Here is a 1,153,433-nt window from a genome sequence, read left to right on the forward strand (position 1 = left end):
AGGGAAGAAGAGATTGTGCTTTGTAAGGGCACAGACATTGTGGAATATGGAGGGAAATGGAAGGCACTTTTTCCACTACATACCACTATACAGCATTTTATAGGGCCAGTCAAAACCTGTGCCCTGAAAGATTCATCTGCATTCTCTAAGGCTAGTCACCCAGTAACTTGCACTATCTTAGAGGGAACTGCAAAAAAGACTGTAACTTCTTCTGGTATGTATCACTGGGAAGAGTGAGACAGTGTGTGAAGAGATCTAATTTATAAGTGATGAGACTCTATTATGGAATGCATCCTTTCACTTACATTTTCTCCTTTAATCTTCATTATAACTGTACATAGTTATACAGTCAGCAAAAACAAGACCTGGAGCTGACTGTGGTTCAGATAATTAGCTCCTTAATGCAAAATTCAGATGTAAATTGAAGAAACTAGGGAAAACCACTATACCATCCAAGTAGAACCAAAATGAAATTTCTTATGATTATACAGTGGAGGTGACAAATAGATTTAAGGGATTAGATTTGGTAGATTGCCTGAAGAATTATGGACTGAGGTTTGTAACATGGTACAGGTGGTGATGACCAAAATGATCCGCCCAAAAAACAAATGCAAGAAGGCAAAGTGGTTGTCTGAGGAGGCCTTACAAATAGCTGAGAAAAGAAGAGAAGTGAAAGGCAAGGGAGAAAGGGAAAGAAGAAAAGAAAGTGAAGTCTCTCAGTCACGTCTGACTTTTTGCGACCTCATGACTGTGGGCCACCAGGCTCTTCTGTCCATGGAATTTTTCAGGCAAGAATACTGGAGTGGGTTGCTATTTCCTTCTCCAGGTGATCTTAACCCAGGGTTCGAACTTGGGTCTCCCGCATTGTGAGCAGATGCTTTACCATCTGAGCTACCACGGAAACCCCAACTAAAGATATACCCCAGAGAAAGATATACCCAACTAAATGCAGAGTTCCAGAGTATAACAAGGAGAGATAAGAAAGCTTTCTACAGTGAACAGTACAAAGAAATAGAGGAAAACAATAGAGGGGGAAAGGCTAGAGATCTCTTCAAGAAAATTCAAGATATCAAGGGAATATTTCATGCAAAGATGGGCACAATAAAGGACAGAGATGACAAGGACCTAACAGAAGCAGAAAAGATTAAGAAGTGTCAAGAATATACAGAAGAACTATATAAAAAAGGTCTTAATGACCCAGATAATCATGATGGTGTGGTCATTCACCTAGAGCCAGACATCCTGGAGTGCAAAGTCAAGCAGGCCTTAGAAAGCATTACTATGAATAAGACTAGTGGAGGTGATGTAATTCCAGCTGAGCTATTTCAAATCCTAAAAGATGATGCTGTTAAATTGCTGCACTCAATATGTCAGCAAATTTGGAAAATTCAGCAGTGGTCACAGAACTGGAAAAGGTCAGTTTTCATTCTAATACCAAAGAAGAGCAATGCCAAAGAATTCAAACTACTGCACAATTGCACTCGTTTCATATGCTAGCAAGATAATGGCTCAAAATCCTTTAAGATAGGCTTCAACAGTACATTAAACGAGTACAAGCTGGATTTAGAAAAGACAAAGGAATCAGAGGTCAAACTGCCAACATCCATTGGATCACAGGAAAAGCAAGGGAATTCCAGAAAAACATCTACTTCTTCTTCATTGACTACACAAAAGCCTTTGACTTTGTGGATCACAACAAACTAGAAAATTCTTAAAGAGGCAGGAATAACAGACCACCTTGCTGCTGCTGCTGCTAAGTTGCTTCAGTCATGTCTGACTCTGTGAGACCCCATAGACGGCAGCCCACCAGGCTCCTCTGTCCATGGGATTTTCCAGGCAACAGTACTGGAGTGGGTTGCCATTGCCTTCTCCAACAGACCACCTTACCTGTGTCCTAAGAAACGTCTATGCAGGTCAAGAAGCAACAGTTAGAACCAGACATAATGGATCGGTTCCCAATTGGGTTCCAAAGGAGTACATCAAGGCTGTATTGTCTGCCCTGCTCATTTAATTTACATGCAGAACACATCATGCAAAATGCCAGACTGGATGAATAACAACCTGGAATCAACATTGTTGGGAGAAATAGTAACAGCCTCAGATATGCAGATGATACCACTCGAAGGGCAGAAAGCAAAGAGGAACTAAAGAGCCTCTTGATGAGGGTGAAAGAGGAAAATGAAAACACTGGCTTAAAACAACATTAAAAAAACTAAGATCATGAAATCGGGTCCCATCTAACAGGAAAAAGTGGCAAATAGATCAGGAAAAAGTGAAAATAGTGACAGATTTTATTTTCTTTGACTCAAAAATCTCTGTGGATGGAGACTGCAGCCATAAAATTAGAAGATGCTTGCACTTTGGAAGGAAAGTTGTGACAAACCTAGACAGCATAGTAAAAAGCAGAGACATCACTTTGCTGACAAAGGTCCATATAGTCAAAGCTGTGTTTTTTCCAGTAGTCATATATGGATATGAGAATTGGACCATAAAGAAGGCTGAGCACAGAAGAATTGATGCTTTTGCAATGTGGTGCCAGAGAAGACTCTTGAGAGTCCCTCAGACAGCACAGTGATCAAGCCAGTCAATCCTAAAGGAAATCAATGTTGACTATTCATTGGAAGGACTGATGCTGAAGCTCCAATACTTTGACCATCTGATGTGAACAGCTGACTCACTAGAAAAGACCATGATGCTGGGAAAGACAGAGGGCAGGTCAAGAAGGAGGCGACACAGGATGAGATGGTTGGATGGCCTCACCATCTCAATGGACATGAGTTTGAACAAACTCCAGGAGATAGTGAATGACAGGGGAAGCTTGACATGCTGTAGTCTATGGGATCTCAGAGTCAGACACGACTTAGCAACAAAACAACAATGACATAACTACATAGGTTGCAGATATGTATCCTCATTTCATGGATGACCAAAATTAGGCTGAGGAATTAACAAAGTTGTCCAATATAATAAAGAATAAAAATTTAAACCTTGCTGTATCTTATTCTCTAGCACCCAAGAAATAAAATGTCTTCATTAGGCACTTGCAAACTACCTATAGGCTAATTGGTAATAAGTACATATTTCTTTCTATAATAAAGCAGATCTTGTACGTATTTCTAGTCAGTAGATTTTAGACTTATGTTGTAATTGATCAAATTATTACCAAAAGCTAATTGCAAAAATGTATTCCCTCAATTTTTGTGCTACATATTTGCTTCTACATCTAGATTTATATAAGATGAAAAGGAAGTTAAGCTAAAAATTTGCAAAGCAGAAAACACCACTGATAAATGTTGTTTTCATTAATCCAGTTATGGGGCATGATTCAATAAATCACAAATAATAAAAGTACCTTAGATGCATCAGGAGACAAAGCATTTTAACCTAAATTAACATATTTTAAAATTACTTATTTATATGCCTGAAGAATATTCTAATAGGAATTAACCAAAGTAATTCACATTTTTCTACCAACTCTGGTTTATTAAAAATAAATATACAACCAAGAAAAGAAAACAACAGGAGTTTCTAATAACCTCTTGCTAAAAAGATTCTTTCTACAATAAAAGGTTCAATAAATGTCCTTACAGGACTTAAAATATCTTTAAAAGTTTATTTTTGTCCTAACATATATTAAAACTGTAACAATCAAAACTTTATGGCACAGATGTAATAAACAGGTGAATCACTGAGATAGAATATAAAATCCCCAATATTTTCAAGAATGAATATAGATTTAGAATTTAAATTATTTCACATAAAAGGCAAAAGAATCAATTTTAGATAAACTACATTAGATGATTGTATATTCATTAAAGAAAACAGGTTATTTATACTATACACCAAAATTGGAGTACCTGAGATGTTAAAATATGTAAAAACTAAAAAATAAAACTATGAAAGTTTCAGAGATAACATTAGTGATTATTTATATAATCCGCAGGTGTAACTTGGAGAAGGAAATGGCAACCCACTCCAGTATTCTTTCCTGGAGAATCCCAGGGACAGAGGAGCCTCCTGGGCTGCCGTCTGTGGGGTCACACAGAGTCGGACATGACTGAAGCGACTTAGCAGCAGCAGCAGCAGCAGGTATAACTTTTGAGAGTATTTTGAAAAACATCTTTTCTTTTTCAGAAAAGATGAACTTGGGGAGACCTTAGGGGCTGGTCTGGATTCAGTTCAAGGAAAGAGTGTATGGATACAGCCCTAGCATCATTGCTCTTGATTCCTCGTGGAGATGTGTCTGCAGTGCAGTGGGCCATTCTTCTGACCCTGAATGTGAAATCCACCAGGTCAGAAGGACAGAATTCCCCCTCATGACCTATGATGTGAATGATTAGGAACAAGAGCATAGCAGAACTCAGGGTTCACCATATTACCTATTGCCTTGAGCCACAGATTCACACACCCACATTTATTTATTACTGTCTCATGGCCTCCCACAAAGAATATATTGATATATGGAAATATTGAAATATACAGAAAAATTTTAATGTCCACTTACCAAAAAGTTCATAATGATAAAATTTGGAAGTATTTTAAAAGTCTCTATGTGTAGTGTGTTTTGGGGATACAGTCTTTCTAATCAATAGAGCATGCAATTTAAGAGTTCAAAATCGAAGTGAATTTTACTGTTGTACTCCTTCAAACAAACATGAATGTTTGTTTCATAGATCTTCCTTTTAAAAAATATTCAATATAATGCTCTAAATATTTTCTTGTTGAGTTCAGTTGGTTGCTCGGTTGTGTCCAACTCTTTACGACCCCATGGACTGCAGCATACCAGACTTTCCTGTCCATCACCAACTCCTAGAGCCTACTCAAACTCATGTCCGTTGTGTCACTGATGCCATCCAACCACCTCATCCTCTGTCATCCCCTTCTCCTCCCACCTTCATTCTTTCCCAACATCAGGGTCTTTTCTAATGACTCGGTTCTTCACATCAGGTGGCCAAAGTATTGGAGTTTCAGCATCAGTTCTTCCAATGAATACTCAGGGCTGATTTCCTTTAGGATGGACAGGTTGGACCTCCTTGCAGTCCAAGGGACTCTCAAGAGTCTTCAACACCACAGTTCACAAGCATCAATTCTGCAGCATTCAGTCTTCTTTATAGTCCAACTCTCACATCCATACATGACTACTGGAAAAATTATAGCTTTAACTAGATGGACCTTTGTTTGTAAAGTAATGTCTCTGGTTTTTAATATGCTGTCTAGGTTGGTCATAGCTTTTCTTCCAAGGAGCAAGCATCTTTTAATTTCATGGCTGCAGTCACCATCTGCAGTGATTTAAATGCTGCCAATTTTGCTTGTTTTTAAACGTTTAACCCTCTTGCAAAGACACCTTATCAGCATTCCTTTTAAAGACTCTGAAATTAGTTAATGTGTTAGTTCCACTTTTCCCATCTATGCTGAGCATCATCAGGATATCACATCTTTCCTGCATGTTCTCAAGAGGCTTCTCTTCCCCCAAAATCAAAAGGCAGGTCTTGGAACAAATCAGTTTTAAGAGAAAGGTGGTAATTTGGGTGAGCTAAGAACTAGGAAATTAAAAGACGCTTACTCCTTGGAAGAAAAGTTATGACCAACCTAGACAGCATATTGAAAAGCAGAGACATTACTTTACCAACAAAGGTCCGTCTAGTCAAGGCTATGGTTTTTCCAGTGGTCATGTATGGATGTGAGAGTTGGACTGTGAAGAAAGCTGAGCGCCGAAGAATTGATGCTTTTGAACTGTGGTGTTGGAGAAGATTCTTGAGAGTCCCTTGGACTGCAAGGAGATCCAACCAGTCCATTCTGAAAGAGATCAGCCCTGGGATTTCCTTGGAAGGACTGATGCTAAAGCTGAAACTCCAGTACTTTGGCCACCTCATGCGAAGAGTTGACTCATTGGAAAAGACTCTGATGCTGGGAGGGATTGGGGGCAGGAGGAGAAGGGGACGACAGAGGATGAGAAGGCTGGATGGCATCACTGACTCGACTGAAGTGAGTCTGAGTGAACTCCGGGAGTTGGTGATGGACAGGGAGGCCTGGTGTGCTGCGATTCATGGGGTCGCAAAGAGTCGGACACGACTGAGTGACTGACCTGAACTGAAGAACTAGGATGCAGTGGTTCCCAACCACCAGCTAGTGTACCTTCTACTGTCCTGTGATGCTGTTCTTGTAAATGACAGAACCTGATTTAAAATTCAAAGTGTTTTTTTCTTTGTTATTTGTTATTCATAATCACACCTCTCCTTGAATCTCTACAAGTTTTTAAAATATATTACTATTCACTCATGTCTCATGAATCCCCAGTCTTGGAGCCATTCTCAGTTCAACCTTCCTCTCCTCTCACCTTCCACTGTAATATTTCAGCAGATCGTTTCAACTCTTCTTTTGAAGTATAACTAGAAGTATAAAAGTAAACTTGTTTTGAAGTATAACTAGTATACTTTCGAGGTATACTTTTCATCACCTCCACCAGTAGTATAAGTTGCCATCTTCTTTTGTCTGGACTAAAATAGCTTCCTGACTGGTCTTCCAGCTTATATAGCTCCACTGCTGACCATTCTGCACATAAAATGCAGAGTACTCTTTTTAACATGCTTTTCTCTTCTCAGAAATCTTCAGAGGTTTCCCCCAAAAATCTAACATGCTCATTCTTTTTTTTTTTTTTTTAACATGCTCATTCTTACATTGTTTGCAAAGTACCTACAATAAACTCAGTAATCTGGCTCATCACCAAGTTCAGATCACTCTCATTTCTTTGTTATACTTTGCTGTTTCTCAAAACCACAAAATATTCTCCTTGCAGGTCACTCCCCCTGCAAAGGTCACTTCTCAGGATGGAGGTTCTCACAGTGTAGGTTCTAACACAAACACTGTGCTTTTGAACTGTGGTGCTTGAGATGACTCTTGAGAGCCCCTTGGACAGCAAGGAGATCAAACCAGTTGATTCTAAAGGAAATCAACCCTGAATATTCATTGGAAGGACTGATGTTGAAGCTCCAATTCTTTGGCCACCTGAGGCAAAGAGCCAACTCAATGGAAAAGACCCTGATGCTAGGAAAAATTGAGGACAAGAGGAAAAGGAGGTGACAGAGGATGAGATGGTTGGATGGCATCATTGACTCAATGGACATGAGTTTGAGCAAACTCTAGGAGATAGTGATGGAAAGGGAAGCCTGGGATGCTGCAGTCCATGAGGTAGCAAAGAGTTGGACATGATTTAGCAACTGAACAATAACACAAACATAGATTTATAAGATTGGTAAAGAAAACTTCAAGTCTTAGGTTCCAATAGACCTTGGTTTGAATCTCTGTTACTAGTCTTAGCTCCATTAAGAGCTTGTCTTTGAGACACAGTTCTCTTACTCATAAAATAGGAAAAATAAAAATAACTACTTGAGTAATTATGATGAATTCAAATTATACATTCTAAAAGTTCTTAGCACAACAATTAGGATATTAGCATTCAAATAAGTATAATTTTCATATCCTAATTTTGAATGTCATATTCCAGGAAGAAAGCATATCAGCTTTCCACTATAAAAAAATATATAACATCAGATTATGAATGTTGCCTTTAAGAATGGAAGTAAACCTTTTCTAAAAATTTTTTGCCTTGATCTCACTATTGTCACACTCCTTAAAAAAACCAAAGATAAGACTTCTTTTTCTTGTGGTACATTTCTTTTTCTTTGAACATTCATAAAATAGTTACCTAAATCATAAGATAATGACTTCTGTGAAAAAATAATTATGGTTAGATAATAGTATGCTATGGAGAAGGCAATGGCACCCCACTCAAGTACTCTTGCCTGGAAAATCCCATGGATGGAGGAGCCTGGTAGGCTGTAGTCCATGGGGTCGCTAAGAGTCGGACATGACTGAGCGACTTCCCTTTCACTTTTCATTTTCCTGCATTAGAGAAGGAAATGGCAACCCACTCCAGTGTTCTTGCTGGGAGAATCCCAGGGATGGGGGAGCCTGGTGGGCTGCCGTCTATGGGGTCTCACAGAGTTGGACACGACTGAAGCGACTTAGCAGCAGCAGCAGTAGTAAGCTAATATAAATGATTCTTGCTGAGCTTTTCTTAAAGGCACATTTTTAAAAATTATAAAAATATTTATTTTGACTATTAAGAAAGCCTTACCATTTTTCTCATCCTACCGCCAAAAAATCTGTAGGTAGACAAGGTGATATAAACTTTAAAAGGTGACTTCTGAGCTTTTTTTTTAACTTAAACATTCTCAGTGCTCTTGTTTAGTAAAACATTAATTGTGCAGTTGAAATCTCTGGATGGTGTTATTATACTTATTGGCATGTCCAAAAGAGAGTTTTGTTTCATCACCAGACTCCTATTTGCAAAAAAATAAAACCATCATTCAGAGTTCCTGCAGCCAAAGATATAGTAGTCAAATTTGGTCTCTATGTTTCATTTCTATATTTAGTCACCAGTGAATTAAATACTTATTAAACACCTACTCTGTGTGTCAAGTACTACTTTATATTATTAGGATACATCAGTGAAAAAAATCTTGCCCTCAAAGAGCTGACATTCTATAATACTAGATGGAGACGGACAATAAACAATCCACATAATAAAGTATATAGTACTTTGGAATTTTTAAAGTGCAATGAAAATTAAAGTGAAGAGGATCAAAGTTGTGCAATAATGGAGGGAGGAATGTGTGTGTGTGTGTGTGTGTGTGTGTGTGTGTGTGTGTATGTATACCAACAAAGGTCCGTCTAGTCAAAGCTATGGTTTTTCCAGTAGTCATGTATGGATGTGAGAGTTGGACTATGAAGAAAGTTGAGCACTGAAGAATTGATGTTTTTGAACTATGGTGTTGGAGAAGACTCTTGAGAGTCCCTTGGACTGCAAGGAGATCCAACCAATCCATCCTAAAGAAAATCAGTCCTGGGTGTTCATTAAAGGACTGATGCTGAAGCTGAAACTCCAGTACTTTGGCCACCTACTGCAAAGAACTGACTTATTGGAAAAGACCCTGATGCTGGGAAAGACTGAAGGTGGGAGGAGAAGGGGACGACAGAGGATGAGATGGTTGGATGGCATCAACAACTCGATGGACATGGGTTTGAGTAAGCTCCGGGAGTTGGTGATGGATAGGGAAGCCTGGTATGCTGCAGTCCATGGAGTCACAAAGAGTCGGACATGACTGAGCGACTGAAATGAACTGATATATGTATATATACCTTTTACATATATACATATATACTTATATGTGTGTGTGTGTGTGTGTATCTTTCATCAGTATATTTTTCACCAGAAAACAATTATTCCTTAAAAATCACCAGTATAGGTAGCACTTGCTTTCCCTTAAATATCTTTGCCTACTTCTTTGTTGAAGGGGACAGGCTGTCTCCGTGTCTTAGCTATTGTGAATAATGCTGCAATAAAGATGAGAATGCATAACCTGTCTTCAATAACCTATTTTCATTTTCTTTGAGTATACACCCAAAAGTGGGATTGCTGGATTGCATGGTGGTTCTATTTTTAATGTTTTGAAGAAATTTCTGTACTGTCTTTCCTAATGACTGAGCCAGTTTACAATCCTTGGTACACAACAGTGTACCAAGATTCCCTTTTCTACAAATTCTTGTCAACATTTGTTCTCTCTTATCTTCTTGATGATAGCCATTCCTACAGGTTTGAAGTATTATCTCATTGGGGTTTTCATCTGCAATCCTGTGGTGATTAATGTGGGTGAGCATTTTTCTCATGCAACTGTTGGCCATGTGGATGTCTTCTTTGGAAAATTTCTATTCATTTACTCTACCTATTTTTCAATCAGGTTTTTAGTTGTGATGGTGGTTGCTACAGGTTGCATGAGTTCTTTAAAAATTTTGAATATCGATCCCTTATTTGATATACTGTTTACAAATATTTTCTCCCACTCCATAGGCTGCTTTTTTGTCAATTTGTTGATCTCTCCCTGTTATTTCCTCAACCCACGTCTAATTTATTAGCAAATCCTATGAACCCTACTTCAAAGATATATTTTAAGTCAGTTCACTTTTTCTTTTCATTATGCTTCCAGGTCACTATCACCTATGGTTGGGCTATTGTAACTTTTTCTGAACTGATCTGTCTGCTCTACTCTTTTTCCCATATAATTCATTCTCAACAAGGCAGCTGCTGCTGCTGCTGCTAAGTCACTTTAGTCGTGTCAGACTCTATGCAACCCCATAGACGGCAGCCCACCAGTCACCCCCATTCCTGGGATTCTCCAGGCAAGAATACTGGAGTGGGTTAACAAGGCAGAATGATATATTAAAATTTAGATTATATTCAGTTCAGTTCAGTTCAGTTCAGTCACTCAGTCATGTCCTACTCTTTGTGACCCCATGAATCGCAGCACGCCAGGCCTCCCTGTCCATCACCAACTCCCGGAGTTCACTCAGACTCATGTCCATCGAGTCAGTGATGCCATCCAGCCATCTCAACCTCTGTTGTCCCCTTCTCCTCCTGCCCCCAATCCCTCCCAGCATCAGAGTCTTTTCCAATGAGTCAACTCTTCGCATGAGGTGGCCTAAGTACTGGAGTTTCAGCTTTAGCATCATTCCTTCCAAAGAACACCCAGGACTGATCTCCTTTAGAATGGACTGGTTGGATCTCCTTGCAGTCCAAGGGACTCTCAAGAGTCTTCTCCAACACCACAGTTTATATTAGGATGTTAATATTAAATTGTTGTTGACAACTCAATATGTGAGAACACTGGAGTAAGTATTTTGCTTTTTCCCTCAAAACATCATCATTAGATCCCATTTTAATTTTACATATGCAGAAACTAAACTATGTAAAGGTCAAATAGTGGTACAAAGTAAACTATCAGGTTTCAAACCTAGAGTCTAATTCTATGGCTTATACAATTAGCACTATATATTGTATTCTTCTCCTTAAAATTCTCCTATAGTTTCCATTTCACTTTAACAAAGTCCAGTCCTACAAGGATATAATAAAATGAGTATATCTTGCACAGTGTCAGGCATACAAGTATTTAATAAATGTAATTGTGCTTTCGCAACTTAACAATTGCTGTTATTCTTAGGGATTAGTGGAACAGATTTTCATTAAATGTTTTGTGAACTGGAATCTGAGCAAGTCATTCATTGAGCACACACAAATAAAGGTTGTGTGTAAAAGAGAATGGCATCTATGTTTCAAGTTTCCTATGTTTTCTGGCTACATATCTATATCAATCAATCTATCTTCAATGGCATATATCATAAATGTATAAACATATAAACGTCTGTAATGGAAAGGGAGACATTAAGAATTATTTCTGGTGCCAAGTGGAAATACATTTTTCAAAAGGTGGCATAGAGCTTTCTCTAATAAAAATTCTGTGCTTTTTGAGAACTAAAGAGGAAAAGAGGTGACAGTCAAGGTAGGAGTAGAAAAAGAAGGACTTTAAAACACATACAAGTGTCTCATAATACAAAACTTTTCCCAGAGTTCAAAAAGAATTTAAATTATCTCCTCTGACCTCAAAAAAAGAGAAATATTCAAAAATTTCTAGGAAGCAAGGAGCAAAATGAATTTTATATTACTTTTATTTTTAATCTCTAGATACAAGTTGCTATTTAGTATGTTATTTGCCGTTTTATTATTCTACCTAATAAAAACTTTATACATACACACACAGTCTTAAGGTTTTAAATAGATTTACTTGATTTTGACTGCCTCCCCCTACCTCCCTAAACTGACAGGTACTTAAATTCTTTAAAAATGAGTGATTTCTGGAGAAACCCATAAATATTAAGACTCCTAGATTTGTTACCTGTTTCAATAGTCCAGTAATACCAATAATGGTTGGAATATCTTTAAACCTATTGAGTCTAACTCCATAAGGGTGAAATCAACCTAACTGCAGCCTGGAGCAAATGAACCGCACCATAGAGCTCTCCAAGGTCCTGCCGGTGATGCATCTCTCAGACACCCACTAATCCCAGACAATGAAAACTGACATTCATCTGGCTGCTTGAAGACATATTGAATCCTACTACTGGATTTAACAGTTACAACTACCTCACCCAATGGCTTTGAATTCATTCATCTGGTTCATAATATCTCTTCAATAATCTTATCAGTTTACTTCTTAATTTTATCTAACCTATCATATAAACCATTTGTGAAAGATTACTAATTGTTATGAGAGTCTATGAATAAGACTAGATATCTATACTGATTAAGTGTTTACTACAGTATATATAATAAGATATCCATTCAGATAATTGCATTTTAATGAAGACGACACAAAGTAAAAAGTATAATAGAGCAATATGCAAAATACATGGAGACACAAGCATCTATACATTTCTGGAAGATTCACATAAGAATGTTAACATGGTGAAAAGTTGTGTGTTAAGGTACAGAGAATTACAATTCAACATTAGCATATTTGTACGTTTATATTTTTAACATTTTCTGATGAAATCATCTTTAAAAACACGAATCATGCAAATGTGTGAAATCTACATTAGATCAAATACAGCAAAAGGCAAAGAGATACCTTGATAAATATGTACTTCATTGTCACTTTCTGCCCACATGTCTTTCTTGATCATAGTTTTCTTATTGTCAAATTGTGGAGGTTAGACTAGATGATGCATCAGTTGTGTTTTGATTTAGATGATTTAAAATATGATCTATAAATATGTCTCTTAGTAATATTGCTAATCATACAATCTGCCACTTGACAGATTATAAAGACAGATGGAGTTCTTAAAGTTCTAGTGTATTTCAAAATTTAACTTCTAAAACACACACCAAAATAATGTATGTAGTGAAATGTTTAAATGGATATAATGTAAGAATTTCACAAGAAATTTTATATGCAACACAAAAAAGTTTAGAAAACTTCTTTGATGGCTAATGATGTTGAGCCTATTTTTATTTACCAATTGGTCATCTGTATTTCTTTCCTGGAAAAATATCTATTCAAGTATTCTAAACATTTTTTAACTAAGTTATTTTTTATATTACATTTTTATATTAAGCTGTTTATATAATTTAGATATTAACCCCTTATCAATCATTGGCTTATAAATATTTTCTCCCATTCAGTAAATTATCTTTTCATTTTGTGGATGGTTTCCTTTGCTGTGAAAAACCTTTCAGGTTATTTAGGTCTCATTTGTTTATTTTTACTTTTGCCTCTAGAGACAGATCTAAAAAAATGTTTCTACAATTTATTTCAAAGTATGTTCTACCCATGTTCTCTTCAAGGAGTTCTATGGTTTCAAGTCTTACATTTAGGTCTTTAATCCATTTTTAGTTCATTTTTCTATATGGTGTGAAGAAATGTTCTAATTTCATTCTTTTACATATATCTGTCCAGTTTTCACATCACCACTTATTGAAGATATTTTTTTCCATTGTATATTTTTGCCTGCTTGGTCTTAGATTAATTAACCATAAGTCCTTGCGTTAATTCCTGGGCTATCTATTCTGTTCCATTAGCCTATACATCTGCTTTTGTGTCAATAAAATGTTGTTCTGGTTACTGTAGTTCTGTAGTATAGCTTGAGGTTAAGGACCATGATATCTCCAGTTTTGTTACTTTTTCCTAGGATTGCTTTGGCAATTCAGGGTCTTTTGTGGTTCTATATAAATTTTAGGATTATCTGTTATAGTTCTGTGGAAAATGTCTGTGGAAAATCAGTATTTTGATAAGGGATTGCATTAAATAGGTAGACTGTTTTATGTAGTATGGACATTTTAATAATGTCCATACTATTTTTTCCAATCCACAAACATGGGATATCTTTCAATTTCTTTGTATCATCTTAATTTTCTTATCAATGTTTTATAGTTTTTAGATTACAGATCTTTCACCTCATTCATTAAGTTTATTACGAGGTGTTTCATTTCATTTGATGTTATTTTAAATGAGACTGTTTACTTTCTCTAATAGTCCATTATTAGTGTATAGAAAAGCAACATATTTTTGTATATCTTATATTCTGAAAATATCAACATATTTTGTATAATCTTGCATCCTGCAACTTAACTGAATTCACTTATTAATTCTAATAGTTTTTTTGGTGAAGACTAGAATTTTCTATATATAGTACCATGCCATCTGAAAATAGTGACAGCACCATGATGAAAAAAATGACAATGAGCTATCACCTTACACCTATCAGAATGGCTATCATCAAAAAGACCACACATAACAAATGTTAGAAAGGATGTGGAGAAAAGGGAAACCTCTGTACACTGTTGGTGGGGATGTAAATTTGGATAACCAAATACATGGAAAATAGTATGGAGGTTCCTCAAAAACTAAAATTAGAACTACCATATGATACAGCAATTCCACTCTAGGGAAAACATCCTTTAAATTTTTAAATGCTAATTTGAAAAGATACACATGCCCAACGTTCATAGAGCATTATTTACAATAGCCGAGAAATGGAAACAACCTAAATGTCGGCCAACAGATGAATGGATAAAGATGTGGTATATATATATAATAGAATATTACTTAGCCATGAAAAAGAATTAACGTCTACAATTTGTGACAATGTGAATAGACCTTGAGGGTATCATGCATAGTGAAAAAATAAGACAGAGAAAGATAAATACTCTATGTTATCATTTATATGTGGAATCTTAAAAAATGAATATAACAACAAATAGATTCACATATACAAGAACAAACTAGTGGTTACCAGTGGGGAAGGAAGGCAGGGAGAGTCCTATAAACATAGGGATTTAAGAAATATAACCTATTATGTATAAAATAAATAAGCAACAAGGATATATAACAGAGGGAATATAGCCAGTATTGTATAATAACTTTAAATAGAGTATAATTATATGGGAAATTTTAAATCACTATATTGCACACCTGAAACTACTACAATGTTGTAAATCAACTATACTTCAATAAAAAGAGTTTAGAAAATAATGAATCAGTGATTTAGTGATCAGCAATTGGATTAAAATTGCAATTTTCTAATTCTATTGAGTCAAATATGTTTATTATATATTTACCTTTTTGAAAATACTGAAGCATATCATCCAAGTTTTGACAGATATATCACTTCTCTGATTTTTTAAATTGTAACTAAGAGGTTATAGCAATCAACACTGTCTCCATGAGAGGTTCTTTAAATTTTTTGCCCAAAATTTGCCAGTATTCTTGAAGGTAGCTGGTATGTTAGTTTAGTAGAGTTGCTGGGTGGCTGAAGCAACAGGAATGTATTTCTCACTGTTCCAGGGGCTAGAAGTCCAAGATCAAAGTGTCAGTAAATTTACTTTCCCCTGAGGCCTCAATAGGATGGGAAAGACTAGAGATCTCTTCAAGAAAATTAGAGATACCAAGGGGACATTTCATGCAAAGATGGGCTCGATAAAGGACAGAAATGGTATGGACCTAACAGAAGCAGAAGATACTAAGAAGAGGTGGCAAGAATACACAGAAGAACTGTACAAAAAAATATCTTCACGACCCAGATAATCACGATGGTGTGATTACTGACCTAGGGCCAGACATCCTGGAATGTGAAGTCAAGTGGGCCTTAGAAAGCATCACTACAAACAAAGCTAGTGGAGGTGATGGAATTCCAGTTGAACTATTTCAAATCCTGAAAGTTGATTCTGTGAAAGTGCTTCACTCAATATGCCAGCAAATTTGGAAAACTCAGCAGTGGCCACAGGACTGGAATAGGTCAGTTTTCATTCCAATCCCAAAGAAAGGCTATGCCAAAGAATGCTCATATTACCGCACAATTGCACTCATCTCACACGCTAGTAAAGTAATGCTCAAAATTCTCCAAGCCAGGCTTCAGCAATACATGAACCGTGAACTTCCAGATGTTCAAGCTGGTTTTAGAAAAGGCAGAAGAACCAGAGGTCAAATTGCCAACATCCGCTGGATCATGGAAAAAGCAAGAGAGTTCCAGAAAATATCTATTTCTGCTTTATTGACTATGTCAAAGCCTTTGACTGTGTGGATCACAATAAACTGTGGAAAATTCTGAAAGAGATGGGAATACCAGACCACCTGACCTGCCTCTTGAGAAATCTGTATGCAGGTCAGGAAGCAACAGTTAGAACTGGACATGGAACAACAGACTGGTTCCAAATAGGAAAAGGAGTACGTCAAGGCTGTATATTGTCACCCTGCTTATTTAACTTCTATGCAGAGTACATCATGAGAAACGCTGGGCTGGAAGAAACACAAGCTGGAATCAAGATTGCCGGAGAAATATCAATAAGCTCAGATATGCAGATGACACCACCCTTATGGCAGAAAGTGAAGAGGAACTCAAAAGCCTCTTGATGAAAGTGAAAGAGGAGAGTGAAAAAGTTGGCTTAAAGCTCAACATTCAGAAAATGAAGATCATGGCATCTGGTCCCATCACTTCATGGGAAATAGATGGAGAAACAGTGGAAACAGTGTCGGATTTTATTTTGGGGGGCTCCAAAATCACTGTAGATGGTGACTGCAGCTATGAAATTGAAAGACGCTTACTCCTTGGAAGGAAAGTTATGACCAACCTAGATAGCATTTTCAAAAGCAGAGACATTACTTTGCCAACAAAGGTCCGTCTAGTCAAGGCTATGGTTTTTCCTGTGGTCATGTATGGATGTGAGAGTTGGACTGTGAAGAAGGCTGAGCGCCGAAGAATTGATGCTTTTGAACTGTGGTGTTGGAGAAGACTCTTGAGAGTCCCCTGGACTGCAAGGAGATCCAACCAGTCCATTCTGAAGGAGATCAGCCCTGGGATTTCCTTGGAAGGAATGATGCTAAAGCTGAAACTCCAGTACTTTGGCCACCTCATGCAAAGAGTTGACTCATTCGAAAAGACTGATGCTGGGAGGGATTGGGGGCAGGAGGGGAAGGGGACGACAGAGGATGAGATGGCTGGATGGCATCACTGACTCGATGGACGTGAGTCTGAGTGAACTCCGGGAGTTGGTGATGGACAGGGAGGCCTGGCATGCTGTGATTCACGGGGTTGCGAAGAGTCGGATATGACTGAGCAACTGAAGTGAACTAACTGAGGCCTCTCTCTTACCTCATTCAAGTGTGCTCTTCCCCCCTGCACGTGGTCTTCCCCTTGTGTGTGTGTATCTCTGGTCCCTAGCTATACACCCAAGTTCCTCTTCTTATAAGGCCACCAGTCAGGTTGGATTAGGCCCTACTGCAAACGCTCCATTTTGGCTTCACCAGCTCTTTTAAGGTCCTGTATCAAATACAGTCATATTCTGAGATACTGGAGGTTAGGATTTCAGCCCTTAATAACTGGAGAAAAAAGCAGGGAATCTCAGCATTCAGTTGATCCCTGAGTTTTCAGAACGTCTCTATTCTCAGCTCCATTTACTATTCTCAAGAGCAGATGTTCTCTTCACAATTTCCCGAAACTAAATCTTCAGTTTTCTGCGGGTGTGCATTCACTGCTCAGGAGGAAGAGGATCTAGATATTTCTTCTTAATTTCATCTTAGGCCACCTTTTGTTCAATACTTCTCTTTTTAGTCCTAGTTTTATTGCCATTTCCAAAGCTACAAGTGCTATCAACATTTGTGTGTTTGGGTTGTTAGCTAGTATTTAACTGATTGCTTCTTGGCTTTTGTCCCTGGCTTAGAGATCAAGTTTCAGTTAAGACCTGTTTGTACACCTGCTTATTAGCTTGTGAAATTTGTGACTCTAATAACTCCTCTCATTTAGTCTTAGAATATTTGCTCACTTTGTAAAAAATGCTTCCCCTGTCTGACATTTGAGTGTGATCTAAAAGGAATAAATGTTTGTGTTCTGTCATCTTAAGTCTGAAATTCTAAAATATGTGAGAATATTCAAAAATAGATATTTCTCACAAAATTCAGATTTATGATAAAATATATGTTTTTAATATTACAGTTGCATTTACTTCAATGCAGATTGTAATGTTTGCCTCACAGTTAAGTCAGGTTAGCTCTTCTACTCTTTGGTGTAGTTATTTTTCTTGCTTAATTTTTGCAGTTATTAAAATTCAGTCTTAAATGGGGAAGTCAGAAAGAGGGCATGCATATTCAACTGTCAAGGATTAGTTGCTATATAGTACCACTTTATTTTATATTATACCTTTCCCTCAATATCACAAATAAAGTTAACACTACAAAAGAATTGCTGTAAGAAGTAAGATTAAACCATCCTAAATAGTATTCAGTAAATGTTCATGTGGGTATTAATGAATGGGATAACAACTTCTTAACCTTTAAAATATTTCTTTGTGATAGAAGAGTCAAAATTTTTTTCAAAAAAAAAGTAGTGAACTGAAGGAACAATCAGTATATATTGTCCACAGTTTTATTATTCGGTCCAGTCTGGGGATGTATATGTGTGACTGGTGATCTAACTCTATGGTTTTCTTGGATTTCTCCTAAAGTGTTTCCTAAGATCATTTTCCTATACAAATATTTGAAAGTGATTCTAGCCCAGAAATAACACACAGCTTAAAAATACATATTTAGGAAGAGAACAAGATGGCAGAGGAGTAAGTGGACATGGAGTATGTCTCTCTATGGATACATCAGGAATACTCCTTCAGACACGGAAGTGCATGCAGAACACCAGCTGAGTGGACAGGAGTACCTGACCAGCAGAAAAGAATATATAGACCCACGCAAAACTCAAGATCAAGCCCTGAGCCTTTGGACCGGGAGCACTGACTCCAAGACCCTAGACTATCAGAGAACTAACCTTAGGGGGTACCAAATAGTGAGAATTCACACAAAGGAAACCACTGGAATACAAGAGCCAGCATCACCCAACCACCAATAGCACCCTGTGCAGGACACCTCATCTAAACAGCAAACAAACAAAAAATACAAACCCAATCATCAGCAGATAAGATTACCACCTCACCTCAGCCTTGCCCATCAGAGGTGAAACAAACAAACAAAGAAAAACTCAGCACAGATCTCACCCTATAAGAAGCTTATACAAGTCACTGGACCAATCTTAGAGAGCAGAAACCAAAAGGAAGAAAGAATTCAACCATGAAGCCTGGGAAAAGCAGACGTCAAATACGATGTTAAAAAAAATAATAATGAAAAGACAGAGAACTACTACACAAATGAAGGAACAAACTAGAAACACAGAAGTCCAAATGAATGAAGAGGAAACAGGCAAACTATTTGAAAAAGAATTCATAATTATGATAGTAAAGATGATCAAAAACCTTGAAAGCAAAACGGAGAAACTGCAAGAATCAATTAACAACGACCTCGAAGAATTAAAGAATAAACATGCAGAGACAAACAACACAATTACTGAAATTAAAATACTCTAGAAGGAATCAATAGCAGACTATCTGAAGCAGAACGAATCAGTGAGCTGGAAGATAAAATGGTGGAAATAACTTCTGAAGAGCAGAATAAAGTGAAAACAATGAAAAGAACTGAGGGTAGTCTCAGAGACCTTTGGGACAATATAAAACTCACCAACATTCTAATTATAGGGGTCCCAGAATAAAAGAAAAAGAAAGCATATGAGAAAATTTTTGAAGAGATTACAGCTGAAAATTTCCCCAACATGGAAAAGGAAATAGTCAATCAAGTCCAAGAGGCACAAAGAGTCCCATACAGGATAAACCCCAGGAAAAACATGCCAAGACAAATACTAATCAAACTAACAAAGACTAGACACAAATAAAGAATATTAAAAGCAGCAAGGGAGAAGCAACTAAACATAAAAGGGAAACCCCATACATTTGACAGCTAATCTTTCAGCAGAAACTCTGCAGGCCAGAAGGAATGGCAGGATATATTTAAAGTACTGAAAGGGAAAAATCTATACCCAAGATTACTGTACCCAGCAAGAAATTACTGGCAATTTCTTCAAAATTGATGGAGAAATAAAAAGCTTTTCAGACAAGCAAAAGTTAGGAGAATTCAGTACAACCAAACCAGTGTTACAACCAACGTTAAAGAAGCTTCTACAGTCAAGAAATGCGAGAAGAAAAAAAAATTTACAAAATCAACCCCAAACAATTAAGAAAATGGCAATAGGAACACATATCAATAATTACTTTAATTGTAAATGGATTAAATGCCCCAACCAAAAGACACAAACTGGCTGAATAGATACAAAAGCAAGACCTATATATATGCTGTCTGCCAGAAACCCACTTCAGACCTCAAGACACATATAGACTGACAGTGTGAGGATGCAAAAATATATTCCATGCAAATGAGAAGCAAAAGAAAGCTGGAGTAGCAATCCTCATATCAGAAAAAATAGACCTTAAAAATAAAGAAGATTACAAGAGATAAAAAAGACCACTACACAGTCAATACAAGAGGAAGATATGACAATTGTAAATATTCACCCAACATAGGAGCACGTCAACACATAAGACAACACTAACAAACAGAAAAGGAGAAATTGACAGTAACACAATAATAGTAGAAGACTTTTATACCCCCACTCACACCAATGGACAGATCATCAAAACAAAAAATTAATAAGGAAATACAAATCTTAAATGATACATTAGATGAGATGGATCTCATTGATATCTTCAGGACATTCCATCCAAATGAAGAAGAATACACCTTCTCAAGAGCACATGGAATATTCTCCAGGATAGACCACAACTTGGGTCACAAATCAAGCCTCAGTAAATTTAAGAAAATTGAAACTGTATCAAGCATCTTCTCTGACTACAACACTATAAGACTAGATAGCAATTACAAGGAAAAAAACTGTAAGAAACACAAACATGTGGAGATTAAACAACACGTTTCTAAATAACCAACGAGTTACTGAATAAATCACAAGGGAAATAAAAAAATTTCTAGAAACAAATGACAATGAAAACATGATAACTCAAACCCTATGGGATGCAGCAAAAGCAGTTCTAAGAGGGAAATTTATAGCAATACAATCCTACCTCAGGAAACAAGAAAAATATTGAATAGATAGCTTAATTTTACACCTAAAGTAACTGGAAAAAGAAGAACAACAACAACAAAAAAACCCAAATTAGTAGGAGGAAAGAAATCATAATGGTTAGGGAAAAAACAAATGAAAAAGAAATGAAAGACACAATCAGATCAGATCAGTCACTCAGTCGTGTCCGACTCTTTGCGACCCCATGAATCACAGCATGCCAGGCCTCCCTGTCCATCACCAACTCCCAGAGTTCACTCAGACTCACGTCCATCCAGTCAGTGATGCCATCCAGCCATCTCATCCTCTGTCGTCCCCTTCTCCTTCTGCCCCCAATCCCTCCCAGCATCAGAGTCTTTTCCAATGAGTCAACTCTTCGCATGAGGTGGCCAAAGTACTGGAGTTTCAGCTTTAGCATCATTCCCTCCAAAGAAATCCCAGGGCTGATCTCCTTCAGAATGGACTGGTTGGATCTCCTTGCAGTCCAAGGGACTCTCAAGAGTCTTCTCCAACACCACGGTTCAAAAGCATCAATTCTTTGGCACTTAGCCTTCTTCACAGTCCAACTCTCACATGCATACGTGACCACTGGAAAAACCATAGCTTTGAATAGACGAACCTTTGTTGGCAAAGTAATGTCTCTGCTTTTGAATATGCTATCTAGCTTGGTCATAACTTTCCTTCCAAGGAGTAAGTGTCTTTTAATTTCATGGCTGCAGTCACCATCTGCAGTGATTTTGGAGCCCAGAAAAATAAAGTCTGACACTGTTTCCACTGTTTCCCCATCTATTTCCCATGAAGTGATAGGACTGGATGCCATGATTTTCGTTTTCTGAATGTTGAGCTTAAAGCCAACTTTTTCACTCTCCACTTTCACTTTCATCAAGAGGCTTTTTAGTTCCTCTTCACTTTCTGCCATAAGGGTGGTGTCATCTGCATATCTGAGGCTATTGATATTTCTCCTGGCAATCTTGATTCCAGCTTGTGTTTCTTCCAGCCCAGCGTTTCTCATGATGTACTCTGCATGTAAGTACAATAAACAGGGTGACAATATACAGCCTTGACAAACCCCTTTTCCTATTTGGAACCAGTCTGTTGTTCTATGTCCAGTTCTAACTGTTGCTTCCTGACCTGCATACAGATTTCTCAAGAGGCAGATCAGGTGGTCTGGTATTCCCATCTCTTTCAGAATTTTCCACAGTTTATTGTGATCCACACAGTCAAAGGCTTTGGCATAGTCAATAAAGTAGAAATAGATGTTTTTCTGGAACTCGCTTGCTTTTTCCATGATCCAGCGGATGTTGGCAATTTGATCTCTGGTTCCTCTGCCTTTTCTAAAACCAGCTTGAACATCAGGAAGTTCATGGTTCATGTATTGCTGAAGCCTGGCTTGGAGAATTTTGAGCATTACTTTACTACCATGTGAGATGAGTGCAATTGTGTGGTAGTTTGAGCATTCTTTGGCATTGCCTTTCTTTGGGATTGGAATGAAAACTGACCTTTTCCAGTCCTTTGGCCACTGCTGAGTTTTCCAAATTTGCTGGCATATGAGTGCAGCACTTTCACAGCATCATCTTTCAGGATTTGGAAAGAAACAATAGTAAAAGTTAATAAAACTAAAAGATGGTTCTTTGAGAAGATAAACAAAATTGACAAACCTTTAGCCAGACTCATCAAGAAAAGAAGAGAGAAGAATCTAATCAACAAAATTAGAAATGAAAAAGAAGAGGTTACAACAGACAATGCAGAAATACAAAGGATTATAAGAGACTATTATGAAAAACTATATGACAATAAAATAGATAGCCTGGAAGAAACAGACAGATTGTTAGAAAAGCTCAATCTTCCAAGACTGAACCAGGAAGAATAGAAATTATGAATAACCCAATTACAAGCACTGAAATTGAAGCTGTGATAAAAAAATCTCCCAGAAAACAATAGCCCAGGGCCAGGTGGCTTCACAGGAGAATTCTATCAAACATTTAGAGAAGAGCTAATGGCTATCCTTCTAAAACTCTTTCAAAAAACTGCAGAGGAAGGAACACTTCCAAACTCATTTTATGAGGCCACCTACACCCTGATACCAAAACCAGAAAAAGACAACACACACACACACACACACACACACACAAGAAAAAAACTACAGGCCAATATCACTGATGAACATAGATGCAAAAATCCTCAACAAAATTTTAGCAAACAGAATTCAGCAACACATCAAAAAGCTCATACATCATGATCAAGCTGGGTTTATTCCAGGGATGCAGGATTCTTCAATATATGCAAATCAATGAATGTGATACACCATATTGACAAATTGAAAGATAAAAACCATATTATCATCTCAATAGATACAGAAAAAGCCTTTGACAAAATTCAGCACCCATTTATGATTAAAACTCTTCAAAAAATGGGCATAGAAGGAAACTACCTCAACATAGTAAAGACCATATATGATAATCTTACAGCAAATATTATTCTTAATGGTGAAAAACTGAAAGCATTCCCCCTAACATCAGGAACAAGACAAGGGTGTCCACTTTCACCACTATTATTCAACATAGTTCTGGAAGTCCTAGCTACAGCAATCAGAGAAGAAAAAGAAATAAAAGGAATCCAGATCAGAAGAGAAGTAAAGCTCTCATTGTTTGCAGGTGACATGATAATGTACATAGAAAACACTAAAGATAGTATCAGGAAATTACTAGAAGTAATCAGTGAATTTAACAAAGTTGCAGGATACAAAATCAATACACAGAAATCACTTGCATTTCTATATACTAACAATGAAAAATCAGAAAAAGAAATTAAGGAATCAACCCCATTCACCATTGCAACAAAATGAATTCAATATCTAGGAATAAACTTACCTAAGGAGAAAAAAGAACTGTACACAGAAAATTATAAGACACTGATAAAAGAAATCAAACAGAACATAAACAGATGGAGAGATATTCCATGTTCCTGGGTAGGAAGAATCAATATTGTGAAAATGACTATACTACCAAAGGCAACCTACAGATTCAAAATGACCCCTATTAAATTACCAATGGCATTTTTCACAGAACTAGAACAAAAAATTTCACAATCCATATGGAAACACAAAAGACCCAAATAGCCAAAGCAATTTTGAGAAAGAATGGAGCTGGAGAAATCAACCTTCCTGACTTCAGATTATACTACAAAGCTACAGTCATCAAGCCAGTATGGTACTGGCACAAAAACAGAAATATAGACCAACAGGACAAGATAGAAAGCCAAGAAATAAACCCATGCACCTATGGGTACCTTATTTTTGACAAAGGAGGCAAGAATATACAATGGGGTAAAGACAGCCTCTTCAATAAATGGTGCCGGGAAAACTGACAGCTACATGTAAAAGAATGAAATTAGAACACTTCCTAACACCACACGCAAAGATAAACTCAAAATGTATTAAAGACCTAAATGTAAGACCAGAAACTATAAAACTCTTAGAGGAAAACATAGCTGAAACTCCAGTACTTTGGCCACCTCATGCGAAGAGTTGACTCATTGGAAGAGACTCTGATGCTGGGAGGGATTGGGGGCAGGAGGAGAAGGGGACGACAGAGGATGAGACGGCTGGATGGCATCACTGACTCGATGGATGTGAGTCTGAGTGAACTCTGGGAGTTGGTGATGGACAGGGAGGCCTGGCGTGCTGTGATTCATGGGGTCGCAAAGAGTCGGACACGACTGAGCGACTGAACTGAACTGAACTGAAACAAGTGGGACCTGACTAAATTTAAGTTTTTGCACAGACAAGGAAACTACAAGCAAGATGAGAAGACAACACTCAGAATGGGAGAAAATAATAGCAAATGAAACAACTGACAAAGGATTGATTTTCAAAATATACAAGCAGCTCATACAACTCAATGTCAGAAAAACATACAACCCAACCAAAAAGTGGGAAAAAGTGAGTGAGTCTGAAGTGAGTCAGAAAGAAAACATACAGATGGCTAACAAACACAGGAAAAGATGCTCAACATTGCTCATCTTTAGAGAAATGCAAATCAAACCCACAATGAGATATCACCTCACACCAGTCAGAATGGCCATCATCAAAAAGTCTACAAACAATAAATGCTGGAGAGGGTGTGGAGAAAAGGGAACGCTCTTCCACTGTTGGTGGGAATGTAAATTGATACGCCACTACGTAAGACGGTATGGAGATTCCTTAAAAAACTAGGAATAAAACCACCATATGACCCATCAATCCCACTTCAGGCATATACCCTTAGGAAACCAGGGTTGAAAAAGACACATGTATCCCATTGTTCATTGAAGCACTATTTACAACAGCTAGAACATGGAAGCAACCTAGATGTCCATTGACAGATGAATGGATAAAGAAGTTGTGGTACATATACACAATGGAATATTACTCAGCCATAGAAAGGAACACATTTGAGTCAGTTCTGATGAGGTGGATGAACCTAGAACCTATTATACAGGGTGAAGTGAGTCAGAAAGAGAAAGATAAATATCATATTCTAACGCACATATACAGAATCTAGAAAAATGGTACTGAAGAATTTATTTACGGGGCAGCAATGGAGAAACAGACATAGAGAATAGACTTATGGACATGGGGAGAGGGAAGGAGAGGGTGAGATGTATGGAAACAGTAAAATAGACATACATAGAATACATAGAATAATATGTAAAATAGACAGCCAACGGGAATTTGCTGTATTGGTTCAGGAAAAACAAACTGGGATTCTGTATCAACCTAGAGGGATGGGATGGGGAGGAAGATGGGAGGGAGGTTCAAAAGGGAGGGGATATATGTATACCTATGGTTGATTCATGTTGAGGTTTGACAGAAAAACAACAAAATTCTGTAAAGCAATTATCCTTCAATAAAAAAAAAATTAATACATATTTAAATCAATGAACTGTATAGGTTGTGCCATTGAGTTTCAGGGCACAGCTTAGTCTTAGCTAAAAGCTGTCTTCGATGTAAGATGCATAATTCAATTTTGAAATTTTACCTGCTTTGTCTGAAAATCAACAACACTGAAAGCATGAGAGTTATGTGTTTCAATAGAATAAATCAAACTCTTTCAAAATTGCCATGGCAACTTACTTCTAAAAAAATGATTCATCTTGGACAAGAAAATTAAAATAATCTTAACATTGTTCAATAATTAATATAACATGCTGCATGGCAATATATGTAAATTATAATTTAAACAATTATAGATCTATTTGCATATAGCCCACATAATATATATACACAGGAGACACTGATTCTATCCCTGGTTTGGGAAGATCCCTTGGAGAAGGAAATGGCAACCCACTCCAGTATTCTTGCCTGGGAAATCCATGGACAGAGGAGCCCAACAGTAATATATTTTATATATATATATATATATATATATATATATATATATATATATATATCTATATCTGGGGGCAAACACAAAGACAGAAAGAGAAAGAACAAAACAGAAAGATTAAAGATATTAGTAAAAAGTCTTTCTTGCTATGTGTCAGGAGCCAGGAAAATGGGGTGGGAGAGAAGAAGAGGTAAGACAGGTACTCTTTTAACTTACTAGCACAGCAAGTATTTTGGAAAAGCCCTTCTGTAAAATGTGCTTGGAAACATGCTGCTGTTATTGACACAGAGGGATTAATGTGATGAAAGCCAAGAAATTATTGTGATCTTGTCTGGAAAATTATATTGACTACTGCTTATTATTTTCAGGAGAAAAACAATCATGTTTTTTATATGAACTCTGAAAATACATTTTGTTGATTCTAATTAAAGAATCATGATGTGAAGCTCTGACAAAAAAATAAGCTACTTATATTTTCTAATATCATAATCAAGATGAGAGAATTTTGCTACATCTTCTCTCTCTCTCTTTTTATTTTTTTTTTGAAACTATGGCTCCAGGGTTTTTAAATAAGAATTTCCACAAGAAGATGAGTGTGTTTATAACATATTGGAACAATTTTGTTCACTTTCCTTTTTCATCCAAATTAATTCAAGGAAATGGGTATCAGAATAAAAACTCATGCTCACATTCTGAGGATTATTTACTGAACACCAGGAAAACTCTAAAGACAAGGGCAACTTTGGCTCCAGCAGTGACTTCTGAAAAGCATCCCAGAAAATGTTTAGACATAAATAAATGTTGTGTTATTAAAGTTTCCCAAGATGGCTCAGTACAACATATATTATACAACTATATATTTGCACACCAACATTCCTGTGGCTACATGAACCACAGAACATTGTGGGGTAGAGAATCTTGGCATGTGGTGAGACAGACATTTCTATCAGAAGAGTAATTTTCTGTGCAAGACATCTAAATTTCCATAAAATTAAGGCTTTTGACGAGCTCTTCAAAACCTCTTCTAGTTCCAAAATAATATGCCCTTGTTTCTTTTATTTAGCTCAATATAAAAAAATCACATTTACAGTCAGTATACATAATTTGAAAATAGGTAACAGGCATGAGCCATTTGTGAGTGGGAAAATCTTCAAATGTTATTTATTTCATGTGTTCTCTAATATTTTACCTCCAAGCTTGGAACAAAAGACACCATCAGGATATGTCCCATCAGTTCAGTTCAGTTCAGTCACTCAGTTGTGTCCAACTCTTTGTGACCCCATGGACTACAGCACACCAGGCCTCCCTGTCCATCACCAATTCCTGGAGTTTACTCAAACTCATGTCCATTGAGTCGGTGATGCCAACAAACCACCTCATCTTCTGTCGTCCCCTTCTCCTCCTGCCTTCAATCTTTCCCAGCATCAGGATCTTTTCAAATGAGTCAGCTCTTCATATCAGGTGGCCAAAGTATTGGAGTTTCAGCTACAGCGTCAGTCCTTCCAGTGAACATTCAGGACTGATTTCCCTTAGGATGAACTGGTTGGATCTCCTTGCAGTCCAAGGGACTCTCAAAAGTCTTCTCCAACACCAGAATTCAAAAGCATCAATTCTTCAGTATGTCCCACAGTTGTCATTATTTATTTTCCAAACTACCCATTGAGAGTATCCCCCATGAAAGATGTATACACACTAAATTTTAAAAAGAAGGTAATCAAGTTATGACAAACATAGACAGTATATTAAAAAGCAGAGACATTACTTTGTCAACAAAGGTCCATATAGTTAAAGGTATAGTTTCTCTAGTAGTCATGTATGGATGTGAGAGTCGGACCATAAAGAAGGCTAAGCACTGAGGCATTGATGCTTTCTAACTGTGTTGTTGGAGAAGATTCTTGAGAGTCCCTTGGACTGAAGGAGATCAATCCTAAAGGATATCAGTCCTGAATATTCATTGGAAGGACTGATGCTGAGACTGAAGTTCCAATACTTTGCCACCTGATGAGAAGAGATGACTCATTGGAAAAGACCCTGATGCTGGGAAAGACTGAAGGCAGAAGAAGGGGACAGAGGATAAGATGGTTGGATGGCATCACTGACTCAATGGACATGAATTTGAGCAAGATCCGGGAGATGGTGAAGGACAGGGAAGACTGGCACGCTGCAGTCCATGGGGTCAGAAAGAGCTGGACACAACAGAGCAACTGAATAACAACAGCAATCACCTTACTCTCATTATCTGTTAGCCAACATTCTTTATTGAATGTACTCATACCTTGCTGTGTATTTAGAAAATTTGGAAAATGAGCCACTAAATTCATATCACATTTTTGGTAGTCTTGAATTTTATACTGTCGAGGTGGACAGATGGGAAAGAAAAGAATACTTCAGTAGGAGAAATTAAGCAGTTAGTTGACTATTTCACAGTTGCATACTTTGAAGAAATATAACAACATATAAATGACTATCAGATAGTGAATATTAAACAATTACTTCATTTTTAAAGATGATGTGAATATTGAAATATTCAGAAGTCATGCATGCTTGCTAAGTTACTTTTGTCTTGTCTGACTGTTTGTGACCCTATGGACTATAACCTGCCAGGCTCTTCTGTCCACAGGATTCTTTAGGAAAGAATACTGGAGTGGGATGCCATGCCCTCCTCCAGGGGATGTTTCCAACCCAGGGGTCAAACCTCTGGTCTCTTATATCTCTTGCATTGGCAGGCAGGCTGTTTACCACTAGCGCCACCTGGAAAACCCCATATTAGTGGTACTGCTTATGATTATCATAAACTTTTTTAAGACTGATTTTTTTCTTTGGTTCTATCATGCTTAAAAAATGGTTAATATGGTATACAGTATATGAAAATTGAGAAATTTAGCTTAAAAATCCAAATGATTTTTTAATAATGAGCCTTGTGTATCTGAGGCCATTAAAAAGGCAATGATGGTTAATTATACCCAGGAAAAGAGAAGTTACTTTAAGAAGAGAAACAGGCTAAGAAATGACAAAATTATTTCTGCAAAGTTGCAAAATGAGTGCAAAATTTTAGCAAAAGCATGTGATTTTTTTTGTTTGTTTCTGTTCCTGAGGGGTACAATAAACAAAAATAATAATAATCATGAAGAGAAAGGTATTGATGCTTCCATAGTTCCTGCTTTCCTGGGCTCTAGATGCTACAGGAAAGAACAATGGTCCTCAAAAGCTACTAGATTCTCTTTGTTACACTCCCCAACTAACTGGGGTAGAGTAACTGGGCCTCCCCAGCCACAATAAGATTGGGAGTGGGAAGTGCTTTGAGTTCTTTAGAGAAATATGTTTTATAAATACTACTACTATTAAAGCGAAATGCGAACTCAGTTGTGTCCGATTCTTTGCAACCCCATGGGGTGTAGCCCACCAGGCTTCCTCGATCCATGGAATTTTCTAGGCAAGAATATTGGTGTGGGTTGCCATTTCCTTCTCTAGGGATCTTCCAGACCCAGGGATCAAACCCAGGTCTCCTGCATTTCAGGCAGATGCTTTACCGCCTGAGCCACCTCAGCCCTGTTTTAAGCTGCTGCCTTTCTGGAGGCAGTGGGTGGGCTGCTATGCACTGTCCGCCTCCCTGCCTTCCCCCACCCAGAGGCGCTTAACCTCCACCTTCCTTTCCACCCTGTGCTGTGTCCCTGTCCCATTGTTGCCAGTTTCCTTGCTTTCTCAAGGATTTTACCCTCCTTGCTTTTCGCAGAAGGTCAATCCCCAGAGAGGGAGGCAATCAGGCAGGAAATCTCCCAAGAACAAATCAAGGTAGCAATTTTAGTAAAAATAGCTGGATTTAGCCCATGATAAAACTTTTTTTTTTTTTTTACAGAGTTCGCCTGGCACACACATTCATTACCATACGTCTCTCCCACGCATTGCAGGAGCCCCAAGGTGTCAGCTGGCAGGAGTTTAAATTTTCCACAGGCATTCTTACAATTCCTTTAACTGCTTCTTAACCACCTGCCCAGGGCTATGAGATGAGCGTTTATCAATTGCATCCTGTCTTAATATATTCATGCACAATTTGGCACATATGTAACTTCTACATATTCAAGGAAGCCCATTTTATAGAAATGTTTTCAGATTCTTTTTTTCCTGTTTTTTAAAGGAAGTGTTTGAAATTACACTTATGATGTCCAAAATGAATGTTCTCTCACATTTCAGAAGTGTAGCTTGCACCTAGGAAGGTTCAGAATCATAATGGAACCATATATGGTTATTAAAAAAATAATGTGCTGGTAAGGGTTGGTTCCCACAAGAAACTGAAATGAGAAATTCCCAATTGAAGATTCAAGATTGATGTTGAACTCTGCCATATTTATCACACTGTGGTTTGCAGAACTGGATATTTTCTAAATTTCAGACACTTTGAAATCATTTCAAATAGCACCCAGAAATACACGAAATTAGTCTCTCATGTAAATTAAGCAACATGGTACAAAATAGTTCTTCAGTTCAGTTCAGTCGCTCACTCGTGTCTGACTCTTTGTGACCCCATGAATCGCAGCACGCCAGGCCTCCCTGTCCATCACCAACTCCCGGAGTTCACTCAGACTCATGTCCATAGAGTCGGTGATGCCATCCAGCCATCTCATCCTCTGGCGTCCCCTTCTCCTCCTGCCCCCAATCCCTCCCAGCATCAGAGTCTTCTCCAATGAGTCCTTAGAAGAGTATTTTCATAACGAACACATGAGTGCAGAGGAGTTTTAAAGGTCACCTGCCCCAGCTCTGTAGGTTCAGAGATGGTGGTACTTATAATCAGAAAAGTGATGTCTCTTCTAAATGTCACGTAATTTATGAAAAAGTGAGAACCAAGATCAGGGTTTTCTGAGTCAATGAATTTTCTGGTTACCACGCCATCCACTGCTATATTCTACTAGTTTTATCACTTTTGAGACACAAGAGAAAAATTTTAAAAAAAAAAAATGAAAATTTTTATATTACATTAAAAACTAATTTTATTACTTGATTAAAAGATTTGAGAACTCTGTAGGTCTCCTTTTGTTTTAGACTAGTATATTTTTGAGACAAAATATATAAGATGATGGGACTAATTTTGAAAATACAAAAAAGAAAAATACAGAAAAAATATAAATAAAAATCATCTCACAGAGAGAACTATAATTTTGAGGTAATTTTTTCTAATATGAACTCTCACTCTCCATCACAGGTGTTTGTGGATATATTTATACATCCATACGTGTACAGATATGTAAATAACATTGAGTTGATGATGGAAAATAATAAACAACACATAAAAAGAAATTAATTTGTATTTATAAAGAAGTCCCAAACTTCCAAACTCACATCCACATTGTATTTTGATTGCTGCAGTTCAGTTCAGTGCAGTTGTCACTCAGTCGTGTCCGACTCTTTGTGGCCCCATGGTCTGCAGCACACTAGGCTTCCCTGTCCATCACCAACTCCCAGAGTTTACTCAAACTCATGTCCATTGAGTCAGTGATGCCATCCAGCCATCTCATCCTCTGTCATCCCCTTCTCCTCCCACCTTTAATCTTTCCCAGCATCAGGGTCTTTTCAAATGAGTCAGTTCTTCAGATTCAACTTCACCATCACTTCTTCCAGTGAATATTCAGGACTGATTTCCTTTATGATGGACTGATTCCTGTGGTTATTTCTGCCTTAAAAAGCTTTTAAATCAGGATTGAATCCAACACAGAATGATTATTTTTTCCTTATTTAGTTCAGTTCAGTTCAGTTCAGTCACTCAGTCGTGTCCGACTCTTTGCGACCACATGAATCGCAGCACGCCAGGCCTCCCTGTCCATCACCACTCCCAGAGTTCACTCAGACTCACGTCCATCGAGTCAGTGATGCCATCCAGCCATCTCATCCTCTGTCATCCCCTTCTCCTCCTGCTCCCAATCCCTCCCAGCATCAGAGTCTTTTCCAATGAGTCAATTCTTTGCATGAGGTGGCCAAAGTACTGGAGTTTCAGCTTTAGCATCATTCCCTCCAAAGAAATCCCAGGGCTGACCTCCTTCAGAATGGACTGGTTGGATCTCCTTGCAGTCCAAGGGACTCTCAAGAGTCTTCTCCAACACCACAGTTCAAAAGCATCAATTCTTCAGTGCTCAGCCTTCTTCACAGTCCAACTCTCACGTCCATACATGACTACTGGAAAAACTATAGCCTTGACTAGATGGACCTTTGTTGGCAAAGTAATGTCTCTGCTTTTCAATATGCTGTCTAGGTTGGTCATAACTTTCCTTCCAAGGAGTAAGCGTCTTTTAATTTCATGGCTGCAGTCACCATCTGCAGTGATTTGGGAGCCCAAAAAAACAAAGTCTGACACTGTTTCCCCATCTATTTGCCATGAAGTGATGGGACCGGATGCCATGATCTTTGTTTTCTGAATGTTGAGCTTTAAGCCAACTTTTTCACCCTCCTCTTTCACCTTCATCAAGAGGCTTTTTAGTTCCTCTTCACTTTCTGCCATAAGGGTGATGTCATCTGCATATCTGAGGTTATTGATATTTCTCCCGGCAATCTTGATTCCAGCTTGTGCTTCTTCCAGCCCAGCATTTCTCATGATGTACTCTGCATAGAAGTTAAATAAGCAGGGTGACAATATACAGCCTTGACGTACTCCTTTTCCTATTTGGAATCAGTCTGTTGTTCCATGTCCAGTTCTAACTGTTGCTTCCTGACCTGCATACAGATTTCTCAAGAGGCAGGTCAGGTGGTCTGGTATTCACATCTCTTTCAGAATTTTCCACAGTTTATTGTGATCCACACAGTCAAAGGCTTTGGCATAGTCAATAAAGCAGAAATAGATGTTTTTCTGGAACTCTCTTGCTTTTTCGATGATCCAGGGGATGTTGGCAATTTGGTCTCTGTTTCCTCTGCCTTTTCTAAAACCAGCTTGAACAACTGGAAGTTCACGGTTCATGTATTATGTAAATAACTATAATGGAACACCTTTGGCCAATAGGATAATGGAATGAGCATCTTTGTTATAAACAAAAGAATTGGTCATGGAATCTATAGAAATAGGCAGATAACTGCATGGATAAGTCAGGAAAAAAGAGAACTTCAGGAAGTTTTAAAACAGATTTAACTTCTGATTATGCAAACTGAAGAAAATAGTTTCACATTTGCAACAAAAATATCATTGTATCCATAAAATGCCAAGCACGGTGTTAGATGTTGGGGACAAAAGGATGTATAAAACATGATTCCAGTGTTCAATTTACATCCTAATAGGATGTACCAGAGAAGGCAATGGCAAGCCACTACAGTACTCTTGCCTGGAAAATCCCATGGACAGAGGAGCCTGGTAGGCTGCAGTCCAAGGAGTTGCTAAGAGTCAGACACGACTGAGTGACTTCACTTTCACTTTTCACTTTCATTCACTGGAGAAGGAAATGGCAACCCACTCCGGTGTTCCTGCTTGGAGAATCCCAGGGACAGGGGAACCTGGTGGGCTGCCGTCTCTGGGGTCACACAGAGTCGGACACGACTGAAGTGACTTAGCAGCAGCAGGATGTACCAGTACATATACCAGTGACTACTATAAAGTTCTCCAATCTAATAATGGTATTGTGGATATGTGCAAAATGGTACAGAATGACAAAGGCATGATCAATTAACAACTGACTCATGCTTGGGAAAGATCTAGAAGGTCTCTCAAAAAGAAGTAGTTAAAATTAGCATTCCAGGATTAAGAGGATGCTCCACAATGAAACTGTTATGAATAGATAATAGGCTGTGTGGCTCAGACAGTAAATAATCTGCCTGCAATGCGGGTGACCTGGGTTCAATCCCTGGGTTAGGAAGATCCCCTGGAGGAGTATTCTTGCCTGGAGAACCCATGGACAGAGGAGCCTGATGGACTACAGTCCAGGGGGTCACAAAGAGTCTGACATGACTGAGCAACTAAGCACATCACAGCTATAAGAATAACAGAGAATTTATTCATTCATTGATTCAACAAAAATGTATAGAATATACTTTTGATGTATGAAATGTATAAACCATATGTCAGGGACTATTTCAGACATTAGTAACAGAGCTGGGTGAACCAGACAATTGAAACCCTTATCTTCTAAAGTGAAAGAGACTGGATTTCAAGGTAAATTGTGGGTCTAGAGATACAACTTTGACGGTGAAACATCAGCATATAGATTTTCATTTGAAAACCAGCAGTGCCAAATAAGATCATCTAGGAAACAAGAGAATGCAAACAGGAAACAGAAAGTGTGAGCCTTGATATTGCGTAACATACAAAGTCTAGAGGAAAAGGCAGAGCTACTGAAAAGAGACTGAGAAGAAATGGACAGTTAGTTCAGAAAATCTCCAGGAAAAACATGACAGGGAGGAATCCCACAAGGCAGGTGAAGACAGATGACTGGGTCAAATATATCAAGTGAGATAAAGACTCAATCACTGGATTGAGGAGTGATGAGTTCTTTGGTGACCTAAAGATTTATTTGGGTGGCTTGTATATATGATTTGAACTAAGATTATCTTCCAGGGGGATGTTAACCAATTAACAAGGCAGAAATTGCACAACATCAAATGATGTTGAAATTTTGAGTAAGACGAGAACTTGGTGTTTAATATTGGATTTGACTTTTTAAATGGCAATCATTGAAAACATTTGACAAGAGGGTTTTCACTGGAGTATTGGGAAGAAAGCTTGATTAGTTGGCAGAGATAGCTTGATTAGAGAGAATGGGAGGTGAGCATTTCATAAGGGGTATGGAAAAGAATTTCATGGAATTTTCCTATAAAAGGAAAGCAGAATATAAAGGACTAAAACAGATGTGATACAGTGCCTCCAGTTACCTCTGCTTCAACCACTGCTTCTGTTCCCTTTTTCCCCCTTTTCCTCCTGTTTTGCTAAATTTCCCACCCTTGAACCTTGTCTAACTGTAAAACCACAGGCTTACCAAGCAGCTATTGATAAAAATGGTTCTGACAGTTACTGGGATGTCATTGTGCCAAGAATACCAAGCAGAAGGAATGGAAAAGTGGAACAGTTTTCAACCAAACCAACAGCAAATTTCACAAGAGTAAGAGGTGAAAACTGCTATGTGAGTGAAACCACAAGTCTCCGTTTCTGCTCCTCCCCCTATAAAATCCTGCTTTGACTCAACAAGTTACCTGGTCTTCAGATAGTCCTTGATATGCATCAGGTGAATAAAACCTTTAACTGATACTTGAGTTACCTAAACTATTTTTTTTTCCCTTGACAAGAGCAATGGGGCAGTAACTAGAGAGGGATTTGCCCTCCAGAGAGGCATATAAAGATGAAAGACATTTTTATTTGTTTCCAATGAAAACAATTCTATAAAGAAAGAAAGATCCCTGATGTATATGTAAAGGGAGTGGATGGTTGCAGGAGAAATGTTTCTATATCCAGAAACAGATGAGATCCAATAAAAAAGTGAAAAGCAGAAAGGGGTAAGGAGAGCTTACCCTTTACTTGAGGAGAAATATGGAGGGTAACAATGCAGATCCTAAGAGGATTTGGTAATGGAAAGATTGAAAAATTCTCTTCTGATGGTTTCTATTTGCTCAAAGAAATCATTTGCTCAGAGAAGTCATCCTATAAGAATGAGGAAAGAGGAGGAAGTGTTGGCATTTTAAGGAGAGATGAGAAGGTAAGAAATGGTATATTCTGTATTCAGTTCAGTTTAGTTCAGTCACTCAGTCGTGTCCAACTCTTTGCGACCTCATGAATCGCAGCACGCCAGGCCTTCCTGTCCATCACCATCTCCCAGAGTTCACTCAGACTCACATCCATCGAGTCAGTGATGCCATCCAGCCATCTCATCCTCTGTCGTCCCCTTCTCCTCCTGCCCCCAATCCCTTCCAGCATACGAGTCTTTTCCAATGAGTCAACTCTTTGCATGAGGTGGCCAAAGTTCTGGAGTTTCAGCTTTAGCATCATTCCCTCCAAAGAAATCCCAGGGCTGATCTCCTTCAGAATGGACTGGTTGGATCTCCTTGCAGTCCAAGGGACTCTCAAGAGTCTTCTCCAACACCACAGTTCAAAAGCATCAGTTCTTCTGCGCTCAGCCTTCTTCACAGTACAACTCACATCTATACATGACCACAGGAAAAACCATAGCCTTGACTAGACGGACCTTTGTTGGCGAAGTAAAGTCTCTGCTTTTGAATATGCTATCTAGGTTGGTCATAACTTTCCTTCCAAGGAGTAAGCGTCTTTTAATTTCATGGCTGCAGTCACCATCTGCAGTGATTTGGGAGCCCAAAAAAAACAAAGTCTGACACTGTTTCCACTGTTTCCCCATCTATTTCCCATGAAGTGATGGGACCGGATGCCATGATCTTCGTTTTCTGAATGTTGAGCTTTAAGCCAACTTTTTCACTCTCCACGTTCACCTTCGTCAAGAGGCTTTTGAGTTCCTCTTCACTTTCTGCCATAAGGGTGGTGTCATCTGCATATCTGAGGTTATTGATATTTCTCCCGGCAATCTTGATTCCAGCTTGTGCTTCTTCCAGCCCAGCATTTCTCATGATGTACTCTGCATAGAAGTTAAATAAGCAGGGTGACAATATACAGCCTTGACAAACCCCTTTTCCTATTTGGAACCAGTCTGTTGTTCCATGTCCAGTTCTAACTGTTGCTTCCTGACCTGCATACAGATTTCTCAAGAGGCAGGTCAGGTGGTCTGGTATTCCCATCTCTTTCAGAATTTTCCACAGTTTATTGTGATCCATACAGTCAAAGGCTTTGGCATAGTCAATAAAGCAGAAATAGATGTTTTTCTGGAACTCTATTTCTTTTCCATGATCCAGCAGATGTTGGCAATTTGATCTCTGGTTCTTCTGCCTTTTCTAAAACCAGCTTGAACATCAGGAAGTTCACGGTTCACATATTGCTGAAGCCTGGCTTGGAGAATTTTGAGCATTACTTTACTAGCGTGTGAGATGAATGCAATTGTGCGGTAGTTTGAGCATTCTTTGGCATTGCCTTTCTTTGGGATTGGAATGAAAACTGACCTTTTCCAGTCCTGTGGCCACTGCTGAGTTTTCCAAATTTGCTGCCAGATTGAGTGCAGCACTTTCACAGCATCATCTTTCAGGATTTGAAATAGCTCAACTGAAATTCCATCACCTCCACTAGCTTTGTTCATAGTGATGCTTTCTAAGGCCCACTTGACTTCACATTCCAGGATGTCTGGCTCTAGGTCAGTGATCACACCATCATGATTATCTGGGTCGTGAAGCTCTTTTTTGTACAGTTCTTCTGTGTATTCTTGCCACCTCTTCTTAATATCTTCTGCTTCTGTTAGGTCCATACCATTTCTGTCCTTTATCGAGCCCATCTTTGCATGAAATGTCCCCTTGGTATCTCTAATTTTCTTGAAGAGATCTCTAGTCTTTCCCATTCTATTGTTTCCCTCTATCTCTTTGCATTAAGTGCTGAGGAAGGCTTTCTTATCTCTTCTTGCTATTCTTTGGAACTCTGCATTCAGATGCTTATGTCTTTCCTTTTCTCCTTTGCTTTTTGCTTCTCTTCTTTTCACAGCTATTTGTAAGGCCTCCCCAGACAGCCATTTTAGTTTTTTGCATTTCTTTTCCATGGGGATAGTCTTGATCCCTGTCTCCTGTACAATGTCACGAACCTCAGTCCATAGTTCATCAGGCACTCTATCTATCAGATCTAGTCCCTTAAATCTATTTCTCACTTCCACTGTATAGTCATAAAGGATTTGATTTAGGTCATACCTGAATGGTCTAATGGTTTTCCCTACTTTCTTCAATTTAAGTCTGAATTTGGCAATAAGGAGTTCATGATCTGAGCCACAGTCAGCTCCTGGTCTTGTTTTTGTTGACTGTATAGAGCTTCTTCATCTTTGGCTGCAAAGAATATAATCAATCTGATTTCAGTGTTGACCATCTGGTGATGTCCATGTGTAGAGTCTTCTCTTATGTTGTTGGAAGAGGGTGTTTGTTGTGACCAGTGCATTTTCTTGGCAAAACTCTATATTACAGATATTTAATATACTAGTTTATAATTCTGTAGTTTGGGCTTATAAATTGCTGGGAAATGTGATGGGACTGAAGGCCAGTGCGAAGAGACCATTTGGGATGACGTACTGGGGAAACATTTTAGATTCAGACAGCAAATGGCATTAAAAAAGGTCTGAATGTTATTTTCTAACCAGTGAAGATGCAGGATTTTCAAACAAGTGATGACAAGATTGATTCTGTTGTGAATGTGCTGCTGGCTTTATGATAATTTTTGACAATAATTTCTTCTTGAAATATATTTATTCAATTTTCTATGTAAAATATTGGTGATTATCACTATAAGAGTAAGAAAGAAAGAAATCATATAAATGTACACCTAAGAACAGCTTTCTAGAATTTGGCTCCATAATAATATATGAGTTAAATAAACTACTTTTAACTTATTAATTGCATATTATTTTCTCATATAGTCCTTGAATACTATTTGACAATATGAATATTTAGAAACATACTAAGTCCCATATTTAGAATGAAGTGTGTTTCAAAACATCATTTCTTTCTGATCACAAAAATAATACATGCTAATTGTTGATAATTTGGAAACTATAAAGATTTACAATGAAGAGATAAAAATTATCTATAACCCTAATCCACAGATATGGTTTATTTAATAATTATTGTATATTTCATTATACACAATTATATTTATTTAATTGGTTATCTAGGTAATTTACAGATGAAATTGTATTTTTAAAGGAATTCACTAATGACCACTGGAAGAGTGGGAATAGGGGCTGTACAACAGCTACTCAAGAGCATATACTTTTGAAAACTATAGCAAATAAAAAAATGTAAAATTATGACACCAGCATCCAAAGCTTTAAAAGATTTTATAATTATCTTGAATGAAGCTCATCTGTCTTTCCCCTCTTAAAGTCTCTTGCATGACCTGGACCCAAATCAGGAATAAACCTTGATTCTTTTTTGAATCATAGAAAACATGTATTGTATTACTTTGGGAAACCTCACATCAAATAAAACCAGGTCAGGTTAACCATATGGCAGTGTTTCTTAAGTTTTCTGCAAGTCCTTTTGTTAGGGCAGGTTATTACTGTCACAGGGCAAGGCTTACTAAGTCAGAAAATGTGCATGAACCAGGCCAGGGTTTTGATATTTTGAAGAATTTTTAAAATTAAATTAATTAAAGCATTATATACAAACTAGAACAGTGTTAGTTAGTTGCTCAGTCATGTCCAACTCTTTGCAACTCTATGGATTGTAGCCTACCAGACTCCTCTGTCCATGGAGTTCTCCAGGCAAGAATACTGGAGTGGGTTGCCATTTCCTCCTCCAGGGGATCTTCCCAACCCAGAACTCAAACTCAGGTCTCCTGCATTACAGGCAGATTCTTTACCATTTGAGTCACCAGAAAAGCCAAAATAGAGCAAAAGCATCTTAAAATAATATCTGAAACTACCTCCTCTCTTCAAAAAGTAATTACTGAATCCACGGGATTTGGGCGGGGGCGGGGGGGGAATAGAGGTAGGAAAAAGTAGATTCCCATCAAAATCATTTACCCTTAAGGTAACCATGTTTTGTTGTTGTTTATTCACTAAGTCATGGCCAACTCTTTTGCGACCTCATGGACTGTAGCTCACCAGGCTTCTCTGTCCATGGGATTTTCCAGGCAAGAACAAATTTAAAATCCTAAGCCAAAAAAAAAAAGAGAGAGAGAGAGAGACTCTAAAACTTTGTGTATTTTTTTTTTTTTTTTTTGCACTTTGTGAAATGTGGTATTACAGCAATTTATTTTGTTTGTGGGGTTTTTGTCCCTCACTTGTCAAAATCACAGACTCATAAAATATAGTAAGATAAACGTTTGAAAAAAAATAAGTTCAGAAGAGAACCATATAAAGCCAAAATAAAGATCTCAAGTTAATTTTACTTGTTGGATGGCATCATCGACTCAATGGACATGAGTCTGAGTAAACTCCAGGAGTTGGTGATGGACAGGGAAGCCTGGCATGCTGCAGTCCATGGGGTTGCAAAGAGTCGGACATGACTAAGCAACTGAACTGAACAATATCACCTCACTGAGGAGATTAGCAGCTGAAATGAAAAAAATAACCAACAATAGAAAATTTGTGAAAAGAAATGTTCCCTTTCTTTTCTAGATAACATCCTCCTAGTAACAGATGCTGGGTATGTGCTTTGGGTCTTGCCACAAGGATGGCCTAATTAGGATAAAGTAGGTCTAGTGAAGATATTAAAAACACAGTGATCTGTCAGCCACAGAACAAAAATGTGACTTGTCAAAAGATGTGGGGATGTACAAAAATCAAACTACTGGGAGAATTTTTACTTTAGTAAACTCTGAAAGAATACTGGAATTTTGAACTGAATTTTAGCAGGAAACCAGCAGAGTGATTTTCAGGAGCAGGAACCAGTCACTGGCAACAGGATAAGATTTCCTTCATTAAACACACCAAAGAAATAAGCTCAACTTACACTTCTGAAGTGGTTTGCATGATGTGCTAGGCTCTTGCAAGCAAGAACTGCTTGCTCTATACACTTTGTTGAGAGTTTTTTGGGTTTTTTTGTTGTTGTTTTAAATCATGATGGATGTTAAATTCTGTCAAATAGCTTTCCTCCATCTATTGAGATGACCATATGATCTTTATCTTTTATTTTGTTAATGTTATATATCATTTATATTGATCTGTACATGATGAACCATCCTTGAATCTCTAGAGTAAATTGTGGTGTATGATTCTTTTCATGTATTACTAAATTCAAACTCTGTTTGCTAATATTTTGTTGAGGACTTTTGAATCTATATTTATCAGGAATATTGACCTGTAATTTTCTATTCTTACAGTGTCTCTGCCTAACTTAGGTATCAGGGTAATGATGAGCTTCTAAAATGAACTATGAAGTGTCTCCACATCTTTTTAAGAGTTTGAGAAGAACTGGTATTAGTTCTTAAAAGTTCGATAGAATTGACCAGTGAAGTCATCTGTTCCTAATATTTTCTTTGTTCCAAGCTTTTGATTACTGATTCAGTCTCTTCTCTTTATTAGAATTGATCTGTTCAGATTGTCTATTTATTTATGATTCAGTCTTGATATGGTTGTATATTTCTAGAGATTTATCCATTTCTTCTATATTTTGCAATTTGTTGCCATATAGTCTCTTATGATTTTGTATTTCTGTGGTATGAATTGTAATATATTTTCTTTCATTTATACATTTGAGTCTTTTTTTTCTCTTGGTAAGTCTAGCTAATTGTCTATTTTGTTAATTTTTTAAAAAAAATCAACTCAGTTTCATTCCTTTTATATTGTCATTTTAATATCTATTTCATTTATTTCCATTTTGATCTTTATTCTTTCTTTTACTAACTTTGGGCTTAGTTTGTTCTTTTTCTAGTTCCTTAAGCTGTAAAGTTACGCAGTTGTTGTTGTTGTTTTTTCTTTTTTTAAAGCACTTGTTGAATTCTATTAAAGATATTATTCATTAATGTCTATGTCAATAGCATATTTTATGTTGTCCATACAAAAATATGAAGCTTTCAATATTAAAATATGGATGACCATACAAGGTTAATAAAAATATAGTCACTGAATGCTTTTCAATGGATTTTTCACAAAACTATTTGTGTTTCATATATATTCTATCACTTGAATACCCTGTGCCTTGACTCTAAATATTTGGCCATCTAGCATGCTTTTTTAATTGATTTTAATTTTTAGAGTAGTTTTAGGTTCACAGGAAAATTAAGTGGAAGGTACAAAGATAGCCATTAGCCTCCTATCCTCACATACACATATCCTTCCCCATTATGAATATTTCCCACTGGAATGGCACATTGTTACAATTTAGGAACCTACATTGACAAACCATGATTACCCACAGGCCATAGTTTGCAATACATTTCACTCTTAGTATTGTACATTATATGAATTTGGTCAAATGTATAATAACACGAATCCACCATTTTACTATCATACACAGTAGTCTCACTGCCCTAAAAATCCTCTGTGCTTTGTGCATTTATGCCTCCTTCTCCCCTTCCCCATGGCAACCACTGATATTTTCACTATTTCCATAGTTTTGCCTTTTCCAGAATGCCAATAGTTAGGACCATACAGTATTTAGCCTTTTCAGATTGATTGCTTTTATTTACTAATATTCATTTATGATTTCTCCATGTCTTTTCACGGCTTGATAGCTCATCTCTTTTCAGGTTTGACCAATATTCCATTATCTGCAGGTACTACCGTTTACTTATCCATTCAGCTACTGTCAAACAACTTGGCTGACTAGTTTTGACAATTATGAATAAAGCTTCTATGAATATCTGCGCATAGTTGTTTGTGTAGAACTAAGTTTTCAGTGAATTTGCTCTTTTGGGTAAATACCAAGGAGTGCAGTTGTTGGATGGCTTGGTATTTTAGTTTTGTAGGAAATGGCCAAACTGTCTCCTAATTTGATGTTCAGTCACTCAGTCATGTCCAGCTCTTTGAAACCCCATGGTCTGCAGCATGCCAGGCTTCTCTATCCTTCGCCATCTCCCAGAGCTTGCTCAAACTCATGTCCATTGAGTCAGTGACACCTTCCAACCATCTTGCCCTCTGTTGTCCCCTTATCCTCCTGCCTTCAATCTTTCCCAGCACCAGGGGCTTTTGCTAATACCACTATATCATTCTGTGTTCCCACAACAGTAAATGAGGGTTGCTGTTGCTTCACATCCTTGTCAGCATTTGCTGTTGTTCTTAATTATGTCCAGTTGAATGGATATGTAGCAGTGCCTCATTACTTTAATTTGCATTTCCCTGATGACATATGATGGGGAACATGTTTTCACATGCTTATTTGCCATCTATATATCTTTTCTGGTGAATGTTCATTCAGATTTTTAACCTATTTTTAAATTGAGTTATTTGTTTACATATGGTTACATGTTAAGTGTTTTGAGCATTTGAATAAAAGTTATCTATCAGATGTGTCTTTTCTGAAGATTTCCTGAATATCTTCTTATCCTCTTAACAGTGTCTTTTGCCGAGCATAAAATTTTTAATTTTAATGAAGTCCAGATTATGGATCAGGCTTTTTGTGTTGAATCTTAGTCATCACCATATCCAAAATCATCTAACTTTTCTTTTATATTATCCTCAAGAAGTTTTGTTTTCTTTTATATTATCCTCAAGGAGTTTTGAGTTTTACACTTCGATCTATATTTCATTTCGATTAACTTTTGTTAAGGATGTAAGGTACGTGTCTGGTTCTCTGTATGTGTGCATGTGTTCATGTATGTTCATGTGTGTGTAGATATTCAATTGGTCCAGCACCATTTCTTGCAAAGACTGGTTTTTCTGCCTGCTAAATTGATCTGTCCATTTGTGAGAGAGGGGTAGTGATTATCCAACTTAAAATTCTGTCCATTTTGGCTTTATACAGTTTGGTTCTCTATTGTTCTCTATTGTTAGATAAATACATGTTAACAATTACGTCTTCTTGAAGAATTGGCACTTTTATTATTACATTGCGTGCCTCTTTAACCCTGACAACTTTCCTTTCTTTGAAATTAATAAAGCAATTTCTGCTTTCTATTCATTAATGTTAGCACCGTACAGTTTTCTCCATTCTTTAACTTTTAATCTACGTTGCTTTACATTTAAAGTGGGTTTCTTGGTCTTTAATTTTTAATGGGGTATGACTGATTTACAATGTTGTGTTAGTTTCAGGTATACAGCAAAGTGTATCAGTTTTACAAATACATATACCACTGTTTTTATATAATTTTCCCACACAGGCCTTTAGAGAGTATTGAGCAGAGTTCCCTGTGCTATACAGTTGGTCCTTGTTAGGTATCTATTTTATATAGAGTAGTGTGTATGTATCAATCCCAATCTTCCAATTTATCACTTCCTCCCCCATGCCCCCTTGTAACAGTAAGCTTATTTTCTACATCTGTAACTCTATTTCGGTTTGGTAGATTTATAGCCTTTTTTCAGATTCTACATATAAGCAATATCATATATTTGTCTTTGTACGACTTACTTTATTCAGTATGAGAATCTCTAGGTCCATCCGTGTCGCTGCAAATGGCATTATTTTCTTCTTTTTACAGCTGAGTAATATTCCTTTGTATATATGTACCACATCTTCTTTATCCATTTCACACTGGTAATGGCCATCAACAAAAGTCTATAAACAGTAAATGCAAGAGAGGGTATGGAAAAAGGAAACCCATCTACATTATTGGTGGGAAGGTACATTGATACAGCCACTAGGAGAACAGTATAGAGATTCCTTTCAAAACTGAAAATAGAGCTACCATAAATCCCACAATCCCTTAATATCTACCATATTTGTTATTATTATTTGTTGACATTGTTCCTTTCTCCCAGTTTGTCCTCCACTTTTTCTTCCTTTTGTGTTTTTAATTGAACATTTTATATAATTCCATTTCTCTCTTTTCTTTGCATACTAATTACACTTAAAATTTTTTTTTTGTAGTTGCCCTGGAGTTTGCTAATATACATTCATAAGTAATTCAAATCAACTTTCACATAACACTATCCTACTCACAGTTTGCATGAGTATTTTACAATAACAAAATAATCCTATTTTCTGTCTCTTGTACTATTTTTTGTCATTTATTTCTTATATTTAAGCACATATATATAATATACATATGAATAATCAAAAGCATTGTGACTATTATTATTTTAAACAAATAGTCTATTAAGTCAATTAAGAATAAGAAAAATAAACTATTTTATCTTTTCTTATTCCTTCTTTGATGCTCTTTTTTAACTTCATTGCCCCCCTATATAATCATATCTAGTTTCATAGCTTTGAGTACTAGTTATATGTCAATAACTATTACATTTATATATCCAGCCAGGACTGTTCCCCAGTTCTCCATATTGAGATAACTTAGTAGCTTATACAATATCTTTGCACAGATGTCTAACAGGTATTTCAAGCTTAACCAAATTCTTGCTTTTTCACCCCACATCATGTACTTTTTGAAACTGCCCATTCTTTAGTCAAATGGAACTCTGTTTTTATCTTCAGAGGTATCTGCCCAAAAGTTAGAGTGATTTTCCCAACACTAGATTCAGAAATTTATAGCCCTCAGCTCCAGGTACTTCTTCCTCTCCTCCCCTGAATTTGCACCACTTATTACACTAGTTGCATAATTCATAATTTATTTTTGCTTATTATATGCCTTCCCCAGGTAGATTATAAGTTTTCATTTTTTTGCTCTATTCCTAGGGCCTAGAGGATTCACTGGAACACAGTTTGTTGAGTGAATGATTGATAACCAGAGTAGCTTCCAAGAGGAAGCCTAAATTACAGGCTTCAGTACATCTCCTTTACTAAGCCAGGCAACCTAACAACTGGGGAGCAGAGCTGTGCCTGTTAACCAGTCCTCCCCAGGATAGAAGTCTGTCCTTTCTGCATCTTAGCTCTCAGACAAATGAGCTGGAGACGCAGCAACGCTGGATGAATTCAGCTTGGAGAACAATAAGAACTTAGCCCAGCAACCTCATCTTAACTTTAAACACAGTTTACTCTATTGGTAACACTACTAAAATATCGGTAACCTACAGTTTATACTACCTTTATACCTTCAGTTTGGCTTTACCTGCAATAAAAATTTATTGAATTGTTGACTTCCAATGTAGAGAACAATATCTGCCATTGTTGAGATATAAAAATTCAATGACTTACCAAATAATAATAGCCTAATTATACTAGCAAAGATAGGGTTTTTTACTTTATACTAGATATTATTCTAAGCATTTTTTTTTATATTTTTATTTGATCCTCATAAAAACTCTAACTGGTATGAACTCTAATTATTTTACTCATGGAGCAACTGAGAAACACAGAGGTAATATTTGCTCAAGATCAGTTAGTTAGTGAGATTACATGACTGGAATTAAAATCCAAGCAGTCTGACTAGAAAGTCCAGACTCAAACAGTTCACTATTCCATAGAAGAAAAGAGTGACCAAGTTGTGATTTAAATCCAGTTCTTTCAACCAAGTTTTACTTCCTTCTCATCTCAGGTGCTTGAAATCTCTCTTATAGTAGAGAAAGATAAAGTTGTCTAATTTATATAATTATGTTAAAAGAAAAATAGGGGTGCCTGAGATATATGAAGGAGTCAGGAAAAGCTAAAAGGTTTAAAGAGAGAAACCTGGTCATAAAAAGAGAAAGAGAAATAAGGGAAGAAAATGAAAGAGAAAATAAGCATTTGATTTATTTCTTTGACCTCAACCTCATCACAAAAATTGCATCACAGTTTCCCAAGAAGTTTGCTTCTTGGAGAAAGTATCAAAGTAATATGATGAATGATAAAACACCATCCAAATGAGATCTATTATTTTATATGAATAAATAAAATGTTTATTTGTTCTGCTATAATATTTTGACTTAATTCTTTAATTTGAAGAATGCCTCCAAAGTTAAAATAAATGAGGATATTTTCAGAATGTATCATTAGGTGCTTTGATTTTTCTGAGAAATAGAATATTTTCAACAAAAACTTTGACACGCATTAAAAGTTAATGCCAATTCTAAACGGAATAAAGATAAATCATCTCAATTTAATCAAGGAAAGGGACATTGGTGAAAGAGTAACAATATGGAATTTTTAAATAAGTGAAATAATACATAAATGTGGAAAATTAACTTTCTTCTCCAACAGCCATGTGGCTTATATTTTAGTCACAGTGCATTAAGATTAAAGGCCCCCATGATTAGTGTTCATTTTGCTCATGTGTGTTATTTGCTCAGGCATGCCCGACTTTTTGTGACCCGTGGACTGTAGCCTGCCGGGCTCCTCTGTCCATGGAATTCTCCAGGCAAGAATACTGGAGTGGGTTGCATTCCCTTCCCCCAATAGTTCAGTTGCTAAAAAATCTGCCTGCAATGCAGGAGACCCGATTCGATTCCTGGGTCAGGAAGATCCTCTGGAGAAGGGATAGACTACCCGCTCCAGTATTCTTAGCCTTTCCTTGTGGATCAGCTGGTAAAGAATCTGCCTGCAATGCAGGAGATCTGGGTTCAATCCTTGGAAGATCCCCTGGAGAAGGGAAAGGCTGCCCATTCCAGTATTCTGGCCTGGAGAATTCCATGGACTGTATAGTCCATGGGGTCACAAAGAGTCAGACATGACTGAGCAAGTCTCACTTTTCAGGGGATATTTCCAACCCATGGATCAAAACTGGGTCTCCTATATTGCCTGCAGATTCTTTACTGTCTGAACTACCAGAGAAGCCCATTAAATTAACTTGTCTTCTGTCACTGGTCTATGCAATTTTCAAGAACAGCAAGCATACTCTATTCACCTTTATGCACTTTTAGTTAAAAGAGAAATACATTAGGAGAGATAAATCAGACCTCAGAAAAGGAAACTATTGTTATGTCTATAGCCATCAGAGGTAACCAGAGAAGAGATGCAAAATGCCAGAAATACGACTACACATTTGTTCTGGAAAGATCTTCAGTGAATTTAATTAGATAGACTACCATTTATGTAAAAGCTTGACTGTTACCTAAAGACAACAGTATCAAAACTTCATTAGTTGATAATTTTTCTGCTTCTAAAATGCCCAAAGCTACTAAAAATAATAAAATAAATAAAAACAAGAAAATCACGTAATGGGTTTTCATTCCATCATGACGCCTTTCTGCCCTTTAGAAAATTAAAGTTGATGGTGAATAACAATGTATAAGCAAAAAATTTTAAATGTAACACAGAATCACACACACACATATGTACCCAACACTCCCACTGAGCTTTGTATCTGGACAAACCTGAATCAACTGATCTTGGTACTCGTGAGATTATAATATAAGATGAAAATAAAATACACTTTTCAGCTATATTCATGAATTCCTGATGACAGAACTACCCATGTAATCAAGATGCCTGATGGAGTGCTAAATAAATGAAGGCATTAATTAATACGTGACTTATTTCTTGTAGATTCTTAAGTGCTTTTGCTCTATTTTGATTCAGGTGTAACCACACTGAATCTTCCTCTTCGGTGTACCCTAGCTAAGGAAAGAGTGCCTACACTTGAAAATTTTGAAAAAGACTTTCAAGGTTACTAGGAGCATGGCACCCCACTCTAGCACTCATGCCTGGAAAATCCCATGGACGGAGGAGCCTGGTAGGCTGCATGGGTCACTAAGGGTCGGACACGACTGAGCGATTTCACTTTCACTTTTCACTTCCCTGCTTTGGAGAAGGAAATGGCAACCCACTCCAGTGTTCTTGCCTGGAGAATCTCAGGGACAGGGGAGCCTGGTGGGCTGCCATCTATGGGGTCGCACAGAGTCAGACACGACTGAAGCGACTTAGCAGCAGTAGCAGTAGCAGCAGTGTGTGGTAGGTCACAGTTCTTTGGATTTGTAGGAGGTCTCAGTTCAGTTCAGTTCAGTTTAGTCACTCAGTCGTGTCTGACTCTTTGTGACCCCAGGGACTGCAGCACCCCAGGCCTCCCTGTCCATCACCAACTCCCAGAGTTGACCCAAACTCATTTCCATTGAGTCGGTAATGCCATCCAACCATCTCATCCTCTGTCAACCTCTTCTCCGCCTGCCCTCAATCTTTCCCAGCATCAGGGTTTTTTTCAAATGAGCTCTTCGTATCAGGTGGCCAAAGTATTGGAGTTTCAGCTTCAACATCAGTCTTTCGACTGACACCCAGGACTGATCTCCTTTAGGATGGACTGGTTGGATCTCCTTGCAGTCCAAGGGACTCTCAAGAGTCTTCTCCAACACCACAGTTCAAAGCATCAACTCTTCAGCGCTCAGCTTTCTTCACAGTCCAACTCTCACATCCATAACATGACTACTGGAAAAACCATAGCCTTGACTAAATGGACCTTTGTTGGCAAAGTAATGTCTCTGCTTTTTAATAGGCTGTCTAGGTTGGTCATAACTTTTCCAAGGAGTAAGCATGTTTTAATTTCATGGCTGCAGTGATTTTAGAGCCCCCCAAAATAAAGTCAGGCACTATTTCCACTGTTTCCCCATCTATTTGCCATGAAGTGATGGGACTGGATGCCATGATCTTAGTTTTCTGAATGTTGAGCTTTAAGCCAACTTTTTCACTCTCCTCTTTCACTTTCATCAAGAGGCTCTTTAGTTCTTCTTCACTTTCTGCCATAAGGGTGGTGTCAACTGCATATCTGAGGTTATTGGTATTTCTCCCAGCAATCTTGCTTCCAGCTTGTGCTGCATCCAGCCCAGCATTTCTCATGATGTACTCTGCATAGAAGTTAAATAAGCAGGGGGACAATATACAGCCTTGATGTACTCCTTTCCTATTTGGAACCAGTCTGTTGTTCCATGTCCAGTTCTAACTGTTGCTTCCTGACCTGCATACAGATTTCTCAAGAGGCAGGTCAGGTGGTCTTCATCTCTTGAAGAATTTTCCATAGTCAAAGGCTTTGTGATCCACATAGTCAAAGGCTTTGGCATAGTCAATAGCTGTTTTTCTGGAACTCTCTTGCTTTTTTGATGATCCAGCGGATTTTGGCAATTTGATCTCTGGTTCCTCTGCCTTTTCTAAAACCAGCTTGAACATCTGCAAGCTCATGGTTCACGGACTGCTGAAGCCTGGTTTGGAGAATTTGAGCATTCGTTTGCTAGCATGTGAGATGAGTGCAACTGTGCAGCTGGAGGTCTGCTGCAGGTAATGTAGACTGCACTGCATATACGAGGCACCATCTTAGTGATTTTTAAGTTGCTCATCCTCCATAGTCAATGGTTATAAGACAGAAGTCTTTAGAGAAGTTTGCCAATTTCTCTCATTTTTTGTACCAACTAAAATTACTTTGCAAAATGTCTTTGTTCCACACAAATTGTACTTCATATGTCTAAATTTCCTTCCTAAGTACTATTCTGTCAACACAGTCTGTCTTTCTAAATTTTTATCACAGATTGGTATTGGGCTAGTACAGGACATACTGGGGATAAACCAGAATGTCAGCATGCATCCCTATAAAATGTTTCCCATAGAGCCTCACATAATCCTGTGACTCTAACAGTATCTTAACCGTGGAAAACAAAGAATAAATGAATGCTATTTTTGTAACATATAATTATGCTATTTTAAATGAGCCATGTTTCTACATCTATCTGAGTGTGAATCAGATATAATTAATTTTAAAGAGTCAAATATACATGAAATAACCTTTGTTTACACAAATTGAGTTCAAAAATTAGTTAACTAACAGAAGCCTCACTTTATCTCATATGCCTGATTATTTATTAGATATCTTAATTTTTCTTTAAGGATACATTCTCTAAACTTGGTAGGACAAATTTTTGGTACTAAATAAAAATATTTTCTCCTTTTAACTTCTTTCTTCTTTCCCCATGTATCTGTCTGTGATCTTTAGCCTTCACACATCCTATTTAAAAAGTTTTGGGTTATACTGGAGGAAAGAGAAAGAAAAATATCAGGTATGTGGTAAATTAGTGTTTACTTTGCTTTATTTTAATTATAATTTCTATGAAACTCAGAAACACTCTCTCAGAGTATGATACCTGCATCAAAGAAAAAACTATGGAAAGGTTAATAAATAGCACAGACACGAAGAATGATAAGGATATGTGGAACACATCCTAAACATGTTAGGAACATGCTGCTAAGTCGCTTCAGTCGTGTCCAACTCTGTGCAACCCCATAGATGGCAGCCCACCAGGCTCCGCCGTCCCTGGGATTCTCCAGGCAAGAACACTGGAGTGGGTTGCCATTTCCTTCTCCAACGCATGAAAGTGAAAAGTGAAAGTGAAGTCTCTCAGTCGTGTCCAACCCTCAGCGACCCCATGGACTGCAGCCTTCCAGGATCCTCCGTCCATGGGATTTTCCAGGCAAGAGCACTGGAGTGGGGTGCCATTGCCTTCTCCTGTTAGGAACATGGAACATCCTAAATACCTATTGAAAACGTTGAAGTACTTTCTTATTGAATAAAATTCACTGTACATAGATCTGTCACAGAGACATTTATTTTAAGCTAAAAAGTTCTTTGTTTGTAAAAGTAGTACATGCTGGGCTCAATTGCAATTTTCTTTAAATATCTGCAGTTGTTTTGTATATACTGTCAGAATACAAGATTAATTATTTCTAAAAGGAATGAAACTTATGGAAAAGGAATGAAATTAACTTAGCACTCCCTTTTATTTAACAGAGCCATGGCACAGAAAAAAAGAATAAGCAAGACAGATGGATGGCCAGGGCCAAAAATGGGAGGAGAAAGGATGGGACCAGATCCTAGTGAGGTACAAATCTGTTCAGAGGGTTGATGGAAATAGAGACTGGTGGAGAGCTAAGTGGCAGAGGAGTTCTTAACAGATTCAGAAAGAGAGTTGGAAGTTGGAAAAGAGTAGAAGCAAATGTGATCACATGGAAAAATGAACAGGTTCTTAAATCTGGTAAATGGAATCATCTTTTGGACATTAAACTATTCCTATAAGGATAGGTGTGTGCCTTGCACATTTCCCTGCAGGCTATTTTGAATGTGCCTTGAATTCATATTTCACAGTTGCAGAACAGATTGCCACAAACTTAGAGGCAGAAAACAAAACCCATTTATTCACTCACAAATCTGTGGGTCAGAAGTCTGGGTGGGCTCAATGGGTTGCATGCTTAGAGCCTCACAATGCTGAAATCAAAGTTTTGGCCAAACTGGGCTCTTTTGTGGAAGCTGTGGGGAAGCATCCACTTCCAGGCTCATTTAGATTCTTGGAAAAATCCAGCTCCTGTGGGTGTAGATCTGAAGTTCCTTTATCCTTGCTGGCTGTCAGCTAGGGGCCATTCTTGATTTCTGGATACTACCTGCATTCCTTCTCACTTGGACTCCTCTAGCTGTCAATCAGCAATGGCCCATGAAGTCCTTTTCAAGCCTGAAATCTCTCTGACTTCTTCTGTCGCCAGCCACAGAAAAAAAAATTTTTTTAAAGAGGCTCACCTTATTAGGCCTGGCCTCCCTAGATTACCTCCTTGTCTTAAGAAAATAAGATCAGCTGATTAGTAACGTTAATTACATCTGTAAATCTCTTTTGCCGTGTCCCATCATATCACAGTGGAGAAGGCAATGGCACCCCACTCCAATACTCTTGCCTGGGAAATCCCATGGATGGAGGAGCCTGGTAGGCTGCAGTCCATGGGGTTGCTAAGAGTCAGACACAACTGAGCGACTTCACTTTCACTTTTCACTTTCATTCACTGGAGAAGGAAATGGCAACCCACTCCAGTGTTCTTGCCTGGAGAATCCCAGGGATGGGGGAGCCTGGTGGGCTGCCATCTATGGGATCGCACAGGGTCGGACACAACTGATGTGACTTAGCAGCTTAGCAGCAGCAGCATCATATTACAGATGAGGGAATTATATGATGGCAAGTGCTATCAAGGTCATTCTCAGATATCTGATTGTCACATTTCTGGAATTTGGATGACTGGGTACTGTCAGACATTTATGCTTAATGCCACAAAAGCACACGTTTTAAAAGTCCACTCAAAACTGATAATTCACATCATCAAGTAAAGCTAAATCAAAGACTCTTCCTCAAAAGTTTTTAAATGTAAAGTTATAGTTACTATGAACTAGAAGTTAACAAAAAAAAATAAATTTCCATACTATAATCTTTGGAAAATGGTCATTAGGGGGAAATAAGGGCAGAAGATTCCAGAGTTTGCTACTCTTTCCCCATATCTGTTCTCAAAAAGAATACATAGAGGAGGTGAGGATAAGTGCACATATATTTAAAAACGTCATTAATAATTCTCCAGTTTGTTAATGGAAGGGTAAGTAGAAAGCTAGGAGAAACTATGCAGACAATTCCTTTATTGAAGAAGCAGTCTTGGATCAACTTAGTAACTTAGAGTAAAAAAATTGCCATGGCTTACCACTGGCTTTTTCCAGAGTGAGAAGCAAAGTAGAGGGAGGAAAACTATTAATCTTAATTGCCTAGAAATAATAATCCCCAATGATTTTTTAAAAAGATTTAGCAAAAAGAAAGGAGGGGAGTATCTGATGAATAGATCACATCCTCTGAAGTGAGTAGAGAACTACGAGCATAGCCCCACCAAGGGAAATCCTCCACTACAGAAGAACACTGTCACGGCCAAACCCATGAGCTTACCTATCATTTCACTCACCTAACTCGGAAGAGCTGCTGGGTTGGGGCAGGTAGAACAGGGACATTCAACATCTGAAGCTGATTATCTGTCTGGAGAAAGTTCCAAGCATTCCACACTGAATTGGAAAGAACTACAGAGGTCTTGGGGATACCCATACAAACACAACAAATAGGTCTACTGAAACGAGCACAAGGTTTTAAAAGAATTTCAGAAGGAAAAGCAAAGACCAAGCTCACTAACCAAAACTGCTCAGCACCCTAGCCAAGGTATCCAATTTCTCTTTGTACCCTCAGCAATGGAATTGCATGCAGACCACAGTCCAAACTGAAGCTCCAAAAAAAAAAAAAAAATCTAAAATAATGAGAAGGGAGCCAAGCAAGGAGAGGAGAGTTAATTTTTTTAGAAAGAAATCCAAGGTCTTGGAGCAGTTTTCATGTTAATCACCAGTAAGATAAAGGGTACAACAGTGCAAGTATGCAAAATAAGGTTTTCTAAATACAGCATACCTGCCCTGCTCCCAACTCAGGTCTGAATATATTTATACACAGAGTTGGCATCCCCCCACCATACCCCCTTGCTTGTCATGCGATTCTGGGACATGAGCAAATGCAACTGATTGCAGTCTTGAAGCTACTGTCAGAGGCAAGGAACAGAGATCATTCCATATGATTTCCTTGTATTATCTGTGCAGAATGTCCAGCAAGTACTTTATCTTATATCCTTCTTACTACATGCTTGTTTTCCAACTGTTACCTAAAGGCAAGTTCATGTGCATGACACATAGTGAGATCAAACAGTATCAAAATATCGGAATTTGGAACAAAAAAAGGTTTATTAAGGGCCATGCAAGGAGATGGGTGGCTCATGCCTAAAAAAACTCCAAACTCCCTGAAAGCTTTCAGCAAAGCCCTTTTATAGAAAAGGTAACAGAGGGGCATGGTTAGTTGTTGCAAACTTCTTGGTGTCAGATCCTTTATTCTTGAGGTCAGATCATGGTCAGATCACCATCTTCCTGTAAATCTCTATCAAATGAATGTTATTCTCTATCCTGATAAGAAAGGGCCAGGTCCCAAAGCACAACTAATACCCTCTGAGGTCCATATCCTGGCTGAGATGAGGCAGATCACAGCTGGTGGTGCCCTCAGGGCCAGGATCCCAGATCCTGTCCAGGTGTCATCACTGAGGGAGCAAGGTGCCCAACCTAATTGGTCCTTAGACTCCTCAGGCCACCCATATGGAAGAGGGCAGTTCCCGCAGACTGTGACCCAGGCAGACTGCCACTGCTATTAGGCTGCAGAGACTGAGATGGGGAGAGGTTCACCAGGGCCTCAAGGTCTGGGCCAAGCCAGTGGTGGCCTTGATGAGGGCTCTGGAGCCCTGCAGGATGCAGCACCCAGCCTATTACTTAGGCCCCCCAGTTCACCTGGCCTCAGACCAGCAAGTGAGTTTGGGGGCCCCAGAGAGAAGGCCCGGTTCCATCCACCTCTTACCTCTCTGTCTGCCTGATGACCACCCACTACCACTCCACTGACCATTGACTGAATGGGCCCCCCTAAGGATCACTCACTGACAGTTGGTCCCTTGGTGGAGGGGCCCACTGCTGTGCTGAGTTGGACCACTAATAGTCTTGTGTAACTGCTACCTGGTGATGAGGCGAGGGATAATGGCGTACAGCAATGGCCACATGCTAAGGACTGCTTAGGGTCACACTCTATTACAAAATTACGATTACAATCTGTTGAATTAATAATTTTGTCTAAACCTTTAAGTCTACAAATATTCATTCTAAAGCACCCACCATTAACTTAGATTAAAATCAGCAGGAGGGAAAGATAATGAGAGAGACCAGAGATGGGGACACAAGATTTTTAAGATTTTAGTTTAAAACAATATATAGAACTCTATAACATGTTTTTCTGAATGGCACATGAAATACTTTCAAATGTTTATTCTATATCAGGCTTTCAAGAAAATCCCAAACTCATAGAAGAGTATTTCTTTAGTTACACACGCTTTGAAGAAATTTCTTTTCCTCTCTGACTTAATAGAAGAGAGACTCAAGTTATATTTCCATTTCTTGATTGTTTTCATGGGCATTTACTTTAAAAATGTTCTTTAAACTGCACATTGGACTGTAATACAATCAATTGTCTGTATGAGCTACTTTGCACAATTCACAAATTCAAAGGAATATAAAAAAAAATAAACACAAAAATGTCACATTTAGTCACTCCAGATTAAAAACACATTTATGGAACAACCTGGGGAGAAGAAAGACTTTTAAATCAGTCTCTTTCAGACACTATAAGAAATAAATGAAGGAGTGACATTCACCCTAAAGCCAAAGAAGGTATGGTACAAATGCAAGAAAAGGTGAATACGACCAATCAGCAATGTATAAGATCCAATTAGAAACTGTGTATATAAAATATAAAAATTGAAATAAAACACTTCTAAATTCAATAATAGACCGAGCTCAACTGAAGAGAGAATCAGGAGGAAGTTCTGAGGAAGTCAGAATCTTACACAAAAAGACAGAAAGAACTTGAAACAGTATGTAAGAAACTGGAAAAGAATTGGGATACAATATTGGGGCTTTTGGAAAAGCAGAAAAGTGGGCATATGTTGAATAAGTCTTTAAAGACAAAATGGTCATAGTCTAAAGTTTAGTTAGGACATAAAATAACAAACAGTCTTTAGATTTTAATAATGGACTAAAAATAATATGAAATTCAGAAAACTCTAATGTCAAAAAAAATGTTTTACTTCTGGTAATGATTTTAAACATGTTATATATAATTCTAAGGTAGCAGAAAGAGCCAATATAGTAAAACAAAATAAATTTGATGACCTGATGTGAATCTAAAGTACTGAAATGTAGTCTGTACATGGCTGTCTATGATTAGCTTCAGGTCTAAACATGGTTTTAAAGAAAAATTATGCTTCCAAGTTTATCTCTGTGACTTCGTACCTACCAAAAAATTACCAAGGATGACTCACAGCTGTATTGAATAAATGGATTCAAGATGAAAATACACTCATTTCAATGAAAATGATGATGATAGATGACTTGCTTTCTTCCCAGTTCCTAGGGAATGATTGACTTTGTCAACAAAAATTAAATATAATAAATAAATCACTGTAAAATCTAAAAGATCATGCTATTTATTCCCTACATGGGTAAACAATGCAAACTATAAACATGACACAGTTAACATTAAGACATTAACATCAGTAGGTTTCCCTGATACAAAAACATACAAGTCATCAGGAAAAAAAAAAAAGATTACGACACTTACCATTGTACAGGAAACATATTGGACATAAGGTGCCAACAAATTGCCATCGTTTTTTGTATTTACATAGATCTGAATATTCTGGTGACTTTGCAATTTTTGTTTGCAAAAGAAACTATTACGAATGATGCTAAGAGAAAATTAACATCTCAGGAGTAACCAAACTGGTAATCATCTTAAACCATTTTCCTTCTAATTTTCCTAGCTTCCATTACTGGAAATTTTTTACAGAAAACTCAACAAACATCTCACATTTGGAAATACATTTTATATTTTAAAAAGGGAATACTTTGGCAAGCTAGATAATCTTGAAGCAAACACCAGTATTTTAAAATGTGTTCTCAGGAAACCTAAAAGGTTTATTTTTGGCAAAACGAGTCAACATGCTGTCAGTCATCTCCTCCAAGATGCAATTACAGGCAGAACTAAATAATTTTGAGCTTCCGGCAACAAATATATTCAAAAAGGTTTCCATAGACCTACAAGAAAATTCACCTCATCTAAAAGAACCAGAAAAAAAACTTACTTAAGCTATTTTTCTAGCAGCTAGATCATGATGGAAAAACTTATCAGCTGGTTTTTATTATTGAAAATTACCTTCAAGAAGCAAATCATTACAATTAGTCTCCCTTTTATAAATTGCCAAGAAATTCTTTGTCACCAATTTAAAATTTTCTAAGGAGTGAGAGCAAATTGAAAAGCCACTTGCAATTTGTTGCAGCTTTTACTGTGACTATTTTACTCTCGCTCTGTGAACTTAATTGCACATCATCTACCTTACTTCCAGATGTTTTAAAAATGTGTCTATCCGCTGAATATCTCACGAAAGAAGTTATGAGATGAGTAATATTATTTCCATACTGCATTTGTGGAAACTAAAACAAGAATATAAAAATTGATTCATCAAATGCAAGTCAAAACTACAATGAGATATCACCTCACACTGGTCAGAATGGCCATCATCAAAAAGCCTACAAACAATAAATGCTGGAGAGGGTGTAGAGAAAAGGGAATCCTCTTGCACTGTTGGTGGGAATGTAAATTGATAGAGCCACTACGGAAGATGGTATGGATATTCCTTAGAAACCTAAGGGAAAAAATCACCATAGGACCCAGCAATCCCACTCCAGGCATTTACCCTGAAGAAACCAAAACTGAAAAAGACACACGTACCCCAGTGTTCAATGCAGCAGTATTTACAATAGCTAGAACATGGAAGCAACCTAGATGTCCATTGACAGATAAATGGATAAAGAAGTGTGGTACATACACAAATGGAATATTACTCAGCCACAAAAAGAAACACATTTGAGTCAGTTCTAATGAGATGGATGAACCTAGAGCCTATTATACAGAGTGAAGCAAGTCAGAAAGAGAAAGATAAATATCATATACTAATGTGTATATCATGAGAAATGCTGGACTGGAAGAAACACAAGCTGGAATCAAGATTGCTGGGAGAAATATCAATAACCTCAGATATGCAGATGACACCACCCTTATGGCAGAAAGTGAAGAGGAACTCAAAAGCCTCTTGATGAAAGTGAAAGTGGAGAGTGAAAAAGTTGGCTTAAAGCTCAACATTCAGAAAACAAAGATCATGGCATCCGGTCCCATCACTTCATGGCAAATAGATGGGGAAACAGTGGAAACAGTGTCAGACTTTATTTTCTGGGGCTCCAAAATCACTGCAAATGGTGACTGCAGCCATGAAATTAAAAAACGCTTACTCCTTGGAAGGAAAGTTATGACCAACCTAGATAGCATATTCAAAAGCAGAGACATTACTTTGCCGACAAAGGTTCGTCTAGTCAAGGCTATGGTTTTTCCTGTAGTCATGTATGGATGTGAGAGTTGGACTGTGGAGAAGGGTGAGCACCGAAGAATTGATGCTTTTGAACTGTGGTGTTGGAGAAGACTCTTGAGAGTCCCTTGGACTGCAAGGAGATCCAATCAGTCCATTCTAAAAGAGATCAGCCCTGGGATTTCTGTGGAAGGAATGATGCTAAAGCTGAAATTCCAGTACTTTGGCCACCTCATGCAAAGAGTTGACTCATTGGAAAAGACTCTGATGCTGGGAGGGATTGGGGGCAGGAGGAGAAGGGGACGACAGAGGATGAGATGGCTGGATGGCATCACTGACTCGATGGACGTGAGTCTGAGTGAACTCCGGGAGTTGGTGATGGACAGGGAGGCCTGGCGTGCTGTGATTCATGGGGTCGCAAAGAGTCAGACACGACTGAGCGACTGAACTGAACTGAACTGAACTGAATGTATATATGTGAAATCTAGAGAGATGGTACGGATGAATTTGTTTGCAAGGCAGCAATGGAGAAACAGACATAGAGAACAGACTTATGGACATGGAGAGAGGAGAGAGAGGGTGAGATTTATGGAGAGAGTAACATGGAAACTTACATTACCAAATGTAAAATAAATAGCCAATTGGAATTTTCTGTATGTCTCTGGAAACTCAAATATGAGCTCTGTATCAACCTAGAGCAGTGGGATGGGGAGGGAGATTCAAGAGGGAGGGGACGTATGTATACCTATGACTGATTCATGTTGATGTTTGACAGAAAACAACAAAATTCTGTAAAGAAATTATCCTTAAATTAAAAAAAAATTTTAATTGACACATCAAATATTTAAAGATTTTGTGTTGTAAGTGGTAATCCAACCATTGTTTTCTGCTAATTCTCAAAACACAAATGTCATTGTCAAACTATAAGTAAAATGCACTAGGGAGAAATTGTTTCAATAAATGTATGAAATATTGTAATTTATGAGTATAGTCTTTGTACCAAGAGATATTGCTAAGATCTCTTTTCTAAATCCCGGTACATCATATGATTAAGAAGGAATAGTAGACTGTTTAAATATGAAAGTTTAAAGATTAACTTTAATTAACTGAATACTATTTTGCATTGTTTCTTGCCAAATAGAAGAAAAATTGAGGATATGTGAATCAGATGCCTTATGGATACGAATCTTGATATTCTAAAGTTATTCTTTCTCTCAATAGAGTGATTTTACTGTCCAAGTAAGTGAAAGTGTCTTTTTCCATAGGTTCCCTAGTCATTCTAAGCCTATCTCATTAACTTACTGCCCAGGAAATTACCTTAACAACACTAAAAAAAGGAAGAAAACTGCTATTTAAAGTCAAGTTCTCATCTATTTCCAACACAGAAAATATTCTACAGTGGGCATGATGGGAAATCAAAGAAAAGCTTGTATGTTTTATTCACTGTTAAATGGTCCATCTAAATATCTAAACAGATCTATTTCATCAGGGTATTATATATTATACAATATTACCTCTTTCTCCTAAACATAATGTTTATATAAACTGAGAAACAATGTCCCACTTGTGGATATTATTGAAGAATGTTTAAGCTTAACTTCATTTATGTTTATTATTTCACAGCTCTTCATGCTTTAAATTGAGTCAGTTGATTAATCTGAAAATATTTATATTGAGCTCCTGCTCTATTTCAGTTCCTGCAGTGATTTAAAGTTGATTCTTCATGAAGCTCACCTACAAAGAATGAACTTTCTATAAAGTATTCATACTGCTACTGCTGCTGCTAAGTCACTTCAGTCGTGTCCGACTCTGTGCAGTCCCATAGACGGCAGCCCACCAGGCTCCACCGTCCCTGGGATTCTCCAGGCAAGAACACTGGAGTGGGTTGCCATTTCCTTCTCCAATGCATGAAAGTGAAAAGTGAAAGTGAAGTCACTTAGTCGTGTCCAACTCTAGCGACCCCGTGGACTGCAGCCTACTAGGCTCCTCTGTCCATGGGATTTTCTAGGCAAAAGTACTGGAGTGGGGTGCCATTGCCTTCTCTGAAAGTATTCATAACTCAACTATAATTCAAATTTTATGTTCTGCCTAAAAGTATTAACATACAATGGCAAAAACCCTTTAGTAATAAAAATAGCCACAACAGACTCAAATTTTGTGTATCTTTTTTCTTTGTTATTTAGAAATTTTTAATTTGGAGTGCTTTTAATCTAGTACATATTAAAATATAAACTAAAAGAACAGAGAAGACATTGAATATAAATGCAATCCCAGTATCACCTAAAGGCTATTTCACAGAAAAGGAAACTCGAAGGGCCAAAACACAAATGAAAAGTTTTACCTTATTAATAATTTTTAAAATGCAAATTTTAGTCAAAATAAAATGACATTTTACACCTACCAATTTTTTAAAAAATAGGAAGTTCTGATACTGCCACATGCTAACTGGTGGGAGAATGAATTAATACAGTACTTGGAAAACAATTTAGCTTCATCTCATGGAGTTATATATTTGAAAATTCAGGACTTGGAAGCCATTTCTAGATGAATATCTTAGAAAACTCTTAAGCATGTGTCTTAAGGGACCTGTAGAAAATATTGATGGCATCAACGGACATCAAATTGAAAAAAATCAAAATGACCATATACTATATTTATGTATAGATAGATATGTTTTGGGAACACTATATAATAGTGAAAATGAGTGATCTGCTAGATACATCAAATGAATGAATATAAGAAACATATCATTGGATGTAAAAAGGATACAGATTACTTATAGTATTATACCATTTATATAAATTTCAAAAGCACACAAGCTCAGCAAGAAAAGTACACAATACATAGAAAAACTAAAATGAAAAGAAAAACACAGAAGTTGCATATGATCAAATTTGTTTTAGAGAGAGACAATGTCAATATCTGGAATGTCTAAATTACTAATATTGCATTTGCAACTTTGGGGCTGAAAACCAATTTATTATTCTTTGATTTGTCCTAACTGCTTTTTATACTGTTTCCTCACAATAACTCTATATAGTAGATACAACTGTTATTTCATAACACACATGAAAAAACTGAGGCACAAAGATATGAAATAACTTTATCAAAGTCACTCTGCTCAAAATGTAAAATTGGAATTTGAAGATAATCAAGAAACTGAAGATAGCCTTATAGCCATTATACTGTACTAATTCCTTGCATTAAAAAATAATGTGTGGCCAAGATGGTAGAGAAGAAAGACCTGAGCTCACCTCCTCTCATGGGCACACAAAAATTATAACTATTTACAGAGCAGCTATCTATGCAAATGACATTAAGTCTAGAAGAAAATATTTTCCCAACACTAAAGATATAAAGAAGGAATTGCAATGAGAGAGGAAGGAGAGACAGACACAATATACTCAAGATTCATAACCCCCAGGTAGGTGACCCATAAAGGGGAGAATAATCACAATTGTGAAGGTTCTCCCCAAGGAACAAGGGGTTCAAGTCCCACATCAGGATCCCCAGCCCAAGAGTCCTACATTGGGAAGACATGTCCCCAGAACATCTGGCTTTGAAGGCCAGCAGCGTTTGTGTATGGGAAAGCCAGAGGGTTATAGAAACAGAGACTCTATTCTTACAAGACATGCGTAAAATGTCACAAGTTCTGAGATCCAGTACTGAAGCAGTCATTTCAAAGGAGCCTGAGTCAGACCAACTTACTGATCTTAGAGAGCCTCCCAGAAAGGCAGGGGGCAACCTGGGGATAAAGATGCTGGTGACAGCCATTAGTGGGAGCTCATTCCACCACTAGGACTGTGGTGCTAGCAAACACTGTTTTGGAATCTTCCATCTTGCCTAATAGTGTCAGACTTACTTGCTTCCAGCAGGTTGGCACAAGCACTAGGCCCCTGAGGCCCCACAGCCAGCTGCCCTTGATCCTGACTCCACCCACCAGTGGCTCAGTACTAGCCCTTGGATCACTGAGGCCAAGACTGACGAGCAGCAACACTGGGACATGGACCTGCCCACCAGCAGGCTGGCAGGCACCACATGAGGCAGGGACTGGCAGTCAATTAGGCCAGGGGCCAGCCCTACCTACTAGTGTGCCCACAGTAGTCAACCCCGCCACAAAAGAGGGCCCACACAGCCCACAGAGGGATCACCCTACAGCATACAGCTCTGGTCACCAGAGGGAAATGTGCAGCTGGGCTCCATAGGAAGTCTCCAACATAAGGTCGCTTCTCTAAGACTGGAAAACATGACTGACCTATCTAATACATGAAGATCTTTTTTTGTATAGTTCTGTGTATTCTTGCCACCTCTTCTTAATATCGTCTGCTTCTGTTAGGTCCATACCATTTCTGTCCTTAATTATACCCATCTTTGCATGAAATGTCCCCTTGGTATTTCTTGAAGAGATCTCTAGTCTTTCCCATTCTATTGTTTTCCTCTTTCTTTGCACTGATCACTGAGGAAGGATTTCTTATCTCTTCTTGCTATTCTTTGGAACTCTGCATTCAAATGGGTATATCTTCCGTTTCTCCTTTGCCTTCCCTTCTCTTCTTTTCTCAGCTATTTGTATCTTCATAACCCAGATAACCACAATGGTGTGATCACTCAACTAGAGCCAGACATCCTGGAATGTGAAGTCAAGAGGGCCTTAGAAAGCATTACTAGGAACAAAACTAGTGGAGGTGATGGAATTCCAGTGGAGCTCTTTCAAATCCTATTAAGATGATCCTGTGAAAGTGCTGCACTCAATATGCCAGCAAATTTGGAAAACTCAGCAGTGGCCAAAGGACTGGAAAAAGTCAGTTTTCATCCCAGTCCCACAGAAAGGCAATGCCAAAGAATGCTCAAACCACCACACAATTGTACTCATCTCACATGCTAGCAAAGTAATGCTCAAAATTCTCCAAGCCAGGCTTCAACAGTAAGTGAACCATGAACTTCCAGATGTTCAAGCTGGATTTTAAAAAGGCAGAGGAACCAGAGATCAAATTGCCAACATGTGTTGAATCACTGAAAAAGTATCTACTTCTGCATTATTGACTATACTAAAGCCTTTGACTGTGTGGATCACAACAAACTATGAAAAATTGTTCAAGAGATGGGAATACCAGACCACCTAACCTGCATCCTGAGAAATATGTTTGCAGATCATGAAGCAACAGTTAGAACTAAACATGGAACAACAGACTGATTCCAATTAGGGAAAGAAGTCAAGGCTGTATATTATCACCCTGCTTATTTAACTTATATGCAGAGCACATCATGTAAAATGCCACTCTGAATATAGCACAAGCTGGAATCAAGATTGCTGGGAGAAATATCAACAACCTCAGATATACAGATGACACCACCCTCACGCCAGAAAGTGAAGAAAAACTAAAGAGCCTCTTGATGAAAGGGAAAGAGGAGAGTGAGAGAGTTGGCTTAAAGCTCAACATTCAGAAAACTAAGATCATGGCATCCAGTCCCATCACTTCATGGCAAATAGGTGGGGAAATAATGGAAATAGTGACAGACTTTATTTCGGGGGGCTCCAAAATCACTGCAGATGGTGACTGCAGTCATGAAATTGAAAGACGCTTGCTCCTTGGAAGAAAAGCTATGACCAAACTAGACAGCCTATTAAAAAGCAGAGACATTACTTTGCCAGCAAAAGTCTGTCTAGTCAAAGCTATGGGTTTTCCAGTAGTCGTGTATGGATGTGAGAGTTGGACTATAAGAAAAGCTGAGGGCCAAAGAATTACTGCTTTTGAACTGTGGTGTTGGAGAAGACTCTTGAGAGTCCCTTGGACTGCAAGGAGATCCAACCAATCAATCCTAAAGGAAATCAGTCCTGAGTATTATTCATTGGAAGAACTGATGCTGAAGCTGAAACTCCAATACTCTGGCCACCTGATGTGAAGAACTGACTCATTTGAAAAGACCCTGATGCTGGGAAAGATTGAAGATGGGAGGAGAAGGGGATGACAGAAGATGAGATGGTTGGATGGTATCACCAACTCGATGGACGTGAGTTTTAGCAAGCTCCGGGAGTTGGTGATAGACAGGGAAGCCTGGAGTGCTGCAGTCCATGGGGTTGCAAAGAGTTGGACAGGACTGAGGGACTTTTTCACACTGTTCATGGGGTTCTCAAGGCAAGAATACTGAAGTGGTTTGGCATTCCCTTCTCCAGTTAACCATATTCTGTCAGACCTCTCCATGACCCATCCGTCTTGGGTGGCCCCACACGGCATGGCTTAGTTTCACTGAGTTAACGAGGCTGTGGTCCTTGTGATCAGATTGGCTAGTTTTCTGTGATTATGGTTTCAGTGTGTCTGCCCTCTGATGCCCTCTCACAACACCTATTGTCTTACTTGGGTTTCTCTTACCTTGCACATGGGGTATCTCTTCATGGCTGCCCCAGCAGAGCGCAGCCACTGCTCCTTACCTTGGACGAGGTCACCCCTCCTGACCTCGGATGTGGGGTAGCTCCTCTTGGCCACTGCCCTCCTTGGAAGGAAAGTTATGACCAACCTAGATAGCATATTACAAAGCAGAGACATTACTTTGCCAACAAAGGTCCATCTAGTCAAGGCTATGGTTTTTCCAGTGGTCATGTGGATATGAGAGTTGGACTGTGAAGAAAGCTGAGCGCCGAAGCATTGATGCTTTTTTGATCTCTGGTGTTGGAGAAGACTCTTGAGAGTCCCTTGGACAGCAGGAGATCCAACCAGTCCATCCTGAAGGAGATGAGTCCTGGGTGTTCATTGGAAGGACTGATGCTGAAGCTGAAACTCCAGTACTTTGGCCACCTCATGAGAAGAGTTGACTCATTGGAAAAGACCCTGATGCTGGAAGGGATTGGGGGCAGGAGCAGAAGGGGACAACAGAGGATGAGATGGCTGGATGGCGTCACTGACTCAATGGACATGAGTTTGGGTAAACTCCGGGAGTTGGTGATGGACAGGGAGGCCTGGCATGCTGTGATTCATGGGGTCGCAAAGAGTGGGACATGACTGAGTGACTGAACTGAACTGAACTGAACTGAGGGACTGAACTGAGCTATCTAATACATACAAATAAACACAGAGAATTAGGCAAAATGAGTAGAGAGAGGAATATTTTGCAAGTGAAAGAAGAGGACAAAAAAAAAAAAAAGTAAATTGGAGATAAGCTATCTACCTGATAAAGAGTTCAAGGTAATGATCATTAAGACACAGAATGATGCTAAAGCTGAAACTCCAGTACTTTGGCCACCTCATGCGAAGAGTTGACTCATTGGAAAAGACTTTGATGCTGGGAGGGATTGAGGGCAGAAGGAGAAGGGGACGACAGAGGATGAGATGGCTTGGATGGCATCACTGACTCAATGGACGTGAGTTTGAGTGAACTCCAGGAGTTGGTGATGGACAGGGAGGCCTGGCGTGCTGCGATTCATGGGGTCGCAAAGAGTAGGACATGACTGAGTGACTGAAATGAACTGAACTGAACAAAATTAGAAGATGTACTACAAAATTAGATCTTTTTTTCTATGACAAAGATCAAGGAGGTTTCATTAGCAAGTCACTGATGAATTAAGGAGAAATGAACTCTCTCAGTTGAAGCAAGTCTGACATTTAATGAATCAGAGCTCACACTTAAACAAAACTTAAATTGCAGACAGTGATGGGTAATTCTCCTTTCAATTAAGCTCACTGAATGGGTGAGCTGAATGGGGTGTGTCTGTTCAAAACAAATAGCTATAGAGAGAAGATAAAAATAGAGTTGGCTGATAAAGAGCTGATAAAGAAATGGGTCACTCCTCAAAGAATTGTATATAAAAGTTTCAGTGAAGATAATGCTTTCACATTTCAAGGACTTACAGCAGGTAAATAAATCAAACACACACATAAAATGGTAAAAATACTTCAAATAAACTCAAGTACAAGTTAACAACTCAACTAAACACTCCCTCAGGAACTCTGAAATTCTACTATTGAAGTGTTATCACTTATGTCTATAAGGTAAACAATGGTATATTATTAATTATAAAGGTTTTTCATCTTTATCACCGCCGAAATAAATGATTTTAGATCTTCTAATAGGTTAAGAACTGTTTAAAGGTATGGGAAGTAACAAAAATCAATATACTAGATAAAACATAACTATACTCTTACTCTGTGCTGGTAAATATCAAGGCACAGACATCTTATTTTTATCTTCATAAATATTCTCTGAGGTAGTCAGTATCTGCATTCTAATTTTGTAGTTGAAGAAAATATATATCAGTACAGTTAAATAACATCTACAGAGTTACACATCTTGCAAGACACACACTAGATTTCAAATAAAATCTGACACTAGCTTCTATTTCAGTATTACCTGAGCAATTACACCCCACAACCATGACTACTATCTTATATTTTATTTTTAAAACAAAGTTAATTTTGTTGTTTTTTCTTGATTATAAGGCAATATTTTATCAGTATAAAAGTATAAACAAACAGGAAATATTTTATAACGCCATAACACAAAGATAGCATTTCATATGTATTCACATTATTTTTCCTAAGGATACAAACACACATAAATAAATATTTAAAGAGAGAAAGATATGGCCTTGTGTACATGAAATAATATATTGTTTGCACTTCTTATAATTATAGTAGTTCATTTATTTTATTGCCATAAAATATTCTAATGTACAGACGTGTGTGTGTATGTGCGTGCTCAGTCACTCAGTCACGTCCAACTCTTTGCAAGCTCGTGGACTGTAGTCCGCCAGGCTCCTCTGTCTGTGGAATTTTCCAGGCAAAAATACTGCAGTGGGCTGCCATTTCCTCCTCTAGAGGATCTTCCAGACCCAGGGATCAAACCCATATCTGCTGCATCTCCTGCATTGATAGGTGGATTCTTTACACTGAGCTACCTGGGAAGCCCCTAATATTATAGACATACCACAACCTATGTATCATTTCTACCTTAGATGGATATTTGAGTCGTTTTCAGTTCGAGGTTACTGCAAATAACTACTATAAGCATTGCTTTATATGCACTTTATGCACATATCATATTGGTTCTCTAATGGGGAAAAATGAAACCCAACATATGGCACTGAACAAAATTCTAACAAATAGTTTCAAGCTACCACTGGTGTAAAAGTCAGATCACAAATTTAACTGCCGGCTCTCTGAGCTAATACTAGCTGATTTGAGCACATAGACATTTATACTAAGATGTGTATACATAATTATGTATATTCACATATATTAAATATATCACTTTATATTATACATAATTGCTAGATTATAGAATTTGTACATGATCAACTTTAGAAAATAATGCCAAACAGTTTTCCAAATTAATAGGACCAATTTACACCCTCACCCTCTCTATGAGAGTTCCCATTATGTATCAAACTGTAATTTTAGTCATCCAAGAGAGCATGCCATAGTGTTAATTTGATCTTATTTTCCATTTTACCTGATTACCATTGAGCTTGCCCTCTTTTACGAACATTTATGGCTATTTTTAATATTCCTATGCCTCTTAAAGTCAGTTACGATTTTCTGCTTAGTTGTCTATGTTTTCTGAATGATTTCAGATATATCCATGTTTTATGTGTTGAAAGTTTCTTCACCAAGATTACAACTTGCCTTTTCACTGTCTTAATGGAGTCGTTTGATGAACAATCTTAATGTACTCAAATGTATTCATGGTAATCTCCTGTTTTAGAGTTTTTGTTTTGTTTGAGATATATTTATTTCACTCATCTGAGATCATGAAAATATTTTCCTTTATTGTTTTCCAGATTTCTTTTGTTGCTTTGCTTTTTGTATTTTGATTTATGTTTTACATAAAAAACAATTTTCTGTATAACATGAAGTAGAAGCCAAATTTCATTTTTATTTTTATGGATATAAAGTATCCCAGCATGATTTATTGAAAAATATTTTCTGTTCCCAGCTCTGGAGTAGCACTCTTTTTATAAATTAAGACTCCACATATGCTTGGGTCTTTTTCTGGGATCTCCACTTTATTCCACTGCTTTACTTGTCTATCTTTACATGAATATCATGCTGTCTTATTTAGAGTAGCATTATAAAAATTCTGGATAGAACAAACCCATTCACTTTGTTCCTCTCTAAGAACATTATGAAAGTGAAAGTGAAGTTGTGTCCATGCGACCCCATGGACTATAATCTACCAGGCACCTCCATCCATGGAATTTCCCAGACAAGAGTACTGGAATGGGTTGCCATTTCCTTCTCCGGGGGATCTTTCCGACCCAGTGATTGAACCCAGGTCTCCCACACTGCAGGCAGACACTTTACCATCTGAGCCACCTCTAGCTATTCACAAAAAAAAATGTTAACACACCTAATGAAACATAATTGTGTTACAATAAACGTCTCATATTTAAACTGTTAATTTAATGTTTTTAACATGTATGCACCTTGGAAGGAAAGTTATGACCAACCTAGATAGCATATTCAAAAGCAGAGACATTACTTTGCCAACAAAGGTTCGTCTAGTCAAGGCTATGGTTTTTACTGTAGTCATGTATGGATGTGAGAGTTGGACTGTGAAGAAGGCTGAGCGTCGAAGAATTGATGCTTTTGAACTGTGGTGTTGGAGAAGACTCTTGAGAGTCCCTTGGACTGCAAGGAGATCCAACCAGTCCATTCTGAAGGAGATCAGCCCTGGGATTTCCTTGGAAGGAATGATGCTAAAGCTGAAACTCCAGTACTTTGGCCACCTCATGCGAAGAGTTGACTCATTGGAAAAGACTCTGATGCTGGGAGGGATTGGCGATTCATGGGGTCACAAAGAGTCGGACACGACTGAGCGACTGAACTGAACTGAACCCATAAAACATAATCATGAATTAAGATAATTAATATATCCATCCCACAACATAGTTTTCTTGTTTTCCTCCCATGCTATTGTTGCATGGAGTATTCTCTAGAGAATCATTCTTAATCTCTTTACCTAAAGCAATAGCTTTTAACATTCTAGAATCTGTTTTCCACCTATTATTTTCTTCTATCCTCTTTTTGTAGTTAATGATACATCAAACTATGATTCCTAAAGTTTTCAGTTAACAATAAAAGCATTTTCCAATATCAATACACATATATTTTAATATCATTTCAAGATACACATGTATCCACCATGTGCCTGAGCTACATTTAATTTAATCATCATTTGCTTTAAGTTCTTCAGGAGATAGTAAAGGACAGAGGAGCCTGGTGGGCTGTAATCCACAGGGTCGCAAAGAGTTGGACATGACTTAGCAACTGAACAATAAGAAAATAATATGAGAATAAATATTAAATGAATATACCATTTAATCATTACCCTTTAACTTATATTGAAATATTCACCCATATAAAGTTATCATGTCTTTGTATAAAAACTTTGACATCACCCTGATTATTTCCTTAGTATATGGATAAATAAAAATGAATTTTATAGAAGAAAAGAAGGATTGCTTTAGAAAGAGACAGAAAATGAACTCATGGTTTCTGGGGGAAAGGGATAGTCAAGGGCTTTGGGGAGATCATGTACACACTGCTAAATTTAAAATGGATAATCAACAAAAACCTATTGTATAGCGCATGGAATGCAGGTCAATGTTATGTGCCAGCCTAGATGGGAGGGGCTTTGGGGGGAGAATGGATACATGTATAAGGCTGAGTCCCTTCACTGTTCACCTGAAACTATCACAACATTATTAATTGGCTATACCCCAATACAAAATGTATTTGGTGTTTAAAAAAAAATTAAAAAACAAAGAATTGTTTTACAGACTTTCCATACATATCCTCATGCTGATTTCCAAAATAAATGTATCAGTTTTCCCTCTTACATAATATTTATAAATGCTTCTATATTATCATGAAAGTGAAAGTGAAGTCGCTCAGTCGTGTCTGACTCTGCGGCCCCACGGACTGTAGCCTACCAGGCTCCTCCATCCATGGATTTTCCAGGCAAGAATACTGGAGTGGGTTGCCATTTCCTTCTCCAGGGGATCTTCCCAACCCAGGGATCTAACCCGGGTCTCCCGCATTGTAGGCAGACGCTTTACCATCTGAGCCACCAGGGAAGTCTCCTATATTATCATACCTTTCATTAAATGGCAATTTCTGAAGTCATGCTAATTTGATAAACAGCAAATATATTATTACTAAGTATTTCTTTGAGTTTTTTTGATATGTAATCAATTTGTGAACCTATTCTCAGAAATTTTTGTTTTTAACCCTTTTCTTTTTTTTCTATTAAAGTTCTTTTTTTTGCTTTGCAAATGAGGGTCATGAAAGAAAGAACAAAATAAAAGATGACACTCTGAGAAAATATTTGTAATTACAAATGCATAAAGAATTTGCTAAGATTGTTTATGCTTCTCTTTGAATACCTAATAAAAGCACAAAGGAAATTTTCTAAAGTTCTTATTTTCCAAGTTTTATTTTTCTGTAGTATTGAATCATTTTCATAAGGAGAAAAACTTAAGGAAGCCAGTCATTCAACATAAAAAATCCCCTATAGCTATGATATCCATCCCCACTTTTATTATTTCTTTCTTTCTTTGGCATAAAAAAAACTTCTTTATTTGGTACTCATATTTTACTACCTCCAAATATCTATATTACCCTATTTTATTATTCTATTTCTTACAATTCAAGGATCTCTTTCTGCCTTTCCTGATGACAGTGCTAAGAAACGCAAGCACATCTAAAGATTTCACCCGCGAAGCTCTCCTTAAGGTTATACTGTCTATAAATAGTATCTTTTGGAAAAATCACTATTCACTATTGTGTACTCATTGGCCACCCACTGCAGCTCCACCTGGAATATGCTAAATTGAGAGTTGCCCCTTTGAGCAACAGATCTCAAAAATAGCCAAAGCGTCTGCCTGTAAGACTTTGATTTATGGCTCTTATTTGAAATCACTGATGGTCTTTTCAGTACCCAGTCTTAAAGATATCACCTTTTCTTTATATAACACATATTCAGTGATCACTCTTCCTGTACCAGGTGCTTCTCTAGGCATTGGTATAGGGCAGTGGAAAAAAAAAAAAAACAGAAAAGGATCCTGATGTCATGGAATGTACATTCTAGTAAATATCTCTCTGAACTATTCTAAAAGCAGACAACGAAAAACTGAGATGTCTAAGGGACATCTAACTACATATAGTCTCAGGGGCCCATTTTTTTTTTTTTAATAACCTCGTGTATCCCTTTTCACATGGAATAATATACAATACATTAAAATGTTAATACATATCTTTGTATTAAAGAAGAATATGGGAATAGATTGTTTTAAGTCTTTCATTTGACAATTATGCATGCATAGAGTTTTACTGATGAGCCACAATGAAGTCATATACATGAGGGAAAATATATGATACAAAATTAAACTGCTATTAAAATATCAGCCTATTTCTATTGAGCATTTACCATGTACCTGGCAATTTCCTAACCCATTTACTTAAATTGATGTGTGAAATAAGCTCTGAAAAAATGAAAGTGAAAGTGTTAGTCACTCAGTCATGTCTGACTCTTTGTGACCCCATGGACTGTAGCCTGCCAGGCTCCTTTGTCCATGGAATTCTCCAAGCAAGAATACTGGAGTTGGTTGCCATTCCCTTCTCCAGAGGATCTTCCCAACCCAGGGACTGAACCCAGATCTCCTGCATTGCAAGCAGATTCTCTACCATCTAAGCTCTAGAAGAAGCATATCACAGAGGTCTAAATAACTTGCACAAAAAACAGTGATTAAAGAGTGGAAACAGGTTGAGGTGAAGAGCAGAGGGAAGACTAACAGCATTTTTAACCACTATGCTATGATGATTTCACGTATTTACTAGGGTTTTAAAGTAAGATTTTAGTTCAATTTAAGTCAGATAAAAAATTACCATTTGTATCTAGTCTAATGTTAATTAATAGAACTCCAGGTCTATTAAGAGATGAAGCTGCATAAAAGGAGTGAGAATAATGTGCATGTGCTGCAAACAGGTTTTTTTTTTTTTTTGGTCTTTTATATATTGATATTTGCTTTTTCAGATTTGCCTAAACATGCTGACAAACAGTGCTCTCTGAATGTTTTACTTTGAGATAGCATTCTTCATTGAAAGGATTCATTTGTCTGTAACAATTTCAACCTGCTGCATCTCAGTCTCCCTAACCTGGTGTCCTTTTCCTTCAGAAAAATTGTCTTTCTGAACATCACAGTTCTTTTCATAATAAAAATGAGTCCCAGAACTTTCAAACTGAACATTAGAAGTGAATTGCTATCTAGAAATAGAAAATTACACTTCCCAAAACCAGTTTCTTTCTGGAAACTCACCATCTCCTGGTGAATACTCACTCATTTCTACTGGCACTGTCTCACAGACTTCTAATTCCTCTTCTTTAATTTAAACACGTTAATCCAAGTTTGGAAATAAATATATTCAAACTGAAACTTTGTTGGAGTAAGGGTCATTCAAAGAATCTGCTGAAAGCTAAAGGATAGCCAAGGCTAAAGAGACACTTTGCACATGTGCGTGGGTGCTCAATCACTCAGTTGACTCTATGACCCCAAGGACTTTAGACTGCCAGGCTCCTCTCTCCAAGGAATTTCTCAGGCAGGGACACTGAAGTGGGTTCTCATTTCCTACTCCAGGACATCATCCCAACCCAGGGATCGAACCCGCATCTCCCGTGTCTCCTACATTGGCAGGTGGATTATTTACCACTGAGCCACCTGGGAAGTCCAAAGACACGCAGAAGGTGGCATAAATCTAGAACATCTGTTTTGGAGTGTGTATTTTGCTCATTTCCAGTCTCTTGTTTATCATGGCTTCCTCCTTCTAAGCAGCTGCTTCCACAGGGCTGCTGCTGCTAAGTCGCTTCAGTTGTGTCCAACTCTCTGCGACCCCATAGACGGCAGCCCACCAGGCTTCCCCGTCCCTGGGATTCTCCAGGCAAGAACACTGGAGTGGGTTCCCATTTCCTTCTCCAATGCATGAAAGTGAAAAGTCAAAGTGAAGTCGCTCAGTCGTGTCCAACTCTTGGCGACCCCATGGACTGCAGCCTACCAGGCTCCTCCGTCCATGGATCTTCCAGGCAAGAGTACTGGAGTGGGGTGCCATTGCCTTCTCCATCCACAGGGCAGAGATTTCATTTAACCTGTACCAGCTCAAGTCTCAGACATCAGAGTAACAGGTCTCTCTGCTTACAGTTCTCCATTGGTTTCTCTTATATTCCTAGGGTAACTGATACCAAGTTGACCTCCTTTTTTTAGTGTGTTCAACTCTTTAGGGTCTTCATAGGATAAGTACTAATGGTTAAATTGGCAACCCAAGACTTACATACTCACAACTGGAGGGGAGAATGGGAGAAGCTTAGAAGAAAATATCTTTTCTTTAACCATTCTTCATAATTTTGGGGGTGCCTTTCTAGTCAGAAAGATTAGCAGAGACCATCAATATTTCAATCCTTTGTTGGTGTCTGATGATATCACGATCTGGACAAAATAAAGCTTAAGTGTGATATGGTAGAAAACTATTTAACTCTATTTAAACCATGACTGAAAAGAGAATTATTCAGTCGCCATAACCAAGGATGGATGAATAATAAAAAAAAGTATTGAGACAAACACTTTCGGAGGAATGGAGTTTGGAGGAAATGTCTTAGCTTGAACAGATCTGATAGTCCTACTATGTGGAACAGAAACTAGAGAAGTGTCCACAACTGCTGAGACTAAGAATGCAATGAATACTAAACACTTAATATAATTTTAATTCCCTCTGAAGCTAATGACAACCTATTATGTGGACCCAGAGAAAAACAAAGCAGAAACCTACCAAGAACTCTCAGAAATTCGGGAATGAAAAATGTGAAAATTCTAACAAAACTAAGTACAAAATCTCTTACATACAGGGTGAGAGGCAATTATTAAAATTATAATACATGGGCTGAAAGCAAACTAAGATGAAATTCTTATTGCTATTTAGATACGATTACGAATGTTGTAATTGGTGAGAATAAGCAATATCCACATTTTCATAAGCACTTGAAGGATTATTGTACAAATCCGACAGTGACAGCAAACTGGCCTCAGGTTGGGCTTCCTGAGCTCTGACAGTAAAGAATCTGCCTGCAGTGCAGGACACTCGGGTTCAGTTCCTGGGTTGGGAAGATCCCCTGAAGAAAAGAATGTCAACCCACTCCAGTATTCTTGCTTGGAGAATTCCATGGACAGAAGACCCTGCCGGGCTGCAGTCCATAGGAACACAAAAAGTTAGACTCAACTGAGCGACTGAGAAACTAACACAGCAAGTAACAACTAAGTTTGAAGCAGCAGAGGCTGAGAGATTCTAAACAAAGAAAGAGGGTAAATGGTGTTGTTCATGGAGCCCTCAGGGCAAGATCAAAGCCCCACTTTAGTTCATTTTTACCAATAACCTGTGAATGTAACATTATGAAATGTGAATTGTGACTAGGAAACTGGAACCTGTGGAAGATACTAAGAAATATAAGGTAATGAATCTGGGGAGAAAAAAAAAATGTGACATAGATTTAATTTGGAGGCGTGAAAATAGAATTAGGGTTTCAAAAGAAATTTTTCCTCTTCAACCTATGCTGAAGTGGGAGGAAAGATCATATTCCTGAACCAGTAATAACAACTGTAGCTGTTCTTTGCTACATATCCATTAGATTCTAACTAGATTGTATGAGACAGGAAGGAAAATACCTTATTTCCCAGCTGTGGTTCTCATTTGTGTGCTGCTGCTGCTAAGTCGCTTCAGTCGTGTCCGACTCTGTGTGACCCCATAGACAGAAGCCCACCAGGCTCCCCCATCCCTGGGATTCTCCAGGCAAGAACACTGGAGTGGGTTGCCATTTCCTTCTCCAATACATGAAAGTGAAAAGTGAAAGGGAAGTCGCTCAGTAGTGTCCAACTCTTAGCGACCCCATGGACTACAGCCTACCAGGCTCCTCCATCCATGGGATTTTCCAGGCAAGAGTACTGGAGTAGGGTGCCATTGCCTTCTCCGTCTTGTTTGTGTACTTCCTCCCAATTCCTTGGCCCTACTTCTAAGTGGCCAACTGCTCCACGAATCTTCAAACTTTCCAGTTCGGTTTACTCATTTTTTATCCAAAATGCTCCACCTCAAACATGACCTTTCTTGCTGATCAACTTCCTTAAGCTGATGACACAGCATCACTCAGATCAGATCAGATCAGTCGTTCAGTCGTGTCTGACTCTTTGAGACCCCATGAATCATAGCACGCCAGGCCTCCCTGTCCAACACCAACTCCTGGAGTTCACTGAGACTCACGTCCATCGAGTCAGTGATGCCATCCAGCTGTCTCATCCTCTGTCGTCCCCTTCTCCTCCTGCCCCCAATCCCTCCCAGCATCAGAGTCTTTTCCAATGAGTCATCTCTTCGCATGAGGTGGCCAAAGTACTGGAGTTTCAGCTTTAGCATCATTCCTTCCAAAGAAATCCCAGGGCTGATCTCCTTTAGAATGGACTGGTTGGATCTCCTTGCAGTCCAAGGGACTCTCAAGAGTCTTCTCCAACACCACAGTTCAAAAGCATCAATTCTTTGCTGCTCAGCCTTCTTCACAGTCCAGCTCTCACATCCATACACGACCACAGGAAAAACCATAGCCTTGACTAGACGAACCTTTGTTGGCAAAGTAATGTCTCTGTTTTTCAATATGCTATCTAGCTTGGTCATAACTTTCCTTCCAAGGAGTAAGCATCTTTTAATTTCATGGCTGCAGTCACCATCTGCAGTGATTTTGGAGCCCCCCAAAATAAAGTCTGACACTGTTTCCACTGTTTCTCCATCTATTTCCCATGAAGTTATGGGACCGGATGCCATGATCTTCGTTTTCTGAGTGTTGAGCTTTAAGCCAACTTTTTCACTCTCCACTTTCACTTTCATCAAGAGGCTTTTTAGTTCCTCTTCACTTTCTGCCATAAGGGTGGTGTCATCTGCATATCTGAGGTGATTGATATTTCTCCCGGCAATCTTGATTTCAGCTTGTGTTTCCTCCAGTCCAGCGTTTCTCATGATGTAGTCTGCATATAAGTTAAATAAGCAGGGTAACAATATACAGCCTTGACGAACTCCTTTTCCTATTTGGAACCAGTCTGTTGTTCCATGTCCAGTTCTAACTGTTTCAACAGGGATTAATCTCTATTATACACAAATAGCTCATGAAGCTCAATAACAAAAAACCAAACAACTCAATCAAAAAATGGGAGACCTAAATAGACCTTTATCCAAAGAAGACATACAGATGGCCAAGAAGCACATGAAAATATGCTCAGCATCACTAATTATTAGAGAAATGCTAATGAAAACAATGAGGTATCACTTCACACTGGTCAGAATGGCCAACATCAAAAAAATCTACAAACAATAAATGCTTGAAAGGGTGTGGAGAAAAGGGAACCCTTCTACATTGTTGGTGGAAATGTAAACTGGTATATTTACTATGGAGAGAACAGCATGGAGGTTCCTTAAAAAATTAAAAGAGAACTACCATATGAGCCAGCAACCTCACTTGTGATCATATATCCTGAGAAAACCATAATTCAAAAATATACATACATCCCAGTATTCACTGCAGCACTATTTATAATAGCAGAACATGGAAACAACCTAAATGTCCATCAACAGAGAAACTGATAAAGAAGATGTGGTACATATATACGATGAAATATTACTCAGTCATAAAAACAAAATAATGACACTTACAGCAACAAGGATGAACCTAGAGATTGTCATACTGAATGTAGTTGAGTTAGAAAAGGGCAAATATTGTATGATATCATTTATCTGTGTAATCTAAAAAATAAATGGTACAAATGAACTTATTCACACAACAGAAATAAAGTTACAGGCATGGAAAATCTTATGGTTGTCAAGGGGGAAAGGGAGGGATAAATTGGGAGGTTAGGACTGGCATATACATGTTACTATATATAAAATAGATAACTAGTAAGGACCTACTGTATATAGTACAGGGAACTCTATTCAATTCTATGTAAAGACATACATGGAAAAAGAGTCTAAAAAAGAGTGGATCTATGTGTATGTACAACTGATTCACTGTGCTGTACATCTGAAAGTAACACAACACTGTAAGTCAACTATATTCCAATTAAAAAAAAAAACAAAAAAAAAATGCTGGTGGTGGTTTAGTCGTTAAGTCGTGTCCAACTCTTGTGGCCCCATGGACTGTAGCCCACCAGGCTTCTCTGTCCATGGGATTCTCCAGGCAAGAATACTGGAGTGGGTTGCCATTTCCTTCCCCATGGGATCTTCCCAACCCAGGAATCAAACCTAGGTCTCTTGCATTGCAGGCAGATTCTTTACCGACTGAGCTACAAGGGAAGTCCCAAAAGAAAACACTGAAGTTTCTAATTAGACTGTAACAGGGGTATTCAGAAATAGAGTGTGTATATGTACACACACACACACACACATATGCACATATACAGAGAGTATACACACACACACACACACACACACAATCAATCAGTATTTGTTAATTCAGCAAATACAAACACAGTTCTTTAAATAGCTGTGGAATCTAAAGTCTTTCCCTTCTGTACAGTATGGCTTGATTTCTCTCTTTGAGTAAAAGTGTTTATATGTATGTGTTCATGTGAAATAAATACATTAAACAGATAAAACCATTTTGTTCCAACCAATGTAATGCCAGTGTCAATTAGTTATATTTCATATTTCTAAGTCTGCTTTGTTCTAAAAATGGGAAAAACAATGCAATAGAATGGAATCTTAAAACATGTGTTATAATAACATATGTTAAAGATTTTCAATCCAGGAAAAAAATAAGTCAGAAAAAGACAAATGCTATATGATATCATGTATATGTGAAATCTAAAAATTTAAAAAATATATAAAACAAGACAAAAACAGACTCACAGATATAAAGAACAAACTAGAGGTTACCAGTAGGAAGAATATAACCTTCAAAAATTGTAAATCACTATGCTGTACACCTGAAACTTACATAATACCTATACCTCAATTATATATATATATATTGCATTTATAGTAGTTGTAAAATATTTGCTATATTCCTTGTGCTATGTAATATATACTTGTAATTCATTGATTTTTTTACATAGTGGTTTGCACCTCTTAATTCCCTGTTTCTGTTTTCCTCCACCACCCCTTCTGCTCTTCCCATACTCAGGGTAGAATGAAAAAAAAAAAAAAAACTCCTCCAATTCATTTGACAGATGTGCAAACTGTGGCCAAATTTTTAAGAAAACTTCCCCAAGGCCATAGAGATAAATTTTGACATTCAACATCTCTGAACAGCACTATCTGCTATGAAAAAAGCAGTGGCAATCCTTACAAGACACTCTATTATTAAACGGTCTCCTTTGTCATTCAAACTGGAAATGTTACGAGAATTCAAAGAAGGTGAGATTTGTATGGAGAAATTGGGACTTGGGCAAGTTCTTGAAGAGTAGGAATAATTTGAATGGATTGTTCAAATTATTGAACAATCCATTCAATAATTTGTGTGCAAGGTCAACTGATCAAAGGTAGGTTGGAAAAGCATCACTTTACTTTATTGGAGCATAAACCCTTTATTGGAGAAGTAAGACTGAAGAGATGCATTAGATGTGCCTCTCAGAAGACAGATTTTGAAAACCTAGCAATGCATCCCTAAAAATAATAATTAAAAAAGATTGCTCATTCGTCCAGTAGGTATAAATCAGATTTGCTGTGTGGTTTCACATTTTTATAATAGACCACAGTAGAGTCTTTTTTTCTCCTTTCAATTGTTTCATCTTTAGCCTACGATTCTTTCCAGTTTTTTTTCTTTCCTTCTTGGTGAACTATTAAAAATATGTAATTTCCATTTTCTAGGAAGAATCATCTAAGCTTTAAACAGATATGCAGATGACACTACCCTTAGAGCAGAAAGTGAAGAGGAACTAAAAAGCCTCTTGATGAAAGTGAAAGTGGAGAGTGAAAAAGTTGGCTTAAAGCTCAACATTCAGAAAATGAAGATCATGGCATCTGGTCCCATCACTTCATGGGAAGTAGATGGGGAAACAGTGGAAACAGTGTCAGACTTTATTTTGGGAGGCTCCAAAATCACTGCAGATGGTGACTGCAGCCATGAAATTAAAAGACGCTTACTCCTTGGAAGGAAAGTTATGACCAACCTAGATAGCATATTGAAAAGCAGAGACATTACTTTGCCGACAAAGGTTCGTCTAGTCAAGTCTATGGTTTTTCCTGTGGTCATGTATGGATGTGAGAGTTGGACTGTGAAGAAGGCTGAGCAGCAAAGAATTGATGCTTTTGAACTGTGGTGTTGGAGAAGACTCTTGAGAGTCCCTTGGACTGCAAGGAGATCCAACCAGTCCATTCTGAAGGAGATCAGCCCTGGGATTTCCTTGGAAGGAATGATGCTAAACTGAAACTCCAGTACTTTGGCCACCTCATGCGAAGAGTTGACTCATTGGAAAAGACTCTGATGCTGGGAGGGATTGGGGGCAGGAGGAGAAGGGGACGACAGAGGATGAGATGGCTGGATGGCATCACTGACTCGATGGATGTGAGTCTGAGTGAACTCCGGGAGTTGGTGATGGACAGGGAGGCCTGGCGTGCTGCGATTCATGGGGTCGCAAAGAGTCGGACACGACTGAGCGACTGATTTGATCGGATTCTGGTGAAAAATTTGAAATGTTCCTTTTAATCCCAATCAATTAGAAATTAGTCAAATGGAAGGTAAATCAGGAAAAAATAAAAGTTTTACTACACTAGACACTTTCACGGTAAGAGTTATACATGGTAATTTTTCAAATAATTTTCTCTGGAGCTCCAGCAGTGCAGGGGATTCACCTCAAACAGAGCAGTTACACTTTTATTTGTTTTATATTTGAAGTCTTAAAATAAGTGTTTATTTGGAAAAATGGTTTCAGTTAGCAGTCCTTTATCATTCTGCCCTAGGTTCAACACTGTCTTGCATTTTCTAACATTTAGGACCAACTTGCAAAACACACCAGATTTCATCTATAAGAAATATTTGTTAAAAGAATGAAACAAACCTGAAAAAAAGTGACAGATTAGATCCATGCTGAAGACATGTAGTGATTAACAGACAGCAGGTAAGTTCATTTATCAAAGTTCTGTTAGATTACAATTGTTACTTTAGCTATGAAATGTTGTTCTGTATGCATGTAAAATTTTCAGCATTAACACTGAAAAATTTAAAATTGTGTTACTTTTCCAAAATAATAGAGGGATATATGAATCAAATAAAGAGAAAAGCACCCCATGTCAAAAAAAAAAAAAAAAGAGATGAGAAAAAGAAAAAAGTCAAACAGTAGAAAAAATAAAAGGAGAGAAGTAAGAAGATAGAGGAAAATCCAGTATCATTTAATCTTAACAAATTTATACAGTTCAGTAAAAAAACAAAAATTGTCAGACTGAATTTTTTCCTGAGATATGAGGTTTATAAGTGTGTGTGTGAGCCACTCAGTCATGTCTGACTTTTTGTGACCCCATGTTCTGTAGCCTGCCACGCTCCTTTGTCCAAAGGAGCTTTCCAGACAAGAATACTGAGGTTTATAAGAATCATATTAAAAATAATTTCAAAACTGCTACAAAATATTAAACTGCAAATTTTAAAGTACAACAGCATGATCAGAGACTTTATTATACTTCTCTCAGCAGTTATAGACAAAGTACACAGAAAAACCAGGAAGAGTACATAATATGTGAACTATATGATTAGCAAACATGATCTAATAGACACATGAAATCTTGTGCCAAACAATTTGAAAATATTTTTTTCAGGCATGCAGGCAAATGAATAAATATTGGTCACAGTCTAGAGCTTAATAGAAGTCTCAACATTTTTAAAACACCAGTATCATATGAGTTGCATTAAGAATGAAGTTGGGTTAGATATGAGAATGGAAAATGTAAAAAATGAAAATATGCACTTGAGAAATTTTAAAAACATTCTAGCCGATAGGCCAAACTTTCTAAATAATTAATAATAAAATATGATATCTCAAAACTTTTGATATGCATCTAAAGTTGTCCAGAGAAGAAAGCTTAAAGACTTCGTAATATAGATTGTATTAGAAAAGATTAAAACCTGAAAATAAACTGTTAGATATCAAAAGCGGAATAATCACAGAAACAGCAGATTAAAAGAAAATAACAACTGATATTTAACACCATACGCTAATAGAAAAAGAAACATGTATTTTAAGAAAAATGTATAGTAAACAAACTGACAAAAGACAAAAATCTGAATAAAACCTTAATCATTAGCTGAAATCAGTATGCCTCTGACACAGAAAATAACACACACATTTTCTCAGAAGACACCTCCCACCACAACCCCAAAACAAAATATGCATAGGTAGTACTGTTCATGGTAATACAAAATGGCAAAAAATTTACCAAGTTCAAAAAGGGCCAGGATAAGAAACATATTTAAGTATGGGTTGGGACTTCCCTGGCTGTCCAGTGATCAGGACCCTGCACTTCCACTGCAGGGGTCCTAGGTTCAATTCCTGGTCAGGGTTCTAAGATTCTGTAAGACACGTGACCAAAAAAAGAAGAGTGAATACATATGAATACATAATGAATATGTCTCCTGCTGGATGGTAGGGTGGATGGTTGGACGGATGCATAAATAAATACATGAAAGAAGCCATGAATTTTTTTACTTTTTAGTGTATTATTTTATTTGGCTTAAATCTGTCTTGAATAAGCATAGTTTCCACTAGCACATCCATCTCTTGTATTGAACCAGTTTATTAGATGTTTATGATGTATTTGAGTAGAACACTCATATTTTCATTGGCAAAACTTACTAAAAGAGATTCTATGAAAGAATAAAAAGAATGTAATTACATAAAACATTCTAGTGAGTGTAAATTTGAGAATTACCTTTTCACATGGATTTAATAAATTTAATAGGAATTTAACAATTCAATAATTGTTAAATTGAAACAATTCAATCATTTCAGAGAAGATGTTGATTACATTTACACAGCTCAATTCAGTTCAGTAACTCTTTGTGACCCCAGGGACTGCAGCATGCCAGGCCTCCCTGTCCATCACCAACTCCCAGAGTTTACCCAAACTCATGCCCATTGAGTCAATGATGCCATCCAACCATCTCATCCTCTGTCGTCCCCATCTCCTCCCACCTTCAATCTTTCCCAGCATGAGGGTCTTTTCAAATGAGTCAGCTCTTCGCATCAGGTGGCCAAAGTATTGGAATTTCAGCTTCAACATCAGTCCTTTCAATGAACTCACTTAGGATGGACTGCTTGGATCTCCTTGCAGTCCAAGGCATTCTCAAAAGTCTTCTCCAACACCACAGTTCAAAAGCATCAATTCTTTGGTGCTCAGCTTTCTTTATAATCCAACTCTCATGTCCATATATGACTACTGGAAAAACCACAGCCTTGACTAGACAGATCTTTGTTGGCAAAGTAATGTCTCTGCTTTTTAATATGCTGTCTAGGTTGGTCATGACTTTACTTCCAAGGAGTAAGCGTCTTTTAATTTCATGGCTGCAATCACCATCTACAGTGATTTTGGAGCCCCCAAAAATAAAGTCAGCCACTGTTTCCAATGTTTCCCCATCTATTTCCCATGAAGTGATGGGACCAGATGCCATGATTTTCGTTTTCTGAATGTTGAGCTTTAAGCCAACTTTTTCACTCTCCTTTTTCACCTTCATCAAGAGGCTCTTTAATTCTTATTCACTTTATGCCATAAGGGTGGTGTCATCTGCATATCTGAGGTTATTGATATTTCTCCCAGCAATCTTGATTCCAGCTTGTGCGTTTCTCATGATGTACTCTGCATATAAGTTAAATAAGCAGGGGGACAATATACAGCCTTGACGTACTCCTTTTCTTATTTGGAACCAGTCTGTTGTTCCATGTCCAGTTCTAACTGTTGCTTCCTGACCTGCATACAGATTTCTCAAGAGGCAGGTCAGGTGGTCTGATATTCCCATCTCCTTCAGAATTTTCCACAGTTTATTGTGATCCACACAGTCAAAGGCTTTGGCATAGTCAATAAAGCAGAAATAGATGTTTTTCTGGAACTCTCTTGGTTTTTTGATGATCAAGCAGATGTTGGCAATTTGATCTCTGGTTCCTCTGCCTCTTCTAACTCCAGCTTGAACATCTGGAAGTTCACAGTTCACATATTGCTGAAGCATGGTTTGGAGGATTTGGGGCATTACTGAGCTAGCGTGTGAGATGAGTGCAATTGTGCAGTAGTTTGAGCATTCTTTGGCATTGCCTTTCTTTGGGATTGGAATGAAAACTGACCTTTTCCAGTCCTGTGGCCACTGCTGAGTTTTCCAAATTTGCTGCCAGATTGAGTGCAGCACTTTTACAGTATCATCTTTTAGGATTAGAAATAGCTCAACTGGAATTCCATCATCTCCACTAGCTCTGTTCATAGTGATGCTTCCTAAGGCCCACTTGACTTCACATTCCAGGATGTCTGGCTCTAGGTGAGTGATCACACCATCGTGATTATCTGGGTTGTGAAGATCCTTTTTGTACAGTTCTTCTTGCCACCTCTTCTTAATATTTTCTGCTTCTGTTAGGTCCATACCACTTTTGTCCCTTATTGAGCCCATCTTTGCATGAAATGTTCCCTTGGTATCTCTAATTTTCTTGAAGATATCTCTAGTCTTTCCCATTCTATTATTTTCCTCTATTTAGACAGAGATAACCAAATGAGACACTTATCATTCCCAAATATTCTGAATGTAAGGATCTGTATGTGTCTGTGTTCATGTATGCTCACTCAATCATGTCCAACTCTCTGTGACTCTATGGACTGTAGCCCCTCAGGTTTGTCTGTCCATGGAGTTTCCAAGGCAAGAATACTGCAGCAGGTTGCCACTTCTTATTTCAGAGGATCTTCCTGACCCTGGGATCAAACCTGTATCTCTTGCGTCTCCTGCACTGGCAAGCAGATTCTTTACCACTGCACCTCTGAAGCAATTGTAAGGATATGCATTAATAATGTAATATGATTTTTGTCAGTGACATAAATGACAGTATTTATATTCAGTTTCTAATTCATTCATTCAACAGAAACTTATTGATAGACTACTATGTGTGAGACAAAATGAAAAGTGACTGGACATGCAAGCAGTGAGCAAACTAGATAGAGTTTCTACTCTTCTGTAGCTTATAGTCCAGAATATTGATGATAGTGAAGATGCCAGGAAGAACAGGCACCTTTTATTAAGCAATTACTGAGGGTCTGAATCATGCTAATGGTTGTGAATGCTTTAATTTATGTTGAGCCTTACAATTACTTTGTTAAGTAAGTACAAGGATCCCTATTTCAGGCTTCCCAGATGACTCAGTGGGTAAAGAATCCACCTGCAATGCAGGAGACACAGGAGATATGAGTTCAATCCCTAAGTTGGGAAAATCCACTGGAGTAGGAAGTGGCAACCCACTCCAGTATCTTGCCTGGAAAATTCTATGGACACAGCAGTCTGGCGGGCTATAGACCATGGAGTTGCAAAGAGTCAGACACAACTAAGCATGAAAATGATCAAATATCCCCCATTTCACAGATAAGAAATGGAGATCCAGACAGTTTTGTTGAGGCATTCACCGGCACCAGCTAGCAAGGAATAGAGCTGGAATTCAACCCAAATTCCACCTGCTTCCATCCTTAACATTCATAACACAGCTCTACAAAGCTTCCCAGTGTTAGTACAATATTCAAAAATTAGCAAAAGTATTTTGTGTGAATGACTGTTTTTAAAATTTTATATATATATATATAAAAACTTTATATATCTGTGTTTGAGCTTTTCATAGAAAAATCTGAACATGAAAGTAAATTAAACAATGTACCCATCAAATACCAACAGGGATTACTACAAAATAATTTGCAGAAGTACATTTTGTGCCCCCCCAAAAAAAAATAATTTTAGAAAGAAAATAACCAACCAGGGGTCTTTTAAGAGCATGGAATTATTTTTCTTAAAAACTTGTTTTATTTGATTGAATAAATTTTATCTTGAGTAATGCTGCCATTTGGGGGATTTAGACATCTATTACTAAAAGAGCATTGCTGTAGATTTTCATACAATTATTTTTCAACAATCAAAATATTTCTCTTTTACTGCTCTAGCTTTATTCAGTACACTAAATTTTAGTACTCAAATGCCAGACCTCAGAGCCGTGTATGTTCATATTTGGTACACAGAACTGAATGTAAGTGTAATAGATAAAGTCTGTCCTGAGACTAAGTTTTTCTCTTCGAAGCCCTAAAAATCAATTGATGACTCATTCCCTATCCCCTTAATTTTTATTACTCACTGAGAACAAAATGTGTCCATAAAACAAAATTAATTTTTATAAAACCATAAGCTATTCTTTATTTAGTAACCAAAATAGTTTACTAAGTACTCACTCTAGGCACTTTAGCAAAAGCTAGGGATATCAAGATAAGTAAAGTCACACTCTGTCTCTATCAAAAAAAAAAAAAGTAATGTGATGGTAAGCTGCTAATAAAAGTACAGTCTAATAAGGACTGTCCACACAATTCTGGTGTGAAATCAGGATGGTATGTAAAAACAAGACCATGTGACAAGCAGTCAAGTGGAGAAAGCATCCCCAAAGTGTTGTTTGCCTTGGATTTGATCCACAATCGCATAGTTGCTCAGTTGACCAAGAAAGGAAGATTATTTAACACAGAAGGAAGAGCGAAGGCCCAGAGATGTCAGTGAGTAAATGAACAAATCTAGGAGACTGCTGGTCATTCCATGGCCCTAGTAACCAATGACTTGAGAAGGGACTGACACCAAATGCTGGGATTAGAAGGGTCACGTCACTTCTGTTTCTAAGTTTTTCCAGAGTAACCACTAAAATAAGAGAAACAAGACCCTGCTTAGTTGCTTCCACTTCCGAACTCTGGAAGACATATGGGAAGGATAAAGTGAAGGGAGAAAGGGAAAAATGAGTTCTTTTATTTCATAAAAAATAACATTTTTGTATCCAGATATAAGTGGGTCGATGGCATCACTACAACAGTGTCTAGGCTTTGCCTAATGCCTTTTATTGTCAGTTTGGAGAACTTAATGCAGGACACGTAATCTTGTTTGCTGTCAGGAATGTGTGTGTTGGGAGTGGGGGAGGACTGGAAGCAGTTTCTAGCATTTGCAACCATATTTGATCTGTTTTCATCCAGTGCCTAATGAGACATAAACCAAGGTATATTTGAATGCTTCTGGCCCTTTACCTTGAAGATATTATTTATTTAAGAGGCCTTTGGTCTCATTTCTATTAAGAAACCAAGACTCCAGAGCTCAAGTGAAATTTCAGTTCCATTATCTTCAAGTAGTCAGTACCTCTGAGTACACTTAAAATATCTGAAGAAGAAAAAACTTTCTACTCTGCATGCAGTAAGCATGCCTCCTGTGTAGAGGTGGCTGAGCTATAAATACAAGAAATACATTTCAGAAGGAGATTATTCAGTGATTGGGAGGTACCCATCACTTGTGCTGCTAGAAGAACCATGTTGATGATTACCCTGAAAACTTCTATTTCACACCATGTATCACAACACAATGTTTTTATATGTCTTAATTTATTTAGTTCTCATAAGCATCTACAGATGAGGAAACAAGTTTAAAGAGGTTATTTTGCCCAAGGCCAACAGCAACAAGAGGTTACATGGGGAGTTAAATTTAGATGTTGTTTCCAAGCTCAGGGCTCTTTTCACCAACTTTAAATCCCTTTCCAGATCACAGAAGAGATATTAAAATTCCTCCAACCCCTAATATATACAGTACTCATAGAAAGTACTGGGGGTCCATGATGGCTGAGAGAGCCTTTGATTAGGAGGAAACACTGGAACAGAAGCTGTGCAAATGAATTAGCAGAGGCCAATGGAGATGAACCCAAGTGGTGCTAGTGGTAAAGAACTCATCTGCCAATGCAGGAGATGTAAGAGACACGGGTTTGATCCCTGGCTATGGTCCATTGTTGCTGTTCAGTTGCTCAGTCATGTCAATTCTTTGCAACACCTTAGACTGCAGCATGCCAGTCTTCCCTGTCCTTCACCATCTCTCAACGCTAGCTTAAACTCATATCCATCGAGAAGGTGATACCATCCAACCATTTCATCCTCTGTTGTCCCCTTGTCCTCCTGCCTCCAATCTTTCCAGCAACAGGGTACTTTGCAATGAGTCTGCTCATTGGTGGCCAAAGGTATTGGAGCTTCAGGTTCAGCATCAGTCCTTTCAATGAATATTCAGAACTGATTTCCTTTAGGATTGACTGATTTGATCTCCTTGCTGTCCCAGGGGTTTTCAAGAGTCTTCAACACCACAGTTCGAAAGCATCAATTCTTTGGTGCTCAGCCTTCTTTATGGTCCAGCTCTCACATCTATACATGACTATTGGAAAAACCAGAGCTTTGACTAGACAGACCTTTGTTGGCAAAGTAATGTCTCTGCTCTCTGATATACTGTATTAGTGAAGTCACTCAGTTGTGTATGACTCTTTGCAACCCCATGGACTGTATCCTACCAGGCTCCTCTGTCCATGGGATTTTCCAGGCAAGAGTACTGGAGTGGGTTGCCATTTCCTTCTCCAGAGGATCTTCCTGACCCAGGGATCGAACACAGGTCTCCCGCATTATAGGCAGACGCTTTACCATCTGAGCCACCAGGGAAGCCCGATACACTGTATAGGTCTGTCACAGCTTTTCCTCCAAGGAGCAAGCATCTTTTAATTTCATGGTCTGGTCCACGGAGTTGCAAAAAGTGGGACACAACTGAAGCAACTTAGTGTGTGTGTGCACACACACACACACACAATAGAGCTGAGCACACCAAGAGAACACCTGGGCTTGAGAGAACCTAAAGACATATTACACAAGAGGGAATCTAGTAGCAAATGTCATGGGACCCAGGGATGAAAAATAACAGCAAGAGATGTGTCATGATATTGAGGGATATTTAACATGAATCATTGAGATATATTAAAATAAATGTGTGCTTCATAAAGAATATCTTGTGTGCTGATTTTCCTTGCTTCAGTAGTTTCCATCTGCTACAATGTGGAGCAGAAGCTTGCAAGTACAGAATTGGGATGAGCTAACTGAACGATCCAATGGGACATTTCCTCCAAGGTCCAACTGAGAGAACTCAGACATCCCTGTGAACTAAATGCTGTCACTCCAGGCCCAAGAATTTCTGTTCTGAGCTATATACAAATGCAAAAGCACAAATGGCAGCATTCTTTGCTAAACGAGACGCTCTTGTATTCTATCATGTTAGGACTGTGAATACGAAAGAGCTTTCATTTAAATATTAAAATGAAATGCTTTTTATCGCAGATTTTCCTTCAAGACCACATGTATTAACATTTTCTTTCATTTCTTCTTGACAAGGCTTATAACAAATCCTCAAGAGTGAAGAAGCTTACCCCATAAGGGCTCTCAGATTTGCCCTTTGAAAGGTTTTAGGCAAATTTCCTATTTTCCTGAAAACTTTCCAAATGCTATCTGCTTTTCCTCCTTCTGCACTCAGAAATCTCTCACTGAACAATTTGTTGAATTATTTGTTCAATTATTATATGTACATGTGAAATATATTATTATTTGAGTGTGCACCTAACAAGGTCTCCTTCCTGTTGCAATTTTATCAATACATTTTCAGAATCTCTTTGCACAATGCAGAGCTCTCAGGATACTTTTATAAACTGTTTATTGTATTCTGAGTGTTTAAGGATCCCCTGTTTCATTATTTCATGAAAATAAAATCTAAAATATTATATTAGCATATTGGGTTTTGCTAGAAATTTTTTTAAGCTGTTAGCTTGGATAGCTTGGAATATAGAGAAAAGAAATGGAAATTGGTTGAATGCCCACTTTGCACACATACTTTTCCTCAGTTCAGTTCAGTTCAGTTGCTCAGTCGTGTCCGACTCTTTGCGACCTCATGAACCTCAGCATTCCAGGCCTTCCTCCTGTCTATCACCAACCCCTGGAGTCCACCCAAACCCATGTCCATCGAGTTGGTAATGCCATCCAACCATCTCATCCTCTGTCGTCCCCTTCTCCTCCTGCCCTCAATCTTTCCCAGCATCAGGGTCTTTTCCAATGAGTCAGCTCTTCGCATCAGGTGGCCAAAGTCACTTTCCTCATCTTATATTGTTTAATTCTCATATCAATCTAGTGAGGTGGTTCTCTTAATAATGAGAACTTACAATAAGCTCAGTGAAATGAGGTATTTCCCCAATCAACTAACACATGCCAAAGATGAAATTCAAATCTACATGTATCTAACCCCAAGATTCTTAATATGCCCATGCCGCCTTTGGTCAGTCTTGTTTGACTCTTTGCAACCCCATGGAATGTAGCCTACCAGGCTCCTCTGTCCAAGAGGTTTTTCCAGGCAAGAATACTCAAATGGGTTGCCATTTCCTTCTCTAATACATCCACGACACCATGCTAATTTTCAAAATTCAGGTATAATCCTTATCTTCTATGTATGACACGGTGATCTTTGTTTTTGTGTTTTTTTTTCCTCACAACATAATTTTTAAACCAGTTTATTGAGGTATGATTCACATGTAAAAAACTATACATATACAAGGTACACAATTTAATGACTTTGGGGATAATTATACACCTATGAAACCATTCGGAGAAGGCATTGGCAACCCACTCCAGTACTCTTGCCTGGAGAATCCCAGGGACAGAGGAGCCTAGTGGGCTGCCATCTATGGGGTCGCACAGAGTCGGACACGACTGAAGTGACGTAGCAGCAGCGGCAGCAGGAAACCATTGCTAGACACGGTGACCTTTGGATTGTGTTGCATAGGTTTGAGAAAGTAGAGTGAAGATTAAAATTATTATAATAATCTTAAATGTCCCCTCTTGGGCTTCCCTGGTTGCTCAGATGGTAAAGAATCTGCCTGCAATGCGGGAGACCTGGGTTTGATCCCTGGTTTGGGAAGATCCCCTGGAGAAGGGAATGGGAACCCACTCTAGTATTCTATCCTGGAGAACTCTATGGACGGAGGAGCCTGAAAGGTTACAATCCATGGGGTCCCAAAGAATCAGACATGACTGAGCAACTTTCACTTCACTTCATTTGGGAAACTGGCTGGATGGCCACACTGTTAGTATAATTAAGGAATGTTAATTGGTACCCTGAATTGGTCAATAGACAATTTTTGTTCAATTAGTTAGCTAGGGATTGATTTTGACAAGTGCGGCTAATGAGCACTTACTGAACACCTACCATAATTTCATTCACACAACATATATCTAGGTACATTCACAACATTATGTTATTCAGCCCTCAAATCACTTTACATGCAAGCAAATAAACTGGTAAATATAACAGGTATTAGAGCTCACATTCTTCTTAATAACATTAGATGAATATCTCCCAATGATAGATGCTAGCAAGGAAAAAGCTATTTGTACAATATAATAATCAACTGAATAAATCTCAATAAAATGTAATATTTCATTAACACTATCTTTATGGTGCATAGCATTTAAGAATCAAATCTTGCCTCAAATTACTGTTCCATCAAGAACTGGCCTCAATTACTGCTCCATATCTATAAAATTTCAGAATAGTTAACTTATTTGAGTCTCAGTTTCATCATCTCTAAAATAATAGTAATAATCCCAACTCCACAGAGGGTAGCTGTTAAATAAAATAATGTGTGTAAATGCTAGAACAGCCTCTGTATGGGAAGAGACAAGTGTGACTGCTTTGTAAGTAGGAGATCAGGAAACTAGAGTCAGTTACCTTTGCTTAGTGAGCTCATTTGCTGAGAAAAAAACCCGAATTACTGAAGAATTACTGGATTGCTGAAGACCTACAAAAGCCTGAAGAGAAAAAAACGGAGGGTTTTTTTTTTTCTCTCTTTCTTTCATGAAAATAACAAATATTAACCTAAGAAACAAAATATAACTTTGGAAAACCCTTTAAAAAACAAAGTAGGGAACAGCTAAGACAAGAATATTGTCTGCCAAAATTCATCCAAATTCAGGAAGAGGACACCAAAAATCTAAAACACATCTCCACATCTCAAACAGGGCGCTTTATGTCTCTGAATACAATGATGCCATCCAGAGGGACCAATGATAAAACGCTCAGAATGATGAGAGTTGGGTGAATGGCTTGCCAGAAGAGTAATAATTTGGGAATTTGGTTCTAGAGCACAGAGCATCAGATGAGAAGCTGAAAAAGAAGTGATGCCAAGAGTACCCCATTTATGTCTCCAAACATGATTCCCAATATGAAAGGGAAAATCACCTTCCATCTGCTAGCAAAACTGAACTGGGCAGACATACAAAGTAATCCTGAAAAATCCAGGTGAGGCATGCTAGAAACACACTGAACTATCTACAGTATCTGCTCCCTCTGGAAGAAAGACTCAGTAACATGTTGCCTCCAGAACACAAGACACAATATATTTATTTGGAAAATATTTTGAGAAAACATTCCAGTTTGGAAGATATTGACCATCTCTGCCCATTACCAGCACAAAGGATAGACCAGAAAATGATAGCCTCCATTCACACAGAAAGACAGTTATTAAAGATTACAAAAATAGATATATTCAGAGTTGATGTAAAGCAAACAGGAGGGAAGGAACATAGCAAATAAAAGGCAACTGAGGTGGTAGAGATCAAGAAAGAATTAAAGGTAGCAATCATTATAGAAATGGACAATAGACACATTAAATGTAACTAGACAGAGAAAGGGAAAGAAAGGATTTTAGTGATTATGATCAGCACTTCAAAGGAATTTGCTATAAAACAGAACCCCTAAAAATGGAGTAGCAGCCAGAGATAAAGAGAAAGTAAACAAACAGATAATGCAGGAAACAGGAGAGAATATGAAGAACCCAAATGTATTTCATAGGCTTCCCAGGTAGCTCAGTGGGCAGGGGACACAGGAGATGTAGGTTTGATCCCTGGATTAGGAGGATCCCCTGGAGGAGGGAATGTCAACCCCAGTATTCTTGCCTGGAGAATCCCATGGACAGAGGAGCCTGGAGGGCTATACTCCATAGAGTAGCAAAGAGGCAGACACTACTGAAGCAACTGAGCATGAGCATGCACAAAATGTGCCTCAACAGACCAGTCAAATAAGTATGGTACACCATAGAGTGGAACACATAAGTTTTTTCAACATCTAACTCCAGTGAAATAAACAGTGTATAGAAGAACCTACTTAATTCCCATTTGTGTAAAACAACTGGAACCCACATTGTGTTTCCTGAGAGAAACTGAGTGTCTAGGGGAACAGGGTGTACAGAGGGGCTTACTTTCTACTCTATGTACATTTGTACTCCTAGAAAAACACTTGTATTAAAAAAGACTTGCATATGTATGCCTTTTTATAAATGAAAATAATTCAAAAATTTTAAATGCTAAGAATAAATTCTTGATTCAACTTTTCCAAAAACCAAATTTCCAAAAAGCAAATAAGACAGGATGAAGAGGGAATAAATTAGGAAACAGAGAAAAGACTGCATTAAAATGAAAATATATACTAGGATCCCTTAGACACTCACTTGACTTTAAGTACTATCGATGGTGATGACTCTCCAAGTTATGCCTCTAACCCATACTCTCTAAAAAATTTTCCTGAACTCTAGCTTTTTTAAATAGTCAACTACCCACAGGACATTTTCACTTGTATTTCTAAGTGGTAGCTTCAGTTGAACATGTCACAATGTTCCCCTTCCCTAACCTTTGCCATTCCAATAAAGTGTATCAGATTTAATCATTTGCACAGGCGGTATCCTAGGATTTATCATTAAAATATTCCCCTCGTTCCCTCTTCTCACCACACTCCTATGTTGACTATTTGTCTAAAACATATACCAATTCTGTTCAATACTATATGGACAACTACCACTCTGTTCTAGATATTCTATATTCCCATCTAATTGATGTCCTTACCTCCACCCTCACTATTATTCACAGTCCAAGAATCACCACCATCATCGACTTCTGCCTCAATCTTATTACACTTTGATCTATTGTACTTTGCAGATATTATGGTTTTTCCAAACTGAAAGACTGTGACAATACTGCATTGAGCAAATTTGTTGGTGTCTCTGAGCCAACAATATTTGCTAACTTTATATCTCTGTGTCACAATTTGGTAATTTTCACAATATTTAGAATATTTTCATTCTTATTGTTGTGTTGTGATCATCTTTGATCAGTGATCTTTGATATTACTATTAAAATTGTTCAGGCATGCCATGAATGGCACCCATATACAATGAGTGAATTTGATAGATATGTGTGTTGTTTCCCCATCTTTGTCCCTCTCCTTGGGCCTAATTGTTCCCTGAGATACAACAGTATTAAAATTAGGCTGAGTAGTAATCCTGCTATGGTCTCTAAGGACTCAAGTGAAAGGAAGAATTGCATGTCTCTCACTTTACATCAAAAGCTAGAGATGATAAGAGTGTAGTGAGGACAGCATGTTTAAAGCTGAGATAGACTGAAATCTAGGCCTTTGCCCCAAACAGCTCACACTGTGAATGCAACAGGAAAAATCTTAAAGGAAATTACTTTGTTACTCCAGTGGAACACACAAATGATAAGAACAAGAAATTGCCATAATACTGATAAGGCAGAAGTCTTTATGACCTGGATAGAAGATCAAACCAGCCACAGCATTCCCTTAAACTTAAGCCTAATCCAGAGCAAAGCTCTAATTCTCTTCAACTATATAAAGGATAAGAGAGGTGAGGAAGCTGCAGAAGAAAAGTCTGAAACTAGTAGAAGTTGGGTTATGAGGCTAACGGAAAGAAACCATCTCGATTACATCAAAGTCCAAAGTGAAGCAGCAAGTGCTGATACAGAAGCTGCAGCAAGTTACTCAGAAGATCTAGCTGAGAAAATTAATGAAATAACAGTAAATAGCAGACTTTCAACGAAAACAAAACAGTCTTCTATTGGAGAAGATGCCACCTGGGATTTTCATAACTAGAGAGAAGTCAATGCCTGGCTTCAACGCTTCAAAGAACAGGATGATTCTCTTGTCAGGGGCTAATTTCTGCCATGTTCTACTCCCTTAATCTGATTCATCCACTTGGAGCCTTGAATTTGTTTCTTGATGGTGCTAAGTTTGTTTTTGCCTTAGCTCAATTCATTGTTCTGGAATACTCTGCCCCCATGCCATGGCTCCGAGAGACTTTCCCTGTCCACCAAATTAATGAAACACAATCCCATTCATCATTGCCAGGCTGCCCTGTTTTATGTTCTTTATTGGCTTTATATAACTATCTGTTATTTTCTTCTTTTTTATTATCTATCCCCAGGTATAAGAATGAACACTGCCTAGAAAGAGTAGACTCTATGCTGAATAAATGAAGGAAATCCATTTGTGTTTTTAAAATGCCAATGTGTCTAAACAGTTCTTGTATAGGGACCAAAAAAAAATGGCTTCAGAGATAAACAAAAAATCTAAGGTTTGTGATTGACCTTGGGAAATTAGATGGCTAACCTGGCAAGGAGACAAAACAGCACTTTTTTTTTTTTTTTTTTAATTCAAATGCTTTGAAACTAATGTAACTTTGACAATGAAAACTGCATTATTTTTTTTCCTGTTTAAAAAACATACAAAGGTTTCATAAGTGGTAAGTCCTATTCTACAAAAAAAAAACTAGACAGAGATTACTGGATATGAGATAAAAGAATTGAGACCTATTTACTAAAAATTCTTCAAGAGAAATTTCTTCAAGAGTTGAAAACACCAGACCACCTTACCTGCCTCCTGAGAAATCTGTATGCAGGTCACGAAGCAGCAGTTAGAACTGGACATGGAACAGACTGGTTCCAAATTAGGAAAGGAGTATGTCAAGGCTGTATATTGCCACCATGCTTATTTAACTTCTAAGCAGAGTACATCATGAGAAATGCCAGGAATGGATAAAGCAAAAGCTGGAATCAAGATTGCTGGGAGAAATATCAATAATCTCAGATATGCAGATGACACACCCTTATGGCAGAAAGCAAAGAACTAAAGAGCCTCTTGATGAAGGTGAAAGAGAAGAGTGAAAAAGTTGGCTTAAAACTCAACATTCAGAAAACTAAGATCATGGCATCCAGTCTCATCACTTCACGGCAAATAGATGGTGCAAAATCACTGCAGATGGTGACTGCAGCCATGAAATTAAAAGATGCTTGCTCCTTAGAAGAAAAGCTATGACCAACCTAGACAGCATATTAAAAACCAGAGACATTACTTTGCCAATAAATGTCAGTCTAGTCAAAGCTATGGTTTTTCCAGTAGTCATGTATGGATGTGAGAGTTGGACTATAAAGAAAACTGAGCACCAAAGAATTGATGCTTTTGAACCATGGTGTTGGAGAAGACTCTTGAGAGTCCCTTAGACTACAAGGAGATCAAACCTGACAAAAGGAAATCAGTCCTGGGTGTTCATTGGAAGGACTGATGCTGAAGCTGAAACTCCAATACTTTGGCCACCTGATGCAAAGAACTGACTCCTTGGAAAAGACCCTGATGCTGGGAAAGACAGTGGATGAGATGGATAGATGGCATCATCAACTTGATAGACCTGAGTTTGAGCAAGCTCCAGGAGTTGGTGATGGACAGGGAAACCTGGCATGCTGCAGTCCATGGGGTCACAAAGAGTCAGACGTGCTCTTATAAGTAGCTGTTTGGCTTCCCTGGTGTCTCAGATGGTAAAGAATCCACCTGCAATGTGGGAGACCTGGGTTCAATCCCTGGCTTGGTAAGATTGCCTGGAGGAGGGCTTGGCAGCCCACTCCAATATTCTTGCCTGGAGAATTCCCATGGACAGAGGAGCCTGGCGGGCTACAGTTCATGCAGTCACAAAGACTCAGACACGACTGAGCGACTAAGCATAGCACGCATATGTAGCTGGATGATTTTCACAATTGTTACATTTATTTTTATATTGATCAAGGTGGGCAACTTGTGCTTTAGAAATATAAAACCCAAGTCCCTCTCGGAGAGGAAGTCTACAGGCTCTTGGAACTATAGTGATCAAATTAAAATATCCAAAAGGTCACCATGGGAGAAGGGATGGACTTTTATCTATCTCACTACAAATGATAGAACAGGGCTACTGTTAACTCAAAAGGTACCTTTCCAAGAATTTTTAAATGGCACTTGCTCCTTAATTTATTTTGTTTCCACTGGCCAGAAAAAAAAATTGTAATAGACAAATCCACAACGTTTACAGTCAGAACAATGTCCCATTAATCAGGGCCCTTGTACAGTGCACAACCTATACATATATACCCAGTGTCTTGGTAATTGAGGAATTTTTGGCAGGAGCTTCCAGGAGACATTCCAGTTGCAAATTAGGAAGACACTCTGACACCATTTTTACTGTTTCAGTAAGTTCTAAGTTCCCCATCACTGGAGGAATTAAAGTTTTGGCATATTTAAACTCACATATTCGGAGAAGGCAATGGCACCCGCTCCAGCACTCTTGCCTGGAAAATCCCATGGACGGAGGAGCCTGGTGGGCTGCAGTCCATGGGTTCACGAAGAGTCGGACACAACTGAGCAACTTCACTTTCACTTTTCACTTTCATGCATTGGAGAAGGAAATGGCAACCCACTCCAGTGTTCTTGCCTGGAGAATCCCAGGGACAGGGGAGCCTGGTGGGCTGCTGTCTATGGGGTCGCACAGAGTCGGACACGACTGAAGTGACTTAGCAGCAGCAAACTCACATATTATGTGGAAGTTATAGAAGAGATTTTAAATACCAAGTGGTAGTTGAACTAGATAAACTTTAAGATATTTCCTAATTTTAGAATTTAATATTTTGTTTCAAAAGATTTAGTGAAACCTTAACAAAATATATGAAATATATCTGTGGGTACTAAGGTGTTTCAGTCATGTCCAACTCTTTGCAACCTTATGGACTGTAGCCCACCAGGCTCCTCTGTCCATGGGATTCTCCAGGCAAGAATACTGGAGTGGATTTTCCTGACCCTGGGATCAAACCCTTGTCTCTTTTGTCTCCTACACTGGCAGGCAGGTTCTTTACCTCTAGTGCCACCTGGGAAGCCAGGATGTGACAGTTAGATGGCATCATCCACTCAATGGACATGAGTTTGAGCAAACTCTGGGAAAGAGTGAAGCACAGGCAAACCTGGTGTGCTTCAGTCCATGGGGTCACAAGAGTCGGATACAACTTAGCAACTAAACAACAAACAGTATCCTATATATAGAATAGTGTCACCCATAGTTTTAAGGGAGAAAAAAATCTGGTGCAATTTATTTCTCTAAGAATTATTTTGCTACCCTTGTGTTGTTGTCCACGTGGTCCCATTGGTTTCTGAAAACAATGAAGAAGGCCAGGTGTTAAGTGAATTCCATGTTGAAATGGAAAGCAGAGGTTCAGAAATGTGGTTTCACACAAGAAAGGTTTCACAAGTAAAAGTTAAAAGGAGAGTCAAACTCAGATCATTTATTTCCTGTCCTTTCTCCTTGTATCATTCCTCCTCTTGAAGGTTTTAAATTTCCTTCTGGCTTTCTAATCTGCTAAAGAAAACATGGACATATACTAACCCATGAAACTTACTGCCTGATAAAGGAGACGTTTGTCAGGGCATTAGGTGAGATAAACATTTTTACTATTATTTGTTGACTGGTTTGTTGTCTCTTTTTCCTACTTGATTGCAAGATTGATTAAGAGAAAGATTCTGCCTCTTCTGCTAGCTAATTTCTACCACTAAGGCACTGAAATATTAGTTGCTTGAATGATTTATGCTATAACCACAATTATACAGTTCTTTATACAGTAGATTTTAGACAAATATACAAAATAAAAGATTCAATAACAGTTTTATACTTACATCCACCTTAAATATATAATTTTAAAGACAAAGGTTTATAAAATACCACAAATAGGACAGCCTATATATTAAAATTAAATTTATGTAGACCAGATACTCAGGTGATTGACTGCATAATCTCCCCATTTAAAAGGCTGGGGCTTCCCTGGTATCTCAGATGGTTAAGAATCCTCCTGCAATGCAGAAGACCTGGGTTCAGTCCCTGGGTCAGCAAGATCCCTTGGAGGAGGGCATGGCAACCCACTCCAGTATTCTTGCCTGGAAAATTCCATGGACAGAGGAACCCGGCAGGCTGCAGTCCATGGGATCACAAAGAGTCGAACACAACTGAGTAACCAACACTTCACTTCAACTTAGTATACAAAAATGGATTTTTGCATCATCAAAATTGCACTTTAGCTCCAGATTCCTGGTCCATTACAATTTCCAATGGGAATGGTCTCTTCTTTCCTCTACCCCCATATTATTTCCTATTATTTTTACTAACATTACAGGAGAAGGATTATCACTCATTATTGAATTCAAGGAAAGAAATATTTTTGATCAGTTGGAGGTACTTAGTAATACACAGATGGGAAAAAACAATATGGAAATAGTTCCAAAAGGATAGCATTTAGTGGCCAAGTGGGAGAATCAAGAGAGTGCTACCAAAAAATACTTTGTCAATGGGACCTGGCACGATGCTGAAGTAAATAAACCGAGGGCTCTGATTCTTCCTCACATGACGTCAGGTCTTCTTTCATTTGTGCTTTGAAGAGGAATTCTTTAATTTTATTTTCTTTTTTATTAAGACAATTTGTCTAAAAAAGTTTTGGGTTCACTGCAAAGCTGAGCAGGAAGTATAGAGATGCCCCATATATTCCCTGCCACCACACATGTATAGCCTCCCCCACTATCAATATTCCCCTCCAAAGTGGTTATTTTTGATTGGTCAACCTACACTGACACATCATAATCACCCCAACCCCTGGTTTACAGTCCATTCTTGGTGCGGTGTTACACAGTCTATGAATTTAGCACAATGTATGATGACATGGATCCATCATTATGGTGTCATGCAGACTATTCTCACTGCCCTCAAAACCCTCTGTGCCCTAGTTACCTCTTCCCTTGCCCAACTCCTGGCAACCATTAATCTTTTACTAATGTCTTAACAGTTTTGCCTTTCCCAGAATGTCATATAGTTGGAAACATACAATAGTCTCTTCAGGTTGACTTCTTTCATTTAATGATATAAATTTGTTTCCTTTATTTCATTTCATGGCTTAAAAGCACCCTTCTTTTTAGCACTGAATGATATTCCATTGTCTGGATATACCACATTTTATCCATTCACACCCTGAAAGACATATTGGTTTCTTCCAAGTTTTTGGCAATTTATAATAAAACTATAATCTTTTGTGTGCAGGTTTTGGTGTGACCATAGTTTTCAAATTCTTCATGTAAATACCATGAAGTATGATTGCTGGATCACGTGATAAGAGTATATTTAGTTTTTAAAATCATTTTCCCAAGTGGCTGCACCATTTTTCATTCTCATGAGCAATGAATGAGGGTTCCGGATGCTTCACATTCTTGTCAGCATTTGGTGCTGACAGTGTTCCAGGTCTGCGGCCCTGTAGTATATATGCAGTGGCATCTCATTATGTGTTAATTTGCATTTTTTCCCCTGATGACATATGACTTGGAGCATCTCTTTATTTTCCATTTGCATATTTTATTTGGTGAGGTTTCTACTAAGGTCTTTGGCTTCTTTTTCAATCAGGTTGCTTGTTTTCTGAATTTTGAGTTTTAAGAGTTCTTTGTATGTTTGGGTAACAGTCCAATATCAGACTTTTCTTTATCTTTCGTAAAGATTTTCTACAAATCTGTAGCTTATCTTCTAATTCTCTTGGCATTGTCTTTCACAGAGCAGAAGTTTTACATTTTAATGAAGTCCAACAGATCAATCATTTCTTTCATGGACCACCCTTTTGAGGTTTCACTTAAAAAGGCATCACCATACTCGAGGTCATCTGGGTTTTATAAGTTTTTTCAGGAAATAACTGAAAGGAATTTCCCTGTCTTAGAATTAAGGTGGTGACTTTGCTCTCTTGTGAAAAATTATTGATGTTGAAATAAAAGTCTTATATGTCAGTAGTATCATTTTTCTTGATAGGAAAAAGCACTCATTCTCTTTTTGAAAATGGAGTAAGTTTTCATTTCTGTTACACTCATTTCTTTAAAATTTTGTGATATGTCCCTTTCACTCTGTATTTGTCTTTGTGATGTATATTTACAACTTAAATTTCTTTTTCTAACGGATGCCATTAAGCAAAAAGGAGGCTGTTGAAGACAACTGACATTTAAAATGATAAAAATAAAACTTACAAATTTTACATGGCATTGGGAGAGGGAAAGCATGGCAAAGAGGCAGAATATCAATTGTAATAATGTGTGAAGTTCAGCAAAACAGAGCGATGTTAGACACAGATTATTTGCAATCAGCTGGTGTTAGGAAATATGGTGTTCATTTTACTTGGGATGCATAATCATCAATATTCTGACCATAGTTTAAGATTGAATATATGTCATTTTCTGTTGTCACAACACAGCAAGTTCAACTAATTGTGGCAGGGTGATGGGGTAGGGGAGTGGAGTGGCTCAATGACACAGCAACAGTTTAAGGGAGAGGTCTACGGGAACTTGAGGTAGTAAAGTAATATTGTGAATGAGAGTATTACTGGAGAAGGTTTGTAGAGAACAGTAAAATAGACAAAGACAAAGGTGAAGGATTGAGGAAGAGCAAGATTGAGAAGTCTCACTTCTGCAGCTTGTGAGAGGACAGCTGTTTGGTGGTGGTATTTGCAGTCCTTTGATGTAAATAAGAAGCTCCTCCCTCTCTGTCTCATCCAGGGTGTCTTAATCTCCTCAGAGGGCAGCCATTCAGCAGTTGTTGTGTAGTTGCCAAGTCTTGCCTGACTCTTTCCAACCCCGTGAACTGTAGTCTGCCAGGTTCCTCTGTCCATGGGATTTCCCAGGCAAGAACACTGGAGTGGGTTGTCATTTCCTATGTCAGAGGATCTCCCTGCCCCAGGGATCAAATCTGCATGTGCTCCTCTCAACTCATTTTTTCCTTCCCTTACCTTTCCATTGTTATTCACAATCTCCTTTAATACCAAAAGCTGTGACAGGATTTCTACTTTTGACATTTTTTTACATAAATGCACCAAGGGACATTATTAATAAGAGAATATTGGTCTTTAGAAGAACCTCCTGACACATAACTCTTCAATTATTACTATACAAAGTACTATATCACTTAACACACATTGCTACAAAGCAAAAATGTTATAGGAAGAAACACGGAAAAATGGAGGGGAAATTGTTCATAGGAGAATCTTAGCCTTTGTAAGAGTCACACTGAACACTTGTGCAATGTTTACAATGGGTCAGATGTTTTCCCAAACTCTACATATATTAACTCACTCAGTTTTCACATAGTAGATACTATTACTCTGCCCCTTTTACAAATGAAAAAAGTCTATGTTTGTTTGGTTTTTTTTTTTTTCCTAGAAACCATGAAACTCAGAGAATGAAAGGCCTTATTTTTCAGGGTAAAATGAGCACAGATTTCTTTGCAAAGCCACCACTAGACCTCAAGGTAGAGTTTTGATGTAAGAGTGGCAGAAATGAATGAAAATCCAATAAAGTTCAACTTATTTCTTACATGTAAATTATCTACTCATAAAAGCAATTTTAGTTTAGTTTATATTTTTTCTCATGTTGACCCTTAACCTAAGAGCACTTCTCCTTCTTGTAAGTTTTCTATATTTAAAATAAAATAATAATAGACTTTGCCCCATTCTCTAATATTTCAGACTGAACTGGATTTTGTTCAATAGGAATCAAAATGATGACTTTTGCTACCACCTGTTGGGGTCTCATGATATAAGATGGTGCTTTGTGTCTTATGGATTTGAAACATTCCTACTTTCCTATTTTACATGTTCCTATTGAAGGCATGCATTTTTAAGGAAATACTTCATTTAGAAGGTTAGGTGTGATGGAGATATAATTAAATGATAACATCAGAAGAAGAGAACACTGACCCAAGACAATGTTCCGCTCTCCCGCTGGAGCATAAAAGGAGGGGCAAAGCCGAAGCACTGGTTCTCCAAGCAGGAAACATTTGTTCAGTGACAATGTCTTATTACAGTTAATTTACTCTTAGTATACAAATGACGAATGCGAGAGTAATTGCAGCCCCTGCGGATTAGGAAACATTGTTTTCCTGGTTCCTTTCTTCTAGACCAGAACAAATCGCAGTTGGCAGCTGCCTGCTGCAGTGCTTAATATTTCCTTTTGTCTGAAGTTTATATCTCTTGCTTTTTCTCCCATTATTAATTTTTTGCAATGATTTTTCTCATTCTCTTTCTCACACCCTTTCTTTCTCAGCTTCCTCTCTCCCCTTCAGCTTGTTATGTTATTCTTGTACTTATTTTTATGTATCTCAGATAGATTAAGAAATGACTTCCAAATCTGACTGTATATCAGAATCAATGAAATAATTGATTAAAAATAAGTATTTCTGGGCCTTTCCCCCAGGGACTGTGACTCCAGAAAGCTTCACTGGGCTATGAAAAGCAGCAGTTTAAAAGGGATTCCCAGATGATTATTATTTGCAGTCCTATCTGAAGATCCTTAATGGATATTCTTTAAATTACTTGGGTTTATTTCAAAGCAAGAGAACCTCAAACATGCAAAATCAACATGACATCCCCTTCAGAACAAATGCTCCCACATAGCAGCAGGAGTGCACCTGCCCCCTGAACCTCCAAATAGCATGTGAGTTCAGACTCAGATTTCACATGGAGTGTTTTGCTGATTCCCCACTGTTTTGATAAAGGTGAGATTAATCAGGCAGTGGGCCTTCTGCCCAGAGAGGCTGTTTGGGGGAAAGTGGACTATGATTGCAGAGCCTCCACTTCGAAATGAGTCGGCAAAAGGGAACACTTTCTGGATGAGGAAGCAGCCAGCACCTTTCTCTGAGATCCATGACTCTCAGTCTTAGCCTTATCCATAGTTAAGAGAGACAATATACCTGGCAGCTCTCTCTCCCATGAATTTTCCAAAAGATGTGCAGCCATCTGATAAGCACAGAGAGGCTCTGTTTGCTATTTTTAGGCTAGTTCTTCGGTGAGAACATCAGAAACTCAAATCTAAAAAGAGTACATGAACCCTACAGACAGGCTATGCAGCACCTACAATGGTGAATTATTGAATGGCTGAGAGCATTGTAACCACAATACCGACCCTTAACAATGCCTTTGGGAAATTAGATCGTTATGATTCATCATAAAAATATATTATTTATGGAAAAATTTAAGAATGTTTTGGAAAGCATCTTTACAATACAGCTTTCAGTACAGTGATAACAACATTGCTAGATGATTTTTATAGACAAAATGAAGAGTAAATGCATATTTCTATGACTCAAGTAGGATCCACTTAAATTTTACAGGGATAGTCCAAGTTCACTGTAGCTGCTGCTGCTAAGTCGCTTCAGTCGTGTCTGATTCTGTGCGACCCCAGAAACAACAGCCCACCAGGCTCCCCCATTCCTGGGATTCTCCAGGCAAGAACACTGGAGTGGGTTGCCATTTCCTTCTCCAATGCATAAAAGTGAAAAGTGAAAGTGAAGTCGCTCAGTCGTGTCCAACTTTTTGCAACTGCATGGACTGCAGCCTACCGGGCTCCTCTGTCCATGGAATTTTCCAGGCAAGAGTACTGCAGTGGGGTGCCATCACCTTCTCCACAGCAAAGGAAAACATAAACAAAACAAAAAGACAACCCTCAAAGTGGGAGAAAATATGTGCAAATGAAGCAATTGGTAAGGGATTATAAAATATGTAACACAAACAGCTCATGTAGCTCAATAACAAAGAAAGAAACAACCCAACCAAAAAATGTATGAATGACCTAAATAGACATTTCTCCAAAGAAGACACAGAGATGGCCAGCAAACACATGAAAACATGCTCAATGTCATTAACTATTGGAGAAATGAAAATCAAAACTATGAGGTATCACCTCACACTAGTCAGAATACTGTTGTTGTTCAGTCATTCAGTTGTGTCCAGCTTTTTGCAACCCCATGGACTGCGGCACGCCAGGCTTCCCTGTTCTTTACTATCTCCCAGAGTTTGCTTAAACTCATGTCTGTTGAGTCATTGATTCCATCCAATCACCTTATCCTCTATCACCTCCTTCTCCTGCCCTCAATCTTTCCCAGAATCAGGATCTTTTCCAATGAGTCTGCTCTTCGCATCTGGTGGCCAAACTGCTAGAGATTCAGCTTCACTTCTTCCAATGAATATTCAGGGTTGATTTCCTTTATCATTGACTGGTTTTAACTCCTCGCTGTTCAATGAACTCTCTTCTCTAACACCACATTTCGAAAGCATCGATTCTCTGGCACTCAGTCTTCTTTATAGTCCAACACTCACATCCATACATGACTACTGGAAAAACCATAGGTTTGACTATATGGATCTTTGTCCACAAAGTGATGGCTCTGCTTTTTAACACACTGTCTAGGATTGTCATAGCTTTTCTTCCAAGGGGCAAGCATCTTTTAATTTCATGGCTGCAGTTGCCATCTGCAGTGATTTTGGAGCCCAAGAAAATAAAGTCTGTCACTGTTTCTATTTTTTCCCATCTATTTGCCATAAAGTGGTGGGACTGGATGCCATAATCTTAGATTTCTGAATGTTGAGTTTTAAGCCAGCTTTTTCACTCTCCTCTTTCTCCTTCATCAAGAGGCTCTTTAGTTTCTCTTGTTTTCTGCCATTAGCGTGGTGCCATCTGCATATATGAAGTTGCTGATAATTCTCCCAGCAATCTTGATTCCAGCTTGAGCTTCATCCAGCCCTGCATTTTGCATGAGGTACTCTGCATATAAGTTAAATAAGCAGGGTAACAATACAGCCTTGACATACTCCTTTCCCAATTTAGAACCAGTCTGTTGTTATATGTCCAGTTCTAACTATTGCTTCTTGACCTGCATAAAGGTTTCTTAGGAGACAGATAAGGTGGTCTGAAATTTCCATCTCTTTAAGAATTTTACACAGTTTGTTGTGATCCACATGGTCAAAGACTTTAGTGTAGTCAATGAAGCAGAAGTAGATGTTTCTCTAGAATTCTCTTGCTTTTTCTATTATCCAACAGATGTTAGCAGTTTGAGCTCTGGTTACTCTGCCTTTTTTAAACCCAGCTTGTACATCTGAAAATTCTCGGTATACCCACTATAGAAGCCAAGCTTGAAGGATATTGAGCGTTACCTTGCTAGCATGTAAAATGAGCACAATAGTGCAGTAGTTTGAACAGTTTTTGCAACTGTGCTTTTTGAGTTGGAATGAAATCTCACCTTTTCCAATCCTATGGCCGTTGCCAAGTTTTCCAAATTTACTGGCATACTGAATACAGCACTTTCACAGCATCATCTTTCAGGATTTGAAATAGCTCAACTGGAATTCCATCACCTCCACTAGCTTGTTTGTAGTGATTCTTCCTAAGGCTTACTTGACCTCACATTCCAGGATGTCTGGCACTAGATGAGTGATCACACCACTGTGGTTATCCAGGTCATGAAGACCTTTTTCATACAGCTCTTCTGTATATTCTTGCCATCCCTTCTTAATCTCTTTTCCTTCTGTTAGGTCCATACCATTTCTGTTCTTTATTGTACCCATCTTGGCATGAAATGTTCTCTTGCTATTTCCAATTTTCTTGAAGACATCTCTAGTCTTTCCCATTCTATTGTTTCCCTCTATTTCTTTGCATTGTTCACTTAAGGCTTTCTTATTTCCCCTTGCTATTCTTTAAAACTCTGTATTCAGATGGGTATATCTTTCCTTTTCTCCTTTGCCTTTCCCTTCTCTTCTTTGCACAGCTATTTCTAATGCCAGTCAGAATGGCCATCATCAAAGAATCTACAAACAATAAACTGGAGAGGGAGGTGGAGGTGGAGAAAAGGGAACCCTCCTACACTGTTGGTGGAAATGTAAATTGGTATAGCCGCTATGGAGAACAGTACAGAGGCTCTTTAAAACACTAAAAAAGAACTACCATATGACACGGCAATATCACTTCTGGGCATATATCCTGAGAAAGCAAAAGTGAAAATTGCTTAGTTGTGTCTGACTCTTTACGACCCCATGGACTATCCATGGGATTCTCTAGGCCAGAACACTGGAGTGGGTAGCCTTTCCCTTCTCCAGGAGATCTTCCCAATCCAGGGATTGAACCCAGGTCTCCCGTATTGCAGGTGGATTCTTTACCAACTGAACCACAAGGGAAGCCCATCCTGAGAAAACTGTAATCCAAAAACATACATGCCCCACAATGTTCACTGCAGCACTATTTACAATAGCTAGGACATGGAAGCAATCTAAGTGCCCACTGATAGATAAACAGATAAAGAAGATGTTGTACATATATACAATACCATATTACTCAGCCATAAAAAAGAGCAAAATAATACCATTTGCAGCAACATGGATGAACCTAGAGATTGTCATACTGAGTGAGGTCAGACAGAGAAAGACACATATTATATAATATTGCTTGTATGTGCAATCTAAAAAAAAGGTACAAATAAACTTATACACAAAACAGAAGTAGAGTCACAGATAGAGAAAACAAATTTATGGTTAACAGGGGATGCAAGGGGGAGGGATAAATTGGGAGATTGGGATTTACATATACACAGTATTATATATAAAACAGATAACTAATATGAACCTGTTGCGCAGTACAAGGAACTCTTCAAACTGCATAAGGCCTACATAGGAAAAGAATCTAAATTTTAAAAAACAGTGGGTATGTATATGTATAACTGAATCACTTTGCTGTACATCTGAAACTAATACAACATTGTAAATCAACTATACTTTAATAAAAAATTTTTCTAAGTTAGTATGTCACTCATACCAAAAAAAGAAAAAAACTCCACGTTTTAGGACTAGTACCTTTCAGATTCTACAGGCATTTCAATAGAAGTATACACCGACCATTCTTCCTTTTTTCTTTCTCTTGCCTACCCTCCTCACATCACAAAAGTACCCTCCTGAGAGTTTCTGAACTTTCTCTTAGAAAGTCACAGGGTCTGGAGATTTCAACTAGCAAGCTGAATATCTAACAATGGTCATGACTATTAACAGTTAGTTCCTCTGTGGTAACCACATAGAGTAAAAGTTTACTGGTGCCTGAGATCTCTAAGGTTGTCTGATTTCCTAGTCATTTCTCATATTGTCTCCTGTCTGTTTTGCAGAATTTCATTTCATCTTTCACAATCACATTTCAAAACACGCACTGCAATGTCTGTTGCATTGTAATCATTTGTGAGTGGTTCCAGTACAGGGTGGTCATTCTGCTGCCTTAAGTAACTTATTAAATGTTTTCAAAGAAGGATATAAAACTGACAGAAATAATCAGCTGAGAATCTGGGTTCTGAGCAATGGAAAAATATAAGGTACAAATTCATATCTAACACATCTAAAACAACTTGTTCTCAATAAATTGTTGATGGTTATTTGAGTTTATTACATGCTTCTATTTTTATGTTCACACACCAATGGAGATTTGGCATCATTTAATTTTTTAAAAAGATACCTCTCACAGATGAGGGAAGTAGGATATATACGTTGATATGTTGTTTTCGATCAGTGAATACAAGCATATTTTTATTGCTTCTCTTTTACACTCAAACCTTTATTTATTTCTACGATACAATGAAAGATATTTTTATGGGAAAGTAAATTTTTTTCTGGACCATTTTCTTTCTTTAGACTTTCAAAGTTCAACATTCACATTCAGAAAGTAAGAAATGAATGCAGAAATAATTAAAGAGGTAGTAAGGAGAGGGTGTAGGAATAAGCTGTTTACAACATAAATCATCCCAAATATTCAAAAAGTATATCTAAGCAATTGTTCTTCTTTTTTCTTCTTATGATTCCACCCCCAAATTGTGACAGTGTTGAGGAGGATGGAATTCTCAGCTAAAGAAAGGTGTATATATAGGCCTATTTTTTAAGACTTTATTTTTTCGAGCAGTTTAAATTCACAGCAAAATTAAATGACAGATACAGAGGTCTCCCGTATACCCCCTAACTCCATACAAGAACGAAAGTGAAAGTGTTAAGTCACTCAGTCATGTCTGACACTTTGCGACCCCATGGACTGTAGCCCACCAGGCTTCTCTGTCCATTCTCCAGGCAAGAATACTCGAGTGGGTATGTTCTGATTAATATTAAAATGAGGGCTTTATATCATTATGAGTGAGTGAGTGAAAGTCGCTCAGTCTTGTCCAACTCTTTGAAACCCCATCAATACAATCCTTGGGATTCTCCAGGCCAGAATACTGGAGTGGGTAGCCTTTCCCTTCTCAAGGGAATATATCATTATACATTTGCCCAAATCTGTAGAATGTACAACACTAAGAAATGAACCCCCATACCATGGGTTGGGAAGATTGCCTAAAGAAGGGAATTCTTTAGGGGATATACTTTAGGGGATATAATACTGGGAACCCACTCCAGTATTCTTGCCTGCAGAATTCCATGGACAAAGGCGCCTGTTGGACTACAGTCCATGGAGTTACAAAGAGTCAGACACAACTTTGAGACTAACTTCATACATGCATAGTCTCCTGATTATTAGCACCATGCTGCATTGCTACCAAATATGAAGCTATATTGACATACCATAATCACCCAAGGCCCATGGTTTACATTATGGCTCACTGCTTAGTGTTGTACATTCTACAGATTTGGACAAATGTAAAATGATATATTAAAAAGCAGAGACATTGCTTTGCCAACAAAGGTCCATCTAGTCAAGGCTATGGTTTTTCCAGTGGTCATGTATGGATGTGAGAGTTGGACTGTGAAGAAAGCTGAGCACTGAAGAATTGATGCTTTTGAACTGTGGTGTTGGAGAAAACTCTTGAGAGTCCCTTGGACTGCAAGGAGATCCAACCAGTCCATCCTAAAGGAGATCAGTCCTGGGTGTTCATTGGAAGGACTGATGCTGAAGCTGAAACTCCAATACTTTGGCCACCTCATGCAAAGAGCTGACTCATTAGAAAAGACCCTGATGCTGGGAGGGATTGGGGGCAGGAGGAGAAGGGGATGACAGAGGATGAGATGGCTGGATGGCATCACTGACTCGATGGACATGATTTTGGGTAAACTCCAAGAGTTGGTGATGGACAGGGAAGTCTGCTGTGCTGCAATTCACGGGTTTGCAAAGAGTCGGACACGACTGAGTGACTGAACTGAACTGAACAATGATATATAGCCATCATTTTAATAGCCGTAAAATTTTCTGGGTTTTTCCTTGTTCCTCCCTTCTCCCTACCCTCACCCCTGGAAACCAACAGATCAGTTTAATGTCTCCATAGTTTTGTCTTTTCCAGAATGTCATATAGTTGGTATTACAGAATATGTTATCTTTTTGCTTAGTAATATGATGTGAAAATCCCTCTATATATTCTCATGGCTTGACAGTTTATTTCTTTTTAGCCCTAATTAGTAGTTCCTTATCTGGATGTACTATAATTTATGTACCTGTTTACCTACTGAAGGACTAATGATTGATTTAATTTTAGTAATTATGAATAAAGCTGCTATTAACATCCATATGCATGTGCATTTGTGGAGATAAGTTTTTACCTCCTTCAGGTAAATACCTAGAAATGACATTCTTAAATTGTATGGTAAGAGTATGTTCAATTTTGTTAAAAACCACCAAACTGTCTTCCAAAGTATCTGCACCAATCTGCATTTCCCTCAGCAATGAATGGGGGTTCCTGTTGCTCTATTTCCTTGCTGGTGTTTGCTTTTGTTAGGATTCCACATTCTGGCTATTTAACAGGTATACATGCAGACCTATCTTTAAGAGAATTCTTCTCTTTACTATGCCCCAAATTAACTAATGGGTCTTTTTCTAAGTCAATGAAAATTAAATTCTCAGAACTCTAAGAGCAAGAGTTAAAAATATCTTTCAGTAAAATTGCTTTTATTTCTAGTCAGTAAAAAATTCAGTAATTCAAAAAGTACCCTTCCAAGTTTCTCTGTTCTTTATCCATGAGCTTATTCTTTTCCTTAATGTCTTTTACTGTCTTCTTTTTTAATTCTTTCAATTGCATGGCCTTTTGTTCTTAGGGAGCACTAATAAAGAAGAATCTATAGTTAAGGTCTATGAGCAGAGCTGTGGCTCTTCTTTTTTGAGCTCTACATTTTTCATATAAAAGACAACTTACAATGATGGCATAGAACTATAATTTTCTATTCCCATTTAGGTTAGTAACAGATACCTAATATATATTACAGTGAAGAGACACAGTCAAAACACCACCACGTACTTATTTCATTGCTTATGATAAATCACATTACCTTTTTTTGTAGAATTGGAATGCCCTATAACTTGTTCCACATTCTCTTAGTGACAGTCTTATCAGGTCCCCATGTTCCTATATGAAAGAGGCATTATCTCATGGCAGATTGCCTGGTATGCAGAGAGCTGCTGCTGTGGGACTGTATAAGCATCTCCTAACCTTCGGCATGCCCTGCTAGAACTCTAGTCAAGTTCCAATGGCAGTGAGAAGAAAACAAAGAGGGCTGAAATGAATATCCTTCCTGGGCAATGAAAGAGATAAAAAGAGTGACCAGATGCTTATACCAAATACTTTTTAGGAGTATAATTTTACTTAAACAGGAAAACAGAGTAAATAGGATCTATAGACTCAACCAGAACAATCAGGATATTTAAATGTTACTTTTGTTTACCTAAAGAATATATAGTGGTATCATACAGCTTAAAGTTCTTTCCAAGATCATTTAAATTAACCAAAAGCAATAAAACTAGAAATAATGAAGACTGTTCCATTCTTCAATAATAAATTTTTATTTGAAAAGAAACTCCAATGAAATAGCTGTGAGAATGTTTAAGACACATTTTCTACCTCCTCCACCTTCCCCTCTCTCCTTTTCTTTATCTTTTCTTTGCTACCGCATCTATGTATCTTCTCCCAACAAGCACTCCTAAGTTCCTTGAAGAAAAATTAAAATTAAAAAGGAATGTCCAACGTAGTCATGGCAGCTCAGAAAAGGTTCAGACACACACTAGAAAAGCTTACAGCATTGACCAGAGAAAATCCAGTTAAGAAATCATTCTTCATAATCTCTTCCCCAGACACAACTAACATTTACTGGTAAAATTATATTTTTATAAAAGTGGAAAATATATTGTATCAGTTGTTGAAGGTAGTTGTTTTCATTATTTCTGTAGTGGTGTTAATCTGCCCTTATCTGATAAATTGGCCAACAATTCCATGTATAAAATCAAGTTTGAGTGAGCCCCAAATGCATTTCTAAAGATTGATGTTCCCAACTTTCAGCTTCCTGATGCCACAGTGAGTAAAAATATAAATAGCCAACAGATAAAATGTGGCTGAGTAGAAGAGAGTCCATGGAAAGTCTCCCCTACTCATTTTATTTTTCATCCTTTAAAGAGCTTGCTTTCTGTGCCTTGACTAGGGAAATGAACCAAAGGAAAAGGTAATCACTTGCTTTCATCAGTTTTTTTTGATGCTACCCCTTATTCCTTAACTTTAGCAGCTCAAAGTAGCAACATATTTATCATGATAAAAGCAGCATCAGAAAACAAATAACATAAGAAACCAACAGGCAATAAGAAGACAGATAGATACACAAGTAGACAGATACAGATACAAATATATAGATATACGTGAAGACAGAAACTTTCCAAGACAAGATTTCTTCTGAGGGCTTCTGAACCAGATGTATTCTTTTTTTTTTTTTTTTTTTTTCAGTCTGCATTTTTTCTTTTTCTTTGTTTTTTAAATTTATTTATTTTAATTGGAGGCTAATTACAATATTGTATTGGTTTTGCCATACATCAACATGAATCCACCACAGGTGTACAGGTATTCCCCATCCTGAACCCCCCTCCTACCTCCCTCCCCGTACCATCCCTCTGGTTCATCCCAGTGCACCAGCCCCAAGCATCCTGTACCTTGCATCGAACCTGAACTAGCAATTCATTTCTTATATGATGTTATACATGTTTCAATGCCATTCTCCCAAATCATCCCACCCTCTCCCTCTCCCTCTCCCACAGAGTCCAAAAGACTGTTCTATACATCTGTGTCTCTTTTGCTGTCTCACATACAGGGTTATCATTACCATCTTTCTAAATTCCATATATATGCGTTAGTATGCTGTATTGGTGTTTTTCTTTCTGGCTTACTTCACTCTGTATAATAGGCTCCAGTTTCATCCACCTCATTAGAACTGATTCAAATGTATTCTTTTTAATGGCTGAGTAATACTCCATTGTGTATATGTACCAAAGCTTTCTTATCCATTCATCTGCTGATGGACATCTAGGTTGCTTCCATGTCCTGGCTATTATAAACAGTGCTGCGATGAACATTGGGGTACATGTGTCTCTTTCCCTTCTGGTTTCCTCAGTGTGTATGCCCAGCAGTGGGATTGCTGGATCATAAGGCAGTTCTATTTCCAGTTTTTGAAGGAATCTCCACACTGTTCTCCATAGTGGCTATACTAGTTTGCATTCCCACCAACAGTGTAAGAGGGTTCCCTTTTCTCCACACCCTCTCCAGCATATATTGCTTGTAGCCTTTTGGATCGTAGCCATTCTGACTGGCATGAAATGGTACCTCATTGTGGTTTTGATTTGCATTTCTCTGATAATGAGTGATATTGAGTATCTTTTCATGTGTTTGTTAGCCACCTATATGTCTTCTTTGGAGAAATGTCTATTTAGTTCTTTGGCCCATTTTTTGATTGGGTCGTTTATTTTTCTGGAATTGAGCTGTAGGAGTTGCTTGTATATTTTTGAGATTAATTCTTTGTCAGTTGCTTCATTTGCTATTATTTTCTCCCATTGTGAAGGCTGTCTTTTCACCTTGCTTATAGTTTCCTTTGCAGTGCAGAAGCTTTTAATTTTAATTAGGTCCCATTTGTTTATTTTTGCTTTTATTTCCAATATTCTGGGAGGTGGGTCATAGAGGATCCTGCTGTGATTTATGTCAGAGAGTGTTTTGCCTATGTTCTCCTCTAGGAGTTTTATAGTTTCTGGTCTTACATTTAGATCTTTAATCCATTTTGAGTTTGTTTTTGTGTATGGTGTTAGAAAGTGTTCTAGTTTCATTCTTTTACAAGTGGTTGGCCAGTTTTCCCAGCACCACTTGTTAAAGAGATTGTCTTTTCTCCATTGTATATTCTTGCCTCCTTTGTCAAAGATAAGGTGTCCATAGGTGCATGGATTTATCTCTGGGCTTTCTATTTTGTTCCATTGATCTATATTTCGGTTCTTATAAGAGTTCACATAAACATAATGTTAACAGTAATGAACAACAAATATTGAAAATCTGAAACATGTTAACATCATACAAGTTCATAACTACCATTTTTTGGCTCTTTGTCATTTCCTTACCTGGGAACCATGAAAGGGGGATGTGGAATGCCACTCAGGGAAGCTTCTTCTTGCTCTTCCCTAAAATCTTGCTCTACCAACTTCAACCCTTACGTTCCTTAATTAGGAAACATGTCCTTTGCCTCATTTCTACCTCAATATAAATTACTTGGTTTCCCTGGCTTGCATCCCAGAGTGGAAGAAAACTATTCATCTTTTGTCATCAATGTAGAATTTTTAATCATGGTAGAAAAGGGACAGATTTAACTGAACCTTTTGAGGTAAAAAGATCAAACAATCCTACATTTTTGAGAGGTAAGAGAGAAGGAGGAAACCAATAGTGAAGCAAATGTGTTGATTCAATATCTAAATGGTTGTCTTGGAAGTTTATAATACATGCATTTTACTTTTCTGGTAAAGAATCTGCCTGCAATGAAGGAGACCTGGGTTTGATCTCTGAGTTGGGAAGATCCCCTGGAGAAGGGAATGGCTAATCACTCCAGAATTCTAGCCTGGAGAATTCCATGGACTGTACAGTCCATGGGGTCACAAAGAGTCAGACACGACTGAGCAACTTTGACTTTCTTTACTTTTTAAAAATGACTTCAGTCACAATTGCATGCATGCTCAATCACATCCAACTCTTTGCGACCCCATGATCTATAGTCCACCAGACTCCTCCGTCTATGGGAAGAGCCAGACAAGAACAATGGAGTGGGTTGCCATTTTCCCCTCCAGGGGATCTTCCACACCCAGGGATCAAACATAAGTCTCCTGCATCTCTTGCACTGACAGGCAGATTCTTTGTCACTGTGTCACCTAGGAGGAGCCACTACAGAATTCTTCAAGTGGTCTAGTCTGAAGAAGCCATCATTGGATAGGAGCAAAATTAAAGAAATATTGAGCAGTATTTCAGTTCCTCTCTAGGCTTTCTCCCACTTATTTTTATTTCAGCGTGTAGTACTCAGATATAACTAAAAAACTTTATCATAGAATCTCTGATAGAATTAATTGGCTCAGTTGGCCTTTATTTTCTTGGCTATGTATAATTTTATAACTGAAATAAACAAAAATCATAATGATTAACACATAATCATCACAATCTCATCATTTTCTCACTTTTCCATTTTATGAACTACAAAGTATTTGAATGTGTTTAAGCTGCATTGGAGAAGGAAATGGCAACCCACTCCAGTGTTCTTGCCTGGAGAATCCCAGGGACGGGGGGAGCCTGGTGGGCTGCCGTCTATGGGGTCGCACAGAGTCGGACACGACTGAAGCGACTTAGCAGCAGCAGCAGCAAGCTCATTTAAACAGAAAAATACCACCTTGAATTAGGTGTTTGTGGGGGTGAAACAGAGTGGCCCTGACCAAATGCCTGGAGTTTTTCCTTTCTCACTATGTGACTCATTACAGTTGTGACCAAAGTCATTTTAATAGCTAGAAGCCAACCTCAACAAGGACCTGGGGTGCAGATATTTCTATCTGGTGCTCTTTCTACTCTTATTGCTACACTTGTTCATGGGATTATATATCAGTTCAGTTCAGTCGTTCAGTCATGTCCAACTGTTTGCAACCCCATGGACTGCAGCACACCAGGCCTCCCTGTCCATCACCAACTCCCGGTGATGGGAGGTTGAGTAATTACATGTCCATTGAGTCAGCGATGCCATCCAACCATCTCATCCTCTGTTGTCCTATTCTCCTCCCAACCTTCAATCTTTCCCAGAACCAGGGTCTTTTCAAATGAGTCAGAACTTCATATCAGGTGGCCAAAGTATTGGAGTTTCAGCTTTAGCATCATTTCTTCCAAAGAAATCCCAGGGCTGATTTCCTTTAGGATTGACTGGTTGGTTCTCCTTGCAGTCCAAGGGACTCTCAAGAGTCTTCTCCAACACAACAGTTCAAAAGCATCAATTTTAGGGAGCTCAGCTTTCTTTATAGCCCAACTCTCGCATCCATACATGACTACTGGAAAACCCATAGCTTTGACTAGTCGGACCATTGTTGGCAAAGTAGTATCTCTGCTTTTTAATATGTTATCTAGGTTGGTCATAACTTTCCTTCCAAGGAGTAAGCGTCTTTTAATTTCATGGCTGCAGTCACCATCTGCAGTGATTTTAGAGCCCCCCAAACCAAAGTCTGACACTGTTTCCCCATCTATTTCCCATGAAGTGATGAGACCAGATGCCATGATCTTAGTTTTCTGAATGTTGAGCTTTAAGCCAACTTTTTCACTCTCCTCTTTCACTTGCATCAAGAGGCTCTTCAGTTTTTCTTCATATCTTCCATAATGGTGGTGTCATCTGCATATCTGAGGTTATCAATATTTCTCCTGGTAATCTTGATTCCAGCTTGTGCTTCATTTAGCCCAGCATTTTTCGTGATATACTCTGCATATAAATTAAATACGCAAGTTGACAATATACAGCCTTGACGTACTCCTTTTCCTATTTGGAACCATATTGTTCCATGTCCAGTTCTAACTGTTGCTTCCTGACCTGCATACAGATTTCTCAGGAGGCGGGTTAGGTGGTCTGATATTCCCATCTCTTTCAGAATTTTCACAGTTTGTTGTGATCCACATTGTCAAAGGCTCTGGCATAGTCAATAGAGCAGAAGTAGATGTTTTTCTGGAACTCTCTTGCTGTTTTTGATGATCCAGCAGATGTTGGCAATTTGATTTCTGGTTCCTCTTTCTTTTCTGAATCCAGCTTGAACATCCGGAAGTTCACGGTTCACGTATTGCTGAAGCCTGGCTTGGAGAATTTTGAGCATTACTTTGCTGGCGTGTAAGATAAGTGCAAGTGTGCGGTAGTTTGAGCATTCTTTGGCACTGGAATGAAAACACCTTTTCCAGTCCTGTGGCCACTGCTCAGTTTTCCAAATTTGCTGGCATACTGAGTGAAGCACTTTCATAGCATCACCTTTTAGGATTTGAAATAGCTCAACTGGAATTCCATCACCTCCACTAGCTTTGTTCGTAGTGATAGCTCCTAAGGCCCCCTTGACTTAGCATTCCAGGATGTCTGGCTCTAGGTGAGTGATCACACCACCATGATTATTTGAGTCATGAAGATCTTTTTTGTATAGTTCTTCTGTGTGTTCTTTCCACCTCTTCTTAGTATCTTCTGTTTCTGTTAGGTCCATACCATCTCTGTCCTTTATCGAGCCCATCTTTGCATGAAATGTCCCCTTGGTATCTCTAATTTTCTTGAAGAGACCTCAGTCTTTCCCATCCTGTTGTTCCCTCTATTTCTTTGCACTCACCACTGAGGAAGGCTTTCTTGTCTCTCCTTGCTTTCTTTGGATTTCTGCATTCAGATGGGTCTATCTTTCCTTTTCTCCTTTGCTTTTTGCTTCTCTTCTTTTCACAGTTATTTGTAAGGCCTCCTCAGATAGCCATTTTAGTTTTTTGCATTTCTTTTTCTTGGGGTGGTCTTGATCCCTGTCTCCTGTACAATGTTATGAACCTCCATCTATAGTTCATCAGCCACCCTGTCTATCAGATATAATCCCTTGAATCTATTTGTTACTTCCACTGTATAATTGTAAGGGATTTGATTCAGGTCATACCTGAATGGTCTAGTGGTTTTCCCCACTTTCTTCAATGTAAGTCTGAATTTGGCAATAAGGAGTTCACGATCTGAGCCACAGTCAGCTCCCGGTCTTGCTTTTGCTGACTGCATAGAGCTTCTTCATTTTTGGCTGCAAAGAATATAATCAATCTGATTTCGGTAAGTTCTGGCAGCTCTTTGGTGGAGTTAATGGCTACCTCCTCCAAGAGGGCTTATGCAAGTCTGCTGCACCCAGCGCCCCTGCCCCTGTGGCAGTCCACTGCTGACCCATACCTCCACAGGAGACACTCAAACATAGTTCTATCTCAGTCTCTGTGGGGTCTCTGGGTCCTGGGGTGCACAAAGTTTGTTTGAGCCCTCTGAGCCTGGGATTTTATTCTAAATGTGATTCGCCCCTCCTACTGTCTTGCTTTTTTTTTTTCATACCATCCATGGGGTTCTCAAAGCAAGAATACTGAGCACAGAAGAACTGATGCTTTTAAACTGTGGTGTTGGAGAAGACTCTTGAGATTCCTTTGGATTGCAAGGAGATCCAACCAGTCCATCCCAAGGGACATCAGTCCTGGGTGTTCATTGGAAGGACTGATGTTGAAGTTGAAACTCCAATACTTTGGCCATCTGATGCAAAGAGCTGACTCATTTGAAAAGACCCTGATGCTGGGAAAGATTGACGGCAAGAGGAGAAGGGGACGACAGAGGATGAGACGGCTGGATGGCATACCGACTCAATGGACATGGGTTTGGGTAACTCCGGGAGTTGGTGATGGACAGAGAGCCCTGGCATGCTGCGGTTCATGGGGTCACAAAGAGTCAGACGTGACAGAGTGACTCAACTGAACCGTCTTGCTGGGGCTTCTCCTTTGCCCTTGGACATGGGGTATCTCCTCTGGGATTATATATAATGAAACTGAATTCTTGCTCAGCAAATAGATTCCATTATGTGATCTGGGTCAAATAAATTTACCTAATTTCTTCATTTACAAATGAGCACAATACTATTATTTTCTTAAAAGAGTTTTTGTAGGAATTATGTAAGATGGTTTAACTCACTCACTGGCACATCACAAGCTTTTAATAAAATTTATCAGCATCACCATTACCATTATTCTCTTGGCTGATGAATAGAGTGATGTTTCTTAGTTATCTGATTGCACTATTTTCTTGTGATCTAATTCCTGTAAGGGAATTCTAAACATAGATCAATTTGTATTGCCCTTTTGCTAATGTCACTTATATATTGTTTATCCTTTACTTGTATAACACAAGCTTAAGTCAGTGATAACCATGTCCCAATTATATTTAATGCTCCTACTTTGAAAATATAATAAGAACAAAAACATATATACTAAGACAGTTATTGCAAGATTTTGTTTATAAGAGAAGCAGTAGTTGAAGAATGATTTAAATAATTATCAATAAAAATTAAAGAAACTAATTACAGCTCATTCTCATAATAGAACACAATATAATTTTTAAGAATGATGATGTTCTATGTACTTTGACATGAGGAAAAACATAAAATATTTATTAAAATGTTTGAGAGAAAAATATATACACTATAATAATATTGATATTATAAACAATTAGATGTATCACATATAACTGTGCATATATATACACTTTATCATATATATTACTGTATTATATAAAGATAATCTCTAGAGTTTAAGAATATAAAGTACTTCCCTGATAGAGCAGTCGTGTCTGACTCTTTGTGACCCCATAGACTGTAGCCTACCAGGCTCCTCTGTCCATGGGATTTTCCAGGCAATAGTACTGGAGTGGATTGCCATTTCAGATCTTCCTGACCCAGGGCTTGAAGCTGGGTCTCCTGCATTGTAGACAGATGCTTTACTGTCTGAGCCACCAGGGAAGTCCTATTATATAATCTCTAGAGTTTAAGAATATAAAGTACTTCCCTGATAGCTCAAATATTTTAATATTTGTACCATATTATTTGTGTTCAACCATGTTTTAGAAGTTGTAGAACTTAAGGACATTATTCTCACCTTCACATATGGCAGGAAAAATAATTCTTATTACTGTAAACCATCCCCTATGGGCCTTTATTTGCTATTTCAATTCTTTCTCTAAGAGGCTGACTAATGAAATCCTCAAGGGAAAAATGAATTTAACAGAAGAAATGGCATAAAAAGCAAGAGAAAAAAATATATGTAAAGGCTATAAACAAGACTTTACAGCGGCAAATAAAAAATTATAGTTACAACCATAAAGATTCTTGAGCTGCAGAGGTAATTTTTAAAAAATCCACAAGGAAGAATAAAGCTAGTGAATCCATACTGTTTCTCTCATGCTCCTGTGGAAAACAACTACTAAACAAGCATCAAATAAAACTTAGATTTTTTTAGCCCCCTATTATCTCTCTCTACTTTCAAAGTTTAAATTAACTCCATTGTGCAGATTCATGGATTAACTCAATCCAAGAAATCACATACATAATCATTTTGATATCTGTTAACATTTACTATTACTTATACAGTAACTTTTAAAATACAAAGTTTTATTAGGAATGATATTTACATGACGGTCCACAGTCATTGAAACTGTGATTGAAAAATTAAAAGTTCAAGAAAAATAATATATTTATTCAACCTAAGACAGCCACTATAAACATTTTGCCTTATTTCCATGTAAAAATTTCTATATTTCCTAGATCTGGATTTTTTTCAGTTTTATATTGTTGTAATATTACAAATGTATAATTTCCTCTTATTATTATGGCTTATGTACCCTGCATATTAAAGGAGACTTATTAACATAATTTAATGACTCTAATATATTCTCTTATGTTTATATATCATGCTTTATTTTACCAGTATTTTTGTTAAGAAGCTCAGATGTTCTACATTTTTTATTGTAAAAATCTTTGTGCATAAAGTCTTTAAAAAATTAAAAGCACTTTATTAGCATGTGCATAGTAAGTTGCTTCAGTCGTGTCTGACTCTTTTCAACACTATGGACTGTAGTCTGCCAGGCTCCTCTGTCCATGGGGAGTCTCTAGGCAAGACTATTGGAGTGGCTTGCTATGCCCTCCTCCAGGGGATCTTAATGACCCTGGATCGAACCCATGTCTCATGTCTCCTGCATTGGCAGGTAGGTCCTTTACCACTAGTACAAGAAGACTTTTTTAGCATAATGTTCCAGAAATCACCAAGTGAAGTAGGAGCAAGTCACTTAGGCATGTCCAACTCTTTGCAACCCTATGAACTATACAGTTCATGGAATTCTCCAGGCCAGAATACTGGAGTGGGTTGCCTTTTCCTTCTCCAGGGGATCTTCCTGACTCAAGAACTGAACCAGGGTTTCCTGCATTGCAGGTAGATTCTTTACCAGCTGAGCTAAAAGATATTAATCAGATCAGATCAGATCAGATGAGTCGCTCAGTCGTGTCTGACTCTTTGCGACCCCATGAATCGCAACACGCCAGGCCTCCCTGTCCATCACCAACTCCTGGAGTTCACTGAGACTCACGTCCATCGAGTCAGTGATGCCATCCAGCCATCTCATCCTCTGTCCTCCCCTTTGCCTCTTGCCCCCAATCCCTCCCAGCACAGAGTCTTTTCCAATGAGTCAACTCTTCGCATGACGTGGCCAAAGTACTAGAGTGTCAGCTTTAGCATCATTCCTTCCAAAGAAATCCCAGGGCTGATCTCCTTCAGAATGGACTGGTTGGATCTCCTTGCCTCTAAACTGCTTTCCAAAATGATTTTGCCTATTTAATCAACAATGGATGAGCTTGCCTCTTTCTGTATACTGACTTTCAAGGGTCTCAAAAACTTTTAAAATTTCTCTCAAAAAATAAATATTCTCATTATTTTTATTGTTGGATATCTTATGCATCTTGCTTTATACACAAATGCATTTTGTCAGTATCATACAGTGATGGACTATCCTGAGAATACATTCAGTTGTTAGAGTATAATTCATAAAACTGATAAAAAGCAAGGAAGCCTTATCGTTGTATGTCTTTGCCTACCACTACCATTTCACAGTTTTAAAAAATAATTAATAAATGAAAGCAGAGACATAGGCAGAGAAAAAAGAGATAAGCCAGAAATTTGAGAAGAATATATTACACTGATAAATTGCTGTAATTAATGTTTGAAATGCATGGATATAATTAGATTTAAATTATATAGTACAAGAAAAGATTTTAGTGTATTGAATAAAAGCCCCATGTAAGCATGTTTTATAACTTAGGATGAAATGTAAGCGAAATGAAAACCAGAAAAATTTAATAGTAGCTGTATAAAGAAGAAATAAAATGTTTGAAAAGATTAAAATAGTTTTATTTTCATACACAGCCAAACAACAGCATAAACCACGTGGGAGCTTCAGTTTCAACAATCTTATGCTGTAGATTTTTAGCAAAACCATCACAATGGTAAAGTATTTTATATCATTAACATAGAGACATACAGTCACTGTAATAAATAATGGGATAAGAATCTCAAGTAAGAAATAAATAAGATGCAGTTAGGGGGCTTCAGTGGTGACTCAGTGGTAAAGAATCCATCTGCCAGTGCAGAATACTTGGGTTTGATGCCTAGTCTGGGAAGATACCATGCTGAGGGGCAACTAAGCAATGCACCACAACCGTTAAGCCTGTGCTCTGAAGCCTGGGAACCACAGCTACTGAGCCCATGTGCAGAAACTACTGAAGCCCGTGCACCCTAGAGCCCGTGCTGAGAAATGAGAGGCCACAACAGTGAGAGGCCTATGCACCCCAGCAAGAGTAGTCCCCACTCGCCCCAACTAGAAAAAAGCCCACGCAACAACAAAGACCCAGCACGTCCAAACACAAATACACAAAATCATTTTTAAAAGAAGATACAGTTAGAGTTACTACAGTAAGCAAGACTTCACAGAATGCAGCACTGGGGTGCTAACAAGTAAAACCGGGATTTACCTGGGCAATAATAAAAATCTCATCTCTACAAAAGAACTGAACCAATTGAGAAATGAGAAAAAACAAACCAGCTAAGAATAATGTGAAGATGTGGCTTAAATCTTTAGGGATGTGAACTCCAAACACTGACTTTCAGAATTAGGGAAGCCGCACCCAAGACAGAAGTAGTACAGTGCACTACACGAGGCAGAAATTGTCTCTGAGACCCTCACAGCATGAAAGAGCAAAGTAGAACTCTTGTTTTATGGACAAGGCTGCTCCCAGGGAACAAAGAAACATTTATGCCAGTTCCATACTCCAAATGTCACCAATTATTCTTTCATCCCTGGGACGGTTAAATGTGGAGAGGAGAGGCACACAGGGGTTTCATCCTAGTGGAACTTTCTCTATCTGGAAGGAAAGCTGTGGGGAAGGAGTGTGCTTCCCACAGAGTATTCCCAAATTCTCTGTCCCACTTGTGCTTTAGATTTAACCATTAATATGGTCAGCCAGTGAAATCCAAATCCATCAGTGCAGTCCTGGCCCTGTGCATTCATCACACCTGAATCCCTAGAGACACTCATCATACCTGAATCCCTAGAGATATCTGTCTCCTATTTTGGGAAATACTCTTTCAGACATTGCTGTCTTCCTAAAATATTTAGAAAGTCTCTCCTTCAGAGCTACACTTAAACCTAAAGAGGAGGTTTTTCATTCCTTCCCCACAATGACCACCTTTCCTATGGAATTACTTCAGTCGTGAAACCTGCCCCGAAGGAAGCTTTGCATCTTTGTTTTTATTTCAACTAGAGAACACACTCTTACTAGATTCCTTTACAGGAGCTGCTTAGGAGGCAGCCGAAATGTGTGACCCAAAGAGAATCCTGTGAAAACACTAGAAACCCTCAAAGTGCAGAACATTCTATAAGACATTATCATTATTATTTCCTGTCCTCTTAAAAATGTCAAAGTCAACAAAGAGAGAAAGCCTAGGTGTTTTTTTAAGAATAATGGAGATGAACTAGATATGTACATGGTAAGTACATGGTAACTGTGATCTAGTTTAGACGCATTGCTGAGGGGATACAAACTATAAAATATATCATGGGGACAGTTGACAAAATTTAAATATGTACTGTGGATTAGATAACATATTTTAACAATGTTCAAGTTCTCAATTTTATAGATATTTAGGGATAATGACCTACCTCTTGAGAAACCTATATATCAGGAAGCAAGTTAGAACTGACCATGAAACAACAGACTGGTTCCAAATAGGGAAAGGAATACGTCAAGGCTGTATATTGTCACCTTGCTTATTTAACTTATATGCAGAGTACATCATGAAAAACGCTGGGCTGGAAGAAGCACAAGCTGGAATCAAGATTGCCAGGAGAAATATCAATAACCTCAGATATGCAGATGACACCACCCTTATGGCAGAAAGTGCTGCTGCTGCTGCTGCTAAGTTGCTTCAGTCGTGTCCGACTCTGTGCGACCCCATAGATGGAAGCCCACCAGGCTTCCCCGTCCCTGGGATTCTCCAGGCAAGAACACTGGAGTGGGTTGCCATTTCCTTCTCCAGTGCATGAAAGTGAAAAGTGAAAGGGAAGTCGCTCAGTTGTGTCCGACTCTTAGCGACCTCATGGACTACAGCCTACCAGGCTCCTGCGTCCATGGGATTTTCCAGGCAAGAGTACTGGAGGGTGGTGCCATTGCCTTCTCCGATGGCAGAAAGTGAAGAGGAACTAAAAGCCTCGGTGAAAGTGAAAGAAGAGAGAGAAAAAGTTGGCTTAAAGCTCAACATTCAGAAAACGAAGATCATGGCATCTGGTCCCATCACATGGGAAATAGATGGGGAAACAGTGGAAACAGTGTCAGACTTTATTTTTCTGGGCTCCAAAATCACTGCAGATGGTGACTGCAGCCATGAAATTAAAAGACGCTTACTCCTTGGAAGGAAAGTTATGACCAACCTAGACAGCATATTGAAAAGCAGAGACGTTACTTTGCCAACAAAGGTCCGTCTGGTCAAGGCTATGATTTTTCCAGTGGTCATGTATGGATGTGAAAGTTGGACTGTGAAGAAAGCTGAGCACTGAAGAATTGATGCTTTTGAACTGTGGTGTTGGAGAAGACTCTTGAGAGTCCCTTGGACTGCAAGGAGATCCAACCAGTCCATCCTAAAGGAGACCAGTCCTGGGTGTTCATTGGAAGGACTGATGCTGAGGCTGAAATTCCAGTACTTTGGCCACCTCATGCGAAGAGTTGACTCATTGGAAAAGACCCTGATTCTGAGAGGGATTGGGGGCAGGAGGAGAAGGGGACGACAGAGGATGAGATGGCTGGATGGCATCACTGACTCGATGCACATGAGTTTGGGTAAACTCCGGGAGTTGGTGATGGACAGGGAGGCCTGGCATGCTGTGATACATGGGGTCTCAAAGAGTTGGATACAACTGAGCGACTGAACTGAACTGAACTGAGGGGTAAAGATATCACGCTTCTCATTGGCTCTCAAACGATTCAGAAAAAATATGCCTATATAGGAATGTGGCTACAAATAATTATGCATAAATAGATGCGTGTGTATGTGCACACATGTGTGAAGAGACAATATGATACAGCAAATGAGGCAAAATTTAACACTTGCTAAATCTAGTTTAAAAGTATCATGAAATATTCTGTACTTTTGAATAATAGCAAAGAAAAATTTATAAACAAAAATATAATATTTTGCACAGAAATGAACAAGGTAAATATGCCAAAATACAAATTGTATTTTGCATTAATACTAGGAGTGTTGGTAACTTACTTGCTTCCTTTTCTGATTTTACCCATCAGTTCAGTTCAGTCGCTCAGTCGTGTCCAACTCTTTGCAACCCCATGAACTGCAGTATGCCAGGCCTCCCTGTCCATCACCAACTCCTGGAGTCCACCCAAACCCATGTCCATTGAGTCAGTGATGCCATCCAACCATCTCATTCTCTGTCGTCCCCTCCTCCTCCCGCCTTCAATCTTTCCCAGCATCAGGGTCTTTTCCAATGAGTCAGCTCTTCGCATCAGGTGGCCAAAGTATTGGAGTTTCAGCTTCAAAATCAGTCCTTCCAATGGACACCCAGGACTGATCTCCTTTAAGATGGACTGGTTGGATCTCCTTGCAGTCCAAGGGACTCTCAAGAGTCTCCAACATCACAGTTCAAAAGCATCAATTCTGCGATTTTACCCATATCTCTTATTAAAAACACACTGTATATACAAAAACACATTGTATATGAAAAACTAATGGATATTGGAGCATATATCTCTCTTCTAAGCTCTGTTTCAACCTCTAACTTGACTCTTACAGTAAAATACGGCATTGCCAGATATATTTAAATATTTTCTTTTATTATTTATTTGATTGCAACTTTTTGTCCTTTATTGATTTAGGTCTTTTTACTGCAATATTTCAGATACTCAGCCTTTGGCAGAAACTTTTTTGCTAACTTACATGAAACATGAATTACGACTTTCTTTTTTCAAGGGAACAAAATCCTTAATTTATTTTAGAGACTGACAACAAAGGACAAAAGATGTCCACAGCAACAATGATTTCAGAGACATACAGTACCTGCACTGAGGCTATCTATTCCTCCCTATCAATTCAGCCCTGGCTATACACTACATAAAACTACATATACTATATAAAACTACTATACAGTACAGAAAACAAGCCTGATCCTTGTACTGTTAGACGTGCAAGGTAAAAATACAATTCTCTTCCTTAGCCCCACCTAGAAAAGTCAGAGTCTATGTGCCTAACTCCTATCAGAGATACTTAAACTCCATGCTTATCTGTTTTGATCTTCTCAGGAACATACCTGATCCCCAGATACAGCAACCTGACTATATTACACATTTTATATAAGGGGATTGAGCACTCAGATTTTGCTACCTAGGTTTGAGACGGGAGGAAGTGATGTGGATTGGGGGAAACCAATACCCAGCAGGATACAGAAAGAGAACTCTATTTAGAAACTGGCAAATATTGACAAAGTTTTTACAGACATTTAGGAAAATGTCCACAAAATAGAAGAAACATCTTTTCTTTTCTAGCCATTTTTGATGATGCAATTATTTTAATGGCATTTTGGTGGCAATAGACTGAAGTCCTGCTCACCTGGGGCAAGAATTGCTTTTAAAAAATCAAGAATTATTTTCAATTCAAAAGGTAATTGCCTTTTTTGATCAAAGAAACAAAATGACTAGTCCTAATTTCAGAATTAATTCCCTTAGGCAATGGGGAGTGACTGTTAATGGGTGTGGGCTTTCTTTGAGGGATGGTGAAAATGTTCTGAAATTAAAATTAAAGTGGTGATGTACTCAACACTGTGGATACACTAAAGTCACTAGAAAGATATCAATGTTATGGTACATGAATCATATCTCAAAGAAAAAATAACTAAAGGGATATCTTTGGAATACCAAACATGAAAAGGTGGATCTAAGGACCTGAAAATTTTACAGGCAGTTTTCATGACTCATACTCCTGTAGTCCGAACCAGCTGTAGTCATCATGTTCTTATTTGATAGCATCTCACTAAGAATATAACCAAGGCCATTCTGAATTAAATTTGGGTTATTACAATGTCAATAAAATGGTTTAAATGTATTTATGATTTTTCACATTTAAGGTTAATCCTTTGTCCTCTAAAATGCTCTTGTTTGACTTGAATATCCTATCGATTTGCTGCTCTCAGAATTTATTAGCATACTATATAAAGGCTTTAATTTCTAAACATTGTTGTTTATTCTAGAAAATCTTCATGCACTATATCACATGAAATTTTAATAACTGAGACACACGTTGTATAATAAATGATGTTGCCTTGAATTGTTCTGTTTGCTTACATAAAAATATCTCAATTGACAATCCTCATTCATTGTTAATTAGCTATTTGCCAAAGGGTATTGGCAGAGTTACCATAATCTTAGTAAATAAAATAGTGGAATATAAGGAAATCTAAGAGACTCTGAAGTGTCTGCCTCATTCCCAGAACAATTACTTCAGTATTTACATATAAAATCAGTGTATTTGGGGATGCTAGGTCGTCCCCTTAAAAACCAAAGGGAAATCTGCCAACATGCGAAATGCACATGCATCATCAATTAGCAGGAGGGAGGCCCATATGAATAACAACACAATCCAGGCCAGCAGCTTTCTGTAAACACTCAAGCTTTCTAGAGAAAGTGTTTGAGAAAAAGTCTCTCTTTTTTTTTTCCATAGAATATTTTTAAATGAGTAAGAGATATGTGAGGACTTCAAAATGTAATCCTTAGCAATCTCCCTCTTGTCTTTATTAAATGCAAAATTACCTGCAAATTTAAGTTTGACAACACATAAATATTGATTGTTTTAATTTTGAGGTCACTGATAGCATTCCAAAACTTCTCTTGCTTCATAGTGCTTGAAACATGAATTCCAAGTTTTGCATTGGTACCTGCTTGTCTTTTTGGAGCTCTAATGGATAAGTCTTATTGCCAGTGTGAAGCATTAGGAAAAGGAGAACAAACCTTGGAATTCTAATTCTTATTGGAGGGCTGGACCTGACCTTAATAATTTAAGACACTGGTTGAATTGTAGTTTTGACTGCTAATTAAAACATGACTTTTTCTCCATTTTATTAAATAATTTTGAAAGCACTTTTAGTTGCTTCAAAATATGCTTTATAGATATTGTCATTTACTTCATTATTTCCACTTCAATGGAGAATGAGGTCGTTTTCAATTTGGGACATTATTTTGAAAATTGTCAAGAATCTATTATATAAACCTATATAATCTATTATGTAAGCATATCTGACTGATTGATGCTTTGTTTAAAATACTAGAAGAAATGAACTTACCCAAAATGTATGAATATTTAAAAGTCTCAATAAAATGATCAACTTTTTTTCCAAAAAGTTTACATCCATCAACTTAAAATCCCACAAGTAATATGGACGACTACCCCTTTTAACCCATTGTCAACAATCCTAGGCCATGGGAGAAGGCACCAAGGTGTTTAAATTTTAGGTTGCATGTTATATTGAACATATTATGTGTTAATTTTTTCGTATGAAGTGTCTATTTGTACCTTTTGCCAAGTTTTATACAAAATTCTTGGTGATTTTTTTTCAGTTTTAAAGGCTCTTTGTTTTTAAGGGGGTTGAGTCCTTACCAAAGTCATTGCAAATATTCTCCCAAAAATACTGTCTTTGGGTTCAGTTGTTTAAGTAATGCAAATGCTTTATGTATATCATTTATTTGGTGCATTATAATTTATTGCATTGTTCATCTTTATTTTAAATTTGTTTTTATTGTATTATTTTATTAACCATTTATGCATTCTTATTTTCACATTCATATATATTTTATTTCAGTCATGTATATTCATTTTGTGTATGTTATTTATTTTTGTATTATGTCTTATGTATATATATTTACAAGCATGTAATGTACTGTAATTTATTTAGATAATAAACTATATGCAATATTTTTGATATATCATTAACTGAGAAAATCTTTTTAATGTAAGATCATCACTGCCATCTCCATCTAGATTATTTCTTAAAAATTAGGGCTTAAATAATACTCTGATTTTATTTTGTTAAATACAGTGAAGAACAGTAGTTATCCAAAGTTTTTCCCTAAAATAATAAATTATTTATCTCAATTACATTTTCTTTTTCAGTTTTTGGATGAAATGTGAACATATACTCAGTTCATGCATTATTATCTTTATTACTGGAACATTCATTTTGTTGCAATGTGTAATAAGGTCAACTTTACCTCATTAAAGGTGACATTGTACAGGAGACAGGGAGCAAGACCATCCCCAAGGAAAAGAAATGTAAAAAAAGCAAAATGGCTGTCTGAGGAAGCCTTACAAATAGCTGTGAAAAGAAGAGACACTAAAGGCAAAGGATAAAAGCAAGATATACCTATCTGAATGAAATGTTTCAAAGAATAGTATGGAGAGATAAGAAAGCCTTCATCACAGTGCAAAGAAATAGAGGAAAACAATAGAATGGGAAAGACTAGGATCCCTAAGAAAATTAGAGATACCAAGGGAACATTTCATGCAAAGAGGGGCACAATTAAGGACAGAAATGGTATGGACCTAACAGAGCAGAAGATATTAAGAAGAGGTGGCAAGAATACATAGAACTGTACAAAAAAGATTTTCACAACACAGATAATCATGATGGTGTGATCACTCACCTAGAGCCAGACATCCTGGAATGTGAATTTGGCCTTAGGAAACCTCACTATGAACAAAGCTACTGGAGGTGATGGAATTCCAGTGGAGCTCTTTCAAATCCTAAAAGCTGATGCTGTGAAAGTGCTGCACTCAATATGCCAGCAAATTTGGAAAACTCAGGAGTGGCCACAGGACTGGAAAAGGTCAATTTTCATTCCAATCCCCAAGAAAGGCAATGCCAAAGAATGCTCAAACTACTGCACAATTGCTCTCATCTCACACGCTAGCAAAGTAATGCTCAAAATTCTCCAAGCCACTGTGAACTTCCAGATGCTCAACCTGGATTTAGAAAAGGCAGAGGAATCAGAGATCAAATTGCCAACATCTACTGGATCGTTGAAAAAGCAAGAGAGTTCCAGAAAAACATCTATTTCTGCTTTATTGACTATGCCAAAGCCTTTGACTGTGTGGATCACAAAAAACTGTGGAAAATTCTGAAAGAGATGGGAATACCAGACCACCTGACCTGCCTCTTGAGAAATCTGTAGGCAGGTCAGGAAGCAACAGTTAAAACTGGACATAGGACAACCGACTGGTTCCAAATAAGAAAAGAAGTACATCAAGGCTGTATACATCAACCCTGCTTCTTTAACTTATGTGCAGAGTACATCATGAGAAGTGTTTGGCTGGATGAAGCACAAGCTGGAATCAAGATTGCCGGGAGAAATATCAATAACCTCAGATATGCAGATGACACCATGCTTATGGCAGAAAGTGAAGAAGAACAAAAGAGCCTCTTGATGAAAGTAAAAGAGAGTGAAAAAGTTGGCTTAAAGCTCAACATTCAGAAAACAAAGATTATGGCATCCAGTCCCATCTCTTCATGGAAAATAGATGGGGAAACAGTGGGAATAGTGACTGACTTTTTTTGGGGGGGCTCCAAAATCACTGCAGATGGTGACTGCAGCCATGAAATTAAAAGACACTCCTTGGGAGAAAAGTTATGACCAAACTAGACAGCATATTAAAAAGCAGAGACTTTGCCAACAAAGGTCCGTCTAGTCAAGGCTATGGTTTTTCCAGTGGTCATGTATGGATGTGAAAGTTGGACTGTAAAGAAAGCTGAGCACCAAAGCATTGATGCTTTTGAACTGTGGTGTTGGAGAAGACTCTTCAGAGTCCCTTGGACTGCAAGGAGATCCAACCAGTCCATTCTAAAGGAGATCAGTCCTGAATATTCATTGGAAGGACTGATGCTGAAGCTGAAACTCCAATATTTTGTCCACCTGATGTGAAGAGCTGACTCATTTGATAAGACCCTGATGCTGGGAAACACCGAAGGCAGGAGGAGAAGGGGAAGACAGAGGATGAGATGGTTGGATGGCATCACTGACTCAATGGACATATGTTTGAGTAAACTCCAGGAGTTGGCGATGGATAGGGAGGCCTGTCGTGCTGCAGTCCATGGGGTCACAAAGAGCCAGATACAACTGAGCGACTGAACTGAAACTGAACTACCTCATTAAACATTTTTTCAAAAATTACGTTTTTTTGTTTTCACCATTCTGTTCTCTCAGGTGAATTGTAGAATAGTAGAATATCCTGTGAAGTTTGGCCGAACAAAACAAGCAACAATCCAAATATCTGTGGAATTTTTTAAACAATGAGAATTTATGACTTGTTGTAATAACTTATCATAACTTAATGATATCTCCAGTATTTAGTTACTATGCTTTTTGTATTACAGTAAGGTATATTTATTATTCTTGTCTTCTTTTGTAATTCTGAAAATGCTTCAATAGTCTTCATCATATATATCAAATACGTATCTTTGCAAGGCCTTTTGAAATATATTTGATGATTACTGATACTAGAAATGTAGTATATTTTAATGTTTTAGTTTTCTAAAATTATAATACTGATAAAAGAAAGTTATAATATTTATATGAAAGAAATCAAAATAATCTACAAAGATGGTACTGATAAATTTATTTTCAAGGCAGCAATGAAGAAATAGACATAGAGAACAGACTTATGGACACGGGGAGAGGGGAGGAGAGGATGAGATATATGGAGAGAGTTACATGGAAACTTACATTTCCATATGTAAAATAGATAGTCAATGGGAATTTGCTGTATGTCTCAGGGAACTCAAAAGGGGCTCTGTATCAACCTAGAGGGGTGGGATGGAGATGGAGACGGGAGGGAGACTCAAGAGGAAGGGGATATATATGTATACCTATGGCTGATTCATGTTGATGTTTGACAGAAAACAACAAAATTATTTAAATTATACTTCAATTAAAATTAATTAATTAAAAAAAAAGAAAAATAAAGCAACACTGAAGTCCTTTCCAATTTTATTTAAAATGGATTCTCTTTTGTTACGTGGCTAATCATACCAAGTTCAAGAGACAAAAAATTTCTTTTTATAATTTTAGAGGCTGTATTTTTATGCCTACAAACATTATCGTGTTGATGAAATGCATGAATTCTGAATTAACCTTTATTTAAAATGAATACTCTATCAGATGCTCATTTGAAAACTGCTCTAATTGCTTTTATCAATGGCATCCAAATTTCCATTAGCAATTAAATTTATTATTATATAAACATACTATGTACTCACCAACTGAAAGTATAAAAGCACTTAATCATGAGGGAATTGGAAAAGTATAACAAAAAATACCACTCTATGATTTTCTTCACTTTCTTCTACTATTATTTCTTATAAATAGAAATTTACACATTTTCACACTTTGATTTTGTTAAAAGAATATTCTACCAAATTCCAAAGAATTTCAATTCAGCATTAGCTTATAGAGGCTTTCTTTGACTTTACATTCTCAACAAAATAATGTGTCTGTTTTCTTCTCCTAGAGTAGATTTCTAAGCTTATTAACAGTTTCTTTGAAACTGTTTAAAAAATTCAATAGGACAGATTTTGTAGTCCATAAACACTAGCTTTGTGTTTCTCAATCTCTCTAACCCATCTACTTCTTCTTCTTTTCTTTTTTTACAAGTATTAGATGCTGGTCTAAAGTAACCTTGGAGGTATGTATATGGAGATTATTACATTATATCAAAATATTTTTTTCATACACTAACAACTAAATACCAGAAAGAGAAATTAAGAAAATAATCTCATTTACCATCACATCAAAAAGAATATAATACCTAGGAATAAATCTACCTAAGGAAGCAAAAGACCTGTACTCTAGAGACACTGATTAAAGAAACTGAAGATGATACAAACAGATGGAAAGAAATACAGTTTTTTTTTGATTCGGAAGAATCAATATTGTTAAAATGACCATAATATTCAAGGCAATCTATAGATGTCATGCAGTTTCTACCAAATTACCAATGGCATTTTCTACAGGATTAGAACAAATTATTTTAAAATTAGTATGGAAACACAAAAGACCTTGAATGGCCAAAATAATCTGAGGAAAGAAAAAGAGAGCTGGAGAAATTACTCCGTGACTTCAGACTGTGACACAAAGCTACAGTAATCAAGACAGTATGGTGCTCGCACAAAAACAGCCACACAGATCTATGGAACAGGATAGAAAGCCCAGGAATAAATCCACACACTTATGGTCAATTAATCTACAATGAAGGAAGCAAGATTATACAATGAAGAAAAGACAGTCTTTTAAGTAAGTGCTACTGGAAAACTGGACAGTTCAGTTCAGTTCAGTCGCTCAGTCATGTCCGACTCTTTGAGACCCCATGGACTGCAGCACGTCAGGCCTCCCTGTCCATCACCAACTCCCAGAGTGTACACAAACTCATGTCCATTGAGTCAGTGATGCCATCCAACCATTTCATCCTCTGTCGTCCCCTTTTCCTCCCGCCTTCAATCTTTCCCAGCAGCAGGGTCTTTTCAAATGAGTCAGCTCTTTGCATTAGGTGGTCAAAGTACTGGAGTTTCAGCTTCAACATCAGTCCTTCTAATGAATATTCAGGACTGATCTCCTTTTGGATGGACTGGTTGGATCTCCTTGCAGTCCAAGGGACCCTCAAGAGTCTTCTCCAACACCACAATTCAAAAGTATCAGTTCTTCGGCACTCAGCTTTCTTTACAGTCAAACTCTCACATCCATACATGACCACTGGAAAAACCATAGCCTTGACTAGACGGACCTTTGTTGGCAAAATAATGTCTCTGCTTTTTAATAGGCTGTCTAGGTTATAACTTTCCTTCCAAGGATCAAGCGTCTTTTAATTTCATGGCTGCAGTCACTATCTGCAGCTATTTTGGAGCCCAGAAAAACAAAGTCTGTCACTGTTTTCAGTTTCCCCATCTATTTGTTATGAAGTGATGAGACCAGATACCATGATCTTAGTTTTCTGAATGTTGAGTTTTAAGCCAACTTTTTCACTCTCCTCTTTCACTTTCATTAAGAGGCTCTTTAGTTTTCCTTCACTTTCTGCCATAAGAGTGGTATCATCTGCATATCTGAAGTTATTGATATTTCTCCTGGCAATCTTGATTCCAGCTTGTGCTTCATCCAGCCCAGCATTTCTCATGATGTACTCTGAGCATAAGTTAAAGAAGCAGGGTGACAATATACAGCCTTCACAAACTCCTTTCCTGATTTGGAACCAGTCTGTTGTTTCTCGTCTAGTTCTCACTGTTGCTTCTTGACTTGCATACAGATTTATGAAGAGGCAGGTCAGTTAGTCTGGTATTCCCATCTCTTTAAGAATTTTCCACAGTTTGTTGTGATTCACACAATCAAAGGCTTTGGCATAGTCAATAATGCAGATATAGATGTTTTTCTGGAACTCTCTTGGTTTTTTGATGATCCAGCAGATGCTGGCAATCTGATCTCTGGTTTCTCTGCCTTTTCTAAATCCAGTTTGAACATCTGGAAGTTCATGGTTCATGTACTGTTGAAGCCTGGCTTGGAGAATTTTGAACATTACCCTACTAGCATGTGAGGTGAGTCCAATTGTGCGGTAGTTCGACCATTTTTTGTCATTGCCTTTCTTTGGGATTGGAATTAAAACTGACCTTTTCCAGTCCTGTGGCCACTGTTGAGTTTTCCAAATTTGCTGGCATAGTGACATGTAAAAATATGAAATTAAAACATTTCCTAACACAATATACAAAAATAAACTCAAAATGGATTAAAGGCCTAAATGTAAGACCAAATACTTTAGGAAAACTTAGAGCACCCTTTTTTTTACAAATCACAGCAATATATTTTGGAATCTGTCTCCTAGAGTAACAGAAATAAAAGCAAAATAAACATATGTGGTGTAATTAAATGGAAACCTTTTGCACAACAATGGAAACCATAAATAAAATGGAAAAAACAACCTATGGACTGGAGAAAATATTTGAAAACAATGTGACCAACAAAGAATTAACTTCCACAATATGCAAACAGCTTCTATAGCTCAATATCAAAGTGAAAACAAACAAAAATCCAACCCAATAAAAACATGGGCAGAAGACCTAAATAGAAATTTCTTCAAAGAAAACCTACAGATGTCCAACAAACACATGAAAATATGCTTAATATCACTCATTACTAGAGAAATGCCAATCAAAAGTACAATGATGTACAAAAGTACAATCACCTCACACTGGTCAGAACAGCCATTATCAAAATGTCTATAAATAAGAAATGCTATAGAGGGTGTAGAAAAGGGAACCATCCCCATCCTAGACTTTTGGTGGGAATGTAAATTGGTGCAGCCATTATAAAGAACAATAAGGAAGTTCCTCAAAAACCTAGAAACAGATTTGCCATATGAATCAGCAATCCCACTCCTGGAAATACAACTGGACAAAAATATAATTCAAAAAGTTATATTCACCCCTATGATCACAGCAGTACTATCCACAATAGCCAAGCCATGGAAATAACCTAAATGTCCATTGACAGATGAATAGTAAAGGAGATGTGGTATGTATTAATAAATATGATGGAATATTAGTCACAAAAAAGAATGAAATAATGCTATTTGCAGCAACATGGATGGGCTTAGAGATTATCATACTAAGTGAAGTAAGTCAGAAAGAGAAAGATAAATATTAGATAATATCAGCTGTATGTGGAACATAAAAAAAATGATACAAATAAACTAATTTACAAAGCAAAAATAGACTCACAGACATAGAAAATGACCTTATGGTTACCAAAGAAGAAAGGGGCACAGGGGATAAATTAGGAGTTTGAAATTAACAGATACACATTACTATATTAAAATAGACAAACAGCAAGGACCTACTGTATAGCACAAGAAACTATATTCCGTATTATGTACTAACCTATACTGGAAAAGAATCTGAAAAAAAAATATATATATATACATACATATATATATAAAATAACTGAATCAGATCACTGTATACCTGACACTAACACAGCATTCTAAATTAACTATATTTCAAGTAAAAAAAGAGATTTCCAAGTAAGAAATCCAAAGTATCTGAATAAATACACACATATATATGTATGTATATATGTGTATACATATATATATATATATATGTATATGCTGCTGCTGCTGCTGAGTCGCTTCAGTCATGTCCAACTCTGTGCGACCCCACAGACGGCAGCCCACCAGGCTCCCCTGTCCCTGGGATTCTCCAGGCAAGAACACTGGAGTGGGTTGCCATTTCCTTCTCCAATGCATGAAAGTGAAAAGTGAAAGGGAAGTCGCTCAGTCGTGTCCGACTCTTAGCGACCCCATGGACTGCAACCCACCAGGCTCCTCCATCCATGGGATTCTCCAGGCAAGAGTACTGGAGTGGGGTGCCACTGCCTTCTCCGATATATATATATATATACACATATGTACATATATAAATCTACAGGATGAAGAAAGTAGAGTTACCAGAAAAATACAAGAAGGCCAGTTAAATTTAAATTTCAGATAAACAATGTTTTAATATGAATATGTCCCATTCAATACTTGGAACATACTTAAAAAATTACAAGTTGTTTTTCTAACATTCAAATTTGGCAGGCTATCATACACACACACACACACACACACACACACAATCTGGCAGTTCTATCAGGGAAAGCTGTATTTTACTATAGATTTATAAGTAATTTGTATTATGTTTCTCTAAAACTGTCTCTTCTGTATAAAAATTCATGGCTAAAGTCCAAATTTGTATCTGTCCATAAAGGAATGTTTCCCAGGTGGTGCTAGTGGTAAAGAACCCGCCTGCCAATGCAGGCAACACAAGAGACATTGGTTCAATCCCTGGGATGGGAAGATCTGCTGGAGGAGGGTATGACAACCCACTCCAGTATGCTTGCCTGGAGAATCCCACAGACAGAGGAGCCTGGTGGGCTACAGTCCATAAGGCTGCAAAGAGTCGGACAGGACTGAAGCAAAGCAAGCATAAAGGAATAAAGTAAGCATTCTAATTAATAGTAATTTTATTTATACTTTTGCTTTGAACACTAATTATTTAAAGATTTTTATTAAGATCTCAATCTAAAAGTCAGCTCATGTAAGTTAGATTTGTAAAATAAAACATAAAACTAGTAAATCTTAATTACAGTTGTAAAATATAAATACCATTTTATTTATTAACAGAAAAAGAGAAATAGAACTAAGTGAAAAGAAAGTTACTTTGAATTGAGACATCTACACAAGGAAAAATTTGGAAAGTATTCCTTTCTACTACAAACATTCTTTTATTTAACTGTAACATGTACAAGAAAGACATATAACTTCTATAATCATGTGCCTCTTTTCAGGAAGAGTTAACTATTCCCAAAGTCTCTATTATTCAAGCAATCCCCTTTTTTAGCCAGAGACTATAAAATGCCATGTGTGATTTGCTATTTTTCTTCTTTATTCTAATAAACAATACTTTAAAGTAATAATTTGAGTATTGGAATTATCTTACAGCATTGTAAGATAGATACGATGTATCTATCATAGTTATTGATAATTTTGACATAAAAACATTCATCTAGCACACACAGAGAAAAAAATAACCCCATTTACACATTTAAATAAAAGCATTAATATTTCTGAAAAACACTAGCCTGTTATAAAAAGTGCCAAATGATTTTTCCATATTTTATTTGTAACTTATTTTTCCTAACATTCTTTTCCTTTCTCTCTCTCTTTTTGCCATATACACTGGACCCTTTGTTGATATTAATTTCAAGTAAATTATAAAATTCTGCCACCTTCATAAGAATTTTGAAGACAATGAGGATAGTGATGATGATGATAACATTCAATTAGTCACTAATTTAATCCTCACAACCCTAGGAAATTTGTGTTTCATATCTCCATTTTTACCAATAAAGAAATGGAGTAACTTCAAATAGTTTACTGAAATCTCAAACACAGTCAGAGGCAGAGCATGATATTAGGCTCAGGAAGCTGGACTCTAGAGATTTCTGTCTTTTGAAAAGTTTTGAAAGTAAAAGGATGCACTGAAAGTAATAAAAACTGTTCGATGTTATACATATTTTTCATAGAAAAATAGTTTTATGATGTTGATAGACATACAATGATGCATTTGATAAAATTTTCTAAAATGAAAGTAACATAAAATGTTATATTCATATAAATAGTAAATACTATAACAAAGTACTATTTATATTAATCAAAAATTTATTTTTAAAACATATAATCAAAATAATCTTGGCATTTTGTCACAGTGCTTCTGAGTCAATTCCTTGGCTCTCTCTCTCTTAACACTGTAACATATGGATTTTTTTCCTAAGAATTTATTTTTAATATTGTTTTCCCATTTTAAATTTTTCATCAAATTGGTCTAATCTTTCTCAATGATTCATTTTATGGTTCAGTCAGTTCAGTTCAGTCGCTCAGTCGTGTCCGACTCTTTGCGACCCCATGAATCGCAGCACGCCAGGCCTCCCTGTCCATCACTAATTCCCGGAGTTCACTCAGACTCATGTCCATCGAGTCAATGATGCCATCCAGCCATCTCATCCTCTGTCGTCCCCTTCTCCTCCTGCCCCCAATCCCTCCCAGCATCAGAGTCTTTTCCAATGAGTCAACTCTTCGCATGAGGCCAAAGTACTGGAGTTTCAGCTTTAGCATCATTCCTTCCAATGAACACCCAGGACTGATCTCCTTTTTGATGGACTGGTTGAATTTCCTTGCAGTCCAAGGGACTCTCAAGAATCTTATCCAACACCACAGTTCAAAAGCATCAATTCTTCGGTGCTCAGCTTTCTTTATAGTCCAACTCTCACATCCATACATGACTACTGGAAAAACCATAGCCTTGACTAGACGGACCTTTGTTGGCAAAGTAATGTCTCTGCTTTTTTTTTTTCTCTCTTTTTTTTTTTTTCTGCTTTTTAATATGCTATCTAGGTTGGTTACAACTTTCCTTCCAAGGAGTAAGCATCTTTTAATTTCATGGCTGCAGTCACCATCTGCAGTGATTTTGGAACCCAGAAAAATAAAGTCTGACACTGTTTCCACTGTTTCCCCATCTATCTGCCATGAAGTGATGGGACTGGATGCCATGATCTTAGTTTTCTGAATGTTGAGCTTGAAGCCAACTTTTTCACTCTCCACTTTCACTTTCATCAAGAGGCTCTTTAGTTCTTCTCCACTTTTTGCCATAAGGGTGGTGTCATCTGCATATCTGAGGTTATTGATATTTCTCCTGGTAATCTTGATTCCAGCTTGTGCTTCCTCCAGCCCAGTGTTTCTCATGAACTTCTCCCACTGGAGAAGGGAATGGCAAACCACTTCCATATTCTTGCTTTGAGAACCCCATGAACAGCATGAAAAGGCAAAATGACAGGACACTGAAAGATGAACTCCCCAGGTCAGTAGGTGCCCAATATGCTACTGGAGATCAGTGGAGAAATAACTCCAGAAAGCATGAAGGGATGGAGCCAAAGCGAAAACAACACCCATTTGTGAATGGTACTGGTGATAGAAGCAAGATTCGATGTTGTAAAGAGCAATATTGCATAGGAACCTGGAATGTTAGGTCCATGAATCAAGGCAAATTGGAAGTGGTCTAACAGGAGATGACAAGAGTGAATATCAACATTCTAGGAATCAGAGAACTAAAATGGACTGGAATGGGTAAATTTAATTCAGATGACCATTATATCTACTACTGTGGGCAGGAATCCATTAGAAGAAATGGAGTAGCCATCTCAGTCAACAAAAGAGTCTGAAATGCAGTACTTGGATGCAATCTCAAAAACAACAGAATGATCTCTGTTCGTTTCCAAGGCAAACCATTCAATATCACGGTAACTCAGGTCTATGCCCCAACCAACAACACTGAAGAAGCTGAAGTTGAACAGTTCTATGAAGACCTACAAGACCTTCTAGAACTAACACCCAAAAAAGATTTCCTTTTCATTATAGGGGACTGCAATACAAAAGTAGGAAGTCAAGAAACACCTGGAGTAACAGGCAAATTTGGCCTTGGAGTACAGAATGAAGCAGGGCAAATGCTAATAGAGTTCTGCCAAGAGAACACACTGGTTATAGCAAACACCTTATTCCAACAACACAAGAGAAGACTCTACACATGGACATCATCAGATGGTTGACACCAAAATCAGATTGATTATATTCTTTGCAGCCAAAGAGGGAGAAACTCTATACAGTCAGCAAAAACAAGACCGGGAGCTGACTGTGGCTTGGATAATGAACTCCTTATTGCCAAATTCAGACTGAAATTGAAAAAAGTAGAGAAAACCTCTAGACCATGCAGGTATGACCTAAATCAAATCCCTTATGACTATACAGTGGAAGTGAGAAATAGATTTAAGGGACTAGATCTGATAGACAGAGTGCCTGATGAACTATGAATGGAGGTTCATGACATTGTACAGGAAACAGGAATCAAGACCATCCCCAACAAAAAGAAATGCAAAAAAGCAAAATGGCTGTCTGAGGAGGCCTTACAAATAGCTGTGAAAAGACGGGAAGTGAAAAGCAAAGGAGAAAAGGAAAGATATACCCAATTTATGGTTAATGAGTTTGAAATTGTCTGTTGACATCTTCAATTGACTATATACAGCATAAGAGTTTTTATTGTAAATTCATTCACAATAGGCCCTGAGATAACTGGCAAATGCAGAGCAAATCTTGCAAAAAGAATATTCTCAACTCAATTTTTAGTTAAAATGCATAAAAATTTTAGCTCAAATATTGTCACACATACCTTCATTCAGAGAATTTTTTTAAAATATGTTTACAAGTCTAAAATCATTAAATTATTTTTATTTATGACTAATTTGAATATTTAGCAAAATTTAGTTGCCACAAAAGACTTTTTCAGAATAGAGATGAATCCAATTAAAACTATGAGCTTTATTCATACATTTTCCCCAAAGTCAAGATATATCACAGAGAATAATTATGTAATTTTACTATTAAATGTTATACATTGCTCCCTGTTCTTAATTGATTCCATTCCTCCTTGTTTTTGTAAGGATATATTTCAATATATTCCTGTTAGTTTTTTCTCAATAACTTCAATTGACTAAAACTTCAAAATTTGAAAAATTTTGGCACTCTACTCATTAAAGTTTCCCAAAATTTCAAAACAAACACAATCAAAATTTAGAAGTTTCATTTTCAAAACTTAGCAATAGCATCTACATGTGCATTCTAATTCGCTTCAGCTGTGTCCGACTCTTTGCAACGCTATGGACTATAGCCCACCAGGCTCCTCTGTCCAGGCAAGGATACTGAAGTGGCTTGTCATGCTCTCCTCCAGGGGCTCTTCCCAACCCAGGGACTGAACCAGTATCTCTTGTGTCATCTGCATTGGCAGGCGGGTTCTTCTCCACTAGCGTCATCTGGAAGGCCCAGCATCTACATAATTGCCACATATTTCACCTTTTATTAAATTAAGTTTTAAAATATTACTTGGACTCTATGAATTGAATTAAAAACTGATTTATTTTAGGGATTTATTTCCTCTTTGGAATCAGATGACTGAAATAATACTGACATCATTTAATGCTGCCAAATATTTCCTCTAATAGAACTGATATGCTAATGATTTTCAAACACACACAAGAAAACCTAAAATTAAAAATTAGTGACATTTATAAAAACAACTCTTTGATCAAAATGAAAAATAATACTGTGATACAAAATGTACTTCCTGCAGCTCCATGTGTAAAATTATTCTCTTGGAAATCTTAAAAATAATTATTAATTTTTGAAGTAGATGCAAAGGCTTATTCAGCAGATTTGTTTCTTGTGTTCACTGACATCACCACAACCCTCAAAGAACAGTAAATGTTGACAAATTATTTGTCAATTTAGCATTAATCAACTTTCTTGAGAAGTGCAAATATAGTACTCCTTTTTTATTTTTCCAGCATTTTCAATTTTTGAGCTCATTACTGCTTTAAATAGTATCTTTCAAAAAGATAAAAAACAAATAATGTAGGCTTCCATTACAAAACTACTATATTTCAAACTGTCTATAAACTCTATGGCTGAACTACTCATCCTCTATATCCTGTACATATTTCACATACAAGTAGCCTATAATTTTCCACTGATTCTGCTAACTGGTTGCCTGGAGGCCTCGTGCATCTTGAGGTCACAGCACAACTGGCTTTAGCACAAAGTAGCTGGCATAAGCTACAGAGTATTTTTTTCCATTATCAAATAAAACCAGAAAAATAGACTGCTCCCTAGATTTTCCTATCAATACACATTTCAGTTTATCAGCAATTACCTACCAGCCAATAACTCAGAGAGATATGTTTGATTAATTCTGTAAAGGTTTGGGGCAGGAAAGGGTTACTGCTGTTCTTTAAGATTTCATGACCTGTTAAAGCTAAAAATTTGAGGGGGCCCGGAGCTCGGACGAGGGGAGAGACGGAGCAGCGGCTCCCGGCCGGGCCAGCTCCGCGACGCCGAAAAAAAAAAAAAAAAAAGCTAAAAATTTTATTTACTATACATGTATATCAAACACTACTAGATGGAACTATGACAGAAGCTACAAGTATAAAGTCAAAGAATAATAACTTCATTGTGGTTTATTTTAATGCAACTGCTAGTAATAACTTACTACTTTTAAAGTGATAAATGAAAAACTAAATAGAATACTGGGGAGATGGGGCCAGCATTGGAAATAACTAAAACTATTACATGCCAAACGAGATGTATGACCTTCCCAGCTTATAATCAGTATGCTACAACATTTGGTAAAACAAAATAAATAATAATAATAATAATGCTTCTCTCACCCTTTGAAGCCAAGAAATATTTAATTCTAAATTATTTGAGTATTCAGAAATATGTCTAGAAACTTACATTGGCCCCTAGGGTGGAGTTTAAACATCCTTCATGAAGAGCTCAACACTTCTTTCCCAGTAATGGGTCAAGAAATCCCATCTCTGTGAGCACAGGCACTATACTTCACGGTGTCTAACTAATGACAATTTATTGGCCATTGTGCTAAGCTAGAAGCCATCATGTCAGGTAACAAGTTGAAAGACACATGGTGTGGTTCTTAGAACTACTTTTCTCTCCACACATTAGGACTGAAGAGTTAAGTGGTCTGGGACATACGGGTTAAATGGTAAGCTATCAGGGGGACTCTAGTATTTTTCTCATTTAAGACATTAATCTTTCTCACTTAAGATGTTTTCTCTCAAGACTAGGACCCTAACAACAACCTAAAAAGAGCTCACTCCTCGCCACAAATACCAACTCTCTCTCACATGATCCTTTCCTTCAGCACTTCCTGTTAGAGTGTGTGCCTATCCTCTTCTCATTGTAGAATAGTAAGATCTAAGTCTGAGTTCTGATGTGGAAGTACTTAAACTGACCTTTGAGGCTGCTTTACTTTCAGATCATTCAGGATGACTTGGTTTTGGTAATTTCCATGGGGTCCCAACAATGCAGGAGACCCAGGTTCAATCCCTGAGTGGGGAAGATTCCCTGGAGAAGGGAATGGCAACCTATTCCAGTATTCTTGCCTGGAGAATCCCATGGATAGAGTCTGGTGGGCTACAGTCCATAGGGTTGCAAAGAGTCAGACACGACTGAGCAACTAACACACACACACACACACACACACACACACACACAGAGGAGGTTCAGCCAAGCTCCCTGTGTCCTCTATAGAGAACTGGAGTAAAAATCCCATTTTGTCCTTAAGTATGACTTTGTCTTCTCTTCTTTCCTGACTAGTGTTGATTGATCAACAGCAGAAAGCAAATAGTTAGTTTCATGTCTCTTGGACAAATATTTTTGCTAGCCATCAACATCCTCAATAACTAGAGAAAATATAATTCTAACACTGATCAGATGAATAGACTTCACATATTAATAAAGGTCAATAGTCTAAATTCTTCAATAGGGTGTTCAAGCTCTTCATTGTCTGAGTCTGTCCTGTACTCTTCAACAAAGAGGTCATTAACCTCATATGACTATTAAGTTCTTGAAATATGACTTGTTCAATTTGAAATGTGCTGTAAATGCTACATACATATGGATTTTTAAACTCTGTATTGTTATAAGGGCAAACGATCCCATTATTTATATGAATTACCAAGTTGAAATGGCAATATTTTAGATTTCTCTGTGTGATCTCAATTGTGTTCAGCTCTTTGCAACCCCATGGACTGTAGCCTGCCAGGCTCCTGTATCCATAGAATTTTCCAGGCAAGAATACTGGATTGTGCTGCTATTTTCTTCTCCAGGGGACCTTCTCAACCCAGGGGTTGAACTCATGTCTCCTGCTTTGGCAGGCAGATTCTCTACCACTGTACCACCTGGGAATATTTTAGATATATTGGCTTAAATAAAATATGTTATAAAATTAATTGTGCTTATCCATATTTTTAATCTAGCTATTAGAAAACTTACTTACATATGTGGTTGACATTTCTAATGGACAGTGCTAGTCTAGATCTTGCCTTTTGACCTGAAGTCTTATTCTTTTTATTGCCCTAACTATAGATTTTTGCTTTAGCACTTTGGAAATAGAGCACTATGAATGCATCACATTTCCTAGATAATCATGCTTTACAAATGCACTTTCTCTCCAACTTCTACCCACAATACCCTATAAAACAAGTCTAATTATGACATTCAATAGATTGATAGCTAAAAAGCCTAAATTGTATGTCACTCTTTTGCTAAGTTATTTTTGTTCCCCAAGATAATCAATTGCGCTAATCCTGTTCCTTATGCCTATATTTATGACACTACACTGCAATTATATTATTTACACATGTGTCTATTTACTTGCCCACAATCTCCTTGAGGTCAAAAACAACAACAGATGTTTAACACAGTACAGTTTTCAATGAAAGTTTCATGAACTGAGCCAAACATTATCTCCATATCCTATTGTTAATTTGAATCAATGATCATTAGCACATACTATATCAAGATTACATCAAAATAAAGTGATATTGACAAGTCATTGCTACTGAAGTAACTGAAATAATGGTTTAAAAGTAATTTAGACACTGAAACTCAATGTGGTCATCAGTAATTACACACTTATCATGAATTGTACACTAGTTTCTTATCTGCTGAGGATATATCTCAAGACCTCCAGTGGATTTCTGAAACAGTGGAGAGTACCGAACCCTATGTAGACTATGTTTTTTCCTATACATACATACCTACGATAATTTTTAACTTATAAATTATACACTGTAAGAGACTGACAACAATAAATAATAACAAGATATTAATAAAAAATTATAACTAAATACTGTAACAATAGTAATAAAAAGTACTATTACTTTTTGAATATGGTCTCTCTCACGCACAAAATATTTTGTTGTGAGGCAAGCAGCAGGACCTGAATTGCATGTGTAAGAAGAAATAAGCTTTATGTAGATGAACAGTGAGATGGAGGATATTTTAGGCTGGAACCACAGTGTGAACTGCTAGGATCACAACTCTCGTGCTCTGGGGCCATTATTTAGTAAAATAAGGGTGACTTGAACTTTACTATCATAACACTTGTTCTAATAACCAGATGGTGGCTTCTAAGTAGCTAATGGACAGAGATATGGACAAATGGATGATTCATGTCCCAAGCAGGTTGGAGCCAGACAATGAAAGAATCCATCACTCTGCTCAGAACTGTGGGAAATTTAAAACTTGTGAATGGTTTGTTTCTGGAATTTTCCATTTAGTATTTTCAGACTGCAGTTATCAGAGGTAACTGAGGCCTTGGAAGCAAAACCACAAACAAGGGAAACTATGATAGTTGGTTTCACATTAAAAAAAAATGCTTTTCTGAAAGGTAATAATTGCTAATAATTATTGAGAACTTAATACGGCTCTGTGTGAAGTACTCTATATATGCTATCACATTCAGTTTTCTTAGGATATTTTGCTCATGTCATTTTAGAAATGAGAAAAACCAGAGGTTAAATGACTTGTCCATCAGTTCAGTTCAGTTCAGTCGCTCAGTTGTGTCCGACTCTTTGCAACCCCATGAACTGCAGCACGCCAGGCCTCCCTGTCCATCACCAACTCCCGGAGTTCACTCAGACTCACGTCCATCGAGTCAGTGATGCCATCCAGCCATCTCATCCTCTGTCGTCCCCTTCTCCTCCTGCCCCCAATCCCTCCCAGCATCAGAGTCTTTTCCAGTGAGTCAACTCTTCGCATGAGGTGGCCAAAGTACTGGAATTTCAGCTTTAGCATCATTCCTTCCAAAGAAATCCCAGGGCTGATCTCCTTCAGAATGGACTGGTTGGATCTCCTTGCAGTCCAAGGGACTCTCAAGAGTCTTCTCCAACACCACAGTTCAAAAGCATCAGTTCTTCAGCGCTCAGCCTTTTTCACAGTCCATACATGACCACAGGAAAAACCATAGACTTGTCCATAGTTACTCATAAAATAGGGTAAATTTGAGATGGAACACTTTAGAGTTCTTGAATCTCATAAACTCAGAGGTAGACTATAATATGTGTGGCCCAATAGGTTTGAAAATCACTTAAAATAGAGTATTTCACAACATTCAGATAGACAGGTCTATTTTTCTTCAGCCAAGCTAGTTTCTTTGTCCTCAGATTGGCTAAGAGATTTACAGGCATCATCATTGGACTAGTTCTTTGTAATAAGAATGAAAGACACAAAGAACAATCCCAAAATACATTCACTATCAGAATATCAGGTCAGAATATAAACAGGCATATTGGTAGAAAGAAGGTGGAAAATTTACCTTTAAAAAGAGCAGACAAATTTTACAAGATAGCTCTCTGCTTGCCTTGAACTGAAAAATCTAAAATCACCATTTAGAACTTTCATCTTTTCCATTCCACCATGCTATTTTTGGTCTGAATCTATTATTGTGCCTGAATTATTGAATACTTTCCTCACTGAGCTTTCTTTTCTTCCTTTTCTAAAGCAATCTGCAAAACATTGTCAGATTAATATTATAAAAAAAACCTACTTTATATAAAGCAGCTGTTTAGCTCAGAAGTCTTTAGAGGCTTAGAACTATCTATAGAATAAGGTTCAGAATGAAATCCAAGATCCAACTGCCCTCCTAGTTTCCAAAAACATCCATGGACTCTTTCCAATATTCCACTATACTCCTACCTTCTTCCATACATACATATATATATATATATACACACACACACACACACACACACACACACGTATTTATATATTCTGCTTCAAGGGAACTAATGCAAACAGCTCTGTCACCCACATTCTTATCACTCTGCTCTCATTCATACTAACTTCCAGCCTAAAATGTTCTCCACCCTCACCCTCTATCTATACAAAGCATATCTCTTCTTGCACATGCAATTCAAGTTCTGCTGCTTGCCTCACCAAGTCAGATACAACATAGTTCTTACCTGCTCTGTATCTAAACACTGGGCTGCCTTATAGCTATTATTATTGACACTGTGGTTCAGTTGCTCAGTTGTATTTGATTCTTTGTGACCCCACGCATTACAGCATTCCAGGCTCCCCTGTCCTTCACCATCTCCCAGACCCTATGTTATATTCCATATTCAATTACTGACATTGCCTATGTTGTATTCTAGATTAATACCTTTTCTCTTCTCATAGAGAACAGTTGCTTCAGACAAAGGCCATACCATTTATATATCATATGATACCTAATATAGATCTGGAAGTATAGTCAGAGCTTAGTATACCTGCATTATATTAACAAAATGCATTATTAATGGATCATTTCTCAAATTATCAGTTGTAGAATGTATTCATTCCCTTATCCTTATCTGTCAGAGGGAAGACAGAATGAAAACCACATTCACAGAAAACTAATCAAACTGATCACACGGACCACACCCTTGTCTAGCTCAATGAAACTATGAGCCAGACTGTGTAGGGCCACCCAGAACAGACAGCTCATGGGAAGAGTTCTGGCAAAACATGGTCCACTGGAGAAGGGAATGGCAAACTACCTCAGTATTCTCGCCTTGAGAACCCCATGAACAGTATGAAAAGGCAAAAAGATATGACACTGAAAAATGAACTCCCCAGGAAGTAAGCACCCAATATGCTACTGGAGAAGAGTGGAGAAATAACTCCAGAAAGAATGAAGAGACGTAGATGAAGCAAAAACAACGCCCAGTTGAGGGTGTGACTGGTGATGGAAGTAAAATCCGAAGCTTAAAGAACGATATTTCATAGGAACCTGGAATGTTAGGTCCATGAATCAAGGTAAATTTGAAGTGGTCAAACAGGAGACGGCAAGAGCGAACATTGGCCTTTTCACAATCAGTGAACTAAAATGGACTGGCATGGGTGAATTTAATTCAAATGTCCATTAGATCAACTACTGCGGGCAAGAATCCTTAGAAAAAATAGAGTAGCCCTCATAGTCAACAAAAGAGTCCAAAATGCAGAACTTGGGTGCAATATCAAAAACGACAAAATGATCTCTGTTCGTTTCCAAGGTAAACCATTCAATATCACAGTGATCCAAGTCTGTGCCCCAATCACTAATGCTGAAGAAGCTGAAGTTGAACGGTTCTATGAATACCTACAAGACCTTCTAGAACTAACACCCATAAAAGATGTCCTTTTCATTATAGGGGACTGGATTGAAAAAGTAGGACGTCAAGAGCTACCTGGAGTAACAGGCAAATTTGGCCTTGGAGTACAAAACAAAGCAGGGCAAAGGCCAATAGAGGTTTGCCAAGAGAATGCACTGGTCATAGCAAACACCCTCTTCCAACAACACAAGAGAAGACTCTACACATGGACATCACCAGAGGGTCAATACCAAAATCAGATTGATTATTGTCTTTGTAGCCAAACATGGAGAAGCCCTATACAGTCAGTAAAACAAGACCAGGAGCTGACTGGCTCAGATCATGAATTCCTTATTGCCAAATTCAGACTTAAATTGAAGAAAGTAGGGAAAACTCCGACACCATTCACATGTGACCTAAATCAAATCCTTTATAATTATACACCAGAAGTGAAAAATAGATTCAAGGGATTAGATCTGATAGACAGAATGTCTGAAGAACTATGGATGGAGGTTCATGACATTGTACAGGAAGCAGGGATCAAGACAATCCCCAAGAAAAAGAAATGCAAAAAGAAAAATGGTTGTCTGAGGACACCTGACAAATAGCTGAGAAAAGGAGAGACACTAAAGGCAGAGGAGAAAAGGAAAAATCTACCTATTTGAACGAAATGTTCTAAAGAATAGCAAGGAGAGATAAGAAAGCTTGCCTCAGTGATCAGTGCAAAGAAATAGAAGAAAACAATATAATGGAAAAGACTAGAGATCTCTTTAAGAAAATTAGAGATACCAAGGGAACATTTCATGCAAAGATGGGCACAATAAAGGACAGAAATGGTATGGACCTAACAGAAGCAGAAAATATTAAGAAGAGGTGGCAAGAATACACAGAAGAACTATACAAAAAAGATCTTCATGACCCAGATAACCACAATGGTGTGATCACTCACCTAGAGCCAGACATTGTTGAATGCGAAGTCAAGGGGGCCTTAGGAACCATCACTACAAACAAAGCTAGTGGAGGTGACGGAATTCCAGTTGAGCTATTTCAAATCCTAAAAGATGATACTGTGAAAATGCTGTACTCAATATGCCAGCAAATATGGAAAACTCAGAAGTGATTACAGGACTGGAAAAGGTCAGTTTTGATTCCAGTCCCAAAGAAAGGCAATGCCAAAGAATGTTCAAACTACCGCACCACTGCACTCATCTCACACACTAGCAAAGTAATGCTAAAAATTGTCCAAGCCAGTCTCAACAGTACATGAATCGAGAACTTCCAGATGTTCAAGCTGGATTAAGAAAAGGCAGAGGGACCAGAGATCAAATTGCCAACATCCATTGGATCATCAAAAAAGCAAGAGAGTTCCAGAAAAACATCTACTTCTGCTTTACTGACTATTGACAAAGACTTTGCCTGCATGGATCATAACAAAACGTGGATAATTCTTTTTTTTTTAAGAGACAAAAATTTAATGTACAATTGATAATTCTTAAAGAGAAGGGAGTGTCAGACCACCTGACCTGCCTCCTGAGAAATCTGTATGCAGGTCAAGAACCAACAGTTAGAACTGGACATGGAACAATGGACTGGTTCCAAATTGGGAAAGGAGTATGTCAAGGCTGTATATTGTCACTCTTCTTATTTAACTTCTATGCAGAGCACATCATGAGAAATGCAGGGCTGGAAGAAGCACAAGCTGGAATCAAGACTGCCAAGAGAAATATCAATAACCTCAGATATGCAGATGATACCACCCTCATGGCAGAAAGTGAAGAAGACCTAAAGAGCTTCCTGATTACAGTTAAAGAGGAGAGTGAAAAAACTGGCTTAAAATTCAGCATTCAAAAAACTAAGTGCATGGCATCTGGTCCCATCACTTCATGGCACATAGATGGGGAAACAATGGAGACAGTGAGAGACTTTATTTTCTTTGGCTCCAAAATCACTGCAGATGGTAACTGCAGACATGAAATTAAAAGACACTTGCTCCTTGGAAGAAAAACTGTGATCAACCTGGACAGCATATTAAAAAGCAGAGACATTACTTTGCCAACAAACATCTGTCTAGTCAAGGCTATGTTTTTCCAATAGTCATGTGTGGATGTGAGAGTTGGACTATAAAGAAAGTTGAGTGCCAAAGAATTGATGCTTTTGAACTGTGGTGTTGGAGAAGACTCTTGAGAGTCCCTTGGACTGCAAGGAGATCCAACCAGTCCATCTTCAAGGAAATCAGTCCTGAATATTCATTGGAAGTACTGATGCTGAAGCTGAAACTCCAATGCTTTGGCCACCTGATGTGAAGAACTGACTCACTGCAAAAGAACCTGATGCTGGGAAAGACTGAAGGCAGGAGGAGAAGGGGCAACCGAGGATGAGATGGTTGGATGGCATCACCAACTCAATGAACATGAGTTTGAGCAAGCTCCGGGAGTTGGTAATGGACAGAGAAGCATGGTGTGCTGCAGTCCATGGGGTTGCAGAGTCGGACACAACTGAGTGACTGAACTGAGAATGTATTCATATATTGCAAAATTGTGACATTTGGTCTTCACAATAGAGTGAATATCAGCACAGTAACAAACTGAGTGTCCAGCAATAGCATATATATGAGAGATCTTTGTGAAAAATTAAATACCAAACCAGAAAAAAAAAAAAAAATTAACTTGAGAAATCAATCATGAACTACTTCTGATATTTTTTTCTGGGGTTTAGTCTATTAACAGGGGTTACTTTTTTGATCAGTTTAATTTACATATTCAAATTTAACACATAAAGTGTTTGAGTTGTTTTTGATACTACAGATTAGATTAGATAGAGGTTTCTCAATATTAAAATGTAGAAGAAACATTAAATACTACTTCTACTTACCTTCATATTGTTCAAATAAGGTATGAGAAACCTGCACAGAACTTTGTTCTAAACAGCTGAAGATGTAGAAAAAGCATTCCCAAAGAATCAGCTGCAATGACTCATCTCTGTCATTTAGACACTCATTAGGGATGGTGCCACTCAGAAGATAGTCTCAGCAATTTATAAAATATTACATAAATGCATTTTGATGTATTCATTCACTTCTGTTCAAAGAATCTAATAGTTGTTGATCCTATGAGAATCTATGGGAGATTTTAAACATAAAATGAATTAAAAATACTAATGGCATTAATAATGATTATTTTACAAATGAGGATAAAAAATAAAGATATGTGTGAAGCAGGCCATACCAAAAGAAAGTGAAGAGTTATTTAAGGTAATCATATTATTTTTTATTTTTTTCTAATTTTATTTTATTTTTAAACTTTACATAATTGTATTAGTTTTGCCAAATATCAAAATGAATCCGCCACAGGTATACATGTGTTCCCCATCCTGAACCCTCCTCCCTCCTCCCTCCCCATATTATTTTTTAAAAGGTGAAAACAAAATGATGAAGTGGGTTGTGCTTTTAAAAATGTTTAAAATATATAATGTTATGTATTAGAAAAATTAGGTCAACTATCATTCATTCAAGATATCATTGTTGAGGCTAAATTTCATTGTTAAAAATTTAAAATATCCCTGAAGGTTATACTGGTAGACAGAGTGCCTGAAGAACTATGAACAGAGGTTCATAACATTGCACAGGAGATGGTGACCAAAACCATCCTCAAGAAAAAGAAACGCAAGAAGGGAAAGTGGTTGTCTGAGGAGGCCTTACAAACAGCTGAGAAAAGAAGAGAGACAAAAGGCAAAGGAGAAAAGGAAAGATATACCCATATGAATGCAGAGTTCCAGAGAACAGCAAGGAGAGAAAAGAAAGTCTTAAGTGACCAATGCAAAGAGATGGAGGAAAACAATAGAAAGGGAAAGACTAGACATCTCATCAAGAAAACTGGAGATACCAAGGGAATATCTCATGCAAAGACAGCCACAATAAAGGACAAAGACACCAAGAAGCTAACAGAAGCAGAAGAGATTAAGAAGTGTCAAGAATACACAAAAGAACTGTACAAAAAAACTCTTAATGACCCAGATAACCATGATGGTGTGGTCACTCACCTACAGCCAAACATTCTGGAGTATGAAGTCAAGCAGGCCTTAGGAAGCATTGCTACAAACAAAGTTAGTGGAAGTGATGGAATTCCAGCTGAGCTATTTCAAATCCTAAAAGACGATGGTGTGATTGTTCTGCACTCAATATGCCATTTCCATTTCCACATTTGGAAAACTCAGCAGAGGCCACAAGACTGAAAAAGGTAAGTTTTTATTCCAATGCCAAAGAAAGGCAATGCCAAAGACTGTTCAAATTACCATACAATTACACTCATTTTACATGCTAGCATGATTATGCTAAAATCCTTCAAAAAACTAGGCTTCAGCAGTCCATGAACTGAGAACTTCCAGATGTACAAGCTGAAGTTAGAAAAGGCAGAGGAACCAGGGATCAAATTGCCAACATATAGGATCACAGAAAAAACAAGGGAATTCCTTAAAAACACCTACTTCTGCTTCATTGACTATGCTAAAGCCTTTGACTGTGTTGATCACAACAAACTGTGGAATACTCTTAAACAGATGGGAATACCAGACCACCTTAAGTGCTTCCTGAGAAACCTGTATGCAGGACAAGAAGCAACAGTTAGAATTGGACATGGAACAGACTGGTTCAAAATTGGGAAAGGAGTACGTCCAGACTGTATATTGTCACCCTGTTTATTTAACTTATATGCAGAGTACATCACATGCAATGCTGGGCTAAATGACTCATGAAGGGAATCAAGATTGCCAGGAGAAATATCAACAATCTCAGATATGCATATGATACCACTTTAATGGAAGAAAGTGAAGAGGAACTAAAGAGTCTCTTGATGAAGGTGAAAGAGGAGTGGAAAAGCTGGCTTAAAGCTTAACATTCAAAAACCAAGATTATGGTATCTGGTCCCATCACTTCATAGCAAATAGATGGGGAAAAATTGGAAACAGTGTCAGATTTCATTTTCTTGGGCTCCAAAATCACCGTGGACAGTGATTTCGGCCATGAAATTAAAAGACACGTGCACCTTAGAAGAAAAGCTATGACACACCTGGACAGTGTATGGAAAAGCAGAGTCATCACTTTGTGCACAAAAGTTCAATATAGTCCATGCTATGGTTTTACCACCAGTCATGTATGAATGTGAGAACTGGACCTTAAAAATGGTAAAGTGTCAAAGAACTGATGCTTTTGAACTGTCCTGACAGTTTCTTGGACAGAAAGATCAAACCAGTCAATCTTAAAGGAAATCAACCCTGAATATTCACTGGCAGGACAGATGCTGAGGCTGAAGCTCCAATACTCTGGCCACCTGATGCAAAAAAGTGACTCACTGGAAAAGACCCTAATGCTGGGAGAGAGTGAGATAAAGAGGAGAATGGGGTGACAGAGGATGACATGGCTGGATGACATCACTGACTCAATGGACATGAGTTTGAACAAAGTCTGGGAGATAGTGAAAGACAGGGAAGCCTGGCATGCTGCAGTTCCTGGGTCACAAAGAGTTGGACATGATTTATCGTCTGAAAAACAAAGTCAAAATAGTTTTCTGATTCATTTTACCAAATAATATAAATGAAATGTGAAATAATTTTCAAACTTTTATTTCCTAAAAATTAAAGACAGAGCACAGATTATTGGAGAAAATCAGTTCTTAATATTTTCCAAGTCTTTCTTTTCAATCAGAAGCCAATTCATAATGAACAACCCGATGAAATGAATGTAGTTAAGATAAGGAACAAATTTGAGGTTTTAAAACTAGAAGGAATCACATTAAATTTTGATCCAGAAAGTAATTACTTAGATTACTGCAATGCCAGACAAATTCAGGGAGGACTCCAAAATTCCTTTAACCACGTTTTTGTTCTCTTGGTACTAACTATGTGTGCTAAGATAAGCATAAACAAGATCTCCAGATTATTCTGTAAGATGCTCTATGTATATACACTGGCAGAGCTGAAGAAGCATTTAAGTCAGAGTAACTAATTAATGTTGTAATTACTGTGTGCTTATGGATTACTTGTTCTTCTGGAGAGTTTAACTATATTTGATCTCAAATCTGTACATAATACTGTACAGGCACATCTTTGAGATATCACAGGTTTGGTTCCAGACCACCACAATAAAGCAAATATTGTGATCAAGCAACTCACAAAATTTTTGTGAGTTTTTCATTTTTCAGTGTACACAAAATTTATGTTTAGACTATACTACAGTTTATTAATTTTGAATTTATTTTTCATTTTTCAGTGTATACAAAATTTATGTTTAGACTATAGTTTATTAATTTTGAATTTTTTTCGAGTTTATTAAACTTTTTATTTTGTTTTAGAGCATAGCTGATTAACAATGTTGTGATAGTTTCAGGTGGGCTTCCCTGATAGCTCTGCTGGTAAAGAATCCGCCTGCAATGCAAGAGACCTGAGTTCGATCCTTGGGTTGGGAAGATCCCCTGGAGAAGGGAATGGCTACCCAATACAGTATTCTGGCCTGGAGAACTTCATGGACTGTATAGTCTACAGGGTCACAAAGATGGAGAAGCTCTATACAGCCAACAAAAACAAGACCAGGAGCCGACTGTGGCTCATATCATGAACTCCTTATTGCCAAATTCAGACTTAAATTGAAGAAAGTAGGGAAAACCACTAGACCATTCAGGTATGACCTAAATCAAATCCCTTATGATTATACAGTGGAAGTGAGAAATAGATTTAAAGGACTAGATCTGATAGATAGAGTGCCTGATGAACTATTGGAGGTTTGTGACATTGTACAGGAGACAGGGATCAAGAACATCCACATGGAAAAGAAATGCAAAAAAGCAAAATGGCTGTCTGGGGAGGCCTTACAAATAGCTGTGAAAAGAAGAGAAGCAAAAAGCAAAGGAAAAAAGGAAAGATATAAGCATCTGAATGCAGAGTTCCAAAGAATAGCAAGAAGAGATAAGAAAGCTTTCCTCAGTGATCAATGCAAAGAAATAGAAGAAAAAAACAGAATGGGAAAGACTAGAGATCTCTTTAAGAAAATTAGAGATGCCAAGGGAACATTTCATGCAAAGATGGGCTCGATAAAGGACAGGAATGGTATGGACCTAACAGAAGCAGAAGATATTAAGAAGAGGTGGCAAGAATACACAGAAGAACTATACAAAAAAGATCATCACAACCTAGATAATTACGATGGTGTGATCACTGACCTAGAGCCAGACATCCTGGAATGTGAAGTCAAGTGGGCCTTAGAAAGCATCACTATGAACAAAGCTAGTGGAGGTAATGGAATTCCAGTGGAGCTCTTTCAAATCCTGCAAGATGATACTGTGAAAGTGCTGCACTCAATATGCCAGCAAATTTGGAAAACTCAGCAGTGGCCACAGGACTGGAAAAGGTCAGTTTTCATTTCAATCCCAAAGAAAGGCAATGCCAAAGAATGCTCAAACTACTGCACAATTGCACTCATCTCACACACTAGTAAAGTAATGCTCAAAATTCTCCAAGCCAGGCTTCAACAATACGTGAACCGTGAACTTCCAGATGTTCAAGCTGGATTTAGAAAAGGCAGAGGAACCAGAGATCAAATTGCCAACATCTACAGGATCATGGAAAAAGCAAGAGAGTTCCAGAAAAACATCTATTTCTGCTTTATTGACTATGCCAAAGCCTTTGACTGTGTGGATCACAATAAACTGTGGAAAATTCTGAAAGAGATGGGAATACCAGACCACCTGACCTGCCTCTTGAGAAACCTATATCCAGGTCAGGAAGCAACAGTTAGAACTGGACATGGAACAACAGACTGGTTCCAAATAGGAAAAGGAGTCCGTCAAGGCTGTATATTGTCACCTTGCTTATTTAACTTATATGCAGAGTACATCATGAGAAATGCTGGGCAGGAAGAAGCACAAGCTGGAATCAAGATTGACGGGAGAAATATCAATAACCTCAGATATGCAGATGACATCACCCTTATGGCAGAAAGTGAAGAGGAACTCAAAAGCCTCTTGATGAAAGTGAAAGTGGAAAGTGAAAAATTTGGCTTAAAGCTCAACATTCAGAAGACGAAGATCATGGCATCTGGTCCCATCACTTCATGGGAAATAGATGGGGAAACAGTGGAAACAGTGTCAGACTTTATTTTTTTGGGCTCCAAAATCACTGCAGATGGTGACTGCAGCCATGAAATTAAAAGACGCTTACTCCTTGGAAGAAAAGTTATGACCAACCTAGATAGCATATTTAAAAGCAGAGACATTACTTTACCAACAAAGGTCCATCTAGTCAAAGCTATAGTTTTTCCAGTGGTCATGTATGGATATGAGAGTTGGACTGTGAAGAAAGCTGAGCGCCGAAGAATTGATGCTTTTGAACTGTGATGCTGTAGAAGACTCTTGAGAGTCCCTTGGACTGCAAGGAGATCCAACCAGTCCATTCTGAGGGAGATCAGTCCTGGGATTTCTTTGGAAGGAATGATGCTAAAGCTGAAACTGCAGTATTTTGGCCACCTCATGCAAAGAGTTGACCCATTGGAAAAGACTCTGATGCTGGAAGGGATTGGGGGCAGGAGGAGAAGGGGACAACAGAGGATAAGATGGCTGGATAGCATCACTGACTTGATGGACATGGGTTTGGGTGAACTCCGGGAGTTGGTGATGGACAGGGAGGCCTGGCGTGCTGTGATTCATGGGGTCGCAAAGATTCGGACATGACTGAGCGACTGAACTGACTGACTGAATGACTGACTGACTGATAGTTTCAGGTGGACAGCAAAGGGACTCACCCATATATATATACATGTATCCATTCTCACTCAAACTCGCCTCCCATCCAGGCTTCCACATAACATTGAGCAGAGTTCCTTGGGCTATACAGTAGGTCTTGTTGCTTATCCATTTTTAAATGTAGCAGTGGACTTTGCATTAGCATTATGTCTATTAAAAAGGGACATGGAAATACCTTAATTAAAAAATACTCTAGTGTTACAAACGCCAACCATCTTCTGATCCTTCAGTGAGTAGTAGTATAACAAAGACGAATGATAATCATAACAAGATATAATGAAAAAGTATGCAATATTGCTAGAATTACCAAAACATAACATGGAGATGAACAAATTCTATTGGGAGAATAGCACCAACAGACTTGCTCATTGCAGGGTTGCCAAAAACACACAAATTGTAAAAGACAGTATTTATTTTAAAAGAAAAACAAAAAAGAGTACAGGTGAAGCATGATAAAATGAGATATGCCTATATTAGATTATTTTTACCATCATGACTGAGTGCAGGTTAATAATTTCTCTTGAGAAAAGAATAATTTATTTTGACATTTGGCCTCTCAATGATACATACTGTTAAAGAATGCAAATTAGTGATAAAGAGATAATATGGTTTGTAGTGCTTTTAGTGAGATGTGATTTTTCTGAACCATATTGAAAGCTTTACAATTTCAAATTATAAATCATAAAAAATATATTATAAAAAGAAGGCAATGAAAGGATTTTATTATTATATAATTAAGAAAATGGAAGTTTTGAAAAGCAAGGAAGTAAAACTACATAAATTTGCAAAATTAAAATTTCTATATTCGAAAAATGAGACAAAGATTTTTATAGTTTTAAGTTGATTCAAAACTGTATTTCAGAAAATGAGGAAGAAAGTCTCTTTTTTTTAATTTGCAAAGGAGATAAAATAGAAAAATGGCTTAAATACTCTATCTGAATTTATATAGAGAAACAAATATATAGACATTGGCAAGATTGGGAGGAAATTCTGGTTAATTTCCCTGCACTCTGTAACAACAGAGATGGGTGGGATACAGTAGGAGGTGGGAGGGAGACTCAAGAGGGAGGGGACATATGTATACCTATAGCTGAGTCATGTTGATGTATGGCAGAAACCAACACAGTATTATAAAGCAATTATCCTTCAACTAAAAACAAATTTTAAAAAAAGAACATGATATGTCCCTGTTCTATAAAATATATGGATCCAAGTTCAACTTTCCTTTCCCAACACCCTCATTATGCCCACCTCTACCCACTTTTCTCCTATTAACAACCAAACACAGATTATGTAAATGAAAGGCATCTACTTCAAACCTGTCAGTTTTGTATATGAGCTTCTGAGCAATTTCGAAAACATATGTGCCACAGCCATATAGACAGGTTTGTATGGCCTCTGAAATTTATGGCTACACATCTGTATACCCAAGTTATCCTCACTTAGGAGTCCTGTATGAGTTTCCCAGGATCTTTCTTCCTATTATTGTCTTCCTGCATCTGTCTTTCCCCAAATGTCTATACGAGTGGACTTTTCTGTTCTCTTAAATGTCTTCCTCTCCCTGTACAAATTCTGTGCTTTCTCTTTGATGCTTTCTTTTTTTTTTTAATTTATTTTAAATTTTATTTTATTTTTAAACTTTACAAAATTGTATTAGTTTTGCCAAATATCGAAATGAATCCACCACAGGTATACATGTGTTCCCCATCCTGAACCCTCCTCCCTCCCCATACCATCCCTCTGGGTCGTCCCAGTGCACCAGCCCCAAGCATCCAGTATTGTGCATCGAACCTGGACTGGCAACTCGTTTCATACATGATATTATACATGTTTCAATGCCATCCTCCCAAATCTTCCCACCCTCTCCAACAGAGTCCATAAGACTGTGATGCTTTGTTTCTATTTCCTGACACTGACACAGTCCAGTTCAGTTCAGTCGCTCAGTCGTGTCCGACTCTTTGAGACCCCATGAATCGCAGCACACCAGGCCTCCCTGTCCATCACTAACCCCCAGAGTTCACTCAAACTCACGTCCATCGAGTCTGTGATGCCATCCAGCCATCTCATCCTCTGTCGTCCCCTTCTCCTCCTGCCCCCAATCCCTCCCAGCATCAGAGTCTTTTCCAATGAGTCGACTCTTCGCATGAGGTGGCCAAAGTACTGCAGTTTCAGCGTTAGCATCATTCCTTCCAAAGAACACCCAGGACTGATCTCCTTTAGAATGGACTGGGTGGATCTCCTTACAGTCCAAGGGACTCTCAAGAGTCTTATCCAACACCACGGTTCAAAAGCATCAATTCTCCGGCACTCAGCTTTCTTTACAGTCCAACTCTCACCATAGCCTTGACTAGACGGACTAGCAACTGCAATTTCTTCCCATACCTTTTGCCCAATCGTACAGAAAATATTCGCATCAAATGCAAGACTCTCTTTTGGCATAAGCCACAGACTTTGGATTCTTGGGGTTTTGGTGCTCTCTTACCTCTAGAGTTCCAGAAGAGCAGCTCATTTAGATTCAATTTTCGAGTGAATTTAATAAACATTTCTTAAGTGATTATTATGTGTCAGGCTTCCAGCTGGTTCTGGGTAAACAGAGATCCCTAAGTCAAACACCATTTGCTACAGTAGCTTACTGTACACACACTGTACAGTAATGCCTAAGAGGTGCAACAGAAAAACCAGCAGGGCACTCTGGCAACAAAGATTTCTTGCCTTTGTAAGAACCCTGAGTGAATTTTACAGCCCTTTGCAAGACAACATTAAAGACAGCACCTGCCAACGCTTTGATATATACTTGTTAGAAAAAATAAAACCCGTGCCAACTTTTCTGTTCTGTTCGTCCTTCATTGCATCTCCCTTGGAGCACAGACTTTCACTCTGATTACAGTCTATGTTGGTATCATGTTGTCACATTTGGACATTCTGTCACTGGCCTCCCTTTCTCTCTCTCTCTCTCTGCCAAGAGGAGCAGCTATGAATTAGATTAAGAGATAAAATCACAGTTTCTCTTCTTAAAGCAAAAGGAAGAGAAAAAAAAGAAAGCAGATTAGAAATAAAGATAACTATTCCATTACCAATTAAAATATGAATCAAAGAAAATTTATTTTAGACTCAGAATTACAGCCATTTGCCCATCTACACACACTCAAGGTCAAATGCTGGCATTACTAACAAAGGAAAATAGAATCTCTTCAGCATTTGCCCTCTCTCCTGGCTATTATTAATCTGGCAACAATAAGATGTTGAAGAAAAGAATGCTCTGCACCTCCATATTAGATCATCCTGACTCTCATTTACAATGCTGCACAAACCTTGATTTTTATCCTTTACATTCAAGACCAATATTCTCTTGTTGAGACACCTAAGAACCCTTCTATTTAGCAAAGATGTCCCACAAACTCACCTAAAAGTGAATTTTAAATAGATGCCACTTGTTCCCTGGGGAGGAGTCCAGTATCACTTGTTCAGGACAGCAGTGAAAACCACCAGCTTCAGTGAACTTCACAGATGTGTTACCTGAAAAAAGAAGTAGGAGCTAAGATGATACATAAGGAGGTGTGTGCAAAACTGCTTTTCCCGGGCAGGTTTTAGGCAACTGACGGGCATTGTGTTAAATCTGCCATATGGATAATAACATCACCTGGAAAAAAAAATACTGCAGATGTTGTTAATATATGAAAAAAAATTATAGGTAAAAAAGACATAAGAAAAATCCTTCCATAAGCAAATATCTTTCATCCTAAAAATAGAAGTTAAAAGTCTTCCTAGGATTCTCCCCACAGCCGTTTATAAAGGATTTGCATACTCACCCCACTCCAACCTAGTATCTTCTTTGTAGTTGGACTTTATCTGCACTGTGATGGGTGCAGTGACTGTTAATGTCAGGCACAAGGATACATTTAAATGCCACACCAGCTCCAATAAAAATCAGTTCAATTCAGTCGCTCAGCAGTGTCTGACTCTTTGTAACCCCATGGACTGCAGCACATCAGGCCTCCCTGTCATTCACCATCTCCCGGAATTTACTCAAACTCATGTCCACTGAGTCAGTGATGCCATCCAACCATCTAATGCTCTGTCATCCCCTTCTCCTCCTGCCTTCAATCATTCCCAGCATCAGGGTCTTTTCAAATGAGTCAGTTCCTCACATCAGACGGCCAAAGTATTGGAGTTTCAGCTTCAGCATCACTCCTTTCAACGAATATTCAAGACTGATTTCCTTGAGGATGGACTGGTTGGATCCTCTTGCAGTCCAAGGGACTCTCAAGAGTCTTCTCCAACACCACAGTTCAAAAGCATCAATTCTTTGGCACTCAGCTTTCTTTTTAGTCCAGCTCTCACATCCATAACATGACTACTGGAAAAACCATAGCTTTGACTAGATGGACCTTTGTTGGCAAAGTAATGTCTCTGCTTCTTAATATGCTGTATAGGTTGGTCATGGAGAAGGCAATGGCACCCCACTCCAGTACTCTTGCCTGGAAAATCCCATGGGCGGAGGAGCCTGGTGGGCTGCAGTCCATGGGGTCGCTAAGAGTCAGACACGACTGAGCAACTTCACTTCCACTTTTCACTTTCGTGCATTGGAGAAGGCAATGGCACCCCACTCCAGTATTCTTGCCTGGAGAATCCCAGGGACGGGGGAGCCTGGTGGGCTGCCGTCTATGGGGTCGCACAGAGTCGGACACGACTGAAGCGACTTAGTAGTAGTAGTAGGTTGGTCATAACTTTTCTTCCAAGGAACAAGCATCTAACCCTAACCCTAATTTTAGAAGCATCTTCTAATTTCAATTTCATGGCTGCAGTCACAATCTGCAATGATTCTTGAGCCCCAAAAAATAAAGTCTGTCACTGTTTCCACTGTTTCCCCATCTATTTGCCATGAAGTGATGGGACCAGATGTCATGATCTTAGTTTTCTGAATGTTGAGCTTTAAGCCAACTTTTTCACTCTCCTCTTTCACTTTCATCAAGAAGCTCTTCAGTTCTTCACTTTCTGCCAAAACAATGGTGTCATCTGCATATCTCAGCTTATTGATATTTCTCCCGGCAATCTTGATTCCAGATTGTGCTTCATCCAGCCCAGCGATTCTCGTGATGTACTCCTCACATAAGTTAAATAAGCAGGGTGACAATATACAGCCTTGGTATACTCCTTTCCCTATTTGGAAGCAGTCTGTTGTTCCATGTCCAGTTCCAACTGTTGCTTCCTGACCTGCATACCTCTGAGATTTCTCAAGAGGCAGGTCAAGTGGTCTGGTATTCCCATCTCTTCAAGAATTTTCCAGTTTGTTGTGATTCACACAGCCAAAGGCTTTGGCATAGTCAATAAAGCAGATGTTTTTATGGAACTCTCTTGCTTTTTTGATGATCCAACAGATGTTGGCAATTTTATCTCTGGTTCTTCTGCCATTTCTAAATCCAACTTGAACATAGGAAGTTCATGGTTCACATACTGCTGAAACCTGGCTTGGAGAATTGTGAGCATTACATTGCTAGCATGTGAGATGAGTGAACATTCTTCAGCATTGCCTTTCTTTGCTATTGGAATGAAAACTGCCCTTTTCCAGTCCTGTGGTTACTGCTACATTTTCCAAATTTGCTGGCATGTTGAGTGCAGCACTTTCACAGCATCAATTTTGAGGATTTGAAATAGCTCAACTGGAATTCCATCACCCCCACTAGCTTTTGTTCGTAGTGATGCTTCCTAAGGCCCACTTGACTTCACATTCCAGAATGTCTGCTCTAGGTTGGTGATCACATCACTGAGGTTATCTGGGTCATGAAGATCTTTTCCGTATAGTTATTCTGTGTATTCTTGCCTCCTCTTCTTAATACCTTCTGCTTCTGTTAGGTCCATACCATTTCTGTCCCTCACTGAGCCCATCTTTGCATGAAATGTTCCCTTGGTATCTCTAATTTTCTTGAAGAGATCTATAGTCTTTCCCATTCTGTTGTTTCCCTCTATTTCTTTGCATTGATCACTGAGAAAGGCTTTCTTATCTCTCCTTGCTATTCTTTGGAACTCTGCATTCAAATGGGAATATCTTTTCTTATCTCCTTTTCCTTTGGCTTCTCTTCTATTCACAGCCATTTGTAAGGCCTCCTCAGACAACCATTTTGCCTTTTAGCTTTTCTTTTTCTTGGCGATGGTCTTGATCCCTGCCTCCTGTACAATGTCACAAACCTCCATCCATAGTTCTTCAGGCACTCTGTCTATCAGATCTAATCCCTTGAATCTATTTGTTATTTCCATTGTATAATCATAAGGGATTTGACTTAGTAATACTTGAATGGTCTAGTGGTTTTCCCCACTTTCTTCAATTTAAGTCTGAATTTTGCAATAAGGATAGACTCCTCAAAATCACTGCTAAGGACTAGTGTGCTATAAGGACTGCTACTTGGTCTCAAATTTCACTTAAATTTATAATGAGCTGAGTTGAGAAGGAATCTAATATATACTAGAGCTCAAAGCTGAAAATGACTTTGAGTTCTTGGATATTTTAAAAATGAGAGCACATGCATGTGTGTGTGTGCAGGTGTATATGTTTGTGTGTGTGTGTGTCTGTAGCAGTAAATACTAATAGGTGCACAAAAGCAGTTGTGTTTATGGCACTTCTTTTCTTGAGTTCATTCAGTATATGTGGCAAATGATGTGACCTCCGAAGAAATTATTTACAATGGACTGAAAATACCCAAGGGCAGGAAAGTGGGAAAAGATGCTGTTTAAGTGAAGCACTGCTATTGTCTCATAGTTTTCTGACCTTTTCTTCATTTAGTGATGCCAACACCTGGGGCAAGGCGATCAGCAACATGAGAAATATTCTCTCTTCTCACTCAGTGGAAATATACCTGGAAAAATTATACTAATTCACTTCCCTATTTCTAACAGTGACGAAGAAAACTAGAGGGTATAATACGATGATTTACATTTACCTATAAGCACTTGTTTAAAGATCCCATTTACATTTTGTTTATTCGTCTCTTTGCTCCATTGCATGTGTAACGATATTTAATGATATTTTACAAAAGGGACTCAAATACTCCAACTTTGCCCCAATACTTCCTTGCCACTGTTGTGGTACAGGAGTAAAAGTGCTCATGTTTGGAGAGACACAAACGTCACAATTCTCGAGACCAAAGGCTTAGTTCCAGTAGATATTGTATTATTTTGTGTCATCCGTCTATAAACCAATGATAGCTGATTAAAGACTTGCTCACCAATTGGATAAATCTAGGAAGTGTCGTTCCAAAACTCCAGTGGCTTAAGTTCATCATCACCCGAAAGAGCTGCCATCGCTGAGGTGTTCCGCCCATAATGACGCCACCAGCGCCCATATTTAGTCATCAAACGGGACTTCAGGTGATTGAGTCACCTCTATTTCAGTAACAAAATCTCATTCCATCCAGGCGAACGGTCTCTGTGAAGACCAGAGGAAATGTATTCCCTGACAGAAAGTGAAAAAGGCACCAAGAACAAGGACCAGGAGCGCAGCAGCAGTGGCTGCTAGGCTTTGGTTCTCCGACGATATTCTTGGACGCACTGAGCAGAGGATCATGGGAGTTTGTGGATTAAATCCGGGGCAGAACAAACACCAGCCTGTTCTTAAAGCTCCACCCCACCTGCTCGAGGGGCTTGAGGGTCCCCACCTGCTCGCTAATCTCACAGAGCACCTCACCAAAACTTACAGCAAGCCGGTAGCTAGGTGTGTGAGCAGAGAAATGGGGGCAGGGGCCAGGTGACAGGAAATCCCGCATCTCGTAAACAGTGCGGTTCGGCTGACAAAGGAAAGTGGGCACCTTCAGACTGACAGGAAACCACACTTTTTGGGTGTTAAGGGTGCCAGTAGCAGACAAAGAAAGGTGCAAAGGCAGGAGTCTCCTGAGTCCTAAAGTAACCTTTTGCGCCTTGTGCTCTCATTACAATAAAATTCGCCTTATAAGAAGTACTCAGCATGCGCTGTTGCCTTGACACTTCTGCTCTCTGTTCAATAAGGACAAAAACCTCTCCTTCCCTGGAGAAAATGGAGCTGGGATGAAAATCTGAGAAGATGACCCCCAAAGTCCTCCTTCAGTGAATATTCTGCCCCTTCATTTGTAGGCTCCTCATAACTGTCTTGCCAAAGAAACCCAGGGCGGCAGCTCACCCGTCTGCAGCTCTCCCTGAGAATGTTGCTGTTGTTCAGTTGCTAAGTCAGACTCTGAGGGCATATCCTTCCTTAAATAAACTCTCACATAACTTTCCTAAGCTGTTTCATCTCCTAAATCTTTTGAGATGAAGAAAGAACCTTAAATTCACTGGCAAAGGCAGTGTGTGCAATGCCACTGTGCTGTGGCATTGACCCTAACAGATCACCATCCCCTTTCTCACTGGCTCACTTGGCCCTTCTATCTAAAGAGCACAGCAAATGCCACACACAACAGTTGTTTCAAGTAGTCACTTCTCTACCACCAGAGATTTAAAGGATTGAGTAAGAATCTGACTGTACTTTGCTTTGGGTAAAAGCTCATTACAAGGATATGGGTTTTCAGGGCCTCCCAGTTCTTTGGTAGTCTTTTTTGATATACATTCTTCTAGGGCTTATCTTTCATTTCCTACTGTTCCCACCTACTCATCAGCTTAAGGTTAGGTTTATCTGAAAGGGAGTTTGGCTTATACATCTATAATTATGCCTGTGCCATTTCTTTGTAAAGATAGGAACAATGTGTTAGCCTTATCAGTGAAAACTCAGCCCTCTTTACCATCAGATTTTCAGCTTCCATTAGGATCATAAGTAAGCAAAGGAAGAAAAAAAAAACTCTCTTTCTAAAGGTCAGCCTCCTTAATTAAATGAAAATAGGCAGCAGCATTAGAAAATGAAATGACTGTAGCCTGTGCTCTTTCTGAGGAGACCCTACAGAGTATCCAGCTGATCCTTCCATAAGCTGGGCGAGCTGAATTATTCCCAGATGATTAAGAGGCTGCAACATTACAATGCTGGTTCCTTTTCTGCAAACAAATGGAACTGATGGTGTGAGACCGTGGCTATAATGGAGCTTTCGAGAATGTAATGGTGCTCCCTGTCTGGCCTACTTCATTTTCACCTCTTTGAATTACCATCACCATGGCTGCCTTTCCCTTGCACTTTCTGCTTTGGCTACCACTGTGCTTCACCTGGAGAAGGCAATGGCACCCCACTTCGGTGCTCTTGCCTGGAGAATCCCATGGACAGAGGAGCCTGGCGGGTTGTAGTCCATGGGGACGCTAAGAGTCGGACACGACTGAGCGACTTCACTTTCACTTTTCACTTTCATGCACTGGAGAGGGAAATGGCAACCCACTCCAGTGTTCTTGCCTGGAGAATCCCAGGAACGGGGGAGCCTGGTGGGCTGCCATCTATGGGGTCGCACAGAGTCAGACACGACTGAAGCGACTTAGCAGCAGTAGCAGCATTGCTTCACCTGAGGCCAATGTGGTGGAGAAATCAATAAAAGAGGCTCTGAGCTGGGTACTTTTCACATTCAGGTATTCACATAAAACCTGGGAGGAAAGTACCACCACCTCCTTTTATAGAGGAGCAAATTGCAATTCAGAAAGGTTAATTATTTTTCCCAAGGTCACACAGCTAATGAAGTATCAGGCTAGATTGGACTGTCTGTCTTTAGTGCCCATTCTTTTTCCATAACAGCTAACGTTTTTGTCACTCTGGTTCTGTTCCCACTGTCTCCATTCAGGAATGTCCAGGATGGCATCTGAAGATGCCAGCACATCTTCCTGACATTACAGCAGGATTATTCTGTCTAGACTCTCGGCCTACCTCTATCCTAACCCACCCTTGATTTTGTCATGTTGTTTTCCAGTATATCTCTAGACCAATTCTAGTTGGTCAGGAGCTTTGTGAAGCCCTCCCAGGAGTAAATGAAGCTAAAGGTTTTCAAAAGGAGTAAGAAACTGTAAGAACTGAGGATGACAGTTTGTTCTAACTCCCCTCCTTCAAAGGCTACATCATTCCTGTCTTTCCCCAACAACTGCATCCTGCATAGTAACACCATGGCATTGCTCTCCATTTCAAAAATTAAAGAATCCTGCCTATTTCTGGATCTGTGGCTCTACTGATAGATTATACTTATAATCAATCAAATAAATATATTGATGGTAGTAGTTTCTTTTTGACTGTAGTAATTCCTGATATGTATATAGGATCTCTTAAGTTCTTAAAAACTAGCACATAATCATAAAAGAGGTAGAAAAACTTTTCCAACTCTGGAAGTCTTTAAGTAAAAGTAGTTTCAGTTAATTATTGAAACTCATGGGTTTGAAGCATTTTTCAGAGGGTGGATGTGTGTTGAAGCACAGCTGCTACTCTGTACAACTCCACAGGGCACTAGGTAGGTTGAACTCCAGGGGGAGCCATTCAGATACTAGTGCAATGTGGTACTATCTTCCAAAAAGGAGGCAATGAAGTGACAAAGTTTAAAGCACTGGTGTGTATCTCTGGCTGCAATTAGAATTGCCAAGGGAGCTTTTAGGACCAATGCCTGAGCCTCATTTGAGGCAATTAAGTAAAACTCTCTGGAGATGGATCTAGGCATCAGTAATACTTTAAAACCACTGGTTTAGAGCATGGGATCTAGAGCTTTGGAACCTGAGTTTGAATCCCAGTTATTAAACTCTCCAAGCTTCATGTACTTCACCTGTAATGTGAGATTATGAATTATTCTTACTTTAAAGGACTGTTAATATAATCTCTACCATTTTACCTCTCTTCTAGTGAATATTTTTTAATAATTAAGCAATTTTATCATTATTAAGAAATATTGCTGCTGTGCTAATTCATTACTCTTTTTTAAAATAAGAGTATAATATATAAATATATACTCTCAATTTGGATTATTCTTTTTCAGAAAGTCAAAAGGGATATAAAATATGATGTCAAAAGATAATTCATTCAGTCACACCTGCAGAAATCCTACTAAACTCTGAACAAGGAGAGTCTACTAAAGATAACACCTAGCTAATGTCTGGAATGGAAACCTACCATTAGAGCTTTGCCCTTGGATAACTTAACTTTCCATTTGAACTTTCTGCTTTAGCTCATACATCCACATTATTTCAACTCTCTCTCAAACTCCATGCCTGAATGTATAGTGACCAGTTAGTTACCTCTAGTGACCTCATATACTTCAAAGTTAACTTTCTCCTAAGCAAACCCATTCAAAATGTAAAGCAAACCAATGGCAAATTCATTCAATTATATTTCATGAAAGTCTCTCAAGTATTAATCCTCTTCTCTATCTTCTTTCCAAGGCTGAGGACATTTCTTTCTTGGGTCTGCTACTAGCTACTAATTAATCCTCTGTGTACTATTAGAAATTCAGTTCAATTCAGTTCAGTCGCTCAGTCATGTCCAACTCATTGTGACCCCATGGACTGCAGCACACCAGGCCTCCCTGTCCATCACCAACTCCCAGAGTTTACTCAAACTCATGTCCATGGAGTCGGTGATGCCATCCAGCCATCTCATCCTCTGTCGTCCCCTTCTCCTCCCTCCTTCAATCTATCCCAGCATCAGGGTCTTTTCAAATGAGTCAGTTCTACTTCTTAATAAACAAATATTCACAAATCACTCTCCCATTTTAAAATTCCCTTTACTGTTCTATTGTCCACAGAATTGAGTCCAGTGTCTTTGGTTCAGAATATAAAACCCTTCAAAATCTGGCTTTTAGTAAATTTTTCAAAATCTACCCTGATTGCTTTTCTCTTATAAAAACCCTGATTTTTCCATTTGAATTTCACATCTTCGAACATGCCAATATGTCATTGCAATGCTGTTCACTTATTTTACTGTCCCCATCTACTTTGCCTAGTAAACTCCTAATTATCAAGGCTGAGATTGGGTTTCATCTCTGTAATGTCCTTTTATGACTCCTCCAAGCAGTATTTGTTATCCACCCCTTCCGTACTTTCTACTACTGCACTTACTATGCTTAAATATAATTGATTATGTATGTCTTTTCCCTCTGATCCAACATCTTCCACCCAATAATCTGAAGGCTTCTTAAGAAAAGAATCTATGACTAACTTACTATTGTATTCCCAGAAACTAACATATTAACTTTTACCTAACGAGTCAATTAGTAATTGATTAAAGTTTTCTCTCAAATCAGAATCACTAGACTGTGCTGAAAACTTATAAAGTTCTAATGGTAAAAAGAACTGATACTATATATGAATAAATGAACTATTAAGTGCATAGATGTTTCATTCAATGTGGATTGAAAAATGGAGTTGCAAACTTAGTAAAACTCTCTATTGAAATAAAAATATATTCCCCTTTCATGTACAGCCTCAACATGAGCTGGAAGAATCAAGAGGTGTCTGGAATTGATATTGAGTTTTATTGTTGAGGTAAAGAGATGAAGAACTGTATCACTTAGACACTGATATTGACATAAACATAAACATTAAAGGAAGTAAATGTGATTTAAAGCTATTTGTGACCAACTATAGTGCATAATGCTTGCATATGAGTATTGAATTTGAACAGATTGTATTGCAGGGGAAAAGCTAAAGATCTATTGTGAAATTTGTTCTCCAAAATGTACTTTACTTTGGACAATGAAGGTTGAAGAAAGCCTTTTAAGATGATCAGAAATCTTTCTTGAAAAGTTTTCTTCCTTGGGATTCCAGATTAATAATGTTTTAGAAAGCTGAGTTAATTAATAGAAAATGGTTCTCATCGAGATGATAAAAAATTAGCCATTCATGGCATTCTGGGAAGAATGGCAGAATAAGAAGTACCAGGAATCTGTCTCCCCATATAGACAGCAACCCTGGCCAAATCTGTCTGGTGTGACTATTTTGAAATTCTAGAGTCTATTGAAGGCATGCAAGACCCAGGAGAAGGCATGGACGGTAAACTGTGGTTTACTGCAGTCTATTTCAGCTCTTGGTACAGTAGTAGCTACTCATCTCCCACTCAGGCAGCCACGCACGTGTTCCTAGAGCAGCTTGCACACAGCTTGTGGGAACCAGGCTGGGAAAAACAAACCTTGTCCTCCAGTCACTGGGGATCTGTGTTCTGACTGTTGATTGCTGTTTCTGGTCATACAGATGTATAGACAAAGTGATGGTGGCTACTTTAGTTTCACTTCCTCCCATTTCTGGCAGCTCCTCCCCCTCTAGAGGAAGTGATTCTCCAGGGGATTTAAAGGCCCACTGCCCTCCCCCCATTTCATTCTCTTTTTCTCTTTCTGGGAGTCAGCTATTAAAGACTTTCTCAAATTAAGAGAGACTTTAAGATATTCCCAGATAAAAGAGAAGTTGGGGACTCTGCTACCACTAGATCCAACCCACAAGTAAGGCTCAAGCGAACACCTGCAGAGTGAAATGATGGGACACTAGATAGTAACTCAAAACTATAGGGCAAAATTAAGATTGCAATAAGAGAAAATAAGGGCAAGTATAAAAGCTTGCATTATTGTAACAACTGTGAAATTGTAACAACACTTTTTGTTTTCTGCATGTTTTAAGAGACTAACACATTAAAATTAAAGTATCAATAGATATGAAAGATAGAGTTCACATAAAATATCTTTTCTGACCAGAATGGAAGACAGAAATCAATAAGAGGTAAATCTGGAAATTTCACAATTTTTGGAAATTCAGCAACACATTAAAGAGGCAGTGGGTCAAAGGAAAACTTATAAGTGAAATTAGAAAATATTTAGAGATGAATGAAAATGAAAATACAATTTGCCAAAACTTAAAGGACATAGCAAAAGCAGTGCTTAATGGGGAAGTTTATAGCTAAAAGTGTTTACACTTAAAAAAAACAAGAAAGGTCTCAAGTCAAAAACCTAATTTTACAACTTAGGGAACCAGATACAAAAGAATAAACTAAACCCCACTGCAGAACAAAGGAAGTAATGAAAGTTAGAGCAGAGATAGTGAAGGAGTAGAAATCAATGAAGTAAAGAACAGAAAATAATAGAGGAAATTATTGAAACTTAAAGTTGGTTCTTTGAAAAGACCAACAAAATTGACAAATACTTAACTCGGAGAAGGCAATGGCACCCCACTCCAGTACTCTTGCCTGGAAAATCCCATGGATGGAAGAGCCTGGTAGGCTGCAGTCCATGGGGTCACTAAGAGTCGGACACGACTGAGCGACTTCACTTTCACTTTTCATTTTCATGCATTGGAGAAGGAAATGGCAACCCACTCCAGTGTTCTCGCCTGGAGAATCCCAGAGACAGGGGAGCCTGGTGGGCTGCCATCTATGGGGTCACACAGAGTCAGACACGACTGAAGCAACTTAGCAGCAGCAGCAGCATCTGAACTAAGTAAAAAGAGAACAATTACTAAAATGAGGACTGAAGATGAGGACATTACTACTGATTCTACAGAAGTAAAATGATATTAAGAGATTACATTGAATAACCATACACCAACACATTGGATAACCATTAAGATTTAACCAATTAACATTGGATAAGTATTCCTGACACACAACATTAATACAAGAGCTAAGTTGTATTACTGTGGTAATCTAGTAATAAAAAAAAAATCTAAGCCATTCCAAACTGCTTATGGAGCAAAAAATCAAAGTGAAGCTGGTAGAACTTGCCGGCATTACAACAGATGTATGTCCACTCACTTTTCTTACACTGAAGCAAGTATGTTTTCTCTGAGAAGAGAAAGTGAAAGAAAAAAATTAAGGAACACAAACAAGAAACTTAAAAGACACAGAGTAATAAGATAAATAATGAGAAAAGGCAGGAAGGAAAGGATTCAGAGAGACAAGAAAAAAGTCACAGTCATGGCGACCTGCAGTCAAACACTGAGAAGCTTCTACATTTGTTTCCTCCTCTCAGCTGCAAGGCTTCAGCTCAGACCAGATCTCCAATTACTTTTCCAGGTCACTTACCATTTCAAGGGACATTGCAGGCTGATGTGTCTTCAGGAAACTGAGGGATTATGAGAAGAAAAAGAAGGGCTTTATCACTGACCCTGAAATAGACACACATCAATCGTGGTCATCAAAAGAGACTCTGTGATTAAATTACCTAACAAACTTACATTTCTCAACTATGGCCATGGGTTAGAATCACCTGAAAGTGAAAGTCGCTTAGTCATGCCGGACTCTGCAACAGCGTGGATATACAATCTATGGACTTCTCTGGGCCAAAATACTGGAGTGGGTATCGATTCCATTCTTCAAGGGATCCTCCCAAACCAGGAATTGAAGCAGGGTCTCCAGCATTGCAGGTGGATTTTTTACCAGCTGAGCTGCAAGGGAAGCCCTAGAATCACCTGGTCAGCTTAAATATATATATCTCCTGACCCATCCTTAGAAATTCAGATTTAATTGGTCTGAAGTATGCCTTGATATTTTGTTTGTTGCTTGCCTTACCTCTTAAATAATTACAATGTAGTCTATGGCTTAGAACTACTTATACAAAGGAAAATTTAAAGAAAAATTTTCCAATATGTTGCCAGCATATTTATTGGTAAAATAACTAATTTTGACTGTTGTGAACAATTAAGCTTTTGTTGGTTTTCAGTCACTAAGTCATGTCTGACTCTTCGTGACCCCATGGACGGCAGCATGCCAGGCTTCCTTGTCCTTCACCATCTCCTGGAGTTTGCTCAAACTCGTGTCCATTGAATGGTGATGCCATCCTGCCATCTCATCCTCTGTCATCCCCTTCTCTTCCTGTCTTCAGTCTTCCCCAGCATCAGGGTCTTTTATCCCCCACCCCCAAATCCAGAAGCATTTTCTGAATTCTTTGACCTTGTAAGAAATTAATAAACAAAAATTTCAATTAAATAGAGTTGAGAAACCAGGAGGGGAAGCTCACACTCTGTGTGATGATAGCAGAGTCCAACAGGAAGAATAAAGTCTCCTCTTTTTTCCCAGCAAGGACTCAACCAATGAAAAGCCATGGACTCTGTTTACTAAAGCCCTTCTCTCTAAAAAAGTATTCTCCTTCCTTTGCCCTAAGGGAACTGCTATGGTTGCAGATCTCAAATTGCAGTTCTCTGCTGATCCTCAATAAGCCCATCTTTGCTGGAGAAATATCTGGCAGTCTGTTTCAGGCCAACAGACTCATTCAACTGACAGCATGGAAACAATTTACTAAATTGTTTTTAGCACATGTTCAATGCACTGTGTAACAACTTTTTTTCTTATTTCATTTAATTTTAGCCACAACCCTACAAATCCCCCTGAATCTAAACTCATTGGATCATTGATCCAAAGTCCAAAATCTTACCTCTTTCATTGCACTTCTCAAGGCATTTTAGCACCTTGTCTTCCACAACTGGTACTATGCAATTTGTGTGGAATGAAAAGCAGTGACAATCTCATCCTTTTATCCTGCATTCATGGAAGAAAACTTACCTATCTCAGAAACAGAATGAGCTGATGACCTGTCCACTGCTTTTATTCAACTCATGTTTTCCATAGTGGAAACTTTCAGCAATATTAATCACTCTGCTTTTCAGGTCATATAGTGTGGTTATACATACCTTCCTAAATCCTTATGTCTTATTTTAATAGGCTGTTAACATTCTTAGTTGTCATCATAGCAAAGTTTTAAGATTTCTCTCTTTTTTTTTTTTCCATAACCAAAGCACCTCACAAACTGCCTGAGTGAATGACGGGATTTCCCAAAGACAAGTTCAGACATCACTGATAGTATTCCCAAAATAGATTGTTGGCATGAAGTAGTGGAAAGAATCCTGAAGCTGCATTCAGAAGATACGAGCTAAAACTAACTTGGAATCCTTCCAACCTGCATGACCTTATGCGGTCATTTAACCCTTACGAGTCTTAGGTGTCTTTACCATGGAGATGGTAGTTCCTGCCCCATCCAGACCACAAAGTGATCTAATAAGCCAATAGGAGGTGGCTCAGATGGTGAAGAATCTGCCTGCATTGTGGGAGACTGGGATTCAATCCCTGGGTTGGATTGCCTGGAGATCCCCTGGGGATCCCCTGGAGAAGGGAGTGGCTACCCACTTCAATATTCTTGCCTGGAGAATTCCATGAAGAGGAGCCTGGGGGGCTAGAGTCCCTGGGGTCACAAAGAGTCAGACACAACTGAGTGACTAACACTGTCACTTCATCATTAGAAGGATTTTTTTTTTTTTTTTTTACTTTTGAAAAGTACAACACAAATGGATATATTTACTCCCCTTGCCTCTGTCTATTGCCTCAACCTCACTCTCTGAGGTACCTGGATTCTTGAAGCACCAGCACAGCAGACACAACTCTGGGGGAGTAGAAGACCCCAGGTGGCTGAGAGAGGCACTCAGTACAGACAGGCTGAGGCCAGACATGAGCTGGGATGAAGGAATTGGTGAAGACAATGATAGAGTGTGGAAGAGGAATCAGAGAAAGGTGATACAGACTTCCATTATGCTTGCTAGCATTTATTTTGCAAAATATTGTCTATTTTTTTTGTAAGGATACATGTTTGATGACATTTTTAAGTTTTCTTTATGGAGAAATCAAGGGTTTCTAAGAAGAAATAGAAACAAGGCTAATTAAAAAGGCTACTATAGAAAGCTTCTTTGAAAAGTCTAAATTATTAATATACTGGGAGAGAAAATCAACACTTGATCCCCAGCTGCTGAAAACATACACCCAATGATGACCAACAATACAGTACCAGAAGCAAAAGGAAAGAAGACAGTCCTGGGAAGCCCAAAATGCTTAATGACATTTGTGTGTCTCACTATAAAGGAGAAAGCACAAGATAAAATGAATGTGTTTCTAACATGCAGTCATAAAATAGCAGGGCCATAGGGAACCCTCTTATGTGTAACTTTATTCTGCATATTAAATTAATCATGAAATAATGGGCATTTCTCAATAACTATAACTATGGGTCAAGAGCTGCCTGTTGTTATCTCAAATAATTTTCAGTACATTTCACAAAGCAATCACTATACCATCCATTGCCCACCATCATCTGCTCATTGGAAAACAGAGACTCAAAGTGTAGCAGTGAAGTGTACTGGGTCTATTAGGTTATTTGTTTGCTTCTTTTTTTATTATCCTTTATTCCCCTTGGAATCAAAGATTTGCACTGGCTTAATAATTAACCATGGAAACATGCACTTTTTCTTCTAATGAGCTATATTCTTAGCAAATAGTAAAAGCAAAGCTAGAAAAAAAATTATTCCATCTCCTTGATTTCAAGTAAATTAAAATTGGGGGAATTCTATGGCCCAAACTACATACTTCTTAAAGCTAGAAAAATCATAAAAACAAAACTTCCAGTAGAAAGAAGCAAGTTTCTACATTAATGATAGAGTTAAAATTATTAGTGAGGGAATATTGCTTATTAGAAGAAATGGAACAGCAGTATATTTATTCAATTAATAAGTTAATATGTAGGTCACAGAACTCTTTTTGAATCCGTGTTTATTTAGAAAAAGTATTATGCCTTCAACAAAAGTACTTTTATTTTGCAATAAATACTATGAGGATAAAAATGTAAATGAGAAGTTTATGTAATTTCTAATAGTAAAATAGCACTGAACTGTATCACTGATAGTATGGACAACCTTAATTTAAAAGTCACTTAATGGTAATGTTAACAAACCTGGCATATTTTTTTTGAGTCATACTGATACTATTCCAGACACAAGTATAACTGATGTCCGTTTGATAAAATGCAGAGTAAACTCTGGGAAGGAGCATCTGATGTCCATGGTAAAATTAAGGTCAAGGACTTGGCAAAATATGTTATAGACGGTAACAGATGTTCCCAGATTAAACCACATTTCTATTAAACACTATGCAGATGCTCAGTGGATAAAATCTAGAATCCCAGAATTGTAGAACTAGAAGGGATTTTTAGAGACTAGTCATTCCCATCATCTTAAAGCTGAGGAAACTTACACACAGAGAGCAGTAAGTGATTAGACCAAGGCCCCACCACTGGGTATCGGTGTCTGGACCCATGCCCAAGTCCTTTCTACTATTCCAGCTTGTTTCTCATTTTGACAAATGGAGGGACATTTTAATAATTTCACTAAAAATATATTTCAGATCAGATCAGATCAGTCGCTCAGTCGTGTCTGACTCTCTGCGACCCCATGAATCGCAGCACGCCAGGCCTCCCTGTCCATCACCAACTCCTGGAGTTCACTCAGACTCACGTCCATCGAGTCAGTGATGCCATCCAGCCATCTCATCCTCTGTCGTCCCCTTCTCCTCCTGCCCCCAATCCCTCCCAGCATCAGAGTCTTTTCCAATGAGTCAACTCTTCGCATAAGGTGGCCACAGTACTGGAGTTTCAGCTTTAGCATCATTTCTTCCAAAGAAATCCCAGGGCTGATCTCCTTCAGAATGGACTGGTTGGATCTCCTTGCAGTCCAAGGGACTCTCAAGAGTCTTCTCCAACACCACAGTTCAAAAGCATCAGTTCTTCTGTGCTCAGCCTTCTTCACAGTCCAACTCTCACATCCATACATGACCACTGGCAAAACCATAGCCTTGACTAGATGGACCTTTCTTGGCAAAGTAACGTCTCTGCTTTTGAATATGCTATCTAGGTTGGTCATAACTTTCCTTCCAAGGAGTAAGCGTCTTTTAATTTCATGGCTGCAGTCACCATCTGCAGTGATTTTGGAGCCCAGAAAAATAAAGTCTGACACTGTTTCCACTGTTTCTCCATCTATTTCCCTTTATTTTCTGTAAAATTAAGTATAGGAATAATAACAAAACAGACCATTGCATTTTTTGGACCTTCCTGCCCCTGTATACTGCCCAGTTTTTTACACACACACACACACACACACACACACACACACACACATTTTGGCTGTGCCACATGGCATGTGGGATAGTTCCCTGACCAGGGATCAAATCCATGGCCCCTGCACTGGAACCCAAGAGTTTTAAAAACCAAACCACCAGGGAAGTCCCTTATACTTAATATTAAAATACACATTTCAGAGAATGCTACCATCCTCCAGGCATTAAAAAAGATATCAAGTTAGTATTAAATCTGTAACACTTTTTTTAAAATTTCAATAGTACCATTAAAAATCAGCAAATATTAATACTATGCTAGTGTGTATGTTGGAGAAGGCAATGGCACCCTACTCCAGTACTCTTGCCTGGAAAATCCCATGGATGGAGGAGCCTGGTAGGCTGCAGACCATGGGGTCGCAAAGAGTCAGACATGACTGAGCGACTTCACTTTCACTCTTCCCTTTCATGCATTGGAGAAGGAAATGGCAACCCACTCCAGTGTTCTTGCCTGGAGAATCCCAGGGAAGGGGGAGCCTGGTGGGCCACCGTCTATGGGGTCGCACAGAGTTGGACATGACTGAAGCGACTTAGCAGCAGTGTGTATGTGGTACCTCTTTAAAATCATATGAGGAACATTTAATACTATCCAGAGTTTGGGTGCTAATACTAAACTTCTTGAATCATGAAAGATTTGGCAACAAATGGGCAAATATTTAGACTATCAAAATAAAAAATCACTACAGTGAGTTTAGCATGAAACTTTCTTTCATGGTTAAATTAAGCTGACAGTGGAGCAACAATATACATAGAGGGAAATATATATAAATATATATATAGTATAAGATGCATATAAATTATCACCTGTGATTTATGAGACTGTGTCATGGACTAGAAATTAGAAAATCTAGGTTCTAACATTATCTCTTCTGTCATGTAGGGAGCTATTCTAACCCCAACTTTTCACTAATCAACTGGGATAGACTTTGCAGGTGACAGACACTGATAAAATGAGATGAGTACAGTGGACTTTCATTCCAATAATAAAGATGCAGAGCCAAAAATCTCTCCTCTTAGCCAATGACAGAAATGGCCATCAGAGCCAACGACATGAAAGTTAATATGAATTCCTCACTTGTACCCATCCCCAGTCTCTCATCATTCAACTTTATCAAGACTTCATCTCACTGCTTTCTCTTTTCATCAGTGGTTCTCAGATAGATGGGTATCAGTTGAAAAGTGTGTTTGGTAATGTAGTCATAGTACTTTTTACAAAGTGGGGCTACCATCTTGTTAACTCATCTGGGATTAAGCATGTTGTTATTTTCAGTCTCTAAGTCATGCCTGTCTCTTTGCAACCCCAGGGACTGTAGCCCTCTAGGCTCCTCTGTCCATGGGATTTCCCAGGCAAGAAAAAAACTGGATGGGGTTGATCCTTCTCCAGGAAATCTTCCCAACCCAGGGACAGAACCACATCTCCTGCTTGATAGGCAGATTCTTTACCACTGAGCCATCTGGGAAGCCCATGAACACATCAGTAAAAAACTTCAAAAAGTTTTTTTTTAATTGTCTGTGTGTGTGTGTGTGTGCACGCACTCGTGAATGCTTGCTACGTCGCTTCAGTCATGTCTGACTCTTTGTGAGCCTATGGTTTGTAGCCCACCAGGCTCCTCTGGGATTCTTCAGGCAAGAATACTAGACGGAGTTGCCATGCCCCCCTTCAAGGGATCTTATTTTTATTTCTTTCTTGCAAACAACATATGGTTAAATTATTTTTTTTACCAATTTTACAGCATCTTTTATTTTTTTAATTGAAATAAAGTTGATTTATACAGCTTTTTTATATAGTTAAAAATAATTGCAATTTTTTTGTTTGTTTACTTTGATCATGAGTATATTCTAATTTAATTTAGCAACTTTCTTCAATAAGCATCCTGGCAGTATATCAAAAAGACCATCTCATGTGCTGTTTCATTTTATAGATTCTTAAAAGTGGGTGAGAATGTGTCTAGATCCCTCATTTTACATATGAGGATTCTGAAGCTTAGAAGTCTGAATCTGACTAGGAGCAAGAGGGAAGAAACACTGACTTTGGACTTAGAAGAAGCACAGAAGAGGAGAGAAGTGAACCACCTTCTTGGCCCCTTTTCCCCTTCCCTACAAGGAAAAGCAATAGTAAACTGATCCGCAGCGGGGGGAAATGTATGTATATCAGAAATCCCTGGGGAAATTTGTTTTGGTGAAAATACAAAGGATTGTACCCTGTCCCACTTCAAGGAGCCTGGGCTTCTGTGGTATTTATTAGCTATCCAGGTCATTAAGATTTGCAGCAAACTTGAGAAATACTACTTCAGTATATGCTCTTAATTTTTCTCTGCCAGATAAATGCATTTGCCCCTTAATTAGTCTCTTTGACTCCAGCTTCTCTCTACAACAATCATTCTTCAGCCAGTCAACAAACCTGAAAAAGTCCAAGCTTAAAAATAAAGGCTGCTTATCACAGATAACAGTAAATCCAAATTTATTATGCATTTACGGCCCTTCAGGATTTGGCTTTTGTAAATGAGGCTCCAGCCACATGTTTCATCACTCCACATTACATGCATATTTCTCTAATGTACAACGCTTTCTCAGAATTCACTCTTTCTTCATAATCATTCACATAGTCATTCAAAAATTACTTACTGAGCTTTTACCATCAGTACAGCATTGAATCTAAAGATAGGGATAAGCTGGTTAAGAAATGGAAATCAAAACTAATACAATTATGTAAAGTTTAAAAATAAAATAAAATTTAAAAAAAAAGAAATGGAAATCATACCAGTTCACAAGATGTAAAAATATAAAATGAACACTTTTAATTTCATTAGAATTGGGATCAATGATGCCAAGAGTAACTATAGCCTGTCAGGAAAGCATAAAATGGGGGCCTGACGTGGCCAGGAAATTTCCTGGGGTATCTTCCTCATGGAAATGATTTTCTACCTAAGGCTTGAAGTTTGAAGAGAAATCCCCAGATAAATAACAAGAAGTTCAGAGGAGTGTGGGAACAGAATATGTATGCCTTGTGATGGGAGAAGAATAAAATTTTCAAGGAACTAAAAGAAGGTTATATAGATTAAAACAAAAAGAGAGAAGTGGGTAGCCAGACATGAAGTTGGTGACGGGAACAGAAACTCATTAGAAAGGACTCATCAGAAAAGACACAGATCCTGGGAAAGATTGAGGGCAGGAGGAGAAGGGAGCAACAGAGGATGAGATGGTTGGGTGGCATCGCTGACTCAACGGACATGCGTTTGAGCAAACTTCACGAGACAGTGAAGGACAGGGAAGCCTGGCATGCTACAGTACATGGGGTTGCAAAGAGTCAGACACCACTTAGTGACTAAACAACAGAAACTAAACAGAACAGAAACAACAGACTAAACGAAACAAGTCGATGTAAGCATTTATTTAGCATGCCTTTTCTTTATCCTAACTCTCAGAAAACTGAGAATTATTGCATACTTTTAAGCAGAGATTTGTCCCAGATTTGCATTTTGAAAACATTATGCAGACCATAATATAGAGAATGATTAAAGGGCAGAAAGCATGGCTTATCCACTACTTTCCAGTAGGCCTTACCACAGTCCAGAAGAAAATAAATGAGGCTTGGAATAGACTCTAATCACCAGAGCTGCAGCAAGAAAAAAGGTGAGAAAAGACAAACTGATGGCTTGCTTTACATTGTACTCAAATAACCATCTTTCTTTCCCTACCTCATCTTTTGGTTTCATCTGCAAAGCCTAGATTAAACTGGGTTTTCCTGCTCCAATTATCTTAGTACTGGGCATTTAGCTTTGCTATATTTTAAATATTGGGTTATCCATCTCTCTCCTACACTAAAATGCAAGTCATTAAGGGTAGAGGCTATGTTTTATCTTTATCTCCACTGCCTGACTAATTCTAGGTTTTGATAAATATTTGAAAGAACTGACTATGCATTGACCAGCCATGTGATTGGGCAAGTATTGCTCAATAACTTAACTCCTATAGACCTCAATCTCATCACTTAACAAATAATCCCATCTCCTCACCCATTGTGAGCCTTCAGAGCCAAATTCCGGCAAGCAAATATCTTTTTCCTGGCACGGAGGATATGCTGAAACTGAATCAGGCAGATCCCAGCAGGAAGGATGTAACTGAGAAGGATTTCATGAAGGGACTTTTTATAGATGTTGGGACAGGCTTCAGGGACCAAAAAGAATATATGAGGTACCCAGGAACTCTAATATCAAGAAGGCTCTTTGATGCCTACACATACAATAATAAGGCAAAGAGTTAAGTGTTAATGAAGCCTCATAGAGATGGAGCTGTGGATGTGTGTCTGCCCAATAGGAGGTGTGGCCAGAAGAAGAGCAGCCCCTGCCAGGACTCTGGCCAGTCAGGGAGTGGGCTGGTATGGCAGAAGGAATGTGGTACATCAGTCTACCTCCTCTACCAGTCTTCAATATGTTTCCAATGCCTCTCATTGACTAAGCCCATATGAAAGCCAGAGGGCAAGAAAATCCAGATGATTCTGTTCTTAAGATTGATCTCCCAGGTGACTGACCAGGATACAGAAAGGGAGAGAATAGATCCAAAGAGGCAAATGGAAACCATGAGCACAAGAAGAAAAGGTCTGTACAAGTAGCCTTTAAGAAAACCATGGGAGATTGAATATATTAAGCCAGAGATGTGAATTCAATAAAGCCTTCTAAATAATGAAGTGGGCTAGATATGAGCAAAAATAAGAACACTGAGTACTCAAGCAGAAGAAATAATGGCAAGAACCATGGAAATAATGGCAAGAAAGGATGAAGTAAATGGGCAAAAGGAAGGACAATATAGGAAAACAAGTCTGGAATTTTTTTGGTATCTTTCATATTTACATCCACATCTATATTTGAAGGATCATAATAAAAACCTTTCCAATCAAGAAAGCAAGTGACCTCAACATTCACACATCAATGTATGCAATGTCACTGTAACTGAAATAAAATTTTTTCTCTTGTTTAGAACTCAGAACCTTCTGTCTCACATGCTCTTTTCAGTTCAGTTCAGTACAGTCACTCGGTCATGTCCGACACTGTGACCCCATGGACTGCAGTATGCCAGGCTTCCCTGTCCATCACCAACTCCCAGAGCTTACTAAAATTCATGTCCTTCGAGTCGGTGATGCCATCCAACTATCTCATCCTCTGCCTTCCCCTTCTCCTCCCACTTTCAATCTTGCCTAGCATCAGGGTCTTTTCAAATGAGCCAGTTCTTCGCATCAGGTGGCCAAAGTATTGGAGTTTCAACTTCAACATCAGTCCTTCCAATGAACACTCAGGACTGGTCTCCTTTAGGATGGATTGGTTGGATCTCCTTGCACTCCAAGGGACTCTCAAGTGCCTTCTCCAACACCACAGTTCAAAAGCATCAACTCTTTGGCACTCAGGTTTCATTATAGTCCAACTCTCACATCCATACGTGACTACTGGAAAAACCATAGCTTTGACTAGACGGACATTTGTTGGCAAAGTAATGTCTCTGTCTAGGTTGGTCACAGCTTTTCTTCCAAGGAGCAAACGTCTTTTAATTTCATGGCTGCAGTTACCATCTGCAGTGATTTTGGAGCCCAAGAAAATGAAGTCTGCCACTGTTTCCATTATTTCCCCATTTGCCATAAAGTGTTGGGACTGGATGCCATGATCTTAGTTTTCTGAATATTGAGCTTTAAGCCAACGTTTTCACTCTCTTCTTTCACTTTCATCAAGAAGCTCTTTAGTTCTTCTTCACTTTCTGCCATAAGTGTGGTGTCATCTGCATATCTGAGGTTATTGACATTTCTCCCAGCAAACTTGATTTCATCTTGTGCTTCCTCCAGCCCAGCGTTTCTCATGATGTACTCTGCACGTAACTTAAATAAGCAGGGTGACAATATACAGCCTTGACGTACTCCTTCCCCAATATGGAACCAGTCTGTTTTTCCATGTACAGTTCTAATGCTCTTTTTAATTTGATTTTAAATATTGAATGACCTAGGAGTGTGAAACCAAGTGAAATCAGTATATCTGATTATAATGGAAAGATTCTTTGTATTAACATACATAATTACTATCAATCTACAGAGAAACTACTATGTGCTAGGTAGGGATCCCATGCTTCAGATCTCATCCTTCAGAACTGCTTATGGAAGATATTATAATCCCCAGCTTTGTTGAAAAGAGCCTGAGGCTTAAAGAGAAAGGTAACAATACCCTACCTGCATGACATAGATAGAAAGTGAGAAGACTGAAGTTCACACTTTAGCCTCTGAATCTATAGCTATCATTCTGTCCTCCATATGCTGTGCAGCTACCCAGAGTTCAAGTAAAAGTGGTTGTAAGTTGCATGTTTAGGTCCATAAATACTAATGGGAATTTACTTCTGTTTCTATTTAATAGAAAAACAAACATATTAGAAGAGATGAAAATGTGGAGCTAATTGATTCAGGGAAGTGAAATAGCTTGGTTAAGCAAGAGTATATGATACCCAATACTAGATGCTTATTACAAGAGGGAAATGAGCCTCACCTAGAGTCCTAGGGAGAGTGAGCAGGCTGGGCTTGAAAAAAAAATGTGGTTTCAGCAAGATCGAAAGATTGGTGATTGCAAAAGGAGATAATTAGCCAGGAGGAATTGTTTGTGGTAAAGTGTACTTTGCAACTCTGCCTTCCTGGCTGACTTACATTTCTCTATATCATCTATCTACTTGGTTTATTAACTCTCAAATTTCTCCTTTAATTCCCGAAGGAAATTTGATGACTTTCTATATTCTATGCACACAACTGGGTACTGGAGCATATAAACACAAAGTGATACACTCTTTTCCTCTCCTAAAGTTTCACATCCAGTGGAAGACCCAGAGCTGTAAATCAGCAATGTAATCTCTATTTATTTATTAATTTTGGCCATGCCATGCTGCATGAAGAATCTTAGTTCCCTGACCAGGGATTGAACCCCTGACCCCTGCATTGGAACTGCAGAGTCTTAACCACTGGGCCACCACGCAAGTCCCCAACAATGTAATCTTATGTGACAGGTGCTAAAATATTTGCTGAGGATGAATTGAAGACACAGAGGAAAACACACCTTTATTGTTAAGAGATCAGAAGGGTTCCTTTTCAAAACTTGGTCTTGAAGAACAAAAATGTAATGGATAGATAAAAAATAGTAAGAATATTTTGAAGTAGAGAGAATTACATCTATGAAATCCTTGAGGACAGAGGCAAATAGTTTAATATGACCAGAGCGAAAGGTGCTTATGAGACAGTGCTGGAAGATAAGCTGAAAGAAACAAGCAGATACCAAATCAGGAAGGAACTTGTATAGCAAGCTGGGGAAGTTGAGAGTAACCACAAAGCTCTTGGAAGCCACAGTAAGACTTAAATCAGAAGAGTGATAAAATCAGATCCAGACTTAGTAAAGATCACATTGTACAAAGGAGAAAAAACAGTCTCTTCAATAAGTGGTGCTGGGAAAACTGGACAGCCACATGTAGAAGAATGAAGTTAGAACATTCTCAAATACCATACACAAAAATAAACTCAAAATGGATTAAAGACCTAAATGTAAGACCAGATTCTATACAACTCCCAGGGGAAAACATGGGCAGGACACTTTTTGACATATATCATAGCAATATCTTTTTGGATCTGTCTCCTAGAGTAATGGAAACAAAAACAAAAATAAACAAATGGGACCTAATTAAACTTAAAAGCTTTGCACAGCAAAGGAAACCACAACCAAAATTTAAAAATAACCTATAGACTAGAGAAAATATTTGCAAATAATGTGACCAACAAGGGCTTAACTTCCAAAATATACAATCAACTTAAATAGCTTGGTATCAAAAAAATCAAAAAATGAGCAGAAGACCTAAACAGACATTTCTCCAAAAAAGACATGCAGATGGCCAACAGGTACATGAAAAGATGCTCAGTATCGCTGATCGTTAGAGAAATGCAAATCAAAACTACAATGATATAGCACGTCACACCAGTCAGAATGGCCATCATTAAAAAGTCTACAAATAACAATGCTGGATGATGTGTGGAGAAAAGGGAACCCTCCTATGCTGTTTGTGGAAATGTAAATTGATACAACCACTGTAAGAGAGCCATGTGGAAGTTCCTTAAAAAACTAAATATAGAGTTGCTGTATGATTCAGCAATTCCACTCCTGGGCATATATCTGGAAAAGAGGAACACTCCAATTAGAAAAGATACATGCACCCCAATGTTCATTGCAGTGCAATTTACAATAGTCAAGACATGGAAGCAACCTAACCGTCCATTTCAAACAAGCAAAGATCATACTGGATACAACATAGAAGAATAAGAACTCCAGATAGGAGGCACAGTAACCAGTTGGAAAGCTTGGTTCCCAACCTGGGTCACTGTGCAAATGATTGTGATCGTGACTGACATAGGGACACAGGAGGACTGGATTTAATGGAAAAAATAGGAAGTTTTCAACTTATTTTCTCATAAGTTCTCATCATTCCTCCTTTAAAGATGTTAAGAAGGATAAGGGATAAAGAGTGGATATGAGATGCTTGTGTTTATTTCTAGCCCTGAACTAAATATAGGCTTCCTAGAAACTGAATTGGTAAAGGCAATGGCAACCCACTCCAGTACTCTTGCCTGGAAAATCCCATGGATGGAGGAGCCTAGTAGGCTGCAGTCCATGGGGTCGCTAAGAGTTGACAAGACTGAGCGACTTCACTTTCACTTTTCACTTTCATGCATTGGAGAAGGCAATGGCAACCCACTCCAGTGTTTTTGCCTGGAGAATCCCAGGGACGGGGGAGCCTGGTGGGCTGCCGTCTATGGGGTCGAACAGAGTCGGACACCACTGAAGCGACTCAGCAGCAGCAGCAGCAGCAATGGTGATCTTTGAGGGGGAAATACTAATGCTCTGTCAGGAGTAAAGGAACTCAGCAAGGACATGGCTCTCATTTTAGTACACTTACCTTTTGCCAGTAGCATCTGTTATGCTAAGACTTACATCAGTAGGCCGGCATGCAGGAGGGAAAAGCAGCTCATCCACCACCTGGGAATGGATTTCTTACCTGCCTCACTGCAGATAAGGGATGGTATTGATCTGACTGGAGTAGTTCAATTAGCAGAGCAAACAGATTGCTAGGCTGGAGAAAAGAGAAACAACTTTTGACCTAGAGATATACCTAGGTAACCAGAACTTCAATTTCTCTGTCTCCTAAATGAGCCTGGTCAAGTGGTGTGCTACCCAAATGAGTGAATCTCAAATCCAGATGATACAGTTTGGGACCCATAGCTCCAAATAATAAAGATTGTAGGGAGCTTTGATAAACAGGTACATTTCACTGGGGCTGCCTCCTAAAATGGGTTATGAAAAACATTGTGAGATTCAAGCAAAAGGCACAGTATCTCAGTAAATGAATGTTAGTAATTTAAGAAAACGATAATATTGCTATAATAAATATTGCCCAGTGACAAAAATAGTGGGTTATTTTACAGTATTGCTCAAAGAGAAAGGAAGCACTAATTAAAAAGCTACTTTTTACTCTTCTACAGCAAGCAGGATTCTCTGGTTGCAAACATAAGAAACTAACTCTATTATTTAAGGAGAGAATTAAGATTGTGGAAAGTTATGGGGGTGGCTCATAGAAGTAAAGGGTAAGATAATAAGGAAGACAGTAGAGACATGAAGCATTTAACTCCAGGGACCTGGGTATCAGGAACCAGCAGATGCCTCTCCTGTGGAGCAGGTGAGAAAAATGAGTCCCTTATCGAGTCGAGTGACAGCTTTTATAAATGATGTTCAGAGAGGGATGAGCCTGCATGAAAGAGAGTGATGTTTGAATAGAGGAAAGCACGTATTTTAAAACTCCTGAAGCAGAGTCCATCAATATGCATACACTTTGGTTCTTTAGCTTGTGTTGCTCCCTTGATGAATTACACTCATTTAAAACTGGAAATAGCCCAATAAATACCCTATATAAAGCACATACCTTAAAGGAAGACAGCATGAGGAATAATAACAATAATATTTTAAACCTGGCTGTGTTAGCTTGACATCCATCAAAGTAATACCCCCAAATAGGTTAAGTTGTACAATGATAAACTTACTAAGGCTGACAAGCCACAGAGGTCATTGGATAAAAAAAACAGAAGGGAAAGGAAACTCACCTTCTGAGTAGGAAAATTAAATTTGATTTGGGCAGAGTTTATAACAAAACTTAAAATTAGTTACTTTCAGTTCAGTTCAGTCGTTCAGTCGTGTCTGACTCTGCGACCCCATGGACTGCAGCACGCCAGGCCTTCCCGTCCATCACCAACTCCCAGAGTTTATTCAAACTCATGTCCATTGAGTCGGTGATGCCATCCAGCCATCTCATCCTCTGTCGTTCCCTTCTCCTGCTGCTTTCAATCTTTCCCAGCATCTGCTGCTGCTGCTAAGTCGCTTCAGTCGTGTCCGACTCTGTGCGACCCCATAGACGGCAGCCCACTAGGCTCCCCTGTCCCTGGGATTCTCCAGGCAAGAACACTGAAGTGGGTTGCCATTTCCTTCTCCAGTGCATGAAAGTGAAAAGTGAAAGTGAAGTCGCTCAGTCGTGTCCGACTCTGTGCGACCCCATGGACTGCAGCCTACCAGGCTCCTCTGTCCATGGGATTTTCCAGGCAAGAGTACTGGAGTGGGGTGCCATTCCCAGCATCAGGGTCTTTTCAAATAGTTCTTCACATCGGGTGGCCAAAGTATTGGAGTTTCAGCTTCAGCCCTTCCAATGAATATACAGGAGTGATTTCCTTTAGGATGGACTGGTTGGATCTCCTTGCAGTCCAAGGGACTCTCAAGAGCCTTCTCCAACACCACAGTTCAAAAGCATCAATGCTTCGGCGCTCAGCTTTCTTTATAGTCCAACTCTCACATCCATACATGACCACTGGAAAAACCATAGCTTTGATTAGATGGATCTTTGCTGGCAAAGTAATGTCTCTGCTTTTTAATATGCTGTCTAGGTTAGTCATAACTTTACTTCCAAGGATCAAGTGTCTTTTAATTTCATGGCTACAGTCACCATCTGCAGTGATTTCTTTCAATGTGTGTCAAATTTTCTTAAAATAAATACTCTAATTTATAGGACAATGTGTAGAATTCCTAGCCCCAGCCAATGGATAATTATAATTCACTGCTATTTAGTTCAACCAAATTTTCAATATTCAGATGATACTTTAGTGTTATTGTCACAGAATCAAATTCATGTCTTGATGATATAACGATAGAGTTCATAGGAAATGACTGAATGAGATGATGTATGTTGTTTTCATAATATTACAGTAGAATAGGGAGAGTAGTTTTCATTTTGGGATCTGGTGCTCAAACATACTCTTATTTTCCACGTAGCTTTAGGCAAGCATTTTTATCTTTTTAATCCTGAATCTCACCATACAAAAAGAGACTAGTAACTAATTACCAGCTCTGCCTATCTAAGAAAATGGTGACATACATCAGGCAAAATGATTGGTGGTAAAATCACTTTGCAAGTTCTATAACCTCATATATATATACACACACAGGTTAATTAAATTTATGTTGACATATTATTTAATAATAAGCTTAAGGGGAAAAATGCAAGGCTTTGGCTTTTTTGACTAGAGGCCATAAAAGCAATATTAATAGAATTCATGTTCATCACAACAGTTTGGAACAGTATTTTGCAAACCAACACTTTTTTTAAAGGGTTCACTTCAATGCGCTAAGCTTTATATTGTCAAACTTAAAAGAAATAATTTTGTTTATATCTTCATAAACTATTTCTTCTCTAAGACCACATGAAACAATACTAAAAAAAGCGGCAGTTGCTACAGCACCTTTGATACAACCTAGTGTGGGCATAATTAATATTACATACAAATATAATCTCAAAATACTGCCTCATGAGCTCACTGATTAATTGTTCTGAAAATGATAGGGTATGTTTCCTTTAAGCAAAACCATCAGGAAATTTTTTAATTGTCCTTTAATAGAAATCATACAGTATTTTTAGTCTAGAGAAAACAGAGTCTGTGGGAACCACCTTATTCCACCCATGTCTTGGCAATGGAAACTAGTATCCCAGATCAAGACTATTTACTGATCCCCATGGCAACGAAGTGCTTTATCTTACATCAATCCTCATATCATAAGGACACAACAGTTCTTTAACATGGTATCTTAACCTTAAAATAGCAATCTTGATGTGAAATATAAGTGCTTTAAATAGAAAAAATGTGTATAAAATGTTGCTGCAATACTAGAAATTCTCAAGTAGCCTCTTCATCAGATTTTAATTTTTTGAATAAATCCTCTATCATTTCTGAGTAGAGACACTGAACCTTTCAAAGAAACGATTGAGTTAAAGTTTTGCCTTGAAATTTGTTACTTGGCAGCATATTAAATGGAGTGTAACATTGTGGGGTGGAGAAGGCAATGGCACCCCACTCCAGTACTCTTGCCTGGAAAATCCCATGGACGGAGGAGCCTGGTAGGCTGCAGTCCATGGGGTCGCAAAGAGTCAGACACGAATGAGAGACTTCACTTTCACTTTTCACTTTCATGCATTGGAGAAGGAAATGGCAACCCACTCCAGTGTTCTTGCCTGGAGAATCCCAGGGACGGGGAAGCCTGGTGGGCTGCTGTCTATGGGGTCGCAGAGTCAGACATGACTGAAACGACTTAGCAGCAGCAGTAGCAGCAACATTGTGGGGGCTTTGAATGGTGTCCTTCATACCACATGTAGCAACAGTCTATGGAGAAGTTGCCTACGTGCAAGAGTTGCCTTGGTTTAGGGATCATTACTCTCTTATTTCCCAGGTTTGCAACAAGAAATTAAATCCCTAAAAACTTCATCTACAGTGAGGCTTGATCATTTTCCAGGTTGCTTGATGTATTAAAAGCATACTGGCTAAGATTCCAAATAACACAACCAGAAGATTGAATTATACACATAAATCATTTTAGGGTCTTCAGTAGAAAAATGCTATATGAATACCAACTAGTGGTATTATTATTTTATCTTATGGTCAGACCTGGCACTTTTTAAACCTACAGGGTCCCACACACATTTTAACAAAATGAGTGTTCCGTTAGAACATACTTCTGTACAACTACATTATAATTTTTGTTTGAGAGAGTGTAGGTGGTGGTACAGATATTCTACTTCCCTTTGACAGCTTCCCCTCTGGTTTTTCAAATACATTCACACTCAGGAGGTAAAACTGAAATACTTTTTATATTTCAGAACCATTCTATTTTAAGATTGCAAATGATTTTTAAATCAAGGTCGAATGAGCTGCAACTGGATGTGTCATTCATTGATATTTTTTAGTAGAGATTTAACATTTCTATGCATTTTAACACCCTCTTTTGGTAATGAAAGCATTGGGAACCAACTCTCTCAGTTCTCTCTTGAAAGCCTGCTGTTCTTTCTCATTTTTCAAGTGTTTCACGAACAAAAAAGTAACTTGGCATTGTCATTGAGAGAGTGTTTCAATACTCTGGACCCACTGATTGTGCTCTGAGCCATTTGGCTCTGCCCTTTGCATTATAAAGGCAACCAGATGAAAAAGAGTGTTGTACATTTAGGCAAGGTCAAAACAGTTCCAACAAGTGGAAAATCTGCCCAGGCTCCAGCTTGCCTCCCCAGGTTCTAAAATAAGTACCTTTTTTTCCTACTGAAATTGTCTAGTGAAAGTGCTGGTTGGGAAGGATTGGGTGAAGAAAGTAAATGACTTTTAATCTCACTGAAGTAAAGAATTTTATCTTATCCATATTCATATTCCATGTGGTAACTGGCCCAATCAGTGCCTTACATAATTATAAGAACCAAAAAAGGAACAGGGTAAAATTTCTGAATCATCAAATAGGTTTTTTCTGTAATACAAACAGGAAGAGGGTTTTTTTAATTATATTGATAAGAAAACCCTAAAAGAAAGCACAAAGCATAAATTTGGGGAATATGGTTTTCATAGGTATGTATTTGTATTTGTCTGTCTCTGTGTCTATGATATGTGGATATGATACATGGAATATGACTATAAAATAATGAGGCTTAAAAACCACATATTTTGGACAATATCTTTATGTTGCGGTGAACTTTAATTTAAATAAGGCATGCTAAAGTGCTTTGCAAACTCCTAAAGTGGCAATCAAATAGAAAATGTTGCAATTTTAGATTGCTCAAAAACAAATAATTAATTGAGCAGTTCATATGGTCTATTGCAATAAAATTGTGACTTTGGTACAAACCAGGAAGAATGAAATGACTTGGCTCAAAGCTATATAACTACAGAAAAGGGAGAACAACTAATATAAAAAATTAATGGCAAAGCTTATTAAAGACTATTTAATGATGAAGCATTCTTACCTGTCCAATACATAATTTGACTTTGGAATATATTGCTTCTTTTATCTGAAAGAGCCATTTTTATCATTATAATTCCAAATCATGACAGCTCAGAAACTGTCGTTAATAAGAAGAATAAACTGAAGAACTTTATTCCTCCTCCACAGATAGGATTGAACGCAGCCGTATGGATGCAATAGCTGAAAAAGAAGGAAAACAAGATACAGTCTCAATAACTTCATACCTGGAGTCTTGATTGCTTGTGTACTTATTCTCAGCTGCCATCACTCAGTCTCACAGCTGGACAACACCTCTCATTCAAAATAAACCTTCAGTTCTTGATGGCTCCATATCAGGTTGCTGCCATTGCCAGCTGTTTCTTGATCAGAGCACGTTGCTTTAAGATTTCCCTCTTTAAGTCCTTAGAGCAACTGCACAAGCACAGGAATACTTTGAAGCATTTTATGCCACTTACCAGTGATATTTGACCCTGTAACAAATTAAAAACAAATCACATTGACTAATGCCATCACTGAAGAGCTATGGTTTCCATCTTGGGCTTCTATGGTGGCTCAGGGATAAAGAATCCGCCTGCAATGCAGGAGATGCGGGTTCAATCCCTGGGTCATGAAGATCCCCTGGGGTAGGAAATGGCAACCCACTCCAGTATTCTTGCCTGGGAAATCCCATGGACAGAGGAGCCTGGTGGGCTAAAGTACATGGGGTCACAAAGAGTAGTATACAACTGAGTGACCAACACACACACCACCACCACCGGAGTAGGAAGCAACAATGTTTCCCTTTACCTGTATCTGTGGATAAGACATTTGTTTTTTGGGCCAAAGATTTTCTCCCTCCACTGTGGTTAAAATTTTACATGCAAGATGAAAAGACAAAGAAAAGTAGAGTGATTTACTGAACTTGTTGCATTTAGAAAGTGGTCCCATTAAAGTAACTTGTAGATAGTTCTGACATACCTTAACATAAGTGCTGGTTTGGAAAAATATACATCTTCATGTAACCTCTGTGCATTTTTCTAAACACTTGTCTGTGACTTTTTCCTGAGTTAATGAATAGCTTAGATGACACATATAATAATCGATGGACTTAGATGGCTCTGATGAGGCTCCGGGCATGGATAGATCCTAAGAAATGTTTTGTAACCTGAAGTTTTTGCAAAGTCTCTTCACTTTTTCTTTGGGACCAATGGCCAGGTGTGTTTGAAGAAATGCTTTCCTACTTTTCAGCCCCATGATAACCACTCACTCACCCCAAGTTAGTGTCAGCCTCATTGGATTTAATCTGGTCCCAGCCAGCTTGACAGGATGGCTTCTCATTCATCAGTGCCTTTAAAGTACCCTCCTTGCAAAAAAAGAAAAAAGTATATATATATATATAATATTCATTATATATAAATATTAATATATAATTTAACATATATATTATATATATTGTGTGCATGCCAAGTCTCTTCAGTTGTGTCCAACTCTGTGACCCTATGGACTATAGCCCTCTGTCCATGGGTTTCTCCAGACAAGAATATTGGAGTGGGTTGCCATGCCCTCCTCCAGGGGATCTTCCTGAACAAGGGATCAAACCAGTGTCTCATGTCTCCAGCATTGACAGGCAAGTTTTTTACAATAAGTGCCACCTTGGAATGTGTGTGTGTGTGTGTGTGTGTGTGTGTGTGTATGTGTATGTGTGTGTGTATATATATATATGTATATGTATATGTATGTATTCCCTGGGGCCCAACTACGCTATTGAGAGAGAATGGTAATAAGGCATTCTCTGCTCAGTTGTCCAACAACTCTAGTCAAAATACCTTGAAATTGCTTACCCTAATTTTAGTTCATCTCTTCAAGCTCTGCCTGCTATAACTCAAAAAAACCTATGTCCCAAAAAACCCACATCTTTATTGTACTTTCTTTTAGCGTTAATATTGCTGCCTGTTCCACAGAGATAAGCCCATAGACATAATCGTGCTTAATGAGGCTGTCTATATAGGAATTTAGAACAGACTTTAAATGATACACTATTACAATTAGTAAAGCTTTTTAACCACTGATTTTTAATAGTATCTGGTGAAAAATAATTTTAATAATAGCAAAATCTGAGAGAACTAAGAGAAGTATACTTAATATTTCTTTACAAAATTATTTATTTCTTTAGGAAGTCATTTATTTAGGAACAGAACACTATGTTAGGTATTATAGATTACAAAGTACATAATGGGCTCAGATTCTGAAGTCAGGAAGATTCTAATCCACTCTGAAAAGGAGAATTTACAGTCCCAATAGACAGCAAGAAATAATTGAATACTGTTTTGTTTTCCTTATTTTTTAAATAAAATACAGAACTGAATTGTGTAATAATCATAATGTTCTACCACAAGCATGGGTTTCCCTAGTAGCTCAGACAGTAAAGCATCTGCCTGCAATGTAGGAGACCTGGGTTCAACCCCTGGATCAGGAAGGCCCCCTGGAGATGGAAATGGCAACTCACTCCAGTATTCTTGCCTGGAGAATCCTCATGCACAGAAGAGCCTGGTGGACTACAATCCATGAGGTCGCAAAGAGTCAGACACAACTGAGTGACCAACACACACACCACCACCACCACCACCACCAGCATGGAAGGGACGTCCTCGTGTGTCACACGAAGGCAGAGGGTATCATTGGGCACCTATGATGGGCTAGACGCCTTGGCACCCAGAAGGAACTTGAGATGGCTTCAGGCTTTTTATTCTTTTGTTTGGGGGCTCATAAGTAGAATTTTTGCACTGTGCATTCACGAAGGCTTTCTTACCTCTTCTTGCTATTCTCTGGAGTTCTGCATTCAGTTGGGTATATCTAACCCTTTCTCCTTTGCCTTTTGCTTCTCTTCTTTTCTCAGCTTATTTGTAAGCCCTCCTCAGGCAGCCAGTTTGCCTTCTTGCATTTCTTTTTCTTAAGGATGGTTTTGGTCACCACCTCCTGTACAATGTTATGAACCTCCATCAATAGTTCTTCAGGCACTCTGTATACCAGATCTAGTCCCTTGAATCTATTTGTCACCTCCACTGTATATTCATAAAGGATTTGATTTAGATCATAACTGTGGCCTAGTGGTTTTCCCTACTTTCTTCAACTTGAGCCTGAATTTTGCAATACAAAGCTGATGATCTGAGCCACAATCAGCTCTATGTCTTGATTTTGTGACTGTATAGAGCTTCTGCATCTTTGGCTGCAAAGAATATAATCAACCTGATTACAGTACTGACCATCTGGTGATATCAATGTGTAGAGTTGTCTCTTGTGTTATTGGAAGAGGGTATTTGCTATGATCAGTGCATTTTCTTGGCAAACTCTGTTAGCCTTTGCCCTGCTTTATTTTGTATTCCAGGGCCATACTTGCCAGTTACTCTAGGTATTTCTTGACTTCCTACTAAAGTGAATGATGCAAAGAAATAGAGAAAAATGATAGAATTAGAGAAACTAGAGATCTCTTTAAGAAAATTGGAGTTACTAAGAGAATATTTCATGCAAAGATAGGCACAATAAAGAATAAAAATGGCAAGGACCTAACAGAAGTAAATGAGATTAAGAAAAGGTGGCAAGAACACACAGAACTGTACAAAAAGTCTCTTAATGACCCAGATAACCACGACGGTATGGGCACTTACCTAGAGCCAGACATCTTGCAGTGTGAAGTCAAGTGGGCCGAGGGAAGCACTACTACAAACAAAGCTTAGAGGAGGAGATGGAATTCCAACTGAGCTATTTCAAATCCTAAAATATGCTGTTAAAGGGCTGGATTCAATATGCCAGCACATTTGGAAAACTCAGCAGTGGCCACAGGACTGAAAAAGGTCAGTTTTCATTCCAATCCCTAAGAAAGGCAATGCCAAAGAATGTTCAAATTAAAGTACAATTGCACTTATTTCACATGCTAGTAAAATTGTGCTCAAAATCCTTCAAGCTAAGCTTCAGCAATATGTGAACTGAGAATTTCCAGATGTATAAGCTGGATTTAGAAAAGGCAGAGGAATCAGAGATCAAATTGCCAACATCCGTTAGATCATAGAAAAAGCAAGGGAATTCCAAAAAACCATCTGCTTGTGCTTCATTGACTACTTTAAAGCCTCTGACTGTGTTGATCACAACTGTGGAATATTCTTAAAAAGATGGGAAAACCAGACCACCTTACAAGCCTCCTGAGAAACCTGTATGCAGGACAAGAAGCAACAGTTAGAACTGGACATGGAACAACAGACTGGTTCAAAATTGGAAAAGGAGTACGTCAAAACTGTATATTGTCACCCTGTTTATTTAACTTATATGCAGAGTACATCATACAAAATGATGAGCTGGATGATTCACAAGCTGGAATCAAGATTGCTGGGAGAAATATCAACAATCTCAGATATGCAGATGATACCACTTTAATGGCAGAAAGTGAGGAACTAAAAAACCTCTTGCTGAAAATGAAAGAAGAGAGTGAAAAAGCTGGCTTAAAACTGAACATTTAAAAAACTAAGATCATGGCATTTGATCCTATAACTTCATGGAAAATAGATGAGGAAAAAGTGGAAACTGATAGATTTCATTTTCTTGGGCTCCAAAATCAATGGGGACAGGGACTGCAGCCACGAAATTAAGAGATGCTTACTCCTCGGGAGAATAGCTATAACAAACCTAGACAGTGTATTAAAAAGAAGAGATCACTTTGCCAAAAAAGGTCTATATAGTCAAAGCTGTGGTTTTTCCAGTAGTCATGATGGGAGTGAGAGTTGGACCATAAAGAAGGCTAAGTGCCAAAGAATTGATGCTTTCGAACTGTGGTGCTGGAGAAGACTCTAGACAGACCTTGACAGCAAGGAGATTAAACCAGTCAATCCTAAAGGAAATCAACCCTGAATATCTGTTGGAAAAGCTGTTGCTGAAGCTCTAATATTTTGGCTACCTATCGGGAAGTGCCAACTCATTGGAAAAGACCCTGATGCTGGGAAATAATGAGGCAAGAGGAGGAGGTGGCAGAGGACGAGATGGTTGGATGACATCACTGACTCAATGGACATGAGTTTGAACAAACTCTGGAAGATTGTGAAGGGACAGGAAAGGTTGGCATGCTGCAGTTCACAGGGTCACAAAGAGTTGGACACAGCTTAGCAACTGACCTACAACAACAAGTAGAACCTTGAACAATAACCTGGCAGATAATAACAAAATGTTTCTTATAAATCATGGGACATGAGTTTGGAAAGAAGTGAAAGCAAGAGGGCCTGTCATTTTCAAATGGCACAGAATAAGAAAATCAGACCCTGCAAAGAGAGCAAAAATGAAACGGATTTACCCAAGATCATCTTCTTGGATACTGCCAGCTCAGTTAGAGTCAAGTTTCCAATAACAGCTTCAAATCACCAAATCATGTAATCTGAAATACAAGGATGTATAACACAAATAATCAAATATTTTAACAATAAATACAGCAAGTAAATTTAATATGCCTGTTGTATAGGGCCAGAATTATTATATTATAGAATTATTTAAGAGACCTCTTGCTGCTGCTGCTAAGTCGCTTCAGTTGTGTCCGACTCTGTGCGACCCCATAGACGGCAGCCCACCAGGCTCCACCGTCCCTGGGATTCTCCAGGCAAGAACACTGGAGTGGGTAAGAGACCTCTTAGATGCAATCTATTATGTTAAGTACAATGATTCTGCTTTCCAATGCTCTGGGCAGAATTTAAAAAGCCAGAAATCATATTAGCATAGCAGATCAATTTTCAAACCAGCTGAAGCCCCAGCACTTCATTCTGATTTACAGTATTGGGTTAGCTTCAGGTGTACTGCAAAGTGATTCAGTTATGCATGTTCTAAGTTGCTTCAGTCACGTCTGACTCTTTGTGACCCCGTAGACTCTAGCCCTCTAGTCTCCTCTGACCATGAGAGTCTCCAGGCAAGAATAACAGAGTGGGTGGCGATGCCCTCCTCCAGGGTATCTTCCTGACCCAGGGATCGAACCCACGCCTCTTACCTCTACCTGCATTGGCAGGTGAGTTCTTTACCACTCGTGCCACCTGGGAAGCCTATCCATACGCAATACTCTTTCTTTTTCAAATTCTTTTCTCATATTGCTTATCACAGACAGTTGAATATAGTTCCCTGTGCTATACAATGGGTCCTTGTTGGCTAGCTGTTTTAAATATAGTGTGTATATGTTAGCTCCAGTCTCAGCAATTTCAACAATGCCATAACTCCTCCATTTAACCCATTCAAAATCAAAATGATGATAAGCTTGCCACTTGAGGGGTTTTGGGTCCCACTATCCCCTACAATCACCCCAAGAATCAGCCAAAGTGGACCCCGCACAACTAGCCAAACATATTCTATACCATGTTGCATCTCAGCTATTACTCCAACACTTTGTCTGCCTGAACCCCCCGCCTTCTCACCATTATTCACTCAGGGTCTCAGGACACATGTACCTGGTATGTGATTTATGCTTGTCTCCGTCCTAACCCTGCTTCAGAGTGAGGAGTATAGGGTTTCCCTTGTGGCTCAGTAGTAAAAAATCCACGTGTTCGATCCTTGGTCTGGGAAAATGCCACATGCCGTGGAGCAACTAAGCCCATGCACCACATTGAGCCTGTTCTCTAGAGCCTGGGATCCACAATCATTGAGCCCATGCATTACAACTACTGAAGCCCACACACCCTTGAGCCCGTGTTCCACAAGAAGAGAAGCCACTGCGATGGGAAGCTCTCGTACCTCAACTAGAGGGTAGCCCCCGCTTGCCACAACTAAAGAAAAGCCCGTTCAGGAAAAAAGACCCAGCACAGCCACAAAGACCCAGCACAGCCAAAAACAAATAAATACAATTTTTAAAAAGAGTGAGGAGTATAATTCAAAGCCAGGCAATTATTCCATGAAATCTTTTTTTATTCTTTGAATTGAGAATAACTTATTCATCTGTCCGTTTAGTCCCTTATTCAGTTATACATTGTATTGAACACCTATTGTATGATGTTTTAATGATGCAAGTAAAAATGAAATCTATTGTCTGACTATATAAAACTTAAAGCCTAACTGAAAAGCTAACCAACAAAATAATAATTACCCTACAGTTATTGAGTGGAATGTCAGGGTTGTACGAAGTAGGCCTAATATGCCTCAAAAACCTAAACAATAGAGGAAGAATCTTCTCCCCAGAGAAGAGAACAGTTGATCTGAGCTTTGAAATTCAAGGAGTTAGCTAAATAAAGAAGAGAATGAATGATAGTGTAGGCAAAAGACATGCAGGAAAATAGCAGGTGAAGAAAACCAAGTTTTTGCAACTGGCCAGGACGCACATATACACCAAGTCATTTATAATGAAATGAGAGAAACTTTGATGGTGACTGACCAGAGAAGTAATTAAGATGTGAACAAGTAACTCTCAGAACATTTTCAAAAACTAAGAAATTTATATTTTATCCTGAAAGGCCTGGGTAAGTATTGAAAAATGCTGAACGGGGAATGGCAAGTTAAGAATTTGGCTTTAAATAGTGCCATCATCCACCCAAAACTTAAGCTAGAAATCTGAGGCAAACATGCTACAACACTTCCATTTATAATGAGAAGGAGCCAATTCATCAGAGAGATGTAATAATTATAAAGATAAATTGGCAAACATTTAGCTAGCTTGACCAAGAAGAAAAGAGACTCAAGACATTAAGAGGGGACATTATTACTGATCTTACAGGTATAAAAATGATTGAAAGGACTATTATAAACTATTGTATGCCAATGAATTGATAACTTAGACGAAATGACTAATTCCTCAAAAGACTCATTAAGAAACTAAACTAATTTTTAAAAATAGATAATCTGAGTAAAGTTATAGCAAGTGTAGAGATCAGATTAGTTTTCAAAAAAACCTACCTGTAAAGAAAACAAATGTCCAGGTGGCTTCATTTTCAGTTTGAAAATGAAAGTAAGAAGACAATTCGTTTCACAATAGCAGCAGAAGAATAAAATATTTAGAAATAAATTTATCCAAAAAGTGTAAAACATACTCTGAAAACTAAAAAATATTCTTAAAAATTTAACAAAGATCTAAATAAATGAAAATCACCCATGTTTATGGATCAGAAGATTGAATACTGTTAAGATGGCAGTACTCTCAAAGCTGACCTACAGATTTAACACAATTCCTATTAGAAATTCAGTTGACTATATTATAAAAACAGACAGTCTGATTCTGAAATTCATATTGAATTGAAAGAAACCCATAATAGGGCTTCCCTGGTGGCTCAGATGGTAAAGAAACCCATAATAGTCAAAATAATTATGAAAAAAAGAAGAAAAAAGTAGGAGAACTCATTCCTAATTTCAAAACTTACTACAAAATAATGTAATGAAAACAGTGTCTTATTGGAACAAAGACAGACATACATATAGATCAATAGGAAAAAGTTGAGACTCCAGAAATAAATTAAATACAAATCTAAATAAGTACATCTAAAGTCAACTGACAACCAACAGGATTACTAAGACTATTCAATGAGAAAAAAAATAGTATGCTCAACAAATGGTGCTGGGACAAATGGGTATCAATTTACAAAAGAATGAAGTCCATTTCATACAGAAAAGTTAATTCAAAATGGATTAATTACCTAAACATAAGAGCTAAAGCTATAAAACTCTTAGATGAAAGCATAGGCAGAAAACTTCATGCCTTCAGATTTGGCAAAAGTATGAGCAACAAAAGAAAAAATAAATTGGTCTTCATCAATATTTCAACACCCCCTAGAGTGCCCCTTTTACTTACTTTTACAAGAAAGTAAAACAAACAAACAAAACACCACAAAATGCAAGAAAATATTTGCAAATCCTGTAGCTGATAAATTTGTACCTGGAATATATAATAGACATTTACAACTGAATGATAAAAAGACCACCCAATAAAGAAGTGGGCAAAAAATCTGAATAGGTGTGTCTTCAAGGAAGATGTGCAAATAACCAGCAAGTACAGGAAAAAACTGTTAAACATCATTAGTCATCAGTGAATGCAAATCAAAACCACAGTGAGATACCATTCTGCAAACACTAGCATAGCTTGAATGAGAAAGTTAGAGAACAAAAAATATAACAATTGTATGGAGATATTGAACGCTCATACACAGCTAGTGAGACTATAAAATGCCACAACTGCTTTAGAAAATAATCTGGCAGTTCCTCAAATGATGAAACATAGAATTACCATGCATGTGTGCGTGCTAAGTTGCTTCAGTTGTGTCCAACTTTTTGCTACCCTATGAACCATAGCCTGCCAGGGTCCTCTGTCCATGGGATTTGCCAGGCGAGAATACTGTGGTGGGTTGCCATGCACTCCTCCAGGGGATCTTCCTGATCCAGGGATTGAACCTGCATTCCTTACATCTCCTGCATTGGCAGGTGGGTTCTTTACCACTAGCACCACCTTGGAAGAGAATTACCATATAACCCAACAATTCCATTCCCAAGTATACATCCAAGAGAAATTACAACATGTTGATATAAAAAGTTTTACACAAATATTTATAGCAGGATCATTCATAATAGCCAACAGGTGTAAAACAGTGAGATGTTCATTAATAGATGAATGGATAAACAATATAGGGTATATCTACACAATGAAATATTACTCAGTCAAAAAGAGAAATAAAGTACTAATTCATGCTACAAATGGATGAACTTTGAAAACATGCTAAATGAAGGAAGCCAGACACAAAAGACAATGCATTAAAGTCCCGAATAGAGAGATCCATTGAGACAGAAAGTTGATTACTGGTTCCTTAGAGCTGAGGAGAATGGAAGGACAGGAATGAGATGAAAATGTTTTAAAATTGATTGCGGTGATAGTTGCACATATCTGCAAATGTATTATAGTAAACACCATTGGATTGTACAGTGGCTCAGCAAATAGTCTGGCATGTGAATTATATCTCAATAATATAAGAGAAGTTTGGACATTATGCTGAGAAAAAATTTAATCACTGTGTCAGTGGTGATGCTGGGAACAAGTCAAGAAAATCTATTTAGAAGAAATGATGTTTGAAGTGGTTCTTCAAGGATAAGTAAGAACTGTGTTCAATTGCTTTAACTTATTCCTCATCTTGAAAGATAGACTGAGTTTGCTAATAATTTGCCTTGAAACTTTTTAAAACTTGCTATATGCCTTAATAAGACTTTCATAAAAGATTTCTTTTATGTCCTTAGACAAAAGAAGAAAATATTTTAACCACCAAAAATTGAATATCTCTGCTCTTTTTAAACATTACAATCCTTATCTCTCTCTTTAATACTACTAATTTGTGTCAGACATCCAGTCTAAATGATCTGTGTTAACATTGTGGCCCGCTGCTTTAGGGAACTGAAAACATTAGATAATTTGTCCAGATAAACCAAAATGATGTTGATATTTTTTGACACTCTGTTTTTCTGTCTCCTTTGAGTTGGCAGACACTATCCAGATGGTCAGTGGGATATTTGAGATTCTCTTTTTTTTTTTTTGGCTATGCAGGGTCTTCATTGTGCCATGTGGGATCTAGTTCCCTGACCAAGGGTTGAACCCTAACCCCCTGCATTGGGAGCATGGAGTCTTAACCATTGGACTAAGAGTGAAGTCCCTATTTGAGATTCTTATACCTTAAACAGCAGGGAGGGCTGCCAGGCTAATAATACTAGTTGAGAGTTAATTATCATCTGTCCATTTTTCACTCATGTATTAATCCATGTAATTATTCAGCAAACTTGTCAAGTTACTGTAGAAGAGACACTGCATTGAATGTTGGAAATACAAGAACAAATAATACGGTGCCCCTGTCTTCCAGGAGCTTACAGTCTAATGGCCAAGGGTGGAGAGGTCAGAAGAGACTAGAGTATGCCATATGTGCCTTGTAATATCTGGTGGTGAGGTCTGGAAAGACTTGAGAAAGGAAGAGACACTGAGCTGAATCTTAAAAGCCTGAGGATACCTTCATCAGGCAGAAAAGGTAAAGTATATGCATGAATGTGCCTACTTTTGGGGGAAGGTACAGAACTTTCCATTGAAAGGAACAGCCTGTGCAAACTATCCCATAGTGAGAGAGCATGCCCAGATGCACTTCTCTATGGAGTTAAACAAATTTTTTGATGTCAATACATTAAATCCTGATTTCCTCATTTGCAAGTGTCATGAAGACCAGTTTAACCTCTTTCCCTGAAAGTATAATAGGACTCGAACCTCCTTAACAAGAGAATTTTTCCTTATACACATACCCCAAGGCATCTTCCAGAGTTGAGGAAAATCTCCCCGGCCAAGAGTATTGATTACCCAAGCTAAGCAGGAAGTTGGCCCACTTCCACAGCAAGCTTCATCAAGAACATGCCAACTCAGTTTGGCCAACCCAAAACGGGCAAACGCATTTTGGAATACACAAGCTTCTCATACCTTGGATGTTGCTAAAAATTCCGAGAGGTCTTAAGTTAAGCCTATCAAAGGGTCTGTGAGTTCTTTGAACAGAGCAGTCTCCCAGGCCCTGGTATACATAGTCATTGTGGGTCCTAATGTAGTAACTGCTCTGCATATTAACTAAACAATGCCAAACACATTAACTCATAGGATAATTCTAGGGTGAGAAGGTCAAGAGTTTTCTTGACTAACTAACAGAGGAAGAATCAGAACTTTGTGATATGACCAATGTTACATAGCTAGTAAGTAACAGAGCTAGGACCAAAGCATTGTCTTTCATTTGAATCCTGAGTTGATCATCTAGAACCCATCTTGTATTCATTACGGTTTTATTTTTCTCCACTGATAAGAGGCGGACAGCTTGTGATTGCTACAGCGACTCAGGATTGCTGGCAAGAACTGACATTCTTTTGTCTGTCTGGTTCACTTTCCTTGCTTTCCAGGCCTTTGTCCCTCTGCTTGTCCCCTCCTGGTCACCAAATGGCAGCTGCAATTTCAGCCTTGAATTTGCTCTCTCAGAAGGAACGAGGTGGAAGTAGCAAAAGGACAAGATGGGTAAAAGCTGATCCTGTCCCTTTTTATTTTTTAATTGGAGGGCACAATATAATGTTGGTTTCTACTACACATCAACATGAGTCAGCCATAGGCATACGTATGTCCCCTTCCTTCTTGAAACTCCGTCCCACCACTCACCCAATCCCACTCCTCTAGATTGTCACAGAGCCCCCATTTGAGCTTCCTGTGTTTTATAGCAAATTCCCACAGGTTATCTATTTTAAATATGGTGATGTATATATTTCTACATTACACTCTCAATTCATGCCACTCTCTCCCTCCTGTGTGCACAAGTCTGTTCTCTGTGTCTGTGTCCCTACTTCTGCCCTGCAAATAGTGAATTAAAAAAAAAAAAACCCTTTTCTGAAGTCTCACCAAGGGACTCCTGTTTACCCCTGTTTGGCCAAAACAGTGTTACATGGTCATCCCTAGCAGCAATGGATGAGAAAAGAAGAGCTTTGCTTTTGAATTTCTACAGTAGGAAAAGGCAAGGGAAGGGAGGGTGATGAATAACTCCTGGGAAAAGTCATCTTTTACCATGCCTATCATTGGTCAGCTTGTTAAATATCAATCTTAATTTTCATTAGGTATTATTATATAGACTATATATTATTATATAAATACTAGGTAATTTATTATGAAGATCTATATAATTTATTATATAAACATATAAAGAAAAATGTTATAACTATATTAAATTTATATATGTAATATTTATATGCATATATTTATTTATATATACGTAATTGCTGGTAGGGAGGGCGAGAGAGGTTGGAATTTCAGAATATTTTGAACAAAAAACAACTTTGCCTCTCATTGTTCTGACCTTAGTGTTATTACACAGAGATTACTAAAACTTAGGAGTGCTCTAACTTGCCATAAATATATCAGTTAGGTATCCTTCTCTATTTTTCTTCTATAGAAATATTAAAACCTACATGAGATAGAGAAGATAATAATGAACTCCAGTCACAGGTTGATAGGTGTACCTATAGGCTATCTGCAAATATGATCATTTTGTTAGTCATGTTTTGTCTGCCTCTCCCTTTTTCCTCTGGAATATTTTAAGCAAACTCATTTCAATATACTAAAATGAATTATGCCTGTGTGTCTCAAATTTATTTTTTCTAACGAGAGACTCTAAGGAGTTTTAACGTGATTTTGAAAAAGTTAACCGATGGGAAAATGTTATTTGAAAGGTCTCTTTCTCTCTCTTTCCATATTTTGACCTCTTATTACATAAGTAACAACAAATTGAGAAAATAGAGAGGCAGATAAGCTTAAACACCTGAAAAGCTAGATTTCAAAAGAACTGGGCATCCTAAGGGAGTATGCATCACCTCTCTACCACACAGAGCAGGATTTGTTCCCCTTGCCCCCGACCCCCACCACTTAAAATGTAAGTCACAGCTATGTATCATTTAGAGTACCACTGAAGTTAACAAATGTAGTAATTAGTATTCTATTCAGGTTTATATTCTTTAACATTAAAGAAAAAAATGTTTCCTGAATCTCGAACCGATGGTCGCTTCTTTAGAACTGCCTCAATTATCCTAGTGAGAAGCAATTCCAGTAAGAACTTGGCCTTTCCTCCTCTTATTAGAGATTTTGATTACTTTGACCTGCTGCTGCTACCTTATCCTTAAAGACAGGGGTCCTCATCCTCTAGGATCTAATGCCTGATGATCTGAGCTGGAGCTGATGTAATAATAATAATAAATAAAGTGCACGATAAATGTAATGCACATGAATCATACTGAAATCATTCCTCCCCACCATCCCCACCCACCCCCCAACCCCAGTCCATGAAAAAATTGTCTTCCATGAAACTGGTCCCTGGTGCCAGAAAGGCTGGGGACTGTTTCTTTAAGACAAACTATCCAGAGTATTAACAACTATCCCTGGTTAAAGAAATACCTTATGTATTTATTCATCCCTGAACAATGTAATCCATTGTTCAGACATCCATTCATTTCCTAATGCTTTTTGGGTCTCATACCTGTATCTTATCACTGAAATCTTTAAGGATGAAAATCCTGGTAAGGAACTGTAATCACATCTCTCTTTTCACAAAGCTCAGGAAACCCACATCCTGAAAACACTATGTGGGAATCAGGTTAAAAATTGGTTGTTCTCTAACCATCTAGAGAGTAAAAATGCCAATCTGAACGTGTGTTTGTGAAAAGGCATAGTGGCAGGATGGCAGGGTGGGAAATGCGCCTGGCTGGAAGGATCTCTATATGTGTATTTTTATCATCCATGTGTTGGATGAAGCGGAGAGCTGCCAGATAGCTTCTTTTCGACAGCTTGGAGTTACTGTTGGGAACAGATCCATGTATGGAAGCGAAAGCCGAAAGGCACAGATAAGCAGAGATCCAGCTATGCAAACCATGTTTAGAGACACTTAAACGACAAGCATCCCAGGTTCGTTCTTTCTGGTAAATTTGGAGAAGCCATCACCCCGGGTCTTTTTTCACATCCAGCCCATGCAGACTGATCGGCCAGCTCAACCAGAGGTAGGTGCAGGGCTTTTGTGATGAAACGTTTCTAAAGGGTCATTTGTGAATATTCCCTCCCAAGCTCTTGAGGTCCCTTAAAGGAACCTGCCAAATAATATTTTGAAAAAAAGAAAGATTTGGTTTGGGGCTGGTGACTAAGAGGTATTTAACAGCTCTGCCTTCACAAGACAGGGCAGCTTGGTTACAGAGGGAAAGTGGCCACAAAGAACTGCTCCCAAATAGAATTCTTTTCTCTGGGGTCACTTACTGTTTAGATTTCTGTGGATACGAATCTCCCTCAATATTGCCAGCACCTTGGAAACGGGCCCCAGCTTCCCGTGGGTTCCGATACTGTGTATTTTATGGGAGGGAGGTAAGCTTTGCCCTCTTCTTTGCTTGCTCGTCGGAATCCAGCGTAAACTCACATGTGTGGCTAGTTCTTCCTTAGACCTAGGAAGAGCTGCTTGTAAACAACATTATTATTTTTGGCAGCTGAAGTCATTTTTGCAGTGTTTCTCAGTAGATGGGAGGTTGATTACATCCCGTTCAGAGATTCTTGGTTTGTTTTCACAAACATGGGGTCTTGCGCAAGTTGAAATTGCTGCAACCAGCTGTAAGCACTAGACTTCTCAGTACCTTCAACGTTTCTCTCTTTGTTGATAATGACTGAAAACTAAGGAGCTTGAGGGGAAAGCTATGTGATGATAATTTTGCCATCAGTGATGTTCAGGGGATGGTATATTGTGGCAGAATCACAAAAGCTAGATGTCTTGGGGTCCCAAGTAAAAGCAAGAATATGAAGACAAGAACAGTGTCAGAATCACTATGACTTTAGTTTCCAGGATGCTGGTTAACCGAGCCAAAGCTTATCAGATGCATGTTGAAATGCTACTCCAGCTAATTACCAAATGGTAATCATTAGATCATTAAGCATTTCTTTTAAAATTGTCAGCAAAATCTATGAACTTCTGCAAAACACAAAAGTGGGGGGGCGGATTTGCAGCTCATAACTATAAAACGTCTGTGTGTTTTCAAGACTGAATTAAAAGCATTTTTACACAAGATAATGGAATTTAAATTCAAAATTTCCCTCATTGAGAATATTGTGTCTATGTTTCATGGAAGATTTGAACCAACTCTTCATTTAAGTATGTTTTTAATCTTAAGATAGAACATGAGAAGGAAAAAAAAAAGAAAGAAAAATTGAGTGTGATTCTTCCTTCTCTGATGACATATATGATACGGAAAATGATTAATAAACAAATGTTAAGAAAATAATAAAAACAGCTTGTAATACTGACCAAGGAGATGGTCTTTGGATAAATTACATATCTGGGAAAAGGATATAGGCAAAGCGACTTAAATTGTGTGGTGGGTTTCTTCAAGTTGTGGATGTTCTCTAAGACCAAAAAATGCGCCAGGGAAAGAAAAAACAAGGTTTTATTTCAATAAGAATACATTATCATTACTAAAATAATTATCATTCTAAATTTTCATCAAATTTAGATGTCTAGTCTATTTAAACTGACAGCATGTTATATTAACAACACATTCAGACTAACCTTTCTACATCTCTAAAATAAGCTATTTTACTTTATCTAAAAATACTAATATTCTATATCTGCAGGCGAGAGAGAGAAGGAGAGAGAATAAACTATGCCTTCTCTTTTTAAACTAACAGAGCTAACTAAACTGTCATAACTTCAGCTAAAGTGGAACAGGCCTTCAAAAGGATGGAGTTAAAATAATTAAACACTACATACCAGCCGGCTTTCTGAAAGAAATAGCACAGCAAGAGTTTTGGCAATTTTCAATATATAAAAGGTTAATCTAAATGATGTCACTAGTGTTTGTAATCGGATGCAATGCATATATGACATCCACTGTTTCTCATTTGCTTATTGCCAAGTGCATTTCAAGTGTGTACCCCTCGTGAGAAATGTCTGTTCCTGTTTTTTCTTTAGTAAACAAATTTATGAAGTAATAAAGAATTACTTACTGCTATTTTATATATATAGTATGTCATCTATGAAAAAAAATTTTGACCATAAACTACTTGCCCTTTTGACTTATGACTTCTTAAGTATTTGGTGATGACTGTACATGTTAGAAAATCTTGAGCTCATATTTTGAGAAGAGAATTGGAAGTATTGACGGTCTTACGTGAAAAAAATATGACTTGAATTCTCTATGCTATAGTTAGCTGAGGTAGAAGCAAATTCACAGAGACCAAGAATGATAGAAAAGTTGAATTTTGTCCTGAAAGCATAGAGCACAGATTTGAGGTGTCTGTCTGTGAAGGGCCAGACCAGATAGCTCCTGAGCCTGGCTGCTACCAAAAGAGCAGGAGAAACAGATGTTTTTAGGGGCTTTGATGTGAACAATATCCCTTAAAATGTTTGGGGAGAATTTGTATGAAAGTAAGAGTAGAGATTTGCTTTTCCAGAGGCATGGAAAATGGTGACCCAGAGGAAAACCCATTAAGTTTCAAGGAAATGAAAATGATTACTCTAAGGAAAAGAGAATCTATTGGGAACTTAAATAAAATAAAAATTTCTCTAATGATTAAAACTGGACATTCCATGGCAGATAATTATTAAAGTATCTTTAAGATATAAAAAGCATCAATTCAAAAGTATCAGTTTTTTTGCACTCAGCCTTCTTTATGGTCCAACTATCACATTCATACATGACTACTGGAAAAACCATAGCTTTGACTATATGGACCTTTGTCAGCAAAGTGATGTCTTTGCTGTTTAATATACTGTCTTGGTTTTTCATAGCGTTTTCTTCCAAGGAGCAAGAACCTTTTAATTTCATGGCTGCTTTTGAACTGTGGTATTGGAGAAGACTCTTGAGAGTCCCTTGGACAGTAAGGAGATCAAACCAGTCAATCTTAAAGGAAATCAACCCTGAATATTCATTGGAAGGACTGATGCTGAAGTTCCAATGTTTTGGCCACCTGATGTGAAGAGCCGACTCACAGGAAAAGACCCTGATGCTGGGAAAGATTGAGCGCAGGAGGAGAAGGGGACGACCAAGGATGAGATGGTTGGAAGGCAACACTGACTCAATGGACATGAGCTTGAGCAAACTCCAGGAGACAGTGAAGGACAGAGGAGCCTGGTGTGCTGCAGTTCACGGGGTCGCAAAGAGTTGGACACTACTTAGCAACTGAACTACAACAAAGAAATGAAAGGGGACAAGTTACCATGGCACTTAGTCTGCTGAGGAGAAAATGGCCTTTTCCATTCCATCGACACCTTGCCATGAAATGGGCCGTGGTCCTCGACTCCTGAAAATCACTGGGCGGGGAGTGGAGGAGGAGATGTCCACTGTACCCTTGATGGACTAAATATTCTTATGGGAGTTCAGGCAAAGGCAGCTTCTTCTTTTAATCCACCCCAGGAAATTCTAATGTGCAACCAGCACTGAGAACCAGTTTCTTTTTGCAATAAAAAAACTGGTCATCAGTCCAGTTTATTTGGTTGAGGGGAGTTAATAGAACAGCTGAAGATAAAAAACATGCTGTTTCCCAGAAAGGTGATTTCTTGGAATTTTGATTGTAGTAATATTTTCTGACAGAAAGTACCTATTGAAAGGTTCCAACATATTTAAAAATCTTTCACTAGATATAGATCTAGTTCGTATCACTCATACCCCCTGGCCTGAATGCTGGCCACAATTATTGAAAAGTAAAAATATATGTGTGTATATGTGACGTTATGGATCTTAACTACAGCTGCCAAGTGAAATTTCATATTGTTTTAGCTAATTATCAAACAGCCATCTGAAAGTGCATATTAATTTTGGATAGCAACAGTTTTCTATGGATTAGGAAAATCATTGCCTTTTTTGCCTTTCTAAGTGTCAAGAACTTTGGAGAGAGGGTGAATGATTTTATGCAGAGGATATATTAATTATCATGTATTAATAAATATGAATAAGAAATTAAGACTAGCCACAATACTAAGAGGCTATGTAGGGCCACACAAGACTCCTTGCACTTGTCAGTAAGAAGTGAAGACTGGGCTCCCTGAGCCCTGCAAAAATGATTCTGGGTTGAATGTAGATAGAGGATAAATAACACTTTTAGATTTCAGCTCAGGTTATAGCAGACTATTTGAGAAAGGGAGTGGAAGCAGTGATTAGAATGATGACTGCTGAGGATAACTTCAGTCTGACAGCCTAGGTTTTAGGTCTGCCTTCAATGTATTAATGGCTAAGTGACTTTGGACAGGTAACATCATCTTTGTAAGCCTCTATTTCCCTCTCTGCAAATTGTGGATAGCAATAACCATATCAAAGGAGTTAAGTAGCAAAGAGCAAAAAAAGAGTTTAGCTTAATTGCCTGTAAATGGTGGTACCATCTTTGTAATCAATATTAAAATCAGATGTATTTTTCTTACAAGACTAATTTCCCTGTCATTAGAAATACTAGACAGAAGAATGATCACATTTTAGAGTATATGAATTCTTGAATTCCTTTCAATTCAGTTTCTAAAGTTAACCCACCACTCATACTGTTCATTTGGGAGATACTGATTCAGTTCAGTTCAGTTCAGTCACTCAGTAGTGTCAGTTAATCACAAACATTGACTTTCCCTCTTACTCCAAATAATATCATGGTGAGTCTGGAAACTATCATTTAAGATGTCAAAAATAAATATAGATGTATATTCACTCACAAATATGAAAGACATACAAAAACTATATCAAAAATAAAGTCATAAAAAAAATGAAGTCATCGTAATAGATGAGAAGGATACCAGTTAACAAGACGTTTCCTTCCTTAATTGTTTTCTAAACAAATTCTGTTTTACATAGAGATAGATGAATCCGTTGAATATTTACCCTATTCAGAGCAATGCATTATATTCCAATTAATAATATGTTATTATAATAAAGTCTCTTCAACAGTTTGCCCTTTCAGAGATAAGATGCAATCATATGTAAAATGACATATATACTATTATGCTGTTATTATGCAATTATCAATTACAAGCTATTGTTGAATTTCATTTAAAGAAATAGAATTTTAACAAACTATTTCTAAATCTTAACTTTATTGATGCTGTACCCATATAGAAAATATTATGAAATAAAAGTTCTTCTTTTTTTTGGTTAAAAGCCTGAGTTCAAGATTCAGACAAATCAATAAAATTCCAACTATGCTTCTTATTGTCATTCTGGGCAAGACCTAATAACTGTCTTGAGGTGTGTTGAACTCTACTGTTTTCCAAAACACTTTCAAGGAAGTCATATATATTAATTTATAAATTCTAAAAATTACCCTACAAGATTGGCAGTCATTTTGCTAAAGAAGAGTGAAGTGAAGTCACATGCCCAAGGTCACACAGCAAGTAAACAGAAAAGGAAGAATTTGAAGCCTATTTTTAGCCTCTGTATTTTGCAGTCCCACAACTGTTTCTTGGCCTTTAAAAGATAGAAACAAATATATTAATGCTTAAAAAAATTAATGTACAAAAAATATACAATATAGAATCTGACAAGAAGTGAGAGCAAGCCACATTATTCTTCTTAGATTCAGTTCAATCACTCAGTCGTGTCCTACTCTACGACCCTATGGACTACTGGACACCAGGCTTCTCAGTCCATCACCAACTCCCAGAGCTTACTCAAACTCATGTCCATCAAGCCAGTGATGCCATCCAACCATCACATCCTCTGTCATCCCCTTCTCCTCCTGCCTTCAATCTTTCCCAGCATCAGGGTCTTTTCCACATCAGGTGGCCACAGTATTGGAGCTTCAGGTTCAACATCAGTCCTTCCAATGGATATTCAGGACTGATTTCCTTTAGATTGACTGGTTTGATTTCCTTGCAGTCCAAGGGACTCTCAAGAGTCTTCTCCAACACCGCAATTCAAAAGTATCAATTCTTCAGCGCTCAGCTTTCTTTTTAGTCCAACTCTCACATCCATATATGGCTACTGGAAAAACCATGGCTTTGACTAGATGGATCTTTCTTGGCAAAGTAATGTCTCTGCTTTTTAATATGCTGTCTAGGTTGGTCATAGCTTTTCTTCCAAGGAGCAAGAGTCTTTTAATTTCATGGCTGCAGTCACCATCTGCAGTGATTTTGGAGCTGAAGAAAACAAAGTCTGTCACTGTTTCCATTGTTTCCCCATCTATTTGCCATGAAGTGATGGGGCTGGATGCCATGATCTTAGTTTTTTGCATGTTGAATTTTAAGCCAACATTTTCATTCTCCTCTTTCACTTTAATAAAGAGGCTCTTTAGTTCTTCACTTTCTGCCAAAAGCATGGTGTCATCTGCATATCTGAGGTTATTGATATTTCTCCCAGCAATCTTGATTCCAGCTTGTGCTTCATCCAGCCTGGCATTTCACATGATATACTCTACATATAAGTTAAGTAAGCAGGGTGATAATATACAGCCTTGACGTACTCCTTTCCTGATTTGGAACCAGGCTGCTGTTGCGTGTCCAGTTCTAACTGTTGCTTCTTGACCTGCATACAGATTTCTCAGGAAGCAGGTCAGGTGGTCTGATATTCCCATCTCTTTTAGAATTTTTCACAGTTTGTTGTGATCCACACAGTCAAAGGCTTTGGTGTAGGCAATAAAGGCTTTGGTGTAGATGATAAATGATAAAATTCATTTCTGGAACTTTCTTTTTCAAGAGCAACAACATTTTGAACGGATGTTGGCAATTTGATCTCTGCTTCCTCTGCCTTTTCTAAATCCACCCTGAACATCTGGATATTCACGGTTCATGTTCTGTTGAAGCCTGGCTTAGAGAATTTTGAGCATTATTTTGCTAGCATGTGAGATGAGTGCAATTCTGCAGTAGTTTGGCATTGCCTTTCTTTGGCATTGCCTTTCTTTGGGATTGGAATGAAAACTGACCTTTTCCAGTCCTGTGGCCACCTCTGTGTTTTCCAAATTTGCTGGCATATAGAGTATAGCACTTTCACAGCATCATCTTTTAGGATTTGAAATCGTTCAACTGGAATTCCATCACCTCCACTAGCTTTGTTCATAGTGATGCTTCCTAAGGCCCACTTGACTTTGCATTCCAGGATATGTGGCTTATTGTCCACTTTATCTGATTAATGAGGAATCTAATCATTTGAAACAATGTTTCTGAGTACCAACTATATAAGAAATAGTTTGATTGTCCTTTATAAACTAATATTTATAAATTGTTGGCTAGACACTTTTGAGAAACAGAGGTTAAATGATTATTTTGTGACTCTATTCCATTCTCTTTACATAATCTTCTCTTTCATAATACCCACTTTTTCAATAAATGTGTCAAAACTAGTATATCCTTCCCCTCCCCCCAGTCTTCACTGTTATACAGCAGAAATGATTTGTATAAAAATGATAAAGTGAGATAAAAATTATTTAAATGAAAGTTAGTATTGTATTCCAGGTCCCATCTCACAGACATATCAAATCACATTTAAATTTCAATTCAAAATTTTAAATGAAGAACAAGAGATCTACTCAGCATTCAACTTACATTTTAGATAATGCTTATGAGCATCAGACCTTCAAGAATTCAATATATAATTTTCACCAATATTATATAGTGGTATATTCATTTATGAAAATTAAAATGTATTTTAACTGTGGTAATAAAACTTGTACAGAAGTTAGTAGCTTATTTTTTTGCAAAGAAAATGGAATGAAAGATTACCTTTAATCCCCTCTACTTTTTATCAGGCATGTGAAAAGGATTAGAGTTCAAACCCACCTTCTCTCACTCTATGCTATTACACATTCAAGAACATTTATTATACTGTTTCCCCAGAGCTAATTTTGCTGCTAATAATTTGAATACTGTTTTGCCTTAAAAAGATAAATATCTATTGTGATTCATGTAGGGGTTAGGGAAAACAAATAAAAAGATGAGTGATTTAAACAACAACAACAAAAAATGAGGTTACTGTAGTTCCCATAAATCTTTAACTTACAATAACTTACAATTCTTAAATTATCACCAATCAACAATGCTACCAACAAACAGCCATAATAATTAGTTAACTTAAAGTACAGAATTTCTTGAGCAATATAAAACGTTGAAAAACTAAAACAAAAGCACAGCATGCTAAAAATCAGAGACCCAAAATTTCACTATAAAGAAACAAATTTGAAGTAACACTTAGATACTTAGTTTTTGTTCAATATGTGTTTACCAAAGCCACAGTTTAGGATCTTTAGGGTAACACAGGCTAAATAAATAACTAGTAGAGAAAATATATGTCCCAAAGCTCTTTTTCTCCCTCAATAATCCATTTGGGTTAAACTAAAACAAAATGTGCCCAATTTACTGGATCATTTTATGTTTTTCAAAGGGATATCTAATAAATATTCACTGAAGAGTTAGAGAACCAGCTCTTCAAAAGTTCACTGAGCTTGTGATCTTCCAAACTACATCTTCCAAAATGTGATCAGAGAAGGAATTATTCTTCAGCATCTTTGGTGCAATAAGAGGTCTTGTTATCTAAAACCAGTGCCTATGAAATATTGTATTAAATGAATCACCATCTCAGATGTTGAAGACAGGCTAACATGCCACTAGCTCTGAGAAATCTTGCAGGTAGATAATCTGGGTATGACCTTGTTGTTAAGCTAAATGATGGTTTAGAATCCAGATAAGGTGTACCCTGACCTCGCAGCCTCCATGGCAGACATCAGTCATGTCATTGTCACTGACTGAGCCTAGGTTGGTCTCAAAGTCATTCTCACTCAGATTATTGCAGGCAGCCATGGCTAATTGGCCAGAGTTAATACATAGGATGAAAAGTAGCTGTCATCCAATCATGGAACCATCTCCTGGAAATAGTTAACCCTGAAAGAATTGATTAAACCCAGGCCTCTAGTTTTAACACAAAGGACAAGCTATTAAACAGCCTCTGTGTGAAATAGTAGAAGAATGCCTAGCTTGTGTGTGTGCGTGCTCAGTGTCTTGAGTCATGTCTGACTCTTTGTGACCCCATGGTAGCCCATCAGACTCCAGGGGGTTCTCCAGGCAAGAATACTGGAGTGGGTTGCCATGCCCTCCTCCAAGGGGTCTTCCTGACCCAAGGACCAAACCCTCATCTCCTGCGTCTCCTGCATTGTATGCAGATTCTTTATCGCTGAGCCACCGGGAAGCCCTGTATACTTAGCTTATGGAATTGCCAGTTCAAGTTCCAACTTTCACAACTTCATCCATATATATGCATAGTTATTCTAAAAGTATAAGAAAGTCTTTTGAATATTGCTTTTGTTGTTTTCAGAGATGATAAAGATACAAATCACCTAAGGGGCTTCCCAAGTGGCACTAGTGGTAAAGAACCCCGCTGTCAGTGAGGGAGCTGTAAGAGACACGTGTTCGATCCCTGAGTCAGGAAGATCCCCTAGAGAAGGGCATGGCAACCCACTCCAGTACTTTTGCCTGGAGAATCCCATGGACAGAGGAGCCTGGCAGGCTATGGTCCGGTCCAAAGGGTCACACAGAGTCAGATACAACTGAAGAGGCCTAGCACACAACATTTTACATCAGTGAAATTGTGTGACTCTGTCGTTATACTAAACCGGTTGGGCTCCTGGAGCTACATTAAAAACCAGGAGACACAATGCTGAAGAACTTGGCCTTGTGGGGCAAAGAATCACAGAAACGGGCTGTCACAAGGCACTTTCAGAAGAACTATAGGAAAGGGTTAATAACACAGGCCAGAAAGGTTCTAGCCAAGACTGTGACCAGAAATGCGACACTTCTTAATTTCATATCTCCAATGCCATTTTCTGACACAAAATAAATAATTCATTTTGAATGAATTAACTTAGTCTGATGACTAATTGAGTGGATAAATGGATGTTTTTATTATTATTCTTGGGGTGGGGGGGCTGTGTTGAGTCTTTGTTGATGCATGGGCTGTCTTTAGTTGCGGCGAGCAGGGGCTACTCTTCGTTGCAGTGTTCAGGCTTCTCATTGCAGTGGCTACTCTTTTGCAGAGCATGGGCTCTAGGGCAAGTGGTCTCAGGAGCTGAGACAAGTGGGCTCAGTAGTTGCAGTTCCTGGACTCTAAAGCAGAGGCTCAATAGTTGCGGTGCATGCGTTTAGTTGCTCCCCAGCATCTGGGATCTTCCCGGGTCAGGGGTAGAACCCATATCTCCTGCATTGACAGGTGGATTCGTTAGCACTGAGCCACCAGTGAAGCTCCTAAATATTCTTTATTTACTCTAAGTAACGTATTTATTATTGAAAGATACGTAAAAGCGTACACATATTATAACAAGTCACACGTGTGCTAAAGGGATACAAAAAAAAAGAATTTTAAAATGATTACTTCATTCTTCTTATAAGAACCAATGAGATAAAGCATGTAATATATTTGGTTCCTAGCACATAATAATTGCTCAATAAATGGTAGCCATTATTGTTATTCATTTAGTAAGCATTTATTGAGCATTTTTCTTTTCAAATACTGTGTTTTGTATATAAAATGATGACTAAGACATAGTCCTTTTTCTCAAATAATGTATTAATAAAGATCCAGGATATAAAGATGAAGAAAAGAAAATTTCCAGACAGGCATGGATGCTCAGGTTCCCACAGGTGAGGGACAGACTCCTTTCTCCAGAAAAATGCAGTGGCGCTCTCTCCACCAGGAGAGGCCTTGGCAGGATGCTGGAGGGCTCGGTCTGCCCCGTCTGGTCTCTGGGGCCAGGGCTGGGTTTCCCTCATGTATGGCAAGAGCCCTACTCGTGCTGTGCTTTTTCTCCTTGGCACACAGTTCACAGCTCTTTGGCCAGTGGCAGCTGTGGAAATTTACACTCCTTGTGTGCTGGAGGCTGTCAATGGGACAGATGTTCGATTAAACCACACCGTCTCCTGCTTTGCCCCTGTGGGTGATGCTCTCACGGTGACCTGGAATTCCCAGCCTTGATATGGAGGCCCTAAACAGTTTGCTTTCTACTACCATGTGGGACCCTTCAAACCCACGAGTGGGCGTTTTAAGGACTGCGTGGTCTGGGATGGGAACCCAGAGCGGTATGATGTCTCCATCCTCCTCTGGAAGCTGTGGTTTGATGACAATGGGACACACACCTGTCAGGTGAAGAACCCACCTGATGTTGATGGGCTGATCAGGGAGATCCAGCTCAGCATCATGCAGACTGAAAAGAAGAAAAGCTCAACCAGGGGGAAAAAAAAAGCTTCTGTTTCTTTAGAATACACAGACTAGCATTCTTACATGGAAGCTGAAGATTTCCCAGAACAAGAACCCTAAGATAAGCTGGAGTCAATGGAAGCTTTTCTTTGGCTTTTTCAGTTGTGATCCATCTTCCAACCAGCGCTGCAGTATATAACTATCTAGATGAGCAACGTTCCTCTGGAGCCAGCATAACACTCTTCTTGAGCAGATACCACCAGACTCACAGACAGCTCTGCTACTAAGTTTTTATTTAATTTTAGAGTGCAAATATTTTTCAAATGCTCACTAGCTTTTGTATACTAAGAAGCTATATTTTTGCCCTTAAACACTCCTTGTGGATTATGACTTATATCTTGGCCTCAAATGAGATCAAATCATCTGTCATGTTTCCTTTGATATATTAATTTCTTTAGTGCAACTTCCTAGCTACTAATGTTGATGTGTTTACTCTTCTCACACTCTCAATTAAAAGATGAACTAATTCTCTCAACAGTTTTGATTAATTAACAGAAACTCTTGCATTCAAACTGTTAAATAACAGTTTGATTTTTATGGCTCTCCTTAAGTATGAGACATATTTTATTGAATTTCTTTCAATACTATAGATGGCAGGTCTTTGTTTTTGTTTGTTTTTGGTCAGTTGATCCAAGGTTTACGGTAGCACAAGCCAAAACCAGAGTAACTAGGGAAAGTGACATAAATGCTAATAGACAAATGTCACCTCCAGATGAAATGCTGCTGCTGCTAAGTCGCTTCAGTCGTGTCCGACTCTGTGCAACCCCATAGACAGAAGCCCACCAGGCTCCCCCGTCCCTGGGATTCTCCAGGCAAGAACACTGGAGTGGGTTAGGTTCGGAGTGCTATTATAACTGCAGTGTTAGAGACAAAACTCAAACAATAGCAACACAAACAAAAACCACAGCAGGATAAGGAGACAGAGAAGGAGACAAGAAAGCATTTTTCGATAGGGTGATCAAAGGAAATGAAATGTGAGCAGAAAACTAAAAGCTATGAGGAAACAATTCAGGTGAATGGAGAGAAGATTTCCAGACAGAGGGGAAAAACAGCAAGTGAAAAGGCAATGAGGTAGAGCATACTTCATCTGCTCAAGGCATGATAAGGGGTCCATTGAGACTCGATAAAAAGAAGAGTGACAGAAAATGACATCAGAGATATAGCTGGCAGCTAATTCATTAGGTCTTTGAAGCCCATAGATTTGGAAAACTCAACTAAGAGACTTTAATTCCAAGAGGACTAGGAACCCATTGGAGTATTATGAACTGAGACATGAAATGAGCTAATTTACATTTTAACACTTCATTCTAGCTACGGTTGGGAGGATAAACTGTAGAAAGGTAATAAATACATAAACAAACCAAGCAATCAAGCAGGTAGTAATAATAGACATCTTTATAGGTCGACTGTCTATATAATCGGTCATCAGAATCGGAACATTTTTGAATATAAAAGGCGGAAGGTGAGTTATCACACTGGATCAACAGCAGTGAACTGGGAACGTCACAGACAAACTGGGACATATGCTCGCCCTAATTAAAGGGCTGTTTTTGAGAATAAATTAGTACTGAGTAGGTGTTCAAAGAAAAGCAGCCAAAATTAGTAGCTCCCAAACTCTTTCACCAAATACTAGTGAACTGAGTATTAATGGGCTATAAACTAAAAATAATTCTTTGAGAGAATAAACCAGGGACTACTACGTTAAACTCAGGTAAACTGGTTCTTAATGAAAGGAGTTCTGGAGTTTTTAAGACACTAAATACCTGAGCACTACTGATCGTATGCAGTATTTACCCATGTATCCATCATTTGTCTATAGATTTTCTTTTTTCAAGGAATTAGTACCTTGTGACCCCAGTCTTCCTTGAAAGTCAGTATGGTTATGAGTAATGGTCCAGGACAAAGCTACAGTTCAGAGAGAGTGGGATGGATGATGGATGCATATGGTTCAGAGATTTGACCCAGGCGTTTTAGTTAGATCGGACTTCCCTGGTGGCTCAGACGGTAAAGTGTCTGTCTGCTATGTAGGAGACCCGGGTTCGATCCCTGGGACGGGAAGATCCCCTGGAGAAGGAAATGGCAACCCACTCCAGTATTCTTGCCTGGGAAATCCCATGGATGGAGGAGTCTGGTAAACTACAGTCCATGGGGTTGCAAAGAGTCAGACACTACTGAGCAACTTCACTTTCTTTTTAGTTAGATTAGTGGGTAGATAACTCAGTGGAATGAGGCACTCCAAACTGTAATTTAAAAGCAATGTCAGGCTGCTTAAGTAGCTACCAAAATATACAGGTTGTTCTTATCCTCTGTAGATGCAAAACAAGCCTGTTTTCATTGTCCATGAATATCTATTTGCTGTGTACTTGTGGTTCTATGGACTTAATTTTTTTAATTTTAATTAATTTTTTTATTGTTTGGGGCTGTGCTGGATCTTTGTTTCTGCACATGGGCTTTCTCTAAGCTGCGTGTAGAGGGCTACTCTTCTTTGTGATTTGTGGGCTTCTCATGGCTGTGGCTTCTCTTGTTGAGGAGTACAGGCTCTAGGGAGGGGCCTGGCTCTAATGCATAGGCTCACTAGTTCTGATACACAGACTTAGTTGCTCCACAGCATGGGGAATCTTATCAGACCAGGGATCGAACCCATGTCTCCTGCATTGGCAGGCATATTCTTTACTACTAAGCCACCAGGGAATTCCCTCTATGGACTTAATTTTATGCCTGGGAGTTTTTTTAAAGTAAAGGCTTCTTGGTGCCCTTTCTTTCTCAATAAGCACCTGGGGTCAGAGTGAGAGTCAGTTAGCCAGAAAAACAGATTTTGAATTGCCACTGACACACACACACCAGAGACATGAATGGAAAACCAAATATGTAAAGTATGGAGGCAAGAGATGAGTTCAGAAATGAAAGAAGTACCTAACCTTGTCAGATACCCAAGCAGACAGTTTTCCTAGCTTCCAGGATGGAGGCTATTGTTTGCAACTGCCTTTCATACTCTCTGATGGGAGTTGTGTGGGTGAGTCAGCAATCAGAGTGCTTGGGAGCTGTTATCAGCTTCTAGATATTGGCTCACGAATGATCCATAAATTCTTAAAAGGTGCTCAAAGGGTACCTCTCTAAATCTCTTTTCCTATTTAATTTTTTATTTGGAGGGGAAGGGTGGGGGAAGGGCTACCCCCTATGTTCCTGTAACAACTACTAACAATGGCAAGTAACACATAAAACAACTTCTTTCTGTTTTCAGTTTGTCTTTCTTTTTAGCTGCATGATATGTGAGATCTTAGCTCCCCAACCAGGGATCGAACCCGCTCTGCCTGCACTGGAAACTCGAAGTCTTAACTGCTGGGCTTCCAGGGATTTCCACAGAAAGCAATTTCTGGGTGCCAGGCACTTTCCTCAGCGCTTTTACACACATTAACTCATTAAATCCGGACAATAACCTTACAAGCTAGATCCTACTATCATCCTCACTTTCAGGTGAGGAAAATGATACAGAAAGACTAAGTAAATCTGCCTACAGTCACACAACCAAAAAATAGTAGAGCTGAACAAATCTGGTTCCAGAGTCCATGCTATTATTTACTTCACTTTGGGCAAATTCTTCATAGAAATTAATGGAGAAAGTTACCTTTTAAATCTAGTTCTAATCCTTATGAGCAAATAGAACATTGTTCCTATTCCACTGACACCGTTAAAGTCTCTAAAGACCCGCAGTTATTACATTTCTCTCAAAGTTTATAGCTCTAATTTCTTAGATGCTTTTATGACATGTGTGTGAAACATGCCTGAAAACTCACCTTTGAAGGTGCACTAGCTTTCTATTTTGTTATTCATTTAGTTAATGTGTTGACAGGGATGAGAGCCACAACTCAGTCAAGGAGTACTTGCAGATGATTTGAGAGCTCCAGGTTCAGGACATGAAAACCCACCCTTATTAAATCGCATTTATTAAGATCTCTGTGAATCCAAAATGCCATCCAGCCTGTTTACAGTCTTCAACTTTGACATCTATTGCAAATGTTGTGAGAATGGTTTTTATGTCTTCATCTGATACTCTGACAAAGTATTTGGCCACATAAGGACAGTGCCACATAGCACATCACTCACTTTCTATCCAGCCTGAATTAGCAATCTTTGAGCATGGTTATTTAGTAAGGGGGCTTCCATGGTGGCTCAGTGGTAAAGAATCTGCCTGCCAATCAGGAGACGTACGTTTGATCCCTGGGGTGGGAAGATACCCTGGAAAGGGAAATGGCAACCCACTCCGGTATTCTTGCTTGGGAAATCCCATGGACAGAGGAGTCTGGCTGGCAGACTACCACAAAGAGCTGTACATGACTTAGTGACTAAACACCACCAATTTAGTAGAAAGTGAAAGCTTAGTCACTCAGTCGTGTCTGACTCTTCTCGACCCCATGGACTGTAGACTACCAGGCTCCTCCGTCCACGGGATTTTCCAGGCAAGAGGACTGGAGTGGGTTGCCATTTCCTTCTCCAGAGGATCTTCCCAACCCAGGGATCAAACACAGGTTTCCCATATTGTAGGCAGACACTTTACTGTCTGAGCCATCAGGAAGGGACTCCACCTAATTGCATTATCAGGCAGCCCATATGCCTCCATTTGGCCCAAAGTGCTTTTGTGTAGCTATGTAAACCATTCTGATGAAGGTCAGAAATCATGTACCAATAGCATTTTTCTCTTCAATTATTTTAAGGTCCCTCAGTGTCATAACAGAGAAGGCAATGGCACCCACTCCAGTACTCTTGCCTGGAAAATCCCATGGACGGAGGAGCCCGGTGGGCTGCAGTCCATGGAGTCGCTAAGAGTCGGACACAACTGAGCAACTTCACTTTCACTTTTCACTTTCATGCATTGGAGAAGGAAATGGCAACCCACTCCAGTGTTCTTGCCTGGAGAATCCCAGGGAAGGCGGGGCCTGGTGGGCTGCCATCTATGGGGTCGCACAGAGTCAGACACGACTGAAGCGACTTAGCAGCAGCAGCAGCAGCAGTGTCATAAGGTTAGTGTGACTTGACTTTGAACATTGAGACTCTTTGTCTCTTTGCACTTCCATGGCTCTTCCTCCAACCTCCAGTGTTCCTATAGAGTACTGATTGGCTCAATGTTCTCTAATAAAAAGGTTTCATACACTGGAGTGTAATATACTTATGCAAAGTATCTGAACAAATTTGAGCAACCAGGTACTTTCTTACCATCACTTTTATCTTTGACTCTAGTTTCCCATTACTAATATTTGCTGTCCACCCCCCTGTACATACATTCAATTGTCTATTCAACACATTTCCACAGACCCTCTGACTCAAACTTTGTTGCTCAGTCACTCAGTCGTGTCTGACTCTTTGCGATCCCATGGGCTATTGCCTGCCGGGCTCCTCTGTCCATGGGGATTCTTTAGGCAAGAATACTGGAGTGGGTTTCCATGCCCTCCTCCAAGGGATCTTCCCAACCCAGGGATAGAACCCAGGTCTCTCGCATTGCTGGCAGATTCTTTACTATCTAAGCCACCAGGGAAGACCATGAATACTGGAGTGGGTAGCCTATCCCTTCTCCAGGGGATCTTCCCAACCCAGGAATTGAACCAGGGTCTCCTGCATTGCAGGAGGATTTTTACCAGCTGAGCTACCAGGGAAGACCTAGACACCCCCTCCTAGCCACTCCCAACTATCTTCCACTTGGTTGCCAATGTGATCTTGCAAAACACAATCTTGATCTGGCATACACATGTAAAATCTTTTAATGAATCCATATAACTTCCAGGATGAAATCTAAATTCGTTCATTTAGTACCAAAGGGCTTTGAAATTATAGCCCTGCCTAAGTTCCTAAGCTTGGCCCTCTTCATCTGCTAATAAACATTCTTGTCCTAGCTTTCTTTACCAGACTACTTATCAGTTGATTCACTGAAATAGTCAAGTGATTCAGATCTACTTTTTCTCACATGTTCGTTACCTTCGTTCTTCAGTGTGTTTTATTTTTCCCCCTCTTTTCACTTAATAAACCCTGCACTTGCTTTAAGACTCAATACAAGAACCATTCTCTCTGTGATGCTTCCCTCCCCATTACCTAACTCTGATCTGTATTTTTCCTTTGCTGCACTCTGCCTCTCTCTCTGTGATAATACTTAGTATTGTCAATATGTACTTTCTCACCTCCTTGTTAGACTCTGTACAACTTGGTGACACATACTTATCTTGCTCTTTATATGTGAAGGACTTCATACATAAAATATCTGACATACTTTAGGTGTAATCTATAAATGTTTATAGAATCATGAAATGAGTAGGTCAACATCATTCTCAGTGGATGAAGAACTAGAAGAAAATGTTCTCTAAAGAGTTACATTTTCCTCTTGTCTTCCACATGCCCCTAGCAGGTAGTCTATTCCTCATTTAACTCAAAACTGTTGTGCTAATTTAAAAAATCTTACTTGTCCTTTATGTTCTAAGGTCTACCTGACTAACTTATAAACATATTTTTGTAACATTATTCATTCACATGATGTGTGGACTTGTGTGGTTGATGAAGTCCAAAATGTAGAGTCTGTTTATTGTTGTTGCTGCTGCTAAGTCGCGTCAGTCGTGTCCAACTCTGTGCGACCCCATAGATGGCAGCCCACCAGGCTCCCCCGTCCCTGGGATTCTCCAGGCAAGAACACTGGAGTGGGTTGCCATTTCCTTCTCCAATGCATGAAAGTGAAAAGTGAAAGGGAAGTTGCTCAGTCGTGTCCAACTCTTCATGACCCCATGGACTGCAGCCCACCAGGCTCCTCTGTCCATGGGATTTTCCAGGCAAGAGTACTGGAGTGGGGTGCCATTGCCTTCTCCACTGCTTATTATTACATGACCCAAATTCACCCATCTCAAAAGGTATCAGCCTCAACATGAAAGGATTTACACAGAAGAGAGGGTGATTAAAATCTCTCTCTTTTAGATGACTATTCTTTTAAATTATCTTATCTTCCACTATTCACAGATATTCTGAGAATAGCTTTTCAAAAATCAAGCACTGGTTTATCTGGTTATAAAGGGCAAAAGTAACACATGGTGTTAAGGAGAACCTTCCATTAGCATTTGTAGCAATGTTATCTAGATCTTGACCAAACTGTTTGAAGTACTTGTCATGAGCAGTATTTTCTGTCATCACCAGTTCTGAAATTCTTTTGGATAACATTTTGAAAAATGGATTTTTATCAAACAAAACTGGACAAAACTTGGGTAATACCTCGAGTTGGATCTGGAAACTTGCCTCAGTTTACCAGTGTGCAAATGGGATATACCATGTACTCCTAGTTATATCATCTGCTTATTTAAAGCAATGTGGTGTCCCATTTAGGTAATGTCTAAAAATATAGATAGAACCTAAAATTTGACTTTAGGCTCTGTATTTTTCCATTTATTAGAGTTAGTGTTGTTTCCTACCAATGAGGGGGGAAAATGATAATGAGTAAGTGGTGAGTGCCTCATAATTGCTAGAAGAGTTTTTCCCAGAGCTCTTCATATGTACTCCTGAATGGATCTGCTTTATTTTGGAGTAAAAACTGAAGATAAAACGATACTGTTTGAGAACCAAATAATTTCTGACATCTAACAACTAAAGAATAACTGATAGTCCTTTATGACAAAGATTAACCCTATCAGCAAAGGAGGTATGTTTTTAAACAGGTATTAGTTTGTTGGTTTTTTGGCCCTGTGGCACTTGAAGTCTTAGTTCCCTGACCAGGGATCAAACCCACACCCTTTGCAGTGGAAATGCAGAATTCTAATGACTAGACCATCAAGGAAGTCCCAAATAAGCCCCAGTTTCAATACTTGAAGATTTAAAAAAAAAAATTATTACACTCAAAATTCTATGCCCTGGATCCAAGTTCCAACTCTGTCACAAAGTTTATAATTATTAAGTAACTGATTTCCAAACTCTGTTTCCTCTATGAGATAAGGTAGCTGGACTTTGTAACCCCTAGAATCCCTTCTTGCTGTTACAGTTCATGATCAAAAATTACATGAGACAATGGAGTCGTAATAGACTTATAACAAAGTTCTCATTGTACATGGTGATTTTTTATCTGCTGATACATCTGTGATTTGTTCTGACACCCACTCTTTGTTCTTGATGTTGCTTATCATTTTTACATAACCCGTCCTAGTCATTGTCATCTGATGAAATAATAAGGAAACATAATTGGAAAAGAAATGAAAACACGCTTTAAGAGTGTGTCCTGAACTTGGACCTTTCTCTTTTCTCCTACACATTTAGTACAGGATATGGTCTATATACCATTTACTTTCAGACACAAAGAGAATAATAAGTACTATTATGACTCATTTGTTGAGCCACTACGTTCTAGACAGACAAGTCAGAATTTGAACATATATCTTCCTGACACTAAAATTTATGGTTTTTCTACTATGTCTTATGACTCGGATAATCACTGTTCAAAATGGCATTTTTTAATTTCATCAGCAATAAAGAAATTGTGCCTATGAGCCATCATAAAACTGTGTATAGCTTTTCAACTTAATCTTTAGTTTATCTATCGTGGTGCTTATATTAAACAGACAAATCTGGTATCAAATTTTATCTCCCAGCAATATGACTTGTTGCTCAAGGATTAACTTCAGTTCTTCATTTGTAGTGAGCTTCCCACATGGCACTAGAGGTAAAGAACCTGGCCGCCAATGCAGAAGATGGGAGAGACATAATTCAGTCCCTGGGTTGGGAAGATCCCCTGGAGGAGGAATGGCAACCCATTCCTTCTTGCCTGGGAAATCCCATGGACAGAACCTGGCAGGCTATAGTTTGTGGGGTCGCAAATAGACATGACTGAATACATAGACTTCACTTGTAAAGGAAAGATAGTCATATAGTCGTCAACATTTTGGTGGGGGAGGGATGGCCAAATGAAATCATGGGTGAGAAAACCTAAAAGCATGATGACAAATAGTTCTCCTTTACTGTTTCCCCATGTATTTCCTTCTACATTAAAATCATCAGACAGAAAAGCAGAAGTTCTTGCCTCTGCTCCCAGCTCTGCCAATGGCTGACACAAATTACACTTAAGGATGAATGACATGAGCTTTCTTGAATATCAGCCAAAGGAGAGATGAAATAACCTCTAGGTCCCATTTGGTTTATGTAATTTATTTAATCTCAAATGCTTGTGTTTCCTCTTTGTAACCTGGGGTTTATCTTTAGTGTAACAAAAATTATTTCCAAACGAGCTATTGGATTAAGGGCAAAAAATATCCAGGTACATAGAAGAAATTACAAGGAAAATAGGTGGATCACCAATAGGCAGAGGGACAGCTAGACCTATTAGGTCTGTTTGTTATTAGAACTTGGGCCAAAAGATTCAAATATTTGATTGTAATGATTGCAGAGGCCTGCAGAAGGGAGAAGGCAAACACATATTTGGGTAGATCAGGTCTGACCTCGTGTTTCTTAAAGTTGCAAAAAGGGAAAAGTATCAATTTAAAAAAAAAAGAGAGAAAAAAAGAATGAAGAAGTAGAAAAATCCATGACAGATGCAGAATATAGCTCTTGATGCTTGTACATTGACATAAATAATGTGAGAAAGATCACTGGACGATGATGGTGGGAGAACTGAAGTCTAGGCTAGGTTCTCCAACTTCCCAGTTCTGTGATCTCGGTAAATTTATTTTCATTTTCTAGATCTAAGTTTCTCTGACCATAAAATAAGAGCTTGAGTTGGTTGATGACTAAATATCCCTCACAATGATTGAACTTTATGCACAAGAGAAACAGGTATTATGTAATATTATCCTTTTTTTTTATGAAGAGAATACTTTTTTGTGTGTTAGCCTTTGGGCCTTACAAATGCAGAGTATAAATTCTATATTTTATCATAGGGCTTTTTATTTTCATATTCTAATATTTCAAAAATATAAATTTGGTAGGAAGTATAGTGAATGGCAGGATTTTCAAGTTCAGATTTGAGAAAATATTGCTTATCAATTCCTCGTTGTTCTTGGCTTGTAAATAGTCCTATTCTGTCTCTAGTGTAGAAAGTTTCTCTCTATATATATTATTATATATATTATAGAGATATAATATAATTAGCTTCTGTGTTCATATGTCGCAACTAGTTATCAGTCATATAAAGTTATATGTGCTTTATACAGTAATTTTTGTTTCTTTTCACTGATATTACTAATACTTTGTGTTCAATATCTTTGTTAAACTTACAAGTCTTTCATCTCAAGTTTTATTCATGGACATTCCTGGTTATATGAATAGATAGTTGTGAATTCATGACTTTTTCCCAATCCCCACAAATCATCTCAAAACATTACCATGTTATATGCAATTTCACACTTTCAGCATACACACAGAATTTTTCATTTATTGGTTTCATTAAGTACCTAAAAGATACTCATCTTTGTTTCCTCAACATTTAATGGAATGCTAGGTATATAGGAAATTTTAATCAGTCTTTAATAAATTAATAGATTTATGTTTATAAAAAGAAGCACAGTTTATGTATTCCATGTATAAGTGGAAGATTTAGAAAAACAAACAATTAGAAGATATGAAAGGAGTAAATGAAGATCTGAAAACTATACAACAAAAATTATTCTGTGTTTATTACCTTCTGAGATACTAAAGTTTCTGTTTAGAGTCAAAACCAATAACCAAAGTTTAAAACAATATCAAGAAACTAATCTCTTCGTGCCTTCTAATGAGCCATATATTTCAAAGTCAAGCACATTGGTTCTATCCTCATAAATCAAAAAAGATTTCAAGTGATTTATAATATTTAAATGATGCATACTTTCCTTGGATATGAGTAAAATATCCACACACTTTCACTAGTTTCTTGGTGAAAGAAAAACTTATATATATTTACTGTCATCAAAGCTCTGATGAATGTACCTTGAGAGGCAAGGAATAAACAGATTTTTGTGTTTGTTTTCAACCCAAGTATAATGGCACAAGTGTAAAATATTAGAAATGTATCATCATGTCACCTTTCCCCACCCCTGGAAGTCATCATTCTACTTTCTTTTTTTTTTTAATATCTATTTTTCTCCTTCTATCAGACCTCTGGTAACTCTCAGATACTATGAACTCAGGTTCTGCTGTTTTGTTTTTAGTTTTATTGAGAAATAGTTGGCAAACATGACTATATAAATTCAAGGCTTACAGCCGGATGGTTTGATTTATACACATGGAGAAATGATTAGCACACGTTCAGCTAACTTCCATCATTTCGTATAAATACAACAAAAAGAAATGAAAGGAGATACACGGAGAATTTTTAGATTCTTAGGATCTATTGTCTTAGTAACTTTCCTATATATCACACATCAGTGTTAGCTATAGTCAACATGTTGTACAATACTGCCCAGGTGCCTATTTACCTTATAGCTGGATGTATGTACCTTTTGACCACCTTCTCCAATTCTCCCTTCTTCCTCCCTCTGCCTCTGGTAACCACCAGTCAGACCTCTTTTTGTACAAGTCTGGTGTTCTTGTTTTGTTTGGTTTTAGTTTTTTTTAGATTCCACATGTAAGTGAGATAATACAGTATTGTTCTCCCCATGTCTGGATTATTTCACTTAGTATAATGTCCTCCAGTTTCATCCATGTTGTTGCAAATACATCTGGAGATGAATGATGGTGATGGTTGGACAATAATATGAATATGCTTAATACCACTGAACTAACTACACTTCTAAAAACAGTTAAGATAGTTTTAGTTGATCTATGTTTTGCCACAATAAGTTAATTTTAAAAATTTTTAGAGAAACAGTCATCAAGTGAAGGTGAGTGAGTTTTTTCACTTCACACTGGGCTATAAAATCTGAGAACTGCATTTTCACAAGGTGAGAACTTGGTGATTTAAGAAAAGTGTTTTGTTGGCTAAAATTTGGAGATTGTTCTTAGGGGAGAAACCTGCCAACCGACATTCTAATGCTTTCCTACTCAGAGATTAACCCCACGGAAGGTTGTCAAGAAGCCATGTAATTGCTCTTGTTGGAGCAGAAGCCTAAGAGTTCTAAGGACTGCGTTTGTCTTAAGGAAGAAAACTGAGTCTGCCTGTTCTTCCACCCTCAGGCTTTGTTCTGTCTTGTCTCCTTCAACCAAAGTGCTCTAACCCCACAGTGAAACTAGTCTCCCCCTGACTTCCCCTTCCAACAATATACACAGTCCTCTTCCCACCAGAGTAGAAAAAGCTGCTCTGGTGTCTTAAAGGAGTAACACAATGTCAGAAAAATGAGACAAGATTTTTAGATTCTTGAAAAGACTCAGAACCATGACCTTGGGAAGACAATCATCCCTCCTCTACTCTGCCCTGTACCCCACCTTATGAGGACTCCATTCCCATTCGGCACCTGCTCTGTATGTCATGCTGACCTCAACACAAATGCTTTTTATTTCTTTTTTTTGGGGCCATGCCTTGTGGCATGTGGTATCTTACTTCCCTGATCAGTGATGGAACCCATGGTCCTTGCATTTGAAGCAAGGAATCTTAATCATTGGACCACTGGGGAAATCCCAGAACAAATATTTTTGTGTATGTATTTCCTTTTGCTTTGCAAGGCTCATGTAGTCCCATTTAAGCACAGCAAAATTTGAGGTACATTTTACTTTTGTTTACAGATGGTAACACTAAGCAGACAGACTTGATTTCTTACTCAGTGTCTGCTCTAAATTGCCAGCAATGTGTCCCCACAGGCTGGTCTCTTTAGTTCCCTAAGCCTCAGTATTCTATCTGTGAAACAGGGCTCCTGATCACCTCCTAGATTGATGCAGCAGCTACAGATGTTTGTAAAGCACTAGATGCTGTGCCTGACACAGAGTAAGCACCCAATCAATGACAATTATCCTCATTAGAGCCTTATTGTTACTATAATTATGATTATCTCATGGGATTCTAACACAGATCATTTCCAAACCCGAGATTCTTTCCTCTATCACAGCGCCCTAGGCTCGCACAATCCTGCAATCTACCCCAGTGCAAATGGAAGACTCAGTCACAGGGCACCATGTACCCTTTCTCTGCTTTCACTGAAATATTACATGTGGAGAGACGCTGTGGAAAGATGCTGTGAAAATATGAAGAATTCTAAGACACGAGTCACAAAGAATCGGACCCGACTGAGCGACTAAGCAGAGCACAGCACAAGACATGAGCACAGTCCTAAAAAAGCTCAGTCAAGTAAAGAAATCCAATGTTATGTAATACTAACATGACACACGGAACGAACTCCTGTGAACTTAAGTAACCTTTGTGCTTGGTGCTTAGTGCTAAGTCGCTCAGTTGGGTCCGACTCTTTGCCACCCCATGGACTATAAAGACAATTTGGGGTGGGAGGAAGACAAAATATTAATGAGGAAATGAATGGCTTTAGTGCAAAAATCTTTGCTGTGCTTCTCCTTGTCCCCACCCTCTTCACACTCCCCTCCTCCACCTACCCCAGCCTTTGGTCACTTTACTTAAAAAAAAAAAAAAAAAAACACAGTTGGTTTTGTTTAAAAATACACTGTCAGATGAGACTTCCCTTTTGACAGTTAAAAGGAAACATGCTCATTATTTCCACGTGCTGAACAGGCTCCCGAGGAAAAAAAAAAAACCTTGAGAGTGAGCAGTTTGGGAACCCTGTTTCAAGAGGATTTGTCTGCATATTTGTGAAATGAGATGGCAAGCGTCGATCCTAAGAGCATTTTGATGACCTAAATCTCCTAAATTCTGTCTCATGGCAATTCTCTGTCATTTGCAGTCTTTCGCCAGCTTTCTCAGTGTGCCTGGGGGAGATGAGAGAGGAGAAATATGGATAAAAAGGCTTCACTTTTTTTCAGTCTATTTCTGTCCACAGAAGGTGTCCCCCTTGTGGTAACAGCAAAGGCTAATCTAGCATTTCATCTAATCTTGTGATATTTCACACATGTACAAAGACCTTTCGGTACTCTGTCTATCCATCCTTTTAATAGCTCTTGCTTCTAAAAGAGCAAACGTTTACTTACGTTCATTCCTACCTGAAAGTTAATACTAAACTCAAAGCCAGATATGAAGTCAGCTGGCTCTAAACTCCTTAACCTCATTTATTGTTATTGTTTTTTTGAACTTCCCCTTCCTTAGGACTGGTTGTATTGTTTTTCCATGAAGTCCTATCAGAGATTAAGATGGTGTTATCTATCCATTAAAAGTTAACTTACTGGAGCATGAAAAAGTGCTTAAGCACCGTGTCTGTTTCAATGCGATAGCTGACCATTAAGCTTTCTCAATTACTAAACCTAACCCTTGCCTTTTTAGCAGCAACGGGAAAACTGGTCTGAGTCAGCAGGCACTGCAAAGAGCTACTCTTACTCCTATTACTCTCTCCTTGGATTCAGAGTAAACACTCAAGTGGTAAGAACTGAGAGTTTTGCTTCTAAGGAAGTATCTCAGTTGAACCACTGGTTCTGTCTTGAGTAGTGATTAAGAATTGACTGTTTTTTCTTCAGCCTACTGTATCAATATATCCAGTTATCTTCTCCCAAATGCAGGAATAGGGAAGGTTTATATGCTGCTTTATTCAAGCAAAATGAAAGGTTATTAAGAGCTCTGAGACATTAGTTTTATAAAGGAAATTCAAACTAGAGTCTGTTGTAATTGGAGAATTTAAAAAGGTAGAGAAATGTGAAAAATTCCTCTCAATCAGCCATCTTCTATAACTAATCTTTGAGATATTTAGGCAAAATGTACATTATGGATCTAAAGTGTTGGAAATTGTCAGATATTAAGGAGGGAATCTGAGTAGTGCAAATCAGTATTTAGTTGTATGGATGCCTACATCTTGTGTATTTTGTCTCTAATACTACCTCCTCAAGAAACCCTAATAGCACATGATTTTTCACCATTGACAATTTTGTGTATTTCCTACATGCAATACATGTTACTTATGTAATAGCTGAAAAAAGAAACTGAATATTTCAACAGTACTTTTTAAAATGTATACCACCTTCTTCCCCAAAATAACTTATGCAACTTCCATTAAGGTTTTATATACAATAGACTAGGGTAATAACCATAGAAAACTTCATTCATATGGCATCCTTGGGCATAATTCCCATTTTATGCATATTCTTTAAAACTTTTATTCATCCATATGTTATCTTCTATGCTTTCCCAAAAAAATGTGTGTGTTTTTTTAAAAAATCAAACAGAATTTTTTGTTAGAGACAGAGATATATCTCATCATCTAATGGTAGAATTAGATTTCATGGGACATGATCTGGTTAAAAATCCAGATCCAAGGACATGCTAAAATAAATTCTACCGTATTTGATACTCATACTGAAGCAGAAGATGTCAGTACTTTCTTTTGCCATCTTTATTATTTCTCTCGTATCAGGATTGTATTTTTCTGGAAGGCATTATTTGAATAAATTTGTTGACCATTTGTTTGAGAATCCATAGCATAAACAATTGTATTGTTTAGTATCACCAGCTTGTCAAGGTGGGGAAGGTGGAGCAGACATTTATACGGCTCCCAAGCAACGGTTGATTGGTTCATCACCATTGACATTTGTGAAGGGAAATGAATTGATAAGACATAACTGTGCCTCTGCTAATTATTGGGCTATTCATTTTTTTCCTTGGCAATGGTCACAGTCTAATGAAACTAGACTGTGTTTATCATTCCCTGTTATCTTAGGACAAACTGCCAATGAGTTAATATTGAATCTTGGTATCTTTATGAAGTTCATATGAGGCAAATTCCCACTTTTCAAAGCACTAAATTGACCATCTGGGGAATACCATGTTACTTTGGCCACCACATTTTAAAGAGTTAAAATATAAGTAATCAGAAAGGCAAAACATTTGATCAGAACTGTAATGATGAACAGGTGAAAGAGCCATGGATGTTTAAATTTATTTGAGAAGGTATAAGAGCTTCCTGCCAGTACAGAAAGGTCCATCATACAGAAGTTGAAGGTTTTATTTAGAGTATGATACCACCATCCAGAGGAGACCAGAAGAGTCCTGAAAAGCACAAAGAAGATTCCAGTAATTTAACAGGTACAGCAAAGCATTAGCCTTCCTTGAGAAGAAGTGAGTTTCTTTAGGGTGATTACAAGTGTTCAACAAGTATTAGATAACTAATCCTGAGATGTGTTACTGAAGAAAATAATTTATTACCAAAGAATTTGGACTGTAAAATCTCTAAGGGCACTTCCAAGTCAAATAATTTAGAATGATTTGATTAGAGGGAAGATAACAAGTTAACAAAGAAATGCAAAATTCAGAAGATATGTTCATCTTCATACATAAGAAGTGAAAAAATATACTTATTGAATAAATAAAGGAAAAGTATACTGAAGAGCCTTGAAGTATGAAATTGGCACTCTCAGATGAGGTTGAAGACCAAGAAAAATTGGTAGGTCAACCAAGAAAAAAATGACCCCAAATCAAACTATGACTATTTTATCATTTGCAGTTAAGGGAAGCACAAAAGAGGTTCTAAATGATTATTGTTGAATTCATTCATTCACGTAACCATTTGTTGCACCTCAGATAAGCCAGGCAACCTGCTAGTGTACCTACTTTGTTTGCTATGCTAGGTGCTTGGAACACCAGAGTGAACATTCTCTGTCCTTGATAAGCTTACTATGCATTGCAGAACTAGATAGTAAACACAAATTTTATAATTTTCACTCATTACAGTAATGATGAGTATATTTCTAGAAGTATAGGGTGTGTAGCAGGGGACCCTAACTTCCTGAAAATTTTCTTCAGGAAATGATGTTGAGCTGAGTGAAAATAGCTACCAAATTTTAAGGCACTTAGAGAATGAATATAACAATTTGATACCAACACAGTGGGGGCTTCCCAGGTGGCACTAGTGGTAAAGAACCCACTCGTTTTTTGCACTATGAGAAACCCACTAGCTTCTTATGCAGGAGACATAAGAGACATAGGTCAGGAAAATGCCCTGAAGGAGGCATGGCAATCCATTCCAGTATTCTTGCCTGGAGAATCCCAGAGACAGAGGAGCCTGGTTGTAAAGAATCGAACGCAATTGAGGTGACCTAGCATGCATGCACTCACCAACACAGTGAAAATGCAGAAATACAGACAATAAAAATATGTAATACCATGTGAAGACATATTAAGTATGTAAATAATATCTGCAAAAGTCATTTGCTATTTATACTATGTCATCATCATGTATAATCTGTTTTCCAATAAAGAAATTAAGAATCTACCTGCAGTACAGAAAGCAAAGAGGAACTAGAGAGCCTCTTGGTGAAAGTGAAAGAGGAGACTGAAAAAGCTGGCTTAAAGCTCACATTCAAAAAAACTAAGATCATGGCATCTGGTCCCATCACTTCATAGCAAACAGAAGGGGAAAAAGGGGAAACAGTGGCAGATATTATCTTCTTGGGCCCCAAAATCACTGCCAAAGGTGATTGCAGCTATGAAATTAAAAGACTAAAGATGCTTGCTCCTTGAAAGGAAAGCTATGACAAGCCTAGAAAGCATATTAAAAAGCAGAGATGACACTTTACTGATAAAGGTCTGTATAGTCAAAACTGATTTTTCCAGTAGCCATTTATGGATGTGAGAGTTGGGCCATAAAGGCTGAGTGCGGAAGAACTTATGCTTTTGAATTGTGGTGCCTGAGAAGACTCTTCAGAGTCCCTTGGACAGCAAGGAGATCAAACCAGTCTATCTAAAGGAAATCAATCCTGAATATTCATTGGAAGGACTGATGCTGAAGCTGAAGCTCCAATACTGTGGCCACCTGATGCAAAGAATTGACTCATTTGAAAATACTCTGATGCTGGGAAAGTTTGAAGGCAGGAGGAGAAGGGGATGACAGGGGATGAGATAATTGGATGGCATCATCTACTCAATGGACATGAGTTTGAGCAAGTTGGTGATGGACAGGGAAGCCTGGTGTGCTGCAGTCCATGGAGTCACAAAGAGTCAGACATGACTGAGTGACTGAACTGAACTGAATTGAACCTGCAGTGTAGGAGACCCGGGTTTGATTCCTGTGTTGGGAAGATCTCTTGGAGAAAGGAATGGCAACTCACTCCGGCATTCTTGCCTGGAAAATCCCATGAACAGAGGAGCCTGGTGGGCTATAGTCCATGGGCTCACAGAGTTGGATACCACTGAGTGACTAACACTTTACCATAAGGATATATGTCCAGTGTGCAAAAATTACATTTTGGAAAATTTGGGTTGATTATTAGTGAAACATTCTTAAATATCCTTTCCATCTCTAAAGCTAGATATCTATGAGACAATCAAAAATGCAACCTGTTAGGATAAGCATGGAAAATGTTTAACTGTGAATCATTAACATTAAAATTACAAGTAATCAATAGTTATTGTTGCTGTTTAGTTAATAAGTCATTTATGAACCATGGACTGTAGCCCCAGGCTCCTCTGTCCATGGAATTTTCCAGACAAGAGTACTGGAGTGAGTTGCCATTTCCTTCTCCAGGGGATCTTCCCTCCCCAGGTATTGAACCTATGTCTCCTGCATTGGCAGGAAGATTCCTTACTGCTGAGCCACCAGGAAGCCTCAATCAATACAGTTCTGAGAGATTTGTAGATTCTATGTCATTCTCTGGAGTATTGATCTCTTAATGGGCTTTCAATAAATAATTATTGAGCAACTGATTCTTTCCTAATACTTGAATTAATTTATTTAGAAGAAACAGATTTTCTCCTTGGGGAAAGATTGTGCTTTGTTAGTTTATTTAATTATTAATCCCCCCAAAGCTGTTGTTTTACAATGTGGCTGACTGATGTTTCTTGGTTAGTATTGGCTCGTCAAGCATGAACTGGTTAATTTTGCTCCTGTGATACATCATCTGCTCCTTCCTTCTACACACTACTTCCTCTTAGCCTATAAAAGTGATTCACTTCACACTCTCTACCAGTCTCCTCTATATCTCAGATGTTTGCATTTGTGTCACATCCACCAAATTGTGCCATTTGTAGAAGAGCAATTTATTTACCATTTATTCATTCAGCAAATACTAAATGCCTGATAAACTCAGATCATATGTGAGATGTTCTACCAAATACGGTGGGAAGTTGCCCTATATAAAATGCCTTCTCTCTATCGCTAAAAATTTCAGCACCGATGGATTACTTTGTATTAGTATTTCCAAGGAATCTCTGAAGTGCTAATTATTCTACAATAGAAAGAGAAACAGTTTTAGCCATCAATAACCCAGTTAAAAGTATTAAATCTTAAAAGTTTGTTTACTGTGCATTTAATTTTAGTTTTATATTAGAGTATAGTTGATCTAGGGCTACCAAGGTGGTACAAGGTAAAGAATCTGCCTGCCAATGCAGAGACACAAGAGACTTGTCTTGCGTTCTGTCTTGGGTTCTGCCTCTGGGTTGGAAAGATACCCTGGAGTACGAAATAGCAACCCACTCCAGTATTCCTGCCTGGAGAGTTCCATGGACCGAGGAGCCAGAGGGCTATGGTTCATAGGGTCACAAAGAGTCAGACATGACTGAGCAACTGAACGCACACACACACACAGTTGATTTACAATAGTTTATATTTTCAGATGTACAGGAAAGTGATTCAGTTATACATATACATATATCTATTATTTAAAAATTTTTCTCCCATTTGTGTTTTCATTTGATGGGAGAAATCAGAGCAAAATAACAACGATCTCTGAGATAAAGACCAAGGTGAAGGTGAACATATCACCCACTTCATTGTTTGCTTGAAAGAAAGAAAGTGAAGTCACTCAGTCGGGTCCAACTCTTTGCGACCCCATGGGCTGTAGCCTACCAGGCTTCTCTGTCCATGGGATTTTCCAGGCAAGAATACTCGAGTGGGTTCCTGACCATTTGAACAAACAGGACTAACAGGGAAGGATCATAAAAGCAGCATTATTTTTCCTTGCTCTGTTCTTTTAAACCTAGATACAAACCTGGACAGCAAGTGGTAAAAGGCAATTGTTAACTGGAAGTCCTACAGTCAAGTCAAGACATTAACGTGGTCCCAGTTCAGAAAACAGGATATCTGGTCTCATATAAGGATCAGTTTAAGTTGATACAATGTTGAGTCCTTTCCCTGGGCTCTGTTGAGAATGACTGCAGGCTGATGACTTGTAGGGTGAGGGCTGGGAAGGAGGGTAGGAAGATGGTTGTTCTCTCCTTGCCTGCTGGCTTCCTTACTCCTCCTCCTTCTACTTTTGCTAACCTAATGAAAGTTAGAGTTCTTTAATAGGATGACTTCTCATAATCGGGCAGGTGTCTGACTTTCTTGAGGATTGTCTTGGATTCTTAAGAGATTCCACCAGGAGATAGATTAAATTATGATTCCCAACATGCAAGCAGTTGATTGTATTTTCTTGGGCTTGCTCTTCCATCTTCCTCTGTGTCCTTCCCCAGGTGGGAAGGACATACCATACATACATACATACATACATACATACATACATACATACATACATACATACCAGGTGGGGTTACCCTAATGAATAGAAGTTAACATGACCCAACCCAGCTCTCTTGTGTTAGTGGCCCAAATCCAGTCCATGAGAAGCACTTAACACATCCTTTGAACCCTGCTGTGGTTGTTCACTTAAGTTCCAAAAGTAGACCTCAGCCCTCTCTCCCCCCACCCTGCTAACTCAGGTGATAGTAACTTTGACTCTTATCTTTGACTTTTTGAATGTATGTCACTCATTCTGGGAGCTTCCCAGGTGGCGCTGGAGGTAAGAGACTTGGGTTCCATCCCTGGGTGGGGAAGATCCCCTGGAGGAGTCCACTCCAGTATTCTTGCTTGGAGAGTCCCATGGACAGAGGAGCCTGGCTGGCTATGGTCCACAGGGTCACAAAGAGTCAGATATGACTGAAGTGACTTAGCACACACACATGTACACATTATGGACTCCAAATTCCAGAAAGACACATTTCAACCTCCCCAGTCCTTCTCACTAGATTTGGATGATGAGGACAGGAGATGCTGGGAGTTTCTGTTTTTGTAGAATCATCAGGAAAGGCTTCTATGATATGGCTATGCAAAGATAATTTATTGTAAGAATCCTGGGAAGCTCATAGCATCCCTGGAAAAGGAGGTTTGGAAGCATGGGTAGGAACAAGGGAAGAGTGGATAGCCAGACTCAACTCATGCCAGTTCATCACAATCTTCCTGGGTGCCAAGCTGGCATCACCCCTCTTCCTTCCAAAGGGCACTCTTATCACTGCTATGCCTGGAAATTGGAGGTTGCTGCTGCTCTCACCACTCCAGAATGGATGTTCCATTGTTTTTCTCCATTGAGAGGCAGAGCCAGGTGCCTTTGGCTGATGGCAGGTTATGTGCCCATATTCTTGGTGCCTAGTGGCTGGAAGCAAGTATCTAGACTCTTCAACATCTACGGTGTAAAGCCAGCTGTGCCTTAACATTCATTGGCCAAATAATAATTACTGAACATCTATGATTTACCAGGCTCAATTATGCATTAGACTCTGGGGTTGAGCAAGGCAGTAAGATATTGTCCCTCCTCTCATTGAGCTTCCCTTCTAGAGGAAGGCATGGAGTGATGTTAATAAGTGATTCAGGGAGCCCTTTATTCAGGAGAGCTTCCCTGTTGGGGAACCAGAACACTTCCTCATGCCTCCATGTTCAGATCCACACTACAGGAAGACAAAATTCCTTTACTCCATATGTCTCTTCATCTGGCTGTTGATTCAGATTCTTTAATATATTTTTATAATAAATAGGTAATCTAGCGAGAAAAATTTAATGCAGGGGAAAATAAATCCTGATAGAAGACTGGAGAGGGCAGAAGATGTTACCCAAACATGTAAGGTAGAGAATTTCCAAAAAGCGAAATAAGAGTATCAAATACTGAAAGCAAAAATCACCCAAGAAATATCTACCCCAGGGATCTAATTTAGTAAGGTGTCTAAGAAGTCATTTAAACAAAATTCCAAAGGAAAATCTTTGACACTAATTTGACTAGTAGCAGTCCAATTGGAACAATAATCATATTTTCTCCAAAAGTGACAGTTTGTGAGGACTAATTTTATTTGGATGAATAACAACAATGCATTTTTGAAAAATGTAGTCATATAATGTTAGTTACATTTATGTCTGCTTTATACAATGAAATATTCTTAACAGAACAGTGACTGGAATGAGCAGTCAAAATAGAAGCTTTTATTAGTTAGCATTAAATTTAGCTGCAAATGACAGAAACCAAAAAATAAATGTTTCTTACAAAAGAGAGTGGTCTGTCTCTCTCTAATGGACATATTCTGGAAATAAACAATTCAGGGCTGATAGAGTGGCTTTGTGATCACTAGGACTCCTTCTAGCTTGATGCTTTACCCACCCTTATTTGCTGTCATAAGGATCATCACGGCTGCTCCAATTCCAGTCCTCTGTCTGCATTCAAACCAGCAAAAAGGAGAAAGGGGAAGAGAAAGAAACAAAGAGAGCATGTTAGCTGACTTTTAAGAGGTTTTCTGGAAGTTGTCACATGACAATTCTGTTTCCATCTCATCAGACAGAACTTAATCATGTGGCCACACTTTACTGCAAAGTAGACTTTATTCTAAGCATTTAAAGTTGAGGGATCTGTTACTAACAGAATATTAGACTAGATGATTAGCAATCTCTGTCACTTTTCTTTTTCTTTTGTTTTGTTTGGCTTTTATTTAATGGAGCTATTCTTTTGCAGAGATTAGTTTTCTGTTTTCTCTCTTCTCTGAATACTGAAGCTTCCCACAGAATTTCTCATGTTCCTTATAAATTTTAGACTATCATATACCCTCCCATTCTAACCCACCTTTGATTTATGAGATTAGAAGATTCTGGGAGTTAGAGATGTAACTTCTCGTACTTTTCATCACTCAAAGTCTTCATCGATTATTTATCATATATATTTCTCAATATATACTGTGTGATGGTGTATTTTAAATTTAAATTTTAAAATATGAAGATATTTAAGTCAATAGAATGACCTAATAGTTGCTAAGAATGCATAAATATTTGACTAATTATTATATATTTTCATTTATTGTCATCAGCACTTTAGCTCATCTAGAGTGTAACAATGGCGCCTCTAACACAAATAAGGAGAAGCATTGTCTCTATGGTTTTCAGAAAACAGAAAGTATCAATAAGAGGCATGATGTTGTCTATTGTCATAGTAAAGGAACCAAGTCTCTGGAGACAAGCTATCTGGATTCAAACCCCAGCTCTGCCACTTTCTATGTGACCACAGCAAGTTACTTAACTTCTCTGTTCCTCAGTTTTTTTGATTGTCTGAAACAGAGACAATAACAAGGATGAATTGTCATGGTAGTACTCAGAAGTGGATGGTGAAACTGAGGAAGCTTCAGTCCAGAGACCCTCACATTCAGGTTCCCCTCCCAGTCCCTGGGAGAGGTCTTGGCAATATGTTCATATGATTATTTGCTTTGGCAAGATTTACAAAAGTAAGATCTTTTTTTTTTTTTTTTTTAAGGAGACTCCCAAACTGTGTAAGATTCAGTCCTTACAAAATTTGAAGTCTCTCCTGGCAGTTTTGCATCGAATTGAGAACCATAAACGACCCTAAAGCTGGGAGAATCCTTGGATTACGCAGCCTTCAGGCACTGGTGCTCCAAGCCAACTGAATCAAAGACGAGTGGGACCTTGTTTTAAAAAGTACAGGAACTCAGAAACTACACCTTCAGAAAGAGAACCTTTAGAGATAGGTCTTACAAATCTTCATTTTAATCAAGCTTTTCAAGTGATTCTAATGTGCCTTAAAGTTTGAAACACTATTGTAATACCTCTTCCAACTTTGAAGTTCTTAAACTATACCACCTTGGCTCTGGAATCGCCACCCAAAAGGCTATGGAAGAACCAGAAACCTAGCTCCCTCAGTCAGAATTTGCCCAAGGCAAGGAATGCTCTGAATTTTTTTTTTTTTTGTTTTGTTGTTGTTTGGCCAAGTTAGGTGGCATGTGGGATCTTAGTTCCTGGACCAGAGATCGAACCCATGCCCCCTACATTGGGAGCGTGGAATCTTAACCACTGGACTGTCAGGGAAGTCCAGGAATGTTCTGAATTATAAGAGAAACAGAAAGGAATAGGGCTGGAAGAGTTCCAAGCCTGGATTTCAGATAAAGAAACAACTTGTCGGAAAGGGTTAAGACTTCTGAGCCATTTGTTTTCTATCAGTATATCTTCAAGAATAAATCAATTATTCCATTTCCTCCCCTACCCATGAGTCCAGTGATAAAGATTATGATAGTTCTCTTCAGTATGAGATTCTATTAGCTCAAATTAAGCTGTGTTGTTTTTTTATGGATAGACAAGAGGAATCTGAGAATGATTGGCTGCTACTCTTCCAGACAAACTGCTAGATGTTCTACAACTGTTATCTCTTGAATTGTTATAACAATCCAACAAGAAAGGTGCTATTCCTATTTTATGAATGAGAAAACTAAAGTACAAGCAGGTTAAATAATCTTGGGTAAAATGACACAGCCAACATGTGGCAGGGATTTAAGTCCAGGTATGGCTGAATTCATTGCCTGTTTTGACACTCCACTCCTTCAACAGTGTGGTGCTTACACAGAAACATGACACTCATTTGCATGTGAGGTGACATTCAGAGCTTAAACCTTGAAAAGATATGATACAACATGCCACAGAACCAATTATTTGCCCTCTTTTCTATATCCCTTCCCTTGTGGCTCAAATGGTAAAGAATCTGCCTGCAATGCCAGAGACCTGGGTTCAATCCCTGGGTCTGGAAGATCCCCTGGAGAAGGACATGGCAACCCACTCCAGTATTTTTGTCTGGAGAATCCCATGGACTGAGGAACCTGGCGGGCTACGGTCCATGGGGTCGCAAAGAGTCGGATACAACCAAGCAACTAACACTTTCTTTCACTATATCCCTTATCCCTCCCTGTGTTAACCCATGAGCTTTAAAATACGAAGTGCCTGTGCACATATGCAAATGCAAACACAAGAATATTTGCTTCCTCTTAGAAAAATGACTCAATCAGTGAATGATGTCCTGCCTTTTTTTTTTTTTTTTTTTTTTTACTATAGTTGTATCTAAGGGCAAAAATATGCACTCGTCTTTTCTCTTCCCACATTAAAGGATATTGCAGTAGTTAAAAGGTTATGGTTGTGATCTTTTGCACTTTTAGGCATTTGTGTTTAAATATCATTGGTGCAGTTATAGACAGATCTGTTTAAAATATTAAGATTAGATGGTGGATAGGTGGTCTCAGGTTCCACACAACATCTGCGTCTTCATCTCTGAGCATGCTCTGAGCTCCTTCCTTGTGTGTTAGTCACTCAGTCGTGTCTGACTCTTGTGACCCAATGGACTGTAGCCTGCCAGGCTTCTCTGTCCATGGCATTCTCCAGGCAAGAATACTGGAGTGGATTGCCATTCCCTTCTCCAGGGGATCTTCCTGACCCAGGGATCAAACCTGAGTCTCCTGCATTGCAGGCAGATTCATAACCATCTGAGCCACCAGGGAAGTCCTGAGCTCGTTCTTTCCTGATGAGTTATGACGTGGACAGAGAGGTGTTTTTAGAGTAGTTGGTGCACCAGCACAACTTGAATGTTTATGTGCCTGAAACCCTTTCGCCCTAACAAGCCTTGTTGGTTAGGATTCAACTAATACACTCAACCTCTTTCATCTAAGCAAAGTTAGGGCAGCCTAAGCTTTGGAGGCAAAAGGCGGTCGCTTGGGAAGGAAAGCAACTTTTGGCTTCCTCTTTCAAGATTTCATGAGGTTTTTTGCTTTAAAGAACAATGTTTGTGGCTTCAGGCACCAGAGAAAATCAGAATTACAATCTGGAAAAAAAAAAAAAAAAGACAAGAAAAGGATTCTGCTTTTGCATTCTGGCCTTTCCTTGTCCTGTGTTGCCCCCATTCCTCAGTAAAATCAAGTCTCTGTGGAAACCTTATCACGGGCTCTCAGTCCATTTTCATAGCTGTATCAACAGATCCTGGCGTCAGGAAGAAATTGCCCAGTGCGTTAATTACCGGTACATGGGTGGGGGCGGAGCTTAGCAGCTGCACAGCTACGAAATGGATCATTCTAAGGAGATAAACAATGAAGGGAGGTGTAATAGGCTCGTATTTCTCTCCCAGTATTAATGATTTTAAAAATGTTTTTCCCCAAACCAGAAGTATTAGGATGTCAAAGCACCTTGCCATCAAAACTGAAATGGAAACGCTCATTTATTGTTAGTATTTTAGCAGTGATCTTCCCCAGATGCAAATAAAACTAGTGTTATAAGAGATAACATGAAAACCCTACTTATTACCCTGAGATATTTTATTTCTCTAACCTAGATGAGAAATGTCTGTGTGTTCTTTTCTGTATCTGTCCTATATGTAGGAAGTAGTCATCACTGTTATCTCTAGATCAGGCTACATTGAGGGGAAAAAGTGGTTATTATTCATATGTAAAAGAGTAAATTTCACACATTACCAAAGGGTGAGGAAATCTGCCACTTTAAGCTCCCAGTTCTCCCAGGGGCAACCACTGCTATCATTGCTTCTATGTCTGTCTAAATAAATTCTTCATGTATACATGTGTTCTGTATTTTAAAATTCATTTTGCGTATTTGCTGGTCTGCTAATGAATCCAAGCAAGACCCTATGGGGTGCCTAGGTACAAATCCTTTCTGTGTCTCTAGTTTCTTGTTTGTAGGAGAAAGGCTTCATTCAGAAAAAATTTTTAAAAATGGCCAAGTGGAAGATTTTTATGGGTTTAAAGAACATTTATGAATTCCCTAAGCCCAAGAAAACTTGTGATCAGAAGATAAATAGCATATCAAGAATTTGAGGTGCAGGTTCTAGTGGTACAACGAATTCATTGGGACCATGTGATATAAAATAATTAGACCAAAAAAGTAATTTTAAATATATGAGTTAAAATTACATACAAAATACCAATTATGGCATCTCTTGAAGATTTATCATTAAAAGATGCTCATTTAGATTGAATTTCTACTGAAAAGGAGATGAAGAATTCAGTCAAATGTATTTTAAATGTTTATTCAACAACAATCTGCACATTTGCACTTTCTGAATTAGGGGCCTGAATTAATGAAGATTGAAAGTTTTCCTGATGTTTAAAATTAGTTGGTCGATAATAAAATGCAATATCCCTAATATAAATTTCCTTTAAGAAAGTCCATCAAAGAACAGATCTGTGGTTGCCAAGGGGGCGGGCTGGTGGGGGAGAAATGAACTGGGAGTTTGGGGTTACCAGGTGTAAGTTATTATATATAGAATGGATAAAAAACAAGGTCTTACTGTATAGCACAGGGAACTATATTCAATATCTTATGGTAGACCATAATGGAAAAGAATATTAAAAAATATATATATATATATATATAATGAAATCACTTTGCAGTACAGCAGAAATTAATACAACATTGTAAATCAACTATACTTCAATTACAAAATACCTTAAAAGTCCATCAAAGTATAAAATCATATTGAGATTCTATTATCTCTGAGATCCTTTGAAACCCATCCAACCCAGGTCTCCTGCATTGCAGGTGGATTCTGTACCATCTGAGCCACCAGGGAAGCCTGAAACCCATCAGAGACTCATTTTTTCTCATGAGAGAGAGAAATGCACACTAAATGTACAGGTGAATTAGTCAAGGAAAAGAATAAACTACCTTAGTTTTTCACTACCCAAACAAAACCATAGACTTTTAAATGAATGATAGCTATACATTTGATTAACTCATGTTGCTTTAAATAGTATTTCTTTTTTTTTTTTTTTAATGTTTGGATTTGCAGCTACAAAGATGCCTGGCTATTACAATTTGTTGGGAAGGCTTAGCCTCTGTAAAGGTCATATTGAGTTTAGTCAGCCTCAGTATTATGTAAACAGAACATGAAAGATACTTGGTTCAGCCAGCACTCTGTTGATGATGTCTCAAATAATGATTGTCCTTACCGTGACAGGTAGAAGTGCCTTAAACAGGTGGCCTGTTTTGTTTTTCAGCAAAATGGTACATGTGTGTGCATGCATATGTGGGTGAAAAACAGTGTGTGTGTGTGTAAACTAATAAAACGGGGAAGGGGAAAGTGCTTCTGTAATCCCCAACCAAGACACAGCTAATTGTGAGAAGGCAGAATTAAGAACATACCATTCAAACAAAATTAATAAACAGGAAAAAAGGGTGTAAAACAACTCTCCAGAAATTGTATCACTGACTTCTCACAATTTGATGCCAAAATACGTGGCCAAAGGAGGTAGATTGGAATAATAACAATGCCATGTATTTATATACCACCTTCTTCTGAGATGTTCTCAATTTATTGATCATCTGGCTTTTACCTGAGCTGTCACCCAAAGAGCTTCTGAAAAGTTCTGGGTCACAACTATTCTAGAAAGTCATTACACCATGGCAAGTCATTCTAACTCAGGGATAGACACTTACTAAGTTTTTTTAGGGGGGACCCTTGAAATTTTATTAACCAATGTCCTTGTATACAGTTCCCACTTTGACCATATCTCCCCCTCCATACACACACACACACACACACACACACACACACACACATATACACAGTACATAGGCGCGCACACACACACACATCTTTACTGAAATTCAGTAGTTCAACTCAAGGGCAAATTACTCATGTGGCTTAAGTGTACAGAGCAGAGAAAAAATGCAACTAAGTTCATCTTCAGTCAGAGGAAGGAAAACTTTTCAAGCCAACTGACCCCTTTTCTTTCTTCAGCAAACGGTTAAGAGTCCTTTGCATTCGGATGGTGCCTAAAAAATTGAGGGATCATTTCTAAAGTACTGTTTAAGTGGCAAGAAGTTATCCTCTTTTTAATAATGTGGGACAAGAAATATTGAGGGGACTAGGGGAAAAGAGAAGGTGGATCATTTTACTAATAAATAATCTGAAGCAAAGTGGATTGGACTGATTTACTTGCATGCATTCTTTCAGAGGGTTCTAAGAATAGGGAACTACTGATACATAACCTCAGCTTTCAGTCTAGGACTATATCATAGGGTCTTCTGTCTTTTAAGATAATAAAAACCTTACATTTTCTTCAGATTCCATTGCAGTTCAGCCTACAAAAAATAAACTAAAAAACTAAAAGTAAATAAACAATTGAAGAAAGATCATGTTTCCCAAGAAATTCACATATTTATTTAATGAGCTCCTGTTCACATTTTCAGATAATTACATTATGTTTTTTAACATTGAATGTTACAAAAAGTGCATGACATCGTTATTGCCAATATTATGTTGGCTATAGATAAAAATGCACCTGCAGATTAATTATAACAATATTTTCCAGACCAAAATATCAGAGAAATTAGTCTGGTAATTTTTCTTCATTGATTTACTGTTTCACTTACCCCTTCAAAAATTTAACATGTACTTAATATCAGTAGTAAGCTTCTCTTGTGGCTCAGCTGGTAAAGAATCTGCCTGCAATGTGGGAGACCCAGGTTCAATCCCTGGGTTGGGAAGATCCCCTGGGAAGGGAAAGGTTACCCACTCCAGTATTCTAGCCTGGAGAATTCCCTGGACTGTATAGTCCATGGGGTTGCAAAGAGTCAGACACAACTGAGCAAATTTAACTTTCATTTTTCAGCTTCCCTGGTGGCTCAGACAGTAAAGCATCTGCCTACAATGTGGGAGACCTGGGTTCAATCCCTGGGTCAGGAAGATCTCCTGGAGAAGGAAATGACAACCCACTCCAGTATTCTTGCCTGGAAAATCCCATGGACGGAGGAACCTGGTAGGCTACAGTCCATGGGGTCACAAAGAGTCAGACACGACTGAGTGACTTCACTTTCTTTCTTAATAGCAGTAGGCGTTAGGTTTGTGCTCCAAAGAAAGGAAATGAACAAGACAGACTGTGGAAAGATGATTATATTAGAAAACCTGAAATGGGTGATCACTATTCTTGAGTACACAGAAATCAAGGCAACGTTACATCTCCTTTATTCCAGTTACCTTCCCTGAGAAAAAAGAAATCTGTATTTCCGATGAGATACTCTATTCTTATTAACACTATCATACCATCAGGACAGAAGTTCTCAGTGGACAGAAGTTCATACATTGTCATCCAAGTGTGTGTCCCACCTCACTTTTTGGAGATTCATTCATAAGCTTAGAAAAATTAAAGTTCTTTGCCTATAGGAGTAAGCATTAAACCTCATTAAAGGGATGATTGGATTATCTAATCTAAGGATGGTTAAGAATTTTCCTTCATTTCACATCTGAACTCCCTAATTGGCTATCTTAGCTCCTTAGGAGACCTTCAGTTCAGTTCAGTCACTCAGTTGTGTCTGACTCTCTGTGACCCCATGGACTGCAGCATGCCAGACTTCCCTGTCCATCACCAACTCTCAGAGCTTCCTCAGATTCATGTCCATCGATTCAATGATGATGTCCATCTAATCCTCTGTCATCCCCTTCTCCTCCTGCCTTCAATCTTTCCCAGAATCAGGGTCTTTTCAAATGAGTCAGTTCTTCGCATCAGATGGCCAAAATATTGAAGCTTCAGCATCAGTCCTTTCAATGAATATTCAGAACTGATTTACTTTAGAAATGACTGGTTTGATCTCCTTGCTGTCCAAGGGACTCTCAAGAGTCTTCTCCAACACTACAGTTCAAAAGCATCAATTCTTCAGCACTCAGCTTTCTTTATGGTCCAGCTCTTACATCCATATATGACTACTGGAAAAACCATAGCTTTGACTAGATGGACTTTAGTTGGCAAAATAATGTCTCTGCTTTTTAATATGCTGTCCAGGTTGGTCATAACTTTTCTTCCAAGGAGCAAGCGTCTTTCAATTTCATGGCTGCAGTCACCATCTGCAGTGATTTTGGAGCCCAAGAAAATAAAGTCTGTCATGGTTTCATTTCTTTCCCCATCTATTTGCCATGAAGTGATGGGACCAGATGCCGTGATCTTAGTTTTCTGAATGCTGAATTTTAAGCCAGATTTTTCACTCTCCTTTTCATCTTCATCAAGAGGCTCTTTAGTTCCTCTTCACTTTCTGCCATAACGGTGGTGTCATCTGCATATCTGAAGTTATTGATATTTTTCCTGGCAATCTTGATTCCAGCTTGTACTTTATCCATCCCAGCATTTCGCATGATGTACTCTGCATATAAGTTAAATAAGCAGGGTGAAAATATATAGACTTTTGTGTAGATAAAACTCTCTCTATGAGTTAAGGTCTTATGTTCAAGCCTCAGATTTCATGGCAGGGATCTAAAACCCAAAGGCCCACCTAAATTGCCACAACCAATTTTGACACCTCAATTAAAATGTCAAGGTTGGATTAGGATGGCCTAAGAAGAAGGAAATGGCAACCCACTCCAGTGTTCTTGCCTGGAGAATCCCATGGACGGAGAAGCCTACAGTCCATGGGGTCGCACAGAGTCAGACACGACTGAAGCAACTTAGCAGCAGCAGCAGCAGCATGCAACCCTTTATTTCTCATCACTTTTCCACATTCATTAAGCATTCTAAACAAGCCAAACTTCATTGCACATCGCACATCATTGCACATCACAACAGTTTTGCCTGTCACTGTGTCCTCTCATGAGTCTTCTTAGAAAACCTCTGGTGGTCCTTTAAGACTCAGTGGAGCCATCAACTCCTGAAAGCCCTATTTGATATTCTTCTCTTCATTTCCTTCCTCTCTGCAGAGCAGACACCCTCTTCTCTTTACATGGCATACACTCAGATCATACCTCCATTCTGCATTTGCTTGCTTGCCCATCTGTCTTTCCCCACCCTCCCCCCACACCTCCTTCATGTCAAGCTAGAAGCTTCTGTAAGGCAAAGATTTTTTAAATACTTTTATTTATTAATTTATGGCTGTCCTGGGTCTTCATTGCTGCATGGGCTTTTCTCTAGTTGCAGACAGCGGGAGCTATTCTTCGTTGTAAGGCAGTCTTCTCACTGTGGTGGCTTCTCTTGTTGCAGGGCACCGACTCTAGGGGGTATGGGCTTCAGTAACTGAGGTTCCCAGGCTCTAGAGCAGAGGCTCACTAGTGTGGCACAGGGGCTTAGGGGCTTAGGTGCTCCATGGCATGTGGGATCTTCCAAGATCAAGGATCATCAAACTCGTGTCTCCTGCATAGGCAGGCAGATTCTTTACCACTGAGCCATCAGAGAAGCCCCAAGGCAAAGATTTTTATTTATTCACTTCTGCCTCTTCACAGACCTAGTTAGGAGGACTATAGTAAAAATTCATAGGTTATATGATTGGATTACAAAACAAACGAAACCAGCATTCCCATTAGAGCTGAGAACTCACTTTCCCTTACAGCTAGCTACCCTTGCATACTGAGAACTGGAGGCCTGGGTCTCCACTAAATCTGCAGTGTTTCGGGCAATTTCCAGTCCTCAGGAACCTCACCGTTTTTCCAGTTTGCCTGGAGGGGGTTCCCTACCATCAGAGAAAAACATCAGCGGTGGTGTAAAGCATTCTTAATATGTGACAGCCACTCTTTCTGAGTCTGATTTCAGAACCTCAGAATCATTCCTTATGCTGTCATTTTTTCTTTATGTCATTAGCTTCCCACCAGGCACCTCAGGGCTGACCCATGTGAATTCTTCCTGAACCATAATGTACTCCCTACATCATTTATGCCTCACCTCCTTCTAATGACTGCTTTTCTTCACTCATCTGACAACTCCTGCCTTAAAACATACATTTCTCAGCCTGACCCGCACTTTACTTCCCTGTGTAGACTATGATCCAAAGCCCCACCCATGCTCTTTCATTGGCACTGACAATCCACAGTAATGGACAGCCCAGAATACCAGTATCACCTACCCCTCCTTTCCGCTGATTCAGTGACTAGTACATTCTTTTATCAGCTGTGCTTAGAAAATATCATTTTTTATTCAATAATTATAGCTAGTAGAGTTTTGCTATATGACCACACATTAATATCTAATTCTAGAAGAACCAGAATAGGAGATATTATGCTTTAACCCTAAAAGATGCTCAGTGTAATTAGTTTTTCCTTAATCATCCAGAAGGCTTTGGGGACCACATGTTAATTTAAGGACATCATTATGAACGTCAATTATTTTCCCATAAATATGAAAAATATTCAGTGAATACAATGTTTCCAGAAAATAACTACTGTGCAATTATCTTGTTGTTTTTTATGGGTTTTGGGGTTGAATACAGCAAACAAATTTGTTTTGAGTTGATAAATATGGGGCTTGTTCATTAGCAAATTTCTTTGTAAATTGTCAGGAGGGATGAGCTTTGAGCAGTTACAAGGTCGCTCCTGGTCTGTGACATCTAAAGCCTGCTGTGGCACAGGGTAGGGGCAGTCTAAAAAGTGGGAAAGACCAAAGCAAAGGCAGAATAACTCAAGGTGAAGTCTTAGATGCAGAATCCAGAAATGACAAAGCCCCTGTTTTTCTAAATGTTTGTATCTCTTGGCTCCCAGGACATCACAGTCCCCTTGTTGTCCTCCTAAGTCAGTGACTGTTCTAGTTTCCCTCTCTAGGTCCTCCTCTTTTATTCAATCTTTTAATATAGGAGTGTTCTGGCCTCAGTCCTCAGCCCCCTTCTCCTCTTCATTCTGCTCTCACTTTATTTCACCAGTGTCATGGATTTAATGAACATGCATATGCCAATAATGCCCACATTTTCAATCTTAGGCCACAATACTGAGTTCCAGACTTATAAACTCAACTGAGAGATTCTCATCCCTACTTGAATATCTATTAGGTGTGGCAAACTTAATACATTCCAAACAAAACTTTTCATGTCTAGCCCCTGGATTCCCTACCTTAGTAAACAGCATCTATGTTTACCCACTTGCTCAATAGAAAAATTTACTCACCCCTGTTTACTTCCTTTTTCATGTAACCCACTTTTGATCCATCAGCTAATCCTGTTGTCTCCACCATCTAAATAGTTCCATAATTGGACCACTGTCCTCCTATTCTTAACATCCTAAAGAAAACCACCAGCACCCCTCTCCCCACTGTCTCCTTGCTTCCATCAGGGCCCCAGGCTGATTCTCCCCCTGTGTTCTTGGAGGGAACCTCTTAAAACAAGATACTCTTCTACCCAAGACCTTCCAGTTGCCTCTGGCACTCTTAGAATAAATTGTAACAACTTGTCATGGTCTTCATTTCCTTTCCTCTATCTCTAGAATTTGTTCTTTTGGCTCCAGCCACTCTGGCTTCTGCTGTTTTCTCAGATGCAAATAAGCCAAGTTTCTTCTGACCTCAGGGAATCAACATTTTCTGAGACCTCTGCCAGGACTGCTTTTTTTTTTTTTTTTTTCCCTCTCTCCTTAGAAATAGCCTTCTCTGTCAGCTTATTCAGGTCTCTGGGCAAATGCTACCTCCTGAGAGGGTCCTTTCCTGACTACCTTACCTAAACTCCTTCTTTGTCATTCTTTAGCCCATAACTCAGAGAAGGCAGTGGCACCCCACTCCAGTACTCTTGCCTGGAAAATCCCATGGATGGAGGAGCCTGGTAGGCTGCAGTCCATGGGGTCGCTAAGAGTCAGACATGACTGAGCGTCTTCACTTTCACTTTTCACTTTCATGCACTGGAGAAGGAAATGGCAACCCACTCCAGTGTTCTTGCCTGGAGAATCCCAGGGACGGGGGAGCCTGGTGGGCTGCCGTCTATGGAGTCGCACAGAGTCCGACACGACTGAAGCGACTTAGCAGTAGCAGCAGCTCATAACTTGCTTAACTGTTTTCTCAGCCTTATTACTACCTAATGATACGTTATATCTTTGTTTATTTTCACTCTTCCCTAGCTAAAGGCAAGTTTCATAAGGGTAAGACTTATTTTTCTGTCCCCAAATAAATGAATTGGATCCTGTAGTTATTGAGAATTCAGTCTTTTGGCAAATGCCATCAGGCAAGAGTTTGGACAACAGGGCCAGGTAGTCCTGGGACACTGAACAGAATTCGGCTCGAGGTCTCAGGTCCAGAGTCTCCGTGTGTGTGAGTGCATGCCCAGTCGCTTCATTGTGTCCAGCTCTTTCTGATCCTATGGATGGTAACCTGCCAGGCTCCTCTGCTCATGGGATTCTCCAGGGAAGAATATTGGAGTAGGTTGCCATACACTCCTCCAGGTAATCTTCCCAACTCAGGGATGAAAGCTGCTTCTCCTGCATTGCAGGCAGATTCTTCACCACTGAGTCAGTGGGGAAAGAGTCTATAGGGTCCCTGAGGAAGACCAGTGAAGATAGAGTGTTATAAATTGAGTGATAAGAGTAGGGAAAGTCATGATTTCTGATGCAGAACTTTACACTGTCATAAAAAACTCAAAATGTTCTGAAACTAACCTCAAAATGCTTTAATTAACTTGTAAATACTGTTTTAATTTCTCATTACTTATTTATTTCCATGCTTTGAAATAGAACAAGAGCTCTTAGAGGAAAAACCAATCTGAGAATATGTTAAAGTTGTTAACTATATTTTGAATAGAAAATTGCTTAGACCAGAGAATTTCTCCCAAGCCCCTTAAAAATTCTGAAGCATCAGAGAATGCTATGTTTGGGAGGAAAACAGACATTTTAGGAGAACCTACAGTTTGTGGAATCATCTCAAGGAAGCCCTGAGGTTTATTTTGGTTTCCTCGTGGTCAGTCGTTCTAAGACAACAGTTCTCAAGGAGTGATCTTGGGACCCCTGATCATCTCAGAGACTAGTTCAGGAATCCATTAGGTCAGTGCTATTTTCATAATAATATGAAGATGGTGTTAATATTTGCCTTTTCATTCTCATTTTCTCACAAGTGGACATAGCCGTTTTCTAGAGGCTACAGGGTATGTGATATTGCAGCAGACTAAATGGAAAAGCAAAGATGAAAATCCAGCTGTCTTCTCTGAAGTCAAGCTTTAAAAATATTTGCATATATTGGAAACAAGATCATTCTTCTTGCTGAATATTTTTCTTTCAGAAAATGTATTTAGTTTGTATAAATGTTCATGTTCATATGTAATGGGTATATTTTATTGAATGAGTAAATGTTTAATAAATTATTTTTATGAATGAATAAATGTTTAATAAATTCTTACTTTTAATTTCTAATAAAATAAATATCTATAGATAAAACCCCATAAGCAAAAGCTCTTTTGGATCCTCACTGATTTTTATTTATTTATTTTTTAAAGATTTATTTCATTAATACATGTATTTACTTTGGCTGTGGTGGGGCTTCATTACTGTGCATGGCCTTTCTCTAGTTGTGGTGAGTGGGGGCTACTATTCATTGCAGTGCACAGGCTTCTCACTGTTGCAGCTTCTCTTGTTTCGGAGCATGGGTACAGGCTCAGTAGTTGTGATGCTGGGGTTTAGTTTCTCCACAGCCTGTGGGATCTTCCCTGAGCAGAAATTGAGCCCATGTCCCCTGCATTGGCGGGTGATTCTTAACCACTGGACCACCAGGAAAGCCCCTCACTAATTTTTAAGAGTCTAATGTGGACCACAAAGTTAGTGTTGCTCTAAGATATTAAACTATCAACAAATAGATCCCTAAGTAAATATTTTATAAATTAAATTTAAGATGATGAGTGTATAGGAAAATAAATAGCCCTGATCACTATAGTTAAATATGTTTCTCAGGTCTCTGAAAATCATTTATATAAGCTTCACTGGTGGCTCAATAGGTAAAGAATCAGTCTGCAATGCAGGAGACCTGGGTTCAATCCTTGGGTTATAAAGACTCCCTAGAAAGGAAATGGCTACCCACTCCAGTATTTTGCCTGGAAAATCCCATGGACAGAGGAGTCTAGCAGGCTATAGTCCACGCTGTCATAAGAATTGGACACGACTTTTTGTTTAAACCACCACATGTATGTATGTATGTATGTATGTATTTGACATGCATTATGTCTTTCTCTCTTTCCAAAAATGTGTTTAGTGTACATGTAGACAATTGTTTCAGCTTATTTGCACATTCAGATAACTAAAGCTTTACAAACATGAATCCAAATGGTAAGCCATGGAAAACTTTAAGGTATAGCATTGTGGCCATTAGCTCAGATTCTCAAACCTAACAACCTAAATTTCTTCAACATTTCTCACCAACTCCAGGGGCGTGGTAGGGTGGAATGCTCCATATCTATTTTCTAAAAGGAACAATTTTACGAAGATCACAGAGATTAAAGATTACCTGGGTGATGCATGTTAGAATGTCTTTGTTTTTATTCCACAATGTGTAAGTTAAATTTCTGCATGTGAAATGGACATGTTCTTAACATGTGCCAGTCAGAATGTCACCACGCACAGCACTTGGTTTTCGTTTCACCTTAATTGCTTTGCTTCCATGCCCACATATACAATCCTCCTGGTTTAGATACAGGTCAAGTCTGGTTATAGTCCATCTCAGGCTACTCCTTTACCAAGAAAGAAGAGTGCACAGTATTATAGACCTGATGCTCTATTGTTTTCATTTGTTAGATGATGCATCACAGCTGGGTAAACATCTTCTAAATGTTTCAAGATGTATATTAAAATTTGGTGTTACGTTTCAGTTAAGAACAAGTCTTGCCCTATCTTACTAAAGTTATCCAATATTTGTAATTAAAAAAAAAACCTGTTTCAACTCAATGCAATTGCAGATCATTTCAGATTTCCTGTTAACTTGATTGCCTTGGGGTATATGAATACGGTATTTCCAGACAGATGCCTGAGTTCAGTAACTACTTATTTTAATGAAGGGTGTACTTCCTCTATGTGACTGATGGAGAAAAATTATTTTTAGGCAGAAATAGCAATTCAGTGTGCTTAGCTCACAATTCATTACCATCTCAGTACATAGGATGATGGGGGAAGTAGTCTGTCCCTGTCTAACAGGGGCTGATATTGTGCTGGTGCAATAATAGTTTAGATGTTGATGGATAAGGTCATCTATTCCAGAGATGTGGTGGCAGCAAATTAAATAAGATATTCTCAGTGTGCTTAAGATTTGTCAGATAAGACCTTCCAGGCAGAGAAGAAGTGAATGAGAGTCTTATGGGAATGTAGTGGTCAAGAAGGCAAAAAATAGACTTGATCAGATATTCCTGGGTTCAAGTCCCAGGTTAGGATTTTATTAGCTGTGTAAACATAGGATTTTCTCTCTCATTTATAAAATAAGGTTATCAATACTTACATCAGAGGATGGTTCTAAAAATTATACAATATAGTATGTACAGAGGCTCCATGTACCACAGAACATTAGCACTGGAAAAGGTTTCTGTTTGAGCAACTGAACCTTCAATGTAAAGCTGCCTTCAGTCCGGTTCAGTAGAAAATCAGCAATTTCACAGGTGATAAGAAGCATTAAATCTAGACATAAAATTTTAAAAGTTGGCCTGTAGAAATCATAGTATATAAAAACCACTTATCTGTTTATAATCTGCACCATGAGATTTAAGTGTAAGAAGAAACAGTGGTACCTGCTAGGCTTAAACAGAAATATTTATTTACAAATTGAAAATTGATTTATCGGTTTTTTTATTAAATAAGTGTCTACCATTGATTGAAAATGCTTTTTTATTCATAAAATAAATAAAATTAATATTTTATTTATTTTCATGGTTAATTGTGAAACAGATTCATGTATTAATGAAAGTAAGTAGAGAGAGTTACTCAAATGCTACCATCCAGACATTAATAAATATAAGTAACATTTGAAAGGATAGGTTTCAGAATTTTTCTATGCATTTATAAACATATCTGTATCCATTCACATAAAATTATTCATTTTACAAATAAAACATCCAGGTATTTGTAATACGCTTTTAACACAACATATGTGCATGTCAATAAAGATCAATATTCCATACTGATCTATATATGAATCTTTTTATGTCAACACAGAGCTGTAATTCCATCTTTAATGGCTGCCATGATGATTGTCATGTGTTACCCAGTCAATTATTAGACACTTAGATTGTTTGCAATAAGTTTTTGCTACTATAAACAACGCTGTGTCAAATTTCTGTGCATTTATATTTGTACAGACTTTTCAATTATTGTCTGGGGATAAGTTACTTGAAGTAGATTTACTTTGACTAAAGGGCTGCACAATAAAAATAAAAAGGTTGCCAGATTGCCCTCTAGAAAAGCTATTTAGATTTAAACATAAAGGGAAATTTTTAAAGTTTCCATGAAGTATGGAGCTTTAATTAAATTAATGTTATTTAACATTTTTACTTACATCCTGTTTTCTAAAGGAACTACATAGACTTGTATATTATTTCAAATAAAAGAAAATAGGGAAAGAATGTACACAGGGGGAATTTATTGCAAGTATTAAAACACTGCTCAAATTGAACTTCAGGGTAACCAAAGAGATGATGAGAGGGTAGGGGAGGAATAACAACTTTTCCTCTATACTCTAGGCTCTTGGCTGAGATGCCTGTGATAAGAGGCTGATTGAAAGGTGAAAAGCAAACAGAAGTTTAATAACATGTATATCCCCTGTATACATGGGAGGTACCCGAGAAAACCAAGCAACCTCCTGACATGGTTCAAGCCACCACCTTTAAATGCCTTCTCCAGTGAAAGACAAAAGGAAAATGTGATATCCAGAAGCGGCTTTAAAATAATCAAACCTGGGTCTTCCCTGGTGGCTCCTGCTCAGCCAATGCAGGAGACATGGGTTCGATCCCTGATCTGGGAGGATCCTACATGCAGCAGAGTCACTAAGCCTGTGACCCACCACTACTGAGCCTGTGCTCTAGAGCCAGGGGTGTGCCTCAACTATTGAAACCTGCATGTCCTAGAGCCTGTGCGCCAGAGAAGCCACTGCAATGAGAAACCCCAGCACAGCAATTAGAGAGTAGCCCCTGCTCACCACAACTGGAAGAAAACAGTGACGACCCAGCGCAGCCAGAAAGAGATAAATGAATAAAATCCTAAACATATAAAAAAAGAAGAAGACGAAGAATCAAACCTGTAAGGTGGAAGGGAAATCTGTATGCACAAAGCTATTTGTCACTAACCAGTGAGGCTGAAGACAGATACATGGGAACTGGTTCTACGTCTCCCTGCCCTTTTATGCATATCAGAGATTTACTACAATAAAACATGAAGAATGTGTTTAAATATAGTTATGGCATAAAAAATATTTATGTACACTGGGAATACACAAAATACAGTAGCTCTACTTCAAATAAGAAGAAATTAAAAATAGAAATTATAATAGTCCAAAAACCCTTTCTGTTTCAGAAGGAGCAAAGAACCGTATGGAAAGACATGAAAAGTCTTCATAATCAAAATAATTGAGTGCTTGTTGATTTTAAAAATAACTGTTTAGATGACTAGGAAAGAGCCTATTTCTCCAAAATGCAATAATAGTAAATAGTAAAAGAGTACATAAATACCATTTATTTTTTAAAAACTAAGTACCACTGAAGTTAGTATTATCTCAACGTTATCTTTCCAGGGAAAATGAATGACTATAGTTTGAACAAAATTTAGAGAATTCCCAGTCATGAAGGGAAAAATCAATAATTACATACCACCTCTCTCAGGCACTCTGTGGATCAAATAATGTGAAGTAAACTTTGAAACCAGGAGTAAATAGTGAGACTTTATATCATGGAATCTCAATGTTTTAATTGAAGGAGGAGGCAGAGGTCAGTTCTACACTCTCATTTTATAGATAAACAACATGGATCGAAGAGGCTGAAACAATTTGCTTAATGTTATTCCCATACTCACGGAGAAGGCAATGGCACCCCACTCCAGTACTCTTGCCTGGAAAATCCCATGGATGGGGAGCCTGGAAGGCTGCAGTCCATGGGGTCGCTGAGGGTCGGACACGACTGAGCAACTTCAGTTTCCCTTTTCACTTTCATGCATTGGAGAAGGAAATGGCAACCCACTCCAATGTTCTAGCCTGGAGAATCTCAGGGATGGGGGATCCTGGTGGGCTGCCGTCTATGGGGTCTCACAGAGTCAGACACGACTGAAGTGACTTAGCAGCAGCAGCATACCCATACTCAAGAGTAATTAAATTTATTTTTGCACAATCATAAGGTCATATATGAAAAGTCTCAAATCCAATTTTGTTATAAAAATAATTTTGTGAAGATTATGAATGTGAGAGCCACAAAAACTCAATATCATTTAGTGTAATAGATAAAGATGGTGAACACACATGCTAGTGAATCAAAGTGTTGCAAAAATGGGGAAAATGGTAATTAATCAGGATTTAATTAAAGTGGACAGCATTCTGAAAGGAATAACAAGGACAGAAGTTATTTATGTGAGTGTCATATGCAAAGAGATATGTCTCTTTTTTTTAATTAAGGCAGAAATTGCCTCTGAAAAGAGCAAAAAGGTAGTAAATCATCATTCTGCAGGAGAAAATAGGAGACAAAGACAGCAGCCACCGATGTTTTTAATTAAGAGGAGAAAGATATTTTAGAAAAGTGAAGGAAACAGTTTAGCCATTTGTTTCCCGCCAGCCATACATAACAGCACTTAGCAACATCACCTCTTGTTTAGGAGGGCAGTGCTACCGTGGGATCTACAGGGTGATGCTCTATAGAGCAAACCCTGTTACATCGAGTTGTTCCTTTAGAAGTGAGGTTGAGTCCATCAATCCCCATCACATTCTCAGCTTTGGACCGAAGGAGACATTTTCAAGGTGGGCAGCTTGGGGTTAACAGTAAGTAGAGTCTTTGGACAGATGAAAATTGAAGATGAACAATTGAGAAAGCTAAATAATTGAAACTGACCCTTCTGAGGGTCAGATAAGCACCCTAAGGGACAGAATAAACACCATGTTCTAACCAGCTCAGCCTCCAGCCAGCCTTGGGGATCCACTCCATTCCTTTCAGAAGATTTAATTAGCTTCCCCCCTGGTATGCACCAGGTGGTATTTCACTCTCAACTTAATTCACCTTTTAGGACTTGTACCCTGCTTCTTTCTTTCCCTGCATATTCTGTTTTTTGACAACCAACTCCAATAAAGTCTATGATTAATCTCAATACCTAGGCACTATTATATTTAATGCTATCTTGGGCCATTTAGAAATAATTTAATTATGTCAAGTAATCATAAATAGGTTTCTTAAGGTACATAATATCTGTGAATTAACTTTCTTGCTTTGCCAGGCAAAAGAGGCCACAACAAGATACTGCCCTCAAAATCGTATGTCCCACCCTGCCTGGCAGGGGTAGTAAGGAGTCATAGCATTCAAGGAGCAGGGTGTGATCAACATGTGGACAGTCTTCTAATTGGTTAGTGGTGAGGTCACTGGAAGTCAGCATCATCACCTTCTGGTTCCAACTGGTCTGGGGTATATGTGCTTGTGAGCAGCATACAGTTAACTTCTTCCACCTGGTGAGAGTTTTAGTATCTGCAAAACAGCTCAAAGGACAATAGTTTGGCCACCTGATGTGAAGAGCCAACTCCTTGGAAAAGGCCCTGATGCTGGAGAAGGGGAGACAGAGGATGAGATTGTTGAATAGCATCACTGAATCAATAGACATGAGTTTGAGCAAACTCCAGAAGATGGTGAAGGACAGAGAAGTGTGGTATGCTGCAGTCCATGGGGTCACAAAGAGTTGGACACGATTTGGCAACTGAATAGCAGCAACAGCTGACCACTCAACTGGATACAATAGCTGCAGAAAAGACCCTTGAATCATTTTCCAAGGAAAGCCTCCAGCAGGGCTCTGGAGAAGCTCTTCCTAAAGAGTGTATATCAGTCCAGAAAATTTTCAGTCCATTTTAGTTATTGAAAAAGCCTCTTGTAATTGACTCATTCCCTTTACTTTTAAATTTCAATCTGATGATCATAATTGATTTAAATTTCTCTCCCAACTCCTGCCCTTGCGTGCCATGGCAGCCTGCTTTTGTAAGTCCTAGAGAGTTACAAACTTGAAAAGGTTATCATTCCTTCAGACCCATCTTTCCCCTTTTATAAAAATATATTGCAGCAACTTTTTAAACATTCTGAAATAAAATTAATTGATACTTTCCTGGTGATCCAGTGGTTGGGACATAGTACTTCCAATGCAGGGGGCATGGGTTTGATCCTTGGTCAGGGAAGTTCTGCATGCTGCGAAGTGTGGCCAAAAATAATTTAATTAATTGAAAAAAATAAGGAAGTATGAAGCACTTCCCAATTCATAACAAATGATAATATAACCTATTTCCTGGATATTTTTTTTTCAAATTCTACCTACTAACTCTGATATCTGTCAATGTGTCTGCTTATCCACCCAGTTGTGTCCGACTCTTTGCAACCCCATGGATTGTAGCCCATCAGGTTCCTCTGTCCCTGGGGTTCTCCAGGCAAGAATACTGGAATGGGTTGCCATGCCCTCCTCAATATCTGTCAATATTTTATAATAAATCAATGTTTTTTATCTCTTTTCCCCACTAAAGCCCCACTTCAGAGACCACCCCATCCCATTTCTCCCAAGTGGTCTTTCCTCCACTCCAGGAGTACACGATTCAGAAGTAAACTGATACTGGGAAACTTGATACCAGTCTCACTTTTTTACAATTTTTAAAGCAATTTTCTTGGGAGCCTTCTCTCTTGACCTCAAAAAGGAGAAACCAGTTGAATACTATCCTTCTACAACCCATCACAGAATGGCTAGCTTACTGCACATAATCAATAATTTGTTTATATAATACAATGCAGAAATGTTCACAGCAAATAAACAGGTGAAAAGATAGGAGTGTTTTAAAGTCATAAAATACATTGTCTCCACTCCAGAATTGAGCCAGTGCTTTTTTATTCACTTTGGCTATCAACAGTTCTTCTTATCCATAAGTTCATTAAAGTAATTTAGAAAGCATGTCTGGAAGATATGTGGGCATATGAAGAAGGGGACTCTATCGAATAATCTAAAAAGCAAACTAGTAGAGAATTTGAGTATTGATAATCATACAGGTGACCCCTGAGAAGGCACAACAGTGATAAATAAAATCATGTCTAAAACACATGACTTAAGAAGTTAAGTCTCTCCCTTAATACCAAACTTGGGAAGATATGTGTGAGCCAGGAGAATAGGAAAGTGAAGAGAGTTTAGTACTTACAAAGCTAATTGTTTCATAAGAAACTAAAAGAAGTCCTCAGAATGAACAGGGAAGTTATCTTGATCTTAAGAATGAGATCAAATACCAAACTCTATAGTATCGGACTGCCCTTCCTATGCTGTAGCCCCTGCTCACATCTCTCTCTCCCTCACTTTTTATGCTTCACCCCCACCTCAACCATTCCCACCAACCTACTAACAGTACTAGACTGCTCCTTCTCAACACAGGACCTCTGCACCTGAAGTTTCTTCTGCTCAAGACTACGCTGAATTCACCCTCCTCTGCCCTTAGCCAGTTCCTAGCCATTTTTAGACCTTAACTGACTCTCCTAAGAAAAGGTCAGCTCTCTTTGTTAGAAAGTTGTGTAATTTTGCTACTTCCTTTTTTTCCCAAGATAAAAGCCCCATTTGTTCACATGTTCACTGATGACCCCTTTATGTCTAATTACGCTCTGCTTAATAGTAACTTTAAAATACTCAAATAAGTGAGTGAATGAATAATTATAACTGTATGAAAATGAATGTTGCTCCATCGTGTCTGACTCTTTGAGACCCCATGGACTGTACAGTCTATGGAATTCTCCAGGCCTGAATACTGGAGTGGGTAGCCTTCCCCTTCTCCAGGGGATCTTCCCAACCCAGGGATCGAACACAGGTCTCCTGCATTGCAGGTGGATTCTTTACCAGCTGAGCCACAAGGGAAGCCCAAGAATACTAGAGTGGGTAGCCTATCCCTTTTCCAGTGGGTATTCCTGACCCAGGATTTGAACTGGGGTCTCTTGCATTGCAGGCGGATTCTTTACCAACTGAGCTATCGGGGGAACCCTATCAGGTAAATCCTGGAGTAGGAAATGGCAACCCATTCTAGTATTCTTGCCTGGGAAATCCCATGGGTAGAGGAGCCTGGTAGTCTATAGTCCATGGGGTCACAAAGAGTCAGATGTGACTGAGCCACTGAACAAAGCAGGTAGATACCAAAATTCAAGCCCATGTCTGTAAAATCAAGCTGATATCTGCTCTGATCATAAGACACTGTCTCTCACAGAAAAAGAAGGTTCCAAACTTGTCAGAAAATTCATTATGGATTTTTCTGACATTAGTATTTATATATAAATAACTTTTTTTATTTATTCAAATAAATTTACTTAAGTAAATTTATTAAAATAATTTAAATGTATTTAATTATAATTCATACTTAATTAAATGTTTTAAAATTTTACACAAATAACATTTCACCTTAATACAAGGAATGAAGATAAAAAAGCCTATGCTTTCCATTTAAAAGATAAGTCTTAAATATCAAGTGGTATTAGTGATAAATTGACACTAGATTTCCCGTAATGACAAATGTACAATTTTCTAGTTTGTGTTAGAGTGGCCTGCAATGCAGGAGACCTGGGATCAATCCCCGGATTGGGAAGATCCCTTGGAGGAGTGCATGACCACCCAGTCCAGTGTTCTTGCCTGGAGAATCCACATGGACAGAGGAGCCTTGCAGGCTACAGTCCGTGGGGTCACATAGCAAAGAGTCAGACACAAATAAGCAACTAAGCACAGCACAAGGCTGTGTCACAGAGATGTAAGAAACACACACAGAAAACCAAAACAGCTTTATCTTTCTTTTTTTTAATCCAACAAATATGACTGCTTTTAGCAAACAATATTCTTCTGAATATATACAAAATCAAAAGACAAAAAGGTTTGATTAAATGTAATGATTCCATTTGGATTCTCTTCACTGATTCTGTATATTTCTAAAGTAATATTAAAAGAACCTATAGTTAAGGGAAGCAATAGGCTCTTTATAAAGTCCATACTTCATCAAAATTGGCTCCATTTGGCTTTCACACACAGCAAATTTAAATGTCTGGAGATTTACTCATGGAGAGGCGGTAGAAGCGAGTAGGAGACAGAATCTTTTCACCTGTTCCCTGGTTACAATTAAGCTCTAGCTGTCATACAAACACAACCAGTTATTCTCTGCTTTCTACAACCTGTTTAAAAGACAGCTGCGCATCCAGGGGACTAGGCAGTGGGAAGAGTCAATTTAAGGCACAAAGAATAAGAGGGTGCATCGTCTGCAGAGGATGTAAACACGATACTAAAACCAACTAGGGGTCCTCTGCTCTTTATCACCCCTGAGCAGCTTCTCAGGGGTGAAGTGCTTCCCTTGCCTGCTGGAGAAGGTGACCCTGCCTCCTGCCATGTTAGCAGACCACTTTAAGGAGAATTTCTAGAATACTAACAGCATTATAGAAGTCAGATGTGTTCCAATTGAAACCATCCATGATGATTCCTCCGAAAATGAAAATTCCATTTTTATTTATTTTTTTTAATACTTGGCTGAGTGGGGGAATGGGACTCTGCCAAAAATTGAGCCAAGGCGAAAAGTAACTATTTTTTGCCTCTCTTCTCCAGTCACTGTCTCACTTGGCTTTCTGTGGGCTGTGACTATCTCTTCATGGATCTCTTTATCCTTGACCACACCCAGTCTTACAGGTCATCCACTTAAGATGCACATTTTTTTTTTTTTTAATGCACCTTCTTAAAGCACTTGTCTGGTTTCAGGACTCACATGCTCAAAAATCTCCAGGGTCTAGTTCTAGCTCTGAGACTAAGTTCCAAAAGGTCATGGGAAGTATGTAATTCAGTTTTTAGTGACCACAGGACTTAGTTCATGCTGCTGAATGGAATAGTTGCTTACTATCTGCTGCCTGAATAATTTAAAAATTCAGTTATCTTCTGCTAAGTTTTCTTTAAATGTCTGCCCTATAATAAGGCATGTCCCACGAATTTGCATCATTTATTTAACACATACTTACTGATCCTTTCATATGAGTTAGGTAGGCATTTGCAGTGTTGAATAATTTTTCCATCTAAAATCTGTCTTTTCTTGAGCATTATGTACATTCAGAGATACCTTTTTTTTTGACAAAAGAAATCAGAAAACCAAAAAATATCTTCTAAGAGCAATAAAATATGAAATTCAGGTATTCTTTTTAGGCTTCAAATCTATTGTTGTCGTCTCAAAGGAGAGCAATGAATAGGCCATAAACTGCTTTAGCCTGTGAGCTTTTAAGTAGACTTGAACCCAAGTATAGAAGACCTGGCAAATAAAAGACTATTTGTGCTAAATAAAAGTAGAAAAGAATGACAGGTTGGCTATTATTTCCATATTTGCAAATGGTGATTTTTCCAATAATAACATATTTGGCCACAGTTCATATTCGTGGATATGAGTGACTGTGTGCTTGTGTAAGAGTGTGTGTGTATGTGTGCATATGGAATCTGTATTGTGTAATGTCAGATAAGAATGTGGGAAGAAGGACAAAGCAGGCATGATAGACTCATGGAAAGCAGCACCAGAACCATCAATTTACTTGTAAGGGATTCCCCTCCCTCCTCTCCAGAGGTGTTAATTTTGCGGCAAGCGGTTTACCCATGAGAACTCACTTGTGTAATGTTTGCCATCCAGATGTATTCATTACATGCTATTCTTTAAATGAAACCAAAGGGGAACTTAGAATTCCTGCTGCAATTCTGCCTTGAAAGGAATATAACCATTTTATGTGCAGCTTCTGGCAGCAGTCTTGTCTTTATGGGTCTATATCACATACACAAGCTCATGACTGCAGAGGTGCAAGCCGTGTGGCTAGGCCTCTGCACCTAGCCCTGATGAAATCCAGGAGCTCTGAGGTGGGAATTCCTAAAGGAACCGCAACTCAAGGCAGGAGCAAATGATCACACAAAGCACAGTGCTCTATCATTTCATTGGTCTGGGACTCTCAAAAAAGGACTCAAGCTGTCAGTGAGCAGTCTTAACTGATCTCTGAAAAACTGACCACCTAAACTCGTACTTTCTCCCCAAAGTCTCTTATCTTGTTTTCCCTGCTTCATTTCTCTCATGGGAGTATCTCCATCTGACACTGTGTGTTAATTTATTTTGCTTTCTGCCTCTTTCTCTAGTGGAATGTAAATCCTAGGAGGGTGTGAACTTTTACTAATGTTTTCACTATTGTGTCTTGAGCATCTGGGACAGTGCCTGGCCCAGAGTAGGTCCTCATAAATATTTTTTGAATGAATCATAAAGAGATAAATGAAAAAATGAATTAATATGACTTTTCAACTGTGTTTCGTTTCTGCTCTCCCCAGTTATTTTGGCTTTTTATTTGAGTTGCTTAATGACTGGTTTTGAACCTCTCAGGAAATTATTTGGTTCCTTGATTTTCAAAAATTAATAAGTGAAACTATATGCATATAAGCATATAAGACATATAAACATATAAGCATATAAGCATATAAACATATAAGCATATAAGACATACCTAAAGAACCCCTCTTAACAGGAAATAAGAGATTCTCTGACATGCTTACAAACTGGGTCAAACAAGAGCTTAAAAGTAATTGCTGAGATAACTGACAAGGGGTCAGCTTACAGGCTCAAGCCTGAGGCTTGGTCAGATTGCATCTCTGTGTGGTCTGGCCTCCTGCTCTGTCTGTCATCACAGAGCAGGTGGCCAGGCAGGACTGTGAGTGTGGATATGGTGACTACTGTCAGTTGCTAACTAGGGCCTGCACTGTAGCTAGGAGATGATTGCTATTAAGTTGCAGTTTGCACTGGACAGGGGCCAAAGTGTTTATTTTCCCCTATGACCCAAACCCCTATTTTGTCTACATAGGTCACCCCCGCCCCCCGAAAGGTCAGGGGACAGTTATGTGCTTCATTGATTTATCTACTATGAACCCAGAGCTACTCTAGATGCTGGGGTCTGACAGGTAGAGGCCCTGCAGTCTTAGACTTTGCTTTATTGATCATCTCTTCCAACCTGCTCATCTATCTTTGTAAGGTCATTTACAGTACCCACTTGAGTCTCTTAGAGACTCAAAAAAGGCCCTTAAACATTTTTAATTTATCTTAAATTTCCAAGAAGAGTCGGAATTTTTGTGTCCTGTTAAATACCAATGTTCAATGTAGCAGCAGGATAGAAACAGAATTATGGCAGATGTAAAGAGAATTTTTTCACTTGTTTTTATCACTAATTAGCTATTTGACCCTAAGCTAGTGGTTAGCTCAAGCTGAACCTAGAATCAACCAAGAAACTTAAAAAAAAATGCCAGTGTCCGTACTCCAGACCAGTAGGAACAAAATCTCTAAAAAGTGGATCGGGGCTTCAGTATTATTTTGAAACAACTGATACTTATGTGCAGCCAGGATTGGGCAAATCTCTTTGTACTTTCTCAGCTTGTAAAAATGAGGGTAATCATAGTTGCCTCATTAGCGCTTAAGAATTTCTTATCTAAAATTTAGGTTGTAGATGTCAAATAAATTTACTATCTATACAACTAACTGGTCTACACTCTCATTTTGGTCTACACTCTCAGAAATTCTTAAACAAATCCAAAGATGGCAAAGACTTCTGTGAGACAGAATAATATTTTAAAACGAAGGGGAAACAATATAGTTTCTGAACTTTCCTTCTTTGTAATTGCTAAGGACCCTTTAGGTCATACTGTGTAAGATTCTGAGTTTTTAAAGAGATAAGAGCATATAATGTCATTATTTCCAGACACTCCAGTGGTAGCAGAATCAGCAGCATTAAGGCCATGGCTTAAGTCACCCACAAATTCAGTCCATTTCTCCCTTAGGTATCTTTGTTATAAACATTTTCAAGGGCTACTGTCTGGGCACTGTGGTCTCTACTCAAATATTGTCAGTTCTCAGAAGAGTCTAATCAGTGGTCAGCAATTGAAGATGCAGTGAGGGAGCTATAGATCATAGGCAATGCCAAAGAAAGGAGATTTATTGAAAGATCTAAAGTACAATCTTTCAGGGACATTGCTTCAGAACTGGATTCTGAGGAATAAACTGCCAGGTACAGAGGACTCTGGGGATTTCATCTTGAGTCCCTATTGATGGAGTCCTTGAATCAATGTTGATGAAAGTTTGTGCAAACTTAGTGAAAAAGTTTATGTTCTCTAGATAAGGTCCTCTGTTAAGAAAATTAATGTGACAAAAAAGCAAAATCTTCCTCATACTGGAATTTGCTGAAAATGGCTCTGTTGGAAATTAAACCCTGAGATTACATTAGAGAGGGGATCATAGGAAAAGAGGAACATATAGGAAAAGAAATATTGTAATCCAGGGAGGATGCAGTAACCACACTCTGTATTTATAAAATTGGAAAGCACACAGCAGCTTCTTTCATTATAGAGAGGGAAACTACTCTCAACTATAGGGACATCCGCTTTCCTGGATTATTCTTTGTGTAGAATTCCATACAATGAAAACCACAGCATGAAAATGAAAATGAAAGTGTTAGTCACTCAGTTGTGTCCAGCTTTTTGTGACCCCATGGACTGTAGCCTGCCAGCCTCCTCTGTCCACGGAATTCTCCAGGCACAAATGCTGGAATGGGTAGCCATTCCCTTCTCCAGGGAATTTTCCCAACCCAGGGATGGAAGCCAGGTCTTCTGCATTGCAGGCAGATTCCTGACCATCTGAGCCATCAAGGAAGCCCAAATAACAAAAACCACAGCATAATCATTATCAGTAATGGGATGGCCTAATTATGTTGAACCTAATTATATAGAAACTTTTATTTTTGGCTTCATGGATATAATTTTTAAGGAAATTTACCAATAATAATAATACCACTAATTGAGTAATTTCTGTGATAAGGCAAGTACATATATGTCAAGCACATTATATACATTTATCCTTTCCATAACTCCCTGAAGGAGATTTATGATCCAGGTTTTCCAGAGAAAGACACCGTGGTTAAAAAAACTTCCCAAGGTCACACAGGCAGAGGTGAGATTCAAACCCAGAGAGTCTTTTCTTAACCAGTCTATTTCTTAACCAGTCTCTGTTCTTCTCTGACCCACTAGTTGATCTAGATAATGATTCTGCTATTGAGTTACTGACTGGTAAACTCACCATTGGTAAAGTTTGGAAAGTACAAACTAGATAATGTCCTCATCATACTGAGGCAGAAATAAAAAATGAAACTGTCAGGATTTTGCACAAGGTCAACTGTTGACTGTAAGTTATTCAAATGCGGAAGTGCAAGTCTCTGCTATGCAGAGACTGACAAATTCAGAGGAAGTGGTTGACTTTACAGTGACAGAGCACTGAGGAAGAAAGGGTTATAACTGAGTCTACTGGGAAGGCTGCTCCCACCCACCAGCATGGGCCACTGACTAGAACAGGTTCAACTGTTCAAAACAAAATAGAGAAGTAAAAGTTTAATTGCAGGAACAAGACCCCAGGGAGGGGGAACATAGCACTTAGAAGTCAACAAGAATCCCCACAGTCACCCTTGAAGCAAAAACCGTGGGTCCCATTGGCAGCAAAGAAAACCTGGTCCAGTGTTTCACCTGAGTTTCCTGTGCAGGAGAATGGCTAAAGCTAGGGATGCTAAAATGCTTTTTTCTTATGAGGAAATCAGTATCAAACTAAACCAATGAAGGAGCAGATAGGTGAATGGTGAACATGGGCAGAGTAGGAAAAGACATGGGGGATGCCTAGAGCTATATTCAGCTCAGTTCAGTTCAGTTGCTCAGTCGTGTCCGACTCTTTGCGACCCCATGAATCGCAGCACGCCAGGCCTCCCTGTCCATCACCAACTCCTGGAGATCACTCAAACTCACGTCTATCGAGTCAGTGATGCCATCCAGCCATCTCATCTTCTGTCGTCCCCTTCTCCTCCTGCCCCCAATCCCTCCCAGAATCAGAGTCTTTTCCAATGAGTCAGCTCTTCGCATGAGGTGGCCAAAGTACTGGAGTTTCAGCTTTAGCATCACTCCTTCCAAAGAACACCCAGGACTGATCTCCTTTAGGATGGACTGTTTGGATCTCCTCGAAGTCCAAGGGACTCTCAAGAGTCTTATCCAACACCACAGTTCAAAAGCATCAATTCTTTGGCACTCAGCTTTCTTTACAGTCCAACTTTCACATCCATACATGACTGCTGGAAAAACCATAGCCTGGACTAGACAGACCTTTGTTGGCAAAGTAATGTCTTTGCTTTTGAATATACTATCTAGGTTGGTCATAACTTTCCTTCCAAGGAGTAAGTGTCTTTTAATTTCATGGCTGCAATCACCATCTTAAGTGATTTTGGAGCCCAGAAAAATAAAGTCTGACACTGTTTCCACTGTTTCCCCATCTATTTCCCATGAAGTGATGGGACCAGATGCCATGATCTTTGTTTTCTGAATGTTGAGCTTTAAGCCAACTTTTTCACTCTCCTCTTTCATTTTCATCAAGAGGCTTTTGAGTTCCTCTTCACTTTCTGCCATAAGGGTGGTATCATCTGCATATCTGAGGTTATTGATATTTCTCCGGGTAATCTTGATTCCAGCTTGTGCTTCATCCAGCCCAGCGTTTCTTATGATGTACTCTGAATAGAAGTTAAATCAGTAGGGTGACAATATACAGCCTTGACGTACTTCTTTTCCTATTTGGAACCAGTCTGTTGTTCCATGTCCAGTTCTAACTGTTGCTTCCTGACCTGCATACAGGTTTCTCTAGAGGCAGGTCAGGTGGTCTGGTATTCCCATCTCTTTCAGAATTTTCCAGTTTATTGTGATCCACACAGTCAAAGGCTTTGGCATAGTCAATAAAGCTGAAATAGATGTTTTTCTGGAACTCTCTTGCTTTTTCGATGATCCAGGGGATGTTGGCAATTTGATCTCTGGTTCCTCTGCCTTTTCTAAAACCAGCTTGAACATCTGGAAGTTCACGGTTCACGTATTGCTGAAGCCTGGCTGGAGAATTTTGAGCATTACTTTACTAGCGTGTGAGATGAGTGCAATTGTGCGGTAGTTTGAGCATTCTTTGGCATTGCCTTTCTCTGGGATTGGAATGAAAACTGACTTTTTTCCATCCTGCGCTGTATTAATACACTGAAAAAGCTCCAAGTGCTGAAAAAAACAAAACCAAAAACAAGGATGGTAACTTGACCTAAGTCATTCAAAGTGAAACGAATTACAATGAAGTATTTGTTTTCCTCATGATGAAAAATTGTCGATTGCTTTACTACAATATTAAAATTTGGGATACCTCTGATCACATGTCTAATTTTCCTATAGGCTGGACAAAAGAGTAGAATATTGCCTAACTCACAACAATTTCATTTGGTTTCAAACGAGCTTGCAAAAAGATCCCCTGACGGTTTGTAGGCAAATAGTTCTTGAAAATCTGAACCACCTTTAGAATATACCAAATCTTAATAATATCCCTATGGAGTCTGCAAGATGGTTATGCCAACTGGGATAGATAACAGTGGAGGCCCACAACTATTTCTTAAGTCCAGAGGAAAGACTGGCAATCAATACACAAGAATACAATTAGGAAATAGCATTGCCATTGGAATGTAAATCACTGTCTTCCTACATACAACATTTTTTCTTTCCAAAGTCACAGCCTGAGCAGCTTATTTTTTTACCTAGAGCTTTGTGTCAGTGATGTAGCCTTTGATAATTCTTGTAATAAAAATCCAGTCATGTATGACATTTAGGAGGGAACGAAAGGTTTGATTTGCCTTGGGCCCCAGGAACCCTTATAAAAATGCCTTTAGTGAGAAATGAAAGGAAAAAAAATTAAGGGGTCATAAATTGAGCCAAATCAAAAATGGTGCCAAGTCACTAGGCTACCTTTTAATGGTTCTAGGAAATAGAGAAGACCAATGAATGTAGTTCTCCCGTCAAATATTAAAATTAACCAAAATAGTCTAAATTGGGGGAAAAAAACAGGAATAAAAAGAACATGATGTTGTCTTAATGCCTTCTCAACAGCTGACAAGATAGATTTGGGGCACTACTGGAATACAGACATTTAAGAACAGGGCTTTTATCACCCCATGTGTCACAAGCATGCTTACACTGTGAAGAAAATCTGAATTTTCACTAAGTGATCCATAATACCAATAACAGGCCGCACCCTTTCTACAAAATCCATTCCAATAAGATGTACTCCACTCACATTTTCATTTAGCTCTTGCATTCAGTCAGCTTTGTCCTATTTCCTACGGGTGGAGTCTAGTTATATGCCTTTCCCAATGTCATTTGCAAAGCAGCCACTTTTCTCTTCAAGCCCCTTTCCTTGAGTGTGAGCCAAATGTCTGCCTCTCACACTCTTGAAGGCAGGACCCTAAGTAATTTTTGTCTGAGGACATATGCTAACAGGGAGGTGGCAACCTTCTGTGTCTCCCCACATGTCATTCTATTCATATCCATTAGTCAGTGCAGTCTAATAAACCGCTTGTGTGAAGAGTGGCTTCTGAGAAAGTTTAACTCATCGCAGAGGGGAGGAACATGTTCTTGGGGAAGAATGATTCCTAGGAATATACAAGTCAAGAAGCTTGGAGTTTCCTCTAACAAGCTCAGTGTCCACAACCACCAGGAAGAGGCCGCATGCCTCTGTTAATAAGAGTGGTCCTCATTCAGGCAGCATCACCATCACTTGTGAGTTTGTTAGAAGTGCAGCTACCAGGCCTGTTTCAGATTTACAGCATAAGAAACTGCAGTCTCCAGCTGATTCATATGCAGGTTCACGCTTGAGGAGCATTGGCCTAGAACATGATTCTCAACCTTGGTTACACATGGGGCACCAACTAGGGAAACTTAAAACTTAAAAATAATTCTTGATGCCTGAGCAACCCCTCACCCACTACCCCCGTGGAAGAGATTCCAAGATATTCTCTCTGGGGTGTGGCCTAAGCATTGGGATTTTTAAAAGCTCCCCAGGAGATTCTGAGGTGCTCTCAGAATTGGCAAAAAGGCAAAGGAGAGCTACTTTTCCTACCCCTCACACTCTGCCTCACAGTCAAACAGCGGGTTTCCTGGAGTCAGAGTTTCTCTTTTCCTGTGACCTGGCAGCCCAGAGCCCAGCAGTAAGTACAGGGTTGGGGGTTGGGGGGAGTCTACTATGGAACGCAACTCTGAGTCTGATCCTCCCGTCTCCCTCCCACCCTCACCCCCTGACACAGCTGCCACTGATCTTCCACACTTAAGCAAACCACACCAGTGAGTGGCGAACATCAACTCGTGCTTGAAAAATACCAACTTGGAGCCCGGTTTGAGAAGCTACATCAGAGTCTCGAGATGCGACGCTACAATCTGCAGTTTTCACTAGCTTCCCAGGTGTGTCTGATATTCAGCCAGGTTTGTGAACTCCACCGCGGGTCTAGCCTTTCATCCTGCCAAATCATTAAGGGTTCTTAAGGATGAATGAGCTGTCAAGAGGGCGAGGGCCTGGCGCAATACTCCTTTATTAATTATGGCGAAGTGATGTATTGGCAATGATAATGCTTCTCTTGGAAAGGGCAATGAATGGTTCGTCGATTGCTGCATTAGATGTTTCCCAGCTTAACCTTATTGCTCAGCTTTTACTCCTCTCTGTAGTTTTAAAAGCTTCAGGGCTTTCTCATTAAACAGCCTCTTGGTCTTTATTCTCAGGTGAGCTGCAATCTTAGAGGGGAACACCAACAAAGGAGAATCTTTCGGAGTTCTTGGCTGGGGAATTACCACCCCTTACCCGCCCTTTCCTTATCTGCTTGTGTCAGCAGCTCCTAGCTAGCGTATTTCTGGACAGTTCCGATAAGTAGGAAAAACACGGAGTGAGGATTTCAGAGAAAAATCATTGATACATCCCCGGATCCCTTTGCTAAAAGAAAGCTTTCTTTAGCAGAGGGATAGAAAGTGGAGGAAGAAAGATATATCTGGATGAACAATTTCAGAGGTGAGAAACGGGTAGGCAAGCCGGGGTTGGGGTTCTGTCTGTGGGTGAGGAAGGCGGCAAAGAAAAGTTGCAGCGCGGGTCTGCGCGTGTAACCCACGGGTTGGGCGCCGGGGAAAGCGCTAGCGCGCGCGGCCCGAACGCACTGCAGGGCCGAGAACTGAGAGCTGGGAGGACGTCGACAGACCTCCGCGGCAGAGGCTGGGAAGCTGGAATTGTTCCCCTCCGTCCCGGAGCTCCAGAAACGGACCAGCTCTGCTCGTCCGCGGTGGCCGAGGGCGCCGGCGTGGGGCGCGCTGGGGGCCTGGGCGCCGGCGGCGGCTGGGGGGAGCGCGCGTGAGAGCGAGTGCGAGGCTGCGGGCGGCGGGCGGGCGAGTGTGCGCGGGAGGGAGGGAGGGAGAGAGGGAGGAGAGCGCGCGCGCCGCCCGGGCCCCGGCCCTCCCAGCCTCCCGGCCTCCGCGCTGCCTCCCGCCCGCGCGCACCGGCTGCCCGCCGCCGCCGCTCCTGCTCGCGCCGGCGCTGCATCGGAGCCCACCCGCCGTCCGCTTTGTGCTTCCCCCCGAAGATGGGAGCGACCTCTCCCAGCTCGGGAGCTATTTAAAAAGGAGGGAGTGCGCCGTCTTTCCTACTAGCGTGGAGGAACCGGAGAAGGATCCAGTCACACTCCCCCAAATCAGGTAGGATCTTCTGATGGGCAGCTGAAGGGATTTGGTCAGATACCGCCAACTATTTTCCATTTGTTCAGAAGGCTCCACTTCCCTCCGCTTTGGGAAAGGACCGGCTCCTAAATTGTGTGTGTGTGTGTGTATCCCTACCCATATCTGGGGTGTACGCGCTGCTCGGAGAGTGAAATTGCTCGGGCTGGTGCGCCTGGTCGTTGAGTGTACCCGCCTGCCGGAGGAAGAAAGGGCTGCTAAGGAGGGGTGCTGCACCCTGCACCGCCTTGGGCTTGAGGATTCAGGGCGCTGAGAGCGAAGTCCACCCGGAATGCCGCGCTGCTGGGGATCCAGGCGTCCCCACCCACTGGGCTCAGCTCCATGGTCATCCGTCCCCCTGGTAATCCCTGGGGTCTTCCCCAAGCCCACACTCGCGAGTTTCCTCTTTTCCGGCCAGCCCTGGGTGCTCCTTCAGTAAGGACTGCGGAAAGGAGGGAGGTGTGGCCGGGGCGGGGGGGACAGGCGAGGGAAGGATGCAGCGGGGGGTGGGGGGGAGTGGGCTGCAGGGTCCCAGCCTTTGGGCACTCTGCTAGAGGGTGCGTTGGGGATGCTGCGGGCACAGGCAGCTTGCCCCCGAGATTCGTGGGGAACTTTGCCGCTGCATTATCCGCCTTTGCCTCTGGAGCTTTGCTGGCTCTTGGGGAAATGGTCTGTGTTCTGAGATGTGAGGATATCCTTCTTGGCTCCTCCTTAATGAAAAAGAGGGAGGTCTTATGGGTGGACAGTCGGCTACGGAAACCAAATCTGCACAGGCGATGCTTTTAAAAATACAGTATGTGTGCATCCTTGGCGTATAAAATCCCCCTTCCCTCGTGGCTTCTGGATGAATGGCTTGGGCTGGCAATTCGTATTTCCCTCTCCAGACAAAGTGGCAATGGTTGGGTTGTGAGCAGAGTGATCGAATGTAACAAAGAATTTTGTGAAGAAAGCGTTGTGCATGGTGTCCGCAGTCTGTGCAAAGAAAGTCCGCCTCTGCACTAGGTATTTATTTAACCCCCCTCTTGCCTGGCTCCCTCGCAGGCGCGCTCTCTCTCTACTGCTAGTCAGCCACTAGTGGTTGTGAATATAACAATACAAACTTTGTCCTGCTGGAGGTGTAAAGACTAAAAACAGAGAGAGAGAGAGAGAAAAGGATATCAGTAGGTGTAGTGGAAGGAGCTTTTTTAAAAATGACGGTCGTTAAGACAGTACAGACATCCGTGTCATGGAGGAGCTGGTGGAGTAGGTGGAGAGCCTGATCAGATCTGGTTAAAGGCATAGCTTGAGTTTCTCCAGTTAGAGCAATTGAACATCCACACTGTAGTATCTGTGTGAAGATATATCCTGAGGGAAATGGGGAGCAATCAGGAGGGGATTCTGAAAGCATACCTCCCATCCACAGCCCCCTAACATACACACTCACTCCTCACTCGCAGGTTTCTCTTTCTCAGAGCTGCTCCTGCAGCAAGTCAGGCAAAGAGGGAGGAAAATATATTTAGATATTTCATTCATTTCAGAAAAGAAAACAAAGCTGTAATAGGAATGATTGCTTTTAGGTTCCTCTCTGTTACTTGGATTTACCTCTATGGGTTTGCTAAACTTGCTCAATTTTGAGGTTAGCATGAGAAAAAAAAAGGAGGAAGGAAGAGAACTAGCTCGCTCCATCTTTGGGGCCTCCTGAATGAGAAGGCGGGGACAGATGCACTTATTTCATCAGAAGCAAAATGTATTTTCTTAAATGGTTTTCATTTTAGGGACTCTGCCTGCTTGAAGGATTCCATTTGGATGTGAGGGCTAGTTCATTATTTCTCCCACCTACTAAAGAAGGAACCTTCATTTTTCTCCCCTAAACTGGCTCTTTGATTAAGTATGGCATGACTAATTCCTAGGGAAAAAGTAAAACAAACAACCAACAAAAACCTGCACAGAGGTAAACTGTTATTCACTATTGAGCTGTGCAGGGACAGCAAAGGATGTGAGTGTCCATGACGATCAGACTGCCTTTACTCTGCCTTGAAACCTTAGCAGGGCTGAAAGAGGAGTGTAATGAATTAGAATATGAAGGCTGTGCTTTACATCTGTGTATCTACCTACTGTCAGTTTACTTATCATTACTATTTAATGGTTTCTATTGTATCTTTTCAGATTAAGTACTGGATAACCCATATGTTGGTCATGAAAGGGAAGAAAAATGCATGGCCCAGCAGTGTGTTAACTCCAAATAAAATGACAAAAAGAAAGTGAAATTACAAAAGGAAGGTGAAGTATAGTCAGTAACACCTACAGGACTATTTGTAGGAATTGTATTAATTGCTCTCTCTAATAACTCACTATGTTTTGAAAATTAAATATTTCAAGAGAGCTTCAGCATTTTGTTAGAAACCTATATTTAACATGTTTTTTTACCAGACAAAAATAGTTTTATTTATCTTGCAAAGTAAACGCATATCTCCTTCCCTGTAAGTACTTAATCTGTTTCTTTGACAAAATAAATGGTGAAAAAAGCTCTGTAGATCCTACCAAGTTGCATTTCCCTTTTAAAGAAAGTATAAAGCATGCATTTAGCTTATGGATGGGTTATTCTCAAAGTAAGTGCATTTGGGGACTGTACCATCTGGTTTTCATGTTGTAGTTCAGTAACAGAGGCCCTTTCTCTGTGATGCCTTCAGGTAGATGGAGAAAAGCAAGTAGGTGAGAAGCAAGCAATCTGTCCCATCATCATGGAAATACACAAGATCTAAATTGAAACAGAAATTAAATGTGGAAAAAGAAGCACATAAAGAGGATGGTAGAGCACATAACTTGCACATTTGATATTTTTGCAGTGTGTATCTATGTTGCTTGTCTCTAAAAATTGTTGCTTGACATTGGGCTGACAAAACTTGAGGAATCCACGTGCCGAGATCTCTCTTCTTGAGCCTTCCACCATCCTTTTTTTTTTTTTTTTTTCCCTCTAAGGGATAAATGTCTCTTGTCAAAATGTCTTTCAATATTGTACATACCTCATGGTCAGACCCCTCCTCATAACCTGTACCAAGTAGTCTCCCATCTGATCAGATTCTCCTGCTCCCTCTTGTGGCTAATGTTCTGACTTTCTCTGGATTTCAGAATCCATTCCCTCAGCTGCCTATCAATTTGGTTCTAATTTTCAGTGGTAACTGGGGCTAACAAAGCTGGTAGATTGCTCAACTAGCTGTTTCCAATTTTCTCTCTGAACAAAGCGAGATCTACCCCCAGAGGTGAGAGAGACGTCCTTGAGATTTAGTGGATGCAAATGTCACTTGTTCTCTGACTCTTGAAGATGGACTAGGTTCTGGGAAAGTGAGCTTGCAGAGTCTTGCTCTGAGATTTTGAGCTGGACTCAGGGCTAATTCGGTGGGGCCTCATTAAGTGCAGTGGGATTATTTTCAGTTTCCTTTTTTTCTCTTCTGAAAGATAGCTCTCCCTGTGTGAAAGTGTCTGCATCTCCTCTCCCTGTCTCCCTCTGTCCTCAGCCTCCCGTGCGTGTGGGCATACAAACACATACTCTTCACAAAAGATATTTTATACAAAATGTATTTTGAAAACTTCCAACTAATAAATGACTTAGATTCTCAGCAGGGTTTGAATATCAAGCTGCTCTTTTTCCAAACTGGAGACTCCTAGGGTAAACTACTTTTACTGATATATTTTCATCACCAGCAGTTGAGAATACAAATGAGATCAGGCGTCTTTTACTAGTGTGTTGATTCAATTTGGAAGACAGTTGCTCCCAGCTCTTGTGTTTCAAGTGTTTTCTGTAGGCTCTCTTTGTTGACAACTCTGTATTGAACCCTTAAGTGTTTTATGTCTACATTTGTGATTTCTCCTTTGATGGGTACAGTCAGGAAACTATAGTAAGTACAAAGTTTCATGAGAATCCTGTTTTCTCTTCATCTGAAACTTTGTAGCCAGTTTTCAGGAGGAAGAGGAGACCATGGGGGAGGGGGAAAGCGCTGAAGTGATGAAAAGCAGCTGAAGTGATGAAAGTGTGTTTGTGAGCAGGGGCAAGTACACTCTAGGCAGCTGCCTAGAAAGTGATTTGAGAAGCACAGAACATGCCTGGATTCAAAGCATTTATCTGTCTACCAATGTAGGATCAGGAATTCTCACTATTACAGGCATTCATTTAAATAAAGTAATTCTATCTGCTGCTGCTGCTGCTAAGTCGTTTCAGTCGTGTCCGACTCTGTGCGACCCCATAGACGGCAGCCAACCAGGCTCCAGCGTCCCTGGAATTCTCCAGGCAAGCACACTGGAATGGGTTGCCATTTCCTTCTCCAATGCAGGAAAGTGAAAAGTGAAAGGGAAGTCACTCAGTTGTGTCCGACTCTTCGCTACCCGGTGGACTGCAGCCCACTAGGCTCCTCTGTCCATGGGATTTTCCAGGCAAGAGTGCTGGAGTGGGATAAATCCCTAATAGAATGCAGTGGGATAACCTAGAAAAGAGTTCCCATTCATTCTCACAAACCATTCGCATCTGTTCATTTATTAACTTGGATTGGTTTGTCGGATCATCTGGCAGAGAAGTCCCGAGGATCTAGAACACAGCAAGGTGCAGAGGAAGTGAAAGAAGTTTGAAACTGGGTTGCTGTCCAGCTAGTGCCCCTAGAGGGTCCTTCTGGTGGGGAAGTGCCAGGGAATTGGAACCAGGCTACTGAAGTTGGGACCTAGAAAGTAGCCATACAGAGGCAAAGATAAACTGGCACCCTGAAATTTTACTTCCAGGGCAGCAAAGGTAACAAGAGTTTCTTGAAAATTTAGCTTAAGTCTTCTGAGAAATGAGTGAGATATGTCCCCTAATGTGAAATGATATCCTTAAAATCTTGAATGGTTTCTGCTGTGTCATTTGGAGTATTCATACCATTCACCTAGAAAACTAGTGTGATACTCATTCAAACAAACATTTTTGCATATGTAATAGACATAGAAACATAAAATGTAAATATTAGAATCCATCTTAGTTTTTTAGGAAAGACAGAAAAATTCATCACTTTATAGATGTTATTGTGTGTGAAGTTAGAAAAATAATTTCATGGTTGAACCTAAGGTGAGATGAAGTCTAACAGACATGAGAGTGATTCAGCAATTTATTTTAACCCAACTATGACATTTATTGAGCACTCAGTGTATGCACTGAACTGGGCTTTTCAGAGAATGCAGATGCTAAAGAGGAGTTATTTGACATTTGTTGAACACCCAGTATGTTCCAGACATCAGTCTAGGCACTTTACCTATTTTCTTACGTAATACCCTTGCAAGGAATCATCCTGATTCTGACTTAAAGATGAAGATTATGGCTCAGTTAAAAAAAACTTGTCCAAGAGTGAGTAGGTGATGGTACCAGTTTTTGAGGCTTTTCCAAAGCCTTGCTCCTTGTTCTTGTTGATATACAGTCTAGAACACCTAAATACTGGGCCAAATGAGATAGGTGGCTGTGGCTGTCGAATAAGCCCAGGGCTCTAGCGTTGAGAGGAAGAAGAGAACACTGGAAAAGGTTTCTTGGAGGAGGAGGCATTTTAGTTCATTCTCAAAGAATGAAAAGGACTTTGAAATAAGCAGAGTCTCGCTATTTTTAAAACATGTAAACCAGCCCCAGCTACTTTATGACAAGGACCACCCCAGAGCAAGGTTAAGGCCATTTCCAGACTTCAGACAAGCTGCATGTCCCAGTCAGGACCATGCCATGGGGCCTGTGGCTCTGGAACAAGTGATAGCAGAAGCCGTTGCACACACGTATTTTACATGGGAAACGAAAATGGGTGATGAATTTCCAGCACGCCTTGAAGGAGAGAAGCTGCATCAGTGTGAGAGGTGAGGCAAAGAATATAGCCCCTGCCCACTTTTCTAGATGGTTGTGGTTCAGCTATATTTGATGGTTATGGTTTCTGTGCCATCACAGGTGGTTTTTCTTTCCTTCTTGAGCACCAAATGGCTCTAGTGCTTTCTCCCTGAAGCTTTTTCAGCTCCTCACTTCTGCCTCCCCTTAAGGTACAGGAACCAGGGCCCCCTTTGGCTCTGCTCTGTTCAATGCACAGCATCCAGTTTTAGCAGGTTTAGAGAATCAGGCTGCTTACTCTGCACACCAGCCACCACTTCCTCTGTGCTTCATGGTACAGCCCCCAGAGTGAGTGGCATCAGACAACGGCGAAAGGATAAAGCTTGGGGAGGGACTAAGGGGCTCAGTCATCTGTGTTCCTCAGAAACTGCAGGTCACTATTCTTCCAAATCTGCAAGGAGATCCAACCAGTCCATCCTAAAGGAGATCAGTCCTGGGTGTTCATTGGAAGGACTGATGTTGAAGCTGAAACTCCAATATTTTGGCCACCTGATGTGAAGAGCTGACTCATTGGAAAAGACCTTGATGCTGGGAAAGACTGAAAGCAGGACGAGGAGGGGACGACAGAGGATGAGATGGTTGGATGGCATCACCGACTCAATGGACATGGGTTTGGGTGGACTCCGGGAGTTGGTGATGGACAGGGAGGCCTGGTGTGTTGCGTTTAATGGGGTCGCAAAGAGTTGGACACAACTGAGCAACTGAACTGAACTCTTCCAGATTCTACCTTTCAAATGTTGGTTGATGTGAGCCACCTGGAGCTAAAATCTGAGAGTTGATATTGGAGTCAGTTGGTAACTCTTCTCTACTGTCTCTCTTCTCCTGGCTGTGCAGCTGCCCCTGCCCACTTTTCTAGAACTCCTTCTCATCACTTCTCATGCTGCTTAGAACCCTAGGTAGCTCTGGAAGACCACATCAGAGGTCATCTAGTTTATATATCGGAGAAGGCAGTGGCACCCCACTCCAATACTCTTGCCTGGAAAATCCCATGGGCGGAGGAGCCTGGTGGGCTGCAGTCCATGGGGTCGCTAAGAGTCGGACACGACTGAGCGACTTCACTTTGAATTTTCACTTTGATGCATTGGAGAAGGAAATGGCAACCCACTCCATTGTTCTTGCCTGGGGAATCCCAGGGATGGGGGAGCCTGGTGGGCTGCCGTCTGTGGGGTCACACAGAGTCGGACACGACTTAAGTGACTTAGCTTAGCTTAGTTTATATATATATATATATAGAGAGAGAGAGAGAGAGAGAGAGAGAGAGAGAGAGAGAAATAAGCAAATGGAGGCCATATGAAATTAAATGAATTCATAGAATGAAATGAGATGTAGTTGGATCCAGATGTGTGACTCTGAAATTATTTCACCAAAGTTACATCTCTCTTGTTCTTTGATAATATGTTAATAGCAGGCCCTAGGCATGTGCCTGTGTTTTCTGATCTCAGGGGTCCCTGGATGTCTAGCAGTGATTTCCTCAGATGGAAAGAGAATGATGACTTTGCTTCTAGATCAAGGATATTGATGAATGCAATGAAGGATGCTATGGCACTCAGACCACAGTTCTCTGAGGTCAGCAGGCATATCGTGCATGCGTGCTTAGTTACGTCTGACTCTTTGCAACCCACTATGGACTGTAACCCGCTAGGCTCCTCTGTGCATGGGATTCTCCAGGCAAGAATCCAGGAGTGGGTCGCCACGTCGTCCTCCAGGCAATAGGCATGTCATATTAGCTTTAATGTTTGTTTGAATTCAACAAATGGCATATTTAACATTGTGCAAGGTCCTTAACTTCTCTGTGCCTCATTTTATTAGTCTGGTGAAAGTGAAAGTGAAGTTGCTTAATCGTGTCCAACTATTTGCAATCCCATGGACTGTAGGCTCCTCCGTCCATGGGATTTTCCAGGCAAGAGTACTGGAGTGGGTTGCCATTTCCTTCTCCGGTGGTCTTCCTGACCCCAGGGATCTTCATCTGTTAAATGGGAATAATAATAGTAGAGAGCCTTATGGGGTTTTTGTGAGGAATAATACATTAATACTTACAAAACGTCTGGAACTGCCTATAGCACCTGAGTGCTCAATGAGGATTGGTCCTTACTGCTTGAGGGATGACTGTCCCTACCTGTGTGCCTTCACAGGGACATTCTGATTGTGGAAGGTTGTCTTGGAGAGCCGGAAGATAAGGACACACACAATGGCTGCACCAAAGGTCACAGAACTGTTTTGTTTTGTTTTTTAATTAATTTATTTTAATTGGATGCTGATTTCTTTACAATATTGTGGTGGCCTTTGCCATACATGGAGATGAATTAGCCATGGGTGTACATGTGGAACCCCATCCTGAACCCTCACAGAACTGTTTTGTGAAGGGCCACAGAGTAAATAATTGTGGCTTTGTGGACCACAGGGCCTGTCATAGCTGCTCAACACTGCTGTCAAAATGTGAAAGCAGCCATGACAGACGTGCTGTGCTCCATAAAACGGTTTTTTACTTACACTGAAATTTGAGCATTGTGTAATTTTCCCATATGAAACAGTGCTTTTTAAAAATGTTTCAATCATTTCAAAATATATTTAAAAAAATAGGCATCATCAAGACAGATGGCAGGCTAAATTTGACCAGTTGGCCATGGCTTCCTAACCCTCGAGACACAGATCTTAAGAGAAACACACCAGTCACCTAGGGGCTGCAGGATTCCAAGCAATTGGGGTTGGTGTCATGGGAAGAGAGCTGGCCTAGAAACTCAGAGACCTTGTTTTAGAGCTTAGCTTTGTCACTTCTGAAATGCGTGGCTTTGGAGAAAAAGTCTTTTAAGTTCTCATAGCCTGAGTTTTCTTGCAGGGAAAAGGGAGGAAGGGGCAACATTAGAAGACTTTTAGGGGCTTTCCTAGCAGTAAAAGCAGTTTTCTGAAGGGGAATTGAATATTCAAAATGGGTCATGGAGGACAGGTAGATAAAGCATGAGAAAGGAAAACAGGGTGTGTATTTGGGTAATTTTCAGTTCGTAGCTCAGCTATCTACCAGGAACAATAAATGTGGCAAGTTAGACAGGTGATGTATAATGGATGATGACCTTGAATGCCAAAGTGAGGAATTAGGATATCATAGCTTTGGGCTATCTGCAAAATTCCTTGATTTTACAGATCAAGCTGAGAAAAGGAAAACGACTTGTCCAAGGCCACATGACTGGTCAGTGAGAGCCAAGACTAGCACTCGTTTCTTTTGGCCCCAAGACCAATGACCCTTCTGTCTATAGTACTGTCCCCAGCAGTGTGGTAGAATGCAGTTAATTTTCACTGTGTGGCTGTGATCTCAGAGGGGGAGATTCTCATATAAAATTTCAGAAGCTGTTTTTAGAATTTTCTAAACATGATCTCATACCCCAGCGTATCTAAGAAGGTAGGTCTGTGAGTAATCCCATTACTGAGAAGGGTAATTACAGAAGTGTCAGCCTAAGGCCTTGCACTCCAGCAACCTTTAGCCTGGCTTCTTGCTGAGTGTCTTTTAAAAAATTTTGGCTCAGATGTTATTTCATCAGCAAAGCCTTCCCTAATATCCTAGTAGGTCAGGCCTTCCATTACTTACTCTCCTGCCGCTGCTGCTGCTGCTGCTGAGTCGCTTCAGTCCTGTCCGACTTTGTGCGACCCCATAGATGGCAGCCCGCCAGGCTCAGCCATCCCTGGGATTCTCCAGGCAAGAACACCGGAGTGGGTTGCCATTTCCTTCTCCAATGCATGAAAATGAAAGGTGAAAGTGAAGTTGCTCAGTCGTGTCTGACTCTTAGGGACCCCATGGTTTGCAGCCTACCAGGCTCCTCCGTCCATGGGATTTTCCAAGCAAGAGTACTGGAGTGGGGTGCCATTGCCTTCTCTGACTTACTCTCCTAGGACTGTGTTTTTCCTTTATGCTATGCTATGCTAAGTCACTTCAGTCGTGTCCGACTCTCTATGACCCCATAGACAGCAGCCCACGAGGCTCCCGGTCCCTGGGATTCTCCAGGCAAGAACACTGGAGTGGGTTCCCATTTCCTTCTCCAATACATGAAAGTGAAAAGTGAAAGTGAAGTCACTCAGTTGTGTCCAACTCTCAGGGACCCCATGGACTGCAGCCTACCAGGCTCCTCCGTCCATGGGATTTTCCAGGCAAGAGTACTGGAGTGGGGTGCCATTGCCTTTTCCTTTATAGGATTTATCAATTAATAAATGCTTCTTTCTGTAACAATTTAAATAAGTGTTTCTGTTTGTAACAGTTTAAATTAACATCTCTCATCTGTCTTCCTAGCTAGATAATAAATTCTGGGAGGAGAGAGATTGTCTGTTTAGTTCATGGTTCTAGCCCGGATACTTTGCCAGATGCATAATAGACATTCAGTGTTTGTTGAATGAATGAATACATGTTCTCTCATTAACCACTGATACTGGTGAAAACAATCCTTGCTTACGCAAAGACTTAATAGGCAGGAGTGACTATCTTACTTGTTAATAAAATGGTTACATGATGAGTCTTTCCTTCTCCACTGAATTTTTTCTCTTTTTCAAAAGCTCCTATCTAATCCTCAACCTATCACAAAAAGACAATAATAGTCATAGCATAGTTACTAAAATTAAAACCATAAGTCAATATATAAATAGTTCTTCAAACACAGGTGTATGGGATTGGTTTAAAACAGTGGTCCCCATCCTTTTTGGCACCAGGGACTGATTATATGGAGGACAGTTTTTCCATGGACCAAGGTAGGGGGTAGAGGGGAATGGTTTCAAGATGATTAAAGCACATTGCATTTATGTGCACTTTATTTCTGTTATTATTACACCAGCTCCATCTCAGAACATCAGGCTTTAGATGGCAGAGGTTGAGGAGCCCTGGTTTGAAGGACATGTTCATTAGATTCCTTACTTAGTAAACTGCATGTTTCCTAAACTGTGCTCAGGGATTTGTATAAAAAGTTCACATTTTACCTCCTGAAAAGCTATTTGCTTTATTTCTCTAAATAAAAATTTGGTTCCTTTCTAAGCTGCTTCCATTAAAAAAGAATGGATTTGTTATATTTACACTCAGAGCTATGTCACTGCATCTATTGTCAGGAACTTTAGAAAATTAGAACATAGAATGTTGATGAAGAGTCACTATTGTCTGAGCATCAATCAACTTGAATTTTAAAAGCAAATGTTTATTTTTGGCTGTGCTGAGTCCTTGTTGGGGCTTTTGTCTAGTTACGGTGAGCAGGGGACTACTCTACATGTGGCACATGGGCTTATCGTTGCGGTCGCTTCTCTTGTTGCTGATCATGGGCTCTAAGGCATGCAGGCTTCAGAAGTTGCAGCACATGGGCTCAGCAGTTGTGGCTCCCGGGCTCCAGAGCACATGTTTACTAGTTGTGGTGCAGTGGCTTAGTTGCGCTGTGGCATGTGGGATCCTCTCGGCTTAGGGATTGAACCCCTATCTCCTGCATTGGTAGGCAGATTCTTTACTACTGAACTACCAGGAAAGCCCCCAACCTGGGTTTTGAAAAAATTATTTCTTTTTACTTTCTATTTCTGTTCTCCTCAAGGGCATCTTATTCTTTAAAGGATTGTGCTTTGTGACATTGCACGAAAATTTGAAAGACCTACAAACTTTCAATTGATAAATTCCCATCCCCGAAAAACAATCTACTTGAAGATGAAGCTTAATGACTCAGGGAAAAAAGCTGATGAAATTCACCAGCTTGCTCACATAACCAGAAATTTTTTTGTTAAAAAGATTTTCTTTTTACGGTGTTGTACATGTTCCTACTGCATGGCGTGAAACTGAATTCTGTATTAAACATCCCCAGTCCCAAGAGACAGACTACAAAGCCAGAAGAGTGACTTCAAAGATTTACTCTTGAGTTGAAGGGAACATGGTGAGGCTCCTTACACACCTCTCATTTAAAGAGCACAACTTTCCTCACCACCTAGGAGGTCCAGTTTGGGTTTTATGTTTCTGCGTATTGTTGACGTCTGTTCAGAGCTTGTGAATGGAACCTGATTGAAAGGTCTCTGAAGACTCCCAGAGAAGCAAAAGATATTAAGAAGAGGTGGCAAGAACACACAGAGGAACTGTACAAAAAAGATCTACACAGCCCAGATAATCACCATGGTGTGATCACTCACCTAGAGCCAGACATCCTGGAATGTGAAGTCAAGGGGGCCTTAGGAAGCATCACTACGAACAAAGCTAGTGGAGGTGATGGAATTCCAGTTGAGCTATTTCAAATCCTGAAAGATGATGCTGTGAAAGTGCTGCACTCAATATGCCAGCAAATTTGGAAAACTTGGCAGTGGCCACAGGACTGGAAAAAATCAGTTTTCATCCCAATCCCAAAGAAAGGCAATGCCAAAGAATGCTCAAACTACTGCACAATTGCACTCATCTCACACACTAGTAAAGTAATGCTCAAAATGCTCCAAGCCAGGCTTCCATAATACATGAATCGTGAACTTCCAGATGTTCAAGCTGGTTTTAGAAACCAGAGGAAACAGAGATCACAAATTGCCAACATCTGCTGGAGCATCGAAAAAGCAAGAAAGTTCCAGAAAAGCATCTACTTTTGCTTTATTGACTATGCCAAAGCATTTGACTGTGTAGATCACAACCAACTGTGGAAAATTCTGAAAGAGATGGGAATACCAGACCACCTGACCTGCCTCTAGAGAAATATGTATGCAGGTCAGGAAGCAACAGTTAGAACTGGACATGGAACAACAGACTGGTTCCAAATAGGAAGAAGAGTATGTTAAGGCTGTATATTGTCACCATGCTTATTTAACTTTTATGCAGAGTACATCATGAGAAACGCTGGGCTGGATGAAGCACAAGCTGGAGTTGAGATTGCTGGGAGAAATATCAATAACCTCAGATATGCATATGGCACCACCCTTATGGCAGAAAGTGAAGAAGAACTAAAGAACCTCTTGATGAATGTGAAAGTGGAGAGTGAAAAAGTTGGCTTAAAGCTCAACATTCAGAAAACAAAGATCATGGCATCCGGTCCCATCACTTCATGGCAAATAGATGGAGAAACAGTGGAAACAGTGGCAGACTATTTTTTGGGCTCCCAAAATCACTGCAGATGGTGACTGCAGCCATGAAATTAAAAGATACTTGCTCCATGAAAGAAAAGTTATGCAACCTAGACAGTATATTAGAAAGCAGAGACATTACTTTGCCAAAAAAGGTCTATCCAGTTAAGGCTATGGTTTTTCCAGTATTCATGTTTGGATGTGAGAGTTGGACTATAAAGGAAGCTGAGCGCCGAAGAATTGATGCTCTTGAACTGTGGTGTTGGAGAAGACTCTTGAGAGTCCCTTGGACTGCAAGGAGATCCAACCTGAAGTCCATCCTAAAGGATATCAGTCTTGAATATTCATTGGAAGGACTGATACTGAAGCTGAAACTCCAATCCTTTGGCCACCTGCTGTGAAGAACTGACTTATTTGAAAAGACCCTGATGCTGGGAAAGATTGAAGGCAGGAGAAGAAGGGGACGACAGAGGATGAGATGGTTGGGTGGCATCACCGACTCAATGGACACGAGTTTGAGTGGTCTCGGAGTTGGTAATGGATAGGGAGGCCTGCCGTGCTGCAGTCTGTGGAGTTGCAAAGAGTTGGATATGACTGAGCAACTGAACTGAACTGAAGATTTCCATGGATTTGCTCCTTTGCCCTGTGTCTATGTAGGTTCCTAGCTATCCTTAGCTGTTTCTCTTTGAGGAAAGCAGAGCAAGCCCTTGCCAAAATTATGAAGTATGTATGTTACTCTCAATGATTTAATCTCCTCTTTGGAGGACCCTTTTAATCTCCAATTAGGGTCCATTTTTCTCTGCCCTCTTCTCTCTTCCCTCCCCTACACACTCACCATTTTTATTTTTTGGCCATGCTACATAGTATGTGGGATCCTAGTTCCCCAACCAGGGATTGAACCTGTGCCCCCTGCATTGGAAACATGGAATCTTATCCACTGGACTTCCAGGGAAGTCCTGAGGGAAATCCTGGGACTTCGTTATTTTAGTGCTGTCTGGAGTCCCAGTTTGTGATGAGAGCCCATCTGATATACTATTTCACATCAGCATCATACCGATATTAGAACAAATGTTATCTTCTAATATGTAAGCACCACCTTACATCAAGGACTTTGTTTAAGTCCTTTTCCTCTCTAGTCTGTGTTTGCTAAACATGCTGATGCCCTTCAAGCTAGTTCTGCCTTCCTACCCAGTTCTGCCTTTTATGCATTGCTACCCATCCTACCAGTGCCAAGACCACCTACATCAGAATCACCTACGATGCTTCTTAAAATTCAAATTTGGGGTTACCTCTTTAGAGCTACAGGGCTTTCCTCGTGGCTCAGCAGGTAAAGAATTTGCCTGGAATATAGGAGACCCGGGTTTAATCCCTGGGTCAGGAAGAATCCCTTGAGAAGGGAATGACTGCCCACCCCAGTATTCTTGCCTGGAGAATTCCACGGATAGAGGAGCCTGGCGGACTACAGTCCATGGTGTCACAAAGAGTTGAATGCGACTGAGCAATTAACACTTACACTGTTTTCTTTAGATCTACTGTATACCCAATGATAGGGCCCAGTTATCTTCACTTTAATGAATTTTCCAGAAGATCCTTAGGTGAAGTGAAGTTGAAGAAGTATTGTTCTATGCCTTTAGTCACATCATTGCTTCCTTCTGAAATGCCCTCACTCTCTCTGGCTTCTGTTGCTTTTTCCAGTCCCTTCCTTTTATGGAATTTTCCATCTTCTTTCTCCTATTCATGGTCATTTGAGTAAATATCACCTGAAGACTGTAAATTTATCAGGAACAGGGACCAGGAATCAATCCTCTTTGTAATCCCCACAGTGTTTGGTCTGGTGCTTTGCACTAGAAGTCGTTCAATACATGCTTGAGAACAAATAAATGGTCTACTCTCTAGAACTAGGAATACCAGGAGGGTTATACTTCACTCAAATGTCTGAAGGCACAATGTCAACAAGCTAGTGTGGGAAATATTTTTAGGTAGGAGATCTATTTTGGTGACCCAGAAATAAATGCACACATATGACCTCATTTTTTTTCAGTGTAAGGTCAAACATCAGGAAAGGTTGCTCTTTTCAGGGTGGATGGTACCTGATATAGTTGCTATTGTCCAACATGAGACCCCTGAAAGCTTCATGGAAGAGATGATCTGAGGCCCCCTTCTGGGAGTTCACTACATTTGAAATCTTTTGGTTGCAAGACTGTAGATGGAGCAGTTGGAGGTTTCTAGAAGCCCACTTGTATGACCCCAAGACCCCAGGTATGTTAACCTGGAAATGAGGTGGTCCACTTCGAGGGCATCCAGGTGTGGTCACGGTCTTACTGTCTGAATGCCTGAAAAGTCTCTCCTCTTCCATGATTCCCTAGTCATGGAAGAGTTCTGTCTTCTGGAAAGCAAGACTCACTTCTTGTCTCTCGTAATGACTTACTAGAATGTGGGCTTCTTTGGGGAATATCATCTTATATGTCTTTAAAACACAGTACCTGGCACATATGAGTGGCTAAGAGAAGCTTGGAAAACTTGTGAATGAATGGGTTGTTTTCCCATTTCTTTGGATTACTTACCAGTTAAAAAATTAAAATATAAACATGTTTTGACCCCAAGACTATACATTTGTGGGCAGTGTTGAGATTATTTTAAAAAAATGATTTATTGTCATTAGAGCTAAGTATTAACTTACTTGTTGGGCTAAAATTTGGTATCATTCTCTGCAGCTTTTTGGATTGCCTTCTTTTATTTTAGTTTTTGGTTGTTCACTGCTAGAATTTCATTCACCATTTTTTTTTTCTCCTGACTGAATGGAAAAACCTTGAGATTTTTACATGCCTTTGGAGGGATTTCTGACCTCAGATTTTAGCTGATGATCCCCTAAATGGATCATCTTTCCTTGTCACGTGATGAATGGGAGTGCTTACAAAAGCCTTCCTTGGGGGTGGGGCAGCAGGAGATGGGCAAGGGAAAGGTGAAAATCTCTGGATGAGGTGATGTAAACTACAGACATTTATTCAGGTGGAAAGGAGGGGAGAAGGTTATTTTGCATGAAGTACCTCAGTAAGGAGCTCTTTGCTAGGAAAGAACAGTATTGTTAATCTCTGTAGTGAAAACAAATAAACGAAAAGGTGTTGCCGTTCTTCATTCTTCTCCTACCGCATATTGATTGTGGCTTTTCAGTCTGATACAGGCCTTTGGTCACTTTAGGGGTATCCATCTTACCTAGGGAACATTTCTAAATGCATATGTCTAGGTCCAGCACCTGGATTCTGATTCCACATCAGAGATTTGATGAATCAGCACAAGGCCAACTGAGAAGTATTTTATTCATTTAATAAAAGCAGGTGCTGTGCATCTTCCATGTAGCAGGGTGTGCTCGAGGAACTGGGTGAACAAAAGAGACAGAAATCCCTACCCTTACAGAGTTGACATCTATGAGAGAGAGAGAGAATAAGAAGAACTGTTAAATAAAGTATATAATATATAAAAAGTAGTAAGTTCTAAGATTTACAGAGATAGAGAACAGACTTGTGGTTCCCAAGTGGGGAGGAATTGGGAGAGAGATTGAAAATTTGAAATTAGAAGATACAAACTGTTACATATAGGATAGATAAACAGCAAGGTCCTATTGTATAGCATGTGGAACTACATTTAATATTCTGGGATAAACCATAATGGAAAATAATATAAAAAAGAATGCATGTATGTGTATAACCAAATCACTTTGCTGTGTAGCAGAAATAAACACAGCATTGGAAATCAACTATAATTCAATAAAAAGTAATAAGTTCTATATAGAAAAACAAAATAAGGGAAAAAGGGTCTCATGACTTTTCAGTAACATTTTTATTATCCTAAATTCTGAAATCATCTTTCCGTTTTGGCCACGTTGCCTGACCATTACTCCAGCTGCTACCTTTGATGAATGAAGAGGGTGTTTTCTGACATGGGACAGGGCCCCTGTAGTCTTTTAAGTCTGGGCAGGGGGCTTGAGCCCCTTACGTGGTGTCTAACTGCTTGTCTCCCAGAGGACCTGGCCTCATTTTTCAGGAAGAAAAGTAGAAACTCTCTCTTTGGGGAAAAAATAAAGTAATAGCAGAGAGTTGCTGTGGGCACCGAAGGAGCTCCTTGGTGAAGTGTGGCATGGCCTGATGGCCTGAGGGTGGGGGCCAGCACGGTAATGGCACCCTCAGTGGATGATCAGATAAAAAGGGCATCCTCTGGCATCATCTTTGTCTAGAAGCATTTGGAAGTGCTTGCATTTGTAGTGGATGAGAATTCGTGGTTGCTTTACCGTTGCCTTAGAAGCAGATTCATTGCTTAGTTTTGAGGCTTTCAGTCAGCAAGAATTCCAGAGGTGGGGATTCCAGGTCTTGATGGAGAGTCAAGGAGTTCCTTGGAAAAACCCCAGCTGCCGATCAGCAGAATGAGACTAGGCCACCTCAAGCACAGAACTGGTGAGAATGCCAGAGGTGTTTCCTCTCTGAGTTGGTTCTCCTTGCAGTCAGAACCACTAAAGCTCCCACTGCTGTGCTACCTAACTACTCCTTGAACCTCTGCTATGGCAGTTTGATGAAGATCTGTCTGGCGAGTACATGCATCCATTTCTGTGACCTCTCCCTTTGCCATAGAGGGGTGGGCTCACTCAGTTTGATACTTGTTCACCGTCCTTTGTCCGTGACGTTCAGGTTTGTCATCTATAGGTGTTGGGGCTCTTTGGTTTGTTTTAAAATAAATAGTGAGCAGAAGATAATGTGAGTATTCTTGCTATTATGCTGAAGGCTCATTTGGATGATGTAATGAACATTCCTAAGTAAGAACTGGCCCTGGATGTAAGGGCTTTCTGAAACCACTGTGAAGATCAGACTACCTCTTGTTCAGAGTTCAGTAGATCAGGGTGAAAGATTAGAAGGTCAGGCAGCAGACTAATACATCAACAGCTACTATTTGCTGCTTAATTTTCATAGAAATAAATATTTGAGGAGACAGTGGCGAGAGTCAGATCTGTTTGCATCTGAGGCATCAGAATTGAGACAAAACATGGAGGGAAAAAATGAAGCAGGACTCATTTTTTGATGACACCTAACCCACATCCTCAGGGCTTCACTGGTGGCTCAGTGGTAAAGAAACTCCATATCCTCACAAGCATTTAGATTTGGTGTTAATTTAATAAAGAAAGAAACTGAAGTCCAGAGAGTTCTTTCCAGTTGCTTCATGACCAATAAGCTATAGCAGTGTTTTTTGGTCCACTGACCTCACAAATTAGACTACTGTGAAACCATCTTTTGAATATAATTGTGACATTTTTGAGTTAACCTCAGAAGTCCCCTTCCTTTTTATGTAATACCGATGATGGTTTTTTTTTTTTTTTTACTGCTCTGTCCACCCTGAGACATTGATACCCTTTTGGCTGGGAGCATGTTGGTTGGGGCAGGGCTTCTACTTGGAAGACTGAAGAGATTGCCCTGAGAGTATTTGCAGAAGAGGTTGTCAGGTAATTGCTAAAAGGCAGGAGAGTGGGAGCCAGTTGTCTCCAGGAACATTCCAGCCCACAGGTTACCTCCCAGCTGCGGATATGTGTCCATGTCAGTCTGCCATCCATAAGATAAAACTAGGCTTGTTGGAAACCTTTCATGGGACTTTTGCTACCTATCCCCACATAGAAACCAAGAGGTTTTCCACTGAGCTAGTCCAAGCCCAAATCCAATCGTTCTCAAAAGGTCACTATATGCACTCTCAGGTGTGGTAGAATGGAGCAGGGGATTACATCAGTTTCAGACAGACCGGGCTTTGAATCTTAGTTACTGTCTGACTTTCAGCAAGTATGTAACCTGTCTGAACCTCAGTCTTTCCACCTACAAACAGGCTTACGGTATATTGTTAGGGGTGCTATTCACACAGACTCTAATGGAAATGGCAACATTTGGAGTTGTATAACAGGGCAGTGCTGGTTCCTGGAAGTATTAGATATAATAATTAGATATAGATAGATGTAAAAAATTTACCATGGTGTCTGGGACAGTGTTCAATAATGGAGCCTGGGATTACCATCTCAGGCAGTCAGCTGTGATTTGTGATTTGCTGTGGTGTCATTTTGAAATGTGCTTCAAAGAAGGAAAATAGTTCAGGGCACAGAAAGCACAATATGCAAAGACCTGGAGGTAAGAAAGTGCCGTCCTGTTCAGGAAATTGAGAGAATTCCCATATTTTAGAACTCAAAGGCCAGATCCTGAAAGGTCTAAATAGCCTATTGAGGGGGTTTGCATTTGTCTTCAGGGCAGTAGGCCATGAAGAGTTTTAAGGGGAGTGAGAGAGTGTGATCTGCATTTTGGGAGGTTTGTTTTGGCTGAGATGTGAGGAATGGAATGATGAGCCTTGGCAGCAATTTCAAGGGAGTGGTTCATTCTATCCACCCTGGAGACAGGAGCAACTTTGTGTCTGTTTGGGTAGGCTCTGTGTGTTCTGTACTATTCCTTCTGAGCAAATTCTTAACCTTTCTGATCCTTCCAGGTTACCAAAATGTTTTAAGTTGCAAATCTTCCAAAAGGATCACTGCAAATGTTTATTTCTCTTTTTTAAACTTTAGATCTTTACTATATCATTTTATATACCTGCAAGGCATTGGGATCATTGCCTTGATCAGACTTTTTTTTTAAATAATAGGCAAGTGCAGGCTTCCTTTTTTCTCCTCTTGTCTTTATAGTCTGTTCTTCAGTGAACCAGCAAAGAGATTATTTTAAAAGATAAATCAGCTCATCTCACACTTCTGATTGGAATCTCCCTGTGATTCCCAAATCCCTCACAGTCAATGCCAATGTCTTACAGTGGCCTCAGTGGCCCTCATGATCTGTCCCTACTGAATTCCCAGCTCCTGAGCCCTGCTTCTTTCCATCACTTCTCTGTCACCACACAGATTTCTTCCTGGTCCCTAGACTATGCAAAGCACAATTCTCATCAAGGTCTTTGTACCTAACTTGAAATTCTCTTCCTGCAAGTATCCACAAAGCTTGGGCCTCTTCTTCCTTCAGGACTTTGCTCAAATGGCGCCTTATCAGAGAGGCCTTCCTTAAACTGTCCATTATAAAATCCTGCATTCCATGTGTGTGCGCATACTGACACATACAACCTGGCACAGACACCATAACATACAGACTTCCCGTCCTCTTGAAATTGCTCCCTACCCGCCACCGTTACACTGCTTGTTACCACCTGACATTTGTATTTGTTTGTTTCCTCCCGTTAGAATATAAGGTCTGCAAAGACAGAGACTTTAAAACAAATTCACTGATGAATTCTCAGGACCTAGAAGAGAGCCCATCATGTCCTAAAATTTGTCTGGGCAGCTCTCATAAATCTGTGGAATAAATTGCTGCAAGGGAGTTAGAACTAGATCTGCCACTGTTCTTACAGGGATGGTTCAGAGTTACCTTGTTTTAAGAAGAGATCCTACAACCCACTCAAGCCGAGTCATGACTGGACAAGTAGATACACTGACCATGAACTGCATATTTTGAAAATATGTTTCTTCTATTTTTCCACCTTTTACTTAGAATGGGGTCTGACCACCACAGCCCTCTGCTGCGTCTTCTTTAGTGTGAGGAAAATGTCAAAGCTATCTCCCTGTAGCGATGAGCTTTAAAAAAAAAAGTGGGGAGGGTGATTTAGGTGATGCCAGAATGTGCTGGGCCAGGTAGGGCTTCTCCTAGGCCCTGGTGCAGTTTTCAATATAAGCCATCAGCAGTAAGCCTAGGGCAGAGAGTGTAGGCAAATGTGGGGGTGACTTAGCCTGAGGCCACGAAGGGCTCTAACCCAGCTCTCCCTTTATGTCAGGCCACAGGACTAAAACCTGACTCAGGACCCTTCTTATCCCTGTGTCATTGGATGTTATAACTGGCTTTCCAGACCAGAGTCACCCTGACTTGCAGCAGATCCTTCTTTGCTTCATTGTCCCCCACCCCATTCACCAAAACCCTGGAATCTGAGGTGATACAAGGTCACGGAGAGGCACAAACCTTGGTTACCTGAGCACAGTGGTAGGTGGAGCCACCATGAACCTGGATTCCCACCAGTGATGCTGTTGCCATATCCCCAGTTTCCTACAGCCCTTTAATCCCATAGGCACTTTTGGTCACTGTCATTTTGCCACCTGGGCTAATTTAGTTGGAATTATTGCCCCTGTATTTTTAGGTCACTTGAGTCCTCTATAGAACTGATGTGTATTTTAGAATGACCATGAAAATTCTGACATTGACACAGAGAAGGAACATTTTATGGCTGGTAACACTGATTTCACAGCCTGTCAGGCAAGACCTGGGCAAGACACATGCACAGACCTGGGCCTGCTTATCTCCCTTTCCTGCCATGGGCAGCCTGCAGATTCTAGAATGAGATCTGTACACAGCTATGAAGAGCAGCGCTTGAAGAACCAGATGCCCAGCTGCTAATGCATCAGAAGACCTGGTGTTGCTGAAAATTAGGAGGAAATGTGCTGTCATCAAAACATGCTCTTAAAAACTATACTTATCGTGTGGAAACATTGCCTTACAACAGACCTTTTTTCCCTTCAAGTGCAAATACCATTGAGCTTTGATTGCAGGCAAGCTGGAAGATTTCTCTGTGGTTCTAAGATCCATAGATTTGTTGTTGTTCAGTTGCTAAGTTATGTCTGACTCTTTGCAACCCTATGGACTGTAGCATGCTAGGCTTCCCTGTCCACTATTTCTCAGTGTTTGCTCAGATTCATGTCCATTGAGTTGATGATGCCATCCAACCATCTCATCCTCTATTGCACTCTTCTCCTTTTGTCTTCAGTCTTTCCCAGCATCAGGGTCTTTTCCAATAAGTCAGCTCTTCACATCAGGTGACCAAAGAATTGGTGCTTCAGCATCAGTCCTTCCAGTGAATATTCAGGGTTGATTTCATTTAGAATTGACTGGTTTGATTTTGCAGTCCAAGTGACCGTCATGAGCCATAGGACACAATTGCATTAAATACAGTGTAAACTGTGCCCCAGAATTTAAGATCGTTACCAGGTCATGCATTTGTAGGATTTTTAGAGTCTAAACTTCATAGCATCACTCTTAAGGTGATTTTGGCAATGAAACAGTTTTTGGAAGGTTGACTGTGTTAACCACAGTTTAAAAGAAAATCTGCCTTAGCAACAAGGAGAAAATTATTTAATGCGTCAAAACTCTGTGCTTTTCCTCATTGGCTGTCAGCGTGCATGCATGTGTGTTCAACAAGCCAAGGATATAATTGAACGTTTCCTTCCAGTAAGTCAGCTGTGTACATTGCTCATTGCTCAGTAAATGGGACTACATGTAGAAAATCCACAAGTGGAGAGATTGGGCTGTAAACATTACCAAGGATTGCTTTATCACAGATGGATTCTTAGAGCCATGATTCACCGTAGATGTTGTGATAGTCAAATATAAACAAGTCATTGGTAAATGTAATAAACAATTGGGTCACTTGAGTGCTTTGGGTCTGGATCTAATGATGTGATTTTTTTCCCCCACCCCCCTTTCTTATTCTCCCCAGTAGGTTGGGACAGTTGGAACTCTGCCATTGCCCAGCATGCTGCAGTTCAGTCTGTCACCCACCTTGTCGGTGGGATTTCACTTGATAGCCATGGTGGCTCTCTTGTTTTCCCATGTGGACCATATACGTGCTGAGACAGAAATGGAAGGAGAAGGCAACGAGACTGGCGAGTGTACTGGCTCCTATTACTGTAAGAAGGGGGTGATTTTACCCATTTGGGAGCCCCAGGACCCTTCCTTTGGAGACAAAATTGCTAGAGCGACTGTGTATTTTGTGGCCATGGTCTACATGTTTCTTGGAGTCTCAATCATTGCTGACCGGTTCATGTCCTCTATAGAAGTCATCACGTCTCAAGAGAAAGAAATCACCATAAAGAAACCCAATGGAGAGACCACCAAGACAACTGTGAGGATATGGAATGAGACAGTGTCCAACCTGACCTTGATGGCCCTGGGGTCTTCAGCTCCAGAGATTCTCCTTTCAGTAATCGAGGTGTGTGGCCATAACTTCACCGCAGGAGACCTTGGTCCTAGCACCATCGTGGGGAGTGCTGCATTCAACATGTTCATCATCATTGCCCTTTGTGTGTATGTCGTCCCGGATGGGGAGACAAGGAAGATCAAGCATCTGCGTGTGTTCTTTGTGACAGCAGCATGGAGCATCTTTGCCTATACCTGGCTTTACATCATTTTGTCTGTCAGCTCCCCTGGGGTCGTGGAGGTCTGGGAAGGTTTGCTTACTTTCTTCTTCTTCCCCATCTGCGTTGTGTTTGCTTGGGTGGCAGACAGGAGGCTTCTGTTTTACAAGTATGTCTACAAGAGGTATCGGGCTGGCAAGCAGAGGGGAATGATTATTGAACACGAAGGAGACAGGCCATCTTCCAAGACAGAAATTGAAATGGATGGGAAAGTGGTCAATTCCCATGTTGACAGTTTCTTAGATGGAGCCCTGGTTCTGGAGGTTGATGAGAGGGACCAAGATGATGAAGAAGCCAGGCGAGAAATGGCTAGGATTCTGAAGGAACTCAAGCAGAAGCATCCAGAGAAGGAAATAGAGCAATTAATAGAATTAGCCAATTACCAAGTCTTAAGTCAGCAGCAAAAAAGTCGAGCGTTTTACCGTATTCAAGCTACCCGCCTGATGACCGGAGCGGGCAACATTTTAAAGAGGCATGCAGCAGACCAAGCCAGGAAAGCTGTCAGCATGCATGAGGTCAACACGGAAGTGGCTGAAAATGACCCTGTCAGTAAGATCTTCTTTGAACAAGGGACATATCAGTGTCTGGAGAACTGTGGCACAGTAGCCCTGACCATTATCCGCAGAGGTGGTGATTTGACCAACACTGTGTTTGTTGACTTCAGAACAGAGGATGGCACAGCCAATGCTGGGTCTGATTACGAATTTACCGAAGGAACTGTGGTCTTTAAGCCTGGTGAGACCCAGAAGGAAATCAGAGTTGGCATCATTGATGATGACATCTTTGAGGAGGATGAGAATTTCCTTGTGCATCTCAGCAACGTCAAAGTATCTTTGGAAGCCTCGGAAGACGGCATCCTGGAAGCCAGTCATGTCTCTACCCTTGCTTGCCTGGGATCCCCCTCCACTGCCACCGTGACTATTTTTGATGATGACCATGCTGGCATCTTTACTTTTGAGGAACCGGTGACTCATGTGAGTGAGAGCATTGGCATCATGGAGGTGAAAGTTCTGAGAACATCTGGAGCACGTGGAAATGTTATCGTTCCCTATAAGACCATTGAGGGGACCGCCAGAGGTGGAGGGGAGGACTTTGAGGACACATGTGGAGAGCTCGAGTTCCAGAATGACGAAATTGTGTAAGTTCTTTTTTTTTATACCTATGTGTGTGGTTGAGTGCGTCTGTGGTTGTGTGAACATGTGTGTTTTTTAAAAACTAAATGGTGAAGAAAGAATGGATTGGTAACTATACAGAACCACTTTCAAAATACCAAAATATCCTAGCTTCTAGCTTATGTGCCACTGATCAATATACTATATCTGTCAAGATCCTAATGTGTTTTCCTTTTTACTTTTATGCATTTACAGTTTTTAAGTACGTTTATGGATCATGATGAAATGAGTCTTCTGACAGAATTTATGCACTTAATGATCGGTTGAAAAACTTGTATTCTGTCTTGATCATATAACAGACACACAGAAAGGGAATATCGCAAAAGTCAATTTGGGAAAGCCCAAAAATAATTTCCTGGCTACCAGGGTTCGCTGAAATGATTTTTGCTGCTTTTCTCTGACACTGTTTTTGTGATGGTCTAATGTTTCTGCTGAAATGCTAATGCTTAATTATAACTTAATGACCAATCCTGCCTTTTCAGTTTGATGCCAATGGAGAAAAGTCATAAAGTTCTTTTTTAGTTCTAGTCTGATTTTACTTTACATGGTTAAACAAACCCTTTTACCCTGCTGGCATAGGGATGGTGAGAGAAATAAAATTCTAAGTGTCTGAAATGACAAGGAGCAGGTCAGAGAAAAGAAGTGGGAAACAATTAAGTTTTCCTATTGACACTTTACAGTGACATTTGCCAACACTGTAACACAGAATATCTGATTGTGTGATGATTCCTCCATTGGCAGAGGATGTTTAGAGAGCTTTTCCTCCTTCCTTGCCTAAGGCCAGGGGCACTGCAATCACCAAAAGCAAACCAGAAAATATGACCCAGTCAGTAATATCCAAACTGCAAGGATGGAAGAAAAGGAACTGTTTGTAATATCTGCAGTGAAACATTCATTTTAAATCATTCATTTGAAAATATTCAAATGAATGATTATGTTGACAGGATCATTGACAACTTAGGAATTTCAGGATAAACAATATAAAATATAGTTTGTTATCAAAATGGTTAACTCTTGTTAATAGCATGTGACATGGCAGGTGCGTTCTCTTCAAGGTGAAATTTCTTCTACTATAAGTGTAGAGAAAATAAATACAAGGATGGGGGAGGGGGGTACAGAGGAAACAGATTTTCCTAAAAGAGCCTTCCAATGTCTTTCACATCTTTGACACTGTATTTATAGAGATGGGCAATCCGTGTGCTGTCACAGTGAAATCTAAGAGAGACTGTAATAACCTTCCTTGGATGTGTGTGTGGGGAGAACTTTTGCTCAGTATCTGTTTTACATTGGTTCTTATGCTGTTAACATCCCACTTAGTGAGACATGTTTTGTTGGGACAGATACTTTACTGAAAGATGGTAATAGGAAATGAATATCCTGCACACCCAAGGACGGATTTTCCCAAAGGCCTCTGTTGATTATGGTCCTGCCCGCATTAGTACATAAACTTTATTTCTTTGCTGGGAATTCTTGCTCATTACATTTCATAATCATTTCAATTATTGAACCCTCTTGTATTAGATATACTTTTACATGGATTACAAGTGCTATTGCATATTATTAAAGGAATACTGCATGTTATTCAATGAATTCACAAGGGTAGCTCTTGAACATGACCAAATTGGGATTTTGTTTTGTTTACTCATTTTACCTAGGATGTTTTCTCAGAAAATGCAGTATTGCTTTCTCTCGAGAATAATGGCTCTGTACTTGTTTGAAAGGCAGCTTTCCCTGTCTAATCTGGTGTCCAGGACTTCTACCAAAGCATAAATAAATTTCTTTTGGGCAGAGTGTAGTAGAAGAAGGAAAAAAAGAGACTGGTTTGATGGTAAAATTTAGTCTGTCAAGCTCTATTTCAAACATTCACCCTATGCCATTATATTGGTTTAATTCTTGCTATGGAAGGAATATTGCCAAATTTCAGCTTTAGAAATTTAGATATCTTGTGAAAACTGGTAAGAATCAGTGGAATTATCAGCATTTCTGTGTATGTGTTCTTGCTGCTGCTAAGTCACTTCAGTCGTGTCCAACTCTGTGTGACCCATAGACGACAGCCCACCAGGCTCCCCCGTCCCTGGGATTCTTCAGGCAAGAACACTGGAGTGGGTTGCCATTTCCTCCTCCAATGCATGAAAGTGAAAAGTGAAAGGGAAATCGCTCAGTCGTGTCCGATTCTTCGCGACCCCATGGACTGCAGCTACCAGGCTCCTCCGTCCATGGGATTTTTCAGGCAAGAGTACTGGAGTGGGGTGCCATCACCTTCTCTAGTATGTGTTCTTAGGAATATTCTAGATGAATAGCCATTCCTGCTGCTGCTAAGTCACTTCAGTCATGTCCGACTGTGCGACCCCATAGACGGCAGCCCACCAGGCTCCCCCATCCCTGGGATTCTCCAGGCAATAACACTGGAGTGGGTTGTTGTCATATCCTTCTCCAATGCATGAAAATGAAAAGTGAAAGTGAAGTCGCTCAGTCGCGTCCGACCCTCAGTGACCCCATGGACTGCAGCCTTCCAGGCTCCTTCATCCATGGGATTCTCCAGGCAAGAGTACTGGAGTGGGGTGCCATTGCCTTCTCCTAGTGCTGTAAAATTCTTCCTATCTTTTATGTGGTAAGTTGAAATATGAACTTTTAGTAATGACAAAACATGTTATTTATAAGTTTAATGAAAGTACATCCTTGCATTTTTTCTTCTTTTTAAAATTTTAAGGAATTTTCATCTTAGTGTTATAGAGTTTTACTACCGACAAGGTTTGAAGATAATTAATAGGTCTATTGCTTGAATAAATTTGTTGTGGTGACTGGTACTTAGCCTTAATCTAGGCACCAAAGATTCAAACAAAATGCGTCTGGGAAAACATAATATTATCAAAGATCCCTTATTCTATTTTTTTTTTTTTTAATGGATTGTTTTTCCACTGGTAGTTGTTTCCAATGTCAGGTCCATACAGTCAGATCCAAGTTAAAAGGAGTTTGTCATCATGTAGTCTAGGTGAAGTGTGTAGACACAACTTAGTTTTTATCTTTTAAAATGAATTTATATTTCATCCAATTACAAAGGTAATCTTGAGAGATGACGTTCTCAAAAACCTAAAATACATGGATGGGACTATGGATACCCCTCAGCTTTAAAATTACTGCAGATGGTGACTGCAGCCATGAAATTAAAAGACACTTGCTTCTTGGAAGAAAAGTTATGACCAATATAGTAAAGTCACTCAGTCGTGTTCGACTCTTTGAGACCCCATGGACTGTAGCCTATCACGCTCCTCCGTCCATGGATTTTTCCAGGCAAGAATACTGGAGTGGGTTGCCACAACCTAGACAGCATATTAAAAAGCAAAGACTTTACTTTGTCAACACCGGTCTGTCCAGTGATGGAATTTCAGTTGAGCTATTTCACATCCTAAAAGATGATGCTGTGAAAGTGATGCACTCAATATGCCAGCAAATTTGGAAAACTCAGCAGTGGCCACAGAACTGGAAAAGGTCAGTTTTCATTACAATCCCAAAAAAAGGCAGTGACAAAGAATGCTCAAACTACCACACAATTGTACTCATCTCACACACTAGCAAACTAATGCTCAAAATTCTCCAAGCCAATCTTCAACAGTATGTGAACAACTTCCAGATGTTTAAGCTGGATTTAGAAAAGCTAGAGTAACCAGAGATCAAATTGCCAACATCCGTTGGATCATCAAAAAAGCAAGAGAGTTCCAGAAAAACATATACTTCTGCTTTATTGACTATGCCAAAGCCTTTGACTGTGTGGATCACAACCAGCTGTGGAAAATTCTTAAAGAGATGGGAATACCAGACCACCTGACCTGCCTCCTGAGGAATCTGAATTCAGGCCAAGAAGCAACAGTTAGAACTCAACATGGGACAGCAGACTGGTTCCAAATAGGAAAAGGAGTACGTCAAAGCTGTATATTGTCACCGTGCTTATTTAACTTATATGCAGAGTACATCATGAGAAATGCTGGGCTGGATGAAGTACAAGCTGGAATCAAGATTGTCAAAAATATCAATAACCTCACATATGCAGATGATACTACCCTTATGGCAGAAAGTGAAGAAGAACTAAAGAGCCTCTTGATGAAAGTGAAAGAGGAGAGTGAAAAAGTTGGCTTAAAGCTCAACCTTCAGAAAACTAACATCATGGCATCTGGTCCCATCATTTCATGGCAAATAGATGGGGAAAAGTGGAAACAGTGGCTGACTTTATTTTTGGGGGCTCCAAAATCACTGTAGATGGTGACTGCAGCCATGAAATTCAAAGATGCTTGTTCCTTGGAAGAAAAGTTATGAATGACCGAGACAGCATATTAAAAAGCAGAGACATTACTTTGCCAACAAAGTCCCATCTAGTAAAAGCTATGGTTTTTCCAGTAGTCATGTATGGATGTGAGAGTTGGACTATAAAGAAAGCTGAGTGCCAAAGAATTGATACTTTTGAACTGTGGTATTGGAGAAGACTCTTGAGAGTCCCTTGGACTGCAAGGTGATCCAACCAGTCCATCCTAAAGGAGATCAGTCCTGCATATTCATTGGAAGGACTGATGCTACAGCTGAAACTCCAATACTTGGACCACCTGATGCGAAGAACTGACTCATTTGAAAAGACCCTGATTCTGGGAAAGAGTGAAGGTGGGAGGAAAAGGGGAGGACAGAGGATGAGATGGCTGGATGGCATCACTGACTCAATGGACATGAGTTTGAGCAGACTCAGTAGTTGGTGATGGACAGGGCGTGCTGCAGTCCAGGGGGTCAGAGACCACTGAACAACTGAACTGAACAGCTTTATTAGATAGTTTTTCAAATCTTTTTTTTTTTTTTTTTGGTTTGTTTAATGATATGCATAAGCCAGAATTTATGATGCTTTCCACAGTAGCTTAAAACAATTCCTGGAAAAGCCTGGATTTACAGTATATCTAATTAAGAAGTCATTAACCAAGGTAGAAGTAGAGTTCAATCTGATCAGGGAGGGAGATCAAAATGCAGTCAGATTTTTATTTTCAAGAATAAGATAGATGCCTAATCTTTGACCTCAGTTTTAGTGTAGGAAAAGTCATTTAAATTTATAAAATAAGCATGTCTGTCCTCATTCATATTTTTATATAAATGAGTTGAATTATTTCAACTTGACCCTTTTAAAGATCAAAATCCGTATTTTAGGAAAATAGCATTAAGTGGTAAGTGCTGCTTGTGGTCTCAAATAAAATTTATTCTCAGCAAAACATTTGAAAATTACAATGCAAACACTCATTAGACAGATATAATTAACAATTAGCACATGCTTTTGTATAAACACAATCAATGACAAATACTAAACCCATGCTAGCTAATCTTGAATTTCAACAGGGAATTCTGTCTAATGTTAACAGCTAATAAAAAATAAATGAAGAATATGCTAATTTGATTTGTGGTTAGGAAGGTGACATCCAAAAATTTGAAGTGCTACTAATGTTTGTTCTTTAATGATGCTTGTTTCTTGGTAATAATTATAGAAAATGTTGTTTGGTGTTTCAAGGTCTAACATTAGCTTGACTGTTCTGGAAAATGTTAAGGTTAATTAACTAGTGCAGATACAAATCAAATTTAATTACTTAGTTATAGCTCAACAATAATATCATTTTTGGAAGATTACTCAAAACATCATGAGCATTTACTGCTATATATTTAAAATGCAAAGTTGGAAAATGAAGTATGTAGGTCGCTTAGCAAATCATTTTACTGGGAGTTTCTAGCCATAATTTGTTAAGCAATGGATCTGTCCAAAATTAGTTTAGCTTTAAAGACTATTAATGTTTACAAGTTTGATTGCAACTTCATTAGCAATATAATATTTATTGTATTGCTAATACAATAGCAATAGCTATTAGCAAATAGCAAATACAATATGTAAGACATGTCAACAAATATAGCTCTTGGATGCAAAATATTTACATCACTTTCTTTTTTGAAAAATATCTAGAAAAGAAATTCCATATAGGCTGTATGGAATCGTTATTATATTCCAGGGAAAATAAGTACTTTGTTTTTGCTATTTATATTACCAGTATTCTTTTCTTGCTCTATAGAATACCAAGGAATAAAGACTTAGCTATATGATAAAACAATTCAGAGAGTAGAAAGAGAAGGCAGTCAGCTATAAAAAATGAAAAAAAATGTTAGGAAAATTTGAAATGATCAGAAAAAGAACAATAATTGTATTTGGGGGGAAATCAGAAATGGTGAACAATACTAGAGAAAATAGTGTTAGACAAAAAAGCCTATTAGCTCATACTACCTTGAATCCAACATATTCTAGATTTACTTTGTGGCAAAAGTATTTATCTGTGACATTTAGCCAATTAAAATGATGGAGGCATGATACCTTACATTGATAAAAAAATTTTCCCAAGTAATATAAAAAATTTAGAAGGAATAATTTTAGGGTTTTAATGGACTTCCACTTTGGATTATCTTTTCAGACTGGACTATTTATCTCTTTTAGAAGCAAACCACATGTAATATCATTTGAAAATCTAAATTGTAACTACAAGAAATATTTTTATAAATGCATATGTTTTCATGAATGCATAACTACTATAAAAAATAAGACAGGTTAAGAGCCAAAAAAAAAAAAATTACAAGTTCTAATTCACCGCTTCTGGGAACCTAAATTGATTATGTGCAGAAGGGTTGTTTACCATGTCAACTAGATTGCTGCCTTTGCTACTGTAATCTCATTTTCCCACTGCAGATTAGAGTTTGGGGTTATAATAGAATTATGTAAAGAAATTTTATCTTAGCAAATGAGATGTCATAGTTTAGACACACTGAAGTGTTTATAGGACTGCCTTCTGAGTCATCATTCAAGGCCATCACATAGGGGGCTGATTGATTTTCTGGTTCAGGGTTAGAGAAGAATTTATCAATCAGTCTGTACATACTAAGTTACTAATTTGCACTCAGTTCTGGACTAATTATTTTGAAGGAAATAGAAGAAGTATCTCCGAATACTCTAAAATGGGGGATAATGAGATAGCATATTTTAATCAGTATAAATGTCATTCCAAAGATAAGCTATAAGTTGTAGGAGAAGCCTTAATTTGGGGTAAAATATTTGCATTTGCAGAAGGCATAATTGGAGAGAAAAGTGATGTTCATTTTAGGATGGAATCGTAACTTGGTAAACCTGAGTATGGACATTTTCAATATATTGGATGGTTCTTAATGAAAGACTCAGTGAACATTAATTTTCTTTAATGGAATTTTATTTTTTAAAATTATGGTTGATTTACAGTGTTGTTAGTTTCAGGTGTGCAGCAAAGCGAGTCACATTTTTGTTTATATTCTTTTCCATTATTGTTTATCATAGGATGTTGAATATAGTTCCATATCCTATAGAGTAGGACCTATGCATTCTGTATATTACCATTTTGCATCCGCTAACCACAAACTCCCCCTCCGTCTCTCTCCCTGCCCCACTTTGGCAACCACAGGTCTGTTCTGTGTCTGCGAATCTGTTTCTCTTTTGTAGATAAGCTCATTTGTGTCATATTTTATATTCCACATATAAGTGATATCATTTGGCATTTGTCTTTCTCTGTGGGACTTCTCTTAAGCATGATAATCTTTAGGTCCATCCATGCTAAATAATGCCCCAAATGGCCTTAGTTCATTTAATGGGATTTTAAATCATTATGAAGGCATTTAAATTAATCTGAGTATACATCCCTTTAAGCCAGTCACAAACTGACCAGTGTTGCATGATTCTACTTATATGAGATATCTGAAATAGTATATATCACTCATAGATGCAAGAGCAGGATGGTGGTTGTTGGAGGAAATGGAAGGGAAAATGGACAGTTGTTAATCAACAGGTATAAAGTTTCAGTTAATGCAAAATGAGTTAGTTCTAGAAGTCTGCCATACAACATCATACCTGTAGTTAACAATATTGTGCCATGTACTTAAAAATCTTTAGAGTTGGATCTTATCAAGTGCTTTTTACTACAATAGCATAAAAATTTTAAATTGTTGAAAAAAGAAAAGTGTATGATCTACTTAAAAATCAGCTTATGTGCTTGCCCCTCTATATCTCAATGCCTCTTATTGTTTATAAGCAAACTTTACAAGATTTTCTAAAAAAATATTGCCAGTATTGTCTTTTGCACTTAGTGGGATTCGTCCTTGGTCTCTAGAAACAGTTTTAATTTCCTTTAGTGCTGTAGCCACTGGAATAGTCCTTAGCCCATTTTTCCTTCCTTCTGACTCCATTTTCTCAGAGTTAACCAGTGTGCAACTGTCATCTCGGTAGAACCCAAGTAGATTTCACATCATATTGTGAAGTAGGGAGAGATTTTCTTTGCTTTTCTTTCCTGAGGACCCTGGTAACCCATGAAAAGAGATTTAAGCATGCTGAATTCTTTGGAATGGAGCCACCTTCAGGGTATAACACCTATGATAGGATTTTATTTGTTGTTTCACTGCTCTTTGTTAGCCAAGGTATAGAAAATTGCCTGTGGATTTCAGTATCTTGAGAACCATAGAGGTTTTCCTGTAAAGGATCTCCACCATGTTCTGTCATGGTTACTGAAATCCACTCACTGGAGATTCATTCTTTGGGATGGGAAAGCTGTTAGGTCCCTGTGTGTGTGTGTGCTAAGTCGCTTCAGTCATGTCCAACTTTCTGTGACCATATGGACTGTAGCTCACCAGGCTCCTCTGTCCATGGAATTCTCTAGGCAAGAATACTGGAGTGGGTTGCCATGCCCTCCTCCAGGGGATCTTCCCGACCCAGGGATTGAACCCAAGTCTCTTATGTCTCCTGCATTGGCAGGTGCCTTCTTTACCACTAGCACTGCCTGTTAGGCTGCTATCATGTTCTAAATGCCATGCAACTCTTAAGGGTTATCCTTAGAACAGCAGATGTGGCTCTGTGCCCAGTGGTGGGAAAGGAAGAAAGGACATCCAAATGTAAAGTGGGTCTGTGGCACTAGAGGTGATCTTTATAATTGCCTTGGGTGAGCCAGCTGAGGGGAACCTTGTGGAAGGTGTTGATGGAGCAGACCAGCAGCAAGTGGGGTTCTGCTGTGGCTACCCACACTGCCTTGCAGCTTCTGTCCTGGGAGTGGGGAAGTCCAGAAGGTCCTGGAGGGGAAAACAAGTGGTCAACAATATGGCCAGAATTAAAGGAAATCTCCTCCTTTGCTTCCTTTCCTGGCTCAACAGACTGCCTACGTAATACCAGATCTGCTTGCCAAAGGTTGAGCCAGCCAGAGCTCTTTCTTTTCACAGGCCTATACAGCTGTCTCTCTGTAGAGCTAGGCGAAATCAACAATGCCTTTTATTTCCTGCCTTTCTCCCCAGGACTTGTGTTCTCCATGACATTTTCTTTCCCTCTTACAATGTCTCCACAGGGTTACACAGGGGAATAGTCATTGTGTGCTTTGTGATCATTGAAGACACAGAAGCAAAGGGCAAGAACAGCCAAAGCAGAAATCGGAGAGATTTCATTATGCCCAGGAATTCAGCTATTAATGACGCAACCTGGAATATTTTATTTCTAGATACAATTTTTAAAGCTTAGGTGTGAGAGATCCTGAATACTTGGGACCCTTGAAGCCCTGTGGTGACCCTTGAAACAAAGCCCTCTGTACTTTTCCATGTTAGACTTCCCGAGATAAAAGATGGACATAGGAGGAGCTCTCGACTTGGGTTCTGTGCCCAGGTTGGAGCTCTCCCTACTGGCTTTGTACCTTTCAGCGAAGATACTTAAGCTCTGAGTCAGTTTCTTTCCCTGTGAAATGAAGATGACAATGGTAAATGTTTTGATGGTGTGGTGATGGTGGTAGTAATGCCAGTGATACTGAGGTGATAGTGATGGTGTTGGAGGCGGTAGCTTTGGACAGGGTAGTGGTGGTGCTGATAATGCTGATGGTGGTGGTGATGATAATAATAATGATGGTGGTATTGGAGGTTGTGATTTTGAATATGGTCATGGTATAAGTAGTGGTAATGGTGGTGGTAGTGGTGTAGGTGGTGATGGTGGTCATAGTGATGGTGTGGGAGGTAGTAGTTTTGACTGTGATGGAGAGAGGGAGGTGACGGTGGTGGAGAGATGGTTTTAAGATGTATAGCGAGCTGGGTTTCATGCTATTTTCCTTACAATATTCATTTGATTAAATCCTCACAACAATTATATTGCTGTGCTTAGTTGCCCAGTTGTGTCCGACACTTTGTGACCCTATGGACGGTAGCCCCTCAGGCTCCTCTGTCCGTGGGGATTCTCCAGGCAAGAATACTGGAGTGGGTCACCATGCCCTCCTCCAGGGGATCTTCCCAACCCAGGGATCGAACCCACGTCTCCCGTATTGCAGGCAGATTCTTTACCGTCTGAGCCACCATAAAGCTATTGGTTGAGTGCTATTGTACTCACTTTATAGTTGGAGAAATTGAGGCTTGGAGAGTAACTGCTTTTCTTTGGGTCAAACAGCTAATGAGAGGGGACCTGGAATTTAGCAGTAGGGCTGCCTGACTGTAGAGGTTAGTCTCCTCCGGGCTGGTCTTTCCCATCACGTGGCTGTCATAGGCGACGCAGAGACAAACACGAAGGCCACAGTGCTGTGATCCTGACTGCGTGTGGTTGTGCAGCTCTGAAGATGGGAAACTAGAAGAAAAGATGTATCCTCTCTGGATTCTTGAACATGCATTCACCATGATGCCCCCCACACTCCATCAGTCTAGAAGAGCCATGATTAACTGAGTTTGAGAAGCAGGAAAAACTCTAAATGCTATAATCCTTCCATCTCTGCGACATGCCCAATTACCGTCTATTCTCTCTCACAGTATTTATTTCCTCTTGTTCCTGAATAGTAAAGGAACTCTATTAGTAGCTTTCTGTCATTGCCCGCACTGGCTCTGTGTCTTAACTTCCTTATATGGCTGAACAGTGAATGTAGCTTTTCTTAAAATAGCAGTTTCTTGGTCTGTCTGTCTTTTTTGTGTATTACAAGACAGTGTAAATTAATGATGACAGAGGGTACCAGAGGATGCTTGTTACTTTGTGTCAGCACTACTACCAAGTTTGAAAAGTTGCATTCTTTGCCCCTGGAGGTCATTAACAGTAGGAATTTTTGCTAGGAGGTTTTCCTAGAAGAAGGGACCCACATGACAGTTCAACTGATACAAACCTACCCACAGCAAATGGAATTAAAAGTTCAATTCAAAGTCCCTTTTGCTTTTGAGCTACATTCTCTAGGACGCAAGAACAACAACAAAACACTTTGAACTAAAATCAGGTAACTGTCCAAAGACAACTTGCATATACTTTATATCAGCTCAGCATTCAGGTGTTTCTGTACGACATTTGCTTTCAAGCATAGTTTTATTTTTTAGACTTTTGCGTTTGGAATAAATTCATTGTCAATATGTTTATAAATATAATTAATTTTGACATTTAACAGTAGCCCCCAACTGTTCATTTTCAACAGAGAACTTTTATCTTTCACACACATTTATTACTTACCGAGATAAAGGTGGGAAAGCAAAATTAAGTCCTATTAACACGTAGTTTAATTTTGTGGTGAAGTTGCTAAGTCCTGGCCAACTCTTAGTGACCTCATGGATGGTAGCCTGCCAGGCACCTCTCTCTGGGATTTCCTAAGCAAGCATACTAGAGTAGGTTGCCATTTCCTCTCCAGGGGATCTTCCTGACCAAGGGATCCAATCTGGGTCTTCTGCATTGCAGGAGGATTCTTTACCAACTGAGCCACCAGGGAAGCCTAGTTTAATTTTTAGGGCATACTGAACTGAACTGAAAACAAAGGGGGAAAAAAGTAATTCCCAAAGGACAGTTCTCATTCTAGCATACTAGACATTACAATCTTAACTTGACACCACGCTTCAAGTGAGCTATTTAGTTTAATTTTTAGGAAGAGAGAAAAAGAAGAGAATAGAAAGGAAACGGAGGGAGAGGATAAGCGAGAAAGAGAAGTTAAGGCGGGGAGAGTAAGAAAAGAACGGGAGTAGACAGAGAAAGAAAAAAGAGGGGAGGAGAAAGGCAGGCAGAGAGACAAGAGATGGAAGCTGAGAATATACAGCCCTGATGAGAATTTGGCTATTACTAAAATGAAGTGAAGCCTGGAATTCATTCAGAGTCTTGCTCAAGCACACAAAAGATAGTCTTTGAGTGAGAAAGTAGACCTGGGATTCACTTAAACTGCTGCTTTATTAAAAACAGCCACTTTGTCCTCGGAATGAAATGGACATACGATTGCCTGAGTGTGTTTGAGGAGCCAGAGGAAGGAGGTGGGATCCAATAGTGATGGTGTCTGCTTTCAACAACTGTTCTATGAATATCTGTCCTGTGTCAAGTCCCTTATAAGATGCTGGGACAAGAGTGGTGACTAAGACGTGGCCCCTGGAATGCAGAGTCTCTTGCTGGCCTTGAGGAGGTAGCTGTGCACATATGCAGTCCTGCACTGATGTGGCTGGGGCACCATACAGCTTCTGTGTGCCTTCCTAGTTGCTGTTCCGTCAGTGCCTCCCGATGGGGATTTTGACACTGGTGTGAGGCTGAGGGGGAGTGATGCTCAGCTCTCAGCGAGGCTGCTAGCTGTAGCAGCTGCACTGTGTGCCTGCTCTTCTCCAGAAGAAAGCCACTCTGCTCCCTCTCTCTCCCTGTCTAGCTCCCCCACATGGCTTCCATCACCATTTGACTGCCCTCTCTAATAAAGACCAGAAGTGTAAAGATTGGGAAGAATTCAGGTCTGATTCATTATTCATAGCCTTGGTGAACTCAGGGATGTGAAGTAGAGAAAGGTGGTGTGTGTGTGTGTGTATGCGTGCATGCTCAGTCTCGTCCAACTCTTTGTGACCCCTGGACTATAGCCTGCTAGGCTCCTCTGCCTGGAATTTTCCAGGCAAGAATACTGGAGTGGGTTGCCATTTCCTTCTCCAGGGGATCTTCCTGACCCAGGGATGGAACCTGTGTCTCTTGCTGCCCCTGCATTGGCATGTGGATTCTTTACCACTATGCCTGGCATAGTCATTTACAAAAAAGAAGCACATTAAAGATAACAAATAATATAAAAACCAAATAAGTGAAAGTGAAAATTACTTGGGTGTGTCTGACTCTTTGTGGCCCCATAGACTATACAGTCCATGGAATTCTCCAGGTCAGAGTACTGGAGTGGGTAGCCTTTCCCTTCTCCAGGGGATCTTCCCAACCCAGGGATCAAACCAGGGTCTCTGGCATTGCAGGTGGATTCTTTACCAACTGAGCTATCAAGAAAGCCCCCAAACCAAATAAGTGAAGCTTAAATCCTTTCTTCTGGAATTTTAATAAATTGTAAAGTTACAAAATATATATATCCACTGGCTTGATCTGCTAAAATCATCATATCAATTTGTTACAATGTTTTATTTAAATTGACATTCCTGTCAATGTGTATTAGGGTAGCCTGTGTCATTTATTGTCCAAATCAGAGCACTTTTTCTAGTAAGAGAGAACACCATTAATAATTATACAGGTGTAATAATTAGGAAGTGTGGGATGATAATCCTAAATTTAAGCACATTCTGTGTGTGTTGTTTCAGAAAAGAAGAGATTCTGTTTCTACTAAAGACACTTGTAATAAGAGAGCAATGGTCATCAGAAACAAAAGACTTTGAAGTTTCTGTTTGCTTCAATTACCCACATTCTATGCATTTTTTTCAATGAAGCTATTAAAAAAATCATCTTAATACAACTTGGCTGGTAAACACATCTGATGGAATGAGGACATTATAAGGAATTAATTAGATTAGAGGCAATGGAAGAGGGAATCCATTATACTCAAACCACAACTCCAGTGGTTTGTTAGTCAAACTACATTGGCAGGTTTCCCTTTTATTTTTTATTTTTGCATGGATTAAACAATTGATTTTTCTTCTCCATCTTCAGGGAAATTGTAGAGGCAGATCTGTGGTATTGTAAGTATAACGTTGTCAGCAGCACTTGCAAAGTTACCAATTATGTCTTTATTTAAGGAAAAAGAATCTCAGAAGTCCCTTCCAGGTTTACAGTGTAGTTCTTCAGCAGCATTGCATCCTCCTGGGATCCGGTGGCCTTGTCTTACCTTTCTGTTCTTAGACTTGATTGTGGAAGCCTAGAGAAACGCTTGGTGAGCTTCTAAGCTGCCATGTTTCCCTGGGCTATCCCTGCTGATCGTGTGTTCCAGGGTCACTCCTCAGGGCCTTGTCCCTACATGTTTTTCCATTCCTTCCTGCCACAACCATCTGAGCCAGATAGTCCATGCTCTTTGGTATCCACATGACACAAACCCATCTGTCTTTCTTCCCCAGTGTTACCATCTGCAAAGGGCTTTCTCATATTGATTCCTACTGTCTTATTATAAATATACATCACTTTCTTCTTTTTTTAAACCTATAATCTTTTCAGAATGGCTATGTAGGAGTAGGAAGAACGATAATTGACCTCTAGGCATAAGCCAATTAATTCCAATCAAGTTAGCTCTCTGTTTCCTATATTACATATTTGGATTCATCATAAAGTATGAAAATGAGGCTTATTTATTGATTTATAAAAAAAGGGAAAAATACTGCAAAATTATATAAACAGTGAATAAACTTCTAAGAGACTAAAACCAGTCCTCATTTAAGTGTACAAGTGGATGGAACAGAAAAATATTTGAAGAATTCAATATTTAAGTTACGTAATGGGTAATTACAGCTCAGTCAAAGCAAGAACAGTGGAGAATTTTACACGAGGAAAAATCAATCAGGAAAATATAGAATCAGATATATTAAACTTGGAAATATCCTTTCATAAAAAATAAATCTGAGAGTTTTAATTGACCACACTGTGTACTCAGGAGAAGATACAGGTAACAACATGCAATGGCCCTAGTGTGCACACGTGAGTCACACCAACGCATGGGAACACATCTGGTTGCTCCATCTCATGTACAACCCTATTTATAGATGCAGACGTGTACAGATATTTAATTCCCCACAGTCTACCTGTCTCTGTGACTAGAACCTCAATAGTTCCCAGAATTTTGGTCTTCATAAAGGATATTTTTTTCCAACAAAATTAACACCTAAAATAAAAGAGAGCAAAGAATGCAACTTCAGTCATTAGTAGCTCTGTAATCACTGTGATTTGTGTTTCATTTTATAAAATACTTGAAGGGCATACACAGTATTTTCACATTAGGGAAATCAAGGTTTTAGTTCTCTGTTTCTAAATTGTTCTTGCAATTAGAGTACCATTTAAACATTGAGTTTTTTTCTCTTGCATACTACTTAAACATTTCTTTTTTCAATTGGTATAAAATATGAGCCAAGAAGGGCATTTTCTGAGCAGCTGTTTGTTAGTGTATCTATAACTCAGGCAGTACTTAGTGAAACATGTCACCAGGTGCCTACGAGAGGTCGGCTTATCATTCATGAGACCATGTGCAGCTGCTTGGATTTGCATCTGTTACACTTTTACCTATTTATCCAGGAATTAATAAATATCTTCCTTATAAACAAAATAGGACTAAAACTCCTTGACACACATTAACCTTTGTATACCTTGAATTCCTACTTAAAGGATGTTTATTTAGATTTATCATGCTGTGCATTTTATGTAATAAAGCCTCCAAAAACTGTAAGACATGAGTGTTTTCATGTTACACGAAACTCACATGGCATTTAGAGAATAGGAACAAATATAAGGTGTAAAGTAAATTGATGCTAATAACACCTGAATTCTTCTAGAATTTTTTTTAATAAGAACAGGGATCTGATTGTAAAAATTCTTAAAATAGATAATTTTAAAGATCAAAAATGATAGCCAAAAAATTAGACTCTTAATTTTTCAGAGTGTACTTAAATGGAGTCAGTAACCACAAAAATGTCCATCAGTAGTTTTCATCTATAGCAAAATTGTGTTTATGTCTTCCTAGTTGATAATGCCATGATAATATGAAATAAAAACATAGTTTTATTATTGTGACTGACTGACATCTTTGTAAGGTCTTCCCTCATAGCTCAGTTGGTAAAGAATCTGCTTGTAGTGCAGGAGACCTGGGTTCGATCCCTGGGTGGGGAAGATCCCATGGAGAAGGAAATGGCAACCCACTCCAGTATTCTTGCCTGGAAAATCCCATGGACAGAAGAGTCTGGTGGATTTCGGTCCATGGGGTCGCAGAGTCAGGCACGACTGAGCAACTAACATGAACATCTTTGTAATTTTAATAACTTTGGTTTTGTGGACATTATATTTGCCAATGCATTTAGCAGAAATTTTTGAAATCAGTAAGATTAATTGTGCTGTCTTCAATCTATGCAGGTGGAAGTGCCTAAGAAACATATTTTTAGCAAGGAAACAGCCTGAATATCCTTTCTCTTAAAGTTGTGCTCCCTTCCTGTGCGTCAAGAAATGGCATCAATTAAGAGTGTTTGCCCCAGCAGAGGTCCCTATATTATATAGTTGGTTTCCATTTAGCCATCTATTCCATACATGGCAGTGTATTTAAGTCACTCCCAATCTCCCAATTCATCCTACCCTCCTTCCCCTAAATGGGGAGGAGATCCAAAAAGGTGGGAATATATGTATACATATGGCTAATTCACTTTGCCATATAGTAAAAGCTAGCACAACCTTGTGGAGTAGCTATACTCCAATAAAAATAAAAATAAATGTTGGTCAGATAGTTAAAAAAAAAAGGAGTGCATTCCCTTCCATGTTAAATTTATGGCCGTGAGTGGTATAAGTAGATAATTTTTCTCAGACTTTAGTCCAGTGCCTGATATACTGTAAATGGATCTAACTAGATGATCACAAAATGAATGTAAATAAATGTACTACCCCTCCCTGTTAAACAGCCTTTGCGTTGGCAGGAGAAGTAACACATTCATGAAAACTAGTTATATATAGGGTAAGTTAAGTACACTTCATATATTATCAGAATCACAAGCCATCTCACCCACAGGATTATTCAGCTTCGGAGACAAGAGTCACAGTTGCAGGAGATTGCTTCCTCCATGATGTTAATGTATTCTGACACATCCCTAAGCCACCTGTATAGCATGAGTAGTAGAGCGTGGTCCTGATGCACACGAGTCTGGAGTCAGATGATTCGGTTCAGATGCTCGCTTAGATGTTTATTTGAAAGGTCATGTTAGTCTGGTTGTTTAGTGTCTCTGCCCCAGTTTTCTCACCTATTAAGCAGGATAAATAGCTCAACATCAATGCTTTTTATGAGAAGTAAATTACATTACATATGTAAAAGGATGAGAACCATGTCTATCACACGGTTAAAACTCAATCCATGTTGACTCTTATTAAAATACTGACTTTAAAACAGTGTACATGTCTGTTAAAAAATCATGTACCCAACATAAATATTGTGAAAAGATAAGGAGAAAATTGTAAATGATCTCACAAACCAGAGATGATTAACCTTTTACCTTTTTGTATATATAATCTTTGTTTTGCTCTCTTTGCTTTGTAGGTATGTGTTTAAAATAGTCCTTTTATAAATAGAATTCTTTAAAATCTTAATAGTTGAACAGTATTAAGTTGGTTAGTGTTAGTTGCTCAGTCGTGTCCAATTCTGTGACCCCATGGACAGTAAGTGGCCTGCCAGGCTCCTCTGTCCATGGAGTTCTCCAGGCAGGACTACTGAAGTGGGTTGCCATTCCTTTCTCCAGGGGATCTTTGTGACCCAGAGATAGAACCTAGGTCTCCTGCACTGCAGGCAGATTTTTACCATCTGAACCCCTTAGTGAGGGCCCTGTTATTTGACTTTGACTCGATATTTTGTTTTCTTTTTACAAATGTTTACATATAAACAATGAATACCACAGTGAACATTTTGGAAAAAAAATCTTGATGGACACTTAATTCTTTAAGTTAAATCATTAAATTGGAAGAAATAGACCAAAATATAGAGTCATGTTAAGGCTTTTAGTAACTTTTACCAAGTTATTTTAAGAGAGTCTGTACTAATTTATATTCCTAATATCTATGCAAAATTTTCTGATGAGTTTGATAATTTATTAGAAAATCTTATCTGTGCTTATATATACAAATGCTTTCTTTAAAAATTTTTGCTAATGTTAATTGTCTACTATGTGTATGATATCATGCCAGCTATTTTCATACATGAAATTTGTTGCCTTTGAAGTGTTCCTGGATTCCAATATACCATTATTCTTCAAAGTCCTCCTTGTTTTTCTCTTTTGAAATTATCTTCAGAGCAATAGATAACATCTTTAAAAAATTTCATATAGCATTATCTTTCTGAATATTCACATTATTTAGAAGTCTTCATGCCAGATAACTTTAGTCTGTTCCAAAATCAAATCCAATCCAAAAAAATAATTATGTTTCAAAATACTTTATTAAGTTTGCAGCTATACTGCAATATTACAATATGGGGTCAGAAAAATCTCAGTTTGGATCTCATTTGCTGCCTTTATGGGTATAGCTAATTTACTTCTATGTTCTTAAGACTCAGTTTCTTTTTCTAAAATTGGTGAAAATACTTCTTAATCATAGTGCTATGATGAGTATCATGAAATATGTAAAAATGGTTTGCTAATACAGTGGTACTGAAATATTGTTATCTAATACTAAAGGTAATTTTCAATGATTTGAAAGAGTAAGGAAATGTATAAAAATGCCATGCTAAAATTATGATGATGACTATATTTATATTGCAGGAAAATTTCACAATTCTTTTTTTTTTCATCACTGTACAAATAGACATCTGCTAAGTTTTATTCTTTCCTGTAATGCTCATCAATGTTCAGTTATTGATAGGGTATATAAGCCGCTTTTATTAGTCACCATGCAGAAAGCTTTTAGTGCAAACCAAGTAAGATTACTTTCAGTGTTATTTCCCTGGTATGCTATGTGGATTTCAACCTTATTTGGCCAGTAACAAGTCAAATTGAGAGACTTTCCTGGAATTTCTGAAAATCAGGAATTTCTCATTGCATCATTTCAGTGCCCTCAGAGGGGTACTATGATAATCTCACAAATCATATTTATTGCCTAAAGCTTTAGTGACGAGAGGAGGCATGTGAAACCACATAATGTTTTGAAAAGTTGAATCATAAAGTTTGTATTTCATGGGTTTCCTCTAGTATTTGCTTCTGAAGGTTGGCTCTTTTCTTTTTCTTTTCTTTTTGTCAAAAAGTGCTCCTTTTGATTCATCTCACTCTTAGTCCATGATTGCTCTGATTCACTGGGGTATTTTTACATAGCTCATAGCACCCTAGGTTTGGTGGTGAAGGGATGGGAATAGGGACTTAACAGCTAATTAATAAATTAATGGCTTTATTGTTTGGTTGTTAGGCAAAGTAGGAACAAGAGGTCCATATGCATATGACCACAATTACAGAAAACTAACCAAACTGATCACACGGACCATGGTCTTGTCCAGCTCAGTGAAACTATGAGCCATGTCCTGTAGGGCCATCTGGGACGGACGGGTCATGGAGGAGAGTTCTGACAAAATGTGGTCCACTGGAGAAGGAATGGCAAACCACTTCAGTATTCTTGCCTTGAGAACCCCATGAACAGTATGAAAAGGCAATAAAGTATGACACTGAAAGATGAACTTCCCAGATTGGTAGGTGCCCAATATCCTACTGGAGATCAGTGGAAAAACAACTCAAGAAAGAATGAAGAGACAGCCAAAGCAAAAACAACACCCAGTTGTGGATGTGATGGGTGATGGAAGTAAAGTCTGATGCTGTAAAGAGCAATATTGCATAGGAACCTGGAGTGTTAGGTCCATGAATCAAGGTGGCAAGAGTGAACATTGACATTTTAGGACTCAGTGAACTAAAATGGACTGGAATGGGTGAATTTAATTCAGATGACCATTGGATCAACTACGCTGGGCAGGAATCCCTTAGTAGAAATGGAGTAGCCATCATAGTCAACAAAAGAGTCCAAAATGCAGTACTTGGGTGCAATATCAAAAACAACAGAATGATCTCTGTTTGTTTGCAAGGCAGACCATTCAATATCACAGTAATCCAAGTCTATGCCCTGACCAATAATGCTGAAGAAGCTGAATGGTTCTGTGAAGACCTACAAGACCTTTTAGAACTAACACCCCAAAAAGATGTCCTTTTCATTATAGGAGACTGGAGTGCAAAAGTAGGAAGTCAAGAGCTACCTGGAGTAACAGGCAAATTTGGCCTTGGAGCACAAAATGAGGCAGGGCAAGACTAGCAGAGTTTTGCCAAGAGAACGCACTGGTCATAGCAAACACCCTTTTCCAACAACACAAGAGAAGACTCTACACATGGACATCACCAGATGGTCAACACCGAAATCAGATTGATTATATTCTTTGTAGCCAAAAATGGAGAAGCTCTATACAGTCAGCAAAAACAAGACTAGGAGCTGAGTATGGCTCAGATCATGAACTCCTTATTGCCAAATTCAGACTTAAATTGAAGAAAGTAGGGAAAACCACTAGACTATTCAGGTATGACCTAAATCAGATCCCTTATGATTATACAGTAGAAGTGACAAATAGATTCAAGGGATCAGATCTGATAGACAGAGTGCCTAAAGAACTATGGATGGAAGTTTGTGACATTGTGCAGAAGGCAGGGATCAAGACCATCCCCAAGAAAAAGAATTGCAAAAATGCAAAATGGTTGTCTGATGAGGCCTTACAAATAACTGAGAAAATAAGAGAAGCGAAAAGCAAAGAAGAAAAGGAAAGATATATCCATTTGAATGCAGAGTTCCAAAGAATAGCAAGGAGAGATAAGAAAGCCTTCCTCAGGGATCAATGCAAAGAAATAGAGGGAAACAACAGAATGGGAAAGACTAGGGATTTCTTCAAGAAATTAGAGATACAAACGGAGCATTTCATGCAAAGATGGGCTCAGTAAGGGACAGAAATGGTATGGATCTAACAGAAGCAGAAGATAATAAGAGGTGGCAGGAATACACAGAAGAACTATACAAAAAAGATCTTCATGACCCAGATAACCTCAGTGATGTGATCACTCACCTAGAGCCAGACATCCTGGAATGTGAAGTCAAGGGGGCCTTAGGAAGCATCACTACGAACAAAGCTAGTGGAGGTGATGGAACTCCAGTTGCGCTATTTCAAATCCTGAAAGATGATGCTGTGAAAGTGCTGTACTCAATATGCCAGCAAATTTGGAAAACTCAGCAGTTGCCACAGGACTGGAAAAGATCAGTTTTCATTCCAATCCCAAAGAAAGGTGATGCCAACGAATGTTCAGTCTATTGCACAATTGCACTTATCTCACACACTAGCAATGTAATGCTCAAAATTCTGCAAGCCAGGCTTCAACAGTTTGAAAACCATGAACTTCCACATGTTCACCCTGGATCTAGAAAAGCCAGAGGAACTAGAGATCAAATTGGCAACATCTGTTGGACCATCGAAAAAGCAAGAGAGTTCCAGAAAAACATCTATTTCTGCTTTATTGACTATACCAAAGCCTTTGACTGTGTGGATCACAACCAACTGTGGAAAATTCTTAAAGAGAAGGAAATACCAGACCACCTGATCTGCCTCCTGAGAAATCTGTACGCAGGTCAAGAAGCAACAGTTAGAACTACACATGGAACAGCAGACTGGTTCCAAACTGGGAAAGGAGTACATCAAGGCTGTATGTTTTCATCCTGCTTACTTAACTTATATGCAGAGTACATCATGAGAAATGCTGGGTTGGATGAAGCATAAGCTGGAATCAAGATTGCCGGGAGAAATATCAGTTATCTGAGATATGCAGATGACACCACCCTTATGGCAGAAAGTGAAGAAGCATTAAAGAGCCTCTTGATGAAAGTGGAAGAGGAGAATGAAAAAGTTGGCATAAAACTCAACATTCACAAAACTAAGATCTTGGCATCTGGTCCCATCACTTCATGGCAAATAGATTAAGAAACAATGGATATAATGAGAGACTTTATTTTGGGGGGCTCCAAAATCACTGTAAATGGTGGCTGCAGCCATGAAATTAAAAGATGCTTGCTCCTTAGAAGAAAAGTTATGCCCAACCTAGACAGCATATTAAAAAGCAGAGACATTACTTTGCCAACAAGTCCCATCTAGTCAAAGCTATGGTTTTTCAGTAGTCATGTATGGATTTGAGTGTTGGACTATAAAGTATGCTGAGTGCAAAGAATTGATGCTTTTGAACTGTGGTGTTGGAGAAGACTCTTGAGAGTCCCTTGGACTGCAAGGAGATCTAACCTGTCAATCCTAATGGAAATCAGTCCTGAGTATTCACTGGAAGAACTGATGCTGAAACTCCAATAGTTTGGCCACCTGATGTGAAGGGCTGACTCATTTGAAAAGACCCTGATGCTGGGAAAGATTGAGGGCAGTAGGAGAAGGGGACAACGGAGGATGAGATGGTTGGATGGCATCACCAATGTGATGGACAGGAGTTTGAGTAGGCTCCGGGAGTTGGTGATTTTCAGGGAAGCCTGACGTGTTGAAGTCCATGGGTTGCAAAGAGTCGGACAAGACTGAGTGAACTGAACTGAACTGTCGCATATGACTCCATTCTCACCAGCACTCCTGCCCTTTAGATTGATAACGCTGAGCTTTGGACAGTACGATCCGGGATGCATAATTTCCACTGTTTTCTGAGCAAGATGATTCTGTTATAGTTACTTCCAAAAACCTGGGTATTTTATTTCTTTTATCTCCGCTCTCTAGTTTCATCATTTGCCACCACTTCAACCTCTTGTATTCAGCAAGCCAGATGATGCTTGGAGGTTATCCTGTAAGAATTCACAAATTCTAAATGAATGATCATATATCCATGCTTGAGAAACTGAATCTCTGATGTAGCATTGTGTGCGTGTGTGTGTTTTTGAAGATTTGTGAATTTAAAACTCTTTGGAGGGGGGTTCAAATTCATTTCTGGCCAGCAGCTTGCTTTGGACAATTTTGAAGCAGGAGTTCTTGACAGAGAGCCTAAGACTCCATTATCTTTTGGCTTGAAAGCAGGTCAGAAAGTGATTTGTCTATTGTTTCCAAGTGTCTTTCTGATGCCTGCATCTGCAGAATTATTTTCCCAATGGAAAAATATTAAAATATACCCCTGTTAAGTATGAGTGAGCTTGTTTAGGTGGTATTTCATTCAACTAATAGGTCATTTTAAATGAGGCCCAGAAGCTAAACCACTGTAGCTATTTCAGGAGGGCTTGTTCTCTTAAGAAAGTACCTTGCATTCTTGGCTCATGGTCTCAAAAATAGGAAGAATTTTGCAGGCCTTTCTTGAATTGATATTTTTCAATCGTATCAAAAGTTATATTTAAGTATAATCCCTTACTCTGATTTATAGCATGTTATGTAATTATAACATATTTTCATTCCTGTGATTGCAGTTAAGTGACCAAGGAAAATTACTTTTTTTTAAAGGCTTCTTAAGGCTATAGATTATTTCCTATATTACTGTCCTGTAACTCAATACTGAATTTAAAATTTGCTCCAATGCTGTGTCTTTGAGCATAGTAGAATTGGTCAAGCCCAAGGGACAAATAATTTATATTGCTGAACCCTGATTAAACTCATGAATTTTAAAGTCCCTCCAAAATATGGGCCTTTGGTGCTGTCTTTCCACTCCTGTGAGCATGAAGGCATGGTTCAGTGTGCAGTGGTTTGTTAATTATCAGCTCTGTGTCTGCTGCTTCTGTTCCCAGCTGGACCACCTACTTCCCACTCCCTTCTTTCCCAGTGCTCAGTGCTCTCCCTTTCAGGCCAAATTCAAGCAGTTGAATTACGTTTTATTTTGTCCTTTGCGTGGAAGGAGAGTTCACAATCCCCAGATTTCACGTGCTTTCAGGAGGGCCTTATAGAAAATAAAACAAGAGGCAGTCTTCCCACTTTGTATTTCCAAATCGGCCTTGCTTTGTGTGGCTCTGTAGCGGTGTGCCACAGCAGTGAAGATATTCATGGTCCGAAAGGAAATACGGATAAATTAAGGCGGGAGAGGGTATCCAAATGCTTGCCTATCTCACAAAAACAGTGTAGCATGAACACTTGATGGGTAAGTGTAGACTGGACATGATCGGGTTCAGCCCCAAACTTTCAGTCAAAATATACTAACGGACGTTTGATGCCTCCAGCTCTGTCAGGAACTGGATGGTGGGGAGACAAGAGATAAGGAAGTTGAGAGGGACAAAGAAAATATGTCCCTTTCCATGGCCAAACTCACAGTCTAGCACTGATATGATAGAGAATGATTAGACTGTTATGGAGAGAACATACCTGTGACTTGGTTACTGACGGCATATAGTTGTTGGTGCCTGACACAGTTAATTGCTTGTCTGTCTGCTTGTGTTGGTTGCTCAGCCATGTCCGACGCTTTGCAATCCCATGGACTGTAGCCCGCCAGGCTCCTCTGTCCATGGAATTCTCTGGCAAGAATACTGGAGTGGGTAGCCATTCTCTTCTCTAGGGGATCTTCCTGATCCAGGGATCAAACCCATGTCTCCCTTGCATTGCAAGTAGGCTCTTCACCACCTGAGCCACCACGAAAGCCCCTCTCTGCTTGTACTTGTGAGTGCTGCTGCTGCTGCTGCGTCACTTCAGTCATGTCCGACTCTGCGTGACCCCATAGACGGCAGCCCATCAGGCTCCCCGGTCCCTGGGATTCTCCAGGCAAGAACACCGGAGTGGGTTGCCATTTCCTTCTCCAATGCATGAAAGTGAAAAGTGAAAGTAAAGTCGCTCAGTCGTGCCCGACTCTTAGCGACCTCATGGACTGCAGCCGACCAGGCTCCTCCGTCCATAGGATTTTCCAAGCAAGAGTACTGGAGTGGGGTGCCATAGGCCAGTAGTTACAGATGCCAGTGAAGACCCACAGCTCAGAAAAGTCAGCTCCAAAGAGACCGAACACCAAACTGGCTCTCTGTGAAGGTAGTGGCCAGAAAAAACAAAGAGCAACTCCCTCTGACCATTCTCTTTGCCTAAGGGGACTCTCCAAGAAGATTGGCAAAGTCAGTTATTCATAAGATATTTATTGAATGCAGTGTTGTGGTCACAAAGTTGGGAACATAGGATAAATCATAGTGAAAAGGTCTTGTTGACAGGGGCTGACAACTTAATGCAGGCAGTCATTGAGGGCTATGTGCTAAGATCAGACTGATGATATTTCTGGGCCAGAGGACCCAGGAGGGTGTGAGCAGGAGCTTCACTGAGGTGAAGGATTAAACACTTGGAAATGGAAATAGAGAAATGGACACAGGCCAAAGGCAGGGAGAAAAAACTATTCATAAAGAAGAAACCGTTGACATTTAGGAGCGAAGGAACCCTAGGTAGCATCCAGTTAAACATTTCCTTTCACAGATAAGGAAACAGTCCAAGAGCAATCTCATGAATGACTTACTGAGCTCGGGCAGTTCAGAGGAGCAGAACTGGGTGTGGAACCCACTGAGCCCATCCTCAGGCAACGGTTGGCATTACCATCAGGATGTAAGAAAACTTTGGGATCAGAGGGGAGATCACAGCCCAGGAAGGGATTGCATTGTTCCTGTTCTGTCTTTGTAGTTGGCATGTGACACCCGTATGGGGAATACTTAGCATATAGTAACTTACCTAAGTTTAAGCCCCACCCGGTGACCGTGGTACATGAGGTCCTTCTGTGGATGTCTCTGAGCATCAGAGGAGTGACCCACAAGATGCTTTGGCTTGGATGGATATGCAGGACAGCCTTCACTTCTGGGCCTTTAGCACTGCTCTCGTGGCTGCCCTGGGCAGTGGAGTCCCTTAGCTTTCCCACAGCTCCACCATGCGGGTTGCACATCCAGCATCCTCCCATGCCCTCCACTCTCAGCCCTCATCACAGCTCACACGTTGCCATCCTTTCCCACCCCACCTGTCTGGTAGTGAAATGCTGTAGACTTCGATAGCCCAACAACACAATTAGAATTTCTCAAACTCTCTATCTGGCATTGATATATTGAATGTTACATAAAAAATTTGCTGTGGAACATTCTGGCATCTTGCCAAAATAACGATGCATTCATGAAGAATTGGAAAGTCCAGGAATGCCCAAAGCTCCAAGAGCAGGACATCATCTATTTTTTTCACCTTGTGTATCAAAGGGATGATGCTCTAAATATTCTCAGAGATCATATTTAGCATACTCTTTTGCTTATTTGTATAAAATGTTTGAAGAAATGAGCTTCTGTGTGTGCGTATATCTGTATATGTGCCTATTTAGGGATGACTGATAACAAATTACTCCAATATTGGTTGCATTTCCCCATGAGAGGAAAACATGAGAAGCTCTGTGCTATAGAAAGAGGATGATAAACGTGTAGCATATGGTGATGCATGACGTACTACATGAAATGATTTTATCAGGGTTGTGATAGTCGCTGAGGATTCAGCTAACAGATTTTTCAGACTCACGCTAATCATTTTCAAGGAGCAAAGTGAATTTTTAGCAATTTAAATTAGATTTCAGGTCAAAGCTTATTAGTGCAATCAAGATAATTTACAGCTAGTGTGTGACATGGGTTGACCAGAGTAGGAAAAATAAGAAAAAGAATGGACAAGGACAAAATAAAACACCTGTTAGCACAAGTATAAACACTGCAGTTTGTTAAATTGTTGAAGATTAAGAGTTGAATTATTTCATCCTTCCCATTCTAACATTTCTGAAAATGAAACATGGCCAAACTAACCAGAAACCATCATGCAAAATGTAAAAATGGTGAAATACCTTCTGTTTGTTGGAAATTGGAAGATGAATTGGGGTATGTCTCCCAAGAATTCTCATTTGTAGGATGTGCTGGAAAACGGGCCAAGTATCCCCATCCATTTTATTTTGAAGACAACCTCTTGAAAACTCTCATTTACAAGATATGGAAACATCTATGTGCTTTTCTAAGCAATCTATATTTAAGACATTCCTTGGCTTTAATCCACAATGTTTCCCATATTTATCTTTTTCTTGCAGTAATTGCTTTAGCAAATGTAGGTATGCAGCCCATCCTAATGCTCAGCCACTAATTCTGCCCTGACATCTTCACTTAGCAACAAAAATGGGATGACTTTATGCTGTGAAATGTAGCTCTTCTGTCCAATAATTGGTATTTGCTTATTTAAGAAATAAGGGTATTTCTGATGGAAATTGGGAGGCATACTTTTCCTAGCATTTTCCCTCTCTAATTCTTTATTGAAATGAGTTACATTCAGTGAGATTGGGGTGGGAGAGTAGCATGGGCTTGGTCACTGGTTCAGTAAATTACAGAGTTTTCAAGGGATTATAAATCCACTTCTGGATACAAGTGTTTGACAAACAGAGATAATTGCTGTTACCCCTAAGCTTTCATCGGCTTTGAAAAAATAAAGGAAAATATCAGTCTTTGTCAAATGCTTGGATGTAGCTTGTCTATAAAACAAAAAGTCACCATGGCACTCCACTTTTCAGCATTCATTTGAACAGCAGTGAGGTCATTTTTGGACAATCTGTTTAGCTGTACAACAACTAGCTTTCTGGTTAATTACACATTTCAATCTAGGAAGCAATGTACCCATGCCAGCTTGAACTGCTGAAATGCTTTAATTCTGCTTTCTGATCATGAAAATGCAAATTTGCCCTAAGTCAGACCAGTGGTCCTATCTTTTAATGTTCTATCTTTTAATGAATCTAGGGCATTGATGACCAGGGAAGAAATGATGATTCATTAATTTAGTTACATCTTTCTTTCTTGGATTTGTTTCCTCAACACACACAAACTCCTGGGATATTGAACTTTACAGATTTGATAGCTGTTGCATAAAATTGCATATTTTAATGTGGCCTTTTCAGATCATTGTATCTGTTGCAAAAAAAAAAAAATGTATTCCTGAAGACATCAGCAAAATCAATACGTTACAGATGGAGTGCAGAAGTAATCTTGGTATTTGCAAAGGACTAATAATAAAAGTGCAAGGTTTGGTGAACGTAGGCATATACACATAAGAAGAAAAAGCAGAGAACAAAGATTTTTGTCAGATATGTATAGACAGAAACATTTTTTTCCACTCATGATTGACAGGTGAGAAGGCTGTAGAGAAATATGTGAAAATTCATGGATTTACTTTATCTTATTTGTCTCTGGTTATGCTCTATTAGATATCAGTGGATCTATAAATCCATAATCATTTTAAATTTATGAAAAGTTACATTTAAAAAAAAATGAAATGGTGACACATAATAGTCAAAAGCAACAAACACTTTCTACTCATTTCCTTTCACGCACATATGGTCCTGTCAGTTTTTTTGGGGGGAGTTTATTTTTACTTCATCGATGTATTTTCATGCTCTTGCCTTCAGAGACAATGCTATTATTACTCATTATTAATTACACATTTGTTTTGGATGCCAGAGTGCTTTCTATGAATAGGATCTGTACTTTCTGAATCTCGCACACTAAATGTTCTCCTACTAGTCTGAAGCTAATGTTGAATTGCGAACTAATTGTATGAACAGAGGAATGGCAGGAAATTATAACCAAAAGGTTTTCCAGATTGCTGAAAAGATTGGCTAGAAAACCTTGAAGTCAGATAGTCATTGCTTTGACTGTTCAGACCAATAAAGGGGTTCTACTGAATTTCCTCCTGTAGGGAAAGTAAGGACAAAACCCCAAGCACTCCTTTGGTGGACAATGATGTCTTTCTCAGTATGGAAAACTGCAGATAATGGACACAGGTATTGGCTTCTGTGGCTTGGGAAGAAAGAGTCAGTGCAGGGTGCTGAGGCTCTTTGGAAGGGCAGCCATTGATAAGGCTCCCTGGGTTGTTTACACTGCTAACCTGCTAAGCCCGGAGCAAATGCATTTCCTCCTTGAGTAATTAAGAGTCTACTTTCTTCTTCTTAATGCTAGAGTTTAATAGGAGAATTTTTTGCTTTGCAAAATGTTTACTTTTGAATAAAGGGAATTAGCATGCTATACTGAATAATGCTAAATTGCTCAGAGTTTTTCAAGCTTGCCTCATTTTTAGTATTTCCTCTTCAGTGAGGATTAACTGTAAATACCAATTTAAATCTAACTTTAAGTTCCAAAATGATTTCACGTGGTGTACTTTATGAGTCAAGTGGATAGAGCCTGTATCTTATACACTGGAGAGTCATTTATGAAAGGCACAAATGCCCAATTAGAGGAGAAATTCACGGCCTTAAACTTTGTTAACTGCGACTCAGATCTGAAGCAATAAGTCACAAATGAAAATCAAATGATGCAATTGTGTCAGTAGCAAATGGCAAAGGCTTTAATCTGAGAGAGGTAATTTACTTAAGCACAAAGTTAAGGAACAGGAAATGATGGCAGAGTCAAGGTGACTAGCTGGACAATGACTCCAGAACAGTAATTGCAAGATTTCCCCCCGGCCCTGCTTTTCCGTTGTAGAAAAGGTAGGATGGAGGTTCTGCAGTGTGATGTGGTTAAGGCACATCTTTTTCTTTAGCACTGGAAAGATGATGGGCATAGCTAAGGGGAAAATGAATACTAATCTGGATTGTGATGAAAGTCAAAGTGAAATTTGAGGTTCTGTTTAGCACCTATGTTTTAATTAATAAAAATGTAGAATGTATACTTAATTCGAATTAGAAATTCATAAATGAGACCATCCGTATAAATATATTTTAGTACTTGACTGCATATAGGTTTTCAATGAGCACTGACTAGTACTTAAAGAAGACTCATAAACTTAACAAAGAGAGATTGAAAAATTTCATTTTAATGAATTAAACAGCCTCACAACCACACACACAAAGTGTTATATCAATATATAGAAATAGGTAAGAACTTGAGCATCAGAGTTTAGGATTAGCAGAGGCAAATTATTATATATAGGATTGATAACCAACAAGGTCACATTGTATAGCACAGGGAAATAGATTCAATATTCTGTGAAGAACCATAATAGGAAAGAATATGAAAGAGAATATATATATATGACATATATGTATGTGTAACTGAGTCACTTTGCTGTACAGAAGAAATTAACACAACATTGTAAATCAACTATGCTTCAATAAAATTAAAAAAGTAAATGGACTTGGACATCACAGGCAGGCAGAATGGAAAGAAAGAATATGCCTGAGAGACTTTGTGAGCTAAAAATCTATAAAACTTGGCAACTGATTGCAAGTCAGTAATAAAGGTAAAGAATGGCCAGAAAGAAAAGTGGGGGTTGAACGATTTCAGGGTTAAGATCTTGGATTCAAAGCAGTTCCTAAAGGTTGTTTGTGCCTTCAGTAGACTAGACCAACAGAAGGGCCATTGGAATGGAGGGCAAGACAGTTCAAAGTCAGGCAATCAGAAGGTTGTTGACTCTACAATTTGAAATGCTCATTTAAAGCCAGAAAATACCCAAATTAAACATCTTAATAACATTCTGTGATTATGTTCCAATTTGAAAGAATCTTAACCTGAAATGTGATTCTTAATTTCAACTACACATATTGAATACAATTAAAAAAAGGATTTTATGGCTAAATTTCTTTAAGACATATAGACTAGGGATAAATATAATTATTAGTAATCAGCTGTGTAGTTTAGAGTAGGGTGGTTTTAAGCTGTGGTTTTGTTTTTTGGAGTGATGAGGAATGTGTTGCTACAAAAGTGTGGTTCTTTGGTGGATGGAATGTGGACTCTCCTTGCAGGCTGTAGAGCCATATGTGGAATTGAGCCTTTAGGATCAAGCAGGGGGTTCACCATGTAGGGAAAGAAGCTCCTTAGCATGTGGGTATGTGTGTAGAACTCTAATAACACAAACTTATGTTAAAGGCCACCTTTGAAAGATACCATTTATCATCTTTGAAGTTGTAAAGTAAATGAGGAAACAGTGCTTTTTTGGTAGAGCGGAGAAAGCTGAAAGTTCTGTAGCGATAGATGCAGCAAGACGGCTTCCTCGTGTGCCGATTTAGTGACGTTGGTAACGTTATCTAACTTTGTTGGGTTTCAGTGTCTCATCTTCCAAAAAAAAAAGAAAAAAGATCTACCTTGCCTGTAATTGTGAAGATTAAAGGTACTCTATGTAAAGATTAAAGCATATAAAAGGCATTGGAAGACAGCCTCTATTAGGGTTTTCTAGCGCATCCCTAGGAGGTGGAGACTGAATCAGACTTGAGATTTGGGTCTCTCTCCTTGTCTAGCAGCCTGTGGGTGATGCCTTATTGCCTGCAGTCACTGCAAAGTGGCAGAAGCTGCCTGAACACAGAAACCCAACCAGCGCCTGATGTGACAACAAACTCAGAGTAGCCTGGGGAAGGATGAAGTTAAATGAGCACTCTCAAACCAATGAAATAGTTCTTTATTGAAACAGATGTTCCAGCACAGACCAAAATCAATGCTGTCTTTGCATTTACCCAAGAAACTCAGATCTGATACTGTATCCCCACTTATTTCCTATTGCTACAGAATTATCACTTATCCATAGCATTCAGAAAGAAGGCAGACAATACATGGAAGTCGAATCTGAGGAGACAGCAAGTCAGGATGACTTAAAAGCTATGATGGGTCAAGATCTAGCTTTTGCAGGGTCACTGGTTTAGAGGTTAAAGGAGGCTCTCCTGGCAGCCAGTGGATGAGTTAGACCTTTGATGTCATAGTATTTGGGAAGATAACTTATTTTGCCTCCTAAACTCAGAATTGTCTTCTTCTGTCCATGGAAAGAACAGCTAGCTGTCTCTAGATATGAGCTGGCATAGTAACAAAGCTAATGGTAAATAATAGCACCTTATGAATGCATGACTATTTACAAAGTCCTTCTAACTCTACTCATTCTGCACAGACCTTCCCCAGGAGAAGCTGCTTAGATGTTGTGGAAAGAACATTAGAAAGCTTGCAATCCAGTGTATCACTTATTTCTGGGTGATAATTTCTTCATCTGGAAAAAAGCGATAATTGTGCCCGTCTCGCAGATCACTGTGAGCTGCAGTGTGATGGTGGCTGTGTTTTGTAAAGTGTAAAGCACCATGTAAGTGTAAAATATGGATGTCTCCCTCGCAGAGGGGACCACGATGCCCAGCTCTGTCCCTGCTGTCCCCTTTCCCGTGTCATTCAAAGGTGGCTCTTCTCACTGAGTTGAATGTTCCCTGCCTGTTTCCTGCCTTTCTTTCTTACAGAGAATTGGCTCTCTGAACCATGCCCTCTCTGCCAGTTGGCAAAGTCCTTAGAAGGCAGATGCTCTGTTTCTGACATCACCTTCAGAAGCTCTCCCAGTTTTCTGAGAAGAACCCTCCCTTGCCGTCTTCTTGTGAGGGAACTGGCATGTCTCTCTCTTGCAGACCGCCTGCCCTGGCCCTCCCACTTCATTCTCCCCCTGGAGGAGACAGTTCAGCCCCCCGCTGTTTGTCGGCAGGACCCCCGTCTCATTTCCTCCCTCCCTGCCTGCCTCTCCTTCTCCCTCTTCCTCCCCATCTGACCCACGAAAGTTTTCCCGAATGACTCTTAACTCAGAGGCAAGAGCAAACAAAAGATTGGAAAAGAAGAATCCAGTGAATGTATGGTTTGCTTTTTCAGGGAATTCGCTCTCTTGCCAGGGGCATTTTGACTGGCTTCTAGCTTCCTTGGTGAATTCTCAGATAACCCAGGCTGCTAGCATTTCTTTTCTTCAGCTTGATAAATCTGTCCCCTCAATTATCCCCACCCTCATCGTTCAGTTCTAGATTCTGCCTTCAGTCTCTGACTGTGTTCTCTTTCAATTTAAGATAACTATTTGTTAAATGGGGTTGAATGTAGTAACTAATGAGAAAAGTTGTTAATTGGCTATGGAATTTACAAGAATGATGACTTTCATTTTGTCACTTTTAGCAAATTAAAACAGCATCCCAGTTCTTCATTGGTGTTTTTTTTTTCTTTCAGATGTCCTTGGTAAAAGAGAGAGGGGCTATTTATTTAATATTAGTGTTTCCCACAGCATAGCATTTTTGGAAACATAATAATTTAAGGCCCCCAGGGAGCATTTAAATGGTTTTTCATTCTGGTGAGAATCAGACAAAAAATTGGAGTCTTTCTGGATCTAGACCTCTAGGGATTGGACTGTTTCAGACCTGAGTAAAATTCCTTCAGCTGACTTCCCCTCCAAGGGTTCTGCGGAAATCATGCCATAGGGGCAGGGTCCCAGTGACCACCAGCTGCCTGGCGTGTGCTGCTTACGTTGTTCCCTGGTAGCCTTGACCCCAGCATGGTGGGGTGAGGACACGAGGCGGGCAGAGCCTCACGCAAGTCCTGTCAGCGAGTCCCATCGTTGGCTTCCCCACGGCGTCTTGTTGGCCACCGCTTGCCTTCTGGGGTTGGGAACTCAAGCTGGTAGGGGACCTTCAACCCTTCTGCAGTTCTGACCTCACCCAGTGAAAGTGACACTTCAGCTGCCGTGCCTTTTTTAAAAATCTTTTGGCCACACCACATGGCATGGGGGTCTTAGTTCCCCGACTAGGGATCAAACCCATGCTGCCTGTGTTGGCAGCACGGAGTCTTAACCACTGGACCACCAGGGAAGTCTTTTTCCCTCTTTTATAAGAAATGGATTTGATAGCAAATAGAAGTGGACTTTCTAAATAGTAGCTGATCGCAATGGAGGAATCTCAGAGATGTTCTGTCCTTGGGGCTTTCATACCTCCACATGCCTCATTTCATTTTTTTTTTTTCTCATTTCATTTTTAACAGTCAGTTTTTAAAATCTTTTGCCAAAAATATATAGTATTTTTGTATATAGTATATTTAGCCATGTGTATGTATGTGTATATATATATGTGTGTGTTATATTTATAAATATATGTATTTGCACTTCTCATGAGCTTTAGTTGTTCTGCTTCAACACCACAGTAAAACAGGACCTCAAGCTCCAGGCCTGTGCCGTGTGTCACCACAGCTGAAACAGGACTCACTGGAACACATTTCCACTTCACCTCAGACCTGTACCCTGGATAAATATATGTTACAAATTTTTTAAAAAAGTAACCAGAGTAAATAGCTTAAGTGATTCAAAGCAGTAATTTGAAAAGTTAGTCAGTTTTAAAGGGTAACAGGTCAAGAACCTGAGACTGGTCTTCTTCTAGCCCATTTTCTCTTCTCTTCTCACCAAATAGTGAACAAATAGGATTTAATATAGGATATATATATATATATATATATATACCATATATTATATATGTATCCTATATTATATATATAATATATGTGTATATATATAATATAGGATATATGGATATATATAATATAAACAGGATTATATATGTCATAAAATTTCAGTAAAGAAGCAATGCTTCTTTCTTTCGAGGCATTTGGATATAACAGTAATTCATGTTGGCCTATTGCTTGATAAGCTGTGGTGACAGTCTTTGTAAACATCAAAATCCATTGCTTCTTCCTAGGCCTAGGAAGGTGAGTCATCATCAGTCAATTGTGAGAGCGTAGTAGCAGCTGAAGAGCTGTATCATCATAGCCTAGATTACAACAGCAGAACATAGAAAACAGCTAAATATTATATTTATCAATATGGAGATGGTTATGAACATTGCAAGGACGTATACTGGGCAGCCATTAAAAATACTACTCTAAATGAATAATTACTGACAAAAAGATAGTCATATATTGAATGAAAGAGGAAGATTTGACAGTGGTGAATATACTGTGATTGCATGTTTATAAAAACAGGAAAGAACTTGTACATAGGAAAAGTGTTTGGAAATTGGATTAACAGTCATTAATCTTTGGTATTATAATGGATATCTTCTTCTTTCTGTTCATTTATATCATTTTTACAATGAGCTTGTATTACTATTATAATTTTCTAAGTTATTTACAATTTAACAATGTATAGTAGGAAAACCAATATGCCACCAGTCACCGGGAGCATGACAGTTACATGACACATATAGTGGGCAGAAGATCTAATAGGGATGCATTTCTTAGCAACATAGCTCAGACAGACTTCCGGGATACCTGAGATAGACTTCTCAGAAAGTTCAGATAGACTGATAGACTTCTCTGGAAAGCTAGAGAGTTATAGCCCAGATCCGTCCGAAGAGTTGAAAAAGCAGATCAAGACTAGAAGGAGAGATGCTTTGCGCTTTACTTGAGCCTGGAATCTGGTTTGCATCGAAAATAAGCTGGTAAAGAAAAAAAATGCCTCCGTATTTTAAGAGCTCACAGGCTATAGGAGTTGCCAGATTATTTTCTTTCAATGACTGCAGGGAAAAAATGCCATTTTGCCAAGCTGGCACCCGTGGAAGATGAACAGAGGGTCTTCCCATTCTGTTATTTCCCTGGCAGTGGAAGCATCCGTTGGCTCAGCTGTTTAACGTGTAAGTTCAGTGTCCCACGGGCCATTCTCCATAAGGCAGCAGCTACCCAACCATGATAAATTCAGTGTCAGGTCTGGATTCAGAGCACACTGTGTCCCACTTTAAGAAAGTGCTCTGGGTCATGTAGCCAGCCATAGAGATCTATGCAAATACTGGTGATTCCCAGGGGAGAAGGAGAATATTTTCCTTTGACCTCTGATCTCCATTTCTATGGATTCACAGGGTGGTCATCCTGGTGAGAATCCTTTCCATTTCAGAAAGCTGTGTTTTACTTTTCTCAGGGTGAGGCCTGAACACTGACATGTTTACGAAGCTGTGTAAGTGATTCTTATGAGCACCCAGTGTGGAGAGGGCCCATCTGGAATAGCCAGTCTCTGCAAATATATCCAGATATATAATCATGACAACGTGGAAACTTTTATGTGCACAGGGAATGCTCATGCCTACAATCTATGGGTGATACTCCTTGCACTGATTTTTCCACCAGTGAGAACCGATTTGTAACTAGTTCTGTTTCCTTGTCTTCACTGAAAGCAATGGAAAGCTTGGTTGAGGTGACCTTTGACTAAAGCAAAGCAATTAATCATTGTTAACTGATCCTGAACTTTATTGTCCATAATACTCACTTGTGTCAACTGAGAGAACTGGCCTAATAGTCATACATTAGACCATCAAATGGACACATAAGTTTATAACCTGCTTGTGCTTCTAATACTGAACATGGCAGTATAGCTCTGAAAGAGACAAAGGGAAAAGATCAGACACATTATTAGATACCTCCTCTGTACCAGGAATTGCTTTAAGCATGTCATACTTATTTTTGTTTAATCCATGAAACAACAGTTCCATTTTCTTCTGTTGAAAAGAATTCACAGATCTGGTCCCTACATAGAAATCACAGATTCAAACTCTGATCTTCCTGCTTAGAACCTGTCAAAACTTGTTCAGACTGAGAAAGTACACCTTTCCAATGCCATCCTGAGAGTTAAGTCTCTCTACTGTAGCTGGAGAACTGACCTAGAAAGTCAGGTCGTTGTCACTGGATCAGTGGTCATCAACAAGGCCACCTACAGTTTCTCTGACTTGCTTCTTTAATTTTCTTATGTTCTACCTAGTTTCTAGGGATGATGGAAGCTCAAAGAATACTGCTTAACAGAGATGAAAGCTTTTTACACCAATAACTTTTTTCTCTTTTTAATGAAACATTAAATAGTTCTAGAAAATATTAATGAGTTGATTAGATATTTCTCATCATACTTTTTCACTGTCACCTCTTTTTTCTAGGATGTGTAGGTAATTGCATTGTGTGTTGCGCTTTGATGTGGTCTGTTTTGGAATACATTGCTTTCAAATTTCTATCATGGTTTTCTCATGATTTTAATTAAGTTGTATTAGATACTAGAATAAAATGATGATGTTATTACTGGCAACAAAATTGAAATAAACTATCCATAAATTCATGTAACCTTCGAGATTCGTGACTGAGTGAACAACTGAGATCTGGAGGAAAGGTGATGCCTTTTAAATTGCTGCCTAGTTAACACACACTTTCTGTTGGTGAACTGAGGGTTTAAAGCAGAAGAATGGGTTTAGTGCAATCAAATGCATGAAAGTGAAAAGTGAAAGTCACTCAGTTATGTCTGACTCTTTGTGACCTCATGGACTGTAGCCTGTCTGACTCTTTCCAATCCCTTGGACTGTAGTCCACCAGGCTTCTCTGTCCATGGAATTCTCCAGGCCAGAATACTGGAGTAGGTTGCCATTCCCTTTCCAGGGGATCTTCCCAACCCAGGGATCAAACCCAGGTCTCCCACATTGCAGGCAGATTCTTTACCATCTGAGCCACCAGGGAAGCCCAACAGTACTGGAGTGGGTAGCCTATCCCTTCTCCAGGGGATCTTCTGGACCCAGGAATTGAACCGGGGTCTCCTGCATTGCAGGCGGATGGATTCTTTACCAGCTAAGCTACCAGGGAAGCCTAATCAAATGCATATTTGCTTCCAATTCCATATCCCTCACATTTTTCTTTAGACACGAATAGCTTTAAAAACATTTTATCAAATGTTTTTGTTTTCATAACAGATGCATTCCTTTAAGGATGTTCTTAGCAAATTGTCCAAGGTTTCAGGAAGTAATATCTTTCTTCCGTTTAAACCCTTACCCATTTCCATGATGTTAAAAGGAAATGCATGACTAGGTGTTTTGTTTTGTTTTTTCCCCTTCAGTGGAAAATAATAGTAAATATGGTGAGTTTAAATTTTTAAGAATCAGTTTCAAGTACAGAGATTTAAGGGTGTTTTCAAAGGCAGTGTGCGTTCATTCTTCAAAGATGCTGTTGGTGAAAATGAATGGTCCTCTCTTCTCCTTTATAGCAGACATTTTGTGTTTTTGAGGCTCCTATGTAGCTGCAATTCAGTTCTGTAAAGCTTTGGATAAGGGCCAACCTTAATGTCACGTCTCTAATCTTTTCTTTCCTATATTTTAATTCTAAGTTTCCATCACTCTGATAATAAGCAGATATTTCTGAAAATATCCTTCAGCCCCCCTTTTGCTTCTCTTCCCTCTACTCTCTTTCTTCTCTTAGAGCAGTAAATAGGTCAGAAATTTTAGGGAGCCTGAAGTCACCCAAGTATGTGGCATTTCCCATTAGAGATTGGAGAGATTTATGGAATAGGACAGGACAGCCAGTGGGTTTGATTTGAGAAATTGGGAAGAATGTGGTCTTCCCAGCTTGGAATGTCAGTTATAAAAATCCAGGTTAGCACAAACCATTGTCCTAAGACAGGCCTGGACACAGTTCTGGAGAGGTATGTTCATAAGCATTTTGAGGTCTGAATAGCAAGGCTAGATCAGATTTAAGATCTGAGTTACCTAATACTAGAAAGAATTTCGTCAGTCAGGAGACGCAAGCAGGAGTTTTTATTTTATCAAGAATTGAACAGTTGGTTTTGGTTTCTTCAGGGTTTTCTTCTTAGTCACTTCAAAGGATTTTTTGTTTGTCTTTATTGGTTGTTATTGTTTTGGCCTTCCTCAGCGATAAGTAAATTAAAGTAAACTTTTGTCTTAAAAAGTGTTGTCTAATTAGTCCCTGTTTTCTGGACATCAGTTCAAAAAAGCTATAAAGCTATATCCAGTGAGAGAGTTACTTCGCTTAAGCAGACATAGTATCTGGGACTTTGAGGTTTCACACCTTGCTGGGAAATTTTGTGGAAAATATGAAAGACCCTACCTCTTTAGCTCCAGAATCTTTTATTTCAGTATCCCATTTCCTCTCTGGGACTGGGGCAGAGTTCTTGGCAAAAAGGATACTAACAGTTGACTTTCTGGGAACTTTTGCGTAAATGACAGTTTGTATGGCTTTCAACTTCCCTAAGCTAGCATAATGGGTAGATTAATATGTTCCTTCTTGGCAGGAATGGAAAGTAATTTTTTAAAAGGAGGAGGAAAAAACATGCTGTGCTAAATCAGTGATTGCTATGGCAACAGGTACTCCATACATGTTAGAGAAAAGAAAAATGCAACACAGTTCTCTGCAAAGGAAGAGAATAGAAATCGGTTCACAGACTTTTTTTTTTCCCCTCACAAATCAATAGATATGTATTTAGACATTCATGAGTTACTCTGTATACTCTTATCAAAGAATGTAATAGAAACTTGATGAAATTAAATCTGTCATTTGCTTTGTTATAATTATTTCTTTTGCAGAAAATCACAAAAACGTGAAGAGCAAACACTGTATTTTAAATATAATAGTTGAAATTTCATTTCCCTGATAAATCCACATTAGCAAAGACAAACGTCTTATTAGTTTACTGGGCGTAAACACCTAAACTAGAACAAGCTACTGTCCTTAAGATAGCCATCCTTACCCACCACATTCGCACCCCCTCCTTAGAATGTGGGGATTTGCATGGCATTAAAGCTATATCTGTTTAGCGCAGGGTTTCTCAATTGAGCACTGTTGATCTTTTGGTCCAGATAATTCTTTGTACATCCTGGGATATTTAGTAGCTTTCCTGGGCCCTTCTTACTAGATGCCAATATCATTTCCCAAATTTTACTACTAAAATTTTCTCTAGACATTGCTGTATGTCACATAGAGGGCAAATGACCACTGGTTTAGAACGCTAGTTTAAAGTAGCCTAGTTGCGTCTGTGGCCATATCACCCTGAACACGCCTGATCTCATCTAAGGTAATCTAATTGTGTTCTCAGAGCTTGTGATAGCTGAGTAACCCCACTGCCATGCCAGAGGTGATACATGTAAGGATGAATGCTGAACTTTTAAATTTTTTGGTTGATTGGGTGATTTAGCCCACTTGGGTTACAGATCCCCTTATATAAAATCACTTATAAAATCACTGATTCTTCCAACTGTGGTATCTAATTAATGTTACAAGGTGAATTCTGACAAATCAAAGAACACAAGGATTATAGTCCAGATGATTATCACTTTATGGTTCACAGTTATCCCCTTTTTGTGTTTGCTGGGAGCATCTTCATATGGCTTTATGTAGAATTAGAGTCTACATAAATTAGAGTGTGTGTGTATACTTATAATAGTTGTTGTGTAGGCACTAAGTTGTGTCCAATTCTTTTGTGACCCTATGGACTATAGCCTGCCAGGCTTCTCTGACTATGGGATTTCCCAGGCAAGAATACTGGAGTGGGTTGCCATTTCCTTCTCCAGGGAATCTCCCCGACCCTGGGATCGAAGCTGCATCTCCTGCATTGGCAGGCAGATTCTCTACCACTGAGCCACCTGGGTAGCTTATGTATATATCCACACACACATATATATGTATATTTTCAGAATTAAGGCTTCACAATGGAGACAAAAAAAGAATGTAATAATATTTTACAGCAAATGAAAGTGCAAATTATTTTTATATACTGAAAAACTATTTAGATAGAAGAGGAGAGAAAAACACTTGGAGCATAGAAATCCTTCCTTTGATCCTGTAAATGTCATCTCATAACCTTTGTTTGTGAGAGTTTTTTATATTATAATGCCAGATAAAGTTACCACAAGCAAAGATTGGTAGGTTTCTTAGTGTACGTCCTTTGATAAATGACCCCAAAGCACAATAGAACACAATTGGATGGTTGTCGAGTTTTTTGTTTTTGTTTTTTCCCTTAACCAAATAATACGGAGGTGTGACATGAGAAATCAGTTCTAATTATCGTATTTTTAGAATTTTCAGAAAAACTAGAGGTGATGCTAGCATTTGTGTTTTGGGTGCTGTGACTTTGTTCTTGAAATTTTATAATTCTATAAAAGTTATAAAATGTAAAAGACAGTTTATATTTTTTAAAAATCTGAGTGAGTTTATATATATATGGGATAAAGATAAAAGACCAGTAAATTCAGTCAGTACTGGCACTGATCTGACAATGTTTTTTTTTTTTTTTTTCTACCCTTGATTTATCTACTGACTCCTGCCACCAAAAATGTATGTGTTTTCTAGTACATGATAGTCATTAGGGTTCTCACAGGCACAGACAGTAAGTATCTAATTCCATGTAGGGTAAAAAAATAAGTGAACCCAGAGATGACTAATGTAGTCTGCCCCAATATTCATAAACATTAATGCCAGAAGTCATCCTTTGATCTGTTAATCACAAACCATGCTATTTCCCTGTCCTTTTTTTCATTCTCTTATCTTCCCCTCTGGTGGCTCAGAGGGTAAAGCGTCTGCCCACAATGCGGGAGACCTGCATTCGATTCCTGGGTCGAGAAGATCCCCTGGAGAAGGAAATGGCAACCCACTCCAGTATTCTTGCCTGGAGAATCCCATGGACAGAGGAGCCTAGTGGGCTACAGTCCATGGGGTCGCAAAGTTCATGGGGACATGACTGAGCGACTTCACTTTCACTTTTACTTTATCTTCCTCTCTAATAATTTCATCATCAGCATTTCATTGCCAACAAACAAGAGGACATGTGAAGAACAATGCAGGCAGGCTAGATGGGGGTAGACAAAGTCTTCAGTTCAGTTCAGTTGCTCAATCGTGTCTGATTCTTTGCAACCCCATGAATCACAGCACGCCAGGCCTCCCTGTCTATCACCAACTCCTGGAGTTCACCCAAACTCATGTCCATCAAGTCAGTGATGCCATCCAGCCATCTCATCCCCTTCTCCTCCTGCTCCCAATCCCTCCCAGCATCAGGGTCTTTTCCAATAAGTCAACTCTTTGCATGAGGTGGCCAAAATGTTGGAGTTTCAGCTTCAGCATCAGTCCTTCCAATGAACACCCAGGACTGATCTCCTTTAGGATGGATTGGTTGGATCTCCTTGCAGTCCAAGGGACTCTCAAGAGTCTTCTCCAACATAACAGTTCAAAAGCATCAACTCTTCTGCACTCAGCTTTCTTCACAGACCAACTCTCGCATCCATACATGACCACTGGAAAAACCATAGCCTTGACTAGACGGTTGTTGGCATAGTAATATCTCTGCTTTTCAATACACTATCTAGGTTGCTCATAACTTTCCTTCCAAGGAGTAAGTGCCTTTTAATTTTATGGCTGCATTCACCATCTGCAGTGATTTTGGAGCCCAGAGAAATAAAGTCTGACACTGTTTCCCCATCTGTTTGTCATGAAGTGATTGGACCAGATGCCGTGATCTTAGTTTTCTGAATGTTGAATTTTAAGCCAACTTTTTCACTCTCCTCTTTCACTTTCATCAAGAGGCTTTTTAGTTCCTCTTCACTTTCTGCCATAAGGGTGGTGTCATCTGCATATCTGAGGTTACTGATATTTCTCCTGGTAATCTTGATTCCAGCTTGTGCTTCTTCCAGCCCAGTGTTTCTCATAATGTACTCTTCATAGAAGTTAAATAAGCAGGGTGACAATATACAGCCTTGACGTACTCCTTTTCCTATTTGGAACCAGTCTGTTGTTCCTTGTCCAGTTCTAACTGTTGCTTCCTGACCTGCATATAGGTTTCTCAAGAGACAGGTCAGGTGGTCTGGTATTCCCATCTCTTGAAGAATTTTCCACAGTTTATTGTGATCCACACAGTCAAAGGCTTTGGCATAGTCAATCAAGCAGAAATAGATGTTTTTCTGGAACTCTCTTGCTTTTTCCATGATCCAGCGGATGTTGACAATTTGATCTCTGGTTCCTCTGCCTTTTCTACAACCAGCTTGAACATCTGGAGGTTCACGGTTCACGTATTGCTGAAGCCTGACTTGGAGAATTTTGAGCATTACTTTACTAGCGTGTGAGATGAGTGCAATTGTGCGGTAGTTTGAGCATTCTTTGGCATTGCCTTTCTTTGGGATTAGAAGTCTTGAAAAGTTTTAAAAATGTTTTTTCAAAAGCACCAAGAAAATCTGGTAACTCTTCAGCAATAAGCACTCATGTACAACAATCTATGCCAGATTTTTATATCAAGATATCCATGATACAGGGCTTCACAGTTGGTGAAGTGGTGAAGAATCCACCTGCAGTGAAGGAGACACAGGACATGTAGGTTCGATCCCTGGGTTGGGAAGATCCCCTAGAATAGGAAATGGCAGCCCACTCCAGTATTCTTGCCTAGAAAATTCCATGGTCCCAAGGAGCCTAAGGTGCTATAGTCCATGGGATCACAAAGAGCTGGACATGACTGGTCACACACACACACACACACACACCCATGATATAACATAGTGTTACTTCAGTGCATAGCGTGATTTATATTTTGCCCACTTTTATCAGTATACGAGCCTAAACCCTTATGTGTCCTAAATTTACTGAGACCATTCTTTTCCTTCCTTGGAAATCTGTAGTAATAGAGGAGGTTTCTAGCTGTTTTGTTCTCTGTTTAGTTATGCCAAGTTGCAAAGATAGATAAGATGATCTCTTTAGATTTCCTCTTATCTGAAATTCTATGATAAAAGATCTTTAAGTACATGAAAAGAAAGTGAAAGTGGCTCAGTTGTGTCCAACTGTTTGTGACCCCATAGACTGTACAGTCCATGGAATTTTCCAGGCCAGAATACTGGAGTGGGTAGCCTTTCCCTTCTCCAGGGGATCCTCCCAAACCAGGGATCAAACCCAGGTCTCTCATATTGCAGGCAGATTCTTTACCAGCTGTATTTTTTTTTAAGACAGGGCAGCAATATTTTGCTGTCTCCACTTGAGGACTGAATGAGAAGAAATAATGTTAAACTCGATCTTGGATATGTTAGGTTAGCTCTGTGTAAAAACATCCCAGTGGGAAAGGACATATAGACAATAGAGTAATATTGGTAGTGAATAGAGGCTGGTGACATGAGGCTGAGGGCCTCAAAAAGTGGATTCCTGGCTCTCTATCTAGCTGACAAGTGAAGACACTTGGTTTCAGTGCCTCCTAAATTTCTATGCTGCTGCTGCTAAGTCACTTTAGTCGTGTCTGACTCTGTGCGACCCCATAGATGGCAGCCCACCAGGCTCCCCCGTCCCTGGGATTCTCCAGGCAAGAACACTGGAGTGGTTTGCATTTCCTTCTCCAATGCATGAAAGTGAAAAGTGAAAGTGAAGTCGCTCAGTCGTGTCTGACTCTTAGCAACCCCGTGGACTGCAGCCCACTAGGCTCCTCTGCCCATGGGATTTTCCAGGCAAGAATCCTGGAGTGGGGTCTCATTGCCTTCTCCACTAAATTTCTATAAGATTCAGTAATTCTAGGTCCTGGGACTAAGAGTTCTACAGTGTGGAGACTGGATGATTACTAAGGGCTCTTCTAGTCCCAGAAGACTTTGAAGTAAAGGTTTTGAGAAAGAAAGAGCATAGAAGACCTATTGCAGCTCATAAATCTTGGGGGATTTACAAGAGAAGCTTTTATGGTTAGTGTCAAATTTCTCGTGGCTCTATGACTACCCCACACTGACCAGGGAGTGAGAAATTAGGCTGTGAGCTTCTGGTTTACTATTAGCCAGGACAAGTGGATTTTAAAATTGGAGAACAGAGCTTCCAGAAGATATTTCTAGTTCTGTACCCTGTTTTACCAAAAGGATGCATCTTTAAATTTATTCAAATCCCTTAATGTCATACCAGCATCTCCTTCCTATTCTGAATAATAAGCTACTTTTTCTGAAAGCAGCCTCTCCCCTAAGATGGAGTTATTTAAGTACGATATATATGGATTATATTTTTAAATATATATTGTAATACATCTATATATTTTTTCAGAGGAGAATAGAACATTTGGCAGGAAGGATTAGTAGAGGAGCACTTATGAGAGTCACAGTTTTCAAGTTGGAAAAAATTGAAAAGAAATAAAAACAGCTTCCATAAAATGGTCTATCTTGTCAGTGATTTGTCCAGAACCAGCTCCACCGCATTCTAGAGCTGCCTCAAGATAAATCCACAGAGAGCCATTCAGTAGCTTCCATATTTACTGTTTGCCCCTTCAGACTGTCCTGCCTGAGAATGGAAATGCTAGGGTAAGATAAAACTCCCACCAACTGATTAGAGATCTTGGATGAATTTTACTTCATTCTCTTATGAAGCTCATTTGAAGTGATCACACCAAAGTGTTCAGATTAAGATAGATGGAGACAAGTGATATTTAAATGTTGCCAAAGAAGGTGGTATGCATCAGATTGTTAAAAGAATTGGTGGATGCCTAGGTGGATTTATGCTTATGTACAATGGCTTATTTCAACATCATGGTCTATCTGTAGGATCATGATTGATTGAGTATCAAGATCACCTGGAGGCTTATTCCAACACAAATTGCTGAGTCTAATCCCCAGAATTTATGATTTAGGAAATCTGAAATGGTGCCGAAGAATTGGCATTCTAGCAAGTTTCCAGGTAACTGAGATTACTGGCTCAAAGACTACACTTGGAGAACCACTGAGATCGTAATTATACTCCTATAACCATTTAGAATAATTAGCAGAAAGTATGTGAGAAATTGCAATCAGTTTTGGGGCTGAGGTGAATCAGCCCCATTTAAGGTAACACCTTGTTCACAACTGAAAACTTTAAAAAAAAAGTGTTGAATAATTATATTATTCTAAACCAAGAGAGTGGCAAACTGAATAGAGTCTTTCCTTTAAAGAATGCCGGTGAGGAGGATAGGAAAAGATAGCTGAGTTTGTCACTTAAGTAGCATGTGAAAATATTCTACTTTCTACTAATGCTTTAACTTTACTATATAGTAATTAGGTTGTGTAATCCAGATACTCTAGTAAGATATTTCTTTCATTCTATTGCTCAACAGTAAATTATGGTATATTCATATCATGGAATATTATTTGCTGTGAAAAAGCAAGGTTTTGAGGAAGTTTCAATGATGGGAGAAAATGTTCATGACATATTGTTAAATGATAGAATACTAGATTGTGTGTATGTATCTATACATTGGAAGAAATTCAGAGAAGGAATGAAGCCTTGCCTAAAGGGCTTGGAGTAATAGAGCAAATAATATTTATTAAGCTGGACTTTTTATATAGAGAGACTCAAAGAGGTTAACTGGCTTGCAAAGATCACATATCTAGTAGGAGACTGAATGGATTGAATCCAGGATTTTCTGATTCTAAAATTTATTTTCTATTGATTATATATCACATTACTATAAAAATAAAATATTATTTAGGGTGTTCAGGTTCTGTTTGTCTTTATTTTATTTAAGATTATAAATTACTGGTATTTTTAAATCATTAATAATCTCAGTCTTCAGAGATAATCACTTTTTGTGTATATTCTCCAGTAATTTTCTGTGCCTACATTTGTTAAACATAATGGATCATGATATGTGTGTGTGTATATATTCATATTCATATATACAGTTTTTAAGCTAATTTTATTCATTTTATTTCATATTATAGGCATGTCATTATTATTTTAAAACATTTTTATTTTAATGACAATATTCCAACATATTCCAGTATATATTTAATGGCAATATTCCAATGTATAGATGAAACATAAACTTACCCATTGGTTCCAATTTGCTGCACTTATATGTAATGCTGTAATGAAAATCTTGGAGCATAAATCTTTATATGTATTTTTAAGTGCTTGTTGAGGATATAATGGCTCAGTCACAAAAGAATCCATCTGCAATGCAGGAGACTTGGGTTTGATTCCTGGGTCAGGAAGATCTCCTGGAGAAGGAAATGGCAACCCACTCCAGTATTTTTGCCTGGAAAATTCCTTGAACAGAGGAGCCTGATGGGCAGTCCATGGAGTTGCAAAGAGTTGGACATGACTTACCAACTAAACCACAAGACATAAAGGGGAAAAAATCCTCTCTACACTAGCCAATTATTGATCTCCACAAATTGTCATTGTGGTCTCTATTGAATAAGCCTATCAAAAGGATCACATATGAAATAAGAATATTTTAGATAAATCTTCTGGCCATCACTGAAAGCATTATTTACACACATACATGCATATATATCACATGCACATGTATTTAGCAAAGTATCTACTGTAATATATATATATATTTATATATGTTTCCTTTGAGTTTTCATTTGATTTGACTCTAGCTTCTAAATAAGAAATTTAAAAGTGGAAAATCTTCAACAAAAATTGTCAGAAAGCAGTAGGGTTAACAAAAAGCATTTGGCAAGGTTATATAAACTACCAATACTATAAAGTGTTGCTTAGATGTATAGGATGCTTTGTTTTGCCTACTCTCATCAGTGAGTGCAAGTTTTAAATAGACCCTTCTTGTAGTCTAGAAACTTGAGGTTATTATTTAAAGGGGCATTTTTCAGTATTTTCTCCTTATTACCCATCATTTTCTATAGTATTGGGGAATGAGAGTTAAGACACTAGTAAGACAAACATCATCTATGACATGTGCAGCCATAAAGCATTATGTAGCAAATGTATATTTACTGGGGATGTATGCATATATCAGTATGATCCATGAAACATCTCCAAATGACTTCTGTAGTTTTTAGCAATTCAAGTTGAAGTACCTTTATGAATTTAATTACACTCTCAAATGTAGTGGTCTAATCAGTGTCCATAATAGCAATCCCTAAACAAGTCATGATGATTTCCAAGTGGCTCTACTCATCAGCAACATAAACGTTTCCTTATCTCGCCTAAAAGGGAACATTTCTCGCAGTAGTTTTCTTTGAAAAAGATGTCATGTAGTTTTTCAGTCACAATGTAAAGATGTCCATTTGAGATGCTTCCCAGGACTGGGCTTTTATCTGTATGCATACATTAGTGTGGCTGAATTGATTAATTGGTGGGAGAGACTCCCCTAGTTAGTGGGTCCATTAGTCTCAACTAATTCTTAAGTCCCCTAAGCTAGTCACCTGCTGGTACAGCTGGGTTCCGCATAGTCAGCCCAGGCAGTTGTGCTAGGAAAATATAGTTCTACATTCTGTGTTGCCCCTTTATGCAGATAGTCGAGAAAGTTGGACAGAACCAAAGAGTCAACCTCCCTTAGGTGAATTGGCTATGTTAGATATCTGGTTTCAACTAGCTTTGTAAAAATGTGGGGAAGAAAAAGATTTAATTTTGAATAGCAGCCAGTACATAAAAATCTTGTTTCTTCCTACTTTTACTCCTATGCACTATATCAACCCTATTTTTTTTTTTTGAGAGGATATGTCAAAAGAGGAAAAAAAAGAGTCAAAGTAAAGAATAGCAGGTATCCACTAATTAATTATGCAATCATTGGATACCTCTAAATTGCCAAGCACTATATCCCACACTTATCTGTCAGTAAGCTTATAGCTTATTGTACGAGAGATAAATTGTGCATTAGACAATACAAAAGAAAATATAGTATTCATCAGATATTCAAATGAATAAGTGAATGAATCAATTAAGAAGGACATAAAATAATTACCATAGAATCCCTCTAATTCTCTGCCTGGGTAATCATGATATAAATTAAGGCAGGAAATATATGTAAACTCTAAATAAAATACACAAAACATACAAATGTACTATTTATTTTTATTTCAACTAAATGTGCTTTCACTGATATTTTAACAGAATTAGTAAAGTTTTACTTTAGGTAAAAATCCACTGGTTGTATTTCTGTTTTCTTGCTTAATTTTCAGTTTCAGTTAATAGTTACAAGGCAGTCTAATTGCAGAGTTCATCCAGATTTTCTCCCAGTCTTTTATAATTGTCCTGCCCATGTCAAATTAGGCAATTAAATACAACAGTGTCTTAGTTGAATACTTGTGGAGCATTCTATTTGATTTTCATAGGAAAAACTCTCTTTAACAGCCGTGTTTCATGAGTTTATATAATATTTAATCAGATTAGCCACTTTTGTTACTGTAATTGCCTAAACAGGTTTGGGAATAAACAAACTGACCCTTGGTGACTGCACTTCTACTGTCCAAGTATACCTGAGAGTAATTGACTAGGGGCAAGTATTTCATTTGCATGGAGAGCAGTAAGTTTGTCAAGTTCATCCTAAGTTCATCATTAGGTAGAGAGTGGTTTAGGAGAGCTTCTGTGTCAAGTCTTGTTGACTACCTATGATGTGCTAACCTCTGTGAAAGCTCAATTGGGGTTAGCTTATCTTGATGAATTCAGTCTAGTGAAGAAGGCAGATGTATAAATAAATAATTACAACATAGTGTTACATAGTGGAGAAGGCAATGGCACCCCACTCCAGTACTCTTGCCTGGAAAATCCCATGGATGGAGGAGCCTGAAGTCCATGAGGTCTCGAAGAATCGGACACGACTGAGCGACTTCACTTTCACTTTTCAGTTTCATGCATTGGAGAAGGAAATGGCAACCCACTCCAGTGTTCTTGCCTGGAGAATCCCAGAGACAGAGGAGCCTGGTAGGAGGCCGTCTATAGGGTCGCACAGAGTCGGACACAACTGAAGCGACTTAGCAGCAGCAGCAGCAGTGTTACATAGAGGAATGTGTGAATATCTGAGGTGGGAAAGGAAGGTTAGATTAACTGTATGGAGACAGGAAGAATGGGGCACAGCAGAGCACATTTGACCTGAATATTGTAAAATGCATTGAAATTTGCTAAACTGAAGAGAGAGAAATCTATTCTAGAAATATGGGTTGAGGATTCACAGATTCATGGAGGAACGGGAAGCAGCCATGCCATGTGTCCACTGGAGTCTCTAAGATACTAGGCCACCTGTTATAATCACTTGAAGAAAAGTTTAAGAGTTTAATGGAAGGCCAGAGAAATGGAAAGGAGAGTTCCAACTAGGTGTGTGTGTTGTCGGCGGAGGATGTGATGGACTGGGAAGGCTCCCTTGAAGAGGTGATCTTTGAGCATTCATCACATAGTTAGCCATTTCAGGCAGAGCTGGTGTTACTGTCGAGCGCAGCCAACTCTGGATTCTCAGGTCTTGAGCAACTGCAGAGATTGCTTTACAGGGAGCTACAGCCTAGACAGCTTGGCTTGGCTGCTTGGTGGAAAACTTTATGTGATCACGTCCTCTTATAGGAGGCATAGAGGATAAGGGACCCACAGATTCTGGGTTTCTGTATCCTGGGAAAAGTTTCAAACTTAGTCACTGAAAGGTGTGGAAACTCGGTGAGTCAAAGATGAGGGAGGAAGAGAATCTGGATGTCATAGAAAAGGAGTCATTTTTACTGCCCTACTTTGGGTCAGATATGCAGGGTGATTTGTTCAAAAGTAGCACATTCCCTAAAGAAGTAGGACACCTGGTAACCCTTATTTTAGTAGAAAGGCCAAATCTGGCCGAAGCAGAGTAATCAGTAATTTCTGCTTTCCTGAATTTGTGAAAAACCCATTCAGGGTTCAGTGTGGACCCTCATTATTAAGGAAATCTCATTAAGCAGCATGATTGAAATCTCAAAAACTGTAGCAATAAAATAACTAAGGCACCCATCACTTGCCAAGAGTTACTTTCTTTTGCTTTATTAGGACAACAAAGCATGCTTCGAGTGCAGCTGGCAGAACCCGTTTGTGCAGAAGAATTAGTGATGATTTCAGTCAAACTTCGACCAACAAATCAAAGAACCATCTAAACATCTGTCTTATAGCACTTAGTTTAAAAAAAAAAACAAAATAGTGGATGACACAGATAAGAGTTTTTTTTTTTTCCCTTGTGAGATTTCTGTGTGAAGACAATAGAATATCATGAAGAAATTAAATAATGCCTGCACTCAGGGCATTTCATGGCAATGCCTATGATTGATTTATTCTTTAATTTTTTTCTTTTTAAAAAATTAATATTTTTATTTTATTATTTTTATTGAAGTCTAGTGGTAAACAAAAAGGCCCTACTATATAGCACAGGGAAATATATTTAAGATCCTGTAATAAACCACAATGGAAATTGCTGCTGCAGTGCTGTGCTCAGTCATGTCCGACTCTTTGTAACCCTGTATACTGTAGTCCACCTGGCTCCTCTGTCCATGGAATTTTCCAGGCAAGAATACTGGAGTGGGCTGCCATTTCCTCCTCCAGGGGATCTTCCCGACCCAAGGATCTAAAACCACATCTCTTGTGTCTCCTGCATTGGCAGGCGGATTCTTTACTGTTGTACCACCTGTGAAACCATAATGGAAAAGAATACTAAAAGAAGAGGGTATCTCTATGTGAATAACCAAGCCACTTTGCTATACAGCAGAGATTGGCACAACATTGTAAATCGACTATACTTCAATGATTTATCCTTTTTTAAAGTTGCTTTGTCTCTAGACTGTGGAAGCAAGAAGCTGGGATCCTGGACAAATAATTGAGTCTAATCCTACTGTCTCCCAGCATGCCTTAGGGAGCCTTGACCTCTTCAAGCCTCAGCTTTGTTATGGAAAATGAGTGCAAGGATCTCTGTCTGGCTTATCTCTTAGGCTGTTGGGATGCAATAATAAGTTTAGAGTATTAATATGCAATTTTGCATGACACTATGGATATTATTATGTAATTATATTTTCATGAGGTGCTGCTGTATGGTGTCAAGTCACATAAACTAAATTGGTAATGCTTTATTTTTTGTAAATGCTTTATTAAGTGCCCACCTCCAACAGCATTAGATCCACGAGAACTCTATCTTAATAGCTCCCTATTGGCAAAATGTTTGAGTGAGCTGTTCCACATTTTTGGTGGTTATGTATTTTACCTTAAATGTAGCCTGAGAACTCTAATCGACTTTTAAAAATAGAAATCAAGTCATCTCTACAAGCCAAAATTTCTCGCTAGTCACAGGAGTTAACTAGATATAGAACAGTTGTCTCTGTTCTGGGACTCAAACCTGAACCAGAAACTCTGGAGTGAGGGTCCAGCCACCCATGTTTTTACAATTCTGCTCCCCACCCCCCCACAAAAGAGGAACCACTGACATGGGAGTAAATAACAATGAGGAATTTAAGTTTTTACATTTCTTCATTTACTCATTCCAGGAAGTATTAAAATAGCTTCTATTCTGAAGCAGATGCCATTCTAGAAACTAGTGGAGGCAGAAGAGTGAAAAAGATGGGCAGAGACCCTGTCCTCATGGAGGGTGCATTCTAATCCACGGGGAGAATGATTAAGTGGAAAGTCTTGGGCAAACTCCAGGAGATGGTTAGGGACAGGGAAGCCTGGCGTACTTCAGTCCATGGGGTCACAAGGATCAGACACGATTTGGCAGCTGAACAACAGTAGTGCAAAGTGGTGATGGGAGCCGTGGATAAGGGGGCAGAGCCTGGGAGACTGCTGTTGTAGAAAACATGGTCAGGAAAGGCCTTTCCAAGGATGTGACATTTGAGTTCCCCTCAGTGAAGTGCGAGGCAAGGTCATTTATTCAATTAATTATTTAGCAGCATCAGGTCTTAGCTGCGGCATGAGGGATCTTTGTTTCGTCATGAGTACCATAGCTCCTGGGCTCAGTAGTTGCAGAGTTCAGGCTTAGTTGCTCTGTGTTGTGTGGGATCTTAGTTCCCCAGCCAGGAATGGAACCCACATCCTCTGCATTGCAAGGTAGATTCTTAACCACACAACCACCAGGGAAATCCCGAGGTGAGGCCATTGTAAAGAGGGCAGTGAGTAAGCTGAGCCAGAAGCAGATTTGAACAGGAGAAGGAGGATGGAAAAGACACCTGGCTGAGTTCTCACCTACCCTCTGACTTCCACTTTTGTCCACATAATTTGATTCATTCCTCTGTCTCTGCAATGAGACTCTCTCTCCTTCCGCAGGTTGGGTAGAAGCCACTTGCAGATAGATGAACACTCTGATTTGGTTCCAATTTAAAAGTCCCAAGGAGGAGTCTCCCTGATGGTCTTCTGCTCAAAACCTTCTCCTGGCTTCCTACTTCCTTCAGAGGAAAAGCCCCCTGAAGCCCCATCTCTTGTTGCCTCTAAGGCCCGTTCTCCCCTTGACTTACCTTGCCTCAGTCGCCCAGGCTTCCTTTAGTTTTTCAAGTTCTTCTCCTTCAAGGTCTCCACTCAAACAGAGCCTTTACATATATGTTCCCTTCTGCCTGGAGCGCTGCTCTTCTAAATATCCTCTTGGCTTGCTTCCTTTTCTCCTTCAGGCCATTACTCAAATGTCAATTTCCCCAAGAGGTCTTCCCTGACTTTATAGAAAATTCCAGCTCCTTTGTCTTTCTCTGTGCTTATCAACATCAACTAATACTGTATTATATATTTGATAATTTTATTTTCTATTGTCATTTCATTAGAATTTAAGCCTAGGAAGACAAGGACATGTGTCTGTTCTGTTCACTCCTTTATCACCAGCTCCTGGAACAATGCCTGGCACAGAGGAAGTGCTTAATAAATGTTTGATGAATGAATAGCTGATGCCAAGTTATGCAGGATAATTTTCTATAGAGCCTGTGAATTGAAAGTGAGCTTAGGGTGGGAATTATAAGGCAATGAGCAGGATTACAACTGGGTGGGGGTAAAAAAGGTTGCACTTGGCTGTGAAACTTTCAGGTCTTGATGCTTCAGACTTGGTCTTCAAGCAACCGGCCTTGAGAAAGTGGCTGCAGACTTCTAGAACTCTTTGTAGTTTGTAATAGGGAGAGAACAGTAGAAATAGAGCTGGTTAGAGAGGCAGAGAGAGAACTAGACATGTCTGGAGATGCCTCCAAGTTTTACTCTGCAATGCCTTAGCTGTAGCCCAAAGACCTAATATATGGAACCGAGTATTTTATTGTCTATGTGGAAATTTATTCAGATACACCTGAGGATAAACAATGTGGTGCTTGTGTGCATTGATTCATTTTGAACTGTGCTGCAGGGCTGTTAGTTCACCTCCGAAGCATCTATTCCCGAAGTGGTGCTTAAAGCACTTCAAACATCGTTACCATGATCCATATGTATTTGTTTTCTATTACGGCATAGCAAAGTACCAGAAATAGAGTGGCTTAAGACAATATACATTTAATACCTTACAGTTGCCACAGGTTAGAAGCCCATGCAGACTTTAACTGGGCCCCCTGCTCTGGGTCTCACAAGCATGCAGTCAAGATGTTGGTCAAGGCTGGGGTCTTATGTGATGTGTGGGTTCCTTGTCGAAGATCATGTGGTTGTTGGCAGAATTCATTTCCTTCTGTCCATAGGCTTCTTGGTGGCTTACTTGTTGAAACCCAACAGGGGAATCTCTTTGAGTATCTTATTTCTGTGAAGACTGAGACCCTCTTCTAAAAGGCTGACTAATGAGATGAAGCCCACCCAGAAAAAATGCTCTTTTGATGAAGTCAAAGTCAAATGATTAGAGACTTTAAATACAATTTGTACATACCTTGCACTTTTGCTGTATAATACAATCTAAATCTTGGGAGGGAGAGATATCTCATCACTTTGGCCATATTCTATTGGTTAGAAGTAAGTTACATTTATTTCTCATGCTCATAAGAAGGGGATTACACATGGTCATGTGTTGTTGGGGGTCATTTTAGAACTCTGCCAGTCATATCATAATAGAGAGTTTGGCAATTATGAGATATGTTTCCATTTTGGAAATGAGAAGTGTTTAAACGTTTTGGTTGCCTAGAGAGATTCTTTGGGTCCCACTGAACCTGTAATAAGGATATATAGAAACTGTTAGCTGAGATGTCCAACCTTTGAAGAAGTTAGTATTCATGGTCAGAGCATCATTGGTCTGATAACAACCCTTTCATGGGGGCTCTCCTGCTAGCTTGACTCAGTGATTGCCCAGACTGCTGCTGGAATGTTTCATCTGCCTCAGCATGAAGATTTCTTATAAGGCACATGTGAGAGTGTCAACAGAGTGGGACTTCCCTGGGTTTATGATGTCTGTTTTTGTGCTTGTTTGTAAATGTGTAAGTTTTAGCAGAGTTTAGCCTAGATTTGCTTTCATGAAAAAGACCACTTAATAGTAAAATTGTAGAAAAGACCATAGCTACCATCTACCTCTAATGCTCTGGCTAGATCTGAGAGTACATGGAAAATGTTTGATCTCTCACCTCACCCCAAACCCACTCAAGTCAGACGATGAAACTAACATTTGGAGGCAGCATGAGAGCTGACCAAACATTTTTTTTACTTGAATTTGTTCTCACCCTTTTGCTCAGAACTTTAGGGACCATAAGCAAGATATTTACCTACTTCTCAGTATGCATCAAGCATTGTAGTATATGTATATAGGGGCTTCCCAGGTGGCACTAGTGGTAAAGAATCTGCCTGCCAATGAAGGAGGTTTTGATCCCTGGGTCAGGAAGATCTCCTGGAGGAGGAAATGGCAACCCACTCCAGTATTCTTGCCTGGATAATTCCATGTACAGAGGAACCTGGCAGGCTGCAGTCCTTGAGACTGCAGGGTCGAACACAACTGAAGCGACTGAGCACACCTCTGATCCTAGTGACCATGAATGTTTACCGATGCGCTGAGAAACAGACTGGCTCAGTTAGGGTGCCTATGATGTACATTGTCACACGTGTGAGCTTGCCGGGAAATGCCCAAAGCCTAGGTTAGCAGTTAAATCACAAATTTCTGTAGTAATTAGTGAAACTTAAAAATAGCATGATAAAGATGTTGGAAAAAATGTACCCTGGGGACACTTTTAAGTTGGAAAGTCTACCTCTTTATTCACAGTTCTAAATATCTTGCTGAAGGAGTCAGCCTACAAACCTTAGCACCTGGCACCATAGACTTGCTGAATCTTTCAGTTGCTTCAGTTCCTAAACCTCCAATGCCTTTTAAGAGAGTATTTGACTAGAGATCTCTTAGCCAATTTTCTATAATTATATCTATGGTAATAATCCTGGAGTTGTATGTTATACATGGAAGTTTAAGGGAGATGCTATAGATTTGATACTGTGTTGAAAATAGAACATATAAAAATTCTTCTAAAGCTATCCAATTAAGAGATCTTTTTAAAAAAAAATAAGCTGCACTTTGAAAAATGGATACATTGAAAAATCTGTTAGAAAAATCCCTCCCCCTCCCCCCGCCCCATCCTAGACTCCATTGTCTTAAAATTCCCTTCTTGAGTTGAGAAAGAAATCATGCACACCAGCAGGAAAAGAAATACTACCAATATTTTGAGTCAGTTCCATCTTGAACTCTGCAAAACCAAAAGGACTGATATCTGAGTAGTATTTGCTGTTTTGTAACTTCCTTAGCCTTTATTTTCTGTTTGTTTGCCATGTTTTGTAGTTGCTAATTAACTGTTTGAGCATTCCTTCAATCTCTAAATTTCTTTAAAATATCAAGTGTATCTTGTGACCACCATCAGCTGCAAACATAGCATCAATTAACTTACCAAAACAGAGTGTTTGGTGATTAATCCGTAATGACAGGGGCTGTTCTCCAGAATGATTAAATTCATTATCAAACAGCCAGAGGTAAAGTGTTTTCCATGGAAGATTTATTGCTCTGGAATTACCTTTCCCCCTTGTACTGATGAGACTTGATCTATATAAGAGAGATGAGAATGCTAAGGGGCTCCATTTTGAAAGATAATGGCTAGTCTATATTTTCAGTGTCTCAGCTCCAAAAAACGAAGTACTTCTTTAAGCATATGTCATCATTGGTCATTCACTTGGTATTGCTCTGTTATCACAATGTGGAATAGTGGGTATCTTCAGGGCCTCCTGTGTATGAGTTAGGCTGGGAAAATAATTGTCCTTATTCTACTACCTTGTTGGTGCACCTTATCACTATCAAGGCTGAATTGGGATAATAACTCTCTAAATAGTTTCTTTGTCCAGTTCTCCCCTCTCTACAGGCTTCCCTGGTGGCTCAGATGGTAAAGAAGCTACCTGCAATGTAGAAGAACAGGGCTTGATCCCTGGATTAAGAAGATACCCTGGAGAAGGAAATGGCAACCCATTCTGGTATTCTTGCCTAGAGAATCCCCTGGACAGAGGAGCCTGGTGGGCTACAGTCCATGGGGTCATAGAGAGTTGGACATTACTGAGTGACGAACACTAACTTTCCCTCTCTGTGCCTTCTGCAAGCCTACTCATGGCCAGGATAATTTCCATGACCGTGATCTAGGACTCCCTTATTCAAAATTTACAATTATAATTCTAAATTATTCACACACTCGCAAACACACACATACACAGCACAGAATAGTCTTAAGACTTTTCTATATCTAAATCCTCTTCATTCATTCATTCTGTTCTCTAGAATTTTCTTTTCTACTTTTTCCAAAGTTACTTTGGAAGTCCAAAGTAACTTCCCTTTCCTTCTTGTCTATAGTGTGAGGGCATTTAATAGAGCTCTTTCTGTAATGTAATGTTATTTCTGGATGTTTCTTTGGAATCCTTTATGTAGTTGTGGGTGCCCCGAGGTTAGAGAAGTCATTTTGACTTCATTACACCTTGTGTTTCACACTGGATCAGGCAAGGGACATATCTGTAAACAGACAAATACCTCTCTCTGGTATTTCTTGGGAAGATGACATGAATTTAGTGACTCTGTCCAGCTGCCTTCCTGTTCAGCTGATCCATAGTCATTTGAAGATGTTGAAGAATACCTGAACCTACTGCTTTAGGGGTCCTGTTAAAAGAGGTAGAACACAGATACCAAAGAGTGGGGGAGTAAAGAGTGGGGCTACATGCAATGAAATCCAGCACCCCATGCCACTTTCCTCTCATCCTTACACTGTTTTGTTTATCTACTGGTTTGTTTATTGGTAGGCCTGAGAAATGAGAATTCTGGACTCCAGATCTTACTGTGCAATTTTGGTAGTGACTCAGTTTCTCTGAACACTCATTTTCTTATCTGTAAATTAGATATATTAATGCCTATTCCAGTGAGTTGTTGGGTAAGCAAAATAGTGTAGCATGTATAAAACAACTTGCAAAATGACCAACTTAAAATAGATACTTAAGAGATCTTAATCTTTTCCTTAAACTGTAAATCAGTCTTAGGGGTCTTTCAGTATGAGGAAAAGAGGTTGACTATAACTTTATTATTGTTTATTTAGGATATTTGCAAATTGACAGTGTGGTTGAGCATGGAAGATTTAATCACAATTGTGATGATCTATTTTTGGAGAGTCATGCTTTTGTTGAGGTTGACCCCAAAAGAGGACCTATGGGCTTTGTATATTAGTAAAGGTACATATTGGAGAAGGCAATGGCACCCCACTCCAGTACTTTTGCCTGGAAAATCCCATGGACGGAGGAGCCTGGTGGGCTGCAGTCCATGGGGTCGCTAAGAGTCAGACACGACTGAGCGACTTCCCTTTCACTTTTCACTTTCCTGCATTGGAGAAGGAAATGGCAACCCACTCCAGTGTTCTTGCCTGGAGAATCCCAGGGACGGGGAAGCCTGGTGGGCTGCCATCTATGGGGTCGCACAGAGTCGGACACGACTGAAGCGACTTAGCAGCGGCAGCAGCAAAGGTATAATGCACTTTAATTTCACAATTCACCCCTTTTTAAAGCCATTCTTAATGTTGTAACAGCAGAACATCTAGTAGTGACAGCTTTTAAAAGAGATATCCTTCAAAGCAAAATAAATAAATAACAATGATGTTGATAATGATAAACATTTTGACATTGCTAGGTCTCTTCTTCAGTTTAAAGTTGAGGACACAGTTTGATTTTTTTCTGAGTTGGTTACACAAGTTTCAGTGGAAACCGTAAGGCTGATATTGGTATTTTGTAAGAATTCCTTTTTTTCCCTTTAGCATCCTTTCTCCTTTGTATTCCCTTGGACACCTGTCCCCTTAAACCACCTGGGATTTCCCTTCCATTCACTAGTAGGTGAGGCAATTTGCTATCCCTTCCTATGTTAAGATCAAAGGCAGAGATAATGAGTTTCCATTGTTACACTGGGGAAATGAATGAAGCAACAAAACATCCTATATACAATGGCTTATTAACTGCCAGGGAGGAAGTGTCTTCAGCAAGAGTCTCTAGAATCCAAACTCTTTGTGGAAGTGTCTTCAACCCAGAAAGAATGTGGGAAAATTTGCCATTTCTTAAGAATATTTAATGTCTTTTTAACCTAAAGACAAAATGAGGTAAAGAGAAAGGGGGAAAAATTAAGTTGGCTCCAAGAAAAATTTATATGTCTTGCCCTCTCTGGGGCGGTCAACCATAGAGAACAGAACCCAGCTGTCTTTGATGTTTGTCCTAGCAGTTTTATCTGTGAAGAAAACACAGCATGGTAAACAGTGAGATTTCCCAAAGGGAGGGGAGTTTGTGGCTTCTTAAAATGGAAAGTGTTACATGTACTTGAGTAAAGCTGATTAATGAATCTTGTAAATTTTGCCAAGGTTAACAGATCCCAGTGCTAGAACTTATACACAAATTATAAATGACATGGTATCTGCAGTTTTTTTCCTCTTTCTTTTCCCTTTTCTTCCCGTAGGAGTTATGTGACCATATATAGCCATGGCATCAGCTTACACTCTGTAGGATTAAAGTTTTCTGTTTAGATTCATAGATGAAAGTCTGGAGTGAATGTGATTATTGTAAATATTTCTTGATTGCTGGTAGCAAGCTCTCTAATCCTTTCTGCATTAGGAGGGGCTTATCACAGTTGTCTTTTTAAAAAATTACTTGGCATCCTGTCTTGGAAAAGCATTGAATTTGTTCTAAAGAGAATAAACAATGCTTATAAATTAAGAAATGTATAAGACATTGCATCCCGATTTCATGTACGGATATAGCCCTGCTTTTAGTTCTCAGTGATTGCCCGGGAGACTGACTTTGGACCTCGTTCTGTTGTAAAACTGTTGTCTGGCTGCAGTGCTGCTGCCATGGCAACATGGAACCAACGATGTCACATGCTCAGAAACTGCCTGCAAGAGACAGCGTTTCCACAGAACAGGGTCAACTCTGCATGGAGACAATTTTATACCCCCATCCCAAAGAAATGCAGTTTAACCTTTAATTCTTTTATGTTCCCTCTTGAAATGTATTTGTCTCCATCTGTTCTATCTCCAGAAACAGATAATAATAATAAAAAGAGCTAGGATTTATTGAGCATTTACTATGTGCAAGTTCCACACATTATGCTTTACCTTCATGGAGTGGAGTGAAGTCGCTCAGTTGTATCCAACTCTTTGCAGCCCCAGGGACTGTAGCCTGCCAGGGACCTCTGTCCATAGGATTTCCAGACAAGGATACTGGAGTGGGTTCTCATGTCCTTCTCATGTTACTTTCATGATATCCCTCCAATTCTCACAAAAATCCTAAGAGGTAAAATATATTATTTTCATGTTTTTCTGTAAAAATTGGGAAACTGAGGCTTGATAAAATTGAAGTCAGTGTTTGCCAGAACATCAAGCCCATGTTCAGAAGCCTCAAAAACTATCCTATTTTTTCCCAGTCAGGTCCATGATAGTTGACAGGAGTGCCTTGGGCCTTTGCCCCTTTTTTCTCTTATTTTTCCTCTCCATGTTCCTCCCTATTTCTGGAGTAGTGATGGGAATGAGAAAGACAAAAATGTAGAAATTTATTTTGAAAAATTTTCATGCACTTTATCAAAAGCTGATCCCTAGGTTGAAGGAAAAACTCAAGTCTGAGCTTGAAATCCAAGTTTTTGAGTTAAGAACCTGAAGTGGTATAAACTGGAACTTTTCCAGAAGTGGGGCTGGAGGCCACTAGTATCATACATAGAAATCCTTAAACCTCAGGCACAATTTTGCAAAATATAGATTCTTTTTAGTTGTTGTTCTTCAGTTGCTAAATCATGTCCGACTCTTTGCGACTCCATGGAATGCAGCATGCCAGGCTTCCCTGTCCTTCATTATCTCCTGGAATTTGCTCAAATTACTCATGTCCACTGAGTCGGTGATGCCTTCCAACATCTCATTCTCTGCTGTCCCCTTCTCCTTTTGCCTTCAGCCTTCCCCAGTCTTTTTCAATGAGTTTGCTGTTTGCATCAGGTGGCCAACATATTGGAGCTTCAGCATCAGTCCTTCCAGTGAATACTCAGGGTTGATTTCCTTTAGGATAGACTGGTTTGATCTTCTTGCAGTCCAAGGGACTCTCAATAGTCTTCTCCAATACCACAGTTCAAAAGCATCAATTCTTTGGCGCTCAGCTTTCTTTATAGTCCAACTCTCACATCCATACGTGACTACTGGAAAAACCACAGCTTTGATTATATGAACCTTTGTTGGGAAAGTGATGTCTCTGCCTTTTATGCTGTCTAAGTTTGTCATAAATTTTCATTCAAGGAGCAAGAGTCTTTTAATTTATGGCTGCTGTCTGTCACTCTCTGCAGTGATTTTGGAGCCCAAGAAAGTAAAGTCTGTCACTGTTTTCATTTTTTCCCCATCTATTTGCCATGAAGTGTTAAGAATGTTGAGGTTCAAACCAGCTCTTTCAGTCTCCTCTTTCACCTCATCAAGAGGTACTTCAGTTCCTCTTTGCTTTCTGCCATTAGGGTGGTTTCATCTGCATATCTGAGGTTATTGATACTTCTCCTGGCAATCTTGATTCCAGCTTGTGATTCATCTAGCCTGGTATTTTACATGATGTCCTCTGCATAGAAGTTAAATAGGCAGGGTGACAATATACAACCTTGACCTACTCCTTTCCCAGTTTAGAACCACTCAGTTGTTCCATGTCTGGTTCTCTAGTTATTACCTCCTTAAAACAAACTTTTGTCAAACTTTGGGAGCAGAGGCAGGACAGAGAGTCTTAGCTCTCCTTAGTCAGAAAATATTTAGGTGACCCTTATTACTGTGAAGGTCTGAAGGGTGACTAAGTAGAGCAAAAAGCTAAACGCACTGAATTTAGAATCATGAACATTGGGGTTACATTCCTCAATCTCCCAAGTCTCTTAACTTCTCAGACCTTTAGTTTCTTTTTCTGCAAAGTGAAGATACTAATAGTAACACAGCCTTAATAATACTGTTAATAATGATGTTGTCATAATAAAAAGACAGGTGTGAAAGTGCTTTGTAAGTTGTAAAACACTAAAGTTGGAATTAATTTCTTGAGATACTGACCCAAGAATATAGTAGAGACTTTGTTCCCATTGTAATATATTTATGGGTTTGGTGTACTTTGTAAATTTAATATGTTTTGTAACTCATTATTAGAGTTAAACACACTTTTAGAAAGTCAGTCTGATAAGAATACAATCTCTCAGAAGTAAAATTTCTCCAGGAGATTGTGCTCGACTCAGGGATAGCTTAGGCTGTTAATTACAGAGGCAAAAGCAAAATCACTTTAAAAAGCAACAGGAGGCCAGTGAAGCCTACACACAAGTTTGAGGTGAAATGAAGGGGAAAAGAGACATTTGAGAAGCTTTTTGATAGAAGAAGCTAGGGGAGAGGGTTGCTGAAAGGAAGGTTGCAAATACAAATTGATTTCGTAGATATCTGGTGTCCTTTCTTCTGTTAACTCCTGGGAAAATGTCTGAGCCCTAAGAACTCACCAACTTCTGCTGTGGTTCTAGAAAAAAACTCTGAAAGATTTTTTACTCATGCTCATTCAGTGACTGAGGAACAAACACAGAAGGGAGAAATCTTTTTACCTAATTTTAATACGTATTATATTTCTGTTGAATCTGTTTCCCGGGCTTCCCTCATAACTTAGTTGGTAAAGAATCTGCCTGCAATGCGGGAGATCTGGGTTCGATCCCTGGATTGGGAAGATACCCTGGAATAGGGAAAGTCTACCCACTCCAGTATTCTGTCCTGGAGAATTCCACGGACTGTATAGTCCATGGGGTTGCAAACAAAGGTCCGTCTAGTCAAAGCTATGGTTTTTCCAGTAGTCACGTATGGATGTGAGAGTTGGACCATAAAGAAAGCTGAGTACCAAAGAATTGATGCTTTTGAACTGTGGTATTGGAGAAGACTCTTGAGAGTCTCTTGGACTTCAAGGAGATAAAACCAGTCCATCCTAAAGAAAATCAGTCCTGAATGTTCATTGGAAGGACTGATGCTGAAGCTGAAACTCCAATACTTTGGCCACCTGATGCGAAGAATGAGATGACTCATTTGAAAAGAACTTGATGCTGGCAGAGATTGAAGGCAGGAGGAGAAGGGGATGACCGAGGATGAGATAGTTGGATGGCGTCACTCACTCGATGGACATGAGTTTGAGCAAGCTCCAGGAGTTGATGATGGACAGGGAAGCCTGGCGTGCTGCAGACCATGGGGTTGCAAACAGTCAGACACAACTGAGCGACTGAGTTGAACTGAATTGAATCTGTTGCCCAGAATTTACATCCAGAATTTATAAATGTGTAGCTATTAGAATGCCATATCTCTTCATGACATGTTTTCTGAGACCACAAAACATTCCAGAAAGTTTAACAGTTATCTCAACTTCTTTACCTCTCTTGGTCTTTATGTCATAGATCTTTATCCTGAAAGATGTATCACAAAGATTCAAAGGGAAAATTTTGAATTATTTCTTTGATGTTTCTAATCAGTGTTTTGCCTCATTTCTTTTCCACCCCTGTAGCAGTAAAGTAAAATTCCTTCTCTTGACATTCAGCTGCCAGGCTTAGCCCACCGCTGATTCCTCAAATTGGCTCCAGCCAATGGCTCAACAGTTTAACTGGAAAGACTGCCAAAGACCAACCAGATGGACTTGCTGGAATTTTGTTTCCAGAGTATTCTGTGATATTGGTGTTGACACATATTGAAATGGCAGACAAGCCATAGATGGAAGGACAAGTGTCATGGGGCTGGCTAATCCATGACCCAATAAGAATTGTTTTAACAACTGAGTTTATTTTTTTTTTTAACAACTGAGTTTAAACTGGAATAGAATAAAACGTCCTAAAGCTCTAAAATGAGCATTGTTAAAACTATCCAGCTTTTTCTTAAAGTGACACTGCTGAAGCTCATGCACATTAATAATTAAGAGATTATATACAGATGCTTCTGTTCACCACTTAATGCTTTATGTCATCAGCTAATGGTTGTCATATAGATGCTTTTCCCTGAGCATCATGGAGGTTGCAGACACAACGGTAAGAGCTCATCTTAGATGATGATAGCATGAGGGTGGTGAGGACGGCAATAAGAGAAAATGGATTTCAATTTTAATAAAAAAGGAAGATTATCCTGAAACTAGCAAATCCCACTTTCCCCCAATAAACTTCAATATCAGAATATCAATATTAATTAGCTTATATTCATATAATAGATATTAATAATTATGTAACTAATATTATAGATGGAAATTGGAATGAATATAATGAGCTGAGTTTTGGTTTTGAAAAAGCACCAAGTGCATAAGGAAGTGGGAGGCCTAGCCTGGCATCAGTTCCCTTGAACGAGGTATGGAGGCTTTTGTTGCCTCCAAGCTTCATGTGAGTCCGTGGTGTAATGTGTCTGTGGACAAAGCTGGGGTAACCCTAGATTGCATCTTAGCAGAAGCAGTGCATCCAGATCTCTAAATGTCTTCCTACCCTTAGTACTGGGTAGATCGAGTATTGGGTAGAGCTCAAGTATTCAATTCCACTTTGGGCCTGCGTGTTTAGATGTTATGTACAGGCTAGAGGCATCTAGATGAGATGGTGAACAATTATGGCAGAGTGACACAGACTGATAACGCATGTCAATGTGCCCTACTTAAGACTGGGTGGGCAGTTTTCAACAGGATAAGGAGACATTACACAATTTAGTAAACTGCTTCCATAGGAAGAAGCAATTACCAAAGTTTATCAGAAATCAGCAGAGCAGGGACATGAATGGGGCTGGACTACTATGGCAAGAAGCCATCATTTGGAGATAGGACAGTAAGGGAAAGGGGGACACGTGGGCGTCATGAATACAGAGGACAAAGCAAAGATCAGAGTTGGATGTAGAAGGTAAGCAAAGGTCAGTGTCAGGACACTCCAGGTTGTCTAGGAGACACAGGTAGAAGGAGATTCTGAACTATAGACTCAACATTTGACATCCAGAAAATAAGTGGAGGCAGAGACTAGGACGAGGAACAAGGAGGCCAGAAGTGGCCCCTCAGAGGTCAGCACAGGTAAAGAGAACTGGGCCTACTCATTCTGTGTGATCTCACCTGCTGGATTAAGCGAGGGTTGGTATGAGCTTTTACTATGTGAATGCTTGTCTTTGGGGACCAGCTCACTGGCCAGGGATGGGCTCTCCAGAGGGGCCTTACACAATTCTACCAGTTTGGTTTTGTGAAAAATCCTTATAAAATCATCTGCTGCTAAGTCACTTCAGTCGTGTCCGACTCTGTGCAACCCCATAGACAGCAGCCCACCAGGCTCCCCCATCCCTGGGATTCTCCAGGCAAGAATACTGGAGTGGGTTGCCATTTCCTTCTCCAATGCATGAAAGTGAAAAGTCAAAGTGAAGTCTCTCAGTCGTGTCTGACTCTTAGTGACCTCATGGACTGCAGCCTTCCAGGGTCCTCTGTCCATGGGATTTTCCAGGCAAGAGTACTGGAGTGGGGTGCCATACATCTAGAACCACAGTAACTGATCTCTGGTTTTTTTTTTTTTTGATTACCTTAAAACCCTTGAAAATCAGATGGCAAATCTCCAGTGGAATTTTAAGTTTAATCTCAGTGTATGTAACCTAAAACTGACAGATGAAGCTCTTTTAAGAGGACTTTAGATTGATTAAACTTGTTAATTACTGCCATTGGATTGCTGCCACACACTTTAAAAAAAAAATTCCTTGGCAATGATGAAATCTCCCTAAAATGTAAACTACAGTTTCATCCACATTGTCAAATGCCATTTATTTTTTAAAAAAGCAAACAAACAAGCATAGAAATACACAGAAATAATGTTCTGGAGAAATTGTAGTTCTGTATGGATCATTTATGAATATTCAAAAAGATAATTGGAGGGATGAAAAAAGACATAATTTTTTGGTCTGATTGTTCCTACATGCTATCTAAATGACCTTGAGTGAGTTACATAATCCTTTTTAAGCCTGTTGCCTCATCTATAAAATGAAGATAATCACAGCTGCAGAACATCATCTTGTGAGGATGAAATTAGAGAATAAACACAACAATGAACATGTATTCCACACTTTATAATTTATAAAGCCTTTCTGATATGTATTATTCCATTTGATCTTCATAACAGCCTTGTGAGGCCGCATATTTATTGCGGGTTTTATATTCTTATTTTCTTGATGAAATCACTCCCCCCGCTCCCGGGTCCCATATTGGCAAAACTGGGACTCATTTTACATGCACCATGGAAACATTAATTTTGTGACTACTATGTGCCAGAACTATTTTAAAAAGCCCTGACAACTGTAATAATAATGCTAACATTTATTGAGCACTTCCTATAAGTCGCTCTAAGTATGTATGTGTATTTAGTCTGCTTAACAGTCCCCTTGTGGGGCAAGTACTCTTCCTACCCTCTTTTGACAAATTGAAAACATAAAGATAAAGAGGCATACCCATTACCAGTTTTTTCAGGAACTTGTTAATATACTGGGGAAGAATGAGGCCCTGGTTCTCTGGCTCTAAAATCTATAATTAAAAAATATCATAAAGGAATTTTTAGACTCTCAAATGCAAGGCAAGTGAGTGACATGTTTATATATGTAAATGTAGGTATGGACCGGCCTACATTAGATAGACATGAAACCCGACTTGTGCTCTCTGCATGAGAAGGAATATTTCTGAAGAGATCTTGCAAAGGTGACTCCGAGTCTCCCCAGTGTTGGGGTTCTTGAATGGTGTGATTAAATGCAAGAGTAGAAAAATATTTGGCCATCTATATCTAGGGGAGAAGTGAAATGGGTGGTTAATCTGTTTTCTGTGGATGCCAAACATTTAGATCACTGCAAACACATGTTACCAATTTTGTCTTCTGCAGGTTATTTAGATGTTTGAATTTCTAACAACATAACCCTGAAGCAAATCATCATTAAGCTATGTATCAAAATACGATATATCAAAATATAGACTAAAAGGACCACCAACTTGAACAGTAGAAAGTCTAAATTTTTATCCCATTTTCATGTTTTTGGTTTAGTCATATGTCAGTGTGAGTGTAATACCTTCCTTGCCTACCCTATGGATTTCTGAGGTTCAAATAAGGTAAAACAGTTAAATTCACTCAAAAAATGGTAAAATACCATAAATAACTCATTGAGAACATGGCTAGTATGGATCAGTCCCGGAGTGGTTTCAGGGCTAAAAGAATACATGCCATGCAATACGATAAATAACTCAAGACCCTTATTTGATCTCTCTATTAAAGAAACATGTATTCCAGCAATAAACCTAAAGTCTCCCTTTTCTTCTCCCATCTGTTATCTGTACAGACCCTGAACCTGCTCTCTTTCTTCTCTCAAAAAAACTGAGAAAAAAAAAAAACAAAAAACACCCAAACTTTTAAAGGATAAAAATTCCTCCTATTGCCCCTCCTTATCCTTACTTCCTTATTTTTCTGCATTAAAATAAGAGTCAGGCTGGTAAGTAAGTAAGACTTTCCTTGGAGGGCAGTGGTCTCTTTAGTGGCCAGAGACTAGAGATGGATATTTTTAAATTTCTTTTTTCTATTGTATATGTGTTAAGGAGTGAGGGCAGTAGTAAGGGCAGCTAGTGCATCTGTCATCTGGCAAACAAAAGTAATCTAAGTACCTGAGGATGGAAACATAAAAGATATATGGTGAACAAAAAATGTTATTCAATTTTATTGGATTTTGGCTTTTTGATATGGAAAGTCTCTAATTTTTTTTTTTTAGTTCTGCTCACTATCTACTTACTAAATTCTCCAGTTTATGATTTTAATGAATCAATAAAGCATATTATCCTGAAAAAAAACATCCTCTTACTAATTGGACAATTTCAGTGAGTTTAAAAGTTAAGAATGTTTAAGACCTCATGGTTTTATAGCTGTCTTTTCCTAAATTGTTTTGTTTATCCATGTTTCCACAATTTAATTCGTCTGTTGATTATTGAGGAAAATTGTATCAAGTGATATGTTTTAATTGATTTAGTAATTTTTATAAACATTTGAAAAATATACTAAGAAAAAACTCTGTTATCAGAAAGTTGTATTATCAGACATTTTTACTGTCTTATTGAGAGAGAAAAGATGCTTTTATAAAAAAATTAGTGCTATGGATACAGAGGTAACAAGGTGAGTAATCCAGGGTAGTTTTAGTTATTTTTTAGACCATTTATATTGTCCTCACATTTCTGCTTACACACACACACACACACACACACACACACACCCCCCCATAAACACTACCAAAGAAAATCTCCCCAGGAAAATTTCTTGTCCTACTGAACAGGCAAATAATGTGACTGTTCAGAATCAATCAACCTTGAGACATAATGCTACAACTCAGGGCCAAAATGCAGGGCTTCATTTGCCTCACTAGATTGTTCTTCAGGTGCTCAGTCGTGTCTGACTCTGCAACCCCATGAACTGCAACACACCAAGCTTCCCTGCCTCACTAGGCACAATCCTCAAACCAACTGATTGTCCGTAGTGGAAGCCAAGCACAGGTTTTATTACATGTTAGAGAGGTGCAGATCTGAAGGAGGTCTCTTGTCCGATAGGCTTGTTTCCATGTGTGTTTAAGAAGTGTATTATTCATGATATAAATATGTAACTACTGAACAATGGACATGATGATAAGATGTGCTTTTTTGAGTAACTGCCTCAGGGTGGTTTGGGATTTAATGATGATAGCCTTTGTTTTGTAATCATTTACCATGTGTGGCATGATTGCCATGTTATTTCTCATGGATCTCCGCTAATCTTCTCAAGGATCTCAAATATGAGCTCAGAGGGCTGTTCTGTAGTTTATGTGCTTTGAAAGCACTTGGTTTAATGGTGGCACAAAATGTTTAAATGTTAGCGATTATCTTCATCATCATCATTATTATTTCAGTGGGTCTAAAAGTTGGGCAGAAAAGGGCAAGGAGACAGCTTTGATTATCAGTTGTTTATTATTCTTTTGGCAATAAGCTTCAACTTGAAATTGAGAAAGGAAAGATTGCTGAATGTATGGTTTAACTCATTGACTGAAAGTCGGGTTTTGTGTCTGAGTTTTATTTAAGTGGAGAATGATTGTAACACTCATCTAATACCAACCTTCACCAGGAAAATCTCTCTTACTCCTCTAGGTTGGGTGTACAATTTTATACAGAACATTCCTAAGCCAGTAGTCCTGAATGAAAGCTGAACCTTCTGGGGGTAGAGGTTCTGGGGAAGATTTGGGATAATTGGGAGGGCCTTGTTTTTGCTGTGCTGGTGATTTGGAGGCAGCACAGTGAGAATGTAGTGTATAAGGGGGACTAGGGCCTGGATAAACCACATTGCATGGTGTAGTCTCAAATGACAAAAATTTCCTTCACTTTGATAGTTGGTCATTTGTTTTGGACTTACTATTCTTACTTTAAGGGTATTTGTATCTTATCCTAATACTGGTTTTTGTTTTCTCTTTTTCTATCACCTAGCTTTAGACTGTATATCTGTTTTTCATTTTCCAGTACACTTTAGACAGAAGTTGCTTCTAATTTTTTCTTTTACATCTAAACTTATTTATTACTGGAAGGTGTAGCCTGGGGTACGGCTTCCTATACCTAGTGCTGGCTCAGTGATAAAGAATCTGTCTGCAGGGTAGGAGATGCAAGTTTGACTCCTGGCTTGGGAAGAGAACTTCTTCCTCTGGAGAAGGAAATGGAAACCCATTCCAGTGTTCTTGCCTGGGAAATCCTATGGACAGAGGAGCCTGGCAAGCTCCATGGGGGTCGCAAAAGAGTTGCGCACACTACTTAGCAACTAAAAAACACCACCAGTAAGGCTAGTGTGATTATTATTGAACATACTTAAATTGATAACATTTTATTATAAATTAATATCTTATATTTTAAATTAATATTCTGATCAGTGCATTATATGTGTATATTGGCCTTTAATTTAGGGATGTAAGTAGGTTTAATTAACTAAGATAATGGATAATGAAGAAAAGTTATAAAATATTGTTATAAACAGGAATTGGATTGGAAAAGATTGATAGCTACCATTCTAAACAAAACTATGGAACTGCTGCTGATTTAGAACCAATCTTTTGACCAGTCAGTCATCATTTTTTTCTCTAGGTAATAATTTTCATGAGGTAGTAATATGTAACTGGTGCTGAATGTGATAAAAAGATCATCAAATTGGATTATAGTCATTTGGAGGAGAGAATAACTTCCCTTTGGGATCTCTAAGACCTGGCTACAAGGAATTTGAAAAATGTTGCTATTCCTTCAGATTAGATAGAAATAGAACCATTGAAATAGGCTTGATTCCTGCTGGTGTAGGCCTCTTTTTGCTTACAGACTGATGTGGTCTGGAGAGACACCTATTCAAGATAAATTGCAAAGTGGACAGGAGATGTTCCTGGAAAGGTGGGTGGGGCCAGACTAGGGAGAATTTGGGACAGTGCTATTTTATGCTCTTGTGACTGACTTCAGCAATGGAGAGCCACACAGAGTTTTAAGCAGGAAAATGACATGATCAGGCATTTTATTTTACAGGCATTTATTTATGATATAATGTAGGGGCTTTTTGGAGATGGGGGCCAGCTGGGAGAAGGAAAAAAGTGGTCTAGAAAATTATGTCAATTATACAGAGAGTAGTGATGGAAATGGAAAGATAGACATAGATTTAAAGGGTATTTAGAAGAGAAAATTGATCAAACCTGGTGTCTGACAAGATATGGGCAGATGAAAGAAGGAAGTGGGAAAAAGACCTGTAAGCCAACATGATTCTAAAGTGTTCACCTTAAGTCAATATCTGTTCATCCAGACTGAAAATACAGAACTCTGGGGACTTCTTAGTTCAGCTTGGTGTTTAGTTTTAGATACCTGTGGGACATTCAGACAGAGGGTTAACTCCTCCTCTGTTAGATGAAAAGTAGAAAGTGAATATAACTTATAGTAATGCAAGGTACATTCCCTGCATTATGAAGTTAATCCAGGTTTCCAAATAACTTGCTCTTCTATGAGAATGGACCTGTAAGAAACACGAACTACTGGAAGAATTTTTATTTTAAAAAGTAATGTAGTTTTCCTCTTTGCTTTGTGTAAAAAAACCCAAAACCAAATGAATAGTGTATCACTTCCTAATCTTTTCTCTCCAAAAGAAATATGTCTGACCACATATTGTTAAATGCCTTTTAATTTATTACATTCTCAAATACCGTTATCTCTCCCCCCCCTTTTTTTTTAAACTAATTCCTCCATCTTTTACCTCAATATTTATTACCAGCCTTCATTTTTGTGTTTGAAGAATTTTTGTCTGAATGTTAGGACACTTACAAATGCCACCAGAGAACCTGTAAACAATATTCTTCTAGAATACTATTTTCATAATGTCTTCTAAGACTGTAATTTACCAACATTTAATGTGACATGTAAAGGTCACATTATTCTTCCATTCACTATACTTTGAGTGCCTACAGTGTGCCAGGCAGCGTACCAGCTGCTAGGGATGCAGTAATAAAGAATGCAAATGAAATAAATTTAACACCAAAGGAGGGTATGATTTGCCTTCCTGGAGTTAGAGGTCTACCAGAGGATTAGACAAGCAATGATAATCGAGTATAAGTTTTCTGACAGAGCAAGTGCTGAGAATCTTGGCAGGGTTATTTTTCCGGTTGCCAGGTGGGCAGGGGCAGTCCTCCCTACATATTACATATGGCCACTTAGAACGCAGGGCATTGGGCTGACTGTCCTGATTCCCAGTGACTGCAGACCACACCATAAAGTAGAGAAGCATCATGCTGTTCCCAGTTTGCAGGCACTGAAGCACCTTATAGCTTAAATTGCCATATAATGAGGTCTTGTTTGTACTTCTGGCCATCTTGACGGATATCAGATGGGATGCCTTTATATCAAACTACCAGGTAATAAATATTGTTCTAAAATTTTTTACTGTATAATAAGACTATTTCTTTTTTTAAAAAATGAGATTCCTTTAGGGATTCTGCTAATGTTTGTGACCATTTTAAAGCCTTGAAAGAAGTAAAATGTTCACATAAGATGTGTATTTGCCCAATAGATTTTCCAAATCAGAGCACTAAGCCCTCTTAGACATCACAAGAGTCAGTCTGTCATTTGACACTTGAAGTAAACAGCACACATGAAATGCCTGGATGGCTGGTCATAACCACCCAGTTCATTATCTGAGCTGCTAGCAAGCCCTTGATGCCCAGTGTTCTTAGAGAGCATCTTAACTCTTAAGCTCCATTAGTGAACAAGTCTCTTGAGTTCACTGTTCACGCTGAACGGAGATGTCTCTGCTGTTGGGAAATCTGCAACGTACTCAGCCCCTGATACTCTGCTCTATCCAGTGTCAGAGACAGATGATGGCTTCCTGCCAGTGGACATTTCTGGACCCAGGATAAATGTGCTTTTTGCACATTTTGCACCTGTGGAACTAAATGAGTTCCACAGGCTCTTTGGTATTCATGTTGCTGTGATTCTCCAGTTGTCTGAACACCATGATTTCCTAGATTTACAAGGGGGGTGCCCGGATGAACCATCACACTGTGTGGCCCCGAGAGAGCATGCTGGACCAATGGCACCCTAATCTTGCTGCTGCTGCTGCTGCTGCTAAGTTGCTTCAGTCGTGTCAGACTCTGTGTGATCCCATAGACGGCAGCCCACCAGGCTCCTCTGTCCATGGGATTCTCCAGGCAAGAACACTAGAGTAGGTTGCCATTTCCTCCTCCAATGCATGAAAGTGAAAAGTCAAAGTGAAGTCGCTCAGTCATGTCCAACTCTTAGCGACCTCATGGACTGCAGCCTACCAGGCTCCTCCGTCCATGGGATTTTCCAGGCAAGAGTACTGGAGTGGGGTGCCATTGCCTTCTCCACCCTAATCTTAGGGGGCTATTTGTAAGAACCAGGGTCCCATGGAGTAGTGGGTTTGGACTCCAGACTGGTTCAAAGTGAGTTATGGACTCTTGAGTTAGGTTCCTTGGGGTTAATGCCTTTACAACTGTATGACTCAGGGCAAGTGACTGGACCCCACTGTGCCTCAGTTTCCCAGTCTATACAATGAGAAAAATAATTGTTCCTACCCCACAGGTATTTATGCTAAGAATAAGACTTCAGTAAGATAAATACAAGTAAAATGTTTAGGATATCATCTGACACACAGTGTTTCCAAGAATTGTTAATTGTTCTTATTCAGTGAAGTGTGGGATGACCATCTATCATAGATAAAGAACTCTTACATAAATACCTATTAACCACATGTGAATATACAAGCTATATCTAATTTTATTCTTTTTAAAATCCCCAACTTTGATACCATGTGCTTGAGTCAAGATACAACAGGGTTGAAACTTAATTCTACTCCTTATGAACTGTATAACCTTTATCCTTTCATTCTACCAGGTTTATTGAGCATTTTAATGTATGGTAGGCAGAAGGTTAGGCTGTAGGGATATTGTGTGGAAAGAATAAAAATGGCCCCAGTCTTTCTGAAATTTCAATCAAAATTTTAAGCTCTTTTTACCTTGTTTTACTTATCTCTAAATTAGGGAAATAATATAACCTCATAAGATTCTCAAGCTGATTGAATGAGTTACACATATAAAGCTCTGGGCACATGGTATTGAGGACTAAATAAATATTAGTTCTCTTTCCTTTTCTCCTCAAGAGACAGTCTTTCACAGTCTCTTGCACATGATCAATACTTGTTATGTATCTGTTGATTTAAGTTCAGCTCTGGGTAAAAGATATTTAATGCTTTAACCAGAATGAAATTTCTTGGCGTGGTACTGGAACCTGATTTTTTAATGAAACTCGTTGTAAAATGAAAGCAACATCGGCGTTATATGCTACATCAAGCATGTCTTGTTTTTCACTTTGTGCTCCGACAACACTGAATTCATACCTCTAGGATAGGACTTAGGATGGTATACATATTATTTCTTGCGTTCCCAGCTGGGATTCTGCCCTGTGGAGGCTCTCAGTACCATATACAGTTCACTGCTGGGGCCTGTTGATATTTTCCTCCTAAATATCCCTTCATCCTTTCCCCTCTCATCTCTGTACTTCTTGACCCTAAACCAAACTGTTATGAAGCATCTTGCCTGATCTGTTGAGGTCCATAGCTGATTTTCCACATCCCCTCTTGCTGCCTTTTGATCTGTTCTCCACCCAGAAACTGGAATGATCTCTCATTCCTCTGCTTAAAGCCTTCCAAGACTTCCTATTGCTCAGGATAAAAACCCTTGTCTGGAATTAAAAGACTCTGCATGTACAATCAGCAGCTTCTAATAACCATATAACACGAGCTATATATATAACCTTGACTTTTCTAGTAATCATCTTAAAAAATTTAGGGAAAAAAACATAAAAACAGATGAAATTAATAATATGTTTTTTCAAATCTAGTATATCCAAATATTAGCACTTCAATATGCAACCAATATACATAATTATTGAGATATTTTGCTTTTTCTCATGCTGAGTCTTCAAAATTCAGTGTGAACTTTACCTTTACAGCCTGCTTCATTTTAAATGCACTCTGTGTGTGCTGGACACCCCCTCCCCATCTCGAGCTGCAACTCTTAGTTTTTTCCTGCCCGTTCCCAGCTTACAGTCACATTGATCTTTTTGGGGCTCCTTTTCACCACTGTGCTCTTTGCTGTTGAGGCTTTTCCACATGCTGTTCCGTCTCATCCATCTCCACCCCATCACCCAGTACTCGCTCATTTATCTCTTAATTTCCAAGGATCTCCCTCAATGAATTTTACCCCAGAGTTCTCAGTGATGGTTTCTTTATCTGCTTGTCCCACTTTAATTTGTAATTAATAATTTGTTCATTAGTCTGTTTATTTGATCAGCCTCTGGCTGCTAGATACACGAAGAACCCTGTGAGAGTAGGTGCCTCGTCTGTCTGTCTTACCCTTGTAGTCCTGCTGCACACAGGACAGTACTTGGATCAGTGTGGGGAGTGTTGAATGAATGAATGAATGAATATATGAATAAATGTGAGAACATCACATTGGGTACATGAGTCGGTTTATCTGCTCCTCAGTTCAGCCCCATAAAGTGAAGAGAATGAGGATGAGACAGGGCTAGTGCTCAAAGTCAGAATTTTTTTACTCCGAATGCCTTGTTCTTATCTTAATGCTGCAAAGAAGAAAAAAACAGATTTTTGGAAATTTCTGATATAGGCATTGTCTTTGATGTTCCCAAGTACCTGAAACTGTACTTCTGTTCTTTAGCTATTGGTATGTCTATAGAAATATGCTTTATGAGAACTACAGGTATTTCTGCAACATTTTTAAGAGCATATTTAAATATAGGCACTATGTGGTAGGCTTTTTTTTTTCCTATGCTCTGCTTAGATTTTAATTTTTAGAAGTATATGCACTTGAAGAATGATGTCAAAACCTTAGCTAGTTACTGAATTTTGCCTGAGTGAATAATGAGTGAATGGGGGCATGAGTGGATGGATGGATGCTTTCCTCAGCCTCCTTCCAGTTTCCTCATTCGTAACAGGGATGAAGGCTAGATCATTACCAGAACCGCCCTCCTCAAACTTTTTTTCAGTTACATCTATTTTTTGACGTGCGCTGAGCAGAAATAATTTTCTGATGAATTACTTGTTATTCTAATTTACATAAACACATCAGGATAAAATATCTGGCAGCACAGAGAAACCATGTGACTCAAAAACAAAGATTTGTCTTCTTAGCAGCTTGAGTCCCCTTAAAGTCAGGGGACAGAGGGGAGAGAGAGAGGGAGACCAAGAAGGCGGCCACTGGACCTCTTTGAGAAGAGTGATATGTGTCAAAGGACTGCCACTTAAGCCAGTGGGTTTGAATCTGTTTAGTGATGTAGGCATTTTATAGACTGGTTATCAATGCTAGGATGTTGCCTCTACACTGAGCACAGAAATATTGCTGTTTACATCCTTTCTTTAAATATCTTTTAGAATGTCATTTCAATGGTAGGTAATTATAAAAATACACTCGCTGGGTTATTTGCTGGGGTAAATCAGGAACTCTTTCTCATATGAGCTGCCTACCCCAGCATACCTGCATCTGTTAAGTTTTTATTACATTGTTCTGCAGATGTAACTGGCGAACAGACTGGTGTATTGTAATTAAACTTCGACTACTCATGGAGTGTCCTTATTTTCAGTAGGACGTGATGGTTGATGACGAGAAGCAGAGAAGACATGGCATATGCCTTTTGTCATTTTTTAAAAAATAATTGAGACTTAAGGAGACGGAAGGTTTGTGTTTCTGGAATTATGCTAGAAATATGACTGTTGTTGTCTTACACTGTGATTTGTCCTCACATTAACAAGGTATGTAGAAGGCAGAGAACAGGGAGAGTTGACAGCCTGAAAAGGCAGACAGATTCAAACAGACCAAAGTGTGATGTGTCTATTTTGGCTGTGGCTTAGTCTGGCTTCACCCTTCTGGATACAGGACCATGACTGAGCTTGAGACCAACATCAAATTATTCTAATACTCTCCAGATTACTGTTGAAAGGTACACTGGATAACATTTCATAAATATTTATATAGTTAAGAGTTATTCATACTATTTTTGTTGTTGTTCAGTCATTGTGTCTGACTCTTTGTGACCCCATGCTCTGCAGCATGCCAGGCCTCCCTGTCCTTCACTGTCTCCCGGAGTTTGCCCAAATCATGTCCATTGAATTTGTGATGCCATCCAACCATCTCATCCTCTGCTGCCCTCTTCTCCTTCTGCCTTCATTCTTCCTGGGTAACAGGGTCTTTCCCAAATATTGTTAGTATTTAAGACATCATAAATATGTTACTGGGTTTTATCAATAACTTAGGAAAGCTCAACTAGCTTTTATATGATTTTTGAGAACAAGTATTTCTTCATCCCTTGATTCAAGCCATCAATTAGTAATAAATCTGAGTACTTACTGTGTGGCAATCATAGGTGCTGAGAGGACAGAGATCAAGGGTGGAGGCAGGCATACAGTAGTCTAGGTGTAATGTTGTGTATAATGGTAGAAAAAGTTGTTTGGGAACTGGGGGTTGAGGTGGGGGCGACATATGTAATCCAGACTGGGGTGAAGCTCATTAGGGCTTCCTGGAGGAGGAGGCACCTGAGCTGCTTCTATGGGGAATGTGACCATTCAGAAAAAAACCAGCATGTTGACGTTGACCTCCAGCCCTCACCAGAACTCACCTGCCATATTGCAGACTCAGGACATGTTTGTGACTGAAGAAGTGAATGGGGCCAAGCAGAGCATCAAGCTTTCCCAACACATACCCCCTCAGGAGTGTATGGGACCCATTGAAATTTTATTAATTTAGTGACACTGACAGATCAGAATCTCTGTTGTGATAAAATGGCAAAAAATACCAGGAAAAGCAGATGTCAAAGAAACAGGATGATTGGAACCAACAGCCACTTTATCCTGACATTTAAACACTGAGCTGGATCAGGTGCTGTGTGTGTGTGTGTGTGTGTGTGTACCACAGTTAAAGTGAAGTTCAATTCTGATGGACTTGGTGACCTCACGGTAAACTGTCATCTAGACACATAAGTCCATGGCGCACAGTAAGTCCTTGGCAGTTCTGCATCTGAGAAGGAGTGATGATTACTGTCAAGGCCTCTGATACCACTTGAAGGAAAAGCCCCCATATGTATTAGGCTATTTCTCTTGGCATTATGGAAGTGGTGACTCTCACACCCATCTGATAGTGCCATGAGATGGACCAAGGGAATCACTTCCTGCCACCAGCACGTCTCCTGTGGTGTGCCCCATCTAATAAGTCAAAGGAGATTAGAAATGAATGTGACCTTGTGGAGTACCCCACATCAGACCTGGGTAATATGATATTCCTTCCCTCCCATCCTCCCCCCATCCCTCCATTCCTTCCTTCCTTCTTTCCCCTCTCTTTCTAAAATTCTGTGTTCATTCTACAGTGAATACTACATTTCAGAAAAAGAGAAGACTAATCGTTCAGATAGGGTCCCCAAATAGCACAGAATGTAAATTTGTGGAATAAGTAATCCTTCCTTACTATGCTCTGGAGAGTCACCTTCGCAGTCTTCATTCAGCTTCTGCCAAACCTGTAACTAAAGACTATGAGAAAAGGACGGCGTCTAGATCCTCTGGTTCCTTTGGCAGATGTGTCAGGTCCATCCTCACTCAATGTATAAGATGGGCGAGGAGCCCATGGGGTGTAACTTGAAAGTATGAAAAGCTTTGGATTACAAAATCCCTTCTGCCAAGTATGGATATTTAAGGGAGACTACAGAGAGTACTTCACCATAGATAATCTTACTCATTATTAAATGTAAACTCAAACTGCACCAAAAAACTCTTTCTCACTCATAAGACTAGCAAAAATTCAATAGCTTGACATTGGGCTTGGCTGCAAATCTAGGAGAAAACAAACAACCCTATACATTCCTAGAGGGAGTGCAGAGTGGCATAACCTTATGGAGGGAGATCTGGAAATAATTAACAGAATTAGAGATGTATTTGTCCTTTGACCTAGCAATGCCATTTCTGAGACTCTGTCCTAAGAAAACATCTGCACAAGAGTGACATGACTTATATACAGAGGTTTTCAATTTGGCCTTGTATTTACTATCCGTGTTCCATGTAAAATGAAAAGTTTATTAAATGTCTAATTCACTTTCCCCTCTCCAAGTCAGAAAGAGGGTCTGAGTCCAGAGTTATGAGGAGTTGCTCTTAGTTTGATGTCTCCCTCCCTTCAAAGGGCTTTCTGTATATTAAAGGTTGTTTAAGCAACAAGATGGCAACTCTGATGGGACCATTTACCACAGTCAGGGACTAACTGGGGAAATGAGAATGGGACGCAAGTTTCCAGCGGGAGAAGTAGAAGGGGACTTCGGGAGAGGAAGTAGAGGGCATGTGGGTAGTTTTAGTGGAGAAGCGGACCTCTATGGGTTATTCTCCTTTAGCTGTCTCTTAGTTCTCAGTCCAAGAATGGTAACATACCCAAATTTACTACAGTTGAGGATTCTAGTCACTGTTCTCAGTTCCAGAGAACTTTTAAACATTTATTTTCTATATTTATAGCCTTGACTGCCCCTGGTCTTAGTTGCAGCATGTGAAATCCTTAGTTGTGGCATATGAACTGTTAGTGGTGGCATGTGGGATCTAGTTCCCTGACCAGGGATTGAACCCAGGCCCCCCAGATTGGGAACACAGAGTCTTAGCCACACCACCGGTTTTCTTAATCACAGTATTAGAACATTGGACTCCATGTGTTAGTGATTTAAAACAGGATGTGAAACAAGGCAGTTTAGGGTGAAAATTGTTTAATAATGGCAGTTTTCCTTACTGAAAAACCCACAGGCCTTAGACAGGCTATGAAGAACAGGGGAGAATTCACGGATAATGTGAATTGTTCATGGGTGAGTGACCAGGAGAAGAATAGGGCCACAAGGAAGGGCTCCAGGAAAGGCACTGTTTCCTTTGCTTCATCTCTTTGTAAGCTGTCGAGGGTTGGCTCCTGAGAAGACACAGAAGCATATGACAATAAGCATACATTTGAAGAAGGGAGGATTTGAGAAGTTAGAATGTTTTCTTAAAAAAGTTCTTTAAGAAAACAAACAAACAAACAACTTACTCTACTACTGAAAAAGATTTACCCCTCTTTTCTCCCCAGTAGTTTTGTAATTGATGACAGAAAGTTATAGCTGAAACCAGGAGTAATTTAGAAGGTGAACACAGAAGCATGGCTAAGAGATCTCCACCCATGCAGGAATTCAAAGATAAGAACTTAAAAATAAGAGGGGGTGTGGACCTTTCTGTAAATGAGCTTTATACCCGCCAGCTTTTAATGCCCTCCCTGGTTTCTCATAGATGTACCGATAAGCCACAAAAACATGGAAGGTTCTTATTTGGTATAGACATGACTGGAGAATACAGATTAAGAGATTAACTCTTAATCTCTTAATACAGAGTTAATGCAGATTAACTCAACTGGATGCAACAGACAAATATCATTACCTATTTTAAATAACTTAGAATCCTGGTGTTAATTCAAAGCAACACTCTACTTCTTAAAGAAGTCAAATTGTATGTTAAAGAAAAATTTGGACTAAAATGTGGCCACATCAGTAATATTTTCAAAAGGGCCTGAGTAGATCAAATCTTGAAGAATTAAATCTTATGTACAGATAGAAATCACCTTAAAGGGTCACTTAAGTCATTCTTTGCCCCAGTCAAAATTGTATCCAGAGTTTTAGAGAACAGAGTTGCATATTATAGTCTTCATAATCAAATTAAATTCTGTGCCCATTTTTTTCATACTCAGTTCTGATGACTCACGAGCTTCTCTGAGTTCCCAAAGATGATAGAACTCGCCAGCCTTTGGATAACAAATAGAAATGTCCATTCCCTAGTGGAAGGAACGGCACGGGAAAGCATAAGGTAACCATTTGAGACAGTCACCGAAATGTTACACACCACAGTAAGCATAATGGTTTTTTTTTTAGCTTTGGAGAATATTATTTCAGAAATAATAATCTTAACTTTCTGGGCTAAATTTAACCTCTATTACTTTAATTCCCTAATTGAATGTGTTCTTTAATTGTTCACTGGATATATTGCTCCAACTCCAATGTAAGTGCAAGTTTCTTCCAAGACTTTTTGTGAATAAATTTTTTAAAAAAGTAAACTAAGTAAATGCAAACCATTTATCTATTAATTCCTAAAGGAGTAACTTGTCATAGCTATTGGGTATAGTTATTAGTTAGATGGACATAAGCAAAGCTTATTTTAAAACCCTTTTCCATTTTCCTTATGTTGGCTTTTGTTTCTTTTGATTTCTTTATGAATACACATATACCTATTTTGCATGGTGTGAGAGAGATGTGCTTTGAGAACCCTTGGATTGTATTTGGTCTGCATCACCCTGGAGTCCCAGAGGAGTCCCTTGGATTTGTAGATTTGAATCTTTCATCTGGATAATCTCCAAAACGTCCAGCATGCAGGCAAGCTGAGCAGTTAACTGTAATCTACGGAGTTCCTCACTGTCTCCATCAAAGCTCCCCCCTCCATCTGCCCCCTCTTTCTTCTAGTTAAGGAGAAAGGGGCATATTTTTAGTGTATGCAGAGAGTTATTTGGGAGTGCTTGGTCTGTTCTGGGTGGAGAGTGGACTGAAATATAGGTAGGTATTCTGGCTGTTAGTTGAATGCATTGTTCAGTAGACCAGTTTACTCAGATCTAATATATTACTATGGAGAAGGAAATGGCAACCCACTCCAGTATTCTTGCCTGGAAAATCCCATGGACGGAGGAGCTTGGTTGGCTACTGTCCATGGGGTCGCAAAGAGTCGGACACAACTGAGCAACTTCACTATCTATCACTAATATATTACTAAGAACAGATACTAAATTGGAGTTAAGGACACTGGAGACATCTCTGAAGATAAGTTGCAGGCAGTCCAACTTAAGTTCCAGGAATAACCATGGAAGGGAAGTACTATGAAGAAGCCTTTGGAACTGGTACATCCTTCTCTCCTTTAGAACTTTTCATTGAAGCCACTGTCTTCATATTCTCCATCGCTTGCACTGCTTCTTAACCAAGGAGATGGGAACATGGGTGCGAAGCCAGAGAGAAGAGAGGGTCATGGGGAATGTCTCGTCGCTATATCATTTCCATGGCATGTTCAAATCTGTAATATGTACACATTCACTCAGTGACAGTTTGGATATCTCCTCTGCATAGAAATGAAATTCAGACTTAGTCTGCTTTACGAAGTAGGTAAGATATGATCACTGATATAAATAACTAACATACAAATATTATAAAATATGATGTGAAGTACAATGGGAGGCCCCATTCTTATCCAGAATCCAATTATGATGCTTTAGTTGAGATTGTTCAAATTTTAATGTATTAAATATTCTTTGGAGGAGTATCCAATCCTTTGCAATAGATGAGGATTCAGATGGAGCTATGAGGTTCAGATGAACATACCTGCAGTTGCCTTTTAGCTCTGTCACCTAACAGCCCAGATCCTGTGACCGGTTACATGCCCCTTGAAGCCCCAGTTTCATCATCTATAGAATGTCAACCATAATAATATCTTCTTGACAGGAAAGTGTTGAGGATTAGAGATAATTTATACCAAATTCCTATTGGAATGTCTGGCTCATTTTACAGGAACTCAAAAAATGGTGACAGTGTTAGTCGCTCAGTCATGTCCGAGTCTTTGTGACCACATGGACTGTAGCCTGCCAGGCTCCTCTGTCCATGGGATTTCCCAGGCAAGAATAATGGAGTGGGTAGCCATCCCCTTCTCTGAGGGATCTTCCCAACCCAGAGATTGAACCCAGGTCTCCCAATTGCAGGCAGATTCCTTGCCATCTCAGTCACCAGGTTCATACTAATCCAAGGGCTTTCCAGGTGGCGCTAGTGGAGAGAACCCACCATCCAGCGCAAGAGAGATGAGATGTGGGTTCAATACCTGGGTTGGGAAGATCCCTGGAAGAGGGCAAGGTATCTTACTCCAGTATTCTTGCCTGGAGAATTCCATGGACAGAGGAGCCTGGAGACCTACAGTCTATAGGGTTACAAAGAGTCAGATATGACTGAAGTGATTTAGCATACTAATCCAAACATCAGTTTTTGTGCCTTTATAATTTATGACATCTTTTGGTTTTATACAATAAGATATATTATGCTTGGGATTTTCCTGACAGTCCTGTGGATAAGACTCCACCCTTCCAATGCGAGGGGGCATGAGTTCAATCCATGGTCACGGAACTAAGTTCCCATATGCCACATGGCATGGCAAAAAAAAAAAAAAAAAGATATATTTAAAATAATATTATCTATGTAAAATGAATAGTATACTTAATTTAAATTTAGAATAATAGTTCAGCAATACCCAGAAATGCTATTTGTTTGTCTGGGTGGGGAAGTAGTGCTTGGTGGCGGCAATTGTAAACACAGATAGTTATAGAGAATAGATATCTAGCGTTATTGATAATACAGCTTTAAATGAATTTTGTCTTGCTTATATGAAGTGGATTTAAAACACTCATACAAATATGATGCAAGTAATGTATAAGCACAAACATTCTAGTAAGGATAAAACTGTAAAATTAAGTGGCTAAAAAAAAAAGCGATAGCTATACTATGAATTTAGGTAAAAGCATGATATAGAAAAAAAAAAAAAGCCCAGACTTTTAGTCTCTGGTATTTAGTGGTCTCTGGAAGCAAGTATTTCTCATTACTTTGGATCTCTGTTTTAATATTAATATTACTATTAACATTCCTCTCTTTGAGGAAATAGAAACAGCTATATGTTTCTGGGAAAACGTCATGATTCTTTTTCTGCTCTGCTTCAAGCTTTTCTTGACTTATACATTGATCTCATGTGTTTTTGTTTTTAATTATCATATATAATTTTAATGTTAAAAAGATGACACATTTTTCTTTTCTAATTTCATTTGTTTTCAAATTACTTTCATAAGTTGCCCATTTGCAGAAAAACACCACCTTGAAATAGGCCATAGATTTTTGTCGTTGATAAATAGCTCACTTAATGATTCCTTCTTTGATGCCAGGCACTGTGCCACTGCACCCTGTGCTTTCCATCCATTAGCTCCTTAATCTACACAGTAGGTCTGTGAGTGGGACACTTTTATTATCCCCTTTCATGGAGGAGACAGCTGAGGTTCAGCTTAACCTCAGCTGAAAGAAACTTAACTGAGGCCAGTTAGCTAGTATGGGGAAGGAATGAGACATTTTTGTCTCTCTATTTACAGATAAGGAAACTAAAGGGCAAAGAGGTTAACTATGTAGCTGCTTTTTTAACACCTTTTAATTGAAGGATAATTGCTTTACAGAATTTTGTTGGTTTCTGCCATATATCAATATGAATCAGCCATGGGTATATGTATGTCCCCTCACTCCTGAACTTCCTTCTGTCTACCACCACCCCTCATCCAACCCCTCTAGTTTCTTTGGTTTCACGTACATAGCAAAAGGTGAAGCTGGGCATTGAACTCCATTTGTCTGTCTCAGAACCCTGTGTTCTCCTCATTGTTCTGTGCTGACTTCTTTGATAGTGCGTGCAAAGACCCTGTGGTGAGAAGAAGTATGTGACAGATGAGAGCCTCAAAAAGCTTCTCATTTTTATGTGGTTAAATTTATAGGTGAGGAGAAGGTAGGTGTAGCCTTCTTTACTCTAAGAAGTGCCGAGGTAGCACTGGCTTACTGCACCCGGTCACATCATGCTTAAATCATCTGGATTCTAGCCTAAGGGGAAATAGCACTCAGTTTCTCCTGGAGGACTGAGATCTACCTCTATTCTATTAACTTACTGGTGTTTCTTGTATGCCTTACTGTGTGCTAAGTGCTTCACATCCATTTTATCCATTTCATACTCTAGCGTGAGGTGTCTGCTACAGATTTAAAGATCAGAAATAGATATCTTAAATTTAGCCCATCCAAAATAACTCTTGGTTTACACTCCTTTCCTCACACAAGTCTATGCCTCCCTCTGGGTTCCTGATTGCAGTTACTATCATTATCATCTACCTAGTTACTTAGAGCAAAACCCTAGCAGTCAGCCTTGCTTCTTTTCATTAGTAACCGATTATCTCCTGCTTCTAAGAATTGACCTATTTATCTCTCTCTCCACAGCTTGTCCAAGCCACTGCCGTCTTTCCTCAGACACCTGATTTCCTTTCTTGCTCATGAACCCCGTCCTCTCAAATGTACAGTGAATTCTTACACAGCAGCTGGAATGATCCTTTAAAGTCTGAGTCAGATCCTAGCATTCTCCCGCATAACCACTTCCAATGTGTTCCTATCACACTTAAATAAAAAAAAATGTCACGCAGGACAATTCCTACATGATATAACATATGCAAGGCATCCAAAATAATTAAACTAATAGAGCCAGACAGTGAAGTGAAGTGAAGTTGCTCAGTCACGCAACCCCATGGGCTACAGCTTGCCAGGCTTCTCTGTCCATAGAATTCTTCAGGCAAGAATACTGGAGTGGGTAGCTGTTCCTTTCTCCAGGGACTCTTCTTGACCCAGGGATGCAACCCAGGTCTGCCGAATTGCAGGCAGATTCTTTACCATCAGAGCCACCAGGGAATCAGAGAATAGAGTGGTGTTTGCCAGGAACTGGGGATGGGGAGGAGGAAAGAGGAGATATTAGTAAAAGGTTACTAAGTTTCAGTTTTACAAGCTGACTAAGTCCTAGTTATCCACTGTGCAGCATGGCCCCTGTTGTTAATAATTCTGTATTGTGTGCTTAAAGGTTTGCTGAGATGGTGGATCTTATGTTAAGGGTTCTTAGCACACACAAACCCACCCTATGTGATCCAGCTCTGTCCTCTTCTTTCCTTATGCCTCTTGGTCATATTGACCTTTTTTGTGTTCCAACCACTCCACACTCATTTCTGCCTCAGGACTTTTGCACTTGCTAATCCCTCTGGAAAGTTCTTTCCCAGATAGCCTTAAGTCTTCATCTTACTCAGCTCTCCACTCAAATATTAAAAAGGCCTTTACTACCTATTATATTTAAAATAATTCATCACAATCAGCCATTTTCTGTTCTTACTCCCATTTTTGGTCACAAGATTAACATTAGTTTGTGCATTATTTTCAACACTATTCAACTACTTTCAGCGCACTATTGTGCGTTATTATCAACACTATTTGATTTTTTAAGCGTCCTCTGAAACATTTGTTCTACTAGATCAGAGTATCATTCTTGTTCACTGGGTAAGCAATATTTGTAACAAATATTGGCACGTAGTAGGCACTTAAAACGTAATTGTTGAATGGACAGATCAATGATTGAGAAAGTCCTATAGAGGGCAAGCTAGTTGCCACATTTCAAAGAGCCAGTAATTGGCAGAGCCAGAATTTGAACTCAGGCACAGAAAACTACCCAGATTCTATCCTCAATTCTGCCTTGATCTTGCAGAACTGTTCATGTCATACGCTGTCCCTTGATATATACACAGAAGGAGACATGGGAAATAGAAAATAGAATAAGTTATTTTTTTCCCCATCTCTTCACTTGCTTGAATGTGGGCTGATTCCTCAGGGGAATAAAAGCCAGACTGAAACTTAGTGGAACACAGATGCTGGTTGAAAATATGCACAATATTATTGCTTAATTTACAGTTACTCCAAACTTGAATGATTATAGAGCTCCAGGATTTTTTTCCCCTCCCTTAGTTTATCCTCTGTAAATTTTGGTGCCTTTAGACAGGATGCAGACAAAACAACTTTGCCCCACAGGTCATTCTTCTCTGTTTGGCATTCAGACGTTTTTCCCTCCCTGCCTTCCTGTGCCCTGCATTCCATTTGGGGGACTGCGCATGAAAGGCCAGACTTGTAAATCCCATTAGAGCAAGAACTCTGGTGGAGGAGAATGAAATGTTGACTCAAGTTTGCTCTTTTTCCAGAAAGGGAAATGATGACAAGAAGTGGCCCTGGGATTTCGAGGCAGGGCCTGTTAAAACACTGAGTGCTGGGCTTCACCCCCAAGTAATTCTAATTCATCTGGGGCCGAACCCTTGAACTTAGATTTCTAATAACTTCCTGGCGATGCCCATCCACTTGAACACAGAGTGCAGTGATACAGAAAGAAACTAACTGTCAGCAAAATTTCAGTGAAAGAACAACTCGGGAAAGGGAAGGCTCCACTCTTTTGTGTCCCATGCCATCGATTACTTACTATTTTGTGTCCCATGCCATCGATTATTTACTGTTGGCAGCACAGGAGAACTAAGACAGCTCCAAACATGGACATGCACAGCCACACTTCCTGAGTCCTAAAGCCAGCGTGTAGTTCTGAAGAGTACAATCAGGAGCCTATAGGAAAATGAGAGGTTTCCAAAATGCAGATTTTCTGGTCATTGTAAAGCACAATGGCTCAAGAGTTGGGAATACTCAGAACTTTGCATCGTTTCTTTCTTCTGTTTGTTGACTGACAACTCTGGGAATAAATCAGTGGCCCCCATCCATCTCAGAGCTGAAAGGTATCATCTGTCATGTTCTGGCCTGTGGAATTCTTTCTCTGACATTCTCCTTGGGCCCATGAGCATCTTCTGGATGCTTTTTTACATAGTTCGTATATAAATATGTTTCCTTCCCCATCACACTCCATTTCCTTTGCAAATCAATGGAGATCCAGTCATGAAGCACCTCTAACAGTTTTTGAACACGTTGATTTTTAAACATGCATTTGAATTGATAGACAGGGTTGTGATGACTCTCTTTAAAGCATGTGATAAGAGATAAGGGATCTGTGAAGAGTAGCAGGACTCAGTGAAAGCTTTTTGCTCTGCTTTGTTTATGACATAGGAGATGGAGTGTTCAAATGTCTACTTTTTGCTCTCATCACCATGAAACACAAACATCCACCACACAATGAAGAGAGTCTTGATCCAGGAGGAGCAAATAGGATTAGAAAAGCTTTGCATTCCAATCTTGGACTATTCAAACTGAACCAGTCGCCAAATTTGAAAATCCTGGATTATATCATCTTGCCCCTTTTTGAGAACAGACATATAGCAGAACACTGAAATTGACTCTTGAAGCTTTCAACAGTTTGCTCATCTTAACCAGCACTGATTGGTTCATGAGGTAGGAAGGTGTCAGAACAAGACAGTTTGGTTGGGGAAGCGTATATGTATGCTCTCAAATCTCATTTTTCTTTTTAATCATGTTCAATGCTCAGTTTTGAGAATCAGGCTCAAAAATTTTTGGCATCAGTCTGGTAATCTAGGTCCAGGTAAGCTTCCCCGATGGCTCAGTGGGTAAAGAATCTGCCTGAAATGCAGGAGACACAGGAGACATGAGTTCGATCCCTGGGTTGGGAAGATTCCCTGGAGGAATAAAATGGCAACACACTCCAGTATTTTTGCCTGGAAAATCCCATGGACAGAGGAGCCTGGCTGTCTGCAGTCCACAGGGCCGCAGAGCATCCTTTCACTCTGTTTTCTTGCCAATACTGGAGGAAAACAGAGTGGGAATGATAAAATTAACAACCACAGCAAGGGATGCCTGGGCCTTTCTCTGCAGTTTTATAGTTAAAGTCCTTGGCCGGCCAGCAGTAATGCTCCTTTGGCTCTGAAGCTAGTCATCCTCCCTTTTTTGTTTTAAACTCTAGACAGTTCTGCATAATTGCCTGAACAGTTTTGCATATGTTGGTATGTAATCATATGGACCCTAAAACGTACCAGGTGGACCCTGGTGGTTCAGATGGTTATGAATCTGCTTGCAATACAGGAGACCCAGGTTCCATCTCTGGGTCAGGAAGATCCCCTGGAGAAGGGAATGGCAATCCACTCTAGTATGTTTGCCGGGAGTATCCCATGAACAGAGGAGCCTGTCAAGCTATAGTCCATGGGGTCACAAAGAGTCGGACACAATTGAGAGACTTTCAGTTTTAACTTTGACAGTCATCAGATCAGATCAGTCACTCAGTCGTGTCCGACTCTTTTCGACCCCATGAATCGAAGCACGCCAGGCCTCCCTGTCCATCACCAACTCCCGGAGTTCACTCAGACTCACGTCCATCGAGTCAGTGATGCCATCCAGCCATCTCATCCTCTGTCGTCCCCTTCTCCTCTTGCCCCCAATCCCTCCCAGCATCAGAGTCTTTTCCAATGAGTCAACTCTTCACATGAGGTGGCCAAAGTACTGGAGTTTCAGCTTTAGCATCATTCCTTCCAAAGAAATCCCAGGGCTGATCTCCTTCAGAATGGACTGGTTGGATCTCCTTGCAGTTGACAGTCATAGGCACTGGTATTTTTAACTGATTTCTATGGGTTGATATTTCTTGAGGGAATAGGATAGCTCCTAAAGAGTATTAAGTGCTATATAAATTTTTAGAAAGTTGTTATACTAGTTTGAATCTCAAGCGACCTCAGATGATTATTCAAGAATTGCCTAAACTGTTACATAAAATAAGTTAAAGTTCATAGGTGCTATTTATAGGAATGTTCATAGGTAATGGATGAGAAAAGATGGGGCACTTGAACAGTAATTGTTGAATGAATAAATCAATGATTGAGAAAGTCCTACAGAGGGCAAGCTAGTTGTCACATTTCAAACAGCCAGTAATTGGCAGAGCCAGAATTTGAACTCGGGCACAGAAAACTACCCAGATTCTATCCACAATTCTGTTTACTGCCTTAATCCTGCAAACTGATCCTGCAGGGAGTTTCTCTATGGTCAAATAGATATAGAAAATGCATAACTGAACGAAATTTAAAAGATTTATTTGCAGCTGAACTCTTTAGGGGGTCTATTATATTTTTTTCTGAGTCTCTTAAGTAGATGTTTACCAAGTTTTATGTTGAATTGTATATGTTTTGCCTTCTCTTTTTTTGTGTTGAATACTTCACAGAGAAGAGAGTCTTGATTTAGTTCAGTATCCTCATGATTAGGTGAGGTCTTGAAAGCTTGTCTTGAAAGTCCATGCTTATGCAGAAATTTCAGGATACAGCTAGAATCAGGCTTCCCATCTTTTAATGTAGGTAGGGCTTCCCTGGTGGCTCAGAGGTTAAAGCGTCTGCTTGGAATGCGGGAGACCCGGGTTCGATCCCTGGGTCAGGAAGATCCCTTGGAGAAGGAAATGGCAACTCAGTCCAGTACTTTTGCCTGGAGAATCCCATGGAGGGAGGAGCCTGGTAGGCTACAGTCCATGTGGTCGCAAAGAGTCGGACACGACTGAGTGACTTCGCTTTCACTTTCAAGGGCTTCTGGGTGGATATATTTCATCGAGGTATAAATCTTAAAGTGATGAGTAAATTTACCACAATGTCAAGGATACAGAATACTGTTTATATTTGCAGTGATTGATCTTTTTTGTTACCCCCTTAATCTTCCCAGGTGGTGATAGTGGTAAAGAACCCACCTACAAATGCAGGAGGCATAAGAGATGCAGGTTCAATTCTTGGATCAGGAAGATCCCTTAGAGGAGAGCAGGGCAACCCACTTCAATTCTGGCCTGGAGAATCCTATGGACACAGGAGTCTGGGAGGCTGTATTCCATAGGGTCGAAAAGTGTCAGACACAACTGAAGCAACTTAGCACACATGGCACACAAACTCTGTGGGTCTCCATCAGCTCATATATAAAGTATAAATGGAAGGTAATGCACATTGAAGTTTATTCCATGAGAAATTAGAGGCATCAAGTGCAATTCTAATAGTATACATTCCAGTTATTAGAGGAGCCGCTTTTTCAGTTACCCAACTTACTTGTCACCATAAGCCGTATAACAGCATGCTCATCCCAAGGAGACATACAGAGCAAAAGGAGGTTTTAACATTTTTTAAAAATTGAAGTACAGTTGGGCATCAGGCTTCCTTCCCTGGTGTCTTAGATGGTAAAGAATCTGCCTGCAGTGTGGAAGACCCGGGTTTGATCCCTGGGTCAGGAAGATCTCCTAGAGAAGGGAATGGCTACCCACTCCAGTATTCTTGCTGGAGAATGCCATGGACAGAGGAGCCTGGCAGGCCACAGTTCATGGGACCGCAAAGAGTTGAACATGGCTGAGTGACATGCACATACGTGTGCGCATGCATCGCGTGCACACACACACACACATGCACACACACACACACACACACACACACACAGAGGAATCAACTCCTTCAAGGACTGGGCTCTCTCCCAAATGAATTACATGAAACCATTCATAATAGGGTATAAAATGGCTGATTATAGCCCAAAAGGTGAACTTCTTCAGAGAAATTTGTATTTGTGTGGGAATCAAAGCCTTAGGCAAAAAGAACAAAAACTCAAGGAAAGCTCTCTGGTGTGTGATAGGCAGAGAGAGGGCTGTTTGCCCTCTCACTGTATCTGAAATAACCCTTTCAGACTTCTCCTGCCCTCCAGACCTCCAAACGTATGCGGCTGACTTTTATGGCAAACTTGCATTTTCCTTACTGTCAGGATGAACTTGCAGTTTAGTAATAGATGGATCAGCCCAGGGCCGACTTAGCTATTAAACTCTGATAACCTGGAGCGCTGTGGGGGCCCTCCTGTTGGGTAGAGGATTAGCATAGCAAAAATCCTGACCCTAAACCTGGGGCTCTCAAGGAGGAAATGGGAAACTGTGTTGGATAAATCCAGTCTCTCAACTGCTTTTGTGCCCAGTTTGCCCAGTCAATTTATAGAACAAGGACAGGGTATTTGAAATGGACATAGTCCTCATGACTGTCAAAGGAGTACGTTAACCAAAATGTACTCCGTTTTGGACCGCCATTTCTAATGTCCAAAGCACACCTAACATATCTTGGCTTTAAAATGAACTGGCCAAAATTTACCAGGTGTACAGGCTACAGTGAGCCCTGGGAGCTTCTATTCTATGTAAATGCACATTTTTATTCTGCTTCCTATGACTAGTTATTCTCAATAGCTATCCACTGGGCACATTAAAAGCTCTAAAAAACATCATGAAGTGATAAACTATATTCCACTTTATTGGCCTACTGTTTTCAATTGGATTTGTGAAGGTATGCAGAATGAGTATACAATAGATATATTGTATTTTGATCACTTTTTCGAATGATGATGTAGGTTCATGATTTTTCTAATCATACAATAGCTATCTATCTATCCACCTCTCTATTTGGATATACCTTAGAAGTTGAAAATATTCCATAATACCGAACTCAATACTTCCTTGCCTCAGTTCATTGCTAATAATCGAGTACTTTCAAAATTTACCTGTGCCCATGCCAAACAGTGATTGGTTCTACACAAAATGGCTAAACAGGATCATAGATTACTTTTTTCCATAATCTACATTATTCACTTAAGAGCATATACTGGGCAGTTTTTCATACCTGTACATAAGTTATTCACCTTGTACTTCACTTACTTTCTTTTTTGATCTGGTATTGTGAAAACAGTAAAGGATATGTTTCTAAAACAAATTCCAAACCCCAGTATATATAAAAATGATGGAGTAAGATTTGGCTCTGAATGACTTCAGAGGACCCCTAGTTTCTCTGTAACTGGACCACCACAGCTCTTGAGAGATGCTCAAAGCACAGCTGCCTCTTCCTATAGATGAAATGTAAGGAGAGAGTACATTTTGGCCTTACTAATCACTGGCCATCTTTAAACAGGATACTCTGATCTGTCAGGACCATGACAGCCTGCAAGATGGCAGTTGCTGCACTGAGTGGCATCTTGGAAATGAGGAACCTATTATTTGCATGCTTGCTAGGAACTAAACACGAGAAGGCAATGGCACCCCACTCCAGTACTCTTGCCTGGAAAATCCCATGGACGGAGGAGCCTGGTAGGCTGCAGTCCATGGGGTCGCTAGGAGTCGGACCAGACTTAAGCAATTTAGCAGCAGCAGCAGCAGCAGGAAGAACTAAACAAATAAACCTGAAAGAAGATGCTGGAGGCAAATAGTGGGCATTTGTTTGCTAATATAAGTCGTTTTGGTTCTTGGAATTCAGACAGATTCTGTGGTTGTGTGATCTGTGCTGGGGGCATTTAATTTTCTCTGCCTTGGGTGTACTAGAGCAGCCCATTATCTGAGGCCAACAGTCTGTTTTCCAGGAAAGCTCATTGTCCCTGGTTTATGGGTAGTTCTATTAGAAGGTCATGTATTAACCAGTAACTTAAATTTTAATTCCTGTTTATCATTTCAGTTATGTTTATATTTAAGTTTCCTTATATTTATAATGCATAGCATATTGTTTTCAAATATTTCAAGTCACATCTATGTGTAGTTGTGACTACACTAGTAGTCACTAGCTAGACTACACTAGCTAGTAAAATCTAGCATTTTATTGGATTCCTGTAGTATGTATAGTGCAACTTTCAGGACCTATTTGGGAATTTTAAGAAGCAAAAGATCCAGCTACTGAAGGCATTGACCATCTAATTTCAAAGAAAGAATCATGACTAGTTTTGGTGATGGAGACTTGTTTTATTGTGACTTATTTCTGGGAACACACCTGTAGTCTTTAGTTACACTTCACAATAATCATTCACATATATTTATTGGGCACTTTCAATAGGATCTGAGGCCAAATAGGGACATTTACACATTGAGGACAGAATCAAGGACCATCTTTGATGGTTCAGAAGGCTTGGCTTGTGTGGATCCCATCCCTGGGTAACCTGCCTTCAGCAGATTTGGTGTTCTCAGAATAGCTGGTGTTCCTTTCATATCAACCAGTTTGTAGAACACTGGCTTTCACACACACAAACACACACACACACACACTACTGTTTGCTAGGTTTTACAGGTTAGTACGTGCCATAGTTATTTTTGTGTATGTCAAGGTTTGTGTTTCAGGCAGGGTGGCCATGGTTCTCTATTGCAAATCCTCACATGTCTCTGTCTCCTGGAAAAGTTACCAAATGCTGCCCCAGTAAAATTAGCCACTGGCTGGGTTTTAGCATCATTGAAGAATTGAGGGGTTGGAGAGGGAATTGAGACAGAACACGGCTTCTGGACCCCTATATTTCCTAAGTTCATATGAGCTGGATGATGCTGTTTCCATCTGCTTATTTCTCTGAGTCTTAGGGGTCTTTCCTTTACAGCTATCACTCATCATAAAATGTGACGTTTTGAGCCAAATACCAGAAAGACAGATCTAATTTAGTTGATGTAGGATTATTAAATAATAGAACTGACAGAATCGAGGAATTTAGGAAGAATCAAGGAATTTAATGTTCATGTAGTACTTTGGGGAACTTAAAAGACTTCCTGGAATCATCAGGATGGTATATTTCTCCATACATAGAAAGATTAATTCTGTATTTTCCTAGAGGTATAAATTGGAATATAACTAAGAAGAAAAATAAACTGAACAGAAACCAAGGGTAAAAATTCTAGGAGACCATGGAAAAAGTACCTAGGGAAAGAAAAAAGAGATTAATCCACACTGAATATTATCACTGAGTGCCCAATACTTGACTCAAATAACTACTGTTGCATTGTTGAAGAAGGGCTATGGAGATAAATAGTTTGTCGTATGTATTGCTTTTTTACCTGACTTCTTTGATAGGCTGTCTTTTGAGTCAGGTACTTTCTTAAAGCTTAGAAAATTCAGAAGTCATAATAGGATGACTATGAGAAAGAAATGACTATAAGAAAATAGGATGGACCTAGAAATGATCGTACTAAGTGAAGTCAGAGAAAGAAGAATATCATGAGACATCATTTATATGTGGAATCTGAATACAAATGAATTTATTTACGAAACAGAAATGGACTCGGATATGGAAAGTAAACTTATGGTTACCAAAGAGGAAAGGTAGTGGGAGGGATAAATGAGAAGTTTGGGGTGAACAGATATGTAATAGGTTAAGAAGGATCTACGGTGTAGCTCAGGGAACTATATTCAACACTTTGTGATAACTTGTAATGGAAAAGGAACTGAAAAAGAATATATATATATATATATATACACACAACTGGATCATTTTGCTATAAACCTGAAACACTGTAAATCAACTATACTTTAAAAAGAAACTATTCTGCATAAATCAGCTGACCAGTGCAGCATTACGATATTTGCAAAACAGTATCATTGTTTATGAGGAAACAACCTTTCCTGGGAAATCCTTCCTAACAAAATATTGCAATTCAAAAAATGCCATCCTGTCATTTTATTTCCTTTTCTTCCATATCCTTCAAGTAAAAAGAATTTATATTTTTTAAGATACATGGCAGCTGGAAAATGTGCCCAGTACATTAATTAAAGTAGCTAACAAAATCATCATGTTTGTGTTGAAAGAGAAGTAGCATCTTTCCTTGTTTCCAGCCCTCTTGAGAAAAAAAAAAGTTAGCTTTTGTGCATTACAAAAATGTTCTTGTTTTCTTAGATACCTTTAAAGTCACTGTTTACTGAATATGTATTTAGTGCACTGTCTCAGGTACACCACATTTGATGCTCATAGCCTCCTAGGAAGTAAGTGCTATTTTCCTTGTATTTTTCATGTAAGGAAACTGAGTCTCAGGGAATTAAATTACTCAGGGTCCAGGAGAAAGTGGCAGGGCTGAGATTCAAACTCAGCCTCTGACACCAAAGTCCATGATCTTTCTGTGGATTTCATCTTATTTTTGAAAATAGTTTCTATTTACAAAAGAAGCAGGAATAAAATACTAAGGTACTCAAAAATGGAACATGCTCGCAGGACACAGAAGTTTGTACTTGTTTTGTTGGTGGACCAAAGTGAACCTAACAGTCCATATCTATGATGGCATCTCCAGAAGTGGAGCCTAGACAGTAGCTGGAGGAGCCCCAGGGGAAAGGTCACTTTAGATAACCTCCCCAAGGCATGTGAAGTTATTTTTCAGGGAAGTTTGGTGAAACAAGATTTATCTGGAATCCTGAGGAACCCTCTGGCCTAGTTGAGAGGTCTCAGGGGTACTCAGAACTGACTCTTCATATCACATGGGCATTTTGAGCTTTCTTAGTTAAAACCATCACAAACTACAGAGGACAAGAGTGGCCCATGCAAAGCCTTGGTTCTCTTGATTAAATTCTCTTTGGTTCATTGATTTGTTTTAGTCGTTTGAGTGTGTGAATTTGTCAGACACTGGTGCAGTGTGATATAAATATATCCCTGGTCTTCAAGTAGAGGAGACATGCAAACAAGTAATTACAATTCAGCGTGATCATTGCTATAATTGAGATGCTCCTACGTCTTTAATGTTCCACCTAAAATGGTCCTTGGAAAGGTGAAGTCAGCCTTATTATTGGCAAAATGTAGAATCTTCAGAGACCAGCTGTTGGCCTTTGCACATAGGTAGAAATTTGGTTTGTAACCATGGCATGTTGTTGTTTGGTCTCTAAGTTGTGTCCAGTTCTGTGACCTCATGGACTGTAGCATGCCAGTCTTCCCTGTTCTTCACTATTTCCTGGAGTGGTGAGTCAGTAGCATGACACTGTAGAAAACGGAATGTCCTACCTTCTCTGACTTGTAAAACCCAGTTTTTTCTAGATGTAGCTCTAACATTACCTTCTCCGTGGAACCTGTCTTTTCTCCCCATTTATTCTCAAGCCGTTGAATGATATGCCAGCTAGCTGTGCTTTCCAAACTTCATGCATTTAACTTTTTCTTGACTTTTTTCTACAAGCCTATTCCACTACACCGATACTGTCAAATTCCCAAAGTGCCAGATTCACACAGAATTGGATAATCGTGAAAAAGATAGATCCTCAAAACACATTCATTTCCCGCTGAGAAAGCGGATCCCCTTATTTAAGATTCCTTAAAATTCTGTGAGCCGTGCAGTTTGTGCTAAAGGGCTATTCCTGGGCTGGCCCTGGGGTCTATGGAAAATAGCCATCCCTGTTCTCCTTTTAGGGCTGTCACAGTTCTAAGTTTGGAGAAAAGTGCTTCAGTATGATTCACATGATTTTAAAAAATATGGAGAAAGGGAGCTATGCTTACCATATTTCTTAAAAGGAGATAGTTTGGTGTCAGTCATTCCTATCTTATTTTCCTATTCATAGACAGCATTCTTCAAAAATTTAACTTGACAACAGAAGGTGTATTTAATTACAGTTATAGAGCAGTTTACAAGAATTTGAAAGACATCAAATGTGGTAGATGTTAGTTCTTTTGTGGTTATTTATGCTTTGATATTTTAGGAAATTAGAAAAAATATATGAACATCTTGCTAAACTTTCTGGCATATGTCTGTCTATCTTGTCTTTACGACATTTGAATTTCTAGGATAAAAGGAATGGAAGCCTCCTATAGAAGGATGAATATATAGATATTGTACGTATCTATACTGTATATCTGTCTGTCTGTTCACCTGCCTAGAAACTCATCTGAGATTCAGAATATGACTGTTTACAAGACTGGAGCACTGGTCCCTCCCAAGAGGTTGAGATCTATGAGTTGATATGAATAGGATTTTTGGCCTTTGCGCTATAGGAGAGATGAGCAATTTTTACTGCAGGCCCTGGTAGAGGTCAGGGACAGAAGAGGATAGCGCAGATTGGCATGAAGTGTTTCCCCACCTCCTACCCCCATTCCAGCAGTTAAGGGGTTGATTTAAGGATCAAATGAGAGAGGTGTAGGGTTGAAGAATGGCTTTGACAGTTTGTTCCCATTATATTTATTTTAAATGTCCCGGACAGAAATCAGATATCTTTCCTCTTTGCTATTATGGTGTTATCTGCCTGAAAATAGGACATCATTTGATCCATGGTTTGAGAATTTTGTCATTATAACCCTCAAGCTCACTTATTCATATTTATGGCTAAATAAAAGTGTTTTGGGGGACATTTTAAGGGCATCCTTCTTTAGAGTGATTCTTCCCTTTTGAGTGTATCACAGAAGTTACCCGTTTTTCTCCATAGTAGAGTCACAGATAATACTTTTGTTACTAGTACCTATAAAACAGCTTTTAAGAATGTTAATGCATATGTATTATTTACTATAACCTAAATTGTATTCATAAATTTTATTTTCTATTAAATTTCAAAAATTTGCACAATGTACAAAAATGTTGTCATTGCCCAGATATGTGACCTTAAACTACACTTAGGATGTCTATATGTAAAACAGAATTGACTATATGCATGATGTTAAATTGTTGAGTGTGTTTGAGTGGGTTAGAAGACATGAAAGGCTTATACAATATTCAGTACATGGTAGTTTTACTTTCTTTCACCCACAGTATCATACTAGACTGGAACTCGGGGTTAGGATGGAAAGAATCGGATATAAGCTTTTTGGGGAGAAATAACTAAACTCTCTGAAGCTCATTTTATTAACTTCTGAAATAAGACAGCTGAATAATCTCTAAGGCTCCTTTTAACTAACACTAACACTCTGTCTTTCCCTGTATATGCTGATGTTGGCGCAACGAAATAGAATATCCTTTATTATGCATATAGTTGTATTTATAATGGATGCTTATTGACGCCAACCTAATAGGAGACAACTGATCATATGCTAAAATAATATGAAGTTATGGAGGCCCTAACAAAGCTGTTTTATTCATTCAAAGCTGTTTTATTCATTCTTCTTTATACTACTGAGAAAATAATGATGATAGAAAAATATATGTTTCCCATTGCAAAGCGGAAAAAGCTCAGTGGGAGGCCTCGGTTTTAGATAAAACAAATAGACTTGAGATGCTTCTCCTTAACATTCTGATGAATGTAATTCTGAAATGAAAGAGACTTTTTACTGGGCACAAAAATTTTTGTTCAGAGTTTCCTCCCTACCCCCCAACACACAATTTATCATCCTACTCAGCCAACCTTTAATCCAATTTGAAGCCCTAAAATTCTAACATGATTTAGAAGCATTAATAAAAGAAGAATTAGGGAAGGAGGCCATACATTTGTTCTGGCTCGCATAGCATCATGTTGAAAAATTACATTCACATGGCCAGTTTGCCTTTTCTGTCTATGAAAAACCTTGGGCAGTCCCAGAGGGCATCTTTTCAGCTTCTTGTACTCTCCTCATGGCATTTGGGTAGAAAGTATTTATGTAAAATATATTGCTGTGCTTATCTGATAACACATAACCCTGGAAAAGCTAATCAATCTATCTTTGCTCACGGAAATATCAGAATGATTCAACCAGATGGTTAATTTTGGAAGTCTGGGACTATAAACTCACTTCAAAAGACTTTTAAACAGGTTTGACATTCCTTTCCCATAAGAAAGCCTGTATATATTTGACCTTTGGATGTAAGCCAACCCTGTCCTCCTTTTCTGCAGCATGGTAGATAATTAAGTTCCTAACCCATGTTTGACTTGCTGGCTCTTTTTCCCCCTAGTGTCACAACTCAGTGCTGCAACATCAAGTTAAGGAAAGGATCAGAATAAAGAATTTAGGGAATAGTGGAATCCTTTCATTAGAATGGACTGACTTGAAAAAGATGCATATGAAGACACAGGGGGAAACACGTTCCATATGTCCTGGGAAGAGAAGGTAATCACTTTACTGTTTGAATTGAATTATGTAGTAATTTGAAGGGTACATCTAGAGTCAGGACTTGCAGTGCCAGAGTTCAAAGCCACTTAATGAGAAACAGAGCTCTTCACCATCTCAAAAAGCATTTGCTAAGCAACCAATTGCATGTGGTGCTGCAAAGAGAATTACATAGACCCAGCCCATGACCTTCAGAAAGGCATAAGAAGATGGAGAAATAAAATGCTTAGCGTATTGCCAAGTCACTACAGAAATCCTTTGGTAAATCTCCATTAGAAAAACTGTCATCAAGGAAAATAATCAATAAGGCTCTATCCAAAGCCTGTTCCATTCAATGGAAATTCCACTAATGTATAGGACATTTTCTGATTCTCCTGGGAAGTCTTCCCTCCAGAATGCACATGCATGAGAATGGGCCATGGAAGTAAAACAGAGATATACCAAGCACAGTTGGACACTGGGGAAAATATTTTCATTTTGTGAGTGTGTGTGTTTGAACTAGATTATTCTATGAATTTCCTGTAGAATATGAAAGTAGAAGCACTGTCTTGACTGTTCAACTTTTTAGCCTTATTAATAATAATAGAAGGCACATTTATTGAAAAAGTATCTGTGTCAGACACTTAGCATGATACATGGCATCCGCTCAGTTAATACTTACAGCAACCCCATAACATAGATATTATCACCTCATTTTCTGAGAGAGGAGATGGGTGTGAAGTGATTAAGTAAATGTCCTGAAATCCCAAGGCTGCTAGTGCTTTGGCAGGTCCTGGATTTGAACCCTTGTCATTCGACCTACGAAGTGAGGTGCACATGTACTTGTGCTGCTGCACACGTACTTCTCCAAACTACGTAATAAGCACTTTATTACCCTTGGGAAAAAAGAAATTATTTATGACGATCTTGAGACTGTTTTATTCATTCTATTTTGTATGAGCTCTTATTTGCAGATAAATTTATAGTATTAGATCAGATATTCAACTGTAGTTTTAGGCCAGCTCTTATTGCGTAGTCACTAAGTCGTGTCCGACTCTTTTGCGGACTCCATGGACTGTAGCCCATGAGGCTCCTCTGTGGGATTTTCCAGGCAAGAAAACTGGAGTGGGTTTCCGTTTCCTTCTCCAGGGGATCTTCTCAACCTGGGGCTTGAACCCATATCTCCTGCATTGGCAGGAGAATTCTTTACCATCTGAGCCACCTGGGAAGACTCATAGTCACTTAGCAAGTGTATCCATTAGATTCTAAATTAGTGAATACCCCTGTGTATCCAAAAATGCCTTCGTTTACTGCATCTTAATCAGTCAGGTATTTAGCAGTCAATGCAAAAAGAGGGAATATGTTTTTATTTTTTCTTTCCTGAGCTAGAAAATGATGACGATTTCTGCATTCACCTTTGCAAATAGAATAATCAGACTAAGGATATGAATCATTCTGTGTATAGACAATGTTTCTCTCAGGTTGCAGGCAATCAGTGTGCACATACCAAGTTGGAATAACTGGCTGATTTGTTAATGAGGAAAAGCATCAGGTGCCGCTCTTTTTTTTGTTTAGGTGCCACTTTGATGTCTTCTAGATTTCGATTTCATTTTAGTTTATCAAATGTAGTCAAACTTACAGATCGTTCACTGGTGGTTTTATTCTTTTTGTGCATGTAAGCAAACAATATTTGTAGCTTTTGAAAAAGTAAAATAAAGTTCTGTGGGAATTTAGCCTGAAGAATAGTGGAGAACTGGTATTGGGGAGACATAACTATTTATCCTCATCATTTTAATGCGTTCCTTTTACCAGCCCCACTTTAGACAAAAGCAGATACTATCATTAACCTGCCTGTGATACACAAATGAAAAAAATACAGTGCTACCTAATGTCATGAGCCCAGGGAGTCAGAAACAGGTCTTGGGAATAATCCTGAGTCCTAATAAACAGGGCTATATGGTTCATTCAAAAATATCACTTGAAATTCAGTTTTTTTAGGATATGAAATCTACTTTAAAAAAAGACTTATGCTGCACACCCTTTTTTATTTAGAAACGTTAGTTTATGTTTCTGATGTTTTAGCTCCTGCTCTTTAAATAACTTGGCTTTCTTTTTGCCTTTTTTGTTAGCTCAGTACTTTCCCAGGGTAAGTGATAAATAAAGCTGGAGTGTTGGTTGCAAATTCTCTTCCTCTCTATCCCCTCTGTCCTACCTCACATTTATCTGGGGGCCAGGGCATCCCACAGTGTGCTCGGACACCAGTCAGCATCACGGGGTGGGGAGCACTTAGAGCCTGAGAGTTTTCTGAACTCAAAACCCTCACTTTAAATCTAAGCGAGGGCATTGAATTGGGAGCAAAAGAGCCTAGCACAAGAACTTGAATTGCAATGCCACATTTTTGCTTAAGAACCGGTCATGACAAGCGATCAGAGTTCATGATATATCATGTATCAATGAAGATACATCATAGGGTTGATTGGAAGGAAAAGTCTTTGGTAACTTCTGAGACCCTTTTCTCATTTCTTCCCTTCCTCCTCTCCATACCTATTAGATAAGGATTGTTTTGAACATCTTCTTGAAGGCTTTTAGGTTTAGCTGGCAATCCTCTAATAGCCATTTATCAAGTAGCAGGAGGAAGCTCAGCCTTTGGCCAGGGAGATTAAAAAATTAAACACACTTGAATTTATGGAATTTCTTAACTTGGCCTTCAGAATGATACTGTTCTATTAATAGTTATGCAGACAGAAATGTAAATGAACTACTCTGTGCTCTAGAATGTAGGAAGTTAGAACATAGAAGTTCAAGTGGAGGAGACAGAAGTCTGGGAAGACTTTGGGGAAGTGATGACATTTAGTTGGACATAAGGGTTCTATTTGGGCTTCCCTGATGGTTCAGCTGGCAAAGGATCTGCCTGCAAAGCAAGAGACCTGACTTGGACTCCTGAGTTAGGAAGGTCCCCTGGAGAAGAATACCCACTCCAGTATTCTTGCCTGGAGAATTCCATGGATAGAGGAGCCTGGCGGGCTACCGTCCATGGGGTCACAAAGAGTTGGACACAACTGAGTGACTAATGCTAACTAACTAATCGAACACTGTCTTTCAATGGTTGCATTAGATTTCAGTAGACCAGAGCGTATGAGAGTGTTCAATTCAAAGGAAACTGCAGAAGAAAAGCTTCAGCTGGGTTAAAGTCAATGTTTATTTTCAGTAAATTTTAAATGGTCCAAGGTGGCATGTGTGTCTGTGCATGCATGTGTGTGCGCGGAAGGTGTAGTGTGAGGAGATGAATTTAGAGAAGTAAAGTGGGTCTAAGTCATAAATGACTAGTGGAGTACATTAATGTGTTTGGATTTGACTGCCATCTTGACTAGATCTGTTGTAAGTCCTTGTGTAGACAAGTGATACAATCTACTCTGTGGTTTAGAAGTGTGCCTGGTAATGATGTGGAGCCTAGATTGAACGGAATGAGGCTGGAGGCAAGCAGATCAGATAGGAATCCTCACAGTATTCTAGGTGAAAGGTGGTGGTGGTCTGTAATAGGGGGAAATTGGGATTCACTGTGAAGCTGGGACCAAATTTGGAAACTTGATTGAATGTGAACTGTGAAGATGAAGGACATCCAAGATGATGATGCTTCTGAACTCTGTGAGGGTTTCAAATGGTATGAAGAACACACAGAAAGGGTTCAGTTTGGGGCTTGTTGGATCTCAAGGGCTGTCAGCTGCAGGTGGAACTGTGTTAGACCGAAAAGGAGAATTGAAAGCTAGAAATAGAAATTGGGGAGTTAACAGCAAGAAACAGTGGCTAGAGACAACAGATTAAGTGATATTACCTGCAGAAAATGTGGAAAGACTGGAAGAGAAAGTGGAGAAATGCCTTCTTTAAAGGGGTTGTGTGAAGAAGAAAGAAAGAAGAGGACTGGTTACAGACAGAGGAGGTAAACCTCTGTAGCACCCCATCAGATGTAACAGGGAAAGAGAAAGCTTCAAGGAAAAGGGTGAAGAGCTATTACTGGTAATGCAGGTACCTTTGGGAAGTTTATAATCTATGTAGATTACGTTAACACATTAAATTTACTCACATGGTGCTTTGAGTCACAGGGAGTTCCTTGGATTGTTTAATTTCCTTCTTTACCACATTATTTACCAGCTGGATATTCTCCCATCTCAACTCATCCAAATCTAAGACTGTTCTAAGGCTTAATTAAAAGTCTAACTCTTCAGCCCCTACTGCTGAAGAACATCTTGTTCTTCTCTGAATCCTCGTAGTTGATATAGTTCTATTTTCTCTTGGTGGATGTCTTATTTCCCTAAATGGACTGTGTGATTTTTCAGGGTAAAGACTATATTTTAAATGCATTCATTTCTGCTCCAAAATTAGCAGAATGCTTTGCTTGAGGAAGGTACTCAAAACTTTTTTTTTTTTAAGGAAATCTATGATGTGAAATTTGGTAATATATATAGTGAAGTGAAGTCGCACAGTCGTGTCCGACTCCTAGCGACCCCATGAACTGCAGCCCACCAGGCTCCTCCGTCCATGGGATTTTCCAGGCAAGAGTGCTGGAGTGTATATAAGGTGTCATCAAATGGTTACCTCCTATGACACATTAATACCTCTTGGGGTGATATTCTATAAAAATAATTTGAAATATGAAAATATCACATGCACAAGCATTCTTTCCAGTGTTCTATTTGAAACAGTTCAAAATTTTAATACTGTACTAGTAGAATGTTTGTGTGAAGTGTATAAACATTTAATGGAATCATACAACCTTTAAAAATTATGAAGATAATTTACCTACTTAGAAATGTGATTATTATTTTCTATAAAAGCAGAGTGCAAAAGTATGACTTCAAATGTATAAAACATGTCTGGAAAATATTAGAAGATAGTAGTTTAAAGTGGTACATTTTAATACAAAGAGAATTGCTAATGGTTTCTTTACTTTTTAAAGTTTGCTGTAATATGGTATCATTATTATAAATCACCCTTTTATGTAAAAGCAATGTCTTATTTCCTATGAAGGACCAAATAGTTTGCAGAAAACTTGGAAGGTGTCCTCTTTAAATATTCAAGTCATTACGGGACTGGGACTATTAGAATCCTTTAGTAGAGCTCCTGGTAGTGACCACCACCATTGATCAATGCCATCAATTGTTCAGCTCCTAGGGGGGCCATCTTGTCCTTTAACTGTGGGCAGTGCTGAGGTTAAAAGAGAAAGGAAAAGTGAGAGGAGAGTTAAGAGTGAAAATCCAGGAAGAGGGGGAGGAAGGAAATCAGTGAGCTGTGAAAAAAAGTAAGAAGAGGAAAGAAAAATACCGAGGGCAGGGAAGAAAGATTTTTAGCTGTGCCTCTGCCTCTCTCTGATGTTCTTTTTCTTCACCTTTGTTTTTTTTTTCTCTGCCCTGCTGCTCCGTGGAGCCTTTCAGACAAAAACACTATTTTCAAAGGCCATGACTATGTTTGATCTTGACTCTAATCAATATTCTGAGGTGGTCTTGGCAAGAAAGAGACCTCTCTGGAATCAGAGAGTGTATTATATCAGAAGTGGGAGGTTCAGCAGCACAGGCAAAGACGAGTATAAAATAATGGGATAAATAGAATACTGGTAGTACGAGGGAAGGTGAGAGTGCAAACTCATCACCAAAATATTGGAAGCCGTCTCCAGGCACCATTTAGCTCTGAGTTTGAAAAAGCTGGTGAAGATGAGCTGGTCTATTTCTCCTCTACAGAGACTTGCCTACAAAATCTGGGACAAATGATTCTTTTTTTTTTTCCCCAAATGTATGATAACTTTAAGCAGATTTTACTTTTTAAGGGTAGAAAAGACAATATTTGAAACAAAAATTCAGAGTTACAATTCTTGAATTTGTCTGTCATCCTCAATACTAGCAGATCTTCCAAGTTTAGGTTAGATAGGAAGATTGTATTTATATGTATTTGTAAGGTCAAATTAAGTATTTACATCTGCCCATGGTAAAAGTTTCCATCTGTGTGATCATTGAGTAAAGATGTAAAAAGGAAAACTGGATGAATAAGCATTGCAAATTTTTAATATTTATTTTTAAAATTGAAGCATAGTTGCTTTATAATGTATTAATTTCAAGTGTACAGCAAACTGATTCAGTTATATAAATATATATTTTATGTATGCATATATATTCTCTTATAGATTCTTTTCCCTTATAGATTATTACAAGATATTGGGTATAGTTACCTGTGTGAAAATTAAAAAAAAAAAAAAAACAACACAAAGTCTCTGATGAAGCCAGTTAGAAGTTCAAGACTTCTGAGGCTCAGGTTTCTCACCTCTAAATTGGGGATAATAATAGTAGGTATTTCAGCAGGTTGTTTGATTAAATGAGACCATGTGTACACAGAGTTTTACATTTATTTGAAGGATGTGGTTATAGACAAAGATTTGGTAATTTCTGATACTAGGGTAAGGTATAGAACAAATGATTTTTGATTCCAAAACCACACATACTGGACAGCTTTGAGAGGTATATAGCATCTGCTTATAAATCAGTTCTGAATGGTTCAGAGTTGCAGATTTTTTTTATTGGGCTTTGAAGAAGGCAACTCATGTCTCCTGGCATTAGGCAGGCCTAGTAGGGTATCCTCACCCAGACATTAATGTGCATTTACCTTTTCACTCCTTCCAGGTTATTCATTAAGGACGGTGGAACCTAAAGAGATATAAGTGTGACAAAGTGCTTATTTTTTATGATAGCAGATCAGAAACTTTTTGATTCAGGTTTCAGGACTGAATCTGAATGGCACTGAGCCAAGATTTATTTATTTTTTTTAATTTTATTGTTGTTATTCTTTATCCATGTGTTAGTCACTCAGTTGTGTCTGACTCTTTGTGACCGCATGGATTGTGGCCTGATAGGCTCCTCTGTCCATGGAAGTTTCCAGCCAAGAATACCTGAGTGGATAGCCATTTCCTTCTCCAGGGGATCTTCCCAACCCAGGATTCGAACCTGGGTCTCCCACATTGCAGGCAGACTTTATCGTCTGAGCCACTAGGGAAGACATTTTATTCTTTATGTATTCAACAACTCTTTATTAAGAACCTGTTAGGTTGGATCATATGAAATTGTCAGTGGTCTAACATGGGTAATTTTATTTTTTAATTTTTTGAACTTTTTATTTTGTACTGGAGTATAGCTGATTATGATGATAGTTTCAGGTGGACAACAAAGGGACTCAGCCATACACATTTTTAAATGTTTTAAAATTGAAGTATAGTTGGTTTACAATGGGGTTTATTCCCTGGTGCCACAATGGTAAAGAACCTGCCTGCCAGTGTAACGGATGTGGGTTCAATCCCAGTCCTAGGAAGAGTTCCTGGAAAGGGAAATGCATCCCACTCCATTATTCTTGCCTGTAGAACCTCATGGAGCCTAGCGTGCTATAGTCCACAGGGTCACAAAGAGTAGGACAAGACTTAATGATGGTACAACAGCAGCAGCATGATTTGCAGTGTTGTGTTAGTTTCAGGTAGATAGCATAATGATTCAGCTATACATACATTGGTATCTATTTTTTCAGATTGTTCAGTTCAGTTTAGTCACTCAGTCGTGTCCGACTCTTTGCGACCCCATGAATCGCAGCACGCCAGGCCTCCCTATCCATCACCAACTCCCGGAACATACCCAAACCCATGTCCATCGAGTCGGTGATGCCATCCAGCCATCCTATCCTCTGTCGTCCCCTTCTCCTCCTGCCCCAATCCTTCCCAGCATTAGGGTCTTTTCCAATGAGTCAGTTCTTCTCATCAGGTGGCCAAAGTATTGGAGTTTGAGCTTCAACATCAGTCCTTCCAATGAACACCCAGGACTGATCTCCTTTAGGATGGACTGGTTGGATCTCTTTGCAGTCCAAGGGACTCTCAAGAGTCTTCTCCAACACCACCGTTCAAAAGCATCAATTCTTCAATGCTCAGCTTTCTTCACTGTCCAACTCTCACATCCATGTATGACTACTGGAAAAACCATAGCCTTGACTAGATGGACCTTTGTTGGCAAAGTAATGTCTCTGCTTTTGAATATGCTATCTAGGTTGGTCATAACTTTCCTTCCTAGGAGTAAGCGTCTTTTAATTTCATGGCTGCATTCACCATCTACAGTGATTTTGGAGCCCCCCAAAATAAAGTCTGACACTCTTTCCACTGTTTCCCCATCTATTTCCCATGAAGTGATGGGACCAGATGCCATGATCTTAGTTTTCTGAATGTTGAGCTTTAAGCCAACTTTTTCCACTCTCCTCCTTCACTTGCATCAAGAGTCTTTTTAGTTCTTCTTCACTTTCTGCCATGAGGTTGATGTCGTCTGCATATTTGAGGTTATTGATATTTCTTCAGCAATCTTGATTCCAGCTTGTCCTTCTTCCAGCCCTGCAGTTCTCATGATGTACTCTGCATATAAGTTAAATAAGCAGGGTGACAATATACAGCCTTGACGTACTCCTTTTCCTATTTGGAACCAATCTGTTGTTCCATGTCCAGTTCTAACTGTTGCCTCCTGACTTGCATATAGGTTTCTCAAGAGACAGGTCAGATGGTCTGGTATTGCCATCTCTTTCAGAATTTTCCACAGTTTATTGTGATCCACACAGTCAAAGGCTTTGGCATAGTCAATAAAGCTGAAATAGATGTTTTTCTGGAACTCTCTTGCTTTTTCAATGATCCAGATTCTTAGGTTATTACAAAATATTGAGTATAGTTCCCTGTGCTGAGCCAAGAAATTTTTAAAACAGCATTCTTAGAGTATAATATATATTATGTTATAACATATAATAATGAAATATTTATTAGATGCAACCTTATGTGCTTGGGTTGCTCATAAATTGATTAATGGCTTTCTAGGAAAAATGCCTTTTCAGGCCTATCGTTAGCCCAATTATTGATCTGCATGACTGGTTTGAAAAGGAAAAGCAACATCCCTGGGCTAGACTGGGACTTCTCCCTGGCTCTAGGTGCCTGACAGTCCTCTTGAGAAGCATTTTCTCTGACCTGCCTCAAAAGGTCAAGTGTTTTCATTGCCTTTAGCAGAGGGGGCAGAGCTGCATTCTCCTGAAATCTCTGAGCATCCACCTAAAGCCTCACAAATCAAACTGTCTGCTTTTTTTTTTTGGTCTTAAAACAGAAAATGTAAACTGTTTTCTCTATAAAAGAATTAATTATGGTTATTCTCTGCGGGGTCTGGAGGGAGAAAGCAGTCCTTCAAATAAATAAATTGAGTCATTATTTATTAAGGAAGTGATGTGGTGGGGATTTCCTGGGAATAAATAAGGGGTGTTGCAGGAGAGCAGGAGCATGTGCTTATCTCACTGTCAGGATCTTCCCAGAAACCTAGGAAGGAAACAAACAGGGACTAAAAATCGTGGCACAGACTGTGGCCCACATCTTTCCTAGGTCATCTGTGTAGACATCCTGTCCTCGCCCAGCAGGAGGTGAGGTGGCATCGGCACTGCCACCTGAGAACAACTGTAGCATCAGAAGATGCTGTGTTTGTGCTTCTGTAACAAGGCATGGTACTGTGACATTGCCAGTGAAACCGCAAACTTGGCAAGATACTGCCTTTTGAGTTATCCAAGATAATGTGTTTTTGATAAAGTTTAGACTTGAGATGTTTATGTTTCTACTTGAAAGAGAGGGGCAAGGGGCATGGGTCAGGGAAGGAAAGGAAAATAAGGAGGGAGGGAGGGAAGGGAGGGGAACAGAATGGGTATTTTGTGGAAACGAAAGCCTTATATTCTTAATAAATGAATGAGTTACAGAACTTTGAATCATATTTAGAACAGGGATTGATGACATTTCTCCTTACAGTGACAACAAAGAAAACACTTCTCCAGAGTTAGAAGGAAAAAAAAAGTATTGACCAATTGATCCTTTTTAAGTGTATATTTTAAACAGGATATTTAAATAATCCTGGTATATAGATTTAGGAAGAGTCTCTGAAACAGCCTCATCTTAACTTTTGATCCCATTGTATCATTGTCTATTCAAAACTAGATGTAACTCCCATTCTTGGAGTTTTCTGAACTCTTCTTCCTCTTGAAAAATGTAAGCCCTTTCTTCTTTCACTTAAAGTGTTGATTCAGACCACCTTTCCCCTTTTAATCCAGAATCCGTTTAAAAACTAAATGCTCTTTACTAATTCTTTTATTTTTATTTTTTTAATTTCTTAGAGTATAGTTGATTTATAATGTTGTGTTAGTTTCAAGTGTGTAGCAAAGTAAATCATATATTCACTCTTTAGATTATTTTTCCATATAGGGTATTACTGAGTATTGTGTAGAGTTTCCTGTGCTATACAGTAGGTCCAAATGAGTTAGCTATTTTATATATAGAAGTGTGTGTGCATCAATCCCAGTTTATTCCTCCCCTTTCACCCTGGTAACCATTGCAGCAGATGGATGCACCTAGAGGTTGTCATTTTGAGTGAAGTAAGTCAGATACAGAAAGAGAAATATCGTATGATACCGGTAGCTTTTATGTGGCATCTAAAAAAAAAAAAGTGGTACAGATGAACTAATTTACAAATCAAATGGTCACAGATATAGAATGCTAATTTTTTAAAACATCATATTTCAATCCTGTAAATTTCTATTTATCTGTCTCTTCTTTATATGCTTAGTTATAAATAGGGTAACTATATGTCCCAGTTTTCATAAGACAATTTTAGTTTACATATACTATAATTATTAATAATGCCCTCTTCCAATCACCAAGTGTTGCAGTTTGGAGTATGAATTGTATGGTAACTCTGTTTATAAATTAAGTATGAATGGAAATGAGCACAATATTTTACAGACTTTTTTTCTAATAAATCTTTCAAAAAATTAAACTAGACTCACCTCTCATAATTTTCCTTTTCTTTCTTTTCTTTTTAATGTGGTAACTAACTTTAACTTTATTTATTTTTATTTTATTTTTAACTTTATAATATTGTATTGGTTTTGCCATATATCAACATGAATCCAAAACAAGCACCAGAAAAAGTTAAGAGGCCTAACTTTCTAATATCATTTCAGATCACTTAAACATTTCAGGATATTTCTGAATCCCTGCAATGCACTTAAAGTTTAGTTAAGCACTCCTGCAAGTTGCTTGGGCAAGACAGTTTTATCTTTGTTGTATTTTCCTCTCCAAAATCTGGGCAGAAAGACAAATGATTATCAAGTTGCAGATGTTTTGATCATATGGTCCCTTATAATGCCACTCTATTAATTTTACATTGTGCTGCTTCTTGGTACTTAAAGTTTGCTTTACAAATATGGTGGAATAAGTGTTAATAGGATTTTAAATTGAGGATTTTAAAAAGAGGATTTTGACAGGCAAGTAAGCCAGAAACCCAGGTTTGTTTTACGTCAGATAGATTAATCACTCAGAATTATTTTTAGTCAAGGAAATTAATCCTTAAAAAGAAACAGGTAAGGAAAGAATTTGAGACTTATGTAAGAAATAAATGATTATTCTATTTGTAAGACCTTTTGAGGGCAGCAATTTCTTATATGAGTCTATTAAGTTCCTCCTAATTTGTATTTAAAATTGTGATAAATGAAATATTGATAAAAATCAGGATGATTAATTATCAAGTAGATACTATGCTATGGGTGTCAGTCTTTATAGGTTTTCAGGAAAAATGATCGTCAACTTTGTAATTTGTCTTTGATAAAAACACTAGAAACTCTTAGCAAAGAAGGCATTATAGTGATGTTGCTTTACAAAGAATTTAGATTATTTCTGTAAATATTCTTCTCAAGTCAGTAACCTTTGATTCTATCTATAGTTAGTTCATTTTAGCTGTTATTTGATCAAATGAATTTTAAATTATAAAAGCTCTCGAACTAAAATCTCAGTAGTGATGGAATGGAATGTGACTCTGCCTTCTTGAACGATACTAAATGTCTTAATTTTTAATCTTTAAATATGGATTATAGAAACTACTCTAAGTGTGTAAAAGGTTGTTCTAGGGACTAAATATTTATATTTATACTATGTATATTAATAAGCTGAGCCACAAGGGAAGCCCAAGAATACTGGAGTGGGTAGCCTATCCCTTCTGCAGATCTTCCCGACCTAGGAATTGAACCAGGGTCTCCTGGGAAGCCACATATATGTATTGGTGACTCAGATGGTAAAGAATCTGCCTGCAATGGGGGAGACCTGGGTTTGATCTCTGGGTCAGGAAGATACCCTGGAGAAGGAAATGGCAACCCACTCCCGTATTTTTGCCTGGGAAGTCCCATGGACAGAGGAGCCTGGTGGACTACAGTCCATGGGATCACAAAGAGTCGGACACGACTGAGCCACTAACTCTTTCACTTTCACTGCCGTGTATACGTTACTTTGTTGTTGTTCAGTCGCTCACATGATAAATGGAATACACTAAGTGGCATTTATACAACCATCATTTTTGTACATTTGATATTAAATTAATTCCGTATTGCTCAAAGTTGGTTTAATGGCAACTTGTTAAGTCATAATTGTGTGAAAATTATGTCTTCCTTTTCCTTCAACAAACATTTGTGGATTGCTTATACCTACTATGGGATAGTTCCTAAAAAGTTATAAAAAAAAATAAAATAGTTCTCTCATTCAGAAGCTTAGCTGATAAACAATGAAATACCTTGAAAACCCTGCTCTCATATTCTGCAAAGGCACAGGGCAGCCTTCTGAAATCATTACTAATTCAGCCTTTTCTGAGCTCATTCAGTGAAGTGTAACAGGAGAAAGAAGAGTCAAAGAAATTGATTTACTGGTTAAGAATATATGAATCTTATGAATAAATGTTGTATCAACTCTAGCAGCAAACATCATGCATGAGCCTTTTCATTTTCATAGTGATTCAGCAGCAGATTCTAAAGTGACAAATGAGTGACATGATAACTCAGTTACAGACAGTAGAAGTTTAATCAATGCCTGTGAATTGATGAAATGAGTAGGAAATGCTTTATGTACCAGTGTCTTATGTGATTCATAACTTAGAAGGTAATCCATAGACTCCACTCCTTAATGAGAGCCTTCTAGTGTATTTTCAAACCACAGTCTCTGTCAAACTTTAGGCTCTCTTTTCTGATGAACAGAATTCCAGTTAGAACTGATGTAAATGGTCATAGTGGTCATGAATGTCTTAAATAATTGACTCGTGCAAACCATATACCAGAAGAGCAGAAGAATCTGTTGCATTCTTTAGCAGATGGTTTCTATGCAATATTAAAGTAATTATTTGAAAGACAAGAATCCAGCTGTTGGATTTCTATGACAGAAATAGGTATATACTGGGACTTTGAGGGAAAAACAAGGTTCATATTCCCTTTAATTTGTAGATGAGGAAATTGAGACAGTGGGATCATAAGTAGGTGTATGATCTTGAAAAACAGATGGAAACAAACATAACTCAGGGTATCCAATAGTCAAATCAGGGATTTTACAGGCTTCACCTTTGGTTTGCATGCCGCTTTCTCACTCTTCAATCTCTCCACCTGCATGATAAGAATGGGAAGTCCAGGGGGATGGGCCATCTGGATGAAGGGCTAAAAGCTGTTGTTGACTGATAGCTAAATTGGCTAATTTTCTTTTGAGCAGTGACTGACAAAATGTTCTGAGGGCAGAGGAAGAGAAGAGGTCAACCACATTTGATTTTAATGCATTTTCATTTCATCAAATGCTCTTTTAAGGAGACTCTTAAAAGATCAAGTTTAAAAAATACTGAAAATGGAGGAAAATATCCCTTTTAAATATGATCTCCTATGTTACACGATCCATCAAGCCATTCTTCACTCTTCATGAGACACACATCAAAATGATTCAGGAGGAAATGTTAAGAGTTTAAAGAGATCTAACATTGCTTAGCTGATAGTGATTCTTATTATTTAATACATTTTTGAGCTTGGACAGATCCAGTCTTTTTCATTTTTAACATCTGATTGTAATGTGATGTGAGTTTGTTGAGGATTATCCATAGCTTGAAAGATACATGAAGTGACAAAGAAGTAGACAATGTATGAAGAAAGCTATCAGGTAATGGCAGGTAAAGCAGAGCAGCCAACTACCTACAGAAGTGCTGTGAGATGTAATGATTTGGGGAATCATGCAATGTTGCAGGATAAAGCTGACCCCTCTTTGTCTGGCCAATGCTTGAATCAGTATTTTGATGAACACATTGCATGCTTATTGAGTTTGAATTGAATGATGGAATAATTTTTCAAAATTTGTTTCTGGAGAAAATTGATTATATACAAGTATATATCTACAAATACGTAATGGGACATTTAAGTTAAAAATAAGACAACACCTGCAAATGTACAGCCTGTGCCTTTAGAGAACGTGAAGATGATGATAACCGTGATAGCAAATACTATGTTTATTAAGTCCCAACTCTATGCATGGGTCTCTTCTTGATAGTTTACCTACATTTTGCCTTTTTGCAACAGTTTTACAAGGGAGGTACCATAATCCCCATTTAACAGATGGAGAAGTCATCTACATATTCAGGAAAACATTGATTAAATACTTCCTATTTGAGCAAAAGTCACAAACTTCAATGTATTGAACATGGATAAGAGTTGTTCCTAGATCTTAAGGCTGCATTTGTTTGTTGCACTGTTTGCCTTCATGATGTTAAATGCACCTCATAGTACATGGCACATTCTGGATTTTCAAATAATAGTATCTGATTTTAATGTTTTTTAAGTATGGCCTATAGAGAAGTAATAAGTCATTTTAATTAATTGCAAACCATTGCTTTCCTGAAATACCACATAAACTCTTGAAATCCGTGCTGATAAAGCATACTGTTTTTGGATGGAACAGGAGTGTGAAGGAGAAGAAAGTTAAAGATTCAGAGGAAACTGCAATGTTGAGCTTGTATCAGGAGTACTGTGGTCAGTTCTTAGTGCCACTTGTTAATAGGGACAGACAAACTCTCCCAAGAAGGATGATCAAAATAGTGAAATATCTAAAAGTCATGTTCTAAAAGAATCAATTGATAAGCATGTATAATAATTAGGATTTAGGTGTTCATAATCATTTCCTTCAGACATTAAAGGCCTAGCCCTTGGGAAGAGTTGTTTATATATCCAGCAAAGCAGAATGATGGCTACTGGAGGAGGATTGAATGAAGATTTCTGCCTAACATGGGGAGCTTTATGCCAGGCAGAACTGCTCATGCATGAGCTGCCTAGTGAGGCATGCCTTCTTTCATTCATTCAATTGTTTACTTAGGAAACATGTATTAAACCTCTCCAATAAAGAACATATGGCTTAGAGAGTGATCGATAAGGCCAAAACTGGTTCAGCCAGAAAACAAAGGAAGTTCCAAGAATTAATTGAATAGCAACTGGAAAGCTCCAAGCCGCAGAGAACTGAAGAAAAGAATAAAAGCCTAATGACATAAAATGAGGATAGTGAGTCCCTGAATCCCACTGCCTCTGAGCAGAGTGAAGCACAGCAAAATTAAATAGAGTTAATGTTGAGCAATTTGTGTCTTATTCCAAATGGTATGACCTGCCGGAGGCTTCATGAACACCTGCTAATTGTTCCACTTAGGAAACAGGAAATTCTCGTTGTAATTGCAGGCATCTTGTAAAATAATTTGTCACTTTGATTTCTCTCTGTTGTGAAATAATGCCATCCTCATACCCTCCTATAAACAGGAGCATGCCAGGAATTAAAGGCCTTCTTATTATGTCTACCTATATTACCTTTTCAGCTAAGCATTCCTATCTTACCTTCCAAATCCAGTGTCCTAGAAGCTGAAAGCTTTCCAGTAGGTATTTTATAGCAGTCACAAATCTATCAATTCATTGTTTAAATTCAAGGAACTATAAATTCAAGAATTAACCATAAGTAAATTCGTTTACCCTGAGCACCAATGTTTCATTCAAACATCTCAATAAAAGGTCGAGGAGACCTAGAGACTGTCTTGCAAAGTAAAATAAGTCATAAAGAGAAAAACAAATATCATATAATATCACTTATGTGGAATCTAGAAAAATGATACAGATGAACTTATTTGCAAAGCAGAAATAAGAGACACAGATATAGAGAACCAATGTATGGATACCAAGAGGAGGGGGGAAGGTGGTATGAATTGGGAGTTTGGGATTGGCATATATATAATATATATATACAGGAGCTATGTAAATATAAAATAGGTAACTAAAGAGAATGTGGGGGCTTCCCTGGCGGTTCAGCAGTAAAGAATCCACCTGCATTGCAGGAGATGCAGGGGACACGGGTTCAATCCCTGGGTTGGGAAGATTCCCTGGAGGAGGGCATCGCAACCCATTCCGGTGTTCTTGCCTGGAGAATCCCATGGACAGAGGAGCCTGGCGGACTCCAGTCCGTAGGGTTGCAAAGAGTTGGATACAACTGAAGTGACTGAGCACACGAGAACCTACTGTATAGCACAGGGAAGTCTACTCAATCCTCTGTGGTGACGTAATGGGAAAAAAATCCAAAAAAAGAGGGGAAATACATGTATATATAGCTGACTCACTTTGCTGGACTGCAGAAACTAGCACAACATTGTAAAGTAACTGTACTCCAATAAAAGTTAGTTAAAAGAAAAAGTTGAAGAGAAAAAAAGAACAACTTCCAATAAATAACCTTCCCAAGTGCTGAACACAGAAGGCACTTGTTACGACAGTTAGGCGCATTTCTGAATTTTAATATGTATCAATATATATATTTTCCTCATTGGTTACCCTCAGTAGATAAAAATATTAGTGTTATTTCTGGACAGACTCATAAATAGCTTTTGGTTTTACTTAGACAGAAATAGTCTACATTTATATGAGGCATTATACCCAATATGATTGGAGGCAGCTTGTGAGATTCAGAGCCAGCTAATTCTTGCTTTTTTACTTATGGGTTATGTGATCTTGGCAAAGTTGCTGAATCTTGGTTTCCTTCTCTGCAAAGTGGGGATAATAATAATACGTACCTTGTACAATTGTGGTGAAGATGACGAAATTAACTTAGATAGTACATGGGAATGGTTTAGTAAAGTCCTTGGTGCATAGTTAGCGTGTAGTCTAAACCAACAACTCTTAAATTGTGCAGAGTCACAGAATCACCTGAATGGGTTTCGAAAAATACAGGTGCCCAGACATTTCCATGGGAGTCTTTGATTAGGTTGTTTGGAAGGATGAAGCTCAGATATTTTGAATCATTTCTGTAGAAAATTCTGATGCATACCAAAAGTTGAAAATCACTTGTTGATGATTTTGAATTTTTCTTCTTTCCCAACTTAGCTCAGTTCCAACAAGTTTACTTGGCCTGCTTAAGGTGTAAAGAAAGAGGAAAAAAATTAGGTTTTCCATGTGATAGCACTTGTTTCCATGGATACATATTTACCCTCTCCTTTCCAATCAAACTCTCTTCTGTTCCCTGTTATTATCATGGTTTTTTCAGCCCTGTCCCCACAAGGAAATCCATGCTGTCAGTATGCTGTGAATATTCAGAGCAGTGACATTAAAAAACTTAAGATACCGTGGTGAGGAGTGAAGCAAATACCACCATCAGTTTTCCAGTGTAATGAAAATAAAACACACCTATGAAATATTGAGGAAATATTACAATTTAATGTCTACTTTACTTGCCACCATGATTTTCAGATTAAAAACAGTTCTGTTTGAGAAAGCCACTTAAGGTAATAGACTTAACAGGGTTTGAGGAATTCTGGATTCAAATTACAAATGGAGCATGATTGATTTTTTCAGTAGTCTCTGTCGTTTAAAAAATCCCAATGCAGAATAATATTTTTGGTAAGCGTATCTTTCAAATTATTATTTTTAATTGTTGGCGTATAGCTGTGTGTGTTTTTGTTTTAAAGGACATTGAGTCAACTCATAATTAACCAATAGCTGTGTAGAGTTATTGAAGGTTTTCACTAATAAAATTTGCCTTCAGTCTTTTATCAGTGTCTAGTTTGCCAGTGATTTGTTGACATGAGTCAGAATTCTACTATAGTCTAAACCCAAACAGCTATTTTCCCTAACTCAGAAAAATATGAGTCATAAAGTCAGTACGATTACATGATGTAGGTAGCTTAGTTTATTACCACTGCCTTCTCTCAATCTGAGAAGTGATGGATATTGTCTGTCTCCAGCCTGGAGTAAATATCAGAAAGAAATTGAACAAGAGAAGTTAGAAAATGGTATCTCTGCTTGAATAAGGGAGCATTAACCTTGTCTCTGCCAAAGATGTCTTCAGAGAAGCTGAATTTCTAAATAACTTACAAACTTAATTCTGGAAGAATTCACATTCAGTGTTATTGATACTACTAAAATAAGTGTTATTAGTTTAAGAAAAATTTTGGACATACACTGCAAGCCAGTGAACAAAGTAAACAAGTTCTCTGTCCTCACGGAGATTATATTTGAGTGGAAGGAAGTGTAAATAAATAACTTAGAAAGTAACAACATAAGGCAGGGTAATAGAGCTATAGAGAGTTTTAGGGATAGCAAGTGCCCTGAAACCTGGTTGTTTTTTCTGATCCTAATGAGACTGAAATTAGATGTTGGCCACTCTGAGATGCTGGACTAGTAGTAGGTAATATATGAAAACACAAAGTAGGGCTGGGAAGTGCTTTGGATGTAGTTGTGTAGGGGCCCCTGCATGTGAAACAACATATCTATTTGAAAATATGTTCAGAGCAGACGTGAAAAGAAGCAGAGTGAGGAGGGTTGCATATGAATTCTAGAAGGCAAAGTCTACAGGAAGGAATTGGCATTGGTCTTATGTATTCCTGTGTTCATTTTGTAGTCGTTTTCCTCTTATGAATTATCTTCCAATCAGGTGAACTTGTTAGAAAGGGTTAGAAATTCCCAACCCCATTCCAGACCTATTGAATCAGGAACTGGAGCCCTGTAGTCTGTGTCTCATAGGACCACCTGGTCATTCTGAAGCCTTGCTTCTTTTTCTTTTTTTTTTAATGTAGCCATTGATGTTTATTTTTTTTTCACTTGAAATATGCTTTTTAATTTTTTAATATAAATTTATTAACTTTAATTGGAGGATAATTACTTTACAATATTGTATTGGTTTTGCCATATATCAACATGAATCCGCCACAGGTATACACATGCTCCCCATCCTGAGGCCCCCTCCCACCTCCCTCCCCATCCCATCCCTCTAGGTCATCCCAGTGCACCAGGCCCGAGCATCCTGTATCATGCATCAAACCTGGACTGGCAATTCGTTTCACATATGATATTTTACATGTTTCAATGCCATTCTCTCAAATCATCCCACCCTCTCCCTCTCCCACAGAGTCCAAAAGACTGTTCTATACATCTGTGTCTCTTTTGCTGTCTCTCATACAGGGTTATCATTACCATCTTTCTAAATTCCATATATATGCGTTAGTATACTGTATTGGTGTTTTTCTTTCTGGCTTACTTCACTCTGTATAATCAGCTCCAGTTTCATCCTCCTCATTAGAACTGATTCAAATGTATTCTTTTTAATGGCTGAGTAATACTCCATTGTGTATATGTACCACAGCTTTCTTATCCATTCGTCTGCTGATGGACATCTAGGTTGCTTCCATGTCCTGGCTATTATAAACAGTGCTGCAATGAACATTGGGGTACACGCATCTCTTTCAGTTCTGGTTTCCTCAGTGTGTATGCCCAGCAGTGGGATTACTGGGTCGTATGGCAGTTCTATTTCCAGTTTTTTAAGGAATCTCCACACTGTTCTCCATAGTGGCTGTACTAGTTTGCATTCCCACCAACAGCGTAAGAGGGTTCCCTTTTCTCCACACCCTCTCCAGCATTTATTGCTTGTAGACTTTTGGATCACAGCCATTCTGACTGGCGTGAAATGGTAACTCATCATGGTTTTGATTTGCATTTCTCTGATAATGAGTGATGTTGAGCATCTTTTCATGTGTTTGTTAGCCATCTGTATGTCTTCTTTGGAGAAATGTCTATTTAGTTCTTTGGCCCATGTTTTGATTGGGTCATTTATTTTTCTGGAATTGAGCTGTAGGAGTTGCTTGTATATTTTTGAGATTAGTTGTTTGTCAGTTGCTTCATTTGCTATTATTTTCTCCCATTCTGAAGGCTGTCTTTTCACATTGCTTATAGTTTCCTTTGCAGTGCAGAAGCTTTTAATTTTAATTAGGTCCCATTTGTTTATTTTTGCTTTTATTTCCAATATTCTGGGAGGTGGGTCATAAAGGATCCTGCTGTGATTTATGTCAGAGAGTGGTTTGCCTCTATTTTCCTCTAGGAGTTTTATAGTTTCTGGTCTTACGTTGAGATCGTTAATCCATTTTGAGTTTATTTTGGTGTATGGTATTAGAAAGTATTCTAGTTTCATTCTCTTCCAAGTGGTTGACCAGTTTTCCCAGCACCACTTGTTAAAGAGACTGTGTTTTCTCTATTGTATATTCTTGCCTCCTTTGTCAAAGATAAGGTGTCCATAGGTGCGTGGATTTATCTCTGGGCTTTCTATTTTGTTCCATTGATCTATATTTCTATCTTTGTGCCAGTACCATAATGTCTTGATGACTGTAGATTTGTAGTACAGTCTGAGGTCAGGCAGGTTGATTCCTCCAGTTCCATTCTTCTTTCTCAAAATTGATTTGGCTATTTGAGGTTTTTTGTATTTCCATACAAATCATGAAATTATTTGTTCTAGTTCTCTGAAAAATACCTTTGATAGCTTGATAGGGATTGCATTGAATCTATAGATTGCTTTGGGTAACATACTCCTTTTCACTATATTGATTCTTCCAATCCATGAAAATGATATTTTTCCAACTATTTGTGTCATTTTTTATTTCTTTCACCAGTGTTTTATAGTTTTCTATATATAGGTCTTTTGTTTCTTTAGGTAGATTTATTCCTAAGTATTTTATTCTTTTAGTTGCAATGGTGAATGGAATTGTTTCCTTAATTTCTCTTTCTGTTTTCTCATTGTTAGTGTATAGGAATGCAAGGGATTTCTGTGTGTTGATTTTATATCCTGCAACTTTACTATATTCACTGATTAACTCTAGTGAGTCTTAAGGGTTTTCTATGTAGAGGATCATGTTGTCTGCAAACAGAGTTTTACTTCTTTTCCAATCTGGATTCCTTTTATTTCTTTTTCTTCTCTGATTGGTGTGGCTAAAACTTCCAAAACTATGTTGAATAGTAGTGGTGAGAGTGGGCACCCTTGTCTTGTTCCTGACTTTAGGGGAAATGCTTTCAATATTTCACCATTGAGGATAATGTTTGCTATGGGTTTATCACATATGGCTTTTATTATGTTGAGGTATGTTCCTTCTATTCCTGCTTTCTGGAGGGTTTTTATCATAAATGGATGTTGAATTTTGTCAAAGGCTTTCTCTGCATCTATTGAGATAATCATGTGGCTTTTATCTTTCAATTTGTTAATGTGGTATATCGCATTGATTGATTTGTGGATATTATTCACAGGATTCTTATCCTTGCATCCCTGGGTTAAAGCCCACTTGGTCATGATGTATGATCTTTTTAGTATGTTGTTGGATTCTGATTGCTTGAATTTTGTTAAGGATTTTTGCATCTATGTTCATCAGTGATATTGGCCTGTAGTTTTCTTTTTTTTGTGGCAAATTTGTCTGGTTTTGGTATTAGGGTGATGGTGGCCTGATACAATAAGTTTGGAAGTTTACCCTCCTCTGCAATTTTCTGGAAGAGTTTGAGTAGGATAGGTGTTATCTCTTCTCTAAAGTTTTGGTAGAATTCAGCTGTGAAGCCACCTGGTCCTGGGCTTTTATTTGCTGGAAGATTTCTGATTACAGTTTCAATTTCCATGCTTGTGATGGGTCTGTTAAGATTTTCTATTTCTTCCTGGTTCAGTTTTAGAAAGTTATACTTTTCTAAGAATTTGTCCATTTCTTCCAAGTTGTCCACTTTATTGGCATATAGTTGCTGATAGTAGTCTCTTATGGTCCTTTGTATTTCTGCGTTGTCTGTTGTGATTTCTCCATTTTCATTTATAATTTTGTTGATTTGATTCTTCTGTTTCTTGATGAATCTGGCTAATGGTTTGTCTATTTTATTTATTTTCTCAAAGAACCAGCTTTTAGCTTTGTTGATTTTTGCTGTGGTCTCCTTGGTTTCTTTTTCATTTATTTCTGTCCTAATTTTTATGATTTCTTTTCTTCTACTAACCCTGGGGTTCTTCATTTCTTCTTTTTCTAGTTGCTTTAGGTGTAGAGTTAGGTTGTTTATTTGATTTTTATCTTGTTTCTTGAGGTAAGCTTGTATTGCTATGAACCTTCCCCTTAGCACTGCTTTTGCTGAATCCCATAGGTTTTGGGTTGTTGTGTTTTCATTTTCATTTGTTTCTATGCATATTTAGATTTCTTTTTTGATTTCTTCTGTGATTTGTTGGTATTCAGAAGTATGTTGTTTAGCCTCCATATGTTTGTATTTTTAATAGTTTTTTCCTGTAGTTGACATCTAATCTTACTGCATTGTGATCAGAAAAGATGCTTGGAATGATTTCAATTTTTTTTGAATTTACCAAGGCTAGATTTATGGCCCAGGATGTGATCTATCCTGGAGAAGATTCCGTGTGCACTTGAGAAGAAGGTGAAATTCATTGTTTTGGGGTGAAATGCCCTATAGATTTCAATTAGGTCTAACTGGTCCATTGTATCATTTAAAGTGTGTTTCCTTGCTAATTTTCTTAGTTGATATATCCATAGGTGTGCGTGGGGTATTAAAGTCTCCCACTATTATTGTGTTACTGTTAATTTCCCCTTTCATACATGTTAGCATTTGCCTTACATATTGCAGTGCTGCTATGTTGGGTGCATATATATTTATAACTGTTATATCTTCTTCTTGGATTGATCCTTTGATCCTTATGTAGTGTCCTTCTTTGTCTCTTTTCATGGCCTTTATTTTAAAGTCTATTTTATCTGATATGAGTATTGCTACTCCTGCTTTCTTTTGGTCTCCATTTGCGTGAAATATCTTTTTCTGGCCATTCACTTTCAGTCTGTATGTGTCCCTTGTTTTACAAAATGTATCTTAAAGTCAAATATCAATGACTTCTGATGATCTGCCTGGCAAGCCCCTTTTCATTTTTCCAGGGACCACTTCAGTGCTACTCTCTGTGAAACCTTCTCCTGACTCTCCCTTGAGAGTTCCCACTTCATAAATTTGCACCGATAATGTGTCTCGCTGACCAGTCAAATGAGAGACCTTGAAGCATAGGGACTGCTTCATTTGTGTGTCTATTTCTAGCTCTGGCACATGTTCCCTTTCCTATTGCCACAATCTTTGCATTGGTGCACATCACTGAAGGTTTTATTTTAAGGTGCAAACGATCCATTAGAATGTGACTTGACACACAGGCCTTGTGTGTACAACAGATGGAACCACTTAGCAGAGAATCTCATATGCCAACAAATGGTATCCTGAGAATTTGTTGTTGTTGTCACTGGGATTACAGCATCATTTTTTCACACTCCAGTTATGTTACCTTTCTGCACATTTATATCCTTCTTTTTCAGTAAACTATCTTAAACAGAGTTATCAGATTTTTCATGAAATTGGGATATAAAAACCAGAAAACCCTATTATTATTAAATATCCCAAAACCTTATTCAAATCATGACTGGTGAGGGGACAAGGTGGAATCAGAAGTCAGTAATCTCAAATTTGGAAAGTTTTGAAACCTCAGCTGTTAAATGGAAATCCCTGAGGCCCTCAAGGGTAACTGGTATTGGAATTACAAAGGCACCTGCTCAACCCAGTGCATTTCATTCATAAATATATTTAAAGATGCTGGGAGCAGATTCTGCGAAATCAATAATCCAGTCCTTAGGAGACCATACTGATCTTATTCACCAGGTTTTTCCTCTCTAATATTTCTGACAAGGTTGTCTAGTTTTTTGTTTTCTAAATTTATTTTAAAAAACAAAATTAATTTATTTTAAATTTGTACATAAGAGTGTTTATGGAATATCCACTTTTTCCTTAACTCTGCATTTATGTTCAGATTGACTAAACTCACTGATGTTCACAGTGGTTTAGGAATAGTATATGGGAGTATTCACGTTCTAAAGCTTCTGCACCAAACTAAAGGAAAACATACTCCCCCGCCCAGCCCCCACAAAAACTGAGTGAAATAAGTTGACTTGATGAGCTGCATCTCCTCTTTCCATTAATCTGTACTTGTATGTTGACTTCAGAATCATTTTGTTTGGCCCTTGTAGTAATTACATTATTATCAGTTGTTTATTAAATTGGAGTATGGTTGCTTTACACTGATGTGTTAGTTTCTACTGTACAACAACATGAATCAGCTATATGTGTGTGTTTGTGTGTATATATATATCCCCTCCCTCGTGAGCCTCCCCCCACCCCAATCCCACCCATCTAGGCCATCCCAGAGCACCAAACTGAGCTCCCTGTGCTATATAGAAGCTTCCCACTAACTGTTTTACACATGGTAAGGAATATGTGTCAGTGCCACTCTCTCAGTATTATTAACAATTTTGATTGCAGTATATTTCACTGACATCCATGGACTGTCTGTCAGCCTTGGTCACTGTATCACCAATAGCCAATTATATTTATGAAATTACCAGTTCAACTGGTAATTTTATCAAATACAACTTTTTATGAATTGATCACTTGGGTAAAATGTTGGCCTCTATAATTATATAAAAGTACAATCTGAGATTCATAGATACTTCATTTCTGTGTGCTGGAACTTTTACTTTATATTGCATATTGTGGATATTACTATTATATTATTATTTGTAATTCTCATATGACTTACGTACCAATTTAGACTTTTTGCTATGGATCGACTTAGAAGTTCTATTTAGTCTTAGGACATGGTAGAGAAATTTTTTCTACAAGCTGATATTCTTGCATTCATGCTTATAGCTGTTTTAAAAAAGAAATAAACTTTGAGAATGGAATAATTTTGGTGTGAAAGTTCATGATCTCGGCTAAATTTTTATCATGCTTAAACAAAGAAAATATGTTCCTAATTTTAGTATCTATAATGAGTGAAGCAGACTTTTTATATAAGACTTATTTATTAGTATTTAAGCAAATTCCAAATTCATACACAACATTCAAATTAATAGGAAAAATTCCTCTAATCCCTTAAGCTCTTTGAATGTCTCTTGGTTTTTTCCAATGAAGTGAATGCATTGCTTTGTGGAGGTATCTAAACTTATTCAAGTGGTGTTTCTTTTAGTAAATTGCTTTTTCTCCCCCAGTGCTTAAGTGGCAAGTCTACTTACTTCTCAGTTTCCTTATGCCTTTGAACTACAGAAGAAAATCCAGTCTAGTTCAGAATCGTGCCAGTCTGAATGGATCCTGGCTCATAGACCAAATATGTTTTTATTGACCATGATCAGCACAAACCAACATGTCTATTTTCATCATGCATACCATGTCAAGGAGTTCTAGAGAGGTTTTCTTTACAATGGAAACTCAGATCCTGCTTAGGGAACAAAAGACTTTCATATGATATTTTTTCCATGAAGCTTTCAAGTACAAAACCTATAAAATTTTTCTACATAGAAGGTTTATAATATACAATTTAAATTGGCCTGAGATCACTGCAATTACTTGTCTTGGTTGCATGTCCAGGTTCATTTCTTGATAGAAACATTCCCAATTGAAAGAAGCTTTTGAGTGCTTCTTCACTTTTGTTAATGGAGTATAACCATGTGCCAAAAGGTACATAGAATTAAGGTGAAATTTAGATAAATTCATATCTCTGGGACCCCATTACTGGAAAATAGTTTCTAATATGACTGGTACTCCAACTTCATGAAAAGATAAGTGTTCCAAAAGTTTCATTTTGCATAAAAGAGTGCCATTAAAGACACAGGATCCATTTTTATTTGTCTTTATTTGTTCAGACCAGTTCTTCAGTTAGAGATCATGATTTAGGGCCACATTTAAAGCTGCATATCAGCATTAAAATTCACAGTGCTTTTTCCCTTTCCTAAAACTAGTTCAGAACCAACACAATTGCATCTTGCAAATGTAGACAGAAGGCCAGTTGAAACAGATTTAGACCATTGAAATTCACAGGAGTGTTCTTAGGAAAGAAAATAGTTATTTATCTATCTCACTCAGTCCAAGTCAGTGGCATTAAGGCAGCAACCTTGACCAACCTTCTGCTTATTCAAAATTGGTTTGTTTGGGAATTTAAAATAGTAAAAATAATGAAATGTGAATCATATTATTAAGCTGATGAGCATTATATTAACAGACTGAAAAAGGAAAAGTCATATGATCATCTCAATAGGTGTGGAAAAGCAATGACTAAATCCAACATCCGTTCCTAATAAAAACTTTCCAAAAAAATAGAAATAAAAGGAAAGGTCTTCAGCCTAATAAAGGAAATTGATGGGAAACTTAAAACTCACATCCCGCTTAACAGTGAAAGACTGAATGCTTTTTCCCTAAGATTTGGAACAAGGCAAGGATATCTGATTTCACTAATGTTGTTTAATGTTATCCTGGAAATTCTAGCCAACGAAGTAAAGGAAGGAAACAAAAGGCATCCAGATTGGAAAAGCAGAAGGAAAAGCCTGTATTCACAGACAATGTGTTTGTCTATATTGAAAATCCAATGGAATCTACAAAAGTAGAACTCCTAAAACTAGTAAAGGAATTTTGAAAGTTTGCAGAGTATGAGATCAATATGCAGAAATTAATTGTATTTCTATATACAGTAAATGCAAATTAACATTAGAAAACCAATACCATCAAAAATATCAAATGCACTTTAAATATGTTCAGTTTGTTGTATGTTAATGGTACCTCAAAATTGGAACAATAGACCTTGAGAATATGAGATTAATTGTGAAAAATTATAAGATAAAAAACTAACCTATACTTGCCACAAATGATAAAGTCTAATACTATATCTAACAAGCCATAATCCCAAACCTAAGGGTAAGAGCTTCAGTTGTATTTATGGGGTCAGCTTGGTATCCCATGTCTTGTATTTTTTAATGAATATAGTCCACTGGTTTTGGAATTAGGAGTCCATTCTTAAAAATACTTGTGAAATTTGCAGGATACTTAAGGAGAATCTTTCTATGGTAAAAATGGTACCTGTCATTATTGTTCATTATGATGACTTTGGGCATTTGATCCCTTGTAAAGTAAATATGATCTACACTTGTAGCTTTCAACCTTATGAATAAGCAAATGGAGTGATTCAAAGTGCCCTATTAATAGGAGATAAAAGTGGGTAGAAACAAACTCCGTAAATGTGCCCCTGAAGTGATGCTTCTGTACACTTTGCAACAAGGCAGGGGTGACTTGCATGTTTCAGATACAAAGTAGATGGCAGATGGTCTGAAGGTAAATTCTAAACCATGATTTCTATGCTTAGCCTAGACAGAGCATCCTGATTTAAGAAATCAAAAGGAGTGAAAAGGAGCTATATCTCTTTGAGAGAGAAGGGACTAGAAGCAAAGAAGAGAAGAGATAGGTCATGACCCCATGCATCTGTTCCCTTTCACAGGCTTCCCTTTGTATTTATTGATTCATATTTGATGCAGAAAAATTGAACACTTTTTGAGCTTCTGAAGATGGTAAAGGCACCTTGGTTTTATTTTTGTTGTAGATTCTAAAAGATATTTTTGTAAGAAAAATAATAAGAAACCTGTTTTGCAATCACAGTATTCAAAACAAAGTCTATTTTTAACATTTTAATTATATAAGTAATCTGTGTTCATTTTAGAAAAAAATAGGAGATAAAGATAACAAAAAAAAAATAAAACAAAAACTTAAATCCTCTTATAATTCTACTATTTGGAGATATAATTCTCATTACTTTATGGATGTCTTTCCAGATGTCTCCTGTGTGTGTGTGTGTGTGTGTGTAATATACAGAGATTACATTTTAAATATTTTTCTATAACCATTTGTCTTTCAACAATAAGTTATCAAGCTCTCTGTGTCAATAAGTATACATCTATACCACCATCTTAATGCTTTCAATTGTCTCATTTTATAAATACACAGAATAATTTTAAGCGATCTCAAAGCTGTGAAGGTATGTTTATTTTGAATTTCCTTTTTACTTTTCTGAAGGATCGAAGATTTCCTCTGTAGCATGATTTTAGCAGAAATTCATTAAAAATCTGCAGTTCTGGATTTTAAATGGCAAAGTGCTTTTGGAATTCTACCTCTTGAACTGTAAATTTCATAATATTGCTAAACACTGAGCACTCTATAGTGGTCCTTACATGATATTTATGTGCATATTCTGGGCATCATTGTATTAATCACAGTACAGAATTAGGTCTTTCCCATTGGTTGACTTCTTAGGGAACATCATTCATTTCTTTCAGTTTCTAAACCTACAGACTGATACTAATTTATGAAATTTATTTAAAATATAAAGGTTCAGTTCAGTCCAGTCACTCAGTTGTGTCCAACTCTTTGCGACCCCGTAAACCACAGCACGCCAGGCCTCCCTGTCCATCACCAACTCCAGGAGTTCACCCAAACTCATGTCCATCGAGTCTGTGATGCCATCCAGCCATCTCATTCTCTGTTGTCCACTTCTCCTCCTGACCTCAATCTTTCCCAGCATCAGGGTCTTTTCAAATAAGTCAGCTCTTCACATCAGGTGGCCAAAGGACTGGAGTTTGAGCTTTAGCATCATTCCTTCCAATGAAAACCCAGGACTGATCTCCTTTAGGATGGACTGGTTGGATCTTCTTGCAGTCCAAGGGACTCTCAAGAGTCTTCTCCAATACCACAGTTCAAAAGCATCAATTCTTCAGTGCTCAGCTTTCTTCAACAGTCCAACTCTCACATCCATGACTACTGGAAAAACCATAGCCTTGACTAGACGAACCTTTGTTGGCAAAGTAATGTCTCTGCTTTTGAACATGCTATCTAGGTTGGTCATAACTTTCCTTCCAAGGAGTAAGCATCTTTTAATTTCATGGCTACAGTCACCATCTGCAGTGATTTTGGAGCCCAGAAAAATAAAGTCAGCCACTGTTTCCACTGTTTTCCTATTTCCTATCAAGTGATGGGACCAGATGTCATGATCTTAGTTTTCTGAATGTTGAGCTTTAAGCCAACTTTTTCACTTTCCACTTTCACTTTCATCAAGAGACTTTTTAGTTCCTCTTCACTTTTCGCCATAAGGGTGGTGTCATCTGCATATCTGAGGTTATTGATATTTCTTCAGCAATCTTGATTCCAGCTTGTGCTTCCTCCAGCCCAGCGTTTCTCATGATGTACTCTGCATATAAGTTAAATAAGCAGGGTGACAATATACAGCCTTGACGTACTCCTTTTCCTATTTGGAACCAGTCTGTTGTTCCATGTCCAGTTCTAACTGTTGCTTCCTGACCTGCATTACAGGTTTCTCAAGAGGCAGGTCAGGTGGTCTGGTATTCCCATCTCTTTCAGAATTTTCCACAGTTTGTTGTGATCCACACAGTCAAAGACTTTGGCATAGTCAATAAAGCAGAAATAGATGTTTTTCTGGAACTCTCTTGCTTTTTCCATGATCCAGTGGATGTTGGCAATTTGATCTCTGGTTCCTCTGCCTTTTCTACAACCAGCTTGAACATCTGGAAGTTCACGGTTCACCTATTGCTGAAGCCTGACTTGGAGAATTTTGAGCATTACTTTACTAGCATGTGAGATGAGTGCAATTGTGCAGTAGTTTGAGCATTCTTTAGCATTGCCTTTCTTTGGGATTGGAATGAAAACTGACCTTTTCCAGTCCTGTGGCCACTGCTGAATTTTCCAAGTTTGCTGGCATATTGAGTGTAGCACTTTAACAGAGTCATCTTTCAGGATTTGAAATAGCTCAACTGGAATTCCATCACCTCCACTAGCTTTGTTCGTAGAGATGGTTCCTAAGGCCCACTTGACTTCACATTCTCGGATGTCTGGCTCTAGGTCAGTGATCACACCATCGTGATTATCTGGGTCGTGAAGATCTTTTTTGTACAGTTCTTCTGTGTATTCTTGCCACCTCTTCTTAATATCTTCAGCTTCTGTTAGGTCCATACCATTTCTGTCCTTTTTGCACCCGTCTTTGCATGAAATGTTCCCTTAGTATCTCTAATTTTCTTGAAGAGATCTCTAGTCTTTCCCATTCTATTGTTTTCCTCTATTTTTTTGCATTGATCACTGAGCAAGGCTTTCTTATCTCTCCTTGCTATTCTTTGGAACTCTGCATTCAAAATATAAAGAAACCCTGTATATTTCAAGAATTACCCTTTAAAGTTTAGGTGAAAGCATAGTAAATTTTTTAAGCTAGTGTAAATATATCTTAAGACCTTCAACTTGCTCTTATTTAGCATGATGGTGTGTGAATATATGCCTACTAAACTGATACCAGCGTATGACTAAATTCCACTATTGAAACTGTGGCAGTGAGCTATTGTAGAAAATATATCCTACTGAGAGGAGGGAGGCTAAGGAGAGACAGTGGTTCTGGTTTGTGAGCTTGAGGAAGTCTCTTACCTCTCCAGGATTCAGGTTGTTCATTTTTAAAATGATGGCGCTGAAAAAGACAGCTCTTAAGTTTTCCTCCAGTGCTAGTATTCCATAGTTCTGTGACAGAGAACTCTGGAGTCCATGCCCTAAGTCAGGGTGTGTACTACAGACCCAGATACTACATATCCCTGGCTGCTTGGCCCACATCCCTAGCCACTGGCCTCATCTCACCCATGGCTCCTTCTCTCTTATTTGGCCTCCCACCATGTATTCAGATCTTAACTGCACTCCTTGGCCTCCTTTATATTGTACTATCTTTCCTCCTTCTCTAGTTATGTCCTATCTCTTGCTTATGTTCTATGAAATCTGCTCTGCCCCTTTGGGTTAGTTCAACTCTATTTGGTCCTGGTAAACCTTGGCCTGTACTATAACCATGTTGCCTGGGACCATGACATCCAGAGTTATGAGATTATGGTTATGAGGGTTAAGCCTTCTCCAGCTCTCTACATCTGAAGAAGAGGAGAACTTTAATACTTAGCTGCTTTGTCTTTGAAATTGCTTAAAAAATAGTGCTGACACATGCTGTGACATGAACTTAAAAACAGAATGCTAAGTGAAAAAAGCCAGCCACAAAAGACCACATCTTGTATGACTCCATGTGTGTGAAATATCCAGGATATATATAGAGAAAAGGTAGATTAATGACTGGCAGGGGCTGGAGAAGCGGGAAATGGAAGAGACTCGTAACTGGTACAAGGTTTCTTCTTTTTTTAATTTATTTCTTTTCTAATTGAAGGATAATTGCTTTATAGAACTTTGTTGTTTTCTGTCAAACCTCAACATGAATCATCCATAGGTATACATATACTTTAGGTGATTGAAATATACTAGAATTAGAGAGTGATGATGATTGCACAACCTTGTGAATATTCTGGAAGCCACTGAATTAGACACTTCAATAGGGTGGATTTGATGGTATGTAAATTACATCTCAAAACCATTTGTTTACTAAGTAAAATATTCAGATAACCATTTACTTACACAATATGAATTGCTTAGACATTTGGGAATATTTCAATAACCCATTTCAGGGGGATGATTGGGATCATGTAGGTACAGCCAAAACCACAGGCACTTTTTCCTCTGTGTGCCTCCCAGAGCCGGAAGGCCTCCCTAGAGAGGAGTTTCCCTTGATCACTGCAGAGAGCAGCAGAAGTTGCAGGAAATATCCATAAACTTTTTACTCCTGCATGGAGAATGTAGTTCTTGTCATTAAAAACACACCTTGACTAAGAAGGTAAATAGGGAAGAAGTGAGATTTTTTGCCTGAAGCACTGTCACTTTGGTATCTGTTCCCTCAAAAGCTAAATTCAGTTTTTTAAAAATGAAACATCAGCAGTAACAAAAACAAGTTGCATTTTACAATCAGAGGTTTTTTTTCTCCTACAAAATAATTGATTCAACTTGATATCTCACTGTGTTTAGTAGGAGTTTTAGGTTGCATAAAGAGCATCTCAGTGTCTCCAATTAGCTTTGGAGTCCAACTGCCCACAGGACCCAGTGCCCCAAATATTTGGGGGAATATATTTTCCTATTCACTTCCCCCAGGCAGGTTTCTACCCCATCATCTTACCTGCTGAGAGCCTGTCCTATTTTTAAAGGCCCCCAGAGAAGATGTATTTTCAAAGAGATGGGATGACAAAGCTTTGCCCTGTCAGCATTCCCTGTGGAGCTAATCAGCCAGGTGTCTGATCTCCATGGCATCTACCTGGCTCTCTCCTCCCCTGCAGGCCTGAACTACTATTGGAAAGAATTTGGAGCCCAACACACCTTTGGGGGTTTGTTTTTATTCCATTTTGATTTTTTTTCCCAACAGAGAAATTCCTTCTGCTTCCTGAGTGAAGTTCATCACTAGGATATTAGCCACGATTCCCAGAAGTCCTAGAGCCTTACACCATCACTTCCCGAGTTCTTCCTATTCTCTGCTCAGCAGAAATGATCCAGGTTCCCTCAAACCAAAGAGTCACTGATTACTTTCCATCACATGTGGCATCAAAATTATCCTGTGACTCTCCCACCAGACCCTCTCTGTCTCTCCACGGCAGATCTGAAAGATGTCTAGTTTAGTCTTGTTGTTCTGCAGAAGTAAAAACCAGATGAGGTCTAGACTTGTCTAGGATGATCCAAGAAAGTATTGATTGATTGACAGTCCAGCTATTGAAGCTTTAGTTGGGTGATTCCATACAATGGCTGTGCTGTCATGCTATTAGATTCCTATTGTTCCACTTAATTCTTGTTCCTTTCACCATACGAAGATTGATTAATAATGAATAATTATTACAATTTATTGTCACTGCAGCAAATCATGGAGCAGTTTCTACTTAGGAACTAGCACAAGGCAGATGCCCATAGAAGAACCACTCCATGCTTTATTAGTTCATATATTGGGTCCAAATGATTTTCTTAGGCATGAGAAAAGAAACTCTCTTGAATAGTGTTTGTTTTGATTTGTATTATTTTAATTCATTTTATTATTTCTTTTTCTGAATCTTTTTTTTGTTTGTTTGTTTGTTTTGTTCTTAATTACCCAGAACTGACTACTGTCTTTAGAGTTGGGTGCTTAGGATGTTACATTATTACAACCAAGACTGCAGTGCAAATTGTCCATCATCCTTTCTGGATGGTTCCAGAGGCTTTGCTGATATCTCACGCCACTGAAAGGTACAAACTCAGTAAAACATGAGATACTCCTGAATTGACATTTGTGGATTTGTTTACTTTATGTGAACAAAGTGTGTTAATAACTAGACACTTCCGGTAACCAGGAGCCTTGGCTTCCTATGCTAAGAAATCTAACCAGAGACTGTACACTTTTAGGCAATTTCTAATATTAAAACCAAAAAAGGAGTGTTCTTAAAGGAGTTTTGGTTTTCTTTGTTTGAATTCTTTATGTCAGGATTGTTTTGATTTATGGACTAAACAAGCCTTTACTGCAGTCAATGTGGAAACAGTCTTTATTAAAAAGAAAATCAGAGATTTGTCTTCTGACTCATCACAATATTTCTTCAGTATAGATTGATGGAAAGTATTAGCTTCCCCATTCTCTGGATAGGAAAATTGGAACCTAAATGTTTCACATAGCCAACCAGCCATGGGGCCTGGCTTCGACTTCACATCTGCTGATTTCCACTTCTGTGCGGGAACAGACATTGAGGCTTAAATTAAGAAACTGTATTCTGAAAGGAAAGGTTTGCCATTATTTGGGCAAAGGCTTACAGACTTTGGCAATGGGACTGAGTGTCACACTTTCCTTTGGCAACTCTGGGTATTCCAGTCCAATCAGTATATATTTCCAAGAACTTCCCCTGTGGGCCTATTCTTGGCTTCCGTTTGCACAATGTTAAGGGATAAAACATCTCCCAAGTTCATGTCTAAAAGTTTGCATGAAAGAGTTCCATGCTACGTACCCCCTCTACTCCATTCTTCTTTTTACATGTCCTCAAATGCCCTTGTGCCTCTGGAGTCTCCTGCCACAGACTTATTGTTTTACTTCACACTCATACTCTTCTCTATTCCTGCCTCCATGCTGCTGCTGCTGCTGCTAAGTCGCTTCAGTCGTGTCCAACTCTGTGTGACCCCAGAGCCATATCAGAATACAATCTAAACTTCTTCAATGGGGACCTTATTATATGAGCCCAAATGCTGACAATATTTAACATAGCTCTACCATTGGACACCAAGACTGCCACTCTGTAGCTCTCCTCCTCATCTCCTCCATCCCAGAAAGGTGGACTCTCCCTGATATCCCTCTTACTTGGGTTCCCCAGTCTATGCTTGCTGGCTTGCCATCCTATTTATGCATGGTCAGATGTCAGATGCATTTGTGTAGAAGCATAAGCATCTCAGAATAGACGGGGCCTTAGAAATGCATTCATCCTCACAAAACCTGGAGGGAAAAAAAACACAGCTGTTTGAGAGCGTGCATTAAGTTGAGCCAAGCTACAAAATGCACCATTCTGTTCGAATTCATTTACAGAGTTATAGGTCCACACTCTTTCCTGTTATTTTCTAATATAAGGGTTCATAGAAAGTCAAAAAAACAGTACAAACTTCCTAATTAAAAACTGTAATTTATTACTTTAAGAGCCTCACTTTCTTAGAAATCTGTACTCCATCTGAACTGTTCTGAAAGATAAGCTTTCTTTTTTCCTCCACCATGCACCTGGTAGATACATCCATGGAAATTCATTATGTCAGTGAAGTAAGGAAGTAAGTGTTAGTCGCTCAGTTGTAGTTAGATGTTTATCTTTGGAATGTGCAAGGATCATTTCCCTGGGTGAGGTCAGAAGGATAAATTGTTTTAGTTGCCAGGGAACGCAAGGACATTGGCAGTTCATTTTTTTATCTAACACATTTTCTTGAGCACTTACTAGGTGCCAAAGGTTCATCACATGCTTCAAAATGTCAGTGATCCATTTTCCTGAGCAGTGTGCACTCAGCTCTGTAATTTGATCTGTATTTCAGTTCTTTATTTGCATATCTGTCTCTCTACTAGACCAGTGATTCTCAATAAGGGGCAGTTTTGCCCCCACCGGGGGACATTTGCCATGCCTGGAGACATTTTTATTGCCACAATTGGGGAGATGCTACTGATATTTAGTGGGCAGAGAACAGGGATGCTGCTAAACATCTGATAATTCACAGGACAGCCTTATCACAACTATGATTAGCCCAAAATGTGACTAAAAAAGGGTTAAGAAACCCTGCCCCAGTCTATGTGCTTTGAGGTCATGATCATCATTGTATGTCCACTGCGACATATGTAGAAGTGCCTCATCAAGGGGTGGCAGTGATAATAAGGTTGACATTTCAAGAATGCAAAGGTGAATAGGACAGAGTTCTTCTTCTAGAGCCTTGCTGCTTGTATGTGGTCCTGAACCAGCAGAATTGCAGTCCCCTGGAAAGTTATGAGAAATGCAGGATCTCAAGCCCTACTCCAGATCCACTGAAGCAGAATCTGCATTTTAACAACACCCTCAGGTGATCCATATGCACAAGAAGTTTAAGAAGTAGTGACCCCAAGGGTTTAGGCTGAAGATGCTTCAAAGCAGTGGTCCAAGTATTCCTGGCAGCAGTGAGCATGACAACACCAGATGGCCTCATCTATGGCATACACAGGCCAGGCAGGCATGGCTGTTTACCCCCAGAAAAGAGCCATAGTTGAGAAGCCCAGGGCCATAGCTGGTAACCCAGGCGAAATGATGCAGAACGCACAGGATAGAAGGCAGCAGAGGTGATGAACCAGCAGACACTGTAGCATCAGTGCCAGCGGCTGGGTCAAGGAAAGGGATGGGGCAAGGCTCTGGGCGGTCCACGTGGAAGAGGAAGGCTGCCAGGCAGCGCCAAGGAGGCTGACAGTGGGAAAGGACAGGCCACGTGCCAAACCCTGGAGAGGCCAAGGCTCTGAGACTGCAGGGGTAAGAGGCAGCAGCCCAGACTGGCTACGGGCTGTTCATTCCATTGTCTGGGTGGCTGGAGTTCATTAGGGGAATCGAGTTACTCAGAGTCCTTCTACAATAGTTCACAGTCCTTCCAGGACTTGATAATGTGGTAATTAACATGGGGATTCCAGGAATGCCTTGGATTTGAGTTCTGTCTGTAGCAGGCTGATATGTCTGGAATCTGGATATTGAAAATTGCTGTTCCAACATCCTCCTATTTCCTTCACAAAGGATCAAGTGGACTGAAAATCAGAGCACAGGGGCACAGAGGAACTACAGGAAGGGCATCTCCAAGGGGTCCATTCCTGATAGTGTTGGTCAGGTTTCCCCGCAGCCCTTCTGTATTTGCCTGTGGTCAGAATGCTACTATCATATTATTAATGTGGCATTATTCAAGTTTATGAGAGCTATTAAAGGACCTTGATTCCGGTGTTTGTTCAAAAGCTACCAGAGCCTTTTTGTAAGGAGCTGTTGACTTAACCAAGCTATTGTATCTTGGTTTAAAACAATGACATCTTGTTGTCCAGGGTTCCTGTGACAAGCCTAACCATGACCTGGGACATTTCACTTGGCTTTAGGAAGATGAGGGAGAGTTGCCCACTCCCCAGACTAGGGCTGGATGAGGAACCTCGTTCCTGAGGAGAGGAGCTTGTCTTCCTCTCCCTCGCCCAGATTAGCTTCAGCAATTGTCTGCGTCTCGGTCTTGAACAATCGGAGGTCTGGAAAACCCAGAATCCCCATCTGTTATAAAAAGTACAAGTTGCTTGATCTCCTGGGAACTCAGCAGTTATTCCCCTGAGGATGTTTTTATAGCAAATTATACTTCTGAATTGTGTCCCTGACTTGATTTCAGATTATGGCCAGGCCTTGCAGATCAAATCCTGTATGTATGTGTTTTTCTCTTTCTCCAGCACCATCAGGAGCACACAGGATTATAGGCAATCAGATACGTAGAGGTCCCCCAAACTCAAGATGGTGCAAGAAAGGCAAAGGGAATTATTACAGCATTTTGTCCTGGGCATGAGTTATGCTTGCTGGAACTTGGTGTGCTCTGCCCATGTAATCCATTTTATAGCAGAGATATCAGGGGATACCTAAACAGTATCTCATCCTTCTGTTTTTCCACCCCTCCCTACCCCAGAGTTGGCCCCATGAGAACTCAGGTCACTGATTAGACTCCAAATGTGATGTGTGTGTTTGCAGCTCAGCAGGAAATGATACCTGAAGGAAAATTCCCTCCTCTCTGGCAAAGATTCTTTCCTGCTCTTGAGAGGATGGGGGAACCTGGAATGATACGAAGTTTTTAAACTGAAGGCACATAGCATCGTAGGGTCAGCTGAGAGTTAAGACTCCTAGGAACAGCCACTTGTCAAAAATAAATCAGATTCTGGCAGGGTGTAGTCACAGTATACAGATTCAGTTCATTTTACTAGTGTTTACAGTCCACAAGAGAGGAAGAATTTGAAAATGCGTTGTTGCTTTTGCCTTTTTTTAGATATTGAGATCTCTGTGGACCCCAGAGCTAGGCAGGTAAGAGCTCTTCAAAGCCTGTCGCCCATGTCAGAATTTTATGGATAAGGAACAGACTTTGAAGGACAGAGTAGCCTGAATTTAAGTGCTGGATTCATACTTAGGTTCTGCTAATAGGTTGGCCACAAGCTAGCTTTGCACCTTGAGTGTGTTACATCAACTCCTACAGCCTTAGTTTCTTTATCTCTAAGAAGGGGCCTTATAACACCTAGTGTAGAGGGTTGTTCTAAATCTTCAAGATTAAATATAAAGCACTTATGAATTCTCAACATGCAGAATACAATGAACAGAGATTGTTATCACTATTTTTGCTGTTATGTTTAAGGTCATGAAACTAGCTAGTGTAAGAGGCGGGATGCAAAGCTGGATCATCCAACTCCCCACCAGATGAACTTTCTTAACCTCCTTCCTCCTCTCTGTTCCTACAAGATTATAGGGCCAAATAAAATTTGCCTATTTATCTTTACCTTGGAAAATTCCTATCCTCAAAAAAGAGGATTAAATGTTGGTTCTTCCTGAATAGGAACTGAGTTGCCTTAACCTACCAATGTGAGATATGTGTTGGTTACCCCTTCCCAGTTCTTGGGTCTACAGGTTTAGCTCTGAACAAACTAAAAAATCAGGGACCTGCAGCTCAGAGCTTGTATCTGAGATTTGAACTGCAGAGAATTCCTGGTCTCACTGGGGCACAGTGGGATGCAGAAGGATTCTGGTCTACCTTGCACATCTTATTCCAGCTTTATTCTGAGGAGCTGAAGCAATACACGATCATGACTCAGCCAAGGAAATAAATAGGAAATGTGCAATGTCTTCTCCATGGGATAGAACATTCTAGATTTCACACACCCAACTTTCATAAAACAGGGGGACATAAAGGTTTTGGAATCATCCAGAGCTGGATGGAAATCCTAACTCCATAATTTACCAGTTGTGTGACCTTCCATTAGGTGTTTGGCCTCTCCAAGCCTCATGTGTAAAATGAATGTAATACCAATAGCAACTTTATAGGATTTCTCAGAGGATAAAATGAAATAGTTCTTAATGCATGCCTGGTATATACTGGAGGAACTTAAGTGTTCCGGATCTTATTGAGAAGCTAATTGGTGCATGGGGAATTGAAAACCACACTTGTTTTCCTTGTTTGTCACCAAAGCAAGTAGTAGGCGTTACAGCTTTCCCTTTTGAAGGTATTGATGCTACGCACTGACTTCTTTCCTGAGGGCCGGGATTGTGATGGAGCTGTGATATGAGCATGTGGCGCAGGGGTTCAGGGAACTCCAGTATGCTCACAGGGAGAGTCTTCCAGAGATTTTGCCACTGCTTTGTCACCACTGCTCTAGACTAATTAGAATGAAGAAAGAACTACTGCTAGGCAAGATACTCATTTACGTTTCCTCCTGAGCGTAGAATATGGCCCAGGGCTTACTCTTCCACCCAATTGCATTTCCCCTTGGAAGGATGTTTGGCCACAGGCACATGGGAAGCTCTCGATGTGCAGTAGAGAGTGATGGAATTGAAGGTGAGGGAGGATTCAGGCAAGAAGCAGGTTCCCAGTCCCCAGGATCATCACCCTCAAGAGTCCAAATGCTTCCAAACCACGTCTGCCAATGCCCCTTTCTGAGAAGTGAGCCAGCAGTTTGTAACTTTCTTGCATCTTCCTTCCCTTCTCTGTGTCCCATCCAGTGTCAGAACAAACCTGACAGATTCCAGGGCTCTTGAAATTGAGATGAAAAATCCAAGCAGGGATTGAGTTTATCTACAATTTCTATCAGAGACTGAGGGAAAGAGGGGGGAAGAAAGGAGGAGAGCCTGACTGCTGATGTACAGTCTTGTGTCTTAAAATGTCTTTAATAGGTTTTCCCCACACTGTGGAGAGCAGGCAAATCACTTAGGCAGTCAACTCCTTTAATGGATAGTAAGTATGGATATCTTTCTTGGGATCCTAATGGCAGAAGATGTAGAACAAATTGTGACACATAAAGAGTCACAGAAACCTTAGCTGGTAGGGGCAGCTCAATGATCTCACTTCGTTCTGCTGCCCAGAGAGGTGAGTCATGCGATGCCCACCAGCCTTGAATCCAGGTCTCTTGGTGAGATATGCCTCCAATGACTGCCTTGTTGGAGCATTAAGAGTCTGGCACTTTATTTATTCTTACTCTTTGAGTAGCTTACACCTTGACCCCCAGTGGATCCAGATATATCGCCTCTCTCCTTATTCCCTATTTGTGGATGGGGGTGGGAGGGCAGGAGTGATGAAGTCCAGGGCAGAGTATGCACTGTCAGACTAGTTGTTGTAAACATCTAAATTGTTTATTGTGAACATTCTTGAAAAACATTTCTAAATATTGATCTGTTTTATTTCACCATTAATGATAATACTTACCAATTATATATAATGTTCATATAAGCTATTATGGTTTTCAGCATACTTTCCATACATTACTTTTGCCTCTTGTCCCCTCTCTCACATCACTCTTACAATAATACTTCAGAGTATATAAGTTACTATCATTTTGTGAGCTAAACGTTGACCAAAGTGATAAAACCGTCAGTTCAGCTCAATTCAGTTGCTCAATTCAGTTCAGGTCAGTTCAGTCGCTCAGTCCTGTCCGACTCTTTGTGACCCCATGGACCGCAGCACTCCAGGCCTCACTGTCCATCACTAACTCCTGGAGTTTATTCAAACTCATGCCCATTGAGTCGGTGGTGCCATCCAACCATCTCATCCCCTGTTATCCCCTTCTCCTCTCACCTTCAATCTTTCCCAGCATCAGGGTCTTTTCAAATGAGTCAGCTCTTCGCATCATGTGGTCAAAGTATTGGAGTTTCAGCTTCAACATCAGTCCTTCCAATGAATATTCAGGATTGATTTCCTTTAGGATGGACTGGTTGGATCCTCTTGCAGTCCAAGGGACTCTCAAGAGTCTTCTCCAATACCACAGTTCAAAAGCATCAATTCTTCAGTGCTCAGCTTTCTTCACAGTCCAACTCTCGCATCCATACATGACTACTGGAGAAACCATAGCCTTGACTAAATGGACCTTTGTTGACAAAGGAATGTCTCGGCTTTTGAATATGCTATCTGGGTTGGTCATAACTTTCCTTCCAAGGAGTAAATGTTTTTTAATTTCATGGCTGCACTCACCATCTGCAGTGATTTTGGAGCCCAGAAAAATAAAGTCTGCCACTGTTTTCACTGTTTCTCTATTTGCCATGAAGTGATGGGACTGGATGCCATGATCTTAGTTTTCTGAATGTTGAGCTTTAAGCCAACTTTTTCACTCTCCTCTTTCATTTTCATCAAGAGGCTCTTTAGTTCTTCTTCACTTTCTGCCACAAGGGTGGTGTCATCTGCATATCTGAGGTTATTGATATTTCTCCAGACAATCTTGATTACAGCTTGTGCTTCATCCAGCCCAGCGTTTCTCATGATGTACTCTGCACAGAAGTTAAATAAACCCGGTTACAATATACAGCCTTGACGTACTCCTTTTCCTATTTGGAACCAGTCTGTTGTTCCATGTCCAGTTCTAACTGTCGCTTCCTGACCTGCATACAAATTTCTCAAGAGGCAGATCAGGTGGTCTGGTATTCCCATCTCTTTTAGATTTTTCCACAGTTTGTTGTGATCCACACAGTCAAAGCCTTTGGCATAGTCAGTAAAGCAGAAATAGATGTTTTTCTGGAACTCTCTTGCTTTTTCCATGATCCAGCGGATGTTGGCGATTTGATCTCTGGTTCCTCTGCCTTTTCTAAAACCAGCTTGGACATCTGGAAGTTCATGGTTCACGTATTGCTGAAGCCTGGCTTGGAGAATTTTGAACATTACTTTACTAGTGTTTGAGATGAGTGCAATTGTGCAGTAGTTTGAACATTCTTTAGCATTGCCTTTCTTTGGGATTGGAATGAAAACTCATCTTTTCCAGTCCTGTGGCCACTGCTGAATTTTCCAAATTTAAAACCTTAGCCTTTTAAATTCTTTGAAAGCAGAGTCAGTGTGGTAGGCTTTATCTGGAATTCATCTAAAATGATTAAACTAATTCATCACCTTGAGGGACTGAAAATGTTGGTGAATATTATCTGTGTATTTGTTTTCCCCAGAAATTAGTACCTCCATCCTTTTCCCATATGTCTTATCCCCCTAAAAATCACCTTAATAAATTGTTCTTTATTATTATTATTATTTAGTATGAACTAAAAACAACAGATTTCACTCATAAATCCCATGAAACTAAAGCTTCCAGAAACACAGTATACTCTTTTCCTATTGTATAACCAAATCTGTTTATGGGAACAAAATGGCCAAGAAGTCAGTGTGACTCCCAGTCGGAAGCAGGTGGAAGCAATTTATGGCTTAAAGTAACCAATTTGTGTTTGGTATGTGTACCCCATTTCTACCACCCACACACTAATTAGCCACAACAAACAAAGACATTGGGGTTTTTTAGAATAGGCATTTTATAATTCTCTTAGTCTGTATCAAGCTCACACTTAAGCCAGGCATGTTTCTCTTAATCTATGGACAGAATTCTTCAGTTTACATTGTTAAAATAGTAGCCCCTCCTCTTGGAAGGACCCTTTGAAAATGAGTCACTAAAGGTTCACTCATTCCCTGGAATTGTCCATCTACTAATGCTAAGACCACTCTTCCATTTAGAGTTCCTGAATTCATGTTTGTATATGTTAAACAGTCTGTATTATTTTTGCCAAGCTTCCAAATAATTGGCACCACTTTGAGTCTTAAGGGTCAACATTAAATTAAAGAAGATTATTTTAATGTTATCATAGTTAATTAAATATGATTAGGAGAAGGGGATGACAGAGGATGAGATGGTCAGATGGCATCACCCACTCGATAGACATGAGTTTGAGCAAGCTCCGGGAGTTGGTGATGGACAAGGAAGCCTGGTGTGCTGCAGTCCATGGGATCACAAAGAGTTCGACAGAGTGTGAATCAGACTGAGAGACTGAACTGAACTGAGCTGAAATATTTGCTTTACACAATGTGGAGACAACACACCACTTTTATCTCAGGATGTATTGGCATACTAAAATATGTATGTATTTTAAACATCTTTCATAAAGCTACACAGAGTTTGGGGAGATGGGTTGTCATTTCACTTTGCTGCAGGGTAAGGAACGGTCACTTGAGGTAGAATTTTATACCTGCAAGAGATCTTAGAACATTTTAGCATTCTTTAATTTCAGATTTAGAACCCAGATCCTTAGAAACCACATCACTCAATAAGAAAGTAGCATCTCTAGTATCACTAAGCAACTTCTTCAAAAAATCTGAGACTCTCCCAATAAACAATCATTGAGCAAACATCATTTATGTGTCATACAGGTACTGCCTGCCCTCAGGGAACTCACTTTCTGTCTCTCACATAGTTCCTAGTGATAAGACCAGAAAAATACCATGAGGACCATGTGTCTTCACTTCAACAAGACTTTGAATAAAAGCTTTCATTGTAATCATGTGACCAAGATAGAGAAATAGGAGATCAAAGAAGGCTAGATTATACAACTGTTAAGTAACAACCACCAAAGTGTCATGCTTGTTGCCAGTTTGGTCAAAGGAAATTTCCAGTGGAGTGACATAGACTAGTCCTTAAAGTGATCTGACACTTTGTCAACTATTTGGGTGGAAATACAGGATAATTAATGAACCTGATGATGACATAAAGGGAGGAGAAGAGAGCAAAGACGCTGTGTGACAGTTTCAGTATCAACAAATAATTCCCAAAGGATGTAAAATGAGTCAAAAATAAAACAGTGAAAATTAATGGGAATAAAGATAGAATAGTCCATGGAACTATCTAGCTTGAAAACAAACACAATTAAAGTGACTTAGCTACATGTGTGTTCTTGCCTGGAGAATCCCAGGGACGGCAGAGCCTGGTGGGCTGCCGTCTATGGGGTTGCACGGAGTCGGACAAGACTGAAGTGACTTAGCAGCAGCAGCAGCTATGTGTGTGTATGTGTATTTGTGTATGTGTGTTTTCCATTGATTGCTTTTAATATATTTTTGTCTTTAATTTTGTTTTCTTTGGTAGAAAGAAAAATAAAAAGGCACCTACAGTAGAATTTAGGAAATTCTACTCTGAAGGCATATTAAGGAATGGGTTTATTACAAATGAAAAAGTGAAGATTTTGGCTTTAAATGACTTCAATTTTGTCCAGTTCTCCATGCCTTATCTTATTCCTTAGAAGTATTCTGTAGAGAGACAGATTATTACTTTTTTTCTGCTTGCCTTAAAGCAGTAGTTTGAATTTTTATATGTTAGATAACAGATCTTTTATATTCAGTGTTTTGTTTCAACATTTGCAGAAAAATGATGGAAGAATGATTAAGTTTAAAAAGTGGCGTTCCTAGGCGACTCTAGTGGTAAAGGACCTCAGTGCCAATGCAGGAGACACGAGAGACACCAGTTCTATCCCAGGGTCAGGAAGATCCCCTGGAGTAGGAAATGGCAACCCACTCTAGTATTCTTGCCTGGAAAATTCCATGGACAGAGGAAACTGGAGGGTTACAATCCATGGGACTGCAAAGAGTCTGAGCACTCACACACATGCACCACAAGCACTCCTAGTGTGCCCGCTCATTGGTGTAAATTTGTGTATAGAAAGCGTGCACTTTGGCATCCAGTTGCAATTTTAAATGTCCCCTTACCAAAAGTTCCTACTTAATGGAGAGTTTGACGAGATCACCAGCTAGTTTTTCTCAGCCACATAGTTAATAGCAGAAAATAGGAAATGTTTCTAAAAGCCATAGAAGGTAGCAAAATCTCATTTTAACTGGAAGTTTAATAGATCTCCTAAATAAGGCATAGTGTCCTCTTGAAAAATAAATTAGTTTATCGCTTAACTATATCCTTACTTTCTCTCATTAAACAACTAAAACTTCTTCTTAGGAGTTTGGCTACAGCATCTGCATTTTTTAGGTTGCTCTCAACAGAGGAGAAGTCAATGGCACCCCACTCCAGTACTCTTGCCTGGAAAATCCCATGGATGGAGGAGCCTGGTAGGCTGCAGTCCATGGGGTCACTAGGAGTTGGACACAACTGAGCGATTTCACTTTCACTTTTCACTTTCATGCATTGGAGAAGGAAATGGCAACCCACTCCAATGTTCTTGCCTGGAGAATCCCAGGGACGGGGGAGCATGGTGGGCTGCCGTCTATGGGGTCGCACAGAGTCGGACACGACTGAAGCGACTTAGCAGCAGCAGCAACAAAGAGAGGCCATTGCTAGAAATTTGGGTGCCTAGTTTTGCTCTTGGGCCCTCCTAGTTAAGAAAAAATTACCTGAAGCACTTTCTAGCATAACAGTAATTAGCCTCCAATTAAAATAAATGAATTTATGTTTTTTAAAAAAAGAGTCACCTTTAATATTCTTCAGTTGCCACTGAGGGAGTACTCACGTACAGTGCAAATCAGATCTGACTGAATGGATTAAGGAAAGTGGGTTGAAGCCTGTTCCTTATTTCTTTGCAAAACTGAGTATATTATAAAGCCAAAGCCCAAGCATGGTAACATGTTTTCTAGCAGTAAGGGCCGTTCTCAAATTCTCAATATGGCACTTGGATGCCGTGACTGTCTTTCTGTCTCCACCGTCTGCAGGCCCCTTGCCTCAGGCAGACCCTCTCTCTACCTTCTTCCCTCCTTCTCCTGCTCTCAAGAGTGAGCTGTTGGAGAAGTAGCTGCTGCTGCTGCTGCTAAGTCACTTCAGTCGTGTCCGACTCTGTGTGACCCCATAGAAGGCAGCCCACCAGGCTCTGCCGTCCCTGGGATTCTCCACGTAAGAGCACTGGAGTGGGTTGCCATTTCCTTCTCCAATGCATGAAAGTGAAAAGTGAAACTGAAGTTGCTCAGTCATGTCCGACTCCTAGCGACCCCATGGACTGCAGCCTTCCAGGCTCCTCCATCCATGGGATTTTCCAGGCAAGAGTACTGGAGTGGGGTGCCATGGCCTTCTCCATGGAGAAGTAGCAGGAAAGAGTAATGTCTTAATGAGAGCTGTGTCTCTAGATGTAGTATATTCCAAAAGTCGATCATTTTTGGAAGGATTAAGAGTAATCACTTGTGTTAATTGGAGTTTATTAAATTGAGTTTAATTTATATAATTAATAATTTTGGATCACATTCTCACTATAGAGGATTTATCCAAATTCAATGTCAATAATGTCATGATGCACAGGCCTTTCATAAACCACATTTCCTTCTCATGATCAAAATTCGATGGATTCTAATCCTGCCTTTTATCATTCATTACATAGAAGAATTTCATAGCCTAACACTAAATAAAATAATCATCAGGACAAAAATTTACTTCTTTTTATCCATATGTAGATAGCTTTTTTAAAAAAAATGCATCAATTCTTCTAGAATGACTGCATTATATACCAAACCATCACAACTTCCATTATGATTTTTATATTCAGGATATTCCTTTTCAGATCATTGCCTACTATGTAATTTTGTTATCTTTATGAATTCACTGGAGTCATTTTCATTTTCTAGTGTCTCCGGAAATCTGGGGAATGTTTGGACTTAACTGTCTGACTTTCCTTCTGTTCTTTTCTCCTTGATGGGAGTCTCTTCAGAATAATACATTTGCTACATACAGAGTGTATGTATGTTCATGTGAATTTAGATTATATAAAATTAGAATCTTTAATTATATCTTCTTATTAGGAAACATAAATATGAACATTAAGTGTTATACCTTTTCAAATGTTGCTTTTAGTACAGGGTTGGAAATGGGAGTTATATTAATTTTAATAACCCAATAATGTATCTTTTCTTTGCCATTTAAAAATATCACATTAAAATCATTCAGAAGTTTAAAAAAAGTAAAAGAAAAAAGTCTCTTTTAAACCTTTCCTTACAAATAAGACATAATTGCAGACTGGTTTGGGGAGAAACTTCTAGACCTTTTCTAGGCATTTGTATGCATATGTAGGTATACATAAGTAATGTTGTTTAATTAGAACCATATTTGCTATTATGCATCTTACTTCTCAACCTAAAAATATGTCCTGGATATTTTACCAGTAAATGTAGGTCTACCTCATTTTTAAAAATTATCATTTGGACTTAAACCCTTGCTTGGCTACTTAGTATCTCTGTGGCCTCCCACAGGCTACTTTACTGCATCTTTAAAGTGGACATAAGATTGCTGTTGTTAAATATTAACTAATTGTGTGAAAATACTTGGAACAATTTCTAGCAGGTAGCAAACAATGTATATCACGGAAAAAACTCCCGTATTGATGAACATTTGTTTCTTTTTTTTTTTTTTTTTAAGTAAAAATGGTACATTAAGAATTTTTATCCACTTGTGAAAAAAAATCTGTAAAATAAGCTCTTTGAAGTAGAATTGTTGGATTAAAGGGAATCATAAGTAATTATGCATAAATAATCTCCTTGTTAATTTTGGCCATAAAGATAACCTCATTGCAGTTAGAGGTGTATGAAGCAGATTCTAGTTGATTTCCCACTTGCATTCTGCACTCTATTGAAAATATTAAATAGATTATTATGGATTCTATTGATCCCAATACTTCACTTTTATAAAACTTACTAAACCTGCCACATAAACCTTCATATAATAATTAAAATGCCTTGAACCCTATACAAATCATCACTGTTTCTAAAGTACTGAATAGCATCTGGATACCTTTTTTACAGCTTGATTAAGTAACATCAGGATTTTAACCTTTTTCCTGACAAAAATTATATAAATGAGTATGCCATAGGTAAGTCTGTAGAACGTACTCCATCTATATGCCTCTGGATAGCAGTGGAATAGCCACCAAGAAATTGTTTCCAGTTGAGAACTCTTCAGTTGCCTTAAACCAGAGAAAAATTAGGTCAAAAGCTTAATGGAATTTTCTCTATCTTTCACTTAAGATAAATACAGTGATTTTTCTTAAACTTACAAAGCCCTATAGTGCTAAATATTAAAAAAGATTCTAATATTATGGGAAGCTAGAAATATTTAAATTTCACTTGGAGGACATGCTTCTTTGGGAAAAATGAAAGTTTAAAATATAAATGAAACTCTCACTGATTTGTAAAACTTAAAATTCGAAGTTTAAAGTTTATTCAACTGAACACAAAAACATCAGTATAAGTTTATTTACAATTCAGTATGGCTGTCAGGTTTTTTTTTTTTTCAGATACCCCATTTATTCACCTTAAAAAAATGCCTTGATACAGCAGATATTTATTTAGTTTCTACTGCATGTTACCTATATGTTGCCTGCCTTTGTGAGACTCTCATGCCAGTAGGAATCACAGAAACAAGAAAGGAGGCAAAGTGTAAAGGCAGATTGTGAAGAAAATCCATAAAAATGAAAGAGTTCAATCAAAAAATGAAAGGAGGGAGCAACCTAATTTAGATTAGGTGGTCAGGCAAATTCTTTGTTAAGCAAGTAGTATTCGAATAGAAACTTGAAGTACAAATAAGATCTTAGGAAAAGAAATCCAAGACAGAATAAACAGCATGTGTGAATATTTCATGGCAGGGAAAAAAGTGTGATCTATTCAAAGAATAAAAAGAAGGTACTGGAAGGAACTGAGGAAGGAAGGTGGACAAGCTCACAGGCCCTCCTCTAACATGATCTGTGATCTTTCAAAGTCAGCTGAGGATGGATTTCTAAATGCTTATTCCCTCTCCCCTTCCTGAAAGTCCACTGGATGATGGATGAAGGAACAGACGCTCTCATTACTGAGTTTTGGTAAGATGATAGTCAGAGTCATATAACATTCTTTTATTCCCTGTTGTCACTGTTCAAGGTCTACAATCCCCAGGTTCAGCCCTTTCCTCAGAAGGACTTCAGTTCAGTTCAGTTCAGTCTCTCAGTTGTGTCCGACTCTTTGTGACCCCATGACTTAACAAAAGACAAATCAAAAAGCGCAGTGGTGTACCAAGAAGGGAACGGTTATTTTCTGAAGTTGGTTTACAGAAGGCTTCCAAGAATTTATTGATTTAAAAGGTCACAATCACTCCTCTGGGTGTACTTCTATCAGGTCTTAAATCCACACTGTATTATATTCTGAAATGCATTTTGCTGGAAACTCACATTGTCCTCACAATGGATAGTCATGTAAATGGTGGCAGGTGACCAGGGACATCTCCAAAGGGCAGGGGTGGAAGTTTGAGGCGTTACTAGAAGCAGCCGTTCCACAGCAGCAAGACCCAAAATCCAGCTCAGACACTGGAGGAAAAGATCAAAGCCCAAATTCTCTGGTTGTTTGGCAGTTTTATTGCCAAATCTTCCAAAAACCTATCACATTATGAAGCAGGAGAAATAAATATGAGATAAAGGAAAGATTAATAGTCTGACTTAGCAGGAGGCATTTGAAGACTCCTTTGGTATGTGTTAACATCATAGGCAGAAAAGTCCTGGCAGTGAGGGGGTTGAAGGGAGTATTTTCCTCTGTCGTTACCCTGATGAGGACACAGATGTCTTGGAAAGAAAAAACCCTGTATGTTGATCTCATGGCTTAGTTTTCTTTCCTTCCTTTCTTTCCTCTGTATCACGTGTAAATACTCTTTATATAGTTTCTATTTAACTCACTACGTACATAGAGACTGAAAAATAAAATATATGGCTAAGCATGTGCTGCTATAAGTTAATATGATATTAGATTGCTGATGTGTTGGATGTACAGGTGTTTTTAATGATTTGTAGTTTACAAGAATTTCAGGTAGGTGTTGAAAGAGATAAAGGTATCTTTCCAGTAATTACCATGTCACTGAGATGGAGTATGACGTCAATTTCACAGAGGTTGAGAGTGAATCTATTTTAGCTTGTTTTATAAAAATATGTTAAAAACTTTACATTAACCGAAAAATCCAATGGGTCAGATACATTAATAATAGGTAACAAAGGACTTTTTAAGGGATATGAGGACCTTAACTATATAAGGTCATGTATTTTTTTTACAGGCGATTGAAGCAATATATCTCTGGATTGACAGGGGACAGAGTCACCATGAGGCCTTTTCAACAATGCAACCCCCATTATGCCTTTGGTAGATGGACATCTCACTTCCCTGCCTCTTTGAGGAAAAAAAAATATCAGGGACTCATCTCCAAATGGGAGTGGGTCATGCCATGACAGCTGAGCCCTAGGTTTTATCAAGAGACTCCTATTTTGGAACCCAGGTAGCTTCTAGAATTTCAACAGCAAAACTTAGACCTCCCATGTATAATACACAGACCTATTTTCATTTTCTAGATTTTGTTGAACAGAGCAGGATCTCCAATATAAAGCCATGGAATTATAAACTCTTGAAACCACTGACTTAATACTTTGGACGTGTCTTCCCTTTGTTTCAGTGTGGCTTTACATTGTAGGCTGGCAAGTTTGTGAAAACACTTCTAATAATCAAGAACACAGGTGGTCATTTGACATAAACTTTGCTTACTGTGTGTTACATTGCATGTTTATGTCTAGAAAATATGCCCAGTGCTTATATGTTTTTGTCATGGGCACCGACCATGGAGAAAACGCTGAGTTGCTGGAGGAGTCAATTAAAGTTTAACAAAGTTGCTTGAAACCTTTTTGGCTTTAGTTTTTAACTGTTGCATATTAAAGGTGAGGACAGGGAGATACTGATAAGGGCTACTTTCAAGTACCTGTGAAAAGAGAGAATAGTTATTACTCATTATTAAACATGGTAATGGGATCTTTGTGGTCCTTTGAATCCTCATGAGGGATTCTGATGAATGGATCCTGATAATGAATCATAAAATTACCTACAGCAACTATAATATTCTTTGCTTTCTGATTTCAAAAAAATGTGTTGTTGTTTTTTATAGACACAGTTTTCCTTTACTCTAATTCTTGTATTTTTGAGCCTCTAACAAAGACTTATAGGACAGTTAAGATGAGAAAACAGCAAGTTATCCCAGAAAATACATTACTGTAAATCAGGCTTTAATTCTGTCACAGTCTTTTTCTTTGAAAACTTATCAGCCTGACTTCCTCATCTATGGGAGGTCATAAAGTAATTGTTGTGGAAAGAATATGAGTTTAGTATTCGATGTTATCTCTGCACTTTGTGAGAATCGATGTTCTTTATGACTTAAATAGAAGATAAACTATGCTATCTCATCTACATTCTAAACTTAGAGAAAAATGCAGAAAAACTTTGAAAAAAACAGTATTTTTTTTTTTTGCCTTTTATACCACAATTCTCACTGTCAACAGATAATTACTGAACTTAAAATAATCCAGGCACCATCAAGACACAACAGTGAGGAAGATGGGGGCCTTGATTTAGGGGAGCCAACCATCCAGCTCATGAGTTTGAGACCAAATCATGGGCAAAAATCTCTATCTCGCAAATTCCCTGCAAGTGCTTTATATTGTCCCAAATTCACCATCCCAGACCTCTTACTCCTCCAGCAGAACACTTGGCCAAGACTTCTCCTAGGTCCAACCACCTGCCAAAATATGTCTGTCCTTCATATCACTCCCTTGAAATCTATCTGTTTATTAATCTGATGTATATATATGTGATATATCTTTGATACATATAGATAGATAGAGATATCTCTGAAATATCTGACATATGTCTGATATCAATCTGTCTGTCTGTTTAATGATCTTTCACCTCCCAGGAACCAATTTGTATTTTAGCAAAATTGTCTGGAGATAGCGCATATGCATCCTAAGTTGCTTAAGTCGTGTCCGACTCTGTGATACTATGGACCATAGCCTGCCAGGCTCCTCTGCCTATAGGATTTTCCAGGCAAGAATACTGGAGTGGGTAGTCATTTCCTCCTCCAGGGGATCTTCCCAACTCAGGGATTGAACCTGCATCTCTTATGTCTCCTGCATTGGCAGGTGGGTTCTTTTCCACTGGGAAGCCCCTGATAGATTTATTTAATAATCTTCCACCTACTGAGAACCTATTTGTATTTTTACAAGATTGTCTGCAGATAGTAGCTCAATGCAAAAGACAGACTACAAACTTATTTGTAGCCTGACTCTAAAACAAGCTGACAAGAAAAGTAGTGGAGGCCATTGGGCCTCTCTCACCATCTCCAAATGTGAATTTATGTTTGTAACTTGAAAAGGGAACATCTTGTCCTTTGCACTGTAACATAAACTATACGAATAAGTTTTCCAAGTAGAAACAATATTACAAATAATTTAACATTTTCATGAGACTCTATCAAAGCAAATTATTCTTTGAAAATAAAGATTTGGTTAATTTATCTGCTTTTTTATTCTTTTATAGCTTATACCCTTATAGTTTCCCTAAAGGAAAGAATGATATTACTTATGATTTTATAGCATATTTGAGCAGAAAAAAAATTGCATTTTAGCATTTAGTTCTTAAACTGTAGTATTTTCATTAGAATGTTTATTTTCTTAAATTTTTTAATTTAATTTTTATCTTATATTGGAGGATGGTTGATTTACAATGTGTTAGGTTCAGGTATACAGCAAAGTGAATCAGTTATACATATATACATATATCTACTCTTTTTTAGATTCTTTTCCCACATAGGTTATTATAGAATGTTGAGTACAGTTTCCTGTGTTATACAATAGGTCCTAGTTGATAACCTATTTTATATATAGTAGTATATATATGTTAATATTCTATAGTCATTTGATAGAAACATCTTAAAAGCAAAGTACTCTTCAAACAAAAGTCCTCATTTGTAGCATTTGCCTATCTCCCCATGATGTTAATATTTCTACCATGGATCATTTCAAGTTATTAACATTTCACTGAACATAAATTTTGGAAGAGATGTGCACAATTGATTCTCAAGAGCCGAGATAAGCTGGTTCCAAAACAACACATGGGCTATACAGGCAGACCTCAGAGATATTGTGGGTTTGGTTCCAGATACAGCAAATAACACAAAAGAGCTAGTCACACAGAGTTTTCAGTTTCCCAGTGTATATAAAAGTTATGTTTACACCATACTGTAGTCTGGTTTGTATACAATAACATTATATCCTAAAAATACAATGTACATACCTTAATTAAAAAATACTTTATTGTTAAAAAATGCTAACCATTCAATAAGTCATAATATTTTTGTTGATAAAGAGTCTTAACTTGATATGGATATCTGCTGGCTGACCAGGGTGATGGTTGTTGAAGCTTGGGGTGGGAGGAAGGAACCTCAACTTTGAAGTTATCCTTACCTTGAATGTTTCAGCTGAAGTAGAAGTAAAGGTCAGAAGGCAGGAGATGGGGGCGGGAGCAGAAGTTTGGCCAAGTCATAGCCTTCAAGACCAACTCATCCAGTCTATGGAGCCTCAATGAAGCCAGAACTTCCTTGGTAGAACTTTTGCAATTTCTCTTTTTCTTCAGCAGAATGTACCTTCCCTTTGAAACCAGTTAAAAAAAAAAAATCCTTATCTTTGTGTCAGACTTTTTAATGACAGGTGGTTAGCTTTCCTAAAATGTGATTCTATTAAATAAAAACAAAGTAGATGAGGAGTTTATTTCCTGTGTGAAGCCGTAGGAACAATTCTTCATGGGTGTATGTGTTTGTTTTTCAGATGAAAATTCATGAAAACTCTGTCATGAATCCAGGCCCCATGGCAGGTTTATTTCCAGATGAGACTGCCTTGCCTTAAGCACCACATATGGTTTACAGAGGGTCTGCAGGGAACAGTGCGGGTGAGGACCGCGGAAGGGGGAAGCAGAAGTGGAAGCCAAAGGACCAGGGATTGCTTTTATACTTAAATCCGCTTCTCTTCCTTGTTGCTTCAGGCCACTGCCCATTGAAGTTTCATAACCTCAAGTGAGCTCTTCCCCGTGAGCCCTGCAGGAACCATGACACATGTGGGGTTTGGCGTGCAGAGTAGTATCTGTAATGAGCAAGGGCCTTCTGTTTCCATCCTTTCTTTCTGCTCTCTAGAAGAGTGGTCCTCAACCTTTTTGGCATCAGGGACCAGTTTCCTGGAAGACAATTCTTCCATGGCTGGGATGGACTGAGGGGCAGAGGGAATGATTCAGGCATTAAACCTAGCAATAGTAAGTGGCAGATGATGTTTTACTTGCCCTGCCTCTTACCTCCTGCTATGGGGCCTGGTTCCTAACAAGCTGGAAGCCCAAGGATTGGGGACCCTTTCTCTAGAGGGTCCAACTCTTTTGCTACAGTCACACGGACTGTAGCCCACCAGTTTCCTCTGTTTGTGAGATTTCCCAAGCAGGAATACTGGTGTGGGTTGCCATTTTCTTCTCCAGAGGATCTTCCAACCCAGAGATTGAACCCACATGTCCTGCATTAGCATGCAGGTTCTCACCACTGAGCCACTAGGGAAGCCCCTTGTATGTTATTACAAAATATTGGGTATAGTTACCTATGCTATACAGTAAGTTCTTATTAGTTATCTATTTTATATATAGTAATGTGTGTATGTTAACCCCAACTTCCTAATTTATCTGTCCCCTACAACTCTTACCCCTTTGGAAATAAGTTCATTTGTATCTTTTTTAAAAATTTCACATATAAGCAATATTGGGCTTCCCTGGTGGCTCAGACAGTAAAGAATCTGCCTGCAATGCAGGAGACCTGAGTTCAATCCCTGGGTCAGGAAGAACCCCTGGAGAAGGGAATGGCAACCCATTCCAGTATTCTTGCCTGGAAAATTCCATGGATAGAGCCCGGCAGGCTATAGTCCATGGGGTCACAAAGAGTCAGACATGACTGAGCGACTAACACACACACATAAACAATATTTTATGATATTTGTCTTTTTCTGTCTGGCTTACTTTACTTAGTATAATCTCTAGGTCCATCCACGGTGCTGCAAATATCATTATTTCATTCTTTTTTTGTGGCTGAGCAATATTTCGTTGTGTGTGTGTTACACACACAATGGAATATATATATATACACACACACACACACACATATATACATATATATATACATACATACACAAGTTTTCATGAGACTCTATCACATACACATGTATACATACATACATGCACACAATGGAGTATATATGCTGTATGTGTGTATACACACACACCACATCTTTATCCATTCATCTGCTGACGGGTGTTTAGGTTGCTTTTATGTCTTGGCTATTATAAACAGTGCTACTGTGAACATTGTGGTGCAGGTATCTTTTTGAATTATAGTTTTCTCTGGATATATGCCCAGGAGTGGGATTGCTGGATCATATGGTAGCGGTATTTTTAGTTTTTAAAGGAACTTCCATACACTATTCTGTCTTGATAGGGGAAGAAAGTTCTGGATTAGAGTTCCACAGTGAGTCAATAAAGAGCAGGTGGGAGGAGAAGAGACAAGCTCGCATCCCCCCACTTGCCAGGATGGCTCGTCTCTATCAGTCCCTGCAGAGCCCCTATTCCAGTTTTCCATCCTTCAAGTCTCCATCTGTCATCCTTCCCTGTCCTTCCCTCCTGCCTTCATAACCCCATCATCTTGCAATAGTAAGTTGGAGCTAAAATACCCCTTATCCTTGCCATGTGCCCCCACGCATGGACAACCTTCCCCTGCCTGGTTGGCTGACACTCAGGAATAGGATTACCCTTTGCTGAGAGCTTCTGACCACTATCCCAGAAGCATCCTAGCTTTCCCAGCTTCCAAGATGCCTAGCATCCAAAATTTTGTTCCTCTTGGAACAATAGAGCATCCTTACTTTATAGCCCTAAGTCTCTGGTTCAGGAGGATTATTTATCATGTAAGCTTTTGTGAGTGGCTCACTCCTATTATTTTTCTGACAACATATGTAAACTGCTGCCAACTTACAAATGTGTTTTAGGAATGCAGGTATTTTATAGACTCTTGGTCACTGGTAACTCAACCAACCACTTAATTCTGCACCTAAATAACTGTATTGCTCTGTAATTATTATATTTGTATTTGTCTTTTCTAGTCAACTAGACACCACAATACAGCATATTATCATTTACTTTTGCCTCAAGGTGCTATTATATTTACTAACAGACCAGCTTATTTGAAAGCTTAGTATAACAGCATTTATTGAGCTCCAAATTATTTAAAATGCTTTTCTAGGAAATGTGGTGTGTATGTGTGATGCCTGTGTGGTGTGTGTGTGGTGTGTATGGTGTGTGTGTGTGGTGCATATGATGTGTGTGTTTTGGAAAGAGTGGAGAGTTAATGATCTATTACTTTTCTGGAAGAGGGTAGACATTACTTAAGGACCCTAGGAGGTCACTTTTTAAAGTCTGACTCCACGACAGCCTGTTAGCGTGATTCCATCCTGTCTGCCATCACATCCGCCTTTTGCGTCACTGGGCCTAAGTTGAAAGTGTAAAGAAGAATGCATGTACAGAGCTGGTTCAGTCATGATGTTGGTTAGACTAATTAAACACATATGACTCAGAAGAGAACATGAATCTGTAGCACACGGAGTCATCAGTTGCCCCAAGTTCCACATTGATAGGTCCATGGTTGGTTGTTTTCAACTGGAAAGTTTTAGAAAAATTGTTCTGAATGGACATGATATAAACATAATGGTCCATCTTAGCTCAGGACTGTACAGAAAGTCATCAGTGGAACTGAGACGTCAGTATAAATTGCCTAGGTTGGTACCTTAGCTCAGCTGCATTAGAAAATAAACTTCCTGTCTAATAGACTGCCCTATAAGGGGATTTCCTTATAGGAAAGTATTTCCTCTTTTGCCCATCAAGGCTAATCCCCAATGAGTTCACTAGTCACAAAACCCTCTATAATCAATGATTGCATTTTAAAGAATGCTCATATATTGTTTCCAGCATGGTTACCTCCTCCAAATAAGCACACATAAGGTGATGGCAAACTACAGGAGATGTCACCTATCTTTCCTGTCCTGCTCTGAGTTTGCTTTTTAGATACCATGTAGAAGCATGCTTCAGAAACAGAAAGAAGATGCCCCGCTATAAACCTAGGATTATTCCTATATTGAAGTCTCTTCTCTTTGAAGATAAAATGGAGTTTAAAAAATGGAATGAAAGAGTCCTCCTCTAGAAACTGCAGAAGACACCATTGTAGAGATTCCATTCATTCACTGGAGAGACATCTGTTAGCTACCATTGTCTACTATATGCCAGACACTATTCTAGGCATTGGGTACTGAGCAGTGAACAGCAAAGAGAACCAGCTCAGGGTTTAGTCTCTGGCTCTTAGAGAGCACTTTGGGGTCTCACATTATTCTCTTAGGGATTTTATGCAATATTACTAGTGTCTCAAACATTGTTTTGGCATTTAATCTCCAATCAGAAGATTATATAAAAGATTTCAGGCAAAATATTCTATTATTAAAAACCATGAAGAAAAGTCAAATGAAACGTAAAAAATTCCACATCATGTTTTTGGTGCCTGGGGACCAAGAGGACTGGTTTTTATTCCTATCTCAACTGATTGGATTAACAAGCTATTTTGTTGTGAAAACTACATTGTGAATATCTAGTGAAGAGAAATGAACAAAATCAAAAGCACTGCAAGTGCTCTTGACATGTATAAGCAAAATAGTTATACTTTGTTTAACTGAGAGTGATTATTTAAGTTGGCATACGAGGCTCAGAAGAAAAGCCAAATTATCTCATGTGCAAATACTGTGATCACCCTCTTTATAACATTGGGCTTCTCTACTGTTGGCATTCCCTGGGTTTAGATGAATCACACTCAACATTGATGGGATGACATAAAACTTAATTCTTAAACAAATTGTTATTATATTTTACTTCAGATAGAGGATATGAAATATTAAGCGACCTTTAAAAAAAAACTACAAAAAACTAGAAATTGACTCCTGAACCAAACCTCACAGTTAATGAGGCTATTCTTTTACACAATATTACTGAAAGTATGAATCTGTCATTATATAGAACTTTCCTCCTAGTTGGGCTTCCCAGGTGGCACAGTGGTAAAGAACCTGCCTGCTGATGCAAGAAATATGGGTTCGATCCCTGGTTTGGGAAGATCCCCTGGAGGAGAAAATGACAACCCACTCCAGTATTCTTGCCTGGAAAATTCCATGGACAGTGGAGCCTGGTAGGCTATATACTGTCCACGGGGTCACAAAGAGTTGGGCACAACTGAGGTTGCATGCTTGTTAATATGCTTTTCCTCCTACAGTTGTGAAAAAGTCAAAGAGAATGACCATCAGATGTATATTATAGTGGTTGAAAATACAGGCTTTGTGGGGAGGAAAGAATTGGAACATTGAGATTGACATATAAACACTTTTATATAGAAAATAGATAACTAATAAGGAGATAACTAATAAGGACCTACTGTATAGCACAGGGAACTCTACTCAGTACTCTGTAGTGACCTGTATGAGAAAAGACACTAAAAAAGAGTGGATATACATATATGGGTAACTGATTGACTTTGCTGTACACCTGAAACTAACACTATGTTTTGTGTTTTTTTTAATTTTATTTTATTTTTAAACTTAACAATATTGTATTAGTTTTGCCAAATATTGAAATGAATCCGCCACAGGTATACCCGTGTTCCCCATCCTGAACCCTCCTCCCTCCTCCCTCCCCATACCCTCCCTCTGGGTCGTCCCAGTGCACCAGCCCCAAGCATCCAGCATCGTGCATCGAACCTGGACTGGCAACTCGTTTCATACATGGTACTATACATATTTCAATGCCATTCTCTCAAATCTCCCCACCCTCTCCCTCTCCCACAGAGTCCATAAGACTGATCTATACATCAGTGTCTCTTTTGCTGTCTCGTACACAGAGTTATTGTTACCATCTTTCTAAATTCCATATGTATGCGTTAGTATACTGTATTGGTGTTTTTCTTTCTGGCTTACTTCACTCTGTATAATAGGCTCCAGTTTCATCTACCTCATTAGAACTGATTCAAATGTATTCTTTTTAATGGCTGAGTAATACTCCATTGTGTATATGTACCACAGCTTTCTTATCCATTCATCTGCTGATGGACATCTAGGTTGCTTCCATGTCCTGGCTATTATAAACAGTGCTGCGATGAACATTGGGGTACACGTGTCTCTTTCCCTTCTGGTTTCCTCAGTGTGTACCATTTCACACCAGTCAGAATGGCTGCGATCCAAAAGTCTACAAGCAATAAATGCTGGAGAGGGTGTGGAGAAAAGGGAACCCTCTTACACTGTTGGTGGGAATGCAAACTAGTACAGCCACTATGGAGAACAGTGTGGAGATTCCTTAAAAAACTGGAAATAGAACTGCCTTATGAAACTAACACTATGTTTTAAACCAGTTCAGTTCAGTCACTCAGTCGTGTCCAACTCTTTGTGACCCCATGAATTGCAGCACACCAGGCCTCGCTGTCCATCACCAACTCCCGGAGTTCACCCAAACTCATGTCCATCGAGTCAGTGATGCCATCCAGCCATCTCATCCTCTGTCGTCAACTTCTCCTCCTGCCCCCAATCCCTTCCAGCATCAGGGTCTTTTCCAATGAGTCAGCTCTTCACATGAGGTGGCCAAAGTATTGGAGTTTCAGCTTTAGCATCAGTCCTTCCAAAGAACCCAGGGCTGATCTCCTTCAGAATGGACTGGTTGGATCTCCTTGCAGTCCAAGGGACTCTCAAGAGTCTTCTCCAACACCACAGTTCAAAAGCATCAATTCTTCGGTGCTCAGCTTTCTTCACAGTACAACTCTCACATCTATACATGACCACTGGAAAAACCATGGCCTTAACTTAGTTTAAAAAATACAGGCTTTGGGATCAGACCTAGGCTCAAGATCCCGTTTTATCTCTTACCAGTTGTGAACATCTTGAGTTTCCATTTCATCATGTATAAAATTAAGATAATAAGACCCAATTCACAGAGTTGTAGATAAGGCCTTAATAAATGTCTCTTGAAGGAAAAAATTCTGCCATCTCTCTGTTCCTAAGGTCTGGTTGACCATTTTGCAAAGATGATTTTGTGTGCTGTTGTACTCTATGGCTTAGAAAGCTTATCATCTTGTTTCTACCTCTGACATTCTCTAGTTATAAAACAAGACTGTCAAAATGCATGAAAGTAAGATTCAAGGACGGAGAAGGCAATGGCACCCCACTCCAGTACTCTTGCCTGGAAACTCCCATGGACAGAGGAGCCTGGTAGGCTGCAGTCCATGGGGTCACAGCCTGCCCATATGACCATGCATATTAACATGAAGCTTGCTCCTCCCCAGGGGTATGGGAATCTGCCCTTTTTAGCTCCTGAAGAATTGCCAGAAGCAGTCCTCTTGTGCTCAGATGCATAGAGCAGCATGGGTCACTGGTGAGCAGTTATTGGCAGGGCTGCCATGCACTGGCCTAACTTCATGGGAAGTGAGATTGAGGAGCAAACTTCATTAACCATTTAGTATAAGACTAAGCAGCAATCCAAGAAAATGTAGAAAAGCGTATTTTTACCCAAACCATGCATACATATTTTTTCATTGAAATTTTTTGGGAAGGTGGAAATAAGATTTATATGCAAACTTTATATGTATAAGAAATTTGTTTTTCAACTTCACCTCCCAAGGGTCTGGGCTTCGTATTTGTAGATATTCTACATTAGGGCCAAAGTCACTGCTTCTCTTAACCGCTGGAATTACACAAACAATTACAGGCCTGATTTTCCTCGATTCTACCAAAATCACTGGGTGAACAGCCATACATCTTTGCTTTTCAGGAAAAAAAAAAAGAGTGAGGGGGGCAGGTAATAAAAAGGCTTTTGCTATTATTTTCTTTCTGCCTGACCACAGGTCTCTGTTTTCAAAACCTTCATCCCATCTTTAGTATCTATCGTTGGGAAGGCTGTTAAGGATACTCGGCTCTGCAAGTGTCACAATTTCATTCCTTTTTATGGCTGAGGACTATTCCATTGTATTTATGTACCACATCTTCTTTATCCATTACTTTGTTGATGGCCATTTAGGTTGCTTCTATTCCCTGGCTATTGTAAACAGTGCTGCAATGAACATTGAGGGGCATGTATCTTTCTGAATTATGTTTTACATAATGAAGTAATTCAGAAAGAGAAAATCAAATATCAAATATGAACACATATATGTGGAATCTAGAAAGATAGTATAGGTGATCTTATTTGTAAAGGAGGAATACAGACACAGATGTAGAGAATAATTGTACAGGTACCAAGCAGGAAGGAGAGGTGGGATGAACTGGAAGACTGGAATAGATGTATATACTCTATTGATACTATGTATAAAATAGATAACTAATGAGAAGCTACTGTATGTATAGCACAGGGTTCTGCTCAGTACTCTGTGATGACTTAAATGGGAGGCAAATCCAAAAAAGAGAGAATATATGTAAACATATAGCTGATTCACTTTTCTCTAAGGTAGAAACTAGTACAACACTGTAAAACAACTACAATAAAAATTAGTTAAAAATGAAAAATAAAATACACTTGGACATCCGTATTCTTCCATAGATAGGGTTGATCTGTGCGAGGCAGAAAGGACAACTGAAGTGAAACCCACACAAAGAACTGTGCTTTGATGTTTTCGGGGACTAGAGGTGAGAGGAAATGAAGCAACATCCAATTTTGCTCTTTGTGCTTTGCCTTTGTGTTTATATTCCTTTGTGATTTTGGAAAGTGCTGTCACAAGGGTGAGTGCTGGGAAGACGTAATCTTTCTCCAGGTCATTGGCACGTCATGGCTCTTGTGTAGGTGCCTCTGAAAGGGAGGTTCTGAATAAGCCCCTTGAAAATGGTCCCTGATGAACCATAACACTCTCCAGACAACTTAACACTCTCCCAGTAATTTGTTATTCTCTCTTGCAAGTTATTGCCTGTCAGAGATTCATATGTCTCACAATTTGTTTAACTTGTGTTTCAGCTTTATCAAAAAATAAAAGATAATGATAGCATCTTACTCTTACTATTATACCAGTATAACTGGATGTAAAGTGAAAATTGCTCTGTTGTGTCCAACTCTTTGTGACCCCATGGGCTATATAGTCCATGGAATTTTCCCAGCCAGAATACTGGAGTAAGGAGCCTTTCCCTTCTCCAGGGGATCTTCCCAACTAAGGGATCGAACCCAGGTCTCCTGCATTGCAGGCGGATTCTTTACCAGCTGAGCCACAAGGGAAGCCCGAATGCATAAGTCATGAAATCTTTAGACACTAACTTCATTATAAATTCACTTTCACATCCTGCTCCTCCCGTTGGGAGTAGGGGGGAAGGAAAACGTGTTTTGGATTTTATTTTATTTTTGTTTTGTTTTCACTGAATGGGCCAGTAGTTCTAACATCATGTTGCAAACTCACCAGTTCCTAGATTCTCTTGAGATCTGGCAGAAGAGTCAGCTTGATAAAGTAAAGCTAGTGGCTTGATAAAGAATCAAGGTGTTTTTGAGAATAAGTGAATGAGAGAGAAAACTAATGGAATCAGATCCATCCAGGGAAAACATTCAATGAGGCAGGACTGGTTGGATATAAACATACATCATCACTGTGTTGACAAAGTAATAAGGTTAACTGTAGGTTTTTCAAGATTTATGATGGTGGATGGGGGTGGGGGTGGCTTAAGGGAGTGGGAGGGCTGATGGGAAGTGTGTCTGCATCCGCTGGGCTTACACTGGATCAGAGGTCAAGTTCCGCTTGCAGCCTGTGTTTGGATACTTTTAGTAACCTTTCTCTTTTACTGGGCAAGACTAGACACAGGGACATTGATGATCCTTTTAACAATTGCTGGCAAGGAACTGCAGTAAGAACAGTGTCTCACCCTTCCCTTAAAAGCTATGGCTTGTCTTCCTTGTGGTACTAGACCAAATTGAGGGACGACATGTGTGAAAATGAGACAGATGCATCTCACCTAGCGATACAGCTGGGCAAAGAAAGGGCTTTGGAGAGCAAAGTCTTTTAGCTTCCATTTATAATCTTGGATAATAATAATAAGCCAGCCGTATGTATGGGTCTGAGTGCAGTAATGAATATACCTATGCAGACTTCTAAACTAGATAGCCTTTGCATTTGAGTAAGCATTGTGCATGCTCTCAGTATGATACTTCATGTTCTGACTACTGTAGAGATACAGAAGTTTTTTTACCTTTTTCCAGCTGTGAAAAGAAACTTAATCAGATAATGTAACATTCTGTTTTCAGTTTTCCATTCCATTCTTTTTTCTCCCAAATGTTGGTTATTTAGTCTTATTGTGTTTTGTACCTGGGATGAGAAAGCTGATTAGGGGAGCTTATCCCAGGTCAGAAATTATTCCCTATTATGACTCCAGTCTTTAGGATTTCCAGAAAGTTTTCCTTTCAGTTTTAGTTAAGTTTCCTAGCACACCGCTGAATTAGGTGAGGAAAATAAATGCTATAGAAGAAGGGAAAAGAAAGAAAAATGGGAAAGTGGCATTTTCCTGCATTTTATTATTTTGCTATTGGAAGGAGGCAAGAACGCTACAGCTGATGTAGCAGCTTTTGTCAACAAGCTGGGCTCTTCTGTTGGTGGAGCTGGGTGGAGGAGTTAGAAGCCAGGAGCTAATCCACTGTTGTCACACTTATTTATAAGAATAAACAGACTCCCATGAATCACCAGTTTTGAATATCCAATCAGGATGAATCCAGAATGGCTTTATTCCACCCAAGATTCAAGTGTAGATAAAACCACAAAAGTGCCAGGATGGGGAGTCACTTCCTGGGGATCATGGAACATTTACCTTTAATAACCATCATTAGCGGATTCCAGCTTACTCCCCTGTGAACTGCTGGTGAAATAATCGCCACTCTCTGCTCTACTTCTTTAAGGAAGAAATCCATTTGAGAAGGTGAGCTTTTCCCTTTCTAGAATTTCCCAGCTCCACATACTTAAAACTTTCCTTTGTAGATTGCTGAAAGAGAGCAGAGACCCCCTCAGGCTCAGAAATGAACCTCTTTCTCTGTTGGATCTGGTTTCTCTGTTGGACCTGGCCAAGGCCCAGGCCGAGCCAGGGAAGGGGGCTCTGTCTTCAGAGTGACCTTCACTAATGCTGTTTGGGACTCCAGAGACCTGAGACTGCTGCTTATAACTGTTCTCGGCAAGACCCTGGGTAGAAATCGCTATGAGGCATTTCTGTGTTTATAGCATCTTCCCACTTCAGCACTGGGAATACTGATCGACACGGATGCTTTTTCTGTTCTCACTACCTTTTGCAGAAACTTTGTAGAAGGCAGAACAGTTCCCATTCCTCATTCCAGCCATGCCATCCAAGAGCACATTTCCCAGACCCTTTTCCACATGACCACAAAAATGTCTTGGGGATCAGATTCTTTGAAAAGACAAGAAAATTTTCTCCAGCCCTGTCTCTGGGAATGGGGCCATGTTTGCAAAAAACAAAGGGCTCCCCTTGTGAGTGAGACGTTCGGTGAGTGTTTTGGTGAAGAATGTATTTCACAGATGACTCAAGTGAAATCTTACTAATTCATTTATTCTACTATGTGGTCAAGTTATAAGTGCAAGACAATGAATTGGCCTGCTTCAGGAGGTTACTGTCCACTGAGAGAGCCATGTAGATCCACAAACATATGCATAATATTCATGCTAACAAAAGTATAGACAACATAAGGTGCTATATATGAGATTAATTCTGTCTGAGAAATTACAGATGCTTTTTTACCCATCTCTGCTTTTGCATAAATCTTTCCTCCTGTCTAGAGAACCTTTCCCTGGCTACCCTTCCAGAGCCTCAAAGATATCAGTCAGGTGTCACCTCTTCTCAGGATCCTGTCCTGATACTGCTGATCCGATTTGTTGCCTTGCCTTGACTTGTTCCTGTATTTTTCTTTACTACAGAGCTAATCACATCATATTTTAATGATTTGGTGTTTGACTTCCTGACTAAAGTGTGAACTCCTGTACGCAGAGATGAAATGTTCTATTTCAGCATTCCCAGTGTCTAGATGTTACTCTGTTTTCAAAAAGAGAGGATGAATAAATGAATGTCAAGTTAATTAAGCATGGTATTGCAGCTTTTGTGCTTATCAGAGTTTCAAGATTGAAGCTGAAGTGATATTTATGTTTTTTGACCATTGGCTTTTTTACATCAAGAAAGAGTAGTTATCTAAAAATGGAATCCATATTTCCATCTACTCATGTGAAAAATTCTCTGTGGAGCTTTACAGAAATGGCTTTTTGTTGTTTTTCCACTAGAACAGATGTTTTATCCTATGACTGGGAATGGTGAAACTACATTTCAGGGCTTTTGAGGAAGAGGAGATAACCTGCTCTTTTCTAATGTTTATTTCCTCAGGTTTTATCATCTTGAGATTCTTTTATAATAGCGGACATTCATATTTTAGAGTCATAGTTTAGTTGGGTTTACATTGTCAGAGTTCATGTCTGCTTTCGCAATTTACATGGACCAGAGGTAATCCTAAAAAGCTGCAATCAATATCTAAAAGACTGGGATTTTCCATTCTTCATTGTCCTTATCTAACGTTTCAATGCGGCATTAGTGCTTTTCATATCTTGCCATTCCAAAATGCTTTAAAAAAAAAAAAAAAAAGTGAGTCCCATGATGTTAAATACCACATGGTGTATATCAAGAATTTATCAGAATGGAAAAGAGAGAAGGAATGGTTTTTTTTTTTAATCAAACATTTATATAGTGCTTTCTCTTTACTTTACATAATTCTAACATTTTTCAAATACAAAGGAGCTTAACATTTAAAACAATCCTATGATATTGTTGTTACCTGTCTGATAGATAAGGAAACTAGGGAACAAAATATTAATGTAGGCAGGTTGAAGAATAAGTAATCAAAGACTAAATAAACAACAGGAGGACCACAACTAGAGATTTCTAGTAATGTCTGCACATTGGAGGCAGAGCTGAGAAACAGAATGTATCATTTTCTTCACCCTGGTAATAGATTTTATTTTGTGTATCAGGGTACTTTATCACATTTTCAAAACTGATATGTTGACTTCTTCCCTTAAAAGAAGGACCAGAATACGGTTTCCAATCCACACTTAGGAAAAGAGGCATCAGACCCTATCAAACATGGAATCACATATAGCACTTCCAAAATCATGTCCATGTGCCTTGAAAGTTGGTATTTTACTCTATAAAGAGTTTTGCTTCATCCTTCCCAACATTAGTGTTTATTCCATTGAGTTTCAGATGTCACTGTGCCCCAAATTGGTATTATATCAATCCTTTCTTCTTATAGACTAAAGAAATTACCTATCCCTTTGTGTGTGTGTGTGTGTGTGTGTGCGCGTGCGTGCACTCAGTCGTGTCCAACTCTTTTGCAACCCCATGAACTGTAGCCTGCCAGGCTTCTCTGTGCATGGAATTCTCCAGGCAAGTATACTGGAGTGCATTGCCATTTCCTTCTCCAGGAGCTCTCCCCAGCCCAGGGATCAAACCTGCATTTCCTAGCGGTAGTTTCTTTACCCCTGCGCCACCTGGGAAACCCATCCCCTATCTTAGTTTAAGTCATTTTTTCTCCGCTTCTGGCAGTTGCCTTTTTGTCTGAGTCATTTTATATTTCCCCAGCTTTCGACAAAGTCACTTATTTTAATAAAAACCTGTATTATTGCTAAATTGTCCAAGTGCCCTATGAATGCTTGAATGCCGTGAGGCTACAGTGCAGTGTAAAGGAGCCAGAAAATTGCTAGTTGAAGGAAATGCTGTCTAAAATGAGAGTGAAATTAATAGCATTCCCTGGAGGGTCAACTCTTGGACTCTCCGTGATTCTTGGGCACAAAGAGACAACAGCTGTAACCCGCTTGTAAATAGCTCTGGACCACACATTTCAAAATGTCTGCATCAGTGGGAAAAACAGTTTTGATTCTTAAAATTACAGACTTGATTCAGAGTTTGGGCCTTGTAAAATAATCAAGCTGTCACGTCTTAAAAAAGTCTGAGATCAAATATAAAATTCCATGGCTCTGGAGTAACCATTAAGACCCAGAGCAACCAATATTTAAGCATCTGGGCTTTGAAGACAAGTCAAAAAAATGTAGAGGAAATCATTGCAAAATAAGATGGGGGAAAAAAAACTGTAAAAAATGAATATTGATTAAATTGTATGAGATCTTTAAGAGCTCAGATGTCAGGTAGGGCACTCTATTTTCTTATATAGGCATTAGTTACAGAATAAGAGCTAGATATGCAGAAAAAAAAGAGATAAAGGGCCGCCTTGTCATTGAGTCCAGGCATTCTATCAGTGTGTGCCTCATAAGAAAATAAAGAGAAGTCAAAGTGCCCTTAATCTTCAGATCTCACCCTCTAATACTTAAGTATATTGCTGTGTCCACATTTCACACTGGATACTGTTTTTGCATGTATGAACGAATAATACACAAAGTCCACTCTAACTTCACACCATCACTTTGTGATGCCTTTGTTTTCTGAGATCCAAGTGAATAAATTTTAGAGTTAATGGCTGCTATAAAATAACCACTGTGTGTTTTCCAAAGACACACACCTGTGATTTATGGGCAAGAGAATAAAAAACAAGAACTTGTTAAATCACTTCAGGAAACACTGAGGTACCTGCAGATTGCCTCGGTAAATTCCTGCTCCATCATGTGAACAGGTAAGTTTCCGTGCCTTGGTTTCCCTGTCTGTACCATGGGGATCATAATATAGCTGCCTTATGAGTTGGCATTAGAATTAAATATGTTAATATATATAATGTTGATAAGTATTTAGGACAATGCCCAGCACATAGCAAGCAACTATATGCATATTTATTGTTGTTCATATTTTTAGTTTTTTAAATTTATCTGTGCAGTCAAACACTAAGTAGTGTTGATTTTATAGCAGCTAATTTTTGCCATGTGTTCACAATATTTCAGACACTGTGCTAAGAACTTATCAGTGATTATTTCATTTAATTTTTGACAACATCATAAGGTAGCTATGATTACTATCCTCTTTTAAAGATGAGAAAACTGAGGGACAGACAATGTAACTTGTCAGAGTAATAAAGTTAGTGAGTGGTAGAACCAGAATATGCCAATATATGATATTATTGTCATCAGCATAAACCAGATATATTTTTATTACATTAACTTCCTCTTCCTATATCCTTGCCCCTTATACTGTGATCCTATAGTTCCCATAGTAGGACTTGGTCATCAGTTTTTAATTTACCTATGACATTATTTTTAGTTGAATAATTCTGCTAGGTAGAATCTCTGTGTCCTATTTTAGACTTTTCTTACCTAGGTCATTTAACTGAAAGTAACCTTTCTAAGCTGAACCACCACAAAAAATTAAGTTTCCCCCCTAATTCCCAAGGTAAGCCAATGTCAAGAATAAATTCTCTGATATGAATCATTTTAACCCTGGGAAATGCCTTGTATAGGTGTCAACAGAGCTGAGGAATAAAGAGATTCTTCCAACCTGGAATGAAGATGTCCAATAAAAACAGTAGCCTCTTTAAAATGCCTTTTGAAATATTAAAGAATTAGTAGTTTCCTAGAATTATCAACACCCTGAATAAGACAAAGGAAGAAGAATGCTATCCTTCACCACACCCCTCCCCGAATATTTTATGTCATCCACTCTGCCAGCCTTGGTATGATTAGAAATCACTGGATTGCTTGGATAGCAGAGTCTCTGTCCTTGAAAACTACAGTGTCCATGAGGAAAGACTGAGCAGGGCATCTTTCTTTTGTTGGCTAGAGAATAATGCATTCGAATAGATATTCTCAGAAATGAAGAAAATGCATCAAATCTGTTTAAGGCTCTTTTGTTTTCTACCATTGTTCTCATTCAGCCTTAGAGATTCAGATGGAAATAAAATCCCCCGGGGCTTGTTTCCTTAGTCCTTGCCACATACTGAAACAATTTAACTGACTTTTTTTTTTTTTTTTTAATGAAGACATCTGTTTAAGGAACATGTAGTCACAAAGAGAGGCAATGAGTCCGATTGCCCTCTGCCCTCTCCTCTGGCTCTGGCTTTATAACTAATGCAGGACAGGGAGAGATGGCAAAGCAGCTATTTATTAGCTCCCAAACTCACACTTGCCAAACTGTTGCTTAATTTGCCAATATAAAGGCATCAAACTGCCAATAGTTAGACTGGGAGATTTCACGTGTTGGATTTTTACAACTAGCCATATACATCTGTGAACAAGTTCACATATAAACATCTCGGGCTCAGTCAACTCTCAGAATGGATTACAAGAGCTATGACAAATGAACCTATCAGTCTGCTGGTACCATGATATGTGTAGAGATCCACCCTGGGGGTTCACCTTCCATATCTTGAGTGAGGTAACCATCCTGAAGAGACATTAGTGAGTCTCCCTCTGTACCTCGCCCCCAACACCTTCCAGGCTGACCTCCCCACAGAGCATCCAGACTTATTGGACAGGCTCAAGGCCCTGCCTTATTAGAGTATTTCAAGCACCTTGCATATCATTATCCCATGTGACTCTCCCAAAGCTCCTTGAGGTAGGCAGGTCTAGGATCCTGCCTCTCACTGTGACTATTATGTTCCCTTAAGTGGATATCTTTAAAGCCAGGGGATATCAGACACCAGAGGACTATGGCTTACTCAAGCTTACTAAAGGGCCAAGTAAAAGAGAAAATCCTCAAACCTGGGCCTTCTGGTTTTTAAGTTCAAATTGTCCTTCCAGGCAACCTGCTTCCACTGATGAAATCAGGCTCTGCCCAAAGCCACAGAGAATATGTTGCTTTTGCAGATTAACCTTAATTTTCTCTATAGGTAGAGTGGTTCATTTGCAAAAACTATTACACTTATTCAACATTTGAGTGATGTTTATATCCAAGCTAACTCTGTGGATCCTTCACGTAAGACAGTTTCCTCCTTTATTCACATGATAATGATTTGAATCTCATAGGCCCTCTGTTCAGTAGGTAGTTCATGATGAGAACTAGAGACTTAACAACAATAGTATTTACAAGGTTTTCGGTCTTCTCTCTGTACTGCTGTTGTTTGTCCCAGGATAACAGAAGCTATATAGTACAGTAGTTTTGATCCAATTTCAAAGTGTTTTAATTAGAGAACACAAGTATATACTCCTTATTCCATACATATAAAATAAGTGAGAATTGGAAAATTTAACCATTCATCCAATATTTTGATACTAACTTGATTAATCTTAAAATCTTAGATTAAATAAAAATGTTTCAAATTTGCACTTGTGCAGTAGAAAAAGGAATGAATTCATATATTTATGGTCTACCTACTGCTTATGTCAAATAGACACTTGGTGCCATTGTGATTTTGTCTCTCTATGGGGCCTCAATTTAACATAAGGGAAGAACCAAGTGGGCGATGCACAGCACAGCTTCAACTCCTGTCCATTTACAGAACCTTCTGGGAGCCAGCCTTCATTTGTAACAACCATGTTCTAAGTAGAGGCACTTTGAGTTTTATAAGCATTTGTTGTTTTCTCTGGGGATACATAGTCATTTATAGTCATATAGATTTAGTCATTTATAATGATTTAGGTGGCTATATAGCATTTGATTTACTGTCAGTGATGAAATCAGTTTTCCAATGAAAATAGCAAGAATATCTATATCTGGATTTGCTACAACACAAATAAAAGCTGCTGGTATGCTTGTATCATTACCTAATCTTTCCCAAAGCTTATATTCCTGAGCATTGATGTCAAATGATCAAGAAAGTTTCACATCTCTTGTTCACTTCCACCCACATAGAGTTGAATGATCTCTGCACCAGTCTTATTTTCAGGACTACCCCACTCCATGGCCTTTGACCTGGCTGTGGTTGGAAAGTCTTGGGACACAAATTCCATTGCCCTTTGGTATTGGGCTGGACAGCCAGGCTCTGCTGTTACTAGTTTATTTTTAATCCTAGAAAGTATGTGCTTGTTTCCACAATGAGCAGATGTGGATAAATCAATATGCCGGGCTAGTAGCATGGTTAGATGTGGTGCCCAGGTGTCCTGGGTTGAAGACAAGTATGAGAATGTCTTCCTGGGAGGCAAACAGCTGGACAGCTGCAGCGCCCAGTGTATGTCATTCAGAAGGGCTGCTCCATATCTTCCTGTGGCCCTCTGACCCCTGACTATTCAGTGAAGGAAATGAGCAACTGGGACAGAATGGTCTAGAAGCAACGATATGATGCCTTCTTTATACAGGAGCAGAGAGCTGAAGGGTGGGGACATCAGAGAAGGCATGGCCTCATGCCTAAGTACCAACATCCAGCAGTTCCTGGGAGTCCCAAGAAGTAGGACCCCCTCTCAGTGTTCTAAGACAGGAGACTGACAGTCCAACGGCTCTAAAATGAAGAGAGGCACATGGTATTAACTATTTCTTTTTCTTCATCCTCATCCCCATTGCTAGGCAAGTACCTTTAAGTGATTCACTTATCAGGAATTTCGCCCCATCCTGAGGCATTGAACCAGAGAGAGGAAAAGTTCAGAGTAACCTCAAAATACCATAATATCATTTAACCTTATTTAGCAAATTGCTGAGTACTGAGCCTCACTTTCAAAGTATAGGGTTATGCTTTGCCCTTATTAAGGCTAATAAATAGCATCTAATTTTGGACACCCTATTGAGTACTTAGGGACTTTCCATATTGCTTATACTTTAAGTGAAGTTCCTGACACACAGCTTTTTTCCCCCACAAATCGGTGAGCAGGACCAGGATTTGTGCACCTTATGGAGCTTTTTCTTGGCTTATCCATTCACAGGAAGTATCTCCATAGACTTCTTAATTGCTAAGAGTGTTTGCAATGTGTGCATCTTCCCACAGGGAGCCCAAACTAACTCTGCATCACACATCTTATAGTACATGCAGGGCGCGTGTCAGTGCTCTATCTGATTTGCTATAGCCAGTGGTAGCAGAGTGAGCTCAAGGGTGAAATTAGCTCAGGCTAATTTAGAAACATTTATTTAGCATATGTTCTCTAAGTAAAACATAAAATTGCAAGCACAATGGTGAACAAGAAGTAGAAAATATTAAAATGCTGCTGCCCGGTATACTGCCACCTAGGCTAGGATGGGGATTAGGTTTGCAGGCTTACTCTAATTTGGCTGGGGGGTCAGCTAGTGTGACTTCTATGCCCATGTCTAGAAGTTTGCAGAGGTACGGTGACCTTACCCAGTACATAGGGAACAGACTCTGCATTGTTGGTACTGAGACCATGTCTCCTGACTCCTCCATCATGGAAAGCCTTTGAGTGTTTAGGGAGCTTCTGTTATTATGTGAAGATGCTTGCATCTTTGTAAATTAACTCAAATGAGAAAAGGAAGATGTCGGATTAGAGGTGGGAATCTGTGTAGAAACTTCCTACCCCTTATCTGCTTCTCATGATTGCCACTAGCAGAAGGAACCTCCCAAACTGATGTTCTCATTTCAGGTACAGGGACCTATTATGGATCTACGTTAGGTGCTCAATTAAATATGTGTTGATTGAATCAGATCAGGGGAGAGCCATGAGATGGAAATGGAAATTGAAAAATAAACTTTGGGCATTATTAAAAGTGGACTCTGGATAGGAAAACCAATCAATCAGTGGGACATTGGAAGGAAAAGGAAAGAGTGTGTCTCTCTTTTTCACTGCTGCATCACAGCATCTCCTATAAGTTGGTAGTCGACAAATGTATGTTGAATTAAATCTTTATTTACCACACAGATATTTAATGTGTAAGGCGCTGTTCTTGCTGCTGCTAAGTCACTTCAGTCGTGTCCGACTCTGTGCGACCCCATAGATGGCAGCCCACCAGGCTCCCCCATCCCTGGGATTCTCCAGGCAAGAACACTGGAGTGAGTTGCCATTTCCTTCTCCAATGCATGAAAGTGAAAAGTGTAAGTGAAGTCGCTCAGTCATGTCCAACCCTCAGCAACCCCATGGACTGCAGCCTTCCAGGCTCCTCCATCCATGGGATTTTCCAGGCAAGAGTACTGGAGTGGGGTGCCATTGCCTTCTCCACTGGGAATTCCCTGGCCTCAGGTAACTTCTGCATTCTAATGGGAGAAACAAATAATCAACAAGAAAACAAATGCAACATCAGGTAGTGTCAATTGTTAAGTCGTGTCTGACTGTGACCCCATGGACTGCAGCACACCAGGCTTCCCTGCCCTTCACCATCTCCCAGAGTTCACTCAGACTGATGTCTGTTGAGTCGTTTGAGTCGATAATGCCATCCAACCATCTCATCCTCTGTCACTCCCTTCTCCTCCTGCCTTCAATCAGGTAGTGATAAGGAACTTGAAAAATAAATATATACATAAGGGGATGGAGAATGAAAAAGTGCTTGATATTGTAGTGAGATAGGTCAGAAATGATCTCTAAGGAGATGATATTTCATTTGGGTCAAGAAAGAGAGGAGGAAAGATATCATACAAAGATCTAGAGTCAGCTTTCCAGGTACAACCAAAGCCCAGGAAAGAGCTGGCCAGGGGAGCTTGAGGAACAGAGAGAGGCAGTGTTTCTGGTGCCCAGTGACCTTGGGGAGGAAGCTGAGGGTAGATTAGAAAAGAGTCCTAGGCCAGGCCAGGGAGGGCTCTGTCAGCTATGGCAAGGGGCTTTGGAGGCTTGTTCTAAGTATGAGAGAAAGACATTAAAGGATTTTGAACGTGGGAGTGACATGACTGGGTGTGAACATAGGATTGACATGACTGTGTTTTTAAAAATTACTCTGACTGCTCTGTGGCAAGTTAGCCTGAGGCAGGGCAGGTTTGGGTATAGGGCCTTAGGGCACCAGTGAGGAAGGACGAGTGTATAATTCAAGCAAGAGAGGATGTGCCGTAATGTTGATGGCACCAATGAAAGTGATAAAGGAAAGGGGCGCTTTAAGACAGAAGGAAGTAATGCCATTTGCAGCGACATAGATGGACCTAGAGGTGTCACACTGAGTAAAGTAAGTCAGACAGAGGAAGTGAGATATCGTATGACATCCCTTATATATGGAGTCTAAAAAGAAATTGTACAAATGAGCTCGCACCCAAAACAGAAACAGACGGACTTTGAGAACAAGCTTGTGGTTGCCAGTGGGAAAGGGTGGAGGGGAGGGAATAGTTAGGGAGTTTGGGAGAGACATGTACACACAGCTATACTTAAAATGGATAACCAGCAAGGACCTTCTATATAGCACATGGAACTCTGCTCAATGTTATGTGGCAGCCTGGATGTGAGGGGATTTGGGGGGAGAATGGATACATGCTGAGTCCTTTCTGTGATAGTTCTAAAACTATCACAACTTTGTTAATTGGCTATACCCTAAGGGGGAAAAAAAAATAAAGTTCCTAGGATAAATACTTAAAAAAAAAAAAAAAACCAGCCTGAGGGAATTCCGTGGTGGTCCAGTGGTTAGGACTCTCTGCTTTCACTACCGAGGGTGTGGGTTCAATCCCCAGTTGGGAGCTAAGGTCCTGCAGCCTGCGCAACACAGCCAAAAAAGAATAGAAAACCAGCCTAAACTATATGCTTAAAAGATCCTGGAAAGATAGCCCCAACGCTAAGGCCCATAAGGATAGCCTCCTCCTAGCTTCCTACCTAGGCGCCTTTGAACCTCTGGGAACCTACCTCTTACCCTGTGTGGTCAGCAGAATAATGCCCCCCTCCTTTCCCATGTGTGTGTGTGTGTGTGCATGCACACACACACACACAACCTGTCTATTCACATGGGCCCTTAAAAGCAAAGACACTTTGCTGTCTGGAGTCAGAGGCAGATGTGACTATGGAAGAACAGAGGGATGCTACATTGCTGACATTGAAGACAGAGGAAGGGGCTATGAGCGGAGGAGTATGGGTGGACTCTGGAAGGTGGAAAAGGCAACAGAACAGATTCTCCCTTGGTGCCTTTGGATAGGAACACAGCCCTGCTGACAGTTTGATTTTGGTGAGAGAGCAGTGTAGGACTTCCAACCTACAGAAAAAAGTACCCTCTGGCCCTCAGGCTCCCTTATAATCAGTAGCTTTCTGCTCCCATGCTTGACAGAGCTCAAGTTCATATTCAGACTGAGCTCAATATATCCTCTTCTTGCTTTAAAATTTCTCATGTGGTTCTATAGCATCTCTCATATTATATTGGATTGGCCAAAATTTCCATTTGGGTTTTTCATAACATCATATAGAAAAACCCGAACAATCTTTTTTGGCTAAGCCGGTAGAAACAGTCAATAATAGAACTGAGTTCTTTGAGGCTTGTGAAGGCTCACGCTCCTTTTATGTGAAGTGCCCTGATTCTCTTCGTGGTCACAGACCCATTGTCCTCGTGGTTTTCACAGGCACTTGAGTGTCTGCAAGCCTCGAGGACATCCTGAGTTCCCATTTGAAGCTTTTGTGCTCTCCAAATTGTGTTTCTTAATCGCATGCTGCTCCTTAAACAGCAAGTGAGGTTATTTTGGAGTTGAAGTGTGTTATTTGGGGAGGTTAATAGTTTGTAACAACTTTATTCTGTACTTCTATCTTTAGGGGATGATTTGCTTTATGTGTTTCCTTGCTACTGAAACTCCTTTTCCTTTAAGTTTGCACTCTCTCTGACCTCTCTTGGTTCCGGGGCTGTCACTCACCAAGGGAGTGACTCACTAAGGAGAGAGGAGCCCTCTCAGGGCTTTGGGGTTTGTTGATATAATGGAATAGTTTCCAGAATGTAGTTTACCAACTGTGACCTATTTTTTTGCCCTTATACATGTGCATAGGAATCCAGATGGTTTGATTAAATATAGCCTCTCCTGGCTCTAAAGGGAACACTTTTCAGCTTGAAGTATAGAGAATTAACCACATGATTCCCATTAACATTAATGGGGGTGGGTACCAAGGCATTCCCCGTACTCTGAGCTGCAAAGCCAACCCTAATGTTTGCTAAAGGGACAGTTCTATTTGTAGACCATCTAGCTAATAGTGTTGTGCCAGTGCATGAAAAATTTCTTGCCCCGAGAATGTACATTTAGAGGCACATGAACCAGTACAGCATTTCTCAAACTTTAGTTTGTGTTAAGGACTATTTTTTGAATTGCTAAAGATGGAGATTCCTGGGCCTGTTTTTTAGGAATCCCACCTTAGTGAGTCTGGGGCAGGCCCCAGGAAATTTCATCGTTAGCATCCATAGCATATGCACCATGGCCTGGAATTTGGGGTAAGTAATTTCTTCTTTCTTAATTTTTTTTTTTGAAGTATAGTTATATTAGTTTCTGGTGTACAGCAAGTGGTTCAGTTATACAAATATATATGTATATTTTTTTCCTATTCTTTTATATAAAGGTCATTACAAGATATTGAACATAGTTCCCTGTGCTATATGCTATATTAGGATCTTGTTGTTTATCTTTTTTATATGTAGTAGTTTACACCTGATTATCCCAAATTCCTAAGTGATCCCTCCCTTCCCTCTTTCCCCTTTGGTAACCATAAGTCTGTTTTCTATGTCTGTGAGTCTGTTTCTGTTTTGTAAATAAGGTCATTTGTATCACATTTTAGATTCTATGTATAAGAGAGATTGTATTTCCTAACTTTTGATTACTCATTTGATTATAAGCCCAACTCTTTGTGACCCCATGGACTATACACTCCATGGAATTCTCTAGGCCAGAATACTGAAGTGGGTATCCTTTCCCTTCTCCAGGGGATCTTCCCAACCCAGGGATCGAACCCAGGTCTCCTGCATTGCAGGCAGGTTCTTTACCGGCTGAACCACAAGGGAAGCTGGACTTTCACTTGATTATAAGACTCTTAATGTCAGCATGATGAGTTCATTTTCAGGATTTGATGTAATAAAAGATCACCCACCACAATTCCCTAATTTCGTTTCTCTTCCCCCTCCCATCCTATTGACCAAGAGATAAGCGCTCAGTGGGCAAGGTAAGCTGTCACTCACGAGTTTCTCATGCCTTCCTGCTGACCGGTCCCAGGACACTCATAGGACACAGTGTGAGAGAGCCCTGATTATCACAGAGGAGGGAATCACTGTAGGAGAGTCCCCGTGTGCTGGACACATGCCTGAAACTCACTGAAGCTGTCTATTCTCCTATAATATAAGAAAAAGTTTCTACTTTTAGAGTTGTTAGAATTCAAAATATGATTCATGAAGTGCCTAGCACAACCTGCCCCATAGTCGGTACTTAATTAATGCATGTACTATGCATTTCTATCATTTTTTTCTCATTTATTCATTCAGTAAAAAGTTGCTGAATACCTTCTGCACCCCAGGTACCACAATGGCTGCTGCAACACAGCCAAGTACATGCTCCCCACTATCATAGCACTTGCAGCTGAGAGGGGCCAAGCAGACAATTACAATACAGTGTGTTGAGAATTTAGTGTCTTTCTCTGGATTGGTGTTCTTAGAGACAACCACAGGACTTAAGAAGAAAGGCTTCATACACAGAATAGTTGCATGACAGGAAAATGTTAAAAAAATAGTCATCTGTCTGTGTGACAAGCCCACTGCATTAGTCAATGTGATTAACTTTCTGGGATAGCAGTCCATATATTCTTCCTGCCTTCTTCCTTCCACTTCCATCACTTACAAAGGATCAGGATTATGGGTGAAGTTATCTGGAGACATAAGACTCATCTAGTGACTCAGCAAACATAGTCTTTTACTTGCAAGGGAAGGATCCAGAATCTTGTTAACACATCAGCAAAGCCGTTACTCTTTTGTTTTCTTGTATTATGTTCCAGTTAATAATTGCAAGTGTTCAATAGTTGATGGTTGTAGAAGAATCCTCTTATTTTTACTCTATCTTAAGCAGGTTTACCCACTTTTTACAGAGCAAACCTAATGAAGTGGGCTTCCCAAAGTTTGCTAATAAGTGATGAACTTGATAACACAAAAAAGTTACAAACAGGAAAGGAAAGCCCTCAGCCTCTGCCCTTTGCTTGTATATGTTTTACTTCCAGGAGGGCTTAATAAATAACTTGTATTGACAGGATGCTGCTAAGTCACTTCAGTCGTGTCCGACTCTGTGGGACCCCATAGACGGTAGCCCACCGGGCTCTCCCATCCCTGGGATTCTCCAGGCAAGAATACTGGAGTGGGTTGCCATTTCCTTCTCCAATTGACAGGATCAGATCAGATCAGATCAGATCAGTCGCTCAGTCGTGTCCGACTCTTTGCGACCCCATGAATCGCAGCGCGCCAGGCCTCCCTGTCCATCACCAACTCCCAGAGTTCACTCAGACTCACGTCCATTGAGTCAGTGATGCCATCCAGCCATCTCATCCTCTGTCGTCCCCTTCTCCTCCTGCCCACAATCCCTCCCAGCATCAGAGTCTTTTCCAATGAGTCAGCTCTTCGCATGACGTAGCCAAAGTACTGGAGTTTCAGCTTTAGCATCATTCCTTCCAAAGAAATCCCAGGGCTGATCTTCAGAATGGACTGGTTGGATCTCCTTGCAGTCCAAGGGACTCTCAAGAGTCTTCTCCAACACCACAGTTCAAAAGCATCAATTCTTTGGCTCTCAGCCTTCTTCACAGTCCAACTCTCACATCCATAAATGACCACAGGAAAAACCATAACCTTGACTAAATGGACCTTTGTTGGCAAAGTAATGTCTCTGCTTTTTAATATGCTATCTAGGTTGGTCATAACTTTCCTTCCAAGGAGTAAGCGTCTTTTAATTTCATGGCTGCAGTCACCATCTGCAGTGATTTTGGAGCCCAGAAAAATAAAGTCTGACACTGTTTCCACTGTTTCCCCATCTATTTCCCATGAAGTGGTGGGACCGGATGCCATGATCTTCCTTTTCTGAATGTTGAGCTTTAAGCCAACTTTTTCACTCTCCACTTTCACCTTCATCAAGAGGCTTTTGAGTTCCTCTTCACTTTCTGCCATAAGGGTGGTGTCATCTGCATATCTGAGGTTATTGATATTTCTCCCAGCAGTCTTGATTCCAGCTTGTGTTTCTTCCAGCCCAGCGTTTCTCATGATGTACTCTGCATATAAGTTAAACAAACAGGGTGACAATATACAGCCTTGACGTACTCCCTTTCCTATTTGGAACCAGTCTGTTGTTCCATGTCCAGTTCTAACTGTTGCTTCCTGACCTGCATACAAATTTCTCAAGAGGCAGATCAGGTGGTCTGGTATTCCCATCTCTTTCAGAATTTTCCACAGTTTACTGTGACCCACACAGTCAAAGGCTTTGGCATAGTCAATAAAGCAGAAATAGATGTTTTTCTGGAACTCTCTTGCTTTTTCCATGATCCAGCGGATGTTGGCGATTTGATCTCTGGTTCCTCTGCCTTTTCTAAAACCAGCTTGAACATCTGAAAGTTCACAGTTCACATACTGCTGAAGCCTGGCCTGGAGAATTTTGAGTATTACTTTACTAGCATGTGAGATGAGTGCAATTGTGTGGTAGTTTGAGCATTCTTTGGCAATGCCTTTCTTTGGGATTGGAATGAAAACTGCCCTTTTCCAGTCCTGTGGCCACTGCTGAGGTTTCCAAATTTGCTGGCATATTGAGTGCAGCACTTTCACAGCATAGTGAAAATTTTTTTGACAGCATAATTTATCCTTAGTCATATCAGTTCAAGTCATTTACTGGTGAGCTAGCGTGCTTTTTAAACCGTCCAAGCTAGTGAGAGAGAAGCAGAGTACTAATTTCATTCACAGCCCACTGGAGAGACATGCCTATGCTTAATGATGCAGGAAACAGTGATCCATAGGCCTCCACCTGCAGCTTAACCAAAATCATTGGCCCAGCGAAGAGAAAGTGTTCAATGAACTGAGGAAGAGGATGTGGTACAAAGTGTACACAAATCTATGAATGGCCTCCAGTGTGGTGCTGGTAATTGGCCAAGTCAAGTTCTCCCAGCTCTTCCCTTTAGAAAATTTGTTCTAGAAAATAGTACAAAATAAAATGGCAGGCACCATTCTCCACAACCTTCTGACTTTCTGGTGTCAAGAAGCAATGGGCAGACTTCTTTCCGCTATTCTCAGAGTAGTTCCTAATCTCCCTCCATGCTACTCAGAGCTTTTACCTCAAACCTAAAGCTCCCAAGGCTCAAAGGAGTCACTAAATAGCCCCTCGTTATCACATTATTGAGAGTTCTGGGCTAGGAGTTTTAGGGTGATGTGGTTGATGAGAAAAATGTAAACCTTGTCCTGGGTAGAGATAGTTCTCAGGTGCTGAGTAATGTTAATATTGAATTGAGGCTGGCAAACTGAAGAGTAGGAAGCCTAGAAATACAGTTCTTCTGCAGTTTTGAAAGAAAGAAATACTTGTATATGGTAGCTCAGAGGAGACATCCTTATAGCAGCTTTTTAAAATGAACACTCAAATGAAGTTAAATAAGCTACATGCACCACAATCTAGAAACTTTATGAATTTAGTCTAATGGAGAAAAAAAAAAAACTACAGTAATTCTAAGCTTTCCTCTCACTTTGAAGGTTAGTGGTGATATGATTTGATGTAAGAGTGACTCTTCTTGGGAAGTTGATTTGGCCCATTTATGGAAAAATGGGTTAAACTGAATAGATGGAAATTGATAGCCTTAAGAAAAGCTTTCAAATGATTTTTTCAGTGTATGTTGAGATCTTTGTTTTTTAGTAGATTTTTTTTTCTCTTTGCCTGAGACTTCCCTCGGTAAATAATTTCATGCTATAGAAATGCCAGGCTCTCAAATCTTGTTTCCAGTAATATATAAGGGGAGGCATGCTGTAAATAAACATTAATCATTTTTCAGCATCTTAGCTGTGGCCTGAGTACCACAGGGGAATGAAGCATTGCCTTGGGTCCTGAAGAACACCACATAAATCATTTAAAAATTGATTTTGTAGCTACAAAATTGCAGGCTTTTGATAAGGGCCTCCCCTCATCCCATGTAATCTTCAGGTCATGAACCTACAGGAAATAAAGAGTTCAGCAAAATGAATACAGCTTTTCAACCAGTTTTATTATCTGTCCACCTCTCTCCAACTTTTTAGTTACCTTCTATTAACCTTTGCTCGGAGAATTTTCCATCTCGTTAGGAAAAAAAATTAATTTTTTTCAAAGCCAAGGATAAGATCAACAGGAACATCAGTTTTCTCCTGAAGAAAACTGGTTGATATGCTAAAATACCCACTGGGCGTTTTATTTCTAAGAAGCAACAAGGATATCTGTAAGGTGATACAATAAGGATCGGCCTTAATATCATAAGACTTGAGTTTGAATCCTAGACCTGAATAGTGTTTAATCTTGGGTAAGATAGGATAACCAGATTTTGCTATAAAAACAAACAACTCCAAAAATGTCAGGGGCTTAAAACAACAGAGATTTCTTTCTTGCACATGCTGTATGTCCGGCATCATTAGCAGAGGGCTCTGCTCTTCCTTGTCCCCACTTTAGGACTCAAGATTTGGACATTCCTTTTCCTGGAACATCACTGTGATGGTACAGGGAAGGGAAAGTGGCTTTTAAAGGCTTCCACCCAAAACCAGCACCTGCTTCTCTCTTGTACATTTCATTAGTCACAGCAAGTCACGTGGCCATGTCAAACTTTAAGGGGAAGGTGAAATATAAATCTTCCCTGAATCCTAGAAGCAATGAAAGTATTAATGTTCTACCCCTTTAAGCCTCAATTTTCTTACCTACAAATTATGTATACTGTTTTTATGAATCACAGTATTGTGATTAATCATTAATGAAATATGTTCTCTCTCTCTGTTTAATAATAACAACTAACACTAATTCAGCTGCTATATGTGTCACTTACCATGCTAAGAATGCAGTATATTATTTGATGTTGTATTCACAGTGACCCCATAACATCAGTTTTGTTATCACCACTCTACAGGTAAAACTGATGCTTAGAAAGGTTAAGAAACTTTCTCGTGAATCAGCCAGAAAATAGTAAAGGCATGACTTAAATTTTCTTTGTCAGCTGAGTCTCCAACCTATGCTTTGAGCCTCAAACCTCAAGTCATTCATTGAAGGGATGTTCAAACTGTAGAACCACTTTGGAGTTGGTGTTGCCTCATGAAGCCATTTCAATGCTTAAATATCTTACCTTCTCTGGAATTACAGGAGGGCCATTTGATGAGAACAATGTTCCTTCATGATCCTTGGGTACCTCTTTCTCCACTTCATTCTGTGCTTCCAGATTCACCTCTTCCCAGCTTAGTTGGTGAATGCTCTGGCAGGAGAACTAAATATGAACAATATTTTAGCTAATCTCACTGGTCTCATATCATTTGTGTAGAACAATTTGGCCTAAAACTGCTATTTTGGCCTTTATGCCCACCAGTTCCAGTGACAGATGCATTACTACAGTGAAAATTCCATGAGCAACCCATCTGCCAGTTCAGTTCAGTTCAGTTCAGTCATTCGGTTGTGTCTGACTCTTTGTGACCCCATGGACTGCAGCATGCCAGGCTTCCCTGTCCATCACCAACTTCTGGAGCTTACTCAAACTCATGTCCATTGAGTTGGTGATGCCATCCAACCATCTCATCCCCTATTGTCCCCTCTCCTCCTGCCTTCAATCTTTCCCAGCATCAGAGTCTTTTCTACTGAGTCAGCTCTTTGCATCAGGGGGTCAAAGTATTGGAGTTTCAGCTTCAGCATCAGTCCTTCCAGTGAATATCCAGGACTGATTTCTTTAAGGATGGTCTGGTTGGATCTCTTTGCAGTCCAAGGGACTCTCAAGTGTCTTCTCCAACTCCAAAGTTCAAAAGCATCAATTTTTCAGCACTCAGCTTTCTTTATAGTCCAACTCTCATATCTATACATGACTACCAGAAAAACCGTAGTTTTGACTAGATGGATCTTTGTTGCAAAGTAATGTCTCTGCTTTTTAATATGCTGTCTAGGTTGGTCATAGCTTTTTTTTCCAAGGAGAAAGCTTCTTTTAATTTCATGGCTGTAGTCACCATCTGCAGTGATTTTCGAGCCCCCCAAAATAAAATCTGTCACTGTTTCCATTTTCTCCATCTATTTGCCACGAAGTGATGGGACCGGATGCCATGATCCTAGTTTTCTGAATGTTGAATTTTAAGTCAACTTTTTCACTCTCCTCTTTCACTTTAATCAAGAGGCTTTTTAGTTCTTCTTCACCTTCTTCCATGAGGTGGTGTCATCTGCATGTCTGTAGTTATTGATACTTCTCCTGGCAATCTTGATTTCATATTCACCATAAATCCAGAATAGCTCTTGACACAGTGTAGGGACTCAGAAAATATTTTTTTAATGAACAAATGGATGCTATTATATTTTTTATTTAAAACAATATTTTTTTTTAATTTTACAACCTAAAAAATTTATAATAAACAATTTTTACCACAATGGTCTAGGACATAATAAAATATACTCATTTGATATCCAGGTCAGATATTACCAGAATCCCCAATAGATCAAAGACCACATTTACCAGCTAATCTCCATTCCAATGTTGGCTTTGGTCATCATCAAGCCTCAAGAAAATCCTTACCAGCTTCTCACTTGGAGAAGAATGGCAACTATTGGTTTAAAGGAGACAGAGTGTTTATTTGTTCTTTCTTGCTGTGTGCCAAAAACTATAGTAGGTATTGGCAATATAACAAGGAACAGAGCAGCCACGTGGCTGGTACTCATGGAGCTTCCAATTTACTTATGGAGAAAGCACTAAACAGATACTACACAAAAGAATACAAAATCATAAACTTTGATAAGATTGTTTAAGGAATGATCTTTTATCTATCCCCAAATTCCTTCATATCTGCCCCATCACATTTTCTTTTTGTCTTAGGAAGGAACCCGTGAGACAAAACGTTTGCACTTATTATTGAGCTGCGTTACCATGCAGTGTTCACTCCCACCTTTTCCTGTTAAATAATTCATCCACACCTGTTCATAAATGAAGCCATAGTAACTTGATATTCAGGATAGCACGGGGTCTTCTAATGGCTGATGTAAAAACTGCCTCATATTCAGAGTCTACCAGACCTCCCATCCCAAACTAGCATGGCCTACATCTCTAAGAGCAGGAGATCAAGTCAACCGAGTGAGACCTTGGGATTGAAGTCACCCCAGAACACCCTAAAACTTTCGTCCCATTTTGTGTGAGCACTTCAACTCCAGTAGAACCCTAGCAAAATACCAGTAGGGCAGTTTCCAATATATTCCCTTAGAGTGGTGCCCCTGCTTAGTACTGAGGAGAAACCTTTTGTGCCAAAGGGGAAAATAACCAATAAATAGAATCTGAAAGGAGCTGAAAAATGATTGTCTCTGCAAGCACAAGCTGTTAGTGTGTGTACAGAATACTGATGGCCTGGCGTTCCCCTGTTTCCTGCAGAAGAGAAACTCCACAGGGGTAATTGATCTTGACGCATCCAGTGAGCACACCCCAGACTGGCCTTCCAATTAGTGTGATAGAAAAGCCCACCTTTTTATGAAAGAAAATCCTCAGAGCCAATACTTCCGAAGTACAACAAGAGCCAGTTTTACTTGGTTCTGTTGTGATCTTTTTATGCTCAACATATTCACATTGTAAAGAAAAATATATAGGAGTCCCTCATCTCTCTTCTTTCCTATATATTCACCAAACTATATTCCCAGCTGTGGCTATGTTAGGATATCTACTGCCTCCCCTTTTTATTTTCTGGATGGAAACAAAATGGAAAATTCTTGAAGAAACTTTATTTCTGAAATATTTGCCACACACTCTTGGGTCTGACTATGAGTGAGAGAAAACTATATGGCTCTCTTTCTTGCCTGAATGGATCCAGATGTATAAAATGAGCCACTGTGTTTCAGAGATGGTGGTTATATATGGTATACCATCTTTATATATGGTATAAAGCATCGACATCTGCTTTATTGGAAGTGTGAATTTGTATTACCTTTACTCCAGTGACTCTGGGTATAAGTTATATAAATTTATCTGTCCCTGAATGTATTCAGTCATCAACTTTGGCAAGAGGGAATTCTAAAAGAAAATTATTTAATTTGATCTTTACAGCTAATGCTTTTGTTCTGGACCGTCCTAGGTCAGAGTAGGATAGAAATGTTAAAAATTGATTTGATAATGTTGATCATGAAACCATTCTTTATCTTCAAAGTTGATACCATGGATTTGCCTTCCAGGCTGTAGACTTTTGAGTTGTTCTGAGATGAGTTGTAGCTGAGATGGGTTTTTAGTGAGCTCTGTACATCCCTTACCTGGTACTCCTTTATGGTTTGCATTTGATAAACAGATTTCAGAGTTAGATATGCAGGTTATAGGGTATAATTCATATTTGTAAATAAAGACAAGTGTGAAGGAGAGAATCAAACCTCTTTCTACTTTCTTAGGCTAAGGAAATGAATCACTGTTGATGTATAAATGTTCATTGGGTTGCAGTAAATTAAAGTATTCAGATACAAGCTGTGAATACCCTAGTTTAAATTAGGCCATTCAATTCACTATCAGCTTTCTTAGGCATAAGATATGAGACGTGCATTTTGGTGGGAAATATGATTAGAAAAGTCCTAAGGGTCATCCAGTTGGGATTAATCTAGGAAGAGGTTCCTGGGCAGCCAACAATCAGCAAGAGGTATTGAATGGTTTGTGAAAAAATTATTAGAAGAAAATAACATGGTCAAGGGAGAATTAAAGCTCGTTTACTCTGTGGCATATGGCCATGATTTGCCATATTTCAAGTAAAATGACTATTGTCTGTTTCTGGAAATCAAAATCTACCAAAATAAAATGAAGATACTAATGATACTCAGTAATTGTCCAAACTCTAGCAAAAGAGGATCACGAGGAGAAAAGGTACTCTTGTAGGAATAAAGATTAAAAAAAAAAGGTGAGAAAAGGAGTGGGAAGGAGTTCTTACAACAGGGTAGAAAGAAATGGCTATTCAAACAAGGTACCATATAGAGGGTAAGACAATATTTAGAAGGTAGGAGCTCTCCATGTTGAGTGGATCTTAATGTTGAGGAAGGAGTGGGAGGGGCTGTGGAAGACAATGGAGATCCAGGTCCTTGATCTTTTAACAGCCAAGTGTTTGCAATGGGAGGGCTCCTCATCCCCATGCTTGGAAACATTCCAGCTTAGAATATCCACAAGGAATCTCATAGATGAGCTTTCCCTCATTAGCTGAAAAGGTAGATTAAATGACCACAAGGTCCATTTAAACACTTAGCAATCCAGGTACCTAATTTAGAGATGGCCCACAGACATTTTATAAAACAATATTATTAGCACCTTACATCTGTATATTTACTCCACATCTCTGAAAGAACATCTTGCAGTACTTCTGTCAATGTATAAGAATGTATCCCTCAAACTATGCCAAACTCTAAAGAAAGTAGATTAGATTAAAACTGTTTGCCATTTCTTTTTCTTGCTGGTTCAATTATAACTAATAAGGATATCATCAGGAAATTTGGTTTTCTCATGAAAAGATCAGAACCCTTAAAATGCACTTTGACCAAGTCCAGAACCCCAGATGGGGTCTTGGGTGAAGAAGGACAAAGAGATGATGGGTAGGAGCCTTGGGGCAGAAGACAATATATCATGTTTTAGAACCAGTGTGACCCTAAGAATCGAAGAAGGAAATATGAGTGTTGGTTATTTTATTTTGATATCTGAAGGCAGTTGTTATCCCATACATTGAGAGATCCTTTGCTCCTGCTCTTAGCACATCAGCTCTTCCTAGCAGTGGCTGGAGCCTCCTCCAGAGACCTGCTCAGTTGACGGGAACAAATTGCCGAGCGTTACTTCCGACATTGGAGATGTCAGTCCGCAGGCAGTCAGGGAAGCTGGGTTGTAATTTGAACAAAATGTCACTGTTTTGAGATTTTTTTTAAATGTGCTTTTTCTGTGATGATAAATCACAGACTTGTGCAGGGGATAATAAAAATGTTTGACAGCTTTTCTTACAATTGTTTGGCATTCTGTTTGCCTAATTATTGTCAGCATCACCCACACAGGGAAATTGTTGTTGCAGAAAACTATGCAGTGACTGTCAGCGTGTTCACCAGCCATTCTCCTGTCCTGTGGCATCCTATCATTGTCGTCATAGGTGGGCATCACCCATCTTTGCTGGGCAAAAGGCTTAATTAACCTTGGAGTCCTATGTCCATGCACGAATGTGGTTCTGCTATCCAACCAGAGAGGAAAACAAAGCAGAAAAATTTGATGGAGAATTTCTGAAAGGTCATATAAAGAACAGGGGTAATTTAGTTCAGTTAGATTCTTTGGCATACTGAGCAAAGTGCAGAGAAATCAACGTGCCTTATGGGTATGGATTAGAAAATTATCTATTTGTGTAATCATTCTCCTTTGAAAGAGGAGGGAATTAATTGCTTTAATTAACTCCAGTAAAGACTAGATTGTGTCAGAGGGAGTGTTGGCATAATGTGATCTGATTATGCTCTTGAAAATAGTGGCTATCTCAATAATCAGTTTCCTTTCTCTGAGACTTCCTTGATGATTGTCCTGCCATCATTAGGCTGCCTGTGAGGAGGGTCTAAAAAGATGAAAAGGTCACAGAAAGAGTAATAAAGAGCTCATTGATACAGTTGTCATTGCTTTTTTACAGGAGTTTTGTTGTAGTTTGCCTCTGATTTTCTAATTTTCTTTCAGGAGCTGATAGCAAGTGAATATCAGGGACATAGTGAGTCAGAGGTCATCATCTGTTTAAGACCTGTCTGTTGAGAACTTGTTTAAAAGATTTCTCCCCTACGGTATATCTAAAAAGGTTTTCTGAAATATTTGGAAGCATGCTGGTATGTTAGGAAGCCTCCAAAGTACACTGGAGTTCTTTAAAATGAGCTAAGATCAGCAAATAATTTTCCCCAGCTAGAACATAGTTAAAAGGATTGTATGAACTATAAGATTCAGGCTGAGTATCATGAATGAACAGACTGGTTCAAAATTGGGAAAGGAGTACATCAGGACTGTATATTGTCAGTCTGCTAATTTAACTTATATGTAGAGTACATTGTGCAAAATGCCAGGCTGGATGAAGCACAAGCTGGAATCAAGATTGCCTGGAGAAATATCAATAACCTCATGTACTCAGATGACACCACCCTTATGACAAAAAGTGAAGAGGAACTGAAAAGCCTCCTGATTAAAGTGAAAGAGGAGAGTGAAAAAGCTGGCTTAAAACTCAGCATTCAAAAAAACTAAGATCATGGCATCCAGTCCCATCACTTCATGGCAAATAGATGGAGAAACAATGGAAACAGTGACAGATTTTATTTTGGGGACTCCAAAATCACTGCAGATGGTGATTGCAGCCATGAAATTAAAAGAAGCTTTCTCCTTGGAAAAAAAAAGCTATGACCAACCTAGACAGCATATTAAAAAGCAGAGACATTACTTTGCCAACAAAGATCCATCTAGTCAAAACTACAGTTTTTTCGGTAGTCATGTATAGATATGAGAGTTGGACTATAAAGAAAGCTGAGCACTGAAAAACTGATGCTTTTGAACTTTGGAGTTGGAGAAGACACTTGAGAGTCCCTTGGACCGAAAGAGATCCAACCAGTCAATCCTAAAGCAAATCAGTTCTGAATATTCATTGGAAGGACTGATGCTGAGGCTGAAACTCCAATAATTTGGCCACCTGATGCAAAGAACTGACTTGTTGGAAAAGACCCTGATGCTGGGAAAGATTGAAGGCAGGAGGAGAAGGGGACAACAGGGAATGAGATGGTTGGATGGCATCACCAACTCAATGGACAAGAGTTTGAATAAGCTCTGGGAGTTGGTGATGGACAGGGAAGCTTGGCATACTGCAGTCCATGGGGTTGCAAAGAGTTGGACATGACCGAGCAACTAAACTGAACATATATTTATATACATATATATATATGTATATGCAATATATATACACATATATAGTTTATATATGCACATATGTAGTATATAAAAATAATATAGTTTGTATGTATAGCAAACTATAAGATTCAGGTGGAGAACTGTGAATATATAGATGTATATATATACATGTTATATATATATACATATAGTTTATAGACATATATAATTTTTTTCTGAACTCAGCCCCATATTTTGGCAGGTGGAGATGCAGAGGTTCTGGGACTGAATGTGGGGTAGGGTCATCTACTGTCCTCAGTTGCAGAAGTGTTCCATCCCCACCTCCCCAGCACTGTGGCCCAAGCAGCAGGGAGGGAAAGGCATCAGAGGGTGGTGTGACAGGCCCCCACATCCCACATGGCAGGTTGGAGGAATTGAGCCAACACTCCCAACCCTGTGAATACAGGAAGTGTCTTTAACCTCACGTATCCAGTAGGCCTGGGGCTTGTTCTGAGAAAACAATCTGGAAGAACCCAGCTCAGAACCTAGGCTAGGCCGTCAGGCTTCTCTGCAGATGTTTTGCTTTTCTCTGAATGTCTGGCCTCAGCATCAGAAAGTGTTGAATAATGTCAAAAACAAAACAAACACACAAAAAGCCACCAAGCCCATTTATAAAGCAAACATGTGACCCAAAGGGAACATATAATTTAATAGAAAGAAAAAAAGAATACTAAATATATCCAATAGAACCCTTTAGATGGTAGATAATTACTTGCATTATGAAGCTTTTGAAAAACAGGTTTGTCTTTTATGTTCATTTTGGCATTTTTATCATAAATATATATACATATATAGAGCTAGGTCATACCTGATATGGGCTTCCCTCATGGCTCAATAGTAAAGAATCTGCCTGCCAACGCAGGAGATGTGAGTTTGACCCGTGAGTCAGGAAGATCCCCTGGAGAAGGAAATGGCAACCGACTCCAGTATACTTGCATGGGAAATCCCATGGACAGAGGAGCCTAACGGCCGTGGGTTGCAAAAGAATTGGACATGACTTAGTGACTAAACAACAGCAACACAACTAATACACCTTCTCAAATTTATGGAAATGTATCTTGGCCTATGAGCCTTGGTTTTCAAGTGTATTAGGATCACCCCATTAGAATCCAAGAAGCCATCCCCCAAAGTGATTTTATATTCCATTGCCTCTCCTGTCTTCTTCCGTAGAATTTTGAGGGTCCCTTAAGACATTTATTAGGAGGAATCAGTATCCTTGGATGTTCATGCTAGGAATAGAATAAAAATGTTGTGTATCTCATGGTTTTCAGGGGCTTCCCCGGTAGTGCTAGTGGTGGAAAACCTGCCTGCCAATGCCTGAGACATAAGAGATGGAGGTTCAATCCCTCGCTCAGGAAGATCTCCATGGAAGAGGGCACAGCAACCCACTCCAGTATTCTGGTCTGGAGAATCCCATGGGCAAAAGAGCCTGGGCTCTTCTGGGCTACTGTCCATACAGTCACTAAGAGTCAGACACAGCTGAAGTAACTTAGCACACACAAGGCCACAAGGCAGCTTTTCATAGAGATATTCCCATGTGGATCCCCATCTTGTGCTTCTGTTGGATTTCAAAGTTGCAGTGTTTTACCAGGAGCAGTTCCCACAGACGGTCAGCCCTGTTTCTCCAGTTCGCAAACTGGGATGGCTGTTGTTGTTCAGTCTCTAAGTCATGTCCAACTCTTTGCGACCCCATGAACTGCAGCATGGCAGGCTTCTCCGTTCTCTACAATCTCCCAGAGTTTGCTCAAGTTCATGTCCATTGAGTCAGGGATGCTGTGTAACCATTTCATCCACTGTCTCTCCTTTCTCTTTTTGATGGCCATGATTTCAATTCTGATACACACATGGACACAAGGGTGATATCAGTGAGGGTACCAAATAGAATCGTTGCCTCTGTCTTTTTAGCACAAGTCTCTCAGGCTCAGAGTAATCACATTTCCTCAGCTAATTGAAGGGAAGAGTCTAGGATAGACGTGTTTTGGTAGTGCAGTGATACTTCACTCAACATAGACGGTCACCCAAAGTAAAGGATACATACATCCTCCAACTATTTTCATTCTTCTCTTATTTCTGCATGTATTTTCCAACAGAATCATGGAACTTTAAAGCTGAAAGCTGTCACTTCAGAAATGAGAAAATCAAACCCCAGAGGGGGAAAGCAATAGACCCAGTATTTCCTACTTGAAAAAGGAGGACCCTAAGGACTGAGGTTCTGACACTCAGACCAGAATTCTATCCCCTCCTCCATTCATATCAGCTTCCTTTTGTAGTAGGAGAACCTCTCTATACAAAACAGCTTGGAGAAATATTTTACATTTTCCCTTTAAATGTACATGGCAAGAGATAGTCCAATAGCTGGGAGGCATCATGAGCTGTTAGGACCTCCCAGAAGCTGAGGGTCTGGCTCTCTGCCATGGGCTGCATCTCCAGCTGGTTTTCTGCCCACTCACAGACTGCAAGGGTACAGATGGTGAGGATATCATCGTTTCCACTGTGGAGGGGGGAGAGAAGAGACACTGTTCCATTGCAGTTTATTTCTAATTCCTTGTTGTTTGTCATGTTCAAATTCTCTCACATTTGCAGATGTCAACCAACAGGAGGAAAGAATTCTTGTTTCAAGTGTAGCCATAGAGCGATGGCTTAAAAAAGAGAGAAAAAGATAGGTTTTTTTATCAAGGGATTGGGGGAGGAAGGAAAAAGGAGAAAAAGGTAGAGAAGGAGGGAAATCTAGGAAGAAGTACAAGTTGGAAGGAGATGAAATGGAAGGAATAGAAGAATCAATGACAAGGCTCGGTCCGCCTGCTGTTCTTATAATTAAATGGTGCCTTGCACATCAGTCCAAATGTTCACTCTTTGATATAATTGTCTGCTCATTATCATATGCAAATTTACAATTGCACAGTATGAGCTCTCAAGTGGAGATGTCAATATTAACATAATGAGCCTGTCAATCTTGTGAAAATGAACAGAAACAAATATGCTGGCTGGCATTCATGGTCTCCTAGGAATCTGGGAGAATCTGATAAATTTACCCACTCTAGGGACCAGCTGGACCAAGGTAGGGTGGCATTACCTTGAAGCATATATCTTTGTTAAGACTCACAGTTTTCTGGGGGAAAATATGAAATAAATTTTAAACCCATTTCTATAAAAGAAGGTGATATTTTTGAGATTTCAAGACAGTAACTCTCAGCTGCATTTAGTTTCATGTTTTCTCATGAATTTTCTGAAGAGGCTGCTTGATACATCATTATAGCAGCCTGTAAAAAAAAACAACACATATTTAACAACTCAAGTTAGGAGGAGTTTAATAGAAAAAGAAGTTATTGATTCAATATGCCTACTTTGAGCACTGACTCTTGACTACCTTCTTATGAAGTGATTTGTTTTAACCCTCACAATGTAAAGAAATGACTTAAGACCCCAGTCTTGTTTCTATTTTTAATCTGTTGATGACTTAGCAGTTGGAAAGAATTTTTTCTTTTAATGTGTAACTATGAATGCTAACAGTTGCCCTCTGATTGAGTGGAAGCTTTCCAATAAAATAAGGGCTAGTTTGCAATTTTACTTTATCTCCCTTCAAACAAGCAACTTCTAAGATGACAAGTTTGAAAAGGCACAATAAAAAAGACATTTTCTTTTAAAAAATAATCTTGCCAACAAACTTATAGCAGTAGAAAGAATTGTTTTATATCTTGGTTTTATCAAAGTTACCCATGCTCATTTCAAACTCTGTAAAAGAATACATTGCGAAGTTCAGCAACTGAAACCAGATTCGTGTTCGTAAACTATTAAGTTCTTTTTGTATGAATAAAGTCACATAGGTACATAATAGAAAACTTGAAGATGAAAAAAGAAGGAAAAAAAACAACAGTCTGTAATTTTCACTTCCATTATTAATGGCCATTAACTACTTATTCATTATTTGCTAAAGAGTTTTGCAGATTTGTAATCATACTTATATATAGTGGTGTAAAAACAAAATTTTTCTCACTAAAACTTTTAATGAGAGCATTTTTCTATACCATGCACTATAAACATTTTGCCCTGTATATGCTGACTAAATGAAGCTGATGAAGGGGAAGTAATTACATTTGGATATATGGTTGGATTAGATATACTTCTGAAAGGGTAAAGAGATGTGAGTCATATGAGACCTCTTGTGTGGGTGTTTCATTGTTAAGCGGTGACCCCAGCACACACTGAGTTCCTTACTCTCTTCATGACCTTCCAGGTGTTCCCTCCTGCCTGGGAAGTCCAAAATAAACAGAGGCTGAGTGTCTGAATGAAAAGATCCCCTGAGTCTGCCTCCTCACACAGCTTATCAGAGAACAGGGAGTAACATATTAAGGGAATCATGAGACAATGCACAGAGCTTCTAAGCTTTATTTCCAAGTAACTTAATACAATTTGACCTTGGCCAGCCAGGTTCATCCCCCAGGGATGCTGATGGCCCTCTTTGGAAGAAAGGCGCTTCGATTCTTGTTTTTCTCCCTCTCTGCCTGCCACCTCTTCCTGCTTTTCTGAAAAGAAGCATGCCACACAACAATGAAGAGGTTTTCCACATTAGCCTTATTGCCAGCCAGCCACTTCTCTTTGTTTTAGTCTGTTTACACAGTCTCCTTGGCAACATGAGGTAGACATAGATATTTTTTGTATCTCTGACTAGCAGGTTTGAAGTTTATCCACCTCACACACTGAGTTTTTTTCTACTGAAGGTTTTTTTTTTTTTTTTTTTTCAATTTTATAAAGAGAATCGTTTTCACACCCTAATATTTTAGGAATATCTCATTCAGATATGCAACATTTTAAGAGGTTCTTTTTTAAAAACCTTCAAGTTGAATACTGAATAAAGCTGTTTCTTGCTAATGTTTAACTCTTCTAGTGATTTCAGTAGGATCTATGGATCTGGATACTCTCTTGCCTGATACCTTCATGTGATGATGGCTTAAGGGGCCAAGGACTATGAAGCAGAGAAAAGTCAAAAGCCTCAGTGAGCATCAAACTTTTAATCCATTAGTTCTATGATCCAGTTAATTGAACTACTCACTAAACAGACATAGGCACTATTATGCATACTAATCTACTTAAGTTATTTGAGCTACATTGTACTGAAATATTCTGGGAAAGCATCCCATTTGTCTTTCCCCAAACCCCAAGTTAAATGTGGGCCTTGGAGAGACTTAAACCACACTGGGACTCTTGGCTAGGAGAAAGTTTCTTAAGTAGCAGATCACTGCAGTGACAACCCAATCACGTCCCATAAGTATTAACACATCCAGTGATTCAAGGAACCAGTCATTCTTAACCAGAGGTGTGCATTAGAATTGTCTGGAGGGCTTTCTCCAAACACACAAATCCCACTCTGAACTTAGATTCTCCTGTTATGGGACCAAGGGCATGTGTATGTAGAAATTTTTTCCAGATCATTTTTGTTGCCAAGTGCCAATTAATAATCACTAATTTTGACAACATAGGTTATGTTAAGCACCTATTATTTGCTAAAGCCTTGGGTTCTTTCCTCCAGTTAGTATTTATAATCTCTTTGTAATGCATATATACTATTCCCATTTTCTAGATTAAGGAACTGAGCTTCAAAGATGTTAGGTAAATTGTCTAATATTATATATATATATATATATATATATGTATACACACACACATGTATATATATAAAGCAAGAATTTTAACTCAGCCTAATTCCAATATCCCAGTCTTCTTACACATCTTTAGCGTTCTTCCCCTTAAATAATAAAGAAATACTTAAGAAACAATTCACTGTATTTTCAGTCAATTTTTATTCTGTTGACATTTTTTAATGTCCACCACAATTTACCCTTAACAACTTTAGTTAAGGAATTTTTCTATAGGTTGTTAAGTCAGGGTATACAACAATGGTTTGATTTAACTTAAAATATATCCCCCACATACCTACCGACAAACACAAGATTTTGAAAATAGATAACTAGATCTATTTATCTAGTAGATTTGGATGTTAATGTCTTAATATAACCTCCACACCTTTCTTGGAAACAACAATTGCTTTTTATCAAAATACATTTTTTTTTTTTTTCAACCAAAATCTACTAATTGAATATCAATGAATCATTCCCAGTGAAGTCTCCACCCTTCCTTGTCTTCAATAGGTCTGGGTAGGTAATCAGACCAGGAAGCATTCTGAGCCACATAATACATTAGAGTTGGTCAGTACTCTCACTGTGATTTAAATGATTCTGTGGCAATAGTTTTTACCTACTACATGAGGAACACATTGCTAGTATTCAAAACAACGGTAAATTCACACTAAGTAAAAAACCTTTTTAAAAGCCAGGTTCTAAAAGCTTCAGTATTTTTGGAGGAATCATCTAGAATAGTACTTTTCAATAGAGTAGGAATGGGGGGAAGAGAAACACCTCCTCACTGTTTCACCGCCTTGTTGGAGACTATGGCTGGGTAAGGTCCAGGCATCTCCACCCATTTGAGAAACACAAAGGGTTATGAAAATATTACGGGACATGGTGAATTATGCAAATAAATAGATTGAATTTTGAAAACCACTGATGTAATGGGATACATTGTTTTGTTAGCATTTATCCCAAGTAAAGGTAGCCCGAATTTTTACAACCAGTGTACTACTTATTTCAAAGGGTTTTGAGAATCTACTCTCAAAATGTCAAAATGAATGGACATTCATTAGATCAATAAGCTTGTTTTCCACTTGATATAATGGAGGCATTTCTAATGAACTATTGGCAACTCTGAGAGGTTCAACAACAAACTAATTGACTTGCTTACATTTTTAACATGGTAGAGCAGCTCTAGCTTGATCTCCTTCAAACAGTCATTTTTAAAATATTCATCTGCTTATAACATCATGAGGAAAATTGGAAGGAGCCCTAATTCCATTTCCAGAGCCAACGGAGTTTTGTGGAAGCTGTTATTCATCTTGTTCACTTCCTAGAAAGTGTCACAGCAGGACACAGAAAATGCAAGAACACAGTACTGTAGCAGTTGGCAGGATGGTCACACCTTCAGCTCCGCTAGTCAACCTGTTCTCCCTGAAAAGTCCTAGAAATAAAATCTCTTTGCCCCTGGTGATGTGGAATCAAAGTGAAAGGTAACATCAGGTATAGATTTCTTGTTTGTTTTGAAGTTGCTTATGACCAAAAGGTTACTTTACAACGAATAGACAAATAATATTAATACAACCCCTCCAAAACCAGAAATGATCTACTCTAAAGATTAGAACTAATTCTGTCTCAATAGCCAGTAGCCCCACATTCAGTCGTCGTCTTGGCTGCCATCATCTTAACTTGGTTACAAATGCCAGTCCATGTCAGAGAAGGCAATAGCACCCCACTCCAGTACTTTTGCCTGGAAAATCCCGTGGACAGAGGAGCCTGGTAGGCTGCAGTCCATGGGGTCACTAGAGTCAGACACGACTGAGCGACTTCACTTTCACTTTTCACTTTCATGCATTGGAGAAGGAAATGGAAACCCACTCCAGTGTTCTTGCCTGGAGAATCCCAGGGACAGGAGCCTGGTGGGCTGCTGTCTATGGGGTCGCACAGAGTCGGACACGACTGAAGCGACTTAGCAGCAGCAGCAGCAGTCCATGTATGCCCACACTGTGTACCAAAGGAGATTTTATTAAACCTAGGAAAAAGTATACATTTTAGTAATTATTCCCAATAATACCTCAGCAGAGAAACCTTAAAATAAATTTCAAATTACCATGAACAGGTACACCCTGTAAGTTGGTACTTTGTTTTTAATCCACAGTCTGGAATATTCAGTTCTCTTAATGTGCCTTTATGTCCTCAAAAACTGAAAGTTTTATTGATTTATCTCTGGAATGTGATCTTCTAAATATTCTATAAATATTTTTGATGTGATAGAGATCTTCATTTTTTTTTTTTTAAATCAAGCAGTTTGTTTTAATGGACTCAGTTAGCATCTTGCATCAAGTTTGAGGTCAGGAAACACATACTTATTAAAACATTGTTGCAAAATTGTATTGAGAATTGAGCATATCTGACATAAATTTATTTTTGCTTCTGAATCTGTTACAGGTGTAGAGGAAATAACATTGAATATGGAGTCAGAGAACCCATATTCACAGTTTACCATTAATTTCCTATAAGACTTTTAGCAAGTCACTCAACTTCTGTGCATTTTGATTTAATTCTTGACTTCACCTTTAAAGTGAGAGCCGGATGTAATTATCAATAATTTCCGTTTCTCTTGTAAAATCCAATTATTTATGCATTTTATTAGGATCCTATGTGTAAATTTGCATTTTATATTAACATATTAACCAAAAAAATTTAAGCAGAGCTATAAACTGGAGTGATTAAAATGTTTATCATTTGAATGCAGGCCAGTACAGCTACTGTGACATATATACACTGAGCCTCTTTCCCCTCATTTTTGTAGCACCATCTGGTGCTCTATTATATGGGAGAGTTTATTTAAATAACCACATTAGTAAGATCCATGCCTCAGACCCCTTTCTACACAGACACACACACACACATACATATACATAATCGACACAGCAAAAAATACACATATACACACACACATACACCTTTGATATATTTTAAAGTTGCTTTGGTCAGGCTCCTTCCGTAGTCTGAGATGAAGCATTTCCAATCACTGGGCAAGTGAAGTGAAACTAGGCATATCTGGATTTGTTCTAATCTGAAGTCTGACTGGTTAGGACGGCAATGGGCCTCAGTTAAGCAGTGTACTTTGTGCTCTCCGGGGGCAGTGGATCCCTCCATTCCAGGCTGCTGAAAGCCAATTCCCCACGCTTGGAAACTGACCAAGACTCAAAACTTTAACATAGTTAAGAATTGATTCTAAGGCACTAACTTCCATCTCTGCCCAGGAAGATGGCTGGCTTTTTCTCTAGCACTAAAAAGCAGAGGCATCGCTTTGCCAACAAAGGTCCATCTAGTCAAAGCTATGGTTTTTCCAGTAGTCACGTATGGGTGTGAGAGTTAGGCAATAAAGGAAGCTGAGCGCTGAAGCATTGATGCTTTTGAACTGTGGTGTTGGAGAAGACTCTTGAGAGTCCCTTGGACTGCAAGGAGATCCAACCAGTCCATTCTGAAGGATATCAGCCCTGCAGTGCAGGAAACCTGGGTTCGATTCCTGGGTCAGGAAGATCCCCTGGAGAAGGAAATAGCAGCCCACTCCAGTATTCTTGCCTGGAAAATCCCATCGATGGAGAAGCCTAGTAGGCTACAGTCCATGGGATCGCAAAGAGTCGGACACGACTGAGTGACTTCACTTCACTTCTTCACTTCATAGAAAATGTTTGGCCTTTTCATTCCAGCATGTTTTCACAGTAAAATGTGAAATGTGTGATTTCATCTCTCAGCTATTACATTTCAGGAAATATGGGGAAAATGGAAGAATCTGAGGCAATAATGGGAAAATGTTCATTTTTGTTTGTTTTAAACAAAAACTGTTACATGGAAGCTCTGCCAGGCACTAGGGGCTAGACCATGTTTGCATGCCCTGGTAGCAGCAACTTGCTTTTTTATAAACGGTCTATTTGGAAGGCAGTGTTGGAACATAGCACACTCAACCAGCAGATCTTAAAGGCGGGGTGTGCTGAGGGATGGACTCTTGGGCTGATTGACCAGCCTGGTATCTGGGCTACGCTGCTGTTATATGAGGTTCTTCTGAGTGAAACTCGTGGACAACTACAGTGAACAAGTCTGTCTTGGGGACTGGCTGGAAGCAGTTATATTGAACCACAGTGACTAAAATCCAAGTAGAAAAACTGGGTAAATGCACTAAAATCAAGCATTCATAAGTGAATTCAGGACCACAGTCTGGGCATTTCAAGTTTCCCCTCTTCAGAATGTATTTCTATAGCTGGGTCCGGGTGGATGTCATGCGTTTGCAGTGCAAGTGTAACCGCCCGTAGCCAAGAAGTGCAACTATAAAGTCTCTATCTGGAGCATCTTTTACTTGTTTTTTTTTTCTTCATTTGAGTTTGTGTGTATATGGCTTCAAAATTATTAGGTTGGTTTGAACATAACTGCGGTTTTGGACCTTGAATTTTAAATCATTATCATTTCAGTTCAGTTGCTCAGTTGTGTCCAACTCTTTGTGACCCCATGGACTGCAGCATGCCAGGCCTCCCTGTCCATCACCAACTCCCAGAGTTCACTCAAATTCATGTCCATTGCGTTGGTGATGCCATCCAGCCATCTCATCCTCTGTCATCCCCTTCTCCTCTTGCCTTCAATCTTTCCCAGCATCAGGGTCTTTTCCAATGAGTTGGTTCTTCACATTGCATGGCCAAAATATTGGAGTTTCAGCTTCAGCATCATATTCAGGATTGATTTCCTTTAGAATGGACTAGTTGGATCTCCTTACAGTCCAAGGGACTCTCAAGAGTCTTCTCCAACACCACAGTTCAAAAGCATCAATTCTTCGGCACTCGGGTTTCTTTAAAGACCAACTCTCACGTCCATACGTGATTACTGGAAAAACCATAGCCTTGACGAGATGGATCTTTGTTGGCAAAGTAATGTCTCTGCTTTTTAATAATGTCTCTGCTTTTTAAATCATTATAACTCGGCTCAGACACACCTTTATTAATCAAATAGGAACCATTATAATCAACACATTTTTGCCAATGAAAAGTTAAGTTTCTTTGTTCCTGTAGAGTAAAAATCCAGGCTTCACAATTCAACAAACTCTTGGAAAGCATTTTCTGTATCCTGCTGGTTGCAGAAGCATTTTCCCTGCAAAAGTTGTTGAGATTCTTGAGGAATTGGTAGTTGGTTGGCAAGAGGTCGGGTGAAGATGGCAGATGAGGTAAAACTTCATAGCCCAGCTCGTTCAGCTTTTGCAGCATTGGTTATGTGACGTGCACTCGAGCGTTACAGTTTTCCGTGCATCTCATAGATTTGCTTAGTGTACTTCCCAGATGTAATGATTTTGCCGGGACTCAGAAAGTTATAGTGGATCAAGCTGGCAGTAGGCCATCAAATAGTGACTGTGACCTTTTTTTTGGTGCAACTTTAGCTTTGGGAAGTGCTTTGGAGCTGCTTCTCAGTCCAACCATTGCCAGTGGTAATATAAAATCCACTTTTCATCATACGTCACAATCTGATCAAGAAATAACTCGTTGCATAGAGTGGGAGAAGACAACACTTCAAAATGAGGATTTTTTTGATTTGCAGTCAGTTCATGAGGCACCCACTTACTGAGATTTTTCACCTTTCCAATTTGCTTCAGATGCCAAATGACTGTAAAATGCTTCCTGCTGAGTTCTTCAGCAACTTCTCATGTAGTTGTAAGAGGATTAGTTTCCATGATGGCTCTTAGTTGGTTGTTGTCAACTTCTGATGGCTAACCACTGTGCTTCTCATCTTCAAGATTCTTGTCTCCTTTGCAAAACTTCTTGAACCACCAATGCACTGTATGTTCGTTAGCAGTTCCTGGGCCAAATGTGGTATTGATGTTCGGAGTTGTCTCCACTGCTTTACGACCCATTTTGAACTCGAATAAGCAAATCACTTGAATTTGCTTTTTGTCTAACATCACTTCCATAGTCTAAAATAAATATAAAATAAACAGCAAGTAATAAGTGATTTAGCAAAAAAAACCATAAAGCAAGAGATGCACATTAAAATTATGGATACCGTAACCACATTTATTTAATAATGTATTCCAATATCAACGCAAAAACTGAAATTACGTTTGCATCAGCCTAATGTTATTGCCAAACCAAGAAAAGAAGGGCTTAAAATCTGCAAAAACTCTTAAGAGAGATTAATTGAATAGCTGTTTGATAAACTGAGTTCAAGATAGGCCATCGAACATAATGTTTAAAATTATAGGCTGCTGAGACAGACCTAGAAACCCTAGCTTAGCAACTTACTAATTGTGTAACCACTTGGGCAAGTTACTTGATCCTGATAAACATCAAATTCCTTATCTATAAAATAGATTTTGTGGACTAAAATAATGTAATATATCAGTTCAGTTCAGTCGCTCAGTCGTGTCCAACTCTTTGCAACCCCATGAATCGCAGCACGCCAGGCCTCCCTGTCCATCACCAGTTCCCGGAGTTCACTCAGACTCATGTCCATCAAGGCGGTGATGCCATCCAGCCATCTCACCCTCTGTCATCCCCTTCTTCTCCTGCCCCCAATCCCTCCCAGCATCAGAGTCTTTTTCCAATGAGTCAACTCTTCACATGAGGTGGCCAAAGTATTGGAGTTTCAGCTTTAGTATCAGTCCTTCCAAAGAACACCCAGGACTGATCTCCTTTAGAATGGACTGGTTGAATCTCCTTGCAGTCCAAGGGACTCTCAAGAGTCTTCTCCAACACCACTGTTCAAAAGCATCAGTTCTTCGGCACTCAGCTTTCTTCACAGTCCAACTCTCACATCCATACATGACCACTGGAAAAACCATAGCCTTGACTAGACCTTTGTTGGCAAAGTAACGTCTCTGCTTTTGAATATGCTCTCTAGGTTGGTCATAACTTTCCTTTCAAGGAGCAAGCGTCTTTTAATTTCATGGCTGAAGTCATCATCTGCAGTGATTTTGGAGCCCCCAAAAATAAAGTCTGACACTGTTTCCACTGTTTCCCCATCTATTTCCCATGAAGTGATGGGACCAGATGCCATGATCTTCGTTTTCTGAATGTTGAGCTTTAAGCCAACTTTTTCACTCTCCTCTTTCACTTTCATCAAGAGGCTTTTTAGTTAGGCAAATATGTATGGCAGACATTTTCCAGAAGATGACTGCAGGGAGTCTTATCCTCCAGACATTCCTTCCCTTTGTTGAACAAACCCATAGGCTTTGCTGGGATTCTAGCGACTGACTCCTTCCTTGGTGGTGAGCAACCTCTGCATTCAGGAATGCACCTCTTTGGCTGTTGCACAGTGTCACTAATCCTGCACTGATTGTCCACAGGCTGGCTGAGGTGGCACTCCATAATGCTTGGGGCTGGTGCACTGGGAAGACCCAGAGGGATGGTACGGGGAGGGAGGTGGGAGGAGGGTTCAAGGATGGGGAACACGTGTATACCTGTGGCAGATTCATGTTGATATATAACAAAACCAATACAATATTGTAAAGTTAAAAAAAAAAAAAAAAAAAAAGCCCAGCTGAAAATTGAGGTAGAATCTGTTCATTTGTGGCTTCCCTGGTGGCTCAGATGGTAAAGAATCCGCCTGCAATGTGGGAGACCTGGGTTTAATCCCTGGGTTGGGAAATCCCTGGGAGAAGGGTATGGCAACCCACTCTAATATTCTTTCCTGGAGAATTCCACGGACAGAGGAGCCTGGTGGGCTACAGTCCACGGGGTTGCAAAGAATCAGACACCACTGAGCGACTAACACCCATACACACTGTTCATTTTATAGGAAAAGACCTCGATCATTCATAGATAGACTGAAATTGACTAGTGCTTTGTGTCAGTTTTGGTGGTTTTTTTTTTTTTTTTTTTTTTGATATTTCATATCATGCACAACACTTGCCTACTCAACTCCAAAAACAGCATTCTCTCATAGCAATTGCCAGGGAAAAACATGAGGTGGAAAAATCAGAGTAATGTCTTCCCTTAGGGTGCGATTATACAGGAAAAATCATTGGACAACTCCCAGCCTGGGCTTCAGCGGTTGGCAGGAAAGGCTGTCATTACCTTAGCATTGTTACGAAATTTAAAGAGATGATAGATATGAAATGCTCAGAATAAGATTCTCACATAGTAGGTTTTTCAATAAATGATAGTAGTTAGCTGGTGGCCCCTTTCTTTTCCATTGACTCTTTTCTGGTTCACCTCCCATCCTAAATCCAAGAGCCCAGACCTTCTACTTAGTTTTTAACCCCCTGGTAAGGAGGTCTGGAAGGCTTCAAAATTTCTACAAGGAAAGCTTAGAGGAAGCAATCTAGTTGGAACGTAATGTTGGCAGCTGCATTTTCACAACTTTCCATTAAATTACCCAAATGTTCATGTTTTTTGTATCAGAGAAGGGGGGCTGCTGATGGAGAGTTGGCCCTCCAACTCTAGAGCCCTTTGCACTTAGCCATTACTCAAGAAATGTCTCAGTCTGCTGCAAGCTGTCCTCAGTCTACCTGTGTTCTTCCATGCTCCTGATTCAAGTGTTCCCCTTGAGGTTTTAGAAGTGAGATTTGTTTATCACCTCTTAGACCCATCAGAGGGGGGATGCATAAGTGCATTCATATGGAATTCTCCCCTCACTTGAATATCTTTTACCTGTAAGGAAAAAAAAAAAATAGATGCTTCTATAAATGTGCAGCAGAATTGGTGCCTTCCTCTGTGAATGTATTTTCAACTACATGGCCAATCCATCACAAAGAAATGCAATACCTTTCAAAAATATACGATGCTATGTATTATTGCATTGTTTTGTTCATTTTCCTGGCATGAGATTATGAGCTACAGGACCTTTTTGAATGGATTTCTTAGTTCAAAAACAATTAAACCAACCCTAAAGCCATGATGTCACTTCTTTTTTAAATGGTGAAGTTAGGCTTGGGAAATTTTCCTACTTTCTTTTCATAAGTTGAAAATAACTCTAGTAAGTAATGAATTAGTTTGGTCTAAAGAGTCCCAGGTGGCTCAGACAGTAAAGAATCTGCCTGCAATATGGGAGACCTGGGTTTGGTTAGTATCCACTGCATCCAGTTGCTTTCTGTAGAAGTTAAGGGCTATGAAATGAGTCTCCGATGTCAGAAGTCTGGCTCTTACTGACATTCAGTAGGCACTTGAATTCTTGTTTGCTGAAGAAATGAATGAGTGGTTTATCATCATTACAATATTTATTTCCTCTAAGACACCAGGTTTAGATAGATACTTTTAATAGCCTCAAAATAGAGAGCAGCACCTCTAGATAAATTATAAGGAAAGGGAACTATATGCAATATCTTGTAACAACCTGTAATGGAAAAGAATGTGAAAAAAATATATATACACACACATAGGTATATGTATAACTGAATCCCTTTGCTATACATCTGAAATCAATACAACATTGTAAATTAACTATATTTCAATTTTTAAAAATGATTTTAAAAAAAGAGCAGAGCCTCATTAGCTTTGCTTTTATAAAAATGGAGATAGTACCAAGCATACTCTGCATTTCAAGCTTCTTTTTCCAGTCTAACTTTGCCCAGAGGCACAAATTTAGTCCCTTCTTTCTAAGCAAGCCTAATAAGTCTTCAAACACAAGTTATGGTTGTATCTCTCTGTTTTCTGGTATAATTGAGTGATTAATTGTAGGCACAGTGTCTTAAAATATCTGGTCCTTGCTTAAAATATTAGCTTCTGACAAGATGGATAAAATGATACCATGAGTAAACGTTGAAAGAGGCAGCTGTTTTCCTAATAGTTTTAGGCCTTCCACATTCAGAATGGTATCCACACCATTCTGCTCCCTGTGTAGAGCTTCACAAAGGGAGAGTCGAGTTGCTGGGTGCAGCCATTGGTCTTGTTAGTGGATGGAGATTTATAATTATACCCTTTTCTGCTTGGAGCGCATGCCACCAGGGGAAGCTACATAAACAGAGCATCATGTTGGGGTGAGAGGGTGGGGGTTCAGGACTATAATGAGGTTACAAATTAGGCAAAGCAATTTCACCATTGATGAAACAAGCTTTATTTGCAAATGCAAAGCAAAATGTAGGCTTTTTGCCCTTATGTTTTAGTTTGTTTCCTAAAATTATATTTACAAAGAACTAGACAGGCCTATTTAAACATGTTTGTTATTCTCAGTTCTGGTTTGCAGTGAAATTCTAGTGGATTCATTTCTCCTAAATAATCTCATATACATTCTCTTTCTCTCTCTCTCTCTCTCTGTCTCTTACACACACACACACACACACACACACACACACACACATCCCCACACACATATCCCCACACACTACATAACACATCTTTTTCACTGCTTAGGGAAGTCATAAGGCATTGCTGCCATTTATAACACTATATGCAGTCAAAATTGAGACATCATAGTTCCATTATATTCATTTCTTGGGAGTCTGCCCCCAAAGTCAATAGCCATCTGTAGGGAATAGACAATACACTACTGAGTCAATATCACTTGAATATTGGAGAATTATATCTAATTAATTCTTTTCCATTTTATTTTTATATATTATGTTCTAAATATTCAACAACATAAATATATTTTATAATCAGAAAAAAAATACCTATCTGTCTAGTCTCATAAGATTTGAATACATTTGCAGATGTTTATGATGAAAAAGCTCCCGGTCCTTACTGGATCTTAAAGATGACAGGTCACTCTCAGCCTGGTGGGGTGTGGGGTCCTTCTTTAGAAGTAGAGGGTTCAGTATGGGTGTCACGGGCTCTGAATTGGGCCTCAACGGACCACATTTCACACTTCCTCCTCTACCTGTTGGGGTGTTTTGCAGAATTTAGAAGGACAGAAAAGTTATTCATATCTCAAAGCTGAGGAATAGTGAGAAGAGATGTAAGGGGAGCTAATGTTTATGACAGCCTCCTATACTGCATGTATTTTTCTCATGCTATGTTGTGTAATACCTGCAAGGAAGGAATTCATCACCTCTATTTTAGAGGTAACATATGTATAAACATATATGCACTGGAACGGAACCCCTGGTGCTTATTAAGTGCTCAGTAAATATTTATGAAATGAATTATTCTAGTAATAGAGATTTATACAACTTTGCCCACCTAACTTATCTGTATATTTATACAAAAAAAATGTTTATATTGCACATTCACATGCAAACACGAACGACAAAGAGATAGTTCCTCTGGGATTTGTTGAATATGACAGGAATTTTTCCCGTCTCTAATACTACAGTGGAGTCCAATTCAAAAATGCCTCTTACCCAATCCAAATAATGTCATTTCCCAGCTGTGGTGTTACATTGGGTCCTGTTCAAGTGCCAAAAGCTTAACGCAGAGGAGGCCAAAACAATCACATTTTGAACAGTGAGAGTATTTTCCACCCATCATCACTGTATGACACATTGTCTCAGGGACCTCCTAGAGCCTGGGGAGTCCTCAACCCCGCCAGAGACGCAGTAGCCTGCCGCACTGGCAACCCTTAACGAGAGTTACATAATAAGTCCTTCTCTGTCTCGGGAGTGCCCATTTCCCAGTCATAATTTATGACCGTGAAGGCTGTCTTTCGCCAAGTATACTGCCTTGACTTTGTGCTCCAAATAATATACTGGAGCCCCAACCATCATTAGATAGCTTTCAGTGAAACCCCATCAATGTGTTTGCCAGGCTCTTGACCTGGAGGTGAGCAGCGGTTTCATGGTTGGCTTTATTACGTGCCTGGGACAACTTCAGAGGACAGAAGTGGTACAGCAATGATTACAAATCAAGAAAACTTTCCCTTCTTTTATTACATGAAGGTATCAAGGTTTTCAAAGTGCTGCTGCTGCTGCTAAGTCGCTTCAGTCGTGTCCGACTCTGTGCGACCCCATAGACAGCAGCCCACCAGGCTCCCGTCCCTGGGATTCTCCAGGCAAGAATACTGGAATGGGTTTCCATTTCCTTCTCCAATGCATGAAAGTGAAAAGTGAAAGTGAAGTCGCTCAGTCGTGTCCTACTCTTCGAGACCCCATGGACTGCAGCACACCAGGCTCCTCCATCCATGGGATTTTTCAGGCAAGAGTACTGGAGTGGGGTGCCATTACAGAGTAGTAATTCCCATGCAATCAATAGATTTGAGGAGGACATACATACTCTAAGGGAGAAGTGAAAAGTTTATTTCATTTAGCAAATTTGACTAACTGCTTTAAAGATATAAGTGGGCAATAAAAGTATTTACATATTCAGATATTCAAATTTAGAACTTCCTGCCTCTATGAAAGAATGCACCAGTTTTATTTTTTTAATATAAATTTATTTTAATTGGAGGTCAATTACTTTACAGTATTATATTGGTTTTGCCATACATCAACATGAATCTGCCATGGGTGTACACATGTTCCCCATGCTGAACCCCCCTCCCACCTCCCTCCCCATACCATCCCTCTGGGTCGTCCCAGTGCACCAGCCCCAAGCATCCAGTATCATGCATCAAACCTGGACTGGTGATTCGTTTCATATATGATATTATACATGTTTCAATGCCATTCTCCCAAATCATCCCACCCTAGCCCTCTTCCACAGAGTCCAAAAGACTGTTCTATACATCTGTGTCTCTTTTGCTGTCTCACATACAGGGTTATTGTTACCATCTTTCTAAATTCCATATATATGCATTAGTATACTGTATTGGTGTTTTTCTTTCTGGCTTACTTCACTCTGTATAATAGGTCCAGTTTCATCCACCTCATTAGAACTGATTCAAATGTATTCTTTTTAATGGCTGAGTAATACTCCATTGTGTATATGTACCACAGCTTTCTTATCCATTCATCTGCTGATGGACATCTAGGTTGCTTCCATGTCCTGGCTATTATAAACAGTGCTGCAATGAACATTGGGGTACACATGTCTTTTTCATTTCTGGTTTCCTCAGTGTGTATGCCCAGCAGGGGGATTGCTGGATCATAAGACAGTTCTATTTCCAGTTTTTGAAGGAATGTCCACACTGTTCTCCATAGTGGCTGTACTAGTTTAATGCACCAGTTTTAATCAATAGTCAGGAGAGCTGTGGGCTTCCCTGGTGGCTCAGCAGTAAAGAATCCACCTGCAGTGCAGGAGACATAGGAGACACAGGTTCGACCCCTGGGTCAAGAAGATCCCCTGGAGTAAGGCATGGCAACCCATTCCAGTATCTTTGCCTGGAGAATCCCATGGACAGAGGAGCCTCATAGGCTACAGTCCACAGAGTCACAAAGAATCAGACACAACTGAAGCAACTGAGCAGGCGTACAGGAGGGCTGTAGTTCATAAGGTGGTGCAGTGATTGTGTGGGGGGAATAAAGTCAGAGACCTGAGGTGTAGTTTCCAACCACATGAACTTTTAGTATGTTGGATAAGTCACTCGCCTCTTGTAGGCCTCAGTTCCCTCATTTGTAAAGTAAGTGGCTGGAATAGATGTCTTTTAGAGACAGATGTCTAGAGAGACCAGCTCTGAAAACATTGTCACTCAAAATCTTTTTTATCTTATAAAAGCAAAGATGCTCAAATATGAAGGTCAAAAGTTGACAGAAACTAGGAAAAATCTTCAGGTAGCTAAGTAGTTTCAGTAGGTACCTCCCAGATCGCTTATACTCAAATATGTTTCAACCAACAATGGGAATAGTTATTGAAAATGGACAGTGTTAAAGAGCTAGCTAGCTTACAGAGCTAGCATTTGGGTGTTTTGCTTATCTTTAAATAAAGCTCATTTATGTTCCTTTTGAGATACTTGACATTTACTGACTATTGTTTCCCTTTCAGATTAAGGTTGTCACTGTGGGGTTTTAGTCAGATTTTAGTTGCAAACTTCACTAAATAATTTAGAAGCCTCCATAAAATTCCTTTTCTCCCCCCCCGCCACAGTTTCATTAAAATTCATTTTGGAGGCTATACGACCTCAACAGTAGCATCGTATCTTATGTTTTGGAACCGTATCCATGGCAGCAGTGACAGCTGTGTGTTCTGGTGTATGCGTATGTTCGTTTAAAAGGTTACTGCAATTATCACCGTAAAGATAAATTTCTTTGCAAATAACAGCTAAGCACATATGTTGTTATTCTTAGAAGAGAATGGGTTCTAGAGCTAATGATACATGTTAGTTTCCTCCTGGAGGAAAAAAAATGTTCATAAAAGACTTAGAAAAGGAGCTCTTTGAACAATCCTTGAGTTATTTTGTATAATATAATCTCATACTTCGTAGAATGTACGAACTTAAACTTAGAAGACACTGCATAGCTCTTACTTGAAGGATATTGCCTTGTAAGAAAAAAAAAAGTTGGACAATAACATAAATTGATTAGGATTGCTTCTACAAGTCCATTCTACTTGAGGATTTGGATTAAATCTCCTTTTTGAATCCTAACTTTCAATCTCCAATTCCTTTGCAAAGATAGATGCCACCTAAGTGGCACATCACCCTAAATGTATAACCCTTGTCATTTCTTAAAAATGTGGAGACCCAAAAAATAGTAACCTATGCCATATTTCTATGCTCCATCTCTCTGAAAATAGCACATTCTGTCTTTAATCAGAGCATCTGTGTGCCAACAAAAGGAGGACACAGCTACTTAGATGGCCCTGGTTTCCTTCTGTTGTACATCTACAGCCTAAGAACCTAGACAGAATTGCAGGCTCAAAAGAAGACAGTGCACATGGTCATTTGGGTCATGGCCAAGGCTTCCTCAGGGTTGGTTTCTGCTTCCACAAACCTCTTAAGTAGGGTCTACCTAGACCTTTAATGATCTACCACCTCTTTTAAATGTTGCTTTACTCTTTGAACTGGACTCATTGCTTGCTAACAACCATCCTGGCCTGCTGCGTCTTAGGACACAGCCATATTCTATGGTAAGCTTTTCATTTCAGGAATGTTTATCTTCCTCCTGTTGTCCACCCCTCCAGCCTGTAGTCCAGTGCCCCCAGCATTATAAGTATCCCTGGCCAGAGCCCAGGGACAGCCAGGCTAAAAACAGGAGTGCTAAAAAAAGAAAATCGTTTCCCAAAGTAAGTTGCTTTCACAGGTGGTGGTGAAGGTGAATGCTAGTGATGTAGGTGTTGCTGGCTCTTGAGGAGAAGTACACACACCCCAGAGCAGCTTAACCTGAGGGGCTTGTCTTCCAAGTGAGATTTATGTGAAAGAGATAAGAGAACATAATTGCCCAAAGCTCAGGAGAAGAGATCAGGGGAAGGAGCCCTGGAGAAGAATTAATGTTGAAAGTGAGAGCCTCAGAGTCGTGATGGATAGGAAAACTCTCAAAGTATGTCCTGAAAGAATATGTAGTTTGACTTTGAATTGAGGGGAAAAAAGAGAAGAGGTGAAAACAGAGGGCTGATACAGCAATTGGAAGGGGAAAAAAAAAAACACGGCCATCCTTCCAAAGTATCATTATAGAGATAAAACAGAAAGATTTGGAATCCTGAGCAACTATAAAGATCTACAGATGTGTATCAAGTACATTCCCCCAAGTTAGATGTTAATGACAAAAGGGTAATGGATATTTTCCATTTCTTATATGTGTGCATTTATTAGATTCTGCAAAATGTAACTCCACTTTTGCTTTATATTTTTCATGCCACCGTTTTCAGTTCAGGAAAAAATTGTGCCAAGAACCTGCACTTCTCTTGCATAAGTGGCATTTACTGCTCTTTCCTTATATTCTATATCTTAAAACAAAACAGGCCACAAAGATTTTAGCAAGCAGCAATGAGTTCACTTCAGAGAAGCAAAGGGTCCAGTTGAGAGAATCAAGCAACTCTTGAAGGAGGTGGTCAAACTTGATTTCCACATACCCCCTTGGTTTGGTGATATAATTTGAGCATTTGACTACTTATGCATCAAAACAGATTTTTTTAAAACTACTTCAAGCTTCACTCCCTGTTTCTGCTTCCCACATAAATGTCAGGAGATATGTGACTATGGAGAAAGTGAAGTGTTAGTTGCTGAGCCGTGTCCAGTGACTTGCGACCCCATGGACTGTAGCCTACCAGGCTTCTCTGTCCATGGAATTCTCCAAGGCAATAATACTGGAGTGGCTAGCCATTCCCTTCTCCAGGGGATCTTCCCAATGCAGGGATCAAACCTGGGTCTCCTGCATTGTAGGCAGATTCTTTGCCATCTGAGCTACCAGGAAAGCCTGTGGAAAATGCCCTTCTATATGAATTAAGCTTTCAAGTAAAGACAGAGGAACTTTTCTAAATGGAGAGTAAGCAGAACAATCTTTTTAATTTATGAAAGTATAGTAAAAAATAAAAATAAAGAGCTGGGCATGATTGACATACAAAATTTGCCATCAGTTTTATATTAAATACCTGTATGTGATCATTCATGCTAAACTGTGTTCAATTATAATTTTAATGGAAAAATTGAATAGCACATAAACATTTTCCATTAATGAGCCATTTATAATCATTCTTGTATACCAGACCACCTGACTTGCCTCCTGAGAAATGTGTATGCAGGTCAAGAAGCAGCAGTTAGAACTGGACATGGAACAACAGTCTTGTTCCAAATCAGGAAAGACGTATGTCAAGGCTGTATATTTTCACCCTGCTTATTTAACTTATATGCAGAGTACATCATGTGAAATATCAGGCTGGATGAAGCACAAGCTGGAATCAAGATTGCCGGGAGAAATGTCAATAACCTCAGATATGCAGATGAAACCACACTATGGCAGAAAGCAAAGAACTAAAGAGCTTCCTGATGAAAATGAAACAGGAGAGTGAAAAAGTTGTCTTAAAAACTCAACATTCAGAAAACTAAGATCATGGCATCCAGTCCCATCCCTTCATGGCAAATAGATGGGAAACAATGGAAACAGTGACAGACTTTATTTTGGGGGACTGCAAAATCACTGCAGATGGTGACTGCATCATGATTTTTAAAGATGCTTGCTCCTTGGAAAAGAAGTTATGACCAACCTAGACAGCATATTAAAAAGCAGAGACATTACTTTGCCAACAAAGATCCATCTAGTCAAAACTGTGGTTTTTCCAGTAGTCACATATGGATGTGAGAGTTGGACTATAAAGAAAGCTGAGCACCAAAGAATTGATGCTTTTGAAGAGAAGACTCTTGAAAGTTCCTTGGACTGAAAAGACATCCAACCAGTCCATCCTAAAGGAAATCAGTCTTGAATATTCATTGGAAGGATCGATGCTGAAGCTGAAGCTTCAGTACTTTGGCCACTTGATATGAAGAACTGACTTGTTGGAAAAGACCTGATGCTGGGAAAGATTGAAGGCATGAGGAGAAAGGGATGACAGAGGATGAGATGGTTGAATGGCATCACCGACTCAATGGACGTGAGTTTGAGTAAGCTCCGGGAGTTGGTGATGGACAGGGAAACCTGGCGTGCTGCAATCCATGGGGTCATAAAGAGTCGGACATGACTAAGCAATTGAACTGAACTGTCTATCATGTTCATCCTCTGAGTGATCAAGTAGAAGTTGAGACATAAAGTTATAAATATCTCACTTGTTGAACAAACATTGTAAAACAAGTAAAGACAAGTGTTTAGTTTGGTTTACATTGTGGATCTAAGTAGTACTTCTAAACTGAACAAAGATGTAATGTGTGAGCTCTAGGACAGAAACCACTTTCTGGAATGTTTGCTTATGGAATTAGAATGCAGTGATTAGGGTTAGAGCATTCTAAAAAGTGGGAAAGGTACAATGTCAGAATAGCAAGAAAGCAGAAGTGTCTGGGGTTCATTTGGAGTTGAAGATTTATATATAGAAGAACAGGGGGAGACAAAGCCAACCTAGCCAAAGCTGAGGCTTTAGAGGAACCCAGAATGTTTCTAGACTGGCTGGAGCTCACTGTATTATGAGAAGCCAGTACCCTTCACATAATACAATGAGAAAGCTGGCTTTTGAGCCAGGAGTTCAGGGAGAAGCCCCAAACTTGAGGGCCGCGTCAAAGGTGCCAGCTCTGGAACTTGTAATAAATCAATTCATCTTTCTAGACCTCAGTTCCAAATCTAAAAATAAGAGTTTTGGTATAATGATTCCAGGATCTTTCCCAGATCAACAAGTTCATCAGCTAAGACTGGAACTTAGCTAGCTTTCAAGACTGATGTCATGGTCATTAGTAAATAGTCTCTCTTAGATGTACATTATTTATAGCTTCAACCAACATGCTTTTTCCTAATGCACATGAATAACTACTCCTTAAAAACCCAAGGGCTTCCCTGGTAGCTCAGCTGGTAAAGAATCCACCTGCAATGCAGGAGACCCTGGTTCAATTCCTGGGTCGGGAAGATCTGCTGGAGAAGGGATAGGCTACCTACTCCAGTTTTCTCGGGCTTCCTTGGTGGCTCAGCTGGTAAAAAAAAAAAAAAAAAAATGCATTAAGGGAGACCTGGGTTTGATCTCTGGGTTGGGAAGATCCCCTGGAGAAGGGAAAGGCTACCTACTCCAGTATTATGGCCTGGAGAATTCCATGGACTGTATAATCCATGGGGTCACAAAAGTTGGACACAACTGAGTGACTTTCAGTTTAAAAAAAAAACAACATGTACATATGCACACACTACCAAACAGAATTCAATGGAGCAAAAGATAATGTATATGACATACAATGGAAACCTTGCCAGGCTATTTCAGGGCATTTTTAGAAAAGTATAGTCATCAGGTCTGGTGGCTCAGATGGTAAAGAATCTGCCTCTAATGTGAGAGACCTGGGTTTGATTCCTGGGTCTAGAAGATCCCCTGGATAAGGCAATGGCAACCCATTCCAGTATTCTTGCCTGGAAAATCCCATGCACAGAGGAGCCTGGTGGGCTACAGTCCATGGGGTTTCAGAGAGTCGGACACGACTGAGCGACTAACACACATATATAGTCATCAGGTTATGCTCAGAGGATCATAGGGAACCATTCCAGGAAAGGACACAGAGATGAAGCACAGTAACAGCAGTGGGCAGGGCTGTGGAAATGGGGAGAGCTCTAAGTATTTTGGGGGGAGATTTATCAGTAGAGAATCTTGCAAATAATCCCAACTTTAATTGACTAAATGAAGTTTTGCAGCTGCATAGAAAAAACAACAGAGATTATTGCAAGGACACATTCTTTCAGCTTTGAAAGAAATTAAGAGGTTTCTCTGACAGTTGAATTTTTGAAGTGTTTTCTGTTTAATTAATTTCCAAGTTATGTGATTTGTGTTCTTAAATACAAATTTCTTTATGTATGAGAAAATAATTTCTCTTGATGTAGCATTTTTATTTTTCTATTTTTTATAATTATGAAATGGTATTCATGCAACGTGGTGGGCTCAAAGGCCATTTGCTATCTCTAACTGGCACCTTTTCTGCTTGAGTTTTATCCCTGTTAATTGCACATGTAACAAATCCAGTGTGTTTGTGAACAACAGTCAAGTAAATAGCTTTGGAGGATGTAGTCTAAATGAAAGATAGTAATAAAGTTCAACTTTATGGTTATGGTTCTTAGGTGATATGTAAAAATGAGTACAATTTTTAGCACATGACGTGAGCATTTTAGTGCATAACCATTGTGAGGTTAACCATGACTGGCACATTGTAGACTTTCAATAAAAGGTGGCTTGACTACATGAAGAGAACCATTGATTTCCCTTCTCCCCTTCCTTACAGTTAATAAAAGAGAAGCAATTTAGCAAAATTACATTATTTGCAAGAAGAACTGAAAAGTGAGCACCTTTTACATAATCAAAACATTAATCATATAATATCTGTAACCATGCTGCTGCTGCTGCTAAGTCACTTCAGTTGTGTCCGACTCTGTGTGACCTCATAGACGGCAGCCCACCAGGCTCCCCCGTCCCCGGGATTCTCCAGGCAAGAACACTGGAGTGGGTTGCCATTTCCTTCTCCAATGAATGAAAGTGAAAAGTGAAAGGAAAATCGCTCAGTCGTGTCCGACTCTTAGTGACCCCGTGGACTGCAGCCTACCAGGCTCCTCCGTCCATGGGATTTTCCAGGCAAGAGGACTGGAATGGGGTGCCATTGCCTTCTCCGATCTGTAACCATTAGGTGTAGTTTGAATCCACCTCCCCTCCCCCAGTGATTTGGAGATAAGGTCTAGGTACTTGAATATTTGTGCCTCAAAACAGGTTTGTTTTAAACCACTTCTATCCACCATTTCTACTTTTCACATAGATGGATACAGAAATTTGTATTTGAGAAGCTCCTTGCCGTGCAGACCTTTAATGAGGACTAGAATATGGCAGGGATGGAGCTGACCCGGGAGGAAGACCTAGGGGTCTTTTCATTAAGGGAAGTTCAGTGATGCCAACCCACTGCTGCCTATGCCGGGCCTCACAGCAGGGTGTTTGACTCCCTGGGATTTGGGCTGCAGCCCTTTGCTTCTGGTATCTAATTCCTCAGCTTTGTTTTTCAGACAGCTGCAGCTGCCTCCCGTTGGCTGTCATTTCAGTGTCGTTCCCATGTAGATCGCAACATTTTCCACATCATCGTGTATGCCTCAAAGCTAAAACAAACTCCATCTTTCTGCTTTATGTGTATGAATCCTCATGCAGGCATATTTGGTTCCTGTTCAGTATAAACGTGGTCTGTACGTCGGCATAGTTAAAGGTACTGCAGGAATGAGAAAAGATATTACGTATATGATGCCAATGTTTGGGTATCCTTTACACTAAGAAATGATGTGAAGAAAAACAATTACTATGTTTTATAGCAGGAAACAGGGCTTTGTCAAGGGCTTTGTTTACTAAGGACAGTAATTAAGGCAAATTTGAGTTTTTTAGTTTTCTGTTTTTTAAATTGTATAAATTTCAGGTGTATAGCATTATAATTCAACATCTGTATACACTACAAAGTGATCACCAACATCAGTCTGCTTTCCACCCATTACTATGTAGTTGGCCTCTTTTACTCATTTTGCCCTCCATCCCTTCTCCTCTGGTACCAACTAATCTAATCTCTGTATTTATGAGTTTGTTTTTGTTTTCTTTTGTCTGTCTGTTCTATCTTTTTAGATTCCACATATGAGTGAAATCATGTAGAATTTGTCTTTCTTCATCGATTTCACTGAGCATAATACCTTTAAGGCCCATGCATATTGTCACAAATGGCAAGAATCCATTTTTTTTTTTTAATGACTAAGTTGTGTTGGACTCTTTGCCGCCCCATGAATTGTAGCCTGCCGGGCTCTCAGTCCATGGGGATTTCCCAGGCAAGAATACTGGAGTGAGTGGCCATTTCCTTCTCCAGGGAGTCTCTGTGGACCAGAGATCAAACCCATATCCACTGAATTGTCAGGTGCTTTCTTTACCACTCAGCCACCAGGGAATCCCACTGTGTATAATACCACATCTTCTTTATCCATTCACCCATGATAGACGCTCAGATTGTTTACATATCTTGGCGATTGTATATAATGCTGCAGTGAACACAGCGGTGCATATTAAATTAGTATTTTATGCTCTTTGAGTAAAGATTCTGAAGAAGAATAGGTAGGTTATACGTTCTTAATTTTTTGAGTTTTTCAGTTCAGTTATAACTTCTTTTTGCTGCTTTCTTATATTTTCCATTTCTCTGTTGGCGGTCTCACTGTGCTCATCCATTCTTCTCTTGAGTTCAGCAAGCATCTTTATTACTTTTACACTGCTGGGTAGGCTGCCTATGTCCATTTTGTTTCATTCTTTTTCTGATGTTTTATCTTGTTGTTTTGATTGGAGCATATTCTTTTATCTCCTCGTTCTACCTAGTTCTCTGTTTATTTTATGTATTAGGTAAGTCAGCTATCTCTTGTAGTCTTAAAAAGTGACCTTATTTGAGAGAGATGTCCTGTGAGGTTCTGTGAGGATGTCCAGGCTTCTCCTGCCTGTCTCAATGATATCCTTTAACCCTTTGATGTGGAGGCTCTGTTCATCTAATTTTCAGGTCTTTTTCCAAGGGAATTATTCCATATGTAGTTGCAAATTTGTTGTGTTTGTGGGAGGAGGTGAATTCAGGATCTTCCTATACCACCATCTTTAATCCTCCCCAGCCAGCACATTGGTTTTTTAAATTAATGATTGCACATGGAAAGAGAAAAGTAATTTTAAACACATGCTGATTGCATTTCCTTTGGGGGGTGTTTACTCACCAGCATGACTTGAGTTCTGTGTATATAAACTATGAATAATAACTATTTCTACACCCTAAGTCCTTTCGGACAGGAAGCAGCTCATTGTCCTCTGAGTTTACTAAGACACAGGAACAAACTGAATCTAAACGGCACAACTGTCTCATTGGTCAAAAATACTCAGCGCTGTCCTGGCATTGTGCAGAGCCTGATGCTGGGTTTAGGAAACGAGAGATAAAGGACAGTCACTGATTCCAAAAAAAACCTCATCAGAGTTATTATTTGCATGTGGTATGATTAAAGTGTAAAGTAGATCACAAAACACTCTATGAGGTCACAGAATATGGGCCTCACTCAACCTTGAGGTATAGTTGGAGGGAAGGAAGAAAGTTAGAGAAAACATCCTATTATAAATAGGGCCCCTGTTTTCTGTTGCTGTAATTTTGCTGTGTAGACTGCATTGATACCCATAAAACAAAGAGCCATATAAAATTGTTGACTTATAAAACATGGGCGCCTTTTTATGTAGTAAGAGTTCAGAGAAACAATCAAAGCTTTCACACTAGTAAAAATAATCAAGAAAGGTCCTATGGAAAACAGAGGTCTTGAAGCACAACTCCCCACCACCCCATTTAAAACTCAGCGGTGAGCCCCACCAAGCAGTGCCCCTGTTGCTAAAATGTTTTAATTGCGATCATTCTGGCTCTAGTTTTTCAGCAGAGCAACTGTGATGCTGAACAGAATTAGGCTTGTTTTGTCCACTTATTTTATTATCCCTCCTGGCCAGTACATTAGCAGGGTTACTTCAGTTGCCTTTATTGATAAATGCTCGTTAGTGGTACTTCCATTTAACTAATTTCAGTATGATACTGAAAGCTACAAGCTAATCTTTTGGATTATTCATAAATAGTTGGACAGCTGCACTTGCCACCCTTGCTGCTGCTGCTGCTGCTAAGTCGCTTCAGTGTGACCGACTCTGTGCGACCCCGTAGACGGCAGCCCACCAGGCTTCCCCGTCCCTGGGATTCTCCAGGCAAGAACACTGGAGTGGGTTGCCATTTCCTTCTCCAAAGCATGAAAGGGAAAAGTGAAAGTGAAGTCTTCAGTCATGTCCTACTCCTAGCGACCCCATGGACTGCAGCCCACCAGGCTCCTCCATCCATGGGATTTTCCAGGCAAGAGTACTGGAGTGGGGTGCCATTGCCTTCTCTGACTTGCCACCCTTATGGACATTCAAATGCAGATGCGTCAGTCAAGGGTACTTCTACTTCAACTCAGAAGGAAATAAAAAGCAAGTTAGTCTAATGCCTATGGCACTAGTTCTGTGTCCCCAGAGTGGAGTGGGGTAAGGTAGGAGAATCCAGGTCCTTTTTAGAATCGTAAATGTCTATAACTGACTTCTCTCTGGAGGAAGGATCCAGAGACAACAAAGTCTGTATACAGAAACCAGATTATTCTCAAGTTCCTTGGTGGTCTAGAACTTCCCGTGCCTGAGCAGGTATGTGGTTCCTGCTTGCATTTCCAAATGATTCTCCAAACCTGCATTTCAGTTTCTTATGGACCACAAAACTAACCCTTGAAACCACAGAAGTTTGCAGAACAGAGAATCTAGATGGCATATAGAGCTGCCAGACTTCCATCCTCTCTGGAGCCCGGGAGTGCTATGTAACTACACAAGAGCTGCATAGACCCAGCAAGGCTAAATTTGAGTAATTATGTTAAACCAGCCCTTGCCCTGCCCATCACACAGCAGGCTCCCCTGTGCTTGTAAAGTGACTGTCATAGCAAGGCCTGACTTTCGAGGGGAAACTATAAAACCAACTGTCATCTCAGGTATTTTAAAACAGGTTGAGTTAGCCAGAATAATTGGAAGTGAAGTTGGCTTCTGAATACATCATAAGCCTGTGTGGAAAAGAAAGTATTGTTTATCATCTTATTTACTTCTTTGCTGAGTGAGTGGAGCTTACCGATTATGTAAAAGCATCAGGATTGCCTGCAGAGCAAAATATAAATAGAGCAATTCTAACACTGAGGCTTACCATTCAAGTGGTAAACGTACTTGTCTAGGTCTAGCAGCTCATAAGATTACACCGGAAGAATCTGTTTATCCCAATGAGGCTAAGGTAAAGTGTGATGCTTGAGGAGTGGTGTCACCAGGAGGCATCCTTGGGAGGGGCTGTCACCTCCCCGCCCCTGTCTCCATCAGCCACCCCACCCCCTGACCAAAATACTGCCTAAGAAAAAAATTAAGGTTTTGATGGCTAAAGGCAAATACAGCTTGGAGATAAGTCCCTTATCCTAAGCTGACTCTCATGTGGAGAGAAATAGAAATTATATGGAAATTATGTATCTTTCACTGGGTATAAGAGAGATTCTGCATGATTCATTACCAGCTTTGACTGTATCCCATGCCTGGTGCCTTCTGCCCCTTTCTTTTTTTATTTTACTGTTGATTTATTTCGTTTTGGCTGCCTAGGTCTTTGTTGCTCTGCACAGGCGTTCTCTAGTTGCGGTAAAGGTCTTCTCATCGCGGTGGCTCCTCTTGTTGCAGAGCACAGGCTCTAGGGCACTCGGGCTTCAGTAGCTGCGGCCTGTGGTCTTAGTTGCCTCGAGGCATGTGGAATCTTCCTGCACCAGGGGTCAAATCCGTGTCCCCTGCGTTGGCAGGTGGATTCTTAACCATTGGACCACTAGGGAAGTCCTACCCCTTTTTTTTTGTTTAAAGAAAAAGGGAAGAAGAAAAAAATGAGGCCAAATGCCTAATATAAGATCATTAGGAGCTATCAACTTGGCAAAAAGAGCTACTACTTGTTGGGGGTTTACTAAGTGCCAGGCACTATTTAAACTGCATTATATATATTTTTTCTCATTTACTATTCCAATACAATTTGAGATATTTATTATTCATGCTATACAAATGAGGATACTGAGGCTCAGCACGGTGGCATACTCAGTCACACAACTAACAATAATTAAAACCACTCTGTGCTGTTTTCTCTATACCCTGTTGCCAACAGATATATTCCTTAGTGTCTCTTAGAAAAAGAGATATAGTGGGATTCAGTTGCAAGTCTCATGGTTCTCTGCTCAAAACCTGACTTCAGCACCTCAGGGAAGCTGTTGTATTAAATGGGAAAACTGGAAATTATAGACCCGAGTTCTTGTTCCCTGAAATTGGTCAAATATGAACTTCAGTTTCATCTTGGGAGAAGATGGAGTAATATACTTGCCTTACAGAATTTTAAGAATTAAACAAATAGTTCTTAACCCTGCAGTGACTCGGAATCATTGTGGGGTTTAAAAAAAAAAAAAAAAACTACACTTGCCAAATGCTAACCCAAAGCCTAAGCAATTGTATTCTCTCATGGGTAGTGGTCTGGAAAACTTAGACAATCTATGTATTCTCCACTTCCACGAGTGATTGGGTGTATGGCCACGGCTGGTAGTCAGTCATTGGATTGGAAGAGGTGTGTGAACTTCCTACTACCTAGCACAGTGTTAAGAAAATTCTAAAATATTCTTATTCTCCAGCTATGACTTCTTTGTCACCTTCATGGGATTCTGCTCCCTTTCTCATAAAGTGATGGAGTTTTAGCTCCTGGTATTTTATGATTTTCAACAGTGAAGTTAATAAATTAGGGACTTTCAGGAATGCCTGATTCCCAGAAAATCTGGGAGAGGCAAGATAACTGTTTGGCTTCTCTGACTCTGTTTCTTGAAACTTTTTCATTAATGGATCCTCAATCCTTTCAAACCCCCTCCAGAACCCCACCCAGCCTCTCAGAGACAGCCTCCTCTCCTTCAAGCTTATACTTTTTCCATTCAGTTAAAAGCGTAAGGTATTATGTCATCAGTTAAAATGACTCCATCTCACTAGACAATTAGCTATCATTTCTCTCTCAAATCATATCATGTTTGAGTCCATACAAAGTAAAAATTTTAGGCAATTTAATATCTTTGTGGTGGATGTATTTGTGGCCAAACTATGATGGGCTCACAAATACTTAGTTGGTTACCTGTGTAATTTCTGGGCAAGACCCACTCTGCTTCATGGAGGCTCATTCCTGTTTTGTCTCTGATGGTTACATAAAGGGAGCAAACATCTCGTTCAGCCTTACCCACTCCTCCTATTATAAATTAGGATATGCTCACTTCTAATACACTGACAATCCAACAGATTAGGAAAAAAAACTGTTGTTATGATTAAAGTATTTACTTCATTGAAATGAATCAGACAGGTATTTAATTAATTATTTGTATCCATAACCTGTTGTTTGCTGTTTGCTTTCCCAGGGCCAATGTTTAGTATATTAGACATTGCAATGTAGTGATCAAAAGCACCAGAGACTAGGCGCACATGGGCTTTTTTTCTCCAGTAAGTTCCAAAACCTAGGGAGAGAGAAAGAAAAGATACAGGAATACAAAGATTATATAGTATATGGGGTTTAAATTCCCCTCTTTAGAAAATAAAGCATTCAAATAGCAATGACTAGTATTTAAGATCACTCAGGCATTCTCTTTTTTAAAAAATGTAATTTTTTTTTTAAACTATTAAGAAAGGGAGCTATTCCTGTACTCTTTCCTTCCTCCATCCAGTCTGAGCCTGTTGGAATCCTGCACCGTTCTTGTAAGCATCATGCAGCCTGTCAGGGAAAGGATGAACAAAGAAGACAGAGCCGGCTGGGAAGAGTGAGATGAATGCAAAGAGCTCCAAACCAAGCAGAGTTTTCACCGCCCCCACATCCATGCCCTGAAATAGACACAGAATTGCACATGCTTCTAGCTCATTGGCCAGGTTCAGAGTTAGCAGAAGTTAATAGCTGAGTGCCTTTTTCTTAATGGAAGTACTGCTATGTCAGAAAAAGAAATCAAAAGAGCCCTGGGGTTAAACCAGTCTCCAGATTAGCCGGCTAGTTGGCCAGCATGTGACAAACCAAAGGCACAAAGACCTGTGTCCAGGGGCGGCCGGGCTTGGGACCTTCCAAGAAGCACCTATGCAATGATGGCAAAGCATCAAGCATGTGCCAGACTCACATGAGACCGCCTTTAGAAATGATGCTCTCCCTCACTCGGGAGGTGAAGGAGCCAAGTTAGAGGTGTCTCGGCTATCAGAGTTGATATTCCCTTGGAAGCTCTGATGACTTAAATTCTTTCTTTTTTCTTCACAGAACCTCTTCTTTCTTACTTTCCTTTACCTCTTTTCTTCTTCTCTCTACTGTTTCTCCTCCTCCCTTGTCTTTTCCCCTTCCTTTGTCTGCATTTCTTTTATTTTCTTCAAAGAAACATCTAAGTCATAGCCACAGTTATTCCTTCTCAAGATCATTGCCAGCCAGTTGCAAGGCTACAGATTCAGAGATGCAAGAAAGTTGGCCTCATTTGCCTGAGATGGGGGAAAAAAAAAGAAACATAAGGAATAGTGATCTATGTCTCTCAAACAAAATAAAAATAATCTTATTTACTAGGTGTAATTTCAGTCAAATTGTGCCTAACCAAACTCTGACAGAAAGACATGTTGATTTTTTAAAAGCTATCCTACTCTAGGCAAGCTGTACAGGGGCTAAATCACAATTTCGAACCACCTCACGAATGGGAAACTTAATTCTAATCACATCTCTGTTTTGGACATTATAATGCCAATTAAGATACTGATTCAACTCCTTTAGGACTCTTTCTAAAACTTAAGTATCATTGCTATAAGCTGAAGTGATTTTAGAAGACCATTAACTTGTTAGGTAGGCTAACCATTTATTAGAATGGAAGGCCAAAAGGAGAAAAATACCTGAAATTTGAGGTGGTTTTAGGTCTATTTTAAAATGTTTGTAAGTTTTGTTATATCTGAAAGCATCACTGAAGGAAACTCCAAGAGTGTATTTCAATTCCATTTCTGTTTCTTTGAATTGGACATTGAATTGGACAGAGAATTTCTAACATCTCCTGTGACCTCTTATGGGTTGATGAGAGACTGAAGAGAACACGACCAATATTTTGCAATGTTTGGAAAGAATTTCCTGCTAACCACAGCACACTTTGTCATGTGCTGACAGTAGGGGATGAGGAATGGCCATGAAGACTCCTCGGAAGCATCCGCCAGTTTCTGACTTTTAATCCCGTGCAGGAAGCCTACAAGGTCAATGACAGCTGCCCTTCATTCTCCCTTTCTCATTGTTCTCTGCGGTTACTCCTCTGTGGATACACACATATCAGGGTTCACCTTCACTCCACAGTCCTTCTCCTGCATCCCTCTTGACAGGGCCACATAGATGGAGCTCCCCAAAACTGGGGGAATCCTGCATGCTCTTGTCTCTCCTTAACTTCTCCCACCAAGATTTTTATGAATATTGTGATTATATCAGACCAAAGAGGCCAGTTGAGGGTTGCAAGGAAACATAAGACTTGATTTTGATAGCTATAAAAGGAAAGCCCAGTTTCCTCTGCTGCACTAGCAAATCTTGCTTTCGAAGTCACAACTTTAGTGTTAGTTAAAAAAAAAAAAAAAAAAGGACTCGGGGGGTAACTCCCTGCCACAAAAGCTGGGCATGAGGCCAGGACACTGCACTCTTAGCCAAGATTCCACTGGTCAGCATTTTTCATCCAAAGATGAGGGTGTCCCGCTGAAACCCAAGATAGAAGAGGCAAGGTTACCAGTCTCTGCACACAAGGAAGTTAATTGGCTTTTCCTCCCAGAAGAATGTGTTCATCTTTTATAAGGCATTAGAGGCCTTGGAGAAATGTAATCATCCGTAAAATCAGAAAAGTACATAGACTAAGGCCTACATGTGCTTCCTCTTTTCCTGCTTCTGCTCCATATACATAAAATTCAGCCAACAAAAATGTATCATGCTAATTATGGCCTACTTGGTCATACCAAATTTGTTTTCAGTCTTTCTAGTTGCTAATTCTTTATTCAAAAATGTTCTGTCTAATGTATTGTCATTCCCTTTTTCACAATGCAGAAATTACACACTGTTTGCCCTGAGTTTATCCAAACAAAACACAGCTAGCAGTGGAAAATAAGGCCTTTTTAAAAAATGTAAGCCTAGTAGTCCAGCGTACTAATAGGTAGCAGAGAGAGGAAATATTGATAAAGTGAAATTTAGAACCAAAGTGTTTACTAATTGCAGTTTTCATTAATAACGGTGTCAGAGTTAAAAGGATTTTCAAGTTAACTGCAAGTAGTTGAAATAGAATCTCTCATGACATTCTGAAAGCTGTGTCCCTTTGCTGAAGACTAAGGTTTGTTTTTTCTTTCCTCTTAATATTGGCCTGTAGGCCTATATGTAAAGACAAGCCTTCATGCAACCTGTTCATCACATGTTGATTTATTTCAGAATACAGCATTATTCTATTAGGTAAAGTATAAATTAAACATATGGTTACTTAATATTTTTTATTTTTTAACCCCATTTCTGTCACCATCCAGGTAAAACTTAGATGGGCTTATTTGTTAAGTTACATAACTGTAGGAAATGAGCATGGTGGGTGGGTGGGTGTGAATTTTGTAATTAAAATCTTGAAATTTGTGGTTTCACGGACCAACAGGTGGGATCGTGTTAGCTAAACCTTATCTTGTTGCTCTGATGAACTGTTTTCTGTACATAGTCTAGAATAAAGGTTGGGATCACAGTTCACTCTACAATGAGAAGAATCCTCTGGGCTCAGAACACCACCAACCCCATTAAACGACTTCCTGAAAGATGACCTCTAGTTACCTAAATGGAAAGAACTTGAGGGCAAGAAAGAGAAGCATCTGAAGGATCACACAGAACAGAGGAGAAGCCTGATAGAAGCTGAAGCCCAAAGGAGAGGCACAGGTCAAGAAATAACGTAGACTCTGAAGGCTTATCTGTCAACCCACAGTCACCCATTAACACCTAAATGCAGTTTACCTTGTCAGGTGTCATCCTAGAGCAGAGCAGTTTGGTAGGATCATGAAAAACAAGAGGAGAGCTCCACTCGGATTTGGGACCTGGGGCATAGGATCGGAATACCTGTTGAGGGCAAAAATAAGAACTAACATCTATTGAGCTCCTTCTGTGTGCCATTTCTTATAAATGCTTTAGCAGGGCAAGAGAGGGCAAGGATTGAAGAAGTCATATGGATTAGCATCCCCCTAAAAAGTAGGAAGATATTTCTAACGCATTATAAAACTCATTAGACCCTATTTTGCCTTACAGTGTCTCTGAATTTGAAGGTAGAGTCTGGCCCAAGGTAGTCCTCTGCTCCATAGGAATTGATCCTGTCAATCCGTAAACAATCCATAGAAACAAAAGTCAGGAGAACAAAACTAAGTAGAAGTCTGCCCTGTGTTTCCTGGAGAGGAAAGTGACCTGAGTGACCTCTGAGTTCTCCTGTCCTGCAAAACTCACATCACTGGAGTGGTCCTGGGCTGTTTCTGTAATGAGCAGGTTCTTGGGATGTCCATAGAAGCAGATGGTGTGATCCTGGACCACCAAAGTAGAAGGAGCCTCTGAAGGTGGTGTCCTACTTGGGGTGAGAGTCTGTCCTCACACAGCCCTCCTTTTATGTACTAATTGCCCACTCAACATGCACACCATCTGTTAATCCTCTGAATGCTGGCCTGGAAGTTGCCTATAAGATACTGATATGTGACTTGAGTTAATGTAATGTACAAGTGATTTGCTAAGTAGCTTCTGGAACCCTCACCTTGAAAGCATAAAGGATGTTAGGAAGAGCTGAGGCAGTGAGGACAAGTCCCAGCGTGGCTCACTTATCTGGAGGGAGTTGCTGTTTGTTTCCTGCTCCTCAGAGCCTTGGATTATCAAGGAAGCACCCTGAGGATACCTGGAAGGTGAGGAAGGAGTTGGGAAAAGCAGACTTCAGAGACAGTAAGAAAGACTTGACTGGTTTCATAGTGAAGGAGGCTATAATTCTTCTGATAGCATCCAACAGTTCTGTTTTGGTCTTGAACATGTGAGGGTTCACATGTGTGTTGCTGTTCAGTTGTTCAGTGTCCAACTCTTTGCAACCCCATGGACTGCAGCACGCCAGGCTTCCCTGTCCTTCACCATCTCCCAGAGCTTGCTCAAACTCATGTGCATTGAGTCGGTAATGCCATCCAACCGTCTCATGCTCTGTCGTCCCCTTCTCCTCCTTTCTTTGATCTTTCCCAGCATTCAGGGTCCTTTCTAATGAGCAGACTTTTGGCATCAGGTGCCCAAAGCTTCATCTCAGTCCTTCTGATGAATATTCAGGATTGATTTCCTTTAGGATTGACTGGTTGGATCTCCTTGCAGTTCAAGGGTCTCTCAAGAGTTTTCTGCAACACCACAGTTCAAAAGCATCAATTCTTTGGCGCTCAGCCTTCTTTATGGTCCAGCCCACACATCCATACATGACCACAGGAAAAACCATAGCTTTGACTAGAAAGACATTTGTTGGCAAAGTAATGTCTCTACTTTTTAAGTATGCTGTCTAGCCCTCTCACATGTGTATGTATGTGCATATTCTTACATAAAAATATACAGAGAGAAACAGATGTAGAAGCAGATGCTTTGCCGATTCCCAAGACCCTCAGTCTAGGCTTCTTGAGCTACACCATTGTTATTCCCACCACCAGCAGCCAAGCACAGGCATTCTGAAGATTTCTGAAGATCCATGATCATCTGTGCCTGTTCATTTTCCATGGCCCGTTTAATTGAAAGGTGTTGCAGTTACTGTTTTTCTTTTAGGAAAGTGGAGTTTATTGCCCTGCTGTCTCTGGAAACTAGCCATAGCTTGCAAATTTGGAACACCCAGAGCAAGCGTGATAAATTATCCCCAGTGAAATATCCCTAGCACTTCTGCCAAAAGAAAGGCTTGGCAGCCTGCAAGATTTGATACAACTCTCTTCTCACAAGGCTGCAAAGTGGACTTTCCCTATTCCCTTCTCCCCCAAAACCACAGAATAAAAGGATCAGTTTTGAAAAACATTTAAGATGAGGGGGGAAAAATTGCACTTGGGATTGTCCCCCAGAGACTGGGCTGGTGTTAAGCAAAATTGTGCAAGCACCCCTTTTCCTCTGTATCCCACTGCTTCCCTACTGCTAATTCTCCTATTCAGTTATTTGTCCATGACATGGCCTCATCCTTTACAAAGCAAGAGCTGTCCATGTCATTCACTGCGTTCACCAGCTGCAATTGTACATAAAGCTCAATATTGAGTTGCTGGGCATGGCTCTGTCCCTTCTTGAAAGATTGCATCATTAATTAGCAGATACAAGGTTCTGGGAAACACTTACTCCATCTACTGGTCAAACCCATCTTGTATGGAAAAGGCTGATTTTCTGAACTGTGGACTGTGTGTGTAAGGGGATGGGATATGAAGCCAGAAATGCAGTTCTAAGTACATGTCTCTGACCTTTAATGGTAGGTTTTATTCCTGAGTCACATGGTAATCTTCCCAGCAAATTATCTATGTCTGCTGATATCACCAGAAACTGAAATATGAGGCTGAATATCTAAAGTAAAAATGCACTATCCTTTCTGAAGTTCAAGGTGATGGCCTACAGGAAAGAGTGAACTTGGTCATCTATTTTAGACTATAAAGATTTAGAGTTGGCACACCACAGTTGAGTTCATAAATTCTGGCCAGTATGGACCTGCAGCTACTGATAATGTTGCTTCAACCAGTCAGACCTGAGTGTCCTATTTGATAGCCTATAGTCAGCTGCTTGGTCCTGACTTAACCTTATCCCTCTTGCCCACCCCCAGTCCCACCTCCATACATATGCTCTGTGGTCCCCAATGTATGGATGCCATCCAGAGGACTCTCCAAATGAGTTCTCCATGTAGGTGCTAGAAGAAGACAGCACTGTGCCATGAAGAAGAGCTCTGAGTCCAAGCCACTATGCCTAAAAATTCGAAAATAATGTTTCCTGGAGGAAAGGAAAAGCCAGGAAGTCTTCACTCTTTCGTACCCTCTCCTTGCTTCTTTGAGGTACTCATGATGCCTTCAAGATACTGCGTTTCTTCTGACTAGCTCTTGGTGACAAGTATTTATGAGATAGTCACCAGAAAAAGGGACCATCACTTGGTGTCCTGCCTTGCGTGCATGCTAAATCTCTCCAGTCATGTCTGACTCTTTGTGACCCTATGGACCATAGCCTGCCAGACCTCTGTCCATGGGATTCTCTAGGCAAGAATACTGGAGTGGATTGCCATGCCCTTCTCCAGGGGATCTTCCCAACCCAGGGATCGAATCTGCGTTTCTTACATCTCCTGCATTGGCAGACAGGTTCTTTACCACTAGCACCATCTGGGATGCCCATGTCTTGCCTTAGGTTGCATAGTAATTATGTCTTCTCCTCTGCCCTCTTCCTATTGAAGAGGGCCATATTGAAATGATCTTTCCTCACCCCTCCCCCTCCTCTTTGTTGCTTAAATTATATAAAATACTTATATATTTCAAAATTAAGAAAAATACAGTATACTGAAGAATATATTATACTTTCATTCAAAATTCCTTTTATTTTTGCTTTACACTGTGTTCACCAAATTTTGACTAAGTATAGAATCATGGTTCTATGGCTGGATGGCATCACCCATGCAATGGATATGAACTTATTATTATGTTCTAGATTGGAAAGACATAATTATTATTTCTAGATTGGAAAGACAAAGGAACAATCTGCTTAAAAATAGCCTAATTTTTCCAAAGATGATAGACCACTTGAAAAATGAAGATCTTGATAAAAATCTAACAAGGAGTCTGCCACATGTGAGCTCACTCTGGTCATCTGTTTACAACTGTGTCTGACCTCATGGTGTTAATGGTCCTTCTAAACTTAAGCATTCTCAGAAACTGTAATTGACATAAAAGACAGAATGATGAGCAAACTTACGATTGGGTAAGAGAGAGGAATGATGATAAAGGTCAACAAGCCTTCCAAGAAGTAAACTGAGTGGGCAGGAGACTGGAGAAATAACTCATAAAAAGCAGTTCAGAAGAGTAGGGTGTTTTAAAGGTCAGAAACCGATTCCCATTGTGGGTGCAGAAATAACAAGAAATGCTTTGATGACTCAGCGTTCATTAGGTAGTACTAAATTGCTGGTGAAACAGGAAAGTCATTTGCATTTCAGATTTACCCCTTCTCCAAATTTCATTTTGTGGTAAGAGCCCTTTTAAGATGACTTAATGAACCTTTTTCTTTTTTTCCTTTAAATTGCAGAAGCAAGCATACACACCTCATTCAGTGGTGACTAACATTCTTCATCATCTCCTCAATTTATTGAAATTAGTTGTGATGCGGTTGGGTCTAGTTGAAAAGTCATGCCAGTTTTTCAAAACAGAAACCCTGCTGGTCTCCCTGGAACCTTTTGAAAATTGAAGCCAGGAGGTGAAAAAGGTATATAACCTTGAGCTGGAATGCAAAAAACTAAAAGTGAAGTAGAAATTGAGTAAGAAGGTGTCTTCTTCCTGCCATGTTAACAGAGCTCATGTTTCAGACATTCAGCTACAGTTGATGCCCTTGTCATATAGCATGAATACCCAAGAGCCTGAGTCATCATGTCCTCTCAGTACATGATATTTAGATCAGATCAGATCAGTCGCTCAGTCGTGTCTGACTCTTTGCAACCCCATGAATTGCAGCATGCCAGGCCTCCCTGTCCATCACCAGCTCCCGGAGTTCACTCAGACTCACGTCCATCGAGTCAGTGATGCCATCCAGCCATCTCATCCTCTGTCGTCCCCTTCTCCTCCTGCCCCCAATCCCTCCCAGCATCAGATTCTTTTCCAATGAGTCAGCTCTTTGCATGAGGTGGCCAAAGTACTGGAGTTTCAGCTTTAGCATCATTCCTTCCAAAGAAATCCCAGGGCTGATCTCTTCAGAATGGACTGGTTGGATCTCCTTGCAGTCCAAGGGACTCTCAAGACTCTTCTCCAATACCACAGTTCAAAAGCATCAATTCTTGGGCGCTCAGCCTTTTTCACGGTCCAACTCTCACATCCATACATGACCACAGGAAAAACCATAGCCTTGACTAGACGAACCTTTGTTGGCAAAGTAATGTTTCTGCTTTTGAATATGCTATCTAGGTTGGTCATAACTTTCCTTCCAAGGAGTAAGCGTCTTTTAATTTCATGGCTGCAGTCACCATCTGTAGTGATTTTGGAGCCCAGAAAAATAAAGTCTGACACTGTTTCCACTGTTTCCCCATCTATTTCCCATGAAGTGATGGGACCAGATGCCATGATCTTCATTTTCTGAATGTTGAGCTTTAAGCCCACTTTTTCACTCTCCACTTTCACTTTCATCAAGAGGCTTTTGAGTTCCTGTTCACTTTCTGCCATAAGGGTGCTGTCATAGGCATCCTAATTATTTTACGTAGTAGAGCACTAGCAAATCTGTAATTGGCAAACCACACACAGAGATGGAAGTTTAAAAGAAATGTTCTAAATCTCAGTTTACCAAAGGATTGGGTTAGGTTAGAACTAACCCACTAACTAACCCAGTTAGGTTTAGAACTGGCAAAGACACATTCTCTCATCTACCAATTCTGATCAGTCAGTAGGCCTGCTTGGAGCTCTGGGTAGAGAAAGATTTTGATACCTGTGGGAAAGAAGGCAAAATTGAGTAGAAAGCACTTGATGATGCCATCCGTCAATCTGTATGTACCTCCCTAGTCATTCCCTCTCCCCCTTTCCTAAGCTATTTTAGTCAAGCCTTTGCTCCACTCAGATGTCCAGTACCTCCCAGCCTCTGTCCCCCTACTCTCAGCTGGTGATCTTACTTCCCAGCTCCCTGAGAAAAGGGAAGCAATCAGAATAGACTTACCAAAGATTCCCACCATCACATCCACCCATGTGCCGGCATCTGTGGTATGCAGTCTGCCTTCCTAAATATTACTGTTGTGTTCTGAGGCACTCTCATCTTTTGCTGGAATTATAGTAGCCTCCTGGCTCCCACCCTTATCTCTACAACCTATTCTCAACAAAGGTGCCAGAGTGATTCTTGAAAGCTTGTCAGGTTATATCCCTTCTGTGCTCAAAACATTTCTCCCCATTTTGCTCAGAACCAAAGTCATTTCGAGAGTCTCCATGGCCTACATGGATGACCCTTCTCCCCACCACTCTGCTTTCACTTCTCATCTTTCCTCCTGGATCACATTTTCTCCAGCCACATAGTTTCCTTAAACCATAAACAAGACTGGCAAGCTTCTGCCTTAGTATCTGTGTACTGCCTGAGCCATCCTTACTTTGGTTGTTGTTCAGACACTCAGTCGTGTCCAACTCTTTGTGACCCCATGGACTGAAGCACACCAGGCCCCCCTATTTCCCCATGTTTGCTCAAACTTGTGTCTTTATTTCTGCCTCCCTCCAAAATATGGATAGCTAACTCTCTTATTTCTTGAAGCCTTTTCTTCTTTTTTTTTTTTTTGTTGTTTCAACTTTTATTGGACAGTTAGGAAAATTGAAACAAAATATAACTTTGTTTCTCAAAGGTCATGCAACTTGTCAGCAGTGACAGACATTATTTCTGTAGCTTATCAGATGCCTTTATTTTATCAGAGGCACTTAGCATGTATTACCTATTGTGATACATGTTTTAAACCTTTAAATGTTAACCTTATTCCTCTTTTTGCCATCTTCTTTTATTAAAATATAGGTGACTTACAATATCATGTTAGTTTGAGGAGTACTACATGGTAATTTGGTTATGTATGTAAGAATATATGTATATTCATATGTGTGTGTATATATATATGTGTGTGTGTATCCTTTTTCAGATTCTTTTCCTGTATAGGTTATTACAAAATACTGCGTATAGTTCCCTGTTCTTGAAACCTTTTCTTATGTGCCACATTCTTAATAAAGCCTATCTTGATCATCTAACTTAAAATGACAACTGCCGCCCCTCACCCAGCACTCCTCATCTCCAAAAGTCTATTTTTTCCATAGTATTTATAGTATTATAGAAAATCCCATGGACGGAGGAGCCTGGTAGGCTGCAGTTCATGGGGTCGCTAGAGTCAGACACGACCGAGAGACTTCACTTTCACTTTTCACTTTCATGCATTGGAGAAGGAAATGGCAACCCACTCCAGTGTTCTTGCCTGGAGAATCCCAGGGACGGGGAGCCTGTTGGGCTGTTGTCTATGGGTCACACAGAGTCGGACACGACTGAAGCGATGCAGCAGCAGCAGACTTTAATTATTTATTTTATATATTGTATACATCTGTCTCACCTCAAGGAGAGGACAAAGATTTTTTCCCCTCTTTTGTTTCTCTGGGCAAAACCCACCCTAGGAACAGTCTCCAGCACATAATTGGTGTTTATAAAGAATTGGCAAATGAATGAATAAATGAATGGCATCTGGTGTGGGTGTGGGAGGGAAGCATGGAACATTCATCTCTGGAATGAACAACCTCAAAAGCCTCCCAAATTTGACATTCTCTGATTCTTTTCCCCTCAAAAATCAGCATGCTCAGAATTCTGTGCTCAGACTTCTGAATTCTTTAAGGAACATTTAGACTTCAGTGGATACAAGAGAGGAGAAATGACCCTTGTTGCCTTCTGGTTTCTCTTTTCAACCCTTGTTTGCTTTCCATTGGGGAAGAGGAGGCTGAAGGCCCCAAGGATTTCTCTTGTGCCCAAATTATTCTACTCTTTCCTATTTATAGAACCTTCCAAACAGAGTTGATTGATTGATTGATGTGCCAAAGGAAAAAGCCATTGCCCTCTGTATAATTTCATTTCCAAGTGTGGTAACCAAAACCCCAGAATGATGCCCAGGGAAAAGGGGGTTCTGTTCCATTCCCAGACAAGCTGCCAGTCTCTGGTACAAAGGGCCAAGGATCTCTCACCATTCCCTCCCTTTTCTGCCCAGGTACCAGTGGTACCTGAAAAATTAACATTCAAGGAGTATTTTCTTGACTTCAAGTTCACTACCTTTGACATACAAGTGCCTAGTGATTTCCAGGAGAGATTGTAAATGAGATTTAGATTTATTCTTGCCATAAAGATTTGATAAAGAGGAGAAGAGGCGAGACTTTAGAACCCTGACTAAGGAAGAGACATGTCATGAGAAAGTGAGAGACACAGAAGAAAAACTTGATGAATCTGCTTTAATACTCACTGTCTTGAGGCATAAGTGGGTTCTTTCTACAAGCCAGAGACTACCACTCTCCTTTTTGTTCCTGATCGTCCCTTCTTCCTCCATGCTACCATCTCTCCCCTTGGCTGGAGGTGGATATACATGTTTATATCAGTTCTCTTGGATAGCTTGAATTATAGGGAGAGGCAGTCCCTCTGGTGATGCGATTATGAAGGCAGTCAGGTTCATAAGCTTCAAGGTTACTTCCGTCTGGCCAGTTTTAAAGAGCTGCAGCATACTTTGAAACGAGACCTAGGACATCTTCTAAGGCCATGTCCTAGGAATCCCTCCAAATAAAATAAATGGCAACTCGGGGGAACTCCAAAGAGCAGCCCCCTAATGATGCTTTAAAAAGGAGGGGAAGAGAGGTTATGTTTTATCAACTTAACACATTTTCTAGGGCTGGCCTAATAGATTATTAAACTGAACATTCCAGATGGCATGATTCCCATATTCTGATTTGGAAACTTGGACCCGCATCTCTGGTATGGGGACTTCGCGCCTCATATTTTCTCAAGCAATCATTTCATGTCATGTTCATCTTTTTGGTGAAGTGGATTTGTTCACTGTATACCTTTATTTTGTGTAGCATTTAAAATCATTTCAAGTGATGAAATTGGAAAACCAAGGAAAAGAGATTTTTATCTTACCTTGGATCCCTTATTTAGTTTGAGAGACTGTAATCATGGTTTCTGTAGAGCTTGTTTTAAGTGGAATACTGTCATTTGTAGGACAAATGAGACAGTTGCAGACCTCATCATCCAACATCTTATCATACAAGGGGCCAACATCCACTACCTCTCTCTCCAAGGGCATTTCTCCCATAAAAGGATGAAATCAGACACCTCTGAGGGATGATTGAAAAGTGCTGGCCATCTGATGAGGGCTCCCTTTGGATGGGACATGTCTCTTGGGGGAACAAAAGTCCAAAGAAACTAAAGATATCGACTAAAGGAGTCAATAAGATATTAATTAAATGAGTCAATATCTTTTTTACACGAACTTCAGACATTGATTGCACAGGTACTGATTGAAGTACCAGTGGCAAAAGATGCTCACAAGTAACTGAAACATAGGGCCTTCCTATCACCTAACTTTTTTATTTTATTCTTATGGAAAGAGAAAATCTTATTAGGTTTTTCTCTTATCCTTTTTAATATATATATTAAGAAAATGCATTTGAAAAAAACATGTTAAAACATCTTCCCTTCAGAGTTCAGCTCTTCTGCACCACTTTGCAATTCAGAGTAATTCAGGCTCATGTTTTTTTCACATGAACTCACATTTATGCCATCAAGATCAGCAGTGATACAGTGTCTCTTAAAGAAATCTATGAAAAAACAAAAAGCCATTGATGCTGGGCTCTTCAGAAGACTGCAGTTAGTTAGATGTAGTGCTCATGTCCTTATGAGTTCTGTTTCCGGAATATACTTGATTCTCCGCTTCCTTCAAATTTTCCTCATCTGTTTGGTTTCTAGGAGTGAAAATAATGCTCTACAACTTTTGTCTCTGGCATTTTACTTCAAACTTTAATACTTGTTCCGCTGCTCCTAATGCTCATGTGTTCACTGATTGCCATTTAGGATAATCAAAGGAAGTATTTGAGTCATTTGATGAGTTTTATTCTTAATTTTTATTATAACCTTTAGGCATTCTTTGAATTTTTAATGCCTAGATATATCATTAAGATGAACTCTTAACATAAACTTATTCTCACCTTGAGACTGATATTCATGAGATTGGATAGGAAACAATTCCTAAAATTAAAAAGATGTAAGAACCCTTAAGGCTTACCCTTCATTCTGGCTGAGTGAAACTTGCATTTAATAAGCATTGAAATCCAGGTATGAGTAAGAAGTGAATAATGCAGTCTCTGTTTGAGTTAATAGGATTTTGTGACAGTAGCTTGATCGAATAATTACATTCAGGACAGATTAAAATAAATGTCTCAAGGTGACGAAGTGACATCTTTTGATTCTAGAAGTATATAGATGTTGAGGAAGTGGCAGATACCCTGATTTTAAGATGAAAATTTAATCATTTTTCGTAACGCTGCTATTTGTAGTAACACAGGCTTATTTACATGGATGTTCCAGAAATCAGGGGACAACACAATCTTATTGGTTCTTGTTGGTTCTTCTTAGCCCCAATCCTTTTGTTGGTCCTGTTATCATTACAAAGTAGAACCTTAGATATTTATCTCCCCTACATTGGTGAAGTCTCTGAAAATAACCTGATTTTCTATAATTTTATTTCCTCCTTTGAAATCTTTTCATTAAATCTGCTTAATTTTCATGTCTCAATGAAAATGTTTATGTCAACAAATCATACAAATACAATCCATCCCTTTGTCAAATTGTTTTCCTGTTTCTAGTGAGGATAAGATGGTCACTGTAGCCGTGAATCAGTTGTACACAGCACAAATGAAGCAGAAAGTTAAAATTTTGGAGTTTGTCAGACTCAAAATTTGCACATCATGCCTTAAGATGCTTGAAATATTCTGTAATCACAACTCAAAATGGGTCAACAGGCTAAACATTTTGGGCCTTTTTCTGGCTCTAGCACTTTTTAGACCTAAAAGATGTAAATGTTTTTCAAAAGAAATTGTTTTCCTTGATAGGGAGTAGACTGGCTAGCTAGTATCCAGGTGTGGAAAGTGAAATACTCAACTCTGGAAAAAGATCATAAGTGTGAACAATGAGGGGAAAATGAAGTAGAAAACCCTACCATGGAATCCTGCACTGTCCAATATGCTAGCCACAAGCCATCTGTGGCTAATAGATCACTGAAATGTGGGTAATCTACATGAAGAGATGTCATAACTGTAAAAGACATCCCAGCTTTCAAAGGTTTAGTATGAAAAAAGGAATAGAAAAGATTTCATTAGCAAATTGCATATTGATTATATGTTAAGATAATATTTTGAATATATTGGATATTTAAAATATATCATTAAAGTTCACTTTGTCTTTTCTTTTTACCTTTTAAAAAGTGCATATACATTTTATATGGCTTACATTCCATTTCTATTGCACGAATCCTCCTAACTTATTCAGAATGAGGCAATTTACCTAGTCTGCTCTGAAACAAGACACCATTAGCTCTGCCAAAGGGATGGAGTCATTAAAATGGGGCTAATCCGTGGTTGGGCTTTACAAATTTAATTAGCTAATGGAGCACTGGCTAAGAACAAGGTCCATATGGTTGTTTTCTCTTCAGTTAAGGGCAAAAATGTGTAGTCACTTCTGCTGAAAACTGAAGTATGCAGTTGTTATTATGGTTACCCTTAATTGGGATGGAAAAATAATCCGAAAACCTGTAGTTGATTTTCTTAAGGAATCATGAGGGTGAAAATGATCAATTTTAAATGTCCTTATGGGCTTGTAGGAATTTTCAGACCTTGGAATTTTCTATAAATGTCGCATCTGGAATAATTCCACAATTCTTATTAAGTAAGTGATCTAAACCAATCATAAAAGAGAACAATGTATCCTGAGTTTAAGATGTTTTCTGAGCAGACCTTCAAGCATACTGCCTGAATAGAGACAGCAACAAATGGTGTTTAAAAGTATGTAAGCATGTTTCAAATGTCATCTAAAGAACACACAGATCTTTTTGCATTTTTTTGTCCTCCTTCTCTTAAACTTGGTTTGTAAAATTGTTTTTAACACTCTCAGTGTTAGAATGTAGGAACTTAGATGAAAGGAAACGCCCCCATTATCAGTACTGAATTTGTTCATCTTCTTCCATTTATTATTCTATTGGTTTTCTCCATATGTTGTTGTTATATATTTTTGGCTAAGTCTCCTCTGAGCAATTCTTGCAGCTCTCTTGGGCAACTAATGGGAGCTTCAGTAGCAGACTTACTATGGACAGCATTGTTTTAGTCCAGTGATGTGGGAATAACTCATGATGTGGAGCATTTTCTGTTTAGGTTTTGCTGGCCATCACACTAGGCAAATAGAAAGAGGCAAGGGCAGTGCAATGTTATGGGGAAGCAGAACGCCTCATTTCTAAATACATTATAATGAAGGTCTTTAGCTATAAACTACCCCAGTCTTTTATTCCCTTTAGTTTATTTATGGATATACTTAAAGTCTGTTTCCATTTGCTAATGAAAGTTGTGTCTCCAGGTTTATTACCTCCAGGATCAGGAATGAGGGATTTCTAATAAGTACATTTGGAAGGAATTGCAAGTAAACACGTGTAAGGGGTGCTGAGCAAAGCGGCACTGACATCAGCCAACTGGGGAGAAGGAGGGAAGGCAAGCAAAAGTGATCCCTTTGTTTCATGGAACGAGAGTAGTTAGCACAAACACAACAATCCCATGTAACTGTCTGAGAGGGACTCTAAGCTGAGCATGGTTGTAGAGCCACTGAATTCTTTAACATAGCATGTCATCTCCTCTGGCTCATCACAAGGGCATTTTTTAAAGCATGCCTATAGTTGCTTACCTAGATGCCATTCTAATTGGCATCATTTTCCTCCAGGACCAGCAAGATATTCTATCTGGGCCCAGAGACAACTTCTTAATCATGAACACATGCTCTCAAACCAAAGGGTAATTCCAGTTCATGACAGTGAAGTGACATACTGATTGTCCAGAGCCATGATCCCCTTTGACTCCTTGAGATGAACCTTTGCCTGCTTGTGGGTGTCTAGTTTAGCTCCGACCTACTTCTAAACGTATCGAATGTTCAGTCTCAGTGCTTTCTACAAATGCTTTTATTTTTTTAGAGTGGAGGTAATGATATTGGCCCAGAAGAAAAAAATATATGTGTGCGTGTGTATGTAGTCATCTCTATATATTCTAATTCAATAGATATTTCCTGGTTGCTTTCCCTTCTCTTTAGAAATGCAAAGTTGAAGCAGATAGAGATTTTTTTCTCAAAGCATTTATAGCCCAGTCCTGGTGATTAGGCAAGAACAAAATTACCATGCAAATCAGAAAGTGGTATACGCCATGTGAATTTACAAGAAAAGTGTGATGGTAAATTCAGAAAAGAAAAAGGTAATTCTGAATGATGAATTATAGATAGCTTTGTGGAGGAGGTGACCTTATAGCTATGTCTTAAAGGGTTGAGTGGGCTTTGGGCATGGAGAGACATGAAGAAGGACATTTGAGGTAAGGAGAATTGTATCAGAAAGTGAATACAGTCAGATCCCAATGAGAACTTCAAACATTTTGACCTGTTCACCTGACCTCACTGAGTTGACAGCACGGGATTCATGTCCATCCCTTGTTCTTTGTATGGTGCTGATGTAATCTCTAAAAATCTATCCTCTAAGGACAATAGACCCCCCCCAAAAAAAAAATGGTCTGAAACATACATACATACCTGCATAAACACACACACACACACACACACACACACACACACACATGAAAATGTTCAGCACTTCTCAGGACCAAAAGAGACTTTTCCTGTTCCAGATTGTAAAACCCTTTGCTTTTCATGATCCATATCAGCATAAGTTTCTTCAAACCAGAATATTCAGGAACCTCAAAGCTTAGATTTCCAGAGCCAAAGCTCATGGAAATATCATGCAGTCATTCAGAGAAAGCAGAAACATGCTTGTGCTTTCAATCTGAAGTCCTGGCTCTCCACTGGAGATGATTTTGCTGAGGTTGATTGTCTGGATCAAGCTTTATTTCCATTTCTTCTCCCAAATAAATTACCTGCCCTTAAATCTCTGGTTTGGAGGAGTGTTGTTGTTTAGTCCCTCAGTCATGTCCAACTCTTTTGTGATCCCATGGACCATAGCCTTCTGTGGGATTTTTCCAGGCAAGAATATTGAAGTGGGTTGTCATTTCCTTCTCCAGGAAATTGTCCCAACCCAGGGATCAAACCCATGCCTCCTGCATTCGTAGGCAGATTCTTTACATTGAGCCACCAAGGCAGCTTGGAAGACTGCTGCTGCTGCTGCTGAGTCGCTTCAGTCGTGTCCGACTCTGTGCGACCCCAGAGACGGCAGCCCACCAGGCTCCCCCGTCCCTGGGATTCTCCAGGCAACAACACTGGAGTGGGTTGCCATTTCCCTCTCCAGTGCAGAAAAGTGAAAAGTGAAAGTGAAGTCGTTCAGTCGTGTCCAACTCTTGGCGTCCCCATGGACTGCAACTCGCCAGGCTCCTCCGTCCATGGGATTCTCCAGGCAAGAGCACCGGAGTGGGGTGCCATTGCCTTCTCCGCTTGGAAGAGTAGATAACCTCAAATTTACTATGAAACATAAATTTGTAAATCCAGTTTTGTTTTGGTTATAGAGCCAAAGAGCATTGAATGAGGAGGAAATAGTTACCAGACCTTGACTGAGTCACAAGAAACTGAAAGTCAGACCCATGAGAAACAGTATCAGCATTTATCTTACATGTCAGGGTAATCTTGAAGGAGAAGTATATTATTTATGATTTTTTTTTTTTGTTTTCTTTAAGGGAATGGGGTTGCCATTCAAGAATAGAATAATATTTCTGAGTTTTTTGGTTTTATAATTTATACCCTACTTTGAATTTTCTTTCTGTTTAAGAGGCAAAAAAAAAAAAAGAGAGAGAGAGAGAATAAAACGATAGAGGGAGCATTGAGAAAAGAAATGCCAGGATTCCTTGTAATACTAAACATATTAGCTTGTTTTGCTAACACTGTTTATAATGATTGGTTTTATCTTTGGTAGATATCTAAGTGGCCTTTTCTGACATGAATCTTTCATTAAAAAATTATATTATGGACATTTAGAAGCATGAGGTCAATTAAGGGCAAAATCTCTAAAAAAGAAAAAAGTTCTTTCTTTCTTCAGGCTCACTGCAGTAGTTGGAAGAGTTGTAGTGACTTGATCAGCAAGTGATGTGCTCATCTGGCAATGTGACCATGAGGTCAGATTTACCTGAGGTGACTTTTGTCAGTCACCCTGCAGTTCTTGGTCCCCATTCTATCATCAGGGGCACAGAGGTTAAAGCAAGTGGGACTGCAGGAGAGATGAGAGAGGAAGGAGGAACTAAGCTTCCAAAATTACCATTTCCATACTGTTCAGAGTCCATATGGATTCTGATCCTGAAATTGGAATTGTTATCTTCCAAGTTTCAAATGGTCTTTAGGAGAGGTAGTTCACATAATACTCTTAAGCAATGGACCATAAAGGAATTCAAGGTCACCTGCCCCAAGAAGGAAGAGAGAAGAAAACAGACAGGAAAAGAGCTCTGGCCAATGGCCTTCTACCTAACCCAAGAACAGATATCCATAATTTCCTCCAGGAATCAAAGAAACCACTAGAAAGGATGTTTCCTATTGCAATGAGTTATGCTGCAGAGAAACATGGAGATTTGTAGGCTGGGAGCCAGCTATGCAATGTTCTGAGAAAATCTTAACTCCTCCTACAGTGTGTGCTTGGCAAGTCCACTGGAAAGATCTAGCTCATCCTCTCCCTGACAGTGTACAGAGGAACATTCGTGTGATCTATTTAAGAGTGATGTAAGCTGACGTTGTTATAAAAACAATGTAATTTTAACGTTGGAATGACATCTGGCCTGTGCCACAGCTCTATCAGAATGAATAATAATGGGGGGTGGGGACATGAGGGTGGAGAGACTTGGCTTTTGCCAAATATGGTCACTAATGAGTGATGCTTTTCAGTCCTCTCCTGCTTCCCCTGTGAAGACTGGAGCTAAGAACAAGAGCCTCATGTAAGTCCTGTCCAGTTCCAGGTGACTAGTTACCCTGGAGAATCATCAAAGTGTGTCAACACGCACAAACTCTGGGGCTGAATTTTTATAGTTCCATTTTTCTAAATGAGGAGAGGAATTTTGAAAGTGTAGTTTCCTAGCAAGAGAATAAGAAAATGTGCTCTGCTTCTTTCAGAATCCTAATTCATAGGGTCTGGGATATACAAAGACAGATTAAAGCTTCCCTTTATTGTCTGATCATGATTCAGGAGTGGTAGCAATCTCTTAGAAAAATAAATCCTACTGGCTGCAAGCTTTGTGATCACCTGTGGTATAATACAGAGAGACTATACTTATGATCCTGTGGAGGTCTATTCTCTGTGTAGACTGACCATGATGGATTAAGAATATCACGTGTTGGTCTAGAGGCACGCTGCTTCAGGAGAATACACTCCATGCTCTCTCCTAAGCAAGCCAGGATCCAATGGGAATTCAGTAAAAGTTCTCAAAGTGAGTAGGAATTTCCACTACTGCAGTATGTGTGGGCTAACTTCAGTTGTGTCTGACTCTGTGTGACCCTATGGACTGTAGCCTGCCAGGTTCCTCTGTCCATGGGATTCTCCAGGCAGGAATACTGGAGTGGGTTGCCATTTCCTTTTCCAGGGAATCTTCCCAACCCAGGGATCAAACCCATGTCTCTTACGTTTCCTGCATTGGCAGACGGGTTCTTTGCCACTAGTGCCACCTGGGATATGTTATTTAATTCTTCTGTTTTCTAGGATTCTAAGTAGGCCCAGTCATAGACCCTAAATCTGATAACTAAAAATGGGAAAAAACTTTAGCCCCACTCTAAAATGGGATCATGTTAATTTTGGGAGTTTTAAAGTTGAACAACTTCTCACTATGTTAGCAGCCAATTTCTATATTTATTAACTTCATTACCAAAGAATTGTAAAATATAATGCCTTCTATCGAAAAGCAATTCATAATCATGTTTATGGGGTCTAGAACAGGTCCTAGTTCAACTTCTTTGTTTTTTAATTTCAATGGACTTTCCATAAAACTGCAATTCCTATGGAAGCTCAAAGCTTTGAGCACAGAGAAATCCCTTCAACTTCATCTCCACAGTAAAGAGGACTGACAGCTGAGTTGATGTGAATTTTATCACCATAATAAAGGTCTGGGAACTACATTTCAGAGTCAGTCTTGGGATAGTTAGTGCCTTAAAGAGAGGACCTCCACAATATCCTGTCAATGTCCTTATTAGCATGCTTCCAAACATGCTTTGGATCCAACTGGAGAGTAGATCAAATACCAAGATCTCTCACTTTGGGGTTCAGTCTCCTTATTTTTTCATACCACTGTGGAGTTTTGTTTTGTTTTTGTTCCACTCTGGGTTACTTTATTTGTACTCTGAGTCAGATTTACTGAATTCAGTCTTTTTTAAAAAAAAAAATCAAGAAATAATTTTCTCACAGCAAATGAAATTAATAATACCTGAACTATTTTCTAAAATTTAGATGAGTTAGTGAGATACAACGCCAAGTGTTTGGGGGCATTTCAGACATCATACTACATAAATATCTCACACTGATATTTATAGATCATCTTTCTTTATATTTGCATTAAGGAAATGCAAATAAGAACTCTGGTTAGTAGCATTCCTTGAAAGACCATCCAGTCAATTAAGCTGTTGTACATGGAACTAGTGTCCTGTTCCTAACATAGTTATTTCCCAAGAGAAATTTTTACTACCATTCTCTTCCCTACCACAAACTCCTCCTTTATTTGTGTTTCCTGTTTTACCCATGTTTAGACAATTTTTTTGCACTTATATCTTCATTTAAACTACTGCAAATTTGTTTGAGAAGTTAATATATACCCACCTTTCTAAAACTAAGGTAGAAATAAAATTTAGTGATTTTAGTGATAATTTTATCTTATGTCTTCACAGAAAAATAGATTTCAGAGATCTCCGATATTTTATTCTGCTCAAAGACCTGACTAGAGTTGACAAGTCTTTCTAGAAGTTTGGAGGAGACCTAATAGCTCAGTTGGTAAAGAAACCACCTGCAATTGCAGGAGACCCCAATTCAATTCCTGGGTCAGGAAGATCCCTTGGAGAAGGGATAGGCTACCCACTCCAGTATCCTTGGGCTTCCCTTGTGGTTCAGCTGGTAAAGAATCTGCCTGCAATGTGGGAGACCTGGGTTCGATCCCTGGGTTGGAAAGATCCCTTGGAGAAGGGAAAGGCTACCCACTCTAGGGGGTTGCAAAGAGTTGGACAGACTGAGCAGCTTCCACTTTCACTAAATTGTATAGTCCTCTGCTTCTCTCCATCTAGCCAATTCTGACAGGCATTCAAGGGGGTCCTTCTGACTTACACTCAGTTTGGCACTCAAAGGCAACTGAGAGAACTGAAATGCAGGAGAGAGGCACTGCTTTCCCTCCACAGAAGCCATCCCCAAGGAGCATTCTTGGGCATTCCTTTTCTCCTGCAACTTTTGTAGTAGAGCCTTGAATCTTGAATCTCAGAGATAACACCACTCTCTCAGTTCCACAGAGTTGGGGGGGGAAAAAAGATGTAGCAAGATGAGAAAATTTCCAAACCGGAAAGAGTCTTGGAGGCAGTCAGTTTCACTCTGTTCTCTCTCATCCTAAGAACACTCAATTTTGCTTGACAGACATTGTTTATAAAAGTTTGAAAATGGAAGTGAACCTAAAAACACATTCATCAGAACACGTTCCAGAGGACGGCATGAAAAAGAGGTCTCTTGCTAAGGATGGAAAGTACCTCATTTTATCATAACTGCCTGCTTAATTAAAAAATGCATTTCCTGGCCTGTTTTATTCATAAAAGTCAGTGGGTAGGTAAAGGAATAATTAGTTGCTCAGAAATTGGCAAGTACTTCCCAAAGTACAGTTTTCTTTATGATGCCTTTGGCATTTATGGTTTACTAGTTGCATTTCCAGGCTTAGACTCTGCACCATAAAATTATAGCTCCATCCTGAGGCTCCAGCTGTCACTTCTGCGAATAATCTCTGGGCATGGGATCCCTCGGTAAAGGCTAAATTTATCAGGAAGGATGTCACTGTTGGAACACCCTGACAATTATTTTATCTGGCCCCCAAATAGGAACTGGAGCAAATGACTTTGCATGGAGTAGTGCCGAGAAACCTGGTCCAGTTCCACAGTAATAAATGCCAGACTTCATCTTTGCAGCCCCTGATGCATGTGAGTTGTACAAGAGCATTTCCATGAGATATTCTAATGGACCATTATACAGGATGCAGAACAAATCAATCTACCATAAAGAATACCCCCTCTGCAGAATGTCACATTTAGTCATTCTACGAGCTAATTTATGAATTTTTACTGCTAATCAATGTACTGAAAATAGACCTGATGGAAAATTTACCTGCTATGTTACGGTGGGCAGAATCTGCAAGAGCAACAAAAAACTACCTTTTGTTTTTACCCTGACTAATAAACAATATGATGCCTGGTCAGTCTGGGAAAGTATTTCGTAAACTGTTTCAATATGGGAGATAGAGATATGGGAGACAGGGTTTTTTTTAAGGTCCTGTTCATAATGATATCTGCTGTTGAAACTAGTAAAATAACTTCCTAAGGCCAGTTGATGGATCACAGTCTTAGAATTATTAGGGCAGCTTTTTCACACTGTAGATTCCCCTACTGAGCCCTCATCTATGCATCCAAGGTTCTGATTCTATGGTGAGGACAAGGAATCTGTATGTTTGTTTTGAAAGCTCTCCAGGAAATTCTGGTGGCCCACTGGATTGGAGGAAGCACTGGTCTAATATGTTCCTTCCATAAACCTCAGGACTCACAAGTTTAGAATCTGATTTCACATAATGCCATGAATCTTGTTTTCACTCAGAACCCATTTCTTAAATTCTAATTCATGCTTAATTTTTCTCAGGCCACTTCCTAGGAAAGTCACCATTCATCAGGACTGCTCCTCTGATGCTCCTTCTCCTTTGCTTTCTCTTTGAGTGGGCCACAAACAACATTGCTATCTTGAAATCTTGCCTTATCTCCCTTCAGATTACTATGTAAATCAGTCCATTGGCTCATTTCCAATAGTATCCTCTTGGCCCAAAGCAAGAGCTTTTTTGTTTGTTTTTTGTATAATTGTGGTTCTTCTGATTCTGCATGTTAAAGTCTCCCTCTTTAAGTTAAAGCTTACCCTAAGCTTCAAGGACCTTTCAATTTCTGTCGTTCTATGGTTACTGGTGCCTTGCTATGTCTGACTCTGTCTCTCTTGGTCTCTCTCTCATCTCCCTCCTACCCCACACCCCCACACACGCTTTTTTTTTTTCTTTTTTCTTTTTTTAACAACATTGCAGTATTGGATTCTACATTCCTTGCCTTGTTCTTCTAAAATCACCCCATTTGGCAAAAGTCTAGCAGCTCATATAAATGGCTTCAATTTCCACTTCAATATACATAACCAATATAGAGAGAATTCTCACCTAGACACTTAATCTCCACTGAAGACCCATATTTCATATTCTTAAAGACATTTCCCTATCACAGCTTGGACTAAATATATCTAGACCAAAATTTGTTGTATTTTCCCCACAGAATTCCTTAACCTTCCATACCATGATGTTAGCCATCTCCTAGGCCTAGATGCTTGGAAACACTATTTATTTAAATAACTAATGGTTACAGATCATCATAAAGAAATAGATAACCATTCAGAAGCTACTAGGGAAGAAATAGATAGTCTGTGGCCTTCCCTGGTGGCTCAGCAGTAAAGAATCTGCCTGCCAATGCAGGAGACGCAGGTTCAAACCCTGGGTCAGGAGGATTCCCTGGCAGAAGAAAATGGCAACCCACTCCAGTATTTGTGCCTGGGAAATCCCATGGACAAAGGAGCCTGGTGGGCTACAGTTCATGGTGTCCCAAATAGTCAGACATGACTTAGTGACTAGACAACAAGCAGAAAGAGTTCCAGGCAAAGACATCACGGTGGCTGCAAATTTTTCTCCACTTTTTCAGCCTTATCCTTTTCCTCCATTTCTCCACAAGCCCAGACTTATCTCAGTCAGCTTTCCCATCCCCACTCTACCCTGATCTGAAGTAGGAAGGATTTTAGAAACACTAGTCTAGTCCTCTGGGCCTCAGCATCACGGGAAGTTTATTTGCCATCAGATTCTGACCTATCTTTCAGTTCCAATAATCCAGGCTGTCATTTATCAACTACTGTGGAATTGCTGTACATCCTGTGTATCCTTTCAGGCACTCAGGACAAAAGCAGTAAACTGCTAGATTTCTGGAATTGATTTGAAAATAAGGTTTGGTTTCCTATCTGGTTTCTGCCTTCCTGTCTTGATTTCATGACTTCAGTTTATCCTAAATGAAGGCATATCCTTCCTATAACCAGTTCCCTTGGAGGATGGGTACCTCTCCCAGATAAGGACAAGGTTCTGCTACCTTATGCTGTGTGCAGCCCTTTGAACTCTTTTTCTTCCAGTTTTTATTTATTTATTGGCTGCACTGGGTCTTTGTTGCTGCATGCAGCTTTCCCTGGTTGCGGCAAGTGGGGGCTACTCTTCAGTCACGGTACACGGGCTTCCCATTGTGTGGTTTCTCCTGTTGAGGAGCACAGGCTCTAGGGCATTCAGGCTTTAGTCAGCCATTGTGGCTCATGGGCTCTAGAAGGAGCAGGGATCAAACCAGCACATGACCACCAGGGAAGTCCCCTTTGAACTCTTGATGTTGCTCTATCTTCAAGTCCTCAACACTCAGCTCCTTGCCCATCTGACTCAGTGGTGTACCTGGCTTCCAGTTGTCATAGATCTCCATACTTTCTGGGTGCTGTGTTTTGCCGCTTTGGAATGAACCTCCTCTACCTTTGGTGGCTTTGTTCAGCCACCCTTACTCCCAGCCTCCAACCCTAGTTCAGTGGGCAGATTGTGTTCTAGTCTCTTCCTCTTCCCAGTCTGTTTCATCCCACTCTGATGAATCAGGCCTGGCCCTCAGTCATGATACCAACTGTCGCAGCCCAACCCTTGTTATCTCCTTTGCTTTCATCCCCTCACCGTTCCTATCTGCCTAACACAAAGAACTGTGAGGAACAGATGTCATTTTATTCATACTTTCAATCTTTTTACATCTCATTTCCTCTGATAGTAAATTACTATTTCTCATCATAGACCTCAAGACACTTTGTTCTCTTTTTTTCCTCTCTCTCTTTCACTCTCCACACACACACACACACACACTGCCTACTAAATTGTCTAAGAATCACTTTTTTCAGTGACCTCTCACTGTATCAGGAGAATGATATTCTTTTTACCATTTTCCACACGCCAACTTGTAAATTTCCATTTCATTACATCGTTTTGGTTGTATTCTCTCACCAATCCTCCTGCCAATACTATATAAGGTAATGTAATGTGATAGCAATTTTCTATATAATTAATTAACCTGAGACTTCAGTTTTTGATGCTTTCATTTAAAAATTTAAAGTACACATCTAGATATCATTTTGTCATAAAGTGTGCCAAAACCACTCATAGTTGATAAAAATGAAATATGTGCTAAAGCCTGAATTGATGGTGGATAATTAAATTTTTCTGTTCATGAAAACCAGGTCAGTTTCTCAACTTGATGATGTTTTGTTCAGCAGAATTTGCATTTTACTACCTCCATCTTGCTATATGAAATTGATCATTGCAGGCACAAGTAGGAGCTCAGAGAGACTATTTCATGGAATTTCAATTTGTTTTCTCTAATCCCTAGAGAAGTTTTCAGGAAGGTGGAGTTGCAAGAAGAGAAATTAAAGCAATTTCTCTCTGTTTCTTCAGCTCTGACAGAGCTAGACTGAAAACTGGGAACCAAACACTTTCTGGAAACATGCTGCTGGAGGGGTCCCTGGCTGTATATTCCATCAGGAACTTTAGGATCTGGCAGTCCAGGGGAAAGTACTTTCCCCTTGGTGGCCTCCCTGGCCTTCTCCACTTTTTCTATTCTTCTGCAATACAAGCTTTATCCCAGAGTTAGATTTTTTTTTTTTTCTAAAGGTCAAAATTGATCATGGCAGCCCAGCCCATGGGTATTTATTACCAAGTGGTGCCCACATGACAGTATTTCTCCTGATCCCAATCTCCTTTCCTTGATTCATTGCTCATCAACTTCCCTTCATTTAATATGCCTGGGAAACAGGACAGACAGCACCTCACCCTTCTTAAACATGGTGTGCCTTTTCATTTCTGTTATTTGCATCATTTATTTTTTTTGTTTGTTTTTATCTTTGACCTTTCATTGCATTTCTGCCTTGCAAAACTCTACTCTTTCTTCAAGACCTGGGCCAATCATCCCAGCCGTTTGTAAAGTTGCCCACCCTCTGAGCTCTCGTGGCATGGAGCCCACACATATATTTAGCATTTAGGGAGGTAGGCAGTCTTCGGTTTACGTGCCTATCACTCCTCTCAGCAGTGAATTCATATTCTACTTTTTTACCCCTGTCACCTAACATGGGCCTGACACATGGTTAGATACCGGATAAAGGTTTGTGGAATGGCTGGACAAAACAACGTGCTGTGGGGATCTGACATGTGCCTGATAAGTTCACTTGGCCCTTCCTAGGAAAGTGCAAGTTATGAGGTTGAATCATATGCGTGATTCTCATTTTGCTCACTCTCACAGCCAAATATATGCTAAGAAGCCTATCTTTTCATCTAAAAAATATGTGGGCTGATTTTACTGAGAAATCTAACAGACCTTGATGGATCAGCACAAACTCAAGTACAAATATGCACAGTAAGAAAAGCTATGTCAATTATAAATGTCTCTTAAGCAAACAGCATGTTCTGGCACTATGTTCATTGCCATGGGGAATGCATGGCATTCCTGGGGTACCTGGGGCTATCCTGGCCCTTGGCGACAGGGCTGCTGAGTGTATATGGTTTTGCCAAAAGGTTTTACATTATTGGGGCTCTGAAAAGCCAGAATTGTGTTTCTACGGATTATCTTCAATTCCAACATCAGTCTCACTAATCTTTTAATATCTGTATCAGGAAGTCTGACTTCATGAAAGACCTTTACTTAGAACTATAAAGAGAATTTTGAAGACTCCAGAAACTCAAAGATAACTTATTATTCAGGACTTAAGAATGTTATATGAGGACAGGAAGTTGACAGAGAAGGGAGAATCCATAGATAACCTTTAAGGGTTTTCTGGCTTAAATAGTAAAAATAGATAGGTAGATAGATAAAATGAATAATTTTTACTTCTAGTGAATTAGTAGAATTTATTCAGGTACATAGTCCTATCTTTGAGATGCACTCTTATTTCTTTTATCACTTTATATTATTAAAGAACCATATATTATGATTAACAGGTTTCAGGTGGCACAGTGGTAAAGAACCTGTCTGCCAGATGCAGGAGATGCAAGATTCAATCCCTGAGTCAGAAAAATTCCCTGGAGTAGGAAATGGCAACACACTCCAGTATTCTTGCCTGGAAAATTCCATGACCAGAGAAGCCTAGCAGGCTACAGTCTGTGGGGTTGCAAAGAGGTGGACACAACTGACCACAATATGCTATATGCCAGGCACTATATTATGATTCAGAGAAGGCGATGGCACCCCACTCCAGTACTCTTGCCTGGAAAATCCCATGGACAGAGGAGCCTGGTAGGCTGCAGTCCGTGGGGTCGCTAAGAGTCGGACATGACTGAGCGACTTCACTTTCACTTTTCACTTTCCTGCATTGGAGAAGGAAATGGCAACCCACTCCAGTGTTCTTGCCTGGAGAATCCCAGAGACAGGGCAGCCTGGTGGGCTGCCATCTATGGGGTCACACAGAGTCAGACACAACTGAAGCAACTTAGCAGCAGCAACAGCAGCAGCATATTATGATTAATAGCAGTTAAATCCAATTCTACATGATTAAAGTCAATATAAGTGTTAAAATCCAGTAGGACAGTATCTTAATAAACATTTAATAAAGTACTATTTCATATTCTGGCTCAACAATATATGTGGCTATAAATTCTAAGTTTTAGTTATATAAACATAAAATATCACTCTGAAATGACATCCATGGAAAGTTGTCAGATATTATTATTTTTCTGTTCACACAGAAAACTCCTGTTTTCCAAAAATGAATATTAATATACTATACATATTCTATACATATTTTAGAGGGAAACCGAAAAGGCAATAATATAAAATTATTATAATTAAGTGACCTAAGTTGCAAAATGAGAAGATTAAGTTAGTACCCTACATTTGAAAGTGCTCAAAGTGCAAAAATGTTTTTCATGTACATTATTTCATATACTTTTCTTGTCAACTTAATTTTGCAGTCAATGAGTTTGAAATTGAGAGAAAGTGATGTGACCAAGGTTATGCTGCTTAAACATATATAAACATACATATATGATATAAATATAAGCATATCTTTATATGTTTCTATAAATGTACTTTTATATTTATAGCCAAAAGCTATAAATCTGAATTGCAAATGCAAATCTAGGTCTCTTATGTCCCCTCTACCTATAAATTTGCTGAACAAAAGTACAGCCTTTCTAGAGAATTTATAAAATAGCATAAATCCTAAAAACAATAACCTTTCCTTATAAGAAGATTATGTCTGCATTGAAAGCTGATATAATGGCGAGGATTTGCTTTTTGAACACTAACTGTGAACTTCATGCAGTCCATAACAAAATCAAAAATCAAAAATTTTGCCAAGCCGACTTAACAGATTTTGCCCTAAAATCACTGTGCACCTTAAATGCAGCTCATCAGGATCCTTGTAATTAATCCCAGAATTGCTCACCAAGTACTTTCGCAGAGTGTTTGGTCTAGTGATTCAATATTGTTAAACAGTGTCATTATTTGCATTCTGTAAACCTGCTCTGGTTCTATAAAGTCTAACCAGGGAAAAATTCCATTACAAACAAGAAACATAAAAGGAAAAAAAATTAAAAAGCAAAACACATTTTCAGTTCAAAGCCAGTAAACTCTATTCCAGTTTTGGTTAATTTTTATTTTAAGCTTTAAATTGCTGTTATCAATAAGAAGCTTTATTGTCTTCTTGCTGATTTTCTCTGTGGTGATTACCTATAAAGTGCCTTGGGTTCCTTCTGTTAGGAATATGAGCTCCAAATGCAACTGTTTAGGGTAGGTTTCAACTAAATAGAATACCTAGAAAAGATTTAAACATCCAAATAAGTTCTGCCCTGGAAAGTTCCATGTGAGTCCACAGTCAGGGAATTATTGTGTCCTGCGCAGTGGAAAGCCTCAGCAGAAAGCAGGGGGCCTATTGAAGCCCTTGATATTTTGCTGGTAAAAACTTTTGATTCAACATTTATATCAGTTTTAATGTTTACCTGTTTGTGATTAGACACTCAGGAGATATTTCACCACACAGAAGTACATTAGTCGGAGCAATTATAGAATTGCCACGTGGCTGCAAAGCTGTTTTCTTTCATAATTACTCCCTTTGAATTCAGCAAATAAGGGTCTCTTTAAAATTAGAAGTATATTTTAGATGGAATGAAATAGAATTATCAACCATTCTTACCTCAGTACAAATAGATCATCAGGTTCCTTGTCTAGTGGTTGATAGGAATATACCCTGGCTCTGACTGAAGAAGGAAGGGAAGGAAAGAAAAAATGCAAAGGCAGATAACTGCTAAACATAGTGCCCAGAAGACTTGGGATACAAATAAGACTCTGGGTTAGTTTTTGTTTATTCTTTCTTTAGTGTTTCTGTGGATATTGTAGATTCTTTTCACGTCAGAGACTCACCAGGTCATGACTCTGTTCAGTCATCCTCACTAAAGGAAGTCTGTATTTTCATCATCTGAGCCGTTTAATTTGTAAAGCATCCACCAGTAGAATGGACAATGATAGAAAAGCAGTGAGTTAATAAAGAATATCATGCATTTCCTTCTGTTATCAGCATCAGTTTTTACTTCATTAAGAAGCGATGGGAAAGGAAAGGTTTTCTTTGAAGAGTAGTGATCAAGATTTCAGCGGTACCCAGGAAGAAAAACACTAGGGTAACTGTAGAAGAAAGGAGTACCATATTTGGATTTAGAGTCTGGTGTGTGTGTGTGTGTTAGTTGCTTAGTCATGTCTGACTCTGTGACTCCATGAACTGTAGCTCAACAGGCTCCTCTGTCCATAGGATTCTCAAGACAAGAATACTGGGGTGGGTTGCCATTTCCTTCTCCCGGGTATCTTCCTAGCCCAGAGATGGAACCTGGGTCTCCTGCATTGCAGGCCGATTTTTTTTATCATCTGAGCCACCAGGGAAGCTCAGACAGTGGAGTCTGGAGACTAATTTTAATCCTGATTCTGGCCTCTACCAGCTTTGAGGTGTTGGCTAATTTCAGTGAATCTCAGTTTGCTCATCTGTATAATAATATGAACCAGGAGATTTCTATGACCAAGGTTTGAGGAACTTGTTCAAGACTGGAAACTAGAGCATTTGGGAAGGCAAGGGCTGAATTCGAGTGGAAAATGACCACTACTGTTTTGATGACAAATTTGGGAATGGGTGATTAATCACTGGTGTTTGTGAATAATTTAGCTCAAGGAATTATTTGTTACAGAAGCAGTGGAAGCTTAGCAAGGTAGCCAGAATGGCCTTTTAGGAAAAAACATTGGCAGATGATTCTTAAAAACTTTTCATCACAACTAGCTAAATGATTAGGAATAACAAAGGAGAGAATTTCTCCTTTTAAAAAGGGATGTATAAATTTTCCATAGGACAGAATTCAGACAAGAACTTCAATAAAGACCAGTAGGAATAACTAGAAGAAGAAGGTTACCGTCTATATTAGGAGTCCAGGATACGGCTCAAGCATATAAAGAGGAATGTAGGGAAAATAAATATTCAACTCTAAGAGACCCAATCCTATGGAGCTCATCCATAGAAAAATGCCAAAAGTTCATAGTATTTTTGGCTTGTTTTAGTTATTCCCTCCTCTAAAATGTAGATCAGTCTATTTAGATTCAGTAGAGAAAAAAAAAACCAAAATGAATGCCCCACAATCCATTATTATTATAATCCATTATCAGATATAACTGTAAAGATATAGTTAATTACATTATTGTGAAGACATTTCATGGAACATCTTGTGCCATTTTAAAGGAGAGTTTTTATATTTTTTTATGTTGGGCTGCTGCTGCTGCTGCTGCTGCTAAGTCGCTTCAGTCGTGTCTGACTCTGTGTGACCCCATAGATGGCAGCCCACCAGGCTCCCCCGTCCCTGGGATTCTCCAGGCAAGAACACTGGAGTGGGTTGCCATTTCCTTCTCCATGGAAAATGTCCAAAATATAACATGAAGCAAAAAATCATGACACCAAATTTTATTTATACACACCCACACAGACATATACACAAAATATGGTCCAAATTATGCAGTTGTGTATTTTAAAAGCTAAAAGCAAACATTTTAAAAAGTCAGATGGTAATCTCTAGTGGCAGGCTTATGGGTGATTTTTCTTTTCCTTCATTTCTACATTTGTCCAATTCCCAAAATGAATAAGCATGATGTTAACAAGTGGGAAAAACACTTTAAGACAAATAACACACAAATGATCTGAAAGCAGTTTATATTATTTAAATTGTATTTAGTGAAAAAGAGCCTATGACATACCAACTTGCTCATTCTGTCAATTTAAGGTGTTTGATGTGAGCAAGGTCAGAAGTCTGTTCAGAATCAAGTTTCACCCGTATTATCAGGGAAAGGAAATATATTCACTGAAGATTTAATTTAAAAATCTGTACTACTGATTTCTACAAACCTCCATCTTAATATCAGTAAATTACACTTACTGAAATACTTTAGTTCCTAGTCCCTTTCTTCTTTGGACTCTGTAACAATAATTATGATAACCACCACTGATTGAGTGCTCTCTCTGTGCCACGCCCTGTTCTGTTTTCCCTGAGAGTCCCCTGAACAACCTCATGATTTAGTTGTAATTATTCCATTATTACTGATGAGGAAACTAAAGCATAGATTAATTCATTTGCATGAGTTACAGGCAATTCAGTCCCAGAAGTCCCAGTTCTTAGCACAATATTGCTCCCGGTCATAGTAGACATAGCTAATATTCATTTAGCACTTCATATACACCAGTCTCCATGTTAAGCATCTTATACATGTTGTCAAGATTTGTTTGCAGCAATCAAATGAGATAAATACCATTTTTTATAACCGCTTTACAGAGCACCCTTAGAGTAAGTAACCATAGTTTCACTAGTAAATGACAAGTAAGAATTTTGCAACCTGAGTCCCTTTCTTAAGACAACATTTTAGGAGGCTGTTTTATCCCACCAGTATAGTGGAACCACTCAGAGCCATGGTCATGCTTACAGGGACATGATTAGCCTTAATAGTTCTGTTATTTGCAGATATAAATTAACATTGGAATAGTTGATAGACTTCCTGGAGAGCCTTCTTCATGACACCTTCAGGATAAAGAAACCTGAACACGGCCTCTTTCCAGCCTTATACCCACTGGGTAAGTTTTTTATAAACCATAGGCCTCCATTGTGATACACAAAACTAAAATCCAAACATATTTATAGGGTAGATAGGGAGAAAGAAAAATTTCTTCCGCCTTCTAGGTTCTTCCAGCTGGTCTAAGAATGAAGTTGATGTGAGGCAGATTGACAGGAGAAAAGACAGGTACACCTCATATGCTGCAGTCCATGGGGTCACAAAGAGTCGGACACGACTGAACGACTGAGCTGAACTGAACTTCGTATATACGGGGACCCAACATGCATGAGGACTAGAGATCCGATCTACATGAGAGGGTCAGAGACAGAAAGGTAAAACAAGGTCTGTATGTCATCCTGAGCTAAGGGATGGGATAGGAGCCTAGGGCTTCCAAGGTCAAGAGGATCATTCACAGGACTGAAAGCAGAAGAACAGATGTTGATAGTTAGATGCTGACCCTGCCATACAGACAGGGTCACCTACATAAAATTAATCTCTGTGAATAACTTTTTCTGGGGAAAATCCCCAAATTAAATTCTTCTAGGTAGTTAATGGAAGGGCAGTAGTTTCTCTTGAATCCACAGGGTCTTGATTGCTTGTAGCTCAAAATAATCCTCATGCAGCAGTGGGGCGGCTCATTCTGAATCCCCACAATAGTGTGAAGACATAAGGATTGATTGCTTAATCTAATGTAAAATATCAATAAAACATTAATGATGGAATAGAAGTGCGATATATAAAAATTAGCATCAGTTCATTAATTATTGATTTATTTTAGTTATATTCAAGGAAATTGCGGGTATCCTGTCTTTTAGAATATTTTATACAAATGCATGCAGAGATTGATTTGCCATTCCATCTTCTATGACTTTGGAGAAAAGGAGAGGAGGAAGGAAAAGAGAGAGAGGATATGAATTAGAGACCTTAGGAAAACTCAGCTTTATTTCTTGGCATTCTGTTTTTTAAAGCTGGCGTCCTTCGAATAGGGATTCCCTGATAGCTCAGTTGGTAAAGAATCCACCTGCAATGCAGAAGACCCCAGTTCAATTCCTGGGTCAGGAAGATCCGCTGGAGAAGGGATAGGCCACCCATTCCAGTATTCTTGGGCTTCCCTTGTGGCCCAGCTGGTAAAGAATCCGCCTGCAATGTGGGAAACCTGGGTTCGATCCCTGGGTTGGGAAAATCCGGCTACCCACTCCAGTATTCTGGCCTGGAGGTTTCCATGGACTGTATTGTCCATGGGATCACAGAGAGTCAGACACGAATGAGCAACTTTCACTTTTATACTTTCTTTCAATTAGGGTGCTTTCAGCATATTCTAGCTGCTTTCCTGTGATGTTCTAAGAGTGAGATCTTTCCACTGCTTTCCAGGGAAACTCTTCAATTTGAGCAAAGAATCTTGACAAAGGAGGAAGGCCCAAAGGTATAAATAATCTCTGGAAAGAGTCTAATGACAAACCCAGGAATGCTGAAAAATTCAAGATGAAGAGAGCTTTGGAGAAGGTTGGGAAACCAACTGTGCCTTTGAAATTCAACAGCTGCCAATTTCATCTAATTTCAAATTCTTATAAAGGGCAGTGGCAAATTGAGGACTTAACAGAAGTTTCTAAAACTGAACTAAAATGTTTATATGTTCAGTTTGTGGGAAAGATATTTGATGCCCCAAATACTCTTAACATTATCCTCAACTTTGAGGAATTTGTTAAAACAACTTTTTCAAGAGAAGTTGACATTTTTCATTCCTGTTAAGGAATTCAGTCAAGATCTCAGGTTACAAACAGTCCTAACAAGTTAAGGAATCAGTTTAAAGTTGGTAAGAATCTTCCATCATTTTGTTAAAAGTCTCTCTGATGGAACTTGCACAATGTCAATAGTGTTAAACAAACAAACAAAACAAAAAACAAAACAAAACACTAGACTAAGATCCGTTTTGGTGTATTTCAACATGGTTCCCAATGCTTTAACCACTTTGTTTTTCACTAAATTGAAAATTGTCTCAATGTCTCCAGTGCACACAGAGGTAACAAACTCAGGATCCTTATTACTTTATCCTTCTTAAGGCTGAGGTGTACTAGCTGCAGAGGAATAAAACAGTGCGAAAGTATAAATTTTATACATCACAAAATTATGGACATTTTTAATACATCCAGATTTCCACATTAGCCTATCATCATAGGATAGAAGCTTTTGGGGGAAGGAGTTTGGATTATAGAACTCCCAGCTTATTATTTATTGAAACGACAATTCTAGGATCCCTGCAGTCTCTCTTTTAAATGATCAACCAGCATGTCTTCTAGGGACTGGAAGGTAGGCCTGAAGCTAACAATAGATTGCTAAAAAGAGAGAGATCAAAAAAGAATCACATTTGTTCCTATTTTGCATCTGAACAAATGAGTTGGTTGCCATTCAGATGCAAAAGCAAACAGAGGAAAATAGAATAGAGCAAGGTTCTGCTGGAAAAGCCCCTGCTCCAGTGCTCTGTGAAACTGCCCTGGAATCCCCTGAGAACAGCAGGATTTTAGCTATTCCTGCCCCTTGCTCTGCTTGAAGCAATGATTTCAATCACCACTTGATAATGCAAAGAGATCAGTGCAGGGATGACAAGGCCTCCTGGAGAATTACTTTGGTTTAGCTACTTTAGCACCTCTCTTCTTTGGAGTCTATTTAAATAAAAGAATAGCACCCATCCGGGTTTGCCAGGCTCTGCTTCATAGCAGGAGCTCCAGGAAAAGTATAACTATGGCCCCCTTTGTGTATCTAGCTACCCTGGTGAGGGGATACCTGTTAGGACTGGGGAGCTAACCAGTTCCTTCTTTTCTTTTTATTGAACTATAGTTGCTTTACAAAGTTGTGTTTATTTCAGGTGTATAGCAAAATGAATCAGTTATTTAGACACATACACATTCATATATGGCTTTCCAGGTAGCTCAGTGGTAAAGAGTCTGCCTGCAATGCCTAAGACCCAGGTTCAGTCACTGGTTAGGGAAGATCTCCTGGAGGAGGACATGGCAACCCACTCTACTTTTCTTGCCCGGAGAATCCCATGAACAGAGGAGCCTGGCAGGCTACATTCCATAGGGTCATAAAGAGTTGGACATGACTGAAGCAACTTAGTATGCACATTTTTATGCATATATGCAGATTATTTACCACTGAGCTGCCAGAGAAACCCTCCATTGAGAATTTTCTGACACCCACCTCTACCATCTGCCAACTGCCCCTTTGGGTGACTGGTTGAAGGAGAAAGTTAAGAACTATAAAGTAAACCACTCCATTTCAGTTAATCATAACTCTTCCTAACATGTTATAGTCCTTCGCAAAATGATTTTGCATGCATTATATTATTTGATCATTGCAGCCACCTGTGAAGTTTTATTATCCACCATTGATGAATGATGACACCATTTATGTGATCATCAGAACACTAAATATTACAGTCACTGTGAAGTGAGTTTCCTTATCCCCATTTGATAGATGATAATACAAATGTCTAGAAAGATGCCAGAACTGGTCCACAGATCTCAACTAGAAAGTGGCAGAGTCAAGATAAAAATCCAGGGTAATCTGACTCCAAGTTTGGTGCCCTGCTGCTGCTGCTAAGTCATTTCAGTCATGTCCGACTCTGTGCGACCCGATAGACAGCAGCCCACCAGGCTCCCGTCCCTGGGATTCTCCAGGCAAGAACATTGGAGTAGGCTGCCATTTCCTTCTCCAGTGCAGGAAAGTGAAAAGTGAAAGTGAAGTCGCTCAGTCATGTCCAACTCTTCACGACCCCATGAACTGCACCCTACCAGGCTCCTCTGTCCATGGGATTTTCCAGGCAAGAGTACTGGAGTGGGGTGCCATTGCCTTAGACAGTTCAACAAAGGAAACAATAAATTTAAGTCATGATCTAGTCCCTCTTCTGTGACTAGCTTAGAATGGAAACTTAAACAAACCCTCAAGTGAAGTCAGGGCAAAGAGTTTCTCACCAATAATCTGAAAAGGATGTAAAAATGTTATTAGAAATAATATGAAAAGCAGTCTATTCTTATCCTATTTGGAATGTTAATTGGAGGGAGAATTGATCTGTGTCACTTACAGAAAATGTTGAGAAGTTATGTGTGGGTCTTCTCTGACTGCCCTTTTCTTTCCCTAATTCCAAATCACTAAGCAACTCACAAAGTCAACTGTTGATGGGGGAGGGGGGTTGAAATCTTAAAATGGGCAAGGAATTTAAGCCAAGTGATACAAAGGTAACCCATAGCAAGCATATCTTTCCTTGTTGGTAGAGCAAAATCAGTGCCAACAAGAGCACTGGATAAAGCCCTAGGTGATGTGAAGAGAGCTGTTGGCTTTGCAAGGGCAGCAGGCATAATCCTTGATTGAGTTTTTTTCCTTTCCTTTTAAATGAATGCTATGACGGAAATGCTGTTTCTGATTTTTTCTGAAGACTTTATATTTAGAGGGAAAGAAACCAGCCAAAGAAGTCAGGCCCGAGGTAACATCCACCAGAAATGCTGTCAAAGCATGACATCAATAGCCCTTGACCCTGGAGGAGGCAGCGAGCATTCTGCCTGAGGAGAGGGATGGATTGAAGGGTGACCAAGCTGGCAGACACAGCGAGAACACAGCTTTGATGCAAATTCTCTTCACTGTCCCATGGCCATGCAGCACCCTAGCTCCCTGTTTGGCAGACTCACAAAATGTGAAACTTCTAACTGAAAATTCACCCCAAACATTCTCAGTAAGCCTTTTCTTACCCTAAGAAACTGTCTTTTCTAGACCATGATTTTATCCTGAAGCTTGTTTTCTGTTGTTGCCATGTTTTGTAATAACAAGTTTACTGAAATACAATTCATATACCAGAGAATTCACCGATTTAACATGCAATTCAGAGGGCTTTAATATATTCTCAGAAGTGTGCCACCATGGCTGTAATCTACTTTAGAATTTTTTCATTACCCCCAAATGAAATCCCATGCTCATTAGCAGTCACCTGCCATTTATTCCCCAACCCTCAGCCCTGAGGCAACCACCAATCTACTTTCTGTCTCTATGGATTTGCCTATTCCACTTTCACATAAATAGAATCATACAATGTCTGAACTTTTGCGTCTGGTTTCTTTCACTTAGCATAATGTTTACGAGCTTTATCCATGTCAAAGTGTAGGGGAGGAAAAATAATTTCCCTTCTACCATTTAGAGTTCTTGGCGGAGACCATGTAATAAAAGACAGATTAGCAAGAGAAAAATAAACAATTTTATTAACATATGTACATGGGAGATACCCAGCGAGAAATGAGACATTCTCCAAGGTGGCTTAAATGCAATCTTAAATACTATCTTCCCAGGGAAATAGGAAGGGGGATTTAAGCTTCTAAGGGAGAGTACATAATTATTAGAAAAAAAATGAATGGGCCCTTAGGAAAAAAGACGGGAGATAAGTGCTGTCCACTTCTAGTCTCCTTTCTGGTGATGAGTCAGTTTCCCTGGTTGATGAAGCGGCTATCTTTAGGCATATAGGGTTTCAGAGAAGTGTCTCCCTCTATTGGCTATTTTTAGGTGCTCTCAGCTCAAAATGGGCTTCCCTGATGCTTCAGCGGTAAAGCACCCACCTGCCAATGCAGGAAACATGGGTTCAATCCCTGGTTGAGAAGATCCCCTGGAGAAAGAAATAGCAACCCACTCTAGTATCCTTGCCTGGGCAACCCCATGGACAGAGGAACCTGGTGGGCTACATACAGTCCATGGGGTCTCAAAGAGTCTGATGCGCCTTAAGGACTAAAAGCCAATGACAAGCTCAAAATAGTCAGTATACCAAAGCAGTATGTTTTAGGGTGGTCTCTTATGCTACCTGTTAGTAGCATGAATCAGAATTCTGATCCTTTTAATTGCTGAATAATATTCCATTGTGTGGCTGTATCACATTTTGTTTATCCAGTCATCAGCTGACACACATTTAAGTTGTTTCCAACTTTTAGCTATTGTTAATAATTCTGCAATGAACATTCATGTACAAGTCTCTGTGTGGACATAGGTTTTTCAGTCTCTTGAGTTCCACCTCAAAATAGAATTGCTGGATCATATAATAACTGTACTTTTAAACTTTTGAGGAACATCCAGACTTTTCCAAAGCTTCTATGCCCTTTTACATTCCCACCAGCAGTGTAAGAGAGTTCCAATTCTTGTCCATTCTCCGTAACACTTAGTACTATCTGTCTTTTTGATTATAGCTATCTTCATGAGAGTGAAGTTGTGTCTCATTGTGGTTTTGATTTGTATCTTTCTAATGGGCTGCGGTCCATGGGGTCGTGAAGAGTTGGACATGACTGAGCGACTTCACTTTCACTTTTCACTTTCCTGCATTGGAGAAGGAAATGGCAACCCACTCCAGTGTTCTTGCCTGGAGAATCCCAGGGACGGGGGAGCCCAGTGGGGTGCCGTCTATGGGGTCACACAGAGTCGGACACGACTGAAGTGGCTTAGCAGCAGCAGCAGCAGCAGCAGCAGCAGCAATGACAAATGATGTTAAGTATCTTCTCATGTGCTTACTGGCCACGGGTTTACCTTCTTTGGAGAACTGTTTGTTCAGATCCTTTGCCCATTTTAAGTTGATTCTTTTTGTTGTTTTGAGTAATAGGAGTTTACCCTGAAGCTGTGGCGGATTCATTTTGATATTTGGCAAAACTAATACAATTATGTAAAGTTTAAAAATAAAATTAAAAAAAAAAAAAAAACATCAGATGGAACGGAGATTCAGTTGCAGATTTGCCTTACCTGATGACACCACTCTGTGGTCAGAGAAATGACCAGATCTTTGCCCTTCAGATGAGGTTGGTCCTGGGACTTCTTTCTTGAATCTGAGTATGGTGGCCTCCAAGTGAAAAGTTTTCAGTTCCATGGACATGGCCTTCCACTGACGTGGCTCAAGGCTGAGAGAGGCACTGACAAGGCACAGAAGGCATTCCTATCTTCTGTGTCAGTAGAAACCGTTAGTCTTTCTATTCTCCAAACAAACCTCTGTTGTATTAAAACCTAGCACCAGAGTTCTTATCTCTCTAGGAAGGAAGTCACTGTGAATGAGTATAAACTCTGCTGCCTAGATGTTCAAGGTCTTTTCTCATCTATAACTATTATGGTGGCTTGTGGAGACCAGTATTTCCTGAGAGGACACAACAACTTTACATTCTCTATATAATCCAGAAAAGAACGCTGGTGAAGGACAAAGTTAAATGCTTTTCCCATGCTTCAACCTACATTTCTAATTAGATCTAAAATTTACTTTTGACCCTCCCTTCCTCACAATGCTACCTGTGTGTGCACACCAAGTCACTTCAGTTTGCATGACTGTGCGACCCTGTGGACTGTAGCCTGCCAGGCAAAAATACTAGAGTAGGTTGCTATGCCCTCCTCCCGGGGATTTTCCCAACCCAGGGAGTGAACCTTTTCTCTCACATTGCCTGTACTGACAGGTTCTTTACCATTAGCGCCGCTTGGGAAGCCCCACAATGCTACCTTTTCCTTATTAATATATTCTTTTAAGCATCAGGACACACATGCCAATTCTTCATTAGTCAGCTCCCAGCCCCAGTTACATTATTAGAATCCCCTGAAAACTTTTTAAAACTGTATTCATGCTGAGACCCCTCAACTGGAGAGTCTTGTCATCTCACTGATCTGGAATGGCCCCAGCCTAAGCATTTAGAGTTTTCGGTTTGAATATGCAGACAGTTTCAAAACACAAGCCCAGCTATCACTAGCCTCTTCATTTATTATGAGACTTAAGAACGCTTTTTCCAGTCTAGATCAGCACTTCTCAAACTTTTACTTGCATTGGTGTCCTCTGGGGGTCTTGATAAAATGCAGATCTGATTTGGTGGGCCTGGGGCAGGCCCCAAGACTCTGCATTTCTAACAAGCCCCACGGTGAAGCCAAGGCTGCTGGTTGGCTGCTCACATTCCTCAGAGCTGGAGCCCCTATGTGTCTGTGGCATTTTTCAGTTAATCCTGATAGGATCTTTATCACCTCAAGGATTTAACTTTTTAATACACCATCATCCAATATAATATGTACTGCTTTCCTTTTAAAAATAGAATTAAAAATCTGTTGCTGCTCATCTAGGCAGTCTTTGCTAACATAAAGATTGAACAATAAACCTCTGTATTAATTCAAGGTAATGATTTAGATCTTTTAAAGCGGTCATAAAAATACTGCACAGCTCAATGAGCAAGGACCTTGTAGGTCATGTACCTGAAAGATACTTGTCTGTGGATCCAGTCACAGGAGCCTCACGTTGTGACCTTGGAAGTTACTTTACTTTTCAGTCATTGTTTCCTCTGTGAGTTGTTAAATGGTAGAAGTTGCTTCCAGGCCTGCTAGAAAGATGGGTGAACTAAGAAATGCAAAATGCCCATCAGTTCGTTGACCTCTGATTTAAAGAGAGGTTAAATCTTTAAGAAAATCTTTTCTAAAGAGATATTGCAGTACCTATATATGTGAAATCCTCAGTAAAATCTTTTTGTTTTATGAGGATTTAGAAAGATTCTCTTCTTTTTCATCCTCCAACTCATCTTTTCTCGCTTCTCCCAACTTCAAGAGTAGTCTTAGAGAGAAGAAAGCACAGAAGGACAAATTGAAGCTGAAATTTGAAAACAGGCTGATTCAAATTTGGCTTAATAATGAGATATTAGTATTTTGAGGAGATTTTATGACTCTTGCTAATAGCACCATCTCTTTCTCTTCTTTCTCATAGTTTGCCTAAGTCATCACCTGATATAAGAACTCCTGACTAGGATGCTTGAAGGAATCTGGGTCCTTTGAAACCCATCAGATAAGAGAAGGACTGAGAAATAAAACATAGATGTGGCTTTAGTATAATCAAAGGAAAGGCAAAAATCAAAGGAACGACTTGTATTTTTCTACTAAATAATTTGATCTTTCTTAACCAAATGTTTTTTTTCTAGAAATGGAACCAAAATGTATCTCCATAAATATTTTGGCCCTCCTGAGAAATTATTTAATGTCTTAATGATATCATAAGATTTGTAACTGTGTTGCTAGTTTCCAGGAAACATAATTTTTATAGTATACTCTTCAACTTTAGAGTGATGTAAAAAAATCAAGTGAGAAATTCTCCCTACCTTCTTTCTTCATCATGATTAGGGTAGCTGAAAATTGCGTGACACAATTTTTCTGTTTGTTCCTTATCAGTGTAAAATTAGTGCAGGCGTTGTTGTTGGATGAAAGGCTGGATCTCCCCAACTATTCCAGTTTTGTTTTGGTTAACTTGCTGATTTAAAGAAATAATAAAACTAGTGTAATGATATATATATAAGTGAATCACTTTGGTGTACACTTGAAGCTAATATAACACTGTAGATTAACTATACTTCAAAAAAAGAAAGAAGAACAGTTATCTGACTGCTTCCCATTGATAAATAGAACCAAAATATAGCCAGCATGAATCTGTGTTCTCAGAGAGAGAGAGTCTTGTTGCAGTGCAAAAGCCCTATGAATATGGGATTGGTGTGGCAAAGGGGGCAGAGTGAAGGACCTCTAAGATCATTCAGTCCTTGAGATTTAATTTTCACTGCAGAACTGTGAGGAGCAGAGAGAGATGTGCTTCTGCTGATTATCAAGCTAAAAGTGAAACTGGGGTTTTCACCAAACCAACCCCATCTTATTTACTTCGCCCATGATGAAAGAAGTGGCCATAGTCTTTCACGCATTAGGTTCTGGAAAGTGAGCCAAAGACATGCCAAGGATATGATCCTTTAAAATTTACATAGGTTAGTTGCACCTCTCTACCTTTGTTAGGGGGCTTCCCATGTGGTGCTAGTGATAAAGAAGCTGCCTGCCAATGCAGGAGACACACGAGATTTAGGTTCAATCCCTGGGTCGGGAAGATTCCCTGGAGGAGGGCACAGCAACCCACTCCCGTATTCTTGCCTGGGGAATCCCATGAACAGAGGAGCCTGGGGACCTGCAGTCCATAAGGTTGCACAGAGTCAGAAATGACTTAACACGCGTGTACCTTTGCTAGGGGGAGAAACAGTTCTGTTCGTATGCAAAAGATGAACATTACCCATCTCTTCTGGGTTTTGCCTCTCTTGGTTCAGAGGACTAATTCATATTGATTTCTTTATCTTGCCTCTTTAAATTGACTGAATTTTCCTTTAATAATCAAGTTTCCTATTAATAGCTATACTGAGCAAGAGGAGTAAAATCAATATGTGATTTAATGGCTCCTCCTGTCAGGGGCACTATTGATTGTATTACTAATGATTTTGAAATGATACACCATTATGCAAATCCCATCTATTTTAGGTGCCTTTGCCAGGCACCTGCAGAATTACTGTTGTCTTTTCCTTCATAGTTGATCTTCCCGTGTCACAGTTATCAAGTACTGAAATGTTTTCTAAGGATTATAATCCCAGTGACTAGAGATACTCTATTGATAAATTTTAAGTGTTTGTTATATAAATGAGTGGGGTGAGACCTTATGTTTTTCACATTGATCAGCTACTCAGAATGTAGAAAATAAATCTATCACAGCAATAGCAGATGAAATTCACCAAGGATCAGAAACACTATGTTACTTGGGTTTTTCTGTTTATTTATGAATAAGTGGTCATGTTGCCCTTTGGGAATGAAACTGGGAGCCCCTCCTAAACAAATGCTTGCCCTAATAGAAAGACCACTCCAAGCATCTCCACTATGCTTTATTTCTATAATAATGCATGAGATTTGGGATGGGTTGGGAGTACAGGATGGAAAAACACAAGTCAAATGTTTCTATGTAATATAAGCAAGAGCATTGCAACATTCACTCTACCATGAAGTGTCTTGATTAGAGGCCTTTAGGTCCAAAAGACAGTAGCAGGACCCTTCTAATGCCCACCAGTGTTTTCCCACACACGATCATATGATGCTGATGGCTTTAGCAGTGATGTACAAGTATAGTTTATGATTACAAGGCAATAAGATGGAAATTAATACCTAAAATGCATAATTTGGATGACAAATAAGGTAGATGTTTGGCAGTTTTTTGAAGAATAAATTTGATCTCACTTACCAAATTCATTCTAAAATGAATGAATCCATTCCTATATCTTTTTGTGCTTTCTCTAATATTTTGTATTTTTTTGGATACTGAGGAATGATCAGATACTCTGGTATAGTCAGAGCAGGTTGGTTATAGATATAAAGTAAATTGGTGAATTCCAGAACACAGTTTTGGAAGTTAGGAATTGTTCATTATATATATATACACACATATATGTGTGTGTGTGTGTGTGTGTGTGTATATATATATATATATATATATATGTGTGGCTGGACTTTTGTCAGACTGTTGGTAGTTTTACAAATATCTAACTGCTCTTTAAAAATGATTCTGCTTTAGTCATTGACAGCTGCTCACCTAGCCTTACTATTTCAGTCTTTGAAGACAAAGCTGAGACAGAAAGGCACTATCGTGTGTTCCAATTCCTTAGCAGTGAGCCGTTGGGATGTGAGTGTTATGGGGGCTGTTCTTTAGGTGAGGCACAGGGAGGAGGTTATGAGGCTCTTTAGAACCAGAAGCAGTCATTTGTTCTCACTTAGCATTAGAGGCTGGGAAATTCAGAGAATTAAAAGCAACTTCTACCTTTATTCTCCTTCATATGAGAAGAGAAGGCTGGTGCTCTTTGGCATATGTAGGTCTAAATGAAACTTGAGAGCTTTGATCAATAATCAAAAAAAAGAAAAAAAAAGAGAGATCTTTATAGAAAACCTGGAAAATTCCACCAAAACTAAATAATGTGCATGACATTAAAACTGTATGTGTTTGAAAACTCATCTTTTTTAAACCTTTAGTCAGAAATATTCTTGGCCGATGTTACTGAACAAAAGATATTTTCAAGAACAAACGTGTTTTTGGGCTCTGAGTAAGTTGTAATACATGAAGTGATTAAAGCCTTATTAATTAGAAGTTAACACTAGATTTCTTTTCAGAGTCATCAAGGCTTAGGGGAGGTTTAGATTTGCATAATATTTGCATTTGTCATACCTGCCTGTCAATCACAACCATAAGACAACAAGGCAAAAAGTGCTAAAGGATCGATTACAGGAAGAATTCTTAATGAAATGTCTCGATGTATCCATGGAGTTTGCAAGGAGGATAAAGAGTGTATTTTGTCTAAGTTGAAACTCAACTTTGGGAGGGAAGAAAATAGAACATCATTCCTCACCCCCACTTTAAGAGGCCTTCATCTTTAAAGAGACAAAACGTAACTTCCCCTTGTGATCTAGGTGGAAAATCTGACTCACTTGAAAATGAGTTTGACTCTAGGATATTGGGTGGGGTAAGATATTTTATTTTGTGATCCTTTTAGATATATATATTATTTTAATAAAATTTTATGATAAAAATGTCATGTTTGGAAATAAAGCAAAATGAAAGCCTCACAAAATGATCCTCACAAAAATGATCCTCATGCCTGTTATGAACAGAGGTAGCCTCTGTTCATATTTTGATGTGGTTTACTGATTTGTATCACAGGAGTGAATTCCAGAGCATAGCTCAGACAGTCCTATGGTTAAGGTATTTACTTATAAATATATTTCTCTTTTCTTACTATTGTGATCTGTGTTTTTCTCCTTCCCATAATGACGATAAACCTAGCTGTATGAGAGCTGTGTTTTGACTAAATAATTCTGTGGCCCTGGGCAGGGGTGCTGTGCATTTCTCAGACCCATCCCACATCCTTTCTGGAAGGACAGTCTCACAGTCCAGAAGTTTCTCAGTTGGCGTTTGTCTGGAAGTGCTGCTCGTTAACCTTGCTTTCCTCTTCCCTATGTTCCTTCTCTTCTCTTTCCTCTTCCCCTTGTTCGTCAATTTCTATTCTTCTCTGTTTCAGCAAAACAATATCAGTCAAGGTAATTGATGATGAGGAGTATGAGAAAAACAAGACCTTCTTCCTTGAGATTGGAGAGCCCCGCCTGGTGGAGATGAGTGAGAAGAAAGGTGGGGGAGCTGCTCCAGGGCTGAGCCCAACAGCTTCTGCTGGCCTGTGCCACCCCTGGATGCCTGCACTCTTCAGAACGTGACTTACGATGCACACATCCCTCCACCTATGTAACAGGGCATGGATCTCCTTGGGGCCACAGTAGGCCTGGCCTGAAGCCCCATCAACCAGTTTGGGCCACTCTGCGCGTTGCATTCTGAGCATCAGCAGTGCAGTCAATCTTCCACTGCCGGCAATGCTGGTTTTGATGCTAGCTGCACCCCCATAAAGCCAACGGTCTGATTTCTTAATTTGGGGTAACTCCTGACTGCTAAATTGAAGGAGAAGAATTTGCATCAGTGATGGATTGGCAGAGAAGATTAGCGGGGGCCAGCTGAGAGTCCCTGGATGCCCTTTTACATACTCCTGGAGGTGCATGTGTGGCCCGTTCTCCTTCCATAACATCACAGTAACATGCTGCTTGGTGAACACCTAGCATGAGCGTGTGACTCCAACCATTTGTTTTGCCTTTGTCTTGTGTTCCCACAGGAAGATCATTACCATTAGAATATTTGACCGTGAGGAATATGAGAAAGAGTGCAGTTTCTCCCTTGTGCTTGAGGAACCAAAATGGATAAGAAGAGGCATGAAAGGTGTGAGAGTATTCAAAGACATACCAGCGAGAAATTGTACTCTTCTCTCCGTGTCTCCTACTCTCACACTTAACTCTCTCCTCTTCCTCGGCTTCCAAGTACTATACTTCCTCTCCTTTGAAGCTTTGGCAATTTCATTCCCCTTCCCTCTTCCACCATGCACCAAGAAATGCCCCCTTTCTTCAGGAAATGCCAGTTCACCTTAATTGATTCAAGATTTCAGAAATAATGGAAGAGAGTTCTGTAATTCAGAAAGGATGACATAAAAGCATAATTTCTGGGTTTAGTTTTTCACTACTCAGGAATCATTCAACAATTTGGTTCCAGCTATTAAGCATCCCCTAATACGTTAGCGATGGACACTACTGTGTACATGTTAGTCATGGCAGTTGTGTCTCATGGTAAATAATAGGAAACTTCAGAATTCAATCATTAGTCTTCCTTAGAGAAGCCAGTTTTCAAAAACAAAAAGCAGTAAGAACAAAGATCTTTAAAGAGTAGTATTCATTTTTGCGTAGTATTATTCATATCATCAGATATGAAATTTAAAAGGTATAAAACCTATAGGCATATGAATTTTCTTTAGTAGAAAGGACATGATGATAGTTCATTAAGAACTTAACCCTTAATTAAGGCTGATTCTACCTTATGCTTCAAACTCTTTCAATTCTTATTGAACTGACACATTTCTAACAAAAATTTTTTCTAAAAATAAAAAACAGCATGAAATTAAAAAAATTTTTAATTTTGTTTAAAAACAAAATTTTAGAGCTGAATTTTATATCAGCTTTAAAAATAGTTTTTTTTTTTTTTTAATTTTGAATTATTCTAAAGGCTTCCCATAATTACCCTCTAATAGTGGCCATTTTGGAGAAGGCAATAGCACCCCACTCCAGTACTCTTGCCTGGAAAATCCCATGGATGGAGGAGCCTGGTCGGCTGCAGTCCATGGGGTCGCTAAGAGTTGGACACGACTGAGCGACTTCACTTTCACTTTTCACTTTCCTGCATTGGAGAAGGAAATGGCAACCCACTCCAGTTTTCTTGCCTGGAGAATCCCAGGGACGGGGGAGCCTGGTAGGCTACCGTCTATGGGGTCACACAAAGTCGGACACGACTGAAGTGACTTAGCATAGTGGCCATTTTTAAAGGAATGGTAAATTTAATGGTATCTATAAAATGAACGTAGTACATATTGATTGCATTCAAACAATTGATGAGAACAGTTTAAATGGTTAAATGACCACTTTGCAAGAAATATATACTTTTACATGTAAAGGAAAAATCAAATACAAAAGACTAATTCCTATATAAACCCAACATTTGGGGGAATTTAACTAATCTTGCTTTTATTAGATAGAACACACTGGCCTCTGAGTCCATCAGAAAAATGAAGTTGTCCTGACTTAATCAGGACAAGTTCCAAAAGGTAACAGGAGCCTTTGGAATGATGGAGGAGGAGCACTTTAATGCAGCTTATTTAATATGCTCCATAGACAGCAGGTGAAAGAAAAAGACACTTTAGAAAATTGTGCTGATTTCTTACAAAGATGGGATCAAAAATGCCTCATTAACATACAGGAAAAAGCACTTACTTCTAATTGTATTCCTCCAAAGGATTGCCTTTTATGTCAAGGAAGAGCATCTTGGATACACAGCTCTTTCGATTGTCATTTTAGTAAAATATGCCTTCATATAAAAGCAAATTAAAATTCCTTGATCTGCTTTCAACACCCACCAAGTAGATCTGTGTCGTCATAAATAAAATGACTGACTTGTTTTTGAAAGTATCCTCTGATGCCACTACCATTAGAAAACTGGTCCTGAAGAAGTAATTGTAACATTCTCATCTGTAACTGTGGAAGTCATTTATTTGATACATTTAGGCAAGTAGATTTTACCAAAATAAAGTGCTACAGTTACAGTCTGAGTTTAAAGCACATAGCCTGAAAGACAAAGTATGTATGTCCTCTCCCCCGATCACAAGCCTTCCCTCGCTGACTTGTCAGTTTCTGTGAAATTATGTGTCCGCAAGAAACGATGTGGCTGTCCAATTAGAATGTGCAGAAGTCATAGGTAACGACACACAAATAAGCACTAATTCCTGGGACTCAAGTTTTGAGGATTTAAAAAAACCTGAGCATTCCTTGATGATCGAATATCATGCATATAGAACTTCCAGAGAGAGAACTTCACCTTGGGGCAAAGTCTCCTTATCAGGAGAGATGGCCAAAATGAAATGTCCTAAGATGTTTCCTCTGTTTTCATTGAAAGGTACATGAAAGGTACAATCCCTGAGATCCTGGATGATTTCAGACTTCTGTCTGTTGAATTCACTAACTCCCAGGCAATTATTTCATGAGGAAGACTCATAAAATATTTCTGCTCTATTTGGCAAACTAGATATATACACTGTGTGTAAACATATAATGGGCATGTTTTCTTAAATGTCAAGAAATGATATATAAAGTAAATTGTTTATATATACAATCAGGCACACCAATTTGCAGAAATTAGGGATTTTTTTGGGAAATACTCCCAATGCCACATTTACTTGGCATGCACCATTTAGTAGCAGCTCCCTACCACTATAATCAGATCTGCCTGGATTTCTTTCTGCTGATATTCCTCTTACTTTCATTATTCATCTGGTCTCTTATTCTGTGTTTGTCTTTGTCTGTTTCCTTCACAGCCCTGTTATTGAATGAGCTTGGTAAGCATTTCATTTCTTGCATTTCCTTTCCATTTTTCTAGGTTATTTTCCTTTTCTATCAGGTGCCACAGTAGCTTTCTGACTTATCCTTTATTTCTATTGATTTATTAACAAGATTGTTGTTTAGAGCGATTGGTCTCATAATTTTGTGGAAGTCAGATAGTTTGCATTCCACTTTTAGTTTAGTATTACCTTTTTAAAAAAATCAGTGATTTTTTTAGGCATGCACAAGAATTAAATTTGTGCACTGAACATCATAACCTTAAAAGAATGATTAATGGTTAAGTCTTGAATTGGTATTTCCATACCTTTCTTAATTATAAATACAATTTGGCAAGTTTTTGTACCTTGGATGGGTTGTCAGGTGGTCTGATGTCACAGGTATTTGTTATTGAGAGTATAAATGAAATAAATGGTAACACTTATTTATTTTCTTTCTTTTTTAGGTGGCTTCACAATAACAGGTATGAATTTTTTAAGTCTAATGAACCAAATTTTATTTTTTACTATCTGTTCTCACCATGGGTTGTTTACATTTTAAAAAATTATTTCCCATTTTTATTTCCTTTTAATGAAGGGAAATACCTGTATGGTAAGACAATTTTTTAAAATGTTCTTCATTTTCTCCCAGTTACCCTTAAATATCAAATAAGAACCGCATCTTACTTACCCAGAATTAACCTTTAGCTGTGGTACACGGTGTGCTCTTGCTGATTTTACACATTTTATGTTTTACACATTAACAAGGTGTGTGTTGTGTTTATTTATGAGCAAATTTGTATGGAGAACCTGTAATTGGTCGTGTTTTGACACTGATCAATTTACAGATATGCACATAGTGCTGATAATGTGAGGGAGCTCTGCTAGATACTCCAGAGAGTACTAGAATACATACAATGATTGCTAGTCTCAAGGAAGCATAGGAGTTGACATCCAAGTCAGCTCCCTGGCCCAAGCTCAGGATTCTAATCATAGATAATGTCCTATTGGGAGAAGACAAAGCATGATGTCGCTCTGCCCACCACACCCATCTGAGAAGTTTTAGCATTCTTAACATGGTAACGAGTAATATGTCTGCCACTTGAAGTGGATGACAAAGTGTTCTGTAAAAACTCAATACTCTAGTTAAAAAATTTTAAACTCTTAAATTCAGAATGGTACCCAGCCACTGTTGACTGCATTTTTAAGCACAACTTTAGAGCTATTTCCTTGTGTATAGAAGGGAGATATTTCCTTGCAGCATCCTCTCTTTTGACCTTAAATGTTTTTGCACACTTTCAACATCATCCATGTAGATTTAGAGAGGAAAGTAAATATCCTTCTAGTTTGTCTGAAACTGCAGGTTGAAGATGTCTCTAAAGGCTGTCCTAATGGTTGTGGCATTTTCCAATACAATTATGTAGATATCAATAGTCTAATTATTTTTTTCTGAAACAAGATAGTTAAACAAAAACATTTAGAAAAGAAACATTTTCAAAAATTCTATTTGAAAATGTTATGGTGGGGGTTGGGGTTAACTTAAACCACCATCAGTGTAAACTCATGATCAAGAAGTTTCAACATGATTCTGTCAAAGTGGAACTTTCTGAATGCATCCAATTTCCCGTGGGCTATTGCTCTCCATTGCTTTCTCTCCAGACACAATGTTTAATGACAAAATAATTCATAGGCTCTTGGAGACATAGAATTTGAAAAGGATAAAAATGCTCAACAGGGCAAGTTCTCATAGAGAATTTCTTAAACCTGATTCACCTGACTTTCTCCTAGGTCAAGTCTTCCCAGTTCTGCACTGCCAATGATGCTAGTTTTGAATCTGAAGGCAGGAATGTACATTTACTTTTAAAACTTTAATCTTTTCTTTTTCATCTTATCATTTACTGAAGTCTTTTTGGAAATGTTCTGATTCAATCACCCAATAAGTAATTGATCCTTGTGTGCTTTGAGGAAGGTAGGAATAGTATAGTATCTACTGCTTGGCCCTGTGCAACCTACTGCTGAGACCTTAACAAAGTCTTTAGGGTAGATAGAATCTCTTGTTAAAATGTACCGATGTGTTTGGATATCTTCCTGTTTTATCATTGACTATGTCAGGATTTTGCTTTTAGGGGCTTCCTTCTGTATCACTTGAAGCATCTTCCTTTTTAGTAACTAATTAATGGTATCTAATTTTCTTTTCTCAGAAATTGTTCATATCAAGTTCTAGAATACCCGACTACTAATATCTAACATTTTCTGTCTTGGATACATTATGCCTCCAAGAGGACAGAATCATGTCTTCCAAAGGTTTTCTACTGTTTCACATACTTCATTAAGCTTTTTCTTATGGTTCAGATTTTAATCTCCAATAGCAGTTTTTCTGGTGTGACCACCTCTTCCCAAAACTTGCAACGATGCAGTTAAAATGAGAGAATTTGCAGAACCCTCTTAGGATCTCTACATTGGTTTGTTCCTCTCGCTTTACATGACCCTTCTTTTGAACCAAGAATATCTGGGATCCACTCTCTATAGATACCTCTGGGGGAAGTTCTAAAATGTAGGTCTACACAGTGAAAAGCAGCTGTAAGCCCTGAAGAGCTTTCCTTTGAAGTCAGTTTGAAGCTTTGAAGTCAAGGCTTTGAGACACAGGAGCAGTAGAGGAGAATTAATCTAGCTCTTGGACTTTGCCAGCAGGTTTACGCCGTCTTTGCAGCTGAGTGTGAAAATCTAAATTTAAATCAGGATATATGGAAATTGAAAAAGTCATTTGGTCCACAACCCAGTGTCTCTATTTCAGAAATGGCGTTTGTAGTGGACATTAAATTCTGGGGATGCTTTTGGAATTTGCAAATCTTCCCCTGTTGCTGCTCATCTTTGCCTCATTGGAAGGCCCTTGTTGGTGTCTATGATGTGATTCCCCCTTGACCCTCCAGGCCCATAACATTATAACCCTTTTTATGTTATAGTTCATTAGAATCTGGAAAGCATCTCTTATTCATTATATCATTTGATCTTCAACCTTACAGGATAAGATTTTTTCTCTTACAGGAGAAGAAATGAAGGTTCAAAGAGATTAATCAATCTGCTCCAACCACTCATCCAGGGCTCAGAGCTTGGCCTTTATGTCCAAGGCCATGTGATGACTATTTCCAGCACTTTTAATTCCTTCCTCCCAACTCGTACGTTCCTACTTGTATCTTAATCCCATTTCAATCCAGAACCTCCACAGTATCTCTTAAATCCACCAGTATGAATTCCAAACAAATAAAAAAATAGGAAGACGCCAAAGCAGGAAAATTAGAGTACATTAATTTGGATATTTTTAATAAAGTTAAGTATTCTGGCTCAGTTTGCAAAGAGAGAGGCATGTTTGATTCCCAAAACAGGCAGCTAAAATTTCACTAATTAATTAAAAGTGCATAATAGTCAATATACCTCTTTAAAACTTACTCTTCCAATCATATTATGCTTATCATATGATAGTTTTCATAAGGCACATGGCTTTCTAAGGAAGCCAAACTATGAAAATTCCAACAGTTAAACACACTTTAGACCCTCCAGTACTTGGGTTAGAAGAACAAATTCCCTTCAAGTTTGACTTCTCTTAATAGTTGAGAAAACTGAATCTGAAAGAAACACCTTGTCCAAATACAGACAGCAAGCATACAGCAGAGTTTGCACAGAGGGTGAATCATGATTCCCAGGTCAGTTATGGGAACTCTTGGTAGAAATCAACAGCAGGTAGATCTGTCAGTCAGATGAACCAGGGGTTTCATGAAAACCCTCAACTAGGTAATCCAGCCAGTCATGGTGACAATGGAGCACCATTGCAAAACCTGTCAGTGTATACAACCTTTTCCCCTTCAGACTGCCCAAGAAATAAATAAGCATTATTTTTTATATTATGTTACTTGATCCTCAAACAAACCTGTGATATGGACAGAGCAGGTACTACTATCCCCGTGTTACATATGGGAAAGCTGGGGAAACGGCCTGCTCGAGACCATGTTGTTGGCACCAGTAGGCTCTAAAAGGAGCACCAAGTGCTTTCTGTAGTTTGGTGATGCCTCTGGAAGCAGGAACGTGAAGGACATGGTCAGTGCGTCTCGGACGCCTGCAGGAATGTGGCTGCATTCCTGTCTGTGGCACGTGTGCTTCACAGGAACAATCTGGCTTGGCTCCTAGAACCCTTGCCCCATTGACCTGCTCTCTTCTGTGACCTATAGAACAGTGACCTCTGACCACTCAATCCCCAGACTAACATTGTGTGTGCTGTATGCCTTTGGGTGTGATGCTTACTAATTCCACAGAGCGCTGCTGGCAAACCAGTACCATCCATTCTGCTGACTTTTGCCTGTCCTTTTGCTAGGCCAGCCTGTCTTCAGGAAAGTTCATGCTAGAGAACATCCACTCCCCTCTACTATAATCACCATCGCAGGTACTCGTTTCCTCACGGGCCTTGAAAACCAGTTAACCGCCTTCAAGTGTTCTTTGGGTCTTTAGATATTCAGTTCATTTCAGTTCATTTCTGTTGCTCAGTCGTGTCCAACTCTTTGCGACCCCATGAATCGCAGCACGCCAGGCCTCCCTGTCCATCACCAACTCCCAGAGTTCATTCAAACCCACGTCCATCGAGCCAGTGATGCCATCCAGCCAGCTCATCCTCTATCTCCTCCTGCCCCCAATCCCTCCCAGCATCAGGGTCTTTTCCAATGAGCAACTCTTCGTATGAGGTGGCCAAAGTACTGGAGTTTCAGCTTCAGCATCAGTCCAAGTGACACAATTCAGCCCCTGTTCCCACGGAAACATTGCTATACAATGCCATGGCTTCTCTGCAGTGGGAGGGGTGTCCTGGGTCAGCCACAAGATACCGCCACAACAGCCCAGGGTGGGACGCATGGTGGAAGGGGCAGCGTGGACCTATAAAGGGGACTCTGTGCAGAGGCCTCCCAAGTTTCAGTATATTCCAGATTTCTTGCAAATCTCGCTTCTCAGGCATGGGTCTTTTATTCCAAGTATTACGAAGAATGTTTAAAAGCAAGCTGACTCTCTTCTCAGAGTCTGCCTTTCCTGCCTCCAGGCAACGAGATGTTAGCCAAACACAAACAGACGGCAGTGCATCTGTGGGGCTTCTCCAGAGTGGGACGTTGACAGGGTGACTAAACGATGACAGAACTGTCCCATGTCGACAGGAGGATTAGAGCCCAGTTTGAGCTCCTTCTCCCTTGTCACTGAGTCTCTGGATGAGGACATGGATACCCACTCTTCAGTTGTCAGCATCACCCATCACTGGCCACGGCAACAGAAGCACGCCTCAGTAGGACTTCCCTTGTTTCTCGCATCCCACACACCCACTTAATCATCATGCAGCCCTGACTGCAGAGTTGTTCCAGAATATTCCTCATGGAAATAAAGTATGGGCCTCTTTAGGTTCTAATCAGAGAGGCCAGCAGGTTGCTGCAAACTGCCAGGAGATATCTGCTCTCAGATTTCTCCCCTACAGATGATTTTATCCCAGGATTATTTTCTGTCTTGTCAATACTGATTTGAACCATGGCTCTTCATTATGCATTTGATCTTTAAGTTGTGTTGTTTTTTAAGATCATGATGTTACATAATTTATTATCAACTTCTCAGTAAAGTGAGTTTAAAAATAGGTACAGGTATATGTATTATGGGGCTTCCCAGCTGGCGCTAGTGGTAAAAATCTGCCTACTAATGCAGGAGACATAAGACACATGGGTTCGATCCCTGGGTTGGGAAGATCTCCTGGAGGAGGGCATGGCAACCAAGTATTCTTGCCTGGAGAATCCCCATGGATAGAGGGTCCTGGTGGGCTGTAGTCCATAGGGTCACACAGAGTCGGACACAACTGAAGCGACTTAGACACAAGCATGCAAGCTTATGTAGATATACAGATAGAGAGAGGGAGAGAATTAAATAGAGAATTTCTTCTATCTGAGAAACCAAACAAAAAGCACAGCATGTGCATAAAGAAGGAAATGAAACTGACTTGACCATATTAAAATGAACTGCATTTGATCCAACACTCAAAGTGAAAAGAAACATAATAGTTGATCAAAAAATGTGCTGTTAAACTATTTCCCTATTCAATAAAAGCTTTCTAAAGAGAGGACACAAAAAAATTGCTTAGCTCTCCTCTTTGCCAGTTTCAAAAATCTGGATAATGAATGCTAACTTATCTGTATCACTAGAGTAGTGGGGCTAACTCAGTCATGTCTGACTCTTTGCAACCCCATGGACCATGGCCGGCCAGGCTCCTCTGTCCATGGGATTTTCCAGTCAAGAATACTAGAGTGGATTGCCATTCTCTTCTCCAGGGGATCTTCCCAATCCAGGAATTGAACCAAGGTCTCCTGCATTGCAGGTGGATTCTTTCCCATCTGAGCTACCAGGGAAGCCCATCTGTATCATTATAGAGCAATAAAAGGATTTATCCAGCTACTATGTTACATATAAATATCTCCTAAATGTTCATGACATTTATTAAGTGAAAATAGCCTTGACTATATTGTGCCACTAAACCTTTGTGCTTTGACTTCTCTCTGCCTGGAATACCACTCCCTCCTCTATTATAATACCTCCTAGCCAGCCTTCCCATCACCTTTACCTGGTGAGCTTCTATACATGCTTCCAGGCAAATTTCAAGTATCTCCTCTCTCTTGAAGCTTTCCCTGATTCCCTGGGGCAGAGGGAAGCTGCTCTCTCACCCTGAATCTGCAGTCCTTAGCTTGTTGTAGTAGAAGTTGCCCGGTCTATATGCCTCACTTCCCACTGGACCATGAGTTCCTAGAAAAGGGAATGGGGTTGGAAGGCCTCAGTGTGCTGACATATGGTAAGAGTGTGATGACATGTGTGAAATGATTGAATAGTCCTTCTATGCGTAGAGCAAATAGACTTTTCTAACAGTGAGTTGGACAGTCACATGACAAATACTTAGTAGGCACCTACAATTTTATAGTACTATATCATAATAGGCTTGGGGGGGTGTGAGGGCAATTCAGAGAGCAATGAGACATATTGTTCTGTCTTGTTAAGTTTTTATGCAGGATATTTGATGTAAATGTGGTTTTTGGAGAAGGAAATGGCAACCCACCCCAGTATTCTTGCCTGGAAAATCCCATGGACAGAGGATCCTGGCAGGCTACAGTCCATGTGGTCACAAAAGAGTCAAAGACTACTTACTGACCAAAGAGCAACAACAAAAGGTAGTTTAAATACAAAATGTAGTATATTAGAAGTGTCCATGTTTAATATATACACACACCAAATACTAAGAACTGACTTATAGTGGTCATTCCTAAGCAAGTCAGTTGAAGGGTATTGCATGCAATAAGAGGTAAAGTTTTGAAAAATAAATAGGATTCAGCTAGGTGAAAATGGGGAAGGTTTTCTAGATGGGTAGACAGCAGGATAAAGTGTGGCATTAAATTCAAGTCTGGAAAAAGAGTGTAGAAGGAAGCAATAGGAACAAGGTGCCCTGCTTTTCTTTAGTCTGAAATCTGTTTGGATATTCCTAAATTTTGGTCATTCTCATACCTCTTCTCCATTATTTCGTTTGGCTTCATACCAACTAATCAGTTATGTACTTCATGCAATGTTTTGGCTCATGTTTTTACTTCACTAATTTTGTTTAAAAACAAAACCAAGTCACTAACACTAATGGAAAGCTAGTATTTGTCATAAATACAAAATAAGGTTAAAATTTTTAGGATGAAAATAGTTAACTTCTGCTCTATGCAGTCCAGTGCTCTATGCCTGAGAAATGTTTTCTCTTTCCTAAAGGATAGAAACCCTAATGTCAGGAACTAGTTACAGATGTAACAGCCCCCAAATAAGCATGTCTTCATCATCAGAAGGACTCAAGGATGATTAAAAAGGGAATAACCTTTTTGCTCACTACATGATTTGATTTCGTTTACTACCATGTCCGTATAGTTAGTGTCATGTTTCAGATCATTTCATTTTGTGAAATGCAGTTTAAAGTAATACCACTGTATTGTATCACCTTTCTTTTGTAATTTCTCTATATTTTTCTACCTAAATCAACTTGAATCCCATTAAAAACAACTTCCCATTTGTAAATAAACTATGAAAAGCGAACATAGTAAATATTCTTCCCCTAATGTCTTGTAATTCAAATTAAAATCCAAGTGGCACTTTCACTTTCCTATAAAGTGCTAGCAGTACCTCTAGCCCATCTGCTCCGTAACAACTGGCCTAGGAACTAGTTTTCTGCATCATTTGCTGGCGCATCAGATGGACCCACCATGGCAGGGTCCCTCAGCAGAGGGAGGCCATGTGACTTTGGAGGGGAAAGGAATTGTGAACTCCTGCAATAGCTGATGCCTAAATGCAAAAGGCAAGGAGTCTGGCTACAAGTCCTTCCCACCCTGATCGCTCCCTAGTCCACAGATTCCTATTGCAGGCAGTTTGCCTAGAAGGTTCTAGAAATAAGGGCATCAGGGCTGCAGTCTCTCTGTACCACCAATACTAGATCCTTTTCAGTGAGGTCCATTCCGCTCAACTGTGAGGGGAAGTGGCCTGTCTTGTTCCACATCCTGAGCCTGAAGAACAGGGGGCTGAGTGATTATAGGAAGAGTGGTTGTCCTTCACATGTGCATGGCCTTTTCAGTCTGGGATTTATCCTAATGACCTTCACACAGAGAGGAACCAACTGTGAGCTTCCCCTCATTAATGGACTCTCAAGTCCATTAACATTTTCTTAGTACCCACGAGTTTCTCCTGGAGTGTAAATTACTTGGTAGTTCTGGAAATAATCATGCCCCCATGGTGAGTAGTAGTAACTCCCTGAAGGCCTCACGCTCCCTCTTCCTTGTTTCCTTTTAGATTAATGTGATCAAGGTCCTCCCAACCCATCAGCTTTGCACCACAGAGAGACAGACCTGGAGTACAGGATCTTACTAAAATGCGGAATGCATGGATGCTTAGCTTCTTAACTTGTAGTAGCAAATAAGAGGCTAAGATAAGAATATCCCATCTATCATCTCTTTGCCCTGGGGGCATTTTCTGTTGCCTCTTGAAAGTAGAGAGGAGGAGACCGGATTCTTTCACCTGGCAGCTTTAATTGTGTTTCCTCTTCGTCATGTGCTAAAAGGATGCGTACGAATGGCCAGGTGAACCGGCACCCTAGGGAACACCTGGGTGATTCCCTCATCATAGATGCCATATGGCAGAGTTTTCCCAGGGATATGATCCTGTCAGTTGCTTTTCCTGATCTGCTCTTTGGCTGGTGGTTAGTTTGTGGGATGTTATGATCACTTGCTGTCACAGTGATCACGGCCCCACATGACAGGCATCTGTCCAGTTCTCCCCTCCTTGCGACATCACCCCAGGGACTTCCAGTAGGTCATCAGGACTTCCTTTCTTCTTGGTGTCCTTGTTTCAGGATCCAGGGATTTCCAAATAGAATGGAGTCCATCCTCAATCTCTTGCCCTTCCCTTTCACAGATGAATATGATGACAAGCAGCCACTGACCAGCAAAGAGGAGGAAGAGAGGCGCATTGCGGAAATGGGGCGCCCCATTCTGGGAGAGCACACCAGACTGGAGGTGATCATTGAAGAATCCTACGAGTTCAAGGTATGCTTCTCAGCACTGCCCAGCAGGAAGGCAGGGCCCGTCTCTGGACCCAGACCGTTCGTAGTGTTGGTCTGTGCTGTATGATCTATCCAGAGAGAGGAACTGGCTCACTGATGGAGGGACCATCAGGGCAGAAGTGGAATTCGAGAGTTGGTAGGGAACCAGCAGATCCTGTAAACTTAACAGCATCAGAACCAGGGTCTGGGGTTCTGGTTCAGAGTCCGATCACTAACAGGATCCAAGGTGCCCTAAAGGGAGGCTTTGTCTAAGAGGACAGCAAGGAGAGGCAAAGATGGGTTCTAAGAGACTGTTATGTGTGAAAGAAACCATGCTTTGTTTGAAAGAGCTAGTCAATCTAGGAGAAGCAAAGTCTTGGCACTGCTAAAAACGAGGCTTTTGTTTGGAGGGAGGTTGGTAAGCTCTCCCCACAGAACATGCAATCGATAAGCTCTCATGTATATGTAGTCATCTTCTCAAGATCCTAGGACACTTGAGTATAATCTGCAAGCTGAAGGTAGAGTGCCTGTAACCAGAGAGTTTGTCATCAGACACAAAATTAGATTTCCAGTTCTCTAGATGAGAAAAGTCATATTTCATAAGTTGAGCAAATGGACCTTAGGATGAGCTTAGGACTTAGAGGTGAAAGTTTCCATCTGTTCTTAGCTGCTTACTGAGCCCTCATCCCACTCCCACCCCATCTCACTCACATGGTCCTCCCTCCTAGAAGCCCCCCAGTAGAGGTGCACCTGCGTTCTTCAGTGGAATGTGAAAAGGTTTCCAGAACTACATGCCAGAGCTCAGCAGCATTTTCCCCACTTATTTTTGAAAAGCAGATCCTGCTTCTGTTTGGAAGACCAGAATGAAGAATCCAAAAGGGAGAATCAGGCCACCAGCCTAGAAACCAGAGCCCTCTGGATTGTATCTGGAGTTTTCACGGTTGTGACTTCTTTGCCTTTTGCTGGGCCTGTTCATTATTTTTTTTAATTTAGTTCACAAAGGAAGGTGCCTGATAGGAAATAGGTGGAAAGAAAAATTTCTTTGCAAATTAAAGTGGCATTTAAAAGATAAAAATGCAATTAAACTTTCCCCTTCAGGCCACCATGGATGTGTTAACTCATCCTTCCAGCCATTCCCACAGAACGAAAGAGCAGGATAGACACTGGGACCAGTGCTTTCTAGGCAGACCCCGACCATCAGAACCCACCTGGTGTTTGATCTGGAACCTGGCCAGCTGCACATACATGACTGACATGTGCTTGTGTTCCCTGAGATTCCTGAGGCACAGACATCTCAGCCTGTCCATGTTTGTGGACCACTCTGTTCATGTGTCCATCTTCACTCTTCCTCATGCACCTCCTTTTCACCTGGAATCAGAGAAAGCCTGGTACTACCACTTGTGGCAGCAGAGACTCTACAGCTTGGCATTTCTGTAAACACTAGTTCCCCCATCCTCCCAGGACTTGCCTGGGAATTATTTTGTGCCCTCTCTCTTCTGGAACAACCCTGAGCTTTCCCCTTCCATGTACCCATGACCAGGAAGAACAATCACAGTCACTTCCTGTAGGAAGAATTGGGTTGGGTATGGCAGGGCACAGTCTTCTAGGCAGCAAAACTTTCTTGGGTTCAAAGCTCTTTCTGGTAGCCACACCAATGATCCAAGCATTTGAAAGTCACCCAACACTCTCTCCATAAGTCTAGTTGTTTGCAATACTTATCTTTCTAGAATAGCTTCCAGAGGACATGTCCTCCCATGTCCTCTAGAGTTCATCAGTGTGTTTACTATTAACATTGAAGGGCACATTGGGTTATGTTTCTGAAGTGCCTTCAAGGATTAACGTTGATATAATTTTATTCTCTTAAGAATTTTTTTCCTAGACCATAGCCATTTTAAAGAACTCGTTCAGAGCCCTCAGAACTGCATTAAAGACCCAAATCTGGGGTCACATCTAACAATGTTCAAGTCTGCTTTGCCCACTGGGTTCTTATTTACTGTCTTCTGACGTAGTACTGGATTTTTCTAACACCCGTGACTGAGGCTGAGGTTAAAACAATTGCTCACAGTCTAGAGCAGTGAAGAGCTAACAATGGATGTTTAGGAAATCTTCCAGGCCAGTGTCAATGGGAATGCTCAAGTATAAAATTTCAAATTCACCTTATTCTTTCATCTACTCCTATAGGTCCAGAGAGGACATGTATGTAAATTAAGTCCTGGGAAGAACCCAGGCTATCTCATAGTCCCTTAGAGTTAACATGAACTAAAGTTTATGATCTACCTGAGGTTTTACCTATATATACATTTCAAGTTTAGTTTATCTTATAACTTAGCTCTTTAGAGACATGTCTGAGGCAATATTGTTTGAGGTATTTAACTGTTAGAGAAGATTCTCTTCTCAGTTATTCATCCCCCAGGTGATAAGATTCTCAGCCTTGGCTTTAGAATAAAGAGGGTTCCTTTGGAGAGGCCTGCCCCAAGTTTCCATCATATTTAGGAAAAGTCAAGGTCATTTCTTGTTACATTCTGCAGAGAACTTTGAATCAGCATCAACCATGACACTTGGAGGACTTAACAAGATTGGCTGAGTCGAGAGAAAAGTCAGCGGCTTGTCCTGTGCTTCTAGTTACGGCAGTCCTGATGATGACAGCTGTTATCAGGGGCACTAACATGTGTAGACACAAAGCTGGAGGCCGAAAGGCCACCACCCTGCGGAGAAACAACCTGGCAAGGGATGATGTGAAAGGACAGAGTGGGCCCCTTGGAGATGGGCCTTTTCAGGTTTATTATCCTCAGAATATTTTCCTTCAGTTCCAATGACGGTTGTACCTGACATTCTGATATGGCTTTGGCCTTCCAGATGGATCCTTCAGATCACATTTTCCTTCCTCCTGATTAGCTGATAACATGCTCTCTTTCTCTCTCAAACCTTAGTCAATTCAGGGACACTGCCTTAAACATGTACATGTTTTCACCTAAGACAAATGATATGTGTTTTCTGCCTCTTTGCAATGAGTGGGAATTCGAGGAAGCTCTGACAGTAAGTGTGGGCGTGTGGTAGACTAGTCGGGTGGTAGTCTCTCTGGGAAGAACGGCCTCAAGTCCCAGAAGTGACCCTTCTCCTTGCAGTTGCTGTGATTTGTGGTAGTGCTTTGGGTGCATCTGCTTCCTTAGTTTTCTTGTGAATGCTTGGCTGCTCCTGTTGTTCCATGAACTGACATTTATGTGGAAAGCTAAGAGTGCTAATTGTACAGAACCAAGCTTAAAACAAAAGTCTTAAAAAAAAGAAGAAGTGACTCAGTATTAGTAGAGCAATGGAAAATTTAGTGCAAGGTCATTACAGTGTGCCGTAAACCATGGGCCCCAACCTCCAGGATCTAATGCCTGATGATCTGAGATGGAGCTGATATAATAAAAATAGAAATAAATGCATGATAAATGTAATGTGCTTGAATCATCCCCAAACCATTCCCACTCCAGTCTATGGAAAAAAATTGTCTTCCACGAAACTGGTGCCAAAAAGGTTAGGGACTACTGCCCTAAACCATACAAATTGACTTTTTCTTGGCTTTTCTCATTTGCAACAGGAGTCAGGTGAGATGAATTCTCTAATAGCCACTAGTCTTACAAAACCAGTAGCCAAAGAAAAATCCATTTATTGAGGATCATACAACAGCAGTCTTGAGATTCTGCTGTTTGGCTGCATTTCATTGATTAACAAAAATATAGTAAGAATAGGTTTTAATTTTGTAATTTCTCTGCCACTTCTGGATGTTCACTGATAGATAATGCTGAGCAGGGCATAGATAAATTCAGTTGCAGACAGCACACTCTAGATGAGGCCAAGAGAGAAGCAAGTTCATGAAGCATCCAAGAGGAAAGGGTGGGCTTTGCAACATCCTCTCTTCTAACCACTGAGGCCATTCTTCCTTGGCCATTAGGCATTGAAGGAGGCTTGTATTCGCTACAAAGAAGTTTCCATTTAAGGATGTTTCCAAGTCAGGACCGTGCTTGTTTGCATAAACATAACAGTGTTTGATGTCAATACTGTTGTTCTGAGCCTAACATCTGCTACCTTTATATAACTCTGGTGTTTCAAAATCAACAAGGTCTGAGATTTCCGGAGGCCTTAACCAACCCAGCCGTTATTATCTGATTCTTTTCAACCTTTCTAGAGTACCGTGGACAAACTGATTAAGAAGACAAACCTAGCCCTCGTGGTTGGGACGAACAGCTGGAGAGAGCAGTTCATCGAGGCGATCACTGTCAGTGCTGGTGAGTGCCTTTCTATGAATATTATGAATGATAATGTCATTCATTACAAGCTTACTTTTCCTGCCATAAGCACTTGGTTTATGTCAAAGCACCAAAGATTCTCTGTGATGAAATTAAAAGAAAAATAAATGTATTTGTAGCATATATGCACATTTTGGGGACAAATTTAGACTTTATAGATGAAGTAAAAGTCTTCAAACAGAACTTCCTTCTCTGTCTACTTTGCGTCTTTCTCTCTGGAAATAGACAAGATAAATTTAAAGCCTTCACATCTCAAACTCATGGATAGCCAATCACAGGGCTTTGTCTGGAAAATTTCCTGAGAGCAGGAGAAGTGGCCAAGTGTAGATCAGAAAGGAAGCAGCAATATCATTGGTGGGGCAGGGTGACATGAAGACCCTTCGCCACCACCATCTGCATCATTTTAAACTCTCTTCAACAGCATTAAGTGTTTGTACTGGCTCTGGACATAAAAATAGAATCACATTCTGTTTCTTCCTGTACATGCAAAGTGAAGAGTTTTATTTAGGAAAATCCTGCAAAATGAAGTGTGCTGCAAACACAAGGAGCCAGACACCTGAGGAAATTAAATTCAGAAAGATGTATCTGTTTCACGCATTGCCAAGCCTTGTCCATTCTCTGTGTGATTGAATAAAGGTGGAGGAAAGCCCCTTTCAGAGATTCAGGAAAGCGCCACCATCATGGTTTTCAGTTCTTCTGCTGCATTTCCACTGGTTCTTTCTCTTTAAAGATCCCTGCAGGCTCATCCTTTACTGTTGCAGTGAATGAACAAAACTAGAATTTTCTAGTAGTGATTCCCAGACTGTAAAATACGAGAACAGCGTCACTAGAGGTTGGGTCATGACTTCTAACACAACCCCCTCTTTCCAATCTGCCAGAGAATAATTTGACAGATCTCCCAAATACTGTGGAACAGAGGGTGGTAAAGGAATGTTTGTGCCTCTTTATTAGTAGTACTGTTTATAATCACACTTTGGTTTCTTGCAATGGAGTCCACAGTGGAAATTCATGAACAGTAAATGATGAGTAATTGCTTAGGGGGAGTAAATCTGAAATTTACACATAAATTCTAGTGGAGGTGAGGGACTCCCTGTGTTATTCTGTTCGGACTGCTGTCACAAAATACCAGAGACTGGGTGCACTTGTAAACTACAGAAACTTACTTCTGGAAGTCCAGTGTGAGGGCCTGGTAGATTCAGTGCCTGGTGAGAGCCTGCATCCTGGTTCCTGGACAGCTGATTTCTCACTCTGTCCTCACATAGAAGAGATGAGGGAGTGCTTCAGGGTCTCTCTTTTTAAAAAAATTTACTGCATTGTAGTTGATTTGCAATGTTGTATTAGTCTTAGGTATATGGCAAAATGATTCAATTATACACATACCTATATTCATTCTCTTTCAGATTATTTTCTCATACAGGTTATCAGAATTTTGAATAGAGTTCTCTGTGCTATGCAGTAGGTTGGTTATCTTGTTGCTTATCTTATATATAGTAGTATATGTATATTCATCTCAAGTTCCAAGGGCATTAGTCCTGTTGATGAGGACTTTAACCTGATGATTTTATCATTTTCCAAAGGCCACACTTCCATATACCATCATATCAGGAATTAGATTTCAACATGTGAATTTGGGAGGGACATAAACATTCACTCTCTAGAAGTCCCTCATTATGGCTTGTATTTTTTCTGTAAATCTAAGATTACTATCTGAGGCGTGGGAGTTATACTCCTTCTCAGAGAGAATACAAACTAAAAGGACAAAAATAACTTGTCTAAGACACTGTTGACAAGGCCAGTGGTAGAAGATATTTTAAAATAACCAAATTATTTTATGGGCTTTGACATATCAGAATTGAAACATTAAAAGCAGCATAAGCCTTAATGGATCATTTCTAATAGTTTCCACATTTCCTTTGGCCACAGATGTATGAGCATTTAAATGATGATCATGACCTGGTCTCATTCATTCATTCATTCATTTTTCTATATATCAATCATCGTTCTTGGTGCAAAGGATATGACAGTGAATAAAACAGACAAATATTCCTGCCTGCATGAAGCTTACCTTCTAATGCAGGAGATAGCAGATAAGTAAAATAAGCAAGAAGTCAAAGTGTATGTACAATGATGAGCTTATCATCAGAACAACAAAGCTGTGGAGGGGGATAAGAAGCTTGCCTAAGGGGCTGCATTGGACAGTGGCCAAGAAGACACAGTCCATAGCCTTGTCACTGCTGAATTTGCTTTTCTAGCAGTGGGGTGGTTTTGTGTTGATTTATCGGCACATTTTTGCAACTTTCAGGGACCAAGGTAAACATTTTATGGCTGATCTATGGTAATGGAAAAGGGTGGTTTTAAACAGCAAAAGTGATTATGCTGTAAAGTTGTATTTTTGCTCCTGATCAGAATAGGTATACAGAGAAACAACTCTAAAGATGCTAAGACTTTCTTACTTTAAAGGGGAAGATTTTGGTTTGACAGCCCTTTCTTACCTTGAATTAAATCCTCTTGAAATCTCAGGAGGTCAGTATTATGACTGTCCTGACCTTTGGGAGGAAAAATCTGAGCCTCCGCAAGGCAACTTGGTTTTGGAAAGTAGCCCAGAGCCCTGATCTACCAAATACTAGTCCAGTGTGCTGTCCACAGCTCTTGAGAGAGAAATGTCAAAGCAAGGAAAACTGCTCTTCCCCTCCAGCTCGTGACTTCCCTTGGCTTTGTCACCACTGCTGATACTCTTTTCTTCAGCACTTAGATAATGGGACTAAGTCCCCTCACATCCTTTGAAGAACTGTTGATGAAGAAATGCAAAACCCCTCAAGGATTCTTATTTATCATGCAATGTATTGTGTTTAAGTTTCTAAATGTATGCTTGGAAACAAGACAAAATGGCTTAGAAATTTGCAGGCTGCTGGGTAAAATTGACCTTCTTTACAATTTTGAGACAAAATATCAGAAAAGCAAACTGATAGTTTATAGGCCTTAAATTACATGAAGGGCAGTTAGGAAGCTCAATAGTTGTCATTATGATTAAATTTAGGTCTCTAAAGAATGTTAATATTCTTGGGTTGTTAGACAATAAAATTGGTAAAGCAACATTTCTTGACAACAGAATTTTGTTGGATTTTAAGATTTCATGGCTAAATAGTTGAGAATTAGAAAGAGTTGCCTTATTAAAAATGTTAAATTGCTTTTAAATGGCTCTACTGTGAGGTTTTGTCCCATGCAATTTTCTGTGCAAAATTGAAACGATCTATCTTCCTAAACAAAATAATAATTTCATAAATTGGATTTTGCTTCTGTTTCCCACTGATTATATTTAAACTAGTTTTAAGGTAACCTCTGGCAGTCTTTTGGTTCCCCTACCTTCACTGAATTTCATAGCTCTGTCCCTAGACCTCCTGGGACCATAGTGTTTCTGTAAACCAAGTTCTTTTAGTTCAATATTTGAAGAGTTAAAGGACTCATTTGATTCCAGGGACCAGAAGGGGATTATACAGTCATGTCCCTGAAGTTCTCCTTCTGTCTTTCCCTGGATAGACTCCCAGGAGTGGTGGCCTGCAGCACTGAGGTGCCTGTAAAAATTTGCAAGACAAGTTGAGTACCATTAGGTGGTATGAGCTGTGCCAGCAGATGTATTTCTAAGGGAAGCCAGAATTCACTGTGTGTCCAGTTTGAATTTCCCCCAATGCCACCTTCTTCCTAGTATCTCTACGAAGACAGGAATGAAGGTTAGCTTTAAGAAATCATGGACCAGCTGGGCTACAAGGGAGAAATGTGTCAGGAAGAGGGCAAAGGTTATTTGGGTAAAGAGAAGCAGAATGCCAGTGCCAATTCCATAGCCTGCACACTGCCGTTCTTCCCAGCAGCCTGGGCTATAGTGAGGTGAAGGGCAGAGGGGTGACAAACCAGGCTTTGGAGTCAGATGCGTGTTTGTGTCCCAGACCTCCAACAGCTTCCCGGATGACTCCAAGAAGATTGTTGTTGTTTAGTCTCTCAGTCGTGTCCGACTCTTTTGCAACCCATGGACTGTAGCCTCTGAGGCTCCTCTGTCCATGGGATTACCCAGGTAAGAATACTGGAGTGGGTTGCCATTTCCTTCTCCAGGAAATCTTCCCAACCCAGGGGTCAAACCAGTGTCTCCTGCATTGGCAGGTGGGTTCTTTACCACTGAGCCACCTGGGAAACCCTCTAGGCAGATTACTTCCCCTCTATATTTCAGTCCCCTTATGTGGAAAGTGGAGAAAGCTGCTCCTCACTCATGAGTTGCTATAAGGACTAATCAAGGCAACATGTATTTTCACCAGAACCAACTTTTGCACTGGGATACCACAGTTGGTTATTTGGGAGGCAAATAATCTTGAATATTCTATGATAAAACTCTTAGTGGAAAAACACATAGGCAGAACATTCGATGACATAAATCAAAGCAAGATCCTCTATGACCCACCTCCTAGAGTAACAGAAATAAAAACAAAAGTAAACAAGTGGGACCTAATTAAACTTAAAAGCTTTTACACAGCAAAGGAAACTATAAGCAAGGTGAAAAGACAACCCTCAGAGTGGGAGAAAATAATAGCAAATGAAACAACTGACCAAAGATTAATTTCCAAAATATACAAGCAGTTCATACAACTCAATACCAGAAAAACAAATAACCCAATCAAAAAGTGGGGGAAAGACCTAAACAGACATTTCTCCAAAGAAGACATATAGATGGCTAACAAACACATGAAGATGCTCAACAACGCTCATTATTAGAGAAATGCAAATCAAAACTACAATGAGATGTCACCTCACACCAGTCAGAATGGCCATCATCAAAAAGCCTACAAACAATAAATGCTGGAGGGGGTATAGAGAAAAGGGAGTTCTCTTGCACTGCTGGTGGGACTGTAAATTGATACAGCCACTATGGAAGACGGTATGGAGATTCGTTAAAAAACTAGGAATAAAACCACCATATGACCCATCAATCCCACTTCAGGCATATACCCTGAGAAAACCAAAATTGAAAAAGACACGTGTATCCCATTGTTCGTTGCAGCACTAGATACAGCAACCTAGATGTCCCTCAACAGATGAATGGATAGAGAAGTTGTGGTACATATGCACAATGGAATTTTACTCAGCCATAAAAAGGTGGATGAACCTAGAACCTATTATACAGAGAGAAGTAGGTCAGAAAGAGAAATATAATATGGTATTCTACTGCATATATACAGAATATAGAAGAATGGTACAGAAGAATTTATTTACAGGGCAGCAATGGAGAATAGAAAATAGACTTAGGGATATGGGGAGAGGGGAGGAGAGGGTGAGATGTATGGAAAGAGTAACATGGAAACTTAGATTACCATTTGTAAAATAGATAGCCAACGGGAATTTGCTGTATGGCTCAGGAAACTCGAACAGGTGCTCTGTGTCAACCTAGAGGGGTGCAATGGGGAGGGACATAGGGGGAAGGTTCAGGAGGAAGGGGATATATGTACCTATGGCTGTTTCATGTTGAGGTTTGACAGAAAACAACAAAATTCTGTAGAAAACAACAAAATTCTGTAAAGCAGTTATCCTTCAGTTAAATAAATTTTTAAAAATTACCAAATTTTGTGAAAGGCAGTCAATTCCATTTAATTACTAAAAAGGCTACGTGACTAAAAACAGTTTATCTTCTCATTTTATATTACACATGCCATTTGATAGATAAGTAAACTGAGATTCAGAAAAACAATGTAACTTGCACAAGAACTCAGAGCTGGTAAATGTCAGTGCTGGGGTACACATCAGCCTGAGATTTTCTTCTTTGTGGAAGTGCACACACTTACTCTGCCTGAGAACCAAGTACACACGCACCTGTGCACACACACACAGAACACCCATATACGTACTCACACAGATGCACACAGACCTGTATGTGTGTGTACAAATACATGAACACACGGAGACACACGTACATAAACATGTGTGTACATACAGACATACAAACCACAGGCACACAGAGACTGGCACGTTCTATGGCCTATATCTTTATTCTTTCGGATAATTGAGCAGAAGATTGAAATATGGAAGTTTTTTTTTCTTAATATGTGTTAAATCTCCTGAAGCTTATATTTCGGTAAGGAAAGGTACCAGTCAGTTCCCTCAAGGACAGAGGGAGGTGTTTATTTCCCTGGGTGCATCTGTAGCCTTCTGCCTACTAATTGGTGACTTTCTTTGAATAAAGTCAACGTACTGCCCTCTCTTTTACCTGATCATTTTAAGTATCCAGTACTAAGGCTTCCCAGGTGGCTCAAGATTATAATCAGAGACTCGATGTGAGTTAAAGAGGTGGAGGGGACGGCATCTCCTGAGCCACCTACCAACCCAGCATGGAGACTGGCTCAGTTTGGGTGACGCTTCTGCCATCAGTCCTTCACCATGTGTTACATAGAATAATAAGTGCGCTCAGATAAGTTGAATTATTTAATGGCAAAAGCTGTCACCTCAGTGGTGCCCCTGAACAGTAATTCACTTGACAATTCTGTCAACCTGAAGACTGATCCACTCTTTAAGTCCTAAATAATAAATAATAAAAACGGTACCTCAAATGAGTTTCAAGGATTGCTGTGCCATCTGGTCTAAACAAGAATCTTTTAACATCTCCTCTATTATTGAACATCATTACTGTAGAGACACTCTCATACTTAATGTATAACCCGTGGGTCATATGAAAATCCCATTTAAGCAGTTGAAGAAACAAAAAACACTGCTAGGTCAGATGTGACACAGCATTAGTTTGACTGTGAGGCAATCAGACAAAAAAGGGGAGAGGCCGTTAGGGATTGGGAATTTTCTTTTTGCCCTATTTCTTGTGTGACTATAAAGAGTCTTGCTGCTGCTGCTGCTGCTAAGTCGCTTCAGTCGTGTCCGACTCTGTGCGACCCCATAGACGGCAGCCCACCAGGCTCCCCCGTCCCTGGGATTCTCCAGGCAAGAACACTGGAGTGGGTTGCCATTTCCTTCTCCAATGCATGAAAGTGAAAAGTGAAAGTGAAGTCGCTCAGTCGTGTCCGATCCTCAGCGACCCCATGGACTGCAGCCTTCCAAGCTCTTCTGTCCATGGGATTTGCCAGGCAAGAGTACTGGAGTGGGGTGCCATTGCCTTCTCCGGTAAAGAGTCTTAGTTATCCTTTATCTAAACATAGAAACTGACTGAGGTTCATGAAAAAAAGATGAAGTTTCATGAGAAATAGTAGGTACAGCTGCCTTTAAAGAAGTTGGTCAAAAACTGTATGAAATTTTGGCTCACTTTCTGCTTGAATAATGCTATCCTATCTACTGTGTCAATGAAAATAATCAAAACAATGCATAATTAGAAAAAGAGGGTTTTTTTGGGTGCTCAAATGGCATTTACTTAATCAGATCACATCAGATCAGTCACTCAGTCGTGTCTGACTCTTTGCGACCCCATGAATCGCAGCACACCAGGCCTCCCTGTCCATCACCAACTCCCGGAGTTCACTGAGACTCACGTCCATCGAGTCAGTGATGCCATCCAGCCATCTCATCCTCTGTCGTCCCCTTCTCCTCCTGCCCCCAATCCCTCCCAGCATCAGAGTCTTTTCCAATGAGTCAACTCTTCGCATGAGGTGGCCAAAGTACTGGATTTTCAGCTTCAGCATCATTCCCTCCAAAGAAATCCCAGGGCTGATCTCCTTCAGAATGGACTGGTTGGATCTCCTACCATAAATCATAAAAGTCTTTCCACCTTTTTGTTTAAGATGGGAAAACTTCTTACACAAAAACATAAAGCAAATCTAAAACATGAATATTTTAAGAGTTGCTCTTACTAAAGAGAGACTGTAAGACCTGGAACCCACTTAGTGACCACCTTGCTACATGTCAATCAGGGGACACAGTTGGAAAGATTAATTCTGATCACTACAGAATCCACCAGCCCTCTAATCTTCAATTTGTAAACACGGGAGTGAAATTACTCTTGGTAGAAGGTTTCTGCTGACCTGAGAGAAGTTAGATCAGAAATAGCCCAACACTCGTAAGAACAATGCTTCCCAAACACTGATCTGTACATGAATCTCCCAGGGATATTTTCAAGATGTTTATTCTCAAAAGCACTGGGGGAGGTCTGAGATTATGGATTTCTAACAATTCCCAGGTGATGCTGCTCCTGTTGGTGCCTTGATTTACCTCTGTGCTTGTATCAAAAGCTCCTGGTATTTGAAAGAAACGTTTTGCAGGTGTGCATTGAGAGATATGCTGTGGTCAGCTCCCCTTAACAGGCTCTGACCTAACTACAGGAATTTGCCTGCACAGAGGAGACTAGAGGTGTCTGAAAGTGACCTTTGCTTCATTACCATGCTAAGATCTCTGCCTGACAAGGGATTTAAACTCTATCAGGCACAGTTCTGGCCAGGTGCAAAGGAGCACAGAAGATTGCACATGCCCCAGCTACCCTGGCTGTTCTAGAACTCTCTACCCCTTTCCTAGAGCCCCAGTGATGTACCTGCCTCCTACCCCTAAGGCTGTTACTCCCCCTGTGGAGGTGCTTTTATTTTATTTTTTAAATTAATTTATTTATTTTAATTGGAGGCTAATTACTTTACAGTATTGTGGTGGTTTTTGCCATACATTGACATGAATTAGCCATGGGTGTACATGTGTCCCCCAGTTTTATCTGAACCAAACTGAGAACTGTAGCCCAGAAGACAGCTTCCCAGGTGTACTCTGAAAAAATAATTAGGAACATTAAACAAGTCAGGGATACATTTCGTCAAGGTTTCAAAAAAAGAAAAAGAAACAGACCACCTACACGAACAGTCGAAATGGCCTTGGCACCTGGGAAGTGAGTCTTATCTTCAAAGGACCAACATTGGAATCCCAGGAAGAGGGGCATTTAATCTTTATTTGGATGTTCTTTGCTCCTGGTCAGTGTGCCCTTTTCTTTAATAATTAAATCAGACATACAGTGTTTGTTTAATAGGCCACAAACAGGTTAGGGCATTGGAATGATAATCTCTGTTTTGGGAACATGGCTCTACCGAAAGGTCCTCTGAAGGCCCCTTCATTGTCAGCAGTAAATGTCAATTTGCTTTTGGTGATACTGCTATTTCAAATTTAGGGCTCTGGCTTTAAGCAAATGAAGTATCTGCCTTAGAGTACACGTTAGATTAATTGGGTAATTGCACCATATTGGCCAAAGTTCATTTAAGACATGTAATGTTTACGACATGCTGTCTAATGGTCACATTAAATTCAGTAGCTGCTCTTCTTGCTTTGAATTAGATATCAGGAAAGTAAAGCTTATTTAACTTTTTATCAGTTGTTCAGTTGCTAAGTTGTGTCCAACTCTTTGTGCCTCCATGAACTGTAACACACCAGGTTTCTCTGTCCATCACTATCTCCCTGAGTTTTCTCACACTCATGTCCATTGAGTCAGTGATGCCATCCAACCATCTCATCCTCTGTCACCTTCTTCTCCTCCTTCCCCCAATCTTTCCCAGCATTAGGGTCTTTTCCAGTGAGTCAGCTCTTTGCATCAGGTGGCCAAAGTATTGGAGCTTCTGGTTCAGCGTCAGTCCTTCCAATGAACATTCATGGTTGATTTCCTTTAGGATGGACTGGTTTGATCTCCTTGCTGTCCAAGGGACTCTCAAGAATCTTTTTCCAGAGCCCCTATCAAAACTATCCTCATGGATTATAAATTAATCATCATTTTAATTTTTACCTTTAAAGTATAATATTTGAAAAGTATTTTTATCTTTCTTTAGAGTTAGTTATTATTAATAATGTCACTTCCTATAAAAAAAAGAATGATAAATTCCTACTTTAGTTTAAAGAAAAGTTTTGGGTTTTTTTTTAGCAAAATAATTTTTAATTCAATGTTTTCATATTTGCTTTACCATCAGAAAGCTTAACTTTTTTTGTCCAAGAATTCAGTATTCACTCAAGTCTTGTGTCAGAAAGTGTCCTTTATTTCTACTTTCTTTGGATATTTTTAGTCCTATTTTACCTTAAAGTAATTTAGTTTATTAACAGGTACAGATCTGCCCAAGTCCTCTTAGAAGTAGAAAATCTAAATTAAAATATTTTTTTAAACAACAAATCTGTCATTTTTAGTACTATTTCTCTAGTATCCAGGACAGTGTTTGGTAGTGAAAATATTTATTGAATAAAGAGTGATTGAATTTAGGTGGGAAGCAATGTTTTTCAATCTACATGTAACTGGATTAAAAGCCTGTTTTCCCTGATATCATACTGCCATGTCTGATCTAGAAAAAAATCTGTATAAACACACACCCTCACACATATCCATATGCCTTGTTTCAAAGTTCCAGACATATTTTAATTCATATATAATAAATACACATCTACAGAACATGCATATATACATATGCATATAATGGTACACATAAAATACATTTATTTTTGTGTATGCAAATTGGATATGCAAATCCATATTTAAAATTGCATTTTCTGTCTGTTTCCTTAGTGGGATTTTAGTGTTTTTTGGCTCGTTATCAGGGTCTGAATTGCGAAAGAGGAAAAGCAGAGGGCATGAGGGAGAAATGACAGTAAGTTCCAGAGAGAAACTTGAATATCTCCCATAAATAGGAGATATTAAAGGAGATATTCTAGGGCCATATCGGTAGGTAGATAAAGCAAATCTTGGATATCAATCAACTTCAAAATGTCACTGGTAGCAGAATAAAATGTTGAATCAGGTAACTTCAACTGTTAGTTTCAGAAAAAGGCGGGCTGGATGCACAGGGGTGAGAGAACAAGAAGAAGGTGGGAGAAACAAGCAATTATTTTTCTGCCCCTGGATATGCTTTAGCTAATATTTCTGAAAAGAATATTGACTTGTTGGGCTGTTTTTCTCTTAAATTGCTTATTTCAAAATCTTGAGGAAAACACTGTATAGAAAGGCTGGGGAGTGATTCAGCGCTCTTATTTGTAAGCCTGGAGTCACATCCCTAATGCAGCTTTTGTCTGGAGAGGCAGCAGCTCGGCTCTGCAAACAATGTGCCATCACTGGGTCCAGAAGCTCTTTTGTTGGATTCACTGCTGCAACGTGGATACAATTTTAGTTGTTGCTTCCAAACCAATGCACATGGCACTGGGGATTGGGGGGAAGGAGGGGCGGTGGGCGTTCATCTCCAGGCGGGTGCCGTTGTATACTGTTTGCAGTGGGGGAAAACATCTCAGCATAATCTGAAGAGGTGGAAAAAGAGAAAACATAACCAATTACCCCCCTCGCAACACACACACAGAGGCAGAGGAACCTCATGAAAGTGACTTGCAGCATTAATACTTGCTATTCACAGCCTGCTCTCTTGATAAAGACCTTGTCATTATGACTCCTGCAATGAAATGCCACTTGCCTGAACCAACAGGCTTCAACACAACCCACCAGCTCATGTCTCTTTCCTGCCTTGCCTGTGCACATCTGTCTGGGTGTTGTCCCTCTGTCCTGAGAAAACATCTTAGACCAGAATCCTGGCGTGTACCTGGAAAGGAGCTTACTGATCAGCTAGTCCAACCTCACTTTTTTTTTTTTTTTTTCAGTAGATAAGCAGCTGAGACCAGAGAGGGAAAGAATTTCCTCTAAGGTCACACAGAGCCTGTTTTAGAATCCTAGGTACTTGCTACATCACACAGCACTATCTCATTCTTCTTTCTAAATTGACATTTATGGAACCAGAGCCTTTGTCCTTAGCCCATGCCTGTCCCCTGATATATCACCTAAAGTCTTCTGGACTTCTTGATGACGTGATGCTTCAGGATTAAGTGAAGACCACCACTTTCTTGGGCCAACAGTCTGCAGTCTCCAATAAAGTGAAGGGTCCCACTCTTGATGAATAGTCATTTTGTGTTCACACCAGCCTCATGGCAACCTTGCTCAGTGAATATTCATTAACCTATTTACGAGATAGGGAAACAGAAGTTAGGATTCACACTTGGACCTATGGGTTCTGTTTTAATGTTGGTCTTCTTTATCTCTTGTCACACGTGTGCATCCTGGAATCTAATGCCCATAGGCCACTCCATCCATACAGTGTTTTCCTCATACTTTGCTCTTGCCTCAGGACCTATGCACAAGCCGTCCGACTCTTTGCGACCCCATGGACTGCAGAACGCCAGGCTTCCCTGTCCATCACCAACTCCCAGAGCTTGCTCAAACTCATGTCTATCAGTCAGTGATGCCATCCAACCATCTCATCCTCTGTCTCCCCCTTCTCCTCCTGCCTTCAGTCTTTCCCAGCATCAGGGTCTTTTCCAATGAGTCAGATCTTTGCATCAGGTGGCCAAAGTATTGAACCTTCAACTTCCACATCAGTCCTTCCAATGAATATTCAGGGTTGATTTCCTTTAGGATTGACTGGTTTGATCTCCTTGGAGTCCAAGGGACTCTCAAGAGTCTTCTCCAGCACCACAATTTGAAACCATCAATTCTTCAGTGCTCAGCCTTCTTTATGGTCCAGCTCTCACCCCCATGCATGACTAGTGGAAAACCATAGCTCTGACTATACAGACCTTTGTCAAAACCACCAATGGATAGACAAATCTGATTGTCAGCACTCACCTTAGGCAGCCTACCCTTTAAAAGAAGAGTTCACATGCAGTCAGAGAATGAGATGCTCTATCTGAATTTTGCTAATGAGACAATCCTATTGTCCGAAACTGATTTCACTATCTATAAGATTCTCACTTCTCTTAAAAAGTCTCATTTATCTTTTCAAAATCGCCAAAGAGAAAGTTGGTTGAGGTTAGCCTTTGTTTCTAGGAGAAGAATCTGTGAGATGCCTGAGCACATGGAAATCATAGAAGCCTCTTTGCTGTCAGTGTGGGGCCCTGTTTCCTGGGATCTCACTGAAAATCACAACAGAGAGAAGGGACCCGGAAAAAGCAGATGAGGGCACCTTGAACGCTTGCCGTCATTTTGTATTGTGCAAACCAAGGCCATGATGAGGTTCCTAGACTCTCAACTTTCAGCACCATTTTGCTGGCAGATCAACTCACAAACCCCACAGTCAGAAAAAAGTTCGTTCAAGTGATCCTGAGACCAGGAAAGCAATCACAGGGGATGGGAGTTGTCTTTACTGAAGAGCTGACTAGAATCCATTCCATTTGCTATGCAGAGAAATTGATGTTTGCCATGGCATAAAGAAAATCCCACTTCCCAACAGGGCTGATATAAACCACTAGGAGAGGATTTTCCCAAAGATTAAAAGAAAACCAGACTCTAGGAAGAGGAAAGAAAGTAGGGCCATCCATTCGTTCATCATTCATCATTTCAGTCATACTGCAAGAGCATTCAGTATTTTATCCATGGTATCATATGTAGAGGGTTATTTTATGTTACTTCCCAATTACAGTGTTCCTAAAGCAATTCCAGATGGGCTTAGATTTTTATCAGAATGGATTTTTGCTGGACAAACTACAGAGATGTTTCTCTCTGGGAACAATGGGTCAAGTAATTACAATAAAGTGATGGAAAGAGTTTAAATCTCATAAGCAAGTCTCAAACTCTGACGCTTGGTTTCTTCATTTTTAAAATGGAGAAAATAATACCTACTTTACCAGGTTGCTGGGAGATTAAGTGGAATGTGTGTATTGACCCATATACATAAAGATAGGCACTCAGTAAGTGAATCTGAATTTATAGTTTAATCACAACACCATCTTAAGAGAATATAGATCGTGTTTGTACTCCTCTCACATGGCAGCCTTTGATACACATCAACCCTCTATATAAATTTCAACATTTTCCTGGGACATAATACTGATTTTTGTTGTTGTTGTTGATTACAGGGTTATTGCTGCCCAAACAGTTCCTCCAAGGCTCAGCTTCCCACACTCCGGGAGGCTAATTCAGACACAGCTGCTGATATTTACAAAGTATTATCAGAGCCCTTGGGCCAGTCTTGGATTCTGGTGTGCCCACATACTACCCGGTTTAACTAAAGCATTGAAACTAGCAGGGGGCATCTACACTTGCTGAATATCATTTCTGCTTGTTGGAGGTTTATTTCTTAGCTCCTCAAGTCTGCAGGCAATATGCCTGTCTATTGCAAGAGCCTGAAATTCTGTTAATCCTTCAATCGATAAAGGGTAAGAGGACACTCTGAATTTCAAGATTCTTAGTCTGACTTGAAGTGATTTTGCAAAAGTAGAGCTTTGGGCAAAACCACATGTGACTAATTATGTCTTCCCACAATCATTTAGGAGCACTCCGTTCACATAAGAGAATTCTTAAAAGAGAAAGAGGTTAAGCAATCAAGTTTCAGTTTTAAACTGATTCATTTGGCTAATAATCAAACTTGCATGGAGCTGGAACTCCTTAGTGGATCCGTTTTTCATTTTGACAGTGGCCACAGTTGCTGAGAAATATTTCTGTCGCATTAGATATTTCTTACGCTGTGTTAACCATCCTAACAAGATCCATAATGGCCTAAGCTGGTAGGCATTCTGTTCTTTGTAAAAAACATCACCCAGGGGTTCATTTGTTTACACAGGGTTGAAATTTATGTTCAGAGAGTGAGTTGCCGTCTAGTGTCCCTTTCAGTATTATCACAAATCGCTGTCCCTAGCCCCCCAAATATGGGCTGAAGCTAGTACTGGTCCTGTGAGGGCAGAATGGGCCATAGCTGTCTCAGCTTGAAAGTATTATTGAGTTGCCCAAAAAGTTAATTTGAGTTTTCCCATTATGGAAAAACTCAAATGAACTTTTTGGCTAACCCAATAGATAGTGGAGATGTTTAACAGGACTTTTATAGGCATCCTCTCCATCTGAAACAGTTCGAGTCACAAAGCTACAGAAGTCTTGAACTCCTATTTCTTGCCATACGGTGTTGATATCCAATGTATCTCTCCAAGGAAATAGACCAAAAACTCCAAGTTCAGTCAATCTCTAGAGTAAAGGACACATTCCTAGCTATGGGTGTCTTAGGCACAGTTGATTCTGGACATGGGGTCTCCACAGTCAATCTGGTCCCATGAGCTAGTGAAAAAGGGCTTCTCAATATATGACTAGACTTATCCTCAGGCCTTTGGCTGCAAAGATGAGGGTGGTGAGACTAGAGACCACCAGTAGGACCCACAACCCCCTCAAGGACAGACAGCTAGCCACACCAAGGGATTTTGTCATCATTCAAATACATTCAAGAATGACACTTCCTAGTAAGAGCTGGTGTGATGTCAAGGTTCAAGTTTTCTCTTAACAGACTTTTACATGGACTGAACAGATAGTAAGTAATCACTTCTTTTAAAGAGCCTAATAAGGATAGATAAAAGATTGTAAAATTGTGTCCCCCCAAATCAATTACACTAGTATGGGAAATGGAAGACATGAGCTAGAAATGGCATTAGAACAGCGAATCAATGGTGTTGGTTTACTCTGCATATGAAAATGTATGATATGGATTCATTAATGAAAGTGCCCAGAATGAGGGTAGCAAAAGACCTTGCCCAGTGCAGGCAAATAAACACCTCTTGGAGTTGCATTCAGCTCCATGCACTGCATTCTAAAAGAGAAGGGTATGTACATGTCAATCCCAAACTCCCAGTCTCTCCCTTCCCACCCTAACCCTTCCATGTACACACTGCTATACTTAAAATAGATAATCTTCAGGGACCTACTGTATCACACAGGGAACCCTGCTCAATATTCAGCAATAAACTAAATGGGAAAAGAATTTGAAAAAAGAATAAATACACATATATGTATATTTCAATCACTTTGCTGCACACCTGGGATTAACACAACATTGTTAATGAACTGTACTTCAATATAGAATAAAAACTGAAGAAAGAAAGAAAGCTTTGACTAAGATAGTGCTCACAGGAGCATGGCCTGACTGAGCCTGGAGCGAGGCCCCAGGGTGAAATGAGAGGAGCCAGGTTCAAATGCCTGACGAATGTCATGAGGAACAGGATTGGACTTATCCCATATGGTTTAAGGACTAGACCTGGATAAATGCACGGGCCTACCAGCCCAAGCTGACAGCCGTAGCTGTTAAAATGTGCATTGTGTGACCATGAACTACTAATAGCTGGGACTCTCAAATGTGGCATGGGTGACTTTGCCAAAGAGATTTTAAAGGAATTCACATTCTACAGGGAGTTGACCTTGGCAAGCTCTGAAACTCTCCCAATGCTTTAAATCCAGGTATTTTTCTAATCCCCACATGTTTTGTTTGATAAAAGAAAATGTCTATATTCTTTCCCTATGCTTTGGCAAATCATAGATCTAGAAATTTGAGTGAATTGTGTTTTGAGATCTTTCTTGATAAGGAATTACCTTGCAATATACTTGGAAGAAGGATACTGACATCTTTTACTTTGCATCAGAGAATATGTAAGTAAGGTATAGGGAGTGTTTATAGCACTCCTCTTAAATCCAGAACAAAGAGGTAAATTCTTTTGGGGATTGAATCTTCAGGTTACTAAATTTAGTAGCACATAGAAACCATTAAGTGTAGAAAAGATGGATATATGTTTTCTTACTAGAAATAAATTGTTGTTGATATTGTTCAGTCGCTAAGTCATGTTCAACTCTGTGACCCCGTGGAATGTAGCACTCCAGGCTCCTCTGCCCTCCACCATCTCCCAGAGTTTATTCGAATTCATGTCCATTGAGTCAGTGATCCTATCTAACCATCTCATTCTCTGCCATTCCCTTCTCTTTCACCTTCAGTCTTTCCCAGCATCAGGGTCTTTTCCAATGAATCAGCTCTTCGCATCAGGTGGCCAAAGTATTGGAGCTTCAGCTTCAGCATCAGTCCTTCCAGTGAATACTCAGGGTTGATTTCCTTTAGGATGGACTGATTTGCTCTCCTTGCTGCCCAAGGACTCTCAAGAGTCTTCTCCAGCACCGCAATCTGAAACTATCAGTTCTTCGGTGCTCCGCCTTGTTTATGGACCTGCTCTGACACCCGTACATGACTATCGGAAAAACCATTGCTTTGACTATATGGACCTTTTTTGGCAAAGTGATCTCTCTGCTTTTTAATACACTGTCTAGGTTTGTAATAGTTTTTCTTCCAAGGAGCAAGCGTCTTTTAATTTCACAGCTGCAGTTACCATCTGCAGTGATTTTGGAGCCCAAGAAAATAAAGTCTGTCACTGCTTCCACTTTCTCCCCTCTACTTGCCATGAAGTGATGGGACTGGATGCCATGGTCTTAGATTTTGAATGTGGAGTTTCAAGCCAGCTTTTTCACTCTCCTCTTTCACCCTCATCAAGAGCCTCTTTAGTTCCTCTTGACTTTCTGCCACTAGAGTGGTAGCGTGTACATATCTGAGTTTGTTGATATTTCTCCTGATAAACTTGATTCCAGCTTGTGATTCATCCAGTCTGGCATTTTTCATGATGTACTCTGCATATAAGTTAAATAAGTAGGATGGCAAGATACAGCCTTGTACTCATTTCCCAATTTTGAACCACTCAGTTGTTCCATATCTGGGTCTAACTATTGCTTCTTGACCCACGTAAAGGTTTCTCAGGAGGCAAGTAAGGTGGTCTGTTACTTCCATTTCTAAGAATTTTCCACAGTTTGTTGTGACCCACACAATCAAAGGCTTCAGCAGAAATAGATGTTTTTCTGGAATTCCTTTGCTTTCTCCATGATCCAAAAGCTGGTGACAGTTTTATCTCTGGTTCCTCTGTCTCTTCAAAACCCAGATTATACATCTGGAAGTTCTTGGTTCAAATACTGCCGAAACCTAGCTTGAAGGATTTTGAGCATAACCTTTCTAGCTTGTGAAATGAGCACAATTATCTGGTAGCTTGACTTTCTCTGGCATTGCCCTTCTCTGGGATTGGAATGAAAACTACCTTTTCCAGTTCTGTGGCCACTGCTTAGTTTTTCAAATTGCTGGCATATTGAGTGCAGCACTTTCACATCATCATCTTTTAGGATTTTAAATACCCCAGCTGTAATTGCATCACCTTCACTAGCTTTATTCATAGAGAGGCTTCCCAGGTGGCGCTATTGGTAAAGAACCTGCCTGCTGGTGTAGGAGATATAAGTGATGCGGGGTTGATCTCTGGGTCTGGAAGATCCTCTGGAGGAGGGAATGGCAGCCCACTCCAGTATTCTTCCCTGGATAATTCCATGGACAGAGGAGCTTGGCAGGGGAGCTTGGCAGGCTACAGTCCCTAGGGTCACAGAGAGTCAAACACAACTGAAGCAACTTAGCACACACACACACACACACACACACACACACACACACACTGTATCCTAAGGCCTACTTGACTTCACACTCCAGAATATCTGGGTCTAGGTGAGTGACCACACCATCAGGTTATCTGGGTCATTAAGACCTTTCTTGTATAGTTCTGTGTATTCTTGCCACCTCTTCTTAATCTCTTCTGCTTCTGTTAGGTCCTTACTCTTTCTGTCCTTTATCATGCCCTTCTTCCATAAAATATTCCCTTGATATCTCCAGTTTTCTTGAAATGATCTCTAGTCTTTCCCATTCTCTTTCTTTGCACTGTTCATTTAAGAAGGCCTTCTTGGCTCTCCTTGCTATTTTTCTGGAACTCTGCATTCAGTTGTGTATATCTTTCCCTTTCTCCCTTGCCTTTCACTTCTCTTCTTTCCTCAGCTATTTGTAAAGTCTCCTCCACAACCACTTGGCCTTGTTGCATTTCTTTTTCTTAGGAATGCTTTTGGTCCCCGCCTCCTGTAGAGTGTTATACACCTCTGTTCATAGTACCTCAGACATTCTGTCTACCAGATCTAATCCCTTGAATCTATTTATCATCTCCACTCTGTAATCATAAGTTATTTGATTTAGGTTGTACCTGAATGGCCTAGTGGTTTTCCCTACTTTCTTCAATTTAAGTCTGAATTTGGTAATAAGGAGTTCATGATATGAGCCACAGTCAGCTCCAGGTCTTGTTTTTGCTGACTGTATAGAGCTTCTCCATCTTTGGCTGCAAAGAATATAATCAATCTGATTTCAGTATTGACCATTTGGTAATGTCCATGTGTAGAGTCATTTCTTGTGTTTTTGGTAAAGGGTGTTTCCTATACCAGCATGTTCTCTTAACAAAATTCTGTTAGCCTTTGCCCATCTTCATTTTGTACTCCATGACCAAACTTGCTTGTTATTCTGGTTATCTCTTGACTTCTTAGGCTTCCCTAGTGGCTCAGATGGTAAAGAATCTGCCTGCAATACAGGAGACCCAGGTTCAATCCCTGGGTTGGGAAGATCCCCTGGAGAAGGAAACGGCAACCCACTCCAGTGTTCTTGCCTGGGAAATCCCATGGACAGAGGAATCTGGCAGGCTACTGTTCATGGGGTCATAAAGAGTCAGACATGACTGAGCAACTAACACACTTGATTTCTTCTGCATTCCAATCCCCTGTAATAAAAAGGACATCCTTTTTGGTGTTAGTTCTAGAAGGTCTTACAGGTCTTCATAGAACTGTTCAACTTCAGCTTCTTCTGCATCAGTAGTAGTAGGGGCATAGACTTGGATTACTGTGATGTTGAATGGTTTACCTTGGAAACAAACCAAGATCATTCTGTCCTTTTTGAGATTGCGCCCAAGTACTGCATTTCAGATTCTTTTGTTGACTTTGGGGGCTAGAGCATTTTGTCTAAGGGATTCTTGCCCGCAGTAGTAGGTATACAGTCATCTGAATTAAATACTTCCATTCCCATCCATTCTAGTTCACTGATTCCTAAGATGTCAGTGTTCACTCTTGCCATCTCATGCTTGACCATGTGCGATTTACCTTGATTCATGGACCTAACATTCCAGGTTCCTATGCAATATTATTCTTTACAGCATCAGACTTTACTTTCACCACCAGATACATCCATAGCTGAGCATCGTTTCTGCTTTGACTCAGCTGCTTCATTCTTACTGAAGCTATTAGTAATTACCCTCTGCTCTACCTCAGTAACATAATGGATACCTTTTGAACTGGGGGGGCTCATCTTCCAGTGTCATATCTATTTACCTTTTCAAACTGTCCATGGGGATTTCCAGGCAAGAATACTGGAGTGGGTTGTATTTCCTTCTCCAGTGGACCACATTTTGTCCACTGTGATGTGTCCATCTTGAGTGACCCTGCATGGCATGGCTCATCGCTTCATAGAGTTACACAAGCCCCTTCCCCACAACAAAGTTGTAATCCATGAAGGGGAGAAATAATTTACAATCATATAAAATGGGAAAGAGGAAAAAGAAGGTTTTTAGTCACTGAATGAGCAAGACAGTAAAAGCCACTGGGTTTCAATCAAGTTCTTACATATAACACAGAGAGAGAGAGAGAGAGATGAGAAAAGAGACCAAAAATTCATCAGTTGAATCAGTTCTGTTTGTTCTCTTAAAATTAAAAGGGGGTAAATTAGCTGATTGCTAAGGTTTCTTTCATTTTTAATAGTTAATAATTCTGTAAGAAGCGTTGAATAAGAGAAATAGAATTATACACCAGATGAGTAGAACTTGATTTATAATCATTGTATATCAGGTTGCAAAAAAAAAAAAAAATAATAGCTATGGAAGAGAAAGTCCATTCAGTAATAAATTAGCTTTTTAATTTGTTTGAAGGCAGCAAATCTTTGTGCTCGGAAACTAAAGAAACACAAAATCAAATCAGCCACACTTGGGAAAAAAGACATAAAATTTCAGAAAGAAATTATGCCCAAACAATGTCTGTACAGTGAAGAAAACCACTTTAGTGATCTACATTCACAGTTATTGATTTGTATATTACATGGGGCTGCTGAGTAACACTTACTGGGCTTACAAGATTACGTGGAAGGCAGTGTGACTGGCCACAAATGTCATCCTAAATCAATAATGTCATACTCCCGGAAAGCATTCTGATCATTCTCATTATTCTCATATTGGAAGATAGTCTTGCAAAATAAAAATGGACTGATTATAAATAAATAATATCTAGAAGGCTCTGAAAGTCAAACATTTTCTCAGGTTAACCACAGTAGAGGTTCTAAACTGCTTTCCATTACAAACTTGTAATAATTTAGGCCAATTTCCCAAATTCTAGATGAAGAACTGGATGCAAACCAGGATGTTGATACAGAGAGTTGACCTTTGACAACTAGAAATGAAAATAACTTGCTGTACTCTAGATATTCAAAATCAGCCATAACTGTGATGCTCTCCCTTACTTGATTGTCTTGTCTCCTGGGTTTAGACAGTCCCCAGGAGTTCAAGAAAGAACATATGGCTGACTCTGCTAAGAGCACATCATATACTAAAAAGTAAATGAGAATACAAACATTACTGATAATGAAACATCATTTTTGCATTCCTACAAAAAGGTAACATTACATTCTACAGCACGGGGCATTGGAATAATTCTCAGATTTAGACTTTGAATCAGTGTGCAGTGATCAATGCTGTATTCCTCAACTTACTTCAGCAAGACATCATGGGAAGTAAAATGTTCTATGGGCTGTGAGGTTAAATCCCAACTCAGCCACTTACTGACTGTGTCCTTATTTTGGAAAAGTCACTTAAAGTCTCTAAGCTTCAGCCTCTTCATCTGTACGATGGGATTAAAGATGCCTACATTGCAGGGTTATTATAGGGATTAAATAAGATCGGATTTGTGAAAAAAATTAGCTCAGTGTATGACATTTAGTAGACACCCCATTATGTTCTCTCCCTCTGTTCTGCCTTTTTTTTTCTTAAAACCAAGCCGCTCAGGGAAGCTGCAGTGATAACAGTTCATTCAAACAGAATATAGATTCTGTGCAATTAGTATCCTCAGATCCTATTGATTTACTGCCTTTCTTCTGACAAGTAACAGTCATGGCAGATGGCACACAGGTCTGTAAAGGGGTTTGCAGTTTTACGAAGGACTTGGGCATTTCCCCTTTGTCCTCACAACAGCTCTGTGATGTGAGAGTTTAGAAACTTATATGACTGAAGAGGAATTGGGGCTCAGGATAGTCAAGCGTCTTGCCCCAAAACAAGCTATCAGAACCAGAAATTGATTTAAGTCTTCTGAATCTTCTGAACCAAAGGTCCACTGCACCTAGCAAAGGCCTCTATTTCTGGGTTTCCAAGTTCTCCCTGAGGCCAAACCTTCAGTGCCTTATAGAAGGATACAAATTAACACCTGGCTTACTTTGTTTTTAAATATTTATTTATTTGGCTGTGCTGGGTCTAAGTTTCGGCATGAGGAATTTTTAGCTGTGGCATGTAGGATTTTTAAATTGCCGTATGTGGGATCTAGTTCCCTGACCAGGGATCAAACCCAGGTCCCATGCACTGGGAGTGCAGTCTTAACTGAACTGCCAGGGAAGTCTCTACCTGGTTTACTTTAGATGCTGTAAAATGTGCAGTTGTATAATGTCCAGGGGTTGTCTTTCATGATCAATTAATTGAGCTGATGATGTCTTAGTTCTCATGCTGCAGAGCAGGGCCAGGGAAAGTACTATTACATCAATAGTTAAAGTCAGTTCTTTCCACTCTCTGTAGTTTTAATGATTTGACTACTTTTGTAGTTATATTTAGGAAGTCCAACATGTATCAAGGAAACCACTTAAAAGGCCATGGGAAGGATTAATGAAATACAGCTTGTTTGTTATCTTCCCATTAGTGAAGTCCATAAAGCTGAAAAGAAGGGTTCTGAGATAAGAGGACCCTTTGCTTGGAATTCTATAAAAGGAAACCAACCAACCTGCCTGTTCCTTTGCTAATGCAGAAGAGAAACTCGAAAAAATTACCTAGCGTCCGGTAACGCTGAGCTACCAAACATACAGAAACAGCGAATTACTATCATCTTTGCCATGACATGAGAGATGTTCCAGGTGCCTTTTTTTTTTTTTTAATGCTCCACTGCTCTTTGTAAGGTGCACACTTTTAAGTATAATACAGATGCTGATGAATGAACACAATATTTCTTTGTCCTTCTCCAAGACAGGGTAATTGTGCATCATACATGGCAGTCAGGGGTCATTTTTAATATTTAAATGACATCTGAGTTGGAGATTAAAATTTATAAAGAGCAGTGAGATCCCAGGAAAAAGGATGGGAAGCCACTTCTACTTTCAAATGCAATAAAACAGATGGGCCTTCCAGTCCAGACTTAAGCATTAAAATATTTAAAATTTCCTATAATGCTGGAAGCCTACAGAAGGAAATTCTGTCTCTCTCTCTCTATCACACACACACACACACACATTTTGCATTGCAAACTTACAGAGGGCAATATCAGATTTTGTTTTTAAAAGCCTAGAATGTCACCTTAGGACCCAGCACCTTGACTAAGCAATTAGACAATGATGGGGAAACACCATAACAATACTAAGTGGAGGGAAATAATGATCATGACCATGATAATCATTACCTTGAAATATCCTCAAATATTTTCCAGAGATCTAATTATTCCCTTGCATGTCCCTCCTGGGAATGGTGTTATTATTTCCATCTTGAAGACAAATATAATATCTGCTCTTGATTTATAAGTGTCATTTTTTATGAGAAGCTTCATTATTTGTTTTCTTTTCATCTTCACAATATGAGACTTAGACACCCGAAATTAACTTCGTAGAGTTAGAGGCAGAATGATCTGTGTTTGTATGAATGATTGATTAAAATCTCGTGTTTCCCAAACTGTTTTAATCACGCATGCTTGATGTGAGCATAAGTTGCTTCTGTCATGTCCAACTCTTTGCAACCCTATGCCTGCCAAGTTCCTCTCTCCATGGAACTCTCCTGGCAAGAATACTGGGGTGGATTGCCATGCCCTCCACCAAGGGGTCTTCCCAACCCAGGAATCGAACCTGTATTTCTTATGTCTTCTGCGTTGGCAGGTGGGTTCTTGACCATTCACACCACCTGGGAATCATGTTCCCTATAAAATCATAAAATCTTTACAAATATAGAAATTTTGAAGAATCAGATACAAAAATATAATTAAAAGGTCTAGTGCTTTTTCTGAGCTTTCCTAGGGTACATGCAGAGCACCGCCCCCCACCACACACTGGAACTTTAGATTGGGAAGTAGGGAGAAGAGGGGGTAGAAAAATTGTTCTGCCCCTCCCCTCAAATAAGACCTGACAACTGCAACTCTCGCAGTGAGTTTCACCTGAAACTCAAGTGGAGGGTAAGAGGGAAATGGGAAGAAAGGTGAAATGAAATGGAACTGAAAGTCAAATCCATTTCACTTGCCTTCACTAATCAAGGTTATTTTATGACTTGCAAGTTCTCCAAATAGCGTAAACAATAGATGCTTGCCTGAGATGTTTTAGGCTGTGTCTAATTGGAACTGAGCTGGTTAACACTGGTTGGGACCACTGACCCTCCAACTGGGCATGCGTGAGTGCTCACTCAGTGACCTTTTGAGCATTATGCCTGTGCAGAACCAAGATTACGGCATCTTTGTCCAATCACCTTTCCCTGTGCTCCCCATGTCCCAGACCACCTTCTTCTTTATTCGTCATCCCGTAAATATCCAAACCCTCTGCTTTCAAAAGGCAGCTTTGGGATTTGTCCTCCTGTCTCCTCACTCAGCTGCCTTGGGAATAAACCCTCCCTTTACTGCAAACCTCAGCCTCTCAGCGATTTGCCTTACTGTTCTTAGGGCAAAATGAACCTCGTTCAGTAACAGTAGGAAAAAACAAGAAATGGATAAGGAAACAAGAAAGGAGTAGGTAATCAAAACACTGAGTGGCTGTTCCCACCTGTCAGTGCTGTGATACAGGATGCTTCCATAGGGGCTGTACAGTTTGCTAGGACTGCCGTGACAAAACACCCCAGACTGGAGCTTACACAATAGAAATGTGTGTTCTCAGTTCTGGAGGATAAAGGTCCAAGATGTTAGTTTTGATAGGTTCAGCTTCTCCTGAAGCTTCTCTCCTTGACTTGGGAGCAGGAAGGGCTTGCTTCTTGCTGTGTCCTCACAGGGTTGTTCCTCCATGTGCAAGTGCCCCTGCTGTCTCTCTGTGTATCCTGGTTCCCCCTTACAAGGACACCAGTCAGATTGGTTTAGGGGTCACCCTAACAGCCCATCTCTTTAAGCCCCTCTCTCCAAATACAGTCATATTCTTGGGTACTGGGAGTCAGGCTGAATCTGGAGGAGACACAGTTCAGCCCATAACATGTGCTTTTACTTCAAAACATCTTTGGCTTTCAGGCAAGAGAGAGATTAAAAATGTAATAATAACCATATAGCATAAGCACTGTACAAATGGTTGTTAAAAGATAAACTGAGGCACATTAAAAGCTTTTAAGACTTTATTTGACCAAACATGGATTCATAAGAAGCAAGAAGATTGTCCAATTGGCTCTAGCTTAAGCAGTTGCCTTACTTTTGACAGTTGGCTATTTGAGATTGATGGTTCCTCAATTTCATTTTCTCCGATACTGGTGTAGGTATAGGAATTGCCTCTGGCTGAGGTTTCGGCTTGCTTACATCGATTCCTAAGGCATTAGAGTCACCCTAGTGTAATGGCCAAGTGGCCTCCTTGGTCACTTACTTTAACATGGTCATCCACACTTTCTCCCTCTAGTGAGTCTCACCTTTTTCCATCTGTGGCCAAGTCAAGTCCTCGTTAGTCTCCAAAGCTGATTCCATCCATCTGCTGGGGGCGTCTTCCTGAGAGCTTACTCCAGAGCTTCCAAAGCCTCAGACCAGGCTACTTTCTCTGCAGATGCCAAAGTGCATCTGCATAATAATTTCTGACCTCGTGCTCACTGAAGAGTGACCCACTGCCTCTTTTCTCGTCCTGTAAGATGACAGATGACAAATCCAGACACGCCTCGTGTTTTGTGAGAGCCACTTTTCTCTCAGAGCTCCTCTGCTTTAAGAGGCTTTCCCAATTATGAGCTGCCTCAGATGGCCTCTGCACAGAGAGTCTCGTGAAGGGCACGCACATTGGCCCCATGCTGGCAGTCTCAGATCTTGCCGTCAGCTGGGAAGTGTGGCCGCCCCACCTGCTGCCAGCTGCATTAGTTGGGAGGACAGTGGATCCCTGATGACAAGATTTTGGGAGGTAGTGGTGGCGAAACAAAGTCTCAAGGAGTTCTTTCCAAAGTGGCCACAAAACACAGAAATATTTATTAGCCCCTGCTTCAAGAAGAGTTGACATTCGAGAAGAGTTGAAAATATGTGAATGGGGATTATATCCCTATGTTGTTGCTGGTTCATTTGCTAAGTCATGTCTGACTCTTTGTGACCCAATGTACTGCAGCACAGTAAGCTCTTCTGTCCTCCACTATCTCCCGGAGTTTGCTCAAACTCATGTCAATTGAGTCGTGATGATACAGCTATTTCACAATATCACATTGTAAATGAAGTCTCTGTCTTAAAACACTATTATTGTTTTCCTGACTTCTTTAAAGAGTAAGCTTTGAATTTCTTGGTAGTATTATTTAATACTTGATTATTATGCATTGATAGTATCATGTAACATAATTGGCAAAATTGGTATGGGTGTATCCATTATGTAATTAAGTACTTAAATTGAGTCAGTAGGAATCCAAACACACATTCATTTAACTTAGCCAGCTTATTGCATATGCTGGAGATGAGATCAAACACTAAAGACACAAAGATGAACACATTCCTGCCCTTGACAAGTTCACAGTCACAATGGAGGAAGAACAGGTGCAATCTAGAGACTGGTTCTCAAACTAAGCATGTGTAGGAATCACCTGGATGACTTGTTCACACCCCTCCCCCTTCACCCCCTCCCCCTAGTGTTTGATGAGTGGGGCCAGGAATTTTCATTTCTAAAAAATGTCTTGCTGCTGCCACTCTTCTGGGACCACACTTTGAGAACCAGTGTTACCAGTGTTGGGGGGCTATGGAAGCTTTGAGAAATTCCCAGCATGGCCAGAGGGAGGGGGCAGGGGTCAGGGAAAGTTTCACAGAGGCAGTGATGTTTTAAAGAATAAGGAGAAAGTGGTTAGGATATGCCAAGCACTGCTGTTGCTGCTGCTGCTAAGTTGCTTCAGTCGTGTCTGACTCTGTGCGACCCCACAGACGGCAGCCCATCAGGCTCCTCTGTCCCTAGGATTCTCCAGGCAAGAACACTGGAGTGGGTTGCCATTGCCTTCTCCAATGCATGCATGCATGCAAAGAAGCTTCAGTTGTGTCTGACTGTGCGACCCTGTGGACAGCAGCTCCTCTGTCCACGGGATTCTCTAGGCAAGAATACTGGAGTAGGTTGCCATTTCCTTCTCCCATGCCAAGCACATTTGGTTCTAAAAGATAAAAGTAAGAGAAAGTACATTACATACAGTTTTTTTTTTTTAATGTGAATAATTCCATTTGGCCGGGATGACGTTTGAGTTTGAAGTAGTTGCAGGAGATGAAGCTGGAGAAATATGCAGGGCTCACAGGCCTCTATTAGAACATGGTCCTATATGAGATCATGTAGCCATGAATCCCCAGAGCCAGACTCCAAGCTGGAAAGAAAGAATCCTGGTAGAAGAATCGTCAGTTATCTTTCATTAAAAGAGGCTTCTTTCCAAGCCTGGACATGACTTTCCTGGTTTTGGGGAGAAATCCTTTTCATTTCTATGAAATGACAACTCTCACTGGAGGTGACATGGGAGTAGAAAGTGTGTGTTGTTTGCATATCACCAGAACTGGTTGGGGCTTAAGTTTTTGCTGTTGTTCCCTGAAGTATGTCAGTACCTTAATAATTATTTGGTTGATTACGATTGGCTATTGGAAAACCCAAAGCTTCACCTACCTGTCAGGCAAGGGCTAAAAAGCCTGGGAAGGAGAAAGTAGGAGAACAGGTTTTGATGGAATATCCTCCATCTCTTTCTCTCTAGGGGAAGATGACGATGACGACGAATGTGGGGAGGAGAAGCTGCCCTCCTGTTTTGACTACGTGATGCACTTTCTGACTGTGTTCTGGAAGGTCCTCTTCGCCTTTGTCCCCCCGACAGAGTACTGGAACGGCTGGGCGTGTTTCATCGTCTCCATCCTCATGATCGGCCTACTGACGGCTTTCATTGGAGACCTCGCTTCCCACTTCGGCTGCACCATCGGCCTGAAGGATTCCGTGACCGCGGTGGTGTTCGTCGCGCTTGGAACCTCAGTGCCAGGTAGGGAATACATGCCTGTGTGATTGCCTCAGAAATGGAAGCCCTTTCACCTTCTTGACCTTTTTGTTTCTGCGGTTTCAAGGTCTGCGCTAACAAACCCGGCCCATGAAAGACAAAAGCCCAAAGCTATGCATGATGTCACTGCCAGAATACTGTCATGGCATTTCTCAAGGTTAGAAAGCTGGTCAGTGTCCTCATGCTGACAGGGTAGCATTCCCAGAGGGCCTGCCTGCCTGCCCAGAGAGAGCAGACTGATTTGACGGCTAGATTGATAGGTCAGCTTCCTATTACAATTAGAACTTTGAAAAACACAGCTGCAGAATCATCTTTAAGAACAAAATTTCTGTCTTCTGTGTATTTAGCAAGAAGCACTCACTGTATTTGTTGGGTGGTTTAGTCACTAAGTCACGTCCGACTCTTCTGAACACATGGACTATAGGCTGCTAGGCTTCTTTGTCCATGGGATTCTCCAGGCAAGAGCACTAGAGTGGGTTGCCATTCCTTCTCCAGGGGATCTTCCCAACCCAGGAATCAAACCCAGGTCTCCCACATTGCAGGCAGATTCTTTACCGACAGAGCTGTGACCTGATACGATGTTCTCTTGACCCAAATATTAATGGGAGTAGATAAAAAACTAACATGAATCAGAACAAGGAAAAAGTCATCCTGACCAAAGTGAGCAGACCAACTGGACATCCCTTCATGCATTCCTATAAGGTGAATTTTTCTTCCAACCTACAGCTATAGCTCATTATGTATACTCACTCTTCTAAGTAAGATAGCCTTCTCCTGAACATTACTTTGAGAGCAGTAATTTTCAGACTTTGTTGGGCATCAAAATTACCTCAGAGTTTGTTTAAAAAATGCAAGTGCCTGAGAGCCATGGAATCGGAAGGTCTAAAGAAGGGCCCAAAATGTGTGTTAAGCTCACAGGTGATTCACAAGTATATATCAACACATCAGAGTTTATTATAAGTCAGGTTCTGGATCCACTCTCCAGCACTGGTTGACATCTTGACAGAGTTACAGCCTCAACTGAGAGTAACAAGACTCGTGTCTCTATTGACAGAAAGTCAGTGACAAGAGTTGCAGTGGGCTTGGGAAAAGGCAGGACTTGTGGAGAGATATAGCTATTCCCTTCCCACTTTCAACACTTGCCAGAGCCTTGATAAAAACGCTATGACTTCTACTAACACTTGACATAGTTGGCAATCTGACTTTTGGTTTTTGAGACTAAAAACAAGCACAGCTGAACCATGATTTCTTGATCTAAATCATTAATTGTTCTTCTCAGGTACTTATTATCTCCGTGACTATGTATAGATTACTTCTCTGAGCCTCGGTTTCTTCATTTATGAACTAGGGATAACCATACTTAACTTGCAGAATAAGGGTAAGGATTAGGAAAATGCCTGTAAATTATACAGCTAGTAAAGCATCTGGGACATGGAAGGAATTCCATAAAAAAGCAGCTTTTGTGATTATGGTGTTGAATGGCTAAAGATGATCTGACGAGTATGAATCCAGACCCTTCAGCCTTGAGAAACAAGGGATGGATGAAATGTCCAGATTTACACTGGTCAGCCACAGCGCTTGGTGTTACACAACTGATTGACTGTTTGAAGGTCTTGATCATGCTGGGCCCAGCATGGTTTGGGAATCCAGCTGAGTTCATGGAGGAGCCGAGCAATTACGAGTGCTCTTCCTCCCACCTTAGAGAGCAGGGCTGTGCAAATTCTTTCTGTTGATTGCTGATCCTCAGAAGAGAGTAGATTCCCCCTTAAAACCAGCTGTACTCCAACAGATATGTATTTGGTCTTTATTTTTTTCTAAGAATGACCAGAAATATAGGAAGCAAGAGGAAAAACTGAAAATACTCTTCAGTTGCTTTGTTTAGAGAACATGTACACAACCACAGGAACTAAGCATCACGGTCAGCCCCAGCTCTGTCTCAGGTTACTATAGGAAAATGTCAGGGGATCTGCTGTCCTTAAGGCTTAAGACACCGTGCGAAATGGTGCCCAAGTCAGTGCACACTCTTGGCCGTGGCACACTCTTAACCCTTGAGGAGAATATGTGCAAATTATGATAATGAAGGCAAAATTAGATCTCCTGACGGTTATTCAAAATTAGCCTGTATTTCTGAGAAGTCAGCAATAGGGCCTACCAAATGCATCTCTGACTTTAAAAGGGATTGAAAAAAAAATGCTTTTCCTACATGAAATCCTTGGGTCTAAAAATGTTTTGGGGTGTTTTTCTTTTTTTCTTCATTCATATCAATATCTCAAAGCTGGCTCCTTTTGCTATATATCAGTCTTCCAACATGGTTCTGTATCTCGTATTTGAATGAACCCTTTGGAACATATCAAAGCCGTATGATTAAAATTTCTTGTGTGTCATGGAATGTGGATTACAGTAAACCCTAGTGCTTGATGGCTCAGACAGGAAAGTGTCTGCCTGCAGTGCGGGAGACCTGGGTTCAATCCCTGGGTCAGGAAGATCCCCTGGAGAAGGAAATGGCAACCCACTCCAGTACTCTTGCCTGGAAAAACCCATGGATGGAGGAGCATGGTAGGCTACAGTCCATGGGGTCGCAAAGAGTCGGACACGACTGAGCGACTTCACTCACTAGTGCTTGAAGTCATTTGTCCTGCCACTTAAAAACCAGAGCAGAACCCAAGTAGGGGTATCAAGAGGTGAGAAAGCCTGTGGGATGATACAGCAGAGTCATTAGTTGTCTTCCCCGCATTACCATAAATTCTTCCCACTGGGAAGCAAATTTGTTTGCTCTGTTAATGGGAGAATTCCTATAACTTGCTGTAATATTAACTGTGCAGTGTACTCCCCAAACAATATATTCACAGGTAATCTCACATGATCATATCTATATAAACAGACATTCCCTCCCCCACCCACCTCAGAAAACTGCAAGTTGTTCATTCAGCATCTTGTTCAATATTTCTGACTTCATCCTTCAATCCTGATGATTCAGAGAAGTGCTTGACTTCTTAGAGGGGAAAAGATGCTATTCTTCCCAAATGACAAAGCCCAGTTGCTATGGGCAAAAAACTGATTCTTTTTACTTACAGCCTACCATTCATTGGTATTGGTACTAGAGCCCAGATCTTTCTCTAGGCTGACATTTTACCAGTTTTCCTAAGGTAGAAAGGTTCCTGGCTAGTGTTTGATAAGCCGCTGCCTCCTCTGCTGTGAGACTGAGATTCTTAGATTGTGATGGCATTTGAGCATTGAAAAGCTTCACTACTAGTCTTCCTGACTCAGGGTAGAATTAAATATCTATGTATCTCATTAATGGTATGTTCTTACCATAGTCAAAATCTTGGAAAAAAGAGCTTATGACTTTGCAGATGAGACAGAGCTTCTTCATACCAACTGGTAGTGAGATTTTATTATTAACCTACCAGCAGAGAAGGACTCCTGACAACCCTCAGGTGTGCCTGTATAAGCTTAAAGATCCAAACTTGTTCATAGAGGAAGAGTCTTTTCTCCTGACTCACCCTTCCCCAGAGCTGCCTTTCTGGAGAAGAAGGGGGCTTCCAAAACAGTATGTTCCCACCTCCTCATGTTGGAGTGAACCAGAGCCGGGTCTCCAGCCCTCTTCTTGGTCACGCTCACCCCCTGGGCCATTGTCCCAGTCTCCAAGTCTTAATTACCATTGACACACCAGTGAATACCAAGTGTACATCCCCAACTTCAACTTATCCCTGAGTTCTAGATTCATATACCAGCTGCTTTCCTATATCCATACTGGATGTGCAATTCACAGCTGAAAAGCACCATATACCAAATAGAACTGTTGATTTCTACTGCCCAGGTACTTTATCTTTCACCCAAACCTATTCTTTCTAGATCTTGCCTTTCTCTGGAAAACAGTGTCATCTTCCCAGGCGTTCCTGATTCCTTTGTCCTCATCCCCAGTGAATGTGTTCATAACTGTTGCAGATCTTTCCTCTACCATCTATGTTGATCAGACCCACTTAGCTGTCTGGCTCATAGTCATGCTAGCCTGGGCAACTGTTTTTCCTCACTCTAACCCCCAGAGTAGCCTCCTATCTATCCCCATGCTTCTTCTAGAGATGGATTTAAGATGTAAATCAGACTGCATTTCTCCTAAAATCTCAGTCTTCCCTTTCACTTAGGATAAACTTCAAAAGCATCACTCTGGCTTACAAAGACCGTATGATTTGGCCCCTGCCTGTCTGTCCTGTTTACCTCCTTGCCCACTGTTTTTCAGCCTTCCCTGGTGGTTCAATTGGTAAAGAATCCACCTGCAATACAGGAGACCCAGGTTAGTTCCCTGGATGGGGAAGATGCCCTGGAGAAGGAAATGGCAACCCACTCCAATATTCTTGCCTGGAAAATCCCATGGACAGAGGAGCCTGGTGGGCTACAATCCATGGAGCCACAGAGTTGCACATGACTGAGCATCTGAGCATAGTCTTTTTACTGTCCTTCATGCGCCAAGTACATTTCTTTCTCATGGTTTCACTAGCTGTCTAAAATGCCCTTCCCCTTCATTTGCACAAGACTGGCTGTCTTCAGTTATGTCTCATCCTAAACATCACCTCTTCAAAGAGACCTTCCCTGACCATGCCATATGAAGTAGTCACCCAGTTTTCCTGTGTTATGTCACCCTCTTTGATATTGAGTGTTTATAACTTTCTGGAATTTTTAGTATGCTTTTGAGTATTGTCTTTGGCCTACTCTCCCCACGGAAATGTTTCATAGGAGCAGAAACCTTGCTCTTTTTCTCTATTACATCCCTGGCTCCTAGAATGATTCCTAGTTAGCATATAAATAATGCAATTACGTGTGTGCATGTGTTTGTGTATGTGTGCCATATATATAAATTAATGTACAATCATTTACACATGAGTATGAATTGGTCTGTCAGATTGCTTTCTTCATAACACATTGTAGAGACAGCTAAGAATTAAAGTTAGAATCAAGGGAGATGAATAGCTGTTTCTATAGTGTAGCTTATTTTTGAAGAATAGGATATATCTGAGTAGGTTATTGTAGTAAGAAAGGGCTAAAGTAAATTTCAAAGCACTAAGCGTATCAGAATGGAAACAATGTTTTCTCATTCGTAATTGTGACTATGGTGGGAACTGTGAGCAGCAAGATATTATCTCTTCATTCTTTTCTCTCCTATAATCTCTGCTTCCAAGACTCAGAACTCAGGCCAGAACTGTTAGAAACTTTAGGTATATTTTGTGGAGTGCTAAACAGGTACTTTGCAGTAGACTGGCCTAAGTTCATAACCATGCTATATCACATTGCTTCGCTGGAAATGCAGGTTCGAAATACAAGAGGATAATGTGTAAGAAGGAACATTTGGAACCTAGCCTTTTTTGTACTAGGAACCATCTTTAATTGGCAATCTTTTAGCACACAGTCATTTTACTTGAGTAAAACTTGGGTATATTGGCTTAAAGCTCAACATTCAGAAAACGAAGATCATGGCATCCGGTCCCACCACTTCATGGGAAATAGATGGGGAAACAGTGGAAACAGTGTCAGACTTTATTTTTCTGGGCTCCAAAATCACTACAGATGGTGACTGCAGCCATGAAATTAAAAGACGCTTACTCCTTGGAAGGAAAGTTATGACCAACCTAGATAGCATGTTCAAAAGCAGAGACATTACTTTGCCAGCAAAGGTTCGTCTAGTCAAGGCTATGGTTTTTCCTGTGGTCATGTATGGATGTGAGAGTTGGACTGTCAAGAAGGCTGAGCACCAAAGAATTGATGCTTTTGAACTGTGGTGTTGGAGAAGACTCTTGAGAGTCCCTTGGACTGCGAGGAGATCCAACCAGTGCATTCTTTTTTTTTTTTTTTACTATAATTTTATTTTATTTTATTTTATTTTTTTCTTAATTTTTTAATTTTTTTTATTCCTTTATTTCTCATGTGTTCCCCATCCTGAACCCTCCTCCCTCCTCCCTCCCCATACCATCCCTCTGGGTCGTCCCAGCGCGCCAGCCCCAAGCATCCAGCATCGTGCACTGAACCTGGACTGGCATCTTGTTTCATACATGACATTTCACATGTTTATCAGCCCTGGGATTTCTTTGGAAGGAATGATGCTAAAGCTGAAACTCCAGTACTTTGGCCACCTCATGCGAAGAGTTGACTCCTTGGAAAAGACTCTGATGCTGGGAGGGATTGGGGGCAGGAGGAGAAGGGGACGACAGAGGATGAGATGGCTGGATGGTATCACTGACTCGATGGACGTGAGTCTGAGTGAACTCCGGGAGTTGGTGAGGGATGGGGAGGCCTGGCGTGCTGCAATTCATGGGGTCGCAAAGAGTCGGACATGACTGAGCGACTGATCTGATCTGATACATCAGATTCCAAATATGAACCTTTTCCTTTCATCTCTGGCTCCTTATAAATCAAGTCAAATAAAGGTAAGCATTCTTCTTTAATTACAGAGAAAACTCTGAGATGTTGATGAGTTGCGAGTAATTTGACCTGAGTCCTGTCTTGGTCTTTCTTCATATATCTTGATTAGGCTTGTGCCCAAAGCTTGCCTACTGCTCACTTCATCTTCTCTTTACTGACTATTTACTTTTGGGACCAGAACAATTTAAAAATTGGGTATTCTAGGCCACTGGCATTGTCTGACTTCTGTTTGCTTCCAGTATTATGATTATCCTTTGAGTTCTGTCAAGTAAGAATTATTTTAGCCTAGAGATTTTAAGGCATGAAGGAGAAGGAAATAGACAGTTTTGGAGGTTTTGCCCTATTTTCTACATGGAATCTTTTTTTTAAAATAATCTTTATATCAGATCGTCTGTCATTTTTAAGTTACCACTTCCAGACTTTTAAATACCATAGGATGTACATGATATAAAACTAGCCATACTAGCCATTCACTTTGCCCTCTGATTGCAGTGTTAGTGAATATGAACCACAGGGGTATAGAAACAAGAGCTTTTTTTAAAAAAAGTTTGATTGGAGTATAGTTCCTTTACAGTGTTTTGTTAGCTTCTGCTGTGTGGTAAAGTGAATCAGTTACACACAAACATATTCGCTCTTTTTTTGACTTCTAGACTTCTACATTTTTTTAATTGAAGGAAAATTGCTTTATAATGTTGTGTTGGTTTCTGCCGTACAACAATGTGAATCAGTCATAATTATATGTATACACATATCCCCTCCCTCCTGAACTTCCCCCCACCTCACCCCTCTAGGTTATCACAAAGCAGGGTTGAGCTCCCTGCATCCTACAGCAAATTCCCACTAGCTATCTGTTCTGCATCTGGTAATGCATATGTTTTAATACTACTCTGTCAGCTTGCCCACCCTCTCCTTCCACAGCTCTGTCCACATATCTGTTCTCTACATCTGTGTCTCTGTTGCTGCACTACAAGGTTCAAAAGTACCATTTTTCTAGATTCCATATATATACATTAATATATAATATTAATTTTTCTCTTTCTTACTTCACTCTGAATAACAGGCTCCAAGTTCATCCACCTCGCTACAGCTGATTCAAATTTGTTCCTCTTTGTGGCTGAGCAATATTCCATTGTATATGTGTACCATATCTATAGCCACTCATCTGTCAGTGGACATATTGACTCTTTTAAAAATGTCCTCTCCATTTAGGTGACCACAGAGCATTGAAGAGAGTTGCTTGTGCTGTATACAGTAGGTTCTCATTATCTGTTTTTACATAGTAGTGTGTATGTATCAATCCTAGTCTCCCAATTCATCCCCCACTTTGGTAGCCATAAATTTGTTCTCTACATCTGTGACTCCATTTCTGCTTCGCAAATAAGTTCATCTGTACAATTTTTCTAGATTCAACATATAATTAATACTAAATGATATTTGTTCTTCTCTTTCTGACTCACTTCACTCTGAATGACAATTTCTAAGTCCATCCTCATCTCTGCAGATGGTACCATCTTGTTTCTTTTTATGGCCGAGTAATATTCCATTGTATATGTGTACCGCACCTTCTTTATTTCTCTGATAAACATAGTTGCTTCCATGTCCTAGCTATTGTAAATAGTGCTGCAGTGAACACGGCAGTGCATGCAGCCTTTCAAATTCTGGTTTTTTGATTCAGTTTTGTTTTTTTGATATTGAGCTGCATGAGTTGTTTGTATATTTTGGAAATTAGTTCCTTGTCACTTGCTTCATTTACAAATATTTTCTACCATCCTGAGGGTTGCCTTTTCATTTTGTTCATGGCTTCCTTTGCTGTGAAAACAAAAAGCCTTAAAAAAAAAAAAAGCATTTTATTTTGTATTGAGGTATAGATGATTAACAAACAATGTTGTGATGGTTTCAGGTAAATAGCGAAGGGACTCAGCCATACATAAACATGTATTCATTCTCCCCCAAACTCCCCTCCTATCCACACTGCCACATAACACTGAGCGGAGTTCCATGTACTATACAGTAAGTCCTTGTTGGTTATTCATTTTAAATGTAGCAGTGTGTACACACTCATACCAAACTTCCTGACCATCCCTTCCTCCCATCTTTCCTCCTGGGCAACCATAGTCTCAAAGTTTCAAAGTCTGTTTCTATTTTGAAAGTAAGCTCATTGAAATCATTTCTTTTTAGATTCCACATATTAGGGATGCCATACAATATTTCTCCTTCTTTTTTCTGACTTCACTAAATATGACACTCTCTAGGGCCATCCATGTTGCTGTTAATGACATTATTTCATTCTTTTTAGTGACTGGGTAATATTCCATTGTATATATGTACCATATCTTCCTTATCCATTCCTCTGTCGATGGACATTTAGGTTGATTCTATGCCTTGTAATATGCCTTGGCTATTATAAACAGTGCTGCAATGAATATTGAGGTGCATGTATCTTTTCAGATCATGTTTTTGCCCAGATATATGCCCAAGAGTGGGAGTGCAGGGTCACATGGTGGGTCTATTTTTATTTTTTAAGGAATTTCCATACTGTTCTCCATAGTGCCTGTACCAATTACATTACTACCAACATTGTAGGAGCGCTCCATTCTCTCCACACCCTCTCAAGCATGAATTATTTGTGGATATTTTTTGGACAGCCATTCTGGCTGGTGTGAGGTGACATCTCTTTGTAGTTTTGATTTCCATTTCTCTAATAATGAGTGATGTTGAACATCTTTTCATGTGCCTATTGGCTATCTGCATGTCTTCTTTGGAGAAATGTCTATTTAGGTCTCTGCCCACTTTTTGAGTGGGTTGGGTTTTTTTGCTTCTGTTAAGCATCATGAGCTGTTCTGTAAATTTTGGAGACTAATCTCTTATCAGTCACATCATTTGTAAATATTTTCTCCCAGTCTGTGGGTTGTCTTTTTGTTTATTGTTTCTTTTGCTATGTAAAAGCTTTTGAGTTTAAGTAGGTCCCATTGTTTATTTTTCTTATTTCCATTACTAGCCAGTGAATCAAAAGAGATCTTGCTATGATTTATGTCAGAGAGTGTTCTGCCTGCATTTCCCTGTAAGTTTCATAGTATCTAGCCTTACATTTAGATCTTTAATTTATTTTGAGTTTATTTTTGTGTACAGAGTTAGGAAGCATTCTAATTTCATTCTTTTATAATACATGTGGCTGTCAAGTTTTCCCAGCACCACTCATTGAAAAGATTGTCTTTTCTCCATTGTATATTCTTGCATCCTTTGTCACAGATTAGGGGGCCTTAGGTGTGTGGGTTTATCTCTGGACGTTTTATCCTGTTTCATTGATTTATATTTCTCTTTTTGGGCCAGTACCATACTGTTTTGATAACTGTAGCTTTGTGGCATAGTCTGAAGTCAGGGAGCCTGATTCCTCCAGCTCCAGTTTTTCCCTCAAGATTGCTTTGGCTCTTTGGGGTCTTCCATTCATACTTTGTTCTAACTCTGTGAAAAATGCCATTGGTAATTTGATAGGAATTGCATTAAATCTGTAGGTTGCCTTGTGCAATAGAATAATTTTCACAATATTGATTTTTTAAATCCAGTGACATAGTTTATGTTTCCATCTGTTTGAGTCATCTTTGTCTTCTTTCATCACTTTCTTATAGTTTTCCAAGTACACTTCTTTTACCTGCTTAGGTAGGTTTATTCCTGGGTATTTTATGCTTTTTAACACATGGAATATGGGATTGTCTCCTTAATTTCTCTTTTGATCTTTCATTGCTAGTGTTCAGGAATGCAAAAGATTTCTGTGCCTTTCTTTTGTTTCTTGCAATTTAATCAGATTTGTTCATAAGCTCTAGTAGTTTTTTTGTGGCATCATTATAATTTTTTTGTGTATAGAATCATGTCATCTGAAAACAGTGACAGTTTTACTTCTTTTCCAGTTTGGATTCCTTTTATTTCTTTTTCTTATCTGATTGCTGTGACTAGGACTTTCAAAACTATGTTGAATTATAGTGGCAAGAGTGGACATCCTTGTCTTGTTCCTGATCTTAGAGGAAATACTTTTAATTTTTCACCATTGAGAATGATACTTGCTATGGATTTATCATATATGGCTTTTATTATATTAAGGTAGGTTCCCTCTGTGTCCACTTTATGGACAGATTTTATCATAAATGAGTGTTGAATTTTGTCAGAAGCTTTTTATGTCTCTATTGAGATGATCATATGGTTTTTAATCTTTAATTTGTTAATATGGTGTATCCCATTGATTGATTTGCATATATTGAAAAATCTTTGCATCCCTGGATCCCACTCAATCATGGTGTATGATCCTTTTAACATTGTTGGATTCTGTTTGTAGTATTTTGTTAAGGATTTTTGCATCTATGTTCATCAGTGATGTGGGCCTGTAGTTTGCTTTGTTGTGTGATCTCTTTGTCTGCTCTTGGTACTGGGTTGATGGTAACCTCATAGAATGGCTCTGGGAATGTTCCTCTGCAATTTGTTAGAAAAGTTTGAAAAGGATAGTTATTAGTTCTTCTCTAAATGTTTGATAAAATTCACCTGTGAAGAGAGCTGGTCCTGCACTTTGTTTTAGATGATTCAGTTGTTAGATGAGAAAATTAAGGCTTATAGAAAAATGATTTGGCCACATTTAGGCCAAGTTTATATCAATGGTAAATTATGGAATCCATATTATCTCATAATACTTAAATCTGGTATTTAACCACTTTATCATTCCACCTGGGATTTAGTTGCAAAGTAAGCATGGCAGATATCCTTTCCCATATATTTTATAATTTGGGGGATATTACACTTTTACCTTAATTTTAGTATTTTCCATTTTTAAAATATGCAACAGTGGATTACATTCAAGCTCCTTGATATCTGATACTACATTATTCTCTGGCATCAAACACCTCATAGAGTCCATGCTTCAAAAAACTTAGAAAAGTAGTAAAGACCTAATCCTCTGTTCATAGATTCTTAGCATTTCCTACATGTAAATTTGAAAAAATTAGATGGCTGGAAACTCTTAAGCATGTTCAGTTCTGACTCAGCTGGTGAAAAATAGCATGCCAAGATAATCTTCATCAGCACAGCCACGTGCTGCTAATTTAAGTGACCACAAGGGAGGTTGGGTCATTCTGACTCTAGCTAGAAGCTGCTTGTGATTTCGAGGTTGCCCAGGCACTGGGGTCAGTGGAGCCCAGGAAGGACATATTGAGGACACTATCTCAGCAGTCAGGTTCTGCAAAGACCTACTGGCAACTCTGGAAATCAACTTTCAATGTTTAGCAGAAGTAGGAGCCCTGGGAGCAGAATTTCTAGAGGTTACTGTCTAAAACACCTATCCACGCACATACTCATTCTGTCCCAACCTAACCAAAAATAGGGGGTCAGAAGGCAACACAGTAGCATAGCACCCCACCCAAAAGAAATCTCTTCTCAGGGGAAATAGTACCCAGCCATTCTGAATTCCCCAGTCATCTGAGCTACCTCGGAGACAGCAGGAATCAGACTGCTTCAGTCTCTTCCTCTTTGTTCTACTTTAAACAGATTCCGTGTTCTTATTGCTGGGCTCACAGATTAACTGTTAATAGTCTCAGTCCCAGAAAAGTGATGCAGAATCTTCTCTCAGTGCCATCTTAGTGAAGATGCACCAACAGAGTATAAAAGAACAGGAACTTTAGATTCAGGTAGCCCTGAGTTCAAACCCACCTACCCCTGCTTACTAGAAGCATATTACTTAATTTCTCAAAGCCTTAGTTTCTTAAGCTGCATAAATGGGGACATGAAAATCTACCTTAGAGTTGAGGACTATATGAGAACACCTTTGTAGTGCAGGATATTACATATAGTTGACCTGATAAGAAAGTTAGATCTCTTTCCCCTTCTACTTCAAGGTACGGATAAATGGGTTTAGGATTCCCACAGTATTTTTAGCTCTGCTATATTGCAGCCATTGAAAAAAATAGAAAGCCAAGAAAATTCTTAGCCTATTTTCATTACTATCCTTTGTTAAGAATTCTGATGATACGGACATCCCCAAATGTATTCCTGTCTCCTGCAGTGTCACTGACTGACTATGAGCTTTACCCTCCAAGCACTGGCATTTCAACTCAGTGCAAGTTGGAGAGACAGTGCCGCAGCTCCAGTGTATATACATATTAAATTGGATGGTTAACATTTCACATCAGCTTACATGGGAATGAAAACAGAATTACTTTACTCTGAGCCAAGATTTCCCAATGGCCCTGGTGACAGTTCTCCCAAGAGGACCTAAAGGGCAGGTATATTTTGTTTTCAAATGCTCTAATATGCAGTCAGTTTCTTGGCCACCAGCAAAGGTCAGGACTGTTGACAATGGGCCCTCTGATCTGTAGTCAGGCCAAGAGGCAAAGATACCCAGGGACACGGCCAGGGGAGCAGCCCTGGTCAGCCCTAGTCACTCAAATGTCTTTCCATGGAACCTTATCTGAACCGCACACCAGTGAGAAGCTGCCTGGGGGTAAAACACTCTGTTCTTTCCAGAGAACTTTCCCACGAATGAGTGATGTCGTTAGAATTGAAGGGTGCCTACGAAAGCAAAACTTTACAAGGACAGAGCAAGACGGAGGAAGGCCTGACACCAGATTTCACAAGATTTGCTCCATAAATGCCACAAGCACTGCCTATTATCCTAAATAAAAATAAACTATATGCAACAGGCCCAAAAGCGTTTTGTAAAAGCCAGTCTGGGACAGACTCATTTCAAAATTTTATTTCCATCCTTTATCCCTTTCGCTCAAAAGAAAAGCTTGTATTCCGTCCTCTTAGTTTTTTCATTGGCCATTACAGTCCTTCTGTTTTTCTCAAATGGTAGCACTGCATGGGCACCTGGCCCTGTGCGCCAGGCTAGGGAGAGACCAGGATGATAAAAAGGGTGTCATCTAGCAGGAGGTGGTCCAGAGAGTAGGGGTTCTCGGCGTGTGTCAGGCTTCACCTGAAGCTTTGCAGTCTTAGGATGAGGGTCCCAACCTGACACGAGCTGCCTTCAGTGAGTTCCACAACGGCCACAGTGTAAGAAAGGGAGTTAAAAAATATTTCATCCTACTCTTAACTGGGCCCTTTTATAAACTCTAGGTCAGCCAGATAAGAACACCTGGCAGGAATACCATACTATTGAGGGGCATGTGTATGTGTGTGTGTTTGTATGTGTGTTTTGTGCCTGAAGACTTGGTGTTGTGGATATGCATTGCAGACAAATGTAAACTTTTTTCCAGCTCAAGCTGTATTCCAAAGAGAGCAAGCATCAAGTATAGGGAAAGCATATTAGGCATATTCACTCCATGGGGGTTAGCACAAGTGTGGGTCTCTACTGAATGACCAGTCAACAATGTACAGGTGAAGACTCTCATTTCTCCCTTTGCACATTTGAAAATAAGATAATGAAAATGACAGTTTTCAAGGGCCACTCTTTAATTTTTTTTTCTTTCAAATTCAGGCCCCAGACTGCATTTTTAAGCAACTTTATTGAGGCGTTATTCACATACCATAAAATTGGTATGTGAAGTAAACAATTCAGTGATTTTTTTTTCTGTAAATTGCTATGTTGTGCAACTATTACCCTGATCCAGTTTTAGAATGTTTCATTACCACAGTAAGATCCCTCATGCCCATATACAGGTAATCTCCATTTCCACCTCCAGCCCCAAATAACTGCTAATGTACATTCTGACTGCACAAAGTTGTCTTTTCTCAATATTTAACAAAGACCAATTTTAGCATAAAAATGTCATGGATTCTCTATATGATAGTAATTATACTTGTTATACATAATGTTAGGGATGCACCATGGAGTCTATAGGATTTATGATTTTTGTTTTATTCATTACACAATCTCTACAGACATGTACAGTCTATGCATGTGAAATGTTTTTGGTCTTCATTGCTTTGTGCATATATGAATTTGTGTGCCTTTTAAAACAACTCGTAACCCTTCTGCCAACAGTAACTTTGACCTCTGTGTTAGGGATTTCTGGGAGAAAATACCACACAGTGGCACTCAGAATTAGCACCATGAACCTTGAGGTTGTTGTTGTTCAGTCGCTAAGTTGTGTCCAACTCTTTACAACCCCGCGGACTGCAGCACGCCAGGCTTCCCTGTCCTTCACTGTCTCCTGGAGTTTGCTAAACTCATGTTCATTAAGTCAGTGATGCCATCCAACATCCCATCCTCTGTTGCCCTATTCTCCTCCTGCCCTCAATCTTTCCCAGCATCAGGGTCCTTTCTGATGAGTCAGCTCTTCACATCAGGTGGCCAAAGTGTTGGAGCTTCAGCATCAGTCCTTCCAATGAATATTCAGGGTTGATTTCCTTTAGGATTGACTGGTTCGATCTCCTTGAAATCCAAGGGACTCTCCTGAGGCTTCTCCAGCACTGAAGTTCAAAAGGATCAATTCTTCAGCACTCAGCCTGCTTTATGATCCAACTCTCACATCTGTGCATGACTATTGGAAAAACCATAGTTTTGACTATGCTGATCTTTGTTGGCAAAATGATGTCTCTGCTTTTTAATACATTGACCAGGTTTGTCATAGCTTTTCTTCCAAGAAGCAAGTGTCTTTTAATTTTATGGTTGCCGACATCAAATGCAGTGATTTTGAAGCCCAAGAAAATAAACTCTGCCACTGTTTCTGTTTTTTCTCCATTTACTGCCATGAAATGATGGGACTGGATGTCATGATTTGAATGTTGAGTTTTAAGCCAGCTTTTTCACTCTTCTCTTTTATCAAGAGGCTCTTTGGTTCCTCTTCACTTTCTGCCACTTAGGGGTGGTATCATCTGCATATCTGAGGTTGTTGATGTTTCTCCCAGCAATCCTGATTCCAGTTTGTGAGTCATCCAGTCCGGCATTTTGCATGAAACACTCTGCATATAAGTTAAATAAGCAGAGTAAAATATACTGTCTTGACATACTCCTTTCCAAATTTTGAACTAGTCCATTGTTCATGTCCGGTTCTAACTGTTGCTTCTTGACCTGCATACAGGTTTCTCAGGTGGTCTAGTATTCCCATTGCTCTAAGAATTTTCCACAGTTTGTTGTGATCCACACAGTTAAAGTTTAGCATAGTCAATGAAGCAGAAGTAAATGTTTTTCTGGAATTCTTTTTGCTTTATCTATGATCCAGCAGATGTTGGCAATTTTATATCTGGTTCCTCTGCCTTTTCTAAATCTAGCTTGTACATCTGGAATTTCTTAGTTCATGTACTGTTGAAGCCTACCTAGAAGGATTTTGAGCATTACCTTGCTAGCATTGTGAAATTACTGCAGTTGTACTATAGTTTGAACATTCTTAGGCGTTGCCCTTCTTTGCACTTCATTTAATAATAAAAAATTAAAAAGTCCTTCAGTTGATCATAACACAGCGCTAAGGAGGCAAACTTCAGCTCTTAGTCTCATCCAGTGTGCCACCTTGTAGGCCCCTTGAATCACTTCAAATCCATGGAAACCATTAGGAACAGAGACCAAGGTCTATAGAACAGAGGCACGTGCCAGGACCTCCCTGCACAGAGAATAACATGTTTTTATTAAAATGTTGTTACTGAACTTAAAGAACTGTGGGTTATAAAAAAGCATCATTTAATTGCCATGTCATGGGTACCGCATGAGCAGCAAAATGAATTTAAGACCCACTGGTATTTTTAGAAAAGGCAGATGAAATGCTAACTCAATTTACAAGGCAGATCTTCCATGTGACTACAGAAGAATTTTAGTATCTGTTGGGAATAGTGCGTATTCTGGCTATGAAATCATGGTGCTCGGCATTTATACACGATGCCAGCTGGAACGCCATCAAGGCTCCTTAGCACACAGACCTCACATCCTGCCTCTTCCCAGGAAGGGAACATAAGCTATGTATGACTGTTTATACTCTGCTTTATTCCAGAAAAGGATTTAAATCTATACAACACTTTACATGGTTCAGCCACATTTTCTGACACATCATCCAGAAATGCTGATCTCACTGGTGACCATATTTGATAACCTTTGTTTAACTCAGTACCTATAAATCCCGTGTTTTGTGCACAGGGAAAAAAGAGCTTATTTTGGTTCAGTTGTTTACAAGCAGGAAATTATGTGGTATTTTCTGCCCCGCCATCCCCTCCTTTGCCCTCTGAAGCCCAGGGGGCTCTTTGGCATGGTCCTCCATAAATTTCAAGCTATTATTAGGTTATCCCTGTTTAAGAAAAAGCATGTGAGTTGAGATAACAAGCAGGGTTGCTGTCATTCCAAACTAAAATGATCCCCGCTGGGGTCCACAAATGGGCCCAGCAGAGACTAATTATACCTCTTCATTTGTGAGGTACAGTTGCAAAAGAAAAAGCACGCAAACGTGCACAAAGATTGTGAAAATGCCATTCTCTGAAGGATTCTAGGCATGGTGGTGCTTCAGAGGGTTGACATATGGCAAACCAGAGCCCCTAAACTAACCCACTTGTCAAACGAGAGAGGCCCCCGGCTCAGAGGAGGTCGGGACTCAGTGTGAAGTTGCATTAGAAGTGGTTCCAGGCACTGCCTGCCTTTACATTCAAGCTTCTGGAGTTGTCACATTTCGGGAGAAAGGGGACAAACCACACACGAGAACTTGACGTCAATAACTTCTGCCATACCAGATATTCTTGTCCTGACAGTAAGAATTAAGTTCAATTCAGTTGCTCAGTAGTCTCCGACTCTTTGCGACCCCCATAGACTGCAGCACGCCAGGCTTCCCTGTCCATCACCAACTCCTGGAGTTTGCTCAAACTCATGTCCATCCAGTCGGTGATGCCATCCAACCGTCTCATCCTCTGTTGTCCCCTTCTCCTCCTACCTTCAGTCTTTCCCAGCATCAAGGTCTTTTCCAGTGAGTCAGCTCTTTGCATCAGGTGGCCAAAGTATTGGAGCTTCAGCTTCAGCATCACTTCTTCCAATAAATATTCAGGACTGATTTCCTTTAGGATTGACTGGTTTGATCTCCAGTAATAATTAGGGGACCAATATTATCAGATCTTCCGTTTAAAAGGATGACTGACTACACTGGAAAACAGACTACAGACTGGCAGGAGAGGAAGACTGGTTGAAGAGAAGCTAGAGGGTATAGCAGTAATGCAGCCAGGATTCAGACCCAGTTATATCCCATTAGAGCTGTTCTAGCAAAAAGTACTGTGGCTTCCATTGCTTGGCAGCAATCAGTTCAGTTCAGTTCAGTCACTCAGTCGTGTTCGACTCTTTGCGACCCCATGAATCGCAGCACGCCAGGCCTCCCTGTCCATCACCAACTCCCGGAGTTCACTGAGACTCACGTCCATCGAGTCAGTGATGCCATCCAGCCATCTCATCCTCTGTCGTCCCCTTCTCCTCCTGCCCCCAATCCCTCCCAGCATCAGAGTCTTTTCCAATGAGTCAACTCTTCGCATGAGGTGGCCAAAGTACTGGAGTTTCAGCTTTAGCATCATTCCTTCCAAAGAAATCCCAGGGCTGATCTCCTTTAGAATGGACTGGTTGGATCTCCTTGCAGTCCAAGGGACTCTCAAGAGTCTTATCCAACACCACAGTTCAAAAGCATCAATTCTTCGGCACTCAGCCTTCTTCACAGGCCAACTCTCACATCCATACGTGACCACAGGAAAAACCATAGCCTTGACTAGATGAACCTTTGTTGGCAAAGTAATGTCTCTGCTTTTGAATATGCTATCTAGGTTGGTCATAACTTTCCTTCCAAGGAGTAAGCGTCTTTTAATTTCATGGCTGCAGTCACCATCTTCAGAGATTTTGGAGCCCAAAAAAATAAAGTCTGATACTGTTTCCACTGTTTCCCCATCTATTTCCCATGAAGTGATGGGACCAGATGCCATGATCTTCATTTTCTGAATGTTGAGCTTTAAGCCAACTTTTTCACTCTCCAGTTTCACTTTCATCAAGAGGCTTTTTGTTTCCTCTTCCCTTTCTGCCATAAGGGTGGTGTCATCTGCATATCTGAGGTTATTGATATTTTTCCTGGCTATCTTGATTCCAGCACAGTATTGGCAGCTATACTGTGGCTCAAAGGTTTTAAGAATTAAAACAAAGGAAGTGATATGATGTAGTGGCAAGACATAGGCTTCAGAGCCATTCTGTCTTTGTTTTCATTCATTTATTCTACAAATATTTAGTGAACATACACTAAGTGCTAAGACCTGTTCTACTTGGGGTCAGAGGGATTAATAAAAGACAGATGTTGAATCCCGTGAAGTCAGATACTTAAAAACATGATAATATTCAGATACCAATAGGATGAATATTGTTAAGAAAATAAAGCAGGATCATGGAATTGGGGGGGTGGTATTTTAATAAGATAGTATATCTCCTGGTACCACTGATAGTTGGCAAGTCACCCCATCTTTAAGCCTGTGGTTCTCCCTTTGCCGACTTAACCAGACAGTTCTAATCTTAGAAACTGTGAAAAAGTATTGCTTTTCCTTGGACCCCACTTCAAATAATGCCTTTGAATTATCTGCTGTTTTCCTCTTCTCTCTGGCAGCTAGTATTCTCATGTCACCCCCAGTCTATCTGTTCTGACCAGATAAGACCACAGTACCCTGGATGTTTCTTCCCAACACCTTTCTCCTCTCATCCCAAATATTCTGGGTTAGTTATTGTTGCCAACCAGAGTTCTTGGCCTCCTCAATCAACAGAAATTGATCAGAGGCCAGACAAGAAATTCAGGCAAGGCTTTACTGGGGTACCTGCTGCAGCAGGGGGCAGAGAGAACAAACAACAGGTTCCCTTGCTTACTCACTGAAGTCAGGGTGAGCTGGTTCCTTCTATGGGATGAGGGTAGTGGTGTGTCCAGAAGTTGGGTCAGACAGGTGATTTGGGTGGTTTGCCCGCCCCTTTGGTGGTGTTGTATGCAGGGGGCGGGGGGCATGTATATACCCTGCTTATGCTCCAGGCCTATCAGAAGTAGCATTTGGGCTTTTTTATCTTTTTGTATCTTGTCCATAATTTTCCTTAACTGTACATGCATATAATTATTTTTGGCCCCTTATAGTTTATTTGTATCTTTTTACTTGAGATGTTTGTCCAGGTGTAAGCACTGCAGCAAAGGTCGCAGGTCCCAGCCTGTGTTACTATGACTGGAGGCGAAGTGAAAGTCAGTCGGTCATGCCCTACTCTTTGTGACCCCATGGACTATACAGACCATGGAATTCTCCAGGCCAGAATACTTGGAGAGGGTGGCCATTCCCTTATCCAAGGGATCTTCCCAACCCAGGGATTGAACCCAGGTCTCTCGCATTGCAGGCAGATTCTTTACCAGCTGAGCCACAAGGGAAGCGTTGAATATTCGAGGGAATACTTGAGTATTATGACTGGAATATTCAATAAATGATCCACACCAAGGTATCAATGATTAATGATTTCATGAGGCCAGAGCATTGCATTGAACACAAAACAGTAATACATTTGAATAGCTTCATTGTTCAGAAGGTGCATTTGTATAATTATCTCTTTGATATCCCAGCAGCCTTGGGAGTTGGCAGTCTCATTATGTGAGGTTTCAGCATGGGGTAAAATGTCACAAGAACAGGATTTGACCAAGGATCCTAGGAACAAGACTGCAGCATGAAGACCTGGGCACAGGCATCACAGAATGTGGGTTCTAAGCCCGCCTTCTGCATTCAAAGCTCATCCACCCTAGAGAACTTCGGTTTCCTCCCCTGAAAAAAATAGTGGGACTGATGGTACTCCTCCCAGCCACCATCCCACCTCTGAATTGTTCAGAAGAACCAGTAGTGTAACATCTGTGGAAGTGCTTTAAAAATTGTAAGATGTTGTACACCTAAGAGCTATTTATCAAAAGACATTTATTAAGTACTAAGCTGTGTTGGTGCCTGAGAGAGATAAGGACAAAGCGTGACATAAGAGCTTAGCCTCATCACATATTCCTAGCAGCTTAGAGAGAGCCCTACCCCTTATTCTCTGGTCTTCACATTACAAATGACATTTCTAGTAAGAACCCAAGTACAAATGATGAAAAACCTGGGCCGACAACTCTTCCTAGACATCTCAACGGTACAAATCTCTTAACAAGCTTGTAAAAAGTATTTGTCAGGTCCAGTGAATATGCAAAGCAATTCTGTGGGTTGAAGTCAATAAAATCAACTGTTAGTAAATAAAATATGTTGCTGTGACAGAAGATACAAAATTAAAAGAGGATTTTGGCCTTGCTCTACCATCCTTCATTGCTTGACAGGAGGGATTGGAAGGAAACCAATACAGACATATCTCTTCAGAGCTGGCCCTGGGAAGACTTTTACAGTGGGTGAAATTTGTTTTTTAGAATTCTTGTTTCACTATATGGACTGTCCTGAACACTTTCTTGTCTCTGGGCCCTAGGTCAGGCCCTGATAGGCAGGAAATATCCTCTTCATCTCTTCCTTACCCCTTCCTCACCCTTTACGTGTATCTGATTTGCATATAATATGTGCGATGCCTTCTATCTAAGGATTTGAGTACCATATCCATGACTACTGAAAGAACCAGAAAAAAATCAACCATATATCCCTTCCCAGATAGACTCCATTGTTTAGATGAGACTATGTTTTAATGTATCTTTAAGAGCCTTTTAATAACAAAAGTACTAAATACATTCTTTGTAAATATAATAGGAAATAGTAATAAGCAAAGAATGCAAAAGAAGTATAATCCCAACATTCATTTGCATTCTTGTATCTATCTTTCAAGTTTTAGTATGTTACATTTATTTTTCATTTGTCATTTTAGAGTATTCAACCAAAGAATCTGAAGTTAGATTTCTATACACAGGAAGATTATTTTATCTTACATACTGTTCCCCTCTTGAAGGGGTCAAGGGTGTATGCAGTAAGAGTGGGACCAAAGACCATGTTGACAGGTTTCTCTGTTCCTTCTCAGCTAAATAACTGTACTGAATGAAATTGATCTCACAGTCACCAGAAACTTCTTTTCAGGGCCATGTTAGTTTTTCCCTTTATATCACAAAATGGGGTGTATGTTTACCAAATTTGAAAGAACAGTGAGAAAATGGTAGAAGACATAAATCATTCATATCCTTACCACCTAGAGATAAATGCTGTTAACACTGAAATGAGTATTTATACATATGTTAATTGTGCATACTGAACTTTACATTGTTTTGTTTTTTCTCATGACAATCGATTATTTTATGTAATTTATTTTTCATTGAGTACCATGTCATTTGCAAATAGTTATAGTTTTATTTCTTTCCTTCCAATTTGGATTCTTCTTATTTCTTTTTGTCTCATTGCCGTGGCTAGGACTTTGCATACTATGTTAAATAGATGTGATGAGAGTGGGCATCCTTGTCTTTTTCCTGAATTTAAGGATAGGCTTTCAGGTTTTCATTGATGAGTACGCTTGGTGTGGGTCTGTCATAAATGAGAATGTTGAGAAAGTGAAGTGAAAGCATCAGTCGCACCGTCAGGTCCAGCTCTGTGGGACCCCATGGAAATAAGGAAAGTTGCCTTATTGTTCAGGGTGGAAACCATGAAATTCAGGTTGTTGCAGCAGGCTTAGTGGGGAAGAAGTGGTATCTGATTACACGGATGTGGAGGCAGGGCTCCGTCCAAAGGCTGCACAGGAAGGGGACACACCACCTCACCCCTACAAGAAAGTGGAGGAAGTCTTAGTTCATCCCCCAGCCCTGCAGGAGAGGGACATTACACTTTTGGAGACAGAGATGAAGGACAGAGTTCCTCCTGCAGACCCCAGCTGCAGTGCCCACTAGGGGAGGGGTGGCTGCAGAGGGTTTTCTAGGTGTTCGGTGTCTAACTCTTTTGCAACCCCATAGACTGAAGCCCACTAGGCTCCTCTGTCCATGGAATTCTCCAGGCAAGAATACTGGGTAGTGATAGTGGGTAGTGATTCCCTTCTCCAGGGAACCTTCCTGACCCAGGGGTTGAACCTGGGTCTCCTACATTGCAGACAGATTCTTTACCATCTGAGCCACCAGGGAAGCCCTATTATGTTGAGAAACATTCTCTATACCAACTTTGATTAGAGTTTTTTCTTTATAAATGGGTGTTATATTCTTTAAACTGGGCTTTGGCATCTATTGAGATAATCGTATGATTCTTATCCTTCTTTTTGTTAATGTGATATGTCACATTAATGTATTTGCTAATGGTGAACCATCCTTATTTCACTAGAATAAATCCAACTTGATCATGATGTATCATCCTCTTTATGTATTGTTGGATTCAGGTTACTAACATTTTGTTTATTTTTGCATATATATTCATCAAAGATATTGGCCTGTAATTTTCTTTTTTGTACTGTCTTTTTCTGATGTTGATGTCAGGGTAGTGGTGGCCTTATAGAATGGATTTAGAAGTGTTTTTTCCTCTTCAACTTTTTGCTATAGTTTGAGAAGAATTATTTCTTTTTTATATGTTTGGTAGAATTCCCCAGTGAAGCCATCTGGTGTTGGACTTTTGTTTCCTAGGAGTTTTGTTAATTAAAAATTCAGTTTCACTACTAGTGATCAGTCTGTTCAAATTGTGTGTTCCTTCTTGATACAGTCTTGGCAAGTTGTCTCTGTCTAGAAATTTGTCCATTGCTTCTAGGTTGTTCAGTTTATTGGCATATAACTTTTCATACTATTCTCTTATTTTTTGTATCTCTGTGGTATCAGTTTTTAAAAAAAATTTTATTGGCATATAGTTGATTTACAATGTTATGTTAGTTTCAGATGTTCAGCAAAGTGAATCAGCTGTATATATATGCACACCCACTTATTAATACATATAACTTTTTCTGTCCCCTCACTTTCAGCCTGTGTGTCTACAGCCCTGAAGGAAGGCTCTTTTTATATCTAGTCGGCCACTCTATGTCTTTTGATTGGAGAATTTATCCATTAACTTTTAAAGTAATCATTTATCAGATCAGATCAGTCACTCAGTCGTGTCTGATTCTTTGCGACCCCATGAATCACAGCACGCCAGGCCTCCCTGTCCATCACCAACTCCCGGAGTTCACTCAGACTCACGTCTATCAAGTCAGTGATGCCATCCAGCCATCTCATCCTCTGTCGTCCCCTTCTCCTCTTGCCCCCAATCCCTCCCAGCATCAGAGTCTTTTCCAATGAGTCAACTCTTCACATGAGGTGGCCAAAGTACTGGAGTTTCAGCTTTAGCATCATTCCTTCCAAAGAACACCCAGGGCTGATCTCCTTCAGAATGGACTGGTTGGATCTCCTTGCAGTCCAAGGGACTCTCAAGAGTCTTATCCAACACCACAGTTCAAAAGCATCAATTCTTCAGTGCTCAGCCTTCTTCACAGTCCAACTCTCACATCCATACATGACCACAGGAAAAACCATAGCCTTGACTAGACGAACCTTTGTTGGCAAAGTAATGTCTCTGCTTTTGAACGTGCTATCTTGGTTGGTCATAACTTTCCTTCCAAGGAGTAAGCGTCTTTTAATTTCATGGCTGCAGTCACCATCTGTAGTGATTTTGGAGCCCAGAAAAATAAAGTCTGACACTGTTTCCACTGTTTCCCCATCTATTTCCCATGAAGTGGTGGGACCGGATGCCATGATCTTCGTTTTCTGAATGTTGAGCTTTAAGCCAACTTTTTCACTCTCCACTTTCACTTTCATCAAGAGGCTTTTGAGTTCCTCTTCCCTTTCTGCCATAAGGGTGGTGTCATCTGCATGTCTGAGGTTATTGATATTTCTCCCGGCAATCTTGATTCCAGCTTGTGTTTCTTCCAGTCCAGCGTTTCTCATGATGTACCCTGCATATAAGTTAAATAAACAGGGTGACAATATACAGCCTTGACGAACTCTTTTTCCTATTTGGAACCAGTCTGTTGTTCTAACCATGTCCAGTTCTAACTGTTGCTTCCTCACCTGCATACAAATTTCTCAAGAGGCAGATCAGGTAGTCTGGTATTCCCATCTCTTTCAGAATTTTCCACAGTTTATTGTGATCCATACAGTCAAAGGCTTTGGCATAGTCAATAAAGCAGAAATAGATGCTTTTCTGGAACTCTCTTGCTTTTTCCATGATCCTGTAGATGTTGGCAATTTGATCTCTGGTTCCTCTGCCTTTTCTAAAACCAGCTTGAACATCAGGAAGTTTACGGTTCACATATTGCTGAAGCCTGGCTTGGAGAATTTTGAGCATTACCTTACTAGCGTGTGAGATGAGTGCAATTGTGCGGTAGTTTGAGCATTCTTTGGCATTGCCTTTCTTTGGGATTGGAATGAAAACTGACCTTTTCCAGTCCTGTGGCCACTGCTGAGTTTTCCAAATTTGCTGGCATATTGAGTGCAGCACTTTCACAGCATCATCTTTCAGGATTTGGAATAGCTCAACTGGAATTCCATCACCTCCACTAGCTTTGTTCGTAGTGATGCTTTCTAAGGCCCACTTGACTTCACATTCCAGGATGTCTGGCTCTAGGTCAGTGATCACACCATCGTGATTATCTGGGTCGTGAAGCTCTTTTTTGTACAGTTCTTCTGTGTATTCTTGCCATCTTCTTAATATCTTCTGCTTCTGTTAGGTCCATACCATTTCTGTCCTTTATCAAGCCCATCTTTGCATGAAATGTTCCTTTGGTATCTCTGATTTTCTTGAAAAGATCCCTAGTCTTTCCCATTCTGTATTAACTACCATTTTAATAGTTGTTTTCTGGTTGCTTTTATAGTTATTCTCTGTTCTTTTGTTTCCTTGTGGTTGACTTTTTTATTGTGTTTGTGTTCCTTTCTTTTTGGTGTTTGGAATGTCTATTGTAGGTTTTTGACTTGTGGTTATATGTGGTCCATATATGTTGACCTGTAATTACATTTACTTGTTTTAAACTTATGTAAGTCCAAACACATTCCAAGAGATCTACATTTTCTACTTCCCTCCTCCCACATTTTGTTTTTATTATCATAGTTTACATCTTTATGCTTATCACTTAACTGTTTATTGTAGTTATAGTTGCTGTTACAATTTTTTGCCTTTTAATCTAGGTAGTGATTTATTTAAGGGGTTGATCCTCATATCTTACTATATATTTGCCTTTCCTAGTGGGATTTTCCCTTTCCTATAGATTCTTTCTTCTTTTCTAGTTAGAGAAGATCCTTCAGCATTTCTTTCATGGTATGTTTAGTATTGATGAATTATCTAAGTTGTCGCTTGTCTGAGAATTTCTTTCTCACTCCTTCTAGTCTAGATTATAATCTTGCTGGATAGAATATTCTAGGTTGCAGGTTTTTCCCTTTCAGCACTTTGAATATATCATGCTACTCTCTTCTGGCCTGCAAAATTTCTGCAGACCAGTCAGCTGATAGCTTTATGAGGAATTCCCTTGTATTTGACTCTTGCTATCTTTAGAATTCTCTAAATTTTGCCATTTTAATTACAATATGTCTTAGTGTGAAGCAGTTGGGAATCTTCTGTGCATTCTGTACCTGTATCTGATTTCTTCTTCAGGTTTGGGAGATTTTCAGCCATAATTTCCTCAAATACATTTTCAATCCCCTTCTTTCTTTTCTGGAATTCATATAATGAAAATGTCAGAACCCTTACTATTATGCCAGATATCAAATTGCTTTCATTTTTAAAACATTTTCATTCTTTTATCCTGATTATGTGATTTCCATAATTCTATCTTTCAGGTCACTTGTGTATTCTTCTGTATCACTTAGTGTGTTATTCATGTTTCTGGTTTATTTATTTCAGCTATTCATTTCTGAATGGGTCTCATTTATATTTGCTAGTTCCTTGCTACAATCGTGTTTCAATCAGTTCTTTTCCTTAATTCAGTTAACAATTTTTGACGTAGCTGTGTCTAGTTCAATTCATTACCAGTGTTTTGCATTCTTTAGTTGATAACTTGTCTATTTCTGTTTTATTATTTTTTTCAGCGGTTTTCTGTTTCTCTTTGAATTTTGAATAGTTCCACCCTTCACTTTGCTTAATTTTCTCTGCCTCTGTGAATTTAGGTTAAACAGTTATTGTGGCCTTGAAGTGGTGTTCTTTGTGGGAGGATCCCTATACAGACTGGGGCTTCCCTGGAAGCTCAGATGGTAAAGCGTCTGCCTGCAATGCAGGAGACCTGGGTTCGATCCCTGGGTCAGGAAGATCCCCTGGAGAAGGAAATGGCAACCCACTCCAGTATTCTTGTCTGGTGAATTCCATGGACAGAGGAGCCTGGTGGGCTACAGTCATGTACCTAATGCCTTTGGTGGGAGGACTGGATTTTATGTATATGCTTGTCTCATGTTTCCTCAGGGTGTGCGGACAGCTATCACCTTGGTAGGCAGTAAGGCTGGGGATGGGGTGGAGGGCTAGAGCTGATGTCAGATGTGAAGCAGGACTTCCTGTCTGCTCAGTGGCCATCACTGCCTGGTGAGGGTCAGTGTCAGGGTCAAGTCTAGCAATCAAGTTGCTAGAGAAGAAGCCCTGAGGTCAGGCTCAAGCTGACCCCTTTCCCTTCAAGTATCTGTTTCTCTCTCTCTCTGTACCAGGACCGTTGCCCCAGAGGGCTGTGCTGAAGCATGCGGGGCCTGTATGCAGACAGAGGTCTGATGCACAGCCTGTGTAGGCATCTGCTGCTTCACTCAGATGCAGCCTTGGGTATGAATCCCTTTGTTTCCCACAGCCAATCACTGCCACCTGCCTCCGCCACCCCCACCCCTGTTGTAGAACTACTCTTGTAGTCTGGCAAGGACCCGTGTGGACTCAGCATGTATTGGTAGGTTGGTTGTGGTAGAGGGGCAGCTCTCGGTGATCTGGGTGGTTCCTGGTGTGCTGCTGCTGCCCACCCAGGGCTCCTCCTCAGCATGGGTCACCTTTGTGACCACGGTCTGGTCCTCCCCCTCTTCCTGGCTGCCCCAGATACAGTACTACACTGTGGTGTGCAGTAAGCAGGGCCAGATCACTTGCTCAGTTCAGGCTGGGAAGTGGAACGAGACAGTCTTTGGCAACCTAGTAACCTCCAGGGCAGACCTCTCTCTGCCCTGCTTCGAGAGCTAGTCAGCACATGTGCAGTGTCCAGGCGTCTCCAGCCTTTCCATCGGACCCAGTTCCTCCAGCCAGGCAAGGGGGTCTCTCTCCTCTGCATAGATCCCCAGGATCTGGGATGTCCAGTCTGTGGCTTGACCTACTCACTCCATAGGTCTACTCTTGTCATCTCCCTTTTCCTCTGAGGCCCTTTCTAAGGGCCCAGGTCTAGAACCAGTCACTTTTCTTCTCTCCCTGCCAGAGTATGTATGTATCTTTCTTACAGCCTTGGTTGTAAAGGGGTTCTTCTGCCAGTTTCCAGTTCATTTTAAGTGAGAATTATTAATTTGGAGAAAGTGAGTTCCATGTCCTCTTATTCCATCTTGATCTCCTGTGTTTCAAATTTTAAAATTATAGAATATGTAAATAAATTGCACAAAAATATGTATACAAAGACAAATATTTACCCACCACTTTTTAATGGAATCATACTAGACATTGTTATATAACCTGCTTTTTCTCTTAGTGGTGCATCATGAAAATTTTTCTGTTAGTGTATCATTACATCATGATTTTAACAATTGCACAATATTATGTTATATGAAATTACAATTTATTTTACTGAAATTACAAGAAATTCAGTTGTTTCTAATTTTTCTCTAACATAAAATCTCTGCTCTAAACATCCCTATACATGAACTTTCACATTTGTAAAGTTAATTCTAAATTCCCAGAAGTAGAATTGCTTGACCAAAGATGTTATGGATTTTTAACTTTTGATTGACACATGCCATTTTGTACTATGTGATTCATAGGAATGAGTTAATGAGAGAAATGTTACACCAAGTCAAGGCAAGAGGAATCAGAAATGGGACAATTATCAGAACTTTTTAGAACCCCCTTAGGTCTCACCTGCTGCCTCCAGGGCTGGGCTGAAGTTGTGTGCACTGACCTTTAACGTTTATTGAGTTGCCTCCCTTTGCCTAGGTTGGGAAGATCCCCTGGAGAAGGGATCAGCTACCCACTCCAGTATTCTGGCCTAGAGAATTCCATGGACTGTATAGTCCATGGGGTCGCAAAGAGTCAGACATGACTAAGTGACTTTCACTTTCCATTTGCCTACTTTTAATAGTTTTTCGTGTTCTCCTGAGCTTGTAATACACAAAGCAGCCTCTTCAAAAAGAGAATTTCTCTGTGGAATAAATAGCTTGGTAGACACCCACAGGGTAAAAACACAGGTTGTGGTCATCAGTGTATTGTCTAGAGCCTCAGACTTAGAATCACACCAATAGCCATCTAACAGGGAGTTTCCTTTGTGACTCATTAAGGCTACCTGGAGGTGAGAGCGAGGATTTCTGTTTTCATCTTTTCCCAGGTTTTTCTTTCAGATCCTTCTCAGCTATATCTAGCTCTAGTGATACTTGAGGGACCTTGAGCTTTACCATCTCTAAAGTAGGACTTGAGAAGAGGAGGGAGAGGATTTGAGAAGTCTCAGATAAGAGATGGATGTTCCCAAAATAGAACAAAGCGCAGGAGAAAGAACCAGGTTTCAAATGCAAGGAAGATTGGGAGAGAGAAGCAAACTGGGGGACACTATTTTGTGCAGGGCAGTTCGGAACTGTTTTTGAGGCAAAAAGGGAGTTTCAGGTGTATCTTTCTCTTAACAGACTAGCATGGCTCAGGAAAGTGACAGTTAATTCAGCTTTTTTGTTTTAGTCCCAGATCTGCCCTTCTCTTTTTTCTTTGGAAAATGTTGCTTCACTAAATCTTACCATTTTTTTTTTTTTTACCCTCAAGGGCATGGTGTCACCAAAGGCTTATTATGAAAGTAAGAGAATTATGACTCAAAATTAAAAAAATTTTAATTATTTAACATAGATTCATTCAAACCCATTTTTATGTACTTTTGTAGACAGTGTAAATGTAATGCTGGGAGAAGCCAGGAATATAAGGAGTTTAAAAAAAGTGTTTTATCAGTCATTGACCTCTCAAAATGATCAGCTGTTTTAACATTATGTATTTACAATCATAGTTGAACATAATTGTTTCTGTACACTTTCTTTGAACTCTTTGTCCATGTTCAAGTTTAAAGTATGTCAGTTATCTAGTCCTTATCAACCCACCCCCTTCCCCCCCCAGACTTGTGGTTAAGAACATTCACTCCAGCTAGAGTCACACCTTTTTGTCTGAGTCCTAGTTTCACCTCTTGTTACTGGCTGTGTAACTGTGGTCAAATTTCTTATACTCTGGGCTTCAGTTTTCACATCTGTTATATGGGGATAATAATAGTACCCACATTAAAGGGTTGTTTGTGGATTAAATGAGGATCTATGTATGTGTAGTGCCTCACCTAGGAAGCCACATAAATGTTAACTATTGTTTTCCTTATCTCTTCTATCATTTCTGAACATCAAGGACAGAACCACATTTTCCTATAATCCTATATAAGGTCTGATGCTGCTGCTGCTGCTAAGTCGCTTCAGTCGTGTCCAACTCAGTGCGACCCCATAGACGGCAGCCCACCAGGCTCCCCCATCCCTAGGATTCTCCAGGCTAGAGTACTGGAGTGGGATATAAGGTCTATTACCCATAAATCACCTTGCTGAAGGAAACCATAATAAAAGATTTTAATACCATTCACATATCCTTTATTATTACCAGAACAAAGATTTCCAAAATATAATAACACTTAGCATTTGTTATACCTACCAATTTCCAGACACCACACTACACCTTTTTGCATCACTTCTTTTAATCATCAGCCATATAAATGAGGACTTGTATTTTCCCATTTTTACAGGTGAGGTTTTAGAGGCTTAGAGAAGTTGTGCTGAGGTCACATGGCCAGTGCATGGCAAATGGAAGTAATAAGTAAGTAGAGTAAGTAAAGTAAGCCAGGTCTTACTTAAGTTTGGGGTTTTCCTGGTGCTTCAAACAGTAAAGAATCTGCCTGAAATGCGGTAGACCTGGGTTCAGTCCCTGGGTCAGGAAGATCTCCTGGAGAAGGGAATGGAAACTCACTCCAGTATTCTTGCCTGGAGAATTCCATGGACAGAAGAGCCTGGTGGGCTACAGTCCATGGGGTAGCAAAGAGTCAGACATGACTAACACTTTCAGTTATTTAAGTTTAGGCTCCTTACTACCATAATTAGATATATTATGCTAACCAGATGGAGAAGGCAATGGCACCCCACTCCAGTACTCTTGCCTGGAGAATCCCAGGGACAGCGGAGCCTGGCGGGCTGCCATCTATGGGGTAGCAGAGTCGGACATAACTGAAGCGACTTAGCAGCAGCAGCATGCTGACCAGTTACTAGGACTGGTATTCTTCAGTAGCAATAGTCATTACCAAAGTAACACAGACTCAGGTGACCAAACTGGCCACTCATAGTGGCCTCAGCTTACTAAATATCTCCATGCTAAGTGGAACCATTATCTCACATGCACCAACTGGAAACTGTCAGATAATCATGTTCATCATCCAGCTGCTGGTTGACCAGTGCAAGGAGACTTCCTTTAAGTCAGTCAACTTTGTAACCCCTTACTTGATCAGACACACATTGGAATGTCCACCACTATAATCTGCATCAACCTTTTTATTTGGGTGAGCAAACAAGCAGAACTCTCAGGGTACCCAGCATACATAATCTGATCCACTCCAGAACCATATTAATGCAGGTATTGCCTGGAGAATTCCATGGACAGAATTCTGAGACACCCCGGAGAAGACAATGGCACCCCACTCCAGTGTTCTTGCCTGGAGAATCCCATGGACGGAGGAGCCTAGTAGGCTGCAGTCCATGGGGTCTCTAAGAGTCGGACACGACTGAGCGACTTCACTTTCACTTTTCACTTTCATGCATTGGAGAAGGAAATGGCAACCCACTCAAATGTTCTTGCCTGGAAAATCCCAGGGATGGCAGAGCCTGGTGCGCTGCCGTCTATGGGGTCACACAGAGTTGGACATGACTGAAGCAACTTAGCAACAGCAGCAAGAGACAGCCAGGTTAGAACACAACTTATTTGCTCTACAACCAGCTAGTTGGTTCAGGGTTCTTTTCAGGACTGAGAGTGAGAAGGCAACACTGACTGAGAAATTCAAGAGCCCCATCTCAGGGAAACCAACAGAGTTCTTTGGAAGGTTCAAAATGCTTCTATTAACATCAAGAATTAGAATCAGAGACTTTAGAAAATTTTAGCAAATGCCATGAAGCTAGGAACTTGAAGAAGGAAGGGGAACCTTGAACCCACTCTTGAACATTCATGAACATTGTTCTGAAAAATAATCCTATTATGGAACTGTATGTTCCCAGTATGTGTACGTGGAGTGTTAACCATTTCCTTTTGCGAACATGTATCAAATTACAGTTTGGAAAGCAAATCAAATAGTACTGCTGGTTGTTGTTCATTTTCTCTGCCTTGTGTTCCCTGAAGAATAGACACACTATTTCTCTATTTTAATTAGAATTAATCTTTCTTTGAACTTGAAATATACCAGGATTTCAGATACATCATAGGAAAACTAAGTTCCAGGGGTAACCCTGCTAAGTGCAAACGTTCAAGTTAACAATATCAAAGTGAAAAGTAATTTATCCAGTAACAAAATGTTGATTTTTAAATTCTTTATTTTATATTGGAGTATAGTTAATTAACAGTGTTTCAGGTGTTCAGCAAAGGGATTCAGTTATGTATTTATTCTTTTTCAAATTCTTTTTCCATTTAGGTTATTATAGAATATTGAGCCAAGTTCCATATGCTATATAGTAGGTCCTTGTTGGTTATCTAGCACTGTGTATATGTCAGTCCCAAACTGCCAACTTATCCCTCCCTGCCACCCTTCCCCTTTGGTAACCATAAGTTTGTTTTCTGTTTTGTAAATAAGTTCATTTGTATCTTTTTTTTTTTTTTTTTAGATTCTGAATACAAGCAATATCATATGATATGTGTCTATCTCTGACTTACTTCATTTACTATGATAATCTCCAGGCCCATCCATGTTGCTGCAAGTGGCATTATGTCATTCTTTTTAGTGGCTGAGTAATATTCCATTGTATGTACATGCTACTTCTTCTTTATCTGTTCCTCCATCAACGGACATTTAGTTTGCTTCCATTTCTTGGCTATTGTAAACAGTGCTGCAATGTACACTGGGGTGCATGTATCCTTTTGAACCATGGCTTTCTCTGCATATATGCCCAGGGGTGGGATTGCTAGATCATTTGGTAGCTCTATATTTAGTTTTTTAGGGAATCTCCATATGTTTCTGCATAGCGGCTGTACCAATTTACATTCCCACCCATAGGGTGGAAGGGTTCCCTTTTCTACAAACTCGCCAGCATTTTTTGGTTTGTAGATGTTTTGATGATGACCATTCTGTCTGGTGTAAAGTGATATCTTAATGTGCTTTTGATTTGCATTTCTCTAATAATTAGCCATGTTTAGTATCTTTTCATGTGCCTCTTGGCCATCTGTATGTCTTCTTTGGATAAATGTCTACTTAGATCTTCTGCCCATTTTTTGATTAGGTTGTTTTTTTTTTTTATATTGAGCTGCATGAGCTATTTATAAATTTTCAATATTAATCCCATGTCAGTTACATCATTTGTAAATATTTTCTTCCATTATGTGGGCTTTTCATTTTGTTTTGCACATGGCTGTGCAAAAGCTTTTAAATTTAATTAGGTCCCATTTGTTTATTTTTGGTTTTGTTTCCATTACTCTGGGAGATAGTTTGAAAAAATATTGCTGTGATTTATGTCAAAGAGTGTTCTGCCTATGTTTTCCTCTAGAAGTTTTATAGCATCCAATCTTACATTTAGCTCTTTAATGCATTTTGAGTTTATTTTTGTATATAGTGGTAAAAAATGATCTAATTTCAGTTTTGTACATGTGGCTGTCCAGTTTTCTCAGCATCATTTATTGAAGAGACTGTCTTTCTACATTGTATAATCTTATCTCCTTTGACATAGATTAATTGACCACAGTTGCATGGGTTTATTTCTGGGCTTTCTATCCTGTTCTGTTGGTATATACTTGTTTTTGTGTGCAGTACCATACTGTATTGATTACTGTAGATTTGAAGCATAGTCTGAAGTCAAGGAACCTGATTCCACCAGCTCCATTTTTCTTAAGATTGCTTTGGCTTTAGGGTCTTTTGTGTCCCCATCAGATTTTAAGACTTTTTGTTCTAGTTCCATGTAAATAAATGCTATTGGTAATTTGATAGGGATTTCATTGACTATGTAGATTACCTTGAATAATATAGTCATTTTCACACTATTGATTCTTCTAATACAAGAACATGGTATATCTTTCCATCTGTGTCATCTTCCATTTCTTTCGGCATCTTATAGTTTTTGGAGTACAAGCATTTTGCATCCTTAGATAGGTTTATTTCTAGATATTTTATTCTTTTTGATGTTATGGTAAATGGGACTATTTAATTCCCCTTTCTGATCTTTTGTTGTTAGTGTATAGAAATGCAAGACATTTCTGTACTTTGTGTATCCTCCAACTTCACTATTTATTGATGAGCTGCAGTAGTTTTCTGGTAGCATCTTTAGGATTTTCTATGTCTACTATCATTTCATCTGCCAACAGTGAAGGTCTTCCTTCTTTTCTAATTTGGATTCTTTTTATTTTTCTTCTCTGATTGCCATGGCTAGGACTTCCAAAACTATGTTGAATAAAACTGCAAGTGTGCGCATCCTGATCTTGTTTCTAATCTTAGAGGAAATGCTTTCAGCTTTTTACCATTGAGTATGATATTCATTGTATGTTTGTCATATATGACCTTTATTATGTTGAAATACATTCCTTCTATGCCCAATTTCTGGAAAGTTTTTATCACAAATGAGTGTTGGATTTTGTCAAAAGCTTTTTCTGTATCTATTGATATGACCGTATGGTTTTTATATTTCAATTTGTTGATGGGGTAGTTCACCCTAGTTAGTCTGTGGATATTGAAAAAATCTTTGCATCTCTGGGATAAATCCCACTTGATCATGGTATATGATCCTCTTAATGTTTTGTTGGATTTGATTTGCTAGTATTTTGTTTAGGATTCTTTGTATCTATGTTCATCAGTGATATTGGCCTGAATTTTTGTGTGTGTGGTATCTTCATCTGGTTTCAGTATCAGAGTGATGGTGACATCATAGAATGAGTTTGGAAGTGCTCCTTCCTCTGCAATTTTCTGGAAGGGTATCAAAGGTTATGTGTTAACTCTGCTCTAAATGTTTGATAGAATTTGCCTGTGAAGACATCTGGTCCTGGACTTTTGTTGGGAATTTAATCACAGTTTCCATTTTAGTGCTTGTAATTAGTCTGTTCATATTTTCTATTTCTTCCTGGTTCAGTCTTCGGGGATTGTACCTAATTTTTTCATTTCTTCTAGGTTGTCCAATTTATTGGTGTATTGTTGCTTGTAATAGTCGCATGATCCTTTGTATTTATGTGGCTTCCATTGTAACTTCTTTTTCATTTCTAATTTTATTGATTTGAGCCCTCTCCCTTTTTTCTTGATGATTTTGGCTAAAAGGTTTCTCAATTTTGTTCATCTTCTTAGAGGACCAGCTTTTAGTTTCTTTGATCTTTGCTATTGTTTGTCTTTATTTCTGCTCCGATATTTATGATTTCTTTCCTTCTACTAACTTTGGGTTTTGTTTGTCCTTCTTTCTCTAGTTGCTTTAGGTGTAAGGATAGGTTTGAGACTTTTCTTTAGAAACAAGAACTTTAGAACTGAATTCAGGAAACAGAACTTCTAACCATTATTCATGTTATTGTTGGAATCAACTTCTTGACTCAGCCATGCTTTTCTTGCCTGTAAAATAGGCATAATCATGACAATTTAGGGAGCTCGTAAGAGGATTAATATGGATTTCAGAGTGCTTTGTAAACTGAAAGTTGGTATAAAATGCAGGAAGTTATTATTTACACTGAAATCAACTCTCAAAATGTCAAAAGGAATAGAAACCATCAGAAAATGAGAATGAAAACTTTTATGACCAGAAAGGGAATTTTTTTCTTAGTTTATCATGTAGTTCCCCTGTGTGCTAGGCATAAATAATATTTATGTATTCTATATTATCTTTTATCTCATTTAGGTTATATCATTCAGTGATTTGAAGTGATTTTGCCTTCCCCCAAGCTGGGTATAACTGAGTTTTGTCTGTCTGGTGGCCAGGACCATGTCAAGGGGTTTAGCAGGCAGCTACATGCTCAGGAAGACTTTAGGCATGCTGTCTGCTGCTGAGTAGGGGGTGTGTGCCTACCATGTTGGGTATTTGGCCTGAGGTGTCCTAGAACGGGATCCTGTTGAGTGGGGCCAGGTCTCGGTGAGAGATGGTGGTCTGCCCTGAGGGCTCACACCAGTGAGCACTCCCCAGAACTGCTAGTGTCTTTGTTCCCTAGTGAGCCATAGCTGCCTCTACCTCCGCTGAAGGAGACCCTCCAGTACTAGCAGGTGGGTCTGGCCCAGGCTCTCACTGCTTTTTTCACTGGGTCCTGGTGCACACAGACCTTGTGTGCACCCTCCAAGAGTGGAGTTTCTTCTTCCCCCAGTCTTGTGGAAGTCCTGTGATCAAACACTGCTGGCCTTCAAAGCCAGACTTTCTGGAGGCTCCACCCCTGTTGCCAGACCATCAGGCTGGGAACGCTGATGTGGAACTTAGAACTTTCACTCCTGTGGGAGAACTTCTGTGATATAATTATTTTCCAGTCTTTGGCTCACACCACCCCTCCCCCAGTGGGCATGGGATTTGATTTTATCACAACCGTGCCCTCCTACCATCAGAGTAATGGACTTCCTTCTTTGTCTTTGGATGTAGGATATCTTTTTTGTTAGAGCCCAGCATTTTTTTGTTGATAGTTGTTCAGCAGTTAATTGTGATTTTGGTGTTTTCCTAAGAAGAGGTGAGCTCATATCCTTCTTACTCTGCCATCTTGCCTCCATCCTGAATCCCCACAACATAGATTTTGTTGACCTACATGTGTTTTCTCGACTAATACAGGGAAGGTACCACTGTCCTTACACAGAGAGTGAATCAAAGGCTCTGCATAGTTGGTTAGTGGGTCTCAGTCTAGTTGGAGAGCTTTAACGAATGTCAGTGCTCAGGCTGCATTCTAGACCAAGGGAACAGAAACCCAGAGTGGAGCTCACAATCTGGTATTTTTCCGAAGCTACCCTGGTGATAAAAATGAGTAGAAGCAGGTGTTCTGACCTGCCAACAGGAGTCCTCTTGAACTTGTGACTTACCTCTTTTCTTCTCTTCTAAAAGTCAGTATCATTGTCTCCATTTCTTTTTCAGGGACAAATTTTTATGGCTAGAAATTTTAAGTGTTTTTCCCTTTGTCAGTTTTTATAATTCCTCTAACTGGTCAAACATCAATCAAACATCAGTAATTCCCTGATCTCTTAAACTTCACTTGGATGCCAAACAAGGTTTCTTTTCATATGAACCAGTGAGGTGAGTGTGTGTATGTAAGTAAGAAGTTTGGGTTTCATATTTATGGGGATAAATAAATATTACAAAGGCAAAAACTTGTTTAAAGTCCTTAGTGACAGAGGAATTAGTACATAAGTAAAATTTCCATTTGAATTCTCCTTCGATTCACCCTCTGTGTAAGGACAGTGGTACCTTCCCTGTGTTAGTCGAGAAAACACATGTAGGTCAACAAAATCAACGTTGTGGGGATTCAGGGTGGAGGCAAGATGGCAGAGTAAGAAGGATGTGAAACAAAAAGAGTGAAACAGAAAGTACACAGAAGAGAGGAAAGAATAGAGGAATATATGCGTTGTTTGAGCAAGGATGTCTTTCAGTCACTAGTAAAATTAGGGCCATAAACCAGATCTCTAGTGTCTTTTTATGACTTAGAAAGTGAAAGTCACTCAGTCAAGTCTGACTCTTTGCAATCCTATGGACTATAGCCCTCCAGGCTTCTCTGTCCATGGAATTCTCCAGGCAAGAATACTAGAGTGGATTGCCGTTCCTTTCACCAGGGCATCTTCTTGACCCAGGGATTGAACCTGGGTCTCCTGCATTGCAGGGGGATGCTTTACCATCTGAACCACAAAGGCAGCCCTTTTATGACTTAGGTTATATGGAATTTTCAAATAAAAATCTCTGATTTTAAGAATAATTTTATGTTCTACCACATTTTTAAATACCTAGGACTGTAAAGTTAATATGTCTTTAAAGGGTGTTATAACTCCCCAGAAGTTTAGAATCATTATAGTAACTCAGAATTCTGGACCACTTATGGATTCTCTTGGGATCTGGCTCTGGTGTATTATAAAAATAATTACTAATATTGAGCACTCATTAAGTACTAGGCCCTGTTCTTGTTCATGTTAACTCATTTCCTTCACAACCATATAAAGTAGATAAACTTCTTACGTGGCAAGTGAAACAGCCAGAATTCAACTAATTTTAAGGAAATTTCCCTCGTTCCTTGGCCTTTCATAGTTGCCATGCTTGAGCTGGGTTTTTTAAAAGAGAGCACAGCACAAGTAGAGGATGGGGGACTTCATGCCAGGCTGCCCCAACACCTCCATCAAACTCACCCAAGCATTTATAAAAATGCATATCCCTGTGTCTTTTTCTCAGAGAGTCTGATTAATTGGGTGGATGGTAGAGCCCCAAATCTTTAAAAACACAAAACAAGGATCTCCCAGCATTTTCAGTCCACACTTGATTGACATTAAGCAGTATCTAAAACAGTCCTCCCTGCCACCAGCTATTCCATGGCTACACTCATATAGTCACGTACATGATTTGAAGTCAATAACCGTGCCAACATTTCTTACCTCTTTTTAAGAGCTCAATGACTGTGCTGTGTGGTTTAACTTCACAAATATTGGCACAGTTTCATCACTGGCAAAATCTTCAGGTCTAGACATCACTTTGAATATTTCATCAGGTCATTTATTCTTTTAAAAGGAGATATTGTCATCACTAGTCAGGTTTAAGGGTAGACATGTATAGACTCCTGCAAAAAAAGAAAACCCCACCAAAATCATTTATCTGAATTGAGTATTGTGATATATTCTATGTACCACCCAACAGTCAAGTTAGGAAACCAGAACCCCCGAGTACACACAGATAGAAGAGCCCAGAATGTCCATTTGATGAGACTTCTGTCACTACTATGAGGAGGCTCTGAGCCCCTCATGTTGTCAATAATTCACGGGTGCTGGGACAGGCTGGACTTCAGTCAGAATCACTGTCAGCGTCAGTTCCTGAGCACAGACCGCTTGAGAGTTGAACAGCTGGCCCCCAGCATATGCTGAGAGTCAAGGCAAAGATAAATCATTTCAGGGTGGAACTATACAAAACACAGAAACCCTTCATGTGACCTGCAGGGTTGTGAGAACTATCCCTTTTACAGAAGAAATGTTTAAAGCTTAGTCTGTAGGTAGTGATAAAGTTGGAGAAATTCAGTTAAAAAAATGATTTCTGGAAGAAAGGGGAGTGTGTTGACATAGTCCTGCGTATTGACCAAGTGACTTGGCAAAGGCCAGATGCAGAGAACAATCATGTCCTGACTCTGTAATGTGTGGTTTAATTCCAGCCACACTGCCTCCCAAACATATCTTTCCTGTTAGTGATTCACGGTTACAGGGACCAAGGAGGCAGAATCAAAAGTCTAAAACTCTACAATTAACTTTAAATGTATTAGAATTCAAGGTGAGAATTAGAAATAAAAATTCCTATTATGTAGGTATAGTTATAAACCCATATATAAGTTATCATTAACAATTAGTTTGTAGCAGTCACAGTGGATATCTGACTCCTTTGGTTTGTATTTAACAGTCTAAGTTCTGAATACGCCTGTTCTGTGGCAACAGTTCTTGTTTGGATGTCACCCCCGGGAATGGCATTTGCATGGCTTTTGCCTTGTTCAGCCACAAACAGGTCTTGGGCTTGGCATTCAGGGCCAGGCTTGGCTGGACCTCATCTACAGTCTGTGGTATGCCACTCTGTGCGCTAAGCAGTGATGAGAGAAGGTGGTTTGGGGAGATTCCATCACACTTCATTTGGAAAACAGAGTTGTCTCTGTTGAAATTAAAGCTAATAGTTTGGATTTACATATGTTTCTACAATTTTCTTATACAGCTTTTGAATTGCAAAACAAAGATCTGATGTATAATTCCAGTAAGTAAAACCTACCTGGCTCAGAGGCCCAAACATGTTTCCTTTATGTGATATAAGCTAATCACTTGGGTTGCTAACTTTCAGAGGCATTTATAAACAGGAACCTATTATTATTAGGACTCTGCTGCGCTATTCACATTAATGAGCTATTGAAAAAATGACTTGAGTGAGAAGAAATCCCTGCAGACCCAGGAAGGCCCAGTAAAATCTTTGATTTTGTGCCTCATTCACTTCTGGCACAGCAGCAGAGATGCTGTCGAATGGAGATGGGGCACCGAGGAAGCCTAGAGTGCCACATACTATGTGCCAAGGGAGGTGAGCAGGCCAAGGATGCCAGGTCCCCATCCCTGCAGCATGGCAGAGGGGGCAAGAGAGGAAGGCAAAGGCCCCGCATCACTAGCCACCACCAGCAGACATGTCAGCACAGAATACCATCTCGAGTGTTCCTCGGCAGTAGCTGAGCTGTAAGGGGCTGTCTCCCCCCTTGGACTCTGTTCATTTACATTCCTTGTTCAGCTGTCTGTCCTTGAAAATTAAAAGCCAAGTGACTTTTTTTTTTTTTTTTTGAGGCTGCTGCTGTGGCAGTTCCTAATAATTCTTAATAATGAACTGCGAGAGACGAAGATTTGTCTCACTCGGCTTTTACTCGCCGGCCTCCGTGATGATCCTGATTGAGGCTGCAGTGTGTGATCTCAAGTGTACCATGTAGCACTGGTCCAGCACGACAGGATAGCCAGCTGCCTACACCTCCTTCTTAGTTCTCACCGGTACAGGAAAGAGTACTCTGCGGAAACCTGTCTCAAGTTCTCTGAGTGGAAGGAACGGGGCAGCCTGAAAGGGACTGAGAAGAGGAAAATGTGAGCCTTCCTAGGAAAGAAAGCAAGGTGTAGGCTGAGAATGGCTCTGAAATCAAACAGATTTGGTTTCAGAATCCTTGCTCTATTGACAGACACCCTGTCCAATAGGCAGACTATCACAACATCACTGTTTCCCAGATTGTAAAAATGGAATAATAATGTCTACTCTACAAGGCTTAGATTGAGGGTTCAGTGAAAATATCCATGTAACTATGGCTGATTCACAGTTATATAGCAGACACCAGCACAACATTGTAAAGCAATTATCCACCAGTTAAAAACTAAAAACATTTCTATGTAATATGGGTAGCACGGAGTAAGAAGTTTGCCTCTTTATAAAACGTAGGTCAGAATCTATCTGTGGGTCCATCCCACAGACCCTCAAGGTTAACCAGTTCCCTTTCAGAAAGAAAGTGACACTGCAGATTCAGTAGCCTCTGAGAAGCCTAAATAACCTCTCTCCGATGGTAAAGCACAAGAATCTACAGGCTTATGTAAGCAAACACGCTTTATGTATCATCCCCATTGGAGCTTGGGCTTCCCAGGTGGCACTTGTGATAAAGGACCCACCTGCCATTGCAGGAGATGTAAGAGACATGGGTTTGATCCCTGAGTTGGGAAGCTCTTCTGGAGGACACCTGGCAGCCCACTCCAGTATTCTTGTCTGGAGAATCCCATGGTCAGAGGAGCCTGGAGGGCTCCAGTCCATAGGGTCGCAAAGAATCAGACATAACTGAGCGACTTAACACACACACTGTTGGAGTAGCAACAGAGTGGAGAAAGCCATCCAGATATCACACACCTACACATATTCTTAGACCATGATACCCTGTAGTAATAGCATACCTGCCACTGCTGGTTTTGCGAATGTGAGTGCAATTTGACAGTTATTAATATTTATTCTAAATTGACTGTGCAACATATTTTGCAGAGGTAGCTGAAAGGACTTTGATATCAGTACCTCAGTGATCATATGAAAAGGAAGTTGAATATCTTACAGGTCCTGTTACATTATTAATAAAGGGAGCTATTTCAGATCCATCCTCACCTTACCTTTTAATAAACAGATCTGGGCAGCTCCATTCATGTTGTCTTCCCAAAACAACAAAAATAGCTACCCTTGCTTTGTACCAGAAACATAAGCATTTTACATTTAATAGCTCAATTTAACAAAAGCACTCTAAAGTGAGCATTACTATCCTCATTTCACAGATTAGGAAATTGAATCTCTAAAAATTAACTGCCTGGGGTCACATACTCACTTGCAAAGGAAGAATTTGAAACCCTCTGGCTTAAATGAGCACTAAACCCTTGTGCTCTGTTCACCAAGTCTAAGTCAGTTTTGTCCAATTCCTTGTAGAGAAAGAAAATGTGTGAATTCCCTAGCCTCAGAGAAAAGATGCATTCATGATTATTGGTAAACAAAGAGTTTTGAGGCTGCCCATTAGGACGCCAGGCACAGGGAAAGGTGAGATAATACAATGAACGAGCATTTGCCTGAAGGCAGAAGGCCTGAGCTCAGGCCTTAATGTGGCTTCTTGCTTGCTGAGTGATTTTGCACCCATTTACTTATCCACTCTGAGCCCACTGTCCTTACCTCTAGAGTTTACTACCCTCGTAGAATTGTTACCATCAACAAAGAACTGTGGTATCTGTGGGAAAAAGGACTTGACCAAAGTCGCCTATAACTCGCCCACCACCAAGCCCTCGAATCCTGTTACCTAGGGATCCTCTCGTTCTGACGACACAGGCTGGGACTTGAGCGAACAAAGCTCTGTCCTGGTCTCGGGGTTTCCACCGAAGGCTTGATTCCAGAGTACACGGCTGCAGCTTCCAGCACTCCACAGACAGACCTCTGTAAGTGGCTAATCGCGCATTGTCTTTTTTTTTCTTCCTCCTCAGACACATTTGCAAGCAAAGTGGCCGCCACCCAGGACCAGTATGCGGACGCATCCATAGGTAACGTCACAGGCAGCAACGCGGTGAACGTCTTCCTGGGCATCGGTGTGGCCTGGTCCATCGCCGCCATCTACCACGCGGCCAACGGGGAACAGTTCAAAGTGTCCCCTGGCACGCTAGCTTTTTCTGTCACTCTCTTCACCATTTTTGCTTTCATCAATGTGGGGGTGCTGCTGTATCGGCGGAGGCCAGAAATTGGAGGTGAGCTGGGTGGGCCCCGGACTGCCAAGCTCCTCACATCCTGCCTCTTTGTGCTCCTGTGGCTCTTGTACATTTTCTTCTCCTCCCTGGAGGCCTACTGCCACATAAAAGGCTTCTAAAGGAACAATCAGATGTAGTAAATTTATATATATATATATATACATATATATATATACATAAAAATTATGTATAATGAACAGAGGAAACTGGCATTTGTCATGTCCACCCACCTGCTGATGGAATCCAGCTTCAAGAGCAGACTCTGTACTAGGGCCGGAGAGAGAAGGCATCACCTCCCGTTCCCAGGGGCGTCGTCTTGTTGAACCAGGCATGGAGGCAGGGCCATCTTTGCAGCTCAGCCCAGAAGGGCTGTGTTCTCCCCGGGTTCATAAATCCTTAAGTCTTTGATTTGTTTTCTGTTTTTGCTTGTTTTGGGTCGGGGTTGGGAGGTGGTTGATGTTAGGGTTTGGTTTTGGTTTTGCAGGGGGAAGATCAGGGTTTGTGGTTCTCTTGTGGGAGGTGATGTCCAATCTCAATGGTAAAAATGGAAATCAGGAAGATGACTCTCCCTTTGCCCAAAAACTTTAAAAATTATTTTGGAGTAAGAAAGGAAACGGGCATGGAAGAAGAAAGAAGCATGTCTTCACCATATTACTAAATTTCATGCTTATCTCTGGAGTGGGAGCAGAGGTGAAGCTCCCTCCAAGAAGAAACAGGGAAGCTGGAATGGAGCCAAGAAGAGTCATGGTTCTAGATACAGTCTGATATTTAAAGATACTAGGCCTGGCACCCTTGTTCAACAGGTACAAAAACAACATGCCTAGATTCCCAGGAACGCACAAAGTCCTTTCTTATCTCTTCAGCGCTGGACTGTGATTAGCAAGGCCCTGATTCTGATGTTCTACACCCGCTGATTCCCCAGCCCTCCCATCCCAAACCCCTTCTCCTGCCCTTTACCCCTCGTACAAACAGGAAGAATAACTCCATTCAAAAAGCACACCATCCTTTCCCATTTGCATCAGTCTGTGCCCCACGTTGCTATTGCCTGGGATTGTCCATCAGTTCTGTTTTCCAAGGCACCTGTGGCCTGCACACTCCTGTTCCAGTCATGATGGAACATTTGCTCCTCTTTCATCTGCCTGTTTGGGAATGTTGTTGTGATACCTGTTACACAGTGCATGGATGAAAAATACAACAAAACAAAGCGTATCTGTATATAGTAGAGTATAGCATATACTGTTCTCCCATTTGGCGACATTGATTGGACATTGAAGACGTGAGTGAGTTTTCTTTTCACCTGAGTTGTAACTTTTGTGTTGTTATTGAGTTTGATTAGGGATAAAAGGAGAAAATGGCTTATTGTTCATGGATCTGCACGTTCATTTCTAAGAAACAATAACTGTTACGTGGGAGTTAAAGCTATTGAGAGGACAGCGGGCACGCGACAAAGTATCTTCAAGGAAAATTAGCCGCGTGGTGCATATCAAAGCCTTGAAAACTCACCTGTTGGTTCAGGAAGGCCAAGGAGAAGGGCTGTGTAGAGAAGGGGATACGTTAGATGTGCCCGGGCTCTGAAAGCCTCCGTTCCTGGAACACCCCTGCCCCAAAAGTATTTATTTCACATCTGCTCTGTCTGGCACAGACGGTAGATAGTGCTGGTTTGTTCATTTTATTTTTTTATGTAAAAGGCTATTCAGAGTCCCATTTTTTTCACCATCCAGACCCCTCTGATAGTATCTGCAGTTCCTGAGGAGAAAAGAAGCCACAGTGAGCACAGGCCTTTCAAAGTGTGTCTTCTCTATGGAGGGCTGAGGAGGAAGTGATTAAATGAGATGATTAGTGCCTCTCCTAGGACTGCTCTGGGAGGTTTTTAATCCTGGAAATGGAATGGCTCTATTTCACAATATCAAAGAGCATGATAAACCCAACATTCCAAAGCTGTGAGTCCACAAATGAGGAAAAATGGAATGACTTAGGTCCCCTCTCAGACATTTCTCTATCCATAAAGAATCCCAGGCCGGAGACACCCCTAAGCCCTCTGTGTTGTTTCAAAGATACATAACTGATAATAATCTTCATTTCTTATTTTCTCTTCTTCCACTTAGTAATCACAATCACTCATCATGTAATAAAAACACTGGCTGACTGAACGAATAAGGAAATGCTGAGTGCCCACCCAATCTGCCCAGTGCTATGCTAGGACTTGGGGACTAACCATGGACCAGACAGCCCAGATCCCGATCCTGAGGGGGTTCACAGTTAACCCCTGAGTAACAGTTAACACAGCCATGTGGAAACAATTTGATCTTACAAGAAAAACACAATTGCTGAAATTCTCTTGCCTAGATGTCTAAGATTTTCTTGAACTGAGAGAGTATAAGGCATATGGAAGGGGCAGCAGTCTGTGTATCCTGAGCCAGTCTTGCAGATCTGTACACCTTTCCATTTTAAACCAAGTAAGGAAATCCTGCTGATGACCCAGCTGTCTGAGAAATCCCAATTAATCCCAATTTTTGTCTTCAGCTGATCTTTGTTGGACAGCAGTACTTTTCCATGCCCCCTGCAGCTCTAATTTCTCACATCTCCTGGAGCCTCAGCCCTGACCTGTCATGGCCCAGCGCACTGGTGGCATAATCCTAACCCATTTTTTTCTGGAGATTTATTAAATGAAAAGCTAGCCTAGAAACACCAAGTAAATAGTCAAGAGAGATGAGTTGTTTAAACATTAGAAAGACTTTGCACTTCTTTCTAGCTATATTTGGAATGTTAATAATCCCATAGCAAATTTTCACAGAGGATGTTAAGAAATCTTTACCATTGGTCAATTTCAATTTCAAAGCTTTTTGGTTTGTTTGCTTTTTAAATTTTCATGTTATAGGGAAAATACGATTCTAGTTGTTCAGGGTTGTTTTAGTAATTATAGTCATGTAAAATTATTTCCTTTTGTTTGATTATTGTGTGTGTATTGTGCACAGCTTAGCGGGGGAGGTGCACTAATTGTGCTGTTCCTTATAAATGGTACACATTATTGACACAGACAAATAAAGTTTCTAATGATTTCTGATTTAATCACTAGTGATCCAGCATATTCTGTATGGAATGTTTTCTCTCTTCTCATTGTCATCTACTTCATCTTTTGTTTTCATGTTTTGAAGAAATAAAGACCCAAAAGGTATTATTGTGCCATTGGTATCCTCATCAACAAGAAAGAACATAGATGCCCAGGAACCACCTTATAAATGTCAACCCTTGGTCATGCGTTGTCCGCTTTTAATGTCCCAAGGGAGCACAGTGTCTGACTGCTGAGATAAATGATACCTTATTCATCTAATTGTCTTTAAATTTTTCTTTAGAATTCCTCATTATATTCATATATGGTCATGCATGAAACACTTTCGTATGTGAAGGTAATTTTCTTGGATCAACAATTAGTATGTATCCTGGAACCCAATCTTTGGTTTAACACAAAATAAGCAGCCAACATTTACTACTGTAACAGTAAAAGGGATAATTCAATGACCAGACTAGCCTTGACTGTTGAGCAACTATTCAGCACAATGCTGTGGCCCAATGATTCTAATCTCTTATAAGCTAATTCTGTTCTTTCAAAGGTTCCAGTTCAAGCCTTCTACCAGTGGAGATTTCATAGAACTTTGCTTTTACTATTCATGGCATAAGCGCACTAAGTTTTTCCTTCTTATAATCTTTTCTTGAAAAGCGTACTGTCTGTCTGCAATTCTGAAGCTATTCTGATAGGTGACTGTCATCCTATTAGATTTCCTAATATATACCTTCCCTCCAGTGGTCTCACTATTAATAAAAAGATCACCGTACACGTAGTTTTATCCACAGGGGGCGTGATTCACTGTTGATCCCACAGCCCTGCTCCTAACCTGTCAAAGTGAGATTCACCAGTCTGTGCTGCATACATCAGAGAATGTTGTAGAAGCAATCAGAAAAATAACAAATATCCTCTAATAGATGATGAAGTCCTGCATTCTCTAATGGTGACAAAACTTCACTTTCTCAAGAATGTAAATCAGCTCCTGTAAGATTTCCTTCAGTGTTTCCTGACCCAAGAAATGAAATCTCTCTTGATTATGGTTTTCTCTGTCTGATAGTGGGCAGTTATAATCAGAGCAAGTCTTGGGTATAGTTTCACAACTTCAGGAATATCTGGTCATTTCATAATCAGCCGTGTACAACACTGGATCTTACCGTAAATCTCCAATGGCACTTGGTTTTGGTTGTAGTCATCGTTTCTCTTGGCCAAGAGAAGTAAAATCGAGCATTTCAACTGATAAATAAGGGTATTACATAGGCGAGACATACAAAATCATATTTATCTTACAGAAAGAGAAAGGTGCTGTTAGGAGTGGATTCATTAGCTTTCTTTCAGTTCCACTTACAGGTTTTGGTAGTGGATTGCATGTCAATCCTTCTTTTCAACCATCATATTCCTATCACTTCTAATCATGTTCATTGTCTTCCATCAGTGTGTGTCAAGAGTCAGTTGGTCCTGTTGGTATTCCACCTGCAAAGATAGCATAGAAGGGGAAACAATTGTAAAGAGAGAGATTTTTTAAGCTTAATTGGGCCACAGTTAATCATCTCCCCAAAGAGAGACTCTCTTACGTATAGAAGGAGCAACCACTAAATGGTGGGACTCCCAAAGGAGAGAGTGCTTCAGCTTTCCAGCCAACAAAAAAACGGGTGAGTATGAAGCTGTCTGTGACTTTTTTCTACCTGTCAAGGTATCTGAAAACATGCATTCAGAGGCTTTTCCAATTTCAGTTTTGTCAAAGGTCCTCTGATTGAATCTCCTATGGAACTTTGAAATCAGTGATCATAGTATAAATTATTTTAATTAGTTGACTTGTAGAGCAGAACATTATAACTTTTAAAAAAGCAACATAACTTTGTAGTTAGAATTGTGACCCATGTCTTTACATGGGAAGAATTGCTTGCCCAAAATTGCCTGGTAATCGATGTAGCGTTTTATAGATGCTTGACCTGCTCACGTTCTTTAGAATCATGCATCCCTAACCTTTTCCAAAGATCCAGAGAGGTGTCCCCTTGGGAATATGCAGCCTTAACCTTTCTTTTCCTAATTCCGAACCTTTGTAGCTCTTCCCTGGCTACTCCCATGATATTCATTTCCCTTAGTAGTGTTCACTATTACCTTTCAGCAATGGGGAAAAGGCTCATGCTAAAAATTCTCGGGGCATGTTTTTCTGAAAGTGAACTTGTCATTGGAAAATCAGATATTAATATAATGATATTTCACCTAGGAAACAGTCTTTGGATCTTAGTGTGGATCTCTATAAATGTTTAGGACAGGATTAGACCCTGAAACTACACACAGCAGCTGTTCATTTTGTTCCTCTCTGGATCACATTTTTTTTTTTTAATTTAAATTTATTTATTTTAATTGGAGGCTAATTACTTTACAATATTGTATTGGTTCTGCCACACATCAACATGAATCTGCCACGGGTGTACACATGTTCCCCATCCTGAACCCCCTCCCACCTCCCTCCCCGTACCATCCCTCCAGGTCATCCCAGTGCACCAGCCCCATATTCTTAATGTTTTAGTGCCCATCCACCTAGCCTTCTATTCTATTGATATATGTAGGTATGGATCGAGGATAAAGACCCACACATACATCTTCAAACATCAAGAAAAATAGCATATGTAGCTTCCATGCCTCCAGGAAATATGAGTGGATCAAGTATTTCTCTGTAGTTATTATTCATGATATGCAAATAGTAGGGAAATTCACATTAGTAACCAAACACACCAAGAGAAATTGACTAATTTCAATGTTACTGAGTCAATTTTGACAGTTAATGCCGAGCCCAGCACTCCTAATTTGTTGATTGCAAAGACAGATCTACCTAGCCAAATCCAAGAGTATAGAAGGGAATTAATTTACTAAAATGATTATATAGCCCTATGTACTGGAAATTGCTTATTTGCCTATAAAGACCTGGCCCAGAGATTTTCAGAGACATTTCCCATACATTCCAAAGTTGAAATATGCATGTGTATGCATGCTCAGTCGTGTCCAAGTCTTTGTGACCCCACGTACTGTAGCCCACGAGGCTCCTCTGTCCATGACATTTTCCATGTTGAAATAAACCACATTTAATTTATGGAATTAGTTATTAGATCTCTTAAAGTCACAAGGTGGAGCAATAAATAAATTCTCCAAGCAGATCTTTCCTGAAAATATGATCCTAGATTTGCAGTGAACCATCCTCCTATATGAAAATCTCATTTCTTCCAAGTAGAAGAAACAGTTTCCCTTAGATAACAAAATACATAATGATGTTTCACCTAAAAATAGACAGTTATATAAGTATTTAAGATAAAGCTTATATGGCCCATGTGTCTACTGAGAAAAATAGTTCTCTACGTTCTTATACTCAGCACTAAAATTTGTAAAATATTTCAAGGAAGATATCTTAAAAGATTTTACATTCTCATGATGCTCATATAATTGAAGAATATAGTTAATTATGTGGGTGAGAATTATCTGTGTGCTTGACAAGAACATATTTTTAAAATAGTAGAATTAACCAAAAGAAAATGTGTTAAGATCTCATCCCAGGCTACCCTTGTCTAAGATACTTGAAAGCCCTTATCCTTCACAGGTGACTCAGCAGTAAAGAACTCGCCTGCCAATGCAGGAGGCGTAAGAGATGTGAGTTCAACCCTTGTGTCAGGAAAATCTCCTGGAGGAGGATATGGCAACCTACTCCAGTGTTCTTGCCTGGAAAATCCCATGGACAGAGGAGCCTGGAGGGCCACAATCCATGGGGTCACACAGGGTCGGACACAGGGTTGGACACAAAGGGTCGGATGTGACGGAGTTGACTTAGTGTCATGCATGCTTTCTGCTACTACTACTATCCTTGTGGAAGATCAACTCCCAGTTTTCAGAAATAATAGTACAATTAACGCACTCATTCTCAGTTTTTATATGAAAATCGAAGCTGAGAATGCATAACTTTTGGCTTTGGCAACCCCCCAAAAAGTATGCTTTTGGCACGCTTTTCTGTATTGCTGAGTTATTTTGTGTAATGCACTGGACTTAAACAGGTGTCTCATAAAATTGCCTTCAATAATTTCCGTCCTCTTTTTTCTAAAGTAATGAGCAAGATTATAGTCATGTCCGACTATTTGCAACCCCATGGAATAGTCCATGGAATTCTCCAGAACACTGGAGTGGGTAAGCCATTCCCTTCTCCAGGGGATCTTCCCAACCCAGGGATCAAACCAAGTCTCCCTCATTGCAGGGAGATTCTTTACCAGCTGAGCCACCAGGAAAACCCAAGAATACTGGAGTGGGTAGCCTATCCCTTCTCCAGCAGATCTTCCCTACCTAGGAATCGAACCGGTGTCTCTTGCATTGCAGGCAGATTCTTTACCAGCAGAGCTACCAGGGAAGCCCTGTCAAGCCCCCCAAAAGTATGCTTTTGGCACAGTTTTCTGTATTGCTGAGTTATTTTGTGTAATGCACTGGACTTATACAAGTGTTAATAAAAATGCCTCCACTAATTTCCTTCCTCTTTTTTCTAAAGTCATGAAGTTTCTAAATTTCACAACGTAGCAACCTGATAATTTCATTTATAAAAAGCGGGTTCTGTTTTTATGTTATTTATATTTCAGAATTAAATATTTAAAATAATCAACACACCAGAAGGGATATTGAACTTAAATCTAGCCCATACAAACATTAAAGCTCAAACAGACCTATCAGTATTTAAAAAGCTTCTGAAACACTGACCTTTTATGCACAGTAAATTAAGTGCTGTTTTCAATCTTCTTTTTACCAAAAGTTGTCATTTCAACCTGTGTAAAAACCAACCAAAAAAATTTTTTTTTGAAATAGTAGTTTGAAGATTATTTCTATGAGAATCAGATATAGTTTCAGCAGTTAATCTCCTCTATCCCATCTCTTCCCAGAGCATAGAGATACATAAATACAAAATGGATGATATAAATCAAAGAACTCAGATTGTATTTTCAGATGTCTAGATTTGCCCTAAAAGTCCATGTCAGGTTGACATTCTTTTTTATCAGATCTCTTTTATAAACAGGAAAAGGGGGCAGAGATGGGAAAGGAAGCATATTCCTGATTTCCTTTTTTTTTTAAGGGTGTAAATTTAAAGTCATTTGAAAATTGCTTATAACACTATTAATTATATCTTTCCTTCTAAATACATAAGTAGATTTTTAAAAGAAAGAATTTCATTTTTCCTTCCTCATTTGGCAAGCATTTCTGGTAGAAACTTTTTTGATCAATTAGGGCCACTTTCTTCCTTTTCCAATTATACTGTCTTTTGGGGGGAGGTTTTGAATACAGCTCTTGAAAAAAACATCCTCTTGTAGGTCAAATCCTGGGGGATTAAAAGGATGTGAGTTTATATTTTTCTGGAAGCACACAGGTCCCCATACATTGGTTGATATTTTCTAGAAATGTGTTTTGGCGTGTTGGTGTAAAAGGAATGGGACTCCCACCTAATTTTGCCCAAATACCTAATCATCTACTGCCATATAGACTCTCCACTAACTATAGCTTAGCTTAAATGTTCTCAGCTAAATCAACCCTCAACTATCATATACACTAATTGTCTTATCCCTAGCATTTGCTGCTAACATCTTCAGTTCAGTCGCTCAGTCGTGTCCACCTCTTTGCGACCCCATGAATCGCAGCACAGCAGGCCTCCCTGTTCATCACCAACTCCCAGAGTTCACTCAAACTCATGTCCATCGAGTCGGTCATGCCATCCTAACATCTTACGAACAGGCAAATTCACCCTTTCAACCAGTTGGTACATGAAATTTCTCCAGGGGGAAGGATAAGGGGTGGGTACAGAGTGGAGCCTATTTAACAAACTGTTTCATTATGTCCTAGAATCTGTTTGGGACACTTAGACAATTAGAAATACTGAGATGACTTTATTTTATTGATATTTCACCAACAACTTTTGTGGTATTGGATCTAAGCAAAGGATAGCACCATGCAAAAATGTAAAGTTATTTTTATTGTTAGAATTTGCAAGAAAATGTCTTTGATCTTTCAGTCTAAAACTTTAAGCACAAGTTTTTGCTGCCATTGGTAATCCAATAGGAAATTTGACACCCTGAATCTTGGTAAATGTATGCATGAGGCTTAAAATATCCTTGATATTTTCAGATTGTTCTCACAGACTGCATAGATTTACTTTTTTTTCTAATAAATGACTATCTTTCTCATCAAATGGATTGGGAATTTTCCCAATAAGCACCCGAAGAAACTGTGAGCATTAGACTGCATCAATGGCTCTGTTTCAGTATCCCCTTTTCCCACTTCTGACTCTTAATCCCTGTGTACATCTTTCAGAAACAACTGCAAATAGTGAGAGAAAGTTAAAAAAAAAAGAGTTGTCCTCCCTTTCAAAATGGACTAAACCTACTTCTTATCTTTAAAAATGTAACTGTTACATTTTTTAACATTAGATACAAAACCAAGAGAGATGCTTTTAAATCTCAGATATGAAGCAAAGATTGCATTTATGCAAAGCTCTCAGGAAATTTGTGTTAATCATTGAGACATGGAGTTTACTAACATTACTCACATCAGTACCCAACCACTACCCTCCCCATCCTGTTCATTCAGTATCTAGAGGCAAACAAAATGTAGAGCCAGGAAATAAAGATGATGGGCTTCCCTGGTGGCTCAGAGGTTAAAGCATCTGCCTTGAATGCAGGAGACCTGGGTTCGATCCCTGGGTCAGGAAGATCCCCTGGAGAAGGCAATGGCACCCCACTCCAGTGCTCTTGCCTGGAGAATCCCATGGAGGGAGGAGCCTGGTAGGCTACAGTCCATAGGGTCGCAAAGAGTCGGACATGACTGAGCGACTTCACTTTCACTTTCTTTATTAATATCATAATCACATCACCACTCAGTTACTACATGGTGTCAGGAAGTAGGCAAAAGAGATGGAATCAATTCTAGTCCTTGAACCAGATCACCACCTTGCTCACTCCTGTGATGGATATGGTCTGTGAACATTAGAACCATGCCAGAAGGATATTTTTCACTTGAGATGAATAATACTTGCAGAGATTCCTTTCTGCTCTGAGCCAGAATATTGTGTTTGACTCAAACCTTTCCAAACAGAATCATCCAGCTCCATCACATACTTGTTGTCTGCTTGGAGAGTGAATCCCTCTTTCAAAACTGGTTGCCATGGAACCAATTTCAGCAACACTTAAGTATTAGACCTAGTGATGAGGAGTCTAAACTTTCATTTTTTTCCTTTCCAGCCTATGCACTGACACTCCAACTCAAAAAATCATGTTGTCGGTAAAATGAAAATAATAATTGCTTTGTCATTGTTTAGAATTAATTCATATATTTTCTGAACTTGAAGCTTCCAGTTACTCAAATGAGATCCGTGGGTTTACCCAAAGACTAGGTTTGTTTTGTAAAGATACCAGAATTGGTTTGGGTCCCTTTAAAGCAACAGACAAGATAATAACATTTGAAAACAATAAAGGTTCAGCACAGACTGCTGGGTTAGAGGAGGGCTGGGCTTCTGACAGGCTTCTCAGTGTTTTGCTCTTAATCTGTCATGGTTCCCAGTGGAATATTTCCCCATACTCAGTGGGAGGATATTGACACAGCTCCAGACTCTGCCTTTTATTTCCTAATTCTCCCTGGAGAAACAGACCTTCCAGAGCTTGTAATATAAAAGGAAAAAAGATTGTGGGGGGGGGATGACAGGTGCCTCATTGGTTGATCCAGAAGTTTTGTACAAAAACACAGACCATCTGATTGTCTCCATATTAAGACTGTACTTACTAAAGGGCTTTTGTTAGTGACTGCAACCCACCCAGAAAACAAGATTTGAGGAAATATTTCCAATCCTTTATCAAAAATCAAAAATCACTTTGTTGAAAGTATCTTAAATGTCACTTTATCTTCCTGCCTAGAACTCATACATCAATAAGGACTGAAAAATGCAGAGAGTATTTGGGCAGTTCAGTTCAGTCACTCAGTCGTGTCCGACTCTTTGAATTACAGCACACCAGGCCTCCCTCTCCATCACCAACTCCCAGAGTTCACTCAAACTCATGTCCATCGAGTCGGTAATGCCATCCAGCCATCTCATTCTCTGCCGTCCCCTTCTCCTCCTGCCCCCAATCCCTCCCAGCATCAGAGTCTTTGCCAATGAGTACTTGTGAATTAAAATTTTAACTGGATGCTGGAGCTTGATAAGAAACTTGATAAATATCAACTGACAAATTACATGAATAAAAGGAATCAGAAGTTAAATCAAAGATGGCCACAATTTAGCAAGTCAGTCCTCCAAGATCATTGACCTACTTTATATTCAGTTAAAACTTAAAAAATAATTTATATAGCCAAATCAGTGGAACAATTTTTAAATCAAATATCAGAGGCAATTACATTTTTTTCAATCATACAATTCCATAGACTTCAAGCATTTCTTTTGTGCAGAGTATTATACTAGGTAATCTAAGATCGCATCAAGCATTTAAGACAATTCCAAGAAAATTAGCACTAGCCCTGAATTTAGTCAGAAAGAATTCGGTTATGGCACTCTAATTAAATTAATCTTCAATTTTGGTCTAGAGACATTTTATCAATTTGAAACTGCTAAATGGAACTGTTCTGAAATCTGTCAAGGAACTTTCCTTTAATAGAAATAGAACTGCTAATTTTCTTAACTCCACATTCTGTCTTTTACCAATGAGATAAATGGATTCAGACTCAACATTTTCAGAGTGTACAATGAACCAAAACCTGTGTGAGAATGACATACAGTCTTTTGTTTCAACATTCAAGTTGGGATAAACTTGTTCCAGAAATGATTTGCCTCCCCATTACTGAAGTTTTTTCTATTGGGTGTTGATATTAGTTCATCACTGAATGTTCTTAACTCTGCCCATTGCTCTTTTGACTTTGAGGTGTCTGACTGTATTTGGAGTTACAACCTCAGCTGTCACATTTTAACAGTCAACAAGAGAAGACCTCAGTCCCCATGTCTGAGTACACAATGTTCTCTTTATTTCAACACCAAATAATCACCAAAGAAGTGACCCCAAAGGCTTTCATCTGTTGAAAATTAGAATTTAATTGTTTCAGAGGATTATGAATCTCAAGCTCTTTTGGGACTTAAATTTCCTCATCATGAAATGGAAGGACTTCACTTTTAACTTGGCTTTCCAGAACCCATCAGGCACTGGCGTGATCCTGGTATCAATCCAAGGGGTATGGGTTGAAGGTGCTTTATGTTGGGAACCAGTTGGTCCTCATCACACTCCTCACAATACTTGATTATCAAATGTGAGCATCAAGCCAATAAAGCTACGTTAAGTCGGATGGGAATTTAAAGATTTACTTTGAAACAATTCTTTACGCAATGCTGAAAAAATTTCCTTCCCTAAGGGGAATGAAAAGTCTCTGCCTTTGTGGGATGCCCGACAACAGAAAATTTAACCAGATGGGAATGCCTTCCTCCTCACTGACCTTCCTAAGGTTGAATCTGCTAGTCTTCTAAATGTAATTTCTGAGTTCACACAATTTCCCACAATAATTCCACTTTTATTTTTCATTTTTTTGTGTACTTAATGACAATCTGTTAGGAGAAAGAGACTGCCAGTAGTGACTTTATACCAAAGTGTGTGAATGCAAACAAGATGTACACTGACCAGGAGAAAGATTATTAAAAGATACAAGTACTCTAAAGGAAGATGAAAAAAGAATTGCTTTTGCTGCAAACTCAGCTGTCTTTTAAACACTCCCTTGTTACGGAGAAAATGACTCCTCAAAAAGATTTTACAGAAAAGACTTAAATCCCATCCCTAGCAATCATCTGATTCGCCACAGCCCAAATGTCTCATTAGCAATCTGGAATTGCACACGGTTAGAGAAAATATAGCAAAAGGATGTAGACATTGCCATGGGGAAAAGAAAGAAAAAAGAAAAGCAATCACGACAAACTCTGCTTATGTAAACAATGTTTTAGTGGAATATATGTAAGCCTTCTCTTGAAGGAATACCAGTTAGAATGTCATCAGAAATGGCAAAACCATTTCAACATCATAGCAGTAATTTATTCCAGTTTTATTAGCACTGAGGCATAAAGCCAAATTTGTCAGGAGGAGAGGCAAACAAAAACTCCTGGCATTAGAACAGAGAAAGTGATCTTGTGAGCCTAGTTGTTGAGAGAGAAAATTAAAAGATAGTATTTTTGTCCTAACTAAGGGCTTCCCTGTTACCTCAGACAGTAACGAATCTGCCAGCAATGCAGGAGACCTGGGTTTGATCCCTGGGCTGGGAAAATTCCCTGGAGAAGGGAATGGCAACCCACTCCAGTATTCTTGCCTGACAAATCCCATGGACGGAAGAGCCTGGGGTTGCAAAGAGTTGGACACAACTGAGTGACTAACACACACAGTTATGTCTGACTTCTACCTAGGGAAAAAATTACTTTTCCTTCTCTCATTGTATGTCTTTATATAAAGCTGCTATTTAGTTGCAGTAGCCATCATATTTTTATATTTCTTTAAGTCCCCCATGTTGAGTTTGACCCCTATTTCACATTTGATTAGCAAATCCTAAATTGGAAAGGTAAATATTTGTGTCTTTTAAATAACAAATCTGCACCATAAGCATTTTCTAGATATGTCTGCCTTAAGCCATCCTGGTAGCTCGGTCAGTTAGCAGTAGGTGCTTGGTAAGGCGGAGAAACCATAAATAGATGGAACTTGCCTTCTTCGTAGGAAACAACCCCTTCACACAAACTCATGTCTGTCTTTCCTTAACCCCTTGTGCCCGTCTAGCCTCTTGATTGGCCCAGGTCCACATGTCAGTCAAAAGAATCGCCATCACTGATTACACTTGTTGACAGCTTGTCGAACAGAGTTCTGCATCAATGATACTTCATGGAGTGGCCTTTGGAGTACTTGCTTCCGCTTTACTCTTTTACGTAGGTCCCTGCATTTAATAGGTGTATTACTAGAAAAAAGTCAACAAACCTTTGTTTGTGTTCAGTGAAGGAACTGTGAACAGATATGTTAACCCTCCTGAGGTCTCAGGAAGAATATCACCTGGGTGGCAAGAGAGAATTTTAATACTATTACTAAAATAATACTCCCTGAAGAAAGGTTGTAGAGTTTTCTGCATTTGCCTCTTGGGACTAAATTTAATGAGGTATAAAAAGCCTTTATCCCTCAGAGGAAGGTCATAGGTTAGGGCACGAGTTTGAGTCATATTTTACTTATGGGTTTGCTCTATATGCTAATATAGGACTTAAACATCGGAACCTCTCATTTCTCAAGAAGTAAACTAGTACCAGTTGAATTCATCCTTTGCCTACCTAATAAGGATGCCTCAGGAAAAATCCAACTGACCATCCCATTCCAGATGGAACTGGGAGCTCAATTAAGGTACTTTGAAAAACTCAAGTGTGTTTTAGAAGAAGCTACTACAGTGGCTCTTAACATTTGGTCCATGACAAGGCAGCATCTGTAGCAACTTTGAAATTTGTTAGGTATATAAATTCCCTGGTCCCACCTGAGAGCCCAACCCAGACCCATAAATCAGAAAACCTGGGAATAGGCCCAGCAATGTGGCTTCTAACAAGCCCTTGGGATGATTCTGATGTATGTTCAAGTTTGAGAACTACAATCTGTGCTCTCAGTGGTCAAGAAGAGTTCATGTCATCCTCTGTTTAACTCTGCTTCCTCACAGGAAAAAGTTTAAAAGCTTAAATGATAGAGTCCATCTAGGCCCAGTACATTCTGATATATTTACAGAAATGTCCAACATTCAGATGTAAAATATTCAGTATAACCTGAAGGAAAATTAATCCTTACACATATTCTTTACTGGTGTAACTGAGCTTCAGGCAAGATCTCCTATCAGAAAGATTAGCTTTTCTGCTGCTAATAAGTCACTTCAGTCATGTCCGACTCTGTGCGACCCCATAGATGGCAGCCCACCAGGCTCCCCCATCCCTGGGATTCTCCAGGCAAGAACACTGGAGTGGGTTGCCATTTCCTTCTCCAATGCATGAAAGTGAAAAGTGAAAGTGAAGTCGCTCAGTCGTGTCTGACTCTTAGCGACCCCATGGACTGCAGCCCACCAGGCTCCTCTGTCCATGGGAGTTTCCAGGCAAGAGTACTGGAGTGGGTTGCCATTAGCTTTTCTAGTTCTTCCTAAAACACAACAGCTAATCTGCTTTGCCTGACTAACCAGTGTCCAGAGAATGACCTTGGACACCTTTCTCTTAATTGATCAGCTCTGGTCCATTTGCCTTAATGCTAAACCATTGTCTAACAGAACTGAGTTATATTTAATGATATGGTCTATTGGTTTGAAGAGTGGGTATGGACTGAGCTAAAATGATTATGGTTCTAAGTGAATTTGGGTTTTCAAAGATAGTTTCAAAGGTTCACATAGCTCATAAAACCTGGAAACCACAGACAATGTAGACAACAATCCCAAGACCCCTGGGAGGTTTTTTCCTAGGCTCATTTGAATTGGTGCAGAACGAGAGTGAAAAGCCAGCAAGTTGATTTGGCTTATTAAAATGGCTTAGGAAAGGGAGTTTAAGGTTGTGGGATATGTGTGTATGCTTCTTTAAATTGAACCTGAAAGTATCACATTGACAGCTACTCAAAACATCCATATGTATATATTTTTGACCACTTCTTCTGATGCAGAAAAGTAAACTCAAAGCAGCCAAAAGGAAACCGGAACCTCAACAATGATGTTCTGAAGAAAATGCTAAACTATGTTCCCAGGTCTTCCTTCAAAGAGCTGAACTTGTCAGGTATCTTAGAATGACTTTTTGCTCTTTTTCAGGAATTACTGAAAAAGAATAATTGATTTATCATAATGCTCTACCTGCTTCTCTAGAAATCTGATTGTTGATCAAAATTTGAACATTTGGGTGTCCTGTTTTCTGTCTCTGACAGCATTTTCTCATCAGTTCTTTCCCCACTGTGACCTGATCACCACACAGTTCCAGCCAAAGCACCATTCCCCTTCCTCTGTCTCCACTGTGCTGTCCATCTCCATCTGCATATTTGGCCTTTCACTCAGAGCTAAAACCTCACTGAAAAGACCCTTCTTAGAATGATCATCAAATGTCAAGGTGCTTGGTAAGGGGACCTGCCCCTTTGCAGAGGGAGGGGCTAGATCAGACTGACCGGGGCCCACTCAGAGCCTTGACCTCCCCCCCAGAACTCTGTTGTCCACCAGGCAAAATCACAGTGGTGGCTTGGCTTTATCCACAATCCATGGTTTAAGTTATTGACTCAAGTCTTGAAATCTTAAATCAAACCTGGATTAAAAATTTCCCTCAGAAAGCGCAAGAGAAAAACTTCTATGTTCTAAAGCCCCCCAACTTGTGCAGTACATTAACAGGTCTTGACATTAGACGGTAACAGAAAATTGTCTGAATCTCCAGCAGCTTCTGCCTTTCCATGCCATCCATAGTGATGTTCATAGGACAGTGGTGCAATTTAATACTATTCTAATAAGCCATAAACATAACTGTTGGCACAACTGTTATTCCAGGGGGACTTCCCTAGCTTTCACCTATTAATTTTAGTAGACAGTAGAAGGGTCACACTGAGGACACATTTTGAGCTTCTAGATGAGCGCCAGAAAAGGAACTAGCATTTTGTACCCACTTTATCTACACAAAACACTGCTCTGTGCCACTGGGAGTGTTCCTGGCACAGCAGCCTGGATGGAAGAACTCAGGTAGGAAACAAATTTAGAATGTCTCTCTCACCTTTGGTTAGAGTGGTAATTCATTCCCACTGAAATAAGCTTGGTGGATACTTTTGATAGTAAACTGAACTCATAGGCAATCCATAAAGAAAAGGGAGGCAGATCACTGTGCCAGAAACCCTCTCATCCTAAGAGGTGATCATAAATCCAACGCACAGGACAGAAAAGGAAAGATCAGCCTGTTCACATCATGCACACACAGTATAAAGGACCCACCACAAATAGCCTCCAAACACAGGGGGACAGTGGAGAGAAGAGGGACAAAGTGGAGGAGGAGTTTGTGTCTCGAAAAATGAAGTAAGCAATCATAATGTCCCTCTAGCTGATTCTGAAAACAATCGCCTGTCTAAAGCTAATTTTTAAACAACTTCACTGAACTTTGAAATTTCTGAGTAGTGGTATGTCAATAATACATTTGGCTACTTAACTGAGTCTTTCTGTTTTTATTCTTCCATGCCAATGAATGTAACCTCTGAGACTGACCATTTTAAGTACACATACATGCATACCACACACACACATAAACATTATATATTACTCATTTTGTGGGAAATATAGTATATTATAATTAAAAAGATTGCAGTGGATTCTTTCAGTGTGTTTCAGTGATAATATTTTGTTGGAAATAAAGATATTCATACTCTCTCTTTGCTGACCATATTGTTAAAACTGTGATCTTAAGCAGTGCTGTCAGAAATGCCTGTGTAGAATATCTTCTCTAGTATCAATGAGTCAATATACTTTGAATTTAACTTTCAAAAAAGGTATGTGCTAAACTTAAATATTTTTATATCTGTGGTGTTTTCCTATTAACCTATAGTTGTGAACAAGTGAGTTTACAACTGATATCATCAAAAAGGGAAATGGCCTACACAAAATGTTAAAAGTGGAGGAAGTTATTTGTAAAGTCTTCTGCCAAAGACCATTTAATGATCTGTAAAATGTAGATTAACTTCTTTCATTATGAATGTAATTGTAAGAAATGCTCACCCTCTCATCCTCTATCTTTTGAAAATTAATATTTTGTATTTCTAAGGACCAAGGAAAATATTTTTTAAGCCAATGTAATACACAGACACCTTGGAAATGAAAGGTACAGTGACTTAGATCAACAGCGTGATGTTAGGTTAGAATTTCAACATCTGATGGTAAATTTATCAGTCTTTCCTATAATTCTTAAACTGCACTAAAATACGTTTGGGTAATTCAGCTAAATCTTTTCAAATTAAAGGCACCAACATTAATGGCAGATCTCATCTGACATGGAAGGTATTAAAGCACTTGCTTTCAAGCACCTTGAATGAATGGAAATTACCATCTAATTTTCCCACCTAACCATCACATGTATGTTAACTCAGAAATCTAACAGCATTGCATAGAAGGTTAACAGACTATGTACACCAAGGATATTAAATTTGTGCAGTTAGTGAGAACTAGCCATTTAAAAATATATTCAAATGTTTTGTAAATAAAATTTTTGATTCCTATAGTTTTGTTCAAACTACTTTTAAAATTATTAGATATTATTTGAATTTTAAAAGTGATCTGTTATAAGTTAGATGTTGCTTTATTGACTCTGTGATTCAATGTACACTCAGCCATATTCCTGTGGGGAAACATCAATCTTACTGAGTTTCTTGGCATGAGCCAGATCTTCATAGATTCTTTAAGGACTCTAAATACGAGACAAAAAAAAAAAAAAAAAAAAAAACAAAAACACACCAAAATTAAATGCTAGTGAAGAAATTAGAAACCTATTGTATAAAATGTATTTTTAAAATCTTAGGATATATGTGATTTACACTGCCTGTTAATCTGGTCTGTTTGTGAAATAACCACAATATTTGTTAAGACCCTGAAACACCAAATATTTGTGATGTTTGTATGGCACCATTGTTATAATGTGTGATTTCAAATGGCAAGCATCTTTGTTGTGATCATGTGAGCCCACAGAAGAATAAAGTCCTGCTGTTAATGTATAACCAGCTCTCAGAATTCAAATTTCCTGCAGCTTCTGTATCACCAATAAATGAGAATTGTGAAAACAATTTTTAAAGAATTGAGTTTATGATCACTGTGCATTTTCCTAATGAATTAATTAGGAGAGTTTTCAACAGAATGCCCTTTCAGTCAGTTAAATACAACTGCTGATTCCAACCATACCATCATTTCAATGGTTTCTGTATCCTTGATCTAACTACCCAAGACCAGAAGCTTGCTGCAAGGTGTGTCCTAACAAATGTACAATAAATGACTTTTCCTGCATGCTGCCTGAGATATACTGTAATTTGAAATGTCTTACCCAACAAATTATATATTTCATAACCCCAAATTGAACTGTCAATATTTCTTATGTGTATAACTGATGGTATATGAATACCAAAATCAGAAGCACTGTCTGTCATACATGTATGTTAAATGTGACATTTAACTTGTTAAACTGTAATCTGTGAAGTGTTCATTGCCTGAATGAGTCAATTCTGTACAAACCATTGTCTTAACTGTTTTCCTAATCTTACCGTATTTCCTAACACTTAAATATAAATGTTTGTAAATTAGTCATTCATTTTTATTGATTTTTTTATGTATCTTCAGTGTGACTCCATTAACTAACTCCAACAAAGGAGAATCAAAATGTTTCCCTGTCATAGTTAATTCCAGGCTCAAGAACATTATAGCTTTGGCAAAAATTCATTCATCCATTTGACAAATACTTATTGAGTATCTACTGTGAATCTGGCTCTATATAAATATTGGGAGAATTTTTGAGGACAAAAGTAAGGACTTCTGAACTTTCCCTAAACTATTCTGCCATGACTTTCATGTAATTAACAAATTACTTTCTTTCTATGTTATAGCAATGATAGAAATTAGCCACTGAGGAGTCTTGGATTAAAATACAGTACATTTGGCTCAGAAAATGCAACTATCACTTGCAGAAGTATTGTCTTAAAGTCGAATTTAAAGTTAAATTAAACTAAATCTCAATTTAAGAGATTTGACCCTAACTCTGGAAGAAACATTTAAAAGATACCACCTTAAAATTTGTATGCTTAGTTGCTCAGTCATGTCCAACTCTTTGCGACCCCATGGACTATAGCCTACCAGGCTCCTCTGTCCATGGGGATTCTGCAGGCAAGAATACTGGAGTGGGTTGCCATGCCCTCCTCTAGAGGATCTTCCCAACCCAGGAATCAATCCTGCATCTCCCACATTGCAGGTGGATTCTTTACCATCTGAGCCACCAGGGAAGCCCAAGAATTCTGGAGTGGGAAGCCTATCCCTTCTCCAGGGAATCTTCCTGACCCAGGAATCAAACCAGGGTTCCCTGCATTTCAGAGGGATTCTTTACCAGTTAAGCTCCCAGGGAAGCCCCAAAATTGTATACTATGTTTTAAAAAGTTACTCAAGTTTCATTGCTACACATAAAATGTAGCATCAGATCACATTTCCTAAAATGATACTTCTGTGGGGGATAAAAGAATTCTATAAAAAAGAACATAATGCCTGCTAAATTATAAATATTTATCCACAGAGTACCACAAAAGAGAATACACCCAGGATGTTTTCTCAGTGATATATTTCCTTACACGTATTGTGTTGATCAAAAAGTTCATTCAGCTTTTTCTGTAACAGCTTAATGAACTTTTTGACCAACCCAATACCATATGCGTTTTTTAAAAATGCTTGTACACATACACACACACACACTTGCAGCCAGATTCATATCTCTCACCACATTTTCATCATTTTTATTCAAGGAGATGCCCCCATATAACCCTATGGTTCCTACCATTAAGGTAATAAAGCACTTAAGGTAATAAAGTTGATGAGTATATATGCCTTGACTTTGGTATCACAAATTAATTTCTGCAGCATTTCTCATTCCTCTGAAGCTGTTGGAAACAACTGCAGCTTGCCATTCACACAGATATTCATTCATTCACTGTAAATATTTGCTAAGTACTGGATTAGATCTTCCTGTGCCTAGCTACATGTGCCCAACATGGAATAGTGCCCCTAAGTGCTGGTTGGTGGGGTCAGAAAGTTTGGATTTAGAATGCAGCTTTGTCTAAACCTCAATTTCTTTCTGTGTAAAATGAGACTAATAGTATCTATTTTTTAGGGTTGTCATAAAGATTAAATGAAACAATCACCATGTATGGAGTGCCTGATACTCATAAGGCTGTCAACAAATGGTTGTTGGTATGTGTGTGCTGGATAGTATTTATGTCCCTGATAACAGTGACAAAACTTTCTCCTGATCAAACTTGAATACGGCTCCTCGGAGACCTCTTCTTGACTAGACCTTGAACTTGGGCTCTGTCCCTGGCCCACTAAGTTCAATTTGGGGGGGAAAAAAAAGCCTTTAGGGTCAGTTTAGTGAAAATCCTCCCAACCCTTGATACTTGGTCCAGTTCCCTATCCCCCAACTCTTCACAACTTATCACCCTGGCCTGCCTTCAACAAGATTCCTGTTGAATCGGACTAGCAAAAATGCACCCAGCCTTACTGTTCACTTTTAGTAATTTTCTATCCACCGACTCCCAATCCTGCTCCTTGGTTATCAACCCCCATTTGTCTTCATTCTATTCAGATTTGAGTACAGTCTCCTTTCCCTTTTTGAAAAAAGTCTTCCTTATCATATTTAACAAGTGTCTGAATGAATTTTTCTTGAACACCAGCAACATCTTCTATACTGAAAGGTGAAAAAACCAAATGAGCTGAATTCTTTTTTTTTTTTTAGTTTTCATTTTTTTTATTTTACTTTTTAACTTTACAATATTGTATTGGTTTTGCCATATAACTCCCTTTATCATAGTAGCTTTAGCCAACATTTATCAAGTGCTTGCTATTAACCAGATAATATACTAAGCACTTGACTTGGATTATATCCCAAATTCTCACAAAAACTTTCTGAAACAAGAATAATTTCTGTCCCTTTTTACACATGAGAACTTTAATCTTAGAGAAACACTTGCCCCAAATCACTCACCTATGAAATGGCAGAATCAGACATTGAATTCAAGCCTGTCTGACTCCAAAGCTTAAGTTTATGATCATTGATAGAGCTATCTCTATCTTGAAAGTATCTGCTAGGATTGAGCAAACTCCCAAGATAACATAAAATAATAACAATGTCTATCAATACATACAACCCATGCAATCACCATAATCGCTAGGTGAGTCCAAAAATTTCCTCAAGATTTGATATATAATTCCACAGTGACAGTTCTACAGCATTATTATCAGAGAACTTTTCTCTGTGGAACGAGATTGTAGAATATCATATCCCTAAAGAGACGTTAGCTAATATGCCCCCGAGGCAAGAAAAGCACACAAAGTAAGTTTCCCATGCCTCATCAAAGTCACACTGGAAACAGCTCATCCAACACCACCTTCACCTTCAGACAACCATAGAGAACAGGTATATATCTTTCTTGCTATTTTGGCCTTTCCTATCTGTGTACATCTGACTTGGAAACAAAAATCAAGCTGATTTCACTCACAAACTTACAACACAACTCTTCCAACAAAGCAAGTTACAACTGACATGTGTGTGGTAGATACTCCATGATTGGGAACAACTATCAGTCAAAAACTGGGCTTGAGTACACCAGGAATTCTCTCACTGCAAATGATCATTTTGTTCTAAGCTGTCCATAACAACAGCTATGTTGAAGCACTATTGTCACCTTCTGTGAACAGCTGTGATTCTCCAATTGCACCTAGTTTCTGTGCATATTCCAGAAAAGAATCTACTTCTGCTTCATTGACTATGCTAAAGCCTTTGACTGTGTGGATCACAACAAACTATGGAAAATTCTTAAATATGTGGGAATACCAGTCTACCTTATCTGCCTCCTGAGAAATCTGTATGCAGGTTAAGAAGCAACAGTTAGAACCGAACATGGACTGGTTCCAAAGTGGAAAAGGAATACGTTAAGGCTGCATATTGTCACCCTGCTTATTTAGCTTATATGCAGAATACATCATGAGAAATACCAGGCTGGATGAAGCACAAGCTGGAATTAAGATTGCCGGGAGAAATATCAATAACCTCAGATATGCAGATGACACCACCCTTATGGCGGAAAGTGAAGAGGACCTAAAGAGCCTCTTGATAAAAGAGGAGAGTGAAAAAGCTGGCTTAAAATTCAACATTCAAAAAACAAAGGTCATGATATCCGGTCCTATCACTTCATGGCAAATAGATAGGGAAACAATGAAAACAGTGACAGACTTTATTTTCTTGCACTCCAAAATCACTGCAGATGGTGACTGCAGCCATGAGATTAAAAACACTTACTCCTTGGAAGAAAACCTATGACAAAGCTAGAAAGCATGTTAAAAAGCAGAGACATTACTTTGCCAACAAAGGTCTGTATAGTCAAAGCTATGGTTTCTCCAGTAGTTTTATATGAATGTGAGAGCTGGACCATAAAGAAGACTGAGCACCAAAGAATTGATGCTTTTGAACTGTGGTGTTCTTGGACTCCAAGGAGATCAAAACAGTCAATCATAAAGGAAATAAGTCCTGACTATTCATTGGAAGGAGTGATGCTGAAGCTGAAGTTCTTATACTTTGGCCATCTGACGCAAAGAGCTGACTCTTTAGAAAAGACCCTGATGCTGGGAAAGATTAAAGGCAGGAGGAGAAGGGGATGACAGAGGATAAGATGGTTGGATGGCATCACTGACTCAATGGACAAGAGTTTGAGCAAGCTCTGTAAGTTGATGATGGACAGGGAAGCCTGGCATGCTGCAGTACATGAGGTGGCAAAGAGTCGACATGACTGAGCAACTGAACTGAAATAATGTGCTTATCAGCTACAAAGCACATACTCACAGACAGGGGAAGACAACATAAACAGATCCAGAGATTTGCCACCTAACTCTTGATTTTTCTTTTCATTTAGAACCCAGTCATTAAACATGTTTAAGTGCAGATTCCCAGGATCCTACAATTGACATGCTTACATAGGCAAAACTATCAGTAGCTCTTCCTAGGATCTGTGCTCACTCATTCATTGGCAGATGAAACTTAACTCCATTTCAAGGAATAACACACTGCAAATAAACAATTAGTAAAGGGTCACATTCAATCTTCAGTTAGCACCTTAGCCAAATCCTTTTTAAGAGCCTCTACTTCCATGTCTCATCCACTGGCTGAAAATGGAATGCCATGATATATTTTCAGAAATTCTGAGATGATAAATCTATAACATTTGAAGGTTATCTATGATGGTCCCAGGCAAATCCCATCTATTGAAAGGAAATCATTTCATGTGAGCAATAAACACTGGCCTTTATTACCAATATCTGGTATGTTAAGGAATTTTTATAGCAATAACAAATTATTAAATAGACTATATGCAACAAAGGATTCATCCTAGGTTCTTGTTCTTGCAATATGTCACTAAAAACAAGGTACAAGTATAATAAGAATCCAGTATCACAAACCAGAAAATTCGACAATAGGTCAACTCCTCATCAAACCGCTGTACCTATTCTGACAGCTCTGCTGATTTTGCTTTGTGAAAAGAAAAATGTTAACAACCTTCTTTGGTTACCATGAGAACTAGAAGACAAACAACCAAGCAAGTTTCCTAAAGGAAAAAAAAAAGCATGTGGCCATCTGTTGAAAAATTCTAGCCAGCAAATTCCAAACATATATAAGTCCCAGTCCTAAAGAAGCCAGCACCTAAAGCTGCAAATGATAAGACTGTCCTTGAGTAATATGAGGGCAACTCATGTTTGGCCATAGTGCAATAAAAAGGAAACAAAAATCATGGTTCTATTACTGAATACAGAAAAATCTGTATTTCGTGACTGAAGGTGACATGATGCCTTATCCTTCACACATTCATGAGGATTTCTACTAAGCCACAGTTCCATAAACCCCAAGGGAAAGATTAACTCAAAACTCCTATCTAATCTCCTTCTGTCGATGAATCAGAACATAAGTTTTTTTGTTTTTGTTTTTGTTTTTGTTTTTCCCAAACATCCTTTCCCAAAGGCTTTTCAGTTCAATAGAAACAAATTGCCAAAGTGCCTATGTCTTTCTGAAGATAATGAGAAGCAAAGTCCAGATGTCAAAAAACATATAGTTGTCAAGAAAAGATTAATACACACACACAAAATGGCTACAAGAAGAACAAAGACAATATTAGAACCTTTTAGAATTGATGAAGGATGAAATTAAAAAGAAAAAAGAAAACACATCGTAGGCAAATGGCAGACCCTTTCAGCTCAGCCAACCAGGGCACTTCAATTTTATTTGAATCAGAGAAAGATTGAGATGGAACATCACGTTTTTTAATCACGGGAGCTACTAGTGCTTGACCTGCTGTAACTTTTGAAAAATTGCTGTTTTCACTATAGGGCAAATTCCATGAGTCTAAATGTCACTGTATTTCAATTGCAAAACTTGTAATATTCCTCCAGAAGGGCACTAGAAAGTAAGGGTTAAGAGCATAAATTCTAGACCTCGACTCAGTTCATTTCAGTTGCTCAGTCATGTCCAACTCTTTGCGACCCCATGAATTGCAGCACGCCAGGCCTCTCTGTCCATCACCAACTCCCGGAATTCACTCAGACTCATGTCCATCGAGTCAGTGATGCCATCCAGCCATCTCATCCTCTGTCGTCCCCTTCTCCTCCTGCCCCCAATCCCTCCCAGCGTCAGAGTCTTTTCCAATGAGTCAGCTCTTCACATGAGGTGGCCAAAGTACTGGAGTTTCAGCTTTAGCATCATTCCTTCCAAAGAAGTCCCAGGGCTGATCTCCTTCAGAATGGACTGGTTGGATCTCCTTGCAGTCCAAGGGACTCTCAAGAGTCTTATCCAACACCACAGTTCAAAAGCATCAATTCTTTGGCGCTCAGCTTTTTTCACAGTCCAACTCTCATGACGGTATTCTTGCCTTTAGAACCCCATAAACAGAATGAAAAGGCAAAATGATAGGATACTGAAAGAGGAACTCCACAGGTCAGTAGGTGCCCAATATGCAACTGGAGATCAGTGGAGAAATAACTCCAGAAAGAATGAAGGGATGGAGCCAAAGCAAAAACAATACCCAATTGTGGATGTGACTGGTGATAGAAGCAAGGTCCGATGCTGTAAAGAGCAATATTGCATAGGAAACTGGAATGTCAGGTCCATGAATCAAGGCAAATTGGAAGTGGTCAAACAAGAGATGGCAAGAGTGAACGTCGACATTCTAGGAATCAGCGAACTAAAATGGACTGGAATGGGTGAATTTAACTCAGATGACCATTATGTCTACTACTGCAGGCAGGAATAGCTTAGAAGAAATGGAGTAGCCATCATGGTCAACAAAAGAGTCCGAAATGCAGTACTTGGATGCAATCTCAAAAATGACAGAATGATCTCTGTTCATTTCCAAGGCAAACCATTCAATATCACAGTAATCCAAGTCTATGCCCCAACCAGTAACACTGAAGAAGCTGAAGTTGAACAGTTCTATGAAGACCTACAAGACCTTTTAGAACTCACACCCAAAAAAGATGTCCTTTTCATTATAGGGGACTGGAATGCAAAAGTAAGAAGTCGAGAAACACCTGGAGTAACAGGCAAATTTGGCCTTGGAATACGGAATGAAGCAGGGAAAAGACTAATAGGGTTTTGCCAAGAAAATGCACTGGTCATAACAAACACCCTCTTCCAACAACGCAAGAGAAGAATCTACACATGGACATCACCAGATGGTCAACACCGAAATCAGATTGATTATATTCTTTGCAGCCAAAGATGGAGAAGCTCTACACAGTCAACAAAAACAAGACCAGGAGCTGACTGTGGCTCAGATCATGAACTCCTTATTGCCAAATTCAAACTGAAATTGAAGAAAGCAGGGAAAACCACTAGACCACTCAGGTATGACCTAAATCAAATCCCTTATGATTATACAGTGGACCTCGACTAGTTGGGTTCAAATCCTGACTCTGCTAAGCTAGATATTCATGGTTGTTTATTTGCTCAGTCGTGTATGGCAACCCACTCCAGTGTTCTTGCCCAGAGAATCTCATAGACAGAGAAGCCTGGTAGGCTGCAGTCCATGGGGTTGCACAGAGTCGGACACGACTGAAGCGACTTAGCAGCAGCAACAGCAGCAGCAGTCCAACTCTTTGCCACTCAATGGACTGTAGACTGCCAGGCTCCTCTGTCTATGGGATTCTCCAGGCAAGAACACTGGAATCGGTTGCCATTTCCTTCTCCAAGGGATCTTCCCAACCCAGGGATTGAACTCATGTTTCCTGCAATACCGGCAGATTCTTTACCACTGAGTCATCAGGGACAATTTACCTTATCTATGCCTCAGTCTGCTCATGGGGCTTCTCAAGTGGTTCAGTGGTAAAGAATCTGCCTGCCAATGCAGGAGAAACAGAAGATGCAAGTTTGATCCCTGGGTCAGGAAGATACCCTGGATAAGGACAGCAACCCACTGCAGTATTCTTGCCTGTGAAATCCCATGGACAGAAGAACCTGGTGGACTACAGTCCATGGGGTCACAAAGATTCAGACACATCTGAGCACACATGTACACACACAGTCTCCTCATAAGTACAAAGGGGACAATTATAGCACCTCTCTTGTGGAGTTATTCTAAAGATGAAATGAGTTAATACACACAAAGTGCTTAGAGGGTGCCTGATACAGAAGGATGTTACATACTCTCATCGTAGCCTACAGACAGCTATGATTGGCTGTTTGCTACCTACCCACAGTGAAATATGACAGTTCTACTCTGTGTTTAAGGGAGAGAAACAGAAAAGAACAGAAACTGACGCAATGGGGAAGAGACAAAAGAAAAATACAAAAGTGGTGGCAGGAAAATGGATATTAAGGAATGTAGAATAAGAAAAGGAGGGTGGAAGGAGAAAGGAAGATTGATGGGTTCAAGTATTGATACGCTTATTGATGCCTGCTAAAGTACAGTCAACCCCTGAACAACGCAGGGACAGAGGTACCCACCCTCCACACAATCAAAAATCTGAGTATGTGTGCATGTGTGCTAAGTCACTGCAGTTTCTCCGCATTCATCGATTCAACCAACCGTGGATCACGTACTTCTATAGTGTTTACTACTGGGGGGGGGGCGGGTGGGAAACACGTGTAAGTGGACCCATGCAGTTTAAACCTATGTTGTTCAAGAATTAACTGTACTCTAAAACATCTGATTTAATATAATTTTATAAAAAATAAAAAATCAATAGTTCACCTTTATTAAGTCCCAGCACTTACTAGGCACTTAGTATATATCATCTCATTCAACCTTCAACAAAAAGAAAAATAAATAAATAACAGTAAGGTTTTTTTATCTTTTTATTTATTTATTTATTTTAATTAGAGGCTAATTACTTTACAATATTGTATTGGTTTTGCCATACATCAACATGCATCTACCACGGGTGTACATGTGTTCCCAATCCTGAACCACCCTCCCACCTCCCTCCCCATACCATCCCTCTGGGTCATCCCAGTGCACCAGCCCCAAGCATCCTGTATCCTGCATCAAACCTGGACTGGTGATTCATTTCTTATATGATATTATACATGTTTCAATGCCATTCTCCCAAATCATCCCACCCTCTCCCTCTCCCAGAGTCCAAAAGACTGTTCTATACATCTGTGTCTCTTTTGCTGTCTCACATACAGGGTTATTGTTACCATCTTTCTAAATTCCATATATATGCGTTAGTATACTGTATTGGTGTTTTTCTTTCTGGCTTACTTCACTCTGTATAATAAACTCAAAATGGATTAAAGATCTAAACATAAGACCAGAAACTATAAAACTCTTAGAGGAGAACATAGGCAAAACACTCTCTGTCATACATCACAGCAGGATCCTCTATGACCCACCTCCAAGAATATTGGAAATAAAAGCGAAAATAAACAAATGGGATCTAATTAAAATTAAAAGCTTCTGCACAACAAAAGAAACTATAAGCAAGGTGAAAAGACAGCCTTCAGAATGGGAGAAAATAATAGCAAATGAAGCAACTGACAAACAACTAATCTCAAAAATATACAAGCAGCTCCTGCAGCTCAATTCCAGAAAAATAAACGACCCAATCAAAAAATGGGCCAACGAACTAAATAGACATTTCTCCAAAGAAGACATACAGATGGCTAACAAACACATGAAAAGATGCTCAGCATCAGTCATTATCAGAGAAATGCAAATCAAAACCACTATGAGGTACCATTTCACGCCAGTCAGAATGGCTGCGATCCAAAAGTCTACAAGCAATAAATGCTGGAGAGGATGTGGAGAAAAGGGAAGCCTCTTACACTGTTGGTGGGAATGCAAACTAGTACAGCCACTCTGGAGAACAGTGTGGGGATTCCTTAAAAAACTGGAAATAGAACTGCCATACGACCCAGCAATCCCACTGCTGGGCATACACACCGAGGAAACCAGAATTGAAAGAGACACATGTACCCCAATGTTCATCGCAGCACTGTTTATAATAGCCAGGACATGGAAGCAACCTAGATGTCCATCAGCAGATGAATGGATAAGAAAGCTGTGGTATATATACACAATGGAGTATTACTCAGCCATTAAAAAGAATACATTTGAATCAGTTCTAATGACGTGGTTGAAACTGGAGCTGATTAAACAGTCAGGTATTATTAGCACCACATTTCAAAGGAAAACTTGAGAATTAGAGAGGTCCCTAATGCATGAGGCTTATATGGCTATTCAGTGCAGAGGCAGCATGAGGACTGGTCTGCATATTCACCCCCTGGGCTGTATTCACTCTCATACAAACATCAGGACAGAGTTCAGTTTTGGAAAATTCCAAATGTTGAACTGGATGAAAATATTAACAGCTATAAAGAAACCTACTCCTGAAATTTTCTCTTCTGTTCTCGTCCTTGCAAATTTGTTGTTAGACTGATAGTTTTATATAACTTTATCAAAAGCAATAACCTCTTACTCCTTCATAGTCTCAGTTAATCTATGGATTCATTATCGTTGTCATTGTACATGTGCATATTGTAGAACCAGGCTCCTGCTATGGTTAAAGTAAAAGGAATTCTTACATGATGGGTCTATTTTTTTAAAAAGTCCCACACCTCAAAATGTTAAAAATCAAACCTAATTTTCCCACATGGGAAAAAATGTGAAAAATAGGGAGATTGGGTTTACAACCACAAATACTTATGCTTGATAAACTATTGTATTCCCGAAGACTGAACTGCATCAAGTTTTCTAAGTGAAAATACGTGAAGTTTTCTAAAATGCATACAAATCTTTTTCAGGGAAACCAACTATTTAATTGCTGATAATTGCATTGAAGTTGATGTTACATCACAGCTCGAAAAATTTCTTGTGGATTCTTTCACAGTTCCTTCAAAATTTTTTTTGCAAGGAGCCAGAAAGTGAAAGAACTTGTTTACTGTGATCATAAAAGTTATGAAGTATGTTTTGAGAGGAAATTTTACAGAAATCTTTAACGAGGTGCTGAGAAAGATGCCAAGTCACCAATCATCCAAGGAAACTTATACCTTGTCTTCTTCATTCCATTGTAATGAGACTGTAGCTCTATATCCATGGGAGGCATGAGACAGCAAGTCACTTTTCAATGCTGAGATTAATCTCCTCCCACTGATAAGACAAAGGAGCACTTACACACTTTATTCGAGAATCTCTTAGGAATAACATGTGTTTAATTGGCAAAGTGCTTTAAGGGTAATTACTCTGCATCAAAGACTGCCTATGAGAATTTAGGACTAAATCTATCACTAGGATAGGGCATTTCATTGATTACTTACATTTAATAAACTATTGTCTTTATGTAACCTATTAAATAGAATTAAAGATGAGTGGGAAGGTTTCAGAATCGATAGAAGACATAATTTACTTTTATTTTCTCGTATGTCAGAATATAGAAATCTTTCTTGACTTCTCCTGGGAGTTAATTTTACTAAGTTGCTATATTTATTCACAAAAGAGGTTCAGGAAATTAACCCACAGCCTCGGTAGCCATATGTTTGTCCTAGAGTTGGCACTCACGCATTATATGGATGGAAGGATGGGTGAATATATGGAAAGGCCAGAAATAGAATCTAAAGACTGGATGGGACCACTGTGGTAAATCAAGTTACTGGGGAAGATTTCAGCAATTAGAGCAGTGGTTTTAACCTTCGCCAGACATTAACAAGCACCAGGGGAACATTTCAGAGAAACACTTGGCTCAGGACCCTTCGTAGGCCAATTAAATTAAAAATTTTACATGTGGGAGTAAGTGGTATAGTATAAGGTATTTTTCAAAATTTTACCAAAAATAGTTGCCAGGTTCTACAAATAAAAGATAGTTTTCTCAGTTTAAGTTGAATTTCAGATTTAAAAAATTAGTAAATTTTTGTGTAAGTGTGGTCCAGGCAACAGTTGGGATATACTTATACTAGAAAATTATTTATTGTTTTTCTGAAATTCAAATTTAACTGGGAATCCTTATTAATCTGACAACCTTATCCCCCAAGATATTCTAGTACAGTATTAAGAACCATTGTGTTCCATTAAATTAAGTGGGTAGAGTGTGTCATCAAAAAATAGAATAGCAATAAACTAGGCTATCCAGGACATCCAACATTTGGCAGTCAACAGCGGGGACACAGACCCAGAAGCAGTGGTCTATTCTAGAAAGACTGATGAGAGCCAAAGTCAACCCTCAATTTCAAAGAAACTGGGGAATCAGATGAGAAGCCAAAGCAGTGAAACATGTATAATAGCATATAAGAAACGAATCGCCAGTCTAGGTTCAATGCAGGATACAGGATGCTTGGGGCTGGTGCACTTGGATGACCCAGAGGGATCGTACGGGGAGAGAGGTGGGAGGGGGGTTCAGGATTGGGAACACGTGTACACCCGTGGTGGATTCATGTTGATGTATGGCAAAACCAATACAATATTGTAAAGTAAATTAAATAAATTAAAATAAATAAATTTAAATTAAAAAAAAAAAAAAAAATGCTTGCCCAGCCAGGAGGCATTGGGTAATTGTCTAGAAAGGGTACAAAGACACTTTCTGGGATGATGCAAATGATCCACATTTTTGTTTTGAGTGGTGTTTGCATAGGTGAATACTGCTGCTAAAACTCATAAAACTGAGTGCTTAGAATCTATGCATTTTATTGTGTGTAAAGTATGCCTCTATTTTTTAAAAAAATATATAGTTATTAGATTTTTCTGTGCAATATTGTTGCCCAGCAATGCTATTGTTATTATCAAGAGATGCTGATGGACTATGTTGCATTGTTCATAATTGCCTTTTTGTATTACAACTATTTGTAACTTTATGAAATCTTCATAAATACGATCAATTGCAATAATAAAGTTCTGGAACACTTAAAAATGAAAAAAAAAAAAAAAGAAATTCAAGTAAGTTTAAATGAACAAGACAAGGATCCAGCGATTTAGTATGATATGCCTTGGGGTTTTCAGGATTAGAACACTGCTGTGTAAATAAAGAAGATGAGAAGAGAATTCACAAAAAGCAAGATGCTTCACAGCAGCACCAAATAATGGATTCAGGACACCTCTGCTAAGGAATGAATTCATCTCAGAGTCCGAGGTCTGTAATTCTAACAGAGTTGTGAAGTGACTATTTCTGTGATTGGAGGCCTTTGGGGTTGAGGGTTGGACATTTCATTATGGTGGAATCAGCAAATAAGCCAGCACTCACATCAACAACTCTTGAAAAGATTCTCTATTGACCAGTATTCATGTCAAAGCAATAGCCAGACCAGAACAGTGTTAAGAAGATAAGCCTTGAGCAAGATAAATGTCAGTTACTATATAAAAGAGTTTCCTTTTGTGAGCTGAAGTTGCCAAAATGAAAGTAGATTTGACATTAAAGGGACTATCAGAGAGAAAAAAAGATTTAAGAAGGCTTGCTCCTTGTTAGAAAAATCCAAACGTATTCTGAGGGGAAAAAAAAACAAAATACAAAAACAACAAGAACACAAAATGTAACAGTAGAATATATCGCTTTTGGAATACCAGTTTTAAAATACAGCTGAGTCTTGAACATCACAGGAATGAATGGCACAGGTCCACTTATATGAGGGTTTTTTAATAGTAAATACCACAGTACTATATGATCCATGATTGAATGAATCCATGGATGCAGAAGAACTATGTATGAAAGCAAAGGGCTGACTATAAGTTACAAACAGATTTTCAACTATGTGAGGATCAGTGCCCCAGTACCCATGCTGTTCAAGATTCATCTGTATAGAAATAATTGGAACAAGAAAGATGTGGGGTCATCTGTCTAGAAACAGCTGTAACAGGAAATATGTATAATACCTTTAAAAACTCCAGTAACTTCTATGTATAAATATAAAAAAGGAGACACTAACAGAAAAATGAATGCGTATAGAACAAGCACTTGCAAAACAGACTATCCAAGTTGTGAAAAGCAAAACATAAAAGGCAATAACCACTTCAGGAACTAGAAAAATGCGTATTAAAGTTACACAGTAATGATAACACATACCCACCAAAATAGCTAAATTAAAAAGACAGTCAATGTCAAGTGTTGGTAATAACATGAATAATTGAAACTCACACACTATTAGTTCAATCATGCTGGAAAATCATTCAGTATCACCTATTAAATGTAGAAGTATGTATATCCTATAGTCCAGCAATTTCACTCCCTAATATGCAACAGAAATAAATGTGTGTAACATATACCCAAACTCATATGCATGCATATTAATAACCCAAACTGGAAAAACTCAAATGTTCAACCATAGAATGGTTCCATAGCTTGCACAATATTTACGCAATGAATACAATATAGAAATGAAATTCAAACTACAGTTATTCACAATCATTTGATGAATCTCATAAATATAAGGTGGAATTTAGGAAGCCAGACATTAAAGAAAAATTACAAAGGATTTCATTTGTGTAAAGGGCTTCCCTAGCGGCTCAGATGGTAAAGAATCCGCCTGCAATGCAAAAGACACGGGTTCAATCCCTAGGTTAGGAAGATCCCCTGGAGAAGGGAATGGCTATCCACTCCAGTATTCTTGCCTGGAGAATTCCATGGACAGAGGAGCCTAGTGAGCTACAGTCCATGGGGTTGCAAAGAGTCAGACATGACTGAGCCACTTTCACTCACTGCCTATAATTAGGGAAATCTGGCTCCATATTACATCTGTTCCTTTTTATTTTAACCTTTGTGCATTCTTGCCTGTGCTTAGTGATGTTGCATCATTTGTAAAAAAAAAAAAAAAAGAACGTTGCCTGTAGCCTGAAATATACAGGATATCCTATTCTTAGGGCTCTGACTGGTAGGAGTCCATTCATATAGAGATAAGAAGATGCAAAGCAGAGAATAACATTTGTCTTTTTGGAGATTTACAGGAACAGTGACCTGACCTACGTGGACAGCAGCAAGAACAAAAGATTTCTACACCAAGAAGTGGCAACGACTAAAAATGTCCTTCTCTCACCTTGTGTTTAAGAGAGCTTTGCTGAAATTCTTCAGGAGTTTGTAGTTTTGAGGGCATGGGCCACCTGTCTCCTTGCATGGCCTTGCAATAAACCTTTCTCTGCTCCAGACTCGCATGTTTCAGTTTGGCCTCACTGTGCCTCAGGAACACAAACTTGCATTCAGTAATATACCTACTTCACAGCTGTGTGTGATGAAACAAAGGAACCTTCATGAAAATGCTTCATTAATAACTATTATCATGAATTTTATTAATTTGTCTCTGAAACAGTTTTCAAAACCACAAGCTTACTTGTACAATTAGAATGTTATCTGACAGAGGCATCACAGAAGTGCTTTCCTTGCTCGTACAAATAAACCAAGACAAGTACAGCTCATTATTCTCTTATGTTCTGTTAAATCCAATATGCAGTATATATAACATTCTTAACTTTCAGACAGAGTAGAGCTTTGAGCATGATGGTCTCACCCTTAACACCCAGTGAGCAATTTCATACAGCCTCTCAGAAAATGAGGTAGATGATTCATCCTATTCCTTATATTCACTATTCATCTACCTCTCAGGTTTTTCCAGTGATAGTTATCAACAGTTTTCAGACTGTTTCAGATTTGAAATGTGATCTTTTGTCACTAGCCAATGTCCTAGAGGAAGAACTTTTGACCTGTTAATGCTGCTAAGCTGCTAAGTCATTTCAGTCGTGTCTGACTCTCTGCGACCCCATAGACGGCAGCCTACCAGGCTTCCCCATCCTTAGGATTCTCCAGGCAAGAACACTGGAGTGGGTTGCCATTTCCTCCTTCTCCAATGCATGAAAGTGAAAAGTCAAAGTGAAGTCGCTCAGTCATGTCTGACTCTTCGTGACCTCATGGACTGCAGCCTACCAGGCTCCTCTGTCCATGGGATTTTCCAGGCAAGAGTACTGGAGTGGGGTGCCATTTGAAGTTAAAAAAAAAAAAAAAGTGAAGTCTTCAGTCATGTCCGATTCAGTCATGTCCGATTCTTTGCGACCCCATGGACTGTAGCCTACCATGTTCCTTTGTCCATGGGATTTTCCAGGAAACAGTACTGGGGCGGGTTGCCATTTCCTTCTCCAGAGGATCTTCCCGACCCAGGGATTGAACCCGGGTCTCCTGCACTGTAAGCAGATGCTTTACTGTCTGAGCCACCAGAGAAGTCCATTGAAGTAAATAGAAGTGCAACAAATGAGTTGTCTTCCTGCTCTCACTTCAGGTAGAAAGATCCTTCTAAAACTTACTGTCTCTTCCTTTGCCCTTGACTCACATCAAGAACTATCTTTCTAGGTGCCAGTGGTCACTCCTAGGCTTCAGCTGGCTCAGTGCAGCCCATATCTACCTTTGTACTAATGCAACAGGCAGGCCTCCCCAGGTTCATTTCCTGCATGACTGAGACTTTATGTGGCATCATCACTCTCTCTCCTCTACGGTGGGCAGTTTTAAAAGCTGACTTTCATCACCTGTCTCCTTTATCTCTCTTGACATCACAAATATTATGGTAAGGGTTTCTCCCCCAAATTATCCCTTGGTAAAGAGGGAGTCACATTATCTACATTCTTAAAATTTCTCCAAATAAAAAGTCACAGCTGTGTAACTTTACTCAAAATAATGAAATGTCTTTCGGATGAAACAGGTTCACCTGAAATCCCCACACTCAGTGTTAGTTTAATGTGTATCGGGGTCATATGATGGATTAGGTTGGGAACAAGAAAGAAATCTTAAATCAAATAAAGATGTAGGAATTATTCCTGAGGTATGATCTCATAATTGAGTAAACAAGCATTTTAAAGAGCACTTTAAAAATCAACATAATAACATGTTGTAGCCACAACAAACACACACACACACATGAAACGAAGATCAAGGATACCATCTTTTGAATGAGTATTTGTGACAGGGGATAATAAATGCCAGTAAAAGCATCCTACACAGATTCAAAAAGGACTCTGTCTCAAAAACATAGATAGAAATAACGATGGCATGCTTTGGAAACCTGTCAGATGATTCAAAAGTGGCTCTATTGAGCATGATGCTTATGCTCAATATTTCATGTGTTTTAAATAAAGTTATTCATAGAACATGAGGGTATAAAATACTGTATGACTAATTAATACCTTATAAAATATGCTATTTTCATATGTCTTTATAACTAAGTTAAAAATAAATATAATTTGACATTCATTTGCATCCTGAAAAGTTTACTCCTCATAACTGAATTTGTTTGGTGTGGCTGCTATACTTTACGCTGGGAAAATGGTAGGCACTTTATGTGGAGTCTCCTCATGCTTATGCTTGTATGTTAGTCATTTGGATCCCTCACCAACTCAGGTAGTCAGAGAGTTAAGAAAATTGAGGCCCCAGGTATCGATGTTATAGTCAAGACTCACACAGTGTTATCAATGGCACAGGTTGGATTAGAACCCAGGTCTCTACATCAGACCTATGTTCATTTCAGTCAGAGAAAAAAATCTCAGCAACATCACAAAGGTAGGAGCAAGCATGGTGAAAGTAGAAAGTACTGAGGACAGTAAATAGAGAAGCTCTATAGGATCATGGGGCTTCCTTGGTAGCTCAGCTGGTAAAGAATCTGCCTGCAATGCAGGAGACCCACGTTTGATTCCTGGGTTGGGAAGATCCCCTGGAGAAGGGATAGGCTACCCATTCCAGTATTCTTGCCTGAAGAATCCAATGGACAGAGGAGCCTGGAGGGCTACAGTCCATGGGGTCAGAGTTGGACACAACTGAGCAACTAAGTACAGCACGTGTTATATATATTTATATGTATGTCATATATTATATACAAATTTATATATATATATATATATATATATATAGCCTCAGTTTTCTTAACTCTTTGAATACCTGAGTTGCTGAGGGAATCAAAGGACTAATACAAGCACGAGGAGATTCCACATAAAGGGGTCTACTATTTTCTCAGTGGAAAGTATTGCAGGCACACAAAACAAGTTCAATTTAAGAAGTAAACATATATATATATATAAAATTATATATAGTTATTTTAGGAGTATATATTTAAATATATATATTTAAACTGAAAGAGTAATACATGTTATGGTAAACATATGATTTTGTTTCCTTTTTCTGCAGACTAATCCATTAAGTACTGTCAGGAATGTCTGTCATAGACTTGTGTTCTCAATGGCAGGAGAGGTACATGACTTGCTTGGATCCATAAGAGAGTCCCCCCCTCTCCTGAACGTAGTTACCAATCTACCTGGGTCCCATGATCCAAGAGGGGCTGTAGCAGGGAGCAAGTCTAATTCCATATTAGATCTGTTTCTTTCACTTTAACTTTTGTATTCTGTTGCTTTTTCTGTAAGTTAACCTCTAAAGGGATGTTGCCTACTGCTTAAAATATACATAATGCCCCATTTTGGGGAACCCTGCCTCCCATGTGTGAGTGTTAAGCTAGAATACCTTTGTTTAGCCTGCAGGAAACATCCTGACCAGGCCCATCTGTAAATGGCTGCAGGAAAGAAGAAACTGACATATCCCCTCTGGAGTCTTCTGGCTGGAACTAGGAAATATTTGTAACAACTTACTGTCTTTTTTTCTCCTTACCTCCCCCTCTTTGTTCTATAAAATAAACTAGCGTCCAAACCCTGGCAAGATGGTTCTTTGGGACTCTTCTTATCATCTTCTCAGTCTGCTAACTTTCTGAATAAAATTGCCATTCTTTGCCCCAACAGCTCATCTCTCAATTTGTTGGTCTGTCATGTGGTAAGCAGTACAAGCTTGGACTAGGTAACAAGGCCAATCAGGATCCTGTATAGAAAATCTCTTTGTCCTGGGGTTACAGAATGGAAATAACAAAGACTAGTGTTCCCGTTGGCCACATCTCCTGACCACGTGGAGAAAGCTCATCTTTAATAGGTGTGAAGAAGGCCAATGCAGAGAGAAACAGGGTCAAAAAATCTAATGAAGGAGAACACCCTGTTTTGAGACCCCTGTTCTGGTTGTTGCTCAGTGTTCCTAGACTTCCCAGTCATATAAGCTACTAAATTTCCCTTTTTAATCAAAGTCAACCAATGAAAATAAAAGTATATCAAGAAAATAAAACCAGACAATTAACCTTTGACAAAGGAGGCAAGAATATACAATGGGGGAAAGGGGAAAAGACAGTCTCTTCAGCAAGTGGTGTTGGGAAAGCTGGAATATATAAAAGCCACATATAAATCAATGAACAAACCACACCCTCACACGATACACAGAAATAAACTCAAAAAAATAGGTTAAGGACTTACAAATATAAGATAAAACACCATAATAACCCTGAAAGAGAACACAGGCAAAACATTATCTGACCTAAATCATACCAATGTTTCATTACTTCAGTCTTCAAGGGCAATAGAAATAAAAGCAAAAATAAACAAATGAGACCTAAACAAGCTTATAAGCTTTCGTACAGCAAAGGAAACCATAAACAAAATGAAAAGACAAAGTACAGACTAGGAGAAAATATTTGCAAATGTTGAAACTGACAAGGGCTTAATTTCCAAAATGTGCAAACAGCTCATACAACTCAATAATGGAAAAACTAACAAATCAATTGAAAACTGAGCAGAAGACCTAAATAGACATTTTTCTAAAGACATACAGATGGTCAATAAGCACATGAAAAGATGCCCATCACAAATTATTAGAGAAATGCAAATCAAACCTGCAATGAGGTACAACTTCACACTGATCAGAATGGCCATCATTAAAAAGTCTACAAATGATAAATACTGGAGAGGGTGCGGAGAAAAGGGAACCCTCTTGTACTTTGATGGGAATGTAAAGTGGGCTTTATCCCAGGGATGCAAGGATTCTTCAATATCTGCAAATCAATCAATGTAATACACCACATTAACAAATTGAAAAATAAAAACCATATGATTATCTCAATAGATGCAGAGAAAGCCTTTGACAAAATTCAACATCCATTTATGATAAAAACTCCCCAGAAAGCAGGAATAGAAGGAACATACCTCAACATAATAAAAGCTATATATGACAAACCCACAGCAAACATTATCCTCAATGGTGAAAAATTGAAAGCATTTCCTCTAAAGTCAGGAACAAGACAAGGGTGCCCACTTTCACCATTACTATTCAACATAGTTCTGAAAGTTTTGGCCACAGCAATCAGAGCAGAAAAAGAAATAAAAAGAATCCAAATTGGAAAAGAAGAAGTAAAACTCTCACTGTCTGCAGATGACATGATCCTCTACATCGAAAACCCTAAAGACTCCACCAGAAAATTACTAGAACTAATCAATGAATATAGTAAAATTGCAGGATATAAAATCAACACACAGAAATCCCTTGCATTCCTATACACTAATAATGAGAAAATAGAGAAATTAAGGAAACAATTCCATTCACCATTGCAATGAAAAGAATAAAATACGTAGGAATATATCTACCTAAAGAAACTAAAGACCTATATATAGAAAACTATAAAACACTGGTGAAAGAAATCAAAGAGGACACTAATAGATGGAGAAATATACCATGTTCATGGATTGGAAGAATCAATATAGTGAAAATGAGTATACTACCCAAAGCAATTTATAGATTCAATGCAATCCCTATCAAGCTACCAACGGTATTCTTCACAGAGCTAGAACAAATAATTTCACAATTTGTATGGAAATACAAAAAACCTCGAATAGCCAAAGCAATCTTGAGAAAGAAAAATGGAACTGGAGGAATCAACCTGCCTGACTTCAGGCTCTACTACAAAGCCAGTCATCAAGACAGTGTGGTACTTGCACAAAGACAGAAATATAGATCAATGGAACAAAATAGAAAGCCCAGAGATAAATCCACGCACATATGGACACCTTATCTTTGACAAAGGAGGCAAGAATATTCAGTGGATTAAAGACAATCTCTTTAACAAGTGGTGCTGGGAAAACTGGTCAACCACTTGTAAAAGAATGAAACTAGAACACTTTCTAACACCAATCACAAAAATAAACTCAAAATGGATTAAAGATCTAAACATAAGACCAGAAACTATACAACTCCTAGAGGAGAACATAGGCAAAACACTCTCTGACATACATCACAGCAGGATCTTCTATGACCCATCTCCCAGAATATTGGAAATAAAAGCAAAAATAAACAAATGGGACCTAATTAAACTTAAAAGCTTCTGCACAACAAAGGAAACTATAAGCAAGGTGAAAAGACAGCCTTCAGAAAGGGAGAAAATAATAGCAAATGAAGCAACTGACAAACAACTAATCTCAAAAATATACAAGCAGCTCCTGCAGCTCAATTCCAGAAAAATAAATGACCCAATCAAAAAATGGGCCAAAGAACCAAATAGACATTTCTCCAAAGAAGACATACAGATGGCTAACAAACACATGAAAAGATGCTCAACATCACTCATTATCAGAGAAATGCAAATCAAAACCATTATGAGGTACCATTTCACGCCAGTCAGAATGGCTGCAATCCAAAAGTCTACAAGCAATAAATGCTGGAGAGGGTGTGGAGAAAAGGAAACCCTCTTACACTGTTGGTGGGAATGCAAACTAGTACAGCCACTCTGGAGAACAGTGTGGGGATTCCTTAAAAAACTGGAAATAGAACTGCCATACGACCCAGCAATCCCACTGCTGGGCATACACACTGAGGAAACCAGAAGGGAAAGAGACACGTGTACCCCAATGCTCATCACAGCACTGTTTATAATAGCCAGGACATGGAAGCAACCTAGATGTCCATCAGCAGATGAATGGATAAGAAAGCTGTGGTACATGTACACAATGGAGTATTACTCAGCTATTAAAAAGAATACATTTGAATCAGTTCTAATGAGGTGGATGAAACTGGAGCCTATTATACAGAGTGAAGTAAGTCAGAAAGAAAAACACCGATACAGTATACTAACGCATATATATGGAATTTAGAAAGATAGTAACAATAACCCTGTATATGAGACAGCAAAAGAGACACTGATGTATAGAACAGTCTTTTGGACTCTATGGGAGAGGGAGAGGGTGGGATGATTTCGGAGAATGGCATTTAAATATGTATAATATCATATATGAAATGATTTGCCAGTCCAGGTTCGATGCACCATACTGGATGCTTGGGGCTGGTACACTGGGATGACCCAGAGGGATGGTATGGGGAGGGACGAGGGAGGAGGGTTCAGGATGGGGAACACATGTATACCTGTGGCAGATTCATTTTGATATATGGCAAACCCAATACAATATTATAAAGTTAAAAATAAAATAAATAAATAAAAATAAATAAATAAAGTGGTTCAACCATTATGAAAAACAGTATGGAGGTTCTTCAAAAATCTAAAAATAGAGTTGCTGTATGATCCAGCAATCCCACTCCTGTACATATACCCAGACAAAACTGTAATTCAAAAAGATATATGCACCCTTATATTCATAGAATCACTGTTCACAATAGCAAGACATGGAAACAACCTAAATGTCCACCAACAGATGAATGGATAAAAAATGTGGCATACACACACACTAAAATATTACTCGTCATTAAAAAACATGGATGGTCCTAGAGATTATCATACTAAGCAAGTAAGTCAGAAAAAGAAAGACAAATACTTCATGATATCACGTATATGTGGAATCTAAAATACGACACAAATGAACAGAGCTACTAAAAAGCAGCAGATTCACAGACATAGAGAACAGACTCATGGTTGCCAAGGGAGAGAGAGATAGTAGGAAAGGGAAGTACTGGGAGCTTGGGATTAGCAGATGCAACTATAGGATAAAAAACAAGGTCCTGCTATTCAGCACAGGGAACTATATTCAATACTATGTGATAAAACATATGGAAAAGAATATGAGAAACACATGTGTGTATATATACATATAATTGATTCACTGTGCTGTACAGTAGAAATTAACACAATTAACACAGCAACATTTTATTGAATTACACTTCAATAAAATTTTTAAAAAAGACAAAAGTAGAAATCAACCACAGTCATTACCCAGGAATGAAAACACTAACAACCCAATTGAAAACTGAGCAGAAGACACACTCACGTGTGGAAATACGCTGTTTAATGAAATATTTTTTTATGATATATTGCAAATATATTAGCATAGGATGCTTCACTTCTGTAAATTCTAATACTAACCAGCTGCATAAGAATGAGCCATCTCTTAAAATCCCTGGTTATCAGTTTTTGCATGTTTCAAAGGAAGAATCTGGAAGCAGACTGCTAAGATCCAGCAAAGCTGGTTAGGGAAAGTGAAACCTTTGAATGAAGTATTTTAAATGCCAGGTACAGAAGTCTGAGCAGCAGTCAACTACAGAGGGCTGCTAAGCCAGAGTCCTTCTCAACTTCACTATTTTTTTTTTTTTTTTTTTGGTGGAGGGTGGGGGTGTCTGTTGTGGGGGGAGTACTTTTTATTTTTAGCTCTTAGAGCACTGATTGAAATTCTAAGCTAGTCCCCCAAACATAACTTTTTCCCCTAATTTCTATCATGTCCTGAAAACAATTCATTTCTGTTTTTCTTATTCCTGAAATGAGCCTTATTATATATAAGCCATATATAACAAGTTGTGACCTTGGCTTCTGAAGAAAGGAAGATTTGAAAACTCACTACTAGTCCGCTTTTGTGGACTTTGGGCTATTCTCTTATTTAAGATGTTCTTCTGAATCCAAGTATAATTGATAGTACCTAACTCCCTGATAGCATATTCAGAGACATTACTTTGCCAACAAAGGTCCGTCTAGTCAAGGCTATGGTTTTTCCAGTGGTCATGTATGGATGCGAGAGTTCGACTGTGAAGAAAGCTGAGCACCGATAATTGATGCTTTTGAACTGTGGTTTTGGAGAAGATTCTTGAGAGTCTCTTGGACTGCAAGGAGATCCAACCAGTCCATTCTAAAGATCAGTCCTGGGTGTTCTTTGGAAGGAATGATGCTAAAGTTGAAACTCCAGTACTTTGGCCACCTAATGCAAAGAGTTGACTCATTGGAAAAGACTCTGATGCTGGGAGGGATTGGGGGCAGGAGGAGAAGAGGACGACAGAGGATGAGATGACTGGATGGCATCACCGACTCAATGGATGTGAGTTTGAGTGAACTCTGGGAGTTGGTGATGGACGGGGAGGCCTGGCGTGCTGTGATTTATGTGGTCACAAAGAGTCAGACACGACTGAGTGACTGAACTGAACTGAACTGAACTGAACTCTGTGATACATGGGGCTTCTCTGGTGGTACAGCAGTAAAGAATTCAGCTGCAGTGTAGGAGATGTAAGAGATGTGGGCTCGATTCCTGGGTCAGAAATGAAGAAGAAATGGTAACCCACTCCAGTATTCTTGCTTGGAGAATAACATGGACAGAGGAGCCTAGTGGGCTGCAGTCCATGGGGTTGCAAAGAGTCAGACATGACTGAGCACACTAGGTGATACCCCCTCTGCTAGCCTCCCATCTAATAACAGTCTGGATCTTTTGACTGCTCTTGCTTTCAGCCACAGAGCAATCCCAGAGGAAAGGCTGAAGAACGTTATGGGCCTTTTTCACTCCTGGGAACTTTATCAATAGAAACCTGAGAAGGAATTTTCCCCAGAAGGGACTCTTCAGTAGAAAAGATGTCCCTGCAGGGAGGTGACTTTAGTGGCTTTTACCATTTATCTGGCATGTGGTATTTGCTCCTTCTTACAGTAAAAATTCCTCCAGGGGCATGATTTCTAACAGCCCTTACTAGAATGGGTAGATGCTGTCATGTACAATATCAACCTGAAAAGAGTAATTCTGACACAGAACTGGAGTCCATAAGCAGAGGAAGCCCGGTGTCCCTCTGCCATGGTCTCCCTCCATCCATGTGGTGTGGTTTTACCATCATAGGCTACATTTCCTGATATACATGGCTTTATTTGGGTTAACCTCTAATGCACCCTCCCTTCAGTGATGTTTCATCATTATCCTTAGACTAATGGCTTTTAAGGGCTTCCCAGATAGCACAGTGGTAAAGAATTTGCCTGCCAAGGCAGGAGATGCCAGAGACACAAGTTTGTTCCCTGGGTCAGGAAAATCCCTTGGAGTAGGAAATGGCAACTCACTCCAGTATTTTTGCCTAGACAACTTCAAGGACAGAGGAACCTGGTGGGCTGCAGTCCATGAGGTCATAAAGGGTAAGACTGATCACACACTAGAATGGCTTTTAAACATGATTTCTTAGCATTGGTCTCCAGGTCATCACCCAGATGCCAGGAGCTCCTGAACACTCTGTGACGCCCACTTAGGGAAGGTAAGAAGGGAACCAGTATGGTGAGCATACTCTAAGGGCCTGGATACTCTGCTTCGCATGTATGTTCACTATCTTACGTCATCATTATAACTGTATGGTCTGTAAATATTACCCCCTTTCTTACAAACGAACCTTGTCTCAGAGATGTCACTTTCCTCTTGCACGTCAGAGATGTCACTTTCCTCTTGCACGTCATCATGTCACATAGGATGTGAAAGACTTAGTGCTCTGCTGTGATTCTTCCCAGATTAGACCAGAACCTTTCAGAGAAATCCCTTGAGGAAACAGGAAAACAGGAAATAACTATTTGGGCCTCCCCCACCCCCACCTCAGAATGGATCTGTCACAGCTGATGATTCAGTCTGTTTTTGAATAACTGTAGATACTCTTTCGCTTCAGATCTATTGTGAAGGATGGGATCAGTTGAGATGGAGGGGGAAGAGGGGCAGGGAACTGGGGAGTTCCATTTGAGCTTCTAAGTGCTGGTCGCTTCTTCTGACCTGTAACACCATTCTGGGGACCACTATTCAAGTTCCTCTCCTGGGAAATTTAAAGACAAAGCTACTTGTCTGAGCTGAACAACTCTTGGAAGAGAAAGAATGGCTGTAATTTCGTCAGAAGGCCAAATGAATGACCAAGAGGAGAAAGAGAAAGATAGCAGGGCTGGCATACTCAGAGATGACTGGTTAGTCTTAGTCTAATGTAGGCTTGGCTCTATTAGCTGTGAGGTGGAAAGACATATTAAGACACCAGGCAGCAGAGTGGCCCTGTGAAAGTCATGCTTTATGAGTAAAGTAAAACAGAAGGTTGGTTTGGAATTATTTTTATCATTCCTTGACTCCATAGCCCCCACCACATACATATGAACATATGCATGCATGCTCAGTCACTTTAGTAGTGTCTGATTCTTTGCAACTCTATGGAGGACTGCAGCTCAATAGGCTCTTCTGCCCATGGAATTCTCCAGGCAAGAAAACTGGAGTGGGTTGCAGCACCTTCCTCCAGAGGATCTTCCTGACCCAGGGATCAAACCACGTCTCTGTGATTTCCTGCATTGGCAGGCAGATTATTTACCACTGAGCCACCAGGAAAGCCCCATGATTCCATATCAACTCTGCCCTGTGTAGTAAAAAACATACCCGCAGAACTAGAAAAAGGGCCTGGTTTTTTAGCTTTCAAGAGGTAATAGGGAGGTTGTCAAGTACTGTATAATAAATTCAATTTTCCTGCCCTCTAATTCCTTGGTTGGCACAGGTGACTTTAATTCCCTACTACCTCCTGGTCCCCCAGTGATGCTCTACTGAGCTCCACTGAGATGGCAGCAGCTGACCCCAGGCTGTCCCTGCTGCCTGAAGTACAACATACTGCTCTTCTCACTTGCATCAACATCAAGAGGAAGCCTGACCCAAAAGGTAATCTATGATAGAGAGGAAGAAGATGATACCAAATTTAGCTGGTGCAAACTGAGTTAATTAGTAAAGGCAGGAGAAACTGCACAGCAGACCTTAAGAAGAAAAAAGAAGAGGAAAAGGGTTATAAATGAAAAAAGAAGAGGAAAAGGGTTATAAATGAGTTTCACCACAAGAGTGAGGATACCCAACAATGCTGAGTAAATCAAATCTTGGAGGGGTAACGGCAAGTTAAGTCTTTCACTGGGCAAACTCTGTCCTGGCCATCACACATTCACCTATGCTGATCAGATTTAATGAGAAAAATTAACATGCAATGCAAAAGGGTCATGAGGAGGCAAAGTGGCATGCATTGCATCTAGGAGAGTCTTCTGGGGAAGTGCATCTTGGAGAAGTTTGAAACAAGATTACAGGGTTAACTTGCTCTCCAGAAGACAGGCAGATCTGCAGTCTCAGGGATCTGTTATTTCTACTATTTCTGGTAGAACTCACGGTAATAATCAGTCCTTTCTACATCTTGGCTAGCTTCATGCATACTGCAACAACCTCAGGCCCAGAAATCTGTTGTGTTGTTTAGTCAATAAGTCACATCCAACTCTTTTGTGACCCCATGGACCATGGCCTGCCAGGCTCCTCTGTTCATGGGATTTCCCAGGCAAGAATACTGGAGTAGGTTGCCATTTCCTTCTCCAGGGGATCTTCCCAGCCTGGGATCAAACCCGCGTCTCCTGCATTGGCAGGCAGATTCTTTACCACTGAGCCACCAGAGAAGCCCAGAAGTTAGTCCTAGGAGAATGTGTCCTGCCATGGCCTCTTGTCTTTGTCCTGGGGGCTGGGCCCTCCTAGAGTAGGGTTATAAACAAATAGTCAATGACTAGAATTGGCCAATGATCATGTGGCCCAGGGGCAGCCTCTAGGTCTATGGGTTGTTTGAAGACCCTCACAAAGAAAGAGACTGGTTGTAGCTGGAAGTGTTAGTGACTTCTCTCAAGTAAAACAACAGTCTGAGCCTTTGTTTTGATTGGTCCAGGACCATGAATAAGAGCCTTTTCAGCATCTGAAGTTTCAGACGTGGAATTATGATGAGGTCTGTTGTAAATAACAAGAATAAGACAACTGATATGATTGCACCAGCTGTGGCCAAGGCTGGCTTCCAATAGATATCACCCAATTAGTATGGAAGACCATATGGGTGGTTTTGTATGTACATTTTACTTTTACATTCTCTCTCTTAACCATCACAATAACTCCGTGAAGTAGATACAATTTATTTTATGAATTAGGAATTTCAGATCAGAGAGGTTGAATAAATTGCCCAAAGTCACACAGCTATCAAATATTATACTTAAGATTCAAACTCAGGACTCCAAAGTTAATGCTACTCTCTCTGTTGTATTTTCTGTTAAAAAAACAGCTACACCCTACTCTTGCAATGCAAGACCCCAAAAGTCCATAATCAGTATCAGTTCCACCTTATAAGTGGAAGCTGGGTGAGAGTAAGATGGGAGGGGGGATGGTGCAGGGAGCAACAGGTAGGAAGAAATAGATACTGCAGGGGACAAGTACTGGCCTCTCTGAGCTCTGGGTGTGGCCCCGGGATGACTAGCTGACACTGAGAAATGACTGTGTTGGTTAACTGAGCCTAGAAGTTGGGGAGCAATGTAGTAGTTGGAGGCTACTGAAATACTATCTAAGATTCTGGAGAAAATTGCCAATTCCCACAAAAAGAAAGGCATTGAGAAGGTTTGATCTAGAAAAGAAGAGGCAGTTCATCACGAGAGTTGATTGTCTTCCCATAAGAGACTGGGTGAAATTCAGAGACATTCCTAAAGGAAAAAGAACAGAGAATAGGATTGTTATTTTTCCTGAATAGTCTGTCACGGTTGATGACTCCCAGTTTGTTCTTGAGTTAAGTGTTGACACTCTTGCTAGCATAGAAAGTCTGATCTCCACACCAGTGACAATCAGGAACGTAGGGGCCTCCAGGGGTAAGGAAACATCAGTGATGGAGCAAATGTCATTCTTCTAGCAATTCACACTACAGCTTGGTTAAGGCTCCATGGCCTCTCAAGAATTCTAGAAGCATCTGGAAAAAACTGCAAGCTAAAGCAGCAGCCCTGCTCCATGTAGTATGTTTGTGTAGAACCTCAGCATCTCTTCAAAATCTCCCGTGGAGTGAGGAGGAGGACTGAGTTATGACGCTCTTATCCATCTCTCAACATTTCATGTGATTGAGTTCCTTACAGAGTCCACCACTGGCCAAAACCACAGTTCAACAGATCATCTCTACAACATCCCAGGAGGTAGGGTAGGAATTATTTTCTTTGTACAGATGAGAAAACAGAAAAATTTCCACTTCATACTCTTTGTCCCTAATGCAACGCGCTTTCTATGTCACTGTACTGCCAGTGGTGGGAGGGAGCAGTCTGGTACCTTGGAGTGGGGCTGACCTGGAATGGGTAGCGTCTAAACTGTGGCATGGAAAAAAAAAAAAAAAAAAAGATCAACTAAAGCCCCAAAGATGCACTCTTTGGGGAACAACTTGCTTTTGTTCTTTCTGCTAGATCCACAGAAGGACCACACTCTACCCTGCCCTTCGCCCTCTTTTCCCATCTTGATTCCATTTTCTCCTAGAGGTACTGTTATGGGTTGAACTGTGTTTCCCCAAAAGCTACACTTAAGTTCTAACCCCAATACCTCTGCATGTGACCTTATTGGGAAATGCACATGTGTTGTGCATGTGCTCAATCACTTCAGTTGTATCCGACTCTTTGTGACCCTAGGGACCATAGCCCACCAGGCTCCTCTGTCACTGGGGATTCTTCAGACAAGAATACTGGAATGGGTTGCCATTTCCTACTCCACGGGATCTTATCAACTGAGGGGTCAAACATGAGTCTCTTGCATTGCAAGCAGATCCTTTACTGCTGAACCACCAGGGAAGCCCATTGGGAAATAGGGTCTTTAATAAGGAAGTTCAGCTAAAATGAGGTCATTAGAGGGGGCACTAATCCAGTATGACTGATGTCCCTATAAAAAGGGGAAATTGGACACAGAGACATGCCCAGAGGGAAGACAACGTGAAGACACAAAGGGAGACCACCACCCAAGACTGGGGGACTGAAGTGATGCACCTAGAATCCAAGAAATACCCAATGCTACCATAAGAAAGGCATGGAATAGTTCATGCCACAGAGCCATCAGAGGGAGCATGGCCCTGATGACACCTTGACTCTAGATCTCCAGAACTAAGAGACAATGAACTCTGTTGTTTAAGAGCCCAGTTTTCCATTTGTTGTTATGTAAGCCCAGGTGCCTTCTCCTGCCATAGTCCACCTCCTCTCAGCCTCCCCAGCCCCACAACTTTGGATAACTGGGGTCAGATGTCAGATTCTTGTGTTCTATGAGACTCTGCAGAGTTTTCCATCCTTGTATTTTACTGCTCTTGGAGTTTTTTTAGCTCTTCATTTAGACTTCTCATACTTCCTCCTGGACTCTTAGGTCTGTTGATTTGCATTTCAAAGTATATTTGCTGCCAACATACTTTGAGCCAGACCTGGCTATATTCTGGTTGATCCATCCTTCTTAGCACACTTAGCACAGAGTATTAAGAATCTATATTGCATTTTATTGACCCTTTCACAGAGACAGTGGTTTGCAAACTCGAGCGTAGTTCAGAATCACCTGGAGGACTGATTCACTGAAGCACGAACTGTTGTTCCCAACCCCACAGGTCCTGATTCAGCAGGTCTGGAACAAGGTCTCAGAGTTTTCCCTTTTAACAAGTTCCTAGGTGTTGCTGTTCTGAAGACCACACTTTGAGAATCACAACTCCGATAATCATGCTTGTGGGAGCTAGAGGGGTTAGTGATCCCCTAGAGAAGCTGGAGGGAAAGCAATTCAGGCTGCAGAGCCTCAAACTGGTGGTGAAATCTAGTGCACATTTCAAATTAATCCATGTTTGTTGTCTACATTAAAAGTACCGGGACAGATTCTTTGAAACAAGCAGATTTACACCTGGACCCTCACAAAGGGAAATATTTTGCATCTTCCAAGTTAAGCTCAGATGACTAATGGAGCAGTAATTCTCCAGAATTACTATGGAGTAATTCTTTCACCCTCTCACAACTTTCGTTCCAGAATCCTAAGGGATTGTTTTGTAATTCCCAATACCTGTTTCTCTTCCATCCATCAGAATCATTTTAAGAGTTAAAAAGAGCCACTTGATTCAAACATGCTGAGAAAGCAGTAAGTCAATAAGAAGCAGTGAGCATGGAGGTTAAGGGAGCAAGCCTTGAAGTCAGACATTCTGAGCTGTGATTTCCATCCTGCAATGTGCAAGCAACATGACCCTGGTCACTCACTCTGCCTCTCCATCTCTCAAAGAAGAATAACAGGACCACTTCCTCTCAGGGAGCTTATAAGAGTTATAATAAACTCATTCAATCACTGGCATTAGTCAACTTTCAATAAAGTTTGGGGATTGCTAGTTTCATCATAATATTTCCCATGAACATCTTATCATGCCTTTAGCAGATAAATCATCCACCAATGAGTAGAGCCAGAGTTACAAAAATACAGAGAATTAGGTTAGGAGCTGGTGTGGCTGAACTACTATTGTAGGAGAGCAGAGCATATAAGGAGCACACAGGAGGAGGACACCCGAGGAAGGTCAATGTGTGGGTGACGCAGGAGACACAGTAAAGGTTAGACTCTGATGTCACAATGTTGCACAACGTGCTTATGACTGGAAGAGAGGGATCCTCTTATTTATGAATTAGACTAAACAATCCTGGTACTCATTCGTTTATGATTTTCCTTTCTGGAATTGAAGATCAAATCCGCATTAACTAAATCCAAAAGTTTTCAGATTTCTTTCCCTCCAAATAACATTTAGATGAGTTAAGTGTAAATGAATATGAAACAGATGGATTAAATTGCCACTTAAGTACACAGGGGGATTAAGAATCAAATAGAAAAGGCAATTAGCAAGATACATTCTGAGTTCACTGAACCTGAAATACTTGAAAAGGTATTTGCCAGGTGGAACACACCCAAAATGCAGCTGCAGCTCCCCAAACCCTAAGCCCTCTGTCACCGGTCTCTGAGAGTCCCCACCTGCCACTCATCTCCCTCTGCCTCCACTAAGAGCCATAGAGACAAGCAGTAAACTTTCATATTCATCATAAGGACATATTCCAATTATTAGTATTCTTTTACTAATGAAACTGCTCTAAAATTTTTCTGCTTTTGAAACTGGCTTTCAAAACTTCCTTACATTTTTTGCTCCTGAAAAGCACAGAAACAGGAGATAGAGGTGAATAACCATACGGGTTTGAAATCCACTATATTTATTCATGTAATTGGCAGGTATATCCAGGCAGCTGCAATGTGGAATGAATGAATATGCAAATACCGTGTCCTAAGTCAGACGATCAGACCCCAAGATGAATGACATCCCTCAGGGACACTATACTTTAGAAAGGGAACAACACACACACACATCTGGGTGAAAAGAATGAGATAGTAGGGGATCACACACAGCTGGACACAACTGAGCAACTGAGCACACACTCATACAGCCAAAAATGTGGGCTTACGGGAATTTAGCAAGGAGAGTCAGAGAGCAGCAAACTAAAGTAGAAATTATGAAAGAGCCCTGAATTCTCCTCTCAGCTTTACCGCTCACTAGCTGTTTCCCTCTGGCAAGACACTCTGGGCCTCCGTCTCCCCAGCCATGGGTGGTTAGAATAGATTAATTTCCCAGCATTAGCACCCTTTTCATTTTTTGTAAATGAAATCTTAACATAGAATTTCAGTATGTTTAATAGGTCAAAACAGACCTTTTCCAGGAGACATTGGGCTTTACTTACCATGTCATCTAAATCAGACAAAACAGGTAGAAACCTCTGGAACAGATGCTTAAAGGTGATGTCAAGTCTAAAAATCTACAGGCCTGCAAAATCACTCGCAGTTGAGGTGAACAAAGACTGTCTTCAAAGGAGAAGCAGAAAACTGGATAAATACAAAGGATCTCAAGGAAGGAGCACTTCTTTATGGGGCAGGGACCTCCAAGCAGCCCAGGACCCAGCAGTGATGAGCTTGTCCACTTCCACGGAACAGAATGAGTAGGAAGAGCACTGGCTTTGAAGTCAGATGGCTGAGTTTAAATCATCATCTTGCTGTTAACAGAGCTGGGTGACTACAGACAATCACTTAATTTCTCTGAACCTGATTTCCACATCTTGAAAGTGGCTTAATAATGTCCACCCTCACAGGGTTACTGTAAGTTTAAGTGAATAATGTAAGTATATATATACACACACAAACACACACACACATTTTTTTTATTGTGTGAAATAAAATTTACCAAAGTAACTGTTTTAAGTGTAAAGTTTAGTAGTATTAAGCATATCCATATTGTAGAACAGATCTCCAGAACTTTATCTTGCAAAACTGAAAGTATGTTCTTTAAACAACTCCCACCCACAATCCCTGGGAACTAACGTTCTGTTTTGTGTTTCTATGGATTTGACCAGAGATTTCATATAAGTGGGGACCATATAGTATATACATTTTATAAATTAGTAACAGACTTATTTCAGTTAGCCTAATTTTCTCAAGGTCATCTATATTGTAGGGTGCGATAGAACTTCTTTCCTTTTAGGGGTGAGTAACCTTCTGTTGTAGACATAAAGCACATTTGGCTTTCCATCCATCCACTGATGGATATGTGGCTCATTTCTATCTCTTGGCTACTGTGAATAGTGCTAAGTTAACAGTATACAGTTAGGCCTTGAATGGCACAGGTTTGAACTATGATGGTCCACTTTTATACACATTTTTTTCAACAGTAAATACTACAGTACTATTCAATATGTGGTCGATTGAATCTGTGGGTGTGGAACCGCAGACACACATGGCCAACTATAAGTTACATGTGCATTTTCAACTCTGCAGAGTCACAATCGCCAATCCAGGCATGTTCAAGAGTCAACTGTGTTTCAACAAACCTGATTCTCTGTAAATATGGGCTTTGTTTTTTGATATTTTTGCTTTTAAGCAAAAATTAGTATGCCTTGTCATTCATATTTCATGAATTTTGCTGTTCTAGCCACACACATTTCCTATTCTTCTTGTAACCAGTAACACTCACTTATTAGCAACAGATCAGATCAGTCGCTCAGTCGTGTCCGACTTTTTGCGACCCCATGAATCGCAGCACACCAAGCCTCCCTGTCCATCACCAACTCCTGGAGTTCACTCAGACTCATGTCCATCGAGTCAGTGATGCCATCCAGCCATCTCATCCTCTGTCGTCCCCTTCTCCTCCTGCCCCCAATCCCTCCCAGCATCAGAGTCTTTTCCAATGAGTCAACTCTTTGCATGAGGTGGCCAAAGTACTGGAGTTTCAGCTTTAGCATCATTCCTTCCAAAGAAATCCCAGGGCTGATCTCCTTCAGAATGGACTGGTTGGATCTCCTTGCAGTCCAAGGGACTCTCAAGAGTCTTCTCCAACACCACAGTTCAAAAGCATCAATTCTTCGGCGCTTAGCCTTCTTCACAGTCCAACTCTCACATCCATACATGACCACTGGAAAAACCATAGCCTTGACTAGACGAACCTTTGTCGGCAAAGTAATGTCTCTGCTTTTGAATATGCTATCTAGGTTGGTCATAACTTTCCTTCCAAGGAGTAAGTGTCTTTTAATTTCATGGCTGCAGTCACCATCTGTAGTGATTTTGGAGCCCAGAAAAATAAAGTCTGACACTGTTTCCACTGTTTCCCCATCTATTTCCCATGAAGTGATGGAACCAGATGCCATGATCTTCGTTTTCTGAATGTTGAGCTTTAAGCCAACTTTTTCACTCTCCACTTTCACCTTCATCAACAGGCTTTTTAGTTCCTCTTCACTTTCTGCCATAAGGGTGGTGTCATCTGCATATCTGAGGTTATTGATATTTCTCTCAGCAATCTTGATTCCAGCTTGTGTTTCTTCCAGTCCAGCGTTTCTCTGATGTATATTAGCAACAGTGAAAGTGAAAAGTGAAGTCGCTCAGTCGTGTCTGACTCTTTGCGACCCATGGACTATAGCCCACCAAGCTCCTCTGTCCATGGGATTCTCCAGGCAAGAATACTGGAGTGGGTTTCCATTTCCTCTCCAGGGGATCTTCCTGACCCAGGGATCGAACCCAGGTCTCCCACATTCCAGGCAGACGCTTTAACCTCTGTGCCACCAGGGAAGCCCTCAAATAGAAGAAAAAAAACACAGTCTCTCAGAAAACCTCCTATAGAGACACAGAACTTCAGATCCAAGTACTAACATCAAAGATTTCAAGGGAGGAAAGGAAGCCAGGTTGAAAGGAGGAGGGGGAGGAGGCGGGAGAGGGGGGCAAAAGGGGTGGCCTTACAGATGTCTCCCGCCACCTACAGATACCCAGGTGTTATGGGCCTCTACCCTGGGCCTCCAGAGAAGGGAGGACTGGAACTCGGCCCTACCAGAAATCAGACCAGACCAGAACCAGAATTCGAGTTCTCTGCCAAGAGGAGGTGATCAGTCTCCAATCCTCAACTCAGGCTGAGGGCCCTTCGACCAGATTCCTGCATCCAGGACAGGGGGACTAGAAAAACGGGGAAGGATAGGAAGGGTTAAGGAGAGGAAAGAGAGAGGGAAGGGGAGAGAGGTCAATAAAGTCTCTTGTTCCTTACCTGGTTGGGGCACTCTGGTCAGTTGTCCGCGTCAGGAGGAGACCAGGGACAAAAGGGTCCCAGTTGCAGCTGCTGGGTCTGGTCCATTGGCAGGCAAGCTGGCCCCTGAGTACCCTGAGTGGTCAGGATGTCAGTCTCAGCAAAGAATAGTCCCACCAGAGTCGCCATTTGTTGCAGGAAGGCGGACCCCTTCCAGGGCCCGAAACTGGGCTCTTGTCTAACATTCGGAAATGAATTGTCCGAGGAGACACATGTGCTGACAAAGCAAGAGACTTTATTGGGAAAGGGCACCCGGGTGGAGAGCAGTAGGGTAAGGGAATAATGAGTGACTCATAACAAAATAAATGACCTAATTTACCCAGCTGAGTTTTGAATCCATAACACTGATATAACTGTACAATGATTCAATTGAGTTTAATAGCCATTGTCTTCTATTTCAAAATTGTCTTCTCCTGAATTAAGGCAGGAATAAGAATCAGAAAGATCATCTCCAACTTTCATTAAAATACTCTTGGATTCCTTACTTTGTCCACCTGCTTTCCCCTCCCCCCCACCCCATTTTTCCACCAGAGAAAGTCTAAACAAGCTTGCATGCATCTTGGAACCAGATAGATTCTGTCCCTGAACTTTCTGCATTTCCACTCTGTGAGTTGAAGGAAATATTCAAAAATGAACCTAAAATTACCTTCATTTCTTTGATGTGATTTTAAGCATTCCAGAGTATCTGAAGAACTATGGATGGAAGTTCATAATGTCATATAGGAAGCAGTGACCAAAACCAATCCAAAGAAAAAGAAATGCAAGAAGACAAAGTGGTTGTCTGAGGAGGCTTTACAAATAGCTGAGAAAGGAAGTAAAGCAAAAGGCAAAGGAGAATGGAAAAGATATACTCTACTGAATGCAGAGTTCCAGAATAGCAAGGAGAAATAAGAAGGACTTCTTAAATGAACAATGCAAAGAAATAGAGGAAAACAATAGAAAAGACTGGACATCTCTTTGAGAAATTGGAGATATCAAGGGAACATTTCATGCAAAGATGGGTACAATAAAGGACAGAAATGGTAAGGATGAAGCAGAAGAGATTAATGAGAGATGAAAAGAAGAACTATACAAAAAAGGTCTTAATGACCTGGATAACCATGATGGTGTGGTCACTCACCTAAAGCCAGACATCTGGAGTGTGAAGTCAAGTGGGCCTTAGGAAGCATTACTATGAAAAGCTAGTGAAGGTGGTGGAATTCCAGCCAAGCTATGTAAAATTCTAAAAGATGATGTTGTTAAATAGTTGCATGCAATATCCCAGCAAATTTGGAAAACTCAGCAGTGGCCACAGGACTGGAAAATGTGAGTTTTCATTTCAATCCCCAAAAAGGGCAATGCCAAGGAATGTTTGAACTACTGTACAATTGCACTCATTTTACATACTAGCAAAGTTATGCTCAAAATCCTTCAAGCTAAGCTTCCACAGTACATAAATCAAGAACTTTCAGCTGTAAAGCTGGAATTAGAAAAGGGAGAGGAACCAGAGATTAAATTGCCAATAATCATTCGATCATGGAGAAAGCAAGGGAATTTCAAAAAAAACATCTACTTGTGCTTCATTGACTAGGCTAAAGCCTCTGACTGTGTGTATCACAACAAACTGGAAAATTCTGAAAGAGATGGGAATAGCAGACCACCTTACCTGCCTCCTGAAAAACTGATACGCAAGTCAAGAAGCAACATTTATTTATTTTTTTTTTGTTGTTGTTTTTTTTTCTTTTTTTAATTTTTTATTCCTTTATTTCTCATGTGTTCCCCATCCTGAACCCTCCTCCCTCCTCCCTCCCCATACCATCCCTCTGGGTCGTCCCAGTGCACCAGCCCCAAGCATCCAGCATCGTGCATTGAACCTGGACTGGCATCTCGTTTCATACATGACATTTCACATGTTTCAATGCCATTCTCCCAAATCTTCCCACCCTCTCCCTCTCCCACAGAGTCCATAAGCCTGTTCTATACATCAGTGTCTCTTTTGCTGTCTCGTATACAGGGTTATCGTTACCATCTTTCTAAATTCCATATATATGCGTTAGTATACTGTATTGGTGTTTTTCCTTCTGGCTTACTTAACTCTGTATAATAGGCTCCAGTTTCATCCACCTCATTAGAACTGATTCAAATGTATTCTTTTTAATGGCTGAGTAATACTCCATTGTGTATATGTACCACAGCTTTCTTATCCATTCATCTGCTGATGGACATCTAGGTTGCTTCCATGTCCTGGCTATTATAAACAGTGCTGCGATGAACATTGGGGTACACGTGTCTCTTTCCCTTCTGGTTTCCTCAGTGTGTATGCCCAGCAGTGGAATTGCTGGATCATAAGGCAGTTCTATTTCCAGTTTTTTAAGGAATCTCCACACTGTTCTCCATAGTGGCTGTACTAGTTTGCATTCCCACCAACAGTGTAAGAGGGTTCCCTTTTCTCCACACCCTCTCCAGCATTTATTATTTGTAGACTTTTGGATTGCAGCCATTCTGACTGGTGTGAAATGGTATCTCATAGTGGTTTTGATTTGCATTTCTCTGATAATGAGTGATGTTGAGCATCTTTTCATGTGTTTGTTAGCCATCTGTATGTCTTCTTTGGAGAAATGTCTATTTAGATCTTTGGCCCATTTTAGAACCAGACACAGGATGACTGTTCAAAATTGGGAAAGCAGTATGACAAGGTTGTATATTGTCACCCTGCTTATTTAACTTATATGAAGAGTGCATCAGGTGAAATGCCAGGCTAGCTGTATCACAATCTGGAATAAAGATTGCCAGGATAAATAGCAATAACCTCAGATATGCAGATGATACAACCCTAATGACAGAAAGAAAAGAGGAACTAAAGAGCCTCTTGATGAGGGTGAAAGAGGAGAGTGAAAAAGCTGGCTTAAAACTTAACAATCAAAAAACAAAGATTATAGCATCTGGTCCCATCACTTCATGGCAAATACAAAGGGAAAAAGTGGAAGCAGTGACATATTTAATTTTCTTGGGCTCCAAAATTTCTGAGTAGGGTGACTGAAGCCATGAAACTAAAAGACACTTGCTTCTTGGAAGGAAAGCTATGACCAACCTAGATAGCATATTAAAAAGTTTTTCCAGTATTCATGTACAGATGTGAGTTGGACCATAAAGAAGGCTGAGTGCTAAAGAATTCATGCTTTTGAACTGTGGTGCTGAATATTACTTTTGAGAGTCCCTTGGACTGCAAGGAGATCAAACCAGTAAATCCTAAAGGAAATCAACCCCTGAATATTCAGCGGAAGGACTGATACTGAATTTTAAGCTCTAATCCTTTGGCTACCTGATGAGAAAAGCGGACTCACTGGAAAAGACTTAATGCTGGGAAAGATTGAAGGCAAAAGAAGAGGGTGGCAGAGGATGAGATGGGCAGATAGCATCACCAACTCAATGGACATGAATTTGAGCAAACTCCAGGAGACAGTGGAGGACAGAAGAGCCTGGCATGCTGCAGTCCATGGGGTTGCAAAGAGTCAGACATGACTTTGTGACTGAACGGCAACAAAAGTATTCCAGATGAAATTCTGCTTGCACTGTAAAAAGTGGTCATCCACTGATGATAATACTGCCCACAGCAACTGAGACATAATTGTTTTAGTGATCACCTGTAAGATTACCTGCCTAGCACTCCTTTTTCGCTCTTTTTATCATAATGCCCTCCTCACCTTGATATGATGAGTTGAAATTTTTCATCACACTTGGAACTTTTCAGCCAATTGCTTCAGATAGTTGCTGCCCCTCTTCTCCTAAGATTCCAATTTTAAGTGTTTGACCACTGGGAATTATTCCAATAATTCCATTATTCCATAGGTCATGGACACTGTGTTCACATTTACAACAGGACATTAAAATCCTTCTTCGCTGATTTTATCATTTCTATATCAGCTTGTTCTCACTGATTTCTCTCTTGATTATGGGTCACATTTTCCTGCTTTTTCACCTGATGATTTATGACTGGATACTGGACATAGTGAATGTTACACGGTTAGTGCCTAGATTCTGTTTTCTTTTTTTAAAGAGTGCTATTCTTAGTTTACCTGTGGATCATCAAATCCTTTTGAGGCTTCTTATAAAACTTGGTAAGAATGGGTTTTTAAGTAGTCCTGGGAATTATTCAGCTTCTAGCTCCCTGGTAATTCATTATTTTCCCAGATGCTCTTTCCTTGCCTGGCCTGTGGGGATTCACTGCAATGTGGACAGGTTAGTAATTATCCAAGGAATTGAAGAAATCCCTATGCAGATGTCTATGACTTTCTCTGGATATTTTCTCTTTAGTATTCTGTGCCATAAATTATAGCTACCTTAATCCCTCAAACTCTGATCTCTGAGACTACAAAGTTCAACGATTCTACCTGGGTTTTTTCTCCCTGTGCAGAGTCCAGAAATTGCCTACAGGTAGGAAGCTGGGTTAATCATATTGCTCTTCATTTTCTCTTCTCTAGATTCACAGTCCTCTGCTGTCTATTGTTAAATTTGGGGCAACAGTTGTTTTCAGAATTTTTTATGGTGAGAAGGCTAATCGGGTACCAGTTATTTTGTCATGGCAAGAAGATAAAACGTTGATTTTAAAAAGATATGCAATTTTTGAGATCCTGTTATGGACCATTGGTTTCACATACATTATCTCTATTCTTTACAATAATTTCTGAAAGGTTGGTAGTTTATTTTCATTTTCTGGACAAAAGATCAGAGGTTCTAAGAGGTAATGTCATTTGCCTGAGATTGTATAGCCAATAAATGAGCTCTGATTCCAAAGACAATTTGAAGTAATTGGTATATCATTCCATTTTTATTTCTACAGCTACACTAGCTTTATTATTCTATTTTTCTTCCTTCTAGAATCCTTATCCACTGATATTTTAAGATGATGCCTTCTTAAATGGAGAAAAACCACAATCCTGCAGTATGTCAAAGGACAAACAAATTTGTCAAGAACAAATTTCCTACTGTTTAAGTTTTATTCAATAGTGTTTTAAAACATTACTTTTATTTTAAAACCAATATATATTATATGTTTATATATAACATATATTTATATGCATGTAATGAATATTATAGAATAGAATGGATAGTCAACTTGAAAATTTAAGATAATGTTAAAGACTTTAGAGGAATGTTGTTTCTCCAGGAGGTTGCTTTGAATTATTTACCCAGAATCCCAGAAGTATAGCTTCACTTTTTTCTATCAGGGGCATGCATGAAAAATCTTTGACACACACCAGCCTGAGGATACATGCAGCACATAAAGGCTGAAGGGAGGATAAGCATGCAGGCAAGAAAGTTTCAAAATGAAAGGCTATCCCTCTTCTATCACAGAACAGGGTAGAGTGTTGCCTCTCACAATACTTTTTGCTCTCTAGTTTTATTTTATACCACAAAATACCCTGACTGCCTTTATGAAGGAACATTTTATCTCCCTTCTTCTCTTTACTGCAGTGGCTTTCAAATTTACAGTCTCTAAGACTCACTCAGGCAACTTTTTGAACATCTAGACTCCAGTCCCTACTTCTTAAAGATCTGATTCTGTGTTCTCAAGATCTCAGAAATCTGCATGCCCATCAAGCTGCAGGTAATTCTGATGGTCCTTGGAGTACAAAGATAACAACAGCTCTAGTGTATCAAGCTAGATGTACAATATGTACATCACAAGTGCTGTCTAGGACTCTTCCCCAAACCTGGAGGGGATATAAAACCTGCCCATACTTCTTACTGGGCCTCCCTGGTGACTCCTATGGTAAAGAATCTGCCTGCAATGCAGAACAGAATGTGATCCCTGGGTGGGGAAGATCCCCTGTAGAAGGAAATGGCAACCCACTCCAGTATTGTTGCCTAAAGAATCCCATGGACAGAGGAGCCTGGCGGACTATAGTCTATTCTTATCGGTGGGCAATTAACTATAGGAAAATAATACCAACTGTTGAATAGAAATCTATTTGTTATATTTTCAAACTTCATTTTAGTTGACCAAGTAAAAATCAATTCATAAATACTACAAAAATTCACCAATGGCTCATGAACTTGGATCTTAGACTATAAAATAAGAACAACACATTCCCTAAATTCAAGCAGCTCATGTGCTAGTAGAAAAGACAGATGTGTGAGCAGTTAAATTACAATGTAAATCTGATAAGTACTATTCTCAAGATAGGAAGTGGGGGAATGGTATATAAAGCAACTAACGGCTGGAGAACACTGTAAAAACTGCATTTAGTCAGTGCCTTTTGAAGGATAAGAATGCATTTTCAACCACACAAGGGACAAAGAATGCATACAAAATATCTAATCTGACCCTTCGGTCATGTCCATGGAATAGCCAGAAGTTCAGTGTGGCAGAGAACGGGGTTATGAGATATGGGGAGAAAAGCACATCACTTCAAACTATAACAGGTGGGTTTGTCCAAGAGCTAAAGATGAGGGCATCTGCGGCAAGAAGTGAAGGGGACCAAGGATAAAGTGCAAGGGGATTGTTTAAATCCAGTTAAGATGCAGCCCAGGGCATCCTCTACGCCTCTGCGGAGCCAGAGAGTTGTTTAAATGCTCAGAAAATTGTGCCCAGATGTTTTGACATGAGGACCTCATTTCCCAGGAAGTCAATTAGACACATTTGTTGCTTATCCACGGAGTTCTGGTCTCTGCCAGATTATTCAGCACTCCAGGGCAATGTGTTGTTCAACCCTGTCGTGTCTCCCCAGTGTAATTGTCATGTATATGTCTGCAACTAATTGATGCTTGCTTGCTTTTTAATAATTAGTCAGGTGGTGGTAATAAAAACCGAACCAAAAAAAAAAAACCTGGGCTGAGTTTCATTTAATGACTGTTTCGGTAATGAAAATTAACAGCAGAAGAATCCAAGCACAACCTGCTTTGACCTCGTGTACTGAAATGGAGGAGGGCTGGCGGCGGGTGGGGTCCACATGACATTCCCTCAGCCACGTCTCCTGCCGAGTGTGAGGAGTGGGGTGAGGAAGGGAGGCCAGTCCACTCCAGTTCCCTGGAGAAAGACAGTGAGTAGTCAGTCATCAGGGGAGCAGACAGATCTGTCTTAAAAGGTTCCCTTCTCATCTGCTTCACCCTTTTCACCCTCCTGACACTTCCCTCAAAATATTTTCGTATGGCCCCATTTTGCCAAGCTTCCCACTGAAGCTCACAGTCCAAGGCCTGTCCAACCAGGAGCATCTCTGGGTACCTGAGATGCTCTTGATCTACCATGTCCAACAGATGTTAATGTCCTCTAGCAAAATGTATGACGGTTCTAACAATAGCCAGGAAACCTCTGGAATAAAAGCTTAGGTCACTTCATTAAACAAAGAAACCCAAACAGTTGAAGTGTGGACAAGAGGCAAAGAGAGTAAAGACTGAGTACTATCAGAGGAAATTCTTTAATATCAGCTACACCCTTGTGGGCTTCCCAGGGGGCACTAGTGGTAAAGAACCCACCTGCCAATTCAGGAGACATGAGATTTGAGTTCAATCCCTGGGTCGGGAAGATCCCCTGGAGGAGGGCATGGCAACCCACTCCAGTATTCTTGCCTGGAGAATTCCATGGACACAGAAGCCTGGTGGGCTACAGTCCATGGGGTCACAAAGAGCTGGACACAACTGAAACAATTTAGCATGCATAGCACGCACACCCTTAAAGGAGTTTGGAAATAATTATTCTAGCTTTCTATGTATTCTTCTTGCTGTTTTCTATTTACCACTCAAGCCTAGCTCTCTTAACACCAGTCTCTCTTATTCTGCTGACCTTGAGGTCTGCACTTAGAAGTCTTATGTGTGTGTTAGTTGTTCAGTCGTGTCCGACTCTTTGCAACGCTATGGACTGTAGCCCACCAGGCTCCTCTCTCCATGGAAATCTCCAGGCAAGAATACTGGAGTGGGTTGCCATTTCTTTCTCCAGGGGATCTTCCTGACCCAAGGATCGAACCCAGGTCTCCTGCACTGCAGGCAGATGCCTTACTGTCTGAGCTATCAGGGAAGTCCAAAAGTCTTATAGGCGTCTTCAACTTCACATGTCTAAAAACAGATTCTTTTTCTGCCCCAATGCCTCCATCTCAATAAATGGCAACTTAGAGTTTTCCATTTGCTCTGCTCCAAAGCCATGACATCATTCTTTATTTCTCTCCCTCTCTCACAGCTCACATTAATCCGTTAGCAAATACAGTTGGCATCCTTCCTCCTCTTGGAGTCCAGAGTTTGATGATTTCTCATCCCCTCCATCACTGTCTCCTTGGTTCAAGCTACCATCATCTCTCCAAGAACCAGAATCATTCTGTCTGCAGCCCTCTAAGAGTTTCCTGCCTTCAGGCTAAGAGATAACATTTATTGAGCTTTCATTAAGTGGTAGCACTGTTCTAAGCATTTCAAAAGTGTGAACTCACTTGACCCTCATATCAACTTCATGAAGTCACACTGGGTTTATCTCCAAGTCTCCAAATGAGGAACCTGAGGCACGAGGCGGTAACTGTGCCGTCTAATTTCTCAGACCTGCCTTGGTTACTCTCTGTCTTAAGACCTGATTGGCTGCCTCCTCCTCTGATGCTGGGCACCAGTATCCTTACAGTAAGTTGTTACTAGTAAAGATAACTTTATTTTGCTTGTATCCAAATAACTGTTGTATGCTGGTTTCACCCATCAGAATGTCTTTCCCCATGTTCTATTTTTTACCTTGAGAATGGACATTTGATTAGTGTTCAGAACCAATAGTGGTCTGTGCCTGAGACCTCAGAGGAAAAAATTTCATTTTCATAGAAGATTCCTATGCATACAATCTCTTAAGCCTAGGGGAAGGAATATTAATCACAAAATTCCTGGTGCCATCATAGATTCATGAGATGGAGCTTTTATTTTGGGGGGTGCTGGGAGGTTGTCGGGAGGAGGATCTACTCGTAGATGATTCCCTGAAGTTACATGTCATCATTGATCCCTATCTGTGGTAAAAACTCTGATGTTTAGCCTTAAGCCTCAAGGAAATATTCAGTCCCTCTACTGCTCTGATACTCAGATTTTTCTGAAAACTTATCTGCTGGTAAAGTTCCATGATATTTTTAAAGAGGATTTAGAATGTAAGGTTAAGATATTTGGGAAACTAATGAAATATAAAGAAAACTAATCCTATCATCCCTCACTATTTTTTCCTATTTTTCTTTTTCCAGTCTCCTTCCCTCCCTACACCCCAAACCCTATCATTTCCAAGAAGCTAAAAGAAGTTCTATATATCATAATCAGGAGACTTTTCTGGTTGCTATTCTTTAAAATGCTCCAAAGGTAATGGGGAGATGTACATTAAGTAGAGATGTTGATTTGTTAAATGTGGCCAATAATTTCCTCCCATAAGAAATATATTAAAATTGCCTTTAGAGCCAATTTCTCTAGAGCTGTTTTCACATAGTTTAACAAAAGGACAAATTTGCCAACTGCCAATGAAACCAACAGTAAAAATGAAACCCTCGGGAAATGATTTAATCTAAACCACATTCAAAATGGATAAACTTATCAAATACACGTTTCAAAACCAGCTTCCCAACCACATACGAAGGAATGGAAGGTGCTTTATATTAGGAATCACTGGACAAATGCAAGGTTCTTCCAGATCTGATTATGTCCAAGGTCAGAATAGCCAGTACTAGCAGAAGATGTACAAGCAATCAGTCTTGGTTACTAATAGGAAACAGACATCACGCTAACCACTATGTCCATCTCAGCTTATCTCACATTCTATAAACTGGCAAAATGAGAATTCAGAAATCAAACATAGAGAAGGAGAAACAAGAGGCATACACGGTCCTTATGAAATACATTAATTGGGTGGAGGGTGTCAATTATTCATACTGATGAATATATGCTACATTCATCTTTTCATTCAAGATTCTGTTATATGTGCTGGGGAAACCACAATAAACGTGTCTCCACTTTGATGCTAGTGTGGAATACGGGTACTCCAGATGTTTCTAAAAGTGTGAAAAGTACTATGAAAAGTGCAGCAGAGGGAGTTTCAGAAGCACATAATGGGTAAAATTATCTGGAGTTCAGATTAGGCTGGTGTGAAGAAGGGACAACAAGTACTGAACACGAAGAATGCACAGGAATTAAAGTAGAAGAGCATTGTAGAAAAGAACATGTTTACACTTCTGGAGGGAGAGAAAATAAAAGATGCCCTGTGGGCAGTCAAGAGACTACACGGAAGCAGGTTGCATGGGGTTGGAGAGGTGAGCAGAGCCAAAAGGTTGCGTAAACAAGGTTTGGATTTAATTTTAGCAGCAAGCATATGCTGTTGAAGGCATTTAAGCTATAACAACAGGAGGAGTCATATAATTAGACTTACAGTTTTCAAAGAATATTCTGTATGTAGACTAGAGGCTGGATTTGAGAAAGATAAGGAATAACTTCATTCACTAAATATATATTGTACAAACTACTGATTTGCTTAGGCACTAAAGATATGGCAGCAAATGAAAAAAAAAAGATAAATAGTAGGAACATCAAAAAGGAGATTAACATGATAGTCCAAATGGGAAAAAGGGTGCATGGACTAGGATGCTGACCATAAGATCTGACCATAAGATCATGTGAGACCTTTCACATGATTTAGTGATAATGCAGTACTAGAAGTGAGCAGTGAGAAGAGGACTAATGGAGCTACTTATAAATATACAACTAAAAAATAAAAAAAACTAACTATAAAAATAAATAAATAACTATAAAAAATAAACTTGAGCAGCAGGCAAGTTCATGGAGTATATCAATAAATTCAGTCTTGAACATATTTCCAAAAGATTTTAAGGTATATTGAAACATCCAAGTGGAAAAATCAAAAAAGCTTTATACAAATAGGTGGGGCTTGGCTAGGATCAAAGATGAATATAGGTAGCAATGAAATCATGGAAGTAGATGAGATGAGCTGGGAAGAGTGTATCAAGTGAAAAAGAAAGCACTATGAAATTCCAACATTTACAGGTTACTTAGAAAAAGAGTTAATAAAAGAATCTGAAAAGGAATAACCAGAGAAACCATGAAAAGTGGAGCTTTGAGAAGGGAGAGTGGTGGTCACTGTGACAAATGTTTTTATGAGGTCAAATAAGGACTGAAAATTGTCCATTGTATTTAACAATATGAAAGTCATTGGCAACCTTGATGAAAGCAGTTATAAAGTAGTGGAGAAGGTAAAACCATATTATAATGGGTAGAAGGGTGACTGTGAGATTGGAAAATAGAAATAGCATCTGGAAAGGGACAAGAGGGAAAGCAGGCAATCAAGATGTGATTTGATCCAGGTGGAAAAGACTGGGGACTCTCTTTCCAGAAAGGAACGCCCAGTGAGAACTGCAGCATGAAGGATGCCCAGTGACGGGTGTGCTCAGACACCCTGCCAAAGCTCATCACACCCCAAAAGATTTGGGAAATTGTACTAGTTTCTCACTCTCATCTCTACCACTTACTTTTCGCTTTTTAAAATTGAGAGAAATCTGAGAATGTTTAAAAGCTGATTGGAATGAGTCAGTAGATATGGAGAAATTAAAGCTCCTGGAATTAGGAAGGATTTAACAAAAAGGTAAGTTCCTGGAAAAAGGAAGAAACTGTAGAATTTAAAACAGAGTGTAGGAATCAGACTTTTACAATAGGAGCTTAAATTACAAAAGTGGACAAGCAGGAAAAGATGATTGAAATAGCTGGATTTGTGAATTTGGTAGCACTAAATTGAGTGAGTTCTTGTCTGATTATGTCTAACTTCTTTGTAAAAGAGGAGCCAGATCTAGCACCTTAACTGAAGGAGGATACCCTGATTTGGAATTTTGAGGACAGCAGGACAGTTTGAAATGGAAAAGTAAACTGAGAGACTGCTGGGTCGTATCATGTACTCAGATGGAGATGATCACCACGAAGTTAAGACAATGTCAAGAAACACCCAATCAATCAGACACAGGCACATGAGAAAGAGGGTGGCTGGATTTGTCCAGGGTTTAGGGTTTCCCCAGGTGAGTGTAATTACACTAGAAAGTTGGGTTATTAGAAGAGAGAAGTTTGAAATGATAGAATACTGCATACAGGCTAGATAAAAGTGAGAGAAAAGCAAGAGGCAGAGGAATCAACGAATTTGAAGTCCCAGTGTGTGTTATAAGAGGGGGTCATGAGGACAATTTAATCAGAGAGCTCCAAGCAATGAGAATAAATTATGGTTTTGGAACAGTTTTGACTGATGTCAGGCTCCAGACTGTGGCCAGCTGAGTATAAAACTGAATGAAGGAAGAAGTCCTCAGAGAGAAAGAAACTGAGAGCCCAAGATATGGGATGGATTGTTTATAGAGCATTAAAATCCCCCTGGATGATGACTGGACTGTGAAAGCAGAGGCAAAGCACTCTTGGGATTGAACATTCCATGAGGAGGACTCACTGGGTGGTCAGCAGATAACAGCAAGAAGGAAACATGAGAGGGTGGTGGAACAAAACTCACGAGTCTCCAAGAAGCAAGATCATCATCATAGACTTGGGGAATGAAAATCACACCAGCGATCAGTGGCAGGATGTAGCAGAAGGAGCCCCTGGGGAGGGAGAATCCTCAGGTGGGACCCAGGTTTCTGCCACAGCCAGGAGGTACAGGGAGAAGCAAATAAATAGCACAAAGTTATAGGGAAGTTTGTTCATCAGTTACCAGGAATTCTGAGAGCCAGATGGAAGGGAACAAGGAGAGAAGCTAGAGTGGAGAGTGACACTGGCAGGGGCAGGAAGCCTCAAAAATGCCACAGAAAAGGGAGACAATAAACACAGGGACAAAGAGAGACAAGCAGGACAGAGGAAGAATAATGATGCGATGTCCTTGAAATCCTATCTTTAAGTATCTGTTTAGTGTTTACTTAAAGAGATTGGAGGGAATCTGATTTCACAGTGATAAAAAGTATCTGGATTTTCCTTCGGCTTTTTAAAATTGAAGTATAGTGATTTTGCAATGTGGTATTAGTATCGGGTGTACAGCACAGTGATTCAGTTATACATACACACATTTTTTTTCAGCTCCTTTTCCATTTAGGTTACAACAACATATTGAGCATAGTTCCCTGTGCTATACAGTAGGTCCTTGTTTACGATTTTATATTCATAGTGCATATATGTTTATAAATTAGGAGTTTGGAATTAAAAAGTATCTGTATTTTTAAGTTCAAAATATGGGTAGTATTACTTGCCTTAAGCACTTGGAAGGACAATTTCTGAGATAATAAGTGTCTCCGTTTTCTCCTTCTCCTCGCCGACTGAGCAGGCAGCAGACACCAGAGGAGGGACCTCTATCAGCCTGACCTCACCATCCTGACTGAGGGGCTCCTGCTAGAACTCCTGCCCTCTGGCTCCTTTACTCTCTCCCTGCCAAGGGACAGTGACATGGCTAATTGGTGAACTCAGCATGTGCTTGGTTCAATGGCTTCCAAGTCTCCTCCCCTTGCTTCTTCCTGCCCTCAGGATGTGCACATTACCTGTTCTCTGCCAAGGGGAGTGCTCCTGGGAGAACGAATTAGCAGAGGTCTGCTAGGGGCTGAATACATAAGATTTGCTTACCCAGGGGTGAAGCATTAGGAAGCCCACAGTGCACACAAAGAAAAGGCCATTTTATCGAGTCACCTTCCATAGTAGCAAAGCTAACATTTTAAATCTCCATCCTTCTGCTTCCTGTGTCTCATTTTTCAGCTGGCTCCAAACTCAGGGTGAAATCAAGTGTCTTATTATTGCTATTATAACAAACTACTACAAACTTGGTGACTTAAAACACTATCAGTTTGTCATTTGATGGTTCTATAGTTCCTAGGGTTCAGGGATGAGGGCATGGACATCCTAAGGGACCACAGATTTTAGGCTGCCTGATACCCCACTTGCAGGTTAAGTGCTTCTGTCTTGAAAGAGAAGGAAGGGCAGGAAGCAGTGTTAGCTGTGCCACCCAAGCCTTCCCAGACTTATTTCTAAAAGCCTACAGCCACTGTTCAGATTTTGCTAGGTGACCTGGAAATTTAGAGAGAAATTGAAGGGAAACAGAAGACAGAGGATTCCCTCCAAACTTACTGGAGGGGTTGCGGAGTTTGGAAGGTGGAGAGAAAGGTCATGGAGTTAGCTGGGAATCTTCCACCCACCTGTGAATATGGAGAAAGCAATGACCAGGTGTGTCCCTGGAGGAGTCAGCACCTCAGCACCACAGTTCCAAGACCTAGCAAAGATCTCCCTTCCCCATGGTGATGTATGGGGCCAGAGAACCATCTGACTCCATGGAATCACCATGCCTTGTACAGTGAGATCAAGGGCCCTTCTCTGATTTTCTGCATCATCTTTAAAGAGACTTGCTCAAGATAAGCACAACTTTTATTCTCCTCCTTTCATCTCAGGAAAGTTTCCAATTTTGTCCACGGTTTTTTCTCCCCCTCCCTTCCTCTTCCTCCTCCTTCGATTTTCCTTTGTGACTTTCTAAACCAGACAATTTCTTGGAGAGCATACTACCGTATTTGAATTTTAAGTAATGAATCATTCATATTCAGTACCTGGGGCAATGCCACCTATTGTTCAGTTTTCCTAGCCAAATGAGACACAAGGGGCCAACAGGCTGATGCTAAGGTAGATGGATTTATGTAGACACACAAAGGAGATTGGTAGAAATTAAAAAATATGTTTTTAATATTTTCACTAAAGACATTGTTATATGGGCACCCTAGCTAAAGTGGGTAAGTTTATATTTCCTATAAGGAAATCAAATTAACTAACCCCATATTTCCAACACTTCTAAGAATTCTGACATGCTCCTTCTGACACATGGAAAGTACAGAAGTCCAGAAGGGACTGTCTTCTGGAGGATGCCAGAGATAAGCAGTGACACGAAGCAAGATGGCTAGCAGAGGGGGAGCCAGACCTCCCAGAATCCACCTGGGACTCACTGCGGAGGACTGGGGGCTTTGAAATGAAGGAAAGGATTCCTTTGCCTCTTGGTTCAATAAAGCCCCAGGGGGGCTTCCCTGGTAGCTCAAAGGGTAAAGAATCTGCCTGCAGTGTAGGAGACCAGGGTTCAGGTCTCCAGGTTGGGAAGATCCCCTGGAGGAGGAAATGGCAACCCACTCCAGTATTATTGCCTGGAGAATTCCATGGACAGAGGAGGAAATGTTCATGGGGTTGCAAAGAGTTGGGCACTTTCACACTTTCAAAAAGGAAACATCAGGTAGTTGATCCAAAGGCATAAGCAGAAACCTTGATACCCTGCATGTAGGGCAGGTAAGATTCCTCTCTGCTTTCCCTGTCTGCCGTTCAGGCTCAGCCACAGGCTTGGGTCAGTGCTGAAGGTGGGATCTCTCTGCTGGACTGCTGGCTGCAAGGCTCTGAGTGCACTGTTCAGATTTTTCCCTTCAAGTACTATTTGCTAGACTTTTGCTCCTGAAGATAATTCTGTCATTATTCTTAGCTGATTCAGCAGTCATTTAAAGATACTTGTGTACTTACTTGTGGCTGCCTAGCATCCTATTTCTATCCCTTCTGATCAGCGTTCCATCTTTCCTTGGGGAGAATCAACCCATTCCAGGGAGTCTTGTGGAAGGGTGATTTCTAACACCACCTTCCCCAGCAGGCTCCTCCTTTGGAAGCTCATGGGATCTTGACCAGTCCATTGGATGCTTGCTCCTGGGACTCAGAATTTTGAGGAACTGAAACCAATGCTGGAGGAAACGGAAAGGTCAAATTGATTAGAAGTTGTAGAAGGGCAGCGGCATTTGGACCCAAGTGGCTTTACAGTGTGTCCCCAGCTGAATCTGGCTGCTCTGCCTCCGGGACGCCCTTGGTTTCCCATCCGATTGCCAGTCTTGGATCTTGAGTCTCCTTTCACGGCACGGACTCCCTCCCAGTATCCTGCTGGCCAGTGTCCTTGTTAAGAGAGCTTGCTTGCAGTCAGGAGCCTGACTATTGTATTTTTATAGAGTTTTGATTCTATAAGTCAAGATAGTCAAGAGACAATATTTAATAATCCCTCTTATGCCATTTGGGCTTTCCCAGTGGCTCAGTGATAAAGAACCTGCCTGCTAACACAAGAGATATAAGAGACATGGATTTATTTCCTGGGTCAGGAAGGTCCTCCTCCAGGGGGGATCTTGGCAACCCACTCCAGTATTCTTGCCTGAAGAATCCCCATAGACAGAGGAGCCTGGAGGGCTATGGTCTACGGCATCGCAAAGAGCTGGACATAACTGAAATGAATGACTGAGCATGCATGCACACACGCACTTATGACAGTAAAAAGTTGAGTTGGGATGTGGATGGGGACAGAAGGAAATGAAACGAGTACAGACCACTTAGAACTTGTTCTTCACACTATTTATGTCAAGAGTACAATTGACTTCAAGCACAGATGGGAACAAATGGCTGTATTAAGGAGGAATGATAAGACAGGAAAACCAGGCTGCCTCCTAGCATTCTTCTGTGTTGATGACATCATTATTTATGAGGAAATACTAAGAATTCCTAGAACTCCAAACACAGAAATCTCTAGACTGAAACACAAAATTATATTCCAATACAAAATATATTTTTTCTATAATACTGTGTTAGTTGCTCAGTCACGTCTGACTCTGAGACCCTAAGGACTGTATCTTGCCAGGCTCCTCTGTCCATGAAATTCTCCAGGCAAGAATATTGGAGTGGGTTGTCCCCTTCTCCAGGGCATCTTCCCAACACAGAGATTGAACCCGGTCTCCAGAATTGCAGGCAGATTCTTCACCATCTGAGCCACCAGGAAAGCCCAAAATATTGAAGTGGGTTGCCATGACTTCCTCCAGGTATCTTCCCAACCCGGGGATCAGACCTGAGTCTCATATCTTCTGCATTGGCAGGTGGGTGCTATGCCACTAATGCCACCTGGGAAGCCACACTACTACTTGGAAAGCTCAGACACTCACACATAATCAACTGTTTACTATCAGAATTCAGAGGAATTAACAGTGGTACAGGATACTTGAAAAGTGCAATGGAAAGAAAAAAAAAATCTGAGACACTTAAAGGAACTGATATTAAGGCCTTACTAGGCCCTACACAATGAGTCCAGTCTATATGTCTTCTCTTCTTTCACACTAGTAAGTAGGGCTGTCGGAGAGGGCAATGGCACCCCACTCCAGTACTCTTGCCTGGAAAATCCCATGGACAGAGGAGCCTGGTAGGCAGCAGTCCATGGGGTTGCGAAGAGTCGGACACAACTGAGCGACTTCACTTTCACTTTTCACTTTCAGGCATTGGAGAAGGAAATGGCAACCCACTCCAGTGTTCTTGCCAGGAGAATCCCAAGGATGGGGAGCCTGGTGGGCTGCCATCCATGGGGTCGAACTTAGTCGGACACGACTGAAGTGACTTAGCAGGAGCAGCAAGTAAGGCTGTGTTTACTCATAAAAGGTTAAATTTAATTAATACCTTTTATTTAAAGAAAAGTACTCTTAAAGCTTGGGAAAATGCAACTTAAAGTGACAGGTATGATATCAGCCAACAAAAGGTCCACAGAGAAGAAGTCAGGAAACAGATTCAGTTGAAATATTCCAGAGAAGACACACTTCCTGGAAGTGATAATAAAAGAGGCATTTGCTAAGTTAAATAACATGGTGATCATAGGTTTTCAATTAAGCCACCATAACCAACCACATAGATTAAAAGTGAAATGTCATATCCATCAAAGTAATGACACTGGTTTATTAGTTCCAAAAGTACTATGTGAAAACTAAGCAGCTCTTTACTAAGGGCAGAAAGGTGAAATGAACATGTAAATGACTGCCAATGCTAAGGAATTTTCATAAATAGTAATACGGGGCTGCTCAGTTATCCCATTCAAAGCCCCATTCCTACAAAATTCTGGGAACTTAGAGCTCACATCACTTAGTTATGTAACATTTGCTTATATTTTTGGTTTTAAAAAGAAAATTCTTGCCTAGTGTCAAATGTGAATGAAGTTATATGAGTGGTACATCAAGTGTCTGTTATAAAAGAATTCTAAAACACAGGAAGATCCTAAAAAGCAAGGCCTAAGGAATCTAAGTTTATGACATTGGAACAGTTTAGCATGAGCAGTAATTCAAGCAAGTTTCTTTCATTTTGAGTTTTTCCAGTATGTTATCTATTTTTACCCTCACACTTCAAAATGGGTGGGGGTCGTGAAATATAAGTGTATATATCTTGAGGCCTGGCAAAAGACTTAATTTTATCCTCTCTCCTGCACTTGCTTACCCATATCTGTGTGCATTAGAATTGACTTATATGTTGAATTAGAAACATTAATCTATTTAAATGGTTATCTATCAACAACAGATATGTCTAGAAACATAAAATGGAACAGAGAGGCAGTGTCTGCTGTCAAAGGAAAATGCACTGCTTTGTCCGAGCCCTCCAGTCCATCCTGCTGCTTTTTATGTCAGAAGGGAATAGCCATGTCACTGAGAATAGCCTCATGCTTAGAGGTCCTAGGGGTGCAGCTAAGATCACCAAAATGTCCCCTTTCCTCCTCCCCAATCCCATGCCCACTATCACTATCACTTTGCTTCTGGGTCTTGCTGCTAGATGAGCAGAAAACCTTCAGAAAGAGAAATTGGCCTCTGGCAGCAGAATGCCTGGTGCCCCAAGTTGGAGGTAGATGGTGGTGGTGTTCAGCAGTGGAACTACATGCACTCTACCCTTTGGCCACATCCCTGCATCCCCAGCGGAGCTGCAGCTTGTTGGCCCCAGCAGGTGGAAACGGCTGAGCCCACAGCCTTGGCTGGTGGCAAGGTAGGTCCTTGATGTTAAGTCAAAAGAAAGGCAGGAGAGGCAACTTGTTGAGTGAAGAGTTAGGAAAGATTACAGACTGGCAGCCGCCGAAACCAAAATCTTAACCTCTTTAATATGTCTCAATAGGAAGGGAAATTGCCAAGGTCTTGATAAGCAACTGTGTCTTAATTCCCCTAGAAATGCTCTGTATGGAGATTTATAGCTATGTATTAATAACAGTCACCAATACTATCACTTGTTAGCCACACTCATCTCAACATGGATTTAAATACAGACCCTTATGTAACTGTATCATATCCCTTACTGGAGTAGAAATTACGTGGAGATTTTTTTTTAATGTAATCTCTTTTATAATGACAAACGCTCTCCAGATGCATCTGGGGTTCAGACCTTAAGATGGCATGCTTATTCACTTTTACAATAATGTTCTTTTGAGTAGAAATCTCCTGGTGAGGTTGAATCAAATATTTTCTTGATTTGTTTCAAATCATGCTAATTTAGATTGCTTAAGGAAAAGAAATGCTTTTATTTCTAAGTATCTTCCTTTGCTTCAAAATGAATTAAGGCAGCAAGGTAAAATAAATTAGAACCAAATACTGGAAAGACATCAAACAAAACAAGAAGTAAAACGAAAAATGAATACAAAAGGGTGTAACACAGAGCCAGGAGTGAGACAGATTCGATTGCGTTCTCCTTAAATAGCCTGTGCCATTTAGCACAGCTGCATGCCCTTCCATCTACTCATTCTAATAATTAATTATTTAGTGTCTATGTACCAGACACTCTCCATGGAACGCTCCACCTTTAGCTTTCAGAGCAATGTCCTCTTCTGATAGAACTTCTCTCTGTTGTCTTAATTGGCCCCTAATCCTTTTGCCATTTCTCAAAGGCCACAGGATGTTTTCACCTTAACATCCTGGGGATTCCACAAACTTACAAAACTGCCCCATGTTGACCAGCCTGAAATCCCACAACTCTAGGAGACAATGAGTCTCCTTCACTTTACTAAGGTCCCCACCAAACTGCCAGTCACCTAGGCATTAAACTACAAAAGCATTTGTTTCATCCCTCACCTCCCCATCACCCTGACAATAAGCGCAAAGGGCGATGGATAGAATCAAGGATGCATTGCTGTGTGCGCTCACATGAAAGAGGCAAGCCAGGCCTCTGTTTACAGAAAGGTGAGTTGGAGGAAAAACAAATCAGATTTAGGGAGGAAAAAAGGAGGCTATTGTGGGAATAATAAAGAGACATAATCATGTCTGCAAAAGATTAAAATATTTATAAAACAGTGCTACCCGCATATTCATAGCAACAAATGTGAGAAGCTAGGTTTGTACATTTGATTACTTCCTGCAGTAAATAAACATATATTGACTCAAGGAATAACTTTCCCAATGCTATTACTTTAGATGAATAATTTATTTTGACTATACACAAAGAGCACAGAAATGAAATTGCTTGGGAGTACTTATATGCTTATATTAATAATTTTGTTTTGGCTTTTAAATATCTTCAGGCACCATGCTGCTGCTGCTACTGCTGCTGCTACTGCTGCTGAGTCGCTTCAGTCGTGTCCGACTCTGTGCGACCCCATAGACGGCAGCCCACCAGGCTCCCCCGTCCCTGGGATTCTCCAGGCAAGAACACTGGAGTGGGTTGCCATTTCCTTCTCCAATGCATGAAAGGGAAAAGTGAAAGTGAAGTCGCTCAGTCATGTTCAACTGTTAGCGACCCCATGGACTGCAGCCTACCAGGCTCCTCCGTCCATGGGATTTTCCAGGCAAGAGTACTGGAGTGGGGTGCCATTGCCTTCTCCGTCAGGCACCATACTTGTCATCAAAACACTATTGCTTTTTAAAGATTTCTTTTGTGCCAGACAGTATTCTAAGTTCTTCATATTGGTTGTCACCAATATGTCACAGTAAGGTATTATTATAAATATGAAGAAACTGAGGTTTAATAAGATTGAGTATTTTCTTTAAGGTCAAACAGTTAGAATGTGGTAGGGCATGGAATGGAACCTAGAAAGTCTGATACTAGATTTGGTCACATTAACTAGATCACTGCTTAACCATTAATTTAGGATATGTGATCGGAGAAGGCAATGGCACCCCACTCCAGGACTCTTGCCTGGAAAATCCCATGGATGGAGGCGCCTGGTAGGCTGCAGTCCATGGGATCATGAAGAGTCAGACGCAACTGAGTGACTTCACTTTCAATTTTCCCTTTCATGCATTGGAGAAGGAAATGGCAACCCACTCCAGTGTTCTTGCCTGGAGAATCCCAGGGATGGGGGAGCCTGGTGGGCTGCCATCTATGGGGTCGCACAGAGTCGGACACGACTGAAGCGACTTAGCAGCAGCAACAGCAGCAGGATATGTAATAGTTACAAAATAACCTCCAAATTTTAGTGGCCTAACATAACAATAGTTTCTTTCCCAAATAAACCTCAAAGTCTAAGTCAGTCAAGCCTTCTCCAGGGCAATTGCTCCAGGAGGTGACCCCATGGTCCTGGTTGCTCCCGTTTTTCAGCTCTGCCATCTGACCACATTGTTTTGCAGCTGCCATGACAGAGAGAGAGCTGGAGAGCTGCATGCCAGCACGGACATCATTCAACCTGGAAGTGACATCTGTCATTTTTGCTCACGGTTCATGGTTCAGAGTCATCACACAGTCACATCCTCACTACATGGGAAGCTAGAGATCATCATCCAGAGTTCCTAAGAGGAGAAGAATGAAATGGGCTTTGGTGTCGCAGCCTTAAGGCTCTCAACCACTCAGTTTGGGAATTCTTGAAGAGGCTGTTTTATATGCAATATATAACTTTATTCAATAGAATACCTTTTAGGAAGAGCACTGTCTGTATCTAGAAGAACTATTTCCTCAAGGGAATTTTAGAGAATGTGTGGCTATAAAATGCTGCAGTCCGTGGGGTCGCAAAAGATCCTTCTTAGTGACTGAACAACAACCAGGCTCCAAGAGCGTGATGGAGTTCCACAAGGTCATTAGCAGCTTTTAATGAAATGAAAAGCAGGAAAATTTGTTTTTCTTCTTAGAAGAATGATCAAAAACAGAGAATATACTTAACAAGTAATCAGAGTAAGCTCCAGCCTAAAGAACCAGTGGAGCCCATTCTTGCTGTAAGAGAAATCTTTTCTTGTTCTGCTCTCAATCTCTTTGAGAGATACAGGAAAAGAAAAGATAGCATGAAGCTAAAGGGTAATGTGATCTTTCCCTGGGACCCCAGTCTTTAGTAAAATTGACCAGAGGACATATTCAGAATAAGTCAATTTTTTGTGTGTGGAAAATGGTAAAGGAGCAAAAGGGCATATTTGGGTTGATGTAACCCACTCCAGTGTTCTTGCCTTGAGAATCCTAGGGACGGGGGAGCTGGGTGGGCTGCCGTCTATGGGGTCGCAGAGTTGGACACAACTGAAGCGACTTAGCAGCAGCAGCAGCAGCAACCAGCAACAAAGGTCTGTCTAGGACCTGAGCATTCTGCACACCAAGGAAATGTACTTCCTGAGGGAGTGGGTGGAGAGCATGGTGGGTAAAATACCACCTGCTGCTCATAAAACTAAATCAGAAGAAAATACCAAGAAAGAAAAAACAGATAGTAAGAAGGCAGAGGAAAACATAAAGACAGATAAACCATCAAATGAGGAACGTGATCTAGAAATTGACAATGAAGGTGTGATTGAACCAGACACTGATGCACCTCAAGAAATGGGAGATGAAAATGTAGAGATAACTGAGGAGATGATGGATCAGGCAAATGCTTAAAAAAAGCAGCTGCCATTGATGCCCTGAATGATGGTGAACTACAGAAAGCCATTGACTTGTTCCCATCAAGCTAAATCCTCGTTTGGCTATTCTGTATGCCAAGAGAGCCAATGTCTTCATCAGATTACATAAGCCAAATGCTGCCATCTGAGACTGTGACAGTGAGCTATTGAAATAAATCCTGATTCAGCTCAGCCACACAAGCGGTGAGGGAAAGCATTCAGACTTCTGGGCCATCGGGAAGAAGTTGCCCATGATCTTGGCCTTGCCTGGAAGCTGGATTATGATGAAGATGCTAGTGCAATGCTGAAGGAAGTTCAACCAAGGGCCCAGAAAATTGCTGAACGTCGGAGAACGTATGAGCAAAAACGTGAAGAGCATGAGATCAAAGAAAGAATAGAAAGGGTTAAGAAGGCTTGGGAAGAACATGAGAGAGTCCAGAGGCAGGAAGAAGCCAGAAGACAATCAAGATCTCAGTATGGCTCTTTTCCAGGTGGCTTTCCTGGGGGGAATGCCTGGTAATTTTCCTGGGGGAATACCTGGAATGGCAGGAATGCCTGGGCTCAATGAAATTCTTAGTGATCCAGAGGTCCTTGCAGCCATGCAGGATCCAGAAGTTATGGTAGCCTTCCAGAATGTGGCCCAGAACCCAGCAAATATGTCAAAATATCAGAGCAACCCAAAGGTTATGAATCTCATCAGTAAATTGTTGGCCAAATTTGGAGGTCAAGCATAATGCCCTTCTGACATAAAGCCCTGCTAGAGGAAAAGCAACTTAGATCACCTAATGGATGTTGTAATAATACAAACCAGGGTACCTCTGACCTTCTCATGAAGAAAGCTGGGGTGCTTTGAAGATAATCCCTACCTCTTTGCCCCAAATGCAGCTGAAAACATTTTACAGCGTTGTGTCATTAGGGTATTCATTCAGATAATGTTTTCCTACTAGAAATTAAAAACTTTAAGCACTTTTTAAACCTTAAAAAAAAATGAAAGCTATGGTTTTTCCAATAGTCATGTATGGATATGAGAGTTGGACTATACAGAAAGCTGAGCACTGAAGAATTGATGCTTTTGAACTGTGGTGTTGGAGAAGACTCTGAGAGTCCCTTGGACTGCAAAGAGATCCAACCAGTCCATCCTCAAGGAAATCAGTCCTGAATATGATGCTGAAGCTGAAACTCCAATACTTTGGCCATGTGATGCGAAGAACCAACTCATTGGAAAAGACCCTGATGCTGGGAAAGATTGAAGGCAGGAGGAGAAGGGGACAACAGAGGACAAGATTGTTGGATGGCATCACCAACTCGATGGACATGAGTTTGAGTAAACTCCGGGAGTTTGGACAGGGAGGCCTGGCATGCTGCAATCCATGGGGTCACAAAGAGTCGGACATGACTGAGCAACTGAACTGAACCAGCATCAGAAACAGTAGATTTAACTCGGGAACCAGAAGTCAAGGAGGCCACAGGAGAGTGATCTCCTAGGAATCAATAGAATTAAAATCTTTGATTTATTTCTTTCTTAATCAAACTAAAGCTAACTGTGAGCCCACATCAATAGGACTGATGGGATAATTCACATCAGTCATTTCTGCCCACTCCCCCCACCTTATGGTTTTGGAAAAGTCCCAGAACACTATGCAAACCAAACAGCAGGGAGCTCCCTTAGGTTATCTGTAATCATTGTCGGTCTGCATTGATCAGCAACTCTGTCCCCAGATGTCACTACCCCAGCTTGCTTGTGGCCCTCCAAAGGACAAATCTGTTTCTTCTGTGCCTTAGCATCCCTGAGCCTAAGGTCCTGAATTTCTAGGGTACCAAGGAGTTGCTTTTCTAGCAACCCTTCAATCTTGGGTTGAATCTCTTTCTTCTTTCTTGCTACTGTCAGGGTTCTAAAGACTGGATATTTTTACTCCCTCAAAATTCACATGTTAAATTCTAACCCCTAATGAGATGGTATTAGGAGGAGGGGGCAATTAGGTCATAAGGATGGAGCCCTCATGAATGGGATTAGTGTTTCCTTATGAAAGGCCCTACCCAAGAGAGCGCTCTGCTCTCTGTCATGTGAGAATACAAGTTGGTAGTCTGCACCCCAGAAAAGGAAGCTCACCAGAATTCAACTGTTCTGAAACCTGATCTTGGACCTCAAGGTTCCAGAACTGTGATAAACAACTTGTTGTTGTTTATAAACCACCCAATCTATGGTATACCATTTAGCAGCCCAGACTAAGCTTCTGGGGCTCCCTGATTTCCTCTCTTCCTCCAGAACACCCAGAATAATATCTGCAACATTCCTACAAAGTAAAATTTCAAACAAAACAAAGCAACCCCTCCCATATACGTACATAGAATACACACAGACAATGAAAAAACCGATTTTTGGTAGGAAATACACTAGGATGATGATGGTGGTCATCTCTGAGAAGTGAGATTATGGAATCTTATCCTCTCTGTTTTCCAAAACTTCTGTGGAGAATACGTGCAACTGTTACAATAAATCAACAGCACTTCCCTAGTCTGAGGTGAATTTCAGGGCAAAATGTTTCCAACCTGCTGACAGCTCCCACCTGGAGCTCCTGATTTCCTTTCAGCCTCTCAAGCCTGTTCAGCCTTGTCAGCACTAGAAAATTCTGAGGAATTTATGACCCCAGGGCCAATCCCCAGCTGATGGGGGCTGGAAGTCAGTAAATGTCTCAACTCCCTATCCTCCAGTAGGACATCTGACACATGTCCTACAAAGTACCTCAGAGATCCCAGTGACCCAGAGTGCAATGTGCTCGTCAACACACTTTACTGGCTTTTCTCCATTCCATCTCACCTTCTCCAGTTCCTCAGCTATGCTCCCTGGGATCACTTCACAGGTAAACTACTCCTGACTGAGTCTTCCTTGGAAAGGACCATGAATCAAGACGAGGAAAAGTCAGTATTTCACAGTGTCACACTTGTTCACATCTGTCTATCATGCAGTGTGCTCTACTGAGAGCTCCAATGAACCAGGTGAAGAGAATTCCTACAAACAGGACCCTATGGCTTATGAGGCATCAACCTTCATCCTTATCTCTATTCCTCTACATCACCTAGTATACAGTTTTGCTCACATTACTCTATTAAATGGTTGTGGAATTCTCTAATGGAAACTTGAATTCTTCTTTCAATGAGTCAACAGTAGCATGGGTTCAAAACCAGACTTTTGAATCTCTATATGCAGCGCAACCAAAGGATGCTCCTTAAAGGGTACTGCTTGCTCATTGAAAGGCTACTGCTGTTGCTGCTAAGTCGCTTCAGTCGTGTCCAACCCTGTGCAACCCCAGAGACGGCAGCCCACCAGGCTCCTCTATCCCTGGGATTCTCCAGGCAAGAACACTGGAGTGGGTTGCTATTTCCTTCTCCAATGCATACATGCATGCTAAGTCACTTCAGTCGTGTCCGAATCTGTGCGACCCCATGGACAGCAGCCCACCAGGCTCCTCTGTCCACAGGATTCTCCAGGCAAGAATACTGGAGTGGGTTGCCATTTCCTTCTCCTCCTTAAAGGGCACAGGTCTTTTTTATATATAATTCATCACAGTGCCCAGAAGCACATGTCTGAAGTCAGTGATGTGATTTTGTAAATCAATTCAAGTGGGTGCCATTTCAATGATGGTCAATAGTGCACACTAAAATAAATGTCACTTCCCCTTCCCATTTCCTCTAGAATCATCACATCCTTTGCCACCAGTTGTACCTCCACAATGGTTAGTTACCCTCAGAGAGTAAATACTGGCTGGCTGGCATTCTCTTATATAAGCTCTCTGTGAGTCACTGCATCCACAATTTGCTGGTATCATGAGAATTTCTATTTATGATGATGAGACAGAAGTACTAATTGCATAATCTTTGAAGGCTGTCATCAAAGAAAAAATGAATTATTTTCTTAATTGTATTACTCTTCAAAAATTGGCAGTCTGTCTGTGGGCAACTAGTACCTCTCAGCTAACCAGTTTATTAATAGTAAGATCTCACATGTGCTGATCAAGCTGAGGTCCACAAGAATTCATCAACTACATCGCCAAAGGCATTGACTGCCATGCCCGACACTGTTGAGAGTCTGTCCCTCTGCCGCATGACTAGTGTATAGCTCAAGTCTTTTACCTTGGCATCCTGAGAGCAAGGATGGAGGCTGAACAGAGGAGAGAGGAGTCCATAATAGCTTGAACTTTGGAATCAGATACAAGCCTGTAATCTTTGTTTATACATTCAAACTACTTCATTATGACCTAGTAGATATCTGACAAATAAAGGTAAGTGTTATATTCATGACCTTTTAAAATACCCAAAAAAGGGTCTCAAGTACTTGGTGGCATTGAAAACTTACAGAAAATGCTCCTCATCCCTCACTGCATTTGAAACCTGGGATTAATTTAGGACTGATCGTACCCAAGGAAAAGTCAGCAAAGTTACTCTTTTCATCTGAAGTCCTCGGTTTCCCCACTCAGTCCTCTTCACTCTTCCTCCTGAGTGCTCAGTCTCCATCAAATGGCAAAATGTCAATAACACACACTGGACTTGACACCATAGACCTCTCCTTCATCTGGAATACAGATCAGAATTCAATCTTGCTGTGGGTCACTTCTAGATGAAGACAGAGATTCATGTTCCATTGTGTTTGCGTCTGGACTGGAGACAATATTGGAGGAGGACTGGAGGTGAAAGAATGACAAAGGAGGTTGCTGGGCTCTTACCCAAAAGGCTCACTTTGGACACACATTCTCTTAGGTTCGCCTCTCTTTCTTCCTGTTCCTATCATTACCTCCACAGTCTCCTCGTCTTTTTTCCTCTATCTCTACTTCAAATGTGAGCAAAAAGAGATTTAAGGTATTTTCTGTTTCGTATTTACATTTAAGGATGAACCTATTTATTATGTACCATGCACCATTTATGATATTTTCTTATATAATACCTTAGTGCCTCTGTTTACATTCAAACTCAGTTTCCCTTCCCCTAAATTTAGTGTTACTTGCTCTACCCAAAATTATTCAGAGGAAGGTAGTCAAAGTTAACTAGAAAAAAATGCCCTAGTACTTATTTTACCCAGTTACCCAGTTTTAGGTCAAACTCAAAGGTGACTATGAATTCAAGTAGCCCAAAATGTATACAAGCATATCATGTTCAATGAGCAAGAAATGGTTGAGAGAAAAGAACAGCTGACCCTTGAACAACATGGGTTGGAGCGCAGGTCCATTTACATGAAAATTTTTTTCAATAAATACATATGGCACTACATGATCTGAGGTTGGTTAAATCCACAGAATCCACAGAGGCAGAACACAGATACAGAAGGCTGACAGATTTTTGTATCCATAATGGGTTCTGGAACCAATCCCTCATGAGTACAGAAGGACAACTCTACTATTATACCTGTGATTGGTACCCACACACACTGTGCTTAGTCTTTCAGTCGCATCTGATTCTTTGCAACCCCATGGACTGTAGCCCTCCAGGCTCCTCTGTCCATGGGGATTCTCCAGGCAAGAATACTGAAGTGGTTTGCCATGCCCTTCTTCAGGGGATCTTCCCAAGCCAGGGATCTAATCCAGGACTCCCACATTGCAGGCAGATTCTTTACCATCTGAGCCACCAGGGAAGCCCTGAAAAAATATTAACGCTCTTCAAAAACTTATCAATGAAGTAGAAATTGAAACAGATATTTGCAACCTTTTCTCGACCCTGAGAATGGCTTTAGCAACCATTATGAAATTAGCTTGAGGACATCACAGCATGTCGTTCATGGGCTCATACCTAAAAGGCTCATTTTGGACATATGTTCTCCTAGGTTCTCCTCTCTTTCTTCCTGCTCCTATCATTACCCTCCACATTCTCCTAGTCTTACTTCCTCTATCTCTATTTCAAATGTGAGAGAAAAGAGATTTAAGGTATTTTCTGTTTTGCATTTACATTTAAGGATGAACCTATGTATTATGTACTATGTATTAATTACTTAAAAGACAAAATGATAATAACGTACCCACATAAGGTACCTAGAATGACAGAATGGCTAAATTTGGGGTGCAGGGAGTTAGTTAGCTTACTTGGTTCCATGGTCCACTACTTAAATTTTCTAAGTCTCCATTTTCTTACAAATTACACAATAATTCTAGGCCATTGGGAAAGGATTACATGAAATAACGCATATAAAACACCTAGCACAATCCTAAAACATAATAAATTACCCATAAAAGAAGTTTATTCTGAGCACAGTTATTTCTTTTTTTTTTAATTCATTTTCTCGTCTCAATTTTCACTTTGTATAGTTTCTATTTAAAATTAATAGCCTTCTTTCCTTCATGTTTTGCTTGTGGTCTCTGTGTGTTATCAATTAGAAATCCCAGCTATTCTGGGAAACAAGGTCTAATTCACCATGGGAGTTGCCACTTTCGTTGATAGTAATTATGCTAACAGCAGTGGCCACTCTTGAATCTTAACTACAGCTGTCTTCAAAGGCAGTGACTGACTAGTTTCCTCCAGCCAATGGCATATTGATTATACACCTTCCTGCCTCACTCGCCCTTGCTCTCAACATGGTATTTATGAGCCAATACCCCCTGGCATCCTCACTCAGCTAAGCCAGCCTGAAATGCACCCAGCTCCAGCTCAATTTGAGAAATTAGAGGGTAATGAGAAAATAGGGAGTGAGTTGGTAAAACAAGCTGGGATGATGGAAAATGTGACATGATTTATGTCTAAAGATCAATGAAGGTGAGAGAGTAGAATACAGCCAAGACAGAGAAGGAAAACAATTTTCTGTGTTATATTGTACTTCTAGAACTATCTCCACAATCCCAAAGGAAAGAAGCAAAACTTGCCAATGAGCATTTGATGAAGTCAAATTTGGAGTTTGTTCATCATTCGTTTAAATATTTACTGAGTACCAACTGTGGAACAGGCTCTCTTTGAGATGCTGTGAAATAAGACTTAACAAAAAGCAAAAATCTCTACTAGCAGAGAGCTGAAGTGGGCTGCCTGCTAGCATCTGACCAATTTTGCTTGTCTCTTCTAGTCTTGTGGGTCTGAAATTTTCATGAGTTAAAAAGAAGTCAATAGACTTTCACTTCTCTTTTGCTGAGTTTTTGAGCAAGAAGCTCTTGAAGGAGCCACATTTGTGAATTAAAAGAAGTTAGAAGAGCTAGGGAGGGAACCATGTATAGAGGTGAGGAAAAGGATTTCCAAAAAACTAGAAGGCATGCAGAAGCAAGCCCACTGAAGCTAGAAAGTGTATTGACAATATCAAGTGTAGGAAAGAGAGAGAGAAGCCCTTTGAAACCATTTCCAATGTTAAACATCCATGCTGGTGTTACTAAAGCTGAAGAAATTAAGGTTAGTTTAGCACTTTTCCTAAGCTAACTCAATCAAAAGCCAGTGAGCATCATGATATCATGTGGCACAACTATTAGAACTTCCCTTAATGAAAGCAGCAGTCCTTGGTCCACAGGTCAGACACTTTATTTTAGAACTTAGAAACAAGAGTAATACAAGTCTGTCCTCTGATTCTCCATAGAATCGAGGAAAAAGACACATGTTGACAGTGGACTAATTCTTAATATCTAGAGGTTTCACACATAAAAGACTACTTAGGAATTGAAAGATCAGATGACCTTATAAGCAGTAGTCAAGAGAATGATATTTAGTGAATATGAGTTACTTTTCCTACTTATTACCACATCAAGTAGTAACTGATGTCAGAAATTTTGGTCAAATACTTTGAAAATTCAATAATTTATAACTTCTCTCTTTAACTCCCATATTCCACCCCCAAATTGTGTTCACTTTCACAGTAACAGATAACTCCCTTTATGTCAATTATTATTTTTAGATTATATTTTTATATTGACTTGGATGATTACTTAATTGGCCTTTTTTCCCTCCACAAAGCTATAAGTGGCTGGGAAAGCAGAGACCAAGTCATATTTTTACTAATTACTGAATCACCAGCACCCAGCACATAGTAGGACCTCAATTAATATCTGCTAATCGAGTGAACCTCCAACCTTTAAGATTCCAGACTTGGTTATATTCCAAACACAACATTATGATAGACAAAGCTGGTGTGAATGAGTTACGAGGAACTGGGGAAAGGGAAACAGATTGAGATTATTTACGATAAGTAGTAAATTGTGCAGTGGGAAAGTCCAATTCAAAATTCCAGGAAAGGGTAGGCACAGACCCGTGGGAACCAGATGTGCTGATGTCAACTTCTTCAGTAGTTTTCAGGCTGATATTATTAATACCCATTGTCATCATCATCATCATTATTTGCAGCTATTTCTGTGCTAGGCATGTTACATATATTATTCCTGCTGCTACTGCTACTGCTACATTGCTTCAGTCATGTCTGACTCTGTGCGACTCCATAGACGGCAGCCCACCAGGCTCCCCCGTCCCTGGGATTCTCCAGGCAAGAACACTGGAGTGGGTTGCCATTTCCTTCTCCCATGCATGAAGGTGAAAAGTGAAAGTGAAGTCGCTCAGTCCTGTCCGACTCTGAACGACCCCATGGACTGCAGCCTACTGGGCTCCTGCATCCATGGGATTTTCCAAGCAGGAGTACTGGGTAGTGGGGTGCCATCGCCATGTTATTCCTAATCACCAAAAGACCTGCTTATGTATGATTATCCTCATTTTATAACTGAAGAGATGAAGGCTTCCAGAGTTAAGCAGAAAAGCCAGAAATCAAACTCAACTATGATCCAAGTGTACTGCACTTCCTCCCCGAACACCAGCTCAGGAATCACAATTTTTTCCTACTAGATGTCTTCCACAAAATTCACCATCTTAGATTTCTTAGCAAACAGTTTGCCTCTCCACCTGATTTGCTTTGACACTACTGGAGGCCATTAGATTCAGCCTGTTTTTTCGAAGAAAATGTTTTCTTTTCTGTGACATAGTAGTTTCTTACCTAGTCCTATTCTGACAACTCAGGCTGCTCTAGCCAAAAAGTAAATGAAACAACCCTGAGAATACCCTATGGTAGAAGCCTGAAATCATTCCTGTTTGGTCTTGCAGGAGAGTGCCAGCTTGAGGATATCACTCACTCCCCACAGGAAAGCTGTACAGCATGACAGAAGGGGTCCTTTAGTTAAAGTATCCTTTAAAAAGCATAATTCTTTTTTTCCTCAGTGGTTCAATAAAGGAAAGTGCCAAGTCAATCACATTTATGTTGTACCTTCCCATCTCCAGGCATCTTTATTTGCATATTAGAAACCTTACAAATATTTAGTGAATCTAACTGGTTTTTAATAGATCATCTATTCTAGGGAGGAAGGAAGATCCAGTCTGAAGATGACAACGAAGACTTAAGGAATATATCTAATCAGATTTGATGGCAAGTAAGCAGTGGAAACTGGAGTAGGAAATGGCAACCCAATCCAATATTCTTGCCTGGGAAATTCCATGCACAGAGGAGCCTGGCAGGCTACAGTCCCTAGGGTCACAAAAGAGTTGGACACGAAAGAGGACACATGCATCCTGGGTTGAGTTAAACTAGTGGAAATGAGTGGAATTATAAAAAAGTGTGTGGTTCTAACTAGTGCATGCTGTAGACCTTAGTGAGCACTGACCTACAATGCTAATACCTAAAAGACCATCAGAGCAGCTTAGAGAGACTAGAATTAAATTTAGTGTGAATTTTCTTTCCTCTCATCTACAGCTGACTGTGGAAAAATGTTTTTCAATGACCCACATATACATGAAATTTCGGGTCCCCTGTGGAAGGCTAGGACAGAAAACTTTGGAAATTATGCTGGGTTAAATGAGAACAGCATATGTCAACTAGTTTACTCTCACTGATTGTCAAGAGTAATTTTCTCTTCTCTTTTTTGGATCATGGTATGACCCAGATAATCACGATGGTGTGATCACTGACCTAGAGCCAGACATCCTGGAATGTGAAGTCAAGTGGGCCTTAGAAAGCATCACTACGAACAAAGCTAGTGGAGGTGATGGAATTCCAGTTGAGCTATTCCAAATCCTGAAAGATGATGCTGTGAAAGTGCTGCACTCAATATGCCAGCAAATTTGGAAAACTCAGCAGTGGCCACAGGACTGGAAAAGGTCAGTTTTCATTCCAATCCCAAAGAAAGGCAATGCCAAAGAATGCTCAAACTACCGCACAACTGAACTCATCTCACATGCTAGTAAGGTAATGCTCAAAATTCTCCAAGCCAGGCTTCAGCAATATGTGAACCGTGAACTTCCTGATGTTCACGCTGGTTTTAGAAAAGGCAGAGGAACCAGAGATCAAATTGCCAACATCCGCTGGATCATGGAAAAAGCAAGAGTTCCAGAAAAACATCTATTTCTGCTTTATTGACTATGCCAAAGCCTTTGACTGTATGGATCACAATAAACTGTGGAAAATTCTGAAAGAGATGGGAATACCAGACCACCTGACCTGCCTCTTGAGAAATCTGTATGCAGGTCAGGAAGTGACAGTTAGAACTGGACATGGAACAACAGACTGGTTCCAAATAGGAAAAGGAGTACGTCAAGGCTGTATATTGTCACCCTGCTTATTTAACTTATATGCAGAGTACATCATGAGAAACGCTGGACTGGAAGAAACACAAATTGGAATCAAGATTGCCAGGAGAAATATCAATAACCTCAGATATGCAGATGACACCACCCTTATGGCAGAAAGTGAAGAGAAACTCAAAAGCCTCTTGATGAAGGTGAAAATGGAGAATGAAAAAGTTGGCTTAAAGCTCAACATGCAGAAAACGAAGATCATGGCATCCGGTCCCACCACTTCATGGGAAATAGATGGGGAAACAGTGGAAACAGTGTCAGACTTTATTTTTCTGGGCTCCAAAATCACTACAGATGGTGACTGCAGCCATGAAATTAAAAGACGCTTACTCCTTGGAAGGAAAGTTATGACCAACCTAGATAGCATATTCAAAAGCAGAGACATTACTTTACTTTGCCAAAGGTTTGTCTACTCAAGGCTATGGTTTTTCCTGTGGTCATGTATGGATGTGAGAGTTGGACTGTGAAGAAGGCTGAGCACTGAAGAATTGATGCTTTTGAACTGTGGTGTTGGAGAAGACTCTTGAGAGTCCCTTGGACTGCAAGGAGATCCAACCAGTCCATTCTGAAGGAGATCAGCCCTGGGATTTCTTTGGAAGGAATGATGCTAAAGCTGAAACTCCAGTACTTTGGCCACCTCATGCGAAGAGTTGACTCATTGGAAAAGACTCTGATGCTGGGAGGGATTGGGGGCAGGAGGCAAAGGGGACAACAGAGGATGAGATGGCTGGATGGCATCACTGACTCGATGGACGTGAGTCTCAGTGAACTCTGGGAGTTGGTGATGGACAGGGAGGCCTGGCGTGCTGCAATTCATGGGGTCGCAGAGTCGGACATGACTGAGCGACTGATCTGATCTGATGTGGCATGTTAAAAAAAAAAACCTAGCTATACACCTCCCATTTTCCATCCAACTTTGAAACGTTTGGTCCTTTGCCAAAATATTGATAAATGTAATAAATTAATGATCTGAAGGAGAAAAATCATCTTTTGGGCAATGTTTCAAATTAAAAGTACTCCCCACTTAGGGAAATTCAATTTATGAAATTCTAAGATTTTAACCAAAATCTGTGTATAAATTATGGATTGGAAGAAAGATTCAGGGTTTATTTAAATTACTAAAAGAATTTCTTCCATTTCACAAGATCCTCTGAACTTACTATAAATGGTGCATTAGTGCATTGAAAATATGGGATAGGATTTAATGGCACAGATGAAATTAATATAGCGTCCCCAGGCTCTCTCCTTAGGAAACTCAACCTATGGATTCCATTCAACAAGTTTACAAGGAGGGCTCAGCTCTGGTAAATACTGGAAGTGTAGGAAGATGGTGCAGGACTGGTGTGTCACTTCACCTCCCTGGGACACAAAAATACATGATTTTCTTCTGCTTTAAGTGGTCTTGGGTCCCAAGGCCAGCAACTAAATTTTAAAGAAGCCCTAGATGAATTCACCTTTTTTTTTTTTTTTTAAATAAACTAGAAGGAGAACTCACTGATGTGAAAGCAGAACTTAATTAAAACTGAAGAGCAGATGAGCTGGAACTGAAGAGCAGGAAGTGCCATTAAAACCAAAGCTGTCTTCCTCCTCTAGCCCTCGACCCCAAGACACACAGAATGAGCAGCCAAGTACAGAGGGGATATCACTGCCCTGTTAGGATAAGAATAATCATGCTAGTACTGATACCCTGAACAATTATTATAATAATTCCAAAGCATTCATTATATCGAACTGTATTGCTGATGACATCACAGTAATGACTACTGAAATATATCTTAATTATGAACAATGATCATAATACAGTCAAAATTCCTCCCCCTACCCTCCAATAATTAGATGTTCTCTCAAATGGCAAGACCAAGAAGATGTGTATTTAGGAGTTTGGAAAGACTTCTGAGGAGAAGATAAGGTGACCCCCTTTTTTTATTTATTTATTTTAGTTGGAGGCTAATTACTTTACAATATTGTAGTAGTTTTTGCCATACATTGATATGAATCAGCCATGGGTGTACATGTGTTCCCCATCCTGAACCCTCCTCCCACCTCCCTCCCCATCCCATCCCTCTGGGTCATCCCAGGGCACCAGCCCTGAGCACCTGTCTCATGCATCAAACCTGGACTGGTGATCTCTTTCACATATGATAATATACATGTTTCAATGTTATTCTCTCAGATCATCCCACCCTCGCTTTCTCCCACAGAGTCCAAAAGATTGTTCTATACATCTGTGTCTCTTTTTCTGAAGGTGACCCCTTTTATATCTCATGTGGCACTGATTATGGATCCACTTTCTCCTCAATACCTGCCTATTGAGATGATTTCCTGTGTTTTCTTCCTTCCTCATCTACCCTCCCAATAAACGCTCATTGCCAAAAGTGCCCAAGCTGGTCACTGTTTCCTGCAACATGAAAAAGCACAGCCAGCGCACCTGGTTAATTCCACATCTGCCTCATCACTCAAGTCCTACCCCCATTAATTTAAGAGATTTCAAGAAGGGAAGAGAAAAATCCACTTGCCACCTTCCCTCCATTCTTGCATATCATTCAACGACATAAGGCTTCAGAGAAATAAAAAACATTGTATCTCATCATGAAGAGATTAGGAGTCTTTAATCTCTCAGTTCAGTTTAATTCAGTCGCTCAGTCTTGTCTGACACTTTGCGACCCCATGAATTGCAGCACACCAGGCCTCCCTGTCCATCACCAACTCCTGGAGTTCACTCAGACTCATGTCCATCGAGTCGGTGATGCCATCCAGCCATCTCATCCTATGTTGTCCCCTTTGCCTCCTGCCCCGAATCTCTCCCAGCATCAGAGTCTTTTCCAATGAGTCAACTCTTCGCATGAGGTGGCCAAAGTACTGAAGTTTCAGCCTTAGCATCAGTCTTTCCAAAGAACACCCAGGGCTGATCTCCTTCAGAATGGACTGGTTGGATCTCCTTGCAGTCCAACAGACTCTCAAGAGTCTCTCCAACACCACACTTCAAAAGCATCAATTCTTCGGCACTCAACTTTCTTCACAGTCCAACTCTCACATCCATACATGAACACTGGAAAAACCATAGCCTTGACTAGACGGACCTTTGTTGGCAAAGTAATGTCTCTGCTTTTGAATATGCTATCTTCAGTTAAACCCCATAATACATTATAATCTTGGGTTAAAAAGTCAGTAGTTACTCAGTGTCCTAATAAATCACCTTCTAGATGCAGACCCAGCCCAACAAGACAGCTCTGCATGCAGTTAGTTCAGGCAATGTATTCCATTTGAAACCCTGTCTGACTTAGCTCTCTAGTGTCTGAAATTCTGCACCCCTATGTTTAAGATATATCTCTCATAAACAGCATATAGTTGGGCTTTGGTGTTTTTTTTTTTTTTTAATCTTGTCTGATGATCTTTATCTCATTGGAATATTTTACCTTGTTTATTTCACATGTAATGACTCATGTATTTGAGTTTAAACTACCACATTACCACTTACTTCCTGTTGGCCCCATCTGTTCTGCGTTTCTCTCTCTCTCTACCTTGGTTTTGTTCAGATTTACTGAATTTATTATTCTTCATCTATTTTCATCTAGATTATGTTGTTTTCTTGGTATTAGTTCTGCTTAGGACATGTATCTTTGGTCTGAAGGTTTTTTTGTCACCTCTGGGAAATTCTTCCCAGTTGTATCTTCAAATATTGTTTCTGTTATATTCCCTCTCAGTCTTTTTTAAAAAAATATTACACACAATCATTTTAAAGTTCAGGCCTAATTAACTCCATTATCTGGATCCTCTATGGATCTGGTTCCTTTGTCTCTTGTTTCTTTTGGTCTGTGGTGACAAATTTATGTTTCCTCGTATGAAATATGTAGGTAAAATTTGAGGCTTTACAATATGGTATCTTCCTTCTAAGTGGTTTTAAATTTGCTGCTAAATCTAGGCAAAGGACACTCACAATTTCAAATCATCACAATTCAATCAGGGTTTGACATGATTCAAAACCTATTTCCAGGAGAGGATGTGGAGAAAAGGGAACTTTGCTACACTGTTGGTGGAAATGTAAGTTGGTATAACCACTATGGAGACTAGTATGGAGGTTCCTTATAAAACTAAGTATAGAACTACCATACAATTCAGAAATCCCAATCCTGGGCATATATCTGGAGAAAACCATAATTCAAAAAGTTTCATGCACCCCAGTGTTCATTGCAGCACCGTATTTACAACAGCCAAGACATAACAGCAACTTAAACATCTATCAACAGAGCAATGGATAAAGAAAAGTTGGTACATATATACCCTGGAATATTTCTCAGCCATAAAAAAGAACAAAATAAGGCCATTTGCAGCAACATGGATGGACAGGATGATTATCTTCCTAAATTAAGTATCTCAGAGAAAGACAAATATCATATGATATCACCTACATGTAGAATCTTTAAAAAAATGATACAAATAAATGTATATTTGCAAAACAGGAACAAACTTACAGACATAGAAAACAATCTTATGGTTACCAAAGGGATGGGGGAGAGGGATAAATTAGGAACTGGAAGTAACATATACACACTATTTTATGTAAAACAGATAACTAACAAGGACCTACTACAGCAGGGAACTCTGTTCAATATTTTGTAACAACCTATATGGGGAAAGAACCTGAATAACAATGGAGACAAATTTATATATACACATATATACACACATACACATATAACTGATTCATTTTGCAGTATCAGAGAAACTAATACAAAATTGTAAATCAACTATATCCAATAAAAATTGACCCAAAAAAAATCTATTTCCAGTTTACTCTTACTCCTAGGCAGTGCCTTTGGGATCCCAATACAAAAATCTGAGGGATTTAGCAGAGCTGCCTCCCTGATGAATCCTTCACTCTGATGTTTGTCTCACCTGTAAGCCTCTAAAAGCTCTGCTTAATATTCTCAGCCTTTGAATCTCCTTTCCACTGGAAAACAGCCCCAAAGGCCCAGCTCATCCCTTCAGGGTCTTCTCCCAGATCTTTGATCCATAAGTTGTCACTGTTGTGACTTTCTTAAGGCCTTAGAAGAGATGTTTTTCATATTTGATCCAGCTTTTCCACTATTCCCAGTCGGAAGATTGGCCTGAACCATCTAAATTCACCATTATCAGAAGTAAATATCTCATGACCTAGAATCTAACCATTAGAGAGTTCTCTCTGGCTGAACACTTTGCTTCTACTTAAAATCTAAACACTGAAGAAGAGTACATCAAGTCTCTTCACTCATTTACACTTTCAAGGAAATAAATATGTTTATTATTTCCTAGATTGGGAGTGAAAAACACAAAGGAAATAGTGGGTGCCATAAGTTTAGCTTGCAGGAAGAATCCTCAGTCTTGCATATACAGATAACAGGGATAAACTGATAATGTAGTTTATTTATATTAATCTACACTAACATATTTTTGATCCTGGGGTTTTATGGATGCCATTTAGATGATTCTTGACTGCTCAAGTTTCTCACTGGAAAGATCAGTGTAAGGATATTAATCCATCCATCTGTGGCTGCCAATGGCAAGGTCAATCATCATTTGTACCGTTTGCCCTTAGCATGAAAAATCTGCTCAGCCTTAGCCTGATAAGCAACTCTGATGTCTCCCCTCAGGAAAGCAAGGGCTACTAATTATGAAATGATTCTCTTGGTATTTCATTAAGTTTATGCTCCCCGCCAATGACAGAGATGATCATTTATTTATTCGGAACCATTTTTTTATGTGCAAAGCACTAAGACAGGTGATAGAAAGGATAAAAAAGCTGAATCTTGATCCCATCCCTTTATAACATGACTCTAGTTATATTACTGTGATTTTAAGAGTTTTATTGAAGTGACTTACAATAAAGAACCATATACAAGTCCTTTTTGAAAGAAGTCAAGGCATAAACAATTAATAAATCTATGAACAAATCTCTACCTCTGTTCTCAAGGAGTTTATGATCCAGAACTAACTCAGCTTACCATGGAGTTAATTAGGATGGGATTGCCCTTGAATGGAAGGTCATTGGGCAACTTTGGAGCATAGAAGGATGCTCTTTCAATGTGGACACTGTGAGTTATCTGCTGAACAACCAGTGTTCCTCCTCTTTTTCTTAATAGAGCCTCAGTTTTATATTTATCCTCTCCACCCATAGTCAGGAGAAGGGAAGCTGGCCACCCCTCCCTCCCCAACATCTGCAGGGGTGGGTATGGTTGATCTAAATTAATCTTCTTCCAGGACCGGTAATTAGGGCAATGGTAGGCACATGCCCCGGCTTGTCCACTGGCTCCCTGCCTGGCAGGGCGCGGTGCAATCCAGACGACAGACTGAAGGGGTGGGAGCTGGGAAGATCTTCCTGGGAAGCTTCAGGGAAGAAGGTGCACTCCTCACACGATTCCTAGAGGGGCGGCTGCCAAGGCAGTCCAGAGCACGTGGACAGGACTCAGAAACTTGGTGCAACTTAGACTTCCCTGGTGGCTCAGATGGTAAAGCGTCTGCCTACAAGGTGGGAAACCTGGGTTCAATTCCTGGGTCAGAAAGATCTCCTGGAGAAGGAAATGGGCAACCCACTCCAGTATTCTTGCCTGGAAAATCCCATGGGCAGATGAACCTGGTAGGCTACAGTCCGTGGGATCACAAAGAGTCGGACACAACTTCACTTTACTTTTCCTTTGGGTGCTTGACCCAGTGCTGGTCACTGAGATGTGAGAGCAAGTCTAAACTGCTCCAAAAACAAAGCCAATCCCCAGGTCAGGAAGATCCCCTGGAGGAAGAAATGGCAACCCACTTCAATATTCTCACCTGGAAAATTCCATGGACAGAGGAGCCTGGTAGACTCCAGTCCATGGGTCACAAAGATTGGACACAACTGAGCACACACACACACAAGACAGAGCCATAGAGAGAGACCTGCTGTCTTCTCCCTCCAGACGTTTCTAGGTTTAATGATGACACCCAGAACTGCAACAAAGCTGAGGATGAAGACAACGTGAAGAATGACAGACTTCAGAGATGGCAGGAACATGGCCCTTTGATAACATCATTAAGCCAGTGAGGCTGGAAGTATAAGAAATTAATTTCAGACATGATTTTCGAGAAGGGCAGAATGTAAGGATATTGCCTCATCTTTTGCCTACCTTACTCTGCATGTGTTCACACAGGCAGGAATCATATGGAAGTCATCGGGGTTGGGAGATAATCTTTAGTCACATAGTCTCCTCTTAGTGACTTTGTCCCCATTTGATAAGACACAGGAATTGGACAAATAACAATACAAGCGACAGCATCATTCCTGACAAGGGCAAACTAAAATGTTGGGCTTGACCTATGGTCAGAGTTGAGCTTCCTAATCTCTCTCTGTTGTATGTGGTCCAAAACTGAAGCTTTCCTCCTCCCCTGGAGGGCCAGGACCTACCTAGAAAACACATCAGAGTTGTGAGCAAAGAAGCGCTGCTGAAAAAGGTCTTTCCAAGAGACGCCTTGGCAAGGTTGAGCCTTCCATGCTCAATTACTCCATCTGTCACACTCCCCGCTCATATCCCCCATCTCCCTCAAGACATACGATAAGGGCTTACAAGAGGCCCTTCCATGTAGTCCTTCCATTCTTCTCCATGTTGTGGCAGTAGAGCACTAGTTCTTTCCTCTCCTTGAAAACTGGATAAGCGGGACAGCTCCTCCACTGTAACAGGGGCAGAAGCTGTGTTCAACAGAGGAGCACTTCTTATTTACCTGGCTTAGAGTCCAATCTTAGCAGCGTGTAAAACATGTTAGTTGAAATTTTGAAGGAGATGTAATATATAGAGCTGCATACATATATATACATGTGTGTATGTGTGTATATATGTGTGCAAATATATATATATATGCTATTTTGTGGTAAGGAATCAAAACTTCTGGGTTAATACGAAAATTTACTTGCTGGAGATTAACATTTTTATTAAAGAAAACTCTGATGGAGTCAGATTACCTGTGTGCCATGTGACAAGTGATGAAGTTTGTTTCCTTCATCACTCCTTTCCATTCCTAGCTCATCCTTTAAGGGTTTTCCCTTTGTATATCCAACTATACAATCCACAGACAAAAATTTATTCAATTATTATTTACTGTAATGTAGTAATAGTTTCTTCAAGATTTTACTTGTGTCTCAAAATTGTGCTTGCGTCTCACCACTAGCCAAAGCGTGAAGAGAATAGAAATGACTTGAGATGTACTCAGGCCAAATGGGGGAAAACTCAGATTAAAGCCATCAGTTTTAAACACCTTGATCAGTCTCATCTCCATGAGTAGGAATACTCAGAAACTGCTCAAAATGTGAAGGCTCAGTCAAATAAGATGTCAGCTGCACTCTTCAATTTATGGAGCTCGGAGCCTCCTCACACTCAATCCACTATCAAAGGAATGAGTCGCTGAGCTCAGGGATGGATTTAGCAACTCAAAGTTCTATTAGTAAAAACAAAATATTTAAGACCCACTACAGTTTCCCAGCCAAACCAAGTAAGTCCCCCCTGGGAGGGTAGGTGCAAAATCGATATGAAGGGAGAACAATTGATGTACACAGGGAACTGCTATCTGGAAAATATTCGGAAGTTATATTTGCATGGCCAACTATCCTTGGCCATCTGAGGCTGACCGGAAGCTAACAGACTGAACTCTACAGAGCTGAGAACTCTCAGTCACACAAGCTATATCTGGTGATTTCTCACATGAACCTCTAGTCGAGAGGAAGAAAAGAAATTACACTGACCTGAGCTAAGGTTTAATGTATGCATTCAAATAGCACATTCTCCAATTCCCACTCCTCTTTGGAAATGAAACTTTTAAAAATGAAAAATTCACCCCCCAAATTAGGAGAATAATACATGGACCATCTGTGCTGTCCCCAACTAACTTGGGAAATAAAATATTATAAATACAATTGAAGCCTTTCTTATGTGCATGACCCTCCATCCCCCAACAGTGAAATATTCTCCTGGATTTTCCACTTATCATTCTCATGCATGACACTTTTTACCACATGTCTGTAATCCATAAACAATATACAGTATTTTAATGGTTTTAAAATTATATAAATAACACGCTAGTGTGAATATCACTTCTGCAACTTGCATTTTTTTTCTCTTGACATTATGTTTTCCAAATTGAAGATTTTTGAGCAGAACCATGATAAGATTTTTCCTCTTGTTTTGACTTAGACCATCACAGTCTTGAGAAATCAGGTAGATGAATAATAACTTAAGTACAGTTGGCCCTTCATACCTACAGTTTCCACAGCCACAGATTCAACCAATCACAGATTGAAAATAATTGAAAAAACACTCCATAAACTTCCAAAAAGCAAAACTTAAATCTTCCACAGTTGTACTGGCAACTGTCTACACAGCACTGACATTGCATTAGGTATTATTGGTACCTAGAGATAATTTAAAGACTATGGGAGCGTGTGCAGAGGTTTCATGAAAATTCTACACCATTTTACAACAGGGCCTTGAGCATCCAGATTTTGGTATCCACCTAGGGGTTCCAAGAACCAGTTCCCCCATGGATAGATACCAAGGCATGATGGCAAATCACTCCAAGTTTGTTACTATGTCCACCTATAATAAGCTAGTATCAACAATCTTCAAACAATTGGGAAAAATTATTATTTCTTATTCTTTAATATTCTGTACTTTATCTCTCTTTTCATAGATAATACCCTACCATCCCACACTCTTCTATTCTTTCTAATGCCTCCAAGACAGAGAAGTATGTAGACACCAAAATACGATATGGTAGCAAGCAATAGATAAGATGAATTCATCATGCTTGATTGTAGAAAAATGGGAGCCTTCTTTGAAGAGTTATGATAGGATGGGAATAAAAGAGATTGAGTCCCCAAGCCAATTAAAAAACATCTCCAATATATTCCCAGTCCCAGTTCATAAGTCCACCTGAAGTGTAAGCCCCCATGAAGGCAGAGAGTATGTTTCTACTTCTCTGTATCACGGTGTGTGGCATATGCTCTGCATAAGACAAATTGACAATGAATATTTCTTGAAAAATCTGATGATGGTGGTGAAGAAGACTGAGATCAAAAAAGTTCAGCATTAACACAATGCCAGGCTTTTAAATCATCAAAATTACTGATTTGTTGCATTTTTATGTAAGCTCTCCTAACCCTTTCTTGTGTTTCCAACACAAACAAGCATCCTTTTTCATGTTCTTTCAATCTCATTAGTAAAAAAAAAAAAAAAAAAAATCTGCCACCTTTGAGTACCAATCATCTTCATATTTTTATACCTGAGGCTAAATATACCATCAATGAGCTTTAACCTTATCAGCTAGAGCCCTGTACCACTGTGCTGACAGGAGAGCCAGCCGGTTCCTAGGGGGTATTCTGTCAGAGCTATAAATCAAGATCTTCTTCAAGCAACCATCAAGTCCTGTTTCATCCAGGCCAAGGCAGGAAAAATGAGCTTATGTGTCAGAAAGTTAACAGATTACTTCACAATAAGAAATATAGCTGCCATGGAGAACAGAATATGCCAGTTTCCAAGACTGGCTTCCTCTCTCACACAGTCCTGAAGGTTTGCTGATGACATTTATTTTCAGAAGGTCACCACTGTGTGTGCCTCTCTGCTGAGCTGCAAGTGCCCTGTTGCTCTAAGCCAGAGGGAATATCCTGTTTGACTTTGACCAAGCTTAGCTTTCTCAGAGGTCTATTTTATGCTCAGTGGCTTTCTATTAATAAGTGGAAGTGTGAATCTTTGCTTCAGTCCTCTTTAAGTCCTTCTTTGTCTTTCTATTAGTCCTTCTTATTTTTAAAAATACTGATCTGCTTAAGCCCTGGTCCCCAAAGCAAACCTCATAAGGGCTCTGAGCAAATGTGTATGTAAGAGTTAAGCTTAGTAGGGTTCTTTATGTATGCAAAGAGTCCTAATTGGATCTCCTGAATCCAATCTATACCTATATTCATTTAAAGGCAAACTAAAATATTACTATCTCATAAAAGAGGCACACCTCTTCAAGTAAGCTGTTATACAGTAGATCATCAGCAAAGCTCTCAATCCTAAAATTACATATTAAATCATAATCTGGACTGATGAAGATATAGGCAAGGAAATAAATAATATACATGCTGAAAAAACTCAGATGACATTAGTTCTCTATGACATTTTTGGTAACAGTTTACAATATCAGAATATGTGAGCTGAAAAAAACTTTAATAATTTTTTAATCACAAATTTCACAATGGTGCTTAAATTGACTTTAGTCAAAATAACCAAATTACCACTGGACATTTTATCAGGACATGAGAAGATCTGAATCAAGCAATTCTATAGAAACTATTGATACAGTCATAATTTCTATTAATAGCAAAACACTGAAGATAGCATATGAAGATCAAGTATACTCTAGCTTCAACTAGTCCCTTTCCAACAACTAGCTTAACAGATTTTCCATAATGCACAGTCCTTAACTATTTATGCATTTTATTTAATCTCAAAACCCAAAAAAGAGAGCTGGGATCTAGTCAGATCATTTTCAGCAGGTTCATGAACTACAGATTTTAAACCCATTTCAATAATTTGAGCAATACCAAAGAAATTCTTAGCAAAGGAGTTAGAGCAATTAAAAGTTTTAGCTGATGTTAAACATCAAACTTTCAATAACTCCCTCATGAATTTAATAAAACCTGGGCAAATATAAACCAAAATTCTTTGATACAACATCCAAAGGTTGGACTTGTGTTTCTGAAAAAAGGCATTACATTATTTTTTAACACTGGAGGATCTCCCCTTTCTAACTTCAAGGCCAGAATAAGATCTTGAGCATTGGCCTTAGAGGACAGGTGTCCTATGGCTATTCTCATGCCAAATGCCAAGAGTCAGGCCACTATTAGGGCAAGATGGGGTGGGAACAGGAGACAAAGCAGATTTAAACATTGTCTGTTCCTTGTGCAGTGCATGTAAAAGAGGGGCTAGGACAAATAATAACTTATATGCAGAGTACATCATGAGAAATGCCAGGCTGGATAAAACACAAGCTGGAATCAAGATTGCTGGGAGTAATATCAATAACCTCAGATATGCAGATGCTGCTGCTGCTGCTAAGTCGCTTCAGTCATGTCAGACTCTGTGCGACCCCATAGACAGCAGCCCACCAGGCTCCTCCATCCCTGGGATCTCCAGACAAGGACACTGGAGTGGGTTACCATTTCCTTCTCCAATGCATGAAAGTAAAAAGTGAAAGTGAAGTTGCCTAGTCATGTCGGACTCTTAGCGACCCCATGGACTGCAGCCGACCAGGCTCCTCCATTCATGGGATTTTCCAGGCAAGAGTGCTGCAGTGGTATGTCATTGCCTTCTCCGGATATGCAGATGACACCACACTTATGGCAGAAAGCAGAGAACGAAAGAGCCTCTTGATGAAAGTGAAAGAGGAGAGTGAAAAAGTTGGCTTAAAACTCAACATTAAAAAAAGGAAAATCATGGCATCTGGTCCATTAAAGTCATGGCAAACAACGGGGAAACAAAGGAAATAGTGACAGACTTTATTTTCTCGGGCTCCAAAATCACTGCAGGTGGTGACTGCTGCCATGAAATTAAAAGATGCTTGCTCCTTGGAAAAAAAGCTATGACCAATCTAGTTCAGTTCAGTTCAGTCACTCAGTTGTGTCCAACTCTTTGTGACTCCATGGACTTCAGCACGTCAGGCTTCCCTGTCCATCACCAACTACTGGAGCTTACTGAAACTCATGTCCATTGAGCCGGTGATGCCATCCAACCATCTCATCCTCTGTCATCCCCTTCTCCTCCTGTCTTTGATCTTTCCCGGCATCAGGGTTTTTTCAAATGAATCAGTTCTTCACATCAGGTGGCCAAATACTGGAGTTTCAGCTTCAGCATCAGTCCTTCCAATGAATATTCAGAACTGATTTCCTTTATGATGGACTGGTTGGATCTTCTTGCAGTCCAAGGGACTCTGAAGAGTCTTCTCCAACACCACACTTCCAAAGCATCAATTCTTTGGTGCTCAGCTTTCTTTATAGTCCAACTCTCACATCCATCCATGACTCCTGGAAAAACCATAGCTTTGATAGACAGACCTTTGCTGGCAAAGTAATGTCTCTGCTTTTTAATATGCTTTCTAGGTTGTTCATAACTTTTCTTCCAAGAAGCAGGCATCTTTAAATTTCATGGCTGCAGTTGCCATCTGCAGTGATTTTGGAGCCCCAAAAAGTAAAGTCTCTCACTATTTCCATTTCTTCCCCATCTATTTGCCGTGAAGTGATGGGACCAGATGCCATGATCTTAGTTTTCTGAATGTTGAGTTTTAAACCAACTTTTTCACTCTCTTTTACCTTCATCAAGAGGCTCTTTAGTTCTTCCTTGCTTTCTGCCATAAGTTTGGTGTCATCTGCATATCTGAGGTTATTAATATATCTCCCGGCAATCTTGATTCCAGCTTGTGATTCATCCAGCCCAGCATTTCTCATGATGTACTATGCATACAAGTTAAATAAGCAGGATGATACTATACAGCCTTTACATATGCCTTTCCCAACTTGGAACCAATCTGTTGTTCCATGGCCAGTTCTAACTGTTTATTCTTGACCTGCACACAGATTTCTCAGGAGGCAGGTCAGGTGGTCTAGTATTCCCATCTCTTGAAGAATTTTCCCCAGTTTGTTGTGATCCACATAGTCAAAGGTTTTGGTACAATCAATAAAGTAGAAGTATATGTTTTTATGGAATTCTCTTGCTCTAATGATCCAACAGATATCGGCAATTTGATCTCTGGTTCCTCTGCCTTTTCTAAATCCAGCTTGAACATCTGGTAGTTCATGGTTCATGTACTATTGAAGCCTGGCTTGGAGAATTTTGAGCATTACTTTACTAGCATGTGAGATGAGTGCAACTGTGCAGTAGTTTGAGCATTCTTTGGCATTGCCTTTATTTGGGACTGGAATGAAAACTGACCTTTTCCAGTTCTGTGGCCATTGCTGAGTTTTCCAAATTTGCTGGCATATTGACTGAAACACTTTCACAGCATCATCTTTTAGGACATGAAATAGCTCAACTGGAATTCCATCACCTCCACCAGCTTTGTTCATAGTGATACTGACTAAGGCCCACTTGACTTTGCATTCCAGAAGACTCCACACATGGACATCACCAGATGGTTAATACAGAAATCACACTGATTATATTCTTTGCAGCCAAAGATGGAGAAGCTCTATACAGTCAACAAAAACAAGACTGGGAGCTGACTGTGGCTCAGATCATGAACCCCTTATTGCCAAATTCAGACTTAAATTGAAGAAAGTAGGGAAAATGACTAGATCATTCATGTATGACCTAATTCAAATCCCTTAAAGTTATACAGAGAAAGTGTCAAATACATTGAAGGGATTAGATCTGATACACAGAGTGCCGGAAGAACTATGGATGGAGGTTCATGACATTGTATAGTGATCAAGACCATACCCAAGAAAAAGAAGTGCAAAAAGGCAAAATAGCTGTCTGAGGAGGCCTTACAAATAGCTGTGAAAAGAAGAGAAGTGAAAGGCAAAGGAGAAAAGGAAAGATGTACCTATTTGAATGCAGAGTTCCAAAGAATAGCAAGGAGAGATAAGAAAGCCTTCTTCAGTGATAAGTGCAAGAAATCGAGGAAAACAATAGAATGGGAAAGCCTAGAGATCTCTTCAGGAAAATTGGAGATACCAAGGGAATATTTCACACAAAGATGGGCACAATAAAGGACAGAAATGGTATGGACCTAACAGAAGCAGAAGATATTAAGAAGAGGTAGCAAGAATACACAGAAGAACTATACAAAAACGATCTTCATGACCCAGATAACCATGATGGTGTGATCACTCACTTAGAACCAGACATCCTAAAATGACCAACCTAGACAGTATATTAAAAAGCAGAAACATTACTTAGCCAGCAAAGTTCCATCTAGTCAAAGCTATGGTTTTTCTAGTAGTCATGAATGGATGTGAGAGTGAACTATAAAGAAAGCTGAGCACCAAAGAATTGATGCTTTTGAAATGTGATGTTGGAGAAGACTCTTGAGAGTCCCTTGGACTGCAAGGATATCCAACCAGTCAATACTAAAGGAAATAAGTCCTGAATATTCATTGGAAGGACTGATGCTGAAGCTGAAACTCCAATATTTGGCCACCTGATGTGAAGAACTGACTCACCGGAAAAGACCCTGATGCTGGGAAAGATTGAAGGCAGGAGAAGAAGGGGATGACAGAGAGGATGAGATGGTTGGAGGGCATCACTGCCATGATGGACATGGGTTTGTAAAGCTCCAGGAGTTGGTGATGGGCATGGAAACCTGGCATGCTGCAGTCCATGGGGTTGCAAAAACTCAGAGAGAGTTACTGAACTGGAACCAGAGGACAGCTAACTTGATGTCCATTGCATCAAGCCAGCAGGAGAAATACCACATATTAAGACACATGAAATATACTTTTAATAATACTTCTAATAACCTTTATCTCTTGTGCTCAGTCACTTCAGTCATATCTGACTCTGTGACCCCATGGAACATAGCCCAGCAGGCTCCTCTGTCCATGGGATTTTCCAGGTAAGATTACTGGAGTGGGTTGCCATTTACTTGTCCAGGGGATCTTCCCCACCCAGGGATCAAACCTGCATCTCCTGCATCTCCTGCTTCTTCTGCATTGCAGACAGATTCTTTACCGATAAGCTACCAGGAATAGTTAGGATCTAATTATAAGCCAGCAACTGAGTTTTTCCCACCCAGCTCTTAGCAACTACACCTAAAGAACACCAAAACTTTTCCTACATCATGTGGGCAGAATCCAGGTCCATCCTGGATTTTCTGCAACTTACAAGCCTTCTGGTTATGAACCAGTGCATGAACCTCTCTGAGCCAGTTTCTTCTTAATAGCCTATGGCCAGATCTCAAGAAAAGATGAGACAAAGATGAGCTATAATCATCACTCCATGTAACTCTATGAGGCCTTTCTTGTCTTACAGCACAGTACAGTGGAAGGAACACAGGCTCAGAGTTGGAGAGTTAACAATTTGAGACTCGAGTCTGGTAACTAGTGCCATGTTACAGAGGAAGAGTAGCTAGCATCTCTAGGCTTTATTTTTCCCCAACTATAAAATGGGGATAATGATACATTCACCTTGCTTTTTAAGCGACATCTTCACACTGAGTTTTTCAAGGGCAGGGACTGACCCTTATAGGTATTCAGTAAGGGAGGTCATAGCAGTGGTTGTTGCTATTATTATTATTATTATTGTTACTGTGCTGGTTGATTGATCTGGAGAAGCTGTGGGCCAACTGAGAAACAGTGAAAAAGGAAGGAAGACAGAAGTGGAGCTGCCTTGACAGAAAGAGACTGGTGGTGTGTGAGGGGAGAAGAAATAGGTTAAGAAAATTAGGAGAGAAATCTTTAAAAAGCCAGAGTGGGAAGTGAGAGAGAAGGTCAGTAACCACATGAAAATAGGTTGAGGGGAGGAGAAACAGAACCCATGAGAGTGGTGGTGGTGTAGCCATTCTAATAAAAACTTCAAAAAGACACATGAGGATAAAAAGCTTCCCTGGCAAATGGGACCACTGTGATTGGTATGAGTCAAGAGATCCCTTGGAAGAAATACGTCATCATGACAGACAATTGAAAGCTGCTATAATAAGCATCCAAAGAGAATGGCTTTGACTACACTTAAAGAATATAATAAATACATACAAATCCTATCAGATGTTTGCTCTCCTACTATACCCTAGTTTAAGGGAGAAAGGGTAACAATTCCAGCACAGTACTGAATACAAAACCTTGTGGACAGGGAATACCAAGATGCCACTGGCCTTCAGGACTTTAAGTAAAAAAATAATAGGCCCTCTTCATTCAGAAGACACCATACTGTTTCAGAGGAAATTTCTGAGAGGGAATTTATTACTAAACAAATCACTCCTGTGTAACTACAACTAACCAATTTGTTTACCTGAAGAAATCAAGGCCTTTTTTTTTTTTTTAATATCACACTGGAATCCCCAGTTTCCAGGACACGGTGGAAAGGTCTTCCAGTTCCATCTCATGAAGGAACAGCTGAAGGTGCCTCACAAGAGGCCCTGCCCCATCTTCAGTGATGTGGATTCTTCACCTCACCTCCGCCTTTACCCAAGGTATGCAGATACCTAGTTACACACTCTCCATCAACCAGGAAGCTGAAGCCTGTTCACTATAGAAAGCAGGGAAACTTGGTGACCTCAGCTTCTGAAGATTCAGAATACTTGATATTAAAAGGGCTTTCTGCTTCTCCCTCTTTGTTAAGGGGAAAAACAAGTAAAGGATTTCTTGAAACACTGGGGAATCTCTTCGGCTATACTAGCATAGGGTGTGCCTTCCTAGCAAAGACATGTCAGTCTGGAACAAGATGACCAGGACAAATCCCAAGGCAGGTGAGGTGAGCAACACAGCTTAGATATGGATGGAAACAGTGACTGAAGGAATCTGGAGAGAAGAGCAAAGAGAAACAACCCAATGGTCATTGTGGAGGTCAGCCAGGGCGGTATAAAGAGGATGGAAGTGTGGTACCCAAGGAGCTCAGGACAGGAGCCATCTAAGGGCAGAAGTGCCCTCTGGGGCATGGAACCAGCAGCAGAGAATGCAGTGGGTGCAAGAGAGACTATAAAACAAACATTGTTTCCACAATCCCTGCTGATACCTTCATTATGGCTGCTTCTGGGAGGAGCCACAACAAAGCTGTTTGCTTTCTTTATTTGACAGCGTGCAGAGAGCTGCTGCTGGCCAGATTTTACACAAAACCATGATTTCTGGGGCCAAAATGCTTGCTGGTGAAAAAATATATTCCTAGGATTTGAGTGGCTTCCTTCAAACAAAGGATAAAAGATATAGGATTTATTCCAGCACGTCAGCTTTCCAACTGTTTTCATCAATGCATATTCACCCAAAGTATACACAGGACAGAGTTCACTGAGAAAATGATACTCACTTTGTCATTTCCAATAGGTCTCAAAATACTAAATTTACATTAAAGGACAAATCCCTTTCAAGTCTTGTGAAAGAAAAAGGCTCACAAGACCAAAAAGATGGAGGTGAACTCAAAAGTCCTCTTATTCTATCTTCAAGCTGCTGGGTTACTAACAGTTTAAATACTTGTCACTGACCCTTTTGCAGACTTGAGCAGTCAAGATCTTTAACTGAATTATCTTTCCTTAATAAAATACAATTCTTCAGGCAGATTTACCCATGCCTAAGAAAATACATTCAGTGTTAAAAATTAAATGAAACAAATGTTTACAGTGCTATATAATTTAGCATTTGAACTGGGGTAAAAAGGGGGGACTAAAGTGGTCATATTCCCCCAACACCATGTCCAGACCAGCCTGCTACGTCGCTTCAGTCGTGTCTGACTCTGTGTGACCCCACAGTCCGCAGCCCACCAGGTTCCGCCGTCCCTGGGATTCTCCAGGCAGGAACACTGGAGTAGGTCACCATTTCCTTCTCCAATGCATGAAAGTGAAAAGTGAACGTGAAGTCACTCAGTCGTGTCCGACTCTTAGTGACCCCATGGACTGCAGCCTACCAGGCTCCTCCGTCCATGGGATTTTCCAGTCAAGAGTACTGGAGTGGGGTACTCCAGAAGGTACATTGCCTTCTCCGCCAGACAAGCCTAAAAGGATCCAATTTGTCTGTTACCAATTCTGATAAACCAGCAGCAAGACCTCTAAGTACTAGCAGCAATGAATGAGGGGAAACAAGTGACACATATTCAGGATTTGTCTTTCCCTCCTACACTGAATTCACAATCCAAGATAAAGACAAATGAGAAGAGGGAAAGAATAGAATAACAGAAAGACTAATCCCAGGAAAACAGAAAGGTGAGGTTTATTCAGTGGTAGACAAAGTCCTACTTAAATACCTAAATGCCCCACCCATTGCCAGGTATCCATGACATTAGCCAACAGAATTACTGTATAATCTACTGGAGGGGAAAAGGAGAAGCTCCCACGTATGGACCAGAAAGCCTCTGTTGCATGATTCTGGCTCTCTACTTTCCACTATGGAAAGATAAGTCACAGTGTGTGATACTTTGGTGACACAGGCAATTCATGATAGTCAGATCATCCTGGAATGAGGTCCAGGTGGTGCCAGTAGAGCAGCTATAGAACAAATATTCCTGATGTCTGATTCTTGGCAGGATACTTTAAACAAAACAAAAATTATATTTTGTTGTCAAATAAAACATGGCACATGCAGCAAAATGGTTTTGCCCTTCTAATAAAGGTCAGAACCTTACTTTAGATGAAAGGGCTGGCGAATACCCCTCACAACTGGGGTTTTATCAGTTTAAAAGATTCAAAGATGTATTTTGCTTTGCTTTGTATAACTTTCCTTCACCAATGTCTGAAACCTGTATGGGACTGTATTCCTCAGGGGGAAGATATGCCAAATATTGTTTGTTTTAAACATGGCTGGTAATCAATAACATAATAGGTCCTTCCGTTTATTTCACTTAAAACTCATATGTCCTCACTCCCTCCTTTCTACACTTTGGGGGTTGAGATCTCTAAGTGTGTAACTTGAAAACCCTACGGAAATGGTGATGATATCCATACGGAGCACTTGCATATTTAGGGCCAAGCAGACAGGGTGGCAGTCTATAGTAAGTACTGGTTCCCAAAATTGAGAGATTGAGTCATCCCTGGAGAAGGGAATTGCTAAGATTCAACACATGATTTAGAAGTGGTTTACAAACACACTGCTGGTGAAGAACTGGGCAACAGTTAAGATCAGAATAGCCTGCCAGTTTGAACAAAGTTTTAAAGGAATTCTTTGTCCAGTAACCCATCTGAAGAAAGGCTGTGTTAAAGAAGTCAAGTGGTCCACAAAGAGGGTTTTGAATGTATCCATTTGGAAGACACTTCCAGTCAGTATCATGCCTTCTCTGTTGTAGAATGGGCCTGGTTCATCATCCATTCAGTTCCGTTGCTCTAAAATTCAGATATAATATTTCTAAGGACAATATGCTTATCTTGGTTCTGACTCCATGATTTCCCAGCAATTTATGATCATTTATTTGCTGTGACAAATAGGATGACCTCAAGAAGATGCCCTCGATACTGAACACAGTATTCCAAACCTGGAAAGACATTCACCCCACTGTAAATCACTCTGAAAGCTTCCGGATTTATCATGTGTTTCTTGGGGGTTTAGGTTGTATCAACACCTAAGGGCTGCAGGAGCTCTGGGAAAAATTGAACCCAGAAAGTTGTCGATTGCCCTTAAACCATAGAATCTCCACCAAGGAATATCTAGTGAGGCTTTAATTGAGCTAACACCAACTTCATTTAGCAGCATCTTTTTTTTTTTTTTTTTTAAAGCAGAAAAGACACAATGCTCCCCCTGCCTGGGGGCTGTTTGGCCCACCTCCAATAGCACTGTGCACACAACAGATCATTCAAATGCATCCTCCCCGCACCATCATGAAGATGTTTTGTTCTGGTGAAGAGTAGTTAATGCGGATGTTAGAACAACCCAGAGTCATTTTTATTGTGAAGACTGGATGTGTAATTCAAACTTGTGAATTCAATAACTTCTCATTCTAGCACCCAAAGGAAATGTGTCTAGTCGAGCTCATTGCAATCAAATGCCCTCCAGCACACTGAAAACCCATTAAGAAAGAACAAGACACTCCAGACACTTGCTGCACCGCCGGGAACGGGGGGCACAAGGGAGATTGCAGGCCCTTGGAAAAGGGAAATCACATAATTTCTTTATGAAAAAAAAGTCATTATCTTTTTATTAACCTCACTGGGATACTCTGAAGTATCATGCATACTAGCCACCTTTTCCCCTTTCCCTGGAAGCCCCAAGCCCTTCATAAAATATATCATTTCCCAGTGATGTACCAAAAATACATCTCTGAATGAATACGTGTCTAGATGGATAAAGCTGCATTATTTGTTAGTGTAGATGAGGCTTAAAACTTGGCTTGGACTTAAAGCGTGGAGGGCAGTAATTTAGGAAATTGGCTTGAAAAGACTGTTGAACTTTAAAAAAAATTATAGCTAGCACTTGCCTTGTGCCAGACACTACCTACCTGGGAGCTTCTGATATGTTTGTAATCCTCCCAATCAGTCTGCAAGATAGTTATTATCCGTCTTTTAGTAATGGAGAATCTGAGAGAGGAAGTAACATTCCCAAGGTTATACAGCCAGACAGCCAGAGAGACAAATCTGTCTGATGTCCAAAGACTTTTCCTTGAAATACACTGGAGCAATTCTCAGAATTAGTTCTGGATCAATGATTAAACAGTCAGCCTCTCTCTGCCTCCATTTTTTCCTTCTATAAAATAAAAGTAATATATGAAGTAATTCTGAGTTTCCTTCTTACTTTAAATCTTATGACACTATGTGACTTCTACACTGCCCAAATCGCAATGCAGCAGCATTTTCCTAGGATTTGTAGAAGCCTTCAAAGTGCTAAAGCACAAAAATCTTGTTTATAATCTATTGGCTAAACACTATGCTAGCAGTTACCTTCAATAGCCAGTTACCAAAATTGAACCTGGAAGACAGCAAATGGTTTTAGTCCTTCCTAAAAGGTTCAGTGTAGTCAGCAGAAAACAAACAAACATATTCACCTCAATGGATCTAATTATGAGCTTCCCAGGTAACTCAGAGGTAAAGAATCCGCCTGCCAATGCAGGAGACACGGGTTCGATCTCTGGGTTGGGAAGATCCCCTCAAGAAGGAAATGGCAACCCACTCTAGTATTCTTTTCTGGGAAATCCCACGGACAGAGGAGCCTGGCAGGCTATCGTCCATGGGTTCGCAAAGTGTTGGACACGACTTAGTGACTGAACAACAACAATTATTACAGGGTGATCTTTGAGGAATGGATCTGCAGATGACCTTAGCTGCCACAATTCCAATGGTGTATTTCAGGTGCTTTTGGCTCAGTTTGTCTTTCAATAATACCTGCTGCTTAAGTAGATATGAATATCTGAGAGTTGAAATACTGTAGCTGACATTCTTTGCAAAATTCCAGGTCTGAAGAATTCTGTCCATTGTAAGATCCCTTATTAGTATTAGGGATTTTAAATTAGACAAAATGGTTTTGTTGTAAGTGGGAACTATTTCTGGGAATGTAGCAAATTAAAGTCAGACTCAGGTGTCAGTTCTGTTCTGCCAGGAACAGACTGTGTGGCAGAGGGTTAAATAAAGAGCTGACACACCTCCTCTGAACCTCAGCTCCTTACTGGTAAATGTGTGTAATAATATTCACCTTACAGGGTTGCTGTGAGACAACAGGAAGTGGGATATAGAAACAACCTCCTAACTGGTGTCTCTGCTTCTATCCCAGCCCCCACAGACTTTTCTCAGAACAGCAGCTAAAGAGATTCAGACAGAAACAGAAGTGAAAGAACTGCTCTCTCACTCGCAGTAAAAGCCAAAGGCCCTTCTGTAAGGCCCTGCAGGATCTGTACCTTCTCCCCACCCCTTCACCCCCTAGTTCTCTGCCCTTATCTCTGGTCAGCCTGCTCTTGAATGGTGTGGCGGCCACACTGCCCTCCTCGCAGGCGCTGGAGTGCACCAGGCATGCTGCTGCTGCCTCAGGACCTTTGCACCTGAAGCTCCCTCTGCCTGGAATCCTCCTTCCCCAGATGCGCACAACTTGCTCCTCACTCCTAAGGGCCTCTGCTCTCAGAGCACCTTCTCAGTACCCTCTTCCTTGGCATCCTTTCCAAAATGATCACTCCTCTGCTCCCAAGTCCTCTCTCCCTTCTATTTATTTTAACTTTAGTATTTATTACCATATAACAGACTGTAGGCTTTACTTATTTGTCTTGTTTTTTAGCTGTTTTGTCTTCTAGAATCTAAGCTGCCAAGACATGGATCTTTGATTGGCTTTTCCATTGCTATGACACCAGTTTTCAGAGTTGTGCCTGGCATATTAGTGTTCATTAAGCTGTTTGGATAAAGGAAAGAAAAGAAGGAAGTCTTTTTAAGGCAGTACTTTTCAAAGTAGCAAAAAGCTGGAAAAATATCTGTCAATAGATAAGTATATAAATAAATTGCAGTATGACATACACAAAAATACTATTTAGAAGTGAAAAATAAAGGCAACTGTGAAAAATATACATGATTCTTAGAAATATAGTTTGAGTAAATAAAGTAAGCTGCAGAAAACTTTAATACACAGCATAATACCAAAGCCCAATTATAAGGACAACAAAACAGTACATTGTTAGGAATATATTCATATGTGATAAAAACTAAACATATATATATATATATATGGAATGAATTTGCTTGCCAGGAAATTAATTTGCTTTCCATATAATATATATATATATGTATACATACATATATGTATGGAATTAATTTGCTTGCCAGAAATCCCTGAACACTACCTTCCTGTAACTGTCACATATATAAACTGGGTAACCACACAAACCAATAGACTATATAATTTAAATATATATACATAAATATATAGTGAAGGCAATAAAATAAAATAGAAATTTGATGCATAATTGTTTCAGGTTAACCGTTATCTCAAGAGAGATAATTAAAGTGTTAAGGGGTATCATCAACATTTCTTCTTTCCTTCCTTCTCCTTTCCCTTCATCTTCCTGTTTGAGAGAGAATGGGAGAGAGATGCAATAGTGTGAAACTATAAAGTCTTCCAAATTAAACTATAATTTCCATGTAATCAGAAAAAAAACTCCAACAGGATTTGAAAGAATCTGAAAAGCATATAATCCTGAAATGCATATGAAAAAGCAAACAGCCAAGAATAGATATGAAATATAAAGAAGAATAAGAATATGAACAAGAACAAGGAAGGCTTGCTGTCTGACCAGATACCACAGCAATGCCCCCTTAACCTTGGGGGATTCAACGTAAAACCCCTGGTAGATGCCTGAAGCTGTGCAGAGTACTGAACCCTACATACACTATACTTTTCCCATACATATCTATGATAAAGTGTAAGTTATTAATTAGGCAAGAAACAGATTAACAACAATAATAAAAGAGAATTATAATGTATAGTAATAAAAGTTATGTGAATGTGGTCTCTCTCTCTCCCAAAATATCTTATTGTACTGTACTCACCCTGCTTGTGATGATGTAAATCAGAAGATAAAATGCCTAGGTGATAAGATAAAGTGAGCATTGTGACATAGCATTAGGCTATTATTGACTTGCTGACAATGAGTCAGAAGGAGAATCAACCCCTTACCTATGAACTATTTCTGGAATTTTCCACTTAATATTTTCATACCATGATTGACTGTGGGTAACTAAAACTGCAGAAAGTGAAATTTCAGGTAACAGGGGTAGGTGTGGGTAAGAGGATACTTACAGCATAGTTAGTGGTTAATTGCACAAACTCTGGAGTCAGACTTCATGAATTTGAATCTCTGTTTTGCAATGTACTGCCTATGGTTGTGTTTTTTCACATGTTCTTGTTCAGATAAAATGACATCATACATAAAGTCCTTCCAATTTGTCTGACAAGTAATAAGTGCTTTGTAAGTGTTAGATATTATTGAAGCAATAAATTAACAAAAGACATAATTAGACAATTCACTGAAGCAGAAACTTTATAGTGTCCAATAAACATGGAAAATTGTGTCAACCTCACTAATACCTAGGGAAATACAATTTAAAGCAATAAACAAAAAATCATAGAAAAAAAATCTGATAGTACCACATATTAAGGAAGTTGTGAAGAAAAAATATTTTTTTAACTACAATATCTTTAATAAACAATCTGGCAATATTTACTAAAGCTGAATAACACATGAACTACAGCCCAACAATTTTACTCATGGGTGAGTTCTCTAGCAAAACTCCCCCAAGTCTCGCAGAACATGACACATGGTACCAATCATTATGATTTTGACACAGACAGATCAAGATTGTGGAATAAGAGGTCATAGAACTCACTGCCCCCCATGAACACATCAAAAATAGATCTATATATGGAAAAATCCTCACTGGAAATTGGCAGAAAAGCTCCACTACAATCAAAGCTATAAGAAGAATATATGCGGAATTGAGTAGAAAAGGAAAAGAAGTAATCAGGTCAAGACCTGTGGCCCTGGGAGGAGACTCAGAAGAAATGGGAGATTATATGGGCTGAAATTCACCCTGGGAGTGAGCAGTTCAGGCCACTTCTTGGGCACCCTAGTCCTAGGTCCTATATAAGGAAGATAAGCCCCCTAGGTGGGTGGGAGGGCTGCTGGAATGAACAGGAGGGCTGTGGGAAGCGTGGACTGCTCTTGCAAGGAGTGTGTGCATGCTGTCTTGCCCCCAAAGGTGGAATGGAGAAGGCAGATTTAAGATTCTCTAGTTGCTGCAGATTTAAGACTTCTCTAGTTGGAGAAGGAAATGGCAACCCACTCCAGTGTTCTTGCCTGGAGAATCCCAGGGACGGGGGAGCCTGGTGGGCTGCCGTCTATGGGGTCACACAGAGTCGGACACGACTGAAGTGACTTAGCAGTAGCAGTTGCTGCCCAGTTTCCTGTGATAGAGTTAGCAACGGCCCCAGCCTGGGCTGAGCAAACATTCCTGTCTTGCTTACTCCGTGTTGTAGATCTGCACTGGACCAAGAGCTGCCACAATTCAGGAGACATATTGGTCATGGGGTGCAGATGAAATTCAGACCTGGGGTGGCATCTGGGAGGGGTGGGTGGAAGCACTCATTGTTGGAGTGTACTCAGAAGCATATTAGAAGCAGCCTGGAATTCTGATGGTGGCCAGTCCATCACAGCCCAGGCCCCAGTACATGCCAAGAAATCACGCAGATCCCACCTGCCCTGCAGTAGTTCCACGACAGGGAAGGGGAGTCTGGGGGTTATTGGCAATGAGGGACAAAGAGGACTTAGACCCAAGACCAGGTCTGAGAAGGGCAAGGACAAAAATTGCTAGCATCTGTATAGGCAGTGCATCAGAGGCAGCTTAGACCTCAGTCTGCAGATAACTAGTGTCCCATCATAAGCCAAGAGCCTACATAGACCATCCCTTGCTTTAAGACTGCTTCCCTCTCAGGCAGCGGTCCAAGAACTGGGAGACAGGAAAACACACACACAAAGGAATAGAGTCAGCTCAGACCTGATCCGCAGAGCTCTGCCTCACATGTGCTCCAGTCTTAGATTCTCCATCTCCAAATTCACCTCCTGATGCTGCTGCTGCTAAGTCACTTCAGTCGTGTCCGACTCTGTGCGACCCCATAGACAGCAGCCAACCAGGCTCCCCCGTCCCTGGGATTCTCCAGGCAAGAACACTGGAGTGGGTTGCCATTTCCTTCTCCAACGCATGAAAGTGAAAAGTGAAAGTGAAGCCGCTCAGTCATGTCCTACTCCTAGCGACCCCATGGACTGCAGCCTTCCAGGCTCCTCTGTCCATAGGATTTTCCAGGCAAGAGTACTGGAGTGGGGTGCCATTGCCTTCTCTGATTCACCTCCTACTAAGGTGATAGCTGCCAGCATATCCTGAGGAAGGACATGACTTTTGTCCATGTCAAATCTAGCTCTCCAAACAAATGCACTGGGCATAAGCAGTCTATAATGGACACTCCCACATAAGGACACTATTTCAAGACCATCGCTGGTAATTGTTAAGCTAAATTCATAGAGACAGAGTAGTTAAGCAAAATTAAAAGGCAGAGGAACTGCTCTCAATTGAAAGAACAAGAGAAAAGCACTGAAAATATAATGAAGTATAAATAATTTACCAGATAAAGAATTCAAAATGTTAGCAAATGAATGCTCACCAAATTAGGGGAAAAAATAAATGAACACAGTGAGAATTTTAACAGGGAACTAGAAAATATGAAAAAAATTATAAATGAAGAATTTCATAAGTAAAATAAAAAAAACACACTAGAAGGAATGAATAGCAGACTAAGTGATACAGAAAATATATAAAATAGAGACCGAAAAAAATAGAGAAGACCAATGAAACCAAGAACAGTTGTTCGTTTGTTTGTTTTTCCAAGATAAATAAAATGGTTGGACCTTTAGCCAAGTTCACCAAGAAGAAAAGAGAATGGATCCAAATAAACAAAGTAAAATGTTAAAGAGGAGAAATAACAGCCAATACCTCAGAGATACAAAAACATCATAAGAGAATACTGCAAGAGTTACATGCCAACAAAATGCGCAACATAGAAGAAATGGACAAATTTCCAGAAATGAACAAGACTGAACCAGGAAGAAACAGATAATTTGAACAGATTGACCACTAAAAGTGAAATTGAATTTGTAATAGAAAAAGTCCCAGGAAAGAAAAATACAGAACTGGACAGCCTCACAGGGGAATTTTACCAAACATGTAAAGAAGAATACCTAGTCTCTGTTCCAAAACACTGAAATGGGCAGAACATTCTCCAAAATTCATTCAGCAAGATCACCATTACCCTGATATCAAAACTAGACAAAAACACTACAGAAAATAGAGGCCAATATTTTTTATGAACATTGATGCAAAAATTCTCAACAAAATATTAGCAAACCAAATCCAAAAAAACATAAAAAGATCATACACCATGATCAGGAAGGATTTATTCCATGGTTGTAAGGATGGTTCAATATACACAAAAATCAATGTGCAGACCATATTAACAAAAGGAGAGATGAAACCCACATGATCACCTCAACAGATGCAAAAAAAAAAAAAAAGCATCTGACAAAATTCATCATTCACTCAGAATAAAAACTCTCAAAGTTACTATATAGTGGGGACATACCTCAACTTACTAAGACTATTTAGGACAAACTTAGAGTTAACATTATACTCAAGCAGTGAATAGCTGAAAGCCTTTCTGTTAAATTTAGGAATGAGACAAGGATGCCCACTTGCACTGCTTCCATTTAACACAGTATTCAAAATCCTAAGCACAGCAATCAGACAAGAAATAAAAGCTATTCAAATTTTAAGGTAAGAAATAAAACTTTTACTGTTTTCAGATGATGTAATACTCTATATAGAGAACTCTAAAGTCTCTACCCCAAACCTATTAGAATAATTTAATTCAGAAAGGTTGCAAGATACAAGATGTATATACAGAACTATGTTGCTTTTCTGTTTCCCAACAGTATCAGGAAGAGAAAGTAAAAAAAAAAAATTATTTAAAATTGCATCAAAGAAACAAAATATCTAGAAGTAAACTTAACCAAAGAGGTGAAAGACCTATACTCTGAAAACTATAAAACATTGATGAAGGATATTGAAGATGATTCAAAGATGGTTCAAAGAAATGGCAAGATAAACCATATTCTTGAATTGAAAGTATCAGTATTATTAAAATATTATTAAAATGGCCATACTACCCAAAGCAACCTACAGATTTAATGCAATCCTTACCAAAATACCCCTGACGGAATTAGAACAATCCTAAAATTTACATGGAACAAAAGACCATGAATTACCAAAACAATGCTGAGAAAAAAGAATGAAGCTGGAGTTATAACCCTTCCAGACTTTAGCCTATACTATGAAAACAAAGCTTCAGTAATCCAAACAGTATGGTTTTGGCATAAAAACAGAAATACAGATCAACGGAGCAGAACAGGGAGCCCAGAAATAAAAGCATGCACCTTCAGTCAATTAATCTATGACAAAGAAGGCAAGAATATAAAATGGAGAAAGACAGTCTTCCCAATAAGTGGTGTTGGGAAATCTTGCCAGCTACATGTAAAATAATAATTTAGAACATTCCCTCACACCATATACAAAAGTAAACTCAAAATGGTTTAAAGACCTAAATGTAAGACTTGGAACAATAAAACTCCTAGAACTTAAGCAAAAAGAAATAATAAGAAATAATAGTTCTTCAGGCAAAAGAAATAATATCAAAAGTAAACAAATCAGCTTAACTAAACTTAAAAACTTTTGCACAGCAAAGAAATCGATCAATAAAATAAAAAGACAACCTATAGAACTGGAGACAATATTTGTAAATGATATGACAGACAAGGGGTTATTATCCCAAATATATAGATAGCTCATACAACAAAAAACCAAATAAGTAGATGGTGAACAGGCACATGAAAAGATGTTCACCATTGCTAATTATTACAGAAATGTAAATAAAAACCACAATGAGGTATCATCTCACCCCTGGTCAAAATGGCTACCATCAGAATGTTGACTAAGATGTGGACCAACCCAGACAGCATATTAAAAAGCAGAGACATTACTTTACCAACCAAGGTCAGTCTAGTCAAAGCTATGGTTTTTCCAGTAGTCATGTATGGATTTGAGAGTTGGACTATAAAGAAAGCTGGTCACCGAAGAGTTGATGCTTTTAAACTGTGGTGTTGGAGGAGGCTCTTGAGAGTCCCCTGGACCGCAAGAAAACACAACCAGTCCATCCGAAAGGAAATCAGTCCTGAAATCAGACTCATTGGAAGGACTGATGCTGAAATTGAAAGTTCAATACTTTGGCCACCTGATGCGAAGAACCAAGTCATTGGAAAAGACCCTGATGCTGGGAAAGATTGAGGGCAGGAGGAGAAGGGGATGACAGAGGATGAGATGGTTGGATGGCATCATTGACTTGATGGACATGGGTTTGGGTAGACTCTGGGAGTTGGTGATGGACAGGGAAGCCTGGCATGCTGCAGTCCATGGGGTGGCAAAGAGTTGGACACGACTGAGCAACTGAACTGAAGATGTGGAGAAAAGGGAACCCTTGTAGATTGTTAGTGGGAATATAAATTGGTGCAGCCCCTACAGAAAACAGTACAGTAGAATCTTTAAAAGCTAAGAATAGAACTGCCATATGATCCAGAAATTTCACTCCTGGATATATATTTCAAAAGATGAAAACACTAATTCAAAAAGCTACGTGCCTCCAATGTTGACAGCAGTGCTATTTACAATAGCCAAGACAAGGAAGCAAGTCAAGTGCCCATTAACAGATGACTGGATTAATTAATAAGATGTGGTGTATGTGTGTCTGTTGATATATCAATATATATACTACTGAATATTACTCGGCCATAAAAACAATGAGATTCTACTGTTTCTAAGAACGTGTTATTATACTTAGTGAAATAAGTCAGACAGAGAAAGACAAAGACTGTATGATATCACTTATATGTGGAACCTAAAAAAGAATGCAATTGAATGTGTATGTATACAGAAACAGATTCACAGAAAACAATGTTATGGTTGCCAAAGAGGAGAGGGAAGTGGGGAGGGACAAACTAGGAGTATAGAATTAACAGATACAAATACTACATGTAAAATTGATAAGCAATAAGGCATACATTATAGCACAGGAAATTATACCCATTATCTTGTCATAGCCCATAATGCAGTATAATCTGCAAAAAATACTAAATTACCATGCTGTGTACCTCAAACTAACACAGTATTGTAAGTCAACTACTTCAGTTAATAAAAGGTTGAAGAGGATGACACATTCCAAATTCATTCTATAAGACCACCATTACCCTAACCAAAACCAAGCAAAAACAGAAAATTTCAGGTCAATATCCTGGATGAACATAGGTACAAAAACTCTTGATAAAATATTAGCAAGCCAGCAAAATATTTAAAAGACTCACATACCATGATCAATAGGTACTTATTCCAGGATGCAGAGATGGTTCAGTAATCACAAAACAATTAATGCTTTGATTCACCACATTACAAAAAGGAAGGATAAAAATTAGATGATTATCTCAACAAGTGCAGAAAAAAGCATCCATTTATAGTAAGAAAAAATTCTCAATGAAGTAAATACAGAAGAATGTACCTCAACATAATAAAACCATAATAACAAGCCCACAGCTAACATCTTAATGGTGAAAAATGTAAGACTGTCTTCTAATACCAAGACAAGAATGCCCTCTAACCACTTTTATTCAACATAGTATTGGAATTCAAAGTCAGAACATTAGATAAGAAAAAGAAATAGAGGCCACCTAAATTGAAAAGGGAGGGGTAAAGCTATCACTATTTGCAGATGACATGATATATAGAGAAAACTCTATAGACTCCACCTAAGAACTGACAATAGTAATAAATTTAGCAATGTGGCAGGATACAAAAGTCAATATACTAAAAATCTATTGCATTTCCAAATACTAATAATGACCTAACATGAAAAGAAATTAAGGAAATCCCATTGACAATTGCATCAAAAGGAATACCCAGGGATAAATTTAACCAAGGAGGTGAAAGATATGTACACTGAAAACTATAAGACATTAATGAAAGAAACTGAAGACGACACAAACGAATGGAAAGATATTACACACGTATGAATTAGAAGAATATTGTTAAAATGTCCATCCTACCCAAAGCAATCCCTATGAAAATTCCAATGACATTTTTCACAGAAATAAAACAATCCTAAAATTTGTATGGAACCACAAAAGACCCCCAAACAACCAAAAGAATCCTGGGAAAAAGGAAAAGGTGAAGATTATCAAAAGAGTATATAGTTTTGCAGAAAAACTAACACATAGGTCAACAGAACAGAATAGAAACTCAGAAATAAATCTGCAGATATATAGTCAATTAATTTACAACAAAAGATAAAAGAATATACAATAGCATAAGGATGGTCTCTTTAATAAATGATGTTGGGAAAACTGGATAGTAATATGTCCAAGAATGAAACTGGACCTTTATCTTATACTATACGAAAATTAACTCAAAGACTTGAATGTAAGATTTGCATGAAAAGATGCTCAACATTGCTCATTATTAGAGAAATGCAAATCAAAACCACAATGAGATACCACCTCACACTGGTCAGAATGACCATCATCAAAAAGTCTACAAGCAATAAATGCTGGAGAGGATGTGGAGAAAAGGGAATGCTCTTGCACTGTTGGTGGGAATGTGAATGGATACAGCCACAATGTAAGACGGTATGGAGATTCCTTAAAAAACTAGGAACGAAACCACCATATGACCCAGCAATCCCACTCCTAGGCATATACCCTGAGGAAACCAGGGTTGAAAAAGACACATGGATCCCATTGTTCATTGCAGCACTATTTACAATAGCTAGAACATGGAAGCAACCTAGATGTCCATTGACTGATGAATGGAGAAAGAAGTTGTGGTACATATACACAATGGAATATTAGTCATAAAAAGAAGTGCCTTTGAGTCAGTTCTGATGAGGTGGATGAACCTAGAACCTATTATACAAAGTGAAATGAGTCAGAAAGAAAGAGATAAATGTTGCATTCTAACGCACATATACAAAATCTAGAAAAATGGTACTGAAGAATTTATTTATAGGGCAGCAACAGAGAAACAGACAGAGAATAGACTTATGGACATGGGGAGAGGGGAGGAGAGGGTGAGATGTATCAAAAGAGTAACATGGAAACTTACAGTACCATATGTAAAATATATAGCCAATGGGAATTTGCTGTATGGCTCAGGAAGCTCAAGCAGGAGCTCCGTATCAACCTAGAGGGGTGGAGGGAGGAAGATGGGAGGGAGGGGAGGGGATATATATACATATATATATATACACCTATGGCTGATTCATGTTGAGATTTGACAGAAAACAACAAAATTCTGTAAAGCAATTATCCTTCAATAAAAAAAAAAGTTAAAAAAAAAAGACTTGAATGTAAGATTTGAAAGCATAAAACTTCTAGAAGAAAATACATGTGGTAAGCTCCTTGACATCACTGTTGGTGATGATTTTTTTTAAATCTGACACCAAAACCCAAGGCAACAAAAGCATAAACAAACACTTGGGGGTACATCAGACTAAGAAGCTTCTATACAGCAAAGTAAACCACCAATAAAAAGAAAAGGCAATCTGCTGAATGCAATTAAACATTTGTAATTTATATATCTGATAAAAGGCTAATTTCCAATATATATTAAAATTCATATAACTCAATAACAAGAAACATCAACAATCCAATTTTTTAGTTGGCCGTTCTAAATACCTATTTTGCCAACGAAGATATACAGATGGCCTTCAGGTACATAGGTAGATAGTCACTATCACTAAGCAGGGAAATAAAAGTCAAACCCACAGAGATAGCACCTCACAGCTGTTAGCATGGCTATTATCAAAAAGACAAATAGCAAGCATCCATGAGGATGTGGAGAATAGGAAATCTTTGTGTATTATTGATAAGGATGTTTATCAGTGCAGCCACCATAAAAAACAATATGGAGTTTCCTCACAAGTTACAAAATATACCTATCATATGATCCAGCAATTTCACTTCTGGACATCTGTCTAAACAAAACAAAAGGACGAGCTCAAAAAGACATATCCACACCCATATTGATTTTAGCATACTTACAGTAGTCAAGATTATAGACAAGTCAACCTAAGTGTCCATCAATGGACAAATGGATAAAAGAAACTAATACACACCCACACAATGGAGTATTATTATTCAGCCATAATAAAGAATGAAATCTTTCCATTTGAACAGTAGGAATAGATTTTGAGGGTATTGTGTTGTGCTTCGTCACTCATTCACGTCCAACTCTTTCCGACCCCATGTACTGCAGCCTGCCAGGCTTATCTGTAGGGATTCTCCAGGCAGGAATACTGGAGTGGGTTGCCATGTCCTCCTCCATTTGAGGGTATTAAGCAACAGGAAATAAGTCAGGCAGAGAAAAGACAAATGCCATATGATCTCACCAATATATGTAATCTAAAAAAAAAACTACAGAACAACAAAAACCCCACACAAGCTCACAGATACAAGCTGTATCTTGAGATGGGAGTGGGCAAAATGAGTGAAGGAGATCAAAAGGTTATAGACTTCTCATTACTAAAAAAGTCAAGGGGATATAATAGGCAACATAGTAACTACAGTTAATAATACTATATTGCATATTTAAAAGTTGCTAAGGGTGATTTTTTTTTTTTTATTGCAGAGCTCGGCATGCAGGATCTTAGATCCCCAGCCAGGGATCAAACCTGTGCTCCCTGCAGTGGAAGGGCAGAGTTTTAATCAGCAGACTGCCAAGGAAGTCCCAACAAAAGGTTAATCTTTAAAGTTCTCATCACAAGAAAAAAATTGTAACTATGTGTAGTGATGGATATTAATTAGACTTATTGTGATGACCATTTTGTAATATATGCAAACACCATTCATTATGTTGTATATCTGAAACTAATATTTTATACATCAACTATACCTCAAAAAAATTTTTACTAAAAGTATAAAAATATATTAGGGATGAATAAGCACCAAATTTAGAATAGAGATTACTTTTGAAGGAAGGAAGCAATAAAGGAAAGATATTGAGGGAACATCAAGTATTTCTAATGTGCAACTTCACTAAAATGTGTGAAGCACATTAAGCAAGATATAACAATTTGCCAAGCTTAATAAGGGGATATTTTATTATTGTCTATTGTTATTGTTCAGTTGCCCAGTCGTGTCTGATTCTTTGTGACCCCATAGGCTGCAGCACACCAGACCTCCCTGTCCTTCACTATCTCCCAGAGTTTGCTCAAACTCCTGTCCACTGAGTCAATGATGCCATCCAACCATCTCATCTTCTAGTCGTCCCTTTCTCCTCCTGCCCTCAAGCTTTCCCAGCATCTGGATCTTTTCCAGTGAATCAGCTCTTCACATTAGGTGGCCAAAGTATTGGAGCTTCAGCTTCAGTCACCTTCCAGTGACTATTCAGGGTTGATTTCCTTTTCTTTAGGACTGACTATACTTTCTGGTGGCTGAGACAGTAAAGAATCTGCTTGCAACACAGGAGATACGGGTTCGAACCCTGGGTTGGGAAGATCCCCTGGAGAAGGGAACAGCAACCCACTCCAGTGCTCTTGCTGGAGAATTTCATGGACAAAGGAGCCTGGTGGGCTACAGTCCATGGGTTCGCAAAGAGTTGGACATGACTGAGTGACTAATATTTTCACTTTCTTTCCATACTTTCTATTAATATGTGCCCAAAATATTTCATAATTTTTAAAAAAGCTGAGTGTTGAGTATATTGCTGAATATTACATCAGAATCACATTCCTTTAAGATAAATAAAGCAGAAAGAGTATGGATGTATCCATGTATGTATACATGTCAATGTATTAGTGAAGGAAGATGCTGACTGTGGCTACCTCTGGAGCAAGAAATGGAAAGGGGAAGGAAGCAAAGAGAAGTTCCATGTTTGTTCAGTACACTTCTGTGGCTGGAATCTTTGAGAATGTTCCACTTGAGTCATAAAAAAGAGAAAACACTGGAATTAAACCCAGAGGAACACTCAAAGGCAAATCCCAAAGAACACAGAGGTTAGACCTCAGTTCTGCAGAAAAGCCAGAATCTTTCTTGAGGGAAATGTCTCCCTTCCTTTGTAGCAGTGAATTCCTTTAAGAGTGGCTTAGAAGCACTAAAACAGATGAGGCATTACTGGGGGAAAATTATTACCAGGGTTGTCCTGAAGCTACTATATTCACTCAGCAGAAGGAGCCCAAGTCTTTAGGATGGCACAGGAATCATAACCATCCTATTTATTTGTGCAGGACAATTGTTTCTAAGTCAAGGAGTATTCACAAAATAGAACCATCCCGAGTTTTACAGATTAAATGGCAAGACAGTGCTGGGAGGGGAAGGGCTTCAAGAAGTTGGTCTTCGGATCTCCAAATATGAGGAAGCCCATTACCATTAATCACAGTGAAACCAGAGCTCAGTAATAAAAGCAGTTGGCTTTAGAAAGAGCTGTTTTCCAGGAGTCATTTATTCATTTGATGTTATGTCAGTGATAAACCATGCCAGCTATGATTAAGCCAAGTTCATTCAGATGCACACCGCTGTGTTCTGGAACAGCTAAGACCAAAGCCCTCCATCTTTGTCAGGAACTCCAAACTATTTGGGCAACTCAACAATGCATCTCTTTGGCAACCAGTGCTTAAAATGTAAATTATGTTCCTCAGGGTACCTAAAAGCAAAGTGAAGGAGGTGTGAGGTGGTGTGAAGGAACAGTAGACTTTGCAGAACCATGTCAGAGAATATCAAGGTCAGGAGGCTTGTCCTTCTTTGTTTCTGGAAATTCAAATAGTTGAAACAACACATAATAACAATATCTGACATTTCTTGTAGACTAATCCTACGGCCAGAAGGAAACTGGGTGCTATGCATATCCCACTTCTTTGACTATTACAACCTCATGCAGGCTAACGTGTCACCAGAACAAGCCCCCTGAGCCTTCTGCCTACAGCAGACCTGGGTATCAGCAGGCTGGTCATGGTGCAAGTTGAAATGGTGTCCAGCTGTGGCATATCCTTTGGGAAAATCATTTTATTTATCTGAGTTCCAGATTCCTCTCCTTTATTCTCATTAATTATAAAATGAAATAATGATTATAGAAAGTTTCTGAAAAGTGCTCAGCTACTGATTGTTATAAAACCTAAACTGTAATGAGGGGGAAAGTATTCCAACATTCAGCACACATATACACACACACACACACAGATGGCTGTCCTCAATTTCACAGGTACCATATCACCTCTTTTTTTAAGAAAACCATATTCTCGGACTCTTTCCTCAAAACAATATCAAAACAATACACAGATCAAAATAGAGACTAGTACTCAAGTCTTCAAAATACAGCATTACAAATACATACCATTCCCTGTACCACACTGCCCATCTTGCATCATGCTGCCAATAACCACTACTCTTGTGTACGTGTGAGTGCTCAGTCACTCAGTCATGTCCAACTCTCCTGCTTCCCTTCTCTCCATGCAAACACCAACCAGATCGCTTCATGTTAGTGACCAGTTTCTTTTGGTCCACTCATGGAGACATAATAATGTAGTTTCCATCTAAAGATGGCAAATCATTATATTGCCAACAAAAATTAGTGTTTTTCTATTGCTTTGGATTATTCAAATAAAATAATGCCTTGCTCTTGTTTATACACACACACACACAAATATATATATGCCTCAAATCCTCTTTAACCACTGCCCCTAATTATTTTTATGTATTTATTGGCACAGACACACATAATATACATAAAATTTTATATGTGTCACATAAATGGTGTTCAGTTCAGTCACTCAGTCATGTCCGACTCTTTGCGACCCCATGAATTGCAGCACGCCAGGCCTCCCTGTCCATCACCAACTCCTGGAGTTCACCCAAACTCATGTCCATCGAGTCAGTGATGCCATCCAGCCATCTCACCCTTTGTCATCCCCTTCTCCTCCTGCCCTCAATCCCTCCCAGGATCAGGGCCTTCTCCAATGAGTCAACTCTTCGCATGAGGTGGCCAAAGTACTGGAGTTTCAGCTTTAGCATCATTCCTTCCAAAGAAATCCCAGGGCTGATCTCCTTCAGAATGGACTGGTTGGATCTCCTTGCAGTCCAAGGGACTCTCAAGAGTCTTCTCCAACACCACAGTTCAAAAGCATCAAGTCTTTGGCACTCAGCTTTCTTCACAGTCCAACTCTCACATCCATACATGACCACAGGAAAAACCACAGCCTTAACTAGACGGACCTTTGTTGGCAAAGTAATGTCTCTGCTTTTGAATATGCTATCTAGGTTGGTCATAACTTTCTTTCCAAGGAGTAAGTGTCTTTTAATTTCACAGCTGCAATCACCATCTGCAGTGATTTTGGAGCCCCCCAAAATAGTCTGACACTGTTTCCACTGTTTCTCCATCTATTTCCCATGAAGTGATGGGACCAGATGCCATGATCTTCGTTTTCTGAATGTTGAGCTTTAAGCCAACTTTTTCACTCTCCTCTTTCACTTTCATCAAGAGGCTTTTGAGTTCCTCTTCACTTTCTGCCATAAGGGTGGTGTCATCTGCATATCTGAGGTTATTGGTATTTCTCCCAGCAATCTTGATTCCAGTTTGTGCTTCTTCCAGCCCAGGGTTTCTCATGATGTACTCTGCATATAGGTTAAATAAGCAGGATGACAATATACTATACAAATTCTGTAACTTACTTTTCTATAACGATATGTCTAAACTTCTAGCAATGTTAAAACTGATGTCCTATTTACATAGACTTATTCTATGGAACTTGATGCGATCTAGTGTATCCTGTTATTACTTGGAAAAAGTGAAAACATTTTCCACTTCCAGTTGAGAGGAGAGAGGAACAGAAAGACACAACTGCTGGGCTGGTTTCAGGCACATCAAGTGTTCTGGTCCTTGATTGAATGTCACACTTGATGTCTCATTTATGAGTGACATTGTCAGGAAATCGGGCAAATCAGGAGAGAAGTAATAGCTCCAGAGCTTCAAAACATAGCAGCTGAATTTTTTTTAACAGGAGGGACCAGAAAAGAATTTTCACTTCAAATCCTTCCATTTACCAATAAGAAATCTGAGACTAAGAAATATTATCAATTTATCCAAGGTAATAGCCCAAGTTTCCTGGCTTTGCTTCTGTATTGTGTTTTCTTTTTTCCTATTTCTTCAAATCTGTCTCAAAGAACTCAGGAATAAACAATAAACTAGTCTATATTAAAAAAAAAATCCTTGCAGCTCACCAGCTGTAACAGCTGCTGTATTTGATTTGGTTTTTGAGCTGGGAAATGACAGTAAAAATTAATTGATATTTAATCAATCAACAGTAATAATGACAGATTGCTTTCAGACTTTTCTAAAGGCCTAAAAAGTCAATATTTGCTCAAGTAGGGCAACCACAGGACTTCAATAGGCCACAAATAATATCTGTGGTGAGAATTAAATTTACTTAAGTGATGCATTTACTTAGCACAGTGCCTGGTACATCAATGCTTCCTACTAGTAAGCATTTTTATCCAAATGCACCCTCTTTGCTTAAGACTCTCTCATTGCTCTGAAATGGAAGAAACTGAGGACCACTGAGTCCTGCTCACCAGCACCCTAGCCCAAGTCAACTTTCCAATTCTTATTTCATTTTATTCAGAGAGGGGTGGTGATGATGTTTGGGTCAATTCCAAAAGGAAAAAACAAAACAAAACCCTATTTCATTAGGAAAAGTGTCTTCCCATTATGGAAGCCAGCACTTTTCCTACCTGGCATCTCTGCTCAGCTATGAGTGGAAATGGTTTCTAATTATCCTCCCAGGCCCCCTCTTTCTCTAAGTCTTTAGACAACTACCATGTGCCAGCTGGCAGTGAGCACTGAAGTTGAGAGACTCTTCTCAGGTTTTGCACATTTGCTGTATTAACAAGTTTATCCATTTGATTTCTTCCAAGACCTTCTTTCTAAATGAAAAGTAAACATGCCATTGTCCTTGGATAAGCGCCTCTTTGACCTTCTCTCTTAGGCTTATGAGAAGCAGATGCTATGTGGTTAAAATCTGGACCTGGGGACACCCATCAGTGTTCTAATCATATATGTGTAAACCAGATGTTGGCCAAGGAATCCTGGCCTCTTGAATGTAGATAAAATCAGCTCAATCCTTGTTCCATACATAGTGCAAGTCCAAAACATCTGCCCGCCCTCCAAACTTTCTTACACTTTCTTGGGCAGCCGCATTGCTCATGGTCACCTCTGCTCCAGGCTCCTATTTCTCATAGGCTTGTTTTCTCCACTCAGCACTGAACATCCCCAAATGTCAAACTTAGCTTTTCAAGCAATTTCCAAATCAATCAATCAAACACAACCCCAAAGCAAGAACAGTCACAACTCAAGTGAACTTCAGATCTGAGGAGAGACAGAAGAGGCTGTGGCATCTCAGTTTTTATGCATTCTTGTTATTATGAGATGCCTTTAGGTCATTTCACCATGGGGAATTTCCACTGGCTGCTCTTGAGACCAGCTTCACCCCATATTTCTGGCTTCATTTTTTTTGTCCAAACTATTTCATCTCTCTTCTTCACAGAACTCCAAATTCCTCTCCTTCAGCTATGCAGAGCCATTCAACCCTTCCAAGATTAAGACTTTGCTCCCAGACAGCAAAAATCCGTCTTCGCTTACCTTCACTTACCAAACCCAGCAAGCTCCTCAGCAAGGCCACACAAGCTCTACTTAGAAAGCAGTTGTCATAGCTAATGGAAGTTTTTCATTTTGGGGTGGGGAGGGCGGGGATGGTGTTAGGGATGGGACCAGAGGACAGCATTGGTCATATTGGTTTTTGTACCTGCTCAAGTTGTGTGCTCAGATGCACAGCCATTTGCAGTCACCTTGAATGGAACCAAGTTGTAAGGAATTGACATCTTGCATGTGTGCATGCTCAGTCATGTCTGACTCTCTGTGAGCCCATGGACTGCAGCCTCCCAGGCTCTTCTGTTCATGGGATTTTCCAGGCAATAATATCGGAGTGGGTTGCCATTTCCTTGTTCAGGGGATCTTCCCCACCCAGGATTGAACCTGTGTCTCCTGCATTAGCAGGTGGATTCTTTACCATTGAGTCACCTGGAAAGCCAGGAATTGACACCATGGGAAGAAACACTTAAGACATAGGAAAGAAAAAGCAGCTAAAATTATAGGAAGATAAAAAAATGTAAAAAAGGAGTGATGAAATAAAGTGAAAAAGAATGAGAAACAAAAGGGGTAGCTAAAAGAAGAGGAGGCTGATTTTATGACAAATGGAAAGAAAAGGAAGAAAAAAGTGTGAAAGAAGGCAGAATTGAAGGGGGCAGTAAGAAGATGAGGGTGGCAGAGAAGAGATGTCACTCTGCCTACATCTTCTCCTGGCTCCATCATTCTTGAGGTCACCCAGCCTGTAGGTCTCAGCAGTGTGGTCTTACAAAGCAGAGCATGAGGCTTGAACTCTGGTCCAAGCTCTAATGGGCGTCTGTAGGCAGGTCCTTTACCCTGTCTGGCCTGGTTGATGCATTTCTAAAAGACAGTCATTAAACTCAGTGTAAAGGTCCCTTCCAGGGACCAGTTTCAATGTCTCCATGAAACAGGTTAGTTAACTCCTCAATCTCCTACTCCACTGCACACTTAGTCGCTCCCTTTTTCACCCCTGTCCCCTTCCCTCCTCCTCCTTGATCTGGACATAGTCATAAGCCCGAAAGCTCTCACTGAGTCAGCTGTCCATCTACTATCCAGATAGCTGCTAGCTACCCAGCAGCATCCCAAAGACCATCAGGAAGAGACACAATGTTCAAATGCATCATTTTAACCATGATTCCAACCACTTTTAAGTATCATGTAAAATCACATGGTATCAAAATAAACTGGTTTTACTGTTTAGTAACTGGTACTACTGTTTTAAGATTTACTATTACTGTTTAAACTAAAAGGCCAAAATGCTATGTGAATTTACATGCAGATTTATCTGCCTTGTTAAACACCCATCAAGTTCCAGAGTGTGCAGACCTCTACTATATACCACGGGAAATTGCAGAATCAAAGTAATGTGGGTTAGGGAGTCAGCGGCACCCTAATCGGGGAAAAGTAGGGCTGGCAAGTAGGGAACTGGGCTACATGACTCTACCTACAAAGCACAACGGCTTGTAACAGTCCTTATCAAAATTCCTAACTTCTCAAAGGCCTCTCCCCACAGCCTTTCAGGGGAAAACAATTAGAGAATTAGAGCACCTAATTCACCAGTGCTATTAATAGCTAGAAGATAGTCTTTCTAAAGCAATAAGACTTCATTTCTTATAAATAATAAGACTTATTTCTCTGCAAATAAGTCACTAAGTATATCATTCATATCATGGAATGGGCTGAAGAGAAATACGGACATTTGTGAGCAAAGATACCTTTTCTGTACCTCTGAAATTATGCTACACAGACTACATGATTTTTCCATGTGTACATCAGGCTGCATTTTTAAATTAAAAAAAAAATGTTTTGCCATGTGCTGATACTAAAATGGTTTTAAACAATGAGGAAAGAAAGGCTGGGAGATTTTAAAAAAGGAGGGGGTAAGAAACCCATGAAGACTACTAGGGCTGGGTAATCTTACTGTTATACTTGGAGTGGGCTTTATTTATACAGAGCAAGTCTGGTTATAGCAGATTAAGTGCCTGAGAATTAGGTCAGAGAATTGGCCAGCACTCACAGTTTTGAGAGTTTTAGTGGAAACCCTGAGAGAAGTTTTCCATGGTCAAATCTGTTTGGGAAATGCCATATTCTAGACCCCTGTCTTTGAGAGTCACAATACCTATTAAAGACCATAAGGTTTCTTATAGGAAAAAAGATAATTCTCTCAGTAAAGCTCAGCCTTGTCCAAACCCATTTGGCTACAGAACCCTTTTTTCACATAATGCCTACTAGATCTGGTATTCCAGAAACACACATTTGGAACAACCGACCCAACATCATTCAGATGTTCATAATTAACCTCTTCTCTGTCATAGGAAGATGAAACCTAAGAGCCATAAAGCCTTAAAAATAAAATTACCCTAGACTGGTGTTCACAGATGAAAGGCAAGTTGGGGGAGGGGGGTTCAATTTTACCAGGTGGAATAAGATGCAGATTAACTAAAAAGCACTGAGATGTTTATCACTGCATGAGGCTTCTCATTTTTTGGCTGTCGCTCTGGACATATGAAGGACCACATGATCTTGAGCTACCTTTGCATGACATGTTATCTAACCTTCCTCCCATGGATAGTCATTTTTCCCTGTTAATTCTTCAGTGAAGTCATCTCAGTTTGTTAATAATGCAAAAGTGTGCTGTCTTGCTTGTAAATCACAGTCTTAAGAAGTCGCTCAGTCGTGCCCGACTCTTTGCGACCCCATGGATAGTAGCCTGAACCAAGCTCCTCTGTCCATGGGATTTTCAAGGCAAGAAGTACTGGAGTGGGTTGCCATTTCCTTCTCCAGGGAATCTTCCCAAGCCAGGGATCAAACCCAGGTCTCTCACATTGTAGACAGACGCTTTACTGTCTGAGCCACCAGGGAAGTCCAGTACATGCAATACTAGGACACATATAGTTCTACGAGAACCAGTAAGTAAAACCTTGAACAAGGCCATACCACCAACTAACTGCTGTCTGACCTCACCCAGATGACTTAACACTTGGCCATGACTGCCTCACATTGTGAAATGAGAGCATAGGACTTGATTCCAGTCCGAAATCCCAGTCAGCTCTAACAGAACAAGAGACAAAAGATTAGTTAAATATTCTGGTGTAGAGTCAGAACAACCTAAACCCAGCTGCATGCTTGGATCAATTATGGAACTTCTTTTGACTTTGGGATAATAATAATTATCCCCAATTATCCATTAATAGTTGACCTAATACATGAGGCTTTAATATAATTAGTTACATTAAAAATATTTATAGTCTGGATCTATAAGTATTGCTATTACAATGATCATAGTTTCCTATGCCACTGAAATCTGGGCATCTAGGTAACAGACTGGGCCCCCAGAAAGGGCCAGACTGGGCCATGTGAAGTCTACAGACACATGTAGAATAGCTTGATCGTGCTAGTCTACACTATGTGTTAGAAATGCCTACTGCTTCCATATATAGGAAACAAACTATGGTTACCAAAGGGCACAGCAGGGAGGGGGATATAGAGCGTGGGCATTTGAGATTAAAGTACACACACTACTATATATAAAATAGATAACCAACAAGGATCTACTGCATAGCACAGAGAATTATATTCAATATCTTATAAAAATAGTGAAAGAGAATGCATGAAAGGATATTTTATATATATATATATATGCATATTGGAATCGCTTTGCTGTACACCTAAAACTAATACAACATTGTAAATCAACTATATTTCAATAAAAATATATTTTAAAAAGAAATGCCTACTGCTAAGTCATTTGCTGAGAGCTTGAAATGAACCAACAGCACAGTTGGCCCTCCACATCCTCAGGTTCCACATCCAAAGATATGAGTGGCTGACTGTACTAGGCTACTTTGAATAATGAACTTGAACATCCATGGATTTTGGTATCCACAGGGGTCCTGGAAGCATCTCACTTGGATAAGGAGAGACAACTTAAATCAGATACTGTTGATGCTCTGCTTAAAAGCCACTAAAGGACTTCCCCGGTGGTCCAATGATTAAGAACCCACCTGCCAATGCAGGGGACACAGGTTCAACTGATCCCTGGTCTGGGAAGATTCTACATGCCTCGAGGCAACTAAGCCTGTGCACCACAATTACTGAGCCCATGTACCGCAACAAGAAAAGCCATCACAATGAGAAGCCTTTTCACCCCAAAGAAGAGTAGCCCTTGCTCATGGCTACTATAGAAAGCCCATGTGCAGCAACAAAGACCCACTGCAGAGAGAAAAAAAAAAAGTAATTAAAAGCTACTGGTTTCATTCTACATCAAGAGTAAATTACCAAATGCCTACAGGTCCTAGTACCAACTGGTACCAGATTACCTCTCCTCTTCAGTCACTTCTCGAACCACACTGCTCTACTATCAATATTGTGCTCCAGCTGCTGCTCCTGTCTGGGTGGCATCTGCCCTCCTTCTTTGATGGCCTGCTTTTTTCTCATCTTTCGGACCTCAGTTGAAGTATTACTTCTTCAGAGAGACTTCCCCAACCACACCATTGAAAGCAGCTCCCAATTTCCTCTACTTACTGCACCAAATCCCATATCCATTGTGTTAGCACTCTGTGATCAATTCATTTGTTGATTTATTTGGGTCCAGCTGCAATATCTCAGGGCCCATCTTAACAATAACCAGTTATGCAAGCAGAGTGGAAAGTTAGTCTCAAATTTTAGTCCTGATCTTTTGGGTCCAGTGTCCTCTACTCCTCAGTCACAGTTTCTATATCTATTAATTAAGAACCCCTCCCCCCCAAAAAAAGAATCTTACTGGTGCAGCTAAGCTTAGATATTCCTCATTAGTCCGAGGAGGAGGTAGATCCATGCCATACAATATGACCTACCATTGTGGGCATGATTGGACAGATACCCCAAAATATGTTTGAACAATGTTCAAGTTCCATGGAGCATAGTAGATGGATTAAGTTCTGAGCAAAATCTAGAAAATGTCCCCTTTCAAAACCCACTCAGCATCTCCTTCATTTCCTCCTCCTCCTTTCCTTAGGAAAGGAAAAAATCCTTTCCTAAGCAGCTATGACCACATCCTCCTCTCTGAGAGCACCCACATTAAAGCCTATATCTCACTGCACTGTGATTTTTTGTGAGTTCATCTCCCATAATGAGATGGAGTACCTCACATCTGTAAGCACCTCATACAGTGCCTACTTAGTATGTGATGTTCAACAACTCTTTACTAAATGAAGAAATCAATGCATGAATGAACTGATTAATCAAAAGTTAACAGTTGACTATGACAGAGTAAGTAAGTGAAGTTGCTCAGTCGTGTCCGACTCTTTGCGACCCCATGGACTGTAGCCTACCAGGCTCCTCTGTCCATGGGATTTTCCAGGCAATAGTACTGGAATGGATTGCCATTTCCTTCTCCAGATCGAACCCGGGTCTCCCGCATTGTAGACAGATGCTTTACTGTCCGAGCCACCAGGGAAGTGACTATGACAGATGGCATATTCAATCTGAGAGGAAAGAGTTATCCCGAGCAGTGTTGGGTCAGATGTTAGAGGTGTTGATATATAAATAGTCAAGGATGTAGAAAGAGAGGTCATCTGTGTACCCCAAGGACTGGCCCATAGTCAACCTCAGTAACCTGTAATTGTAATGATGATAATGATGATGATGCCAGCAGTCAAGGATGAGGTACATAAAACATTTCTCCCTTCTGATGGAAAGGTGACAATTGTTCAGCACCTTCCTTCATCTTCTCTACTCTCCACATACTTTTAAAGGTCACTCTCTAAAAAGACCATTTTTAGACCTGGTTCTGTGGGAGGATAATTAAAGAGAAATTATCTGCATTTCAGAGGATGCCTTACATTAAGCTGAAATTAAACTCAGTGAAATAATTCCATTTTTGCCGCAAACATCTTGAAGCTCTTTGGGTCTCCAGTAGGAGAGGGTAATCCAGTTTTTATCATTTGCTTTGCTTGAATACAGCTGCTTCCTTTTGCTGAAACAGCTGGAATATATCTTGTTTCCAAAGTTTTGCTTCAGAACTTGGCTTTCCCTCTTTTTTTCCAGGCCTGGTGTAAATAAGGACATAAGCTGAGAATGAAAACATAAACCTAGAACAGCCATTTAAGGAGTTAGAAAATCTGTTTTCCTTATAAGCAATGATGGGACTCCAATCCATCACCAATTTCCCAGGAATGTTAAGATGTCAGATGGGATACCAGTTACAGATAGTCTGCAGAAAGCAACCTGTGTCTAAAAGGATGGAGTTTTAGAGAAACAATTCTGTAAAAACTAATTGTGTATGCTTCTCAGAATGACAACCTTAATCATTTGAGTAATGTGAATGAAGACTGTTGAAACATCACCCCATGTCCAATAACCTTGGAAACAGGCTAAGCATGTTGCTCTTTGACAAATGGATATAGCTTTGTTGGATCTCAATCACTGACTTTACAAATTAAGAATACTTCTAAGAGCACTGGCGAGTGTTTGATAAAATTAAAAAAGCAATTGCTTTCCACATATTAACAATAACAATGGTGATTCCATAATACTAATAACAGATATTATTGATAATTTGATACCTTACAATTATAGACTATCGGATTTCAATCTCAACTCCGCCACTTACTATTCATGTGACTTATAAGTTATTTGATTGCTCTCTACTCCAGTTTACTCACTTGGAGTATGAGGATAATAGTATCTACCTTATAGGAATGGGCAAGGGTTCAATCAATAGGGCATGGTATAGAATGCTGCTAAGTCGCTTCAGTCGTGTCCGACTCTGTGCGACCCCATAGATGGCAGCCCACCAGGCTCCCCCATCCCTGGGATTCTCCAGGCAAGAACACTGGAGTGGGTTGCCATTGGAATGAGGGCTCTGTAAATATTAGCTCAGTTATTACTGAGTTCTTACTATGTATCTCGTTAGTTTGACACTGAAGTCTCTGTTCCTCATCCTTGTTCTATCCTGCCTCCTGGGTGATGGTTGGTAGATGGGGTGGGTGAGGAGGGTGGATGGGTGGAAGACAGAGCAAAGAAAAGCATTAACAGAAAGACTCAACTAAACCTTTTAACAGCTCACTCTGTGACTCGTATCACATACATATCACAAGACAGAGACATAAGCCACAACATTTCTAGAGAGGAATCATGGAACAAATCTCACTGTATACCCTGTATTTCTTTCATAATGTTTTCAATCAGGGAAAATCTGAGTAAAATCTATTTAACAAAGGTTTATTAAGCAGTTGAATGAACAAAGGATAAATCTTGGGTTGAAAAGGCAGGTGAGTGGCAGAAGGTAACAGAGAAGAGGTAGAACTTGCAGAAGGCAAGCTGATGGTGGTTGGGGTAGGGGCCAGTGGGTAGATGGGGTTACCAATGGAGTGAAGGGCATCTCAATTAGCCCTTTTCTGTCCTCTTTTGATTTACATGATGGCAGAATCTGGGTGAGCCCCTGTTTACAGTCAGGTCCGGGAGAAGTCAGCTCTAAAGTGGAATTTAATGTGCAGGGAATTTATTAGAAAGTGTCTTCAGGATCAACTGTGGTGTAAGGTGAGAAAAAGAAATAGGATTGGGGAAAGGCAGAAGTTGAGCCATGAAGCAAGATCTGTGGCTTCAGCTGATCTCATGAGGGGCTTTGGAGCTACAATAGCCATGAGATTTACCTCTGATGAGCCAAATGGGCCAGGCCTTTGCACTCCTGCCTGGATCCATCACCATATGTGGGATGGGGGCAAGCAGGCTTTCTGCAGCTGATGCAATCTCTGAAGAATCTGACAGCACTGCCAGAAGCTGGGACAATAATCCTTCTGAAAAGAAGAAACTGGTCCTCACAATCCCCAGATTAGTGTTTTTCCACCTGCAGTCCATCAGCCACCTACCTCAGCATCACCTAAAAGGGGCAGATTCCTGGGTCCCTACTGCTACCTATTGAATCAGAGTCTCTAAGGGTAAGGTCTGAGAGTATGCATTGTAATAAGCTCCACAAGTGAACCTGGTTCACAACTCTTACCAAAAAAAGCTACATGTATGAGTTTAAAGAAAAGCCTGTTGGCAAATAAAGTAGGAACTTGAAAAAGAAAATTTCCAAATTCTGCTACTAATCCCACCATGTTCAATGCAATTGACAAAGTAAATTCTTGACGAAAATTAATTTCCTACAGCCCCCTCGGTGGCTCCTGTATGAGGATTTCCCTCTGTGAGCATGGGTACATTCTCTGTGGTTGGCCATCCATCCTGTATGTCCACAGATGCCCAAGAGGAACACAGGGCTTCAAATACATCAACCAGAGCCTGGCAGGCCTGGTGCTGCAAATGCTGATTCACTGTACCAACACAGTCTATGGGCTCATTTGTGTCTCTTCCATGGAATTCTTGTCACTTCTGAAGAGTCCATCAGTTCAGTTCAGTCACTTAGCTGTGTCCAACTGTTTGTGACCCCGTGGACTGCAGCATGCTAGGCTTCCCTGTCCATCACCAACTCCTGGAGCTTACTCAAACTCATGTCCATTGAGTCAGTGATGCCATCCAACCATCTCATCTTCTGTCTCCCTTTTCTCCTCCTGACTTCAATCTTTCCCAGCATCAGGGTCTTTTCCAATGAGTCAGTTTCTCACATCAGGTAGGGCCAAAGTATTGGAGTTTCAGCTTCAGTATCAGTCCTTCCACTGAATATTCAGGACTGATTCCCTTTACGATTGACTGGTTTGATCTCCTTGCAGTCCAAGGGACTCTCAAGAGTCTTCTCCAACACCACAGTTCAAAAGCATCAATTCTTTGGCACTCAGCTTTCTTTATAGTCCAACTCTCACATCCACACATGACTACTGGAAAAACCATAGCTTTGACTAGATGGACTTTGTTGGCAAAGTAATGTTTCTGCTTTTTAATATGCTGTCTAGGTTGGTCATAGCTTTTCTTCCAAGGAGCAAGCGTCTTTTTAATATTATGGGTGCAGTCACCATCTGCAGTGATTTTGGATCCCAAGAAAATAAAGTCTGTCACTATTTCCTTTGTTTCTCCATCTATTTGCCATGAAGTGATGGGACTGGATGCCATAATCCAGTTCTTTGAATGTTGAGTTTTAAGCCAACTTTTCACTCTCCTCTTTCACGTTCATCAAGAGGCTCTTCAGTTCCTCTTCACTTTCTGCCATAAGGGTGGTGTCATCTGCATAGCTGACGTTATTGATATTTCTCCCGGCAATCTTGATTCCAGCTTGTGCTTCATCCAGCCTGGCATTTCGCATGAAGAGTCCATATGTCAGTAGTACAACCCAGTTAAATCACTGCCTTGTATAAGGAAGCTTTGGGAAGTTGTTAAATAAACTTCCAGCTCCACACCCCCTGAGGAGTATACTTAGAGAACAATTTAATCTCTGTCTCCAAATCTCCACTTTTCTACACGTAATTTTTCATTTGAAACCCATCCTCTGAGCACTGCCAAGTTCACCCCTCTTCCTGCCTTCCTTATTAAGGTCTGGGGCTAGCAATGATATCAGTCTAAAGGCCTTAACCTAAACTAGCTAGACAAAACTAAATATATGGAAAACATCAAAGTTTTCTTTCTGAAAAAGTAAATATTCATATTTGTCCACATACATTATGAGACAATGAAGTTCACATGGTTTGACTCCATAATTCACTTCTTGGAAGTAACCTAAAGAGTAACAATAAATGTGGAGAAAGCACAAAGATATTCATCATAGGATAACCTCTAAAAGTGACACAAATGGAAAAAAAAAGCTAAATATATGCTACAAAAAGAATAACTTAGTATAGATTACATGATGGAGCTATTAAAATGTTTAGGAATGTTTTGAATAACAAAGCAAAGAGACTTCTTTTACTGTTGAGTGAGAACTGCAGGATATGTAGCAGTTCACACTAAAAGAATTCAAACATTAAAACTGCTTATTGAAAAAACACTAAAATATTAATATCAATGTGTCTAGGCGATGGAAATGAATAATTTTCTTTGAAGTATTTTAATGTTACACTCTAAGTTTATAATTTTTAAAGAAACATATAAAACTTAAACCCTCAAATTTGTTAAGTCTCTCTCTCTATATATTAACATAGAAGTCCATTAAAATGTGGATTCCTAAATTTGAGGACAGTGTTTGCTTCCTAGAAATATCCTGGTATATGGGAAGTGTATCAAAGAAGGGATAACTTGTTATTCAGGTATAATCAATCCATAGACTTGGGTAAGGTCATGTGGTTTCAACTATGTTTTCAGAAGAGTTATTTGTTGATAGTCCCCAAAGGAACTGCCCTTCCCTGGTGATAGGATCACTGCCACAGTCACCTCTGGAGAGGGATCTATAGTTGCCTGCACTATGCATGTGACATCGACAGATTGCTTTGCTTTGTGAAGTTGGCTGTCTCTATAGGAGCCTCAGGTGTAATTTCTGGTAATTCTGTATGAGTTATCCTTCTTTGCTTGTCCTTTCAAGGAAACGAGACATTGATTACAGAATAGTAAATTCATTTCCATAAAAACTGTAAGCAAAATTAAAAAGATAAACGTTTTCAAATCAAATAAGCTGGGGAAACGTGTCAGAAATATGATAAGAAATAGTGTTCTTTTATTAAAGGACAAATCAAAAAGAAAAATGGCACAAAAGTAAATAGCCAGTAGAAATACATTAAATAAGTAAAAAGTTAATATTCAAGAAGATAAAATAAGTACTTTTTTAACATAATCTTCAATGCTGGCAAGTGTACAGTGAAAGAGATGCTCATACACAGATGAGAGGAGTGCGACTGACACAGTTCTTCTAGAGGTCTGCAAGGCTACATGTATCAAGAGCCTTTAAAATAGCTATGCTCTTACACAATCTTTCCTTTTCTAGGAATCTATTCTAAGAAGATGAGTGGAAATTTTTCTAGTTATTTATCACTGTGTAACAAATCTTCTAAAATTTAGTTGCTTAAAACAACAGCAGCCCATATTTAGCTCACAGATGTATGAATTGGGCAGGGTTCTGCAAGGAAGGCTCACCTCTGATCCACACAGCATCACCCAGAGCAGAGGAGGCAACAAGAGCTGTGTCTACGACTGTTAAGTTGCGGCCAGCTGGGAGCTTGGATAGACTGAAGTCTTCACTTCCTCTCCACATGGGCCACTCCCTCTGCTGCTTGGGCTTCCTCACAATGTGGAGGTTGGGTTCCAAGAGGCACAAGGTGGCTTCTACTAGTTCCTTAAGGCTTAGGCCCAGAAATTGGCCTAGTGTCTTTCCCAACCAAGATTTAAAGGGAAGGACCTAGAGCCCACCTCTACATTGAAAGATTATTAAAAAAATTTAGGGGCTATGTTTTAAAACTGCAACAGAAATGAATACAAATGTACACTATGTCTATCAAAGCCTTAGACATATTATGAAAATATGACATAAATGAAAATATGAATACTCAACATTAGGGAGCTAGTCAAATAAGTTATTTATTTAGCCAATAGGATATTCTATAATCATTAAAGTTATATTTATAAAAATTATGTCTCAAATGTCAAGGAAAATGCTTATATTAGATTTTTAAGATGGACAAAATCTGCATTTATTGTTTATTGCTAAGTTGTGTCCAACTCTTTGTGGCCCCATGGACTGTAGTTAAATATGTAAAATGTACTGAGTTGGGATACACTATGATAAACTAAAGCTTAACTCTGTAGAGAAAATAAGATGTCTACACCAATATCTTGTTATAAGAAATGATAAAAATCATTACAGAAAGACAGAGGAGTCATCACAGTATTTGAGAGGAAGAATAGGTTACTTTCACTGGAGGAATCAGGGGAGTCTACATAAAGGAGGTGATAATACCTATTGTTGTTGTTTAGTCGGTAAGTCATGTCCAACTCTTTTGCAGACCCCATGGACTGTAGCCTGCCAGTCTCCTCTGTCCATGGGATTTCCCAAGCAAGAATACTGGAGTAGGTTGCCATTTCCTACTCCAGGGGATCTTACTGACCCAGCATTCAAATCCTAGTCTCCTGCATTGACAGGTGGATTCTTTACCAATGAGTCATCAAGGAAGCCCAATCTGCATAATTTGTGTAAAAAAAGCAATAGTTCTTTGTATCTGTAAATTATCATTGGTTTTCATTTTGTGCTTTCTTTCTTTATATTCTTGTAGTATTTCCCTAACATCCCATAAGGGGCATGTGGATTAGTCACTAAGTTGTGTCCAACTCTTGCGACCTCAGGGACTGTAGCCTTCCAGACTCCTCTGTCTATGGGATTCTCCAGGCAAGAATACTGGAGTGTGTTGCCATTTTATTCTCCAGGGGATCTTCCCAACCCAGGAATTGAACTGGAGTATAAGGGGCATACTTACTTTAATTATTATAAAATATAACTGTTGGATTTAATAAATGGGAAACAAGCCCATAAACATAACAGTTTTTAATGTGGTCTGTTGGCCAGTCCTGGACCTTGGACTGCAGCAGCTTGGACTCTGCCTTAACCCTGCCTGTAATGGGCACCCTCACACAAAGTTAAAGCTCAGAGCTTTACCTTTGCTGGGACTTCTGCCTTCCATTCTACCTGATGTGTCATCCAACCATCTCATCCTCTGTCACCTCCCTTCTCTTCCTGCCCTCAATCTTTCCCAGCAGCAGAGTCTTTTCCAATGAGTCAGCTCTTTACATCAGGTGGCCAAAGTATTGGAGTTTCAGCATCAGTCCTTCCAGTGAATATTCAGGACTGCTTTCCTTTAGGATTAACCAGTTTGATCTCCTTGCTGTCGTCCTGTGTCTTCTCCAGTACCACAATTCGAAACCATCCATTTTTCAGCACTCAGCCCTCTTTATCATCCAGCATTCTTGTCTTGAGAACCCCATGAACAGCTGACCTTGTTACTACCATCATTATGCTACTTAATCCTTTTATCTACAGGCCATTCCTCTCTTCTCAAAAACTCAAATTAGATATGGCTTCCCTGACCCAACTCCACTTACAGCTATGCTTATGCTATGTCCTTTCTGTCAGTTTCTATGGGACTCTATGCTGACTCCTATTCTTACACATCATATTTGTAGAATTATCTGCTGATTGTTCATCTGAACAATAAAACTCACCTATTTATTAGTTCCCTGAAGACAAAAATTGTTTTGACCACTGTATTTGGGCTTCCATGGTGGCTCAGATGGTAAAGAATCTACCAGAAGTACAGGAGATCTGGGTTCAATCCTTGGGTCAGGAAGATCCCCTGGAAAAAGGAATGGCTACCCACTTCAGCATTCTTTCCTGGAGAATTCCCTGGACAGAGGAGTCTGGCGGATCAGTCCATGGAGTCATAAAGAGTTGAACACAACTGAGCAACGAACACTTTCCCTTTCACTGTATTTGTAGTAGACACTGGCTTCCTCCAAAGCCATTTACAATCCCCCCTCCCTTGCCACATCTCACAATAAATATTAAAAAGTCAAATGTTTGTATCACCAGCCTTCATTATAGCAAGCAGTTATGGCCCATGAGACAAAATTTGCTGTGAGGATTTTATTTAAAAAGCAATATTCTTCTTTCCTTTCCTTGACATTCCTACTTTGAGTAGCATTGTAATAGCTGGAGGACAGTGGTCATCCTGTCACAAGAAAAAAGCAAGACAATTTCTGGGATATTGACAAGCTTCTAAATCCAATAGCAGCATTATTACCTAAGAATGATAAAGACCTATCTGTTTAAACCAGCAAACTAAGACCCAGGACCACATCTGGCCCACTTCCTCCTTTTGTAAAGGGTGATAAAAGGGTTATTCACTTATGTATTTTCTATGACTGAATTACATAGGGGCAATAAACACCACATGGAAAAGCCTTAAGTATTTATTATCTGGCCCTTTACAGAAAGCTTGTTGACCCCTGGTCTAACCACCTTTTGGTCATGGTTCCTGTTGATTACATACAGCCAAGTGACTTTTTGATAAATGTCATATCCCCAATACCTAACATAAGATTATCCCAAAGAAAGTGCTCAATAAATGGATGTCCAAGGAATGAATGGGTCAATAATTTGAGGTCACTGACAATATCTCCATTAAAAAAACCCCTCCAGTGCCAAGCAGCACCTTTCATCGTGGATACTCAATAAATGTATATAAATTTTCATTTAGATGTGGAAACAAAAAAAATTAACTTTCAAAATGATTAGAGAAAATTTAAATACTGAACCGTGTGGGCTTAAGGGTAACAGTTTTGAAAATGCTGGGCTATATGTGTGAGCTAGTGCAGTAAAATTAATTTTCATGGTGCAGCTGGGAACTTTAACAATTTTATTCCCTTTTCTTGGTGGAATTACATTCTAATAACTCACACAGTATTTGACTAATAGGGGCTTTTAGAGGTACATTAATCTTAACCCAGGATGTTTTACAAAAATATCTTCTAGGACTTCCAGTCCTAAGGATTTGACAAGGACTCTGGAAGCTTAAAACACTAGTTGTTTAATTGAGTAGAACTTACAGAAGAGAAGTTGGCTGGAAGGGCATTCCATATGGGAGGTGGAAGCATAAGAATAAAGTACAAAGGTACTTATTTGCCCCTTATGGGAATTAGCATAAGGGTATAGTACAAAGGTAGAAAAGACTGTGGCAAACATGATATGGAGTGATATTTAGTTTCTCCATTTATTTTGGAATGTTATTTTCCTTCTAAATAGAAACCAGTATTGAATTCAGGATATTAATGGGGCCTCTCATTTGATAAATAAAAGTATTCATGGTCTCACAACTAGTGGTCTTGTCATCTGAAGTAATCAATGATTTTAAATCATAATGAACAAAAGAACTACACTTTTACCTTAGGCCCAACTGCAAGTTGAGCTATTTCAAATCCTAAAAGATGATGCTATGAAAGTGTTGCACTCAATATGCCAGCAAATTTGGAAAACTCAGCAGTGGCCACAGGACTGGAAAAGATCCATTTTCATTTCAATCCCAAAGAAAAGCAATGCCAAAGAATGCTCAAACTACCACACAATTGCACTCATCTCACAGGCTAGTAAAGTAATGCTCAAAATTCTCCAAGCCAGGTTTCTGCAATACATGAACCGTGAACTTCCAGATGTTCAAGCTGGTTTCAGAAAAGGCAGAGGAACCAGATATCAAATTGCCAACATCCGCTGGATCATGGAAAAAGCAAGAGAGTTCCAGAAGAAAACATCTATTTCAGCTTTATTGACTATGCCAAAGCCTTTGACTGTGTGGGTCACAATAAACTGTGGGAAATTCTGAAAGAGATGGGAATACCAGACCACCTGACCTGCCTCTTGAGAAACCTGTATGCAGGTCAGGAAGCAACAGTTAGAACTGGACATGGAACAACAGACTGGTTCCAAATAGGAAAAGGAGTACGTCAAGGCTGTATATTGTCACCCTGTTTATTTAACTTATATGCAGAGTACATTATGAGAAACACTGGGCTGGAAGAATCACAAGCTGGAGTCAAGATTGCTGGGAGAAATATCAATAACCTCAGATATGCAGACAATACCACCCCTATGGCAGAAAGTGAAGAACTAACGAGCCTCTTGATGAAAGTGAAAGAGGAGAGTAAAAAAGTTGGCTTAAAGCTCAACATTCAGAAAACTAAGATCATGGCATCTGGTCCCATCACTTCATGGCAAATAGATGGGAAAACAGTGGAAACGGTGGCTGACTTTATTTTTGGGGGCTCCAAAATCACTGCAGATGGTGACTGCAGCCATGAAATTAAAAGATGCTTACTCCTTGGAAGGAAAGTTATGACCAACCTAGATAGCATATTAAAAAGCAGAGACATTACGTTGCCAACAAAATCCATCTAGTCAAGGCTATGGTTTTTCCAGTGGTCATGTATGGATGTGAGAGTTGGATTATAAAGCTGAGTGCAGAAGAATTGATGCTTTTGAACTGTGGTGTTGGAGAAGACTCTTGAGAGTCCCTTGGACTGCAAGGAGATCCAACCAGTCCATCCTAAAGGAGATCAGTCCTGGGTGTTCATTGGAAGGACTGATGTTGAAGCCGAAACTCCAATACTTTGGCCACCTGATGCAAAGAGCTGACTCATTTGAAAAGACTGTGATACTGGGAAAGATTGAAGGCAGGAGGAGAAGGGAACAACAGAGGATGAGGTGGTTTTGTGGCATCACAGACTCAATGGACATGAGTTTGGGTAAACTCTGGGAGTTGATGATGGACAGGGAGGCCTGGAGTGTTGCGGTTCATGGGGTCACAAAGAGTCAGACACAACTGAGCGACTGAACTGAACTGAACTGATCTACATGTAGGACAGTTTACTAAGATAATCTCTGTTCAGTTTCTTGTCTTTAAACACTCAGGTGAGTCCATCAATAGTCCAAAACTCTTTTGCATTTTAAAGTGATTTATGTCATAAAGAGAACATGTTCAAATAAAGAGTATACTTTTGATACACCTCTTCTGGCTATACCAAGAACACTGAAAGTCCAGTATATAGATTTTGTAAACACTGTGCCAATCCTTACCAAGTGTTGCCTGCAAAGCTGCCAGAAATCTGAACTAAGAATCTCCCAACTCCCAGTGGAGGAAGTAAATGAAAAGTACCCTTTTTTTAAAGGAATATAGTGGTTTCATTGAAGGGACAAGAGAAATGGAGTTGAACTGAGGAAAAATCAAAACATAATAAAAAAAATCATAATGGATCCACCAAAAGTTGAATTGAATAAATGAGTCAGGGGACCAAGGTTGGGACTCGTGTATTAAGAGATGAAAAGGAAGGATGAGGAGCAGGCATATAAAATCCACTTACTGTGCTTCTACAGTCTTGAGCTTGACTTAAATCCCACCCTTGCTTGGTCAGCTGGAGCTCAAGGGAAGGCAAAAGACTCAGTGAGTTTATCTAATACTTAGAATCCTTAACTCATTAAAAGGCTCATTTATAGGATTTCTGCCTCCCTCTTAACAACATCATTCTCTTTTCTTGAAGGAATTTCATTCAAACAGTGTATACAGCATTGGCCAATAAAAAGTTTTTAGAAGTATATTGAGCCATGGTGACTCAAAGAAAAATCTCAAAGGATTTCTGATCTTAATGATTTGATAAGGAACCCAATTCACCTAAAGACTGACACCTTGGAGTGCGCCAAAATGCTTTGCCCTGGAGATATCTTGTTTTTTGCCTTTTCACTTTTTCTTCTACTTCCTCAGGCTAGGAAGAGAGATGAAAAGAACATTACACAAAAATCAAGACCTGAATTCTGGCCAAGGATCTTCCACAAAGTAGCCTATGGTTTCAGTCAAGTTACTTAACTTTTCTGTGTCATAATTATGTCTTTTGTAAAATAACAGTTCAGAGTTCTGAAATCCTTACCAGCAATATGAGTCCTGAGGATAACCCCAGACCTTGTAGTGATCATTGTTCTGGATTGTAACTGCTCTAACATCACTCTAAGTTCCCGTGGAAATTATTTTAAAGGCAGTACATTTGGGAAGATGGCAAAATGTAGCAGAAAGCATGTGGATTTTGGAGTCAGATACCTAAGCTGACAGAAGAAAAAGAGCAGCTCTTACATAAATACAATTTTTGTTACTTTGGGCTGGTTCCTCAACCTCTTTGAGCCAAGGCTTGGCTCAAACCCTTGAGCCAACATTACAAGGATATAGCGACAACTACCTAAAGGAACATATAAAACATATGGCAAGGGGTCTGAAAATTTCAAGTACTCAATTAATGTTAGTTCCACATCCACTTTACCCCCATGGTTCAAGATAAGGAAGAGATGAAAAAGATTCAGGCAAGATTACAAAGGGTTTGACCAAGAGTAATTAGGAGTATAGTGAATAAAATAGATGTGGAAATTTAGTAGAATAAAATTATTTGAAAGTAGAGAGAGTTCAGTTTTAGGAGTATCAGTTTGAGATGAAAGCTAAATAGCCTAGAGAAAATAAATGTCCAGAAAGCAATTGAGAATGTAGAAAGAAAGGCTTATGTGAAAAATAAGAGAAGATTAAAAAATTTGAGTGTCTTTCATCATTAACCCTCTAGAGGTAAGTTTTTCGAGTGTTGATTGCAAGCCATTCTAAGAAATACATTTGATATTTCTAACTAGTATTTACTAGTGTATATGTGTGGGCTTCCCTAGTAGCTCAGCTGGTAAAGAATTCACCTGCAATGTAGGAGATCCCAGTTCAATTCCTGGATAGGGAAGATCTGCTGGAGAAAGGATAGGCTATCCACTCAGTATTCTTGGGCTTCCTTGGTGGTACCACTGGTAAAGAATCTGCCTGCAATGTGGGAGACCTGGGTTCAACTCCTGGGTTGGGAAGATCCCCTGGAGATGGGAATGGCTACCCACTCCAGGAGAATTCCATGGACTCTATAGTCCATGGGATTGCAAAGAGTCAGACACAACTGAATGACTTTCACTTCACAAAGTGTATACGTATGTGTGCACATGCATATGAATGTATATAGGCATGAAATAAATTCCCCATTTAAGAGTTTGTATCCTTACACCATGATACAGTAGGGTATTTTCTATTGCTTTCTAGTCTATTCTCTACTCTTTCTGTTTCATTAAGTAAAAAAGAAATTATGGCAGCAACTCTAAGTCGATTCCACGGCCGAGTAATGTCGACAACCGAAAATTTGAAAGACAGTCCTTTGGAGGAAATAGAGACATAATTTATAGCTATTATCTAAACTATCCACATAAAGAACTCAATAATGACCTTCCAGCTTTCTCCACAGAATAAAAATCCCTGGTTTCCTGAGACAAGATAGAGCACTGCATGTGTCTGATAATTTGTTGGTTGATTTAATGGTGTGCCCTTGAACAGTAACTGACATAAATAAAAGCTTTTATCAGTTTTAAACTGTGTTCCTCTGGATTTGGACCTTTGATCTCCTCACCAAACCTGGTAAGAATTCACATGGGTTCATTTGATTAGCAGAGAAACTGAGGTTTCTGAGTCACACAGCTGTGAGTGAGTCCAGTTTTCCTGAATCTGTAGGTCAAGGTCTTCACAAGTAAACCTGCATAACTATTCTGTTCAAAGCAACAAACACATTGATAAAGTACAGACAAAATATTCTTACTCAAATAAATTCCTGCTGCTGTTCAACATGGCAATCATTTCACAGGCTTCACCCAAAACACAGTGCAATGTGAACTTGAATCTCCCTCCAAGAGTGTCCCCACTGATGGACTGTTGATCCATCAAGTTGATGGGCTGTTTCCATCAGTGTCACATCCAGATTCTCGGCATCTGTCCCCAGCCTGCAGCTAGGCTTCAGTGCTCTGCTGTTTCCACGTAACAAGATGAGAGAGAATCCTAACTGAGACTATTACCCTTGTCTCTCTAATGAGTGGTTTCCATTAAACCAAGTCCTTAGCTAGTCTCAATAAGAGAAGAGGTAATTTCCTGATATTGGATCTTTTTATGACTTTCTGTAAATGACTCAGTGGGGACAAAAATGCTTTTTCTCACAAATCGTGGTCCTGTAACAATTTTCTATCTGATGGAAAAATTAAAATGAGGAACAGTATATAGTTTGCTTAGATCTCTTTGATCCCTGCTTTTCCCTTTCATATGCTTTGAATAAAATTAAGCTAAATCATCAAATAATCAATTTTTCAAATGGTTTCCCTCTTGAAATTTTCCTCCTTTAAGACCCAGTCTAAGTGCATCTTCTTTGCAAAGATTTCTCTGGTCATAATTAATAACTTCTAATGCCCCACAGCAAAGTCTATGCCTCTCTATTTTAATATTATCATTCTGTTTCTACTATTAAAATTTTTTCATTTAAAATCATTTAAATCTCATCATAAAAATTGTATATTAATATTTGATTATATTTTTGTTTATAACTAAACTCCTTCAAAATTCTAGGTATCATTTATGACTTGATCTCCATGTCTTATGCACAGGAGGTCTACATAAGTGACACTGGTCATACATAAGGTCTACATAAGGTCTACTCGTGATATTGAATAATCTGTAAGTTAGAAATCAATGTCGTTTTGCAGTATTCTTCCCTGGTATTGATCAATATAAACAGTTCTTATACTAATACTGTTTCTTCTCAGGGAAAGAAAATCATAACTCAAACCAAGGACGGGGGAAAGTCTCAATGGAATATGAAGGAAGTAGGAAACACAGAGTTAAGCATGGGGAATCCCTGTCATTCAATAGCTTAGAAAGTGAATGGGAACTGAAAAGAGAAAAAATACAGAAATGAATAAAGATATATAATTATGAGGTAAGAATTGGACAGAATGACCCCACACTGATTGCAAACCTAGTAAGTAACCTATATATACACAGGGCTTATTTAGTTCAACAAAATGGGTGATCTTCTGTCTTACAGATACAGAACCTGAGGCCCAGAGAAGTAAGGAGTTTGCCAAGATTACATTCAATAAGTATCTGAATCAGGATTTAAATTTGGCTCTGTCTGATGCAAATGTGGGTCTGTCTAATGAACAGACTGGTTCCAAATTGGGAAAGGAGTATGTCAAGGCTGTATATTGTCACCCTGCTTATTTAACTTATATGCAGAGCACATCGTGTGAAATGCCAGGCTGGATGAAGCACAAGCTGGAATCAAGATTGCTGGGAGAAATATCAATAACCTCAGATAAGCAGATGACAACACCCTTATGGCAGAAAGTGAAGAAGAACTAAAGAGACTCTTGATGGAAGTGAAAGAGGAGAATGAAAAAGTTGGCTTAAAACTCAACATTCAGAAAACTAAGAACGTGGCATTTGGTCCCATCACTTCATGGCAAATAGATGGGGAAACAATGGAAACAGTGTCAGACTTTATTTTCTTGGGATCAAAAATCACTGCAGATGGTAACTGCAGCCTTGAAATTAAAAGACGCTTGCTCCTGGGAAGAAAAGCTATGACCAATCTATACAGCTTATTAAAAAGGAGAGACATTACTTTTCCAACAAAGGTCCATCTAGAAAAAGCTTTGGTTTTTCCAGTAGTCATGTATGGATGTGAGAGTTGGACTATAAAGAAAGCTGAGTGCCAAAGAATTTATGCTTTTGAACTGTGGTACTGGAGAAAACTCTTGAAAGTCCCTTGGACTGCAAGGAGATCCAACCAGTCCATCCTAAAGGAGATCAGTCCTAAATATTCATTGGAAGGACTGATATTGAAGCTGAAACTCCAATACTTTGGCCACCTGATGTGAAGAACTGACTCACTGGAAAAGATCCTGATGTTGGGAAAGATTGAGGGCAGGAGGAGAAGGAGATGACAGAGGATGAGATGGTTGGATGGCATCACCAACTCAATGGACATGAGTTTGAGTAAGCTCCAGGAGTTGGTGATGGACAGGGAGGCCTGGCGTGCTGCAGTTCATAGGGTCACAAAGAGTCAGACATGACTGAGCGACTGAAATGAACTGATGCAAATCTTTTTTCCACACTTGTGACTGCCTGTCTAAAATGTTATTATTTTTTTTTTTTTTGCTATCCCAATTGATAGGATATATAAGCATAGTGGTAGCCATAAGGTATTAGAATTCCCATCTCTCAGGTTGTATTACTTCTGCCTTTGTCTTGCTATTTCCCCAGGTAATATATGCTCCAAATTGTAAAAATAAGGCTAGTTCTATTTGCTTTTCAACAGGTGTTTGATCATAATATCCTGGACAGGGGAGATACTACTTTCTATCAAGGAACTGTCAGAGCTGCTAACCTTTAACCATAGTTTCTAATGTGGAAACAGCAGAACTGAGGGCCCCAAAGGGATAGGAAGCCTTGTTTACAGGTAACTGAAGTCACACACTCCATCAGTTCCAAGGGGAAGTCATCAGGGTTTTGCATATAGAAATCTAAAATCTCGTCTTCCTCATTTGCACTGATTTTAAGAGTTGGAAGATCTATCTATGAAATGTTTAACACATTAACAACAGAATCAGTCCCTTAAAAGGCAATTGACTAAATTGTTCTAACCCTTGCCCTTGAGACCTTGGCTCCTAATTTAAAGCTAAATCTATCCTTGGCCAAAAACAATAATCAAAGTCACAGAAACAGAGAATAGAAGTGGTTTCCAGGAGTTTGGGGGAAAAAATTGGGGATTGCTATTCAGTAAGTATAAAGTGTAAGTTCTAGAGCTTTGTTCTGCAACAGATAGCCACAGATAGTAACACTATATTGTGAACTTAAAGCTTTGTTAAGAGGGTAGATCTCCTGTTGGGTGTTTTTATTGTTAGGGAGGGAAGAGCAGGGAGAGAGGACATATTGTGGAGGGGATAGGGAGTAAAAAAATGAAATTCCACTGGTGGTTGCCAGAGCGAAGTGGGAGGGGAGTTTTAAGTAAAATAGGTGAAGAGGATTAAGAGGTACAGACATCCACTTAGAAGATAAATAAATCATGGATATGTAATATAAAGCATAAAGAATATGGCCAGTACTATAATAATTTTATATGGTAACAGTTACTAGACTTATCATGGTGATCATTTCATAAAGTTATTCAGATGTCGAATCACAGTGCTATATACCTGACACTAATATAACATTGTAGTTAGCTATACTTTTCAAAACTGAAAAAACTCAGTCAGGATTCAGGACACCAATTTTACACTGAACCTGTCATTAGCTCCTGATTTAACCTTCCTATATTTAATTACACAAATGAGCTAATACAGATCTCTCTTCCTATTTCCTTCTTACCTAAATGATGGGCACTATATCAGAGACATGTTCTGTACTTTTTCACTTAACTAATATATCCTGGAAAAATCAGTTCATAACAGTTCACAGAGACCTTTCTCATTCTTTCTACAACTGCACAGGATTCTATTTGTAGGTGGCTTAGTTACTTTGCTCGGAGAAGGCAATGGCACCCCACACCAGTTCTTTTGCCTAGAAAATCCCATAGATGGAGGAGCCTGGTAGGCCGCAGTCCATGGGGTCGCTAGAGTCGGACACAACTGAGCGACTTCACTTTCACTTTTCAGTTTCACGCATTGGAGAAGGAAATGGCAACCCACTCCAGTGTTCCTGCCTGGAGAATCCCAGGGACGGGAAGCCTGGTGGGCTGCCGTCTATGGGGTCGCACAGAGTTGGACACAACTGAAGCGACTTAGCAGCAGTAGTCACTTTGCTATGGATGGGTAGTTAGATTTTTTCCATTTGTATTTCCCAATTACCAATGATAAATCTTGTGCATTCATAATTTTCATATTGTTAGGGATGTATCTTTATGACAGATTACAAGAAGTGAGATTGCAGGATCGAAAGGTGAGCACAGTTTAGTAGGCATTGCCAAATAACCCTTAGAAAGGGTTGTAAAGTTTGCATTTCAAGTGGTAGGTATTGAGAGGAACTGTCCCCTCACAGCCTTGCCAACAGAGTATATTGTCAATACTTTTTTTCACCCATCTTAAGGGTGAAAAATGGCGTATCAGTGGTTTTGTTAATTTGCATTTCTTTGATTATACATGGCAACTTTCATATTTCTAAAGGCCATTTACATGTTAATCTGAATTATCTGATACTGTCCCTTTCCCACTTTTCTGTTGGATTTTGGCCCTTTGCTCCTTGATGTTTACAGTTTCTTTATATATAAAAGAATATTTGGTTTAGTCTGTAGTATATGCTGCAAATATTTTCTCCCAGTTTTTCAGCTATGGTATTTTTTTTTAACATGCAAAAACATTTTATTTCATATAGTCAGAGTTATCAGTCTTTTATTGCCTATAGATTTTGAGGTGTAATTAGACTTTTTCTTCACCAAGAGGAATTCACTCATGTTTTCTTACAGTTCTACATAGTTTTGTGCTTACATTTAGATCTTTGATGCATTTTAAGTTAGTGATGTATTTGCTATATAGTGTAAAGTACAAATCTAATTTTTTTTTCTTTTTCCAAGTGGTAACTAGGCTATTCAAGCTTCCTTTATTAAAAAGTCCATCTTTGCTTTTTATCATATTGTGAATTTCCATATAAAGTTTGGTCTGATACTGAGTTTCTCTGCTATTCTACTAGTGTATTTGTCTATTTACACTTTAGCATCTCCTTCTTTTAATTATAGAGGCTCAACGTTAATGTCTGATAGGTTTGGTCCACTCTCATAATTTTTCTTTTTCAGTGTTTCTCTTTTATTCTGTATATTTGGTTATTCTTTACATTTGGTTTCTTTATAAAAATTTAAGCATCAATTTATAAACTTCCATAAAAAGCTTGTTTATATCTTTTTTTTTTTTAAATATCATGTAAGAAACGAGTTGCCAGTCCAGGTTCAATGCATGATACTGGATGCTTGGGGCTAGTGCACTGGGATGACCCAGAGAGATGGTATGGGGAGGGAGGAGGGGGGAGGGTTCAATTAACAGGAAGAACTGATATCTTTGTAATGATGTGTTTGAGTTATTTGTATCTTTCATTCTCTTCAGTTTGTCAAACGTAATATATCATGTGCAGATATACTTTTGTTTCTTTGTTTATTCTTATACTTTGATTCCTTGCATCTACTCACTGATTAATGCCTGTACTGAAACAAAGAAATTAGTGAATGTATTGGCATCCATGCTATCCATTCCTTATCTTGGAAATACCTCTAGAGTTTCCTCATTAAGAAAATGGTTTTGGGATTTATATATATTTCATCATGTTAACACAAGAGAAGACTCTACATATGGACATCACCAGATGGTCAACACCGAAATCAGATTGATTATGTTCTTTGCAGCCAAAGATGGTGAAGCTCTATACAGTCAACAAAAACAAGACTGGGAGCTGACTGTGGCTCAGATCATGAACTCCTTATTATCAAATTCAGACTTAAATTGAAGAAAGTAGGGAAAATCACTAGACCATTCAGGTATGACCTAAATCAAATACCTTATGATTATACAGTGGAAGTGAGAAATAGATTTAAGGGCCTAGATCTGATAGATAGAGTGCCTGATGAACTATGGACGGAGGTTCATGACATTGTACAGGAGACAGGGATCAAGACCATCCCCATGGAAAAGAAATGCAAAAAAGCAAAATGGCTGTTTGGGGAGGCCTCACAAATAGCTGTGAAAAGAAGAGAAGTGAAAAGCAAAGAAGAAAAGGAAAGATATAAGCATCTGAATGCAGAGTTCCAAAGAATAGCAAGGAGAGATAAGAAAGCCTTCCTCAGTGATCAATGCAAAGAAATAGAGGAAAACAACAGAATGAGAAAGACGAGAGATCTCTTCAAGAAAATTAGAGATACCAAGGGAACATTTCATGCAAAGGTGGGCTCGATAAAGGACAGAAATGGTATGGACCTAACAGAAGCAAAAGATATTAAGAAGAGGTGGCAAGAATACACAGAAGAACTGTGCAAAAAAGATCTTCATGACCCAGATAATCACGATGGTGTGATCACTGACCTAGAGCCAGACATCCTGGAATGTGAAGTCAAGTGGGCCTCAGAAAGCATCACTACAAACAAAGCTAGTGGAAGTGATAGAATTCCAGTTGAGCTATTCCAAATCCTGAAAGATGAAGTGCTGCACTCAATATGCCAGCAAATTTGGAAAACTCAGCAGTGGCCACAGGACTAGAAAAGGTCAGTTCTCATTCTAATCCCAAAGAAAGGTAATGCCAAAGAATGCTCAAACTACCACACAATTGCACTCATCTCACATGCTAGTTAAGTAACGCTCAAAATTCTCCAAGCCAGGCTTCAGCAATACGTGAACCGTGAGCTTCCTGATGTTCAAGCTGGTTTTACAAAAGGCAGAGGAACCAGAGATCAAATTGCCAACATCTGCTGGATCATCGAAAAAGCAAGAGAGATCCAGAGAAACATCTATTTCTGCTTTATTGACCATGCCAAAGTCTTTGACTGTGTGGATCACAATAAACTGTGGAAAATTCTGAAAGAGATGGGAATACCAGACCACCTGACCTGCCTCTTGAGAAATCTGTATGCAGGTCAGGAAGCGACAGTTAGAACTGGACATGGAACAACAGACTGGTTCCAAATAGGAAAAGGAGTATGTCAAGGCTGTATATTGTCACCCTGCTTATTTAACTTATATGCAGAGTACATCATGAGAAACGCTGGACTGGAAGAAGCACAAGCTGGAATCAAGATTGCTGGGAGAAATATCAATAACTTCAGGTATGCAGATGACACCACCCTTATGGCAGAAAGTGAAGAAAAACTAAAAAGCCTCTTGATGAAAGTGAAAGAGGAGAGTGAAAAAGTTGGCTTAAAGCTCAACATTCAGAAAACTAAGATCATGGCATCTGGTCCCATCACTTCATGGGAAATAGATGGAGAAACAGTGGAAACAGTGTTAGACTTTATTTTTCTGGGCTCCAAAATCACTGCAGATGGTGACTGCAGCCATGAAATTAAAAGATGCTTACTCCTTGGAAGGAAAGTTATGACCAACCTAGATAGCATATTCAAAAGCAGAGACATTACTTTGCCAACAAAGGTTCGTCTAGTCAAGGCTATAGTTTTTCCTGTGGTCATGTATGAATGTGAGAGTTGGACTGTGAAGAAAGCTGAGTGCCGAAGAATTGATGCTTTTGAACTGTGGTGTTGGAGAAGACTCTTGAGAGTCCCTTGGACTGCAAGGAGATCCAACCAGTCCATTCTGAAGGAGATCAGCCCTGGGATTTCTTTGGAAGGAATGATGCTAAAGCTGAAACTCCAGTACTTTGGCCAACTCATGCAAAAAGTTGACACATTGGAAAAGACTCTGATGCTGGGAGGGACTGTGGGCAGGAGGAGAAGGGGACGACAGAGGGTGAGATGGCTGGATGGCATCATTGACTCAATGGATGTGAGTCTGAGTGAGCTCCGGGAGTTGGTGATGGACAGGGAGGCCTGGCATGCTGTGATTCATGGGGTAGCAAAGAGTCGGACACAACTGAGTGACTGAACTGAACTGAATCATGTTAAGAAAGTATCCCTCAAGCCTTCATTTTTTTAATGCTTTTATCAGTTAATATTGAATTTCCTCTATGGCTTTATCAACATCTATGGAGATGGTGGCTTGGATGGTAGAGAAATGCCTGCACATAGAAGAAACATACCTCAACATAATAAAAGCCATATATGATAACCCACAACAAACATTATCCTCAATGCTGAAAAATTGAAAGCATTTCCCCTAAAGTCAAGAACAAGACAAGGGTGCTCACTTTCATCACTACTATTCAACATAGTTTTGGAATTCTTAGCCACAGCAATCAGAGAATAAAAAGAAATAAAAGGAATCCAGATTGGAAAAGAAGAAGTAAAACTTTCACTTCAGATGACATGATCCTCTACATAGAAAACCGTAAAGACACCACCAGAAAATTACCAGAGCTAATCAATGAATATAGTAAATTTGCAGGATACAAAATTAATACACAGAAATCCCTTGCATTCCTATACACTAACAATGAGAAAACAGAAAGAGAAATTAAGGAAACAATTCCATTCACCATTGTGACAAAAAGAATAAAATACTTAGGAATAAATCTACCTAAAGAAACAAAAGACCTATATATAGAAAACTATAAAACATTGATGAAAGAATCAAAGATGACACAAATAGATGGAGAAATATACCATGTTCATGGATCAGAAGAATAAATATAGTGAAAATGAGTATACAACCCAAAGCAATCTATAGATTCAATGCAATTCGTATCAAGATGCCAACGGTATTTTTCAGAGAACTAGAACAAAAAATTTCACAATTTTTATGGATATACAAAAAAACCTCGAATAGCCAAAGCAATATTGAGAAAGAAGAATGGAACTGGAGGAATCAATCTGCCTGACTTCAGACTATACGACTAAGCTACAGTCATCAAGACAGTATGGTACTGGCACAAAGACAGAAATATAGATCAATGGAACAAAATAGAAAGCCCAAAGATAAATCCATGCACCTATGGCCAGTTTATCTTTGACAAAAGGAGGCAAGAATATACAATGGAGAAAAGATCATCACTATAACAAATGGTGCTGGGAAAATGGTCAACTACTTGTAAAAGAATGAAACTGGAACACTTTCTAACACCATACACAAAAATAAACTCAAAATGGATTAAAGATCTAAACATAAGACTAGAAACTATAAAACTGCTAGAGGAAAACACAAGCAAAACACTGACATAAATCATAGCAGGATCCTCTATGACCCACCTCCTAGAGTAATGGAAATAAAAGCAAAAATAAACAAATGGGACCTAATTAAACTTAAAAGCTTTTGCAAAGCAAAGGAAACTATAAGCAAGGTGATAAGACAGCCTTCAGAAGGGAGAAAATAGCAAATGAAGCAACTGACAAAGAATTAATCTCAAAAATATACAAGCAGCTCATGCAGCTCAATTCTGGAAAAATAAACGATCCAATCAAAACATGGGCCAAAGAACTAAATAGACATTTCTCCAAATAAGATACACAGATGGCCAAAAAACACATGAAAAGATGCTCAACATCACTCATTATCAGAGAAATGCAAATCAAAACCACAATGAGGTACCATCTCACACCGGTCAGAATGGCTGCTATCAAAAAAATCTACAAACAATAAGTGCTGGAGAGGGTGCAGAGAAAAGGGAACCCTTTTACACTGTTGGTGGGAATGCCAACTAGTACAGCCACTATGGAGAACAGTGTGGAGATTTCTTAAAAAAACTGGAAATAGAACTGCCATACGACCCAGCAATCCCACTGCTGGGCATACACACCAAGGAAACCAGAATTGAAAGAGACATGTGTACCCCAATGTTCACTGCAGTACTGTTTATAATAGCCAGGACGTGGAAGCAGCCTAGATGTCCATCAACAGGTGAATGGATAAGAAATCTGTGGTACATATACACAATGGAATATTACTCAGCCATTAAAAAGAATACATTTGAATCAGTTCTAATGAGGTGGATGAAACTGGAGCCTATTATACAGAGTGAAGTAAGTCAGAAAGAAAAACACCAATGCAGTATATTAATACATGTATATGGAATTTAGAAAGATGGTAACGATGACTCTATATGTGAGACAGCAAAAGAGACACAGATGTAAAGAAGAGACTTTTGGACTCTGTGGGAGAATGCAAGGGTGGGATGATTTGAGAAAATAGCATTGAAACATGTATATTACCATATGTGAAATAGATGACCAGTTCAAGTTTGATGCATGAAACAGGGCACTCAAAGCCAGTGCACTGGGACAACCCTGAGGGATGGGATGGGAGGGAGGTGGGAGGAGGGTTCAGGACGGCGGACACATGTACACCCAAGGCTAATTTATGTTAATGTGTGGCAAAAACCACTAAAATGTTGTAATCAGCCTCCAATTAAAATTAATTAATTAAAAAAAGAAAAAAGAATATATCTGCAATGCAGGAGACCTGGGTTTGATTCCTGGGTTGGGAAGATCCCCTGGAGCAGGACATGGCGGCCCACACCAGTATACTTGCCTGGAGAATTCCCATGGACAGAGGACCTGGTGGGCTACAGTCCATGGGGTCTCAAAGAGTTGGACACCACAGAAGTGACTGAGCACATGCATATGGAGATAATCACATGATTTTCCCCTTAGAGTTATCAGTATGTGATAGTAATGAATTTACTATTATCAAACCAACCATGAAATAAATTTCACTTGGTCATAGTGTATTTTTTCTTAATGTGCTTTTGAACTCCATTTGTCATTATTTTTGCATCAATATTCATAAATAACATGGTTCTGCTATTGTAATTTGATAGTATATTTAGCAGAATTACATATCAATATTATCTTTGCTTCATGAAGAAGTTGGGAAACTTTTCATCTTTGTTTTCAAAGCTCTGGAACAACTTACACAGCACTGAGACTATTGCTTTTTGAAGACATACTAGAATTCCTCTGCAAAACCATCTGTGCCTGATCCTATTTTTGTGGGATACTTCCTTATCTCTCATTATTTCTACTATAGACATTGATCTGTTTATACTTTAATGCCAGTTGGGCCAATTTTCGTAATCTCTATTTTCCTAAAAATGTATCCAGTTCATCTAAATTTTTAAATTTGCATATAGGTCTGTACTCTACTAGTAGTTGTAAATTTTCTTCTGTTTCAATGGTTATGTCCCCCTTGTCAATTATTATTTTGTACTTATGTGATTTCTCTCTTTGTCTTGATCAAGTTAGCTAGTTTTGTTGACTTTAAAAAAAATACAATTTTGGATTTATTAAGCCTACTTATTTGCTATTCTTTACCTCACTGACTTCTGCTTTATCCTTATGATTGCCTTCTTTGTGTTTTATTTTGTTTTTCTCTCACTAGATTTTGAGCTAAAAATTTATTTTCAGTTTCATTTTTAGTGTAAGTGTTTAGTTCTGTGAATTTTTCATTAATGACTGCTTAAAATGTATGCCACAAATTCTAATATATAGAGAGCTTTTTCTTAATTTTTCATTTTATAATTTCATTTTGTATTTCCCTTTTCACTAAGGAGTTGTTTAATAAAAAGTTTTAAATGTCAAGACAATTTCTCTTTTTCTTAGTTATTTCTAGTTTTATTGCTTGTGATCATAGTTTCACTTGTAATATTTCTACTTTATGAAACTTTGTAATTCATTAGAGCTGACTTGTACTGGTTTATGAAATTCAATTATCTTTCTCTCTTCCCATCTCCTTGTTCAGTGGCATTACATTGGTAACTTCAAATTGGCTATAAGAGGATTTACATCAGAGAAATTAGCAAATGGTACCACAGTTTTTTCTTCTAGAGAGCTGCTTGTTAAATATTTATCACCACACCACTGAATTTATTGTGTGAATGTATCTGTAGAGTATCATACAATCAAATTGAGTGATTATTGCATGAACTTGAAAAGAAAATGTCTTCTCTATTGTCAGGGTATAGAGTTATACCTATTCATAAGGTCTTCCACATCAATTGTTTCTAGGTCTTTCATCTCTATTTTTGTCTACTTTGTCTTTCCAGTATTAACATTGATGTATGAATGTTTCCTGTTATTACTGTGGTTACCTCTGTCCCTTTGCAGCTTCTATAGTTTATTTTTATGAAGGTAGTTGTTATATTATTTGGTGCATAAATATTCATAAGGAGTGTTCTTGCTTGGAGAATCCCAGGGACAGGGGAGCCTGGTGGGCTGCCGTCTATGGGGTCGCGCAGAGTTGGACAGGACTGAAGCTACTTAGCAGCTGCATCAGCAGTGCCAGAGTCCAGATTCAGCAGCCAGGGTATCAGCCTGAAGGGATGAGCAGTGTCGGCAGGAAATGATGTAGCCTCTGACTCGAGGTACGGGACTACATGTTTATTTCAAGCATCAGCTTCTCTTTTATACCTTTTCAAAAGCGTTAGGTCAGAGGTTTGACATTTTCAGTTCTCCCTCACCCAGATTATTGTCTCATTGTTACCCTTCAGAGTTCCTGCTACAGTGATTCTCTCAGAATCATGTTTACTTGTGATTACATTATAACTCATGCTATGTCTGGGCTGCATATCACATTTCTCAGTTTATTTCTTATCTTTCTAAATCCTGCTTGCCCCTAGTATCCTAAGCTCACTATCTCCTAAAAAGGCTTCTAACTATTCTTAATTATTCGTAAACCCTAAACTCAGCAAACTTCTTTTGCCATAAACATTTCCCTCACAAACAGGTCTCAGATAATAATCTTTCCCATGGCCTCAAGCTGTGGCCTATGTGCTCATCCTGGGACATTCTTTGCAAAAATCCTTGAACAAGTGTCAATGGTTACTTTATAGATTATTTTCTGGTCACAACTGCAGAAGGCTTTGTGCTTTCTAAGGGTTCTCTCAAGAACAATAAGCACCTTAACATTCTTTCCAGCCAACTCAACGAAGAAAGGAAGAAACAAGTCAGAATCACAAGAGCTAACTCCTTCATCCCGGGTCCGTGCCTGTGGAATGAGAGAGGGGGCTGGGGCCGTGCCTCCATTTTGTCAGTAATGCCTAATGCAGCTCCCGACAATACTGTGAATTGTGAGTTTCCCATCAGCAAGTATCCTTCTTAGATCTCAAAGAGATAATTCATACACTGATGTTTATAGCAGCATTATTCAAAATATCTAAATGCAACCCAAGTGTCTATCAATGGATGAATGGCTACATAAAATATACATATAATGGAATATTATCCAACCTTAAAAAGCAAGGAAATTCTGACATATTCCACAACATAAAAGTTGAGCCTATTACGCTAAGTGAAGTAAGCCGGTACACACAAAAAACAAATACTGCTTGGTTTCACTTATGAGATACCTCGGGGCTTTCCTGGTAGCTCACCTGGTAAAGAATCCACCTGCAATGCAGGAGACCCCGGTTTGATTCCTGGGTCAGGAAGATCTTCTGGAGAAGGGATAGGCTTCCCACTCCAGTGTTCTTGGGCTTTCCTAGTGGCTTAGATGGTAAAGAATCTGCCTGTGATGCAGGAGACCTGGGTTCAATCCTGAGTTGGGAAGATCCCCTGGACGAGGGCATGGCAACCCTCTCTAGTATTCTTGCCTGGAGAATCTCCATGGACAGAGGAGCCTGGCAGGCTACAGTCCATCGGATTTCAAAGAGTCAGACATGACTGAGTAACTAAGCACAGCACAGCATGAGATACCTAGAGTAGTCAAATTCATAGAGACAGAAAGTAGGATGGTGGTTGCCAGGGGTTGAGAAGGGCTGGGAGGATGGGAAGTTATAGTTTAATAGGTATAGAGTTTGCTAAATGAAAAAATTCTGAAGAAAGAAGGTAGTGAGGGTACTAAGGTACTAAGTCAAGATATTAGTACCACTGATCTGTACACTTAAATATGATTAAGATGATAAATTTTATGTTCTATGTATTTTACCACAGTACAAAAAAAATGGGGAAGAAAGTGCCCTTCTTTGACATATTTATGCTTTGGGGTTTGAATTCTATTTTGTTTAATATCAAGATTATTACCCCTACCTTCCTTATTTTTCTATTTGCCTGCCATGCCTTAGTTCATTTGTTTTTAGCCTTTCAAAATTACTTACTTTCAGCTATAGCTCCTATATACAGTTTATGTTTTTTGAGCCAAATTGAGTATCTTTTTATTTGAGTATATAAGTTAAACCCATTCACATTTATTGGTATAACAAATAATGTTTGATCTCAACCATGGCAAAATTTTATAATTACATGTATTTTGCTATATTTGCTACTTTTGTTTTTCTATGATATGTATTGTTTGTTCTTCAAACAACTTTTGGTATTAGAAAATATTTGTATTTTTGTACTGGTGATTACAATGGTTCTTATGTGTCTGTAATGCTTCCAATCTCCTGGGTTGATTGGATTTTGCCTTTTATGATCTGGTTTATCAGTTTTTGTTACCATGCTTTACCTCCTACCTCCTGCTAATACAAATACCAATAAGCTTAGTTAATTTTCTTCTTTCCTGTCTCTTTTCCTCCCACTTTTCAGTCACATTATTTCTACTATGTCACAACATTTGTGCTTTTGCTAGCCTCATCTCCACCTTTTTTTTAAAATTCTTATGTTGATATTTGCTGCTGCTAAGTCGCTTCAGTCGTGTCCAACTGTGTGTGACCCCATAGACAGCAGCCCACCAGGCTCTGCCGTCCCTGGGATTCTCCAGGCAAGAACACTGGAGTGGGTTGCCATTTCCTTCTCCATTGCGTGAAAGTGAAAAGTGAAAGTGAAGTCACTCAGTCGTGACTGACTCGTGGCGACCCCATGGACTGTAGTCCACCAGGCTCCTCTATCCATGGGATTTTCTAGGCAAGAGTACTGGAGTGGCTTGCCACTGCCTTCTCCAATGTTGATATTTACACGCTGAAAAATTTCATCTGAGTTTCAGGTTCAGCAAAACCCTTTGGTTGAAATTTCCTCCATCATTTCTTAGGGAGGGATGAAGTTTATCCTCTACAACTGACAAAATTAATGCAATAATGAATACATCCTCAACTTTTTCTGCTATATAAATGATATTCCAAAATTATAATATTGTTATTTTATTTTCCTTAAACAAAATTAGTAGCAAAATACCACTATGTCTCTCATTTCTACCCACTGCTGCCAGGAAAAAAAAAATCTTAAGTCCATAGTAATATCTGTTTCACACTGAGTAATCCATTTGAAAATATTATGGGTTAAAATATTGCTTTTAACCCATATTGCTTTCGTTAAAAGCAACAAAACATACCACACATCAAAAAAAAAAAAATCCTTTCCAAATACCTTTTAATAACATTCCCACTAGAATATTTAGATAAAACCACAATTTAATTGAATCTCTGCTAAAACATATAACCTTAATAGCGTTATTCAGTGCTGGCATCATCCCCAGTCAATCATAGTTCTGTTTATTTATTTGATGTCTTAACACTTAGTTGAATCATCTAATGAAAACATCCCAAGAAAAATAATGGTGTAATTATATAAGCATGTGGAGCAGAACAATTATAAAGCAAAAGCCATTAGCATTCAGTCAGGTTAGAGAGTTAATCAGCATATGCATATATCTTAAGGTGCAGGCATCAGTGGCCTTTACTGTTTTGTTGGTTTTTCATTCTGCATGTTTATTAATTTTCTTTAACTAGATGCCATAGAATGTTTTCCTTACTTAGGTGTTAATGCTCATGTACATATATTCACTAATTCCAGCTCAGAAATGCCCAGGAGCCTTGGAAACCTAAGTGGAGTATAATTACAGGTACATCAACAGGGAAGAAATAGACAGGGAAGTCTGTGTGGAGTGAGACCTTTTGTGTGCATGGTAGGCACAAGGTCTACAATTAAATTCCTAAGTGGGCCTTCAATAGGCACACTGGTTCATCAGGAAAACCCCCAGCATTTAACTGTAAGTGAAAACGTCATGTAATTTTAGAAGTCCTTTTTGCAGTCTGACTCCATTAGTCTGACGGGAAACCTTTGAGAGAGAGCAATTTCTCTGAACTTATTTTCTTGGTAGCCTTTTCCATCCTTCCTTTTCCTCCTCACCATCCTCTCACATGGCAACTATAAATATCTCTTCCTTGAACACACTTGCTTAGGTACTTGACAGCTTGACTCAGTTCTCAAGAAGACGTGATTTTGATTCGTGTGTGCCTAAATCACTTGCTTCAAAATATCACGTTTCTCAAGACTATACCACTTGAGTCGAGTGAAGGCAAGGGAAGTTTCATGAAACTTGATAGAACTAAAATTCTCTTTGGGAGAAAGGAAAAAACAATCTGGCCACTAAAGAATATCATTCTACAATGAAAGGGACTCGATGAGTAGTCTTAGGGACAGAATGTGTCAGAACATGTTCTTCTGTAGAGGCGCATCAGAACCTGAGATGTGTGTCACCCAGGTAGGTTCATTATTAATACATTCACTCTAGGTGCCCTAATATAAGGAAATGAAAACCTTAAAGGCAGAACACATCACTTGCTTTTATACCTCAAGAATTTTAAGGACATACGTGTGTGAACTTAAGTCTTGATGAGGTGGTTAGTGCACAAAGAGAATATAAATGACTCATTTTCAATGACTCACTCTTATTCCCTCTTTTAAAAAAATTTTTAAATAGCATGTAATTTCAAAAGTTCAAATTATGTGATCAATTCTTCTATGGCATGTGTTAAGCAATCCTTCAGCAATTAAAAATTTCCTAGGAGGAAGGGTATGATAGCAATCTGCTAGTATCTTTTTTATATCGATGTACCATTTTGCAAAAATAGCTCAAATCTCTTTATAAATAATTATTCTCAAAGTTTCAAATAGTATGATTTTTAGCCTTCTCTAGTCTAGCCAAAGAAAGGCCAATGAGAGCACCTACAGTGAAAATAATGAGTGAAAATGACTCACCAAGAAAAAGGTACAATGTAGTGGAAAGAACTGAATTTAGGACAAAACAGGCAGGCATATGATACACAATGACAGAGGCTTTTGCCAAAAACAAACAGGTTGAAAAGATAACTAGAGGCCTGAGGTTTCCCGGACATTACACCGAGATAAATCTGTCATGACGTGATTCTTACCATCAACTTCACAGACCTATGCACCATACACTCAGACATGTACAAATTCTTAGTAATAGGGTCAAAATAATGAAATTCACATTGAGACTCATACACAAACCAAAAGGTTCCCAGTAGGGGTGTGGTAGCCATGGAGATTCTAGAAAGAACTTGCAAGACAGAAACCAGTACAGCCACTATGGAGAACAGTATGGAGGTTCCTCAAAAAACTAAAAATAAAACTACCATATGCCCCAGCAACCCCACGCCTGAACACAAACCTGGAGAAAACCATAATTCCAAAAGATACATCCACCCCAATGTTCAGCACTATTACAATAGCCAGGACATGGAAGCAACCTAAATGTCCATCAACAGAGGGATAGATAGAGAAGATGAGTTACATATATACAATGGACTATTCAGTTCAGTCGTGTCTGACTCTTTGCAACCCCATGAATTGCAGCACTCCAGGCCTCCCTGTCCATCACCAACTCCCAGAGTTCACTCAGACTCACATCCATTCAGTCAGTGATGCCATCCAGCCATTTCATCCGCTGTCATCCCCTTCTCCTCCTGCCCCCAATCCCTCCCAGCATCAGAGTCTTTTCCAACGAGTCAACTCTTCGCATGAGGTGGCCAAAGTACTGGAATTTCAGCTTTAGCATCATTCCTTCCAAAGAAATCCCAGGGCTGATCTCCTTCAGAATGGACTGGTTGGATCTCCTTGCAGTCCAAGGGACTCTCAAGAGTCTTCTCCAACACCACAGTTCAAAAGCATCAATTCTTCGGCACTCAGCCTTCTTCACAGTCCAACTCTCACATCCATACATGACCACTGGAAAAACCATAGCCTTAACTACACGGACCTTTCTTGGCAAAGAATGTCTCTGCTTTTGAATATACTATCTAGGTTGGTCATAACTTTCCTTCCAAGGAGTAAGCGTCTTTTAATTTCATGGCTGTAGTCACCATCTGCAGTGATTTTGGAGCCCCAAAAAATAAAGTCTGACACTGTTTCCACTGTTTCCCCATCTATTTCCCATGAAGTGATGGGACCAGATGCCATGATCTTCGTTTTCCGAATGTTGAGCTTTAAGCCAACTTTTTCACTCTCCACTTTCACTTTCATCAAGAGGCTTTTGAGTTCCTCTTCACTTTCTGCCATAAGGGTGGTGTCATCTGCATATCTGAGGTTATTGATATTTCTCCACCACAAATCTCTTTTACTTCACTTTCCTGGCATCCACTTCCCGAGGGACTCGACTGTCCAGAGTAACCATCACTTTCCTGTCACTAGACTGTTGTATCTACATGACACTGCCCTTGTCTTGTTACCAAAATAACAGAACAGTCAGCAATCAGAAACCTGTTGAGTCTAGCGGTGTGATAAGGCTGTTTCCTTGAACTCTACCCTCCAGTAGTTCTGACATGCTTGCAGTTCCCTCAAATTCACCATGAAATTTTCTTCTTCTTCCTTGACTTTTACCTGGTTTATTGCTATTTACAATCCCGGATCAGATTAGGTATCTGTTCTTCTAGGAAGCCTTCTCTGACCTGAGCTCATTCATAGCTTTTGTAATCCTATTGTGTTTCAAAAGGATTATATATGTATCCCTTTTGTACCAATTAGACTATATAATCCAAAATTTCATGGCTATTTATCTTACTAGTCTATCATCTTGTGAGCAGAGACTATGTGTTTTAACCTCCAGTACTAAGCACAGCACTTGGTAACTAGAGTCAATAAATGCATAACCCATAGTGAACAATAGAACACATGTCACTGGGTACCACATTTATCTTCTTTGGTCTAAATCAAAATTATTTTTTTAATTCATTTCACCAAAGATTTTATTCTGGCTTCTTTTCTTGAACTGAAGTTTGCTGCTAGTCATTGCTGTTGCTTTTTTAATGTCAGCTAACTTTTCTTGACCATGCCAAAGACTTTGACTGTGTGGATCACAATAAACTGTGGAAAATTCTGAAAGAGATGGGAATACCAGACCACCTGACCTGCCTCTTGAGAAATTTGTGTGCAGGTCAGGAAGCAACAGTTAGAACTGGACATGGAACAACAGACTGGTTCCAAATAGGAAAAGGAGTACATCAAGGCTATATATTGTCACCCTGCTTATTTAACTTATATGCAGAGTACATCATGAGAAACACTGGGCTGGAAGAATCACAAGCTGGAATCAAGATTGCTGGGAGAAATATCAATAACCTCAGATATGCAGACAATACCACCCCTATGGCAGAAAGTGAAGAACTAACAAGCCTCTTGATGAAAGTGAAAGAGGAGAGTGAAAAAGTTGGCTTAAAGCTCAACATTCAGAAAACGAAGATCATGGCATCTGGTCCCATCACTTCATGGGAAATAGATGGAGAAACAGTGGAAACAGTGTAAGACTATTTTTCTGGGCTCCAAAATCACTGCAGTTGGTGACTGCAGCCATGAAATTAAAAGATGCTTACTCCTTGGAATAAAAATTATGACCAACCTAGACAGCATATTCAAAAGCAGAGACATTACTTTGCCAACAAAGGTCCGTGTAGTCAAGGCTATGGTTTTTCCAGTGGTCATGTATGGATGTGAAAGTTGGACTGTGAAGAAAGCTGAGCGCCAAAGAATTGATGCTTTTGAACTGTGGTGTTGGAGAAGACTCTTGAGAGTCCCTTGGACTGCAAGGAGATCCAACCAGTCCATTCTGAAGGAGATCAGCCCTGGGATTTCTTTGGAAGGAATGATGCTAAAGCTGAAACTCCAGTACTTTGGCCACCTCATGGGAAGAGCTGACTCATTGGTAAAGACTCTGATGCTGGGAGGGATTGGGGGCAGGAGGAGAAGGGGACGACAGAGGATGAGATGGCTGGATGGCATCATTGACTCGATGGACGTGAGTCTGAGTGAGCTCCGGGAGTTGGTGATGGACAGGAAGGCCTGGCGTGCTGCAATTCGTGGGGTTGCAAAGAGTCGGACACAACTGAGCAACTAAACTGAACTGAACCTTTTCTTGATCACTCTCAAGTTTTTCTTTTTGCATTTGCTTTCTGTTTTTGTCTGTTATGTTGGTTTTGTAGTTAATCTCTGTTATATCATTTGTGTGGGAAACTATATTCCAGGTTCCAAAAAGTTTTATATATTCTATAGGGTTTTAGTAATGGATTCTGCCTTTACAAAACCAACTAAACAGCTATACAAGGTAATGCCAAGCTACCATGATGGGGTTGTGAAGAGTGAGCAAGGAAGTGTTCCTTTCCTGGAGACTGTATGAACATGTTTATAAGCTAAAAATTTTTTTAAAAAAGAAAAAGAAGAAGGACAAGGTGGCAGAGTCAGGATACTTCTATGTTTGTCCTCAAGATTTCTGTTAATTAAACTAATTCAAATAACTGCTTGAGATGTATTAAAGATTTCAATAAATCAGGTAAGGCCCTGGATTAAGCAATTCATATATAGTATTTAATTCTTCCTAGTAGCTCAGAGCTTCCCTGATGGCTCAGTGGGTAAAGAATCCACCTGCAATGTGGGAGACCTGGGTTCGATCCCTGGGTTGGGAAGATACCCTAGAGAAGGAAATGGCTACCTACTCCAGTATTCTGGCCCGGAGAATTCCATGGACTGTAGAGTCCACTGGGTCTCAAAGAGTCAGACACAACTGAATGACTTTCACTTCAGTGGCTCAGATATTAAAGAGTCTGCCTGCAATGTGGGAGACCCGGGTTCAGTCCCTGGGCTGGGAAGATCCCCTGGAGAAGGGAATGGCAACCCACACCAGTATTCTTGCCAGGAAAATCCCATGGACAGAGCAGTCTGGTGGGCTACAGTCCATGGGATCACAAAGAGTCAGACATGACTGAGCGACCATCACTCACTCAGCTACTATGAGACAGGTATTATCTCCCCCATTTTATAGAACAGGAGACTGAGGCTTAGAAATGTGAAGTTGTTGTCCAGGGTGGAAGAGCTAGCCAGAGATGGAGATAGAATTTGACAAGACAAAGACTGGCTCCAGCTGTACCTCGGTGAAGCATGGCTTCCTGTCCAACCCCATTAAGCTGTCAGGAAGAGTGATTACCCACAGGCATGGTGAATAGGTTTTAACTCATGCCAGCTCTGATAAATTTGTGATTGTTTTGATAAAGATTCCAATGCTCCATCAGAGCTCAGAGAAAAAGAATGCTGTTCTCACTTAGTAATATCTGCCTTTGGTGAGAAAGTGGAAGAGGGACTATTTGCTATGTATTTGCCAACCCTGGAATAGTGAATTCTCTGGAGAGTTTCTATCTTTTCAATACTCCAGTTAGAGTCATAAGAAGAAAAATAACATTGACAATTGCTGCCACTCCTGATATATTTTTTAATGGAAAGACACCCATCTGTGATATAAAACTTAAAAATGGAATTCAAGCTGCTAAATTGTTCTGAAATCTGTATTGGGAAAGGTTAACCTCAACTACCACTGCTTCCAACATTCTATAACTTTTTTAAATGATAGAAGAAGTGATAGTCCAGCAGCAGGGACAAAATGAAGTGGTATGCTTCCCCCGCACACCCCCCCCCAAAAAAAAAAAAAACTAACTAAACTTCCTTATAACTGTCAACCAACTGCCAGGAGCTTCATGAGTCATGCACCCAGATTAATATATCTCAGTTCACCATTGACCCAGGGAAATATACAGGAAAATCACATCTGTCTAAATATATCCAACCATTTCTCATCACCAGACCAGCAACTGCCATGACCCAAGTCATTCTCATTGCTCACCTGGGTGACTAATATCCCTCTACATGGCCTTGTGGTTTCTATAATACCTTTGTCCTCCGCAGATTTTAGCACAGGTGCCAGACCAATTCTCTTAAAAGCATAAGTCAGATCCAATCACCCATTCCTTTGCTCAAAACCATCCAACATCCCATACTCCTCAGAGGAAAAGCCAAAGTCCATACAGTGGCCTCTGAGGCACTAAGCTGCCTTTTATTCCCCTTCCCATCTGCATCTCACTTCTGTCCCCTGCCTCCCAACTCTAATGACACTAGCCTTTGCTATTCTGTAAACATGCCAGGCTTGCTCCATCTCAAAGCTTTAGTGCTTGTGGTTCTCTCTGACTGGAATGTTCTCCCCAGGTCTCCCCACAAACTCACTCTCTCTCTTGTCTTTGTTCCAACATCCTCTTCTCAATGAGGCCTTTCTACCTAACACTGCAACCCCACATTCTCTACCATATCTGCCTTCTCTGCTTTTTACAAAATACTTTTTCTGAATACCTTACAACCATCCTACACATCACATACTCACTTTTTGTTGACTTGCTCCTTCTCTCCACCCTGACTGAACTGCAACCTTCCTGAGGGCAGGGACATCTTCTGCTTTGTTTTCTGCTGTCTTCCCAGGAGAAATTGTGGCTGCCATGTAGTATGAATGAACGAAGTATCTAGACCTACAAAGTCTGTTTCCTGGAAAACAGAGAAAAAGAAAGTAAAATCAAAATTCTAAACTTTTTTTTTAAACAGTGAATCCAGAATGTATAAAGATTCCTAAATGTGGCTTTATGTGGGAACCTGAGTTTTTCCTGTGGTCATGTATGGATGTGAGAGTGGACTGTGAAGAAAGCTGAGCACCGAAGAATTGATGCTTTTGAACTGTGGTGTTGAAGACTCTTGAGAGTCCCTTGGACTGCAAGGAGATCCAACCAGTCCATTCTAAAGAAGTTCAGCCCTGGGATTTCTTTGGAAGGAATGATGCTAAAGCTGAAACTCCAGTACTTTGGCCACCTCATGCGAAGAGTTGACTCATTGGAAGAGACTCTGATGCTGGGAGGGATTGGGGGCAGGAGGAGAAGGGGACGACAGAGGATGAGATGGCTGGATGGCATCACTGACTCGATGGACATGAGTCTGAGTGAACTGCGGGAGTTGGTGTTGGACAGGGAGGCCTGGAGTGCTGTGATTCATGGGGTCACTAAGAGTTGGACACGACTGAGCAACTGAACTGAACTGAGTTTATTTCTTTTTTTATTGGAGTACAATTGGTTTACAATGTTGCGTTAGTTTCTGCTCTACAATGCAGTGAATCATGTACGTACACATATATCCCCTCCCTCTTGAACCACCCTCCCACCTCCCAAGCTCCCTCCCATCCCCCTCCCATCCCACTCCTCTAGGTCATCACAGAGCACTGAGCTGAACTCCGTGTGCTATTCAGCAGCTTCCCACTAGCTATCAGATTTCACACCCGTAGTGTATATATGTCAGTCCTACTCTCCCAGTTTGTCTCATCCTCCCTTTCCCTGCTGTGTCCACATACCCATTCTCTATGTCTGTGCCTCCCTGCAAATAGGTTCATCTGTACCATTTTCCTAGAGGACTGTTACTTAATAAAGATGCCAATTTCCAGGGGTCTTAGTCCCCAAGACTCCACACTAAAGTGCTCAGTTCAGAGTGACCACAAGAGCACTTTTTGTCCTCACTACTGTGTAGCCAGAACAGATGAATCATAATATGCGTTGTACTGCCGCCAGCCCAGGTGATTCTTGTGCACTTGAAAGTCTGAGAAGCACGATCCTGAGTAATGAGTTCCAGCAAAGGGCTCTGAGGCCTTATCAATGGATGTGCAAGTCAGTCTTCTGACTCCAGGAAACCTATGTGTTCCTTGTTCTTAGACACAGAGCTTTAAAAAGAAAAATGTTGACTTCAATTGTCAGGGTTCCATTTCCAAGTCCAGTTTCAGCTACATGTGAAATCTCCTAAAAAAGAAAAATCTTTGCTCAGTGTCCCATCCTGCCTTTAGTTCACATGCTGTGGCCAGCATGCATCTCAGCTTAGCCAAGAAAGCATCACACAAAGAAAGTAATGCCAGAACACTTACATTGAAAGCCCATTGATTGATCACGTTTCCCTCTTGGGGCCCCTGAGTCATCTGTTTAGGCAGAGAGAAATATGGGCCCTCCCTCCCATCAAGGAAATTTTGAGTTTCAGATGGGATGGTATTTGTGAAAGTCCTCTGAAAGGATAATAGTGCTGCATAAGATGAGGTATTATCTAAGCATTAGTATTTTACTTGCCATTTCCTAATACATGCTTGGTTCAAGCTTAATGAGATGGATTCACTCCACATCACGATTAGCAGTTGAGGCCCAACTGTTGTTTGTTCTTGTGCCAGAAGCCATAGCAGCTAAGGTAGGACATCTTCCAATCAGATGGTTTTGGTCCTAATTATTTTGCACAGCACCCACACAGCAATATACTTTCCCTTGCCACGGACAGTATTATAAGAAATAACTATCCTTCCTTCCTGAATCATCAAATCATTAGAACCAAGTCTCTCCTGACCTGTTGCCTAGAGTTCTCATCCTCTTTTTCTGCTTCAACCATCCTGTCCCTGACAAATCTTCCATCACATTGAGGAGCAACTAGCCTTGTCCTCGCCAAGAAGGAAACTTCTCACCCATGGGAGCAAACAGTTGCTGTCCTTGCTAAAACAGATGTTTTAGCAAACATGCAGGCTAAAACATCTCATAAATCCACATTCCTATCAATAACATCTTCTATTTGCCCTGGGAATTTGGATATCATTCCCAGCTCTTCAGCTCTTGCTGATTCCTCTCTGACTTCATTGTTTTCTTCTGAATTCACAGGATTCATCCACCAGCAATTCCACTACCTCTCCAGGCCCGCCAGTTGTGATCTTTGCCTCTACGCTATATTGTCGACCAGAACCAAAGTGCCTGGGCCTGGCCCCTCTGAGTTACTTGATCCCAAGGCCACTCAAGAGCTAGTACTGGTACCAACATGCTGGTCCTTCTCATAAAACAGCTCACTCTGCTTGTGCCATTATCTGGGTGCCATTTCCATCTACAACCCCATGGTTGTTCTATGGGACACTCTCCAACAGCTCCCATAAGTTCTTTTATTTTAAAAGATGAACTTATCCAGTGAAGTATAGTGAACATATAGAGAAACACATGAGTCATAAACAGCTCAGTAAATATCCAGAGTGAGCACATGGGTATGATTTCCATTCAGATCAAGAAATAGAACATTTCCAGCATCTTAGAAGCCCCTTCATGCCATTTCTTAGTCATTAATATCCCCAAGTTAAAATACTGGCTACTCCCAGTCATCATCCACCTCCCAACAAAGAACCATTCCCTTGACTTTTAATACCATAGGTTCATTTTGTCTACTTTTGAGCTTTACCTATGGATTCGTGCAGGATGGATTCTTTTCTGCCTGCCTTTTTCTACTAAGCAGGTCTATAAGAGTCATCTGTGTTGTTGCATGCAGCAGTTTTTTATTACCATAAAATATTATAGGTTATGAATATACCACTACTTACCTACTTTTGATGAACATTTGGCTATTTCCAGCTTTGTTCTGTTAAAAGTAGCATTGCTATAAACATCTTTATTTATACATGTCTCTTGGTGAACATAATGTACACATTTCCTGTTGAGTATATAACTGATTGAAAGGATGTATATGCCTTCACTGTCAGTACATGTGATAGTTTTTCAAAGCTATTGTGCCAGTGTACACTCCCATCAACAGTATTTGTGAATTCCAGTTACTCTACATCTTTGCAAACATCCGGTAATGTCTTTTACATTTTAGCCATTCCAATTATTGTGATTTAATGCGACCTCTCATGACTGATAATTTCAGGCATCTTTTCCTGTGTTTATTTGCATTTTAGATATTTGCTTTTGTAAGTGCCTGTTCAAATACTTTGCCCATTTTTCTGTTCACACATCTTTTTCTTATTGCCATATGGGGTAAGCATATTTACATTTGTAGGTGGTAGAAATGTCATCTCCCACTCTGCAATTTGCCTTATCACTCTCTAGTGTCTTTTGATAGAGAGACGTTCCTAACTTAGAGTTCAGAAATCAAAATTTTTCCCTTTTGGTTATTGCTTTCTATGTGTCCAAAAATCCCAGCAAGCGATCGTCTGCCTCTAACGGATGCGCATTGTCCCCACCATGGCATCTGTTGATATGAAAGTCACTCAAAATAGTCGACCTTTAAAGTCATACAAATGGCAAAATTTCTCAGGTTTTCCCTGAAATTGACTTCTCAAAGGTCAGCCAAGGGCTAGCCTAGACCTTTGAGTCATCCACATACTGCTGATATAAGATTTATTGACATTGGCTTGAGAAATCCAGTCCCAAAACATCCCCAGTGAATGAAGCAAATACCTGTTTTAAAAAAGGCCTATCTCACAATCACTTATCAATTTGTTAAATAAAGACAGAAAGTATTATATTTAATTATATTGCCTTGTAAAAAAAATATTGATCAGCATTAGATTGTGAGGACCTTTATACCCCAGAGACAATTTAGGGCCATTTTGTTGAATCCTCATCACAGAGAAGATAATATTATATCTTTTACAGATGAGAATTTGAAGTACAACTGTAAGAATTTAGATAATACTTGAAAGCCCATAGAACAGAGCTTGTGACATTGACTAAGCAGTCAGTAAATCTTGGCTATTGTTGTTGCTGTTATTGCAAGTCCGTCACTTTGCAGTGGTAAAAAATAAGGCCCACAGAGATAAAGCACCCAGTTCTCAACTCACATGGCTATCTCATCACAGAATTAAAACTAAACCCCATGTAATCATATTCTCAGCCAATAGATCCTTTTTCTTAAACAGTCTGTCAGCATTGCCCGCTGGAAATAGTTTCTGAGGATATTCACAGAGCAATGGATTCATAAACACAATAGCTGATGGGGGTGAAGCACATTACTTCATATTTTCATTTTTATCACTCTATAAATACTGTGCTTATTATGATTTGATCTTTTTGTTGCTGAAACAACATCCTTCCTATTTTTCAAATAAGATCATTTACTTCGAATATGAATGTTACCTTCTCCACCAAAATGATAATTAATGGTGAGTGTTTCAGTTAATTTTGTTGGGTAACAAACTATCAAAAAATGTGATAATATAGAACAGCAATCATTTTTTTTTCCCCCTCAGGAATCTAAGGGTCAGCAGTTTAGGCTGTGCTTACCTGAGTTGGACTCATTCACACTTTTGTGCTCAACTACAGATCAGCTACCCAGCTCTGCTCCTGGGGGTTGAACTTCAACTGCTGGGTTGATGGAGTCTCTGGGCCATGTAGCTCTCTTTTTCCCATAGTCAGCCTGGGCTTATTTGAATGGTGATTCCAAGAGAGCAAATCAAAGCATGAAAAGCCTCTTGGGACCCATACTCAGAGCAAAGCACTCGTGCTACATTCTATCGGCCAAAGCAAGTCACAAGTTGTTGGAGGTGGTCACGGAGATGATGTGACTGCTGGTTGACCCAGGCAGGTGGAGGCTCCTCATCTGCTAATAATGATTATTTAAAAATGCTTTTGCAATTCAAAACACCACTTTTTTAAAATAGAAATCTATACCTCAGAAATCATTCCCAATATATGTTGAAAGATAAACAATTCATTCTTGGTGTTAGAATAACCTGTTCTTGGAATGGAGGTCCCACTATTCCCAAATGAGCAGCAACTTCAAGGACTAGGATGCACCAGTGAGAAAGTAAGGCATAGTTGAGACCATCCAGATTGCATACGTGACTGAACCCAGTTAAAGCCTCCACATCAATTTTTAGGATTCTGACAGTCAGATGGGAAAATCGACTCATCTTGCAGCTGCCCCAGACAAGCCACAAGCCACATCTTGCAGTTGCCCCAGACAACACTTATATGGGTTGTTCATTAAACCTTAAAGCTACCAGTCTGGAGTGATCTGCCTCTTTCTTCCATCTCTCCTCGCCCTCTGTGCATGAAGGCCAATTTGCAAACCAACACAAGTCCAGCCCAGATTCAAGAAGTGAGGAGGTAGACTCTACCTCTCAATGGAAGATATTGCAAAATCACACTGTCAAAGTCAGATACAGTGAGGGAAACAGTTGTGGCTGCTTTTGAAAAACTTTATGACATTGAATATATGTAAGTGTCATATAAATACGTGAATTCTATCCTTGTGTGGATTAGAATTCCTGCTTTCTTTTAGCAAAATAAAACTTTCTCCATAGTCACTAAAATAAAGATTTATATTTTATATTTTTTCCTATCATATGAGCAAATATTTTAAAATTATAATACCCAAGGTTGACAAATTAGGAAGGAAATGTGCATTCTCATATGTATATGCAAAGTGCATACTTTTTGAATCAAGAATCTCATGATGAAGTTATGTTTTAAAAATGTGGATTTCAATCCTGAACCCCTCTCCCTGTGGCAGATTCACGTTGATGTTTGGCAAAACCAATACAATATTGTAAAGTAATTAGCCTCCAATTAAAATAAATTTAAAAAAAAGTTTCTGAAAAACAAAATGTGGATTTCACAAAGATATACCTTCCTCCCACAGCTATTTAATTAAGCTTTTTTTTTTAACACTGAAACACTGAAAAAGTTGAGGCCTAACAATAAATTGGTTAAACACACTCTGATATAACCATATAATGAAATACTATGGAGTGAAGTGAAGTCGCTCAGTCATGTCCAACTCTTTGCTACCCCGTGGAGTATAGCCCACCAGGCTCCTCTGTCCATGGGATTTTCCAAGCAAAAATACTGGAGTGGGTTGCCATTTCCTATTCCAGGGGATCTTCCCAACCCAGGGATCAAACTCAGGTCTCCCGCATTGCAGGCAGATGCTTTAACCTCTGAGCCACTAAAGTCATTCAAATGAAGATGTAGTCAAATATTAAATGATATGGAAAGGTAGTCACAACATATTAAGATCAACACAATTATGGTGTTATTTGCTTTATTTGCATTTTTGAATTATAACTACTTTCTAAAGATATTACAATTGTATTTTTGTTTTTTTACAATCAAATGGATAGATGCCCTTTGACAATAAACTTGTCAGTCCTTTTACCTGCTGCAAATGTTGCATTAAGAAAAAACTAAATCTACCTTTAGTTCAGTTGCTCAGTCATGTCCAACTCTGTGACCCCATGAACCACAGCAAGCCAGGCCTCCCTGTCCATCACCAACTCCCAGAGTTTACCCAAACCCATGTCCTTCAAGGTGATGATGCCATCCAGCCATCTCATCCTCTGTCGTCCCCTTCTCCTTCTGCCCTCAATCTTTCCCAGCATCAGGGTCTTTTCCAGTGAGTCAGCTCTTCACATCAGGTGGCCAAAGTATTGGAGCTTCAGCTTCAACATCAGTCCTTCCAATGAACACCCAGGACTGATCTCCTTTAGGATGGACTGGTTGGATCTCCTTGCAGTCCAAGGGACTCTCAAGAGTCTTCTCCAACACCACAGTTCAAAAGCATCAATTCTTCAGCCCTCAGCTTTCTTCACAGTCCAACTCTCACATCCATACATGACTACTGGAAAAAACATAGCCTTGACTAGACGGATTTTGTTGGCAAAGTAATGTCTCTGCTTTTTAACATGCTGTCTAGGTAGGTCATAACTTTCCTTCCAAGGAGTAAGCGTCTTTTAATTTAAATGCTGCAATCACCATCTGCAGTGATTTTGGAGCCCAGAAAAATAAAGCCAGCCACTGTTTCCCCATCTATCTGCCATGAAGTGATGGGACTGGATGCCATGATCTTAGTTTTCTGAATGTTGAGCTTTAAGCCAACTTTTTCACTCTCCTCTTTCACTTTCATCAAGAGGCTCTTTAGTTCTTCTTCACTTTCTTCCATAAGGGTGGTGTCATCTGCATATCTGAGGTTATTGATATTTCTCCTAGCAATCTTGATTCCAGCTTCAGTGTAGGCCATTATCACAGAAGAACTTACGAATCTCATGTACTGTAACACATTGTTTAAACTTGAAGCTGTGCCATGAGTCATGAACCCATGCTTGCCAGTCATTTTCTGTTTTAATACTCCAGTAACCGGGATAGGCAGCACAGTTCTTTTGGGGATGGAAGTCATAAAATGTTGTTAATAGGCACAGCTTTGCCATGTTCCAGTTGAATGACTTGAAAAAAATCCTTTTTGTTTCATTTTCCCATCTGTCAGATGAGGATACAATTCACCAAACTTCTTGAGAGCAAAAACTGACCAGGTCTAATTCAACTTTGTGTCCTCAGCCATGCCTAGGGATACATTATTTGTCTTCCAATAGTGCACCTGCCTACTTCATGGAGGTGTCTGGGGAGTCATGGAGGATGCATCACTCTATTAGGAAGGTTTCCATAAGGAGGGAAGATGAATCAGACACCACTTATGCACCATGTCAAGTCCTCTCATATTCACCTATGTCAGGGCATTTGGCCACTTGTTCTAACCTCAGTGACTGCAGTATACTAACTCTATGGGAAATCTGTCCAATCTCACTTGGGACAACCCAACAGCATCTTACCACACACCCCTATCAAGGAATATTGAGACACTACAGGACCCACACACATGCAACACAAAAGCACATAAGAATTGGCACTTAAGGTGATACTCTGACCAGTGGAAAAAGTCTTTTCCCTTCCTCCCCAAAAGAGACCATCCTGAGAAATGGCCATTTATATGGCCAGTGAAACATGGGTAGTGCATCATCATGTTAGATCGCGCACCTTCCTTGCTTCACTTCCCCTTTCCCTCACTTCTACTTCCTAGGATCTCAGGCCCCCACAGGAAGGGCCCTGAAGGGCAGTGGTTAATGAAATCCTGGTGGACAGAGCTGTGAGCAGTATATCTGACATTCACTTTGTAGGGAGAGATCACCTAAGGTATAAATATACAAGGAATCCAGGGCAGTTGATTGGCTGGTTTGTCAGGGGCCCAAAAGGAACAGATTAGAAGACTGGGGAGAAAGAGTTCTATGAAAGACATAAAACGGTGGACATTTTTGAGCACAGGCACAAAGTGTGCAAGGTTATGCCTCACGTTCTTCGGAGAATGTGAGTGTCCTCCAGAGCACCCACCATAGAGGAGATTCTCAAAGACCAAATGGATAGGAATGACTTGTCCTGCATAAGGCCAGGCTGTCTCCTTGACTACCCAAGGTGGCATGATGAGCCCATACACAGAACAATCATGGTGTAGGAATGGAGGCTACAAAAGGACCTCTCAGCATGGACTCACTTTAAGCGAGACTGACCCAGTTCTACTACTGCTGAATGCACAAGCTGCAGAAGGAAAAATTAATGCCGAGCCCTCATATGGCACCATGCTGGAGGGGACCAGCCAACTGTTTGATGGCAAGTTAATTATATCCATTCCACCTTAGAGGAGATAGCAATTTATCACAACCAGAATCCATGTCTACTCTGTATATATGTTCTCCTTCCTTGCTACAGAGCAGTATTATCCTCTGAGAACATATGCAATGTCTGTTCTCCTGATATGACATTCCATATAACATGGCCTTGGACCAAAGGACCAATTTCTTATTAAGAACATTCAACAACAGGTACACAAACACATGATACCCAAAAGCAGTCAAGCTAACAAAATGCTGAATAGGCGGCAAAAGGCTCAGTTCTTTAGCAATGTTGAAGATGGCCTCAACACACCAGGGCTTTCTTACCTAAAATGTGATACACACATTTAACCAATAGCACTCTGTTCTCAATATGGAAAATATGAGACTCCAAAGGGTAAAAATAGGTTTGGCCCCTTTCATCATCACTTCTGGTGACCCACTGTGGAATTTGTGTTTCTCATACTATTTCCTAATTTGGGATGGGGGTAGGGATAAAGTGAGCAGTGTGAGGAATAAATTTTTCCATCAGGTAACACACAATGATTGCAGTGAATTCTCCACTGTAATACCAAAGGCTTCCTTACATTATCAGACAAAGAAGAGAATCATCCTATTGGTAACAGCAATCAACCCTGACTGCCATGAGGAGCTGGGGTAGCTGTCATACAATGGATGAAGGGAAGAGAAGCAGAGGATTCCCTGGAATCCTTGGTGCTTCTCAGTCAATAATCACAGTAAACAGACAACAGTAGCCTTCACAGCCTGACATAAACAAGGCATAGAAAACCTGAGGGATGAAGGTTTGAGTCACCTTACTGGGTAAGCACATCAGATCTGTTCAGGTGTTGGCCACAGGTAGGAGAAATCTAAAAGAGATGGTGGAGGAGGGAGATGATACACTATTAATTAGCAACTATCATCTGCATCATTAACCATCTTGTCCAAGTTTCTGCAGAGTTTGAGCTGCCCATTACCTTGGAAGGTCCTCTAACTGGATTTGTGCTCTCCCCTCCCAGAGAGGCCATCATTTCATAGTATAGGAGCCAAACATGATGTCTGTTCTCAATCCTGCACCATGTACTTCTCGTCTCCTGCCCAGGGGTTCCTGTTGTTACTATGATGGAATATGCTGCAGAGCCCACATAGGCACATCCAAGGTGTTCAGAGGAATTAACACCCATGAAGTTAACTTTAGACCAAGGGCAGGCAGGAACAGTGGATAAATTCTTCTCACTTCTTCCCTTGGACAGACTTTTTGTAGACCAGTCATTTACATAATCTCTAAGAAGATGATCCAGCAAGATGAGCAGCTGATCTTGACACCAAGTGGTGGTGGGCTCAATAATGTACCTTTGTATTGGCCTTCCCTCCTTTCCTAACTCAATTCCGTCTTCCCTCCTGTTCCTTGGGACTATACTTCCTAATAAAGTAGCACAGAAGCCTCTGCCTCGGGCTTTGATTTCAGCAAAAACCAGGATAAGACAGAAAGCAATGGGCAAGCACAGCTGTGATGTTCACACCAGAGAGAAAAACTTCTGAGGTAGACAGCAAGGAATCTAGAAGTGGGAGGACACAGTCCACTCTTCCCAGAAACATGAGTCTTCATGAACTTCTCAGGGACCTGGGTTCAATGCCAGGATTAAAGCAAAGACTAGTCCTATAGTCAACAAATGGATAAATATTCCCAAAACTCCCTTTCTTCTTCATCAACCTTAGAATCTCTTTCCTGTTCTGATGATGTTGACCCTATCTTCATCCCCAAGGATGGTCATGATACCAGGCATGGCCTATCAAAAGCCTCCCACCCCTAGAACCATGATTGTTTCAAGGATTAGTCTCTGATTAGAACCAAACCAGTCAGGATCTTCTCTGGGATCTTTCTACTAGTCCTATAAGGGGAAAAAAAAAAAAAAAACTCTTTTTTTACTGGGGCACTCAGACTGGGAGGATGTGAGTCTTGAGCTTCTAGTGGCCTTCACTCATGTCCCATGGAATCTGCCCAGTAATACAACCAAAAGGAAAAACTCAGAGCAGCAAATAAAGACTTTTATTATTGATGCCACTGCCATAGGTCCAGGTGGGACTATCAAGAGATAAGCATACATTAGTTTCTAGGAAAGTAGTCAGGGATGTTTATGACCACAACACTGTCACAATGAGGCAAGCCCTTATTAGCTTCCCTGGTGGCTCAGACAGTAAAGAATCTGCCTGCAATGTGGGAGACCTGGGTTCAGTCCCTGGGTTAGGAAGATCCCCTGGAGGAGGGCACGGCAACCCATTCCAGTATTCTTGCCTAGAGAATTCCATGGACAGAGGAGCCTGGCGAGCTACAGTCCATGGGGTCACAAAGAGTCAGACACAACTGAGCCACTAAGCGCACAGCACAAGTGAGATTTGAAGGCTGTCAAAATGCTATCAAAGCTAGTGTAAGCATAACAATCTACAACTTAGAGCTAGCTTCACGCATGTCTGGATCTGGGGTTCCACACATTATAACCATGACTACCTCTGTTCCTCTATTTTCAGCTCTAAATTCTACTCTGTTTTTGGCGGGGAGGGGCTTCACTATTGGGCAGCATTCATGTGCAGAACAGTCATGGCCTTGAGGATCAGAGTGATTATGGTAACTGTAATAACAGGCGGTGATTACAGCCAGTGAGCGGGGAGTGGGAGAGGGAGCTCCAAGTCGGGGAGCAACACGTCCATCTCACAGCCAGAAGAATATATGCTCCCTCCCTTTCTGGATTTGGTGAAGATTGTAAGGTAAACAGAGGCAGAAATCAAAGTTGGAGTCCTAGGGGTCCCCTGGAAGGGAGCTAGGGAGAAAAATGTTGCTTTTGATTGGCACTTTTTTCCTCAGTGGCTCCACCTTTGTCTACTATAAGCATGCTGCTAAGTCACTTCAGTCATGTCTGACTCTGTGTGACCCCATAGACGGCAGCCCACCAGGCTCCCCCATCCCTGGGATTCTCCAGGCAAGAACACTGGAGTGGGTTGCCATGTCCTTCTCCAATGCATGAAACTGAAAAGTGAAAGGGAAGTCGCTCAGTCGTGTCTGACTCTTCGTGACCCCATAGACTGCAGCCCACCAGGCTCCTCCGTCCATGGGATTCTCCAGGCAAGCATGAACCACATCAAATGTTAAGCAGATAACATCTGACAGACACAAGACCATATTTCCTCTTCTCCTTACCACAATAACATTCCCCTGCACACCATTTGGATTTATCACTCTTGCCCAGAATTCTAACAGCTGAGTCATGAGAAACCACAAACTGAGAAACAATTTGATTTAAAAAAAATTTTTTTTAAGTTAACATAAGCATCAAACTGTAAAACATGCATATATGAAATTTAGTTTTGCAATTAAACAAAATTCCCAACAAAGTCAATTTCATACCTCCTAAGACATACATAGGTAACATTCTTATGATGCCTAGGAATTAAGCATATAAGTGGTTTGAAGAAATTACTTGTTGCATTTTTCATAAAGTCAAGGCAAACTGTATGAAAAATGAGTCAGTTGTCGAGACAGGAAAGAAAACAAATGGTCCCCTTAATCCTCTCCCATCAAGAAGCAATTCTGGGAGGAGCTAATCAGTGCCCAAAGGACCCCAACCCTTGCCAGGAATGTAAACTTCCCACCCTACTCCTAGCAACCAGGGCCAAGACAGTGGCCAGCTGGTGGGTGGAAAATAGCTGGAGCTTCACTTGCCCTGTGATTAATCCAAGAGATTCCAGAGCACCTTCCTGTTTCTTTTAAAGAACATACAACATTAGACCAAAAGGATTTTGAAGGCAAGAAACTCCACATCCAAGATGTCTAATACAGCAATTTTGCCAAAATCAGGGGTTTCCTGTCTTTAATTTCTTTTGCTTTCTATAAAATTTTAGGCATGCAATGAGCTCAAAGAAGAAAGGATGAAGGGCTGAACTGTGATCCTTCCAGAAAAAATGAAAACAAATGAAGCAAAATAAATGAAGCTAATGTGTGTATGAGTGCTCAGTTGTGTCCGACTCTTTGTGACCCCATGGACTGTAGCCCACCAGGCTTCTCTGTCCATGGAACTTTTTCAGGTAAGAATACTGGAGTGGGATGCCATTTGCTACTTCAGTGGACCTTCCAACCCAAGCATCAAACTTACATCGCTTGTGTATCCTGCATTGGCAGGTGGGCCCAAATGAAGCTAATACTAATAGTTATTTGGAAGGAAATATATAATAACTGATACTTTCCTTTAATTTTAAGAAAAGCAGACAATAAGAATCTAAAATTCAAGCCCAAACATCCCCTTCCATACTTCTTACCTCTCCACTACTATGTCCCTACCTGGAAAGGTGCTCTGATACCTGAGGGCAATAAAATGTTGAGAAGGAGAGGGACCCTGCCTGTCTATAGTCAGGGAAGCATAGGGTATGTGAATGTGAAGAGCCCCCTAACCCAGGCTCTGGGGGTTAGAAAAGCTTCCTGCAGAGAATGATATCTTTGCCCAAAACTAAAACTCAAGTTTCTACAACGTGGAGAATAGTGTTCCAGGAAGAGGAATAACATACATTAAGCCTGGAGAGGATACTATCACTGAAAGATGCTCAGGTGAGTTCATTTGAGAGACGGATGTAGGTAGAGAGCAGAGAATGAGAAAGAGATGAAAATGGGGGGAAAGAGGCAGGAACAAGATCATGAAGGATTTTAAGTCATGTTTAGGTGTTTGCAATGTATTGTAAGAAAAACAACAAGACATGAGGAGATTTAACTGAGGGAGGGACCTATACGTAAGTATTTGAGAATCTTTGCAATCCCAGTGTCTAGTATGATGCCCAATTCTTAACAAGTGTTTAATAAATGCAGGGGGGTGAGGAGGTATGGCAAGTACAGAAGAGGAGACTAACCAATAAAAAGATGGGTTTTATAGACTGTTATAAAGTATTTATAAACATACTCATAATTTTAAGTGTATGCTATAAAACAATCAACTCATTAGATCACAGTCACAAAACAAAACCCATCACAATGTTTAAGATGCTAATATTACATCTTAAATATTAAAAACAAAACCATAAGTTACTTCATGAATGTTTCCTCATTGCATAAATTCAATAGTTAAATGCTAACACTAAGGGAATAGGTGGCAAAGGTGTTCTGGAACTTGAGGCAAGGAAAGATGATAGCATAACCACAAAGAGTATGGGCTTTGGTTTACTCTACCTACATTCAAATCCTAGGTCCTAACAACATCCCCAATATGGAACATTAGCCGAGTTACATTTCTGTACCTCAGTTTCCTTGTTTGAGAAATAGAAATGAAGTCAATTACCTCCATAGTTTATTGTAGGACTCAGGTTACATAGTACCTAAACAGCAACCACACCAGGCCTGACAGGGTGACAGCTTGGTCACCATTCACTCCCCTCACAGGTGAGAAAGGAAGGCTTCAAAGCACAGCATTATGAAGACTTTAGAGACAGTATGGAATTCTCAAGGGTTGGAGGATGCTGAATACCGTTTAGAAAGGAGAGTGCCAGAGAATCCTAACCCATTCTGAAATTTTATCTAGAGTTGGGCCCACCACCTTTCTTTAGAATTTAGAATGGAGATGAAGTTCTCATTCATTTTAGGTACTTCATTCATTCACTCCACAAACATTTCTTGAATACCTTCATGCCAGGCACCGCATTAAGGAGTTATAGAGTTGACAATGAAATAAATCAAAAACAAAAAAGAAAACAAGGGAACCAGTACGTGAAGTACTGTGACAAAGAAAACTTATACCTACAGGAAAGAAATGGAGCAATTTAGGCTGGGGTTCATCAGACATTTTGTGAAAGGTGACCTTCTTTCGCTTTCCTAAGCCTAGAGATGAAGTGCTAACAATAAAGGCTCTGAGCAAAGTAATCACACTGCCAAGCAGAGGAAATGGTGTGGTCTAGATATGTAGCAGATACACACAAGTATAACCAGCAGGTCCTGATGTACTGATTAAAATCTCAGGATTAGCAGAGCTTTTGTGGACTTCCTGAAGAATCTTCAAAAATTAAGAATTAAGGAAGGTAGAGATAACACCGGAGAAGGCAATGGCACCCCACTCCAGTACTCTTGCCTGGAAAATCCCATGGACGGAGGAGCCTGGTAGGCTGCAGTCCATGGGGTCGCTAACAGTTGGACATGACTGAACGACTTCACTTTCACTTTTCACTTTCCTGCATTGGAGAAGGAAATGGCAACCCACCCCAGTGTTCTTGCCTGGAGAATCCCAGGGACAGGGGAGCCTGGTAGGCAGCCGTCTACTGGGTCGCACAGAGTCAGACACGACTGAAGAGACTTAGCAGAGATAACACATAGGAAGTTTTACATATTTTTTATGTTAAGGCCAACAACAAAGGCCAAGGAAAAGAGGGGTGGTAACAGTACCTGCAGAGATGAGAGAGGAGGAGCAGCAGCAGCTTCTTCAAAGGTACTAGAGAACTTAAAACCATGTGTGAAGGAGTTAGGAGTGGTGAGTGGGAGGAGACTAGACACAAAACAAAAAATACATCTTTGGGGATGTCATTAAAAAGAAAAGGGAAAGAGAAAAGTCATTAAGAATTGTAATTCACATATGTTTTTCAATAAGGGTTTAGAAAAACAAAGCAGAAGAGTAAAGCCTGTCTTGTATTAAAAAGGAGGGATGAAAACTACAAAGTAATTTATCAGTGTAACCAGCATGGTCCGTCTCTCTCATGTATCCCCATTCCCCAAATGACATTATCTGAGATCCTTATTCCATTTGACTAGATAAATCATTCCCAAGTATCCCGGACTCTCTGGGAAATGCTTCACACTCTTAGAATCCACCTCAATTGTCCCCTGGCTCCAGGCTTCTATCTGTGGACCATCACTTGTATAGTTCCCTGCCACCTCATCAGATGCTTCAAACAAGCCACTCCGCTCCTTTAGACTGCTGTGTCTAAAGCCTGGGTACAGATGCTTCCTCAAGTCTCAGTTAAAACAAGTCAAACAAACAGGATTTGTTGCTGTTTTGAGGAAAATAGAGGGGTTGAAAAAATAGAAAGCAGTAAAATTGAAACCACTTTTATTAGATATGGTGCCCACCAAACCTATAAGGGGCTTCCTGGTGGCTCAGATGGTAAAGAATCTGCCTGCAATGTGGAAGACCGGGGTTCAGTCCCTGAGCTGGGAGGATCTCCTGGAGAAGGGAATGGCAATCCACTCCAGTATTCTTGCCTGGAGAATCCCATGGACAGAGGAGCCTGGTGGGCTACAGCCCATGGGATCACAAAGAGTTGGACACAGCTGAGGGACTACACTTTTCAAACCTATAAACTAAGACCACTCCCATCTAAATCATTTTTTTAGGACCCTGCTTATGAACCACACATATACCATAATGGAATGTCTTTAACATATGTTGGTTTTCAATAAAACAGGTTCCTAATCCCAAGGCCCAGAAAGACGAAGGAGTTTATTCCTCACTTCCTAGTGCTCATTCAAGACCTTGGACCAGCCTCCCCTTTTCAAGGGAAAAACTCCAAGGTAAGGCCTTGCTCTATGGCTTTCCCGTGAGTGAGCTCATAAATATTTTATGCACAGATTCCCAAGTCTGGATATTCACTTTTTTTAAAAGTTCCCTGGGTTCTACAATATATCCTTGTTGTTTATCTAGTTTATTCGTACTAGTACATTTCTCTTAATCCCATCCCCCTATCTTGTTCCTCCCCAGTGTTCCTCTCCCCAGCGGAAAGCACGAGCTTGTTTTCGGGGTCCGTGAGTCACTTTCTGTTCTGTTGTATATATTAATTTTATTTCTAGATTTCTGGATATTGACTCTTTAATGTAAGATTCAGGACCTTGGTCTAGTTTGTGCTAAACTGCATCAGACTCAGGACACATGAGGTAAAGATCGTATCTGCACATGTTTCCCGCCATGACAGGTCTCAGGTTCTTCTCTGCTATCAGTAACCACTTAAATACACACAAAGGCTAGACTACATTGATACACAGAAATACAAATGTATGCATAGTGAGTGAAGTTGTTCAATTGTGCCTGACTCTTCATGACCCCATGGACTGTAGCCCACCAGGCTCCTTCATCCATGGAATTTTCTAGGCAAGAGTATTGGAGTGGGTTGCCATTTCCTTCTCCAGGGGATCTTCCTGACCCAGGGATCGAACCTGGGTCTCCCGCATTGCAGGCAGACGTTTTACCATCTGAACCACCATACTGCTGCTACTGCTAAGTCGCTTCAGTCGTGTCTGACTCTGTGCGACCCCCATAGACGGCAGCCCACCAGGCTCCCCTGTCCCTGGGATTCTCCAGGCAAGAATACTGGAGTGGGTTGCCATTTCCTTCTCCAATGCATGAAGGTGAAAAGTGAAAGTGAAGTAGCTCAGTCCTGTCCGACTCTGAGCGACCCCATGGACTGCAGCCTACCAGGCTCCTCCATCCACGGGATTTTCCAGGCAAGAGTACTGGAGTGGGGTGCCATCGCCTTCTCTGCTGAACCACCATAGGAAAAAGCATATTCTAGGAAAAACAATCCCAAGATGCAATTCTGTCTGCTGTAAAGACATACACTGTAAATCATAAAGTCAAACATCTTATTCTGAGGGGCCCAAGAAGCCTCAACCCTTTTGAAGTCCAGGAAGAAAACTTTATCCTGTGTTCAGCTCAAGGCCCACAGGATGAGGACTAATGGTGTTCAGAATGAAGAATGATTACAAACCTCTGATTAAGTAGCTGCTCTTCTTTAAGTTCTTAAAACAAGCAATTTTTTTCAGCTTCTACCCACCGCATTGTTAGGATTGCCACCTGACACTAATATACAAACAATTTGATATTTGTGAAGTTTTTTTTAATACTGGTGCATTCACAGTATATCTGTATATTAAAATTTATTTTTCATAATTTAAAAAAACCCTGAAAGCCAAATACATGCAAAGGGCTTAGATCAGTATAATGTATCACCTCAGCAACTATAAAAGAGGTCAGTCTTTGCAAAGCTGAAGACAAAATAATTTAGAGACAATAATGAAGATCTTGAATACCACAAAGAGAGGGGCATGTCCTCAAATTTTCACATCCTAAATTATATCCTTAGTTCATTTTGAAAACTCATTGCCATATATTCCTGGCCAGAGATCTTAGAAACCATTCATCTCTTGGAACCCTTAACTACTTTTGTTCTTTGGTTGTCTGATAGTCAACTAATTGATCAGTTGCTTCTCAGACTGCATATCCCTTATAGCTAAAGTCCTTCTACAAAAATTGTATATGTAAATCTTCCATAAATCTGAATATCAACCTTGGGCTTCCAATTAAACAGAACATAAACATACATTTATTTTTACTTCTCCCAACTCCACTAAGATTACAGTGAATTCAGTTCAAAAGCAGGGCAAATTTCTTAGGCTTCAGAATTCCTTGGAAGTACCAAGTGCCTTTGAGGTCATGGGAACTCGGTGAAAACCCACATGCTGAATATGAAATCTCTATTTCTTTTCCCAATATAACTCCTAAAAGGCAAAGCAGTCAGGTATATGTCCCTCAGTCAGAAGGTTGGAGAATTATCCCTAGGAAAAACTAAAACTAGACACCTAAATATATTGACATTTTGCACCCACAATGAAATGTCTTAGTCACACTTTGATTCACAAAAGTGAGCAAACCCCTCAATCATATGAGACTTTCCAAATGAGACTTTTCATTTCCATTGAAATGCCCCATTTCAAAATGTACAGCCAAGGACCACCATATATTTAAGAAATACCTCTAAAATGAAGACAGAATACAAAACAACAGAAAAAAAAAAAGATATAAGAGTCAGAGATAATGCAGAGAAGAGAAGAATATATGAAAAGAACTATTAATGGTCATGCTCCAAGAGATTTTTGGAAACACTACAAGAATGAGGTACTCTAAGGTGATCTCAGCACCACAGAGGCACAAAACCTCCCTCATTTTTGTCCCCGTCCAACTCCCACCCCCAATGTCAGCATTCATCCATGGACAAAAGTGTCTGAGTCCAGCACCATACACCAGGGGACCTAGGAAGTCTCACCTGCCCATAAATCAGGTAACAGGTAGACAGACCTGTCTTAGCTGTGGACTTTGCAGTAGCCCATGACCTGATTCCAGACCCTCTCAGCCACAGTCCATGAATCCCTGAAAAACATTGTCTCACTCACTCACCCAGGGACTTCCCTGGAGGTCCAGTGGTTAAGACTCCACACTCCCAAAGCAAGGGGCCTGGGTCCAATCCCTGATGAGGGAACTAGATCCCACATGCTGCCACTGAGAATCCTCAAGCCCCAGCAAGGGCCCGCATGCCGCAACTAAGACCAAGTGCAGTCAAATAAATACATACATAAATAAGTTCTTTGTAAAAAATAAAAAACAAAAACCACTCACTCATGGATGAGAGATTCTTTGTGGAAATCCAAATTTCCAGAGAAGTGCCAGCACATTAGTGTAGCAAAAAAAAAAAAATCCATTGGATCCATTGAAGTGGGTCAGAAGAACAATTTGACTTTACTTCCATCACCCCTCCTCCAAGATGGCACAGGTTAGGGCCAAGAGATCTTCTCTTGCTTGTGATTTCTCCTGCACAAGGAAGGAAATGTGTGAGTGAGCAACAGGGTTCTCCAGCTATGCAGGATGCTGCCAAAGAGGTTAATTTCTCTCTCATCCAGCCAGAGTAATGATTGTGAGCTACATGACTGGGAGGTAAGTGGAAGGGATAGAAGAGACTGGGAGAGTGGCAGATATATCTCTAGGGGAGAATTGGAAGGAATTAACTCCAACAGAAACTCTATCCTGTCCATGAGCTGCTGGGAACATCTCACCCACAGATCTCCCCAGGTGACCCACAGGTACCCTACAGAACTCTGCATGCCACATCCACACACCCTGTCTTCCTGTGACTGGCTACTCATGCACGCTCCCAACAGTGACAGCAAGGACTATATTTGGCAGACATCCAGTGAGCATGCACAAAAATCCAGTCCAAATATTCTAGACACAGAGAGCCCATAGACTTGAACTTCATCTTTGGGAAAACACAAAAGGTTGTCACCCACTCAAACTAGTATGTTGCAGAATCTGAAAAAGTAATACATGTTTAAGAATTCTGCAACAAGCAGCAGAAACATGGACCAGGTTATCCACACAAGGACTGAGATACTTCAGAATCTCTAGCAAAACTAATGGAAGTATTCTTTCTCCAGAAAGCAGTCATTAAAAAGATAGAGGATGTGACTGCTACTTCAAACATAAACAGCAATGCTAAACTTCAAGGAAAAAAATAACAATAAAAAAATAAAATAAAATAAAAACAAAAAATGCTAATATTTCCAAAAAAATTTAAAAAAAAAAGGAAAAAAAATCAAAGTAACATGAAACCAAAGGATCACAGTTTTCCGGTGATCAAACTCAGAGACATGGAGACCAGTGACTTAGCCATTAAGAATTAAAAATTGCTGTTTTTAAGAAACTCAATTAACTACAAGAAAATACAGTGGCAATTTAACAAAATCAAGAAAGCAATATATGAACAGAACAAGTAAAATCATTAAAAAGTACCAAACTGAAATTTTAGAGCTGAAGAATAAATAAATTCAACAGAAGCCATCAAACAGGGGGAAAAAATCTGTTACAGAAGACAAGAACTTTGAAATTATCCAGTCAGAAGAGAATAAAGAAAAACATGATAAGGAGTGAAGAAACCTATGTTATCTATGGATTACCATCAAAACTCACAATGTTTTTAATTATTGTTGTTCCCAAAAGAGAAGAGTGAGATGAGGGCAGAAAGTTTATTTAAAGAAATGATGGCAGAGAAAATCTGGAGAAAGATTTGGACATCCACGTTAAACTGATAGATCATCAAATAAAAAATCAACATAGACAGTCTCCAAGAAACATTACAATAAAAATGTCAAAGATCAAAAGCAAAAAGAGTCTTAAAAGCAGCAAGAGAAATAAAGCATGTAACTTAGGAAACCCCCAATAAGGCTATAAGCAGATTTCTTAGCAGAAACTTTACAGGTCAAAGGATAATGGGAAGGTATATATTCAAAGTCCTGAAAGAAAAAAAAAAAACTGCCAAAGAAGAATATTTTACCTAGCAAAGCTTTCATAAATGAGGAACATTTGCTCCAGGACACACAAAAGCTGAGTGTTCACCACCACTCCCAAGCTAAAAGATCTGAAGGGAGAAATAGACAACAATACAAGAGTAGCAGGAAATTGAATATTCCACTTTCAACAATAAATAGATCAATCTTACATTTAAAAAAACAAAAAAATTCTGGACTTGAACCATACTTTAGAACAAATGGACCTAATCAACATATATGGAATAGTCCATTCAACAGCAGCAGAATATACTCTACTTAAGCACACACACAACATTCTCCAGGATAGTTCATATGACAGGTCACAAAGTAAGTCTTAGACAAACTAAGAAGATTGAAATCATACCAAGTATCTTTTCCCCCCAAAATGACATGAAACAATATCAACAAACAAGAAGGCTGGAAAACTCACAAACATAAAGTTGTTTATGCTCCTGGACAACTAGTGGGTCAAAGAAGAAATTAAAACATATCAAAAATATCTTGAAACAATTGAAAATGGAAATACAGCATACAAACACCTGTAAGACATCACAAAGGCAGTTCTAAGAGAAAAGTTTGTAGTTCAGTTCAGTTGCTCAGTTGTGTCCGACTCTTTGCAACCCCATGAATCGCAGCACACCAGGCCTCCCTGTCCATCACCAACTCCCGCAGTTCACTCAGACTCATGTCCATCGAGTCAGTGATGCCATCCAGCCATCTCATTCTCTGTCGTCCCCTTCTCCTCCTGCCCCCAATCCCTCCCAGCATCAGAATCTTTTCCAATGAGTCAACTTTTCACATGAGGTAGCCAAAGTACTGGAGTTTCAGCTTTAGCATCATTCTTTCCAAAGAACACCCAGGGCTGATCTCCTTCAGAATGGACTGGTTGGATCTCCTTGCAGTCCAAGGGACTCTCAAGAATCTTCTCCAACACCACAGTTCAAAAGCATCAATTCTTCGGTGCTCAGCTTTCTTCACAGTCCAACTCTCACATCCATACATGACCACTGGAAAAACCGTAGCCTTGACTACACGGACCTTTCTTGGCAAAGTAATGTCTCTGCTTTTGAATATGCTATCTAGGTTGGTCATAACTTTCCTTCCAAGGAGTAAGCGTCTTTTAATTTCATGGCTGCAGTCACCATCTGCAGTGATTTTGGAGCCCCCAAAAATAAAGTCTGACACTGTTTCCCCATCTATTTCCCATGAAGTGATGGGACCAGATGCCATGATCTTTGTTTTCTGAATGTTGAGTGGTAAGTGCCTATACTAGGGGAAAAGATCTCAAACAACCTAACTTTACATCTCAAAGAAATAGAAAACCAACAACAAACTAAGTCTAATGTTAGCAAAAGGAAGGAAATAAAGATTAGAGCAGACATAAAGGAAACAGACACCAGAAAAAATTAGTAGAAGAGATCCATAAAACTAAGAACTCCTTTCTTGAAAAAATGCACAAAGATGACAGATCTTTAGCTAGAATAACTGGGAAAGATCAAATAAATAAAATCAGAAGAGACTTTGCCATTGATATCATACAAATAGAAAGGATCATAAAGAAACATTATGAACAATTGTATGCCAACAAATTGTAAAGCCTAGAGGAAATGGATACATTTCTAGACACATACAACCTACCAACACTAAATCATAAATACAAAACTTGAACAGACCAATAATGAGCAAGGAGAGTAAATCAGTAATTAAAAACTTTCCAGCAAAGAAAAGTGCTGGATCAGATGGTTTCATTGGTGAATTCTACCAAATATTTAAAGAAGTATCACCAATCCTTGAGGCATCAGTTCACACTTATTAAGATGGCTGTCATCTGAAGGACAAGAGATAAACATTGGTGAGGATGTGGAGAAAAGGTTGTAAGAATATACATCAGTATAGCCACTCAGGAAAACAGTGTAAAGTTTCCCCAAGAAATTAAAAATTACCATATGATCCAGCAATCCCACTCCTGGGCATATAGCCAAAGGGAATAAAAACAGGATCTTGAAGAGATATCTGCTCTCCATACTCACTGCACCACTATTCACAAGAGCTGGGGTATGGAAACCTCCTAAGTGTTCATCAACAGATCAATGGAGTATTATTCAGCCTTGAGAAAAAAGGAAATCCTTCCTTTTGCAACAACATGGATTGACCTTGAGTACATGATGCTAGTGAAATAAATCAGAACAAATACTATATGATCTCGTTTATATGTGGAATTCAAAAATGCCAAACTCATAAAAACAGAGTGGTTGTCACCAGGTGCTAGGGATGGCAAGGAAAAAAAAAATAGGAGAGATTGTCAAAGGGTACAAATGTGCAGTTGTAAGATGACTCCGTTCTGGGAATCTAATGTCCAGCATGGTGATTATAGTTTATAATATGGTACTATATACTTGAAATGTTCTCACCACAAAAAAAGGAATGCTAATTATGTGATGTGATGGAGATGTTAGCTAATACTAGGCATTGGACTTCCCTGGTGGCTCAGACGATAAAGCATCTGCCTACAATGCGGGAGACCCAGGTTCGATCCCTGGGTCAGGGAGATCCTCTGGAGAAGGAAATGGCAGCCCACTCCAGTACTCTTGCCTGGAAAATCCCATGGACCGAGGAGCATGGTAGGCTACAGTCCATGAGGTCGCAAAGAGTCAGAGACAACTGAGTGACTTCATTGTCTGACTGTCCTGTTGCAATATATAAGTATCAACTCAATATGGTAAACTTCTTAAACTTTTACAATGTTATATATCAAATGTATCTCAAGTAAAACTGGTAAAAATCACAATGGCAAAAGTTATTATCAGTAAAAGTTGATATGTATTTAAAAATGTGGTAGATCTAATTGTGAAATATTCCAAGGGAATATTTTAGTAAAGTAAAAATAAAGCATTAAAAAAAAAAAAAGAATGAGTTGCTTTAAAAACTAACGCAAAACAGTATGGAACAAGAGATAGTTTGTGATGAGTAAAAATACTATATATATACACACACACACATATATGTGCATATATATTGTGATATATATGTCTCAGAATATAACAGTTGAACAAATCTCCCAGGGAAGCAAGTAGCAGCAGTAGTTTTGGGGTATACGCCACTTGGAATGCAGCTGCACTAGCTGCTCCTACCGGAGCTATGCCATATCTGGTCCTACTCTGGAACTGAGCTTCCAGGGCACCATATAAATCTAGTCCCTCCTAAATGGTCTGAAGCAGACAGAGGCTTGCAAGCTTTTGTTCCTTCCTCCTATCACACAGTGCCAAACCATTCTTATCAGATCATTTACTTCATTAGATAGATAGTTGGAATACAGGATGCCAAATATCGCCATATTCAATTCAAACCATATAGACACTGTCCTGAAGCAGGGACATGGGAAACCCTCAGAAATGTCTTACTTACTATGTAACATGTACCACAAAGGAAGGGGGTATATCCCCCCTGCATTTCCTGCTTCCGCAGTCAGTTCCAAAGAAATGATTAAAACGTAGGAAAATATGAGCCTTTGTCACCCATCACCGTTGAGTAATAATCACTTCAGTCATGAAGGAGTCTGCTCCGATAAGGAAGCACACTGCCTGGAAAATGTAATGTTTCATATTCATGCATCTGTGCTCTTGCAAATGCTTTCTTGGCACCATCGTATTTTGTATGATTAATTTTCCACTAGATTTACAAAGGAATAAAAGTCCTTCTTTACAGAAGTTTGACTTGTATTTTCTAAGTAACTCCTGACACCAAATGCTGAAATTATGCCTTAGCTTTCAGCAGGGGAAAAAAAATGTTATTTTCTCCAGCTAGACATTTTTAGTTGGACATTATCTTTTCTAACATAACTCTAAGTTTTATCTTTTTTTTTTTTTTTTTTTTTTAGCAAAAGCACATACTAGATAGGCATTATAATATACTGAGTCTTCAGGTCTATTATAGCCCTCCTAAACTCACATACAGAAAAAAACAGTAAAACTCAGGGTCCCAGTTCTCCAGTCCAGGACATACAGAGCAAGCTACTGTACAACCCTCAGGGTACCAGAGTGTGCATAGGAGAGCTCAGTAAGAGCATAGCATAACTCTGACCTAGGCTTGATACCCATTCTCAGAATGCAGAATCATCCCTCTTTTCTGAATTTAAGTTAGGAAAAGTGATAGAAGGGCTTCCCTGGTGGCTCAGACAGTAAAAGAATCTGCCTGCAATGCAGGAGACCTGAGTTCGATCCCTGGGTTGGGGAGATCCCTGGAAGAGGGCATGGCAACCCACTCCAGTATTCTTGCCTGGAGAATCTTGTGGACAGAGAAGTCTGGTGGGCTACAGTCCATGGGGTCACAATGAGTTGGACATGACTGAGCAACTAAGCACACAAAGGATAAAAATCCCAGGATCCTGTGTCAAATGAAGACCCAGAAAGCAAGCTATTCGTCAGGTGCCATGCTGTACATCATAGGTGTACATCGTGCCTATATATCAGGAGGCACTACATTTTGGAGACAGCTTTTATAGACAGTAAACAGTATAGAACAATAACAACAACAACAAACACAGCTTCCTCTCACATCCCCCTAATCCTTCCTTCCCTCATCAAACACACATACGCCCACAAAACTGGATTCATTACATTTATGATAGGCCCAAGAACTTATATCTTTAAAAACCTCCAATGATGATCAGAGAGGGCAGGGGTCCCCAGTCTCAGGGATCTAAGGCCTGATGACCTGAGGTAGAGCTGATGAAAATAATAGAAATAAAGTGCACAACAAATCGGAGAAGGTGATGGCATCCCACTCCAGTACTCTTGCCTGGAAAATCCCATGGACGGAGGAGCCTGGTAGGCTGCAGTCCATTGGGTCGCTAGAGTCGGACACAACTGAGCGACTTCACTTTCACTTTTCACTTTCAGGCATCGGAGAAGGAAATGGCAACCCACTCCAGTGTTCTTGCCTGGAGAATCCCAGGGATGGGGGAGCCTGGTGGGCTGCCGTCTTGGGGTCGCACAGAGTCGGACACGACTGAAGCGACTTAGCAGCAGCAGCAGCACAACAAATATAATGCAATTGAATCATCCTGAAACCATTCTGTACTCCAGTCTGTGGAAAAATTATCTTCCACCAAACCAGTCCTTGGTGCCAAGAAAGGCTGGGGCCCACTGAGCTAAGGGACCACCTTTCTAAGTCAACCTTTAAGTCTCTTCCAGAGCTTTGGTAGATAGAAAATATGGCCTGTGCTGTACAGGAGCTTGAAATATAGTTAGCAATATAGAGCAATATAGGTGTTATAGGAGCTATATCAGTGTAATAAATGTTCTAGGAATACAAAGATTCCAGAAGCTCCTCTCTGGAGGAGGAGGAGGACCCCAAGATAAGTGTCAAAAAATCTGTAGGGTGTGCAAAGTCAAAAGAGATGGAAGAGGCCATTCATGGAGAGAGACACAAAAAGAGCACTGGAGTGTGCTGCTGCATGCCCAGTGATACCTGCAGATGGATACTGGCCATGAGCAGTGCCAGTCTGGTCTTGAGACAACAGTTCTCCCCTCTGGAGAGCTTTCACCCAGGTTTACCTTATGAACCCTGAAGTGGAAAGAAGAAGAGTCCTCAGCCTACTGTATCGATGTAGGCAGCCTGGTGTATCTTTCAAGACCTAACTCAAATCTAGCCTCATCTCATAAAGCCTTCTCAAGTCAACCCAAATCTCTTTTCTCCTCTGAGCCCAGCTAGACATGAATTAAGAGCACTTAATCCAATTCCCTGGATTACATCCGCACAATACATCCTGAAAGGTTCTGCTGCTTGCCCTACGTCACACAGGCAGAAGACCCAAGTGAAGCAGACCTCTGGTCTCTTGTTGAGAACCCAGTGTTCTCTGTGGTGGTTGCCTAGGGATGGGGAAGTTGGGGGGCCAAGAGCTGATGGGGTATGGAATTTTCTTCTGGAGAAAGATGTTCTAAAATTGATTTTGGAGACCACTGTGCAATTCTGTCCAAGAGCCACTGAATTGTACACTTCAAATGGGTGAATTATATGGCATATGAGTCATCTTAGACACAATAGATAATTCAATATTTTGAAGTTATTCAAGTAACCCACAGTAAGGGAGAAAAAAAGGAATAGAAAAAAAAATTAAGATGGTACATTTAAACCCTAAAATGTGTAGTAAAAATATGTTTACTATATGTTTTATAGTAAACATAATGCTAAGAAGGAAATTTATAGCACTAAATGATCATGTTAGAAAAGAGAAGTCTTAAATCAATAGTCGAAGCTCTTCTCAAGAACCTAAAAAAAAAAAACAGATAAATTCAAAGCAAGCAGAAGGAAGGAAATAACAAAAATCAATTTAAAGTAAGAAAACAAAAGAATTAATGGGAGAAAAAAACTAGTTCTATTAAAAGATCAATATAATTGTCAAACCTCAAGCAAGACTAACAAAAAAGGAAAACACGAATTATCAAGAATAGTAGTAAAATATATTATATCACTGTAGTCCCCACAGACTTCAAAAGGATAATAAGGGAATGCTAGGAATATCTCTGCAAGCATAAATGCAATAGATTAAGTGAAAGGGACCAACTCCTCAAAAACAAACTATCACAATTCATCCAACACAAAATACTAAACTTGAATAAGCCCATAACTATTAAAGATATTAAGTTATAATTTTGGAACTCCCAAAAGAGAAGTTGCCAGACCAAGATGGTTTCACTGGACAATTCTACCAAACATTTTCTTTTAAAGAAGAGTTAACATCGATTCTACATAATCTCTTTCAGAAAATAGATTAGGAAAGAGTAATTCCCAGTTCATTTTATGAAGAGAGTTTTGTCCTGATACAAAAACCAAACAATATTTTAAAAACCACAAATATTCTTAAATATAGTTGCAAAGAGTCCTTAACAAAATACCACATAGAATCCAGCAACACACGAGAGTTATATATCAATTACACCCTAATTTTTAAATTTTTATTTAAAAAAAGAATTATACACATGACAGGCCAGGGTTTATTTAGAGATGCAAGATGGGTCCAATATTTGATAGTCAAACACTGTAACTCACTAAATTATTAATAGTCTAAAAAGAAAAATCCCTGATCATACCAATTAATATGAAATCCGCATTCAATAAAATTCGACACCCATTCATGATTTAAAAAAAAGTAAAACTTCTCAGTAAGGAGAGAGAAATTCTTCAACTTGATCAACAGAATCTACAAAAACCCACAGCTAACAGACTTACTGGTGAATGAATGATTGCTTTCCAAGTTCAGGAACAAGGCAAGGATGTTTGTCCCCATGTTTTTATCCATTACGGTACTGGAAGCTCTAGCCAGTATAGTAAAGTAAAACAAAAAGGCACACAGGTTGGAAAGGAAGAAATAAATCAACTCTAGTTGCAGATAATATGATTGTCTATGTGAAAAAATCCCCAACTATATAACAAAACTTTCTTAAACTAATTGAATCTGCAAAGTCACAGAATACAAGATAAACATAAAAAAGTGCATTCCTATATACTAGCAATGAACACTTAGGACAATGAAAGGTAAAAAGCAATAGCATTTAGCGTTGTTCAAGAACATAAATCAAAGATAGAAGGCGCTATTCTAATTGACTGAACCGGAAATAACTTAGATGTCCTTCAACAACTGAATAAACTGTAGTATACCTATACTATGGCATACTGCTGAGTAATAAAAAGGAATAAACTATTCAAACAACTAGATAAATAGCTAGAGGAATCTGCTGAGTGCAAAGAGCCAATTGCAAAAGGTTAAGGTGCGTGCGTGCGTGCGCGCGCGCATGTATGCGCACTTAGCTGTGTTCAACTCTTTGCAACCCCATGGACTGTAGCCCACCAGGCTCCTCTGTTCATGGAATTTTTCAGGCAAGAATTCTAGAGCAGTTTGCCATTTCCTAATCCAAGGGTTCTTTCTGCCCCAAGGATTGAACCTGCAATTCTTGTGTCTCCTGCATTGGTAGGCGGATTCTTTGCCACTCTGACACCTGGGAAGCTAAGGGCAAACTCCAGAAAGCAGAGATGTTTCTGCCTACTTAGGGGCCAGGATGCTTTCATGAGTGAGGTGAATGTGATAACCACTTCACTACAAAGTTTACATACTAATTCTATTTAGATACCATTGTTGAAATGATACAATCACAGAAAAGTTGAAGAGCTCAGTGGTGGCCTGGAATTAGGTACAGGGCAAAAAAAGGAAAGAAATGGATATAGCTATAAAAGGGCAACGTGAAACATCCTTGTGGTGATGGAAAAGTTCTGTATCTTGACTATATCAATGTCAGCATCCCGGTTGGGATGTGTTGTAGTTTGGCAAAATACTCCCAAAAGGGTAAACTAGGTGAGGCACAAATGGGATCTCTGCATTATTTCTTAAATTGCATGAAAAGCTACAATCTGAAGAATAAAATTTTCATTTAAAAAGAAGGTGGCTTCTTTTTTTTTTTTTTTAAACTTTACATAATTGTATTAGTTTTGCAAATATCAAAATGAATCCGGGAACACATGTATACCTGTGGCAGATTCATTTTGATATTTGGCAAAAAAAATACAATATGTAAAGTTTAAAAATAAAATAAAATTAAAAAAAAAAAAGAAGAAGGTGGCATGCTTCATGAAATAACATGAATAAAATTTTGAACAAGCAAACATTTTCTAAATCCAAGAATCCTGTTCTAGATACTCATCCACCCCTCCAGCCTGATTGTTCTGTGGGCCTACTAGGAGCAGCGTGGTGGGTAAAGGGTAAGGAAGGTCACACACCTGGAAATTATCACTGAGTCTTGGAAGTCACTCGATCAACTCCAAGTTAGACAAAATGCTCCCCCACTGCCCCACAATCCAGTTTCTGCTCCACAGCCAAACAGGAAGGAGATTTGAAATCTCAAAGACTTTATCCTATCTAGGAAAAAGAGCCTGAGAACAGCAGTCCCCACAGACCTCTAACCAAGATAAGCAAGATGACATCTGTGACAAGAACTGAAGTTCTCAGGAGACTTATTAAGTGAGGAATTGAGGTCTACAGTGGTCATGATTGCAGTGTGAAGGAAAGGGAAGGTAATTCACACTAGCGCCTACAATTTGCAAATGGAAAAGTAAAATAGGAATTGAGATACAAAGGTGAGGAGGAGAGATTTTAGTCCCAAATTGCCTGGTTTGTCTTGGGGCTTGAGGCAACCACCTCCTCCATCCCCACCACCCACAGGCACGTGACCTCCAGAATTCCTTTCAGGATGTATGTTGCCAGTAACACAGCAGAATCTAATTTCGATCATGTGGTATCTCCTGTCATATCAAATTGTCTCATCAAATCATTTTCTGTATAGGAAATTTCTCAATACTCTGCATTTCACACACAGCTTTCCTAAGTTGAAGAATTTATGTCATTCCAATGCTAACACTGCCCTCTAGTGGCTCAGCAGGCAGCTAGCTGGGCAGAGCTGAACTTAACCTGTTTGCTCAGTTTTATCATATTGATAGCACTCTCCTCCACCAAAGCAGCTTCACAAGATAACAATTTCCTTTTGCTAAAAACCAATTCATCCTATGATATCATGCACAAGCACATTAGAACAGTATTTGCAACTAGGTTAGCTAATATGACTATGTTTAAGCCTCACTGGTGATTTAGTCACTAAGTCGTGTCTGACTCTTGCAACCCAACAGACTGTAGCCTGCCAGGCTTCTCTGTCCATGGGATTCTCCAGGCAAGAATACTGGAGTGGGTTGCCATTTCCTTCTTCAGGGGATCTTCCTAACCCAGGAATCAAACCCAGGTCTCCTTCACTGCAGGCAGATTCTTAGCAGTATATACATTTATCCCAGATTTTAAAGATTTGATAGGATTCTCCTTAAATATTCCTCATAAATGTATAATATCAATGTTACAATATTAAAACATTTGCCCACAACTCTAATAATACTTATGGTATAAGATGAATATTTGGTTTCCTTTGCCATTTAAGGAAGAAAGCATGACTCTGCCTCTTTAGAAAGCATGATGTTGGGGAGTTGTATGGAGTATAGGACACATGGTTTGAAGGATCCCAGATATGAGTTTAGATCCAACCCTACTACTGGTTAAGTATCTCGGGCAAATCACTTGATTTTATGATGCCTTGGCTGCCCCTTCTATAAAAATGGAAATAAAAATAATGCCTGGCTCACAAACAAAATGGGAGAAACTTAGAATTCCCGGCATAGAATAGCTTCTTCAGAAATCATGTGTATTATTTGTGTCAGTTTGTGTCAGTTACACATGCCAAGGAAACTCAAGTTATACAGGAAAAGTCATTAGGAAGAATTATAAAAAATAATTTCCTTTCCAATCTAATGACCAAGATAGGAACATAAGCTCCTATCTCCAAATACTGTATTTTTTTTTTAGTAATTCTTTGAAATAATAGCATTTACTATATGATATTCAGTTTTTTCAGTACTTTACATTAGACATTTAATCCTACAAATATCCTACCAGAAAATCTGCAACAGAGAGATCAAGGTTCCACAGCTTGTCTGAGGCTCCAAGGGCATTTGAACCAAGACACTTAACTGTGCCCTTCTATTACTGTGTGGGATCACTTCCCTTAGGCAAGCCCAAGCATATATAAGGGAATGTCAACTTGAGATTTGTGTTATCACTGATGGCTTACTTTTAACAAGACTGAAGATCACGCTGACTGGTTTTAGAGAATAGAGAAGTGAGCCACCACCCAAGAATCAAAATATACATTTCTAATTAGAAATTCTTCCTACCCACTCATTTTATTTGCTTGCCATGCATAAACCAGAAAAATGAACAAGCAAAATGTTTTCACTTGTTCAGTATTTTATGATATGTGGTTTCTTCCAACCCCTGAAGACTATTTTCATCTTCACAACAATGCTGACATAGGAAAGTGTTATCACCCATGTTAGACATCCAAGGCCAAGATGGGTCAGTAGTAGATCATCCAAGATCGCAGAACCAGTAAATGTCAGAGCTATGAGCCATAAACCCTATTCTTCGCTGCCAATCACATTTTTCCCCTTACAAGGTCTCTAGAAAATCCTGTTCCCAAGTAGATCTCAAAGCCTATTTTCAACAACACCAGCAGTGGAAAACCCAGTTTTTATTAGGGGGAAAATGGAAGAAGCTGGAGGTTGACCAGGCCAGGTAATTCTGAAGGAGCCATTGTTGCCTTTCCCTGATTCCCAAGTCAGCTGTGGTTCCTCCAAGCCATGAAGATTAGGGCAGGGATGGCAGGCGGAAATGAATCCTCACACCTATCTTTAAATCCATCAACACAGAGAAACAGATCATCTGCCAGCTCTCAGGATCCATAACCACATTGGTGCATCAGGACACACATCCAACTTTGCCTTACAATCAGGGGGCAATGAAATTGGTTTTCTATATTGCTATTTTCAGAACTTCCAGTGAAAGCTGAAGATGATGAAGAGGCGCTTCCCAGAATTATCACATCAGACCTTTAGTGGTTCATCCTACCCCAGTGTTCCTTTAGGCCCACATCTGTATAGCCAAGCTCTATTTATCACATCCTAATAGCTCATCTTCAAAAGATATTTTAGATGTTAAGTTAGAAGGATGCAGTCCCTTGAAATTGCTATTCTCCATCCTGAGAAATCTATCAACTATTCATGTTTACAGTCTTCACTCAAAATGAAGCCATACGTATTACCTATTTTATTGAAGGGGAAAAAAACCCTCTAAAGAAAGAATTGTCTGTCTGTGCCCCAGCTACCATGATGTCTTATGGTGGAGGCGTGAAGCTTCAGCGGCCTTTCGATGCAAGAGGCAAAGTCACCCTCAAGCATACAGCGACAACGAAGACTGCACTTTCCAAAGTTGCCTGGCAAATTATCTTGTCCCCCACTAAAAGGAAAACAAATCTCTACAGATACACGCAGCTGCAAGCAATTACTCATCTTCATTAAACACTCACTGAAAAGACTAATTCAAAGGACCCAATGTCTACACCTGTGTGAGCAAAGTAAACAAGTTATAAGGGGAAAGGGCAACATCTACATAAAAAAAAAAACCACCTGTCTATAAAAACCTGTAAATGGTCATTTTCAGAACACCACTATTAACTAATCAAGGCACCCAATTACTCTTCTCGTTAGTAAGTGGCCTGCATTACTCCAAGAATAAATAATTTATGGCTTCTGTTGCTAAATATTGTCAGTCTCCTGCTACACAAAATACAAGTCTCATGCTACTCTTTAAAAATGGTGTAAAATTAACAATTTGAGAGAGATTTTAAGGTCCAGGAATATCCTCCAGCTTCCACCCAAGGACTGAAAAATACGTACTTAAAGGTTTCACAAAGCAACAAAAAATGTCAAGGGCGTGAATGTGGAATATTGAGTTGGCCAAAAAGCTCATTTGGGTTTTTCCATAACATCTAATGGGGCTTTCCTGGTGGCTCAGATGGTAAAGAATCTGCCTGCAATGCAGGAGACCCAGGTTCAATCCCTGGGTTAGGAAGACCTCCTGAAGAAGGGAACGGCAACCCACTCCAATATTCTTGCCTAGAGAATTCCAAGAACAGAGGAGCCTGGTGGGCTATAGTCCATGGGGTCACTAAGAATCAGACGGGACTGAGTGACTAAGAACAGCACATAATATCTTGTGGGAAAATTCAAATGATTATCTTGGCTAACCCAGTACAAAATACTATCCACTCTGGACACAACCTAGGATCCAGCATTGTGCTGGGAACATTTCATTGGTTATTTTATTTTCACCACAAATAAACAATGTTGCTAGTATCATTTTCAAAGTTCAGAGAAAAGAAGTGACCTGTCCTTGTTTTCACAGCTTGTGAATAGTCAAACAACAATTGGAATACTCTTACTCCAAAGCCCAAAGTCTTAATCACTCAGCTGGTCTACATAAGGGGCTGAGTGTTTAATAAATGGAATCTCCAATTTAGCTAACATGTTGAAATCAACTGAAGAGTTGTTTTTCAACACTAATATGTAGATTCAACCCCCAGGGAATGAGTAAATAGATTTCAAGTCTGTTCTGGACTTTGGGATTTTTTTCTAAAATTTCCCAGGTTAACTCTCTTATGTTCTCAAAATTACTGGAATGATATAACTAGCGGGGCTCCTGCATTCCTTTTCTCTTTATATCATGTCCTGGAAATGGGAGCAGTTTAGCAAAGGCTTAAGAGAGTTGGTTTGGGATCATTTGGATCTGGGTCTGAATCTCAGCTCCATCACTTCCTGCCTTTGTAATTAGGGCAAAATTAGTCTTGCTAAACCTTGGTTGTCTTGCCTATAAAATGGAAACTCAGTTGATTGTGATTATTTAAGGGCTTGGCATGGTGCTGACAAGTACCATGTAAAAATTCCCAAAACGTCACTACTGTTATTACTACAATCATCATCTTTGAAATATTGCTTAACTTACTAGTTTAGTGAGTTTGTTAAATCAAGATGGAAATCATGCATAAAATAACACTATTAATGTTGATAACCATCTTGGTGATTATCCACTGGTGTTTGTGAGATATATTCACTGATCACCTCATTTAATACTCATCACATCTCTGGCATTATTATTCTATATTATATGTGAAAATGAAGTCCAGGAATACTGTCTCTTTACTAATTTCACATAGTTCCTAAGGGGCAGAACCAGAAATTCAAACTGACTGTTAAGGTGGTTCAGGTTCAAGTAACACTGAACACATATTGAAAGTGGTATTTTTGCATAAACATACCAAAAAGCATGTAAAAGTTTTTCTTCAATGTAGAATCAACAATTTGAGGTTATCTTTTGAACTGCCTGTAGAGTTAGTTTTTAAATACAAGATAAAATCACTCTTTGTTGTTATTTTATATGCTATGAAGTGTGACCCAGCTTGGTCACTCAATCCACGATGTTTACTTTTAAATATTTCTTTGAGTATGGATTTGTTTTCAAACAATGGACAATAGAGTTTTCCATCAACGAGCATGTTCAAAGAGATTTGCCTCAGATTCTGCAGGTAGTTTCAGAAAATGAATTTCAAATTGATGAAGCTATAATAGCATTCTATCAAAATGACCAGAAATGTATGAACCTCTTTGGTTGGACAAGGTCTGGTTTGTTTTTCATTCAAGTTTCCTCATTTTATTGCAGCAGCTTATATACACCTAGACTTATTTCTGAGGCACAAGTGAGACGTCAGGAAATCTCCAATGACTAAGATTGTTACAGGAAAAAAACCCAATTTTATTTTCACTTAGGATTCCAGTTGGTCCTTTTTCTTCAGCTGGGAGTCATTTTTCCCCTGATGCACACAGATGAAATCACTTGACTCCATTTTTCTTTGATTTCATAGAAATGGCCTCTATAAAGTTATCCTTGAGGTTTAATTCTCATAGTAATTCCTTTACATTTTAATAGCTCCTCCTAAAGTTATATATTTCTATCAAACCCATAATCTTTATGCAATTGAGGATATTCTTAAAAATGCCTGAAAACTCATTTCAGAATCTTAGTCCTGCTTGGTAACAACCTAGAGAGGTGGGATGGGGAGGGAGGTGGGAGGGATGTTCAAGTGGGAGGGGACATGGGTAAACCTATGGCTGATTCATGTGGATGCTTGGTAGAAACCAATGCAATACTATAAAATTATCCTTCAATTAAAAAAATTTAATAAGAAAATCTTATCCATATGTAAATATGGATAAAATACAGATAAGGAAAAATTAAGGACCAGCATAGGCAGCTAATGGACATTAGGTCCAAAGACCATGATAACTAGAAGGAATACTAGAGATCATTCAGTCCAACTCACCCACCCCTATCCATGAGTTAAACTGAGGCTAAGAAGTGTCGAAGGACTTCTCTGCAGCCTCTCAACTAGCAGAGTGGGGACTACAACTTCTAAAATGTTTCTTCTGACTCTTAGGGTGGGGTCCCTCATCAATGTCTGCATTGCTTCAAGCAATAAATAATAGGATAGCTCCTTCAGGTAGACCAGGTTTAAAAAACATGATCATTGTGGACACAGCGTGGGGAGGAGAGAGGGGGACAAACTGGGAGAGTGGCACTGACTTATATACACTACCATGTATAAAACAGATAGGGAGTTGGAACTTGTTACAAAGCACAGGAAGCTCAGCTCTGTGATGACTTAGAGGGGTGGTATGGAGCTGGGAGAGTGAGGTTTGAGAGACAGCAGATATATGTATACATATAGCTGATTCACTTCATTGTACAGCAGAAACTAACACAACATTGTAAATCAATTACACTCTAACAAATAAAAATTATTTAAAAAATAGGAAATAAAAAATAAAAACATGATCATAATAAGATATTATAAGGATGAAGGAAAAAACACTAATGTTAAGTCCAGAACTGTTAAACTCCTGGAACTAGAGAATCAAGTTTCCTCTGGCTTACAAAGGGACTTGGAGATCATCTGATCCTCACTTACTTTACAAATAAGTAATCTACGTGCAGAAGAGTCGACATAACTAAAAAGTAACAACAATAGTTAACACATATTGACTTTTGCTCTAAATCGAGCACTTTCCTAAGCCACTGATATGCACGTTCTCAAATGCCTCCACAGGTAGATCCTATTAGTAGTTCTGTTTGTAAAAGAGGAAATTGAGCAAAAGGAGGTCATTACCAAGTTCACACGGCTGTTGTGGTAGGCAGCCTTCTGAAATGGCCCCCAAGGATCCCTGCCTTCTGGTATTCATATTTACTAGTAACTAACAGAACACAGCTAAAGTGATGGAATGTCACTTCTGAGATTGGTTACAAAAGACTGGCTTGACTTGACGGTCTTCTTTCTTCAGTTCTAGCTTGCCTTCTCCAATGAGGCCAGATGAACGACACAAGAGGAGAAGCCCACATGGCATGGGACTGCGAGTGACTTCTGGCCAAGAGCCAGCAGTAAACTGAGCCCCTCCATCCAACAGCCCACAGAGGACTGAATCCCACAAGTAACCAGGGGAGTGAGTTTAGAATTAGCAGCTAATGTACCCTCAGCTAAATCTGGAGATGGCCACAACCCAAGCCAACACCTTGATTGTAGCTGGTGAAGATTCAACTAAACTGCACCAGGATTTCTGATACACAGAAACCAAGGAACAATATTGTTTTAAGACACTAAGATTTGTGATAATTTGTTATGTAGCAATTTGATAAATAATACATTTACAAAATTGGAATCTCAGGATTTAAGCTCAAAGGCAACTGACATATCCCGTTTCTTAGCTTATAGAATAACATCACATGGATAGTCTACGGAAGATCATAATCAACCTCAAGTATCATGACTAATTCATGTCTTCATTAATTTTTAAAAATTACTGAACCTCTACTAGAGATAAGCAACTCCTAGATTCTGTGATATGAACATTTATGATACAAGGTTTCTGATCTTTTACTATGTACTTTCTATTAGCAAGGAAAAACATGCAAATAAGTAAACATTTTTAAATTACCACTCAAATTCAAATTATACATATTTTTCTGATTATATATGCAGTTTTGTATTTTAATGTAGATATGCACTGAACATCTAATTCCTACTCTTAATAATAAGAGTTGGTTTTTTTTAGTAGCACAGGGATTAACCCTTTTTTACAAAGGTCCGTCTAGTCAAGGCTATGGTTTTTCCAGTGGTCATGTATGGATGTGAGAGTTGGACTGTGAAGAAGGCTGAGCACCGAAGAATTAATGCTTTTGAACTGTGGTGTTGGAGAAGACTCTTGAGAGTCCCTTGGACTACAAGGAGATCCAACCAGTCCATTCTGAAGGAGATCAGCCCTGGGATTTCTTTGGAGGGAATGATGCTAAAGCTGAAACTCCAGTACTTTGGCCACCTCATGTGAAGACTTGACTCATTGGAAAAGACTCTGATGCTGGGAGGGATTGGGGGCAGGAGGAGAAGGGGACGACAGAGGATGAGATGGCTGGATGGCATCACTGACTCAATGGACATGAGTCTGGGTGAACTGCGGGAGTTGGTGATGGACAGGGAGGCCTGGTGTGCTGCGATTCATGGGGTTGCAAAGAATCGGACACAACTGAACGACTGAACTGAACTGAACACATAAACAATGTTATTTAGTATAAAAACCATTACCCACTCCTATCTCTTCATTCAACCTAAGCACACTAGTATTTTAAATAATGCTTCCTGAAATTAATATAGGAAGAAGACATACAGCAGATGGGGTTTTATAAAAAGAACCTATAGGGAAAGAACATGAGATATTTAGAAATAAAACACAAATTAGAAAATAAGGAAGTTTTTAGGGAAATAAAAGGCAGGGGTGACATTAAACTTGACAGAAAAGAGCGGATAGAATTATTGATTGCTGGCTGTAGCTAACCCATGTTCTGACTTTTTTCCCCCTGCTTTCCTCTGGGGTACAGATGAGGAGAGGTTGCACTAAAATGATAATCCACGGCTTATTTGAAAATGTATCTGACTTAATTAACAGAGGATGACAGAGGGGATAAAGGCCCTGAATGTTGACTTTGGGTTCCTAATGGTTTTCAAGAGAATTTGTCTCAGTTTGGTTGATGAGACTGACAGGCTATGAAGTCAAAGTAGTGACAGAATAAAAAAATGATGTGTTTTTCCCTCGAGCTATTGGATTAAGAGCTGGAGATATAAATTTTTCATGAATTTGTGTTTTACTATCCATAAATATTTCTTTCTGCCTCAGACAGCTTAAGGAGTCTTTCCTTTTCTCATCTTTTCCAAAAATATTAGTTTTGGCTTACTTTTTGGTTTTACGCTTTTATTTTCTTTAGCTGCACTAATGCTGTGTTCCACCCTAATGACTCTTTTGCGAGAAATAAAGCAGTGATTTTTCTTTTTTTTTTTTTTTTGTAATTCTCTAAAGTGAAAGAACTTCATACACACTAAATTAGCCACATCCTCATCATTCTTGCCAGACTGTGTCTAACAGGTAAGTATTTTCAAGGGAATTGTCCACCAAAACATGAAGACTCCATTGGAGTTTGAGTTACTCAGCTTAGGCTAACTCAGCTGAATGAAACATCATAGTTGTTTCGTTGGCATTGTAACATGAGTTGGGGCAAGTGACAGATATTTCCTATGGTTCTGGAGGCTAGAAGTTCAAGATCATGGTGTCAGCAGGGTCGGGCTCTGGTAAGGGCTCCCTTGCTGGCTTGCAGATGGCTGCCTGCTCCCATGTCCTCATATGGCAGAGAAAGAGCAGCTGTAGTCTCCTCCTCCTCCTCAAAAAACTAATCCATCCATTCACGAAACTCTACCCTCCCCTAAACTTAGTTGCCTCCAAATGCCATTACACTGGGGGTTGGAGCTTCAATATGTGAACTTGGGAAGAAACACAAGCATTCCCTTTATAATACTGCCTAATATCGTTGATTTAGGGCACTAGGGCTGATGAGCTCATAGTAGACTGAGGTGCTTTGCTCAGCCTATGGGGCTGTAGTCATGAGCAGCTAGAGAGAGACTGTCATGCCAAGCTGGACTATCTATGATGCACACACACAACAGAACCAGCTGTGTAATGGAATAGGAATTTTAAGCAAGTATAATGAATACATAGAATTTAACACAACATAAGCCAGATTAATGCTAAACACAAAGCAGGGCTAAACTCAATGATGTTAAAATGTTTAAAAGCTAGATATGGAAGTTATTACATTGAAATGAAAACTCAGTAGAATGGATTAACAGCAGAATGGACTAAATTAAATCACAGATTAGAGAGCTGAAAGAGTCCTGGGAGAGTTCCTCAACCCAAACATCAGCAAGGACATAGGTAGGGAAAACATAAAGATGGAAGATATGAAGAACAGAAGAAGGCGTGTCCACGAAAGAGAGAAAAATAATGTGAAAAAAATGACTGATGAGACTTTCCAGAACTAAAGACAGACCTGAGGGCTCAGGAAGATTTCAGACTATAGGGAATTTTAAGAAGACAGAAATATAACTGAGACTCTTTACTAACTAAAAACAAAAACAAACAAACAAAAAAAATTCAAGACAAAGGCTTCTGAAGTGGCTGAGGGAAGCCAATCTCCTTCCCCAAATCCTGAAATTAAAGTCTGATTTCTCAGCTGCATTGGATCCATGAATACCAAGTGCTAGTATTTTCAAACTGCTGAAAAGATCATTGTGGTGGTGGTGATTTAGCCGCTAAGTCGTGTCTGACTCTTGCGACCCCGTGGACTGTAACCCACCAGGATCCTCTGTCCATGGGATTTTCCAGGTAAGAATATTGGAGTGGATTGCCATTTCCTTCTCCAGGGGATCTTCCTGACTGAGAAATCAAACCCAGTCTCCTGCATTGCAGGCAGATTCTTTACCGACTGAGCTATGAGGGAAACCCATTAACCCTAGAATAGGGTTAATGAAAAGATCATTAACCCTAGAATATTATATCCTATTATGCTAATATTCAAAAACAAAGACACAATCCTATTTCAGACTTGTGAGATGTCACCAAAAAAGGAAAAAATACCAACACTGAAGCCATTTGAAAGATATTCTACAGGAAGATGAGAAATGAGTGCAGAAGGAAACAAAGAGATGGGAAGTAAGCAAAAATAAACAAATTCAAAAATTTTTTAGTTTAAATACAGAGGAACAGGATGAGGAGGAAGGAAGATGGAAGGTGGAAGGGAAAGAGGCAGAAATGGGGATACAGGTGAGGACAATCAAAAGGGTAACAGGAAAAGAAAAAATATACTCAGTCTTGGAGGAGGAAAAGAAACTTGAAATGCTAACAAAAGAATTAGGGGATGGAGGTGGAGTATGAACAAACATAGGCAGATGGGCGTGTGCTCTACTACTCCCCTTGTGTTGTTTGGGGGCCGTAAGTGCCGACACATTTTGTAACCTGATAGGGGAACAGCTATAAATACGGCTTTCAAAAATTTAGGAGTAACCAGAAGAATAAAAATTAAAGCCCAACTTTCAAGCCTATCCAGAAAAAGAATCGTTTTTAAAGAAAAAGCAAAAAAAAAAAAAAAAAGAAAAAGCATAGCAAATAGGAAACGCTGAGCTAATTCTCAGATATTTTTGTCTTTGAGTCTGTACACTAAACCACATTAATAAATTTTCTGATGTTGAATCACTCTTCTCTTGAGAAACTATATTTAATCACAATGCATTAAAAAGTTATTAGATTATCTGTGAACTATATTAAGATTCTTTTATCTAGACTCATAAATGAAATGGCCCTATAATTTTATTTTTTTGTGTGCTTGTCTGATTTGCGTATCAGAGATAATCTATCTCTATATGATGATTCAAGCTGCTTTCCTTCCCCATCCCCCTTTTTGTATACTGTGTTCTGGAAACATAGCCAAGTCAACTTGTGCTTTGAATAACCTATAAAACCCTTTGTGCCTAGCTCATGATGTGAAGGGGGTGGATTCTTGCTATTATAACATCTTTAATGGCTACCAAGGCCTCAAGGCTCTTTTCAGTCTGGCCCATTTACATCTGCAGATAGACCATCTTTTTCTTAAAATCTGTGGTCCAGGCAAGCAAGCCTACTTGCAGTCATCTCAGTGTTACTTCTTCCCCTCTCTTCCTGTACTATGTGTTCTTTCTTCTGCCTGGAATCACCCACGACACTATCTGCCAATCCCCACTTGCTTTTTAAAACCTCTGCCTGGGCATTTCCCCTCCTGAACACTTCCTCAACACACCCTCTAAGGCAGCCTTTAGGAGGTTCACCCTCCTAATCACACCCTCAGCCTTTTTGGCACCAGGGACCAGCTTCACGGAAGACAATTTTCCACAAATGGGTGCGGGTGGGGAACAGTTTCAGGATAATTTGAGCACTTTACATTTGTTGTGTACTTTATTTCTATTTTTATTACATCAGCTCCACCTCAGATCATCAGGCATTAGGATCCTGGAGGTTGGGGACTCCTGTTCTAAGGGAGGAGGGTCTTGTTCACTGGATGGAGTTAACTTTCACAAACACCCATGTTCCATTTACATATGTCCTGGTTTCATAACTGACACATTTTCATGGTCCTCTGAGGTCAAGATCGCAGTATGGGACACATATTCCTGCCACAGCACTCTGGGTCTCTCCTTTTATTGGAGCCACACTGACCTCAAGACAGAGGAGAATTTATCAGGCCTCAGGACCCTGAGGACTCTAAAAGGGGAATTTTTAAATAACTAACCTAAGAAACAGGTAGTATGTTTCAACTTGCCAGAATCCTTTTACAGGGCCATCAACTTACCAGGATATACAATCGACCTGAGAGAAAGCCTCAAGGCATGCTTGGGTCACCCATCCTTCATTAGTTCAAGCTCTTTGTTTGACACCACCACAACCCCCACACCCTTGTGATCACAATTCTTCTCACACTGCACTGACATTGAGTGTGCCTCCAGCTTAGAAGTGGGTTAGAGAAAACTAAAAGGCCCCTGACAGACGGAACACTATTCTAAGGAACCATTTACATTATTGAATCAGATTATGTCTAAAGTGGATTAAGAAGAAGTTAGGGACTTAAAAAAATGATGATATTAATCACAGGCTAATTCTTTGTCTACCTTGCATGTCTGAGTTGTGTGAGTTAAATTATTTGACCTAGTTATATGCAGAGGCAGATGGAAAGAATCTGGTCTTTCCTCTAAGAATTCAGCACAACTTTTAGCTAGGAGAATTAGATGAACATTTCAAGCCAGGAGACTGTCATTTAGAAAATTTAGAAAAGCCAGACCTGGAATCCGTGGTGAGGTTAAGTCTCAGCCACACTCTACAAACTCGGTATCTTGGGCTAGTGATTTTAGTACTCTGCTTGCTATCTCTATATAAAATAAGCATTCCTATCTAGCTCACAGGGATCCCTACCATGAAAGGGGTAAAATGAGATTTCTCTTATGAAAGTGACTTGTAAACAAAGAATTACACAGATCTATTATTCAGTAAGCAAAGAATTGTTGGCTGGCCTTAAAAAGGGCTACAGTATTTCATGCCTGGCTTGTACCTTTCGTATATTAAATACAAGAGATAATTTTCTAGATGACAGTCTCCTGGCTTGAAACATTCATCTAATTCTCCTGGCTAAAAATTGTGCTGACTTCTTAGAGGAAGGACCAGAATTTTTCCATCTGCCTGTACATATAATAGGGTCAAAAAGTTTAACTCAAACAACTCAGATGTGCAAGGTGGACAAATAATTAGTCTATGGTTAATGTCATCTTTCTGCCAGGTTCCTAACTTAACTCACTTTAGACATAATCTGATTTAATAATGTAACTGGTTCCTTACAATCATGTTCAGTCTCTCTAGAGAAGGATGCTCAGGGTCCCAGCTCGCCTTTACATGCCACAGCCTCTCTCCCTAACTTGGCATCAAGGTGTATGGAAGAGTCGAGTGTTTGAGTCCCTAGGGACATTGTGGGTGCACCAATCTTATACTGGAGTTGTGGGGCTTGGCTGGCCTGACCTCTAGAACAGTAGTCCTGGCCGGCCTGGGTGCCCCCAGGCTCTGCTGGCCTTCCTTGTTGAAGCTGGTGTAACTCAGGCTCATTCTTCTGATTCAGATGGTACTCGTGTGCTGACTCACCATAGTTTGGTTTCTATGGGCTGCCGGTCAGGAACTACTCACCACCACATCCTGGGTCAAGGGTCACTGCAGCAGTATCAGCCCCCTGAACAGGCCCACTGGCGCACAATCCAGACACTTCCTGACAGAGGCATTAGGGCAACTCACTATTGGCTTCTCTGTTCTGAGCCAAGGGGTGATGTCCCATGGCCGCACTCCGGAGAAACAAAGAGCGGGGAGCCTTTCTGTCTTGCATTAGCCTTACTTACCCCACACATGTTTCCCTTCAAGCCTAAACCTGGTGAAGGAAAAACAGGCAGTGCACATCTTAGCATCTCCCTTCCCCCTTTTTGTCTGTATTCTCGGTACACTTTTTATAAGACAGCGGATAGTGGAGGCAGCCTCATCATTTTCCTGCATCCAGTCCTCCCCACACCCAGACCAGAGGAGCTGGCTGCCATGAACAACTTCCTCACCCTGGGCAGGACTCTGCTTATTTGTTGATCCAATCCAGTCTTAGGTATTGATATAAAGGGGAGATGGGGGACTCAAAAAACATTTCTCAAGACTCTATTTTAAATATCAAAATCTGAGGATGTCCTTGCTCTTTCCCTTAGCATCCCTTTTGTAATACAGTCTGTTCTTCAGGCCAACATGTCTGCCTGTGGGAGGCTGAGCCTGTATCCAGAAAAGGAGAAAAGGAAAGCAAACTAATACATTTTAAAGATATTACCCCTGTGACAGACCAGTGGGTACACTGTGGTGACGTTCAATGTTTCCATGGAAGGATGAGGAATGGAATTCAGACATAGACCTCCATCTGGAAGACCCACTGCCAGAGGCCTCTCGAGATCTTAGAACAAGGGATTCCCTGGTATTCAGGGATCCTGGAAGATGCAGCCTAAAAAGGGTCCAAATTTTCCAAGTGGTCAAACCTAGTATCAGTTGGCAGATATCCCAAATACTCCTGCTGGTGATGGAAGGGAAACAGTTGATCATGGCTAGCCCCTGTATCTGCAGGGAGCAGGGCCACAAACCCAGATGTTTACAGGCAGTAGACCGAGAATACACATGTCTGAAGCAGTGGGCTATAACGACTCTATAGAGTGAGTGGAGCCTCCAGGGCACCACAGAGTAGAGACTTTTTAAAAAATGTTTTAAACGTGGTTTCTTCCCCCACTCCTTTGCCCCCATGCTAAAGCGCTCAAGCCCAAATATATCCTGTAACCCAAATTTTGCATCTTTGGAATTTATATACAATTAAAATAATCCTAAATGATTGGTGTCCTCAGAGTAGAAAAGGGGTTGGCAGCATTGAGAAAGTAAGTAAAGCATCTCAAAAATACATCAAGTGAGGAGTTAGGAACTCACTAGCTACACTTCATGTAAAGAATCTGCCTGCCAATGCAGGAGACACAGGGAACACAGGTTCAATCCCTGGTTTGGGAGGATCCCCTGGAGTAGGAAATGGCAACCCACTCGAGTATTGCCACCTGGAAAATCCCATGGACAGAGAAACCTGATGGGCTACAGTCCATGAGGGGTTGCAAAGAGTCGGCACACACACTTCACATTCAACTTGAATGACACTTTAAAGTAAACCTTACTTCATCTACATTGATGGTGAAGAGGGTGTAGATTGTTTAGTTGGGGATCTATTGAGTTGGCCAAAAAGTTCATTCAGGTTTCCATACACTGTTACAGAAAAACCTGAATGAACTTTTCGGGCAACCCAATATTTCTATCATAATTGATCTTTAAAAAGTATACTAAGTCAGGAGTCACAAATCCAAATGGCCACAGGGCTCATGCAGGAAGGATCACTGTGTGGGGCAAGAGGTGAACTATAGGATTGGGGGACTGGGAAGACCTGGGGAGGCCTGTCTGCCTGCAGACACTCAAATGCAATGTTTTAATATAGTCTTGAGGGACAAAAAACATCTGCTGTGTCTCTGGGGTCAGCAGGACACTTCTTGGGACCTCTGGTGTATGTGAACAACTCATGTATCTCCTAAAGAGATGGAATTGGTTTCCATTTCATAGAACAAGATTATGTTGGAATTAAATATCCCCTCGGTAAGAGCATATGTGTGTCTGTGGTCCCAACACAAAACACAGGTCTATGACCCTTGAAGGGATTCTCTGTGAAAAAGATCAGTGAGAAGACCATGAAGATACAAACGTCATAGGTTTCAAATCTTTGTCCTTAATAAATATGATGATTATTAGAAGGGAGTGAAAAAAGCTGTGCTTGAGATCAAAATGAAATTTCCCTGCTTTTCTAAGTTGATCACTTTGTTTTCTGTCTCTGTGTGTGAAGTTATAGAACCCACCAAAATCTTGTAAGATAAGATCTCCTCAAAACCTACACTTCTAGCTTCACCAATTGCAGTGATTCATCCTTCTTTTGAAAACATCTGTGTACTCAGCAAGCATCTGACTGCCCTGGATGTTTAGCCTGGGATTCAAGGTGTATCTACACCATGGACCATCTAAAGATCTCACAGATTGATGGCTTCTCTTCTTCCTCCCAAGCAAAGACCAATCCTAAGAGGGTAAAAAAGGTCACTTTTGAATAATAGGCACCACGTGTTCTGGGAAAACGAGCGTGGGGTTGGAGGCGGCAGGCAGGGAAAAGGGACAGAACTATGACCAAACGCCATTCAGAATGTTTCTAAAATACTTCCCAGCATAGCTGTCCTTCTGGGTAATTGTTCTTTCCCTGCAGCTCTGCCATTTTTGCCCTGGAGGAGAGGAGGTCAAGTCCACCTGGGGCAGAAGGAAATGAAGGGGCATTTCCTGTCCGTGGAGGAGAAACAGGAAGTCCTTATTGTGAGGGGAAAGTAGTTGCAAGGTAACCTGTGAGCAGTCAGATTAAGTTTCAGTTGGAGGAACAGGGAGTAACTTTCAAAACCCAGTTGTCTGCCAGGTGCCAGGATAAGGCATGTCCAGGCACCAATTTTGTCAGTAATATAATAAAACATTTTATCCTTATCTTTTCAAACTCCTATATCATTTTTAATATATTATAAATAGAAAACAGCTAAGAGGGGTGCTGTTTATTAATTTCTCCTAAAACCTCCAGTAAGTATCAGGAGACCTAATGCAGAGTATTAGCAATTCTCCCAAAGGGCAGCTTTGATTAAATTCTAACATCTTGAACAATCATAGGGATAAAATGGACTGTTGAACCTGGTTAAGTATCATTGTTAGCCTTCCATGGGAGATGGAAAGGAGTGAAATGAAACCACACTGTTACACAAAGGTAAGATTGGAAAGGACTCTGAGGGATGAAGCAATGGAAAAAAAACTTCTTGGCTCAATAACTAAGATGTTCTTGAAGGAATTCAATGTCATTAAAGCAAAATCAGACTTCTGTTCTTCCTCCCAAGTCTAAGGGTATGAAAGAGGTCATTTATGAGAAAGAATAGGTATGCATAGCCATCAGAATATTATATATAGCACAAGAGTCGAAAATCACAAGGCAAGCCTTGGACATTCATGATGTTAACATTGGAACAGAAGGAATTAAAAAGTGAAACATTATTATTTCTATAAAGAGGTGGCAGAACAGATGCTGGTGTTTTGAAACAACTACTCCATTTCCTGTGCCAGAAACCCTGCATGTAACAGGACGAACTATGAAAGAGCCAAGGTGAAGGGCATCGTTAAGATCAAAATGGGACAAGAACGAACCTGAAGCCATTGCTCTACACTTCCTGTCCCTTCCACTCCCATAGATCCATAGACAAAGCCTTGACCACCTCTTGCCAGTGAACCACGCGTTCAATGACCTCTTCTTCAAAGCAAATTTTAGGTCAAAAGATTTTTTTCCTTCACCAACTCCTTGGGCCTCTATCAGCATCCCATTGAATTGGAGGATATAGACAAGATAATGGGTTCTTGAAACCCTGTATGCCTCAAGACTTGAATCTTTATTTCTTTTTTCATTAAGTGCAAACCATCTCTCCTACACCTTCCAAGTAAACCTAGTCTTCTCTATTTGTTCATGTCACTCTTGCCTCTGGGATTCTGCAGGACACAGCCCACCCTGGAATCGCATTCTCAATCTGGCCTATATCCCAGTCACTTGTCCCTTGGTCCCACCGCCACCCCCAATTCACTAGGGTTTATACTATGTTTTTCAAAAAGCTATCACTATCCATAATTTTTCACCATAAAGTATTGGAAAAGAAGCTGCTCTTTTAGAATTCACTCTGCCTAAATATGCAAATTCTAGGAATTTGTTTATTCACAAAAATTTTTTTGTATATATGCAAGCAAGAGAGTAAATGCAGTTTGTGCACGTGAGGATGTTTGGATCATTCTTCTACTAGATTAGAGGCTCCTAGAGGGTAAGAAGAGATCTTGTCTGTGACATGTTACTGATCTCCCAAAACAGGTTATTAATGCTTTTAATAATGAAGATGAAATTCCCCACAACACTGGTTTCACCTCAAGACAAGAAAAAGGGGCAGGGTATGGTGAGGGACTGCTTGGTGCGTATTAGGCTTGCTATTATCAGAAACAAAACCAGAAAATAACAAATCTTGGTGAAGATGTGGAGAAAAGTGAGCCCTACTATTAGAGGAAATGTAAAATGGTGCAACACCTAGAGAAAACAGCATGGAAATTCCTCAAGAAATTTAAAATACAACTACCATATAATCCAGCAATCCCACTCCTCAGCATATGCCCAAAAGAACTGGAAGCAGGATCTCAAAGAGATACATGCACACCCTTGTTTGTAATAGCATAATTAATATACAAGAGGTGGAGGCAGATCAAATGTCCATCAACAGGTCCACAGATTAACAAGATGTGACATATACACAGAATGAAATAGTATTTACCCTTAAAGGAGGAGGAAATTCTGTCCCATACTGCAGTATGCATGAACCTTGAGGCCATTATGCTAAGTGAAAGAAGCCAGTTACAAAAAGACTATATGATTCTACTTATAAGGGATCTAAAGTTGAACCCCATCTTTACCATTTTCTCACTATATGATTCTAAAAAAATTAAGCTGTCTATACCTTCATCTTCTTATCCATGAAATGGGTGTAATACTACTATCTACACATCACGGTATTGTTGTGGGGATTAAAGGAGTCGATACACATAAATGCCTAGACCCATGCTTGTTATCTAAGAAGTGTTCTGTCAGTGTTAATTTAGGAAACCCTCATTTCCTAATAATCACCAGAATGGTTAAAACTGTTTTGGTTTGCATCTTACCACAGCATGACCTGAGGCTTCCATGATAGCTCAGAATTTAAAGAATCCGCCTGCAATGCAGGAGACCCTGGTTCGATTTCTGGGTCAGGAAAAATCTGCTGGAGAAGGGAAAGGCTACGCAGTCCAGTATCCTGGCTGGGGAAATCCTATGGACTGTATAGTCCACAGGGTTGCAAAGAGTTGGACATGACTCAGCGACTTTCATACCATGACCTAACCTCTATACGAAGAAATTTACTTATTCAAAACTGTCAAAACCACGTATCCCCTTCAGAGTCTGTGCTTAGTTGCTTAGTCATGTCAAACTCTTTGGGACCCCATGGACTGTAGCCCGGCAGGCTCCTCTGTCCTTGGGATTCTCTGGCAAGAATACTAGAGTGGGTTTGCCATTACCCTCCTCCAGGGAATCTTTCCAACCCAGGGATTGAACCCAGTTCTCCCACATTGCAGGCAAACTCTTTACCATCTGAGCCACCAGGGAAACCCAAGAATACTGGAGTGAGTAGCCCATCCCCTCTCCAGGGGATCTTCCCAACCCAGGAAACAAACCAGGGTCTCCTGCATTACAGGCAGATTCTTTACCAGCTGAGCTACCAGGGAAGCCCCATTCAGAGTTTGGTAAGGATTAAATGAGATGATCCATGTAAAACATTGTGTGTGGGGCCTGGTCCATGGTAACCAATCAGATTTTGTTTGAGTTTTCATACAGTCAATCAACAACTTTTAAAGACGTTGTCACATGAGAACTTTTAAAGGCGTTGTCACATGAGAACAACTTAAGTCACATGAGAAAAAGAGTGCAAGACTCCATCTCTTGTTCTCATACTTATTCCTTTTCACTGAATAAAGATACCTTTACAACCATGATATAGGAGAAAGGCCTGTAGAGTGGTCACAGCATGGGCAGAGTGCCAAGGAGGGAAGGAAACTCGGGAAAAGGCTTCATGGAGGGATGGCATCTAAACTGAACTTTCAAGAATGGGCAAGCGTGTCTTTTGGAACTACGATTTTCTCTGGGTATATGCCTAGTAGTGGGATTACTGGGTCATACGGCAGTTGTACTTTTAGCTTAAGGAAACTATAATTTAAAAAGATACATACACCCCAATGTTCATTGCAGCACTATTTACAGTAGCCAGGACATGAAGCAACCTATTTGCTCATTGACGGAGGACTGAATAAAGATGATGTGGTACACATACACAATGGATTATTAGTCATAAAAAGGAATGAAATTGGGTCATTTGTAGAGATGTGGATAGACCTAGAGTCTGTCATACAGAGTGAAATCAGAAAGAAAAAAATACTGTATATTAACATACACATGTGGAATCTAAAAATATGGTACAGATGAACATATTTGCAGGGCAGGAATAGAGATGCAGATATAGGGAACGGATGTGTGGACTTGGAGGAGGCAGGGAGGTGGGATGAATTGGGAGACTGGGATCGACATATGTGCACAGCCGCGTGTAGAACAGATAGCTAGTGGGAAGCTGCTGCATAGCACAGGGAGCTCAGCTCAGTGCTCTGTGATGACCTAGACAGCTGGGACTCTTGTTGCTTTCAGTCACTACGTCATGTCTGACTCTTTGCAATCCCATGGACTGCAGCATATCAGGCTTCCCTATCTTTCACTATCTCCCAAAGTATTCTCAAACTCATGTACATTCAGTCTGTGAGGCCATCCAACCATCTCATCTCCTGTCACCCCATTTTCCTCTTGCCCTCAAGTCTTTCCCAGCATCAGGGTCTTTCCCAATGAGTCAGCTCTTCACATCAGGATAGGTGGGATGGGGAGTAGGATATAGAGAGAAATCCAAAATGGAGGGGACAAATGTATACATTTAGCTAATTCACTTTGTTGTACAGCAGAAACTAACAACAACAACACTGTAAAGCAGATATATCCCAATTAAAAAAAAAAAAACAATGGACAAGACTTTAACAGGGAGGAATAGTGGGATTGGAGGTACACCTTCATTTCCCTAGTGAGGAAATTGTGCCTGAAAGTGTAGAATTCCTTGCTCAAGGGGTCCCAGTGAGCAAGTTGGCAGGGTCCAGACCTGAAGCCAATCCGGTTGGCTCACAACCCACACTCTCACCCACTGAGTCCTCTAAGAGTCTTTACATCTTCCTCTTTCAGAATAAGATTTAGGGAATAAAACTTTTCAACATTAGATAATCCAAATTAATCTAGAAAAAACCTCCTGGCCCCGTTAATGTCCTCCCTCCCACAGCTATGAGCCCTCTAGCTGGCCTGTCTTTACCTGACATACATGAGAGTGTCCATCACACCCGAACCCTGGGAGGCCTCAAGGAATTAAATTTAAAATAACATTGCATTTTGGGGAACAAGAGTCCTGTGGCTTTGATCTAGACACTGTCTCCATATTGCAGATGTTGATGGAGCTGCTCCTTATGGAGAGGGTTAAGCCTCTCAGTAGGGCTGCAAGGGTGACCGGATGGCACTAACTTTGATGCTGGGAGATTGATTTCATCTTGAGTTTTTCCTCCCCAAGTAGAGACGGTGATATTTACTATATATTCCTCACACAATGACCACAGCCCAGGCTAATGAATGTTTCTATTTATCTCAGGGAGGCCCTGAAACCTTTAAGGGAAAACAATTTGGAGCTCTATGATATTTATTGGATGCTCGCGATCCAGTGGAGACCCACTAGTCACCAATGGCAGCAACATTTCAGAAACAAGCTCACTATAAACCAAATAAACTATCCAGGGTAATGGTCTGTCCTCTTCTGCCCACCAGGAGTCACAGTCATCTATCTTCCATTGATTCCAGTTTTCTTCTCAGAGTCTCTTTCAAGTTTTAGGTCATAGAAGACCTTGACTGACACCAGATGCAATTAGATTTGCCAGAAAGTAAGAATTCAGAGATGGTGCAATAGATTATGCCAGAGCTACATCTTACAGAGAAGATGGAAAACCAAGACGAAGAAAGCTAGTGGGGACATATCTGCAAGGATTCTCCCTCCACACCACCTGTTAGTATCAGCAACTCCCACTGATGGACATTTCCGAGGGGCCAGTCACCATGGCCACCTGTTTTAAATGCCTGTTACTCCACACACAAACCCTGGAAAATCTGTAGTACTGCTTATACTTAACAGTTAAAGAAATGGAAGCTGAGAGGAGCTAGGAAATTTTTCAAGGTCACACAGCCACCAAATGGCAGAACTGACATTTGAAAGCAGCTCTATCTAATCTCAGATCTCCTGCCAACCTTCTCCCACACACCCCAATCCTGTGACTGGTGTCCTGGAGACCCAACCACTCTGGAAGCAGGAAAGGAAGGGGATAGAAGTCGGAGATTATAGTTAAGTAGGCATCTCCTAGGCCTCGACTGTTATAACAAAGTTGATTATCAGGACACATATAGCTCAAGTTGATGACTCAACCATTACTGGAACAAGAAGAGGCTTTAGCAGAAGATAGACCCAAGGTCCATCCAGCCACAAATTATGCAGCTTCTCAGAACTTTTCTGAATTCTCTTTCAGAAAAGTGGAGCTCACACCACCTGGTTCATAAAGTTGTTATGAAACTGAGTTACTTAACATACATTAAATCATCTGCTGCTGCTGCTAAGTCTCTTCAGTTATGTCCAACACTGTGCAACCCCAGAGACGGCAGCCCACCAGGCTCCCCCGTCCCTGGGATTCTCCAGCCAAGAACACTGGAGTGGGTTGCCATTTCCTTCTCCAATGCATGAAAGTGAAAAGTGAAAGTGAAATTGCTCAGTTGTGTCCGACTCCTAGTGACCCCATGGACTGCAGCCTACCAGGCTCCTCCGTCCATGGGATTTTCCAGGCGAGAGTACTGGAGTGGGTAGCCATTGACTTCTCCCAGAAGATAGTAAATGCCTGAGCAATGCTAATCCCCCCAACCCCTCCTCATAGCCCCATGATTCCATTCTTCTGTCTACCAGTCTTATGAGATGAGCATACAGCCCAACAGAAGAAGCTGAGTCAACCAAATGTGTAACCTTGCCATGGCCTGGATTTCTCTTTCACAGTTTCTTTTTCTGAAACTTTATAACTGACTAAAAAAAAAACAAATGTTTTGAATAAAAACCTACCCTTTGCCAATCTATTCCCTTTATGTCACTCCCTTTTCTATATAAACCTCACATATGGGAAACAAAATGTACTTGATAATATGCTTTCAAATATAATTTCCTTCCTTCCATCTTCCCTGTGGGCACAGCTCCCAGAAAAAGTCTTCATACCTCATTAAAAAAAAAAAATCACTGACTTTATGAAGAGTTTAGTTCTGGCTAGTCTTTCTCAGTCCCAAAAGATCTGGCTGTTGTAGATTTTACCCCATAAATACCCTAAAGGAGAATGACAATAGAAAAAACAAACCTCCACAGGAAGGCTATAAATCTTATTACTGTTTAAGGCATTATGTTTATGACTTGCCACCTTTGATAAACAAAGATGCAACTTTAATACATGTGACAAAGAAATGCTAATTATGTGATGTGAATCAGATGTTAGCTAATGGTAGGATGGTCGCTGTTTTGTAATATATATCAAATCAATAGGCTGTACACCTTAAGTTTAAAAAGTTATACGTCAATTACATTTCAATAAACCTGGGGGAAAAAATAATACATGTGACCCAACAGTTAAAACCAAATGCTTTGAATCACATTGTCTGACACAACAAAATCCATTTTGATTTGTATGAGATTGTGGTTTACTTTTGGTATTTTTGTTACTTTGAAATCCCTCAGCACATTTTTGTTTTTAACTATTCACCAAATCCCTCTCACACTGTCATGCTTCTAGCCCATCCTACCATCCTTTTAACAATACAATTTTATAGTATCCCATGGATGCCTGGAAAGAATTTTAGTACCTGGAAGGCAGATACCATGTAATTCATTCTGGTTCTTGGTTCAGGGCCTTGCATATAATGGATGCTAAGTATTTAAAGTCAGTTGAACTGCATCTTATTCATCTTTCAGATGTCAAATAGAGCCTAAACAATTACCAGGTATCTAGGCCAGACTTTATATCCTTGGTTATTTTATTGAGCTGATGGATTGTTAACTTTAAGACAAGCATGGTACTTTACACGGGAGAACACACTGTATAATAAAACATTCCCTGGATATTCAGTTAACTGGGAATTAAGCTGAACATCCCATGTAATGAACAATTAGTGAGCTGGAGAAAGAAGCTTGGGTCCTACTTCACAACTCTTGTGGAAAACAAGTAATTGATGTTAATTCTTGCAGCAGAAAGATCAAGGAAGGATTCACTTAAAGTGTGAAAGTATCGTGTCTCATGTTGATAAGGACCTAAGGCTCTTCCAGTTTGTAAAAAGGCTCTGATTTTGGGACTATCGTACTATGTGAGACTAAGCAATGTAGGACACTTCAGAAGCATAAAAAATGACCTAGATTTAAGGTGAGAAATTTGTGAGGTTGAGAGACCCTGATGTAGATTAAGCTCTGCCACTTGCAACTTGTGTGACCTTGACCAAGTGACTTTCCTTAACTGTGATATGGAACATGGAATTCCTTCCCTATGTAACTTGTAAGTGCTGTGAAGATCCAATATGGTAATAAAGACATATTTGATAAACTAAGCATATAAATACACTGTAAGCATTAAAGCATATTTAAGAAATGAAAAAGTTCCTGAGTCATGAGTAGCCTCAGCCAGCCAGTGCCTCAAACTGAGCAGCTCCAAGGGGTCAGGTCAAGGACATAGCTTCAAACACAGCCCTCTAGCAAGAAGGCCTGTTTTCCCTAGGAGCCCAGGTTCACCTCATAGCAGGTCTTAATCCCCAAGGCTATTCTAGAACAAACGGAATCCCTCAGAAAGCATTTAGGAGATGCCTGGGAGAGCTGCTAGGGAAGGGTACCTGGTTCTCACCACTGTTGGCCTCCATCAGACCCCAAGGTGGTGACCAGCTAGCCTATCCTGAGGTAGACTTCCAACTAGAGACAACCAGGAAAACCAAATTGGGTTCCACTCCAGTGGCAGTTCCTTAAATTCAGAAACATTTATAGACTGAAACTAATTTGTCAAAGACATTCCACCAAAAGGTGGTGATCTCAAACCCTAGAGTTTAGGGATTAGTCATGAGTTCAGGCAGAGTCCAAATGCTTATGGAAACAGGGGCAAAGTAGGGCAGAAAAGCAGTTAGTATCAAAACATAAGGTGGCCAATTCTTTTTAGCGGATGAAAACTCTGGCAGAAAAGTAGCTTTAAATGTTTTTCTTTCTAGGCAGTCCTTGAAGACGAAATTATCTAGAATGGTCTTCACAAATCGTATGCTTACTTCATTGGAAGAGGTAGAAGGGAGAATGGAGGTACACCTCAAAGTCCAAATCATGTTTAACTTATTGTAAATCCTAGAAATTTAAGACATTTAGTGACATGCCCCCAAAGCTAAGGAACTATACAGGAAATTCTAAGATTTTTCTTTGAGGTTTGGCTTTAATATTAATTCAGTCAACATCCATCAGTCTCCTCTCATTTAATAATATAGAGTAAACCTCTACAGTTATACTCAAAATAGATGTTAAAATAAGAATTGAGATATGTGGCTACAAATCTTAAATAACTTAAAATGGGAAAGAACAAAGCATAAATCATAGATATGTGTCACTTTTTTGGTCATTTTAAATAAGTTGTCTTCAGTGGGAAGTTCAGAGTTAAGGAAAGATTTCTAAATATGTATGGCCATGAATTATAAGACATGAGGATGGGGGTATTTTTTAAAATCCTAGGAAACAAAATGTTAGTGATTGTGGTACATTACTATTGGCCCTAGTTAAAAAAAATTTTTTTTTCCCTATCAGAAAACTTACTTTAAAAAATCTGAGAATGAAAAATCCCCAGTTCTTCCTATACTCTGCCTATTAAAACACTCTAAATCCTAACTTTATTGAAATGTGCTTATTTCTTTCTCCTTAAGTGATCCCTGGATTTGGAGCCATAATAAAATATCAATGACTGATGGGTTCTTTTCAACCACCCAATTGCAAAGTACTTTGTTAAGGGCACTCAAAGACACAGATCTCATGAGGTTCCTGCCATCACTTCATTGGAATGCTTAAATTTTCAGTTTTATTGAGGAAAATATGAGGGAAAATGGAAAATATGATAAGAGATTAATGTGTTTAATACACCATAAGATATTTTATAAAGCAGAATATGATTACTTATTCTATATACAGGGTCAACTAAGGGTTATTAAAGGAATTAGAGTGAATGGGAAAAACCCAGGAAGACATCGAGAGAGGGATCAGAAATTTTTTCAAAGATGAATAGGATTGTGATAGACTAAATAGGGAAGGTACTTCATTATGCCAAACAAAATGCAAAAGTGAGAAAAAGAACAGAGGACCAACGGTTGAACAGTTTGGCTGGATCAGAGGATGAAGTTAAGTCACCATAAGGAAGACTGGGAAAAAAAAAAAAATGTTGTGAAGGACCTGAAAGGTAAATTTCAATTTGCTATTTAAAAAAAGAAGGAAGGGAGAGAGAAAGAAAACCCTCTTGATGATGACCCAGCCGTGACTCCAGTGGCATAATTAAAACAATATTTTAATGAGATTAATAGTATAACATGTAGAAAAGGAAAGGGCCAAGAGTCACATGGATCAAAGCCAAAGACAAGGTATCCAACAATTCTTCCAAAGTTCAGTTTCTTTAGCTATCCAAAGCTATGTTTACTAAGAATGACATAATACCAACTTTGACTTATCTACTGAAAGACTGTTCATATAAAAATAGCTGTCAATTATTTAAGTATGTTTTCTGCATGCCAATCAATATTATTAAAAATGAATCCTTCTCTTGTGGATTCTGATGGTTCAATGAAAACCGTGGATGATAGACTATCACAAAGTCTTGATTCAATTATCTTATAATGGCTAAATGATAGAAATATTGTTCAAATCATGAAGCCCAAAAGTTCTATTGGTTCCTACACATCAGAAGCATTGTGCAAATTTCTGGGGACCAAATGTTTAGAACATTAGTTAATGTACCAGAATTGTCCAGAGTAGGCAACCAAGTTGGTAAAGAATCTGAATATAAAGCCAAACAATGGAAGGAGCAATTCAGATTCCTTACAAATCTACTTACAAATCTCCTTATTGCCAAATTCAGACTTAAATTGAAGAAAGTAGGGAAAACCACTAGACCATTCAGGTATGACCTAAATCAAATCCCTTACAATTATACAGTGGAAGAGAGAAATAGATTTAAGGGAATAGATCTGATAGAGTGCCTGATGAACTATGGATGGAGGTTCATGACATTGTACAGGAAACAGGGATCAAGACCGTCTCTAAGAAAAAGAAATGCAAAAAAGCAAAATGGCTGTCTGAGGAGGCCTTACAAATAGCTGTGAAAAGAAGAGAAGCGAAACCAAAGGAGAAAAGGAAAGATATACCCATTTGAATGCAGAGTTCCAAAGAATAGCAAGGAGAGATAAGAAACCCTGTGGCAGATTCATTTCGATATTTGGCAAAACCAATACAATATTGTAAAGTTTAAAAATAAAATAAAATTAAAAAAATAAAATAAAAGGTACTTGATAAATAAGAACCCTTCCTCAGTGATCAATGCAAAGAAATAGAGGAAAACAATAGAATGGGAAAGACTAGAGATCTCGTCAAGAAAATTAGAGATACCAAGGGAACATTTCATGCAAAGATGGGCTCAATAAAGGACAGAAATGGTATGGACCTAAGAGAAGCAGAAGATATTAAGAAGAGGTGGCAAGAATACACAGAAGAACTGTACAAAAAAGATCTTCACGACCCAGATAATCACGATGGTGTGATCACTGACCTAGAGCCAGACATCCTGGAATGTGAAGTCAAGTGGGCCTTAGGAAGCATCACTATGAACAAAGCTAGTGGAGGTAATGGAATTTCAGTTGAGCTATTCCAAATCCTGGAAGATGATGCTGTGAAAGTGCTGCACTCAATATGCCAGCAAATTTGGAAAATTCAGCAGTGGCCACAGGACTGGAAAAGGTCAGTTTTCATTCCAATCCCAAAGAAAGGCAATGCCAAAGAATGCTCAAACTACCTCACAATTGCACTCATCTCACACGCTGTAAAGTAATGCTCAAAATTCTCCAAGTCAGGCTTCAGCAATACATGAACTGTGAACTTCCAGATATTCAAGCTGGATTTAGAAAAGGCAGAGGAACCAGAGATCAAATTGCCAACATCCGCTGGATCATCAAAAAAGCAAGAGAGTTCCAGAAAAGCATCTATTTCTGCTTTATTGACTATGCCAAAGCCTTTGACTGTATGGATCACAATAAACTGTGGAAAATTCTGAAGAGATGGGAATGCCAGACCACCTGACCTGCCTCTTGAGAAACCTGTATGCAGGTCAAAGCAATAATTAGAAGTGGACATGGAACAACAGACTGGTTCCAAAAAGGAAAAGGAGTATATCAAGGCTGTATATTGTCACCATGCTTATTTAACTTTTATGCAGAGTACATCATGAGAAACGCTGGGCTGGAAGAAGCACAAGCTGGAATCAAGATTACCAGGAGAAGTATCAATAACCTCAGATATGGAGATGACACCAGCCTTATGGCAGAAATTGAAGAACTAAAGAGCATCTTGATCAAAGTGAAAGAGGAGAGTGAAAAGGTTGGCTTAAAGGTCAACATTCAGAAAACTAGATCATGGCATCCAGTCCCATCACTTCATGACAAATAGATGGGGAAACAGTGGAAGACTTTATTTTGGGGGGCTCCAAAATCACTGTAGATGGTGATTGCAGCCATGAAATTAAAAGATGCTTACTCTTTGGAAGGAAAGTTATGATCAACTTAGCATATTAAAAAGCAGAGACGTTAGTTTGTCAACAAAGGTCCGTCTAGTCAAGGCTATGGTTTTTCCAGTGGTCATATATGGATGTGAGAGTTGAACTATAAAGAAAGCTGAGCGCCAAAGAATTGATGCTTTTGAACTGTGGTGTTGGAGAAGACTCCTGAGAGTCCCTTGGACTGCAAGGAGATCCAACCAGTCCATCCTAAAGGAGATCAGTTCTGGGTGTTCATTGGAGGGACTGATGTTGAAGCTGAAACTCCAATACTTTGGCCACCTGATGTGAAGAACTGACTCATTGGAAAAGACCCTGATACTGGGAAGGATTGGGGGCAGGGGGAGAAGGGGACGACAGAGGATAAGATGGTTGGATGGCATCACTGACTCAATGGACATGAGTTTGGGTAAACTCTGGGAGTTGGTGATGGACATGGAGGCCTGGCATGCTGCAGTCCATAGGGTTGCAAAGAGTCAGACACGACTGAGTGACTGAACTGAACAAATCCACTTGTCCCATCTATTATATAATATGTAAAATACAAGAAAATACAAATACGAGAAAAATGAGTACAGTAACTTTCACCAAGAGTTAAAGAGCCATTCTGAAGAAAATGCATTAATCTGTACTACTCTGGATATAGATCGTAAGCAGTAGGTTGAAAATATAGTGGAGTAACTTTGGATGAATATAAGAAAGTTCAGACAACCAAATATAATCATTTGACAATAGAACAGAACTCCTCAGCATATACTGACCTTTCTAATACCAGAAGTTTAAACCAGAAGCCAAACCATCTGTCAAGGACACTGTGGGAGTGAGTCTTTAATATGATGCAAAATCTAGGATTTAATTCAACCCTTACATCTCCATCCTAGAATATTCTCCTCTCCTGAGAATCACATTGTTTGTCTACCCGGAACTGAAGCCTACTCCAGCTAGCTTAAACCAAAGGAAAGTTTTACTAGAAGGAACTAGGAGTGCCTCAAGAACCCAAAAGGCAAGAAAAGTAGTTAGGCCATAGAAGGGACTGGAATAAAGGACAGAAGATGGTCAGGATCCAAGAAGCAATCTGTTTCTCAGGCTCTCCCTCTCCTCCTCTCCTTCTTCCCTTACCCTTTCTCCATTTTTTATATCTTTTGATTTATATATATGTTTATGTATACACATATATATGTGTGTATGTATATATATATGTATATGTGTGTGTGTGCATATATATATCTCAACATTCAGATAGCACAAATACCTCCCATCTATGTGAAAGCCTCATTTGGATCCTCAGAACAACTGTAAAGGTCAGGTGTAGTGTATTACTATCTTCATTTAATTTTGAGTCAGCTTTACAATCTATGAAATGAAATCTACCAGTCTTACATTAATGGTCTAGCTGGGCCTACATCTAGGACTTCCTGAGTCTTTTCAACTGCTCCTGCCACACTCCTTCAATCAAATTTATTTTTTAATAAGTTCAGTTCAGTTGCTCACTCATGTCCGACTCTTTGCGACCCCATGAATCACAGCATGCCAGACCTCCCTGTCTATCTTCCACTCCCGGAACTCACTCAAACTCATGTCCATCAAGTTGGTGATGCCATCCAGCCATCTCATCCTCTGTCGTCCCCTTCTCCTCCTGCCCTCAATCCCTCCCAGCATCAAAGTCTTTTCCAATGAGTCAACTCTTCGCATGAGGTGGCCAAAGTACTTGAGTTTTAGCTTTAGCATCAGTCCTTCCAATGAACACCCAGGACTTGTCTCCTTTAGGATGGACTGGTTGGATCTCCTTGCAGTCCAAGGGACTCTCAGGAGTCTTCTCCAACACCACAGTTTAAAAGCATCAATTCTTTGGCACTCAGCTTTCTTCAAAATTCAACTCACATCCATACATGACCACTGGAAAAAGCATAGCCTTGACTAGACGGACCTTTGTTGGCAAAGTAATGTCTCTGCTTTTTAACATGTTACCTAGATTGGTCCTAACTTTCCTTCCAAGGAGTAAGCATCTTTTAATTTCATGGCTGCAATCACCATCTGCAGTGATAAGTTAGTAAACTCAAATAAGAATTACTTCACAACCTGATGAGTAACAATCAACTACCTCTTACATATCTTTTCACAATGTGTTGCTTTCAATTACTACAGTAACTTGATCTTGGCCTTGAAAATATTCAAAGAATGTTATAGACAAGGACAGATACATAACTACAGTTCCTTTTGCCTGGGACACTCCTTGCCCCTCTCCCCAGTACACATGTCTTTGCCATTTTCCCTACTAGGATATAAGCTCCAGGTGCCTAGAATAGCACCTGATGCAGTATAGATGCATGATAAACATTTGTTGAATGAATAAATAAACCCATCTCTCTGTTGCAGAGTCTATGGCCCTCCAGGAAATCTGGATCCCCTTCCAATGAAAGGAATTACTTTCTTGGAGTCTTTGCTTGATTTTGCTTTGGAGAAACTTTATCAAAAGCTTAATACAACTTAGAACAAGAGAAGTAGGTGGGATAATTTTCCAAGAACAGTAAGATCTCCTCTGAAACCTGCCTAATCCAATAGAAAAAATCAGGGAGAGAATTGAAATAACAGACCCACATTAAAAACAGTAGACATAGACTTATTAATGCTTTGATTGAGTTACTGAAAGGGGACAAAATAGTGATGAATGGAGCTACTAGGAAAAGACTGAGAATGTGGGTTCCCAGCACTCAGAGCAAAAGGAGAATTGCCATGGGACAGAAAAGGGTAGATCATCTGCCCTCTAATTACATTGAGAACCTGACTTCTTGAAAGTGAAGAAAAGTCAAATTCAAGGCCATTACAGAGTGCAGAGTACTGGTTTCAAGTACAGCTTTGAGCATAGCTCAAGTAAGGTGATCAGGACCAAATTTCTTTCCTTTCACCTCTCTGCCTTTTTCTATCTTGGTTCTATCTTCAGTTGGCTTTCACTCTGGGGCTGTAAGAGATCGCAGTATTTCTAGTCTACGTGCTTCTGGCTTCAAGTTTAACAGGAAAGAGTGAATCTGCTTTGGTGGTATCAATAACCCATGTCCCAGAACTGAGTCTCATTAACTCTGATTGGCCAGACCCATCTCTAACCCACTACTGTAACTAGCAGAATGGCATGTGTAGATTGACCCATGCCTAGGTCTCAGGCTCCATTGTTAAAATCAAGTGTGGAGTCAACTTCTTTTGAAACATATAGACTAAGAGTGGGGAGAGAGGTGGCTCCCTCAGTGGACTATTGGAGCATATGTTTCCTAAAAAGGCAAAGTAGATATTAGACTAAAAAACAACTAGTGCTTACTATTTGCCAACTAAGCTCAACTGTGTCTTTTATCCTAGTCGGCCAAGAGTATGCTTTGAGTCTGCATTTTCGGAATTCCTCAAAACAATCAGAGGGGGTATAAATTTTGGAGACAAATGTAAATTAACATCTGGCTCCAGCTTATATTTACTATGTGAACTAAAGCAAGATATTTAACCTTACTGGTCAATTTCTTATTTTATAATATAGTGATAATTCTTCCCCATAGAATTATTAGGACTTGAGTAAAATATGTATCTATATTTCTTAGCTCAATGACTGACTAGAAAACCCCCAAAAGGATAGCTACAATGATGCCATTAATCATGACGGTATCTGGAATTGCACCATTGCTAGGAGAACTTAGTTACTAACCTATTCCTCTATTCCAGGACACTCAGCATACTCAAGAAGGCAGAGTTCACCCAAAGAAGGTGCTGTGGCCATCCCAACCCATGTGTTCTACCTTTCTGTGATCTACCATCTCAGGTCTATGAAACTAAGATTTCATTAGCCTTATTTTTTTGACATCTTAATATATTTTGGGCTTCCCTGGTGGCTCAGCTGGTAAAGAATCCGCCTGCAATGCAGGACACCTGGATTCCTGGGTTGGGAAGATCCCCTGGAGAAGGGATAGGATACCCATTCCAGTATTCTGGCCTGGAGAATTCCATGGACTCTATAGTCCATGGGGTCGTAAAGAGTTGGACACCACTAAGTGACTTTCACTTCACTTCACTATATGTTAAAGCAAAAATTGGGCATCCCTGGTGACTCAGACAATAAAGAATCTGCCTGCAATGCAGAAGACCCAAATTCTATCCCTGGGTCAGGAAGGTCCCCTGGAAAAGGGAATGGCTACCCATTCCAGGATTCTTGCCTAGAGAATTCACGAACAGCAGAGCCTGGTGGGCTAGAGTCCATGAGGTTGCAAAGAGTTGCACACGACTGAGTGACTAGGCACACACACAAAGCAAAAATATTTTATCTTTTCCACAAAACAAAAGGTTAACTAGCTCTACCTTTTAAAAAGGCAAAACTTAATCACTGTAAAAAGAAAAATACCAAATCCCTTTGGAAAGCTGACCAAACACTGAAAGCTCTGTTTAAAGCAAGCACATTTTGCCTCCGGGTCACACTCTCTGCATTTGTAATTTTGGCATATTCTACAAAACCCCCTTTTCTTGGGCAACTGAAACATTCAGTTTATCACCCCCTGTTGCTAGGGCTTAATGAAGCTGGTTCATTGACAGAAATAGGCAAATTTTCTTAATATTTCTCAGCATCTTCCCTGCATCAAGCAAAATGGAGCTTTCATCTTAAATATTAAAACCTCATATTCCTGCTTTTCTTTGAACATGCTGCCTAAACTATAGGCTCTCAATGACACTGGGAAGGACTTACTTGGACCATTAGATGGAAGGCAGTATTTCTCTGTACATTTTAACAGTGTTTCTAACGCTTTCTCGATGTCCTTTCTTTGCCTTTCACTATGACTAGCAAATCCTCAGAAGGCCTCTTGGCACTATCCATAATTCAGCTTGTCCTCATTCAATTTGATTCTACTTTAGAATAAATAATAGCTCATTACGGTCACTTTTGTCACACTGTGAGTATCCCTGACATCAGAGGAGAAATTCAGTTTTATCATTTGGGCCACAATGCGAAGTATTCTTAGTACATGTTTGTTTGTTTGTTTTTTGTATTAAAAATTTCATAAAAGAGTTTAACATATTTTTTCATGGGACTTTTTTTTAAAGTCTAGTTTTCTAACATCTCTACAAGGAGGTAGATTGGGGACCATTAGGCCACTCAAATGACGTTACAGCCTTCAGATTTACTTTAGGAAATGTTAGAGAGCAAGAAGAATCTTGTATTAGAGAGTATGTAGTCTCAGGAGAAAACTTTAAACTATACGACTCTTTGATAACATTCAAAATACTTTTTCTTCATCATGCAGGTATGAAAGCCCCACAAGCAAAAGTTTAAAAATAAAATAGAACACCAATGAAACTAAATGCAGCTCATCACATATTGTCATGAGGTGGCTAAAACCAGCATTCTGGTTTTACATTCTCTGCTAGTAAAAAAAAAAAAAATCCTTGCACGAGATATTCACTTTATTGAACCTATCTGCATAACGAGTACTAAAACAATGCTTTTGATATTTTTCTTCTCTTTAAAATAAATAACACTTCTAGAAGAAAACACTTCCAGGCTACATTCTCCTGGACTAATGAAGCCGGAACAGAGCATTTTCTTCCATGATTGTCATGAAAATGAAATTTCTCAAGTTAAATCTTTCTAACCAGGCGATCTGACAACATTAACACCCTTGTTCAACAACAGCTTGTTTCACTAGAAGACATCTGCTTTTAAGATATTAAGAAATATTGTTTAAAAATCAAATCCTATTTATGAACCTTGCTTTTATTTTCTCCCACTCAAATTTTACCTTTACTTTCAAAAGACAAAGATACACTTTGATTTCTCAGGATTTTTATATCATCTTCCTTTCAGACTTACAGTCACTATTCTTTTATAAACTTCTTAAGATTACAGTGCTTGCTGGAATTTGAAGGAAACCAAAGTCTCGGGATATTATACAAGGTTTTATGTTGGAGAACATGCTCCCAATCCACCTGATAGAGTTCTAGGTGAGCAGAGAGGATGGCAGTAAAGTCAATAACTACATGAGACTTCCCTGCTCCCTCCGATACTTTGTGCTAGCTTCCTTGTGAACTCATCCTTGCTTACTCCATCCTCATGGAGCTGACAGACAGAAAAGAAGGTCCTTCATTCATGTTTCTCTGGGCTGTGGCAGTCACTCAGCTAGTCTTGGCCATACATGTTATTCAAATCAGACACTGGGTTCTCCTCCCTCTTAGGCTCAGCCTAGCAATCTAGAGTTCTTCTTCTGAAAGAAGTTCCAATAACTCAGCCTGATTCCCTTTCATCTTTAGTCATCACTGCATTCTTTATTCCTTGGGCTTTCTGCTACCCCCACCATCAAGTTGGTTTAATGATGCGGAATGTATCAACTCTCTGCTTCTTAGCAGATACCAATGATATCATTTTTCATTTAATGGTCTTAAAGAAAATCACTAAGGAGAAAACAAAGTCATCAACATGGAGATGTTATTGAGTTACTAACAAAGCAAGTGGCAGGCCACTTATACTCCAGCCCACCTGTTTTACTACTAGGGGTGGAATGAAAAATCCATCCCACCGGCCTGAAGAGTGAAGGTAACAAGCCTTTCAGGGGCTCACAAGGCCAGATGACTCCCAGTTCTCCTGGCCCCTAGCACCCAAGGACAGGAACCCTTGGAGTATCTGCTCAGAGGGCAAGACTTCACAAAGACCCAAAAGCAAGAAAGTCAGATGGGGTCAGAAGACAGGGCCCTCTGCTCTGTGAGATCTGGGTCACCCCTGTAGAATACCTCCTCTAATGAGGCCCATTTTGAAGAGAACTCTGGTGCTTCAAGAAGTGGACTTTGCCGAGGTCACACAGCTAATAAATGATCTCCAACCCTCCCCCGCCCCCAATCTGCCTGACTCAAACTCTTGACCCCTCTGCTCCTGAGGGGTAAGTTTCCACGTGAAACTTTCCACGACCCTCCAGGGCAATTCTTTTTTGCCTCCCCTCTATCCTAAAGAATTTTTAGCTGTTGTGTCAATGCATGCTAAATTGCTTTAGTCGTGTCCGACTCTTAGCAACGCTATGGATTATAGCCCACCAGGCTCTTCTGTCCATGGAATCCTCCAGGAAAGAATACTGGAGTGGGTTGCCATTTCTTTTAGCAATGGATCGTTGCAACCCAGGGATCAAACCCAAGTCTTACGTCTCCTGCATTGGCAGGTGGGTTCTTTGCCACTAGCACCACCCGGTGCAAATAGAAGAGGCTCTTTTCCCTCTGCCCTTCTCACTAGCAGCTTCAGGTCCCAGATGTAACTTTGCATCTTGGGGGAGAGGCGGAGCCAGTTCTTACTGCCTGGGGAACCAGCCTGGGTTCAGGGTTGGAGACAGGCTGGCACCACGGGATGGGGGACAGGTCAAGGCACATCCCGTCCACTTTCCAGGGAGAGGGTCCTGAAAGCAGAGAGAGGCTTTAGAGGAGAGGACATTGATGGGGGCTCACAGCACAGGAGAAGCTGAGAGGATGGACTGGAGACACCACAACAGTGAAAAGTTGCCACACAGAGAGGGGAGAAATTTTCTGTCACTGCCGCGAACTGGAAACCATAAAGACAGACAGACTGCTAAAGCTTTAGGAAGCCTTGTGGGTGGAAGCCCCTGTAAAATATCTAAGCGTGCGAAGTCATTTCAGTCGTGTCCAACTCTGCGTGGTCCTGTGGAATGTAGCCTGCCAGGCTCCTCTATCCATGGGCTTCTCCAGGCAAGAATAACTGGAGTGGGTGGCCATACCCTCCTCCAGGGGATCTTCCCTAAAATATCTATACCATCCTTCTTAAAAACATGTGGTTTTAACAACAAAAATATTCAAGTCTTCTGAAATTAGTTTGTCCTTTTGTTCCTGGGCCACATGAGACTCGGGGATTTATTTAAATTACACAGAAAACAAATCAGCACCTGACCACCACTGCCACTTCTTTGGAAATAACTAGAAACCTCTCTGATATGATTCATCCTACCCATGAGTGCTACTGCTAACTGTAATTCCAGTAGACACTGGCTCTTTTTTTTTTTTTTTAAGTCAAAAGAAATTTTTAAAAACACAAAACCTGATAAATTGGGCATTAGAGGTTTTTTTTTTTTTTAAACACTCCAGGAGAAAAGGAAAATCCTAGCAAAACATAATCAGCTCCCTGGAGAGCAGAAAATAAACCATGTATACAATGACTAGATGGCTTGCTTCCAAAGTGATAAAAATATAGTTTGATTATGGGGACTCAGCAGGGAGGTGGGTTTCCCTAATAAATACCTTGATTCCAGGTGAGCATTTGAGACCCTAGAAGACTCTGGGAGCATGTACATGTATTCAGAGGTCATTAGTCATCATTTAGCAGACCATTATGCCAATTTCTCACCTTAGTGAAGTCTCCAGTTGAGAGTCCATTAAATTATATTTGCTCTTCAGAGACTGACTTCCTGATCTACAAGGCAGAGTAATGAAACAGCAATACTCATATCAGGAGATGAAACTAAGGAGGTTATTTTCAGCTAAGCATGAAATAATTCACCTGGTAAATAACTCAGAAAAAAAAAAAAAAGCTAACATATTGGAAGCAACAATATTAATACCAAGTTAACTCCCAAGCTGCTGAAAGTATGACTCACTTTGTTAACAAAAGTGGGTTTTTTAGACTCTTAAGGAAGCCATTACCTGAAATAGAAGCTGGTTCTGGGAATACAAGGCTCAGGGAACATTTTATTCCCTGCTCCAATAAAAGTGGATCCTCCAGCAGACAAGGAACTCCTAACTTCTTACCCAGATCTACCATCACTAAGAGCAACAGCAAGTTACATACTGTCATGAGATATTCATGATCCTAAAGAACAAGGAGTCCCAGTGCCTTCATTTTTTCCATTTTTTTAAATTAAGGTAAATTTCAAATAAAATACAATGTCTCTCTTTTTAAATATGCAGTTCAGTGGCGTTTAGAAGACTCACAATGTTATGCGACCATCACATCTAGTTCCAAGACACTTTCATCACTCACTCCAAAAGAAAACCCTGTACCCACTCAACAGTCACTTCCCATTTCCCCTGCCCCCAATCCCTGGCAACCAGTAGCCTGCTTTCTCTGCAGACTTAACTATTCTGGGTATATCATGTGAGTTAAATCATATAAATATGCAATCTTTGGTCCCTGGCTGCTTCTACGTAGCATATGGTTTTTGAGATGCACCCATGTGGTAGCACTTAGTAGTACTTCATTGTTTTTCACAGCTGAGTAATATTCCATTGTATGGATAGATCACATTTTGTTTATCTGTTCATCAGTGGATGGACATATGGGTTGTTTTTACCTTTTGGCTCTCATGAATGCTGCTGCTATGAGCTGGGGCCCTTACTAATATAGTTTCCTATAAAGCACCTTAAAACCCTCAACAAGTCGCATACAATACCTCATTGGATCCTCTAATAAGATCCTCCCGATTCATTTCTGAGATACAAAATACTTGTTCCAAAAGGTATATTCTAAGCAACCCACTCGACCATTATTAAGTGGCAGGATCCAGGTCCTTTGACTGTTAGTAGAGAGCTCTGTACCCCACACATGTAGACTTCTGGTCCTTAACTCTATATTATTTTCATCTGGAACCAATTTTCCTTGGGAAGGTAAGGCCATGCTAATTCATACTCCAAACTCTATTCAAAACTGTGGCTAGATGCAGTTCTTAGAAAGTTGGTACTGGATTTTCTCTTTATAGTCTGGGATCTGATACAGTGTCTCTCTAGCACACAGCTGGCACCAAAAGGTTTGGAGGGAGCAGAAGGAAAGGGATGGGGATAAAGAGAGAGAAGGAAGAACGATATACACCAGGCAGATGCACAGTATCACAGTTGGGAGGATATTTATTTCTGTGGTTTCCTGAGATTTTGCCCCCTTTACACACAGTGGGGACACCAGTCAGGGGAGCTTTGGAGCAAGTCCAGACTATAAGCAAAATCAGTGGTAGAAAGTGCTGGGGTCAAACCCCCAGTCTGCAAATTTCCTGCTATGACATCAGGCCTTTTTCTCATTCCTGTTTTTAAAAAATTTGACCATCTAAAAAACAAGCCAATATGAAAACTAATAACAAGAGCCATAGCAAAAAATACTTCCTAAAGGGCGTTAATTCCATCATCTCACTGCCAAGGTTGTATTACCCACAGCATGCTCTGTGTCCAGGAGAAATCATGGCTCTCGGTACACTGTTCTTCTAGCCAAGTCAATCCTGGATTTACAATCCTACACACAAAGTACAGAGTTTCTAGGATACTGGACAGGTCCCAGAAGATGGATTCTGATCCTTGAAGCACTCTAGAATCATAAAATCTCAGAAACCTGTCCAAGTAATATTCCCAATCTGTATGCCATTGCAATACATATTAAAAAACTATCCTCCTACAGTGTGTTGGGTTAAGTGGCTAGCTGCTCACAGCTGGAGGTAATGGGTCTGGGCCTACTAGCTGAGAAGGATGGGAAACTTTTTTTAAACAGAAGCAAACAAAACTCCAGTCATCCAAATCAGCAACTGATTCCAGAATATTACCTTATGGTAAGAACTTAGTGCTTAAAATTTTCTCTCCTTTTTCTTGTTGGATCTTTCACATTAGCATTACGTAATCCTTATAGTGTCTCTTAGAAGTAGGTGGTTTTATTCCCATTTCATAGATGGGGAGACTGAAGCTAAGAGTAATTGATTTATCCAGCTGACAAGTATCAGATCCACTGCTCTAAATCAGGCCTGATTAAATTTGTTGTTCATGACACGATTTGTTCCCAAGCTTGGATATACATCAGAATGAGGAGAGCTTGTTAAGATAGAGTCCCAAAGATGGACCCATGGGATCTGTGTTTCTGATAAGCCCCCAGGTGCAGCCAGTCTTGGGCCCACATTCAGGAACCATTACCGAACTGACATCCCACCACAGTGGTCCAGAGACTTAAATCTGACCAAGGGTTCACCGTTGCCCAATAGTTACCCACTGACTTGGCCCAACCAAGCTTTCATCAGGCCTCTCTCCTCCTCACAAGCCTCTGAACTTCGACCCCAAGCCTGAGAAAGAGCTTTCAATAAAATGCATGTCTGTCATGCCTCCTGGTCGTGCCCCAACCCATGTCTGTCTGCCCCCTGGTCGCTTGCCTTATTTCCCCCTCAAAGTTCTCCTAGCCCTGCTTTCCCCTCCCTATGAAAGAAAAGGCTTTTCCTGTTTGGTTTTGAGATGCTTGTAGATCCTGAGATCTGAGTGTGCACCCTCTTGCAACAGCCTTTTTGAATAAAGTCACTGCTTATTAGAATCCAGATTTGTTTTTTTGTTGACAAAGCCCTCAGTTACGAACTAGGCCTCAAGCTTCACAGAGGTTTCTCCACAGGGGGGAAAAATTGCACATTATTTTGGGTTCTTTTGTGCAGACAGCAAACTGGCTGGGAGTTTGACCCCCTGGCCCGCTTGGGGTACCATCTCAGGCTGACGTGTTAGTCCCCACTGTGGACCTTTCTGACCTAAGCTTCAGAACTCAATCCCTGGCATTTGAACATCAAGCCCTGTGGGGACCCTCAGATAACAGACTTGGTATTTTCTCCAGTTTTTTCCCTCACAACTTGAAGATAAAGGTGTCTGCCATGAAATACTTCCCTCTGGAGATGCACCAGCATGCTTGCGAGCATCCTCCAGAAACGCTTTGCAAAGTTGTCAAGGCTCCTCCTGTCAGAGGCGTCTTGAAAACTGACTATTTTCCTCTAAGGAGCTGCCTCCCTAGGCTTTTCTCCACTCAAGGTGGAGACGCACACTTTATATAAACTATGACTAAGCAGAATCCAAACAGTATCAGGCTGCCCCCGCATGCCTCCGTCTCCTGGCTGAACGCTTGGCCTTGGCTTTGCAGAACTCTTGCCAGTAAATCACCCAGATTCCCAAGATGCAGATTATGGGAAGAGGAGAGTGCCAAATAATGAAATTAAAAGATCTTTTCTCTAAATGTAGAATCCCTTTCCACCTGAATTAGAAAGCATTAGGCTGTTTCTAGTCTAATGCTTAGGATGATTTCATTTGAGAGTTGTTTCTATAAATAATTACACAATTATGCTCTGTTACACAATCCTATGATGTTGCCAACTTTGTCTTTCAAGCAACAGAAGTCAACACAGTTGACATTTGTTTTTTTCTTAAAATTATGACAATCAGAAGCAATGCTGTGTATGCAGTTCCACCAAGACAGTTCTAAAGCTTTCCAAAAGGCAGTGCTTTGTCTTCTCTACTCCCCTAGAGACTCAAAATAAAAGGTGACCAATACGTTAGCAGGGGCGTCCCTGAAGGCTCAGACGGTAAAGAATCTGCCTGCAATGCAGAAGACCCAGGTTCAATCCATGGGTCAGGAAGATCCTCTGAAGAAGGGACTGGCTATCTGATCCAGTATTCTTGCCTGAAGAATTCCAGAGAAACTTGGTAGGCAACAGTCCATGGGTTCGCAAAGAGTCAGACATGAAAGAGCAACTGACATACACAATAGGTTAACAAGCAGCAGCATGTATTGGAAGAAAAACCCTGGAGGGAAAACAGCCAGGTTTCAATACCAGTTCCCCACCTGTCTAAGGCAAGTTCCATCTCAGGCAACACAACCACTTCGAGTCTCAAGTTGTTAATCTGTAAAAGTAGGCATGAATAGCATACAACCCAGCCTACTTCATTTGGTTGAGAAAATGAAGCAATTTGAAAGCACTTTAAACACAGTAAAGTGTTTTAGAAAAGCAAAGCAATAAACACAAAGCACCATCATTAAAGCCGTCAACCCATCCCAGCACGCTGCTAGGCACCCTTTATTTTACACCTCCAGAGAAAGAGGATAATTCTCACCCTTGTCATATATCCTGAAGTCTTCATGAACGACTTTGTCCAAAAAACTGACTGACTGTACAGGTAAATGGCGATATGTTAACAAAGTGCATAATGTATGCAAATCTGCCTAAGGTAAATCTTAGGTAGTATATACACTCGATTTAAGTACAATAGAACTCTACTGTCTAAGGCCTCATTTGAGTTCTTACAGGAATTAAGCAATCAATTTACATAACTCAGTAGAAATTGTTGTATACATAAAGGTACAGATTTTTCTTTGAAATGGACAAGAAACTGGAAATATTTTTCCAAACAAATCTTTTCATAATCTCTCAAATACATTCTGTTTTCTCATGTTGGACCTGCCATGGAGAATTACTGTATTTTCATCACTTTGGAGAGAAGGAAACAGAAGCCCAAAATGAACAAATCAGTCAAAAAGACCTTTTAAGTATCTGTAAAGTTTCTCTAGAACTGGGCCTGGAAAAGATGTTGAAACTTCAGTATCTGCCTTGTGTGAGTTTACCTTGTGGGGGGCAGACGTCGCCATGGCCTGGGGTGCTAACCGAAGAGCTTGCAGAAGACTGAGTTCAGAATTAAGGCTTCGGAAGTAACTGTCACCACAAACATTCCAAAACAGAGCTAAAACCCAGTGTGCCTGGGACCCTTTTCCACAAATCTCTCTCTTTAGTGGTGCTCCAAGTGCAGAGAACCAGCTTGGGGCCAGCTGCAGAGAGAGCAGAGCATTATTAGAACTGCACTGTTCTCCTGACCCACGACAGAAGGCTAAAAAGCTTTGAGGGTGGGGCCCAGCAATGGTTTACCAAGTCCTCCAGGTGATTCTGATGCACAATTAAGTGTGAGCATCTCCACTCACTTCACAGTATAGCGGAAAAAGAACGACATCTCTGGTTTTAGGATGCTGTCCCTAGTGCCTGAAGTGGTCCTGGGTTCAGTGCATACTCCCTTCATGTGCCACTTTTTATCATTTTTATCATTAGGAAAAATTTAAATCATGTTGAAATAGTGGATAACCCATTAGTCAAATCCACTTCACCTGCCTTCCCTAATTAAGGTCGTCTTTAAGACTTGCAATTCCTCCAAGCTGCCCACAGCCTACACAATAAGATGTTTGCCTGAGTTGTTTTCCAGAAACTTAGAGTCAATTGTGTCTAGTTGGAACTGAGCTGGTTAAGACTGGATGGGACCACCCACTCCTCCAACTGGGCATGCACATCTAATCTGTGACCTTTTGATGCCAGAGGGCAGAAAACTCCACCCTCAGATGGTGCTAAGCTCCTCCATTTTTCAATGTGCAGAGGCCTCCAGCTTAGTTAGGTGTCAGCAGAAGGAAGATTACTGCACCTTTTCCCAGTCACCTTTCCCCACCTCCGCATGCCCCAAATGGCCCTGCTTCTTTAATCTTTATCCCATAAATACCCCTGCCCCTTGCCTTTGTGGAGGATCTGAAACTGGTTCTCCTGTCTCCTCGCTTGGCTCCCTTGTGAATGAAACTTGCTCTACTGCATTGCACAACTCCAGGGCTGTGTTTTACACAATACAACCTGAGTTATATAACACTGCAGTTTTGACCACAATTCACATTTTTATGAATATCTTCCAAATACATATATCCTCCAAATTGAATCAGTGGTACATATCCTTTTAGAAACTGTTTTTTCAATGAAAGATATAATCATGAATATTTTGTCTTTAATATTTCTAATCACCCATCTCATAATGACAGCACAGTAGCCCTCTCATGAATAATTACATTATGTGTTAGTTGCTCAGTCGTGTCCGGCTGTTTGTGACCCCATGGACTGTAGCCTGCCAAGTTCCTCTGTCCATGGGATTTTTCAGGCAAGAATACTGGAGTGAGTTGCCATTTCCTTCTCCAAGGGATCTTCCAGACCCAAGGATTGAACTCAGGTCTCCTGCATTGCAGGCAGATTCTTTACTGTCTGAGCCACCAGGGAAACCCCTTATGAATATGTTATCTTTTTAATTGAAATATAGTTGACGTACAATATTATATAAGTTGCAAGTGCACAATATAGTGATCCACTGCTTTTAAAGGTTTTATTCCATTTACAGGTATTATAAAACACTGACTATATTCCCCATGTTGTGCAATATATCCTTGTAGTTTATTTTATATATCATAGTTTGTACCTCTTAATCCCCAACCCCTGTCTTGCCCTTCCCTCCTTCCTGCTGTCCATTGGTACCCATTAGTTCGTTTTCTGTGTCAGCACAGTGGTCCTTTTTGTTGGCTTACCATAATTTAAGAAATCCTATATTTTGATAATTTGGGTATTTATAGTATGGAACCCTTACAAATATTACGGAAACAACTTCCAGCTGTCTGTGCACAACTATGGTGGTTACTTTGTGGTTATAGCCTAAGCAGAGAAGTTAAGAATAAGGTTTGTCATTATTTGTGGTGCTATAATTCTATTCTTCCCGGTAGCAAGAACTAATCTCTACATTTTGGAATCTTCCTGTTTTAACCTATTAATGCTTACTCAATTAAATATGTTAAGCTTTATCTTTATCACAGGAGCATCTAGCTCAACATCCAATCAGTGAGAAAACACATGGATTGGTCTGCATGTTGCTGTGTTAAAGTGAACTGAGACCCTATGACAGTTCTAGTTTTAATAATTTTAAGAACCTCCATACTGTTTTCCATACCAGTTGCACCATTTTATATTCCCACCAACAGTGCACAAGGGTTTCCATTTCTCCACCTCCTCACCAAAACTAGTTATACAGCAATCCCACTCCGGTTATATATCCAAAAGAAGTAAAAGCAAGATCGCAAAGAGATATTTTCACATTCATGTTTACAGCAGCATCATTCACAAGAGTCAAGAGGTAGAAGCAACTGAAATGTCCATTGACAGATGAATGGATTAATAAGATGTGGAATATACATGAAATGGAATATTATTCAGCCTTAACAAGGAAGGAAATCCCATCACACACTACAATATGGATGAACATTGAGGACATTGGGCTAAGTGAAATAATCCAGTCACAAAAAGACAAATACAATATTATTCCACTTATGAAGGATCTAAGGTAGTCAAATTGATAGAAACAGAAAGTAGAACGATGGTTGCCAGGACTACAGGGAAGAAAGAAAGGGCAGTTGTTTAATGGGTAGAGGGCTTCAATTTGACAAGATGAGAAAGTTCTGGAGATGTTTTGCAACAGTGTGAATACACTTAATACTACTGGACTGAACACTTGTTTTATGTTATGAGTTTTTTACCACAGTGAAAAAAGAGAAAGAAAAAAGTGCACTCAGCTTCATGTCTAAGTACTACCTACTGGGTCGAATGTTCTGTGTGCTCACACATAAAGCCTGCATCTAAAACAGTCAAGGAGCTTCCCAGGTGGCACTGGTGGTAAAGAACTCACCTGCCAATGCAGGAGACGTAAGAGACATGGGTTCGATCCCTGGAGGAGAGCACAGCAACTCACTCCAGTGTTCTTGCCTGGAGAATCCCATGAACAGAGGAGCCTGGTGGGCTACAGTCCATAGGGTCGCAGAGTTGGACATGTCTGAAACAACTTAGCACTGTTGCTGCTGCTGTCATTTCAGTTGTGTCAGACTCTGTGTGACCCCATAGACAGCAGCCCACCAGGCTCCCCCGTCCCTGGGATTCTCCAGGCTAGAACACTGGAGTTGGTTGCCATTTCCTTCTCCAATGCATGAAAGTGAAAAGTGAAAGTGAGGTCACTCAGTCGTATCCGACTCTTCGAGACTCCATGGACTGCAACCCACCAGGCTCCTCTGTCCATGGGATTTTCCAGGCAGGAGTACTGGAGTGGGGTGCCATTGCCTTCTCTGACAACTTAGCACAGAACAGCACAAAAGAGTCAAACTCAGAGAAGCAGAGAATCAGTGGTGGTTGCCAAGCACCAGGAGGGATAGAGATATGGAGAGCTGCTGTTTGATGGGGGTAATGCTTCAGTCAGGCAAGATGAATAAATTCTAGAGACCTGCTATTCAATGCTATGCAACACTGTGTGCTGTGTGCTCAGTCCTGTCCGACTCTTTGCGATCCCACGAACCGTTGTAGCCCACCAGGCTCCCCGGTCCGTGGAATTCTCCGAGCACTAATACTGGAGCGGGTTGCCTGGGTTGCCGTTTCCTTCTCCAGCACTGTATTAGGACTTAAAAATTTGCTGAAGCGCATGGAGAATTTCTCCCCACGTTCCTGATGCCCTTTGCTCAGTGAAGTTCAGCTCCTTTCCAGCATCTGGAATCCTTCAGTGGCTTCCCTTCTCCTAGGACTGAACAGACCTCTGGTCAATGTGTATCTTATGGAAGCAAAGCCATTCTGGAAGGAACCGTGTTCCTGTGTGCTCAGCACTGCAGGAGACAGACCTCAGCCTTCCAAGGAGCTGATTCATAACAGAAGGCCCGACAGGCATTTCGGAACCTGGGAGAGCGGGGATTATGAGCTCCAGGCCTGCCTGGGGCAAGCAAGGAAAACCCACAGGTCGGTCCAGCAGAGCCAGACCCCTGGTGGCAGCGCTGCAGCCATTTGGCTGAAAGCTGCAGAGCCTGCTCTAATGTACCGTCTGGGGAGGAAATGAATCACATGATAGAGGGCTCACACCTCTCTGGTCCCAGCATGTCTGTGGGGTCGTTAGTCAGCTCACATGGGCTGGAGGGAATCCTGGTTCCTCCTTCCTCCAGGTTATCACCAGAGGTACTGCGTTTTCCTTTTCTCCAGTTATAGCAGCTGCTGAAATATACATGGAAGGAAGCAGGAGCGGTCTAGGGAAGCCAGTGGCTGAGGGTTGTGTGGAGGCAAACATCACCTCGGCTTCTCCCTCTCCACTGGCGCCTCAGTGTCCTCCCCTGTACCCGGGTGAGCCTGGCCACCGTCCTCGTCTCTCACGTGTGGGCTCTTGGGCTGAGCCTACAAGTCCTGCCATTGATGAACTTGCCCCCACCACACTCCACTTCCACCTGCAGCCTCTTTAGGGACAAGCCCTGACATAATGGGGCATTAATTATGTCAGAAATTTAGAAAAGATATGTGGGCCTTGTTTCACCCCTTGAAATGGTCTCTTCCCACTATCCCCTCCGTTTCTACCTACATGAGTACCATTTACCCTTCTTCATCCTCCTTTCAAGTCATATCAAGCTCCCCTAAGCCAGTCACTTAGCTCTCTCTGACCGACCAGTCCACAGCCGACAGTGGGTTCTCCTTTCCCAAGTCCCTGGAACCCTCCTTCTACTGCTTGATTCTTGGGTGCTTAAACTTACTTGTATTATCCTTCAATTTTCTGTGTGTATGTCTCATCTCTACCACTAAACTATAAACTCCTTAAAGTCATAGATTGTAAGAAATATCCCCATGCATGCCCTCCCATCACAGCATTTATCCTAAGAAAATTACCACAGGCACTTATGATCAGTGAGTGGCAACCAATATGTCAACACTAATAACCACTCCAAAAGTTTTTCTCCCAACAGAGCCCAAAAGAGCAGTGATAGTCTTGTTTCTTCCCTCACTTATCACTGTCCTCTGCTTCCTAGTTCTCTGCATCCCAGGACCCAAAGCCCTGGCTGTTCTTTAGTTGTCCAGAAACTCTGGAGATTGCAGGACCAAGAAAGAAACTCCAGTTTCTTCAGAAACAAGCACACCGTCCTCCAAAGTTCTCAAGATCAAAACACTGTATTCTAAACTAAAATGAGTAAAGATGGTGGAATTCCAGAAGAATGGGGAATCACTGACCAGGAAAAAGCCCCCTCAGTAACAGAGGAGACATCAGTGTGAATGGTGGGGCTCAGTGGCAGGCAGAGGAGATGGTAGGGCTCTGGGCAGGAAGAGTGGGCTTCTCTGCTGTTGTCTCCAGTGACCCTCCCCTAGGGGATCAGTCCCTGTCTCCTCACTGATGTCTGCCATTTATTTAAAAATAGACAAAGCCTTTGTTCTTCAATCAGAGATCATGTTCAAAATGCAAATATTCCCAGTGTTTAAACTGACATTAAGATGTAAATGGTTTGTGTCAGATCCTTTACTTAATATAGGCTGCGACAACAAAACAATAAAAGGAGACTCACTGAATGAAGAAAGAGAATAGGAAAAAAGCAAAAGTCGCCCTTTGGGGCCAACAATGAATTTTCTCACTCTCTCTCTCTTTTTGTAGCCCTGATCCCATCTGCTCTAGAATAATAATAAATCAACAGAATCAAAAATCGCAATTTACTTTTATAGAACGTAGTCTACAAAATACCTTCATTTCCATTGTCTAAATCGTTTTCCAGAACAACTCTGTGACTTAGACATAGTTCCCACTTGACCGGTAAATAAAACTAGCCTCTTGGAGGCAAAGTAAGTACCTTAAGATTCCACAGGTCAAATCAGGTCTCTAAGCTTGGCTCTATATCCATGTATTCAGCAAATAATGATGAAGGACCTACTCCAGATCAGACTGTGCCAGGGCCTGGGAATAAAATGATGGGAAAAAACCACACAGATTGTCCTTAGGGACCTTGGAGCTAATTAAGGGGACGAGTGCTTGACTAATAACAGAAGTAAATGTAGCATCACAGATATGCTAAGAGGTATGGAGGTGATAATAGGAGAATTGACCTACGGCCAGCCTGTGCATTCCAGAAATTCTAAGAATGCCAACCTGGCAGCAGCAGAGAGCGAGACTATGGATAGCTTAGGGAGGTAGGTGGGAGCTAGATTGTGCAGCATCTGGTTTCCAGGGGCTTCAGGGCTTCCCTGGTGGCTAAGATGGTAAAGAATTTGCCTGCAAGGAGGGAGACTGGCGTTTGATCTCTGGGTCAGGAAGATTCCCTGGAGAAGGAAATGGCAACCCACTCTAGTTAGTATTCTTGCTTGGGAAATTCCATGGACAGAGGAGCCCGATGGGCTACCCACCACCCACCCCCCTACCACCATGGAGTCATAAGAATCAGCACGACTTGGTGACTAAACAACAACAACAACTAAACAATAACTGCTAAGTCCATGGTCTTTCTGCTAAGAATAATTGATGGCACTAACATGTTTCAAGCAAAGGGATGATTCTGAGAAGTCTTCATAACTGAAAAGAATTGTTGTGGACAGCGTTATCATGTGCCCACTTGGAACCATATCCAACTGAACTGAGCATGTCCAACTGCAGTGGGAAGCCACAGCCCACCAGATCTGAGAGCTCTGACTTAAGCCATTACACCTTCCTCTTTCCATTCAACCAAGCATGTCTAGAGAGTCCCTCCACATAAGGTTCCACTCCAATGATGTCTCAGACTCAGACTCTGCCCTAGGAGAAGAGCCATGCAGACAGAGAGCTTGAGAACAAGGTAGGGAGTGATGACCACCTCCTGATAAAAAGAAAGGAAATAATCACAGAATGACTGAGCTGCAGTCTTTTCTCCAGATTGTGAACATTTGGTTTTCATTGTTTTCTGACATTTATTATTGCAGAGAAGTCAGAGGCCATGCTGATTCATTGTTTTATGCAATCTCTCTTTTTGCTTTTTCAGACTTACATAAGCTTTATTCCTGTATCTTTTCAATTCAAAATTTGACTCTGAGTCAGGGTCACTTCTGATGATCTCTGAAACATAGATTGCTTTCAGTCAGCCTATATGAATCTTTTTTCAACTTAGGAAAGTGTTCTTTAAGTTTAAATATATTGTTAGTGCTTCTATTTGGAATGTTCTGGTACATCTTTGGGATCATATAAAATGACTAAATTGGTTCTCTATTCTCCTATATATATGTATGTATAAACATACACACATATATATGGATATACAAGTATATATCATCTGATATGCATGTATATAGAATAACATCTTATCTTTCACCTTCATTATTTCATTGTACTTTTCCTCTCAATTCTGAGCTTCTCTGTTTGCTACACCATTGATTTGAAATCTGTAATGTCCATTCTTCATGTTACTGCCACTAATAAGAATTTAAATTCTGCTTCATTTAAAATTTTTTTCATCTTATTACATCGGTTGCCCTGATGACATCTCTGGTTGTTCTCTCCTTAATTTTCTGCTTTTGTTTTGCAGATGCCATATCTTCTACATTTTTATTAAGGCAGCTAAATAATTATTACATTTTTTCTTGTGTCCTTCCAGTTAATAATTTTGATAAATCTACACCTCCTATGAATTTTCAGGATGATATACCATCTCACTTATTTTGCAGAAAGTTCTATCTCATAGGAAATATATTCCTATGGTTTTTGTCTTATTTTTATTAAAACTCAAATGAGGAGCTATCTACCCAGGCCTGCATTTCCCAAGAAATAAGGAGTTTGAAATGTCCTTGACCCAATTCTCTGTTCCATCTGGACCTTATTGAAAATCCTTTCTCAGGTCCATAGGCTGTTGTGTGCAGCTCAGACCAATTTCCAGTCGTGAATGGACTTTTCCTATAGAGCAGCTCTGCCAGGCTTCAGTGGCATCGTTCCCTACTCTGACTGGCTGCTTCCCTGGCGAGCTGAACAGATGGAGTGAATAAAAACCTCTCTTGAAGCCTGCCTTCAGCCCATTACTCATGGAGTCAGCCCCAAGGAGGGGATCATGAACCCTACGAGTTTATGGCCCCCACCACTCTCTGCCCATGGAGGCTCCAATCTCTCAGTGGAGGGGTCATAATGAAAGCGAGAAAGATTATATTGTGGTGACATTAAATTATTAATACATCAGCCAAGCACTAATGGAGATGGTTACCTAGTTTTCCAGTTGATACCAATCTTGCATTTCACATTCCAGTAGCCCAGGGGAGTGGTCACCAAGGTGCTCAGCACCGACTCTTAGGAAGACAATCTTAACTGATTTCTAAGCGTAAGTGGGCTGCTGATTATGTTTTTCAACCCAGTGCTTCAGCTGTGCAGTCTGTGGAAATTTCTCTCAAGTTTGAGCAATGGGCTGCCAGTCATATTCCCCATATTTTTCAGTGTCTTCCAGGATATTTTATTCAGAAGCCAAGAGAGATTATGTAGGGACCATTTGAACCCCACTCAACACATGTTTTTAACAGAAGCTTCTTCTCTTTAATGTCAGGACTCAACTGCAGGAATTAACTCCAAAGCTAAGAAGAGAGCAGGGTAGGGAAAATGCAGCCTGGAAAAATGCAGTCCACTCCTCCTGGGTCTGCACATCTCATCCTCTATCAAATGGAGAAATTACAATGCAAGAAGTTTGCCTCAGGAGCACCTGGCTAGGATCTATGCCTGAAAACTGAAATAAAAGCAAATATAAATGCTCAGGTTCAAGTGTGAGCTAAGATCTCAAGACCCTGAGGTCTAGCTCTGTTCCTGTCTGGCTGTGGGATGATGGGGAAACTCCTTGGCTCTGAAACCTTGAGGGCACTCATTTATTTTAAAAGTCACTGCTCTCAGTGAGTGGTTCTCAAGTAGAAGCGATGTTGCTGATAAGACAGTACCATCCACATGACGAGTATGGAGGCAGGTAAAGACAAGCTCAAGATCTCTGCCCAAGGTGCCATCCAGGTCTAAAATCCTGTGGTTTTAATGAAAACTGCATTCAGCAAATGAGAAGTAAGTTCTGGGTGATATCTGGTCCTACTTCTGGAAGGCCCATGGCTTCCCTGAACTGCCAGGAAATGCCCTTGCCAAGATCTCTGGAATGGCCTAACCCAAGATTGCTTTAGGGCTGGTGTGTGCTTTCCAAAGTGGTAATGTTCCTTACATTGCCAAACCAGCTGTGCTGGATTCAAACAATGACAAATGTAAATGTAAAACCCATTAAACCAAAACAGGCATAAAGTAGTTTAGGCAACTGTGTATTGCACAAGCTAATGTTACCTGATTTTTTTCCTTTTTTTCCAGCAGAGTGGGAAGGTGAGAGAAAATCTAGAGCTCTTGTACAGTATTTCCACCTGAAAGGGGAATGGTGCCCACTAATGATGCCTTTACTGTGTCTCCTATTCTCTAGGTCACACACAGGGCTACCTCACAGGGCTGTGCATCCATGCAGACTGTAATATGAATGCCATCCTCCAGATTATATACTGCACATCCAAGACAACCGTACACAACAACTCTTGTACATACACATGTGAACATATTTGTATGTACATAGCCAATAAAGGCGATGGCACCCCATCCAGTACTCTTGCCTGGAAAATCCCATGGACAGAGGAGCCTGGTGGGCTGCAGTCCATGGGGTCGCAAAGAGCTGGACACGACTGAGCGACTTCACTTTCACTTTTCACTTTCATGCATTGGAGAAGGAAATGGCAACCCACTCCAGTGTTCTTGGCTGGAGAATCCCAGGGACGGGGGAGCCTGGTGGGCTGCCGTCTATGGGGTGGCACAGAGTCGGACATGACTGAGGTGACTTAGCAGCAGTAGCAGCAGCAGCCAATATATACACATATTTGTACAACTGTGCCAAACATATACATACAAACCAAGGTATTATACATATATATAGATAGATATGCACAGTACCAAACACAAATACATCTATCTAAATACTAACGCATGCATGAAAATACAAGTACAGCATACATCACATGTATAATACATATATAGCTAACATACACACATTCCTATACATATATGTGGAATATATATATGGACATACCAATATATACACATTCACATATCCATATGTGTTGTGTGTGTGTGTGTGTGTTTAGTCGCTCAGTTGTGTCTGACTCTTTTCAACCCTAAGGAATGCAGCCTACCAGGCGCCTCTGTCCATGAGATTTTCTCAGCAACAATAGTGGAGTAAGTTGCCATTACTTCCTCCAGGGGATCTTCTTGACTCAAGGATCAAATCTGCATCTCCTGTGTCTCCTGTGTTGGCAGACAGATTTTTAACCACTGAGCCACCAGGGAAGTACACATATCCATATATAGATGCTAAACATATACACAAATACCCAGGCACATATACACACAGCACAAGCAATAATATACCCATACATAAGGGCTGATGCATACATGCAAATACATAACAGCAAATAAATAATACAAATATATCTAACACACATATGTTCACATACATGAAAGTGTGTGTATGTGCATCCATACATATGCACACATGCATATGCTCAAACATATACATTCACATCACATATACAAACATACATACAAAGTTATGCCTCTGTACATATATATACACACACTGTTTTCATGATAAATTATAATTAACCAATGAAAACAATAGCAACTTTCAGTTCAGTTCAGATCAGTCACTCAGTCATGTCCTACTCTTTGCGACCCCATGAATCGCAGCACGCCAGGCCTCCTTGTCCATCACCAACTCTTGGAGTTCACTCAGACTCATGTCCATCGAGTCAGTGATGCCATCCAGCCATCTCATCCTCTGTCGTCCCCTTCTCTTCCTGCCCCCAATCCCTCCCAGCATCAAAGTCTTTTCCAATGAGTCAACTCTTCGCATGAGGTGGCCAAAGTAATGGAGTGTCAGCTTTAACATCAGTCCTTCCAAAGAAATACCAGGGCTGATCTCCTTCACAATGGACCGGTTGGATCTCCTTGCAGTCCAAGGGACTCTCATGAGTCTTCTCCAACACCACAATTCAAAAGCATCAATTCTTCGGTGCTCAGCTTTCTTCACAGTCCAACTCTCACATCCATACATGACCACAGGAAAAACCATAGCCTTGACTAGACGGACTTTTGTTGGCAAAGTAATGTTGCTGCTTTTGAATATGCTATCTAGGTTGGTCATAACTTTCCTTCCAAGGAGTAAGCGTCTTTTAATTTCATGGCTGCAGTCACCATCTGCAGTGATTTTGGAGCCCAAAAAAATAAAGTCTGACACTGTTTCTACAGTTTCCCCATCTATTTGCCATGAAGTGATGGGACCGGATGCCATGATCTTCGTTTTCTGAATGTTGAGTTTTAAGCCAACTTTTTCACTCTCCTCTTTCACCTTCATCAAGAGGCTTTTTAGATCCTCTTCACTTTAGCAATTACTTTTTACATGCCAGGCACCCTTCTAAATGATTCACATGTGTTAACTCATTTAAACCTCAAAAAATTCAATGAGATCTTAATTTTAGCCCCATTTTACATGAACCAACTACAGCAAAGGAATTTTTAGTAACTTGGTCATAGAGCAAGTAAGGATTGGAACCATGATTTGAATAGGATCCATATTCAAAAGCTATATGAAAGCTAATTATATCTACGGTATTAGGGAACATTTCTCTGTGAGAGAATTATGTCCGATAGTAATAAATGGCATGTGGTAGTGTCTATAAGGCCACAAAGTCGGACTGCAATGGCCTCTCACTAGCCCTTTGAAATGTTTTTTATTCCTTTCCTGATGGCTTCTCTGTGTGCATATCCTCCCTTACCATTCTACCTCTATCCTCCTAAACACACACACACACTCATTTTGGCAGTCTTTCAGATCTTCTTTATATATTCACACATATATGTAGTTCTTTATAATTATATCTAACATTTATAGAATGCCTAATATATAAGAAGATGCTATGCATGCATGCGTGCTAAGTTGCTTCAGTCGTGTCTGACTCTTTGCAACCCAAAGGACTGTAACCCGCCAGGCTCCTCTGTCCATGGGATTCTCCAGGCAAGAATGCTGGAGTGGGTTGCCGTGTCCTCCTCCAAGGGTCTTCTAGACCCGGGATCAAACTTGCGTCTCCTGCGTCTAATGCATTGAAGGCAAATTCTTTACTCACTGAGTCACTGGGTAAGCCCCAGAAGATGCTATATTTCCATGCTACTTAGTTTTCACAGCATTCCTGAAAGGTATTTAGTATTTCTCCTGTTTTAGAAGAAACTAAAGCACGGAGAAGGCAATGGCACCCCACTCCAGTACTCTTGCCTGGAATATCCCACGGATGGAGGAGCCTTGTAGGCTGCAGTCCATGGGGTCGCTAGGAGTCGGACATGACTGAGCGACTTCATTTTCACTTTTCACTTTCATGCATTGGAGAAGGAAATGGCAACCCACTCCAGTGCTCTTGCCTGGAGAATCCCAGGGACGGGGGAGCCTGGTGGGCTGCCATCTCTGGGGTCGCACAGAGTCGGACACGACTAAAGCGACTTAGCAGCAGCAGTAGCAAAGCACAGAGAGAAAACAATTTGTTCAAGGACGCACAACTAGTAAATGGCAGAGCAGAGTGAAAACCAGGTGTTCTGACTCCACAGCTCACGTTCTCTTCCCTGTACCACCCTGCTTCTCTTTCTTTTCATCCCATAGAAATCTCTACCATTTCCATGCACAGATCACAAAAATTGGGAAGGATGAAATCTAGTGAGCCAAAAGATCTTAAGATTTTTGAAATAAAATTGCTGGATTCAGGTCCAAATATTGATTTAAAAAATCACTGTGGCCGTGTTAGGGAAAAAGAAGTTTCACACAGCCAACTGGATGCTTACAAAATGACTGAAGGTCTGGGGTCTGGGCGGGGCCTGACTTCCAAACACCATGGCAAAACGGGCAGCCCCTGGAACTTCTACCTCTGTCCCAGGCAGGGACCTGGAACGAGGATGGTGCTGTTCTGCTGCTGGCTTCCAGGTCCCACTGGGCCCGCTGCGATCTGCGCATCAGGGCCCCTTTAGGACAGCTGGCCCTGGAGGAAAGCATCGCCTGCTGAGCTCTCATGAGCGAAACAGATGCTTCCTGCACTGCCGCTGTTCTACCCTCGGAGCTGATGCTTGAATTTAAGTCTCCTTGAAGTACATCCAAGTGGTGAAACCCAAACCATATCCAAATCCCTACTGCAAGGGAGGCTGGGAAAGCAAGTTCATAGTTTTCCAGCTGCGGTACAACAGGCACACAAGAAACATTGAAATGGTTGTTGAGAGACACAGTGCCCGTCCCGTCCTTTTTAACAGAAAGGAAGTGAATCTCTAAAGAAGTATTTGAAAGTCTACATAGTCAAGTAAGAACATCTCTCAGTCATCCAGCGAATGGCCCATAAAGGAAAGCACATGCTCTGTCCAAAGGCAAAGTCAATCCTTTGTGCTAAACAACCAACTTCGCCCTGGGAACTCTTTCCCAGGTGACAAGGAAGACCCCTCAAAGTTTGCTACCCATCAGAGGTATGACCAGAGCAAGGGATGATGGGCTGACTTCCTCCCAGTCTCAAACGTTGAGAGGCTCTTTCCCAAGCCTGAGAGGGGTACAGACAGTGCAAAGTTGCCCCTCAGCAGGCTGTGAGAGGTAAAGCACTTTCCGAGAGCTGTCATGTTCTGGCCTCTCACCACTTGGACCCTGCCCAACCTTTCGTATTTCCATCTGGCACACCAAGGACTTGGCAGGGAGAGAGGCCATCCCAGTCCAACCCAGGCGAAATGAAACACTTCCCTGTCCCAATTCTGAAGCCAAAAAATTAAAAGGGTTGCAGTGATTCCCTTTTTCCAAAATCACCTTGATTTTAATCAGTACGTCTCTGCCTGCCTTCATGTCAGATGGGCTGCTAACCAGATGTGACTAAGTCTATGCAGCAAAACATCTGAATGCAAGGGTGAATTTTTTTTAGAGTAGCTGAGGTTTAGGAATCCGATAGAGCTGTACAGCCATTGTGGATATAGGTTCCAATATGTTCTTATACTACCGAGAACTTGAGTTTTCTAAAACTGAATTAGACTTAAGGACACCAACAGCCATTCTCAAAATATCTGCTGCTGCTGCTGCTGCTACTAAGTCACTTCAGTCATGTCCGACTGTGTTCGACCCCATAGACGGCAGCCCACCAGGCTCCCCCATCCCTGGGATTCTCCAGGCAAGAACACTGGAGTGGGTTGCCATTTCCTTCTCCAATGCATGAAAGTGAAAAGTGAAAGTGAAGACACTCAGTCATGTCTGACTCTTAGCGATCCCATGGACTGCAGCCCACCAGGGTCCTCCATCCATGGGATTTTCCAGGCAACAGCACTGGAGCGGGTTGCCATTGCCTTCTCCACAAAATATCTGCTAGTAGCTACCAACTGCAGCCTTATGGTTTCAAGGTCTTCTCTTATAACCATGAAAATTTTTTCTTATTATATTAGTGGCAAATAAGACAGTTCAAGCTATAGCCTCCTAGCAGAAGGCAATAAATTCTTTAGCCAGAGGAGAATTAGATAATTAAATGCTTTTTAAAAGGCAGAAAATAAAAATGAATTTTTTAAGGGAAAAAACATTTTTTTAATATCTTCCATGGACTAGATACCGTTTTAGGCAGTCTACGTCTTACTTGATAAATTCTCACACTAAATCTATCAAACAATCCTCACTCTCTCCATTTTTCACTATTTGCTTCAGGAACACAACTATTGTGCTGTGGAGATGGGCTTTGCACCTAAATCTCTGATTCCATAACCCTTGTGGCTCCCGGTAATACGTGGGTATTTCTCAGTTCAGTCGCTCAGTCACATCTGACTCTTTGCGACCCCAGGAATCGCAGCACGCCAGGCCTCCCTGTCCATCACCAACTCCCAGAGTTCACTCAAACTCACATCCATTGAGTCAGTGATGCCATCCAGCCATCTCATCCTCTCTCGTCCCCTTCTCCTCCTGCCCCCAATCCCTCCCAGCATCAGAGTCTTTTCCAATGAGTCAACTCTTCACATGAGGTGGCCAAAGTACTGGAGTTTCAGCTTTAGCATCATTCCATCCAAAGAACACCCAGGACTGATCTCCTTTAGAATGGACTGGTTGGATCTCCTTGCAGTCCAAGGGACTCTCATGAGTCTTCTCCAACACCACAGTTCAAAAGCATCAATTCTTCAGCGCTCAGCTTTCTTCACAGCCCAACTTTCACATCCATACATGACCACTGGAAAAACCATAGCCTTGACTAGATGGACCTTTGTTGGCAAAGTAATGTCTCTGCTTTTAAATATGCTGTCTAGGTTGGTCATAACTTTCGTTCCAAGGAGTAACCGTCCTTTAATTTCATGGCTGTAGTCATCATCTGCAGTGATTTTCCCCCAAAACTTTGCTAGGCATTCCCTTTGGTAGTTTATATTACAAAAATAGTAGGCACTCTTTCTACTTTCCAAATATGAATTATTATATTTTGTTATTAAATATAGAAGTGTTGTATGATCATATTTATTCTTTCAAAATGCACATATATCCACAGGTTATAATGATACACCATTTCCCTCACCATCGCTATTGTGCCTTAAAAGGGTTAAAATAACATCAACCAAAGAAAAATAACTGAAAAGAAAGTGGATGAAATTAATAAACAATGTAAAGAGTCATGAAGTTGATAGATACAATCACCTTAGAATAAGATATTCCAAATTCAAGTTGGATCTCTTAGGAGTTGGCATTTTCATTTACTTATTTGTGATATCCTGCTGCTGCTGCTGCTGCTAAGTCACTTCAGTCGTGTCCAACTCTGTGCGACCCCATAGACGGCAGCCCACCAGGCTCCCCCGTCCCTGGGATTCTCCAGGCAAGAACACTGGAGTGGGTTGCCATTTCCCTCTCCAACGCATGAAAGCGAAAAGCGAAAGTGAAGTAGCTCAGTCATTCCGGACTCCCAGCGACCCCATGGACTGGAGCCCACCAGGCTCCACACTTCAAATTGTTGTAGAATTAGAATTAGAAATTATATGCTATGCAAAATTATTTATAATTTGAAAGACTGTACAAAAGAAGATAAAGTGTTCTTTTTGGATACTAAGACATTTATTACTAAATTGACCTCTATGACTTGAATAAACAAATATTCATATTAGAAAGGAGGTGTTTTCTTAGGTACAAGTGAGTATGATACTCTGAAAGAAATTTGTGTCAGACATCTGTTTGACTCAGACATAAATTTCTAGAGAACAGAGTTTTTTGTTTTGTTTCATCTTTACACTGGACCCAGGATGTATGGCCTAGTGAAAGAAAGAGGACATATTTTGGAGTCAGAAATCCTGGATCTGACCCCAGTTCCTCTACACACTAGTTGAGCAGCACTAAAAGACTTGCTATCTCTGAACCTCATTTCCTCATCTTAAAAATTACACGTTTATCTGCATCAAAGGCTTATGGTAAAAGTCGACCACGTATATGAGAGCTCTATATATGCATCAGTTCAGTTCAGTTCAGTCGCTCAGTCGTGTCCGACTCTTTGCGACCCCGTGAATCGCAGCACGCCAGGCCTCCCTGTCCATCATCAACTCCCGGAGTTTACTCAAACTCATGTCCTATTATATTATATTCAATATATAAGCATCCCTGAATTGACCACGCATCAGAGAAAACACCAAGTTATTCTGAATAAAGTTAATTTTTAATTTTTAAAAAAAGGGTTATTTCGGAAGGAAGAAAAAATCTAACCCATTTTATCAAGTATATGTTTTTTTGATGAAGATCAAACCTTTAAGTTCCCCACTTTCTTTCATGCAACATGAAGATGAAGTTCTTCTATCACTTTAGTTTCTTTTTTTTTGGACATTTACATCCCAATACTATTTACTGAGCAAAGATATAATTTTCTTGATATTACAGGTAGCCCCGTTTAGCCAGATCAGTAAAGCGCTGGCTCTCCACAGCGCCACCTAGTGGGTTAGAAAGCATGTACACACCACTCCTCTACAATCAGAGCGGTTAATTGTTTCTCTACGTTTCTGCTTGCTAAAATCTACACTACACATAGAGGTATATTAAAGTGAGAAATCTGATTTTATCTATCTACTTACTATCTATTAAAATGTAAAAATAATTTACTTTTTCTTTTAAAAATTTTTAAAGAAAATACTTTTAACAAACCCTGCACTCAGAATATGAGAAGAGCATGCTTCTAAAAGCATTTAAAATACTCTCTATACATAAATCTAAGAATATCTGTGAGAAGATTAATATTAGTATTTGTCAAGAGTAAATGCTTTAGCAAACGTTTTCCCCCCAAATGGTAAAAGTTATATGCTTAGTCACTAATAAAACACAAAATATGTTTTAGAAAGTGACAAAAATATAGGGAAAATGCATAACTTGATGTGGGGGGGATGAATACTGATACAAAAAAAAATATTTGACTAGTTAAGAAGTGTCAAGCATAAAAGCACTCCCACAAACACAGACATGCACAGACATAACTTCAAGTGGTGATAGGTACTTTTTCTTGGGCTACAAATGCAACTGACATTTGCCTTTATTTACATTGAAGAGGTGGTAAGTTAAAGGGGACTATGTTGTGATAGCTCTGAGTAATTTGCCAATACCTGCCCTGGGATTAATTAAAAACAGATAAAATTAAAATTAATTAAAAACAGATAACAGATTCATGACAGTCCCTGGAAAATTATCAAGCAGTATCCTAGGAACAGATGATACCCACCAAACTTCATTCTTTTGCTAACATAAGCATTCAGAGATAGAATTTTTATTCTCTTCTAATGACTTTTAAGCCCAAAATATTCCAAACATATGGAAAAGTATAAAGAATAATGAACCCATGTGAACCCACATGAACAAATATTGACATATTGCCCAATGTGTTTCAAATATTGTTTGTTTTCTTTCATTTTAAGGAATAAAATATTGCAGAAATTACTGAAGTCTTCTATTAACTCCTCTCCAATCCCACTTCCTTTCTTTCTACCCAGAGGTAATCACAATCTTGAGATTAGTATGATTCATTTCTATGTATGTTCTAATAATAAGACATGCTGGAATTAATACTGACAATTCTGAAATAATATAAAAGTACCTGGTGAGAATAGTCAAAAATAGAATGTGTTGCTTTTACTTGTTGGTTTTACTTTACAGCCCACATAAACCTGCTTAAAATCTACCCCAGTATTGAGAAAAAACAACTTTCAGAATTGAAACAAGTCAATGTCTGTTAACAATGGTGACATTATTTTTAGCTTGGGATAATATTTTTTTCTTCAGGCACGTCAATTTTAGCCAAGAGACGCAATACTGCCTAAATTCTTTTGTTCTAACAGCTTTATTTGCAATAATTCCCCCATCCTTACATAGTATTTATTATCCAGAATGTTCCGGCTCATATTAGCAGCTTCCACCCATTAACCAACGGGATTTCGAAAATAATAGATAGCAGCATTACAAATCAGTCTGCAGCCCTTTGCTGGAAGTCGTAACTCAAAGACACTGAACACTCAGGCTGCAGCCCCCTATCTTTGGAGCTGTACTTCCTGAAGACTGTATAGTTTTAGAGCTATTTTCATCACGTCTATAGTTTGGTCAAATGAATTGCAAAATCTCTCTTCATTTCCTTTTCTGAGATAACTTTTGAAAGCACTATAATAGAATAAGCTTTTAAAACTTATATTGCCTCTTCAGTTTTTTGTTTTTTTTTTCCACCATGAGCTGAGCAAGAATTTTGAAATCTGATCTTCCAGGCTAGAGCTATGAAATATGTAACATACCTAAAGAGAACTACTAAGGGGTGCTGACCATCTGGTCTTGCCTTCAGTAGGAACCAGGGTCTTGCCTGCTATTAAACTCCTCATGTATTTATGCATAATAATATCATGATGGAATGTCTAACTTTTGGACTTTATAGAGACAAAAGGAATTTTCAGGATGACTGAATTCACATTTGCTAGAAAATTTTATAAACAAGTTACCATATATATTTATATGTAACAGTACATGGGGTTTAGCAACTATAATAAACTTTGACAGCCAGGGCTAAGGGAACAGTTGTGGTGGGCTTTAAGCTCTTTATTCTTTCCCTGGATGGTCTGAAACCTGAACACTTCTTGCTCACACAGATCCTTTGCAGGCTTCTATCATTTTCCCTAGGAGATGGCAAAATGTTGCCGCTGTTCTCTGCCTCCACATCGAGGGCCTGATATCTGCAGAGCAGCTTCACTGTAGTTCTGCGTTTCCTCTGAGCATGGTACCATTGGAGGGGGAGTGGAAGCAGTGCTTTCGCAGTAATGGAGCTATAAATGGATCCTATATTTGCATTGTACTATGATCCTTTCTGTGCAACATTAATAGTCTTCAACCTCTTCATAAAAGTAACTTATGAATATCCAGAGCATTATGATTGAAGTACCTTCATGCCCAGTCATTGGATGGAAGATGTCTTTTGACTGTCATGGGGAACCATCAGAAATGATTGATCTGCTTTCTAATCTTGGCCATAAAGATGAGCTGCAAATCATCAATACTATTATAAGAGTAATTTCATAGCCCTCTCTGGCTACAAGAAAAGGGTAGCCACAAGAAATGAAGATTCACTGGCTCAAATAACAGAAAAGGAAACAGAGATATTATGGTCCGATCCTATCTTTCAATTCTACCTCTCTCACAAACCCTGAATCTCTCACCCTACTAATTAATGTCTTCTTTCTCTGAACTCTGGCTGCATTTCATCTCTACTATACATTGTCATGTGGCTATACCCTAAACCATACACTCTGACTTTGGTTCATAACTTAGTCTTGACTTTGCAATCTATTTGTGAAAACAGGTACTCCCCAATACACACAAGTCCCTCTCAGCATTTACGCTGTATCTAGGCACATGTCACATGCTCCATAAATACTCCTATTTGATAACAGAGCACTCATGATTTGCTAAGGACATGACTCACTAGGATATACCCAGCCTTCCCAAAATATAAGCTAACATGCCACAAAACCAGAGCCATTGCCAAGCACTTCTTCTTGAAATGGAGTAGGTATAGGATGAAAGTTGGGCAGTAACCTGCAGACTGTGTTTCTGATCTCACTGCTGGTTCAGACCTGCTCTGCAACGGTTAATACTGGTATAAGTTAGTACTGGTCTAAGTGCAGAACAGGTCTGCTCGGTACCAACGTCAGAGTGGATATCACATCATCACTGTCAGTCTCCCCACTAAAATGCCAACATCTTGCCTCATCCTTGCTTTCCCTCAAGTCATCCATGAGCTGATCAGGAGTCTGCATTGTGGTGGATGTTCAAAGCAGGGCGCCTAGTGTCTTGCTTTGGTGTGAAAAAGAGGTGACTGTAGGTATTTCCCCTCTTTCACGGGTTATTTTACAACTGCTTAATAAGAACTGTGTTGTGGGGCCAGTTGTGATAAAGTGCTGTTAGATCTGTGACCCTAACAGAGAGGAAAAGAGACCTGTGTGGTCTGCTGTGCCAATGAAGCATGAAATGAAAGCCAGTTCATTTTCCCACATAACCCTGGAGCAAAAATAAACCAACCAACCACTAGTTCTAAGTCCCAAACCCAGGGCCATTGTTATATAGAATCCCCCTCTTCAGTGAATCTATATCTCCTTCTATCTATAACAAAACACTTCGGCTATCCAAGTAACATCTATCTGAGATTAAACCAGGACAGACTCCAACACAACAACTACACTTTGATGATGTGTTCAGTCAGTCCTGCAGACAATGCTTGGTACACGTATAAAGTCACTCATGAATCTGATATAATCCTAAGCCCCTAAGACGTATGATCCACATATTTAAAATGATACTATTCATTTGACACAGAAGTGTTGGCCAAAAATGGGAATTGTCTTGAGTCGCTGTATTAATTCACTTAAAACTGTAGTCTATAAAGAAAAGGACCTCATTTGTATTGTTCAATTTTATCCTCAGGGCCTAGAAGAGTGAGTATCATAAGAGGCATTAATTTGGTGACTGTTAAATGTTACATGAATTCATGTAATTTAATTTCATTTTTCATGTATTCGTGGTTTCTTTGTCCACTTCACTTACCTTTTCCTATATCCAAGTCCTCACTGGAAGATTGCTGGTCACATCCAGGCCCACACTTCATGCTTTGACTCCATAACGAACACAGGAGTTTGGAACTTCATGCTAGAATTCAAAAGGAGGCTATTTGGTAGTAGTGATTAAAGGTGTTTCTTATGGACCTAAAAACATACTATATTGGTGCCCTCCAAATGGCATCACAGTCTTTCCACTTGAAAGTTCATTTCAACAAGTGGTGAACAAAGCAAATCCTAGCAAAAACAGTGAGAACACAAGAAAATGAACCCAGAAAAACAAGTCTGCCATGAGACTATCACACATGGCTTTGCCTGGTTAGTCCCAGAGACTTTCAGAATAAGGGGTGTGGAAGTGAGGAAAGAAGTAAAAGATGAAGGAAGGGAGAGTTTGCCAGCAATCTTGGCTATGCAGCTTCAGACTTAATTGAAATGGAAATTTTAAGATTAAAAACCCCTTGAGCATCTTTGAGACAAGAGAAAGGGCACCGAAGCACATTTAAATCATCTTTCCCTTGAAAAACAAATCAAAAAGTTGAGACATTTTTATGCCACATAATGGAAAGTCAGGTTTCAACCTTGCAGAAGAATAGGTGATTCTAAATTTGAAAGTAGAGTTTGGGAATTAATGGTACCATTAACATTTAAAATGCTGTTTTGAGCACACTCACTAGAAAATTATAACAATGTGAAGCTCCTGTATTTAACAGCTCACTGCTTCTATATACTTTGCTCTCAGAGCAAGCATGACGAATTAAAGAAGGGATGCATTGGTCCTTTGTCATTATGACATACACAAACAAGAGGCTTTTTCCAATAGCCCCTGTATGACCTTAATAGTAACTGGAGTCTTCCTTCAGTTTTCCTCGCATGCTACTTCCTCCTATGTCTTCTAAAACAGAGACCATAGCAGTGCTTAAATACAGAATCTTGCATAGATATGCACATTTTTTCTCATTGAAGTACATGACAAGACACTGCAATCAATTTCTATCTGTTTCCATCAATTTATTTGGAGTTATACCATTGAATCTCAGGGGCAATCAAATCCTACCTATTAATGGGTTACTAATATTTAGATATAAGGGAAATATCAAATGTAAACAGAACTCTCAAATCTCACAATGATAGTAAAATTTAAAAGAAAGCATGAACACCTATATTCTTCTAATATTTTAGCTTTGAATTTCCATCAAAAGTAGAATCATTGAGGCAGTGGAAAGGGAGTATGCCTACCTCATGGGCTCATCTCACTGCAATTGTCCTCGTCCCTTTGTAGCGCTAAGGATATGCACAGTCAAGCAGCAAAAAGATGCAAATGTAATCACGGCTCTATATCTAGTCTTCCATCAGAACTTATCTCAAGTCTTACTCAGAGGAGCTTCTCTTGCCTTCATATGATATCAATTCTCTTTATAATACATGCTCATAGTATTTTTACAGTTGTAATTTTCCATCTGTTTCATGATAATTTGAATACTGCCAGCTTTTCCATTAGACTAGAAGTTCTGCAAGGGTAAAAACGAAATCTCACTTTTCTCATGCAGCGTATGCACAATAGTTACTTGTTGAGCAATTGAATGCATCAAAAAAATTATTAATTAATTAATCTATAGGGCTTCCCTGGTGGCTCAGGCATAAAGAAACTGCCTGCAGTGCAGACCAGGGTCTGATGGACTCCTCTGTCCATAAGGTCACAAAGAGTCAGACATGACTGAGCAACTAGCATTCCTACTAATAAAGTCATAAAATTAATAAAGCTCTGATCACTGAAAGCCTACGTTTATTATTTAACTTCTCTGCACAATTGCTAGCTGCTTTAAAATGAAGCAAAGCTGTATAACTATAAACTCAAAGTTGGCCTATTGTCTGATTTCACTGCTAGCATAAATAAATGTCTTGAAAAAAAATCCTAAATATCTAATGCTTGATAAGAAAGCAAACCGTCTGTCAAGGCACTGTGGGAAAGGTACACGGGAAGGGAACATTTTGATGCAGAAGTTGAAAACAGGGAGAAAGACTGGTCCAGAAAAATGCTAACGAAGGCAACAGCCTAGATAAAAAAATATCTGAGTGGGAAGGGGCAAGAGGAACACAATATGGAGTGCATAAGAAGCATGAGCCACGGAAGGAGAAAGAGATAGGAAATTAGGAAATAACAGATCTGAGTCGTGTATCACCATGAACAACCTTGCCTCACACAAGATCTGATTGGGCGGGTGCCCTGTAAAATAGTTCGGGTCTAAAAGTTGAATTTTTTTTTTTTTTTGCATAGGACAGCAGTTTTACTGAAGTGTCTTCATCTTTGGAAGCCTGAAAGATATTAGAGCAATGATTGTCTCCTGCCAACAGTGTGCTATTTTGTTGGCTGGGCTTGCGGCAAAACAGTTTGATTTTGGCTGTAAACGAGAGTTTCTTGATTACCTGCATTAAAACCCTCTCTGCAGGCTCTATGAACAGACTCTGGGGAAGGCCAGCCTCAGAGGTGCTTCAGGAGCTCCCAGGAGAATCTAAAACATATACACACACACAAGCCTCTTAAGCACAACACAGAGGTAACGCCTACAGGGCTTTTTCACTCAGGTAGAAAGGAGAGAGAACCGTGTGTCACTCTTCATAGGAATAAGCACTTTTTGTGGAAAACCCTCTTTCTGAATGCTGCATCCACACACCAAAACTCTAAGGGACTCTAACTGACTCAAGACCCCGCTCTTTATCTCTCAGTATTTTAGGATATAATTGCTATTCCTCTTCTTTGGTGACTAGTACAATAAACCCCCAAATTTGTGGCCTTCCCACAAGTCTTAAGCTCTTAAGCTGACAACTGGGACTTAGCCCTTTCTCAAGAGAGTTCCCAGCCTGGCAGGTATACTGATCAGTAGAGTCAGGCCATCCCTTAGCCATTCCCTCCAGCCTGCGTGGGTCCTGGCCTCTTACTGAGAGGTGGTGTTTCAGAACCCCAGAAGGGTTCTGCTGAGCCCTCTCTTAACAGTTATGTCATCCAAGACATAACTCTTGCAAAGAACTTGGTCTGGATCTCTTAGGATTGGATTAGGAACCCTAGTCATGTCTCTCAAGTCTTTGGGGTTTGAGGGAAGACACAGGTTGTGCGAACTTTCCCTTAGCTCCTGGTGGTTTCCATATCAAGAGAGCCTCCCCTAGTAGCTCAGAAAAGAACCCATAATTCTCTCCTGGCAAATTCAAACTCAGGTATTTGGGGAGATTAGCCCCAAATCTCTCCCATATGTTCTTCCAACAAAGCATTGGGATCCATTTGAGAATTCCGATCAGGAAAAACCCTGAGTTTCCTGATACAACCATTCAAGCTAGTTTCCAATGATATGGATAGATTTAAGATGAAAATCATGCCTGCCCAAACACATACCATGAAGGAAACATTATCTCAGAAAAAGATGAGCAGAGAAAATAGGAAAAATATAAATTACTTTTAGTACCCAGATGAATCTCTGGCAAGGTATCATGTTTAGTTTTCAGTACCTAACTAATTTTCATCACTGGTAAAAATCAAAATATGGATGTAAAGTTGATCTCCAGAATATAGAATTGCCTCTGTTCTCAAATGACCCACGAAACCTTTCCAGTGACTGAGGACAATATATGTGTCAGGTTTAAGGCAATTGTAAGAGTTGCTTAATAAAAAACCCACTTACAAAATAATGGGAACTTTAACCATGCAAAATAAACTAAAGAGAACTGGTATACATTCAGGAACTTCTGAGCTTAATTAATAATACAGATTTTATATCCAGTCAAATTTACATTGAGAGGAGAAGCTATTTTTATTTCGTGACAGCATGACCTCGATCATGAGAAAACAACAATAGGAACAGAGAGCAGAGGGGATGCTGACGGACCTAATACTGAGAAGCAAGGTATCATCCCTATCATTTAGCTTTTCATGCCTTCAAAACCATCCTAAAGTCTTCTAAACTTGAAAAATGTTCCCCCAAACTGGAAATAATATACTGACGGTTTCTCTCACAATCCTACACTTACACCTCTTGACTACATAAACTAGGTATGAACATCACACCCAGTTTAGATGTAATTCACACAACTGTGGTTCCTTAAGCCTACATTCGGATATAAGAGGTAAATCACTGTAGAATCTTTAAAAATATTTTTCCTAATATCAAACAATGACGAGGACTCCCCTGGTGGTCCAATGGTTAAGATTTTGTCTTCCAAAGTAGGGCGTAAGGCCTGGTCCACGAGCTAAGATCTCATATGCCTCATGGCCAAAAACCCCAAACGTAAAAAAAACAGAAGCAATATTGTAACAAATTCAATAAAGGCTTTAAAAAATGGTCCACACTAAAAAAGAAAAAACAATGACGTTAAGAAGCACATGAAATGACTGTTCAAACCAGAGAAAGTTTCATTACCTCATCCTCCATGTTTCTCCTCTGAATTAAGAAAATCCTTAAAAAGTCAAAATAGTTACTGTGTACTTAACAGATTCTTAAGTAGCCTCTGACCATGTGAGTATAATTCTTTCTGGTAGTTTCTACAGTAGAAAGAGAATCAAGTTGTTAAGAAACTAAGTGACCCTACCTACCCAGTCCATGGAATTGAACATATAGACGATGGATACAGGACATGACTCCTCACAAAAAATTAGTCAGTCTCACCCGATGGTAGCTCAGCCTGTTAGCCCCATGGCTCCAGATAAAGGACAGGAGGATCAGATTCTAGTTAAAAATAATGTCAAATTTAAATTTTTCCACTGATGCAGAAGAGGATCTTTTGTTCAAGAGGGAGAAGAAAATCATCACATTCAAAATAAAAATTCACATTTATCTCATCCCCCAAGTCCCCACCCCTCATGATATTTACCCTCTGACCACAATTCTTCTTAGTTGTTTCTAGAAGTTCATAGACTGTCTGAAGCCTGCATGTCATATACACCCACTTCTGGCTCCTTTGGGGTCACCTTATTCTCCACACACAGGGTGCTATTCAGGCATTTCCCTAATGTCTGGGCACCTGCAGCAAGACTCTGTCAAATACCCTGAGGTACTGGGGCTTCAGCCATAATCCTTTAATGGGGTAATTGCCTTCAGTCTTCTCTGCTTTTCCTCTGTCCTTTCTCAAAAATGTACACATTCATTTTCCTACACATCCACCATAATATTTATGTCAACAGCAGTCAAGCATAAGCAAACGTGGATTCTCTACAGTGAAGGTACGAAACAGGGACAGCAAGAACAAGACAGGCTCCCCCTCGAGATCCTGTGGCCAACCTCAGTAGGTGCTGCCAGTAACAAGGTGTGGAGGGTGACCTCTGCGGAAGAAACCATGAGTGGATGCTGTGCTTCCCCCTCCTTTTATGGAAAAATTAAAGGAAAATATTAGCAGAAGAGGGTAAAGAGCTTGAGGGTACCTATATTTCAAAGCTCTATTTACTCAAAACTCTGGCTACATTTCTACCACATTTACTGAAAAGCCCAAATTTATTTGATGTTGTCACTACAGATGGGTCAAATTACTTGGATTATAACTTTAAGGGAGTGATTTTTCACCTTTCAAGGGAGTCACCAAAACTGGCCCTGCTCAGTGACAACAGTCATCACCACACTGTGCATTACATCCCAGAACCTACTGAAGCTCAAATTTTGTATCCTTTGACCACCTTCACCCATTCCCTCCACCCAAAACCACCAACCCCACCCAGCCACAACCACCAATCTCTTCTCTGTTTAAAATATACTTGTTATACCCTTTTGCTTTGAATGTTTCTGTAGCCCCATATACAAGGTATATCTCTTATAAACAGTATACATACAGGTGAATTTTTTTAATTGAGTTGAACAACCTTTATCTTCTAGTGTATTTAACTCAGTTATATTTGCTATGATTACTGATATATTTGGGTTTAAATCTACCAATTACCATTGTAGATTTTTTTTGTCCTATCTGTTCTACATTTCTTTTTTCTCATCTTCTTGCCTTGTTCTGTATTAAGTACTATTTTATTATTTTATTCTATTTTTCCCTTTATTAGCTTCCCAGCTAGATAATACATTCTTTTACTATCTTTGTAATGGTAACCATAGAAATTACACATGCAGTCTTGTTTTGCTAAAATATAATTTAAATTTACACTTTTATCAATTGATGAACAATGCAAGGATCTTTGAACATATTAATGTGATTTACCCCTCTTGTACTATTGTTGTCACATATTTTAATCCCCCCTATATTTTAAACCCCATACGTTCTTACTTCTTTGGTAGCTCTCTGATGTGCATGTATACACACACATACACACACTCACATACTCAACTTTTCTGGCTTTTTTTTCCAGTGGAAGAATTGGCCAGTAACCAGCTAGCCTGTTGTTGGATTGGGAAATCCAAGTAACTCTGTCTTAAATGCAATAAGTAAACCATGATTTGTCTGCTAATATTTCTAAATATCGCATTTGTAAGATCCTTAAGATACAGTCATAGATTTTATATTTTCATTAGCAGTTGACTATGCTTCCTTTATTTAATTCAAGGGTTGGAGAAGTACAGCCAAGTCAGGCCTGTTTCCTATTTCTCTGTATAGTTTTATTGGAAAACAACAGCCACACCCATTTATATATTGCCTATGGCTGCATGCACACTACAGAGACCATATGGCACACAAATCCAAAAATATTCATTATCTGACCCTTTACAACCATAGCTATGGTTTTTCTAGTGGTCATGTATGGATGTTAGAGTTGCACTATAAAAAAAGCTGAGTGCTGAAGAATTGATGCTTTTGAACTGTGGTGTTGGAGAAGACTCTTGAGAGTCCCTTGGACTGCAAGGAGATCCAACCAGTCCATCCTAAAGGAAATCAGTCCTGAATATTCATTGGAAGGACTGATGTTGAAGCTGAAACTCCAAAACTTTGGCCACCTGATGTGAAGAACTGACTCATTGGAAAAGACCCTGATGCTGGGAAAGATTGAAAGCAGGAGGAGAAGGGGACAACAGAATATGAAATGGTTGGATAGCATCACTGACTCAATGGACATGAGTTTGAGTAAGCTCCAGGAGTTGGTGATGGACAGGGAAGCCTGGCGTGCTGCAATCCATGGGGTCGCAAAGAGTCAGACACGACTGAGCAACTGAACTGAACTGAACTGACCTGATCCTTTACAGAAAAAGCTTGCTAGTCCTCTGATTTAATTTCCATTTTGAAAATCAAGACTTTTACTGATATTCTAGTCTCGTTGCTTCCACTATCTGTATTCCACCCTATTCTAGAGATCACTGATAGATTAATATTCTAAAACTCAGCTCTAATCACATTACTAATCATACAGTATTCTGCCATATATGAGTTATCTGTATGTATTTGCTTTCTTACTAAAATATTTATAGTATTCCTTTCTTGACTGCAGTATTTTTCCTTCATATTCTAAAATTCCTTTTTACTAAACTACACATGATAGGTAATCAATATTTATTCATGAATAACAAGTTTATTCATTGTTAGAAGACATAAAATGTTCTTTTTCACTCTACCATTTCAACATTAATGATAGGCATCTGAAATGATATGTATTATTTTCAGCTCATTACACTGCAATTTCACTTGAAAATAATTCACCACCACCTCCGCTGGGATGCTTGCTTTTCTGCCATGCATCATCCCTCACAGAACCCAGCTTTATCCTTCTGTCCCAGGCTCTTACTCCCACCGGCCAATTCAATTTGGAGCCCTCTTAATCAATTAAAGGTTCCTTTTTCTAACCACATTCTTCTCAGTGTTTATGAGATGTCTTGTTTCTTTGTCTTGTCCTTTGACTCAGAAGTCATGATTTAGTAGATAAATCCTGCTCTGCTAAACTATATGAGGAGTCAACCAGCTCACTTTCCCACCCTCTCTTCTAGTCTAAAGCCATAGGGTTTAAGTAGAAGCATAAATGAATATAAAACCTGAATGACCTTTCCTTTATTTTCCTTTATCGCCCAGAGATTCAAATCTCTTACAGATTACTCCTCTAGGTGACTCAGCAAATGCAGAGAAGTTTTAGGGTGAGCAGGACAAACTGCAAGTCCACAGTACACATCAGCACTTCATCTGAAAGGGCCTCCAGCCAACTCTTTATACACCACTTTGTTTATCACTGAGACATGTTTAACTCAGAGTTTTGCATAAACTGTCCTTTAGGACATGGGTCTTCCTTGAAATGTTTATCAGGTTGTATAAAAACAACTTCCTTAGTGATAATTATGATAAGTTATAAATAAAACCAGTTTTTCCACTGCCAGTCTCTTAGAGCCTTCACTATTCTAATGGGCACTCTGGACCTGGGAGGGAGGGCTACACAGTCTTACCTCAGTCTTGGAGATAAGCTATTAGCATCTTGATGGACCACTGGTATTAACTGAGTACAGTTTGTAAATGCTGATAGAACTCTCAGCTCCAGCTAGGGCACTTAAGAAGATATTTAATACCTAGTTGAACTGTTTTCCTCTTATTATTGCTTTCTATTGAAATACTGCTGTACTGTCAACTTGAACTCAGCATTCCCATGAAAGCTGAATATCTTACAGCACTGTACTCCCAGCAAAGCCTGTGAGCTTGCCTGGGGAGCTGTGAGGAGTAACATATCTCTTGATGGTGACAATTCTAATTGGATAAATCTAAAGTTAAACAGCCACAGCAATAAGAAAAACCTAGCTTGAAGTCTTTATACCTCTCTATATTTTTATTTCATTTAATCTTGTATATTCAATTTGAAATCACTTTAAATGACATTCAGGGTCAAAAAGGAGAGAAAATTACAATTCTACACCCTCATCTCTTACTTTATATTTATTTGCCTCTCCCCAACCCTCCCCTTATGTTTTTTCCTTAAAAGAAAATAAATAATCTTGCCTGGTTTGCTATATGTTTCCTTTCCTTTTCTGGGTAAGATTATTAAATCAGTTGGGTATTGGTTTATCACTTGGACCAGCTTGTTGTAGAAGCAATTTTTTCAGACATATTTCTCATCTCCAACACATTGAGGGAGACGTGCATAATTAGTTTATGAACAGATGCACACTGCAGCTTCCTCTGATAATGGAACCACAGAAAACATGTTTAAGAGCCATCCCGTCAGTCCAGAAGCCATTATGAGGGCCCTCATAATGATCAGAGAAGCCTGGTAGGCATACTCGTAAGAAATGAATGACAGAGGAAAGTTATTGGTCACTAAACTATTTCATGTTCTGCTGAATTTTTCAAAATTCACTTCCAAGCCTGTTATTTTACTACCAGTGTTAGAAATGGCTTTCTCTCAAACTTGAAGTATTCTTGTAAAGGGATTGTCCCCCTGGAAAACTAGTAAGACATAAAACTGCATCCACACACATTTCTCCTATCTCTTCTTTCCCAGACTGTATCCCTTCTAACATGGGATGAAAAGGAAAGCCTGAATATGATTATTCAGGCAGAACTTGATCACTCAATTCCCAGTGAGCCACTCAGCTAACTCCTAGGTATGTATTCTAGAAAATCAGTTTAACAAAAAATAATTACTATGTGCATCAAAATATAAAATGCTTATATCATGTCAACCTTGAAAATTAGTGTATCTATGCTGCTGCTGCTGCTAAGTCACTTCAGTCATGTCCGACTCTGTGTGACCCTATAGATGGCAGCCCACCAGGCTCCCCCGTCCCTGGGATTCTCCAGGCAAGAACACTGGAGTGTGTTGTCATTTCCTTCTCCAATGCATGGAAGTGAAAAGTGAAAGTGAAGTCGCTCAGTCGTGCCCGACTCTTAGCGACCCCATGGACTGCAGCCCACCAGGCTCCTCTGTCCATGGGATTTTCCAGGTCAAAAGTACTGGAGTGGGGTGCTATTGCCTTCTCCAAGTGTATCTATAGTTGATGTAAGAGTTGATGTAATATTTATAGCAGAAAAAAAGGATATAACATAAGTAAATTTATGAGGGAAATGTTCAATAATTTGTCTACAACAAAATTTTACAGCATTTAAAAAATGTAGATAGAGAAATATTGTATATGTTAAATAGAGAAGCAAAATATATGTCTCAAACTCTGAACGAATCATGCACATATGGATACACTGAGAAAAGCAAACTAATGCACCAGGTAATTTCTACCTTATAAAAATTTACATCAGAAAGTATCTCGTCATCTTCACATTTCCTTTGTATCCTAATTAAGGTTGACTTTAGCCAATAAAAATATAGTATACTAGGCATATTTTAATTTCAGATTTAAGACAACTAATATTTAGTATAATTAGTGTAAAATATAATTAATAGTTTAACTTTTTAATATAGTATGCATGTAATTTGAATACATATTTATATATCCCAAATTTTATTTTTTAACTGAAAATTCAAATTTAACTTGATATCCTGTGTTTTATCAGGCAACTCTGGCTTCTTTCAACATAACAAGTCAAATGGAGAACTGGAAAAGAGGTTAGTGTTTGGGAGGAAAAGATTATTTAAACTTGAGTGATCAGTCTACTTCTTATGCATGTCCCCAAAGAGAAAGGCTATGTCAGACTTGGTTTGTCACTATTAATGTGGAATTCCCCAAAGTGGGTAGAGATTCACACCAGTTTCTGCAATGACCAACTCATCCCAGGATGCCTTTGAATTAAATAGCAATCCTTAGTACAGCCACACGTGGTGAACGATTTCTGCAAATATGGCACAAACCACAGAAATTTCATGCAGAAATTTCAACCCCTTTTCTCTGATGGGGAGTAAAAGGCACTTAGACTTTCTAGCCTCATCTTTATGACAAAAGTCTAAATGGAGAAAATAAAATATAAAATGCTTCCATCACGTCAACCTTGAAAATTAGTGTATCTATATGCAAACAAGCTTTTTATAGCAATACTATTAGCATGTTGCTAATAGTAGGCAGAATGGTTTGTGGAAATAAGATTTCAAATTCCCAATATTTTCCTTTACCAACCATAACAATAGCCTGGCTATCTGAATTTTAAATGAGGAAGTATAAAAATCTCCTTGAAAGTATAGAAGACAACTTACAGAGCAGCCAGTAAAATGCCTCATTTTACAAATAAAAATGGAAGTGCTGACAGGTTAAGTAAACTCTTCAAGGTCACATCTACACTGTGGCTTCCCTTTAGGAAGAAAAACGGAAAGTTTTTCATTTTTCTCACCAGTGCGCCTAGGTGATTGAGGACCAACCATTGACAACAGCACATTGATTTACTTCAACTAGGAGTTTCAAGTAAGCAAAACGCACAAAATAGGGCAATGTAGATAATTCTTGGCATTTTGCTTTCAGTACAACTCAAAGATGAATTCAAGGATTATGATTAGTAAATATGTATTGATTTCCACTAAGAATATAAAGAATACTTGATTATGCATTATGTTGATTTCCAAGTCAATAACTTTTCCCCACGGCAGCCTTCCACTCTGCATTCAGGTGACTATGCACTGATGCACACAGAGAGGATTGTGGGGATTCATTGAAATAACCCATTAAACAAATAATTAAAAACAAATCCCATATCCAGTTTTTGCTTCCACAAATAAGAGATTTATATACCTCTCTTGAAGAAATTGTTAGCTTAAAATTGTGGAGAGTAACAACATGTTATTTTGTGGGTTCTCAAAGTAACAAAGCTTGCAGGCAAATTGTAATCCACTGTCAGATTAGATGCAGAAGCAGCATTTCTGTAGCAGTTTAAAAGAGTTTTAGACATTGCTAGCAAGGATCTAGTTTCTTTCCTTACAGCAAATGTTACAGAACAAAATACAACACTTTTTTCTTCATCCCAGATGAAGCTCCTTGATATAAAAGTGAGCAAGATGGACTCATAAAACACTTGTATTTTACTCAGTTGCCTTACTCTCTTCTTTTAAAGGGAAGGGTGGCATCTTGTGGTACAAACATAACTTGCTTCAATAAACTTACTTTCCCTGTGAGCAAAACAGTTTGGGAAATGGCATCTGGTTCTGAGCATTTAAATTTCTTCTCCCTACAGGACCAGCCCTGCTCTTGCCCTTTGGTGGCTGCCGTTGCTGTCAGGAGACCAAGGGCAGTGGGTGGAAGGTGGTTGGCTTATTAAACACAATCTGACAGCCAAACCACCAGAGTAGATGCTTCTGGAACAGTGGCACTCACCCCTTCCCCACCCTATTCTCCTGGGTGGGGCAGGGAACCCTGATTTTTAGATTTCCTGAGGTTTTTTCTCTCCTTGCTGACTTAGCCTACATGATTAACCCTTCCTATAATTACAGTCTCAAGCACTTTGCTTCTAAAAGCACTTAGCCTATTTCTGGGATAGAGAATGGTAGCTGTGGGTTTACAGCAATTCAGTCTTAGCATTTTAATCACAGTGCAGGGAAGAAGGAAAGCCCTGCACAGTTGGGACCAGGAGAAAAAGACACAAAAATGTTCCAAAACAGCTTATTTCATATTGAACAAAGGCAGGAACTCTGCCATAATAATGACGTTCATGGGAGTTAACTTTAATTGTAAACTTTTGCCTTCATGAATTTTTTTAATTTATTTATTTTTAATTGAAGGATAATTGCTTTACAATAGTGTGTTGGTTTCTGCCATACATCAACATGAGTCAGCCATAGGTGTACACATACGTCCTCTCCCTCTTGAACTTCTGTCCCACCTCCCACACATCCCACCCCCGAGGTTGTCAGAGAGCACCAGTTTGAGTTCCCTGAGTCATACAGCAAGTTTCCATTGGCCATCTATTTTACATATGGTAGTATATATATATATATGTTTCCATGCTGCTCTCTGCATTCGTCCCACCCTCTCCTTCCCCGACTGTGTCCACAAGTCTGTTCCCTTCATCTGCATCCCCGTTGCTGCCCTGAAAATAGGTTCATCAGTATCATCTTTCTAGGTTCCACATACATGTGTTAATAATATACGATATACTTTTTCTCTACTTTGTTTAATAGGCTCTAGGTTCATGCACCTCATTAGAACAAGCTCAAATGCATTCCTTTTTATAGCTGAGTAATTGTGTATATGTACCACACTTTCTTTATCCATTCATCTCTCAGTGGACGTTTAGGTTCCTTCCATGTCCTAGCTATCGTAAATACTGCTGTAATCAACACTGGAAAAAGAAATGAAGGAAACAATAGTAGAGGTTAATAAAACTAAAAGCTGCTTCTTTTAGAAGATAAGCAAAATTGACAAACCATTATCCAGACTCATCAAGAGAAAAAGGGAGAAGAATTAAATCAACAAAATTAGAAATGAAAAAGGAGAGGTTACAGCAGACAATGCAGAAATACGAAGGATCATAAGAGACCATCATGAGCAACTTTATGCCAATAAAATGGACCACCTGAAAGAAATGGACAGATCCTTAGAAAAGTTCAAACCTTCCAAGACTGAACCAGGAAGAAATAGAAATTATAAACAAGTCAATCACAAGCACTGAAATTGAAACTGTGATCAAAAATCTCCCAAGTAAACAAAAGCTCAGGGTCAGATGGCTTCACAGGTGAATTCCATTTAGAGAAGCACTAATACCTATCCTTCTCAAACTCTTCCAAACAATTGCAGAGGAAGGAACACTTCCAAACTCATTCTACAAGGCCACCATCACTCTGATACCAAAACCACATAAAGTCATCACACAAAAAAAGAAAATTACAGGCCAATATTATTTGATGAATATAGATGCAAAAGTCCTCAACAAAATTCTAGCAGACAAAATTCAACAACACATTAAAAAGATCATACACCTTGATCAAGCCAGGTTTATCCTAGGATGCAAGGATTCTTCAATATATGCAAATCAATCAATGTGATATGCCATATTAACAAATTGAAAGATGAAAACCGTATGATCGTCTCAACAGATGCAAAGAAAGCTTTCAACAAAATTAAGTACCCATCTATAATAAAAACTCTTCCAAAAATGGGCATAGAAGAAACCTACCTCAACACAATAAAGGGCTTCACAGTCAACTTTCCCGGAAGGATGTCTTCTCTCACTTGTCAGTGACACTTAAGACTGAGGTCCAACTGTGTTTGCTCCTCATGCTGGAATCACACCACTTGTGTGTCAGACACACAAGCACACAGCACAGCCATCCATCCATTCATTTCTTCCATAGCTTGGATCACAACCTATCACTTTTCAAGTGGCATCAAAGGTTTGTGAAGATGTTTTAAACCATGTTTACTTGTATTAATAGCTTCTAGTTTCTCCCTACTCTTTTTTTTAATAAAAATATCTATGATGCACAATTGTTTCATTAGCACATTGTTCCAATATACATAATATATATGTGGGTATGTCCCCATGTTATGAAATTTAATGCCAACATAGGCTCTCTTGGTAGATGTATTTTGGAATCCCCCCCAATTATTCAGCACTTATGCCATTCTTATAAATAACACTTGTAAATCTCCATGCACATTTCTGATTACTTTCTTGGGAAAGGAATCCTAAAAATATTTCTGAGTAAAACATTATGCATATTTTAAGAGTTTTTAAATATATTACCAAAGTAGCCATCTAAAAGACTGTACCAATTTACATTCCACCCAGCAACATTTTCACACAGCCATTTGAGTTTTATTGCCTATTTAAACCTTACTATTTTGATAGGTGAAAACTAGTGTCTCATAGCTAAAGGAAGAACTTGTATGATTTCTAGCAGACAAAATATTTATGTTTTCACTTCATATGAATGCCTTTGTTTTCATTCCTTCAAACTCTTTGCCTATTTTTCTATTAAATTGTATATCTTTTCATATTAATTGGACCAATCTTCTTCTGTACAAAGTCAATTATTTACAATTTAAGTAAAAATTGTCCCCATTTTTTCAATTTTACCTCAATTCCAATTTTTAAAAATTCTAGTTCAATCTGTTTATCTCTTAAATCTGCCAGTAGCCTCTTCTTTTCTTTTTCTAACACATTTTCACTTGCCTAAGAGCTATAGCCTTTATTCCTACCAGAAGATGACTTTCTTCCTTTATCAGTCTAGCATTTGCAACAGGCTGTGTTTCATGTCTGAAAAGAATGGACTGATTATTCAATAAATGGTGATAAAACAATTGGATGGCTAACAGGTTATAAAACTTAGATTCTTACCACAAACAGACATACACAGAGGCATGCACAAATTCCAGATGAGTTTAAGATAGAAAGATAAATGAAAAGGAAAGAAATAATAAAATAATGAATTAGAAAAAGAAATGAAAATAAATAAAGGCTATGAGTCTCATTAAAAAAATTTTTTTCATGCAAAATGCAGTAATGAAACACAGACACCAGGACTTAAATAGCAGGCAAGTGGATGATATCCACATGGACTGGCGAGCCCAAGGGCTTGGCCAAATACACAGCTCTGTGTAAGAGAACCCTCCCACATCCGTGAAGGGTTAGGAGAAGAATCCCCATGATCACTGATCCTGAGTTTCTCATCACTGGTAAGGTGTTAGGAGAGATGCATGTAATCTCATTTAAAGAACATAAGGTAAAGTAGCAGTTCTTACATGCCTGATTGGAGTCACAGACTCGTACCTTGACAGATAGGTAAGTAGGTAGATAGGTAGATAAAAATAATGAAGAAATCAACATCTAGATTATGGATATTTTTAACCCCCTCCAAAACAATAAAAAGACAGTAAAAACAGGTGAAGTACATAAAAAGAAAATTCACAGGAAAAATATATAAATGATGAATATACATGTGAAAAGATCTCAGAATAAATAGTAGTTAGGGAAATGCAAAGTCAAACAACAATTAGATGTTATACTTTCATCTACAAAATAGCCAAAATCAATAATTTGACAATATCCAATGTTGAGAAAACTGGCAAAAACCCTCATCTGAATGGAAATTGGCACAGCCCTTCTGGAAGGCAGTTTGACAGTACTGACTCATGTTTTAAATGTACAAGCTCTTTGTCTCAGAAATCCACAAGTATGTTCCCTAGAAAAATATTTACACTTACATACAAAGGTGATGCAAGAAATTTTTCAGCATAATTTTTCAGTTTTATGGGTGAAATGTCAATTAACATCTTTGTAAAATTATTATTTGTGCATATTTAAGCATATATTTTATAGAAGTGGATTTGCTAAGCCAAATTAAATTTTTATATCAATGGACTAGTTGCCCACCAAAACATTAGGTTTTGTTGACTTTTAACAAACAATGGATAAGTGGATAATATCTCAGTTAAACAATTTGCATTTCCCTAGTTATCAAAGAGGTTTTTAATTTTTTGCACACTTGAATTTATATACCTTCTCTCTAATAACTTTTGAGTTTTAGAAATTTTTCCTAATGCTATTAAATTTTTTACCATTTTTAAGCTTTAGTGAAATATGCATAACATAAAACTTACTATTGTAACTATTTCTAACTGTACAGTTCAGTAATGTTAAGTATATTTATAATGCTAGGCATTCAATCTCCAAAATTGTTTCATCTTGCAAAACTGAAACTCTGTACCCAGTAAACAAGCCCCCATTAACTGTCATTCTATTTTCTTTCTCAAATGAATTTGATGACTCTGGGAACCTCACATAAGTGAAATCATATGGTATTTGCCTTTCGTGATTGATTTATTTCAATGCAATTTATTTTTAATGTTGAAAACTGGAAAACAAAACCTACTAAAAAGCAGAATAGTTAGATAAACTATAGTATATCCATATTTTTATAACATTCAATTATTTGTTTTATAAGAGAGATATAGATGTATTGACCAGAGGTAATTATAAGTTAGGTCAAGATCACCATCTTGGGTTCAGGTGGTAAAAACTTGCAGAGTCTTGATATATTCTGAAGTTAGTGCTAATAGTATATACAACTGGGGTAGCTATGGGATTTGAGAGAAAGATGGCACTAGTGTTTCTGACCTGTGAAAAGGAAGATTGGAGAGAGTATTTCCTGAGATTGGAAAGATGATTGGAGGAACAGGTTGGGACATGCAGGAATCAAGAGGGGACTGTTGGTCATATTAAATCTAAGATGTATTGCTGACATCTACGGTGCATATGTAACTATAAAAAAGCATTCATTTTAGCTCACTGTCTCATGCCCTGGGGTTAGACCAATACACTTTTTAAAAGAATTCAGTAACTTTAACCACATGGATTAAAATTCTTTTTCAAAGTTAAAAAAAAAAATGTACACCATATGCAATTATAATCTTTTTAGTCAAATATGCATTTTAATATAGTCAAATATACATTGTATAATAGCATTATACAATGCTACCACCTGCATAAAATGAGTCAATCATAGTTTAATAAGACTTGGATACAGCGAAACAATTTATAATGTAAAATAGAATTATCACATTTGGTGATTATCAAAACTGCAAACCGAATAAAATGAGAAGTTCCATCTGTTACTCTCTACCTTTCACCCCTACATGAAGGAAATATAAAAGGGAAGAGCTCCAGGAGCTTCTCCAAGTGGCTGCATCAGATGAAAGTTCTCATTTGGCAGGGAATGTGTGTTATTCATTTTTGAATCACCCACAGCGGCTTGTGTGTAGTAGGCGTCCAATTAACATTTGTGGAATTTAATCAAAACCTATTGAGCTGTAAAGAAAAATGCCATGGTCATTATTCAATACATTTGCACAACCATTTATTATGAAATATTAAAAAAAGATAGCTTAAGTTCTGGAACTTCAATTATCCACAACACAGACAATAACTGAGAAAATAAGTGAAAAAGCATTAACTACCATAAAACTACCTGTACTATTGAAGCAAAGTCACCTTTAGGCCAGAGAAGAACTTAGAATTACAGGTAAATTAAAATTCATTGGCTTAATAAGAGTAAATTAGAAGCAACAGGAACAGTTATTTTAACTAGTAAGGTCAGTTCAGTTCAGTTCAGTCGCTCAGTCATGTCTGACTGCCACATACCAGGCCTCCCTGTCCATCACCAACTCCTGGAGCTTGCTCAAACTCATGTCCATTGAGTCAGTGATGCCATCCAACCACCTCATCCTCTGTCATCCCCTTCTCCACCCACCATCACTCTTTCCCAGAATCAGGGTCTTTTCCAATGAGTCAGTTCTTCGCATCAGGTGGCCAAAGTATTGGAGTTTCAACTTCAACATCAGTCCTTCCAATGAATATTCCGGACTAATTTCCTTTAGGATGGACTGGTTATATCTCCTTGCAGTCCAAGGGACTCTCAAGAGTCTTCTCCAACACCACAGTTCAAAAGCATCAATTCTTTGGCACTCAGCTTTCTTTATAGTCCAACTCTCACATCAGACCTTTGTTGGCAAAGTAATGCACTTTGCCAAAGTTATTACCAAAGAAATAACTGGTAAATGCACTGGTAAATAACAACAAATGAAAGAATAAAGGATACCAATTATAAAGTAAATAATGTAAATAATATATTGACCACTAGTGGCATTTTTCTCTTACAAAGTGTTGTAATTGACGTGCATGATGCGAAAAGATTCATTTCCACAAATGTGTTAATAATACATAATTAAATGCTCAGTTCAGTCTCAGTTTAGTCACTCAGGCATGTCCGACTCTTTGCAACCCCATGAATCGCAGCACGCCAGGCCTCCCTGTCCATCACCAACTCCCAGAGTTCACTCAGACTCATGTCCATCGAGTCAGTGATGCCATCCATCCATCTCATCCTCTGTCATCCCCTTCTCCTCCTGCCCCCAATCCCTCCCAGCATCAGAGTCTTTTCCAATGAGTTAACTCTTCTCATGAGGTGGCCAAAGTACTGGAGTTTCAGCTTTCGCATCATTCCTTCCAAAGAAATCCCAGGGCTGATCTCCTTCAGAATGGACTGGTTGGATCTCCTTGCAGTCCAAGGGACTCTCAAGAGTTTTCTCCAACGCCACAGTTCAAAAGCATTAATTCTTCAGCGCTCAGCTTTCTTCACAGTCCAACTCTCACATCCATACATGACCACTGGAAAAACCATAGCCTGACTAGACGGACCTTTGTTGGCAAAGTAATGTCTCTGCTTTTGAATATGCTATCTAGGTTGGTCATAACTTTTCTTCCAAGGAGTAAGCGTCTTTTAATTTCATGGCTACAGGGATTCAAAGTGAGTAATACATAGGCTCAGTTGACAAAGAACTAAAAATCCCAAGGCAGAGATAAGAAAATTATACAACTATAAACAAAGATGGACTATGAGGTTTATACAATACTGAGAATACAAAAGAAAGTGAAATAAGAAAGATGTGATTCAGAGGATGTGGAAAGAAAGGAACCCTGCTACGTTGTTGGTGGGACTGTAAATTGATATAACCAGTATGGATAATAGTATAGAGATTCCTTAAAACACTAAAAACAGAGCTACCATAGGATCCAACAAACCCAATTCTGGGTAAATATTTGAAAAAAACTCTAATTTGAAAGGACACATGCACCCTAATATTCATAGCAGCATTATTTACAATATCCAAGAGATGAAAGCAACCTAAATGTTCATAGGCAGATGAATGGATAAAGATGATGTGGTACATATATACCATGGAATATTACTCAGCCACTAAAAAGAATGAAATAATGCCATTTGCAGCAACATGAATGGAACTAGAGATTATTATACTAAGTGAAGTAAGATAAAGACAAATATCATATGATATCACTTATATATGGAATCTGAAAAAAAAATGGTACAAATGAACTTATTTATAAAATAGACTCATAGACATAGAAAACAAACTTATAACCACCAAAGGGGAGAGAGGTGGGGGAAGGACAAATTAGGAATTTGGGATTAACATATACACACACTGCTATATATATATATAATGGAGAAGGCAATGGCACCCCACTCCAGTACTCTTGCCTGGAAAATCCCATGGATGGAGGAGCCTGGTAGGCTGCAGTCCACGGGGTCGCTAAGAGTCAGACATGACTGAGCGACTTCACTTTCACTTTTTTACTTTCATGCATTGGAGAAGGAAATGGCAACCCACTCCAGTGTTCTTCCCTGGAGAATCCCAGGGACAGAGGAGCCTAATGGGCTGCTGTCTATGGGGTGGCACAGAGTCGGACACGACTGAAGCGACTTAGCAGCAGCAGCAGCAGCTATATATAAATAATCAACAAGGGCCTACTGTATAGCACAGGAAGCGGTATTCAATATCATTTAACAATTTTATAATGGAAAAGAATCTGAGAGAGAATAGATTAATAGATATACACATATACATATAGCTGAATCACATTGTTGTATACCTGAAACTAACACATTATAAATCAACTATAAAAAATTTCAATGGGGGCGGCCCTAAGATGATGGAGGAATAGGATGGGGAGACCACTTTCTCCCCCACAAATTCATTAAAAGATCATTTGAACTCTGAGAAAATACCACAAAACAACTTCTGAATGCTGGCAGAGGACACCAGGCACTCAGAAAGGCAGCCCATTGTCTTCAAAAGGAGGTAGGACAAAATATAAAAGATAAAAAGAGAGACAAAAGAGTTAGGGATGGAGACCCATCCTGGGGAGGGAGTCGTAAAAGAGGAAAAGTTTCCAAATACCAGGAAACCCTCTCACTGGTGGGTTTGTGGGGATTTTTGGAATCTCGGAGGGCAACATAACCAGGAGGAAAAAATAAATAAATAAAACCCACAGATTACATGCCTAACTGCAACTCCCAGCGGAGAGGTACCCCAGACACTCGCGAAGGCCACCAGCAAGTGGAGGCTGAACAGGGAGGCGAGGGCTATATTGCTTAGGGTAAAGACTGGGCCTGAACACCCTGAGGACAATCTGAGGGAGGTAACGTGAGATAACAACCCAAACTGTGGGATAGCCAGAGAGAGGAAAAAAAAAAAAAAAGGAAAGAGAAAGAGAGAACTTTCCCACGAAAAGCTCTATCCTAACACACTGCCAGGCCCGCTCACAGAACAAAGGACTGAGTGAATACCAGAGGTGAGCTAGCCGGCAGTAGACCAGCCCATTCCCCGCCAGAGGCAGGGAGGCAGGCGTGCAACAGCCAGAGCTGGAAGGCAAGGGGCAAACTTGGCCCCAGAGATGGCATCCTCTACCAAACTGCAAGCAGGCTCCCAGTTGCTAACTAAGTCTTCCCGGATCCTGGATGGTTGACATCCACCAGGAGGTTCGCAGCCAGAGATCAGCTCCCCAGAGGAGACACACAGCACACCTGAGATGGTGCTCGCACTGCACACCCAGGAAACGGAGCAGCTGGGACAGGGGAGGTGATAAGACGCACTACCCCACCTGGGGACATTGCACTCACCAAGCACCTGGTCACCTGAGCTGCTCAGATCTGGGAAGGGCACAAAATGCATGTCCGACCAAGTCTGTGCCTTTGTGGAGTAGTAATACGTGAACCGTGAACTTCCTGATGTTCAAGCTGGTTTTAGAAAAGGCAGAGGAACCAGAGATCAAATTGCCAACATCTGCTGGATCATGGAAAAAGCAAGAGAGTTCCAGAAAAACATCTATTTCTGCTTTATTGACTATGCCAAAGCCTTTGACTGTGTGGATCACGATAAACTGTGGAAAATTCTGAAAGAGATGGGAATGCCAGACCACCTGACCTGCCTCTTGAGAAATCTGGATGCAGGTCAAGAAGCAACAGTTAAAAAAAAAAAAGAAGCAACAGTTAGAAATGGACATGGAACAACAGACTGGTTCCAGATAGGAAAAGGAGTACGTCAAGGCTGTATATTGTCACCCTGTTTATTTAACTTATATGCAGAGTACATCATGAGAAACGCTGGACTGGAAGAAACACAAGCTGGAATCAAGATTGCCGGGAGAAATATCAATAACCTCAGATATGCAGATGACACCACCCTTATGGCAGAAAGTTAAGAGGAATTCAAAAGCCTCTTGATGAAAGTGAAAGTGGAGAGTGAAAAAGTTGGCTTAAAGCTCAACATTCAGAAAATGAAGATCATGGCATCCAGTCCCATCACTTCATGGGAAATAGATGGGGAAACAGTGGAAACAGTGTCGGACTTTATTTTTCTGGGCTCAAAAATCACTACAGATGGTGACTGCAGCCATGAAATTAAAAGACTCTTACTCCTTGGAAGAAAAGTTATGACCAACCTAGATAGCATATTCAAAAGCAGAGACATTACTTTGCCAACAAAGGTCCATGTAGTCAAGGCTATGGTTTTTCCAGTGGTCATGTATGGATGTGAGAGTTGGACTGTGAAGAAAGCTGAGCACCGAAGAATTGATGCTTTTGAACTGTGGTGTTGGAGAAGACTCTTGAGAGTCTCTTGGACTGCAAGGAGATCCAACCAGTCCATTCTGAAGGAGATCAGCCCTGGGATTTCTTTGGAAGGAATGATGCTAAAGCTGAAACTCCAGTACTTTGGCCACCTCATGCGAAGAGTGGACTCATTGGAAAAGACTCTGATGCTGGGAGGGATTGGGGGCAGGAGGAGAAGGGGACGACAGAGGATGAAATGGCTGGATGGCATCACTGACTCGATGGATGTGAGTCCGAGTGAACTCCAGGAATTGGTGAGGGACAGGGAGGCCTGGCGAGCTGCAATTCATGGGGTCGCAAAGAGTTGGACACGACTGAGTGACTGATCTGATCTGATGTCACTGAGACATATTTGTTTGAGGGATGTAAGAAGGAAAAGTTAGGGAAGGAGAAAATAAGTGTACAAATAAGGCAATTCTTTAAAAAGCTATAAAATCTATGCCAAAGCTAGAGAGAACATCTCAGGTATTTCCAGGAGCTATTAGGACAAAAATGAAGGAGCAGATACAAATTATTAGGAGAGAAAGGGAAGAAAAAGTGATCAATACAAAATTTCAAATAAAATATAATTTCTTCAAGGCTTTACTTTAAAGAATATCAGTGGCACAAAAGGATGCATTTTAAAGAATGCATTTTTCAGCTAAAATTGGAGAGCAGTTTCAGTCAAAGAATTCAAATAGAAAAGATATCATTTCAGTCCTTCAATCTTTAAAAATACCCGTAAACTAGCCACCTCAGAAAGACAAAAATATATCCTGCATTTAAAGAATTCCAGAGAAAGATTTTACATGCCATCTCAGTAATTAATTTCAACACTTGACACAAACTGTTTTTATCAACTAAATCAACTATCATTCAGAACCTTAATAGGAATATATTTTAAAAAATTAAATTAATTTAACCTAACCCTTAAATCTATTTTTTTTTTCCTCCAGGAAAATAAATATCATACAAGTTACATAAGGCTGGTGATAAGACGCTCTGTTGAACTCTCAGGCAAACCTTCCCACAAGAAGACTTACAAAACCAGGACGTTGCATGAAAATCAAAAGAACAGAAAGAGCATCAGTCTTCATCATCATTGCTTGACAGACCTGGTGTAGGTGCAGAATTTATAATCCTGAAGTGAATTGCTTGACTTTGTGGAAATCAATGAAAGTAAAATTCAATTTAAATTTTGTATTAAAATACCATAAATTTTAAGATATGACTTTGCTGTTGTCGTAAATCAGCAAGACTGGTAAAAATTACTACGCGTAGAACTAGAGAATCATCATTCAAGTACGTAAATTATATCCTTGAAGTACAGTATTGGCCCTTTCAGCCTCATCAAGAAGAGAAAAGTTGAGTCAAGTCTATATACTACAGACATACCATTTTATTCATATCAGCAGTCTTCAGAGGTGGAGATTGATACGGCTAAGTCTAATATATATGATATGCAATGATTAATAAACTTACTAAATTTGGGAAGAAGCAACTGTATACACTGTCCTTTTTAAACACTGGGCTTTCCTTGTGGCTCAGCTGGTAAAGAATCCTCCTGCAATGCAGGAGACCTGGGTTTGATCCCTGGGTTGGGAAGATCCCCTGGAGAAGAGAAAGGCTACCCCACTCAGGTATTCTGGCTTGGAGAATTGGAGTCGCAAAGAGCTGGACAAGACTGAGCGACTTTCACTCACATATAACTTGAGAACTGGCAATATTTTACTAAAAAAAAAAAGTACCCTTGTAGCATGACAATGAATTAACCAAGACTGCTAACTTCCTCTCCTGAACTCAATTTTAAAAAAGCAAAAACCAAAACAAAGGAAAAACAAGAAAAAGAAACCAAAAACCAGGGAGGAAACATATGCATGTTATGTTTTTAAAAGCTAACATAAAATCCACATGAACCTCCTGAAGATCTAGAAAGTGGTTATGACCTTAAGTGGAAAGGAAATAACAGTCTGTTCAGGGGGTTTACAAACCAGGACACCAGTTTCAGACTCCCTACCCTGGGCCAAGGAATCACAGAAGGATTCAGGGATGAATTAAGATGGAATATATGTCAGATACTATGAATATATTTAAGAAATATAAAGGAGAGTGTTACCATCTACATAATATTAATAGCATATAATTGGCCCTTAAACACACAGCAGGTAGAGATGCTTACCGTCTATATAATTAAAAATCTGCATCTAACATTAGTCTTTCCTCCACATCTTCAATTCAGCATCTACAAATTCAACCAACCACACATCATGCAGTATTGCAGTACATATTTATTTTAAAAAATCTTTGTATGAGTGGATCCATGTTGAAACTCATGTTCAAACCCATGTTGTTCAAGGGTCAACTGTAAAGGGAGAGTAAATGAAAGGAGGTAAATATTTGAAGAATTAATGACTGATAGTTTCCCAGAATTAAAGATGAAAGGCCTTAGATTAAGAAGGCATATGGCACATCAAAGGGCAAACAGAAGTGGAAAAGAAAATCCAAAATCTAGACATCAGTAGAGGAAAACTAAAGGACTTCAAAGTTCAAGAGAAAATTTGGAAAGCTTCTAGTAAGAAAGAGCAATTCCACTACAAAGAATAAAATTCAGATGATTAGTTGTCTTGACAGCCATAGCAGAGACAATGCAAAATGTTTTTAAAGTGTTTAAAGACAAAAGCACTGAAGTTAAAATTTTACGCCCAATGCTGCTGCTAAGTCGCTTCAGTTGTGTCTGACTCTGTGCGACCCCATAGACGGCAGCTCACCAGGATCCTCTGTCCCTGGGATTCTCCAGGCAAGAACCCTGGAGTGGGTTGCCATTTCCTCCTCCAATGCATGAAAGTGAAAAGTGAAAGTGAAGTCGCTCAGTCGTGTCCAACTCTTCGCGACCCCATGGACTGCAGCCTACCAGGCTCCTCCGTCCATGGGATTTTCCAGGCAAGAGTACTGGAGTGGGGTGCCATTGCCTTCTCCATAGTGTCATTTAAATATAAGAAGGCAATAAGTAAGTATTATTTGTATGCAAAGCCTCAGAAGAAAGCTCAGCATAGCACAAAGACCTGCTGTGAAAACACTTCTACAATAAGTACTCCAAAAGAAAGAAAAAAACTAAAGTCTGATATAAAGGAAGTTAGAGTGAGTAAATAAGTTAAAAAGGGTTATTTTACCTTTAAAAAGCAACAGAGCAAAAAGTTAATAACCTGAGCTAAAGGGGGATGATACCAAGTGGACTTTCTTGAGAAAAGAGGAAAGAAGAGGTTGCCATCAGAAGACACCATTTTACAGATGAGGAAACTGAGAACAGAGAGGTTAAAAACCTATGTAAGGACACACAGCCACTAAGACACAGGGCCAAATTCAGTGCCTGAATTCAAATTCAGGCAGTATGACTCAGAGCTCAACCTTCAAGGAGAAAATATAGATATCGTTAAAAATCAAGAACTATGAAAGGGGAAAAAATAAAACCATAAAAGTAGGTCTTAAGTTTAAGGTAACCACCAGACATTCAAAAATTTTAAATGTATACCTATCTAACCAGCATAAGAATATTTGATGTATTGATCAGAAGTAAGGAAAGGAAAAATAAATTGACCAAATGAAAGTATGATAAAGAGATGAGATGAATCAGAAAGTTTTAATAACTCTAAATATGACAATAACTAAAATAAATGCAAATCACTACATTAAACTAACCAACAAAAACAAACAGGGTGTCAGTTTGGTTTAACAACAAACAAAAAATAAGATTTAAAAATACATTGTCTAGAGACATGCTTAGTACAGAAAAGCTGGAAATGAAAGGAAGGGAAAAGACGTAATAGGCAAGTGTGAAGCAAAAGAAAGCCAGAGAGGTGGTTTTAACATCAGCTGAAAGTGAATGCCAAGCCAAAAATAGCAGGGAAGAATATTATATACAGGTTAAAAGAATATAAACCCAAAAGGTATAATGATTATATCCCTAAGTGCACTTACTGCTACTGCTGCTAAGTCGCTTCAGTTGTGTCCGAGTCTGTGCGACCCCATAGACGGAGGCTCACCAGGCTCCCCCGTCCCTGGGATTCTCCAGGCAAGAACACTGGAGTGGGTTGCCATTTCCTTCTCCAGTGCATGAAAGTGAAAAGTGAAAGTGAAGTCGCTCAGTCGTGTCCGACTCTTAGCGACCCCATGGACTGCAGCCTACCAGGCTCCTCCGTCCATGGGATTAGCAACATCTCAAATAATAATAGTTCATCTACAGTTAGTGCCTATCAGATTCCAAGCACTCTTCTAAGAGCTTTACATGTATTAACTCATTTAATCCTCAACAAACCTATGCTGTAAATATTAACCTCCATTCAGCAGAGTAGGGAACTGAGTCATAGAGGGTGAAGAGGCTTGCATAAGGACATGCTCATGACTCAGAGTTCACCTTCTCAACCCCTATTTTCCGCTCCTATTCTAAATTATAAAGTAATAACCGACAAGTTTTTAAGGTGATAAATCAAGAACAAATTATGAATTTACTTGGAAATTTTAACACACCCTACAGAAAATGATAGATCAGGTAGATAACAAATAAATAAAGTAACAGAACATGGATCAGCAAATTCTGCCTTGCTGGCTGGCTGGCAGCCAATTTTTGAAAATAAAATTTTATTGGAACACAGCTACACTCATTTATTTACATATAGTCTACGGTTGCTTTTGCATTACAACAGCAGAATTGAGTAGCTATGACAGAGAATGTATGGTCTGCAAAGCCAAAAATATTTACTATCTGTCCTTTAAGGAAAGATTGCCAGCCTCTGTTGTAGAAGATTTAAACAACAAAGTTAACAAGAACCAGTGATAGATAGAGCATTTTATACCTAGAGAATAGCATCTGCACATCTCCCAAACAGTATAGCAAATTCATTACCTTAAAGCTCTAATTCTGTCCCCCTTGCACAAAAACACAGTTGTCCAAAATATAACCCTAATCACAATATTAGATTATAAAACAAACACAAGGACCAGGAAAGTAAGATGAAAATTAGTGTCTTCCTTAAGAAAAGGTATTTGAATGTGACAGTCAAAGGCACAGATCTTTAGTGCTAATGTAAATGACAGTAGAAGAATAGGTGAATAAAATGTCTCAATGCAACTGTGAACATTCATCAACAGAATTAAAATAAGCATTACCCTCCATTTATTGAATCATCCACTGCACATCCCTTGAAGGAGAAAAAGTGAGAACAACAGATAAGGGCCTGGGCATTGAGGTCAAGCAGCACACATTTCATTCTCAGCTCTGCCACTGAGCACTGTGTGTATTTCAGAAAGTCACTTAACCACCCTGTGCCTCAATTTTCTGATGTGTAAGATGAGACTAGTACCCAACTAACCACAGTTATTGGGAGTAATAAGTCAGTTCAGTTCAGTCGTTCAATCATGTAGGACCCTTTGTGACCCCATGGACTGCAGCATGCCGGGCTTCCCTGTCCATCACCAACTCCCAGAGCTTGCTCAAACTCATGTCCATCAAGTCGGTGATGCCATCCAACCATCTCATCCTCTGTCGTCCCCTTCTTCTCCTGCTTTCAATCTTTCCCAGCATCAGGGTCTTTTCAAATGAGTCAGTTCTTCACATCAGCTGGCCAAAGTATTGGAATTTCAGCTTCAACATCAGTCCTTCCGATGAATATTCAGGACTGATGTCCTTTAGGATGGACTGGTTGGATCTCCTTGCAGTCCAAGGGACTCTCAAGAGTCTACTCCAACACCACAGTTCAAAAGCATCAATTCTTTGGCGCTCAGCTTTCTTTATAGTCCAACTCTCACATCCATACATGACTACTGGAAAAACCATAGCTTTCACTAAATGGACCTTTGTTGGCAAAGTAATGTCTCTGCTTTATAATATGCTGTCTAGCTTGATCATAGCTTTTCTTACAAGGAGCAAGTGACTTTTAATTTCATGGCTGCAGTCAACCATCTGCAGTGATTTTGGAGCCCCCAAAAATAAAGTCTGTCACTGTTTCCATTGTTTCTGCATCTATTTAGATGGGAAATACTGAGGAATAAGTGAAATGATGTAAACGGAAAGGCCTTAGCATAGTATAGCTCCTAGAACATAGGAAGTTTTCAATCTATTAGTAATTCAGATATCACTCAGTTGATCCTTGGGAAACCATCATGACTCCAGAAACAATGCACTATGCAATTACTTGCTTTTAAGGTTTTTAAAAAAATTTTTTCTGTTGTTATCATATGTTCAACTAGTCATGTTTGAGAATATAAGTTTCTGGTCTCCTCTTTTCTTTCATTCACTAAGAATAATCCAAGTTTAGAAGCAAGAGCATTGTGGGGAGTGGGCAGGGTAAAAGTCTGACATATGTACTGATGGGAGAATAGACTCAAAATGTAAGGAAATCCAAGTTTAAAAGCCAATGTTTTTTCAGTTCTGTGACTATCTCCTAAGAATGACTGTTACGAATGATGGTCAAGCCAGATATGTTTTTATGATCAATATCCTAGAAAACAAGATGTTTTCTAGAAACAAGGTCATCCCTGATAAAAAATCAATTTTAAGAACAAAAGTCCAAAGGTTATTTTCTCTTAAATCTAACTATAACCATGATGCTGTAGGTCAAAAATCTCTATCTTATTATGATCAGGACTGAAAAGAAATAGAAGAAAATGTTATCAGACTAACAGAAATAAAGGCTTACCAATATTTAGGTGGATTCATTTCTTATTATACAGTTAATAAAGGCAGAGCAAGAGAAACTGGCAAAACCCACGATTCAAAGATCTGATTTAATAGCAGAACTTGGACCCAGAATATGTCATTAATGATGCTTTGGGGGAAAATTTAACTTTGCATCTCTCTGGACAAATATTTTAATTTGAATGTTTACTTTGTAGAATTAAAGAAATCCTAAGCTAAAATTGGAGCCAGGACAGCCTCTCTAAGGAGCTCTCTTTGCCCTGCATTGCGTTATCAATTACTCCAAACAGGAAGAGGCATAAGCCTACATCTCTGATAGGAAGGCATCTCCTACTCAGCTGTCCAGCAGGAAAAATAAAACTCTCAGGCACTGACAATCCAGTCTGCTAGCAGCCCCAACAGATAAGAAGCCTCCATACTTTGGACTTGCAGCTTCTTCCAGTGGTCCCCTTGGTTATTACAGCCCCTCTCTACTCCTCCCTTTTCCCCATAAGAACCTATTTGCCTTCCTTGTTTTCTGAATTGCCTATGGTCCACCACAGTTCACATATCCCACAGTGCAGTTCTTCTGACTATTTCAGAATAGGCTTGCTTTTGCTGGTAAAATAACTGGCTATTATATTATTAATGGGTTTCCCTGGTGGTTCAGATGGCAAAGAATCTGCCTGCAATGCAGGAGACCCGGCTTTGATCCCTGGGTTGGGAAGATCCCCTGGAGAAGGGAATGGCTACCCACTCCAGTATTCTTGACCAGAGAATTCCATGAACAGAGGAGCTTAGTGACCTGCAGTCCATGGAATCTCAACGAGTCAGAAATGACTAAGCAACTAACACTTTCACTTTGGCTTAATATTATTAACATTGACAAAGCATAACCACAACCTCTATAATAAAGGAAGCCTAGGGAGGAAGCCTAGAAAATATTCATTGTTTTGGATGAAGTTTCCTGTAAGACTAAGTCTCTTTTGTGGGAAATTTCTAATTGGGAATACTACCATTTAAATGGTAATCCGAAATGCAGTACTTGGATGCAATCTCAAAAATGACAGAATGATCTCTGTTTGTTTCCAAGGCAAACCATTCAATATCACAGTAATCCAAGTCTATGCCACAACCAGTAACGCTGAAGAAGCTGAAGTTGAATGGTTCTATGAAGACCTACAAGACCTTTTAGAACTAACACCCAAAAAAGATGTCCTTTTCATTACAGGGGACTGGAATACAAAAGTAGGAAGTCAAGAAACACCTGGAGTAACAGACAAATTTGGCCTTGGAATACAGAATGAAACAGGGCAAAGACTGATAGAGTTTTGCCAAGAAAATGCACTGGTCATAACAAACACCCTCTTCCAACAACACAAGAGACGACTCTATACATGGACATCACCAGATGGTCAACACCGAAATCAGATTGATTATATTCTTTGCAGCCAAAGATGGAGAAGCTCTATACAGTCAGCAAAAACAAGACCAGGAGCTGACTGTGGCTCAGACCATGAACTCCCTATTGCCAAATTCAGACTTAAATTGAAGAAAGTAGGGAAAACCACTAGACCATTCAGGAATGACCTAAATCAAATCCCCTATGATTATACAGTGGAAGTGAGAAATAGATTTAAGGGACTAGATCTGATAGATAGAGTGAGTGCCTGATGAACTATGGATGGAGGTTCGTGACACTGTACAGGAGACAGGGATCAAGACCATCCCCATGGAAAAGAAATGCAAAAAAGAAAAATGGCTGTCTGAGGAGGCCTTACAAATAGCTACGAAAAGAAGGGAAGTGAAAAGCAAAGGAGAAAAGGAAAGATATACCCATTTGAATGAAGAGTTCCAAAGAATAGCAAGAAGAGATAAGAAAGCCTTCTTCAGCAATCAATGCAAAGAAATAGAGGAAAACAACAGAATGGGAAAGACTAGGGATCTCTTCAAGAAAATCAGAGATACCAAAGGAACATTTCATGCAAAGATGGGCTCGATAAAGGACAGAAATGGTATGGACTTAACAGAAGCAGAAGATATTAAGAAGAGATGGCAAGAATACACAGAAGAACTGTACAAAAAAGATCTTCACGACCCAGATAATCACGATGGTGTGATCACTGACCTAGAGCCAGACATCCTGGAATGTGAAGTCAAGTGGGCCTTAGAAAGCATCACTACAAACAAAGCTAGTGGAGGTGATGGAATTCCAGTTGAGCTATTCCAAATCCTGAAAGATGATGCTGTGAAAGTGCTGCACTCAATATGCCAGCAAATTTGGAAAACTCAGCAGTGGCCACAGGACTGGAAAAGGTCAGTTTTCATTCCAATCCCAAAGAAAGGCAATGTCAAAGAATGCTCAAACTACTGCACAATTGCACTCATCTCACATGCTAGTAAAGTAATGTTCAAAATTCTCCAAGCCAGGCTTCAGCAATATGTGAACCGTGAACTTCCTGATGTTCAAGCTGGTTTTAGAAAAGGCAGAGGAACCAGAGATCAAATTGCCAACATCCGCTGGATCATGGAAAAAGCAAGAGAGTTCCAGAAAAACGTCTATTTCTGCTTTATTGACTATGCCAAAGCCTTTGACTATGTGGATCACAATAAACTGTGGAAAATTTTGAAAGAGATGGGAATACCAGACCGCCTGATCTGTCTCTTGAGAAGTTTGTATGCAGGTCAGGAAGCAACAGTTAGAACTGGACATGGAACAACAGACTGGTTCCAAATAGGAAAAGGAGTACATCAAGGCTGTATATTGTCACCCTGCTTATTTAACTTATATGCAGAGTACATCATGAGAAACGCTGGACTGGAAGAAACACAAGCTGGACTCAAGATTGCTGGGAGAAATATCAGTAACCTCAGATATGCAGATGACATCACCCTTATGGCAGAAAGTGAAGAGGAACTCAAAAGCCTCTTGATGAAAGTGAAAGTGGAGAGTGAAAAAGTTGGCTTAAAGCTCAACATTCAGAAAACGAAGATCATGGCATCCGGTCCCATCACTTCATGGGAAATAGATGGGGAAACAGTGGAAACAGTGTCAGACTTTATTTTTATGGGCACCAAAATCACTGCAGATGGTGACTGCAGCCATGAAATTAAAAGACGCTTACTCCTTGGAAGGAAAGTTATGACCAACCTAGATAGCATATTCAAAAGCAGAGACATTACTTTGCCAACAAAGGTCCGTCTAGTCAAGGCTATGGTTTTTCCTGTGATCATGTATGGATGTGAGAGCTGGACTGTGAAGAAGGCTAAGCGCCGAAGAATTGATGCTTTGAACTGTGGTGTTGGAGAAGACTCTTGAGAGTCCCTTGGACTGCAAGGAGCTCCAACCAGTCCATTCTGAAGGAGATCAGCCCTGGGATTTCTTTGGAAGGAATGATGCTAAAGCTGAAACTCCAGTACTTTGGCCACCTCATGTGAAGAGTTGACTCATTGGAAAAGACTCTGATGCTGGGAGGGATTGAGGGCAAGAGGAGAAGGGGAGGACAGAGGATGAGATGGTTGGATGGCATCACTGACTCGATGGACATGAGTCTGAGTGAACTCCAGGAGTTGGTGATGGACCAGGAGGCCTGGCGTGCTGCGATTCATGGGGTTGCAAAGAGTCGGACACGACTGAGCAACTGATCTGATCTGACCGTTTAAATAAGACTGTTGGACTCACAGCTGACCTTGTGTACCATGGATTTCACCCTTTACATAAAATATGGGAATCTCTTAAGTGATTATTGGAAACCTTTAAATCAATTAAATTTAAATTTTTTTTCTAAAAACTTTTTTCTTAAGCTTTTAAGTCTTCCTAGATCTCCTGGAGAAGGAAATGGCAACCCACCCCAGTATTCTCGCCTGGAGAATCCCATGGACGGAGGAGCTTAGTGGGCTACAGTCCACGGGGTCGCAAAGAGTCGGACATGATTGAGTGACTGACCGCCCCCCCAGAGCAACTCACACTATTATCTCTTCAAGCCTCATCAATAATTATCACAATTGGTCATTTCTTTTAGACTATTACTGAGAAATAACCCCAAAATAAACTCTGAAAAATTAATAGTTTGAGTTGTGTTACTGTTCTTGTCAAGTTATGGACTGGCTGAATTTAAATCTTGTATTTAAACAAATTACACTATCAACTCCAAAGGAAAAAAATAATTAGAATAGATTCATTAACACTCCATCTTACTAATCCGTTTCCTAGGATACGTAAGAACAAGATTTTTCTTTGATTTCGAAATATTTTTATTGAAGTAAATCTAACCACACACAAAATACATAGCTGTGTTGATTTTTAAAATCATAGAAACAACAGCAAGCAATTTGAAATTTTATACAGGTTTTCTTCTAATATTTATTTACTGAGACATTTGTTTCCAATTTCAACAGTAAATAAAGAAAGAGAATAATGTCACATATCACAAAAGCTCATTTCTGTAGGCAATGCTAGTGTTAATGCAATCAAGTGAAATAAACAGGAAAAAGCTTATAAAAACTGTATCTGAGTGATGATTAATAGTTTTAAAATTTGTTCCTTGGGTTGTATCTTATCACAGTTCTGTTTACAAGTAATCCAGGATGTAAGATTGGATGATTTGCCTCTGTCAGATGTTGAAGCCTGGGTAAAATAAACAGTTTTCATTTGATACCATAAAACTTCAGCCTAGAAGGCCATCACAATAACTCAGGAAGGTAAATAAAACACAGAGCACTCCAACCAACATATTTTTTTTTTCCTCCTCTCACTTCATAAAACCAAAACTAGGCTAAAACCATGCAGCCATAAAACATCAACCAGCCCTCAATCACCTCTCTCAAAGGCTCCAGAGGCTTCTGTTTGCTTTTAAAAGTGACCATGAGAAGCCCCTTACATTGTGTAGTTTGGCTAAAGGTGAAGCCGTGTCCCTTTTCCTGGATATTGTACAAAAGAACAGCATTCTTTTGTTGTACCAAAGAGAAACATTGTGCAAAACAAAATCCATTCTCCTTGGTTTTTGGTGTTTTCTCTATTCCCTAGCCATGCACCACACTCAAGTACATTTAAAAGACTTTTCTTTAGAAAAACAAACCATGGGCTAGCTAGTAAAGAATTTTGCCCACTAGGTTCCCTATAATAACCCTTATATTTAGTTGATAAGAAGTAGGTATCAATAGTAGTCAAGCCCAGGTGTACAGAGATCTTGGTATTTTTTTAAATAACTAATTTTCTAAAAATAGATTTGCCATATGATCCAGAAATCCCACTCCTGAGCATATGCCCAGACAAAACTAAATTCTGAAACGATTCATTCACCTCTTTGTTCATAGCAGTACAGTTTACAGTCGCCAAGACATGGAAATAACCTAAATGTCCATCGCTAGATGAATATATAGGATAAAGAATATGTGATTTATATATATATATATATACATATAATATTCCATTGTATATAATGGAATGTTATTCAGCTATAAAAAAGAATGAAATAATGTCATTTGCAGCAACATGGATGGATCTAGAGATTATACTCAGCAAAGTCAGTCAGAAAGAGGAAGACAAATACCATAGGATGTCACTTCTATGTGGAATCTAAAATACAACACCAATGATCACAAGCAGACTTACGAACATAGAGAACAGACATGGTTGCCAAGGGGAAGTGGGTGTGGTGGAGGGAAGGACTGGGATGTTGGAATCAGCAGATGCAAACTGTTATATACAGGATGGATAAACAACAAGGTCCCACTGTATTGCACAGGGAACTATATTCAATATCCTAGGATAAACCATAATGCTAAAGAATATGAAAAGAATATATAAATGCATAATTGAGCCACTTTGCTGTACAGCAGAAGTTAGACACAACATCGTAAAATCAACTATAGGTCATTTTTAAATGACTTTTTTTACCGTTGTCTCAAAAGCAATTTTTACAAACCTCTCTAAATACTTTACATAAAAATTAAATTTTATCTATATGACTTTTATCAATATCTCAAGCAATTAACTGAGGTAAAATCTGAGGAAGACCCTTGCAAGCATGCTGAGTCGCCTCAGTTGTGTCCAACTCTTTGGACTGTAGCCCTCCAGGCTCCTCTGTCCATTGGATTCTCCAGGCAAGAATACTGGAGTGGGTTGCCATGCACTCCTCCAAGATATCTTCCTGACCCAGGGATCTAACCCACACCTCTTACAGCTCCTAACTGAAGATGGATTCTCTACTGCTGAGCCACCGGGAAGCCCAAAGAAGACCCTTCAGTTTAGTTCAGTTCAGTCGCTCAGTCATGTCCAACTCTTTGCGACCCCATGAATCGCAGCACGCCAGGCCTCCCTGTCCATCACCAACTCCCGGAGTTCACCCAGACTCATGTCCATCAAGTCAGTGATGCCATCCAGCCATCTCATCCTCTGTCGAAACTTTCTCCTCCTGCCTCCAGTCCCTCCCAGTATCAGGGTCTTTTCCAATGGTCAACTCTTCGCATGAGGTGGCCAAAGTATTGGAGTTTCAGCCTCAGCATCAGTCCTTCCAAAGAAATCCCAGGACTGGTCTCTTTTAGGATGGACTGGTTGGATCTCCTTGCAGTCCATGGGACTCTCAGGAGTCTTCTCCAACACCACAGTTCAAAAGCATCAATTCTTCAGCACTCAGCTTTCTTCACAGTCCAACTCTCACATCCATACATGACCACTGGAAAAACCATAGCCTTGACTAGACGGACCTTTGTTGGCAAAGTAATATCTCTGCTTTTTAACATGCTATCTAGGTTGGTCATAACTTTTCTTCCAAGGAGTAAGCATCTTTTAATTTCCTGGCTGCAATCACCATCTTCAGTGATTTTGGAGCCCAAAAAAATAAAGTCTGACACTGTTTCCACTGTTTCCCCATCTATTTCCCCCCTTAGGAGAGACTAATTCCTAAACCTGTCTCTTTCTCCCTCTTTGCATTTCTGATTGATGGAATTTCCCTAGGCATTCACAAAACTGCTGTTATATCAACCAGAGTGAGCTGGCCCACAGAGAGTAACAAGAGTGACACCTGTCACAGGTAAGAAAGAAGGCCCACGACTGACTACATCCCTTCCCTATTTTCAAACAGAGCAACGTGTCACCATCAGAATGTCCTTCTGTGTCCAATCTTACTCCTTTCATCTGTGGCTAACATATATAAATTCACCAGCCCTCTGCAGAATACACATTGGTTATAGTACATGCTAAGAAAATGAATCTAGTACTTAAGGTTAATTTCACTCTCTAAAATGCTGCTTTTATCTGAATATTTAAAGGTATATCATGTCAAAAGTAAAAACATTGAGATTTTCCTTCACCTGATTTAAAACTGTAAGCCTTGCTCTTTCCTGCCCTCCTAGCCCTTCTTCAGCTGTCCTATCTTTTAATAGCACTTTTCACCTTCTAAGCAACAGTTAGAACTGGACATGGAACAACAGACTGGTTCCAAATTGGGAAGGAGTACATCAGGGCTGTATATTGTCACCCTGCTTATTTAACTGATGTGCAGAGTACATCATGTGAAATGCCGAGCTGGATGAAGCACAAGCTGGAAACAAGATTGCAGGAGAAATATCAATAACCTCAGATACGCAGATGACACTATCCTTACGGCAGAAAGCAAAGAACTAAAGAGCCTCTTGATGAAAGTGAAAGAGGAGAGTGACAGTTGGCTTAAAACTTAACATTCAGAAAACTAAGATCATGGCATCTGGTCCCAATCACTTCATGGCAAATAGATGGGGAAACAATAGATGGGGAAATAAAGTGACAGACTTTATTTTGGGGGGCTCCAAAACCATTGCAGATGGTTACTGCAGCCATGAAATTAAGTCACTTGCTCCTTGGAAGAAAAGCTATGACCATCCTAGACATATTAAAAGCAGAGACATTACTTGCCAACAAAGGTCCACTAGTCAACGCTATGGTTTTTCCTGTAGTCATGTATAGATGTGAGAGTTGGACTATAAAGGAAGCTGAGCACCAAAGAATTGATACTTTTGAACTGTGGTGTTGGAGAAGACTCTTGAGAGTCCCTTGGAGAAGACTCTTGAGAGTCCCTTGGACTGCAAGGAGATCCAACCAGTCTATCCTAAAGGAAATCAGTCCTGAATATTCATTGGAAGGACTGATGTTGAAGCTGAAACTCCAATACTTTGGCCACCTGATGTGAAGAACTGACTCATTTGAAAAGACCCTGATGCTGGGCAAGATTGAAGGCAGCAGGAGAAGGGACAACAGAGGATGAGAGGGTTGGATGGCATCACTGACTCGATGGACATGAGTTTGAGTACGCTCCGGGAGTTGGTGATGGACAGGGAAGCCTAGCGTGCTGCAGTCCATAGGGTCATGAAGAGTCAGACACAACTGAGCGACTGAACTGAACTTTCCACCTTCTAACACATCACATATCTTACTTATTATAAAAATGGCTCCTTTGCTTGCCCTCTGCAGCCCCCAGCTAGAATGTAAGTGCCATAGGGGTATTTTTTAAAACAGAGTGATTTGTTTCATTCACTAATGTTTCCCATGTTTACCTAAAATTGTGCCTGGCAGAGCTTACATTCAATAAACATTTGTACAATGAATAAATTTTATTTTTTATTTATTACTATTCTACCCTGCTGACTTTAATTACTGGAAATATAAAAAACATAAATGCAAAAATGAGTAAGAATTATACCCAACCTTGGTCTGTTTTTGATAGCCATGTCAGGGAGTGTTTTACAGTAAATACCACAAACCTTTGTAATAACAGTTATACATTTAGGCAAATAGTTTTAGAGTTTTAGCTAGATTTTCTGAAAAACATTTCATTCTGGGATTTCTCTACATCCAGTTTGAGTATTGTCTATGATAACCTTTGTTTCAGTTCAGGATGCTTTTGTAAGCAGGTAATGACAGAAGAATCCACCTGCAATGCAAGGGACCCTGGTTTGATTCCTGGGTCACAAAGATCCACTGGAGAAGGGATAGGTTACCCACTCCGGTATTCTTGGGCTTCCCTGGTGGCTCAGATGGTAATGAATCTGCCTGCAATGCAGGAGACCTGGGTTTAATCCCTGGAGAAGGGAATGGCTACACACTCCAGTATTCTGGCCTGGAGAATTCCATAGACAGAGGAGCCTGGCAGGCTATATAATCCATGGGGTCACAAAGAGTTGGACATGACTGAGAGACTTTCATTTCACTTCAATGACAGAAGAGCCACTGTTAGGGAGATTAAACCATAATGAAATAAGCACCCTCAGAGTTCAACAATGTTATTAAAGACCCAGGTTCTTTCCAACTTTCTGCTTCCCCATTAACTTGGATTTTTTTTTTTAAATCATAATGCTTGTTGCCTCATGGTTGCAAGAGGGCTGCCAAGGCATAAGATATCACACTTGCATTCAAGACAGAAAAAAAGGAGGAAAATGCCATACCATTGAGTTCTCTGGTATCTGTCTCTTTTATTAGGAAAGCAAAAGAGGTTCAAGAACATATAGCAGAGATTCACTGGACAGAACTAAATCACATGGCCAACCACAGAGATTAAAAAGCCAGGAAAAGCAAAGATTTGGCAAAGAACAGGATTGCCTGACAATGGTTTTCTAACCTAGTGAGAGATTTTGTTTTTAATGCTAATGCCTAGGCCCCATTTCAAACGAGTTAAATCGTGGAATCGTGGAAGGAAAGCAGGAATCATATTTTTATTTTTTTAAGAATTACTTTTTTTCATGGCATTCTCTCCCATTCTGTCTTCTGTTTGTTTGTTTTTATATTATAGTTGAACAATGTTGTGTTAGTTTCATGTATACAGAAAAGTGATTCATTTATACATATGCAGGTATCTATTTTTTTTTTCAAATGGGTATTTTTTTTCTTTTTGGTGTCTCTCTTCCCTTTTATTTTTTTTCCCCTTTATTTTATTTTATTTTTTTAAAATAAATTTATTTATTTTAATTGGAGGTTAATTACTTTATAATATTGTATTGGTTTTGCCATATATCAACATGAATCCGCCACAAGTATACACGTATTCTCCATCCTGAACCCCCCTCCCTCCTCCCTCCCCGAACCATCCCTCTGGGTCATCCCAGTGCACCAGCCCCAAGCATCCAGTATCATGCATCGAACTTGGACTGGCGATTCACTTCATATATGATATTATACATGTTTCAATTTCATTCTCCCAAATCATCCCACCCTCTCCCTCTCCCACAGAGTCCAAAAGACTGTTCTATACATCTGTGTCTCTTTTGTTGTCTTGCATACAGCGTTATTGTTATCATCTTTCTAAATTCCATATATATGCGTTAGTATACTGTATTGGTGTTTTTCTTTCTGGCTTACTTCACTGTGTATAATAGGCTCCAGTTTCATCTACCTCATTAGAACTGATTCAAATGTACTCTTTTTAATGGCTGAGTAGTACTCCATTGTGTATATGTACCACAGCTTTCTTATCCATTCATCATGGGTATTTTTAAAAGCAGCATTGGTGACTGTCATGCACAGGCAAGGATGAGAATCACATACTGGGCCATTTTAGAGTTATTGACAGAATCAACCACATCCATGGCCATCGTGAATGAAATAATCTGGCTTTTGTAAAAAAAAAAAAAAAAGGATTAAGGACAGGGAATGGGTTGGGAAAGCAACTAGCATCAGCCACATTTGTTAACTTAATGTTGTTATCATAAGTCTACTTGAAAGGACTCACTTTGTTGTTCATTCCCTCATTCTTTCAGAAGACATTTATTAAATACCCCCTAAATGTAAGGCCAAGGTCTGTCTAGTCAAGGCTATGGTTTTTCCAGTAGTCATGTATGGATATGAGAGTTGGACTGTGAAGAAGGCTGAGCACCGAAGAATTGATGCTTCTGAACTGCGGTGTTGGAGAAGACTCTTGAGAGTCCCTTGGACTGCAAGGAGATCCAACCAGTCCATTCTAAAGGAGATCAGTTCTGGGTGTTCTTTAGAAGGAATGATGCTAAAGCTGAAACTCCAATACTTTGGCCACCTCATGTGAAGAGTTGACTCATTGGAAAAGACTCTGATACTGGGAGGGATTGGGGGCAGGAGGAAAAGGGGACGACAGAGGATGAGATGGCTGGATGGCATCACTGACTCGATGGACATGAGTTTGAGTGAACTCCAGGAGTTGGTGGTGGACAGGGAGCCCTGGCGTGCTGCAATTCATGGGGCCGCAAAGAGTCGGACACGACTGACTGACAGAACTGAACTGAAATGTAAGGCACTGGGGACAAAAGATGATTAAATTCTTAAAGACTAATGAGGGACGTAAATACATAGGGAAAAAATCCATTAAAATCCAATATCCCTGACTTCCCTAATGGTCGAGTGCTTAAGACTGTGTGCTTCCACGGCAGTGGGTGTGAGTTCAATCCCTGACCAGAGTGAGGAGGGAAGCAGGAAAAAAAAAAATCCAATGTGCCAAAGTCTGGGGAGAGGGGGAAACAAGAGGCTGCTCAGTTTTACAAGATGAAAAAGTCCTACAGATTAGTTGTATAACAATATGAATATAGTTACTACCAAACTGTATATTTAAAAATGGTTAAGATGGTAAAATTTTATGTTATGTGGTGTTTACCACAATTTTTTAAATGAAAGCAAAACAAATGAAAAACAATATGGTGAATCCTAATAGAGGAATAAGGCTAAAGAGCTTATGAGAGAACACAAGATTGTTTTTTCACTTTCAAAGCCTTTGAAAGTGAATAATCGCCCAATTATCCTTTTCGGTAACCATCTGTCTCTACTCGCCAGTTTCATCCTTTATGACCTGATCTTGGGACAACCTGTGGTTGTTCAGTTGCTAAGTCATGTCCAACTCTTCGCGACCCCATGGATTGATTGCAGCATGCCAGGCTTCCCTGCCTTTCACTATCTCCTGGAGTTTCCTCAGGTTCATGTCCATTGAGTCGGTGACGCTATCTAACCATCTCATCTTCTGCCACTCTCTTCCCCTTCTCCTTGGGACACTTTCTTGCTTAGAATGTGATCGACAAATGGATATAGATTGTGGTCAATTTGGGGTCCACGTTAAGTGTTTAGGCTTATAAACAGCTACATTTGGATTAAACTTATATCTAGTCAGTCTTTCCTCATTTTTTCCCTTGCATTTGCCCCCATGAGATTTATCTTATTATTGAGATTTTTGTCTGAAGTGTTTGAATATCTCTTTGACAGCATCTGGGTAGAGAGCCAACTCTAATTTGAAGAAGAGCAAGGAATTTCCAAATCAACTTATCACCTAACACTGTTTTCAACCAGTTATGTATATGAATGTTTTAAATTCTATGTATACCCATTCTGAAATAGCAAATAGCATTACTTACCATATATGAGCCATACATTTAAAACATATGAGTGCCAAGTTTACCTGCAATTGTTTCGGTTATCAGTTGTCTCCAATATTTGTTATAGGGCCCTGTCTTCCAGTTGCCCTAACTGGGCACTCAGTATCAAAGTTGCCTTCAAGGAAATCAAACTCTCAGAACTGTGACTGCTATTCTCAGGCCCCAAAAAAAGAGCCTCAGGGTTTGTAACAGCATTCCCTCCCTCCCTCCCCCAACACACATTCTTTCACAACTTTAGAAACTTGGTTTTAAAGAACCCAGGTTTATCATCACATCATTAAATTGGAAGGATGTTTCCAATTTAAAGACTATGTGTACTCCCAGAGTCTTAAAAAGTCTGGAACGTCTGCACAGTAATCTACATCCAATGTAGACAGCCAATACAATATCCACTGCAAACTACGTACAATAGCAGATCACAAATTTGAGCAATTCTGATTTGTGTGATTAATCCATGTTCAAATCTAGTACTATTTTAAATAATAGTAATAAAATTATAAGAAAATGACTATCTAAAAATATAAAATTGAGGATGTTGAGCCCAACCTCTGGTTTTAATCCCCATTAGTTTATCTGCCCTGGGACACTCCAAAATTGCAACACCTACACCTGTCAAGAATAAGAAATAAGCACTTAAGGATTAGACACTGGTTTATATAAAATTTATTGCTTCAGGTAAGAGATAAATTCAGACACTTAGGTTTTCCTTATGGACTCTACTCTGAGTTTTGACTTCTGTTGCTGCTGCTAAGTCTCTTCAGTTGTGTCCAACTCTGTGCAACCCCAGAGACGGCAGCTCACCAGGCTCCCCCATCCCTGGGATTCTCCAGGCAAGAACACTGGAGTTGGTTGCCATTTCCTTCTCCAATGCATGAAAGTGAAAAGTGAAAGTGAAGTCGCTGAGTCGTGTCTGACTCTTAGCGACCCCATGGACTGCAGCCCACCAGGCTCCTCCATCCATGGGATTTTCCAGGCAAGAGTACTGGACTGGGGTGCCATTGCCTTCTCCGTCAAAACATGCTACTATATATAAAATAGATAACAAGGACCTACGGTATAGTACAGGGAACTATACTCAATATTTTATAATAACCTATAAAAAGAATCTTAAAGCTTATATAAAAACTGCATATATCTGAATCACTTTGTTGTATACCTGAAACTAACACCACACGGTAAATCAACTATATTTTAATTTAACAAAGACCAACACCATGATAACTTTGAATCCTAAAATACCTGAGGCAAATAGCTGTTCCTATTTGTTTTACTGAAAGTTTGGGCTACTTGAGAGGGTCTAACATGCCAATACCAGAAACAAATTTAATTCAGTATTGAAGATCCTTCTTAGAAGTCCTTCAGCAACCACACCACAGGCAGCCTCTCTCTGGCTACTTTTCTCCTCTGGCCTCATCTTCCCCCACTACTCCCCAAACCTCCTTTCCTTTCCTGAGCTCACCATATTCCCTACCTCCCCTTGACTTTTTAAGCAGCACAGTTTAATTATTAATATCTCTAGATTTCTCTAGTTGAAGCCTCGCTAAACACCATCAAGGAATTCTCTTAAAGACTCATGTGTACCTAAGGTGCATTCTGAAGCTACTTTTAAGATTATTTATCTCAGCCTGGCTACATTTAGATTTTGAATTTTGTGAGGCAGAAGATCTGCATCACCTAAACTGATCAAAGTGACAGAGAAATAGAGCAACATACATATAGTGATTAAAGATACAAATACCTTTATCTATCTGGGATCTAGAAGTTCAGATCAGATCAGATCAGTTGCTCAGTTGTGTCCAACTCTTTGTGACCCCTTGAATCCTAGCACGCCAGGCCTCCTGGTCCATCACCAACTCCTGGAGTTCACTCAGACTCACATCATTCGAGTCAGTGATGCCATCCAGCCATCTCATCCTCTGTCGTCCCCTTCTCTTCCTGCCCCCAATCCCTCCCAGCATCAGAGTCTTTTCCAATGAGTCCACTCTTTGCATGAGGTGGCCAAAGTACTGGAGTTTTAGCTTTAACATCATTCCTTCCAAAGAAATCCCAGGGCTGATCTCCTTCAGAATGGACTGGTTGGATCTCCTTGCAGTCCAAGGGACTCTCAAGAGTCTTCTCCAACACCACAGTTCAAAAGCATCAATTCTTCAGCACTCAGCTTTCTTCACAGTCCACCTCTCACATCCATACATGACCACAGGAAAAACCATAGCCTTGACTAGACGGACCTTTGTTGGCAAAGTAATGTCTCTGCTTTTGAATATGCTATCTAGGTTGGTCATAACTTTCCTTCCAAGGAGTAAGCGTCTTTTAATTTCATGGCTGCAGTCACCATCTGCAGTGATTTTGGAGCCCAGAAAAATAAAGTCTGACACTGTTTCCACTGTTTCCCCATCTATTTCCCATGAAGTGATGGGACCGGATGCCATGATCTTCGTTTTCTGAATGTTGAGCTTTAAGCCAACTTTTTCACTCTCCACTTTCACTTTCATCAAGAGGCTTTTGAGTTCCTCTTCACTTTCTGCCATAAGGGTGGTGTCATCTGCATATCTGAGGTTATTGATATTTCTCCTGGCAATCTTGATTCCAGCTTGTGTTTCTTCCAGTCCAGCGTTTCTCATGATGTACTCTGCATATAAGTTAAATAAGCAGGGTGACAATATACAGCCTTGATGTACTCCTTTTCCTATTTGGAACCAGTCTGTTGTTCCATGTCCAGTTCTAACTGTTGCTTCCTGACCTGCATACAAATTTCTCAAGAGGCAGATCAGGTGGTCTGGTATTCCCATCTCTTTCAGAATTTTCCACAGTTTATTGTGATCCACACAGTCAAAGGCTTTGGCATAGTCAATAAAGCAGAAATAGATGTTTTTCTGGAACTCTCTTGCTTTTTCCATGATCCAGGGGATGTTGGCAATTTGATCTCTGGTTCCTCTGCCTTTTCTAAAACCAGCTTGAACATCAGGAAGTTCACGGTTCATGTATTGCTGAAGCCTGGCTTGGAGAATTTTGAGCATTACTTTACTAGCATGTGAAATGAGTGCAATTGTGTGGTAGTCTGAGTATTCTTCGGCATTGCCTTTCTTTGGGATTTGAATGAAAACTGACCTTTTCCAGTCCTGTGGCCACTGCTGAGTTTTCCAAATTTGCTGGCATATTGTGCAGCACTTTCACAGCATCATCTTTCAGGATTTGGAATAGCTCAACTGGAATTCTATCACCTCCACTAGCTTTGTTTGTAGTGATGCTTTCTAAGGCCCACTTGACTTCACATTCCAGGATGTCTGGCTCTAGGTCAGTGATCACACCATCGTGATTATCTGGGTCGTGAAGATCTTTTTCGTACAGTTCTTCTGTGTATTCTTGCCACCTCTTCTTAATATCTTCTGCTTCTGTTAGGTCCATACCATTTCTGTCCCTTATTGAGCCCATCTTTGCATGAAATGTTCCTTTGGTATCTCTGATTTTCTTGAAGAGATCTCTAGTCTTTCCCATTCTGTTGTTTTCCTCTATTTCTTTGCATTGATCGCTGAAGAAGGTTTTCTCATCTCATCTTGCTATTCTTTGGAACTCTGCATTCAGATGTTTATATCTTTCCTTTTCTCCTTTGCTTTTCGCTTTTCTTCTTTTCACAGCTATTTGTAAGGCCTCCCCAGACAGCCATTTTGCTTTTTTGCATTTCTTTTCCATCAGGATGGTCTTGACCGCTGTCTCCTGTACAATGTCACGAACCTCATTCCATAGTTTATCAGGCACTCTATCAGATCTAGGCCCTTAAATCTATTTCTCACTTCCACTGTATAATCATAAGGGATTTGATTTAGGTCTTACCTGAATGGTCTAGTGGTTTTCCCTACTTTCTTCAATTTAAGTCTGAATTGGCAATAAAGAGTTCATGCAGTACCAAGTAATTTCCAACATTATGTCGTGTTCTGAAGGTATTTTATGAAAGCCTCAAACGATTGCCTACGTTATTGCTACAGACTGCAGCCTTTATTTTGTATCTGTATTGTTTTTCTGTTAAGCCAAGTAATTAATACTGTAATTAAAAATTATAGCATTAAATATAAATAGAATATTCTTAGTTATTAAAATTCCAGGTGGCACTAGTGGTAAAACCTGCCTGCCAAAACAGGAGACGTAAGAGACTCGGGTTTGATCCCTGGGTTGGGAACATCCCTTGGAGAAGGAGAGATTAACTCACTGCAGTATTCTTGCCTGGAGAATCCCATGGACACAGGAGCCTGGTGGGCCACAGTCCACAGGATTGCAAAGAGTCAGACATGACTGAAGCGACTTAGCACAGCACAAAAATTTTTTTACAGAAAATTGTTGGAAGACAAGGCTGATTATGTGTGGATATGTATCAGAAAGAATTTTCCAAGAGTGCTTAAAAAAATCTGTTTTTCAAAGCAGCACAAAATCTCTGTGGGCAGCAAAGAATTATCACCCTTCAACAAGAAGAAAAACAGAAAGATATGAATACATAATAAAGTAAGTTTGCTTGCTCCATACTCCACTCTCAACATTTCGTGCCAACAATGGGAGGAAAGTGACTGAATCAAGCCAACATTCTAATAAAATCTCCATATTCTATTCTGCCAAATACCATTCACATTAAAACAGGGTGTTTTTTCTGTACTTTTGAAGAAATAAAATCTGTCCTTTGGTTGCTTTTGTTTACTTGTAGTTCATGTCAGCTTGAGTTTTAAGGTGAATTTTTTTTTAATGACCACTGATAAACCAGGCAAAATAAATGGCCATCTACTGGAAAGCAGTAAGAGGAGAAAATGAAAGGAGGAAAATATAAAAATATGGGCATCCTAGGTGGTTTGAGAAGTTTCTGGGACTTTCTTTGGACTAGGAAATAGAAAGAGAGGTTAAGAGCAAAGCTCTCAAGGAAAACAGTTCACAGTAAACATACACACAAATGCAGCACAAGAAAAGGAATATTAAAACAGCAGCCTCAGTAAAGTGAGTGTAACTGCAAGAATAAAGTGGCTTTATTTTATTTAGGCAATATAGCCCATTAAAGTAAATTGAAGAAAATTGTAGATTCAGTCATTCTTTCAGTCAGCAAATATATCGAAAAAATAATTTCCAAACTCTCTTCTAACGGGGACACTATAAAGGTCTATCAAATATAAATATGGTTTTATGGGCTCAAAATACATTTAAACAAATAAAATCACATCAAATACCCTAGTGTTTTGAAACATGCATTAAACACTCAGCATGCTTTTCTGAGAAAAAGCACTGAATATACTAGGCTTTATTTGTACATCAAAAGAATTTCATGTACTGCATAACTAGAGAAAGATAATATCTATAAAGGAATTGTCTCTCTAGATCAAGCATGGCAGTTGCATCTTTTGAATTTTGATGCTACACAAAAACTACAGAGATATAAATACTAATGAATACATAATGCTTTTAAAGGCAGTATTTACATACATAATGCACTAATTTTCTGCTAAATTTTCTCTTTTTTGACTGTACACTCAGGATGAGTGCATGTAAATGGTTTAAATGATCAGTATGTGGCCAAGAGTTTTTTTCCAAAGTGCTTTTGCCATTGCAAACATAAAAATATGTTTATTCTTTCACAGCTGCATTGACTTGGTTGGAATGCGTGTATCCAGCAGATCTCTGCATCTAAGCTTTTACCACAATGTCACAATTCAGCTGAACTCTAACAATATTTATAAAATTCTACTCTGTAAGTTACCATGCTGGCCTGTGTGAACAAGAGCTCATCATACCTCCACAGTGCCCACCACCTGCGTATCTACCTTAGGGAGGTGGGCTTCTGAAGGCAGAGAATGTCCGGACTTGGCAAAGAAGCTCAAAAGTTGCTGAGAAGCCACAAACAGGACAAATGCTCACTCAACTTCAGAATATGTTCATTTGTTCAATCTTATTTATAAAGTGCCTACTATATGTCAGGCCCAGTTGCTTTCCTTTCCTTCCCATATGTCATATTTTATATATCATCCTTTATATGTCTCTCTGGGCAATCCAGCACCATCACATTGCTTCCCATTAAACTGATAGGTTCTCAAAGGCTGGGGCCTTATCATATCAACTGACACATTGCCATGGAATCAATAAATATTTATTAATGAATAAATAAATGATAAAAGCATAATTTTATGCAGTAAAGGCAAGGAAAGAGCATCATAGAAGATGTGGTGTTCTAGCTTAGGCTTAAAGAGAAGAAAAGGAAGCAGGTTCTAGACAAAGGGAACAGTGTAAGCAAAGGCCTGAGAGAGGGGAAAGAGTGGGGATTTGGGGGAAGTTGGCAGTTGAATTGGTTGGTATATAGCTCTGGTTCCCTCCTGGGAAGACGAGCCTTGGCTCACCACCAACCCCACTCAACTGTACCAGAATACTGGGGATGACGTATTGAAACCTGACATATTGAAACAACTCCCCAGGTCATTCTGAGGAATATTTCTGGTTAACAAACATTATTTATAAAGTGTGTAGAAGGGATGATGGGCAAAGAAGAAATAGTAGGCAAAGTTGCAAATTATCAGGACTTCCCTGGTGGTCCAGTGGTTGGGAATCCATCTGCCAATGCAGGGGACAAGGGTTTGATCTCTAGTCTAGGAAAATCCTACATGCCAAGGACCAACTGGGCCCATGAGCTACAACTACTGCAGCCCACACTCCTAGAGCCTGTGCTCTGCAAGTAGAAAAGCCACTGCAATGAGAACCTGAGCATCACAATGAAGAGTAGCCCTGCTTGCAGCAACTAGAGAAAGCCCGTGTGCAGCCAACAAAGACCCAGCACGGTCAAAAATTATTTTTTAAAAATCTCACAAACAGAACATTTAGTTCAGTTCAGTCTCTCAGTCGTGTCTGATTCTTTGTGACCCCATGGACTGCAGCATGCCAGGTCTCCCTGTCCATCACCAACTCCTGGAGTTTACTCAAACTCATGTCCATTGTGTCAGTTATTCCATTCAGTCATCGCATCCTCTATCATCCCCTTCTCCTCCTGCCTTCAATCTTTCCCAGCAGCAGTGTCTTTTCCAATGAGTCAGTTCTTCTCATCAGGTGGCCAAAGTATTGGAATTTCAGCTTCAGCATCAGTCCTTCCAATGAATTTTCAGGACTGATTCCCTTTAGGATGGACTGATTGGATCTCCTTGCAGTCCAAGGGACTCTCAAGAGTCTTTTCCAACACACAGTTCAAAAGCATCAATTCTTTGGTGCTCAGCTTTATTTATAGTCTAACTCTCACATCCATACATGACTACTGGAAAAACCATAGCTTTGACTAGATAGACCTTTGTTGGCAATGTAATGTCTCTGCTTTTTAATATGCTGTCTAGGTTGGTTACAACTTTTCTTCCAAGGAGCAAGTGTCTTTAAATTTCATGGCTGCAGTCACCATCTGTAGTGATTTTGGAGCCCCCAAAAATGAAGTCTCTGTTTCCACTGTTTCCCCATCTATTTGCCATGAAGTGATAGGACCAGATGCCATGATCTTAGTTTTCTGAATGTTGAGTTTTAAGCCAACTTTTTCACTCTCCTCTTTCACTTTCATCAAGAGGCTCTTTAGTTCTTCTTCGCTTTCTGCCATAAGGGTGGTGTCCTCTGCATATCTGAGGTTATTGATATTTCCCCTGGCAATCTTAATTCCAACTTGTGCTTCTTCCAGCCCAGCGTTTTTCATGATGTACTCTGCATATAAGTTAAATAGGCAGGGTGACAATATACAGCCTTGACGTACTCCTTTCCCGATTTGCAACCAGTCTGTTGTTCCATGTCCAGTTCTAACTGTTGCTTCCTGACCTGCATACAGGTTTCTCAAGAGGCAGGTCAGGTGGTCTGGTATGCCCATCACTTTCAGAATTTTCCACAGTTTGTGGTGGTCCACATAGTCAAAGGCTTTGACTTAGTCAATAAAGCAGAATAGATGTTTTACTGGAACTCTTGCTTTTTCAATGATCCAGTGGATATTGGCAATTTGATCTCTGGTTCCTCTGTATTTTCTAAATCCAGCTTGAACATCTGGAGGTTCATGGTTCACATACTGCTGAAGTCTGGCTTGGAGAATTTTGAGCATTACTTTACTAGTGTGTGAGATGAGTGCAATTGTGTAGTAGTTTGAGCTTTCTTTGGCATTGCCTTTCTTAGGGACTGGAATGAAAACTGACCTTTTCCAGTCCTGTGGCCACTGCTGAGTTTTCCAAATTTGCTTGCATATTGAGTGCAGCACTTTCACAGCATCATCTTTTAGGATTTGAAATAGCTCAACTGGAATTTAGTGATGCTTTCTAAGGCCCACTTGACTTCACATTCCAGGATGTCTGGCTCTAGGTGAGTGATCACACCATGGTGATTATCTGGGTCATGAAGATCTTTTTGTACAGTTTTGTGTGTTCTTGCCACCTCTTCTTAATATCTTCTGCTTCTGTTAGATCTATACCATTTCTGTCCTTTATTGAGCCCATTTTTGCATGAAATGTTCCTTTGGTATCTCTAATTTTCTTTAAGAGATCTCTAGACTTACCCATTCTATTGTTTTCCTCTATTTCTTTGCATTGATCACTGAGGAAAGCTTTCTTAATTCTTCTTGCTATTCTTGGGAACTCTGCATTCAAATGGGTATATCTTTCCTCTTCTCCTTTGCCTTTCGATGATTCTCTTCTATTCACAGCTATGTAAGGCCTCCTCAGACAACCATTTAGCCTTTTTGCATTTCTCTTCCTTGGGGATGGTCCTGATCCCTGCCTTCTGTACAATGTCACGAACCTCCATCCATAGTTCTTCAGGCAGTCTATCAGAATATTAAACATTAAAAAATTGCAAATTATCAGAGCATAAATTATATGAGTTGATATCAAGAGATAAGAGAGATCAGTAGGGGACCAGGTCATGGCAGTGCTGCCCAAGGCAGAAGAAGAAATAACTCCTCCAGCCTCAGGCTGGCCAGCAATGTACTCTCCTGGATAGAACCACGGCTGACCCAAGGCTGCAGAGTTTTAGGACTGAAGTTTGGAAAGCTCATGTAACCTGACTCCATAAGAATTTTCACAATATGTCCTAGCGGACCATGAGCTGGGTAGGGGGCAGGGCAGAGTGGAGGAATATCCACTTACTGAACTTGATATCCTATTGTGAGGAACAGGAGACACACTTGATAGAGAGGCACATTTAGTAGTTTCTGTATACCTGATTTATATAACTACAGAGCTAATTTAATGCTGCTTATTAAATAATATGAATTCTAGTCTTCAAGTGATGTATTCATTGTCAATTTAAAATTCAGAGTTTAAAAGACACCTCTTCAAATACTGTTAAGAGAGTCAATCAAATCAGGTGGCCCAGACTATATAGTTAATTTAGTGCAGAAATATTACCTCTTTTATGAATATAAAGACATTTTGGTGGAGCATGGAAATGTCTGCTCTTGGGCCTAGGAATTCCCAGTTTGGGCCCAATGCTTGGAGAAGACAGAGCCTGGTCCTTATCTTAGGAGAGTAGTGGGGAGGGATGGAGATGAGGGGAGGGAGTTGGTAGGAATGGAACAAAGCTCAGTATGTACAGTATAAATCAAGACTTAGGTTCTAGCCTGAGCTGTGCCCCTAACTCACTGTCCCTGAGCCTCTTTAAGCATCAATTTCCTCTATCTGAAAAATAAGAAGATGAACGAGATGATAGTACATCTCCTTTTTAAAAAGTATTTCACATCTTTATTTTTAAAAGTTATGTCAGAGATATAATTTGTTTTAAAGTTATGCTAATGAGTGCGAGCCTGCTACGTCTCTTCAGTCTGTGTCTGACTCTTTGCGATCCCAAGGACTATAGGATGCCAGGCTCCTCTGTCCATAGGATTCTCTAGGCAAGAACACTGGAGTGGCTTGCCATGCCCTCCTCCAGGGGATCTTTCCCACCCAGGGATCAAACCCACCTCTCTTATGTCTCCTGCATTGGCAAGTGGATTCTTTACAACTAGCACCACCTGGGAAGCCCAAGCTAATGCATATCATATTTTTTTTATTGCCTGTTTATATTATTATAGTCAAAGATTAAAAATAAGAGTACACTATTTATACTCTTGCTGCTGCTGCTGCTAAGTCGCTTCAGTCGTGTCCGACTCTGTGCAACCCCATAGACGGCAGCCAACTAGGCTCCCCCGTCCTTGGGATTCTCCAGGCAAGAACACTGGAGTGGGTTGCCATTTCCTTCTCCAATGCATGCAAGTGAAAAGTAAAAGTGAAGTCGCTCAGTCGTGTCCAACTCTTCGCAACTCCATGGACTGCAGCCCACCAGGCTCCTCCGTCCATGGGATTTTCCAGGCAAGAGTACTGGAGTGGGGTTGCCTTCTTATCCAAGTTCCAACTTCTTATCCAAGTTCCGACTTATTGTTTTCTCCAAGGTACAACTGAAAGACCTATTACTGATGTATCTTCCTTTGTTATAGTCATTTAAAGACTAGCAGTCACAGATGTTATAGGGAAATCATTTTTAATGCTTCATTTTCCCACCTTAAAAAATATTGATTTGAAAATATTATTCATTTATTTTATACACCAACAATCAATCGTTTGGAATAGGATGTCTCATTATTAGCACAAACCAGTAATCTTATCCCCTATCTCACTACCGGGGAAGAACTGAGGTAAAAATCTAATGGATATTTTAAGCAACGCCATCAGTTATTCATTCCCTCCAGTCTTTCACATTTTATGTTGTTTCCTATAGTCATCATTCACTTCTTTAGCATAGCGAAGCCATGCTATCAGAGGCAAAGATGTGCCATAAGAGCATCTGCTAAGGATCTACCAGATGAGTGGCAGTCTTTATTATTCCCAGTTATATATCCCAATCACATCCCTTCCACCTGCGATTCTAAATAATTCCAGATGCCTAATCAACGAGGTTCCAATCAGTTAACCTAGGAGACCCACAGGGCCCCTCTCAGCCGATCAGACCTTTCTGGGACCTTCCGGCCTGGTTCGCCCTTGGCTACACCCGGCCCTTCGGCCCCTGCGCGCCGCCTCCGGGACCTCGGGGCCGCGCCGCGCGCACCCGAGGCCACGTGACCCCGAACTGCCATGGCGGTGGTTCCCGGAGGTCCCAGCTCCAGGCCTGCAGCGGGCGCCCAGTTTTTCTGCACCGCGGGCCGCGGCTTGGAGCCCTTCCTGATGCGGGAGGTGCGGGAGCGGCTGGCTGCCACCCAGGTGAGTCGGCCTCGCAGCGAGGCGGGGCAAGAAGCAGGGCGGCCCAGGCCCCGCCCCTGCCCGTGGTCCCTCCCCGCTGGGGTCGGTCCTCGACCCTCGAAAGTGACGCGAACCCCTCACTGTCTGACCGCGAACCCACAGAGGCGACGGCCGGGCCCTCGGAGTTCTGCTGGCAGGTCCCTTAATTACTGCCAGAAAGACCCTCCAGCCCTTTCCCCCTACACATGTCACTGTCACGGCTGAAGGTTTTTTTTTAAAAAAGAGCTATTGATGTGAGTTACTTCCTAGATTCTTTAAAGAAAAATGTTTGATAGTGCCTATAATTAGAATTAGACCTGTAAGAATTCTTTCTCCAGCTTTTAAATGCAAATATAATCGTCAGGTTCAGCTATTTTTGTCAGTTTCCTGACACTGTGTTTATCTCAGGACTGTTGGGAGGATTCAGTGATAAAAGTTATGTAAAGTACAGTGTAAATCCGCAGTGAATAGTAGCTAGAAAAATACCCTAGGATGCCTCAGAGAAGGAAGTTAGCAGTTGCTGGTATTATTACACTGTTAATTTCGATGAAATGAAGAAAGTTGTAAACATCAGTTTACCGTCTAGTACATGCTGAGCCTGTTTCTTGAAAACAGGGAAAGGATGTAATAGAAAAAGGCTCCAGTGTCTTGATGGGATTATATATGACAGTGTAAATGATGTATTTTTGGAAAATGAAAGCTTATTGAAAGAAACTGACCACTCCACTCCCAGGACTCCTGAAGTGTTGAAAGCTCACAAAAGGAGTTTCTGTGATGATGATTGGAGAGAGGACAGAGAGGATCATGAAGAATGACATCAGTCTTATTAGACTAACTGCCGTTTGTGGTTTTAGTCACCGAATGTCATAGAGTGTTAAATGTAGCTAGTCTGAAAAAGCAACAATATAATAGCAACTGCCGACATGGGTTAAGCATTTAATATGTCAGACACTTAATTTTCACAACAACCCTATCTTTTGAGGTGGGCTCCACATTTAACAGAAATGGAAAATGAAGCACAAGTAAGTCCAATAAAATATTCACATCATGGAACCAGAAAATGGCAGAGCTGGGATTCACACCCAAGCTATCTGTGAAATCAGACATGTTATCATGTTCAACCCAGGCAGGTTGGCACCTGGTTCCAGGTCCTTGAACACTGTGAAGCCATGACATCATGCCGCGCTGATTTTTTTTTTTTTTTTTCAAATATTCACTTAGAGTTCTTGGTATGAAAAACAGAAGGCTTGACCCAATCTGCGTATGCTTCAGTATTAGAAAACTGACCTCTCTGCTTGTTCTCAGTGTTTGCCATTTGCACCTCCGTGGTGTACTTTCACATGTTCCTCTATTTCCTATCAATTGGAGTCATATAAGTTATAGCTGGCACTTGGTCACGTTCAGGTTTGATTTTTTTTCCTCCGGTGTTGGGGCAAGCCTCTTTATAGGTTCCTGGGTATTTTTAAATACTTACAGCATATAAATATAATATATACTCTAGTATGCAGTGTGTAGCATACCTTAAAGTAATGTATTGGGTAAAATTAAGCTTTACTTTGTAATTCTGTTTAATGTGTTAAATACTGTTATTATAAAAATAAAAGTAGAAACAGTAATCTTGAAGATAAAATTCATTGTAGTAGAGGTGTCTGCAATGCCAGAGAACCAGGAGGCCCGGTCAGTTAATTAATTAGCCTTTATAAACCCACATAGCAAAACAATTAGCCCACATAGTAGGGTTAAGCAGATAGTCGAGTTATTTCAGTTATTTCATTTAATGGGATGATTGCATAAGGTTCTAGATTCTATGCATTCCCTGTAGATTGGATACTTTTTAAAAAATTAAGTAAAATATATATTTTTAATTCTCTCTTCTAAAATGAAACACAAAAGCTCACACCCCACCTCGGTCCTTCACCTAGCACTTAAAAATTAATTCTAAAATTAAGTGGCATCTGTAGAATTAGGAAAACTTTGGTATCTCCTTATTACTGTACCTTACCTTTTTGCCTTGGCTTAGGCTTTTCATCTTTGCATTAGATCTGACTCCCTAAATTTTAAAAGAAAAACAAAAATACTAACTGCTTAGATATTATAGCTGACAACAGAGCTGTTTTTTCTTTTAATAAAGGCTGTTGTTTCATCTTCTGAAGTGTTAGACATAAAACCAGTTGGTTTTAGACACTTTTAATGATTTAATTCCAAATGGTAAAAACAGATTGGATATATAAATAAATTTTCAAGTAACAAATACTAGTGTGAAATAGTCTAAAATGCCACAGTCCTCCCTGATTATTGTAATTGAATATGATCAGTTACAAACAATAAACTAAAGAAAATGAGTAACAGTAGCTTCAGCAGTGTTTGAAATCATAAATACCAAAACTCGTTTTTCTACTACTTTGAGATAGAATACTTTACAAAAGGTGAACTATTAAAGCACTTGCATATATATGATTGATTCTCACAGTGGCTATTTTACCATTTCATAAACTACTTCTTTTTTTTTTTAAACTTTACATAATTGTATTAGTTTTGCCAAATATCAAAATGAATCCGTGCCACATTCTGATTACATGCTCATTTCTTATAAAAGGAATGTAGGCCTAATGTTAATTTTTTTTAAATAAACAGAATAAACCAGTGTTGGTATTGATTTTTAGAATGTATTTAACATTTTAAGTGGCTAAACACATATTTTTCTTATGATTGAGCACCCCAGTAGATTAAAGGACCTTTTGCTGCTGCTGCTGCTGCTGCTGCTGCTGCTAAGTCGCTTCAGTTGTGTCCGACTCTGTGCGACCCCAGAGATGGCAGCCCACCAGGCTCCCCCGTCCCTGGGGTTCTCCAGGCAAGAACACTGGAGTGGGTTGCCATTTCCTTCTCCAGTGCATGAAAGTAAAGAGTGAAAGTGAAGTCGCTCAGTCATGTCTGACTCTTAGCGACCCCATGGACTGCAGCCCACCAGGCTCCTCCATCCATGGGATTTTCCAGGCAAGAGTACTGGAGTGGGGTGCCATTGCCTTTTCCTAAAGGACCTTTTAGGTCCTCTTCCTCTTAATTAACTTGATTTTCAGTCGAAAAAATATTTTGTTCTCCACACCCTCCTCCAATAAAATATTTTTAGAAGTTCATTATATAAATTATCTCCCTTGATACTCAAGTAAATGAGAAAAGATAAGATCTTTGTACTATTAAATAATTAATTTAATGTCTAGACTGGTCTAGATGTTTGTATCAGTTTATTTATAAGACTTGAATCTTAGAACCATAGATTTACAGTAAAATATTTATTTCAGTTCCCCCAGAATCTTAACTGGCTATTTCATGTGATGGCTTAATATCAACTATACTTTTAGATCAAGTAACAAAATCTAAACTTCAAAAAAATTTACCTTTTAAAACTTTGTTTCCAAGTTCTAAGCATTTTGAGGTATATATTCAATTTTGACTTTAGTGGGAAAATGTCACCTTTGTAATGAGAAAGAAGTAAATTGTAAAAACTGGAAGTTCTTGTTTTAGTTACTTCATTATCCCCTTAAATATTGATTCCTAAACATTCTTTCATTCCCTACTTCCTCCGTCTGTCTTAGGTACATTGCTAGTACCTAAAGTCTTTGGAGTTTTTAAAATTTATTTGTTTTTCCAGCTCTATTTAGATATAATTGATATATAGCATTATTTAAGTTTAAGGTGATCTGATACGTTTATATGTTGCAAAATGATGACCACCATATCATTAACTAACACCTCCATCCCATCATGTAATCAGCATTACTTTTTTGATGTGAACATTTAAGATCTACTCTTTTAGCAACTTTCAGCTAAATAATACAGAATTATTAGCCAAAATCACCATGCTATACATCAGAATCCCAGATCTTGTTCATCTTAAAACTATAGAAGTATTGGGGTTTTAATTGTCATCAACTTAGGGCTTCCCCAGCAGAGATTCTTCTTCATCAAGCTAGAGTGTAACTTTAGAAATTACCATCCCAAAAGCTTAATTAGAACAGGTCAGATCAAACATACCATACACTTGGAGTTCAAGTTCCACTGAGTGGGAGCTGTCTGTACACATGGAACACCCTTGATTCCATGGTTGCCTCAGTCCTAGGAGATAACTTAAAACCATGTTAGTTAGCCTGAGGCCATTCCTAAAGGAGAATGCTAGGAGCATCCACATCCATCCTGAACTTTAGGGGGTTGGTTGACCCAAAAGGTTTAGGGTTCCATTGGCATTGAGCATCGTTTGCTGTACCTCGTTTGACTCTCTGAATCAGTGCTCTTTTCATTTTCCTTTCTTCTCTGACTTTGTCTACATATCTATCCTGTCTTTCAAGCCTCTTTCAGTTTGATGCATACTCTTGCTTCTATCCATTGTCCGGTTCCCGCAGCCAAGTGGTTCATTATTTCTTCCTCAGTAATCTGCTTCTCCCTCCAGCATCACATTCAGCACTCAGTCCTTTATGCCCCGTCCACAGAAATCTTTCTTCCAGCTAATTTAGTGCTGTCATAGTTTTCATCAGAAGTCTATAATGGTGAACCATTACCATCTGGGGTAAAATTGTTACTGTTTTTCAAGCTGGGCCTGAGCCGCACCATCCATCCGCCTGACACCATCCAGTCAGCATCACACAACAAAGGTTGCCATGCTGTCTTACAGTTTACTTCAGCCAGATTGTCACGCCCACCTCTGCATTCTTCCCCTGCATTCTTTTGTGAGAATCCCTCTTACCAAATCTTATAGGATTCTTTCCCAAGACTTTTACTAATGGTGGCTTCCATCATTAGTAATGCTTATTGTACCTGCAACTTACCAGAACATTTATTAACATTTTACTTTTCTCCTGGGCTTAATGCAAATTATTGTCTTATACATTTTACATTTTAATTGTATGTCAGTATATGCCTTTTACATTATTATTCATCTGTAGGATTTATACTCTATGCTTCCTTGTAGACCATGAGGTACATGTTTAATAAATACCTACTGATTAGGTTAAACTTGGTCTAGACACCTAATTTGTCCTATCCATTTTGCCTTTCCTTTCCCCACTTTTAGTAGTTGTGTGAGATTTGATAATTAATCAGTATTTTGTGTTCTATTTTTTTTTTAGTAGAGTGTACACAAAAACTTTCCAAAAAGTAACACAGAAAGATTATGGTCTTGGTCACTGATTATGTGATTTCATACAAATTATTTAACCACTCTAAGCTTTAATTTCCTAATCTATAAAATGGAGATGATAAAATCTACTTTAGAGGGTTGTTATAGGATGAGGGGGAAAAACGTATTCAGAGTGCCTAGGATAGTCTAATAAATAGTAGATACTTCAGAAATAGGCATTTTTATTATTGTTAGATGCTATGTTTTAATGTATTAAGGGGGAGGGAAGGGAAATGATTCTTAATCTGACATTGAACTACATTAATATCTATTTTTTCTATCTCTAGGTTGAATACATTTCAGGAAAAGTTTTTTTCACCACCTGTTCTGACTTGAATATGCTGAAACAATTGAAATCTGCAGAAAGGTTATTTTTGCTGATTAAAAAGCAGCTTCCATTTCCTGTTTCTTCTGTGAGTAAAGGTAGGTGTATACCTGTTGCTTTTACCTACGTGACATAGTGCACTCCAGAGTTTTTTGCTTGGCAATTAATATGTAGCCATTTCACATTTTAAAGAATCATTCATACCCCTGGGATCATTAATTTTAGTTATTTTTCTGTATTTCCAGAATATTATCACCTAATTGTGTTTCTTCTCTTTTACAAGTTTTGACCAATGTGTTGCCTTCCTTCTGAGATTTTAGTGTCCTAAGTCACATTTCTTCCTTGAGAATTATGATCAGACACCTTCTCTAAGGCTATATATGGTTGGTGCATTTATTAAGATTTAGGAGCATGTAATAACCCCAAATGCATTGATTTAAATAATTGGTCAGAACTTATAAATTTTACCTGATGAGTGATATAATTGGAAAATACTACATAGTAAAATTTCCTATTGTGGGGAACTTTAAATTGATAAAGCATTAAAGAGGGCTTAAGAGATTTCTTGTCCACTCCCTACTTTTATAAATGTGCTGCTAAAATAACGTAAAGATACTGACAAAAGCAAAAAAGGATCTGCTATAGCTGGATAAAACATTGCCTTAAACCTTATTTTGACTGCTGCTTGTGCACAAGAAATCATGTCATCACAGCCTATAATAAACTGTGTCAAGAGCAATTCAAATGGTGAGACATCAAGATGGGGCAGAAAAATTGTTAACAAATCCTCAGATATTATGTTGTAAGGTCAGTAAAACTTCATCCCAATATTCCACACACTTTCATCTTTAAAGAACTACAGTAATTACTCTTTGATCATCTTGATGGCTTTTGCTTATCAAGAAAAGATTACATTTTACTAAGCATGACTGCCAGTTCCTAAATTATGAATGAGTTGTGTATCTGAAATCTTTCTTTATGGAAGCTCATTTTATGATCTGTGCTAATATTTTGTGGTCTTAAATAGTCTCAAGATTCAGTTGCTCTGTTTTTGAGCTCTGTTTTGCAATTTACTCTATTTTTTAAAACTTAATTTTTTATATGCAAGATCAGCATTACTTTAAAGATCAACACACATTGTACATCTCTGTGTATATCGAAGAGATACATATGTTATCATAGGACAAATGATCTTGCTAAAGTAAATGGTAACTTTATAGGAATTTTAAAACAGGTTTGATGTTAAGTATGGAATACATGAATGAACTTTATTCTGTACAATATTCTTAAATTATATAAGTTCCAGATAAAAGGGAAATCAGTATTCATGTAGCAATTTAATAAAATTTCTTATTTTAAAGAAATAAAGGTGATGGGATTTGAGGGTGTGAATAGCTTCAGTAAAGGATAAACTGAGATTTTACTTATTTAGGAAAAATACTTAATGAACTACAAAGACTTATAAATGATGATCCTGAAAGTTGGTTGAATGCCATTTCAATTTGGAAGAATCTTCTTGAACTTGATGCAAAAAAGGAAAAACTTTCTCACAAAAATGCTAACCCACTCAAAAGAAAAGTGGGAGAAGATGATATCACTGCTAAGAAATTGAAAACAGAACAAATCCAAGAGCTACAAGAGACTAAGGAATGCCAGCTGGAAAAACAAATAGAAGAAAAAATATTGGAGCAAGGAAATTTTATCACTGAAGGAGAAAAATTTCAAAAACTTCAGGATGATGTCATGGAAGCTGTTGATACGCGTAACCAGACCAACATAACTTTTAGAGTTTCCTGTCGCTGCAGTGGAGCCGTTGCAAAGACCCTTACTGCGCAGGTACACTTGCCCCCCAGAGTGGGTTCCCATTTTCTAAAAGAATTAATTATTCTTTAGATCAAAAATGAGGTGAAAACTTTTCACAGAATACATAACCAGGCCCAGACAGATCACTCGACCTAATCGCACATAACTAAATCTCTTCTAAAAATGCATTTTCCTTCTTAACTTTACCTCAGATGCTTAAGAGGAATACTGTGCCAGTCTACATAAAGACTTCCTTTTACTTTCTCCCTAAAAGTTTCCTTAAACTCATAGATACTGTTTATATTTGGAAATTCGAATATCATGGCCCTAAGCCTTTTGGCTTTCTCTTCAATTCGGTTCTGTGTTGATCGAGTGGTTGCTCAGCACCAGGTCTTGAATGTGGGATCTTCCCAGGACCCAGACTGAGATACACAGGTGTACTTAAAAGGAGAGCGAACACCACAAAAGGACCCTGCAAAGTTTAGTGATATTGAGGGCATAGGTGTGGGTCCTTGGGCCAGTCTTAAAATCAGACAGACTCTTCAGTCTGAACCTAATGCTACTAAACGGGTACTTTTAAATTATACAGAATTGCCATAGCTAAAATAGTTCATCTTTCAGTTTGCATCTATTTCCTGGAACCCAGAATGACCATATTTATCAGGCCACAATCTGGTTATTTCACGTGCCTGAAATTACAAGGAGAGAGATTACACACAAGTAAACGTCAATGCCATAAGATTTGTTGGGGTGGAAGCGGTACAATGCACCATTATTGCCTTGAATAGAAAATGCTTTCGTGTAGTATTTTAATATTGTAACCTTAAATTACCATCAGATAGTATGATTGATTTCCCTGATAGTTTTCTGCTTACATTTAAACTTAAAATTTTCATTTTTAGTATTCTTATCTTTTTTTAACCTGTTGCCTTTTCAGGAGGTAGGAAGAGTAATTGGAATTGCTCTTATGAAACAGTTTGGATGGAAAGCAGATTTGAGGAATCCAAATTTGGAGGTAATGAATGTTCATTTTATTTTATATGCTCATAACCTAATTCTTTAAAGACAATGCCAACTATTCTTTTTTTTTTAATTGAAATGTAGTTGACATAAAATATTATGATTCACGTGAATTACACAGTGATTCAACATTTGCATACATTATAAAATCATCACAAGTCTAATAGCCATCTGTCTCCATTCAAAGTTATTACAATACAGCTGCAATGTCAATAACTTTTAGTGTGCTTTTTAACTTTGCTTTAAAGTTTTAAGTCATGTCTACATGGATCCAGCAGTGTGATTCCTCCTTTGCAACAGAATACTGCAGATTCTTTTGCTAGTAGTTTTCACTGTGAAAATGTCTCATTCAAATTGAACTTTTGGAATGGAATTGTTTAGTCGCAGTTAAACTAAACACTAGAGATGCTCTCTATAATCACCATAATACATAACAAATATCTATAAGAAATTCTAGTTAATGTAAAAAATAAAATTGGAAAACAGACCTGTGTTAATAGTGGCTTTGTTAGGCTTGTGGGATTATTTTTCTTTCCCTTTTCTCTATTTTCAAAATTAATTTAATGAAGTTATACCATTTTTAATTGGAACAAAGTAAACACATGGGACAATGAATTCTGACTATAACAAATGTTCTTCAGTGTTTTTTGAAGACCGTAAGTTTGACCAGTAGTCATTTTTATGATTCATTAATTGGTAGATTATTTTTATATAGCTTTAAAAGGAGTAATGGCTAGTCAAACCAGAAGGCTTTGTGTTGTTTTCTATTTTGTTATTTGATATTTTTTGCTTTTAAAAAGGCATGCCTAGTGTATATCCTTTATTTCTGTTTTGCAAAATTCTTTGACGCTGAGAATGTTTTTATAGAAGCGTATCTTCTTTCATCTCCCCGTCTATGGTTTGCTTATCTTCCCTCTGGTTTCCTCCTCATCTCTCCCTGACTCCACCTCAGTGTCTCAGAACCACAGTTTTCTCAGTTTAGCTCATAAACAAATATATCTAATTGAATTCCTATCATCCATTTAATGCAAATAATAGCTATTGGTAGAAATAATTAACACAAAACAAAATTGACAACAGAATCACACATAGTAAAATCTGTGTGACCAAAACTGACAGAAGAATCAAATTTTAGCAAATTTTGTTCTGTACAAGTAACAGAGAAAACTTCATCGTGCAGAAAGCTGTACCTGATAACATTTGGTATATAAAAATATCAGTATATCATAACTTTAACTGTTAAATAGAAAAGAATCAATACCAATCAGTAGCTTTGCTAACATGAATAAGATAAAAAAAATTGTAAAGTTTAGCTTCAATGATCAAAGAATTAAACTAAATGGGATTCATTCCAGATTATTCTTTTCTTAGTAAAAGCTTATCAATATTGGAATAGTTCTGATTAAACTATATTAAAATACCTTTGGGGTAAAAGTATCAGGAGTCAAATGTTGTTGAGGTCAAAGAGCAGAGTTAGAATATCCCATAAACCTCATCAGGCTAAAGGAGTAAGATTCTTTTAAAATTTATGTGGGCTACTAATTTCAACTTGAGACATTTAAATCCTCATCATGACCTAACATGAGAACTATAGCTAACACTGCTGTGTGGTATAGGAAGGTTGTGAAGAGTAAATCCTAAGAGTCCTCATGGTGAGGAAATTTTTTTTCCCCTTTTTTGCTTTTCTTTCTATCTACATGAGAAGATGGATGTTAGTTGAACCTATTGTGATAATCATTTCATAATATACATGAATCAAACCTTCATACTGTATGCCTTAAACGTAGACAGTGATGTATGTCAATTATTTCTCAATAAAACTGGGGGGGAAATAACAGGAGAAAGATGATCAGTTCAGTTCAGTTCAGTCACTCAGTCATGTCCGACTCTTTGCCACCCCATGAATCGCAGCACGCCAGGCCTCCCTGTCCATCACCAACTCCCGGAGTTCACTCAGACTCACGTCCATCGAGTCAGTGATGCCATCCAGCCATCTCATCCTCTGTCATCCCCTTCTCCTCCTGCCCCCAATCCCTCCCAGCATCAGGCTTTTCCAATGACTCAACTCTTGGCATGAGGTGGCCAAAGTACTGGAGTTTCAGCTTTAGCATCATTCCTTCCAAAGAAATCCCAGGGCTGATCTCCTTCAGAATGGACTGGTTGGATCTCCTTGCAGTCCAAGGGACTCTCAAGAGTCTTCTCCAACACCACAGTTCCAAGGCAACAATTCTTCAGTGCTTAGCTTTCTTCACAGTCCAACTCTCACATCCATACATGACCACAGGAAAAACCATAGCCTTGACTAGACGAACCTTTGTTGGCAAAGTAATGTCTCTGCTTTTGAATATGCTATCTAGGTTGGTCATAACTTTTCTTCCAAGGAGTAAGCGTCTTTTAATTTCATGGCTGCAGTCACCATCTGCAGTGATTTTGGAGCCCAAAAAAATAAAGTCTGACACTGTTTCCACTGTTTCCCCATCTATTTCCCATAAAGTGATGGGACCAGATGCCATGATAGAAAGGAATAAACTCTTCATGTAACTGATGCACTTTTCTGTACACCTGAAAGTAGCACAGCTTGTGGATTAACTATACCCCAATAAAAATTTTAAAAAGAAAAAAAAAAGCAGTCCCTATAAATAATAGAGTGAAAGGTCACTCTTGCTACAGTGTATTAGCTTAAGCAGGTTTTCTGTTAACCATGGTATCAAGTCTTACTTGAGGCTAGAATTAGGGAAGATTTAGGTAATTGTCTTTAACCTAAACGGAGAAGGCACTGGCGACCCACTCCAGTACTCTTGCCTGGAAAATCCCAAGGACGGCGGAGCCTGGAAGGCTGCAGTTCATGGGGTTGCTAAGGGTCGGACACAACTGAGCAACTTCACTTTCCACTTTCATGCATTAGAGAAGGAAATGGCAACCACTCCAGTGTTCTTGCCTGGAGAATCCTAGGGACGGCAGAGCCTGGTGGGCTGCCGTCTGTGGGGTCGCACAGAGCTGGACACGATTGAAGCGACTTAGCAGCAGCAGCAGCTCTAACCTAAAATGCTTAAAAATCTAATTACTTAGGGTAATTCAAAGAATCGCTGTAAAGAAAAGTGATCTTGAGTTCTTCTTAATGTGATTCTCAATATAAGTTGTTTACCAAATTGACTTCAGAATTTTTCTATGAGATGTACTTAAAATTTACTTTGCTCAATAAAAAATACTATGAAACATTTTTTCAGATATGAAGAGGCCTTGGAATTTGAGGGTTCAGGATGGGGAACACATGTATACCTGTGGGGGATTCATTTTGATATTTTGCAAAACTAATACAATTATGTAAAGTTTAAAAATTAAATAAAATTTAAAAAACAAACAAACAATATATATATACGTTGTATAGATTCCAAATGGAAGCTTTCAAATTGTCATTCATTGGGTAATGCATTACCTGGTCCATTCTAACGTCAATATTTGTTCTTTCAGATTTTTATACATCTAAGTGACATTTACTCTGTGCTGGGAATTCCTGTGTTCAGGTACGTATTATTTCTAAGCTTCAGGTTTGTGTCTTAGGAGAGTTTGTAAAACTAAAAACTTTGTGTTTTTATTCATAGTGTGAAACACTGATATATCAGAGGGAGCTTAAATCAAAGCCTTTGAGTTCTTTGCTTGAACCAGTAAAGTATTTGCATGGAACTTTGGATCCTGATTGGACTGGTTAGAGTTGTGAAAGATTTGATCACAATAGTCGACTGATTACATTTTTCATATTGAAAATCATATCTATTTTTTTATTAAATGATTTTCACAGGCCTACATTTAAACTAATTTTTAGTCCATTGGCCTCTTGGATTTTTCATTAAAATAGAAAATACATCACAGTTCTTAAAATTCATCTTGAACATACTTCACATTTTACTGCAGTTTTTTTTGTGGGAGAGTAATTCCAATTTTTAAAATCTTCTTCAGGTTTTCTCCCTAGTTATGTAGGGTACTATATAATAATAAATGCAGTTGAATTTTTCTGAATATTTCTTATTCAGAAATATTTATTGAATGTTTATCATACAGCAGTACTTTCTTAGATGCTTTGGGAAGGAATGGATGGTTGGATGATGGAAATAGTGATTTGCAGTTTCTTGGGAGCCTGTAAATATTGTTGGCATCTTCAAAACATTTTACATGCATAGCCATGTTTACATAGTATAAAGTGATTTAGATATCTTTTCTCTAGGTGATTCTAGGTATGGAATATTTTTAAAATCATAAAAATCCTATGGAAAGATCCCATTGACCCTGAGGTCACATTTGTACATGTGTAAGCCCGGATCAGGATGTAAAAAGAATGCTTAAGGTCATTGTAACAGTTTTATCAGATGATGCACCATCGCAGTTGATTAGCACAGAGCTGAGGACATTCTGGATGGTCAAGAAATGCTGAATGATTGAGTTCTCGCTGTGTGCTAGTTATAGGGTAGGCCCCACTAGCCTCGAGATTACAGAAATCACGCGCCAATAGTCACTTTACCACATATGAGGTCATCACATGGCTCAAGGCCCTGTTGGCTTCCCTTGGCCCCCACCTACTCCAGTACCCTCCCAACTCTCCCAGACCAAACCTAACCCACTGTTTTACAACTACACCTACGAGGTGTCCAGGCTTCCCTACTTCAGTGCCTTTTGGAGTGCCAGGCCCTAACCCCTGCAGATGTAGATGGGGATACCCTATATATTGTAGATAGGAAATGACCCACGAAAAATGAAGAAATGTATAGAGATATGAAATACAGGGAAAGCAGAGTATGCTTAGTTTATGTCTGTAAGTTTTGCAGTACTTCCAGGTAAAAGGTCTCCAAACACACGTTTGAAGATAAAGATCTGGGATTCAGGGGACTGATCTAGGCTAGAGATGGAGATGAGAATGTCTTCAACTTGGTGATAATGGTGTGTAAGAAAATAAAGAAGAGATTCATATATGAGCACAAGAGGATCAAAAGCCACATTTATTTTTGTACTGGGGTAAAAGCCAGCTGAAACTCCAAATAAACACATTAGCCAGGTCCTATGAAAGTAGAGAATTATTTTTATTTTCAAAGAGTTTATTTCTGAACAGTTCTTTTCCCTGAATAATTTTATTTTACTGATATAATGAGGCCCTTTTGTTGAAGTAATAGCAGATTAGTTTTGTCCAAGCAAAATAAGAATGGGTACCCTTGTGTCACACATTAATAGAGTTGGCTACCATAAAATAAACCTCTATTAGCAAAAGTATGCACACAATAGTCAAAAATTTCAAAGGTTCTGTATAAATCCCCGATGCGTAGAAAAGGACTTCGTAATGTGTATGGACAGAGACAGTTTTCCGTACCAATTCTATTTATGTGTGTGTGTCTAGAGTGAAAGTAATTTCTCAGTTTTGATTTTACCTGATGTGTTTTGTAGCGAGATAATTGCTGCACTTAGCCTGCTGAAGCAAGATTCGTTGATCAGATTATTTTATAATTCTTCTACCCACAAAGTTTATATCCCAGATTCCAAATCTCTGGATATAGTACTATTTACAGTATGAAATTTTATTTCCTGAAAAACCTTTTCAACAAAAACAACCTCTCGTAGTTTTATCATGCAGTCTTCTTCATCATAATACTAAATACATAATTACACTGTTTTATTTAAAAGACATACCTCATCTAATTCTAAGATCTTAAGAGGCTTGCAATAAATACAGACAAAACAAGAAAACTTTAAGAGCAGAAAGAAAATGATGAAAGGAAATAGGGTTTGGAAAACACTGTGGCTTGGTGTATTGTTAGTAGAAGAGCCCTCTTAGTGGCTTTAAAACAGGCCTAACCACAAAACAACCAAGCATTGATTTTTGAAATCATACATCATGTCTTACCAATAAATTGTATACACAAAATGGATAAGTGCATTGAAATTTGCAAGGCAGTGTTGTTCACTGCACCAGAAACATAGAAATAATATTTTGAAAATCTGTATCAAATCTGGAAACACCGATATTAGCAATAATGGGGTAGAAGATCAAGTATGAAGTGATAGGTAATGGAGACCGGTGAACTCACTGGGGAGTCCTCTGCTTCAGCATTTCATTCAATAAATTATTTTCGACAATGCAGTGTCAAGCTTCATTCCAACTTTAGAGAAAGGTGCAAATGAGCAAAAGGCAAACTTACGAAAGGGACCTTTTAGAAATTCTTTAAGGGTTGGCATCCGTTCAGCCATGCGTCCTATTCTGCACAGTGCAGTTTACTCTCGATGACTCTGGGTCAGTGAGAAAAGGTCTATTCTACATGGGAAGTCAGGGAAGCGTATAAAGTTAGAAAGACTTCCCTCATACGATTAAATTTTTCAAGTTAAGCACTTAAGGGTTTAAATTTCAGTTATCTAAAAAATTTTCCTTTCTGAAATACCACACTGGCTGGTTAGACAAGGTACCAGTTAGAGAAGGTAATTTTGTATTAATAAAAAGGTTATATACTCTCTAACTTAGGCAATACTTCAGTGCATGATGTACAGGTATGAATGGGTTAATTATTTTTGTTTGTATCCTATTAATAGGGTTCCTTTAGCCTGCAGAGCTTACATCAAGACAGCAGGGTTGAGATCTACCATAGCCTGGGCAATGGCCTCCCTTGCAGAAATTAAGGTAAGGAACCTGTTCTGGTCCCTTTTAATTGAATACCAAGGTCCTTTCCATAATTAATTTACACAGCCTCTTATTGATGGTTGCTTTCTTTTCTCTTTGGTTCTTTTAACCCTTTTTATTCTGTTTTTCTATTTCTTTTCTTGCCATTACACTTACGAACTGCAGAGATAGGCTTTTGTCAAACTTCTGGGAGTATTTTGGCTATGAAAATGCTGAGTCAAAAGATAACTACATTTTATTATTTCTAATTTTTTGTCATAGTCATGTGGCCTGTACAACTTCTACTTAAAATTTAACCAAGATCTTGATCAGTTTTTGTAAATGCTCCATGAACATAAGAAAATAATTTTATTTTCTAGTCAAGAGATGGCCTCTGTATCTTTTACTTGCTGTTTTACTATCTGCTCAGTACTGAAAGAGGTATTTGGAAATTATTTAGATTATATTTTTTAAGATTTTGCATTTTTATTCATTGTCACCTCATTCTGTAGTTTGTTCTGTAGTTTGGTTTATACTCATTTGACTGTTACTGCCTCATTGTAAAGCGTTCCTTTTTATTGTTATTAAAGGTTTCATCATGTTGATTTGTAAGTTTAAACTTAAATTTCACCATGTCTTAGTATTTCCACTTTTTTTTCTTTGCATTTTCCTTTGTAGTTCTGCTTTGTTTTCAACTTTGTTTTCAGTGTGTATTTTTTATAAACATAGAACTCTATCTTTATCTCACAATGATAGGCTCTTTCAGTGAGAGAATTCAGTACAGTATTATGATAGACACACCAGTTATGATAGATTTGCTTTGCAACTTCTTGCAGTTTACTCTTTATTTATGCTACTTTCATCAAGTGAATCGTCTCATTGTTTTCCCTGAGGTTGGATTTTACTCTGTGTGCTATTGAATGGCTCCCTCTCCCAGCTCTCTTAATTAAACACATGAGACTTGACTTTAAAACAAGACATCAACTCTTTTCTTTGCCAGCACACTGTTTTTACCACCAACACTCTGAACTTCCTCCTCTGTCCGCTCCTCCCTTGTCATGAGATGAGACCTCCAGGGTACTTTTTCTCTTCTTCTGGCCCACCTTTGCTCCTCCCTACAGTGAGACCTTTGAAACATGTTTACCCTCTTCCACTCCCAACTACCAGCTTGAACTAAATTATTTATTATGCATCAAAATTTCCAAGTATATCCGTTTTCAAAAGTTCTTATACTGCACTTATATTACACAACCCATCCGTAATCATTAAGATGCAGTGTGTGTAACATGCATTTCTGTATAAACACACAGGTATAGTGTGAGGTACAGAGCTTCTCACCCTTCTTCTTCACTTTATCTTTCTCTCTTTGAGGTCTCTGCTCTGCTTTATTTGTTGCTTGGATAGTCTTTTCTTGGTACTTTCCTCAAACTTGGTATTTGGTATAATAATATACGCTCTGGACTCCAGTATCTCCTTACACTTCTTCCTGTCACCTGGGTATCCCCCCTTCGGCTTGGTATGAGATCCTTGAGTTCCAGTCCTTTTCTCTCAGACGTCTATAGATGCTATTCCATTATCCTTTCACTTCCAGTGTTTTAGGGGAGCAATTCTTGCCAGTATGATTTTTCTTTTCCTTGATGGCTATCTTGTTCTTTTTATTTGCAAGCTTGTAAGAGTTTTCTTTTTAATCCTCTAATCTTAGGGATATTACCAGATGTACTTGTGTAAGTATCTTTTTTATTCAGCCCAGAACTAGATGAGTCCAACTCCCTGAGTTCCCTTTCCAACCCTACCACTTACAGGCTGGGAAACTTTATGTAAGATACTTAACATCTCTGCACCTCGGTTTCTCACTTCCAAGATGAAAATAGTCATCTCATAGGACCATGTGAATTAGCATTTATCAAGGGATTAGAATAGCACCTAGCATATAGGAAGTACCTAAGTGTTAACTTCTGCTATGGTAATGTCAAGGAGGGAGAAATTACCTCGCTATCCCCCCTTGAGTTCTTTTGACTGATCTAATAATTAAATTGACACAAGACAGATTAACAGGAGAAAAAAAATTTTAATTTGTATGCATGAAACTCTCATAGATGTGGGACCCCTGAAGTGATGGAAGCAGGCTATTTATATATTATTTTTAGACAAAGAAACACTTGTGAAGATTTAACAAAACAAAGGGGTTTGTGCTTGGGGTAGCAGACTAGTAAAGAAGTAACAGTTTGTTTATCCAGCTTTCTCATGTATACAGCTTTGAATTCCCTAACTCGGGTGATAAAGATGCTTTCTATCCTCCTGGTAGAGGGAAGATACCTTCACTTGGGAGATTAAATTCCTGCTTTCAGGGGGAGAGAAGTGGGTCAGAGTGTATTTCCTTTTTATATCATTACCTGCTGTTTCTTAAGTAACTTTTAACTCAAAATAATCAATATGCCATTAAAGCATATTTTGGGGCATCCTGCCCTTTACCTCAACAGTAATAATAATTATAATAACTATTATTTAGTATATATAATAATTATAGAAATCATTTTTCCCTCCAGCTCAGGTACTCTTTCATCCATTTTTTACTTATTATTTCCTCAACTATTTTGCTTTAGTGTCTTTTACCTTAAACAATTTCCTTTTTTTTGTTTCTGGAGATCCTGCGATAAACATGTTAAGCTTCCTTTCTCACATGTTTTCCATCTCTTTATATTTTGCCTGTATATTTTGAGTTTTCCTTGGACATTATCTTCCAGGGTATGACCAGAGTCACCAAAATGTGCTGTACTTTATTGAAATGTTTAGTTTTAAAATCATGGACTTTTTTAGCTTTGGAAAATTGTGTATGTGTATGCCTAGAGAATTCCATGGACAGAGGAGCCTGGAGGGCAGGTGTCCATGGGGTCGCACAGAGTCAGACACGACTGAAGCGACTTAGCATGTATGCATGCACTGGAGAAGGAAATGGCAACCCACTCCAGTATTCTTGCTTAGAAAATCCCAGGGACAGAGGAGCCTGGTGGGCTGCTGTCCATGGGGTCACACAGAGTCAGACATGAAAGAAGCGACTTAGCATGCATGCATGCATTAGAGAAGGAAGTGGCAACCCATTCCAGTGTTCTTGCCTGGAGAATCTCAGGGACAAAGGAGCCTGGTGGGCTGCCATCTATGGGGTCGCACAGAGTCGGACACGACTGAAGTGACTTAGCAGCAGCAGCAACATGCTATATTTGGTAAAGAACTGTCTGCCAGTGCAGGAGATAGAACAAACCTGGATTCAATCCCTAAGTTGTGAAAATCCCTTGGAGAAGGGCATGGCAACCCTCTTCAGTATTCTTTCCTGGAGAATCTCATGGACAGAGGAGCCTGGAGGGCTACAGTCCATGGGGTCACACAGAGTCTGAGGCAACTTAGCACACATCACACGCTATATTTGATATCTCTAGCGGCTTTAACTTTTTTCACATATTTATCTGTTCCCTCCAGAAGTTTCACTTCACTAGATGTGTATTGTTTGTTCTGCCTGTTTTCGCTCTAGCTTTTGAGGGACTTCCTACCCTTAGATGTGCACAGCATGGTTCTTTTTGGGAGAACACAGTGTGGCCCACCGTATAAATGATCCCAGTATCCAGCCTTCATCCAGGCGGCCCCTCTTTGGAGCTTGGTACCTAAAACTGCACAAGCAGCTCAACCTTGAGTAGGCCAATGCCATGGAAACTGAAATTTAAGCCTGGGGGTGTTAGGTATTTTTCATGTTCAATGTAAACCATTCTACTTCATACAGATCATAAAAGCAAGGAAAATCAAGTTCTGTGTAAATCTTGGTTATTACTTTAAGCATATGGAAATACTTCTCTGCCACTGTCTATGTCCCCAGGTGTCATGACAGTCCTGCAGTAAAATCAGGACATTGAAAAATATTTAAGGGCAGATCACCTCATCGAAGAGGGACTGTGGGGAGAAAGAGCATGGAGTTTGGTACATTTTAAGTCGTTAATAAAAATTAGTTCTCATACCACTATTAATCTTAAAATTGTCATTTAAATCATTATTCTTTTTGTTACTTTTCTGCCCCTTCATGGGGGATCCATATGACACTCTGGTAGACTTTAGTGTCAGGGAGAAGCTTCTGAAGGACATTTTGTTTCTTTTCATCAGGTAGCCCCTGGCTCTGGCTGAACCCCGCTGTCTTCTGAGCACTCTGCCTCCTCTGTAGACAGACCAAGGGACCTCTGGGCCTGGCGCTGGGGTAGGTGTCCGGCTTGCACCTCGCTGCCCTTTCTGCCCAGGATCTCTCGCTGCCTTAGAAGCACGTGCCATCCAATCATCCTGGTCATCTACAGATCTCTTGTACCGCTGTACTAGTATACAGCATTATTCCTGTCAGAAATCAACTCAGTGTCTGCGCTATCTGATCCCTTAGTGTCTTGCTCTCCCTGCCTCTCATGATCTGCTGTAGTCACATCCTAGAATTTATCATACCCAGAAAAGTATACCTTCCCCAAATCCCAGAAATGCTGCTCTTATCCTCCTCCTCCTTCCCACTCACTTCCTCCTGTGCCCTGCCATCGTTTTTTAACTCCATGAGACCGCTAGTCACCGGTGGCCCTGTGCTGTGCTGTGCTTAGTCCAGTCGTGTCCGACTCTTTGCAGCCACATGGGCTGTAGCCCGCCAGGTGCCTCTGTCCATGGGATTCTCCAGGCAAGAATACTGGAAAGGGTTGCCATGCCCTTCTTCAGGGATCTTCTGACCCAGGAATTGAACCAGGGTCTCCTGTATTGCAGGCGGATTCTTTACCGGCTGGGCTACCAAGGAAGCCCAGTAGGTGGCCCTGCTCACCACCTGTACTCAGCCCTCCCTCCCCATGTGGATTTTAGGCTCTATCATTACAGTCATTCCCTTGAGCATACTTGTAATTCTCCTGCTTCTTAAGTGACATAAATAATGGAATCAAAAGAGAAGTTTAACATGTTCTCACGAGGTCTACCAACATATTGGAATTACAGTGGCTTATAATTATTATAATCATTATAATAAATGAACTGTCCTTGTTTTGCTCCCTTACTTGTGTGCTGGATTCCATTCCCTCATGCCTCCTTAAGGACTTTTTTCTCTACTGGGTCATTCCCATCAGCATGTGCACGTGCTATAATATCTTGCAACTTAAAAATGAATTGACCCTCTCCTGAACCCACATGATCCATCAGCTCTCACCCCCTCCTCTGCTTCCCTTTAGAGAAACACTTAGGACCAGCCATCCATGTTTGGTGTCTACTTCTTCCTTCCCGTGCTCTCTGGTGTCCCCTTCCCTCAGGCTCTTCTCTGAGCACGCCACCGAAACCACTCACCTTGCTTAGCCTACCCGCACGTGGTCACTGTCACCACTCCTGCCTGTGGGATGTTTCCTCTTTGTTTGAGGACCAGCCTAGGCTCTGTGTCAGGGTCCTCTGCTGTCAGGGTACCCTGCTGGGCCTTCATCTACCAAACGTTGGTACTTAGGAGATCACCAGCATCCAGACAATAGGCTTATATATTTTTTTTACCTTCTCTTAAAAACTTCAGTCACATCAGACCATTGTCATTTTGTAATATTCCGCATTGCCATCCATCCTGTCGGTTCTTCCTTTAAAATATACCCAGAATCCAACTACTTCTCCCCACCTCCACCAATGTCACTCTTTATTCGGGCCGCCATTATCTCTGCCTGGATTCCCTAACTAGCCTCCTCGTAACTCCCCTACTTTTCTGTGGTCCTTTCTCACCAGGGCAGCCACAGTGATCCCTTTGAAATGTTACATCATGTTTCTCCTCTGCTCAGAACCCTGCAGTAGTTTCCCATCCTTCAGAATAGAATCAGAATCCTGGTAACAGCAACAAGATCAGACATGGTGTGACACCCTCTGTCCCCCAGAGGGGAGAGTCATTAGTTTCTTTCCTCCAGATTTCCTGCTCTCCTCTCAGGTACAGAGAGGAGGGCCCCTTTCCTAACCTCTTCACATTGTGTGTGTCATGCGACTGACGTGCTTTCCCCAATTAAATGTTGGTGGAAATGATGTGTGTCAACTTCCAGATGGCACTTTAAAAGCCAGTGCCTGATTTGTTGTGTTTTCTTTGCCTCTGCTGGTGACCCCTTCACTGTGTCACTTTCCGGGTAAGAAGCAGAAGCCCCACGTGTCATACTGTAGGCTTGTACCATGAGCTGCACAGTTTTTTAAACCTGTAGGACGTGGTGGTTATAATTCTACACAGCGCATCTTGGTGGAGCTGCCTGGCCCCCACTGTGCTTTGACACACTGGTCTCCTGCCTAATCTTTAAATGTGCCAAGCAGACACCTGCCCTAGGGCTTTAACTACCTGAAACTCCTAATAGAGTTGAGAAAGGAATCTTTACTCTGAAATGATTGATTCCTCAAGTTTTAGGCTTCTTGCATAATACCTGTTACAGTAGATTTAACAGCAGCAAATCCACATTTCTATCTATAGGCTGGTGCAGTTGTTTTAGATCCAATGTGTGGACTTGGAACAATACTTTTGGAAGCTGCTAAGGAATGGCCAGTAAGTTCTAAAGTTTGGTAAACCAAGCAGTGTTTTACTTTAATCAGTGTGTGTTGTGTATTCACTTAACCATTATTTACAGGTAGATTGTCTGTTTAGGGATTATTATTTTTAATTATATGAGTTACTATTTACTTGTAGTCAAAGTCGACTATGAAAGATTAATTAAATTACTGTGTTATTTCTTTAAATACTGTGATAAATTTAGGAAATTATGACAGAATTCCAGTAACTAGTCATGACCTACATTATATAAATCCCTCAATTCCTTAGACATTTGTATTTTAAAATATTAATTGTAAAATGTTAAAAATTAATGTGTTAACATTTTACCAAAAACTTCTCGGGTTTTGGTCCTTGAATGTTATTTTAAAGAAATATCATAAATTTCTTTTAATGTGAATTAACAAATCTATTGATTTCATTTTCATCATTTGAAAAACTGCAAGTAGATTTCCTTAACTACATAAATATGGTTTTATTTACAATGTGAGTTTCTCCCCTCACAGCATGTGTATTACGTGGGTGCTGATGTCAGTGACTCCCAGTTATCAGGTGCATATGACAATCTGAGAGCTGCAGGCCTCAGGGATAAGATTGAGTTACTTCAAGTCTCTGTTATAGGTAAGATATTAAAAATGCAAACTTTTGGGGGAAATAAACATGTGTAAACACACTTAGAATCATAATATAGAACACCACTCCCTTTTCATATGTTAATATAAAGGTTGAATTATTTATACCTTGTGATATATCTGTGGGGCCAATACTCAGTTTACTTCCAATATTATAATTGTAACTTTTTTATTTTTCAAAAGATTCATTGTCAGGAACTATATTTATGTAGTTTCCCTAAGTATGTAAGTAAAGGCATGCCTGAAAAGCATGGTACAAAGTAAAAGCATCTTAAGAAATTTTAAGATGTGTTTGTTGCATCTGAACCATTTCTCATATGATAACAAGGGATCATTTAATATAGGCATAAAATAAACAGAATAACAGCAACAATAATTTGTTGAGAATCTGTGAATTGTTTGCAGTAAACTATATGAAATGTTTTGAATTATCTTACCTTCCCCTTGCTTCAGTTGGATAGTATTCCTATGTTATGGAGAATGAGGTAACAAGCCTTCCCAGTTTGCTACACCAGTACTACTTTTAATGCTAAAACAGAAATTCTAAGGCAAACCAGGATTCATCACCCTGTGAGGCAGAGGAAAGCCATTACTCCCTGTTTACTGATGGGGAGTCAACAGCAAGAAACATTATAAGGAATCAAGTCTATGGAGTCCAAAATAATATTTTACTAACACACATGGTATTTAGACTGAGAGAAGCCTCACATTCCTCCTATCTTTCCGTCAGTGTGCCTTTCTCCCTTAAAAGTGACCACATTTAATTCTCAGCTAAGAAAATCATATTCTCTTGGCACAGTGAGAGTAGGTGATAGACAAGTCCCTGTAATCTAGAGAAACAGTATATTGTTAAAAAAATTGTTCTATGATAGTAAAAAAGTAGTAGAAATGCATTGTTAACAAAATATTAGGATAACTTTTCTATATAGATGCATAATAAAGTAGCCTCAAAGAAGAAATTGTATTGTTGGTTGAAGTTTCATAATTGTTTGCTGCCAGTGACTATCTTTTCAATCTTTCTGTCGAGGTTTTTAATTGGACTCTGTGCAACACAAGTTTCTAGAGGAAGCTGAGGGATGATTAGATTGAAATCAAGTTTTCATATACATTTCTTTAAGAAAGCTTTTTTTTTTTTTTTTTTTTTGAGATCTTCAAGAAAAATGGAATAGCTCTATAAATTGTTCCAGAGCAGTGGTTTTTCCAACTCTTTACAGTCTCAAAAGTGCCTTGGTTGCGTGAGAAAGGAAGTACTAATTTGTCCATCAGAATATCGCTGCTGTACCAGCTCAACTTTCATCAGTTCTCATGTTTTGGGTATTTCTCATAAGATTTCACTTTAAAAACAAGCATTAAGTGCTCAATTGTTAATAAAGAAAAGTTTTTTTTTTTTTTTTTAAGTTTTCTATTATACCTAGTAGCCAAATAAATCCTAGCTTTTTAAAAGATTAGTCTTTTTATTGTCTGTTAAGAACAGACAATAGTAGAGCAAGGATGGAAACAGAGAGACTAGTTGCAAGACTATTGCATTAATCCAGGTAAATGGTGGTGGCTTGGGACAAAGTGGTATTGATGGAGGTGTTGAAAAGAGGTCAGACATATATATACACATACACACATATATATATGTATATGTATATATACATCAAACGTAGAGCCAACAGGATTTGTTAGTGGATTAAATGTGAGAAAAAGAACAAGGATGACTAAGCTTCCTGGCTTGAACAGCTAGAGGGTGGCATTGCCGTTCATTGAGTTGCGGAAAACTGCAGGAGGAACAAGAGTTGGGGGCTTGTTCAGTTCCACATGATGATTAAGAACCATTAAGATCTCAAGGTAGTAGTCAACATACAAATCTGGAGTTTAGGGGAGACAGTGCACATCACTAGTCTAGATAACATTTACATCCATGAGATCACCTAGGAAATGAGCACAAATAGAGAAGAGAGAGGCTTTCTCTGAGGATGAAATGCCTAGAGTTCTGGAGAGTGAGAATCTAGTAAAGGAACTACCAGGGATGAGAAAGTAAGAGAGAATCTGAGCAAGAATGAGCAACTGTGTCAGATGCTGCTGGTTGGTGAAGCAAAGCTCAGGCTTGACCAGTTCTGTGGAGCAAAACTCAGGCCTAACTGGTTCCGTGGAGCAGCAGGAACAAAGGCTTGCCTGCCTGAATGGGATCTGGAGAGAACAGGAAGAGGTAACTTGAAGACAGCTAGTTCTCATCATTCTTTTGGGTAGTTGGGCTGGTAAGGGAAGCAGAAAAGTTGGCGTTCTACCAGGTATGTTGTGGTTCACACCATATTCTGCACAGTTCATGAAGCTGCCAGGCTGCTCTGGCATCTGGGAAGTCAGGGGAAATATGAGAAGTGATAGGTTGGGTGTGAAATATGTGTGGGAAATAGGGGTGAGAAGCCCACCTTAGAGAATTTGAGTGTTTTTGCTACAGTGGCTTTATCATATATCATATGCTATAAGTCCCTTTGTTTGGTAACACTGTTCTGTAACAAACTCTTTCAGCAGCAATAAGGTTTTAAAAGTGCATATTTAATGAAAAATTATATACTGAATTACTATTTCTCAAGAAAGCTGTTGATGAACATACAACTAAAGTAAAATGTTTATTTACTTTTATCATGCACTGTGAGGGCAATGGTGATAGCAGTAACCAAATGAAATAAACTTGTTTATAGAGGCATCTAGCATTTACTCCAAAACTTAGTCATTATTTCAAGGAGAGCAAGCCAAAATTTAGTGTTTATCAGATGCAACAGAAAGAAATGCATTTAACTATCACTCTGTGAAGCATGACTTTTCATTTAGATCAAATGACCACTCTTCTAAATTAATTTTGTTCATTTTCAATTCCAAATTTTCTTATGTATATAAACAAAATGAAGCTATAGCTATTAGTACATTGGCTCCATTAGCAGAAGACCTCTGCAGAAAGTTAAATGTTACCAGTTTGTATCAGTGTTACCAGATCCTTCAAAAAGAAAATTAGCTAAGTCAAACCAGTAATGGTTTAGTATTCCTACCCCCTCCCAATTCTTGGAAATTTAGGAATTTTTTTCTGTCAGAGATGAAACATCTTTCATTATTGTGAACGCTACTGTAGATTCAGCTCAGCACTGCACCTGTGTCTGTTTATGCATTGTTTGGTAGACCACAGAATCCTGGTGAAGATTAATGTTCTTATTAAATAAAGAAATCTATGACAGAGAAATGTACTTAGAATTTGACATGGTACCTACATAATTCATAATTACCTCCAAACAAACTGTGATGTTCTGAATTGAAATAGTAACTTATCAAAATAATAGACTTAAAAAATTTTTTTAATATACACAGAGTAACTAAACTATCTGTAAAGATGGTTGAATGCAAAAAAATTCAACCTGACAGTACATGCTTTTTTGTTTGCCCATCATTTGTTGGGTTTAACTTCTGTGCAGAGTCAATCATGAGAAACGCTGGACTGGAAGAAGCACAAGCTGGAATCAAGATTGCCGGGAGAAATATCAATAACCTCAGATATGCAGATGACACCACCCTTATGGCAGAAAGTGAAGAGGAACTAAAAAGCCTCTTGATGAAAGTGAAAGAGGAGAGTGAAAAAGTTGGCTTAAAACTCAACATTCAGAAAACGAAGATCATGGCATCTGGTCCCATCACTTCATGGGAAATAGATGGGGAAACAGTGGAAACAGTGTCAGACTTTATTTTTCTGGGCTCCAAAATCACTGCAGATGGTGACTGCAGCCATGAAATTGAAAGACGCTTACTCCTTGGAAGGAAAGTTATGACCAACCTAGATAGCATATTGAAAAGCACAGACATTACTTTACCAACAAAGGTCCATCTAGTCAAGGCTATGGTTTTTCCAGTGTTCATGTATGGATGTGAGAGTTGGACTGTGAAGAAAGCTGAGCACCGAAGAATTGATGCTTTGAACTGTGGTGTTGGAGAAGACTCTTGAGAGTCCCTTGGACTGCAAGGAGATCCAACCAGTCCATCCTAAAGGAGATCAGTCCTGGGTGTTCATTGGAAGGACTGATGCTAAAGCTGAAACTCCAGTACTTTGGCCACCTTATGCGAAGAGCTGACTCATTGGAGAAGACTCTGATGCTGGGAGGGATTGGGGGCAGGAGGAGAAGGGGACGACAGAGGATGAGATGGCTGGATGGCATCACCGACTCAATGGATGTGAGTCTGAGTGAACTCCGGGAGTTGGCGATGGACAGGGAGGCCTGGCGTGCTGAGATTCGTGGGGTCACAAAGAGTCGAACGCGACTGAGCGACTGAACTGAACTGCAAATGTTTAATCCGAGTTTAAAATGGGAAAAAGACAGTCTCTTTAGCAAGTGGTACTGGAAAAGTTGGACAGCTGCATGTAAATCAATGAAGTTAAAACACATCCTCATACTGTGCACAAAAATAAACTCAAAATGGCTTAAAGACAAACATAACCCTGGAGGTGGGAGAGAGGCTTAAGAGGGACAAGATATATGTACAGTTGTGACTGATTCGCATTGCTGTACGGCAGAAACCAATACAACATTGTAAAGCAGTTATCCTCCAATTTAAAAAAAAAAAGATATAATACCATAAAACTCCTACCCTAGAAGAAAGCATAGGCAAAGCATTCCCCGATGTAAATCGTATCAATGTTTTCTTCGGCCATTCTCCCAGGCAATAGAAATAAAAATAAACAAAGGGACCTAACCAAACTTATAAGCTTTTGCACAGAGAAAAGAACACAGACAACCTACAGAATGAGAGAAATATTTGTAAATGATGCATCCAACAAGTGCTTTATCTCCAAAATACACAAACAGCTCATACAACTCAACAACAACCACCAAAAAAAGTGCAATCCAAGGAAAAAAAATGAACAGGATACCTTAATAAACATTTCTCCAGAGGATAGATGGCCAGTAGGCATATGAAAAGATGCTTAGCATCACTAAATATTAAAGAAATACAAATCAAAACTACAATTAGGTACCACCTCACACTGGTCAGAATGGCCTTCATTAAGAAGTCTGCAAATAACAAATGTTAGAGAAGATGTGGAGAAAAAGGAACCCTCCCTATACCATTGGTGGGAATGTAAGTTGGTGTGGTCACTATGGAAAACAGTAGGGAGGTTCCTCAGAAAACTAAAAATAGAATTATCGTATGATCCACTAATTCCACTACTGGGCATATATACTCAGACAAAAGTATAATTCAAAGAGATACATGCACCCAAAGGTTCACAGCAGCACTATGCCCAATAGGCAAAACTTGGAGACAACCTAAATGTCCATCAGCAGATGAATAGGGAAAGAAAATGTGGTACATACATGTGTGTGTGTGTGTGTGTGTGTGTGTGTGTGTGTGTAATGGAATGCTGCTCAGCTGTAAAAAAGATGAAATAATGCCATTTGCCGCAACATGGATGCAACTAGAGATTATCATACTAAGTGAAGTAAGTTAGAAAGAGAAAGACAAATACCATGTAACATCACTTAGATGTGGAATCTTAAAATATGGCACAAGTGAACAGAACAGAAAACAATCTTCCTGTTCACAAAACAAAAACAGGCTCACAGACAGGGAGATCAGACTTGTGATTGCCAAGGGGAAGAGATGAGGGAGTAGGATGGACTGGGAGTTTGGAGTTGGTAGATGCAAAGTATTACATTTAGAATAGATAAACAGCAAGGTCCTACTGTATGCCACAGGGAGCTGTGTTCAATCTCCTGGGATAAGCCATAATGGAAAAGGATATAACCAAAGAACTGTATGTGTATAACTGAGTTACTTTGCTGTACAGCAGAGATTGGCACAACATTGTAAGTCAACTATACTTCAGTTTTCTTAAAAATGTTTAAATTTTTGAAGATGTACTGATAGCTGATGTACCTAGCCAGAGTATCTTATAATTGTGCTATAAACTTTTTTAAATAAACAAGTTGCCTAATTGTAGTTGCAGTTTTTTCAGAATTCATTGGAAATCTGTAATCAAAGAATTCAACAAATGGAGTGCAAAAAAACTTTTAAGTTTTTAAAGTTTTTGATAAATTGCAGTCATTAAAAACAAAACTGGCAACAGCACTTTAAAATTATCTCCCAGATGCCAAGCTACATTTTGCATATTCAAGACTAATTATGGAATTCTGAATTAGCAATACATATAGAAATTTCAACTTCATTGAAGTATTTGTATTCTCTATTTTATGAAATCAAAAAGAATAGTATAAAGAGAAAGACAGTAGAAGAGAAAAATTTCACCAGCAGCAATCAAATAAAGAAAAGGCATAATCTAATGCAGTAAACTTCAAAATCTGCCCACAATGGAAACAAAATTATAGGACAATAGCCAATGAAATAGTGGCTACTTACAAGGTTACTAGGAGAAGGCAATGGCACTACACTCCAGTACTCTTGCCTGGAAAATCCCATGGACGGGGGAGCCTGGTAGGCTGCAGTCCGTGGGGTCGCTAAGAGTCGGACACGACTGAGTGACTTCACTTTCACTTTTCACTTTCATGCACTGGAGAAGGAAATGGCAACCCACTCCAGTGTTCTTGCCTGGAGAATCCCAGGGACGGCGGGGCCTGGTGGGCTGCCATCTATGGGGTTGAACAGAGTCAGACACGACTGAAGCGAATTAGCAGCAGCAGCAGCAGCACAAGGTTACTAAGGCAAAGTGGGACCCAGAAATATGCTCAACCAAGATATCATTTTAGTACAAATATATTTTCAAATATAAAAAGTTCAGGCAACATTTCACTAACAAGCATGTCAGAGGGGGAAAAATTATTAAAAATTAATAAAACCCAGACATTTAAGAGATGAACCAACTGAGGAATAGAAAAAGTCAAGGTGAAATGGCGGTCATGAAGATTAAATCAAATATACAAGTATATGAGCAACTGAGAATTACAAGATAGAATGCCATTGTTATAAACCTAGATGATGGAAAGAATAACAAAGTACAATGAAAGAAAATATAAAAAGGATGTGCTCAGCCTTGTAAAAGTTCTCAGTTTACCCAGTCTCTTGTCTACATATATACATGAAAGTTATTTTAAAGGCTCTTAAAACTTTTGGAGAGAAAATATCTTAGGGCTATATCCTGGTTTTAAGCAGTTCTTACTCAAACTTATCCCAGAAGGAGGGAGTAAACAGGACAGTTTTATTCAAGACATACCAGTCTTTTACCTTTTTTTTTTTTTTTCATGTTTTTGAATCATCCTGCAGAGATGTAAAAAAGATGATTTTTTTACTTGTTTTAAGCTATGTTTCTATTTCAGAATTTTATCTCCTTAGTTACAAACTCTTTGTTCACAGGCAGTTCAAACATTTAATAATTTAAAAGATTTTACTGTGTGTTGACTCTTATGGGTCAGGTGCTCGTGATTTTAGGAGCTCATGCATCAGCATCCCTGGAAGTAGGGCCAGCAGTTTGCGTTCTTCCAGGCCCTTAGTTGATTCTGATCCACATTAAACATCAAGGTTGGTTGTAGGGCCCAAGATTTTGCGTTTATAGTTCCAGGTGATACTGATGGTGCTTCTCTGGGGACCGCACGTTGAGAACCACTGCTAAGGGAAAGGCAAGTTGGAAAGAGACCCATCTGGAAGTAGCAGCCCCACTAGGTCTTTGAGGAGCCGTGAGAAGAATTGCGAAGTTCTGCAGCGCTTCCTGGAAGGATTCCGACCCACTGGCTCCCCCTGGCTGTCATCTCCTTATACACGCGAGAGAGGACGTTGTAAATACTGACAACAGCTGACAATTACTGACTGCTCATTGTGTGCCAGGCAATGTCTGTTGATACTTTCTGTAGGTTCCTCACATGTTAACTTCTGAGATAGGTACTCTTATCCCATTTTACAGATGAGAAAAGTAAAGCAATAATTTTCCAAAGTCACACAGCTGGTAAGTGGCAGCGCCAAATGCAAGCTGACACCAGAGCCTGCACAAAAGCCCAGATTATTTTCTATTATTGGAAAATGACACTGGTTCTATGTAAAAGATTACTCCATTCTGTCTCAGTGATGTTTATTCCTTCATCTTCTAAAATGATTTAAAGCAGTTTGGTAAATTATAATACAGAGTAGAAAACTTGCAAATGAAAGTAGACTAACAAGCAGGGGAAAAAATCCAAACCGGAAGATGGGCAGCTTGTGTTTGTTGTGTGTTTATGTAAGCAAAAGACTTGGGCTCAATCTCAAGATAAGTTACTGCCTGGTTCCTCATGTATAAACGTTTGATAACCATGTTTGCTCATTGTCTTTAGTAGTTTTACAAGTATAGTTACAGTGTTCAAGTGGATGTGTGCGTGTTCAGTTTGCTCAGTCATGTCTGATTCTTTGCAGTCCCATGGACTATAGCCCGCCAGGCTCCTCTGTCCATGGGATTTCCCAGGCAAGAATAATGAATTGGGTTGTCATTTCCTCCTCCAGGGAATCTTTTCAACCCAGGTATAGAACCCACATCTCTTGTGTCAGCAAGCAGACTCTACCACTGAGCCACCTGGGAAGCCCCACTCTATATCAATACCCTAAAACTAAATGAAAAAAGAAAGTGAAAGTGATAGTCACTAGTTGTTTCCGAATCTTTGCGACCCCATAGACTGTAGCCCACCAGGCTCCTCTGTCCATGGGGTTTCTCCAGGCAAGAATACTGGAGTGGGTTGCCATTCCCTTCTCCAGGGTGTCTTCTGGACGCAGGTATTGAACCCGATCTCCTGCATGCAGGCGAATTCTTTACCGTCTGAGCCACCATGACATTAAAACGTGACTTGGGGAAAAAAAAAAAGATTTCCTGCCTAGTTCTAACAAAATATCATCCCATTACTTGTTTTCTAACAACCCACTCTTTTTTCTATTAGCAAATGTTCATCCATTAGACTTTCCCAGATAACAGGATTTTTTGTTTTGTTTTTAAATTTCCTGCCAACAAAAATTTGTATTCAGAATAGTAAAGATTATTTAAATTCTATTGTATTTCTATAGAATTAGGTGCTGTCTGAAAGTAAAATAATTTTTTAAATTTAGATGGTGGTAGTAGAAGTATAAAGAGTGCAAAGTGAAAAGTATAATCAGAAAATGTGGAAGTTGAGATTGGGGGTATTACCTTGTGGTAATTAATTTCTGAGAATAAAATGTAAAGTTGAGAAAGAAATTTAGATTTGATAATCAAACACTATATTTTGTTTTAGTGATGTCATTTTCTTGATTATTGATTGTTTAACTTTTTCTCTAATCTTAGGACTTAAGTGGATGTTCTTAACCTTTGGGGTTGCCATTAAAAATACAATGAAACATGTGTGTCACTTTTCTTAAAAACAAATAGATCTACAAATGGATTTTATATATGATCATGAAAAGAAAAATGAAAGTTATAGGATATAATTTTGTAAAAGGTTTTTCTAGGCATCCTAATAGATTTCTTCTTGGATCTAGCAATTTTCTTTTCATGTAATATTTTTAAAGAGTTTAATTTTCTGGTTAATTTAAAATTCTCTTAACTTATGGCATATTTTATTACACTTGAAAAACCACTTTTCAAAGGACAAAATACAACAATTGTAACATCTATTTTTAGTGATTCTGAAAGCCTTCAGGATCTTGTCATTCCTTAGAAACAATATTAGAAGCCTTAAATTTTATTCAGTATGCAAAAAATCCTGTGTACTTCAGTTTTATCATATTTAGGTTGTAAATGTTTGAACTTAGTGTAATAGAATTTTCTCATTTTTGTATTTCAGAATTGCCATTGCCTTCAGAAAGTGTCGATATTATAATTTCTGATATTCCATTTGGAAAAAAGTTTAAGTTAGGAAAAGACATCAAAAGGATGCTGCAGGAGATGGAAAGGTAAGTTGTTGAGTCTCTTTCCAAAATCTTTGAGCCATGGGGCATTTAAGCAAAATGTATTGTAGCTCTTCAGTTAAGATTTGATTACATTTTAGTAATTTTCTGTGTTTTTATAGCTTAATTTTCTAAGATTTCAAATCAGAAGTTTATATAGTTATACACTTGATATAGTTATTCTGTATCATCATACTATAAGTTTTATTCAGGAAAAGATAATTTTTCATTATAGCCAAAAATTTGAAAATCTAAAATAGTGACATATATTTCAGTCACTGAGCTACTTAATTTACATATTTACTTCTAATTCTCCCCCAACCCTGCCTCCTATGTGTTAATCCCCCACATTTTACAGGAGAGAAACCAGGACCCAGAAATATTATCCTTCTCAAGATCACAGAGCTACTGAGCAACAGGACAGAATTTACATATGAAACATTCAGTCAAGTAGAATGATGCCTTCGTTGTTGGTTTGAAATGAAAATGCAGAAGTGCTAGTCATGTAATGTTTCTAAGGTCAACCTCAGGGAATATAATGCAGTGAAGTGAAAGTGTTTCTTTGAGAGGTTCAAACAGTGAGACCTGAATATGAATTTTCCTGATCATTTCAGCTGATAAAGGAGAGAACCTAGAACACAGAGGAATGAAGGGACATGGATAAGGGGTCCGTTTGTATTAAATTGTCTCAACTGAGTGTGTGATGGTGCAGGACAGCGTAGTACATGGTCAGGAGCCTGTGTGTAACCCTGTTCCACAGTTACCTGACTTGTGACGTCACCTGGGGTCTCAGCACCTGTAACTCAGACATTTCCTGAGCTCCTGTATCGCCTTCTGCTTGATGGAGCATTCCCCTCGAGATTTTGCAATGCTGATTTCATATTAACATCATTTCAGGAACTTCTGAAAAACATTGATACCCATTCTCCACTCCTCCTCGTTGAGACTTTGATTTAATCAGTCCAGAGTAGAACCTGGGCATCCAGTATTTTTTATCTCCCAAGGCGATTCTGTGGTGCCCCCAGGATTAATAACCACGGCCTTTGTGCCTAGCGTGGTAACTTACAAGTTGTACTATTAAGCTAGCCCGTGGTGAGATACTACTGTAAGAGCATGTTACACTTAATATGAAACTTTCCACCCAACCTCGAACTTTCCACTAGAGGTGGCAGCTTAGCCTACCTGATGATCTAGTGCTGTGTATTTTAAACATCTTCACAAGTCACTGGAGGGCAGTATTTGGAGTAGACTGTCCTTTCATCGCTAGTAAAATTAGACCAGCCTGACTTTCTCTCGGTCAGTTTTGATTTTTATTCTAAGTAACTGAAAATGAAACTAACAGATATGACCACCCTCACATTGTTTCAGGAAATTTAAATATTTACGCGAGAATCAGGAAGACATTCAAGATTTCCTGCGTAATTCAGGTGCCTCCCAGAAAGAAAAATGGTACTGATTAACCTGTTTGCAAGGAAGGAATGGAGATGAAAATGTAGAGAATGGGCTTACAGACACTGTAGGGGAGGGAGAGAGTAGGATAAACGGAAAAAGCAGTATCAACATGTATACACTATCATGTGTAAAATGGATGGCTGGTGAGAAGATGCTGTGTGACACAGGGAGCGCCGTCTGGTGCTCTGTGATGGATTAGAGAGGGATGGGAAAGGGAGGGAAGCTCTAGAGGGAAAGGATGTATTTATAGTTACAGCCGTTTCGAATCGTATGGTAGAAACCAACACAACACTGTAAAAATTAAAAAAGCAAAAAATTTTTTAAATAAACAAAATTTAGAAAAAAAAATTATGCCTATGGACATAAGGAACGTTCCTGGCTCCTGTGCCCAAGCTTCCTTGCCACATGGCCTCAGCCTTTATGGTTTGTCTTTTGACTTTTTCTGGTTTGAGGTTTTGTACAGGCCATATATTGTAACACAATGGTGAAGAGCATGGTCTCTGGAGTCAGAATACTCAATAGTTCTTCTGTCATTTCTGTCCTAGGCATGTTGTTCAATCACCCTGTGCCTCATCTTTAAATAATAGTACATACTGGATAGTGTTGGCCTGAGGAGTCAGTAGATTTAAAGCTCTTAGGACAGGCTAATTTTCCAGGCCAGAATACTGGAGTGAATAGGTGTTCCCTTCTCCAGGGGATCTTCTCAAGCCAGGGATCAAACCCAGGTCTCCCACATTGCAGGCGGATGCTTTACCAGCTGAGCCACCAGGGAAGCAAGGACAGTGCTAGGTGCCTTGAAAGCTCTCAGTAACTGTTAGCTCAGACCTGATTTTTCAGTGTAGAACAGTTCCAGTGCTTTTGAGAAATAGGTGGGGATATACATAAATATATCTAAAGTATACATAACTTTTTTCCCAATGACTTACCAGTAGTTTACACTAAGAAAAAATACAAAATAAACATGTTTATAATAGGCAATGGAAATATTGGGTCCTGAGTGTAACAGAGCACTGGATTCTTCAAGAAAGAACATACAATCAGAATTTTAAATTGTCGGACAGATGATTGCTCTGGTGGTGTGAGCGCTGCACTCTCAGCTCAATTATTTCCTCCTTTAATTTACTTCAGCAATAATAATCTCATGTATGCAAAGGAGAAATACAGATAAGTATAATATTTGAGCTTTCTTCTCAACCAGATGAGCAAAATTAGAAATTTAACTTGTTCGGCTTGAAGGAAGAAGTCACTAAATGCCCAGAAGATTTGAGGTGGATTCATGGAAGAAGCATGATCTCAGTGAAATTTAGAAATTTGCAAAGAATGAAAAAGGAGACCACACCATGTTTTATACATGCAGATATTCTAGCAAGTACTTCTTGGGTAATAATGAAGCAAAAAGAATGTTCAAAAAACAATGAATATACCAGACTGCTTGGAATAGAGACGAGTGGTAGAAGGTTAAGGCCTAATGCCATCCAAGTTCAAATAAGTTGGGTGTTTGTGTCATCTACCCCTAGCCTTGCAGGTTCACATGTAAAAGAGAAATCTCTTTTATGTTGTTTGATACAGAGCTTCTCCAACTTATTGACCACATAATTCTAGCTGGAAATAATCTCTCATACTATACTAGTGTTTATAGGAATCCAGTTTGAGACATATTGCTTTATAATTTCTGAATAGCTTTCTTAGTAAGAAATTTATATGTATATGAATGTGGAAAGATGCTTAGAAGGACATTTTATCAAAAATGGTCACCTCTGAGTAGCAGGATTCCAGGTGATTTTTACTTTCTTATTTTCTTCCATTATGTGAAAAAAGTTACAATAAATTAATTGCTGAACGTCCTGTTAGACATCATTCCATGTACACATATACAAATAGATGTTTTCAACTTTATATTAATAGGATCATCCTTAATTTACTGCACTGTATAAACTGCTTTGTTTTTTCCACTCAGAAATATGTCACAATCATTCTGATGAGTCGTTGTAATGTACATGATAATTTTCAGTGGTTGCCACAGTGGTTGCATTATATGTATATACCATTATGTAGCCTGCAGAACTCGGGATGGGTATTTAGGTAACTTCCACCATTTCATTTTAATAAAGAATAACATTCTGAGCCATCTTTGCACAAACAGTTTTTCAAACTGACTATAATGAGTAAGTTATTTAAAACCACAGTGCCTCTGTTTCTTCATCTGCAAAATGGATATGGCAACAGAATATACTTGAATTCTAAGGACTAAATGATATACAAAGCATTTAAAACAACATTCATCACATAATACATGCATGCCTGCTGAGTTGCTTCAGTCATGTCTGACTCTGTGCAACCCTGTGGATTGTAGCCCGCCAGGCTCCTCTGTCCATGGGATTCTCCAGGCAAGAATACTGGAGTCAGTTGCCATGATCTCATCCAGGAGATCTTCCTGACCCAGGGATCCAACTCACATCTCTTACATCTCCTGCATTGGCAAGCAGGTTCTTTACCACCTGCTTCTAGTGCCACCCAGGAAGCCCTTGATACTGATAAATATTAGCCGTCTTTGCCATTAATTGTCACTATTATTCTACTACTGCTACAGCTTCTGCTCTTATATCTTAAAATAATTTCCTAGATGTGAGATTGCTGGGTCAAAGGTTATATACATTTCATATTTTTGATATATTATTGCTAAAGGGAAAGGGAAAGGGAAGTCGCTCAGTTGTGTCAGACTCTGCGACCTACCAGGCTCCTCCATCCATGGGATTTTCCAGGCAAGAGTACTGGAGTGGGGTGCCATTTCCTTCTCCAGGGGATCTTCCTGACCCAGGAATTGAACCCAGGTCTCTGGCATTGTAGGCAGACCCTTTACCATCTGAGCCACTAGTCAAGCCTCCATATTATTGCTAAACTACTGTCCAAAAAGTTATATCAATTTTTGTCTTTAGGAATACTCATTTTTTTCTAATCTTGCCATCTTGAGTGTGGTAGTTTTTATTGTTGTTAATATGGTAGGTGAAAAATTGAATCTCATTTATTATCTTAATTGTGTTTTTTCCTATGTGTTCAGAGATACCTGTGTTTTTTGTTTCTGTCCCCTGGTGTCCAGCCACACCTTTTATCTCACCTCCTCCTCTCCCAGTAGCAAGAGTTTATCCCCTTGGTTCCTGTGTCCTCAGGAACTGTTCTCTGCCCACTTCTTTCTTACCTTCAACCTGTCCACCTCCTCATTCTCTCCAGATCCAGTTATCCCTTCCCCAGACATTTTTGTGGCCTTTCATACTGACACACTGTACTAGGCAGTGGGGATCTGGCTGTGAACAGGACAGAGTTTTTGCCCACGTGGGGCTGGCACTCCGGCATCGGAATACAAATCATGAATAAATCAACAGAATAATTTCAGATCACGATAGATACGATGAACACTAAAGACGACATTTTTGCCAGAGAGTGACTAAGAGAGCAGCAGTGGCTTCCTTAGATAGATGCTCAGGGAAAGGCCTCTCCAAGGAGGCGTCTGAACTCTGAGACCTGAATGATGAGAAGCACACAAGGGAGTGGGTGTCAGTGCCCCAGAACAGCAGAGCTGGATGTCCTGGGGCAAGAAGAAGGGCGGTCAGTTTGTGGAACACACGGTGAGCAAAGGGAAGCAGGCAAGTGGGAGCCTAGAGTTTATTTGAAGTTTAATGGTCGAGAGCTTCGCAGGGATGTAGTTGTGTCTGGTGTGGAAACTCAGAAGGGGAGGTTGGGGGATGATGACAGATTTGGAAATAAGACCTGTCAGGCTGCGGTAGTGTGGGCAGAGGAGAGCATAGAATGAAGTGGATGAATCTGTGATGTCGTTTGCAGACAGACTCGTTTAGATTGGCGGACTGTTGAGGGAAAGCTACTTCAGCTCCTGACCTCATTGCTGGGTGTGGTGGGGGCAGGGCTCCCTTTAAGTCTTGGTCCTCCAGCTGGCACCTGGTTTCTTAACCTCTGCAACCAAGTTCTTCAGAGAAAAGTCTATACTTGTTCTCCTCACCTTCCCACCCCCGCCTTGCCTCTGCAGACCAGTACTGGCTCCTGGCCCCAACTAGGAATGCTGCCCCAGAGTCACTAATATCCTCATCACTTGTTAGTCCTGTAGCATTTGACACTGTTGAGACCATTCATTCCCGTCTTAAAACTCTGCTCTTCTGGCTTCCATGCTATCACCATAGTTCAGACCTTCTCCTTGGCTGTTTCATGGGCTCTTCCTTCTCCATCCTTCCTTGAATGTTAAGTCCCTGTTCCTTGACCCCTTTTCTCTCCTCTTTCTGTTCGTCCACCCTAGGTGATCTCATCCCCCATTATTGCTTTGTGTTTGTTAAGTCCTTCAGTTGTGTCGGACTCTTTGCGACCCCATGGATTGTAGCCCACCTGGCTCCTCTGTCCATGAGATTTCTCAGGCAAGTATACTGCAGTGGGTTGCCATTTCCTGCTCCAGGGGATCTTTCCCATCCAGGGATCGAACCTGCCTCTCATGTCTCCTGCATTGGCAGGTGGGTTCTTTGTCACTAGCACCACCTGGCTTCATCTGCCATTTATTATGGGAAACTCAAATCTCCACCTCCGACCCTGGTCTCTCTGACAAGCTCCAGGCCCTACGCCCAGCTGTCTGTTGGCCCCCCGCTCAGCATATTCCACACTGAGCTCTTCCATCCCCTCGTCCCGCCCGCTCTGGTTCCTCCCAGCTGGACTACCTTCAGTATGTCCTCTCCACAGCTTTCTGTCTCTGCTCCCTTCCCTGCCTCGGGCACCCCCTTGCTCCAGTCCCCCAGTCCCTCGGCCCAGCTCACTCCTGCTTGTCCTTCACACCCACTGCAGCTATTCTCAGCCTCTGAGAGTCTCCCCCACTCCGAGTGCCCAGGTTTGGGTCCCACCTGAGGTGTTTCCGGAGCCCCTCACCCTTGCCTCGATAGTGGCGTTTGCCACATATGCCCTTTAGCTCTTTCCTTGCCTCTCTCTCCCACTGCTCAGTCCTCTCTTTAGCAACTCGGGACTCTATGTCCTCATTCATCACTGTTTCCATGTAAGTGCTGTATAGACTTTGGTCAAGCGATTGAGAAAGTGAATCCTCCCCCACAGGCTGACACTGCCGGGCCTTCCCTGTCGCCCTTTCTTGTTTTCGTGCTCAGTCCTTCCTGGGGACTTTGTTCTGTTCTTGTTCAGCCTGCTGCCTTTCATGTGCTCAGATTCCTCAGGATCCTTTCATTTGCCTTTTCCTTTGTACAATCACTTATTAAACTGTGACTACAAATTACTTTGAGGCTTCCCTTTTAAATAGAGTAAAAATAGATAATTAAAGCAGATTTGTACTAGTGATTTCATAATTACTATAATGAATATGCATTATGGAAGATACTACCTAATTATCAAAATCCTCGCATTTAAATGGCTAAAATTAAATTTCAAATTAAGAACACCAAATAGTTTAAACAAAGTGGGATTGTTTGTTGTCTACAAAGAAAGAAATACTCATACTAATTACCTTTATTTATTTTTTTTTTTGTGCCAGAGTGCTTCGTGTTGGTGGGACCATCGTGCTGTTGCTCAGCGAAGATCACCACAGGCACCTTAAGGGCGGTGAGGCGAGTAGCGGCCCTTTGAATTCCCAGGGCGGCCACACAGAGGAACCTGGAGGCGAAGAGCGCTTGACTCCTGCAGAAAAAGCTGCTGTATCAGAGCCAGTGTCATCGTCATTCGCAGCCAGCAACCAGGAGTGCTTGGACAGAATGCCACCGCTTGGCTCTCTGGTGCCAGTGGACTGCTACAGAGTGAGCCTTGGAAAAACAGACGCACTCATCTCCAAGTATAAGAAGTCGTACTCCCCTGGGCGATAGCGGCTTGCTGCTACTGAGTCCTTACATGTCAGCTGAACAGAGTAGAGGGCAGTTGTTCCAGGGATCTTAACAGTGCCAGAGAGTTCCAAGTCAACAGATTCCCCTAAAACAGGGTTGTGGCTGCTGGACACCTCTTCTTCCATAAGAATTCTGTTTAACACTCTGAAGAGTGTTTCTGACAGAGGATAATTAACAGATATTTGAACTAAAGGACTCTTAAACTTGCCCTTCTGTCAAAATGTGAACAGGTCTGCTCTGCCCACACTGTTTCTAAGCAGAAGCTTCAACTTCAAAGCCAAGGTTTTCAGAGGCTCACCATCAAGTGTATCTCACTCATCACAAATTTGATACTGTCTTCATTGTCAGGTTTTTTGAAACATAGAAACTTTTATTTTTTGATATTTAACTCGATTTTTTTGAGCCTATAATTTTCTTCTCCATTTGAATGAAAAGAACTTTTATTCACAGTACATTTTTTATGTCCCATGTTAAGTAAAGCATCAGTGGGAATAATAATATGAATTAAACCAATATCCTCCAACATAAGGGAAAATAAAGTTTTGTTTTTGTTCTAAAAGCATTGTCACTTCATTCCTACTTAAATTAAATGCATCCTTTGTGTTCACTTCTTAAAGTTGATGAAAAATATGATTTTTTTCCATAGCATAATATAGCTTCATGGCTGCTTTAGTACCATTTGAACAATGTTTCCATTTTGGGGAAAATTCTCACCTTGTGAATCCCACCTCTCCAAAATAGAAGCAAAAACTTGTTTCTGGCTAGGGTGCGATGTGTAACCTCAGCTCAGTTATCAAGGCCCACTGTCAGTGTAGGGTGAGTGGGGTACGTGGGATAGGTGGGACTTTTACCCAGAGCACCTCATAGTGGGCCCAGTGGGACAGTAATCTGTTATGTCTTCATACAGTAAATACTCATTGCAAACTTACTATCTGCCAAGGCACTTTTTCAGCCCTTGGAGCTATCAGTGAACCAAGCAAATCCCTGCCCTCATAGGATTTAAAGCTAGTGGGGGAGACAGATAAAAAACGATAGACATAATAAGTCATTTATTTGCTAGGTTAAAAGATAACCTAGCGAAGATAACCTAGGTAAGTAGAAGGACCTTGCAGGGAGAAAATAGAGCAGAGTAGTGACGGGAACATAGGAGGATGGGGGCAAATGTTTTGCATTCTGCTTACAACAGCTCCAGCTTCACTGAAAATGTGAGATTTGAGCAAATATTTAAAGGACATGGAATAGTGTTCCAGGCATATGGAACAGCCGTTGCAAAGGTCCTGTGGCCAGAGAGTGCCTGATGTGTGTGAGGAACAGCAGAAAAGCACATGTGGCTGGAGGAGAGTGAGTAATGGGGAGAATGAGAGGTTAAAGAGAAAGTGAGGGGCAGGTAAGTGTGGGAGGGGTTGGTGGGTGGGTTAAATCACATAGGACCTTGACGACTACAGGAAGACTTTGACTCAAAAGCAGTATAGAGTATTTAACAAGTCACAATCTAACATACACTGTATAGGATCACTGACTGCTGTATTGCACAGCGACTGTAGGGAGGCAAGGGTGGAAGTAGAGAGGTCAGTTGGGAATTTTTGCAATAATCCAGGCAAGAGAAGGTAGCTTGCCCCAGGATGGTGGAGCACAGGTAGTAAGAAGCAGCTGGATTCTGGATGTATTTTGTAAGCAGAACCAGCAGGATCTGCCGATGGAGAAGACGCAGGAATGACCACAAGATTTTTTGGCCAAGCACCTGGAACAGTGGAGTTTTCCAGTCAACTGTCCAGGGAACAACACAGGAGGAGCAGGCTTGGTGTGAGATATCAGAAGTTCAGGTTCAGACTTGCTTGCTTTGAGATACATATTAAACATTCAAGTGGAGGAGCTGAGTAGGCAATTGAATAAATAATCTGCAGTTTAAGCTGAAGGTCTGTTCTGGAGATAGAAATTTTGGAATTTACAGCATAAAGTTGCCATGAAACTGAATGGGGTCACCATAGGATGGAGTGGAGGAAAGAAAGGAAGAGGAGCAGGGCTGAGCCCTGGGTTCCTTCAACAGAAGAGGGATCTGCAAGGGAGACTGAGAAGGAACAAGCGGTGAGGCAGGAGGAAAACAAGAGCAGTTGCCTGGAAGGCAAATAAAGAATATGGTGGAGGGAGTGACCAACTACTAAACACGGCTAACCAGCCTAGTAAGAGAAGGACTGGAAATTGACTATTGGATTTAACAATGAAGAGGTCATATGGGACCTTGATAATGGGAGTTTTGGTGTTGTAGAGAAGGAGAAAAACCACACTGGATTGGGCTTCAGAGAAAACATGAAAAGAACCAGAGGTAGTATGCATAGGCAACGCCTTCAACTAGTTTTGCTGAAAAGAGCAAAAACGAGGTAATAGTTGGTCGGGGACGTGGTGTTGAATGATTTTTTTTTTTTTAAGATGAGAGAAGTAGCAGCATTTTTTTATGTTGATGAGACTGTTCCAAGAAAGGTAAAAAACTGATGAGCCAGGAAAAAGGGGCCAAATGCTAGAACGTCCTTGAATAAGGAGATGGTATGGAGTCCATACATGGAGGAATAAGCTTTCGATAAGAGCATGAATAATTTCTCCATGGTGACAAGTGGGAAGAAACATACAGGCATTTCTGCTATAACATGATAAATGTTTTTCTGAATACTTTTTCAATCCAAAATCCATGCACTAAAAATAACAATTTATGGAAAAGTAGGGTTGGGGCAGACCATTCCAAACCTATCCAATTTTGCAAACTGCATGCTAGCAAAAACTGACATAGTTGGGTTGTTTTTTTTTTTTTTAAAGCCTTATATTTCATATAAATAAATCAGAAAATAAAGGACTCCACCTCCCCAAGAAAAGGGCAAAGACAGCCTGCTAGAATTTAGGAGAAGGAAAGATAGAAGCTGCTGAGTCACGCCAACGGGTGGCCATTTCCTTCTCTGGGGGATGTTCCTAACCCAGGGATCAAATGCACATCTCCTGTGTCTCCTGCATTGCAGGCAGATTCTTTACCCACTGAGCCATCAGGGAAGCCCCCTCCAAGACAGAACCTATGGCCAAACCACCAAGACCAGGAAGGACCAGGAAGGAGCGGCGTTACGTCAAGTACCTTATTCTGCAGCTCGTCCATTCAGCTTACCCCATTGCTGTCCTTCCCATTCGGCAGCTTTTATCTGGTGGAACAAAATATTAATGTGCTGGGGAAAAAATCACTTGTGATCCAACCCAATTTCCATATTACAGTGACATCATCCCCCTACTTAGCAATAATATTTAATGCCTGTCACAGAAACACACAGCGTAGGAGAACAGACTGTAAGTGGGAGCAGATGCTGGAAGGTGGGCGGATGTGCTGGTGAAAGACTGTTGGAGTCTTCCTACCACTTCCATTTTCTCAGTGAAAAAGTATGTGGTTATTTCCTCAGTTTCTGAGTCTGTGGTTGGAACAGCTTCCCTGTGCAGTGAAAGAATCTACACAATGAGCTCCAAACCAGGGGCTTGGGGTGTCTATTATGGAAGGACTAAGGTTACATACTCCCTAGGCTCCCCCTTCCTATCAAAATGACCAAAGAAAAGCAACACTGTACGTCTGTAGGAACTGCAGATCTTGCTGCCACCAAGAATGAGGCACAGATGCTCAAGGGCACAGATCCCATCACTTGGCATCTGAATGCAACCTGTGTCAGCTTTGGGTCTGCTGCTCTGGCTCATTTACTTCTCCTGGACGCCTGGGTAGGAGACAGCTCTCTAGCTGGTCCAGGCACACTGGAAGCAGCTCTGCATTTTGCCCTTAGGACCCAGGAGAGTGAATGATGCCCAGACAGTCTGGGATCAGCCTGGATGCTGCGTGGACTCTGCCGCAGGTCCTAAAGGGGAAAGTGTAGCTGCAGCCTCTTGGCTTTTGGAGAAAAGCCAAGCTTTCTCATGCAAGTAGTTATTCTTTTAGAAATAACCCTTGCTGCTAAGGGCTTGACCATAGGATTTTAGGTGAGCACGTGACCTAAACTATCCATCCTGAGATTTGATCCAGCAAGCCAAGAGTGAGAGGGCTCAGTCTGACAGCATGCCTTCATCAGATGGGAATGACATATACCAGCACTGAGTGTGTGTGACTGACAGTCCTCATCCAGCGAGATGCCTCCTGCCTGCCACTCCCCTTCCTCATAATCATGGTCCCACAGGGAATTCCCAATGAGTACATCACCAAGGAGGAAAAAAAGCCAAATCTGGTTTGCAGATGGCTCTGCCATTTTAGCTGTTATCTGCTGGCATTTAACTCCCAGAGCATGTCAGCCCCACTTGGGGTCAAGGGATGATGGGGAAAGGAAACATTCCCAGGTAGTACCGCTTGAAGCGGTCTGCAACGTCCAATTTACCTAAAAGGAGAGATGGCCTGGGAGGAGGATGCCCCCCATGTCACGGGCAGTGACTACCAGTTTGAAAGGATGGTGAGCAACATGAAGTGTGGGAAGAGGAATGTGGATGGACATCTCTGGATGGGCTCCCATACGGGAGAATCACTGGGTCTCAGTCACTGGAATGGTCCAGAACTCCCACCACGCATGAGACTCAGGTGTGTGAGCAGCAGATTGCCTGGCCTGCGCCTTCCCCGTTTTTCACTCAACAGCCTCATGGACAAAGTGGGCGTGGTTTCAGACACAGAGATGAGGCGCTGGCCCAACAAGGACTTCTCACCAAGGCTGATTGCCTACTGCCCCTGCTGATGAACTTTCAGCAGCAGTGACCGCCCTAAGACTTCGATATAATACCACATGGAGGAGGGGAATTAGAGTGGAGACCCTTCCCTGGTAGGGAGGGCAAGAATCTGTTCTCACTAGACTAACTGCTCACTCTGGACCCCAACTCTCCAGACCAGCCACGGCTTTCATGGACCTTGTTTCCCTGCAACAATACTTCTCATTGGAGTTCATTTACAGTGCTGTGTGTGAGACACACCACTGTGAGATCTGTGAGACCAAGGTTCATTGAATTTCTAGTCTTGTACCATCTGTCCCATCACCTCAAACAGAAGTCCTGATGGCAGGGTGGAAGGGCTATTCGACACTCAATGACTGTGCCAGCATAGAGAAGTCCTTGAGAGGCCGAGAGGCCTCCTTGCAGAATGCTATGTGCACTATGAGCCAAAGACCAATAAATGGTGCTCTTTCTCCCGAAGTCAGAAAAAAGGGATCAGGGGGTGAAAGTGGAAGGCAAGCCTGTTACCATACCCCATCTAAGCAGGCACCATGATGGAATCCACTCTCTGGAAGGGTGTCAGCAGAAGGATCTGGCCTCAGGAGTCATAGGGCCCCAAAGCAATGGTACGAGCTGCGGTGTGGGCGCCCAGCAGAGGCTGCAACGGCTCATTGTGACAGCAGTCCTGTCTTGGCAGCTGGATGATGTTTCTGGTTATGTAGCCACACAAACTAATTTCCTGCCCTCCTGAACACCTTAATATATGTATTTTTAATGACGTCTCTTCTGCTAAACTGCCCAGAGTAGATTCTGTCAGATGCAGCTAGGAACCCTGTCCCACACACCTGCGTTACTGAAGCCCACTCCCGTCCTCCGGGCACTGCCCTCTCCTTCTCGGTGGGGTGCACTCATCTCTTCTGCATTTGTCCTTTTGCCACAGGTCTTAATTTTATATAATTTCTACACCCCCCCTTCACCAAAATTACTTTTAATGTTTTGGCCTCTTAAAGACGTTGAACAATAATACAGTCTTTTTCATTCTGTGCCTAAACCTTACTTGAATATTTAGAAGAGAAAAAAAAAACGTGCAAAGTTGCACATCTTTGTGTGTGTAACCAAGATGTAGCAAATGGCAGGTAGAAAATGTGTTTCCTCATGGACTTGAATGACGGTGGACATCCTCAAAGGCAGTGGTTCTAACTATCTTTGCACACTTGGCAGAATTAAATCATGGTTTCAGTGTCTGTTAAAACAGCTTTAATAATCAAATGCACAAAATGATAAAGCTTTTTAAAACAAGTTTCCAAAATTTGAGGATATCTTCTAGTAGGAGTATTCTATCGTATTTTCCCCCACCCTTGGCACAGGGTGTGGCCCCCAAGAACAGTTAATATTCCTTGAACAAAACTAAACTGGCTCCTATTGGAAGGGAACAAATAGATGTTTGTGGATCTGAGGACAGTTAATTAAAGAGACACCCAGAAAGCCATGTGAGAGACAGACAGCTGTCTGGGGAGAGGCCTACTTTCTACATAACCTAGAAAACTAAGCCTCCTCAGGGATTCTAAATATATTGATTTTTCAAGAGGAATCACTCACTTGGATATTGGGTAAATATAAGCGTTCAAGGAGCCATGCAAGAAAGCTTTGGGGCAAAAATTAGCGAGATGAGAGGTCTTCACAGAAAAATCCTGGTAATAAATCTTAAGTGAGTATTTTCATGCACGTTATACAAACACATTTTTACATAGTGTTTATAGCGTTTTCAATTCTCTTATTCACTTCATTCATTGGACGGCCAAGCGTCTCTGAGACCTGCTGTGTGTCAGGCTCTGGGATGCTCATTAGTAAAGTGAAAAGGTGGGCAGGGAGCAGGAAGACAGCAGCCAGAGGTCTCCACGTATGACAGGGCTATCCCCGACCTCCAGACACAGAGGGACAAAATCATTCTCTGAAAGAGCTTGACAGAGAAAGATGGACAGAGTCCAGGATTGAGAGCAAAAAATAATGGATTTGTGGGGAGTTAAAAAAAACTGAATGCCTGCCTAGGTGTGGCTAGCTTCATCTTTTAGTTACATCACCTTTTAATGACGTCTCTTCTGCTAAACTACCTAGAGTAGATTCTGTCAGTTGCAGCTGGGAACCCTGTTCTGCACACCTGGGTTACTGAAGCCCACTCCTATCCCGGGCACTGCCCTCTCATTCATATAAATTCTGTGAATTTATGATGCTCAAGAGATGCAAGAATTTGAAGTATCATTTTGCCATCCGAATGCCACAACCATTTAATACTGTCAGTTTTCATCAAGTTCCTTCAGCAAGTAATGGCCTTCTCAAATGTGTAATAAATGAGAACAATTACACCAGGCCCTCTCCCTGCCCATCCTCCTCTTCACATTTCTTCTTACCATTGAGTGGCTCTCCTCCTAGCTGCCCTTCTGTGGCTCCTGCCCTTGATATGTCTACACTATTTAGATTGAATTCACCTCGGAAGAGTGGGCATATTAACCATGTGTTCTGCCAGGGGCCCCCAAATGCCCAGTCTTGGACTCTGTGTATTAACATGATTCACTGGGCCAGAGGTTTTTTGGTTTTGTTTTTATGTAAGTTAGATAGTTCATCTTTCAGTGTCATATCTTTTTGCCTTTTCATACTGTTCATGGGATTCTCAAGGCAAGAGTACTGAAGTGGTTTGCCATTCCCTTCTCCAGTGGACCATGGTTTGTCAAAACTCTCCACCATGACCTGTCTATCTTGGGTGGCCCTACACAGCATGGCTCATAGTTTCATTGAGTTAGAAAAGGCTGTGGTCCATATGATCAATTTGATTAGTTTTCTGTGATTGTGGTTTTCATTCTGTCTGCCCTCTGACAGATAAGAATAAGAGGCTTATGGAAGCTTTCTGTTGGGAGAGACTGACTGTGGGGGAAACTGGGTCTTATTCTGATGGGTGGGGCCATGCTCAGTCAATCCTTTGTCCAATTTTCTGTTGATGGGTGGGGCTGTGTTCCCTCCCTGTTGTTTGACCTGAGACCAAACTATGGTGGCCTAAAGGAAATCAGTCCTGAATATTCACTGAAAGGACTGATGCTAAAGCTGAAATTCCAATACTTTGGCCACCTGATACAAAGAAATGACTTCTTGGAAAAGACCCTGATGCTGGGAAAGATTTAAGGCAGGAGGAGAAGGGGACAACAGATGATGAGATGGTTGGATGGCATCACCGACTCAATGGACATGAGTTTGAGCAAGCTGCAGGAGTTGGTGATGGACAGGGAAGCCTGATGTGCTGCAGTCCACGGGGTTGCAAAGAGTTGGACACAACTGAGCAACTGAACTGAACTGAAGTCAGATAATATGTATGACTGTCTTGCTCAAAGCCCTCCAGTGATTTTCCCATTTTCCTCAGAATAAAACCTAAAGTCTTGATCTGGCCCCTGGTACCCATCTAACTTCATCTCTGACACATCCTCTCTCATTCTGACCCCTTGCCAACCCAGGAATGTGCAAAGTTCTGTCCCATCTCAGGCCTTTGGACTTGCTGGCCCTCTCCCTGGGCATCTCCCCTTATCCTGCACTGCTCAGGCTCTCAGTTGAAATGCCCTCTGATGAGCAAGGCCATCCATGGCCTCCTTACCTAAGTCAGCCACCACCTCACCCTTCACACCTAGTCTCAGAGCTCTTTTTCCATTTCTCTTTATATGTATGACATGCTTGTCTGTTGGCTGTCTGCCCATTACAGTGGCACGTCCTTGAAGGCAGTGGCCTTAGTAATTTGCTCACAGTTTCTCTCCTGTACTGAAGTCAGTCTCTGACACATACTAGGCACTCAATATAGATTTGGTAAATAAAAGGCCACATGAAGATTCCATTCCACGATCATCTGCCAACCAGATGAACAGAGCCAGAAAGGCCTGGATGCTAGACCAAGATCCCCCTCACTCTGAACAAATGCATACACTCCAAAAAGGAAGAAATGTTCAACTGTTATTCCCTGAAGAGAAATTCCCCCCACCTGCTTTCTTTTCCTTTGTGACATTAGAATGTATGGAATCGCGCAGCCCAGAACCAGCTGCTCAATCGTTACTAGGTAAAAGCTTGACATTTTCTGTGACACCCTTCTTGATTATGTAGGCGTATCACAGCCCCACAGGCTGACTGCTTTTAAAAATAATGAAGTTGTACTAAATTTCACTTTAACCCATTGCATTCTTCACTCCTCTGGCTCCCCGCAGCCACAGGTATTTTTTTGGACAAGGTTGTGAAAAGCGGGCATCCATGCATCCAGCCCTGTCCAGCTCCACAAAACTCTTAGCCCTTTAATCCATCTCTCTCCAGCTCACCCTCATTACTCCCTCTCCTTCACCTCAGTTCCCTTGAAAACCATTCCTCACTCCTATGAACACTCTTTAAACTGTTACTTGATTTGGAAAATTCTTTGTTTAAGAACTGGCTCATCCTTTGAATCAATACCGCATTAATCACTGTGTTATCTCCTCCAGATTACCTTTCACACTTGGTTTAGTTTCCATCCCCTAGTCCACGTTATCTGAGAAACGTGTTGGCACAATAGTGATTTACTGTAGTCACAGCAGAGGCATATAAAGCAGACACAGATGCCCAATTGACATGTTTGCAGGAATACAGATGCTTTGTTCAACCTCAAAATCTACTTAGCTGTTCTGTTTAGGGTGTTAGACACCTCACTAGAGACTGGCTGAGAGATCTTAGGTTAATACTCAGTCTCAGTTTCCTCTCTTGTCAACAGGGATGACGATGAGGGCCTCCATATACCTTCCAAGGCTGCCTTGAGGTTTGGTTTGGTTTGGTTTTGAACTCACCACTCAGTGATCAACCTCTCCAAGAGAAAACATAAAATGAAGTACTCTCCTTGATTCATTAGAAAAAAAAATAAGAAGAACCTGTAGGATATCCTTTTTTGACTCAACATCAGATGGCTTTACTTTACTGTTTGTGTAATCGCCATGCTATATTTTCAAAGTTGCATTCAACTTGGATAAATAAAAGTTTACCAAAGTATTCAAAGTATTTCATGGGCTTCTCAAAAGTGTGGTGATTGCCAGCATCCCTGGAAATCACATAAGCTCATGGATGTGTCTAGAGGTTCAGGAGAGGTGACTGGTTTTCAGTACTGTACATCAAGACAGTCACAAAACAAGGACTAAAATCCATGAGTCTCTGAAATCTGATACTATTTCTAACTGTATAGCCTCCTTTCTGAGTAATTGCTCTCATTTAATCATTTTTAAAAAGCCATCAGGAATGCTTTCTCAGGACAAAAGAAGGCAGACCCACCCACTTGAATATTAATCTTTGAGCCACCCTGGTGACATGGGAATTTCTCAAAATGTTCAGTGGGGGAAGTGCCAAGAAGGTAATTAAAATTGCTGTCATACCTTTAGGCTGCCGAAGGTCACTCATGTAAGGAGAGGTTCTGTGCTTGTAAAAATAGGTCTGGCATTCTTTAGAGAATTACAAAGGTCAGTGTGTGCTCTGGTTTAGAAATGCAGTAGCTTGATTAAAACCTGCAGAGCAATAACGTCCAAGGGGAACCATAAAAAATGTGGGGGAGTATGAACATATCTAGATGTACACGACTTTGAAAAATAAAATCAAATATAGCTAAAAGTGGACTGGCAGTGTTTGTCCTGGGGCTCCAGTAGGTGGTGTGGATGTCATGTGGAAAAGTGGAAAAAGCAATGACTTTGGAGTCAGCAGGCCAGTATCTAAACCTTGGCTCTGCCATTTGATACCTTAGAGAAGGTGATTTAACCACAAGGAGCCTTAGTTTCTCCATTTAGAAAGGAGCTATAGAACCTAAAATGGACTGAAATCAGTGAATTTAACTCAGATGACCATTATATCTACTACTGCGGGCAAGAATCCCTTAGAAGAAATGGATTAGCCATCCTAGTCAACAAGAAAGTCTGAAATGCAGTACTTGAATGCAGTCTCAAAAACGACAGAATGATCTCCATTCGTTTCCAAGGTAAACCATTCTATATCACAATAATCCAAGTCTATGCCCCAACCAGTAATGCTGAAGCTGAAGTTGAATGGTTCTATGAAGACCTACAAGACCTTCTCTAACCAACACCCAAAAGAGATGTCCTTTTCATTATAGGGGACTGGAATGCAAAAGTAGGAAGTCAAGAGATACCTGGAGTAACAGGCAAATTTGGCCCTGGAGTTCAAAATGAAGTTGGTCAAAGGCTAACAGAGTTTTGCCAAGGGAACACACTGGTCATAGCAAAGGCCCTCTTCCAACAACACAAGATAAGACTCTACACATGGACATCACCAGATGGTCAATACCAAAATCAGATTGATTATATTCTTTGCTGGAGAAGGAAATGGCAACCCACTCCAGTATTCTTGCCTAGAGAATCCTGTGGACAGAGGAGCCTGGTGGGCTGCTGTCCATAGGGTCGCCCAGAGTCAGACATGAGTGAAGCGACTTAGCAGCAACATATTCTTTGCAGCCAAAGATGGAGAAGCTGTATACAGTGAGCAAAAACAAGACCGGGAGCTGACTGTGGCTCAGATCATGAACTCTTTATTGCCAAATTCAGACTGAAATTGAAGAAAGTAGGGAAAACCACTAGACCATTCAGGTATGACCTAAATCAAATCCCTTATGATTATACAGTGGAAGTGACAAATAGATTCAAGGGATTAGATCTGATAGACAGAGTGGCTGAAGAACTATGGATGGAGGTTCATGACACTGTACAGGAGACAGGGATCAGGAATATCCCCAAGAAAAAGAAATGCAAAAAGGAAAAATGGTTGTCTGAGGAGGCCTTACAAATAGCTGTGAAAAGAAGAGAAGTGAAAGGCAAAGGAGAAAAGGAAAGATATATCCATTGGAATGCAGAATTCCAAAGAATAGCAAGGAGAGATAAGAAAGCCCTCCTCGGTGATGGATGCAAAGAAATAGAGGAAAATGATAGAATGAGAAAGACTAGAGATCTTTTCAAGAAAATTAGAGATGCCAAGGGAACATTGCATGCAAAGATGGGCACAATAAAGGACAGAAATTGTAGGGACCTAACAGAAGCAGAAGATATTACGAAAAGGTGGCAAGAATACACAGAAGAACTGTACAAAAAAGATCATGATCCAGATAACCATGATGGTGTGATCACTCACCTAGAGCCAGACATCCTGGAATGCAAAGTCAAGTGGGCCTTAGGAAGCATCACTACAAACAAAGCTAGTGGAGGTGATGGACTTCAAGTTTCAAATCCTAAAAGATGATGTTGTGAAAGTGCTGCATTCAATATGCCAGCAAATTTGGAAAACTCAGCAATGGCCACAGGACTGGAAAAGGATTGCATTCCAATCCCAAAGAAAGGCAATGCCAAAGAATGCTCAAACTACTGCACAATTGCACTTATCTCACATGCTAGTAAATTCTGGCTCAGAATTCTCCAAGCCAGGCTTCAACAGTACCTGAACCATAAAATTCCAGATGTTCAAGCTGGATTTAGAAAAGGCAGAGGAATCAGAGATCGAATTGCCAACATCTGTTGGATCATCGAAAAAACAAGAGAGTTCCAGAAAAACATCTACTTCTGCTTCATTGACTACGCCAAAGCCTTTGACTGTGTGGATCATGACAAACTGGAAAATTCTTCAAGAGACAGGAATACCAGACCACCTGACCTGCCTTCTGAGAAATCTGTATGCAGGTCAAAAAGCAACAGTTAGAACTGGACATGGAACAATAGACTGGTTCCAAATCGGGAAAGGAGTATGTCAAGGCTGCATATTGTCACCCTGCTTATTTAACTTATATATCAGAGTACATCATGAGAAATGCTGGGCTGGATGAAGCACAAGCTGGAATCAAGACTGCTGGGAGAAATATCAATATCCTCCAATATGCAGGTGACCCCACCCTTATGGCAGAAAGTGAAGAAGAACTTATGAAAGTAATGTAAGTAAAAGAGGAGAGTGAAAAAGTTGCTTAAAACTCAACATTCAGAAAACTAAGATCATAGTATGTGATCCGGTCACTTCATGGCAAATAGATGGGGAAACAATGAAAACAGTAACAGACTTTATTTTTGGGGCTCCAAAATCACTGCAGATGGTGACTGCAGTCATGAAATTAAAAGATGCTTACTCCTTGGAAGAAAAGCTATGACCAACCTAGACAGCATATTCAAAAGCAGAGACATTACTTTGCCAACAAAGGTTTGTCTAGTCAAAGCTATGGTTTTTCCAGTAGTCATGTATGGATATGAGAGTTGGACTATAAAGAAAGCTGAGCGCAGAAGCATTGATGCTTTTGAACTGTGGTATTGCAGAAGACTCTTGAGAGTCCCTTGGACTGCAAGGAGATCCAACCAGTCCATCCTAAAGGAAATCAGTCCTGAATATTCATTGGAAGGACTGATGCTAAAGCTGAAACTCCGATACTGTGGCCACTTGATGTGAAGAACTGATTCATTGGAAAAGACTCTGATGCTGGGAAAGACTAAAGGCAGGAGGAGAAGGGGACAACAGATGATGAGATGGTTGGATGGCATCACCAACTCAATGGACATAAGTTTGAGCAAGCTCCGGGAGTTGGTGATAGACAGGGATGCCTGGCATGCTGCAGTCCATCAGGTTGCAAAGAGTTGGACATGACTGAGCAACTGAACTGAACTGAATGTTTGTAAGGAAGATGGTCTGGAACAGTCCCTAAGAAAACTCAGTCCTTCCCTTCAGCATCTCATCAATGTCAAGAGACAAAACTGGAGAGGACTTAAAAATCAGAGCTTTCTTTTCCACTTCTCATTTATATCTAACATTTACAAGAATGAAGGAGACCTGGAAATTGACAGGAAGAAAACTCCAGCACCAGCCTCTTAAATTCAAGTGCTTTGAAAATGGGAAGTGGTTTTTTTGAGCACCCAAGAGAGTCCAGAACTAACAAATGGAAACCAGGGCTTAGAGAGAGATGAGAAAACCTCAACAATTTATGCAGCTGCCTGGGTCCCTTTCTGCAGCCCAGTGCTTAACAGCTTCCACCAGTATGGAGAGCTGTGATGTGTTTCATGTGTGTGGAATGAGTTTGAAGCCCACTGATGCCACATCCAGTGAAGTTAGGTTCCAGCATGGCCCAATTCCCAAAGCAAGTATTGAGGTCTCATCACAGTCAACTTGATTGACAGGCAAAGCCAGGAGGATAAAAATAACTGGTGTTTTATAATTCAAGAACTAAACATCCAGAGCCTGACATCTCTGTGATTTTTGAGGGATCTGTTGTGTTCTGGGGGCATTGTCAGTGGGGTCCCAGGCCCTTCTTGCCAGGATCTAGTGGAGTCTTCATGAACCCCTGTTCCAGCAAAGATTCCATACACTTTCCAGAATTCCCAGAGAATGCCATTCCACATCTACACAGTATTTAGGGGATTTACCTCTAGGGGCCCGTGTAGATTTAGAATGTTTCCTAAATAGCTTGAGAATACAGTTCTCTATACTCACAACCCACGCTCTCAAGGTGGTAGCATCATCCGAGACTTGGCCATCCAGAACGAGCAGATGATGGGGTAGTGGTCTGTGCGTTTGGTGAATGTCAGTAATACCAGCCCTCAGACATGATGGAGACTTAATGAAAGCAGGCCAATAGTCTGTCAGGTCGAATTTAAGCTAGGGGTGGCCAGGGCATGACATCTGCCTTCCCCATTCACTTACAATCACTACATCCTTTCCTCTCTGGCTGGACTGAAATCTTCCCGAACACCAGTAAATGATCAAGTTCCTACTCAGACTGAATCCTATTTGCCAACACTGTATAAGCAGCTTCTGGAGAACAATTATAAACCAAAGAGGACGAGGCTAGCATTGGATCAATTAGAGAGAAAGCACATTGCAGTCACTAGAACACATTCTCAGCTACAGCTTTTCAATCCTGGGCTCCACTCAGGATTTATCTTAACACAGGTGCCATCCTAGGTGATACTGTGTTTGCCATAAAACTTTGTATTTTTTTCTTTTTTCAAATTGCTATATGCCTTTTTGATATAAGAACCATAATTTCCTTAGTAAATAACCTATTTTCTTGGGCTCCAAAATTACTGTGGATGGTGACTGCAGCCACAAAATTAAAAGATACTTGCTTCTTGGAAGAAAGGCTATGCCGATCCTAGACAGTGTATTAAAAAGCAGAGATGTCACTTTGCCGACAAAGGTCCATAATAGTCTAAGCTATGGTTTTTCCAGTAGTCATGTATGGATGTGTGAGTTGGACCATAAAGAAGGCTGAGTGCCAAAGAATTGATGCTTTTGAACTGTGGTGCTGGAGAAGACTCTTGAGAGTCCCTTGGACTGCAAGAAGATCCAACCAGTCAATCCTAAAGTAGATCAGTCCTAGGTGTTCGTTGGAAGGACTGAAGCTGAAGCTCCAATACTTTGGCCACCTGAGGGGAAGAGCTGACTCATTGGAAAAGACCCTGATGCTGGGAAAGACTGAGGGCAAGAGAAGGGGATAACAGAAGATGAGATGGTGGATGGCATCACTGACTCAATGGACATAGTTTGAGCAAACTCCGGGAGATAGTGAAGGATGGGGAAGCCTGGTGTGCTGCAGTTCATGGGGTCACAAAGAGTCAGACACAACTTAGTAACTGAACAACCAAAAATTACTTAGTTGTCATCCTTGATAATGTCCCCTCTTTTCCCCCTCTCCATCTACCTTACCAGCATGCCTTGTCAATTCCATCTATAAAGTATACCTCCCCACTTCTATCTTCCTCATATTCGTACCCACCATTACACCTCCAGGACTCCAGCAACAACCAGCCCCCTTCTCAATGGGCTTCTCCACTTCAAGTCTTGCCTCCTTCCAATCTATTCTCCATCCAGCAACAACACTGACATTGTTAAAACAGAAATCAGATCCCATTGTTGTCCTTCATTAAAGACTTTCATTGCTTTTCAAGGCCAGAATAAAACCTCATCTCCTTATGGTGACCAGGAAGGCCCTGCCCATCCTGGAAGTCTCTCCTACACCACTGCCCCTTGCTCTTACCCCTCCAGTCAGTGGTCTTCCCTCATTTCTTGTCTGCAGACAGACCCTGACAAAAGTCCACGTGTAGCCCAAGGCCTTGCACATAGCAGACAGTATTCTACAGTACGGTACATGCTGACAGAGGAAAAAATAGGAAGACAGAAAAGTATCTTATTTTATAGCCAACCATTTTGTTTTCCTCTTACAGATGCTGTAAGAAGACATATTCTATTAGATTTTAGGACAATTAGAAATCTTTCTTTTGAAGGATGGCAAAATACAGGTTGTATACAAAGAGGAAATGTATTGGATGGCCATGTTCCCAGTATGCAGTGGGGTGACCTGAGCATCGTCAGGCATTTGTGGTTGTCCTACAGCAAGGAGAACTTCCGGTCAAACGACAGGGCCCCAGGGAAATTCAAATAATGCAATTTAAAAGGGTTCTTGGTCTGTATAGCTATTTACATTCAAAGGAAATTATTTTTGAAGCGTTCCTTTCAGAATTCCAATTAGAGATTTGAAACATATCAGCACATAAATGGAAAAACTTTAAAATGAGGTGTAGAACCATATTGAGGTTACTAATGTAGTACTGTTCGAACCATCAAATAAATGTCCCATGGTACTTAGTTCGTAACACATTTCAAGTTATATCTGGGATAGTTTAGGTTAATAGTCCTTTTAATTATTCTAATGAGACTTCCTTGCTTGCCAAGCTATATTCTCATTCCATTTAGCCTATTATACTACTGTTTATTTTTTTATGGGTTCCCTAAAATTGGTGCTAACAGAGTCAGTTCTGTCCAGGGAAGAGGAGAGTTTGTTTTTATGACTGAACTCATACATTTATTCCACAAAGGTTTATAAGCACCTGTTGGGTTCCAGAGCTAAACACTGGAGACAAACTCAAACAAGACACAGTGTACACCTTGCAAGGGTCTCTCATCCAGTTAGGGGTGAGCAGGTGATCAGTCAACTGGGAAGTCTGCAAGAGGCAAACTCATTCCCACCACCAAAAAAAATTAATAATGTACTTTTCATGTTACTGAGGATAGATTCAAATAAGAATGATATGAAGTGAAGCACATAGCCAGTGAAAACATAATTCAAAAGAAACTTACTTAATAACTGGATTGAATTACTTTAATCCTAGATTTATGGAATCATGTGGGGCCTGAAGGGACTTCCTAGGTGGTGCTAGTGGTAAAGAATCCACCAGCCACTGCAGGAGATCCAAGAGATGCAGGCTTGATTCCTGGGTCGGGAGGATCCCCTGGAGGAGAAAATGGCAACCCACTCCAGTATTCTCATCTGGAGAATCCCATGGACAGAGGAACGTGGCAACTTACAATATATAGTAAGAAACGAGTTGTTGAAATATATAGTTGAATATATAGTTGAAATATATAGTTGAAAAGAGTTGTGTGTGACTCAAGTGACTTAGCATCCACATGGGGCTTGAAAGGGTAACAAATTTTTTATTTGTACTTTATTGCATTTTACTAGAAAAAGCTTCACAGGGGCAATAATTTTGGTCTGTTTTGCTTCATTGGTGTTCCCCAAGTGCCTAGAAAACCACTTAGAATTCAACAAATATTTAAAGTATACCAGGACTCTTGCTTATTAAGGGTCCATGGTGCTTCAAAGAAGGAGGGGATAGGGTTTCCTTTGAGTGGGCAGCAATGTTTTAACATTGCAAATAAACCAAAAATGATACTGATAAAAGGAGGGGTCCATGTGGCCTATGATTATCTCATCAAGGCTTTGGGTAGAGCTCTCTTTTTCGGTAAATATTATCTATATATGGCAGATGGACTTGAATCTTAGTCTACAATCTCAGGTGTTCTGTAAATTTATTTACTTTTTATTCAAAGCCCTTCCTTGCAGGTCTAGGGGGTATTTGCTCTCAGTCATTACTGGGGACACACACAAACTGTACCAACATTCCCAGACCTCCCAAGGGTCAGACAGGCCACCACTGAGAGGTCCATTATTCCAAGGAGTGGTCCCTCCCAGCCCATTGATTCTGTTGCTCTGAAACCATGGTTGGGGCATGAGAGCCATTGCACTAAGGGCCCAGTATTTCTGGACACCCACACAGCCATCCTTCCCAAGGTCCTGATAACCTCAAGAAATTCATGTGCTTGTGCTTAGTCGCTCAGTTGTGTCCGACTCCATGTGACCTTCTGGACTATATTCCGCCAGGCTCCTCCATCCATGGGAATTTTCAGGCAAGAATACTGGAGCGGGTTGCCATTTCCTCCTCCAGGGGATCTTCCCAACCCTGGGATCAAACCTGGTCTTCTGCACTGCAGGTGGATTCTTTCACCGAGTCATTGGCGAAATCCTTCCAAGAAATGCACAGACCCAGCTAATCACAGGCCTGCCACCCTTTCCTCTCTCCATTCTCCGGGATGCCCTTGAGCACTTCTCGCCCACAAAGTCAGTCCTCTAGCCTGGCCTCCCTTCTGGACTTCTGCATCCTCTCTTCAAGAATATCAGCTACCTCTGCTTTCTGCTCTGCAAAAATACCCGAGGCAAAACATTCACACACACACACACGTAGCCTAGCTACAGGCATGTAACTCCAAGTGGGAGAGAGAGAACATGAGAACAACATTAATTAATTCTTCTGCACATGCAGTACTGTGTGGCCATTTCAATTACTCCTCATTTGCAAGATAATTAAGAAAACACCTCTATGAGAAGCCTAAGGACTGGACGCCAAATGCCTGTCTTTGGCAACATTTACTCACACTCTAAGATAGTAAATAGAAAGCAAGAAACCTTGCTCTGAGCTCTCTTTGGCTGAAAGGCAGGGAAGCTCTGTTCTTGCCAACACAAGTTTGCATCCTAAGTGTACTCCCTTGGCTTCTGGGCAAATCTTTCTAGTACGTGAACCCTTCAGCCTTCTGTCACTCTGAGTCTCTCTTCCACTCACACCTCAAGCCCCTGGGAAGCTTTTCAGAAACTTCAAAAGTCACTTACTCAGACGCTGCTCTGGTGGTTGGAATATAAATGCTCAAGAGTCCTGACATCTTCTGTGGGGCTCTTTAAAGAAAACTTCAAAGAAACGGCTCTCCGGCTTTGAAAATTTCCCACATAAGTAATAAATGAAAATAATTGCCCCTTTCTATACATCTCTGATCTCATCCAGAGGGATGGGTTTATTAAATAGGCCTGAGAGATTGTCGGGGAATATAGCCACAGGCCTCAACAAGAGCTTATGAGATCACCCAAATCATCTAACCTCTTCTGAAAGGCTTACGTGAAAATATGTGGAAGTTTGATTTTTGGGCAGGGGTAGGTAGATTATCACTGTCCTTCTACAATCACCAAATCAAGTTTCATCATGAAGAGAGAAAAATCTTTTACAAAATTAAAATCTGAAACACTGCTGTACTTCTGGTTTAACATCTTTTCTCTTTTATAGACCATCTTTCTCACATGTTGTGTGTTGAATATCAGATAATGCCAAAGTTTTTAAAAGGAAAAGCAAAAAATTAGCTAGTAAACCTACCCTTCCATTTAGGGCTTCCCAGGTGGCATAGTGGTAAAGAATCTGCCTGCCAGTGCAGAAGACACAGGAGATGCTGGCTCAGTCCCTAGTTTGGGATGATCCCCAGGGGGAGGAAATGGCGACCCACTCCAGTACTCTTGTTGGGAAAACCCCATGGACAGAGGAGCCTGCTATATACAGTCTGTGGTGTCATAAAGAGTCGGACACGGCTTAGGAACTGAACATACACACTCTTCCATTTAAAAGATAAGGAAACGCCATGGAAGAGTTTTAATTTTGTCCTATACCCACACATTAAAAAAAAAAAAATGGAGCAAATGCTCTGAGTCTGCCCTTCAGCTTCATTGTTAGTAAAATGGAATAAAAGTACCTACCTGGATGATCAGGCCACTCAAGATAGCTCTTCTCTTGCTCTCAGCACATCCTCTGCTTGATCCATCCCTGCTTTACCTACACCCTACTCAAGGGAATATGCTTGCCCCCTGCCCCTTAGGCCAGAATGGTTCCACCTGCTAGTTTATTAAAGGGAAACACACACCCTCATGGTAGTTGTTAACCTGCGGGGCGGGGGCTGTGAGGGAAGGTGTCTCAGCTTCTTGTTTCCCTGGTAACTAATGAGCCAATCTGACATCAATTCCCTGAGAAATGGTAGCCTCCTTCTCCCCCAGGTAGCAAAGACCACTGCCATAGCCTGCCTGCCATCTACTGAGGGGTATTGCTCTAGGACCTTTTTGCTTCAGATGTGTAAGATTTCATGTCCAATAAACTGCTGATGTCTCTCTGTCGCTGTCTCTGGGCTCTTTCTTCCGTCTTGAGGCTGGTCATCCACAAGGCTTGCAGGGTGCTGCCTAACACTACCTGATAGAGCTTTTGAGAGGATTTGAATGAAATTATACCTGGAAAAAACAGTCCAGTTACTGGCACACAGTACGTGCTAAATGAATGTTAGCTATTAAGGAGATAACCACAGCTCTGACGCAGTACAGTGACTCTTTATCACAGCTGCACGTCATACCTGAGGTGTTTCTTTTCCAAAATTATTCAAGCCGAGGCCCAGCTGCAGATATTCTATGATAATTGCTCTGGGACAGGGCACAGTTTAGGTACAAGTGAAGATGATTAAGCAGGTGATTCTGCTGTGCAGCCAAGGTTGAAACCCATTGGCTTAGGAGGTCCAAGGATAAGGCCAGAAACTGTAAATCCTTATCACTGGCTACGTACCAGGCAGACCGCACACAGAGAGGAAGAGGGAGAGAAGAAAACTCAAAATACTTCAGTGAGGTTTTAAAAGAAGCTTGAAAAATGATATCTTTTGTCAATAGCATATGTGTGGGTGCCACAAAAGATAAATAAAAATGACCAACCTCACTGAAATGAAACAAGTCTGTGAAAAACAAGAGTTCTCACCTGTCCAAATGGCTAGGGAGACCTACTGCCATGGCTGAAAGACAGAAGAACACACCCAGATTAACAAGGAGGCAGTCATTTAATGCAGAGATCCGGTTAACATGAAGAGACAGGTTGAACAACAGACAGGACTTCAAACAATACTGCACAGTATTACAGGGTAACTCTTTCACGGTTGGTCTGTTTCTCTTATGATTTCGATTCCAGTACAAAGGAGGAGAAGAGACTTCAATTAAAAATAAATAAGGCAACAGAAGAATCTTCCTGTAACAAAAAACATCAACAAATAATGCACAAATATCTGGAGCTGACACAACAAGACACCATTAGGACAAGTTCTGAAGGTGCAGCATGAAAATTTAACAAGCATGGTACAACAACAAGAAAATTATACTCGCTTTGTTATGAATCCTTTTGCAAATAGAAATGACTCTCGGGTAATTGTTATATACAAACTTTCTGAAATAAGTGGCAATCGTACAAATTTTTCCATTGCAGTTTCCTCTCTTTCTAAACCGAGAAATGTTCCATGGCACTGTTCCCTAACTCCTCATAGTCAGAGCATAAATAGTCATTAAAGCACTTGAATCCACAGTAGTCTTGTCCTTAGAAAAGTATGGAGGTTTTGCATGATTAGATATCAGTCATCCACAAGGGGCTGGCAGGCAACAGACTGGAATGTAAAAGACGGTATTTGTGCTTGGGATCCTGACTCAAACTCTGCTCCGTCCCCTTCAAGAGTCGTCCGCACTGTGGACGGGGCCACCAAGCAGTGAACTTGAGTGTGGACAGTCATACCGTGGAGTCCCTGCCAGACTTTAGATGTGCTATCTTGGTCCGGCTGATAAATGGGTAAGCAATGCAGAGACCTCCAGCTGCCACAATAAAGCCTAAACTGCACCAGGCACAAAAGATAGACCAGCTGTAGCCGTGTTCCACATCATCAGGCAGGCTATAAATTAGCTTCGGGAGCCGGTTCAAATCATAGGAGATGCTGGCAGCGTAAGTGCAGAGGGAGATGGTGCAAAATATTCCTATAAATAATACAAAGAGAGCAGAGTGATCCGTTACTGTTTTGCCGGCTACAGGCAAATGCCAGACAGGCCTTTGTGAACATCAGATCAACAAATGAGATGATGAGTCCAAATTAATAAAAGATCCACAATTCTTTCACTTGAATTACTTCATTCAACAAACATTGGCAAAACCTTTATGTGCCAGACTGTATGCTAGGTTCTGGAGACACAGGAATGAAAAAAAAAGATGCAGGAAATTCTGGTAACTTGAATTATTCAGAATTATCTAAATTAAATGGTATGTATATATGAATTTTTTTCTTCTTAAAAACTTAGAAATTTTGATTATTTTTAAGGAAAAAATCTTCTATAATCACTCAACCCTAATACAAACAATTTTCATTTCCTTTTTATTATTTTTGTTTATTTTATTTTTGGCTGCACTGGATTTTCTTTGCTGTGTGCACGCTTTCTCTAACTGCAGTGAGCAAGGGCTGCTCCCTAGTTGTGGTGATCGGGCTCTAGGGTGCCAGATTTGTAGATGTGGTGCTCGAGTTTAGAGGCTCCAAGGAATGTGGGATCTTCCTGGACCAGGGATTGAACCTGTGTCCCCTGCATTGGCAGGCAGATTCTTAACCCCTGGACCATCAGGGAAGTCCCAAGTCTCATTTCCTTTTGTTCTATACCTGAGTTGATGCATTTTTAGAGAGCTGCAGTCATACCAAGTCTTTCTTTTTCAATTAACATTATCCTTGAAATGTATCTGGTTGTCTGTGAATAATATCTCAAATTAATTTTTACAAGTTTCTTTTAAGGCACAGAGCTTGGCACGTTGTAGGGTTTCAAAAATCTTTTTTTTTTTTAATGAATGGATACAAAAATTTAAAATAATATAAATTAAATCCAAGAAGCTGGAGTTGATGTAAAATAGCTGACATCATATATAGGAGATCTATAACTCAACCGCTCAGAATGCAGGTAATTTGGGTGGCTTAAGGAAAATGAGAGTCCCTTGGACTGCAAGGAGATCCAACAAGTCCACCCTAAAGGAGATCAGTCCTGGGTGTTCTTTGGAAGGAATGATGCTAAAGCTGAAACTCCAGTACTTTGGCCACCTCATGCGAAGAGTTGATTCATTGGAAAAGACCCTGATGCTGGGGGGGATTGGGGGCAGGAGGAGAAGGGGACGACAGAGGATGAGATGGCTGGATGGCATCACTGACTCGATGGACGTGAGTTTGAGTAAACTCTGGGAGTTGGTGATGGACAGGGAGGACTGGCGTGCTGCAATTTATGGGGTCGCAAAGAGTTGGACACGACTGAGCAACTGAACTGAACTGAAGGAAAATGAACAATTTAATTTGTTCATGTCAACATGTTATATACAATTGTCCTTTCAGAACACTAAAATCAGCATTCTGATAAAAATGCTGCAAAAGCCCAAAAGACAGGATTCTTAGTACTCATGGATGTAGATGGTTCTATTTCACCACAGTGAACCCCAAGGATGCTCCTTTTTGGTAGGCATGGGATTGCAATAAGGCAGTTGCCGAGCTGAAGGTGGGTAATAAATACAAAAATCCAGTCAAGTATCAGAATGTTTCGTTCTGTTCTGAGTCCTACATATCTGTTTTTAGTATTTTGGTTTATCCTTGTGTACAAAGGAGGTTATATCCATTTGCTGGAAAATTGCTTTGGTAACCTTAGGGATCTCTGCAGCATCTCCATAGGATTCGGAGACAGGTTTGGAACTGTAAAGAGAAGGTGAAAAGTAACAGACCGCTATATCCCTTTTTAATAGAGCTTTGGGGATCAGAAACACCAGAAGAAAACAAACTCAGAACAGGCAGCAGCCAGGAGGAAAGAAAGATCACCTTAATGCCTCCTTTTTTCCCCTTAATGACATTTTTAAGTGATAGAATTTGTCTGCACTTAAATCGCATAAGGATACATTGCCTGAATCCTTTTCCAAATGTGCATTTAGAAATGTTTTAAATGAAAAGGACACTTGATCTGAGGTGATTTGATATCTCCTACTCTTGGCATAATTATATTTTTAGACTCTAAAGCAATTATGTTTTATAAAATCTTGTTTTCTGACTTCTTGCTCCAAATTATTATGGTAAACACATGGCTTTTTCAGTTCTCTAAAGAAAGATCATGATGCAACTAAGTCTTTCATAAAGGATTGGTCCAGTTAAAACCAGAATACTACTCTGCTTTTTTTCAAACCATGTAAAGAGCAAATGTTCTTGCATCTACATGAATGTTTTCACTGGCAGCAAAACAAAGACAATGTTTTATATGTAACAAGGCCGGTCTAATGAGTGCTGGTAATAGAACAATAGGCAGAAGAATTTGATCTCTAGAGTATCAACAGGTAAAATACTAAAAATAGAACAGTAACCTGCTCACAGGAGAACCAACTCTAATCTGCATTTATCTGTCTGCACACAGCTGAGTGCTTGAAAGTGAAGCTTTTTACAAGTAACATATTTTTAATGACCTCAGAAAGTATGAGTTCAAACTAAGACTCTTAAGCAGCCTTTGATGTTCAAATGCATTGGGCTGGGATGCAAATAATATGTATTCTGGTCCCCAGCTCTGCTACTAATCACTGTGTGACCTTGAAATTACCTAACCTCTCTGAGTTTCGTCTAGGAAAGAAAATGAGGGCTTGGTTCCTGAAGTCCCTCCCTGTGCCAATTTTCAGAGACTGTATTATTCCACAATATAGCATAGAGCCAGGCCATTTCCCAAAATTTCCTAGTGAATCTAGTACTCAGTATTATACAGCTAAATAAAAATCGAAAGAGTCATGAATTTTTCTTTCTGCACGTACTCCTTTTGATTTTATACTAAACTTAGATTTTATTGGCATCTCTCCCCTGCCAACACCCAAAACTGCTTTGAGTGAAATGAATTTTTTTTTCCTTGGTTTCTCCTCATTTTATTATATAAACAATGATTGTACAACAATTAGAAAATGCACATAATACAATATCGTGATGGTTTTTGCCATACATTGACATGAATTAGCCACGGGTGTACATGTGTCCCCCACTCCCCATCCTGAGCCCCCCTCCCGCCTCCCTCCCCATCCCATCTCTCTGGGTTGTCCCAATGCACCAGCTTTAAGTACCCTGCTTCATGCATCGAAACTTGGGCTGGTCATCTATTGAGTGAAATGAATTTCAGCGTAACAACACCAGCTCATACTGAATAGAAAAAGATTGTAACCTGAGGATTTAATCTCTCTCTGCCCTGAGTGTCATGCCCAGGGCACTTAGTTTGTGCTTACCTCATAGACACTGTGAATGATATCACTAATAATAGTTTTTTTTTTCCCCCCACCAAGTTGCCAGAGAGCTGAAACTCCCTAAAAGGTATACATTTGTACCCACACCCCACACCCAGGAGCAAAAACTGGCAAATTCATGGGATGCTTTTTGGCTACCTTGGATCCATCTTGCCTCGCAAACATGACTGCTTCTTTGTCTTATTTGTATTTCTTATTTTTATTTATCTTATCTTGAAATATACACATCTCTGTGCCACTTAAGTTCTTTCTGGAATAGGACATCACCAAACCTTGATGAAAACCTGCTTTATTTCCTTCTGCCTTTACTCTCTCAGCTGGGATGGGGTAGAAGAGACTCCATGAGCCCATAAATATGTCTGATATCTACCCCTCCCCCTCCCCACAACTGTCCCCAGAGGCTGCTCTTCTGGGGACGTTGTTTTCTCCCTCCAAGATGCTCTTGAAGTGGTTCTGAGTGAGAGAAAAGTAAAGATGAGCCAAAGAGCATATCTAGGAATTTCCCCTTTCTGGACCCTCACAGCTCTAAGGAAGTTTGCACGCACATAGCTGCCACAGCTCTTATTCATGGGCTGGGCAGCACTGTTTCTGATTATTACAAAGAAATGCAGGGACAGGAGACAAAGCAGTGTTTCCAGTGCTTGAAACCAGCTTTTGGAAAAGAGGCCTACTCCATTCAAGATATAAGAAGAAGAAAGAAAAACCCTTCTAACTTCAAAGACGCTAAGGAAAAGTGTTTAAAGGACGAAAACATTTTTGGTGCAGCTAGATTAGTAGTCTTGGTCAGTTTTGACCCTGTTGAATTCTATTTTATTTCCCTACACATGTCTTATAGTCTTCATGTGTGTTAGTTGCCTGGGTTGCCTTAAGAAAGTAGCAGCAGTCTGGATGGCTAAAATAACAGAAATTTATTTTATCACAGTTCTGGAGGCTAGAAGTCTGAGATCAAGGTCCTAGAAGGGTGAGTTTCTTGCAAGGTCTCTCTCCTTGGCTTAAAGCTGGTGGTCTTCTCCCTGTGCATTCACACGTCCTTCCCCTGATAACTATTTGAGTCCAAATTTCTTCTTTTTTATAAGGACACGAATCACCTTGGATTAGGGCCCACCCTAATGACCTCATTTAGATTTAATTACCTCTTTAAAGACCCTGCCTCTAAATACAATCACACTCTGAGGTTCTAGGAGTTAGAACTTCAACATATGAATGGGAGGCGGGCCACACAATCCAGCCCATAACATTGTGTGCATGTGTTCAATGTATGAAGTACATTTCTATCCCTTTTATCAGATCAGATCAGATCAGTCACTCAGTCGTGTCCGACTCTTTGCGACCCCATGAATCGCAGCACGCCAGGCCTCCCTGTCCATCACCAACTCCCGGAGTTCACTCAGACTCACATCCATCGAGTCAGTGATGCCATCCAGCCATCTCATCCTCTGTCATCCCCTTCTCCTCCTGCCCCCAGTCCCTCCCAGCAGCAGAGTCTTTTCCAATGAGTCAACTCTTCGCATGAGGTGGCCAAAGTACTGGAGTTTCAGCTTTAACATCAGTCCTTCCAAAGAAATCCCAGGGCTGATCTCCTCAGAATGGACTGGTTGGATCTCCTTGCAGTCCGAGGGACTCTCAAGAGTCTTCTCCAACACCACAGTTCAAAAGCATCAATTCTTTGGCGCTCAGCCTTCTTCACAGTCCAACTCTCACATCCATACATGACCACAGGAAAAACCATAGCCTTGACTAGACGAACCTTTGAGGCCTAAGCAAAACTTTACTATTTTAAGAGTTATTTACTCAGTTTGATCCCTGGGTTGGGAAGATCCCCTGGAGAAGGGAAAGGCTACCCATTCCAGTATTCTGGCCTGGAGAATTGCATGGACTATGGAAAAGGCAATGGCACCCCACTCCAGTACTCTTGCCTGGAAAATCCCACGGACGGAGGAGCCTGGTAGGCTGCAGTCCACGGGGTCGCTAAGAGTCAGACACGACTGAACAACTTCACTTTCACTTTTCACTTTCATGCATTGGAGAAGGAAATGGCAACCCACTCCAGTGTTCTTGCCTGAAGAATCCCAGGGACGGGAGAGCCTGGTGGGCTGCCGTCTCTGGGGTCGCACAGAGTCAGACACGACTGAAGCGACTTAGCAGCAGCAGCAGCATAGTCCATGGTGCCTCAAAGAGTCCGACAGGATTGAGCAACTTTCACTTTCTTTCACTTTCACTCAGTTGCTCAAGAGTTATTTATAAGTGGAATTCCCTGGAGGTCCAGTGGTTAGGACTCTGCACTCCCACTGCCAAGGACACAGGTCCCTGGTCAGGGAACTAAATTACCACAAGCTGTGAGGCGTAGCCAAAAAATAAAAAAGAATTATTTGTAAGCCCCTCCTAGGTTCCAGACCCAGTTCTGATTATCATAGAGGTAGCTGAGTTGAATGAGTTCTTAATGGTCACAGCTATCATTTTCTTGACACTAATGTGATCATGAACCCCAAATGTTCTTTCCATTCACTTCCAAGCACGCATCTCAGGGAAAAGGAGTAGAGACCCCTCCCCACCCCAGACTTCCTGTCAGTTCCACATGGGGCCTAACAGCACAGAGGATATGGGAGTCAGCAAAACCTGCTGAACAAAACTGAGTTCTGCAATGCAGTGAGTTCTACACACCTAAGAACCAATTCATTCCAAACTGCCTTCTGTAAGATTTACCTTGGAAAAGGAAATGGCAACCAACTCCAGTATTCTTGCCTGGAAAAATCCCATGGACAGAGGAGCCTAGCGGGTCACAGTCCATGGGGTCACAAAGAGTCAGACATAACTGAAGCGACTTAGCATGCAAGGTTTATCTAGGTAGCAAGTTATTTCAGATAATGTTGCCTTTTTGTCAGTAGCAACTTAGTTAATGCAAGATACGGGATGAGGGCATGGAAAGATAAGGTACCAACCTTGCATTTCAAAGTTCTAAATCAAATGATCCTTTTTAAAAATCCACGAGGAGAGAGGTCACCTCTCTTTCTTCTTCTCTTAGACTTTTCCTTCATTTTCTCCTCTCTCCTGACCAACCAGGAGCTCCCTGGGGCAACCACTGACACTTTTCAGCCCAGCTAGTGGTGCCAAGGGAAAGGAGTTTATAAGTCCCAAGCCTCTGTCCTGGCTATTGCTGGTAGCATCATCAAAAGGGTGAATAATTACTGGTTCTGAAGAGCCCTGTAGGCAGTTACTTTTCTTATAAAATATTAAAAGGTTTTCTGCCAAAATTCTTAATTAGAAGATACGGTGAAATCACAGAATTACAAGACTGGAAGGGATATTTTCAGATCAGGAAAGAAGTGAATTTATGCTGCATCTCAGATCATCAACCTAATTTCCTTCCCTAAACTCTTCTCAGTGCCCATGGCCAGCTGGTACAGTATAATTAGGGTAACTGGGCCCACTCTTCTCACCATCCTCCTTTGATGTGCTTGAAAGGCAGAAGAGAGCGGAAGTTGCTTCATCCTGGTTAGCCTGTTTGATAAATAACGTAGCTGCAACACCCAAAGGCATAAACATTGATTTTTTTTTTCCCCATTCCTTCAAAAGATGGCCTGCCCATCATTCTGGTCTCTGCAATTGCACACACACACACAAAGCTTCATGCTACTTTTCACACAGATTACTCAAAGAGCGATTGCTAAGTTGCCTTAACTAAATGACTGGGCAGGACTAACAGAGACAGATGACACTTCTTGAAAAAGTCAAATACATGATCCACAGGCTGTAACTACTAAACCCAGAAAGCATGCAATTGTCTTCTGAGAGATTGCAGCAGTGTAATTGACCAGCAAATCTTGGTCTGATGTGACACAAGGCTATTGACAGTCCTTATTGATCTTGCCTAGTGTGAATATTCATATGTTTGGCTGCAAAAATGTTAATGTATTTGATTTTAGACCCTGCTTAGGGTGTTAGATAATACAGAATACATGCACTATATTACCTTTCTAAAAATCTAAAAAATATATATTTTTAAAATCCTGAATTCCAAAGTGCACCTGGCGCCAAGAGTTTCAGATATAGCATTAAGAACCTATAGTTTTAGGAAATAATCAATAGATACCCTAGATAAGTCAATACATCTAAAGAGGAGGCCTTTTAAAAAAACAAAAATTGAATGTATTGAAGCAAAACAATGGATTGCCTAATGTGGGTGTTACCCATCCTGGAACTTGGCTGGGGTGGCCTGGACTGTTTCTTCTTTCTCTGCTGTCCCAAAAGCCCTGTATTGTTAGCAGTGGTCACTCCTGGCACAGCCTATGATGGGGAATGGAGGCCCCAAAATATTTGCATTGAATAAATTAACTTTTGAAAATATTTATATGTCTGCTGCTGCTGCTGCTGCTGCTGCTGCTAAGTCGCTTCAGTCGTGTCCGACTCTGTGCGACCCCAGAGACGGCAGCCCACCAGGCTCCCCCGTCCCTGGGATTCTCCAGGCAAGAACACTGGAGTGGGTTGCCATTTCCTTCTCAATGCCTGAAAGTGAAAAGTGAAAGTGAAGTCGCTCAGTCGTGTCCGACTCCTTGTGATCCCATGGACTGCAGCCTACCAGGCTCCTCCGTCCATGGGATTTTCCAGGCAAGAGTACTGGAATGGGGTGATTTATATGTCTAACAAATGATAATCATCATTCTATCACAATGCTGATCTAATGAAAGCATCACTTGAAGCTGAGGCACATACTCACTAGCAGTGCCCAAAGACAGTGCTGTCTGGTCAAGGGCAGCCCCCCACCCTGGGTCATTAGTCTTATTTCCTTTGTCCTCTGGATACGCCTCAGTGACAGGGTGTGTAACCCAGAGGACATGAAGTCAGAAGGTTTTATCTGGGGCCCTGTGCCCTTGGCCCTGCTGGCGGACTGCTTGAGAGCCCCAAGGGAATTAGGATAAGTGACAGTTACAACCCTGCTGTTCCACATGTGGGTAATCAAGAGCTGTCTGTATGCAGTACGGCAGAAGGAGAGATTGTTTCCAAGTTTCCATTTTAACATCTTAACTGTCACATCACTGAGGATCTTCATTGAAGGTTTGACTAATAAATTCAGGTAGAGTGAAGATGCCAGCGCCTTAGAAGAGGCTAAGATTAGCATCAAAAATCGGTGGGAGTGACGCTGACTAGGACTGCCGAAGACATTTCTGCTTAATTAAAATCAATTCTTTTAACCCTTATTTGCTCTCATCTGCTGCTGCTACATGGAAAGGTCCTATAGCTAATTTATCTCACGCAGCAGATTAACACAGCTATCTCAGTGTTTACAAGGAAATGGAAAGGTATTATTTGTAGTAGCAAAAATGAAACAAACCTCCCTAAATCCCATAGTACAGGACTACAGCACAGCAAATCCCCTCCATGGAAGAAAATGCAGCTATTAAAATTGATTAAAAAAGGAACACAGAACAATATAGGGACATGGGGAATGGATTTGGTAGAATGTTAAATGGAAGCCTAGAAAACAAAATACTTCCCAAATGATGAAGGTTGCAAACATTTTTCTTCTTTTTTTCTTTAAACTTTCTCTTCTGAAATAACTGTAGACTCAAATGCAGTTGAAAGAAGTAAAATGGTGAGTAGGATGGAGGATGAGTGGGAAGGAGGCTCAAGAAAGAGGAGACACATGTACACTTACAACTGATTCATGTTGTACAGCAGAAATTAATACAACATTGTAATTATAACCCAATTAAAAAATAACTTGTGTGTAGGCAAGATCCTACATTACCCATCACTCAATTTCCCCAAACAATAATGTCTTATATGACTTTAGGATAATAGCACAACCAGGAAACTGACAATGATACAATCCATCCACCTTATTCAGATTTCACCATTTTTATACACTCACTTGTGTGTGTGCACACTTAGTTCCACGGAATGTCACCATGTGTGCAGATTATGTGACCACTTTCATGGTCCAGATACAGGGCATTTCCATCATGAGAATGCCCTGAATTATCTACCCTTTTACAGCCACAGCCACTTCTCTCCCCTTTGTTTACTTTTGTTTTCATGAGACAAAGATGTGGGCAAGACTTGGTTTAGGATAAGGAAAATATTTTAACAACCTAATTTTTCAGATGGTGACATCTATAAGTGGATTTTCCCTTTAGTCCAAAAAAAAATGTTGTTTGGACAATCAAAATCAAAAACAAAAAAGCCAAACAGTGTTATGTGGTGTCTGTTTATCCTCCGGGACTGGTCATCAAACTTCAAGTTCACAAGTTTGGGATTTTGGAGGGGGGTTGCAGTGGGGTTTTGCTATGGTGGCTATTGTTCTGCTTATTCTTTTTTGTTTAACAATTGCACAGGGACTTTGAATGATAAATCCTGCTGAGCCCTGAGTCAGTCTGGCCCGAAGTTACACATTCAGTTGAGGGTTGAGTGGAGGCAGGTGGGCCTGGCTCAAGAAACTCTGTTCCTAATTCTGCTCCTAGCGACCCAAGACTGAACTCCCACCTCCTCTCATTTAAAACTAAACAAGCCCTTCCGCCTCCCAAGGAATGCTCAATGAGGCTGGCTTTTATGGCCCTATGATTTATTTTTATGCCAACAATTGTTTTATATCTAAGAGCATCCTAAATTATCCATGCATTACCCACATTAAAAGTGTCCTTTAAAAACTAATACTACTGAGGCTTTTGTCTGACCCTCAGCCCCTTTCATTTTCCTAAGGATACAACGTGGGGCCTTTTCAGGGCTGGGGGTAGTGAATCTGTACTTTGATGTCTATGAGGACAAGAGTTTGAAAAATGAGGCCTCAGCTAATAAAGGAAGGGAAGAAAAGGGAGATTTTTAGCCTCCCAGGGCTACAGTCCTTCAGTCTCTGTGTAATCCCCCAAATTTGGAAAAGTTGATGTTCTGCTAAGAATTTTTCAGGACCCAGGTGGCTTCTAAGTGCTCTGTTCACAGTGATCATCCAGATTCCAGATCACTGCCAGTTACAGCCTCACACAGAACTTAGAAGGAAGGGCCTCTGTGGCAGAACTGGGTTAGGCGGGCTGACTGGTTGACCATTTACCTGTCAGTCACGAAAGACAGAGAAGATAGTGCCAACCACCGAGGGGTGCTGCTGCCTCCAGTTAACACCGGCTTGAGTAAGTGGCCGTGACAGTGAGAAGTGTCAGAAAACCCAGTCATGCTCACTTGAGTAACAGGACTCCAGAGAAGCAAAAATAAGCTTATTCAAAGTGCCTGCACATCTAGAGTAATAGCGCCCCAATGCTAAGTGTACTTGGGTGAGACTGCTAACTTGGCACTCACTCATCACTATCACACTCATGTCCTGAGAAGCAGCAGGAGGAAAGATTTTTTTCCCCAGAGCCACGTTCAATTTCAGCCTTCAATTCAGCTCTTTTGACTCCTTCTTAGGTAAAAATGTCCTTCACCTGCTAATCGGTAAGACCAGCTGTGTCTCCACACACTTCCCACCCAACCTCCTGCTTTAAAATGAAGTCACTGCTCAGTTTAAAACCTTCTGGTGACTTCCATCACCCTTGGATTAAAATCCAAGCCACTGCCCGCTTCTCTGCCTCACAGGATGCTGTCCCTCCCCTCCTTGATCTCCGGCCACACTGGTCTCTCTGTAGCTCAAAACACAAGCATCAACCCAGCCCTCCTTGGGGCTTGGCATTGTGCCTTCCTCTGCCCACAGCACACTCCCCATTTAGAATAGGGTCCCCTAGGCCAACTCGTTTCTCTTTCTCACAGCTTTTATGGCTGTCATAAATGATCATTTGTGTCTCCTCACAACAGAAATGGGAAGGATTTTATTGCCTTAATCTCTGTGTGTCTTTAGTATGTAAAGCAGTGCCTGGCCCACAGTAAGTCCTCAAAAAATATCTGTAGAAATAAATGAATGAATGTGTTTTTGTGCATAAAAATGACACCAGGGACTCCATCACTAAGGATGGACTGAGCTGACCTTCTGCCCAGAGGCATGGGCTGTGCTGAGCTATCATCCTCTGCTGGAGGGTTCCTGAGAACCAATGGTCCACTTTTGCTAAGAGTCCACATCAGAGCTAGGGGGCAATATGAAAGAATGGGACAGAAAAATCAGATCTGCCTCATTCGGAGATTAAACCCAAGACATCTCCATCTAATCTTGCAATGCACCACAATAGGGAAATCAGGACTGTGTTTTTAACATTGCTATTTTCTTTAAATTCTGTATTGCCTACCAAAGCCAAAGAACCTTTTGGTTGCTTTTCTCACAAGTGAAAATAAAATTAACAGAGAGATAACAAAGTGAAGCTACATGCTGCAGAATAGCCTTCACTTTTTCTGGGAAAGGTGTCAGAGGTGCTCCACGTACCTGTCATGAGGAAAAGGAGTCCAGCCACATGCTGGGTCAGGCTTTCCTCCCAGAAGAAGCTGACCGTGGCCACAATGCAGCCACAAAGCAGGACAGCCACAGCCATGCCCAGGAAGCCAGCAGTGATTCTTCTTAAATCTAATCTCAAATACAAACATTCAAAATAACAAGAAGGAGAGTTATTGAAAATTAGAGAATGAAGAGCTCTGTATACACTGTGAAAATTAATAAGTTGCATGGATAGGCATAGTGTCTATAGGGCCAAGGTGATTTAGGAAATAAACTTCCCAGGTATTCAGTAAGAGGACAGACCGGGTATAACGAATTGAGGTATCAGCATCTGCCTTCTCTAAATCCATGGAAAAGTCCATACCAAGTAGAACACAGACCAGAGGACACCAGGGCAAATGAGGGTTATAGATAACGAGTTACTTAACAAACTAAGAGTCTGTTTGCAAACAAACAAGGTTGTACTGAACAAACTGAAGAAGGTCTGCAAAAGATCTTTATTATCCTTCAAAGAGCAACAGAAACCTAGGTCACCACCAACTGCAGTGACTGTAATTAATTTGACTTTGGGGAAAAAGTCTAAAAAGTCAGCTACAGTGAAACATGGTTTTACCTGCACACCAAGGATGCCAATTATTTTATTTTTCAGTTATATTTCCTCCTGCTTATTTTCAAAAAGAATTTGAGAAAGTGAAAGCAGTTGTACCTAAAAGGGGACCCAAGATGCACATATAAGACACCTGCTCATAAAGGCCCTCTCCCCTTAAACACAGGTCCTACAATCCACGCATCCAAGTACTCAGGTTAAGGAAGGGCTGTTTTCATGGCCAAGCCCACTGTATATGCAACTGTCAAGTTTGGTCTATCACAAAACCACCAATGGTTGTGATCACGGGGCCAGGAACCCATCCCCTCCCCACCTTCTGGGCCATAACCAAGAGATGGACTGACTTCATGTACTTTGGTGCCCTGGGCTTCCCTGGTGGCTCAGATGGTAAAGAATCTGCCTGCAATACAGGAGAGGCAGGTCCAATCCCTGGGTCAGGAAGATGCTCTGGGCAAGGGAATAGTAACCCATTCCACTATTCTTGCCTAGAGAATTCTATGGATGGGGGAACTTGGTGGGCTATAGTCCACATGGTTGCAAAGAGTCAGACATGACTGAGCAATGAACACTGAATACTCTGATTGCCCACCCTCCTGTTATTTTCTTTTTCTATTTTCCTCTCTCCTTTTTTAAATTTGAATGCAGATACTTTTAAAAATTGTGGCTAAATTTCTCTGATCCCTCTTAAAGCAATAGATCCCAAACATAAGGCTGACCCTGAGACCAGTCAACAGTCCTGGGCAAGGTGGATCATGCACACCTATGCACATACAGAGCCCAGACAATAGGCACACCCTGCTGCATGAATGTGGGCGGCTCTGCGAAGGTGCCCAGGCAGACACCACCTCACTGTGTGTTCCTGTGGCTCCCGGGCAACTCAGGGTGGTGTATACAGGGTAAATTATGGTAGCTTCCAGTCTTGGCCTTGTCACACATGGTTCATCCCTTTCTTTCAAAAGAATTTCTTATTTCCAGCTCAGAGCATCTATACTGAATCAGGGCATTGCAGCCTAGAAGAGAAAGTGTATACATCACAGAGCTAGGGGTCACAGACACAGTTCATTTAAAGGGGCTGTTTAATATTACAGTGTAGGTCATTTTGAGACATTCAATATCATCATAGCTCAGCCACCATAATCTCACAACCTCCTAAATTCCCTGTGATTCAAGTTTTATTTTCTATGGCCATTAAAATGTATACACACAAGGTTCAGATATAATCCACTTGGGATTCGCATTAGTACCAGACATGTTAAGCTTATCTGGTAAACATGGTACAGATCACCAAGTGTGACTGTCTTGGAAAGAGCCACGCCTGAGACTGCTGAAAGCATCTTTCCATGAGAACCTCAAAGAGGATTAGGAGGACAGTGCTCAATGTGGTCTTGTTGGGCAGTGACAGGGTACAAACACAGAGTAAAGAGATAAGGTTCTTTTTCAGGACCCAGTAATGATCTTTTCTCACCTAAAACCAATGACTATGTGGCTTTCTGGATAGATGATTAAGGCAAAGAACCCCAAACATGCTCAAAAGTAATTATAAGAACACTTAGATAAGGCTCTAACTAAGGTCTGTTGAGAAATGACCATTAAGATCAGCCAGCCAAAAATAATTTTCAGGAGTTTTCAGGTTTATTAAGAAATAAACCACATTTAAGCCAAGGACTTTCCAAGTTCTAAATGTGCCGATCACAATATCTATAATATTATACCACTGCTGTGGGCAGTATCTTAAGAGCTTCCATTTATGTGTTTGAGATTCAAAATAGAGCCCTTTGCTCTGCAGAGAGATTTTACTTTGCGAAATGAAACTCTGCCTTTGTAGTGACTTTGGTCACCAAACAAGATCACTGAAGTCCTTGTACTGACTGCATTGGAAATGACAATGTCAACCTCTGACTGCGGTAAACACTAAAAAGAATTAGGCCTAGTTTTTTTTTTTTTTTTACTTTCCTGTATTAGCTATCCCTAGGCAACGCGAATCAATAGTTTTCAGGTAGATATCAGTTTTCTTTGGTGTCACGCTGACGATCCTTTCTAGACTTTCACATTTTCCTGACAGTAACAAAAGAGTTCCTGCCATCAAGATGTGGAGGTAACAGACACCTTCTGAGAAAATTATAACATACACTCAATAAAGATATTTGAGTAGAAACACCAAGGTCTGAGACAGAAACGGTAACTAAAATGAATATTGGATAAACAAAACAAAAATAAGAGCACCTAAGGTATAATCTCCTGGGCTCATTGAGACAATTACCAGATCAGGGTCTTGTACCCCATGACTTGGTAAAGGAAACACCCAGGATGTGGCTTGTATACAGATGCCACCAGGACAGACAAGCTCACTGCACTGTCTCCCAGAACCCCACGCCTCACTCTCACATGTCTGATCTGCAAACAAGCTGTGACCTCGGCATGGTGAGATGACCCTCTGAGTCTCTGCCCAAGTCAGATGGGGCCCAGAGGCCCACGCAGGATCAGCACAGCATCTTTCAGTCCAGATCTGAAACGGCTGATGGGAATACTTTTTGTTCAGAAAGACACCGCTTCCTCTCTGACCCTTTCCCGGAAATACTCACGAAGCAGGTGCCATTCATCTTGCTGGATTGTCTTGGTCAAATTGAAAGGGATGTTTCGTAAGCGGATTGGCTGAGAAAAGTGGTACTTGATGGCTGTACATCGTTGTGCAATACCTTGAAGGAAATAAGAAATGTGAGCTACTAGTTTGTGCATTTGTAATAGAATTCTGGAAACTGAAGGCAGGGTAATGCATCCTAAACTGGCTTGAAGGGACAAGGGAGAAGAGTCTATTGATTACTCTCATTAATAGAGACAAGTCAAAGCAGTAAAAACCCAAAACATGAAATAATTTTTTAAATCATGTTTCCACCTTTGAATGTATTAAATTTGATAAGAATCTAAACTCCCTTAATTGTTTTTTTCAACATTGAATTTGTGTTAATTAAACACAAAACTTCTCAAGGAGACATGGTCTAAAAGTATACAGAGGATTGGGAGAAATCAGCTTGGAATGTTAACACAGATAAATCTCATGCATCCAAATTTGATCCAACCTCAAACTCTCAAATAATCAAAAAGTACATCAGGAAGTGTGTTGTTTGTAAACCAGAAGACATTTTTCCATAAAGAATCTTCCACATGATGGTTTAAGTGGTAATTAGGTCTCCAGACAACCCACAAGAGCCTAACTAGCCCTAGAGTAGCTGAAGTAATTCCTTAATACAAATTTTATTGATCTGAATTCAACGTCCTAAAAGCAAGGGTAATATTAAAAGGAGAAAGAAATGTGTTTCCTCCCTTTTCTGGTTGTTTGCATAATATTTTGAAAGGGGAAAATACCTACTACTTTATCTAGCAACTTCTATATTCCCTTCCAATCCATGCTTTTATTGCATAGATTAACACAGGCCTATTTTTCCCCTAAAATTTGCTGAATCCAACAAAAGTATCTATCTTCCTTTCAAAGTAAAATATAACAAAACTTTGTTGTTTCCTTGTAAATCACCGTGATCCATTGTTTGGATAAATGCAAACTGATTAGATTAATTTTTAAAGAGCTGTGAGTAAATGTTAATCCTTTAACTCAAGCAGCTGTTAAAAAATATTCTCATAGATGCAAATAAATCTCTAATTGGTAGACTTGGAGTAAATGTAATAATAAAGTGAAATTTTTTTAAAGATCAGACATTGAAAAGGGAGATTAATATTTGAGCACAGTTAATATCATGAGCCAGTTAGCCCCTGACATGAAGGCACCTACAGAATCATCTCTCATAAATAGTTTCTCAGTCATTAGTGTTCATAAGAATCACCGGGGGAGATAGTTTAACATGCAGACCCTGGACCTCACCAAAGATATTCTGAATCAAAAGATTTGGGACGGAGCCACAAACCTGACTTTTAACAAACATCCCAAGTAATTTTGATACAGGCAGCTGAAAAATACTACCCAAGACTATGTCTGCTTTTTGGAAGCTTATTTTTCTTTTCCTTATGAAACCATAGATTCTCCAAAAAGCTCAAAGCTCCCTTTTATTTTTCTCTTTGGTTGTGAGGTCTATAAGGTATGTAAGTTCAGTGTTTATATATGTTATGTGTTTATAAGTCAGAAAATTCCTGTGCTTACAAAGAGCAAATGATCTGGGCTGAGAATAATAATAGATAACAGACTGAAAATGTATTAATGGTTTACATTTGTGTTTTTCAAAATTATCATTCTACTTGATACTCATCCTTGGGGTAACTTTGAGGCTCTGTGTAAGCAGGAACTGAAGGGCTAAAGCAGAGTTGAACGACATGCCCCAACACACACACACGGTCCATCAGCAAAGACTGGTAACCTGTTGGTTCTAGGCAGTTAAGGACATTTCTGTATAGTCATTAGCTTCCCACTAAGCTAGTCAAGCAGAGACTTTAGGGCCTACATATGACAAAGGATACAGACTTCACAGAATTAGTTCAGTAGAGTCACTAAACAAACAAAAAAAACCATTGACACAAAAAACAATAACAAACTCTGAGCAGGAGGGAGAATCTAATTTCCAGAATTGCTATATAATTTTAAATGCCCAGTTTCAATTTAAAACTACAAAGCAAACACAGAAAAGGAACATATGAGTCATACATAGGAAAAAAAAATAGGTCAGTCAATAGAAACTATCACTGAAGAAGCCCAGACACTGGATTTATCTAACCAAGACCACAATTCAAGGTTTTGTTTCTTGGTTTTTGTTTTCTGTTTTTAACACACTGCCAAGTATGTGAGATCTTAGCTCCCCAACCATGGATTGAACCCCTGCCCCCTGCAGTGGAAATGTGGAGTCTTAACCACTGGGCCACCGGGGAAGTCCCTAACCAAGACTTTAAATCAAATGTTCTAAATATGTTAAAAGAATTAAAGGAAACCATGTCCAAGGAGCTAAATGCAAGTGTGAGAATGATGTCTCACCAAATAGAGAATATTAGTAAAGTGACGAAATGTATGAAAAGAAAAACAAATAGAAAATCAAAAGTTGAAAAGTATAATAACTGAAATTTAAAAATTATTAGAGGGGCTCAACAAAGTTTTGAGCAGGCAGGAAAAATAATCAGTCAACTTGAAGATAGATCAATTGATATAATCCAGTCTGAGGAATATAATGGGAGTCCCAGAAATGAGGAGAGGAAAAAGGGACAAAAAGAATATTTGAAGAAATAATTGTCAAAACTTTCCCAATTTGATGAAAAACATGAATCTATACATCTAAGAAGTTTGATGAAGTAAAAAAAGGACAAACTCATATTCAGACACACCATCATCAAACTCTTGGAAGCCAAAGATGGAGACTCTTGAAAACCACAAGAAAAAAAGCAGTGTATGATATGTAAGGACTCCCCAAAAGACTGGACACTGATTTCTCATCAGAAACCATGGAGGCCAGAGGGAGTATTCAAAGCACTGAAAGAAGGATTGTCAACCAAGAATTTTGAATGCAGCAAAGTTATCCTTCAGAAATGAACAGAAAATGAAGACATTTCCAGTTAAACAAAAACTGACAGAATGCGTCACTAGCAGACCTGCCCTATAAGAAATAGTAAAGGAAGTCCTTCAGGCTGAATGAAGTAACAGTAACTGAATCCACATGGAGAAACAAGAAAACAACAAAAACATTTGTAATGTTACAAAACAGGGAAACATAAATGGAATTACACTAAATATAAATAGACCAAACATTCCAACAAAAGCAGAGATTGCATTACAGATAAAACAACATGATCCTTATGTGATACCCACTAGAGACACACTTCAGATTCAAAGACACAAGTAGGTTGGAAGTAAAAGATGAAAGAAGATACACCATGAAAATAGTCACCAAAAGAGAGATGGAATAGCCATACTAATATCAAACAAAATTAGACTTTAAGACAAAAACTGTTATTAGAGACAAAGAAAGACATTTTATAATGATAAAAGGGTCAACTCACTAAGAAGATATAACAACTTTAAACACATTTTATCCACTTACCAACAAAGCCCCAAAATACTAAAAAAAAAACTGACATAATTAAAGGAAGAAATAGACAATTCAACAATAATATTTGGAGACTTTAGCACTCCACTTTCAATAATGGTAGAATAGCGGAGAGTCAAGAAATAAACAGAAGATTTGAACAACACTATAAACCAACTAGACAAAACAGGCATCTACAGAACACTCCACCAAACAGTAGAATATACATAATTTTCAAGCGTACATCAGACACTCCCCAGCATACACCATATTTTATGCAATAAAATAAGTCTCAATGCATTTAAAAGTCATGCAAAGTATGTTCTCTGACTGCAATATAATGAAATTGGAAATCAATAACAGAAGGAAATTTTGGAAATTCAGAAATTTGTGGAAATTAAGTAACACTTCTAAACAATAAATGAGTCAAAAAGAAATTACAAGGAAAGTTTAAAAACACTTTGAGATTAATGAAAACAAAATCACAATATGTGAAAATCTATGAGATGCAGCACGGAGAAGGCAATGGCAACCCACTCCAGTGTTCTTGCCTGGAGAATCCCAGGGGCGGCGGAGCCTGGTGGGCTGCCGTCTATGGGGTCGCACAGAGATGGACACAACTGAAGCGACTTAGCAGCAGCAGCAGCATGAGATGCAGTTAAAGCAGTGCTTAGAGGGAATTTACGCCTGTAAATGCCTACATTAAAAGAGAAAGTCTCAAATCAGCAGCCTGACTTTCTGAAGAAACTAAAAAGAGAAGAACAAACTAAACCCAAAGCAGAGAGATTACATAATTAGGGTAGAAGTAAAGTTAGTAGAGACTAGAAAAATGAGGAAAGTTTTTTTTTTTTTTTAAAAGATTAATAGAATTGATAAATCCTTATCTAGACCATTCAAGGCAAAAGGAGAGAAAACTTGAGTTACTAAATTCAGGAACAAAACAGAAGACAACACTTTACAAAAACAAAACATGGTAACAAGAGAATACTGTGAAAAAATTATATGTCAACAAATTAGATACTACAGATTATATGAGAACTTCCTAGAGAGACGCAAATTACCAAAACTGACTCAAGAAGAAATAGAACATGTAAACCGATCGATATCAACTAAAGAGCCTTGAGTTAGTTATCGACTTAGTTTAAAAAAAAAAAAAAAATTCCCACAAAGGAAAGTCCAGAACCAAAGAGCTTCACTGGTGAACTTTACCAAATGTTTAAAGAAGAATTAACCATGTTTCATAAACTCTTAAAAAAAAAAAAGAGGAGGGAACAATTCCCAAATCATTGGATGAGGCCAGGTTTGCCCTGATATGAAAAACAAAGGCATCACAAGAAAAGAATATTACAAAACATTTCTTATGACTATGTATTCAAAAGTCCTCAATAAAGTACTAGCAAACTGAATTCACCAACATATAAAAAGGATAGAACATCATGACTAAATGCAATTTATGCCAGGATGGTAAGGTTGGTTCAACATAAGAAGATGAATTGATATAATACGCCTTATCGATAGAATGAAGTGCAGAAACCACCTCATAGATGAAAAAAAAAAAAAAGCATTTGTCAAAATTCATTTGGTACTCACCAATTCCCCTAAGAATTAGACATAAAATAGGTATTATTAATTCCATTAGGTGGGAAGAAAAATCTGATGCTCGCAAAGGTTAAGTAACTAGACCAAAGCAATAGTACAAAGTACAAAGCAATAACCACACTTTAACATATGCAGTGTCACCCAAACTTTGCATAATGCTCACTCAGGAAAGTTAGGAATCCTTAACTCTTTTAGAAATGCCTCTTAATTCTGTGGGTAGTAAGACCTGTAGTTAGTTTGTTTTCATGGAAAGGCATTTTATTTTAAACACGGGAGTGTATACATGTCAATCCCAAACTCCCAATCTATCCTTTCCTCTCACCCTTCCCCCCTGGTAATCATAAATTCAAGAACTGTAGTTATTAAATGAACTGTCAGTTTGAAGTGAAAAACAAATTTTTCAGTTTAGTACAAGCATATGCTCTTTTGGAAACAAACCTGATACCCAAATTGAGGCTTCTGTCTGTACATTTTCCATACCTTTCAACACACATTATTCAGAGACTGGATTGGCTCATGGTTGACTCAGTGGCCTCATCCTTCCTGCATCTCACAGAAGCTGCTTAAGGCTAGATATGGGGTTGGACTGGGAAGAAATTCTCTCAGACTCAGAGGGCTGGCCTTCTACCAACTCCCGTGCTAAGAATATCTTTGGTCCCTTGCTAAACATCATTACTAATACTCTCAGAGCCCATCTCCTCCTCCACCCCTGCTGGAGATGGGTGTGATCCCAGGGGGGCAGAGGCAGTAGCAGAAAGGAGGCGACCGGCCAGCCCAGTGTTCTTCTGCTCCCCACACATGCCAGGAATGAGGTAAGCAGTGCACACGCAACCAAATTACCTTTCCTTCCCCAGGAGGCTTCCAGGCTAAATTTAAACTGCCAAGAACTCTGAAATGAGAAGACATAGGAAGTGTGGAGAGTGACAAGGTCTGAATGGAGCACCTAAAATCCCAAAGATTAGGAGTATGGTGGGGAACCCAGAGCAACTTCCTTGAGTTTGCAAGAAAATGCTCTACAGCCCGGGAGTTACACTCCCTTGAAAGATTATTCGAGATTTCAGGCAGAAGTGGGGGTAAAGATGGAGAAAGGACAGATCGCAGTAGGGTCAGAGGCCTGCCATTAGCTCTTTTATATCCTTTAAACATTTGTTCCACCATCACAGCAGAAAGTCAAATCGATTTGAAAAGGAAAGTATATTATTAAGTTCTAATTTCCTATGGCATGCACATAAAACTGACAAAATGAAACTTCACGAAAATCACACAGGAAAAGGCCTGCAGTTGCTTGATGGTTTGCTAAAGACAAAGTTCTTCTGATAAAAAGACAAGAATACGTATATACATAAGGGGTGGTCAAGATAGAAGTTCCGTGAGATATACTGAAGAGCAATACTATGAAAATCCACAAGGAGGCATTAGATGCAAATTTTTTCAAATCCATGCATGCAAACTGAAATTAACTGGCTGTCCGGGCTTAGAGAGCAATGAATCTGGTTCTCTGGAAAGGAACACAAAAAGCATGAGATCATAGCACCAGATGGCATCACACAATGGGGGGAAGAGACACGCAGGGGGTTGAAAAGAACAACTCGTGGTCTATATTTAGTGATTAATTAGCTTCTTAAAGGGCCAATCAGTTCAGTTCAGTCGCCCAGTCGTGTCCAACTCTTTGCGACCCCATGAATCGCAGCACGCCAGGCGTCCCTGTCCATCACCAACAACAGAGCCACTCTAATGATGATATAAACCACGGAATAAGATATATAGACTATGCTGCACAAGGGTTAAAAATGGGGCTTAGGGGCTGGTGAATTTCTGTTGTTTCTGATGCTTAAGAGAAATGAATCAAATTCTGAGCTAAGTTACAGAAACTCACACTCTAGGTAAAATGACTGAGAAAAGTGAGAAACAGCAGAAGATGCTGTAAAAAATCATCAATCAATGACGAAGCAGTACATGCAGTGGCTAAAGGCCTTGCAGTCAGCCAGGCTCAGATTTGAATCCCAGCTGTACGATTTTGGGCAAATTACGTAACCTCCCTGAGACTCAGTTCCATCATCTGTAAAAGAGTGGGAACAATGGCAGATATTTCATGGGGTTATTGTGAGAAACAGAGATAGCACAGGATGTGGCCCACTCTAAGGCTCAGTAAACGTCAGCATTGGATTACGAGTTATCTCTCGGCATCTGCCCATGTTCACCACCAGAACAATCAGACACACTAGGAGTCTGAACCCTAAATGAGCATCGCTGTTGCTGCTGCTGCTAAGTCACTTCAGTCGTGTCTGACTCTATGCGATCCCATAGATGGGAGCCCACCAGGCTCCCCCGTCCCTGGGATTCTCCAGGCAAGAACACTGGAGTGGGTTGCCATCTCCTTCTCCAATGCATGAAAGTGAAAAGTGAAAGTGAAAGTGAAGTCGTGTCCAACCCTAGCGACCCCATGGACTGCAGCCTACCAGGCTCCTCCATCCATGGGATTTTCCAGGCAAGAGTACTGGAGTGGGTGCCATTGCCTTCTCCAAAATGAGCATTGCACATCAACCCAAATGCACAGAGAAATACACACACTCATGAAACACCTGACTGTACAACAGTCTAACCAGTGGCTTTTCTGTTTCCTCTCCTCCACCGCCTCTCAAGACTCCTATCGAGTCTTCACTTCACACCTGAACAGCTGGCTAACTGGCCACTTTGCCACTATTTCCCCACCTTCCACCCCACCCTGCATGCCACAGATAAACTTGCTGTGTGAAGGTGTGGGGCCTCTGGAGCCTTAGGTGCTCATCTATAAGGTAGGATATGAAAACCTTTATGATTGTTGCTATATCCACCTGCCTTTCACAGTATCATGAATTTAATATGTTTCTTTAAATTGATAACTCTACCAAAGCCTTTGGCTGTGTGGATCACAATAAACTGTGGAAAATTCTGAAAGAGATGGAATACCAGACCACCTGACCTGCCTCTTGAGAAACCTGTATGCAGGTCATGAAGCAACAGTTAGAACTGGACATGGAACAACAGACTGGTTCCAAATAGGAAAAGGAGTATGTCAAGACTGTATATAGTCACCTTGCTTATTTAACTTCTATGCAGAGTACATCATGAGAAACGCTGGGCTGGAGGAAGCACAAGCTGGAATCAAGATTGCTGGGAGAAATGTCAATAACCTGAGATATGTAGATGACACCACTCTTATGGCAGAAAATGAAGAACTAAAGAGCCTCTTGATGAAAGTGAAAGAGGACTGAAAAAGTTGGTTTAAAGCTCAACATTCAGAAAACTAAAGATCACGGCATCCAGTCCCATTGCTTCATGGCAAATAGATGGGGAAACAGTGGAAACAGTAGATGATTTTATTTGGGGGGGCTCCAAAATCACTGCAGATGGTGACTGCAGCCATGAAATTAAAAGACGCTTACTTCTTGGAAGGAAAGTTATGACCAACCTAGACAGCATATTAAAAAGCAGAGACATTACTTTACCAACAAAAATCTGTCTAGTCAAGGCTATGGTTTTTCCAGTGGTCATATATGGATGTGAGAGTTGGACTATAAAGAAAGCTGAGTGCCGAAGAATTGATGCTTTTGAACTGTGGTGTTGGAGAAGACTCTTGAGAGTCCCTTGGACTGCAAGGAGATCCAACTAGTCCATCCTAAAGAGATAAGTCCTGGATGTTCATTGGAAGGACTGATGCTGAAGCTGAAACTCCAGTACTTTGGCCACCTGATGCGAAGAGCTGACTCATTTGAAAAGACCCTGATGCTGAGAAAGATTGAAGGCAGGAGGAGAAGGGGACAACAGAGGATGAGATGGTTGGATGGCATCACCGACTCAACGGACATAGGTTTGGGTAAACTCCGGGAGTTGGTGATGGACAGGGAGGCCTGGCGTGCTGTGGTTCGTGGGGTTGCAGAGAGTCGGACAAGACTAAGAGACTGAACTGAACTGAACTGAACTGAAGTGGGACACAGTTTTACTTGCCATCCTGTAACATTGTATTTGTTTTAGAATTCTGTATTTATTTGAAAACAAGGTGTCTTGAACAAGGTAGGTGCCATATAATTGTATAATGAATAGCTTTAAAGCTGTGCCAATGTAGCAGCGTCCACATTTAGGCAAACAGAAGATAAGAACATTTCTAGGGGACTCTGAGAGCAATAAGCTCAGAGTTTTCATTGTCCAACTCTGTCTTGCTCCTTCTGAGACCATACCATCAGCTCCCCCCTGAGTCAAGCCCAGGTTACAAGCCCCTACCTTCTATCCCTGACCCCCAGCTCACTTACCTGTAACTGGTCCCCAGTGGCTCCCCCTACCCCTCCCAGACATGTCCCATCTCTTCCTATACCTCCAACCTTCCCCTTAGAACAACCTACAACCTACTAAGCCCTCAAGGCTCAAAGTCTTCATTCAAAAAGTCTTCTCTGAGCACATGGCCCATGCAGCTCACCCCCTTCTCTGGCTTTATTTTGATGTTCAAGGCTGAGCCACACAATCTGGCTCTAATTACTCAGTCTTTATTGCCTAACAAATCAGCAAGTCTGCCTCCCCCGAAAATCTGAAATTCCTTAAGGGCCAGGCTGTGACTTCCCTTCTGGGTCTGTGATGTTTAAGAGGTACATCAGCCACAGCTGTTGACGAATGCAGTATAACTGATACTTTGGGTCCTCTAGCAGGTGAAACGGAGAAGGCAATGGCACCCCACTCCAGTACCCTTGCCTGGAAAATCCCATGGACGGAGGAGCCTGGAAGGCTGCAGTCCATGAGGTCTCGAAGAGTCGGACACGACTGAGCAACTTCATTTTCACTTTTCACTTTCATGCATTGGAGAAGGAAATGGCAACCCACTCCAGGGTTCTTGCCTGGAGAATCCCAGGGATGGAGAAGCCTGGTGGGCTGCCATATGTGGTCGGACAGAGTTGGACACGACTGAAGCGACTTAGCAGCAGCAGCAGCAGCAGGTGAAAGGGCTGGTGAATAGCGTGCATGGTTTCCTAAAACATTTCAAAAGCAATTTGGAATTCCATAACTGGCCACAAGCAGAAAAATGAAGAGCTCTCTCCCCACCAGCACTACCTGCACACATCCCAGGTTAAAAGGAAAGATCGACCGTGGGGTCACAGGGTAGGGTGGTCACCATGTTCTTCCCTAAGAGATTTAATTTCAGAGGAAGGCAGGTGCTAAACAGGAAAAAGGAAAGGTTTTCCTCATCACCTCCTTGAATCAGCATGAACAGCTCTCACTTAGATAAATACACTAAGTACAGTAAGCCTAGTAGCTTAAAGCTGACTTTTAAGCCTAAAATGACCAAAAGCAGTCCTGAGGGGCAAACCCATCATGAAGTGTCCAGAACTGAAGGCAGAAAGATATAAAATCAGTAAACCTATAATGTTGCTGTCCAGTAGAAATGGAACACAAGTCACATAAATAATTTTAAATTTTCTAATAGTCACATTATAAAAATAAACAGGGGGTATTAATTTTAATACATTTTAACAAGCAATCAAGATTTTGAACATTATGAATGAGATATCTGACGTGCTTTTTTTTTACACCAAGTCTTCAAAACCTGGTGTTTGTTTTTCCCTTATGGCACATCTCCTTTTGGAAGTCTCCTTTCAAGCACCCATAAGTCTCCTGTGGCTGGTGCCTCTTGCACTGGAGAGAGGAAGTTTCCAGATGAAGGTGAATAAGACTCTATAAAAGCAACTAAGAGCAAGAAGGTTGGATACTGGAAGTGCCTGAAAGGTGTGAACGTTATTTTTTGCTGAGACTCTTTCTCTACAATACACTAGCTTGTTCTACTATAATTACTTATGATTAATACTAGTGGAGAATCAATTTTTAGCAATGTGGAATTGTGTTTGTGTTCACTCTGTTGGAGCCAGACAACCTGGATTTGTATTCTGGCTTCACCAGTCACTAGCTGTGTGCCCTTGGCCAGTTACTTAACCTCTCTGGGCATCAATTTCTTCTGTTGTAATATATAGACAATGACAGTTCATCTATCACACAGAGGAGTAAATATATAGTACTTATACAATACTCATGTAATATTATTAGTGCAATTACTATTACTATTGTTAATACTACTACTGTTACTATTTCTACTGCTGCTATTTTGAACAAACCCAGACAACCACACTATTAAAGGTAAGATGCTGGGGAGTTCCTTGAACTGTAGAAAACACATGATCTCTGGGGTTCAATGCCAGAGGGACGGTTCAATGCCAAGTCTGATGGATTCAACCTTCTGCAGAGATAGTGAAAATCAACACAGGAAATTTTTTTTAAAAGTGACAGTGGAGAAAACCAGAAATAATACTGGTCACACAGGCCCAGTCCTGTGTAAAGGTGGACACTGTCACTGGGTTAGGGTGATGACTGGTCTGCTGAACTTAACTGTCCTTGAATTTAGTTATGTTGCTGGGTCTAAAACATAATAAAACATTTAAAACTTGCAAACCAGGGATTCTCAGTTTTGAACCATCATGGCACACCATCAGGGACGTGTCTGGTGGCTTGGGGATTTACGATTAGAAGCTGAAGAGAGGATGTGATTTTCTGTGGCTTATGGGGGATGTTAGCCCAGCTGAACACTCTCTACCGCTCTCTCTTTCTCCCTTCCTTCCTCCCTCCCTCCCTCTTCTCTTCCCTCCTCTACCCACTCTCTCTAGCAGGATATGAGAGAACTGAAATGCAGAGACAGGTCCTGGCCTCTTTTTTTCCATCTCAGAGGCGGCAGGATGAGAAACAGGGGAGTGATTCCACCACTGGAGAGAAGGCAGATGCACTAGTAACCGATACCCCCTCCCTCACCCTATTCCCTGAGCCCCGACTCATGTGAAACCAAATACAGCCATCAGCTAGTGGATACAGGAGCATCACACGCTGTGTATTTTCCCTGCCACCCACAGGGGATACCATGTTGCAGGGACAGGCCAACAGTCATTTCTAGTTACTCCTTCTCTGGTCACAACATGCTGACCTCAAAGAGATCAATACAGTCTGGACAATAGCTGTATTAATAGTACCCGGGTCTGTTGTTAATACATACCTGAAGTTAAAATCTCCTGACTCAGGAAGGCATCCAAACAGTCAGTGTGAGAAGCACATTGAAGCTGTCTTCCCCCTCCAGTCCCCAGGACTTTTTCAATTCATGTGAATGTCAATGAGTATACATTTTTTAATCAGCAGGTTAAACCCTTATACTCTACATATTGGGAGAAACTTGGGAATATGAGTTTTTTGTGTGTGTGCATTTAATATATGTGTATAAGAAGCAGCATGTGCAGTACTGTGCTCAGTCACTTCAGTCATGTCCTGCTCTTTGTGACCCTATGGACAGTAGCCTGCCAGGCTCCTCTGTCGATGGGATTCTCCAAGCAAGAATACTGGAGTCAGTTGCCATTCCCTTCTCCAGGGGATCTTCCCCACCCAGGGATTGATCTCCTGTGTCTCTGCATTGCAGGCTGATTCTTTACCTGCTGAGCCACCTGGGAAGCCCCACAAAGAAGCTGCATGCAAGAGTGCAAACTGGAAGATCAGCTTTGGAACCAGCACATTGTGTAATTTAAACAATATACTTGACTACCCTGAGCCTCCATTTCCTCATTTGTAGAACAGAGGTGATATAATCTCATAGAACTGTTCACGAGGATAAAACGAGGTCACATATATGGAGTGTTCTAACACTGCCTAGCCCATAACTGATGCTTCATAAAGGCCAGTGTCCATTCACATCCCTCTCTTCCCGCCCTCTTCATAAGCAGGACCATTACAGTGTGAGTTCTGACCTGAGAGATGGCAGGAATTTCATCCTCGTCGCCAGCATTTGGGGAAAAAAATACTGGCTGTGTGTCAGTCACTATCTTTTGCCATCAAGAGTAAATCACCTCATCATTTATTCTTTATTTCATTTGCTCATTCATTCAACATTCATTTAGCAAGTACCCTTTAGATGGAGAACCTGCTTTCTGAATCTAGAATGGTGGTTCCACAAAAACTGAAAACTAACAATATCAAACCAAACTACAACTCTAAAATGGGGAAAGGGGGAGAGAGTGGAGGATGAATGGGGAGAGAGAGGGAGCAATCTCCCACCTGCCACATGATGACCTATAAATACTGATGGCTTTAGCAATTCACCAACTACTCAAAAAAGAGCAACTTTCTGGAGAAAAGCTGCCAATTGTAGAGTGGGTTGGCAGTGTCCCAGGGCAGATTATCCTTAAAAACAATGCACTCTTGGCCCTTTCCAGGTGCCTTCATAGAATTCTTCAAACTGACTACACTTTCAAAAGTTTGTTTCCTTCGTGAAGATAAGCCCTGGATCGAGCTGAACTGACTAATTGCTACTATACATGGAGATGAGGAAAGCAGTTTGGTAGAGCTAATTTATGAAAATATGGACAAGAGCAATAGCTCTGCTCAGACTGTGAAAAAAATCTAAACATATTTACTATCATGAACAATGTTCTCATGTCCCCTTCACCAGATGGGCTGCTGGATTTATGCTGGGATGTGTCACAGATACACATCAAGATAAATGGAAACTAGAAGCCCCTTTAAAAGCAGCCCTTAGGATCTCAAGAGAGAGCCTATTCTATTGCTGGCTTGATTACTAACAGGGTTGTAGTCTTGGGCTTTGATAGATGATTGAAATCAATTTCAAAAACCATACAAACTATTTTAAAACAATATTTTCAACTTTTTCTGAGTAAAGATCAAGGCTAAGTTCCTGGATGTAATCTCACAAATGACAGAATGATCTCTGTTCGTTTCCAAGGCAAACCATTCAATATCATGGTAATCCAAGTCTATGCCCCAACCAGTAACACTGAAGAAGCTGAGGTTGAACACTTCTATGAAGACCTACAAGACCTTTTAGAACTCACACCCCAAAAATATGTCTTTTTCATTATAGGGGACTGGAATGCAAAAGTAGGAAGACAAGAAACACCTGGAGTAACAGGCAAATTTGGCCTTGGAGTACAGAATGAAGCAGGGCAAAGGCTAATAGAGTTCTGCCAAGAGAATGCACTGGTCATAGCAAACACCCTCTTCCAACAACACAAGAGGAGACTGTACACATGGACATCACCAGATGGTCAATACAGAAATCAGATTGATTGTCTTCTTTGCTGGAGAAAGAAATGGCAACCCACTCCAGTATTCCTGCCTAGAGAATCCGTGGACAGAGGAACCTGGTGGGCTGCTGTCCATAGGGTTGCCCAGAGTCAGACACAACTGAAGTGACTTAGCAGCAGCATATTCTCTGCAGCCAAAGATGGAGAAGCTCTATACAGTCAGCAAAACAAGACTGGGAGCTGACTGTGGCTCAGACCATGAACTCCCTATTGCCAAATTCAGACTTAAATTGAAGAAAGTAGGGAAAACCACTAGACCATTCAGGTATGACCTAAATCAAATCCCTTATGATTATACAGTGGAAGTGAGAAATAGATTTAAGGGACTAGATCTGATAGATAGAGTGGCTGAAGAACTATGGATGGAGGTTCATGACACTGTACAGTAGACAGGGATCAAGACCATCCCCATGGAAAAGAAATGCAAAAAAGAAAAATGGCTGTCTGAGGAGGCCTTACAAATAGCTATGAAAAGAAGGGAAGTGAAAAGCAAAGGAGAAAAGGAAAGATATACCCATTTGAATGCAGAGTTCCAAAGAATAGCAAGGAGAGATAAGAAAGCCTTCCTCAGTGATCAATGCAAAGAAATAGAGGAAAACAAAAGAATGGGAAAGACTAGAGATCTCTTCAAGAAAATTAGAGATACCAAGGGAACATTTCATGCAAAGATGGGCTCAACAAAGGACAGAAAATGGTATGGACCTAACAGAAGCAGAAGATATTAAGAAGAGGTGGCAAGAATACACAGAAGAACTGTACAAAAAAGATCTTCGTGACCCAGATAATCATGATGGTGTGATCACTCACCTAGAGCCAGACATCCTGGAACGTGAAGTCAAGTGGGCCTTAAGAAGCATCACTACAAACAAAGCTAATGGAGGTGATAGAATTCCAGTTGAGCTATTTCAAATCCTAAAAGATGATGCTGTGGAAGAAAGTGCTGCCCTCAATATGCCAGCAAATTTGGAAAACTCAGCAGTGGCCACAGGACTGGAAAAGGATTTCATTCCAATCCCAAAGAAAGGTAATGCCAAAGAACACTCAAACTACTGCACAACTGCACTCATCTCACATGCTAGTAAAGTAATGCTCAAAATTCTCCAAGCCAGGCTTCAGCAATACGTGAACCGTGAACTTCCTGATGTTCAAGCTGGATTTAGAAAAGGCAGAGGAACCAGAGATCAAATTGCCAACATCTGCTGGATTATCAAAAAAGCAAGAGAGTTCCAGAAAAACATCTATTTCTGCTCTATTGACTATGCCAAAGCCTTTGACTGTGTGGATCACAATAAACTGTGGAAAATTCTTAAGAGATGGGAATACCAGACCACCTGACCTGCCTCTTGAGAAACCTGTATGCAGGTCAGGAAGCAACAGTTACAACTGGACATGGAACAACAGACTGATTCCAAATAGGAAAAGGAGTATGTCAAGACTGTATATTGTCACCTTGCTTATTTAACTTCTATGCAGAGCACATCATGAAAAACGCTGGGCTGGAGGAAGCATAAGCTGGAATCAAGATTGCCGGGAGAAACATCAATAACCTCAGATATGCAGATGACACCACCCTTATGGCAGAAAGTGAAGAACTAAAGAGCCTCTTGAAGAAAGTGAAAGAGGAGAGTGAAAATGTTGGCTTAAAGCTCAACATTCAGAAAACGAAGATCATGGCATCTGGTCCCATCACTTCATGGGAAATAGATGGGGAAACAGTGTCAGACTTTATTTTTCTGGACTCCAAAATCACTGCGGATGGTGATTGCAGCCATGAAATTAAAAGATGCTTGCTCCTTGGAAGGAAAGTTATGATCAACCTAGATAGCATATTAAAAAGCAGAGACATTACTTTGCCAACAAAGGTCTGTCTAGTCAAGGCTATGGTTTTTCCAGTAGTCCAGTAGTCATGTATGGATGTGAGAGTTGGACTCTAAAGAAAGATGAGTGCCGAAGCATTGATGCTTTTGAACTGTGGTGTTGGAGAAGACTCTTGAGAGTCCCTTGGACTGCAAGGAGATGCAACCAGTCCATCCTAAAGGAGATCAGTCCTGGGTGTTCACTGGAAAAACTGATGTTGAAGCTGAAATTCCAATACTTTGGCCACCTGATGAGCCGACTCATTTGAAAAGACCGTGATGCTGGTAAAGATTGAGGGCAGGAGAAGGGGATGACAGAGGATGAGATGGTTGGATGGCATCACCGACTCAATGGACATGAGTTTGGGTGAACTCCGGGAGTTGGTGATGGACAGGGAGGCCTGGCGTGCTGCGATTCATGGGGTCGCAAAGAATCAGACATGACTGAGTGACTGAACTGAACTGAACTGAAGCAATTTTAAGCAAAACTGATAGGTTTGAACTTCACTCCCTTTACTGTTTCAGTCTACCCTCTCATAGTTAGGTGGCCTGGTAGGTTCCAGAGGCAGGAAGCAAAGGAGCAAGAAAATCTCCAAATTGGATGAATTATCAATTATTCACTCCAACAAGAGCTGAGGATGGCACTCACTACCTTCCAGTGGCAAGAACCTTATGGAAGAAGAAGCCAAATCTCAAAGTCATTTGTAGCAGCAGCAGGAAGACAATAGGCAGGGCAAGATCCCTCCGTATCCAGCATCTTTTACACTATTTCCCATGAGTTCTGGCTCCTCCAACAGTTCTATGGGCATTTCTAAATCATGACATAAATCTGCAGCCAGATAGCACACTGTTGAGACCCCCAAGAATTGCTATAGTGTAGTTATAGGAAAATGATAGTCATGCTCTTATTTATTATATTGCCTGTGATGCTATAGTCAACGTGCCTTCTCGTGCATCCTTATAAGTTACATAAGGCACCTTTCCTGTCCCTTCACAAGGAGGGCACAGCGGTTTGCCTTAGGCCACACAACTAAATGGTGATAATGATAGTTTATGGTGATAATGATAGTTTACCGGGGACTTATTCTGTGCCAGGGTCTGTGCTGAGAGCTTAACCCACATTTCCCCCGTGAGATAGGTTCTGTTTTACAGAGGAAAAAACAGAGGCTCAGAGGTTCAATGATCTGCCTGAAGTCCCACAGCGAACAAGTGACAGAGCTGGCACTGAATTTGCATCTGCTTCCAAAACCAGTTCTTAGATATCTTAACAGACTCTGTCAGATGAGCGTCACTATGATCATATCAGACCACATCTGATCATAACTAATTAGTCCTCTTACATGAATAAGGACAAAGCAGGCAGGCATGGATGGACATATGGCGTTGCTTTTATTGTAATATTAATGTGTGTATTTCCATCCTCTTTGCTCTCATACTGCCCTTTACCCACAAGGAAGCAGAAACAAAGACCAAAAAAAACCATTATCCAAAGCTCTGCAGGCAAAATTTCTTTCCCTGCTTGGTGAGGAGGTTTTCAGGTGCCTACAGAGGCAGAGGAAAAACAAAAAGGGCACAGGAGTAGCTAGGGAGAGAAAGGAAGGTGTAGAAAGGATGCGAGGGGCAGGAGGGCCATTCGAGGCAGAGATTCCACCTCAGAGTCCTGGACACACATGGGTCCCAAATCCAGTGGTGGGGGCGGGGTGAGGGGGGTGTTGGGGTTTAATACCTAAAATGAAAACGGAAAGGATAAACTTCTTCCTTGACCAAGCAGAACTCACCTCTGATGGGAATCTCTGTGCGGGTTGGGAGAGGGAACGGGCAGGAGGAGGAAGGCCCACTCCCCAGCTCCCTACTTTAAATTGAAGTCCCCATCCTTCCCCCTACCAGAACTAACCACCTACCCACACAGTCCAAGCAGCCAAAATAACCATTGGATGCTTAATCCTGAAGCATAAATGTGCCTCTGTCCAGCTCCAGTGATAGTGTGAAGGAGAGCTGTAACTCTCTATTTCCACCTGTGCTTATCACATCTAGTCATCACACGTTCTTACTGGAGGACGAGCACAGGACGAGATAACCTGAATATAGTCCAGGGCTGTGTCTTGTTTACTACGGTTCTCACTGCACCTTATAACACACACACACACACACACACACACACACACACACTTATACACACTGCCAGATTTCAGCCCACATCTCATCCAAACATCCCCACCAAATGTTTCCAGCCCTAATTTTACATCAGTCAGAATAAAAGACACAGACAACCAGCAGGAAAAAAAAAAAGTGCCAATAGGCAGTTCGGCTAAGTATCACTTCAATCAGCTATTTGTGGATATGGAGCTAAGAATCCAGGAAGTAGGCAGAGTTGATCTGAATGACAAAAATTACAGGTTAACCCTTAGCCCCCACTCATCTAGTCGGGTCAGCAGCAATGAACCTCTCCTTTGCTCCCCCCCCAGCCCCCCAGCCTGTGCTCAGTGAGCTCTCTCCTGCAGCTCCCAGCTCAGCCCAGAGCTATAGCCCATTAGCATTCCTATCACTCTCCTCAACCCAAGGGGAAGAACTTCCAGCTGCCTCATACTTAAGCATCACCCTCAGCACCATAAGCCTGAGCCTGTGCATAATTGACAAGGAATATGTTGATAAGGAGTGGGACTGTTCCAAGTTTCTGAAGGATAACTAGGTAATTAAAAGAAAAACCTAATTTAAGAAAATTCAGAAGAAATGCTTTAAAACCCTCTGGCAACATCCTTTATGGATTATCCTCTTTTACAGAGACCTCGGTTTTGCCTTTGTCTGCTTTTCAAAGCCCAGGGCTAGATCGCCACTGTTTGAGGGCATCCACAGCCCCCAGCCTCCTCTGAAGGTAACTTAAAAGCCCTCGACTAGAAGCAGAAAGGCCACTTCCATTCCTCCTCCAGGCTCAGAAGTATCTGAGTTTTCTGAGGTTTGAGCACCTGGAGACTTCTTGCTCAGGACTTCGCATAGTACCCTCTGAGGACCCTGGCAGCCCAGCTAGCAGTTGCCCCCACTTTTATCAGGCAGTGCAAAAGGACTGAGAGAACCCCATGAACCCCCAGGAGCGCCCATGCAGTGCGCCCTGCTTCTGGCCGCACCACTTAGCTGCCTGGCTGGCTTAAAACCACAAACAGAGCCAGCCAGCTGCCAAAATACACCCTGAGACAGACAGACACACCCACCCACCCACCCACACACACACCTCCACTACCACACACCAGGTAATCCATCAGCTCCCAATAGACAGCCTGGGCCAGCCAGCATGGTCTTCATTCCACTCTCCTCGCAACTGGCTTAACATGAAATTACGGCCCCACCCTGCTACCTTTGATTTCACAGGCTATTCCAAGGACTAAGGGAGCACAGGTACTTCTGATGCTTGATCACCTCCTGCATTGCCCCCACGTGGGGGCGTGGAACTGACCTGGCCTTATCTAGTTTGATGTGTTGGGAACAGTTCTAACATCAGCAAATGAACCTTGTAACTTCCCCCAATCCAATCCTACCTGTAAGTGAAAACAAACACAAGTCCTACCCTCAGAGAGTCTAGTGAAGGACAGTGGCATTGTTGAAATTAATAGGACAAGTAGATGCAAAATTATGACTCTGACGTAAAGGAGATGCACGCAGTGACTGGGAACCATAGAGGAGGGTGTCTGAGTGCTGAGGACAAGGTGGAGACAGTTCAGGAATGCTGAGGTCTCGAGGATGAGCAGGATTATCCTCGTGGAGCAGAAGGAAAGGCACACACGAGGGCTTTGAAGAAGGAGGCCTGTGAGACTGGAGTGCAGAGGCCGAGGAGGTGTCAGGGAAGATGGTACCAGAGGGGAGGTGGAGGCTAGATCACAGAGAGCCTGAAGGTGGATCTCCACTGTGAAACTCCACTGTGAGCCTCAGTGGAACCACCCCAGATTGTAAATGACCAGAATCGATGATGAGAATTGATTTTTTAAAAAAAACCAAACCAGCCAGAAAACACTTTCCTTTTTTCCCCTAAATGGAGAATGGACGGGAGGGGGCGCAGAGTCATTTGAGTGAAGGAGATACAAGTAGGTATCTACAGAACTGCCCAGAGAAACAGGTTCCCGACCAGGGGAAGGCAGAGATCTCCTGCAGTGAATCTTAAAACAGAGCCAGAGTCAGCCAGGTCACAGGGGTGCTGACATTAGAGGCAGCAATGGGCATTCCAGACAGAAGAATAGCAAAAGGGAAGGCAGAGAGGCAAGGAGTGTTGACAGGGACTGATAGGAGGTTCAGTACTGTGTGAGATGGAGCATGATGAGAAATAAAGAGCTAAGAGGGGAGGTTGTCAGAGACCAAACAGGAAAAGCTCCCTCCCCCACTATGCAAGGCCTCACCCAGCAAGTTATCAGGAAGCACAGAAGGGTTTAAGCAGGGATGTGATAGGATCAAGTTTTCTCTCCAGTAGGTGATTCCGTCAGGCGGACAAAAAAGGGGATAGGAGGAGAGACAAGAGTCAGAGAGATTAGTTACCTAGAAGGCTATGAGTCCACTAAAATAACTCTGCAGATATTAAAAAGAGATTAAAACTGGAAAACTCTTGTGGCTCAATGCTGGCTACAAGGCAGTATATATCATATTATCTAAATATGTCTCTGTACTTATGGTTACCAGGGTGGAAGGCTGGGAGGAAGGGACAGTTAGGGAGTTTGGAACTGACATGTACACACTGCTATATCTAAAATGGATAACCAACAAGGACCTACTGTATAGCACTGGGAACTCTGCTCAATATTATGTAACAACCTAAATGGGAAAGGGACTTGAAAAAGAATGGATACATGTATATGTATAATTGAATCACTTTGCTGTATACTTGAAACTAATACAACAGTGTAAATCAACTATACTCCCATATAACATAAAAAGTAAATATATATATGTGTGTCTTTATATATTTGCATAAAAACTGGATGAAAAGAAATCAAACTTTGAACAGGATTATATAAGTAAGTTGGAGGGCTACAGTTGATGTTTGTTTTCTTCTTTGCAGTTTTCTACATTTTCTATAACGAGAGCATGTTAATGAAAGTTCATAGTTAAGAAAGAAAGATATAAAGCACGGAGACAGCATGAACCATCCTATCACACTGATGGCAACAATTTACATTTCGTGAGTGCATGATGTTTAGTTACCCTAAATCTTAAGCCACAAGATAAATATCATTCTCTCCGTGTTCAAAGAGAGGAAAATGAAAAACAAGGAAGGAAAATGATTCACTTAACATGACACAAAGGGCTGGAGGCAGAAGCAGACAGGAACAAGGTAGACGTGTGGACCCTTGAGCTGGTTCAATTCCTTTTTTTGCTGAGAAATTATTTGAACACAACAGTTCATGCACAATCCCATAATTAGAACCAGCCCAACAGACTGCACGATTATCAGCCCAGATCAATAAAGAATAAGCCAATGCAAAGCCGTGGATAGACAAGGCCACAGGCTACACCGTTACAAGGACTGATTCCAGAATCCTGAGTGAGATTATGACAGTATTTTTCTAGAAGTGAGGAGAGGCCAGCCTTAGAAGGGAAGACAGCAGAAGCTGCTTCCACACTGTGCCCATCCTCATGCCTCCCGATGGTGTTAAAAGAGAGGAAAATTCCAACCCAAGGGGGACACAACAGTTGCTCACTTAACTCCCATGCCAGAAGAGGTAGCATGGTTCTATTTCTCTAATTACTGATCATCTCCTGGCTTTCCCCACAGCTCCAGGAGCTACATAATCCTGGCTGAAGCCACAGTGACATATACTGAACCCTCCTGGCTCCCTCCTCCCTAGGATGAGTTCCTATCTCCGTCCTAGGCCAGGCAGCCGTGGTCCCAGGACAGCACCAGGCCTGACTGCTGTTCTTCCGTGAGTGCCCAGAAAACACAGCAAAAACAGCTTCATGGGAGACTGGCCCATGTGATCCTTATTTATTTATTTATTTGAAAACTTCAGAAAAGCTTAGAGAAACCCAGCGGTATTTTTTAATATAGTTCCTACAGCCTAAAATAACATTCTTGGCTTTGCTGGATGGGAGGGGTGAGGTCACGGGGAGGGAGGATGGGAAAGGGACGAGGCTGCCCCAAATTGCCAAGCTTGCAGATTAAAGAAGCACAAATTAGCCAGTGTCCAAGTTTATGCTAAAATGGACAACACTGGATTTTGCAAGCTAATAAAGTGGCATTTACATGTAAATATACAGAAAATGAATAACCAATTTACATTTTCTCAATCTACCCGGCAAGTGGTCCTGAGGATCAATAGAATAACAATTAACTGGAAGTTCAGTATCCAGGGGTCCTAAATTAACCTTGCCACAGTAGACCCCCCTGTACATGCTTTGCTTCGTCTAAAGAAGGTGGAAATGGGAGGTCATGGTGGAGCATGGCTGGCAAGTCAAGGTTGTGAACAGGATGACCTTGTGGGATGCCCTATAAACATGACTTAGCCCTGTCTGTCAGTCTCCTGGATACTCTCACAGACCCACACATCTGCCCTCTCAGTGGCCTTTCTATTTTTGAGCCCTTTTTAGTCCCTTGGGCTATATCATTTCTGCCCAGCTCTCAGTCTTACCCGCCTCCCCCGGCAAGGATGGTCACAAACATTAGATCATTCCGTAAACAAGAAGAGCCAGACACTTTATCCAAGGGCCTCTTACTGCAACACAGAACACCCCAAAGGCCTCAGGCAGTGACCCAAGGATGCCTCCAAACCTTCACACGCTGAAGTCCCTCCAGAAACCTCACCTGCGACTATTTGCCCAAACTTCAGACCTAACTCCAACTTGCTTCACCTACAGCTCCCTGTTCCTGGCCCATTAGAAGCAGTAAGGTGGAATACAGAAAAGGACAGCTCAAGACAGACAATGGAAACAGAAGGAAGTGATATTTAGGAAGCAGCAAGCATTAAAAAAAACAAAAATCAGAACCAACACAATCATTTTCGTGAAAAGTATAGTGTTACTGCGACATTTGGTTTTGAGGCACATAGTTCCACATACCTCTATGCTCCCCAAGAGGAACATATCATGTTAATATGCTATATCCCAGTTATTATATCATAGTTCATAGCAACAACCTTGAGTCATTCAGCAAAAGTTAAATTTAGTGCTCTCTGTTTCAGAAGGCAGATGAGAAGTGTGTAATGCACTGAATAATAGATCCATCCAGTTAGATAAAAACAAGTTTCTGAGGCACAGAAAGGTAGGTTTTAGCTCTCTGGAAAACTCACCTTTTCCTTCCTGACACTATAAATAAGCCATAAAAAGTAATAATCTGGAAAACTCTGAAATCATTAAGTTCAATTTTAAAAATGAGAAACTTGGATTTAGAGAGGTTTAAATGACTTGCCAAGGTCCCATGGGTGGCACAAAAGCCAGGCCCAGGCCCACGGTTCCCAGTTCCCAGGGTTCTTCATCTCCTCCCCATGCCACGTGGCCTTCTTCCCCTCCGTATACAAACAGTAATTAACGGCAGTCCCTATGTTATTCTCCTCAACGCTGAGTCAGAGAACATGTCTCCTTTTTCTCGTTGTAAAAACTGCTCTGAGTTATACGGAAGGAATCTGCTGTGTAAATTTAAGGTGTTTTTCTTCATGAATTCCATGAATATCACACTCCTCGTCATATGGCTTCTACAGAGTAATTTCAGTTTCCTAGTGCATTATCTCCCACAGATTTTGTAAGAGTCTTCCTAGCGTTACTGTTTGTAAAAGGAAATAAACAAATTCCAAAAGAATGAAGAGACTTTCTAAGAAATATATCCCCAAATCAGCAGACCACAGTGAAGACCGTTATGTGATGACTCTTTCTCCTTGGAATTTTGTCTCCCCCATCTTCACCATCACCAATCAAAACAGGTCTCTCTTCTTTTTTTTCCTTCCTCTTAGATAAACTTCTAAATCTTCCAAATGACCCAAATGCTTATGATGGGGAAAAGTGAGGTGGTGGTATGCTCAACCTCCAGACCATATACACACACTGTCTTCTAGATCTCACGCTCTCTCTCAGTAAGAATCAGCCCGACTCTGATGGGGATAACTCAGATGATTATCTTGTCTACCCATCTCTGCTTTGACTGGAAGGATTTAAGTGAAAACAACTGGTCCAATCAAACATCAGAAGTGGAGCAACAGATCTACCATTATAATCATTGCCATGGATGCCTAAAGAAGTTTACCTGGGCATATCCTTTCATCTACATAAAAGAGAAAATTTGGGGGCAAGGAAAGTCATATCAAATTCAAATTTTTTGAATAGGGCTTTCAGTGAAATTAACTATTATGCCAGTGAAATTAACTATTATGCCAGCTACAATATGTGGCAAGCCACCTAAAATATCATTTGAGGGTAGAAAAAAAAAAAAACCAAGTGAATAATCAAGATTCATAATATGAATTAAAGTGATCAAATATAACTTGCAGGTATTTAACACAGTGGATTATTAAATTCAGAGAGTACATCTCTAAAACCTTTGAACAAAATGAATCATAGTAGATAATTGTGGATTTCTCTGACTTCACATGGCTTGTGAGTATTAAATACTGTCATGAAGCAAAAAAGGAATAAATATAGGATTTTTTTTTACCTGTAATAACAAAAAAAAGTGTATGAGTTTTTTCTTTCATCGAAATCTTTCAAACTTCTTCAAAGAAGTTTAAAATGAGCAAGTAAGGCAAAATTTAAATTATACGATACAATTTTCTAAAGGGCACTTCTTTTTTGCTCTCTATTATAAACTCTAACTTCAGTTCCTAAAGCCAGGTATAACTTATTATTACCAATTCCCTGTGAAATTATCTAAGAAGAAAAAAAAATTATACAGTTGAGTCCTTCCAACCAAATGGCAAACACTGCTCGGGCAGAAAAGAATTCCTGGAACAATACGGAAAGTCCCGCTTTCTCCTTTGAAACCCTCAGGAAACGAAAAAGAAAATTAGCAAAAAGAAAGCATGTCACATTCAAAAGAGCAAAGGAAAGAAATGTGGGTGAACAATTGAAAAGAGAGAAAGGTTCTCAGATTTGGCTTGTCCTAATGCTTACCTGCTTCTAGAGAGAAATGACCTTTCTCTATCCTTACACTTTGCTGAGTTAATTAAGCTGCTGTTTGCTGGGCATCCTATAATTACTGCCACTTAATGCTGCAAAAGACCCAGCAGGTTACACCGATCCAACCCCTATATTCACAAATGAGAAAATGAAGATCTGAGAGGTGAGGTGACTTGCCCAAGGTCACATAGCTAGTTAATAGCAGAGGCAAGGAGATGCCCCGAGTCTCTGACTCCTGTCACCTCAATAAACTGCAAAATAAACTTGCTGAGAGGGAGATGATTTCAGCACGCCAGAAAAGCCACCAGTCTCTTGGAGAGCTATCTCAGCTTGAAGAGTCCGAAGAGCACACTTGAACCCCACATGGTTTTCCAGGCTTTTTTGTCAGCAAACAGCCTCCTGCCTAAGACACCTGACACAGCATCCAAATAGCTCAGAAACAAGCCTGACGAAGGGCAGCCACCAAGAGTCTTTCAGTGATTCACTCTAGCTCTTGTGCTTTCCAGTGAAAGGAAGTATGTAACTGGACTTGAACAGCATTACTGAAAAACAGAACATTTAATAAGCCAAAACTGTACAAGGAAATACTTAGAATAAACCTAGGAAAACACTACGTATCTATTGAGTTCCTAGTATCTGAAAAACCACCAAATCAGGTCCTGTGAGAGAATAAAGGAAAAGTTCCTTGAAGGTAGGGACTTCCTGCTACGGGATATAAGCTGAAAGACAAGAAAATTGTAACAAAAATGTAATCCTTTTGCTAAGGCTATGGTTTTTCCAGTGGTCATGTATGGATGTGAAAGTTGGACTGTGAAGAAAGAATTGATGCTTTTGAACTGTGGTGTTGGAGAAGACTCTTGAGAGTCCCTTGGACTGCAAGGAGATCCAACCAGTCTATCCTAAAGGAGATCAGTCCCGGGTGTTCTTTGGAAGGACTGATGCTAAAGCTGAAACTCCAATACTTTGGCCACCTGATGCGAAGAGCTGACTCATTGGAAAAGACCCTGATGCTGGGAGGGATTGAGGGCAGGAGGAGAAGGGGACGACAGAGGATGAGATGGCTGGATGCCATCACCGACTCGATGGACCTGAGTTTGAGCAAGCTCCGGGAGTTGGTGATGGTCAGGGAGGCCTGGCATGCTGCGATTCATGGGGTCGCAAAGAGTTGGACACGACTGAGTGACTGAACTGAACTGAACTGAAGAACATTTTGTGAGGAAAATCCTCCATAGAGAAGCACCCTGTTAGTTTTACAGTGGTTTTTAGAATACATCAAAAACAAAAGCAACCATAAATGTTTTGTTTTACATAATACTATTACTGCTTTTTTAAAATACCAATTGCTTTGCCTTCTTTGAATTATTAGTGTCCTAGTCTTTGAAAGCTCAGAATAAGTCTCTCTTCTCCCTTTCCTTAAATTGAATGAGTGGGTGAAAAAGAATGGACCAAATATCATGGTGATTTGAATCAATCCAGTGGAATTTTTTCAACAACTCTTCCATGGGAAGATAGCCATGTGCCAGATACTGAGCTAAGTGGCAGCTGTTCCCAACCTAGGTAGGGAGCAAAGTGGGCAAGGAAATAAACCACAATATAATGTGCCTGCATGCTCAGTTGCTCGGTCGTGTCCAACTCTTTGCAGTCCCATGGACTGTAGGCTGCCAGGCTCCTCTGTCCATGGAATTTTTCAGGCAAAAATACTGCAGTGGGTTGGCATTTCCTACTCTAGGAGATCTTCCTGACCCAGGGATCAGATCCACGTTTCTCCTGTGTCTCCTGCATTGGCAGGTGGTTCTTTATCACTGCAAAACCTGGGAAACCCCACAATACAATGTAGAAAGTAATAATAGAGGTATGTACAAAGCACACTGGGGTCCTAACTAACAAAGCAATTAATTCTGCAGGTAATGAGAGACTAAGGGGAGAGTCAAGGAAATCTAGAGAGGAAAAAACAATAGAAGCCTTCAAGGAGTGACCAAAAGGACAAGGAGCGGTGGCATTTCAGGCAGAAGAAACAAATTCCAGTGACACAGAGTGAAGGGCATACGTACTGAAAGAAGAGCAAATGATCTGGTGAAGCCTGACCCCAGATTGCAAGAAGTGTCTGAGTACATAACAAGGAAAGGAGTTGGAGCCACAAGGAGAAGGCTTTTTTATGAACTTCGAAGAAGTTTAGACTTTTAGATATGAGCAATGTAATGATTTTGTTTTGGTTTTGCTTGGTTTTGACCCCATTAGCCATTTTAAAGCATGTAATATCTTGTTCTTTAGTACATTACCATTCCTACCATCTATCTCTAGAACTTTTCTATCCACCCCAAAGAAAATCCTATGAATCAGTCACTTCCCCATTCTTCCCTCCTATTTTTCTATCTCTATGGCTTATTCTGGATATTTCATATTCATGGAATCATATAATACTTTGCCTTTTGTGTCTGATTGCTTTCACTGAGCAAAGTATTTTCATGGTTCATCCATGCTGTGGCATGTATCAGTACATCATTCCTTTTTAATGTTCCATTATATAGATATAGCATATTTTCTTTAACCATTCATCAGCTCATGAACACTTGGGTTGTATCCACCTTTTGCCTATTTGGAACAGCACTGTTATGAATATTCATGTACAAGCTTTTGTTTGAGCCCCTGTTTTCCATTCTAGAGTATATTCCATTCTAGGATATATTGCTAGGAATGGAATTGCTGGATCAATTGGGTCAGTCTATTTTTACCTTATTGGGGAATCCATCAGACAGTGATTTTTAATCAAAGTAAAGGCATGGTAAGATTGTATTTCAGAAAGATAAATGAACTTGATAGATATTTAAAGAAACAAGATCTTAGAGGGTTGGTTCCCCAAAGATCTACCGAATAGTTGTTCATTTGCTCTTTCCTGCTTTCCTTTATTTCCTGCCTCTCCACTTGTTTTTTTTTTTTTTTTTTCTTTTTGAACCTGCAAATTGGCATGCAATCTGGTGGTCCTAAAATATGTCCTCCCACATACCTTGTGGCTCTACACCATCTTTTGAGGCTTCTGGGCTGAAATCCTGCTAGCTCAGCCCATCTGCAGTAGTTCAGATTGTTTTCTTGCTTTGTAATTCCTGCTGTAAAGAGGTATCAAGCTTTAATAAATAGGCCTCTCAGTTTCAAATAAGAGGTCCAAGAGGAACCCAGCAATTCCATGAGGAAAGGTGAAGTGCCCTGGAGTGTTGTGACTCGAACATTCCTGCTGAGATGCTTGAGCTTCATCTTAATACGCTCTCCCTCCATCCCACTCCAAACACAGAATTCCATGTTGCTGAACAACCACTTCCTTAGGTGACCTTCCAGGTTTGAACAACACTGACCTCATCAACCCAATGTGTATTAAATTTATAGCAACTGCACTATCAGATCTTAAGAGTGCATCAAAATTCTCTAAAATGTACAGTTCTGAAAATTTCACATTCCATTTTGTTAAGTGCAATTATGAAGAAGCCACCATAAAAACAACCATTCAGTCCCTGGGTTACTACAGATTAAAGAGTCACAAGCCAGCCTTTAGAAAAGCAAAGCACAGAGCTTTCAAGGTGCTTCAATATGCCCATGAAAAATAGAATATGCCGCTCCCAAATATGCCACTCTGATATAAGAATCATTTTGAGCTGAAGGCAATCGAGAAGAAGCAGATACAAGAAAAACTCTGCCCTTCTCCTACTTGCCTAAAAGCAGGACATAAATTTATAAAGGTGCTGCTTCCTTCTTCTACCAAGGATAGAAGTTAATTACCAGGGATAACTCTAGATTCTCATCGGTGAAGAGATGGTAGCAGAGGAATCTACATAACAATCCTTGCTAATTTCTAGCCCTGATTTACTACCAGTCTCTCCTAATATTTGCCTTCCCACAATCTGTCAGCCCTGGAAACTCAAAGTCCTTTTCCTTTGTCTTACCACTTCTCTAAAAATGTACTGTTTTTTCATTAAGATGCCATATAAACCTAAGTTCTAAACACCACTTTGAGCTACCAATCTCTGAAGGCTCCATATGCGTGATGCACACGTTAACTTCTGTTTTTCTCTCTTCATCTGTCTTTTATCAGTCAATTTACAGGAACTCAACCTGAGAATTTAACAAAGCTAGTGGAGGTGACAGAATTCTAGCTGAGCTATTTCAAATCCTAAAAGATGATGATGTGAAAGTGCTGCACTCAATATGCCAGCAAATTTGGAAAACTCAGCAGTGGCCACAGGACTGGAAAAGGTCAGTTTTCATTCCAATCGCAAAGAAGGGCAGTGCCAAACAATGTTCAAACTACTGCAAAATTGCTCTCATTTCACAAGCTAGCAAAATAATGCTCAAAATTCTCCAAGCTAGGCTTCAAAAGTATGTGAACTAAAAACTTTCAGATGTGCAAGCTGGATTTAGAAAAGGCAGAGGAATCAGAGATCAAATTGCCAACATCCGTTGGATCATCGAAAAAGCAAGAGAGTTCCAGAAAAACATCTACTTCTGCTTCATTGACTATGCTAAAGCCTTTGACTGTGTGGATCACAACAAACTGGAAAATTCTGAAAGAGATGGGAATACCAGACCACATTATCTGCCTTCTGAGAAACCTGTATGCAGGTCAAGAAACAACAGTTAGAACCAGACATGGAACAACAGACTGGTTCCAAATAGGGAAAGGAGTACATCAAGGCTGTATACTGTCACCTTGCTTATTTAACTTCTATGCAGAGTACATCATGCAAAATGCTGGGATGGATGAAGTGCAAGCTCGCATCAAAATTGCCAGGAGAAATATCAGTAACCTCAGATATTCAGATGACACCACCCTTATGGCAGAAAGTGAAGAACTAAAGAGCCTCTTGATGAAGATGAAAGAAGAGAGGGAAAAACTGGCTTAAAACTCAACATTCAGAAAACTAAGATCATGGCATCCGGTCCCATTACTTCATGACAAATAGATGGGGGGGGTGGGGAATGGAAACAGTGACAGACTTTATTTTCTTGGGCTCCAAAATCACTGCAGATGGTGACTGCAGCCATGAAATTAAAAGACATTTGCTCCTTGGAAGAAAAGCTATGACAAACCTAGACACTGTAGTAAAAAGCAGAGACATCACTTTGCCAACAAAGGTCCATACAGTCAAAGCTATGGTTTTTCCAGTAATCGTGTATGGATATGAAAGCTGGACCATAAAGAAGACTGACCACCGAAAAAATGATGCTTTCCAACTGTGGTGCTGGAGAAGACTCTTCAGAGTCCCTTGGACTGCAAGAAGATCAAACCAATTAATCCTAAAGGAAGTCAGTCCTGAATATTCATTGGAAGGACTGATGCTGAAGGTGAAACTCCAACACTTTGGCCACCTGATGCGAAGAGCCGACTCATTAGAAAAGATTCTGATGCTGGGAAAGATTGAAGGCAGGAGGAGAAGGGGATGACAGAAGATGAGATGGTTGGATGGCATCACCAACACAATGGACATGAGTTTGAGTAAGCTCCAGGAGATGGCGATGGACAGGAAAGCCTGGCGTGCTGCAGTCCATGGGGTCACAAAGAGTTGGACACAACTGAGCAACTGAACAACAATCACAATCTGAGAATTTAGGGATATAGAGGAAAAAGATGTTCTTTTACTTCCCTATTCCCATCAGGGTAGGTTGTAGAGAGGGCATGTGGTAAATCTGGAAGCACCAGCAAGAAACTGGGTTCTCTCAGCCCTGTTCTCCCTATGGAACGATCGCAGGTAGGACTGGACCACTGTCTGGATTTCAAGCTGCAGCAGCACTAAAGCAGCCACACTTCCTTTAGCTAACAGTAGCCAGACTTGGTTCAGGTATCAGGCAGGCAAGTGCCTCCTGGGGACACTGAAATCTTAGCCTCTGTCATGAGAAGCTTGATTGGTCTAAGGGGCTCATTCTAATTCCATTCAATTCACTGGGGATTGGTTTAGGAATGGTCATGTGACATAATTCTAACCAATGGTGTCTGTGGGAAATCTGGGAGACTTCCGGGGCATTACATTCATTCTAAGAATGTTTAGGGGAAAAGGGGCATGGCCTCTCTCCTGCTTTAGCCTTTGAACTACTGTTGTATAAGGAAGTGACCATCAGTCCTGCTGGTGACCAGGAAGAGACAAGCCTGAAGGCAAAGTTGCCCATGCTGCAACAACTAAAGCCCAACAGAATTCAATCTTCAATTGACCAGCCTAGGTACAGGCTTCCTCTGGACTTCTTGTTATGGGAGAAAACACATTTTTCTTGTAGGTTAAGTCATTTTTATCTGGGTTTTCTCTTATTTAGCTCTAAAAGATCTTTAGTAAACCTTACACAAGTGGATAAATGTTTATCAAGCATTTTATTAATAGCATTTTAAAAAATTAGACTTACAACCAAAATTATAATGTTTCATACCTGACCTTTTCAGGAATTAAAAACTCCAGAAACCTACATATATGGGACAATACTTAGCCGGGGGATGGGGGAGGAATAGGTCTGCCATTTTAACCTACAAATAGAACAGGAAGAGTGCTAAAACAAGAACCGTGTGATAATTGAAAAAATAAAAACATGCTCTAAAAAACACCCATGCCACAAATTTCCAAAATGAAAATCTGGGGCATATTAGTAAGGAACATTCAATTTCCCCCATGGCCCATTCAAATGTGACTGCAGAATCATCTGTATATGGGTTTACTGAATAGTAAACTCTGTTTAATGCCTCTCAGGGTCTCTCAGACAGATTTATTTCAATAACTCTGTTACACTTGGAGGGCAAACAAAACTATGACCTTTTATGATTCCTCCTGTCATTTTGTTTTTAACTTTCTCAAATCAAGTGTGTTGGGATGGGTTCAGAAGACTAACAGGTAATGAGTTCTTAATAAAGTTCCCAATTTCCAAATCAGAGATGGTGCCTGGGGACGACTTTGGGAGATTGAAGTGCACGTGCTCACTGTATCCATCAGCTTCCTGTACAAGCCTCACTCCTAAAAAATACACAAACCGGATAAAGCCTCCACTCCCACAGCCAATCAGACTGCTTTCTCTAAGTTTCTTCTACATAAGATGAAAGGACCTCCCCCGTGCAAAAGCTAGAGTCTATTTTATAAATTAAAACTTATTTGAGATTTTGCTGATAACAACATTCCCTCCTTCACAGACATTCTAAAAACACTTTCTGAGCAAAAAACAGAGAGTTAGAGCTGGTGTGCCAGGAATTACATGTAATGGGCAGAAGTGTGCAGCGCACAAGAAAATTCTCTCTCACGGCATCATAGTAAAAAAACTGGGTGAGGATCACAGTCAAAGTTCCTTTCAACTCTATGAATCTTTAATTCAACATGTGCTTACCCATTTTCCTCCAACCAATTTGAGTTTCTTTCAGAAACAAAAGGTAACCCTTGAGAAAAAAAAGGAAAGAAATACATGACTTTGATGCTTCTTCAGCAGACATTTCTGGCTGGATTCTATCTTCTACTGCTGAATAGTAAGCGATTTCCTTGTGCCTTTTTGGTTTTGTTTCTTTCAAAAAACTGAACAAAAAGACAATATTTTTCAGAAACGTTCTTATCGGCAGTCACTGTCGCTTCTTCTGCCACTTGAATTCAGCCTAGCTCTTTCTTTCTCTAGTATTTGTTAGTTTTAGCTTGTTTCAACCAACATTTTCATTGTCTGAACATCAAAGTTTCCCTAAAATGCTAAGGATCAAACTAAAATGCTAAGGATCCCTAGATGCTAAGGATCAAACCCCCGGGAATAAGTGACTAAGTATTAGTGGCATGAAGCAAATACTGAATTTTGACAAAGACTCCATTACTGCCCTTGGCCATTATATTTTTAGTTTCTCCTCTCCTACAGTTTATCTTCTGCTGAGTCAAATTGTTGCTCTGATGATCAGTTTCATAATCTTTCAATTCCATGACAAGTGATCAATTCTGTTGTTTTTCAGGATAACTTCCTTAAATACCATTTAATGGGATGCCCATGCTAAAAATTCCATGACAACTATAAACATTACTGTAAGGAGTTTTCAAAACTGTGAGAACATAAGGAACGGCATTCAAACTCAAATTAACCAAAAGCCCCAGCCCACCTCCTCAGACCCTCTTCCTCACTACTGAGGGTGTCCTTAGAGACAGCAAAACCTCACAGGGCAAGGACACAGCACCCACGTGTTTCACTAAGCAGCCTCTTATTTTCAAAAGCATTTCTTTTCAACACTCAGTAACATTTGCTGACTGATTTCTGAATGAAGCAAATGCTTACATCCCCCACACCAAATAAAAATTCCCTAAAATATAGGCAAAAGAGATCCAAGTCACATACAGCCTCCTACCCCTACCCCCACCCTCACTCTCTCAATCTTGCCAGTTAAAGACCCTAGGAATATACGTCAGTGTTCTCTGGCATGGCAGATGGAAGCATCAGTGTTGATTTACAGTTGAGGGACCTATTTAAAGGGACACTAAAGCCTTCTGGATTATCTATACATTCAAAATTTCTCACATATTTCTGGAATCACTTCCCTGTCTACCTGTATGGTATTAAACAACCTGGTGGAACCAGAAGGAAACAGATAACATCCTTTTGGTCCTTAGAGGAAAAAGGAGTTGATTAATTTTTTTCCCATGAACGAAACACTTAAAAGTCTGAACACTGGGGGACATCCAGCAAGTTGTAGAAATAATTCAGCATGTCTTCAGTCAGTCAAGATAACAGAAACTGAAATATGGTGTGTATTGTTCCCCTTTTTTCACTTGCTAATGCATTTCCTGATGGGTGTCCCCATGACATTATTGTTTGGTCTGCAATCAGCTTATCTGGCTGAGTTACAAGAAAGATGGAGTGCAGCCTGGAGTTTCCTGGTACTCTACAGCAAACAAAGGCTGTCAGCTTCGTGATGGCTGATGCGGACTCTCTCGGGCTCCAAGAAGTTCAGTTACATCCTTTTAGTTAAAACTTGCAATAAAACAGATTAATCACTGCAATCACTTTTAACTGCAGGGAAGCACTATAAGAAAGTGAAAAATAAATAAATAAACCAGCATCAGTTTTACCAGGTTTTGAAGATAAGGTCCATTTTCTACTGTCAGATGCCTTTATTTTGATAAAAATCTTTACAACCAGTTGTGCAAAGCTTTAGACAATAGTAATGGTATGCTGTTTTTAAAATACATATATATGTGTGTATATATATATATAAATTGTAGAAAAAACTAATTTGTTACACATAAAGCAAGTCTACAGGGTTAAGATGATCTTGTCTGAATTGCCCCCAAATTACTGAGCTAATGTTTTACTCCAAAGGAGACACATTTACTACTTGTACTATTTGCCAAACCTCCAGCTTAATTGTTTTCAACTTTTTCCTTCCATCTCACCAGTTGCTTCTGCAAGGGACAGGGAAGTGAAGGGGATGACCAAATCAGATTATTTTTACTCTTTTAACCAGAAAATAATACAGGAAAATAGGCCTCAGACAGTCAGTCACATAATAGAGTATCAAAGAAGGACAATGGAATCTCTCTGAAAGATAAGATGGACACAAGAAAGATGGGCTTAAGGACACTGCCAACCTGATGTTACAGCTTGCTTGTAAGCTGGCAGAGGTCACAGCTCAGTTACCTGGGGTATACTGCACTGCAGGTATACTCAAAGAGGAAAGGAGGGTTCGTTCTTGGTAACTGTTGGGAAAACCCTAGGACCAGCCTAAATTCCTTCAATGTGGCCACTCACCATCGTTTCCCATTTACCATTGACACTGGGCGTCTCAGTTACTCCCTCAATGAAATGTAACTCCCGGATGCTCCCCCAACAAAAGCTATCTTCTCTTGCAATCAAGAACACTTGGAATTATGAGTAGTCTGCCTGATGGGGTTTAAGGGCTCTTTCTGAGCTTTGAAGAGAAATCAGGAGTTAAGAAAAAAAATCGCAGCAACTCTAGTATGATTGGATGTGAATGTTCTATGGCATAGCAAAAAACTCTTCTGTTGTTCCCCTCAAGGTCATTGCTAAATGTAATCCATGAGACACGGTAGATACAAATGTCATTGACTCTTGCAATTTTGATCACAAACCACTTAAAGCACCATCCACTTTTGTGTTTATGAATCACTATTAAAAGGTGACTTCTCTGTGCAGATGGAAAGAATAGAAGCAAATGTCGTTTTTTGATATCAGAGAGGCAAGTGAGAATTTAATTTCTATGCAAGATAACTTTCAGGAGTGTTATCAATAGAATGTGTTGAAGCATAGGATATCACACTCAGGTATGTTCAGCCCCAAGACACTGCAGCACAAATCTACAAATCTAGTCATTAAGAGCTGTGTAATATGAGCTAGCACTTGTTTAATCATAAAGTCGCAGGTAATACTGTTTCATGTCAGAAATGATACAGAAATAAAATGCATCTTCTTCTCTCGCCTGTGCACGATGAATATGTGATACAATGGTGCTGGGAGACCCACCACAGAGGTCAGGCACGATAGTAAAGGAACGATCCATCTTCTGCCCAGACGAGAAACCCGGGCTTTGCTGATGGGCAATGAGAGAAGCAGTCTTCCAAGAGAAAGGGGGATATGCCAGGCGGTACATAAGCAGTCCTCTCATGTACCCCCCGGAACATAGATAAACTTTTTTTCTATTTATTAATATTACCCCATCCCTTCAAAGTTTGTGTTCATTCATGTTTCATGATGAAGTTTGCTTGGTTTTCCACACAAGTGTACAAAAAAACAAATGAAATTTTTGGACAAGCCAATATATTTCAGTACAGAGTGTGCTGCTGCTGCTGCTGCTAAGTCACTTCAGTCGTGTCCGACTCTGTGTGATCCCATAGATGGCAGCCCACCAGGCTCCCTTGTCCCTGGGATTCTCCAGGCAAAAACACCGGAGTGGGTTGCCATTTCCTTCTCCAATGCATGAAAGTGAAAGGTGAACAGAGTGTGCAAGCATATTCAAATGCTCAGTCATGTTTGACTCTTTGCGACCCCTTGCACTGTAGTCGGCCAGGTGCCTCTGTCCATTGGATTATCTCGGCAAGAATACTGAAGTAGGTTGCCATTTCCTCCTCCAAGAGATTTTCCCCACCCAGGAATCAAACCCATGTCTCCTGCAGCTCCTGCCTTGGCAGGCGGATTCTTTACCACTGCATCATCTGGGAAGCCCATGTAAGTACAGTTCCTGTATCTAATTTTTAAATAAAAAAATATAAATTACATAGAGTGGGGTTTAAAACCGTTTCAGAGACCACTGCCTTGAGAAATAGAGAGAGAAAAAGGAAGTCTTAATGATATCCCTAGCACCACCAAAACTGAAGAATCCCTTTGCCAGCAGCATCTTCTGGTCCAAGAGAAGGTCCGAGAACAATGTGTAAACTAATGGGTCAGGAAGGAGAAACAGTGCTCGCCTCCCAGATTTCCCAGATACATCTGCTCTTGGGAGATAATTATTCTAACACAAATGATACTTTGGTCTACAAATGAGCTGGAGAAAATCATCAATCTATTTTTGTGTCAGGTAGAACTTGGTGGGTCCTGTACAGACTATTAATTTCATGGAAAATAAGCCAACAGGGAAAACAGATAAATCATTAGCAGAGTGAGGAAGAGACCCAATAAATGCCTACCAATCCTCCTACTTTCTCTTTCTTGCAGAGAGTAAAATGACAAAGTATTTATGTCCCACTGTCTTTGATATCTCTGTTTATCTCATTAAAGGAAAAATGCTTCTGAAACCGCAAGGACATATTCTATTTCAAGTTTTAAGAATTCAATCCCAAATGATTTATACAAGTGAGCAATATGACTACAGAATCGTAATCTTCACATTTCTAAAATTCTATCATTCTTAACTTCATAAAAACAGAACACTACCACATTCATTTCCCTTTTGTTTATTGCAGGCAATATATAATATTAGGATTCAGTTTACATAAACAAGGAACATATATTTGAAAAGTAGTGTGGATTGTTTTTAATGAAAATTTTTAATTAAAATTTTTTTTCAGTTAAACTTAAGGCTAGTAAGAACAGTTGGCACTTTTGATATCATTTCAATGACTAATCCCTACTCAAAATTAATTTCTCCAAAGTTCCATATAATGTATTCACAAGACTCATCAGTGTTTATTTATTAAAGTCAGTGTTTTCAGTAACTGAAAGAAGCATTATAGAATGTTTCCAACTGAGTCTCTTTCCATCTGTCCTTCTATTTTACTGTTCATCAAGTAGTTTAAACATAAGAATTGCACTGGGAACAGAATGCCTGGGTGTCACCCGAAGGCTCCGGCTCTCCATCACTTTGCAGTGTACTTTCTGTCATTTACCTACCAGTGCTAGCAGCCTGCCCAAAGTGTTTATCCCACAGCCTACTAAAAGTAGTTATTCTATAACCTACTAGAAAATAACTACAGTACTTGATAGCAACTCCATCAGGGCAGGTGTTTTTATCCATTTTTTTCACTTCTGTATTTTCTATTTTTTGAAGTGAAAGTGAAAGTCACTCAGTAGTGTCCAACTCTTTGCGACCCCAGGGACTATACAGTCCATGGAATTCTCCAGGCCAGAATTCTGAAGTGGGTAGCCATTCCCTTCTCCAGGGGATCTTCCCAATCCAGGGATTGAACCCAGGTCTCCTGCATTGCAGGCGGATTCTTTACCAGCTCAGCCACGAAGGAAGTCAAATTGTCTATACATAGAACAATACCTGACATTCAATACATGTTTATAAAGTAAATAAATTGGGTGAATGGTGGAAAAAAAGAATCTATCTTTAGGTCACCTCCTCTCATTTCCTGGGCTCTGTACAGAATTCATGCCACCTGCCTTCCTGGCTTTCTTTTATACATAAAGGCTTCTTTCCAATGTGGTATTCCCAGGGGCACAGAGGGGCCTGAGGCCCTCCTCTTTAAACCCATTCTTTCAAGTTTCTACCACAAGGCTTCTTTAACTGTTCTAGCCCTCCTGCTGCTGGATGGACGATGATTAATTTGCAAACTTACCAGAATCTGTCTTTACTTTGAACAGCAAAGCTTTGTTAGCAACAAGAGTTAGCTGCAAGAAGGATCTACAAGGAACAGTTAGTCAACTGACCAACTCAAATACGAAAGAACTCTCACATGTGTAGCTGAAATCTTCCTAATATTAACTGATGAAATAACAGGGTTTTGATGGGCATTTATTTCTATAATGCAGGGCAAACTTAATATCTCTATAGCATTTGTAAGTTCCCATGTTATCCCAGTGGGCAAGATAGTAAAATGTGGATTAGTCAATATAGTAAGAGGACTTGGTGCTGGAAAATCTATATTCAAATTGTGTTGGGGACTGGTCCTTCCTCAGCCTAAGACAGTAGCATCGAGTTCTAGTCTTGGTCCTTAATGGGTTTATCAATAACTTTACCTCCACTCTGACTGAAGGTCCTGGTTGGAGGTCCAATCTAGACCTTCAAGGGTCACTCTGGGCTAAAAGTAAACTAGAATCACAATGAAAGGGTGACATTCAGAGTTTGACAATTTTCCTAAATACCTGTACAAATACCAAATACCAAATCAAATACCAAAACAAAAGTAATGTTTACCTAATAGAGGTGTCAAAAATCATCTGTTCAAACTATTCTTGGAATCACAGAATTTTAAAGCTATTCATTTCACCCATTCATTTCACAGATGATAAATCTGAGATCCAAAAGAGTTATGTAAGTAGCCCAAGGTAGATGGGGAGCAATATTGAAAGTATTGCAGGCCCTTTTGGCCATCTCCCAAATAACAAATTATGATCCTACAGTGTACTGAATGTCATTTCTCCAAACTCTTCATGTCTTAATAATGGCAGCTCGTTAACTTCCTAGGAAGCTAAATTTACATTGCTATTAGTATAACAATGACAGATTTCAGAACTACAAAAAAAATCCCCTAAAAGATACTGAGCCTTCCTACAAGGAACAAGAAAACTGAGGACCAAGGAGGCCTGGACTTGTTGGAGGAAACACTGAGATTTAGTGGTATGGGCAACAATGGAGCCCAGGTCTTCTGATGACAACCTAGAACTCTTTAGTATTCCACACAAGGAATTAGCTAAACACCATCAATATTACAAAGCTGAGATCATTTTAATCTAAACTTGTGTTTATGATGAGAAAACTGTAATTCTTGAACTAGTACACAAGTTCCATCTTATGGAAGTGCTAGGGTGGACAACCATGCCAGAAAGATGTAGAAGGGATTTCAAACAATAGGTGGGAGGTTGGACTGAATGACGTCTAAAGTCCCTTCAGCCTCTAGGATTATTGGATTCTGAACTTCCCAGGAGCTGAACACCTCAGCTAGCCAGGGCGGATGAGGAGGTGGGGAACGTGCAAGAGTCCTGAGGGGCATACTCTCCTGCCCTTGGATTGAATGAACTCTACCCTGCTGTTTCAGGCATTATTACATATCCAATTTACATGCAATCAAATACCCTAGGCACAGGAAGAGTGTAAGGAAATGCAGCTCTGTTGTTCATTCCCAAAGACAGACTTCACTGCTTAGCTTTCAAAACTGCCTTGCCTAAATGAGCATTCCATAACTGAGCTTCCACTTTGAGCTTTTACAGTTTGCTCATGTACTTTGCTACTATCAACATTAATTATGCAGCATCTTCATGAGGAGAAACCAGATTTGGATGTGAGGTAGGAGAGGAAAGAATAAAGCGCAGTTTCCAAAAGAAGGTTATTGTATCTGCTCCCTGCTCCCCAAAGCACTGGAGTCCTTCCACCACAGACAGATTTCAGATGGCAGTCCCCAGCTGAGCTAGCCATGGGAAGGAGGAAGTTGACATGTTTGAGAAATGAGGAATACGCCAACTAAGAAGACTCTGAGGCCAATATGTTATTAACTCCCTCCTTTCTATGTAATTCCATTCCAAACCAGAATTCAACACAAATCTGCTTCTTTGCTTTCCTGAATGGCTACTAAAAATGTAGATGTACCGATTTTATACGTCTTCTTTTTTCTTTTGCAATAATGAGTTCCAGGGAAGAACGTAGGGTGTTTTTTGTTTTTTGTTTTTTTCGTCTCAGAGAAAAAGAATTTATCATAAGGGTCAAGCTCTGACAGCTAGAAGAAAGCTTCAGCAATAGGACTGTCACACTGAATGAGATTACAAAAAATAAATAAATAAATAAATTCAATGGATCCAACACGCATGGGAGCCAGGTATCGTCTAGACTTCAAAGAGCAAACTGATGTTCTACAACTCAGTGTCAAATAACAAAACAGCAACAAAACAGCCTAACAAGGTATCAAAATCTGAGAGGGTGATTCTGTAGAGACTCTGTGTGCAAATACAAAAAGCTCTACTTTAAAACGCTTGGGCAGGCTTTCCACTCTGCTTGCCCTGAACTGAGGATGGTGTGCCCAGTCATTAGGAGGAAGGCTGCAAAACAGTCGATGTCCTAGCTGCACTCAGCTGCCTCCACCAGGGCATTACTGTCGTCTGAGGTCTAACCCAAAGGAACCCCGCACTTCAGGGTTTAGAGGAAGGTTCCTCCAGCCTCCTGAGCTCCCCATTAGCCGGTCAGACTGGCATGACCACATCAGTCCCGTCTGCTACCAACATTAAAGCAGGACAAGAATAAAGCCCTTTCCTCCTCTTCTGAGATTTGCACCACTTTTCTTCCAAAGGTATTTCTAAAAGGAAAGCACAACTTGAGGGAAGGAGTCCAGCTGGGCAAGGTCGGGTCTTTTTGAGGATTCCCTTCCTCGCCAGCGGCAATCGACACATGCATTCCAAGTCGGGCAGGTGTACAAAGAGAGCGAAGGACGAGAGAGAGAAGAGGGGGAGGAAGGAGGTCGAGGAAGGAAAGGAGAGGTGAAGGGCTGAAGGGACTTGAGGGAAGAGAGGGAAAGGAAGAGGATGAAGAGGAAAGAAGAGTCGGGGAAAGAAGAGCCAGAGAGAAGGGAGGGACGGGAGAAAGAAAGGGAGACGGATAAAGAAAGGAGGCAGCGGGGAAGACGAAAGAGTGTGCCGGGGACGCGGCGGGGAGGCGGCTGTGGGGACCGGAGCCCCTGGGGAGTCACGAGCTGCGCTCCGCGAGCGGGCGCCTGGGGCGCAGGGCGCGCCCGGCGCTCACCTTTCAGGATGAGGGTGTCGATGTCCCGGTCGATGCCCAGGAAGTAGCACTTCCTCCAGAGGCCCGAGTAGGTGGCAAAGAGTGGCCGGCCGCACTCGGCGTCCAGCCCGCCGAGCCCCAGCAGCGAGCGCCAAGACTCGGGGTCGGCGCGCCCTGGGCCGCCCGGGAGCAGCCGGCGCCCCAGTGGGGGCGAGTCCCGCAGCGGCAGGTGCGACAGCGGCATCAGGCGGTTCTTCTGGTCCGGGGGGTCGGCGCCCGCGCGGCTGCGCTCGCAGCTCTCCTTGTGGCGCCGGGGGTCGGTCTCGTACCAGTGGTCGGTGAAGATGGCCGTGACCAGCAGCCCCAGGGAGCAGAGGCTGAGGCCGAGGCTGAGCGCCGTGACGAGCGCCCGCGGCTCCATGGCTGCTCGCCCCGCCGCCAGTGGGCCCGCGCGCCGCCGCCAGACACAATGCACTTGGCCTCGGCTCGCTCCGCTCTCTCTCCCGCGCTCCCCCACCTGCCCCCTGCCGCCCGCGGCCTCCGGCTCCCGGCCCGGCGCGCTCCCTCCTCGGCTCCCTCCGACCGCGCGCCCGCCTCCTCCCGGGCCCGCCGCTCCGCGCCACCCCGAGCCTCGAGCACTTTCTCGCTGCCCCCAACCCCGCTTTCACCGCCGCTCCCGCAGCCCCTTCCCCTCCCTCTCGGAGCCCCCCACCCTTCTCACCCCTAGCTGTCCACACCGCCTGATCGATCAATCCTTCCGCCCTGCCCTCCCGCGACTCCTCTTCCTTTCCGAATCCCTCTCCTCGCCCTCACTTTTCCCTTGTCTCCTCCTCTCTCCCCTTCACCCAGTCCCTACTTTGCCCCTACTTTTCTTCAACTCGTCCTCCCTCTTCTTCGTCCCTGTCTCCCCGCTCTTGTCCCTTTCTGTCCCTGCCCTGGCCGCGACGCTTCTCCCCAGCTACCCACGAGCGCTCAGCCGTCCTCTCCCCTCCGACGACCTGAAAAGACATCCACCCACATCAGACTCAGTCTTGTCACTTGTCCAAGTTGATGTTGATCAGTGTCCCGTTTTGTAACCAGAAGCGAATCCCATTTGGGTCTGGCTGCACGGTGATACTTAACTCAGGAATCTCGATCTGGAGCGGAAGCCGAAGACCCTTTCTCCCTTCTCCGAAGAACGCAGCCTCTCAGACCCCTTCTCCCTTCTCCGAAGAACGCAGCCTCTCAGACCCCTGGGCGGCTCTGTCACCCTGCCATCCCCCGCTTTCCCTCTCCCTCCCCCACGGCAACCTCTCAGCGCTCTGTCCGCTCCAGACCCTCTTCTGAAAGAAAAGACACCGAGTGTCACTAGAGCGATGGACCAATGGCCAGAGATTTTTCTCCCACTCCAGCCTGCTCAGAGATGGACTTCTTTTTCGTCGGCCACCTCCATCCCCCGCTGGAATGACGGCCTCCTGGAATTTCTACTAGTCTATAGTGTTCAATAAGCCCTTGCAATGGCACCTGGTCTGTGAGGTGATTCTTGTCCTTAAATAAAGAAAGTCCTTAGTAATAAATAAAGGGAATTTTTTTTTTTTTTTTTCCTCCTGTGCAACTTAGATGGGCTAGGAGGGTCAACAGCGTAGCAATACTATACACCAAAGTCAACATCTCAGCTTGCTTCTGTTTTCTAGGGCACTCAGAGGTATTAATTGAGAAAAGCTGGCAGATTCACATTTTCTAAAATGAGGAAACCTTAGGACTCAGGGTCCTGAAAGAGTTAATCGCTGTGTTGTGTGGAATCTGATAATAGAGGAGCAATACCCTCCTGCCACTTAATGCCCAGGAGGCCACATCACAGACAGAAAACCATGCTGCGGGAGCCCAAGGATACCAAGTTTTGTATTCTTTTGCTATATTAATGATCAAAAGATGATGAGGCATTCATTAGATGCTAAATGTCATTACTCCATGATTTAATGGGACTTATTAATTACTGCCCCACATCAGTTGGTATGAATATGATTTATATATTTCCTCTGAAATGACATCTGTAAAGGTGGTATAAGAATCTTTCTGGGATTTGTTTTCATTGTTGTTTGTACTCAGCATCTTCAGAGGGTATATTGCCCATGAAGACTGTGTACCTCCCTTCACAGATAGATCATTGGAGCAAATCTTTCAGTCATATTGGGCACCCCCTGCCTATTTCTGCTGACCTGACAATGTGAATTATTACTTGGATTGTCTCAGCAAGATCTATGGTGAGCTTCAGTCTAATTAAGAAAGACAAAGAATTATAATTTTAGTGTTCCTCTCACCTATAAGCTTTTCCTTAACAGGAAATGCTAAGCTCATCAGAGGAGTCTTATCTGGATTTACACAAAAAAATGATGAGTCTTAGAAGCTTGCTTTTATTTATACTCTATAATATGTGTAAAATCCTCGATCTTTATGGATACACAGAAAGAATATCTTTCACTGTGAACCCACAGCTGATATCTGAAACTCACTCTAGTTGACATATGTCCTTTTATTTTTTGAAAATGCCTCTTGAGATCAAGATATTACAAACCTTGCAACTCCCAAGGATAGTCAAACCTTAAGCAACTCTTCACTCCCTTTACAAATCCTGATGTACTCCAACAAATAAATATTCTGCCACATTTCAGAGTCACCTGATTATCTTCACACAATAACCATGTCCCCAACTGGAGCCAACAGAAGGAAAACTCTTTCTCAGGCACTTCTGTTTAACTTAAAAGAAAATAATGTTCTGCTTTATTTTCTTAGCCAGAACCCTTTGATCATACCCTTCTCTGAAAACAGCATTATCCTTGAAGTTCATTTATGTCTGTGTTTAAGACCAGTCTCAGCATATAATCCAAAGGTTACTATATGATGGATTACCCTCGACAGTATTTCATAAAAAATGTCACACATTACAAATATGGGCCAGCAGCATGTAATGAGAGCACTGCTTCTGCTGGTGCAGCATTAACAGCATCAGCGGGAATGTGACATATGATGTGAACACAGGTTTTGCTATAGTAACTGAGTATCGCTCCATCTATGTTCTTAAAATTTCTCTTTTGGATATTTCCAACAATGAACTGTCATCCACTCTGCTGGGGGAGTGGGAAATACAAAGATGAATCGATGGTTCCCATCTTCTGGATGCTCCCAGACTAGTAGTGAGAGAGACATAGAGCTTTTTCTATGCCCTGTAGTATAGAAATCAGAACAAAGTGTGTGGTAATGTGGCCAATGAAAGGACTAACTGCCTGGGGGAGTCAGGAAGGTTACTTAGAGGTAGTAACTTCTGAGTAAGTTCTCAAAGGATGTGTTAAACTTTGCCAGGAGGACTAGATAAAAGATTGGCATTGTGGCCACAATATAATTCTGATTTATATATCTGCCTGACAGATTTGAAGGCTTCCATATTTGAGGCCACTGTAAAAGAAGAATATTTTTCTACATCTTTAAATCATAACGTTGACATCTTCTAATTCCTGAATACAAGCTAAGTAGTTGCAGACCAGGAAAAGCCTACCCTCCCCAGAAGCCTAAGCCAGAATACAGCTGATTTAGGAGAGCATTTAGCCTGGCAGGGAGTCAAAATGATGGGAGATCAAATATCCAACCGGAACACCAAGGCATGTCTTGGCTGTGGCAGTGCTGTGCCCACAGTGCTTTCAAACTTAGCTTGTTCTTCACTTGTCTTAAATTTCCCTTTTCCATCTCCAGATTTGACATTACCAGTATCTCCCTTGGAGAGTAACAGTACCCTAAAGTGACAGGGACAGAGCTAGAGAATTTCCACCTGGGCATCTCACTGTGTTGTGGAACTCAGTACGTTCAAAGGTCAGTTCTTATATCTCCCCTATGGCTCAACTGCGCCTCCTCACTTATCCCTCTTTCTGGTGTTGACAGATCAGTAGATATTTTAGAATTTTCTATCATACCCACAAAGTGGTAGGGATTCTTCCTTTGAAATATCTTTCTAGCCAATCTCTTCTCTACATTTCTACCTCTTGCTATCACTATGCCTCTATCATTCACATCTGGATTATTCTTCCAGCTCCCTCCTTGGCTCCCATAATTCCAGGACATCTGGGTTCGTGGGCAGCTCTTCCTGAAGTTATCCTGGACACTGTTGCCCAATGCATCTTCCTCCAGTGTTGTCTTCGTGACTTTCATCCTTCAGTGTCCAACTCTCCTTTCTAAGTTAAAAAGAAATATCCTTTATCTTACTCTAGAGCCTTCTGTCAATATTACTGTCAATATTCCCATAGCATTTAAATATACCAACTGATGTGTTGGCTATCTTTAAATATTTAGAAAACAAAACACTTTTGCCTTCTCACACTTATCATAATATCTAGGTGCTTTATGACATTCATTGCATTTCTCTATATAGTCAGGAAGTTCTTAAATTTTCTTACAAAAATGTATACACACACACACACACACACACACAGGGAGAGAGAGAGACCCAATCATCACAGAGCTATGGCAATGATTTATTGACATACCCATGCTAAGTTAACCATGCTTATAACCATGAATATTCTAAAAGGCCCTTTTGCCCCAGTGCTGAGACCAAAAGTAATATCTTTCCTCATTTCAAATGTTTCGATTCCACAGATTTTAAAATGTGAAGTTTAACCAAAATCACACACTGGCTTTCATAAAGAGTAGGGGTTTATTCTTGGTACTATCAGACATTTTTCCAGCATTTAATGTAAAGATAGACTCAATATGTTGTTGACCTACAATATGTCATTTCTGTAAATAATTGAGGTATCTTACATTAATGTCATCATTCTAAACTGTTCCCCTGCAACAATTTTATTTTAATTCAACATTTATTGAGCACCCCCAATGTAAGTTATTTTGCTGGGTTGTACTAGATGATGCTGAAATGATGAAAAGCATGGCCTGTGCCCTCAGGGAGCTTTAGGTTAGTGGAGGAGGAGGAAGAGAGAAACGCAAGAGGCTATAAAGAGAGATGCTTGGACTGAGTGCTATCATGAAGGTGCAAACAATATTCAACACAGACAGATAGGGAAATCTGGCACAGATCCATTTTCAGTGGGAAGAACATGGTTAAGCCAAGTGGAATACAGGCTATCTCAGAGAGGCCTTGGAGGAAACAGGGTATTTTCTGTATATGTGTCAGTTGAGTCCAGGGCAAAGCCAAAAGTAAATTTTAGAAGGAGCACCTACTATGGTGCTCCTCTCTACCTACCCCACACATGTGGCAATTCTTCTTGCCATTTTATCACTAACTGGAAGTCTGGAACCAGAAAATACCACAAAGCCCCAAAATAGATGGTGCCTGATAAATTTCTCATTTCACTGACACACCACGGAATGTCACCATTCTTTTTCACATTCCTGGATTAAGCTGTTTCCTTTTTAAAGCCTTTAAGCACATATGGTGGGGAAGAAAAAAAAAAAAAAACACGTTCAAAGAAACCCATAACCACGTTAAGTCCCACTCAGAGTGTGATGTTTTAGCAGATGGTGGCTCATTAATTGCCATACCTAACTGTATTCCCTGCCTTATCTGTGTGTATGGATACTGGGTTTCTAAGTTGAGGGCTAGTTCAGCTCACTCAGGCCGTATTGACAACCAAGGCAGAGATACCTAGTCTCTCTGATCACAGCAGCTAGAGATGCTGTCCAGGTGAACAAAAAAAGCTAGTGTCTCCAGGTGTCTCTCCTTTTTACCTCGAATCTCTTCTCTGAGTTTTACCCACCCAAAAGCACCAGGACTCAGGGAACACACAAGCACGAAACTCAGACCACCTAGAAATTCCAGACCCACTGCTTCTTACCCACTCATCCTTAGCCAGTTACCTAACCTCACCGAGCCACACAAATTCTGAAAAACAGGGATATCAGCATCTACCTCTCAGGATTAATGAGTCATCGTTAACACATGCTAAATATGTTTCCTCCCACTCCTCCCTGAAACATGCTTCGGAAAACCCATAGCCTAATCATACTAAGCCCATATCGCTTAAATGTCATAAATACTAATAGCTGAACAAGTTATTAATGACATACTTTTTTTCATGTTATTATTCATCTTATTCTTGTAGGAGAGGCAATCTATCCATACTCTTCTCGCTTGTTCAGTTAACATGTAGTGAGCACTTGTGGGTCAGGGAGAGAGCATTCCAAGGAGAGGGAACTGCCAGTGCAAAGGTCCTGAGGCATGAAAGGGCTCTGTAATCACTGAGGAACTGGAAAGACAGCCCTGTAGCTAAAGAGCAGTGAGTGAGGCAGTGACAGGTATGAGATTCAGTTGCAAAGTTAGCCAACTGCCAGTTCATGCATAGCCTTGAAGGGCATTCTACAGAGTTTGGTCTTCAGTCAAAAGAAAATCTTTGGAGAGTTTCAAGGAGGGGAGGGGCCCAAATTGATTTATATTTTATTTTAATTGTATTTATTATTATTTTTAAATTGGGGGCCCATGGGCAATATTGGACCTATAGGTATATGTAATCAATCCTTTTCTTCTTTCTTAAAAAAAAAAAAATTTAGTAAATTCACTGGTTTGGCTATGCCAGCTCTTAGTTTTGGCAGAAGGGATCTTCGGTTGTGGCACACAGGATCAGTTCCCTGACCAGGGATCAAACCCTGGCCCCCTGCTTTGGGAGCGTGGAGCCTTAGCTATTATGCCACCAGGGAATTCCCTGATTCATATTGTAAACATCATTAAGTGGGAAATGAATTGGGGCTGGGGATGGCAAGTATGAAAGCAGGGAAACCAGGGAAAGTAGGCTATTGCAATAGTTCAGACAAGGGATGTTAGTACTTAGACTAAAGACACAGCAGTGGAGGAAGAAAAGTGGGTCAAGGTTGAACTCACATAATTACTGGGAGTCTAGATGAAGAAAAGGTGAAATCAAGAACCAGGCTGACACTTCTGGTTTGAGTGTTTGCATGGTGGTATCATGTATTGAGGTGTCTGATGTTCTTGAGAAGGAAATAAAGAATTCTATTTGGGGCATGTTAGCCTTTGACTGTGTGTGCACTAAGTCACTTCAGTTGTGTCTGACTCTTTGCAACCCCATGAACTGTAGCCTGCCAGGCTCCTCTGTCCATGGGATTTTCCAAGCAAGAATATTGGAGTGGGTTGCCATTTCCAAACTGTGGAAAATTCTTGAAGAGATGGGAATACCATACCACATTACCTGCCTCCTGAGAAACCTGTATGCAGGTCAAGTAGCGACAGTTAGAACCAGACATGGAACAGTGGACTGGTTCAAAATTGGGAAAGTAGTACATCAAGGCTGTATATTGTCACCCTGCTTTTTCACTTCTATGCAGAGTCAGTCAGTCAGTTCAGTCACTCAGTCGTGTCTGACTCTTTGCAACCCCACGAATCACAGCACGCCAGGCCTCCCTGTCCATCACCAGCTCCCGGAGTTTACCCAAACTCATGTCTATCAAGTTGATGATGCCATCCAGCCATCTCATCCTCTGTCATCCCCTTCTACTCGTGCCCCCAATCCCTCCCAGCATGAGTCAACTCTTCGCATGAAGTGGCCAAAGTACTGGAGTTTCAGCTTTAGCATCAGTCCTTCCAATGAACACCCAGGACTGATCTCCTTTAGGATGGACTGGTTGGATCTCCTTGCAGTCCAAAGGACTCTCAAGAGTCTTCTCCAACACCACAGTTCAAAAGCATCAATTCTTCAGCACTCAGCTTTCTTCACAGTCCAACTCTCACATCCATACAGTGGCTAAGACTCAGAGCTCCTAATGCAGGGAGCATCCCTGATCAGGGAAGTAGATCCCATATGCCACAACTAAAGATCCCATGTGCCACAAGGAAGACCTGGCATAGACAAGTAGATGTATATTTTTTTAAAAACCAAGGTAGCTTTAAAAGGAAGCAAAGAATGGGCAAGCAGGGGTGGGTTGGATATAACCTATCACTCTCTATAATATTATGTGTACTGACACAGCACTGGTTTGGCATTACTAAGTTTGGAAAAGGCTTGTTCATGTTTTCTTCCAGGACCACTAAATTGCTTTGTCATTTGAGATAGTTTATTTTTTCAGTTCTCCTTTAATGAAAATATACAGTTACCAGGTGGCAGTGGGTTCTTAGTGATGGGATTTTTCTAGCCCCTCCCACCCCTTCCTATGTATACTTATATTATTAACTTGTATATATTGAGAGGTAGTATATGTAGTGCTGGGCTGGATGAGTCACAAGCTGAAATCAAGACAGGTGGGAGAAACATCAACAATTGCAGATATGCAGATGATACCACTCAAATGGCAGAAAGCGAAGAGGAACTAAAGAGCCTCTTGAAGGTGAAGGAGGAGAAAGAGCTGGCTTAAGACTAAATATTAAAAAAACTAAGATCGTGGCCTTTTCATACTGTTCATGGGGTTCTCAAGGCAAGAATACTGAGAAGGGAATGGCAAACCACTTCAGTATTCTTGCCTTGAGAACCCCATGAACAGTATGAAAAGGCAAAATGATAGGATACTGAAAGAGGAACTCCCCAGGTCAGTAGGTGCCCAATATGCTACTGGAGATCAGTGGAGAAATAACTCCAGAAAGAATGAAGGGATGGAGCCAAAGCAAAAACAATACCCAGTTGTGGATGTGACTGGTGATAGAAGCAAGGTCCGATGCTGTAAAGAGCAATATTGCATAGGAACCTGGAATGTTAGGTCCATGAATCAAGGCAAATTGGAAGTGGTCAAACAGGAGATGGCAAGAGTAAACGTTGACATTCTAGGAATCAGCGAACTCAAATGGACTGGAATGGGTGAATTTAACTCAGATGACCATTATATCTACTACTGCAGGCAGGAATCCCTCAGAAGAAATGGAGTAGCCATCATGGTCAACAAAAGAGTCCGAAATACAGTACTTGGATGCAATCTCAAAAATGACAGAATGATCTCTGTTCGTTTCCAAGGCAAACCATTCAGTATCATGGTAATCCAAGCCTATGCCCCAACCAGTAACGCTGAAAAAGCTGAAGTTGAACGGTTCTATGAACACCTCCAAGACCTTTTAGAATGAACACCCAAAAAAGATGTCCTTTTCATTACAGGGGCCTGGAATGCAAAAATAGGAAGTCAAGAAACACCTGGAGTAACAGGCAAATTTGGCCTTGGAATACGGAATGAAACAGGGCAAAGACTAATAGAGTTTTGCCAAGAAAATGCACTGGTCATAGCAAACACCCTCTTCCAACAACCCAAGAGGAGACTCTACACATGGACATCACCAGATGGTCAACACTGAAATCAGATTGATTATATTCTTTGCAGCCAAAGATGGAGAAGCTCTATACAGTCAACAAAAACAAGACCAGGAGCTGACTGTGGCTCAGATCATGAACTCCTTATTGACAAATTCAGACTTAAATTGAAGAAAGTAGGGAAAACCACTAGGCCATTCAGGTATGACCTAAATCAAATCCCTTATGATTATACAGTAGAAGTGAGAAATAGATTTAAGGGACTAGATCTGATTGATAAAGTGCCCGATGAACTATGGAATGAGGTTCATGACATTGTACAGGAGACAGGGATCAAGATCATCCCCATGGAAAAGAAATGCAAAAAAGCAAAATGGCTGTCTGAGGAGGCCTTACAAATAGCTGTGAAAAGAAGAGAAGTGAAAAAAAAAAAAAAGAAGAAAAGCGAAAAGCAAAGGAGAAAAGGAAAGATATAAGCATCTGAATGCAGAGTTCCAAACAATAGCAAGGAGAGATAAGAAAGCCTTCCTCAGTGATCAATGCAAAGAAATAGAGGAAAACAACAGGATGGGAAAGACTAGAGATTTCTTCAAGAAAATCAGAGATACCAAGGGAAGATATCATGCAAAGATAGGCTCAATAAAGGACAGAAATGGTATGGACCTAACAGAAGCAGAAGACATTAAGAAGAGGTGGCAAGAATACACAGAAGAACTGTACAAAAAAGATCTTCATGACTAAGATAATCATGATGGTGTGATCACTGACCTAGAGCCAGACATCCTGGAATGTGAAGTCAAGTGGGCCTTAGCAAGAGCATCACTATAAACAAAGCTAGTGGAGGTGATGGAATTCCAGTGGAGCTATTTCAAATCCTAAAAGATGATGCTGTGAAAGTGCTGCATGCAATATGCCAGCAAATTTGGAAAACCCAGCAGTGGCCACAGGACTGGAAAAGGTCAGTTTTCATTCCAATCCCAAAGAAAGGCAATGCCAAAGAATGCTCAAACTACCGCACAATTGCACTCATCTCACACGCTAGTAAAGTAATACTCAAAATTCTCCAAGCCAGGCTTCAGCAATACGTGAACCGTGAACTTTCAGATGTTCAAGCTGGTTTTAGAAAAGGCAGATGAACCAGAGATCAAATTGCCAACATCCCCTGGATCATGGAAAAAGCAAGAGAGTTCCAGAAAAACATCTATTTCTGCTTTATTGACTATGCCAAAGCCTTTGACTGTGTGGATCACAATAAACTGTGGAAAATTCTGAAAGAGATGGGAATACCAGACCACCTGATCTGCCTCTTGAGAAATTTGTATGCAGGTCAGGAAGCAACAGTTAGAACTGGACATGGAACAACAGACTGATTCCAAACAGGAAAAGGAGTACGTCAAGGCTGTATATTGTCACCCTGCTTATTTAACTTATATGCAGAATACATCATGAGAAACGCTGGACTGGAAGAAACACAAGCTGGAATCTAGATTGCCGGGAGAAATATCAATAACCTCAGATATGCAGATGACACCACCCTTATGGCAGAAAGTGAAGAGGAACTCAAAAGCCTCTTGATGAAAGTGAAAGTGGAGAGTGAAAAAGTTGGCTTAAAGCTCAACATTCAGAAAACTAAGATCATGGCATCTGGTCCCATCACTTCATGGGAAATAGACGGGGAAACAGTGGAAACAGTGTCAGACTTTATTTTTCTGGGCTCCAAAATCACTGCAGATGGTGACTGCAGCCATGAAATTAAAAGACGCTTACTCCTTGGAAGGAAAGTTATGACCAACCTAGATAGCATATTGAAAAGCAGAGACATTATTTTGCCAACAAAGGTCCGTCTCGTCAAGGCTATGGTTTTTCCTGTGGTCATGTATGGATGTGAGAGTTGGACTGTGAAGAAGGCTGAGCGCTGAAGAACTGGTGCTTTTGAACTGTGGTGTTGGAGAAGACTCTTGAGAGTCCCTTGGACTGCAAGGAGTTCCAACCAGTCTATTCTAAAGGAGATCAGCCCTAGGATTTCTTTGGAAGGAATGATGCTAAAGCTAAAACTCCAGTACTTTGGCCACTTCATGTGAAGAGTTGACTCATTGGAAAAGACTCTGATGCTGGGAGGGATTGGGGGCAGGAGAAGAAGGGGACGACAGAGGATGAGATGGCTGGATGGCATCACCAACTCGATGGACGTGAGTCTGAGTGAACTCCGGGAGTTGGTGATGGACAGGGAGGCCTGGCGTGCTGCAATTCATGGGGTCTCAGAGAGTCGGACACAACTGAGCAACTGAACTGAACTGAACTGAAGATCATGGCATCTGACCCCATTACTGCATAGCAAATAGAAGGGTGAAAGGAGGAAATAGTGACAGATTTCCTCTTCTTGGGCTCCAAAATCACTGTGGACGGTGACTGCAGCCATGAAATCAGAAGACGATTGCTTCTTGGCAGGAAAGCGATGACAAACCTAGACAGTGTGTTAAAAAGCAGAGACATTACTCTGCCGACAAAGGTCCATATAGTCAAGGCTATGGTCTTCCCAATGGTCATGTATGGTTGTGAGAGCTAGACTGTTAGGAAGGCAGAAAGCCAAAGAATTGGTGCCTTCAAACTGTGGTGCTGGAGAAGACTCCTGAGAGTCCCTTGGATAGCAAGGAGATCAAACCAGTCAATCTTAAGGGAGATCAACCCTGAATATTCACTGTAAGGACTGATGCTGAAGCTGAAGCTCCAGTATTTTGGTCTTCTGATTCCAACAGGCAACTGATTGGAAAAGTCCCTGATGCTGGGAAAGATTGAGGGCAGAAGAGGGTGTCAGAGGATGAGATGGCTGGATGGCATCATCGATGCAATGAACACAAACTTGGGCAAACTCTGGGAGATGATGAGGGATAGGGAAGCCTGGCATGCTGCAGTCCATGGGGTCACAAAGAGTTGGACACAACTGAGCGACTGAGCAACAACGTATATTTACAAATATGTGTGAGCATATACAAGCTGATATATACACATATCTTTTAAAGGTACAGGAAGACAAAATATAAGCCCTAAGTGCCAAGGAATTTCAACAAAAATGCATCTTAAAGTTGAAAAAGTTTATCACCTTATTGCCCCTCCACTCTCAACACCTGCCCCTTCCCTTGTCTAATTAGAGCTCTCTGAAAAATGTACAAATAAGCACACATCTTTCATCTTTTCAGGAATGACTTATGTAAAGACATCATCAGGATCAATAGATTTGTTTTCTGTAATGTAACATACTCTTAAGCAAGTGTACTTAAAAAATTAGCCCACATGTATTATTGAATACTGGTCATATTTTTACAATGAGTGATGAGTGCCACTGACTGCCTCTTCTACATGCACCCACGTGGCTGGCACACCCTCTTCAATATCAGTAAGGCAGAGCAAGTCACCAGCTTCTACAGAGCACCGCTGGCTGTGTGCTGAGAATTTTCTCCCATGCAGACCTGGCAAGACAATGCTTATACACAAACACATTGTATAGCCATTTGCTGGCTCCGTCAGAGCAGCAACAGGGCAGGGGCAGGGGGTCTCTGAGCCGGGAACTCTCTCTGTTGGAGGAGTCCCTCTTAACCCTTTAGAGGTAACTAATTTCATGAGGTAACTAATCTCATTCATGGCTGCACAACTGCCTTCCTCTAAACCCCTCCTAAGATCTCTCAAAATGGTGCTAATTAGACATCTCATGCACTTTTTGACTTATCATAACATCATTAACAAGGGAAGTAAGCCCCAATGCTGACCAGCTAGGTGCTAGGGCAGACCTTCTGCACTTGTCTATACCCCACCTGTGTTCTTGACACATTTCACTTATGGTGCTAAGAATATACAGTTTCTCTTTCTTTTGTTTGTTTGCTTTTGGCTGTTTCTCCATAAAGTATTCACGACCTGTCCACATTCTCCTGGATTTATCAACTTAGCTCCTTTTATATCTACTAGTTAACCTTGATGTCTTCCCTTCCTCCTGTACAATAAATTCCTCTTCTGGATCAATACTCCTCATTCAGTACACACTCGCCTTATAAGTAACTCTCAAGATACTTGGGTCCTTTTACAGAGTCCATGTTTGCAGTTCAAAGGCAATCTCTCGGGCTTTAATAACTTGGATTCAGGTAATCAGGGCAGTAGCTACATATGCTCCATTCTGTTAAATGCCAGGTGGAAATCCATTCTGATTGAGTTCAAAGTGAAATTAGGAAAAAAAGTCTTTCCAGCTCTTTGGTACAGGAAACAGCTTGGGGTTCTGCACAAATCTGAAGAGCTCATTGAATGCATCTTTCCTGTGACTTTAGTGGACACAGTCACTGGAGCTTATTGGTGCTCAGGCTTCTCTGTTGCTTTCTGGAGGATTCACTACAATCATCCTCCAGCCTTTCCTATTCCTGGATGGCAGGCAGAGCATGCCTGGAGGGAATGAGTGCTTAGCTGAGATAAAGGCACGGAGAAAGTGGACGCCAGGATCTAAGGGAAACTGGCGAGACATTCACTCTCCAGCTGTTAGGAACTTTAATTGTCATGTCTATTGGAATTCCGTAGACCCTTGGAACATGATCAGAGGGGTAAGTGGGTCAGAGAAGAGGGGAAATAGTGGTGAATTGTGGGCTACCATCTTACAAAGAAAGCAATTTAAAATACTGGTTTCCAATTCCTGCTATAACAAATTACCACCAATTTAAGGACTTAAGACAATTCATTACCTTACAGTTCTATAGGTCAGAAGTCCAAAGTTAGTCTCACCAGGCTAAACCCAAGGCATCATCAGGGCTGCATTCCTCTCTAAAAGCTCTATAGAGACACAAATGTAGAGAACAAACATATAGACACCCAGGGGGGAGGAGGGGATGAACTGGGAGATTGAGATTGACATATATACACTATGGATACCACGTATAAAATAGATAACTACTGAGAACCTACCGTATACTTCAGGGAACCCTACTCAGTGCTCTGTGGTGACCGAAATGGGAAGAAAATCCAAAAAAAGAGGGGATATATATACACACACACATACATATAGCTGATTCACTTTGCTGCACAGTAGAAACTAGCATAACATTGTAAAGCAACTACACTTCAATAAAAATTAAAGATAAACCTGAATATTGAAATAGTAAAAAAAAAAAAAAAGCTCTTGGGGAGAATCAGTTTGCTTGCCTTTTCTAGCCTTGAGAGGTTTCCTACATTCCCCAGCTTGTTGTTTACTTCCTCTGTTTTCAAGGTCAGCAATGATGCATCTCTGTAACTCTTTTTCCATTTTCCACCTGCTCTAATGGTACTCAGGAAAGGTTCTCTGGTTTTAGGAATGCATGGGATTCGCTTGGACCCACTGGAATAATCCAGGATAATCTCCCCATTTCAAGACTTCAAGACCTTAATTATATCTGCCAAGTTCCTTTTGCCATCTAAGGTGACATAGTCATAGGTTTTGGGGGTGGGATGGGCAGATTATTCTATCCTATTGTGAAGAAGGCTGAGTGCTGAAGAATTGATGCCTTTGAACTGTGGTGTTGGAGAAGACTCTTGAGAGTCCCTTGGACTGCAAGGAGATCCAACCAGTCCATTCTGAAGGAGATCAGTCCTGGGTGTTCTTTGGAAGGAATGATGCTAAAGCTGAAACTCCAGTACTTTGGCCACCTCATGCGAAGAGTTGACTCATTGGAAAAGACTCTGATGCTGGGAGGGATTGGGGGCAGGAGGAGAAGGGGATGACAGAGGATGAGATGGCTGGATGGCATCACTGACTCGATGAACGTGAGTCTGGGTGAACTCTGGTGTGAACTGAGTCTGGATGAACTCCGGGAGTTGGTGATGGACAGGGAGGCCTGGCGTGCTGTGATTCATTGGGTCGCAAAGAGTTGGACACGACTGAGTGACTGAACTGACTGACTGACCACAACCACAAATGGAGAAGTAAATGGCAGCCCACTCCAGTATTCTTGCCTAGAGAATACCATGGACTGTAGGTAGCCTGTCAGGCTCCTGTGTCCATGGGGTCACAAAAGTTGGACATGACTTAGCAACTAAACCACCCCCCACCCCACAACCACAGAGTTGATATCCTCACTGAGATAGAAAAGGGAAGTGTCTACCTTTAGACCTACCTTTTTTTGTCTCCTTCAGGTCTAATGGGGCTTCCCAGGTGGCTTAGTGTTAAAGAATCCTTCTGCTAGCTGCCGTCTATGGGGTCACTACTGAAGTGACTTAGCAGCAGCAGCAGCAGCAGCGGAGATATGGGTTTGATCCCTGGGTCAGGAAGATCCCCTGGAGTGGGAAATGGCAACCCACTCCAGTATTCTTGCCTGAGAAAGAGGAGCCTGATGGGCTACAGTCCATGAGGTGACAAAAGAGTCGGCCCAGATGGTGCAGCGGTGAAGAATCCGCCTGCCGATGCAGGAGATGCAGGAGACCAGAGTCTGCTCCTTGGGTTGGGAAGATCCTCGGGAGGAGGAAATGGCAACCCACTCTAGTATTCTTACCTGGAAAATCCCATGGACAGAGGAGACTGGTGGGCTACAGTCCATGGGGTTGCAGAGTTGGACACAACTGAGCACGCATGCTGTGCTGTGCAGATCTAATGAGATAACCATAGATTTTTAAAAATTCTTGATTTGACCAGTTAATCTATGATAAGTGAAATTTTATTATTGGCAAGCAATAATAATAGTAATTCCATAATAATTTTTCTTTATGCAAATTATTACTTTAGTTTCAGTTTGGGAGATAACTTTCATTTCTCCTCTCCATGTCTCTCCTTTGAACATCCAGGAGCTTTCTCTGCCTTCAAAATCTTTAATCTTCCTGACCTCTCTAGCTACGGAATGATTTCTTCTACAGGTGACTGCCAAAGTTCTCTGACAATTCATCAACATGTGTTACTGTGTTTTCACTTATCTTCTATCCATCCCTCAGGCCCCAGAAGTTTGATTCCTGCCTTAACTCCTCTATTGATGATCACATGCCAAAGGTCCCAGGTATTATGTCACTGAGACCCTTTCTTACTCTTCTGTCTGCTGCTAGATATTCCCATGGTTCTCAACACCCTTGACCAGGCGCTTCTTGAAACTCCCCGCCCTTGGCTTGCGTGCCTCTCCTGACTCACTCACAGCATGCCGCTAGGCCCTGGTTCCTTGTCCTCCTCCAAGGTCTACCTTCAGACACCACCTCTGCTCTTCTACCCCAGTTAATCATGGGCTTCTCAACATGTTTGCCTCTATGTAGATACCTGCCGAATCTGCTTTTCTGACTATCTGGTGGACATTTCTATACAGGTATCCCTCTGTCCTCTCATATCCAAAAGTCCAGAGCTTAAATCTCCAAATCTGTTCTCCCTCCTGATTTATATACCTACTTACTTATATAAAGGTTGTTCGTTTATTTTAGTCAACAAATCCATCATGGTCCTAGTCATCTTGGCTTGAATCTCCAGCATTGGCGTCTGACTCTTTTAATCCCCTCTGGTTAACTTATTCACTATTTTTATTCCTAATACTTCTGGCATCTTTTCCTTTGCTTCCAGTACTGCCCTCCTGATTCTTATCACACATGCCTGGGTGATCTGAAGTCCTTCTCGGCACTTTCTTCACCACCACTGCTAAAGCAGTTCTTAATCTCTCTTCTTTCATCATGTCATTCTTCTTTTCTTCATTGCCTAAGATCTTAGTGCTGTTTGAACCCTCCACTCTCTCAATCTAATCGGTATTTCCACATTTATCTTAAACTTTTCATTACAAAAATTCTAGGAGGACCAGGCTGTTCACTCTCCCATGAACATAACTTGTTCATTACTGTTTCTGGGTTCACATGGTTTTCCATTCCTGAAATTCAATCTCTTTCTCCACTAGTTTACTCTCATAGACCTTTCAAAGCTCAAGTCTCAATTTCCCCATCAATACTTCTCTGGCCATTTCCGTTTTAAAGACTTTTTTCTTCTTCTGAACACATTCACATTTGCAGAGCACATTGCAAATCAGCAGAGAACTTCCATAAGGCACAGTCAACCACTCACCTGTCTTTCTGCAACTGTCACCATGTCCTAAATTCTTTCCACTGTTACTATGGATGAACTCTGCAGGTATTTACCTAAGTCAACCTGTCCACTTATCTACCAGATTCCACTTCAGCATTTCTGCTTCTCTTTTCTGTATCAATTTCTCCATCCCTCCTGGATAATTTCCATCAGTACATAGCATGCTGTTATCTTCTCATTTTCAAAAAATCAAACAAACCCTCTCTTAATCCCACTTCTGCCTCTATTCATTTTTTTCTCATTCCTTTTACAGCAAAACTCCTTGAAAAAGTAGCCAGTCTGCACTGCTCTAACTTCTCTCTTACTGTTCTGTCTTGAACGCATTCCAGATGAGATTGCATCCCCAGTGGTCTGCTGAAAATGCTGTTAGTAAGGTCACCAAAGACCTCCTCTTTTTCTTTTCTTTTCTTTTTTTTTAAATCCAATGTTCAATTCTTATTTCTCATCTTGCTAGACCAATCAGAAACGTTTCAACCTTGATGACTTTCTTCTATTTGAAACACTGTTTTCACTTGGCTTCCCAGACTTCTCTCTGGCCATGCCTCTCCAGTCTTTTTGCTGGTTCCTACTCGTCTCCTGGACTTTCCTGATGGCTCAGATGGTAAAGCATCTGCCTACAATGCAGGAGACCTGGGTTTGACTCCTGGGTCGGGAAGATCCTCTGGAAAAGGAAATGACAACCCACTCCAGTACTCTTGCCCGGAGAATCCCATGGATGGAGGAGCACAATAGGCTACAGTCCATGGGGTCGCAAAGAGTTGGATACGACTGAAAACTTCACTTTCTCATCTCCTAGACCTCAACTTGTAACAGTTTTCTATGTCTCAGTCCTTGCCCCTCTTGTCTCATCTCATCTCATGGTTTAAAGTACCATCTATAAGTGGATTCTGTTAGCCCCCAAATTTATATCTTTACCTGAACCTCTTCCCTGAGCCTTAGATGTGTGCATCCAATTGCTCACTCAGCATCTCCACTTAGACATCTAATAGGCATCTCAGTGCATCCCAAATCTAGCTACTGAGACTGTTATTGCTCCAACCTACACTTTCCATAGCCTCCCTGTGTCCATTGCTGATAACTCCACCCAGTCCCTTTCTTTCTCTCTCATTGTATGCACTAGCATATCCTTTTGGTAGTACTTTCAATATTGATCTGGAATCCAACCACTTATCATCGTTCTACTATTATTACCCAGCTTAAAACATTGTCATCTCTCTGCTGCTGCTGCTAAGTCGCTTCAGTTATGCCCAACTCTGTGCGACCCCATAGATGGCAGCCCACCAGGCTCCTCTGTCCCTGGGATTATCCAGGCAAGAATACTGGAGTGGGTTGCCATTTTCTTCTCCAATGCATGCATCCATGCTAAGTCACTTCAGTCGTGTCCGACTCTGTGCGACCCTATGAACAGCAGCCCACCAGGCTCCTCTATCCACAGGATTCTCCAGGCAACAATACTAGAGTGGGTTGCCATTTCCTTCTCCAAGTCATCGCTCTATAATGACACAAATGACAGGTAAGAGTGAAGGTCCTGGAGTCATAGCATGCAGGCTTCAGTCCAGGCTCTGCCACTTACTGAGGGTATGGTCTTGGCAAGTTATTTACCCTTTCTGTGATTCAGTTTCCTTATTTGTAAAATAAGGATAATGATGATGACTGTTACAAGGTTAAGTTAAAAAAAAAAAAAAAAAAAAATATATATATATATATATATATAAAATAAAGCGCTTAGAACAATGCCTGGCAAATAGAAGGTGATCAACACATGTCAGCTACATACCATTATGTATGTATAATCTATAAAGCCATAAAAGCTCCTTGACCATAGATGGGAAATAGCAGGCAAGAAGATAAGGAGAACTGTCAAAATGGCCATTCTCCTAAGCATCAGCCATCCACATTTTTAAATACCCAAACCCTTACTGAACTAGGCTGGGGGATAATTGTTCCCACCCACTCTGGACTGTGCCTATTGCTTGATATATTGCTTATTTCGTGAAATTTTTACCTACAGATTTATAGAACAATGGCATGTAGCGAACATCTCCTGATCACGCTGTGCTGTGCTTAACTATTAGCTATTGTCACCTCTCTTTCCTTTGTCTTGAGAGTACTTCCTATGCTACTCTTCTCCAAATCTCCTTTCAGCTCCCAGGAATCCCAGACAACCTTAGTTCTGATCCTGGCTCTATTCTGGGTTGACCTCCTCTTTTCAGGATGCTATATGTAGTTTGCTGTCATTGCTACCAAATATAACATTTAAAAGAGTGCTCTATAAACCCAGTTAACAATGCTGCCCTGAGAGCCATTTTCAGTTCTCATTTTATTGACACAAAGAACCTGGGATTCTTTGCAAAAGTGGTTGATACGGAAAAGGCTGAACTGCTGAGTGAGGATGGAAAAAGCAAGTAATTCAAACTATGTCCATACTATTCAGGACCAAAAAAACCAGGTAGCTTTCAGAAAAGGAAATTGAGAAATGAAAGAATTTCCCTAAATATTCAGCAAGTCCTGAAGCAGGGATCAAACCTCACTGTTCAAAACTTCAGGTATTTCTTTTGGCTAAATTCCAAGATTCTTTGGAAAGAAGAATCTGTTGTGTTTTTGTTTCAGTGGGGCTCATAAGGGCACATGGTGGCCTGGCTGGGAAACACTGAGCAACATCTCCCCCACCATCTGCCCCCTCCATGACTTGCCACTTGTTCAAGGCTCTTGATCACATGCAGATCGCAGACACCAAATAAATTAGGCAGATGGAGCTCATACCTCAAAGCCACTCACCTGCACTCCTTTTTGACCATTGGTGCCTTTTCTCTCTCTCACTTTTTTTTTTTTTCAATCAGCCTCATAAATCTGACCCTGACAAGGTCCTATCTCTCCATACCGATAGTCAGAGGTGAAATGGTAATTTGTCCTCAGGCTTTCATCTGCTTCTCCACTTGAGTGACCATCAGTGCCATGTGGTAGGTGGCTCAGTGGTAAAGAATCCATGTGCCAATGCAGGAGACCCAGGAGATCGGGAAGATCCCCTGAAGGAGGAAATGACAACCCACACAGTATTCTTGTCTGGAAAATCCCATCAACAGAGGAGGTTAATGGGCTACAGTCCATGGGGTCACAAAGAATCGGACGTAACTGAGCATCCGCACACACCCATTTACTACAGGGGCTCAGGTGTAGCTGCGCAGAGATGTGTGCCAAGTCCTGCCAAACTGGTGACTCCTTCCAAAAGAACAGGATGGTTCTCCAAGCACTGTGCACATCTGATGATTACACTGCCAAGAGCTGTAAAGAACACGATACATTGTTATGTCTTCTTCAGAATATCTGCTTCATTATAGCTATTCATGTACTGGCTAATGATTACCTGGAGTCAAATAATTTTTCAAGAGGCTTATCCAAGTCAAGGATTGAAGGAAAAAAACAGAGTATCCAGGGTGGTAACATTGCTCTCTGAGGGAAGGAGGGCAAATGCCTCTCTGTTGAATTCACCATGTTCAGGGACGTTTGACTCAATTGTTGTGCGCTGGTCTTGAGCCTGTGAGTCTGGGATATCAATTTTGATCGTGTGGGCAAAGTTTAGATTTCTCATCACTTGTGGAGAGCTGCCTTCTGCCTTCTGGGAGCTGCATCTTGGCTGGGTCTTGGGTCATTTCTGAGTCTTTGCCTTTTTCTGCCTGCTCTTCTTAGAGGAGGCTGTCTCTTTTTCTCCTCTCATCCAGATGCTATTTATATGTGGCTTATGTTCCCCTGTCCTCTCTGGGTTTCCCCAGCTCCTTGCATGGGGAGGGGACACCCAGGTTCTCCCTCTGTTCCTCTGATGTGATTTGTATCCATAAAAATGGGCAGTCATTTTCTACAGAGGCCTTTCTATCTAGTCCATTTTAGAGACCTTGAGGGTTAGAGATACCTTATCATACTCTGGCAGCTTATTTTGGCTATTTACAAAATACCATTAAACTTCTTTCATTGGTTCATAATAAAATAACCTATTGAAAGAGCATCATGCTTTCTCATACTTTTGAATGCCCATCATTCCACCAATACTATAGATGATTTATGTTTGCTGGTGCTTTATGGTAAACTCCAGGCTTTTCACTGGGTACAGTCCTTGGGAAAATAGTGTTCTGTACCCCTTGGAGACTGTGGCCTGCAGGTGTGAGCAGCCACCGGATACCTGTGTTGGAGATGATGAATAACAAGCCATAACTGCTGCCATGCACATGGTGCAGTTATTATAGGCCAGCCTTCTCATTCTCTGATGCTAATGCTTCATTTTCATTATGTGTTTGGTTCTCATAGCAGCTCTAAGAAGGATATTATTACTCTGATCCCCATTTTACAGATGAGGAAACAAAGGCTTGGAGATGCTAAGTAAATCCTGCTCCCCACAAAACAGTGGAGCCTTGCAGGCTACAGTCCATGGGATTGCAAGAGTCCAACACAACGTAGCGACTAAACCACCACCACCACAAAACAATCACATAGAATTTGAACCCAAGCCCCTCTGACCTCACACCCTGGACTCCATATGTCTTGTTGCTATGTCATCAAAGCATATCACTAGACTCTCCTGGCTTGGCTCTGGGGACATGCATTTTATTGGTTTCCTTCCTACCTTTCTTCATGGTCTCCTCTGTGGCTCTTCCTCTCCCTGTGGAGCTTTCAATGCTTGAGAGTCTTAGAGTCTGCCTTGACCAGAACCTCCTAGTTTTCCTAGCTACACTCTCCCCTAAGCAATCTCACCTAGTTCTGTGAACTTAAATATCAACATGCATTTAACACCTATCTGCTGACATCTCTACAATCAAAACTTCCTTCCTTGACTCTCAGATTCATGCATCCAACTGAGATTTCTAAATGGCATCTCAAACTTTTGTCATTATTCAATTGCTCAGTCATGTCCAACTCTTGGTGACCCCATGGACTGCAGCACACCAGACTTTCCTGTCCTTCACTATCTCCCAGAGTTTGCACAAACTCATGTCCACTGATGTCAATGATGCCATCCAACCGTCTCCTCCTCTGTTGCCCCCTTCTCCTCCTGCCCTCAATCTTTGCCACCATCAGGGTCTTTTCCAGTGAGTCAGCTCTTTGTATCAGGTGGTCAAATTATTGGAGCTTCAGCATCGGACCTTCCAATGAATATTCATGATTGATTTCCTTTAGGATTGACTGGTTTTATCTCTTTCCTCTCCAAGAGACTCTCCAGAGTCTTCTTCAACACCACAATTCAAAAGCATCAGTTCTTCAGCACTCAACCTTGTTTATGGTCCAACTCTCGCATCCATACATGACTACGGGAAGAACCATAGCCTTGACTATATGGACCTTTGTCGGCAAAGTGATCTCTCTGCTTTTTAATACACTGTCTAGGTTTGTCATAGCTTTTGTTACAAGGGAGCAAGTGTCTTTTCATTTCATGGCTGTAGTCACCATCTTCAGTGATTTTGGGGCCCAAGAAAATAAAAACTGTCACAGTTTGCATTTTTTCCCCACCTAGTTGTCATGAAGTGTTGGGACTAGATACCATGATCTTAGTTTTTTGAATATTGAGTTTTAAGCCATATTTTTCACTCTCCTCTTTCATCTTCCTCAAGAGGCTCTTTAGCTCTTCACTTTCTGCCATAAGCATGGTATCATCTGCATATCTGAGGTTATTGATATTTCTCCCAGCTATCTTGATGGAGCTTGTGCTTCATTCAGCCCAGCATTTTGCATGATGTACTCTGCATAGAAAAGGCAAAATGATAGGATACTGAAAGAGGAACTCCCCAGGTTGGTAAGTGCCCAATATGCTACTGGAGATCAGTGGAGAAAGAACTCCAGAAAAAATGAAGGGATGGAACCAAAGCAAAAACAATACCCAGTTGTGGATGTGACTGGTGATAGAAGCAAGGTCCGATGCTGTAAAGAGCAATATTGCATAGGAACCTGGAATGTTAGGTCCATGAATGAAGGCAAATTGGAAGTGGTCAAACAGGAGATGGCAAGAGTGAACATCAACATTCTGGGAATCAGCGAACTCAAATGGACTGGAATGGGTGAATTTAACTCAGATGACCATTATATCTACTACTGTGGGCAGGAATCCCTCAGAAGAAATGGAGTAGCCATCATGGTCAACAAAAGAGTCTGAAATGCAGTACTTGGATGCAATCTCAAAAACGACAGAAAGATCTCTGTTTCCAAGGCAAACCATTCAATATCACAGTAATCCAAGCCTATGCCCCAACCAGTAACGCTGAAGAAGCTGAAGTTGAACAGTTCTATAAAGACCTCCAAGACCTTTTAGAACTAACACCCAAAAAAGATGTCCTTTTCATTATAGGGACTGGAATACAAAAGTAAGAAGTTAAGAAACACCAGGAGTAACAGGCAAATTTGGCCTTGGAGTATAGAATGAAGCAGGGCAAATGCTAATAGAGTTTTGCCAGGAGACCACACTGGTCATAGCAAACATCCTCTTCCAACAACATAGGAGAAGACTCTACACCTGGACATCACCAGATGGTCAACATGAAATTAGATTGATTATATTCTTTGCAGCCAAAGATGGAGAAGCTCTATACAGTCAGCAAAAACAAGACCAGGAGCTGACTGTGGCTCGGATCATGAACTCCTTATTGACAAATTCAGACTTAAATTGAAGAAAGCAGGTAAAACCACTAGACCATTCAGGTATGACCTAAATCAAATCCCTTATGATTATACAGTAGAAGTGAGAAATAGATTTAAGGGAATAGATCCGATAGACAAAGTGCCTGATGAACTATGGATGGAGGTTCGTGACATTGTATAGGAGACAGGGATCAAGACCATCCCCATGGAAAAGAAATGCAAAAAAGCAAAATGGCTGTCTGGGGAGGCCTTACAAATAGCTGTGAAAAAAAAAGAAGTGAAAAGCAAAGGAGAAAAGGAAAGATATAAGCATCTGAATGCAGAGTTCCAAAGAATAGCAAGGAGAGATAAGAAAGCCTTCCTCAGTGATCAATGCAAAGAAATAGAGGAAAACAACAGGATGGGAAAGACTAGAGATTTCTTCAAGAAAATTAGAGATACCAAGGGAAGATTTCATGCAAAGATAGGCTCAATAAAGGACAGAAATGGTATGGACCTAACAGAAGCAGAAGACATTAAGAAGAGGTGGCAAGAATACACAGGAGAACTGTACAAAAAAGATCTTCATGACTAAGATAATCACGATGGTGTGATCACTGACCTAGAGCCAGACATCCTGGAATGTGAAGTCAAGTGGGCCTTAGAAAGCATCACTACGAACAAAGCTAGTGGAGGTGATGGAATTCCAGTGGAGCTATTTCAAATCCTAAAAGATGATGCTGTGAAAGTGCTGCATGCAATATGCCAGCAAATTTGGAAAACCCAGCAGTGGCCACAGGACTGGAAAAGGTCAGTTTTCATTCCAATCCCAAAGAAAGGCAATGCCAAAGAATGCTCAAACTACCGCACAATTGCATTCATCTCACACGCTAGTAAAGTAATGCTCAAAATTCTCCAAGCCAGGCTTCAGCAATACGTGAACCGTGAACCTCCAGGTGTTCAAGCTGGTTTTAGAAAAGGCAGAGGAACCAGAGATCAAATTGCCAACATCCGCTGAATCATCAAAAAAGCAAGAGAGTTCCAGAAATACGTTGATTTCTGCTTTATTGACTATGCTAAAGCCTTTGACTGTGTGGATCACAATGAACTGTGGGAAATTCTGAAAGAGATGGGAATACCAGACCACCTGACCTGCCTCTTGAGAAACTTGTATGCAGGTCAGGAAGCAACAGTTAGAACTGGACATGGAAAAACAGACTGGTTCCAAATAGGAAAAGGAGTACGTCAAGGCTGTATATTGTCACCCTGCTTATTTAACTTATATGCAGAGTACATCATGAGAAACGCTGGGCTGGAAGAAACACAAGCTGGAATCAAGATTGCCGGGAGAAATATCAATAACTTCAGATATGCAGATTTCACCACCCTTATGGCAGAAAGTGAAAAGGAACTAAAAAGCCTCTTGATGAAAGTGAAAGAGGAGAGTGAAAAAGTTGGCTTAAAGCTCAACATTCAGAAAATGAAGATCATGGCATCTGGTCCCATCACTTCATGGCAAATAGATGGGGAAACAGTGGAAACAGTGTCAGACTTTGTTTTTTGGGGCTCCAAAATCACTGCAGATGGTGATTGCAGCCATGAAATTAAAAGATGCTTACTCCTTGGAAGGAAAATTATGACCAACCTAGACAGCATATTCAAAAGCAGAGACATTACTTTTTCAGCAAAGATCTGTCTAGTCAAGGCTATGGTTTTTCCAGTGGTCCCACCAGGGAAGCCCCAAGGCTACCCTAATTTAGATCAGCCTTTTTATTCTGAAGCTTGAACACCTAGGGTCCTATTGACCCCAGAGAGCCTGTCGCTTTGAGGGCTAGCCAACTTCAAAGAGAATTAAGGACTTGTGGGAGTACACCTCTCAGAGCCTTACCCTAAACACCTCCTTGAGTGGATTTTTATGGCTGAGCCACTGTTCCTGTGCCCTAGTCACCCCAGGCCCACAATATCAAAAAGAGACAGCCCCTATATCCCAGAACCCACTGAAATTATTCAGACTAGTCAATCCTAAACTTGTTCACCCTGCCTCACCTGTTTCTTCCTGCAGAAACCACAGTAAGGGCTCTCGCCTTCGCTTTCCCCTGCTCTGTCTGTCTCCTGTCTGATCCTGCTGCTCTCCGGTATGCCCCTGCCCTTGGGAACTGTGAATAACAAACTAGTTTCTCAACCGCTATCATCTCTTGATCTATTGTCCTCACCATTCCTGAATAAAAACAAACCTACCCTCTGTGGGGATAGGTTTCATGAAAACTGTGTTGATGAGTGAAAAGATTAGGATTCAGCTGTTGGGGAGATGGTACTAATAAGACCAATAGTTCAGTTATAAGAAAAGTCAATTTCTTTTATGACCCATTGGCCAAATATTCACACTGCAGATCCAGTTATTTGCAAATATTTACTCAGAACTACCATGTACCAACTAGTTCTGTAAATGATCATCTGTCTGCTGCTGCTGCTAAGTCTCTTGAGTTGTGTCCGACTCTGTGCGACCCCATAGACGGCAGCCCACCAGGCTCCCCCATCCCTGGGATTCTCCAGGCAAGAACACTGGAGTGGGTTGCCATTTCCTTCTCCAATGCATGAAAGTGAAAAGTGAAAGGGAAGTTGCCCAGTCGTGTCTGACTCTTAGTGACCCCATGGACTACAGCCTACCAGGCTCCTCCATCCATGGGATTTTCCAGGCAAGAGTACTGGAGTGGGGTGCCATTGCCTTCTCTGAATCATCTCTCTATTCTAATTCAAATAGAATGCTTATGTAAGTAGTGAGAATTACCTAGACCAGGAAAGAACCACAGTTCACCTCTGACACACCATGATCATCTGTGCCACCTGGAATGCAGAGCCATGACAGGGATGATGTGACCTTGGATTCTTTCCAACCAATCTGCAATAATCTGTCCTTTAAATCACCTCACAAATATACAGCCTTTAACTTCATACCCAAATATGCTAATATGCAGCAAGGATGGCTGCCATGTCTTTACAATGTATCTTTAAACACATCCATAAAATTGTCCCAAAGTTAATTGGGCAGTATAGATAAGGAGGGTCTGTAAAGTTTTATTTTAACCATTGTATACTTTTATACTTAGAAAACTTCTCCATCCCAGTTGCATAGTTGAGGAATCAGAGACCTAGAAAAAGAGTGATTTTTCTAGAATTAATGGCTAACTGGGGATAAAATCCCTAACTCCTACTGATTCTCTACCCTAACTAGTTGTGTCATTTAGAGCATGTCTACAAACTTCCCTAAACCTTAATTACTTTTTCTGAAAACAAAGATAATAGTACCACTTCATGGCTTTGTTGTAGTATTCAAGATGTGAAAAGGGATTGGCAAACCATAAAACAGAAAATGAATAATGTATGTTATTGCTTGCTGTTGTTCAGTTGCTCAGCTCTTTGTGACCTCATGGAATGCAGCATGCCAGGTCTCCCTGTCCATCATCTCCCAGAGTTTGCTCAAGCTCATGTCCATTGAGTCTGTGATACCATGCAACCATCTCATCCTCTGTCATCCCCTTCTACTCGTGCCTTCAATTTTTCCCAGCATCAGGGTCTTTTCCAAGGAGTCATTTCTTTGTATCAGGTGGCCAAAGGATTGGAGTTTCAGCTTCAGCATCAGTCCTTTCAGTGAATATTCAGGACTGACTTCCTTTAGGATGGACTGGTTGGATCTCCTTGCAGTCCAAGGAACTCTCAAGAGTCTTCTCCACCACCACAGTTCAAAAGCATCAATTCTTTGGTGCTCAGCTTTCTTTATGGTCCAACTCTCACATCCATACATGACTACTGGAAAAACCATAGCTTTGACTAAATGGACCTTTGTTGGCAAAGTGATGTCTCTGATTTTTAATACACTGTCTAGATTTGTTATAGCTTTTTTTCCAATGAGCATGAGTCTTTTGATTTCATGGCTGCAGTCACCATCTGCAGTGATTTTGGAGAACCCCCCAAAATAAAGTCTGTCTCTGTTTCCATTGTTTCCATATCTATTTGCCATGAAGTGATGGGACCGGATCCCATGATCTTAGTTTTCTGAATGTTGAGTTTTAAACCAGCTTTTTCACTCTCCTCTTTCATCTTTATCAAAGGGCTGTTTAGTCTTCTTCACTTTCTGCCATAAGGGTGGTGTCATCTGCGTATCTGAGGTTATTGATATTTCTCCCAGCTATCTTGATGCCAGATTGTGTTTCATCCAGCCCAGCATTTTGCATGATGTACTCTACATAGAAGTTAAATAAACAGGTTAACAATATACAGCCTTGATGTGCTCCTTTCCCAATTTTAGAACTAGTCCATTGCTGCATATCTGGTTCTAACTGTTGCATCTTGACCTGCATACAGGTTTCTCAAGAGTCAGTAAGGTGTTCTGTTATTCCCATCTCTTTAAGAATTTTCCACAGTTTGTTGTGATTCACACAGTCAAAGGCTTTACTGTAGTCAATGAAGCAGAAGTATATGTTTTTCTGGAATTCTCTTGCTTTTTCTAAGATCCAACAGTGTTGGCAATTTGATCTCTGGTTCCTCTGCCTTTTCTAAATCCAGCTTACATTGGTTCACATACTGCTGAAGCCTAGCTTGAAGGATTGTGAGCATTACCTTGCTAACATGTAAAAGGCAAATATATGATAGTTTGAACATTCATTGGCATTGCCCTTCTTTGGGACTGGAATGAAAACTGACTTTTTCCAGTCCTGTGACCACTGCTGCATTTTCCAAATTTGCTGGCATATTGAGTGTAGCACTTTCACAGCATTATGTTTTAGGATTTGAAATAGCTCAGCTGGAATGTTATTAAGAGTATCATTAAGAATGTTATTAAGAGTATCATTAAGGTTATTCCCAGGTGGTGCTAGTTATAAAGAACCTGCCTTCCAGTGCAGGTATACTTAAGAGATGAGGGTTCAATCCCTGGGTTGGGAAGATCCCTTGGAGGAGGGCACAGCAGCCTACTTCAGTATTCTTGCCTGGAGAATCCCATGGACAGAGGAGCCTGGCAGGTTGCTGTCCGTAGGGCTGCACAAAGTCAGACACAACTGAAGCGACTTGGCACACAAAGCATGCACAGGCTGATAGAACAAAGGGGTCAGGCCAATAAACGTCTTGAACTTAGAGTCCCACCTTCTCTGAGAAGACAGAACACATATTCTAGAAATATACTCAGATGAAATCCTTCATCCAAGAGCCTGAAACAACCATATAGCCTCTGTTTGTAATTATGGATTTATTCTTTTTGGCTACTGTGTAATCCAAGGATTACTCTGGGCATCTTGACTGAAAAGCTTTTAAATTATTTAATCTCCTTTTGCAAATATATATTTAGCTTCAGAAGTAATACATGTTAACTGAAAACTTTCCAATGAAGCAGAAATGTAGAATGCCAAAGTGATGACCCTTCCCTCAGCTTCCTCAGCTCCAGTCCCCAAGGGCAGCACTGCTACACACGCATCGTTTTGTAAACACAGGAACGGCTATACAGCAACCTATTGTGGACACCGCTATTCAGATAAGGCTGCTTGGCTGTTTTTTCACAGCTACCTAATATTCTGCAGCATAAAAAACACCATAATTGATATCACCCCCCCATTTAGGTTGTTTCCAATTTCTCATTCTTGTACTGCTACTGCTAAGTCGCTTCAGTCGTGTCCGACTCTGTCTGACCCCATAGACGGCAGCCCACCAGGCTTCCCGTCCCTGGGATTCTCCAGGCAAGAACACTGGAGTGGGTTGCCATTTCCTTCTCCAATGCATGCAAGTGAAAAGTGAAAGTGAAGTCGCTCAGTCGTGTCCGACTCTTTGCGACACCATGGACTGTAGCCTACCAGGCTGCTCCATCCATGGGTTTTCCAGGCAAGAGTACTGGAGTGGGTTGCCATTGCCTTCATGATGCTGTAATTAACTTCATTGTGGATGGACTTATGGAAACACTTGCTTAAGTATTTCTTTAGAATTGATTACTGGAAGTCAAAGGGCAGATACCATTTGGGAGGCTCAGAGTACCTAGACTTGGGGTTTTCCACTTTAAGTAACTGTCCTGACTTTCACTGTTCTTCATCACCAACTGCACCTCCAGGCAGACAATGTTGCAGGAGCTCAAGGCAGATGCAATCTAGACGGGGCTGAGTCTGTAATACACGAGAATAGAAGCCATTGCATAAGATGGGTTGTGTGGCATGCTCTGCAGTGACTCAGCCCTCGCATTGTTTGCCACTCATCCTGACAACTCTGTCCATGTTCCTGCTGACCCGAAGCATCTGTGTGTACAATGAAACTTATGACAATATCAGCATAGGGTTGCTTTAAATACACCATGGAGTTCATGTCACAGTGAGTATTCATAAATGACTTCTTAATGAATAAAAACAAGAGGAAGCTGAAACTCCCATCCTGCAAAAAGGTCAGACTCAGTCTCCATTTGGAGACAGTGACCATCCATCCTTCATCAGCCAGGCAAAGCCCTGGCTCGCCTAAGGCATGGTTCCACCCAGTGGGCTGCTCACAACTGCAGCCTTTCTCAGCTCCCACAGTCCCAGCCCATGAATGTAAACTCCAACTCTTGGGAAAATGCTGAAACAAATCCCAACTTTTGGAGTTGTCTTCAGCTTTGAAAATATGTTTACAGGAGTCTAGTTGTATTTACTGAACAATCATGGACCAATTCCTGATGCCTCCAATTTTTCACACCAACTGTGATTTATTTGTTACATTTGGACTTTTGGCCATGCTATAGTTTCCCTAAATTGAAATGTTTCTTAAGCTCAAAGATCTCCTTGATGTTCAAAAGCAAAATTGGTTTTCTATAAAAACTTGGCATCTCTGTCATTAATTAACAGAAAGTAGAATGCCTCTGTGCGTTTACCTTCACCAAGTGCATCCATGCAATGCACTTCTTTCCCAGAGGCATGGTTTATGCCTATGGACCAGAAATTAAGAATGGATTTTTCAAAAATGCATTCTTTTCACCAGCAGGGAAGTTTGGAAAAGGAGTCTACTATATTTCATGGGAAGACATCAGATACAGGGGTATGAAAATTCAATAGAGCCTCTCACTGTGAGAAAATAAATCATGTTAAATCACTCACTTTGTCTGAGGCTACTTTCTGTGGCTTGATCCAGTTTGCCAAACAATGTATAGGCTGATCATTCAGTCAGTCAGGAGCTATTCACTGGCTAGCTTATGACTGATCCAACTTGCTAGTAATACTGCAAGGTAGAAGTGTGTGTATGTGTGTATACACACATGTGTGTGAGATTTCATTACTACTTATAACAAAAGGATTCCTAGAATTTAAAGACTGATTCTGGAAAGTAAGATTACAACCAAGGTTTTCTCTGTGGTTTCCTTTCATTCAGCATAATTTGAGTCATGGTATACTTAAATCCATGAACCATATTGTGGTATTGGTTACATTTCTATAATACAATAAATGACTTTAAATCATAAATATTTCTGGGTATACCTTTGAGACTGAAACTACATATTTCATTATTTTAGCCTCTGTTGCTTTTATAACAAGGTTAGGGATATAAATAAAACTGATAAATACTAGACACTAGATAAACACTTGCTTGCTGACTTTAATTACAGATGATCTCTTCCTTCCTTTATTTATGTTCTATGATTGTTGTTTTGTCGATAAGTCATATCTGATTCTTTGTGATCCCACAGACTATAGCCCACCAGGCTCCTGTGTCCACGGGATTTTCCAGGCAAGAATACTGAAGTGGGTTGCCATTTCCTTTTAAAGGGATCTTCCTGACCCAGAGACTGAACTCATGTCTCCTGCATTGCAGGCAGATTCTTTACCACTGAGTCACCTGGGAAGCCCCATATTCTATGATCAGTTCAATTCAGTTCAGTCACTCAGTCATGTTTGACTCTGCGAACCCATGGACTGACTGTAGTACGCCAGGCCTCCCTGTCCATCACCAACTCCTGAAGTTCACTCAAACTCATGTCCATTGAGTTCGTGATCCCATCCAACCATCTCATCCTCTGTTGTCCCCTTTTCTTCCCACCTTCAATTTTTCCCAGCATCAGGGCCTTTTCAAATGAGTCAGTTCTTCACATCAGGTGGCCAAAGTATTGAAGTTTCAGCTTCAACATCAGTCCTTCCAATGAACAGACAGGACTGATCTCCTTTAGGATGGACTGGTTGGATCTCCTTGCTGTCCAAGGGACTCTCAAGAGTCTTCTCCAAAACCACAGTTCAAAAGCATCAATTCTTCGGCGCTCAGCCTTCTTCACGGTCCAACTCTCACATCCATACATGACCACTGGAAAAACCATAGCCTTGACTAGATGGACCCTTGTTGGCAAAGTTATGAATGTCTCTGCTTTTAAATATGCTGTCTAGCTTGGTCATAACTTTCCTTCCAAGGAGTATAAGGGTCTTTAATTTCATAGTGACAGTCACCATCTGCTGTGATTATGAAGCCCAAAAAATAAAGTCACTGTTTTCACTGTTTCCCCATCTATTTGCCATGAAGTGATAGGACCAGATGCCATGATCTTAGTTTTCTGAATGTTGAGCTTTAAGCCAACTTTTTCACTCTCCTCTTTCACTTTCATCAAGAGGCTCTTTAGTTCTTCACTTTCTGCCATTAGGGTGGTATCATCTGCATATCTGAGGTTATTGATATTTCTCCTGGCAATCTTGATTCCAGCTTGTGCTTCATTCAGCCCAGCGTTTCTCATGATGTACTCTGCATATAAGTTAAATAAGCAGGGTGACAATATACAGCATTGACATACTTCTTTTCCTATTTGGAACCAGTCTGTTGTTCCATGTCCAGTTCTAACTGTTGCTTCCTGACATGCATACAGGTTTCTCAAGAGGCAGGTTAGGTTGTCTGGTATTCCCGTATTTTGAAGAATTTTCCACAGTTCGTTGTGATCCACACAATCAAAGCTTTGGCATGGTCAATAAAGCAGAAACCAATGTTTTTCTGGAACTCTCTTGCTTTTTTGATGATCCAGTAGATGTTGGCAATTTGATCTCTGGTTCCTCTGCCTTTCCTAAAACCAGCTTGAACATCTGGAACTTCTTGGTTCATGTATTGCTGAAGCCTGGCTTGGAGAATTCTGAGCATTACTAGCATGTGAGATTAGTGCAATTGTGCAGTAGTTTGAGCATTCTTTGGCATTGCCTTTCTTTGGGATTGGAATGAAATCCTTTTCCAGACCTGTGGCCACTGCTGAGTTTTCCAAATTTGCTGGCATATTGCATGCAGCACTTTCACAGCATCATCCTTTAGGATTTGAAATAGCTCCACAGGAATTCCATCACCTCCACTAGCTTTGTTCGTAGTGATGCTTCCTAAAGCCCAGTTGACTTCACATTCCAGGATGTCTGGCTCTAGGTGAGTGATCACACCATCATGATTATCTGGGTCATGAAGATCTTTTTTGTATAGTTCTTCTGTGTATTCGTGCCACCTCTTCTTAATATCTTCTGTTTGTATTAGGTCCACACCATTTCTGTCCTTTATTGTGCTTATTTTTGCATGAAATGTTCCCTTGGTATCTCTAATTTTCTTGAAGAGATCCCTATGCTTTCCCATTCTATTGTTTTCCTCTATTTCTTTGCACTGATCACTAAGGAAGGCTTTCTTATCTCTCCTTGCTATTCTTTGGAACTCCACATTCAAATGGGTATATCTTTCCTTTTCTCCTTTGTTTTTTGCTTCTCTTCTTTTCATGGCTATTTGTAAGGCCTCCTCAGACAGCCATTTTGCTTTTTGCATTTCTTTTCCATGGGGATGGTCTTGATCCCTGTCTCCTGTACAATGTCATGAACCTCCATCCACAGTTCTTCAGGCACTCTGTCTAACAGATCTAATCCCTTGAATCCATTTCTCACTTCCACTGTATAATTGTAAGGGATCTGATTTAGGTCATACCTGAACGGTCTAGTGGTTTTCCCTGCTTTCTTCAATTTAAGTCTGAATTTGGCAATAAGGAGTTCATGATCTGAGCCACAGTCAGCTCCTGGTCTTGTTTTTGCTAACTGTATACAGCTTCTCCATCTTTGGCTGCAAATAATATAATCAATCTGATTTCTGTATTGACCATCTGGTGATGTCCATGTGTAGAGTCTTCTCTTGTGTTGTTGGAAGAGGGTGTTTGCTATGACCAGTGCGTTCTCTTGGCAGAACTCTATTAGCCTTTGCCCTGCTTCATTCTGTACTCCAAGGCTAAATTTGCCTGTTACTCCAGGTGTTTCTTGACTTCCTACTTTTGCATTCCAGTCCCCTATATTGAAAAGGACACCTTTTTGGGGTGTGAGTTCTGAGAGGTCTTGTAGGTCTTCATAGATGTGTTTGACTTCAGCTTCTTCAGCATTACTGGTCAGGGCATAGACTTGGATTACCGTGATATTGAATGGTTTGCCTTGGAAATGAACAGAGATCATTCTGTCATTTTTGAGATTGCATCCAAGTACTGCATTTCAGACTCTTGTTGACCATGATGGCTACGCCATTTCTTCTAAGGGATTCTTGCCAACAGTAGTAGATATAATGGTTGTCTTGAGTTAAATTTACCCATTCCAGTCCATTTTAGTTTGCTGATTCCTAAAATGTCGATGTTCACTCTTGCCATCTCCTGTTTGACCACTTCCAATTTGCCTTGATTGATGGACCTAACATTACAGGTTCCTATGCAATATTGCTCTTCACAGCATCAGACTTCACTTCCATCACCCATCACATTCACAACTGGGTATTGTTTTTGCTTTGGCTCCATCCCCTCATTTTTTCTGGAGTTCTTTCTCCACTGATATTCAGTAGCACATTGGGTACCTACCGACCTGGGGAGTTCATCTTTCATTGTCCTATCTTTTTGCCTTTTCATACTGTTCATGGGGTTCTCAAGGCAAGAATACTGAACTGGTTTGCCATTCCTTCTCCAGTGGACCACATTTTGTTAGAACTCTCCACCATGACCCGTCCATCTTGGGTAGCCCTACATGGCATGGCTCATAGTTTCATTGAGTTAGACAAGGCTGTGGTCCATATGATCAGATTGGTTAGTTTTCTGTGACTGTGGTTTTCATTCTGTCTGCCCTCTGATGGAGAAGGATAAGAGGCTTATGGAAGCTTCTTGATGGGAGAGACTGACTGAGGGGGAAACTGGGTCTTGTTCTGATGGGCATGGCCATGCTCAGTAAATCTTTAATTGAATTTTCTGTTGATGGGTGGAGCTGTGTTCTCTCCCTGATATTTACCTGGGGCCAAAGCCAAACTACAGTTGGTTTCCCTGGTGGCTCAGAGGATAAAGCGTCTGTCTGCAATGCAGGAGACCCAGGTTCGATCCCTGGGTTGGGAAGATCCCCTGGAGAAGGAAATGGCAACCCACTCCAGTATTCTTGCCTGGAGAATCCCATGGACAGAGGAGCCTGGCGGGCTACAGTCCATGGGGTTGCAAAGAGTCGGACACGATTGAGCGACTTCACTTTCACTTTCAAACTATGACGGTAACGAAGATAATATTGAGCTCCTTTAAAAGATCCCATGCATGTACTGCTACACTCACTGCTGCCAACCCTGCAGCAGGCCACCACCGACCCACGCCTCCACTGGAGATTCCTGGACACTCCTGGGCAAGTCTGGGTCAGTCTCTTGTGCGGTCACTGCTCCTTTCCTGGGTCCTGGTGCACAAGGTTCTGTTTGTCTAAGAGTCTATTTCACAATCCTGTGTAAGTTCCGGCAGCTCTATGGTAGGGTTAATGGCGACCTCCTCCAAGAGGGCTTATGCCATATCCGAGTCTGCTGCACCCAGAGCCCCTGCCCCTGTGGCAGTCCACTGCTGATCCATACCTCCACAGGAGATGCTCAAACACAGTTCTGTCTCAGTCTCTGTGGGGTCCCTGGGTCCTGGTGCACACAAAGTTTGTTTGAGCCTTCTGAGCGTCTCTGGCAGGAATGGGGTTTGATTCTAAACACAAATTTGCCCCTCCTACCATCTTGTTGGGGCTTCTCCTTTGCCCTTGGGCGTGGGGTATCTCCTCACAGCCGCTCCAGTGCCTACCATCTTGCTGGGATTTCTCTGACCTTGGACGTGGGGTATCTCCTCACAGCCGTGAGACAAACATAAAATAAAATACTTTAATTCAAAAATGCTATTCAGAATCCTTCAGGATTGTTGCTCATAAGAACCAGGGTGCATGGTGGGACTTAGAGTTGAAGGAAATTGCCTTGTTGGCAGTCCTCCTTTCTTTTCCCCTTCTGCTGAAATCAGGGCCAGAGCCAAAGACAGCAATGCCACGTGTCCTGGGAGCACTGAGTAGCATCAATTCTATTAAAGTGAAAATGGGACAGAACCCAGACTCAGGCAGGCAGGAGGCTTGCTGGAGGCTTACTGGGGCCTTGGCAGCCAAGAGCAGGCAGGAATGGGCATCATGAACCAGGATGCAAGCCAGGCCAGCTGCAAAATTGAAGGTCCTGAGTCCAGCCTGACTCCTCGGTACACACTCGGTGTATAACGGGGTGACAAGGCCCACAAGATTCACTCCTTCTACCACCATCCCTCACCTAGACCCCTGCCTGGCCTCTCTGCTAGCCACCTGTTCATTTCAACCCCAGTTTCAATCTGGACACCTCCATCTACCTGTTCTTTTCTACGGTAATGTACCCCTTTACCTCTAAGCTCACGACATTTCTTTTCGCTCATCATTTAGTGATGCTTGAGCTGCTTTTCTAGAATCACAGCCATCATGGCCCCTGGAGCCTGTCTGTGGCACTCACTCCTGTAACTACCCCCCTAAGCAACCAGAGCGTTCAGCCCAGCATTCAGCTAATGTTTTGCTCTTTGCTCTAGGCTGAGAGAGTCAGACTCAGTCTCAAGGCATAATCATCCAAGGGTGTAATGAGGTCAGGCACAGTTCAGATTTTATGGCTATGAAGAGTTGCAGCCTAAAAGGATGAACACAGGAGTAAGAGAGTCTTAGACAGGCTCAACTGCAGTGTTAGGTAAGAGGCTGCTTCAGAATTGGGTGACAAGGAAGAGCATGGGCCCGGAATTTGTGGCCATGTCACTGGGCACCCAGGCCAGGAATGTGAACGAATCCCAGAGGTGAGGCTATCACACTTCCCACCAGGATTGGTTTGGGGACTGAGGTGGACAGGAGTTTGGAATTGGGGCTATTTTTAAGTCCAGCCTTAAGGAGTTAGGGAGGAAGAAGTCAGAAGAATAAAGACGGTCCAAGAAGCAAGTGATCGGATTCCTCTTGCAGGAGACACAGACTTAAAAGATGACTGTTTATAGTAGATTAAGACAGAAAACAATCTTTTATTTCCACTGAAAGAACTATGTTTGGAAGAACTTTTAGGAGGGGAAAAAAAAAGATGGAGTAGGTAGCAGTATGGAGTTTTCCAAACTAAACAAAAAATGGTTATTATAGTAGCTATAAACTTACTCACAAACCAAGAGCATTTATTTCTGGTGGGCATGCACCTTGAAGAAGGAAAAAGAATAAATATCCCTTTCAGAACTCACAAGTTCAAGTTAAATGACAACTTTCTCCATAGAACAGGTTGTTCAAAGGAAATAGCCCAGGAGAAGGCCTGCTGGTTATAAGGGAACATCTGAGCTCCCATACCAAGATCAAAAAGTGTCCTCCTCAATGTATGTGTCAGTAACGTAATCCTCACACAGTAATCTAATTTGCCACTGTACGTCAATGCAATAATCATCGCAGCAAATACTTAAATATACGCTTCCAACCTGGATCAATGCCCAGAAGTAAAATGCATCCAAGGATCTGATATTCTGACATTTAATAGAAGTTTGAATTATATTTCCAGTCTGCTGTGATTTAATTTTCTTGAGTTCAATATTTAATAAAACAATAGAAAATTATTACAAGTATTTGTGCCATTCAGAAACCACTGGAAAAGATCCTAGTTCTGGGGTCAGATATTAAGAGATTAAATCCCAATTTAGCCACATACTAGCTGTCTAACTAGCAAATGACTCACCCTGTCAGTCCCTCAGTTTTTCTCACCAGCAAAACTGAGAATCATCCTCAAATCTACTTACCATGGCTGCTGTGAGGGTTAATAAGTGACTATATGTGAATTGCTTTAAGCACTGCCAGGCTTAAAGAAAGGACTCAGCAGAAATTAACTAAGGTTTTTATTTTCCAAAGTGGAACCAGGCTACTTACTCCTCTTGTTTCATTTGTTTGCTTGCTTGTTTCAAATAGCTATACAAACATCTACACATTTTCCGTTTGTTTCAAATATTCTTCCAAATAAATTCTTTTTTAGAAAGAGAAGAATTGAATTGATTATAAACTTCAACATGCAGATTCTGAAGTTATGCGGACTGAGAAGATAACCAGGTGAAGCATCTGAACCTCAGATCACAGAGAAATCTGACTTAATGCAACCTTAAAAGTGGGTGCAGCTTCTGAGTTTCAAATCTGAATTTCCAGAAAGCACTAAGAAAGAAAGAACTGGTGTTGTAGTACTATTTACAACAGCCAGAACATGGAAGCAACCTCAGTGTCCATCAACAGAGGAATGGATAATGAAGATGTGGTACATATACACAATGGAATACTACACTCAGCCATAAAAAGAAACAAAGTTGGGTCATCTGCAGAGACTTGGATGGACTTAGAGACTGTCATACAGAATGAAATAGGTCAGAAAGAGAAAAACAAATATCATACATTAATGCATAGATGTGGAATCTAGAAAAATGGTATAAATGATCTTATTTGCAAAGCAGAAATAAAGACACAAATGTAGAGAAAAAATGTATGGACACCAAGGGGGGAAAGTAAGGGGGATAAATTGGGAGATTGGGGTTAACATATACACACTATTGATAGTATGTATAAAATAGATAACTAATGAGAACCTACTGTATAGCACAGGAATTCTTGGCTGAGCTATTACTACTGTCCTAGTTTTACAATCTGTGAAAATGGAGAACAGAGAGGTTAAGTGGATTTTCCAAGATCATACAGCTAAGCAGCAGCTGACATAGACCTGAAAACCAGCTTTATTCAATTCCGAAGGACCTTGCTTTTAATCACTGCCTTGCATTATATAGTGAAGTCGCTCAGTCGTGTCCGACTCTTTGTGACCCCATGGACTGTAGCCTACCAGGCTCCTCTGTCCATGGGATTTTCCAGGCAATAGTCCTGGAGTGGATTGCCATTTCCTTCTCCAGGGGATCTTCCCAACCCAGGGATGGAACCCGGGTCTCCTGCATTGCAGGCAGACGCTTTACTGTCTGAGCCACCAGGGAAGTCTTAATGCCTTGCATTAAACCCTATTAAAGTCACAAAATAACAGAAACTAAGAGGATTTTGTGTATTTTACAGGTAAGGAAACTGAAACTAGTGTTGTGAGGTGCCTTGACAAATATCACCTGGTTCATCAAAGCAGAGCCTAGGACTTAAGACTCTTATCTGACAATCCAAAAAGCTTTCTCCTTACCTAATCACTTCCTTTTTAAACAAAAGCAGCCTTATTCTAGCTTTGGCAAACTCAATCAATCTCTTTACTGAATGTTAGAAAAAAATTTCCCTTCCAGAAATGACTTACTCTTGTTTCATAAGCTCAATCAATTCTTTTGTAATCCAAAATATGCACCCTGAAATAAATTCCATGGGTTAGAAGTCTAAGCACATGTTTGTTTGTTTGTTTGTTTTTTCCTCTCCCTGCTTTCAAAACCGCCACTCAGAGCATGCTGCCTAACACAGACTCCCTTCCAGGGACTGGAACTGATAGAGAAAAAGGAGAAAAAAGACAAAGTGCAAACCTATTTTCACAATCAGATCTTTCATTCAACAGATGATTGCCAAGTAATAGATATGACTGACAACAGTCACCCAATGAGGTCTAGCGTCTTAACCAAGATGCCCGTTGTTTCTGATCCATTTGTTAAAGATGCCCATATTACACTGACCATGTGATGATTAAGGCATTGTTCACCAAACCAGGCATCATGACTGATGTTTTTAAAAAAGTGCATATATGCAAAATGCAAATCTGATTACCTCAATAATAGCCCATTCTTTAGCTTAAAAGGAGATGCTATTTTGGAATTATCAGCAGAAGCTCCCCCCTTGGCCTCCCCCACCCCCCACTAAATGTGCTCTTTGCACGAAGCAAAATGTTGATAATAGTTGAATGTGGGGGAGTGGGTAAAAGGGTCTATTATTCTAATCTATTTGAGAATTTGAAAACTTGCACAATAAAGGCTCATTTTTTTTCCTCAAAAGTAATCCTTTCCTTGGGAAGAAGCTTCCCAGAGTCTTGTCTCATCAGGAAGCAAGGATTAGTAGAGGGCACTGGACTTGAACTCAGAAGTCCATGACCTCCAGCAGTCCAACAACCTCCTGGGCCACAGAGCCTTGAAGGTTCAACCTTCCCTAACTCGTGGTTTGTCTCATAGTCTCCCCTGCATTTGCTCCCATCACACTCCCTGAGAGTCCTTATCATACTGTATTTCCTTTGTCTTCTTCCCCATTTCCCCAGGAATACAAGAACTCCTCTAGAGATGGTGTCACAACCCAGTTAATGCTGAGCCACCAGGACCTAGTACAATGTCTGCATGTATCCAACACTCAGTAAGTATCTGGTTGACCAAACGGCTCGTTGCGATTTTTCAGTATCTTACAGAAAACCATAAATGAACTTTTTGACCAACCCAATACTTACTCAAAGAAGAAAGAAACTGACATTGATTAAGTATATGTTCATTAGGAGGGCCCATTTCTTACTGGTGTTGTCAAGATTGAGACCACTTAGCACAGTGGTTGGTGTGTAGTAAGTACTCATTTACTGGTAGCTGCTTGAATAACAATAATTATTTCTACTATCATTATTATTACCCACCTATCATATGATATTTAATCATCACCTGAAAGAAAATGCTTTCAAAGTCTCCATTACTAAGTGGCAGAATTTGAACCTAAAACTATTTGTCCCCAAAGCTCATGATTTTAGCTCTGCATCATTCTGATTTCTTATGTCACTGCCAACTCTAATGTAAAACAGACTATGTGTGAGTCGCTTCAGTTGTGTTCTACTCTTTGCAACTCCATGGATCATAGCCCACCAGGCTCCTCTGTCCATAGGATTCTCTAGGCAAGAATACTGAAGTGGATTGCCATGCCCGCCTCCAGGGGATCTTCCTGAACCAGGGATCAAACCCTGGTCTCAGGCATCTCCTGCACGGGCAGGCGGGTTCTTTACCACTAGCACCATGTGGGAAGCCCAAGTCAGTCTATAGATGGGCCTAAAAAGAGCTGAAAGAGCTCAGTTGTGGATTGTTAACCCCCTCCATTGAATGTCAGATTCTAGAGGTAAGACACCTGGCACTTTCCACGGCTGAGAGGAAGAGACATCAAACTGTTCCAGGCTGCTTAAACTCAATTTAATCCCTGAGTGAACAGAAAGAAACAAACAGCAGTCACTACAGTTCATGTGGCTGAAATAAATGTATATTTCGCTTGAGTCAGCAGTGTCCCCCCTACTCTGAAAACGCATTAGTGTTAGTTTACTGTACATATACTTTTCTCCTTAGACTTGGTTTAATTGTGACTATTAAGTCACATGGGGATGGCTAGTCCCAACAGCACAGGTTTGAATTAAATGTTAAGAGAACACTGGGCTGAAACAATTTCCTTTTCCTTCATCTGCATTTGAATTTCCCTTTTCCTAAGGAGCTGTGGATAGCAGATGTTAGGGAACACTAAGTTGAGGGTGACTGGCTGGGCAAGGGCTGTAATAAGGGATAATCAGTCTATGAGTTCTGGCTATTTCACTAATTTGGTGATCTCAGACCAGTCACTGTTGCTCTTTATGCTTCTGTTTGCCCAGCCATAAAACAAGAAAAATCATGCACGGTAGAGTTGGGAGTTAACATTAACAAGTACCCTTAAAACCCACATAAGACTTAATAAAAATTTATTGCACACAGAAATCTCCATATTTTTACACCTTCCCATTAAGAAGGTGTCACAACAAATGTCATATGATATCACTTATATGTGGAATCTAAAAAAGATACAAATGAACTTATTTATAAAACAGAAACAGACTCACAGACATAGAAAACAAGCTTATGGTTACCCAAAGGGGTGGGGAGGGAAAGATTAGGAGTTTGGGATTAACAGATACACAGTACTGTATATAAAAATAGATAAACAAGGCCCTACTATATAGCACAGGGAACTATATTCAATATCTTACAATATCCTATAATGGAAAGGAATCTGAGAAAGAACATATATATATATATATGTTCTTTTATATATATTTATCTCTGAATCACTTTGCTGTACACCAGAAGCTAACACAATATTGTAAATCAACTATATTTCAATTAAAACGATTTTTTTTTAATTTTTAAAAAAACTCTCAAGAAAGCACAAATTTTCTAAGCTTCATTCTCATAAGCCTTTCCAGCCCACAGCTGAAGAGCCAGCATCAGCCAGCCACAGCCAGCCATTCTCAGGCAGAAAGTAGCCTCAGGGTCCCTTCGGCTTCCAGAAATCAGATATGACCTCCTTGCAACGTTTTCCTTGTGAACTCAGCCAGGTACCTAGAATTGGACTTCCAGGACCAGCCCTCAGATACTCCTTTTCAAAATTTGTTGTTCAGACCATCAGAGAAAATTATAATTCCATCAAACAATTAAGATAGAGCTCACATTTGTAGCTTTCTGGGGAACGCAGAGTGAAATCCAAAATTACCTCCTTAGCAAGAAAAGTGACTGAAAGTGAAAGTCGCTCAGTAGTGTCTGACTCTTTGCAACCCCAAGTTACAGTCCATGGAATTCTCTGAGCCAGAATATTGGAGTGGATAGCCTTTCCCTTCTCCAGGAGATCTTCCGAACCTAGGTCTTCCTCATTGCAGGTGGATTCTTTACAAGCTGAGCCACAAGGGAAGCCCCTAGCAAGGAAGGAAAGTCCTTAAAACAATAAAATGAATCAAAGATGTGGCAATAAAGTGTTAAAGGCAGGAATACCTTCGATACTGAAAAGTTTGTCAACACCTTTGAAGTTCAGTGGTTTCACCTCTTTCCAAGTGTTGGGGCTTTTTTTTTTTTAAAGGACATGAAGAACCTTAAAGAGGTCCTGGGAAGTCAGATGTTTTGCTCTTCAACATCAAACTCTCCTGGAAGATAATAAGGAGCTCCCCTTCAAGCTACACAAATAAAATAATAAATAGGAAAATAGTGGGGAAAATAGGAGATAGTAGAATTGATGAGGACCAAATGTTTGGAAAGCAAAAGAGTATTTCAGGAACCTGAAGGTGAACTTCTAACAATTTATTGACCTGGTAGAAAAGTCTAGAAATTGTGATCATAATGGAACACTGAGACAACTTCCTAAAGGAGTTCATAAGCCCTCATGAACAAAAGGGAACAATGGATCAAGACACCCAGAAGAGCCCTGAGAGTTAGGGAGGAAAATTTTGTCTTGCCCTTGTATGATGAGCAAGAGCTAAACATAACTAGTTGTGCAATGAGTTGACTAGTTGAATGAACACTAAATCAACTCTTCTGAGTACACAGAGTTGTCTTCAAATAACCCACTCATGTTTTTAAGCTTTAAGTCAAGAATCCTAACCAGGTATTATTTACAACAACAAATACTGAGACTGACAGATCCTAAATGCCAACTGATACCCACAAGGGTCGTTAAATCAGCCTAGACTGGAAACACCTACACACTCTCTAGCACAAGGAGAAAACATGTAAACACCACAGAGGTGACCTTATCCAGGCTCCACGCCCCCTTTTCGGTTTCTAAAACCATCGCTATGACCCTTCACCTAGTATGCCTTTCCCCACCTTCATGGCCCACTCCTCACACTTGTCCCTACAAATTACACTCTTATTCCCAGAGTTTGCAGTAATCTGGTTAAGGTAATTTATATTAAATTACAGACTTTTGATGACCCTAATGTTTCCAGAAGAATTTTCATTTTTACAATAAAAGACCCAATAAATTCAACTGATGGTCAGTATAAAGGTTTTAGTTACATATAGAGAATATTTTTTATATGAGAGTGTTTTAGTGAGAGATACAAGTTATTAAAAACAGATCAAGCTACCACAAGCCAAGAGGGAAACTGGGTTTCATTTTTCTGTCTCCCTAAAAACCATTTTAACAGTTTCTTTATCTACATGGCAGAATAAAGCTGTACTATGCTCTCGAGATTCCACATTGCAGTTCTAGAGACCGACTGACTACCTCTAAATGCCATTTTTAATTTACAGGGAGAAAATCTGACTGGCACAGCCCGGCTTCCTTTGCAGCCAGGGACATGGGTATGACACAGCCCAGCCATGAATACTAAGGTCCTACCGAGGGGTAGGGAGTTGTATTGGTAGGTATTATACAGGCTAAATGGATATCCTAAAAGCTCTGCTATAAAGGCCTTCCTGCAGAATCTTTGAATCTGTGTTTTCCAAACTTCTCTGAGGGTAGAATCATCAGACCCTAGACTGAAAAGTCTGAATCAGTGGACCTGGCAATGTCTATTTTTAGTAACTACATCAGGTGATGATTATCGTGAGGTAAGCTTGGGAAACTCTGTTGAATCAAACCAGAGGCTACTGCCTATACAGAAGGACATGTTTGACCTGTGTAGCCAAAATCTCCCATCCTGCATTCCTCAAAGTGTCTTAACCTATGATTGTCAATGAGCCTACTCTCTCCACAATCTGATCTCTTGGAAGTCTTCTTTAAAAAAAAAAAAAAAAAAAAATTTACTTATTTTGGCTGCACTAGGTCTTTGTTGCCAGGTGCAGGACTTCTCTAGCTGCAGAGAGCAGGGGCTACTGTCCAGTTGGTGGCACATGGGCTGCTCGTTGAAGCGGCTCTTCTTGTTGCAGAGCACGGGCTCTAGGACACATGGGCTGCAGCAGTTGCAGTTCTCGGGGCTAAGTGGCTCTGCGGCATGTGGGATCTCCCCGGACCAAAAATCAAACCCGTCCCCTGCATTGCAAGGCAGATTCTCAACCTCTGGACCAGGGAAGTCTTCTTGGGAGTCTTCTATCCTGAATCATTTCAAAGTCTCAGGAAATAACTATGAGGAGACTCAACATTACCCACACTTCGGAGAAGGCAATGGCACCCCACTCCTGGAAATTTTGCCTGGAAAATCCCATGGACGGAGGAGCCTGGTGGGCTGCAGTCCATGGGGTCATTAAGGGTCAGGCACGACTGTGCGACTTCACTTTCACTTTTCATGCATTGGAGAAGGAAATGGCAACCCACTCCAGTGTTCTTGCCTGGAGAATCCCAGGGACGGCGGAGCCTGGTGGGCTGCTGTCTATGGGGTCGCAGAGTCGGACATGACTAATGTGACTTAACAGTAGCAACTTTCACAGGATATTTGGGCCCAAAGCATGGAAAAATAAAACAGCATAGAAAATCTTGGGGCCCAAAGATTTTAATTCTTTTTGGATTAAAAAGAAATAGTCAACTTTCCATACAGACTTCCCTCCTCCTCCTTAGAGATCAGGATAGCATGAAAAACTCTCTTCCCTTAAGAACTCCAACTGCCTTGAGAGTAGGTGAGTTTGACATCCTTCACATTCTTACTTCACCCCAATCCCACCATTTCAGTTAACTGGGTGTCCTGGTCTCAAGAATTTTATCACATAGCTTAGAAGATCGATGTGCTACTCCTAAAACAGCTTCATAAAGGATAGTGTAACAAATTAAAGGCTTAGCTTTACCTATTAAGACTCACATAATATTATCCTAATAATACAATGCTGGTTTATTTTCAGGCTGGGGTTATCAACTAAAGGACACCCTTATAAACTAAGGAACAAGCAGATACTTAATGACAACTGCCAAAATCTTTTTCCTGTGTAAAGCACTGTTGAGGTTTTCAAAAGATGTATCAGAAATACAAAAGGCCAGTGAACATATGAAAAAATTGCTCCACCTCAGCAAGTATACAAATTAAAAGAATGAGCTCATTTTTTACCTATCAAATTGGCAAAGACAAAAAAAGAATAATCCCCAGTGCTGGTAAGGTTGTGAGAAGGTTGACTCCCTTGCTGAAAGGAGTATAAATTGGGATGGCTTTTCCAGAAGGTAATTGGAATATGTATTTGTAAAGTCTTAAAAGTGGCTACATTTCTTAATCTAGCACTTTTTATTTGTAAGAATTTATCCTAAAAAAAAAAAAGAACTAAGACTGGGCTCATAGATTTATGACAAGATTGTTCATTATAACACTGACTATATTGGCAAGTACCTGGAGAAAAGAACCCAGCAACAGAAAATAGTTAAGCAAACTAAGGCAGAGACATACAATGGATATATTGCACTGTCACAAAAAACTGAGGAGGTATGATAATATTTATAGATGTGGAGTATTTAATATGTTGGCAAAAAAAATCAGTTTAAAAATATTTATAAAAATAAAAAAATTTAAAAAAAATTATAAGAGGTATGACCTCATTTTTGTTTTTAAAAATTGTAGTAGACTATTTGGGCACAGTTGCTAGTCTGTAATTCATTACTGGGAATCACCCCCACAAACCTACCTGAAAGGGGTGGTCTTCCTGGTCCTGTTTTAGTAACAGCTTGACATTGGCTGATAAAAGTGTGGGATCAGTAAATAGCTAGAATTCTCTGACTGGAGAATAAGAACTAACAGACACAATACCGTGCTCACATGATTGCTGAGGAATAAACTGAAGGATGCTGTTCAATTAGGGCAGGGATGGCCATTTTCACTCACTCGCAAGCAGAAGAGTAGCTGAATGAGCCTTGTCTGCAGGAAGGAAAGGGGGAGAAGAGAGAAACAGAACATGAGCTTCAAAAGACTGTGATGTGTGGAAGGAGGAGTGTCCTCTCCCTAACTTTAAAACCTCCTTTTATTGAACTATCTTGAATCACATAAAGAGTAAACTTCTGAATTTAACAGATACGAGCACCGAAGAATTGATGCTTTTGAACTGTGGTGTTGGAGAAGACTCTTGAGAGTCCCTTGGACTGCAAGGAGATCCAACCAGTCCATTCTAAAGGAGATCAGTCCTTGGTGTTCTTTGGAAGGAATGCTGCTAAAGCTGAAACTCCAGTACTTTGGCCACCAGATGCGAAGAGTTGACTCATTGGAAAAGACTCTGATGCTGGGAGGGATTGGGGGCAGGAGGAGAAGGGGATGACAGAGGATGAGATGGCTGGATAGCATCACGGACTCGATGGACGTGAGTCTGGGTGAACTCCGGGAGTTGGTAATGGACAGGGAGGCCTGGCATGCTGCGATTCATGGGGTCGCAAAGAGTTGGACACGACTGAGCAACTGAACTGAACTGATCCCTGAAAGATGGTATTTCAGACCAATTTTCTCTGCTTTTTCTTTTAAATTGTAACATGACATGAAAGGTCAAAAAGCCTGCACTCCACCCAGGATTATGCACTTAACTGTGTGATTTGGAGGAGTCATTCTACCGTCTAGATTCTGTGAGACTTTCAAGCAGGAAATCCCAGCTTTTTAGAAAGGACAAAGTAGACTCATGGGGGTAGGACCCAGAGAACTCCCTGTCTGCCCATCTTGCAGGTGACTCAAAACCCAAGTGAAAAAGACTGAATCATGCCCTGCCAGTGAGTGGCAGTCTAGATGTGAGTCCTGGTTCTTCTGAGGACACCAGCAAGTGGGTTCGGGCAAATTGCTTAATGATTTTATAGCTCAATCTCCCTATCTGTAAAATGGGATTAATTTTTTAAATTAATTAATTTATTTAAATTGGAGATAATTACTTTACAATATTGTGGTGGTTTTTTGCCATACATCGATATGAATCAGACACAGGTGCACATGTGTCCCCCTATCCTGAACCCCCCTCCCACCTCACCCCATTCCTCTGGGTTGTCCCAGAGCACTGGCTTGTCCTGCTTTGTGCATCGAATTTGCACTGGTCATCTATTTTACATATGGTAATATACATGTTTCAATGCTATTCTCTCAAATCATCCCACCCTTGCCTTCTCCCACAGAGTCCAAAAGCATGTCCTTTACATCTGTGTCTCTTTTGTTGTCTTGCATATAGGGTGGTCATTACTGTCTTTTTAAATTCCATATATATGTGTTAATATGTTGTATTGGTGTTTCTCTTTCTGACTTACTTCACACTGTATAATAGGCTCCAGTTTCATCCACGGCATTAGAACTGACTCGAATGCATTCTTTTTTATAGCTGAGCAGTATTCCATTGTGTATATGTACCACAACTTCCTTATCCATTTGTCTGCCAGTGGACATCTAGGTTGCTTCCATGTTCTAGCTATTGTACACAGTGCTGCAATGAACATTAGGATACATGTGTCTCTTTCAATTCTGGTTTCCTCAGTGTGTATACTCAGCAGTAGGCAGTTCTATTTCCAGTTTTTTAAGGAATCTCCACACTGTTCTCCATAGTGGCTGTACTAGTTTGCACTCCCACCAACAGTGTAATAGGGTTGGGATTAATTCTTACACAGCTTCCTTAGGACTGCTGAAGGATTCAGCTGAGCTATTTCAAATCCTGAAAGACGATGCTGTGAAAGTGCTGCCCTCAATATGCCAGCAAATTTGGAAAATTCAGCAGTGGCCACAGGACTGGAAAAGGTCAGTTTTCATTCCAATCCCAAAGAAAGGCAATGCCAAAGAATGCTCAAACTACTGCACAATTGCACTCATCTCACATGCCAGTAAAGTAATGCTCAAAATTCTCCAAGCCAGGTTTCAGTAATACGTGAACCATGAACTTCCTGATGTTCAAGCTGGTTTTAGAAAAGGCAGAGGAACCAGAGACCAAATTGCCAACATCCGCTGAATCATCAAAAAAGCAAGAGAGTTCCAGAAAAACATCTATTTCTGCTTTATTGACAATGCCAAAGTCTTTGTGTGGATCACAATAAACTGGGGAAAATTCTGAAAGAGATAAGAATACTAGACCACCTGACCTGCCTCTTGAGAAATCTGCATGCAGGTCAGGAAGCAACAGTTAGAACTGGACATGGAACAACAGACTGGTTCCAAATAGGAAAAGGAGTACGTCAAGTCTGTATATTGTCACCCTGCTTATTTAACTTATATGTAGAGTACATCATAAGAAACGCTGGACTGGAAGAAACACAAGCTGGAATCAAGACTGCTGGGAGAAATATCAATAACCTCAGATATGCAGAAGACATCACCCTTATGGCAGAAAGTGAAGAGGAACTCAAAAGCCTCTTGATGAAAGTGAAAGTGGAGAGTGAAAAAGTTGGCTTAAAGCACAACATTCAGAAAACGAAGATCATGGCATCCGGTCCCATCACTTCATGGGAAATAGATGGGGAAACAGTGGAAACAGTGTCAGACTTTCTTTTTTTGGGCTTCAAAATCACTGCAGATGGTGACTGCAGCCATGAAATTAAAAGACGCTTACTCCTTGGAAGGAAAGTTATGACCAACCTAGATAGCATATTGAAAAGCGGAGATATTACTTTGCCAACAAAGGTCCGTCTAGTCAAGGCTATGGTTTTTCCAGTGGTCATGTATGGATGTGAGAGTTGGACTGTGAAGAAAGCTGAGTGCTGCAGAGTTGATGCTTTTGAACTGCGGTGTTGGAGAAGACTCTTGAGAGTCCCTTGGACTGCAAGGAGATCCGACCAGTCCATTCTGAAGGAGATCAGCCCTGGGATTTCTTTGGAAGGAATGATGCTAAAGCTGAAACTCCAATACTTTGGCCACCTCATGTGAAGAGCTGACTCATTGGAAAAGACTCTGATGCTGGGAGGGATTGGGGGCAGGAGGAGAAGGGGACGACAGGGGATGAGAAGGCTGGATGGCATCACTGACTCAATGGATGTGAGTCTGAGTGAACTCCGGGAGTTGGTGATGGACAGCAAGGCCTGGCGTGCTGCAATTCATGGGGTTGCAAAGAGTCGGAAACGACTGAGCAACTGAACTGAACTGAACTGAACTCATGTAAAGTTCTTAGCATAGGAACTAGAACATAAAATAAGCATTAGTTGTGGTCTCCAGAGGCCCTATTCAAGGAAAAGGTATTCCTTACTTTCCAAGAAACAGATTAGTCCCCTAGGCCAATGCTTCTCAAACTTCAGTGTGCCTAGAATTCCCTAAAAATGTTGCTAATAAGCAGATTTTGGTGTGGGCTCAGAATTTGCAATTCCAACTAGTTCTAGGTAAAACAAAGCAGGTAATCCACCAAGCTGTGTTAGTGTTAACACTTCTGCCTCAAAGAAACGCATAAAACCTTCTCATACCTGTTTCCAATGTGCAAAAGAACCCTCAATCAACTGGAAAGTTTTAAGAGTGGGACCTTTTAATTACTTAGATGTTCTCACTAAATTGGAGTTAAACATCGCCATGTTTTCAGTTTCAGCTTTCAGAGCAACTGCTTCTAAAATATATTATTAGTTCACTTTTTGGCTTTGGTAAGTTCAGGACATAATTTAATCTTTCTTGGATGATTTGTGAGGCACTTCAGACTCTTACGGTGCCTCTGGTCATTATTTAGAGCATTCATTTTCATTGCCTGGCTCCACAGACACAGGAGTTATGGGGTAAGAAATTGGACTGAATTTGTTCAGACCCAGAGCATAGTCTGAACTCCGTTGAAGGGTTTTATGTGTTTCTACTGATTCTTTGGAATGAGTGTCTTTGCTGACCATAAAGTTAAATGAAGGATGCTATTCTGGTTACTTGAAGGGTCTGATCATGCTCTGAATAGTTGAGTTATATACACTGCTACAGAATAACACCATGCCATGCCAGGGGTGCAGCCAGGCACTCCTGGCCAATCTGTGGAGGATGCTAAAAGAAGCATCCCTGGGAAACACTCAAGACTTTGAGGATATCAGGAGCTCTTTTACCTCATCACTTATGCAATATTGCTTTCTCCCCAGTCTTGTCTTAACAAAGAATTAGGGCAGCTTCAAAGCCATTTCGCAAATAAACAGACTCAAGACTGCTGCTACTGAACACTCAGGAAACCTGCTTTTCTTTACTCATGGTGGTTTACAGAGGATTTCTACTCCATGGAATGGTCATTTCTTAAGCTGTTTCAAACTCACAAGATCTATTGGGAATCACATGAACCATGTCTAGCCTTGCCTGGCTGTTTTTCTCAGTTCAGTTCTATTTCCTTCCTTCTCCTCCATCCCCCTCCATCCTTTCTTCTCATCCTCCTCCTCCCTCCCACGCATTCTTACTGAGGCATGACACTCTCAGAGAAGGCTGCACCCTCTCTCCCACCCCTGCTATTTCCCATCCTTGCTCTCTGAGCTTACTCCTTTAAACCAGTTCTATTCTTATAGGAAAACTTGGTCTCCTTTTGATATATTTAAGTCAGGCCCCATTTCTCCCAGATATTTCCCTGAATCTTTCCAAATGTCTGCAGGTCTCAGCACACAGACGTTCTTACCAAAGACTGTTAACAAATGCTCTTTTGGAGCCTGAGATACATCCAGTCTGACCCTCCCTTCAATAGACATGGGTGTGAGAGTTTGCTTGGACAACCCTGCAGCAACACCATTATCAACCCAAAATAAACACAAATCTAACTCCAGTAGCTTTGAAGAATCATGTAGATTAACATCAGTCACATTATGTTTTAAAAGTTCTAATAGGCACTATTTAAAAGTAAAAAGAAACAGCTAAAATCAATGTTGGAGATGTGGTAAGGTAAGTCGCTTCAGTCGTGTCCGACTCTGTGCGACTCCATAGACGGCAGCCCACCAGGCTCCCCATCCCTGGGATTCTCCAGGCAAGAACACTGGAGTGGGTTGCCATTTCCTTCTCCAATGCATGAAAGTGAAAAGTGAAAGTGAAGTCGCTCAGTCGTGTCCGACTCTTCGCAACCCCATGGACTGCAGCCTACCAGGCTCCTCCGTCCATGGGATTTTCCAGGCAAGAGTACTGGAGTGGGGTGCCATCGCCTTCTCCGTACCTTACTGGAGATGTACCTTAACCCAATATATTAAAATATTATCATTTCAATGAGTATTCAGTATAAAAAATTGTCAACAAAATAGGTATTTGACATTCTTTTTCTATACTAAGTCATCCCCTGTGCATGCTACACTTGCTGCGTGTCTCAGTTTGGACCAGCCACACTTTAATGGCTCAATGGGCAAAGGTGGGCCCTAATGTCCACATAGAAAGAGAAGAATGTAGATGTCTACTGTGAGTCCCATAAAGGAGCAGAGTGAAAGTTTTTACAAGCATATCATAAAGGCTACATCTTTAAAACCTTTCTTAGACAACTCTCCACCCAAGGCAAGTGCTAAGAATCTCACACCCCACTCACCCCCTCGCTGCTTTGTTCTGTTCTTCATTTTCCCTCCTCCTCAACTTGCTTTTACTGGCCTAGGCCCCTGATACTGAAAATGCTTCTCTGACTGCTTTTCCTCCAAGAATTAGTCCTTCTGGAATTATAGTGAATAAAATGATCTATTTTGTTGGGTGATTCTTCAAGGTTTCTGGTTCACCCGGCACCTGCTCACCAGTCTCCCAGGTTTCTTGAGGGTGCCTGGGTGAACACAAGTGATCCCCAGCCGGAAACACATGAGCCACTCTTCAGATGCGTGGGGACTTCACCAAGGCAACAGAATCTGCCTGTGGTGAAAATGCTTCTGCTAACCAGCCCACTTTGCAGAGCCCTTCTCAGGATCGCTGCCAGCACTGCAGTTCTAACAGGAGAGTTACTGAGAAAAGGAAGGATTCCGCTCTGTGACAAAGACCATTCCCTCCTTCTGACACCTAGAGTCTTGGGAATGAGAAGGTAGAAGACACGGAGGCAAAGCAACACTTCCTGGACAGCAGTTTTATTATATTCAGCTGTAGGGGCTACAGAATTAATCATGATCTGTTTGTACAGCTTTCCTGTCAACACTAGTTATAGCTACCTTGTGCTTCTCTAAGAACTCAGATGGGATGTTTCCCAAAGACAATCCAGGTGGAGTTACAGTTTCTGGTGGTGAGAATGATTTGCTCATGTCCAGCACTATCTTCCCTAAGATTGTGAAACTCATATTTTTAAAAAGTATTTATTTATTTGGCTGTGTCAAGTCTTAGTCATGGCATGCAGGATCTTTAGTTGTGGCATATGAACTTAGCTGTGGTCTGTGGAACCTAGTTCCCTAACCAGGGATTGAACCCAGGCTCCCTGCTACTGGAGCTGTAGCCACTAGATCACTAGGGAAATCCCTGAAATATCGTTTTGAATCATTTGGTTGGAATGAAGATGGAAAACATTGCTCATAAAATAGATGCCTCTATCTATGGACAACAGATAATAACAATAACATCTAGCTAAGTAGCCTTGATCATCATGAGTCACAGCTGGATCTAACTGTTCAGCTCAGTCATATCCAACTCTTTGTGACCCCATAGACTATAGACCACCAGTGTCCTCTGTCCATGGAATTTTCCAGGCCAGAATACTGGAGTGGGTTGCCATTTCCTACTCCAGGATCTAACTGAATAAATCCTTATTATTATTATAGCCACACAAGAGATATGATTGGACCATGCAAATAACCCAAATGTTCTCAGGAATCACAATCAACTAGACTCCCAAGGGTCATCCAGACCAAAAAAGACCTAAAGCTAGTCTAGTAAACCCCTTAAGTCTTCTAAACCAATGCAGTACTGGCAGAAGTGAGTCACCCAGGGAGAGCACGGATTGAACAGCACTCAGTCCAGCATCTTTTTACCTGATATCAATCACTTCAAGAGACCTTGTGCTGAAGACTTGGCTACTCTCAATACTCCCTTTGTATCTAAACATTAATAAATATCCAAGAAATATCAATTGTTCTTTTCATCTTCCCCCAGCTGAATCGAGTCATTCTAATACTGAATGGCTTTTTAATATCTTTGACACACTCCCTTTCCTATGTCTGCCAATATTATAATGCATTATTTGGCTGGTGATTTTTCTCATTTCTCTTCAGCAGCCAGAACTGCTCCTCCTGACTTGGCAGAAGTTGAGGATGTCCATTCTTGCTGACTTTTGTGCTTGTTCATTGCCAGAAACCCATAATGTTTAAGATTTTTCATTTTTCCTCTGCATTTTTTTGAGAGGAGTTATTATTTGTGGCCAGAAATTCCATAGTTTTCAAATTTACTCTATAATTCCTAAAGTACCTAACATAGGCCCCTATTTCTTTGAAATCCTAAAGAAACATACAATTGTCAAGTAATACAAGTTATGCAAGAATTCTATATACATACAGTCTGATTAACCGAAAGGTATTTTATTATTGTTAAATATAGGAGCATGTTTTCCTGAGTGTGGCACACAATCATAGTTTCCTCTGAGCTAGTTTATTTATTACACTTCTCTCTGCTGACCTGGATGAATAATCATCTCAGGTAAGTTTAAGACAGTTGAGGCAAAGTGGAAAAGGCGCCAATGAACTGGACTCTGCCATTAACTATCTGTATCCTTGGAAAGTCACTTAATACCCACAAACCACATTTATCTTCATCTGTTAAAACAGGAGACTAGATTAGACCAATGACTTCCAAGGTGCAGATCCCTGGTGGCTTCTAAATTCATGGCATCTCCAAGTCCATGTGTACACCTAATAGGTTATAGTTGAAATAAACAATATGTCTCATTCATCCAGGTGTAGCTATTTGTTTCAAATATATGTAATTGCTGTTCTGATTAACAAATTTAAATTCAGGCAAATGATTATTGAATTCATAGTGGCATATTGTCATTATACATCTTCTCAACCCATGGATACTACAAGTTTAAGTCCTACTGAATGGGAATCCAACAACGTTCAGGTTGAAAAGGGATTCTCACACTTGAAGATTTCTGAATCTCTGTGGTATGCTCATCTGTAAGATCCCTTGCAACAGTACAATTCTGTGTTTAAACATTTCTACTTTGACAGGGGGTCTTCCATGCTCTAATTCAAAGGCCACTAAGGGAAACAGTTGAGCATGGGTCAGACTTGGAGTAACCGTCAGCTCACAACATGCAGTCTGGTCACATTGCACTCTAGCTGCAAAAACTTTTGCAGAGGAGAGGAAAATTCCAGATGAGGGCTATTGCTGTCTTAGAAGATTTCTTGAGACTTTCTCCCCCCACCCTTTTCTGTTCCATTTAACTGTTGACTCACTTCAGGCTATATGTTTCTGGAACAAGCAATCTAATCTGTATCAATTATGGCAGCCAAACATGAAGCAAGCAGTCTAGCCTCGTTTATAGCCTTAGTATTATAACTGGAAACAAGAAGTCTTTTCAAAATAAGCAAATGCAAATACTAAGCAAATTATACCCCAACCACTTCTTTGAGGAACCATCTAAGTTTTTTTTCACCTTAATATAAGCCTTAGGATAATCCTGATGGTGAAAATTATTCCAAGGATGTAAGACTATGTACTCATTTATGTAAGAAGCCAAGTTTAATGATTATAAAAATAAAAGAATATAAATATCTTTTAAAGAACTAAGGAAGGGATAACTTAATTATGAGTTCCTTGAAGGATGGACTATCTTTTATTTATCTCTGTGTCTCTGTATCCAAGCATTTATGGTTGTTATTATATTTATTAGATGGTGAGTTTCCTGAATACAAAAAGAAGAACTGGAAGAAGATCTTGACTGTCCTTCAACTAAAAGGAATAGGATTTGAAATAATCAATCACAGCCTGTGAGATCAATATGAATAACACAGAACTGAAGAATATTTATGTAAATGCATTTTCTAAAAGCTTGGGGGGAAATGGGAAATGAGCCAGTAGAACTACCAGAACATATCACTGTAAAGTGATATCAATTTTCCACTATCTGAAAACAGACTTCTTGGGAACCGGTTTATCAGATTATTATGGAGTAAGCAAACTACCTAGGAAATAAAAAGTGGCTAAAAATGTCAGAAGAATGACCTGAAGGAACCATTTGCTCCAATCTAAAGATGCCAGAGAGCAGAAGACACTAAAATTTGTAGGGAAAGAATGAAGAAACACCATTAAAAAGAAAGTTGGGTCAAGATGCTCAAGAAATAAAGTTTAGGCAAAAACAAAACAACTGACTTAGAATGTTTCAAAAGAGAGAGGGCAGTGGTAAGTTTGTGATATATGAATGGTTAGCTTGACAACAAAGAGAAACTTCAACCAAAGAAAGAATTATTTACAGGAATAATAAAAGTGGAAATCAACATTTTTTTAGTAAATATTATGCACCTGGCACTATTCTCATCTAATTCCATCTTCCCAATTCTGTCATTAGGTATGTGCAATGTGATCTCATTTTTCAGATGAGGTTGGAAACATTTGTCCTGGGTGACCCAACCAGAAAGTGGCAGGGCCAGGATTCAAAAACAGGACTCTTTGACATGATGGGTATTCAACCCTGCTCACAGTGGGCATCCTGATGGAAAGTAAAGGAGCAAGAGGAGCAGCGTCGCTGTGAAAAGTTTAAGGTTGACTTTTACTAAATCCGTGAGAAAAGCCTAGCTAGCTGCACATGGAAGAAAGTTGGAATGGTCCACCTCATAAAACAAGGCAACTGAGCATCATTTTAAACAAAAGAAAAGGGAGACATTAGTAGCAGAGGCCATTGACATTGCAACACACTGTTTACAAGATTTTTGCAAAAATTCTGCTTCAGTGGCTGATAAAAACAGCCAAAGGCATGATTTATGCAATCTGGCAGTCTGCCATAGAGAGGCAGGAAAGAGCTGACATTTGGTGAACTTAAGTCACAAAGAAAGGGTACAAAAGAAATTTACTAGATTTTAAGCAGGGAAAAGGATTTTTGCTAAGATAACACAAATCATATAAATACAAACTAGACAATAACACAAGCAGTATAATATCAAGGAACACGGGAAATATTACTTGTGATACAGAATATAGGAAATATAGAAAATCAGCTATTGAACCAGATACTATTTTTGTATTTCATTATGTTTTTTAAAAGATAATACTAAAAGAAAAAAGATAATCCTAGATCCTAGTTTGAAAAGTATTTTTAATTAGAATTCAATTAAACAAAAATCAATGGGGTTTCACTGAGTGACAGGCAAAGTACCAGACTGGAAGTCCAGAGATTTAATAAAACATTTTAAAACAAATATCTTGGTATTGCTAAGTTTGATTTCTTCACTGGCAAACTGGGTATAATAATAATAGGAATACATTCAGAGAATCTTAGTGAACATTAAATGCAACGATGTTTGTGAAAATTGCCAGTGCTATGCAATCTTCGTACTGTTCATGAGGTTCTCAGGCAGGAATACTGAAGTGGTTTGCCATTCCTTCTCCAGTGGACCACGTTTTGTCAGAACTCTCCACCATGACCCGTCCGTCTCAGGTGGCCCTACATGGCATGGCTCATAGTTTCATTGAGTTAGACTGTGGTCCATGTGATCAGATTGGTTAGTTTTCTGTGATTGTGGTTTTCAGTGTGTCTGCCCTCTGATGGAGAAGGTTAAGAGGCTTATGGAAGCTTCCTGATGGGAGAGACTGACTGAGGGGGAAACTGGGTCTTGTTCTGATGGGTGGGGCCATGCTCAGTAAATCCTTAATCCAATTTTCTGTTGAAGGGTGGGGCTGTGTTCCCTCCCTGTTATTTGACCTGAGGCCAAACTATGGTGGAGGTACTGAAGATAATGGTGACCTCCTTCAAAAGGTCCCATGCACGCACTGCTACACTCAGTGCCCCCAACCCTGCAGCAGGCCACCGCCGACCCACGCCTACACCGGAGACTCCTGGACACTCACGGGCAAGTCCGGGTCAATCTCTTGTGGGGTCACTGCTCCTTTCTCTTAGGTCCTTGTGCACACAAGGTTCTGTTTGTGCCCTCCCAGAGTCTGTTTCCCCAGTCCTGTGTAAGTTCTGGCAGCTCTATGGTAAGTTAATGGCGACCTCCTCCCAGAAGGCTTATGTCATACCCAGGTCTACTACACCCAGAGCCCCTGCCCCTGCAGCAGTCCACTCCTGACCCGTACCTCCTCAGGAGACACCCAAACACAGTTTTGCTCTCAGTCTCTGTGAGGTCTCTGTGTCTTGGTGTGTACAAGGTATGTTTGAGCCCTCTGAGCATCTCTGGCGGGTATGGCGTTTGATTCTAAACATGATTTTGCCCCTCCTACCATCTTGCTGGGGCTTCTCCTTTGCCCCTGGACATGGGCTATCTCTTCAAAGTCACTTTAGTGCCATGCAGCCACCATTCCAGTGCCTACCGTCTTGCTGGGGTTTCTCTGACCTTGGACATAGGGTATCTCCTCACAGTCACTCCAGTGCTGTGCAGCTACTTTTGCTTTATTGACTATGCCAAAGTCTTTGACTGTGTGGTTCACAACAAACTATGGAAAATTCTTAAAGAGATGGGAATACCAGACCACCTGACCTGCCTCCTGAGAAATCTGTATGCAGGTCAAGAAGCAACAGTTAGAACTGAACATGGAATAACAGACTGGTTCCAAATCAGGAAAGGAGTACGTCAAGGCTGTATATTGTCACCCTGCTTATTTAACTTACATGCAGAGTACATCATGAGAAATGCCGGGCTGGATGAAGCATAAGCTGGAATCAAGATTGCTGGAAGAAATATCAATAACCTCAGATATGCAGAGGACACCACCCTTATGGCAGAAAGTGAAGAAGAACTAAAGAGCCTCTTGGTGAAAGTGAAAGAGGAGAGTGAAAACTTGGCTTAAAGCTCAACATTCAGAGAACGAAGATCATGGCATCTGGTCGCATCACTTCATGGCAAATAGATGGAGAAACAGTGGAAAAGTGGCAGACTTTGTTTTTGGGGCTCCAAAATCACTGCAGATGGTGAGTGCAGCCATGAAATTAAAAGATGCTTGCTCCTTGAAAGAAAAGGACCAACCTAGACAGCTTATTAAAAAGTAGACACATTGCCAACAAAGGTCCGTCTAATCAAAGCTATGGTTTTTCCAGTAGTCATGTATGGATGTGAGAGTTGGACTGTAAAGAAAGCTGAGTGCTGAAGAATTGATGCTTTTGAACTGTGGTGTTGGAGAAGACTCTTGAGAGTCCCTAGGACTGCAAGGAGATCCAACCAGTCCATCCTAAAGGAGACCAGTCCTGGGTGTTTACTGGAAGGACTAATGCTGAAGTTGAAACTCCAAAACTTTGGCCACCTCATGCAAAGAACTGACACACTGGAAAAACCCTGATGCTGGAAAAGATTAAAGGTGTGAGGAGAAGGGGATGACAGAGAATGAGATGGTTGGATGGCATCACCAAGTCATGGACATGAGTTTGAATACATTCTGGGAGTTGGTGATGGACAGGGAGGCCTGGTGTGCTGCAGTCCATGGGGTTGCAAAGAGTCGGACATGACTGAGTGACTGAACTGAACTGATGCAATCTTTATTATCACGATTATTATTTCTACTCTGGTCCTACTTAGGTATATGACCTTAGTTGTTTAGTCACTAAGTCATGTCCAACTCTTTTGCAACCTCATGGACTATAGCCCACCAGTCTTCTGTCCGTGGGATTTCCCAGACAAGAATATTAGAGTAGGTTGTCATTTCCTTCTCCAGGGGATCTTCCCAACCCAGGGATCAAACTCATGTCTCCTGCATTGGCAGGTGGGTTTTTACTACTGAGCCACCATAGAAACCCTGTATGACCTTAACCATTAGAAAATGGAAGAGGAAATGAGGAGGGCTTTCCTGGTGGCTGAACTGGTAAAGAATCTGCCTCAAAGTGGGAGACCTGGATTTGAAATATCCCCTAGAGGAGGGCATGGCAACCCACTCCAGTATTCTTGCCTGGAGAAACCCCATGGACAGAGGAGCCTGGAGGGCTACAGTTCATAGGGTTGCAAAGAGTTGGACACGACTGAGAGACTAAGCACAGTATAGCATTCTCTGTTAATGTAAATCATTGCTTTTCCTCACAATTATATAAATATATTTTACAACAGATAAGCAATTAAAATGTGTAAAAACACAACATCCCCCTACCTAGGGATAGAGAGAAAGAGAAATTAAACTGACAGAGAGACAAAGCTGCTCGGCTCATTCCATATACTGTCTGTGGCACGCAGATCTGTCAGTCATACGAAAACACTTGTGAAATTCAAATGCAGTGAAGTGAAACTTTGAAAGGAAATATCAACATGCAGGCAGAGCCCCCATCACATTCCATTCAAAGGACACATGTCAACGTTAACAGAATAATATAGCAATTTCTTCTCATTTTGTAAGCTCCTACTGATTCTACAAAGCTGGATAAAAACGTTTGTCACCTCCCCCGTGAAGCCCTCTCCAATTTGCTGCCAGAGCTCTGTGTGTAGCATAAGCTTACCAGTTCTCTGTAGTTGGTTGTCTTACACATTTACCTACCCACTAGATTACGAGGTCCTTAAAAATTAGAATAGCATCTTATTCAACTTTATAGCCTAGCCAACCACCGGGTCTGACACATAAAAGTTGTTTAATAACACTGGTTTGAGAATTGAATTAATTAAGTGAATGCTGAAAACACAAAGTACATGACAGAAACTGGCTCTTAAGTCTACATAACTCATGTTATGATGCCTTAATAGAAAGATTAACCATTTGAAAAAACGTACAAAGTCCATTCATTTCTCCCAACTTGTCTGGCTTCCTAGAATAAGAATGAAGACTTGCAATCCAGAAACTAGACAGCTGGGCTTTATTGACTAGCTGCTGCTTTTGGAGGCTGTCAGAATATTGTTATTTCCTACCGTCCCCAACTTATAAACATCCAGCCTATGAAACACAGGTGAAATAAGCCAAAGTAAGTAGGATAGAAATTATAATCTAAGATACAATTGAAAAAAAAAAAATCACCAATTGGAAAAAGCCTCAATTATGCAAATGTAAGGAGCCTACAGTGTTTCAGAGGGAAACATACATATGAAGAAAAAACTCTTCAAGTAACCAGCCAGAAGTAATAAATTGCATAATAAAGGGAGGGAAGTCAGGCTGGTCACAAACTTCTCCTTTGTATTATTAGATATTAGAAGGAAACTAAGCAGAACGTACAGAATTTTGAGGGGCAAAAGTTGTAATGTAAGGTTCTATACCCAGCTTCTATGACTCTTCTAGTTGCAGCTGAGAGGAAACCTAGTTCTAACTATCTTAAGGTAAAATAAATGAGTAAGTTGGTTCAAAAAAATGTCCAAGGTAACTTTAGGTAGAGCTAAACCCAGGGGCTCAAATATTGTCAGTGCCCATCTCTCTCTTCTTCCTCCCTACCATCAACTCCACCAACTGCTGCTTCATCCTGTCTCTGCTTTTCTATCTATATTGGCCTCATTCTCTCACACTGTATGTACACTCTTTCCTTATCCCATGAAGATTGACCCAGGAAACAATTTCATATATTGTTTTAGCTCATGATTCAAATGGATGACAGACTCCGCTGTATCTGTAATACTTTCAGTCTCATGAGATTACTTTGGTTGCTTGTACTCAGACCATGTCTAATCACCGTGGATGAGAAGTTGGTCCATTGTTGGTTAGATGTGGGTCACACACTGCTCTTGGCAGCCAGGACATACACTGTGATTAACAGTTTCACAAAAACCTAATGTGATAGGAGGGAGGCAGTTCTTTCACAAAAAAAGGGGGAAGGGGGGGGGCAGACAATAGGAGAAAATATCAACCACATTTCCCCATGCCCACTTAACACAAACTCATATAATTTCAAAAGTCCCTCCACCTCATGTTTGTCCAACGAATGTATAAATAAAGACTTACTCCAAAGAGAAACAACACAGAATCACACCCAGTTATCACCCCATCTTCATGCCCAGGATCTCTGGGTGATATACACACCTCTGACAAACAGGTAGGCTTCTCTTGATTCAATAGCCTACAGTCTATACTTTCAAAGTTATATTTATGAAACAACTGAAAGTTTGAACACTGATTGGATATTTCATAATAATAATCACTTAATTTTTTAGGTGCTATTATACAGGTTTTTTAAAAATAATACTTGTATGATATGTAGGGTTTGCTTCAAAATAATCTAGTAAGTGAAGACAGGCATAAAACAAGATTGACTATAAATTGACAACCATTGAGGTTGGATACATTAGCATTCAATATTCTATTTATTGTGATTATGATTGAAATTTTTCACTGTAAAGTTACAATAATAATAGTTATAATGAAGAAAGACCTATGGTGTAAATGATCAGTGTAATGATCCCCTACACCTCCATTAGACAGTAGAGGAAGAAAACTGGGTATCTTCAATTAAAACTCCAGGCAGATAGTATGCCATAATGTATGCCACACTGTGTACCAGATCCTTCAGAACAACACAGCAAGAGTTTACCACTTGACAGTGAAACCAGTCAGACAACACCAGGCTTCTCCCTGTGCACAGACCACCCAAATTCATTATCCTTCAAAGCTGCGAGTAAAACAAAGAATGCAGGAAAAAAATCCTTCTGGAGGTCCTGCCCCTTAACTCTCTTGTATTTGGTGTTACTACAAGGACCTGGGGATTGCCTTAGAAATCCAACAATCCCAAGTGCTTTCAGATTGACATTTCTCTGGCAATCCAATACTTTAAAAATCCCAGTCATCCACTGATTGAGTCTATTTCTGTAAGTGAAAATCAGAAATCTGGTCTTGTCCTTGATTATAGACCAGGTTTTTTGCATGTCTGCTTCTCGGCAGCATGTCTTAACCCTCAGCTAAGTGAGTCCTAAATGACTCAGGCTGAAGTGCTTGAGGCAGAACTCAGCAGTGCTGTGCCCAGGTTGAATCTGTTCACTGGCTGTTTAATAGGGAATTAACTGTTGTTACCTTCACCACCAGCCATTGCTCAGCAGGATAGTTTGAGGAGGGGCTTAAAGGATCAGGCTTCTGATTTCTCAAATTCCTCCTGAGTCCCACTCACATCCCCTACTCCATCTCCCACCTCCCAACTTCTGCCAGCATTAACTCAAGCTTAGGGCAGGGGTTTTGGCTTCTGTAGTTCCATGAAGTACATGATCATCTGACCCCTAGTGGTCCTAGATTACTGCCCACATCCAAAGGAAGGAAAGGCATCTCTTAACAAAGTTACATACTATCTCCCTCGTACTTTCACAAGGCCCAATTTACACTAAAGCACTTTCTTTTCTTGAAAGACATGCAAGAAGCAGGTAACATCCTGGAATTTTGACAACTCCTCTAAAGCTCCAATCTCAGCGCAGGCACATGGTCTGAGTCCAAAGAGAAGAGGTGGCCCTTTAACCGTGTTTCAAAACAGCATAACAAAGACGGACAATTTTCCTGCCCTTGGTATAGGGGTCCTCTCCATTCTGTGCTACACTTATACTCAACCAAATCTACACTGTAGAGTCTGCTTCTAGCATTGGACTATTCCTAATAACAATTCTATGCTTACTATTTTCACTTGTAAAAGAACTCAAACTATCTTAAGAAAAACAAAGAAAATTTATTGATTTGACTGGAAGGTCCAAGACTTCTAGCATAGCTGATCAAACATCTCAAACAATTCAGCAGGATTCATCTTTCTCATTCTCTTCCTTCCAGTGCTTGTCTGCTTTCTCTCCATTTCTAAAATCTGTTGGTTTCCTCTTGTTTATGTTGGCCTCATTCTCTCTTACATAGACGAACGCTGTTTACATGGCAGGGAAGATGGCCCCCGGCAGTCCAGCTCTACCTCCGTACAGCTCACAAGCCATATATGTAATTTAACTCAAGGGCCCTGACTGACCCTACTTGAATCATATGCCCACCCCTTGTATTAAGGACAATTAAGGACAGGTCATCACAATTGACCCCTTGTATTAAGGACATTAAGGACACGTTATTACAATTAACCAGGTCTAGGTACATGCCTACTCTGAAGTATAATTACACCAAAAATACATGGGTTGAAGGAGTAAATTTTCCTCAACTGGAAACAAACAACAAAATAGGATAAGTTGAGCAGAAAACCCCAGCTGTTTCACTATTCCAACTTACTTGTTTTCTAATGCCTGAAGGCATTCCCAATATTCATGGGATCTGAAAATATATAATCCATTTGTGTGTGTGTGCCAAGTTGCTTATGTCTGATGCTTTGCAAGCCTATGGTCCCAGAGCCTACCAGGCTCTTCTGTCCATGGGATTCTCCAGGGAAGAATACTGGAGTAGGTTGCCATTCCCTTCTCCAGGGGATCTCCCCAACCCAGGGATCAAACCCACATCTCTTAAGTCTCCGGCATTGGCAGTCAGGTTCTTTACCACTAGCACCACCTGGGAAGCTCATAATCCACTTATCTTTTCTGAAAAACGTACTTGAAGAATCCCAGCTAACCAAAATTAAGGCATTAATACAGGAGATGTTCAGATACTAAAAAACACCAGTATACTTCCTTTCCTCAGTTTGACCCTAGACTTAGGAAATAAGTTTTATTTGTGCTTTCAAGTAGATTTTGCCATCCTAGGCTAAGATTTGGTCCCTCTTCTTTGTTTTCAACTTAGCTTCTGCTTTGGCTCCTTTCCCAATTCCAAAAAACCTGATTCTCAAGGCATATCCTTTATCAAACATTTCAGATAGCACCTTTTATTGGATTTGACCAGTTAAACAACATAGTTGGTACATAGCTACTAGGATGGACGAAATCCAAAATACTGATAACACCAAATGCTGAAGGATGTGAGACAACAAGAATTCCTTGCTGATGAGAATGCAAAAATGGCACAGCAACTTCAGGAGACAATTTGGCAGTTTCTCACAAAGTTAAACATAGCCTCACCATATGATGCAACAATCACAGTCCTAGGTGTTTACCCAAATGAGTTGAAAACGTATGTCTTACTAAGACCTGCACATAAATGTTTATAGAAACTTTATTCATAATTGCCAAAACTTGGAAGCACTCAAGATGTCCTTCAGTCAGTGAATGGATAAATGGTGGTATATCCATACAACGAAATATTATACAATAACAAGAAATGATCTATAAAGCCATGAACAGAAAAGAAATTTAAATGCCTACTGCTAAATGAAAGAAGACATAGCATACTGTATGGTTCCAACTATACAACATTCTGGAAAAGGCAAATCTATGGCAAATCTGAAAAGATCAGCGGTCGCCAGGAGTTTGGGTTGGGAGGAAGAAGGGATAAATAGGTGAAGCATAGGGCATTCTTAGGGCAGGGAAACTGTTTTATATGCTACTGTCATTATGGACACATGATATGAATTTGTCAGAACTCATAGAACTAGACAAGGAGTGAACCCTAACTTAAACCATAGACTTTAGTTAATAACAGTATATCAATACTTGTTCATCAACTGTAATAAATATACCATATCAGTGCAAGATATTAATAACAGGGGAAACTGAGGTGGGTATTTGGGAACTCTCTCTACTGTTTTTCACTTTCTTTGTTAACCTAAAACTGCTTTAAAAAATAAAATCTACTCATTTAAATAAAACAAAGAAAACATAATTAGCAGAAGTATATTTTGGTGCAAGAAATAAGAAATTGCTCAAAATAAAATGTGTGCATGTCAAAAGAACACAGGATCCAATCTAGAAGAGCTCCCAGGAGCCAAGGCTGAATCAACTTACATAATAAAATAAATAATGATAGCATAGGGTTGTATAAAATCCAGAGAAGAAAATATTGACAAGGCCACAATGAAATTAATAAGATACAATTCTTTCTTACAGGAGAATGAATTCCAATTAAGAAATGTAGAAGGAATGAGGGAAATAGAAAATCACCATCAGAACACTACTGTATAATCGCTACAGGCAAGATCTACTGATGAATGCTCAAATGAATGGATGAAAGCTTGAAGAGAAACAGGATATCTGCATAGTCTCAAAATATCATCAAAAAATTATTCGTTACAATGGGAAAATAGTAACTGTACAATGAAGTAAAGCAGACATCATCTTAAATAAATGATCAAGGTTACATCACTAATAATATACTGATTCATGTATCCACCAATACCATACCCTGAGAGGGGTACAAAACCCCTAAAGTATCCTTCCCAAAATGCATAATTGCAAGCACACTGTGAAAAAACAAGCTAACCTAAACTGAGTAACATTCTACAAAATATCTGATCAGACTCTTCAAAAATATCAAAGTCATAAAAGACCAAGAAAGGCATGTTCACATTGGATAATTTGAGGGGACTTTTTATGTGGGATCTTAGTTCCCCGAACAGGGATCAAACCTACACCCCCTGCCGTGGAAGGTAGAGTCTTAACCACTGAACCACCAGGGAAGTCCTGAGGAGACTTCATTACTTTTTTTTTTAAACCGAGGGGACTTTAAACAGGGGTAATTTAAAGGGTCGGCAGGGCATAGGGGAATCACAAAGGATGGTCACAGTGACCAGCACGGGGCTTGAGGGAGAAGGAAGTAGTTAGTGCAGCCTGGAGAGTTTGTGGAGAGGCCACTTGGTAGGACCCATGACTTTCAGTCAAGAACACAGCCATCCTGATGTGACTCCCCCAAGGAAGGAGCCAGAGGAACAAATGCCCTAAACGCACTCTCCCCACTGCCTCCAGGCTCCTGCCAGTGCTCCACAAGGAGCAAAAGCCAACCTGAAGCCAGAGGTAAGGAGTTAATGTGGTCCATACACACCTGTCTGCTGAGTCAACCCGCAGCCTGGAGAAAGCAGAGCATGGACCTGGAGGGAAGCCATTCAGCACAAATCTCACAAAGCCCATATTCTAGGGAAGGAAGACAAACAACATAGTAATAGCAAACATTCACTGATCCTGGGAATCCATTGAAATATAGTTGCCAATGCATGAGTTTTAAAAAAAAAAGTCAGAAAAGCTGCCTCAAAAAGGAAAACACATTACAGAAAAAGAGAGAAACAGGGGAGGGGAAAGTAATATTAGCATACTCTGTTAAACAAAATTAATATGCAATTGTAAGCATTTAAGTATTCACACTATGTAAATGCATTTTGCAAATGAGATTATAGATTTGCTTGCAAACAGTAATCCTGTTAAATAAACGTAAGGTGCCATTATTTAAAACAACAACAATAACTAGTGGATAATATTGGCAGCAGTCCCTACAGAAAGCTCAAGCTTCCAAGAAGATACTATCTATAAAGAAATGTGCACTGCTCGAAGCATCCTCACAGCTAGAAGGGGCTTAGCAAATGAGAAACATTTCTCTGGAGCCCTCCTTTGAACTGAAATTGATTGGCTTGCTGGACAGTAGCCTGGTGAGTTTCAGGATGGAGGTTCAGAGGACAGACTCCTCAGGCTTACGACTGCTCCACAAAGTTTCTGTGTGGGACCAGGACAAACTTAAACAGTTGAAGTAAATGGTTTTCCAGCTCTGCTACTTGTAACTATAAACAAGTCTGTGCTGTCCACTAAAGCCCCTCCTCCCCTTCATCCATAGAGCTGACAAAGCAGAAGGATGGGAGGAGAAGCTGAAGTCACCGGGTGTTTAGATCAGTTCTGCAGGACACAGCAAAACCCAAAATGGATTGTGACCTCCTGATAATCTTTCACAGCAAACCAAGTGATCATTGATTAAAAATAGCTTTGAACATGTATCGCACATCTATTTCAGGCCTCGTTTTATTTGGAATGCAAATACTGCTGGGAGCCAGCACTACATGAGCAGCAGCTGGAAATCTACTCAGACATTCTAGCCAATTCACGTCAAGCCCAGTTGGCGAAATGAATGCCATTCTGCGGTCTCAGGGAAGGAGAGATTGTTAATTATGCCCTACTGCCCAGTGGTTTTTATTATGGACACATCTGGACTGAGAGGCTCATTTGAAATCCCCAGTTTCGCTGCTTCCCAGAGCCTAAACCAAGTTTAAAAATTGATTTGTGAGGATGAGAGGGTAGCGCATACAAACTGCCTCACCCACAGACTCCATCCAGGTAGGGTTCTAATGAAAGTCTGTCCTAGTTTCAAAGGCTCTTTCATGCCTCGAGTGCTCATATTTTCATCAGTATTTCTTACCAGTTCCTAAAATGCAGTGTTTGGACAGGCTGCTCCGTAAATAATAAATAAAACACACACACCCATCCCTAAACCTCAGGGCTAAGGAGTTTAGTTTCCACCGCACCCTCAACCACCGCAGGCTGTGATATTTTCATCTCTCTGAAAGGAAGGTAGGCTGGGACCTTGCGTATTTCGACAGAAAGCCTTTCAAGGAATATCTATGCCTTGCATCAAGAGACGCAGCCGTTTGTTCTCAGGAAAACTTCCCTCCAAATGATCGCTGGCTCCTGTTTTGGCTGCATGAGCACTGGAGTATAGACTGCACTGTGGGAGATGCCATCTTTGAGAAAGGAATTAAAGCAGATCATCAGTCAAACCCAGGGTGGCTATTCAAATCCTACTGGGCTTTACTTTTGTTACCAAACGTCAAAATTTGGAGGAGAGAAAGGTTTATTGACGGCCATGCAAGAAGACAAATGGCTCATGCCTTAAAAACCCCAAATTCCCTGAAAGCTTTCAGCAAAGCCCCTTTCTAGGAATGGTAAGGGAGGGGCATGGTTAGTTATTGCCAACTTCTTGGTGTCAGATCCTTTGTTCTTGAGGCCAGGTCATGGTCAGGTAAGGATGTTCCTGTAAGTCTCTATCAAATGAATGCTATTCTCTGTTCTGACAAAAAACGGGCAAGGTCCCAAGGCACAACTGCCACCCTCTGAGGTCCAGGTCATGGCTGAGAAGAGGAAGATCTCAGCTGGTGGCACCCTCAGCACTAGGTCCTCAGGCCCTGCCCAGCAGTCATTGCTGAGGGAGCCAGGTGCCCAACCCAACTGGCCTTTAGGCTCCTCAGACCACCTGTACAGAGTGGGCCAGGTCTCACAGGCTGTGACCCAGGCTGACTGCTGCTGCTATTAGGCTGTGGAGGCAGAAATACGAGGGAGGTTCACCGCTGCCTCAAGGCCTGGGCCTCGACTTGGCAAGGGCTCTGGAGCCCTGCAGGACACATCCCCAGGATGTTCCCTGCACCTGCCCCCTGCTCCCCAGGTCATCCGTAGGCCCAAGGCAAGGTGAACTGGAAGGTCCCAGAGGAGAAGCCCAGGATCAACCTCTTCCCTTGTTCTCCACCTGAAGACCAGCACTCCACCAATGGTTGGCTGAAAAATCCCCTCACTAATGGTCGCTCCGCCACAGTTGGTTGCTTGTGGGCGGGGCCACTGCAGCCCCAACCAATGGCTGAGGAAGAATCCTGTAGCTCATTGACAGTTGGTTCCTTGTGGGTGGGGCCCACTGCAACCTGGACGAGTGACTGAGCAGGATTACCTACTACTCTTTCTGACAGGGTGAAAGGCTAATGGCGCTGCATGCTAAGGGCTGCTTGGGACCAGGTTCTACACTCTTTGAGCCAATGAGCCACTTTCTATTGAACTTAGACCTCAAGTAACACAGGTCACTTGGAGAAGGAAATGGCAACCCACTCCAGTGTTCTTGCCTGGAGAATCCCATTGACGGAGAAGCCTGGTAGGCTGCAGTCCATGGGGTCGCACAGAGTCAGACACAACTGAAGCGACTTAGCAGCAGCAGCAGCAACACAGGTCACTAACCTCCCTACGCTCTATTCCATCCTCCTGTGAGACCACCAGTATTCACCAAGTGGAGAGCATCATCAGACCAGGATGGACATGTAGAACCAGGCTCACCTTGGTGAGTCAGGTGTCCTACCTGAGGCGAAATTGTTACCAAGCAAGGGCAAGCTGCCTGCAGCACACAGAAGCCAGTACTATGGCATCAGCTTTTGAGGAAAGGAAGAGTTTATTATAAGATCAACCGGCAAGGAAACTGGAAGCAAAGTTCTCAAATCTCTCTTTTCCACCCAGGCTTCAAGTGACATTTAAGGAGCTAGGGGAGTTTCAAACTTGGAAGCTTATTGGCTAGTCTTGAATTAGTCCATATTGCAGGAAACCAGATTTTCCTTATTGAAGGACATAGTGCTTCCTAAAGAGCACCATGGCAACATTTCTCGTCTTTGAGTTTCATGGCCTGAAGATCTCTGGCTCTGGGTTCCGGGTTATAGTGGAGACATGGGTTCCCATCCTGCACATGCTCAGTCCTGTCACTTAAAGTCTCCAGGTTTGATTAATCAACTTAGTTACAGAGACAAAACCAGTGTAAGCTGGTGCCATTTCAATCTGATTAATTAACATGTTCTTTAAGGAGACAAAATTAGCTTAAGCTGATGGATGTTTTACATGCTGTTTCAATATCAAAAGTGCTGGGAATCTATATTCACTTACCTCCACCCTCCCTCAAACTGCCTGAATACTAAGATTCATTTCGAATTTGTTCCTTTATGCCAAACTTTTCAAGGTTTTAGCCTTAAAAAAATAAAAAATTCAAGATGTAACCTTCTCCTTAGAGGAGACAGTCATGTTTTTATCAGTCACAATGGTGTCTAAGTTTCCAAACTTTTCATAACAGCAGGAATTCTGAAGGAGGAAGAAAGAATGGAGAGGGTGAGAAGGGGTTGTCCCCATTAAGACAATGAAAGTAAACTCGACTGGAGAGCCTTATAAGTTTTGCCTAGAGCTAGCCTTGCTTAGTCCAAACTATCTGCACCAGCACTTGGTTGATGGATCAACTTTATAGCAATTAGTTTCTGATAAAATTGAGGAAAATCAATCAGGTGAAGAACTTGAAAATTATAGAGAGCTATACATAATCTAACTTTAAAAGAATTTCGGAGCTGCCAGACCTGCCTAACAATGTACCAATTAAAGGGGAGAGATTGTACTATTCCTTCCCCAGGAAGTATTTAAACCTGTTTCTGACCATGGTGCTAGACAGAGCTTTTCTTTTCTTCTTCTTCTTTTTTTTTTTGCTTTAGGCAGCATGGAACTAGACCAAGCTAAAGGTCCATTCCAGCTCTGAAGTTCTCCTGGTTTACTCAACTACCTCATGGAGCCTTGTGATTCTAACTATAGACGCTGAAGTCTGTGTGACATCACAACAGCCAAGCAGGCACACAGGTGCCCACAACTCACAGGATTAGGAAGTCAGGTCACAACTCTTCTGTACCTCTTTGAACTGCCTGGCATTGAAAGAGGGTACTCCACACTTAACTGGCCTGGACAGGGATCCTTTGGAGTCAAGGTCACTGTGCCAGACTCCTAGTTCTGGAAACAAACTTACTCTGGGCTGCCCAAAGCCCACAGGATAGAAGGTAGGAACTTCAGAGAGTGCCTCTTGCATTTCTCTACCATGAAACTAAATGCTTAGACTCATGCTTCCAGTTGGAGCTAAAACCAAGTCAAAGAAGAGAATGACAGTTTGGGGTCATGTTTGAAAATTTGGTGGAATTCAGATTTGCTCGACACTGAAGTTAATGCCAAAGACTGCTCAAACTACCACACAATTGCACTCATCTCACACGCTAGTAAAGTAATGCTCAAAATTCTCCAAGCCAGGCTTCAGCAATACGTGAACTGTGAACTTCCAGATGTTCAAGCTGGTTTTAGAAAAGGCAGAGGAACCAGAGACCAAATTG

General features: G+C 39.9%; 3 protein-coding genes, 2 long non-coding RNA genes and 1 pseudogene across 19 annotated transcripts; 3 read left to right on the forward strand and 3 right to left on the reverse strand.

Moving 5' to 3' along the window:
* Positions 1-157,424: 157,424 nt before the first annotated feature.
* Positions 157,425-168,454, reverse strand: LOC138989912 (uncharacterized). Its single transcript, XR_011466103.1, has 4 exons — positions 164,629-168,454; positions 160,812-160,924; positions 159,891-159,990; positions 157,425-157,558 (listed from the first exon to the last, which is right to left on the reverse strand). It is a non-coding gene; the product is annotated as an uncharacterized lncRNA (long non-coding RNA).
* Positions 168,455-185,972: 17,518 nt separating this feature from the next.
* On the reverse strand, positions 185,973-206,511 carry LOC138989911 (uncharacterized). Of its 4 annotated transcripts, XR_011466102.1 has the most exons (7): positions 206,346-206,511; positions 196,905-196,985; positions 194,379-194,545; positions 192,841-192,932; positions 191,592-191,770; positions 187,375-188,129; positions 185,973-187,022 (listed from the first exon to the last, which is right to left on the reverse strand). It is a non-coding gene; the product is annotated as an uncharacterized lncRNA (long non-coding RNA). The 4 variants fall into 4 exon arrangements; XR_011466099.1 differs by having other exon boundaries at positions 185,974-188,129; XR_011466101.1 differs by lacking the exon at positions 194,379-194,545 and having other exon boundaries at positions 185,975-188,129.
* SLC8A1 (solute carrier family 8 member A1) lies at positions 205,900-669,020 on the forward strand. 8 transcript variants are annotated; one of them, XM_070379679.1, is made up of 9 exons: positions 205,900-206,095; positions 272,323-272,476; positions 296,196-298,027; positions 563,142-563,245; positions 566,405-566,422; positions 575,427-575,557; positions 579,725-579,824; positions 607,626-607,901; positions 650,218-669,020. In XM_070379679.1, the coding sequence occupies exons 2-9, from the start codon at positions 272,438-272,440 to the stop codon at positions 650,592-650,594; spliced, it is 2,877 nt and encodes a 958-aa protein (XP_070235780.1). In that variant the 5' UTR covers positions 205,900-206,095; positions 272,323-272,437; the 3' UTR covers positions 650,595-669,020. The 8 variants fall into 8 exon arrangements, with proteins under 8 accessions (XP_070235780.1, XP_070235782.1, XP_070235784.1 ...); XM_070379681.1 differs by lacking the exon at positions 272,323-272,476; XM_070379683.1 differs by lacking the exon at positions 272,323-272,476 and having other exon boundaries at positions 205,901-206,095; positions 296,193-298,027.
* Positions 669,021-723,811: 54,791 nt separating this feature from the next.
* Positions 723,812-728,746, forward strand: LOC102267293 (hsc70-interacting protein pseudogene; annotated as a pseudogene).
* Positions 728,747-964,878: 236,132 nt separating this feature from the next.
* On the forward strand, positions 964,879-1,004,933 carry THUMPD2 (THUMP domain containing 2). 5 transcript variants are annotated; one of them, XM_005893771.3, is made up of 10 exons: positions 964,884-965,040; positions 970,516-970,651; positions 971,986-972,389; positions 973,294-973,371; positions 976,848-976,900; positions 979,944-980,031; positions 986,483-986,554; positions 987,064-987,178; positions 996,945-997,053; positions 1,004,027-1,004,933. In XM_005893771.3, exons 1-10 carry the CDS (start codon positions 964,915-964,917, stop codon positions 1,004,349-1,004,351), a joined length of 1,506 nt encoding a protein of 501 aa, XP_005893833.1. In that variant the 5' UTR covers positions 964,884-964,914; the 3' UTR covers positions 1,004,352-1,004,933. The 5 variants fall into 5 exon arrangements, with proteins under 5 accessions (XP_070235790.1, XP_070235789.1, XP_070235792.1 ...); XM_070379688.1 differs by lacking the exons at positions 996,945-997,053; positions 1,004,027-1,004,933 and adding an exon at positions 990,639-996,938 and having other exon boundaries at positions 964,880-965,040; XM_070379691.1 differs by lacking the exons at positions 996,945-997,053; positions 1,004,027-1,004,933 and adding an exon at positions 988,337-989,421 and having other exon boundaries at positions 964,883-965,040.
* A 20,150-nt stretch (positions 1,004,934-1,025,083) lies between these two features.
* On the reverse strand, positions 1,025,084-1,083,317 carry TMEM178A (transmembrane protein 178A). The gene is made up of 4 exons (XM_070379692.1): positions 1,082,111-1,083,317; positions 1,040,892-1,041,005; positions 1,037,694-1,037,831; positions 1,025,084-1,026,057 (listed from the first exon to the last, which is right to left on the reverse strand). Exons 1-4 carry the CDS (start codon positions 1,082,508-1,082,510, stop codon positions 1,025,816-1,025,818), a joined length of 894 nt encoding a protein of 297 aa, XP_070235793.1. The 5' UTR covers positions 1,082,511-1,083,317; the 3' UTR covers positions 1,025,084-1,025,815.
* Between the last annotated feature and the right edge of the window lie 70,116 nt (positions 1,083,318-1,153,433).

The sequence above is a fragment of the Bos mutus genome, chromosome 11 (genome assembly GCF_027580195.1).
Source record: "Bos mutus isolate GX-2022 chromosome 11, NWIPB_WYAK_1.1, whole genome shotgun sequence".
NCBI lineage: Eukaryota > Metazoa > Chordata > Mammalia > Artiodactyla > Bovidae > Bos > Bos mutus.

Bases quoted from the DNA above. Each gene is read 5' to 3' on its own strand.
- THUMPD2 (XM_070379688.1), top strand. From the start codon at position 964,915: ATGGCGGTGGTTCCCGGAGGTCCCAGCTCCAGGCCTGCAGCGGGCGCC. The intron at 976,901-979,943 runs GTACGTATTATT...TCCTATTAATAG, and splicing joins CTGGGAATTCCTGTGTTCAG to GGTTCCTTTAGCCTGCAGAG. The intron at 980,032-986,482 runs GTAAGGAACCTG...TTCTATCTATAG, and splicing joins CCTCCCTTGCAGAAATTAAG to GCTGGTGCAGTTGTTTTAGA.
- SLC8A1 (XM_070379679.1), top strand. From the start codon at position 272,438: ATGCGACGCTACAATCTGCAGTTTTCACTAGCTTCCCAG. The intron at 579,825-607,625 runs GTGAGTGCCTTT...CTTTCTCTCTAG, and splicing joins GGCGATCACTGTCAGTGCTG to GGGAAGATGACGATGACGAC. The intron at 607,902-650,217 runs GTAGGGAATACA...CTTCCTCCTCAG, and splicing joins GCTTGGAACCTCAGTGCCAG to ACACATTTGCAAGCAAAGTG.
- TMEM178A (XM_070379692.1), bottom strand. From the start codon at position 1,082,510: ATGGAGCCGCGGGCGCTCGTCACGGCGCTCAGCCTCGGCCTCAGCCTC. The intron at 1,041,006-1,082,110 runs GTGAGCGCCGGG...ATTTCCTTCAAG, and splicing joins CGACACCCTCATCCTGAAAG to GTATTGCACAACGATGTACA. The intron at 1,037,832-1,040,891 runs GTGAGTATTTCC...ATTTGAGATTAG, and splicing joins AGATGAATGGCACCTGCTTC to ATTTAAGAAGAATCACTGCT.